The sequence below is a fragment of the Ovis canadensis genome, chromosome 2 (genome assembly GCF_042477335.2).
Source record: "Ovis canadensis isolate MfBH-ARS-UI-01 breed Bighorn chromosome 2, ARS-UI_OviCan_v2, whole genome shotgun sequence".
Classification (NCBI taxonomy): domain Eukaryota; kingdom Metazoa; phylum Chordata; class Mammalia; order Artiodactyla; family Bovidae; genus Ovis; species Ovis canadensis.
In genome coordinates, this window is record NC_091246.1 from 73,448,007 (window position 1) to 74,517,242 (window position 1,069,236).

Sequence of the window (1,069,236 nt, forward strand, 5' to 3'; positions counted from 1 at the left end):
TATGCCCCGACCAGTAACGCTGAAGAAGCTGAGGTTGAACAGTTCTATGAAGACCTACAAGACCTTTTAGAACTAACACCCAAAAAAGATGTCCTTTTCGTTATAGGGGCTACTGCTGCTGCTGCTAAGTCACTTCAGTCGTGTCTGACTCTGTGTGACCCCACAGACAGCAGCCCACCAAGCTCTGCCATCCCTGGGATTCTCCAGGCAAGAACACTGGAGTGGGTTGCCATTTCCTTCTCCAATGCATGAAAGTGAAAAGTGAAAGTGAAGTCACTCAGTAAGTGTCCGACTCTTCATGACCCCATGGACTACAGCCTACCAGACTCCTCTGTTCATGGATTTTCCAGGCAAGAGTACTGGAGTGGGTTGCCATTGCCTTCTCTGTCATTATAGGGGACTGGAATGCAAAAGCAGGAAGTCAAGAAACACCTGGAGTAACAGGCAAATTTGGCCTTGGAGTATGGAATGAAACAGGGCAATGGCTAATAGAGTTTTGCCAGAGAACGCACTGGTCATAGCAAACATCCTCTTCCAACAACACAAGAGAAGACTCTACACATGGACATCACCAGACAGTCAACACCAAAATCAGACTGATTACATTCTTTGCAGCCAAAATGGAGAGCTCTAAACAGTCAGCAAAAACAAGACCGGGAGCTGACTGTGGCTCCGATCATGAACTTCTTACTGGCAAATTCAGACTGAAGTTGAAGAAAGTAGGGAAAACCACTAGACCATTCAGGTATGACCTAAATCAAATCCCTTATGATTATACAGTGACGTGAGACATAGATTTAAAGGACTAGATCTGATAAACAGAGTGCCTGATGAACTATGGACGGAGGTTCATGACACTGTACAGGAGACAAGGATCAAAACCATCCCCAAGAAAAAGAAATGCAGAAAAGCAAAATGGCTATCTGAGGAGGCCTTACAAATAGCTGTGAATAGAAGAGAAGCAAAAAGCAAAGGAGAAAAGGAAAGATATACCCATTTGAATGCAGCGTTGCAAAGAATATCGAGGAGAGATAAGAAAGCCTTCCTCAGCGATCAATGCAAAGAAACAGAGGAAAACAATAGAATGGGAAAGACTAGAAATCTCATCAAGAAAATTAGATATAACAAGGGAACATTTCATGCAAAGATGGGCTTGATAAAGGACAGAAATGGTATGGACCTAACAGAAGCAGAAGATATTAAGAAGAGGTGGCAAGGATACATAGAACTGTACAAAAAAGGTCTTCACGACTCAGATATTCACGGTGGTATGATAACTCACCTAGAGCCAGACATCCTGGAATGGGAAGTCAAGCGGGCCTTAGAAAGCATCACTACGAACAAAGCTAGTGAAGGCGATGGAATTCCAGTTGAGCTATTTCAAATCCTGAAGGATGATGCTGTGAAAGTGCTGCACTCAATATGCCAGCAAATTTGGAAAACTCAGCAGTGGCCACAGGACTGGAAAAACTCAGTTTTCATTCCAATTCCAAAGAAAGGCAATGCCAAAGAATGCTCAAACTACCACACAATTGCACTCATCTCACACGCTAGTAAAGTAATGCTCAAAATTCTTCAAGCCAGGCTTCAGCAATACATGAACTGTGAACTTCCAGATGTTCAAGTTGGTTTTAGAAAAGGCAGAGGAACCAGAGATCAAATTGCCAACATCCGCTGGATCATGGAAAAAGCAAGAGAGTTCCAGAAAAACAGCTATTTCTGCTTTCTTGACTATGCCAAAGCCTTTGACTGTGTGGATCACAATAAACTGGAAAATTCTGGAAGAGATGGGAATACCAGACCACCTGACCTGCCTCTTGAGAAACCTGTATGCAGGTCAGGAAGCAACAGTTAGAATTGGACATGGAACAACAGACTGGTTCCAAATAGGAAAAGGAGTACATCAAGGCTGTATATTGTCATCCTGCTATTTAACTTCTATGCAGAGTACATCATGAGAAACGGTGGGCTGGAAGAAGCACAGGCTGGAATCAAGTCTGCTGGGAGAAATATCAGTAACTTCAGATATGCAGATGACACCACCCTTATGGCAGAAAGTGAAGAACTAAAGAGCTCTTGATGAAAGTGAAAGAGGAGAGTGAAAAAGCTGGCTTAAAGCTCAACATTCAGAAAACGAAGATCATGGCATCCCATCCCATCACTTCACGGCAAATAGATGGGGAAACAGTGAACCAGTGGCTGACTTTATTTTTCTGGGCTCCAAAATCACTGCAGATGATGATTGAAGCCTTGAAATTAAAAGACATTTACTCCTTGGAAGGAAAGTTATGACCAATCTAGACAGCATATTAAAAAGCAGAGACATAACTTTGTCAACAAAGGTCCATCTAGTGAAGGCTATGGTTTTTCCAGTGTTCATGTATAGATGTGAGAGTTGGACTATAAAGAAAGCTAAGCACAGAAGAATTGTTGCTTTTGAACTGTGGTGTTGGAGAAGACTCTTGAGAGTCCCTTAGATGGCAAGGAGATCCAACCAGTCCATCCTAAAGGAGATCAGTCCTGGGTGTTCACTGGAAGGACTGATGTTGAAGCTGAAATCCAATATTTTGGCCACTTGATGCGAAGAGCTGACTCATTTGAAAAGACCCTAATGCTGGGAAAGATCTAGGGCAGGAGGAGAAGGGGACAACAGAGGATGAGATGGTTGGATAGTATCACCGACTCAATGGACACAAGTTTGGGTAAACTACAGGAGTTGGTGATGGACAGGGAGGCCTGGTGTGATGCGGTTCATGGGGTCACAAAGAGTTGGACACGACTGTTCGACTGAACTGACTGATGGTAAGCGCCAAGATGGAACAGTATGCAACATGGGAAAATAATAAAGCAAACCCACAAGTCCCAGCAGTAAAAACGCTAACATATAGGACTAAGTGGGGGAAAAAAAAAGCATGGAACAAAAATGTGTAAAGTGTGCTACCATTTGGAAGACATAGAGAATATGATGTGTACATATGTACTAAGAATATTTCTGAAAGGAAAATCTAGAAACTACTAATGGTGGTTGTCTCTGGGAAAGAACCTAGAGTAGAAAGATAGAAAACTCACTTTTCATTTAATAGCCTTAGGTACTTTTCAAATAATTTTGCAAAATATTTGCATTATCTAGTCTGAAAAGGAAAACAAAGTAAAACAAGTAGAGGGCCCTCTCTGGTGGATCAATGGTAAAGAATCTGCCTGCCAAAGCAGAAGACAGGGATTCAACCCCTGGTCGGGGAAGATCCGCATGCCATGCAGCAACTAATAAGCCCATGTGCCACAATTACTGAGCCTGTGCTCTAGAGCCCAGGAGCTGCAACTACTGAAGCCTGCGTACTCCAGAGCTTGTGCTCTGCACAAGAGAAGCTATTGCAGTGAGAAACCCACACCCTGAAACAGAGTAGCCCCTACTTACCACAACTAGAGAAAAGCCCACGCAGCAACAAAGACCCAGCACAGCCATAATAAATAAATAAACAAGTAGAAAATATAAACAACAGAAAGGATAAATACGGGATAATAGGAAGGACCAGGAGCTGGCTTCTTCAGCACTGGGGCTCCATCTTGTATACTGCATGCTGTGAGAATACACACGCAAATGTGTCTGCTTTGCTTCCAGGGTATCTTACCATGTGATCCCTTGCTGTCTCAGGGACTCTAAAGCCCCTGAAATGATAAGCAACTTTTTATGTACAAACAACAGAATGATCTCTGCTCATTTCCAAGGCAAACCATTCAATATCACACTAATCCAAGTCTATGCCCCAACCAGTAATGCTGACGAAGTTGAAGTTGAACGGTTCTATGAAGACCTACAAGACCTTTTAGAACTAACACCCAAAAAAGATGACCTTTTTATTATAGGGGACTGCAATGCAAAAGTAGGAAGTCAAGAAACACCTGGAGTAACAGGCAAATTTGGCCTTGGAATGCGGAATGAAGCAGGGCAAAGACTAATAGAGTTTTGCAAGAAAATGCACTGGTCATAGCAAACACCCTCTTCCAACAACATACGAGAAGACTCTACACATGGACATCACCAGATGGTCAACACCGAAATCAGACTGATTATATTCTTTGCAGCCAAACATGGAGAAGCTCTATACAGCCAACAAAAACAAGACCAGGAGCTGACTGTGGCTCAGATCATGAACTCCTTATTACCAAATTCAGACTTAAATTGAAGAAAGTAGGGAAAACCACTATACCATTCCGGGATGACCTAAATCAAATCCCATATTATATAGTGGAAGTGAGTTAAGGGACTAGATCTGATAGATAGAGTGCCTGATGAACTATGGAATGAGGTTTGTGACATTGTACAGGAGACAGGGATCAAGACCATCCCCATGGAAAAGAAATGCAAAAAAGCAAAATGGCTGCCTGGGGAGGCCTTACAAATAGCTGTGAAAAGAAGAGAAGTGAAAAGCAAAGGAGAAAAGGAAAGATATACCCATTTGAATGCAGAGTTCCAAGGAATAGCAAGACGAGATAAGAAAGCCTTCCTCAGTGATCAGTGCAATGAAATAGAGGAAAACAACAGAATGGGAAAGATAAGAAATCTCTTCAAGAAAATTAGAGATACCAAGGGAACATTTCATGCAAAGATGGGCTTGATAAAGGACAGAAATGGTATGGACCTAACAGAAGCAGAAGATATTAAGAAGAGGTGGCAAGGATACATAGAACTGTACAAAAAAGATCTTCACAACCAAGATAATCACAGTGGTGTAATCATTCACCTAGAGCCAGACATCCTGGAATGGGAACTCAAGTGGGCCTCAGAAAGCATCACTACGAACAAAGCTAGTGGAGGTGATGGAATTCCAGTTGAGCTATTTCAAATCCTGAAAGATGATGCTGTGAAAGTGCTGCACCAATATGCCAGCAAATTTGGAAAACTCAGCAGTGGCCACAGGACTGGAAAAACTCAGTTTCATTCCAATCCCAAAGAAAGGCAATGCCAAAAAATGCTCAAACTACCACACAATTGCACTCATCTCACACGCTAGTAAAGTAATGCTCAAAATTCTTCAAGCCAGGCTTCAGCAATACATGAACTGTGAACTTCCCAATGTTCAAGCTGGTTTTAGAAAAGGCAGAGGAACCAGAGATCAAATTGCCAACATCCGCTGGATCATGGAAAAAGCAAGAGAGTTCCAGAAAAACAGCTATTTCTGCTTTCTTGACTATGCCAAAGCCTTTGACTGTGTGGATCACAATCACCTGAGGAAAATTCTGAAAGAGATGGGAATACCAGACCACCTGACCTGCCTCTTGAGAAACCTGTATGCAAGTCAGGAAGCAACAGTTAGAACTGGACATGGAACAACAGACTGGTTCCAAATAGGAAAAGGAGTATGTCTAGGCTGTATATTGTCACCCTGCTTATTTAACTTCTATGCAGAGTACATCATGAGAAATGCTGGGCTGGAAGCAGCACAAGCTGGAGTCAAGATTGCTGAGAGAAATTTCAATAACCTCAGATGTGCAGATGACACCACCCTTATGGCACAAAGTGAAGAGGAACTAAAAACCCTCTTGATGAAAGTTAAAGAGGAGAGTGAAAAAGTTGGCCTAAAGCTCAACATTCAGAAAACGAAGATCATGGCATCCGGTCCCATCACTTCATGGCAAATAGATGGGGAAACAGTGGTAACAGTGTCAGGCTTTATTTTTCTGGGCTCCAAAATCACTGCAGATGGTGACTGCAGCCATGAAATTAAAAGATGCTTACTCCTTGGAAGAAAAGTTATGACCAACCTAGACAGCATATTGAAAAGCAGAGACATTACTTTGCCAACAAAGGTCTGTCTAGTCAAGGTTATGGTTTTTCCAGTGGTCATGTATGGATGTGAGAGTTGGACTGTGAAGAAGCCTGAGCGCCAAAGAATTGATGCTTTTGAACTGTGGTGTTGGAGAAGACTCTTGAGAGTCCCTTGGATGGCAAGGAGATCCAACCAGTCCATGCTGAAGGAGATCAGCCCTGTGATTTCTTTGGAAGGAGTGATGCTGAAGCTGAAACTCCAGTACTTTGGCACCTCATGTGAAGAGTTGACTCACTGGAAAAGACTCTGATGCTGGGAGGGTTTGTGGCAGGAGGAGAAGGGGATGACAGAGGATGAGATGGCTGGATGGCATCACTGACTCGATGGACGTGAGTCGAGTGAACTCCGGGAGTTGGTGATGGACAGGGAGGCCTGGCGTGCTGCGATCATGGGGTCGCAAAGAGTTGGACACGACTGAGCAACTGAACTGAACTGAACTGAACTGATAGTTGCATTTTCTGGGAAAAGACCCTGTAATTGTCATTGGGCCACCCATGTTATCTGACAAGCAGCAGATAAGGAAAGTGGAGCTCTTCTCTCCATCACATTCATGCCCACTTATTAGAGCCAGTTGTCTCTACAAGGGCAGTGTATTCAATAAAAAGTGAGAAATATCTTCAGTGTCCTGTCCCAGGCCATTAGTTTATTTCTGGACTCAGACACATTTGTTAGACTCTAGAATCTTTTATGCCAGTGAATTCTTCATTAGCCAATGTGAAGAATACCAGCAAATTGAGTTTCCAAAGTGAGTTGTTCATTAGTATTTGTGAGAAATAACTTCAAGGCAGGGGGTGGGCGAGGGGAGGAACCTCAAGTACCTAAAACAATCTGGATTATTTCAGCAATAACACAATGCCAGATTACTGATTTTTTTTTTTTAACTGCAGGCCCAGCTTCAAGATTCAGGAACTAATTTTTGTTTTAATGTTTCTCCTTCTTCAAGGAATTTCTCTGAAATGTTTTTTTTAACAGTTTCTTACAGTCTGATATATACATGAGAAAAGTTTACCTTTCTGGCTTTTACTATAAATATATAAAAGAGCTCAATGAGCTATGTTGGGCTCTTTCCTTGGTTCTCATAAACTGCATAAAGATGAAGCTTATACATATATATATTATAAAAATCTTAAAATCACATCCTTTGGGGGAACTTCATATTAGAGGGATCAGGCTGTCACCATATGAACCCAGTGACCTCTCTCACCCTTACTAAAGGTGCCATCACATGTCTTCTTCCTATGTGATTCATAGGAAGCACTTTTGACAAGAAAGGTGAAGTTGAATACAATTGAGACTCCAGAGCTGCAGGACATAGTAAGGTAGACATATATGGCTATTTAAATTTAAATTAACTAAAACTAAATAAAAATTAAAATTCAGTTCCTTACTCACACTAGTCCCCTCTAAAGTGCTCAATAGCCACAATGGCGAGTGGCTACTGTATTGGATAGTGCAAGTAGAATATTTCTGTAATCACAGAAACTTCTATTGAGCAGTGTTGCTCTAGAGCTAACTTCAGAGAGGATAGAGAAACGTGTTAACGACATCACAAGAAAGCAAACACATGTATCTAGAATGTGAAACATCCCATAAGACAACTAACCCAGTTAACCTGCAACAAGTCAACAACATTAAAAAAAAAAAAAAAAGGCAGTGAGGAGAAATGCTCTAGATTAAAAGATACAAGCTCTGGCAACCAAATGCAATATGTGGACTCTGTTGGAACACTGTTTAGACAAATCAACTTAAATAGAATATTTAACACTTTGGGGGAAATTTAATTATGGCTATAATACCAAGAAATTAATTAATCAAAATTAATTTTGATAGGTATGATAATGTCCCTTTGTTTATGGAAGCCAAATATCAACACTGTTTAGAGATGAATATTAAAGTATGTTGCAGAAAAGATCTCATGTCTAAGGCTTTGTTTCCAAATACTCTCACAAATAAATAAAATGAATAAAGGAAATGTAGCAAAATATTGATAACTGTTAACTTGGTGATGGATATAAGGAATATACTATAATTCTATACTTTTGTTTACTTAAAAATATTCATAGTAACAATTTAAAAATCTTTAACACATACTTAAATAGGAAAAGTAATCATATCTTTATGTAACTTTCACTGTCTTAAAATAGCCCATCAAAAGAGGATTCTTGGTGGTATTACTATGAATTCCCTTCAACAAAAGTCTTGCTGTTGGTCACTAAATCTGTCTGACTCTTTCGCAACCCCAAGGACTGTAGCCCACCAGGCTCCTCTGTCCATGGCATTTCTCAGGCTAGAATACTGGGGAGTGGGTTGCCATTTCCTTCTCCAGGGAGATCGTCCCAATTCAGGGATCAAACCTGTGTCTCCTGCACTGCCAGGCAGATTCTTTACCAATGAGCTACCAGGGAAGCCCAACAGAAGTCTTACATAAACTCAAAGAGAAAACATGGTGGATCTATTTACCTTAAATTCAGATAACATAAGAAAATTATTTGTAAGTAATTTTAAAAAGAAGTAATGCATTAAAGAACCATAGTCTCCGCATGAATAGCCAAAAAAGAGGGTGGCAATTTGAGTATTTCTTTAAGCATACATACTTCTTGAGAATTTCTCCCAAGAATCAGGAATGCTTCTAGGGAAGGAACTAAACTGCAACTGAACAGCTTTTAACAATCTTGAAGTCACCTGGGATCTGGACTTACACAAGCTCTACTTCCCAAACTTTTATCAGAGTGCATGAGTCAAACTCGTATTACTCTCAGCTTCTGCTTTGACTGACTGGCATTTGTAGGCTCAATACTTACTTAATGATACTGTACAAAACCTTCCACAAGGACTGCCCTTGGGCATTCTGGACTACATACATAATCTATATTTTTCCATTGTAAAGTAATTTCTATTCAGGAAAAATTAATTTGCTCCTTTGAGTTTCATCTGGTTAGTTCCATGTCCATGGAAGTAACAGGCTAATTATGACCAAAAGCAATTTCCAAGGAATTATATTATCCAATATAAGAAAGCAGGAAAGAGTCTGATTTAGTTTCAAGAACTGTAAAAAGTATCTGCTGTACTTGGGCATAAGATTTAGGCCCCAAAGTCAGCCATGGCTAAGATGAGGCTACTTATATCCATCCTATCTTCTCCTACCAAAACATAATTTTTCCAATTCTACCCTCTTTTATCTGTGTGTAATCCTACACCTTGCTTTTCATACTTGTTTCCATTCATTTGTTCCCTATTCATCCATCCTGCACACATTCAGTCAGTTCAGTTCAGTTCAGTCGCTCAGTCGTGTCTGACTCTGCGACCCCATGAATCGCATGATGCCAGGCCTCCCTGTCCATCACCAACTCCCAGAGTTCACTCAAGACTCACGTCCATCGAGTCCGTGATGCCATCCAGCCAACTCATCCTCTGTCGTCCCCTTCTCCTCCTGCCACAATCCCTCCCAGCATCAGAATCTTTTCCAATGAGTCAACTCTTCGCATGAGGTGCCAAAGTACTGGAGTTTCAGCTTCAGCATCACTCCTTCCAAAGAAATCACAGGGCTGATCTCCTTCAGAATAGACTGGTTGGATCTCCTTGCAGTCCAAGGGACTCTCAAGAGTCTCCTCCAACACCACAGTTCAAAAGCATCAATTCTTCGGCACTCAGCCTTCTTCACAGTCCAACTCTCATATCCATACATGACCACCAGAAAAACCATAGCCTTGACTAGACGGACCTTTGTCGGCAAAGTAATGTCTCTGCTTTTCAATATGCTGTCTAGGTTGGTCATAACTTTTCTTCCAAGGAGTAAGCATCTTTTAATTTCATGGCTGCAGTCACCATCTGCAGTGATTTTGGAGCCCAGAAAAATAAAGCCTGACACTGTTTCCACTGTTTCCCCATCTATCTGCCATGAAGTGATGGGACCAGATGCCATGATCTTCATTTCCTGAATGTTGAGCTTTAAGCCAACTTTTTCACTCTCCTCTTTCACTTTCATCAAGAGAGTTTTTAGTTCCTCTTCACTTTGTGCCATAAGAGTGGTGTCATCTGCATATCTGAGGTTATTGATATTTGATATCTTGACTCCAGCTTGTGCTGCTTCCAGCCCAGGATGTCTCATGATGTACTCTGCATAGAAGTTAAAGAAGCAGGGTGACAATATACACCCTTGATGTACTCCTTTTCCTATTTGGAACCAGTCTATTGTTCCATGTCCAGTTCTAACTGTTGCTTCCTGACCTGCATACAAATTTCTCAAGAGGCAGGTCAGGTGGTCTGGTATTCTCATCTCTTTCAGAATTTTCCACAATTTCTTGTGATCCACACAGTCAAAGGCTTTGGCATAGTCAAGAAAGCAGAAATAGCTGTTTTTCTGGAACTCTTTTGCTTTTTCCATGATCCAGCGGATGTTGGCAATTTGATCTCTGGTTCCTCTGCCTTTTCTAAAATCAGCTTGAACATGGGGAAGTTCACGGTTCATGTATTGCTGAAGCCTGGCTTGAAGAATTTTGAGCATTACTTTACTAGCGTGTGAGATGAGTGCAATTGTGTGGTAGTTTGAGCATTTTTTGGCATTGCCTTTCTTTGGGATTGGAATGAAAACTGACCTTTTTCCAGTCCTGTGGCCACTGCTGAGTTTTCCAAATTTGCTGGCATATTGGTGCAGCACTTTCACAACATCATCTTTCAGGATTTGAAATAGCTCAACTGGAATTCCATCACCTCCACTAGCTTTGTTCGTAGTGATGTTTTCTACGGCCCACTTGACTTCCCATTCCAGGATGTCTGGCTCTAGGTGAGTGATCAAACTGTCATGATTATCTTGGTTGTGAAGACCTTTTTTGTACAGTTCTTCTGTGTATTCTTGAGTACCTATTATGTGCTGGGTACCATTCTGGACAATGGAGGTACAAGAGTGAACAAGAAACAATCTATGCCCTTGTGGACCTTACTTTCTAGTCAGGTACAAAGTGAAAGTGAAAGTCACTCAGTCATGTTCAACTCTTTTCGACCCCATGGACTATATAGTCCAGGAATAGTCCTGGAATTCTCCAGGCCAGAATACTAGAGTGGGTAGCCTTTCCCATCTCCAGAGGATCTTCCCAACCAAGAGATTGAACCCAGGTCTCCCATATTGCAGGCAGATTCTTTACCAGCTGAGCTACTAGTTGGGTAAGAAATAAAATAAATACGTGATAATACAGATACGATAATGACCTTGTGATAAATACTAGGGAGAAAATGCCAAGTTAGTGGTGAGATAAAAAGTTATAAGTTAGGGGGAGTAAGAACCTAATTGCAACTCAATGGACAGGTCAGTCTAAGGGTATGATAGTTGATAAGGTCTAAAAAGAAAAGCATGAGCACTAACAAGACTTTTAAAGAGCAAAGATACTCCAGCAAAGGGAACAACACATGTGGAAGGCCAGGAGTCAGGAAAGAAATTGATACATTTGAGGAACTGAAAGGCCAGTGAGCATACTAAGAGAAACTTGGGCAGGGGGTAGAGGAAGTTAAGAAATGACACTCAAGAGTTAGCTAGCACTATAAAACGACAAATATGTCTGGAAGGCTGTGGTCCAAGGCAATTTTTGCTGGCTATAAGTGGGGTCTACGGAACCAAAGGGAACACACTGCTCTCCTGAAAATTGAAGGTGTATATGCTCGAGATGAAACTGAATTCTATTTAGGCAAGAGATGTGCTTATGTGTACAAAGCAAAGAACACCACAGTAACTCCTGGTGGAAAACCTAACAAAACCAGAGTAATCTGGGGAAAGTTCACTCGAGCTCATGGAAACAGTGGCATGGTTCGTGCCAAATTCCAAAGCAATCTTCCTGCTAAGGCCATTGGACACAGAATTCGTGTGATGCTGTACCCTTCAAGAATTTAAACTTCTTGAAAATAAATAAAAGTGTGGATTTGAAAAAAAAAAAAAAGAGTTAGGCTAGCACTAGAAGTTGACTCATTGGAAAAGACTCTGATGCTGGGAAGGACTAGGGGCAGGAGGAGAAGGGGACGACAGAGAATGAGATGGCTGGATGGCATCACGCACTCGATGGACATGAGTCTGAGTGAACTCCAGGAGTTGGTGATGGACAGGGAGGCCTGGCGTGCTGCGATTCATGGGGCCGCAAAGAGTTGGACACGACTGAGCGACTGAACTGAATTGAACTGAACGGAGACAGGGTTAGTGTTGTGGAAGACAACGTGATTGCCTCCCTAAAAGCCATAAGCTCTTTTTCTTTGCCAGTGGAACCCCAGTTTTGCATCGGTGGTGATGCATCTAGCTCCAGGGAATGAATCACAATTTGTTTAAGCCAGTTCTGGCCAATGATATATAAGGGTAAGTCACTGAAAGTTTTTCAAGTAATAAAAAGTCACGAGTGAAGCTGTTTTCTTCTCTCCCTTCATACTTTGAAGTGAAGTTGCTCAGTCGTGTCCAAAGTAGCCTACCAGGCTCCTTCGTCCATGGGATTTTCCAGACGAGTACTGGAGTGGGTTGCCATTTCCTTCTCCAGAGAATCTTCCCCGACCCAGGGATCAAACCCAAGTCTCCCACATTGTAGGCAGACGCTTTACCGTCTGAGCCACCAGAGAAGCCTCTCCCTTCATACTTTAGGCGCTGTAACTTTTTTTCCTAGACCTTCCCTCCTAAACTCAAAAGGTTCAGTCACAGTGCTCCTCAACCTTCATTTGTAATTAATTATTAAGGTATAACATACATTCATTGGAAAATACTGGAGCAGCATAGTACAGGAAAGCTAAAAGTAGAAAGTAAAGATGCTCAGTGACTTCCTTGGCCGTCCAGTGGATAAAACTCCTAAAGCAAGTTTCCCCGGGTGAGATCCTTGGTCTAACTAAGATCCCACATATTGCTGAGGCAATATTTTGGCCCTGCCAAAATTTTTTAACTTTTTTTTTTTTTTAAAGTAAAGATTCTCAGAAACTTTCCTCCCCAGCCCTACCCACCAGGAGTAATCATTACTAATTCTTGTTTACCCTCTAGGAACTTTCTATCACATGTGTACACACAAATTGTTTTTACACAAACTGAATTATTGTGTCTTGACAGATACGTATAGCTATATAAATATACATCTAAGAAAGTTGCCTTTTTTACTCACATTTTGGAGATATTTCTATACCAGCACATTTATATATACTTCCTTTTGTTCCTTGCCACCAAAAAAAAAGAAAAAAAAACTATAATAAACACCTTTGTGGATATATCACTGATTACTGGTACAAAAATAATTGTTGGATAGTTTCCCGGTAATTAAGCTGCCAAATCAAAGCATTTAAACCTCTGATACTGTCAAATTACCCCTCAGAAAGGTTACACATGTGATATTCTAAACAGCGTTTCCTCACATCTTGTCTACATCCGGTGTTAACAAACTTCAAAAGATTGAAAACATGGCGTCTGGTTATTTTTATTTGGTTCTTTCATTATTTGGGGGGGTCTCTAATTATTATTAAGTAGGACAACAATGCCTGATTGTTAAACCTGCAAAAGTTTTTCAAGTCATATTTCCTGAGATGACCCCACCTCTTCCCCTTAAAATTTGTGACCTTCGGCATGCAGGGCCTAAGGAGACCCATGCCTCAAAAAAGGGGATAAAGCTTAACGATTAAAGGGCATGTCTAGAAATAAAAGGAATCCCTCCCTATACATTCGTCATTAGTGGTACTCATCATTAGGGGTATTTTTTAAGCCCCTCAGTACTTTATCTTTGGCATACTCCTCCTCCCTGTCAAGCTTCGCAGAATCCTCGTTGCTTGTAACTCGAAATGAGAGGAAAATCGGCTGTTTTTCAATTCTCTTCCCTCCAACCGCCCCTTACTTCAACCCCCGCCTCAGACACTAGTTTACATATCCTTAATGAGTACGGGAATGAGTTGCAGGTTTTAAACAATACTTTCTCTGGACCTTCTAGGACCTTACTGCGTAAGAAACTCCAGATAACCAGTATTTAATACGACACGACCCTCAGAGCCAGGGAGAGTAAATCAGCACCGCTGAAAGGATTCATAAAAAGAAGTTCTAAACAACAGAGCAGTCCAAACCCAACCCCTACTTCTAAGCCCCGGGACCCCACCTCTCACGGCCCCGCCTTCCAACCCGGAAGTGATGCACAAAGTGGAGTCCGTCTTTTTCCGCCGTCCGCCAGCTGAGCGGCCGGGACTAACGCTCTGCGTACGTCGGCGTCGGGGCTAGCAGAGGGATTCTGGGTAACGGCCCCAGCCGGCTGGGGCGGCTGGCTCCCCGCAGCGGGTTCTACTCGCGCCAAGTCCGTTGGCTGTGGGGGTTATAGAGCCGCGGGCAGCCGGACATGGAGCAGCCGTGGCCGCCGCCAGGACCTTGGAGCCTCCCTCGGGCAGAGGGTGAGGCTGAGGAAGAGAGTGACTTGGACTTGTCCCCCGGTTCTCCCCGCTGCCCGCAGCTGCCGGGAGGCGGCACCCAGGTGAGAAGGGAGCCCGTGTTCTGCGGGGTGGGGGTGGGGGGGGATGGGGAGGTGTCGTCACCAGGCCCCCAGAGGTCTCCTGTCTCTGCGACCCTGTTCTGAGCCCCCACCTCCCCCTTTTACCCACCCCGACACCGGGCGTCGGGGGCCTGATGTCATCCCATCGCTTTGTAACATCTACTGAGTTCTTCGAAGAGGGGCTGGCCATATATTCCCAACCTCCACCTCCACACACACCTTTTTCACCTTGGCTAATTTCTCACCCTTGAAATTCCTCTCCCCCACCCCTCTTCTGATGGCACCCAGATTTAGGACAGCTCAGTCTATAATGTTGACCCTTTGTCCTCTTGTGCCTGCTCTTATCCGAGCACTTTATTCTCTTGAAGGTTCTAATATTTGTGCACAGTTGATGGGAACAGTGAATGGTTGTATTTCAATAATTCTCTGAGCCCCTGACTAAAGACTTTAGGTCCAATTTACTTTACTGACTTGACATCTGAGCAAATTCTGTAAACCTTGCTTTTGATGCTGGCGTAAATCTCGGCCATTCGCGTGACCATTTCCCCCTTAAGTTTATGATTTTAGTTTTGCTTCGTACCATTCTTCAGTTAAAAACATATAGGCAAGCCTTTGCCTTTTCCTTCAGACTTTTCCCTCAGATTCCTGCCGCTTCCTGCGGTTTTCAGCCAAGCCTTTTTTCCTCTGAAACTTATCCAGATGTGATATACTACCACTTAGGATTTTCTAGGTCCTACCTTTGGGAGTGTTTATATAGTGCTCATATCACTTAGTCCTGGTTTTTCTCGTAACCTGTGTTCAGAATATATTTCAGGATCACTGACTAAACACTAATAAGTAAAATAAAATGGAGTTTAGGTATCTGCCTTCTAGCCTTCTTACAAAATGGGATCCCTGAAGGCTTAACTGAGTTAATAGTTTTTCTCTAGACTTATCTTGCTGTTAATGAGAATGAGTGATTTAAATTGTTTTCCAGTAAGTGTAGGGTCGTTGATCTTAAGCCCAGCTCACAGGGTTGGTTGGCTGCAAAGAGAAAAATGCTGTTTCATAACCACAGACTGTTCTCCATCCAGCCAGTCACAGGGAAAGTACAAGACATTTTTTAGGAGGACAGAGTGATAGTTGATAAGTCGATAGTCACTCACTAATTATGGATCGCTGTTGTCATCTTTATATACAAAATATGTTATATAAGCATGTAATGAATGTGGTACAGAGCTAGAGACAAAGAATGAACAGCAGCTGCCATTGTCAATTTTGAAGGCTTATAGAGAGAATAGAAAGGTCTCAAGAATTTCACTGCATAGTGATTGAATCTAAAGAGTAACCTAAAAGAAACCGAATTCTAAAAATAACTGTGTATTAATTTATAACCTTATTTAGCTGACAGGAATTTTAGGAATGGTTAGGCTTATCTCCTTCATTAAAAGTGATTTCCTTGAGACCATGTAGCTAGTCAGTGGCAGAATTAGATCCTGCCACATTCTGGTTTAGAACCCACTTCTGGAACCTGGTACAGTGTTTTTTCCCACCTACTGCACTGCCCATCCTGTGATGTAAAACTTTATTTGGCTGAAACTAACTTTGGTGCTAAAATTTACAGAATGATTTCTAATCCTAAATTAGTTCATGTATTTACAACAAACCTACTTATTTGTCTTGCTGGCTTTAAGTTTTATGACTTAAATTTTTCTTTTTGGAATATTTAGAATAAAATGTTTAATTTCATTTATAAACATTTTATAATCTCTATAAAAACAGCCTTAGTGTAATTTTACTAATACAGGGAACCTAGACATCTTTATGTTGTGTATAGTTCTGAGATCTAATTAAATGCAATTTGGAACTTAGAGATCCTGTTTGGATTTTTTTTTATGTCAAGTTATATTAGTAGACCTTAATGCTAACAGTTCCTTTTTCAAATCTGTGTTTATTAAATATAATCAATCATCTCAATACATGTGGGATAGTTAACTCAAATGCCCAAACATAGTCTTTAGAAAAGAATTTAAACATTAATCAGTTTTAGAATTTGGAAATAAGATTTCTATGTTTGACTTGAGAAATGATTTGAGAATTTGGTCCTGCATAATTTGACCATGCAAGATATTTCTGTTTGTCCTCATCTTTGTTAGTATTTGTCTTTTCTTACAAAATAAATTTGACAAGTTCATTTGTCTCCTCTTCCTAGTTCCTTCTTAAGCATAGCTAATCTACAATTATTCTTAATCCTATTTTAGAATAACAAAAAGTAAAAATAAATACTTGGTTGACTAGGACTATGTGGTAAATGAGTAACTAAAACATTTGAATACCAAGTGTCCACATTTGCCCAATAAGTCTTAAGTTTGCCTGAAGACTCAGCCAGAAAGGAGGAACCTTGCATGCTACTTGCCTTAGAATTCCTTACCACCACTAGTCTGTTCCAAGAAGTCAGGAGTCATTTATTCACCGAAGATTTATTGAATTCTAACCCCTCAAGAAGCTTACAGTTGAGTAAATAAGCACAATATTGCGTGAAAGCACTCAAATGCATAAAGAAGTATGCATAACTTTGGTGGAGAGGGACAGGATAAGAGGGAAGGGAAGTGATGCTAGAATCTAGGATAGAGATGGGAGTTTAGGGATGGGGGATAGCCACATTGAAGTGGTGGGGGTGAGAAGGAAAGAATAAGCAAAGGAGTAGAAGAGTGAGTACAGCTGAATCAAGAGAGATAATAGGAAGTGAGATCATGAGGCACCATGCCATGCTACGAAGTTTGCACTTTAAAAGTTCTCAAGACTGTGAATATGTAAAATTATCATTGTTGTTAGATCACGCCAAGTCTAGTAGAGGGTGGCTTGAGATTAGAAAGGCTATACTTATATAATTAAAGTGAGAAATTAAAAGGGCTTGAATAGTGATGTAGGTAAGGGAATAGATTGGAGTATTATTCTGAATACCTACCTTGAAATTGGTCTTCATTTTGGCTAAGAAATCATGAAGAATGTGCTTTTAGCTTTTGTTCTATGGAGCCGAGGATTAGAAGGAATTAAATATTGGCGCTTTACATGTGGATGTTGAATAATTGTTGAAACTAAGTACTTTTGCATCTTAGCAGAACAGAATCACCAGGGTGGACCTAGTGACATTTTTTAATTTAAAAAATAGCCTATTTTTATTAGGATTAAGTTAAAAATTATGTATCTGATATAATCAGTTATAAATAGAAATTTCCAGTAAGAACTTCTCAGATTACCAAGGAGTGGGGTAATACAGAAGGAAAATAAAAACCAAGAAGTGATTACTTCTAAATAAGCAGTTCTTTGCAGTGAAGAACTTGCAGAGCAAAACTCTAAAGGTCTGGTTTTCAGTGTGTTGACTGATAAGATGATGAACTATATTTAAGCTTTTGTTTTCATTATTTTGTTCCAGGATTATAAAGGCTATAAATCAAATGTTTGTTGAGGCCCTGCTGTATGCAGGACACTGCTAGTTGCCAGGCTTTTTGTTGCTGTTAGTTGTCCAGGGAGAGACACAACGAAGCTTAGCGTCTAGGTGATGAAACAAGACCTGTAATATAAAATTGTAACTGCAGACACAGAAGTCTGGATACCTATATGCCAAAAACATCGTACAGAAATCCTTGACTGATAGAAAATTGAATTGATCTACATAAGCGTACCTGTTCTATTGCCTTCTTCATTTCTTAAAAATACTGTTTTTTATCCAGATGTATAGCCATGGAATTGAAATGGCTTGCCAGAAGCAGAAAGAGTTTGTGAAGAGCTCTGTGGCGTGTAAATGGAATCTCGCTGAAGCTCAGCAGAAACTTGGTAGCTTAGCACTGCATAACTCTGAGTCCTTGGATCAGGAACATGCCAAAGCACAAACAGCAATATCAGAACTGAGGCAACGGGAAGAAGAATGGCGGCAGAAAGAAGAGGCTCTAGTACAAAGAGAGAGAATGTGTCTGTGGAACATGGATGCCATTAGCAAGGATGTTTTTAATAAGGTATTATCTTTTATTGGGCCTACTGAAATAAGGAAAGACTGAAATGTTTGTGCAAACCAGTTGTGCATATCTGATAACAAAACAGAATCCTGTAAACAGTATTCAATTTTGACAGTTTAGGAAAAGTGATTGTTATAGAAACATGTATCCCAAGTAGTGTCTAATGTTGGTAGTCCTTAATCCAATTATATGGCTGCAGCATAGCACACTGAATATAAATGTGGGTTCTAGAGTCAGACTGCCTCAAATGTCAACTTTGTCACAGCCTGGCTTTGTAACCTTGGGCAGATCACTTCCCTAAGCCTCAGTTTCCTCAGATATAAAGAGCAGGTATAAAGATTAAGCAAGGTAACATCATAGAAGCAGGTAGCATGGGGCCTGGTATGTGGTAAAGCTCAGATGTTACCAGAAATTTCTGGTGTTGCTGTGCTTATCAGCTTGCTTTCAATTTTTTTGTTGTTTAGTCGCTAAGTTGTGTCCAGCTCTTTTGCAGTCCCATAGGCTGTAACTCGCCAGGCTCCTCTGTCTGTGGGTTTTTCCAGGCAAGAATACTGGAGTGTGTTACCATTTCCTTTTCCAGGGGTTCTTCCTGACTGAAGGATAAAACCCATGTCTCCTGCTTGGCAGGCAGATTCTTTACCACTGAGCCACCTGGGAAACCCAGCTCTAATGTAGTTACTGGTTTTATCAAGTAAAACAAAGTTTCTCACTGTTATTTACCAGTATGTATTTAGTAACCCTCAAATAGTAATCTGGACTTAATGTTACAGGTATTACTGCTGAAAGGAGTAGTAAAATATTTATGCCAAGTTAGTAATTTATTAAGAGCAGTCTTCTGTTTCTCACTGGATTACATAGACCTTATTCTTTGACTTTTGTATCTGAAAAAGGAGTGGGCAGTGAAATAAAGTCATTTTCATCTACATGTGTAAAGTAGTACTTCTTTCTATTTGTACTAAACTCTCAAGCCTCAGGTGTAGACTGCTCATTCTTGTCCAAGTCCACACTCATTTTATCTTTAGTAGGTAGTAATGTCGCTCAGTTGTATCTGACTCTTTGCGGGTCCCATGGACTGTAGCCTATCAGGCTCCTCCATCCATGGGATTTTCCAGGCAAGAGTGCTGGAGTGGATTGCCATTTCCTTCTCCAGGGCCTTCAGGGGATCTTCCTGACCCAGGAATCGAACCTGGGTCTCCCGCATTGCAGGCAGACACTTTACCGTCTGAGCCACCAGGGAAGTCCATTTTATCTTTAACCTTCATTATTCTCTAGATGTAGTGTGTAACACTACTTGTTTCTGCTCTGGCATCCACTCTAAAAGCCTCTTCTTCCCCAGGCATCTTTAATTTCTTTCCTCTGAACTAGCGCTAGTCCTGCTGCAGCAGTAAGTAATACACATAGGTAAATGCCCTGTCCTACTAGGCTTATCAGTGCTTTACTCTGTAATGAAGGTAAATTATAAGAGTATATCATGCTTCTTGTAAAAAACAAAACATAGGCCTGTAAAATAGAGTTGAAAGGCTTCCTTCATTTCCCATTTTCTAGAGATAACCTCTGTTAACAATGAGTCATATCTCTCTAGACTTTCTGTGCTTGTACCAAATTATATATTTTTCTTTCCCCTCAATAGAATCATTATTTAACAGAATGATTCACTGTCTCTGTGTATATTGTTCTAAGGGATGTGCCTTAAGTGTTACTTTATTTATGTTTTGCAGTTATACCCCAAAACTATTTAAAATGATCTTTTTATAATGAAATGGTCAAAACAGTGTTCTTTTGTTTATACAGTTATTGTCTCTTAACACAAAGAAAATATTTTTGTCTCTGCTTTTAAGTTTTTTTTTTTCTTGTTAGATTCTAATGTAGCCCACATTTGTACCAGAATTAATTAGGACTATCTTTATGTTCCAGTCATTTGCTGAAATTCATGCATTCATTTTGTTGGGGAGCTTGAGATTTGAGAGGACAGGTCTAGATCTGCGCTGTCTGACAGCTTGATAGCTGCTATCCATATGTGCTGTTGAACGCTTGAAATGTAGCTAGTCCAAACTGAGATGTGCTGTAAGTGTAAAATACACACCAGATTCCGATGGCTTAGTACCAAAAAAGTAAAATATTTCATTAATAATTTTTATATTGCTTACATGTTGAAATAATAATATGTTGGATATGTTGGGTTAAATAGATACATTATTTCATCTGTTTCTTTTTTTAATGTGGCTGATAGAAAACTTTACAGTTGTGACTTGGATTGTATTTCTGTTGGACAGTGCTGGTCTAGATGGCAGGATATACAAAGAGAAAAAAAATGCTTTTATTTTGAAATATATAAACTTGTGTGTTTCCTGACTATAAACTGGCAGAGAGCTAGTTTTAGATTTCCATTTTTGGCAGTGATGATCTCAGGTTTTAAATGTGATCACATGATGTTCTGAGAAACTTTTTGCCAGTTTTTGTGGCCAAGTAAAAACTTCATCTTGGTCTGTTTTATGACTTTAACTGAAAATAAGCACTTCCTTAATAGAAATTTATACGTGATTTCAGAATCAAACTATTTACCTCTCCTAAGAAAAGTTTATAACATTGTAGTTTTATGTCTTATCAAAAATTTTGTAGTGAATATACTCTATAATCTTTGAATTTCTGAGTTTGTTTCCAGCAAGAACTCCAAAGATTAGACTAGAGTTGCAAATATTTAATGGAAATGAATAATGCAAAAATGAATTATGCATGTAAAGGATCTTTCTATACCTGCCTTTGATAGGCATATTTGGTTTTACAAAAAAGTTAATTCATTTGTTTTTCTCTGTGATTTCTAAAATAGAGTTTTACAGATGAATTTAATGATACGGTATCATTTTACTGTATTACCTTTTTATAATGTCTATAAGGAGGATTGCTGGGCATTCAATATCTGAGAAAGAAGATCCAATTAGAATATATCAGATTTTAAAATATATTCAATTTTAACTTCAAAACTTTTTTCTTAGAGTTTTATTAATCAAGATAAAAGAAAAGAAACAGAAGATGAAGATAAATCAAAATCATTTATGCAGAAACATGAGCAGAAAATTAGACATTTTGGTAAGTCTACTACTTGAGTTTCCTTCTTTTGTAGTGTTTGGTATCATAAATATATGTACAGAAAGTGAATTTATAAAATAAAGACAAACTCCAGTTGTATAGCTACTTCTGGCACAGTTCTATGGCTTGTTTTAGAGCTACACATAAAAAAATAGAGTGACAGAGTAAACTGAATTGTGAAAAAAGGCAAAAAATTCAACCTGTTTATATAATGCTGCCCTCTAAGACCTGGTTGTCGTTTTTGTTTTTACTACCTAGACTCTTTGCATGTCCCAACTAGTCCCTGCTTTTGTCTTTTTTCATCTTTGCTTTCTTGGTATCTTATTATCTTACTGTTGCAAGATTAGCATTTTTCAGATTTTGGACATGATGCTGTACAATTCATGCAGATCCTTCAACTGTTATTCAGATAAATAACAAGTAGTAGAATACAGTCTATAATAAGTAAGAGAAATACATATACAAAGAACTGAAAAATAGTTTTCTCTGTTGGAGAAAAATGATAGGATGGGGATTGATTTAAGTGAAGGCTTCCCAGAGGAGGGAACATCTGAGTTAGATATTGAGGACCATATAGGCGCTTTTCCTTTAGATAAAGGGAGGCAAGGCAGCAGCCACAGCATGTACGAAGCCAGAGTCGGGAAGTAGTATGATATGTCCTAAGAATTATAAGCAGTGACAATACTGCTGGAGTGAAAATGCTACTGGGGAGTATAATGTGTCAATTTAGTAAATATATGTTAATAAGCTTTTTAAGTGATATTTTGAGACTTTTTTCTATTGGTGTTTTTCTCCCAAAGTATTTAGAATATCGTTCATCCTTATGTCAGTATAATGGATACCACTTTAGTTTTTGTTTTTCTTTTTCGTAGTTTATTCATATATTAATTTTTCTCATACTTTTTATTTTTAAAAATGAAATAAGCTTGTATTCTGTTTAATTCAAGAATAGTTTCTGAAGAAGTAAGTAAAGTTTATTTTTGCACATATTATCATTCCAGCATTATTTATTAGAGAAACAAATAGAAAAACTATGATCATCTTCAAGAGTTGATTTTGTCTCCATTATTAAATAGGTAGTTTAAAACCTTTAACATTTAATGACACCCTTTTTCATGGCCCTTGCAAGTGTCACTAACCCTTTCATATATTCTCTTTCCTTCGAAAGAGACCAAAATGGATAGGAATTTTGTGCCTGAGTAAGTTACAGTGCTGCCATGGAGAAGTAAACAGGAGAAGCAGTGGTCTCTGAATAGTTGATGGAGTTGAAAATATTCCCTCTTCAGGAGTGTAACAAAGCTAAGGCAAAATTGCTGTATAGGATTTATTTTATGGCATCAGGTATAAGAAATAAGGATTATACGTTCTTTAGATCTGACCCCTAGAAGTTATTACTTAAATTCTTTAACTGTAGTTTGAGAAGAAGTTTAAAGTCACTTAAATAATCATTATGTTTCTCAGAATTTAAAATGACCTAGTCACTGTACCCAAAGTGTTGGGGAAATAACTAAGCTTGTAAAACTCTTTATGAGAAAATGCTAAAATGCCATTTTCCAATTTTTTTAATGAGGAAAAAATCATTTATTTTTAATTGATTTCCTTGTGTTACTGTGTATTTCTCAGTAAGACATTTGTCCTCAGTTTTGTTTTTACTCATGTTCTGATGTGGAACTTTAACATACAGAAGTTCATTTTGTGTCTAGAGAAAGGATTTATTGCTGAACTATTGAGGTAGCCTTGTAGAATTTCCACGATGATTCTCGGATAACTTTCTTGGTTGGATGAGTCTAAATAAAGCTCAGCACTTTGCTGATTCTGTGATTACTTGGGTGGTGTCAACTTTTTGACCAAATTTCTTACTAATTTGGGTAAAGATGACAGTACACCTTTAGTAGCATTTGGATTAGTTTGGTATTTTGAAGCAAAATGGCAGCATTTCCAAATACACTTAACCAACTTTACAAAGAGTTTATTTTCTGTGCCTAAACAGTGATCATAATTAAATGGTTAACATGACTAAAATGGTTAAACTATATTTACTATTATAGCACTGACTGGATTGGTTTCCCATGCAGTATTTTACTATATCAGACATATTTTAGTAAATAAGAGGAAATGTAATTTTTCTGAATCTTATATTAAGTCTTCGTTGGGTCAGTGTAGTTTACTTTTGAAAAGTAAAGGTTTGAAAAGAAAGGTTTTGCTTTCTTTTCCATCTTTCCAATAGAAAAATTTGTATTCTATGAATAAATAATACTGAATCTCCTGAAGTGACCTGTACTTAGCTTTAGCCTAGAATGACTGACCAGCCATGTCTATTTGCCTGGGACTTTGGGCTTTCCCTAGATACAGGGCTTTTATAGCTTTAAACCAGTCACTGTACTTTATCCTGACAAATTATTTGAAATAAAATTTGCTGTGAATTTTAAAAGCTATTTCCAATATGCTGGTATTGCCTTATTACCTATCTTCATTTGCTCTTTTACCATAACATTTCTATGGTAATACAAGCTGTCTTTAAAGAGAATCATTTTAAAATGCCATTTCTTTGCTTATAGGAGGAAAGTATTTGACATTCATGGCCTAATTCTTGTTTTACAGGTATGTTAAGTCGATGGGATGATAGTCAGAGATTTTTGTCTGACCATCCATACCTTGTATGTGAAGAAACTGCTAAATATCTTATTTTATGGTGTTTTCATCTAGAAGCTGAACAGGTATCATGTGAAACTTGAATTTCTGAGAACCTTAGTGGAATGCTGATTTGCTTTTTGTTTTTCCCATTACTTTAAATGTAAGCAGGAAGGTCATTAAATGGAATTCCAATTTTGTTTTGTTTTCAAGATCTGCTTGAGCTTACTGTTGGCATCTTTCTTCAGTTATTTCAGTTAGCATAGGGAAACGTTTTTCCAATGTGCTTTCCCTGCCTTCCTGTCCCCTCATCTCTCTTGTTCCCATATACTATAAACCTTTTTCTTTTTAAACCTATTAAAAACTCATGTTTTAAAAATCCAAACAGTAATCACAACATTAAGTATATTTCTTGTAATTTTAATCTGTTTATTTTCAGAAAGGGGCTCTGATGGAACAAATAGCACATCAAGCAGTTGTAATGCAGTTTATTATGGAAATGGCCAAAAACTGTAATGTGGATCCAAGAGGATGTTTTCGCTTATTTTTCCAGAAAGCCAAAGTAAGTAGCTATTTGGTATTATTATTTTCTTTTTTATTGAAGGATAATTGCTGTTTGATATTATTAAATGGGAAAGTTAGGTTTAGCTGAAACCTCTTTTTGTCCATACACATCAAAGGAGGCCATCCAACTAGGATGCCACAGGCTAGATTCTGTAGATTTTATAATGAAAAGAAAAATTATATTGCTGTTTCTATGCTAATTTAGATTTTAAGAGGCTGTACTGTATAGCATTATGTGAACTTGAGACCCATTTACATGAATGTATATATTCAGGAAAATTAGAGGAATGGTTTGAGAAAATAAAAAACCTGTAGTTCATAGAATATTATCCAGCTTTCAAGATTATATGAAAATTATATGAAGTATTTTTAATCTAAGAAAATGCTTTGCTATAAAGTGAAAAGACACAACACACACATATATATCTAGGATGATGTCAGCTATATTAAAGAAAAATAAATATGTTTAGAAAGATCGACATTTCACACTGACTAAATTAGTAATGATTTAAAAGTTGTACAAGAAGTAGAGCAATAGTAATTCATATTAACTGCCTGCTGCTGCTGCTAAGTCGCCTCAGTCATGTCCGACTTTGTGCGACCCCATAGACGGCAGCCCACCAGGCTCCCCAGTCCCTGGGATTCTCCAGGCAAGAACACTGGAGTGGGTTGCCATTTCTTTCTCCAATGCATGAAAGTGAAAAGTGAAAGTGAAGTCACTCAGTTGTGCCCGACTCTTAGTGACCCCATGGACTGCAGCCTACCAGGCTCCTCCATCCACAGGATTTTCCAGGCAAGAGTACTGGAGTGGGGTGCTATTGCCTTCTCCACTATAGGAGTATAAATTGGTGTAACCACTTTGGAAGATTTTGTTGTAAAATTGAACAAGGCAAGTGCCAACAGCCAGAAATTGTCCTAGATACATACCCTCGAAAAAAATTTCTCAACATGTGGTCCAAGGATACTCAAGGGTCTTCAAGACCCTTTCTAGAGGCCCTGAGTCAAAATTATAATAATACTAAGATGTTATTTGTAATTTTCACTCTCCTTCTTGTGTGAGTGTGCAGCTTGGATTGATACAGAAGCAGATGTATGAGTACAGCTATCTTCTTTTAAGCCCAGACTTCTCACTAAATTGTTTTGGAAATATGGTTTAAAGATAGATATATATATATGTTATATGTTTAAAATGTTAACATGTAATGAGTTTGTTATTATATTTCAGTTAATATTTAATTCCTAAGTTTAATTTCTAACATGTAATTATTGATAGATACAGCCCACATAAATAGGAGCGCTTTAGGTTCCTCAACAATATTCAGGAGCATGAAGCAGTCCTGAGACCATAAAGTTTGAGAATTGATGGCCTGGAAAAACTCCTGTGTATGTGCTTCATAGAATTGTTCATAGTAGCAAGAAGTCTGGGAACAGCCCGAGTATCTGTTAACAGTAGAATGAATAAATTGTGGTATATTCATTTAGTAACATACTAATCAGCATTGGCATGGATAAAAAAAGAAACTGAAAAAAACAAGTCTCAATGAAATATCTGCTATTATTTTTAAAGTATTTTATATTTTAACAAGCAGAACTAAGTAAATATATTGTAGAGGGGTACATAAATAAGCAGTAAAACTGAAGAGACAAAGGAGTGATTGACAAGTCACAGTTGTGACCTCAGAGAGAGAGGAAATGTTCATTATTGAAACTGATCTCTAAAATACTAGTATTGATCTGTTTCCTAATTTTTGTGGGTACATAGTAGAATTTTTGCCCTCTAAGTTGTACATATATATTTTATGTGATTTTTTGCATATTTGATACATTTGAGCATACACAATTAGAAGTTAGAAGAAAATGTACCAGAAGTTTAATTTCGATTAGACTTGAGTGGTAGAATTACAAATGGTTTCCATTTTCTTTATCACATATTACAATGAACATATTTCTTTTTATAAATAGAGAAAAACATTGTATTTTTAAATAATAAAAATGTTTTAGTGTGGCAGAAGTTGTACCTTCCACTCCTACTGTTAAAATAGGAAAATTTCCCCAAACAGTAGTTTTAATGAGTAAATGATTGAGTTGGTATTTTAGGCTTCTGATGACTGTTTTAAATTTTGACACACAGGCAATAAAAAAAAGTTTCTTCTTCATCTTACATTAAAGGATATGTATGGGAACTAGTGTTTAATAGCATGATGGAACATAGTCATATAATATGTAATTTTTGACATTTATAATACTTTGACAAAATAGAACTGAACAACTCTGAAGCCATAGATGTTAACATTTTGTTCTTAGTGTTTTTTTAATTAAGGAATAACTTTCATGAACTATTTGCTTTGGGAAAGGTATTCTAAGCACTTCACATGGATTAACTCATTAAACATTCAGAACATTTTATAAGGATAATTACTTTTTTTTTTTTACAAATGAAGTTAGCATAGAGAAATTGAGCAAGTGACCCATAGGTTGCTTAATAAAACAAAAATCAATGAAGTCTCTCTAGATCTAAATACCTAGGGTTTAGGCATGCAGTAAGGTCAGCAGTTGTGTCACTTGATTCCTTTAATGGTTTGTTACATAACCATTTCAGAAGGATTACTTTTGGATATGAAGGCTAACATTGCACGTGTCTCCCTAAGTACCATTTATTGACTATAAAGTGAAGTGTTATAAAGAAATGACTCCTAAATTCATTAAAAAAAAATAGAGAATAGCAGCACAGAACATTGTTTGTATTATTTATATAGATATTGATGCTAATAACTAATCCATAGGTTTTAATGCAGTTACACAACCTAAACTACATTAAAGAGAAAAATCACACTGCAGACAAATTTTGACAAAATCTTTTCCACCACTTGAATTTAAAACCTATGTTCTATTGTGTAGGATGTGCTCTGTGTCATTTTTTTATCTGCAAAAGAAATATTTATAAATGGAGGCTACTGCCAAAAGGATATTTTGCATTAAGAATTTTCTTTATATTATATACATTATGGAGAGAATTCCCCTCCCTCAGCATAACTCACTGTACTTTTTTTTCCCATAATCTTAAAAGAAGGTACCTGCGTAACTAAAACAGTAAGGTATTTTCATACCAAAGTTAAATGTTGACTTTAATTGGTTTTTAGCTTTTAACAAATAGGGATTTTAGGGTCAAAGACTTACTAACAACAGTAGTAAGTGTTTCTGTATTAACTGACAGAGAATTAGAAGGTTTAAAGAATATCCCTTGGCTGTTGCTTGGCAGTGGGACGAGGAGAGAAGAATGTGAGCGATTAAATGAGGACTGTTTTGGATCCTATCAGGAATACAGATAAATTAAGAGAAATACAGAGGAAGCCTACTTTATTTCATTACATTTTTGTGTATGTCTAAAGAAGGGTTCTTATTAGTTTGTTTTATTTTGCTGAAGCAGAGGGAAATGAAACAAACCAATCTATAATATTCATATAAAACAGGCAGTTTTCAGAAATCTGACAGAGATCTTGGTGGTTTCTACATTAAACTGTTCACCTCATCTTTACTTCTTCCACTTCAGGCCTGGTATATGCTTTGTTAGAGTTTACTGTGTGGTCTGGAAATCTTGAAAATAAGTCTTTTTGTTTGTTTTTTCAAGGCAGAAGAGGAAGGTTATTTTGAAGCATTCAAAAATGAACTTGAAGCTTTCAAGTCAAGAGTCAGACTTTATTCTCAATCACCAAATTTTCAGCCTATGACAGTTCAGAATCATGTTCCCCATTCTGGTGTTGGATCTATAGGTTTATTAGAGTCCTTACCACAGGTAAGTTGAAAAAGTAAATATTTTATAAATATATTCACATAATATTTGTTCTTTTGGACTTCTCTTTCTTCTTGTATGTGTGGTCATTTTAAATATTCTTGCCTCAAAAGATAACTCCGAGTTTCATCTCATGCCATGTTTTGGCATTAAGTTTTATCCATCTCTTAGGTATTTTAGAGAGACACCAAATTCTACTCCTTTAAATATAGAAGAGATGAGGACTATCTAAGCATTCTTAAGGGCACATGTGACCTATTGATCATCTAAGTCATAAACTTCTTAAGATGGCTCCAACATCCCATCCTGAGTAGAACTATACTGTTAAGAATTGAAGATGGATTAGCTCCGAGCATATACCCAAGTAGCAGCTGAGGTGATTTATTGCATGAGTTTATTAGTATTATCTTTTTAAATGTTGGTGTTGCCTACCAGATAAAACATTTTAGTACAAATTAATGTAACTTACACCGAACTGTTCTTTCTGGTAATATTGGTCAACTGTTTAAGCATCTTAGAAGTCTGTGATTAGATTAACATAAAATTATCTCATGAGCGTGAAAGAATTTATGTTAAAAAGAGGAAGTTGGACCACTGGGTCTGCCTGATTCTACTTAGAATTACAGTTTTAAGTTGTCACTAGGAAGCTGCTGCCCATTTTAGTTTTAGTAGCATTTAAATTGAACCAGTCATCTCTCATTTTCAGACCAGCTTTAGCATTTTAGCCTGTTGCCTACATAGTGAAAGAGAAGTCTAGACTTCACTCAGAAGACAGTATGAAGAGAGACCTGTATTTATTTCTAATTCTCAAAGAGTTGTAGGAATTGAGATTTTCATTGCCTTGACTTTATAGCTATAATTTCACTAGTCCAGTTACTTGTATGCCAAAGGGACAATTTAAGGAAAGTAATTGATCATATTTAACTCAGCCAAAAGAAAGAAAATCTGATTTTTAAATAATTAGTCATGTTACCCCTTAGACATGTAAGCAACATTCTCCCTCAGTTTGTCCCCAGATTACCTCTTAATGCTGTTTTAATAAAGTGATGATTATCTCTGCAGTTCTGTGAGAAGTAGCCCAACAGGAACTCGGTCTTTAAGAAATTTTAAGACTAAGTCACTGTCAAGTCCAACATATAAACCTCCTAAAACTAAGGTGTCACATAATGAATGCAGAGGAAAAAAAGAGACTTTTGAGGATGCTGCTGATTCTAAACATAAGAGGGGAAAGAGAAGATTTCAGCTAGAGCCATAGAAACACAGTCACCTGCTTGAGGGATGTATAAGATGGAAAACAACCCGAGGGATCAAGTTGTCAACTGAGAGGAGATTTGGAAGAAGAGCTTAAAATAACAACTTATTTTTATTATATATCAACTTATAGATTACAAAACACTTGTATGTGGTATCTTATTTAATCTTCCCAAAAAAACTCATTTTATGGATGAATAAAGTGAAGCTCCTGTAGGTTAAGTAGCTTGCTTGAAGTCAGTACAGTAAGTGATGGAGCTATTATTCTAATCCTGGATTTCTGTCCTACTCCACTGCTCATTCACCTACATCATAAACTGTTGTTGAATCATATACTAGAATTAGGACAACATGCTCAGTTGTGTGCTCTTGGGAAGAACTGGTCTCTGAGACAATAAATGTGTTGAGAATGTTACTGGATGAGAATATGGGGTAATCAGTGGGATTTAAGTGTACATTAGGTTAGGTATATTGAGTGCTTTTTGTTTTTTAAGTCTCTTCAGTTCTTAGGGCTTCACTAGTGGCTCAGCAGTAAAGAACCCACCTGGAATTCAGAAGAATCAAGTTCAATCCCTGGGTTGGGAAGATCCCCTGGAGAAGGGAATGACAACCCGCTCCAGTATTCTTGCCTAGGAAATCCCATGCACAGAGGAGCCTGGCAGGCTACTGTCCATGGGGTCACAAGAGTTGGACATGAAACCACCATTACTGCTACCTTCAGTTCTTTAGGAGTTGAGTAGACGAATTTTAAAGAATCTCTTCAGCTACTTCTTATAGTCAAAATTCTCTCATAAAAAACTGGAACCTAGTCTTAATAGAGAGTAACTAAGCTCTGTTGGACCTGGATGGTCAGAAAAGGTCTTAGCAGCCTGTCTCTTTGGAGAATGGGATAATATAACAATCTACTAATAATTTTTTATAAAACTTAAATTTGGATAATAGTTCAGCTTTTAATCTCTTTTTTAAATTGACAACAATCTTATGAGATAGACCAAATACCAGTATCCTTAGTTTTGAGAGAACTGAACCAAGGCCCCCTGAACAGAGATGTAAGTAAGAGTTACCTTAGGCTTATCCTACATACTAGCTTTTACTGTTACTAACTTTTGATGAATTATTTTCTCTGAGGATGGCATTATAATAAGTGGAAGAGTCAGGGTTAGAACTTAGGTCCAAGGTTACTTTAGTGTACCAGACTTCAGTCAGTTATTTGTGCCAATCCCTTCATAAAAAACCTTATTGACAATAATACAACTTCTTGTTCATTTTTTGACTTTTACAATAAAAGAATCAAAAAGTATTATACTTATTAAAAAGATTTTTGAGAACACTTCCTCCCTTTGGGATGGAGAGATCTGGTATCTATGCCCTGTATGGACTGTTTTCCTCATTGATGTATATTAAATAAACAGATGAAAGTAGGTGATTCATGATAAAACTAAATTGCTAGGTGATATTCAGAACAACTGAGTAGACAAATTGAATTATTGGAAAAATTTCCTTAAAGTCCTGGGTCTTAAGAGCTTATGTCTCTATTCATGGTGCTTTAGTAACAGTGGTTTTATTTTTGCATTTATTGAGTAAGGTTTTCTGTTCCTAGTTTAAGAAATGAACAAAATTAGAACATTTTTGAGTTCTTCTGTTTAAAAAAATAAAACCTAAATTACAGTGTTCTTTTGTTTTCAACTTTTTAAATACAAGTCTCTTTCAAAAGATTTCTCACTTGAGTTTAACTTTTGAGAAACCAAAATAGATTCTGAAGGTAGCTATAACTTTCACTTAGTAAATAGAGTTTTTTTTACCTTATTCTAGTGTTTTTGTAATTTTAATATTTACTATTATAATTAGATAGTAATCATCATAATACCTTGCTGGCTTAAAGCCATTTATCTTTTAAATTGTCAATAGCTGTATACATATAATCACATAGATATAGCCTTATATGATTAGTTAAAATTTTATAGTTTTCTTAAATGGAGGGAAGAGGTAGTGTCTATTACATTTCTTTTTTACATATATCATTCTGTCTTTGCCACATCTCTTTGGATTAAGTGGTAGTAATCTATTATTTTTTTCTTTATCGTCCTGGGTTTCAACCAAAGTCTGACTTCAGCGTTCATCTTTTTTTCTATTCTGCTATACTACAGAGAGAGAATATGAAACTGAATATGCAGTTGCATGTACTGACATATAACTGATGATCATCCATTCTTTCCTCTCTATACTTTTCAGAATCCAGATTATCTTCAGTATTCTATCAATACAGCTCTCTGCAGTTTAAACTCAGTGGTACATAAAGAAGATGATGAACCGAAAATGATGGACACTGTATAATTTGGTTAAGACTGCTGAAGCCAAGTACTATTTTGTTACAAGAAAGGAAGAACTTGGCTATTTTCTTGACACTTTTATGGGTGCTGCACTTTATTTTTGTTCGGTTTTTGATGGGAGGGAAAACAGAGTACTGAAACGTTTTGTAAAAATTTTTTTATGTGCTGCTAGTTTTTTTTTTTGTTTTATTTTTTCCTGAAGAGAGGAGTGGTACCATATGTTGCAAGAAGTCAAACTGGACTTTGTTTGGGTTTTTTGGCTACTAAATTTGCCTTTAATCTTACTGTTCTCAATTTTGGAATCAAAGTATGAAAATCTGCACAAATGCAATGTTTACAAGAACTGGTTGATTCTAGGAGGCATCTGCTACAGTCTTTTTATATGGATATGTACATGTCCTACTCTACAAAAATGATTAAAGATTAAAATGTATCCTATTGCTAATTTAGCTGTCAAATCTGGTGTTTGATCATATTAAAAGCAATAAATCAGTAGTTGATAATCTGCTTTACTAAATAAGCTGGGTAGTACAAATTAAAAGTCTTTCCCCTTAAAATAATATTACATTTGTTTCTTCAGCACCATCAGTTAAATCCTTAACTATAGTATCAATTTTATATGGATAGTAAATTAACCCCCAAGTATTCTCAGACATATTTCCCTTAGAAGTTGATTTTACCCTATTGACATTTTAGCATTAGGGTTATATAGTGATATAAAAAGTGATAAAGCTCATAACTTTTTTTTTTCTTAGTAAGATCCAACTTAAAGTTCACTCTTAATTTCTTGACATAGTCTGGGATCTCTCAGGGAGCGAGTTTTGAAAGAACTAAAGGCCTGTAAGAACAAATAGGAAAAATAATCTGATTTTTTAAGTTACAGTTATTGTTTTACTCAGATGTGGCCCAAAGACTTTTTTAAAAGGCAAGAGAAATCTTTTGACACGAACTACTTCCTTCTAAGAATTTGGTGATCCTTATTGGCAATGATGGCTTTACTACATTTGTCATTCCTCTCTTTAGCTCAGTTACCATAGAATGCTCCTGAGCTTTAATACTTACCTATAGAATTCACCTTAAATATGCCAGGATATTTGACAGTTCGTTTTACTAGGATTGAGATGACTTAATTATGCTATCCTTATTATTTGAGGATTAACCTGACTTACAGGAACATGAGCTTTAATTTGCATCAGATGTAGTCTTTGGTGGCTGAGTCCCGCTGGGACTAGTAGTAAACATGTAGAAGATGACAGATGGGATTTGGACTACATGTCTCAATTTGAGAAGCCACCCACATGGTGACCAGATCTGTGATGGTGGCTTCATGTGCACCTTGTTTTAAAGTAACTTGAGGTGGTAAGGCACTTAGTACTCATAGAAACAGATTGGAATTACTGAATCATACATATGTAACATCACAATCTTCCTGGTTTTCAGAATAAAACTTGTTTTTGTGCTTTTAATACATACTCTATAATAAAATGTTTGACTAATTTATGTGGTAGCATTCATCAGCCTATATATATATTTTTTTTAACCAGTGACCTAGTTATAAAAGTTTCTGCTGCTGCTTTTTTTTTCCCTATTTTGGAGCAAGCTCTTGTTTTTTCTGTCCTATCAAATGGAGAATGAATATAGGAATAAAATTCCCAGCTTCATAGAAAAGTAACTTGAGCCATTACTTTCTATTTCTCAACCTCACTTTTCCCCAAAATTTGCCTGTAAGCTCTAAATTGTTTTTAATTTCATTTTGCCTTAGGATAAAAACTGAAGATTGGAAGGAGAGAAATTACCAACCAACTGAGTACACTGTTCCTGGAGGATATTTTTGGTTTCTATTTTCTAAAATACGAATTATTTAAGAACTATTTAAAATTTGGTTATGTATATGCTTTTACTTAGGAAAGTGTTGTATGTTTTCAATGTGAAAATGATTGGATTTATTTTGGGAGCTACTGACTGACGCCATAATTTGCACCTAAAGACTATAACTTACAGTTTAGCAGTACTTTAGTACTCAGAACAATAAATTGACATCCTTTTTATTTTTCTTTATTTTACTAAGAACGAATTCCTATTAGGAGAAATGTTTTCTGTTTCTTAAATAATAAGGGTATACTAAGCAAAAGAATAATTTATTTTTCAGTTTGCACAGTTTTCTCCAAACAAATTATACAAACCATGGAAAATCTAAACAAATGAAGTATCTTTGATATCAGAGTGTCTATCAGAGATTCTTCATTTGATAAATTAATCTTCTAATGAAAGATATTTTTTAAATAGCTATCACTACATTCCTTGTTCAGTTTTATCAGTGGTGGTAGATATAACACTGATTTAAATCAAAGATTATTCTCTAGGAGAGAGAGATGAGTAATATTCTCATCCAGTTATACCATGGGTTCTTTCAAATTTTGCCTAGTGAGCTCACATTCTCCTGTAATTGCTCTCTAGGAAAATTGGGACTTCTGTCAGACTGGCATTCCTATTACCCTTTTAAAAGTAAACTAAAATGGTGCCCAAAAAACAAATACAGTTTAGTAGTGGCTTTACAAGATGAAAACATTGAATTTGAGTTTAGGCAAAGTGTTTCTGAAGTTAATCTTGGGATATTTTCAGAGAAAAATAAAAAGATGTCAGTTTACTGTTCTCAAAGTTGGTCATGTATTTCAGTTCTTAAACTGATACAGGACAGAAATGTACTTATCTCAATTGAGGGTCAGGCTTTTCATTTCAGTTTTGCTCCTATATCCTATGCATTTTAAAATTGCACATTCATTTCCCATCTGTAATGGACATGTATGTGCTATTTCACAGGTCTTCTGAGAAGCTGACTCATCTGATAAGTACTTGCTTGCTTACTATGTAAGCTGATGGTGGGGAGAGGTACAGTGATGAATAAAAGTTGATTATGAACTGCTTAACATCTAATGACAAAGTTGAAACCATTGTCATAAGCCTATTTTTTTTTTAATTCCCACATATTTGACTTATTTCTTTAAATGACATTTGTCATGCTGCTTACTCTTCAAACACTTTTATAGAGTCCTTTGGTAAAATATGACACATCACCAAACTGATTCACACTTCGGTGACATTATTCCACCATGCAATTTCACATGCATAACAATTTTAACTTTTTACTCAGTGCTAAATGTAGTTATTAGTGAGCTGAAGGGAAAAAAAAAAAAAAGCTATAGCTGGATGTGGATTCTACAAAGTATACTGGCTTTTACCAGAAGCTTTAAACACAGATTATTTTATGTTTAAAAATTTTAAACTATAACTTCTAAAATCAGAATCTTGAATTGCAAAGATAGGAAGGGTGTTTTTGCAGTTGACCGGTGTCTTTTTTTCTTTTGTCAATGAAAAGACAACATATAAACATGTTTTTAAATTTACTGCTGTTCAATATTATAGCAGTTTAATATAATGAGGTTTTTAATTACTATGATTTGTTAGATAAGTTTTGTCACAAACTATGAATGTTCAAAATATTTTGCTCAAATGCCACTGAAAATAGCTGGAGGGAAGTAGTTGTTGGGCAGGATTTAGAAATCTAAACTATTTCAATAAGAAATATAAATAGAAAAAGAAATGGAATTAATAAATATGGTGCTGCTGCTGCTAAGTCACTTCAGTTGTGTCCAACTCTGTGCGACCCCATAGACGTCAGCCCACCAGGCTCCCCCGTCCTGGGATTCTCCAGGCAAGAACACGAGTGGGGCGCCACTGCCTTCTCCACTCTGGATGGTACTAACTGCCAATATGCATTTCCCACAACACACTCTGCTTATGAAAGGTGTACCAAAATAACTGTGGTGCTGTAGAAAATGGTAATGGTTTGAAGCCTTACTAGCTTTTAACTAAGGCACAGCAACTTCTGGCCGTGGCAGTCAGCTCTGGACACACTTCCATGTGGCACACAGATCATAATGATAGGTATTACAGCAGAAAACAAGTTCTTTTTGTAATAGCACAGGTGTTTCCCAAAGTCATGGATGTATGCAAAACTTTAGTTTCGGGAGTGGAGAGGAAATGGTCACAGGAAGGACAGGTCTTGATTTTCATAGCCATGTTCTTCTATCCCTCTTTTTGATTCCCAGATCTCCTGACAGTGTCAAGAAGGCCAGTATGGCTGCAATACTGCAGCAGGAAATAAAGGGGAAAATGAAACCAACCTATGTATGTAAAAGTGTTCTAAGACAATTATTAGAAAGCCAGTGAGACATGAGGGCAATAAAGGGAAGGTGAGTTAGAGTGGGCCCTGTGAGTTACCAAAGACCAGGTAATAGCCACAGATCTGAATTTTCATTTAATGTTAGTTCATTGATAAACTGGATAATTAGTACCCAACATTTTTAGAATGTACATACTAACATTGAAATAAGGCAGTTATGTGAATATTAACCATAGTCCTTTTTAAAAGCCTCAGTACATTTTTGAAAGATCAATACTGAACTTTTAAAAATCAGAGAAAAGTCAGCTTTTTTTCCCCCCACAAGATACGTAAGAATCACTTGCTAGCATTTGTATTTTCAGTGCCTGGAATAAAATGGGCCAAATTTCCAAAGGCAGTTAATAATAGCTTATACAATGACTTGTTTCATTTAATCTAGCACCAAGTAAGAGAAGTGAAGATATTGTCAGATTTCTCCTTCACTTCTCATATTGCCCCACTCTTCCTACCAAGCTACCACTGTACATAATAAGCATGCATCCTGTTGCCCCTCTAAGGAATCAAATCATTTTCATTTTAAAATGATCGTGCAGATTATATTCACTGGCAGAGTTCTTCCCCATTAAGGAAGGATAGCACTGAACATGAGCAGGTGTCAACTTTGATTAGGAATAAAGAACTCTTCTAAGCCAAATGAGTTTGCTGGTTCTTTTTAATATGTTGTGTAAATCCTTTTAATTTCTACACCTGTTTACTAGTTATGATTGTTATTTATGTCAAGGGAGTTTCCCCCAGGCAAACCTGATCTATTTCCTAATGACAAAGTATTCTTACTTAACCTAATGCCATGAGTCTCCTTTCCTTCTTCACTCTTTCCCTGCCTGCCTTCCTTCCTTCCTTCAATTTGCTACTCATCAAGGCAGATCATACATTGGGATCAAAAAACAAACTGGCAAGTAGGTCCTAAAGTGCACATTTTTCAACCTGAGTAACTTCTGAAAACATGAGAGTTTAATTACATATTCTGTTGAAAATTCAACTTTGGTGCTTTTACAAGAATTTACGATGTCAATTTCTACAAAGTCATATCCCTCAGTACACAGGATTTTCAAAAGAAAATAAGTGATAGAAAAATACATTTTGCTATGTACTAACTGATACATTTTTATTGCAAACAAAATCTGGAGTAAAGTGAAAGTTGTGTTTAAAAACAACAAAATACAGGATATATGGTTATTGAAAGGTTGCTAGTGTAAAGTGTAAAAAAATCCCAGAAACCTCAACAGTCGGGACCACAAGGGGGCGCTCTCATGCCTTGTGAAGATAGCACAGCCCAAAAGGAAGAAGGCAAGACTTCTGGCAAGAACTCAGCCAACGAAAAGCCATGGACTTGTTTACCACAGCCCTCCCAACTTCGTTTTCTCCTCTTTAAAGTATTGTCATTCCCATGCTGTGGGGAGGACTTGCACCTGGCTCACCATGGTTGAGACTCCAAATTGCAATTATCTGCTGATTCCGAATAAACCCATTTTGCTGGAGAAATATCTGGCAATCTGTTTGAGGTCAATAAAAGGCAGCAGTGAATCTGCATCCTGCAACTAATCTATAAACTTAGTTGCTTCCCCCCTCCCCCGGCCAGGAATTCCATAGACAGTGTCCCACAGTTTGTGTATCACAGTGCTAGAGGTCTCTTTTTTTTCACATCACTATCCACAAAAGCCTCTGATAAGATACTTTCCACAAGTGATACGGAAATTTTTTGTTTTACTTCTCCAGAAAAATGAGGAAACTTTATCCACCACTTCTTTTCTGAACAAAACTTAGATTACCAATTGCCCTTTCAGTTACACTCACCAATTTTCAAAAGTCTAGTTAGACATTTATAATGTTTTATAATTGTGCTAATTAAATTCTAATTTTATCTAGTTAGAAGATAACTAGATAAAACACACTAAACATTTCAGAAGATTAATCTTCATAACTGACCCTTTTGGCACATCCTTAATTTCCAGGATAAAATCAGCAGAAATGAAACTAACATAATTTTCAAAGAATTTATACAGGCCAGAGTCTTAGGACAAGGAACTCGTAGATGCATAAGACAAAGGAGCTTCTGCTCATCCTGCTAGTTACATGGACTTTTCCTCATGGAGTAACTGATGTTTCCTGGTTTCTTTGTGGAAGTTTTGTTTGTAGGAAAGCATATACGTGTGGCCAGATCTTGTTGGTTTCTGTTCCAGAGAATGTTTCCAACACCCCTTTTTTCCTAAGGATAAAAAACAAACAAGACAGGTCTATAATAAAAAAAGATCACAGGCCAGTATCACAAATGAATATAGATGCAAAAATCCTCAGCAAAATACTAACAAACCAAATTAAACAGTTACAGATCATACACCATGATCAAGTGGCATTTGTCCCAGTCAGTCCAGTTGCTCAGTCGTGTCCAACTCTTTGCAACCCCATGAATTGCAGCATGCCAGGCCTCCCTGTCCATCACCAACTCCTGGAGTTCACCTAAACTCAGTGCATCGAGTCGGTGATGCCATCCAGCCATCTCATCCTCTGTCGTCCCCTTCTCTTCCTGCCCCCAATCCCTTCCAGCTATTGTTAAAATGACCATACAATGCAAGACAATCTACGGATTCAGTGCAATTCCTAACAAAATACCTACAGCATTTTTTTTAATGTTTGTTTATTTTTGGCTGTGTCGGGCCTTCATTGCTACCTGGGCTTTCTCTAGGTGCAGCAAGTGAGGGCTCCTCGTTGCAGCGGCTCTCCTGTTGCAGAGCACAGGCTCTAAGGCACTCAGTAGTTGCAGCTCGCAGGCTCATTAGTTGTGGCAGGTGAGCTCAGCTGCCCCATGTCATGTGGGATCTTCCTGGACCAGGGATCAAACCAGCATCCCTTGCATTGCAAAGTGGATTCCTAACCACTGGACCACCAGAGAAGTGCCCAATGGCACTTTTCATGGCACTAGAACAAAAAGTCTAAAATCTGGATACCCAAAAGACCCCGGATAGCCAAAACAATCTTGAGAAACAACAGAGCTGGAGACATCATTGTCCCTGACTTCAGACTGTACTGCACAGCTACAGTAACCAAAATAGCAATGGCACTAGCACAAAACCAGATACACGGACCAACGGAACTGAACAGGCAGCCCTGAAATAACCTGCAGTATGGTCAGGCTGATCTATGACAAAGAAGGCAAGAATATACAAGGGAGAAAATACAGCCTCTTCAATAAACGGTGTTGGAAAAACCCGACAGCTACACACAAAAGAATAAAATGAGATTACTTTCTCACATAATATAAAGAAAATCAAGAAGGATTAAAGACCTAAATGTAAGATCTGAAGTCATAAAACTTCTGGAAGAAAACACAGGCAGTACACTCTTTGAAATCAGCCTTAATATATATACAACATGTATATACATTGTGTATATACATACATATATAGATGATATATATTGTGTGTATGTGTTTATTTTATATATATATATATATATATGATATGTCTCCTCAGGCAAGTGAAACAAAAGCAAAAATAAACAAATGGGACTACATCAAATTAAAAAGATTTTCTATAGCCAAGGAAGATCAACAAAATGAAAAGGCACCCTACTGAATGGGAGAAGATATTTGCAAATGATATATCTGATGAGAGGTTAATATCCAAAATATACAAAACCCAACATCAAAAAAAATAAATAACCTGATTTTAAAATGCGCAGAGGACCTTAACATGTCTTTTTCCAAAGACATACAGATGGCAAACAGACACATGAAAAGATGTTCACCGTCACTAATCATCAGGGAAATACAAATCAAAACCAAAATCAGATCAACTCACACCTGTCAAAATGGCTTTTATCATAAAAAATTTTTTTTAAATGGACAGGTTGAGGACTTCCCAATTCGGGTTCAATCCCTGAGTAGAGAACTAAGATTCCACATGCCACTTGGCATAGCCAAAAACAAAGTAATTACTTTCTTTCTTTTTTTTTTCAAAGATAATAGTGTGGATTTAATGGTCTCAGTAAGTACAGATCTGTGTGATCAAGAAGAAAAGGCACTTGGCTGGGTGCTGGAAAACCTAGATTTTGGTTTCAGTTGTGCCCTCTGTCTAACAGAAATGGTCACTTAAGATGCATCTATCATTTTCTGAGCACATGCTAAGTGCTTTACATATAATAATTGAATCCTATTTAAAACTCAAGTTTCATTATTTTACTGATGAAACTGTGTTAGGGATGTAAAGTAATAACCTGAATCACCAAAATGGTAGTAGGCTTCAAAACACGGGTTCTGTCAGACACTAGAACACCCTTGGCTTTCTTTTGTCTGCTTACCTCTTTGCAAGACAGCTTCCTAATACTTGATGAGCCTTCCTTCTTTCACCTAGGTTTTTTTTTCCTCTGTGCCTGCCTTCTGAATCTTAAAGGAAAGGGGAATTCTAGAATGTTGTTTTTATCATGTTTCCTACTGGGTTTCTTCATTTCCTCCCAGGCAGATTTGTCTGGCTTTTTACCAGGCCAGCAATCAAAGTCTGTATTCACTAGTTCCTTGAGGTTTGATGGTGAGAAGGATCAAAATCCAGGGGTCGTTTTTCAAAGCAGAAAAATTCCTGCCAGAGATTCTGGCATTCCAATTGTTTATCCTCCTCCTCCAACTACTCATATACACACTGGGTTTAAAGCTTCAGAAGAGCAAATGAAGAACTCTGGTTTATCACTTTCTAAAAACAGGATCAGTCATACCTCTGCAAGTTTTTCACTAGACTTTAAGATGTTCCACTGGGAACAAAAACATTCCTTAATGCATTCCTCATAAGATTTGCCACAGTTAAAGACTAACTTAAATAATTCCCACTGTTTCTGGGTTAAGAAACATCTGCTAAACCCCTCCTGCTTCTAAGTTCACAAGCTTCTTATAAAGTTTTCAATAGAACAAGCTTCTTAATTGTTGTAAGCCTCTTGAAGAGCTACCTTAAAATCAAGCCTATGTCACAAGTGGGTTAACATGTTGCTTCCAAGGGAACAACTATGCACACCTATTCAGTCCTAAGGCTGAATCTTGGATGAACATTCGTCATCTTCATGCCTATGTAATAAAGTGGATCTGGCTTAAGCTATTGGTCCTCTAAAAAGAGCATCATGTTGCTTGTAAACAGCGACCTAGTTATACTATCAAATGTCCCACAGCTGAGAAGAGTTTTAAAAGCAACAATGTAACTGTCACTATTTTAAAATAACAATGCTGATTCTCACTAAGGTTACTGCAAATACCATTTTAAACTGTTGGTTAAGTCCAGTCCTAGATCTATGTACAGGAGCTTAGAGGGAAAAGTTTCCATTAAGGGCAAGAGGTAGCAAAAGCCAGAAGCTCAGAAAGACTAGGGTATCTCCTGAGATAGGGACCCGAGACATACACTTCATCTCTACAGCCTTCCCCAACTTCCCCTCCCGCATTTTACAGAACTAATGCTTACAGCCACTGTACTTCCACCGCATTCAGTCATGACTTCCGTGAATAGCCTCACAGTGTTGTTACCAGCTCAGCAACAATGTGAATGAATAACAAACCCCTTTTGGGAAACAACCTTTTCACTAAATTCAGTCCATGAGACTCAGATGGGATAGTCCCCACCTCCCAGCTTCAAAGATGGACATGACCAGAGCTAGTTAGTGCCAACTCCATGGCTTTTGAGGGCAAAGAGACTCTCTTTTTCTGGGATAGATGAACTGGAAGGAGGTGAGCTGGAATGTTGAGGGGCTCACACAGGTAGAACCCACCTGAGATTGCTGCCAACACAGGAAAACAAAGCCAAGAGTGACAGAGGCCTGATGACTCTGTTTGAACCCTGGACCCAAACCATCTACCTTTGGACTCTTCAGTTACATGACCAATAAATTTCCCTTTTGCTAAAGCTTGTGTGAATTGGGTTCCTGATTGATATAAGCACCTATCACACTGTATGATAAATACTGTTTACCTAGCATTGTGCCTCGCAAAGAAAGCTGAGTTTCTCTGGGGCTTGGCAAAGACTGGGTCTAATTATCTGTGTGGATCACTGGCCTAGCATAGTGTCCACAGGGTAAACAACATTCGTCAATACTGAATGATTCAACAGTGCCAGGACTGTTTTTAAGTCTTTGTATGGATTCTCTCATTTAATTCCCTTAACAACCCTATAAAGAAGGTACTATATAATAATTGCTCTGATTTTGACAAATGAAGAATTCATGGCACAGATGTTCAAACACTTTGCCCAGGGCCACACAGCTGGTAATCTGCAGGAGCCAGGTTCATTATATAATCACAAAATTATACTAACAGTTAGTGAAGAAAGTGAATTGCCAATTTCCTTGTAATTTCATCCTCCAAAAATAAGTCTTAAAATAGTTTGGAGACTGTTACTTCAGAATTCACTGCATAGTTACTCAATTACAACAACAATAGTAATAGCCAATAATCATATAGCGCTTAATGTGTGTCAGACACAATTCTAAGAATTACACATGTTAACTGCACCTTTCAACCCTCCAGTCTCAATCCCATTTTGCATGGAAGAAAACAGAGGTTAAGCAGGAAGTTAAGGCCAAGTTAATAAATGGTGAGCTGTGATTTGAACTTAGGCACTCTAGCTCCAGAGTCAGTGCTCTAACCACAGCACTGTCCTGTCTTAATGCTGAGTCATTATTCAGTAAGTGAATGAATAAAGGAAAGTGAATGTAATCAACCCTCTGTTAGGAGAGGGGAAGGCTGAATAAAGAAACAGAATTGTTTCTTGGCCCGAGCCAAACATTAATTCACTAGAGTTCCTGTATTTGTGGTGGGATATGAATTCCCTGAGGAGTTAACAAAACTATATAAAAATGAAAACTTTTAAACACTATTTGCCAAATAAATGATCTGAGGATTAGTTGCCCTTTGAGAAGCTTTTGTGCTATAGTGTCCTCTACTGTCACAGGGAGTGGGCACCATTAGGTTTGCCTTCCTGGCATTCACGCCAGCCCTCCCTCCCTCCACCAGACAGCAGAGTTTGGGTGAGACTGACCCACTGCCTGCTCTGGGTGTGAACCAATCAGTATCATCTCTCCCATCCCAGCGACTGGCTCAGAAATGCACAGTAACCTAGGCCTAAAATGCAAGGCATTCTCTGACCACAGTAGCTGCTCAAGTTGGTTAATTCTAGCACTTCTGTTCACTGGGGAAAAGGTGGCCCCTCACCCTTTCGTAAAGAGGATGCTGTGCCTGCCCCTAGCAACCATCAGCAACTATGCAGGAAGTATAAGGACAGAGCCAATACAAACCGGAGATGAGCAAAATTCTGATCAAACCTGGGGGCAGCTGAAGCCCAAACTACCTCTGGATTTGTGTCATAAATAAATTTCCTTTTATTATTTAAACTAACTCGAGTTGGATCGTCTGGTATTTTAGCATTTTGGCTGGAAAGCATGAAAGATCAGAAAATGATTTAGTGATTCATCATATAAGAGAAGTTCTGAAAAGCGACCAACTCACCGGTAGTACTCCAGGACGGGCTCTGTCTGGGCTTCATAAGCTTTCAGTCTCTTGACAACTGTCTCTGGTCTATCATCCTCACGCTGTACAAGAGGCTCCCCAGTCAGATCATCAATTCCCTAAATGGGAGTTAGAAGGGCCAGCATCAAGTATCATAGTTTTGAAGGATATTTTTATAGGTAGTTAACTGATTCGTAAACAGACAACTATGTAAGCACCACACAAAAATGTGCTTTTTAAATAAATGGAATCAAATTCAAACCCAGGTCATTGCAACATAGTGCCATGAGACCCCAGGAATGTTTTCCACGGTGGCAATCACCTTCTCTTTACAGCAAAAGGTTCTTTAAGCAGCCTCTAAATAATCTGGTATTATATATTACATGTATATTATATGCATTATATTATGGAAAAAAGTGAAAGTGTTAGTCACTCAGTCATGTCCAGCTCTTTGCAACTGTGGCCTCCCAAGCTCCTCTGTCCATGGAATTCTCCAGGCAAGAATACTGGAGTGGGTAGCCATTTCCTTCTCCAGGAGATCTTCCTGATGCAGGGATCAAACCTGGGTCTCCTGCATTACAGGCAGATTCTTTACCATCTGAACCACCAGGGAAGCCTGTGATATTATACCTATATGAATAGGATTCAGCTACAGATTGAGAATCTGAACTGTAATCCCTAAATAACCCAAGGTGTCATTAATCCCTACTGCCCCAATGCTTAACACAACACCTGGCAGAGTAGAAAATCAACACATGCTTTTGAAAGAACAACAAACCCGTTGCCTCTGAGGATGTCTTTACCACCAAGTTGACTGGACTAAACCAGCAGACTATGCAAGTAATCTGAGAACATGCCCTCTGGAGTTCTGGTCATCCAGGAGTATCAACGTAATCTTTGAGGGCAACTGTCTCCAGATGACGGAGGTCATCTGTCATCTGGAGACAGCTGGCTGCGCAGAAGGCAGAGTCAGTTCTACCCCAACTACTCACCATGGTTTTGGGAGGGTTGAACTCGATGTTGTAGACACGGCCGCTGCCTGGATGGATCCAGCGAGCAGTAAGGCGCTGCTTGATGACCTCAAAAGGCACATTCAGGTTAATCACTGTGTCTATCTGATAGGCTCTATCCAGGGCTTCTGCCTGCGGAAGTGTCCTTGGAAAGCCTTTACAAATTAAGTTAAAAATGAACAAAGAAAGAAAGGACCAAGGGGAGAGAGGGGAGAAGGAAGAAAATTAATGTTGAGCAACTTGAACAAAAGCAGTAACACCAGGAAGGCTGGTGACACCTGTAGGGCAGCCCTCAGTTAATATTTTACATGTTACCTTGTCCAGACCAAAGGTTGCTCAAATATTTGGTCAAACAATATTTTGGATATGTCTATGAGGGTGTCTTTGTGTGTGGGGGGGTGGGGATTAACATTTAAATCAGTTGACTGAGTAAAGCAGACTATTATCCCTAATGTGGGTGGGCCCCATCTAATCCACTGAGGGCTTGGATGGAACAAAGGACTGGCCCTATCCAGAAGACAGGGGGGAATTCCTCCTACCTGACTGCCTTGGAGTGGGATATGGCTTTTTTCTGCCTTTGGACTCAAACTCAAACATCAGGTCTTCCTAGGTTTCACCAGCCTTCAGACTCGAACTACACCATCACACTACCAGCTCGCCTGGGTCCCCAGCTTCCTAACCCACTCTGAATATCCTGAAACTTGTCCGCCTCATAACTGCGTAAGCAAATTCCTTGTAATAAAGACCTCCCTCTAAAAACTAAAAATCAACCTATCCTCAAGGATCCCATGGCACCCCTGGCTGGGGAAAGTTTACATCTTACTGTAAGTTACCCTCTGTCCTTCCTTCTTCCTTCTGGGATCCTCCCTCATCCTAAATAGTCTCAAAAAGGGGAGCAGGAACAAAAGTCATATCTGAAGGAGCTTAGAAATAATGCAGTGCACTTCCCTCTTTGCATTTAAAAAAAGCAGCAGGACAGAGGAGAAGACTGGCCCCCGAGTCCCCAGGGTCAGGAGTGGCGGCACACAGTCCTGCCCACCATCTGTTTCTGTAGCACGTGCAATGCTCAGGCTCCAGTCTGCATGCATCCTTTTGGGCAGCTGAAATATGCTCAATGCTCCACCTACCATCCAACAGCCAGTTATACTGAGTGAGATTTTTCAGCTCATGAAGGACCAACCGAGTCATGACGTCGTCTGGGATGAGCTTCCCTTGGTCAATGAAAGTCTTGGCTAAAACACCAATTTCTACATTAGAGACAGGAAAAAAAGGCAAGTCAGCAAGTGCCTTTATTCTATCCCATTCTAAGCCTCTAGAAACTGGCTGCCTAAAGAAGCCCCCTGGATAACACACTCATTTGAAAATGTGCGTCATCAACTTCTGTGATAAAAAGAGATTGTAAAAGAATCAATGCCTATTTCAAAATTTCCATCATATAAAAATAGACAAATGTAAAAATAATGAAAAGATATAAAGCAATATGTTAGCAGTAGTCATCTCTGTGATAGAATTATGTGATTTAACATATTTGTACTTTTCTGTATTTTTCTAAATTTTCTATCAGAAAAACATATACACTAAAATTATTTTCTTAATAATAAATTGAAATAGTCGTTATTTTTAAGTGGCTCAGTTTAAGTACCTGAGATCTTGTTACTGTAGACATTTTTCTAATCCTCTAAAGTAGATGCTGTTGTCACAATTCAGGTTTTGACCAGATCAACACTGTGATCGTTACATTTTTATAAACAAAATACACTGAAAAGCATTTATGAACACTTTAAAATATTACCTGCAATTATATGTTATTCTTGTGCAATGGTATTTTGATTTTCTCACCATCTGTTAGCAAATTATTTGCACCCATACAGAATTTGTAATGCCACTGTAATAATCTGTGCTCTTACATTTTTGTGTTTGTTCACTTAACCATCATTTTGTAAATACTTTTCAGCGATTTTGTACAGTCATTCAGTCATCTTTGGAAAATATATCTATATTTGATAAAAATACACTTTATCATGGCAGTATATATTGTTGGACATTTAAAATTTTAAATTAGTCTTGATTTTTCCCTACCACTTCTGCTTTTAAAGATCTTAACATTCTTTTTCCTTTTTCTTTTTTTTTTGGGGGGGGTGCTTCTGAGTTATTTCTGATGGATAAATTCTCAGGAATCAGAGATTAAAGAGTCAATGCTTATGACTGTTTTCATAATTCCTGGTATGAACTGACATACTGACTTCAGAAAAGATCCTCAATTGTCAAATTCATGAAACTTCAGATTTCTAACTAAGCACATTAACTACATGGAAATTGGCTGCCATTTGACAGGTGCACTGCTTAGATTTACAAACAATATCTGGAACTGGGCCTGAGAGCACCCTGGACTCACTAAAACCCTGTATTGGAAAGGTCCACATACTTAATATGTGTGCACCACAATGAGACATCACTTCACATTCACCAGGATGGCTGTAATCAAAAAGACCTAACGAGTGTTGGCAAGAATGTTGAGAAATTGAAACCCTCATATATTGCTGGTGTGCAACATCTCTGTTGTCAGGCTTTTCACCACCATGCTGGGGGACATAAAGCTCAAACTCACCAAGAGTATTGAGGAAAATCACAATTCTCCAGGGCTGAGTCCCTAACACTGATGTAGGCAATTTAGAAAACAGTCTGGCAGTTTTTCACGAGTTTAAACAGAGTTACCATATGATGCAGCAATTCAACTCTTAGGTATATTTTCTCAAAAGAAATAAAAACATTAGCTCACAGAAAAACTTATATATGAATGTCCATAGCAACATTATTCACAATAGCCAAAAATTGGAAACAACACAAATGTTCATCAAGTGACAAGTGGGTAAATAAAATGAGGAATATCCATACAAAATTCTATTATTTAGCCATAAAAAGAAGTACTGATACATGTTACACAGTGTATGAATTTTTAAAACATGCTAAGTGGAAGAAGCCAGACACAAAAAACCACATCTTACATCACTCCATTTATATGAAATGATCAGAGTAGGCAAGTCTAGAGAGAGAGAAGAAAAATCAGTGATTGTCCAGGGCTGGCAATACTGGGGGGAAATGGAAAGTGACTGCTAATGGGAACAGGTGGCTTTTAGGGGGTGATAAAAAATGTTTTAAAATTGACTCTGGTGATGGTTGCACAACTCTGAATGTAATTTAAAGAGAAAAAAAAACACTGATTCAGAAATATAGACCAATGGAACACGATAGAAAGCCCAGAAATAAACCCATGCACCTATGGGTACTTTATTTTTGACAAATGAGGCAAAAATGGGGCAAAGACAGCCTCTTCAATAAATGGTGCTGGAAAAACTGGACAGCTACATGTTAAAGAATAAAATTACAACACTTCCTAGCACTGTACACAAAGATAAACTCAAAATGGATTAATGACCTAAATGTAAGACCAGAAACTATAAAACTCTTAGAGGAAAACATAGGCAGAACACTCAATCACATAAATCAAAGCAAGATCCTGTATGACTCACCTCCTAGAGTAACAGAAATAAAAACAAAAGTAAACGTGGGACCTGATTAAACTTAAAAGCTTTTGCATAGCAAAGGAAACTATAAGTAATGTGAAAAGACAACCCTCAGCATGGGAGAAAATAATAGCAAATTACTACAACTGACTAAGGATTAATTTCCAAAATATACAAGCAGCTCATACAACTCAATGGCAGAAAAATAACCCAATCAAAAAGTGGAAAAAAGACCTAAACAGACATTTCTCCATAGAATACAGATGGCTAACAAACACATGAAAAGATGCTCAACATTGCTCATTATCAGAGAAATGCAAATCAAAACTAAAATGAGATATTACCTCACACCGGTCAGAATGGCCATCATCAAAAAGTCTACAAACAATAAATGCTGGAGAGGGTGTGGAGAAAAGGGAATGTTCTTGCACTGTTGGTGGGAATGTAAATTGATACAGCCACTATAGAAGACAGTACGGAGATTCCTTAAAAAACTAGGAATAAAACCACCACATGACCCAGCAATCCCACTCCTAGCCATATACCCTGAGGAAACCAAAACTGAAAAAGGCATATGTATCCCATTGTTCATTGCAGCACTATTTACAACAGCTAGAACATGAAAGCAACCTAGATGTCCATTGACAGATCAAAGGATAAAGAAGTTGTGGTACATATACACAGTGGAATATTACTCAGCCATAAAAAGGTATGCATTGAGTCAGTTCTGATGAGGTGGATGAACCTAGAAACTATTATACAGAGTGAGGTGAGTCAGAAAGAGAAAGATAAATATTGTATTCTAACACACATATATGGAATCTAGAAGAATGGTACTGAAGAACTTATTTATAGGGCAACAATGGACAAACAGAGAGAATAGACTTATGGACATGGGGAGAGGGGAGGAGAGGGTGAGATGTATGGAAAGAGTAACATGGAAACTTAATTATAGATAGCCAATGGGAATTTGCTGTATGGCTCAGAAAACTCAAACAGGGGCTCTGTATCAACCTAGAGGGGTGGAATGGGGAGGAAAGTGGGAGGGAGGTTCAAAAGGGAGGGGACATATGTATACCTATGGCTGATTCATGTTGAAGTTTGACAGAAAACAACAAAATTCTGTAAAGCAATTATCCTTCAACAAAAAAATTTTTAAAAACACAGTGATTCATAACTTAAGAGTTAATTTTATGGTATGTGAATTATATCTTAAAAAAGATTTTTTTTAAAAAGAAAGTAAAGACAAAAAAAACCTGGTAAGCAAAACAAGAGAAAAAAAAAGCCACTCATATAACTTATATAACTCGGCACTACTTAAATAATTATCATCAAAACTGTTAACAGTAAAACCTACAGACACTTTGTGAATAGATAATTCCATGCATAGTCTAACAATCTTTTTCACTATCACTAACAACTTTCTATATCACTAAACACTTACAACAGTTTTTAAAATCTGAAGTCCATAATGCTTTCATTTATAAGAAAAAATAAAAATGATTCAACTCTCTATATCAAAATGTAAGCAGTTTGTTTATTACATTTCAGGTTTTCATTCCCTGTTAAAATTATCAAAGGACTGTTGTCCAGCATATTCTTTGGACAGTCAGTAAATTTTTATTCCCTTGATTGCCTATAATTTAATGCTGTATCTAAATAGACTCCTCACTAAAAAGACTATTTCTTTTTTGATTCCAAAAATTAACAAATATGTGAGCTTCCACACCTACAAAACCCAAAAGGTAGTTTAAAACTAGATCATTCAAAACAAGCTAATTTTCTATAAAGTTGTACACAAACAAAAATAGAAAAGGAAGGTTATAGGAAAATAGGAAGGGTTAAAACTAGCTTTTGATTTTTAAGGATAATAATGAGAAATTCTAAAACACAGAAATATTAATCTGAGAGATGATATTTGTATTATACAAAAAAATTGTTAATTTTATGTCTCCTTTTAGTGTCTAGTCATTCTTATAACAATCCTCAAGCCAACCACACCTCATATCTGAATGATCTAGAAACAACTTATGTTTGAGCATTTATGAAGTACAAAAGAGGGCCTGACCAACATGTAAATACAGTTCTCTTTTACATATGCCAAGAGAAGGAGCTAGAGAATTAATCTAGTTTCTGACAAAACTGCTTTTAGCTTTCTTATAATGTATATACATCTTTACTTTAAAAACATGTTGAAGCAAAACAAAACTACAACAAGAGGGAATGCATCAAATGATAGCTTTACACCCAATCAAGGGTTTAGAAAAGAAGACTTTCTCAAATAATAAAGACTCTGAATCAACCTAGTGGTTACCTCTGGCAGGGTGGGAAAATGTGATAGGTTGGCACATGTGGTGACCCTAAAGGTACTGGTTTTCTGCCTGACGGTGGGTAATATCCATGGGTAATATTCATGCAAGTATCAATACTTCTTTTTAAGGCTAAATAATAGAATTCTGTATGGATATTCCACATTTTGGTATTCATTTTATTCTTCTAACCATCATAGAAATCATAATACTTTCATGCATGGGATACCTCACAAGAATAATACTGAAAATCGAAACATCCCTTGACAGTTGTTCTCCCTTCCAACCATCACTCAAGCTGAAACCTCTTCAATGAAGCACTTAGAAGAAACTCCCATTCCAGGTCTATATTTCTCCCTGCTTCAGGACAGAATCTCAACTCAAGGCCCAAGTAGGTCTGGCCTCATCTCTCTCCTCTACTTACCTCCCCACCATTCCCACACACCCCTCAAACCATGGCCCCAACAAGGAGCTGCACGTACTTTATGCTCCCCAAGCCTTTGCACAAGCCTCTTTCTCTTCTCTGTTGCCTGATAAGCTCTTGCTCATCTTTCAAGGTACTTCCTGATGAGATGTCCCTTAACCTCTGAGGCAATCAAAAGTTCCTGCTCTGGACTTCCCTAATGTCACAGACTTATCTCTGTGGAAGCACTTATCACACTGTTGAAACTACCTGTTCACATGTTAGTATAAACAGAAGTGTGCCCCTTAAAATCTGTATGTTGAAGCCCTGCCCCCCAGTGTGGCTGTATTCAGAAATGGAGTCTTTAGGTAGGCAATCAAGGCTAAATGAGGTCATAAAGGGGGACTTTAATCCAGTATGACTGGTGTCCTTACATGAAGAGGAAGAGACATCAAGAGTGTACACAACAGAAGAAAGTCCACATGAGGATCCAGTGAGAAGGAGGCCATTTGTATGCCAGCAAGAGAGGCCACACCAGAAAACCAACCCTGCTGGCACTTTAGTCTTGAACTTCTAGCTTCCAGAATGATGAGAGAATAAACTTCTAGTGTTTAACCTACCTGGTCTGTGCTATTCCATACGGCAGCCCAAGCAGACTAATCGCCATCTGACTGCGCATGTTCTGACTTGAGCACCTCCAGTGAAATATATTTGTCTCTGTTGTTGCCAGTACCCAGCTTGGTAAATCCATAGATGAATGACTGGATAGATGAAGAGATGAGCTGCCTGGATTATCCTGGATTCCAGCCATGGAATTTTAAAAAGGCCTACCTTACTTTGTTAGAAAAAAAGAAATGGAGCAATCCTCATGGAAAGCAATATTGTTAAAGGTAGGAAACTGCATGTAGTTTATTGTGATTTGTATAAAAAAGGAAAAAAAGGAAGAGATAAACAATGGATTGTATGTGCATGAAATAGCTCTGGAAGAATCTTTTCACTAAATGTCCTTTTATATTTTTTGGAGTTCAAAACCAAGTAAATGTATTACCTATTACAAATAAAAAATTTTGCCATTACAAAAATAATTTGCTCTACTGTCAATACCATTCTGACGAGGCACAGCTATGCTGTCTGGGTGTACAAACTAGAAGTTTTGTTAGATATACAGAAACTTGGGAGCTGACAAATGTTTTGAGGATTACCTACCGAGTTCAATTTTCTCAATTTACAAATGAGAACAAATGAGATTCAAAAGGGGTTCATTTAGTCCAGGATTATGTTTTTGAGAAGCACCAAGCTGCAGTGCAGTTTCTCAAACTTTGGGCAATCACATGGCAACCGTATAATTTCTGCCATAGCAGATCTATCATTTACTATGCAATTTCTCTAAAATGACTCAGGTTTTTTTAGGAATAAAACTGCCATATGACCCAGGAATCCCACTACTGAGCATATACCCTGGGCTTCCCTGGTGGCTCAGAGGTTAAAGCGTCTGCCTGCAACGCGGGAGACCTGGGTCCGATCCCTGGGTCGGGAAGATCCCCTGGAGAAGGAAATGGAAATCCACTTCACTATTCTTGCCTGGAGAATCCCATGGAGGGAGGAGCCTGGTAGGCTACAGTCCATGGGGTTGCAAAGAGTCAGACACAACTGAGCTAATACCCTAAGAACACCATAATTCAAAAAGACATATGTACCCAAATGTTCACTGCAGCACTATTTACAATGGCTGGGACATGGAAGCAACCTACATGTCCACTGACAGATGAATGGATAAAGAAGATGTGGGTCATATAAACAATGGAATATTACTTAGCCATAAAAAGGAATACATTTGAGTCAGTTCTAGTGAGGTGAATGAACCTAGAGCCTGTTACATAGAATGAAGTAAGTCAGAAAGAGAAAATCAAATATCATACATTAACACACATATATATATGGACCCTAGAAAAATGGTACTGATGAACCTACTTGAAGGGCAGGAATAGAAACACAACCGTAGAGAATTTGGACACAGTGGGAAGAAGATGGTAGGAAAGACTGAGGTAGTAGTGTTGAAACATATATATTGCCATATGTAAAACAGATAGCCAGTGGAAATTTGCTATATAATACAGGCTCTTGTAGCTCAGTTGGTAGAGAATCCGCCTGCAATGCAGGAGATCCGTGTTCAATTCCTGGGTCGGGAAGATCCACTTCCCAAGAAGGAAATGGCAACCCACTCCAGTATTCTTGCCTGCAGAATCCCATGGAAAGAGAGGAGCCTGGTGAATTACAGTCCATGGGGTTGCAAGAGCCGAACACAACTTAGCAACTAAACCACCACCACAGGGTGCTCAACATAGTACTGTGTGACAGTCTGGAGGGAAGAGATGGAGTTGAGGGGTGGGAGGGAGTTTCAAGAGGGAGGGGACATATGTATTGTTATGGCTGATTCAGATTGTTGTACAGAAGAAGCCAATACAACACTGTAAAACAATTATCCTCCAATTAAAAATAAATTTTAAAAAAACAATGGGAAAAGAGATTTTTTTAAAAGACTCTTTTAATTTAATAAGCTGTACTGTTCAAGAAATTAAAGGGTTGGTGTGCTAATTATCATTTTTTCAAATACAAGTTGAAATAAAATTTTTATTGATTTTATTAATTTGAATTTTATTTTTATCTTAGAGAAAATTTTTTGTCTACCTAAAATTATCTCATGAATCTCAACTTGGGAAACACTGCATAATGGAAAGAGTAATTTAATTGGCATACAAGAGACCTGCGTGTTCACACTTGTCTCCCGGTGACTGCTTTTTATTATTGAGCAAGTTCTTTAACCTCTCCTGAACTCTGTTTCCTCATCTCTAAATGAGAGGGCTGGACTAATGACAAAGGGGCAGACACTGAAGTTTTCTGACTCCAGGGTTCAGTGGTGGTCTACAGTTACTCAAGGTTTGCTTCTGTCAACAGGTTGCCTTTTATTTCCAGGGTCTTTATCACATCTGCTGGGATGACTTTAAACTTTAGCTATAAAATACAGACATGGATTAATCATTGTGAAATGGTGGTTGGAAGGTAATTTGGCACCATCCTTCCTTAGCACTATTTGAGGATACAGTATTTATAGAAATTCCACAGTATGGAATTTATTTGAAGGAAGTTAAGTGGAGATGCTGCCAAATATTCATGTACCAGCATAATCATAACAATATTAATTATAGCAAAGAATGGTTAACCACATAAGGGTATAATAATAGGAAAATGTTTCAATTAATAATTGTGCAATCTTGATGAAATTAAATATCATTTTAAACACCACTTAGTGATGTGTGAACATAATCACAATAAGTGTAAAAGAAGGTATCCAAACAATCATTTAGACTGTAACAATTTTTCAAACACACGCAAATACAATAGAGAAAAAAAGAGAAAAAACAGAATAGAAGAAAAAGCACCAAAGAGTTAATTATAGTTGTGTCTGGATGGTAGAATTATAAAGGACTTTAATTTTCTTTACACTCTCATGTTTTTCTTACTTTATAATAAATGTTTTTCTTCGCATCAAAAAAACATTAAACAGTATTTTTTAAATAAAAGATTAGACCTCTCCTCTGGTGCTGATCCTGTGTGAAATATCCAATCCGTTCACAAATATTTATTGAGAATGTATTCTTAAACCTGAGATACAGACCATCTGTAATAACAATCTCATGACACCTCCCTCAATTCCATTTCCTGCTTTTTTTGTTGTTGTTAAAGAACTGCCTGTAGAGACTCCAGAATGAGCAGGTATCTGAGGCAGACTGAACATCTTTCCCAGAGATCCTCTCCTGCCTCCCTCTAGTCTCTCTTTTCACGTTGTGGAGTCAGAAAGAGGATGATGGGCTTGTCAAAGGATGTTATAGATAAAGAGGTTTGTTTCTTAATTTTAAAAGTTCAGTTAATTTGCTTTAAATTTAATTTTTTTTAAGTTTTCTGTTTTCACAAGTTAACATATCTTTAACTCCACTGAAGGTGGTCTCTAACCACGCAGTTATGCCTCACTGCTGAGTTGTTTTTCAGAGATTCACTTTCCGATTCCTTACTCCTCTCCAGTTTGGATAATCTTACCCCAACGGGTTGCAGTACTGGGGACTATACAGTGTTACCTAACGACATCAATACATAGGATCAAGAACACTCAGCAAGTGAGCTAAACAGTTTAATCTTCTGAAGCTTAATTAACTACAAAATACTTTATGATTTTTTTTTGAAGATGAATGTTAGAAGAGACAAATAAAACTAGTAATTCACCAGATTAGGTGATGAACCACAGAACTCCAAGAAACAGAAAACAGTGGAGTGATTATTCTTTTCATTTAAAAGTCAGTGTTTTAAAACAAAGGGAAACTCACCTAAAAATAACCTACATGATACATCAGTAGGGGATCAGTTAAATAAATAAATCATAGCAGATCCAGCAAATAGACACCTACACAAACATTAAATAATGAAACGGATTTCTGTGTTTTCAGATGGAAAGATATCCCAGATATAAGGCGAAAAACACACTGGTGCAGAACCCATTTTTAGTAGGATTATATATTGCATAAAACAAAGGATACAGATATATATACTTGCACATAAATACAGATTTCTAAAAGGAAACACATGACACTGCTCCCCTCTGAAGAATGAGACTGAGGTAGAGAATGAGAGGACTTTAATATTATATACTTCCATCCAAAATTGTTTCCAATTCTTTTTTAACTTGTGTAAGCGATTAGTTCTACTTTCTAAAAGGAGCGTCAAAATGACTTTGTTTTGGAAAGTAAAGGTCAACGCTTCTGAGAGGAAAACAAAAAACACCTCAACTTGCCATTGACTTTTTGAAAACAGCTTTCTTAAGATAGAATTTACATAAGATAAAGTCCACCCATTGTACAGTGTACAGTTTGTTGACTAGATTTTGTGCTGAGTTATAAGAACTTATTTGAAATGAGAAACAAAACAACCTTTCAGATAACAAGGCACAAGAATAGCTTTCGTGTCTAAAGATTTAAGCCAATTTTGCGACAGCAATGAGGATAAATAATACTCGGTCATCAGAGTATGGGGGAAAGGTCAGAACCAGAAAGTTCCATAGAGTTTAACAAACAAAAAGTAAAAAGAGAAAGAGCTAACAGTTCTCCAAGCGCAAAGGCACGAGGAGAATAAGCCATACACAGCTCGGTGGACCCTTAGGAGCAGCTGCGACTGGGGCTGGACAAACTTCTCAAAGCCGCGGGGTTTCCTCTCATCTTTGAACTTCGAACATGTCCTAACTTTCTAGTGCCTTCCCTCAGTAACCCTCCTGAAGCTGTGCACTGAGGTCAGAGGTTTCGAGGAGCAGTGGCTCAGCAGTCCGAGGACTCCTCACTGGGCGGCAACTGGGAGAGGCTGCGCCGGCAACCCTGAACCTGCATTCGCCGGACCTATTTCCCGCGCCCTGGCCCCTCCGCCCACAGAGCCCCACCGGTGACAGCACGCGGCCACCCCTCCCGCCCGGGCTCCCAACCTGTGCCCCGAAGCATATTATCTCTGAGCAGGTCCCCGCTGGAGAGGTGCTTCAGCTCGAAGTGTTTGGTGATGCGCGAAGACACGGTGCCCTTGCCAGAGCCCGGCGCCCCCATGATCGCTGCGCGCAGTAGCCGCGCAGACGCCCCCATAGCTGCAGAGAGAGGCCGGGCCCACGCGGACAGTGGAGCTTCGGCCTGAAACTGCGCGCTCACCCACTTCGTCGCCCGGGCCGGCCGGCAGGCTGCGCGGCGAGCAGGGGGCGGCCTTGTCGCCCAGGCGTTCCCGGAAGTGAAGAGACAGCCACTGGGCAACCGCGCCCGCGCCCCGCCGCTGCAGCGCCCGCCCCCCGCGACCCGCGCACCCCGGCTCGTGGCCCCACCCCGCCCCGCCCCCTCCGCGCAAGCCGCGCACCCTCGGCCCTCCCGCGGCGACCCCTGCCCGTGCGACGACTTCCCCGCGCGACCTGCGGCCCTCCGCGCCTCGTCCCCATCCGCACGCTCCCCTCCGTATCGCCTTTGTTTTTCTTCGCCTCCGGGGGCCCTCCTCGGTGACCCCCGGATGTCCGCCACTTCCCTCAGGCCCGGACCTCACACCTGTCAGGGCCCCGCCCTGTCCTGCCCAGTCCCAGCAGGAGAGACCTCGCCCGGTTCCTTGACACTTGGCCACTCCTGCCGCGCCCCCTCCTGACCTCTGACCGCCGCTTTGCTCCTCTGGATTACAGGATATCACCCTTCCCCCCAACCCTCCTTCACCCTTCACCGCTCATGCACTCCAGGCCCTATCTTGCTCAGTCCCAGAGGATTGACCGCGCTCGCTCTCGCTTCCCCAGACCCCGGCGCGCTTCTCTGCGCGTCCCCCACTTGCTGCCCCCTCACCCTTGCTCCTCGGTCCCCAGGGTTAACAGAGGTCCTCCCCTTCTCCTCCTCCTAAACCCGCAGTCCCTTCCACTCCCTTCTCTGCTGCTGAGACTCTTCCTCCTCCCTAGGTTTCTAACGGCGGTTTTTGAGGTACGTTTATCTGAATAGAGTCACAGTGGGTGGCAGTGAACCCAAAGGGCTCTCCTCCTCATTTCAAAGAGAAGGAATCCCAGTCGAAATTGAGCACAGGGTTCTAGGTCACACGTCTGTGGAGGGCTGTCTCTTACTTCCCAGGATCACACTTTCAGATTCGAAAGTAACTGTTGCTTTTACTCGGCAGAGCCTAAAAATACTGACGACTCCTCAGGTTCTATTGTTTGCCTTCGGCCCGCCCAAGCATATTGTCACACCTATTGATTCTATAAATACTTATTCAGTTAAATTCCCACTCCTGCAGCTGAAAGTCTAGTGGTGGAGGCAGATAAATGTGCAAGGTAATTTAAGATAAGTACTATGAACAAAATAGGGGGCTTCCCAGGTGACTCAGATGGTAAAGAATCTTCCTGCAATGCGGGAGACCTGGGTTCGATCCCTGGGTGGGGAAGATTCCCCTGGAGAAGGAAATGTCAACCCACTCCAGTATTCTTGCCTGGGAAACCCCATGGACATGGGAGCCTGGCGGGCTACAGTCCACAGGGTTACACAGAGTCGGACGGGACTGAGCAGCTAAAACACAAACCTGAACAAAGTAAAATAGAATGTATGGAGGACTGCTGTTTTATATCTAGTGATCAGTCAAGCTTTGAAGAAATGGCATTTATTGCTCTGAGTACTGAATGGAAAGGTGGAGGGAGAGGGACAAAGTCAAGGAGAAAAGGCCCTAAAATTGCATGTTTTTCATGTTCCAGGAATAGAAACACAAGACAAAAAGACCTATTTCCTCTGTAAAATGGGCATGGAAGATTAGTTTGGAGTTGTTCAAATTATGGGTATAAAGTACAATGCCAGCCACAGGTTAAGTGTGCAGTATTACATTAGAGTCATCCATTATTGTTATCCATTTTTGTAGAAGGTCACTATGCTAAGGAAGAGAGAAGGTTCTGTGAAAATAAACAGTGCCATCCTTCACATAAGTTGCCAAATGAGTATCCTCAAACTACTTTCAATTTAAAGATAGAAATTGTATCAGAGAGAGATGGTAAGAGAAAGCTTGCTCCCCAGTGAATCTGAGCTGGGAGAATGGGTGGGGGAATTCAATATGTAGACAGCTCTGTACGTGGAAAGAAATTTAGTAGTTCATTCATATTTCTTACTAAGAAAGCAAGAATGAAAATAAAAGAATTAAATATTCAGCTCATGTAGTTAGAAAAAAACATCAAAATAATGCTTTGAAAGGATTAGATAAAGAATGCAAATAAAAGGATCAGAAAACTTAAGAACAGAACTAACAAAAAAAATGAAAAAGTTTGGACAAGTACAAGTTACAGAACACTGGAGAACAGGTGCATAGAGACTCCTCCTGATCTCCAAAACTGAGAACATTTGAGGGTTTAGATGCAAAAGAGACCTCAAAGAAAATCCTGGGGTTATTTGGCTTAGAAAGAAAACAAACAAAATAGCTGAAGAACTATCCTATCAGTGGGGAGGAGAAGCTGAGTGTTGTGTTCACATCACCAGGACCCACAAAATGCCAACTAACGGCAGCTTTGCAAAAGTTTGTTGATTATGAATAAGGAATGAATAAGTAACTGTCAAACTGAGAAATCTCCTGGCATCGGGGCTTAGCACAGTCATTTGTCCATGGGCACACGTTTGTATGGGTTGGTTCTTCTCCCTTGAACTTGTCCCAGTAGTAAAAACACTGAGCGCAAATAATACATTAAGACACCAAGAAAGTCAAAAAGAGATTTAAGAAGTGCTTGTAAAATAACCATTACTTTATGTTAGCTATGAAAATAGTTATGACTTAAATGCCAATTCCCTTTTAATGTCTTCCTTTCTTCCTGAAGATAAAAATAAAATCCTTTGGTCATTTTTCTTTGTTAAAGTATACAATCTAATCTTTTCCTATGAGAATCTAACAATCTAAAGACATGGAGACAATCTAGATATCCCTATGCCCAAAAACTCACTGCATAAACACCAACTGTAATGGCAGACCCAAGATGGAAGAGCAGATGGTCAGGCGCTCATCTTCTCCTCTGAACTCCAAAATTACAACTCGCTACTGGACAACCACTGACAAGAGAATGAAGGATCCCACCAAAAAAGGAAACTCCACATCCAAGGAGAAGCTCCAATAAGATGGCTGGAGGGGCGAAATTGCATGTAGAATCAAACCCCATACCTGCCAGAGATGCTTGAAGGGCTCAAACAAAACCTTGGGCTCACCAGGGATGCCAGAGTCTAAGCCAGACCTGCCTTTGAGTTTGAGTGTCTCCTGTGGAGGCATGGATCAACAGGGGCCTACCGCTGGGGCAGGGGCTCTGGATTCAGCAGATCTGGCTTCATTTATATCTAAACATATGTTAATATTTCCATATATACTTCTGTGAGAACAGAATTTCTGTGATTTTGAGGTTTTTTTCTGAGAGCTTTTGAAAGTTTTCTGGTGGGTAGTTAAATTTGTATATTATAATCAGTAACTAATGTCAGGAGTATTCTCAATTGCCTATAATGTAAATAATGAAAATTTGTTAGAGGGATCATTTGTCTATCTTATTTTTTGTAGCAGTTTGGCAATGACAATCAAAATTTGAATATGTAAAACTTTTGAAATGATAAAACTTGCTGATGGGATTTTACCTGTTACTGTTCTCAAATTCATAAAGAAGAAAATATGTTAGAGATTGTAACATAATTTGAATGTCTGAAATATGCATCATTAAAAGAAGAATTGTAATGATTAAAAAAAAAAAAAAGAAGTGCTCGTATGTCAGGACTTGCTCTCTGGGATTCTTGAAGAGGCCAGATCTGAAGAAGTTTGACTGAAGGCTATGTGGACAGAAGCCCAGAAATCTGAGTGGGTTCAGCCATTCCAGCTGAGCTCCTAGTTGTAGCCACAGGATTGAACCTGTGGATAGGTGGATTAGAGAATGGAAGAAGAATTTCTCCCTGAACTACTAGAAAAATAGAACTGTCATTAACTGAGATTGGAAAGACTATAGGAGAAATAGGTTTGAAGAAAATATTAATGCGTTAATGCATTTGGGGTAAGTGAATTTGGAGATGCCTTTGGGACATCTACAGAAATTGATAAGGTAGCAGTTAGATGTACAAATTTTGGGTGCATAATAGAGGTCCAGGCTGAAGGTATAAAACTGGGAAGTCGTTGATACATTTAAATCCATGAGCCAATACAAAGTCACTTAAGGGATGGGTTTAGATGAGAGGAGAGGACGTTTGAAATCTGAGTTTTAGGGTTCTCCAGCATTTAAGGGATGAGCAGGAAACACTGAAGGAACCCGAGGGGAATGGCAAGTTAATTAGGAAGAAAACAGGTGTGTGCGGTATCTTGGAAGTTGATGGAATGTGTTTCAAGAAGGAGTGACAGCCATAAAAAAGAACAGAATTGAGTCATTTGTGGAAGCATGGGTGGACCTAGAGACTGCCATGCAGAGTGAAGTAAGTCAGAAAGAGAAAAACAAATACTCCTTTAAGGCATATATGTGGTATCTAAAAAATTTGGTATAGACTATCTTATTTACAAAGCAGAAATAGAGACACAGATATAGAGAACAACAGTATGGATACCAAGAGGGAAAGAGAGGAATGAGATGAAATGGAAGATTGGAATTGACATGTATACACTATTGATCTTATGTATAAAATAGAGAACTAACGAGAACCTACTGTGTAGCACAGGGATCTACTTAATGGTCTGTAGTGACCTAAATGGGAAGGAAATCCAAAAGAGAGGGGATATATATATATATATATATATATATGTATACACATAGCTGATTCACTTTGCTGTACAGTAGAAACTAACACAATATTGTAAAGCAACTACAATAAAAATTATTTTTTAAAAAAAGGAGGGAGAGATTAAATGAGTCAGAGTCTGTTGATAGAACTGAGAACCAACTGAAATTATTTCTAACTGTAAAAAAAAAAGATTATTTTTCATTTGCAATGCATCAGTAAAAATATCAAAGGATAGTTTTGCCCAAAATCCCATAGCTAATCAACAACTGAATTAGTAATTTCAAAAAATGCTGGATGAAATATAGAAAATGCTTTCTCTGAGAGGGAACTTCTGAGAATAGAATTCAAACTAACAAGGATGTTAGAGGGAAAAGGAAGAGAAAATCTAGACAGAAGAGAACAGAGGAAAGAAAAGTCAGAAAATACAAGGAAATATTTTTTAACACTGCAAAAGCAACAGAAGAGGGAGCCCTCAGCGCTAAGACAGTTTTATCATAACATTCATTCAAAAGTATAAATAAGCAAGAATATATGAGAAAACCCTGAAAAGGAAGAAAATGAGAGTCGAGCCTTAACAGTTATTAAAACATTATGAAACCTGTATAATAAGGTGGTATGAATACATAGATCAATAAAATAATTAAAAATCCAAAAATAAACCTAAATTCATCTGGAAGCTTAATAAAGGAGGCATCTCAAATCTTGGAGAAAAAGATCTTCAGGACTTCCCTGGTGGTCCAGTGGTTAAGAATTTGCCTTCCAATGCAGGGAGTACAGATTTGATCCCTGGTCAGGGAAATAAGATCCCAGATGCCTCATGGCCAGAAAAAAATCCAAAACATAAAAGCAACATTGTAACAAATTCAATAAAGACTATAGTACATACCAAAAAATGTTAAAAAAAAAAAAAGATCTTCATAAATAGTGTGAGGGTGAAGAGATAGCCAGTGGGAAAAGCACAAACCTATCTCTTTCTTCAAGATGAATTCCAAACAGATCAAAGGTTTACAATTTTTTAAAGAAATAAAACTGTATTAATCCAGTAGAAAGTATGGGTGAATTTCTGTATAATCAAGGAGTTGGGGACATTTTTTTTCATTTATTTTTAATTGAAGGATAATTGCTTTACAGTATTGTGTTGGTTTCTACCAGACATCAACATGAATCAGCCATAGATTTACCCATGTCCCCTTCCACTTGAACAGCCTTCCTACCTCCCTCCCAATCCCACCTCTCTAGGTTGTTACTGAGTTTGAGTTCCCTGATTTATACAGCAAATTCCCATTGGCTATCTATTTTACATATGGTAATGTATGTTTCCATGTTACTCTAACTGGCAAAATCTGGAGGCAGTAAAGAAAAAGACTGAAATTTGGACTGTACAAAACAACAGCAAAATGTAGCAAAATGTGTAGCAATGTGTAGCAAAATACATCATAAGCAAGATAAAAAAGACAAATTGCAAAAATATTTCCAACTTATAGACAAAGGAATAATGTCCAGTGGTGTGTTCTGGAGGGGAGGGCTAGAAGGAGCCCTGACTTGTGGCATTTGCCCATGGTGTAAATACTTCCACCATAGCAGATTTTTAAGTTGCCAAGATGACATCAGCTGTACCAACATGATGTCAACTGACTAACCAAATTCCTGAAAATTAAACCATCTGCACTTACAGGGCAACACCCATCAGCTCCTGCATGCCATTGTAAATATCCCTACTACAGAAAGGATTTCAACAAATAGAGAAAAGAAAAACCACACTGTCGAAAATAGGCAAGTGATGTAAACACCACAGTACACACGCACACAAACACAAAGAAATTAAAAGTTCTATTTAACAGCCCTTGACTGAAGCGACGCAGCAGCAGCAGCAGCAGCAGCAGCAGCAAATGAGCCATATGAAAAGATGTTTAATCATACATATGATAAAGGAAATGCAAATTAAAACTATAGTGGGATACTATTTCTCAACTATCAGATCAGCAAAAATCTAAGTTTGGCAATGTAATGTGTTGACAAGGTAGTGAGGAAACGGGCATTCATATTTTGCTAGTGGGAATGCAAAAATGGTACAATCCATGGAAAAAGAAATTTGGCAGTCTCTAGCAAAATTTCATATATGTATACTTGTCAATCCAAAAATTCCACATCTAGGAATCTAACCTAAAGATACACTGGCAGGAGACTTCCCTGGTAACCCAGTGATAAAGAATCTGCCTTGCAGTGCAGGGGACTTGGATTTGATTCTGGTCAGGGAATTAAGATCCCTCATGCTGTGGAGCAGCTAAGCCTGAGCACCACAACAGGCATAGCCTGTATGCTGAAACTAGAGAGTCCATACACTGTGTCAAAAATCCCGAGTGACAACGAAGATTACATCCCGCAACTAAGGCCTGACAAAGCCAAATAAATAAAAGAAAAGCTCTGGGTCCTAGGAGCCTATTTAGAGTCTCATAAATATATATATTTTTAAGATACACTGACTTTAATACAAAAAGGTGTATACAGAGAGTTGTTCAGTGAACAGTATTTGTATTAGCAAAAGAGTGGAAACAATCCCAGTGTCCATCAGAATGGTCAAATAGACAAGGATCTTCTCATATACTGGAATACTACACAGCTGTAAAAACATATGAGAAATATTCCACAGAGCTATGGTATTATTTTTAGTGGAAAATGGACAAGGAGGCAAAGCAGAACCATTTAACAGGGTGGGGGTGAGAGTGGGAGGGATATGAATATATCTTTATGTTTTAGAAAAATAGGATAAAATAAAAATAAAATTAAAATTTTTGTTTTATTTAAACAAATGAAGACTGATTACCTCCAGGGAAAAGAAAGAATGGAACAGAAAGACAGGGAAGCATGGCAAATATCTCTTTGTACTTTGGTTTATACAAATGATTTTGCTAAGTATGTAACAAGGTCTAATTTTTTTTAATGTTTCCAAAAGCAAGTCTTAAAAATCAAAAGCAAAATGAAACAAATGAACTTGGTTGTGTAATGACCTGGTTCTGTCTATTTTTATAAATTGCTGCTGCTCTTTGAATAGCTTGTAGAAATCTGAGTTGTTTCCTTTGCTACTGAGGTAATGCATGTTCTGAAGTTTTGCTTTGGAATTTTCCATACCATCTCACATATCTCGCTTTGGCATTCCTGCCAGTTGACAAATACCGTAACCATGGCTGTGGAACATACTTCCTCACCAATTTTGTTCTAGCCTGAGGCATTGTTTGTAATTTGAGACAAAACTCCTATCAGAGCACTGACTTCTGTCCAGAGAGGAGACACTGTTATTCCCCTAATAATGCCTCATCAGTTTTGTCCATCCAAGACATTTCTGTCCCAGGACCCAGGGGTAAGACACTCATATACCCATGAGGGTAATCCTCCTCCCTGAAATTCAAGAGTTTGCTGGGTCACAGGATTTGGTATTGCGCTAAAGCTAAATTTGACTTTCACAAACTGATCTTGAGCAAAATAATTATCTCTGCTTCAGTCACCTCATTTATGAAATAGGAGGAGGGCAATAGCATGGGGTGGCTGTGAAATTTAAATAGGATCCCGTATGTAAAATGCCAGGCATATGCTGGGTGCTGCTTCTCTTCCCCTTTCTCTGCTTCCCCCTTCTTTTCTTTCCAGCCTTTTCATTAAGTCTTCGCTCTACCCTCTTTCTTCATTGAACAAAATGAGTTAGACCAGGGAACTTTTAAGGGTCTTCTCAAACCCTGAGTTCCTTAGAAATATTGATAAAGTACAGTGCATTCAAATGGAAGCTTGGCCACTAGAATCTGAAATTAAAAGATAAATATAGTAGAAATGTGAGTGTAGAGGTCAATGATGATTTTAAGTGAAGAGGCGTTTAGGGGTTAAAAGCCCAGAAGAATGGATTTCTTGGTTAGTCTTAATAATATTCTTCCAATTTGTCCAAGGGAGGAGAAATAGGGAAATGAGAGAAGGACAGAAGGAAAGAGAAAAATTGGAAAGAAAGGAGGAGATTAAAATTTAAAAGTTAGATAACAAGTGTTGGTGAAAATATGGGAAAATTCACTGTCAGTAGAAATGGAAAATAATACAGTCAATTTGGAATTATGACTGACAGTTTCTCAAACAACTAAATGTAGAGTTATCATATAACCCAATTTCACTCCTAGGTATACACTCAAGAAAATGGAAAACATATGTCCACACAAAAACTTGTACATGAATGTTCATAGCAGCATTGTGCATAATAGCCAAAAGGTGGAAACAACTCATATGTTTGTCAATGCTGCTGCTAAGTCACGTCGGTCGTGTCCAACTCTGTGCAACCCCATAGATGGCAGCCCACCAGGCTCCCGTTCCTGGTATTCTCCAGGCAGGAATACTGGAGTGGGTTGCCATTTCCTTCTCCTGGAGTGGGTTGCCATTTCCTTCTCCAGTGCATGAAAGTGAGAAGTGAAAATGAAGTCGCTCAGTCGCGTCCGTGTCTGTCAATAGATGAATGGATAAATGAAATTAATATATTCATATAAGGAAACTTTATTTGGCCACAAAAAGGAGTAAAGTACTAATACATGCTATAACATAGATGAAACTTGAAAACATTATGCTAAGTGAAAGAAGTCACGTATTATGTAATTCTACTCATATGTAAGTTTAGAATAGGGAAATCTATAGAACCAAACAGTAGATTAATGGTTGTTTGGGGCTGGGGAATATGGAGAACAAGGAGGATAGGGTGGTAATGACTAAAAGGTACAGAGTTTCTTTCTGAGGTATGAAAATATTATAGAGTGGACTGTAGTGATGATTGCACACATTTGTAACTCTCCTAAAAACCACTGAATTGTACACTTTAAATGAGTGAATTATATGATGTGTGAAATATATCTCAATAAAGCCATTTAAAAAATCAATCAGTACAATTCACCATATTAACAGATTAGTAAGAAAAAAAGCTTATGATTATCTTGATAGATACAAAAAATCATTTTATAAAATTCAACACCCATTTATGATTAAAAGCTCAGAAAACTAAGAATATATGGACACCATTGCAATTTGATAAAATGCATCTGTAAGAAACCTAAGTTAACATCATAGTTGATGGTGAATATATTCCCCCAAATATGGGGGACAAGACAAAGATTTCAATTCTCCTGGTATCTCTTTAACAGTGTGCTAGAGGGCCTAGACTGTGCAGTAAAGGAAGGGAGAGTGGAAAGAAAACTGTCTTATTCATAAGTGAGCATGTATATAGAAAGTCCTAAAGAATCTATTAAAAAGCAACTAGAACTAATGAGTTCTAGATTCAAAGTCAGATACAAAGTAATGGGTATCTCTTCACACTGGAAACAGACAATTGCAAAACAAAGTTTAAAAGATGCCATTTGAAATCATGTAAAAAATATTTGGGGGTATCTAACAAATTGAATACAAGAACTTAATAATTTTTTAAGAACTCAATATTGAACAATACTCATTTCAGAGAGAAATAATAGAAGATCTAAATAAATGGAAATACTATGTTTATACATTAAAACCATCCATTTTGTTACAATCTCAGTTCTCTCCCAAATCATCTATAAATACAACATAGTCTCAATCACAAATCTCAGCAGTAATTCTTTAATAAAAATTGACAAGTTGATCTAAAAATTTTTAGAAATAAAAGGAACCTACATTAGCCAAAACAATTTTGAGAAAGAACAAAAATGGAGAACTTTACTTGATTTCAAGACTTACTATAAGATTGCAGTATTAAGACAGTGTGGTGTTGATGTAAAAACAGGTATATGGATCAGTGGAACAGAATAGAGTCCAGAAATAGAATCATATATAAGGTCAATTCATTTTTGACAAAAGAGAAAAAGATAGTCTTTTTAACAATGTTGCTTGAATAATAGGATATCCATGTGGAAAAACATAGCCTCAATTCTTACCTCTTGCCATATGCTATAATTAACTCACAATGGACCTCCACGTAAAAGTTTAAAATGATGAAACTTCTATAAGAAACCTCACAGAAAATCTTTGTGACTTTTGTTCAGGCAAAGATTTCTTAGGCCACAGAAAGCATGAATCATAAAAGAAAAACATTATAAATTGAAATTTACCAAAATTAAAAATGTATACTCTTTGGAAAACCAATGTTTAGAGAATGTAAAGACAAAGCATACACTGGAAGAAAATCTTTGAAAAATATATATCTAATAAAAGGTTTGTATTCAATAATAACAAAACACACAACATGGTAATGAAACAGGCAAAAAAAATTGGATAAATATTTCATCAAAGAAGATATATAATTAAAAAACAGGCACATGAAACGATCCTTAATATCACTGCTCACCAGGAAAATGTAAAATAAATATAAAAAACTAGGAATAAAACTATCATATGACCCAGCAATCCCACAACTGGACATACATTCTGAGGAAACCAGAATTGAAAAAGACACATGTACCCCAATGTTCACTGCAGCACTATTTAAAATAGCTAGGACATGGAAGCAACCTAGATGTCCATTGGCAGATGAATGGATAAGGAAGTTGTGGTACATATACACAGTGGAGTATTACTGAGGTATGAAAAGGAACACATTTGAGTCAGATGTAATGAGGTGGATGAACCTAGAGCCTGTTACACAGGGTGAAGTAAGTCAGAAAGAGAAAAACAAATATCATCCATTAACACATATATGGAATCTAGAAAGATGACACTGATGATCCTACATGCAGGGGAGCAAAGGAGACACATAAAGAGAAGGCTTTTGAACTTAATGGGAAAAAGAGAGGGTGGGATGATTTGAGAGAATACCATTGAAACATATATACTACCATACGTAAAATAGGTAACAAGTAAGAGTTTGCTCTATGACACAGGACACATAAAGCTGGTGCTCTGTGACAGCCTGGAGGGATAATGTGGGGATGGAGGGGACACATGTATGCCTATGGCTGATTCATATTGATGTATGGCAAAAACCATCATAATATTGTAAAGAAATTATCCTCTGATTAAAATTAATTAAATAAATATAATGAGAAATTGGAAGTGGTCAAACAGGAGATGGCAAGAGTGAATATTGACATTTAAGGAGTCAGTAAACTAAAGTGGACAGGAATGGGCAAATTTAATCCAGATGAGCATTATATCTACTACTATGGGCAACAATCTCTTAGAATAAATGGAGTAACCCTCATAGTCAACAAAACAGTACAAAATGCAGCATTTGGGTGCAATGTCAAAAACGACAGAATGATCTCAGTTCATTTCCAAGGCAAACCATTCAATATCACAGTAATCCAAGTCTATGCACCAACCCCTAATGCCAAAGAAGGTGAAGTTGAACGGTTCTATCAAGACCTACAAGACCTTCTAGAACTAACACCAAAAAAAGATGTCCTTTTCATCATAGGGGATTGGAATTCAAAAGTCGAAAGTCAAGAGATACCTGGAGTAACAGGCAGGTTTGGCTTTGGAGTACAAAATGAAGCAGGGCAAAGGCTAACAGATTTTTGCCAAGAAAACGCACTAGGCATAGCAAACACCCTCTTCAAACAGCCCAAGAGATGACTCTATACATGGACATTATCAGATGGTCAATAACAAAATCAGATTGATTACATTCTTTGCAGCCAAAAATGGAGAAGCTCTATACAGTCAGGAAAAATAAGACCAGAAGCTGACTGTGGCCCAGATCATGAACTCCTTATTGCAAAATTCAGACTTAAATTGAAGAATGTAGGGAAAACCACTAGACCATTCAGGTATGACCTAAATCAAATCCCTTATGATTATACAGTGGAAGTGACAAATAGATTCAAGAGATTAGATCTGATAGACAGAGTGCCTGAAGAACTATGAATGGAGGTTTGTAACATTGTACAGGAGGTGGTGATCAAAACCATCCCCAAGAAGAAGAAATGCAAAAAGGCAAAATGGTTGTCTGAGGAGGTCTTACAAAAGCTGAGAAAAGAAGAGAAGTGAAAGGCAAAGGAGAAAAGGAAAGATTATACCCATCTAAATGCAGAGTTATGAAGAGTAGCAAGGGGAGGTAAGAAAGCCTTTTTAAGTGAACAATGCAAAGAAACAGAGGAAAACAATAGAATGAGAAACAAAATAAGAGATACTAAGGGAACATGTCATGCAAAGATAGAAATGGTATGGACCTAAAAGAAGCAGAAGATATTAAGAAATGGTGGCAAGAATACACAGAGGAACTATACAAAACAGATCTTAATGATCTGGATAACAATGACGGTGTGATCACTCACCTAGAGCCAGACATCCTGGAGTGCGAAGTCAAGTGGATCTTAGGAAGCATCACTATGAATAAAGCTAGTGGAAGTGATGGAATTCTAGCTGAGCTATTTCAAATCCTAAAAGATAATGCGTTTAAGTGCTGCGCTCAATATGCCAGCAAACATGAAAAACTCAGCAGTGGCCACTGAACTGGAAAAGGTCAGTTTTCATTCCAATCCTGCTGGGGTCCAGCCCCAGTGGACCCAGCAAATTCGAAGTGGGGATGGAGTCAGTGTCTTAGAAAGGACTATTTAATTAGAAAAGAGAGATTAGGAAAGAATAGTGTAGTAAGAAAATTAGTGGAGAAAAGATGCTGAATAACTTGGTTTACGTGGAAAGCTAATAAAGTCTCAAGACAAGAAACTTGCACCACCTACATATGCCACCGGTATCCGCTTGAATAGTGGAGGGTGCCCCGCCTTGGGCTCCCTCTCGCGTGGGTCTTAGAAGCCAGGGCAATAAGTAGACATGGTGAGCCTCCACACTCCAGATGAGAATTCAGCCAGGAAACACGAGAAGGAGAAAAGACCACACGGGGGAAACCAGTCTTTCTAGTGACTGGTCCATCCTTTATTGTCCGGGAAAGCTTTTTATATTTTTGGTTGTACATAGAGATCAATGGATAATACAAAGTTATGCAGCGTCAGCAGCCCTGACTCTTATCAAGACCAGGCTTTCTCTCTGCATACCTAGCTGTATACACAAGTCTTAGGTGATTTACATCATTTCTGGCCAGGAGGCCTATTAGCATTTTATGGCCTTTTTCTGATAAGGGTTCGTCAACCAGAAAACTTATTTGCCTTAAAAGTGTTGTTCTTACTAGTCTGGTGCCACTCTCAAAAAGCACTAATTAAGTTTACATTCTTATATAGCAAGGACACAACAATTTATAACAAGGAAAGAGGAGTACAGTGATTTATAACAAAGAGAAAGTTCACTAACTCAAAAGTCTAGTGTTGCTAACATCAAAACTACTATATTCCCTTTTCTGTATCCCAATTACATTGATTAATATCCTCCAGGTGCCTAAAAGATAAAGAATATGGAGGCCTGGCAGCAGTCATTGACTCAACAGTGAAACCCATCACCAATATAATTTTTAGCTTTTTAGAAAAGGGTTCTATATCTTTAAGATGCTTAAAGCTTTGTGCCTCTCGCGGTTGGGGGGCCGTAAACAATCACATGTGTAGTTGTAAAAATCCGGACAGACCTGTCAGGTAAGTTAGAAAGCGATCAGAGAGGTTTAAGCCGAGACATTTTTTTTACTCCCAGGAGACTTATTAACTGGAGCTCTAAGTTAATTCATTTTTAGAGGAAGGTGATGGGGGACAGCCCCTGTTAATATCAGAAGTGTAAGCAAAAAGCATAATACAGTACGGCAGGCAGACTCTGGTTTTGGGGGTAGATGCTCAAGAAATTCCAGAGGGGCTCCCTTAAGGCCGGACTCGCCTTTGCCTGTCGGACCCCTTAACCTCATGACCTTTGCCGTGGGCGGGACTCCTCGTGCTGGCTCCCGGCACAATCCCAAAAAAAGGCAATGCCAAAGAATGTTCAAACTACCACACAATTACACTCATTTCACATACTAGCAAGGTCATGCTCAAAATCTTTCAAGTTAGGCTTCAACAGTATGTAAACCAAGAACTTCCAGATGTACACGATGGATTTAGAAAAACCAGAGGAACCAGAGATCAAATTGCCAACATCTATTGATCACAGAAAAAGCAAGAGGATTTCAGAAAAACATCTACTTCTCCTTCTTTGACTATGTCAAAGCCTTTGACTGTCAATCACAAAAAACTGTGGAAAATTCTTAAAGAGGTGGGAATACCAGAACACCTTACCTGCCTCCTGCGAAACCTGTATGCAAGTCAAGAAGGAACAGTTAGAACTGGACATGGAACAATGGACTGGTTCCACATTGGGAAAGGAGTATGTCAAGGCTATATATTGTCACCCTGCTTATTTAACTTTTATGCAGAGTACATTGTACAAAATCCCAGACTGGATGAAGCACAAGCCTGAATCAAGTTTGCTGGGAGAAATATCAATACCCTCAGATATGCAGATGACACCACTGTAATGACAGAAAGCAAAGAGGAATAAAGAGCCTCTTGATGAAAATGAAAGAGGAAAGTGAAAAAGCTGGCTTAATACTCAACATTCAAAAACCAAAGATCATGTCATCCGGTTCCATCACTTCATGGCAAATAGATGGGGAAACAATGGAAACAGTGACAGACTTTTTTTTTCTTGGGCTCCAAAATCACTGCGGATAGTGACTGCAGCCATGAAGTTAAAAGACGCTTGCTCCTTAGAATAAAAGCTATGACAAAGCTATGACAAACCTAGACAGCATATTAAAAAGCAGAGATGTTATTTGCTGAAAAAGGTCCATACGGTCAAGGGTATGGTTTTTCTAGAAGTCATGTACAGATATGAGAGCTGGATGGTGAAAAAGGCTGAGTGCCGAAGGATTTATACTTTTGGACTGTGGTTCTGGAGAAGACTGTTGAGAGTCCCTTGGGCAGCAAGATCAAAGCACTGAATCCTAAAGGAAATCAACCCTGAATATTCACTGGAAGGACTGATGCTAAAGCTGAAGCTCGAGTACTTTGGCCACCTGATGTGAAGTGCTGACTCACTGGAAAGGACCCTGTTTCTGGGAAAGATTGAGGGCAGAAGGAGAAGGGGACGACAGAGGACAAGATAGTTGAACGGCATCACGGACTCAATGGGCATGAGATTGAGCAAACTCTGGGAAATAGTGAAGGACAGGGAAGCCTGGCATGCTGCAGACCATGGGGTGGCAAAGAGTTGAACACAACTGAGTGACTGAACAGCAAATAATGAGATACCAGTGTATACTACCAGAACAGCTAAAATTTAAAACCAGATCATACCAAATATTGAAGAGGATATGTTCAGTTCAGTCGCTTAGTCATGTCCGACTCTTTGCGACCCCATGAATAGCAGCACGCCAGGCCTCCCTGTCCATCACCAACTCCCAGAGTTCACTCAGACTCACGTCCATCGAGTTAGTGATGCCATCCAGCCATCTCATCCTCTGTCATCCCCTTCTCCTCCTGCACCCAATTCCTCCCAGCATCATACACTGCTGATGTGAATACAAAATGGTACAGTCACTTTGGGAAAGGTTGGCAGTTTCTTGTAAAGTTAAATGCCCACCTACCAAAAAAACAAGCAGTCTCTCTCCTAGGTTTTTACTCAAGAGATATGTAAACATATTTCCAGTATTGACCTGCCTGGGTATTCTAACAAATACCATAGACTGAGTGGCTTAAACATTTACTTTCTTACAGCTCTGAAGGCTGAAAGTCCAAGATTAAGGTGTCATCAGGACTGGTATCTGGCGATAGCCCTCTTCCTGGGTTGCAGATGGCTACTTTCTCACTGTGTCCTCACATATCCTCTTTTCTGTGTGTGCCTGTCCTCGTAATGGGTGTAACATGTTGATTATTTTTTTCTTTTACTTTTCTGTTTCATTTGAAAACATGCTTAATGAGCTCAAATAATTTTTACCCTCAAAAGCACCTTAGGACCAAATCTCATTTAATGCAATATCACCTTTCCAAAAAAAGTGAATTTTCTTAATCTTTTTTTAGTTTTATAGAAGTATAGTTAATAACATCACCTTTTTATTATTCATGTTGATTTATTCATTTTGATTCAATTAACATTTACTAATGTTCTAGGAATATAGCAGTGAGTGCAACAAAGCCCCTATTTTCACAGAGTTTCCCTTCCATTATGTGGAAGGGAGAGAGGATAGTAATGATTACTGTGGGAGAAAAAAGAAGAAAGCAAAGGAGAATATAAATCTGCAGGCAATTCTTATAAAAATAACTGTCTTTTCAGTGAATATTTGCAGTATCTGCCTCATCAAATCCTCTCTACAACAGAATGAAGTGACAAAGTCTGAAGAGCTGGGTCTTTAAATTAGAAGAGCTGGGTCTTAGCCCTGCCTCATTTATTAATTAGCTCTGGAAACTTGGTCAAGTACTTCACCATTCTGAGCCTTGCTCTGTGTGTGTGTGTGCTCAGTTGCTCAGTCATGTGCAACTCTTTGCAACCCTATGACTGTAGTCCACCAGGCTCCTCTGTCCATGGGATTTTCCCAGAAAGAATACTGAAGTGGGTTTCCATTTCCTCCTCTGGGGGATTTTCCCAACTCAGGAACTGAACCCGAATTGGGTCTCTAAGTATTGGCAAGCAGATTCTTTACCACTGAGCTACTTTGCTCTCTCAATAGTAAAATGGAAATCATGCCTGTCCCAGAGGATGGTGAGACTCTAAAGGATGTGGCCCCCTTTATTACTATGTAAATGAAGACTCTGTCTCCAAATAATCTTATTAGTCAAAGCTTGTGATTTGAAATTGAAATTCTCTTTTCCATTATTCCCTCCATTTCTGTCTCAAGGTTTTAAATATTGCTATGAAAAGACAAACATCTGTTAAGACACCACATTAAGATATTATCACCTAAAACATATGTATTAAAAAATACATTTTCCAAAGTTACTCAAGTTAGTCTAAAGTCGCAGAACTGTGATGCCTTGGGGCCCAGTGAGATTGGGGTTCAGATATGGTGGGAAGTCTTCAAGAACAGCCTGGTTCCTGGCTCTTGGTGCTTTTAAAGAAGACCACTAGACAGAAAAGTGAATGGAAGGACGCTCAAACCTTGCCCACCTTTGCAGTTTTGCCTTGTGCTTATGGTTCGCTTGTCTGGAGGACAACACAGAATAGGTGGAGAAGCAGACGAAGACTATTTCTCAGCAAGCACTAACTGACAAGCTAAAAAGATAAAAGATTAACTGTTAAAACTGAAGCTGTGCTGTGCATCTCACAAGTTTCTTCCAGGAAAGGTCCCCAGTGATATACAGAACCCTGCGGTTGAGTAAGGAATTATTACAGGGCAGTTAGAGACTTCTAAACTGCTCGGAAAAGTTGATGCCCAGACTGAAGCCAAACTGAGGAATGGGAGAGTGGTACCAAGGAAACCAGGAGGAAAGTTGTAAAAAAAGCAACTGATGATGGGAACCTGAGATAAGGGAAACCTGTAATGCCTGAGGCTAGGAATCCCCACTCTGGATGAAGACTGCGGCCTCAGTCATGTGTTGAAGTTCCAGAGATGCACAGAAGGAGGCAACATTCATGTATTATTCCTCCTGCTCCACCCTCCCACCCCCCCAGTATTGAAACTCCTAGTGATAAGACTTGTCACTTGTATTTCACTTTACAGTTTTGAAAGCACTTTCTCATTTGGTTCTTACAACTAGGTGATGATTAGGGGCTGCTCCTATTATCCCCCTTTTACAGCTAGAAAGCTGAGAGCGGCCAGTTTAACTATATTCAGTGTCAGACAATGAGGAGGCAGAGCTGGTCTTCCAACTTCTGACAGAGTGCCCTTCCCACTCTCCTGCCTAGAATAAAACAGGATTGTCAAGTACAGCTGAGAAATGAACAAAGACCTAAAAGCTCTTGACAGAGGGAAAGAAGACCCATTCCAGTAGCCATTCTATGCAGAGAATTAACTTTGGAAACAGCACTGCTATTAGAGGAGGGTCAGAGGTCAAGTTGTGCTCTCTCCCAGGTTTCAAATAAACAATTAAATTTAGCTTTGTTGGGTCATTCTGTGGTCAGGGCCGTGAGTTGAGCTTGGTCAAAGGGAAAGAAGGGTATAAGCTGAAGTGGGTTGGGCACCTGATACTTTTCTGACTCAGTGCCTCTCTTCCCATAGACATGAAGACACTCAGCATAACTCTTTGGTAGCTACACCTTGGGAAGCCTCTAAAATGATTACTTTTGGGAATTCCCTGGCAGTCCTGTGGTTAAGCCTCCATGCTTTCACTACCAAGTGCCCGGGTTCAGTTCCTGGTCTGGGAACTAAGATCAAATACGCTGTGTGGCAAAAAAATAAATTTCACCCTAAAAAAAAAGAAAAGATTACTCCTGACAAAGGCTGAGAAAGCCTGGTATATTGTCAGAGATCCAGGATGCCTAGGCAGCCTCTACTTTTGAGGAACCTAATGTAGAGATACAAGAATCCCTGAAACAGTGTAAAAATTTGGTCAGAGAATGTTTTCCTATATCAGCGTATTAGTTCACAACTGTTACAGTAATGCTCTGCAACAACAACACTCGTATCTTAGTGACACACAACCACAAACATTTATTTTCTTGCTCACAAGTCTACGGTTTGACTTGGCCCCTTGGGATTGAGGCTGCTCCTTGGTCTTCATCACTCCAGGCCCAGTGGCTAACAAGGTCATGGCTGGTGAATAGCATAAGCTCAAAAGAACAAGCCAAACCTCACGAACACATTAAAGCCTCTCTTTGTGTCACAGTGTCACTACTCCTGCACTGGCCAGAGCAAGTCATGGATGCCAAACGGGGATGTACTTTATCCTAGTGCAAAGTCCTTTAGCAAAGGACATGGAAGTAAAATTCTAAAACACGGAGGGAGTGAAACACTGAGGGCAATGATCCAATGTTACTGCAGTTAGCAATCTGGCAATGAACATTATTATGAATAATATATAAAGATAATAAAATAATAGTTATCATCTACTGGGCTTCCCTGGTGGCTCAGACAGTAAAGAATCTGCTTCAATGCAGGAGACCCAGGTTCAATCCCTGGGTCGACAAGATCCTCTGGAGAAGAGAATGGCTACCCACTCCAATATTCTTGGCCAGAGAACTCCACAGACAAAGGAGCCTGGTGGGCTATAGTCTATAGGATCACAAAGAGTCAGACACGACTGAGCGACTAACACAACACGAAGTCTTATTAAGTGTTAGGCACTTTTGTTAAGTATTTTGTTAAGTATTAACTCATTCAATCCTCACAACAAACTCTATGAGGTAGATACTAATATGGTCTATATTTTACAGATGAAACAGCCAAGGCATAGTAGGATGAAGGAAGAATTAAGGTCACATAGTAAATGTCAGAGTAGGTAGTGACATTTATACTAGAAAAGAACATTGCCCATTACCTCTCTCCCTTCTGTGTCTCTCCTACTCTTCTCTGCCCCTCCCCAACCCTGTCCCTCACTTTGTGTGCCTTGTCTTGTGAAAGACAACCCAAAACTGGTTGTCTGATTCCTGATAACCTAGACCAGGACCCTTAAGGTCATCCTTGGACCCCCCCCCCCACTTGCTCCCTGCCCCTTGCTCCCTCCCAGTCTGCTCCCTCCTCTTCATCCTCTGCCCATTGCCTCCACTCAGAGCCCTACCACTTCTTTACCAAAGGATGCTCTGCTTTTCGTCCTGCACACTTAGTTTGCTGCCAGAGAGATTTTTCTAAAATACAGATCTGGCCAAGTCAATCTCCTATTTAAAAAGTTTCTTTTTTATTTTTATTTTTTTGAAAGTTTCTGCATTCCCTGGAGCTTTTAGCATAAAGTTAGCCTAGTATTCCACACCTTTTGTTTTCTGACACTCTGTCACACTGCAAACTAGCTTCCAAGATTAAAAGACACTTACTCCTTGGAAGAAAAGTTATGACCAATCTAAAAAGCAGATTAAAAAGCAGAGATATTTCTTTGCCAACAAAGGTCCGTCTAGTCAAAGCTATGGATTTTCCGGTAGTCATGTCTGGATGTGAGAGTTGGACTATAAAGAAAGCTGAGCACCGAAGAATTGATGCTTTTGAGCTGTGATGTTGGAGAAGACTCAAGAGTCCCTTGGCCTGCAAGGAGATCCAACCAGTCCATCCTAAAAGAAATCAGTTCGGATTATTCATTAGAAGGACTGATGCTGAAGCTGAAACTCCAACATTTTGGCCACCTGATGCAAAGAACTGACTCACTGGAAAAGACCCTGATGCTGGGAAAGACTGAAGGCAGGAGGAGAAGGGGACAACAGAGGATGAGATGGTTGGATGGCATCACTGACTCAAAGGGCATGAGTTTGAGTAGATCCCAGGAGTTGGTGATGGACAGGGAGGCCTGGTGTGCTGCAGTCCATGGGGTCACAAAGAGTCGGACACGACTGAGCTGAACTCAACTGAACACTACCTGCAGGTCACATGAAATTTCGTGACCTCTTGCCTTTTCATATAGTGCACCCTTTGCCTGGATCCTCTGTTCCACTTCTTCACCTCATCTAGAGTCTTACCTTTGGGGAAGCCTTCTCCAATCTATTCCTTATTCTGATTAGACATCTTTTCTCTGTGTCTTCAGTAGACTCTGCCATAGGATGTGGCATTTACCGGGCTATATTTCAATATTATTCCACTATCTACTTCTCTGTCATTAATTTTCCTCAAAATATGATTTGTGGGCCCCCCTGCTTCAGAATCACCTGGGAATTTTGTTGAAAATCAAGTTCCTGGGACCTGTCTCAGTCCCATCAACTCAAAATCTTTGCGGGATGGAGCCCAGAAGTGTGCATTTTACAAAGTTCCTGAGATGATTCCGACTTATACCAAGATTCTGACCGTCCTAGACAAAACAAAACTGCGGCCATGCTTTCTCGTACTTCTAACATCTAGCATAGTGCTTGACACAAAGCAGGCACACAATGAATGTGTTCCCAATGAATGAGTTAAGTGAGCTGCAATAGTCAAGGCAACACAAATGTAAAGCGAGTATTCAGCGACTGCAATACCAGATTCCAACAGATGGCGCTGTGTCAACATCTGTGTTTTAATCCAATGGGGAGGAGGAAGACGGGAAATTTTGTTTTACAGGAATTCAAGACTAGACTGCTGCGTAATTGAATTTATGTTTTCCTACCCAGTTTGTCTACCATTGTCCCACTTGAATGATTAAATTGATTTCTGAAGGCATGAAAACTTAGACAAGAAAAACAAGTGGAAAAAGTCTGGTCGCAGAAAGAGCTGAGCAGGTAATGAAAGAGAAGGGAAGGGTATGCTAATTACCCCTATTTCCATCTTGTTGATGGAAAGCTGCTCCCAGCCCGCACCAAGTGTTATGAAATTACCCAGAAAGTTCAAAAGAATAAGCCATTTCTCCAAGAGGGTGGAGTCATGCTGTAATTCTGTTAGTCATCCACGTTTCCTTTACAGACTGTCAAATGACTACATGACTAGCCTTTTAAAATCCTTTCCCTAGTAGTACAAAGTCTGAAAGCCTGAGTATTCCTCCTGGGCTGAATGCTTTATTCTCCTGAGGTGTTGGAAGCGAGCCTCACAGTCTAGAAGCCAGGGCCCCATAGACCACTCTTCCTCCCGCTTCCAGCCTGCCCTCTCGACCCCCAGGGGCATCCGTGTGCAAATAACTGATAGGGCTGGCATAGGGCACTGGGAAGACTATCAGCAGGGCCAGAACGAGAAGTTGAGCTGTTTTCCTCCCAGCACAGAGCTTTCTGCCAGAGGCCCTCTGCGGAGGAAGGGGTGGAGGAGGGGCTTCTATCCCCTGCACGTAGAGGGGAGCAGTAGACACAAAGATAGACACAAAGGAGAAGCAAAACCCCTGCTCTCTGCACAGCCTCCCAGCCTTACTGGGAAGGCGCAATCGAGAGGCATCACACAAATTTCTACCTGGTAGAAAATAACTTGCAAGTTCTGAATGACTCAGTATAAACTAGATGGAAGTGTTTAAAAGAAATGAGAGACAATACAGTTTCCCTTTTGCTTTCTTTTTACTCCTTGAACTGTCAAGTTCAAAAGTCACTAAACGTCATTTGTGGGGGGCTAGGAAGTTGGGACTTCCTGGATGGCTTCTGGTCACAGCAGCGGGCAAGAGCATTCTCCCAGATCCCCCACATGGGTCTGGTTGTCCTCAGGATGAGGGGTAGATGAGGACAGTTGCGGGGAGGTTGAGAGTACCAAGCAGGAGAGTGCCTGGTGGCAGATGTCCCTGTCTTTGTCCAGTGTCCCCTCCCCCAACCCAGGAGCAGGGGCATATCTGGGCCCAAGGGAGCTGTCCCCTGGAAGCAGGAGGGCCAAGTCTGCTGCAGCTGCAGGTAGCACCCAGTGTCTCTGACCAAATTGAGCATTGGGCCTCAGAGAACAAATGTGCTTTTACAGAATCTGAGCAGCTTGAGGGGTAAAAGCAGAAGCACTACCAGTAATCTTTCTAGGAAGTCGAGGGCCTTGCCCAGGTGGCTGAGGTGAGAGTAACCAGCTGGGGGTGGGTTCCAGGGGCCACATAACGCCACACGTGTTACAGCAAGGGAGGCAGATCTGGCTCATGTGGTCTGGGAAGGGCAGCCTGGAGGAGAGCAGCAGGCCAGCCAGCCAGAGGCCCTATCCCTTTGGGGAACGCCCTGGCCAACAGGAGTGAACTGAGCAGCGGGCCAGGACTCAGCCTTGGGGTGGCCGTGGACCAGTGTGGGGCTGACACTGTCTCTCTCTGCTGGTAGCAGGGAGAACACATCGTCTAGACCAGACACAGGGAGATAAACTTCCTCCTGACCCATAGGGGATTGTGGAGGGCAGTGCTTCCTCCTCAAAGTGATCCTGCCTGTGGCAGGATGGGCAAGAGTAGGATGGCCCTGCTGGATGCGGGAGTCTTTGGGGGGAATCCCCCTCCCTTAAGTCAGGGAAGGGTTAGGAGGAGGTGCTGCTGAAGAACTCTGACCAGACTCTTCCTGCCCTGGAGGCTGTAGAAGATAAACTTGGCCTGATAAAAACCGAGCCAAGGTCAACGTTGCTCTGGGCTGGGTCTCCAGCTGGGATAGGGATCAGCCACTGGCTGCCCAGACGATTGGGTTCTCTCTGTAAGAGCTGGGTTTAAGGGATGGAGTCATGGGAGTCCGTTCCCTGGTGGGTGTTAACTATTGTGATTGCAAGGCTGGTTCCTCCATCTTCTTAGATGGTTGATTAGGTGCAACATGGAATTCCTGGTATCAGTCCTCAAACCCATTCTTCTCTCATATTCCTCATCTTGACTGGTACCACCATCTACCAGATTGTTTAAACCAGAGAGCTAGACGTGATATTTGGTTTGGTTCTTCCCCTTCATATCAAATCTATTAGCAAGTCCTATCATTTCTGCGTCTGAAATATATCTCTAATATGCCCACTCCCTTCTCTCTCCACAATAATCAAAACCATCTGTCATCTGCTGCCCAGACAATGAGAGGACCCACTTTGTTGGTCTCATCACTTCCTCTTTCAACAACCCCCTCCTCCGGTCTGCATATCACCCACCAACCAGCAGACCCTCTCTGTGATTCTTGGGCACCCTGGTTATTTATTTCCTTCAGAGCACTTGTCACAAGTTGTATGTTTATTTTTGTCTTGCACTTTATTGTACATCTCCTTCACTAGCTCATGGCACCATGGGGCGGGGGATCTCGCCTGTTAACTTCTTTGCATTCTTGTATCCTTTCTGCCTAGCACAGTGCCTGGCACAGACTAGATAGTTTTTAAATGAATAACAGCAAGTCTAAGAGTTTAGATTTTAGTTAGTAAACAATGAGAACCTATGACACATTTCAGAGAAAGGACTAATAAAACATAAGGACGTGTTGGGGGAATAATGAAGCAACTTGATGGACATGAATTTGAATCCTCCTTACTAACATCCTTCCAGCTGAAGAGGCTTAAACCTGACCTGCCTCTTGAGAAACCTATATGCAGGTCAGGAAGCAAGTTAGAACTGGACATGGAACAACAGACAGATTCCAAATAGGAAAAGGAGTATGTCAACCTGCTCATTTAACTTATACGCAGAGTACATCATGAGAAACACTGGGCTGGAAGAAGGACAAGCAAGAATCAAGATTGCCGGGAGAAATACCAATAACCTCAGATATGCAGATGACACCACCCTTATGGCAGAAAGTGAAGAGGAACTAAAAAGCCTCTTGATGAAAGTGAAAGAGGAGAGTGAATAAGTTGGCTTAAAGCTCAACATTCAGAAAACGAAGATCACGGCATCTGGTCCCATCACTTCATGGCCAATAGATGGGGAAACAGTGTCAGACTTTATTTTGGGGAGCTCCAGAATCACTGCAGATGGTGATTGCAGCCATGAAATTAAAAGACACTTACTCCTTGGAAGGAAAGTTATGACCAACCTAGATAGCATATTCAAAAGCAGACACATTACTTTGCCAACAAAGGTCTGTCTAGTCAAGGCTATGGTTTTTCCAGTGGTCATGTATGGATGTGAGAGTTGGACTGTGAAGAAAGCTGAGCACTGAAGAATTGATGCTTTTGAAGTGTGGTGTTGGAGAAGACTCTTGAGAGTCCCTTGGACTGCAAGGAGATCCAACCAGTCCATTCTAAAGAAGATCAGTCCTGGGTGTTCTTTGGAAGGACTGATGCTAAAGCTGAAACTCCAATACTTTGGCCACCTCATGCGAAGAATTGACTCATTGGAAAAGACTCTGATGCTGGGAGGGATTGAGAGCAAGAGGAGAAGGGGACGACAGAGGATGAGATGGCTGGATGGCATCACTGACTCGATGGACATGAGTTTGGGTGAACTCCGGGAGTTGGTGATGGACAGGGAGGCCTGGTGTGCTGCAATTCATGGGGTTGCAAAGAGCTGGACACAACTGAGCAACTGAACTGAACTGAACTGAGCTGATCTGAAAGTGTCTGGTGTTGTGAAATTCAAGGCAGAATTCTGGAGACAGTTTAAAGGAGAGATCTTTTTTCCCCAGTTTTATTGAGAAATCATTGATATACGTCACTATATAATTAAGATGCAGAGCAAGATGGTTTCATTTACGTATTTTGTAAAGTGATAGCTACAATAGGTTTGACTCATACCCATCTTCTCATAAAGATGCAATTTAAAAAAGAAAAGAATAAAGGAAAAAAATTTTCTCCCCTTTATGAGATAAAAGGAAAATTTCTGTCTTTGTAAATATGTGGAGAACAAAAGAGAGGGGCATTGATGTTGTAAGTCTGGTGAACCAGAAAACTATCATTACTTCCTCTCTTAAAAAGAAAAGGGATGACATGACTGGGAAAAAACCTCAGATTTGAGCAGAAGATGAGTTTAGCTTTTAGACATGTTGAGTTTGAGATGATTATAAATATTTCTTATGGGCCACTGAAAACAGCCTAACAGGGAAACTTCTTTGATAATTTAGTCAGCCATGAAGTAGTTATTGAGTTTATTAAAGTTAAGGAATTACAATAAATTCTTTAATTCTAGCAGAAAGGAGAGAGTTAAAACTTCAACATTCTGAATCCTGTGTTTAAGGAGACAATTTTGTGCCATGATTTTGTTACAGAAAGCACGACCATCAATAGGTATGCTGTTGGCTATTGAATATAGAAAGATTTTATTGTATGAGTACCAGTCATATATGGTTTAATTTCTACTTATGACAATATATAATGTTTTATAAATTAGAGGGAAAGGGGAAAACTTTTTAAACTAAAAAATAAAGATTCATTATGTCTATTGCTGACTATCCTTGGGGTGAGCACTTGCCTTTATACACCAAACATATGTAAGCACAGAAGTTACTAAATGTTCCCAGAAATTTCCCTCCAAGAAGTACACACATGTTGATGTTTCTTGGAATTCCCTGCAGCTGGTTTCCCTTCTCTGGTTTTAGACAGCCTTGGTCCCCAAAATCACTGGGCTAGAATTATATAATAAGTCCATTGTTCCAGTACTTCTCCTGGAAGGCAAAATTCAGGAGTTTGTCCTTTCTGTAAAATAATAATAAACTATAGTCCCAGGCCTAACTATGAGCTATTCTCTGTGTGGTTTTGATCTTTTAGAGGACTGTCCCCAGCAAAAGTGTCTTTTATGGCTTTAACTTGGGAAGGTGGTGGTGGGGAGGAGAGGGCAGGGAAGGGAGTAGAGACTAGTGCATGTCAAATTCAGAGTCGTCCAGCTTATTAGACTGAACAATGGTCCAGAGGTGAGGGACTGGGAAGAGAATGGTCTGGAAATAATGACATTGAGAAATAGACCAAATTCAGTCAGTTCAGTCACTCAGTCATGCCCAACTTTTTGCGACCCCAGGGACTGCAGCACGCCAGGCTTCCCTAACCATCACCAACTCCCGGAGCTTGCTCAAACTCATGTGCATCGAGTCAGTGATGCAATCCAACCATCTTGTCCTCTGTTGTCCACTTCTCCTGCCTTCAATCTTTCTCAGCATCAGGGTCTTTTCAAATGAGTCAGTTCTTCACATCAGGTAGCCAAAGTATTGGACTTTCAGCTTCAGCATCAATCCTTCCAAAGAACACCCAGGACTGATCTCCTTTAGGATGGATGGGTTGGATCTCCTTGCAGTCCAAGGGACTCTCAAGAGTCTTCTCCAACACCACAGTTCAAAAGCATCAATTCTTTGGTGCTCAGCTTTCTTTATAGTCCAACTCTCACATCCATAAATGACTACTGGAAAAACCATAGCTCTGACTAGATGGACCTTTGTCAGCAAAGTAATGTTTCTGCTTTTTAATTGCTGCCCAAGTTTGTCACAGCTTTTCTTCCAAGGAGCAGGCGTCTTTTAATTTCATGGCTACAGTCACTATCTGCAGTGATTTTGGGGCCCCCCAAAAATAAAATCTGTCACTGTTTCCATTGTTTTCCCATCTATTTGCCATGAGGTGATGGGACCGGACGCCATGATCTTCGTTTTTTGAATGTTGACTTCTAAGCCAACTTTTTCACTCTCCTCTTTCACTTTCATCAATAGACTTCTTAGTTCTTCACTTTCTGCCATGTGGGTGGTGTCATCTGCACATTTGAGGTTATTGATATTTCTCCTGGCAGTCTTGATTCCAGCTTGTGCTTCATCCAGCCTGGCATTTCACATGATGTACTCTGCATATAACTTAAATAAACAGGGTGCCACTATACAGCCTTGACATACTCCTTTTCTGATTTCGAACCAGTTTGTTGTTCCATGTCCAGTTCTAACTGTTGCTTCCTGACCTGCATACAGATTTATCAGGAGGCAAATAAGGTGGTCTGGTATTCCCATCTGTTTCAGAATTTTCCACAGTTTATTGTGATCCACACAGTCAAAGGCTTTGGCATAGGCAATAAAGCAGAAATAGATGTTTTTCTGGAACTCTCTTGCTTTTTCCATGATCCAGCAGATGTTGGCAGTTTGATCTCTGGTTCCTCTGCCTTTTCTAAATCCAGCGTGTACATCTGGAAGTTCTCAGTTCATGTACTGTTTAAGACTCACTTGGAGAATTTTGAGCATTACTTTGCTAGAGTGTGAAATGAGTGCAATTATGCGGTAGTTTGAACATTCTTTGCCATTGCCCTTCTTTGTGATTGGAATGAAAACTGACCTTTTCCAGTCCTGTGGCCACTGCTGAGTTTTCCAACTTTGCTGGCATATTGAGTACATTTTCACAGCATCATCTTTTAGGATATGAAATAGCTCAGCTGGAATTCCATCACCTCTACTACCTTTATTTTTAGTGATGCTTCCTAAGACCCACTTGACTTCACACTGATGTCTGGCTCTAGGTGAATGATCACACCATCATGATTATCTGGGTCATTAAGATCTTTTTTGTATAATTCTATGTATTCTTGCCACCATTTCTTAATATTTACTGCTTCTGTTAGGTCCATACTGTTTCTGTCCTTTATTGTGCCCTTCTTTGATTGAAATGTCCCTTTGGTATCTCTAATTTTCTTGAAGAGATCTCTAGTCTTTTCCATTCTGTTGTTTTCCTCTATTTTTGTGCAATGATCACTGAGAAAGCCTTTCTTATCTCTCCTTGTTATTCTTTGGAACTCTGCATCCAGATGGGTATATCTTTCCTTTTCTCATTTGTCTTTCGCTTCTCTTTTCTCAGCTATTTGTAAGGCCTCCTCAGACAAACATTTTGCCTTTTTGCATTTCTTTTTCTTGGGGATGGTCTTGCTCAGTGCCTCCTGTACAATGTCATGAACTTCTGTCCATAGTTTTTCAGACACTCTGTCTCTCAGATCTAATCCCTTGAATCTATGTCTCACTTCCTGTATTGTGAGGGATTTGATTTAGGTCATACCTGAATGGTCTAGTGGTTTTCCCTATTTTCTTCAATTTAAGTCTGAATTTGGCAATAAGGAGTTCATGATCTGAGCCACAGTCAGCTCTCGATCTTGTTTTTGCTAACTGTATACAGCTTCTCCATCTTTGGCTGCAGAGAATATAATCATTCTGATTTCAATATTGACCATCTGAAGATGTCCATGTGTAGAGTCATTGCTTGGGTTTTTGGAAGAGGGTGTTTGCTATGACTAGTGCGTTCTCTTGGCTAACTCTGTTAGCCTTTGCCCTGCTTCATTTTGTACTCCAAGGCCAAACTTGCCTGTTACTTCAGGTATCTCTTGACTTTCTACCTTTGCATTCCAGTCCTCCATGATGAAAAGGACATCTTTTTTTGGTATTAGTTCTAGGAGGTCTTGTAGGTCCTTATAAAGCCGTTCAACTTCAGCTTCTTTGGCATTAGTGGTTGGAGCATAGACTTCGATTACTGTGATATTGAATGCTTTGCCTTGGAAATGAACAGAGATCATTCTGTCATTCTTGAGATTGCACCCAAGTACTGCATTTCAGACTCTTTTGTTGACTATGAGGGCTACTCCATTTCTTCTAAGGGATTCTTGCCCACAGTAGTAGATATAATGGTCATCTGAATTAAATTCACCCATTCCAATCCATTTTAGTTCATTGAATCCTAAAATGTCAGTGTTCATCCCTGTTTGACCATTTCCAATTTACCTTGATTCACAGACTTAAATTCCAGGTTCCTATGCAAATTTATTCTTGACAGCATCGGATTTTACTTCCATCACCAGTCACATCCACAACTGGGTGTTGCTTTTGCCTTGACTCCGTCTCTTTATTCTTTCAGGAGTCATTTCTCCACTCTTCTCCAGTAGCATATTGGGCACCTACTGACCTGCAGAGTTCATCTTTCAGTGTCATATATTTTTGCCTTTTCATACTGTTCATGGGTTCTCAAGGCAAGAATACTGAAGTTGTTTGCATTCTTTTACCCAGTGGGCCCCGTAATTGCTACAGTGTTGTCATAGCAAAACATTGGAAATTGTTGTGGATTGTTGAATAAAATAGCCCATCCACACAAACGAAGCTGTAAAAAGAAATGAGAAAGAACTGTGTGTTCTTTTGTGAAGTGATTTCTAACACATATTTATCAGTTGAAAACTGACATGAAGAAAGTTATATGTAACATGATACTGCTTATGTAAGAAAACTGAAAGGAGAGAGAATAAAACTATATTTTATAAAATAAAGATAAACTAAAAACTTTTAAAAAATCTGTCATCTATATGGGGGAGGGAAGGGACAAGATAGAAAGGATGGAAACACTAGCTACATTTTTCTACATATACTTGTGTTTTGTAAATTTTACCTAATTGTGAAACAAAGTTAAACATTTTTTAAGTCCCTAAAATTGGAAGCAAATGAAACAAATAAGCCTAAGTCTATAATGAGTAGATGGCATAACTACAGAGAGTGGAACTACTTTAAGACTTTTAAAACATAGGAAATTCCCTATACATCCCTTCTGGTGTATACTCTGGGGACAAAAACAAATGCTGTAAGTTCTTTTTTATAATTGTATTGTTGATGTTAGAATTATTGTTCTGACACTAGTTTTGTGTTTTGTGGGATAAAGCAAATGAGTAATTATGTTGGGGTTCTTGGGAACCAGGTTTTTTTGTTTTTGTTTTTTTTTGAGGTGGGGAGGACAACGGAAGCAGAGATACAAATGTAAGAATAATGGAATTAACTTAAATACCTTGAATCCTGAATGGAAGTACCACTACAAATTCACAGTATATTTTCATCTTAAAAAGAAAAAGTATTTCTCTGCTTTGTCTCCTGAAAAAGACCAGAAACAAGCACAATGCAGTAGATTACCCAGATCTACTTAGTGGCCTCCAGTTCCCACTAAAAGAAGTCAGAACTTCTTAGGAAAATGATTGATTCTAGATGAGAGACAGAAAAGATGCAGGTTGATTCTGGAACACCATCTCATCCAAGAAAGTAAGGATGTTATGAGGATACACTTGAATAAGGCAAAAAAGTTCAGCAACAAAGTAAAGAGTCACTTCTTGGGACTTGCCTGGTGGTCCAGTGGCTAAGACTGTGCTCCCAATGCAGGGGGCTCAGGTTCAATCTGGTCAGGGGAGTAGATCCCACATGCCACAACTAAGAATTCACATGCCACAGCTAAAGATCCTGCATGCTGCAACTATAACCCAGTATGGTTAAATAAAATAAATAAATATTTAAATATTTAAATATTTATCTCACTTCTTAGAGAGAGGGGATAATTTGATTATTATTAAGAATATTAATTGCAGTGATTTAAGTCATATCAAATATGTTTAAATTAATGATCTCATAAAAGCTCACATACTCCCAAATCCCCAAAGGACACCTTTGCAGAACTCATTATTTTGAAAATTGGTAGATAAATGAAAAGGAACAAACACAGATCTTACATTTCCTCTGTGAAATACTCAGGTAACCAGATACTAGATGAGAAGAAGTTTGTCTTCATGCAGATATTTGACTTAATAAATGAAAAAGAAATAATTGAGTTTGAAAATTACCATTGTACAACCCCTCCTGATGAATTAATGGAGGTAGGCAATGCTCATCCCTGGCTGCCAACATGAAAAAGAAGAGCCGTCTAGACATTCTATGCCTCATGACAGGTGTACATCCTATAGAGTATGCCTTCTGCTCCCCAGTGCCCTATTACCCCAGATTTGATCCTGAATCTTATGAGTCCTCTAATATCAGTTACTCTCAATGTTTTTGTTCCTAGGATACATTTGTCAATACCTGGAGATTGTTTTTGGTTGTCTCAGTTGGGAGAGGTAGTGCTCCTAGTATCTTGCAATTAAAAACCAGGATTTCTGGAACTGTCTTGCTTTTTCCATGATTCAGTGGATGTTGGCAACTTGATCTCTATTTCCTCTGCCTTTTCTAAATCTAGCTTATACATCTGGAAGTTCTCCATTCACGTACTGTTGAAGCCTCACTTGAAGGATTTTGAGCATTACTTTGCTAGCATGTGAAATGAGTGCAATTGCATGGTAGTTTGAGCATTCTTTGGCATTTCTTTCCTTTGGAATTGCACTGGAAACTGACCTTTTCCAGTCCTGTGACCACTGCTGAGTTTTCCAAATTTGTTTTTCATATTGAGTGCAACACTTTAATAGCATCATCTTTTAGGATTTGAAATAAATCAGCTGGAATTCCATCACTTCCACTAACTTTTTTCATAGAAATTCTTTCTTAAGGCCCACTAGTCTTCACACTCCAGGATGTCTGGTTCTAAGTGAGTGACCACACCATTAGTTATCTGGGTCATTAAAACCTTCTTTGTGTAGTTCTTCTGTGTATTTTTGCCACCTTTTCTTTAATCTCTTCTGCTTCTGTTACATCTTTGTCATTCTGTCCTTTATTGTGCCCATCTTTGCATGGAGTGTTCCCTAGGTATCTACAGTATTCTTGAGGATATCTCTAGTCTTTTTCATTCTATTGTTTCCCTCTATTTCTTTGCATTGTTCATTTAATAAGGCTTTTTTATCTCTCCTTACTATTCTCTGGAACTCTGCATTCAGTTGGGTATATATTTCCCATTTTCCTTTGCTTTTTGCTTCTCTTTTTTCTCAGCTATTTATAAAGCCTCCTCAGAAAACCACTTTGCCTTCTTGCATTTCTTTTTCTTTGGCATGGTTTTGGTCACCACCTCCTGTACAATGTTATGGACCTCCGTCCATAGTTCCTCAGGCACTGTCTACCAGATCTAATCTAAAATGCTCAAAATCCTTACACTAGGCTTCAACTGTATGTGAACCAAGAACTTCCGTATGTACAAGCTGGATATAGAAAAGGCAGAGGAACCAGAAATCAAATTGGCAACATCTGTTGGATTTAAGAGAAAGCCAGGGAATTCTAGAAAAACATCTACTTCTGTTTCATCAACTATGCTAAAACCTTTGACTGTGTGGATCACAACAAACGGGAAAATTTCTAAAGAAATGGAAACCCCAGACCACCTTACCTGCCTCCTGAGAAACCTTTATGCAGGTCAAGAAGCAACAGCTAGAATCTTATACAGAACAACTAACTGGTTCAAAATTAAGAAAGAAATATGTTAAGGCTGTATATTGTCACCCTGCTTATTTAAATTATATGCAGAGTACATCATGTGAAATGCTAGGCTGGATGAATCACAAGCTGTAATCAAGATTGCCAGGAGAAATATCACCAATCTCAGATATGCAGAAGATACCACTCTAATGGCTGAAAGCAAAGAAGAACTAAAGAGCCTCTTAAGGAGAGTGAAAAAAGAAAATAAAAAAGCTGTCTTAAAACTCAACATTCACAAAAGCAAGATCATGGCATCCAGTCCCAACACCTCATGGCAAATAGATGGGGAAAAAGTGTAAAGCAGTGACAGATTTTGTATTCTTGGGATCCCAGATCACTGTAGACAGTGCCTGCAGCCATGAACTTAAAAGACACTTGCTCCTTGGAAGAAAAGATATGATAAACCTAGACAGCATATTAAAAAGCAGAGACATCACTTTGCTGACAAAGGTCCATAGAGTCAAAGCTATGGTTTTTCTAATACTTATGTATAGATATGAGAGTTGACCATAAAGAAGGCTGAGCACTGAAGAATGGATGCTTTTGGATTGTGGTGCTGAAAAAGACTCTTGAGAGTCCCTTGGACAGCAAGGAGATCAAACCAGTCAATGCCCAAAGAAATCAACCTGAATACTCATTGAAAGGACTGATGCTGAAGCTGAATCTCCAGTACTTTGGCCACCTGACATGAAGAGCCAACTCACTGGAAAAGACCCTGATGCTGGGAAAGATTGAAGGCAAAACGAGAAAGGGATGGCAGAGGATGACATGATTAGATTGCATCACCAATACACTGGACATCAGTTTGAACAAACTCCAGGAGATAGTGAAGGACAGAGGAGATTGGTGAGCTGCAGTCCATGGGGTTAAACTGTCAGACATGACTTAGCGGCAGAACAACAACTAGTTATCATCCAAATATAAATGGGACTCAGGCTTACATAGCTCAATAGTTCCAACCTTCTTAGATGTTCCCTTCAGTTCAGTTCAGTCGCTCAGTCGTGTCTGACTCTTTGCGACCCCATGAATCGCAGCACGCCAGGCCTCCCTGTCCATCACCATCACCCAGAGTTCACTCAGACTCATGTCCATCGAGTCCGTGATGCCATCCAGCCATCTCATCCTCAGTCGTCCCCTTCTTCTCGTGCCCCAATCCCTCACAGCATCAGAGTTTTTTCCAATGAGTCAACTCTTCTCATGAGGTGGCCAAAGTACTGGAGTTTCAGCTTTAGCATCATTTCTTCCAAAGAAATCCCAGGGTTGATCTCCTTCAGCATGGACTGGTTGGCTCTCCTTGCATTCCAAGGGACTCTCAAGAGTCTTCTCCAATGCCACACTTCAAAAGCATCAATTCTTCGGCGCTCAGCCTTCTTCACAGTCCAACTCTCACATCCATACATGACCACTGGAAAAACCATAGCCTTGACTAGCTGGACCTTAGTCGGCAAAGTAATGTCTCTGCTTTTGAATATACTATCTAGGTTGGTCATAACTTTCCTTCCAAGGAGTAAGCGTCTTTTAATTTCAAGGCTACAATCACCATCTGCAGTGATTCTGGAGCCCAAAAATATAAAGTCTGACACCGTTTCCACTGTTTCCCCATCTATTGGCCATAAAGTGACAGGACCAGATGCCATGATCTTCGTTTTCTGAATGTTGAGCTTTAAGCCAACTTTTTCGCTCTCCTTTTTCACTTTCATCAAGTGGCTTTTTAGTTCCTCTTCTCTTTCTGCCATAAGGGTGGTGTCATCTGCATATCTGAGGTTATTGATATTTCTCCCGGCAGTCTTGATTCCAGCTTGTGTTTCTTCCAGTCCAGCATTTCTCATGATGTACTCTGCATAGAAGTTAAATAAGCAGGGTGACAATATACAGCCTTGACGTACTCCTTTCCCAATTTGGAACCAGTCTGTTGTTCCATGTCCAGTTCTAACTGTTGCTTCCTGACCTGCATATAGATTTCTCAAGAGGGAGGTCAGGTGGTCTGGTATTCCCATCTCTTTCAGAATTTTCCACAGTTTATTGTGATCCACTCAATCAAAGGCTTTGGCATAGTCAATAAAGCAGAAATGGCTGTTTTTCTGGAACTCTCTTGCTTTTTCCATGATCCAGCGGATGTTGGCAATTTTATCTTTGGTTCCTCTGCCTTTTCTAAAACCAGCTTGAACATCAGGGAGTTCACAGTTCACGTATTGCTGAAGCCTGGCTTGGAGAATTTTGAGCATTGCTTTACTAGCATGTGCGATGGGTGCAATTGTGCGGTAGTTTGAGCATTCTTTGGTATTGCCTTTCTTTGGCATTGGAATGAAAACTGACCTTTTCCAGTTCTGTGGCCACTGCTTAGTTTTCCAAATGTGCTGGCATATTGAGTGCAGCACTTTCACAGCATCATCTTTCAGGATTTGAAACAGCTCAATTGGGATTCCATCACCTCCCCTACCTTTGCTCGTAGTGATGTTTTCTAAGGCCCACTTGACTTCACATTCCAGGATGTCTGGCTCTAGATTAGTGATCACACCATCATGACTATCTGAGTCGTGAAGATCTTTTTTGTACAGTTCTTCCTTGTATTCTTGCCACCTCTTCTTAATATCTTCTGCTTCTGTTAGGTCCAGACCATTTCTGTCCTTTATCGAGCCCATCTTTGCATGAAATGTTCCCTTGGTATCTCTAATTTTCTTGAAGAGATCTCTAGTCTTTCCCATTCTGTTGTTTTCCTCTATTTCTTTGCATTGATCACTGAAGAAGGCTTTCTTATCTCTTCTTGCTATTCTTTGGAACTCTGCATTTAGATGCCTATATCTTTCCTTTTCTCCTTTGCCTTTCACCTCTCTTCCCTTCACAGCTATTTGTAAGGCCTCCCCAGACAGCCATTTTGCCTTTTTGCATTTCTTTTCCATGGGGATGGTCTTGATCCCTGTCTCCTGCACAATGTCATGAACCTCAGTCCATAGTTCATCAGGCACTCTATCTATCAGATCTAGGCCCTTAAATCTATTTCTCACTTCCACTTTATAATCGTAAGGGATTCTATTTAGGTCATACCTGAATGGTCTAGTGGTTTTCCCTACTTTCTTCAATTTAAGTCTGAATTTGGCAATAAGGAGTTCATGATCTGAGCCACAGTCAGCTCCTGGTCTTGTTTTTGTTGACTATATAGAGCTTCTTCATCTTTGGCTGCATAGAATATAATCAATCTGATTTCAGTGTTGACCATCTGGTGATGTCCATGTGTAGAGTCTTCTCCTGTGTTGTTGGAAGAGGGTGTTTGCTATGACCAGTGCATTTTCTTGGCAAAACTCTATTAGTCTTTGCCCCGCTTCATTCCGCATTCCAAGGCCAAATTTGCCTGTTACTCCAGGTGTTTCTTGACTTCCTACTTTTGCATTCCAGTCCCCTATAATGAAAAGGACATCTTTTTTGGGTGTTAATTCTAAAAGGTCTTGTAGGTCTTCATAAAACCGTTCAACTTCAGCTTCTTCAGCATTACTAGTTGGGGCATAGACTTGGATAACTGTGATATGGAATGGTTTGCCTTGGAGACGAACAGAGATCATTCTGTCATTTTTGAGACTGCATCCAAGTACTGCATTTCGGACTCTTTTGTTGACTATGATGGCTACTCCATTTCTTCTGAGGGATTCCTGCCCGCAGTAGTAGATATAATGGTCATCTGAGTTAAATTTACTCATTCCAGTCCATTTTAGTTCGCTGATTCCTAGAATGTCGACATTCACCCTTGCCATCTCTTGTTTGACCACTTCCAATTTGCCTTGATTCATGGACCTGACATTCCAGGTTCCTATGCAATATTGCTCTTTACAGCATTGGACCTTGCTTCTATCACCAGTCACATCCACTACTGGGTATTGTTTTTGCTTTGGCTCCATCCCTTCGTTCTTTCTGTAGTTATTTCTTCTCTGATCTCCAGTAGCATACTGGGCACCTAATGACCTGGGGAGTTCCTCTTTTGGTATCCTATCATATTGCCTTTTCATACTATTCATGGAATTCTCAAGGCAAGAATACTGAAGTGGCTTGCCATTCCCTTCTCCAGTGGACCACGTTCTGTCAGACCTCTCCACCATGACCCGCCCGTCCTGAGTGGCCCCATAGGCATGGCTTAGTTTCATTGAGTTAGACAAGGCTGTGGTCCTAGTGTGATTAGATTGACTAGTTTTCTGTGAGTAAGGTATCAGTGTGTCTGCCCTCTGATGCCCTCTTGCAACACCTACCATCTTACTTGGGTTTCTCTTACCTTGGACGTGGGGGTATCTCTTCACGGCTGCTCCAGCAAAGCACAGCAGCTGCTCCTTACCTTGGATGAGGGGTATCTCCTTACCGCCACCGTTCCTGACCTTCAACGTGGGATAGCTCCTCCAGGCCCTCCAGGTGGCTCCTTCCAGCTGCAGTCCCTGGCCTCGGGCTCAGGGTGGCTCCTCAGGGTCGCCGCCCCTGGCCTCAGGTGCGAGGTGGCTCGTCCTAAGCGCCGGCGGCTGCGAGAACCGGCCCACTAAGCGCGCTGAGAGAAGCTACCCACATCCCAGGGGCGGCGGCCGGGAGGAGACACCCTGCGTCGGAGATCAGGGGCGGCAGATGTTCCCTTAGGAGAGAGGCATTTGTCATAGAAGGACAGACCATTTGACTTGTATTTCTTGAAACTCAGAAAGTCTCTATCAACACCTTTAACACCTTTCATAAGACATTTAATCAGGTGTGGGAGAGAACACAGACTTTGGAAGTCATACAGATCTGGTTTGAAAACCAGTGTAGTAATTTTCCATTGCTATGTAACAAATTACCACAAACTTAGTTGCTTGAACATGCACTAATTATCTCACAGTTGCTGTGGGTCAGAAGTTCAGGGATGGCTTCATTGGGTTCTTTGTTTCAGAGACTCTCAACCTGGACTAGGTTCTTATTTGGAGGTTCTACTTCTAAAACTTCAACTTCTAAACTAGTGACTTCACTTGGATGTGTAGCTTTATGTATTTCATCGAACTTGCAAAGTTTTGGCTCACATATTCTTTCCCTGTCTCTATCCCTGTCTCTCTCTCCCCTTCTGTGAGACTCCCATTATGTGTATGTAAACATATGCCTTTTTTTTTTTTAGGCCACACTGTGCTGCTTATGGGATCTTAGCTCCTGACCAGGGAATCAAACCCATCCCCCTGCAGTGGAAGTGCAGAGTCCTATCCACTGGACCACCAGGGAATAACCCTCTTTTTAATTTTTTGTTAAGCTTCTCGAAGTGTGATCCTTAGGCCAGAAGCATCAATATCACTTGGGAAACTGTTAGAAATGTAAATTCTCAGGCCACAACCCCAAGGTACTGAAGAAACCCTGGGAAAGAGGCCCAGGAATATGAGCCCTCCAGGCAGTTTTAATGCATGATAAAGTTTGAGAACCAATGTTTTAGCCAGTTATAATTTATTAATACAGGCTATCCATGTGTGTTTCAGTGAATTGATTAATCAACTGTAGTCACAGTGATTAAACACCTATTAGATGCCAAGCACTGGACATACTGTGAGATGACTTCTGCTCTAAATGATAAGACCCAGTCCTCAGGCACACTGGATCACAGAGTGTGGTTAGGAAGGCTGCCACATAAACAGGTTTCAAGAGGTGATAAGAGGGTATATATGTAGAAATGTACTTGTGACTAGTCATTGTGGGAGTGCAGAGAGGAGAGTGAAAAAGCGGGCTTGCAACTCAACATTCAAAATGCGAAGCTCATGGCATCCCATCATTAAGTGCCCATGAGAAATAGATGGGGAAAAAGTGGAAATGGTGACAGATTTTACATTCTTAGGATCCAAAATCACTGTGGTTGGGGACTGCAGCCATGAAATTAAAAGATGCTTGCTCCTTGGAAGAAAAAATTTGACAAACTCAGACAGCATTTTTAAAACCAGAGACATCACTTTGCTGACAAAGGCTCACATAGCCAAAGCTATTATTTTTCCAGTAGTCATGTATGAATGTGAGAGTCAGACCATAAGGAAGGCTGAGTGCCAAAGAATGAATGCTTTTGAACTGTGGTGATGGAGAAGACTCTTGAGAGTCCCTTGGACTGCAAGGAGATTAAACCAGTCAATCCTGAAGTAAATCAACCCTGAGTATTCTTTGGAAAGTCTGATGCCACCTGATGTGAAAAGCCAACTCAGTGGAAGAAAAACCTGATGCTGGGGAATATTGAGGACAGGAGAAGAGGGTGACAAAGGATCAGATGGTTGGGTGGCATCACTGACTCAGTGGACGTGAGTTTGAGCAAACTCCAGGAGATAGTAAAGGGCAGGGAAGTTTGGAATGCTGCAGTCCATGGGGTTGCAAAGAGTTGGACACGACTTAGTGAGTGAACAACAACAAGAGAAGCAACACTGGAAATAAAAAGGCATCCTAAAATTGGAGCAGTGTAGGCATTAGTTCCAGACTGAGTTGAGAAAAAGCCCATTGAACCATTATGATTTGAATAAAGGAGATGATAAGATAGCAGAGCTGGTGGAAGTGTGGTGTTGAGCAATTTTCTCTATAAACTGGGAAGAATGGGTTTCTACTTTGGCCTCTAAATCCGTTGCTTAGCCAAGTACACTTATCACTATTGAAATGGGAGTAATCATGAAAGTAATTATAAGAAAAGATATATATCATTTATCGTTGTGATATATATCAGTGTGAAAGAAGAATATATGAGCAGATTTTTTAAATTATAATGGACAATTCTGAAAATAAAAGTATAGAGAATTGTATCATAAAACCTCTATGTATGTATAATCCAACTTTTGAGGTAGTTGTTGTGACCAAATGAGATCATGTGTATAAAGCCTTTATACAGAGCCTTAATATCAGTTCAGTTCAGTCCCTCAGTCATGTCCGACTCTCTGCAACCTCATCAACCGCAGTTCACCAGGCCTCCCTGTCCATCACCAACTCCCGGAGTTTACCCAAACTCATGTCCATCGAGTTGTTGATGCCATCCAGCCATCTCATCCTCTGTCGTCCCCTTCTCCTCCTGCCCTCAATCTTTCCCAGCATCAGGGTCTTCTCAAATGAGTCAGCTCTTCTCATGAGGTGGCCAAAGTACTGGAGTTTCAGCTTCAACATCAGTCCTCCCAATGAACATCCAGGACTGATATCCTTTAGGATGGACTGGTTGGATCTCCTTGCAATCCAAGGGACTCTCAAGAGTCTTCTCCAACACCACACTTCAAAAGCAACAATTCTTCTGTGCTCAGCTTTCTTTATAGTCCAACTCTCACATCCATATATGACTACTGGAAAAACCATAGCCTTGACTAGACTTTACAGGAATTAAGACTATCCCTAAGAAAAAGAAATGCAAAAAAGCAAAATGGCTGTCTGAGGAGGCCTTACAAATAGCTGTGAAAAGAAGGGAAGCAAAAAGCAAAGGAGAAAAGGAAAGATATACCCATTTGAATGCAGAGGTCCAAAGAATAGCAAGGAGAGAAAAGAAAGCCTTCTTCAGTGATCAATGCAAAGAAATAGAGGAAAACAATAGAATGGGAAAGACTAGAGATCTCTTCAAGGTAATTAGAGATACTCAGGGAATATTTCATGCAAATATGGGCTCAATAAAGGACAGAAATGGTAGGGACCTAACAGAAGCAGAAGATATTAAAAAGAGATGGCAAGAAAACATAGAAGAACTATACAAAAGAGATCTTCACGACCCAGATAATCATGATGGTGTGATCACTCTCCTAGAGCCAGACATCCTGGAATGTGAAGCCAAGTGGGCTTTAGGAAACATCACTATGAACAAAGCTAGGGGAGGTGATGGAATTCCAGTTGAGCTATTTCGTATCCTAAAAGATGATGCTATGAAAGTGCTGCACTCAATATATCAGCAAATTTGGAAAACTCAGCAGTGGCCACGGGACTGGAAAAGCTGTTTTCTTTCCAATCCCAAAGGAAGGCAATGCCAAAGAATGCTCAAACTACTGCACAATTGCACTTATCTCACATGCTAGTAAATGCTCAAAAGTCTCCAAGCCAGGCTTCAGCGATACGTGAACTATGAACTTCCAGATATTCAAGCTGGATTTAGAAAAGGCAGAGGAACCAAAGATAAAATTGCCAACATCTGCTGGATCATCAAAAAAGCAAGAGAATTTCAGAAAAACATCTATTTCTGCTTTATTGACTATGCCAAAGCCTTTGACTGTGTGGATCACAACTAACTGTGGAAAATTCTGAAAGAGATGGGAATACCAGACCATATGACCTGCTTCTTGAGAAATCTGTATGCAGGTCAGGAAGCAACAGTTAGAACTGGACATGGAACAACAGACTGGTTCCAAATAGGGAAAGTAGTACCTTAAGGCTGTATATTGTCACTCTGCTTATTTAACTTATATGCAGAGTACATCCTGGGCTGGATGAAGCACAAGCTGGAATCAAGATTGCTGGGAGAAATATCAACAACCTCAGATATGCAGATGACATCACCCTTATGGAAAAAAATGAAGAAGAACTAAAGAGCTTCTTGAAAGAGGAGAGTGAAAAAGTTGGCTTAAAGCTCAACATTCAGAAAATGAAGATCATAGCATCCCATCCCATAACTTCATGGCAAATAGACGGGGAAACAGTGGAAACAGTGTCAGACTTTATTTTTCTGGGCTTGAAAATCACTGCAGATGGTGATTGCAGCCATGAAATTAAAAGATGCTTATTCTTTGGAAGGAAAGTTATGACCAACCTAGACAGCATATTCAAAAGCAGAGACATTACTTTGTCAACAAAGGTCCGTCTAGTCAAGGCTATGGTTTTTCCTGTGGTCATGTATGGATGTGAGAGTTGGACTATAAAGAAAGCTGAGCACAGAAGAATTGTTGCTTTTGAAGTGTGGTGTTGGAGAAGACTCTTGAGAGTCTCTTGGACTGCAAGGAGATCCAACCAGTCCATCCAAAAGGAGATCAGTCCTGGATGTTCATTGGAAGCACTGATGTTCAAGCTACAACTCCAGTACTTTGGCCACCTCATGAGAAGAGCTGACTCATTTGAGAAGGCCCTGAGGCTGGGAAAGATTGAGGGCAGGAGGAGAAGGGGACGACAGAGGATGAGATGGTTGGATGGCATCACTGACTCAATGGACATGAGTTTGAGTGAACTCCAGGAGCTGGTGATGGACAGGGAGGCCTGGCGTGCTGCAGTCCATGGGGTCACAAGGAGTTGGACACGACTGAGCAACTGACCTGAACTGAATTGACTAGGCAGAGGCTTTCAGTAATGGCTTGTGTACCAGTCAGGTTTTAAGCAAAAAAGCAAAAGTGGTTAATTGTTGGGATCTAACCTTATCAAGTGTGGGGGCTAGTTTCATAGTCTATATGAGGCTCTTGTCTTTGTACTTTGTGAAAGAGCTCATAATCAACAGGGATGAGCTGGAAGCTGCATCAGTTGCTTACTGACTCCAAGTCTCTAATGACCAGCAGAAGACACTGTCCTTTATCATGGAGCCCATGACAGTTGGGCTGCTAGGACCAGGTAGGAGCTAGAGTGTCAGGGAATGTTTAACAGTAGGAGTCCTGTGTGATGCTTCCTATCTCTCTTGAGCCCTCTTATCAGTTCCTGATAGGAGCGAGCAGAATGGCAAGCCACTCCTAGGACTGAGATCAGAGAGATGGGATTCTTGCATAGGATTTCCTTCATTGCTACTGCTAAGTCACTTCAGTTGTGTCCGACTCTGTGTGACTCCATAGACGGCAGCCCACTAGGCTCCCCCGTCCCTGGGATTCTCCAGGCAAGAACACTGGAGTGGGTTGCCATTTCCTTCTCCAATGCATGAAAGTGAAAAGTGAAAGGGAAATCGCTCAGTCGTGTCCAACTCTTCACGACCCCACGGACCACAGCCTACCTGGCTCCTCTGTCCATGGGATTTTCCAGGCAAGAGTACTGGAGTGGGGTGCCATTTTTTTCCATATGGTGAAAGGGATTATCTACGACCCTCTTTTGATATGGATTGTCTTTTGGCTTTAAGGCCTCTATTACTCCGTGTTTCCTTGGTAACTTGTAAAGTCTGGTCTTTTGATCTTTATCTGAAGAAGCTACCTTGTAATATGGTATATATATCCACATAGAATTTAATAAAGCACCCTTGTTTCACCAGAGACTTGGGTCTCCGTGTCTTTCTCTCTCTCTATCTGTCTTTCTGGCTGATTTCCTGGAGTGTGGAGGCCTTCCTAGTTCGTTTTCCTGCCTGGGCCTCCAAGACCTCTTAAGACTTCTTGAGAGGGTACCCTGCACCTACGTGAGTGGTACAAGGTCTGTCCAAGGGCTTTATTGGTTTTCAGCACAACCCAGGGAATATTAGCCTCCTTCTTTCTTTCACCAGGTTCCGGTCCATTAAAGGACCCCAACACTAGAGGACCGGTGACCGTGGCTGCTGCTACATGCCGACAAGGTAAGTATGTGAGCTGCAAGGGAGCCTGGTACCTTGTAGTGACCTTTGAAACATAAAAAGTGGGGCTGTGACTTCACTTTTGCCTTTTAAATCTCATGTAAGGTGTTCCTTGCAGTTTGCTTGGCAACCCACTCCAGTATTCTTGCCTGGAGAATTCCCGGACAGAGAAGCCTGGTAGGCTACAGTCCATGGGGTCACAGAGTCAGACACAACTGAGCACACACACACACAAATGAGAATTATGCACAGAAGGGGATTCAGGGACATGTAGTTTTGGTTATTAATTACTGTGTAACAAACTACCCCCAGAGCCATAGCTTAAAATAGTAGCAATCATTTATTTAGCTCAGAAATATATAATTTGGGCCAGGCCTCAGTGAGGACAGCTCATTTGTGCTCCATATGGTGTCAGCCAGAATGGCTCCAAAGACTTGTCAGAGGCTGGCTGGGGACTGGAATCATCTGAAGACTCCCTCGCTCCCATGCCTGGCGGTTGATGCTGGCAGCTGGAACAGCTGGTGCTCTGACTGTGTGGTCTCTCTGGCATGGCAGCTTCATGGTAGCCAGACTTCTTATTAGAGTTCAGAGTTCCAAAGACATGAGATGAGAGAGGCAGACAAACAGTGACAGGCAGACAGTTTTTGTTCTGGTTCTGCCATTTATTAGCAGTATCACTTTAAGCAAGTGTCACTTAAAGCATTTATTCTCTCTGATCCTCAGTTCTCAAATATTAAAAATCAAAACTTATATTGGAGTTGCTGAGAAGACCCTTAGGCAAAAATATGAGTGAAAGTAGTTTATTTGGAAGTTAATCCCAGGAAATATCAGAAGGGAGCTGGGAAGCTTGTAAGGAAGCCAGTAAAAGGTATTTAAGCAAGTAACCCCTCAGGCAATGGAAGCTTAAAACCTCTGGGGAACCACTGTAGAACTTATGTCTCAGAACTAGGGTATCAACTCAAACCAGCCATTGGGTGAGGACTGGGCGGAGTTGGAGGGTGAGGGAGTGAGGTGGGGAGTGGGAGGTGGCTGAGGGAGAATTAATTCCCAGCACTCTTGCCCTGTTAAGTTACACAGGTGAGAAAAACCCTCAGACAAAGAGATAAAGGTGCTGTTGGAAAAAAATTAAGCAGGTTTGCACTGAAAATAGTAATAACTGAAGGGATATGAACAGGGCACCAACAGGGATTGATACAAAGGATATTACTTGTTTTTTTAAGGTCGTTGAATAACTAAAATGCGATAATACACAAAACATCCTCTACTGGTGTGATGGTTCTAGTTTTTGCGTTGGGATCCTGCACATCAGGATTCAGGGGAGGCATTCAGAGGTCCTGGAACTTTGAATACTGTCAAGGCAATGGCACCCCACTCCAATACTCTTGCCTGGAAACTCCCATGGATGGAGGAGCCTAGTGGGCTGCAGTCCTGGGGGTCGCGAAGAGTTAGACACGACTGAGCTACTTCACTTTCACTTTCATGCATTGGAGAAGGAAATGGCAACCCACTCCAGTGTTCTTGCCTGGAGAATCCCAGGGACGGGGGAGCCTAGTGGGCTTCCATCTATGGGGTCGCACAGAGTCGGACATGACTGAAGCGACTTAGCAGCAACTTCCTAAAAGTAAGTCTCAACAAATGACATTAATGTATATGGATTACCACTTCCCTCAGTGAACTTCACAGCTGATCATGTTAAACTCTGCATTGTTGTTGTTGTTCAGTAGCTAAGTTGATTCTGACTCTTTGTGACCCCATAGATTGCAGTAGGCCAGGCTTCCTTGTCTCTCACTTCCCTGTCCCTCTTGTGGCGTTTGCTCAAACTCATGTCCAATGAGTCGGTGATGCTATCCAACCATCTCATTCTCTGTTGCTTCCTTCTCCTGCCTTCAATCTTTCCCAGCATCAGGGTCTTTTCCAGTGAGTTGGCTCTTCGCATCAGGTGGCCAGAGTGTCGGAGCTTCAGCTTCAGCATCAGTCCTTCCAATGAATATTCAAGATTGATTTCGTTTAGGACTGACTGGTTTGATTTCCTTGCAGTCCAAGGGAATCACAAGAATCTTTCCCAACACCATAGTTCAAAACCATCAGTTCTTCAGTGCTCAGTTTTCTTTATGGTCCAACTCTCACATTTGTACATGACTACTGGAAAAACCATAGCTTTGACTATAATAGGGATCTTTGTTAGCTAAATGATGTCTCTGATTTTTAATGTTTTCTAGGTTTGTCATAGCTTTCCTTCCAAGGAGCAAGCATCTTTAATTTGATTGCTGCAGTCACTGTCTGCAGTGATTTCGAAGCCCAAGAAGATAAAACCTGTCACTGTTTCCAGTTGTTTCCCTTCTATTTGCCATGAAGTGATTAGACTGGATCCCATGATTTTCTTTTTTGAATGTTGAGTTTTAAGCCAGCTGTTTCACGTCCTCTTTCACCCTCATCAAGAAACTTTTTATTTCCTCTTTGCTTTCTGCTATTAGAGTGGTATCATCTGCATATATTAGGTTGTTGGTGTTTCTCCTGACAGTCTTGATTCCAGCTTGTGATTCATCCAGCCTGGCATTTTGCACAGAAATGTAATGTAATATGCACAGAAGTTAAATAAGCAGGGTGACAATTAACAGTCTTGATTTATTCCTTTCTCAATTTTGAAACAGTTCATTGATTCATGTCTGGTTCTAACTGCTGCTTCTTGACCTGCATACAGATTTCTCTGGAAACAGGTAAGATGGTCTGGTATTCCCATCTCTTAAAGAATTTTCCACAGTTTGTTGGGATCCACACAGTCAAAGGATTTAGCATAGACAATAAAGCAAAGTAGATGTTTTTCTGGAATTCCCTTGCTTTCTCCATGACCAAATGAATGTTGGCAATTTGATCACTGGTTCCTCTGCTTTTCTAAATCCAGCTTGTATATCTGGAAGTTCTCAGCTCACATATTGCTGAAGCCTAGCTTGAAGGATTTTGAACATTACTTTGCTAGCATGTGAAATGAGCACAAATTGGGTGGTAGACTGAACATTCTTTGGCATTGCCCTTCTCTGGGGTTGAAATAAAAACTGGCCTTTTCCAGTCCTGTGGCCACTGCTGAGTTTTTCAAATTTGCTGGCATATTGCATGTAGTACTTTAATAACATCATCTTTTAGGATTTGTAATAGCTCAGCTGGAATTCCTCACCTCCACTAGCTTTGTTCACAGTAATGCTTCCTAAGACCCACTTGACTTCATACTCCAGGATGTCTTGCTCTAGGTGAGTGGCCACACCATCATGGTTATCTGGGTCATTAAGACCTTTTTCATACAGTTCGTCTGTGTATTCTTGCTTCTTAATCTCTTCTCCTTCAGTTAGGTCCTTATGGTTTCTGTGCTTTATTGTGTCCGTCATTGGATAAAATATTCCCTTGGTAACTCCAATTTTCTTGAAGAGATCTCTAGCCTTTCTCGTTCTATTGTTTTCCTCTGTTTCTTTGCATTGTTCATTTAAAAGTCTTTCTGTTTGCTATACTCTGGAACTTTGCATTTGGATGGGTAAATCTTTCCCTTTTTCTGTTGGCTTTCACGTCTCTTCTTTTCCTGACTATTGTAAAGCCTTTGCCGTCAGACAACCACTTTGCTGTCTTGCATTTCTTTTTCTCTGGGATGGTTTGGTTACTGCCTCCTATACAATGTTATGAACCTCTGTCCATAGTTCTTCAGGCACTCTGTCTACCAGTTCTAACCCCTTGATTCTGTTTGTCATCTCCACTGTATAATCATAAGGGATTTGATTTAGGTCATACACGAATATGCTAGTGGTTTTCCCTACTTTCTTCATTTTAAGTCTGAATTTTGCAACAAGGAATTCATGATCTGAGCCACAGTCAGCTCTTGATCTTGTTTTTGCTGACTGTATACAGCTTCTCCATCTTCAGCTGCAAAGAATATAATCGATCTGATTTCAGTGTTAACCATCTGGTGATGTCCATATGTAGAATCGTCTCTTGTGTTGTTTGAAGAGGGTGTTTCCTCTGACCAGTGTGTTCTCTTGACAAAACTCTGTTAGCCTTTGTCTTGCTTCATTTTGTATCCCAAGGGTAAACTTGCCTGTTATTCCAGATATCTCTTAGTTTGAGCTTCCTACTTTTACATTCTAATCCCCTATGATGAAAAGGACGTCTTTTTTGGTGTTCTAGAAGGTCTTGTAGGTCTTCATAGACTCTGCAGATGACCATTATATCTACTACTGTGGGAAAAAATCCCTTAGAAGAAATGGAATAGCCCTCATAATCAACAGAAGAGTCTGAAGTGCAATCTCAAAAATGACAGAATGATCTTTGTTTTTTTCCAAGGCAAACCATTCAATATCACAGTAATGCAAGTCTATGCCCCAATCAGTAATGCTTAAGAAGCTGAAGTTGAATAGTTCCATGAAGACCTATGAGACCTTCTAGAACTAGCACGCACACACACACACAAAAAGATATCCTTTTCATCATAGGGCCTGGAATGCAAAAGTAGGAAGTCAAAAGATACTGGAATAACAGGCAAATTTGGCCTTGGAGTACAAAATGAAGCAGTGCAAAGGCTAACAGAGTTTTGCCAAGAGAATGCACTGGTCATAGCAAACACCTTCTTCCAACAAGAGATGACTCTACACATGGACATCACCAGATAGTCAATACTGAAATCAGATTGATTATATTCTTGCACAACAGACTGGTTCCAAATAGGAAAAGGAATATGTCAAGGCTGTATATTGTCACCCTGCTTATTTAAGTTATATGCAGAGTACATCATGAGAAATGCTGGGCTGGAAGAAACACAAGCTGGCATCAAGATTGCCGGGAGAAATATCAATAACCTCAGATATGCAGATGACATCACCCTTATGGCAGAAAGTGAAGAGGAACTAAAAAGCCTCTTGATGAAAGTGAAAGAGGAGAGTGAATAAGTTGGCTTAAAGCTCAACATTCAGAAAATGAAGATCATGGCATCTGGTCCCATCACTTCATGAGAAATAGATGGGGAAACAGTGGAAACAGTGTCAGACTTTATTTCTCTGGGCTCCAAAATCACTGCAGATGGTGATTGCAGCCATGAAATTAAAAGACGCTTACTCCTTGGAAGAAAAGTTATGACCAACCTAGATAGTATATTGAAAAGCAGAGATATTACTTTGCCAACAAAGGTCCGTCTAGTCAAGGCTATGGTTTTTCCTGCGGTCATGTATGGATGTGAGAGTTGGACTGTGAAGAAAGCTCAGCGCAGAAGAATTGTTGCTTTTGAACTGTGGTGTTGGAGAAAGACTCTTGAAAGTCTCTTGGACTGCAAGGAGATCCAACCAGTCCATCCTAAAGGAGATCTGTCCTGGGTGTTCTTTGGAAGGACTGATGCTGAAGCGGCGACTCCAGTACTTTGGCCACCTCATGCAAAGAGTTGACTCATTGGAAAAGACCCTGATGCTGGGAGGGACTGGGGGCAGGAGGAGAAGGGAATGACAGAGGATGAGATGGCTGGATGGCATCACTGACTCGATGGACATGAGTTGAGTGAACTCTGGGAGTTGGTGATGGACAGGGAGCCCTGGCGTGCCGTGATTCATGGGGTCGCAAAGAGTCAGACACGACTGAGTGACTGAACTGAACTGATATTCTTGCAGCCAAACATGGAGAAGCTGTATACAGTCAGTAAAAGCAAGACTGGGAGCTGACTGTGGCTCAGATCATGAAGTCCTTATTGCCAAGTGAACAGTGAAAGTGAAAGTCCTTCAGTTGTGTCCAACTCTTTGAGAGCCCATTGACTATACATTCCAAGGAATTCTCCAGGCCAGAATACTGGAGTGGGTAGGGTAACCTTTCCTTTCTCCAGGGAATCTTCCCAACCCAGGGATGAAACCCAGGTCTCCCACATTGCGGGCGGATTCTTTACCAGCTGAGCCACAAAGGAAGCCGCCTATTGCCAAATTCAGACTTAAATTAAAGAATGTAGGGAAAATCACTAGACCATTTAGGTATGACCTAAATCAAATCCCTTAAGATTATACAGTGAAAGTGACAAATAGATTCAAGGGATTAGATCAGATAGAGTGTCTGAAGAACTATGGATGGAGGTTTGTGACATTTTACAGGAGGCAATGAGCAAGACCATCCCCAAGAAAATAAATATAAAAAGGCAAAATGGTTGTCTGAGGAGGCCTTATAAATAGCTGAGAAAAGAACAGAGGCTAACGGTGAAGGAGAAAAGGAAACATATACTCATGTGAATGCAAAGTTCCAAAGAATAGCAGAAGAGATAAGAAAGCCTTCCTCAGTGATCAACACAAAGAAAAGGAGGAAAACAATAGAATGGGAAAGACTAGAGATCTCTTCAAGAAAATTAGAGATACCAAGGGAACATTTCATGCAAAGATGGGCACAATAAAGTACAGAGATTGTAAGGACCTAACAGAAGCAGAAGATATGAAGGAATGGTGGCAAGAATACACAGAAGAACTATACAAAAATGATCTTCATGACCCAGATAACTGCAATGGTGTGATCACTTACCTAGAGCCAGACATCCTGGAATGTAAAGTCTAGTGGGCCTTAGGAAGCATCATTACAAACAAAGCTAGTGGAGGTGATGGAATTCCAGCTGAGCTATTTCACATCCTAAAAGATGATGCTTTGAAAGTGCTACACTCAAAATGCCAGCAAATTTGGAAAACTCAGTAGTGGCCATAGACCTGGAAAAGGTCAGTTTTTATTTTAATACTAAAGAAGGGCAATGCCAAAGAATGTTCAAACTACCACATAGTTGTACTCATCTCACATGCTAGTAAAGTAATGCTCAAAATTCTCCAATCCAGGTTTCAACAGTAGGTAAACTGTGTACTTCCAGATGTTCAAGATGAATTTAGAAAAGGCAGAGGAACCAGAGATCAAATTGCCAAGATTCACTCGGTCATGGAGAAAGCAAGAGAATCCCAGAAAAACATCCACTTTTGCTTTATTGATTATGCCAAAGCCCTTGATTGTGTGAAGTGAAGTGAAAGTCGCTCAGTTGTGTCCGACTCTTTGTGACCCCATGAACTATACAGTCCATGGAATTCTCCAGACCAGAATACTGGAATAGGTAGCCTTTCCCTTCTCCAGGGGATCTTCCCAACACAGGGAATGAACCCAGGTCTCCTGCATTACAGATTCTTTACCAGCTGAGCCACAAGGGAAGCCCAAGGATACTGGAGTGGGTAGCCTATCCCTTCTCCAGCAGATCTTCCCAACCCAGGAATTGACCCAGGGTCTCCTGCATTACAGGCAGATTCTTTTACCAACTGTTCTGTCAGGGAAGTAGATCACAGTAAACTATGGAAAATTCTTCAAGAGATGGGAATACCAGACCACCTTAACTGCCTCCTGAGAAATCTGTATGCTGTCAAGAAGCAACAGTTAGAACTGGACACGGAACAACAGACAGGGAAAGTAGTATGTCAAGGATGTATATTGTCACCCTGCTTATTTAACTTCCATGCAGAGTACATCATGTGACGTGCTGGGCTGGATGAAGCACAAGTTGGAATCAAGGTTGCAGGGAGAAATATCAATAACCTCAGATATGCAGATGACATCACCCTTATGGCAGAAAGTGAAGAGGAACTAAAAAGCCTCTTGATGAAAGTAAAAAAGGAGAGTGAAAAAGTTGGCTTAAAACTCAACATTCAAAAAACTAAGATCATGGCATCCGATCCCATTACTTCATGGCAATAGGTGGGGAAACAATGGAAACAGTGAGAGAGCTTATTTTCTTGGGCTCCAAAATCACTGCAGATGGTGATTGCAGCCATGAAATTAAAAGACACTTGCTGCTTGGAAGAAAAGCTATAAGAAACCTAAACACCATATTAAAAAGCAGAGACATTGCTGACAAAGGTCCATCTAGTCAAAGCTATGGTTTTTCTAGTAGTCATGTATGGATGAGAGAGTTGGACTATAAAGAAAGCTGAGCACTGAAGAATTGATGCTTTTGAACTCTGGTGTTGGAGAAGACTCTGGAAAGTCCCTTGGACAGCCAGGAGATCAAATCAGTCAATCCTAGGGAAAATCAGTTCTGAATATTCATTGGAAGGACTGATGCTGAAGCTGAAACTCCAATATTTTGGCCACGTAATGCGAAGAACTGACTCACTGGAAAAAACTCTGATGCTGGGAAAGATTGAAGGCGGTAGGAGAAGGGGTCGACAGAGGATGAGATGGTTGGATGGCATCACTGGCTGGATGGACATGAGTTTGAGCAAGCTCAGAAATTTGGTGATCGTTAGGGAAGCCTGGCGTGCTGTAGTCCATGGAGTCACAGAGAGTCAGACTCGACTGAAGGACTGAACTTAACACCTCTAATAGTCTATAGGAGTTCAGACCTTCCACTGGTTCCTCATAACTCTTAACCCACATTAAGGCTGAAGTGAAGTGAAGTTGCTCAGTCCTGTCCGACTCTTTGCGACCCCATAGATTGTAGCGTACCAGGCTCCTCCGTCCAAGGGATTTTCCAGGCAAGAGTACTGCTCTGGAGTGGGTTGCCATTTCCTTCTCCAGAGGATCTTCCCGACCCAGGGATCGAACCCAGGTCTCCTGCATTGCAGGCCGATGCTTTACCGTCTAAGCCACCAGGGAAGCCTAACCATCTTCTTTTAATCTTACTCAAACTCTGATCTCTTCCAGAAGCCCCTCTTTCCTCATATGTTCTGAAACTCATGACGTGGTAATATTTCCCGAGAATAGCGGCAAACCAACCGTATTATGGTATTGAACTCCCAAGTCTGCAGTTAACTGCAGTTAATTTTATAGTTAACTGTGTTATCTTCGAGGATTTTTCAACAGAGTGACATACTCCAATCTTTGCAAAGATTTTGGTGTGCAAGATTAGAAGATGACAGAAAAGAGGGAAAAGCTGTGTGTGTGTCCAAGGTATTACAGCTACCCATTTTGAGGCACGAGAGGCGGGAGGACCTGACTTGGCATGAAGCACAGTGACCGTAAAGGAAGCCACTGAGGTTAAAGTGGCAAAGCTTCGTGTCTAGTAAACAATGGCCTGGTATCTGAAGACTTCGGTTTCGGGGCATGGTGCTACTGCCAGTCTCGCAGTGTTGCTGGTATCTTCCCCAAGTGTAGGGAAGGAATGACACTACCTCGCAGGGTCACAGAGGGGAGCGAGGGGATAAAACTGGCTGCGGGCTCAGCACTGTCTGCAACAGGGTAAAGCGCGCCAATCCTGTTTTCTTTTCTATTAAGAAAAAGCGGGGGGAGATTATACCATCCACATCCCAGAGATTGCCGTTAGTGGTGAGCCTAAGTACCGGGCATGCTGTCCACTCCCCTTACCCCTAAGGGGGAAAGACCCGAAGAAACTGGCAGAGAGGGTGTGTTACAGAGCGTCCGCTCCCAGGCCTCTCCGCAATCCACCCCCCTCCCCGAAGCTCCTCCAGCCGAGAGCTGTTGCCGGGGCCCGGGCGCCGCCCAACTCCAGCGCAGGCCAATGGTAGCGCGGCCTGGGCACCGCCCAGCCACAGTGAAGGCCTATGGCGGCGCGGCGCGGGCACCGCCCTGATTCTCCTCCGGCCAATAGCGGCGTGGCCCGGTGCGGGGGCCTGCCTCCAGCCGGGCGGGTAGGTGGAGAGGCGGTCACCGGCTCCGCCTCACTCCCCTCTGACCCGGTGTCTCGTCTCTCTCTCTTCCTGTTCCAAACCACGTGGACGCGCCGGGGGCTGCGGGAGGGAACTAAGGCCGCCCCTGCCGCTGTCGCCGCTACTGCCAGTACCGCGACCCCTTCGCCCATCCGAAGTCGCCTCATCCCTGCTGCCCGCGCCTTTGCGTAGGGCGTGCACATGGCGACCCAGGCTCACTCCCTCAGCTACTCAGGCTGCAACTTCTTGCGCCAGCGTCTGGTCCTGTCCACTCTGAGCGGGCGCCCAGTCAAAATACGAAAGATTCGGGCCAGAGACGACAACCCCGGCCTCCGAGGTAACTCCGGGGCGCGCAGCTCGCAGGGTGGGCGCAGGGCCCGAGGGGAGACCGCGCTCCTGCCCTGGGGGCCCGTAGGCAGTGAGCCTCCGGGTTCCGTGGGCGCGTGGGGGGCTCGCGGCGCGTCGCCCCCACACCAGAACGCGCCTGAGGTTGTGGGGGGGCGGGGTCGCGCCCCGAGGACTGAGCTCTGGTGCGCGCGGCGCTCCGCGTCTCCCAGGCGCTGGTAGTAAACAGCTACACGTTTTCCAGCATTACGTGTTGCAACATATCCCAGGCATCGCCCCCTCGTTTGTCTTGAGTCCCTCTTGCTCTCGCTATTAACCTCTCAAAAGAGAGAAACAGTTTGTTGGACCGAAATGTGGTGAATGGGCAGATGTAAAGACGGAGAGCGATGTGGAGACAGCGAAGTACCACGGGTTGGTATTGTCCCCTGTCCCAAAACAGGTCTCAGAAGCAGATGTCCCCTTGGTTGCCACCGGCTGTCCCTGTCGCCATGATTTCTCGGCCGCCCTCACACATCTCCTTGCGTGTGGATTAAAGAATTTTAAAAAATTCTGTGTTTGTTTTCAGCCATGACTGTGATTGGTTTGTGCAGGACAGAAGCTTTGAGATAAATGTTTAACAGTCATGGGCCTAATTGCCTTGACTTTAGTAAAGGGTTGGTGACAAGTGCTAAACTATAGGCTTCAGAGCTTTCTTTTTGCCCTACAAAGGTGAATAAGTGAAAAATAAGGCCCCATTTAAACCCATGTCAGGTTAACTGTGTCCGAATTTAAACTGGTCCCTTGAAATAAGATTCATATATTTAAAAGCTTCTGTCTGGTTATTCCGAATTGGAAAAATCACTTCAAGGAAAAAAGAAAACCTCTCTGCATGTTGAAGGAGAAGAGGGTTTGTGGTTGGTCCTGGGAGCTTTCTGGGCCCTGTTGGTGTGTTTAATTTTGCGCTGGCTTCTATACTCGGTGGCCAGCCCATTTCATCATCTGTCTGAATGCACTTTCTGGATGTTTCTGCCTCTCTTGAAGGGGGTTTGGTTGCACGTAAGGGGAAATGCCATGTCATTGATGGAGACAGAAGATTTGTAAGGAAAGAACCAGGTGAACCCTGTACCACGGAGGGGAACCTGGCGACAGTGAGAAAGGCTTCTGTTGGTACATGATTATCTGTGCCCTCACTGTCCTGAAGAAGTTGAGGGGCCGCTGGCATGGTTTTTGCCAGGTGCTCTTCCTCTCAATATTTCTTACCTTCATTTTGAGTCTGACCCTTGGGTGAAGCAATTGCTTGATTGCTTTACTCTGGCATTCCCTATCAACTCTCCCATTAGCCCCCTATAAAAGCCTAGAGAACACATAGCTACCTGGATGTGGTATGAAGACAGGGTTCTAGGAACACTGGGGATAGCATTTTTAAATAGAAGTACTTTACCTTCCCAGGTGGCTCAGTGGTAAAGAATCTGCCTGCCAATTCAGGAGACGTGGGTTCAGTCCTTGGGTGGGGAAGATTCTCTGGAGGAGAAAATGGCAACCGACTCCAGTATTCTTGCCTGGAGAATCCCATGAACACAGGAGCCAGGCAGGCTACAGTCCGTAGGGTCACAAAGAGTCAGGCAAGACTGAGTGACTGAGCGTACATTCATACATTAGCCTGGAGACCTGGGATTTCTAATGGAAATATCATGCCCATGAGATATAATTTAGTGATGTTTCCTTTTCTCCCTCCTGCACTGTTTGTGAGTATCTCTTCACTGCCACACACATGAATGGAGCTTGGGCACTTGGCAGAGATACCAGACTCTGTACCTGGGGATGGTAGTACTGGTTAGCAGAAGTGCTGGTATTATATGAGGAACACTCTGTATAGCCTTATTTGTCTTACCTTATTAATATACTGGGGGGTAAAAAGAGACCCTTAATTTAAACCTTCTTGGCTGGATTCAAGGCCTCAGAAATTCTGTAGACATGTACTTAATTTCTAAGGAAAGAACTAAGATATACATATATACATGCATTCATAGACATGCATATATATATGTCATACATAATATGTAGGTGTATATACATACACACATATAAATACATGTAGCCCCTGACACATGATGTGATCATAGTCATATGAGTCTGTAGTAGCTTCAGTGGGGATGTAGCCAACGATTGTCTTATCTGTCATCTGTCCCTTTCTGACTCTTCCTGACTTAGATTCTGAGAGTTAGAAAAAACTCAGCATCTCCAATAAAATTTTGCAGCTCAAGTGCAAGAATTATATCTCCTGAAGGTGTGAGCTTTGGAGGGTGGAGGTGGCATCTCTGGAATAGTCATTCATAAGGGTTCATTGAGCTCCAGGTCAAGCACAGCTTTGTGGAGGTGTAAACATGAGAAGCTCATTGCTCTGTTCTCAAGGAGATTTCTGAGGAAGAGCCGAGAGAGTGAGTATCCTGAGTAACTTGAGGTAGGAAGTTGTAATGGGGCTCCGCAGAGTTAGAGCAGCGGCTTGCCTAGAGATTATGATGAAGACTCTCTGGATCTTCTGATCTGACTGGATAGGATTGAGATGGTGGCTTTGGGAATTGTTGCTGAAAGAAACAGCTTTTAAGTCAAAAAGTCGTTCATTTTCTTTATTTTTTGGAGGTGTATACCCTCCGAGGTGCCACAGTGGTAAAGAATCTGCCTGCCAGTGTAAGAGACGGAAGAGAGGTGGGTTCTCTCCCTAGGTTGGGATGATCCCCTGGAGTAGGAAATGACAGCCCACTCTAGTGGGAAATTACGTGAACAGAGAAGCATGGCAGACTACAATACATGGGGTTGCAAAGAGTCAGACATGCCTGAGCACACAAAGATGATATACACACTTCATTTGTCATGGTCATGGTAGGGTGGGAGTTGAGAGCTTGGGCTCAGTTAGATCTCTGTCTGAAATAGGGTTCTGCTTTTGCTGTTAGCTAGTGGAGCTTCTGAGCCTGTTTTTTTCTTCTGTAAGGTGAGGCCATTACTACAACTTCAGAGAGTCATGTGAGAATTAAATGAAATAGTGCTTGAAAGTGCGCTCAACAGAGCCTGGTGTGTAGGAAGAGTAAATATTAGCTGGTTTTATTTTTTGTAACTTCTCTTCACTGGTATAGTTCTGTTGCCTGGCACTCAAAATCTGTTCCTGCTTCTATATGGAAAATTTTCAAATATTTAAGTGTACCTTCTCTGTTTTCTTTTCAGTCTAAAGGTTTCCTTTTAAGTGATAGCTTCCAAATATTTGTGTGTTATATGTATAATGTAGTGGTTCTTAGGCAGGAGCACTTTTGCTCCCCGGGGATATTCGGCAGTGTTTGGAGACATTTTTGGTTGTCACAACTGAGAGGCTGCTCCTGGCACCTAGTGGGTGGAGCCCAGGGATGCTCCTAAACGTCCTACAGTGCACTGGACACCTCCCCACACAAAGAACTATTCTGTGCAAAATATCAGTGCCTCTGTTGGAAAACCCTGCTCTACCAGACTTAATTGGGCTTTCCAGGTGGCTCAGTGGTAAACAATCCACCTGCCAATGCAGGAGATGTGGGTTCAATCCCTGGGTAAGGAAGATCTGAAGAAAGGAATGGCAACCCACTCTAGTGTTCTTGCCTGGGAAATTCCATGGACAGAGAAGCTTGGCGGGCTACAGTTTGTGGGGTCCCAGAAGAATAAGACACACTTAGTGACTAAACAACAGCAACAACTGAATTTAATTGTTAAGCTTTTTCTTTTCTTCATATCCGTAATGACTGGGAATAGCAGCATGAGGTACCAAGAAAACTGCAAACAGATTCAGAAGGGGATGAGACACAGGTCAAGTTGTGATTTCAGCTGGATTTGTTAATCTCTTAAATAGAATATTTGTCTCCTCTGAACGATGAATTGTAAACAATGAAAAGAATTTGAATCCCAAAGAAAGAAGATCCTGGAATAGTTTTTATTAATTATGCAGCTACGATGTGTAATATTTACTTCACTTTTGAGGAACATGAACGATTATATTGCCTCATTAGATTCTTCCCATCAGTGCGGAGGAAATAAATATTCTTCTGTTGCTGTTTTACTAAAGCTAAAAAAGGCAAAATATGGTTAAGTAAGATAGCTGGTGAAGTTAACTATCCAGTCAGTAACAGAGCCAGAAGCAGACGGCAGCCAGCTCCAGTCGGCAAGGCCTGTTCTCCCAACTGACTGCTTGGTGGACTTGAGTGTTCCTCAGATTATAAAGCAGCTGTCCAAAGTGCCTCAGTTTCTGGATTTGACAAGGGCTGTATCCTGCAAGGTTCAGTTGATTAACATTTTCTGGGTAAAGGTGAGGTCCATATGGAAAGAATTCACAAGAATGATGATTTTTTAAAAGTGGGAATACAGAAATGATGGACTTGGGTAAGAGCCCTAATTTAGCACTTAGGACATGGGATTGCTGCTACCCATGTCCCTGAGTAGGTCACATGTTTAAGCTTTGCTGTGAAACTGGAGAGAGGAGTTATTTGGTCCTCAGGGAGTGCTGCACGTGGCTTAACCAGATGAGTTTCTGAAAAAGGAGGGGTAAGTGAAATTTTAATAAAAAGAATCCTTTAAAATGTGCTGAGGAAACATGCCACATGGAGGTCCTTAAAGGTAAAATGTCTTTTGGCAAACTGATACATTGTTTGGGGGATAAATCTGGGTGTTCATGTATTGGATTTTGTAAAAGGATGTGTGGGGTTTCCTTTCCATACCAGGCAGTTGTCCAGTTCCCAGTGGACATTCACTGCTGCTGCTGCTAAGTCGCTTCAGTCTTGTCCGACTCTGTGTGACCCCATAGACGGCAGCCCATGAGGCTCCCCCGTCCCTGGGATTCTCCAGGCAAGAACACTGGAGTGGGTTGCCATTTCCTTCTCCAATGCATGAAAGTGAAAAGTGAAAGGGAAGTCGCTCAGTCGTGTCCAACTTTTCGAGACCCCATGGACTGCAGCCTACCAGGCTCTTCCATCCATGGGATTTTCCAGGCAAGACTATTAGAGTGGGTTGCCATTGCCTTCTCCGGGACATTCACTGGGTGTGCTACAAATTTAACTCAATTGTGAACTACCTCGGTGGTGATAGCATCAAATCCCACAGGTTAAGGACTTAATCTCAAATCTCAGTCACAAGCCCAGACCATTTATACTTCGTAGTAACCAGTTATAATTCAGGGGTTACCAAACTCCCTCCTGAGGTCTAATAATTTGCTAAAATTATGTCTCATGAACTCAGGGAAATATTTAGTTTCATTTGCCAGTTTATAATAAAGGATATAAAAGATAAAGATGAGTAGTCAGATGGAGAGATACATAGAGTAGGTCCAGAAGAGTCCTGAAGTAGGGGCTTCCATCCCTCTGGAACAATGGGGGTTTGTTATTCTCCCAGAATGTGGATTTTTTTGTTTTGTTTTAAACTAACCTGAAGTTTTCTCCTTGTTCAAGAATTTTTACCAGGGCTTGATCTCCAGGCCTACCGCCACACCACACCAGCCCCCAAAGTCAGTAGGACTGGAAGTTCTAACTGTCTAATCTTTTGATTTTTCTGGTGACCAGTCCCATCCTGAGACTGTCTAGGGGCTCTACCTTAAGTCATCTCAGCAGCATAAACTCAGGTGTGCTTAAAAGGGACTCTTGTATAAATAGCTTTTAAAGTAGACCCCTGTCACTCTGGAACTTCCAAGGTGTTTTTTTGTTTTTTTTTTTTAGGAGCTCTGTGCTGGGAACAAAGACTAACTATATTTCTTATTATACCACAGGATGTACCTATACTTTATTTCAGTATGGTCTGGGACTCAAAGTTGTTGATAGGTAACTGGAATCGGGGGAGGCCTGGCCACTATACTAATGATAAGCGTAGATTTCATATTCCTACCGGTAGTGAAGGAATGATTTAGTTTCTTTACATTCTTGCCAGCATTTGGTGTTGTCACTATTTTTGACTGTAGCCATTCTGATTAATGTATAGTGCTGTCTTGTAGTTTAATTTGCACATTCCTAATAGCTAATGCAAAGAGTTGACTCATTGGAAAAGACTCTGATGCTGGGAGGGATTGAGGGCAGGAGGGGAAGGGGACAACAGAGGATGAAATGGCTGGATGGCATCACCGACTCGATGCACTCGATGCACCAACTCGATGCACATGAGTTTGGGTGAACTCTGGGAGCTGGTGATGTAAAAGGGGGCCTGGCTTGCTGCAATTCACGGGGTCGCAAACAGTCAGGCACGACTGAGCGACTGAACTGAACTGAACTGAATGGCTAATGATATTGAACATTTCATGTCTTCTGCCATTTTCTAGTAGGATTTTTTTTTCCTGTTAAGTGTTGAGAGTTCTTTACATGTTCTAGTCCTTTGTCCAGTATGTGGTTTCCTAGTTCCTAGTATTTTATCTCACTCTACAGCTTGCCTTTTTATACTGTAACATGGTCTTTTGCAGAGGGAAAGTTTTAATGAAATAGAGTTTATCAGATTTTTCTTTTACTGCATATACGTTTGGTGAAAAGTTTAAGAACTGTTTGCCTAGCCCTAGACCTGAAGATTTTCTTTTTTTTTTTCCTGTACGTTTTATAGTTTTACATTTTATATTTAAGTTAATTTTTTGTATGAGGTTTAAAACTTGGGTCAGTGTTCATTTTTTTGCTTATGAATGTCCAGCTGCTCTAGCACCATCCATTTGTACAAGTAGCTGTCTTCCATTTAATCCCTTTTTAACAAATCACTTTGTTAAAAAAAAAAATTAGGCGCATTTGTGTGGGGCTCTTTCTGGGTTCTCTGTTCTGTTCCGCTGACCTTTATGTCTGCCCCTTTGTCAGTACCACACTCTCATGATTTTTGTTGTTCAGTCCCTCAGTTGTGTCTGACTCCTTGTGACCCCATGGACGGCAGCACACCAGGCTCCCCTGTCCTTCACTATCTCCTGAAGTTTGCTCAGATTCATGTTCATTGAGTCAATGATGCCATCCAACCATCTCATCCTCTGTTGCTTCCTTCTTCTGCCCTCAGTCTTTCCCAGCATCAGGGTCTTTTGCAGTGAGTTGGCTCTTTCCATCAGGTGGCCAAAGTAGTGGAGCTTCAGTTTCAGCATCAGTCCTTCCAGTGAATATTCAGGGTTGATTTCGTTTAAAATTGACTGGTTGATTTCCTTGAAGTCCAAGGGACTCTCAAGAGTCTTCACTAGCACCATAATTTGAAAGCATCCATTCTTCTGAGCTCAGTCTTCTTTATGGTCAAACTCTCACATCCATACATACATGACTACTGGAAAAACCATAGCTTTGACTATACAGACCTCTTCAGCAAGGTGATGTCTCTGCATTTTAATTCACTGTCTAGGTTTAACATAGCTTTTCTTCCAGGGAACAAGTGTCTTTTATTTTCATGGCTGTAGTCACCATCCACAATGATTTTGGATCCCAAGAAAATAAAATCTGTCACCATTTCCACTTCCCCCTGGTCTATTTGCCATGAAGTGATGGGACTGGATGCCATGATCTTTGTTTTTTGAATGTTGAGTATTAAGTGAGCTTTTTTTTACACTCCTCTTTCACGTTTGTCAAGAGGCTCTTTAGTTCCTCTTTGCTTTCGGCCATTAGGGTGCTGTCATCTTCCTTTCTGAGGTTATAAATATTTCTCCTGAAAATCTTGATTCTAGCTTGTGATTCATCCAGCTCCGCATTTCACATGATGTACTCTGTATTTAAGTTAAATAAGCAGGGTGACAATGTACAGCCTTGATGTATTCCTTTCCCAATTTGGAACCAGTCTGTTGTTCCATGTCCAGTTCTAACTGTTGCATCTTAACCTGCCTACAGAATTCTTAGGAGGCAAGTCTGGTATTCCCATCTTTTAAGAGTTTTCCACAGTTTGTTGTGATCCACACAGTCAAAGCCTTTGGCGTCGTTAATAAAGCAAAAGTAAATGTTTTTTCTGGCATTGTTATGTATGTAATATTCGGGTGGGCTGGTCCATTCAACTCTAGTCTTAATTTTCATGAGTATTTTAGCTATTCTAGTTCTTTGCCTTTTCATATAAAGTTTAGAATAATTTTCTCTTTATAAAAAAATCATATTAGGATTTTGAAAAGAACTGTGTTAACCCTGTATGATAGTATAGGGAGAGTTATCATCTTTACTATGTTGAGTTTCCTAAATCCATAAACATAATGTATCTTTCCGTTTATTTAGATCTCTGTTTTCTTTCATCAACATTCTGTAGTTTTTAGCATTTAAGTCCTGTACATGATTTGTTGATTTACACCTAAATGTCTCACTTTTTTGAGCAGTTGTAAATGATATCTGATTTTAAATTTTGGCCTTTATGTGTTCAGTTCAGTCGCTCAGTTGTGTCCAACTCTTGGCAACCCCATGAATCGCAGCACACCAGGCCTCCCTGTCCATCACCAACTCCCGGAGTTCACTCAGACTCACGTCCATCGAGTCCGTGATGCCATCCAGCCATCTCATCCTCGGTCATCCCCTTCACCTCCTGCCCCCAATCCCTCCCAGCATCAGAGTCTTTTCCAATGAGTCAGCTCTTTGCATAAGGTGGCCAAAGTATTGGAGTTTCAGCGTCAGCATCATTCCCTCCAAAGAAATCCCAGGGCTGATCTCCTTCAGAATGGACTGGTTGGATCTCCTTGCAGTGCAAGGGACTGTCAAGAGTCTTCTCCAACACCACAGTTCAAATGCATCAATTCTTCAGCACTCAGCTTTCTTCACAGTCCAACTCTCACATCCATACATGACTACTGGAAAAACCATAGCCTTGACTAGTCGGGCCTTTGTTGGCAAAGTAATGTCTCTGCTTGTCAATATGCTGTCTAGGTTGGTCATAACTTTTCTTCCAAGGAGTAAGCGTCTTTTAATTTCATGACTGCAGTCACCATCTGCAGTGATTTTGGAGACCCCAAAAATAAAGTCTGACACTGTTTCCACTGTTTCTCCATCTATTTGCCATGAAGTGATGGGACCAGATGCCATGATCTTCGTTTCCTGAATGTTGAGTTTTAAGCCAACTTTTTCAGTCTCCTCTTTCACTTTCATCAAGAGGCATTTTAGTTCCTCTTTGCTTCCTGCCAAAAGGGTGGTGTCATCTGCATATCTGAGGTTGTTGATATTTCTCCCAGCAGTTTTGATTCCAGCTTGTGATTCTTCCAGCCCAGCGTTTCTCATGATGTACTCTGCATAGAAGTTGAATAAGCAGGGTGATAATATACAGCCTTGATGTACTCCTTTTCCTATTTGGAACCAGTCTGTTGTTCCATGTCCAGTTCTAACTGTTGCTTCCTGACCTGCATATAGGTTTCTCAAGAGGCAGGTCAGGTGGTCTAGTATTCCCATCTCTTTCAGAATTTTCCACAGTTTATTGTGATCCACACAGTCAAAGGCTTTGGTGTAGTCAATAAAGCAGAAATAGATGTTTTTCTGGAACTCTCTTGCTTTTTTGATGATCCAGCGGATATTGGCAATTTGATCTCTGGTTCCTCTGCCTTTTCTAAAACCAGCTTGAACATCTGGAAGTTCACGGTTTATGTGTTGCTGAAGCCTGGCTTGGAGAATTTTGAGCATTACTTTACTAGCGTGTTAGATGAGTGCAATTGTGCAGTAGTTTGAGCATTCTTTGGCATTGCCTTTCTTTGGGATTGGAATGAAAACTGGCCTTTTCTAGTCCTGTGGCCACTGCTGAGTTTTCCAGATTTGCTGTGTGCTGTGTTCCAAATTCTATGTGTTCATCAATAGTATATAAAAATACAATTTTTTTTTCCTTGTTTGTTTTGTGTCCTGCAACCTTGGGCTTTCCTTGTGGCTAAGCTGGTAAAGAATCTGCCTGCAATGCAGGAGGCCTGGGTTTGATCCCTGGGTTAAGAAGATCCCCTGGAAAAAGGAAAGACTACCCACTCCAGTATTCTGGCCTGGAGAATTCCATGGACTGTATAGTCCATGGGGTTGCAAAGTGTCAGACACTACTGAATAACTCAATTCCTAGCCCTGCAACCTTGCTGAATTCATTTATAAGTTCTAAATGTGTAGTGGTTTTTCTTTTTTGGTAGATTCTTTGGGATTTTTTTATGTGGACAGTCATGTCATCTGTAACTTGGAACAGTTTTATTTCTTCTTTGCTGAAATTTATACCTTTTGTTACTCCCTTATTGCACTGAGTAGGACTTCTAGCACTATGTTAAATAAGAGTAATGAGACCAAACTTCATTACCTTGTTCCCTGTCTTAGGGATAAAGCACCCACTGTTTTGCCACAAAGTATAATGTTAGGTCTATATTTTTTTTAGATTTTTTAAAATCAAGTTGAGAAAGTTCTCTTCTATTTTTCTAAGATTTGCATGTGTGTGTGAATGACTGTTGTATTTTATCAAATGCACTTTTTGTACCAATGATGTGATCATGTGATTTCTCTTGTTTAGTCTGTTAATATGGTTTATTTCATTGAATGATTTTCAAATATTGAAGCATCCTTGCATTACGGGAATAAACCCTACTGGTCATGATGTGTAATTCTTTTTTATATTACTGGATTTTATTTTCTAATATTTTGTTACAGATTTTTTCATATATATTCGTAAATGATACTCATTTTTGGACTTCCCTGATGGCTCAGATGGTAAAGAATCTGCCTGCAATTCAGGAGACCCAGGTTTGATCCCTGGGTCAGGAAGGTCCCCTGGAGAAGGAAATGGCAACCCACTCCAGTATTCTTGTCTTGAGAATTCCATGGACAGAGGAACCTGGTGGGCTACAGTCCGTGTAGTTTCCTATATTTGTACTCTTAGTCTGATTTTGATATTGTAAATAAGAATATACTAGTTTAAAATAAATTGGAAACGGTTTCCTCTTTGTTTTCTAGAAGAGATTGTGTAGAATTGATTTTAGTTCTTTAAACATTTGGTAGAATTATCCAGTGAAACCATAAAGGCCTAGAGATTTCTTTTGGGGGAGTTTTAAAGAATACATTTTCAATTTCCTGAATGGTTATAGGGCCATTTAAATTACCCATTTCGTATGATGAGTTGTGGTAGTTTGTGTTTTTTGGAGAAATGGTCCATTTCATCTAAATTGTTTTATATATGTAGAGTTCATAGTTCTTTCTTATTGTGCTTTTGATGCCTGGAGGTTCTGCATTGATATTCCCTGTTTCCTGATAAACTATAGATTTGTGTCTTTTTTTTTCCTGTGGTGCTAGAGATTTGGGGTTATTTTCTTAAAGAACCAGCTGTTTGACTAATTTTTCCCCCCATTTTTCTTGTTTTCAATTTCATCTGCCTCTACTATTTTTATGGTTTCCTTCATTTGCTTTGGATTTATTTTGTTCTTTTTCTAAATTGAGGTGAGACAGATTATTGGAAACCTTTTCTCTTTTGTAATATAGGCATTTAGTACAATAAACTTCCCTCTCAACACAGCTTTAGCTTAGTCCCATGAATTTTCAGTGTGTCATATTTTAATTTTCATTTAATTCAATATGTTTTTCTTGCCTTTAAGACTTCTTTGATCCATGGATTATTTACAAGTGTATTGTTTAACTTCCAAGTGTTGAGTATTTTCCCGTTATCATTTTGTTATTGATATAAGTTCGATTCCATTGTGTTTAGGGAATGTGCTCTGTATATTTCAGTTGCTTTAAATTTCTTGAGGTTTCTTAAAGGCCCAAGATACCATGATCTTGGCATGTGTTCAGTGCGCACTTGGAAAGAATGTATATTCTGTTCTGTGAGTTGGGTGACACGTAGATGTTGATTAGATCCTACTGGTTGGTGGAATTGCTGAGTTCTTTCTTCTGTCAGTTAGAACAGTTCTAGCTTCATATATTTTGCAGCTTTGTTGTTTGGTGGATGTAGGTTTTCTCTGCCTTCTTGGTGGATTGACCCTTTTAGTATTATGCAGTGTTGTCCTACTCTGCTTCGAGTAATTTTCTACGGTGGAGGAAATATTTCAGTGCATTAGGGTTAGAGAGGGGTCAGTTCAGTTCAGTTCAGTTGCTCAGTGTGTGAGAGAAGGGTCACCTCTCAATCTGTTTGAAGAAAAAGACTAAAACTGAGGAGGTTAGATACAAATAGAATACTTGAAGGCGCTAAAAACAGCATAAATCAGAAAAATAAGCTGTATTTTGTTGATTTCATTTCTTCAAAGGTTTTTTATATAAGCAAGATAAAATATCTAGGAAAATTTGAAGGTAGGAGGCAAAAAAGGTATTCTTCAGTGTTGGTTGTTTTAAATAGAGCACCACAGTTCAAAACCATCAGTTCTTCAGTGCTCTTTATAGTCCAGCTCTCACAACCATACGTGACTACTGGAAAAACCATAGCTTTGACTAAATGGACCTTTGTTGGCAAAGTAATGTCTCAGCTTTTTAACATGCTATCTAGTTTGGTCATAGCTTTTCTTCCAGGGAGCGAGCGTCTTGTAATTTCATGGCTGCAGTCACCATCTGCAGTGATTTTGGAGTCCCCCAAAATAAAATCTGTCACTGTTTCCATTGTTTCCCCATCTATCTGCCATCAAGTGATGGGGCCAGATGCCATGATCTTTGTTTTTGAATGTTGAGTTTTAAGCCAACTTTTTCAGTCTTCTCTTTCACTTTCATCAAGAGGCTCTTTAGTTCTTCTTCACTTCCTGCCAAAAGGGTGGTGTCATCTGCATATCTGAGGTTATTGCTATTTCTCCCAGCAGTCTTGATTCCAGCTTGTGCTTCATCCAGCCTGGCATTTCACATGACGCATATAACTTAAATAGCAGGGTGACAATATACAGCCTTGATGTACTCCTTTTCTGATTTTGAACCAGTCTGTTGTTCCATGTCCAGTTCTAACTGTTGCTTCCTGACCTGCATATAGGTTTCTCAAGAGGCAGGTCAGGTGGTCTGGTATTCCCATCTCTTTCAGAATTTTCCACAGTTAGTTGTGATCCACACAGTCAAAGGCCTTGGCATAGTCAATAAAGCAGAAATAGATGTTTTTCTGAAACTCTCTTGCTTTTTCTATGATCCAGCGGATGTTGGCAATTTGATTTCTGGTTCCTCTGCCTTTTCTAAAACCAGCTTGAACATCTGGAAGTTCACGGTTCATGTACTGTTGAAGCCTGGCTTGGAGAATTTTGAGCATTACTTTACTAGCATGTGAGATGAGTGCAATTGTGCGGTAGTTTGAGCATTCTTTGGCATTGCCTTTCTTTGGGATTGGAATGAAACTGACCTTTTCCAGTCCTGTGACCACTGCTGAGTTTTCCAAATGTGCTGGCATATTAAGTGCAGCACTTTCACAGCATCATCTTTTAGGATATGAAATAGCTCAACTGGAATTCCATCACTTCCACTAGCTTTGTTCGTAGTGATGCTTCTGAAGGCCCACTTGACTTCACATTCCAGGATGTCTGGCTCTAGGTGAGTGATCTCACCATCGTGATTATCTGGGTCATGAAGATCTTTTTTTTGTATAATTCTTCTGTGTATTCTTACCACCTCTTCTTAATATCTTCTGCTTCTGTTAGGTCCCTACCATTTCTGTCCTTTATTGAGCCCATCTAGTATGAAAAGTTCCTTTGGTATCTCTAATTTTCTTGAAGAGATCTCTAGTCTTTCCCATTCTATTGTTTTCCTCTATTTCTTTGCACTGATCACTTAGGAAAGTTTTCTTATCTCTCCTTGCTATTCTTTAGAACTCTGCATTCAGATAGATATATCTTTCCTTCCCTCCTTTTGCCTTTTGCTTCCCTTCTTTTCTCAGCTATTTGGAAGGCCTCCTCAGACAACCATTTTGCCTTTTTGCATTTCTTCTTCTTGGGGATGGTTTTGATCACTGCCTCCTGCACAATGTCATGAACCTCTGTCCATAGTTTTTCAGGCACTCTATCAGATTTAATCCCTTGAATCTATTTGTCACTTCCACTGTATAATTGTAAGGGATATGATTTATGTCATACCTGAATGGTCTAGTGGTTTTTCCTACGTTCTTCAATTTAAGTCTGAATTTTGCGATAAGGAGTTCATGATGCAAACTATAGTCAGTTCCTCGACTTGTTTTTGCTGCGTGTATAGAGATTCTCCACCTTTGGCTGGAAAGAGTATAACCAATCTGATTTCAGTATTGACTATCTGGTGATGTCAGTGAGTAGAGTTGTCTTTTTGTGTTGTTGGAAGAAGAACATTAAGAGACATATCAATTTTATCAAAATATATGGGAGCCTACCAAAGAAAAATTTACCAATCTAAACACTTTGGTAATTAAGAAGAAAAACAACAGAACAATGAACTGAGATATTTAGAAGTGGAACAAATTTACAAGCCAAAAACTAAATGAAAATATTTTAAAGGAAGAGATAAACAAATGAAAAATAGCAAAAGACATCAAGTTAATTCATTAAAAAAAAAAAAAAGACAAATCAATAGACGCATTCATTTGTAAAAGGAAAGTATGAATTAATAAAATAAAAATGTAATTAATGTAAAAGATCAAGAACATTTGTGATAGACTATTCTCTATTATTTACTGATACATTTGGAATTAACATAGTTATGTAAAAAGATAACAAGTCAAAATAGATGAAATGAAATTTTTAAAGACACCCAAAGATAAAACCAAAACAAAAGGAATAGAAAAATTCATCAAGTAATAAATAGAAAAGAGCACTGAAGTTGCTAGAAAATTTCCCCCAATATTCAAAGAAAAATAATTATTATTTTACACATTCCAAAGAACAAAAAAGAATGTATAGAGATGATTTCAGTTGTAGGGTACTTAAGAGCACCACACACAAAAAAATTAAATTACAAAATAACCTCATTTAATGAAGCCAAATGAAAAACCCTAAATAAATCTTTTAAAAATAGATCATAACAAATTTTTAAACTATCCACTATTATTAGGAAGGGTACATGCCAAGAATTGGCTACAGATAAATCACATGGAAAAGTATAACATAATTAAATGTAAGATTAAACACAAAAATGAGAAAAAAAAATCACATAACCAACTTAATTGCTACTAAAAAGACACCTGACAAAATTGAACATCCATCTTTCAGTAAACTGTTTCAAAAACCATGAAGAATCAAATGTAATAGTTTCCACATGAAAACAGAAGTTCAAGGAGAACATCTTTATGACCTTGGTGAAGGCAAAGATTTCCTTAAAAGGCCACAGAAAGATTTATAAATTGGGTTCTCACACACTAGCAAAGTTAATGCTCAAAATTCTCCAAGCCAGGCTTCAACAGTACATCAACCGTGAACTTCCAGATGTTCAAGCTGGTTTTAGAAAAGGCAGAGGAACCAGAAATCAAATTGCCAACATCCGCTGGATCATAGAAAAAGCAAGAGTTTCAGAAAAACATCTATTTCTGCTTTATTGACTATGCCAAGGCCTTTGACTGTGTGGATCACAACTAACTGTGGAAAATTCTGAAAGAGATGGGAATACCAGACCACCTGACCTGCCTCCTGAGAAATCTGTATGCAGGTCAAGAAGCAACAGTTAGAACTGGACATGGAACAACAGACTGGTTCAAAATCAGAAAAGGAGTACATCAAGGCTGTATATTGTCACCCTGCTATTTAAGTTATATGCAGAGTACATCATTCGAAATGCCAGGCTGGATGAAGCACAAGCTGGAATCAAGACTGCTGGGAGAAATAGCAATAACCTCAGATATGCAGATGACACCACCCTTTTGGCAGGAAGTGAAGAAGAACTAAAGAGCCTCTTGATGAAAGTGAAAGAGAAGACTGAAAAAGTTGGCTTAAAACTCAACATTCAAAAACAAAGATCATGGCATCTGGCCCCATCACTTGATGGCAGATAGATGGGGAAACAATGGAAACAGTGACAGATTTTATTTTGGGGGACTCCAAAATCATTGCAGATGGTGACTGTGGCCATGAAATTACAAGATGCTTGCTCCATGGAAGAAAAGTTATGACCAACCTAGACAGCTTATTAAAAAGCTGAGACATTACTTTGCCAACAAAGGTCCATTTAGTCAAAGCTATGGTTTTTCCAGTAGTCATGTATGGGTGTAAGAGTTGGACTATCTAGAAAGCTGAGCACCAAAGAATGGATGCTTTTGAACTGTGGTGTTGGAGAAGACTCTTGAGAGTCCCTTGGACTGCAAGGATATCCAACCAGTCCATCCTAAAGGAAATCAGTCCTGAATATTCATTGGAAGGACTGATGCTGAAGCTGAAACTCCAATATTTTGGCCACCTAATGTGAAGACCTGATTCATTTGAAAAGACCCTGCTGCTGGGAAAGATTGAAGTCAGGAGGAGAAGGGGATGACAGCAGATGAGATGGTTGAATGTCATCACCGACTTGATGGACATGAGTTTGAGCAAGCTCTAGGAGTTAATGATGCACAGCGAAGCCTGGCGTGCTGCAGTCCACGGGACTGCGAAGAGTCAGACGTGACTGAGCCACTGAACTGAACTGGCATGATTTATAATTTAGGAAAGATGGGATGTATTTAAGTTCAAATAACTTATTATTTGTCACATTCTGCATAATTGTATAAAATATGTAAATGCTTTATATATATTATTTCCAAGTGAGTGAACATCCTTTAATTTATTCTGAAACTTGGGTGTGTATTTGTAATTTCTACCTTTTTAGGATTAAATGTTGAAAATAGTAACTCCTAATTTCATGTGTTAATAGTTTGCTGTCTTTTCTTTTAGTTCTGTCTCTGACGGAATTGTAATCACATTGTATATATTACTTAAAATTTGTTTTCCTCAAAATAGTGTGAACATTTTCTTTTGTAATCAAGCAGTTATTTAAAAAATGATGGCTGCATTGTACTATAAAGACCTTTCATAGGCTAGTTAATGAGAGCAGTGTTTATTGGTTGTTTAAATTGTGTTACAGTACCTTTATTGGTATTTTTTCAATTTAATTTTTATGTATTTTAAAAAAAATGTGTACACATGACAGGAAATTCAAAACAAACAAAGTGGTTTACAGAGTCTGTCTCTGTTTCTTTCCCAATCTTCCTTCCTTGTGAAGCAACCAGTGTTGTTGGTTTGTTGTGTTTCTTTTCAGGGCTCTTTTTTTTCTATAAATAAGCAAATAGATTCTGTTTCCTTTCTCAGAAAAAGGCCATTTGCATCTTACTTTTTTCCCAGTCAATATACTATGGAGATGATTCATATCACTGTATGAAAAATCGCACTAATTTGATAGCTGCAGAGTGTTCTGGTATATAAATGTGTCATAATTTATTTGGAGAAGGCAGTGGCACCCTACTCCAGTACTCTTGCCTGGAAAATCCCATGGACGGAGGAGCCTGGTAGGCTGCAGTCCATGGGGTCGCTGAGGGTCGGACACGACTGAGCTACTTCACTTTCACTTTCCATGTACCCAGTGGTAGCTAGTCTCCTGACCATTGTGGCGTTCTTGTTGATTCTCCTTAGAGCTGTGTAACCTAATTATGTATTCTTAACCCATCTAGTAAAATTGTGCTTTTGGGGGGAACTTCCTCCCTAATGCTAGATACCTGAAATTCTGTACTCCTAGGAGCAGTCTTGAAGAAGTGAGGTGGCAGGGAATCCTACACATCTTGTTTTAATGAAGTTTGAGGCTTCAGTCTGACTATTATTAGACGAACTTGAGATCTTTTTCGTACCAGGTGATGGAGCTGTATCTTCACTGTTACTAGGATTCAGGAACTAGCTCTGCGTTGGTTCTTTGAGGTACTGCTTCTAAAGCACCTGTTTACTGTGACCCGGGGATGGTTTTGTCTGGAGGTCTTCTTAAGTGCTCATTTTCTTCCTACTTGTGTTCCTCTGCTGGACATTTTAAACTGTGTTCATGCTCAAGAGCCCCTGTGGATTGCAAAAAAAAACCTACTTTCAAAGTAACTTGTTTTCTTTTCTTTACTGATTTATAAAAGCTATGGAGTTTATAATCTTGGACTTTATTCATAAACGCTTGTTTGCCTCACCCATTTAGGCAGCCTGAAAGCTTGAGCAGGTCAAGTTTTCTTTTTTTTGTGCAGAATACCTTGCATTTTCTATAAACACAGGTAGACAGTGGCATGGTATTAATACATCCTGCCTACATTAAAAACATACAATATTCTATATAAAAGGCCATAGACATAATATGTAGTTCAGTTTTGTAGCTGACTTAACCTTTGAACTTTCATGGTGCTACTTCTGTGTAACCCAATACATATACAAGTATATATTGAACTGAGACTAAAATTTCATGAACAACACCTTTACTATGTAACTGATAGTGTTTTTTCTATTCTAATTTCATTAAAGATAAATGTTGTCTGGGGACTCATTAAGTCATCTGCAGGACCTTCAGTAAATCAGTTGAAAGGTATTTTCTAGAGGAGGAGGTTAGCTTTGAGAGATTAAGCTGAGTGAGGCAAACCCAGCCCTGGTTTGGTTTGGAGCATGGACTCTAGAGAAGGGCAGACTTGGGTTCAAGTCTTCCCTCTGCCAGTTGGGCCTCAGCCTTCTGTAAAACTGGAAACACTTCCTGCTTAGTGGTTATGAGGATCATATAAGGTAAGCATTAACACAGCTGCTGTTATTAGCCATTATGCCTTATTTCAGGACTTAAGGGAGCTTCTCTGACTTCTAGCCTGGTGCTCTTTGTACAGATTGCAGAATCTGCTGTGACGGGAGTTATGGGACAGCGTTAAGTAACAACAGGTGGATGGGAATTGCTTCGTTGATCTGCTCACCCTTTGGGATCAGTTTAGGTTACTGTTAAGGTCTATGCTCTCAAACTGTGCTAGTTTATTAGAGGAGTAGAAACTGCCTGACGAAGAAGGCAATGGCAGCCCACTGCAGTACTCTTGCCTGGAAAATCCCATGGATGGAGGAGCCTGGTAGGCTGTAGTCCATGGGGGTTGCTAAGAGTCAGGCACGGAGCGACTTCACTTTCACTTTTCGCTTCCACGCATTGGAGAAGGAAATGGCAACCCACTCCGGCGTTCTTGCCTGGAGAATCCCAGGGATGGTGGAGCCTGGTGGGCTGCCATCTGTGGGATCTCACAGGGTCGGACACAACTGAAGCAACTTAGCAGCAGCAGGAACTGTCTGATGGAGAAGGAAATGGCAACCCACTCCAGTATTCTTGCCTGGAGAATCCCAGGGACAGAGGAGCCTGGTGGGCTGCCGTCTGTGGGGTCGCACAGAGTCGGACACGACTGACATGACTTAGCAGCAGCAGCAGGAACTGCCTGAAAGCATCAGGCAGTCACCATGCCTTCAGTACAGAAAACTTGGTCTTCCTGTTTCCATTCATGGGAGGGATGTTGAAGCTAAAGCTCTGTGTATATGTGTATGTGAAAGAAAGAAAAAATGAAGTAACTCAGTCATGTCCGACTCTTTGTGACCCCATGGACTGTATAGCCCACCAGGCTCCTCCGTCTATGGGATTTTCCAGGCAAGAATACTGCAGTGGGTTGTATGTATATAATATCAATTCAGGAGAACAGAGAACATATACTTCTGATTCTTCTCTCTGTCTTTTCATATTTCACATTTACAATCTATCCCCTCACGTTTTAGAGAATAACCAGCTTTTGTATCTTTTAATTAATTTTTTTATTGAAGGATAATTGCTTTACAGAATTTTGTTTTCTGCCAAACTGAACAGCTTTGTTAACAATTTATTCATAAAAGTAACTGAAGCAAATTTAAACATTAAAATTTAAACAAGAAAAATTCATATAAAATGCTACTGTAAAGAGAAACCTGTTTATTAACAGTTGGTGTTTTTTTTCTTCTAATCTTTCTCATGCATTAAAAAAGTGACAATAATACTATAAATTCAGGCACCTTGTAATAAAATTAAAAATTGAACTGATTAGAAAGTTCTAGATCAATAAGATGATAGAGGAAGGGAGAAGGGGCACTTTGTTGAATGAGAGAGGCAGTGACCTTTTACTGTCTCTGAGATTGAAGGGTATTCTGCAGCAAGTAAGAGTTTGACTTTAAAACTCTTTCCTGCTTTCTGTTCTTTCTCTCATCTGGCGCACACTCCTGAGATCAAAACAAATGGGTGTTATGCTGCTGAAATTAATATCCCATTAGATTGCTGGTAGAGTTCCTATTTTTTGGTGGAATACAAAAACTGAGTTGTTTTTAATAGTTGTACTAAACATGCCTATGGGCTTCCCAGGTGGCTCAGTGGTAAAAAAATCTGCCTGCCAGTGCAGGAGAGGCAAGGGACAAGAGTTCGATTCCTGGGTTGGGAAGATCCCCTGGAGAAGGAAATGACAACTCACTCTAGTATTCTTGCCTGGGATATCCCATGGACAGAGGAGCCTAGTGGGCCAAGTCCATAGGGTTGCAAAAGAGTTGGACACTACTTAGCAACTGAACAACAGCAACAGCAAGACATACAAATGCTAGTCACTGCTTCTCAGCTGCTTCAGATTCCTTGGCCAGTGTGCTCACCCAGGTCCCGTGAAGAACCCAGTGGGATGCAGGAAGTAACCTACCCTGTGCTGCAGTACTTGGATGGGATGTGCTGTCTGGAAATGATGACCTAATTGGAGGCCAATCAGGTTTCTTTCCTCCCCACAGATTTTGAAGCCAGCTTCATAAGACTATTGGACAAAGTAACTAATGGTTCTCGAATTGAAATAAACCAAACAGGTAAGCTCCTTTTCTTCCCATTCCTGAAAGCACTTATATGTACTACTTAAATATTCCTCTGTTACTCACTCTTTTTGATGGTATAAATATTGTATTTGAATGGAAAGACCCAGTTTCCTGTCTGTGATATGATTGTCTGAAGATAATATGTGAAATTGCCAATTTAAGGGACATATACTTAAGGAAGTGAGAACAGTGAAAATTTTGGATAAACAGACAGGCACTTCCTCTCTTTTAAACAATAGAAGTGTTTTATACCTAACTTTATGTACAGCTTTTCAATGTCCATGTAGCTTATGTTGTCACAATAAAATCTTACAACAAACTCTGAGGTAGGTGTATATGATGAATTTTAATTTTTTTTATTTTGTCTTTTAAAATAAGTTTATACAAGTATGTGCAAAAAATGTGAAAATCCCTTCACCTGTTTCCCCTTCCATTCACTCTCCCAGGGGCAGCCATGGGGACTTTGTCCTGGTCTCCTTTATATGTATTTGCTTCCATGGGCATTTTTGTATCTCAAACCATTAACAGGATCAGGCTGTTCGTACTGTTCTGCAGCCAGCTGTTTTTTATTAGCACAGATATCTCGGAATTTGCTTGCCAGGCACATGCAGGTCCATCTCAATTGTTCAGTGACGTTACATTGTATTCTGTTGTATGGATACATGGTAACTTATTTGACTGTTCCCTGCTGATAAGCATTTAAGTTGTTTCTAGCTTTTTGTCTAGTTGTTTTTTTTTTCCTTCTTTCTTTTTTTTGCTATTAGAAACTGTTAGCTACATTGTATAGATGATCATTGCAAACATGCTTTGTCTCCATGAGCTATGTGCCTTTGCACATGTATTCAACAGAGGAAACTGAACTTTTCTGTGTGTTGGCTCTGTTAAGGGAGAAGACAAGCTTGGCTTTATAAGTGGCCATGGGACGATCTGTAGCTGCATTCAGCCATACCTCACAGAGAACAGGTTTCAGAAGTAAAACATCGGATGCCCTTTGCAAGCTATGATTCCTTTAGTCTTCCTTGACTCCTTTACTTTGAAATTGCAGGGAATGTTTTCAGTGATTTTTATTGGTGATTCAGAGGACAAGAAATTCTGTTGTTTTGGGGTCATATCTACAGCTTAGTTGAGAAATAAGATATTTATATGATCCTGCTTCCTTCTACCTCTTGTGTCTACCCGCCCGTCCCACCCCTCTCAGCCTTCATTTTGATGATCTAGTTAGTTTCTTATTTTGTTAATTTGCCGGCATAGACAGATTTTAGTGCAGAGTTTCATGGTTATAGAGTCTTTGGGAGTTGGGGGCTTTTGGACCTAAAAGTGTCATAAATAGTATTTAGAATAACTAAAGTAGAGTTTTCTAACTTTGATTAGAATATGATTCTGATTGTGATTATTGTGATTTTGATTTTTTAATATGGTGAAACCTGTATTTCTTGTGTCAAACTCCCAAGTGCTGCTTTCCTTTTGGTGACTGAACATAGTTCCTTCCTCTAATGTTAGATTTCTTTATTGGTAAATTGTGCCAGGAGAACTTGGCCAGGGATTATTAGTATCAAAAATATATTGTGTTCATTTCTTCATATTCCCTGAATCATCTAGCATATTTTATTTGGTTTTTCCTCTAATATGTAAACCTAGTAAGAAACTTTCTGGATGATATGCATATTTGAAAGAATAAAGAAAGATAAAGTGTTTCCACTAAAGCAGTTCAATAATTTTAGACATTTCCATTTGTTACTATTAAATTAAAATAGTTACTATTAATGGAAGTGAGTGCCATAAGTACTTGCCCTCTCTAGGTACCTAGTTTGGTGACTGTGGTATTGGGAAATCTGATTTCCTGGGCCTTGAAGAAGCTGATTGCTGGCATGATGATTTCAGAACATCATTTGTAAACCCCAACATTGGCACAATCTGAGAGCATGCTGTTGGGAGACTAGGGTGCCTGTTAGGATATATCTCTTCTGTGCCCTGCCGTGACTCTGGCAATTCAAATGGCTTAGGGAGGGGTTTAATTTATTACTGTTTATTAAATTACACTCACAGTTTATTATTGTTACAAGGACTTGACAGTAATGAGTCAGCTTTTGGAGTGAAGTATGTGGGCTCTCAGGAATGGCATTTTGAACTCTTGGATGCCCTTGCCAGACTTTCCCCTTGGGACTGACTGTTTCATTGCCTTTGTGACTCTTTGTTTTTTCCTTCTGCTGACTTTCTTTCCTCTGTTGTAAGGAACGACCTTATATTATCAGCCTGGCCTCTTGTATGGTGGGTCCCTGGAGCATGACTGCAGCGTTCTTCGCGGCATTGGGTATTATCTGGAAAGCCTGCTCTGCCTGGCTCCATTTATGAAGCACCCGCTGAGAATAGTTCTGCGAGGAGTGACCAATGACCAGGTTGACCCTTCGGTGAGTAGCGAGGCCACACCACACTGTGATTTTTGTCTCCTGTCACACCTAACTTCTGAGAAACTAGTTCCTGATAAAACACAGTTTATTGTTGAGTGTATTTGTTTTGTCATTTGCCTTGAAGGTTAGAGATTAATCACTCCAGAAGGCAGATGAGCCAAGACTCATAATCATCAGATTCAGTGACGATTGTTAATCTTCTTCAAGGTGCCTTTCATTGTTATGTCTAAGAACCTTCTGAACAGATGCTTGCAATCTCATCATGTTTGACATGAAATATGGCTCTGTTGACTGAAGTGTGTGAGAGTGGAGTTTTCATAAGGTCATGTGATGGTTGAGGCTGAAAGGCAGCAGATCAAAATTTTAGGCGGAGAATAATATCTTCTTGGCGTGCTGCAGCATAATCTTCACTTAGGCGTCAACTGTACACTTTAGGACTTTCTTCTTCTGAGAATAGTTTGCAGATTTAGAGAAAGGGCATAAGGCCAAGGAAGGTATATATGAGCTTTGCCAGTGTATGAGCATCAGCAAACTTCTTAATAAGCATGCTGCATTTGTGGGGAGGATAGTTTAATGTACAACTAGAATATTCATTGTGGCTACCACAACTGTCTTAATGCCAGTCTGGGATGGGTTTTATTGTGTGTGTGTGTGAGAGAGAGACAGACAGGTTGGGGAGAGGGAGACTGATGGATTAGAGCAGGTCTTCCTTAGACCTTTCATAGTGAGGCAAGGATCCCTACCTTTGGATGCTCTGCTGTCCAGAGAAGGTATCTTCAAACTGAGGGCCATAATGTGAAGTTCTAACCAAGGATACTTGTCTTAACCTCGGCAGACATTAGAACAAGACCACTGAAGGGGTGGCTTCTGAGGCAGACGTGTGTGGCATCCCTAACCAGGGAAGACCAGTTAGGTGGTGCAATGAACCCCAAAGCAGAGACTGCTGGTATTCACCGGCATGCTGATGAGGTTATAAACATGATTAATATGTTCTTGGGCAATAAAAGATTTACTCCTGAATTCTTAGGATTCGGGTACATAAACTCTTCCCAGGATCCAAAGTAGAGTGCAAGATCTGATATTCTTAACTGTATACGAATGCTGCGTAAACTGTTTAGAATTTCAAAGTAATTTCAAGTGGTTGCTTATTTCTCGCATTTTCCCGGAAGATTCTAGGAAATGGGTTCTTCAGTTAAAAGTAAGAGAGGAGACCTCTACTATTTCAGATTGGGAGGGGGAGGGGAAAGTGCCTTGACTCTTGCGAAAAGTTCCTGAAGCAGACAGGAGATGTTGGCACCATGTATTCCAGTTTTGTACTCTCTTTCTATAATTGCCAGTGATCTTAAAAGCTGTTATCACTGACAGTACTAAAAATTTACATATTTACAAATTAACAATGACAAAGATTAATTGACAGATTCCCTAGAAATAGTATTTTATTCTTTCTAGCAGCATATTAAAAGGCTTTCTTGTAGTTTTCACATGCTACAGGACTAAAATGACCTTGGTTAGTACCTGGCTCCAGTCCAGGATAAAGTAAATACACCTAATCCTGGATAAAGAGTAACTTCTTCAGCCTGTGGCTTCTTCGTTTTGAACTTTCTCTTTAATGTGTAGTTTCCCCATCAATTTATGTCCACACCTACTGTCTGCACACAGGGATGAATACGATGAGTTCTGCCCGTAGGGCATGTGGTTTCATGGGGTGAACAGCTGTGAACACAGCCAGGGAGACCACAAGGTTGGATACCTCTGGGCTCTGGCAGACGTACAAGCCAAGTGCTGAGGGCTGGGGAGGGCTTTCAAGAGGAAGGGAAGCCCCAGAGTCAGTCATGGTTTTAGGAAGATAACTGTATCGCTGAGAGAAGGGTGAATTGCCAAGTTGTCAACCAGTATGAACTTGATGCAGAGGGAAGTGGAAGGGTAGACAGATATAAAGGGCAGTGTGCAGGGAGGGGCTTCATAACTCGATAACTAATTGGAGATGGGATAGGAGGAAGGGGTCACAGGTAAATCTATGATTTCTGTCACGGATGACTTGAAAGGATAGTGATCAGAAAGAGTTTGACATGGGGAAGAGGAAAATTGTGATGGGGTGATTGTTGATGTGTCTGATTTTGGTCCTGTTCTCTGGGATATTGATGGGCTATCCATGGGAGATGTCCAGTTGGGAATTACTGTTTGGAGCCTCAGATCATCAGAATCTTACCTACTGATATTTCACTCTGTAGGAGAATGAGGTTGACGCACACCGAGGCTGATTACTGGGGGCTTTTTGGCTCAGTAAGTCTGACAGGTGTTTTTCTCTTGGCCTGCATAGTGTGCGGGTGCTGTTGGTATTGGTTTGTGTATCTGAATTGGTTGTTCTTGTTTGAAACCCCAGAGTTTTTCATTGCAGTAGGTCAGCGTGGCTGTTTCTCCACAACAGCAATCCATCAGAGCTGAGTAGCACCTGCCCTCTTGGGAAGAGGCGTGAGAGTTCCATTTGGACACAGGTCTTAACTGACTTCATCATTGATTTAACATCCCTTTCTGGCCTCAGTGGGCCAGTAGAGTTTTGGCCTTGTGGTTCCAGGGACTGAGAATAGATGAAGAAGAGGAATAAGTGTGTAAAGAGTGAGTTGGGGAAGAGGAGCTGGAGACAGTGACTGTGGAAATAGAAGGATTTGGAGACGCCAAGGAGGAGCTGAGTTCTGAAAAGCTGGGGATGATCCAGTAGTCATTCCTTGCAGGAGTTGAGTTGGGATTGGGTAGGGAGATGCAGCAGTGAGAATTTCTGTTGAGCTTTAAGAGAACAGTATCATTAGGTTGCAAGATCACACACAGGTTCAGAATGAGTAAGAAATAGAACCATAGAAGGTTGGGAGATTCTTCCAGAATGCTAGATAAGATGTCTCCTTAAGAGCTGAGGTTGGGGATTTTTAAGTGAGAGAAACTTGCACTTATTTGTAGGCTATAATGGAGAAGGAAAAAGTTAAAATGAGAAGGGTAGAAGGGCTTAATAGGGCCACCTACAGATATCCAGGGGATAGAAGGAGCAGTGATGGGATGAGCCTTGTAAAGGGGTAGGGACATTTTGGAGACAAAATGGAAGGAAATGGGGGGAAATTTTGAGAAGAAAAATTCTAGAAGGTCTCTTTTGAGTCTCAGTGATTTGATACTAGTGCCCCCCATGCCCCCCATTGATATTTACTGGTGCCAGCAGTTGGCCAGATGGTGAGTGAAGAGTCCGCCCTCTTTCAGGGCTGTCCTAGCAGAGAAAAGAAGTGGAGTGAAGTCTGCTGTGTCCTGGCCACTTGTTTAGGTGGACCTCTGTCAGTATCCGTATTTATTTGATTCATGAGGGTTAGGTAGATGTTCTTACCACTGTTTCAGACAAGGGAACTGAAGGGAACAGGTTTCTTCCCTTTTTCTGTTTGTTGTGGTGTGTGCTAAGTTGCTTCAGCCATGTTTGACTCTCTGCGACCCTGTGGATTGTAGCCTGCCAGGCTCCTCTGTCCATGGGATTCTCCAGGAAAGAATACTGGAGAATACTCGATTGCCATTTCCTTCTCTGGGGTATCTTCCTGACCCATGGATTGAACCTGCGTCTCTTATGTCTCCCGCATTGGCAGACAAGTTCTTTACCACTAGGGCCATCTGGGAAGCTATGGGTCTGATCATATTTCTACCTGTTGACTGATGGGACTGTAAGGGTGATGCCTTTGCCCTGAGGTTCCACTTGGGTCAGACTTTTGCCTTTTGTCTCTGACTGCAGAGTAACAGATAGGTTTCCTTGAAGCAGAACCCACAGACCACCCCCACTTTGCTAGATCCAGTGTGGAGCCTGAGGAGGTTATGGAACTTTCCAGTTGGCCCCTCCTTCTACAGCAGGCAGCCAAAGCCCTGAGGAGAGAGCGTCTGGGCCTCAGAGGCTGTAAGAGGCAGAATGGGGCTCGAGCCCACAGCTGCCTTTCCAGCCTTTGTCCCACCACAGCGAGGGGCCTGCCCTTCATGTCAGATGGAGAGTGACCCGGGAGACAGGACCACACCTGGAGTTATATTTGGGCTCCTGACTGGCCCTCAGTCAGTTTGACTGCCTCCTGTTTGAGTCCAGGTGTGGGTGGGATGAACCAGCAGGGGTGTTCTGTCCTCTTGCCTTTCTCTTCCCCGGGAGAGCTGGAGGCTGCCTAGCTCCAGCAGTCACACTCACGGAGTAACCGGCACCCTTGCAGCCCCCACCTTTTCCAGAATCTGGGTTGGTCTTCTCCCCAGCTGCCCTTAGTACTAGCCTTGACTGAATTCTTCTTGGTTTTAGCAATTCCAAATGCCTATTTTAACTTTCTGAGTTGTGTGTACCTTTAATATTTAATTGAAATTAGCTAATCTTTAATGGATTTTCCCAGTAACTGCTTCTGACCCACCTGATCATGCTGAACGTGTTCCTAGGCTACGTAGGTCATTTCTACCTCTGGTTAATGTTCTGATATACGAATATTTAGTTGGGGACTGTTCTCTGCCATAAAGCCCTGTTGGAGTGTTGTCCTGTTGAGTCTTAGCATGTAAGAGTTGCCAGCAACTTGGAGACAGGCAGGTTGAGCTCCTTACCTTGGAGACAAGGGAATTTAGAAGTTGAGATATTCTTGTTTGAGGCCACACAGCAAACTAGAGCCTGTACTGGGACCAGGGCTTTTCCCAGAGCCTCTGCTTGTGCTGCTTGCCCTCAGTGCTTCCTGTTGTAGGATCAGCCCCCACAGGGCTGAGAAACATGTCTTGTTCCATTGGGAATAAGCAAGGGATTGCTCTTCTTTCCCTAGTTGCTGCTGAGATAGCAGTCACTGACTTCTTCGATAACGTGATTTGAATATCACCTTATCCTCTGTGAGGAATCTGCAAATGAATAAGGAAGGATCGCAGGCCTCCTAGGAGTTTCAAATGAGGAGACGATAACAGCTGTACTTGACAGTGTCTTGCCATCACCTGTGGATATCTTCCTTGCTCTTAGGGGTCTGCGTTGTTTGCTGCAGTTTGAGGCTGTCCTTCCTCTGAGGCCCCCGCCGCCTTGTAGAATCACCGCCACCTTTAACTGCCTGTGTGTGGGTGTCAGCAGCATTCTTAGGTAGAACTGTTAGGGTGAATAGTTGATTCACTTTAGCCTGGAGAGCCACCAGCTCTAAACGTGAAATAGTCATGTTGAATAAAGAATACTTAGAGAGGCCATGTTTTTGCTTAGTGTTTATACCTGTAAGAATGAGCAGAGGTCTCAGTTTGTTTTCTGCAGGAGCCCAGCAGTTTCTTGGTGCTTTTTGCATGATAGCATGTGATGCTCATGATGACTCATAAGGTAGGTGTGTACTACTATAAATGTGGAAAAGGGGCTCAGAGAAGCCAGTGGCTTATAAAATCATAGTCTTTAGTCGAGAGCAGAGCCAACCCATGCCCTCAGTTGTAAGCTAGCCTCTTTTCTCTTTACCAGACTCCTTCATCTACCTGGATGAAGCCTTAACCTGCTTTGTGGAGTCTTTCTTCTTTCCATCTCAAGGTTTAACTAAACTTTTTTTTTCTGAAATTATTCTACAGGTTGATGTTCTGAAGGCAACAGCACTCCCTCTACTGAAACAGTTTGGGATTGATGGTGAATCTTTTGAGTTAAAGGTATGAATGTCCAGATTGTTGGTGGCATAAATCAGTATGAAATATTTTCTTACCAGCTCACTGGAGGAGCTGTATGGCTCAGTGTGTGTATGGCACATTTGAAGTCATCATTATAAGAATTCTTGAACCTAGCATTGTAGACTTTGAGCTGAAAGGGTCCCTTTACTAATGACAAGAGTAATTGATACATTGTACTTATTTAGTGGTAGTAGATGTTGTCAGCATTCTACATACATTAACTCCTTGACTCATAACAACTCAGCCAATAAGTCATGGAGCTGAGATTCTGACCATGCTACCCCTCTGATCTGGATCATTTATTTTAATTTGTGTCCAGAGCCTACCAATCTGAATGTCCCTAATACTTTTTAGTACTTTACTTTCAAAACCTAGTTGAAGTAATTTAAGCATCTGTTTGTTTGCTATTTAAGGGAATTATATCAATCCAGTGTGATAACACTGGATATCTTAAGCTGTTTAGCATCTCTGCTTTTTGAAGGGAAATTACTTCGTTTTTATTTAATAACTCAAAACTATTGAATTTTGATAGACCATTTAATTCCAGAAGAGGAGAAAAGGGTTCTTGGTGGTTAAGAAGTGGGTAAGCTGACGAGCTAGACTAGTTCCTCATTTTAAGGTTGAGGAAACAAGTTCTGGCGGTGAAGTGACCTATCTGGCTTTGACTGGAACATGTAGACTCTGTGCCTACTGCTTTTTCTTTTTTTTTTTTTTTAATTTTATTTTTTTTTTACTACTGCTTTTTCTGACACACCACATAGTCCCCTTGCTCAGCACGTGCCCCTGTGGAGCTAACATTAGGTGCTGTCGATCTTAAAGAGATGGACAAGTTGGGTTCGAAAGCCTTCTGCATTCTAATATTGGTTTTCATTCTTGGTGTACACCAGCCTGGCTGGGTGTCATCCACTCTATTGAATCCTGACCTCTTCTTTTTCACTATGCCTGCAGGTTGTACGACGGGGAATGCCTCCTGGAGGAGGAGGTGAAGTGTTTTTTTCATGTCCTGTGAGGAAGATCCTGAAGCCTATTCAACTCATAGATCCAGGAAAGATCAAACGTATCAGAGGAATGGCGTATCCTTTGCATTCGCTTCAGATATCTTACTTTTTTTTCCTTTGCCTCAGTGAGATAAGAATGACTCGTAACAGTTTACTTCTTCCCAGGGTTATTTACATTTCAGACAACAGTTCAGTCATTCAGTTGTGTCTGACTCTGCGACCCCATGGGTTATAGTCCGCCAGGCCTCCCTGTCACCAACTCCTGGAGCTTACTCAAACTCATGTCCCTCAAGTCACTGATGACATCCAACTATCTCATCCTCTGTTGTCCTCTTCTCCTCTTGCCTTTAATCTTTCCCAGCATCAGGGTCTTTTCAAATGAGTCAGTTCTTCGCATCAGGTGGCCAAAGTATTGGAGTTTCAGCTTTAGCATCAGTTCTTCCAGTGAATATCCAGGACTGATTTCCTTGGACTGGTTGTATCTCCTTGATGTCCAAGGGACTCTCAAGAGCCTCCTCCAACACCACAGTTCAAAAGCATCAATTCTTCGGTGCTCAGCTTTCTTTATAGTCCAACTCTCACATCCATACATGACTACTGGAAAAAACCATAGCTTTGACTAGATGGACCTTTGTCCGCAAAGTAATGTCTCTGCTTTTTAATATGCTGTCTAGATTGGTCATAGCTTTCCTTACAAGGAGCAAGCGTATTTTAATTTCATGGCTGCAGTCACCATCTGCAGTGATTTTGGAGCCCAAGAAAGTGAAGTCTGTCACTGTTTTCATTGTTTCCCCATCTGTTTGCCATGAAGTGATGGGACCAGATGCCATGATCTTCATTTTTTAAATGTTGAGTTTGAAACCAGCTATTTCACTCTCTTCTTTCACTTTCATCAAGAGGCTTTTTAGTTCCTCTTCACTTTCTGCCATAAGGGTGTTACCATCTGCATATCTGAGGTTATTGATATTTCTCCCTGCAGCCTTGGTTCCAGCTTGTGTTTCATCCAGCCTGGCATTTTGCATGATATACTCTGCATATAACTTAAATAGGCAGGGTGACGATATATAGCCTTGACATACTCCTTTCCCAATTTGGAACCAGTCTGTTGTTCCATGTCCAGTTCTAACTGTTCCTTCTTGACCTGCATACAGATTTCTCAGGAGGCAGGTAAGGTGGTCTGGTATTCCCAGCTCTTTAAGAATTTTCTGCAGTTTGTTGTGTTTTACACAGTCAGAGTCTTTGGCATAATCAATAGAGGAGAAGTAGATATTTTTCTGGAATTCTCTTGCTTTTTCTGTGATTCAGCGGATGTTGGCAATTTGACCTCTGGTTTCTCTGCCTTTTATAAATCCAGCTTGAACATTTGGAAGTTCTCAGTTCATGTACTCTTGAAGCCTGGCTTGGAGAATTTTGAGTATTACTTCACTAGTATGTGAGATGAGTACAGTTGTGTGGTAGTTTGAACATTCTTTGGCATTGCCCTTCTTTGGGATTGGAATGAAAACTAACGTTTTTCCAGTTCTGTGGCCACTGCTGAGTTTCCATATTTGCTGGCATATCGAATGCAGCTTTAACAGCATCTTTTAGGATTTGGAATAGCTCAACAGGAATACTGTCACCTCCACTAGCTTTGTTTGTAGTGATGCTTCCGAAGGCCCACTTGGCTTCACATTCCAGACAACAGTCTTGGAAAAATCTTAACAGTGAACTTGTAATTACTGGCTGAGATAGGGTATTTTATTATCTGCCTCATCATAAACTAGATTGACTGATTGATTCATTTATTTTCTTCGGTTAAAACTTAAGCAAACAGTTTCACTGTCTCTGACACTCTCTTGAGGGCTTTGATATGGGGGCTACCAATGCACTGTAGTCCCTGCTTCAGAAGAGCTCATCATCTGGTGAAGAAAATGAATGTACAGATACATAATTCTGCTATAATGTATAAAGTAGTGTAGATGATGTTCAGTGGGTTGGAGGAACTAAGAGTAGAGTGGCATATTTGTCTGAAAGATGTGAGAGAGCTGAGTAATAATGAACAATATCTACCATTTAGTAATTGCTTATTCTGAACTATGATAATTTATATACTTAATTTATTTTTTATTTTTTTTAATTTTTATTTTTACTTTATTTTACTTTACAATACTGTATTGGTTTTGCCATACATTGACATGACTCCACCACGGGTATTTTTATTTTTTAAACTATTGAGATGTGGTTGGCATACAAAAAACTGTATATATTTAATGTGTACAAGTTGAGGAATTTGGAGATATATATATATATACCTGTGAAACCATCAACCCAATCAGTGCCATAAACATTTCTATCACCTCCAAAAGTTTCTTTTCATCTTCTTTATTATTTTAATTTTTTGTGATAAGAATACTTTTAACATAAGATTTGCCCTCTTAGCAAATTTTAAGTATGCAATATAGGCATTACAGTGTATAGTAAGTGTCTAGGAGAAGGAAATGGCAACCCACTCCATTGTTCTTGCCTGGAGAATCCCAGGGACGGGGGAGCCTGGTGGGCTGCCGTCTATGGGGTCGCACAGAGTTGGACATGACTGAAGTGACTTAGCAGCAGCAGCAGGACTTATTTAGATTCCTCATATAAATGGGATCATGTAGTATTTGTTCTTATGTATCTGGTTTATTTCACATAGCATAATATCCTCCAGGTTCACCCATGTTGCCACAAATGATAACATTTCCTTTTTTGAGGATGAATAACAGTATTGCATCCATATACCACATTTTCTTTATCCATTTGTCTGTTGGTAGACATTTAGGTTGCTTTTATACCTTGGCTATTGTAAATAATGCTGAAAAGAATATAGGAATGTATTTCTTTGAGATCCTAATGTAAGTTTCTTTAGATATATATCCAGAAGTGGGATTGCTGGATCAGATGGCAGTTCTATTTTTAATTTCTCGAGGAATCACCATGCTGTTTTCCATAGCAGCTCCACCAGTGCATGTTCCCACCAGCAGTGTGCAAGGACTCCCTTTTCTGCATACGCTCACCAACACTTCTTACTTGTTTATTTTTTGATAATCACTATCCAAATGGGGTGAGGTGATAGCTCAGTGTAGTTTTAATTTGTAGTTCCTTGGTGATTAGTGATTATTGAGTGCCTTTCCATGTTTTAGTTTGTCATTTGTATGTCCTTTTGGGAGAAGTGTCTGTTCAAGCCCTTTGCCCATTTTTAAGTAGAGTTGTTTGTTTGTTCATTTTGCTACTAAACTGTAAGATAAGGTGTCCTATATCTTTTGAGTGTTAATCATGTATATGAATTTCAGACATTTTCTCTCATTACATAGGTTGCCTTTTCACTTTGTTGTTTATTTTGCCTCCTTCCCCCGCCCCCGCCCCCCCGCCCTTTTTGGTATTCAAGAAATCATTGCTGAAGCTAAAAGTCTTCCTCACTGTTTTCTTCTCAGAGTTTTATAGTTTCAACTCTTACATTTGTCTTTAATTCATTTTGAGTTTATTTTTGTACCTGGTGTGAAATAAGAATCCTGTTTCATTCTCTTGCATATAGGTATTGTTTTCCCAACAGTGTTTATTGAAGAGGATATCCTTTCCCCACTGTATATTCTTGGCAACCTAGTTGAAGGTCAAGTGGCTAGATATGTATAGGTTTATTTCTGGGCTTTCTGTTCTGTTGTCTCTTTTTTTTTTCTTTTTTTTATGTTAGTACTATACCATTTTAATTTCGGTAGCTTTGTAACATATTTTGGTATCAGGACCTGTGATGCCTTCAGCTTTGTTCTGCTTGCTCAGAATTCTTTGGCTATTTGGAGTCCTTGTGGTTTCATATAAATCTTAGGTTTATTTTTTCCTATTTTTATTAAAAATAAATGTGAGATTTTGATAGTGATTACCTTGAATCTGCAGATTGCTTTGGAAAGTATGGACATTTTAACAATATTAATTTTTCCAGTCTGTGAACATGGACTGTCTTTTCCTTTAAAGTCTTTTAAAATGTCTTTTATCAGTGTTTTGTAGTTTTTAGTGTGTAGGTCTTTCACTTCCTTGTTGAAGTTTATTTCTAAGAATTTAGGTTGTTTTAAATGCTATTGTAAATAGGATTGTTTCTTTGATTCTTTTTTGCAAGTAGTTTGTTGTTTGTGTATAGAAACTCAACTGATTTTTGTATGGTGATTTTGTGTCATTCCACTATATCGAATTCATTTATTCTAACAGTGTTTTTTTTTTTGATGCTATTCTTTAGGATTTCTACATATAAGATCGTCTTCTGCAAAAAGAGATAATTTTACTTTTTCCGTTCCAATTTGAATGCATTTTCTTTTTCTTACTTAATTACTCTGGGTAGGACTTCTAGTACTATGCTGAATAGAAATGTCAAGAGTGGGTATCTTTGCTTTGTTCTGAATTTTATAGGAAAAGCTTTCAGTTTTTCACCATTAAAGATAATGTTAGCTTTGGGCTTTTCATATATGGCCTTTATTGTGTTGAGGTAAGTTGCTTCCATGCTTAATTTGTTGAGAGGGTTTTGTTTTTTTTTTATATCATGAAAGAGTGTTTTTTGTCAAATGCTTTTTCTGCAGCTATTGAGACAATGATGTGATTCTTATTCGTCATTCTGTTAATGTGATGTATCACATTGTTTGATTTGCATATGTTGAACCATTCTTGCATCTCAGGGATAAATACAACTGTGTCATGTTATGTGACCCTTTTAATGTGCTGTCGAACTCTGTTAATTTTTTTGAGTTTTTTTGCATCCGTGTTTGTCAGATATATTGGCCTGTAGTTTTCTTGTATTGTCGTTGGCTTTGGTGACCCTAATCTCATAAAGTGAGTTTGGAAGTGTTTCCTCTTAGATCTTTTTTAGAAGTTTAAGCATTGGTATTAATTCTTCTTTGAATGTTTGGTAGAATTCACCATTACTGGTTTAATCTTTTTACATGTAACTGATCTGTTCAAGCTCTCTGTTCTTGATTCAGACTTGAAAGTTTTTAGGTGTATAGGAGTTTATTTCTTCTAAGTTGTCCAGTTTATTGACATATAGTCGTTTATAATAGTCCCTCATGATGTTTTCCAATTTCTGTGGCATCAGTTGTAATGTTTCCTTTCATTTCTGATTTTCCTTACTTGAGTCTTATCTTTTCTTAGTCTAGCTAAAGGTTTGTCAGTTTTTATCTTTTCAAAAAATCAACTATTTCATTAATTTTTTTCTATTGTTTTTCTGTTTTATTTATGTCTAATCTGCCAACTTTGAATTTGGTTTCTTTTTCTAGCGTAGTTAGGCTGTTTGAGATCTTCCTTTCATAGAAAGAATGTTAGCACTTATCAGGCGGCCCTAAGGCAGAGGAATAGGATAGGGAGACCACTTTCTCCCCCACAAATTCATCAAAAGAACATTTGAACGCTGAGTAAATTCCACAAAACAACTTCTGAATGCTGGCAGCGGACATCAGGCGCCCAGGAAAGCACTTATCAGTGTAAAATTTCTTAGTACTCCTTTTGGTGCATTCGTAAATCTTGGTACCTTCTGTTTTCATTTTCATTTGTCTCTTGTTGGATCTTCCTTTATCCATTCAGCCACTCTATGTATTTTGATTGTGGAGTTTAATATATTTATATTTTATATACTTTATTCTTAACCTCAAAGTGAGTCTGAATTCACTTCCATCCTATTTTATGGATGTAGAAACTGAGGCTTCAAACGCTTAAGGAATTTACTCCCATATAACATTGTTAGTAATGGTAGAGCTGGGATTTGAACCCTGTCTCTGTGGCCCATGCCTTTAACCTCTGCTTTTTCCTATAGAGAGGACAGGGCATTTGGACTGAGCCTGAAGAATATAGGCTTGTAAAGCGGGACAAAGAAGGAGGAGTGCTGCGGATGGAAATGTGGGCCTGTGTGGAGGGAACAGTGCCCAGCCATTCTGGGGAGCGGCAGGCAATGTGGTGTGGCCTGAATGCAGGTCACTCAAGGATGTCTGGTAGTGGAAGATGGGACAAAAAGTGAGAGCAGAAGCCTGTGAAGACTGGAGGCTGTGCTGAGGAATTGACCGTCATTCAGAATCAGTAATTTTCTTTTGGAGAAAGAATTTAGAATTTGCACATTAACCAAATAACTCCAGTGGTACAGAAAGAACTTTTGGCTGTTTTTGGCTCATTGTAGAAATGTTGGTAGGTATGAGTTGGAAAACAAAACAAAACAAAAGCACCTCTTCAGTGCACTCACTTAGAGGCAGAGATAGTAGGGAATTATCATGCCCTAAAGAGAGCTGGTGAGGGTTGTAGCTTGGGGACAGGTGAGGGCTGCTAGTTTATGGAGGTCTCTTAGAGGCAGGATAGATAGGATGCAGTGATCACCTGGGTCTGTGCTAGAGGAATAGGGAGTCCTTGAGTATGATTTTGATGCTTCTCACTTATACCCCTGAATAGACATATTTGTTCAGATAGAAGCTGCAAATGTTTGGGGTGGGTTGTGGCCATGTGGTTGGCAGTGAAAATAAGTTTAGTTTTATTCATGTTGGGTTTTATGATTCCAGGTAAGTACATGGATAAGTCCAGAAAGGACTTAGAAGCTGGGAATGTAGAACTTCCTAGGAGATGTAGAACTCAGGGACAAGGAAAGCTAGAAATGGATGGCTGTGGCATCAGCCACCATGTAGAAGGCAAAGAGAAGAGGGTGGGACCCTGAAAGGTCACTAAGATTTGAAAGCAGAAAGCAAAGTTCTTCCAGGAAGGGAGACTAGGGAAAATCAGAGTTGAATGGGGAATAAAGAAATCAGTGATACTTCATTAAAAATAAATACATTAAAACTAGACTGAGATGCCATCTCTCTCTAGTTAGATTGGTAAAGAAACTAAAGCTTGACATCATATTCTGATGAAAAGTTGGTAAGAAGGTGAGACAATGTAACTACTATGATTAAGAATTTGACAGTATCTAGTAAAATTCCCAGACATCAAGGAAGCTGTCAAAGGCTACTAAAGTCATGTCAAAAGGATACAGAAGCCAACTTGAGGTGGCTCCTACTAGCCAAAGATGGGACAGTCTAACTACCAATAAAAATAACTACAGACCGATTGATTACACATTAAATAAGGTTACATCCACAAATTTATTATGATACTTAAAAAAAACCCTGTATTGATCATCCTTGGAAATCGACCCATTCTTTTGAAAATCAGTAATAAAAGTCAATCATTTATTCTGCTTTTCCTATACAAACTGATAAAGGGAAGTTGATGAGGGAAAGTCTGTATGTATCAAGGTATTGACTCTTTGTTTATGAATAAATTGCAAATGGTTTTTTTCTTAAAAAAAGAGAAAAGAAAATGTAGCTTATTAGAAGCCAAGTCAGTGCCTTAAAGGGCCCAGAGGAGTGAGCATTAGGCCAAGCTGAGGGATTCACAGGAGGCTGCTGCTGATAACCTGGAGGGCTCTTTCCAGCGGGTGTTGGAGTCAGAGGCCAGATAACCAGTTCTGGGCTGCAGAGTGATGGGGGGAAATGGTGGCAAGCAGAAGCTACTCTTTCAAGAACTTTGACAGGAAAGAGAATGGAAAGAAAGAAATGGTGATAACTTGAGAAAATAATTGAGGACATCCCCTCTTTTTAACAAAAAGATTGATGATTTGAGTATTTTTGTAGGTTAAGTAGATTTATACATGAGAGAGGGAGACTGACAAAGCAAGGTAACAGGTGATTAAAGCTAAAGCACAGGTGCTAGAGTCAGACAGATGTGGGTTCTAATTTTGGCTTTGCCATTCACCGATGTTGGGATTTTGGCCCCAAACTTTGGTTGACACATTTATCACTGGGCCCCGTTTATGACTGCTGTGTGGGGCTGTTGGTGCTATGCTGTGCTGTGCTCAGCCTTGTCTGACTCTTTGTGACCCCATTAGTCTGCCAGGCTCTAATGAAGTTTAAATGGAGTAATAGATGTATAGTATGAGACACTGGACTGGTATAAGTAAGTATTTGGTAAATGGTGGCTGCTCTTGTTTTTATTGTTATTATTTAAGAGGAGATGGATTGAAAATGCAGGCGTATGGTAAGAATGGCTCTAGATGGAGCATTTTGATGATGATTGGAAAGCGGTAAGAGGCATTTTCAATTTTTACTGAGTTAGGATGGGTTCCAGGGTGAGAGGACTGGCAGGGGTGTGATAAGGGAATGTGACAAGGGCAGCGAAGATGTGGGCCACTTAGGCATTGTGAGGGGTATGTCCAGTGGGGCATAGTAACTCGGGATAAGAAAAAGGCTGTGGGACTGCAGTAAGGGCTCAGCTGAAGTGAGCTGTTTTCATGGTGCTAGCTGTGTGGTGTATGGCTAGTCTAGCAGCAATTGGCAGCCTAGAAGGAGGAGTGGAGGAGGCAGGGGGCCGTCTTCATGCAGGACTGGGTGTGGATCGACCAGGTGAGTGAGATGTGCAGAAGGGTGGATTACAGGGCGTATTGGTGAGCGTGTCATTGGAGCGATGGCTGGTGCACTCCTTACGCTAGCCTGGAGAAAGCACGTGGTCATGGGGTTGGAAACCGTCACAGTTTTTTTTTTTTTCCTTCACAGTTTTAATGGAAATAGATGTATGTGTTGTGTAGAAGAACTTGACATTGTGTTTAGGGAGTTGTATTTCAGGGTTTCAGATGTTAAGAGTGGTAGAATTCAAGATCATGGTAAGGGCAAGTGTTGGAGGTGGGGGGCCAGATGGGGTTGGATGATGGCTTTCCTGGTGGGGATTTGATATGAGTAGAAAGGATGTGTCTTCTAGGGGTGATAGGGGCTTAAAGTCAAGTTTTGTATTTTTCAAGAGGCTTTGGGGTGGTCTTACTTGGAGGAAAGGAACTGTGGAGTGGATTGCCTTTTCAGAGGCCTTGACTAGATTGCATGGTGAGTAGTGAAGGCGCAATGTAGGGTGGATTGCAGAGCCACAGGACAGAGAGAGCTGTTGCTGAGATAAAAGATCAAACTTGGGGTGCTGCCTGAAGTTCTTTTTAGGAATCATCAAGAACAGAGGAACTTGTAATAAAGCTTCCCTGGATTAATGTCTGTTCTCTTCAGGACTGTCCTTGGGCCCAACCATGGGCCAAGACTTGTGTGTGTAGGGGGGAAAATGGCTGGTGGAGGAGAAATGGTACCTTTCCCAGGGAACCCCCAGGTTGATGGATGCTTACGTTGACGTCTAAAGGTGATGGTCGACTCTCATATCCTCCGACTCTTAGGAGATAGAAACAGGTTATAGAGGAATGGAAATGTGATGCAAGTGTGTGCTAAGTTGCTTCAGTTCTGTCCGTCTCCTTGCAACCCTGTGGACTACAGCCAGTCAGGCTCCTCTGTCCATAGCATTCTCCAGGTAAGAATCCTGGAGTGGACTGCCATTTCCTCCTCACAGGGGATCTACCTGACCCAGGGATTGAACTTATGTTTCCTGCATTGGCAAATAGGTTCTTTACCACAGGTACCACCTGGGAAGCCTGGTGATGCTGGTAGGTGGGTTTTCTTTTTAAAAACCAGAGATACCTGTTTTGCTTGATGCACGTTAGTTACTTATGTGCATGTTTAGTCATTTAGTCGTGTCCGACTTTGCGACCCCATGGGTCGTAGCCTGCCAGGCTCCTCTGTCCATGGGATTCTCCAGGCAAGAATATTGGAGTGGGTTGCCATTCCCTTCATCAGGGGATCTTCCCAACCCAGAGATTGAACTGGGGTCTCCTACATTGCTGGCGGATACTTTCCTGCCTGAGCCACCAGGGAAGCCCCCCTAGTTACTAATAGCTCGACCTCATTCTCCTTAACATTGAGTTTCACTGTGTACAAATTCCAAGTTAAACCCTGTTGATGGCCATTGGGATGTCTTCTGTTCTTCACTGTTGCCAAAAATGTTGTGGTTAATGGCCTTGTACACAGAGTCCTACACACTTTCAGAACTATTTCAGTTTGTTTTTTCTATTTAGAGGTTTGTTTCTTCAGTGCTGTGTCATGGCAGTGAACTCTGCTTGGAGTCCATCCTCGCTAGTTTGGAAATGTGATTTCCAGGGTGTGCTCTCTTTGTTTACCACAGTCCTGTGGTAACAACATGGGTTGCATGGAGGCTGTCACACTGGGGTCTCACATGTACTCTCTACCAGGTGTACAAAAGCCTCGTAAGTTTTTTGATGCCTTTGATGAAGATGCCAGGAAACAGGGAAAGCTCTGGGATTGTACAGGGTTTTACATAAAAGCTGAAGCAGCTGTTGTACTCTAGGCATGTGGGATGTAACCTTGTTCCTCCTCTGCTTTTTTCTGGTGTTCTTCGAACATTCCCTGTGTAGGCTCTGAGCCAGAAGGATGCTGGTGAGGTCCCAGGCGGTTCCTCTTCCTTGAGGCTGGGGATAGGACACCTGTGCCTTCCCCCATTTAGCCCTAACTCTAGTCCTACCTCTAAACTCCCCATGAAAGTCAACACAGCACCCTTGCCCAGATCCCTGTCTGCAAACCAGACATTCCAGCTGCTGGTCTGCAAAGCTGCCCGTTTCACAGATACCCCAAAGGAATGTGGGTTTGAATTGAGATCACTTTTCTTGGCCAGCTTTGGAGCCTGGGAAAAAAGAGCTGCTTTTGGAAAAAGCTTTAGCAGGGGTTTGTTACTTGCAAGGCTGAGGTTGGAGGTTATATTCCCTGTAGGAGGGCTCGAGCTGGGAGAAGTAGCCCCATTCTCTTGTGTGGTTCCTCTACCCCCATCTCTGCAGAGTGCGTCTCTCTGACTGACTGGCCAGGGCCTGGGGGGGAGCTGGTGGCATTCCTGCCAGCAGCTGTGACTGGACAGTGCGGTTGCCGTTTACTTACTGCCACCCACTCTCATTCTCCCCACTGCCTGAGAGAGAAAGAAACACTGTCTTTCAGTTTTGTGATGCCGTCCCAGTAGTTCATGATTGGATGTATAAGAGTCAAGAGAAGAAGCTGGGGTGGAGGCAAGAGAGGGGCGTGAGGTGGAGTTTGTTGGACGATCTGGTTTCCTTTCTCTTAATTGTAGGGAGAGTACTGAGAGAGTGAATCTCTTTCTTTGTGTTCACATGTACCCTCCCTCCTTAGCCTTCTCTGACTTGTAACACCAGGGAGGGTGAAGGGTAGGAGTTCCATATGCCCTGTAGCCATGAACTTATCTTTCATGGATATGAGTTCTTAGTATGGTACTCATAAAAGGCCCCTGAAATCGTCTGCAAAATTGTGTGTTCACGTGTTTCTTGAGACAGGGTTCATGGCTTTTACCAGATTCTCAGAGAGGTCTCTTACTCCTGAGAGGAAAGAACCTCTGCTTTGGGGTTTGGACCTTGGACTACCAGTAGGAAAAGCAGTAGTTGACATTCACTGGGCTCCGACTACACACAAGGCATGGCTGAGCACCTGACATGCATTGTTTCAATTGAGCTTCCAGACCTTGTGAAGGAGAGTATTATGATTATTATTTTTGTAACAGTGAGGATGCGGAGGCACCAGGTTTTCAAGTAGCAATAATCACACCTTGGATAAAACTCTTTAGCTATGATACCACCACTGTGCAAGGCTGGAAGCACCAGGAATAGCACACTGGTTCCAGAATGATGCAGTTTGCAGGAGCTGGGACTTAACACAGATAGTCCGATTCTAGAACTCTTAGCCAGTCTTGGTAGGACCTCCATAACAAGCTAGAGAGCTCCATAATGACTCTGGGATGCAGCCAGCTTTAAAGTTCCTTTCCTTCATTACTCCAGTGCCTGAATTCTAGTATACGCTTCCATTGGCCCTGATTAGCACTTTTACCTACTGAGTTTCCACATCCCTGGAGGGATCCGGGAAGAAGGTTGCCTTTGGAAAGTCGCATCTGTTTAATTTTAAATCTTGGTTCTGTTGTCCTCAGTGAGAGCCCTGAAGCAGAAACCCATGGCCTTACCTCAAGGTTACTATGAGCATAAAATAAGATGATCATGTACCTGAAATAACTTTGAAAGCCACGAGCACCATGGGATTATATATCAGAATAGTGACATCTGTTATTTTCCTGCAGAATGTGGGGACTTCAGGCCTCAGAGGGACAACACCCTCCTGGTCCAAAGGGTATGAGACCTGGGACTGTTTGTCGAAGCTGCCTGTGGTCAAAAGTACGTCCTGGACAGAGGAGGTGGTGATGTAACTGGGCTGTGTGTGTGTGTGTGTGTGTGTATTGAAAAATCCCTCTTTACTCTTTCCTCATTTTGGGTTTGTCCTTTGAGTCAAGTCAAATATTTATCGAGTATTTCTGAGTACAAAAGTAGTGTATGAGAGACTTGTGAGGGATACAGAGGTAGAGCCCCTTTCGTTATGAAGCGTGCAGTGTTATCGGAGAGCAAGGACGGCCTGAGTGTATATGAAGGGAGATGTGTGGTAAGTTCAAGTGCAGACCACAGTTGGGGCATCCTGGTTGATTTCAGGAGAGAGGGGAAACTCCAGGTTGGAAGAATGGAGGCAGGTAGATCAGGCTGAGGGATTTGGACACTTCGGTTCATGAAGCTGGGGATGGTGGTGTTGGGTTGGGGATGAACCAAGCAGGCTAGGGGTCTGATTTCAAGATCTAGGAGGGCCTGGAGTTACTGGGAGCTTCTCCCTCACACGTGGGAGCTGGATCTTTTGGTAAATGTCCAGCATGGGTCAGAAAGGGGAGCTTGATGCCAGTCAGGTTCTTTGCTTTTTGTTTCTACAGCTCAAATGAAAATTAAATGTGTTATTGACAGTAATTTTTGAACAGTTGGGCTGGGCTGAGGAGACCACACACCTGGTTTTTCCTGAGGAACTTTGTGCCTGGGGTTTGGATCAGAGTAACGGGAAGATTGTGTGTTGTTACTTCTTTGTTTCTTTAGCCCCTCGTTCCACACGCACAGCCAGCCCCTAACCATACATCGGACATTGGAAGTGCTTAGTACATACTTATTTTTTATTTGGTTGGTTGATTTGGGGAGAACCAGTCTCTGTAATAAAGTTTAATTTGAGGCAGTAGTTTCCAGTTCCTCAAGCAGCACCTTTTTAATTTGAGTTGATTTGAGTTGCCAATATCTTTCCTGTCTGAGGCTGTCCTGTTGTAAAAGTGCTAATTATCACTATTTGGACCATTAGGTAGCAGTTGCAAGGAGCCTGTATCATCCATAAATAGCATTGTCGGCACTTAAATAATTGAAAATAGGCTCTTAAGTTAAAAACCTGTTTAGACCTATATAGATATGTTCTTTTACTAATGTTTTTTCTGCTTCTTTTGTCAGCATACCATGGGGTGGATTGGATCACCCAGGGGCCCAGGTCAGTCCCAGTGGGGTATCTGTCCTGATCTTAGTTCTAATAGAAAGACTTAACGGATAACAGCAGTGGGGATGTTCAGAGAATACTTCAAAGGGAGTCTGGCTCATGCCATACAGGGGGCAATTGCCTTTATTTGTTCCAGAATTGAGGTGAACCATTTCTAGGGGAGAGGGAATGGGTAGGCAATCTAGAGCAGGGTTGGCAGCTTTTATTTTATACTTTCCAAGTGTCTATATTGTTTGGATGTTTTTCATCAAGGACTTTTTATAACAATACAAAAATTATATAATAATAAAAATAATAATGTAAAAATTGAGTTGTGACACTACAAAGTTAAGTAATTAAATACAGGTGGAGAATAGAATGAAATTAGAAGCATCATTTTGTTATGGCAGTACTACAAATATTTGCTAGCTTTATGACTGACTTTTCTCTGTTGTGAAGTCCAAGCAGAATGACACCCTTAACTCCGAGCTGCAGGTATTCAGTACGTGTATCACCTCAGATGGCAAACCGGATTGTGGATTCTGCAAGGAGCATCCTCAACAAGTTTTTACCTGATATCTATATTTACACAGACCACATGAAAGGCATCAACTCTGGGAAGTAAGTGTCTGTGCATTTGGGGAGCCTAATTCTGCAGCCTCCCTAAGCATTTTTCATCCTCCTGGTCTCTGATTGAAGCTTAAGCTGCCAGCTCTGAGGTTGGGCAGCCAGAGGAAGAATGATTCACATTTTTTTTCCTTCTGACTTACTGCCATTGTCACCACCAAGTATATTCTGAGCACCTATCACATGGAAAGCATCACCGTGCCCAGTGCTGGGTGATGAGGGTTTGAAATACCAGCCTCAGGGAATTAAAACCCAGCTATTAATAAAAGTGCCTCCAGCTTTAAATCCCATCTGCACTCTGTTCCCACTAAAAAGTAAAGTAAACAAAGTTCTCCCATCCTGAGTAAATAACAATTTAGGGAAAAAAATCCTTTGTTGGTCTAAGTGCCAGTCGGCGTCTCTCTCCATCAAGGGGAACGACACCCTTGGAGCCAGAGAAACTTGTTATTGCAGATTTTAATTTGGTTTAGTTAGAGCCTTTGTGGAAAACCTCACATTAGAACATAAAAAGTTAATAATGATGATCTATGTAATGAAAATATCTGTTTTAGGCTTTTGTTATATATTTAGAAACCACTAATTTTTTATTATGAAAATGTTAAGCGTACAGAAAAGTTGGAAGGATAATACAGTGTACATTTGTATATTTTTCTTACTTGTAGGTAGAGATTATTTGGCCAAATTTGCTTTCCTTGTATGTGAGTTTTCTCTGTTTTTGTTGAGCCATTTTAGTGTGAATGACAGTACCTTTACACCCTGGACCTGAACTTTTCAGGTTGTGTCTTATAAAAGTAAGAACATTAGAGACTGACAATTGTGAGATAAGAAATCAGTTTTTTTCCTAAGTTGTACCACAACTCATCCTTTCATAGTCCTTCCTCTGAGCTTTCTTTAACCTCAGGAAAAGAAGGAAAGAGAGGGAAAAGAAGGCGGCGAGTGTGTTATGGGATCTCTGACCTTCATGAGGCCTAACTAAAAGATAAAGGAGATTTCACAAATGCAGTGGTGGCTCTTTGTCCAGAGCAACAGAGGAGGTGGTGTCAGAGCTTAGAGTTGGGAAAGGATTTGTGTGCGAAGCTGGCTGTTTCCTTGGGAATTGGAAAGGTCAGTGATGGTCCCAAACTTTTGGTGTATTGCTCAAATACCATTGGTGGTGTCCTCATTCCTAACATGTGAGTGATAATGCCTACATCCCTAGGTTACTGTTACTGTAAAGATGAAAAGATCCCATATGTAAGCCCCTAATGCAATGCTGGGCACATAGTAGGTGCTGCAGAAATGGTAGCTGCTAATGCCGTTCTTGCTTTTTTCCTCCCTTCTTGGCTGCAGGTCTGGAATTATGTGTCAGCTGTTTTCTGGGGGGAGGGAATTACAAGGGATGGGGGAGGATAGGTGGTGCCAGCAGCTGTCTGAGTGGCCTGATCTCTGTAGTGCCTTGTCATCTGGCCTCTCACTCTACAAAGAAGCAGAGCAGACCAAAAGGCTGTGCTCCCAGCTAGAATGTGGCTTTTCATAATGCCGTCATTGACCAGCTGACCCTAGGGCTATGCAAGGCCCATACTTGCGAATAATGAGTAGGAAGCTCACATGTGTATGGAGATGTAGGCATAATATAGCCTTGTTTTACAGGTAAAATTTACCTATAAAACCAATGCACAATGTTAAATTTGCATTCTGCTTTCTAAATAACAAGTTATGATTGACGAACAGTGATCTTCCTTCTCCCTTGTGAAATTATAGTCATGAGTAGGTATTTTCCTTTTCTAATTCAGTGAAGTGTCCTTGTAAGTTAAGCTCGCTGAACTCTGGGAGTGAGAGTCCTATGTGGCCATGCCCTGGGACTTTGGGAGCCAGCAGTTCTTGGTGGCCTGTGTCAGTTCTTTGTCTGGTACACATTTGTCCAGCATGGTCCCATTTTGATTCCCAAAGTGACTTTTTGAAAAATCTAACCCTTTATCAATTAGAAAGTTTTGGAGCCCATTATCTATGAACTATACTAATGCCATCTTCAGTGAGGTCACTTGGTGATTAGCTGCTTTGTCAGCATAACTTGAAATAGGCCTGATAATATACATACCCCAAATTGGGGGGTGGGGGATGTCGGCATAACATGCATAGAGCATAATATGTTATCGTGTTGTTTTCTGTAAAACAAATACGATATCAAATGGAACAATCTTGATTAAATGTGAAGTTCATTGTAATAAGTACACATACCTCAAAAATTTCACACGGGTGGAAAAGTTTGGAAGTGCTTAGGAGCTACAAGTTAAGTGGGTTAGAGCGGTGATGGTGGCTTGTCTCCTGGCCCTTCCTCCCTCCGTTTTCTCCTTGTCATTTTGTGCCACTACCTCTGCTGATGAGCTGGGTGCCCCTGGTCAAGTGAGTCATAGGCATCTTGAGATTGTTCTTTAAATGTCCCATGATGATGCTGGGAAGTACAGTGTTAGATTGTTGAGTGTGACTCAAAGTGCCCTGGAACCTGTGTTCTCACTGCTCCCTCTTCCCTTGGCAGGTGTTATTAACCCTTGGCTGCATAGACAATCAAATTTTTTTTTTTTTAAAGAAATTAAGGACCAACCAGTATAGTTCCCCCTTGTTGTGAGCTCATATAGTACATTATTAATTTTACATGTAGTTTTTCTGAAACAAGTTATTTTGGCTAGTTTTGTGCTAGATGCATAGAAGGTGCTTCATGAACATGTATGTCGAATTGTGTTAAAGGAGGCAGGGCTGTATCGTGGTTGCATGTGGAGTGTACTGCTGGGAGCTGTATATAGCTAACCCTGGAACAACGCTTGGATTAGGAGTGCTGAACTTCCCTGTACTCGAAACCAACAGTCAGCTCTCCATCTTTGGTTCCTCTGTATCTGGGGTTCGTATTTAGTGAAAAAAGATCTGTGTCACTTGACCTGAGCAGTTCAAACCCGTGTTATCCAAGGATCAATTACATTTGTTTAAAAGGGACTGAGCAAGGTAGATGTGAGGGGTCACGTTTAGAAGTTTTGTGGGGAGATGCTTGTGTTTATTATTGTCAACTGATTTTGTTTTACATCAAACTGGTTGTCACTAAGCCTCACGAGAGCAGGGGCCTGTGTGTGCCCCAGTTCCTGGGTATGTGGAAACTTTCTCCTAAATGTTTTTTGTGTGCAGGAGTGCACAAGGCATTTGTGGTCCTGGACTGGTAAGGGTGTTAGGTTCTGGCTGCTGGTGGCCAAAACACCTGGGCAAGCATATGGTACTGGTTTCTGGATTATATTCATTGAATTCTGAGTTAGCGATGTCCCGTGGGGACAAAAACATAAAGGTGTACCTTCTCTAGGCCCTTTCTCCTTGGGTGGTCTTTGTCGCTACGGAGCAACAACTTGCTGTTTCTCAAGAAGAGCTGTAATCAGGTGCTCCCCAGGCTGCTTAAATTTCTGGGGCGGTTGAGTGAGGGCCAAGCAAGTGGAGAACTTGTGTGGTCTTTGGCTTCTGGAACACCTGTGTTTGAAGTGCATATCAGTCTCTTTCTGGCCATGTGGACTTGATGCTGGTTGCTTGATTTGTCCATTTCCTCAGTTCTAAGGTGGGATGGTAATATTTACTCTGCAGAGTCATGTCAAGCCCCTAGCTCAGAAACTGGCTGAGAGTAGAACTCAATATCTGGTAGCTGTTAGGGTGGCTGTACACGTGGAGTGTTACAAACTCTCACAGTGTACGGTGTCGGGGAAGGGAGGGCTGAAAGGGAAAGCAGTGGTTTTGCCATGTGTGTGCCCTCACTGAGTCATGTGTATTCCCAGTGTGAGCTGCTAGGAGCTCTAATAAGGCCTAATATAACCAGACAGAGTGCCATCAAAAGGATGTTTGTCTTCTCTTTTGACTGGTGAATGCAAACCCTGCTTCATACGCTACTCAGTGTCTGTGCCTTTGAATCTCCAGGTCTCCGGGCTTTGGGCTGTCCCTGGTTGCCGAGACCACCAATGGCACTTTTCTCAGTGCTGAGCTGGCTTCCAACCCCCAGGGCCAGGGCGCAGCGATGCTGCCTGAAGATCTCGGCAGGAACTGCGCCAGGCTGCTGCTTGAAGAGATCTACCGGGTATGTCCTCAGCTTCTGCAGGTCGGGGAGAGGAGCACCTGGAAGCAGTTCCCATGTTTCTTCATTAGCAACTTTCTTTCTCTTTTAAGGGCTTCAGTCAAGGAGTTAACCTCTTCCTACCCTTTAGACAGTTCAGCATTAACTAGCTTAGTGGGTTAGCTAACTAGTCAGTGACTGCGGAGCCTGGTGGGCTGCCATCTATGGGGTCGCACAGAGTTGGACACGACTGAAGTGACTTAGCAGCAGCAGCAGCAGTGAGCAGAGACTCAGCCCCATTGGTTTGATACAAACAGCAGGTAAGTTTTAACGATCGGGAGGGCAGAGAACTAGAACAGAGTCATGCACGAGGGAGGGGATAAAAAATGAAGCAGGTTAGGCAGCAACTGGCCAACTGAAGGGCACGCACTGCCCTGCCCAGAGCAGGGACCTTCTCTCAGCCCCCTAGTTGTTGCCACGGCATGGGTGAGGGCTCGTTCTTCTCAGATTTTTCAAGAGAAACTGGAAAGCTGGATTTGTATGTGACAGTTAATTCAGATAAAAAACAGCGTAATAGGCTCAACTTTGCACAGTGTTTGGGAGTGTTGACGACTGTCTAAGGAAGGCAGGCCTGTGTCAGAGCACAGTAGGGGCTTGGGAAGGTGAGACAAAGAAAAGGTGACAGGATGCTGAAGATAAGCCTGCACCGCTGGTCATTTTGCTTAGACATTCATCAACGCTCCTGTCTCTTTCCAGTGGACCTGGGGGAAGTGGATGTATCTCATTACAGAACAGCCCAGTGGGAGCCCACAGGCACAATGTGGGCTTTATATCTCCATAAATGGCAGATTATAAGCCTCAGGGTGAAAGCACAGTCTACCAGTCTGCAAGACAGAAAACATGCAGTCTGGATTAGGTTATTTTTTTTTTTCTTTACTCTAGTTAAATTCTACCTTAAGCCATTTAATTGTGGCTGGACTGCGTTTTTTTGTTTTAAATCATTAAGAAAACTTCTTTTGTATGGGTCTGTGATCTTTAATTGCTAAAAAGGATCAAGATGCTTCTTGTTTTTATAATAATTCTTTGTAAGTCTATGATGTGACATGGTTTAAATAAGTAATAAAAATCCATCTCCTTTGGTACCATTTATTTTTACCAAAGTTTAAATCCTCTGATCTAATTCTTCTTGTTCCATTTATGTCTCATTAGTTACCAAGCCCTCTTGATTCCATTCCAGACTTTCTGGAACTACCCTAGCCTATCCATCTCTCTGGCACCATCTGCTACCCTCTTCCCTTCCACACCAACCTCCTCTGATTAGACGTACTGGCTTTCCCTTCTTGCAGAGAGGAAATCTTTTCCACATTCTCTCCAACATCCTCTTCAGTCTAAGTCTCCCCGCCTAAAACAGTGATCTGATCTTGTTACTCCTGTGCTCAGAGACCTTCACCAGCTTCTCACTTTCCCAGGATAAAATCAAAGCCCTTGACCCAGTGAGAAAAGCCCTGCCTTAGCCTCCCTGCTCCGCCTTGTCCCTGCAGTTTCACATAGTTCTCCTCAGAGAGCACTCAGCCACTTTCAGGCTGGCCTTCTGGCTGTTCCTCACTGGCCCTGGGTCATATTTTCCCCCATCCTCTTGTTCTTCTTCCCTCTCCAAATCCTGCTCATCACTCCAGGGCCAGCTCAAATCCCCACCTCCACAAAGCCTCTCTCTGGTGCCGGGTGAATGACTACCCCTACCCCACCACCTTGGCAGTCCTGGTGCCCTCAACAGCATAGCTTCATCTTCACCTTGAACTGTTACTGGTTCCTACTCATATCTCATCTTTATAGTGAGACTGAAGCTACTTGGCATAAGGATTGTATCTTCTGCTTTTGGAGTGGCCCCACCACTCCGTCCATGGTGTCCTGTACACAGACCCTAATATATTTATTGCAGTGAAGTGTTGGTTCAGCACATAATAAAAATCAGTTGAGGGACTTCCCTAGAGGCCTAGTGGATAAGAATCTGCCTGCCAATGCAGGGGACACGGGTTCGATCCCTGGTCCAGGAAGAACCCACGTGCCTCGGAATAACTAAGCCCATGTGCCACAAGTACTGAGCCTGTGCTCTAGAAACTGTGCTCCTCAACAAGAGAAGCCACTCCAGTAAGAAGCCCTCACACCGCAAGGAAGAGAAGCCCCGGCTAGCTGCAACTACAGAAAGCCTGCACAAACAGCAGTGAAGACACAGTGCCGCCAAAAATAAATAAATTAGTAAAATAAATAAAAATCAGTTGAGAATGGCAGAATAGCACTATAGTGATAGGAAGCAGAGACTAAAGAGAACAGTTTTAATTTTATGAAACGAGTGAGTTCTGTAAAACAGAAATAAATAGTGTTGTTGGTCCATATATTCTCCATGGGGTCAGGTTTTCCATTTAGATGGAAATATATGTGCTATAACTCTTGTTCTAAAATTTGCTAAAGGAGATAAACTCAGATAAACTTTATCAACTCAGGTAGATTTAAGAAGAGCAGATTTTCATAAAGCCTGGCTGGAGGATCCACTTCCTGATTTTATTACTCCATTGTAGGAAGTCTTAATGGCAGAGAATGACTGTCTGCATCAGGGAATTGACTTACTTCCTACCCTGCACACACTGAAAAAGGAGAGAGATGTGCTCACATAAGCAGCAGTAGGCGACCGCCTAACCTGTTCAAAGTCTGGGAGATTCTAGCCTTGAACGATGATGTGTCATGGTGAAAAACTAGATTTCTTGTGATGTGTGCAAAATATGTTGATGCCATCCTGCTTTCACTATTTACAATGCAAGTTTAAATTGTTTTAGGAACAAGGGAAGTTGTCCAGTGGCTAAGACTCCATCCTCCCAACACGAGGGGCCCAGGTTCAATCCCTAGCAGAGAACTAGAGCCCATGAGCTGCAACTAAGGATCCCGCATGCTGCAGCTAAGGCCCAGTGCAGCCGAATAAACGAGTAAATAGAGCTATCGAACTGACTAAAGAAATTGCTTTAAATAGAGTTATCCCAGAAAGAATGATCTGAAGTAAAGACATTGTTTAACACACAAATGGAAACAGCAGGAATGCACACATCAAGTGTAAGGATGGCTAAAGTGGTTGAGAAATTCAAGAATGAAAAAAGAAAGGCAGCCAAAGCAGTTATACTTCAGGAGAAATTTTTGAAAAGAATTCTGTTCTGCTTCTTGATTTGAAGGAACAGGGAAAATGAAAGATAATGCATAAATAGTAAGAGTGGAGGGATTGGATTTGGGAGGTTCTCCAGTTCTAAGGCACACAGGAAGAGCTGAAGAGGGGAATCTAATACGACATGGCATGGAGTTTCTGAATGTAATTAAATAAGTGTTTCAGGTAAGACCTTGGAAAGGGAAGGGTCCTTTCATGTCAGATTAGCTGTGGTGTTCTCTGAAAGATATTAATGAGTAAAAATGTAATTCACTTAACCTGTGTTAATTACCTGTGCTTTGCCTATAAATGATTTTGCCTTTTTGCTTATATGTCCTGCTATGGGTTTAATTACGAAGGGAAAGTTTCATTTTTCCTTAGATATACCTCAGTGAACTTTAATGTCTATTGATTCTGATAGTCTCAACTCTTACAATTATTTTGATTAACTGTTAGTTTAACCCCCTACAGTTGTTAATATGAGGATAACTCTTTAAAAAACCCTTACTCAGTTTTATTATTGCTCGAACTTTGCAGCTTGCTCTTCTGTGTGTCTGCTCTGGGCATCTGTGTCTTTTTTTTCCTCCCTCTGTTTGATTGGTTTTCCATTATCTGATTGGTACAATATTAATCTTTAAAGTGTTTTTATTTACAGGGTGGATGCGTGGACTCGACCAACCAGAGCCTGGCTCTATTACTCATGACCCTTGGACAGCAGGATGTTTCCAAAGTCCTGCTCGGACCACTCTCTCCCTACACGTGAGTTGTTTTCTTTCAGCCTCCTTATGCTGTCCACTTCTGTTCCCTGATAGCTCAGTTCGTAAAGAATCTGCCTGCAATGTGGGAGACCCCAGTTCTATTCCTGGGTCAGGAAGATCCCCCTGGAGAAGGGATAGGCTACCCACTCCAGTTTCTTAGGCTTCCCTTGTGGCTCAGCTGGTAAAGAATCCGCCTGCAATGCGGGAGATCTGGATTCATTCCCTGGGTTGGGAAGATCCCCTGGAGAAGGGAAAGGCTACCTACTCCGGTATTCTGGTCTGGAGAATTCCATGGACAGTCGCAAAGAGTTGGACATGACTGAGCGACTTTCACTTCACTTCTGTCCTCCAGTTGCACAAAACCACGAACGTGTTATACTGAACACTGTCCTGTGGACACTTGATTGTACAAATCCATAAATGAGCTGGAGGTTGTCGTTTTCATCTAGTGTCTCAAGGATTCGGCCTTCTTTTCTTTCCTGCAGTTTCTTCCTGTCCATCTGTCACTCCCATGTCCTTAAAGCTGTGTGATAAGTATTTGACAGTTCTGTCTGTGCTTTAGACCTTATTTCCATTTTGGAGGTATACTATTATATATAGCTTGGGTGTTGTTGTTAATTTTTATTTTATTTATTTATTTAGTTTTTTGAAACAATGATAGACTTTATTTTTCTGGGCTCCAAAATCACTGCAGATGGTGACTGCAGTCATGAAATTATTATTATTATTTTTTTAATTTATTTATTTTAATTGGAGGTTAATTACTTTATAATATGGTATTGGTTTTGCCATACATCAACATTCCTCTTTTCTCTAGCTATAGGAAAAAGGACTGCCTTTTTGTTCAAAAGACAAAGTTCATAGTAATACCACTGGACTAGGAGGGAAATGCAGAAGTGAGTTTGAGGCCAAGGGGTTGTTATCAGAAGTTGACTGCTGGGTTATTAAAGTAGGAGATCCAAAAAGAGCAGATCCTCAGAAGGCTTGAATTCTAAGCAGCACAGTGAAAAAAAGCATTACTGAAAGTAAGTGAGGTTGCTGTGAACAGCCCCTCTGAGCACTGATATCTCTATACATGTGTCTGTGTACTTGAAGATCATTCTGTAGCCACCTATGGGTGGGTAGCTTGGGAGGAGTGGGCCTTGGGTGCAAGGGAATATTCAGGTAGATATGAGACTGAACTGTCCTTTTTCGGTTATCATGGTACCGATGCTGTATATCTGAAAGGTACAGTACTGTGATAACTGAAGAATGGTGGTGCCATCACATTGAGAAAGGGCGTGCACTGCAGAGGGGCTGGTGCACCACTGGACCATGGTGGTGTGGGCAGAGACCAGAAGATTCTTCTGGAGGCTTTTTTTTTTTTCCTGTAAGTTGATGGTGGAAGGCTCTCTGAAACAAGGAAATGGAAGAGAATACATTCTGTTAGCAGTGTGGAAAGACAGATAAGCAGGAAACTGGTGAGGACCACATTATCTCCTGATAACTTGTGTAAAGTAAATGTTTCACAGGACAGGAAATCTGAAATTGACTAATCCTAAATGACATGCTGACATGAGGCATCAACATTGCTGAGAGAGACTTTACAGTTAGCACAGCACCCTAAGTGCAGAGATTGGCTTTCCGGTGATGGTTTGCTGGAAGTGACTGGCAGCTGTGTGACCACCACAGCCCACTCCAGCTTCTTAGCCAGTCTCATCGCCGCTGCTTTCCCAGCCTTGGTTTCGGGGCCTGGCTGCTCACCCAGCCTGAGGCAGCGTCTAGAAATGTGTGTGGTCATGGGGCATGGGGTTTGGCAGAACATTATGTGAAAAATGGAATGTATATTTTTATTTTTCCTTGACACTTTTTTTTTCTCTCACTTTTAGAGTTTTATTTTTTTCAGTTTGCTACAGAGCCTTGTATAGTCTTTTTAAGTCAGCAAACTCTGTGGAGATGGTGAAGATGTGACTGGACATTTTTTAAAGTTCCTGTGTCCTTGACACACTCCCTCACTAAACATTAATTGCAGTGTCTTGTCTTCCAGAAACCTTGCCTAAAATTACACATCTCCTGGAAAACAAAGTAGTCTGCTCTGAATGGAGCTTTACAGAAGTGGGACAAATTGCAAAATTTTGTGTTTTGAGCCTTGGGGCTGGAGCTCGCAGGACATGTTCCTCTGGGTTACCCGCCTCCCAGGGCCTCCTGCAAGAGGAGTGGCCAGGGGCTTGGAAAGGGCAGCCTCTCATCTTTCAGTAAACTAGCATGAGGTGGTGGTGGGAGGGGGTGTTTTTTTGAAAACTCTTTCTATTTGGGGCCCTTCTTCCCTTAATCATCATGGAAAGCTCCAGAAGCCCAAAGTGATGCAGGGCAAAGGTGGAAAGAAATACATGAGCTGCAGGGCAGACAAAGTTATCATCACCTGTTTACATACAGGCATTATTTACATTATGTTAATGGTGAAAAGGATAGAATCCACTGTCAGGTAGATGGCTTGAGGGGACAGCTTATCCTAGTTGGATTCAGGAACTTTGGAGACCAAACTATCACACTTATTTTTATGTGAGGTTAAAATAGTAAAAATCTGCTTTCTATAACCTCAGATTTCTAAAGAAAATCAGAAGCAAGATCCTCCTTGGTTTAAAGAAATGTATTTCTTCTGGCAGTTTTCACATTTTTATTTGTATAAATAATTTTAAAAATGTATTTACAGAGCACTGGGATTAGGCAGGATAGTTTTTTTCTAGCAGTGTTGCTTTCAAAAACCCTTTCTGGAAAATAAGGGTCCCTTATTTTTCTACTTTCATCTTTTCTCTTATTGCAGGATGTGACTGGTAATGATTTTCTGTGTTACTTGAGAAAGTAAGTCAATAGGTATGAAATTCTTTGGGAAAGCCAGAGATTTTTTTTCCCCCAGTAAAATGAAATAGTATTGGATGACATGGTGGTAATGTGAAGAATCTTATTTCTTTTCAGTTTGTAGAGTTCTGGGTGGTTTACAATTGGTAATGGTGATTCTACATTCCCTTCAAAAAGCTTAGTTTTACAGTTTAGGGACAGTTTGTACTTCATTTAAAATTATGGGTACATATCAATGAGCATCTTAATTAGAGCTTTTAGAAAATGTTTATGATCAGAAACTGCAATGACCACAGTTCTCTGTGTTCTTCCAGTGCACTGGTATTGGAGCCCAGCCTATCTGGATTTCAGTTCTGGCTGTACCTTGCAGCACTGGGAGACCGTGGACAAGGTCCTTGGCATCTCTGAGCCTCAGTCTCATCCATAGAGATAGTCATTGGTCCTGAAGTCATGGGCTTGTGGAGGTGGAGTGAGGCTTTTAGACGAGATTGGGCACTTAGCCCTCCAAATAGCATGCCTGGTGAAGCTCCATCAGTGGTTGACGCACAGGGAAGTCCAGTCTCCTGTTTAGGTTATTTTGAACGCCAGGAATTGGTTTGGGTGATCTCAGGCCTGAAGTCAGCTGTAAATTGTCTATCTCTAGATCTGCGTCCACTAATTTTTAAAATGTATGACTTAGCTTCCTTCAGTCACATTAATAAACAGATTACACATATTTTACCTTACTATTCCCAAGAATTCTGTAAGTTTATTTAACAACATTTACCAGGCGTTGTTTTACGTGCTTTACAAATACAAACTCATTCAGGTTTCATGATAATCCCACAGGGGTTTAGATAGAGACAGGTACTGTTGCACACTCTATTTTACGAGTGAGGGGACTGAGACACAGAGAGGTTGAGTCACATGCCCAGGGTCACTCACACAGTCAGCAACTGAGGTTTTTGAACTCTGACGTCCTGTCCCTGACCCACTGTGCTCTTCAGTAGAGCTGGGATTCATACATGTTATTGGACTCCAGGTACCTCCCTGCCTGGGCAAATGTGCCGTTCTATATCTTCTCAGAGTCCTTGTTTCAAATTGTCATAAGATAATTTCCTTCTGTCTTTCTTTGGAAGTCTAAAGTAAACCGTGTCACTTTGTTTTATGCCAGTTTTAATAATTGACGTCCTTACACTATTTTTGAGGTGCTGGGGAGTGAGAGCTCAGTGTCCTTGTCAGACGCTGACTGATGGGCGTCGTTGGCTCACCCAGCATGTAGCACAGCGATGTGAGGATCAAGGCGAGTGATGCACAGGAGTACTGGGAGCTGCTGGTCGAGCCTGCTGTTCTTTGGGTTCGTTGCCTAACTGCTCTCTAGGAGTCAGTACAACACTTGCCGCTATATTTACATCTTGGGAATGGTTTAAATGCTGCAAAGCCCTGCCAACTTACTATACTCTTTGAGCCGCAGAACACATTTGGAATATGGTAAAAACACGTGATATCCTTACTTTTCAGATGAAAAAGAGGTCACCTGCTCATAGTTAGTTGTTGGCTGAACTTGGCCTGGGGCCCCCATCTTATGAGAGTGCAGCCTACCTGGCTCTCTTGTTTCCTGTTGCCTTATAATGGAGTTTAATAACTTCATTCCTGGAGCAGAGGTCAGTGGGGCTTTGGGAAAGTTGCTCTTTGGCAGAAGAAGTACCACCAATACATCTAAAAGCTGCCGTGTAGTGACTTCAGGGGGCCCCATTGAGCAGATTCTCTTCCCACCCCTCAGCTTGCAGATCAACTCCTTAGACCCCAGAGGTAGGTGATTCCAGTGTCTGAGTGGCTTGGTGGAGCAGGAGGCAGGACCCTCTGGCATGGTTTGGTCTGTGGAGCTGCCAGAGGGAGCTCACTCTCACTGCCATGCTCTAGCAGGCTTTAGAGGGGGACCTGCTAGGAGGGGCTGTATTTTAAGGGGCAGTGCCAGGCAACCTGGCAAATTCCAGGCAGTTGGGATCAAATGGGCAGATGACTGTGAGCCCAGTGGCCTTCACCTGTTGACCAGTAGTGGTGGTGGGAACAACCTGCTCTTGGAAAATACCCAGGAAAAATTACCTCTGTGCTCTAGGAGTCTCTGAAACCTGCTTGTCAGATGGACTGGAGCCAAATCACTTTGTTCTGGGGTGGGGGAAGCTCACTCTGGATACTTCTCTGAGTCAGGAGTTAAATTCTCTACACAGGGGTTATCTGTAGAGGAGCAGGGCTGTCCTCTGTATCCTCTGGGTACCTCTTCTGCCTGGCTCTGTGGCTGGGGTGTATATCCAGGAGGTGTGGGTCTATTGTATGGTGTTTGGAAGAGAAGGAAAGGGGAGTGGTGCCTTAAGGGCCAACATGTGGCTGTGGCCATGCTGAGCTGTGGGGCTGTGGAGGAGGATGTGGGCCAGCCCTGAAGGTGACTTTGTTCAACTGCATGTAGAGGTAGGTGAATTTATTCTGTTTGATTTTCTTAAGGAGATTGTTAGGATTCCATATTGTCTGAGGTTATTTCTCATAGCAAAAAAAAGCTATATTTGCATTTTGTTATCCCAAGCAGCAAGCGACTTAGGGATAATGAGCCTGGAGGGGAAGGGGATCATAAGACATACCTTAATACAGCCCTTACACAGTCTTCTTCAGACTGGCTGGAGGGTTGGCAGAACATTATGTAAGAAGTGGAACCGACTTTGCTTTTTCTAACACTTCCAAAGGCTACAAATACCCCATGCAACTATGCAGGCCTGCACACTCAAGCCTGTGTTTCTGCCGTCCTTCTCCAAGAGATCAGAAGCAGGCTGTGGCCTCTTAGGAATTCTGCCAGATGGGGAGGGTGTCTGGTTTTTCTAGCACAGTTGAGTGATTCAGGTGGAAGAATGAAGTAGCCTGGGGAGGCTTTCGGGCCTGTGTGAGAACCGAGGCAGCAGCAAGAGAGAACAGGCTGTTTGCTTCTTAGAATGTAGACGAGTGGGTGAGATAGCTGGCTTTTTCTTCATTACTGCCAGCTGGAAGCTTTGCCCACAGATGTGGACTATTTATCTGTGGCTTTGATGTCTTTGTTTTCTTTTTTCCCGAGGGCAGGGTTGAGGTTGTAAGGCTGGGACAGAGAGCAAAAATCTGAAAATTTCAATTGGTTAGTAAAATGGGACGGAGAAGGCAATGGCACCCGACTCCAGTACTCTTGCCTGGAAAATCCCATGGGTGGAGGAGCCTGGTAGGCTGCAGTCCATGGGGTCGCTAAGAGTCGGACACAACTGAGCGACTTCACTTTCACTTTTCACTTTAATGCATTGGAGAAGGAAATGGCAACCCACTCCAGTGTTCTTGCCTGGAGAATCCCAGGGATGGGGGAGCCTGGTGGGCTGCAGTTTATGGGGTCGCACAGAGTCGGACACGACTGAGTGACTTAGCAGTAAAATGGGAAAGCCAGCAGGGGAAGAATGCTGCTGCTGCTGCTGCTGCTAAGATGGAAATGAAATAGCACGATTTAAGGTGGAAGAGAGAGCAAGGGAGTGAGGAATTATTCTATGAGTGTGCACTCATCACCCTGCTCTCCAGGGTGGTTACTACTCCGTTTTGTAACCCCTGTCTCAAGCAGAAAGGATATGCAGTTGTTCAGGCTTTCTTTTCCCCTTTTTGCCTTTTCCCTCTTTTGTCTAGATTGAGGACAGAGGGGTAGGAGATAGTGGAAAATACAATAGACTTTAGACTTAGCTTGGAATACCGTGTGAGGATGGGAGCCAAGGATCAGTTCTTTTTTTTTCTTAACTTCACAAAATTTTAACCAGCTTCCAGTTCAGTTCAGTTTAGTCCCTCAGTTGTGTCCGACTCTTTGTGACCCCATGAACCGCAGCACACCAGGCCTCCCTGACCATCACCAACTCCCGGAGTTCACCCAAACTCATGTCCATCAAGTAGGTGATGCCATCCAACCATCTCATCCTCTGTCATCCCCTTCCCCTTCTGCCCCCAATCCCTCCCAGCATCAGGGTCTTTTCCAGAGTCAGATCTTCGCATCAAGTGGCCAAAGTATTGGAGTTTCGGCTCCAACATCAGTCCTTCCAGTGAATAGCCAGGACTGATCTGCTTTAGGATGAACTGGCTGGATCTCCTTGCAGTCCAAGGGACTCTCAAGAGTCTTCTCCAGCACCACATTTCAAAAGCATCAATTCTTCGGCACTGAGCTTTCTTTATAGTCCAACTCTCACATCCATACATGACCACAGGAAAAACCATAGCCTTGACTAGACGGACCTTTGTTGACAAAGTAATGTCTCTGCTTTTTAATATGCTGTCTAGGTTGATCATAACTTTCCTTCCAAGGAGCAAGGGTCTTTTAATTTCATGGCTGCAGTCACCATCTGCAGTGATTTTGGAGCCCAGAAAAATAAAGTCAGCCACTGTTTCCACTGTTTCCACTGTTTCCCCATCTATTTCCCATGAAGTGATGGGACTGAATGCCATGATCTTCGTTTTCTGAATGTTGAGCTTTAAGCCAACTTTTTCACTCTCCTCTTTCACTTTCATCAAGAGGCTCTTTAGTTCCTCTTTACTTTCTGCCATAAGGGTGGTGTCATCTGCATATCTGAAGTTATTGATATTTCTCCCGGAAATCTTGATTCCAGCTTGTGTTTCCTTCAGCACATCATTTCTCATGATATATTCTGCATATAAGTTAAAGAAGCAGGGTGACGATGTACAGGCTTGATGTACTCCTTTTCCTATTTGGAACCAGTCTGTTGTTCCATGTCCAATTCTAACTGTTGCTTTCTGACCTGCATACAGGTTTCTCAAGAGGCAGGTGAGGTGGTCTTGGCATAGTCAACAAAGCAGAAATAGATGTTTTTCTGGAACTCTGTAGCTTTTTTGATGATCCAGTGGATGTTGGCGATTGGGCCTTTTCTAAAACCAGCTTGAACATCTTGGTTTATGGTTCACATATTGCTGAAGCCTGGCTTGGAGAATTTTGAGCATTACTTTACTAGCGTGTGAGATGAGTGCAATTGTGCGGTAGTTTGAGCATTCTTTGGCATTGCCTTTCTTTGGGATTGGAATGAAAACTGACCTTTCCAGTCCTGTAACCAGCTTTACTGAGATATAATTCACATACCACACAGCTTATTAAAATGTACAATTTAGTGGGTTTTTAGTTTATTCACAGAGATATATAAATGTAACTACAGTCTAATTTTAGAACATTTTCACCACCCCAGAACGAAAGTCTTGCCTCTTTACAGTTATTCCCAATTCCTCTCATCCCACCTTTGCAGCCCCAGGCAACTCCTAATCTGCTTTCTGCTGCTGTAATAGATTTGTTTGTTCAGTTCATATAGACATAAACAATATGTGATTCTCTGTGACTGGCTTGTTTCACTGAGCAAATGTTTTCAAGGTTCATTCATATTATCACATATATCAATACTTCATTCCTTTTTATGGCTGAATAATATTCCATAAACCACAATTTGTTTGTCTATTCATCAGTTGATAGGCATTTAGGTTGTTTGTACTTTTAGACTGTTATGAATTAATGCTGTGTACAAGTTTTTGTCTGGATATATGTTTTCATTTTTCTTGTGTATATACCTGAGTGGAACTGCAGGATCAAACAACTGACTCCTTGTTTCACATTCTGAGAAACTGCCAGACTGTTTTCCACAGTGGTGGTACCATTTTACATATCTACTAGCAGTGTTTGAAGGTTCAGTTTCTTCATTATTGAGTTGTAAGAGTTCTTTATATGTTCTAGACACTAGACCCTTATGAATTAAATGATTTGCAAATATTTTCTCCCTTTCTGGACATTGTCTTTTTACTTTCTTAATAATGTCCAGACAAGATTTTAATGTTGATGAAGTTCAGTGTATATCTATTTTTTCTTTTATCACTCTGCTTTTGATTCTGTATCTAAGAAATCATTGCTTAACCCAAGATTATAAAGATATTCACTGATGTTTTATTCTGTGAGTTTCATAGCTTTAGCTCTTGCATGCAGGTCTTTGATCTGTTTTGAGTGAATTTTTGTGTGTGTGATATGACGAAAGGGCCTAGCTTTCTGTGTGTGAAGTTGTTACAGCACCATTTGTTGAGATTATTCTTTCCTCATTGAATTACCTTGGCACCTTTTAGAAAATTAGTTGGCCATAAATGTGTGGGCTCATTTCTTGACTCTCAGTTCTGTTCCATTGGTCCTACATGTCAGGATCAGTACCTGGGGTGATTCCACATACATTCTGGGTGGCGAGCATTTGGACAGTTTGATTAGGAGGCAGCACAACGCAAGGTTGCTGAAGTGCTTCATGAAAGACGTGCAGATTGTCCGTTCTTAACTAAACCAGAGTTTCCCAAATTGGGCTGGTAAGGGTCACCAGGGATGAGGAATTACCTGGGGAGACAAGGCCTGGTTCAGGATGGAGGGGGACATGTGGCCTGTATTTCTGGGCTCTCCAACATGGACATTTTCTCTTCACCAATTGCCACTTGATTGAAACCTTCAGGAAGTTGCTCATTGAGTGAACTATGGTCAGTCCTATGATCAGTCTGCTGGAGTGATGCCGGATCTGCTAGGCCAGACCAGTAGAAGACTGCATACCTGAACCAGGGTCCTTCCACAGAACTGTTGCTCCCGCAGTGTTCTTGGGGTGAAGCTATCACTCTGTCTTGCGGGAGATGACAAGAGAGAGCTGCTTGGAACTCCTCTCCATGTTTACTGTGGGCACTTCCCTGGTCACCTTATTTGTTGCCTTCTGCCATATATGGGCTTCCTGGGTGGCTCAGAGGGTAAAGGATCTACCCACAATGGGTGAGACCCAGGTTTGGAAGGTCCCCTGGAGAAGGGAACAGCTGCCCATTCCAGTATTATTGCCAAGAGAATTCCATGGACAGGAGCCTGGTGGGCTACAGGCCATGAACTTGCAGAGTTGGACATGATTGAGAGACTAACATTTTCACTTTTTCTGCCATATTCACACAAATATTTTATACCTACATTTCCTTCTCATTTGCCTTGTTTATTTAAATTTCTGATTATGGAGAAAGTATATATATATGTGTATATATATATATTTCAAGGGTATTTATGTTGTCTGCCCCACTAGCCTGAAAGCTTCATGAGAGAAGGGAGTTTTGGTTGACAGCAATGTCTCCAGCACCAAGGACAGTGCCTGGCACATAGTAGGCACTCTGTAAATATTTATTGAATGAATGAAGGGCCTGTCAAGATCAAACAGTGGAGAGGGTAGCTTCTCTCTTTCAGCATCAGCAGCAGTCACTCTGCTTGGTTTTAGCTTCATGATACTGTGAATCATCAAAGCATGTGTTTCTCTGTATGAACCGCTTGAAGATTAATGCCATATCCCTGTCTACTCTAATGTGCTTGTAGGACTAACCTCCCTACTTTTCATTTATTTACTGAGTTTGTCTAGTGTGCATCTCTGCAAGCTGTCTAAAATCATCTTTGGAATCTAGCAGGCTGTAAATAAATGCTATTTAATCGGCTTTGATGAGAATTTCTTAATTTCAATCTTTCCTCCTGATCCGGGAAATTCAGTTTTAAGTTGGCAGAGGAGGAGAATTTTTGTAAAATCGAATTCCTCTTTCATTTTTCCCTCCTTTTTTTACCCCCTCCCTTTTTTTTAAATTTTAATTTTTATTTTTTAGGATAGAATTTTTGCGGCATTTGAAGAGCTTTTTCCAGATTATGTTTAAAATCGAAACCAAACCATGTGGTGAAGAACTCAAGGGAGGGGATAAAGTGCTGATGACTTGTGTTGGTATTGGCTTCTCCAACCTTAGCAAGACCCTCAAGTGACATTGTCAGAAGATGAAAGGCCCAAAGGCTTCTAGACAACGCAGAAGCTGCCAAGCAACCAAAGGGACCAGATTCATCCAGGACTTTCCAGCTTCCCATTTGAAAACAATCAGGATATCCAAACAAAGGACGTCTCTCTACCTTGTGGTTTTTAGCCATTTCTCCAGGGCAGACATTCCTCGGGAGGTCCAGTCACAGCGGGAGCTCCCTCGGCTTACCTGGATGAAGGGTGTGCCTTCGGGACCCAATTGGACTGCTACAGCATCACAGCTGAGTTTTAGCACTGCTTCCTGACCCCACATCCCTGGGCTTCCGCCGTATGGCTATTTTCCAGACCTTTGGAGTTTGTTACAGTTCCTTCTGCAAGGACTGACCCCCCTGAATCTTGGTTTCTGTGTAGGGATTAAATGAGATACTATGAGTGGTAACCCTTTATGAATAATGCCATGTAATGCAAATGTCAGAAATTGGTGTGTTAGAACTTTTTATCCCTTGTCTCCTGAATGGACTACTATCTTGGAGATACACTGCTCCCCATCTGGTTCATTGTATGTGGATTTTAGGGGAATGAATGACTAGGGAGTGCAAGGATCCAACTAAAGTTATTGAAAATTTTCCATATCTCGGGTGTGCTATGCATGTTCTCACTTAATTCTCCCAATAGCCCAGTGATGTAGATTTGATTATCCCCACAAGAGAAATTCAAAAAGGATATTTTGTTCCTTTTGAAATTTGATAATATAGAGATATTAGCTCTTGATTTCAAGATCTAAGTATCAGAGTCTGGAGTTTTATGCTACTTGCAAGCTAGTAAGTTAGATTATTACTGTTTCACGGATGCTAGCAGAAAACATGAAAATCTCATGTCATAGACAAAAAGCTTTATTACTCAGAGCACAGGAAGCAGCATGAGCTTCACTGGTTTCTTTCTCCAAGTCCCACAAGATGTGGAGAGTCTGCAGGTATGCCATGCACACCGGTGGTTCGCATCACAGGCAAGGAGCATGCACATGTGGGAACTCCACCTCTTACAAGCCTGCTCTTTGTTCCAGATAGGGACATTACTTCACCTCTCAAGACTGCTTGCTGTGAACAAGTGATAGGAAAGGGCCAGGATAAAAGCCTCCCCAGCAGCAATGTGCAGGAACACTCAGGACTTGTGGCAATTGTACCTGCTGCTAGTAGAGGCTACAAGTGGTGTGTATAGGGGGTTCAGAGTTATTGGTGGTAGGGGAAATATCTGATTTTTCTATTAGGATTCCAGATGATATTGTCTACCTAGGGTGGACTTTTGAAGTAAAGCATGGTCTTTACCTCCCCAGGTCTCTTGGTATCCTTTTCTTTTTTCAGTAAAGGGGGTCCAGAGGAAGTTTGTGCTCTTGTGTCTGGGGATGTGGGAGGATGTGGAGTGGGGAGCTAACACTGACAGGTCAAGCCATTTTGAACTGTGGTTGTCTACTTACTGAGAGCTCTGCATGCTGTATTAGATTGCAGTTGCTGCATAACCAGTTACCACAAACTTAGTAGCTTAAAGTAGTACCATTTATCATCCACAATTCTGTAGGTCAGAGGTCCTGGCCTGCTTGCTTGGATTCTTTGGTTATGGCTTCACAAGGCTAATGCCAAGATGCTGGTCTCTGGGCAGGAATACATTTCCAACCACATTTGGATCGTTGGCAGAATTGTTGGACTGGAGTTCCTGTTTCTGGCTGGCTGTCAGCTGCAGGCAACTCTCAGCTTATATGTAGAGGCTGCCTGCATTCCTTGTAACTTGGCTCCCTCCATCTTCAAGCCAGCAATGGTGCATTGAATCCTTCTCATGCTTTGAATCTGACTTCTTGTGATAACTTATCTTAAGGTCATCTGGTCATAGAAGTACCTAGGTTAGTGTTTGAATAGCAGGGGCCAGGGCTCTTGGACATCTGAAAATTATGCCTACCACACATCAGTTCAGTTCAGTTCAGTCGCTCAGTTGTGTCCAACTCTTTGCAACCCCATGGACTGCAGCATGCCAGGCTTCCCTGTCATGCTCCTTCCTGGAGCTTGCTCAAACTCATGTCCATCGAGTCAGTGATGCCATCCAACCATCTCATCCTCTGTTATCTCCTTCTCCTCCCGCCTTCAATCTTTCCCAGTGTCAGGGTCTTTTCCAATGAGTTAGTTCTTCACATCAGATGGCCAAAGTATTGGAGTTTCAGCTTCGGTATCAGTCCTTCCAATGAATATTCAGTACTGATTTCCTTTCAGATGGACTGGTTGGATCTCCTTGCAGTCCAAAGGACTGTCAAGAGTCTTCTCCAACACCAAAGTTCGAAAGCATCAATTCTTTGGTGCTCAGCTTTCATTATAGTCCAACTCTCACATCCATACATGACTACTGGAAAAACCATAGCTTTGACTAGATGGACCTTTGTTGGCAAAGTAATTTAATGCTGCTGACGTTTGAACCCAGATCCACCCATGCTCAGATATAGAACTGAGGAACCACATGGCTTTGGCTGTGTCCAGCAGGAACTTTCTGTCCCTTGGGACCAGATTGGGAAATGGGTCCTGTTGGTCAGTTTAGGGTGACATGTAGACACCAGGCAGAACATTACAGCTCGTATAAGGGATGTGAGCCTCCATCTGCTGTCAACATGAAAATGTCTGGTGGTCTCCAACCCTCTGACTGGTACCGCTGCTTCTGGAGTGGTAGTAGTGATGCTGTAGGCAATAGGAAGACACATTTAATATTAATATTTATTTAAGCAGCCTGCTGCAGGCTCCTTCTCACAGGCTCCTTCTCTGTGCCGGAGAGAAGCAACAGCTCTCCTTGGGCAGAGGTTACTGGTACTTCTTAGTGACATTCTGCTCCTGCAGTCTCTGCCTTGTTTTTAGCTTAGCTGCTGGTTGGTGCAGCTACCCCTAGTATAGTTTGATGAGAGATTCCAGTACTTTGAGCTTAGCTTTCTATCTTGACCCCTTTACTTCCCTCTGTAGACAGAGACAGATCAGTCTGAATTCAATAAGACTAGTAATTTTTTTTTTTTTAAGGCATATACACGTTTTAGGGATCATGACAGAATCATGGCCTTGCCTTCCTATCATGTTCCAAGCTTTGCTTCTGTCTTCTATCATCCTTCTCTGTTACATTCTGGGTGAACACCAGCCAGCCTCCTTCCATCGTGATTATTTACCATATTCAACAAGACAGTTGATAAGGATGGGGGGGAAGCTAGGGTGTTGCAACATGATGTGTGGATGGGGAAAGAGCAGGAGGCACTGCTGAAATCCAGATTGCCCTCAGAGGCCAGCTGAACCTTGTGGTTTGTTTGTGTGTCTTTATCTTTTCTGATAAAAAGTGGTGAAGGACATTATTGATTACACACCCAACCAAAAAGCCCCCAAACTTAGGTTGCACTGTGGTGCCTGTCCTTTCATGGTCACTCCACAGTGAAAAATGGTGAGGTAGCCATCCCGCTAGGTCTTCTGTGTTGGGAGGCTCCTGGGTAAGGCCAGTGCTGACAGTTAGTTTCGAGGTGGCCAAGTGGAAGAGATAAAGGTATGAAAAGGCAGGGAAGAAAGTAGACGATTGGAGTAGAGGAGGCCTAAGGAAGTGGACAAAATCGTAGGTAGATGGAGAAAAGAAGACACCGGGAACTAAGGGATTACTTTAATTTTGGCCATGCCTGAGGTGGGGGTGGGATTCAACTGGTGAGGTCAGGGGGCCAAAGCAGGGTGCAGAAGTGGATTTTCCAGGGTATTGGTTATGGTGGGTGGATTAGAATGTGGGGCCTCATTGACTTTACCTGTTGGTGCTTTTTTGGAGACATGTGAATGTGCTGGTAGGTGATTATAACAGTCTGTGATGGATAGAAAAGCAGCATCACAGGCCTTGCACCCAGCCTGGACCTCTGCTGTTCCTCATCTGACTCCAGAGTGGAGAAGTAACTTGCCCTCGATCAGAGTTTCCATGTTTAGATCACCCTGGCCTGTTCTTTAGAAGTGACCAGTAGTTAAGAGGAATGTCAATAGGCAAGCGCAGTTTTTCTGTACTCTAGTTGACTAGGTCTAGGAAGCCATTTGAGTGGGAAATTTATCAGCGTTTGACCTCTTACAGAGGCCAAGCCACGTCACTCCTTTACTTAAGCAAATAGGGCTGCCATATTTGTCAGGAGCAGCCTAGGTCCAGGGCTCCTCTAATCCAAGTCTTTCATTTGGCCCTTAATAGTTAGATAGCCTGACTCCATGCCTGAGGCACTGGCCCTTGGTCAGCATCTGTAGATGGACTGGGGCAGAGCTTAGAGCTTTTGGCACATGGGCCACTTCCTGTCTTCCTGGTTCTTCTGATACTGGTGGTTCTGGATGTGGATCCTGCTCTGCTGATGTCCTTGTGTTAAGTCTACAGGGGTGGGGATGCTGATCTTGGGAGGTAAGAGGCCCAGCTTGCTTTCTGGCCCATTTCAGCTACTGACCAGCTGTTATGGCATAAGTATTTCACTTCCGCACACTCGGATTGCTTTTGAGAAATCAGGGTGGATATATGAGGCCTTGTACCCAGCCTGGACCTCTGCTGTTCCTCACCTGACTCCAAAGTAGGGGAGAAGTAATTTACACTCCATCAGAGTTTCCTGGTTTGGGTACCCCCAAAACCAGAAAGATGACCTCCATTGCCTCCTCCATGCCACTCCCATCCTCATAACATCAAGATGTTTTGCTGAGATCTCTTAGACACTCTTTATTCCTGTGTTTTTTTCCCCCATTCCCAACCCTCTTAAAGAGCTTTACATCTAAAAATTTCAGGTTGATTAGTTTGCTAATAATTTCTACTGTGATTTGTGAAATCATGTATTCAAACTGATGAAGGTAGGTGAATTTCTAGAAATCAGAGACTGACTTAAATGAAGTAGCCCAACAATGACACATCTGGCAGCTTCATGTGTCTATTCTGTGAACACCCTGTCACCACACGGTCCTGAGGGTGGTGGACCTGCTGTTGGACTCACTGGTGGCCATTTGGATAACTGGTCTCTTGGGAGTGCATGCTGCCCCAGAAGAAGAGGAATGTTTGAGGCAGGTGCCTATTCCTGGTGCATGTTGGATGGTAGGACTCCTGAAAATATCACTTTAGTCTTTAAGGGAAGATATTGGTGGGACCATATATTTTGAAATGGTGCCTGGCTTTTTGCTTGGAGGGATCCAATTTCAGGTCATGACAACTGACCTCAGGTTTTAAATTCTGAGTACACTTGGCTCCCCATACTTCTCAAATTCTCCTCTTTCTGTCAATGCTCTGTTTCCACCTCTCTGCTGTTTTACCTGTTAAGCAATTAAAGGCATTGTGCCTAATATCGGTAAGCTCTGAAGAACCAATGGGAAGGCTTACCAAAAAAAAAAAAAATACTGCCTTGAAGTTGGCAAAGAAAAAGAGCAAAAATAAATATCCACAAAATGAAGCATTTCCAAATTTAAAATGTTGAAAACAATATAAATGAGTTTGTTTCTTCACATATATTTCCAGGCACATACAGTAATTGCAAGGAATTATTGCCAGTCATATATTATATGGCCAGTTGTTTGGCCAACTAAACAATTTAAAAGGCAAAATTATAAGGAGCCTTTCAGAAATTTGCCACATGGCTGTATTTCAACATGTGTGGTTTGGTGACACTGTCATAAGAGGCCTAGAAAGTGAAACCATGTAAGTCCTCCCCCCTCGCTGAGCCTCCTCTGTAACGTTAGAGCCTCAGCATCTCCAGAGGGACTCCCCCAGCCTATGGGGCATCCTCGACTACAGGTTCTCATACACCCCTGGGTGCCTTCTTCATACTTCACACCCTCAGTTATTGCTTAATTCTCTGTGTTAACCTGTTTTGATGTGAAGTAGGTCAATCTTTTACAATTTGGTGTGGCTGTAGTTTTAAAATGTTTTTTTGAAAGACTATTTAAAAAAAAGATGAATTCCATCATTTGTGAGGAAAGCTTTTGGCTTCTTGAGTTTCAGTAGAGCACTGTGGAAGTAACAGGCTTAGGAATGAGACTGTGTTTGCATCTTATTAAATAGCTGAGTCTGTAGCCACATGGCATTGGGCAGATCCTCTACCTCATCTGTAAAATGGGAAATAGCTGCTGTCCACCCTCGTACTGACAGGACTTATTAAATGGTTATGTGTTAAATGCTTAGGGGTCTTTTTAGCTGTTAAACCCCTGATGAGGATTCAAAGCAGTCTTTTACCTAACAGGTTCATGTCTCCATGGGTCATAGGGTTTATCTTTATATCTGATACTTGGATGGACTCAGCCAGAAGACCAGAGGCAAGATGCGGCACCTGTACACGGGTTGGGGTCACAGTGCCCCATGACATGCTATAGAGTTAAAAAGAGCGCCTACAGGCATCTCTGTGAAGTTCACCATGTTCTAGCAGGACCCACCTGATCAGGGTGAAGAGAACAGGCAGGCTGCCTCAGGGCTCAGCACTGCTCAGCTACTGTGTGCACCAATCCAAATGAAGAGCTCCAGTGTCATCATGAGAGAGTGTTACAAGACTACCATGTAAGCACCTGCATGTCATCAGAACTCCACTATCTCCCTTCTCCCAGTATTGCTCTCAGTGTTTCTTCTCCATCAGGCATTCTCTTTAACATTCAGTTCTTAGCAATCTTGTGGTCAGAGAGATTCTACCCATTATTAAAAAAAAAAAAAAATCCTCCAGAATTGTGTCTCCCTCTGATTGACTCCAAAATGACCAGATCTGGGTCCTATTCTCATCCCTGGAGTGGTAGGGATGTCAGCCTCAACCAAACTGTGTAGTTTGAGAGGAATGGGAAAAGTGGTTCCTGAAGGAAAATCTGAATGCTTTTACAAAGAGAAAAGACATGGGGAAGGCAGAAATAGCAGTTGTCTACTATAGACTGCATTACCTAGTTCCCTGAACACTCTTGGGAGAATATCCTACATTACTCCTTGCCCACTGCCATCTTTTACCATCCAAAATCTTCCAGGATCATGGTATAGAATAGGGTAGACAGAACTTCCCTGGTGGTCCAGTGGTTAAGAATCTGCCTGCCAATGCAGGGGTCACAAGTTTGATTCCTGGTCTGGGAAGATTCCACATCCCACGGGGCAACTAAGCCCGTGCTTCACAACTACTGAGCCCATGCACCCTAGGGCCTATGCTCTGCAGCAGGAAAAGCCACCGCCATGAGAACCCCGTGCATTGCAACTAGAGAGTAGCCCCCGTAACGCACAACTAGAGAAAGCCCTTGCACAGCAATGAAGACTCAGGACAGCCATAAAACAAAAAGAATTGAGTGGGCAAGAATGAATTCAGTTTAACACGTGTTTCCTGACAAAAGGCAAGACTTTTTGTACCTAGAAGGCCAAAGTTAATATGAATATTGGGCAAAAGTTTATCATTTTAGCTAGTGGTATTCTTGGGCTGGAAGGGGAAATATACCAGGATGATAACACAGAGGGAGGAGAACTGGCCGTGGGAACACCATGTGGGCTGTGGACAGGAGGAAGGGTAGGAGGGGGCCAGCTTGAAGAAAGGAGGATATGCAACATCCATTGGTGCTTTCCGTCGTGGTTCTGTCTTTTTCCACTTCTGGAAAGACAAATTCAGAAGTGGGGAGGAAAATCAGGGCTTTTTTCCATTGCCAGGAATACAAGAATTAAAATGATAATGACAGTGACATAAAAAGCTATCCCTAGAAGAGCACTGAAGACATATATAAGTGATGACAGGAATTAGGATGGGGACATGATGGGTATTCCTCTTATTTCCAAATAACTTGCACGATTTTGTTTTTATAGTTATATACCTGTTTCTCTGTGTGTATAGGTTTACTTATATTAAGAATCTCAGGTGCAACTGCCATTATTTTTCATCAGCTGCAAGGCAAATAAAAGATCAAGCATCCCCTTTGTCCTCCTCCTCTACACCTTCCCTTAAAACACACAGACCCACACACAAGCAACTTACTTATGATGTGGTTGGGGCCTGTGGAAGGAAGTGCCACAGATGGAGAGGAATCCAAGGCCTGCTCATGGTACTGCCTAAGTGGCTTCCCTCTACCCTTGCCTCTCTTCAGGATTCTGGGTGAGAGCACTGCTTCACCTCTTAATTAGATTATGTTAGGTCTGCTGTAATGTTTTCCAGAGCATGTTCTGTTGTACACTAGCATCATAGAATGCTTTCCCTGAAAAAGTGAAAAGAAAGTGTTAGTCGCTCAGTTGTGTCCTACTCTTTGCGATCCCATGGACTGTAGGCTGCCTGGCTCCTCTGGGCAAGAATACTGGAGTGGGTTGCCGTTCCCTTGTCCAGAGGCTCTTCGTGATCCAGGGATCAAACCTGGATCTCCCACACTGCCAGCAAATTCTTTACTGTCTGAGCCACCAGGGAAGCCCTTTTCCCTGAAAAGCCAACTTAATACAGGTGTAGACAGTGTTGCAGTCTCTAGTACGGGTTTGGAGGTCACAATGAGTACTAACATAGCAGAGGCTCTGAGGAGTCCTGTAGCTGAAACTGTCTTTGTTTTACTTACTGCTTTTCAAACTGACTTGGACGTTGAACTTTCCGTACCTCCCACTCCCCAAAAAGTATTGCATGTAGTGCTGTTACTCTGCAAATCATATTTGGCAGGTACTTGGTCTAGTAGGATTTTTTTTTTTTTTTAGAAAAGATAAACTCTGCCATTTGTGATTGGAATATTTGTAAGAAGCAAGCAGCTGGAATAAGAAGTCAAGCAGTTGGAATTTAGTGACTAACCCTTGCCCCCCCCTTACAGCATTGACACCCACGCCCATGAGCTTCAGACTATGGGCCCCACCTAGTCCCATACCATCTTACCTTCTTATCTGGGCCTCTGGGAATTACAAGGTCAGAAACGGGACTAGGCTGGGATTTTGTGTGTGTGTTGTGATAAACTACAATGTCCCTAGTCTCTTGAGGGGGCTTCCCAAGTAGCTCAGTGGTAAAGAAGCCATCTGCCAGTGCAGGAGATGTGAATTCAACCCCTGGGTTGGGAAGATCCCCTGGAAGACAAGATGGTAACCTACTCCAGTATTCTTTCCTGGAAAATCCCATGTACAGAGTAGCCTGGGAGGTGGGGGTGGCTACAGTTTATGGGGTCACAAAGAGTCAGACACGACTTAGCAACTGAGCACAATCTCTTTGAGAATCACATTGACTGTTCTTTCCTTCTTGGCTCAGAACCTTAACATGGCAGTGGAACCCACCTGAGCTCTCAACAGGAGGGGGTCAGAAGATGTTCTACTGACTTGGGCCCAGGGAGAGTGCCAGAACCCTGTGAGGGCTTAGCCCAAATCTTGGTAATAGGTCAAGGAGAAACCCTTGGGGAAGGAGCACCATTAAGTGATTGGCCATATTTTTAGATTTCAAGCCATATTCAAGCCTGAGCCCCCAAATACCTGGATTTTCAGAACTCTGACCTGGGCACCACTTGCCAGCAGCTGTCACCAAGATGTGAAGACAGGGCCCTGAAGGCAGTGGGTCTGGGAATGTGGAGAGGGCTTGGGCTTTTTAAACGGGCATTTTAAAAGATGGTGGTTTAGTTGTTAATTTATGTCTGACTCTTGTGACCCAAGGACTGTGGCCCTCCAGATTTCTCTGTCCATGAGGTTTCCCAGGCAAAAATACTGGAGTGTGTTGCCATTTGAATTGCACTTGCAACAAGCCCCTACTGGCCCTGCTCCTCTGTTAATAAGCTTTCCAGAAAAGAGCCTGCCTGGATACTCTGAGTGTCTTCTTCAAAATGTACAAGTAGGAGCTTTCTTTTTTTTTCCTCCAGCATGTTATGTTTTTTTATTTCAAGGAAGGTAAAAATGCAACTGAAACACAGAAAAAGATTTGTGTAGTGTACAGAGAAGGTGCTGCGACTGATCAAATGTGTCAAAAGTGGTTTGTGAAGTTTTATGCTGGTGATTTCTCATTGGACAATGCTCCATGGTCGGGTAGACCAGTTGAAATTGATAGTGATCAAATAGAGACATTGAGAAAAATCAGTGTGATACCCAAGTGGATGCTTTTTAAAGCTGTTGATGCTGTACATCAAGGAAAAGCTTTTGCATCTCTTGACTGAGTTTTGTCTTCTGTGAGTTCAGAAGGTGAAGTCGCAAAGCTTTAATCAGAGTCCTGAATGTGACCCAGGTTAGGAAATAACAAAACAAACTTGAACTCCTGTTCACCCACCTGAGAGGAAGAAAAATACAAAACGAAGTGGAAAACAACCAAATCTCAGATGGAGGGAGCAGGTGGCAAGTGCCCTTCTTAAGAATACCAAGAAAACGACATTGGCACAGAAACCAGACAGTGGCGGGGGCAGGGAGCTGCCAGGGGAACAGCGAGGAGTCAGTCCCTCAGGGGCTGTCCTGGTTGTCTCATCTGTTTGCCCCTGACCTGAGGGGACTGAACACCAAGCACCTCATATGACTTGCATATTCTTGTGTGACTCCAAGTATTAGGAACTGCCACTGTTATGAGTAATGTACAAATTCACTTTAAAGTAGCACTGAATTCATAATTCATAAAGTATTTTCTCAATGAACAGATGCCTTCATGTGGAAAGAGGTCTGTGAAAATTTTAGATGTTTAAAAGAGGTTCTCATGCTCTCTTGAAAAGATTAGAATGACTGTTATATTGAATGTAATTATTTTCTCCCCAGTGGTAGTCTCCTGTTGGTTACCCATTTGGAATGTTTGAACTTCTTGGCGCAAATCTTGACTGTCTGCTTGTGTCTGGGGAAGGGGTAGGTTAGGAGAGAGAAGCAATGGGAATATAATAAAGAGTGGCCCTTAGCAAACTGTGGATGCTGTGTGCCATTACCACCATCCTCCTTCCAGCCTGCCCACCCTGCTACTAGGCAACAGTTAGCACAGGACCTTTAGTGGTCCTGCTCAGCCATTGGTTGTCTCCTCAGTGGGCCCCTCCCCCAAGCAACCGTTAATGATCCTGCTCAGTCATTGGTCAGTACCACAGTGGGCCCCTCCCACAAGCGACCAACTGTCCAGGAGCAACATTAGTGAGGCCCTTCAGCCAACCTTCAGTGGAGTGGTCGTCAGGCAGAGAGAAAGGTAAGAGGCGGATCCTGGCCTTCTCCCCCGTGGCCCTCCAGCTTACCTGACTTCAGGCCAGTAAGTGAGTGGAGGAGCCCAGAGAACAGGCTGGGGGCTGTGTCCTGGAGGGCTCTAGAGCTCTCGCCAAAGCCATTCGCTGGCTGGATCCAGGCCTTGAGGCTACAGTGAACCTCTCCCCTATCCCCACCCCTGTGACCTAATGGCAGCAGCCATCTGCCTAGAATGTCATCTGCAGGACCTGGCCCCCACCATTTGGGCGGCCTGAGGAGCTGAAGGCAAGAGGTCCTGGGCTCCTGGCTCCCTCAGGGATGACAGCTGGGCAGGGTCTGGGGACCGGGCTCTGAAGAAACCATCAACTGAGAGCTTTTCAGCCAGGACCTGGACCTCACAGGGGAAAAGTTGAGCCTTGGGACCTCACCATTTCTTGTCAGAATGGAGAATAACATTTGTTTGGTAGATATTTACAGGAACATTGTTTTCTAACCATAACCTGGCCTCAAGAACAAAGGCTCTGACACCAAGAAGTCTGCAACAACTAACCATACTCCTTCACCTTTCCTAGAAGAGGACTTTGCTGAGAGCTCTTGTTGGGGGCAAGATTTGGGAATTTTAAGGCATGAGCACCATCTCCTTGCACACCCCTGCAATAAACTTTTCTCTGTTCCAAACTCCCACATTTTGGTATTGTTTGGCCTCACTGTACATTGGACACATAAACTTACTTTCTAGTAACAGGAAGACTGGAGGTCATATCAGTTACTGAGCTGTTCTCAATCCTCATTCAAAAAGATGAAGTTCCATTTGGCATCATGATCTGCTGATACTAAAATGTGTCCCAGCTCAGCCTCCTTGCTTTGAGATAAAGTGCTGCTTTCTTCCCTCAGGATGTTTTCTTCTGTAATGTAGCAGCCTTGCAAGGTAGCAAGTGTTCAGATTTCCCTGACTCACAACTCCTACTCCTTTATGAATTTCAAAACACTTCCATGAACATTATCTCCTTTCATCCTCACAGGCATGTATATTTAGGCTTAGAGAAGCTGTGAGACTAAATCAAGTTCACACAGTTGGTGGAGAAACTGGAACATGAACACAAAGCATTTGGTTCCATTATATCTGAACCATGGTATGCATGTGTCTCTAGCCAGTCATACCTCTGTGCCCTTTTAAATGGGTATTCTTAAATATTTGTCCAGTTCTTAGAGTTGAAGAAATAACAGAAGTAATTCCTGTGAGGAAAGGGTGGAAAAGGAGAATTCTAGAGGTAACATCCCAGCTTTTGCACATCTCAGCAAAACAAAAGCCCTGCTTTATCATCTTAGTTGCCAAAGCATTCCCGTTGGAAGTTGTGTTAGGATTGTGTGTGTGTGTGTAAGTGTGACTAAGTGAAAAAAAAATAGGCTTAAGCAAAATCAGGAATGTATCAATCGTTAAACTCTAGGGAATTAACTTACTTTGGGCATAGCTGGATCCATGGGCTTGAATAATGTCATTAAAACACATCATGTTTGCTCCATATGTCTGTTCTTCTATTTCATTCTCACCAGGATCTTCACACTGATGGTGGCAAGAGGCTGTCAATTCTTGGCTCACATCCTTATCCTTTGAGCAGCTGGAACAGAGTCTCCCTAACAGTTCCCAACAATGTCCCCAAAGAATTGAGCATCATGGAATTGAGTTGTGTCATTTGCCCAACCAGAAATCAATGATTATAACCAGAGGAATTCACTGCTCTGATTGTCCTTGCCTGGGTCACATGCCAGTTCTTACAGCCTGAAGGAGTCAAGCTCCCAAACCATTTGCACTGAGGGTAGGGGAGGTGGTACATCACAGAAAATACTGCTTCTGATGCCAAAAGACAAGAAGATAGATACTGGGCAGGCAAAGCAACAAATATGGACTATAGACATGTTCTTCTGTCCACCTTAATGGGCTTCCTTGATAGTTCAGTTGGTAAAGAATCTGCCTCCAATACAGGAGACCCCAGTTTGATTCCTGGGTGGGTCAGGAAGATCCGCTGGAGAAGGGATAAGCTACCCACTCCAGTATTCTTGGGCTTCCCTTGTGGCTCAGCTGGTCAAGAATCCACCTGCAGTGTGGGAGCCCTAGGTTCAATCCCTGTGTTGGGAAGATCCCCTGGAGAAGGAAAAATCTACCCACTCCAGTATTTTGGCCTGGAGAATTCCATGGATTGTATAGTCTATGGGTTTGCAACAAGTCAGACATGACTGAGTGACTTTCACTTTCACTTTCCACCTGAATATCTGGCAGCTTATCAATATATTCCTTTAAACTAGACTCAGGATGCTCCCTGAGCAGAGTGCTAATTAATACCATTTTCTCTATTCCATTACGTTACAGATTAGTTCCCTGGGCATCTTAACAACTGGCTCCCTCTCATTCCACGTCTGTCTTTACCAGGTGAGGTAGCTGGAGAGCAGAGGGACTCATCCAGGACAGGGCAGAGTTCAGATCAGACCCTGGCCCTAGACCTTTGGCTGCTGGACCAGAAGTTACCACTGACTGTGTCACTTGAGCAGTCCAGCAGAGCAGCCTGTCTTGTCCCACAGCCTACCTAGGACCTGAGATTGGTATAGGTTGTAGCTGCACTGAGAGATCTATAGACTTAGAAATTAAGCCATCCTGGCCCGAGATAATCATAGCCTACTTAAGGCTCTGCAGAGGGTGGTGGGTCACTGTGCTCACTGCAGGGTATTATTCTTCCTGTCATTCAACATATGTGCATTGATTTAGTTAAAAGAGCATGCTTGAGTCCCCAAAAAGAAACCATGTGGGAAGAAACATACTAGGTATCACTAGGAGTAGTCTAGGCTTGTGAGACTGGGGAGGAGACTTTAATTTTTTGCTTTATCTTTTTAAGTGATTTGGAAGGAGGCACCAAGCCATAGTAGGATATCTGGGGGAATCACTTTTAGCCCTGAACACAGGGTTGAAGAAAACTGGCAGAATACCACTGATGAGGAACTGGGTGAGATCTGGGGATTGGAGAGACAATTAAGGACCCAAATGTTTGAGTCTGCTACAGACCCAGAAAACTGAAGGTGTTCCAAAGATAAGAACTTTCTCTTGCAGTGACACTGACCCTGCTGGGCAATGTACTCGGTCCACTGGACCTGACAGTGTTAAGACCCTATTGGCTGGTGAGCAATGGTGATCATGGTCCAGCCAACCTAGCCTCCTCACTTCTGGGGAATTTACAAATAAGAGAAAGATAATTGTTAAACCAACCTCACCTAGATTTTGACCTAAAAGGGACTTGCCCAGCTTCTTAGTAAGGCTTTACATGACTCGCTCCTGTCATTAAATGTGTCCTGAAATGCTAAAGATTTGCCATTGCTAAGGATATCCAGCATAATAAAGTATAGTGAAAGTGAAGTCGCTCAGTCGTGTCCAACTCTTTAAGACCCCATGGACTGTAGCCAGCCAGGCTCCTTCGTCCATGGATTTTCCAGGCAAGAGTACTAGGGTAGGTTGCCATTTCCTTCTCCAAGGGATCTCCCCAACCCAGGGATAGAACCCATATCCCCCACATTGCAGACAGAGTCTTTTACTGTCTGAACCACCAGGGAAACTTTTATATTAAAATATAAATCTGTGTAAATCCTATATAAGCAGAGGGTTTCCTAAGTATTTACTACACAGGACTTCTCTGTGGAAATAAAGATCTCACCTTCCCAGGTGATTACTTTGGGAAGATCCTGTTCATTTACACAAGCAGGGGAGCACCTTACACTGTTGCCTGAGAATGACTGGTGGCCCCAGCTATACTTGGAACTGTCCTTCTTACTCTTCTCTCCCTCTGCTGATTGCTTCTCAGAATGGGCCTGTGACTATCCCCACCTTTACTCTGTCTTTCTTCTCTTGTACCAAGTGAAATCTGCAGAGACTCGACTGGCAGTGGCCCTGGTGGTATCCTTTTGAAGCACTGGTACATCTAAGGATGCTGGTAGTTCTGGGCCACTGAAATTTTTCTTGTATTACAAGAAAGGAAGAAATGGTAAAGTTGGATAAAATTGAGTCATTTTTTTCCTTTCCTGTTTTTCTGATCAACCATAAGCAAACCCTTTAAAAAACCACAGAAGAGATGTACCTGGAATAAGATGAAACTCTAAATGCCCATGGAGGAGGTGAGGTGGAGGAGGGGTGGGCAGAGGCCCAGATGGGTGGGCACAAAAGTTTGAAAGTAAGCTAGGGATGGGGCAGCTAGCCAAATCTCTACCATGCCCCCACTGGGGTCTTTTGATTAAATTTTCACAGGTCTACAGCAGTGCTGGTACATAGCATGGTGTGAGAGTGGGTTATCTTTAAAGATAACTCCACCTTCAAAATTTGATACACTTAAAACAACTAGTGGGAAGCTGATGTATAGCACAGGGAGCTCAGCTGTTATGACCTAGAGAGGTGGGATGGAAGCTGGGAGGAAGGGATGTCCAGGAGGGAGGGGATATATCTATGCTTATAGCTGATTCATGTTGTACAGCAGAAACTAGCACAAAACTGTAAAGCAATTATACTCCAATTAAGAAAGAAAAAAGACTTAACACACTTTCAAGTGGTATATCCAAGACTGAAAGTAACGCTAAAAAAAAAAAATCCCAGACCCAGGATTTCATTTCTCCTCCCCAAGACAGTCTCCACTGAAGAACCATCTTTAGTGACTGTGAAGACACCAGCCTTCCTCAAGCTGAAGAACTTGGTGTGATGTGATCCTCTGCTACAGCACCCTCATCCCTATAGCCAGGTGCCCAGAGATTTCTAGAAGCCGAGGGCTCAGGTTGGGCTTACAGGTGAGTGAGGGAGTTGGGGCTGGATAGGCCCTGAGGCATGGGCGGGCTTGGGTTGGGGTGAGAGAAGGAGAGATGAGGCTGCTGGCCCCTGACAGCGCCTAGGGGAGACTCGCATTGTGCAGAGAGGCTTGACCAGGACTCACTTACTTCCTGTGGGATCTTAATCACCAAAACCATCTGGACTGAAGGACTAGAACAGCTTGATCTAATCCTTAGAGCTGACCTCATTTGAATGCTAAATCAATAAATGATGATTTAATGGAGCTGTTGCTGGGAATCAAGTATCTGACATCTCAAATAGAAGATTTTTTTTTTCCTAAAGCCACAACTTGTTCCTTGTTGCCCTTTGGGTTATTCTCTTTCAGTGGGAAGGTGGCTTCCCACCGTCTTCCCTCCATGCTCCCACCCTTGAGGAGGCTTGAAAACACACTGAATAGCTGCTCCCACAATTATCTGGAAGGGCCCATTGTGTCCAGATCAGGAGATTCTCCCAACATGTAGAATGAGGAGTTAGAGAATGAAAGAGAAGATTATGGTCTTTTCTAAAGAAAACCTCTAGAGGAGAAATATCTGAGTAACAAATTCCAGTTCATATTCTGAACATCTCCCCAGTTCTCCGAGACTCCACTTTCAAGGAAACTGTGTGGCTCTCAGCATGGTGCCTTTCATCCAGTACTGGTGATGTGCCACCCATCTCCATCTTCTATTAGTTTGCCATGGAGAACAGGCAGTCAAGCTATGTCTCTGTGTGTCTTATCCTAGAGACAAAGATGTCAGTTTCTTTTACTTCTTGTCTGTCTCTCTGTTCCTCTCCCTTTCTTGTGCCCTGAGAGGTAGTCTTGGAATGTGGGGTTGGCTGTTGGGAATAGAGAAGGATGAGTCCCATGTTCTCCAGGATGGTTACCAGACAAACTGGGAATGGGGCCGTGGGTGCCAGATGTTGGGTGCCTGGCATGCTCCCCACTCTGCCAAGGCACATGGTTCTCATTGTCTCTGTTTTCCCACCTTGCAGCCAGTCTGTGAATGCCTTCTTCTTCAAATACTTGAACCTCTTGGAAACTGGGCTCTGAACCCAATTCCACTGGAGTTTAGGCTACCCTATCAGAATTTCCATCTAGGCTTTCAGTTATTTTCAGAGAAAAACTGTGAGACGGGAGTAGTGGAATAGGAAAGTGGTCTAAGGACAGTTATTCTGTTGGTGTTCAGTAGCTAAGTCATGTCTGACTCATTGCCACCTCATGGACTGCAGCATGTGAGGCTCCTCTGTCCTCCACTGACTCCTGGAGTTTGCTCAAATTCATATACATTGAGTCAGTAATGCTATCTAACCATCTCATCCTCTGCCACCCCCTTCTCCTTTTGCCTTCAGTCTTTCCCAGTATCAGCATCTTTTCCAGTGAGTCTGCTCTTTGGATCAGGTGGTCAAATTATTGGAGTTTCAGCTTCAGCATCAGTCCTAATGAATATTCAGAATTGATTCCCTTTAGGATTGACTGATTTGATCTCCTTGTTGTCCAAGCGACTCTTAAGATTCTTCTCGAGCAACATAGTTTGAAGGCATCATTTCTTCGGCACTCAGCCTTCTTTATGGTCCAACTTTGACATCTGTACATAACTACTAGAAAAGCCGTAGCTTTGACTATATGGACCTCTGTTGGCAAAGCGTTGTCTGCGTTTTAATATGCTGTCTAGCTTTGTCATAGCTTTCCTTCCAAGGAGCAAGTGTTTTTTATTTTCATGACTGCAGTCATGATCTGCCGTGATTTTGGAACCCAAGGAAATAACATCTGTCACTGCTTCCACTTTTTCCCTTCTATTTACCATGAAGTGATGGGACTGGATGCCATGATTTATTTTTTCAATGCTGAGTTTCAAGCCAGCTTTTTCACTCTCCTCTTTCACTCTCATCAAGAAGCTCTTTAGTTCCTCTTCACTTTCTGCCATTACGGTGGAATCATCTGCATATCTGAAGTTGTTGATATTTCTCCTGGATATCTTGCTTCTAGCTTGTGATTCATCCACACTGGCATTTTGCATGATGTACTCTGCATAGAAGTTAAATGAGAAGGGTGACAACATACAGCCTTGTCTTATTCCTTTACCAATTTTGAACCAATCACTTGCTTCATGTCCAGTTCTAACTGTTGCTTCTTGACCTACATACAGGTTTCTCAGGAGACAGGTAAGGTGGTCTGATATTCCCATGTCTTTAAGAATTTTCCACAGTTTTTTTGTGATCCACACACTCAAGAGCTTTCACATCATCAGTGAAGCAAAAGTAGGTATTTTTCTGGAACTAACTTGCTTTCTCCATGATCCAACAAATGTTGGCAATTTGATCTCTGGTTCCTCTGCCTTTTCTAAACCCAGCTTGTCCGTCTGGAAGTTCTCATTTCACATACTGCTGAATCTTGGCTTGAAGGATTTTGAGCATAACCTTGTTAACATATGAAATGAATGCAACCTTGCCCTTCTTTGGGGTTGGAATGAAAGCTGACCTTTTCTAGTCCTATGGCCACTGCTGAGTTTTCCAGATTTGCTGACATAATAAATGCAGCCCTTTCCCAGCATCATCTTTTAGGGTTTTCAACAGCTCAGCTGGAATTCCATCACCTCCACTAGCTTTGTTTGTAGTGATGCTTCCTAAGTCTCACTTGACTTCATGCTGTAGGATGTCTGAATCTAGGTGTGTGACCATACTATCATGGTTATCTGGGTGATTAAGACCTTTCTTGTATAGTTCTTCTTTGTATTCTTGTCACCTCTTTTTAATCTCTTCTGCTTCTGTTAGTTCCTTACCATTTTTTGACCTTGATTGTGCCATCCTTGCATGAACTGTTCCCTTGATATATCCATTTTTCTTGAAGAGATCTCTAGTATTTCCCATTCTTTTGTTTTCCTCTTTTTTTTTTTTTTTGCATTGTTCATTTAAGAAGGCCTCCTTATCTCTTCTTGCTAGTCTCTGTAACTGTGCATTTGGGTATATCTTTCCCTTTCTCCCCTGCCTTTCACTTCTCTTCATTCCTCAGCTATTTGTAAAGCCTCCTCAGACAACTACTTTGCCTTCTTGCATTTCTTTATCTTTAGGATGGTTTTGATCACCACCTCCTATACAGTGTTATGAACTTTTATCCATAGTTCTTTAGATACTCTGTCTACCAGGTCTGATCCCTTGAATCTGTTTGTCACCTCTACTGTATAATCATGAGGGATTTGATTTAGGTCATACTTGAATGGCCTAGTTATTTTCCCTATTTTCTTCAATTTCAGCCTGGATTTTGCAATAATGAGCTCTTGATCTGAGCCACAGTCAGCTCCAGGTCTTATTCCAGCTGACTGTATAGAACTTCTCCAACTTTGGCTGCAAAGAACATAAGCATAGCTAGAACATGCAAGCAACCTAGATATCCATTGACAGATGAATGGATAAAGAAGTTGTGGTACATATACACAATGGAATATTATTCAACCATAAAAAGGAATGACTTTGAGTCAGCTTTAATGAGGTGGATGAACCTAGAACCTATTATACAGAGTGAAGTAAGTCAGAAAGATAAATACTGTATTCTAACAAATATATACGGAATCTAGAAAAATGGTACTGAAGAATTTATTTACAGGGCAGCAATAGAGAAACAGACATAGAAAATAGACTTATGGACATGGGGAGAGGGGAGGAGAGGGTGAGATATATGGAAAGAATAACATGGAAACTTACATTACCATATGTAAAATAGATAGCCAATGGGAATTTGCTGTATAGCTCAGGAAACCCAAACAGGGGCTCTGTATCAACCTAGAGGGGTGGGATGGGGAGGGAAATGGGAAGGAGGTTCAAAAGGAAGGGGATATATGTATACCTATGGCCGATTCATGTTGAGGTTTGACAGAGAACAACAAAATTCTATAAAACAATTATCCTTCAATTTAAAAATTAATTTATATATGTAAAAAGAACACAATCAATCTGATATCAGTGTTGACTATCGGTCAAGTCCATTGTAGAGTCTTCTCTTGTGTTGTTGGAAAAGGGGTTTTGCTATGACTAGTGTGTTCTCTTGACAAAAATGTTAGCCTTTGCCCTGGTATATTCCAAGGTGAAACTTCCCTGTTATTCCAGGTATCTCTTGACTTTACCTTTGCTTTCCAATCCCCTATGATGAAAAGGACATCTTGTGTGTGTGTGTGTGTGTGTGTGTGCGTGTGTGTGTGTGTGTGTGTGTGTTAGTTCTATAAGGTGTTATAGATCTTCATAGAACTCGTCAGTTTCAGCTTCTTCAGCATCAGTAGTTGAGGCATAGACCTGGGTTACTGTGATGTTGAATTGTTTGCTTTGGAAATGAACCAAGATCATTCTGTCATTTTTGAGATTGCACCCAAGTACTGCATTTCAGACTCTTTTGTTGACTTTGAGGGCTACTCCATTTCTTCTAAGGCATTCTTGCCCATAGTAGTAGATATAATAGTCATCTGAATTAAATTCGCCCATTCTCATCCATTTTAGTTCGTTGATTCTTACAACATTGATGTTCATTCTTACCATCTCCTGCTTTGGCCATGTCCAATTTACCTTGATTCATGGACCTTACATTCTAAGTTCCTGTGCAATGTTGTTCTTTACATCATTGGACTTTACTTTCACCACCAGACACACCCACAGCTGTGTGTTATTCCCACTGTGGCCCAGCCACTTCATTCTTTTTGGAGCTGTTAGTAATTGCCTTCTGCTCTTCCCCAGTGGCATATTGGATACCTTCCAACCTGCGGGGCTCATCTTCCAGTGTCATATCTTTTTGCCTTTTCATACCATTCATGGGGTTCTCTCGGCAAGAATACTGGAGTGGTTTGCCATTCTCTCCTCCAGTGGACCATGTTTTGTCAGAACTCTTCACTATGACCCATCTGTCATGGCTGGCCATGCAAGGCATGACTCATAGCTTCATTGAGTTATGCAAGCTCCTCTGTCATGATAAGTCTTCCCAGTTGTCTCAGTGGTAAAGAATCTGCCTGCCATTGCAGGAGATGCAAGTTCAATCCCTTTGTCAGGAAGATCCCCTGGAGATGAAAATATCAACCCACTCCAGTATTCTTGCCTGGAAAATCCCATGGACAGAGGAGCCTAGGGGGCTGTAGTCCATGGGTCGCAAAGAGTTGGACACGACTTTGCAGCTGAGCACACATGCGAGTTATTCTGACCTACATAAAATTAGAACCTTGATGGAAGGCAGTGAGTGCAGCACCTTTTTTTTACCTGCAGCTGTCTTCCAAATAGCATGTCATTATTTGGGGACTGTGTTAGTTTCTAGAGCTGCCACGATCAGGTACCACAAATTAGGTGGCTTAAAATAACAGAAACTCATTGCCAACCAAATTGGCAGATTTGGTTCCTTCTGATGGCTCTTAGGGGAGAATCTATTCCATGCCTCTCTGCTAGGTAGGTGGCCCTAGGCATTCCTTAGCATGTAAATGCATCACTCTAATCCTCCATCTTCATATGATATTCTCTCTTGGTTTCTGTCTTCATATGGCCATCTTATAAGGACACTCATCATAATGGATTCAGGGCACACCCTACTGCAATTTAACCACATCTTAACCAATTATATCCTCTGTGACTGTAATTCCAAATAAGGTCACATTCTGAGATACTTTGGAATAGGACTTCAACATATCTTTTTTTGGAGGGGGATGGTGGTGGGGGAGGACACAGTTCAACCCATAATGGAGACCAAAAATGGACTGGAAGGAGTTATGGGGTTGGGAGCCCCTGCCAAAATAGTGGTCTTTCTAATTCTTTACAAACAGTTGTCTTAATCCAAGACTTCCTAAACATTGTCTTTTCTTATATTGCTCCTTTAGTTAGGATTTTGGAGGCAAGTTAATAAAAGTGAACTTGCATGAGTCATGGCTGTTTGACTGCAAGTGATGGAAATCCAATTCTAGTTGGCTTAAACAAAGCAATAATTGACTAACATAACTGGAAAATCTAGGAATGGATCTGGCTTTAGACAGGGTAGTATCTAAGGTTCAATGTTTCAGAGGTCTTTCTCTCTTGCTGTCCTGCCATCTCTTGGGTTTTGCTTGTCTCTGCTCAGTGTGTCCTTCTGCAGACAGGGCCTCTTCACAAAGAAGTAAAAATGGTGGCTGAGTCCCTAGTGCACATCATCTCAGTTTACTCACCTAAGTAGAAAGAACTTTCCAACTTTCTGTATCAAAGACATTGATTGGCCTTCCCTGGGCCATATGCCCACATACCAACCAATCATTGTGCCATGCAGATAGAATGCCCTGATTGGCTACCCTATTATCACGGACTCACCCTTGAAGGGAGTATTCATGATGATTTATCCTACTCATGAAAATTAGAGGAGGAATTCCCTAGGAAATCCAAAGAATGGGTGGGGAAACACGTTGTTAGACAAACATAATACCTGCAGTGATCCACTGTATAATTCAAGCTAGCTTATGAGAAAAAAGGAATTTATTAAAAGGATATAGAGGTATCATGTGTAATATAAGGACAGGCATATAGCTGGCCTTAGGGCGAGTGCCCAGACAGCTTCTTTCTGCCAATATGTTTCTTTTCTTTCTGAAATCCTCCTTTCTGCTTAGTCTACCCCGTGGGAAGAAAGTAGTTTCCCTACAGCTTCCCAGTTTTTATCTCCTTCATTCCAGGAACTTGCCTCATTTAAAATTCCCCAGTGATAAAATCTGCTTGGCCCAATTGAGTAAGTTCACACCCTCAAACCAATCATTTATGCTCATGAGGGCTGGGGGAGGTCATACCCTAGAAACACAGTATACCCAAGAGAGGAAGGTCTAGTAAATACCCAGTATATTTCTGTCAATTTCCCTGGTGGCTCAAATGGTAAACCATCGCTGTTAATCCCCTAAGAGTGTACAAGATTCCTAGAATCTTCCTAAAAATCATTTATTCTAAGACCTTCATTTTGCATGTGAAGAAATGGGAGCCCCCAAATGTTAAAGACTTAAGATGTCATATATACACATAGAAGTGATAATAACTTGTTTAGATAATGACTAGTGCCCAGAATTTCCATTCCAATTTCTTCTGTAACATCTTTAGACTTAATAAGTCCCATGCTTTTAGTCCATAAAGAAAAGTAAAAACAACAAATAAAACCAAAGATGCACACAAGCACTGGCAAACAGTAAATTTGCCTTGCTTCACAGTCCTTGCTCCTATTGTTCCCTTTGCTTGCAGTGGTGCGTCAACCTCTCCCTAAGTCTTGGTTTAGTTAATTCTTACCCATGTTTCAAAATTCTGCTTAACCATGACTTGCTCAAGGATATTCTCTTGACCTGTCAAACTGGCTCAGTTCCTACCCTGTTTTGTGTTTTCATAGTGCTTCTGTAAGCCCTTCTTTTCTCACCGAATTGTTAGTAAAGTTTGTGTAATTTCTTCGGTAGGTTCCCTACCCTTGAGTCACAGGTGCTACAGGAACCAAGACTATGTAATATTCTGTGTTCAGCATAATGTCTCACAGTGGTAGTGTGTGATGAATTGTTCAGTTGCTCAGTCATGTAATGAATATTTTTCAGGAAAACCATAAAGAGTGGGAAGAGAAAAACAAAATGTGAGCCTCTACTGCCACCCTTTCTTTCTCAAGGAAAGAAAAGTTTCCTTGAGAACCAGTTTATTTGCTTATTATTCTTGTGAATTCTAAAAGATTAGAAATAAAGCTTCTGAGATGAAAGTTACATCACAAATGATTTCAGAGATAAGGTTCCAAAATTTTCAACCTCCATAATGATGATAATGGTGAACATTTTGGAGCAGCTATCATCTCCCAGGCTCTGGGCTGAGTTCATTTTCTCTTCTAATCCTCCCAGGGAGTTGGTACTACAGGCTCTGAACCTATTAATCCAGAGCAGTAATATCCTGTCAAGTGACTGGTCTCTTGAAGAGAGCACTGGGTCTCATTCTTCTTTGCACCCATTTAGAGACTGGCTAGAGACTCAGCATGCTCAGAAAAGGGAGTCGTATGTAAGTAGCTCCCACAGAAAGCAAGAGCCTTACTTAGTTCCTCTGGCTCCAGAGCAGGAGTATATAGAATTTGCAGGAAGGCACTGACCAGTGTTTTCACTGGAGATGAGACTCTACTATCTGAGAAACTTCAGAAGGGCCAAGGGAATTTTCTGGGATGCTCTAAGCTGTCATAAGAACTGACTTTGCTTTGGGTGGAAAATGTGGGTGCTGCTATTTCCTTGTAAATGAAAATCTTTTGAAATTCCCATTCACACAAAAGTGACAGTTTATTTGATTTTTCTGAATCTGTTCTTGATGAATGTGTACTTGTAATAACAAACTAAGCCCAAATTGAAATTCTCCAGGTGAGAATACTGGGGTAGGTAGCTGTTCCCTTCTCCAGGGGATCTTCTCAACCCTGGTATTGAACCCAGGTCTCCCGCATTGCAGGCAGATTCTTTACCAAGCGTGCCACCAGAAACTGGTTAATTTTTTTTCAGACCCTTTGGTGTGCCCAGTGTCTCACACAGTCCTTGTAGCCGCAGCCACCTGAGGTGCGGGTGAAAAGTACCAGATAGGGTACCTGCAAGAATGGACAAGGAAGCTTGAGAACCAGTAGGACTTGTTTCTGGTCTTTCTTACTTTGAATGTGAAGTTGGTCAGTCGTGTCCGACTCTTTGTGACACCATGGACTATAGCCTACCAGACTCTTCCGTCCATGGGATTTTCCAGGCAAGAATACTAGAGTGAGTTGCCATTGCCTTCTCCTAACAGATTAAGTCTTATCATAATTACAGAGGGCAATTGTCTTCTAGCTGATTAATTTCTATTTCCCACTGTACTTTTTTCCAAATTAGTTTAGGCAGTCTTAAATAGCTTTTTCCTTTCTTTGAGTATACAAAATTATTTCTAAAATCTTCAGTCCTGGGAATTTATATTAAAACATTTTGATCCTTTTTAACATAAGAAATGTGGTTTTAAATTCACAATTTGTCAGTAGGGTATTCATGATGAAACTTCTCACATACGTGAATGAGAAGGTTCTATTGTAAGGTTATCAGTTGTCAGGTCACGATACCTCTGGTTGTTATGCACAGTAAAGTAGTTTTAGCAAGCCTAACAGAAATGTTTCTAAATTTGAGGGTTTTTCTCTTCCTTTCCCAGGTTTTCATAATTGGTTCTCTAGGATATGGCTCATACTATTGCCCAAGATGTTTCACATTTAGTCTTTACTGAGATAAAATTTAGATTGTTCCAAAACAATGATCAATTTATGCCTTTGGTCTAATTTACTAAATGATTATATATTTTATACTAACATAACAGTGGGGATGATATGTGCAGAAAACATTGTGAAAATAACATGTATAGTATTACTTTGGGGGTAAGACAAAAACTGCACCTGAATCTAATCTCTCAGCCCAGTAGCCCCAGGACCTCTAGAATCTCCTGTCTGCCCATCACAAGTGCCAGGATCTTACTTTATTTTTTTATCTTGAACATTGTCAACCTGCAGGTTAAATAGGTAAATTAGTTCTGAGTGGAATGCGCCACCACAAAGACCTAAGATTGCCCTGGTTGATGCTTTTCCAAGGAGCCACCATGCTTAGCAATGATGTTATGAGCTTGTATTGGTTAGTCTGCTCATTTATAAAAATTCACTGAGAACCTTCTATGTGCCAGGCACTGAACTAGACACTAGAGAGAGAGTGATGAACAATATATACAAATGTCAGCTCTCACTGAGCTTACATCTAGTGTGGGAGAGAAGTATTAATTAATTATGAAATATTCAATTGCAATTGTGAGAGTGGTTCCAAGGAAAAAGCACAAGGGGAGTAAGGAACCCAGCTTAATCTGAAGCATGGGTGTGAGACTTCAAAGCCCTTTGGTGATGGAACTGTACTAGGCAGAGAGCTGATGTGAGAGACCATGTCAGAAGGCTGTTGGGCAGAGTTGGCTGAGATCCAACCAAACTGTTCTAGGGCAACTTCCTTTCTGCTCAGCCTTAGTCTGGTGCCCTTTGGCACCTTCATCCGTCTCTGGTCCAAAGAGCAATGGCTAAGGCAGAACATTTGGCTTTACCTGATGGCAGTAGCTCAAGCCATGACAATTTAGGCAGGGAAGAATGAGTTTGGTTGCCCTGTTTCAAAAAGAAGTATGTGTTTGCACCACGCACCTAGGCTTCCATTTATTCTTAAATTTTTTTCTTGTCCAGTAAGGAGACCTGGGTTTGATCCCTGGGTTGGGAAGATCCCCTGGAGAAGGGAAAGGCTACCCACTCTGGTATTCTGGCCTGGAGAATTCCATGAACTATACACTCCATGGGGTTGCAAAGAGTTGGACATGACTGAGTGACTTTCACTCACTTAAACAATCTCAATAATTTAACTCAGTAACCCCAATAATTAGTTGCTACTTGACTCTCTGAGCATATACTCTGTCACATGCCTTCTTTTAAACTGTAAGATCTCATGTGAGCCTCAGTCACTCCCTGTGATAGAATCACTAGGTTCCATCATTACTTTATTAGGTCTGGGTTGTGGAGGGCTCTGTAGTAGGGTTCAGTGTGTTACTGACCAGGGTTCTTGGCCGCCTTAAGAGAAGGATCAGAGGCCAGACAAGAAATTCAGGCCAGGCTTTTCTGGGGCCCTAAGAAATTCAGGCCAGGCTTTATTGGGGCCCCTACTATGGCAGGGGAAATAAGAACAAACAGGTTCCCTTGTTTGCTCTCTCCCTGAGTAGGGCAAGCTTGGAGGTTATTCCTTGTTTGGGTTGAAGGTAGAGATGTGTCCAGGGGTCAGGCCAGAGAGGTGGCTTAGGTGTTTGCCCACCCCTTAGGTGATGTGTATAGGGGGCATCCGCTGTATCCTGCTTTTGTTCCCTGCTCTTCAAAAGTGGCAGTTGGTTTTTTTTTTTTTTTTAGTCTCTGTATCTTTTATCCAGAATTTGCCCCAGCTGCATGCAGGTATTTTTAGTCCCATGTAGTTGCTTTGTATTTTGTTGCTGAGGAAGAATTGTCCAGGTACAAGCATTGCAGCACTGCAACAAAGGGTCCCAGGTCCTAGCCTGTCTCAAGTGCAGGAAGCAAATACTCCTCCAGGTGTATCAAGCAGAAGGAGATTTAGGATAAGGAATGAAGACTTTACAAAATCACTGAAAGGGCTGGAGAAGAGGAAGCCACTTGGCTTTTGGACTCAAGGTCATTCCAGTGTAGCTGAGATCTAGAGGTCTGCTGACCTGTCAGTCTGCCCCTATTGTTTGTTAGGCTCTCACTGTTGTCCTTAACCAGCCACAGTAGAGTGTGGAGTCTGGCCCCTGCCAGCATTTGTCGGAGCCCACTTATTGGCCTGAAGCTCCGTGGAAAGATGGCAAAATAGAGTTACCTTCTTTCCACTTCCCAAATCTCTCATGAATACACCTAACTGACACAACTAATTCACACCCAGAAGCCTAACTTTGAGGATACCAGGGAAATATATTCTCAGCTTTCCAACTTCTCCATAGAAGAGATGAAATAAGTTTGAGAAAGCCATTTAAACATTCAGCCAATAGTGAAAGTGAAAGTCTTTCAGTTGTGCCCGTCTCTTTTCGACCCCATGGACTGTAGCCAGCCAGGCTCCTCTGTTCATGGAATTCTCCAGGCAAGAGTACTGGCTGGAGTGGGCTGCCATTGCCATTCTCTTCCCCAGGGGATCTTCCTGACTCAGGGATCGAACCGAGGTCTCCTGCATTGCAGGCAGATTCTTTACTATTGAAGCCACCAGGGAAGCCCATTCAGCCCATAAAGCAGGCCCAAATCTGCATGATTTCTGCAATCCATTTTTTAAATTGAAGTCTAATTTTCATATGAAAATGCAGAGGTTTTAAGTGTACAGTTTAATATTTTGACAGATACCTGAATTTTTGTTACCTACACCCAAATCAAGATTCAGATTTCCATCATGACATCTTGTCCCCTTGTTCCTCTTTTCAGCCAGTCCTTCCCACCTCCCAGTCAGAGGTGATCACTACTCTGATTTCATTAGTTTATTTCATCTGATAATCACAAATCAGTATTACCTGTTCTGAGACTTAAAATAGGTATTAATAAAACTGTGTAATATATATTCTTCTGTGTCTGGCTCCTTTTGCTCAAAATTATATTTGAGAGAGTCAATCATGTATGTATCAGTAGTTCTGTCATTTTTAGTGCTGAGGAGTATTCCATTATATGAATGTATCATAGGCTTTCACCAGTTAATATATGTTGACATTGTTTCCAGCTATAAGCAATTGTTCCAGCTGTCTTAATAGCCATTGTTCCAGATATTATAAAAGTAGCTGCTTAAGACTATTTTTTTAAAAATAATTATTTATTTTCTCTATTTGACTGTGCTAGGTCTTAGTTGGGGAATGTGGAGTCTATTAATAGTTGCCTGACCAGGGATCCAACCTGGGCCCCCTGCAGTAGGAACATGGAGTCTTTGCCACTGGACCACCAGGGAAATCCCAAGACTTTTTTTTTTTTAATTTAATAGAAGCGCTTAGTATTTCTGATGCAAGTAGACTACATTTTAAGAAACATTGCTCTAATGCAGAAAAACTGATGCTTAGAAAGGTTAAGTAAATTGTCCAAAGCCCCATAGCCAAGAAACACTTGATCCCAGAGCCCAGGCTCTTCCTTCTTGCGGAATAGACCTCAGTATAGCAGCTTGGAAAGTTGGCTGGAGACCTTTAGGACTGAAATGGAATTCTTCCATGACAGAGTCAGAGAACGGCCTTGAAAATAAGGCATGTGTTTCAACTACCAATTGCTGCATAACAAAACAACCAAATCTTTGGCTTAAACAATAGTTATTTTTTATGATTCTGTGGCAAAGCTGGGAGGTTCTTCTGTTGATCTTGCCTGGGCTCTCTTATGGCTCCATTCTCTTGGGAGGACCACTAGGTGCTAGGCTCAGCTGGACTTCTCTCTCCAGGAGCTTTCGTCCTTAAGGAGTCTGAACCAGACTTCCCCATGTGGCAGTGGCACTGTTCCAAAAGACTATATTGAAATGCACAAGCACTTATCAAGTCTGTGTTTATACTGTGTTCAATAATGTCCACTGGCTAAAACTAAGTCGCATGGCCAAACTCAGAATCAGTGTGGGAGGGGGCTATCCTAGTAATGGTGTGATTCTTCAGGGACTGTTAGTGTAACAGTCTATCATAGCCTGGAAGTTTATATTTCAGAGGCAGTAGGGAGCTAGAGAGGGTAGAACTAGGGAATTAATAAGAGAAGATTAAAGAAATTTCAATAAAATCAGAATAGGTTAAAAGAAATATGCTATGAAGGAAGGACCAGCATTCTTCCTGGTAATCTTTGTGGCCCCCACAGCACTCAAGGAAGAGTTTTACACAAGGTAGGTGCTCAGGAATATTTTCTAAATTGAATCAAAGTATCTCTGATACTCTAAAGTGTTAGAACCTATAGGAAGGATGGCTAAATGATAATACACTAAAGGAAGCCAGATTTCTTTTTTTAATTGAAGTATAGTTGGTGTACAATATTATATAAGTTACAGGTGTATAATATAGTTATTCACAATTTTAAAGGTTTTACCCCATTTATGGTTATTATAAAATATTCACTATATTCCCCGCTCATACAGTATATCCTTGTAGCCTAATGAATTAATTTAAAAAATTATTTTTCCTATACCACATGGAATGTGGGATGTGGGATCTTAGTTCCCTGACCAGGAATCAAACCTATGCCCCCTGCAGTGGAAGTGCAGAGCCTTATCCACTGGACTGCCAGGGAAGTCCCTCTTGTAGCTTATTTTATACCTAATAGTTTTTGCCTGTTACTCTCCTTTCCCTATTTTTCCACTCCCATCTTCCCCCTCCCTACTGGTACCCACTGATTTGTTCACTAACCTCTAAGTCTGAGAAGCCAGACTTGTAAAAGTGTGAAATGAAGACAGACATGATAAAGAATATGAAAACAAACTTGTTCCATAAACAAACTGTATGTCTACCATTTAAATCAATGTTGATGGTTTATTTCAACCAATGCTATGCAAAGGACTGGAGATGTGTTTCTCAAAATGTGGGTCACCAGATCATGTGATATACACCCAGACAGTTGATTGGAAATGGCTGAGAGAGGTGTCTAAGTGGACAAGGCTAAGACAATGTCCTTGCTTCCATGATCTTCCCAGAACTTGTAGGGGGAATCTCAAAGTCACTGCCTGCCCCAATAGGGGACAGTAGATACGTGTGCCCTAACCATACCATCTTACCCTTATCACTTCAATGCAGGATAGAACTTCAAACTGCCAGCACCTGAATGTTCTGCCTGAGGGCTCTCTCTGTCCATTCCTCAGCCAAAGATTAGCAGATGTTGGTGTAGAATATTAAAACCAAACCAGTTATAAACCTACAAAGAGGCAAAGAGTCCCCATTATTCTACTAATCAAAATACAAGTTCTGCTGAAAATACAAAAGAACAACAACAACAAAAAGTCTTTCTAATGCCCTTCCACTCAGAAATGTTCAGTGAAGATTATAGACTTCCTCCTTCCTTACATTTCTGAAATTGATTCCAAGATGATCTTCTGGCTACAATGTTGTTTTCCTCCAACCCACGTTCTGCACATGAATGACCTTTGAAATATAAACATGATGATTAAGTTTTGTGAAAACAGAGATGCTGTCTCTCAGTCTCCACTGTAACTTCAGAACCTAGCAATACCTGCTCACAAGAGGTACCCAGTAAATATTTATTGACTAGATATTATTGGAAACTTCCAAGTCATGAACAAGTTATAGCCCAAACAGTTTCTCTTATAAGGAGGCCCTGTGGAATTTGGAAGATATTTGGCCATCACAATAATAGGTGGTTTTTAGCTTATAGTCTACTAACATATAAAAAACAAATTCATCTATGATGTAGTTTAACAGTAGTCTCAGCTTTCCTAGTTCCTTTGAGCAGGAGAGCATACAGCAAAGGAAGAAAAAAGAAATGGAAAAAGGATAGGCCTTTGGAGTCATTTGGAATTCAATAAGTTATCATTAACATCTTCTATTTTCATACTTCCACTTTTTCACTTTTCTGCCATTTACGAATGCTTTCTCTGTGCCTGTTCCCCACCAGGCCCTCCCCCAAGTACAGTAACTCTCTTGCCACCAGATTCTCTTAATGCCAATCATAGTCCTGTTCCCTGAGTACAAATAACTTCAGATATTAAGAGGAAAGTGGCCTGATTGAGGAAATTCACACCCCAGATGAATGCTTCTTGGTTCTTTAACCCTCCTAAAGGTATTTCCAATTTTCTAAAGTCAACGTATAGTAAATCAGTCTCTAATTAGTGAAATTCACTGTAACAAGATACAAATGAAAAAAAAAAAATGGTGAAAGATGTTTTGGAGCACGTATTCTCACCAAAACTCTTCAGTCTTTTTTCAAACTACACTCCCTGCCCCCTGGAGTTGATCATTTGGATTATTCTGCATTTTTATAACTTCATGTTCTTTAAAGATCACTCCCTGCCTCTTTCCACTCAGTTGTTACCACAGGCCTGGGTGGGGAAGGAACATTTGAATAAACTTAGCCATAAGTGGGAAGGCCTACAAAGTGGACCCATCACTGACATCCATGATGGCCTTGCCCAACAATGTGCACCTTTGAAATCGCTCTGCCTGTGGGGACACTGGAACCAAGCCTAACATCAAACTGTGGTCACTACTCAGAGAACAAAAACGGGGATAAATTGGAGGGAATTTCTAACTGGACAATCTGGGGTTTTCCATCCTGACATTTGTATCCTCTTTAATTCTGTGTTACTCAAATATATTTATATTTGGCTACTGCAAAGACCTCTGTGACCAGGGGATTTCTGCTTTTGTAGCTATAGGAGAGAAATTGGATTAGAAAGGATTAAAGTGATAGTTAACCCAAGGTCACACAGCTGTTTATAAAAGAGCACATTTTCAACCTCCTAATCGTTCTTTTGTTCCAAAGTAGATGCTTCATATCCCTTAAAATATAGTTCAGTTGCTCAGTCGTGTCTGACTCTTTGCAACCCCGTGGACTGCAGCGTGCCAGGCTTCCCTGTCCATCGCCAACTCCTGGAGCTTGCTCAAACTTGTGTCCATCAAGTCAATGATGCCATCCAACTATCTCATCCTCTGTCATCCCCTTCTCCTGCCTTCAATCTTTCCCAGCATCAGGGTCTTTTCCAATGAGTCAGTTCTTTGCAACAGATGGTTAAAGTATTGGAGTTTCAACTTTAGCATCAGTCCTCCCAATGAATATTCAGGATTTCCTAAAGGAAATCCTATTTCCTTTAGGATTGACTAGTGTGAGGATCTTGCAGTCCAAGGGACTCTCAAGAGTCTTCTCAACACCACAGTTCAAAAGCATCAATTATTCGGCACTGAGTTTTCTTTATGGTCCAAGTCTCACATCCATATTGAAAAACCATAGCTTTGACTAGACGGAGCTTTGTCGTCAAAGTAATGTCTCTGCTGTTCAATATGCTATCTAGGTTGGTCATAACTTTTCTTCCAAGGAGCAAATGTCTTTCTTCCAAGGAGCAAATGTCCTTTAATTTTATGGGTGCAGTCACCTTCTGCAGTGATTTTGGAGCCTAAGAAAATAAAATATAAGGGTTCCCCTAATAAGCTTGAAGTATAGTTCTTTTCTCTTTTCAGAGAAAAATAATAAATTTATATTTGTAGCCTTTCTGCATTGGCCTGAGATAGCATTTCTCATAGTATGTTGTTCCACTGAACACTAGTTAATTTTAAAAAATGTTTCAAACACAAAATTCCAGTGTCTGGGATCTTATAGTCTTGTAATACACATTAGCATATTAAAGTTTCTGGAAAGTCTTGCAACAAATAAAATTAAAGTTTGTTAAAATCAGCAATCCCCAAATTTATTTGGTTAAATTTTACCTGTCTTCCCTCCTTCCTTCCTCTCTTCCTCCCTCCCTGTGATGCACGGTTGTAAAAATAATACATTTGAGGAAATACTGGATCAAGGTAAACAGAATCGAAAGTCAGTCTGTGGTAGGCCAATCATTTTCTGAGATCAGGAGCTTTCTTATTGCGTTGGCTGTGTCTCTACTGTGGACAGTATGACCAAATGATGACACTAAGGTGTATAGTCAGTTTGTATCTGTAGGAAGGCTTTGCGTTTAGCACATGTCTATTTGCTGTCCTTTCACTGCGTATAAGACATCTTGGTATTATGGGGAACAGGTATATTGGTCTCAATTGCATGTAAGGGAAATCAGCAGGTAGAATGTATTTCTGTTGCTTTTTAAGTAAGTTTGAAATTTGGTAGTTGTAGTCCTCCAACTTTGTTTTGCTTTTTTTTCCCTTTCAAGATTATCTTGGCTTTTCTAGAATTTTTTTTTCATTTGTGTATATATTGTGAAATTAGATAGACAATTTCTACAAAAATAAGCCTGGTAGGAATTTGATTGAGATTGCATTGAATCTCTTGACTAGTTTGAGGAGGGCTGATGCCTTAATGATGACTACATTTTGCAGTTCATGAACATGGGTTGTCATATTGTGGTATAATAAATATTTATATGGTTTTTGTCTTTGGTTCCTGGCACAAGAACTTCTACAGAGGGATGAGTGTCTTTGCATGCTAATGTGATGACTGGTGGCTGGGGGCCTCTAGATAGGAAAGGTTGTTGCTGAAAGAAAAGACCCCGGGATTCTTGGCCTCCGGAGGAGAAGAATTCAATCCAGGGCCAGAGACGAGGCTTGAACGCTCAGGGCTTTTGTGTAATAGTTTTATTAAAATATAAAGGAGATAGAGAAAGCCTCTGACATAGGCATCAGAAGGGGGCAGAAAGAGTACCCCCCTGCTAGTCTTCAGCTGGATGTTACATAGTCACTAGCCTTCTGTTAATGAAAGAAAGGAATGTCTTAAAACTCAGAATGGCACCAAGCCCCCCATCCATAAAATGCATTTTGGGATAATCTTGGCACCAGATGATTCATCCTGGGCCATAAAACGATTGACTTGAATCTTGTAGAAGGGTAGATTACCATACAAACAGTTTCCTTTACATAGATTAGGGGAATAATGTCTGAGTATAACATACTGGTTTGTCAAGTAGGTTCTAAGCCATTAGGTGAAACTGACTTGAAGACAGAGTTTGGGGTAAATGCATAGTACATTAACATAGCTTAAGACAAACATTTCCTTAAGAAAAATGCACTGGTTAACTCAAGGTTTGAGAATAGTTAACTTCAGGTGAAACCAGGTGTCATTATGGCTACACAGTATTTTAAGAGAAAACTCCTTTTAAATTTATATAGAGAAGAAAAATAAATCACTAGTTTGTTTCCTCCTGCCTCTTAAGAGAGATAAAAATGTCTGATACTTGCAGCCTATTTCCTCCATTTGGAGACCCCTGGCTGTCCTGCCTGTTACCCTCTCAATAGCTTCAGAATGGAAATTTGTTGCCAGAAAGACCAAAACATGTTTAGAGGATTGGAACTTTCAGCCTCTCCCCACCTCTCTCTGACCATCCAGAAGAGGAGAGGAAAGCGGTTGAGTTAATCACCAGTGGCCAAAGGTGATCAAGTCAATTGTGCCTATTTAATGAAACCTCTACAAAAGCCCCTCAACTATGGGATTTGGAGCAATTCCAGGTTGGAACACATCCATGTGCCAGGAGGGTGGCACACACCAGCTCCCTGGGAACAGAAACTCCTGTACTAGGAGCTCTTCTGGACCTCGACCTATTTAATCTTTTCATCTGGCTATCTGTTTGTATGCTCTATAATATTCTTTACAATAAACTAGTAATAGTAAATGAGGTGCTTTCCTGAGTTCTGTGAGCCCTTGTAGTAAATTATCAAACCTAAGGAGGAGTTCAGTAGGAATCACCAATTTATAGCAAGTTGGTCAGAAGTAGGAGAGGCCTGGGACTCTAATTAGTGTCTGAAGTGGGGGCAGATTGAGCCTTTAAAAGCTGTTAACTCTGGGTATTTAGTGTCAGCATTGAATTGAATCACTGGACACCCAGTTGGTGTCTGAAGAGTTGGAGAATTGGTTGTTGCTGTGAAACAAACCATTACACCCCTCTTTTCTTCTTACTTTATGCTTGAGTGATTTTATCTACTCCAGCGCCTTCATCTGTCATCTAAATGCTTATTCCTCTCAACATTTCATCTCCACTCCAAATCTCACTCCTGAGATCTAAATATACATATCCAACCAACTATTTTCACTTGAGGTAGATTCCAAACAGATAAGCTGAAGCCAGGAGTACTGAATATAGACTTTAGCTATAGTTCAGTGAAGGAGAGGCAGATTTGACACGAAGTTCATCTAAGTTAAGAGCTTCCCTGATAGCTCAGTTGGTAAAGAATCTGCCCCCTGGTTCGATTCCTGGCTCAGATCTCCTGGAGAAGGGATAGGCTACCCACTCTAGTATTCTTGGGCTTCCCTGTGGCTCAGCTGGTAAAGAATCCGCCTGCAATGTGGGAGACCTGGATTTGATCCCTGGGTTGGGAAGATCCCCTGGAGAAGGGAAAGGCTAGCCACTGTATTAGTCTGGCCTGGAGAATTCCATGGACTATGTAGTCCATGGGGTTGCAAAGAGTCGGACATGACTGAATGATGTTCACTCAGCTAAGTTAATTGAGAAAATAAATCAATAAAATTCAGAGGAATATAGCTGAATCAAGAAACTCTACAGTGTTCTTAATGTCCATATAAAATCCAAATAAAAGATTAATTTGTTTGACTGCACTCTTAGTTGCAGCACGTGGGATCTTCGGTCTTCATTGTGACAAACTCTTAGCTGGGGCATGTAGAATCTTGTTCCCTGACCAGGAATTGAACCCAGGTCCCCTGCATTGGGAGCACTGAGTGTTAGCCATTGGACCACCAGGGAAGTCCCTAAAATCCAAGATTTTTAGCCACATAGGAAAACCTTATTACATACTCAAGAAAAAAAAGAGAATCAATGGAGACTAACCGTCAAATAACTCAGATATTAGATTTGGAAAATACATATTTAAAAGTAGCTATTATAGCTATTATAACAACAGGTAGAAATTAAAATATTCTCATTATAGAAGAACAAATAGAAAAATCTCAGTAGAAAAATAGAAATTATAAAACAAAATGGAACTGCTAGAACTAAAAAATGTAATATCTTAAATAAAAATGTACTGGAAATATTATCAGCAGATTAGAGATGGCAGAAGAGTCAGTTAACTTGAAGATATAGCAAATATCAGTCAATCATGTACTCATTCCTGAACCAATCACTGATTGGCTTATACTAATTAATTCACTTCTCAGGTCATAAGTTATTCATGAGGAAGTGATACAAACCTGAACAAAATTGAAATTCACTTAGAAACGATGAAGGAGAGAATGGATTCTGGCAAGACAATCATCAGTATTCACTTTCCTGTGCTTTGTTTTTCTTATTCATGATAGGGTGATAACAATCATACATAATTCACAGGATTGATTTGAGGATTCAGTTCAGTTCAGTCGCTTAGTTGTGTCCAACTCTTTGTGACCTCAAACTCATGTCCATCGAGTCAGTGATGCCATCAGCCATCTCATCCTCTGTAGTTCCCCCTCTCTTCCTGCCCGCAATCCCTCCCAGCATCAGAGTCTTTTCCAATGAGTCAACTCTTTGCATCAGGTGGCCAAAGTACTGGAGTTTCAGCTTTAGCATCACTCCTTCCAAAGAACACCCAGGACTGATCTCCTTTAGAATGGACTGGTTGGATCTCCATGCAGTCCAAGGGACTCTCAAGAGTCTTCTCCAACACCACAGTTCAAAAGCATCAATTCTTCGGCGCTCAGCCTTCTTCACAGTCCAACTCTCACATCCATATATGACCAGTGGAAAAACCATGGCCTTGACTAGACGGACCTTTGTTGGCAAAGTAGTGTCTCTGCTTTTGAATATGCTATCTAGGTTGGTCATAACTTTCCTTCCAAGGAGTAAGCGTCTTTTAATTTCATGGCTGCAGTCACCATCTGCAGTGATTTTGGAGACCCCAAAAATAAAGTCTGACAACTGTTTCCACTGTTTCCCCATCTATTTCCCATGAAGTGATGGGACCAGATGCCATGATCTTCGTTTTCTGAATGTTGAGCTTTAAGCCAACTTTTTCACTCTCCTCTTTCACTTTCATCAAGAGGCTTATTAGTTCCTCTTCACTTTCTGCCATAAGGGTGGTGTCATCTGCATATCTGAGGTTATTGATATTTCTCCCGGCAGTCTTGATTCCAGCTTGTGCTGCATCCAGCCCAATGTTTCTCTTGATGTACTCTGCATAGAAGTTAAATAAGCAGGGTGACAATATACAGCCTTGATGTACTCCTTTTCCTATTTGGAACCAGTCTGTTATTCCATGTCCAGTTCTAACTGTTGCTTCCTGACCTGCATATAGGTTTCTCAAGAGGCACATCAAGTGGTCTGGTATTCCCATCTCTTCCAGAATTTTCCACAGTTTATTGTGATCCACACAGTCAAAGGCTTTGGCATAGTCAATAAAGCAGAAAAAGATGTTTTTCTGGAACTCTCTTGCTTTTTTGACGATCCAGCGGATGTTGGCAATTTGATCTCTGGTTCCTCTGCCTTTTCTAAAACCAGCTTGAACTGTAGCTAAAGGATTAAAGGATTGAGGATTAAATAAGGTAATTCAAGTCCTCAGTACATGGCTAGCACATAGTAAGACCTCAATAGATGTTAGCTCTTACTCGTAATGTTCGTATGGTTTCTGTCTTTGCTATCATGCCTAGGAAGTTCTTTTCCTCCCTAAGATGATACATTCACTCATATTTGCTTTAACAGTATTATGTTTTATATTCTCATCTTTCTCATAGTTTATTTTATTGTGGTAAGAACATTTAGCATGAGATCCACCCTCTTGAAGTTTTAATTTTATGATACAGTTTGTTACCTTAGATAAAATGTTGTATAGTAGATCTCTAGGATTTATTTATCTTGTTTAACTGAAACTTTATACCCACCGATGATCATCTTCCCATTTCCTCCTCTCCTTAGCCTCTGGCAACTACCAGTTGATTCTATGGTTCTATGAAATTGACTGTTTTCAATGCCTCACACAACTAATCATGCAGTATTTGTCCTACTGTGGCTGGCATAATATTTTACTTCACATAACTTAAAGTCACACAGCCAGAAACTAACTGAATTAATATTTGAATCCCAGTAGTTTGACCTAAAGCCTGGAAATTTAATGGAGTATGATATAAAATAGTATCTACTATGTATACTGGCCATTTCTAAAACACAGGAGTATTGAGGAAGCCAGATGAGTTATTGTATATAGAAGCTCTTGGTAAACTGTAAAGGACTACATAGTGTTGGTGAGCAGGGATTCAGCCTCACTGCTTGTCAGAATGTAACAAGAAAAAACAGCCAACATCCAGCCCACGACTGCCCAGCAGCCTCCTCTCACCCTTCTTCCTCTATTTCTTTCAGTCCCTGTCATTTAAATCATGCTGCTTGACTGCCCACATGGAACCCCCTCAGCTAATCCAACAGTACAAGATACCTCCCCAGTCCTGCCAAAGAACTCTGCAAAAAGCCTGCTTCCTTTTTCTGGGGATGAAATAGGATGGATTTCATACCTGAAAGATGAAAGAGAATTGAACCCAAATAGTAGCTCTCAGTCACTTGGTAATTAATTGGCCATTTCTTCTTTCTCTTTTTCCAGCAAGTAACCAGCAGCAGCAGCAGCAGACGGATATGGTTAACCTTACAGGTTGAGTAGAGTTGGATATAGAGACAGAAGTTTAGATAATTGCTAATGTAAGCCAGCTAATATTAGTTTAAAATTTTATGGGAAGGAAATGTTTTTTTAGTACAATCCTGCTATTGCTGAAGAGTTCAGAACATCTCATTAGGTAATACTAAAAGGCATCCACTCCTTCATCATCTTCTGATGATAGTCATTCTTCAAAGTATTTGACTTATTGCTCCTGAAGTGTAAAAGAAATAGAAAACTTTCCCACTTCTAAACGCAGACTTCTGTAGTTAAGAAGACTTGGCATGGTGAAGAAATGGATCCCTGACAGGAACGGCAGTTGGGAATTTCCAAATCTGATACATTCCAGTGAATGAATGAATACTCAGGAGTTATGAGTGGCTCCCCAATGGGAAGAAAGCTGTTGGGATTACTGACCACAAAAAAGAAAAATTTCAAAATTTCCAATTATTTGTCACTTTAGATTGCTTTCTATATTTGGGAAATCCACTCTTAACAGCCCTAAGGGCAATTTCTAAGTTAAAAAGGGGGAAAAAAAGGAGATGCCACTTTGGAGGATGTCATTGCTTCATCCTTCAAATAACCACATGGCAGAATGTGCAGCAATTTCCTCATTAGGAAATTCTGTTCAAAGCACCCTATGCTTCTCTACATGCAGACTGGAACTCTGCTGAGAGCTAGACTGGCAAACCCATCACCTGACAAAGTTCACTCATATGGGCTCCAAGGAAAAGTTGGAGCCTAATATCAACTTTTGGAGTTGGAGTTGCCTAACTCAGAAGTCAAAAAATCTCATGGGTGTTTCTGACTGAGCTCCAGACCCTGAGGCAAAGCAAATAAGTGCTGGAATCATAAGCTCTTTATTTTCTAGTTCTTAACACACTTCTCCACAGGTGATTTCATAATATAATGGGGTTGTCTAATTAATAACTATATGTACATCTCTTGGAAAAAAGTCTATTCATGTAATTTATAAAAATAGTCTATTCATAATTATTATTCAACAATAATAATGGTGTTGGGATTAAGATTCATTACTTAATAAATATTAGTAAATTAAGGAAAAGTATGCAGTTCATACCATCAGCATAATGTAACACTCATTTGAAAATGAATACTCTTTTTAATTTGAATAACTGCTTAAAAAGGCTACTAATTTAAGATTAGATTCACTTTACTATTGTGAGGTAGAAAACTGAGAGAAGTTATATCAGTTTTCATAACCTAAGAATCACATGCCATCTCTGAATGATCACATATTTTAAATGGCTTATTATAAGTAAAGTGTCATTATAAATTATTAAAGATCACTAGCCAGTTCCAAAGGTAGATGCTTTCCCAGAGTATCTCTAATTTCTAGGCTTTTGAAGGGGAAGCTGTTGGGTTTATTTATTTCATTAAAAATGGTATTTATTCTGTTTTCTAATTAAAAAACAATGCATGAAAAATTAATACAATTTAAAAGAAGGAATACATATTCATTTTTAAAAAATATTGCTAGCAAAGCTGCAGTTGACATCTTTGAACATTTGTGATTGGGTTCATGTATTAATACATCTGTAAGAATAATCCTTGGATTAGAGTTACTGGGTCAAAGAGCACATGCATTTAAAATTTGAAAGCTGTTGTTCAAATTGCCTTCTACAAAGGGTTAACCAGTTTCCAGTCCTATTGACATATACGAGACTCTGTTTTCCCTTTAGGCCTTTTCTTTTCCTGTTTTAGGTATGAGCATATAGATCTATATAGATAGGTAATTAGACCTATTGTAAAAAAAAAAAGCACATTATACTGTCAGTATTGTTTTGAAATCGCCCTCTAGTATTTGAGTCATAAGCTTGTTTATTCATCATTTTCAGTTTTTATGTATAGAATCATTCATTTGCGGGAGCTGTAGCCTACGTCAACCACCATTATTGCCAAAGCTGGGTACTGAAACTATGCATTTGGACTGACCTAACCCTACCTTTGAAGAATTGTCTCTTGGATGAAGACAGAAATGAAATGGTTTTTCGCTGGAAATAAGTAAACAAATGCTTTGAAATAGTTGGCTAAGTTATCCTTCTGAAAGTTAACTCTCAGTTATCTTTTAGAACCTAATTAAATTATTAAAATGACATTCAAACCCTATAGGCTTGGGCTGCTATAATGAAATGCCACAAAAATGGGTGGCTTAAACAACAGAAATTTCTTTTCTCGAAGTTCTGTTGACCGGAAGTTTGAGATCAAGGTGCCAGCATGGTCACCGTCTTGTGAGAACTCTCGCCCCAGACCCAGCAATTTCATTTCTATATATTAATATTTACTTAACAGAAATGTGGGCTTCCCTGGTGGCTCAGACTGTAAAGAATCTGCCTGCAATGTGGGATACCCAGGTTCGATCCCTGGATTGGGAAGATCCTCTGGAGAAGGGAATGGCTATCCACTCCAGGAGAATTCCATGGACAGAGGAGCCTGATGGCTATAGTCCATGGGATTACAGAGGGTCAGACACGACTGAGTGACTAGCACACTTTCAAGGACACAGCAGAAATGCATATACATGTGTTCAGTTCAGTTCAGTTCAGTCGCTCAGTCGTGTCCGACTCTTTGCAACCCCATGAATTGCAGTACGCCAGGCCTCCCTATCCATCACCAACTCCCGGAGTTCACCCAAACTCATGTCCATCGAGTCGGTGATGCCATCTGGCCATCTCATCCCCTGTCGTCCCCTTCTCCTCCTGCCCCCAATCCCTCCCAGCATCAGAGTCTTTTCCAATGAGTCAACTCTTCGCATGAGGTGGCCAAAGTATTGGGGTTTCAGCTTTAGCATCATTCCTTCCAAAGAACACCCAGGACTGATCTCCTTTAGAATGGACTATATATACATGGGTACCAACAGATATATAAGAATTCATTGCAGCACTGTTTGTAATGGCCCTTAATTGGAAAGAATAAACAAACCAAAATATAGTGCCAAAATAAATTTCAGAAACAGGATGTTGAGCGAAGAAAGCTAGATACAGAATAGTATATGTTGTATAGTTTCATTGATATAAAGTTTTTTAAAAAATCTATATTGTTTAGTGTCAATATAGATTATTGGCAGGACTGATCTCTTTTAGAATGGACTGATTGGATCTCCTTGCAGTCCAAGCAACTCTCAAGAGTCTTCTCCAACACCACAGTTTAAAAACATCAATTCTTCGGCACTCAGCTTTCTTCACAGTACAACTCTTACATCTATACATGACCAGTGGAAAAACCATGGCCTTGACTAGATGGACCTTTGTTGGCAAAGTAATGTGTCTGCTTTTGAATATGCTATCTAGGTTGGTCATAACTTTCCTTCCAAGGAGTAAGCGTCTTTTAATTTCATGGCTGCAGTCACCATCTGCATTAATTTTGGAGCCCCCCAAAATAAAGTCTGACACTGTTTCCACTGTTTCCCCATTTATTTCCCATGAAGTGATGGGATCAGATGCCATGATCTTTGTTTTCTGAATGTTAAGCTTTAAGCCAACTTTTTCACTCTCCTCTTCACTTTCTGCCGTAAGGGTGGTGTCATCTGCATATCTGAGATTATTGATATTTCTCTCGGCAATTTTGATTGTACCTTGTGCTTCTTCCAGCCCAGTGTTTCTCATGATGTACTCTGCATAGAAGTTAAATAAGCAGGGTGACAATATACAGCCTTGACGTATTCCTTTTCCTATTTGGAACCAGTCTGTTGTTCCATGTCCAGTTCTAACTGTTGCTTCCTGACCTGGTTAAAGGTTTCTCAAGAGGCAGGTCAGGTGGTCTGGTATAGTGACTTATAATCTGCAAATTTGAGTGTTACTAAAGTATAACTATTGGATGGAGTCCTTCAATTTGAGGTAGGGAAAACCATAGTCAATTGTTATTCAGATTTATTTTGAATAACAAAGTTATTCAAACTCTGTAAGAAATATATTTTACATTGTGTTCTAACACATACACATATACCTGCCACCCCACATGCTGGCAACAAAAGGTTGATCAAAAATACTTACCTTACCACATGTGAGTAACTTTTTTATTTTCCACAATTTTAATACTGTAAATATATTAATGCTCTACTCTTCTATCCTGTTTGATTTTTTAAAATATAATGATTGTGGTTCACTAAATTGATTTCATCTTCCACTAACGGCTTGTAAGATACAGTTTAAAAAACACTGCCTTAAACATATCCAGTCCAACTCTAGAAACAGAAGCACAGAGAAGCTAAGTGACTTACCTAATGGCACACAGAAAAGAATAAAACAGGAGAGACCCATGTTTCCTTACACCAACTGTTTTCCCTTACAAAGCAGCTCAGTTTTTCCTGAAACTGATTTAGACAGTTGCTTAGTCACAACATTCAGGTCATTATCATTCACTTTAGACGAAATTTATGTTCTTATAATTTGGTGAATGAACTGTAACCTGCCCGAAGAGAGAGCCATTCGTTGGGCCACCATTTTAGGGAAACTGGTAGAAATGAAGTTTTTGGTTTTTTTTTCCAGATCCTAGTCAGAGAGAAGTATAAATATGGAGCTCTTGAAGGCTCAGTATTTGGAGTCACACAGACACAGGTGTAGATTCCAGCTGCAACCCTCTCTAGTTTTGTGATCTGTGGGTAAGAAGCTTCTCTATGACTCAACTTCCTCAACTGTAAAATGGAAATAGTAATGATAAAACTATAGAATTGAGTGAGGTCATTCATGTGAAGTATCCATGTGTTATTGCTTCCCTGGTGGCTCAGAGGGTAAAGCGTCTGCCTGCAATGCAGGAGACCCAGGTTCAGTCCCTGGGTCGGGAAGATCCCCTGGAGAAGGAAATGGCAACCCACTCCAGTACTCTTGCCTGGAAAATTCCATAGATGGAAAAGCCTGGTAGGCTACAGTTCATGGGGTCGCAAAGAGTCGGACAGGACTGAGCGACTTCACTTCACTTCACTTCACACAATATCTCAAGCATGGAAAATACTCAATGTATGTTGACATTTTGATGATGATAGTCAGCAGGGAAGTCTAGTCTAAGGGAAAATGAGGCAGTCCTGTGAACAGAACCCTGAAAATCCAGCAGAGGTCAGTGGAAACTACCTACAATTAAATAAAAGAGGTTGGTGTCCATTGATCTCCAATTCCACAAACAATGAATAAGATACTAACAAACCCATATATGGAAATTACTTAATGTTGATTTACAGTAAATGTGATTATCAGTTCAGTTGCCCAGTCATGTCCAATCTTTGCAACCCCATGGACTGCAGCATGCCAGGCTTCCCTGTCCATCACCAACTCCTGGAGCTTGCTCAGACTCATGTCCATCAAGTCAGTGATGCCATCCAACCATCTCATCCTCTGTTATCCTCTTCTCATTGATAATAGCAATCAGTTATTATAGACATGATAATAGCAATCAGTTAACAAATGATGGATTTAAATATGAACTGGCATATAGGGACTTGGTGATAAATATTCAGTTAAGTGGTCAACCCAGTGTCATCCTCTTCTTGATAATAGCAATCAGTTATTACAGACACGATAATAGCAATCATTAACAAATGATGGATTTAAATATTAACTGGCATATAGGGACTCGGTGATAAATATTCAGTTAATTGATCAACCCAGAATGAACTAGATATGGAGAGAGACTGGACTTTCTTAAACAGGCAGACTATAGCAGATAGCTCTCTTCTGTTGCAGTCACCTTTCAGGGCAAATGATAACAAAACATCAGCTAGTTGAAATCCTCAGTCCATTGACTAAGGGTTCAACCTGTTCCCTCTTCCTCTTACCTTATTTACACTTCATCATAAGCACAAAGGTCCAGCAGTGGCTACCTGCAGTGAGTCTGTGTCCAGCTGCCGTATAGATGGAGAACCTAATAACAAACTTGCAACTGAAAGAATTTCACACTGAAGAGAGAATAAGTAAATAGTTCATAGACTAGCTGTATTGTTATTCAAAGGGGAATCCAAGCTTTGGAAGAGTTTCCCAGACATGCAATGGCCTCTGAGCTTTTGTATTCTGAGACACTGTGATAAGAAGCATGAGAGCATCTATAGAAAATAATCAACTTTAGTAACTGAGACAACTTTCATGACAATGAAAGAAGCAAATAATCCCTGTGTTCCCAACTTGACCAGTTTTGGACAAAGGCAAAAATAGTCTGCTGCTGCTGCTGCTGCTGCTGCTGCTGCTGCTGCTGCTGCGTCGCTTCAGTCGTGTCCGACTCTGTGCGACCCCATAGATGGCAGCCCACCAGGCTCCCTCGTCCCCGGGATTCTCCAGGCAAGAACACTGGAGTCTAGGTAAGTATTAAAATAAATCCAATGTGTCTGAACTTCCTTGTCAGAAGTCACTGATGGACTGAGGTCAGGAGTGTGACTAAAGTGCCCACATTCTTTTCAGGCCTCACATCATCACTATACCTGGTAACAGCGTTGCCCCTCTTCAAATGTGCTCGGACATTACTGCTGGCGACACAGAGCTCAGTTCTGCCACAGAAGGGTCTTCTGACGCTCTAATCCTTCTCATGAGGGATGAACTCTGCCCTCTCATGTAATGATAATCTTGCATTGGGGTCTTTGCAAATGTTAGCTCAGAGAATCCTCATTCTTCCATTTTATAGACAAGGTAGTGAAGTTTAGTGACTCTTTAGGCACAGAAATGGGATTAGAAGCCAAATTTGGCAGCCAAACCCATGATGAAGCCCAGGGGAAGCAGGGAGCACAGAGATGTCAGAATCAGAGGCCCAGTGTTCATTTCTCAGTTCCATGTCTCAGTAGCTCATAATATTGGGAAATTTTCTTAATCTTGGTTTTCATATCTGTAGGGTGAAGATTATAATAGTAGCCACCTCAAAGCATTGTTTAATCATGTGAGACAATGCATGTAAATTACTTAGGACAATGCTTGGCATATAGTAACTGCTTAGTAAACATTACCAATCAAGTCCTCTATCTTTCTGGGGCTTTTGAAACTAAAATATGACCAATCTGCTGTACTCAATCTCTGCTGCTGCTGCTGTTTAGTCGCTTCAGTTGTGTCCGACTCTGTGCGACCCCATAGACGGCAGCCCACCAGGCTCCCCTGTCCCTGGGATTCTCCAGGCAAGAACACTGGAGTGGTTGCCATTTCCTTCTCCAATGCATGAAAGGAAAAGTGAAAGTGAAGTCGCTCAGTCGTGATCGACTCTTAGTGACCCCATGGACTGCAGCCTACCTGGCTCCTCTGTCCATGGGATTTTCCAGGCAAGAGTACTGGAGTGGGGTGCCATTGCCTTCTCCTACTCAATCTCTAAAGTCCCCTAAACAGATAGGAATGTTGCTGCTTGCTTGCTGATTCTGGGCACATAATATTCTGAAATAAAATATTTTAAACTTCTGAGAAAGGTAAAGCTGTATGTAAAATCTTAATTCTTCTAGATTTATTATGAATTTCTACTGCTTACTTTAAATAGCCATCTAATCACATACTACCACCTCTGCCCCCTTAAACTGAGTAACTGATAGGTAAAAATAACATTTTGCACCAAGAAGGCTTTTACATTTCACTGTGCTTACCTAGTTACATTGACACATCATTTATGATCACTCACCTAGTAGTGGAATGCCCAGTGTTGGTGTAACAGAGCTTCTTGGCTAGGTCAGAGTTGAGGCTCAGGTGATTGTGATAAGAAAGTCTGGCACTGATTTGCAAAGGGACCAAGGAGAGTCCTGGAACACGAGACCTGAGTCCTGATACCACTGGCTTCAGACACTATGCCTGATGGACTGGAATAGCTCTCACAGAGGCCAGATGACAGAGAGAAATGGCTGGGGTGATCCCCTATGTGACCTGTCAGTGCTGGGGCTCTTGAGAGCTAAGTAACCACAAGGGAAGAACTGCCACAACAAAACCAAAACCAGCAGCAAGGCCATGGTGTCTTAAGGTGCTCGGGTCCAGCCCCGGTGGATCCAGGGAATTCGAAGGGTGGACGGCGTTGGCGTGGAAAGACTTGTTTACTTATTAATATAAGATTAGATTAAGAAACTATAGTGTAGTAAGAAGATTAAGTGGAGGAAGAGGGCTGAATAGCTTGGTTTACACGGAAGGCCAATAAAATTCCAGACAAGGAATTTGCACCATCTACGTTGGGCCACCGGCGCCCGCTTGAATATCTAAGGGTGCCTCGCCTTAAGCTCCCTTTCGCGCGGGTCTTCACAGCCCGGGCAAGTAAGTAGACCTGGCGAGCCTCCGCGCCCCAGGTGGAGATTCAGCCTGAAGTTAAAGTAAAGAGCAGAGAGAGGGAAAGGGAGAGAAGAAGAAAGAGAGAGAAAGACACGGGGGGAGCCAGAGTCCCAAGAAACCAGGCCAAGAGACTAGTTCGAGAAACTGGTCCGAGAAACTGGTCCGATCCTTTATTGTTCAAAAGGTCTTTTACACTTTTGATAAAACATGGAGATCAATGGGTAACACAAAATTCTGTCGCGTTCGCAGCCCAGACTCTTTCTGTATACCATTTTGTATACAAAAGGTCTCAGGTGATTTACATTATCTTCTGGCCAAGAGGCTTGTTAACACTTTTTGGCTCTCTTCCTTAATGAATGTTAATTTTGTTTCCCCTGAAGTGTTTTTCTTTAATCTGCATCTCCTTAAAGCATTAAAGTTACATCTCTATAGAACAAAGGTGCAGTGGGTTATAACAAAGAAGGTACTTAAAGATCTAATGTTGCTAATACCAGGTCTACTACTTGTTTTTCTATATACCAACTATATCTAAAAATAAAGGATATGAAAATTTGGCAGCAAGCATTGACCCAACAAATGAAACTTTTAATCAGTCCTATTCTAAAGATTTTGACTCCTCGGAAGCTCCTACATTCCTAGGATGTTTTAAGCTTCCTGTGCCTCCTGCGGTCAGGAGGCCTCAAACAATCACATGCGCAGCTGTACGAGTCCTGCAGGCAGGCTAGAAAGCCATCAGAGGGTTTTTTGGATTGAAACACTCTTTCAAATGCAGAAGACTAAAGCCCTGAATTGACTTTTTCCAGAAAATGTCAGAAGAGTGGAAAAGCAGAGCACAAAAGCTGGCAGATTTTTGTTGGGGTACGTGCTTAGGAATTTCCAGAGGGGTCCCTGAAGTCTGAGCATGACTTGTGTATGTCAGCTTCCTTCCTCATGACCTTGTCACGGGTGGGATTCCTCACACTGGCTTCCGGCATTAAGGAGTGGTTGCCCCTGGTGTACAGTAGGGGTTGCTACCAAAATCCATCCTGACTTTACCATCTGGGTGAGTAAGGGCCCTAAGGAAAATACCTGTTTCTAACTTGTGAGTGAGCTGTGCAGAGAAGACTGGGCACTGAAAAACTATTATGGACCACCCCTCCTAAACTTCTCATTGTTCAAGGTCAGTTTTAGGTGACAAGATGTCCTGCATTGGCAGGATGGTGTGATCCCCTGGGTGGCCTGTCAGTGCCTAAACTGCTAATAAGGTGACAAATGAAAGAGTTTGCTGGGCTAACCACTTCACACTGTGAGGTTCAAGCAGCTTTACTGAGGCCTCTTTCCCTTCTGAGTTCCCTAGCTCTGTGTTTATGGATATTTGCGTGTATTTGTAGGCACCTTGGCAGGCTCTGAGAAATGACTTTAAAAGGGAGATTCTGAGAATTTGGACTTCCCATGGTCAAATTGATGGGAGGCTTAGAGCTGGTGAAATTTGGATATTAATGTTATTATTATCCTTGTTCTAATGATGAATGAAGGCTGAACTCTCTGGATTGCCCCACATCAGAGGATTCAAAAAGAGTGCTGATTTCTTACAAAGACAATTTCAAGTTAAATATTCCTTAATGTCAGACACTATATCCTGTATTTTTAAAGAGTGTTCACAAATCCTAGAAGAGTGCTAGTATTATACATAATAGATGCTCAAAGAAAAATTTAGAGTAAAATTTGTTGCCAATCCATTCTCTTGTGGCCTGAAGACTTGGAGTGCTTTAGTGGACTGTGGTTTCTTCTTGCAAATCATCAACCTCTTCTCTGCTATGACTCATATTAACAGGAAGACTGATGAAATTTCTTTTCAGCAATAACCGGAATGTGTTCTTTACTTTATTACTTAAAAGTGTAGTAGATTCACTAACATGATGACAGAGAGAAGTGAAACATTTTCTTAGGGGACTTTGGTAAAACTTCCTTCCCCCCTTTTTTCTTTATCAGTGGAGTAATTATAAATGTAGCAGTAATTATACAAGGAACTGGTGTTTTGAAAAAACTTGTCTACCTACTTTGAAGATATTTTCCAAATGAATTACAGTTACATACCACAAGGAATAAGTAATCTACAACAGACATTCATATTTTTTATGCAGAACAAATATTAAATATCTAAAAAATTTACTAATTAGATAAAATTGGCTCTTCCCTTTCAACTACAGTACCTCCATGAGTTTGGGGGAGTTTGCTTTGTTACTTATTGTGTGAAAGACAAGAACTTATTACCCTCTGAAAATTTGAAACTGTATTGATATTGGAGTGAGCAAAGGCAGGAATGACATCACCAGATTTCTTTTTCTCTTGAGAAGTCAGTGAGTAACTGGGGTGTGTCAGTTTCACTGTAATTTTTGTCCAAGAGTATTTTTCTCTTTGAGATTTGTATTCCAAATATAATGTTGTTGCTTAGATAAATTCTCTGGAATAAACTATAAATCTGGTATATGAAATTAAAACTGTCATCTCAGTATCTTTGATTTTGCTTCAGCAGCTAAATTAGGGATTGAGATTTAGGATTTAGTATTGCTTTGCCCATATTCTTACCTCCCAGCCTTCTTTCCTCTTTCCACTCCTGTGATTTTAGGCTAGAGGAGAGGAAAGTAGGAGAAAGAAAATATTGGAGTATGACCTTTATAGTCTCTTCCTTGTTTTTCAACCATAGTTCACTAATAGATATTATTATATCTTATTTTATTCATCCAGAAACTCTCTGTGGGAGCTGCTTGTATTGTCTTTGTTTCCCTGATGAGAACACCAAGGCACAGAAATTGTTAACCTGTGTGGAACCTGATTTCAGCTCTATTTAATTCCCAAAAGCTCACTCTTCCCAAGCATGAGACACAGTAAATATTTGACCATTTCTGACTCCTTCATTCCTACACCATAGAGGACATGGCTGAGGTTAGATGCAAAACCTGGGGCCTCCTCAGCCCCCTCTGACACCAGGTTTAACAGAAAAAAGGGGAGGACCATCTAGATTTAGAACAGAAGAAAGGCAAGAAGACAGGAAAATAGAAGGAAATAAAAGCAAAATAGAAATGAGGCCAAGGAGAGAGAAAGGGATATTTGGTAGAATTTGTGGAGAATGGGAAAAGAAGGATTAAATTTAAGTCCTTGAAAAATGAGAAATGCCCTCCATACTTGGACTTTTTTGTATGGACAATATTTCCTAATATTTTCACCAGAAGTTTCCCAAATACTGAATACTCTGATCTAAAATTTTTATCTTTTTGAAGTGTAAGTAATTCAGATAATGATGATTTACCCATGGAAAGGAATACATAATAGAGGCTCAAATGGCTTTTCTCTACCAATCTTTTCTGACCACTTATTATTCCACTCCTTTTTGATTGTTCTCCATTTCCTTTTTTCTTATCCATACCCTCTGACTATATTCAAGTTGATGATCATAGTATGCCTACTTCACCCAAAGTATTATGGGGATGGAATACAAAGAGAATGTTACTAATCATCTAGGAATGGAAGCTTCCATTTCAAATCTTAGTTTTCATAAAGCATACATTTCTCTATATTTTGTTCTGGTGGTCAATCCTGAGTCTTGAGAATTGACTTTATATTCTTACTGATTATTGCTAATATAGGAAAAATAATGCTTTTTGTATTATCTGTCTTGAATCTTGCTATGTCATTTCATTATTTTATCAGTGCAACTTTTTAAGCTAATTTTCTTAGATTTTTAAAAGTTAGATATTTGCAGTTAATGACAGTTCTTTTTTTTCCCTTACAAGGTATTTACCTTTTCTGGTCTTATACATTGACTATGAAGTCTAGTACAGTGTTCAAAGATAGTGGTGACAGAGTTTATCCTCTTGTTTCTCTAACAGAAATGCTTCCAATGATTCATCACTAAATATGGTGTTTCGTTTTCTGATTCTCTTTAGCAAATTAAGGAAGTGTCATTCTCAGGACACTTAGTCATAGGATTGGACCTAAGTTCCAAATAGGAATCTCCTGGATTGATACAAGACATCAGAGTTTGGGGATTTTCCTTTTCCTACTTTGGTTTTTAAGTTGGGGAGATGAAATTTTGTGGCTGTAGATGCCCATTTTCTCTGACACATGGAGAGAACCTACGTGAGTTAAGAGAGAAGCTGAGCTGGGGAAAACAGTGGGAAGGAAGATAGTCTTACGACAGTAAGCTATTGAACCCAGTCATGCTGGGAGCTAGCACTTTCCTATGGCTTCTCAGGTATATGAATCAGTCAGTATCTCTTTTGCTGCAGATGGATTTGTTTGTTTGCTTTTGGCTGCACTGGGTCTTTGTTGCTTCTGTGTGAGCTTTCTCCAGTTGTGGTGAGAGAGGTCTATTCTTTGTTGTGGTACACAGGCTTCTCATTGTGGTGGCTTCTCTTGTGGAGCACAGAATCTGGGTGCACAGGCTTCAGTAGTTGTGGCACACTGGCTTAGTTGGTCCATGGCTTGTGGAATCTACGGGGACCAGGGATCGAACTTACATCCCCTGCATTGGGAGGTAAATTCTTATCTACTGCACCACAAGGGAAGTCCTGTTGCAACTAACTGGAAATGGGTGCCTGACATTTGCATTCAAAGCAGTCTTGACTAATAAACCTCCTAATTTTTTCAAAGTTATGGATAAAAATAATACAATTATCTCTATATCTTATAATTTCAAAAATCTCTCCTATCCTTGTAGTTAAGTATTTCTCATCCCTAAATGGTATTTTTTAATGATTCCTTAAAAAAATTATAGTTTCCTATAATTACTGGTTTTTAGGAACATGGTTTTATTGATCAAAACCCTAATGATCTTATAAATTTAATAAATATTTAAATTTTCTTTCCTTCTATTTATATTCCTTATTATTACTTTTAAATTATATATTATTTAATGTTACTGTTTTTCTTCAATTTTGTGCTATTTATTTCAAATTTTATTATTTTCTAAAAGATGCATTTAAGGCTATAAATTTTAATTTTCTCTGCATACTGCTTTATCTGTATTATAGAACTTCTCAGGTATAGTGCACTTACATATTTCTAAGTTATTTGTAATTTTTCTTTCCATTTTCTCTTTTATTCAAGTTATTTAGAAGGATATTTAAAATTTTCAAACTATATACATATAAAATTTAAAATTTTTAAATTAATTTTTTAGAATAGTTCCAGATTTACAGAAAGATTGCAGAAGTAGTACAGAAGTCCCATATAGTCTCCACCTATTATTAATATCTTACAGTAATATAATACATGTTATAATTAATGAATCATTATTTACTAAAGTCCATACTTTCTTTAGATTGCTTTAGTTTTTATCTAATGTCCTTTTATTGTTTTAGAATACCATATTACATCTAGTTGTTTTGTCTGCAGAAGTTCACCTGGCTGTGTCAGTTTCTCAGACTCCTTATTTTTGATGAGCTTGACAGTTTTGAGGACTATCAGGTTTCTCAGTTGTAAAGTTACTCTTTCCTCCCCACTTTCACCTTGTGCTGTGTGGAAGGAAGTTACTAATACTGCCCACACATAAGGAATGCGGAATTATGCTCACCTCTTTCAAGGTGGAATACCTCCACAATTTACTTTGAATTGTTCTGCAAGGGAGATTTATCTCTTTTTATTAATTTAGTACTTTATTTATATCAGTATGGACTCATGGATATTTGTTTTATACTTTGGGTTATAATCCAGTACTACCTTACTTATTTTGTTGTTTAAATTGATTCATTTTGCCTGTTTGAAGATATTTTTACTTGGCCTTGGTGTCCCTTTTCCAAATCCTCATTATTGTGGCATTATGGATTTTTTGTGAGCATTTCCTTACTTTCTTCCACTGTAAGATGCTGCAGTTCCATCCCATATATTTTCTGTTCCTAGAAAGAGTCATGTCTCTATGGAGCTCTGCTTCCTTTGGAGAACGGTGTTAGAAACCAGCACTGGAGCACTAGATGTGCTTGTTACCGCTGGGATGTCATTGTTTCTAGATTCTCTCAGCTGACTGAACAAGAAACTGTACGTGTATAGATGGTCTGTATGCATACACATATAATACATATTTCTATATGTAACTATATCTATATTTAGCCAAATATGAGTTCATAATTATGTCCCTAACTCATATCTGTTACCACATGGATCATGCTATTATAGCTTGCTCTGCTTGCTTATCTGTGTCAACTTTTTCTGTCTGCCAACCATTTCCTTAACTGCTCAGTTACCATGTATAGCAGTATCTGGATTGTTAACCCATACCAGCCAAAATCCCCACTGCCCCCAAAAGTTCTCTGTGCTTTGGCTATTCAGATATCCATCCTCTCTTCCTTAAACTCCTGTGAGCCACTGACAATTTTTATCCTCTCTATTGTTTTGCCTTTCCCGGAATGTCATATAAGGCATTATTACAGAACATAACATTTGCTACTGACTTTTTTCACTTGGTAATATTAGTTTAAAATTCATCTTTGTCTCTTCATGTTTGATGGCTTGTTTATTTTATTGCTAAATAATATTATAGTGTTTAGATATGCCACAGTTTGTTTATGACACAGATATGCCATTTGTGTCTTGAAGGGAAACTTGACTGCTTCCAATTTGGGGCTATTATAAATAGAGATCCTATACATATTTATATGCAGGTTTTGTGTGAATATAAGTTTTCAAGTAAATTGTGTAATTAATTTGGACTATGATTCCTGGATTTTATGATAAAGCTATGTTTACCTTTGTAAGATAATGCCAAACTGTCTTCCAAAATACCATTTTGAATAAGTGTTCCTGTTACTTTTTACATCCTCAGTAGCATTTGCTATTACCAGTTTTTGTTTGTTTGTTTGTTTGTTTTTGGATTTTAGCCATTCTAATGGGTGTAGTCTACCTCATTATTTTTTAAACTCCCTATTCTCTAATGGCAAGTAATGTTGAGCACATGCATTTTTGCCATCCGTATATATTTTTTGGTGAGACACCTGTGCAGATCTTTTGCCCATTATTAATCAGGCTGTGTTCACACTGTTGCATTTTAATAGTTCCTTGTATATTTTGGATAACTGGCCTTTATCAATTATGCCTTTTGCAAATATATTTTCCCAATGCAGCATGACAACTCATTCTCTTGACAGTGTCTTTCACATGGCAGAAGTCTTTACTTTAATGAAGACCAGCTTATCAATTCTTTCTTTCATGAACTGTAAATTTTGTGTCATATCCAAATTCATCCTCATTTTCTCCTAAGTTATCTTCTAGGAGTTATATAGTTTTGCATATTTATGTTTAGGTCTGTGATATATTTTGAGTTAATTTTTGTTAAAGGTATAAGTCTGTGTCTAGATTCATCTTTCTTCATGTGGATGTTAAATTGTTCCAAACACCATTTGTTGAAATGACTGCCTTTTCTCCATTGCATTGCCTCTCTCCTTTGTCAAAAATTAGTAGACTTTATTTTCGTGGGTCTATTTCTGGGTTTCTCTATCCTATTTCATTGATATATTTGTCTATTTTTTCACTAATACCACACTGTCTTGATTACTATAGTTTTATAGCAAGTCTTTTTTGATTTTGAGTGAATCAACATCTGTCTGCCAGTGCAGGAGATGCAGAAGATGCAAGAGATGTGGGTTTGATCCCTGGGTCAGGAAGATCCCCTGGACTAGGAAATGGCAACACATTTCCTAGAGAGATGGGAGTAGCTGCGTGTGGGGCTAAGATCACTAAAGGTCTGGTCTGACACATTCACTGCATGGGAGACCTTATGTAGATGAGCCGTGTGCAGATGAGCAGCATGCAGATACCACATGGCAACCCAGTGCTGTGGAATTAAGGAAACTCCCTACCAACCACTGTGGCCACAACTACTATTGTAATTACTATATTACTACTGTATTACTGTGATGACTTCTACTTCCTAACAGGTGTGTGTGCATGTGTGTGCACACAGTCGCATCTGATCCTTTGTGACCCCTCCTCTGTCCATGAGATTTCCCAGGTAAAGATACTAGAGCAGGTTGCCATTTCCTACTCCAAGGGATTGTCCTGACCCAGGAATCGAACCTGCCTTTCTTACACCTCCTGCATTGGCAGGCAGATTCTTTACCACTGTACCGCCTGGGAAGCCCCTCTACATGGCTATATGATACAGTCATGTAATACTCTCCTATGTTGTCTTCTTGCTTCTTCTATGCCCCTGGTGCCCATTCTCCCTATCCATTGCCCACATAACAGAGTGCCTCATTTAAAACATGGGTGCATATCACGTGACTTGCCAATTCTAAACTCACATAGCTTCCCATTTCACTCAGAATAAAAGCCAGTATTTTTTATGATTCAATAGCCCATACCATCTTGGCCTCTGTCCTCTTTCTTACCTCATCTACTGCTATCATCCTACCCACTCTACTCTGACCATGCTGCATGCCTCTTCTTTCTCTTTGCACATGTGGATGCACTGTGGACCAGTCTTTCCCAGATGGTCTCATTGTTCTGCCCTTACTTCATTCTGGGCTCTGCTCAGATGTCATATATACCAAGAGTCTTCCTCTGACCCCCTATGCAAACTCACAAGTGCTCTATTTCTTCCTATCCTGTTATCAGGTTGAGTTCTCTGGAAAGAAGCAGACATAGACATGGTGTTTGGGATGCAAGATGTTTAAGGGGGATCAATGCCAGTGCAGAGAAGAGGATGGAAGCAGGGTTAAGGGAAGAAATGGAACTGTTATTTGGGGAGCAGTATTGCCCATCAGAGATGGCCTGGAGGCAAAAATGGCAAGGCTTTTACAGCTCATCTTGCTTAGATCTTTGTGGAAGCTGTCCCAGGAACACTGGGAGGCATCTCTCTGCAGCTGAGGCAGGTCCTAAGGGGTCCACAGCTGGAGCCCATCAGCTGACCACACTCCCATCTGAAGGTGGACCTCACCTCCATCACACTTGACTTGGTTTTCTTCATTATACTTAGTACTCTTTAGGTATTCACTTGATGGGATTACTGTCTTTCTCCAAAAGGGCAGGAACTTGTTCATCTTGCTACCTTCCTTGAGACTGGAAAGTTCCTCAGTAAGTAATTGTGGAATAAGAAACTGCCTGCTAAATATCTTCATATCTAATGCCTCATACTATCCACACAACAGTCCTTAAAGATCAGTGTTATTATTTATATTTTATACATGAGGAAACAGAGGTTTAGAGAGTCAGTAAGATCTGAAAGAGATGGGAATACCAGACCACCTGACCTGCCTCTTGAGAAACCTATAGAACTGGACATGGAACAACAGATTGGTTCCAAATAGGAAAAGGAGTACATCAAGGCTGTATATTGTCACCCTGCTTATTTAACTTATATGCAGAGTACATCATGAGAAAGGCTGGGCTGGAAGAAACACAAGCTGGAATCAAGATTGCCGGGAGAAATAAATATCAATAACCTCAGATATGCAGATGACACCACCCTTATGGCAGAAAGTGAAGAGGAACTAAAAAGCCTCTTGATGAAAGTGAAAGAGGAGAGTGAAAAAGTTGGCTTAAAACTCAACATTCAGAAAACGAAGATCATGGCATCTGGTCCCATCACTTCATGGCCAATAGATGGGGAAACAGTGGAAACAGTGTCAGACTTTATATTTTTGTGCTCCAAAATCACTGCAGATGGTGATTGCAGCCATGAAATTAAAAGACGCTTACTCCTTGGAAGGAAAGTTATGACCAACCTAGATAGCATATTCAAAAGCAGACACATTACTTTGCCAACAAAGGTCCATCTAGTCAAGGCTATGGTTTTTCCAGTAGTCATGTATGGATGTGAGAGTTGGACTGTGAAGAAAGCTGAGCGCCAAAGAATTGATGTTTTTGAACTGTGGTGTTGGAGAAGACTGTTGAGTCTCTTGGACTACAAGGAGATCCAACCAGTTCATCCTAAAGGAGATCAGTCCCAGGTGTTCATTGGAAGGACTGATGCTAAAGCTGAAACTCCAATAGTTTGGCCACCTCATGTGCAGAGTTGACTCATTGGAAAAGACTCTGACGCTGGGAGGGATTGGGGGCAGGAGGAGAAGGGACGACAAAGAATGAGATGGCTGGATGGCATCACTGACTCAATGGACATGAGTCTGAGTGAACTCCAGGAGTTGGTGATGGACAGGGAGGCCTGGAGTGCTGTGATTCATGGGGTTGCAAAGAGTCAGACATGACTGAGCAACTGAACTGAACTGAACTGAAGACCTTAGATTCAGGGGCTGTACAGCATCTGATTCAGGATTTTTTTTCCTTCTTGTGATGAGAACTTTTAAGATTTACTTTATTAGCAACTTTCAAATTTGCAGTAAATATTATTGACTAAGTTATAGAACTAATGCTCAGTAAAGCCAATCTACTGACACTGTGTTGCAATGAAGGGAAGTATGGTATTTATTGCAAAGCCAAGCAAAGAGGATGGGATGCTCATGCTTAAGATACTTTTTGATGCATTCAGGAAGGGGCTTTTTAAAGGCAACGTGAGGGAGAGGATCAGGGTGTGTGAACAGCTCAGGTACATCCTTCTGATTGTTTGGTCGTGAGGTCACAAGGTGGTATATTGGGAATCTCAGTTATCGGTTTTCTGTCCCCAACTGTCTGTGGTCTATGTAGTAATGGTCAACAGTCAACTCCTTTCACCTGGTGGGGATTTTATATATGCAAAATAACTCAAGGGTGTAGCTCAGGATATTATCTATAGTCCTTGAAGAGGAATTAAGGTTTTTGACTTTGTTTTATTGCTAACCTGTTAATATTATTTTGTCTTGCTTAGCTATTTTCCATTGTTTCTACATTTTCACACTTCTTTGATTAAATTTGCTCTTTGGAACTTGGGAAAGGCTTAGGAGGCTAAAGCTTTTCTACATACAAGAGGCAGATTGACACAGGGGATCTATCCCTGGGAAGGCCCTGCAGTATCTGCTCAGTTTCAACTAAAGTCCCCACACTGTATATTACATCCCTATGCATATTTATTTTATGATTGGAAGTTTGTAGCTCCTGATCCCCTTCTCCTATTTCACTGATTTCCCAAATTTCAAGTAAATTAGAAATTTTAAATTTCAAATATGTTAATACTTTTCACAGCTAGATATAGAAATCAATTGAATTTTTTACATTACCTTTGTAGCCTGCAGAATTGATTATAGCAGTATATATAGCACTATAATATTTGTTTGTTCCAGGAGTTTTGTTGTTGTTGTTGATTCTTTCTGATTTTCTACACAATTATGCCATCTGCCAACAGATGACAACTTCCCCCTCTTCCCTGCCAGTGTGTATACTTTTATTTCCTTTTCTTGTCTTATTCTGATAGCTAGGACTTCCCCAACTACCTTGAATAGGATTGATTGTAGAGGACATCCTTGCCTTGTTCTTAAGCTTTGGGGAAAAGAATATATTAATAGTTTCTCTTCGCTAAGTATGATGTTAGATACAGATTTTTTAAAGGTGTTGTTTATCAAGTTGAGGAAGTTTCCTTAGTTCTACTTTGTTGTGAGATTTTTGTTTTGTTGTTTTTGTTGTTGTTTGTTTGTTTTTCATTGAAAACGAATTTTGGATTTCAAAAAGTGCTTTTTTGTGCATTAATTGATATAATCATCTGCTTTTTCTTCTTTAGCTTGTTTATATAGTGGATTAGTTTAATTTTGTGGATTTTTAAAATGATTTTTTCACTCAGGTAAAATTTATAAACAGTGAAACACCCAGGTGTTAAGTTTGAAATTAGTTGAGTTTTATAACTAGATACAGTTATAAACTTATACTCCAATTAAGATACAGAACATTTCCTTCATCCTACAATCATTCCATTGTGTTCCAGTTAGACTTCATCCCTCTGTTCTGATTTCTGTCACTTGAACTTTATAGGAGTAATATTATGTTTGATGTCCAGCTTTTATTGTTCGACATAAAGGTTTTTATGATTCAATCATGTTGTTGTATGTATCAGTGGGTTTTTTAAAATAATGAGTAGTATTGTATTATATAAATATTGCTATAATTGTTGATCTTTTTAATTATTTCTAGTCTTTAGTTATTTTCATTTAAGCTGCTATTAGCATTTTCTGCAAGTCTTTTGGTAGACATGCTTTCATTCCTCTTGAATATATAGCTAGGAGTTAAACTGGATAGATGCGTACTTAGTATTACAAAGAAATCTATTTTTAAATGTTTCTATTTTAATGCCAGTGTTGGCTTTATAGCTATATCTCTGTACATCACTCTTTAAATGTTTGCTCTAGTCATTCCAATCCCAAAGAAAGGCAATGCTAAAGAATGCTCAAACTACCACACGATTGCACTCATCTCACAAGTAAGTAAAGTAATGCTTAAAATTCTCCAAGCCAGGCTTCAGCAATACGTGAACCGTGAACTTCCAGATGTTCAAGCTGGTTTTAGAAAAGGCAGAGGAACCAGAGATCAAATTGCCAACATCCGCTGGATCATGGAAAAGGCAAGAGAGTTCCAGAAAAACATCTATTTCTGCTTTCTTGACTATGCCAAAGCCTTTGACTGTGTGGATCACAAGAAACTGTGGAAAATTCTGAAAGAGATGGGAATACCAGACCACCTGACCTGCCTCTTGAGAAATCTGTATGCAGGTCAAGAAGCAACAGTTAGAAGTGGACATGGAACAACAGACTGGTTCCAATAGAAAAAGGAGTACATCAAGGCTGTATATTGTCACCCTGCTTATTTAACTTATATGCAGAGTAGGAATCAAGATTGCCGGGAGAAATATCAATAACCTCAGATATGCAGGTGACATCACCCTTATGGCAGAAAGTGAAAAGGGACTAAAAAGCCTCCTGATGAAAGTGAAAGAGGAGAGTGAAAAAGTTGGCTTAAAGCTCAACATTCAGAAAACGAAGATCATGGCATCTGGTCCCATCACTTCATGGCAAATAGATGGGGAAACAGTGTCAGACTTTATATTTTTGTGCTCCAAAATCACTGCAGATGGCGATTGCAGCCATGAAATTAAAAGATGCTTACTCCTTGGAAGGAAACTTATGACCAACCTAGACAGCATATTAAAAAGCAGAGACATTACTTTGCCAACAAAGGTCTGTCTAGTCAAAACTATGGTTTTTCCAGTATTCATGTATGGGTGTGAGAGTTGGACTATAAAGAAAGCTGGGTGCTGAAGAATTGATGCTTTTGAACTGTGGTGTTGGAGAAGACTCTTAAGAGTCCCTTGGACTGCAAGGAGATCCAACCAGTCCATCCTAAAGGAGGTCAGTCCCGGGTGTTCATTGGAAGGACTGATGTTGAAGCTGAAACTCCAATACTTTGGCCACCTCATGCGAAGAGCTGACTCATTTGAAAAGACCCTGATGCTGGGAAAGATTGAGGGCAGGAGGAGAAGGGGACAACAGAGGATGAGTTGGTTGGATGGCATCACTGACACAATGGACATGGGTTTGGGTGGACTCCAGGAGTTGATGATGGACAGGGAGGCCTGGCGTGCTGTGGTTCATGGGGTCACAAAGAGTCGGACACATCTGAATGACTGAACTGAACTGAACTAGTCATTAAAATATGTAGTCTTAATTTATAAGTCTACTTAAAAATAATATAGTACTACTTCACATAAAAAGCAAGACTCTTAGAACAATAATTTCTCCATCCTTTGACCTATTGTTCTCATTCTTTTTACATCTACTTATTTAAAGTGCCAGTTTTCTTTCACAAAAATTAAAAGAGAAAATGCACCTGTTTTATGTTTCCACATATTTACCATTTCAGGCACTGTTCATGCCTTCTTGTGATCCATACTTCCATCTGATACCATCTTCTCCTGGTCTGAAAAGCTTCTTCTAGCAACTCTTGTTGTGCCAGTTCTTTGATAATGGGATTTTAAAGCTTTTCTTATCTGAAAATAGTTTTATTTCATCTTCAATTTCAAAACCTATTTCATTAGATATAAAATGTACTGAGAGTGTTTTTTTTTCCTACAACAGTTACAAAATGTTATCTCACTGTTTTCTAGCTTCCTTTCTTTCTGATGAGAAGTCACCCATTATTTGTATTATTACTTCTCTGCATGTAAATATGTCTTGTTTTTCTATCTGTTAATATTTTTATTTTAGTTTTCAGTGTTTGACTTAGATATGCCACAGAGTTTTTGTTTTTATATTTAATCCTGCTTGAATTTACTGCTGTTCTTAGTTGTATAAGTCAATGTTTTTCATTGAACTTGGAAAATAACCACTATTATTACTTCACATCTTTTTTTCTGCCCCATTTTTTCTTAATCCCTCTGGTACTTTAATTTTATGTATATTTATTCTGCTAAACATTGTCCTACATGTAACTGAGACTCTATAATTTTGTTTAGTCTTTCTGCTTTCTTCAAATGGGGTAATTTCCATTGATTTATCTTCACGGTTGTTAAGTCTTCTGGAAACTCTCATGTCCATCTAGTAAACTTTTCCTTTCAGATATAGTACTTTTCTGATTTGAAATTTCAACTTGATTAGTTTTTTATAGTTCGTAGTTCTGAGAATCTCCATCTGTTCACTCATTATATCCACGTTTTCCCATTATGTTCTTGAATATATGATTGTTGTTCAGTTGCTAAGTCATGTCCGACTCTGTAACCATGTGGACTGCAGCATGCCAGGCTTCCCTGTCCTTCTCTATCTCCCAGAGTCTGCTCAAATTCATGTCCATTGAGTTAGTGATGCTATCTAACCATCTCATCCTCTGCTGCCTTCTTCTCCTTTTGCCTTCAGTCTTTCCCAGCGTTAGAGTCTTTTACAATGAGTTAGCTCTTTGCATCTGATAGCCAAAGTATTGGAGCTTCAGCTAAATATATGATAGCCTCTTTGAAACCACTATCTGATCATTTCAACATCTGTGTCATCTCAGTGTCTTTTTCTATTAACATTTCTCTTTCTTAATGATATTTATATTTTCCTGCTTATTTTCATGTTCAGCAATTTTTAAAAACTCTGTGCTGGCTTTGTGGACCATATGTTGAATAGTATACATGATTTCATCATCTTAAGAATGTTGAATTTTGTTGTGTTGGGTATTTAACTTACAGAACTTTTTAGTCTTGTCAAGGTTGATTTTATTCTCATTTTGGGTAGTTCTATTTCTGTTTTGGAATAAGTCTTAGGGCCTGAATCTTATTCTAGGTTATTTTCCTTACTTCTAAGGCATGACCTTTCTGGGTTCCAAGCTGAATAACAGTTACTAAGTGAGGTCTCTCAGCACTGGATGGACTAGAAACCACATATCTCTAGCACTTCAGCTCTCAAACCCACACCAGATTATCTCTGCTAGACTTTGTGGTCTCTCCTTGTGTATGTGTATCCAAGTCATGTTTGAATTTCTGTCTTCCTTCATGCTCCAGGCATATCTTTCTTCTCTAGTATATCTGCTGAATATTCCAATTCCTCAGCAATCTGAAACTCCAGTGTCTGTTGTCAGTTCACTGACACCACTGCCGTGCCTGGGCTCCCCGTTTCCTCATTCCGAAGAATAAAACCAGTGAACATCTCATGTATGTTCCTTGTCTCAAGGATCACAGTGATATGCTCCATGTTGTTCGATATCTGAAAGAGTTGCCTCATTTTTTCTACGTACGTTTTGGTCAAAAGTCAAAGCTGGTACCACGTACTCTGGTATGACTTTCTAAAAGTTATTGTTTGCCATAATTTGTATTGTTTATGTGTGTTTGTCAGAAAGTGGTCTATAAGATTTTTTATTTTTCCAATTTTAGACTTTGTGTATGTGACTGTGAGTGTGTTTATAAGGTGTCTTATGTGATAAATTCCTGTTAATATTCCATGGATATTTGAAAAGTATTTGTATTTTCTGTATATGAGATTAAAGGATCTAAATTTGTCTGTTCAGTCTTTTAAATTTTGTTATCCATTTATTTTACATTTTTATTCATTATGTTATAATATCTTTTTTGAACTATATTTCACATGCCTTACAACTCACCCCTTTAAAGTGGGATTTTAGTGTATTCAGAGTTATGCAGCCATCACAACAATCAATTTCAAACTATTTTAATCACTCCCAAAATAAATCTCATACTTCTTGGCCATCATTCCCCAAGCCTCCCAGCTTGGGGACCTACAGGGGTTGCTGTAGGCAACCACTAATATGCTTTCCATCTCTATAGATTTGCCTATTTTGACATTTTATATAAATGGAACTATGTATGTTGTATAATATAGGATTATATAATATGTGTCTTTTATGGCTGACTTCTTCAATCAGCATAAACTTTTCAGGATTCTCACATTTTGTAGTATATATTTTCATTTATTTTTATGGCCAAATAATTCCATTGTATGGATATACCATGATATATTACATTTCATTTATCCATTTATCAGTTGATGGATATTGGGGTTGTTTCTACTTGTTGGCTTATGAACACTGCTATTCTGAGCATTCATGTATACGTTTTGTGTGGACATATGTTTCTGTTTCTCTTGGGTACATTCTGAAAGTGAAATTGCCAGATCATGTGATATTTCTGTGTTTACTGTCTTGAAGAAGTGCTAGACTCTTCCACAGCGGCCGCAACATTTTACATTCCACTGGCAGTGTGTATGGGTTCCTGTTTCTGCACATCTTATACCAACACTTATCATCTGTCTTTTTAATTATAGCCATCCCAAGTGTGTTTGTGAAGTGGTCTTATTTTTGATTGCTTGAATTGTTAATTTGTAACAGAGAACACTTAAATTCTTCCATTTTGATTCAATAAGTTACAGTTCTTTATCAAAGAGATATACTCCAGGCATTAAACTAAGTGTTGAGTGGTAAACCTGTTTCCCTTCTACATAGTACTGACAATAAATGTCATCAAAAATTTGTGATTTAATATTAAAAAGAGAACAATGGTGTTAAAGTGATAAAAGATAATAAATTGAGTAGGTTTTCAAGGGTATCCTTGGTACTACCAGGATTAGCATTGTTTGGGAAATCTTAAAAATGCGAAATTTCAGGCCCTAGCTCAGATGTGCTAAATCAAAATATCTGGAGGTGGGACTTAGGGATGTGTCTTGCAAGCTGTTATATGAGTCCGCTGCTGCTGCTGCTGCTAAGTCGCTTCAGTCGTGTCCGACTCCATGCGACCCCCGGATGGCAGCCCACCAGACTCCCCCGTCCCTGGGATTCTCCAGGCAAGAACACTGGAGTGGGTTGCTCCTCCATCCTTGGGATTTTCCAGGCCAAGAGTACTGGAGTGGGTCACCAGTGCCTTCTCCATAACAATTCTAATGCCTTTAAAAATTCTAAATTCTGATTTAGTTGGTCTGGAGTGAGGTTGAAGAAACTATTTTATTAAAGTAACCCTGATGATTCTAATATACAGGTAGGGTTCAGAAACATTTGGGTACACTGGGCAGAGAATGAAATGAGTTTGAAGTTATTAGCAAGTCCAGATAAGACAAGACTTTGAAAACTATGGTCAAGAGTTTAGATTTAATTCTAAGTGCAGTGGTAAACCTTTAAAAAGGTTTAAGCAGATAAATCTCATGGTCTGATTTTATGTTTCAAAATAAATCTTTCTTGACCATGCAGTTGTATAAATGAAAATGAGAAGGATTTTTGTACAATATATTGACTTATCTCTAGAATGTATTTTAAATAAAGAAAGTAAGATGTAGATTATTGTTAACAATAGTGATAAAGAATCTGCCTACCAATGCAGGAGACATGGGTCCCTGGGTTGGAAGATCTTCTGGAGAAGGAAATGGCACTCATGCCAGTATTCTTGCCTGGAAAATCCCATGGATAGAGGAGCCTGAAGGGCTACAGTCTGTGGGGTTGCAAAGAGTCAGCAGGACTTAGTGACTAAACAACAATAACAGCTACAATCTTTGTGGAAGGGGAGAATAATATCTTATATTTTAAAAGCAATTAGTTATAGATTAAAAATTAATGTGTTGTGTATGTAGAGAAATAAGGTTTAGTGGGGCAGGCAAGCATAATGCAAGACTTTTGTCACGTCACTTTGTTACAGTTTTAATTTTGGACCCATGTAAATGTTTTACATACAGAAATTGAATTACTAAAGAATAAAAAGAAATCCCTAAAAATTGAAAACAAATGCCTGCAACTGTAGATCACATAGATGCTAAGCCCACCTAAAGAACATAATTACTAGAAGTGACTTTAAAGTGCAGTATTTTGAGTTTGCAGCCCTAGTAGGCTATATGCTAAGAACAAAACTCCATAAAAATATTAAATTGTGTTCAGTAGTCTTATTGTTTTAAATAATACTGGTAATGCTAGTCTAAAACTATTGTAGATATGTCATAGTATAAAGAAAGTAAATAATTATGTTCATGTTGGAAACCAAGATTTTCAACTTAGAAGAAAAAAGGCACATATAAAACCAGATAAGTAAACACTCTGTAAGCATGTAATCATTTTGTGTAATACATGAAATGCATGTATCAGTTTTTGATTTATGATTTTTTAATTTCAAAAACTCCTAACTCTGTCTTAGCCTTCCTAATTCTACAAAGACATAAAAGCGATAATGATGCAATAACAATGAGCACGCTTAATTTCCCAAATTGTTGGTTTTCAACTAAAAGGAAACAGGGCTTCTTAGAAAAATAGCTGATTGCATGTTTATGGTAAGAAATATATTAAGATAAACCTGTATTATCTTATCATACCTGAGAACAAGTAAGCTATCAAAAATTAATGGGAAAAATTTAGAGTTCAGCAAAAGAACAATAATTGTAATTCACTGAATCATATGATATATGTAAAATTCCATACAAATGTAAAACATAAACTTTACTGGTTGCCATTGAAGGTTAATAGGGCACTAACTTATCTGTAAATTGATACATAAAAATAAAGAATCAGCATTTATTCTGGCTTTCAAAGTTTATTTAAGAATAACCAAGCCATTCATAAAAATTCTTTATGGAAGAAGTCCAACTAATAAATGCAGAAAGAATGATAGAAGTAGAAAATCACTAGTTTGTAACCCTATGGACCTAAGCAACATGTTTGTCAGTGAATGTTAAAGCCATAAAATGAAAATTGATTTTAAAATTTTACTTATTTATTTGGCTGCATGCAGAATCTTCGATCTTCATTGAAGCATGCAGGATATTTAGCTGTGACATGTGGGATTAGTTCCCTGACCAGGGATCCAGCTAGGCCCCCCTGCATTGGGAGTGTGGAGTCAGCCAGTGGACCACCAGAGAAGTCCTATAAAATGAAAATTTAATGAGAGATTTTGTAATAGAGGGCTCAAGATGTTGCCACCTAAACCCTCTTGATTGCTTTGACGTTTACGAAGGGAACAACCAGACATCGTGTCTCATGATGTGATGTCATAGGAAATATTTAGCATTACCCAAATTATTCTTATCTATGATATTAATTCTTAGTCTAGTTAAACCCCATAATCGATTTACCACTCCCTCCCCCAACACACATTAGCTGAGACCAAGAGAAAGTGATTAGCCAAATCCAAAATGTCAGAGAATCTACAGGACAAATCTAGGAAACACATGGCTCAGTTTCATCAAAAATTCATGACATGAACTATAATATATCCATTCATTGAATATTGTTTGTCAATACAAAGGAAATCTGCTAAAACACGGATGAGCCTTGAAAATATTATGCTGAGTGAAAGAAGCCAGTCACAAAGAACTAAATATTATATGATTCCATTTATCTGAAATGTCCAGAATAGACATGTCTATAGGGACTGAAAATAATTTGTGGTTGCCTAGAGAAGATGGTAGGATTGGGAGATGGTGATTAAGGGGTACAAAATTTATTCTTTAGGGGTAATGAAACTATTTTAGAATTGATTATGGTGAGAGTTGTACATCTTTGAGAAAAACCTTGAATTATATACTTTAAGTTGGTGAACTGTATGGTATATGAATTGTATGTCAGTAAAGTTGTTCAAAAACCTAAGACATGAAAAAATAATGGCAGGGAGACTGTTACAGAAACAAAAAGGTTTGACACACAATCAAATTTAATGTGAGAATCTTATTTAGATCTTAAGTCAAATAAATTGACATTTGAGGCTATCTGGGAAGTCTAATTATGGGCTGTTAGATATTGTTATGGTCTTAATGTTTGTATCACCCCGAATTCATATGTTGAAGCTAAACATCATGCTGATGGTATTAGGAGGTGGGGCCTTTGGGAGGTGATTAAGATGGTGGACCCTTTATTAATGTGAATAGTGCTTTTACAAAAGAAGTCTTAGACAGCTCCCATTACTCTGCATTGTGGAGATTATAGTGAAAAGGCTGGCCATTAAGGAAGGAGGGGACTCTCACCAGACACCAAATCTGCCAGTGGCATGATCTTGGACTTCTGAGCCTTTAGAACTGTGAGAAATAAATTCTTGTTGTTTATAATCTACCCAGTCTATAGTATATTTATTATAGCAGCCCAAATGAACTCAGAGATGTTAAGAAATAATTACTGATTTTGTTAGGTATGGTGATGTTATGTTGCTTATGAAAAAAATGTTACCAGATAATGTGCATACTAAAGTGTTTATAGGTGAAATAATATGACATTTTGGATTTGCTTTAAAATACTAAGAAAAAATTGAGGGTTAGATGAAATAATAATGGTTATTTAAACTGGGTAATGGGCATATAGGGACTATACTTTCTTCACTTTTATAGGATTTTAACTTCTATAAGAAGGCAATTTAAAACCACTTATTTGTGCATTAAAAAGATCACACTGAGTGTTGTGATAATTTATACTTTGCATTGGTATTTTGATAGTAGGTTTACATTTATTTTAATTCCACACAATAAGGTACATTAAAGTTTTATACATGTTTAAACTTTTTGCTAGATAAGTTTATCAGTATGAAACATACTCCTTTTTTCTCATTTAAAGATTTTTGCTTGGCATTCTATTCATACTGCCATTCTTGTTCTCTTATCACCATCTGCCTAGATATCTTTGTCTTTGCCTTTATTTTCAATCTTTCTGTGTCATTTTATTTTAGTTTTAACTCATAAACAATTTTATGGCTGAGTTTAGTTTTTAATCAAAGTCAATATACTTTCTAACTTGTGGATTCAACCCATTCACACACTTTCTTTTTTTTAATTAATTAATTTTTTATTGAAGGATAATTGTTTAATGGAATTTTTCTGTTTTCTGTCAAACCTCAACATGAATCAGCCATAAGCATACATGTATCCCCTTCCTTTTGAACCTCCCTCCCATCTCCCTACCCTTCCTGCCCCTCTAGGTTTATACAGAACCCCTGTTTGAGTTTTCTGAGCCATACAGCAAATTCCTGTTGGCTCTCTATTTTACATATGGTAATGTGTTTCCATGTTACTCTTTCCATACATCTCACCCTCTCTTCCCCTCTCCCCTTGTCCATAAGTCTATTCTCTATGTCTGTTTCTCCATTGCTGCCCTGTAAATAAATTCTTCAGTACCATTTTTCTAGATTCCATATATATGCGTTAGAATATGGTATTTATCTTTCTCTTCCTCTTTCTGGCTCACTTCACTCTGTATAATAGATTCTCGGTTCATTCACCTCATCAGAACTGACTCAAATGCATTCCTTTTTATAGCTGAGTAATATTCCATTGTGCATATGTACCATTTCTTTAGCCTTTCATCTGTCGATGGACATCTAGGTGGCTTCCATGTTCTAGCTATTGTAAATAGTGTTGCAATGAACAATGAGATACATGTATCTTTTTCAGTTTTGGTTTCCTCAGGGTATATGCCTAGGAGTGGGATTGCTGGGTCATATGGTGCGACTGAGCGACTGAACTGAACTGAACCGATGGTGGTTTTATTCCTAGTTTTTTAAGGAATCTCCATACTGTCTTCCATAGTGGCTGTATCCATTTACATTCCCACCAACAGTGCAAGAGCATTCCTTTTTTCTCCATACCCCCTCCAAGATTTGTTTGTAGACTTTTTGATGATGGCCTTTCTGCCCATTGTGAAGTGATACCTCATCTGTAGTTTTGATTTACATTTCTCTGATAATGAGCGATGTTGAGCATCTTTTCATGTGTTAGCCATCTGTATGTCTTCTTTGGAGAAATGTCTGTTTAGGTCTTTTCTCCACTTTTTGATTGGGTTGTTTGTTTTTCTGGTATTGAGTTGTATTTCCAAATATATTTTGGAAATTAACCCTTTATTAGTTGTTTCATTTGCTTTTATTTTCTCCCATTCTGAAGGTTGTCTTTTCACCCTGCTTATAGTTTCCTATGCTGTTCAAAAGCTTTTAAGTTTAATCAGGTCCCACTTGTTTACTTTTGTTTTTATTTCCATTACTCTAGGAGGTGGGTCATAGAGGATCTTGCTTTGATTTATGTCACTGAGTGTTCTGCCTATGTTTTCCTCTAAGAGTTTTATAGTTTCTGGTGTCACATTTAGGTCTTTAATCCATTTTGAGTTTATCTTTGTGTATGGTGTTAGGAAGTGTTCTAATTTCATTCTTTTACGTGTAGCTGTCCAGTTTTCCCAACACCATTTATTGAAGAGGCTGTCTTTGCCCCATTGTATATTCTTGCCTCTTTTGTCACAAATAAAGTACCCATAGGTGCATGGGTTTATTTCTGGGCTTTCTATCTTGTTCCATTGGTCTATATTTCTGTTTTTGTGCCAGTACCATACTGTCTTGATGACTATAGCATTGTAGTATAATCTGAAATCAGGAAGGTTGATTTCTCCAGCTCCGTTTTTCTTTCTCAAGATTGCTTTGGCTATTCAGGGTCTGTTTTGTTTCCAAATGAATTGTGAAATTTTTTGTTCTACTTCTGTGAAAAATGCTGTTAGTAATTTGATAGGGATCACATTGAATATATTGATTGTGTTTGGTAGTATATTCATTTTCACAATACTGATTCTTCCTACCCAGGAACATGGAATATCTCTCTATCTGTTTATGTCATCTTTGATTTCTTTCATTAGTGTCTTATAATTTTCTTTGTACAGTTCTTTTGTCTCCTTAGGCAAGTTTATTCCTAGGTATTTAATTCTTTTTGTTGCAATGGTGAATGGGATTGATTCCTTAATTTCTCATTTTTCATTGTTAGTATATAGAAATCCAAATGATTTCTGTGTATTGATTTTGTATCCTGCAACTTTGCTAAATTCACTGATTAGCTCTAGTAATTTTCTTATACTATCTTCAGGGTTTTCTAAGTACAGTATCATGTCATCTACAAGCAGTGAGAGCTTTACTTCTTTTCTGATCTGGGTTCCTTTTATTTCTTTTCTTCTCTGATTGCTGTAGCTAGGACTTCCAGAACTATGTTGAATTATAGTGGTGAAAGTGGACACTCTTGTCTTGTTCTTGATCTTAGGGGGAATGCTTTCAGTTTCTCACCATTGAGAGTAATGTTTGCTGTAGGCTTATCGTATATGGCCTTTACTATGTTGAGGTAGATTCCTTCTATGCCCATTTTTTGAAGAGTTTTAATTATAAATGAGTGCTGAATTTTGTCAAAGGCTTTTTCTGCATCTATTGAGATGATCATATGGTTTTTATCTTTCAATTTGTTAATATGGTGTATCACATAGATTGATTTGTGTATATTGAAGAATCTTTGCATCCCTGGAATAAACCCAACTTGATCATGGTGTATGAGCTTTTTGATGTGTTGATGAATTCTGTTTGGTAAAACTTTATTGAGGATTTTTGCATCTATGTTCAACAGTGATATTGGCCTGTAGTTTTCTTTTTTTCTGTTGTCTTTGTCTGGTTTTGGTACAGGGTGATGGTGGCCTTGTAGAATGAATTTGGAAGTGTTCCTTCCTCTGCAATTTTTTGAAAGAGTTTTTTAGAAGGATAGGCATTAGCTCTTCTCTAAATGTTTGATATAATTCTCCTGTGAAGCCATCTGGTCCTGGGCTTTTGTTTTTTGGGAGATTTTTGATCACAGCTTCAATTTCAGTGCTTGCAATTGGGTTGTTCATAATTTCTATTTCTCCCTGGTTCAGTCTTGGAAGATTGAACTTTTCTAAGAATCTGTCCATTTGTTCCAGGTTATCTATTTTAATGCCATATAATTTTCAAAATGGTCTCTTATAATCCTTTGTATTTTTGCATTGTCTGTTGTAACCTCTCCTTTTTCATTTCTAATTTTGTTGATTCTTCTCTCTTTTTCTTGTTGAGTCTGGCTAAAGGTTTGTCAATTTTGTTTATCTTCTTAAAGAACCAGCTTTTAGTTTTATTAATCTTTACTATTGTTTCTTTCTTTTTTTCATTTATTTCTGCTTGGATCATTATGATTTCTTTCCTTCTACTAATTTGTCTTTTTTTGTTGATCTTTTTCCAGTTGTTTTAGGTATAAAGTTAGGTTGTCTATTCCCTGTTTTTTGTTCTTTTTTTGTTGTTGTTGTTGTTCTTTTTCCAGGTGTTTTAAGTATAAAGTTAGGCTGTCTATTTGGTGTTTTTCTTGTTTCTTGAGGTAGGATTGTGTTACTATAAACTTCCCTCTCTTTTTTTGTTGTTCTTCTTTTTCCAGTTGTTTTAAGTGTAAAGTTAGGTTGTCTATTCGAAGTTTTTCTTGTTTCTTGAGGTAGGATTGTGTTGCTATAAACTTCCCTCTTAGGACTGCTTTTGCTGCATCACATAAGTTTTGAATTGTCATGTTTTCATTGTCATTTGTTTCTAGAAATGTTTTGATTTCCCTTTTGATTTCTTCAGTAACCTGTTGGTTATTTAGAAGCATATTGTTTAATCACCATGTGTTTGTGTTTCTTACAGTTTTTTTCTTGTAATTGATACCTACTCTCATAGCATTGTGGTCAGAGAAGATGCTTGGTCTGAGTTCAATTTTCTTAAATTTACTGAGGTTCAATTTGTGACCCAAGATGTAGTCTATCCTGGAGAATGTTCCATGTGCACTTGAGAGGAAGGTGTATTCTTCTGCATTTGGATGGAATGTTCTGAAGATATCAATGAGATCCATATCATTTAAGAGTTGTGTTTCCTTATTAATTTTCTGTTTTAGGGATCTGTCCATTGGTGTGAGTGGGGTGTTAAAGTCTCCTACTATTATTGTATTACTGTCAGCTTCTCCTTTTATGTCTGTTAGTATTTGTTTTATGTATGAGGTGCTCCTATGTTGGGTGCATAGCTATTTACAATTGTTGTGTCTTCCTCTTGGACTGATCATTATGATCATTATGTAGTGTCCTTCCTTATCTCTTGTAATCTTTATTTTAAAGTTTATTTTGTCTGATATGAGGATTGCTACTTCAGCTTTCTTTTGCTTCTCATTTGCATGGAATATATATTTCCATCCTCTCACTTTCAGTCTATGTGTGCCTTGAGGTCTGAAGTGTGTTTCTTATAGACAGCATATATATGGGTCTTGTTTTTGTGTCCATGCAGCCAGTCTGTGTCTCTTGGTTGGAGCATTTAACCCATTTTGAACACTTTTTAACACCATACACAAAAATGAACTCAAAATGGATTAAAGATCTAAACGTAAGACCAGAAACTATAAAACTCCTGGAGAAGAACATAGGCAAAACACTCTCCAACATACATCACAGCAGGATCCTCTATGACCCACCTCCTAGAATATTGGAAATAAAAGCAAAAATAAACAAATGGGACCTAATTAAAATTCAAAGCTTCTGCACAACAAAGGAAACTATAAGCAAGGTGAAAAGACAGCCTTCAGAATGGGAGAAAATAATAGCAAATGAAGCAACTGACAAACAACTAATCTCAAAAATATACAAGCAACTACTGCAGCTCAATTCCAGAAAAATAAATGACCCAATCAAAGAATGGGCCAAAGAACTAAACAGACATTTCTCCAAAGACATACAGATGGCTAACAAACACATGAAAAGATGCTCAACATCACTCATTATCAGAGAAATACAAATCAAAACCACAATGAGGTACCATTTCATGCCAGTCAGAATGGCTGCGATCCAAAAGTCTACAAGCAATAAATGCTGGAGAGGGTGTGGAGAAAAGGGAACCCTCTTACGCTGTTGGTGGGAATGCAAACTAGTACAGCCACTATGGAGAACAATGTGGAGACTCCTTAAAAAACTGGAAATAGAACTGCCTTATGACCCAGCAATCCCACTGCTGGGCATACACACCGAGGAAGCCAGAACTGAAAGAGACACATGTACCCCAATGTTCATCGCAGCACTGTTTATAATAGCTAGGACATGGAATCAACCTAGATGTCCATCAGCAGATGAATGGATAAGAAAGCTGTGGTACATATACACAATGGAGTATTACTCAGCCATTAAAAAGAATATATTTGAATCAGTTCTAATGAGGTAGATGAAACTGAAGCCTATTATACAGAGTGAAGTAAGCCAGAAAGAAAAACACCAATACAGTATACTAACACATATATGTGGAATTTAGAAAGATGGTTAATGATAACCCTGTATGTGAGACAGCAAAAGAAACACAGATGTATAGAACAATCTTTTGGACTCTGTGGGAGAGGGCGAGAGTGGGATGATTTGGGAGAATGGCATTGAAACATGTATAATATCATATATGAAACGAATCCCCAGTCCAGGTTTGATGCAGGATACAGGATGCTTGGGGCTGGTTCACTGGGATGACCCAGAGGGATGGTACAGGGAGGGAGGTTGGAGAAGGGGTTCAGGATGGGGAACAAGTGTATACCCATGGCAGATTCATGTTGATGTATGGCAAAACCAATACAATATTGTAAAGTAATTAGCCTCCAATTAAAATAAATTTATATTAAAAATAAAGTCATTATTGATATATATGTTCCTATTGCCATTTTCTTAAATGTTTGGGGTTGATTTTATAGATCTTTTTTCTTGTATTTCTTAAGTATGTAAGTCCCTTTAACATTTGTTGTAAAGCTGGTTTGGTCGTACTTGATTCTCTTAACTTCTGTTTGTCTGAAAAGCTTTTTATTTCTTCATCAATTTTGAATGAGATCCTTGCCAGTTACAGTATTCTTGGTTGTAGGTTTTTCCCTTTCAGTACTTTAAATATATCCTGCCATTCCCTTCTGGCCTGCAGAGTTTCTGCTGAAAGATCAGCTGTTAAGGGTATGGTGTTTCCCTTGTATGTTACTTGTTCTTCTTCCTTGCTGCTTTTAATATTCTTTCTTTGTGTTTAGTCTTTGTTAGTTTGATTAGTATGTGTCTTGGTGTGTTTCTCCATGGATTTATCCTGTATGGGACTCTTTGTGCCTCTTGGACTTGACTATTTCCTTTTCCATGTTGTGGAAATTTTCACTATAATCACTTCAAAAATTTTCTCATATACTTTCTTTTTCTCTTCTTCTGTGACCTCTATAATTCGAATGTTAGTGCATTTGATATGGTCCCAGAAGTCTCTAAGATGGTCCTCAGTTCTTTTCATTCTTTTTACTTTATTCTGCTCTTCAGAAGTTATTTCCACCATTTTATCTTCCAGCTCACTGATTTGTTCTTTTGCTTCAGATATTCTGCTATTAATTCCTTCTGGAGTATTTTTAATTTAAGTAATTATGTTCTTTGTCTCTGTATGTTTAATTCTTCTAGATCTTTGTTAATTGATTCTTGCATTTTCTCCATTTTGTTTTCAAGATTTTTTATCATTTTTACTATCATTATTCTGAATTCTTTTTCAGGTAGTTTGCCTATTTCCCCTTCATTTATTAGGACTCCTGTGTTTCTAATTTGTTCCTTCATTTGTGCAGTATTTCTTGCCTTTTCATTATTTTTCTTTTAACATATTGTGTTAGAGGTCTCCTTTTCCCAGGCTACAAGGAAAGTCAGATTCTTTCCTTGAAGAAGGTTGCATTCTTTCTTCCTTTTGGTTTCTGCCCTCAAGGCAGAGGAACCAGAGATCAAATTGCCAACATCCGCTGGATCATGGAAAAATCAAGAGAGTCCCAGAAAAACATCTATTCCTGCTTTATTGACTATGCCAAAGCCTTTGACTGTGTGGATCACAAGAAACTGTGGAAAATTCTGAAAGAGATGGGAATACCAGACCACCTGATCTGCCTCTTGAGAACTCTGTATGCAGGCCAGGAAGCAACAGTTAGAATTGGACATGGAACAACAGACTGGTTCCAAATAGGAAAAGGAGTACGTCAAGGCTGTATATTGTCACCCTGCTTATTTAACTTCTATGCACAGTACATCATGAGAAACGCTGGACTGGAAGAAACACAAGCTGGAATCAAGATTGCTGGGAGAAATACCAATAACCTCAGATATGCAGATGACACCACCCTTAGGCAGAGAGTGAAGAGGAACTAAAAAGCCTCTTGGTGAAAGTGAAAGAGGAGAGTGAAAAAGTTGACTTAAAGCTCAACATTCAGAAAACAAAGATCATGGCATCTGGTCCCATCACTTCATGGGAAATAGATGGGGAAAGAGTGGAAACAGTGTCAGACTTTATTTTTTTGGGCTCCAAAATCACTGCAGATGGTGATTGCAGCCATGATATTAAGACACTTACTCCTTGAAAGAAAAGTTATGAGCAACGTAGATAGTATATTCAAAAGCAGAGACATTACTTTGCCAACTAGGGCCTGTCTGGTCAAGGCTATGGTTTTTCCTGTGGTCATGTATGGATGTGAGAGTTGGACTGTGAAGAAGGCTGAGTGCCAAAGAATTGATGCTTTTGAACTGTGGTGTTGGAGAAGACTCTTGAGAGTCCCTTGGACTACAAGGAGATACAACCAGTCCATTCTGAAGGAGATCAACCCTGGGATTTCTTTGGAGGGAATGATGCTGAAGCTGAAACTCCAGTACTTTGGCCACCTCATGCGAAGAGTTGACTCATGGAAAAGACTATGATGCTGGGAGGGATTGGGGGCAGGAGAAGAAGGAGACGACAGAGGATGAGATGGCTGGATAGCATCACGGACTCAATGAACGTGAGTCTGGTGAACTCCGGGAGTTGGTGATGGACAGGGAGGCCTGGCGTGCTGCGATTCATGGGATCGCAAAGAGTCGGATATGACTGAGCAACTGAACTGAACTGAACTGAATGTTGGTCCATTGGTTCTTGTGAGTTTTGTGAGATTTGTGCTGAGCTTTTGTTGGTTGTTTGTTTTTCCTCTAATGGGCAAGGCTGAGTGAGGTGGTAATCCTGTCTGCTGATGGTTGGGTTTGTATGTTTGTTTCATTTGTTGTGTAGATGAGGCATCCTGCACAGGGTGCTACTGGTGGTTGGGTGATGCCTGGTCTCATATTCAAGTGGTATCCTTTGTGTGAGTTCTCACTATACTCCTTAGGGTTAGCTCTCTGGTAGTCTAGGCTCTTGGAGTCAGTGCTCCCACTCCAAAGGCTCAGGGCTTGATCTCTGCCATTTGTCATGGAGAGTCACTGTTGCTCAGAGGCAGTGTTGGAAATCTGCCTGGGATTCCCATTTGCTGGGGCCTGCCTCTGTCACTTCTCCAGGTGAGCCTCATCTTAGGTAAATTCAGAAATGTCCAGATCTATCCTAACAGATCCCAGTCACATTCTGATTAATGATATGATTGTTCTTGTTCCTGACATCTTGTTCGTATTTGTTTTCTTTCTTTTTAATTTAAAAAAATTAACTAAATAAATTTTTGTTGCACTTGGTCTTTGTTCCTACAAGTGGCCTTTCCCTGTTTGTAAAGAATGGGGGCTGCTCTTTGTTGTGGTGCCGTTCAGTTCAGTTCAGTTGATCAGTCATGTCCGACTCTTTGTGACCCCAATGAACCTCATCACACCAGGCCTTGCTGTCCATCACCAACTCCTGGAGCCCACCCAAACTCATGTCCATTGAGTTGGTGATGCCATCCAACCATCTCATCTTCTGTCGTTCCCTTCTCCTCCTGCCCTCAATCTTTCCCAGCATCAGAGTCTTTTCCAGTGAGTCAACTCTTCACATCAGGTGGCCAAATTATTGGAGTTTCAGCTTCAACATCAGTCCTTCCAATGAACATCCAGGACTGATCTCCTTTAGGAAGGACTGGTTGGATCTCCTTGCAGTCCAAGAGACTCTCAAGAGTCTTCTCCAACACCACAGTTCTAGAGCAACAATTCTTCAGTGCCAGGAGCCAGCGTGAGGAATCCCACCCGTGGCAAAGGTCATGAGGAATGAGGCCTCACATACGCAAAGGCGGGATCAGGCCTCAGGGGTCCCCCTGGACTTTCTCGAGCATCTACCCCCAAAACCAGAGTCTGCCTACCTTACTGCATTATGCTTTCACCTACACTTCTGACATTACGGGGGGCTATCCCCCACCACCTCTCTCTGAAAAGGAGCTAACTTAGAGCTCCAGTTAATAAATCTCCTGGGTGTAACAAGAGTGTTTCAGTCCACAAGCTCCTCTGGTGGCTTTCTAGCCTGCCTGACAGGTTTATCCAGCCACATGTGATTGTTCACAGCCTCCCAATCGTGAGAGGCACAAGATGCTATAAACTTTCTAAATATAGATTCTTTTGAGAAGTTAGAAAGTTATTAGTATAGTATTAGTGGGTTAGTTAGAACTTATATCGGTGGAGGGTTTCATTGTTGAGCCAATATTTGTTGCTAAGCCTACATATCCCTTGCCCCTTATACACACTAATTGATATAACTAGCATATAGGAGAAATAAGTATTAACCTTGATATTAATCACGTTAGACCTTAGGCTAAGTAAATTCTTTTCTTGATTATAGCCCGCTGCACCTTTTCAACTTTATCTGGTGCCTTCAGAAGGTGGTGCCTGACTTAAGAAAAATCACCTTTGGAGAAAATAAGTTTTCTGGTTGACTAATCATCATCAGAAAGGGTCATAAAATATTAGCAGGCCTCTTGACCAGAAGATGATGTAAGTCACCTGAGAAATTTGTATATCGGAAGGAATGCAGAAAGAAAGTATGGTTTCAATAAGGGTCAGGACTGCTGACCCCACGTGACTTTGTATTTTCCATTTATCTCTATGTATAACTTAAAGTATAAAAGCAGCTCTGGAAAAAAAAAGAAATGGACCAGTTCCTGGAAAGACTGGTTTCCCTCGTGTCATCTTTTCTTGTTCTCTTCTTTTCTGGCTGAATTCCCATCTGGAGCGCGGAGGCTCGCCGAGCCTACTAATTTTGCCTGGGCTTCTAAGATCTGAACGGGGAGGCACTTTGTGTCTCTGCTCCTCCAGGAGACCAGGAAGATGCCTGTGGCCTACGTAGGCAATGCAAACCCCATGTCTCGGGGTTTTATTGGTTTTCCACGTAAACCAAGTTATTCAGCCTCTTTTCTCCACTATTTCCTCCACTATGCTATTCTTTTCTAATCTCTCTCCATATCTCTAATTAAATAATTCTTTCCTAATCGCCGACTCCATCCCCGCTTTGAATTACCCTGGATCCACCGGGGCTGGACCCCTGCACTTCAGCACCCAGCTTTCTTTATAGTCCAACTCTCACACCCATACATGACTACTGGAAAAACCATAGCCTTGACTAGACAGACCTTTGTTGACAAAGTAATGTCTCTGTTTTTTAATATGCTGTCTAGCTTGGTCATAACTTTCCTGCCAAGGAGTAAGCGTCTTTTAATTTCATGGCTGCAATCACCATCTGCAGTGATTTTGGAGCCCCCCAAAATATCTGTTTGCCATGAAGTGATGGGACCAGATGCCATGATCTTTGTTTTCTGAATGTTGAGCTCTAAGCCAACTTTTTCACTGTCCTCTTTCACTTTCATCAAGAGGCTCTTTAGTTCTTCACTTTCTGCCGTATGGGTGGTGCCATCTGCATATCTGAGGTTACTGATATGTCTCCCAGCAATCTTGATTCCAGCTTGTGCTTCTTCCAGCCCAGCGTTTCTCTTGATGTACTCTGCATATAATTTGAATAAGCAGGGTGACAATATACAGCCTTGACATACTCCTTTTCCTATTTGGAACCAGTCTGTTGTTCCATGTCCAGTTCTAACTGTTGCTTTCTGACAACAGGTTTCTCAAGAGGCAGGTCTACTGCTGCTGCTAAGTCACTTCAGTCGTGACTGACTCTGTGTGACCCTATAGACGGCAGCTCACCAGGCTCCCCCACCCCTGGGATTCTCCAGGAAAGAACACTGGAGTGGGTTGCCATTTCCTTCTCCAATACATAAAAGTGAAAAGTGAAAGGGAAGTCACTCAGTCGTGTCTGACTCTTAGTAACCCCATGGACTGCAGTCCACCAGGCCCCTCCGTCCATGGGATTTTCCAGGCAAGAGTACTGGAGTGGGGTGCCATTGCCTTCTCCATGGTCTGGTATTCTCATCTCTTTCAGAATTTTCCACAGTTTATTGTGATCCACAGTCAAAGGCTTTCGCATAGTCACTAAAGCAGAAATAGATGTCTTTTCTGGAACTCTCTTGCTTTTTCCATGATCCAGCAGATGTTGGCAATTTGATCTCTGGTTCCTCTGCCTTTTCTAAAACCAGCTTGAACATCTGGAAGTTCACAGTTCATGTATTGCTGAAGCCTGGCTTGGAGAATTTTGAGCATTACTTTACTAGCATGTGAGATGAGTGCAATTGTGCAGTAATTTGAGCATTCTTTGGCATTGCTTTTCTTTGGGATTGGAATGAAAACTGACCTTTTCCAGTCCTGTGGCCACTGCTGAGTTTTCCAAATTTGCTGATGTATTGAGTGCAGCACTTTCACAGCAACATCTTCCAGGATTTCCATTACCAACTGGAATTCCATTACCTCCGCTAGCTTTGTTTGTAGTGATGCTTTCTAAGTCCCTCTTGACTTCACATTCCAGGATGTCTTGCTCTAGGTGAGTGATCACAGCATCGTGATTAACTGGGTCATGAATATCTTTTTGTACAGCTCTTCTGTGTATTCTTGCCACCTCTTCTTAATATCATATATTCTGCTTCTGTCAGGTCCATACCATTTCTGTCCTTTATCGAGCCCATCTTTGCATGAAATGTTCCCTTGGTATCTCTAATTTTCTTGAAGAGATCTCTAGTCTTTCCTATTCTCTTGTTTTCCTCTATTTCTTTGCACTGATCACTGAGAAAGGCCTTCTTATCTCTTCTTGCTATTCTTTGGACTGCATTCAAATGGGCATACCTTTCCTTTTCTCCTTTGCTTTTCGCTTCTCTTCTTTTCACAGCTATTTGTAAGTCCTCCTCAGACCATTTTGCTTTTTTGCATTTCTTTTTCCTGGTGATGGTCTTGATCCCTGTCTCCTGTATATTGTCATGAACCTCTGTCCATAGTTTATCAGGCACTGTATCAGATCTAGTCCCTTAAATCTATTTGTCACTTCTACTGTATAATCATAAGGGATTTAGTTTAGGTCATAGCTGAATGGTTTAGTGGTTTTACCCACTTTCTTCAATTTAAGTCTGAATAAGGTGTTCGTGATCTGAGCCACAGTCAGCTCCTGGTCTTGTTTTTGCTGACTATATAGAGCTTCTCCATCTTTGGCTTCAGAGAATATAATCAGTCTGATTTTGGCATTGGCCATCTGGTGATGTCCATGTGTAGAGTCTTCTCTTGTGTTGTTGGAAGAGGGTGTTTGCTATGACCAGTGCGTTCTCTTGACAAAACTCTATTAGCTTTTGCCCTACTTTATTCTGTACTCCAAGGCCAAATTTGCCTGTTAATCCAGGTGTTTCCTGACTTCCTACTTTTGCATTTCAGTCCCCTATAATGAAAAGGACATCTTTTTTGGGTGTTAGTTCTAAAAGGTCTTGTAGGTCTTCATAGAACCATTCAACTTCAGCTTCTTCAGTGTTACTGGTTGGGGCATAGACTTGGATTACTGTGATATTGAATGGTTTGCCTTGGAAACGAACAGAGATCATTCTGTCGTTTTTGAGATTGCTTCCAAGTACTGCATTTTGGACTCTCTTGTTGACTATGATGGCTGCTCCATTTCTTCGAAGGGATTCCTGCCCACAGTAGTAGATATATTGGTCATCTGAGTTAAATTCACCCATTCCAGTCCATTTTAGTTCACTGATTCCTAGAATGTCGATGTTCACTCTTGCCATCTCTTGTTTGACCATTTCCAATTTGCCTCGATTCATGGACCTGACATTCCAGGTTCCTGTGCAATATTGCTCTTCACATATTTCTCCACTGATCTCCAGTATCATATTGGGCACCTACAGACCTAGGGAGTTCATCTTTCAGTGTCCTGTCTTTTTGTGTTTTCATACCGTTCATGGGGTTCTCAAGGCAAGAATACTGAAGTGGTTTGCCATTCCCTTCTCCAGTGGACCACATTCTATCAGCCCTCTCCACCATGACCTGTTCCTCTTGGGTGGCCCCACACAGCATGGCCTAGTTTCACTGAGTTTGACAAGGCTGTGGTCCATGTGCTCAGATTGGCTAGTTGTCTGTGATTGAGCTTTCAGTTTGTCTGCCCTCTGATGCCCTCTCTCAGCACCTACTTGGGTTTCTGTTACCTTGGACGTGGGGTATGTCCTCACAGCCGCCGTTCCTGACCTTGGACGTGGGGTATCTCCTCTCTGCCGCTCACTGCTCCTGCGCTGCCCAATTGCCACCAGCTGCTCCTGTGCTGCAGCCACTGCTGGCCTCTCTGCTGCTCGCTGCTCCTGTACCACCCAGCTGCCTCTAGCTGCTCCTGCGCCCTGCCCTGTCTCAGCACCTACCTTCTTACTTGGGTTTCTCTTACCTTGGACGTGGGGTATCTCCTCTCTGCTGCTCGCTGTGGCTCCTGCGCCCGCACAGCCCCGGATTGCCGCTCCTGCACAGCACAGCTGCCGCTCGCCACTCCTGTTGTGGCGCTGTTGTTGCTGCTGCTGCTAAGTCGCTTCCGTTGTGTCCGACTCTGTACGACCCCATAGACGGCAGCCCAGCAGGCTCCACCGTCCCTGGATTCTCCAGGCAGGAACACTGGAGTGGGCTGCCATTTCCTTCTCCACCTGTTGTGGTGCATGGGCTTTTACTCACAGCGACTTCTCTGGTTGTGGAGCATAGGCTCTAGGCACGTGGGCTTCAGTAGTTGCATCCGGGCTTAGTAGTTATGCTGCATGGGCTTTAGTTGCTCTGCAGTATATGGAATCATCCTGGCCCAGGGATTGAACCTGTGTCCCCTGCATTGACAGGTGGATTCTTATCTACTGTGCCACTAGAAAAGTCCTCCTCTTAAAAAGAATCTCCCCTTACATTTGTAATGGATTGGTAGAATTTTTAAAAAATATTTATTTATTTTTTTGGCTGCACTGAATCTTATTTATGGCACATGGGATCTCTGATCTTCGTTGGGAAGGCAGGATCTTTAACTGCAGCTTTCAAACTCTTAGTTGTCACATGTAGGATCTAGTTCCCTGACCAGGGATTAAACCTGGGGCTGCTGCATTAGGAACATGGAGTCTTAGCCACTGGACCCCCCAGGTTGAATATTATTAGTTCCTTTTTATTCTCTAGCATAGTGTTTCTCAAAGTGTGTCCTCATACCAGCTGCATCAGGGCTACCAGGCAGCTTGTTTGTTAAACTGCTAGTTCCTGCCTCAGGCGGCATGCCCATGAAATCAGAATTTTTGGAGATTAATGTCTGGGGAACTACATTTTAAAATAAGCCAGCCAGATTATACATATGCCAGTTAAAGTTTAAGAGACCTACTGCTGTAGTACTTTGAAAGCTTATCTTTGCATTTCTGAAAAGACAGAGTTAAGCGTAGGTTTAGATGGGTATTGAGGATTAATTAGTAAATGTAAAGTACAGTATTAGTCACTCAGTCATCTGACTTTTTGTGACCCCATTGGCTGTTCGCCTGCCAGGTTCTTCTGTCCCTGGCAGTATTCCAGGCAAGAATACTGGAGTTGGGTGGAGTCAGGAACCGTTCCCTTCTTCAGGGGATCTTCCCAACCCAGGAATAGAACCCAGGTCTCCCTCATTGTTGGCAGATTCTTTACTTTCTGAGACATCAGGGACGCCCAGTAAATGTGAACATTTCCCTTTTGAAGAAGGCCAGACTCTTGCCTGGAAAATCCCATGGATGGAGGAGCCTGGTGGGCTGCAGTCCATGGGGTCGCTGAGTCAGACACGACTGAGCAACTTCACTTTCACTTTTCACTTTCATGCATTGGAGAAGGAAATGGCAGCCCACTCCAGTGTTCTTGCCTGGAGAATCCCAGGGATGGGGAGCCGGGTGGGCTGCCGTCCCTGGGGTCACAGAGAGTCGGACATGACTGAAGCGACTTAGCCGCAGCAGCAGCAGCAGCAGACTCTTGGAATGCTTTCACTTCTTTAACCTTGAGGCTCCCTTCATTCTCTACTCCCACTGCCTCCTATACAGTATTTTGTTAAATTCATTTGGAATATTACCTATTTTATTTATTTAATTTCTATTTCTTGTAGTAGCAATAATTTCTAATTATTTGATACAGGTCAGGCTCCCCAGGAGGTAGTCACTGAAACAGAGAAGTTTATTAGGGAGTGCTCTTGGGATCAAGAACTGGGGAAAAGAGAAGGGAAAAGGAGCAGGATAAGGCAGAGGAAAAAGTCTGTGATGCAGGCCTGGGGAAACCTTAGCCTGACCTGGGGGACTAGGAAGGTGGATGACTTTTCAGAGCTGTTTGAGTTACAGAGAAAAGACTGGGCTTTATACCTTTGGGTAGATCAGTCATCGGGCAAGGGCCACCCAGGGAGGAGATGTGACTTCAGGTGAGGCCTGACAATGAGGGCTGCCCCCTGGAGGGACTCCCAGCAGGTGAAGCCATAAGTCCTATTTTCCCGAAAGGCCATCTGACAACACAGCACAGCATCAACCACAGGTCTCAGGAGCATTCTATGAGCAACCATTTTGAAGTAACTATAACTTCAAATCAGTAACTATAACTTCAAACTATAATCAGTTTTTTTTATGGCGTTTTTTGGTGTTCATTTTTTCATTGGTCTTCAGATAATTATTTTGATCAAAGTTCATGGACTGTAAACTTTATGAGTTCCTTCATATATAAAAATGCCTTTTTTGCCTGTTATATGTGAGTGATTGTTTGTCTAAGTATATAATTTGGGGTTCAAAAGTTTCTCCTCTCAGAATTTAGAAGAAAGTGTGCCATTGTCTTCTGGCATCCACTATGGCAAATAAGAGTTCTGGTGTAAATTTTGTTTTCAGCCCTTAATAGGTATCCTTTTCCTTTCCTGTCTCTAACAGGAGGCTTTTCACTTTCACTTTTTCTTAGAACTCATTCATCTTTCCAAAATAGTCTAAATGTGTTTTTCCCCTCCTGACTGGTACTGGTGTACCCTTCTTTCAACCTGAAGACTCAGGTATCCACTAAGGGAAATTTCCTCCTCTAAGTTCTTTGATTATTTCTCTACTTTCTTCAATCTCTCCTTATTTTCTCAGACTCTTATTATCCTAACAATGGGACTTGTGGGTGTATCTCCCATGTCTTTAAACTTTTCTGTTATACTTTTTTTCTCTTTACCTTGTTGCAGTGCATTCTGGGAAAATCCCTCTGCTTTCTCTGCCAGTTCACCCATTCACTCCTCAGCTGACTCCATTCAGCTATTCAGCCCAATGTGAAGTTTTTAATTTTGGCAGTGATATATTTAATTTCTATGTATTATTTTTTACTTTTTATAGCATTGTGTTCTTTGTGTCACCCAATTTCTGGGGATATGAATTACAGTTAATATTCTCCCTGTTTAATCTATACTGGTAACTAGTGTGTTGTTCCTTATTCCTTTTTTAGCTGACAGTAACTTCAAACCCTGGATCCATGGTTTGTTTGCTAGTTGTTTGAATTGTGGTAAAATAAGCATAAAGTTTACCTTTTTAATCATTTTGAAATGTACAATCAAGTGATATTAAGTATATTCACTATATTGTGGAACCATCACCACTATTCATTTCCAGAACTTTAGAAAATATCCCCTACAGAAACTCTGTACCCAACTTGTTAGTCTCTTCTTCCTGAGACCCTGGCAACCTCTGTGATACTTTATTTCTGTATTAATTTGCCTCTTCTAGGTACTTGATATAAATTGGATCATACAATATTTGTCCTTTTCTATCTGGCTTATTTCATTTAGCATAATGTTTGGGGCTTCCCTGGTAGCTCAGCTGGTAAAGAATCCACCTGCAATGCAGGAGACCCTGGTTCGATTCCCGGGTTGGGAAGATTCTCTGGAGAAGGGAACAGCTCCCCATTCCAGTATTTTTGCCTGGAGAATCCCATGGACAGAGGAGCCTGGCAGGCTACAGTCCATGGGGTCACAAAGAGTCAGACATGACTGAATGACTTTCACTTTCAATAGTCATCCATGTTATAGCACATATCATAATTTCCTTTCTTTTTTAATTTAAGGCTGAATCATCTTCCATTGTGTGTATATAACACATTTTGTTTATTCAGTTATCTGTTGATTGACATTTTGTTTGTTTCCACCTTGGCTATTTTAAATAATATTGCTGTGAACACTGGTGTGTAAATATTTGTTCAAATGTTTGCTTTCACTTATTTTTAAAAATTTTTTGGAATATAGTCGATTTACAATGTTGTGTTAGTTTCAGGTATATAACAAAGTGAATCAGTTATACAGGTATATACATATATGCACTCCTTTTTTTTTTCCTTTGAGCCTTTTCTCATATAGGCCATTACAGAGTATTGAGTGGAGTTCCCTGTGCTATACAGCAGGTTCTTATTAGTTATCTAATTGCTTTCTCTTCTTTTGAGCATATACCCAGAAGTGGAATTACTAGACCGTATGGTAACTCTGTTAAATTTTTGAGGAGCAGCTATAGTTTTCCATGGTGGCTGCACCTGTGTTTTACATTTCTACTGACAGTGTACCAGGGTTCCAGTATCTTCACATCCTCACTAACACTTGTTATTTTCCATTTTATTATTTTCTTTCTTATAATTATCCTCATGTGTGTGAAGTAGTATTTCATTGTGATTTTAATTTGCTCTTCTCTAATGACTAGTAATTTAGAGTGTTTTTCATGTGCCTTTTGGCTATTTGTATATCTTCTTTGGAGAAATATCTATTTTAAGTCCTTTGCCCAGTTTTGAATTATGTTGCTTATGTTTTTTGTTGTTGTTGAGTTGTAGAAGTTCTTTATATACTCTGCATGTCAATCCCTTATGAGATATGTGATTTGCAAACATTTTATCTAGATCCACTGGTTTTGGAGGTATAAAGTAGTAACATCTATTGGAATTTTCAATATCTTCTCTTCTGGGTACAGAAACACAAGCCATTACTTTGCTGGATCACTGTTGCATTTCTCAGGGACTAGCGTCTTTTCTGGGAGTCTCTATCTTCGGAAACTACTCTTGAGCAAAGGCCATAGTCATTTACTCTGAGAACAAAAGAATTAGATAGCTATTATCATTCATATAATATGAGAATGCTTTCAACTGCAAATATAGAACACTCAAATGAAACTGGCTTAAACAATAAGAAGTGTACTGTCTCTCAGAGCAGTATACTTCAGATGGGCTTCAGAACTGGTTGATTGGGAAGTTCAACAGTATCATCAAAGGCCCAGATTCTGTCGGTTTCTCAGTTTTTTTCTATATACAATGTTAATCTCATCCTAACCTTTCATTGTAGGTTGTGTATTTTTGATAGTCAAGTCGGCATACTTTTCAGTCTGGCAAATATTCACTTGTCTTATTGGCCATATCTTAGTCACATACTTATTCCTAAACCTGAGACATGAGACTGCCCTTAGACCAAAGCCTCCCACCCTTGAAACTGAAAGGGTTGGTCTTCCCAGAGCTATATGCCCTGTGTGGAGGAGGAGTGAAACAAAATGGGAGTTCCATTAGGAAGAAAGAGAAAATGAGTGCTGTAGGTAATCAATACTATTCACTAATCACTATTAGTAAATTACCAAGTTCAAACCTCACTCTTTCTCCCTCATCCTATTTTCTCTAATCTTGAGGCATTCCAAGGTTCTATTGGGAAACTAATTTGGGGTGGGGGTATCTTTTCTGTTGTCTTTTAGACTTAGTAGGTTTCACTATCAATTTGCTTTATATCTTCCAATAATTTCTCACTTTTGGGAGGTCTAACAATATACCCCTTTCCTTTCCATGTTTGCCTTGAAATCATTTTTATGTTTGCATTTCTTCTATCATTCTTGCTTGATGTTGGGAGTAAGAAGAAACACAAGCATTTGGCTAGCCCTCTTGAACTGGAGGTAAACATACCTCAAAATTCTGGATTTTCCTACCTCTTATGCTTGACCCAATTATTTGGCTTAAAACTCTCCAGAGTAGGTCTCCAAGTGTTGATCTAAAGACTGGTGCCAATCTGTATACTATTAGTCTACAACTAGTCTAAAATTTAGACTTTTTTTTATAAAGTGACATTTCTGGGACATCAAGCACATGATCAGTGGACTCTGTTGTTTGAACAGAGGAGAGACGACTTTAGGAGGTGTTGAATTCACTTGGTGAGTTGCATGTGTTATGAGCTGCATACGACTCATGCTGCTGCTGCTGCTGCTAAGTTGCTGTAGTCATGTCCAAATCTGTGCGACCCCATAGACAGCAGCCCACTAGGCTCCTCTGTCCCTGGGATTCTCTAGGGAAGAATACTGGAGTGGGTTGCCATTTCCTTCTCCAATGCATGAAAGTGAAAAGTGAAGGTGAAGTCATTCAGTCATGCCCAACTCTTAGTGACCCCATGGACTGCAGCTTACCAGGCTCCTCCGTCCATGGGATTTTCCAGGCAAGAGTACTAGAGTGGGGTGCCATTGCCTTCTCCAGCATACTACTCATAGCACATACCTTAAACCTATAGTTATGTAGCCTGACACATAATTAGGCTATATAATGTTCCAGAATTGACTGGGAAAACAAAGCATCAAACAAAATCTGGCCCTTAATCACAGAAAATTTGAGAAGCCTGATCTATATACAATTTGAATATTTCAGTTTGGTAAATAAATTTATTTACCCACTCAAATATAATGCCATGGCTGGATTTTTGTATTTAATATGCAGAGTGAAGATTTTTAATCCCTTTTCTATGAAACATTTTTTTCCCCTAAATGTTTTCTAACTCAATTATGTTACCTAAATGAAATGAAATGAAATGCCTTGATGTAGCAATTGTTATGGACTCAAAGCTACTGGAGTTTGTTGCCTTCAACAGCAGTAAATGTTGAACTACCTCAGAGGAATTATTATTTTTATTTTTTATGCAGGGAAGCTGTTAATGCACCTTCTCCTGGATTTCTGAGTCCTAACTACTTGACTGGGACTCCTAAAACCTGACTTGCTGTTATCTTACCATCACCCTTGGTTTTTCATTTTGGTTCCAACATGGTCTTCAGCTCATCCATTTCTAGAACTGCTTTTTCTACTCTGCTTTCCTGATTCTCTTCCAAGGTTGCCTGGAACTGACTCAGTTTTTTCATTTTGTTTCACTCTATTCCCTTGGAGTCTTCAACTCATTCCTTTTTCTCTCTAGGCACAGCTCTTCATTGTCTTCTTCTGAACCACAAGAATAGTGCCTTGTTCTCTCACCTAGTTACAGGCAGTTATAAATTTGTTAGTATTTATTACCAGCTTTCTATGTGCAAAGCTTTATGCTAGTTGCTTAACACATATTGTATCACTCAAAGGTAGGTTTTTTACCTTCACAAAGGTCATACAGGGTCATACAGCTTGTAAGTAGCAGAGCCAGGAGTTGAACCTAGATAGATGAACTCAAGCCCGGGTAGTGTTAGAGTCCAGCTGAGGAGTCCTTTCCATTCAGGTTTGGCAAATGCATCATGTTTTTGTGGAAAAATAAAGTTATGTTCTCTTTCAATGTGAAAAGTAAAAGTATTAGTCACTCAGTCATGTCTGACTCTGTGACCCCATGGACCTTAGCCCACCAGGCTCCTCTGTCCATGGGATTCTCCGGGCGAGAATACTGGAGTGGGTTGCCATTTGCTTCTCCAGCGGATCTCCCTGAACCAGGGATTGAACCCACATCTCCTGCATTGCAGACAGATTCTTTATTGTCTGAACCACCAGGGACGTACTTATTTTCAATCAGTTAAGTTCAGTTCAGTCGCTCAGTCGTGTCTGAGTCTTTGCAACCCCGTGAATCTTGGTAAGACTTTCAGAGATATAGGAATGACCGAGTGAAAAGATACTCAAATATCATTAGTTGTCAGAGTAAAATTCATAAGAAAACCAATCAGAACAGCTTAAATAAAAACTCAAAATGGTGCAACCATTTCAGAGAATTATTCATCAGTTTCTTATAAGGTTTAACCTACTATTAAAGCAGTTCAGTTTGAAAAAAAAGAAAAGATATTGTATTCTCTATTACACTGGAGGCCTCTAGACTAAATCTGAGGAAGTTAATTCACCTTGCATTAGATGGGTATTTCCAAAAGAATTTTTATCTAGTGTGTGATTTTTCTGTGAAGATGGTTTGGGTTGGGATTTTCAGCAGTTGTGTCTTAAAGAGAAGTGGTCGTATGTCTGTGTGGTTACTCCTTTTTCTACAATACACTTTATGGCTTGAAGGGGAAGCTAGATGCTTCAAGAACAAGGAAACTACTACTTCCTCCACCTTAACTTATGTTTTAATTACAAAAGTAACATTCTTTGAATGTTGAAATAATACAGAAGTGTATACAAATTAAATGGCAAGTCTCCTTCTCCTTTTTCTTTAACTATCTCAGTTTCAGAGGCAACACTGTCAGTGTGGTATGATTCCCTCCATAGCTTTTATCTTATTTCTAAGTATATATAATCATATATGCATATCACAGTTTTGTTGTGGTTTTTTTTTTCACACAAACGGAAACAACCATGTATCCAATTATGCAACTTGATTCACACCGTCTTCCAGTGAACATCATCTTGATTTTTTTCAGAAATTTGGGAGAATTTATTGAGATTTGGGTTTCCCCCCAAAAGACTCTGAGTAAAGGACATGGGCGTAGGCAGTTGTGTCTTTTCCCTCCCTCTTTCCTTCCATCCCTTTCTGTCTCTCTCCTTTTCTTTCTTTTCTTCTTTCTTCCTCCCTCCCTTTCTCTCTTTTTTTTAATTCCAAGGAGCTGGAATGAAATATTAGGAAGAATATTATAGAGGAGGGCAAACCAATAAAAACCAGGATCTTTGGGCTGACTAGTTCAATGGACCCAGGGACCAGTTTCATGGAGACTCTATCTTAGAGTCTCCATGTAGAACACACTTCAGAATTGTCCCTCTAAAACACAGAAGGCAACCCCATTTGCTAAGGGTTGCCTCAAGAGGTTAATTCTCCTGCTCTTCTGGTCTATTCTGGGAGGGCTGAGAAAGCTTCTCAGCTTTGACAAAAGCTCTGGAAGAGAGCTTGAAACTGCAGCTGTTACTTGAGTTGGGTAGCCTTCAGCTTGCATGGAAACTGTCCCCATAGCTACAGCTGAGGTTGGGACCGAGAGGAGTGGCCCTAGACCCCAGAACATTTATTACTGATGTCTTTCCATAGTAGCACAGATAGATCTGTGTTATTCTTTTAAGGGCTGCATGACATTCCCTGGATGTACTATAACTAAATTAGCCATAATTAACCAAGTGTGGACATTGAGTGTGTATTCTCTTTCTTTGCTGTTATAGTGATGTCCCTCTATCACATTATGACCAACTAGGCCAGCTGATCATGGAAAAAGCAAGAGAGTTCCATAAAAACATCTATTTCTGCTTTATTGACTATACCAAAGCCTTTGACTGTGTGGATCACAATAAACTGTGGAAAATTCTGAAAGAGATGGGAATACCAGACCACCTGACCTGCCTCTTGAGAAACCTGTATGCAGGTCAGGAAGCAACAGTTAGAACCGGACATGGAACAACAGACTGGTTCCAAATAGGAAAAGGAGTGTGTCAAGGCTGTATATTGTCACCCTGCTTATTTAACTTCTATGCAGAGTACATCATGAGAAACACTGGACTGGAAGAAACACAAGCTGGAATCAAGATTGCCGGGAGAAATATCAATAACTTCAGATATGCAGATGACACCACCCTTATGGCGGAAAGTGAAGAGGAGCTAAAAAGCATCTTGATGAAAGTGAAAGAGGAGAATGAAAAAGTTGGCTTAAAGCTCAACATTCAGAAAACGAAGATCATGGCATCTGGTCCCATCACTTCATGGAAAATAGATGGGGAAACAGTAGAAACAGTGTCAGACTTTTTTTTTTTGGGCTCCAAAATCACTGCAGATGGTGATTGCAGCCATGAAATTAAAAGACTCTTACTCCTTGGAAGAAAAGTTATGAGCAACCTAGATAGTATATTCAAAAGCAGAGACGTTACTTTGCCGACTAAGGTCCGTCTAGTCAAGGCTATGGTTTTTCCAGTGGTCATGTATGGATGTGAGAGTTGGACTGTGAAGAAGGCTGAGCACCAAAGAATTGATGCTTTTGAACTGTGGTGTTGGAGAAGACTCTTGAGGATCCCTTGGACTGCAAGGAGATCAACCCTGGGATTTCTTTGGAAGGAATGATGCTAAAGCTGAAGCTCCAGTACTTTGGACACCTCATGCAAAGAGTTGATTCATTGGAAAAGACTCTGATGCTGGGAGGGATTGAGGGCAGGAGGAGAAGGGGACAACCCAGGATGAGATGGCTGGATGGCATCACGGACTCGATGGACGTGAGTCTGAGTGAACTCCGGGAGATGGTGATGGACACAGAGGCCTGGCGTGCTGTGATTCATGGGGTCGCAAAGAGTCAGACACGACTGAGCGACTGAACTGAACTGAACTGAGGCCAGCTGAAATTCTTAGCTGAGGTGCCACGAAGCTACTGAAAATAGTGTGTTGAAATATCTGGCATTCTTCCCAGAAAAAGAATAAGATATCGTCTGACTGGCCCAGGTATCTGCACAGCAAATGGAAAAATATACTGAAATGGAGCCCAAAGACAAGTCTTTCTAATATTGCAATGTTTGTACCAGGAAAGACTCCCATTTGATCAGTCTATTCATTTTTAGAGTGTAAGACACTCAAAGTGTGTTATAACTTCTAAATGAATGATAATCTACATCCCTCCCAAATTATATAATCATTCATTTGGACTGTCCTTTAATGTCTGTCCCCAGTTTTTGTCTTAAAAGTGTTAATATTTTCTCTCCAGTGTCTTTTAGATTTTAGGCATAAACAATCCACTCTTGGGCATATTTATATTCTGCTCTATTCTTACTAAAAAATATGAATAAGGAAAGCCCAATACTCTTTACAATATTAATTTGTGTTTTACCAACCAATATTAATCATTGACTGTATGCTGGTACTAGGCTCAACCCAAGGCCACAATTATCTTTTACTTTAAGAGGCAGAATCAACATTCAAACCTGGGCCCAACTGACCTCAAAGCTTCTAGTTTATAATTTACCAAGATTTGTTATCTGTAAAACAAGTGATATTGTTAAATTGGGATGAACTACATTCAGAATAAGAAATTGGCTTAAGTATGGATTCAGAACCAAATTTCCAATATTTTCTTTAAAGAATAGAAGTTCTCCCAGCCCTGAGATCAGCTGTACCTTCTTGGGTCCAGCCCTTAATGTCTCTGGAATTAACTTTATTAATCTATAAAATAAGATACTGGGCTACTTTAATATTTTATTACTCTTTTTAGGGACATTTATACTGAACTGAATATATGTTGAAACTGGCAAATAAACATACTTCAGAGATCATAATGGTCATGAAGAATTTAAGATTTTTAAAACCCAGTGTATGTTTAAAAGACATTATTACAAGGTTCTTAGATACAGGAATCAAAAATGCATGCTATGTGACCCAGAGTGTTTCCTAAGAAGTTTATATGCATTATCTCATTTAACCCTCATGAAATAACTGAGTTAAATTACATTATTATGTTCCCCATTTTTTAGTGATGGCAACTGACACCTGAAGATATTAAATAGCATACTGAAGGTCACACAGCTGGTAGGTTCCAGGACCAGTTCTCACTCCTAGCCTGCTGGATTCCAGAGCCCAAGTTCTTAATCTGTATTTTAGACTCTATTCCAAAGAATAATTTAGGTTAAAGTTTAATATCTTTTGCCTCCAAAGATAATTGTATTCAAATAGAGAGAGACTCTTAAAGATGCTTCTTTCACACAGTAATATACATCTAAGTTTCCTTTGCATGTGCATTGTTTAAATTTTTTCTTGAAAAGTAAAAAAGGACATTCCCTTAGGTGGCTGTTGTCTCTGTAAGATGAGTACCCTCTGATTTTGCCCAAAGATAGAGAGGTGTCAGGCTAGAACTATTTGAGCCATTTGAGTTCTAGCCAGGCTAGAACTATTGAGAGGAGGCCAAGCCTCCTCTGAAAGGCGTTTACAAAGCTGTTGTCAGAAAAAAGCAAGCCAGAGGGAACATCAAGCCTGCTGGTAAATGAGATGGGGTGTGTAATCAAAGCTGGCTTTAGAAGACCTATTTTTAAAAGAGTTCATGGCTCACAAGAAGATTGAGTGAATGAGTAAAGCTAGTGTGACAGGAGTCTGGACAGAGGACCTTATGGAACTTTTAGACCCTCCAGAAAACCAGATGGTATTCCCTGAGTGGAATTTTTTATAGCACTTTTAAATTGTGATACATGGTGGCAGCTTCACCATAATATCTGGGGCTCTCTCACAAGGTCGCAGGTAGGGAGAAATTGTCCATGCTTTCCTCATTTGCTCCTTTTCAGGGGCAGCTGGGTTAGTCTAGGCAGAAAGAGGAAGGCATTTAGGTGTTTTCCATACCCTCTTCAGTCCTTTCCAGGAAACTGAAAGTGACTTCAGCTCTCTACGAAGCTGGAAACCTTTTTAATTTCTGGAATGAATTTCCAGTTCAGTGGCCCGCAACTGACTGCTTGGCCTGCCAACTCCCTGGCTCTCTTGTATTATCTTTTCTCTCCTCAGATTCTTCTTCAGCCCTCAGCCCTGTCTCCCTCCATATCCTTCTCTTGTCCCACAAACAGGGCTTGTGGGGCCAGGCTGTCTGCTTGTGCCTTTATCTTACCACTCACCCACAGAACCTCAGAAGAAATGAGAAGTATCAGTCAATCTTTAGAGGTGCCCTCTACTGGTTGTTGGCAATGCAACGTCAAAATTAACGTCTGGAAATAGAGTTTCTTCGTTTAATAAAAATTCAAGTTGAAGACACTAGTAGATGGGATAAAACACAGAGGAGAATGTTGCTGTGAATTATAAAAGCTTTTAGATGCTACTGAATTGTGTTTGATTTACTGGGGTGTGCAGTAGAGCAGTGGTTAACTGTGGGTGATTTTGCCCCCAGGGAACATTTTGCAGTGCCTGGAAACATTTTTGGTTGTCACAGCATAAGGTGGGAGTGTGCTACTTGCATGGGGTGGGTAGAAGCAAGGGTTGCACAAGAGAGCCCTCACCCACCCCGCCCCTACAGAGAATTATCTGACTCCAGTAGAGTGGGCCTAACTCAGATATGCCTGAGAATGCTCAAATTAGACTATTAGCATTTGGGGATTTGAAAAAATTTAAAGATTACTTGAGCAGTTCCCAACCTTGGTTGCGCATAGGATCACTTAAGAAGCTTTAAAATACTGACATTTGGGTCCCATTCCTGGAGATACTGATACAGTTTAATTTCTGGTTTGGGTGTGGTGTGGGCATCAGGATTTTTAATCTTTCCAGGTGGTTTTAATATTCAGCCAAAGTTGAGAACTGTTGATGTCATCCAAACCACCATTGTTTTGGATAAAACATCAGATCTTGGGAGATCAGATTTCAGTGTAACAAAGTGGCAGAGCTGGAACAATATCTTGAGGAAAAGATAATATGGCACTGGGGCTTCCCTGGTGGCTCAGATGGTAAGGAGTCCATCTGCAATGAGGGAGACCCGGGTTTGATCCTTGGGTCCAGAAGATTCCCTGGAGAAGGAAATGGCAACCCACTCCAGTATTCTTGCCTGGAGAATCCCATGGACAGAGGGGCTTGGCAGGCTACAGTCTGTAGCGTTGCAACTGAGCTACTAAGCACAGCTTGACTATACACCACATGGCAAAGCAAACGCTGTGATAATATCTTATCACTTTTTTGGGGGAAAACTCTAAATTTTTTTTATGATCTATTCATTCTTTAATAGTATCAATAATTTTTTCTAAAATGGCACTTTAAAAAAAATTCAGGCTCAGCAAAATGCAAATTGAAACCACGAGATGCCACTGTGCACTTATTTTATAGTATAGCTAAAAATTAAACACATACACACAAATAACTAACAGTACTAAAGATGATAAGAACACAGGACAAACAGAACTCTCATAAAAACGGGAATAAAAATGGTACAGCCACTTGGAAAGAGTTGCAGAGAGTTGGAAACAACTGAGCGACTTAATAACACCACCACCACCACCACTTTAGAAAACAGTTTGTCAGTTCCTTGGAAGATGAAACACTTCTACCATGTGAACTAGCATTCCCATTCTTAGGTATTTATTCAAGAGAAAGAAAACTTACATTCACACAATAACCTGTACATTAGCATTTGCAGCGTTTTAATTCATGATCACAGAAATAGGAGCAACCCAAATGTTCTTGAACTGGTAAATGGATTAACAAACTGTGGAATGTCCATACAATGAAAATCAGCACTAAACGTGAACAAACTACTAATACAACAGTGTGCTTGAGTCTCAAATAGATTATGGCAAGTGAAAGAAGTCAGATTCAAAAGACACATTCTGAATTATACTATTGCTAATAAATTATGGAAAAGCCAAAATTATAGGAAGAGAAAATGGGTTAATGGTTTGAGGGCCAGAGAGTAGGAAGAGGGGTTGAATGCAGGGGAGGCTCAAGAGGGAAGTTTGTGGGATGATGAAACTCTTCCATGTCTTGATTTTGATGGCAGTTACAAGAACGGTGTAACAGAAAGGGTCAATTTTACTGTATGTAAAGTTTTAAAGTGACTAAAACAATGCATAAAAGGTTGAGAAACAGAAATATAAGAAGAAACAAAAACAATAATTCACTCTTATCCCAAAATGGGGTGGCATTTGGCTAACTTATTTTCAGATCTCTCTCTCTCTGCATATGGGTGAGAAACAAAAGGATAGACAGCAATAAATGCATGTTATTCTGTGGAGTTTAACTATACATATATTTGTGTTATAAATAGTATTACTGTTTAATTTTACTTGAATTGTGCATAAAATCACACTATAAATTATGCTTTAATTAAAAAAAAAAATGAAAGCAATAGAAACGAAAGCTGAAGTTGCTCAGTCGTGTCTGACTTTTTGTGACCCCATGGACTGTAGCCCACCAGGCTCCTCTGTCTTTGGAATTCTCCAGGCAAGAATCCTGGAGTAGGTAGCTGTTCCCTTCTCCGGGGGATCTTACCAACCCAGGGATCAAACCCAGGTCTCCCACATTGCTGGAGGATTATCTGAGCCACCAAGGAAATCCAATAGAAACTAAGGAGTTGGTAAAATTTAGATAATGATTTTTTTCACTATAAGGAATATTTTCTAGAGTCCCTCTAGGGTTAAGAAAAGAAATTATGAAGAAATTATTGAATTGATAGCTTCTAAAATAAAACATGCTTAAGTTTAGATAGTACAGATGTATTTGTTAGGGGAAGGAGGTAATATGAATGCTTACATTTGCTCCCACCTCCCTTTGCATTTACCTTCTGATTTTTGTTGCTCATGTGTTTAAAAAATTTACTTATTTTTAATTGGCAGATGATTGCTTTACAGTATTGTGTTGGTTTCTGCCATACATCAACATGAGTCAGCCATAGGTATACATATGTCCCCTTCCTCTTGAACTTCCCTCCCGCTTCCCACCCTATCCCACCCCTCTAAGTTGTCACAGTTGCTCCTGTATTTTAACTTTGTTAAGAATTAAAACATTTGCATCCTGGCTTACAATTATAATTCCCCCTGTTGTTTAGTCTTCTCTGTTTGTTTTTTGTTTTCCTAAGAATTTTAAAAGTTAATTAAGTTAAAAATTCTGTTGCAGTATCATTAACTTACAATATTAGTTTCAGGTGTATGATTTCAGTTCAGGTGTACAGCGACTTGATTTTTTTGATATGTTACAAAATGATCACCACTGTTCAGTCTTTACATATAAGAGACTTCTATGATCGCCATTTATGCTTTTACTATGACTTTTTAAAAATTAATTAATTTATTTGGGTGGGTCTTATTACAGCCCGTGGGATGCTCACTGCATCATATGTGATCTTTCATTGCAACACACAGGCTCTCTAGTCACCCTGTGGCATGTGGTATCTTAGTTCCCCCACCAGGGATTGAACCCATGCCCCCTGCATTGGAAGGCAAGTTCTTAAGCACTGGACCACCAGGGTAGTCTCTAGCATGACTTTCCATTCCTAAATTTAGTTTGATTCAACTTTTGTTTGCTGGACTACATAGTTAAATAGTTTTTTCAAGAAGAATTTTATGGATTTGATGTGATCTGAGTTCTCTAAAATTTTGAGAAATAATATCTGCCTGTTTAAACACCTTTGCAGCCTGTGATATTTCTGGGTTATCCTGTCTTTAGAATTTTATCAGTTTGTTCTCTTCATATTGCTGAAGAATTTTTTGAGACTAACTCAATTGTGTTCCCCAAAGTTGACAGTCATTTTTATCTTGATCCATCATCTTTAGTCTTAATTTTCTTAATTTCTTCGTATTTTTCTTTGGCATTAACTCTGATGATCTTTTCCTTCATGTCATCAATTCAAATTGTCAGTGTTTCCACCTTCACTAGGAATAGATTATCTTTCTCATTCTACCCCTTTTAGGAGCAACATGTTGCTGTCTATTCACTTCTCTGAAAACTAGGAGTGTGGATATGGGTATGAGGAAGGCATGGGCTAGTCTGGACTGAGTACTGTCTTTATTTGGGTTCTTATATGTGCTCTGAGATTTTGTAGAACCTCAGAAGAGTAAGACCAAATAGCTCACTTCATTTAGCCTCATTTCACTTTATATAGCCTGTGGTATATCCTACTTCCAAGGGCTCTTACTCATTCCTCTGACTCAGCACAGCACCCTGGAAAATGGGAAGGCCCAACAAGACCTTCCTGTCCTTGCAAACTGTGACTTTGACTTTTCCTAGGACTGTTTATTCATTGCTCACTTTATTTACAAATTGAGGATGATTACTGTGTTCTTATGATGCTGTTGACTTACTTTTTCTCAGTGCTATGCTTCTGTTTTTTCCTTGGTTACCAACCAAGGTTTGAAGTCTATGGCATAAGATCAAACTCCCATAAGACTGGAAGTATCCAAGTGCTGTCTTATATTTGGTTACATGTTTGGTAAATTTATGGGTTTTCCTTTATTTTTATTGATTTCAAAAATGTTGCCAGTGAAGAGTCTACAGTCCTCCTTTGTTGTGCCATCTTTTCTGGAAATCTGTTTGTTCCACCACTTAATATCTGAGATTCATTTTCTCATCTATACAAATAGGAGGAAAGCCACCATTAAATGGTAAAAGATTAAATGAAACTTAAGAAAATTCTAGTTCTGTCTAAATTGTTTTGGGCCTAGTTATCCAACAATGGCTCCCACTAGCAAATCCTATCATTTATTTGTCTGATCTTGAGAACTTAGAGGTTTGTCATCAATCAGAAGTATACCCCAGATGTTGCCAAATTTTTCTGTAAAGGGCCATGTAGTAAATATTTTAAAATTTGCAGGCCACATAGTCTCTGTAGCAACTACTTCATGTTGCAGTATGAAGCTAGTTGTTTGTTGTTCAGCTGCTAAGTCGTGTCCAACTCTTTGTGATGGCATGGACTGCAGCACACCAGGCTCCTTTTTCATTCACTGTCTCCCAGAGTTCCCTCAAATTCATATCCATTGAGTCAGTGATGCTATCTAACCATCTCGTCCTCTGCCGCCCCCTTTTCCTTTTGCCTTTAGTCTTTCCCAGCATCGGGGTCTTTTTCAATGAGTTAACTCTTTGTATAACGTGGCCAAAGAATTGGAGCTTAAGTATCAGTCCTTCCAATGGATATTCAGGAGTGATTTCCTTTAGGATTGACTGGTTGGATCTCCTTGCAATCCAAGAAGCTCTCAAAAGTCTTCGCCAGCACCACAATTCAAAAGCATCAATTCTTTAGGGCTCTGCCTTCTTTACAGTCCGACTCTCACACTGTACATGACCACTGGAAAAACCACAGCTTTGACTATATGGATCTTTGTTGGCAAAGAGATGACTCTGCTTTTTAACATATTGTCTTGGCTTGTCATAGCACTCCTTCTAAGACAAGATGTAAATGTATCAGTGGCTGTGTTTCAATAAAACTTTACTTATAGAAACTGAAATTTGAATTTCATATTATCCTCACATGTCACAAAATATTTTTCTTTTGATTTTTTCCCAGCTATTAAAAATGTGGAAAAAATTTATTTCCTCATGGGCCATACAAAAATGGTTAGTGGGCTATATTAGAGTCATATACGCTCACAGGATATAATTTTCTGATCCTGGTATACCTTCAGCACTCCAGGATTTTGCTAGAGAGAATAATCTGGATCTTCACAGCTTTTATCAAAACCCCCTTTGAGAGAAATGGATTTAGGAAATAGAACTCAAAGGACATACTGTCTATGCATTTTTTCTACATTAACTTTAAATTCTGTCTTTGAGGCAAGTTCAGCTCCTGAAAGACTAATAACTTGGTCCAACTCAGCTCAACTCCAAAGAGAATCTCCTTCACTAAACTAAATTTGAATATTATGCTTTCTACTTTAATCAGGGGTTACTACAAGATAAAACAGCTTTATTCCAGCTTTTGCACTTGCAAAACAACTCCAGTAAATCACTCAGTGTCCCTGTGTAGGGTATCCTGCAAAGAATTTGTCTCAGAATTCAGTACTAGGAAAAACTCTTTCCTTTAAGACATTTCCCAGTTCTTTCTCTCAGCTAACTACATACAGTTCTTACCAAGCTTTCCTCTTTACACTGGCTTCTGGGAAGCTTAGAGTCAGCTTTTATTCTCAGTCATAGCCGCAGCATCCTTCCAAGGCCCCTGTATAGTACAACTCCAGGGACCCTAAATTAGTGGTCTAGTACAGACATTTAGGTGAGAAAACTGATATCTGGAAAAGTGACAGCCTTCTTTCTGAATTTGAGTCTGGACCTACATTGAGGGCCGTCCTACATCTACCCCTTCTCCAGCTGTCTTTTCTGGTTCCCTGAAATAGATTAATATGTTCTCTTAGAAAAATTTGACAAAGGGTAGTTTCTTAGAGGAAAATGGCAAAGGTCTCTCTAGAAGCTCATCTTGAAAGGATTCACTTTCTGTGTTGGGTTAATTGCACAGAGAAGTGCTAGGAAAAAAACTTAAGGAAGGAACACTGGTCTGAACCTGGCAGGCCATTACTCTACTTTCCGGTGTCAAACCTAACACAGAGAGCACCTGTTATTTGCTCTAGACTCTGAGAAGCCATAGATCACACAGGTTCTTTCCTAGCCCATGGACACGTGACTAAGCCTGTTCAAGGTCTGGTAGTTTACAGAAAGGCACTCCATAAATTTCCTAGGAAATAGCACTCATTGACTCATCAAGCATTTCAATAATCTGAATCGTTTAGTGATTAAGGAATAATTTTCAATGGTGTTTGGATTAATATCTCCAGAGTTCAGAGGTAGTGGGATTAAAAAACAACAACAACAACAGCCATACTTCTCTATCCACATCTACTTTGAATTAACACTGTCTCCACGTCTGAGTGCAAGGCTACCTTTGTTTTTCTTCCCTTCGGAAACACCCCACTGTCTGTCCTGAGCCCTTTCCCAGTGGGACTCTGATTAGGTGCTCTGAATTAGATACCAGGCCTTCTTTACTTCCAACTACTTAGGTCTGCTGTCAGGAGGTCAAAAGTAGAAATGTGATTGGTTGTTCCACTTCTGGGACTTGTCAAATGCCTCTAGGAACTGAACATTTTTATTTATACTCCAGCTAGTTTTACTGCACAAATCAAATGGATTGGTACAGTTTAAATTGAGAGTTATAAAGGCCTTTCCCTATATGGGAGTTAGGATCATGTTCATTCTCTCTATAAAATTCCCATTCCTTTGAGTCCAACAGTTTTTCTTGAACTGTTGGCATTAGTTTGCTTCATCCAGCCTATTTGTGGCTCAATACTTTGGCTTGTCTCTTGGTCATCTAGTTCCCTACATGCTGCTGCGCTGAGAGGGGCCCAAACCCTCTATTTGAGGAAGAAGTGTATCCTATAGTGACCCTTAGACAACCAAATAAGAACTAAAGAAATGAAGGTTTATGGGCTGTAACTCCAAGGTGGCCAGAGAATCCCTCTTTTTCTATTTTTCTTTTTGGATTATCATACCTCCTTTCCATGAGTGGTGGGTCCAGGAGAACTGGGCCAAGAAGATGATTTTACCAAAATTTTCTCCAGGCCACTTGCTTCTAACCTAGGCAAATGGAATCATTTAGGTCTTCAGGTATAAAGGTGTAGAGTCAGTAACCAGCTGACTCTAATAAGAATAGGCAGGTGTATGTTTGGAGCCATCTTCGTTTTCCCCTCTAGCTTCTGTGGTCAGTAGTGAGTCAGCAATCTGGGGTCATCAGTCTTCAGTTTTTCTACCTTTCCCCTTTCCTAACCCCTTCTTCTCCCTCCATCTTTCCCCCTCTTCTCTCTCCTCTACCGTGTAGAAACATAGCTCACTCAGTGTTTTATAATCCTTCCTGGTTGTGCTCCTCCTATATTGCCTGTCACAGTGAATGGCATCACCCTTCTGTCAGAACCAAACCCTGCCTCCTCCCTGCCCACACCTTACTGTGTAGTCATCAAATCTCATCCGTTTTACCTCATCTTTAACTCTCACACCTGTCTACTTCTTTTAATCTCTGTTGCTGTTGTTATTGTTTAGCTGGTAAGTTATGTCTGACTCTTTTGTGACCCCGTGGATTATAGCCTGCCAGGTTCCTCTGTTCCTGGGATTTCCCAGGCAAAAATACTGGAGTGGGTTGCCATCTCCTTCTCCAGGGGATCTTCCTGATCCATTGATCGAACTTGCATCTCCTACCTGGCAGGCAGATCCTTTACCACTGAGCCACTTAGGAAGCCCTCTCTCCTCTCCTTCAGCTCCCATTTCTAGTTCATTACCTCTCCTGCCCACAACAGCTTCTGTCGTGCCCTTAATCATTGACTTCAGGTCTCCCTTACTCAGGAAATTCATCCCATTCCTGCAAGACAGGGTACTCTTGTCTGTGCTTCTACAACATCTTCTATTTATTAATTTTATAAGTAGAGTTGCCTCCTCCACTGAACAGTAAGCTCTTTTTTTCTCCTTTACCCTTGTGTCCCCAGGCCCAGACCAGATCTGGCACATAACAAATGCTCAATAACTCTTTGATAAGTGAATTAATGAGATATACAAAAGAAATTTGGAAAGTTATCTTTTAACTGGGGATAGATATTGGGGCTAAGATAGTTTGTAATTTTTTTTATTTGCACAGATTTTTGAGACATTAGTAGCATTTCTACCTGTCTTTTTTTTTTTTTTAGTTATATACCACTTCATAGAACTATTACACTTTTATAATTATGAAGTGCTTTTTTATAATCCACATCGTATTGAAAGAGACACTTGGGAAGAAAGCTTGCATTTTGAATTTCATTTATTCCCCTGTGACTTTAATTCTGACCCCTGAGGTACCAGGACCCAGGCTGGCTTGATCAGATCTTGGCAGTGAAGGAGAGTAGGCCCTTAGAGGAATTATCCAGCTTGCTGGATTCGCTAGGCGAGAATGGTTCTTAATAAGGATTCTAGTAAATGTTAGAAAAAGATCGGTGCTGTATAATCAAAGTACAGATAGTAAGCCAGGAATGAGGAGAAAGATGGACTACTGCATACACACAAGGCCTGTCAGAGATTTGGATTCAAACCAGAGCAGCAGGGATTATATGACAAGGTCAGTGAAGGGACCTCACGTCTGACCCAGGACGGGGCTGTCTCTTCGATACTGGTTTATGCAGATGATGAGGAGTCTTTTAAGAGCATCAGCCCCAGGGATGCCTTTCTGGTTCTGCCCAGTCTTAAAAGAGCCCCTTCTGAGGATGGCCAGGGATTTAAAACAGGTCTGTACAATTTGTTCTATTTTATTAGATGCTATGTTCAGATCTGCATTTATACTAATTTATTTCATACGATATAATTTCAAAAAGGTGGCACAGTGGTAAAGAATCTGCTTGCCAATGCAGGAGGTGCAGAGAAGCAGATTTGGTCCCTAAGTTGGAAAAATACCCTGGAGTAGGAAATGGCTACTCTAGTATATACAACCTGCTCCAGTATTCTTGCCTGGAAAATTCCATGGACAGAGAAGCCTGACAGGCTGCAGTCCCAGGGTATTGCAACAGAGCACATATACGCTTTCAAAAAAGAATATGAGGTGGCCTAAGATAAAAGGACGGATACACTATTATTAACAAACAGTAATAATATTGGAGAAGGAAATGGCAACCCACTCCAGTGTTCTTGCCTGGAGAATCCCAGGGATGGGGGAGCCTGGTGGGCTGCCGTCTCTGGGGTCGCACAGAGTCGGACACGACTGAAGCGACTTAGCAGCAGCAGCAATACAGGTTAAAAGGCAGAAATTCAAGTGAGAAGGAGAAAATTAATATTATATTAAAAAGTTGTGGCTGAAGAAAATGACACTGTTAAGATCAAAGTTTGGCCCTGAGCTTTCTAGTGGCCTCAACAAAACAGGAACTACATGGATTTTGTATTTTAAAATCTTTCTGAAATAGTTCTAAATTTTGGTATACATGACAAAGAGTATCTGTTCATCAGGAGAAGAAATTTTGTCTTGGGTGTGACCTCTGAGAGGAACTTGCCATACAAACCTTTATTTAAGAGGCACTGAGCAATATAATAAAGTATTCACACGTAGTATCCTTATTAATGCTCTTTTTCGTAATGTTTGAAAACAGATGATTAAAATCTTAGTTGAATCTTGGTTATGGTTACGTTTCTACGTTTCTTCTTTAGGTATTTATCATTATATTGGAACATGCATTCAGAATTTTTTGCATAATTTTTTATGGCTTCTATTAATATTATATCCTTATTTTATTGCTCTAAATGCTTGTCTCTCAATGCTTTTTGTTATTAAATTGACATCATATACAATAATTAAACCCTTAAATTGTCATCATGAGTTTTGCTTAAGTTAGCCATATTTCGAGTAATTCTTATCACAAATCTTTGCTCAATTGGTTTGATTCTCTTCTGTTCCTCCCATCAGTGTTTTTAGATGTTTATACCATCTTTACAAGTACATTGCTATCATTCATTCCTGCTACACATTGCAGGTTAATGAACTTTCTGTGGCTCTCAAACTGTGTATTTTCTAGAGGGACTCTGCCAGTTAAACTGGGAATGTATGTGTCGGTTTCAGGCAAAAGTTAATTTACAGGGAAACTCTGAAATTCCTCTTCTGTTCTCCTTGGTTTATATATATTCTGACCAGGTGATGCTAACAGTGAACTGTGTTTCATAATTACACCCATTTGCCACCTCTTTTACAAATGCCTCATCACCGAGTTTTTCAAACCTCTGGCTGCTAATATTTAAATTCCTAATTGTAATCATTACTGGAGACCTCATTTACTTTGTTTAAAATCCTTTGGAAACTGAGGTCTCTGAATCTTCTCTGTCAACAAAATTGTGTGATGAAACCATTTTATTTATAGATAGTTGCTATCATTTTAAAATTCATTTCCTTGCAAATCTTTAATATACTTTTCCAACTTTATTACTGCTTGATTTTGGGAAAGGGAACAGTTGTGACATCAGTAGCAAAGCTGTCAAAATCTTATATAATTTATTCTTGTATTATTAGGCACAAGTCTCACTGAAATGTTGTATATTTTATATTCTGCAAACAAAATGTGGAATTTAGCTCATTATTTCTGGATCCACACTCAGATCCATAGGAACATGAGAACTCAGACAAAAGTGGAAGTAATAATAAATATTCAATAATTCAAAGTAGCTGATGATAACATCTGGTCCTTTGGAGGAAGGCCATAGAGCAATGTTTAATTAGGCTGAAGAAATATGGGTAATGAAAATGTGATTGGATATAAAGACCTTCCTAATAATGAAGGCTGTTAAGTCTTAGAATCACTAGTATTCTTTGTTGAAAGGATAGATACATAACTGGCCGGGATGACTTAAGACTCCTTAAGGGGTGTTGCTATTCAGTGTGGTCAACAGACCAGCAACAATAGTGATACCTGTGAGCTTGTTAGAACTGTAGGCTCCACCACAAATCTACTCAGAATCTGCATTTTAGCAAGATATCCAGATTAAGATGCACATTAACATTTTGAGAAGCAGATTGCCTTACAGCACTCTTCTAAAACTTGGGTGAATATAGGAATCAACTGGGGAATTTTAAAAAATGCCAACCTCAGAGACTTTGATTGACTCAGTCTGAGATGTGGTCCTGAGAGTGGGGACTTATCCCCAGATAATTTCAATGTGCAGCATTTCCCACTGCCTTAGAACTGTTTTAGGAGCCTATGGAAATCCACTGAAGTCTTGGACTCAGACATCCTGATTGGTTTTTTAATTGTGGTTAAAAAAATCCATAACACCAAGTTTACCATTTTAAATATTTTCAGTGTAAAATTCGTAGTAGGAAGTCAAGAGATACCTGGAGTAATAGGCAAGTATGGCCATGGAGTGCAAAATTAAGCAGGGCAGAAGCTAAGAGAGTTTGCCAAGAGAATGCACTGGTCATAGCAAACACCCTCTTCCAACAACATGAGAAAACTCTACATGTGGACATCACCAGATGGTCACTACCGAAATCAGATTGATTATATTCTTTGCAGCTGAAGATGGAGAAACTCTATACAGTAAGCAAAAACAAGACTGGGAGCTACCTGTGGCTCAGATCATGAACTCCCTATTGGAAAATTCAGACTTAAATTGAACAACATAGGGAAAACCACTAAACCATTCAGGCATGACCAAAATCAACTTCCTTACGATTATACAGTAGAAGTGACAATTCAAGGGATTAGATCTGATAGAGTGCCTGAAGAACTATGGACAGAGGTTCATGACATTGTACAGGAGGCAGGGATCAAGACCATCACCAAGAAAAAGAAATGCAAAAAAGGTAAAATGGTTGTCTGAGAAGGTCTTACAGATAGCTGAGAAAAGAAGAGAAGCAAAAGGCAAAGGAGAAAAGGAAAGATGTACCCATCTGAATGCAGAGTTCCAAAGAATAGCAAGGAGAGGTAAAAAGAAGTCTTCCTCAGTGATCAGTGCAAAGAAATAGAGGAAAGCAATAGAATGGTAAAGACTAGAGATCTCTTCAATTAGAGATACCAAGGGAGCATGTCATGCAAAGATGGGCACAATAAAGGACAGAAACAGTATGGACCTAACAGAAGCAGAAGATATTAAGAAATGGTGGCAAGAATACACAGAAGATCTACATTAAAAAGATCTTAATAACCCAGATAACCACAATGGTGTGATCACTCACCTAGAGCCAGACATCCTGGAATGTGAAGTCAAGTGGGCCTTACGAAACATCACTACAAACAAATCTAGTGGAGGTGATGGAAATCCAGTTGAGGTATTTCAACTGGAAGTGCTATACTCTGTATGCCAGCAAATTTGGAAAACTCAGCAGTGGCCACAGAACTGGAAAAGGTCCGTTTTCATTCCAATCCCAAAGAAGGGCAATGCCAAAGAATGTTCAAACTATCACACAATTGCAATCATCTCACATGTTAGCAAAGTAATGCTAAAAATTCTTCAAGCGAGGCTTCAACCATACTTAAACCTAGAACTTCCAGATGTTCAAGCTGGATTTAGAAAAGGCAGAGGAACCAGAGATCAAATTGCCAACATCCACTGGATCATCAAAAAAGCAAGAGAGTTCCAGGAAAACATCTACTTCTGCTTTATTGACTATGCCAAAACCTTTGACTGTGTGGGTCACAACAAACTGTGGAAAATTCTTCAAGAAATGGGAGTACCATATGACTTTACCTGCCTTCTGAGAAATCTGTATGCAGGTCAAGAAGCAACAGTTAGAACTGGACATGGAACAACAGACTGGTCCCAAATTGGGAAAGGAATACCAGACATGGAACAACAACTAGTTCCAAGTTGGGAAAGGAGTACATCAATACTGTATATTGTCACCCTGTTTATTTTACTTGTATACAGAGTACTTCATATGAAATGCTGGGCTGGATGAAGCACAAGCCATAATCAAGATTTCTGGGAGAAATTTCAGTAACCTCAGAATGCAGATGACACCACCCTTATGGCAGAAAGCAAAGAAGAATTAAAGATGAAAGTGAAAGAGGAGAGTGAAAAGCTGGCTTAAAAGTCAACATTCAAAAAAATAAGATCATGGCGTCCAGTCCCATCACTTCATGGCAGGTAGGTGGGGAAACAATGGAAACAGAGACTTTATTTTGGGGGGCTCCAAAATCACTGCAGATGGTGACTGTATCCATGAAATTAAAAGATGCATGCTCCTTGGAAGGAAAGCTGTGACCAACCTAGATTGCATATTAAAAAGTGGAGACATTACTTTGCCAACAACAGTCTGTATAGTCAAAGCTATGGTGTTTCCAGTAGTGATGTATGGATTGAGAATTGGACCATAAAGAAAGCTGAGCACTGAAGAATTGATGCTTTTGAACTGTGGTGTTGGAGAAAACTCTTGAGAGTTCCTTGAACTGCAAGGAGATCATACCAGTCAGTCCTCTTTAGGACTAAATATTCAGTCAATCCTGAATATTCATTGGAAGGACTGATGCTGAAGCTGAAACTCCAATACTTTGGCCACCTGATGGGAAGAACTGACTCATTGGAAAAGACCCTGATGGTGGAAAAGACTGAAGACAGGAGGAGAAAGGGATGACAGAGGATGAGATGTGTGGATGGCATTAATGACTCAATGGACATGAGTATGAGCAAGCTCTGGGAGTTGGTGATGGACAGAAAAGCCTGGCATGCTGCAGCCCATGGGGTTGCAAAGAGTTGGACAGGACTAAGTGACTGAACTGAACTGAAGTACTTTCCAATGGTGTGTAATTATCACCACTATCCATTTCCAGAAATTTTTCATCATCTCAAAGAGAAATTTTCTACCAATTCAGGAATTATTCCCCATTCTCACCAACTCTTATTGATCTTCTGTCTCTCTGTATTTATTACTCTGAAAAGTTTCACATCAGTGGAATCACACATTGTGTGATCTTTTGTGTGTGACATTTCTCTTAGCATAACGTTTTCAAAGTTAATCCATGATATAGTATATATCGAATTTTATTATTTTTTATGGCTGCAGGCCACTCTTCCTTCTTCCTGATAGCAAGGTTCTGAACCTCCACAAGTTTGAGGCTGCATGGGAATTTCTTCAGGGTTGGAGAGTGCCTCACCTGGTTGGGGCCCAGTAGCTTGTGGTGCAGGTACAGGGTGACTGGGCTTTTGTTTGCAAGGAGACTCACCTGAATTTATCACAAGTAAGAAGGAGGGCATTTTAAGGATACAAGAGAGAAGAAAACAGGACACCTGGAGCCTTGGAAAGATAAGAACCTTGGGTGGGTTCTGCGTTCCATAAGGCTTTGGAAACCTCTTTTTTTAGTGAATGGAGCTTTCTTCTCACATTTCATCATCAGTAGATCTTAGCTACTTTTTATATGTCTGCTTCTTTCTGTTATGCATTTGTATTCTTTCACTTTTTGATGGCTTTATTACCTCTGGGCTTCCCAAGTGGCTCAGTGGTAAAGAATCCACCTACCAATGCAGGAGGCACAAGAGATGCAGGTTCTTTCCCTGTGTCAAGAAGATCTCTGGAGGAGGAAAGAGCAACCCACTCCAGTATTCTTGCCAGGGTAATCCCATGGACAGAAGAGCCTGGCGGGCTATAGCCCATGGGTTTGCAAAGAGTTGGACATGACTGAGTACCTGAGCGTGCATGCATATTTCCTCTACCCCAACTTCTGCTTCTTACAGATTCATCTTGCATTAAGGCTTATCAAGGCATCTTTTAGCTCCTATGGCTGCCATTGCTAACTGCCTCATTTTCTCCAGCAAAATTCTCTAGAAATACCAGAAATTTAATTGGTCCAGCTCATCTTTCTATACCAGGTAATGTCCATCACTCTCAGGCAGGGGTCCATCTCCTGGTCTAATTGGCTGTTGTTTCGTAGTCTCCTTGGGTGGGGGTGGAGTGGGGTGTATAAGGCGTTGTTCTTAGGAGTTGCTGGAGGGAAAGGCAGACACAACTGGTGTGTCTATAACAGCATGTGATTCAGAGTTCACCTCTCTCAACTTATCACTTGTGTACTCAGGTTAATAGTGCGCATATTATTACGTGGGAAAATACTGGTTAATCATGAAGCCTGACTTTCCCACCCAGTTGTAAAGGCAAATGTGTTCTTAAATACGTATTTAAGAAACAGGGAAAATAAAGCACAGGGCACTGAAGTTTGAACTTCAGCTAAACAGTGAATATATTTCCGGTGAGGAACATCGGTGACTGTGACATACAGTAAAAAGTTATTCTTTGTTTTCGTTGTTACTGTTTTCTAAATCAGGCAACCCTAGTGACAAGAGATTTTTCAAAGGGGAAGCTATTCCTCAGGTATGGTAGAAAAAAGTCTGAGAATTAGGAAATGGTTTGTTTCTCAGCTATTCCAGCTACCTTATTCAGATGAGGGAATGTTTACCTTACAGTATGTATTTTGCAGTGTCTGTAAAATTCATTTGGTTCTTTGCTTCGTACTCCAAACAATCACAACTACGTTTGCTGCTGCTGGGGTTGCTACTGTGCTTCACTGGCTACTTTACCACGTCATGCACACCAGTCGAGCAGTGTAATAAGAGCTTAACAAAGGAACTATTGTCAGTCCGATGGGAAGAATGTAGGAAACCATGAGAGAGAATGCAGTGATGCCAGGCAGGCAGGTAACCTCATCTAGGCCTGATGATTTTGTAGAAAGACCACTTCATAGGTTTTGTGGCCTCTTGTCAAGGGACCCCCAACCGCCCCATGGCAACCCTGCAGGTAGGAAGCTGGAGAAATATGCATTTTACCTTCACCCTCTTCCTTCCTTCCTCCCTCTGTTCTCCTGCCAGGGCCCTCAGGTGACCAAATCCAGGCAGAAAGCATATGGGCCAGCCTCCTAGAGCACAGGGAGGGTGAAGAGTAGCAGAATGTACAGAAGGGCAAATAGAAGACTTAAGCTCAAATCCCTCCTCTGCACAGACTCTGTTAATCATTTTGTGTAGTCACCTCACTTGATCTCACAACGGTTTTATAGTGAAAGTACTCTTAATGCCCCCATTTTACTGATGTGGTTGAAAGATTAGTTGTATTGAATAACTTGCTCAGGATCACATAGCTAGTAAACAGTGCAAGAATATAAAACTATCTATTCACCTCCATATCACTGTACAAGACTTCTTGGTGACCTCTTTTTATTGTGTGTGTGTTTTTAACTTTCATGTTGTTGAAGATTTTCCATTGTTCACATGTCATGTTGACAACTGCTGAAAAATCCCTCCGAGATCTAGTTGAACAGTTTGTATACAAAACATGCTCGCTCAGTGTTTTTCCATTTTCTATTTGGCTTCTGGTTTGAGATGGCAGCAGAGGCAGGGAGCCCAGGTTTGTAAAGTAAAATAAAGTAAAAATTAAAAAAAAAAAAAAAAGAGTTGGGTCAGTGAGTTCTTCCTTGCAGGAAAGCTGGTAAAAGAAGGCTCCTGACTCAAAATCCATGATTCATCCTGCACAGAGGAAGGCCTGTCAAGACAAGATTCTCAGATGCCCCAACAAGTAATTTTATAGAATTGTAGGCTTAGAAATGTCCTTAGGGTCACCTACAACCTCTACCTGCCTCTGACCTGCCTCTTGAGAAACCTATATGCAGGTCAGGAAGCAAAAGTTAGAACTAGACATGGAACAACAGACTGGTTCCAAATAGGAAAAGGAGTACATCAAGGCTGTATATTGTCACCCTGCTTATTTAACTTCTATGCAGAGTACATCATGAGAAATGCTGGGCTGGAAGAAGCACAAGCTGGAATCAAGATTGCTGGGAGAAATATCAATAACCTCCGATATGCAGATGATACCACCCTTATGGCAGAGAGTGAAGAGGAACTAAAAAGCCTCTTGATGAAAGTGAAAGAGGAGAGTGAAAAAGTTGACTTAAAGCTCAGCATTCAAAAAACGAAGACCGTGGCATCTGGTCCCATCACTTCATGGGAAATAGATGGGGAAACAATGGAAACAGTGTCAGACTTTATTTTTGGGGGGCTCCAAAATCGCTGCAGATGGTGATTGCAGCCATGAAATTAAAAGACGCTTACTCCTGGAAGGAAAGTTATGACCAACCTAGACAGCATGTTGAAAAGCAGAGACATTACTTTGCCAGCAAAGATCTGTCTAGTCAAGGCTATGGTTTTTCCTGTGGTCATGTATGGATGTGAGAGTTGGACTGTGAAGAAGGCTGAGCGCCGAAGAATTGATGCTTTTGAACTGTGGTGTTGTAGAAGACTCTTGAGAGTCCCTTGGACTGCAAGGAGATCCAACCAGTCCATTCTGAAGGAGATCAGCCCTGGGATTTCTTTGGAAGGACTGATGCTAAAGCTGAAACTTCAGTACTTTGGCCACCTCATGCAAAGAGTTCACTCATTGGAAAAGACTCTGATGCTGGGAGGGATTGAGGGGCAGGAGGAGAAGGGGACAACAGAGGATGAGATGGCTGGATGGCATCACTGACTCGATGGACGTGAGTTTGGGTGAACTCCAGGAGTTGGTGATGGACAGGGAGGCCTGGCGTGCTGCAATTCATGGAGTCGCAAAGAGTTGGACACGACTGAGTGACTGAACTGAACTGAGAACCTCTACTTAATGTGTGGTTCCCCTTCAAGATTCAGTCCTCCTCCTCAGAAGTGCCTACGGTTGTCTTCTGGGTAAACACATCAAGAGAGTGACTGACCAAGAGATTTAAGGAAGGGTCCGTAGCCCCCTTGACTGATTCTTTTCTTTTTTAAATTAATTAATTTATTTGGCTGTGCCTGGTCTTAGTTGCGGCGCACAATATGATCTTTGATTTCATTGCCGAATGCGGGATCTTTAGTTGTGACAAGTGGGATCTTTCTTTTAGTTGTTGGATGTAGGATCTAGTTCACTGACCAGGGATCAGACTCAGGCCCCATTCATTGGGAGTGGGGAGTCTTAGCCACTGGACTACTGGGGAAATCCCTTGAGTGATTCTTGTTTACTACCTAAGAATTCCTTTTCACTGCTGAACTTTGACAAACCTTGCTTTTGCCCACTGATCACATGGAGGTGGGTAATGCAACATATAAAAATCTCTATAATCTCCTTGAAACTGTATAGGGCTTCCTGAAGAAAGTATCAAGTTGTGCTGTTGGAATAAGTAGGAACAAATTTAGACTCCCTTGGTTAACTTAGCTAAATCCCTGATATGTAAAAGTCAGGACAAGGGAATGTGGATTGTAATCTTTAATTATGAGACAAAACATGAAAGATGATTCAGTTAGTGAAAAGTTGAAATAGTGGGCTAGAGACAAGTATTTACTTCTGGAAAGTGAAACAGATAAAAGCCAAATGACTTAAAAAAAAAAAGTCAAGCTCATTAATTACAAAAGTTGAAATCTTCCTTTTTAATTGGATTTTTAAATCATTACTCCCCCAGAAAAAGTTTTTCAGTTTGCAGTTCTCATAAAACTGCATAAGATATTTACACTATTAAATTTAATTTTATATATCTTATATCATTTATATATCTATTTTTCTTCCAACTTCTACATTTAGGGTTTTTTTTAAATAGTCAAAGAGGATAGTTTGAGTTTAAAACTTGGTTTCAGAGGGAGATTAGGTAAAGTTAGAGGGAGTTTTGATGTTTGGATGTGGCTTTCTTGCTCAGCCTATTATAGGAACACAGGTGTTGTGGGCCTTGATTGCTGCACATGTTCTGTGGTCCCCGACTTCCCCTCAGCTACTTTCACCCAGGGTTCCCCCTTCCTGCTTCCTTGGCACCTTAGGCATGTATCTGTATGGTACTGGTGTAGGTCCTTGTACTCATACAGTATTTATGGAGGGTGCTGTCGGGTAGAAAGGACATCTCATTGATCTCAGTAGCTGAATATGCCTGGCATACGTTAATAGTGAATGCTCAACAAATGAGTGTTGAAAGAGTGAATGGATTCTCTCATCTCCCTAATGAATCCTTCCTACGTACAGAAGCTCCACAGTACCCTATGCATGCCTGGGGGGTGGAGGAGGTAGTTTCCTGAAGGAATCTGGGCCACTGCAAACTTTCTGCTACCTGTACCTATGCCTGAAATTTCTCCCTTTGTTTCTGCTTTCTTTGACTTAAGACAATAGAAGCTTTAGTCCCACTTAAAATGCATATGTCCTTGGAGGAGGTAACTCTTTAAACTTGATGATAGTGTATACCTCATTCTAAACCCTGTAATTTAGTGCAAGTCCATTCTGTCCCTCAGTTCTGGGAGCAGGTTTGTTATAGGAGACACGAGAGATAGAATGAAGATGCAAACAACCTGAAGGAGGCAGCTGCAATATAGAGGGAAACATCTAAATATTGGCAAAAAAGTCTGTTTCAGTTTTTCCGCGTTAAGGAACTTTTGGCCAACCCAATAATTTCGTGTCACCCTCCCCAGACTGTTTGTTTTATGTTTTTTCAAAGGGTTCTTTGGGTTTTGAGATAAAAAGAAAGTCCTAATAGCATCTTCCTGTCCAGGTTTGGGCTTTGTAACAAAGGCCTTCTAAAGATAATGCCAGGGCCTTTGATGTCTAATTCTAGTTGAAAAGGGAAATAACGTAAGGGATGACTCTAACCGTGGAAACAGCAGGTTGGTCAAGCAGGTAGTGGTATTAGAGTCTTCCAGTAATTTGAGAGACAGAAAGGCCTTTCTGGTAGCCCTTAAATTGTACAAAGTCAATGACAGTTACTTAATCTGCCTGCTTATAAGATCAGTGCTGGATAATGCCATGACTTTTTGGGGGGAAATATGTAGAATTGTTTTGGTTTGTCTGGGACTGTCCCCATTTTAGCACCGAAAGTTCCATGTCTTGGGAAACCCCTGCTCTAGGGCTAACCACAGCATTTGGTCACCCTAAAGGACCCAAATGTGAAGGTGCCTTATGGTCAAATATGAAGGTGCATATTTAATTTTAATATTAATACAGCTGCTAACTTGCTCTCCAGTAACTGTGGGGAAAAGATACATTTTAAAATAAGTAAACAAGTCACCCTATTTGGGAGGATGTTAGCTCTCCTATCTCATTTTGATAAAGTAATCTTATAATCAGCAGAGAACTCCCAAATGTGGCTGTAAAAATAACAGTTACATAATTATACTTCCCTGGTTTAAACCACTAATAAGACATTGCCAAATTTTAGCTGTGTGAAGATAAATTATTTGTTTTTCATCTGTGATGATGTTGCATTACACACAAAAAAAGGAGTTTTATTTTTCTGGTGTAGCATACTTTCGTTTTAATTACAGGTACATCATTTTTCACCTCATTAACAGAACATAGTTTATTGTTACAGGATATCATTTCAATGGACACCCATTGCTGTTGTTTACTGAAAGCACTATACCGTGTTATTTACTTTTAAAATATGTTTAATCCGGCATCCTTTCATTTATAGCTCACCTGTACTTAAATATTAACTTTTAAGAGTTGATTTCACTTATAGAGATCTAAATAGATCTAAATGTAGAGAGAAGACAGAGAGGGGAGAGAGAGCCTCAGATGGCTGCTGCCTTCTAATGCCTAAAGTGTTATATTTGTTATTATGTGAATACAGAGACAGTAAGACTCTTCAGGAACCAAGCAATAATATCCACCAAAGCCATACATTAAAAAAAATTAAAACACATTACTAAATAACTCTTAAGAAGAAAATGGAAGTTACAAAATATGTAAAGATGAATGGATGCAGAAGCATTACTTTATAAAGTCTGTGGTTTATATGAATCATCAAATTGCTACCCAGAATGAAATGTGTAGCCTTACATATACAGAAAATAAGGATGTTGAAAATAAGCACACTTTCAAATCAAAATTTAACCTCTCAGTCCAGCAATCAATCAAACAAAAATAGGAAAATAAACATGAAAGAGAATGGAAAAATATAAAAAGTGTAATGGTAGGAAATAATGCAATAGAAAATGATAGAAGCAGTGAACTTGAGAAAGTTCTTTTACATTGGGATCTCAACTGCCTATTCTCTGATTTGGATACTTATTTTCCAGCCCAAGGAATAAGTGTTATGGACATTGAATTAACAGACAGAAGGAAGAGCAGGAAATCTGTGATTACTTCTGTCTGGGATACTGCAGAGGGGAGAAGAAGAAATAACATTTACAAAGATATATGTCAAACATTATGGTAGGCAGGTTATGTACATTTTGTGTTTTAATAATATATCTTCCGCATTTACAGAGAAGAATATTGATGCACAGAGTGGCTTAAATAATTTCTTAATTATTGACCAGACAGTAAGTCCTGGTGCTTAAGTTTGAATTCTAGAAGGGTTAGTTTTTGACATTTAATTTACCATGTGTTGTCAGTTAATGATATCACTGGTTTTAGAAACACGTTGTTTTGAAAACTCATATCTGCCTAGGAAGGCCATGGGGCTATCATTCACATTTTAGAGTGAAATGGTTTTAACAGATTACTTTCTTTTCAACATTTAGCTGAGGTTAGCTGTATAAAAAGAATGGGACGTCTGAAATGACTGGAGACGGAGGAGCAATGCAGTAGAAGTGGTCCTGCTTGGAGGCTGAGGTCTGAATGAGACTGGAAGCAAAAGTGCAGAAAGGGAAGTGGGAAGATGCCAATGATAAAGTCTGACTATTTCAAAATTCTGGCTAGGGTCAGCCCCACCCACAAGAAGAGCAAGACAGGTTCTTCCTCTTTCCTTCTCTTGCACAAATCAGTCCCTATTCCTGGGACCAAGAGGTCCAGGTCCAGGGGCTGCTCTATGGAAAACAGAGTCACAAGGAACTTTAGAAGCTATGCATGCTACTCCCCAACAGGCCTCCCCTATACCTATACAGTACCCCAAACTATTTCTGACATCCTTGCTGGAGGAGAGTGATAGAAACTTGCTCCTCAGAGGACAGCTCATAACCATTTCGAACTTGAGCTAATTGTTAGAAAAGCCTTCCTATCACCAGCAAAAGTCTTGTCTCCCTTCAGTTTCCCCTTATTGGTCCTACTTCTGTCCTCTGAAATTGCCCAGTCTGTGTGATATTTGTTCAGATGGAATTTGATCTGTCATGCAGTGTTGTTTTTGGCTGATTTGCTAAGTTGATTAGATTCCTCTATAAACTCAAAGCTTTTGGATCAAGGTAAATCTGGTAAAAATGTTCTAGCAATTATGTTTCAGAAAGACTGCCATAGTTTTCTTAAAATAAGGATGCTCCCAATTTACAGATTCGTAATGTGAGAACAGTCTTATGTGCAAATCCATAGACTAACCCACATAAAGCATTCACATAAAAAAGAAGCAATCAGTGTATTTTTCCTGTTGATTGACACTATGTGAAAGCTACTTCTGTTCATTTGTGGTAAAGTAACTAGATATTGAGAAGAGGAACTGATCTAATTAATCAACTTGGGAAAATGTTCCACTTTTAAGTGAACAATTAAAATGATAATGAAGTACCTTTTTACTTCTGTTTGTTTAGCTACAAAACAAAGCAACACTCATAATAATATTTAACATTTGTTAGGAAAGAGTAAAACTAGTACTCTCATTAATTACCTTTGGTTTCATAAAAGTCTTCTAGAAATCAATTGATTTAAAAATATCATATCCTTTGTCCCAGTAGGATCTTCTGGAAAATTATGCTAAGGAAATAATCAAAAGATTTTAAAATATGTGATAAAAATCTGCAATTATTTAAAAATTATTTGTAATGGTGAAAAATTGTTCACAGCATGAAAATCCAACAGGAGGAAATGGCTAATTGGATTAGGGCACATCCGCTGAGTGGGAGATTAGGCAGCCATGTCATACAATGATTATGAAAAAAACAACACTGTGTGTAATCCAGATGGTCCTAGAGGAAAAATCGTTGGTAAGTCATTGGGATGGAAGCAGAAACATGGAGCGACACAAAACTTCTACCTCTACTTCATCGACTACACGAAAGCCTTTGACTGTGTGGATCACAACAAACCATGGAAAATTTTTCAAGAGATGGCAATCAGACCACCTCACCTGCCTCCTGAGAAACCTGTAGGCCAGTTGAGAAGCAACAGGTAGAACCGAACATGGAACAATGGACTGGGAATTGGGAAGGGAGCATGTCAAGGCTGTATATCATCACCCTGCTTATTTGACTTATATGTAAAGTACATCAAACAAAATGCCAGGCTGGATGAAGCACAAGCTGGAATCAAGATTGCCAGGAGCAATATCAATAACCTCAGATATGCAGATGACACCACACATGACAGAAAGTGAGGAAGAACTAAAGAGCCTCTTGATGAAAGTGAAAGAAGAGAGTGAAAAAGCTGGCTTAAAACTCAACACTCAGGAAATGAAGATCATGGCCTCTGGTCCCATCACTTCATGGCCAATAGATGGGGAAACAATGGAAACAGTGAGAGAGTTTATTTTCTTGGGCTCCAAAATCACTGCAGATGGTGACTGCAGCCATGAAATTAAAAGATGCTTGCTCCTTGAAAGAAAAGCTATGAGCAACCTAGACAGAGTATTAAAAAGCAGAGCCATTACTTTGCTAATGAAGGTCTGTCTATTTCTGTTTCCAGGAGACACGTATGGATGTGAGAGTTGACCATAAAGAAGGCTGAGTGCCAAAGAATTAGTGCTTTTGTACTGTGGTGTTGGAGAAGACTCTTGAGAGTCCCGTGGACTACAAGGAGATCCAACCAGTCCATTCTAAAGGAGATCAGTCCTGGGTGTTCTTTGGAAGGACTGATGCCGGAGCTGAAACTCCAGTACTTTGGCCACCTCATGCGAAGAGGTGACTCATTGGAAAAGACTCTGATGCTGGGAGGGATTGGGGGCAGGAGGAGAAGGGGACGACAGAGGATGAGATGGCTGGATGGCATCACTGACTTGATGGATGTGAGTCTGAGTGAACTCTGGGAGTTGGTGATGGACAGGGAGGCCTGGCATGCTGCGATTCATGGGGTCACAAAGAGTTGGACACGACTGAGTGACTGAACTGAAATTGAAAGGCCAGTATTCAACATGGACCAAGAGAGGAAAATGTTTTAATAACATCTCAGCAGAATTGTATAACTTTATTTTTTCAAAGTGTCTTTGTATCCATCATTTTATTTCATAATATATTGTAAAGTGAGTCAGGTATTTTAATAGCCATTTTAAAGATATCTCTAATAGGTTATATTTTCTAAATAAAGTGGCAACCATCTAGTAGTACCTATGCTATAATTAGAATGTGAAGCTCTTGAGGACATCTAAACTCTGAGCCCTGAAATTCATATAATGCCCTATAATGCTCAAAGAAAATGTGCTTCAAGTAATTTATCCTTATTAAAATGATTTGACCATGTGACAACAAAGTTCATCTTCTCATGTCTTTAACATTTAAAATGGATTAATTTTTTAACTAGAAATCTGTATTCCATTGATTAGTATACGATGAAAGAAAAGTACCTATTTGATTCTGCCTCTGAAATGTAGGAAGTTATAAAAAATATAAAGTGTACTTTTTGTTTAAGATTAATATGCAGCATTTTAAATAACTTGAAAAGTCTTCTAAAATTTCAACATCTGAATTCAAAATGTTTTCTATCAGGCTTTTTTATGCATAGCTTTATTCCAACATTTTATTAGGAAAATTGTCAAATATACTGAAAAACTGAAACATCGACACAGTGAATTATATATACTCATCAACTAAATTCTACAATTATCAATTAATTTACTTTTTTGCATATTTATCCAACCATTTATTTATTGACTCCTCCATCTATCAATCCATCTATTTTTTGATGCATTTCAAAGTTGTAAACATCATTGTACTTCATCTAGTATTTAAGCATATATATTATTACTTATGGAGAAGGCAATGACACCCCACTCCAGTACTCTTGCCTGGAAAATCCCATGGGTAGAGGAGCCTGGTAGGCTGTAGTCCACGGGGTCGCTAAGAGTTGGACATGACTGAGCAATGACTTCCCTTTCACTTTTCACTTTCACGCACTGGAGAAGGAAATGGCAGCCCACTCCAGTGTTCTTGCCTGGAGAATCCCAGGGACGGGGGAGCCTGGTGGGCTTCTGTCTATGGGGTCGCACAGAGTCGGACACAACTGAAGTGACTTAGCAGTATTATTACTTAGAGTTCAGTATTTATTATGCTGTTTTTTTGCATATAGGGAATGAATAATCTTAAGTGTATCACTCAATGAATTTTGACAAATGCATATACTTGGATAACCTAAACTCCTATCAAAATAAAATGTTCCCATCTCCCCAGCCAGTTTACTTATGCTACTTCCCAGACAGTTCCCTATACCCATCTCTCAAAAGGTCACCACTAATGTGTTTTTCACCTCAGCTTAGTTTAATAGCAGTATGTAACTATTTCAATTATAACACATGTTCACTGATATTTGGTGTTAACAGTCTTTTTATTTTAGCCACTCTTATGCATTTATAGTAGTATTTCATTGACTAATGATTTTGAGCACTTACTCATGTATTTATGCCATTCCTATATCTTCATTGTGAAAATCAGTTTAAATATTTTGCTAATTTTTTTTGAGGGGGAGGTAAACAGTCTTTATTTCACCAGCAAATGAATTTCGGTCATCTCAGGTTTAGTAATGAAACGGATTATAAGAAAACCTATTTGCCCTCAGATTTTTTAAATTGTAAATTAAAAAAAAAAGGGATTGTGGACACACACACACATATATATATATACACATAGGCCTTATAAATTTATGTAAGTATAAATAGATATCTTTGTTGTTGTTATTTAGTCACTAAGTTGTGTCTGTTTGCGACCCCATGGACTATATAGCCTGCTAGACTTGTCTGTCCATGGGATTTCCCAGGCAAGAATACTGGAATGGGTTGCCATTTCCTTCTCCATCTTTTGCTCATTTTTAATTGGATTGTTTGCCCTTTTAAAATTGAGTTGTATATGTACCCTAGTGTTCATTGCAGTACTATTTACAATAGCTAGGACATGGAAGCAACCTAGATGCCCATCAACAGATGAATGGATAAAGAAGTGGTGGTACATATACACAATGGACTATTACTCAGCCATAAAAGGAACAAATTTGAGTCTGTTCTAGTGAGGTGGATGACCCTAGAACCTGTTATGCAGAGTGAAGTAAGAAAGAGAAAAACTGTTGTATGTTAATGCATATATATGAAATCTAGAAAAATGGTACTGGTATCTATTTGCAGGGTAGCAATAGAGACATAGAGAATAGACTTGTGGCCATAGTGGGGGAGGAGAAGGTGGGACAAATTGAGAGAGTGCCATTGAAACATATACACTACCGTAAGTAAAACAGATAGCCAGTGGGTAGTTGCTGTATAATACTGGGAGCTCAACCTGGTACTCTGTGACAACCTAGAGGGGAAGCGGGGGGTGGGGGTGGGAGAGAGGTTCAAGAGGAAAAGAACGTATGTGTACACTACGGCTTATTCATGTTGTATGGCAGAAACCAACACAACAGTGTAAAGAAATTATTCTCCAATTAAAATAAAATAAATACTCAGTTGTAGGATTTTATTTATTTTGGATAACAGTCTTTTGTCAAATGTATGATTTGCAAATTTTTTTCTCCTCTGTATGTATCTTGCTGATTCACTTTCTTAGCAATGGCTTTTGATGCAGAATATTGGTTTACCAATTTATGCAGATCTTTAAAATAGTGACACATTTGATTATACAATATTTTTAAATGACCCTTATTAATAGCATTATCAATCTTATCAGAAAAGGTTGTAAGTATTGAAAAGCTATCAAGCTAATGATGCTGGAAGATACAAGGGTTCCAAAATTCAAGAAAATGTCTGCCATTACCCAATTATGAATAACAGTAGTTTATCAGTCATTCTTACAAGTAAAAATGGTGCTCTGTGAAAACGTTGGCTTGTTCAGCTTACAACTCAAACAAACACTCAAGTGTTTTTTTCTCAAGAAAACCATCATACTTAAGTATGCAGCAGAAATACTTTATGTTTGCTTCTGATTTCATCACACAGGTTATTACAAAGATGTATACTAAACATCTCAATTAAAAAGTGAATATAAGACCTGAATAGAAATACCTCACTAAAGACGTACAGATGGTAAGTAAGTTATATAAAAATACATTAAACATCATCTGTCACTGGGAAAATACAGATTAAAACAATGAAATATTGCCACACACCTATTATAATGACAAATCCAAAATGCTAACAACATCAAGTGTTGATAAGACTATGAAGCAACAGGAACTCTCATTCCTTGCTGGAGTAATGCAAAATGTTAAAGCCACTTTGCAAGACATTTGGCCATTTTCTCACACATCTGAACATAATATTACATTCAGTCCAGTAATCACACCCCTTGACATTTACACAAATAAGTTGAACATTTCCATGTGCAGATCTGCACATGAATGTTTATGGTAGCTTATTCATAATTGTCAAAACTTGGATGCGACCAAGATGTCCTCCACTAAGTGAATGGATAAGCAAATTGTGTTGTCCTGTCGCCACGTCACATCCAACCCTTTATGACCCCACAGACTGCAGCACGCCAGGCTTCCCTGTTTTCACTGTCTCCCAGAGTTTGCACTAACTCACGTCCATTAAGTCAGTGATGCCATTCAACCATCCCATTCTCTGTTGTCCCTTTCTCCTCCTGTCCTCAATCTTTGCCAGCATCAGGGTTTTTTACAGTGAGTTGGCTATTCCCATCAGGTGGTCAAAGTATTGGAGCTTCAGCTGCAGGATCAGTCCTTCCAATGAATATTCAGTGTTGATTTCCTTTAGGATTGACTGGTTTGATCTTGCAGTCAAAACGACTCTCAAGAGTCTTCTCCAGCACCACAATTCAAAGACATCAGTTCTTTGGTGCTCAACCTTCTTTTCTCACATCCATACATGACTACTGGAAAAACAATAGCTTTAACTATACGGATTGCGTTACATCCACACAATGAGATATTGTTCAGCAATGAAAGGAAACAATCAAATCTGTGAAAAGACCTGGAAAAAACATTAAATGCATGTTAATAAAGAAGTCTATCTGAAAAGGCTACATACTGGATGATTCCAACTAAATGACATTCTGGAAAGGGCAAAACTTTGGAGATGATGAAAGGATCAGTGATTTCCAGGGACTAAAGGAGAAGAGGAAAAGAATGAATGGGTGGAGCACAGTGAATTTTTAAGCAGTGGAAGTATTCTCTGTGAGACTATAATGGTGGATATATGTCATTGTATAAAACCCATAGAAGTTTACAACACAAACAACCATAATGTAAACTACAGACTCCAGTTTATAATAATATATCTGGTTTTGGCTCTTCAGTTGTAACAAATGTACCACACAAATGCAAGATCCTAATAATAGGGGAAACTGTGAGTAGGAAAAAGAGTATGTGGAAACTCTCTGTACAATCTGCTTAGTTTTTCTGTAAACCTAATATTGCTCTAAAAAAATGAAGTCTTTAATTAAATAATATATATACATATATACACTCAAAGGTCAAGATTTAACAAGATAAATATTTTTATTAATTCACGACACTTTAAAATATAACTGGCTTTAAAATTTTGTTTGAGTTTCCCATGGTGTAGAAGACAATGACCACAGCTGTAATTTGATAGAGCTTCCCCTGGTGTCTCAGATGGTACCCCTGCTTGACTCATGGTAATATGCCAGCAGTTTGATCTACTATTGCTTTTGCCCCATTAGTGTAAATGTCAACCAGTGAAAATGATGAATATTATCTTATTATTCTGAAAATAGTTGTGACCTTGTACATCTCCACAAAAGGATTTCAGAGATCCCTAGAGGTCCATGGCTCATCTTTTGAGGACTATTGGATTTTGATGTTTTGGAGTATCATTTTCTTCATGTTTATCTGTTTGGAATTTGTTGGCATTCTTGAATCCATAAGCTTATGTTTTCACTAAATATGGGGAAATTTCAGCCATTTTAAGTTTATCAGACACATTTTTTGAGACTCAACTTTCTTTTCTTCTTATAAAACTTAATTAGGTAAAGGTTAAAATATTTGACATTGTCCCACAGTGATGCCAGTGGTAAAGAATTTGCCTGCCAATGCAGGAGATGCCAGAGAGATGGGTTCAATCCCTGGGTTGGGAAGATCCTTTGGAGTAGGAAATGGCAACCCACTCTAGTATTCCTGCTTGGAAAATCCCATGGACAGAAGAGCCTGGTGACCTGCAGTCCATGGGGTCCCAAAGTCAGACATGATTGAGCACACGCACTCACGTCCCTGAGGTTCTGTTTTATTTTTTCCCAGTCTTTTTCTTTTCTTCTCCAGCTTCAATAATGTCTACAATACTTACCATCTTTAAGTTTAAGGACTCTTTCATCTGTCATGTTTAATATGCTTTTAAGCCTTCTCAGGGAAACTTTTGTTTTTCCAGCTATTGATTTTTCTTATAAATAGGAAATAGTAACCTAGTAAAGATTATTTTACCTCTAAAATAGAAAATTTGGTTCCTTTCTATAGTTTTTATTTCTTTACAGAGATATCCTCTCCATTCACTCTGAGAATATTCTCCTTCACATCCTTGAGGATTGTGCTGGCTGCTTTAAATCCTACTGTGTTTATTCCTATAGCTAAGTCATCTTGGGTCTGGTCTCCATTGATGTTTTCCTTTTTTCTTGGGGATGGGTCACATTTTTCCTATTTCTTTTTATGTCTAATAACTGGAAATTTATGGTGGACATTATAAACAAATTGAAAATACAAATCCTGTATGTTCCTTTGAAAAGTTCTTAATTTTCTTTTACTCTTTTATCAAGCCGTTAACTTGGCTGAACTCAAAACTGTCTTCCCTGTAGTGGGCAATAAGTTAACTCTTAGTGTTTTAACTCAGCTTAGTTGAGCTGTTTAGAGTCTGTGCATGTGTAATTCAGAGGGCAGGCAGTGATTTAGGCAAAGTTTATATGGTCTTTACTGGGATTTAACCTCTCCCTTTCCAGCTGTTGGGTTTACCCAAAACTATCTCATCTGACTAGTAAGACTGCAGGTTTTGTACTGGGGTGTTGGCTTCCCAGTTTGGCACTGACTGAGACTTGCCCTCAGGCAAAGAGTTGCAAAACCAGGAAAGTCTCCCAATGATATTGCCTATTTCCACCTGTAGACTCCTCTTCTGCCTGCACACACTTTGCAGGTAGTGTTTTCAGGTAGAATATAGTATTTTCAGGTAGCTCTTTTCTTGGTCAGTCTTGCTGAATGTTTGTCAATTTTTACAATGTTTTCAAAGAACCAAGTTTTGGTTTTATTAATTCTTTCTATTGTTTTTCTATTTGACTTACATCAATTCTAACCTTCATTATTTTCATCCTTCCACAAGGTTTGAATTCAGCTTGCTCCATTAAAAAAAAATGTTTAAGGCATAAGGCTAGGTTATTGATTTGATAACTATTTCATATATATATATTTATACATTTTAATTTTTAATCATGAAGTGATTTCAAAAAGAAGAGAGACTGAGAAAGAGACAGACAGACCCAGAGAAAGAGACTAAGAGAATTACATACTGAATGGAAGTATACAATATACTCACAGCCAAGCTTAACATATGAAATAATTCAATCAGAGAAACTTTCACTAATCTTCTTGGATCATATTTTTAAAACTCTTAGTCAGACCTAATCATTTTGAATTTGTAATAGTGTCTATAAATTTTGGACTTCCTTGGTGGCTCAGACAGTAAAGAGTCTGCCTGCCAGTACAGGAAACATAGGTTCAACCTGTGGGTTGGGAAGATCCCCTGGAGAAGATAATGGCTACCCATTCCAGTATTGTTGCTTGGAGAACTCCATGGACAGAGGAGTCTTGTGGGCTACAGTCCATGGGGTTGCAAAGAGTCGGACATGACTGCGGTTTTAACACAAATTTTATTTGTTACTTTATACCTTACTGTATATGTGGCTGAGCTGGTAAAGGATCAGCCTGCAATACAGAACTGAGTTTGATCCCCAGGTCGGGAAGATCCCCTGGAGAAGGGAATGACTGAGCAACTAACACTTACCACACTTACCATACAAATTAAAGCAATACATAGTATTATTCTGTGTTTTAATATTTAAATTGTATCACTGTGATGATGATTAATTCCACTCCATAATTCATTTACAGAGTTGTAGAATTCCCTAGTGTATGCATATACTAAAATTTATCATCTATTCTTTTGCCAATGGACAGTTTAATTATTTCTAAATCCTTGTGATTTCAAATATTGCTCCTTTGAGCATTCTTGTACATGTCTGCAAAAGAAAATATTCAAACATTTCTCCAGGGCATAAGCCTAGAGTTGAATATAGCTAACATAGCTCTTCAACTTTATTTGGTCCTCACCAACTTGATTTCTTCTTTACAATAAGTGTTTACAGGTGTAAATTTCCCCAGTGAGCACTGCTTTCACTGTATCCTATAGGTTTGGGTGTTTTGTGTTTTCATTTTCTTTCATCTCAAAATATTTTTCTCATTTCACACGTGATTAATCTTTGACCAGTTAGTTGTTTAAATGTAGTTTAATTTATATGTATATGTGAATTTTCCACTGTTCTTTCTGTTATTGATTTCTAGTTTCATTCCACTGTGGTCAGAAGAGATACTTTGGATGATTTCAGTCTTTATAAATTTGTTGAGACTTTGGTTTGTGACTTAACTTATGCTCTACCTGGAGAATGTTCCATGTATACTTAAGAAGAATGAATATTCTGTTACTGTTGACTGTAATGTTCTCCATGTGTCTGTCAGGTGTAGTTAGTGTGTAGTGTTTTTAAGTCCTCTGTTTCCTTATTTGTCTTCTATTTGTTCTATCCATTATTGAACATGGGTATTAAATCTCCAAATATTGTTGTTGAACTCTGTATTTCTTCCTTCAATTCTGTCAATTTGTGAGTTCTGTTTTTATGTCTGTGTATGTTTATGATTTTTATAACTTCTTGTTCAGTTATATACTTTTAAAAAATCAATTTGCCAATCTCTTCTTTTTAACTGGAGAGTTTAATGCATTCACATTTTAAAGTAACTACTGATAAGGAAGTACTTACTTCTGCCATGTTCTTATTTGTTTTCTCTAAGTCTTGTAATTTTTTGTTCCGTAATCATTCCATTACTGTAATTTCTGTATTTTATTGAATTATTTTATATTTTGTTGTTTGATTTCCTTATTTCTTTTTCTATATAATTTTTAGTGTTTTCCTTAGTGGTTACCCAGGAGATTATATTTAACATCTTAATTTTGTAACAATCAGGTTTGAATTAATTCCAACTTAGTTTCAATAACATATACAAATTATGCTCCTTTACTGCTCCATCCCTTTCCTTTATGTTGGCAATGTTACAATTACATCTTTATATATTGAGTGCCCATTAACATAGCATTGTAATCATTGTTTTATGCATTCATTGTATGGAAAAGGAAGAGGACAAACCAAATATGTGATGCTACTACATTTTACATTTACCTGTGTGGCTACCTTTATCATTACTCTTTATTTCTTTTTATGCTGTCTAGTGTTCTTCCATTATAACTTGGAGAAGTCCTTTCACCACTTTTGTAGAACAGGTGTACCGTTGACAAATTCCCCTCAGTTTTTTTAATCTGAGTATGTCTTAATTTTGCCTTCATGTTTCTAAAAATAAATTTTATTTTTTTACAGCTGTTTTAGATTGACGGAAAAATTGACTGGAAGGTACAGAAAATTTTCATACTGCGCTATCCCCATGTAGGCACACACAGCTACCCTGTTATCAACATCCCACACCAGAGTGGTACATTTGTTCACAATCAGTGAAAATACATTGACACATCATCACCCAAAACCTGTAGTTCACCTTAGAGATCACTCTTGGTGTTGTACATTCAGTTCAGTTCAGTTCAGTCGCTCAGTCGTGTCCGACTCTTTGTGACCCCATGAATCGCAGCACGCCAGGCCTCCCTGTCCATCACCAACTCCCGGAGTTCACTCAAACTCACGTCCATCGAGTCCGTGATGCCATCCAGCCATCCCAACCTCTGTCATCCCCCCTCTCCTCCTGCCCCCAATCCCTCCCAGCATCAGAGTCTTTTCCAGTGAGTCAACTGTTCGCATGAGGTGGCCACAGTACTGGAGTTTCAGCTTTAGCATCAGTCCTTCCAAAGAATACCCAGGGCTGATCTCCTCTAGAATGGATTGGTTGGATCTCCTTGCAGTCCAAGGGACTCTCAAGAGTCTTCTCCAACACCACAGTTCAAAAGCATCAATTCTTCAGCGCTCAGCCTTCTTCACAGTCCAATTCTCACATCCATACATGACCACTGGAAAAACCATAGTCTTGACTAGACGGACCTTTGTTGGCAAAGTAATGTCTCTGCTTTTCAATATGTTATCTAGGTTGGTCATAATTTTTCTTCCAAGTAGTAAGCATCTTTTAATTTCATGGCTGCAATCACCATCTGCAGTGATTTTGGAGCCCAAAAATATAAAGTCTGACACTGTTTCCATTGTTTCCCCATTTATTTCCATGAAGTAATGGGACCAGACGCCATGATCTTCATTTTCTGAATGTTGAGCTTTAAGCCAACTTTTTCACTGTCCTCTTTCACTTTCATTAAGAGGATTTTTAGTTCCTCTTTGCTTTCTGCCATAAGGGTGGTGTCATCTGCATATTGGAGGTTATTGATATTTCTCCCAGCAATCTTGATTCCAGGTTGTGCTTCTTCCAGTCCAGCGTTTCTCATGATGTACTCTGCATAGAAGTTCAATAAGCAGGGTGACAGTATACAGCCTTGACGTACTCCTTTTCCTATTTGGAACCAGTCTGTTGTTCCATGTCCAGTTCTAACTGTTGCTTCCTGACCTACATTCAGTGGGTTTGTACAAATATACAGTGACATATATCCACCATATAGTATCATGCATAGTAGTTTCACTGCCCTAAAAAAATATTATGTGCTCCATATCTATTCATCCCTCCCCTACCTTCCCCAGGTAACCACTGATCCTTTTATTGTTTTGTGTTTTCCAAAATGGCATATTTTTGGAATCATACAGTATGTAGCCTTTAGGGACTGGTTTTGTTTTTTTTTTTCACTTAGTAATGTGAATTTGTTTCCTCCATGTCTTTTCAAAGCTTAATAGCTCATTTCTCTTTATCACTGAGTAATATCCCATTGTCCCTATATACCACAGTTTGTTTATTCATTCACCTACTAAAGTACATTTTGATTGCTTCCAGGTTTCAGCCATTATGAATAAAGCTGCTGTTAACATTCTTGTGTAGGTTTTGGTGTAAATTTTCCATTCATTGTGGGTGATACCAAGGATCATGTTCTCTAGATTATTTGTTATGGGCATGTTTAGTTTTGTAAGAAAATGTCAAACTATCTTCCAAAGTGGCTGTTCCATTTTGTGTTCCCACCAGTGGTGAACGAGAATTTCTATTGCTCCGCACCATTTTCAGTATTGGATGTTGGTAGTATTTTGAGGTTTGGCTATTCTAATAGGTGTGGAATGGTATCTCATTTTAATTTGCCATACCCTAGTAAATCTGTATGTCTTTAGATTTAAAGCAGGTTTCTTGTAGACAGCATATAGTTAGATCTTGCTTTTTGGTCCACTTTGACAATTTCTATCTTTTAGACCATTAATATTTAAAGTGACTTTTTATATACTTAGATTAATATCTACAATATTTGTTCCTATTTTCTATTTGTTGCCCTATTCTTTGCCCCTATTTTTTGTTTTCCATTCTTTTTCTGCCATTTTTTATTTTAATTGAGCATTTTATGTGATTCTATTTTCTCCTCTTTTTTAGCATATAGGTGGTTCCTTTTTAAAAAATAAAACAAACTTTTCTAGTGTTTTCTCTTCAGAGTTTGCAATACACATTTACAAGTAATCCAAGTTCACTTTCCTATAGGATACTTCTTCATACATAGTACAAGTACTTTCTAAAAACTAAATAATCCTGATTCCTTCCTCTCATCCCTTGTATCAATGTTAGCATTCATAACACATATACATAAACATGCATAAAGATATGTATTATATGTTATGTATTACATATATGGACATATGTATTCATATACACTGTTGCTATTTTTATTTTAAACAAATTATGTTAGATCACTTAAGATAGAAAGTAAGTTTGTATTTTACTTTCATTTATTCCTTCTCCAGTCCTCTTCCTTTCCTTATGTAGGTACGATTTTCTGACAGATAATCATTTTCCTTATCGCTGGAGAATTTCTTTTTGACATTTCTTACAAGACAATGGTACTGATGACAAATTCTCTCAATTTCGAGTATTAAGTATTAAATTTTTTAAAAAAAATATTTATTTATTTTTGCCTGTGCTGGGTCTTAGTTGCTACATGTGGGCTTTCTCTAATTGCAGAGAGCAGGGGCTACTCTTTGTTGCAGTGTGCTGGCTTCTTATTACGGTGACTTTTCCTCTTGTGGAGCACTGGCCCTAGGCACACAAAGTCTTCAGGGGTGGTGGCACATGGGCTTAGTTGCCTCACAACATGTAGGGTCTTAAATCATAGACCAGGGGTCAAACTTTTGTCCCCTGCATTGGCAGGCAAATTCTTAACCACTGGACCACCAAGGAACTCTTAAATTCCCTCAATTTTGGTTTGTCTGAGAAAGTTTTTATTTCTCCTTCACTTTTGAAGGATAATTTCACAAAATTCTTGGTTGATTTTTTTTTCTTTTAATACTTTTAATATTTAACTCTCCTCTTTTCTTGTTTCAGTGATTTCTTTGGTGCAGTTGTATAATAATTTAAATCTTTTCTCCTCTGTATATAAGGCATTTTTTCTTCTGACTTCTTTGAAGATTTTGTCTTTATCTGTGATCTCCTTCAGTTTGAATGTGATATGCCTATGTGTAGGGTTTTTGTGTTTTGTTTGTTTGTTTGCTTTGGCATGTACCCTGCTTAGCGTTCTCTGAGCTTCCTGGATATGTGGTTTGGTATCTGCCATTAACTTGGGGAAATTCTCAACAATGATTGTCTCAAATAATTCTCTTTGTTTTTCTCTTTATTCTTTTTTCCACATGTATCTTTTTTAGTTGTTCTTCAGTTCAGGAATATTCTGTTCTGTTTTCTGTTTTATTTTTTCCAAGTCTTTTTTTTTTCTTTGTTTTTTCACTTTGGAGGTTATACTGACATATCCTCAAGGTCAGAGATTTTTATTCAGCTATGTCCATCCCACTAATGAGTCCATCAAAGTTATTCTTCTATTGTTACAGTGTTTTTGATCTCTAAGATTTATTTTTGATTCTTACATTGCCCATATGTTCATGCGTGCTATCTGCTTTATCCATTGGACACCTTAATGTATTAATAATAATTGTTTTAAATTCCCAATCTGGTAATTCCAACATCCCCACCATATCTGAGTTTGGTTCTGATGCTTACTTTATCTCTTCAAACTGTGTTTTCTGTCTTATGTCTTCTAACTTTTTGTTCTTGTTGTTGAAAGCCAGACATGATGTATTGGATAAAAGGATCTCTGGTAAAGAGGCCTTTAGCGGTGTGGTGGTAAGGTAGGGAGGAGGGGAAGCCTTCTATAGTCCTGTGGTTAGGTCTTAGTCTTTTTGTGAACCTGTGTGTGTACTGTGAACTGTGAACCTCTGTCTCCCTTCCTACTTCCTGCTGTATTAGGTGAGACAGGATGGCTGGAGTGATCTACAACTGGGTATTTCCCTTCTCCCACATGGAGGGCTGCAATGGATTGGAATCAGGTATTTCCCTTCCTCAGGTCAGTTAGGCTAAAACTAAACCCCATTAGTCTGCTGCTGCTGCTGCTAAGTCATTTCAGTCATGTCTGACTCTGTGCGACCCCATAGACAGCAGCCCATCAGGCTCCCCCGTCCCTGGGATTCTCCAGGCAAGAACACTGGAGTGGGTTGCCATTTCCATTAGTCTAGGCTAGGGTAAAATAGTTTCTCTTGAGGGTAGGCCTTGTTAAGAACCAGTAGAAGGCTGTACCATATTTGAAAATGGTTTCTTTCCACCTGCTAGAGCTAGAGGGGACTTTTCTCCAACATTCACTGTGAGAACCAAGTTAAGCTCTTGGAGGTAAAACTTAACAAAAATGTGGTTACTCTCTGATTTTTTATCTCTCAGGCTTGTTCACACCAAACCTCCAGCAATTTGTCAGTTATAGTTTAGGTTCTAACCTGACAGTGGTTCCCTTGAAAGCTTCTATTTGAGAGTTTCCACTCTAGGATGCTTTAATCGTCTGTATCTGCTTCTCTGTTGCTGCAGTTTTTTGGGTGACAGTTTGCTTTGTGAATTCACTAGTCCAGTGGATCAAATAAGAGTTGTTGGCCTTTTGTTTGTTCAGCTTTCTACTTGTTAAGAAGGAATGATGATTTCCTAGCTCCTGGAAGTTTCTTTTTCACTTTTGGAGAATAGTATTGCTAAACAGAGAATTCTTGTGTGTTATTATTTTTTTTTTTTTTCCTTTCAGCACTTTTAGTATCTCATCCACTGCCTCATGGCTTCATGGTTTTTAATGGAAATGGAGTGGTAAACGTATGGATTCCTTGTACATAATAAGTTGCTTCTCTCTTGCTGTTTGCAAGATTCTCCCTTTATTTTTGGCTTTCAGCAGTTTGACTCTAATATGTTTCTGTATTGATCTCTATAAGTTTATCTCACTTGCAGTCTCTGAGCTTCTTGCATGTGTAGATTCACATCTTTTGTTACATTTAGAAGGCTTTCAGCTGTTATATTCAGCCATTATAGCCGTTAAGAATATTTTTCAAATATTCTTTTTGCACTTTTCTCTCACTCTGGGGCTCCTATTTTGTGTACACTTGATGCCCACACAGGTCCCTTAGGTTTCTGTACTTTTTTCCAATCCTTTCTCTTTCTGTTCCTCAGTTCAGTTCAGTTGAGTCGCTCAGTCGTGTCCGACTCTTGCAACTACATGAATCACAGCATGCCAGGCCTCCCTGTCCATCACCATCTCCCGGAGTTCACTCAGACTCACGTCCATCGAGTCAGTGATGCCATCCAGCCATCTCATCCTCTGTTGTCCCCTTCTCTTCCTGCCCCCAATCCCTCCCAGCATCAGAGTCTTTTCCAATGAGTCAACTCTTCTCATGAGGTGGCCAAAGTACTGGAGTTTCAGCTTTAGCATCATTTCTTCCAAAGAACACCCAGGGCTGATCCTAAGACTGGATAATTTCAAATGACCTATTCAAAGTCACTATTTCTCTCTTCTGCCAGTTCAACCCTGCTGTTGAAACTTCTAATGAATTTTTCATTACTATTTTTAGTTCCAGAATTTTAATTTCTATTTCTGCTATGAATTGAATATTTATATTCTTCCAAAATTAATATGTTTTAATGGAATACTCAATGTGATGGTATTTAGAAGAGGGGCCTCTCTGGTAGGTAATTATGTCATGGGAGTGGAGCCCTGTGAATGGGATTAGTGCCCTTTTTAGAAGAGGCCAGACAGCTTACTCACTCTCTTTCTGCCATGTTGAGGATAGAGTGAGAAGTTGGCAGTCTGCAACCTGGAAGAGATTTCTAACCAGAACCTGATCATTCTGGCACCCTGATTTCAGACTTCTAACCTCCAGAACATTGAGAAATAATTTTTTTTTGTTTATAAGCCACTCTGTCTATGATACTTTGTATAGCAGCCCAAACTGACTAACAGAGTTTCTCTTTTAGGTTCCTACCTTTTTATTGATAGTCTCTATTTGGTGAGAAATCTTTCTTCTGGTTTCTTTTTATCAACTTCAATTTAGCATATTAAGATGTTGATTTAAAGTCTTTGTCTAGTAAGAACAATGCCTTGACTGTTTCTGGACAGTTTTTTTATTAATTTTTTTGTTTCCTTAAATGAGCCACACTGACTTGTTTCTTTCATGCCTAATTTTTTTTTAATGAGACCTTCTGAATTTTATAATGTGGCGATTATAGAAATACAATTCTACCCCCTCTTCAGGGTTTGTTGTTGTTCTTTGTCATGGGTTGTTGTTGTGACTTTTATAAAACTTTTTCTAAAGTATGTATTCTTTGTCATGTATGGCCACTGAAATCTGTGTTCTCTTACCTAGTCATTGGTTGTGTTTTGACAGAATTACCTTAAGTGCTTGGAAACAACAAAAGAGAAAAGGGAGAAAGGCTTCTTCCAGTCTTTGCAGATTGGTTCTGTATTGGGGCACTCCTTCAATGCCTTGTCAAGCAGTTTATAACCTTGCCTTAGCCTTTAAGTTTTGCTTGGACAGAATTTGCAGGCAGGCTAAATGTAAAAGCTTTGGATCTTCTTGGGCTTTTTCTGAGCATGTGTCTTACCCTGTGTGTGTTCATGGCCTTCTTGATTCTCTGGTGTACATGGGGGCCTTTACAGTCCCTATTCTTGCATGTATCTCCTTTCCTAGTCTCTTTCTTTTCTTGGCTCTCAGTCTATTTCTTGTCCTAAGTGTTGTCTCTTTCTCAAAGCTGCTGTATCTAACACCTTTACCTTTAAATGCTTTCAGCAAAAGCTGCCCAGGAAGTGGCCCCAGCCCTGAGAATGCTCTGAGTAGGATGAAACAAAGGGAAACCTTTGTGTAGGTCCTTAATGGAGCCACAAGAGAGGTCAAGACCCAAAACCACAATGTTTTGAGAATAAGGTTTGTGTTGCTCCCTCTGACTCTAGAAACCTGTACCAGGATTGCAGGCTGCCATCCTCACTACTAGTTTTTGTTTGTTTTCCTTGTGGAAAGATTCTTAAACTCCAGGTTAAATTTCATATAGACATGGGAGTATTCAGTTTATTTACTCCTTATTGAGTGACTTTTGGTAGTTAGTGCCTTTCAAGGAATTTTTCTGTTTCATCTAAGTTATCAAAATATTGGCATTCTACTATTCATTATACTCTCTTTTAAATATGTGATATGTAGTGATGTCTCATTTCTGAAGAAAATATTGGTAGTTTTTGTCTTATGTTACTTCTTTTTTCTCTAGTTTATCTACAGGTCTATAAGCTTTATTGATTTTTTAAAATAACCAATGCTTGTGTTTATTTATTTTCTCTTATTGTTCTTTTTTTAAATTTCATTGTTTGCAAGTCTTATCTTTTTTACTTTTCACCTTCTATTTGCTGTGACTTTAATTTGCTCTTTTTTTCTTTTTTCATGAAGTAAAAAGCATCTATTATTGATTTGAGATCTTTTCCCCCCTAAATAAGCAGTTGATGGTTTAAATTTCTTTCTCATCACTGCATTCACTGTACCCCACAAATTTTGATATGTAATTTCAATTTTCTGTCATTAAGGCATTTTATATTGTCCCTTGTAATATTTGTCTTTGATCTATAGAAGTCTTTAAAATTGTGTTGATTAATTTCCAGATCAGTGGTTTTCAAAATAGTTTTCAATTACTTTGCTAGCATGTGAGATGAATGCAATTGTGCAGTAGTTTAAATGTTCTTTGGCATTGCCTTTCTTTGGGATTTGAATGGAAATCGACCATTTCCAGTCCTGTAGCCACTGGTGAGTTTTTCAAGTTTGCTGGCATATTGAGTGCAGCACTTTCACAGCATCATCTTTTATGATTTGAAAGAGCTCGCCTGGAATTCCATCACCTCCACTAACTTTGTTTGTAGTGATGCTTCCTAAGGCTCACTTGTTTTCCTACTCCAGGTGTATTGCTCTAGATGAGTGACCACACCATCGTGGTTATCTGGGTCATGAAGATCTTTTTTTGTGTAGTTCTTCTGTGTATTCTTATCACCTCGTCTTAATACTTTCTGCTTCTGTTAGGTCCATACCATTTTGGTCCTTTCTTGTGCCCATCTTTACATGAAATATTTCCTTGGTATCTCTGATTTTCTTGAAGAGAGCTCTAGTCTTTTCCATTCTATTATTTCCCTCTGTTTCTTTGCACTGATCACTGAGGAAGGCTTTCTTTGTCTCTCCTTGCTATTCTTTGGAACTCTGCATTCAGATGGGTATATCTTTCCTTTTCTCCTTGGAGCCTTTCACTTCCCTTCTTTACTCAGCTGTTTGTAAGACCTCCTCAGACAACCATCTTGCCTTTTTGCATTTCTTTTTCTTGGAGATGATCTTGATCCCTGCCTCCTATACAATGTCCATAGTTCTTCAGGCACTCTATCAGATCCAATCCTTTGAATCTAGTTGTCACATCCACTGTATAATCAAAAGGGATTTAATTTGGTCACACCTGAGTGGTCTAGTAGCTTTCCCTACTTCCTTCAGTTAAAGTCTGAATTTGGCAATAAGGAATTCATGATCTGAGCCACAGTCAGATACAGGTCTTGTTTTTGCTGACTGTATAGAGCTTCTCCATCTTTGGCTGCAAAGAATATAAACAATCTGATTTCGGTATGATACTGTTCATACTGTTCATGGGGTTCTCAAGGCAAGAATACTGAAGTGGCTTGCCATTCCCTTCTCCAGTGGACCACGTTCTGTCAGACCTCTCCACCATGACCCACCCATCTTGGGTTGCCCCGCGGGCATGGCTTGGTTTCATTGAGTTAGACAGGCTGTGGTCCTAGTGTGATTAGATTGACTAGTTTTCTGTGAGTATGGTTTCAGTGTGTCTGCCCTCTGATGCCCTCTTGCAACACCTACCATCTTACTTGGGTTTCTCTTACCTTGGACGTGGGGGTATCTCTTCACGGCTGCTCCAGCAAAGCACAGCCGCTGTTCCTTACCTTGGATGAGGGGTATCTCCTTACCGCCGCCGTTCCTGACCTTCAACGTGGGATAGCTCGTCTAGGCCCTCCTGTGCCTGTGCAGCCACCACTCCTTGGGTTGCTCCTCCCGGCCGCCAGCCCTGGCCTCGGGCTCTGGGTGGCTGCTCAGGGTCACCGCCCCTGACCTCGGACGTAGGGTAGCTCCTCTCGGCCGTTCCTGTGCCATGGCAGCCTGGCACGCTAAGTGCAGGTGGCTGCGAGCAGGCACACTAAGCACCAGAAAGAATGAAGGGATGGAGCCAAAGCAAAAACAATACCCAGTTGTGGATGTGACTGGTGATAGAAGCAAGATCCGATGCTGTAAAGAGCAATATTGCATAGGAACCTGGAATGTCAGGTCCATGAATCAAGGCAAATTGGAAGTGGTCAAACAAGAGATGGCAAGGGTGAACGTCAACATTCTAGGAATCAGCGAACTAGAATGGACTGGAATGGGTGAATTTAACTCAGATGACCATTATATTTACTACTGCAAGCAGGAATCCCTCAGAAGAAATGGAGTAGCCATGATGGTCAACAAAAGAGTCCAAAATGCAGTACTTGGATGCAATCTCAGAAACGACAGAATGATCTCTGTTCGTCTCCAAGGCAAACCATTCAATATCACAGTTATCCAAGTCTATGCCCTGACCAATAACGGTGAAGAAGCTGAAGTTGAACGGTTTTATGAAGACCTACAAGACCTTTTAGAACTAACATCCAAAAAAGATGTCCTCTTCATTATAGAGGACTGGAATGCAAAAGTAGGAAGTCAAGAAACACCTGGAGTAACAGACAAATTTGACCTTGGAATGTGGAATGAAGCAGGGCAAAGACTAATAGAGTTTTGCCAAGAAAATGCACTAGTCCTAGCAAACACCCTCTTCCAACAACACAGGAAAAGACTCTACACATGGACATCACCAGATGGTCAATACCGAAATCAGATTGATTATATTCTTTGCAGCCAAAGATGGAGAAGCTCTATACAGTCAATAAAAACAAGACCAGGAGCTGACTGTGGCTCAGATCATGAACTCCTTATTGCCAAATTCAGACTTAAATCAAAGAAAGTAGGGAAAACCACTAGACCATTCAGGTATGAGCTAAATCAAATCCCTTATGATTATACAGTAAAAGTGACAAATAGACTCAAGGGATTAGATCTGATAGAGTGCCTGAAGAACTATGGACGGAGGTTTGTGGCATTGTATAGCAGGCAGTGATGAAGACCATCCCCAAGAAAAAGAAATGCAAAAAGGCAAAATGGTTGTCTGAAGAGGTCTTGCAAATAGCTGAGAAAAGAAGAAAAGTGACAGGCAAAGGAGAAAAGGAGAGATATACCCATCTGAATGCAGAGTTCCATGAATAGCAAGGAGAGACAAGAGAGCCTTCCTCAGTGATCAGTGCAAAGAAACAGAGGAAAATAATAGAACAGGAAAGATTAGAGCTCTCTTCAAGAAAATTAGAGATACCAAGGGTACATTTCATGCAAAGATGGGCACAAGAAAGGATAGAAATGGTATAGACCTAACAGAAGCAGACGATATTAAGAAACAGTGGCAAGAATACACAGAATAACTATACAAAAAAGATCTTCATGACCCAGATAACCATGATGGTGTGATCACTCACTTAGAGCCAGACATCCTGGAATGCAAAGTCAAGTGGGCCTTAGGAAGCATCACTACAAACAAAGCTAGTGGAGGTGTTAGAATTCCAGTTGAGCTATTTCAATCCTCAAAGATGATGCTGTTAAGGTGTTGCACTCAATATGGCAACAAATTTGGAAAACTCAGCAGTGGCCATAGGACTGGAAAAAGTCAGTGTTCATTTCAATCCCAAAGAAAGGCAGGGCCAAAGAATGTTCAAACTATTGCATAATTGCACTCATCTCACATGCCAGCAAAGTAATGCTCAAAATTCTCCAGTCTAGTCTTCAATAGTTTGTGAACCATGAACTTCTAGATTTTCAAGCTGGATTTAGAAAAGGCGGAGGAACCAGAGATCGAATTGCCAACATCCACTGGATCATCAAACAAGCAAGAGAGTTCCAGAAAAATATCTATTTCTGCTTTATTGAGTATGCCAGTGCCTTTGACTGTGTGGATCACAACAAACTGTGGAAAATTCTTCAAGGGAATAACAGCCCATCTTACCTGCCTTCTAAGAAATCTGTATGCAGGTCAAGAAGCAACAGTTAGAAATGTACATGGAATAACAGACTGGTTCCAAATTGGAAAAGGAATACGTCAAGGCTGTATATTGTCATCCTGCTTATTTAACTTATATGCAGAGTACATCATGTGAAATGCCGGGCTGGATGAAACACAAGCTGGAATCAAGATTGCTGGGAGAAATATCAATAACCTCAGATATGCAGATGATACCACCCTTATGGCAGAAAGCGAAGAGGAACTAAAAAGCCTCTTGATGAAAGTGAAAGAGGAGAGTGAAAATATTGGCTTAAAACTCAACATTCAGAAAACGAAGATCATGGCTTCTTGTCCCATCTCTTCATTGCAAATAGATGGGGAAGCTATGTGGGCTACTCCATTTCTTCTAAGGTATTTTTGCCCACAGTAGTAGATATAATGGTCACCTGAATTAAGTTCACCCATTCCAGTCCATTTTAGTTCACTGATTCCTAAAATGCCGATGTTCACTCCTGCTATATTCTGTTTGACCTCTTCCAAGGCAGGCTCTCTCAGTTTCCTATTTATCCTCAATCATTTATCTCTGTTAATCTGGGGCATATGGATGGTTGATGGGAAATTTAAAACACTGCAACACTCTCCTAGAAAAAGCAGCAGCTTCTTTCATTTCTTCTTTCTTTTAAAAATTTATTTCTTTATTTATGTGGCCATGTTGGATCTTCGTTTTGGCTTGCAGAATTTTCATCGCTTCATGTGGAATCTTTCACTATGGCACATGGACACTATAGTTGTGGCACCTGGGCTTCAGAAGTTGCAGTGAGCAGACTTAGGTACTCCAGGGCATGTGGGATCTTAGTTCCCTGACCAGGGATTGAACCCATTTCCTCTGCATTGCACAGCAGGTTCTTAACCACTGGAAAACCAAGGAAATCTCTAGCAGTTTCTTTTTTCACTACATTTCCTCCTGGTTGTTGTAAGTTTTTGACTAGGTTACGGAGTTCTTCAGAAGTGAATTATAACTGTTTTTTTGAAGAGTCATTTTTTACTAAGGTATAAAATGTTTCATGTGTACATTATATTCTACTTCTATATACACTATGGCATGCTAACCACCAAAAAGTTAGTTTCTATTCATTATCATACAGTTAGTCCCCTTTGCCTGTTTCAATCTATCGCCTCCACTGCTCTTTCCCTTCTGTGCTCTGTATCTGTGTGTTTATTTCTGTTTAGTTTGGTTACTTAATATATTGTTTGCTTGTTTTTATATTCCACATATGAGTGAAATTGTATGATATTTATCTTACTTGTTTATCTGACTTGTTTCATCTTAGCATAATACCCTCAAGGTCTATTCACGTTGCTGCTGATGGCAAGAATTTACCCTTTTTATGGATGAGTAGTGTTCCATTGTATATGTAAATGATATCTTATTTATCCATTCATTCAATGATAGGAACTTAAATTGTTTCTATACCTTGGCTACTGTAAATAATATTGTGATGAACATATAGGAAAATCTTTTCAAGTTAGTATTTTTGTATTCTTTGAATAAATACCCAGTAGATAGTCATCTAGTTTCTTTCTGTCTCTCTCTTTCTCCCTCCCTCCCTCTTTCCCTTTGCATGTGGCTATCATGTTTTTTGACACTATTTACTGAAGAGACTGTCCTTTCTCCATTGCATTTTCTTTGCTCTTTTGTTGTAAATTAACTGTTCATATATGTGTGGGTTCATGTTAGGGGTCTCAATTCTGTTTTGTTGATCTGTATATCTGTTTTTCTGCCAATACCATGTTGTTTTGATTGCTATAGCTTTGTAATATAGTTGGATTCAGGAAATGTGACATGTCCAGTTTTGTTTCTTTTTCTCAGGATTGCTTTAGCTATTCAGGATCTTTTGTGATTCCATATAAACTTTAGAAATTTTTGGTTCTATTTCTGTTAAAAATGTTCTTGGAATTTGATAGAGATTGCATCAAGTCAAGATTACTTTAGGTAATAGTAATATAGACATTTTAGCAATGTTAATTCTTCTAATCCATGAGTGCAGAATATCTTTCCACTTATTTGTGTCTTTTTCAGCTTCTTTCAACAGCACCTTATCATTTTCAATATACAGGTATTTACCTCCAATCACTGCAGAGGGTGATTGCAGCCATGAAATTAAAAGACGCTTACTCCTTGGAAGGAAAGTTATGACCAACCTAGATAGCATATTCAAAAGCAGACACATTACTTTGCCAACAAAGGTCCGTCTAGTCGAAGCTATGGTTTTTCCAGTAGTCATGTATGGATGTGAGTCTCTTCACAGCTTTCTGTGAAGAAAGCTGAGCACCAAAGAATGATGCTTTTGAACTGTGATGTTGGAGAAGACTCTTGAGAGTCCCTTGGACTGCAAGGAGATCCAACCAGTCCATTCTGAAGGAGAACAGCCCTGGGTATTCTTTGGAAGGAATGATGCTAAAGCTGAAACTTCAGTACTTTGGCCACCTCATGTGAAGAGTTGACTCATTGGAAAAGACTCTGATGCTTGGGGGGATTGGGGCAGGAGGAGAAGGGAATGACAGAGGATGAGATGGCTGGATGGCATCACTGACTTGATGGACGTGAGTCTGAGTGAACTCCGGAAGTTGGTGATGGACAGGGAGGCCTGGCATGCTGCAATTCATGGGGTTGCAAAGAGTCAGACACGACTGAGTGACTGAATTGAAATGAACTGAACTACTCCTTGGTTAAATGTGTTTCTAGGTATTGTAGTCTTTTTGTTGCAATTGTCAGTGGGATTATTTTTCTAATTTCTCTTTCAGTTATCTCATTGTTAATGGGATAGCCACAGATTTTTGCATGTTGATTTTGTACCTTTTGACTTAATTATATGCATTTATTAATTTCTAACAGATTTTTGGAGGAATCTTTATGGTTCTATCTATATAAAATCATGCTATTTACAAATAGTGATAGTTTTACTTCTTCCTTTTCAATTTGAATGCCTTTTATTTCAATATTGAGTCATATCTTTAAAGCAGTGTTCATTTTCTGGTATTGGCATCAATACTTTGCAGTTCTATGTAGTACAATTCATCACCCATATTTGGATAATATGTGGAAGTGAGAATGCTTTTGCTCTGTTTTCAAATTTGGTCAATGATTCTATGGAAGGTTAAGCTTCTTTTTTGCTGTTTTTAATTATGTTGTGTTTCCTCTTCCAAGTACTCTTAATTTTTACCTTGTAGACCTGGACCTCCAAAGGCAGGAGTGCTGGGGATTCTTGTGCCAAGGAAGGCATGGTGCTGAATGGTGAAGGAAATGGCTAAAGGGCTTTATAGAGAACACTTTCCAAGTTGAGTGGCTGTCTTTACAAAAACTGTGCCTTCTTGTTTGAATGTTCAAGCCTTTTGAAGGCTGCTAAATGTACGGGGCTTCACTTCATAGCTGTAGATCTCCAATAGAGCAGAGATATCTAGGGGTATTGCCGGCTATACAAGTTCCCAGAAATTAAGTATGAGTATTCATGAGTGTTTTTTTATGCCTGCTGGATTCCTGTGTCTTATGGGGCAAGAGATGATGAGGGCACTTTATCAACTCTAGTCCAATACTATGAATTTCACTTTAACTTGAGAATGGATTTATCAGGAACATGTAGAGTTGTGTCTCAACTCTAGCTGTCCATTGGAACCAACTGGGAAACTTTCAAAAACACCAATGCCAGGGATTCTACCTAGGCAAATTGAATCAGAGCTCCTGGGGATATGGTTCCCAGCACTGGTATTTTTTCAAAACTCCTGAAGGGACTGTCACATGTAACCACAAATGAGAAACATTTAACCTAAAGAAATGATTTTCAAACTCACCTGCACATTAGAGTCACCAGGAGAATTTAAAAACATTCAGATACCCAGGCTTCACCCTGAACAAATTAAGTCAGAATATGTGAGAGTAAGATACATGCATCAGTATTTTTTTTTTTTTAGCTACCCAGATATGATTAATATGTGACCAAGTTTGGGGACCTTTTAAAAACATTCTCTTCTTCTCTATGTAAACTAGTTCATGCCTAATACAGATATGCTCTTTGCTCTGAGTTAATTATATCACTGCTTCTCAAACATGTATGTTCATATGATTATCCTGAGTCTTGTTAAAATCCATAATCTGAATCAGCAGAGGTAGTACTGAGATTCTGCATTCCCAACAAGATCCCAGATGATATCAATGTTACTGGTTAAGTGGACCACACTTTGAGTAGCAATGAGTCTTGCCATTGTATTGTCATCTGGATGAATCTTCAATTGAAAAAATAAAAAGACACAATATAGATTTTCATATACAGGCCCATGCTTTAAGATAGTTAATTATAATTAATTAGCCTGTACTTAAATTCTGGTAGAATACGATAGTTAATTTGGGAAACTTAATTAAACAATTAGGGCAAAATAGTTGTCCTAGATAATGTTGAACTGTTTCAGATAGAACCACTTGTCATATAGGTTTTAAAAAAGATTCAAGCACTGGATGGTTTACAATACTAGAGCAGTGGCAGAATTCCTTAAAAATGTGTCTGCAAAACCCATTGTGTAAAGCAGACATAATAACTGTACAAAGTTTACTATGATTTAAAATTTTTTATATTTGATGGGAAGTTATGCAGATGTTCCTGGACACCCTGAACCATTTCCATACAACCTCTGATTCCTCTAAGCATGGACTGAAATCCTCTGATTCAATGTACAGAGAATACAAGAAATCTATTCTGAGGAAATCAGTTAGATTTAAGTTGAGCATACATTTGAAATCTTTGTTTATGTAATACCTTGTAGTCACTGGAGTAATTTAGTTATTCATTATTTATTTGAAAAAAACTTTCATTGTTGACTTTTTATGAATCAGACATAATTCTAGGAAGTGGAAATACCAGTGGGAAGATCTGTTCAAAATTAACAGAGGAGATAATTTTTATTCAGTTCAGTTCAGTCACTCAGTCGTGTCTGACTCTTTGCAACCCCATAGACTGCAGCACACCAGGCTTCCCTATCCATCACCAATTCCCAGAGCTTGTTCAAACTCATGTCCATCGAGTTGGTGATACCATCCAACCATTTTATCCTCTGTCATCCCCTTCTCCTCCTGCCTTCAATCTTTCCCAGCATCAGGGTCTTTTCCAATGAGTCAGTTCTTTATATCAGGTGGTTAAAGTATTGAAGTTTCAGCTTTAACATCAGTCCTCCCAATGAATGTTCAGGATTGATTTCCTTTAGGATTGACTGGTGTGCTCTCCCTGCAGTCCAAGGGACTTTCAAGAGTCTTCTCCAACACCACAGTTCAAAAGCATCAATTCTTCGGCAATCAGCTTTTATATGGTTCAAATCTCACATCCATACATGACTACTGGAAAAACTTTGACTAGACAGACCTTTGTCGACAAAATAATGTCTCTGCTTTTTAATATGCTGTCTAGGTTGGTCATAGCTTTTCTTCCAAGGAGCAAGCATCTTAATTTCATGGCTGCAGCCACTATCTGCAGTGATTTTGGAGCCCAAGAAAACAGTGTCTGTCACTATTTCCATTGTTTCTCCATCTATTTGCCATGAAGTGATGGGACCGGATGACATGATCTTAGTTTCTTGAATGTTGAGTTTTAAGCCAACTTTTTCACTCTCCTCTTTCACTTTCATCAACAGACTCCTTAGTTCTCTTCGCTTTCTGCACATCTGAGGTTATTGATATTTCTCCCGGCAATCTTGATTCCCGCTTCTGTTTCATCCAGCCTGGCATTTCACACGATGTACTCTGCATATAAGTTAAATAAGCAGGGTGACAATATACAGCCTTGACACACTCCTTTCCCAATTTGGAACCAATCTGTTGTTCCATGTCCAGTTCTAACTGTTGCTTCTTGACCTGCATACAGATTTCTCAGGAGGCAGGTAAGGTGGTATGGTATTCCCATTTCTTGAAGAATTTTCCATGGTTAGCTGTGATCCACATAGTCAAAGGCTTTGACATACTCAATAAAGCAGAAGTAGATGTTTTTCTGGAACTCTCTTCCTTTTTGTATGATCCAATGGATGTTGGCAGTTTGATCTCTGGTTCCTCTGCCTTTTCTAAATCCAGCTTGAACATCAGTAAGTTCACAGTTCACATACTATTGAAGACTAGATTGGAGAATTTTGAGCATTACTTTGCTGGTTTGTGAGATGAGTGCAATTGTGCAGTAGTTTGAACATTCTTTGGCCCTGCCTTTCTTTGGGATTGAAATGAGCACTGACCTTTTCCAGTCCTGTGGCCATTGCTGAGTTTTCCAAATTTGCTCGCATATTGAGTGAAGCACTTTCACAGCATCATCTTTTAGGATTTGAAATAACTCAACTGGAATTCCAACACCTCCACTAGCTTTGTTTGTAGTGATGCTTCCTAAGGCCCACTTGACTTTGCATTCCAGGATGTCTGGCTCTAGGTGAGTGATCACACCATCATGGTTATCTGGGTCATGAAGATTTTTTTGGTAAAGTTTATTATTATTATGTATTTATTTATGTTAAATATTTATTTATATACATAAAATTTTATTTAATTTTTATTATCAAATTGAAACATATGCAGAAATTCAGAAAAAAGAAGTTGTGCTAAAGTGCAAGGTGAGGTAGCAAGTGTTGATGTAGCTGCAGCAAATTATCCAAATCTAGCTAAGATGAAGTTGACTACACTAAACAACACATTTTCAATGTAGATGAAACAGCCTTACATTAGAAGAAGATGGCATCTAGGATTTTCATCACTAGAGAGGAGTAGTCAATGCCTGCTTCAAAGCTTAGGACAGGCTGATTCTCTTTTTAGGGATTAATGTAACTGTGACTTTAGTTTGGAGCCAGTGGTCATTTCAGAAATCCTAGGACCCATAAACACTACACTAAATCTACTCTGTGCTGTATAAACGGAACTACAGTCTAAATGACAGCACATCTGTTCACAACACGGGTTACTGAATACTTTAAGTCCTCTGTGGAGACCTACTGCTCAGAAAAAAAAAAAAAAGATTCCTTTCAAAATATTACTGCTGGTCACACCAGGAGCTCTGATGTGCAGTGAATTTAATGTTGTTTTCATGCTTGTTACCACAGCATGAATTCTGAAACCCATGGATCAAAGAGTCATTTTGACCTCAGGCCATATTATTTAAGAAATACATTTTTTAAGGCTATAGCTTCTCCTTGATGGATCTGTGCCAAGTCACTTGAACACCTTCTAGGAACTGACCATTCTAAATGTCATTAAGAACATTCAAGTTTTATGGGAAGAGATCAAAATATCAACATTAATAGGAGTTTGGAAGAAGTGATTCCAACCCTCATGGATGATTTTGAAGGTTTCAAGGCTTCAGTGGAGGAAGGAACTGCAGATGTTGTGGAAGAAGCCAGGGAACTAGAATCAGAAGTGGAGCCTGAGGATGTGACTGAACTACTGTAATCTCACGATAAAAATTTTATGGATGAGGGATGGTTTCTTATGGGTGAGCAAGAAAAGTGGTTTCTTGAGATGGAAGCTACTCCTGGCGAAGATGCTATGGAGATTGTTGAAATGACAGCAAAGGATTTACAATACTCTATAAACTTTGTTGATAAAGCAGCAACAGGATTTGAGAGGGTCAACTCCAGTTTTGAAAGAAGTGGGTAAAATGCTATCAAACATCATTGCAGGCTACAGAGAAATCATCTGTGAAATGAAGAGTCAATTAATGTGACAAGCTTCATTATTGCCTGTGTTAATAAATTGAAATAGCCATGCCAACCTTCAGCAACCATCACCCTGATCAGTCAGCAGCCATCAACATCAAGGCAAGACCCTCAACTAGCAAAAATATTATGACTTGCTGAAGGTTAAGATGATGCTTAGCATTTTTTAAGTAATAAAGTGTTTTTAATATTAATTTATTTGGCTGTACTGGGTCTTAGCTGCAGCACATGGGATCTTTGATCTTCACTGTGGTGTGAGGGATCTTCAGTTGCAGCATGCGAACTCTTAGTTGTGGCATGTGTGATCTCATTCCCTGACGAGGGATTAAACCCTTGTTCCCTGCATTGGGAATACAGAGTCTTAGCCACTGGACCACCAGGAAGTCCCAATAACATATTTTTAAATTAACATATGTATACTTTTTTAGACATAATGCTATTGCACTTAGTAAATTACCGTATAGTTTAAGCATAACTTTTATATGTGTGCGGATGTCAAAAAATTCATGTGACTTGCTTAATTGCCGTGGTCCAGAACCAAACCCTCAGTATTTCAGAGGTATTCCTCTAATCGTGAAGCACAGAATATGAGGAGGGACTGTGTGAGAGAAGAATCCTTGTGGCTTCCAAACTCAGAGTAAGTCAGCAGAAGATAGTTCTCCAAAGCATGAGGGCCACCTTGATTTAATAGGCAAAACCTGTTTGGAATACAGTTGTCCCTCCATATCCTTTGGTTCTGAATCCATGGATTCAACCAAACTCAGATTAATAATATTAGGAAAAAAATTGCAGAAAGTTCCAAGAAGCAAAATTTGAATTTGTCATATGCAGGCAACTATTTACATAGTATTTACATTTAAACTTTTTGTTGTTGTTCAGTCACAAAGTTGTGTCTGACTCTTTGTGACCCCATGAACTGCATCTTGCCAGGCTTTAGATGGTGTTAAGTATTATAAGTAACGCTGGTGACTTAAAGTAGGTGGGGAGATGTGCATAGGTTATATCAAAATACTGTGCCATTTTATATAAGAGACTTGAGCATCCACAGATTTTGGTATCCTAGGGGTGTCCTGGAACCAGTCATCCTTGGTTACTGAGGGATGACTATAATACAAATGAAGCTGGCAAGCTGACAGCAGAAGCTTCTCTACAACTCTGCTACCTTCGATAGTTCCACCTCCTCTATTTCTAGGTCACTCTCTCAAGTACCCTAACTCCAAGCATCCTTCAAACAGTCCCTTATTGGACAAACCATTAATTTTTTTTTCTGTTGTCCGCACCTACCTCATATCTTCACTCTCTTGCTTACTGAATTAAAATTCTATGATCAACTGTTATAATCAGTGATTTGCATACACCCTCAACTCCCTTGTCTCTTTTTCACTTCCTCTTACTCATTCAGGAAAACTCCAACATTGCTTTAATTAAGCTTTCTCTTATTCTGAACTTTGTGTCGTGTAGCTGAATGTGGGTGGGAAAAAACCCACAACTGTGCTGCAGAGCCCAATTTCAAATTCTTGATGTCTAGTGGGCTGTTTCACTGCCTGGTTATCAAACTACATCTCCTTGGTCTTTTCACCTTCTGTTATTCTAGGTGACTTCTTCGTGCCTTCTCTGTTATCTTCAAACCTCAAAGTCTTTTCCCCCTCCCACCTAAATTCACTGTCAGTTGATGATGATCTTGCATCCTATACACAGAAAAAAAAAAAAATCAGTTCATGAACAGAACACTCATCTGTCAGGGTTGTCGCCATATAACTTGCTTTCTTTTACTGTTTGGAGGTGCTTTACTGAAGGGAATCTCCTGGGAGGTATGTAGTTGGCTTATGGCCTCTGGTTGATTTACTTTAGTTTCACTGCAGTTTACACCAAGGGCCCTCCCCATTGCCCCCTGGGCTTCCCCTAGCCAGTGATTGAGTATGGTGTGAATACCAGAAATGGGTCATTTTTCCTACATGTGCAGTTCCTGTAATAGGCAGTCCTGCTTGAAGACTCCCTATTGAACCAGTTAAGACTTTCTGAGTGGTACTGCAGTTTTGAGTCTTCCTACCTAATCTTCTGTTTTTCTTTCTCATTTAAAAAATATTTATGGAGATATACTTCACATACCATACACTTCACCTATTTACAGTGTATAATTCATTCCTTTTCATTATATTCACAGTTATACAACCATCACTTCAATCAATGTTAGCACATTTTCATTGCTCCCTAAAGAAACCCATACCCTTTAGCTGTCACTCTCCAAATCTCCCAAGCCTTTGATAACCACTAATTGATTTCTTGTCTTTATAGATTTGGCTCTTCTGGATAATTCATGTAAGAACAGTCATATACTTTGTGGTCATTTGTGACTGACTTAGCATGTTTTCAAGGCTCATCTATATTGTAGCATATATCAGTACTTCCTTTTTTATTGCTGAAAATATTTCATTGTCTGGGCACACCACATTTTATTTAATCACTACATTTTATTTATTCATTAGCTAATAGAGATTCAGGTTGTTTCAACTTTTTGTCAATTATAAATAGTATTTCTGTGAGCATGCTGTGCAAGTGTTTGAAAGGATATTTGTCTTCATTTCTCTGGTGTTTATACCTAGGAGTAGAATTGTTGGTCCATATGTACCCTTGCCTGGAAAATCCCATGGACAAAGGAGCCTGGTAGGCTGCAGTCCATGAGTTGCTAATCGTCAGACACGACTGAGCAGCTTCACTTTCACTTTTCACTTTCATGCATTGGAGAAGGAAATGGCAACCCACTCCAGTGTTCTTGCCTGGAGAATCCCAGGGACGGGGGAGCCTGGTGGGCTGCCGTCTATGGGGTCGCACAGAGTCGGACATGACTGAAGTGACTTAGCAGTATGATAACTTCGTGTTTAAGCCTTTGAGGAATTACCCAATCCTTTTTTACTTCTTCTGTTTTCCCCCCAAGTCTCAGGCTTGCATAATGGTCTGAAGGCACTTTGTAGCTACTCCTGATCTCTTTTGTCTTAACCCTTCATAGATTTTCTCCTGGTAAGCCTCTGGCACATCTGATTTTATCCTGGCACCTGCTTCTCATAAGACCTACACTTATACATCCTGGATGAATGCTCTGTGCTCTCATGTAAGGCCATACTTTTCATTTATGATCTAGATTCTGTCTTCTTTTCCTATTCAAGAACATTGCTGTAGCAATTCCCCTTTTCCTTCCTTCAACATAAATTGCTACCTTTCATCTGGACCATTCCGTTGGATTACATACACACTGTTATTTCTCACAATTGTTCAATTAATTAAACAATTATTCTCTTTGCCTTACTTCCCCTTCCAGCACTTTCCATCTTTCTCTCTCCTACTTTAACACAACTGCTTATCTGATTTTTCCTCTTGGATACCTAATAAACTTCCCATGCTTAACATATCAAAAAAATTTAAGTGGATAGGAAATAAAAAGAAAACATTTTGAACATGCTCTAATTAGAGACTAGTTCTCCTGAGCCCTTCTAGAAGAAACTAATAAAGGATGAACTGAGAGATAAAGAAACTATAGCAGAATGACTGAAGAATATTGACTCTCTTATTGTCAGACTAAGAATATAGATTGTAGCTACAGAACATAATGCAAAATTTTAAAAGACATAAGTTATTAAAGTCATTCCAGTTAATACTACCCATTTGTAAAGCTCAAATGACATCTTTGAGAGAACATCTTTGTGTAGAGACAGAGCTAACTTCAAATAGCAGCTTTAATACTTAGCAGTTATGTTACTTTGGACCAGTTAATTTTGCTGAGTTTCACTTATTGTGTGCAAAATAGAAAGAAGTCTTTCCTAATAGAATGTAGAACAAAAATCATGAAGAATTCATTCACTGAACAGATATTTATTGGCACATACCATTTATCATGCACTGTCCAAGGTGCTAGGCATACAGTATGAATAAAACGGACAAAGAACTCACTTTATAACTTAGGGAAGACAAACACGCAAATAAATGCAATATATGTGAAATGGTAATGAGTGTCTTGTATGCATGCATGCTAAGTCCACTGTAGCCTGCCAGGCTCCTCTATTCATGGGATTCTCCAGACAAGAATACTGGAGTGGGTTGCCATCCCCTCCTCCAGGGATCTTTGCAAGCCAGGGATTCAATCTGCATCTTCGTGACTCCTGCATTGTAGGCTGATTCTTTACCACTGAGCCACCAGGGAAGCCCAGTGAGTGTCATGGAGAAAACCAAATCAGGGTATTGATGTAGGGAGTGCTGGAGGCTGGGATACATTGGGATTTCAATTACATCTCATCTGAAGCATATGATATGGAGCATGATACGTGGATATAGGAAGGTGGGGAAGGGGTCTAGGAAAAGTCGCTGCCCTGATTCCTGGCTGCAGCTGCAATTACTGTTATAGCTCCTGTAATGATCCATTTTGACTTCCTGAAGCAGCAACTCTGACTTCTACAACTTCAGACCAAAGTCTTCCACTGGAATACCTCCATGGTTGGGCTCTATAACTAAGCCACAAAAAGCTCTATCTTGAGGTGTCAGTTTCTTACAGAGGCCCTGGATATATCAGTATTTTATTTGAATGTTCTTGATTAAATTCTCTCTCTCCATTCTCTTCCTGACTGTGGCACAGGTGCTGGATGTCTGGGCTGGAAGGCAATCTTGAATATCACCATCCTATGCTTAACTCAGTTATCACTCATCTCATCTACTGATACTCAGTCATTTTCTCCAGGCTACACTTCTGTACCTCATTTTCTTCCCTTAAGGTGAAGGAATTAATTCCATATCCAGAACTCTACCCAGGTAGTTGAAGTGGTAACTTTTTTCCTGATAGCCTAGCGTATTATTAATAGAGAACCCTCATTTTTTACCTTTTGTTCTTTTTCATTAACCAACTGTATAACAGTATTTATTTAGCACCTATTTCATGTCAAACTTTGATTGATACTGGATATGTGGTGGGGAAAGAAACAGATTTGTTTCCTGCCTTTATTGTCTGCAAGGGTGACTTTGAATGTTTATTCCACTGATTCTTCCTACACCTATCAGCCAAAGAATAGGTACATTGCTTGGACTGCATTGTCTTTTTTTGCAACCTTTGTAGAATATGGTATCTATACTTGATTATTGTATCTCATCAATGATCTTTATGGTGATTATCTTAAGGTTCTTCAGCATCAACCCTTTCTGATTTTAGAATTTGATTTCTGTTGTATACCCAATGCTATTCAATTTAAATTCATTGCATTATAACAATGTAATCTTAATAAAACTAGGGGTTCCTATATGGTCTAGGCATTATAAAGTAACTGTATCCAAACAAATGCAAGTCGATAACCAAGATAATTAGAGAGAAAATATGAGTTTTTTTTAAGGGGATGAAATTGTAACCAATACATAACATAAAGCAAAATGTTTGATATTCTCTTTGCCATCTATCTCTTATTTCCTTCCACATACTACATAAACTTGAAATAAAGATTTCTTCTTTTTATTCATCCCTCAAGTCAGGTACTGTACCTGGGCCTCACACATTTTTTGTCTTTCCCACCTTCTGTGCATGACTTGTTTGTTATTATTGTCAGCCTAAGCTCTCTGGCTTGCTTTTTTATTTCTCACTTAACCCACTACTTGGATTCTATGCAATTGTGGTTTATTTGGTGTTTTGTTTTGTTGAGTGGAGAAAAGTTTATTGTAGGGCTAAGCAAGGAGAATGTGGTGGCTTATGCTGAAAAACCTGAACACATATAATAGTGGTTCTTAAACTTTAGTGTGCCTCGGAATCATGGAATTCTTGTTTAGAACACAAGTGACTCACCTCCAGAGTTTGAGACATGAGATCTGAATTGGGGCTCAAGAATTTACATTTCTAACAAATTCCCAGTTAGTACTGTTACTGCTGGTCCAAGTATCACATTTTGAGAACTACTACTTTACAGTATAGGAATATCTGGCAGCTGTTCCAGCAAATAATAATTTATCCCTGGGTAAGAAGCCTTTGACACTGTATATAAATAACATTAGATGATTTCCTTATATGGTAATACAAAGCTTAAGAATTTGTGAGTCATCTTCTGTCAGCATATTTAACATCCAGTAGGTAGGGATATGTGTCTGATAGACCCTGTATAATGCACAAAGAATAAAGGAAATGTTGTTTTTTGCTTGATTACATATACAGGAGACAGAAAAGTGGGGTTGGTATGAAGCTCTGAAGTCAGGTTCTCTGAGATTTGGTCCTGCCTCTGCAGAATTTCTGGAAGACCCTGGAAAAGTTAGTCTCTTGTGTCTCAATTTCTTTCTTTTGAAATGAAGATAACAGAAGTAGCCATCTGTAGTTGTCATGAGGCTCAAATGATTTACTATGTATAAAGCTTTTGAAGAATGACTGGTGTGTTATACACACTCTGACATTACTTATTACCATCAGGAATCTATTGTCTTCTCTATTTTACCTCATGGGCTTCCCTGGTGGCTCAGGTGGTAAAGAATCTGCACTGCAGGAGACCTGGGTTCAATCCCTGGGTAGGGAAGATACCCTGGAGAAGGGAATGGCAACCTTCTCCAGTATTCTTGCCTGGAGAATTCCATGGACAGAGGTGCCTGGTGAGCAATAGTCCATGGGGTCACAAAGAATCAGACATGACTAAGTGACTAACACTATGTTATCTCATTCAAACCTAAAGCTAATTCTTTTAAAAGGTAGGCACCCCTGTTATTCTTATTGAGGAGACTAGGAAACAGAAGTTCAGAAAGGTTAAAGAAAGAACCCCCAGCTGGTAAAATCTCTGGGCTTTGTTATTTCACCAGTGTTTTCCCAAAGGAATCATTTTTTCCCATAAGAAGGATGATACAAGGAAGTTAATTTCAAAAGTAGATCTGAATGTAATTGAAAAATTATTGGGTTGGCCAAAAAGTTCATTCAGATTTTCCTATAACATCATATGGGAAAGTGGGAATGAACTTTTTGGCCAACCCAATACTTGCTTCATCAGGATGGTTGGTGGAAAACTAGAACAAAAAAATTCATAATTCATATGAAAACACAAAAGACCCTGAATAGCCAAAGCAACCTTGAGAAAGAAGAATGGAGCTGGAGAAATCAACCTTCCTGACTTCAGACTATACTACAAAGCTTCAGTCATCAAGACAGTATGGTACTGGTACAAAAACAGAAATATAGAACAATGGAACAAGGTAGAAAGCCCAGAGATAAACCCACACACCTATGGGCAACTTATCTTTGATAAAGAAAGCAAGAATATACAATGGGGAAAAGATAGTCTCTTCAATAAGTGGTGCTGGGAAAATTGGACAGCTATGTGTAAAAGAATGAAATTAGAACACTTCCTAACACCATACACAAAGATAAACTCAAAATGAATTAAAGACCTAAATGCAAAATGAGAAATTATAAAACTCTTAGAGGAAAACACAGATGTTGAGGTCCTTCAATGGACCAGAACCTGGTGGTCCAGAGTCAACAATGAGAAAGTGAAAGAAGGAGAGAGGCTAATATTTCCTGGGTTACACAGCTGGCTTTCGAGTTCCAGGAAATCAGCCAGAAATAGAGACATAGAGAGAGAGAGAAAGAAAGAAAGAAAGACACGGGGACCCAAGCTCTGATGGAGCAAAGGTGTTTTAATCAACATGGTGTGTGCATATATACTGTAGTTATTCTCAGCGAAGTTAAAGATTAAAATTCCAGACTTACAAAACATAGGCGATCCATATTAAAGAGAGACAGAGTTGTAAACAATCACTTTTACCTTATGGTTCACAAGAAGGAAGAGGGTACTTATCACCATATTGAAAAACTAACGAAGGAAATGCCTTGGATCCCTCAGCCCCGGGAGAGGCTTGCCTCTCCTCTTAATTCCTGAATATTCAGGAATTAATAAGGAACAGAGGATTCCTGACAGATCCAAGACAGCACACAGGAAGCCTCCTGTTAAATGCTTCCTTACACAAAGATAGACCAGTCTATGACATAAATCACAGCAAGATCCTCCATGATCCACCTCCTAGAGTAATGGAAATAAAAACAACAAAGAACAGGTGGAACCTAATTAAACTTAAAAGATTTGTTGATCTATTGGAATGAATGATCTATTAAAATGACCTAAAATTAAAGATTCATAATATCCAGAGTAGGTGAGATTATAGAGAAAAGGGCATTGATATACTACTATGAGGTTTTTGAAGTCAATTTGGCAATAGCCACCAAATTTTAAATATGTATTTCCTTTGACCCAGAGACTCTAATCATCTATCCGCAGGAATACTTTTGTGCCCATGGAATATGTACAATGATTCTTAAATTTAGCACTGTTTCTAATTGTGAAAATTACAAATCAAAATGGGAAAATTATTTAGTAAGTTATATCACAAATAGTTATCAGTGTTTACCTCTGAGAAGTGAAAAGGACTAGAAACAGAGGATCAAGAAGAATTTCCATATCATATGCTTGATATGATGATCCACATTAGTTGGATTTACCACAAGTAGTATGTATTAATGTTTACTTTGCGATCAAAAAAGAAAAAAGTAGCTTGCTCAAGAAACATAAGCACTTAAATGAGGGCAACAGATGCACAAGATAAGGCTTTCACAAGCTTTAAAACATGTCTATTCCAATAATTAGCAGTTATTTTTTAAAATTTCCAAAATTATCATTCCAACTAAAAACTTGATCACTTGTACGGCTGTTGATTCCCAGAACATTTCCTGTGAGAAGGAAAGAGCTGAATTGGCATCTGAATGGAAAGCACACAGTACTAAAATTCTTATAGCCTTAGAGTACCTAGCCAAGAGAGTTTGCCTGAGGACTATTACATCATTTCATGCTTGATTTATAGCAGATTAAGGTGACAGTGGGAAAAAACCCAAATGAAACCAAACAAAACTCCAACAAACAAAAACACCATTATACAAAAAGAGAAACCAAAGAAATAGCATTTGTTTTTTTCTCCAAATGAATGGTTATATCAGTGTTCAGTGGGAGACAGTATCAGGTGTGGATGAAAGAAGAAAGTAGCATGGTATATTAGTTTCTTTGACTGCTGAAACAAAATGTCATAAGCCGGAGGCTTAAAACAAACAGAAATTTATTATTTCACAGTTTTGGAGGCTAGAAGCCCAAGATCAAGGTATTGGGAGTGCCATCCTCTCTCCAAAGCCTCTAGGGAAGGTTTCTTCCTTGCCTCTTTTAGTTTCTGGTAGCCCCAAGTGTTCCTTGGCTGTAAATGTATCCCTCCAGTCTCTGCCTCCCTTTCACAGGGTTGTTTTTCTGTGTTGTCTCTGTCTTCTATACTCTTAAGGACTCTGGTCTGTTGGATTAGGGTCCACCCTGATGACCTCATCTTAACCTAATTACAAACAAAGACCCTATTTCCATATGTCACAGGTACAGGAGATTAGGACTTAAACATAACTTTTGGGGGAACAGAATTCAACCTGTAACAATGGAGTCAAGTGTGATCAATTATTAATAAGTCATTTAAAATATATGGCATTTGCCTAAGTCTGATAAGATTGATTCAGTAGACTTTAAAGGAACTCATAGTCATTCAATTCGAATAATCTCAACAATAGTCAAAAAAGACATAGATGATTTAAGAGCATTTTTTTTCAGGTAAAAAATTTTAGACATAGGTCACTGTGATAGATCTTAGGTCTCAAAGGGAACTGAGAGGACAGAAACACTGATAAAGCAAGACTACCTGAAAGAAGGTGCTCTCTTAGCACCAGTTGCCCCTGTGAGGAGGGAAACACTGGTTTTCCCTTTGGTTAATTCTCATGATGTAGAGATAAACGAGCACAGGCTCAAAACCTTAGGAAGAGAAGGCATCGGAGGAAAGAAAAAGAGGAAAAAAAGATGTAGTTAAAGATGAATTATAGATGTTGGAGGTATGTAACCAGTTACGAGTGAAAGTTAAAATTGAGAACTATGTCACTTGTCATTTTCTGGTTCATTTATATATTTCATAGGTAAAACTGAAATTCAGCGTATTTAACCACATTATTAAGATGCTTTAATATCAAATCAAATTTTCCTTTGGTCAGTAGTGTAGGTAGAATGGAGTAACCACAACATTACTGTGGCTGTGGCCCAGAAAACTCACAATGTTATTAAGTTACAGAGGAAGTAGAGTGAAGTGATTGAGAAAAGGAAACTAAACAGTAGTGATAGCAGTGATGTTTTGTAGGGGCAGGTATCTTTATTTTCTGCTAACCCATGGATTCTGTGTAATGTCTTAGATTGTGACTAATACTTATATAGTTATGCTTGACTTTATGATTGAAGATAGAATTCCAAAATTGCTGGGTAAATTTGGTTTTTAAATGACATGCAGTTCAGCACAGGGAATATAGCCAATGCTTTATAATAACTATAAATGGAGTATTATCTATAAAAATTTTGAATCACAAAGAAATAAATGAAAGGTATCATATGACCAAAAAAAAAAAAAGACATACATTTTCCCTGTTGTAATTTGAGAGTTTTTTTTTTAATATTTTATTCTTATCAGTCTACTATAATCCAGATTATTTCATTGTGAATACTCTGACTCTACCAGATCTGGTAAAAGTTAAAAGGAGAAATTTGTCATAAGGAAGTTTCAAGATACCAAATACAGGAAGTTTCTTTGGGCCGTGTAAGGAAGAGGAAGCCAAAAACCTAAGAGAATTCATTCTTGGTACACTGTCTTTTTTTCTCCCAAAGCAAGTCAGCTTTCTGTGCAACTCCACGTACATGAATACAGATAGAAATCTTACAACTTTAGAGCATGGGTAACTTACTCTAAAATAACAAAAAAGTCTGAGCAACTGTCTTTGAATCCCAGTTCCAAATTCCTTATGGGGAGACCATGAATGATTCAGTTTGACTTATAGTATAATCAAGTTATGGGGGACAGGATCACAAAGCATAACACAGGGGCTGCTGCTACTGCTAAGTCGCTTCAGTCGTGTCCGACTCTGCGCGACCCCATAGACGGCAGCCCACCAGGCTCCCCCGTCCCTGGGATTCTCCAGGCAAGAACACTGGAGTGGGTTGCCATTTCCTTCTCCAATGCATGGAAGTGAAAAGTGAAAGTGAAGTTTCTCAGTCGTGTCCTACTAGTAGCGACCCATGGACTGCAGCCTACCAGGCTCCTTTGTCCATGGGATTTTCCAGGCAAGAGTACTGGAGTGGGGTGCCATTGCCTTCTCCGAACACAGGGGCTAGAGGCTGACTACTCTGGGTGTAGAGGTCATTTCTCAATGAAAGAGGGCAAAATCCTTAATCTAAATAAGGACTCAGGAATTAACACTCTATAAACTACTCGATGGACGTGAGTTTGAGTGAACTCTGGGAGATGGTGATGGACAGGGAGGGCTGGTGTGCTGCGATTCATGGGGGTCACAAAGAGTTGGACACGACTGAGTGACTGAACTGAACTGAAACTAATTGCTTCCCAGGTGGCTCAGTGGTAAAAAATCCACCTGCTAAGCAGGAGATGTGGGTTCAGTCTCTGGATGACAAAGATCTCCTGGAGAAGGAAATGGCAACCCAGGTATTCTTGCTTGGGGAATTACATGGACAGGAGAGCCTTGCAGGCTACAGTCCATGGGGTTGCAATAGAGGCAGACACAATTTAGCGACTAAACAACAACTAATAATTATGCTGGGGATTTCTATTCTTAAGAGTGAATGTTGGTATGGATCTTTTTATAAAGAAACATATTTTTAGTAAATTGGTACTACAAATGTTTTAAGTTAAAATTTTATTGTTAAGTAGAGCATAATTCAGAGAAGGAAATGGCAACCTACTCCAGTATTCTTGTGCAGAGAGTCCTGTGGACAGAGGAGCTTGGTGGGCTGCCGTCTATGGGGTTGCACAGAGTCGGACACGACTGAAATGACTTAGCAGCAGCAGCAGAATTATATAATAGATGTTTTGCATATTTTGCCAAATAATCATCTTTACCTGAAGGAGGTTATTTATTCCTGGCTTACAGATGGGGAAATCAGTTTTTATCCACCAATATTAAACTTATCCAGTTATCTCAAGGGAAAGAGGGACCTGCTTGCCAGGAACATCTTTTTCTTTGAGACTGTATTGAAGGATGAAAGGATTGATTTAGAGATAGAGATATAATTAAATGCAGAGGAAATTTTGAAAAAAAAAATTCCATATCCAGCCAGACTTTGAAATGAATTGTCCTAAAATATGTGAATAATTCAAAGTAAAACAACATTGCTTGCTTGTTTGTCTACCTGATTCACACTCCTGACTTTGTCTTTTGGCATATATTACTAGACTTGGGGTAAATCAGCCTCTCTCCATAGCTCTTTTCTTGATGCCTTTAGAAGAGTAAATCTCTATCCTGGAAGGAAACAAACTAATTTGTGGATTTATCCCCAGTCTTTTGCTTGGGCCTGTTTCCTGTTCCAAGGGGAATAACTTTCCTGTATCTTTTTCTGCTCTTAAGAGTGTTTTCATTATTTCATCAGCTAATCGCATAAGTTGTTTTTATACAAATGGCAGATCTTTGCGTTTATCTCTATTACAACTCAGCCCTTATCATTCTTGCCCACAGAGTTCCATGTCATGCAATAAACTGTGACAAATGCTTCAGGATTACTGAGAAAATCCAACATTTTGGCAATATATATAAGTTGTCCCTATCAAAACCATAATAGGCATTTAATAACTGTGCTAAGGGTTTAAAATATTTTTTCATCCAATCTTCAAAACAACACTTCAAGGAAGATATTCTTATCCTCATTATACTGATGAGGAAATGGAAGCTTAGAAAATTTAAATTACTTCCTTGGTGAAAAGAGTAGTTCAAACCTGGGTCAGCCAGATTCCCTGAACCATGGATTTCTAACCTTTGCATCAAAACCACTTAAGGACTTTGTTGTTCAGTTTCTCAGTTGTGTCTGACTCCTTGCAATCCCTTGAACTGCAGCACGCCAGGCTTCCTGTCCTTCGCCATCTCCCAGAGTTGGCTCAAACTTATGTCCATTTAGTCGGTGATGGCATCCAACCATTTCATCCTCTGTCTCCCCCTTCTCCTCCTGCCCTCAATCTTTCCCAGCATCAGAGTCTTTTCCAATGAGTTAGCTCTTTGCATCAGATGGCCAAAGTATTGGAGCTTCAGCTTCAGTACCAGTCCTTTCAATGAATATTCAGGGATGATTTCCTTTCGGATCGACTGGTTTGATCTCCGTGCTGTCCAAGGGACTCTCAAGAGTCTTCTCCAGCACTGCAGTTGGAAAGCATCAATTCTTCGGCGCTCAGCCTTCGTTACAGTATAAAAAGAAATAAATGCCAAAGCTCCATCTCACATGTACTGTCAGTCTCGTTGCAGGTTTAGGTTGAGGAGTGACAATCAAGAACCAGTGCCACCATATTCTGTTACAATGGGATAACAGAACTTGTGGCACAACACCCCATACTTGACAACTGACTGCTAATTTTTACTTCTAGCTATGACCTACAATCAGTTTTGAATCTAGATGTATTACCATCTAACCAAATTCACAATTTTTGTTTTTCCATATTGTGTGAAAGAGTGTATTGAAAGACTTAGATGTCTTGGAATTTTCTTTTATCATATCAAAGAATAGAGGAAACTTTCTGAAATATTTGCCCTGGGAGCAAATTTCCAGCTAAGTCACTATCAGAGATCACATAAAAGCATTAAAAAGTTGCTACAGAGTGAAAAAAGCTAAACATTCCAGGGTAATATTGGCTTAAAATCATAGTATCTTGGTGAGGAGAGAGGCTTTCACTATCAGAATGACAGTAAGTAAGTCACTTTATAAGTTTATAAGCCTATGACTAATATAGTTCCCTTGGCAACCCTCTCTTCCCTATCCAAATCACTAATATAAAAAAGAATGCTTTCCTCCACAAGACACCCTCAACATCCACTAGTTCTAAATGGCTTTTCCCTGCAAAAAGGCAGTGGACAGTAACAGATACCATGCCTGGTTGAATAAACATATCATTGCAAAATTCAGAAATATTATTTACTACAATGACTGTATCTGTACTGTTTGGAGTTCTTAAACAGGTTTTTTTTTTTTTTTCCTCCCGCTTAAAGAGAATGCTTCCACTTCCAGAGTTCAGATACTTTTCATTTTAACTCTAATGTTAAGGTCACCTTCAGCACTTTATGTTCTTTGTGTGGGTCTGTGTTCTGGTTTCTAATCTAGTTAACAGTTTTGTTTGCTGGGGGAACTCTCATGATGGTTCCTGCTTGTAATTTCAGCCTTAATATTCTAAGCAGATTTTAGATTTGCTATTGTGTCACAACTCCTATTTCCAATTTCTTTTTAGAAACTAAACAACAGCAACAACAAAGCACTCTCTGGCATATTTTGCTTGTAAGACAGGAGCCATAGGAATGCAGTTTCCCAGTATATCCCTTTTAGGCGAAAACAGGGCTCCAGTTCATTATTTAAAGAAGTCAGTGTGGATTCAAGTCATTTCCTAGCCTGCTATCATTTGCTCAAAGACCTTTTGCAATGGGTCTTATGTAAGAAGAAATGCAGGAGTTGCTTTGGTGAGATTTAAAGGGACAATTAAGTACAAGCTAGACCTGAATTGCAGCATCATCTGTATGGTGAAACAGGGGCTATAAATGTATCTGTTTTTTCAAATTGACAGAAGGCTAACGACATATGCCTTTCAGACTGACGGAAGGCCCGACATAGCTGGATTACAGGCTCCTTCTTTGGCCTCACCTCTTACCGTTGTCCCTTCCTTTACTGTTCTTCAGCCACACTGACCTCCTTCCTGGTCCTTGAACTTGCTAAGCACATTCCCTTCTTAGGGTCTTTGCCTTTGCTAGTGTTTCTGCATGAAACTGTCTTCACAGATAGCCGCAGGACTGGCTCATTCTCCTTCTTCAGAGCTCCACTCAAATGTTACTCTGGGAGGTCTTTCCTGGCCATTCTAACTAAAATAGCACACTGCCTCCCCACTTCTTGCTCCTTTACTTTTCTTAGTGGCAATTATACTCTGGCACGTTATAAATTTAAGGCTTTTTATTTATTTTTGTCGCTTTATCAGAATACAAGCTCCAGTAGGGCAAGGGGTATGTGGGTTGTGTTCACATAGCATCTTTGGGGTCCTACCAAGAATGGCAAACAGTAGGTGCTCAGTAAATATTTGTTGACCCAATGAATGAGGCTCTTCGGGATGGTGGAAATTGTTTCTCGTTTGCCTGGCACTGCCGCCAGTCCGCAGGCATCTGGGCACCTCATCCCACCCTCATTTCTTTCCAGCAGAAGTGACTGATTGGAATCAGACTCCCAGAACTGCGCTGGCGCGATGCGGTGAGTTAGGAACGCGTTGCACCAAACCCTCGGCGCGACTTCCCTCGGCCTCGCGACCAGGGTAAGTCTCTGCTGCGGTGCCAGGTTGTGCGCAGGGGAGCCCCTACACGGCCAGGCTGACTCACTCCCAGCCGCCTCCACGGCGGGCGGCGGCCACGCACACGCCCGTCTGCGGAGGGCCCGGCCCAGCTCAAGTTCCCCGCCCGCTCACGCCCAGGGGCCACCGCGGGAATCTTCGCGCACGCCGGTTTGTTTCCTGAGAAGCCCAGGCTCTGTGTAGCCAGTTGTCGGCCGCCCCCGGCGCGCGTCGGTGAAAACGCAGCCTGGGTGGAGCGGCGCACGCGCAGTCCGGGGGTGCGCGCCAGGCGCCGGCCCCGCACCGAGGCGGTCTCTGCAGTGAGCAAGACGCCAGACCAGAGGCCAACTGGGAGGCTGAGTCGGACGTAAATAGGACGTCCCAGCCAGTGTCGCCTGCGGCGCTGAGAAGACGGTGTGACTGCAGAGAGGGTGGAGACGACGACTGTGACGGGCTTCCCGGTTGCCCAAAGTGGGAGTGGTGTGGGTTGCAGGAAGGAGAGAGGAAGAGGAGCAGGAGCGGGCCGCAGCGGCCGAAGCTAACGGCCTTCCTGAGCGCTGACAGGCTGGGCCCGCGTCCTGCTCGCTCCACAGTGCGCGCCGCCGCCTCGGGCCCTCGGCCCCTGGGTCCGGACTTGGTGGCAGAGCGTCGGGGCGGAGGGCTCCTATTGCAGCGCAGGGAAAGGCCAGATCTTCGCCGCCGAGGGATGTGAGTGAGAGCCGAACCCGCACGGGAGGGCCCGCGAGGTCTCAGCCTGGCGGACACTCGGACCTTTGCCTGTTCCAGGGGCTTCGTAGTGTGGCCAGCCGGAGGCACCGGGTAAGAGCAGTCCCCTCGGGCTTGGGGGCGCGTCCTCGTCGCCACATCCGTGCGGCGGGTGAGTGTTATTGCTGCCTGGGCTCCAGGTGGAGGGCAGCAGTTCTCTCTCTCCTCCTCTCCACCCCGATCTCCCCTTCCCCCCTGCTAGTGTCAGTAAACTCGGCAAGAAAATCCTCCCTTTTAGAAGGAAACCTCGGACGGAGTGTCTTGCTGTTGATACTTGCATCCTTATGTGCCTGATACTCCTCCTCCCCTTTACTTATCTCTCTTTTAAAATTTTCTAGACATCTGAACAGCCTAGAAAAGAGCATCTATTTCCCCTGGATTTCTGCGGTAGTAACTGCCGCTTTTTTTTTTTTTTCTTTTAGGTTTCGGAAGCAGGCAAGGCAACAAGATGTGATCTGTGTCTCTTCTGCAGAAGAGGCCCTTCCAGCCCCTTTCCCCGAAGGTGGGTGAGCGATCCTGACTGCAGTCCTTTTTCTCTGCAGTGAAGACGAGGGTGTCTTGAGGTGTGAGTCCGTGCGTAGGAAGGTTGGAAGCGTGTGTCGACAGGCAGGGCTCATTGTTGCTTCTTTGAAAATGGCAGTGCTGAACTTTGAATGTTGCCCTGGGAGGGTAATTTTGGGCTTTATTGTTGTTCTTTAAGAAACAGTCTTCATTTGTTTCTCTGCTGATTGTACATTGTTTTTCTTTGCAGAGAAAAACGTCATCCAATACCCTTTCTCCTCAAGCAACCAAAGATTCTTAATCTTTGAGGCAGGAATTTCAAGTAATAAGAGATACTTATTGAGAGGACACTTTAGCTGGTCTTGCTGGGGTTTCTGCTACCGCATAGAATGCTTCCTGGACAGCTTTATCTGCTTAAGTTTACTTTGTCGGTTGAATTTACCCATTTTGCTTTCCGGTGGTTATTAATCTGTCCGGAGGAACTCCTTTTTCTCTGAATGAAAGGATAGAGGCAGCTGAGTATGTCATAGGGGGAGGAGAAATGTGGAGGAGGAAACTGCAAGTGGGAATAAGTGATGACGATTGGTTTTGGTTTCATAATAGGTTTGTTGGGCTACTGCAGGTATTCTGCTATAACACCCAACGGATATTAAGATGAATTATCAACCTTTTTCCTCCCTTTCCCTCCCCCCTTTACCACTTTGGGTATGAGAATCCCTTGCTCTTGTGTGCGCATATCTTTTAATATGTAACATATCTGCAAACTGGATGTGTCCAGCATTTGCCTTAACATGTATTTACCTGTACAGGAAAACTACAGTACTTGCTGACTAGATAAGCATTCAATGCTTGTTTCTTTCTCTGAGTGTCCTACGTTTGGAGTATTTAGCATGTTTTAGGAACCCATTAAAGAAGAGTTTACTTCATTTGCTGGTTTTTCCTAGTGATTTGAGACAGGTGTCTCAGGTATAGGAAGGGAACATGGTTTTCTTCTCTACTTCAACTGGCTGTTGCTGAAAGATGAGATGCTTTTTAGACCAAATAGGGAAGGACCTTGACTTTGGGGTCAGATTGGGTTTGAATTCTGGTGTTCCTGCTTTTTAATAGTGTTATTTAAAATCTCTTTGAGCCTCACTTTCTTATAAGATTGTTGTGGAGATTGAATAAAATTATGCATGCAAAGTAGTACATTGCTTGGCTACTGTGAAAGTCATGGCTATCCTCCTGACTGGGTAGGCAAAGAAAGGATGTTAGAGAAGGGCAGGATGACTGCATAAGGTGATCTGCCAGTGACCAGTGTTTCTTCCTTTTTAGTCTAAGGAGAGAAAGGACTTTTATATCTTGAACTGGTTAAGGGGTCTTAGAGCCTTTTTATGGGAAGGTTTGACCTGTATCATCTCTCCTCACCCCTTCTGCCCCTCTGCGTTTGTGCTGCCTCTACCTACTGTTGTGCTGCCCTCTTGTGGTTAACCACGCTAATAAGAATTTTTTTGCTCGCTCCCATTTTTTTTTTTTTCCTTTCTTTTTAGGCCCCTTCCCTTTGCTCCCAGTTACTCAAACTGTGTGCTGGGGTGCCCCCGGGTGCCATTGAACTCAGGCTTTAACTGATAATTTGAGGTAGTTCACAGTTTCAACATTAGACTGACACATTCCTTTCTACAATGTCATGTTTTCGCAAAGCTGTATTTTTAAAGGTTGCTCTGATAAAAAGCAACTACTGTATGAAACAATACTGGAATGTGATGTTGTCAAATTTGATTCCAAGTTTGAGAATTTGTACAGTGCCCAACAAACACTAAATTATAAGGACATTAATACTTATGTGGTTTGAAACCACCCCCACTTAAGTATTTCTTTTGGTCTGGGGGTGCTATGAAAAAATTACTAAGTCTAAGGATTCCCTATATGGAGAAAGTTTGGAAGCCTTTGCCTTAGTTTTTGGTTGACTTTCTGATAAAAAAAATTTAATGGAAAAACTGCATTTTTAAATGTTGGTCACTAATTGATTCCCTTCCCCACCAAAGTTATTGGTACAATTATTGATACAAAGTTAGTACCAGCTGATCACGGCTTCCTATGTTTACTCTCTTATTTAATATCTTTATAGCTACTATCTAGTTCCTTTGTTTTACGCTGATCCTATTGCTTGTCATTATGATTACTTTCTGGCTTTTCCAGTACTGGTTTTCTATTAGTATTTTTGACCATCTCCTTAAACTTAACTTTGCCCCAAATGAAAGTCATCTTTTTATACCCCTTTGTAATTTCCTTCTCTCTGTTGGCCATACAGGCTTTAAATTAGACATAACCTTTAAACTGCCTCTTTCATTTATCTTACATACTAATCCATTCACCATGTCCTATTCATATTTCTTTTGTCGTCCATACCTTTGCTTCTCCCAGTTTTACTACCTAAATCCCAGGACTCATCGTCAGCCTAGAATATTGGAAGTCATATCAACCCCTTTGAATCCAGCATCTCTTCCTTCTATAAATACCACTCTGATACTCCTTTTTGTGGCACTCTCTTGCTCCCAAATCCTCAGTGGCCTCCTACATTCCACCTGTTAGGTTGAACTTCTTTTTCCTGGCTTTCAAAATATTCTGTCATCAGTCTCTGCCCTGTTTATTCAGTTTTGTCTAAGGACCTTCGGCAAGCATCCTCTGTTCTAGTATTGCAAGCTGTGTCTCATACTTCCTAATAACAGCTAAGCTTATTCTGTTTTTTAACTTTCACACGTTTTCCGTCCTTCTTCCAGTAAGTCCAGTTTTACACCCTACTGCACGAGTCACTAGGTGTGGAATAACTGAGCAGAGCCTCAGTCTCCTCATCTGAAAACTGAGAATTATACTTTTTCTGTAAGCTTGTAGTGAGAATTAAGAGAGTTGATACATGAAAAGCCCTCAGCAATAGGGCCTGGCACATTAAGGACTCCCAGACATAAAGTAAACTCCTTTAATAGTAAACTATTGTCATAATTATATAATGCTCTGAATATAATAAGCTATTATTATTACAACAATTTGTTACCACTACTACTAAGTTAAAAGTTCCACTTCATTCATGAAACTGTTTCTCACTAATTATTGTTTTTTTCCTCTCTTACAGTTCTATAGTTCTTTTAGTCTTAGCATATCATCACATAGTTTAATTATATATCATATTTTGGTTGTTTGGTAATTATTTCTCTGTTAGCCACATCTTTTCAAGTTGATTGTGTATGCATTGAGAAACAGAGTTTAGATTAAACCCACACACATACAAACCCACAATGCTGAGTACATGGGGAACATTCAAGAAATGCTGTGTATTAAAAAGGAATTTTAGGCCATTACCAGACAAATATTTATTCATATCTACAATGTAAAGGTACTTTGCTATATATCCAAAAGAGATGCAGAAAAATGTAAAGCAGGTTCTTTTCCTTGAGGACTTGTAATGTAATAGGGGAGATAGGCAAATAATAAAAGTTATAAATCTCTGATACCATATAAAGTTGAAGTGAGCAAACAAAGATCCAGAGAAGAGGTAGAATCAAAACTGGGCGGAATTTGATTTTACAGAAGAGGAGGAACTTGTATAGGAAGTAAAGGCAAAGTAAGCAGAACAGGATAAGAGAACAGTACATAATAAGTTGACTGAAATGAAGGTTTCTGTGGGAGAGTACTAAGAAACCAGGTGAAAATGTTTGGGATTAGATGGGTGGATGTCTTTAAGTGCAGGGTTAGAATAATGTTCTTCGATTCATAGGTAATAGGCAAGCTTTAAAGGTTTCACAGTGAGAAAGAACTTGCTTAAAAAAAGTGTTTTAAGAAAATCGCAGTGGCACCAGAGCTGGGTAGAGTCTGATGAGTTGGAAAGAGAAGTCATAGACCTAGGAAAATCACCTAGGCCTGAGGTAATGAGGATTTGAATTTAGTAAAAATAGGACTGGAGAGATGTCACGCAAGACTTCGTTCTGGACTGGATAAGAAAGGAAGATGTAGTGGGGGGAAGGAGGGGAGTAATCAGAGATGACTGAAGTTTTGATCCACAGTGACAAGAAATTAGAGTGTTGAAACTCTTAAGATATATGAGAACATGTGCATTAGGAAACCTAGAGAGGTTTAAAAATATGGCAAAAGTTACTCATTTAGTTGGTGACAAAAAAAAAGAACAAGGGTTTAATTAATGACTGTACTGACAGAAATAGGTATGAAATATTAGCTAGTTGAAGGGTACAGACATCTGGGCTTGTAGTTTGGATTTGTTGAATTTGAGGTGACAGTGAGATAAGCAAGTTCCCTTGTAGCTCAGTCGGTAAAGAATTTGCCTGCAGTGCAGGAGACCTGGGTTTGATCCCTGGGTTGGGAAGATCCCCTGGAGAAGGAAATGGCAACCCACTCCAGTATTCTTGCCTGGAGAATCCCATGGATGGAAGAGTCTGGTGGACTGTGGTTCACGGGGTCACAAAGAGTTGGACAGACTGAGCGACTAACACACACACACAACATATCACCAGACTGTGGGACAATGTGAATAGAACTTAGCAAAGAAATTTAAGGCTGAAATTGTGCTTAGAGAGAAAGGCAGGGGATCTGAGGTTGAGCCTTGGGAACTGCACATAATTGGAGAGTGAGTGAAAGAAGAGGAATTGGCGAAGGCAACAAGGACAGCAGTTAATATGAGAGGCAAGTGAGGGGGAAGGCTAAGAAGGTGGGAGTGGCTATCAAGGTGATTATGGTTGATCACTGCCAAAAAGTGAGAAGAATCAGAATTGAAAAAGGTCTTATAAATGTTTACTGGTGTTTTTCCTAATATAAAACCTAGAAAAGCAGAAGAAAGAAGAAAATTGCTTATGGTTTTCCCATGCATAATTAACCACTGCTATTATTTTGTTAATTTAGTATAACAACCTTTGAGTTTGATTTTGGTTGATTGACGGAGACTTTTTTCCAAAGCTTTCCATCCCTGGGACTAATGATGAGAATTTTAGACATAATAAAGACCAGAAGGTATTTTTTGAAAGAGTGTTTGACATTTATCTGTGTCCTCTCATATCGTGCTATATAGGCGCCCATATTATGGGCATTAGCCCTGCATTTGTATTATTTGAATGAGTGGACATTAAGTGGTTAGCATTAAGATAATTAGTGGTCTGTCAGGGTAGACAAATGACTTTTGATGCAGTTGTATTGGTAAGATCTGAATAAAATGATAAGGGTATTAATTGCTAAAAGGAAAGAGAAATTCTTATAGATAACTTAGAATACTGAAGGTAGCAAATTTTAGGAGTACTCAGATTAAGAGAATTGGAAAGGGTAAAAGGAAGTGTTATCTGTTTTTGAAACCTGTATGATGTAGCTACTCTGGAGGTGACTGAGGTGGAGATAGTCCGTGGGCTATTTGTTTTGCTTGAATGCATATTTTTATCTTCCCAAGAACATCCTTCTGCCTTCTTTGTTGATATCAGTCCTCGAGAATAGGGCATTCATTATTGATTACTAAATTATTTTAGTTTAATAAATTCTGATTATGAAATATAATTCCACTAGGTAATATTTTTATAATATAAAAGGTAGTATAATGTGAGAAAATATACTGTTTTGGAAATCGAGATCAAAGACTGAGTGCTGTTAATATGGTGTGTGACTTTGAGCAAATCACATAAGCAATGAGTCTTGTTTTTTCCTCACTTAGAAAATGAGGGAGTTTTTTAAAAATTTAAGTTTAAGAGATAAATGGCTTAAATGTTTGTAACAGGAAAACAGCAGCCCTTTGCCTCTACCCACTTCTCTCCCCATCTCTCATTTGTGTTTGTCAGGAAACCGCTTACAAATCTTACGAGAGTGTCTTCTGGTACTTACCTCTATTTTCTAAATAACACAATCTGCCATCAGTAGACCCTCCTCCAATTCTGCATCTGTGTCTATACTCTGCCCTTTTCCCCCCCTTTACAATGTATGTGCTGTTCAGTGTCCCATGTAAGGCTTCTTCATCTATTTGGGTAGAAGAACCCATCCCCTTTTACCTTCAAGAACTTTACCATTGTGTTTCTTTCTCTTTTTCTTGCATTCTCCATTTTTTCATCTACTGGATCATTTCCATTAGTATGTATTTTTGTTGCTATTGCTATGACAAACCCATCTGAAAACTTAGTGACATAAAATAGCTGCTTTATTAGACTCAGACGTTTTGAGTCAGTACTTAGGATCAGGCACGTCAGGGATGGCTTGTTTCTACCCTTCAGTGTCTAGGACATCAGTTGGGAAGAGCTGCTGGCGGGGGTAATGTGAAGGCAGAGGACTAGAATCATCTGGAGGTATCTTCACTCACATGACTGCAGGTTGATACTGGCTGTTTGACTTGAGATCTCACCTCAGACTCTGCACTGGAGCACGTATCAATACATGTGGCTTGGACTTCCTTAAAACATCGGGGACTCAGGATACTTGGCTCTCTTACATGATGAGTCAGGGTTTAAGAGTGAATGTTTCAGTGAACATGGCGAAGGTAGGGTGAAGAATAGATTCTGTTAATCATGTTACTGAACTACGTTCATTTGCCTGATGTGCAGCAAGACACATGCTGAGATGGTAAGTCTGCAGCAGAGAAAATGTTTACTCACAGGGCACAGCTAAGAGAGAAAACCAAAGGTGAAGATTTTGAGATATTTAAGGGATAAAGGAGCAGGGTGGTTTGAGGCTTGGGGAAGGGTGATTGGATGCAGGAAAAAGGTATAGTGATTGAAGTTCTCCAAGGATCTGAACTATATGCTTCTTCATGGGGTGCATGTTCAGAAATTGGTGGCATTAGCCTGATCTGAGGGTCGAGTTTTTGGCCTTCTGACATAAAAAGGTGATCCATTGGATACTCAGGTAGGCCTAGTTGAATAAGATTGGTGGTCTCAGCTGGTTTGAGCTGGTCAAGATCTAGCTCTGAGTTCCTGAAAAACAACTTAAGCAACCAAATTATTATAGTGATTAATATATCAAAGGTGTTATTTCTGAGAAAGCTATTGGGAGTTTAGATGTATTGCTTGGCTAGTGACTGTTAGCTATATGGAGCCTTAAAAAAATTTACTTAGTTATTTTTGACTGTGCTAGGTCTTTGTTGCTTTATGCAGGCTTTCTCTAGTTTCACTGAGTGGGCTACTCTCCAGTTGCAGTGTATGGACTTCTTATTGCAGTGGCTTCTTTTGTTGCAGAGCATGGGCTCTACTGCACATAGGGTTCCATAACTATGGAATGTGGGCTCAGTAGTTGCGGCTTATGGGCTCTGGACCATGCGCTCAGTAGCTGTGATGCACAGGCTTAGCTGCCCCACCGCATGTGGAATTTTCTCGAATGAGGGATCGAACCAGTGTCCCTTACACAGAAAGGTGGATTCTTAACCACTGGACCACCAGGGAAGTCCTTGAGTTTATTTTTGTGTATGGTATTATGATGTGTTCTAATTTCATCATTTTACATGTAGCTGTCCAGTTTTCCCAGACCACTTATTGAAGAAACTGTCTTTTCTCCATTGTGTATTCTTGCCTCCTTTGTCATAGATTAGGTGACAGTAAGTGTGTGTCACCTGGTAGATATTTTGTCAGTGTCCATTTTATGTTGTGCACTGCATATATTCCTGGAGAAGGAAATGGCAACCCACTCCAGCATTCTTGCCTGGAAAATCCCCTGGACAGAGGGGCCTGGCAGGCTACAGTCCATGGCGTCACAAAGAGTTGGACACGACTGAGCGACTAAACCACTGCGTATGTTATTAAGGATAAGTCAGTGGACATCATCTTTAATATCATGGTATTCTCTTGACTAAGTATACTAAGGATCCAGATGTAAAGACAAGTATAACGTGGCAGTGAAATAAAGGCATATACTCATTGCAGAGACTGTTTCTTAGGAACAGTTATAATAACTTTGAGGTAATTTTTAAATTTTGTTATGCCTTTTAAGAGTTTCCTTTAAAAAAAATTTTTTTTTCAAGCATGCTTCATTGTGGTCAGTTTTTATAAATGTTCCATACGTGCTCAAAAAATATATTTTAAGTGGAAAGTTGTAATATATTTGTCATTTTCTAGTAGATTGTTTGTCTTTTATCAGTTTATGGAGCTCTTTGTGTATTAGAGATATTCTTTAATAAACAAATTGCAAATATTTCCCTCAGTCTGTTTGTCTTTTGATTTTGTTTATGGTCCCCTTTCTCTAGAGAAATTGAGAATTTAATATAATGAATCTTTTTCTTTATTGTGGAGGTAGAAAACTTAAATGACTAAAGTGTCATTAATGAATATAAAGGGGCTTGTTATGGAATATAGTAGGGAGAAGTGGAGATTATGGGGAACTCCCTGTCCTGCCTAAGGCATTGAAATTGAAGTGAGAATAAGAAAACTACTTTATTAGTCAAGGAAAATAGGGACTCAGACACTCAATTTGTGTGACTTTTGTTAAATGGATTTTGAGTTTTCCATTTTGTGTAAGAAAGTTTTTCCATTTCAGGTAAAAGTTCTCTCAAAAATTCTTCCAGTATTTTTATTGTTTTGTTTTTTACATTGAAAATTAAATTTATATATAATTCATTATTTATTTTTGGTTGCACTGGATTTCCATTGCTATGCGTGGACTTTCTCTAGTTCCGGTGGACAGGGAAATCCCATGGACAGAGAAGCCTGGCAGGTTGTTGTCACAGGGTCATAAAGAGTTGGACACAACTTAGTGACTAGACAATAATATATTTGTAGCATATTTTCTCCAGTTGTACTGTCAGTTATGCCAGTGCTTTTTATAAAAACTAAATATCCTTTTCTATTGCATAGCAATGTCATCAGATTACACTATATACTTGGATTTATTTCTGGATGCTCTTTCGGTTCACTGATCTGTCTAGCATATACCAGTACTATTTTGGCTAGAGTTATTTTATATATTCTTTTCCATTATGGTGTATCACACTGTATTCAGTATAATTCCCTGTGCTATACATTAGGACCTTGTTTTTTATCCATTCTAAATGTAATATTTTACATCTACCATCCCCAAACTCTTAGTTCATCACTCTCTCTTCACTCCTCCCCTCTTGGCAACCACACATCTGTTCTCTATATCTGTTAGTCTGTTTGGTAGTTGGTTCACTTGAGCCATATTTTAGATTCAACATGTGATACCGTACGCTATTGATATTTGTCTTTCTCTTTCTGGCTTACTTCACTTAGCACGATAATCACTAGTTTTATCCGTGTTAGTGCAAATGGCATTATTTAGTTTTTTTTTATGGCTGAGTAGTATTCCATTGAATATACGTACTATGGATAAAGAATTTCTTTATCCATTCATATTTTGGTGGACATTTAGGTTGTTTCCATGTTTTGGCTGTTGTGAACAGTGCTGCTGTGAATATATGGGTGCATGTACTTTTAAAAAATAAATATGGAACATTTAATCATTTTTTAATTATTTAGTTATTTTTGACTGTTCAGGGTCTTTGTTGCGGTGTGCAGGCTTTCTCTAGTTGCAGCGAGCAGTGGCTACTCTCTAGTTGTGTTGCACAAGCTTCTCGTTGCAGTGGCTTCTCTCGTTGTGGAACATGGACTGTGAAGTGCTCAAGCTTCAGGAGTTGTGGCTTGTGGGCCCTAGAGAGAGGGCTTGGTAATTGTGGCACATAGGCTTAGTTGCTCCATAGTATTTGGGATCCTCCTGGACTAGGAATTGAAGCAGGGTCCCCTGCTTTGCTAGGCAGACTTGTGACCACTGGACCACCACAGAGGCCTCTGCATTTATTTTTTTGAAGTATAGTTTTGTCCGAGTATAATGCCAGGAGTGGAATTGCTGGGTTATATCATACTGTTTTTAGTTTTCTGAGGAACTCTCATACTGGTTTTCATCGTGGCTGTGCCAGCTTTCTTTCCCACTAACAGTGTAGGAGGATTCCCTTTTCTCCAGCTCCTCTCCAGCATTTGTTATTTGTAGACTTTTTAATGATGGCCATTCTGACTGGTGTGAGGTGGTACCCCGTTGTAGTTTTGATTTGCATTTCTGTAATAATTAGTGATGTTGAGCATCTTTTCATGTGTCTACTGGCCATCTATGGGACATACACATCTTTATATGATGGGATTCTTGTTACTGGTAAGATGCTATTACTGTTAAGATACTGTTCCTCCTCATTAATCCAGAGAAAGGGTTATTTTATACTATTACAGCATTTATAAGTGTATTTCAAATAAAGAGTCTATAAATGCACAAGTAGAGAAATATCAGTAAATAGCCAGTGACTTTTTGTGTACCATCTTGGTTTCATGTATCAACTTCACAGGCTTCCCTGGTGACTCAGTGGTAGAGAACCCACCTGCCAATGCAGGAGACATGGGTTTGATCCCTGGTCCTGGAAGCTCTCCTGGAGAAGAGAATGGCAATCCACTTGAGTTTTCTTGCCTGGGAAATCCCATGGACAGAGAAGCCTGGCAGGCTACCATCAATGAGTTCCCAAAAGAATCAGGCATTACTTAGAGACTGAATGACAGCATCAGTTTCACAGAGGATCTTTTTCTCTAGCAAACACTTGGCAAGTTTTGGATAATGTAAGTACAGAGCAGTTCCCCTCCCTCAACCAAATTACTTTGGTTTTAAAGCATTAAAACCCCTTCTGTTTACAAAATTTAGCCTGAGGCTTTAGACTAAATATGCCACTACGTGTGGAGATCCTTACTCTTGATCAGTGATGCTTTTAAGGGAAAATTTTGATTAAAAGGGGAAAATGTGAAATAAAAAAACTTCAGCTAAAATTGGGACAGGGCTGTGTGGGAAACTCATGCATATACCCAGGTAAACTGAAAATTGTATGCTTCCGTTATTGACGCAAAGGGAGTTTCCCAGGTGGTGCAGTTGGTAAAGAATCCACCTTCTAAGTGAAGGAGATGCAAGAGACATGGGCTCGATTCCTGGGTTGGGAAGATCCTCTGGAGAAGGAAATGACAACTCACTCCAGTATTCTTGCCTGGAAAATTCCACGGACAGAGAAGCTTGGCAAGCTGTAGCCCATGAGGTCACAAAGAGCTGGACATGACTAAGCACGCACACATGCTATTATTTATACCATTATAACTCCAAAGACATAACCTATTTTAATGTAACCAATGACCTTAAGCTAGCTTTCATTTACCAAAATTTAATCCTGTTGAATAGATCATGTGAACTTCAAAAGCATTTTGGGTTATGTTCTATGATATTTCTTTAATTAATGTAAGTGGTTATTTATTTTTAAGCAAATTAAATAGAACTCTTTTACAAACAAATTTTAACAATACCATCTGAAGGTAGAAAAGAACAAAACCCACCTGTCTACAACACCTATATATACACACATGAACACTCAGATGCAAACAGGAACTGTTTGATTTAAAATTTTAGCCATATGCTGATACAAACCCAGAAGAATAATAGATTCAAAATGTATTTGTGTCCTGTAAGGGTCTTTTTAGAGCTGTTTTTGGAGTCAGTTTATTTTTTAGAAGCTTATGCATGCCAATCAAAAAATGCTTTTTATTGTCTCACAAGAGGTTTGGAATCCTCTCTTTAGGTGGACTTATTTAAAACAAATGTTTCCCCTTTGAACGGGAAGGGTCACTTACCTAACAAAAGGAAACAGAAAGCAAGTTTTCTCCTAGGTTTAGAGTATATGTCTGTTACCAGAAATCTAGGGCAGTTGTTATTTAACACTTTTCTTCTAAATATTTATCTGCTCAAGTTAACTTTGAAACAGTAATTAGGATTATAGCATTTGAATCTTCAGAGGCTCCAATTTTAAAGGGGTAGGTTTTTGCAGAGGAAGAAAGAGGCATGGAGGTGGGGCCTGAGCACAAAATGGCTGCTGGGATGTAGTCTGAGACAAATGGGTGATCAGGGAAGACACACGATGGCTCCTGAGACAAAGAAGTTGGGGGAGGGTGAGGCGCAGGAAGCTTCAGAAGCCATTTTGTTCTTTTCTAGATTTTTTCTGTTGTTGTTTCATCCAATTTAGAAATGTTATCTTACAAAGTGGAAATTTTAGAGTTTTGTGTACATTTGAATTTGTTTTGTTTAATTATAGAACTGTAGTCCTCCACTTTAATCTTAAGCAAAACAAGTTTGGGGAGATTGAAAATTCCCCATAGAGCCCATTGTAGTTCTGATTACTTGTAGTTTGTTCAGGTCATTTAGTTAAAAGTGCACATGCTGGGGTCCATGGTTCATTTAAACATGAAACTGTCCAGAGTCCTGAAAGATGGGCTCTGCTTAGAACATTTAGACGACCAGAAGCTGCCCCCCTCCAAAACCTCTCACTACTACACACTGTAGAAAGCAACTGAGTACTCTCCAAAGTCAGAGCCTCCAACCTGAAAGGACCAAGCCTTTCCAGATACTGAGTTAAGTCAGAAAGCTCAAAATGCAAAAAGAGCAGAGCTTGGAACCTGAGAGGACACTTACTTACCAAACTTCGATGCATGAAACGGCTCTCAAAGCCAATGCACTGGGACAACCCAGAGGGATTGGATGGGGAAGGAGGTGGAATGGGGGGTTTGGGACAGGGGGACACATGTACACCAGTAGCTGATTCATGTCAATGTATGACAAAAACCACCGCAGTATTGTAAAGTAGTTAGCCTCCAATTAAAAAAAAAACCAAAACAAAAACTGGCAGTAGCTCATGGAAGTGATGAGCACAAGGGGCTTGGTGTTGGTACCTTGCTTGATTCCAGGATTCATTGTCTCAGGGTTCACCTGCTTTGGGTCCCACTTCTGACACCAAAAATGTCAGCTTTAATTATACAATTGCCATTTATTTTACCAGCAAAGTTGGTTTATTTGGAAAGATCCAAAGGAATTGCAGTTTTTGAAATGCAAGCTATGGTGAACCATGGGCAAATTTAGATAACAAACAAGGGGAGCTTACTTTTATAAGGAAAAAGGGGAACTTTTTGGAGGGACTCTGTTAACCAAAGAATCTATTGGCAGGAGCTGGGAATTCAGAGTATGGCAGATTCTCATTGGTGGGCATCTGTAGTGTGATTCGCTGAGCTGTCATGGAGCAGAGAGAAGTTTTCTTCTGCCCGCTGGTTAGTAAAGTAGAGGCACCTTCCTGTTAGAAATGTAGGTATGCCTTTTCCTGCTTGGAGCAATGGATGATGCATGGTAGCGCCTGAGAGCTCCCTCTACAGGCTGTCCCTACTCCAGATTTAGCTGAGATTTCTTTAGTTAATTACACACTTAATGTAGTCTTTGCCCTTTCATGGATCACAGCCTTGTCCTGGCAAAGGGGTTTACTTACCTCAGTGAAGCTATGAGCCATGCCACGCAGAGCCGCCCAAGGTGGGCAGGTCACAGTGGAGAGTTCTGACAAAACATGTCCCTCGTCCCACTGGAGGAGGGAACAGCAAACCACTCCAGTATTCTTGCTGTGAGAACCTTGTGAACAGTGTGAAAAGGCAAAAGAAGACACGACACAGGAAGATGAGCCTCCCAGATTGGATGGTGTCCAGTATGCTACTGGAGAAGAGTGGAGGGCAATTACTGATAGCTACAAAAAAAAAAAAAAAAAGTGAAAGAGGAGAGTGAAAAGGTTGCCTTAAAGCTCAACATTCAGAAACCTAAGATCATGGCATCCAGTCCCATCATAGCAAATAGATGGGGAAACAATGGAAACAGTGTCAGACTTTATTTTTGGGGGCTCCGAAATCACTGCAGATGGTGATTGTAGCCATGAAATTAAAAGATGCTTACTGCTTGGAAGAAAAGTTATGATCAACCTAGATAACATATTAAAAGGCAGAGACATTGCTTTGCCAACAAAGGTCCATTTAGTCAAGGCTATGGTTTTTCCATTGGTCATGTATGGATGTGAGAGTTGGACTGTGAAGAAAGCTGAGCACTGAAGAATTGATGCTTTTGAACTGTGGTGTTTGAGAAGACTCTTGAGAGTCCCTTGGACTGCAAGGAGATCCGTCCTGGGTGTTCATTGGAAGGACTGATGTTGAAGCTGAAACTCTAATACTTTGGCCACCTCATGCGAAGAGTTGACTCATTGGAAAAGACTCTGATGCTGGGAGGGATTGGGAGCAGGAGGAAAAGGGGATGACAGAGGATGAGATGGCTGGATGGCATCACCAACTCGATGGACGTGAGTTTGAGTGAACTCTGGGAGTTGGTGATGGACAGGGAGGCCTGGTGTGCTGCGATTCATGGTGTCGCAAAGAGTTGGACACGACTGAGTGACTGAACCGAACTGACAAAAAAAATGAAGTGACTGGGCCAAAGCAGAAATGACAGTCAGTTGTGGATGTGTCTGGTGGTGAGAGTAAAGTGCAGTGCTATAAAGAACAGTATTACATAAGACCTGGAAACTTAGGTCCATGAATCAAGGTAAATTAGACGTGGTCAAGCAGGAGATGGCAAGAGTGAACATTACCCTCTTAGGAATCAGTGAACTAAAATGGACAGGAATGGGCAAATTTAATTCAGCTAGCTGTTATATCTACTACTGTGGGCCAGAGTTCCTTAGAAGAAATGGAGTATCCCTCATAGTGAACAAAGGAGTCTGAAATGCAGTATTTGGATGCAGTCTTAAAAATGACAGAATGATCTTGGTTCATTTTCAAGGCAAACCATTCAACATTACAGTAATCCTAGTCTGTGTTCTAAGCATCAATGCCCAAAAAGCTGAAGTTGAACAGTTCTGTGAAGACCTACAACACCTTCTAGAACTAACATAAAAAAAGATGTCCTTTTCATCATAGGGGACTGGAATGCAAAAGCCAAGAAATACCTGGAGTAACAGGCAAGTTTGGCCTAGGAGTACACAGTGAAGCAGGGCAAAGGCTAACAGAGTTTTGCCAGGAGAATGCACTGGTCATAGCAAACACCCTCTTCCAACAACACAAGAGAAGACTACACATGGACTTTACCAAATGGGTGATACTGAAATCCAATTGATTATATTCTTTCTAACTAAAGATGAAGAACCACTACACATTCAGCAAAAACAAGACCTGGAGCTGACTATGGCTCAGATCATGAGTTCCTTACTGTAAAATTCAGGCTTAAATTGAAGAAAGTAGGGAAAACCACTAGGCCATTCAGGTATGACCTAAGTCAAATCCCTTATAATTATACAGTAGAGGTGATGAACAGATTCAAGGGATTAGACCTGGTAGGCAGAGTACCTTATAGACAAGGTTCGTAACATTGTGCAGGAGGCAGTGACCAAAACCATCCCAAAGGAGAGGAAATGCAAGAAGGCAAAGTGGTTGTCTGAGGAGGCCTTACAGATAACCTGAGGAAGGAAGAGAAATGAAAGGCACGGGTGAAAGGGAAAGATACACCCAACTGAATGAAGAGTTCCAGAGAACAGCAAGGAGAGATAAGAAAGCCTTCTTAAGTGAACAGTGCAAAAACGTAGAGGATAACAATAGAATGGGACAGACTAGAGATCTCTTCAAGAAAACTGGAGCTATCATAGGACTATTTCATGCAAGGTTGGTCATGATAAAGGACAGAAACGGTAACGACCTAATGAAGCAGAAGAGTTAAGAAGACATGGCAAGAATACATAGAACAGCTATACAAAAAGATCATTATGGCCTGGATAACCACGATGGTGTGGCCATTCACCTAGAGCCAGACATCCTGGATTGTGAGGTCAAGTGGGCCTTAGGAAGCATCACTGCAAACAAAGCTAGTGGAGGTGACGGAATTCCAGCTGAGCTATTACAAATCCTAAAAGATGGTGCTGTTGAAGTGTCAGCAGATTTGGAAAACTCAGCAGTGGCCACAGGACTGGAAAAGGTCAGTTTCCTTCCAGTCCCAGTGAAAGGCAATGCCAAAGAATGCTCACGCTACTGTACAGTTGTGCTCATTTTACATGCTAGTAAGGCTATGCTCAAAATCCTTCAAACTAGGCTTCAGCAGTATGTGAACTGAGAACTCCCAGATGTACAAGCTGGGTTTAGAAAAGACAGACAAACAAATGATCAAATGCCAGCATTTGTTGGATCATGGAGAAAGCCAGGGAAATCCAGAAAAACAACTACTTTTGCTCCATTGACTACACTTAAGCCTTTGACTGTGGATTACAACAAACTCTGAAAAATTCTTAAAGAGATGGAAATACAAGACCCCTGTATCTGTCTCCTGAGAAATCTGTCTGTGGGTCAAAAGCAACATTTAGAACTGGACATGGAACAACTGATAGGTTCAAATTTGGAAAAGGAGTATGACAGGGCTGTATATTGTCACCTTGCTTATGCTTCTATGCAGAGTATGTTATGTGAAATGTCAGGCTGTATGTGTCACAAGCTGGAGTCAATATTGCTAGGAGAAATAGCAACAATCCCAGATATGCAGATAATTCCACTTTAATGGCAGAAAGTAAAGAGGAACTAAAGAGCCTTTTGATGGGGGTGAAAGAGCAGAGTGAAAAAGCTGGCTTAAAACTGAACATGCAAAAAACTAAGATCATGGCATCCAGTCCCATAACTTCACAGCAAATAGAAGGGCAAAAAGTGACAGATTTTATTTTCTTAGGTTCCAGAATCACCGCAGATGGTGACTCAGCCATGAAATTAAAAGTCACTCTTTGGAAGGGAAGCTATGACAAATTTATTAAAAAGCAGAGACATTATTTTTCTGGAAAGGCTTGTATAGTCGAAGCTATGGTTTTTCCAGTAGTCATGTATGGATGTGAGAGTTGGACCATAAAGAAGGCTGAGCGCCAAAGAATTGATGCTTTCAAATTGCTGGAGAAGAGCTCTTGAGAGTCCCTTGGACAACAAGGAGATCAGTCAATCATAAGGGAAAACAACCGTGATTAATCATTGGAATGACTCATGCTGAAGCTCCAATACTTTGGCCACCTAATGCAAGAAGAGGATTTATTGAAAAGACCCTGATGCTAGGAAAGATTGAAGGCAGTTGAAGAAGGGGATGGCAGAGGGTGAGATGGTTAGATAGCATCACAGACTCTATACAGAATCTAAGCAAACTCTGGGGCCTGGTGTGCTTTAATTCATGAGGTTGCAAAGAGTTGGATGTGACTTAGCAACAACAAATGTCTTTTTTGGCTAAAAGAATTTCAGTGTTTTTATTCAACTCTTTTTTTAGCTGGCTGCATACACCTTTTTTGTTGTTCAGTTTACTGTGATATAACAGCAGTGGCTTTTCAGACACATTGGGTCATTCCACAGTAAGAAAGACACTGTATGTTATGGCCCAACACAGCTACACATACAAAACTATGTAAGTAACTGTAGTAAAAATTTAATAAACTGAAACACATTTCCTATTTTAAGTAGAAATCTTGCATGTACTCTATTTTATAGTTTGTGAAACTAGTTTTTTCTGTTTATATATAGATAATAAATGTTTATTTACCTGTTTACAAAGTATAAAGCTGTAGATTTATATTATCCATTTATCTATGTAAACTATAGATAACCTCTGTACTTTTCAAATAAATGTTAGTCATAACTCACCAATATTCCATGACTACAGTTTGAAAAAGATACATTAAAATTATAGAAGTTACGGCAAATCCTTCCACAGTTAGGAGATGGTGCTCATGGGTGCTTCACTGCTTCTCACTTTTCAGAGAGGGTGCCTACATTCTTTCAGCACCAATGTACATATTTGTGTAGAGTTAGTTTATACTTATTACTCTGTGTTCTGACATTTTCTCTTTGGTTCATTCTTGTCTTAGCTCTTCTTCCAGCCTTTTAAACTGTGATCTTTACTTTCCAGTGAAAACTAGGAAGCTGGCAATTGTGAACGATCATATATTAACAAACATTGTGTTAATATATGATGTTACATTCTGTAGTAGTTTAGATTAGCAAAGTTATAAATTTCAATAATTTTAGAAGTATATTCTTTCTTATAATAATTTTTTTCATTGTGGCCTAAAACATATTTATTAATAGGCCCAAGTATCCTTTGCCTCTGAAAAAATTACAAAGTCAAAACTAAACAGACTATTTTTAGCAATCAGTATCTCAGTATACCATCCTGTCTAGAAATGATTTAGATATTCAATATATATCCATTATTTAGTTTACCTTGGTATAAATTATTGTCTTATTTAAATTTATTTAAAACATTTGTTTGTAATAATTATGTTTGCATTAGACATGAAATAATTAATGATCAACTTAAGGTATTTTTCTTGAGTTTTGAAGACATGCTTGTTTTTATTAAAGCAATAAACTTAAGCAAGCTTTATTATCAGAGATCATCCCAGATCATATAAACATGAAAAACATTTGGATTATCTTCTATGTGTATGAGACTAAAATTGGTTTGAGGCTTCCCAGGTGACAAATAGTGGTAAAGAACCCACCTTCCAGTGCAGGTTAGACGTAACAGACACGGGTTTGATCCCTGGGTTGGGAAGATCCCCTGAAGGAGGGCACGGCAGCCCACTCTAGTATTCTTGCCTGTCAGAGGAGCCTGAGACTGCTGTCCATGGAGTTGCACAGAGTCGGACATGACCGAAGTGACTTAGATGCATGCATATGCTTGGTTTACATAAATGCTTACTTTTCTCTTAAGTCAACTGCATAGAGCTCTTTACCAATTATTTTTAGCAATACTGTCTGGAGGTGCAAAAATAAATCTATAATGTACATACATAGATAAAATATGCAGACAGACAAGAGATCTTGGAGCTCTATTCCAGAACTTTGGCCATGAATCAAGTACAATACAAAACTCACTAATTTATACATAATTGTGTCTTTTGTGGAACAAGTTAAAGATACATACCTTTAAAGCTTTCTGTTAATGTTTATGAAGAATACTTTAAAGATTTGTGTTCGTCTTTGACAAGTAACCTTAAGAAGGCTGTGTTCTACAGTTTGGGCACGAGAACGCTTTTAGCAGTTTATATTTTTAAAAAAGCCTCTTTCTGTCTTTAGTCTCAGGTGAGCCTGGGCATTTTTTAAATACGCCTTCTGGAACGTTTACATTCAAAGATACAGTAAAGTTTACATCTTTAAGGGACAGAGAAAGAATGCAGGTTTTCTCTTGGCAGTTTTGGAGTACATTTGCCTATTACCAGAACTTTAGGGCAATTACTATTTATAGGGCATGATATGACCTCAGTCCAATTCGCTGTAGGGGAGAAAGCCTCTAATTTCATTCCTGTCGTGCCTTGAATATTGGCCTGTAGCTGAGTCATTACCTGATTATTTGCAGAAGGTCCTAGGACAGGTTCTGGCCATCTCTATGAGGGGGGTAGTGTTTAGTGCAGGGCCCCTACATCTAGATGATCTTCTGGTAGGTCAGGGATAGAGAGATGGGGGCAAGAGGTGTGTAAGAGGGAGGAGAAAGGGGATTTATGTCAGATTTGATTTTTAATTTTGTTCTGAGTTTAATTTCTGTTCTTTTATCTTGTTAAAGGAATACCTAAGGCTAATCATTATATTTCTTCATATCCACTTTTAACTTTGGTCTTCCCATATGTACCAATAATACAGTTGTTTAAGATGAGAAAATTAGAAGGTTTTCCACTTTGAAGGATCCACTGTCTGAGCATTGAGGAGTAGGATCTTCTTAATAGTGACTTAAACCATAAATAAGCATTTTTATGACTTAACTATGGATGCAAGAGGTGTTCTCAAAGAGAGTACAAAGAATCAGCTCTCACAGTATCCAAAAAGATATCACAAAGATAGTCTAAGAAGGGAAAGTCTTTTGTTGCATAGGTGGTAAGAATTGTATGCTGAAAACTGTGTTTCTGATTTTCCCAAGAATATAAGACACCTCTGATTACAGATCTGCTAATCTGTGACAGCAGGCAGGTGTTACTGGAATGGGGCTTTCCCAGCACTGATAAAACAACAAAGGTTGAGATGACAGAGTCCCCTATGGACTGGGACCCCTTGTGACCAATTACCCTGAGGGCTTACACTGCTGGACAGATTGCTGCTTGTGACTTCATGTCTCAGCACCCCAGTCTATTTGACTGGTCACTGAGTATACCCTGACAAGTGTACTTTTTAGATGGTAGTGATCAGAGAGAATAGTTTCACTGGACACAAAGCCAAGCTCTCAGGATATAGAACAAGGTGAAATGAAAATCCTCATACTCATCTGATGAGAACTGAACTCACTAGTCTGTGAAAGCTGGTTCAAACAGCATGCTTATAGGGCTTATGCCTGTGTTCTACCCTGTGGATTTTCCTCCTTAGTACAAATGATACAACAGAGCCAAAAAAAAAAAAAGGTGCCCATCTCTGGGAGGAAAAGGAACAATAGAAACCAGGAGTGCTCAAATTAAATTTACAATAGTTGCTATGCCAAAGAAACTTGTTACACAAATAGTTTCTTCTGTTAGTGTAAATTTAGAAAGAGAAAAAGGTCTGTCATCACTTTTGCTTTCACTGGACCCCTATAGACAAAGATCCAGAAGGCTGACAGTAAGAATCCTTCCCTGCTGCCATCTCTTGTCAGAGGTTCTAGGATTTCTCAGCAGCAGCAGTCCTGGAACAGGCAGTTTTCCAGCAAAGGAAGATCCTGCTGATTATACCAAAACTGTTGAGGAAGGTAAATTTCCCCTCTTTGTCACTTGGTTCTTTTGGCTGGCCTAATAATCAGATTGACTCAAGACAGATTCACAGAAGAAAAACAAATTTTATTTCATACATATGGAAGTCCCATAGATATAAGACCTAAGACGTGACCAGATCAGGCTGTTGATATACCCTTTTAAACAAAGAAATATTTGTGAAGTTTTGATACAACAAAGGGCTTTGGGCGTGGGGTAGCAAATTAATGAAGTAACTAAGTTTATATAGCTTTCTCAACCTTGAATTCCCTGTTTCTGGTGATAAGGATTCCTTCTAGCCTCCCAGAGTCACATATTTCTTGAGGGGTTTTTTTTTTTTTTTGTTCTCACTTAAAAACACGTGTCAGTATCTATTACCATTTACCAATAATTTATCAATTTTGGTGCTTACTGCTGTATTTAAGTACTTCCTGTCAGAATTCTCTTCTCATTAAAATGTATCTTTTAATAGTCCTTTTGTCAGAATATGTATGTAGTTTATCTTCATATAGCTTTGAAATGTCTGACAATACCTTTTTTCACTCTTGAAAAATAGTTTTCTTGATTGTTTTCCAGGCCTCTTAACTGTCTTTTCAGTTTTTTTGTCTTTATCATGCTGCTTTCTGGTTGAATGTCTTAGTATTACCTTCCAGTTTACTGCTCTTCATCTGTTTCTGAGTAATCGTTGTCTGACATGTTCTACTGAAATTATTTTCTTTTATAGCTGTTTGTTCTTTTCATGCCTGTTAATCTTGCCTTTGTTTCTTTGATCATGACTAATAATTACTGTAAAGTTTCTATCAGACCATATCATTCCTTTCTTTGGTCTCAGGCACTGGTATTTATAGAATTCCCTGTTACTGTAACTTGCAACCAGGGTGAGAACCATTGTTTTAAATTATTTCAAGATGATGTACAGTGATTGTATCATTATTTTAAAGATGAAGGGAGTCAAAGAAGAAATCAAGGTGAACAATGTGATAAGACCAGATAAGGGAGAGGAATTGGGGCTAGTAATTCTTACAGTAGATTATAAATTAAATATTTAAGCATCTATATTCCATGAAAAGTTTATGAAGGTATGTTTCCTAAGTTCTTACAAGGTTTTTTTTTTTTTTTTTTTTTTTTTGCAGATTAATTCAAACTGGGTTTGTATAATTAAGGTTGATCAGATATTTTAGATCTACAATGGTGGTAGTACTGAATACCTTAAAAATATCCTATTTGGGATTTTTATAATTTATTTATTTGGGGTTTTGTTAGGTCTTCATTGCTGCCTATGGGCTTTCTCTATGGAGAGTGGGGGCTGCTCTCTAGTTGCAGATGTGGGCTTCTCACTGTGAAGCAGAGGCTCTAGGCACATGGGCTTCAGTACTTGAAGCCCTCTAGCTCAGTAGTTGTAGCCTGTGGGCTCTTGAGCAGGGGCTTGGTATTTGTGATGCTTGGTTGCCCTGTGGCATTTTTCCAGGTCAGGGATCAAACTGCATTCCCAGGTGGATTCTTAACCCCTGTACCACCAGGGAAGCCCAGCAGCTAAACTTTTTCTTTTTTGCTTTTCACCTTTAAGAGTAGCCGTGTCACTGTGGTTTTCTTATTTCCTAATTACTCTCATAATTTTTTTTCCCATAGATGTTTCATTTATATTGGTTTAAAAAGTCAGATCACACAGAAGCGTTAATAACAATCCAGTTACAATGAAAAACTCTGTGCTTCCAACTTTAATCCTTTTCTCCAGAGGGAGACGGTTTTAACTCTGTTAACTTCTGGTAGTTAAGTCTCTGTTTTACCTGTACCACCATGTTCCTCCTCTTTTCTTCAGATTACAGCTTTCACTATTTTATTTCTTATATTGGCTATCATTGTAACCTACAGTAATATTGTGACTTTATTTCTTGTTCAGCAACCATTGGCATTATTTATTGATTTCTCAATTTCTAAGGTTAGTGCTTCTTTCCCAAGCTTTAGTGTAGCTTCCCTCCATGTTTTCACCTCTCAGCCATTTATGTTCTGTTCAGTAACCATAGTTAACACAACAATATTTATATTATACTGAGGATTGTTTATTATAGAGCCTAGAAGTATGCTATAATTTCATCTCCTTTCTTATAACGTTTTCTCCCACTAGAATCGCCTTTTTTTCTTTTCACTGTTTTCCTTTATCATGTCCACTCTGGGTGTTTTGTTTTGTTTTGAACTAATCATAGCAAGCAGTCTAACACTTTTTTCTGAAATCTTCCTTCTAGAGCTCCTCTGTTCCTATCTGCTCTGAGTGTGCCTCAGGCCTGCTGTTCAACTTTCATCATAACTTAACTTTATTACTTTCCAGGATTAGATCTATTTTCTGGACCTGATATCATCCTCTTTTTGGATTTACTCTTTGTATGGTTTATTACATCTTAAGAAAATAACTTCTTCAATGCTGCTTTTGAGGTAAACTTTGAGTTTTTGAATGTTTGGGAACGCCTGTATTCTTCTAGGTAATAGTCCTAAGTTGAAAACCATGCTTGAGATTAGAGAACTCAAAATAATGAAACCAAATGAAAAGAAAAAGCCATCGTTAACGCTTCAGATTCTTTCCCTGTAGGTGGTCTTTACTTCTTAATTACTAAATTCAGCTGATTTTTTCCCTTCTGTTTCTTATTTAACTTCTTCATGATGATTGATAATTCTTCTCATAGATAATTCTTCTCTTCTGTTTTTTTTTTCCCTAAAGGGAACCATATTTTTATTAAAATATACACATAGAAAAATGCACTAATCAATTTTTATACAGTTATTTCTAGTTTTCTTCTATTTCTGGCCATTTATTTTCAAGATCTTTGCTACATTCTTCTTTATGCCCTCCATCTGTGACTTTTCTGGATAATGTTAAATGTTGTGACCTCAAGGATTTGATCTATCATCTTCTCTTCCTGCCTCATACCTTATATCTGGATGTCATATGCATCTATGGCTATAGCTACCTTTATGTGTACTGACTGTGAAATCTGTCACAAAAGCACGCTATGTTTTCCTTAGCCTGCATAAATCTAGCTGCCTTTGGGATATCTCAGTCTGTATGTATCATAGGTAACTCAGTTCATTTTATGCTAAATTGAATTAATCATTCCTCCCAAACTATCCTTGTGTTCCATATATTCTATTCTGTGAATTATAATACTGGATACCCAGTTTCTCAAACCCCAAATTAAGAAATCATTCTTAACTACTCATATATCAAGCCAGTTACTACAAATATTCCTTTTAATTGCCTTATAGGTGCTTCTGACTGTAAATATCTAAAATTCATTTCTTCTTTCTTACTCTTTTTATCTATTTTGGCACTTTGTATATACCTAGTCACTCAATCAGCTCAGATTGAGGATGGATTCCTCCCTTTCACTTATGTACGTTTGGTGATTGAGCCAAGTTTATGCATAGACCAGTCATTTCACTGTATATATTCTGTTAAATGTTTTGAAACAGTATATGTATTGTTTCATATCTTAGAACTTTTTAGAACAATAATTACTGAGAATTAAATCCAAATTCTTATTCACTGATCATTTCTGTTGAAAACATTATGTTCCTATTACCATTTCTGACATTCCTGACAAATTCAGGCTGCACTGTCTCTGTTCTTGTGCAGTTTATGTTATGTAATTGTCTTGGCTGTCCCCACACTTGGATTAGACATAATTGATCAAATGTGAAGTGAAAAGTATGTTTGGATAGCCAAATATATGGTAGAAATGGACAAACTAGTAGAAATATGAAGAGAGAAAGACAACAGAAGTTTACTTGTTTTGATGCTACACAGGTATCTGGGGTAATTGTTTTAACATTTCTATTTTTCCTAAAAATACCTATATTTTAAAAATGTTTCATTGGTGCATAATTCAAATACCATATGATTCACTCCTAGCCATACAGTTTCATTTTAAATCAAAAAGGCAAAATGACAATCTGTATGAGCATGAATAATGAGAAGTTGTATTTAGATATTATTCCCAGCACCTTTAATAATAATTTTTGTGCTTTTCTCAAACTATTCTCAATGAACTTTTTAGGTTTAGTAGTTGAGGGTGAGGGATTATGGAGAAAATAACCGTTTGTCTTCTAGAATGGTGTTATGGACAAAGTACACAAGGGAACAGAAGGAAAGGATTTTCTGTGTTACAGATTTTCTGATCATAACTTTTTGCTTATGAGTTTCTGTGATTTTGAGCTAAGAAACTACATGAGATCCAACTGGCTTTCTATGCTTTGCCTCAGCAATTGCTTTTGCTTCTGTTAAAGAAAAAGAAATTCTTTTGCTTCTTTTGAAACTGCTAAAATCAGACCTCAGATTTGAAGCTGGTGAGAGAATGCCTTTTTGAACATATTTCTTTTAAAAAATAAGCATACTTTTTTGTGAAATCCTTTTGACTTAATCCTGTACAATCTTGAAGATAACATATCTTCTTGACTTGGTTTGAATGCAAATAGCATTTATCGTAAATGCAAGATAGGAGAGCCCTGGAAGGGCAGAAATTCAAAGAAAAGATTAACTTATTTACTAAAATGTTTTAGGTTGTACAAGAGTTGAAATCTGGAGAAGGACATCAGTTTCGATTTGACTTGGCTTCAGATAACTGGAATATACAAATAATCTCCTTTGTGATCCCATGGACTATAGCCTGCCAGGCTTCTCTGTCCATGGAATTTCCCAGGCAATAATACTAGAGTGGGTTGCCATTTCCTACTCTAGGGGATCTTCCTGACACAGGGATTGAACCTGCATTTCCTGCTTTGGCAGGAGGATTCTTTACCACTGAACCACCAGGGAAGCCTTGCAAATAATATTGGATTTATTGTTTCTCTCTGTTGGACTTAGTGACTCCCTGGTTGTCAAGAAACTAGTTACCTGCTAACTTTCTGTTCTTCCAACCTTTGCATTGATTTCCATCCTCATGGTTACCTTGTGGTTGCAAGAGAGTCATTGTATAGCTTTAGCTACTGTGTCTTCATTCCGGGTAGCCTGAAGGAGGAAGTAGCAAGGAAAAAAGGGTGCACTTTATAGCTAAATTACCAAGAAGTGGACTTGTTGGATCATGGTATGAGTATATGTATAACTTTGTAAGGAAGTGCTGAACATTTTTGCAAAGTGTTTGTTCAATTTAACATTCCCACCAGCAATGAGAGTTCTAATTTCTCTACAACTTTTTAAACATTTGGTATTAAATTTTCCTTTTTAATGGGTGTGTGAGCATATCTTATGGTTTTAATTTATATTTCCCTAATTATTAGTGATTTCAGTAGTTATTCATAAGTGCTTTTGGACAATTTTGTATCTCCTTTTGTTGTTGTTCAGTCGCTGAGTCATGTCCGACTCCTTGAGACCCCATTCACTGCAGCATGCCAGGCTTCCCTGTCCTTCACTATCTCCTGGAGTTTGCTCAAACTCATGTCCATTGAGTTGGTGATGCCATCCAACCATCTCATTCTCTGTCATCCCCTTTTTCTCCTGCCCTTAGACGTTCCCGGCATCAGGGTCTTTTCCAGTGATTTGACTCTTCACATCACATGGCCAAAGTACTGGGGCTTCAGCATCAGTTCTTCCAAAGCATATTCAGGGTTAATTTCCTTTAGGATTGACTGGTTTGATCTCCTTGCAGTCCAAGGGACGCTCAAGAATCTTCTCCAGCAACATAGTTCGATAACATCAATTCTTCGACAGTCAGCCTTCTTTATAGTCCAACTCTCCCATGCATACATGATGACTGGAAAAACCGTAGCTTTGACACTACAGACCTTTCCTGGCAAAGTGATGTTTCTGCTTTTTAATACACTGTCTAGGTTTGTCATAGCTTTTCTTCCAAGGAGCAAGTGTCTTTTAATTTCATGACTGCAGTCACTGTCTGCAGTGATTTTTTTTTAAGTGTGTTTAAATGTTGTTCCCCTCTTATTTTATTATCGAAAGATGTTTCTATTGTCATGAAGATGGTCTCCATTTCTCTGAAATGTTTGTTCCAGAAAAAGTTTATTCCTTATGCATATTGGTCAATTATCCATCTCAAATTAGTAGTTATGTACGGTATAAACTTGAGGTCAAAGTTCTTTTCTTTTCTTTTTTTTTTCACCTCCCATATGAATAACCAATTGACTGAGAAACATTTTTTGAAAAAATAATCATTTCTTCTCCACTGAAATGTAGTGAGGCATTTTTTCTGATTAGGTGACCATATGTGAGGTTTTTTTTTTTGGTATTCTGTTTCATATGCCTATTTATTTGTAGTTATTCCAATACCAACCTGAATTAATTACTCTGACTTTATAATAAATCTTGGTGTCTGGTAGTATAAATTCTCCATTTTGCTCTTCAAGATTATCTTGGCTATTGTAAGTCCTTTTTGTTTTTCATATAGATTTTAGCTTGTAAATTTCCATAGAGTAAGCTGCTAAAATTTCAGTTGGGATTGTGTTGGATCTATAGGTCAATTTGGAGAAGAATCAATATCTGGACAACATTGACTTTCCTATCATTGTCTATCACCATGTTTTGTTCTTGGCTTTTATTTTTTGTATTTGTCATAAAATATAACTGACTAACAATATTAGTTCCAGGTATACAGCATAGTGAGTCAGTACTTTTACAGATTGTACTCCATGGAAAGTTGTTGCAAGATAATGGTTATAATTCCCTGTGCTATACAGTATATCCATGTTATTTCATACAGGGTAGTGTGTATGTCTTAGGAACTAAAGAGCCTCTTGATGAGGGTGAAAGAGGAGAGTGAAAAAGCTGGCTTAAAACTCAGCATTCAAAAAATGAAGGTCATGGCATCTAGTCCCATCACTTCATGGCAAATAGAAGAAGAAAAACTAGAAACAGTGCTGCTATAAATGTAGGGGTGCTTGTAGCTTTTCAAATTAGTGTTGTTGGTTTTTCTGAATATGTACCCAGGAGTGGAATTGCTGGATCATATGGTTATTCTATTTTTAGTTTTTTGAGGAAACTCCACACTTTTTTCCATAGAGACTGCACCAGTGTATATGCCCACCACTATTGTAGTAGAGTTCTTTTTTCCTCCCATCTTCTCCAGCATGTATTATTAGTAGACTTCTTGATGATGGCGATTCTGAAAGGTGTGAGATGATGCTTAATTGTTTTGATATGTATTTCTCTAATAATTAGTGATGTTGAGTATCTTTTCATGTTTCTGTTAGCAATCTGTATGTCTTCTTTAGAATAATATCTATTCAAATTTTCTGGCCTTTTGTTTTTTTCTTCTAGCAATGTTTTCATTTCAGAGTTCCTACAGATATTTCAATAAATTTGTCCTTACATATTTGACTTTTTGATTCCTGTTATAAATTATATCAGGGCTTCCCTGGTGGCTCAGAGGTTAAACTGTCTGCCTGCAATGCAGGAGGCCTGGGTTCGATTTCTGGGTCGGGAAGATCCCCTGGAGAAGGAAATGGCAACCCAGTCCAGTATTCTTGTCTGGAGAATCCCATGGATGGAGGAGCCTGGTGGGCTATAGTCCACGGGGTTGCAAAGAGTCGGACATGACTGAGCAACTTCACTATCAGTTTAAAATGTTCATTTTTTAATTGGTTCTGGCATATGGGAATTGCAATAGACTTTTATATATTGGCTTTGTATCTTGTGATCTTATAAGCTCACTTTAGTAAGTTTTCTATGTACCCAGTCATATCATGTGTGAATAATGATAGTTTTACCTTTTCCATTATACCTTTTATTTCTTTTTTTTTTGCCACATTGCACTGTTCAGGACTCTACTACAATATTGATTAGAAGACATGATTTTAGACAGGCATATTAAGTTTTTTAATTCAGGGAAAACAAGTTTGATATTTTGCCATTAAGTTATTAATTTTAGGTCTTTTGTAATTACTCTTAATTACACACGTTTGCTTTTAAACCTAGTTTGCTGAGTTTTTATCACGAACTATTATAGAAGTTTAATTCAGTTTTGGCATTTAGTGAAATGATCATATATTACTTTTCTCATTTATTCTAATAATTAGTAAATTTTATTGATTGAATTTTGATTATTCAGTTAACCTTGCATTTCTGGTATAAGTAACTCAGTCAAGATTTTTTTTTGGCTGAACCACATGGGTTGTGATCTTAGTTCCCTGACCAGGGATCAAACCTGGACCGCAGCACTGACAGCAAATGCCAAGTCCTAACCACTGGACCACCAGGGAATTCCCAAACTCAGTCAGGATTTATTATTCTTTTAAAAATTACTGGATTCGGTTTGCCAGTTTTTTTTTTTTTTCCTTCAGTATGTATCTTATATCCTTATGAGAGTTACTATTGTGGAAAGATTACAAATTGCTGAAGTTTCATGTGATGGTTAACAGTAATAATGCATTTTCAGTTAAGGTATGTACAGTGGATTTTTTAAAAGATATAATGCTATTGTACACCTGATAGAGTACAGTATAGTGTAAATGTAACTTTTATATGTACTGGGAAACTAAAAAATTGGTGTGACTTATTTTATTGCACTGATCTGGAACAAAACCTTCAGTATCTCTGAGAAATGCTTGTGCATGGTACTTATTCAATTAGTGGATTTGATAGAGTCGATGCTATCAGTGAGGACTGCTTTATATATGAAGGATAACTTATCAGTGTCACTTTGATTTGTAACTTTGGTTTCTCTTACAGGCAAATGTTCTGAAAACGACTCTGCATGGGAATGGCTTGCCTTACAATGACAGAAATGGAAGGAACATCCACATCCCCTGTGCATCAGAATGGTGATATTTCTGGAAATGCTAACTCTGTGAAGCAAATAGATCCAGTCCTACAGGTCTATCTTTATCATTCCCTTGGGAAAGCTGAGGAGGATTATCTGAAGTTTCCAACTGGAGAGTATGTTGCTGAAGAGATTTGTATTGCTGCTTCTAAAGCTTGTGGTAAGTATTAAAAAACAGTGTTTTTCTTCTTATTAATATATGCTTGGTTTATTATACTCTAACACAATGTGCCTGCTTAATATATTTTTTATGCTTCCATGACTGACAAGTGTTTTCATATGTATATAAAATGAGAAAATTACTAAAGTAGAATATAAGGTAAATTCCATGTTGAGCTAGTGGTATAGAATGAATGTGTTCCCCCCAAATTTGTGTTGTGACCTACTTCTCCAGTGTGATGACTTTGGAAGTGGGGTTTCCCAGAGATGAATCAGTCATGAGAGTGGACCCCTCATCAGTGGGACTAGTACCTTTTTAAAAGAGATTTCTGAGAGTTCCTTTGCCCCTCCTGCCATTTGTGGACATAGCGAGAAGATAAATAAGAAAATGAATCATCTATGAACCAGGAATAGGGTCCTCATTAGACACCACATCTGCTAGCACCTTGATTTTGTACTCCCCAACCTCCAGAAATGTGAGAAATATGTTTCTGTTTTTTATAAGCCACTTCATATATGGTAATTTTCTTATAGCATCCTGAATGAGCTAAAACAGCAATTGGTACTGAGAAGTGGAAGGGCTATAACAAATTTCTAAAAATGTAAAAGTGGCTTTGGGACTGGGTAATGGAAGAGTTTTGAGGTGCATGCTAAAAAAAGTCTACGTTGTTGGGAACAAATTTTTAAAGGAGATTCTGGTGAGGACTTGGAAAGAAAGAAGCAGAGTTGTAAGAAAACAATTTTCTTAGAGGACACTTGTGCAGTCCTGTGCAGAATATTGGTAGAATTGTGTTCCATAAAGACCATTCTGATAAGATCTCAGATGGAAATAAGGACTATGTTATTGGAAACTGAAAGAAAAGTGATCCTTGTTATAAAGTGTCAAAGAACTTGCCGGAGTTATGTTCATGTTTCAGTGCTTTATAGAATGTGGAACTTACGAGCAATAAAGTTGGGTATTTACTTCAAGTCATTTCTAAGCGAAGGGTTGAAGGTGTGGCTTGAGTCCTCATGACTGCTTATAGTTGTGAAAAATTAATGCTGTTGCTGAGCTCCTTGGCTGCCCTGGTTATGGTTCTGGCAGCCCCTAGTGCGGCAGTTATCCCTCAGCGGGGTGCAGGCAGCAAACTTTGGTGGAATAAGTATCTCTACTAGTGGAGAATGCAAAGGCCTTGGAGGCATGTCTGACTCCACCTATATTTCAAAAAAGGGAAGCATGGGGCAGGGCTGCCAGGAGTCTTTGGTGCCCAGCAAAGCTGGAGGGGCAGGAATGTTGCCCTGGTGTGCCCTGCAGGTGGGATCTCTGCTTCAGTGGGTCTGGAAGGCAGAGTATCAAGTTAGAGGATTATTCATCAGCCTTAAGGTCTAATGGAATTTGCCTTACTAGGTTTTAGATTTATTTGAGACTTGTCACTCATTTCTTCTTTTCTTTTGGAATGGAAATATTTGTCCTATGCCTGTTGGAACATCTATCCTATGTCTTTTCCACCATTATATTTTAGAAACACATAATTTGTTTGATTTCATAAGTTCACAGCTGGAGAACCTCTGGATGAATTGTACCTTGTTGTTCAGTTGCTAAGTATGTCTGACTCTTTGCAACCCCATGGACTGCAGCATGCCAGGCTTCCCTATTCTTCATCATCTTCTGGAGCATGCTCAAACTCATGTCCTTTGAGTCTGTGATGCCATCCAGCCTCTGTTGTTCCCTTCTCCTTCTGCCTTCAGTCTTTCCCAGCATCAGGGTCTTTTCTAATGAGTTGGCTCTTCTCATCAGATGGCCAAAGTATTGGAGCTTCAGCATCAGTCCTTCCAGTGAATATTCAGGATTGATTTCCTTTGGGATTGATTGGTTTGATCTCTTTGCTGTCCAAGGGACACTCACGAGTCTTCTCCAGAACCACAATTTGAAAACATCAGTTCTTTGGCACTCAGCCTTCTTTATAGTCCAACTCTCACATCTGTACACAACTGCTGGAAGAACCATAGCTTTTACTATACAGAGCTTTGTTGGCAAAGGGACATCTCTGCTTTTTAATATGATGTCTAGGTTTGTTGTAGCTTAAGATGCCTTGGTGGAGATTCTTATTCCACCAGAGTTTGTGTCTCTTTTTTCTAAAGAGCAAGCATCTTTTAATTTCATGGCTTTGCAGTGATTTTGGAGCCCAAGAAAATAAAATCTATCACTGCTTTCACTTTTTCCCTTCTATTTGCCATGAGGCGATGGAACTGGATGCCATGATCTTTGTTTTTTGAATGTTGAGTTCTAAGACCGCTTTTTTTCACTCTCTTTCACTCTCATCAAGAGGCTGTTCAGCTCCTCCTCACTCTGCCATTAGAGAAGTGTTATCTGCATACTGAGGTTGTTAGTATTACTTCCTGGCAGTCTTGATTCCAGCTTGTGATTCATCCAGTCTGGCATATCACATGATGTATTCAGCATAAAAGGTAAAGAAGCAGGGTAACAGTATACAGCCCTGTTGTACTCCTTTTCGGATTTTGAAGCAGTCTGTTGTTTCATGTCTCGTTATTACTGTTGCTTCTTGACCTGCATACGGATTTCTTGGGAGGCAAGTAAGGTGGTCTGGTATGCCCATCTCTCTAAGAATTGTCCACAGTTTGTTGTGATCCGTAATCAAAGGTGTTAGCATAGTCAGTGAAGCAGAAGTAGATATTTTTCTGGAATTTCCTTTCTTTTTCCATGATCCAACATATACTGGCAATTTGATCTTTGGCTCTTCTGCCTTTTCTAAACCCAGCTTGTGCATCTGGGTGTTCTCAGTTCACATACTGCTGAAGCCTTGCTTTAGTCTCATCCACATCTGATTTGCTGCTGCTGCTGCTGCTGCTAAGTTGCTTCAGTCGTGTCCAACCCTGTGCGACCCCATAGACGGCAGCCTACCAGGCTCCCCTGTCCCTGGGATTCTCCAGGCAAGAACACTGGAGTGGGTTGCCATTTCCTTCTCCAATGCATGAAAGTGAAAAGTGAAAGTGAAGTCGCTCAGTTGTGTCCGACTCTTAGCGACCCCATGGACTGCAGCCTACCAGGCTCCTCTGTCCATGGGATTTTCCAGGCAAGAATACTGGAGTGGGTTGCCATTGCCTTCTCCACATCTGATTTAGATGATATTTAAATGAGACTTTGAACTCAGACTTTGAATTGATGTTGGAATGAGTTAAGACTCCTGGGGCTATTGTGATGGAATGAATGTATTTTGAATGTGAAAGGATATTATTTTTGGAGGGCCAGGAATAGAATGCTATAGGTTGAGGGAGAAAGACACAAACATTCAAATTCATATGTTGAAACATATTCTCCCAATGTGATTGTATCTGCCGGTGTTACCAGGTCATAAGGTTAAATATCACCTTACCCCAGTTGCTTTTCTACCCTTATGTGGCTTAGTTAATAGATAACTAAGTTATCTGGGTCTCTTAGAATTATAGATATTTGTGTCTGTTTTTTCAGGATGTAGTCAGTTATTTTATGGTGTGAAATATGTGTTCCTAAAAGACACTGTGTTCTGCAGAATTGTGCAGTAAAAACCACAGGGCTTATAGGAAAAATAAGGTTAGGGGTATGACAGTCTAAACTTGGTGATATTAAAAAAAAAAACAACTTAGTGAAAAACAGCACATGCTAAGTGGTAAAAAAATATATATATAAGTAGTGCAATATATTTGGCACTTTACCTTAAATAAGTCAGGAAGCTTGCATGTGGAAGTGGATGTTGAAAAGGTTGCATCCTGTGAGTTAGTGTGAAGTTATAGAAGGAGGTTATCTGAAATCACATGAGAAGTTGTAACACCACATGTTGATGGGTATGATTTATAACACATATGGTAAACTGAAATAGCTGGTAGGTGTTTGATCCATGTATGGCCTCAGTGTGGATTCCAGGCTGAAGGAGTAACCCCCCAAAAAACATGAGAGCTGCTGGAAATGAAATACCCGCTGCTGCCTCTTTTTGGATCTAACACACTATCACTCCTGCTCAGTTTCCATTGGCCAGACTGAGTCATATGGCCAAGCCAGTGTTGGCTCAGATGAGGTGGTCCTCTCAGGGAGTGGGAGGAAAAGATGGAGTATTTATGAGCAATAATGTAGTCTGCTACACTTCTCCCTCTTGGCCACAGATAATTTTCTTTTTTCAGTATTTAAAATAAATTTTTCCTTCCTCAGTGAGGATACCCAAAGCTGTCATTGAATCAGGTTTAAAATCCAGGTTCTCCCTATATTCTCTCAATTATGTCTAGATGGCCTTCTTGATTCAGAAATCTGTGAAATGAGAAGACAGTTATTCTGATATCATATCTACAGCCTTGACAAGTTTTATGTTAAAGATATGAGATAATTAGTTCTAGTGTAGAAACAGCAAGGTTTAGACAAAAGAGGCCATAGAGTTATCTTTTGGAATCCTCTCACCTGTCTGAGCCCTTTATCAGTTAGACTTTCGTGACTACCTACTCACATATCTATTATCTTCAAATTCCTTTCCGTTCCCATCCCCAAATGCCCTTTATTGAATGACCTTTTGTTAGGTGTAGCTCTGATGATAAAATAATTTATATTAAGTTATAAATAAGTTTTAATATTGAGATATTTGTATTTAATGAAGAATCTTGATCTGTTATAACTTCTAATTGTAAAAAAAAAATGCTTAAAGGAAATGTATTTTCTAAAGTGGGGCTTCCCTGGTGGCTCAGAGGTTAAAGTGCCTGCCTCCAATGCGGGAGGCCCGGGTTCGATCCCTGGGTCGGGAAGTCCCCTGGAGAAGGAAATGGTAACCCACTCCAGTATTCTTTTAAAGTGACTTTTATTCTTTTCTCAGTTGAAATGAGAATATGAAGTTAATGTTACAGTTGTATCCCATTCACCTCTTACAGCTGGCTGAAATTTATTCTCATTGTTTACATAAAACACATAATTGTTTTATATGTGTTACTCAGTTCTTGCAATAGCACTAGGGTGTATGTGTGTATTGATAAGCATCTGATAGCTTTAAAATTTTTTTAAATTTTATATTGGAATATAGGTGATTAACAGTGTTGTGTTAGTGTCAGGTATATAGCAAAGTGATTCAGTTTGACATTTATATGTATCTATTCTTTTTCAAATTATTTTTCCATTTAGGTTATTAAGCAGAGTCTTGAGTCTGAGTCTTAAGCAGAGTTTCCTGCAGTATACAGTAGGTCCTTGTTGGTTATCTATGTACATGTAAATCCCAAACTCCGATTCTATCCCTCTCCCCAACCCTTTCCTTTGGTAACTCTAAGTTCTCTGAGTCTGAGTCTCTTTCTGTTTTATAAATAAGTTCATTTGCATTATTTCTTTAAATTTCACATATAAACAATATCATATGATAATTGTCCTTCTGTGGCTTACTTAGTATGGTAATTTCTGGTTCTATCCATATTGTTGCAAATGGCATTGTTTCATTCTTTTTAGTGGCTGAGTAATATTCTGGTGTATATATGTACAGCATCTTTTTTATCCATTCCTGTGTTGATGGCCCTTTAGATTGCTTCCATGTCTTGGCTATTGTAAACAGTGCTGCAGTGAACATTGAAGTGCATGTATCCTTTGAAACTATCCAGTTTTTCTCTGGATAGCTATATGCTCAGGAATGGTATTGCTGGATTACATGGTAGCCCTACTTTAATTTTTCAAGGACCCTCCATATGGTTCTCCATAATGGCTGTACCAATTTACAGTCCCATCAACAGTGTAAGAGGGTTCTCTTTTCTCCACGCTCTTTTCATCATTTATTGCGTGTAGATTTTTTGATGATGGCCATTCTGACTGGTGTGAGGGGATCTCTCGCTCATATTTTTGATTTGTATTTCTCTAGTAACTGGGAAAGATTGAGGGCAGGAGGAGAAGGGGATGACAGAGGATGGGATGGTTGGATGGCATCACCGACTCAATGGACATAAGTTTGGGTGTACTGCGGGAGTCGGTGATGGACAGGGAAGCCTGGAGTGCTGCGGTTCATGGGATCGCAGAGTAGGACACGACTGAGCGACTGAACTGAACTGAATAAATTAGTGATGTTGAGTATTTTCTCATGTGCCTGCTTTGGAGAAATGTCTATTTAGGTTTCTGCCCATTTTTTTATTGTATCTTTTTTGTCGCTGTTGTTATGCATGAGGTATTTGTAGATTTTTGGAGACCAATCCCTGTCCTTCAGATAGTTTGTAAATATTTTCTTCCATTCTATGGGTTGTCTTTTCATTTTGTTTATGGTTTCCTTTGCTGTGCAAAAGCTTTTGAGTTTAATTAGGTCCCATTTGCTTATTTTCATTTTTATAAGCTTAGGAGCTGTGTTGAAAAAGCTATTGCTGTGTTTCATGTCAGAGAGTGTTTTGCCTATGTTTTTTTCTTAGAGTTTTATAATATCTGGTCTTACATTTAGGTCTTTAGTTCATTTTATTTTTGTGTATGGTATTAAGGAATGTTCTATTTCATTTTGTTATATACAGCTGTCCAGTTTTCCCAGCACTATGTATTGAAGAGACTGTCTTTTCTTCATTGTATAATCTTGCCTCCATTGTCATAGATTAATTGATTATAGATGCATCGGTTTATTTCTGGGCTTTCTATTCTGTTCCATTGATTTATCTTTCTGTTTTTGTGCCAGTGCCATACTGTTTTGATGATTGTAGCTTTATTCAGTAATCTGAGGTCAGGGAGTCTGATTCCTTCAACTCTATTTTTCTTTCACAGATTGCTTTGACTCTTTGGGGTCTTCAGTGTCTCCATACAGATTTTAAGATTTTTTATTCTAGTTCTTAAAAAATGCCATTGGTAATTTGATAGGGAATTGCATTGAGTCTGTGTTTTGCCTTGGGTAGTATAGTCATTTTGACATTATTAATTGTTGCAATCCAAGAACATGGTATATCTTTCCAGTTGTGTCGTTTTCAGTTGTTTTCATCAGCTTCTTAGTTTTTGGCATATAGGTCTTTGTCTCTTTAGATAGGTTTATTCTTAGGTATATATTCTTTTTGATGTGATGATTGTTTCTTGAATTTCTCTTTCTGATCTTTCATTTCTAGTGTATACAAACAGAATAGATTTCTGTGTATTAATTTTATATCCTGCAACTTTACCTAACTCTTTAATAAGCTCTAGTAATTTTGTAGTAGTGTCTTAGGGGCTTTCTATGTATAGTATCATGGCATCTGCAAATAGTGAAGTCTTACTTTTCCTTTTCCAGTTTGGATTCCCTTTACTTCTTTTTCTTCTTTAATTGCTGTGCTGAGGACTTACAAGACTGTGTTGAATAAAAGTAGTAAAAGTGGACATCCTTGTCTTGTTCCTGATCTTAGAGGAAATGCTTTCAGCTTTTCACTGTTCAGTATGATGTTAGCTATAGGTTTGTCATATATGGCCTTTATTATGTTGTATGTTCCCTCTGTCCCACTTCTGGGAGAGTTTTTGTTATGAATGCATGTTGAATTTTGTCAAAAGATTTTTCTGCATTTATTGAGATGATCATACGGTTTTTATTATTCAGTTTGTTGATGTGATGATTCATACTGATTGATCTGTGGATATTGAAAAATCCTTGCATCCCTGGGATAAATCCCACTTGGTCATGGTGTATGATCCTTTTAATGTATTGTTAGATTTGAACTGCTACTATTTTGTTGAGGATTTTTGCATCTATGTACATCAGTGATATTAGCCAGTAGTTTTCTAGTGATATTTGTTTTTTGTTGGTATTGGGATGATGGTGGCCTCATAGAATGAGTGTGGGAGTGTTTTACTCTGCAGTTTTTGAAATAGTTTCAGAAGTAAAAGTAACTCTTTTCTAGGTGTTTGATAGAATACACTTGTGAAGCCATCTGGTCCTGGACATTTGTTAGTTTGGCGTTTTTAAATCACGGTTTCAGTTTCATTGCTTGTGATTAGTCTATTCGTATTTTCTAGTTTTTCCTACCTCAGTTTCAGGAGTTGTACTTTTCTAAGAATTAGTCCATTTCTTCCAAATAATCCATTTTATTGACAGATAGTTGCTTGTAGCAGTCTCTTACGATTCTTTGTACTTCTGTGATATGTGTAGTAACTTCTTCTTTTTCATTTGCAATTTTATTGATTTGAGCCCTCTCCTTTTTCTTGATGAATTAGCTAGAGGTGTATCAGTTTTGTTTATCTTTTCAAGTAGCCTACTTTTAGTTACATTAGTCTTTTCTGTTTTTCATTTCTGTTTCATTTATTTCTCTGATCTTTATGATGTCTTTTCTTCTAATAACTTTGGATTTTGTTTTTTAGTTGCTTTCAGTGTAAGATCAGCTCATTTATTTGAATTTTTTCTTGTTTCTTGAGGTAAGGTTATATTGCTGTAAACTTCCATCATAGAACTCCTTTGCTGCATCCCTAGGGTTTTGAATTATCATGCTTTTTTTTTTTTCATTTGTCTTTAGACATTTAAAATTTTCCTTTTTGATTTATTCAGTGATTCATTGGCTGCTTAGTAGCATATTGTTTAGCCTCCACATGTTTGCATGTTTTTTTGTATTTTTGTTGGTTTTTTTTTAAACAGTTTTTCTTACAGTTGATTTGTAAATTGATAATGTGGTTGGAAAAGATGCTTGATATGGTTTTAATGTTCTTAAGTTTACTGAGGCTCTCTTTGTGGGCCAGTGTGTGGTCAGTCCTGGAGAATGTTCCAGGTGCACTTGAGAAGAATATGTATTCTGTTGCTTTGGGGTGGAATACTATAAATATCAATTAAGTCCATGTGCTTTAAGGTGTTATGACATGTGTTTCCATATTGATTTTCTATCTGGGTGATCTGTCCATTGATGAAAGTGAAGTGTTAAACTTCTCCCTTTTTATCTTTTGTTATTGTTGATTTCTCCTTGTATGGCTGTGAGTATTTGTCTTATTTATTGAGGTGCTCCTATGTTGGGTACATATATATTGACAATTGTTTTGTCTTCTTTTTGGATTTATCCCTTAATCATCATGTAGTGTTCTTCTTTGTCTCCCATGACAGTCTTTGTTTTAAAATCTGTTTTATCTGAGTATTGCTACTCCAGTTTTCTTTTGATTTCCATTTGCATGAATACCTTTTTTCATCCCCTCACTTTAAGTCTGTATTGTTTCTAGATCTGAAGTGGGTCTCTTGTAGACAGCATATATATGAGCCTATTTTTTTTGTGTCCATTCAGCCAGTCTATGTCTTTTGTTTGGAGGATTTAATCTGTTAATGTTAAAGGTAATTATCGATATGTGTTTCTTACTGCCATTTCATTAATTGTTTTGGATTTTTCTTTGTAGGTGTTTTTTCTTCCCCCCTTCTTTTGTTCTCTTGAGACTTGATGGCTAACTTTAGTGTTTTGTTTGGATTCTTTTTTCTTTTATGTGTGTGTATCTATTGTAGATTTTTGGTTTGTGGTTATCATGAGGTTTTGTAATGGCAGTCTGTATATAAACAAGATTGTTTTAGGTTGCTGATCTTTTAATATCAAATGCATTTCCAATATTCTGTATTTGTGCTCTCCTCACAATTTCTGGTTTTGATATTATATTTCTGTGTGGATGATTTCCTGCCTTTACTGTATATTTGCCTTTACCAGTGAGCTTTTCCATTTGTAATTTTGTTGCTAGTTGTGGCCTTTCTTTTCTACTTTGAGAAGTTCCCTGATGATTTTTGCTGAAATGCACCTTGTAATCATAATAAGATCAACAAGAGCTGGTCCTGTCATAGCATTAACTCTGGAAGGGGAAATGTCTGTGGAGGCTCACCTCAGTCCTGGGTGGGTCTTTAGGTACTTCTGGTTCGTAGCAACATTATTGATAAGCTGAAACTGACACACAAGTTAGTATATTTATCTCTCTTTTAAAGTGAGGAAATTAACCAAATGACTCTTTTTCTTTGACTTGATCTGACAATTCCTTTTGGAGTTTTTGAGGTAGAGTTGTCAGGGTCCTACTGTTTAATACTGACAATTCTGGCCAATCCAGAGATAGTTCAGACATTTATTCAGCCAAGGCAATACCCTTGGTGCCATCTAATAGTGAATCATACCCAGTGGGTATGAAGTAATGTCTCATGTTTGTTTTTCGTAAATATTTTATTGATATATAATTCAATTCCATGCATTTAGAGTCATATGTTTCACCCTTAAAAATGTACAGTTCAGTATTTTGTATTATCCTCACAGAGGTGTCCAGCCATCACTACCCTCAAGAGCCCCTGTGCTTATTAGATATCACTTCCTAACTCTCTATTCTAACCCAGTTTCTTAGACAACCACCAGTCTAGTTTCTGTCTTAGTAAATTTACCTTTTTTTCTCAGTAAATTTGAATCATACAGTATTTGGTCTTTTGTTACTGACTTCTTAAGCTCATGTAATGTTTATAAGGTTCATTCATGATGTATCACTTCAGTTCTAAGCTTTTGTTTATCTTAGAATGTCTTAATTTCTACTTCATCTTTAAAGAACTATTTTGTCAGATATAAAATTCTCATTTGACTTTTTTCTCTTTGAGCTCTTTAATTATATCATCCGATTTCTTCATGACCATATTGGTTCCTGATGAGAAATTGCTATGAGTCTTACTGAGAATGCCTAATTGAGGATTCCTTGTATGTAATGAGTCATTTCTCTCTTGCTGTTTTTGATGTTCTCTTTATATTCGTCTTTTGGTGGTTTGATTTTTAATGTGTCTTGGTGTGCATCAATTTGCATTTATCATCGTGCAATTCATTCAGCTTCTTGGATTTGTGTGGTTCATGGTTTTCATCAAATTTGGGGAGTTTGGGGCCATTATTTTTCAAATATTCTTTCCTTTTCTCCACTCTCTCTTCAGATCTCTGCAACTGTCATAATGTAATGTTGGCAGGTTTGAATGTGTCCCACAGGTGTATTAGTTTTGTCCGTCTTTTTTCTTTTCTTCCCCTGCTCTTCAGACTAGATAATCTAATTGACTTATCTTTAAGTTAGCTGATTATTTTACCTAAGCCTGTTTTTGAAACAGTCTAGTGGATTTTTCATTTCAGGTGTTGTACTTCTTTGTTCCAGATTTTCACTTTTTATACTGTTCCGCTTTGTTTACGCATCTTTCTCCTGGTTCCTTTAGTTTTTTGTCCATGGCTTCCTTTAGCTCTTCGAGCACATTGAAGGCAGCAAATTAAAATTATTTAATAGTTTTGATTGATTAAATCACTTTATGACTTAATCAATCATTAAGATTGACTATTAACTCTAGAGCCACGGACCAGAGTTTCACATTGGGAATACCAGCTGCCATCTCTAAGCCCTTCCTGAGCAGAGAGCAGAGTGGAAGTGCTGCCAGTTTTTCCCACCATTTTAAAGTTGTCTTTTTCCTGACTCAGGAATGCTTGGTTGTTGCATATCTTTGACTGTTTTCCAGAGTTCTCATGAAGTTGCTTTCGACGGTTTTTACTGTTTTCTGTTGTCGATTTTGTATAGGAATACGCCATTTTCACTGATGTCACTCTGCCTTTACTTCTGTAATCATGGTTTATTCTAGTTCTTCAAACGTATTTATAACGACTGCTTTGAAATTTTTGTTAAATCTTACACCTGGGTCTTCTTATAGGCATTGTCTGTTAGCTTCCTGTTTTCTTGCCCAAGGATTACACTTTCCTGTTTCTTTGCATATCTCATAATCCTTTTGTTAAAAACTGGACATTTTAGGTAATATAGCACATCCGGATTCTGATTCCCTTGGGGGATTTTAAAATTATCTTTCTGTTACTGATTTTTAAAAAATTATTTTTCTATGTTCATAGTGCATACTCTATATAATTTCAATCCTCTGAAACTTTTTGAGACTTTCATTGTTACTTAGGTTATCTACTCTCTTGTTTAATGTTTCACATGCATTTGAAAATAGTGTATAGTCTGACTAGCTAGGTGTAGTGTTCTCTAAATGTAAACTAAATTTGGTTAATTTTAAATTTTATATCCTTTGTTTATTTATTTTGTCTTCTCACAATTTCTGAGAAATTTTGAATGTATGTTTCTCCTTCTGGTTCTGTGTTTTGTTGCTTCATGTATTCTATTGAGCCTTGAAATTAGTGGGGCTTCCCTGGTGGCTCAGACAGTAAATAAAGCCTTTGTTCTGCAATGCAGGAGACCGGGTTTTGATCCCTGAGTTGGAAAGATGCCCTGGAGAATGGCTACCCACTCCAACATTCTCACGTGGACAATTCCTTGGACCAGGGAGCCTTGTAGGATACAGTCCATGGGTCGCAAAGAGTCAGACAAGACTTTGTGACTGTCACTTTCAGTTTATTAGTGAAACAAACATTTAATATTATTATGTCTTCCTGTTGAGATGGCCCTCTTATTACTGTGAAGTATTCCTTTTTATCTCAACTAATCTTTCTTTTTTAAAAAAAGTTTACTTAGTTTAATGCTAATGTTGACTCATCAGGGTTTTTTTTTTGCCATATGTTTTCATGGTGTATAATTTTCCTACTTTTTAGCATCAACCTATCTATATCCTTTTGTTTAAATTAGTGTTAGTCACTCAATCATGCTCGACTCTTTGCAACCCTATAGACTATAGCACACCAGACTCCTCTGTCCATGGGATTCTCTGGGCAAGAATTCTGGAGTGGGTTACCATTTCCTCCTCCAGGGGATCATCCCAACCCAGGGATCGAACCCGGGTTGTTAAAGTAGGTCCCTTGTAAATAACACAGTTTTCTTTTTAATAATCCAGACTAATATAATATGTATTTTATTGGCTTATTTACATTTATGTATAATAGAATTACTGATGTGTTTGTGTTTATAACCTTGTTTTGTATTTTATGTATCTTGAGGTTTCCTTCTTTTCTGCCTTTTTTAGGTTGATCAAGTGTTTTTCTTTCTTTCTTTCTTTCTTTCTTTCTTTCTTTCTTTCTTTTTACTTCATCTCTTCTGTTGGATTTTTTTTTTTTTGAACTAGTTTTTGTATTTTTCTATTGGCAGCTACCCTAGATATTATAGTGTACATTTTTTTGGCTTATTACAGTCTTAAGCTAGCATGTTATTTTTCAAACAATTCGAGAATTTTATAACAATTTAACTGTGTTTACTTCTTTTCACATTTGGTGTTACTGATCCGTTTTACTTTTGTATACATCACAAACACACAGGTATACAAATTATTATTAATTTAAATGGTTATTGTTCTTTTACTCTTTCTAGTTCATTTGTCACACATTTCCATGCTTTCATCTGTCATCATTTTCCTTCACCATAAAGAACTCCTTTTAGTGTTTCTTGTACTGCAGATCTGTTGGTGACAGATTTCTTCAACTGTTGTTTATCTTTACTTCACTGAACCTCTTGATACAATTTTTACCTTTGCTCAAGAAAATCAGAGCCAGACAAAAGTTAATGTGATAAAGATGTACTTTTTAAAGCAATAGTACGGAAAGCTACTCCAGTGTAGAAGTGGGCTTAATTCTGAATATAGTCTGAAAAAGTGGAAATTTATAGCCAAGCAACAAGTAGGATGGGGACACTGGGGAATCACAAATTACTGGAGGAGACATCACACCTGGAGGGGATTCTTGCTGAGCAGACCATGGTGATTCAGACACCAGCTGGGGGATTAAAGGAGTGCAGAATTTGATTAGATATGTCAAAGGTGGCAAAATCTTGCTAAATGGATTTAAGCAGGATTCCTGGATTCTTGAAGGAAATAAACTTTTAGGGTTACTTAGGGGAGGGTTCAGAGAAGCCTGACTAAAAGTTGGTCTAGGAAAGAATCTTTGTCAGCACTATACTTTTGTGTTTTCTTGTGGTCTTTACTATCATGCATTTAATTTCTTGTTTTGTAATTCTCTAATGGCTTCTCTGGGTCATCTATGATGAGATCCTTAAACTAAGGCAATGTTTTCATTTTTGTATTTTCCATACCCATCTTGTGCATATTATAGAATAGAGACTTGATATTAGTGGAATGACTGTTCTTGGTCTAAAATGATATGGAATCGAATCACAGTTTTGGTAGTGGCTTAGAAAAGAAGAAACATTTTGAATTTATTTTTTTTATTAAATAAAAATAAGAATAATTTGAACTTAGTGTGTAGGGAAAGAAAAGGAGTTAAAAGTGACTTTGAGGTTTCTTTGAATCTATTCAGTGTAATGTATATCTCAGACACAGTGTCACTGCCTTTTCTTTCTTCCTGCTGCTGCTAATTCGCTTCAGTCGTGTCTGACTCTGTGCAACCCCATAGACGGCAGCCCACCAGGCTCCTGCATCCCTGGGATTCTCCAGGCAAGAACACTGGAGTGGGTTCCCATTTCCTTCTCCAATGCATGAAAGTGAAAAGGGAAAGTGAAGTCGCTCAGTTATGTCCGACTCCTAGCGACCCCATGGACTGCAGCCTATCAGGCTTCTCTCTCCATGGGATTTTCCAGGCAAGAGTACTGGAGTGGGGTGCCATCGCCTTCTCCGTTCTTTCTTCCTAGAACAGTGCCATTAACATGAACTAGTTAGAAAAAATGTGAATTAAGTATTAATATATAATTGCCATTTTGGAATAAGATGGTGTGACTAAACATGACGTAAGCACTGTCTTTTGCTTTTGTTTGCCGTGTGACCTAACCATTTTCCTTTAGGGGTGTATCCCCTTGTTCTGACCCTTTTGTGCCAATTTATATGGACACATTTGTTTTCCTATTTTGATACATATAATTGAGGTTTGGAGTCTTACTTCTATTAAGAAATCATTATTCAACATTTTAAAACATCCTGATGTTTCATCAGTATGAGTTCACTTTTTTAATCACACTATTGTTTGAAAATCATGACATTATCTTGTTCAGATAAATATCCCTATCATCATATGCTAAGAATATTGGTTCCATATGCAGTTTTATTTGCATGATTACATTTAAACTAAATGACACTTTTTTGCTAAAGTTTTTTCCTGGTATTCTTTTTTTCCAAGGTAATCTCAAATCAGGTCTTTTACGTTCCCTTCCTGGGTAATTTCATCTCCTACTGTGTTTCTTTTTTTTTTTTTTGTAATTGGATTATAATTGCTTTACAGTGTTGTATTAGTTTCTGCTATACAACAAAGTGAATCAGCTGTGTAGGACTGAGATATATACACTTCCACTGTGTCTCATATATGTACCTGAAACGCTGGCAATGTGACTTATTTTGTGGAGAGAGGTAAGGTAGTGCCTTGTACCTTCTAGATAGAAGAAATGTCAAGTTTAAAGCATTTTTTCAGTGCAGAATTAGACTAGATCCAAATAGTACTCAGATAAAATGATTACTTCTCAAATTATTTGAGTAGTATTCTTTCCTATCATCTTATGATTATTTTAAAGTTTAGAGACGAACAACCCATTATTCTCTCGTTTCAAAGTGGCATACGTGGTGGACTCTTACTTTGTATTCACTAGTGGCTTGGATCTGTTTTCCCCTTTCCCTTTCTTTTTAACAAGAGGCTTGCTGTTTTTATTTAATGAATTCTTTAAGAAAGAAGAAGTTTATTCTCCTTTTTATCTTCCTTTTACTTTAGTTATCTTCCTTTTACTTTAGTCTCATCCTGGTAACGAAGACCATAATCTTTGGTGAACCCTCCAGATTTTCTCCATAGTCGTGTAACCCTTTGTGCTTAGTTGCTCATTCATGTCTGACTCTTTGCTACCCCATGAACTATAGCCCACCAGGCTCCTCTGACCATTATATTCTCCAGCAAGAAGACTGGAGTGGGTAGCTATTCTCCTCTCCAGAGGATCTTCCTGACCCAGGGATTGAATCTGGGTCTCCTGCATTGCAGATTCTTTACTGTCTGAGCCACCAGGGAAGCTCCCATATAATCATACAGGGATGCACAACCCCTCTCCGTGTCATACAGAGTCATTAGGATTTTGAGATCATTATTTTATAGCATGGAATCATATTATACACTCTTATGTGCTTCTTGCTTTTTTCATGAAAACATACATTGTGAAAAATCTGTTCAAACCAGTTGCCTTTGTACTAACTCATTCTTTTTATTAAATTTCATAAAGGTCCATGGAATGGATTATACCACCTCAGTTTTCTCATATTTTCTACTCTTGAATTTACATTTTATTTCTTTTTAATTTCTTACTACTATACTACATTTTTAGGAGTACCCAGGAGAGATTGCTGGCTTAGAAACACATTTTAAATTTTTATTGACATTGATTTCTCATAACTGTGTAGGTACTACTTTCTCAGAAGTTGTGCTAGTTTACGTTTCTAGCAATTATGTAGTGTAGTTCCCTTTTCACTACAGTTCAATTAGCACTAGATGCTATCCCTCTTAGGTGAATGGGGATAAAGGGATATTACTTAATTTAAATTTACATTTTCTTCAACACTAATATTTCCATTCTTTCTTCTGCTTTTTAGTCTTGTGGATTTGCTCCACTGTGAATAACTTATTTCCATTTGTTTTCCATTTTCACTTTTAATATTTTTGTTTTGCCTTTTGAATCTTGATTTTTATTATAACATTTCAAGTAATTCTTTGTGTAGAAAGATAAAATACATATCAGTGTGCTTACTACTTGTCAAATTTATCATTTTGTCATTTAACTACCGACTTTTTTCTAATATGTTATCATGATGTTTAAAGTGTCACTTAGTTGTGTTTGACTGTTTGTGATCCCATAAACTGTAACCTACCAGGCTCCTCTGTCCATGAAATTCTCCAGGCTAGAATACTGGAGTGGGTTGCTATTTCCTTTTCTAGGGGGTCTTCCTGACCCAGAGATCAAACTTGGGTCTCCTGCATTGCAGGCAGATTCTTTACTCTCTGAGCCACCATCCTGATGAGTTATGTTAATAGATTTTCTTAATTTAGCCATCTCTCCAATCTTCAAATAAATGAACTTTGTCATATATTTTTAAAGAAACATTGCTTGATTTTGTTTGCAAATGTTTAATTTAGGATTTTTGAATTTATTTTGGTAAGTGAGATTTATCATTTTATAATGTCTTTGGTTTTGATATCATGGTCAAATTGAATTAAAAAATGTATCAGTTTTCTTGTTCTCTTTTTTCTTAGTATTTGTTTCTGATTTAATTGAAATGTGAATAGAAAACATGGTATGTATGACCAGTCTCTAGCATTTTTGGAGACTTGTTTTTAGCCTCCACATGATTGGTATGTACTTGTGTGGATTCTCTCTGTGTTTGGAAATAATACACATTATTTAATTTTGTGGTTTAAGTGTTCTATATGATTTTTTAAGTTCACTGGCCTTTAGCCTTTTGTTAATGTACCTTCTAAAATATTTTTGAAAAAAAAATCACATATCTTTGCATTTTAAGTTGATGTTTAAAAGTTTTCATTGTAAGTTTAAATAGTTCAGAGAATATAATAACAAGTATATTGTGTAAAACTTGATATTTAAAAATAAAACTGTTTCATTGTTCTTTTTAAAAGCACCTGGTGACTCAAGTATTTTAGTTATTTGGTATCCTCATTATTATTTAAAACAATATTGTTGGGTTAATGCAGTATTATTGGGTCAACTTTACTGTACAAAATAACTAACAAAAGTAGATAAACTGTTTTTTATAATGTATTTGAAAGAATCCTAGCAGTCAAATGTTACAATACAGGGGGAAAATATATTTAATTAAGAACTTACTTGTAAGTGGTGTTGAAGCAGAAGATTTTGACTGCTGCTACATTTTGCACAGATCTTAAGAGTTATTACTTCAGCCCCACTGCAGATTATAGATGTTATTGTAAATGTACTTTAATGTCTGTAATAATTTGTTTCTGTTTCTTTCTTAGGAATCACACCTGTATATCATAGTATGTTTGCTTTAATGAGTGAAACAGAAAGGATCTGGTATCCACCCAACCATGTCTTCCATATAGATGAATCAACCAGGCAAAACGTACTCTACAGAATCAGGTACTTTCTCCAGTAAAGTAGTCACTTTTAACTTAATGGTAAAAGGCAAAGTGGGAGAAATTATCAACCATAACTTTTTAATTGCAAGGTCTTTAGTGTCGAAGACCAGAACCAGTTAGCATCTAATCTTCATTTGGGCTTCCCAGGTGGTGCTAGTGGAAAAGAACCACCTGCCAATGCAGGAGATATAAGAGACATGGGTTTGATCCCTTGGTTGGGAAAATCTCCTGGAGGAGGGTGTGGCAACCCACTCCAGTATTGCTGCAGTCCATAGGGTGGTAGAGTCTGACACTACTAAAGTGACTTAGCATGCACACACACACTTCTTTTAAGATTCTCTTTCCCCACTAGATAAAGTGTTCATACATGCTCTTTTACTAGGATGCTCTGAGAATAAAGCTGTTTTTGGTAGGATGCTACTTTTCCACTTAAGATTATAATTAAAATTTGAAAGGATAAGAATGACCTTTACTTGAAAAATCCTAAATGTTTGGAATACTGGTAATTTCTCAGAAAACTTGATGTTTTATATAATAATCTGTGATCTCACATCCATTCTTTCTAAAAACCTTTTTCAGCTGAAGTGAAGGAAGGATAAGATTTTGCCAGTGATTATTTACAACCTCAAATTACAAATTGTTTAATAATTTCTGGTAATATGTAATACCAAGTTGCAGAAATCCAGAGGTATTTTATGATTTAAAAGGATGAAACAGAAAGAAGTCCAGTCTGTTCTTCCTTCTGAAACAGATTAGTTCCATACATAGTTGCATAGTAGAACATGACCGTGGACTCATTCATGATTATAAAAAGGAGAGAAAACCTTAGTAAACTAAAAGTCAGGGGAGACATTCATACCATGATTAAAGGATATCTGCAAAAACATGTGGCAGATAATATTCTTAAATGATAAAATATTAGCATCATTCTCGTCTAAAGTCAGGAATAAGATAAAAAGCAAAGATAACATGTATACAGTTATCTACTTCTACATAGGATTTTGGTGGAGTTCCTAACCAATACAGTAAAACAGGAACAATATTTCATAATTGAGAACAAAGAAGGAAAAAGTCATTATTTGGAAATCATGTGATTATTAACAAAAAAACTATGAGCAAATCTACAGGCATCAGTAATAACCATTCAGCAGAAGGCCATATTTATTGGATCAGTATGTTAAGGTAGCCATTTCCATACACCATAAACAAACAGAAAAGAGGTCACTTAAAATAAAGACTAATAAAAGCAAAAAACATAAGGTACTTAGAATTAAACCTATTCAAATTTATTAAGACTTTCACGCAGGTTTTAAGACTTTTAAAACTTGTGTTATTTAAAGAAGCAGAGTAATATGCAACATATGTTTCACAGAATATCAGTATCTTATAAAGAATATTTTCTTTATCAATTTCTATAATTCCTTTCTGTAATCAGCAAGTAGTGTATCTTTTTATTTTAAAATGTCTGTAGAGCAGTAATCTGCAGTCTTTTTCTATAAGAAGTCAGATAGTAAATATTTTAGGCATTGTGAGGAGTAGTTTGCTGATGTCTTCTAAAGAATTAAAAAATGTTTCCCTTATCAAATTTATGACTTCCTCCTACTTTTAAACTAAGGGGGCACATATGCACTGCTACCTATAATCACAAGTACTAAGGATAATGTAACCAGAAACTGCCCCAAAGAGATTTTATATAATTTTTAAAAATTGTGCCTGTCTGTGGTTTAGAGGCTCTTCTTCATTTCCTTTATTACATATTTATGGGTTATTTCAGAATCAACATAAAAGAGCAACAATTATAAAACCGTGTTGGAGAACTTATAATGTATAAAGATGTGATTTATATGACAAATATAGAACAAAGAGAATGAAAGAGAGTTTTTGTATTATATTAAAATTAAGTTGATATTAGTAAGAACTAGATTAAGTTACAGTGTCTTTTGTAATTCTCCGAGAGACTCATATGCCAAAACTCAAAAATATATAGTAAAAGATAAAATAAGAGACTTAATGTATTAATAATACACTAGAAAATTAATATATTAATAATATACTAGAAAATATCTATAGCAATAATGAAACAAATGAACAAAAAGACAAAAAAATACAAAAAATTGTAGTAGAAGCAAGATGACAGACATAATGCTTTATTAATAGTAATAGCCTTAAGTGTAAATGAATTAAACTCTCAAAAAGCAGAAACTGAAGAACTAAATTTTTAAAAAATATATAGATTACATCCTGTCTATAAGAGGAACACTTTGCACTCAAAAACACAAATAACTTGAAAGTAAAGGATTGAAGAAGATATACCAGGCATTGAGTAACCAAAAGAGAGCTGAGAAGCTATATTATCAAGCAAAGTTGATTATAAGATATACGTTGTTGGTAGAGGTCAGGGAGGGACATTTCATAATGATCAATGAGTTTATCCATTAGGAAGCATAATATTTGCTTGTAATTACTATAAGTTGGATCCAACTACAGAGCTCCAAAATAAATTAAGCAACAATGAAAAAATTAAAAGGAAAACTGGACAGTTCAACAATAATAGTTGGAGCCTTCAATGCCTCGCTTTCAGTAATGGACAGAACAACCAGAGTGAAGATCCGCGCGGAAATAGACGACTTGAATAACACTATAAACTAGCTAGACATACAAACATAGAACACTGTACCTAACGACAGGACAATACATATTCTTTCCAAGTGCATAGGGAATATTCTTCAGGTTAGATCATATGTTAGTCCATCAAATGAATCTCAGTAAATTTGCTAATATTGAAATCATACAAAGTATGTTCTCTGACCACTGTGGAAGTAAATTAGAAATCATTAACAGAAGGAAAATTGTACAGTTCACAAATATGTGGTAATTGACAACACTATTCTAAATAAATAATGGGTCAAAGAAGAAATCACAAGGGAAAATAGAAAATATTTTGATATAACTGGAAATGAAAACGGATCATATGAAAACAGGGTGAGTGAGTGAAGTCACTCAGTCGTGTCCAACTCCTTGCGACCCCATGGACTGTAGCCTACCACACTCCTCCATCCATGGAATTTTCCAGGAGTGAGTTGCCATTTCCTTCTCCAGAGGATCTTTCCAACCCAGGGATTGAACCTGGGTCTCCCACATTGTAGGCAGACACTTTACCGTCTGAGGCTTAGGGTATGCAGCTAAAAACCATGCTTTAAAGTAAATTCATAGTTATTGAAACTATATAAAAAAAGTTCTCAAATCAATAACATTCCATTTTAACAAAGTAGAAAAAGAAGAGTAAATTAAACTGAAAGCAAGTTAAAGGAAGGAAATAAAGATCAGAGTAGAGATAAATGAAATAGAGGATAGAAAAACAAGAGAAAACGAGGAAACCAAAAGTTGTTTGGTTCCTTGGAAAGATCAACAGTATCGGTAAAGCTTTAACTAGATAAAGAGAGAAGCTTAAATCAGGAATAAGAGAGGTAACATTACTGTGACTTTACAAAAATAAAAAGGATTATAAGAAACAGCTGTATGCCAACAAACTGCATAACCAAGATGAAATAGAGAAATGCTTAGAAAGACACAAACTATGGAACTGACAAAGAAATAGAATATGTGAATTGACCTTAACAAGTAAAGAAATAGAATTCAATTAGTAATTAAAAAACAAAACAAAAAACTTTGCACAAGGAGAGCCCAGATCCAAGTGGCTTTACTGGTGAATTCTATTAAACTTTTAAGGATATGTTGATACTTTGTTGTTGTTCAGTTGGTAAATCTTGTCCAACTTTGTGACCTCATAGACTGTAGCTTGCCAGGCTTCTCTGCCCTCCTCTATTTCCCAGAGATGGCTCAGGTTCATGTCCATTGAGTCAGTGATGCTATCTAACCATCTTATCCCCTGCTCTCCATTTCTCCTTTTGCCTTCAATCTTTCCCCAAATCAGGGTCTTTTCCAGTGAGTCGGCTTTTCACATCACATGGCCAAAGTATTAAGCTTCAGCTTCAGCAGCATTCCTTCCAGTGAATATTTGGGGTTGATTTCCTTTAGGATTTACTGGTTTGATCTTCTTGCAGTCCAGGGGACTCTCAAGAGTCTTCTCCAGCACCACAATTCAAAAGCATCAGTTCTTCTGTACCCAGCCTTCTTTATGGTCTGCCTCTCATATCCTTACATGACTACTGGAAAAACCATAGCTTTGACATGCAGACCTTTGTTGGCAAAGTGATGTCTTTGCTTTTTAATATGCTCTCTAGGTTTGCCATAGCTTTCATTTCAAGGAGCAAGCGTCTTTTAATTTCATGGCAGCGGTCATCGTTTGCAGTGATTTTGGAGCCCAAGAAAATAAAATTTGTCACTGTTTATACTTTTTCTTCTTGTATTTGCCATAAAGTGATGGGACCGGGTGCCATGACCTTAGTATTTTGAATGTTGAGTTTCAAGTCAGGTTTTTCACTCTCTTCTTTCACCTTCATCAAGAGGCTCTTTACTTCCTCTTCACTTTCTGCCATTAGAGTGGTATTATCTGCATATCTGAGATTATTGATATTTCTCCCAGCAATCTTGATTCCGGCTGTGATTCAGCCAGCCCAGCATTTCACATAATGTACTCTGCATAGAAGTTTAAAAAGCAGGGTGACAATATACAGCCTTGTAATACTCCTTTTCTGGTTTTGAACCAGTCACTTGTTCCATGTCCAGATCTGACTGTTGCTTCTTGACCCACAGACAGAATTCTCGGGAGCCAGATAAGATGGTCTGCTAATGCTTTCTGTTTAAGCACTTTCCACAGTTGTGATCCACACAGTCAAAGGCTTTAGCATAGTTAGTGCAGCAGAAGTAGATGCTTTGCTGAAACTCCCTTGCTTTCTTGATAGTCCAGCGAATGTTGGCAGTTTGATCTCTGGTTCCTCTGCCTTTTCTAAACCCAACTTGTACAGCTGGAAACTCTCGGCTCACGTACCCCTAAAACCTGGGTTGAAGGATTTTGAGCATAATCTTGCTAGCATGTGAAATGAATGGAATTGTATGATAGTTGGAACTTTCTTTGGCATTGCCCTTCTTTGTCATTAGAATGAAAACTGAACTTTTCCAGTCCTGTGGACATGGCCAAGTTTTCCAAATTTGTTGACATGTTTAGTATAGCACTTTAATAGCATCATCTTTTAGGATTTTAAATAGCTTAGCTGGAATTTTGTCACCTCCACTAGCTTTGTTCGTAGTAATGCTTCCTAAGGCCCACTTGACTTCCCACTCCAGGATGTCTAGCTCTAAGTGAGTGACCACACCATCATGGTTTTCTGGCTCATTAAGACCTTTGTTGTATAGTTCTTCTGTGTATTCTTGCCATTTCTTCTTAATCTCTTCTGCTTCTGTTAGGTCCTTATTGTTTCTGTTGTATATTGTGCCCATCCTCACATGAAATGTTCCCTTTATGGTTTTGGTCACTGCCTCCTATACAGTGTCAGGAACCTCCGCCTGTAGTTCTTCACATACTCTACCAGATGTGCTCCCTTGAATCTGTCCGTCTCCTCCACTGTATAGTCATAACAGATGTGATTTAGGTCATACGTGAATGGCCTAGTGATTTTCCCTACTTTTTAAATTTAAGCCTAAGTTTTACAGTAAGAAGTTCATGATCTGATCCGCAGTCAGTGCCAGGTCTTTTTTTTTTTTAACTGACTGTATAGAGCTTCTCCATCTTTAATTGATCACTCCAGTTTCGATAGTGACACTCTGGTGATGTCCATGTGTAGAGTCATCACTTGGGTTGTTGAAAGAGGGTGTTTGCTAATGATCACTGTGTTCTCTTGACAAAACTATGGTAGCCTTTGCCCTGCTTCATTTTGTACTATAAGGCCAAACTTGCCTGTTATTTCAGGTATCTCTTGACTTCCTACTTTTGCATTCCAGTCTCCTGTGATGAAAAGGACATCTTTTTTGTGTGTTAGTTCTAGAAGGTGTTGTAGGTCTTCATAGAAATGATCAGTTTCCACATCAGTGGTTAGGACATACACTTGGATTATAGTGATGTTGAATGGGTTGCTTTGGAAACAAACAAAGATCATGCTGTTGTTTTGAAGATTGCACCCAGGTACTACATTTTGGACTCTTGTTGATTATGAGCACTACTTCATTTCTTCTAAGGAATTCTTTCCAGCAATAGATATAATGGTCATCTGAGTTAAATTCACCCATGACTGTCTGTTTTAATTCATTGATTTTGACTCCTAAGATGTACTTGTTCAGTCTTGCCATCTGCTGTTTTATTATGTCTCATTCACTTTGATTCATGAACCTAACATTCCAGATTCATATGCAGTGTTGTTCTTTACAGCATTGGACTTTACTTTCACCACGAGACACATCCACAGCTGTGTGCCATTTCCTGTATGGCCCAGCTACTTCATTCTTACTGGAGCTAATAGTAATTGCCCTCTACTCTTTCCAAGTAATATACTGGCATCTCCTGATCTGGGTAGGGGTTGGCTCATATTCTGTTGGTATATATTTTTGCTTTCTCATACTGTCCATGGGGCTTTCCAGGCAAGAATACTTGAGTAGGTTGCCATTACCTTTTTCAGAACCATGATTTGTCAGAACTCTCCACTCTGACCCCTCCTTCTTGAGTTGCCATGCATGCCATGGCTCACAGCTTCGTTGAGTTATGCATGTCCCCTCCCTGTGACAAGACTGTGATCCATGAAGGGAATGTTGATACTGAAAGAAGTGAAAGTGTTAGTCGTTCAGTCATGTCCAACTCTTTGCCCCCCATGGATTGTAGCCTGCCAGGCTCCTCTGTCCATGGGGTTCCCCAGGCAGGAATACTGGAGTGGGTTGTCATTTCCTTCTCCAGGGGATCTTTCCTGACCCAGGGATCAAACCTAGGTCTCCTGCATTGCAGTCACATTCTTTACCATCTGAGCCACCAGGGAAACCCTTATTAGTTATTCCCAAAAAGTGAAAAGGAGGAAACACTTCCCAGCTCGTTCCGTAAGTTCACCATTACCCTGATACCAAATCCCGACAAAGAAGTCCAAAAAATAAGAAAGCCACAGACCAATGTCCTTTATAAACATACGTGTAAAAATCATCAAGAAAATACTAGCAAACCAAATCCACCTATATATAAAAAGGATTAAATATTGACCAGGTAGAGATTATCCTAGCATATTCCTTTAACATCTCAAAATCAGTATAATGTACCATATTAGAATAAAGAGCCAAAGCATATGATCATCTTAATAAACATAGAAGAAAACTTTTGACAGAATCCAATATTCTATTTTAATCAAAATACCAAACACAACAGGAATGGACTGGAACTTCCTCAGTATGATAAAGGATCTGTGAAAAACTCCAGAGCTAATCTAATACTTGATAGTGAAAAGCTTAATGCTTTCTTCCGAAGATCAAAAACAACACAAGAATATCTTCTCTCAGCACTTCTGTTGAACACTGTAGAATAGATTCTAGACAGGGAAATATGTCAAGGGACAGAAATACAGGGCATCTATATTGGAAAAGAAGAGATAAAACTCTCTATTCCCAGATATTAGGATCTAGTATATGCAAAATCCTAAGAAATTAATCAACTATTAGAACTAATAAATGAGCTCAGCCTAGTTGTAAGATAGAAATTCAAAGTGATGTATTTCTGTATGCTAGGAATTAGAGAAGGCAATGGCAACCCACTCCAGTACTCTTGCCTGGAAAATCCCATGGACAGAGGAGCCTGGTAGGCTGCAGTCCATGGGGTCGCGAAGAGTCGGACATGACTGAGCGTCTTCACTTTCACTTTCATGCATTGGAGAAGGAAATGGGAACCCACTCCAGTGTTCTTGCCTGGAGAATCCCAGGGACGGGGGAGCCTGGTCAGACACGACTAAAGCAACTTAGTAGCAGCATGCTAGGAATTATAGTACAAATGTGAAATTAATAAAATTCCATTTACAATAGCATAAAAGAATACTTTGATTTAAACCTAACAAAAGAATTACAGAATTTGTGTACTGAGAAATATAAAATATCATTGAAAGAAATTCGAGAAAACTGTCTCATGTTTGTGTATAGGAAGATTTCATATGGCGATATTCCCATCATTAAGCTTTATTTTCAGTGTGATCTCCACTGAAAATTATTATAAATCTTTATTATTTATTATTATTATTTATTTATTATTATTATAATAAATCTTTATTCCCGAAATTGACAGATAATCATAAAATTTGTGAAAAATCAGAGTCTTGAGAAAGAGCAAAGTAGGAAGATTCACATTTCTTATTTCAAAACTTAGTCCACAATCATAGTTATTAAGACTGTGGCACTGACTTTAGGTTAGATATATACATTAATGGAATAAATTGAAAGTCCAAAAATAATCTCTCACATTATGGCTGTAGACTTTAGGCAAGGGTGCCGTGACAATTCATGGGGAAAGAATAGTCTTCAACAAATGATGCTTTGACAACTGAATATCCACATGTAGAGTAACAAACTTAGACCACCAACTCACACCATTGACCAAAAAGTAACTTAAAATGGATCACAGACCTTAATTTAGTGGCTAAAACTATAAAATCCTTAGGAGAAAACATAGGACTGTATCTTTGTGTACTTAAAGTAGGCAGTATTTCAATATGGCACCAAAAGCTTAAGTAACAACAACAACAACAAAATAGGTTAGTTGGGATTCATCAAAGTATGTTTGTGCATCAAAGGATACTGACAAGAATGTGAAAAGACAAGCCACAGAATGGAAGAAAATGTTTGTAAATCATGTATCTGACAGATACCTTATATCTATAATATATAAAGAACTCTAACAGCTCAATATAATGACAAATAACCCAGTTAAAATAAATGGGCAAAGTTTTGAATAGCCCTTTCTCTAAAGAAAACATTCAAAGGATCAATAAGCATGTGAAAAGATACTCAACATCATTATTTATTAGAGAAATGTAAATCAGAACCACAATGGGATATCATTTACCCACTAGAATGGCAAGCATTAAAAAGATGGACAGTGATTATCAGTTTTTCAAATTAACTCTTATTAAGTGGGACACGGGGTACCAGATGATGAGCCACATTTCAACAATAAACTGCAAAAGGAATTGAAGCAGAAAAGTTTATTCCTCACTGGTCCTTGAGGACATACCAGCATGCCTTAGGGTGTCACATGGAAAAGTTAAGGCACACTGCAGATAGTCAGCCCTGGAGTACATGCCTTTATTAGGGTTTGTGGGTGAGTGCTTTGGGGTTCCTGGACTAAGGCTAGATTCATTTCAAAAGAGCTGGATTTTGGTAAGCCATATGGGCGTCCACTGAAGAGGCATATAGGGATGGGCATGGAGAGGCAGGGATGACTGTGGATCACAAAGGCTGTTGGGGAAGTCGTATCAGGAACTTGTAATTGCTTGTGACTGCAGATTTCTGTCTGGAGCATGCATTTGTGTGGGGATTAATGTCAGTTTAAAGTCCGTATGGGACTCTTGAGCAAACAAAATGAATGCTGAGTCGGCAGTACCACAGAAAAATTCAGCTTAAATTCTTCCACCCAAGTGTTGGCAAGGGTGTGACCTATTGGGGCACTCATACATTTTTGTTAGAAGTATAAAATAATCCAAATGCTTTGAAAGAGAGTTTTCCTATTCCTTAAAAAGATAAACATAAAATTTCATAGGATTCAGCAGTGCTACCCAGGTATATATGCAAGAGAAATGAAAATATACATCCTCAGGAAAAAAAAAGAACTTGTATATGATTATTAATAGCAACATTATTCACAACAGCAAAAAGGTGGAAACAAACCAAATGTCCATAAAGTGATGAATGGTTAATCGAAATGTGATACATCCATACAATGAAAATCTAACTGGGCAATAAAAAGAAATGAAGTACTGACATATGCTATAAATATGGGTGATCCTTGAAAACATTATGCTAAGTGAAAGAAGGTAGAAAAATCCACATTATATGATTCCATTTATATAAAATGTCTAGAATAGATAAATTTATAGAGACAGAGTAATAGTAACTTAGGGCTGGGGAGTAGATATGGGTGGCTTGGGTGTGACTGCCAGTGAGAATGGGATTTCTTTTATGGAAGATAAATATGTTCTAAGGTTTTAGTGATATTTGTACAATGCTTTGAATATACTAAAAACATTTAACTTTTAAAGAAGTATGTCTCAATAGAGCTGTGAAAGCAGTATAGAAGTTTTCTTGTTTCTTTGAAGGACAAGTTTGTCACATCCATTTTTTAAAAAAATTGAAGTGTAGTTGATTTACAATGTTGTGCTAGTTTTGGTGTTCAGCAAAGTGATTCAAGTTACACATATTTATGTATATTGTTTTTCATATTCTTTTCCATTATGGCTTATTACAGGATATTGAATATCCCTGTGCTATACAGTAGGACCTTGTTTATCCATTCTATATGTAATAGTTCGTATCTGCTAACTGCAAACTCTCGAGCCAACCTTCCCCTACTCCCTACCCCTTTGGCAACCACAAGACTGTTATCTATGTCTGTGAGTCTGTTTCTATTTCATAGATAAGTTCATTTGTGTCATGTTTTAGAGTCCACATATAAGTGACATCATACGGTATTTGTCTTTCTCTTTCTTTATGGCTTTGCTTAATAAGATAATCTCCGGGTACATCCATGTAGCTGCCAGTGGTATTATTTCATTCTTTTTAATGTAATCGCCATTTCTTAAAAGAAGCAGCAGTTGTTTCCAGTGGTATTATTTCATTCTTTTTAATGTAATCTCCATTTTTAAAAAGAAGACAATTGTTTTCACACCAAATTTAACATTTTCACATTCTTCCACTGATATTGCTAGAATTACATTAAAATTTTTTTGTTAATGTTTTATTTCTACATTCCTCTATTTTCTGTTATTGCGTCTATGTTCTGTGCATTGAAGAAGGCAGATTATGAATTTTAAACTTATGTTTCTTATATTTTCTGCCTATATTATTACTGTGGTTTTACCCGTATTTTCTTTTATCCTCATTTTATATTTAACACTCTTAGTTGTGTTTTCTGATTATGGGATAATACCTTTTGGTAGACTGGAACTGGTTATATATACACAGTATATCTGTTTTAGAACTGTTTGGAGGCTGACTGAGTATTTTAACTGTCTCGTAGATTTTACTTTCCTTACTGGTATTGTAATGGCAGCAACAGAACCTATCGACATGGAATAGCTCGAGGCGCTGAAGCTCCTCTTCTTGATGACTTTGTCATGTCTTACCTTTTTGCTCAGGTATGATTATATTATCTTCATTGTACATGTGTTAAATTATAAATATCTTGCTGTATAGTATATTTCTTAATCTGGAAATTATTTGCATATGGGAAAATTGATGCTCTGTATGCATAGCAGGTGCAGAGAGGTAACAAAATTGAGTCTTTCATCACTAATGTTTAATCCCTTAGCTTTCGGATGTATGTGCATGTGTGCCAAGTCGTATCCGACTCTTTGCTGCGACCCAGTGGACTGTAGCCTGCCAGGCTCCTTTGTCAATGGGATTTCCTAGGCAAAAATAATGGAGGGGGCGGCCATTTCCTACTCCAGGGGATCTTCCTGACCCAGGGATCAAACTGGCATCTCTTGTGTCTCCTGCATTGGCAAGCAGATTCTTTACCACTGATGCCACCTAGGAAGCCCATGGCTTATGGATAATAGATGCTAATTTATAAAGATTCCTAGAGTTGGCCCTTTGAATTTTCTTTTTTATTTTAGTGCTTTAAATGATTTTAAGAATTTACAAAGTTTAGACTGAGTTTTACAGCATGATTCATGTAGACCTAAGTGGCCATAATATAGGACAGTGAAATTTCTTTAGGGGGATTTTAAAGAAATTCCTAAACAGTTTCAGACTTTTATTAGTGGGTAGCGAAATGTGAAGAAAGTCAGTAACTGCATAAAAAGTGAACTATCAATGTACAGTAGTATGTGTAGTCCCTCACAGGAGGGGAGCTAGTTGTTGATACTTAGCCTAAAAACTGTGTTCCAGTTACTTGTTTATTAATACTGTATGATTTTTGTGGTATTTTAGAACATTTTAAAATGCTTTCTTGTTTATAACCTTGATTTAAACAGTAATTGAAATGTTTTGGCATTAAATTACTTTTGAGTCTATGTGCTGCAAGAATGAGGAGTAGTTAGTAAAGAAAGAAATTAGTGCTTTTATGTAAAGATATGCTCTTGATATTCCCAAGGTATCCAGTCAAGTTCTAAATCAGATTTGCTAATATCATGGGAAGTAATCTCACAGATCCTCATAGCTCACATTTCTAAGATGTGTAGTAGATATAGTTGTTTATGAGCAACAGATTAAAGAATATTTCTTTTTTGCTGTATAGAGCAACTGACATTTTTTTGTGTGAAGGGATATAATATACTTAATAAAGTTTATTATTTCAGCCATTTTTTAGTGATCAAAGCAGTGCTTTAATTCAGGGAATTCATATTGTGCAGCCTTTGCCTCCATCCATCTCCAGAACATTTTTCATCTTCCCAAATTGAAACTTTTTACCCATTAAAAAGTACCTCTTTGTTTCCTTCTCCCGACCTCTGGCAGCCACCTTTCTACTCTGTCTTTATTCATTTGTTTATTCCAGGTGAGCTCAGTTAAGTGGAACTATACAGCATTTGCTTTTTTGTGACAGGCTCATTTCTCTTATCATAGTATCTTCAAGACTCATCTGTGTTTGGAATGTGTCAGACTTTCCTTCCTTTTGAGGCTGAGTAATATTCTGTTGTATATACCACATTTTGTTTGCTCATGTCTCTGGAGAGTTGCTTTGCTTCTACTTTTTGGTACTTATGAGCAATACTGTAATGAACATGAATGTACAGATATCTCTGAGACCTTACTTTTAATTCTTTTGGATATATATCCAGAAGTGAGACTACTAGATCATATGGTAATTCTATTTTTAATGTTTTTAGGAACTACTATACTGTTTTCCATAGCGGCTGCACCGTTTTTACCTTACTGCCAGTGGCACACAAGTGTTCCTCACCAACACTTTTTGATAATGGCCATTCTGATAGGTGTAAAGTGACATTCATGTTGTGGTTTTGATTTGCATTTCTTTAATGATTAATTATGTAGAGCGTTTTTATAAGCTTATTGGCCTCTTGTATATTTTCTTTGGGGAAATTTCTCTTCAAGTCCTTTGCCCATTTCTTTAATCAGGTTATTTAGGGGGTTTTTTTGTTGTTGTTGTCTGGTTCTGGCTACTAACCCCTTATTAGATATATGATTTGCAGTGATTTTCTCCCATTCTGTGAAGTGCCTTTTCACTATTGACTATGTCCTGTGATGCACGAACATTTTAAATTTTGATGTAGTGCAATTTATCTATTTTTTCCTTCTGTTATCTATACTTTTAGTGTCAAATGCAAGAAATCATTGCCAAATCTATCATTGTAAAGCTTTCCCTCTTTATTTTTTATAAATATTTTATGGTTTTAGCTCTTATATTTAGATCTTTGATCTGTTTTCAGGGTTTTTTTTTTAAAATTGTAGTTAATTTACAGTGTGCTAATTTCTGCTGTACAGCAAAGTGATTCATATATCCATATATACACTCTTTCATAGCTCCCCAGATGGTACTAGTGGTAAAGAACCCACCTGCTTTACCATGTAGGAGACACAAGAGATGCAGGTTTGACTCCTGGGTTGGGAAGATCCCCTGGAGAAGGGCACAGCAACCCACTCCAGTATTCTTGCCTGGAGAATCCCATGGATGGGGGAACCTGGTGAGCTACTCCATAGGGTCATAAAGCGTCGGACACAACTGAAAAGACCTAGCATGCACACACGCACTTTTCATATTCTTTTCAACTATAGATTATCATAGGATATTGAATATAGTTCCCTGTGCTATACAGTAGAACCTTGTTATTTATCCATTCTCTAGTTTACATCTGCTAACCTGAAATTCCCAGTCCGTTCCCCCACCCCGTGGCAATCACATGTCTGTTCTGCATGCCCAAGTCTGTTTCTGTTCCATAGATAAGTTCATATTTTAGATTCCACTTATAAGGGATATCACATGGTATTTGTCTTTCTCTTTCTGACTTACTTCACTTCTGTGATAATCTCTAGATCTATCCATGTTGCTGCAAATGGCGTTGTTTCACTCCTTTTTATGGCTGAGTAGTATTCCATTGTATATATGTACCATACCTTCTTTATCCATTCATCTGTCAGGGGAGATTTAGGTTGTCTCTATGTCTTGACTCTTGTAAATAGGTTGCTGTGAACATTGGGGTACCTTTATCTTTCTGAATTACAGTTTTTTTCAGATATATGCCCAGGGGTGAGATTGCTGAATCATATGGTAACTCTGTTTTTAGTTTTTTTTGAGGAACCTCCATACTGTTTTCCATAGTAGCAGTACCAACTTACATTCCCTTCGACAGTGTAGGAGGGCCCCCTTTTCTCCATACTCTCTAGCATTTGTTATTTGTTATTACGTTTTAATGATAGCCATTCTCACCAATGTGAAGTGAGATCTCAGTGTATTTTTGTTTTGCATTGTTCCTTTGTCCATGGAGTTATCCAGGCGAGAATACTGGAGTGGGTAGCCATTCCCTTCTCCAGGAAGTCTTCCCAACCAAGGGATCAAACCTGAGTCTCCTGCATTGCAGGCGGATTCTTTACCATCTGAGCCACTAGGGAAGCCCAACAATGAGTGATGTGGAGTGTCTGTTCATGTGCCTGTTGCCCATCTGTATGTCTTCTTTGGGAAATGTCTAGCTCTTCTGCTCATTTTTCAATTGGTTTATTTGTTGTTTTGTTATTGAATTGTACGAGCTATGTGTATATTTTGGAAATTAAGCCTGTTAGTTGCATCATTTGCAGGTATTTTCTCCCATTATATAGGTTGTCTTTTTGTTTTGTTTACATTTTGCTTTACTATGTAAATGCTTGTAAGTTTGATTAGGTCCCATTTATTTATTTTTACTTTTTTACTTCTATTGCCTTGACAGACTGACCATAGGTAGGATTTATGTCAGAATGTTTTGCTTATGTTTTCTTCTAGGAGTTTTATGGTGTCATGTCTTATATTGAAGTTTTTAAACCATTTTGAGTTTATATTTGTGTATGGTATGAGCATGTGTTCTAATATTGATTTATATGTGGCTATTAACTCTCCTAATACTACTTGGCTGAGGAGACTTTTTCCCAATTATTCTTGTCTCCTTTGTTGAAGATCAGTTGCCCATAGGTGTGTAGGCTTATTTTGGGGCTCTCCATTCTGTTCTGTTGATTTGTATATCTGTTTTTGCACCAGTCCCATGCCATTTTTATTAGTGCAGCTTTGTAGTAATGTCTGAAGTCTGGGAGGGTTATGACTCTTGCTTTGTTCTTTTTCCTTAGGATCACTTGCTTTGTTATTTTTCCTTAGGATTATTTTGGTAATTCTGGGTCTTTTATGGTTTCATATAAATTTGAATATTATCTGAGAATTCCTTGGCAGTCCAGTGGTTAGAACTTGGTGCTTTCACTGCCAGGTCCTGGGATTAATCCCCAATTGGGAAACTAAGATCCTGAAAGTTGCATGGCATGGCCAGAAGAATTAGGATGATTCCTTTTAGTTTGTGAAAAACGTCATGGGTAATTTGAAGGGATTGTGCTAAATAAATCTGTAGATTTCTTTGGGTAGTATGACCATTTTAACAACATTTATTCTTCCATTCTAAGTACATAGGATATCTTTCTGTGTCTTTGAATAATCTTTAATTTTCTTTATTAATGTTTTATAGTTTTCAGCATATAATGCTTTTACCTCCTTGATCAGATTTATTCCTAAGTATTTTATTTTTTTGAATAAAATAAAATTTTGTTTCAAAAGCAAGTTTGTTTTAACATGCTCTTTGATATATCACTGTTAGTGTAAAAATGCAACCAAATTCTGTTAATCTTATATCCTACTACCTTGCTGAATTCTTTTATTAGTTCTAGTAGTTTTTGTGTGGAGTCTTCAGAGTTTTCTATATGTAGTGTCATGTCACCTGCATGTAAGGACAGTCTTATATTTTGAGGTAATTTTTATATGCTGTAAGGTAAGGGTCCATCTTTATTGTTTTGCATGTGGATATCCAGTTTTTTCAGCACTATTTGTTAAAAAGGCTATTCTTTTTCTGTTGAATGGTCTTGGCACTCTTGTCAAAACCATTTGACTGTTAACCAACTTTTACGTAGCTCCCTTTGTTTCAGTAGTCATTAAGGAAAGAGAAACAAGCTTCTGAGAATAAGGTACTATGAAATTATGACTTTCTGCTGCTTTTATGATTGTATTATTTCATCTGTTATGCATATATGGTTTATTTGGTGGCATGCTAGTTAAGTCCCATTGATAGGCCAGGTTTTCCTAAACTATTCATTGAGCTATATTACCATAATATTAGTATTATGATATCTCATACTTTTGATCTAGAAAAATGATAGGTGATTTCCAATTTTATCTTTCTAGAAGGGATTTTTCTTATCTAGGATGGCAAAATAATTTCATAATAGAGTCCTATTGTGTCTGGACACTACCACATGCAATTTTCTATTACTTAGTATCTCTACTTCTCTAAATCCATGCCCAGAAAATAAATAAGGTAATAGTTACTTATTCTTAGATTATATTGATATCAGATTAGACTTTATGCATGTTTTAGACTAAATATAGCTAATTTTTTACTATAACTGTTTTCTTTCTTTCTTTCTTTTTTCCTGGCTGAATGTAGATAAAATTTCTTGGTTCAAATGTCAGCTGCCTACATGAGAAACTACTTTTCTACAGTTTTAATTAAATGAGTCAGTTAAGTGAATCAGTTTTATTGATGGTTAAGAAGGCTAGTTTAAAATTTTGGCATTATATGCTTTGGCATTTGGGACTCTTTCATTTGTACTTTTTTCTAATGGTTATTTGGCTGATTCTGTTGTTAGCACTGTTGTTAGCACTGCACTAATTTTTTCATATGTTTATTGCCTTTTGGGCATGAGTTCCACAGGATATTCTCATAAACAGAATTTATTATACTCTGGTCCCATATAATATATGAAACGGAAGCAAACTATTAAAAATAATCTACCTAGCCTTTGGTTATCTGGCTTTTTTAAATCAAGAATGATTTACTTGCCTATTTGCAGAAGTGGGACGAAATTAGTATTTGAAATTGAGCAAAAAGAAATATCCCTCTGTGAGTCAGTTTTGCCTTATCAATATTGAGGCCTTTGTTTTGGGTGGGTGTGTGTATGTGTGTACTTACTGGTTATTTCATGGTTTGTGCCTTTTAGGTAGTATATTTCTTTTCTTATACAAAAATATTTTCCAATTTGAAAGTTAGCTACCAGATATACTTTTCAGTTCAGATCAGTCGCTCACTCCTGTCCGACTGTTTATGGTCCCATGATTGCAGCACGCCAGGCCTCCCTGTCCATCACCAACTCCCGGAGTTCACTCAAACTCACGTCCATAGAGTCGGTGGTGCCATCCAGCCATCTCATCCTCTGTTATCCCCTTTTCCTCCTGCCACCAATCCCTCCCAGCATCAGACTCTTTTCCAATGAGTCAACTCTTCGCATGAGGTGGCCAAAGTACTAGAGTTTCAGCTTTAGCATCACTCCTTCCAAAGAACACCCAGGACTGATCTCCTTTAGGGTGGACTGGTTGCATCTCCTTGCAGTCCAAGGGACTCTCAAGAGTCTTCTCCAACACCGCAGTTCAAAAGCATCAATTCTTCGGCGCTCAGCTTGCTTTACAGTCCAACTCTCACATCCATACATGACCACTGGCAAAACCATAGCCTTGACTAGACGGACCTTTGTTGGCAAAGTAATGTCTCTGCTTTTCAATGTGCTATCTAGGTTGATCATAACTTTCCTTCCAAGGAGTAAGTGTCTTTAATTTCATGGCTGCAGTCACCATCTGCAGTGATTTTGGAGCCCCCCAAAATAAAGTCTGACACTGTTTCTGCTGTTTCCCCATCTATTTCCCATTAAGTGATGGGACCAGATGCCATGATCTTCGTTTTCTGAATGTTGAGCTTTAAACCAACTTTTTCTCTCTCCTCTTTCACTTTCATCAAGAGGCTTTTTAGTTCCTCTTCACTTTCTGCCATAAGGGTGGTGTCATCTGCATTATCTGAAGTTATTGATATTTCTCCTGGAAATCTTGATTCCAGCTTGTGCTTCTTCCAGCCCAGAGTTTGTCATGATGTACTCTGCATACAAGTTAAATAAGGTGACGATATACAGCCTTGATGTACTGCTTTTCCTATTTGGAACTAGTCTGTTGTTCCATGTCCAGTTCTAACTGTTGCTTCCTGACCTGCAGACAGATTTCTCAAGAGGCAGGTCAGGTGGTCTGGTATTCCCATCTCTTTTAGAATTTTCCACAGTTTATTGTGATCCACACAGTCAAAGGCTTTGGCATAGTCAATAAAGTAGAAATAGATGTTTTTCTGGAACTCTCTTGCTTTTTCCATGATCCAGCAGATGTTGGCAATTTGATCTCTAGTTCCTCTGACTTTTCTAAATCCAGCTTGGACATCAGGAAGTTCACAGTTCAGGTATTGCTGAAGGCTGGCTTGGAGAATTTTGAGCATTACTTTACTAGCGTGTGAGATGAGTGCAATTGTGTCGTAGTTTGAGCATTCTTTGGCATTGCCTTTCTTTGGGATTGGAATGAAAACGGACTTTGCAGTCCTGTGGCCACCGCTGAGTTTTCCAAATTTGCTGGCATATTGAGTGCAGCACTTTCACAGCATCATCTTCCAGGATTTGAAGCAGCTCAACTGGAATTCCATCACCTCCACTAGCTTTGTTCGTAGTGATGCTTTCTAAGGCCCACTTGACTTCACATTCCAAGATGTCTGGCTCTAGGTGAGTGATCACACCATCGTGGTTATCCGGGTCGTGAAGTTCTTTTTTGTACAGTTCTTCTGTGTATTCTTGCCACCTCTTCTTAATATCTTCTGCTTCTGTTAGGTCCATACCATTTCTGTCCTTTATCGAACCTATCTTTGCATGAAATGTTCCCTTGGTATCTCTAATTTTCTTGAAGAGATCTCTAATCTTTCCCATTCTGTTGTTTTCCTCTATTTCTTTGCATTCATCACTGAGGAAGGCTTTCTTATCTCTCCTTGCTCTTCTTTGGAACTCTGCATTCAGATGCTTATATCTTTCCTTTCTCCTTTGCTCTTCGCTTCTCTTCTTTTCACAGCTATCTGTAAGGCCTCCTCAGACAGCCATTTTGCTTTTTTGCATTTCTTTCCATGGGCATGGCCTTGATCCCTGTCTCCTGTACAGTGGTACAAATCTCCGTCCATAGTTCATCAGGCACTCTATCTATCAGATCTAGTCCCTTAAATCTATTTCTCACTTCCACTGCATAATCATAACAGATTTGATTTAGGTCATACCTGAATGGTCTAGCGGTTTTCCCTACTTTCTCCTACTTTTAAGTGCATATTAATTTTTAAAAATAAAATTATTTTTTAAATTCATGTAAAACTTAATTTCATGAGACGTTATCATATGGAAGAAGGGAGATATGTGTATAAAATATGGATGATCTTTTCTCTTAGTTTAAGCCTTGGTTGGTATTTCAGCCATTATTATGGCTTTTACCTTTCTTATAAAGAAAATTGTTATTTTTAGAATACTGGTACTTTTAACCTTGCTCCCATTGCATATTTAGTCTAATTTTATCTGTGTCCCTAAATTGTCTAGATCAAAATCTTAGAATTTCTGTTTTTCCATTTTCTTAATTCTTTTACATATAATTACAAAGTTAATGGGTTTTTCAGACTCTTTTAGTGTTTTTTCTTCTATACAGCAAAGCCTTACTCTCTCATATTTGAACCATTACTGCAGCCTCTTCAAGAGTCTCCTTGAATGCACTATTTTCTTAAAGTCCTTGTGTTATTGCTGCTTCTACCAGTGAAACAGGCATGATGCTTTAAGAAAAGATACTTTATGAAATGGATACATTTAAGAAAATGGTTCTCTATTGCTTCTGGAATCCAGTTGTTGAAGAGTACCTGTAGTTTGACCCCAACTTGCTTTTCCAAGCCTAATTCGCTCGTTCACTTTACATGAATTATCTGCTCCAACCAAACTACTTTGCATCTCTGAACATGCCTTGTGCTTGCTTTTTGTGTCATTTCTTTTATTTCTGCATCCTGTTTTGTGTTAATCAAAAATTTCTTCCGGGACTTCTCTAGTGATCCAGTGGTTAAGAGTCCACCTTGTGGGGTGCAGGAGTCATGGGTTCAGTCCCTGGTCAGGAAACTAAGATTCCTCATGCCCTGCAGCAGCTGAGCCACAGATCCTGTGTGACACAACAGAGACCCAGTGCAGCCAAATAAATAAATAAATAAATATATTTTATAAATTTCTTCATATTCAAAGAATACATGAAATTTTCATGTTTTTTGCAAAACTTTTCCTAGTTACTGCTGCTAGATACAATCTCAACTTCTTTTAAGTTCCTAAATCATCTGTTGTGTGGTACTCACTATACAGTGTCTGACATTGTAATGTTTTTTTTTTCAATTGTTTCACTTCCTGGTTACAGTTTAGTCTCCTTTGAGGCTGTGGCTACATCTTATATTTCTTTGTAGCCAAAACAGTCCTTAGTACAATACTTTGAGCATATTTGGAACTCAGTGCATATTTAATTGATTAATACCTATTCTAATTTAGGTAATTTTGATGTTGAAGATACAGTTTGAAGGTAGAATCAGTGAAATAGGCTGATAATTGGGAACCTAATTTAAATCTTTGCAAAAGAACTTAGACTAAAACTTTATGGCAAAGTGTTTCACAATCAAGGGAGGAGTTGACCTTGTTAAATGTATATGTTCTGAAAATTATGCTATAGATTAAAATATAATAATAGATTAAAATGTGATAGTGAAACTTAAGTATTTTCTTCTATATTTTGTTTTTACTTTAGTGGCGGCATGATTTTTTACATGGATGGATAAAAGTACCCGTGACTCATGAAACACAGGAAGAATGTCTTGGGATGGCAGTGTTAGATATGATGAGAATAGCCAAAGAAAAGAATCAAACGCCACTGGACATCTATAGCTCTATCAGGTAATTTTCTTATGCAAATCCATATGAGTATGACTAGTTATAGTTTTTGTATAACTTACTTGTTTTTTTCCAGTTTGCCTGTATTTATTTTTTGGTGTTTTTTAAAAATTAAATGAAAAAAAATTTTAATTCCATAGGTGCTTTAGGATTTCAGAAGTTTCAAACAAATGATTTTGTATGTTATCATAATAATCCTTTTTCCCTTCAACCTCTATAGAATTCCTCCTCCTCACCCCACCAGAAACCACTAGTTCATTTTCTATATTTGTGAGTCTACTTTTTTGTTATGTTTACTAGTTTGTTGTATTTTTTAGATTCTACGTATAAGTGATATTGTACACTATTTGTCTTTCTCTGTCTGGCATACTTCATTTAACATAATTCACTGCCAGTCCATCCATTTTGCTGCAAATGCAAATTTTCCTTCTTTTTTATGGGCTGAGTTAATATTCCATTGTGTGTGTATGTGTGTATATACCACATCTTGTTAATCCATTCATTTGTTAATGGACACAGGGTTGCTTCTATACCTTGGCAATTGTAAACACTGCTGCTTGAACATTGGGTGCAAGTATCTTTTCAAATTAGTATTTTTGTTTCTTTTGCATTTATACCCAAGAGTAGAATTGCTGTGTCATGTGTTAATTTTAATTTTGATTTTTTGAGAAGCCTCCATACTATTTTTCACAATGTTGTACCAGTCTACATTCCTCTCTCACAAACATTTGATATTTGTATGATTTTTTTTTTACTAATAGCCATTCTGGTGGGTGCAAAGTGACATGTCTTTGTAGTTTTAATTTGCATTTCCCTGATGATTAGCAATATTGAGCATCTTTTCATGTGCCTGATGGCCATCTGCATTTTTTCTCTGGGAAAATGTCTATTCAGTTCTTAGGCCCATTTCTTAATTGGGTTGTTAGGTTTTCTGATGTTGAGTATATATGAGTTGAGAACTGACTCATTGGAAAAGACCATGATGCTGGGAAAGATTGAAGGCAAGAGGAGAATGGGACAACAGAGGATGAAATGGTTGGATGGCATCACCAACTCGATGGACATGAGTTTGAGCAAGCTCCGGGAGTTGGTGATGGACAGGGAAGCTTGGCGCGCTGCAGTCCGTGGGGTTGCAAAGAGTCGGACATGACTGAGTGAACTGAACTGAATCCTTTATCATTCATTTCATTTGCAAATATTTTATCCCATTCAGTAGGTTGTCTTTTCATCTTGTTGATGGTTTCCTTTGCTATGCAAAAACTTTTAAGTTTAATTAGGTCCCATTTATTTATTTTTTCTTTTGTTTTCTTTGCTTTAAGAGATGAATACCAAAAAATATATACTGTTATGATTTATGTCAGGGTATTTTTTGCCTGTGTTTTCCTTGAGGAATTTTATAGTATGCAGTCTTACATTTAGACTTTTAATTCATTTAGACTTTTAATTCAAAATCCATTTTGAGTTTATTTTTGTATGCTTGACATATAACATTATAAGGTATTTAAAGTGTACATCTACCTATATATTGTAAAACTGTTCCCTCTTTATTAATGTATCTATCACCTCACATAAATATTTCTTTATTCATTTATTGTGAGAACTTACATTCTACTCCTTTAGCAAGTTTCTGTTATATAATACAGTGTTATCAGTTATTGTCAGGTTTTACATTAGCTCCTTAGGCCTTATTCATGTTATAACACATCCAGCAGATTCTTAGACATGTGATCCACAGACTCAGAATTATTCTTCTGCATGTTGAATTCTGACAGTCATGTCTAATATGATTTTTTGAAATGCTACTCCTATTGCCCAGCTTTAATGGCTATAAGACTTCTACTCCTTTTGAAGCTATATATGACTACTGTAAGGATGCTTTAATTTTTTTTTTGAAGTTTGAAGACTAAACATTTGTTTTACATATTATATATACCTATCTGATTATAAGTTTGAATATGTCATGAATGTGGTTAAAATTCTCTTTATTCCTAGAAATCCTTCTCTCAGTAACTGGCTTTTGTCCCTCTTTTTATGACTGCCCTTGTGTTAAATACCCAGTTTGCAGGTTATCAGTTTCTATGTTTCCCTCTTTGGTTTTAGGTATTCTTGTTTTGTTTTCAAATGTCTATTAGTCCTTAGTGCTATTAGTCCTTAATGTCTACTACATCTAAGGGTGTAGGCCGGCCATAGGGAATGATTTCAGGAACTCACTCAAGTTATCTTAAAGATTCCAACATCTAAAGAAAAAACAAAAATGTTTCTGTTTTCCAGTAAGGCCTTGATCTTTATTAAAATCCAGACAAACACCTCTTAGGATAATAACTTACTCATTCCTTTGTTCATTCATTTATTCATTTAACAACTATTTGTTGAATATCTGGTGTAGCAAGACCATAGTAGAACACAGTGAGTGTCTTAGATGTTGTCAGTAGAAACTGAAGGAATTGAAAGGGACATAGTTGAAGAACAGAGAAGCTTTGAGCCATTGAAAATGAATTTTTAAATATGAAGCCAACTCTAGACTTAAGCTATGGTGGAACATTATGGAGACATGATATTGTAAAAGTCTTGGCACATTATAGATTATGGTTTCTTTGAGGTCAGGAATTGCATCATCTATTTATTCTTTTTCCTGCCTATTTAATCTAGTGTCCTAAAACCAGTGAATGTGTAGTAATTGTATTTCTTTGATTATCTTTATCAGAATATAAATGCATCTGCAAAATTCTGCTTCATTTTTCATTTACTTTTAAAACTGTATAGATACTAAACATTCAATATAAGATTCCATGCTATTTTAAAACAGCTTTATTGAGATAAAATTCATATAACATAAAGTTTACTTGTTTTAATTGTACAATTCAGTATTAATTATTGAGTTATAAATATATTTGAGTTCTTTATATATTATGAATACAAGTCTCCTGATGTAGGTTCTCATATATATGATTTGCAAATATTTTTCCTATTCTGTGGATTTTTTTTCACTTTCTTGAAAGTATTATTTGCAGCACAAGAATTTAAATTTTGAAGTAACCTAATTTATCTATTTTTTTGTTTGTCTTTGGTACCATGACCTTTTAATATTAGATAAATAATTTATCACTGTACTGAAGCAAATCATGCCTGATTAGCTTGCCTTCTTAATGTAATTTAATTCCCTGATGTTTTCCAAATTTTCTCTCATTGCTTATTTCTGAAAAATAATCAAGGAACTCTACTTTTTGTTAAAGTTTTCGGGATTGGTGGAAGAACAGGTGAATAATTTGTTCTTTCCCGAATGAAATAAGCTGCTTTGTTCCTAGAAATATCCAGTAGAGTATGCTTCTCTGACTAGTATGATACATAAAATAATACCTGTGTTATCTTTCCCAGACTTAAAAAAATACCTGTACGGTACGTCTCTGTGTGTCTGTGCCTGTGTATCAGGTGCATCTGTGTCTGTGAGAACGAGCCTTCGTGTCCACGTGTGTGCCTGTGTCTGTGTGCTCGTGCACCTCCTTGTGCGTGTGTGTGTGTTAGACACTTAGCCTTCGCTGTGCCAGATCCTGATTGCGCATTGTGGTTTTGGTGTTGGAGTACAGAAAGTAAAGGAAATGGAGAAGGTTTTTCTGTTTCATTCTTCATCTGCTCCTTGAAATCCTAGGTCTGCAAAAGGAAGAGAGTAGAGAATGAAAAGTGTGTAAAGGAGACCCTGTTGAATTTGTGAACACTAGACCAGGGCCAAGGCCACTTAACATAGCAACGGAGATATATACCTCATATCACTAGACTCCTGCACAGCTAAGCAGATACTAGAGTTCACAGTGGTCTATTCCAATTGTGATAACAAGATGCAGATTTCATGTTATGGTACAAAAATGGTATGTAAGATAAGACTTAACTTCAGAAGCTTTTAGAGCCTGAATTTTAGGCTACCTTAAAGGTTCAGGGCTACTCTGGTGACTCAGATGGTAAAGAATATGCCTGCAATGCAGGAGACCTGGGTTCAATCCAGATCATGAGAAAGATCCCCTGGAGAAGGGAATGGCTTCCCACTCCAATATTCTTGCCTGGAGAATTCCATGGACATAGGAGCCTGGTGGGCTACAGTCCATGGGGTTGCAAAGAGCTGGCTGTGACTGAGTAACTAACACTTAAAGTTTCAGTATAACAAAAGCATCAAGAATAATGTTTCCATGCTTCAGGAATTAATAACTTTGTGACTTTTGAAAAATTTTTAGTGTTTCTAACAAAATCTAGCTAGTTCCCATAACAGATGATACCAAAGCAGATTCATCATATTCAAGAAACTATACATTCTTATAGTATAGCAAAGGATGTATGTCTGTCCTTTATTCTAGGAATCAAAGTGGAAAAACTTTTTGTATTTTGTTATCTTAAACTCCTCTTTTGGTTTCCAGACAAGCTTTCAAAGCCTTGTCAAATCAAGTAGCACTGGTGTTTATATAAATTGTAATCCAGATTTAGTAGGGCTCTTGGTTTAGCTAAAGTTGTTGACAGAAGAAGGTAAAGTAGGAAGTATTTGTATTCTGATTGTATTTTTAAACCTTTCAGTTTTTTTCTAAACTTACCGAGGCTCTCCTATATTCTATCCAGACTTTTGTTAAATTTTATATATTTTGTTCAGTTGCTCAGTCATGTCCAGCTCTTTGCAACTCCATGGACTGTAACACGCCAGGCTTCCCTGTCCTTCACCATCTCTTAGAGCTTGCTCAAATTCATGTTCATTGAATCTGTGATTCCATCCAACCATCTCATCCTCTGTTGTCCCCTTCTCCTCCTGCCTTCAATCTTTCCTAGCATCAGGGTCTTTTCCAGTGAGTCGGCTCTTCACATCAGGTGGTCAAAGTATTAGAGCTTCAGCCTCAGCGTCAGTCCCTCCAATGAATATTCAGGATTGATTTCCTTTAAGACTGATTGGTTTGATCTCCTTGCAGTCCAGGGGACTCTCAAGAGTCCTTTCCAACACCATAATTCAAAAGCACCAGTTCTTCAGCATTCAACTTTGTTTATGGTCCAGCTCTCAATCCATACTTGACTACTAGAAAAACTATAGCTTTGACTATACGGATCTTTGTCAGTAAAATAATGTCTCTTCTTTTTAACACACTGTGTAGGTTTGTTGTAGGTTGTTTTTCAAGGAGTAAACATCTTTTAATTTCATGGCTGCAGTCACCATCTGCAGTGATTTTGGAGCCCAAGAAAATAAAGTCTATCAGTGTTTTCCATTGTTTCCACATCTGTTTGCCATGAAGTGATGGGACTGGATGCCATGATCTTAGTTTTTTGAATGTTGAGTTTTAAGCCAGCTTTTTTACTCTCCTCTTTCACCTTCATCAAGAGTCTTTTACACATATATAATTGCCCTTAAAAGGAAAGGAATGTGACTTTTGAGATCTGAAAAATGAGTAGAATTTATTGGGTGAAGAGAGGTAACTGATGGAGAGTAGAGGCTCATGGAAGAGGCTTTGCAGCAGAAAGAAATATGGGGAGGATGAAGAGAGTCAGTATGGTTCGAGCTCAAAGAGTTAGTAGGTGATGAGGCAAGGGCTGGACCATACAGAACCTAGAGGCATGTTGATAAGTTTAAGAACACTAGGAAACTATGTGAGAGTATTGCCTGTGTGCTCAGTTGCTAAGTTGTGTCCAACTCTTTGCAGCTTTGTGGATTGCAGCCCGCCAGGCTCCTCTGTCCATGGGATTTCCTATGCAAGAGTATTGGAGTGGGTTGCCCTTTCCTTTTCCAGGTTATCTTGCCAACCCAGGGATCAAACCTGTGTCTCCTACATTGGCAGCTGGATTCTTTACCACTGAGCCACCAGTGAAGCCCTATGTAAGAGTATTAAAGCAAGGGTTTAATACATAGAAGATTCCTATGACAACAGAGTAGAAAACTAATTTGAGGGCTGAAAGAGAAAATGGAAATGTGGGTTGCCTAGATAGTAAGGTCATTGCAGTAGTTCCTCTAGGAATTGCAGTTGAATTGGTTAATAATAAGAAAAATGGACAAATTAGAGAAATATTTAGAAGGGAAAATCAAGGGAAGATGGTGACAGATTGAATAATGGGGGTTGGTGGGGAGGTTATGTAAAGAATGATTCATGAGTTTCTGGGGCTTGTGGGAATAGGGGATCTTTAGTGCAGTGTACTCAGATAGGAAATGCTTTAGGAGAATCTTTTAGGGGAGGACGTTATGGGGACTCATAAATTTGGTTTGCTCCGTTGTTTGAGGCACTTTTGAGACATCCACATTATATGGGTAAATTGACTTGACTATGGAGGATAATGTCTGAAGCTTAGAAGTCTGGGCTAGAGCTAGAGATATCAGAGTCGTTTGTATCTAGACTGAAAGAAAGTATAGATAAGAAAAGAAGAGGGCCCATAGTTAAGTCTTGAAGAATTCTAACAATTATCACCAGCTAAAGGGGATTGAACCTGTAAAGAAGACTGGCAAAGTAGCCAAAGAAATGGGATGGAAATCAGGAAAACTAAGGGAAGAAAGTGTCAAGGAGAGAGTGATTAACACTGTTGGATGCTTCTGAAAAATGGCAAGTAAAATGAACAAGGAATTTGGTTTTAGCAACATTCCTTGATCTTAGCAAGAGTGGTTTCTAGAGAATGATGGAACAGAAGCCAGATTGGAGTGAGTTAAGGAGTAAATGGAAGGTGAGGAAATGAAATTGGCTATATGAACTCTTAAAAAGAAGCCAGATAGGCTGTGGCTGGAGAGAGAAGAGGGATAAGGAGATTTTTATATTTAAGATGGGAAGAACTTTAAAACTTGTGGTTTGAAGATAAGTAATAAATAGGGTAAAATTCCCCAGAGGGTAGAGGTAAGTACATATCAAAGAAATAACTTTAATAGATTTATACCTTATTTATTGTAATAGGTGGGAAGGAAGAAAGAATGAATGCACATGTATAAGGTTTACTAGCATGATACTGGGGGAGTTCTGCTTAGAGAAGCTTTTTTTTTCCCCCTAAGAAAAACATGAAGTCGTTTTTGATAATAGAGAGAAGTGTAGCTGAGGTGTAAGAAGAGAAGAAGGAACTTTAAAAATATCGGAGATTTGACATAGTTGTGGGACTTGGGAAAATTAGTTGAACAGAGAAATGTCATAAAAGTGATAGTAGTGACAAAAGCCTGTTTGAAATTTGTGATTATGAATTTATAATGCAAGCCATCTACCTTGTCAAAGGACTTTTCCCAGCAGCTTTGGCTACTTGAACACAAGACTGATAGCTCTGTAAGGGGATTAGGGTAGAGCAGGGAAGGAAAGAAAGCAGTGGTGTGCTGGTAAATGTTTAACAACAGTTCTTAGAGAAAAAAATATCTGATTTGTTTGTAACTTTTGCTGATATGCATGGTTTAAATACCATGTATCTGTGGCCAATTTCAAAGTAGCAATCTGAGGTCACCCAATGCAGAGTTGAAGAGAGATGAGTAGCAAACCCTTTCCGTCACTCACATATAACCTCAAAAGCACATATAGTAGTAAAAATGTATAAATAAATAAATAATGTAAAATAATTAGGAAGTGATGCCTTTTGAGTATTTATTGTCTATATTTAAATGTAATTTATTTGCTATTTTATTTAATTCAAATTTTAATGATGGCTCTATAACAGTACAAAATAATCATTAAAATATAATAATCTGTCAGCATTAGGCAGTTCCAGCACTCAGGTACGTGTAGGACAATGTGATAAGTGATTAATTATGGAGCATCGCACAGAATGCTGTCAGACAAAGGGAATAGCATCTAACATGGTTATAGAGATCCAGCTGTACCTTCAGAAATAAAATAGTCTTCCTTTTTTAGACACTTGAGCAGAAGGGAAATAAATTATCTTCCTTCCTTGGGATATTTTACATAGAGATGGAAGTACAAAAGATTCAGAACATTTCCAAATAGAACTGTTTTTATTTCAAAGGGATTAATAGGAGTTATTGAAGCTGACCTGAGAGAATAATGAACACAAAAGAAGTATGTTTGCCTAGTGAATATCAGTAATATCTAACAAAATATAACAATTTCCAGAATTCAGATAAATTTTAGAGTATAGTATTATAGGAAAGATATGCCAAAATGACGTATATAAGATAGAGAAATTTTTAGAGATTCCAATATTAACTAGACTCTGTCTTCATTTCTTTAGGGGAAAAAAATTAACTTCGCCTTCTCTAAAATTTTATGACAACTCAGAATTTGTAAAGGCATTCACATCATCAAATAAAACGTTAAGGTTTTATACTATATGGATGGTGATTTTGTTACCTTTTTCACTTGACTGTTGTGCTATTTGCTTATTATGGAGAAGAGTGGTATCTTCTAATTTTATTTTGTTCCAACTTGTTTTGCTCTTGTGTGTACTCTTTATTATCTCTAGCTACAAGACATTTTTGCCAAAATGTGTTCGAGCAAAGATCCAAGAGTATCATATTTTGACAAGGAAGAGAATAAGGTACAGATTTCGCAGATTTATTGAGCAATTCAGCCATTGCAAAGCCACTGCCAGAAACTTGAAACTTAAGTATCTTATAAATCTGGAAACTCTTCAGTCTGCCTTCTACACAGAGCAATTTGAAGTAAAAGAACCTGGAAGAGGTCCTTCAGGTGAGGAGATTTTTGCAACCATTATAATAACTGGAAACGGTGGAATTCAGTGGTCAAGAGGGAAACATAAAGAAAGTGAGACACTGACAGAACAGGTAATCCTCAACGATATGTTCTTGTTCTTTGTTAATTTAAGTAGAATGGCAATAGAAGCAAAGTACTTTTAGTCATTTGGAACATGGTCTTGCACTACTCTCCTTCCATTGATATAAGTGGAAGTTTTTAATAATGTGACACCAGCAAGATCATAGCTATGGTTCTTTTCTCGTTGTTCTTAAATGGCATTTTGTTTGTTTTCTATGACAAAATAATTAGTAATGGTGTTCTTTTTTAATGTTTGGTTTTTAAAATTCTGAAAGTATGATAACACATTTACAGGAGACTTGGAAAATACAGATGGTGTTCTTATAGGTTCAAAAAGGCTTAAATTCTAAAAGTGATTTTTAAAGTTGTTTTGCTTCTTTCTTTTCTTTAACTGTTACTGATAACTGGAAGGACAATTATGAAATTCAGCTAGAAAAAGATTAGTTTTTATTGATTTTATGATGTTGCATACTTGTTAAATACTTCTTTAAGTTTGCATTACAAGTTTTAAGTTTGTTCATGTCTATATTGTTCTTAGGATGTTGTCAGATTTTATTTTATTATAATTATTTGGTAAACTGAATTTTCTGGTAATGGTTTCTATTAATGTTGATTGGATTGAAGGGTACTATAGCACACTTTAGATTCCTGGCACCCTTTAATCCTCTCATTTTTAAATGGAAACCAAGATACAGGGTTACATTATTGGGAGAGAGAATCTCATTCAATGCTTATCTATTGCTGTCAATACTTTAAAAAAGAATTTGGAATGAAATCTCTCTCCTTTATAAGTCTTATTTTAAAATAGCTCCCTAAATTCAACCTATTTTTAATATCAACTGCTCTTAATTACAGGATTTACAGTTGTATTGTGATTTTCCTGATATTATTGATATCAGTATTAAACAAGCAAATCAAGAAGGCGCAAATGAAAGCAGAATTGTAACTATTCATAAGCAAGATGGTAAAAGTCTAGTAAGTTTGCTTTATCATTATATAATGGTTATGCTTTATGGTTGTCAGAAATAAGTATTTCAGAATCTTAATACCTAAGATGTTCTCTTGTAGGGATTTTGATTGTAGTTTTAAATAGAGCTGGTAACATCAACTTAGAGCTGTAAACATCATTTTAGTAAGCTTTTTGATTACATCTAGTTTTTTGTATCACTACCAACACCATCTCCCCAAAGAATGTCTTGCACATTAATGTATTTTTCAGTCATTTTCATAATTAGCAAAGCACCAGTTACTTCCTGCCCTCTCCTCTCCCACCCCGACCCCAGTTTTGCTCGTTCCCTGTTGTAATGCTCTTTCCTCTCTATACAGTCTACTCTCTATATCTGTGAGTTCCATATCCACAGATTCAACTAGCTGTAGATTGAAAATATTCAGAGAAAAAAATTCCAGAAAGTTCCAGAAAGCAAACTTGAATTTACCATGTGCAGGCAACTATTTGCATAGCATTTATATTGTATTTATAACCATTCACATCTCATTTACGTTATATTAGGTATTATAGAGATGATTTAAAGGATATGGGAGGATATAGATACTTTATATGCAGATACTGCATCATTTTATATAAGGGACTTGTGGATTCAGGGATTTTGGTGTCTGTGGAGGGGAGACAGATGCTTGAGCCAATACCATGCAGATATAGAGGAATGGAGGGACAACTGTATAATCTTTTTTACCAGTAGAGGTATGCATAATTCTATCATATTGCCTATTTATGTAACAAATTGTGAACCAATCCCAGGTAATCCTTATCTGAACTGTGAGGCATGTTTGATTATAAAAGATTAACCTTTCCTCTGTTTTAAAATAGCTTCAGAGGGAGTTCCCTGGTTGTCCAATGGATTGGACTGTGTGCTTCCACTACAGGGCCATGGGTTTGATCTCTGGTCTGGGAACTAAGAGACCACATGCTGCCCAGCCTGGGCTGATAATAATGATAAGACAAAACAGCTTCAGACATCCTACTTATTTTAATTGAAAGGAAGAAATGAATTCCTTTGTACTGTCCTCTTAAACTGCTTTTATTTTTCTGGCTCTGTTCTCTTTTTAACTCAGATATTTCTTGTACTTTTGGCTTAAATGTCATATTTATTTTGTAATTTAAATATCTCTCTGTCTTACCTCTCTGGCCATTTCAGGGTTATATGACCAAAATTATAAAACTTGTAATTCACTTTGATCAGCATGCTTTCCTGTTCTTAGGTATTAATCCTTTGTTGCACAGGTTTGCAATTCTTCATGTCATTGTTTATGGTATCTTTTATAGGAATCATTTTTATAACCTGTGTTAGCTAAATATTTTTTATAGTTCAAATACCTCACACAGTTCTCTCCTTATAATTTTTGATATAAGTACATATTCTCTATTCTCATTGTGACTAATATTGTTCTTTGCTGAACAGGCATTATACCATGATTACAGTTTCATTCTTATATGTACAACTTTTTGTTTTTCTGCAAGTTGATCGTTGCTTCAGTTTCTTGTAGTATTTCTAATTCATACCAACTTTTGTATCAGACTAGATATAGATAGGTTTCTAATTGAAATGACTGGAATATTTGTCTAATGGGTGTTTTGGAAAATATAGTATAATTATGGATATAGAGTGGACTGTAACTGAAAAAGCATGGTAAACCCATATTTGAGAGGGTCTCAAATATCAGACACAAGAATTTGTAATTCAAAGTGTATAACTTGGAGCCATTAAAGACATTTGAGCAATCGCAAAGAAAAGTAATTTAGAAGAATTACCTGATAACATGCAGTGAAAATAAATTTCTTCTTTTTCTTTTCTCCTCCTAGGAAATTGAACTTAAGTCATTAAGAGAAGCTTTGTCTTTTGTGTCATTAATTGATGGATATTATAGATTAACTGCAGATGCACATCATTATCTTTGTAAAGAAGTAGCACCTCCAATGGTGCTTGAAAATATACAAAGCAACTGTCATGGCCCAATTTCGTGAGTAATATTGACTTTTAAAGTAAATTTTTTAAAGTAATAACAAGATATTTATAAAGAATATTTTACACAACAGAATGATATACCTAGGTTTCGGAAGTTCAGGAAGAGAAATATTAACTTGATCTGACTGAAATTATTTTTCTTTTAACAAAAGTCTATTTCCAATCAGACTACATAATAATTAGAATTATTTAGATTATAATCTACCATCTATATTCCAGTCTGTAGTACTAACTTGTTTAAGTTAGATATTTAGTACTCTCAGTTCAGTTCAGTTGCTCAGTCATATCTGACTCTTTGCAGCCCCATAAATCGCAGCACGCCAGGCCTCCCTGTCCATCACCAACTCCCAGAGTTCACTCAAACTCACGTCCATCGAGTCAGTGATGCCATCCAGCCATCTCATCTTCTGTTGTCCCCTTCTCCTCCTGCCCCCAATCCCTCCCAGCATCACAGTCTTTTCCAATGAATCAACTTTTTGCATGAGGTGGCCAAAGTATTGGAGTTTCAGCTTTAGCATCAGTCCTTCCAAAGAACACCCAGGACTGATCTCCTTTAGAATGGACTGGTTGGATCTCCTTGTGTTTAACTAATTCTTTGATATTAATTTTTTAAAACCATCCGATTTATGTTTCATTAATTTGGAAATAATGTGGAGGAGCCACAATGCAAAATTTGATAATCATCCTTATTTTTGAATAATCCAACACCTTCTATTGAAAGCTTTGAACACAAACTGTGTCTGATATCCATCTTTCTAGACTATTGCTGTGCAGTATGTGATGGAAATGAGATGTTCTAAATCTGTGCTCTTTAGTAATTGCTACTAGCCGCATGTAGCTATTTAATATTTAAAATGTTTCTACTGCAACCAAGGAACTGAATTTTTAATTTAATTTTAATAGCTTTACAATTGATCCTTGAACAACACAGGATCTTAATCTACATATAACTTACAGTCAGTCCTCCATATCTGTGGTTCCTCGATATCCTTAAGTTCAAACAACCACAGACCATGCAGTAGTACAGTATTTACTACTGAAAAATACCTGCATATATGTGGACCCTTGCAGTTCAAACCCACACTATTAAAGGGTCAACTGTGAAGAGCTTCATCTGGCTACTAGCCAACATATTGACCCACACAGTTGTAGGCCTTACTTTAGCACTAGATAAAAACAGCTATCATGAATATTTGTTCACCCCAACTAGAGTTATCTCTCAACCAGAATGTGTTTTATGATTGGCACCAGGTTTGAAGGCAGAAAAGGCAGTGGCACCCCATTCCAGTAGTCTTGCCTGGAAAATCCCATGGACTGAGGAGCCTGGTAGGCTGTAGTCCAGGGGATCGCTACGAGTCGGACACGACTGATCAACTTCACTTTCACTTTTCACTTTCATGCATTGGAGGAGGAAATGGCAACCCACTCCAGTGTTCTTGCCTGGAGAATCCCAGGGACGGTGGAGCCTGGTGGGCTGCCGTCTGTGGGGTCGCACGTGACTGACGCAACTTAGCAGCAGCAGCAGGTTTGAAGGACTTGAGCAGAAGAAACAATCTGGGATTTTGAGCATGTTTTTTACCTTAGTGAAAGTGTTAGTTGCTCAATTGTGTCTGACTCTGCTACCCCATGGATTGTAGCCCTCCAGGCTCCTCTGTCCATGGGATTCTCCCAGCAAGAATCCTGGAGGGATTGCCATTCCCTTCTCCAGGATATCTTCCTGACCCAGGGATCAAACCCGGGTCTTCTGCATTGCAGGAAGATTCTTCACAGTCTGCGCCACTGAAGAAGCTTTTTTACCTTACCCTGTCTTTAAATATTTGAGGAATCAGGTCCTGACTGAAATTCAAGACTGATTTGACCTATACCCATTGTCTAAGAAGTATGATTGTGAGAATTCCCTGGTGGTCCAGTGGTTCTGTCTCTGTGCTTCCGCTGCAGGGGTCATGGGTTTGATCCTTGATCAGGGAACTAAGATCCCACATGCTACTCAGTGCAGCCAAAAAAGAAGTGTGGTTGCTATGACAAAGTTGCATTATTTGAACATTCTGTAATTTACATATTCAATATTTTAAAAACTCCTGCCATTCATTCATTCATTATCCATCCATCCATTCTTTCATTTATTTGTAGAACATTTACTAAGTACCTGATATGTATCAGGTGCTGGTTTATATGTGAGAAATACAGCAAGATAATTCTTGCTTTCATGTAGATTACATTTCTTTCAATATATACAGCTTCAGTTAAACATATAGCAAATTTTTAAAAGTTAGTAGTCTCTGTTGTTTGCCATTGGTCTTCTATTAGACCTTGGTATTATATTAAATATTAAAAATACTCATAAATTTTTATATTAGTAATGGCTGTGATGGAAGAGACAAGTGTTTTATGATACACTGATTGTATAGTTAAATGAAGTTTTGAGTATGGTTTTTAAAATGCTAAATTTGAAATTGGAAGGCAGAAGAGTCAAAGGAATGAATTGTGTTCTTTGTGATTTTGTATGTCTTACAATACCTGATGTTTTTAAAGCAATATAATTGCCCCTTGAATCATTGTGAACTTATTGCAGAATGGCTTGGTACTTCAGTATTTTTCCTTGCAAGATTATTGGGAAAAATATGAAGTGGAGGAGACTTATAAAAATTCTTAGAGTTTTAGGTTTGACTTCCGATCTGTTAGATGACACTTTGGTTGTGATGTCATGGTTCTTACTGCATTATCATTCAGATTATTTCTTTACCTTTAGAATGGATTTTGCTATCAGTAAACTGAAGAAAACAGGTAATCAGACTGGACTCTATGTACTTCGATGCAGTCCCAAGGACTTTCATAAATATTTTCTGACTTTTGCTGTTGAGGTTAGTATGATATAATTAATGTTAAATATGTTAAATATGTTTATTTAGTGCATGTAATTCCTCCTTGATAATATCTACTGTATTTCCTTTTTAATGCTCCAAATAATAGTTCTGGATATGATAACTAGCAATTAAGTAAGCTTAATTTACCTCAGGGATTCTTTATACATAAACAAAGTATAACTCCTAGGATTTATGTTAAAAATTATTTCTAATATCTTAGTATCTTTTTATCTGGATTTTTTTGTTTGAGTATTACCAGTATGTCAGATTTCATCACATCTTTTGAAGTCTCTTTTGTCACAAAAATGGAAATCTTTACCAAAACATTTAGAACAAAACAAATCAGAAGTAAACTTTCATTTTACTGGTAATGGTTATAGGATTAGAGTGAAATAGGGTAATGACAAAGAAGAAGACATTGTACTTTTAACTGGTGGTTTTTCCAATATTAAGAATAATGATCTACAATGTACACTTTAAGTGTAATACTGTAATGAAATCTTACTGTTAATACAGACCATTTTGAATCTCAACTAAAATTATTTATTGTGCAAAATTATATAAAATATACTATCATTTATAAAGCAATTTCATGGTATAAATCTTGAGAAACTTTATAGCTGCTTCCAAAATTTATCGTACTTTTTAAAAGTAGAGACTGTAAGAATTGTGTTGTTATTTTAATTTTTATAAAAAATCTTATTTAACATATGTAAAGTGGGTTAATTGTCCATGAAAATATAGAAAGTCGGTTGCTCCATGACTTTAATATTGTAAAATACTGATAGTCTATCCTAATTCACAGTCTATTATATTCAATTATCAAATCAAAATAAGTATATTTTTATGTTTACTGTATTAGTCTAGTATAATATGAGGGCTGTATATTAGGGAGCATACGGTATAACCCTGCTTTAAGATATTTATCTTTTTGTAAAACAAAAATGAAGTATACCAAAAAATATTAAATTGAGCATTATCCAGTGTAAGCAAATAAGACAATAAGAGAAGGTTTACAATGATTAAAATAGGTCCTTTAGAGTACGAAGGACTTGAGACTGACCAGAGATAATAAGTTGATTTTATAAAAAAATGGTTGTAAGTTGATTGAATATGTTTATAGCAGACTGAATATGTTTAAAAATAGATGGATGAGAAGTACAGCACATAAGACAAACACTGAAAAACTGAATATTATCAGAATTGCCACATTAGAGATAATTATACAAATACTGTAGTGGCACAGTGAAACAGGTCATCGCCTTTGCCTGTGGAATGGAGTAAATGTTGTTAGGGAGGACTTCACAGAAAAAGTGAAATTAAACTGAGTTTTAAGAATTGGATAAAAGTCCATTGCTCAAAAGGAAAGGATGTACATTCTGCAGAGAGATAGCACTTACAGTTTTCAAGGCATGAAATGGCATGGCATTTGCTTTAAATTTTTTAAGTCACTCAATATAGCTAGAACATGGATTATATGTTGAGAGTGGCAGGAGTTAAGGTTGGAGATGGAGGCAGAAGCCAACTCATGGAAGGCCTTATATGCTAAAATCGTTTTATACTATGTCTTTTAAATGATGGAAAGCTCTTAAGGATGGTATTATTATTGTTTATTATTATTGCTTTCTTCCTTGCCTTTCAATAAAGTAACTCTTAAGCCACATTTATAGGCTAGGATTTATGGTTCAAATATCTAAATGTTCTGTTGGTTGTTTCTGTGGTATCCTTTTTATCACAGTAATCACTGTGATGTCCATTGTGATTTTTCCTTCCCTTTCTTTATAATTAAACTTACATAGCGAGAGAATGTTATTGAATATAAGCACTGTTTGATTACAAAAAATGAGAATGGAGAATACAACCTCAGTGGTACTAAGAAGAACTTCAGTAATCTTAAAGATCTTCTGAATTGCTACCAGATGGAAACTGTTCGCTCGGACAGTATAATTTTCCAGTTTACTAAATGCTGTCCCCCAAAGCCAAAAGGTAAAATAGTTTTCTAGTTATTTTTAAAATACTGGTCTTGGGTGTTTTATATGGTGGGAGATATCTTCGATATACTGATTTCACAAGAAACAGGAGAGAAAAAGCTCCAAAAACAATGAATTTTTTCCTCATATGTTATACAAGCATCCTCTAATAGAATTGTTCAGTTTGGTTTGGGTTGTCTATAAGTAACTTAAAGTTGTATAATTCTAAAATTTATTTTAAGAAATAATTTCATAGTATCAATAAGCTACTTATTTATTGAACTGAAAGACCTCACAACCAAATTCTCTTGTTATTCTGAAGAAATACTTTCAGATCCTTTTAGAATCTTAATTTCTTTTAAATTATCTTTTAAAGTGAAAATAGTAAGATTAGAAATCTCTTGAGATAACAGGCATATTAAAATTCCTGAAAAATTGTACTAGTTAAGAAAATGATTGTAATTTTGCATACATTATAATAACTGGTTAGAGTACATCAAACTTCAATGAAAAAACTCCTAAAATACTTTTCCATGGGAAAATAAAAAGGAACAATAAGAGGCTGTTAAGCATTTCTTTTTTATAGGACACATTTTATTTTATTCCTTTGGAGCAATTTATATTCTCAGTGTGTTTTGATTTTATGTATATTTTTTTCATTCATTCTATCCTTTTTTTAAACAGACAAATCAAACCTTCTAGTCTTCAGAACCAATGGTGTTTCTGATGTACCAACCTCACCAACTTTACAAAGGCATAATAATGTGAACCAAATGGTGTTCCACAAAATTAGAAATGAAGATTTGGTATTTGTAAGTCAATAGATGCTGATTATTGTCTTTTTGTCTTTTTAAACAACTGTTCTTCATTTTCTACCCCACATTCATTCACATGACATTTCAGTTCAGTTCAGTCGCTCAGTTGTGTCCGACTCTTTATTGTAACCTATGTTATAAAAAGTTTATAGCAGTTCAGATACTTTCATTTCCTATAGAAAATGTGATACCAAACGAGTTAATTATTTTAAGAATGGAATTGTATTCTCTTTTGAGAAATTTAAAAAATATTAAAAATTAAAAGTATTCTTCTGAAAAAGTACCTTAATTCTCAGGTTCTCAAGAAAGTAAGGGAAATTCAAAGAAGGTACTGAAAACAGTAGTAACACATAAGAGCTGATGTTTGGCCACAGGACATTTTGGGAAATAGGATTATTCTCACGAATCAAGAGAACTAAGAGCTAAAAGCAGTACAAAAAAGGGCCAAGTCTTGAGTTCTATACAAGACAAGGAGTTAAAAGTAAGGCTATCTGTGAATAAAGCCAGGATTCTTAAGTAAATGCATCCTCAGTGAAACAGTATATGGATTATGAAAAATTTATCCACTAGCAAAAAGAGAAAAAGAATGTTGTCTTAGTTGTGCTCTTAAGTTAGGAAAAAGTTCATCTTCAGAATTTGTAATTATAAACTTTCGAATTAAAGTTTATACCACCTGCATGGTTTGAGAAACCCTAAGCCAATAAATTGAAGAAGAACTAAAGAGCCTCTGGATGAAAGTGAAAGAGGAGAGTGAAAAAGTTGGCTTAAAGCTCAACATTCAGAAAACGAAGATCATGGCATCTGGTCCCATCATTTCATGGGAAATAGATGGGGAAACAGTGGAAACAGTGGCTGACTTTATTTTTCTGGGCTCCAAAATCACTGCAGATGGTGTTTGCAGCCATGAAATTAAAAGACGCTTACTTCTTGGAAGGAAAGTTATGACCAATCTAGATAGCATGTTGAAAAGCAGAGACATTACTTTGCCAACAAAGGTCCATCTCGTCAAGGCTATGGTTTTTCCAGCGGTCATGTATGGATGTGAGAGTTGGACTGTGAAGAAAACTGAGCGCCAAAGAATTGATGCTATTAAACTGTGGTGTTGGAGAAGATTCTTGAGAGTTCCTTGGACTGCAAGGAGATCCAACTAGTTCATCCTAAAGGAGATCAGTCCTGGGTGTCCATTGGAAGGACTGATGTTGAAGTTGAAACTCCAGTACTTTGGCCACCTGATGCGAAGAGCTGACTCACTGGAAAAGACCCTGATGCTGGGAAGGATTGAAGGCAGGAGGAGAAGGGGACGACAGAGGATGAGATGGTTGGATGGCATCACTGACTCAATGGACATGGGTTTGGGTGGACTCCGGGAATTAGTGATGGATAGGGAAGCCTGGCATGCTGCAGTTCATGGAGTTGCAAAGAGTTGGACTGAGTGACTGAACTGAACTGAACTGAACCCAGTAAATTAAGTTAAAATAATAGGTGGTACTCCTTTAGTAACACCTTGTGGTGGTCATCAAAAGCAAATATAAAATCTTTCTGGAAGGATATCCTGTTAATGTAGGCCACCTAAGATTCCCACAGATAAAATGACTCCAAACATGAGCTTTAAGCTGAAAATTTAAAAACATGTGGAGAAGTAATCCAGGATTAAGCAAGAATCAGCAGACCAACAAGCATCAAAATTATATCTAAGAGCTTCATATAACAGACTTTTCAGATAGAAGCTATAAAATACACATTTATATGTTTAAACATTAAAAAGGAGTTGAAAACAAGGGAAAAACCCAAGATAGTATCAACATAGCCCAAAAAAATTTGGAGGAAAAAGTATAAAAATGAAAAATATACTCATTGACATTTAAAAAATGGACAAAGTAAAGGCAGATTATTCATAGTTGAAGAGAGAACTACTGAATTGAAAGATCTGAAAATCATTTAAATGCTGCAGATAGGGAGAAAGAAATGGAAATTATGAAAGAAAGCTTAAGGGACATGGAAAGTAGAATGAGAAAGACCAAACTGGTATCTGAATTCCTTAAGGAGACAATAGATAAAATTATTCAGAATTACAAAGATATGAATCTTATGTGAGTAACAAGAAGCAGGGAGTTGCTAGGTAACCTGACTAACATCACAAAACTGATAATAATAGAGTGCAGGCAGCCCTGCTTCAGATTGCAGGCTTTCAATTATTCTGTAAGGGTATATAAGAAGCACTAGTAATAGTAGTAATAGCTAACACTTAGTTGAGCATTTACTGTGTTGTAGACTGCACTAAATGCTATTGTGTATTTTTTTCATTTATTGTTCATGACAGTTTTATGGAAACATAATCCTCATTCTTCAGGTGAAGATACCAAGATAATTGCTGTATAGAAAGATTAAATGGCCTATAGAAGGTCACACAACTAGTAAGTAGTAATAAAAAACAGGTCAGAGATTCTGCACTATCAGGAAAGGCAAGCAAGGAAAGAGACTCACATGCAAATAAATGTAGGTAAACAGTGACATTATAAAAAGTGTTAAAATGGATAATTATACCTAATTTAGGACATTTAAGGACAGGGTGAAATCAAATTACACTTTGTTCTTTAATCTTTGTTTTCTGTGTTTTATTACTATGAAGAAAGCAGAATATAATTAATATGGAGTCTCAAATCAAGATTTGGTTTGTAAAGGAAATATTTGCTCATGAATTTTTTTTTTAACTCTTGTCATTGGACATATTTCCTAATTCCCACATTTTCTTCCATCCTTACTCACTTTCCTTTTTTTTTTTTTTTTTGGTTAAAGAATGAAAGCCTTGGCCAAGGAACTTTTACAAAAATTTTTAAAGGTATGAGAAGAGAAATAGGAGACTATGGTCAGCTGCATGAAACAGAAGTTCTTTTAAAAGTTCTGGATAAAGCACATAGAAACTATTCAGAGGTTTGTATATTCTTTATATAATTCATGTAGTTTATGATAGTTAAAATATGCTCTCATACACGCAAAACACACTGATGCATGTGGCTTTTCAAATTACAATTTTTAAAAGTATATATATCAAAGACCTTTCTGAGGATACATTCTGTTGGGGCTAAAAAATAACAGAATTTTTTCATTGTAACTAATTTCCAAACTAATTTTTAAGCATAGTGTTATGTGTTTGATTACATCTTTGCATATATAATACTAAGGCAGTTGGTTTTAAAGTTGGCTCCCCAGAGCTTCCTAGGTTCCACAGGTTTCCTCTGTAATTTAATCTACTTTTTAAAAAAGTTTGAAAGGCAGTGTACTGAAGAACACTGTGTAGGTGAAATGTGGATGGATACCTTTGGGCATCATCAGAAGATGCTAGCCAGCAGAAATCCTGCTGCCAGTTGCCAGAGTCTTTAGCATGGTAAAATATCACCTAACATGATGTAACACACATTTACGAACTTAAAATGTCTTAAAAGAAGTCAGTAGAACATAATGTGGAACATACAAGCCAAAGAGTTGTTATAATCCAGAACTCCACAGTGTTGGTGATTGTGATCTTCAACAACCATACCCCGAAGTTCTAGGCAAAGTTTAGTTGAGTTAGAGTGATAGTATCTGCCAGTCTCCTGACATAGGTGTTAGACTGTTTTATCTGCCTTAATTCTTTAGGAAGTGTTAACTGAAGCTCCCATCCATGTTTATCGCGGTTCCACATCACTCTCTGGTGTATGCAGCTGTATGTATCTCTTTTCTCCACTCTGGCTGCTATGGGTTCTAAGACTGTTTATCTTGCATAATTCACATTGCCCTGTATCACGATTGCTCTTTCTCATTGCTGTTTCCTTAAACTAAGCTTAAATCGGCGGTTTCTTGGGAATGAACTCTTAACATCAAGGTTGATGGAAGTTGCAAATCTAAAGGGACCAAAGCACATTGTAGTCTTGTATATAGTCCTGCTGAGAATAGAAGTGCATTTTTCTAATGGCAGAATATCTTTCTGAACTGTGAATGCTTATAGACATGAAAGGTAATTCTTTCACAATTTTTACTTTTTTTTTTCCTTTTCATTAGTCTTTCTTTGAAGCAGCAAGCATGATGAGCCAGCTTTCTCACAAACATCTGATTTTAAATTATGGAGTATGTGTCTGTGGAGAGGAGAGTAAGTAAAACCACCAGCTTCCTTTCTGTTAATGTTATGTCTTTCAAAACATCCATTTTTATTTATATAGAAAATTTAATTTTAGGATCATAGTTGGATATCAGTATAACTATAACAAATTAAATATTGTTGAAACAGAAAACACTGTATTTCTTTTTTAATTTATTAATATTTCCCATACTTTTTCATTTAGGGGAAAAGGAGAATATACTTCCTACAAAGTTTGAAAACAGTGTTTTAGAGCATATGATCCCAGTTCTTTTGGTTTTATACTTATTTCATTGACTCTGTGATGCATTTTTTTCACATTAAAAGTATCTGAATGTGATATAATTGATGGTATTTCATAATTAACAATTTAAAAAATTTTGCAGTCCATAATAATGGGACATAGGACAGTCAGTGGCATCTATGAAATATATATGTAAGTCTTTGTGTGCCACATAAAGTTTTACTAAGCTCTTGCTCGTTAAAACTCCAAGATCTTTTTTTTTTTAATACTAATGTAAATTTCTCCAGTAAATTCTTTATTATTGATGTATGGATTATTCTCCAAGTTAACCATGGGCAGCAAAACTTTCGTAACATTTGTTTTAGTTACCCAGCAAGATCCAAAGGTGACTTTTGTCACCAAAAATTGTTATATACATATGAAAACTAATTTTAATATTAGTTGAAGCAGAGTCATGATTTGAGATTCATTCTATATATGATATTGTGTTTATATATAATTATTTAGACTTCTACCTCTTACTGTTGTGAATAAACTAAAACCCCAAAATGCAGTAGTATATACCTGTTATGCTTTGTTTAAATTATTGTATTTCACGTAATTTAATTTCTTTACCTATAATACTCACATATAACTATAACTATATTTATAAAAGTTTAAAATTATATATTTTTCATTGTATTATACTTTAGCCTTATTATTATTATATTTTAATGCAGATATTCTGGTTCAGGAATTTGTAAAATTTGGATCACTAGATACATATCTGAAAAAGAATAAAAATTCTATAAATATATTATGGAAACTTGAAGTGGCTAAACAGTTGGCATGGGCCATGCATTTTCTAGTAAGTAGTATATTCTTTTGTCAACTTACTGTTTTACATTTTGAAGCAGTGTGAAAGGATCTTGACCTGGGAACAAGAAATAAGTCTATAGATGCTGAGTTGTTTAAAATAATCTGTGTCACTTGGGGAAAGGGATTATTTTAGGTGTGTATTTATATGAAATAAATTTTGAAATAAGTAGTATTGTCACTCCATCAGTCTCTTAGAACTGCTAAAGGGTAATCTGTAGTTTGTGTACCTTAACTTTAAAGAATTGAATGAAAAATTATTAAAAAAAAAAGCTATGGACAGCATAAAAATCCTGTAGAAAGTGCCTTGTTACAATATTTGTAGGTAATTGGAAATTATGTCCACTGAGAAAGTGATATTGTCAGAAAAGCAAAATACTAGAGGGTCAGCCAGTAATCAGATTCTTCAGAGTGCACCTACTGAACAGAAACAGTATTTCTTGTGTCAGCTGCTATCTACAATACATACAGTTTAAAATCTCAGATTCATAAAGTGAACTGGCATAAAGTAGTTTTAAAAATATTAATTTTTCAGAGACTTCCCTGGCAGTCCAGTGGTTAAGACTTAGGACTTCCAAGCAGCGGGTACAGGTCCAATCTCTGGTCAGGGTGCTAAGATCCCATATGCTGCTGAGTGTGACAAAAAATAAATTAATAATTAAATAAAATAGCCTGTAAAAATGATAAAAGTAAGTATTTGTTTTATCATGGGTATAGATTATTATTTTGTTTAAAATGTAAAATAGGAAGCACAGTGCTGCTATAAAATTTCCTTTTATTTTCTCAAAGTATACCTCCAAATTAATGTTTACTTAATTTTTGTTTTTTAAATCCATTTGGAGGCCCTGGACATACCAAGTGCTCAAAATTTGTGGATTAATATTTGAATGTTTATGCAATTAATTTTAATAGGAAGAAAAAACCCTTATTCATGGGAATGTGTGCGCCAAAAATGTTCTTCTTATCAGAGAAGAAGACAGGAAGACAGGAAATCCTCCTTTCATCAAACTTAGTGATCCTGGCATTAGTATTACAGTTTTGCCAAAAGACAGTAAGTTCTACAGGAATCAAATTTAATTTCATTAACCTTTGCTTGGAAAGAGGCATAAAAATCATGCTGTTAATTTTTCTCAAACACTATTTTATTGACATATTCTTGCTTAATAAATTTAGTTACCATTTTCAGCAACCTAAATTATAGTTACATCTTAGACTCTTGTCTGTTTCTCCTTTTTTATGTTTCCGAACTGTAAAGTGATTTTTTGAAGCAGTTTTAATCCCTAATTAAGTATGAAATGCCAGGTTTTATCCAATTTTATTGTGGAATTTTTAAATATCATTCTTTGAATCACAAGTAAATTTTCTAAATTTTTTTCTCTTTAGTCATTAAATAAAAATTTGTGAAGAAATATTTCTAGTTTGAAATTTTTATTTTGTTTCATTATTCAGCTAATTATGCCTTATTTTACTTTTCTTTTGTGTTGGTAACATCCTTAACAAAATTAAAAATTTCAGTCAAAGAGGAGTTTTTTTTTGGTCCAAATAGTGTTGTAATTGTGTTTCATTGAATTAGCTAATTTCTCTAATTGAATGCTCTACATTTAGAATCCAGATTTATCAACTTTTGTACATTGATGGGTGGTTTCTTTTTTGAGCTAATAGTAGTTGAACTCTGTACCTTTATATGACAGTGAGGACAGGGACTATAGGGCAGAAAATGTTTTAGGAATTTAGATCTGATACTTGGGGATTTTGCCGTTTGGAGCGGAATGTGAAGAGAATATAAATTCGTATGAGGGAGAAAGGACTCTGTACTCTTATATCTCTTTAATTATGCACTAGAAATATTCACATTGCTTTACCACAATATACCAAAAGATGCAACAGTTTATCATTCTTATTTATTTATTTACTTATTTACATACCTGTTTACTTAATATATATCTATCTTCTATCATTCTGTCTATGCCAGAATACCAGAAGGTAAAGTTAAAGTGTCCCCTCCTTTTGTAAATACCATTTTTCTGATGGGATCAAAGACATCAAAAAATTAACTTGGAAGATTCCATGGTCTGGGCAGAACCTATGTATATCAATATTGTGCCAAGAATATCTTGGTATAATTTAATCATTCATTTGCCTGTTGGCCCTTGTTTTTCATCTGCAGGTTAGAATAGTCACTACGATTGAGTCATTAGTACAGATTGAAATGATGTTAACATTACCTTTATTGTTTATACATTGTAAAGAAGTAAAAAATATATCAAGAAGCAATTTGGGGAAAAATTTATGGGGAAAAAAATACTGTGAATGCATAGCTATTAGGAAAGGGTAGAGAGAACGGGGCAGTAGTTGAAACACTATGGTTTAATGAAAAATTTAGTTGATCCAGGATTCATTGTACAGTAACTAATTCTGTGCTATTAACAAATTGTATAACTTTGGGCAAATTATTCAGTCATTATGGGTCTTAATGTTGGCATTGTTAAAGCTGAGATGTTGAATTAGGTGATCTCAAAGGTCCCTTCTGGCCCTTAAGCATGTGTATATGCATGAACATACCCCCTGCCCCAAGCAAATTAAAATGATTTGATTATTCCAATTTGTGTGAAATTATTAACATATATAAGAATTGTTTTATTAAGGGAGTTATTTAAGCATTTTTTTTTTTTTACTATCATTTAAAAGTCCTGCAGGAGAGAATACCATGGGTACCACCTGAATGCATTGAAAATCCTAAAAATCTAAACCTGGCAACAGACAAATGGAGTTTTGGTACCACATTGTGGGAAATCTGTAGTGGAGGAGATAAGCCGCTGAGTGCTTTGGATTCTCAAAGAGTAAGTTTATATAAACACTGAAGTTGTAATTACTTTGTGATCCCTAATATTTCTTTCACATTATTTGATATTCTTTAGCCCATTTTATGTTAAAAAAGGTTGATAATGGCATTTATAATTTATTCTCAACATGTGGTTCTTTAATTATAGAAACTACAATTTTATGAAGATAGGCACCAGCTTCCTGCACCAAAGTGGACAGAATTAGCAAATCTTATTAATAATTGCATGGATTATGAACCAGATTTTAGACCTTCTTTCAGAGCCATTATAAGAGATCTTAATAGTTTGTTTACTCCAGGTATGTACTGTTGGAGCAATCTTAATGATGTATTTAATAAATCCTTACTAATTTTGTAATGCCCCTCTGGGAAGTTCCCTGATGTCTCTTAGACCCTCTTAATTTCTTACATTCATATGACTTTTTCTACCTTATACGTATTCTAGTCTCATTGATTGTGAAGTATTTTCATAAAAGGCTTTTACCCTTTAATAACCTCACTTTAGTTTGCTAGTTAACGAATATTACACTGAGAAGCTTATTTGATTTTTTGTAAACAATTCTTTGTTTTTTAAACTAGCTCTCACATATGGCTGATTAATTTTCTAAACATGAAGTAGATTTTTGTTTGTCCTCTCCTCCTTAAAAAACTTAGCTAAATATACATGTGTCTGACCCATAAATATTTTCTGTTCCAATACTACTTGCTCTTCTTGCCACAAAAATCGGCATACAAACTTACTTTATAAATACTAAAACTGCCTATTTTGGAAAGTATTCGTTTATCCTTTGTAAAAATTTTTACCAAAAACCTGTCCAATTATGAGTTATAATTCAAGGCTTCCATTAAGAATCTAAATGTTTAGAGTTGGCTTGTATCAATTTGTATTTAGTGTTTCTAACTCATTATGATTATTTTGGTCAGCCTGAATAAGAATAATTTTAACCCAGAGAATGGATTTGCCAGATTATGGTAGAAATGTTATTTATTTCTCCAGATTATGAACTATTAACAGAAAATGACATGTTACCAAATATGAGAATAGGTGCCCTAGGATTTTCTGGTGCTTTTGAAGACCGAGACCCTACACAATTTGAAGAAAGACACTTGAAATTTCTACAGCAACTTGGCAAGGTAAGGTGTCAGAAGATTTTTAAATAATTGAAGTGTAATCACAAAACATTTTATTTAGGGGAGAACAGACTTTTCTCTAAAGTTCACTTTCCACAGAGTTTTGGAGTGTTTGTATAACCAGCAAGTACCTACTATATAACATAAGAAACTCTGCTCAATATTTTATAACAACCTAAATGAGAAAAGAATTGGAAAAAAGAACAAATACGTATATATATATATAACAATCACTTTTCTCTACAGCTAAAACTAGCAGAGCATTATTAATCAACTATACTTCAGTATAAAATAAAAAGTTTTTAAAAAGGTGTTTGTAGAAAAAAGGTTTAGTTTTCAGGTTTTGGGGAAATGCTGTGTTAAATAGCTGTCTTTACTGAAAATTTTGTTGGAACCTTTAACAGGTACTGTGCATTGAACATTTTCAAGAGGAGGATAAATTAAGATATATTTTTCCCAATTAATTTGACCATGAGATTCTTTCTTGGTAGAGAGCACTTTAGTTATGAGATAGAGAGAAGAACAATTAATAAGCCTTTCCACCAGCTTCCTTTTTTAGTCACCTAAGGAAGAAATAATTAATCTGCTTGCTCATTCAGAGTGCAGATGTTGACTGGAGAAGGCATGTTTACTGGCAGACAGTTTCTCTCTTCTGAAAGGTCACACAGTCAGGCATAGCCTACATATTAGGATGGTAAAAAAGTTATTGTAGTTTCAGACCGTGAATTTTAAGCCATTGTAACTAGGCTCAAACACATCTTTATTAATCAAAATAGGAACCATTACAATCAGCACATTTTTGCCAATGAGAAATAAGTTTGTTTATTCCTGTAGCATAAAAATCTGTGTTTCAGGATTCGACTGACTTTTGGAATGCATTTTCCCTGGAAAAAAATCCCTGAGATGCTTGAAGAAGTGGTAGTCAGTTGGCGAGAGGTCAGCTGAATGTGGAGAATGAGGCAGAACTTCGTAGTGCGATTCATTCAGCTTTTGAAGCAGTCGTTGTGTCGTGTGTGGTTGAGTGTTGTCATGGAGAAGAACTGGGGTTCTTTCTGTTGAGTAGTGCTGGCTTCAAGCATTGCAGTTTTAGGTGCATCTCATCGATTTGTTGGGCATACTTCTCAGATGGAATGGTTTTGCCAGGGTTCAGAAAACTATAGTGGATCAGACAGGCAGCAGATCACCAAACAGTGATCATGACCTTTTTTGTCAACCTTTTACCAAACCTCCCAAAGTTTGGCTTTGGGAAGTGCTTTGGAGCTTCTTCTCAGTCCAGCCACTGAGCTGGTTGTCACTGGTTGTATAGAATACACTTTTCATTGCATGTCACAGTCAGATCAATTTCATTGTTGCATAGAATAAGAGAAGACAACCTGTCAAAGTGATGATTTTTTTGATTTGTGGTTAGCTCATGAGGCACCCAGCTTTTTCACCTTTCTGGTTTGCTTCAAATGTTGAATGACCATAGAATGTTCTTTGGCAACTTTTTGTGTAGTTGTAAGAGGATCAGCTTTAATGATCCTCTGAATTGGTCGTTGTCAACTTCCGATGGCCAGCCACTGTGCTCCTCATCTTCAAGACTCTCAACTCCTTTGCAAAACTTCTTGAACCACCACTGCACTATACATTTGTTAGCAGTTTCTGGGCCAAATGCATTGTTGATGTTGCGAATTGTCTTCTCTGCTTTATGACCTATTTTGAATTGCTCAAATTTGTTTTTTGTCTAACATCATTTCCCTAGTCTAAAATAAATATAAAATAAACGGCAAGTAATAAGTCACTAGCAAAATGCCATAAAGTGAGAAATGTGCATTAAAATGATGTATAACATAATCACATTTGTTTAAGAATGTATTCCAATATCAAACAGCAGAGTTCAGTGCAAAACCACAATTACTTTTGCACCAACCTATATTTTAAGTAAGATAGAAAAGGCTTACTTCTTAGTAGGTCCAATCATAGTGGTAAGCCCTCATTCTTCCTCTAAGCTTGGTAGTATAGGGTTCTGTACCATGTGACCTTGTGAACTGGATTTTTGGCATGGATGCAATGTGAAGGCCTCACTTAGGTATTGAATCTAAACTAAATGTTCTGATCCAGTTTTGCCAGAGCTAAACATCGGGGGTTATATTATACATTGGCTTAGTTTTATTAATACTTTGATGTCATCCTTTGTAAAGTATTCTTGAAAATGTTTCAGAGAGTGTAGCAATGACAAAAATAAGTCTAGGTATTTGGTATATTCATTATGTATTGCTGTGCAACAAATTACCCTAAAACTTAACAGCTGGGAAAAACAAAACAAAACAAAACATTTATTAGGTGAGTCAGGAATCTGGGAGCAACTTAGCTGGATGATTCTAGTGCAGGGTCTCTCAAAAGACTGCAACCAAGGTGTCAGCCAGGTCTTGCAGTTTCATTTGAAAGCTTAACTAGGGAAAGACTTACTATTGATATTGATATTACTATTGATATTCTGAGGCTATTGATAGGCCTCAGAATATCTGCTTCCTAGCTCACTTACATGGGCCTCTCCACAGGCTGCCTCACAACATGGGAGCTAAGAGCAAACACCCAAGATCAAAGCCATAGTCTTTTTATATCCTTATCTCAGGCATGGCATCTTCTCACTCTTGCCATATTCTGTTCACTGTCAGTTCAGTTCAGTTACTTAGTTGTGTCCAACTCTATGTGACCCCATGGACTGCAGCACGCCAAGCTTCCCTGTCCATCACCAACTCCCAGAGCTTGCTCAAACTCATGTCCATCAATTCGGTGATGGCATTTAACCATCTCATCCTCTGTCGTCCCCTTCTCCTCCTGCCTTCAGTCTTTCACTCTCTTTCACTTTCAGTCAATGTTTACTATAAATGAGTTTATAGCCTACACTCAAAGGAAGGGGATTTTAAAAGAGCTTGAATATCAGAATGTAGAGAATATTGGGAGATAATCACAGAAGCTACCAATGACACAGCATGACCTTGGCTTAAGCAGCAGACATATTTTTCCTCAAAGTTCTTGAGATAAGTCTTAAGATCAGGGTTCCAGTAGGGTTCAATTTCTGGTGAAGGCTCTCTTCTTAGCTTGCCACATGGCAACTTTCTCACTGTGTCCTCATGCGGCAGACAGCACTGGTGTCTCTTCCTTTTCTTATAATGGCACTAGCCTTACAGGATGAAGGCCTCACTCTTGTGACCTTATTTAACCTTTATTACCTCTTCAGAGGCCCTGTCTCCACCACGTTGGGGTTAGGGCTTTATCATACAAATTTGAGGGGATGGGACATGGACATTCAGTCCATACTACTACTACTACCAAGTTGCTTCAGTCGTGTCCGACTGTGTGTGACCCCATAGATGGCAGCCCACCAGGCTCCGCCGTCCCTGGGATTCTCCAGGCAAGAATACTGGAATGGGTTGCCATTTCCTTCTCCAGTGCATGGAAGTGAAAAGTGAAAGTGAAGTCGCTCAGTTGTTTCCGACTCTTAGCGACCCCATGGACTGCAGCCCACCAGGCTCCTCCATCCATAACAGACCCTTATTCCATACAGCTCACTGACAGTGATATCAAAGTCTATATTGTGAAAAATGAAAGTTCTTCCTGGAAGTTAGTGACAGAAATTTAGAAATTCCCTGGCATGTCCTTTGGCTTATCTTAAAAAATAACGTTTATGATTTGTTATAATGCCTTTTTGAAGTTGTTTATATTTCAGCCTCTAATTCCTTTTGGAGAAATTAAATATTTAGGCTTACTACACACCTACTAAAATATTGTCTCCTTTTTCTGAAAGTTATTTAATGTGGGTTTAGAGATACATCTTCTAATTCTAGCTGCTGAAATTGACTGTATAATCAGAATCAGTAATTTTTCTAGAAAACTTGAGATTTCTATCTTAATGTGATATGTGTTGTTTAAGGGTAATTTTGGGAGTGTGGAGATGTGCCGGTATGACCCTCTACAAGACAATACTGGGGAGGTGGTGGCTGTGAAAAAGCTCCAGCACAGTACTGAAGAGCACCTCAGAGACTTTGAAAGAGAAATTGAAATCCTTAAATCCTTGCAGCATGACAACATTGTAAAGTACAAAGGAGTCTGTTACAGTGCTGGTATGTTGCCTGTTGATACTTTTTTTGAATTTAGGATATGTCTTTGACATAGTGGGTAATAGAAACATATGATGTCTCAAGATCTGGACTTAAAATATTCCAGTGCCCAGAGAAGGAAACATTCTGTATGACTGGAGATTGTGTTTGGTGTTGGTGGGCTGTAACAGCAGGAAATCCTTGATTACTTGGCTGATCATTCTTTTCACTGAGGATGATGGTTACCATTTTTGCTTTAGCATACCAAGGGAATATCATTTCTAAAGAAATTGTTCATATTTTCTGTGAAAATATTATTTTTTAATTAGATCCTTTTTATTCAGTAGATGAAGAGAAAGTAAGTTTTCTCATCAGCTTATTTTGATTTGCATAAATGGTTACAGGAGATTAAAACATAAGTATTTCTAAAACTTTCTGTTCAGACCATTTTGATTCAGAAAGTTAGTGTTCCTAACTACCACGTGACCTTTAATTTATAATCAGATTTTGTCATCTTAGACTCAGATTTTATATCTCTTTAGGTCATTCATACACAGTTATCTTATATTAGTTCATCAATAAAACATGACAGAATAAAACATTACGTTCTCATTTGTGTGTTAATAGGCCGGCATAATCTAAGATTAATTATGGAGTATTTACCATATGGAAGTTTACGAGACTATCTCCAAAAACATAAAGAACGGATAGATCATAAAAAACTTCTGCAGTACACATCTCAGATATGCAAGGTACCTAATATCCTGGCTATTTGTTCTAAATGAAGAGAGTTTGTGCTTAGTTGCTCAGTCATGTCTGACTATTTTGCGACCCCATGGACTATAGCCCGCCAGACTCCTTTGTTCATGGGTTTCTCTAGGCAAGAATATTGGAGTGGGTGGCCATTCCCTTCTCCAGGGGATCTTCCTGACCCAAGGATTGAACCCAGGTCTCCTGTATCACAGGTGGATTCTTTACCATCTGAGCCACCAGGGAAGCCAAAATAAAGAGCATACGTTGAAGTAATTATTAAGAAATAATATATTTTTTTCTATTTTCTCTAGAATTTTCCTTAGATAATTAAGGGAGTAGGTAAGCAGAAGACTAAATTGTTTATGTTTATAAAGCTGGCTGAAAGAAAAATGTTATTTTATCCATAGGGCATGGAATATCTTGGTACAAAAAGGTATATCCACAGGGATCTGGCAACAAGGAATATACTAGTGGAGAATGAAAACAGAGTTAAAATAGGAGATTTTGGATTAACCAAAGTCTTGCCACAAGACAAAGAGTACTACAAAGTGAAAGAGCCTGGTGAAAGTCCCATATTCTGGTGAGTATGTTTTAGTACCATAAAGTGAAGTTTTAGAGCACAAACTTCAAACTTTATTTTTATTTTTAGTAGTTTGTCATTTATATATTTATAATAATAATCAATGAAGTTATTCCCTGTGTTTTTCAGTGGGAATTTTATGGTTTTAGGTCAAACGTTCAAGTTTTTAATCTGTTTTGATGTTAATTTTTATATGTGGTGTAAGATAATGGTGTAATTTCATTCTTTTGCATGTATCTGTGCAGTTTTCTCAACACCATTTATTGGAGAACTGTCCTTTCTCCATGCTACCTCCAGCTTTGTTCTTCTTTATCAAGGTTTTTCCCTTTCTCAAAGGATCTTTGTAGTTTCATACAAATTTTAGAATTTTTTCTAGTTCTGTGAAATTTTGATAAGAATTGCATTAGATCTGTAGATTGCTTTGAGTGCTGTTGTTGTTCAGTAGCCACGTTGTGTCTGACTCTTTGCTACCCCATGGACTGTAGCACACCAGGCTTCCCTGTCCTTCACCATCTCCCGGAGTTTGCCCAGATTCATGTCGATTGTATCGGTGATGCCATCCAGCTATCTCATCCTCTGATGCCCTCTTCTCCTTCTGCCCTCAATCTTTCCTAGCTTCAGGGACTTTTCCAATGAGTCAGCTGTTCGCATCAGGTGACCAAAACACTAGAGCTTCAGCTTCAGCCTCAGTCCTTCCAGTGAGTATTCAAAGCTGATTGACTGATTTTTATCTCTTTGCTTTAAGATTGACTGGTTTGGTCTCCTTGCTGTCCATGAGACTCTCAAGAGTCTTCTCCAGCACCACAGTTTGAAAGCATCAATTCTTTGGCGCTCTACCTTCCTTATGGTCCAGTTCTCACATCCATACATGACTACTGGAAAGACCACAGCCTTGACTATACGGACCTTAGTCAGCAAACTGATGTCCTTCCTTTTGAATATACTGTCTAGGTTTGTTATAGCTTTCTTCCAAGAAGCAAGCATCTTCTAATTTCATGGCTGCAGTCACCATCTGCAGTGATTTTAGAGCCCAAGAAGAGGAAATCTGTCACTGCTTCCACCTTTTCCCTTCTCTATTTGCCATGAAGTAATGAGATCAGATGCTGTGATCTTGGTTTTATAATATTGAGTTTTAAGCCAGCATTTTCATTCTCCTCGTTAGAGGTTCTTTAGTTCCTCTTTGCTTTCTGCCACTAAAGTGGTATCATCTGCATATCTGAAGTTGTTGATATTTCTCCCGGCAATCTTGATTACAGGTTGTAACTCATCCTCCACCGGGTCGTAAAGAGTCGGGCACAACTGAGCGACTAACACTAACTTACTAGCATGGGAAATGAGTGCAATTGTCTGGTAGTTTGAGCATTCTTTAGTACTTTGCTTCTTGGGAACTGGGATGAAGATCAACTTTTTCTTGTCCTGTGACCACTGCTGAGTTTTTCAAAGTTGCTGACATATTGAGTGCAGAACTTTAATAGTTACCTAGGTTGGTCATAGCTTTTCTTCCAAAGAGCAAGCATCTTTTAATACCGTGGCTGCAGTCACCATCCAGTGATTTTGGAGCCTAAGAAAATAAAATCTGTCACTGTTTCCATTGTTTCACCATCTATTTGCCATGAAGTGATGGGACCAGATGCCATGATCTTAGTTTTTTGAATGTTGAGTTTTAAGCCAGCTTTTTACTCTCCTCTTTCACCTTCATCAAGAGGCTCTTCAGTTCCTCTTCACTTTCTGCCATTTTCAGTCTTTATTTCTGCCCTCATTTCTGTTATTTCCTTCCTTCTAATAACTTTGGACTTTGATCTTCTTTTTCTAGTTACTTTAGGTGTAAATTCAGATTGTTTGTGAGATTTTTCTTGTTTCTTGAGGTAGGCCTGTATTGTTATGAGCTTCCTTCCTAGAACTACTTTTGGTGCATTCAGTAGATTTGGGTATGCTTTATTTCTGTTTTCATTTGTCTTTGGATTTTATTTTTCTCTTTTGATTTCTTCATTGACCTATTAGTTGTTTAGTAGCATGTTGTTATTGAGGCAACTTGTGGCTTAATATGTGATCTATCTTGGAATATTCCATGTGCATCTTAGAAGAATGAGTATTCTGTACATACCTTTGAACTCCATCTCACCTAATATGTCATTTAAGGCCAGCTGTTTCCTTACTGATTTTTCTGTGAATGATCTATCCACTGCTGTAAGTAGAGTGTTAAAGTCCCCTACTGTTCTTATTGTATTGCTTTTAATTTCGCCCTTTAGGTCTGATAATATTTGCTTTATATATTTTGGTGCTCCTATGTATGTATAAATGTATATTTATAAATATATTTTCCTTCCATCTAGTCTGTGTGTATCTTTACTTCTGAAATGAATCTCTTTTATGTATACATAGATATATACACAGATGATGCAATTTTATGTACATACACATACAATGGAATACTACTTAGCCTTAAAAAATAATGAAAATTTGTCATTTGCAACAACATGGATGAATTTAGAGGGTCAGACAGAGAAAGATAAATACTGTATGATATCACTTATATTTGGAATCAAAAATACAACAAACTAGAGAATATAACAAAAAAAGAAGCAGACTCACAGATACAGAGAGTAAACTAGTGGTTACAAGTAGGGAAGGGCATTGTGGGGGTGGCCGAATGGGAGGTACAAACTGTTGGATGTAAGATAGGCTACAGGGATATATTTGTTCAACATGGAGAATATAGCTAATATTTTGTACTAACTGTAAATGGTATAAACCTTTAAAAATCATATATAAAAATTTTAAAAAATCAGGTGCAAAAAAGGTGTATTAAACCAACATTAAAGAAACTTGCAAAAATGTAAAACATAATACTCTAAATATAATATTTGTTGTTTTGGAAAATAGTTATTTTTTATAAAAATATTATTTATGCTAGTATTACTGGGTTTATTGTTATTTTTAATGATACTTTTATGTCTCCTTGGTTTTGAAATCTAATATGGTAAATATTAGTAGATACAACCCACATAAACAAAAGCTTTGGGGGCACATCAGTAATTTTTTAGTGTATAGGGGACTTCACACCAGAACTGGAGGTATAGAGGATGCATTGTATTAAGGAAAGGCTAACAGCAGAGAGGACTAGACAACTTTTTCAGGTATCTTGGTCATTGATTTTGAAACCCTTTGTGCTTATATACCCATTGAAAGAATCATCAAAAGCTATATTCTTTATGAAACATTTAAAAATTTTATATGGTTGTAAATATTTTATAAAGTATTATAAATAATGACATTAATACAAGGTGTATCAATCCTTTAGAGGTATTCAGTGAAATCCAAATGCCACAGCAACTTGATACAGATTGTCATGGGTTGCCATTTCCTTCTCCAGGGGATCTTCCCGACCCAGGGATCAAACCTGGGTCTCCCGCATTGTAGGCAGACGCTTTACCATCTGAGCTACCAGGGAAGCTCATCAAAAGCTATATTCTTTATGAAACATTTTAAAATTTTATATGGTTGTAAATATTTTGTAAAGTATTATAAATAATGACATTAATACAAGGTATGTCAATCCTTTAGAGGTATACAGTGAAATCCAAATGCCATAGTAACTCGATACAGATTGTCACCACTTAAAAAGGTATAGGAAGAGACTTTCTTTTTGATAGAAACTTTGTTATTCCTTTTTCTCTTTAAAATTATGTTTACACCACCCTTCTCAGAATTCTGCTTAATGTATTTTATTTTGCACTTGAAATATATCTTGATAATCTCCTTTGTAACCAAAATACATATATAAATTGAATTAATTTTAAATTTCCTGTGACCACAAAACTATCATTTTTTTTTTTTCTTCTGGATTGAACTATCATTGAAGTTACTGTCAGGGTGCAATTCCCAATGCAATATAAATGAATTATTAATTTGGATTAGTAATTTGACTAGTTCTTTAAAAATCCCCCTCCAACTAGTCCATACAGCCTTAGATAAATATTATTTACTTGTATAATGGGACCAGATTCAACATAAATTCCAAGTTTATTTTTGTTTTTGTAAACACAGAGAAAACTTTTTTATATAAATGAGATGGGAATGGAAGTTTTGTTATAACAGTGTCATTCATGTTTGTGACTTGTGATAAGCAAAACAGTATACAGTGATCTACCAATAGAATTTGTTAGCTGGCAATTTCATTAGATCCATTCTGTTTTCAATTTCATAGAAAACAAAGAATTAAACCCACTTGATTTTCAAAAGTGGATTTACTACCCAGTCATTAGGGTCTTTAATTTTCTCAGTTTCTGGGAAGCATGCCAAAATTTTTTTTTCAAATTAATTCAAATCATGGTATTACTCTCATGTAGAGGCATCTTGTTTATACATTTATAAAAAGTTAAAAAACAGAATATTAATTTTGATACAGTATTTTAAATAACATTTTATCATTTTTAAATACGTGATTTAAATATGGCAATCCCTTGCGCTATCTCAAAGATTGAGTCACTTAATGAAGAATGTCCTTCATTCAATCTGCTTAGCGATACTAGGCCTCATAAACAAATATACTTATTTTTCGACAGAAAAAACTTTAGTTCATTTTTCAGTTCAAATAATTAATGTTATGAAATACTGTTTTTAAAAAAATAATTGTAAACTATAGAACACATGTGCAGAGAGACAAGTTTACAATGAAGCCTAACAAGGCATATCTATCAGAGTTCCTTCCTTTTGAGATTCTTTCTTTTCTAATTTTAAATATTCACCTTCATACCTAACTTTATATTCTTATCATAAAGAAAGCCCCTAAAGCTTTGGGCCCTGTATTTCTTCCTGAATATCTGGAAGGATTAGTCACAAAGGAAGTCAGGATAAGCTTATGTGCTTGCGTGCATGCTAAGTTGCGTCAGTTGTGTCCGACTCTTTGCGACCTCATGGACTATAGCCTTCCTCTCCAAGGAGGAGTGCAGGCTCCTCTGTCTGTGGGATCCTCCAGGTGAGGATAGTGGAGTGGGTTGCCGTGCCCTCCTCCAGGGCAGGATAAACTTAAGATGATGTATATTTAGTACAATTAATTTCATTATTAAACAATTAAGATAAACCACTTCTCATTACTTAATTTCCTAATACATAATAAAATATCATTAAGATTATGTTTTATGAGGTAAGGCATATGGTAAAAGGCCTATTACTCCTTCAGCAAATAAATGTTTTAGGGAAATTGAATTCTGATGTTTGACTTTGTGCTGCTCAGTCGTGTCAACTCTTTGCAACCTGCAGACTGTAATTCACCAGGGATTTTCCAGGCAAGAATACTGGAGTGAGTTTCCATTTCCTTCTCCAGCACTTCCCCACCCAGTGATCCAGCCCATGTCTCTTGCATCTCCTGCATTGATAGGTGAATTCTTTACCAGTATGGCCACCTGGGAAGCCTGATGTTTGACTTTGGGGATTCACTAATAAGAAGCTTGTATAAAAATCAAAAACCATATCATTGTCATCATGATCAAGATTTTATGCATTTAATGAAAAAGAAAGCTATATACTGCTAGAAACTAATCAGATAGTTAGCATATTGTTTTATTTTCATAGTAGCAAGTAAAAATACTAAGTGTTTTATATAAGTAAATGAGGTCAACTAATTTTTACATAAATATTTCAGAAGGAGTTGATAGAATATATTTTAACTAACTTACTGAAAAGTAAACACTAAATCTAAAATTTGAAAGAAATCATAATTTTTATCCATAGGATTTAGCCACCATATTTTTAAAAATATGTAATTTCACTTAAAAGAATCATTGTCATCTATATTGCTTTTATTGTTCAAAAGTGTTGTTTAGCTTACAGCTTGCCCTGTAGGTTTGTATTAAGAAGAACTAAGGGAAAATGCTTCTGCTGAAATTTTTTTTTAATTTATTTATTTTAATTGGAGGCTAATTACTTTACATTATTGTATTGCTTTTGCCATATATCAACATTGATCTGCCATGGGTGTACATGTGTTCCCAATCCTGAACCACCCTCCTTCCTCCCTCCCCGTACCATCCCTCTGGGTCATCCCAGTGCACCAGCCCCAAGCATCCTGTATCCTGCATCGAACCTAGACTGGCAATTCATTTCTTATATGATATTATACATGTTTCAATGCCATTCTCCCAAATCATCCCACCCTCTCCCTCTCCCACAGAGTCCAAAAGACTGTTCTGTACATCTGTGTCTCTTTTGCTGTCTCGCATACAGGGTTATCGTTATCATCTTTCTAAATTCCATATATATGCGTTAGTATACCGTATTGGTGTTTTTCTTTCTGGCTTACTTCATTCTGTATAATCAGCTCCAGTTTCATCCACCTCATTAGAACTGATTCAAGTGTATTCTTTTTAATGGCTGAGTAATACTCCATTGTGTATATGTACCACAGCTTTCTTATCCATTCATCTGCTGATGGACATGTAGGTTGTTTCCATGTCCTGGCTATTGTAAACAGTGCTGTGATGAACATTGGAGTACACGTGTTTCTTTCAGTTCTGGTTTCCTCAGTGTGTATGCCCAGCAGTGGGATTGCTGGGTCATAAGGCAGTTCTATTTCCAGTTTTTAAAGGAATCTCCACACTGTTCTCCATAGTGGCTGTACTAGTTTGCATTCCCACCAACAGTGTAGGAGGGTTCCCTTTTCTCCACACCCTCTCCAGCGTTTATTGTTTGTAGACTTTTGGATCGCAGCCATTCTTACTGGCGTTAAATGGTACCTCAATGTGGTTTTGATTTGCATTTCTCTGATAATGAGTGATGTTGAGCATGTTTTCATGTGTTTGTTAGTCATCTGTATGTCTTCTTTGGAGAAATGTCTATTTAGTTCTTTGGCCCATTTTTTGATTGGGTCGTTTATTTTTCTGGAATTGAGCTGCAGGAGTTGCTTGTATATTTTTGAGATTAGTTGTTTGTCAGTTGCTTCATTTGCTATTATTTTCTCCCATTCTGAAGGCTGTCTTTTCACCTTGCTTATAGTTTCCATTGCTGTGCGAAGCTTTTAATTTTAATTAGGTCCCATTTGTTTATTTTTGCTTTTATTTCCAGTATTCTGGGAGGTTAGTCATAAAGGATCCTGCTGTGATTTATGTCGGAGAGTGTTTTGCCTATGTTCTCCTCTAGGAGTTTTGTATATAGATCAATGGAACAAAATAGAAAGCCCAGAGATAAATCCACACACCTATGGACACTTAATCTTCAACAAAGGAGGCAAGAATATACAATGGATTAAAGACAGTCTCTTTAACAAGTGGTGCTGGTAAAACTGGTAAACCACTTGTAAAAGAATGAAACTAGAACACTTTCTCGGAGAAGGCAATGGCATCCCACTCCAGTACTCTTGCCTGGAAAATCCCATGGATGGAGGAGCCTGGTGGGCTGCAGTCCGTGGGGTCGTTAAGAGTCGGACACGACTGAGCGACTTTCACTTTTCATGTTCATGCATTGAAGAAGGAAATGGCAACTCACTGCAGTATTCTTGCCTGGAGAATCCCAGGGACCGGGGAGCCTGGCAGGCTGCCGTCTATGGGGTCGCACAGAGTCGGACACGACTGCAGCAACTTAGCAGCAGCAGAACACTTTCTAACACCATACACAAAAATAAACTCAAAATGGATTAAAGATCTAAATGTAAGACCAGAAACGATAAAATTCCTTGAGATTTTTTTTTTTAATTATTAAAGCAGGGTTTTGAATTAATGGCAAATCCTTACACTGTTCTTGCTATAGAGCCCCTTGGAAAATATGTGTATGTTTTTCTGCTTACTCCTCACCTGGTTTGAAGATCTCTGTACTAGTTATGAGATAAAGATCTAACCGAAGACTGTAATGGCAGTATTGGATTGGAAGGCTGATTGGAGACATATCTAAGACATACTAAAGAAACTTAGTGACTCAGTCGACTTTGGAGTGAGAGATGAGTCAAATATAATTCTTAAGATTTTCAGTTTAGGGAGTTGGATAGATTTGATGCCATTCATTGATTGCACAGAGAAAGCAAAATAATCTTGAACAGATGGGCTGGATTTCTTTTTGCCTATGGAACTTTAATGTGTAAATTTTCAGTAAGTCTGAAACACGAGAGAAATGTCAAAGATAAAGTGGCTGTAAATTTGGGAGACCTTAGTGTGTAAGTGGATGATACTCTCTAAGGGAAATTTTTTGAAAGAGAGGAAAAGCTCTGATGATGGAACTTGGGGGAAACCCAACTTTAGAGAATGGAGAAAAGGAGGGAGCGTGCTGGGGAAATGCCATTAAAAACGAATCACCTCGCAACCCAGAAAGCCTTTCCCCCAAAACAGAAAGAAAACAGTTCATTACTGAGTAAACATTAATCCAGATTGCAAAAAACAGAAAGAAATCTCACTCTTGGATATGGCCAAGCCAGTTCAGCTTGTTCCATATATGTTCTCAGGATAAACAGTAACTAGTCCTCAAGTGAGAGGACTCTACAGCATCATCTGTCACACATAAGTTCATCCTAAATTCACTTAGTAATAGGAGTGCACATTTGTGTTAGCTAATTGGCTTTATCCAAAGGAAAAATAAACTTCTCATATCTTTATGATAGGAGATAGTTTTGAAACTTGCAGGAGGTACCAGCCCAGGTTAGGCTCCTGCCCTCCCACTTAAACTGGGATGTAGGGGCATGATCTTCCTTGGTAACTGCATTCTGAAGAGGTGGTTTCCAGGTTCTTGAGAAAGACATTGCTATATGTAAACCTGGGAAGAGGCTTTTAAGCAAAAGCCTTTAAAAAGATTTTTACATATATTTCAAAGAGAGAATTCACAATTCTCGATTTTCTAAAGTAAATGAGAGAGTCTTTCCCCTCCTTTTCTACATGGGCTTCTTTTTCCATTTGTATTTATCCTTACTTATGTAATGTGAAAATGAAGGGAGAAATTACAGAGTGCTTTCATGAAAGCCAAAGTAAGAGAATATTTTGCAAAGGTTGAGGGAGTAGTACTCCTCTTCAAGGAGGTTATATTCCATTTGTGGGATAAACTAACATAACCAAATATCTAAATTTTTAAAATAAATATAAAAATAATAGAGCATTGCATGGTTAATGGTGTAGTATAGACTGAAAGTACTATAGAAATTCAGTAGCATGAGGTCATTAAGACCTTAAGTAGTTAGAGAAGGATTTCTGGAAGTGAGGAACTTGGGGGAAACTGAAGGAGAGAAGGAGATTTTGAAGGAGAGATTCAGTTTATATAATTCATATTTTAAATCTCAGTTTAAAACAGATCTTTCATTATTCTCTATAATGAATATAAACAGAATATAAACATTGTAGACCATGATGTTCATAATCCATTGGCCAAAATTCTCCCTTGGGTAGTGTTAATACTTGAGGGAAAGGATGACACCACTTTCCCCTGTGACTTTCTATTTTCTATATTCCCTCTTTTAATCACCCCCTTTCAGATTAACAGTTATTTGTTTTATATGTTAATAGCTTCAAGTCTTCTCCAGCTTAAAAGGCACTTTTTTCTCTATGATACTTGTATGCGTGCCAAGTGACTTCAGTTGTGTCTGACTCTGTTTGACCTTATGGACTGCAGCCTGCCAGGCTCCTCTGTCCATGGGATTCTCCGAGCAAAAATACTGGAGTGGATTGCCATGTCCTCCTCCAAGGAATCTTCCCAACTCAGGGATCAGACCCTAGTTTCCTGCATTGCAGGCAGATCCTTTACCATCTGAGCCACCAGGGACGCCTCCCTAGGATATTTACCTGGATTCATTTTCATTTTAAGCTTAACTTGTAAAGATCAGTTTTGTTTGTTTGTTTTCCTATTTCTTTGAAAGTACTGTGCAATTAACCCTGGTGTTAAGGAGACAAAATTTTAAAAAAATTTTTTTAATCTTTTAGTTATCTTTGTGTGTTGTGGTTCCCAAGACCACCCTCAGGTTTGATCATTCACTGGAAGGACTCATAGGACTCAGCATACAGTCATAAGCATGACTATGACTCTTACAGAGGAAGGATGGAAAGGAAAAGCAGCAAAAGGGAAAAACTCTGTGGCGATGCCTGGAGGAAACCAAGCACATGTTTTCAAGTATCCTCTCCCAATAAAGTCAAATGGGACACACTTAATTCCCCCAGCAATAAATTCTGACTACATGTGTGAAATGTCATCTACTAAGGAAGCTTAATAGAGACTCAGTGCCCACAGTTTTTATTGGAACTGACCCATGTAGATATTTCTGTCTGGCATATACCAAAACTCTAGACTCATATTGTCTACCAAAATGGTTTAGGTGCAGTAAGCCACTTCTGTCATTTAGGGAATTGTGGAAACCCTCCTGAATCTAACATCCCAGGTACCAGTCAAGTGTCAGCATTCAACGCATAGACCTTTTTGATGATTGCAAACTCAGGCCTGATGTGTTAACCCTTTTCTGTACACCTTGTTTTTTTGTTTTGTTTTTAAATCCAGTGATTTGCAGGTAAAATCAAGAGTTGGCACATCAAGTAACTCTTAAATATATTACAGGTATGCACCAGAATCACTGACAGAGAGCAAGTTTTCTGTGGCTTCAGATGTTTGGAGCTTTGGAGTGGTTCTGTATGAACTTTTCACATATATTGAGAAGAGTAAAAGCCCACCAGCGGTCAGTATGCTTTTTGTTTACTTTCAGTTTTTTTTTTAACATGAGAAAAGCTTTTCCAAAGAGTAATAGTAAACTTAGGGTTATTTTAGAGTTCCTATTGGTTATTTATAACATAAAAAGCAACAGAATAACCCCCAAACTAACTCATTAAATTAACTTGAGGTTCTGAAAGGTGGGGATTGTAGTACTGTTTAATATATTCTGTTAATATTATTTTTAGTAAAGCCAATAAACTCATTCATCCCAGGAATTATTGCAAATGTTAAACCTTTTAAAGTAATATTTTTTCTATTCATTGTATAATTTTAATATAGGACAGTATATAAAAGACAATGAAAGTAATCTCTAATTCAGCTACTCAGGTAATCACTTTAATACTGTATATGTTTTCTTTCAGGATTCTTTTAATTTTATATGTAAAAATTAAATTTTATTTAAAAATTTCTAAAATAAGTCATACTGTACAGTTTGCTTTCCTACTTTTTCATTACAGATTATAACATGGACATTTTCCTATGTTAATAAATATTTACTTCAAATATGACTTCTAATTTCTTGGTGGTGTTTAAACATAAGGACATAGTTTCTGGACAATCATTTTCCATTTTTCATCCTTATAACATTCATTGAACATAGTGGCTCTCCTTATATATAAATATTTATGTTTATCTCTGGTTGTCATGTTAGAGTGAAAATGTAATTATATGTGAAACACTATGAGCTCTTATATATAAAAGATTTTGATAATTTCAAAATGTTCTCCAGGAAATCTCTATCTCAATTAGACTCTCGGTAGCTGTGCATAGGGGTATATGTTTTATCATTTGTCAGAGTCGACTGTTACATTTCCACGCAGTTTTGCCAAATTGATGGGAGAGAAGTTGTACCGATTTGATTTTAATTTGCATTTCTGCCTCTAGTGTGATTGAGTACATATTTATTGGGCGTTTGGGGTATGTGCCCGTGTGCATTGTATCCTTGTGTACTTTGCCCATTTTTATATTGGCAATTTTTCTTACCAATATACAAGAGTCTTCTGTATTTAAATAAATGTGTTCATTGTAAATATTCCTCTACCTTATGGTTCAGACTTTAATCTTATGAAATTTAAACATATGAACATCTCTCCATTGCATTTATGCTTTAATACTCATTCTGCATTTTTTAAATGACCTCTTCTACATTCAACTTTTTATTTCAACTGAAATGTGATATGATATGTTAAAACAAAGTGTGTTTTTAGTTAACTGGTTTTGAATTCTTCTCAGGGGATTTGTGTTGAGGGTGTTAAAGTTACAGAAATGGCATTATAGAGGTTCCACATTTAATAATCTTTTATGAAGTATGACTGAAAAGGAAGTTTTTAAAGTTAAAATAGTCTTGTTTTTAAAAGTTTCAAGGTAAGGAAACATACATACATGGGATTTTTCCCATTTACTGGAAGAAGTTGAGAATTCTGCTTGAAATTAAATGTACCAAAAATATGTCATTGAAAAGTGGGTTTGTGTTTCAGGAATTTATGCGTATGATTGGCAATGACAAACAAGGACAGATGATCGTGTTTCATTTGATAGAACTCCTGAAGAATAATGGAAGATTACCGAGACCAGATGGATGCCCAGATGAGGTAACAAAAATTTTTTTTATCCACAGTAATCATGCATTTTCTTTCTCTTTTTACCCAAGGATTTCAGGTCAGTTTATGCAGTTCACTGAACTTTTAGATGCATAGCATAAACATGACTGTGGATGTAGGTGTAGCCATGCCATATGCCTCTATGAAAAAATTTAAGTGGGAGTTCTGAATTCCTGGCTTCACCAATTAAAAAATGGCGCTTTGTGTTCATTGTAATTTTGGTTTATTTTCCCTTTTACAGATTTACGTGATTATGACAGAATGCTGGAACAATAATGTAAACCAGCGTCCCTCTTTCAGAGACCTAGCAGTTCGAGTTGATCAAATAAGGGACAACATGACTGGATGAAAGAAATGAACTTCACTCTGAGACCAGAATAGACTTACAGAACAAAGTTTTGTATTTCACATTGCTGTGGACTATTGTTACGTATATCATTATTATGTATATCACAATACTAGCCAGCAAAAGTGTGGAAATACCTGCTTAAAACTTTCGAAGTTTAGTGAATTTTTCTTCATGAGGATACCAGCCAAACACATTGATGAAAAGTCCTTAGCAAAGAGTTTTGTAAAATATTTCGGGAACCTGATCAGTCAGTTAACATCACTTTTCTTTGGCAAAAAAGAAAATTAGACATTTTTCAACTAAGAATTATGAGAGATTAAAAAATTGTAAATTTTAAATATATACAGAATATGTATGTACAGTTTTTACCATAGTGAATGTATGACACCTTGGCACCTTGTGTGATGTTTTACACAAGGGCTGGTATTCATAACTAATGTTTTATAATTTTTCCATAGTTTATCTATGATAACTTCACTCTATAGACAAATTAAGATACTCGGATAATTGAATAGGCACCTTTTTGTCCTTGCGCATCTATGTCACTGGCCAGCAATATAAGCAGGTGTATACTTTAGCTTGTTGTTCTGTGTACTGTAAATATTTTTCAAAGCAAAGGGAACAAATGTTTAGTTTTATTTGTATAGGGAATTTTCCTGACCCTCTAGAATACATTTTGAAATGGAACAAGTTTACAAAGATTAACACAATATATTTTCTTATTTGTCTCCCTTGTATCTGTTTGTGGCACCTATGTTTTTTAAATAGAACTATCTCCAGATTTTTTCTAAGACCACCGTGAACAGTTTTCTTTTAAAATTTTGAGATTACAAATGCCAGGAATATTGTCATCCCTTGAGCTGTTGGTTGCCAAGAAGATCCCTGGGACCTATGGTCATGCATTAAATTTAAGTGTAAGCTGTAATATAGATTTTGTTTTTCATATATAAAGCCTGCTAAGATGCACAGTGGGTTAGGAATTTTTTTCTTAAGAATGTATATTTTAGGGATTTCAGAAATCTATTATAGTCATAAAAGAGATCTTTTTTGTTGTTGTTAGATTCTTATATACAAGGGAGAAATTAAATTGATTTTTTTTAATGCTTATTAATTTTATTCAAAAGTGCCAGTAGAAAATTATTAATATATATCTTGAAGAAAAATGGGTGTTTTCAATTAAGTATAAAGGGTTGTTTATTGTTATTGTCATTTTAGTGCTACTCCATTTTAGACATCATACCTAAAATATGGTGGGGTTTTTGTGTGTGTGTGTTATTTATACAAAGTTTAAAATACTTGGAATTTTGGTTAGAAAGAAAATAGTTCATTTTCAATGCTATATGCTGCTTTTTTTTTTTTAACTTAAAGACTAGATTATCTTTCTAACTTTTGGAGCTGGTTTTTAAATGCATATTATATAAGGAAAAAAAATGCCTCACACATAAAGTTTGAGTTTTTTTGTTGGAAGGAAAGGGAAAAAAATGCTTTTTATGTTATCTTTAAAGTATTTGGGCTTCCTTCATAGCTCAGTTGGTAAAGAATCTGCCTGCAATGCAGGAGACCCTGGTTCGATTCCTGGGTTGGGAAGATCCCCTGAAGAAAGGATAGGCTACCCACTCCAGTATTTTTGGGCTTTCCTGTGGCTAAGCTGGTAAAGAATCTGCCTGCAATGCAGGAGACACCAGTTCGATCCCTGGGTTGGAAAGATCCCCTGGAGAAGGGAAAGGCTACCCACTTCAGTATTCTGGCCTGGAGAATTCCATGGACTGTCTAGTCCATGGGGTTGCAAAGAGTCAGACATGACTGAGTGACCTTCACTTACTTTAAAACATTTTACCAAATGTAGTTACCAAACAGACAAATCTTCTAAAATGATAATATATTAGACTTTAAAAGATTTCTAGTAAATATTTTGATGAAAATTGACTATAATTTTTATTTAATTTGTAAAAAGACTCCTCCAGGATCTATATATGTAATGTTAATGCACTTAAGAGATCTTCCGTTCTGCTACTTTTCAAGTCAAAAATAGCATATCATATATGTTTGATTTCAGATTATTGTACTAAAACTTAGGTACCTGAAGTAGATTCTTAAAGGTCGATAACATTTTGTTTATAAAAATAAGGATGTTAACTAGATTTCTTTTAAAATAGTTTTTCTTTTAATGCTTCAGTTTTTAGTTTTAGGAGAAAATTCCATATATCTTAAGTTTTTAGATGGAATGACTGCTTTATTGTAAAATTCTAAGCTTTCAAGAGAATTATTGTTCATTGAGTGTTTATGATGTTTTAAATTTTGATTCAGACCTTACATAAAAGGAAAGTAAACTTGCCGCTGTTCAGTTGATTGTGCATAAGACACAGGTAAGTAAGTATTGTACGAGTTAATGCCAGACAGCTTCTTCAAATTAATATTCTTCAGAAATGAGGGTAAAGATTTTCTTTAAAATCTGTGATTCTATAAATATTCCAGTATTTTTAGTTACACAATCTTTATATAAATAATTCCCTATATCCATGGCTACCTACTTTGGGAAACAGTCACTTTTTCATGTTATTTATATATGCTTCCGGTAGCACTATAATTTGCTATGGAAGAGTGCTTTCTTATAACCCAAGACTTCTGCTTTAAAATCAAGTGAAATTTTTCTCACAACCATAACTTGACATTTCAATTTTATTTAAACAATTTTGTTAAGGACATTAGAAGATACTGCAGTTTTATACATGGGGACTCATTTTGGGGTGGCATGATGTGGTCAGATTGAGACTGTATTATTTTCATCGTTGTGCCTTTAGCATGTTCCTACAAAATTGAAATACTGATGTAATAAATAATTCAGAAGTGAGTGATCACACCATCATGATTATCTGGGTCATGAAGATCTTTTGGGTACAGTTCTTCTGTGTATTCTTGCTACCTCTTCTTAATATCGTCTGCTTCTATTAGGTCCATACCGTTTCTGTCCTTTATTGAGCCCATCTTTGCATGAAAATTTCCCTTGCTATCTCTAATTTTCTTGAAGAGATCTCTAGTCTTTCCCATTCTGTTGTTTTTCTCTATTTCTTTGGATTGAGGAAGGCTTTCTTATCTCTCCTTGCTGTTCTTTGGAACTCTGCATTCAGATGCTTATATCTTTCCTTTTCTCTTTTGTTTTTCTCTCTTCGTTTCACAGCTATTTGTAAGGCCTCTTCAGACAGCCATTTTGCTTTTCTGCATTTCTTTTTCTTGGGGATGGTCTTGATCCCTGTCTCCTGTACAATGTCACTAACCTCATTCCATAGTTCATCAGGCACTCTGTCTATCAGATCTAGTCCCTTAAATCTGTTTCTCACTTCCACTGTATAATCATAAGGGATTTGATTTAGGTAACACCTGAATGGTCTAGTGGTTTTCCCTACTTTCTTCATATTAAGTCTGAATTTGTCAATAAGGAGTTCATGATCTGAGCCACAGTCAGCTCCTGGTCTTGTTTTTGCTGACTGTATAGAGTTTCTCCATCTTTGGCTGCATAGAATATAATCAATCTGAGTAATACTCCATTGTGTATATGTACCACAGCTTATCCATTCATCTGCTGATGGACAGTCTAGGTTCGATGCAGGATACAGGATGCTTGGGGCTCGTGCACTGGGATGACCCAGAGGGATGGTATGGGAAGAGAGGTGGGAGGGGGGTTCAGGATTGGGAACATGTGTACACCTGTGGCGGATTCATGCTGATGTGTGGCAAAACCAATACAACATTTAAAAAAAAAAAAGTATAATCAATCTGATTTCAGTGTTGGCCATCTGATGATATCCATGTGTAGAGTCTTTTCTTGTGTTGTTGGAATGGGGTGTTTGCTATGACAAGTATGTTCTCTTGGCAAAACTCTATTAGCCTTTGCTTCATTCTGTGCTCCAAGGCCAAATTTGCCTGTTACTCCAGATGTTTCCCCCCACTCCAGTACTCTTGCCTGGAAAGAAGACAGTGGCACCCCACTCCAGTACTCTTGCCTGGAAAATCCCATGGACGGAGGAGCCTGGTAGGCTGCAGTCCATGGGGTCGCTAAGAGTCAGACATGACTGAGCAACTTTACTTTCACTTTTCACTTTCATGCATTGGAGAAGGAAATGGCAACCCACTCCAGTGCTCTTGCCTAGAGAATCCCAGGGCCGGGGGAGCCTGGTAGGCTGCCGTCTGTGGGGTCTCACAGAGTCAGACACGACTGAAGTGACTTAGCAGCAGCAGCCAGGTGTTTCTTAACTTCTACTTTTGCATTCCAGTCCCCTATAATGAAAAGGACATCTTTTTTGGGTGTTAGATCTAAAACGTCTTATAGGTCTTCATAGAACCATTCAACTTCAGCTTCTTCAGTGTCACATTACATACCTAAATATTAAAATATTTTCTAAATTACCAATATTGTTTTACTTCATTACAGTATGTTCATCTTAGGTTAAAATGTTAATAATTTCTGTTGTGTTTATTCCAGATGTTATTGCATAGTACAGGGCCTAAATATTTTTCTCTTCCAGTCTTATAAATTTATAAGGAAAAGCCTTATCTCTAAATGAAACATCAATCAATATTAATGTTTCTTAAAGTTTTTAATGAGCATTTTCCATTATAATGCCTTTCTTTGCATAGCAAATTGCTAAACATCTTAGTTTGAACTGTAATAGATTTATGAAATCATTAAAAGAGTTCTAGGAGTCTCTGTTCTAGTTATCCATAGCATTAGATTTTGTGAACAATTATGTTTTTAATAACTGTACCAGGAAGAACTCTTAATAGATGCTATTTATTGAGGTCAAGCCTGTCACCTCTGAGCAATGTGAACAGAAAGTAGCATAGCTTTTAGGTCTGACTACAGGTAAATAGCATTAATAAATGGTGCAAGGTGGTAAGGAAAAGGCATATAGCAAGACATTGTAGAGGCAGCTGGATAGGAACTTATTAGTTGCAGATGATAAGACATTATCAGATTCAAGTATACTGAAGACACAAATGGAAGTATGCAACAGAAAGTTTTATCAGTTATCCTTTCAAGAACATAGTTGAAAATGTTTAGGTACTTCCCACACACAAAGAAATAATTAAGTAGGTAGTATTTTTAATGAAAAAGTTTGAGTGTTTCAAACTCTTGGAAAAATATGAATCTCAAAGCATGAGTTTTCTAGTAGTATTGAATATAAGTTTGTGAGTTGGACTTTATTAACTGAAACTAAAAATATTAGCAAAAAAATCATAGACACTATAGAAAATAAAAATAAAATGAGAAATACAAACCTAAACACATAAACTTAACAATTATTAAAATACTTGAAATTTTTTCAACTTCAACAACTTGAAATACACATGATACATTATTCTTCTGCATAATTTGTTGAAGATTGCTGTAAACCTTTATAACTATCCCAAATTTTAAGTATATAAGAACAAATTTTATTTTATGTCCTTAGTAACATTTAAGTTGTTGGAATAATTTTGGTTGGAGAAGAAGGAAAAGAAAGTTGTTTGCAGAATCTTGATTCTTAAGAACAAGTAACTGAATTCTCCAACAATACTGATTAAAATACTTTTAATCTTCATAACCCAGGTAGCTAAGCCCTTGACTGCAAGCTGCAGGTAGCCCAGATCTAAATGACAAATCTAATGTAGTTTCTGTTGAATGGTAGAAATTATTGTCTACTGTTCACAAAGCATTTTAAAAACAAAAATAGTCACTATTTCCTACAAATTCTGCCAGAATGTTGTTTTCTTTCTTTCCTTCTTTAAAAAAATGTTTTAAATACTTGTTTCTATCAGTAAGTTTGAGTACAGCATGAATCCCCTGATACCACTTCTTTTCCTTTCTGTTATTAGTTTTGTAACATTATTATGTAACTTACTGAATAGGAATTCTTGATAATATAGTAAGGGTATTGGTGATTTAAAAAATTGAAACAAAATCTTAGCTTTTTATTGAAGGACTTTGAGAAACGTTGAATTCTAAACCCTGAGTATATCATTATAATTCCTTAAGGTGGCCCCATTTACTTCCCAAATTACTGTTATAGAGGAATAAAACTCCAAAAACTGAGATTACTGTAGAGGACAATCTTTCTCCTAATAATGGTTTGCAAATCTGAGACCTAAGGAGCAATGTATGTGGTAAGGGGGAAAGGAGATTGCTAGATTCTGTCAGATCTCAAACTTGCATTTAATGGGAATTTTTTCTAACATCTTGAATTTCTCTTATTTTAGGATTACTATAATAAATGTAGAAGGTGTTGACTTAAAAAAAAAACCGCACAACGTGAGAGTTACGAGTTAAATTTTGTTTGGGGCAAAATGAGGACCCAGGAAACAGTATCTCAGACAGCTCTAAGAAATTGTTCCAAAGAGGCAGGGGGGAAGAAGGTCAGTATATATGTGATTTTGGTGAAGGGGGATACATGCAGATCAAGCACTTTTTTTTTTTTTTAGAAAGTTTCTGCTAGTCATGAGCAGTTGACATCATGAAGGATTTTAGTGCTTTCCTAGATAGGAGATTCAAGAATTGGGCTCATAAAATCTGCTCCCCAAAATATCTAACTGAAGACCTGTCCTGCCAGTTTCCCCCCAGCACAGTGTGCCTCATTTCTGCTCTCCATCCTAAACTCCTTTAAGGGGGTGTTGAAAATAAGCAGCTGCAGCAGCACATGATTTAGTCTTTGTAGAAGTAGATGGCAAGTGCCAATTTCTAGTTGACAAAGTTTAGAGGATGAGTAACTCAGTCAAATGCCAAAGTATTATGGCTCTAGCAGTTACCTGGGCCATTTTTTTACAGCTGCTCCAACGTGGGCACTTAATTTTCAGATTCTTAGTAGAGTCATTTTTCTTTTCTAAACTTAAAAAATAAAAGATCATATCCACATTGTATTCCCCTTCAGACCTTCCTACATATACACTCACCAATACTGACACGTGCAGGCTCCCTGTGACTTTAAATTTGCATCAGATAATTCAGATTAATGGTTGCAGTAATGAAGACATCACCTCTTGATAAAATCCTAAATCCCTTTCATGTGTTGAGAATAAAGAAGAGTAGATATGCAGTTATGGATATAGACAAAGGAGTTCTGAGTAATCTTATGTGAGGGTCAATCCTGATGATATTTCAGCTTATAATTCCATGTTAAATAAACATACAGACAAAACCAAGAGATTTAAACTTTCAGTTCTGCTGCAACTTTCAGATACCAGCCCTAATCATGATGGTTTTAGGGAATCTGGTGTGGCCCCAAATATAAAGGGTCCATAAAAAGAAAATCTTGGGCCTGGGCCTAATATGAGAGTTGGAATTTCATATATAAACTTCTTTTTAGAGCATGCTTTTTCAGCAGAATTGATACCAACTCTCAGGGGTGAACAGTGACCAAAAACCCCTTACTTTTTAATGTATAAAGCACAGAAATACAGTACATAAGTAGATAGGCAGTAATATAAAATTCTCATGGTGGAAGAGACTAGGAGAAAATGACTAAAAAGTTCTTTGTAGATACTGGGGATAATGAAAAGAATGTTGAGAAACACTGCTCTTAAGTGTACTCATGTAGACATGGGCCAAACCAGTACTACCTGAGAAATGCCTTCAGTAAGAAAGGGAAGATATGTCAGTGTGAGAACACTGAGTATATTGGATCTTTAAGCATGCATGCATGCATGCTAAGTTGCTTCAGTCATGTCCAACTCTCTGCAGCCCCATAGATAGCAGCCCACCAGTCCCCTCTGTCCATGGAATTCTCTAGGCAGGAGTACTGGAGTGGGTTGCCATGTCCTTCTCCAAAATATACTAAATAGTGTATTTGAACTAAGAAAAATTAGTTGGTAAAGTCACCTAATTTTAATCTCTCTAGAATTTAAAGGTTTTCCTTCATAGAGGGAAAAATCGAGGCTTCTTCAATGGAGTACCTCCATGAGAACCATTTTGTTGTCTTTGATTTTACATTTCACAGTAAATCAGTTAATATATAATTGTCTCAAAAAATTTAGGGTATCTTAATGATATGCAGGGTATTAGCAGTTTTTCTTCTTGATCATAAAAGGAGATAATAGATATTAAAACCATGTCATATTACTGTATATTAAAGGCAGAATAGGGACTTCCCTGGTGCTCCAGTGGCTAAGACTCTCTGCTCCCAATGCAGGGGACCTAGGGTGCTCCATAGTCAGGAAACTAGATCCCACAGGCTGCAAATGAGTTCTCAGGTCACAACAAAAGATCCTACAGGCCACAACTAAATGATTCCGCATGTCCCAACAGAGACCAAAGATCTCACGTGCTGCAACTAAGACCCGGTACAGCCAAAATTTAAAAAAACTCGACATTCAGAAAACTAAGATCATGGCATCTGGTCCCATCACTTCATGGCAAATAGATGGGGAAACAATGAAAACAGTGACATTATTTTCTTAGGCTCCAAAATCACTGCAGATGGTGACTACAGCCATGAAATTAAAAGATGCTTGCTGCTTGGAAGAAAAGCTATGACCGGCCTAGACAGCATATTAAAAAGCAGAGACATTATTTTGCCAACAAAGGTCTGTCTAGTCAAAGCTATGGTTTTTCCAGTAGTCATGTGTGGATGTGAGAGTTGGACCATAAAGAAAGCTGAGCACCAAAGAATTGATGCTTTTGAACTATGATGTTGGAGAAGATGCTTGAGAGTCCCTTGGACTGCAAGGAGATTCAACCAGTCCATCCTAAAGGAGATTAGTCCTGAATATCCATTGGAAGGACTGATGCTGAAGCTGAAACTCCAATTCTTTGGCCACATGATGCAAAGAACTGACTCACTGGAAAGACCCTGATGCTGGGAAAAATTGAAGGTGGGAAGGGAAGGGGATGACAGAGGATGAGATGGTTGGATGGCATCAGTTTGATGGACATAAGTTTGAGTAAGCTCCAGGAGTTGGTGGTGGACAGGGAAGCCTGGTGTGCTGCAGTTCATGGGGTTGCAAAGAGTTGGGCAAGACTGAGCGACTGAACTGAACAGCCAAAATAAATAGTAAAAATAAAATATTGAAAAACAGAATTTCTACACGGAAATAGTAAAGAAACTAACACCAACAAATGAAGATCATATCTATTCTATGAAATTTACCTAGAAGTCAAAGCATTCATCTTTGAAAAATGCTACAGCTTTCTACATTCTGTGATATCCATTGTAATGGTTGTGATGTTATTTAATGTGGTTTTCATTTGCATTTCACTAGTGACTAATGATCTTTTCTAAATGATTTATTTTAATTGGAGGCCAATTACTTTACAATATTCTGGCAGTTTTTGCCATTCATTGGCATGAGTCAGCCACGGGTGTACATGTGTCCCCCTGTCCTCAACCCCCCTCCCACCTCCTCCCCAGCCCATCCCTCTGGGTTGTCCCAGTGCACTGGCATTGAGTGCCCGGTTACATGCATTGAACTTGGACTGGTCATCTGTCTCACATATGGTAAGATACATGTTTTAATGCTGTTCTCTCAAATCTTCCTACGCTTGCCTTCTCCCATAGAGTCCAAAAGTCTATTCTTTACATCTGTGTCTCCTGCTGTCTTGCATATAAGGTCATCATTACCATCTTTCTAAATTCCATATATATGCATTAATATAAGGTATTGTTTTTCTTCCTGACTTATATCACTCAGTATAATAGGCTCCAGTTTTATCCACCTCATGATCTTAAGTATCTTTTAATATGTAATTTTATTGGTCACTTGTTTATCTTTGGAGAAATGTCTATTTAAGTCCTTTGTCCATTTTAAGATTGGGTTCATTTTTTTAGTTGTAGAAGTTCTTTCAATATTCTGGATATTAACCCCTTATCACATATTTAATTTTAGATATTATTCCCATTCTGTGGATTGCCATTTTATTCTGTTCATTGTATCTTATGCACAAAAGTTAAAAATTTTGATATTTTCCAGTTTATTTACTTTTACTTTCAGTGTCATATTCCAGAAATCATTGCCAAATCCATTGTCAGAAGAAAACACTGGGGAAAAACTTCATAAGGTTTTTTTTTTTTTTTTTTAATTTATTTTACTTTACAATACTGTATTGGTTTTGCCATACATTGACATGAATCCACCATGGGTGTACATGAGTTCCCAAACATGAACCCCCCTCCCACCTCCCACCCCATATCATCTCTCTGGATCATCCCCGTGCACCAGCCCCAAGCTGCATCGAACATAGACTGGCGATTCGTTTCTTACATGATAGTATACATGTTTCAATGCCATTCTCCCAAATCATCCCACCCTCTCCCTCTCCCTCAGAGTCCAAAAGTCCGCTCTATACATCTGTGTCTCTTTTGCTGTCTCACATACAGGGTCATCATTACCATCTTTCTAAATTCCATATATATGTGTTAGTATACTGTATTGGTGTTTTTCTTTCTGGCTTACTTCACTCTGTATAATCAGCTCCAGTTTCATCCATCTCATTAGAACTGATTCAAATGTATTTTTAATGGCTGAGTAATACTCCATTGTGTATATGTACCACAGCTTTCTTACCCATTCATCTGCTGATGGACATCTAGGTTGTTTCCATGTCCTGGCTATTATAAACAGTGCTATGATGAACATGGGGGTACATGTTTTATACCTTTAACTCTTAACATTTAGGTCTTTGGTCCATAATTTTTCTATATGTTGAAAGATAGTATCTTATCTATCTATCTATCTATCTATCTATCTATCTATCTATCTATCTATATTTATTTTTTGCGTGTAGATTTCTAGTTTTTCCAGCACCACTTCTTGAAAAGGGTATCTTTCTTCTACCAAATGACTTTGGGATACCTTTGTTGAAACGTGTTTGACTGTATACATTAGAGTGTATTTCTGAGTTCTCTGTTATATGCTATTAGTTTATATGTTTGTCTTTATGCCAGTATCACACTGTTCTGATTACTGTAGCTTTTATTGTAAGTTTTGCAGTCATGAAGTGTGAGGCTTCCAATTTTGTTGTTCTTTGTACAAATTGTTTTGGCTATTTGGTGTTCCTTGAAACTGCATATGAGGTTTAGAATGGGTTTTCTATTTCTGGGAAAAAAAATCATGAGGATTTTGAATGGCATTACATTAAATCTGTAGACTGTATTTAGGGTACAGGTAGGGCTTCCCTGGTGGCTCAGAGGGTAAAGAATCTGCCTGTAATGCAGGAGACCCAGGTTCAATCCCTGGATTGGGAAGATCCCCTGGAGAAGGAAATGGCTACCCACTCAAGTATTCTTACCTGGAGAATTCCATGGATGGAGGAGCCTAGCAGGCTACAGTCCGTGAGGATGCAGAGAGTCTGACACAACTGAGCAACTAACACTTCATTTCACCTCCAGTATCCTCTTAGATAGTTATCTCACTTTATCCACACAACTCTCTGAGGTAGATACCATTGTTTTTCTTGCTTTAAATATGTAGACACTGACATTTAGCAAGATACAATAAATTTAGAAAGTGGAGAAAGAAGGGATGTTAGAGTTTGAATTTAGGCAGTCTGACTCCAAGAGTTTGCCTGAGTTTATAATCGCTTCACTATGCTGCCTTTCACAGCTTTGGCAGCATACATATAAAGCAGCCATAAACTAGATATGCTTTCTTCAGTGATCCATGATTATATTTCTCGGATGGCAAGATGACAAAATCATTTCAGTTTCCAGTGAAAATTATTTGAACATATTTTTAGTTGGACTGTCACTTTCTGTCCCTCAGTAAAAAAAAAAAAAACCCTAAAAGTGCACAACAGTTTGATAAAATGTAGAAAACAAGTCTTTGTAGAAAGAACAACGTAAGTGATGATAATGCCTTTTGCTAGATAATGAAAGTTGAAAAGTAAATGAACTTAAAGGAAAAAAAAAAGCTTGGGAAGGTACAATATGACTGTGAGCTGAATAGGAAGGAGCAGGTGTAGCAGCTGCCAGGAGGGCGAACACAAGGTTTCATGTTCACCAGAACTCAGGGCAAAAGCAGTGACTTCATAGGTGCCTAGGCCAGACTTACCTGCTGATCTGTTGTTCAGCAGTGGTCTGGGAAAGCAGGGACGGCTGTGACTCTCCCTGGGGTAATAAAAACTGGTGTTGGAAACATCAGGGAATGTTCATCTACCAGAACTCTTGGGGGAGACAAGTATTTTGCTTGGGTCTATAGTACCAAGATAACATCCTGTAGGCTCCAGTGCTGGAAACACTGCCTAACTGGTTTAACCACCATTCATTCCCTCAAAGTATGTTGCAGCTTGGACTAGAGAGATGGGGACAGAAATGGAAAGAAGTCAGTATGCTATTGTGGTTTGGATGGAAAGGATAAGAGAAGAACAAAGCAACTAGATGGAGTTTAAACCAGAATTCCACTTTGGAGATAGTAAATCTGAGATGCCTAATAGATATCGAAGTAGAAGGAAAACCCAGAAATGTTACACAGGTAGTCATTTAAAATAATGGATATAGTTAAGCTAACTAAGGAAGTGTTAGATAAAAACAGCAAGTAGAGAATCAGGACCTGAGACAATCTTAACATTTAAAGGTTAGACTGAGGATGAAGACTGAGCAAGAAAAGACAAAGAGCAGTCCAGTAGGGTAAGGAAAACAAGAGAATTCATCATTATTTTTACTTCAAGAAATAATGTTCACTTGCTAAGTCATGTCTGACTCTTTGCAACCCCATGGACTGCAACACACCAGGCTTCCCTGTCCTTCACTATCTCCAGAGTTTGCTCAAACTCATGTTCATAGAGTCAGTGATGCTATCTAACAATCTCATCCTCTACCACCCCTTTCTCTTTTGCTTTCAGTCTTTCCCAGCATCAGGGTCTTTTCCAATGAGTCTGCTCTTCGCATCAGGTGGCTAAAGTATTGCAGCTTTAGCATCAGTGCTTCCAATGAATATTCAAGGTTGATTTCCTTTCAGATTGACTGGTTTGATCGCCTTACTGTCCAAGGAAATCTCAAGAGTCTTCTCCAACACCACAGTTCAAAAGCAGAAATTCTTTGGGCCAAGCCTTCTTTATGGTCCGACTCTTATACCTGTACATGCCTACTGGAAAAACCATAGCTCTGTCTATCCGGACTTTTGTCGGTCAAGTGATGTTTCTGCTTTTTAATATTCTAAGTTTGTCATAGCTTTTCTTCCAAGGAGCAAGCGTCTTTTAATTTCATGGCTGCAATCACCGTCTGCAGTGATTTTGGAGCCTGAGAAAGTAAAATCTGCCACTGTTGCCACTTTATCACCATCTATTTGCTATGAAGTGATGGGACTGGATGTCATGACCTTAGTTTGTTGAACATTGAGTTTTAAAGCCAGTTTTTTCACTCTTCTCTTTCAACTTCATCAAGAGGCTTTTTAGTTCCTCTTTGCTTGCTGCCATTAGGGTGGTAGTATCTGCATATCTGAGGTTGTTTTCTGTCCCAGTAACCTTGATTCCAGCTCATGATTCATCCAGCCTGGCATTTCACATGATGAACTGTGCATATAAGTTAAATAAGCGTGATGATATACTGCCTTGATGTACTCCTTTCCCAACTTTGAACCAGTCCGTTGTTCCATGTCTGATTCTGATTTGCTTCTTGACCTGCATACAGGTTTCTTAGGAGACAGGTAAAGTGGTCTGGTATTCCCATCTCTTTAAGAATTTTCCAGTTTGTTGTGATCCACACAGTCAAAAGCTTTAGCATAGTCAATGAAGCTGAAGTAGATGTTTTTTCCTGGAATTCTCTTGCCTTTTCTATGATCCAACAGATGTTGGCAATTTGATCTCTGGTTCCTCTCCCTTTTGTAAATCCAGCTTGTACATCTGGAAGTTCTTGGTTCACGTACTGCTGAAGCCTAGCTTGAAGAATTTTGAGCATTAATTTGCTAGCGTGTGAAATGAGTACAATTGTACAGTAATTTGAACTTTCTTTGCCATTGCCTTTCTTTGGGATTGGAATGAAAACTGACCTTTTCCAGTCCTGTGGCCACTGCTGAGTTTTCCAAATAACAGTATCATCTTTTAGGATTTGAAATAGCTCAGCTGGAATTCCATCATCTCCACTAGCTTTGTTTGTAGTGCCTTTTTTTTTAAGGCCCACTTGACTTCACTCTCCAGGATGTCTGGCTCTAGATGAGTGACCACACTATCATCTGGGTCACTAAGATCTTTTTTTTTTTTTTTTTTGTACAGTTCTTGTGTATTCTTGCCACCTCTTCTTAATCTCTTCTGCTTTTGTTAGGTCCTTGCCATTTCTGTCCTTTATTGTATCTTTGTATGAAATATTCGCTTGGTATCTCTAGTTTTCTTGAAGTGGTCTCTAGTCTTTCCCAGTCTATTATTTTCCTCTGTTTTCTTGCATTGTTCACTTAAGAAGGCTTTATCTCTCCATGCTATTCTCTGGAACTCTGCATTCAGTTGAGTATATGTTTCCCTTTCTTGTTTGCCTTTCACTTTTCTTTTCTCAGCTATTTGTAATGAAGGAAGATAATCAGACACAGTTATGTACCACATGGTAACTTGATTCGACAATAAAGGAATAAAGACTGATAGATGATGAATGTGAGGGAGAATACAAAACTGAAATGGGCAGGATCATCTGGCCCCCACCTTCCAGTGCTGCTCTGCTCTTCATCCCACCTTGTTCCCCACCTCATTGGCCCAGCCATTCTTGGCATTCCTTATGAGTGATGGCATCTCATCACGGTAGACCACAGAGATAATAAACTTCAAGACTATCACGTGCAGGAAAGTGCTGGAACACAAGACAATAGCTGTCTTAAACCGTTAAGGAAACAATGAAAAGACCCTACCAATCAGTATGCTTCCCTCGCAGTTACTTGGGAAAGAATCTGCTTGCAGTGCAGGAGACCTGGGTTTGACCCCTGGGTCTGGAAGATCCCCTAGAGAAAGAAATGGCAACCCACTCCCATATTCTTGCCTGGAGAATCCCATGGACAAAGGGACCTGGCAGGCTACAGTCCTTGGGGTCACAAGAGTCAGACACAACTTGGTGACTACACCACCACCACCACCAATCAGTAATGAGAAGTCTGAAAATGATCTGAAGGACTTCGAGTCACCCAAATGTAGAAAGATTGTGGGTAAAGTACTTAAGATATTGATTCAAAAATTCACTGTTAAAGCTATAAATGGATCAAGGTATGTTTTGAGTTGTCCTTGTAGCCTGAAAAAAGTAAATTGAAGCCAGGAACAAAAGCTGCCTTGGATATGAATACACATTTGCCAAGATTCACTGTTTTATAGCATGTTTCATAAGGACACAGGTAATACTTCTTTTTTTCTGAGACTGGGCTGTTATAAGAACAGATTATCAACTTGACAGAGGTGAAAGAACTACCTCCTACAAACCTAGAATTATTCCAGTGTAATGGCAGTATGGCTAAAAGGCTGTTGTATGAATAGCCAGTTACAGGGAAAACACTAATAGCAAGAGCCGTTAGCCAGCTGGACTACAATTTCCTAAATATATCTAGCTCTGCTATAGACAAGTACATTGGTGAAAGTGCTCATTTGATCAGAGAACTGTTTCAGTATGCCAGAGATTATCAGCCATGCATCATTTTTATGAAGAAAACAGATGTCATTGTGAGTATTAGCTTTCTGAAAGTACTTCACCTGATTGATAGGTTCAGAGGACTTTAATGGAGTTACTCAAATGGATGGGTATGATACTCTGCATAGAGTTAAAATGATCATGGCTACAGACAAGCACAGTGAATCCTGTTTTGCTGTCTCCAGGTAAATAAAATAAATAAATATATATATATTTATAAGCAATATTAGATATACTGAAAATCTATGAAGGTACCATGATAAAACAGGTTATTTAGAAGTACTCGTGAAGCTTTCAGAGAGCTTTAACAGAGCAGACCTGAGAAATGTTTGCACTGATGCAGGTATGTTTACAATTCATGCTGATATGAGTTTGTAGTGTAGAAAAACTTTATGAAAACAATCAGAAGTGGCTAATTTTAAGAACCTGAACTTAAATTGGACTACATGGTTTTGACAGTTACATGACACTGGTTTAACATAAAAATCAGTTGAAAATGTATGCAATAGCAATAATCTCATTAAAATTGTATGAATTAAAAAAACTTGAAAATAAAATTTAAAAAATGTATAGCTTATAACAAGTTAAAGTAATAAAAATGTATAGTTTATAACATAGAAATTAAATATATAAACACAAATAGCAGAAAAGACAGGAGGGGTAAATAGAAGTATTGTGTTGACAAGGCCTTAAACTGCATGTGAAGTGATAAAATATTTGAAGGAATCTGTAATAAAGATGTATATTGTATCAAATTTTAAGAAATAGCAAAGTAACCAACAAGATAAAATGAAATTTTAAAAGGTTTCAACCCAACAGAATGCAAGGGAAAAAAAGAACAGAAATCACATAGGATAATAGCAGAAGTATAGATTTAAATCCAAACCATATGGATAATTAAATCCATACCATATTGATAATTACATTAATCAATGATCTAAACTTCCAAATAAAAGGCATATTATTGTCAAACTCAATGAAAAAGCAAGAACCAACTACATGCTGTTTACAAGGAACCAATTTAAATATAAAGATGAAAAGAAGTTAGGAATAAAAAGGTAAAAAATAATATATGATGGAAACACTAATCATAAGAAAGCTGAAGTTGCTATATTAGTATCAGGAATATTACCAGTGATAAAGGGAGACACAATAATGGAACTATTAATTCAGTAGATGATAGATACAACATGCACACAGTAATTTTTAAATGCATGAAGCATAAATAAATGAGCTAAAAGAACAACTAGACAAGTGTAAAATTATAGATATTTCAGTACTTTTCTCTAATAGACAGAAAAAAAAGCAAGATCAGTAAAGATACAGAACTCTGAGAGCAACACAATCAACCAACTTCAACTGACATTTATAAACTACTCCACAAACAGCAGCATATACATATAGCAAAATATACATTCTTACCAAGTGTGCAGAAATGGGGCAATTATTAACCAACACAGATGCAAACAAAACAAAGTAGGGGCCAAATAAATGAACTCCAGACAAAACATATGGATAATTTCTGCTCATGATCTTGACATCAGGAACATTGAACAAGATGCTAGAACTAAAATCTTGATCCAGCTCTACCCCTAACTAGCAAGTAACTTAACATGAAGGAGCCTCAAGAGGCTGCATAATATTAAGGTACCTCAGCTTTCATTCATTTTTTTCCTACTTCAGGATTGCCCTAAGGAGTCCGTAAGGAAAATATGAGTGTTCTATCTAAATTAACAAAATCATTGTTAATACAATTACAGATATTAAGAGACAGGCATTAAGCTAAGAAGCTAATTAAATATACCCTAGCATAAAAATTGTTAAAGTATGTAGGTAAGTATATAGCTAGGCAGATAACATACTTGGTAAATCTCATAATTTTCTAATTGACATTTTGGATATATATATATTAGGAAGCTAGTAAAACTCCATTTTTATTCTTAAACTACAAGTACAGACCCATACTTCTTCAAACTAGTTCAAGTGTATCACTGTATTTTGGCTTACAAGGCAACTCTCAATGGAGTTTCATCAAACACCCAGCCAACTTACTCCATCACTCAGCCGTGATATGATATAATCTATCATTTTGTATCAAAACAAGTGACTATACTTAAAAAAATTAAAGTGCTGTACCCTGGAACTGGTTAAAAAAAATTGTATCTATTAATGCACTGTAAGTGAATATAACAGATACACGTGGAAAAGAGCTTTGGTTCTAAAATATAACAGAGCCAAATAGGAATTTAAAATTTTAATTGAAAAGAACATTATAGTGCATATTTGGGAAAGAAACTAGAATAACATTTCAAATGATACCCCCTAATTAATGGCAGAAAATAGGAATTTCACTTTGGGTTCTTTGTATAAGCTTTGCTCTAATTTGTGGCATTAAAAGATTTTCTCATATGGACATAAAGTGGAAAAACATAACCAAAAACTTACCTATATTGAGTTAAGACATGCAAGTACATAAATAGAATTTCTACAACATTCACACTGTGAATGTTAACAGTGATTGTCAACCTTTAACCTACTTCAGAATGACTCAGAAGGCCTGTAAAAATGCAGACCAAAGAGCCCCATACCCAGAGTTCTAATTCAGTAGGTCTGGGAGAGGACCTTAGAACTGCATTTCTAACACGTTCCCAGGTGATACCGACACTGCACTCTATTCTGACCAAGCCTGAATAAGACTTCACATTGTATCAGTACCTTCAAAGCAAAGACAGGGGATCTTGGAGAGAGATTACAACCTCAAGAAAGTCACTGAACTATGTCCTCAATAGAAACTGTGAAAAGACTTACCAGTTACTATACAAAGAATTAAAACTGTACCTACTAAAAATGTGTGAGAGCTACTAGGGGTAGTTGGTTAGCTATTTTAAGTCAGTAGGACAGATGTATTGGCATACTAGAGTGAGCCTAATAGTAATGGGCACCAGTCAGTATATCATACACATGGAATGCAGAACATTCCGTAATCCATTTAAATGCTACTTGTTTCAAAACCATAAATAAGAATAAGCAGGTAATCCTTAGATGTCTGCATAGATCATGCCACCTCCAGTAATATCTTCAAATATAAAAATATAGAAAAATAGAACACCAAAGAAAATACTAAGTTGTATGACCACCACAAAGTATTGCTGCTGCTGCTGCTGCTAAGTTGTTTCAGTTGTGTCCGACTCTGTGCGACCCCATGGACAGCAGCCCACCAGGCTCCCCCGTCCCTGGGATTTTCCAGGCAAGAACACTGGAGTGGGTTGCCAGTTCCTTCTCCAATGCATGAAAGTGAAAAGTGAAAGTGAAGTCGCTCAGTTGCATCTGACTGTTTGCGACCCCATGGACTGCAGCCCACCAGGCTCCTCTGTCCATGGGAGTTTCCAGGCAAGAGCACTAGAGTGGGGTGCCATCGCCTTCTCCAAAGTATTGTTAAATGCTTACAAATCCAGATGCTGGTCACAGCAGAGAAACTACAAGGACAATCACCAAAAAAATAATCAGTAAAATATATTAAGCTTTTTATTAAGTTAGTGTAAGTCTCATGATGGTTAGTATATCTCAGTCACAACTGCTGACGCTTCCTTAAGTTTTCATAATCAATATATGGAAGGCATGCAATAATAAGTTCTTCTTTTGTACATCCCTTCTGACAACATTTTTCTGAGTATCCTCTGCGTTTTCTTTGGGGATGATTCCCCCAAAACAAATTGCTTAAGGTTTTGATTTTGTTTGTATTTTTCTTCTGAAATTCTATAATCTCACGAATATATGGACTGATATCTTGTGATGAGGAAGAGTCCTCCTGTCTTGTCTTAAAAGGCAAGTTGGCCTTTTTATACTGATACTCAGGCAGTGACTGCACCTTCATATTGTTTATTGCTTCTTCCTGAGAGGCAGAAGTAGGAACTGTTGAGAGACAAGAAATAAATCCTTTATTAAAATCTTCCTTTAGCTGAAAATTTAATCATAATGCTGTAACACTAAAGCCAGCTAATTCTGAAACACAAGTAATCACATTTTAACTAGTAAAATGGTTATTCAAAAGCAATGTATATTTTAAACGAAAACAATTGTAATGTTTTCCTATAAAAAGGCCTAGAAACCTTTGCACACTTTTATTCAGAAAACATTTTTTGAGCTATAATTCATATGCCAAAAAATTAAGCATTTTAAAGTATACAATTAGTATATTCACAAGGTTGCACAAACATCACCACTACCAATTCCAGAACATTTCTATCATCCCCAAAAGAAACCTCCCCCCATTAGGAGTCACTCTCATTTTCCTCTTCTTTCAGCCCCTGGTACCTACGAATCTACTTTATATTTCTATAGATCTGCCTAAAACATAACCATATACGGTCATTTGTGTCTGTTTTTTTCACTGAGCATATTTTCGAGGTTCAGTCATGTTGCAGCTTGTCTGCCAGTACTTTATTCTTTTTATGGCTGAATAATTTTCCATTGTATGGATATATCACATTTTATTTACCTGTTTATCAGTTGATGAATAGGTGGGTTCTTTCTACTTTCTGACTATTAAGAATAACACTGCTCAGAACATCCACATATATGTTTTTGTGTGAACACATTTTCAATTCTCTTAGGTATATACCTAGGAGTAGAACCGCTGGATCATATGGTAAATTTGTTTACTTTTTTAGGAACTGCCAGTTTTCCACAGTGGCTACACCATTTTACAATCCCACCGATACACTAGGCTTCCAACTGCTATACATCTTGACCAACATTTTATATTTTCCATTTTTTGATGATAGCCATCCTAACGGATGTGAAGTGGAATCCCATTATCGTTTTGAGATGTAATGATCTTGCAACTAATGATGTTGAGCATTTTTCATGTCCTTATTGTATATCCTCCTTGTAGAAATGTATATTCAAATTTTTGCCCATTTGTAATTGAGTTACTTGATTTTATGCATATTTTATAACTAAGTGGTTAGAGAAGCCATTCTGTTGAAATATAAAGAAATGGAGAAGTGTGATATGCTTAGTGAATTGTTAATGTTACACTGTTCTTACTCAATATTACTTATAAGAAATTAAAATAACACCAGAAGGTAATTAATTGAAGGCTTGTTGAATTTCCATCATTGCCCTTGCCCATCTATAGTTCCTTTTGAGGGATATATTGCCTCTAGCCACTGCTGTTGAGTCAGCCCTTAGGCAGTCATGTTCTGAACCATGTGACTTCATCCTATACCCACAGTTAAAAGACAGGAGATTGGCACCTGACCCCAAAGAAACAGACAGGAGGTTGGCAACTGACCCCAAAGAAACCATCTACTACAGTGGCCAACAATCCATGCCCTGTGAAAAATAAGTTTGCTCAATAAGATTTCCTCTTGTTGAAATTGGGTTTCCCTGGTGGCTCAGATGGTAAAGTGTCTGCCTGCAATGCAGGAGACCTGAGTTGGGAAGATCCCCTGTAGAAGGAAATGGCAACCCACTCCAGTACTCTTGCCTGGAAAATCCCATGGATGGAGGAGCATGGTGGGCTACAGTCATGATCGCAAAGAGTCAGACATGACTGAGGGACTTCACTTCACTTGTTGAAATTAGAACTAAGAAGTAATGAGAACAAGATGAGTTAGAAACAAAACTGAAAGGATACTATGAAGCATATCATGAAAGCTAAAGTTATTAGAAAAGATTCAGAGAAAGATGATTTTTAGGCATTGACATGATTCCTTAGGCTTTCCAGAGCCTTTCTAAGTCCATTTACAGATCCTCTTCCTATAATAACTATCCTCAGTTTTTTTTTCTTGAGGATATTTAAGAGAACTTCTGCCTCTTGAAGTTAAGAGTCCTATTAGAATATAACAACTTTGATTTAAAAAATGCTTACGATGAAATGTGGAATAGTAAACCTTTAGGATAAATATTAATCTCTTCTAAAGTAGCAAAAGAATAATGTCATCTAAGATGGATAAATCCGTGATCAATAAAGTATGTCACAATGAACAGAGTACACTGAAGGGGAAAAGTGAATTAGGTTGTCTAGGCAGGGGCTTCCCTGGTATACAGGAGACCCACGTTCCATCCCTGGGTCAGGAAGATCCCCTGGAGAAGGGAACAGCTACCCACTCCAATATTCTTGCCTGGAGAATTCCATAGACAGAGGAGCCTGGTGGGCTACACTCCATGGGTTCACAGTCGGAAATAACTGAGTGACTTGCAGCTCTTTTTTTTTTTTTTTTTTTTAGGCAGATTGAAGAAAGGGCTTCCTAGATGATACGTGCCCCATCTGTCACAAAAAAAGAAGAAAAGGCAGACAATAAGAAGGAAGCTTTTTCATGAATGTCAAATTGAGAAAGGGACTTAAATGGAAAGAAGCTATATTCATGAGAAAATTAGAAAGATTAAAAATGAGTGTTCAAATCAATGAATTTGAAAAAGAGCAACAGAGATAACCCAAATAAGTAAGGAAAGAAATAAGTGAAATATAGAAACAAAATATAAAGGTTTAGAAAGCCAAACATTGATTCTTTTAAAGGATTAATAAAACCGAACTTCAGCCAGACTAATCAAGAAAAAAAAATGAAAATGAACAAAATACACTAGGGAAAAAAGGACTACATACAGATGCAATGGAGGTTCATACAACTCAACATCAAAAAACCACAATAAAAACAACAACCCAATTAAAAAGAGTGTAGAAGAAATGAACATTTTTTTTCAGAAAGGAAATGCAGATGGTCAACATCACTAGACATCAAGGAAATGCAAATCAAAACCACTGTGAGATATCACCTCATGCTTATCAGAATGGAAGAAAAAATTTTGCTTGAAGAAAGTTAAGAGTCAGGTATACAGATAATTTTTTGAGCCACAAGACTGGATCAGATCACAAAGAGAGTAAGTATAAATAGAAAAGGCGAAAGGAGCAGTGACCCCCACAAGAGACTGAGCCAGAACTGCCTGTGTGGGTTTGAAGGTCTCCTGCAGAGGTGTGGGTCAGAAATGGCCGGCCGCAGGGACGGGCACTGGCAGCAGCAGTCCTGGGAGGCACAGTGTGTGACCTGGGTCCTCCTGGAGGAGGTCACCATTAGCCCTATCATAGAGCTGCCAGGTGGGTGACCCACAAACTGGAGAACAACTATACCAAAGAAGTTCTCACACTGACGCCAAGGTTCTAGGCCCCACATCAGACTTCCCAACCTGGGGATCTGGCAAAGGGAAAGAATCCTAGCACATCTGACTTTTAAGATCTGTGGGATTTGATTACAGAACTTCCACCAAACTGGGGAAACAGAGACTCTTGGAGGGCACAAAAAAAACCTTGTGTGCACCAGGACCCAGGAGAAAGGAGCAGTGACCCCACAAGAGACATGAGCAAGACTTGCCTCTGAATGTTTGGGAGTCTCTGGTGGAGACATGGGCTGACAGTGGCCTGCGGCAGGGCCAGGGGCCACTGGCAGCAGTAGTCCTGGGAGGCACAGCATGCTCATCCTCCTACTGCAGCAGGTCGCCATCAGTCCTACTATAGCGCCTGCAGACTCCAGGACTGGGAGCTTCAGGCCAAACTACAGGAGCATAGCCCCACCAATCAGCAGAAAATTGGACTAAAGATTTACTGAGGATGGCCCTGCCCACCAGAGCAAGACCCAGTTTTCCCCACAGCAGGCCTTCCCATCAGAAAGCTGGCACAAGCCTCTTAGACTCATCCATGAGAGGGCAGACAGATGAAACAAGAACTTCAGTCCCACAGCCACCAGAATGAAAACCACAATCACAGAAAACTAACCAAAATGATCAAATGGATCACACCCTTGTCTAACTCAATGAAACTATGAGCCATGTTGTGCAGGGCCATCCAAGACAGACAGGTCAAGGTGGAGAGTTCTGATAAAATGTAGTCCACTGGAGAAGGGAATGGGAAACCAGTATTCTCGCATTGAGAACCCCATGAACAGTATGAAAAGGCAAAAAGATATGAAACTGAAGGATGAACCCCCCCAAGTGTCCAATATGCTACTGGAGAAGAGGGGAGAAATAACTCCAGAAAGAATGAAAAGTCTGAGCCAAAATGGAAACAACACGCAGCTGTGGATGCGTATGGTGGTAAAAGTAAAGTCTGATACTGTAAAGAACAATATTGCATAGAAACCTGGGATGTTAGGTCCATGAATCAAGGTAAAGTGGACGTGGTCAAACAGGAAATGGCAAGAGTGAACATCGACATTTTGAGAATCAGTGAGCTAAAATGGACTGGAATGGACAAATTTAATTCAGATAACTATTACATCTACTACTGTTGGCAAGAATCCCTCAGAGGGAATGGAGCCCTCATAGTGAACAAGAGTCTGAAATGCAGTACTTGGGTACAATCTCAAAAACAACAGAATGATCTCAGTTGGTTTCCAAGGCAAACCACTCAACATCCCAGTAATCTAAGTCTATGCCCCAACCAATTGCTGAAGAAGCTGAGGTCAACCAGTTCTATGAAAACCTACAAAACCTTCTAGAATTCACACTTAAAAAGATGTCCTTTCATCATAGGAGACTGGGATGCAAAAGTAGGAAGTCAAGAGATAGCTGGAGTAACAGGCAAGTTTGGCCTTGAGAATGCAAGGCCAAAACAGAGTTTTGCCAAGAGAATGCACTGGCCATTGCAAACATCCTCTTCCAACAACATAAAAGAGGACTGTACACATGGACATCACCAGATGGTCAGTACCGAAATTGGACTGATTATATTCTTTGCAGCTGAAGATGGAGAAGCACTACACAGTAAGCAAAAACAAGACCTAGAGCTGACCGTGGCTAAGATCATGAGCTGAACTGCAAAATTCAGACTTAAATTGAAGGAAGAAAAACCACTAGGCCATTAAGGTACAACCTAAATCAATCTCTTATGATTATATAGTAGAAGTGACAAATAGATTCAAGGGATTAGATCTGATAGACAGCATGCCTGAAGAATTATGGATGGAGGTTCATAACATTGTACAGGCCAAAACCATCCCCAAGAAAAAGAAATGCAAGAAGGCAAAGTGGTTGTCTGAGAAGGCCTTACAAATAGCTGGGAAAAGATGAGAGGTGAAAGGTAAAGGAGAAAGGGAAAGATATACCCAACTGAATGCAGAGTTCCAAAGAATAGCAGGGAGAGATAAGAAAGCCTTCTTAGTGAACAATGCAAAGAAATAGAGGAAAACAGAAGAATGGGAAAGACTAGAGATCTCTTGAAGAAAATTAGAGATATCAAGGGAACATTTCATGAAAAAGATGGGAATAAAAGACAGAAATGGTAAGGACCTAAGAGAAGCAGGCGAGATTAAGAGATGGCAAAAAAACAAAGAACTATAAAAAAGGTCTTAATGACCTGGATAACCATGATGGTGTGATCACTCACCTGAAGCCAGACATCCTGGAGTGTGAACTCAAGTGGGCCTCAGGAAGCATTACTACTAACAAAGTTAGTGGAGGTGATGGAATTCCAGCTGAGCTATTTCAAATCTAAAAGATGATGCCGTTAAAGTGCCTCACTCAATATGCCAGCAAATTTGGAAAACAGCAGTGGTTACAGGACCAAAAAGGTCAGTTTTCATTCCAATCCCAAAGAAAGGCAATGCCAAAGAATGCTCAAACTACCACACAATTGCACTCATCTCACACACTAGTAAAATAATGCTCAAAATTCTCCAAGCCAGGCTTCAGCAATACGTGAAGTGAGAACTTCCAGATGTACAAGCTGGATTTACAAAAGTGAGACAAACCAGAGATCAAATTGCCAACATTCACTGGATCACAGAAAAAGCAAGAGAATTCCAGAATAACATCTACTTCTGCCTCACTGACTATACTAAAGCCTTTGACTGTGTAGATCAAAACAAACTGTGGAAAATTCTTAAAGAGATAGGAATACCAGACCATCTTACCTGACTCCTGAAAATCCTATATGCAGGTCAAGAAACAACAGTTAGAACTGGACACAGAACAACATACTGGTCCAAAATTGAGAATGGAGTATGTCAAGGCTATATACTGTCACCTTTCTTATTTAACTTGTATGTGAAGTACATCATGTGAAATGTCAGGCTGGATGAATCACAAGCTGGAATCAAGATTGCTGGGAGAAATATCAATAACCTCAGATATGCAGATCATACCACCCTAGTGACAGAAAGCAAAGAGGAACTAAAGAGTCTTTTGATGCAGGTGAAAGAGGAGAATGAAAACGTTGGCTAAAACAGTGTAGTAATAACACAAAGCCAAACAAAAAGACCAGTTAAATAAGAATCTCAGAAAAACTTAATAGACAATAAAAGTGGCTCTACAATCAGTGGAAAAGAATGACTGTTCAGTAGATGGTATTCAGAAAAATACTTCCTCGTGTACAGAAAAGTAAGACTTTGAGAAAATTAAGATAGTATTTCTAGCCAGAACAGAACTAAAAATGGGCCCCAGAAGAATTAAGGACCTAACGAGAAAAGTAAAACTATAAAACAAATAGAGAAACAAAAAAAAACAAAACATTCAAAAGGATGAACAATACAGTGAAATACTTTTTGTCTAATGGCATAAAAATTAAGACTTTCTATCTAAAAACATCAGTAGATAGATGACAGGAGGACATATTTGCAATATTTAAAACATAACTATTACTGTATCTAGATTTTGAATGAGTCTTACAAATTAACTGGAAGATGACAGCTTTGACAAAAATGGGCAAAATATAGAAATAAAATTTCTGAAAAATAGGAAGTTTTCAAAAAAAAAAAAAAAAGGAACCCAAAAGGCTAATATGCATATGATGAGGTACTCAAATCCAGAACAAGTTAAGACAAAAATGAGATTTTATTTCATGTCTATCACACTGAAAAATGTTAAAAAATATATAATTTTAATTCTTGGCATGGATATAAGAACATAGGAATTCATACTAGTAAAAAACAAGAATAGATGGATGAAGACCAGGAATAAGGGACTACAGCCCATTAACTGGAATAGGGGTATGGATTATGAAATACTGGTAATGAAACTTCAATAATTTCACCTAGCACTAAGAGTTAGGCAGCACCATACTCAGAATTTAGAAATCTGACATTAGTTTCACGCTGCCACACTCTGAAATAGGTTGTGGCAACATGGTCCATATATTTGGGATTCATTAACAAGAAGTGCAAATCTCAAATTCAATTTATGTCTGAGTAGCTCTGAAGAAGACATTTTTGAATATCAGTGTACCAAACTGTTATTTCCTGTGTCAGACCCAAAGAAATTAACAGAAGATTAAAATTATTGATAACTGATTTGACCTAACACAGAAATATATTCTGCTTATATAAGCTAAATAAAAATTAATCAACTTTTCAGCAACATTCGCATGCAAAAGAAATGACATAATTATATATTCTATGTTGGAATTCTCTTTTGGAAATACATGCCTCTCTTCAACTTCTATTAATAAATTAGTCACTGGAAATTAATATATTACATTCTATCTTTCCTTACAGATTAAGAATTCTTTAAAATCTAATACAAATTCATATTGATAACCTAAATTCATTTTCTTCTTCCATATATTTTTAAAAAAACATGGTTTCATTGCCACATATTTCCACTTTTACAAACTGTCCTTTATATAGTTCCCATAGTAACATGTTTAATGTGTATGACAATCCTGAAATATGATCAGATATATTTCCATTTCATATAAATCTTGTTTTACTGCAGATCTCTCCTCATTGAATTAATGACATTTACTCCTTTGGGGTACTGTGAATAACACCTGAAATAAAGGAGTGATTAACCAGCTACAAGTTTTAAAGTTGATTTAAAAATATTTTATTTATTTGGCTGTGCCAGGTCTTAGTTGTGGCATGTAAGGTCTAGTCCCCTGACCACGGTTTGAACCCAGGCCCCCTGCAGTGGGAGCATGGAGTCTTAGCCACTAGGTCACCAGGGATTTATTGTTGCTTGGTCAAGAAAAAGGATTCCAAACTCATTCTCAATCATAAACTCGAGCTTGGATGTCTGAAGGTAAAATTTTGAATTAAAATTACATATACCCATGGCATAGGTAATGAGAGCACAGCATTTGATGTGAGAGGAACGCCCACCAGGCATGAAGTAAAATGGGGAAGTCCACCTTGCACTTGTGAGAGAAAAGAATAATGAAGAAATAGAAAACTGAACTAGTCCCTTGTTACCTAAAAAGCATCATCCAACTAACAGGGTCGGCATTACCCGGGAGCTTGTAAAAAATAAACTCAGTCTCCACCCCAGACCTACTGAATCAGAATCTGTATATTAACAGCATTCCTGAGGTGATTCATATACACATTAAAGTGTGAATATCAGCTAAACTGAAGTACAACTGAGAGTTTGGTGAGAGATAATTCCTTTATTACAAGAACGGGATAAAGTGAATTTATATGTAGGTGGTTTTGATGATAGAAAATGATCAAGATTCAGTCTGATGCTTTCTATTGTTTCTGTCTTTACATGATACTCTACATAGAAACCCTAAAGACTCCACACAAAAACTACTAGAACTGATAAATTCAGCAAGGTAGCAGGTTACAATATTAATATACAGAAATCTGTTGCATTTCTTTACACAAACAATGAACTATCAGAAAGTTAAAAAAATCCCTTTTAAAATCACATTTTAAAAATACCTAGGAATAAACCTAACCAAGAAAGTGAAAGACCTATAACCTCAGAATTATAAAACATTAATAAAGGAAACTGAAGATGATTCAAAGCAATAAGAAGATAGCCTGTGCTCTTGGGTTTGAAGAAATCTACAGATTTAATGCAATTCCTACCAAATGACCCATGACATTTTTCACAGAACTAGACAAATAGTCCTCAAATTTATATGGAATCACAAAAGACTCAGAATAGACAAAGCAATCCTAAAGAAAAAGAACAAAGCTGAAGGCATAACCCTTCCATACATCAGACAATACTACAAAGCTATAGCTATCAAAAAAGTGTGGTATTGACACAAAAAAACAGACTTATGGATCAACAGAACAGAATAGAGAGAACAGAAATAAACCCAACACCAATGGTCAATTGATCTTCAACAGGGGAGACAAGAATATACAGCAGAGAAAAGATAGTCTCTTCAGGAAGTGGTGTGGGCAGACTGGATAGCCCCATGCAAATCAATGAAGGTACAATACTCCCTTACACTATACACAAAAATAAACTAAAAATGGCTTAAAGACTTAAAATATAAGACATAACACCATAAAACTAGTACAGAGAATAGGCAAAATATTCTGACATATCATACCAATGGTTTCTTAGGTCAGTCTCCCAAAGCAATAGAAATAACACCAAAAATAAGCAAAGGAGCTCAAATTGAACTTATAAGCTTTTGCAGAGCAAAGGAAACCATAAACAAAAAAAGACAACCTACAGAATGGGAGAAAATATTTTCAAATAATGCAACCAACAAGGACTTAATTTCCAAATTACACAAACAGCTCATATAGCTCAATTTAAAAATTAATCAAAAATTAGGCAGAACTAAATAAGTATTTCTCCAAAGAAGATACACAGATGGCCAATGGGCATATGAAAATGTGCTCAACATCACTAATAGAGAAATGAAAATCAAAACTACAATGAGCTATTGCCTTACAGAATGTCAATCATCAAAAAGTCTACAAATAATAAATGCTGGAGAGGGTGTGAAGAAAAGGGAATCTTCTTATGCTGTTGGTAGGAATGTAAGTTGGTGCAACCAATATGAAGAACAGTATAGAGGGTCCTTAAAAAATTAAAAATAGAATGACCATATGTTCCAACAATCCAACTCCTGGGTATATATCTGGAAAAACAATCTAATTTGAAAATATACATGCACTCCAATGTTCATAGCAGCATTATTTACATGCAAGCAACTTAAGCATCCATTGAGAGACAAATGGGTAAAGAAGATGTGGTGTATATATATATATATATATATATATATATATATATATATATATGCAATGGAATATTACTCATCCGTAAAAAAGAATGAAATGATGTCATTTGCAGCAACATGAATGGACTCAGAGTCACTTTGCTGTAACTAATGCAGTGTTGTAAATCAACTTATACTTCAAAAAAAAAAAGTTTTTATTCCCTTAGCATCAATATGGGGAAGGAAATGGCAACCCACTCCAGTATTCTTGCCTGGAGAATCCCAGGGACGAAGGAGCCTGGTGGGCTGTCGTCTATGGGGTCGCACAGAGTCGGACAGGACTGACGCGATTGACTTAGCACAGACACGACTGACTTAGCAGTAGCATCAATAATTTATAGGTTTTATTCATTCATTAAAAAAGAATCAGAATATAGCTAATATTTTATAACTTTAAATGTAATATAATCTATAGAAATTTTGAATTACCAGCTGTACAACAGAGACTAATATTGTAAACCAACTATACTTCAAAACAATAAAAAAGAGTAAGGGCTCATAAAGTGCTAGGCAATGTTTTAGTTTGTTTTACTCATCTATATTAGGGTCTCTCTTTTGACGTGATAGTCTACTCCTTCCTTTAATTTCAGAATCTTGACTTTCACAAAATTTGCCCAAATCAGAATAACTGAATTATTGTAAAAGGCAGTGACTTAAACTATACTCTCTAGACAACTGTTTACAAATAAAGGGCTGCTGCTACTGCTAAGTTGTGTCAGTTGTGTCCTACTCTGTGCGACCCCATAGACGGCAGCCCACCAGGCTCCCCCATCCCTGGGATTCTCCAGGCAAGAACACTGGAGTGGGTTGCCATTTCCTTCTCCAATGCATGAAAGTGAAAAGTGAAAGTGAAGTCGCTCAGTCGTATCCAACTCTTAGCGACCTCATGGACTGCAGCCTACCAGGCTCCTCCGTCCATAGGATTTTCCAGGCAAGAGTACTGGAGTAGGGTGCCATTGCCTTCTCCACAAATAAAGTACACTTTGTTTTAAAACAGCAAACCTATTGGGACTAAAATGCATTAGCCACAAAAATGTAAAAACAGAAGAATGGATCTAAAACAAAAAATGTTCTTCCTAAAGACCGCTTAAAAGCATTTTGTATAAATTCAATATACATTAAGCATATACTCTATGCTTGGCCCTCTGCTGGGCATTTCATATAAAACATACATTCCTGTGTGTGTGTGTGTGCCAAGCAGCTTCAGTCCTATCTGACTCTTTGCAACCCCATGGACTGTAGCCCACTAGGCTCCTCTGTCCATGGAATTCTCCAGGCAAGAATATTGGAGTGGGTTGCCATGCCCTTCTCCAGGGGATATTCCCCACTCAGGGACTGAACCTGCGGCTCCTGCACGGCGGGAGATTCTTTACTGTCTGAGCCACAAGTTCCCGGGGAAGATGATACCTCTATTAGGCTTTAAAGGACAAAATAGAGTTTGCCAGGTGACAAGGGCACTGCGAGAAGGGAAAGTTGGAAAACTCCAGCAGTCTTATACAGGTTTGTAGACTTTACATGCCTTTGGTTTAGATTTTCACCTGGGTTTGTCGCTCTCCTCCAGACCGGAAAAGTGGTTTGGGAGCTTTCTGACCGGTCAGGAATGAAGCTTTCAACCTTTTGTGAGGCCTGGGAAAGCAGCTGGGTGAAAGGCTTTTCCTTCTCAACGTGGCTCCAGCTAACATCGCCACAGAGTTTTACTATCTCACGCAGTAGATGCCGGCCGCACAATTTCCTGGCTCTGCTGATGTCGTTCAGCTCACGGGAGACTCGAACCAGCAGGAGCCCGAGACACAGATAGAGGAACCGCGGCATCCCTGAGCCCCTAAACCAGGTACGCCGCGCGCTCTAACTGCCAGTCCCGCACGACTGCACACGTGCACATGGAGACCTTCTGATCTTCGTGTGAGGTCCTCGCGAGAACTTCAAGGCGAGGTGCGCACCTTCTGATCTTCGTTTCCAGACCTCGCGAGAACTTCGAGTCTAGATGAGGGCAGCTGTGGAGGCGCTGCCTGAGCTTTCCGAATTTTGCAGGGCCCTCAGGCCGCCCAGGTGGCAAGCTGTTGGTCCTGAAAATGGTTCGTTTTTCTCTCCACCCTCACTAGGAAGACGTATCAAATGAAATATGGGGCCGTAGCTAACGGATAAAGCCTCCCTCTAGTGAAATGCATTTCCCGCCTCTTTTGCCTGCTTGCTAATGGAACGTCGCCTCCTTCAAGAAACCTTTCCTTTTCTTCATGGTGTTTATCTTGGTAGGTTTGCTCACATTTACTTGTGCAGTTGTTTGATAACTTCTTCCCCTAGTTTGCAGGTTTCATGAAGGCAGTGGTTGTGACATTGCTTCTAATTGTACCGCAGGGCCTGACGAATTGTTGGCTGTCAAATATATTAAAACTTGTGTGCACGTTTTAAAGGCAGATGCAAAGCTTCCTGAGGAAATTCCTACCATTTCTACGGGGAGAAATGGGCCTTAGTCTCAATCTTCAGAACAGAGTATTTGAGATAATCGGTTCTTTTGGCCATGGATTGTAAAGGATTATCCACTGCAAAATTATAGTGTCAACATTAATAATAGCCAGTTATTTTACCAGCAAAGGTGAATAGCAATAGCTAGAGGAATGCAGTTCAGGATATGTGCACTATCATGGACCATATGCAAATTCAGAGAACTAGGAAGAGGAACTTGCTTTTGTAGGGAAAAGGGGGAAGGTGGGAGCTGGTGTGATAACTAAAGGATCCATTGGGGAAGCTGGGAGTCCAAAATGTGGCGTCTTCTAATTGGCTGTGTTGCTTAATCTCTGATTGGCTGAGATCTGTGGACCAGAGAGAAGTTTTCTTCCTGTTGTGTTTTAAATAGCGCCCTGTCTTGGAGATGTAGGCAATTGTCTTTTCCTGTTGGGATACATTGATGATGCATGACAGGTCATGAGCGCGCTCCCTTTAGGTCTCAGTTCAGTTCATTTCAGTCACTCAGTCGTGTCCGACTGCGACCCCTTGGACCGCAGCACGCCAGGCTTCCCTGTCCATTACCAACTCAAATCTATCCGGCTACAATTTTAGTCGGGAGTGTGACAGAAATTTGTAGAGGATTTGTCTTCTAAGAAAAATAGTATTCTGCTACATCAAGAGGGAAGGGGCAGGAAAGTACAGCGCAATCCCTACAGGTTGCCTTGTCGGTTTAAATGAAATTTTATTAGACTGTGTTGGCGCTGAAGGATGTCCTACCAGCCACAAGGGGGCAGTCAGGGGCTGTCTCAGGAATAGTCAACGTCAGTATACTGAAGCCTCAGAGGCTCCAGCAATTATCAGTGATACTCTTAACTCTTCCCTTTACAATGTTATTTTGTACTCCTTCTCCTTTTTGCCTCTGTGTACTTTTCTCCGTTTTCTGTTTGCCCAGCTTTGCCCTACTTTCCAGTGGTATCCATGAGTACTTAGTAACGGGCAGTCAGATCTTTTAAAAGATTGATGTAATTTGATTAGCACAATTTCATTGCCTACTACGAGAAACAATTCATGTATAAACTGTAGTGGCTGTGAGTCCTAAGCAGAACTTCACGAGGGAATCCCTGTGAGAAAGGAAACTATTCATTATACTGAGAAAAAATATATATATATTTTAAGAACACAACCAAACAACAACAAACAACCTCTCAAACGATACATGTGTTATGTCCGTTCTAAGTCACTTCAGACTCTTTGTGACCCTATGAACTGTAGCCTACCAGGCTCCTCTGTCCATGGGATTCTCCAGGCAGGGGTACTGGAGTGGGCTGTCATGCCCTCCTCCAGGGGATCTTCCTCACCAAGGGACTGAACCCTCTTCTCCTACGTCTCTTTCATTGCGGGAGGATTCTTTACCCCGTAGGCTGAGCCGGTAGGGAAGCGCCAGTATATGTCCGAACCACACAAAAATCTATACTCCCATTCTATTTGTGCTCTCAGTATTCTCATCCTACTTTGCACTTCTTCAGTGTGCACATCTTCATTAAAGACTGACATACTATATATAATCTTACTTCTTCACGTTTTCTGTCTCCTGCAAAAATGTAAGCTCTACACCACAGGGATTTTTGTTTCTTTTGTTTACTTTGGCAGCATCTTTGCCTTGAACAGTGTGAAACATAGTAAATTCTCAGTAATAATTTAATGTTAACAATTATAGCAATGTCAACAAATAATAAGTAAAATGTTAATCATATCAATAATCATAAGATTTAGTAAGTGAATAAACTCCCTGAGAATTGACTACTTGTTCCTTTGTATCCTAATTCATATTTATGTCATAATTATTATTTATTGTACTATGCTGAATTTTTAAAAAAAAATCATGTAATTATCTTTTCTACTAGTTGTAAGCTCATTAAAGACTGGAATTATTTTTGTTTCATATTTATTATTCAGTGTCTAGGACAATGCCTGCTAAGTAGACCCTTCATAAACATTTATTGAATGAATGAACACATTCCTGACTACAACTACTACTTATTATTGTTATTATCAAGAGTACACAGAAGAACTGTGCAAAAAAGATCTTCACAACCCAGATAATCATGATGGTATAATCACTCACCTAGAGCCAGACATCCTGGAATGTGAAGTCAAGTGGGCCTTAGGAAGCATCACTACGAACAAAGCTAGTGGAGGTGATAGAATTCCAGTGGAGCTATTCAAATCCTAAAAGATGATGCTGTTAAAGTGCTGCACTCAATATGCCAGCACATTTGGAAAACTCAGCAGTGGCCACAGGACTGGAAAAGGTCAGTTTTCATTCCAATCCCAAAGAAAGGCAATGCCAAAGAATGCTCAAACTACTGCACAATTGCACTCATCTCACACGCTAGTAATGCTCAAAATTCTCCAAGCCAGACTTCAACAGTACGTGAACCGTGAACTTCCAGATGTTCAAGCCAGATTTAGAAAAGGCAGAGGAACCAGAGATCGAATTGCCAACATCCACTGGATGTTGGCATCGAAAAAGCAAGAGAGTTCTAGAAACACATCGATTTCTGCTTTATTGACTATGCCAAAGCCTTTGACTGTGTGAATCACAAGAACCAGTCTGTTGTTCCATGTCCAGTCCTAACTGTTGCTTCCTGACCTACATACAGGTTTCTCAAGAGGTGAGTCAGGTGGTCAGGTATTCGCATCTCTTTCAGAATTTTCCACAGTTTATTGTGATCCACACAGTCAAAGGCTTTGGCATCGTCAATAAAGCAGAAATCAATGTGTTTCTAGAACTCTCTTGCTTTTTCAATGATCCAGCGGATGTTGGCAATTTGATCTCTGGTTCCTCTGCCTTTTCTAAAACCAGCTTGAACATCTGAAAGTTTATGGTTCATGTATTGTTGAAGGCTGGCTTAGAGAATTTTGAGCATTACTTGACTAGTGTCTGAGATGAGTGCAGTTGTGCAGTAGTTTGAGCATTCTTTGGCATTGCCTTTCTTTGGGATTGGTAATGATGGCACATGATATTGTAAAAGCAAATCTTTTATGAGGCCAGTGCTCTAACCCCTGAGCTGTGGAGCCCCAGTTATAATATAAAAGCAAATCTTTTAGACCAAACCCTTAGATTAGAGAAAATAATGATTTGGACCAAAAAAAAAAAAAGCATATACACACACACATTAAAGTAATTGCCTCAGAATGGGCTTAAAAGTTCACTCTGTTGGTAATAAAGACACCTAGAAGCTGGTCTCAGCCACAGGAATAAGTAGCTATACAAATCTGCAGAAATCTTATACTGGTTTACTTAACATGTGTCATGAATATAAGAACACATGGTGTAGGTTGAAGGTAGGTAATAATAGTGCCTTCTGACAATGCTATTAAAGGATTATATGACATAATGCAGTAAGTAACACACAAAATAATAAATGAGAAAATACAATGCCTGACACATAATGATACATATTAGCTGTATAATTATTGCCATTTCTACTTTGTTGTGAAGAAGGAAATGGCGCCTCACTCCAGTATTCTTGTCTGGAGAATCCTATGGATGGAGGAGCCTGGTGGGCTGCTGTCCATAGGGTCGCACAGGTTGGGACATGACTGAAGCGACTTAGCATGCATGCATGCATTGGAGAAGGAAATGGCAACCCACTCCAGTATTCTTGCCTGGAGAATCCAGGGATGGAGGAGCCTGGTGGCCTGCTGTCTATGGGGTTGCACAGAGTCGGACATGACTGAAGCGACTTAGCAGCAGCAGCTACTTTGTTGGAATGTGATAATCAAATGAGATAATAGGTTTGGTGTTCTTTAAAATAATTATTGCATTTTTTATATATGAGGTACCAGACTGTTAATTTGGCTAGAGTATGAGAAACTCATTTAAAATCATTTTTACTTCTACTAAATAAAAGATAGTATGCAGTCGATATAGTCATGATCCAGTCCTACAAAAAAAGATTCTCCACTAAGTCAATGGGTGGCGGGAAGTCTTTTGTGTTTAGGATCTATAAATGAAATAAGTGAAGTATCTTTTAAGCACCAGAAGCTTAGACTTCTTATTCTAATTATGTTTAAATATAATGGAGCAAAAACATCATTGGTTAAATGTTGAATTGTAGAAAATATAAGTAAAATAATTTGTAGGAGGGGGAGACTTGTTTGAGCTCAGTAGTCTTGGAAGACTTCATTTAGGAGACAGAACTTAATTAGGCTTTGATGAAAAAGTAGGTAGTCAGAAAGTGGGACTGGTACTGCATCCGAAGAGAGGATGGAAGCTATAAAGGCATGTAAACAAGTGAGCAAGGCATATCGTCGGTAAAAGAACCTATAATAGTGATGTTAAGGATTAGTAGAAGATGGAAATATTGCTAGAGGACAAAGGGAGCTTTGAAATTCAGACTATGGAGTTTGGATTTTTTTCTTTTTATCCTATGGGGAACAGGAGGTTATTAAATAATTAGTGGATAATGTATGTGCTGCTGTGCTTAATCAGTTGTGTCCAACTCTTTGAGACCCCATGGACTGCAGCCCACCAGGCCCCTCTGTCCATGGGATTTATTCAGGCAAGAATACTGGAGTGGGTTGCCATACCCCTCCCCTAGGAGATCTTCCCAACCGAGGGATCGAACCCAGGTCTCCTACATTGCAGGCAAATTCTTTACCCACTGAGACACCAGGGAAGCTAAAATTGAAGCTTAAATAACTTGACCTTAATGTATACAGATGTGGAGGGAGAAAAACCAAAAGTGAAGAAACCAACTATAAGTCCACATTTTGGATCAGTGAATTGTGAAGACCCAGCAGTAGGATGGAAGGAGTAGAAATAAGCAGAAAGGACCCATAAATGTGATTTTTAAATGAACCATCATTAGATTTGATGACTTGTTTTATGTAACCTGGATGTGGGAGAGAGAGAAGAGTTTAAGACGACCAGGGATTTTCTAAAAATTGAAGTACAGTTGACTTACAATGTTATGTTAATTTCTGCTGTGCAAGTTGATTCAGTTATACATATATCAAAATATATACGTTCTTTTTTGTATTCTTTTCCATTATGGTTTATCTCATGATGTTGAATATAACTCCCTGTGCTGTACAGTAAGGTCTTGTTTATCTGTTCTATATGTAATAGTTTCCATCTACTTACCTCAAATGCCTGCTCCATTCCTTGCCTCCCCTCCACCACTTTGGCAACCGTGAGTCTGTTCTTTATGTCTGTGAGTTTGTTTATGTTTTATAGATAAGTTCATCTGTGTCATATTTTATAGATTCCACATATAAGTGATATATATTTGTGGTATTTGTCTTTCTCTTTCTGATTTACTTCACTTGGTAAAATGATCTCTAGTTGCGTCCATGTTGCTACAAATGGTGTTATTTTGTTCTTTTTTATGTCTGAGTAGTATTTTATTGTATATATGTACCATGTCTTCTTTATTCATTCATCTGTTGATAGACATTTAGGTTGTTTTCATGTCTTCTCCTTTATGAATACTGCTGCTATGAACATAAGGGTAAATGTATCTTTTTGAATTATAGTTTTGTCCAGATATATGTCCAGGAGTGGGATTTCTCAATCATATGATAATTCTACTTTTCTGGGGACTCTTCATACTGTTTTCCATAGTGGAACAGTGTAGAAAGTTTCCCTTTTCTCCACACCCTCTCCAGCATTTGTTATTTGTAGACTCTTAATGATGGCCATTCTGAATGGTGTGAGGTGGTACCTCCTTGTAGTTTTGATTTACATTTCTCTAATAATGAGCAGTGTTGAAAATCATGTGCCTTTTTGCCACTGTATGTCAGGAAGACCAGGGCTTTGAGCTGTAGAGGATGAAAAGCTGATGACATTGAGGAATCATGAGGGGAATTTAATCCTACAGTAAAGCTTTGCATATGCTAAGTTGCTTCAGTTGTGTATGATGCTTTGACTCCCTATAGACTATAGCCTGCCAGTGTCCTCTGTCCATGGGATTCTGGAGGCAGGAATGCTGGATTGGTTTGCCATGCCCTCCCTCCAGGGGATCTACCCGATCTAGAAATCAAACCTGCATTAGCAGATGGGTTCTTTACCACTAGTGCTGCCTGGGAAGCCCCAGTAAAGCTTAAGAAATGATGAATTTTAGAAAACTATAAAGTATTCAAGAGGAATTCTCCTAACAAAACAAATGGAAACATGGGGCTGGAAGTATGCTAAGACATCCAACCTGGAGATCCAGATTCGGAAATCAACAGCAAAGAGTTGTGAGTTAAAGAAATAAAATTAAATCAACTCTCTGACTAATGGACAGGGCATACAGTGTCAAAGCAAAGAAGAGGGAATTTCATGTGGTAAGAAGTGAGAGAAGAGATAAAGAAGGAGAAAACAAGAATTATAGAGGATGATGTCCTTTTGCTTTTCATAAAAGCAAAAATGGAAGGTAATTTTCTGAAGAGGGTTCATCAGTGGAGTGAAATGTGAAAGAAAAGTAAAAGAGAAGCAAATTTAAGATTAAAATTTGGGATTGGAGGCCAGTGTGGAATTTAATAGGCTAAGATTCAGGTAGGGAACAGTTCATAGTGGGTCCCAGAGGGAATGAGGGGTGAAGAGCTAGCAGCAGTTCCATTGATTTGGCAGAGGAAGAGTTGATGCAAAAACAGTTTTATTTGTTTACTGAACTATATTAGAAACAGAGGAAGATTCCCATGCAGAGGAAAGGTGGATGATGTACAAGGTCAAAGAGTGTGGCAAAATAATTGAAACATTACATTTTCCCCTATATTTTTTCCTTTCAACCTCTTATATCATCTCCCCACAAATTTTAACCAGGTATCCAGAGCCTAAGTGTTTCCTTCCTGATGGACTTTTGCAGGGCAGAAAACAGAGGTTGCTTAAAGTTACTCTTCCCATGACCCCTAAATACAGGAGGAGGCCAAAATTAGGCAGGTGTCCCCAGTGGACAAGTAAGAGAGAAATGGAGAGGAAGAAGGAGAGATGGTTGAGGGGTGAAAGGGAAGATTTTCCTTGTAATGGAAAGAGGATGATGGCCTAGAGTCCTGAAATAAAGAATTACTGCTGTGCAGTGCTCAGTGGCAGTGACATGGAGAGGGGGAGCCTTAGAAGAGATGGCTATATGGTATACCTAGGGAAACAGACCCTGAGCAGAAAACATGCACATTTGGCAAAGTTCTGTTGACTCCAAGAGAGGTAAGACCTTAAATGGAGACACCATGCAGGCTAGAATAGTTGGTGTCATGGGGAAACTGTTGAAACTATGGGTATTGGGGACTTAGTGCTTTGGTTCTAAAACCCTGGGTTTCAAGCACAGCTTCATGGGGGAGTTCCATTAGAATAATGTCTGATGCTAAATTTCCAATTCAGTGACAGCATTTAAACATATCAATCTGTTAAGAATAAAATAGTTGAGTATTTCTTTCACACCAGAGACTGTGCTTACAAATTCATGCCTGTTACACATAGACAGTCTTTTAGGAATATGAAAACCATGGTCATAACATACAGACAGGTAGAGGGGTTACATTTGGGGATACTTTTCCATTTAAAATGGAGGAAAATATAGGCAGGAGTAGTGGTATGTACTAGCAGATGAAATTTAATTGAGTCACCGGATGATGGTGAAACTTCAGTGTTAAGTATGATGTGAAAACTAGTGGAATAAGGAGTGGACCTCAGAGCAAATGGAGTCTGAAATTGACAGTGAACTATGCTGGGGAATAAATGAGATATGAATGGAAGTGTTAAAATCAGCAACAAAGATTTCATGATGAAAGTGTAACTCTTGAAAAAATGTTGACTTTCTCCCTGCTGCTGCTGCTAAGTTGCATCAGTTGTGTCCAGCTCTGTGCAGCCCCATAGACGGCAGCCCACCAGGCTCCTCTGTCCCTGGGATTCTCCAGGCAAGAACACTGACTTTCTCCCTAAAGAGTTACATTCTGTTGGTCTCTGCTTCTTCAATAAGAAGGAGCTCTTTCGGAGGAGGCCTCAGGGAGAACATGATGAACTTCAGAGATTTGCTTATGGCTAGCCATGCCTAGGGATTTGAAATATAGGAAATGTGATTTTTCATCTTCTATTCTTCATCTCCAGACATTTGATGGACAAGATTAACTTGTTATAAGTACATTTTCTCTGAAAAAAACCAAAATACTAGCTAACTATGTATCAATATATAGATTAGAGCAATTGACTATTAGTACCATACTGGTTTACAATTTTAACAAATGTTCATATCATCTCACAGTTTATTTTGCTTACATGAATGTTCCATAAATTTTAAAATGGTAAACTTTACTGAATTTTTTTTCCAATTTAGTTCTTTCCTAAGGAAAAAAACATTGATTTATTTGTTCTGTTTACTTTGTGACTTCATTTATGTCACTTAAATATATTTACTTGAATTTCTTAGAAACATGAAAGTATTATAACTTGAAAAACAGTTGAGTTCATTTGGGCACAAAAATCTAATTGTATCTGGTATTGAATCTGATTGCTTTCAAACATTATTTCAGCAGGGAAAATAAAACCTGCTATGGCTCAAGTAGAAAACTACAAGGTTTCTGGTTTAATGTTTACATAGTCTATATTGGCAAGCTAGATTAAACATTTTTTATTACTTTTGTATGTACCTGGTGTTAGGTGTATATAAAGCTACTTATGTCAGTTAAATAATAAAGCTTTTTAAATCATTATGAAGTTAATAAGATACAAGAGTAATTGATGCAGTAATACCATTGATTTTTTTTAAACAGCTTCTTTAGCAGGAAAAAATTGATTTTTGAGAGAAAATATGATATGGGAAGACAATACTGTTCCATAACATTTGAAAAATGTGAACACTAGTAATGATTTCTCATATTCTAATAATTAGTGGGGCCTGATTTGGACCTAGGTAAATGCTCACATGCTAGTAAAGTAATGCTCAAAATTCTCCAAGCCAGGCTTCAGCAATACATGAACCGTGAACTTCCTGATGTTCAAGCTGGTTTTAGAAAAGGCAGAGGAACCAGAGATCAAATTGCCAACATCTGCTGGATCATGGAAAAAGCAAGAGAGTTCCAGAAAAAAACATCTATTTCTGCTTTATTGACTATGCCAAAGTCTTTGACTGTGTGGATCACAATCAACTGTGGAAAATTCTAAGAGAGATGGGATTACCAGATCACCTGACCTGCCTCTTGAGAAATCTGTCTGCAGGTCAGGAAGCAACAGTTAGAACTGGACATGGAACAACAGACTGGTTCCAAATAGGAAAAGGAGTATGGAACAACAGCCTGGTTCCAAATAGGAAAAGGAGTACCTCAAGGCTGTATATTGTCACCCTGCTTATTTAACTTATATGCAGAGTACATCATGAGAAACGCTGGACTGGAAGAACCACAAGCTGGAATCAAGATTGCCAGGAGAAATATCAATAACCTCAGATATGCAGATGACACCACCCCTATGGCAGAAAGTGAAGAGGAACTAAAAAGCCTCTTGATGAAAGTGAAAGAGGAGAGTGAAAAGGTTGGCTTAAAGCTCAACATTCAGAAAACGAAGATCATGGCATCCGGTCGCATCACTTCATGGGAAATAGATGGGGAAACAGTGGAAACAGTGGCTGACTTTATTTTTGGGGGCTCCAGAATCACTGCAGATGGTGACTGCAGCCATGAAATTAAAAGACTCTTACTCTTTGGAAGAAAAGTTATGACCAACCTAGACAGCATATTCAAAAGCAGAGACATTACTTTGCCGACTAAGGTCCATCTAGTCAAGGCTATGGTTTTTCCTGTGGTCATGTATGGATGTGAGAGTTGGACTGTGAAGAAGGCTGAGCGCCAAAGAAATGATGCTTTTGAACTGTGGTGTTGGAGAAGACTCTTGAGAGTTCCTTGGACTGCAAGGACATCCAACCAGTCCATTCTGAAGGAGATCAGCCCTGGGATTTCTTTGGAAGGAATGATGCTAAAGCTGAAACTCCAGTACTTTGGCCACCTCATGCGAAGAGTTGACTCATTGGAAAAGACTCTGATGCTGGGAGGGATTGGGAGCAGGAGGAGAAGGGGACGACAGAGGATGAGATAGCTGGATGTCATCACTGACTCGATGGACGCGAGTCTGAATGAACTCCGGGAGTTGGTGATGGACAGGGAGGCCTGGCGTGCTGTGATTCATGGGGTCGCAAAGATTCGGACACGGCTGAGCGACTGAACTGAACTGAACTGAAATGCATCATTGAGAATATATATGTAAATGTGAAATCAAGAATCATTCTATATCATGCATATTTAAGAAAAAGTTTTTTGTTGTTGTTACAACCTTTCTTTCCCAACATAAGTTAATTATTAGGTTGGTGCAAACAAAATTGTGGTTTCAGACTGCTTTACGACCCATTTTGAATTCAAATAAGAAAATTGCTCAAAATTGCTTTTTTGTCTAACATCATTTCCCTAGTCTAAAATAAATATAAAATATCTTGTTACTGCTCTTAGGGGATAAGCTTTCAGTCCTTCACTGAGAATGATGTTAAGTGTGGGTTTTTCATACATAGACTTTACCAGGCTTAGGAAGTATACTTCTATTCCTTGTTTGTTGGTTGTTTTTAATCATGAAATGGTATTGAGTTATGTCATTTTTTTTTTTAATTACAGGATGATTGCTTTAGAGTGTAGTGGTGGTTTCTGCCATAGAACAATACAAATCAGCTCTCTCTCTCTCTCTCTCTCTCTCTCTCTCTATATATATATATATATATATATATATATATATATTTAGCACATATATATATATCCCCTCCCTTGTGAGCCTCTCTCTCTCTCTCTCTTTCTCTCTCTCTCTCTCTATATATATATATTTAGCACATATATATATATATATGTCCCCTCCCTTGTGAGCCTCCCTCCCATAATACTACCCCATGCCCCACCCCACCCCTCTCAGGTTGTCACAGAGCACCAGGCTGGGCTCCCTGTGTTATATAGCAGCTTCCCACTAGCTAGCTATTTTATACATGGTAGTGTGTATATGTCAATGCTACTTTCTCAGTTTGTCCCGGCCTCACCTTGCCCTGCTGTCATGCTTTTATTACATGTTTTTGGTCCCATTGTTCTATTAATGTAGTGTAATACATTCATTGATTTTCATATGTTGAATTATCCATGCATTCCAGGAATAAATTTCACTTAGTCACTGTGTATCATCCTTTTAATATCTAGTTGAATTCAGTTTGCTGTTTTTTATTAAGGATTTTGGCATCAGTAAAGGATATTGGCCTGTAGTTTCCTAAGTAGTATCTTTGTCTGGCTTTGGAATTACGTAATTTTGGTCCTGAGAATGAGGTAGGAAGTGTTTTAATTCTTCAATTTTTTTGTATGAGTTTGAGAATGATTGGTTTTAATTCTTTAAAACATTTGGTAGAATTCTCCAGTGAACCTATCTTGTCTCAGGTTTTTCTTTCTTGGTAGGTACTTCATTATTGATTCAATCTCCTTAGTAAGTATAGTGTTATTTAGATTGATGATATCTCAGTACTGTTGGTAGGAATGTACATTAGTGCACCAGTGTGAAATAGTATGGAGGTTTCACAAAAAACTAAAACTAGAGCTACCATATTACCCAGGAATTCCATTCCTGGGTACATATCTAGGAAAAAAAAAAAAAAAACAAACACACCAATTCTAAAAGGTACTTGAACTCCAGTGCTCATAGTGTTATTTACAATTGTCATAATATGGAAACAAACAAGTGTCCAACAGCAGACAAATAGATAAAGATGTGAAACACACATACACACCCCCAATAAATAGTAATCTGCCTTAACAAACAGAATGAAAATTTGCCATTTGCAGCAGAATGGGTGGACTTAGAAGGCATTATGCTAAGTGAAATAAGAGAAATACAAATACTGTATGATAGCACTCCTATGCAGAATATAAAAACACAGCGAATCAGGGAATGCAACAAAAAGAAGCAGGCTCACAGCTACAGAGAACAAGCTAGTGGTTACCAGTGGGGAAAGAAAAGTGTGTAGGTGCACTGTAGAGGTAGAGGAGTAAGAGGTATAAATTTTTAATCATAAAATAAAAATTCTACAAAAATATTATTCAACACAGGGAATATAGTCAATATTTTATATTAAGTATAAATGGAACATTACACATTAAAATTGAAAATCTCTATATTGTACAGCAACTCAATTTCAGTAAAAAAATAATGTCTATTAATTCAGAGATTAAAATAGACATTTTAATCAAAACACAGAAAGACTACTTTTAAAGACAACAATTCAGTGTGCCCATGCGTATTGCTGGTAAGTGCTAGAGCATTCCTACCCATGTCTACTGGATTCCAAAGAGGTCTTTCTTTTTCCCATACCATTTGGATCCAACTCCAGCTAGAGTTCATCTTAATGGTGAAGATTAATACTTAAAGATTAATGCATTTGAAACAGACATTGTAGGTACAGAAGTAGCAAGTATAAGCAAAGCTATGGGTTGACTGACCCAGTCTCCTTCCAGACACTTCTCCCTTGCGTACCTTAACTCTCTAGTCTCTAAGTGGTAGAAATGATTTCCCAGTGTCTCTTGCAGGTAGTAGTATCCGTGTGACACAGGTCTGGCGAATGTGAAATAAGCACACATGTGGCGGTTTCTGGCAAAGCCTTTGCTTTTCTAATCCTGGCACTAAGTCTTCTACCCTAAAATGTACCCTGAGATCTGGAGGTGCATCAGCCATCTTGGTCTCATGAGGAGAAGAGCATACGGAGGAAGGCCTATATTTTAAGCAGAGCTGACTGGAAAAGTCATGAGGAGCCTGCTGGCATCATTCAGGGTCAGATCTTTACTCCACAGTCTTCTTTGAAGCCAGCCACTGTTGTAGGACTTTCTGTCATTTACAGACAACACAATCCTATCTGATACATATATATGAAGAGTAAATTTTTACATGAGAAATAAAGTGAACATACTGTCATCAGCTTCAAGAATTAGATATCTTAAAGGTGTTAACTTATTATCTTATTATTTATAGTAGATGATTAGCCACAGACTGTCCTTGTAGCGCTTAAAAAGTGGTATCATCAGAGGCGGTGAATACAGATTCTTGGCCTAGGAGCCCTGACCCCAGGGCTTTTGTGGAGCAGCAACTCAGGAACATGGGCCAGGGCAGAGTCTGGGGAGATGCCTCTTGTGTGGGGGGACTGTCTCTTTTTCCTCTCTGGGCTGTAGGTTTCTTGGTCACTGTTCTTATTCTCCTCTGTTGGATTTTCCATTTCAGACAGCACTCTTCCTGGCTTTGTCCAGGGGGGCTTATGGCCTCTGAGGTTCTGCAGCGTTTTATGAAGTTTTCCCAGGTGGCCTTGGTTGGAGGCCTGAGGATGATTAATTATGTATGGGACTTTGAAATATGGGAGTTGCTGTTTTAATCCTTTTAAATTCTTCTTACAGACAGATGATGGAGGTTAAATTACTATTTAAGTGCATTTTTTTTTCTGTAAATGCTGCCTAAAAGCTTGAGTGTATATGAATTAAAGAAACTGACTGAATACTAAGATGATAACTTTGTTACTATACCTACAAGGTTTCATAGCTTGTCACAATTATTTTATTACATAAATGGTTTGTAAATACTTAAATAGCAAACTAAAATTTTGTTTCCTTGCTAAACCAGTTTTTCTGCAATATATGACACTGAAATGTTTATTATTTTTTATATGTATGTTTGTTTTCCTCCTTAAAGATTATACTTTACTTTTTAGTATTTTAGACAGTAGAGTTCATATAAGAACCCTAGTTTGAAAAATACTTGAGTTTATATAGCTTGAACTAAATTAAATTGACTTGGAGTCCAATCTGATTCTTTGCAATTAATAGCTCATTAAGACACAAAAATATTTTAAAGTCTACTATAAAAGTTGAATTCTTATAACTCTGCATATTTGATCTAAGAGTTACTGTCAAAAGTGTTTTGGTCCATTTTATGTACCTGGCTTTAGGGATTGTGTAAAGTTATTTTTAAATTTCTATTTGGTTTTTGGCTATTAAAATAATTTATTTTATATTAAATAGTGACAGAACATTTGGGCATTAGGTTTGGAGGAGAAATGGTGACAGATTATAATTTATCAGATACAAATTTCCAAACCAGACTTATTTTTGAAATTTTGTCCACTCATTTATGCAAGACATAGCCTTTTACTAAACAATCTATTTCTATTTACTTTGAGTTATTGTTATTTTAAACTACCGCCACTCAAAAAGGAATAACATAATTATTATCATTAATAAACTACCTCTCACATAAGTATTATTAGCAGAAACTACAATAACACATGGGACGCTTTCTTACATATCAAATGAAAACATAAACACTAAAAATAATTTCTCATATTTTAATAATCAGTAGGGTGACAGAGGCATTGGTGACTTTGTCATCGAGAATACATGTGAAGATTAGATGAAATGCACAGCTTCATTTCAGCACAATTGAACTATGTCTTTTTTGGTACAAGCGTCATAGCAACATTTCTTAGCCAGGCTAACTGTCTCTCTTTTGGGTAATGTCTCTCTGAGCCTGGGTTTTCCAGTTCTGAACCTCTGTTGTCTTCTGCTTCATTTTTAAATTCTTCAGAGTTAAGATTTGAATCCTTTAATGCAGAATGTAGTTGCTCTCTCAATGATGGCTGCCTCTCAGATAGTGTTGCCTTCTTCTCTTGTGGCAAAGTAGGAACAAATTCCAGCATCTTTAAGGTTTCTACATCATTGGTCATGGAGGATGGCATGATTTCTAATTTTAAATGAGGGGGAAGAGAAAAAATATCCATGCCAAAGAATGTCAGGAAAACTATAAAATTTCGCACAGACACAAAGGAAAGCATTGCCTCAACAGAATTCAACAATCAAACAGACTTAGCAAGTGTCCTCATATCTAAAAAGCTTAGTTTATTATAGTTGAGCAGGTTAAAATATTCCAATATTACCAAAGTTCTGCTTTACTCCACTTGGACCCATTGTTGTCTCTCCTCATGTCCCATGTCCCTTTAATATTTTCATCATAGCACTTTTTTTTTTTAATCTGACACTTCTGAAGTCATCTTAACCATAAAAAACACTAGTTTGACCATGGATGAATCTTTATTACCTGAGTAATTTTCTTCTACGACTATATGAAGAGTATATTAATTAAACTATCAAATATTTTCATGGTAGGAAGTTACTGCTTCAGGATAAAGTAAAAACAGCAGAATTTCCAACTGCTCTGATCTAGAAAGGAGATGCCAGTCTCTGATTCTCCTTGTACATCTGTTTAATAATTTCTCTTCCCTAGAATGTTTACTCCAAATCAATAACCCTTTGATTATAGAGAAACCCTTACATTATAGAGAAATGGGTTAAAAGACATTAACCAATAAATCATTGACTTTGACAGATTATTAATCTGTTGTGATGTATATCTACTGACTAATGTACTGTGTATGGTTTTTTTTTTTTTGTCTCAATATTGTGGATCATAAACTGTGCAAGTTCTGTGTGTTGCCTAGGAAGGGAGTCTGTTCTTAAGTAGTGTGCCAGGATGGGCATACATAAAGGTTGGGACTTGGGCTAGGTCCTTTCAGGAACCATCTGACATATTCCTTCTTTATACTTACTCACTACTGTTGAACATGTATTGAATGTTTCCATGTTTCTGGCATCACCAGATGGGAGATACAAGTAAAAACATCTTTCCTACCCTCAAAAACCTTTCAGGTAGATTCTTTCCTCACCATTCAGTTCAGTTCAGTAGCTTAGTTGTGTCTGACTCTTTGCGACCCCATGGACTGCAGCATGCCAGGCTTCCCTGTCCATCACCAACTCCCAGAGCTTACTCAAACTCATGTCCATTGAGTCGGTGATGCCATCCAACCACCTCATCCTCTGTCATCCCCTTCTCCTCCTGCCTTCAATCTTTACCAGCATCAGGGTCTTTCAGATGAGTCAGTTCTTTGCATCAGGTGGCCAACGTATTGGAGTTCCAGCTTTAGCATCAGTACTTCCAATGAATATTCAGGACTGATTTCCTTTAGGAGGGACTGGTTGGATCTCCTTGCAGTCCAAGGGACTCTCAAGAGTCGTCTTCTTCTTCTCCAACACCACAGTTCAAAAGCATCAATTCTTTGATGCTCAACTTCTTTTACAGTCCAACTCTCACATTCATACATGACTACTGGAAAAACCATAGCTTTGACTAGATGGACCTTTGTTTGCAAAGTAATGTCTCTGCTTTTTAATATGCTGTCTATGTCTTGCCTGGCAAATCCCGTGGATGGAGGAGCCTGGTAGGCTGCAGTTCATGGGGTCGCTAAGAGTCGGACACGACTGAGCGACTTCCCTTTCACTTTTCACTTTCATGCATTGGAGAAGGAAGTGGCAACCCACTCCAGTGTTCTTGCCTGGAGAATCCCAGGGACGGGTGAGCCTAGTGGGCTGCCATCTATGGGGTCACACAGAGTCGGACATGACTGAAGCGACTTAGCAGCAGCAGCAGCAGGTTGGTGATACCTTTTCTTCCAAGGAGCAAGCGTCTTTTAATTTCATGGCTGCAGTCACCATCTGCAGTGATTTTGGAGCCCCCCCCAAAATAAAGTCTGCCACTGTTTCCATTGTTTCCCCATCTGTTTGCTGTGAAGTGATGGGACCAGATGCCATGATCTTAATTTTCTGAATGTTGAGTTTTAAGCCAACTTTTTCACTCTCCTCTTTCATTTTCATCAAGGCTGTTTAGTTCTTCACCTTCTGCCATAAAGGTGGTGTCATCTGCATATCTGAGGTTATTGATATTCCTCCTAGCAATCTTGATTCCAGCTGGTGCTTCATTGCAACCATACCTATCCCAATTACATAGTTTTGAGAGTTATAGCACCAAAACAAAGAAAGAAAGAAACATTTATAAAGTTTACATTATAGTGTAAACCTAAAGCAATTTGTGCTCTTTTTCATGGACAGCAGAACTGTCCTTTTCAGCTTATTAATAAGACATTCCCCTTGAAATAGTGGAAACAATGAGGTCAAGAGAAATCTTAAGCATGGAAGATGAATTCCTGGGTAATCATTGATGCCTGCAAATCAGAGAAGGCCGTGCCCGCTCACCATGGCAGGAATGGTCCAGGCTACTTCACTTCCTATGACTTCTGTAGCAAGTCTCATACAACAACAAACTTCAACAATTAGAGTTCTCAGTGGAAAGAAAACAATACTCTAACATTTTATTTTTCCTCCTAGTGTTCTCTCTTATTCAGGTTCTAAACTGGCACTGACAGATGGGAATTCATACCATTTTTTGGTAGAAATTTTTGCTTTTCCCTCAGTAAGATATCCTAAGTTCAATTCAGTCTGTCCTCATAAAAATACTCCTTGCTGTAACTTAAACTTTCTCTAACTGGCTCTGCTGAATACATAGAAAAGCTGATTCCCATACACTGAGCCAGCTAATGAATCAGGCAATATATTTGTTATTTCTATTACATTTACTCATAATATATTGTTTGGGGCTTTTTTTTTTCAGTTTAAAAACTTGTTTTAAAATACTTTGAAAGTCATAGAAAATTCACAAAAATGATAGAATTCCCATGTATCTCTTTTTTTTCAATCTTGGTAGGAACATTTAACATGATATCTGCCTTTGAACAGAATTTTAAGTCACCAGTACACCATGATTATGGTACAGAATCTGCCTGCAGTGGGGGAGAAATGGGTTTGATCCCTGGGTTGTGAAGATCTCTTGGAGTAGGAAATGGCAAACTACTCCAGTATTCTTGCCTGAAAATTCCATGGACAGAGAGTTTGGTAGGTTACAACAGTCCATGGGGTCACAAAGAGTTGGACACGACTGAGCATGAGTGAGTGATCTGTAGGTACCGTGTTATAAATCGGATTCCTAGAACCAGTTCATTTTGCATAATTGAAATTTTATATGTAATAATTAGAAACTCCCATTTTCCCCTCCTCCCAATCCTGATAATCACCGTTTATTCTTTCCTTATGAGTTAGACTGTTTTAGATACTTATTATAGTAGAATCTAGCCATATTCATCTTTCTGAGATAAGCATTTTTCACTTAGCATTATGTCCTCCAGGTTCATCCATGTTGTTATGTAGGTTAAGGTTGCCTTTTTAAATGTGAAATAATACTCCATTGTATGTATACAGAACCTTTTCTTTACTTTAAAAAAAATTTCAAATTATGAAAGTCTGGTAATACGTTTACAGGAGACTTGGAAAATACAGCCACAAAATTACATATAGTTTACTATATATTACATTTATTTTTAAGTAAATAAATTAAGATTTTTAGGTAGAGTTTTAATATCAAACTCTCAAAAATTAATAGAATGAATAGACAGAAAAGTAAAAGGCTATAGTACACCTGAGAAGCACTGTGGACCAATTCAACATAATTAAGATTTCTACAGATTTCACTTAACAGTAGTATACAAATTCTGTTCAAGTTCCCATACACCATAAACCAGGAGACACTAGTACATGTCCAAGGACATAAAACAAGGTATAAAAATTTCGTGGTCTGAAGGTATTTAAACCATATAGAGTCTGTTCCCTTAATCATTATAGAATTATGTTAGAAGTCAATATCAAAGGATATTTGAAAATAACCTGCACATTTTCAAGTGCAATGTGACATGAAGCAAAAGAGTTTTTGACTTACCCATTAAAATCCTCAATAAAGTTAAAAGTATTTTTGGTTGATACAGCTTCACTTGTTTAATTTTGCTTTTGTTGCCTGCATTGTACTCTTTATTAAAATTATTTTTTAAATTTGTTTTGAAACAATTTGCAGTTTGTAACAGCTGTAACTTCTGGAGTCTAAAAGATAATATCCTAATCAACCTAAATAAGTACAAATGTTTTTTAATCAGTATAATTTGGAGTAAAATCTCACTAATATAGAATTCTTCTAAATAAAAATTCTATGCTGTTCTTAAAAGGGGTACAGCGAGTAGTATTTATGCACACATTGTTGGAAAATAACCATAAACAAAGAGTAACAAAGAATTATGTAGATAGTTGCGTTCAATAAATCTCTGACCAACAATGTAGAAAAGTAAAGTAAAAAAGTTTTATATCATGTTTTAAGTTCCACAAAAGGGCAGTAAATGTACTTAGTGTGCATAGTGATTCTATATGAGGGTCACTTCTATATATGATATCCATATAGCCTATAAAATATAGTTATGATTTATCATAAATTGCACATGTTGTAAAATATAAAACAATTATCCTTAATGGAGTTTGTCCTCTCTGATTTTCACATGACCCATTACACTGATTAGACTAACCTATACCTCAGTGAAAATTTCCATTGTTGTTTAAACTTAGCTCCCAATTTATCTTTATAAGTGCTTTATAACTAACAAAGTGTTTTTTAAAACATCAGATTTAAGCCATATTCCAATCTGAGATCTTGATATTAAAGAAAACCTATTGCAGCTTCCAAATTCTTGAAGCATCGATCAGGGTTTCTGCTCTTTATCTATAGGGCAAATTTCCCTTGACTCTTAGTCTCCTTCAGTTTCTCTTATTAAACCAGCAAGCCCCTATCTTTCTGTTTAATCCCTTCTCATACACCTGAACTTTTAGACTCAGTTCAAAGAAGTGGGAGGCTAGGTTCTCCCCTTTAGTGAAGTTTACAAATAAAAGAGGAATTTTTCAATGATGTGGTCCACAGACCAGTTTCATTTTTTTGTTGTTTAAACCAAGGACGAGGATCATTAAGTTTAAGGCCCGCTTTTATGTTTACCACTTCAGGATCCTGTCATACTTCTCTGCCCCATGCCCTCTGGTGTACAAATAGCTTGATAACCATCTCATACCTCACTCTTTGCCCCCTGTCATATCAAGTCAAGATGCCATGTCCAGTTGGCCCACCTGCCAGCAAGCCTGCAGTCCTGCCTTCAGACCTTGACTCTTGGGTCATGTGGCCTGACTGTGCCCTGCCTCCTGTGGACCTTTGAGAACTTACCTTCTTTGTCACTCCCTGCTTCTGCCTGTCCTGTCAACCTGACTGCCAGGAGGTGAAGGGCAACAGTTGCTGTCAGCTGAGCCCAGCCAGTTGCTCTTCCTGCTGCTTTCTGTGCCTCTGGTGAAATACTGGGTGAAATCCTCACTAGGAAGCAAAGTTAGCAGGCAAAAGCTGGAACTTCTTTTTGAGCACCAGCAGCTTCAGAGTCAAGGCAGTGAGCAGTTTCCAGCCAGGCACCATGGCCAGCCATTCCTATTGGTTGGCAGCCCGACAGCAACTAGTGGAAAGTGCCGAGCCGCTGGCAGGGTGGGAGCTCTCACCTGCTGGTGTCCTGATCCCAGTGGAGCCTCCTCCACACTCAGAACATTTCTCTTAAATGTGGGCAAGCTACAGATGTCAATAAGGATGCAGATGAAATCTTGGCCGCATTCCTGAATATCTTCGTTGTCTTTGCCTGAAATCTCTCTGGTAAGTTGGCACAGTAGCAGCCAGACTTCTAGCAGGTTTCACCCTTCCTTCCACTCCTCCATTAGCCCAACTTTCTGTTTTTGGACCTTTAACAATTGTTGCTTTCTCTCTTTTACCCTCAAACATTTTGTATGCTTGGGTAATGTAGTCAGTATTTGAAGTCTTTATGGACAGGGAAGTCTGGAGTGCTGCAGTCCATGGCGTCGCAAAGAGTTGGACACGACTGAGCAACTGAACTGAACTGAAATATAAATTGATAAGCTTCCCTAGTGGCTAAGATGGTAAAGAATCTGCCTGCAATGCAGAAGACCCTGATGCGATCCCTGAGTCAGGAAGATCCCCTGGAGAAGGAAATGGCAACCCTCTCCAGATTTCTTACCTGGAGAATCCCATGGACAGAGGAGCGTGGCAGGCTACAGTCCATAGGGTCACACAGAGTCAGACATGACTGAAGCAGCTTAGCACAGCACAATATAATTTAATTATCTCCAGTGTTTTAATAATATTAGCCTGATTAGCTTTCCCAAAGAGTTCAGTTCAGTCGCTCAGTCGGGTCTGACTCTGCCACCCCATGGACTGCAGCACACCAGGCATCCCTGTCCATCATCAACTCCCAGTTTACTCAGACTCCTGTCCATCAAGCTGGCAATGCCATCCAACCATCTCATCCTCTGTTGTCCCCTTCTCCTCCCACCCTCATTCTTTCCCAGCATCAGGGTCTTTTCAAATGAGTCAGTTCTTCGTATCAGGTGGCCAAAGTATTGGAGTTTCAAATTCAACATCAGTCCTTCCATGAATATTCAGGACTGTTCCCAAAGAGAATGGCCACTACATATCCAGAATAGGTGTTTACAGTAGCATACACATATTGGAATCCTTTATTTTGAATTAATATACCAATATCATCAATTTGCCATATTTGCCCAGGCATCTTGCCATGTGCCAAATGTCATTTGACTAGTTTTGGCAAGCTGACAGGTTGGAGATTGTAAAATAACAGATTAAATGAGATAGTTAAGGAAGGACCTTGATCCTGAGCCCACCTATATATTGTTTTTTATCCCAGATGATGATATTTTTGGTGTGACCAGAAAGTTAAACCTTTTAAGTCACTGGAGTCTGGAGTGACTTCTACTGGTTGGATTTCAGTTTGTTCATCTGTAAGCGATATACTGTCTTTCCACAGAATTTGGAACATGTGAGCATCTGCATGAAAGACCAAAACAATAGTAGTTTGAACAATTTCCCAAATGTCAGGCCAAAAATCCTTTGGAGGGAATTTTCTGGTTACCCTTTGCCCATAAGGGAAGCCAAGTGACCAGTCCATTTGCTACCAACCAAGAAACTGTGTACGTTTGGCATTCAGTTAAATTTTCCTGTTTTAGAGCCTGGTATACTGTATAGCACAGGCGGCTGCGACCGGCGCACTGAGCACGGCTTAGAGGAGCTACCCCATGTCCAAGGTCAGGGGCAGAAGCCAGAAAGACCCCATGCCCGAAGGGCGGTGGCCAAGAGGAGTTACCCCACTTCTGAGGTCAGGGGCAGCAGCCGAGAGTGCCAGGCTGCGACGGCGCAGGAACAGCAGGGAGGAGCAACCCCACGCCCAAGGAGCAGTGGCTGCGCGGGCGCAGGAGGGCCTAGAGGAGCCATCCCATGTTGAAGGTCAGGAAGGGCGGCGGTGAGGAGATACCCCTCATCCAAGGTAAGGAGCAGTGGCTGCGCTTTGCTGGAGCAGCTGTGAAGAGATACCCACGCCCAAGGTAAGAGAAACCCAAGTAAAATGGTAGGTGTTGCAAGAGGGCATCAGAGGGCAGACACACTGAAACCATACTCACAGAAAACTAGTCAATCTAATCACACTAGGACCACAGCCTTGTCTAACTCAGTGAAACTAAGCCATGCCTGCGGGGCAACCCAAGACAGGTGGGTCATGGTGGAGAGGACTGACAGACCGTGGTCCACTAGAGAAGGGAATGGCAAGCCACTTCAGTATTCTTGCCTTGAGAATCCCATGAACAGTATGAAAATGCAAAATGATAGGATACCGAAAGAGGAACTCCCCAGGTCAGTAGGTGCCCAATATGCTACTGGAGATCAGTGGAGAAATAACTCTAGAAAGAATGAAGGGATGGAGCCAAAGCAAAAACAGTACCCAGCTGTGGTTGTGACATGATAGAAGCAAGGTCCTATGCAGTAAAGAGCAATATTGCATGGGAACCTGGAATGTCAGGTCCATGAATCAAGGCAAATTGGAAGTGGTCAAACAAGAGATGGCAAGAGTGAACGTCAACATTCTAGGAATCAGCGAACTAAAATGGACTGGAATGGGTGAATTTAACTCAGATGACCATTATATCTACTACTGCGGGCAAGAATCCCTCAAAAGAAATGGAGTAGCCATCATGGTCAACAAAAGAGTCCAAAATGCAGTACTTGGATGCAATCTCAAAAATGACAGAATGATCTCTGTTCATCTCCAAGGCAAACCATTCCATATCACGGTAATCCAAGTCTATGCCCCAACCAGTAACGCTGAAGAACCTGAAGTTGAACGGTTCTATGAAGACCTACAAGACCTTTTAGAACTAACACCCAAAAAAGATGTCCTTTTCATTATAGGGGACTGGAATGCAAAAGTAGGAAGTCAAGAAACACCTGGAGTAATAGGCAAATTTGGCCTTGGAATGCAGAATGAAGCAGGGCAAAGACTAAGAGAGTTTTGCCAAGAAAATGCACTGGTCATAGCAAACACCCTCTTCCAACAACACAAGAGAAGACTCTGCGCATGGACGTCACCAGATGGTCAACACCGAAATCAGATTGATTATAGTCTTTGCAACCAAAGATGGAGAAGCTCTATACAGTCAACAAAAACAAGACCAGGAGCTGACTGTGGCTCAGATCATGAACTCCTTATTGCCAAATTCAGACTCAAATTGAAGAAAGTAGGGAAAACCGCTAGACTATTCAGGTATGACCTAAATCAAATCCCTTATGATTATACAGTGGAAGTGAGAAATAGATTTAAGGGCCTAGATCTGATAGATAGAGTGCCTGATGAACTGTGGAATGAGGTTCGTGACATTGTACAGGAGACAGGAATCAAGACCATCCCCACGGAAAAGAAATGCAAAAAAGCAAAATGGCTGTCTGGGGAGGCCTTACAAATAGCTATGAAAAGAAGAGAAGTGAAAAGCAAAGGACAAAAGGAAAGATATAAGCATCTGATGCAGAGTTCCAAAGAATAGCAAGAAGAGATAAGAAAGCCTTCTTCAGCGATCAATGCAAAGAAATAGAGGAAAACAATAGAATGGGAAAGACTAGAGATCTCTTCAAGAAAATCAGAGATACCAAGGGAACATTTCATGCAAAGATGGGCTCGATAAAGGACAGAAATGGTCTGGACCTAACAGAAGCAGAAGATATCAAGAAGAGGTGGCAAGAATACACAGAAGAACTGTACAAAAAAGATCTTCACGACCCGGATAATCATGATGGTGTGATCACTCACCTAGAGCCAGACATCCTGGAATGTGAAGTCAAGTGGGCCTTAGAAAGCATCACTATGGGAGGGGAGGGAAAGATGGCGGAGGAATAGGACGGGAAGATCACGTTCTCCCTCACAAATTCCTCAAAAGAACATTTCAACGCCGAGCAAACTCCACAAAACAACTTCTGTAGGCTGGCAGAGGACATCAGGCAACCAGAAAAGCAGACCATTGTCTTCAAAAACAGGTAGGAAAAAATATAAAAGACGAAAAAGGAGACAAAGGAGGTGGGGAGGGAGCTCCGTCCCGGGAAGGGAAGCCCGTCCCGGGAAGGGAATTTTAAGAAAAGAGGTTTCCAAACACCAGGAAACACTCTCCCTGCCAAGTCTGTGGCGAGCCTTGGAAACACAGAGGGCAACATAACAGGAAGGAAAAATAGATAAATAATTAAAACCAAGAGATTACAAGCCCACCAGTAACTCCCCCAGCGGAAAAGCAGCACAGACGCCTGCATCCACCATTGGGAAGTGGGGGCAGGGCAGGGACGCGCGGGAGGCGCGGGCTGCAGAGCTTTGTAAGAATCGGGCAGGAACGCCCCACGCGCAACCAGAACGATCTAACTTGGGCTAGCAAACCAGACTGTGGGATAGCTACCACGCGAAAAGCTCAAACATAAGACACCGCCAGGACCGAGCACAGAACAAAGGACGGAGCGGAAAAAGCCGGCTGCAGACCGTTCCCCGCCGGGGACAGGCAGCCAGAGCCGTAAGGACTGGAAAGGGGCAATTGCAGACCCGGAGAGACTTTACTTACCTAACTGCAAGCAGGCTCCTTTGCTAAGACTTCTGGGGGTGCTGGACAGTCACAGTCTGCCTCACGGGGTGCGCCAGCGGTCCACCCAGAGAGCTGAGCGGCAGCGGCGGAAAAGGTGACAAGCCCCGGCGATCGCGCTCGCCAAACTCCTGAGCTACTCGGACCTGGGAAGGGCACAAAGCGCAGTCCCAGCCGCATTTGTGCCTCTGAGGGCTGCCTGAGGGCCGAACCTGAGCGGCTTGGACCGGGGAAGTGCACGCAGCCTAGGGCCGGCCCCAGACGGTTCCTGGCTGAGCATCGTAGAGCCGGAGCGGTTTGTGCGCCGTGAGAAAGGACAGGTCAAGCGGGGCAGAAATACTGTGTGCACATGACAGTGCTATTTGTTTGCAGCATCCCCCCTCCCCACAGCGCGACTGAACTAGTGAGCCTAAAAACCAGCAAACAGAAGAAGTTAAACAGAGGGAACCACCTTGGAAGTGAGCCCACACGGCCCATAACATCAGAGAAGAGCCAGATATATTTTTAATTTTTTAATATTTTTAAAATCATTCTTTTTTTTTTTTTTTGCTTTTTGCCTTTTTTTTTTTCATTTTTTTCTGAGCTTTTTTTTAGTTGTTAAGTCTTCTATTTCTCCTCTAATTTTTATTTCTATAACCTAGTATTACTATTTAAAAAAAAAAAGACTTTTTTTTTTTTTTTTAAGGCAAACACCATATATACTCTTTGGATGGTTGTTGGTGTTTTGTTTTGGTTTTTTTTTTTTGTTTATTTGTTTTTTAATAATTCTTTTTTTTTTTCTCTTTCTTCCTTTTTCCTTCTGCTTTTCTTTAATATTGTATCTTTGAAAATCCAACCTCTACTCCAGATTTTTAATCTTTGCTCTTAGGTTTTTGTTGTCAATTTTGTACATTTAAAAACCCAAACTTCACTACCCAAGTTTACCTGAGAGCGAGATTACTGGCTTGACCACTCTCTCCTCCTCTGGCCTCTCCTTTTTCTCCACCAGGTGGCCTCTGTCTCTTTTCTCCCCCATCTCTTCTCTATCCAACTCTGTGAATCTCTGTGTGTTCCAGACGGTAGAGAACACCTAAGGAACTGGTTACTGGCAGGATTTTTCTCTCTCCTACTCATTCCTCTCTCTTATCCTCTTGGTCACCTCTGTCTACTTCCTCCCTCTCCTCTTCCCCGTATAACTCTGTAAATACCTCTGAGCGGTCCAGACTATAGAGCACACATAAGGAAGTGACTACTGGCTAGCTTGCTCTCTCCTCTCTTGATCTCACTGCATCTCATTCCAGTTACCTATAACTACCCCCTCCATCTTCTCTTCTCCTTGTAACTCAGTGAACCTCTCTGAGTGTCCCTCAATGTGGAGAAACTTTTCATCTTTAACCTAGATGTTTTATCATCAGTGCTGTATAGATGGAGAAGTCTAGAGGCTACTGTAAAAATAAAACTGAAAACCAGAAGCAGGAAGCTTAAACCCAAAGCCTGAAAACATTAGAGAACTCTTGAATTCAGGGAACATTAAGCAATAGGAGCTCATCAAATGCCTTCATACCTACACTGAAACCAAGCTCCACCCAAGGGCCAACAAGTTCCAAAACAAGACATACCACCCAAATTCTCCAGCAACACAGGAACACTCCCCTGAGCCTCAATATACAGGCAGCTCAAAATTATCCCAAAACCTTTGATGTCTCATAACCCATTACGGGTCACTCCACTGCACTCCAGAGAGAAGAAACCCAGCTCCACCCACCAAAACTCCAACACAAGCCTCCCTAACCAGGAAACCTTGACAAGCCACTGATAGAACCCCACCCAAAGTGAGGAAGCTCCATAATAAAGAGAACTCCACAAATTATCAGAATATAAAAAGGCCACCCCAAACGCAGCAATATAACCAAGATGAAGAGACAGAGGAATACTCAGCAGGTAAAGGAACAGGAGAGTTGCTCACCAAACCAAACAAAAGAGGAAGAAGTAGGGAATCTACCGGAGAAGGAATTCCGAATATTGATAGTGAAAATGATCCAAAATCTTGAAATCAAAATGGAAACACAGATAAATAGCCTAGAGACAAGGATTGAGAAGATGCAAGAAAGGTTTAACAAGGACCTAGAAGAAATAAAAAAGAGTCAAAATATAATGAATAACACAATAAATGAGATCAGAAACACTCTGGAGGCAACAAATAGTAGAATAACGGAGGCAGAAGATAGGATTAGTGAAATAGAAGATAGAATGGTAGAAATAAATGAATCAGAGAGGAAACAAGAAAAACGAATTAAAAGAAATGAGGACAATCTCAGAGACCTCCAGGACAATATGAAACGCTCCAACATTCGAATTATAGGAGTCCCAGAAGAAGAAGACAGAAAGAAAGATCATGAGAAAATCCTTGAGGAGATAATAGTTGAAAACTTCCCCAAAATGGGGAAGGAAATAATCACTCAAGTCCAAGAAACACAGAGAGTCCCAAATAGGATAAACCCAAGGCGAAACACCCCAAGACACATATTAATCAAATTAACAAAGATCAAACACAAAGAACAAATATTAAAAGCAGCAAGGGAAAAACAACAAATAACACACAAGGGGATTCCCATAAGGATAACAGCTGATCTGTCAATAGAAACTCTTCAGGCCAGGAGGGAATGGCAAGACATACTTAAAGTGATGAAAGACAATAACCTACAGCCCAGATTACTGTACCCAGCAAGGATCTCATTCAAATACGAAGGAGAAATCAAAAGCTTTACAGACAAGCAAAAGCTGAGAGAATTCAGCACCACCAAACCAGCTCTCCAACAAATTCTAAAGGATATCCTCTAGACAGGAAACACGAAAAGGGTGTATAAACCCGAACCCAAAACAATAAAGTAAATGGCAACGGGATCATACTTATCAATAATTACCTTAAACGTAAATGGGTTGAACGCCCCAACCAAAAGACAAAGACTGACGGAATGGATACAAAAACAAGACCCCTCTATATGCTGCTTACAAGAGACCCACCTCAAAACAAGGGACACATACAGACTGAAAGTGAAGGGCTGGAAAAAGATATACCACGCAAATAGAGACCAAAAGAAAGCAGGAGTGGCAATACTCATGTCCGATAAAATAGACTTTAAAATAAAGGCTGTGAAAAGAGACAAAGAAGGCCACTACATAATGATCAAAGGAACAATCCAAGAAGAAGATATAACAATTATAAATATATATGCACCCAATATAGGAGCACCACAATATGTAAGACAAATGCTAACAAGTATGAAAGGGGAAATCAACAATAACACAATAATAGTGGGAGACTTTAATACCCCACTCACACCTATGGACAGATCAACTAAACAGAAAATTAACAAAGAAACGCAAACTTTAAATGATACATTAGATCAGTTAGACCTAATTGATATCTATAGGACATTTAACCCCAAAACAACGAATTTCACCTTTTTTTCAAGTGCTCATGGAACCTTCTCCAGGATAGATCACATCCTGGGCCATAAATCTAAACTTGATAAATTCAAAAAAATCGAAATCATTCCAAGCTTCTTTTCTGACCATAATGCATTAAGATTAGATCTCAATTACAGGAGAAAAACTATTAAAAATTCCAACATATGGAGGTTGAACAACACACTTCTGAATAACCAACAAATCACAGAAGAAATCAAAAAAGAAATCAAAATATGCATAGAAACTAATGAAAATGAAAACACAACAACCCAAAACCTGTGGGACACTATAAAAGCAGTGCTAAGAGGAAAGTTCATAGCAATACAGGCATACCTCAAGAAACAAGAAAAAAGTCAAATAAACAACCTAACTCTACAACTAAAGCAACTAGAAAAGGAAGAGTTGGAGAACCCCAGAGTTAGTAGAAGGAAAGAAATCTTAAAAATTAGGGCAGAAATAAATGCAAAAGAAACAAAAGAGACCATAGCAAAAATCAACAAAGCCAAAAGCTGGTTCTTTGAAAGGATAAATAAAATTGACAAACCATTAGCCAGACTCATCAAGAAGCAAAGAGAGAAAAATCAAATCAATAAAATTAGAAATGAAAATGGAGAGATCACAACAGACAACACAGAAATACAAAGGATCATAAGAGACTACTATCAGCAGTTGTATGCCAATAAAATGGACAACGTGGAAGAAATGGACAAATTCTTAGAAAAGTACAATTTTCCAAAACTGAACCAGGAAGAAATAGAAAATCTTAACAGACCCATCACAAGCACGGAAATTGATACTGTAATCAGAAATCTTCCAGCAAACAAAAGCCCAGGTCCAGATGGCTTCACAACTGAATTCTACCAAAAATTTCGAGAAGAGCTAACACCTATCCTACTCAAACTCTTCCAGAAAATTGCAGAGGAAGGTAAACTTCCAAACTCATTCTATGAGGCCACCATCACCCTAATACCAAAACCTGACAAAGATGTCACAAAAAAAGAAAACTACAGGCCAATATCTCTGATGAACATAGATGCAAAAATCCTCAACAAAATTCTAGCAATCAGAATCCAACAACACATTAAAAAGATCATACACCATGACCAAGTGGGCTTTATCCCAGGGATGCAAGGATTCTTCAATATCCGCAAATCAATCAATGTAATTCACCACATTAACAAATTGAAAAATAAAAACCATATGATTATCTCAATAGATGCAGAGAAGGCCTTTGACAAAATTCAACATCCATTTATGATAAAAACTCTCCAGAAAGCAGGAATAGAAGGAACATACCTCAACATAATAAAAGCTATCTATGACAAACCCACAGCAAACATTATCCTCAATGGTGAAAAATTGAAAGCATTTCCCCTAAAGTCAGGAACAAGACAAGGGTGTCCACTTTCACCGCTACTATTCAACATAGTTCTGGAAGTTTTGGCCACAGCAATCAGAGCAGAAAAAGAAATAAAAGGAATCCAAATTGGAAAAGAAGAAGTAAAACTCTCACTGTTTGCAGATGACATGATCCTCTACATGGAAAACCCTAAAGACTCCACCAGAAAATTACTAGAGCTCATCAATGAATATAGTAAAGTTGCAGGATATAAAATCAACACACAGAAATCCCTTGCATTCCTATACACTAATAATGAGAAAGTAGAAAAAGAAATTAAGGAAACAATTCCATTCACCATTGCAATGAAAAGAATAAAATACTTAGGAATATATCTTCCTAAAGAAACTAAAGACCTATATATAGAAAACTATAAAACTCTGATGAAAGAAATCAAAGAGGACACTAATAGATGGAGAAATATACCATGTTCATGGATTGGAAGAATCAATATAGTGAAAATGAGTATACTATCCAAAGCAATTTACAAATTCAATGCAATCCCTATCAAGCTACCAGCCACATTTTTCACAGAACTAGAACAAATAATTTCAAGATTTGTATGGAAATACAAAAAACCTCGAATAGCCAAAGCAATCTTGAGAAAGAAGAATGGAACGGGAGGAATCAACTTGCCTGACTTCAGGCTCTACTACAAAGCCACAGTCATCAAGACAGTATGGTACTGGCACAAAGACAGACATATAGATCAATGGAACAAAATAGAAAGCCCAGAGATAAATCCACACACATATGGACACCTTATCTTTGACAAAGGAGGCAAGAATATACAATGGAGTAAAGACAATCTCTTTAACAAGTGGTGCTGGGAAAACTGGTCAACCACTTGTAAAAGAATGAAACTAGATCACTTTCTAACACCGCACACAAAAATAAACTCAAAATGGATTAAAGATCTAAATGTAAGATCAGAAACTATAAAACTCCTAGAGGAGAACATAGGCAAAACACTCTCAGACATAAATCACAGCAGGATCCTCTATGATCCATCTCCCAGAATTCTGGAAATAAAAGCAAAAATAAACAAATGGGATCTAATTAAAATTAAAAGCTTCTGCACAACAAAGGAAAATATAAGCAAGGTGAAAAGACAGCCTTCTGAATGGGAGAAAATAATAGCAAATGAAGTAACTGACAAACAACTAATCTCAAAAATATACAAGCAACTTATGCAGCTCAACTCCAGAAAAATAAACGACCCAATCAAAAAATGGGCCAAAGAACTAAATAGACATTTCTCCAAAGAAGACATACGGATGGCTAACAAACACATGAAAAGATGCTCAACATCACTCATTATTAGAGAAATGCAAATCAAAACCACAATGAGGTACCACTTCACACCAGTCAGAATGGCTGCGATCCAAAAATCTGCAAGCAATAAATGCTGGAGAGGGTGTGGAGAAAAGGGAACCCTCCTACACTGTTGGTGGGAATGCAAACTAGTACAGCCACTATGGAGAACAGTGTGGAGATTCCTTAAAAAATTGCAAATAGAACTACCTTATGACCCAGCAATCCCACTTCTGGGCATACACACCGAGGAAACCAGAATTGAAAGAGACACATGTACCCCAATGTTCATCGCAGCACTGTTTATAATGGCCAGGACATGGAAACAACCAGATGTCCATCAGCAGATGAATGGATAAGAAAGCTGTGGTACATATACACAATGGAGTATTACTCAGCCGTTAAAAAGAATTCATTTGAATCAGTTCTGTTGAGATGGATGAAACTGGAGCCGATTATACAGAGTGAAGTAAGCCAGAAAGAAAAACACCAATACAGTATACTAACACATATATATGGAATTTAGGAAGATGGCAATGACGACCCTGTATGCAAGACAGGGAAAGAGACACAGATGTGTATAACGGACTTTTGGACTCAGACGGAGAGGGAGAGGGTGGGATGATTTGGGAGAATGCCATTCTAACATGTATACTATCATGTGAATTGAATCGCCAGTCTATGTCTGACGCAGGATGCAGCATGCTTGGGGCTGGTGCATGGGGATGACCCAGAAAGATGTTAGGGGGAGGGAGGTGGGAGGGGGGTTCATGTTTGGGAATGCATGTAAGAATTAAAGATTTTAAAATTTAAAAAAAAAAAAAAAAAAAGAAATAAAAAAAAAAAAAAAGAAAGCATCACTATGAACAAAGCTAGTGGAGGTGATGGCATTCCAGTTGAGCTATTTCAAATCCTGAAAGATGATGCTGTGAAAGTGCTGCACTCAGTATGTCAGCAAATTTGGAAAACTCAGCAGTGGCCACAGGACTGGAAAAGGTCAGTTTTCATTCCAATCCCAAAGAAAGGCAATGCCAAAGAATGCTCAAACTACCACACAATTGCACTCATCTCACACGTTAGTAAAGTAATGCTCAAAATTCTCCAAGCCAGGCTTCAGCAATACGTGAACTGTGAACTCTCTGATGTTCAAGCTGGTTTTAAAAAAGGCAGAGGAACCTGATATCAAATTGCCAGCATCTGTTGGATCATGGAAAAAGCAAGAGAGTTCCAGAAAAACATCTATTTCTGCTTTATTGACTATGCCAAAGCCTTTGACTGTGTGGATCACAATAAACTGTGGAAAATTCTAAAAGAGATGCGAATACCAGACCACCTGACCTGCCTCTTGAGAAATCTGTCTGCAGGTCAGGAGGCAACAGTTAGAACTGGGCATGGAACAACAGACTGGTTCCAAATGTGAAAAGGAGTACGTCAAGGCTGTATGTTGTCACCCTGCTTATGTAACTTATATGCAGAGTACATCATGAGAAACGCTGGGCTGGAAGAAGCACAATCTGGAATCAAGATTGCTGGGAGAAATATCAATAACCTCAGATATGCAGATGATACCACCCTTATGGCAGAAAGTGAAGAGGAACTAAAAAGCCTCTTGATGAAAGAGGAGAGTCAAAAAGTTGGCTTAAAGCTCAACATTCAGAAAACGAAGATCATGGCATCTGATCCCATCACTTCATGGCAAATAGATGGGGAAACAGTGGAAACAGTGTCAGACTATTTTGGGGGGCTCCAAAATCACTGCAGATGGTGACTGCAGCCATGAAATTAAAAGACGCTTTCTCCTTGGAAGAAAAGTTGTGACCAACCTAGATAGCATATTCAAAAGCAGAGACATTACTTTGCTGACTAAGGTCTGTCTAGTCAAGGCTATGGTTTTTCCAGTGGTCATGTATGGATGTGAGAGTTGGACTGTGAAGAAAGCTGAGCGCCAGAGAATTGATGATTTTGAACTGTGGTGTTGGAGAAGACTCTTGAGAGTTCCCTGGACTCCAAAGAGATCCAACCAGTCCATTCTGAAGGAGATCAGCTCTGGGATTTCTTTGGAAAGACTGATGCTATAGCTGAAACTCCAGTACTTTGGCCATCTCATGCGAAGGGTTGACTCATTGGAAAAGCCTTTGATGCTGGGAGGGATTGAGGGCAGGAGGAGAAGGGGAAGACAGAGGATGAGATGGCTGGATGGCATCACTGACTCGAAGGATGTGAGTTTGAGTGAACTCTGGGAGTTGGTGATGGACAGGGAAGCCTGGCGTGCTGCGATTCATGGGGTCGCAAAGAGTCAGACACGACTGAGCGACTGAACTGAACTGATACTGTATAGAATTGCTCTCATTTCCCTTTCTAGTAAGGTTATGCTCAAAGTCCTTCAAGCTAGGCTTCAGTAGTACGTGAACCAAGAACTTCCAAATGTACAAGCTGGATTTAGAAAAGGCAGGGGAACCACAGATCAAACTGCCAGCATTTGTTGGATAATAGAGAAAACAAGGGAATTCCAGCACAACATGTACTTTTGCTTCATTAGTTATACTAAAGCCTTTGCCTGTGTGGGTCACAATAAACTGGAGAATTCTTAAAGAGATGGGAATACCAGACTACCTTACCTGTCTCCTGACAAACTTGTATGTGGGTCAAGAAGAAACAGTTAGAACCATGGAACAATTGACTGGTTCAGCATTGGAAAATGAGAATGACAAGACTATATCATCACCCTGTTTATCTAACTTCTATGCAGAGTACATCATGTGAAATGCTGAGCTGGATGGAATCACAAGATGGACTGAAGATTTCTGGGAGAAATATTAACAGCCTCAGGTATGCAGATGATACCACTTTAATGGAAGAAATGAAGAGGAACTAACAAGCCTCTTGATGAAGGTGAATGAGGAGAGTGAAAAAGCTGGCTTAAAACTCAGCATTCAAAATCTAAGATCATGATATCTGATCCCATCACTTCATGGCAAATAGAAAGGGGAAAAGTGAAAATTATGACAGGTTTTATTTTCTTGGGCTCCAAAATCATGCTGATGACAACTGCAGCCATATTAAAAGACGCTTGCTCCTTGAAAGGAAAGCTATGAGAAACCTAGAGAGCATATTAAAAAGCTATGACATCACTTTGCCAGCAAAGGATGATATAGTCAAAGCTATGGTTTTTCTAGTAGTCTTGTCTGAGTGTAAGAGTTGGACCAGTTGGATGAAAAGAAGGCTGAGTGCCAAAGAATTGATGCTTTTGAGTTGTGGTGCTGGAGAAGACTCTTGAGAGTTGCTAGGATTGCAAGGAGATCAAACCAATCAATCCTAAAGGAAATCAACCCTGAATATTCATTGGAAGGGCTGATGCTGCAACTGAAGCTCCAATACTTTGTCCACCAGATGCTGGGAAAGTTCGAGGGCAGGAGGAGAAGGGGCAACAGAGGATGAGATAGATAGCATCGTTGATTCAACAGACATGAATTTGAGCAAACTCTGGGAGACAGTGAAGGACAGGGAAACCTGGCATCCTGCAGTCCTTGGGGTGTAAAAGACTTGGACACAACTTAGGTACCTAACAATAATAGCAAATACTGTGTATAATTCAGCAAATTTACTACTCTTAGTATAATTCTTTCTGGCCTCTGGAAATTTCCTATTCCAGAAATCCAAGGACACTCTTTTGTCTTGCTGTTTTTGCCATAAGTTCCAATTAGCATATAGTTCATTGATAGATACATGTAATTTTATGTCCCCTGGTTGTAATTTTTTGGGTAACTGATCTCTTTTTAAAGATAGATGACTGACATAAGCTATAGAATAATTCAATTAAACTTTTTAGCAATAAAACATAACAGGAAGAAACTATTTGAGAAGTGACTCTTGGTCAACATAGATCTCAAGTAACAAAACTAGAATTTAATGTTCAGTGAGAAACAAAAATTTATATGTGTGTTTGGGAATGCATGTAAGAATTAAAGATTTTAAAATTTAAAAAATAAAAAACTAAAATTTAAAAAAAAAAAATTTATATGTGTGTACCTGAGAACATTAACTCTGCAGCCAGGGAAGGCTTTTTCCCATCAAATAAAAAGTGAGGTTTGTCAGGGAACCTTGAAAAACCAAGCAGCCATCTTTGATTTCCCATAGCCCCATCTCTGATTTACAGCTATTTTTACCCATTTTAAATTCCTTGATTTATGAGTAGGCTGTTGCCATATCCCAAGGATATCAGGATAGCAAAAGCCTGACAAGTGGGGGTTCATTTTTTATAGAAGAGAATGAACTTTATGTGTTGTGCCATAATCTTCATAGATTATTATGAAATAATAGTTATTTACCAAGGTAAGAAAAGATTTTAAAAACTGGTATAAACCATTTAAAGGCAAAGAAATTCATATGGTCTGTTATCAAAAGCCACATTCTAATAAAACATTGCTTTCTTAACCAAGGAAAAATCAAATTCCAGTCTGGCATACAATAAAATCTAAGGTTTATTATTTGACAGTACTTACCATGTACTTTTAACATAACAAATAACTTAATTAGTTTCATATTTTTCTTTGGGGTACCTCTGGTGCCCTCTGAAACACCCCAAAGTCTGCTAGAGGTCAAAAGAACTTCAATAGAATTTTATTTTTGGAGGTTCTGTCAAAAATAGCAAAGGGTTTGCAACACTCAGGTAAGATCATGGATCACCATGAAAAAATAATTATTCACTCAGCCAAAGTAACAATAAAAGATTAAACAGAAAGTAAAGATTATATCAAAAGCATACACAGAATGGATCACTTAAGAGGTAAAGACATTTAAAATCTGTTATCCAAGACAGTTCAACATTCCAGGCGAACTTTTACCATACATAAAACCCTTTTAACAGGATGCATTGTCCACAAAACTTTCTTACTACTTCCTATATCCATAACTTTATTTTGCCCCTCTGAAACAGACATGTGTAAGTCAAACCTACTTCATTTTCCCTTATCAAAATGCAGTTCCATTTGTCATACCTGCTTCAAAAACAAACATCCTACTTTCCTTAAGCAACATGAACTCTCCTGTATATTAGAATTCTGTAAATTGGTGAACACAAACAGCAGTGATAGTTTCTAAAAATATTTGCTTTCTTATAGAGAATATCTCAGGATGGTATCAAACATATTTGTTACTAGTGCTAAAACTTTGCTGCTCTATAGGAGAAACCTATTGTTCAGAAATTAATGTTTCATTGTCTTATTTTATCTGGGAGTGACCTAGCCATTTAATAAACTTCTATCACTTAATTTAACACAACCTGACCAACTCAAGTTACCAAAATCTGGAAAAACTCTTTTAGGTGGACTTTCCTAAAGCATAATTATTCTGAACAGAATTTATCTAAAAGCTCTTCAGTTGAACTTTCAGACGTGAATTTGATCAAACTCTGGGAGATTGTGAAGGATAGAAAAGCTTGGCATGCTGCAGTCCATAGGGTTGCAAAGAATCAGACACAACTTTGTGACTGAAAAATAAATAAATAAATAAAAAAGCTCCCATCTCATTTACTTTTTCTTTCCTTAAAGTTTCTTCCCATTGAGTTACTTTGTAATGTGGACTCAATATCTGGCCCAAATGTGGAATATGCAGTCTCTAGAAATCAGTGATCCATATACATTTTTGAGCCTACCTTTTTGTCTGGGGAGTTTTAAATTCCATTATCTTCTGTTTAGCATCAGGTAAAATCTCTGTATGTCCCTTAGTCCATTGTATTTCCCCAAACTTTAAAGTCTCAGTAGGTCCCTGAATTTTGAAGGGATTAATCTCCCATACCAAACATCAGAGTCTTAGTCTACCCTGCTCTGACTATTGGCAGATGAACTTTCTTTTTTTAACTTGCTTTCAGTATTTTACAACAGCTTTTTCTGCTGTGAACTGGAAAGTGGAGACTTGGTCAGTTAAAATGTAATTTTGCATTGTAACATGGAGACAGTCATTTTGGAAATCACATAAGTCTTTTTTCAGTTTTAATGAGTCTTCAACCAATTTTGTCTTCATGTACCTTAAGGTAGGCAGCAATGAAGATCCATTGCTCCAACCCAGCGAGGTACATTCTTGTCATTTCTCAATTGGCACAAGCCAGATACATTCAATAAATGGTTCATCCTGCTTTAATTTGGGGTCCCATTTCTTAAACAATCCAATGGGTATGTCTTATTCAATAGGTAATGAGTAGTAAGACAGATATTCCCTTCTGGGAATAAAAACTTGATTGGTCTTAACCTCTTTCTTTTTAAAGAGTGGCATTTTGTTTTACAAATGCTGCCCATAATGCTAATTTGTGTTTTGTTGAAAATTTTACTCCTGTTTCCGGTTGAAAGGATTTGTTAATAAAAGAAACCACTTGTTACACATAAACAATTTCAGTTTTTTAATGAAAAATTATTTGACTTATGTCCACCACAATTTCAGTTTTTTTAATGAAAAATTATTTGACTTATGTCCACCTCATAGGTGAGACTTCAACTTTCGGGGGCTTTGCTTATAATCCCAGGCTACAGAATGGTATCATCATCAGTTTGCGTACAAAAACGTGCCTCTGATTTTACTTCATCCTTTTTTACAATGCTGTTTTGTTTTACCTTGTGAGTCATAGGATTTCTTTAGACTCGCGCGACTGTGACTGTAACTCAGAAGGTGAAGCAAACAGTTGTAGTTTGTTTCAGACCTCCAGGGGCTCAAAAATTCCAAGCCCACTCCCTTTCTTATCTAAAGTATTGCTGTCCTTGCAAGCAGTCATGGAATCCAGAAGGGTACAGGCAAGGCAAAAGCAGGTCAGAGGCCTGTTCTCTTTCTTCTGAAGCCCGAACAAGGCTTCCTCCATTTTAGTTTCCCTAACACCAGGGGACTGCTATGTAGATGAACACCTCACATTTGGAAACTCTCCTAATTGGATAACTCCATCAGCTGTTGTGAATGGACTGTCTTCCATGAATACTATAATACATTTTTTGAAGTAGCCCTTGAATTTCTATGTATTGTAACCAGTGATTTAGAAACTACTTCTATGTATCAGTTAGGAATCCCTTTTTCCATATGTCTAACATGTGTTGGCCGTTTATGGAAGGGGACCACCCTTACATTCCCCACATGAGAACTCAGGTATTGAATCCTCTAAAGTTCCCAGCTCGTTCTATTCCCAACATTAAATCCCTTTAGAATTTTACCAGGAACCAAAGAGTTTCTTTCTTTCTTTCTTTTTTTTTTTTTCTTTTTAGAAACTCTGTGGTTCTAAAGAGTTTCTAGATACCCTGGTAGCTCAGCTGGTCAAGAATCTGCCTACAATGCAGGAAACCCAGTTCTATTCCTGGGTTGGAAAGATCCCCTAGAGAAGGGAGTGGCTACCCACGCCAGTACTCTTAACCTTCTCTGGTGGCTCAGCTGGCAAAGAATCCACCTGCAGTACAGGAGAGCTGGGTTAGATGCCTGGGTTGAGAAGATCCCCTGGAGAAGGGAAGGGCTACCCACTTCAATATTCTGGCCTGGAGAATTCCAAGGACTGTATGGGGTTGCAAAGAGTCAGACACGACTGAGCAACTTTCACTTCACTTGAAAAGTTTCTATGTTTCATAGATAAAATGTTTTAGTATATTGATAGAACATTCTATTTTTACTAATATTGCTGCCAATAACTTAATGGATATAGGACTTGATGTATGAAAACATATTTCTCATTCATGATGGGACTTTTTCAGTAAATGCCCTACTGCTCAAAAATAGTTTCCTACATTATTTAAACCATTACATGTTTCTTTGATCACTTTATTTCAACTGACTATCTGGAACTATTATTTGACTTATATAATGAAGAGTGGAGAAGCTACAGTCAGCAAAAAACAAGACTGGGAGCTGACTGTGGCTCAGATCATGAATTCCTTATTGCCAAATTCAGACTGAAATTGAAGAAAGTAGGGAAAACCACTAGACCATTCAGGTATTACCTAAATCAAATCCCTTATGATTATACAGTGGAAGTGAGAAATAGATTTAAGGGACTAGATCTGTTAGACAGAATGCCTGATGAACTATGGAATGAGGTTCGTGACATTGTACAGGAGACAGGGATTAAGACCATCCCCATGGAAAAGAAATGCAAAAAAGCAAAATGGCTGTCTGAGGAGGCCTTACAGATAGCTGAGGAAAGAAGAGAAGTGAAAAGCAAAGGAGAAAAGGAAAGATATACCCATTTGAATGCAGAGTTCCAAAGAATAGCAAGGAGAGATAAGAAAGCCTTCCTCAGAGATCAGTGCAAAGAAATAGAGGAAAACAATAGAATGGGAAAGACTAGAGATCTCTTCAAGGAAATCAGAGATACCAAGGGAACATTTCATACAAAGGTGGGCACAATAAGGGACAGAGAGTATGGACCTAGCAGAAGCAGAAAATATTAAGAAGAGGTGGCAAGAATACACAGAAGAACTATATAAAAAAAGATCTTCATGACCCAGATAATCACAGTGCTGTGATCACTCACCTAGAGCCAGACATCCTGGAATGTGAAGTCAAGTGGGCCTCAGGAAGCATCACTACAAACAAAGCTAGTGGAGGTGATGGAATTCCAGTTGAGTTATTTCAAGTCCTGAAAGATGATACTGTGAAAGTGCTGCACTCACTATGCCAGCAAATTTGGAAGACTCAGCAGTGGCCACAGGACTGGAAAAGGTCAGTTTTCATTCCAATCTCAAAGAAAGGCAATGCCAAAGAATGCTCAAACTACCACACAATTGTACTCATCTTACACATTAGTAAAATAATGCTCAAAACTCCAGGCCAGGCTTCAGCATATGTGAACCGTGAACTTCTAGATGTCCAAACTGGATTTAGAAAAGGCAGAGGAACCTGATATCAAATTGCCAACATCTGTTGGATCATGGGAAAAGCAAGAGAGTTTCAGAAAAACATCTATTTCTGCTTTATTGACTATGCCAAAGCCTTTGACTGTGTGGATCACCACAAACTGTGGAAAATTCTGAAAGAGATGGGAATACCAGACCACCTGACCTGCCTCTTGAGAAATCTGTAGGCAGGTCAGGAAGCAACAGTTAGAACTGGACATGGAACAACAGACTCGTTCCAGATAGGAAAAGGAGTACGTCAAGGCTGTATATTGTCACACTGCTTATTAAACTTATATGCAGAAACGCTGGGCTTGAGGAAGCACAAGCTGGAATCAAGATTGCTGGGAGAAATATCAATAACCTCAGATATGCAGATGGAACTACCCTTATGGCAGAAAGCAAAGAACTAAAGAACCTGTTTATGAAAGGGAAAGAGGAGAGTGAAAAAGTTGGCTTAAAGCTCAACATTCAGAAAACTAACAGAATGGCATCCAGTCCCATCACTTCATGGCAGATAGATGGGGAAACAGTGGTAGACTTTATTTATTTATTTATTTATTTATTTATTTATTTATTTTGGTCTCCAGAATCACTGCAGATGGGGATTTCATCCATGAAATTAAAAGATGCTTACTCCTTGGAAGAAAAGTTATGACCAGCCTAGACAGCATATTAAAAAGCATAGACATTGCTTTTCCAACAAAGATCCATCTAGTCAAGAAGCTGGTTTTTCCAGTAGTCGTGTATGGATGTGAGAGTTGGACTATAAAGAAAGCTGAGCACCGAAGAATTGATGCTTTTGAACTGTGATGTTGGAGAAGAAGAAGACTCTTGAGAGTCCCTTGGACTGCATGGAGATCCAACTAGTCCATCCTAAAGGAGATCAGTCCTGGGTGTTCATTGGAAGGACTGATGTTGAAGCTGAATCTCCAGTACTTTGGCCACCTGATGTGAAGAAATGTCTCATTGGAAAAGACCCTGATGCTGGGAATGATTGAAGGCAGGAGGAGAAGGGGACGACAAAGGATGAGATGGTTGGATGGCATCATCGACTCAATGAACATGAGGTTGAGTAAACTCCGGGAGTTGGTGATGGTCAGGGAGGCCTGGTGTGCTGCAGTCCATGGGGTGGCAAAGAGTCGGACATGACTGAGCTACTGAACTGAACTGAACTGAATGAAGAAGACCCCTCATGTTGTTTTGGTTTTACCTGTATTTTTCAGCCAAAATAATCGTTAAGTCCAACTGTTAGAAATATTAAAATTGAAGAGTAGTTCATGTTTCAGAATTCCAGGAGAGCAGGCCTCTGATCTGCTTGTGACCTGTGTGTATACAGCCCAGAATTAGTACCTGCCTGCAACCACATCAAGCCAGGCAATACTTTAGACAGCAAAGGTCGTGGGTCTTGAAATTCTTGAGCCCCTGGAAGCCTGGTGAAACCCTGGGAGTCTCAGGAAATCTTGTGACTCACAAGGTGAACCAAACAATTGTAAAAAGGTCACAGTACAACCAAAGCTGTATTTTTGTGTGCAGACATGATTATATGATTTTGCCACCTGGGATTATAAGCGGGACATGGCAATTTGAATTCTAATTTGTGGGGTGTTGGCATTGTCCATGATCCTTTCCCAGTGGTACTCCAAACTGCTGTTAATGAGGAACTTTACAGTGCTGTTAAGTCTGGATATAAGTCAGCCCAATTTGGTGAGGTCTACACTGTTACTTCTCTCTATTGGTTCTATTTTTTTTCTTTTAATGAGTGTATACTAAGTCAAGTACTCTCCTGTAAAAAACTGAATTGTAACAAGTAGCTTCTTTTGTTAATGAATCCTTCAAACATAAATAAAAGTAAACTTTCAGAAAACCCTTGCCCTACTGTTAAAGGTAGCAAGCAAATTCATGTCCTGGTACATCATTGCAGCCTTAATGTAGTCCCGTCCATTAAGGCCAGTACCGAGATATTTTCAAAATTAGTAATTCTATCCACTCAGCAACTGGTAAATATTTTGCTATTATCAGTTTAGCTAATATGTCTTATTCAGCATCTATTTCAACAGTTTTTTAGTTGCCATTTGCCTTCACCTCTAAAGGGATACAATTTATATTTACTTTTGAGGTTTCTTAGGAGCCTTGCTATCTTTGCAAAAAGATCTTGACATTCACCTTCCTCCAAGAGCAAAGGTGTCATGTCACTTTGATGACATTTTCCTCTGGGGAGATTTATTAGGCACACGAATTAAGAACATACAAATACTCACAAAGGAGCTCACAAAAGATATGGGCTATTGCCACATACATAATGCAAGCCCTGCCACCTCTTTTTAACTCCTGAAAATTATTCAGTAAACTGAGGGCTTCTCCATCATGACAATGTCGAGAAACAGGTATTGACGCTCTTCCAACCCACAAGGTTGACACAAATCTATCATTTTTTAGCCCTTGTTGGGTTATGGACTCAATGGAGTCCTTATTCACAACTTTTACTTCATCACTTGATACTCTGACTTACAAATCAGCCCACCTAGAATGGGCCCCCCTCCAAATAAAGGCTCTAGAATCATTCCTGTTTGAAATTCAAGGACACTCCAGTTAGTGCCTTTCATGACATCCTCACTGTACAGGCTTTAGTAACCTATTTTTGTGCCTCATAGAGCCTCTGGCCCCTTCTGTTGGTAAATTGCCCATCGTCTTGTGATACACCAAACTGCCCTCCTAGACCCTATTAGAACAGCAATTGCTGGCCATATACTGTCCTTTCCTGGGAATAGAGGTTCTTAAAGCCCCTGGTCCTGTGACTCTCCATATCTAGCTGCCCATTATGCCTTGGGTCATAGAAGCAGCACCCAACAAGCTGTAGAATGACTTAAACCTCGGGAAGGAGGTGGCCTTCCCTGTCCTCAAACCCTTGGCAGATGGCACAATGCTGTAGGGGTGCCCCTCCGCTGGACCCCTGGCTGCCTGGCAAGTCTTTGGATCAACTAGATCCCCTGGAAGAGGAAATGCTAACCCACTCCAGTTTTCTTGCCTGAAAAATCCCATGGACTGAGGAGTCTGGCAGACCACAGTCCCTGGGGTCAGAAAAGAGTCAAACTCAACTAAGTGACTGAGCAAGCCTGCACAAATGGACAACAATGGGAGTCAGTATACTTTATGGATGGTATCATTTCCATATATGTACTGAAACAACATCCCATCTCTTAATTCTGATGTTGCTCATAAAGGCCAGGAATCAGCCATCAGCACGGTTGACCAAACTTAAGATATTCATCTTAGCACTGGATGCCTTGGCCAATAAATAGTGCCATCTGCACATTTTTACAAACCATGCAGCAATTGTGTAAGAGTTGCCCCAGGACCCTCCTTATCCCCATCCCCACACCCTGTAATCTAGAAATTTTCTTGAATAGGATGAGTGATCCTTCAGATTAGCCAATGGCTCATGCCTCCCAATCCCAATGAGGATGCTTACCCCATCCTAAAGTTTCACCAGCATTGTAGCACATAGGATCACTTGGGGAACTTAAACAACTCCTAATGCGATGTTGCCTGCCCAAGCAATTAAATCAGTATAGCCTTTATGTGAATGATTTTGCCAATTATTTTCATTGAATTTGTTACTTATGAAATCCTGAATAAATTGAAAGAACTGAAATTCCTAACTACAGCGGTCTTCATCATAAACTATGCAATACTTTAGATGTGTTATAAAGAGCCAATGTCAGTAATATGAGGCTACGCTAATTAACATGGTGAATAACAAATGTGTATGTATGTTAAAGACAATATATTTTGTAACTAGTACTTCTAAGGTTCTAGCCAATGGTTTTTATAAACATCAATTATTCTACTTCAATAACAATGGAATGCATGAAAGTTTAGTATGAAGATGTTTAGTCATGAATATAGAAGCTGAAGAATGATACTTTATTCCTTCCTTAACACTTTAATTGGAGAAGGCAATGGCACCCCCACTCCAGTACTCTTGCCTGGAAAATCCCATGGACAGAGGAGCCTGGTGGGCTGCAGTCCGTGGGTTCACTAAGAGTCGGACATGACTGAGCGACTTCACTCTCACTTTTCACTTTCATGCTTTGGAGAAGGAAATGGCAACCCACTCCAGTGTTCTTGCCTGGAGAATCCCAGGGACAGCGGAGCCTGGTGGGCTGCCGTCTATGGTGTCACACAGAGTCGGGCATGACTGAAGTAACTTAGCAGCAGCAACAGCAACACTTTATTATGCAAGGACATCAAATGTCACTTATAATTTGCATATATTTGAAGACATTAAAATGTTGGCCAACTTACCAACCTTGAAACATCTCAAATAATCCTTATTAATTGTTCTCAAATAATTCTCAAGCATTTATTAGCATGCTAGACATGACATTTTAAGGCTTTCAAAAAACATAATTCAGTTATAATTCAAAAAACATTATTTTCATAGCAGCATTTGAACAGAATTGTAAGTTGTAAATTGCCCATCTTATAAATGAAGTTTAATTACATTTTTTATATTAACATTGATTGATAGGTGAGATTGGTTATATAGGTCATTCTTTGAGTAAGGGGGATACTCGAAAGCAGTTGACAAAATCATTCTGAAGTAAGCTGATCAGTGGAAAAGAAAATTGATTAAGATTCTAGGGATAGTTATGTGCTTTTATATGATTATGAACTCTCTTCATCTGTGATTCGGTTGTTTCTAAGAAGTGATTTATTAATTTTTGATGAAGGTGCTCTTCCTGCTCTCTGATGTGTGCAGAATATCTGTTCATTTCATCACAATGAATAGAGAGACCTTCTTCTCACTTGCTTCCAGGGTTGGAGTCTACTGGTTTCAATAACCAACTACTTTAAATGCCCAATACTATGTCTCTAAAAGGCACAGTTTTCTCTGAACACCCCATTTTCCTGCGTCCTGGGTTTTTGGTTTTTTTTTTTTGTTTTGGTCCACAGAGCCAGATACTTCATATTCTGGATTTTTGAAGATAGCCGTGATTTCAGTTATGGTCTTTTCTGTAAATATCCTTTGTTTAATGCACAGCTAAATGTCAGTTGAGCTTATACCTTTTTTGTGAAGTTTCATTGAAATGTGTCAGTCAGATATGGTCCCTTATCACATCATTGACTCTAGTTTAAATTCTCAAATATATTCACTGTTTCCATAGAATAGTCATTTTCTGAGAAATAAGGTATATAGTCAACTGCTTAACAAGGAATGCTTTGCAGTCAGTTTCTCCCATGTAAAGTACAACTCATCAAGTTATAGGGTAGAGTGAAAATAGCAATAGACATGGAGTATGCCTATTTTGGAGAATGTCAATAAACATATCACAATAGTATTAGGAAATATTGAGTGCTTATCATCTGCCTAACGCTGTCTGCATTATCTCATTTTCATCCCTTTCCATAGTCCTCTGACCTGCATAAAGTATTTATATCATCAAACTACAAATGAGGTGTAGAGGAACACAGATTCAGTCACATGTCTGAGTCTTATGAGCTGTGAGAGAGGTGAGGGTTCAAACTGAGATTGTCAGGAGAGCTTGGGCTCTTAACACTTGACTGTCATTTGTAGTTTCTTGAAAATTTTACAAATGTGATTTAATTTTTCTGACACAATAAGGATATTCCATGACTATTTAGTCCATTTTACAGGTAAAATTTGAGCTTCCCAGGTGGCTCAGTGGTAAAGAACCTGCCTGCCAATGCAGGAGAGACAAGTTCAGTCCCTGGGTCTGAAAGACCCCCTGGAGGAGGAAATGGCAACCATTCCAGTATTCTTGCCTGGAAAACCCCATAGACAGAGGAATCTGGTGGGTCCCAGAGTACCCAAAGAGTCAGAAACAATTGAGCACATAGACATGCACACACACACACAGAGGTGAAATTCAGAGTTGCTTTGCAGAGATCACAGTAACAGTCTATGGTAGGACTCAAACAAAACTTCAGATATCAAGTACAGTGCCTTTCCTACCACCCCAAAGTGTCAACTTCCCTTAGAGCCTATCAGGCAATCCACACAGCAACATGGTTATTTGATTTGGAAATTTAAAAATAGTTTGGATCTTTATAATTAACATACATACCTACATAATACACACCTTCATCCTTTGAAGCTGAAGGATGATTTTTTTTTCTTTTAAAAGAATAATTGCTTTACAATGCTGTGTTAGTTTCTGCTATACAACAGTGTGAATCAGCTATAAGTATCCCTAAATTGCCTCCCTCTTAAGACTTGCTCCCATGTCTGAGTCCAGCTCCAGCAGCCAGGGAATCAGGCTGGAGGGATGAGCGGTGTCGGCGAGAAACGATGTAGCCTCTCAGTTTTTTTGGACTGCATATTTATTTTAAGCTTAAGATTCTCTTTTATACTTTGACAAAAGCATTAGGTCAGAGGTTTGGCATTTTCAGTTCCTCCTGACCCAGATTTGTTGTCTCCATAAATCATTGTTGCCCCTCAAAAGGAGTTCCTGCCTCAGTGATTCTCTTATGTACTTCTTCTCATGTGTCCTTGTGAATACATAGTAACTCATGCTAATGTCTGGGCTGTATACCACATTCCTCAGTTTATTTCTTATCTTTCTAAATCCTGTTTGCCCCTAGTATCCTGAACTCATTTTCTCTAAAAAGGCTTCTAGTCCATTCTGAAGGAGATCAACCCTGGGATTTCTTTGGAAGGAATGATGCTAAAGCTGAAGCTCCAGTACTTTGGCCACCTCATGTGAAGAGTTGACTCATTGGAAAAGACTCTGATGCTGGGAGGGATTGGGGGCAGGAGGAGAAGGGGATGACCGAGGATGAGATGGCTGGATGGAATCACGGACTTGATGGACGTGAGTCTGAGTGAACTCCGGGAGATGGTGATGGACGGAGGCCTGGTGTGCTGCGATTCATGGGGTCGCAAAGAGTCGGACACGACTGAGCGACTGAACTGAGCTGAACTGAACCACTAATATCTCCAAAATTCCTAATCTCTATAAGCTATAGTAAAATACGCTAACATTACAACATTCCTTAAATCTTCAGCTTCTAACTATTTTAATTATTCCTAAGCCCTAAATTCAGCAAACTCCTTTGCCATAAACATTTCCCTCACAGATAGGTTTCAGATAGCAATCCCTCCCATGGCCTCAAGTTGCGGCCTATGTGCTCATCCTGGAACACTCTTCTGTAAAGGTCCTTGAACGAATGTCAATGACTAACTTTATGAATCATTCTCTGAGCACAGCTACACAAGGCTTTGTGCCTTCTCAAGAACAATAAGCACCTTAATATTCTTTTCAGTCAGCTCAGCCGAGGAGAGGAAAAAACAAGTCAGGATCACAAGGTGTAACTCCTTCATGCTGGGTCTGTGCCTACGGGACAAGGAGAGGGAGTTGGGGCTGTACCTCCATTTTGTCAGTAATGCCTAACGTGGCTCCTGACACTCCCATCCCTCATCCATTCCACCAGTCTTGGTCGTTACAGAGCACCAGCTTGAGCTCCCCGTGTTATTCAGCAGCTTGCCACTCCTTGTCTGTTTTACACATGGTAGTGTATATATGTCAGCACTACTCTCTCAGTTCATCTCAGCCTCTCTTTCCCCCACTGTGTTCACAAGTCCATTCTCTACATCTGCCTCTCTATTCCTTGAAGGATGTTTTCAAGCCCTTTACTTCCTTTCTTCTTTTAAAGCAAATCACAGCATTTAAAATCAGGTCAGTTCAGTCACTCAGTCATGTCCGACTCTTTGAGACCCCATGAACTGCAGCACGCCAGGCTTCCCTGTCCATTACCAACTCCGGGAGCTTTCTCAAACTCATGTCCATTGAGTCAGTGATGCCATCCAACCATCTCATCTTCTGCACCCTTCTCCTCCTGCCTTCAATCTTTCCTAGCATCAGGGTCTTTTCAAATGAGTCAGTTCTTCACATCAGGTGGTCAAAGTATTGGAGCTGCAGCTTCAGCATCAGTCCTTCCAATGAATGTTTAGGACTGATTTCCTTTAGGATTGACTGGTTGGATCTCCTTGCAGTCCAACAGACTCTCAAGAGTATTCTTCAACATGACAGTTCAAAAACGTCAGTTCTTCAGCACTCAGCTTTCTTGATAGTCCAACTCTCACATCCATACATGACTACTGGAAAAACAAACCATAGGTTTGACTAGACAGACCTTTGTCAGAAAAGTAATGTCTCTGGTTTTTAATATGCTGATAGATTGGTCATACATTTTCTTCCAAGGAGAAAGCATCTTTTAATTTCATGGCTGCAAGCACCATCTGCAGTGATTTTGGAGACCAAGAAAATAAAGTCTGTCACTGTTTCCACTGTTTCCCCATCTATTTGCCATGAAGTTATAGGACTGGATGCCATGATCTTAGTTTTTTTGAATGTTGAGTTTTAAGCCAGCTTTTTCAACTCTCCTCTTTCACTTTCATCAAGAGGCTCTTCAGTTCCTCTTCACTTTCTACTAAGGTGGTATCATCTGCATATCTGAGGTTACTGATATTTCTCCCAGCAATCTTGATTCCAGCTTGTGTTTCATTCAGCCTTGCATTTCACATGATGCACTGTGCATATAAGTTAAATAAGCAGGGTGACAATATACAGCCTTGACATACTCCTTTCCCAATTTGGAACCAATCCTTTGTTCCATGTCTGGTTCTAACTATTGCTTCTTGACCTGCATACAGATTTCTCAAGAAGCAGGTAAGGTGGTCTGGTGTTTCCATCTCTTGAAGAATTTTCCGTAGTTTGTTGTGATCAACACAGTCAAAGGCTTTGGCATAGTCAATAAAGCAGAAGTGGATGTTTTTCTGAAACTCTTGCTTTTTTGATATCCAACGGATGTTGGCAATTTGATCTCTGGTTCCTCTGCCTTTTCTGAATCCAGCTTGAACATTTGAAAGTTCTTGATTCATATACTGTTGAAGCCTCCCTTGGCGAATTTTGAGCATTGCTTTGCTAGCATTGAGATGAATACAGTTGTGCAGTAGTTTGAACACTCTTTGGCATTACCTTTCTTTGGGGTTGGACTGGAAACTGACGTTTTCCAGTACTGTAGGCACAGCTGTTTTTCAAGTTTGCTGGCATATTGAGTGCAGCACTTTCACAGCATCATCTTTGAAATAGCTCAAGTGGAATTCCATCACCTCCTCTAGCTTTGTTTGTAGTGATGCTTCCTAAGGTCCACTTGATTTTGCTTTCCAGGATGTCTGACTCTAGGTGAGTGATCACACGATAGTCATAAAGATCTGGGTCATAAAGATCTTTTTTGTACAGTTCTTCTGTGTGTTGTTGCCACCTCTTCTTAATATTTTCTGCTTCAGTTCAGTTCAGTTCAGTCACTCAGTCATGTCCGACTCTTTGCAACCCCATGAATCGCAGCACGCCAGGCCTCCCTGTCCATCACCAACTCCCGGAGTTCACTCAGACTCATGTCCATTGAGTCAGTGATGCCATCCAGCCATCTCATCCTCTGTCGTCCCCTTCTTCTCCTGCCCCCAATCCCTCCCAGCATCAAAGTCTTTTCCAATGAGTCAGCTCTTCACATGAGGTAGCCAGAGTACTGGAGTTTCAGCTTTAGCATCATTCCTTCCAAAGAAATCCCAGGGCTGATCTCCTTCAGAATGGACTGGTTGGATCTCCTTGCAGTCCAAGGGACTCTCAAGAGTCTTCTCCAACACCACAGTTCAAAAGCATCAATTCTTTGGCGCTCAGCCTTCTTCACAGTCCAACTCTCACATCCAGACATGACTACTGGAAAAACCATAGCCTTGACTAGACATACCTTTGTTGGCAAAGTAATGTCTCTGTTTTTCAACATGCTATCTAGGTTGGTCATCACTTTTCTTCCAAGCAGTAAGCATCTTTTAATTTCATGGCTGCAAGCACCATCTGCAGTGATTTTGGAGCCCCAAAAAATAAAGTCTGACACTGTTTCCACTGTTTCCCCATCTATTTCCCATGAAGTGATGGGTCCAAATGCCATGATCTTCGTTTTTTGAATGTTGAGCTTTAAGCCAACTTTTTCACTCTCGTCTTTCACTTTCATCAAGAGGCTTTTTAGTTCCTCTTCACTTTCTGCCCTAAGGGTGGTGTCATCTGCATATTTGAGGTTATTGATATTTCTCCCAGCAATCTTGATTCCAGCTTGTGTTTCTTCCAGACCAGCGTTTCTCATGATGTACTCTGCATAGAAGTTAAATAAGCAGGGTGACAATATACAGCCTTAACATACTTCTTTTCCTATTTGAAACCAGTCTGTTGTTCCATGTCCAGTTCTAACTCTGCATTCAAATGGGTATATCTTTCCTTTTTTTCCTTGCCTTTAGCTTCTCTTCTTTTCTCAGCTATTTGTAAAGCCTCCTCAGACAACCATTTTGCCTTTATTTTTCTTGGGGATGGTCTTGATCATTGCCTCCTGTACAGTGTCACAAATCTCCATCTATAGTTCTTCAGACTCTATGTCTATCAGATATAATCCTTTGAGTCTATTTGTCACTTCCACTGTATAATCATAAGGAATTTGATTTAGGTCATACCTGAATGGTCTAGTGGTTTTCTCTACTTTTTTTCAATTAAGTCTTTTTGCAATTTGATTGAATTTTGCAATCAGGAGTTCACGATACCAGTTATTAAATTCTGCCCTGGTTAAGAACCACATTGAGGGATCTGGACTCTTCCTGTTTACCCTTTGAAAATTTGGAGCTTTAGAAATGACTTATTAAAAAGAACAGATCATAAAGAAAAACATTTACAATATATTTTTAAAATCATAGCAGGAATAGTATTTTAATTTAGTATATAGCAAATTACCAAATGTTGGCACATTGCATATAGGAGAAATGAACATTGCCAAAACCATTAAAAGTGCAACCCTTTTACCCAAAATACTTTTGAAGTTATTGTCTTTCATATGACTCTGAGGTAAGTGAATAAATGGGGATCTAAAGCACCAGTGAAATAGTTTTAAAATTAAATTATTTGTTTTGGAAATGTTGACTGTTTGAGTTTAACATATAAGGTTTCTCCCGGAAATACATTTTTAAAATCCAGTTTGTTTTTTATTTTCATTATTTGCTTTCAGTTACCTTTAATATGGCTACTTAAATACCAGTAAAATAGGAAGTCTTAGAATTTGAAGAAGAGATAATAGTGGAAATTAACATAAGCTGAATATTTTTAAAATTAGCATTTTGTGTTGATACCGGCAGTAGCAATCTTTTATTAACCATCTGTTAATTTTGTGTACCTGGGAAGCTAAAAAAGCAATAGCTTTTCATCACTTTGGGTAAAAAGATACATTTTAAACAAAGAAGGGAGTCAAAATAATTAAGGTATAAATTCAAGGCAGTGGTTCTCAACTAGGGATGATCTGGAGACATCTTTGGTTGTCTACCTGGGATAGAGGGTGTTACTGTTGATGCCTAGTGGGTAGACCACAGGAATACTGGTAAACATACTGTAATGCACAGGACAGCATCCCCTGCCCCTCACCCGACCCCAGTTAATTATCTGGCCCAGACGTGCTGTGGTTGAGAAACCTGGATTGAAACAACAGAATAGTTTCATTTACACTATTAGAATTATACACTGATATACACTATTAGAATTATTCAAATAATTAGAAATTCTGAAATGGTGATACATTTAATAAATAAACTTATTGGAATAATGATCTGGCATATTGAGTATAATAACATATTTTTGTGATTTCTAAAATATTTTGCTTTAAGGCTGGTGTTTTGGCAGAGTACTAGACATTCTAAAATTTTAAGGGCCCACACACTTCCTGAGAGTATCTACACCCATACAGAATCTGCTGGATAGCTCACGACTTGGTCTTCTGGTGAGGAGGCAGTTCTTTGGCTGCTTTGCCTTGAAATCCAGTTCTGTGCCCTCTGGCATTGCTGGAACTCACTGGAGTACTTTTCTCCAGTTAGCCTGAATATTCTTTGGTGAAGATTTCTGTATCCAACTTCTAAATAAAAGGATCTGGCTTGTAAAAATCAATACCATTAACATGCAGTTTGAAAGTAACTTTGTTTCCAAAATTTTCTTTAAAAATTTGTCACCTAAAATTATGTGAAATATGTTAAAATTCCATTCCATTATTTCACTCTTCCTCTTCCTTTCTCTTTCTAAATAATCCCATGCTAAAGCCTTTAGGAAAGGCAGCACAAAGGAGGTACCCATCCTGGCAGGGGTAGGGGAAGGCTGTGGTGGTTCAGAAATGGGTTTTGGAACCTGAGAGGGTGAGGAGGGCATCCATACTGGGGTCAGAGAGAATGAGAAGGTGGCCCAGGGAGACATGTGTGAGCGTGAGCTGGTAAAGGAGGGCTTCTGCCCAGTGGGTCAGGCAGGTGTGTCAGCACCTGTAAGGAATGAGGAAAACGTCTATGCGATGGGTGGCAGTCTAAACAGTTGCAACTCAGAGTACAGAAGGCAATCTGTGAAGGAGGGCTTCCTGCCAAGGGTGCTGACACTGAAACAGGCTTAGAAATGTGAAAATAAAATAATGCCTTAGAAATCCTGATGGAGAATTATTAATAACCAGAAATTTTGTATATAGCCAAACCTATCAATTAAGTGTCAGATGAGAATAAAATTATTTTTCGGTATATAAGGTATCAACATTTTTCTTCCATTCACTTTTTCTCAGAAAGCTATGAGTTTCAGCAAATGAGGGAGCACAACACAGAATATAGAAAATGAAAGACCCACTACAGGGATAAGTAAAAGAGATCCTCCACCACGGTGGTGGAGAACTCAGGATGAGAGTGGAGCACCAGATGTAGAGGGAAAACAGTCAAGGTGAGAGCAGGTTAGAAGTCTCCACATTTCTTCAGGATGTTGATTGAATAACTGATGTGAATGAATGTCTTGGGACTAGATTTAGAAACCAACAAAGTTTCAGATTAAAGAAGTGATAAATACAGAAAATACTAAGCACACAAAACAGCAACAAGATCAGTTGGTAATCATACTTTATATCATGGCATAGCTGTGAACTGTTTTCATCATCCTTACAAAGTGAACACTGACTACAGATGTAACTAAAAATGATTACACAACAGTACTTGAAGGATGTAGGAATGGGAAGGATTTGGGTGTGTGGAGGTGGTGGGATAGGAGAACTAAGAGATCTTCATGATTTAAATAGTGTGTCAAGAAATAGTATCAAAAAGTATTTTGAAACATTAAGAAGTAACTACATCGGGATATTACTTAAAGATATAAAGTTACACAAAATAACATAGTAACTAAAATATGAGCACTTTCAAAAGCACTGGGTAACATTTCTGTTTGAGTGGATTTGACTTCCAGCTTCTAGCATCTGATGGAGAAGGCAATGGCACCCCACTCCAGTACTCTTGCCTGGAAAACCCCAGGGACAGAGGAGCCTGGTAGGCTGCAGTCCATGGGTTCGCTAAGAATCGGACATGACTGAGCGACTTCACTTTCACTTTTCACTTTCATGCATTGGAGAAGGAAATGGCAACCCACTCCAGTGTTCTTGCCTGGAGAATCCCAGGGACGGGGGAGCTTGGTGGGCTGCCGTCTATGGAGTCTCACAGAGTTGGACACGACTGAAGCGACTTAGCAGCAGCAGGAGCAGCATCTGAATCTCTTGTCTGAGGGTTTTCTCTGGGCTCTAGATCACACTTAGCCTGAATATCATATATGCTGGAGAAATAACACATCAGGAAGTGCCCTCCATGAGTGAACTCAAGAATTGTTTACAAATACCCCAACTCTTTCACCCCTTGGGTGGGATAACTCTGGCCTGAGGGAAGTGTGTTCTAAACTTTTCCTCAACATTCCCCAGCTGGATTAAACTCCATTTGCCCACAGAGGTAACTTCCTGTGTCTGACTTCATTTACCGCCTTTCTTTTTTCCCCCAATTCCCAACAAGCTTTTCTATGATTGTCTGCCAAATAAATGACTGGGTCAGGTTGTTATTGCAAAATTCGCCTCAGGGAGATCCTACACTGAGACAGCTAAAAGAGATAAAAGTGGATATCTCTGAGGAAAAGGAAATGGGAAGTTGAACAGAATGTCTTTTAACTATGACTTATGAGCCTGTTTAAATTTTTCCTTTTCCTAAAATTCACCTATTCTAGTGGGAAATTGGTGTCTCTGTTGCAATTGCTGAAAAGTACTTATGAAAGTCATAAGCTGAAGAGAACCTCTTTTGCCTGCCTAGATAGACTGTCAAGCTGTTTCAGAGGTGGTGAGCCTCCAGTTTAGACAAGGAAAACAACTGGAAGTTCAGTCCAGCACCCTGTGTTTTCCCATGGCTATTGAATTCGGAGAAGTAACTGTCTGTAGGCACAGACTGTATTCAAACTCCTGATGTCTTTTTATTGTTATTATTCTGAAACAGGTAGCATTAGTTGAACTCTTTTCAAAGATTTAATTCCTTGAAGATGAAAAGTATTCCCGAGGCCAGTTTTTCTGTAATTTTAGGAATATATAAAATTGTCAAGTATCTCAGAATCCATATTGGGTTCCTCGCACTCTCCTTGACCTTCTCTCTCTCTCTTTCAATATCACTTTGGTGGGTCGAGTTGGTTCTACCTTCTACTCAAGTCAGATCTTCATCAGCAATACTTTAATGGTGTGGAGATATTGTGAAGAGAAAGACAGATTGTCACCTATATTCCTCAAAGCCCAACCGTATTATCCTGACATCCTGATAGCTTTTCACAGTCTTCTGTTATTGCATTTCGATGTCTACTATTATCTGTAGTCCTTGATTTTCACATACACCCAACACCTATTTCCAGTTTTTGGAAACCTTCAATAAGCTAAATCTCTGATTGCCGGTCTTCCATAGGACATGACTTCTTTTGGACACATCCTTAACTCTGTTCTCCTAACACCAAATGAAATGGCAAAACCACCTCCGATTAAGGATCTGCCTGCATCCCATCATTCAGTTTCATGACACTTGTGAACTAAGAAATTGTGAACCAAAAAGGTCATCCAGACCTCAGACTCAGCAGTGTTACTGAGTCTTTATCAGTGGGGTATAGATTTCCATTTGCTTTTATGATGAATTTGTGTTGCCCCAGCCATACTTCTTGCTGTCATCCAAGTAGCCAGAGGAGCAAGTTAGCCTAGCAAAATAAACTTGCCTTTGAGGGGGTCCCATGGGTGATTTTAGTCCTGGGAAATTCAGTTCCCCCATCTAGGCCAGTAACTGAACTGTGGCAACCATTCTTGAGCTCTTTACTGTGAGAGGGATTTGGGTTAGCTCTCTCCCTTCCTGAAACTATACTTGGTCCTCTTCTTAATTTCTAGTCTTTTTTTTTTTTGTTTCCCTTTCTCTCCCCCTGGTTAATGTGTGCTTCCTGGTGCACCTGCAGCCTGAGTACTTTTCCAGCCTTCATAATCCAAGACTGGTGCAGAGTTTCCAGTAGACAAATCAGTAGGGATGCTAAATAGTTAGCCTTGAATATTAGAAACTACTTTCTGCAAATTAATAGTTGGTAGTATGCAAGTATTCCTGAAATCTCCTGTAAGCGTCCATAAGGCCAAAGCTAAGGAACATTTCCAACCCTCATGCCAAGCAGACATACTCCAAGGCCAAGAAGAACCACACTGCCTGAGTAACAGGCTTTATTTAAAAATATTTTCTCAAAAAACTAATATGAAAAAATATTCTCTGTAAGAGATTGTTCTTTTCGCAGAAAAGTGGAACAGAATACTTCTGGCAAGGGTCTAGAATATCCCATTTGAATGTATAAATATTAAACTTGTTGAAATCTATAAAAACATTTTCAACTTCAGATTGCTCATATTCCCATTATGATGTTGTAGATTATTTTTGCAACCTGTGTCTTCCTTCCCATCTCTTCTAACTCATGTTTCTGTAGGGCATTTTCTAAGGCTCTGAGACTGAGTATATGTGGTGGTTTTATTAAAAAAAAAATTTTTTTTTGACCTTATCATCATTCTCTTAGAGTCAGGCAGCATGTTGTATTGGGGGAAAAAATATCCTCCCAGGTATACCAAATGTTCAGAACAAACTACCATTACTAGATGTGAAACTTTAGGTAAATCACTAAGGGCCTCCATTTACTCAACTGTAAAAGTGGAGGCTTAGACAAGATCATTTCTAAAGGTCTTCCCTCCTTCCTTAAGATCTTGATGATCATTTCAGTATTTGTCATTAAAACTCTTTTCTGTAGATTTGGGACACTGCTATGCAAAGTGCAGTTAAGTATTGGGTGGAACTCCATGTAAACTATTTATTTGTAATTTTAGTCCGTGTAAGTTTACTCCCCAGTTTTCTCATTTAAATATGATTTTTAAACATTCAAAATACTCAGGTACTGTGATGTCAGAAGCTCCATATTTACTATTATAAAGTGATTTCCAAGAAGGGTCATTCTGCTGCAGAGAATTTCTGCACCCATATTTCTTTCCTTTAAATCATGACTTAACTACCACATCCACTAAGAGAGTCTCTGCTTTGGTTAAAACAGCAGTATTTGGGGAGAGATGGACAGTCATATGGACTGAAGAGATTCACACCCCCCTCCCCAGCTTTTATCTTAATCACTGACAAAGACATTGGATGAAGCTGACATTATTTTAAGCTCTAAATCTTTCTTCCTACTCAGATCATAGTTTGTTATCCTTCTCCTTATATACTTTCTTAGAGTAATTTCCTCAATCTTCTTGTAATATCACAAAAATCTGTGGTTGTAATTTAGCTGAACAAAAACCGTATGTAGTTCAGAATTTGGAGATGTCAGATGTCTAGTTAGTAATTGAGGCTTAGTATTTCTTATTTTTTTTAATATATTTTGGCTGCACCACATGCTATGTAGGATCTTAGTTCCCTGGCCAGGTATCAAACCTGTACCCCCTGAATTGGGAGTGCAGAGTCTTAACCACTGGACCAATAGGTAAGTCCCGAGCATATATTAATGCAATTATTAATTAAGATAAAATGACTAAGAAACAGCTCAGGAGAATCCGGGCATAAATATTTGTCTTTTCAATTAAAGAATACTGTAAATAATAAATTAGGAGGAAAGCTTTGGATCATGATTAATCCTAAGAAGACAATTAGGATATATTTTAATACAGTTGTGTTGCAAAGCCATTAGTTAATAGCTATGCTTTGATTTTTACCTCTCCACACACCAGACTTGGCTCTGGGGATGGACTCAGGATAATAAAAAGGAATAATAACAAGGCTGGGGAGCCATTTGGAGGTTTTAGAGGGAGGAGAAGGTGATTTCCCTTCATTTGATCCACATGGCTTATCTGGGGGCCCTGGAGAACCCAGGAAGGAACTAAAGAAAAAGTATGAGTATGTGAGTGTGTCTAGCAGAGGCTCTATCGAGTAACTGTTATTAGTGAACTCAGGGTCAATGCTAATGTAAGAAACCAAGACAGATGGATTTCCTGGTGGTTCAGAAGGAGCTTAGGACCTGGATATGTTGCACATCACAAATCCCATGTAAGTTATTTAGCCAGTCAACCCATACAGGGGACTGAACCCACTCTTGGGGAGCCCTGGTTAGATCATGTAAGGAATATTTGGACAGCATGATTGAATTTCAGTGGAAAGAAAGACTTCAGTTCAGTTAGTCATGTCCGACTCTGCGACCCCATAGACTACAGCATGCCAGGCTTCCCTGTCCATCACCAACTCCCTGAGCTTACTCAAATTGATGCCCATTGAGTCGGTGATGCCATCCAACCATCTCATCCTCTGTCATCCCCTTCCCCTCTTGCCTTCAATCTTTCCCAGCATTAGGGTCTTTTCCAGTGAGTCAGTTCTTTGCATCAAGTGGCTGGAGTATTGGAGCTTCAGCATCAGTCCTTCCAATGAATATTCAGGACTGATTTCCTTTAGGATGGACTGATTGGATATCCTTGCTGTCCAAGGGACTCTGAAGAGTCTTCTCCAACACCACAGTTCGAAAGCATCAATTCTTTGGTGCTCAGCTTTCCTTATGGTCCAACTCTCACATCCATACATGACTACTAGAAAAACCATAGCTTTGACTAGATGGGTCCTTTGTCAGCTGACAAAGGAAAGACTTAATGATTCCCAATTCTGACGCGGTCTACAAGCCAGTGCTAAATCTTAGATATCCACTAGACTACGAGTATGCCTCCCAATTAGTTCCTTCCTGTGTTCTCCATGGGCCCCAGATAATCCACGTGGATTAAATGAAGAGAGATCACCTTCTCCTCCCTCTAAAACCTCCATCTAGCTCTCTAGGCCTGTTATTATTCCTTTTCATTTTCCTGAGTCCATCCCCAGAACCACATCTTAGACAGATTAGGGCCCCGGGGAGTGCTCAGGTGACCATTGCAGTTCCTCCCTGATTGGGCTCTGGGATCCTCCCTCAGCAACTGACTGATCCCAGTAAAACCCCAGTGCAGATTCTTTCATGCCCATCACCCTGAAGGTAGAGTGCTAACTATGGAGTGTTAGCTAACTATGGAGTGTACATCCAAGGTCTTTGAGGAGCTGAATTGTGCCTCCAGGCTCCTTTCATGACAAGTACCCCATGTGAGGAACTTCTTGCCCCAGGTAAACTGAACAAGCAGCAGCAGATCCCTGGACTTGGCATGCATGGACCTGCCTTTTATCAGTCTTCTGCACAGAATGCCCCTCCCCTTTACCTCCTTGTCTTCATGGAGAAAATCAACATATCCTTGAAGACCTCACCCAAGTTATCTACAACTATTGTTTCAAACTATATCTTGCGATGCTTGAGAGTAGCAGCCATTGTATTCATAATTGTTTTCTCCCTTCAGATTTCATTTTCTGGTATTCTCCCTGGCCGCCTTTCATTCTCTGGCCATGCCAAGTCTCAGAGCCTTCCTCTGGCTCTTCCCTTTGCCTAGAGATCCCTTCCCTGTCCCCATTCATGTTCTTCACAGGACTGCCTCATTCAAGTCTTAGCTCAAGTGTCATCCGCAGAAAGGCAGTCCCTACTGTCCAAGATCAAAGTAGCCTTCTCCAACATTCTTATCATTCTTTTATCATCCTATTTGCACGTGTCACTGTTAGACATGAACTTATCTTCATGTTTATTGATTCTCTCCCCAGATCTCCTACTCTTCGCTAGAACTTACTTCTCTGCCTAGAATATAGCAACCTTGCCTCTACATTCACTCATATAGCCCTAGTGCGTACAACAGTGAAATATTTTGAAATTAGCACATGTAGGGTTTACACCTGTAAAAATGGCATAAATTGAGTGTAAATATTTTATATTTATATTTATATATTATATAAAATAAAAATATTTAATATAAAATATTTATAATATAAATATATAATATAAAATAAATATATATAATATAAATGTTTTATATCCTGGTGAGTGGAAATAAAAAAGTAGGCATCCTAATTAACCTTGCCTTCTTCTTGCCTCTCTAGCGACTATACCCTGAGTCATTATTTGAATATTTTTACCTTTTGTCTTTCACAGCTCTCTTTACATGTCAAGAATGCATTAAGGCAGAAGTTTTTCAAGATCTTTTAGAGTGTAGACACGGGAGCCAAACCATCTAAGGTTATGTCTCAGTTCTGTCTGTGTATAATCCTGAGTGAGTAATTCAGTTTTTTTATGCCTTAGTTTTCACATCTATGAAATGATGCCTGCCTCATGAGGTTGTTGGGATGATTATAAGAATTTATGCAAAACAGAGAGTGTATGGCCACAGCAAGTGCAGTATACATGTTAACTGTTAATATTGGTATTTTTCTATCATGTGGAGACAGGACACAATTTAAAAATCCAAATAAAAGCAGTATCTGTGGGAGATTAATGTGATAGTGAAAGTGTGTATGACAGACAAATGAGAGCAGCAGAACTTTTGCTTTCAGAAATTCAGAACAATATTTTATTACATTTAGATGTTTGTGATACATACACATATATAGGAAATCTGAAAGTTATTCAGAGTACTTCCATAATTTTGTGTTGAATGGTATAAATTTTATTTTAAAATAGTTTAAAAAAATTCATCTTGATTATTATTTTAAAATGAAATCCATTATATCAAAATCGCAAGCATTTAAAAAGTTATGAAAGTCATGATTCAAGTCAACAATTCTGTGTTTTGAGATCTGGTGGGTAAACATGATTTCATTTGTCTATGAAAAATTTACTCTGTTCCCTTCTTGCTTTTTCAAGGCTTTCAAAAGTGATCATTCCTTTTGGCAGCTGCAGCTTACTCTTTTCTGTTTCCAGTATGTTCTCAGCTTCACCTTAAATAAAGTACAGAAATGTACAAAGTGACAAAGGGGTAATCAGCATTTTGTAAGAAGATCTACTTGCTGTATTCCAGTGACATGATGTAACACTGTATGGAGGCATGCCCCCACATCTCACTGTTAAATATCTTACCTACTGTCCCCGGGAGAACTGACCTCCCAAAGGAAATACTATAATGAATACATCAGATACATAAGATACATCAGATTCCAGAGACTTTATTTGACAGAGGACAGCATTTTTAAATATAGCAGAGAAACAATACCAAGTAATATGGTTTGTTCCTTGAAGGAAAGTCAGGATGATAAGTTTGAGTTGTATCAGGAGGGGATTAGGGTGGAGAAATCACGTACAGTTCTTCTTATTGCCCCTTCTTATAAGTGACATGAGAAAAAATAAAGTTTGCTAAAATCTCTAATTTTTCAAGAAAGCTAATCTTTGACTTGAAACTACTTATAAATATCCCAAATAAATGCACACACACACACATATATATATACATTTTTATAAACAAGTCCTCTTTTAAATAATAGCTCGTAATTTCTTGGGCCCAGTGACTTCTGCCAACTTTTATTCTTTAAGACTAATTAGCAATATTTGAAAAATTATAATATATATTGTTGATATTCCATATACTTTCCTTGAGAATAAAGGTAATTGTTTTCTTTAAGTATTCCTCTTTTAACACACAATTAATTTTTATTCCAAATCCAATAGGGCAGGCTACAATCTGTAAATTATCACAGCATTCCAACTATCTGCAAACATGTTCCCCGCCCATAGTCTAAAATAGTAAATTAAAAAAAATAGTAAAATTGTATGTAATTCTGCAGACTATTGACGGCAGACTAGATGTTTCCACATGAGAGTACCTTCCACATGACAGATTCTTAGTATGTGTTAACAGAATGGCTGATGATAAATTCAGTTAAACAGGAAGTGTCTATCTTGGAGTGATCACTAGTTAACAGGGCTATATGTTATAGTCTATATATTTTTTTAAATGGTAAATTTCTCAGTGGGTTCTAATTTTTTTTTTAAACAAGAAATTTCCATTTCCACAACATATCTTTGAAGTTAAACTTTTATACTCTATAGATTCTAATGGGCCTGTAATACAAGTATATCCAAAATGTATAAGCAAAATGTTCCTAGAAAATAAATTTTCCCTTCGTTAGTAATATCTTCAAGTGAATGCTCTATAACAGAGCTGAGATTTCTTAATACTATATATTAATTTGTATGAGGCACTGAGAATTCTAATGTGCATATAAACAATGAGACACAGTTGAGCTCAGACCAAAGAATTCTTAAGCAGATGAATAACATGAAACTGAACAGGTTACTGAAATGAATTTTAACATAAATAAATCAATTTGTACAGTTAGTTTTCAGCCTAAAATAGAATTGTACTCCAAAAGTTAATTTGTAGATCAGTGTTTTAGAACTCAGAATACATTTTCCACAGTGATATATGCTATAAATTTCTAGGCAACCCACAAGACACAGCTTAGCCCACTATATAGCTGAACTGTGATACCAATAACATCTGACCCCAGAAGACATTTTAACCTAGGATCTTTGTGAAAAATATACTTCTGTTTTCAAATGGGGATTTTTAAAAATTTATTTTTAATTGGAGGATAACTACTTTACAATATTGTTTTGGGTTCTGCCATAGAGAAGGCAATGGCACCCCACTCCAGTACTCTTGCCTGGAAAATCCCATGGACAGAGGAGCCTGGAAGGCTGCAGTCCATGGGGTAGCTACTAGTCGGACACGACTGAGCAACTTCACTTTCACTTTTCACTTTCATGCATTGGAGAAGGAAATGGCAACCCACTCCAGTGTTCTTGCCTGGGAATCTCAGGGACGGGGGAGCCTGGTGGGCTGCCGTCTACGGGGTTGCACAGAGTCGGACACGACTGAAGCGACTTAACAGCAGCAGCATAGAGCAACATGAATCAGCCTTAAGTGTACATGTCCTCTCCCTCTTGAACCTCCCCCCTCAACCCTCCACCTCATCCCACCCCTCTAGGTTGACACAGAGTACCACATTTAGCTCCCTGTGTTATACAACAACTTCTCATTAGCTATCTCATTTACATATGGTAATATATATGTTTCAGTGCTATTCTCTCAGTACATCCCACTCTCTCCTTCCCTTGCTATGTCCAGAATCTGTTCCCTGTGTCTGTATCTCTATTCCTGCCCTGCAAATAGGTTCATTAGTATCATTTTTCTAGATTCCATATATATGCATTAATATATGACACTTGTTTTTCTTTTTGACTGACTTCAGTCTGTATAGCGGGCTCCTGGTTCATTCACCTCACTAGAACTGCCTCAAATGTGTTCCTTTTTATGGCTGAGGAGTATTACATTGTATATATGTACCACAACTTCTTTATCCATTAATCTGTGGATGTATATCTAGGTTGCTTCCATGTCCAGCTATTGTAAATAGTGCTGCAATGAACATTGGGGTCCATGTGTCTTTTTCAATTATGGTTTTCTCAGGGTTATACACCCAGTGGTGGGATTGCTGGGTCATATAGTAGTTTTATTCCTAGTTTTTTTTTTTTTTCTTAAGGAATCTACATACTGTTCTCCCTATTGGCTGTATCAATTTACATTCCCATCTACAGAGCAAGAGGGTCCCCTTTTCTCCACACCCATTCCAGCATTTATTGTTTGTAGATTTTTTGATGATGGCCATTCTGACTGGTGTGAGGTGATACTTCATTGTAGTTTTGATTTGCATTTCTCTAATAATGAGCATTGTTGAGCATCTTTTCATAAGTTTGTTGGCCATCTGTATGTCTTCTTTGGATAGATGTCTATTTAGTTCTTCCTACCAGTTTTTGATTGGGTTGTTTGTCTTTCTGGTATTGAGCTCCATGAGCTGCTTATATATTTTGGAGATTAATCCTTTATCAGTTGTTTCTTTTGCAGTTATTGTCTCTGTCAAATGGGAATTTTAAAGAACATGTAATCCCTCTATCTTCCTAAGTCTGTGAATGAAATGTTTTACTCCCTACTTCCAATACCTACAGAGGAATCTGCACCTTCTCCTTTCCCATACCATATCGGTCCCTACAGAGCCTCAGGGATAGTCATGAGCCTACAGCTCAGGAGAGAACAGGATGCCAAAAATGCAGGCTTGGGAAACACTGTTTCCAGTATGCTCTGGGCTGAAGGCTTCAGGAGTAGGGAAATAGTTATCCTCATGAGCAGTATGTGGTGGTGGGAATCAAAGACACAGATATCCTGAACTGCTGGGAAACCCTGTCTTTCTGGGTCAGGAACGGCATCTGTGTCAGCCATGGTATTTTCTAGGGCAGTGAGAGCCAGAGTTCAGTGTGAAAGCAGCACAGTACTGGTGAATATTTAACAACACGCTTCCCAAAACAACACAACATGTGTATAAGCTTATTATGTACATAGCTTATTATAAATTTTGCTTATATGAAATGTGTGTAGCACATAATTTATAAATAATAACACGTACAATACTCTTTATCATGAATTCCATATAGCAAATTGATCCTTAAAGAATGTTTTTATTGATTTTTGCTGAACTCTTTTACCCATAGCTCACCTATTAACAGTTGATGAGAGAGTATAATTCAACATGAATGATGGTTGCTGTTTTTATTTATGTTAATAAGGAGGACAAAACTGAAACAAGGACGAATGTTGGAACTTGTTTGAGAATGCTGTGAACTTTGTTGAATCAGATAATAGTTTTAAAATATTAGAACACTTCCTAAATTTTTTAATGTTATTCACAATATGATGGCTCTGCAGTACACTTTTAAGATTAATATACATTATTAACATTTTCTTTATCATTTTTTTTAAGTCTAGACCATGGGTTGGCAAAATTTCTTAAAAGGCCAGATAGGAAACATCTTAGGCTTGTGGGCACTTTCATATCTGTTTCAGTGAGTCGTCTCTGACATGGAAATGGAAAAGTAGAAATGAATGGGCACGTCTGTGTTCCAATAGAACTTTATTTTCAAAAATAGGTGGCCAGCCTGTAGACTACAGTTTATCAACCACAATCAACAAAATAGTAGGTCAAGCCTTAATTTGGGATTTGCAGATTTCCATGGTGTAAACACTCGCACCATGACCAACTTTAAGCTGACATGCCAGTGGGATGGCATGGAAGTCAGAGTTGCATCTGTATTTTATTGTGTCTGTATACTGTACCTGCATTTCCACCATACGGATACAGTAGATATACATAACTTGAAGAGATATACATAACTTGAGAGTATAGACAATAGTAAAATTAGAGACTGATAAGCTCTGAGTATGTATTAATGTTTCTTATATAATTCAAACTATTTATTTTCTGTAATTTATTGAATTGTAAGTTTATGTACTTTAATTTTTTTTGAGTATAGTTGATTTACAGTGTTGTGTTAGTTTATATCATTTAATTTTTAATAATGACTGTATTTAACAAACAGCTTACAAAATTCCTAAACATTTGACAGTTGGCTCTTGTGAGCTGTGTAAGAGGGGACAGAAATGTTGGTCAATGGTAGCTCAGGGAGAGTTGGGAGGACTAGATCCTTGAACCGAAAAATGAATCAGAAATTGAGACTCTGGTTTACCAAAGACTTACCTTTCATTCTGTGTATAAGGGTTCCATAGCCCATGTCATACTGGTAGGCAAGGACAAAGCCTAATGGAACCATAGGAAAGATGAGGACGGGCTTCTTCCCTTTAATTGCTCTGATTCAGGAACAAAAAATAATTAATATAAAAGAAAAACCTGTAAATACATATCTCTGTACTCAATTAAAAAAAAAAGTTACCTGCTTTTTGGAAGAATATCCTACATTTCAGAAGGTCTTAATTCTCTATAGAGATAGGATTTCCTTATTCATAATTCCTCAGCAGATTCTGCAGTTCTCTGGTAGGGTGTATGAGCCTATGATTTGTTCATCTTTATTTGATGTTGGGGCTCATATTACTCATTTTAAAATATGTAAGTATTGATATTTATCCCTTAGGGATTGTGAGATGAATTTGTAGAGACCTTCTAGCTTGGCGTAAAGTCAATCCTCTCCCTTATTTATATTGTAAAATGAAGAAAGGTACAGGAGAAATCTAAGAAACTAAAGGCAGAATTAACTATTACTATCCTTGTTCTACAGAGTTACCCCCAAGCACTAAGCTATAAGAGTTACTTTGTTGACATACATGTGTTAGACTATTTACGTCAAAGTCCTATTTGGCCAACTTAATAATATAATCATGGCAAGACAAAAAGAAATGGAAGAAAATTTTAAAATAAATAGTAAACATACCCAGCTGTTAAAGAGACTGCTGTAATGCCAAAAAAAGTTCCAAAATATTTGAGGAATTCCCGAGACCAAGCAATCTGCATAGCCATTTGTCTTTCTCTCATTTCATTCTGCATTATTAGCTGCCTTTCCAGCTGAACAAAATAAAAGACGAAAGTATGGTTATACATATTTGAATCTGAGCACAGAGTTAGTAATCTGCTTTTCCAGTGCATTTTCTTTCTTAAAATTTATATTATTTATATATTATATAATTTATAATTATAAATAATTTTATAATAACATATTCCATTTTTATACTTATCAAAGAGGGAAGAAAAAAAATGGTTTGGCATTATTTATACCAGTTCAGTTCAGTCACTCAGTTGTGTCCAACTCTTTGCAACCCCGTGGACTGCAGAACACCAGGCTTCCCTGTCCATCACCAACTCCCTGAGCTTGCTGAAACTCATGTCCATTGAGTCGGTGATGCCATCCAAACATCTCATCCTCTGTCATCCCCTTCTCCTCCTGCCTTCAATCTTTCCCAGCATCAGGGTCTTTTCCAATGAGTCAGTTCTTCCCAGCAGGTGGCCAAAGTATTGCAGTTTCAGCTTTAGCATCAGTCCTTCCAATTTATATTCAGGACTGATTTCCTTTAGGATGGACCGGTTGGATCTCCTTGCAGTCCAAGGGACTCTCAAAGAGTCTTCTCCAACACCACAGTTCAAAAGCATCAATTCTTCAGCGCTCAGCTTTCTTTATAGTCCAACACTCACATCCATACATGACTACTGGAAAAACCATAGCTTTGACTAGACGGACCTTTGTTGGCAAAGTAATGTCTCTGCTTGTTAATATGTTATCTAGGTTGGTCATAGCTTTTCTTCCGAGGAGCAAGTGTCTTTTAATTTCTTGGCTGCTGTCACCATCTGCAGTGATTTTGAAGCCCAAGAAAATAAAATCTCTCACTGTTTTCATTGTTTTGCCATCTTTTGCCATGAAGTGATGGGGCTGGATGCCAAGATTTTGGTTTTCTGAATGTTGAGTTTTAAGCCAACTTTTTCACTCTCCTTTTTCACTTTCATCAAGAGGCTCTTTAGTTCTTTGCTTTCTGCCATGTGTGGTGTCATCTGCATATCTGAGGTTAATGATATTTCTCCCAGCAATCTTGATTCCAGCTTGTGCTTCATCCAGCCCAGCATGTCACATGATGTACTCTGCATATAAGTTAAATAAGCAGGGTGACAATATACAGCCTTGACGTACTCTTTTCCCGATTTGGAACCAGTCTGCTGCTTCGTGTTTGGTTCTAACTGTTGCTTCTTGACCTGCATACATGTTTCTCAGGAGGGAGGTAAGGTGATCTGGTATTCAGATAACCATGATTACTTATATATCCCTTATCATAAATAATTACTTTTAAGCTTCATATTCCATACATTTTCTATTTTCTTACTGAAACACACCATGAAAATTTTCCTTGCAGTGTCAGAAGTGAGGAAGATAACTGCTTTTTTCTCTTTAAATTTTTCCAATTTCTCTTCAAGCACTCCTATCCCTAATACTCATATCACCCTCCTTGAGTATTATACCTTATTTGCCCTAAGGAGGTACAGTATATACCACAGAAGATTTTTTGTTAAAAGGGTGGGTTGAGCTGCTCTGTTTTATTTTAAACAATGCTCAAATGTTAGTGCATCAGTTTTGCAAAGTATTTTGGGAGCTCAGCTTGGATGGCTGTTAATCTGGAGATTCTCTCATTAAGAACAAAAATACATTTTACAGCAGCTAAAATCAGAATCTACTTAACATTAGAAGGTTAGTCTGGTATATAAAAATTGTTAATGGGAATAATTCATAGTGCAATCATTTCCAGTTCTAATTGAAATTTTGAAGTGAAGTGAAGTGAAGTCGCTCAGTCGTGTCCAACTCTTTGCAACCCCATGGGCTGTAGCCCACCAGGCTCCTCAGTCCATGGGATTTTCCAGGCATGAATACTGGAGTGGGTTGCCATTTCCTTCTCCAGGGAATTGAAATTTTAGACAAGCATTTAAATTAGAAATTGATTCTTTAAGCTTGATTTAAAAGTGAAAACAAAAGCAGATTGTAGGAAGAATTCATTATGTAGTTATCCATTTCTGGGAAAAGATATTTCTGATATTTGTGTACACATGCAATTTAAAAATAAAATATTTCACTATTATAAGAAAATAATGGTTAATTCCTGAAATTGAAAACGATATTATTTTCGCATGTTCTCCTGTTCTAATTTGTATGGATTTAAGAGTTCTGCAGAAAAGTGAGCCTGACCCAGTCATGACCAATAAATCCTAGATTTGCTGCTGTTTAATCCCTCTAGTGAGCAGTCATTTCTTTTCAAAGACAATGCTAAACAAAAACCTAAACTGAATAGCTACAGAGAGGGAGAGAAAGGTCAAACAGAAACAAACATAAGTGTAATTAGAGTTTTATATTATAATATTTTTTATGCTATAAGCATTTTCACACAGGCTTTTTGTAAACATAATTTTTTTAGCTATTTCTTTAAAAAAAATTTTATAGTTGATTTACAATGTTGTATTAGTTTCAGATGTACAGCAAAGTGATTCAAAGTGATTCAGTTATATATATGTATATATACACACACATTCTTTATCAGATTCTTTTTCATTTAGAGTATTATAGACTATTAAGTTTCCTGTACTACAGAATAGGTCCTTGTTGATTATCTGTTTTATATATAGTAGTGTATATAGGGTAATCTCAAACTCCCAATTTATCCCTTCCCCCCACTTTCCCCTGTGGTAACCATAAGTTTATTTTCTTAGTCTGTGTGTCTGTTTCTGTTTTGTAAATGAATTTGTCTCATTTTTTTTTTAGATCCCACATATAATTGACATCATGATATTTGTTTTTCTCTGTGTGACTTACTTCTCTATGTCCATCCATGTTGCTGTGAATGGCATTATTTCATTCTTTAGTGTGGCGAAGTAATATTCCATTATATACAGTACCACATCTTTATCCATTCCTCTCTCACTGGACATTTAGGTTGCTCCCATGTCTTGGCTATTGTGTTAATAAACAGTGCTGCAGTGTACATTAGGATGAATGTATCTTTTTGAATTATGGTTTTCTCTGGATAGTTATATGCCCATGAGTGGGATCCCTGGATCATATGATAGTTCTATTTTTAGTTTTTTAAGGAACCTATAGTGGCTATACCAATATACAGTCCTACCCCCAATGTAGGAGAGTTCTCTTTTCTCTACACCCTCCCCAGCATTTATTTATTGTAGACTTTTTAATGATGGTCATTCTGACTGGTGTAAGGTGATATACCTCCTTGTTGTTTTGATTTGCATTTCTCTAATTAGCTTCATTGAGCATCTCTTCATGTGCTTTTTGTCCATCTGTATGTTTTCTTTGGAGAAACGTCTATTTAGCTCTTCTACCCATTTTTTGATTAGGCTGTTTTTTGATATTAAGGTGCATGAGCTATTTGTATATTTTATTTTGTTTATTTATTTATTTTAATTTTAAAATTTTTTATTTTTACTTTACTTTACAATACTGTATTGGTTTTGCCATACATTGACATGAATCCACCACGGGTGTACATGCGTTCCCGAACATGAACCCCCCTCCCACCTCCCTCCCCATAACATCTCTCTGGGTCATCCCCGTGCACCAGCCCCAAGCATGCTGTATCCTGCATTGGACATAGACTGGCGATTCGTTTCTTACATGATAGTATACATGTTTCAGTGCCATTCTCCCAAATCATCCCACTGTCTCCCTCTCCCTCTGAGTCCAAAAGTCCGCTCTACACATCTGTGTCTCTTTTGCTGTCTTGCATACAGAGTCATCATTGCCATCTTTCTAAATTCCATATATATGTGTTAGTATACTGTACTGGTGTTTTTCTTTCTGAGTTACTTCACTCTGTATAATCGGCTCCAGTTTCATCCATCTCATTAGAACTGATTCAAATGTATTCTTTTTAATGGCTGAGTAATACTCCATTGTGTATATGTACCACAGCTTTCTTATCCATTTATCTGCTGATGGACATCTAGGTTGTTTCCATGTCCTGGCTATTATAAACAGTGCTGCAATGAACATTGGGGTACATGTGTCTATTTGTATATTTTAGAGGTTAATCCCTGTCAGTCACATCATTTGCAAATATTTTCTCCCATTCAGTGGGTTGTTTTCTCATTTTGTTTATGGTTTCCTTTGCTGTGCAAAAGTTTTTAGGTTTACTTAGGTCCCATTTCTTTATTTTTGTTTTTAATATTCATTGCTGTAGGAGGTGGATCAAGTCAAAAAAGACTGTAATTTATGTCAAAGAATGTTCTGGCTAAATTTTCCTTTAAGGTTTTATAGTATCAGTCTTACATTTTGAGTTTATTTTTGTGTATGGTGTTAGAGAATATTCTAATTTCATTCTTTTATATGTAGCTGTCATGTTTTCCTAGCACTACTTATTGAAGATAACTGCATTTTCTCTATTGTATATTCTTGTCTCCTGTGTTGTACATTAATTGACCATAGGTGTGTCAGTTCATTTATGGGCTTTCTCTCCTGTTCCATTGATCCATATTTCTGAGACACATATTAATTAAATTGAAAAATTATAAACAAAGAGAAAATATTAAAAGCCACAAGAGAAAAACAACAAATAACATACAAGGGAACCCCCATGAGATTACCAGATAATTTTTCAGCAGAAATTCTGCAGGCCAGAACGAAGTAGCATGAAATATTTAAGGTGAAGAAAGGGGAAAACCTACAACCAAGGATACTTTACCCAGAATATTCTACCCAGCAAAGCTTTCATTCAGATTCAACAGAGAAATCAAAAGCTTTACAGACAAAGCAAAGAAAATTCAGCACCACCAAGCCAGAGGAAAAAGAAAAAGCTACAACTAAAAACAAGAAACTTATGAATGGGAAAGCTCATCAGTAAAGATACACCTGGGGCTTCTCAGGTGGCATTAGTGGTAAAGAATCCACCTGCCAATGCAGGAGACATAAGAGATGTGGGTTCAACCCCTGGGTTGGGAAGATGCCCTGGAGTAGGAAATGGCACTCCCAATCGAGTATTCTTGCCTGGAAAATTCCATGGGCAAAGGGGCCTGGTGGGCTACAGTCCATGGGGTCACAAAGAGTAGGACATGACTGATCAATTGAGTACATACAGAGATAAACATAAAGTAAAAGTAGGAAATAATCCACACACAAATATGATATCAAAATGAAAAATTGTGAGAAGAAGAGAGTCCAAATGCAGGATGTTGGAAATGCATTTAAAATTAAAAGACCAACAACTTAAAACAATTTTTCACACACATTGAAAGTGATAGAATGGAAGGAGGTATTCCATGCAAATGGAAATTTTAAAAAAGCTGCAGTGGTAATACTATATCAGACAAAACAGACTTCACAGGCTGCTGTAAGAAACAAAGACACTACATAATGATCAAGGGATCAATCCAAGAAGACAACAATTGTAAATATATATGTATCCAACAAGTTATGACCAACCTAGATAGCATATTGAAAAGCAGAGACATTACTTTGCCAACAAAGGTCCGTCTAGTCAAGGCTATGGTTTTTCCAGTGGTCATGTATGGATGTGAGAGTTGAACTATGAAGAAAGCCGAGCGCCGAAGAATTGATGCTTGTGAACTGTGGTGTTGGAGAAGACTCTTGAGAGTCCCTTGGACTGCAAGGAGATCCAACCAGTCCATTCTGAAGGAGATCAGCCCTGGGTGTTCTTTGGAAGGAATGATGCCAAAACTGAAACTCCAGTACTTTGGCCACCTCATGCGAAGAGTTGACTCATTGGAAAAGACTCTGATGCTGGGAGGGATTGGGGGCAGGAGGAAAAGGGGACGACAGAGGATGAGATGGCTGGATGGCATCACCAACTCGATGGATGTGAGTCTGAGTGAACTCCGGGAGATGGTGATGGACAGGGAGGCCTGGTGTGCTGCGATTCATGGGGTCGCAAAGAGTCGGACATGACTGAGCGACTGAACTGAACTGAACTGAACATAGGAGCACCTCAATATATAAGACAAATGATAACAGCCATAAGATTTTCTTTTATAATCCTTCTGAATATTTTATTTTCACAAGAGGTATATTTTTTACTATGTGCCGTTTATTCATACTCACTTTCTTGTGATAAAAACTGAAGTCTAATTTGATAGTACTGATTAGCAAGCAAGGATAGGAAATATTAAAAACAATAGTGGCTCAGTATTGGTGATGGGTCTGGGGGGCAGAGGAGCCACAGGAAAGACAGAATGGTAGAAAGGGAAAGGCAGGAACTGTCAAGAATGACACTGGCATCACTGACTCTCAGTTAGCTCTCCCTATTTTAAATAGAAAATGAATTCCAAGTGAATCAAAGCCCCAAATGTTCCAAATGAAGTGATACATGTATTATAAGGAAAATTTGAAGACTGCTCGTGTATCCTTAGGAAGTCAAAGACCTTTCCAAAGAAAACAAGAAACATGAAAAAAAAGATGAACAGATTTTATTCATGAAAAACAAAAAATTCGCTGCTTCACTCCTATTAGGATGGCTACTATGAAGAAGAAGAACAACAACAACAGAAAACAAGCATTGGCATGGGGCAAAGATGTGGAAAAAGTGGAACGCTTGTACATTGCTGATGGGAATGTAAAATGGTGCAGCTGCCACAGAAAATGGTATGGCAATTCCTTAAAAAAATTAAACACAGAATTATTATTTGATCCAGCAATTCCACTTCTGGGTGTATACCCAAAAGCAACGGAAGCAGGGACTTGAATAAACACATACCCAAGTTCATTGCAGCATTATTCACAATAGCCAAAAAAGTGGGAGTAACCCAAAAGGCCACCAACAGATGAATGAATAAACAAAACAAGACATATACATGAAATATTATTTAACCTTAAAAAGGAGAACAATTCTAAACCATGCTCCAACATGGAAGAAACTCAAGGACATTGTGCCAGTTGAAATGAGCCAATCACAAAATAGCAAATATTATATAACTCCAGTAATATGAGGTACCCTGAGGAGTCAAATTCATAGAGACAGAAAAGTAGAATGATGATTGCCAGGGTTTGGGGAGAGAGGGAGTCGAGAGATAGTGTTTGATGAGTACAGAATTTCAGTTGGGAAAATGGAAAAGGTGGACGGTGGTGATGGTTGCACAAAGGAGCGTGATGAAAGGGTTGAGAATGTGTGTGAGTCCTGCAGCCAGACTGCCTGCAGCCAGACTAATGCCACACTTACAACACTGTGTCCTTGGGCAAGTCACTTAATTTCTCTGTAGCTCAGTTTCTTCTATAAAATATAGAAAGTAATAGTAACTACCTTACTGGGTTGTCATGAGGACTACATTTTTAATGAGAATAACATGTAGAAATAATACAGCCCCATGGCTGAATTCCAGAGAAGGCAATGCCAGTCTTCCAGTACTGGCAACACTCCAGTATTCTTGCCTGGAAAATCCCATGGACGGAGGAACCTGGTAGGCTGCAGTCCATGGGGTCGCTGAGTCAGACATGACTGAACGACTTCACTTTCACTTTTCACTTTCATGCATTGGAGAAGGAAATGGCAACCCACTCCAGTGTTCTTGCCTGGAGAATCCCAGGGACAGCGGAGCCTGGTGGGCTGACCCCCACAGACAGGGGTCTATGGGGTCACACACAGTCAGACACAACTGATGCAACTTAGCAGCAGCAGCATGGCTGAATTCAGAAACATCTATTAAAATTTAGACTTCCCAGGTAGCTCAGTGGTAAAAAATCCACTTGCCAAGCAGCAGACATGGGTTCAGTCTCTGGGTCAGGAAGATCCCCTGGAGAAGGAAAAGGCAACTCACTCTAGTATTCTTGCCTGGGATAGCCCATGGACAGAGGAGCCTGGCTAGCTACAGTCTATGGGGTCACAAAAGAGTTGGACATGACTTGGCGACTAAACAATAACATTAAAATTTTAAATACACCTACCCGTTGATCTGTCAATTCCACTTTCAGGTCAAGTCAAGACTTAATGAAAAATGGTTGTTTTTTTCTGTTATTTGTATCATCATCATAATTATTCCTATGCAGCTATTTATTCTGACATGGAAAAATCTTTCAGCCTATCATATGTGTGTGTGTGTGTGTGTGTGTGTGTGTGTGTCCTTGGCTGTATATGTATTTCCCTTGAGATCTGTTTCTTTCCTTATCCCCATCACCACTACTTAATCTTAGTCTTCCCAAGTCCTTCACTTAGCATTATACTCTGGGTTCATTCTTTATGAGTATAAAGAGGTTAGATACCATACTAGGAAATTAAGGTCACGTGATAAGCCTACAACTGGGTCAGGAAAAGAAACTGTTGACTAGGTCCTGCTCACACCACCCCTCAATGAGGAGCGTGTCTGGGGTGTCTAACGAATAGCTAAGTGTGGCCAGAATGGAATGAGCAAGCGGGAAAGTGATAGAAGGTGCAGTCAGAGGTGACTAAGAGATAGATCACCCAGGGCAGTGCTTCTCAAGCTCTAACATGCATATGAATCATCGGGATGTGTTAAAAGCAGATTCTGATTCAGTAGGACAAGGAAGGACACATGATTCTGTATTTCTAATCAGATCCTATGTTGCTGTTTTTAGAAAATAGACCATATTTGAGTACAGTGTAGATCTTGTAGGCCTTTGCTGGAATTTTAGTAAAAATTCTAAGGAAGATGGGAAGCTACTGGAGTGCTCTGAACCAGAAGTGTGGTTTAACATTTTAACAGAGCAGTCTGACTTTTAAGAATATCATGTACCTAAAACCCATGAGCACATATTTTTACCACTCGCAGCAGCAATGCTCATAATAGATCCAAATGAATCAATGTAAATATCCATTAACAGTAGGATGGATACATAAATTATGATATATTCATATAATGGAATTCTAAAAACCATGGAAAAAGAATGAGTTACTGCTACAAGTAACAATGTGGATAAACCTCACAGACATTAACTTAAAAAAAAAAAAAGAATACACACTGTATGATCCTATATATGCATGTGTACATGCTAGGTTGCTTCAGTCTTATCCAACTCTTTGCAACCCTATGGACTGTAGCCCCGCAGGATCTTCCTTCCATGAGATTCTCCAGGCAAGAATACTAGACTAGGTTGCCATGCCCTCCTCCAGAGGATGATCCCATATGTATGAAGCATTAAAAATGGCAAAATTAATCTATGGAGGCAGAGATCCAGATAGTGGCTGCTTTTAACAGTAGGAGAGGCAGGAGGAAGCCTCGTAGGTTGCAAATGTTAAATATATTGATCCGGATGGTAATTATATAGGCATAAATGTATTTAGAAATTCATTGACCTCTATACACAAGATCTGTACACTTTACTGTGTCTATGATATACTTCAGAAGAAAATAAGAGGTTGTAAGGGAGCAGGGTAAAAACTGCAAAAGCCACTGGGAGGCTGTAGCACTAATCCAAGGAAAAGATGGGGGGCTGGAATAGAGTGATAGCAGTGGAGATACAAAGTGGTTGGACTGTGGAAATGTTTGGAATTTAGAACTAAAAATTGTTTTCTGATGGACTGAACAAAAGGATGTGAGAGAAGGGGAAGAGTAAGAAGTGATCCCAGGTTTGTAGTAGCCTGAGCACAGCATACTGGTGCCACTTATGGAGATGGAGAAGCCTGTAGGAAGAGTAGATTTGGTGGATGAGAATGGGGTCAAAATGAGGAATTGGGGTTTGCATACGTTAATTTGAGATGTTTGTGGATATACAGGTGGCCATGTCAAGCAGGCAGTCTGTAGCTATAGCCAAAGTCTGGGCTAGCAATAGAAATTTGAAGTCATCAGTTATATAGCTGGTGTTTGAAATTATGAGACTAGACAAGCTCCCCTAGGAAGTGGGTGTAGATGCAGAAGAGAACACAAGTGTGATCTGAATCAGGGCCAATCCAGGAATGTACAGGAGTCAGGGAGAAGAGGAGGCAAAGGGGTCTAAGCTGGTGTGGTCAGGGAAATAGGATGAGAACCAAGAAATGCTTTCCCAGAAAGGAACTAAAGAATGTGCTTCAAGGAGTGATCAGTGATCAACCATGTCAAGAGTTGCTGAGAAACTGAGTGTGATGAAGACTGAGAGATTAATTATATTGACTAGTAAACATCTGAAACTATGCCTATCACATAGTAAGCATTCAAATATCATAGGCTACATGAAGAATATCATAAAGCCTGTATAAATCAAATAATTGTTCTTGGCAGGAGATCGTGTTTTACAGTGAAGAAAGTAAATGTTCTTCAGCAACAAGCTCACTCTTTTACTCTTTCCCTCCAGCTCTTGATATTTTGGCTTAAAATGGGCAAGAGTAAAGGATCTTCTCCTAGGGAAATAGACTAGCTTTCAGTCCTAGAGATGATAGACAAATGAAGTGTTTTATTGGCCTGTTCTGTATCTTAAAGACTTAAAGGGAATGTCCTTCTTCAGGGAAACAGGAATACCATGTATTCAACCTCCCTGTGCTTCAGTTTCCTCATCAACAAAATGGGATTATCATGCTTATTTCATGATGTGTAACAAAGATTCAGTTAAGTTCAGTTCAGTCGCTCAGTCATATCCAATTCTTTGTGACCCCATGGACTGCTGCATGCCAGGCCTCCCTGTCCATCACCAACTCCCGGACTCATGTCCATTGAGTCGATGATGCCATCCAGCCATCTCATCCTCTGTTGTCCCCTTCTTTCTCAGCATCAGGGTCTTTTCCAATGAGTCAGGTCTTGGCATGAGGTGGCCAAATTATTGGAGTTTCAGCTTTAGCATCAGTCCTTCCAATGAATATTCAGGACTGATTTCCTTTAGGATGGACTGGTTGGATCTCCTTGCTGTCCAAAGGACCCTCATGAGTCTTCTCCAACACCGCAGTTCAAAAGCATCAATTCTTACAGGTATTAATATACACAAAAGTTTAGAACAATGCTAAGGCACATAGTAAGTGCTAAATAAACAATAGATACTTATCATATTATCATAATGATATCAGTGTCCTCCAGCTAAAGACTACCAGGAACATGCCTCTAATTTAAAAAAAAAAAACATCATGGACCTGCTGCAGTGAAGGAGACACATACTGTGGGAACTGTGAGGAGTCTCAGTGAGAAGGTTTTAGAAAAAGATTTAAACCATATAGACTTGTGCCAAGTGATTTGGGGGAGGTTCAAAGATCGTTTGAACTGGGTACTGCCAGAAAGTTGGAGTGCTTCCCATGACTGGAGATCTTAAGCCTTCTTATCTAGAAGGTAAAAAAAAAAAAAAAAAAAATCAAGCAGATCTAAATGGCAAATAGTAAAGACGCAGCAGCACTCCTATCAGTCAGGGCTGAGGGTGCTCGGTCATTCTGCAGTTTAGACAATGTTCCTACCTTCGTTTGCTAACATAATTACAGAGCGGTCTTGCCTGATGGTGGTGATCTGTGAAACTGTCTCAGCAGGGCCTAGCTGAGAGTGCCACGTCCGCTCCTAGCTGTCAGTTGGATAGTTTTCTTTCTCATTCTGTGTAAAATGACCTGTGCTTTGAGGGGGTGATTAAAAGACTTCAGGAAGACTTCCAATTTCCTCTGACAATATCTGACTAATGAGTCATCAAAGAGAACGTGGAGAAGCGGGTGAGAGGGTACACTGATTGAGAACTCTGATGCTTAGTGCTAGATGCACCCATCATCCGTGCTTTGCAGATGAGCTGCTCTCTGGGACCTCTCTGAAAAAGACAGAAAATTAATGGGTGACTCAAAGTGAGCCCAGGGAGAAAGTAGCAACAGGAGGTGAGAGGAGTTTGCTTCTGGCTCTTGGAGCAAAGGGATACTGGCACACATTGCAGGATAAGATGGCATTCTCCTAGGTAACCTCAAGCCATTAGGAAGATGAAGTGGAAAAAATAGCTTCATAGTGAGTAGGAATGACCTTCCCTGAGGGACGGAGCCCATGGAAAACTCCCAGCCAGAATGTACATCCGGAAAACCGAGATACCAAGGAGAAATATCAAGGAAGAGAAAGGAAGTTTCCAGGGGTCTGAAATGTAAACAACCAGGAATGGTGGTGTAGTATGGCCACTAGCCCTCAGAAGGAATCTTCTGGTTCAGATAATCATTGTGGAAATGTGGGGGACTGAATACAAGCTTTCTAGAAGGTTCTGAAACTCTGGTGCCAGCCTTCATTTGAATCAGGCTAGGAAGGTTTTTTATTTAGAATTCCAGCATTTGCTCACTCTACCTAGTTAAGTCCTTGTTTATATTTTGCTTGCCTTTCTCCATGTAAAATTATCCTATAAAACCATGGATTGCCAGAAAATGACCTGACATGTTGACAGAATTAAGGCAGCCTTGGAAGAAAACTTATGACCAATCTAGATAGCATATTCAAAAGCAGAGACATTACTTTGCCAACAAAGGTCCGTCTAGTCAAGGCTATGGTTTTTCCTATGGTCATGTATGGATGTGAGAGTTGGACTGTGAAGAAGGCTGAGTGCCGAAGAATTGATGCTTTTGAACTGTGGTGTTGGAGAAGACTCTTGAGAGTCCCTTGGACAGCAAGGAGATCCAGCCAGTCCATTCTGAAGGAGATCAGCCCTGGGATTTCTTTGGAAGGAATGATGCTAAAGCTGAAACTCCAGTACTTTGGCCACCTCATGCGAAGAGTTGACTCACTGGAAAAGACTCTGATGCTGGGAGAGATTGGGGGCAGAAGAAAGGGACGACAGAGGATGAGATGGCAGGATGGCATCACTGACTGGATGGACGTGAATCTGAGTGAACTCCGGGAGTTGGTGATGGACAGGGAGGTTTGGCGTGCTGTGATTCATGGGGTCGCAAAGAGTGGGACACGACTGAGCGACTGAACTGAACTGATGTTAGACCAGTTTCAGGATCTGAAAGACCACAAGAGAGGTCAGACAGAGTGGGCTCAGGCAGAGAGGGCCAAAGAGGCAGGCTGTGGAGTTTGGAGAAACTTCCTGCCTGGCCTCTATCCCCATGGGCTCTAAGAGCACAATAAATATTATTACATCATTCTCACCCTTCCTCTACAATGCTTATTCTCTGTGGTATTACATAATTCACCAACCAAGTTGGAGTCTGTGGCTTTGGATCCAAAGAGATCCAGATGATCAGCCTCCTTTGGTTACTAGTTACCTGATCTCAAGCATGAAACCCTATACCACAGTTTCCTCAGCCTGTAAAATGCAGCCAGTAATACCTTCCTTGCAAGGTTATTGTGAGACTTAGAGGTAATATTTGTAAAAAAGCAAGCCCATGGAGGAGGAAACAAAGGATGATGAAGCCAATCAAATCTACTGTGATGCTTTCCACATCTCATGTCAAGTGGGAATATTTTGGGAGAGGAATTTTTAAATGTCTTCAAAATATAAAATGACTTAAAAAAAATCTATTGACTAACATAATGCTCAACTCAAAGGGACATTTGTTATTTTGCACTATTAAGTCTCCCTATCCTAAACATCAAAGTAGCAAGATTTTCTAAGAATAGCAATTGAAGGATATATAGCATATCCTAATAGCCTGAAAAATAATTGCTGAACAGATGTTAACCATGAAAGACGTTAAAATTTGTCTCTGATGTTTAAATGTTTCTGTGTATGTAAAGGTCATTAAGTTTACCTAAAATCATTGGTTTGAGTAAACTCTGGATAAAGCAATATGATATTGATTTTGTGCTAAATCAAAATAAGATTTCTTTCTACAAAATCGCAATTGATGACATTTGTTTACTTAAGGTATAATAGGAAATAGCCAAGATGTCCTAAAACATTGTTGGGGGTGGTGGGGGGGTGTCAGATAATAGGAGGAAGTCATAACCTACTGCAATACCAATTTTATCTACATCATCGTATTTCTCATGAGGGTAGCATACTTTGGTTTTGTGTTAGAAAACTCCACAGTAGTTTGTCACGTGTAGGAAACAAAGGTGACGTCACATTGACCAGTTCTTAGCGGCTTTGGTGAGAAGCAGTGAGAAACTGGTGTTGATTGAGCTCTGCCTTCCATGCATCACCTGTCATCAGTGGCACAGATTTTTCAGACCATCCTCCAGAATCAAAGGTAGGGTCTGTGGCTTCGAGGCAAGAGTAAGTTTGGCCCTTAACTCTCAAACCATGAAACGAAGCAGGTAGCCTCATAGGTGTCCTGGTGTGTGCACTGATTTTTGTGCTTTGTCCATCTCAGCTGTCCTCAATTTTTTTAGCTAGCCAACCCATGCTGAAGTTGGTGAGTTAACTGGGTTCAGTATTAAAATTTGAACTGAAATTCAAAGGGAAAGTAAAAATTTGAACTGAAATTCAAAAGGAAAGAAAGGTTGGCTGGAAAGCCTCAAGTAATTTGGATGTACCTCCCCCTTACCCACTGCTAGCATGCTAAAGGTTTTGGGCATCTTCTCCCCAACTGGGCAATCCTAGGCCAACCTCCTTGGCTGCAAAAATGCACAGAGGTGAGAAGCTGGCCTGGCCTGGGCAGAACTGAACTGATTTCTTAGAAATCTGACACCTGTACTGTGAGATCTGGACGGCGGACAGGCAGCAAATCTCTTAGAACAACAGTTCTGGGGAACTAGCTGCTGCTGCTAAGTCACTTCAGTCATGTCCGACTCTGCGATCCCATAGACGGAAGCCCATGAGGCTCCCCCGTCCCTGGCATTCTCCAGGCAAGAACACTGGAGTGGGTTGCCATTTCCAACTAGGGTTTAATCAAAATGAGACTTAAAAAGGCTGAACACTGCAAATGCTACAGTTAGTTATGTAAAAGTGCAAATGCTGGTTTGAATCTTGGCTCCACTGTATACTGACAGCGTGACTCTAGGCAAGCTACTTAACCTCTCTGTGCTTCAGGTTCCTCATCTATAAAATGGGAATAATAATTGGATCGCCTTACTAAGTTATCATGAAATAAAATATGAGAATACATACAATTCTCAGAATAGTGGCTGGCATTTACTATGCACTCAGTAAAAATTAGTTACTAGTATTAGTGACATATTTCTTTATTAAAATAGCTAATGGATGTTAAAAATTATTTGCAGTGTTACAGTAAAGAGACTTCACTCTGCTGTTTTCATTTTCCCTCTTGGTTGATAGAAGTTGGGGCAAGGGTTGATGAATTGTTGCTGCTGTTGTTTTTTAGTCACTAAGTTGTATCCAACTCTTCTGCAACCCCATGGGCTGTAGCCCACTAGGCTCCTATGTCCATGGGATTTCCTAGGCAAGAATATTGGAGTGCATTGCCATTTCCTTCTCTATGGGATCTTCCCAACCCAGGAATTGAACCCATGTCTCTTGCTGGGCAGACATATTCTTTACCGCTGAACCACCTGGGAAGCTCAAGTTGATGAACAGTATTTATTTTTCTCCTTCCATCTACTTAATAATAAGAAGTAGGTTTGAACAATGAAAATCTCATAATAATATGAAATAAATTTTAAAAGGCTTCTGTGTATTTCTAATACCTCCTGTTGACTTTCAGCATATGTACTGTGAAAGGTATAGATTTTTTTTAAAATTAGCTCATGATAACCCCATGATAAAAGTAAAAGATAAATGACAATCTGGGAGAAAATATTTACAATATATTCCACAAACAAGAGATCAATATTGCTAATGTATAAAGAACTGAGAGACCAGGGACAAAAACCAATGAACAGATCGTTCCCAAAACAAGACATATAAATGGCCTTCAAATGTGAGAAAATGTTCAAGTTTACTCATAATTAAAGAAATGCAAGTTAAAACAAGACTGAGGCATCATTTCTTGCCTATCAGACTGGCAAAAATTAAAAAGCAAGACTACACATTCTGTTGTAGAGACTGTGGGAAAATAGGTATTCTCAAATTGGTACCTTTCTGAAGGGAAATACCTAAGTGGCAATACCTAACAAAACTATAAGGCACCTGCCTTTGACCCAGTCGTCCCACTTCTGGAATTCTAGTCTGACGGTATACCTCCAACACAACAAAAATGTAAAAAACACAAGGTTATTCACTGAAGCACTATTTATAACAGCAAAATATTGGAAATAATCTAAGTACTTCTGGTAGGCAGAATACTGCCTCTCCCCAAAATAAGTCCATGTCCTAATGCTCAGAATCCATGAATATATTACATTACATGGCAAAAAGGGCAAATGTAATTAATTAAGGAACTTGAGATGGGGAGATTATCCTGAATTATCCAGGTTGGCCCAATGTAATCGCAAGTGTCATTGGTGAAAGATGGAGGCAAGAGAGTCAGAGTTAGAGAGAAAGATGCTACACTTCTGGCTCAAAGAGGGAGGAAGGCGACATGAGCCAAGGAATTTGGGCAGCCTCTACAAACTACAAAAAGCAAGGAAAGGGATTCTCCCCTAAACCTTCCAGAAGGAATGCAGCTCGGCTGACAGCTTAATTTTCTTCCAATGAGACCCATTTCAAACTTCTGGCTTCCAGAACTGTAAGATTATTTTGTGTCTTGAAAATTTGTCATACTAATAGGAAACTAATACAGTGCCCAAACATAATATGAATAAATTATAATATATCCACACAATGGAGCATTATGCAGCTGTTAGAAATGAGGAACAGCTCTATGAACTGACTGGAATGATCCCCATGATAAACTGTTAAATGAAAAAAGCAAGGTACTAAAGGGTATCAGTAGTATGCTACCCTTCATGTAAAAAAGAAGGGGACATAGGAAAATACACGTCTCTCAGTCTATTGTGCAGAAGATGCAGGAAGGGTAAACCGAAGACTAGGAGATCAGACACTTACAGAGACAGCATGGGAAAGGATGTATAAAGAGGATATTAGGCATAGGTTAGCAAGGATGAGGACGGAGGGATGCTTCTTTGAGTGTATAGCTTTTGTATAGCTTTAATTATTAGAATGTTTTGTCTCATATACTCCCGTACCCTGTAACTAAACTCAACCTGGATATGGAGAGAATACAAAATATAACTGTATTGCAAATAAAATAATCACCCTGAAGGAGCCTAGGAAGAACTAATCTAATTTACAGGAAAAGAGTACCTTGACTTAACAGTGTAAAAGGGAAAAGAACATGCAAATAATGTTCTCTGGTTAGTGAACCTGTTTCTCATCAGGATACGTATTGGCAATCCTGTAAATATTTCATGTTTCCACTAGGATTGAAGTGAATACATTGTAGAAAATGAGAGCCAGGTTTTTCACTGTTTGGGAAAAAAACTTAAATATAAAGAAAAAGGAAAGGCCAGAATGAAACATCATAATGCACTGGAATTAGATGCATCAGGATGAACTCATGGTTTAGAATATGAAATACTTCTATGTATAAGTCTGTGTATATCCATGGGTTGGTATATAAATACATGTCTTTGCTGAAAGGATCTAGAAATAATGGCCATAGCAGTAAGCACACTTAGAGCCCAGATCTTGGTTTCTAAACACCATTTTCTAAAAACCAGGACTCTTTGAACGAATGATTAATTCCAGGCCTGGGACAGGAGCAATATATATGAACTAACTTATGATCACAGATAATGAGCAAAAAATGATGGGATATGCCAAAGGGACATAGGAATCAACTGGAAGGAATTCCCAATAGTCAAAATAACTTCAGCCATAAAATAAATAATCATGGTACTAAATTATAGCCCATAGAATAATATGTCCATACAACCATATTGGTATAATAAGTGAATAAATACATGGAGATGGAATAGCTTTTCCAGTGAACAAATATAAATGGAATGAAGGAAATAAAAAGTTACCATTAGGCAAACACCACAGTAATCATTTTTCCACGTAAGATCCCACCAATGGATGCTAAAAGCAGTAGGCAAAAGTTTGAGGAGAAGCAAGACAGTAACAGACTCTCAACATATCTCTTCAAAGATATTTATCAATAAGAAAAAATAGTAACTTTCCCTTAACCAAGTGACCAAAGTTTAACATTACTAGTAATAAGACCTACCAACAGTATTCTCTGATAAGATGCAATGAGAAAGACATAACAGCATTCTGTGGTGTAAGAATAAGGTGTAAAAAGCGCACAAACTCAATCTGGTCTTGAGAAAAAGCTGGAAAAACCCAAAGTGAGAGAAATTATACTAAATAACCAGTACTTATACAAAAAGTACTTATCATGGAAGCAAAGGAAAGAATCAGAAACTGTCACAGAGCAAAGGAGACTAACAGGAAACAGCAGTCAAATGCAATATGAGATCTGGGATCCCTGAAACACAAAAGGAATATGAGGAGAAAACCCGGTGAAATTTCAAAAGATCAGTAATTTAGTCAACAGTGTTGTACTGATGTTAATTTGCTGGTTTTGGTCACTGTACTATGATTTTATAAATTGTTAGTATTGAAGAAAGCTGAACAAAGGGTATACGTAAACTCTCTCCTATTGATGGTTTAGCAACTTTTCTACAAATATATTATCTTAAGCTAAAACATTTCTTAAAATCTGGATTCACTCTAATTCTGCATTTCAGTAACTTTATTCAAGAATAATGATATTTTAGCTTTCCCTCTTATATTAAGGATGTTTATAGGGTTATTTTTTCTCTCTAAAATCCTTCTCCCCCTGTTGCCCCATATTTTAAGGAGGAAAATGATATAGGAACAAGACACATATGAGAAGTCTAAAGATTTTAACAGCAAGCCTACCTTACATTATTTCTGAGATAAATGGGATAAGTCTGGGTGTGTATACATTGTATGTATTATGAAGATTTTAGAGGAAAGCAAAAATAATTATTAAAGCCATAGGATCATATGTTAATCAATAGTTTTGGGCCCAAAACTCTGCATATACTGGACATTCAGTAAATGAGTTAATAAATAAGAATATACTTAATGAATTGAGTTAATAAATAAATTAGATAAATAAATAAGAGTTAATAAATACTCCCTGCTTGCTCAAGCAATGAAGAACTAAAAATAAAATTCACTCTGACTAGATTTATGAAAACAGAATTACAGATGAGGGAGGAAACTAAGAGGAAAAGCTTCCTGATCCTCTATAACTAGATTCATTGGTCTCATTTAAGATTGTGAACAAACCTAAAACCAGTGTTCCCCTTAGAGAGTTTGAGTGCAGGAAGGGTCTTGGAGCCAGCCTGGAAGAGCTAGGCAGCAAAGGATCAACTTGGCAGTCTGACCCTTCTTTGTTATTTGTTTACCTTTGTAGCAGGTCATGTCTATGGTACCAATGACTTTCAGTAATTATTTTCCTTTCATTTCTCAACATAGACGATATACAGGAATTCTTAGTGTTTTCATTAACTCCTCTAAGGGATTTCAGACAAATTAATATCTTGTCCCACACTTGAAGACTTGCTGAACATTTTTAGAAGTTTCTTTAAAAGTTAGGAAATCCATTAGGTATATTCTTTGCATTTATACCCAATCCTTCATAGTATAGTTAACTTATTTCCCTTCATTCCACCTTTAGTAAAAAAGACACTAGCAGCTTACCACTGTCTTGCAGTTCAGGCACTTGAAGATCACTAACAGGTCAAGATGCTCATTTCAGAGGGCCTGGGCCCAGGTTAATAACTTCTTCATCTGAGCCAGTAACAGACCTAACTATGAAATTCCTAATCTTTACTGCTCAGTATTTAACTTCATGCTTATAAAGAATAAACCTTATACTCAGATAACTGGATATTCACATTCAAAAGAATGAAAATGGACTCTTACTTCATACTATATACAAAAACTGAACTCCAAATGGAACAAAAACATAAATATAAAAGTTGAAACTATAAAACTCTTAGAAGAAAACACAGGTGCAAATCTTAATGATCTTGGATTTGGCAACACTTTCTCAGATTATGATACCAAAATCATAAGCAACAAAAGAAAAAATAAATTGGACTTCACTGAAATTTAAAACTTGTATGTATCAAAGAACACTGTCAAGAATAGAAAGAACCCATAGAATGGGAGAAAATATTTGCAAATCTTATATCTGATAAGGATTGAGTATCCAAATAAATAAGGAACTCTTACAACTCAACAAGAAAAAGACAAACAATCCAATTTGGAAATGAGCAAAGAACTAAAAAAGATATTTCTCCAGAGATGATATACAAATGGCCAATAAGCACATGAATAATACTTAATGGTATTATTACTCATTATGGAAATTCAAAAGTACAATAAGATACCACTGTAAACCCACTCAGAATGGCTAGAATTTTTTATTAAGGGAAAATAACATGTATTGGTGAGGATGTGGAGAAATGGTAATCATGATACATTGTTATAGGAATGTGAAATAGTAAAGCCACTGTGGGAAACATTAGTGGTTCTGGGATAAATTAAACATAAAATTGATACATGACTGAGCAATTCTACTCCTGATATATATACTCAAAGGAATTGAAAAGTAGGTATTCAAACAAAAATGTGTACAAGTATTTCTATAAGCAGCACTATTCACAATAGCCAAAGGGGAAAAAATATTACTGTCTTTAAACCAGTGGATAAACAAAATGTTGTATATTTACACAACGGAATGAATAGGAGTGAACTACTGATTCATTACACAACACAGATAAACCTTGAAAAGATTACACTAATTGAAATAAGCCTGACACAGAAGACTACATATTATATAATTCCACATACATGAAATGCCCAGAACAGGGAAATCCATCAGGACAGAGAGCAGATTAGTGGTTGCCAGGGTCTGAAAGGATGGGAGAATGAGGAGTGATTGCTTAATGGGTATGGGGCTTCCTTTTGGGGTGAGGGAAATGTAATGGAATCAAGTAGTAGTGATAGTTGTACAACACTGTGAATGTACTAAACATCACTGAATTGCACACTTTAAAATGGTGAATTTTATATTGTGTGTGTTTTACTGCAATTTAAAAAAAAGAATCTCAGAAGAGGGAGGTTAAGAGCAGGTAGCCAGGATGGGGACATGGCAGAAATGAGTTTCAGAGGAATAAGTTGAAGACAGTTGTGAATGAAGGCAGTAGAATCAAGCTGCTGTATCCTTCCTTATAGCTCCCACTGGGGGTGAACTTGTGTTAATCATACTTTCTCTTATTCCAAGCTACTTCTTGGTTAAGTCCCCTGACACTTCTAAGTCTTGAGCCAGTTCCCACTTGGTTATCCTTTTGCTATAGATGGAGTGGGCTGCTTTCTTCTCCTCTTCAGTACCTGCTCTACATTTTGCGTTCCTTGTCACCACAGGACTCTCTACAAAGGAAACACTGTACTTTCTTGCTTTCCTTAGAACATCAAGCCCTTCTTAGTCTAAGATGTTGGTACAGCTTTCACCTCCAAAATAAGTAAATAAATAAATAAAGAAGATGGAGGGCATAAGAATTATAGATATTGGGAGTTACAAGGATTTAAGCAATTTCAATTTCTCATAAGCTATTTGCTCTTATTTGCTGTTTTAACTTTTATACATTTGAAGAAGCATTTACTGAGTCTACACTGTATTTCACATTGTAAAAATTACTCTAGCATATACCACTGTATAGACAAATTACAACCATGGCTTAAAACAGTACAGATTATTATCTTTACTTGTGAACACTGGCAGTCCAACACAGGTCTGAATGGGCTAAAATCATAATGTCTGCAGGGCTGTGTTCCTTTCTGGAGAGTGTAGAGGAGAATCTGTCACTAGCATTTCTCAGCTTCTAGAGGCAACCTGCATTCCTTGTCTGGGGGTGCCTTCCTCCATCTTCAAAGCCAAAAACATTACATCACTCTGACTCTTTGGTCTTTAACTCTCTGCTGCTGCTGCTGCTGCTAAGTCGCTTCAGTCGTGTCCGACTCTGTGCAACCCCATAGATGGCAGCCCACCAGGCTCCCCCATCCCTGGGGTTCTCTAGGCAAGAATACTGGAGTGGGTTGCCATTTCCTTCTCCAATGCATGAAAGTGAAAAGTCTAAGTGAAGTCGCTTAGTTGTGTCTGACTTCGCAACCCCATGGACTGCAGCCTACCAGGCTCCTCCGTCCATGGGATTTTCCAGGCAAGAGTACTGGAGTGGGGTGCCATTGCCTTCTCCACTTAACTCTCTACTTTTAAGAATCTGTGGGTTTAGATTGGGTCCACATTGATAATCCAGGACAATTTTCTCACCTCAAAGTCTACTCCCTGAGTCACATCTGCAATAGTCCATTTGCCATATAAAGTAATATATTCATAGGCTTCAGGGATTAGGGTGTAGACATCTTTACAGGGTCTTTATTCTGCCTGCCACATTCATACCACAAATATCTGGTTATTTGCAGCATACCTCACCATCTTCCCACCAAATAAGATGAGACGTTCCTTGAATATAGAGCCTGTACCTTTTACATGTCTGAATCCTGCTTAGCATGTAACACATAATTTCATATATGTTAAATAACTATATTTTTGCTTTGTAACTATACCTTATTTTCTTAACACCAAATGCTATACAGGTGTATACAGCCTTTGCTTACAGGTCAAAGGCTGGCTCTTGTGTAATTTTTTTGTCATTAGTTTGTTGCCTGCTCTCAGTGAACAATTAATAAACTGCCCTCTAATCTTTACATGGACCATGACTGCTTTAACTACAAAAACACTGCAGAACAGCAAGGACCCATGGAATCTTTTCTTCCTTCCTTTTTTTCTGCTTTGTGTCCTTGTAGTTTCTATCCTATTTTTAAAATACCAAAATGCTTTTCTGGCCACTTAGATCATATATTATGGGCTTCCCTGGTGGCTCAGATGGTAAAGAGCCGCCTGCAATGTGGGAGACCCGGGTTCGATCCCTGCGTTGGGAAGATCCCCTGGAAAAGGAAATGGCAACCCACTCCAGTATTCTTGCCTGGAGAATTCCATGGATAGAAGAGTCTGGTGGACTATGGTCCACAGGGTCACAAAGAGTTGGACACGACTGAGCAACTAACACTAGGTCATATATAATTGATTTAGGTGTGCCATCTATTGGCATTTTTAAGAACGTATTCATTTTTACCTGAGATACTTGGCTGAGTACAGCCATCCATTCACTATCTGCAGTAACAGAGGCTAGACAAAGTAGTGAGAAACTGACTTTTGCTGATGATCTGAAAACATTAAATTGAGTAGTGTGAATTCTCCTCAGCTCAACTGCAACCAATTTGTAAACAAAAGAGAAACCTTTTTGATCTGAAGCCTTTTATAAATTTTTATTAACCAGACTCCAATGATTGATTTAACTTAATGATTAACTTACTTAAACTGAAAACTTATTTGGCTTTATTGCCAATGTATGCTATATTGTCACTGCCAATCACCAATTACAGTTATGTAGCAAAAGGAAAGAGCAAAAGTTCTCAACCCAGGCTGTGGATTATTGTCCCTTGAAGAGCTTAATACAACTACATGCCTGGCCATGAGAGATCTGATTGGTCTGGGATGGGACTTGTACATTCAAAAGACCCCCTGAATTGAATCTGAATCTGAATACAGCCAGATTTGGGAACCTGGACAGTGGTATAAGATGTAGCTGAATCTCTAATTCTGGTCCTTTCTTCTGAAAGAAAAACACCAATAATGTAGAATTATCAAGTTATGATTTATCTTTTTTTTTTTACCAAAAAAGTAGAACTTAAAAAAAACCCACTGGGAAACCGATTCTAGTTATCAGACTTCTTTTAAATAAATGTGTTGCTTTATTTCTTCTATTTCTCCTTTTTAATTGAAGTGCCATTAAATAGGAAAAGAGCCAAGAGACATACCATCACAGACTAGAGATATTAGTAGGCCAAGTGTTTTAATTGGGGTTTCTTAAACCTCACCTTATGGCAGAAAGTGAAGAGGAGCTAAAAAGCCTCTTGATGAAAGTGAAAGAGGAGAGTGAAAAAGTTGGCTGAAAGCTCAACATTCAGAAAACGAAGATCATGGCATCTGGTTCCATCCCTTCATGGGAAATAGATGGGGAAACAGCAGAAACAGTGTCAGACTGTATTTTGGGGGGCTCCAAAATCACTGCAGATGGTGACTGCAGCCATCAAATTAAAAGACGCTTACTCCTTGGAAGGAAAGTTATGACCAACCTAGATAGTATATTCAAAAGCAGAGACATTACTTTGCTGACTAAGGTCCGCCTAGTCAAGGCTATGGTTTTTCCTGTGGTCATGTATGGATGTGAGAGTTGGACTGTGAAGAAGGCTAAGCACCGAAGAATTGATGCTTTTGAACTGTGGTGTTGGGGAAGACTCTTGAGAGTCCCTTGGACAGCAAGGAGATCCAACCAGTCCATTCTGAAGGAGATCAACCCTGGGATTTCTTTGGAAGGAATGATGCTAAAGCTGAAACTCCAGTACTTTGGCCACCTCATGTGAAGAGTTGACTCATTGGAAAAGACTCTGATGCTGGGAGAGATTGGGGACAGGAGGAGAAGGGGACGACAGAGGATGAGATGGCTGGATGGCATCATGGACTCGATGGACGTGAGTCTGAGTGAACTCTGGGAGATGGTGATGGACAGGGAGGCCTGGCGTGCTGTAGTTCATGGGGTTGCAAAGAGTTGGACACGACTGAGCGACTGAACTGAACTGAAACCTCACCTTTGAAGAATTTACATGTCATCTCCCACCCTAGGGACCCATTTCTTCCATTTTCAGAGCCATGCTTAGTTTTAGGAACTCTGGGACATTCCAGTCTAGCTTTAGCTGTCTGGGTTCATTCAGCATGTAGGGAAGGACCCATAGGTAGCTTCAGGGGTATTGTGATAATATAATTATTCAATTTAGTCATGGACTCATCCATGTTCATTTTATTATGCTTCATAATTTACAAATATATTCTCATATATATATAAAATCAGAGAAGGCAATGGCACCCCACTCTAGTACTCTTGCCTGGAGAATCCCATGGACAGAGGACCCTGGTAGGCTGCAGTCAGTCCATGGGGTCGCTGAGGGTCAGACACAACTGAACGACTTCACTTTTACTTTTCACTTTCATGCATTGGAGAAGGAAATGGCAACCCACTCCAGTGTTCTTGCCTGGAGAATCCCAGGGACGGGGGAGCCTGGTGGGCTGCTGTCTATGGAGTCGCACAGAGTTGGACACGACTGAAGTGACTTAGCACAGCATAGCATAGCATATATATAAAATATGCCATTATGTTTCTTATTTAAAAAGAAATAGCTCCAAGCCCTAAAATGAGGCTAGATGTACAATTCCTTTAAATGTGAAGCATTTAAGGACCAAGACGATCTTCCCAAACTGCTACAGATGAGTATGCCTCTCCCTTGGCCGCCCCAGTTAGGATGAAAACTCAGGCAGTTTTCATCAGTTTTGGAAGGCTGCTTCAACTGTGTTGATCTATACTATTTTTTGTCATTCTCCATAAAATGAAAAATAAAATAGTAAAGTATATCCTGGTCAACAAGGAAAAACTATCATCCTAACCAACACATGTGTTGGAAGAAATCAATCTGCTGTTGACCTGAGCATTCTTGCTGAGTAGGTCAAGGATACAGGCCCTGCTCTTCAACCAGGCCATTTGTCAGGGTTGTGTTTGCAGTGACCAACTTTGAGGGATGAAGCAACATCTCTTCCCAGTCAGAAAGCAGCCTTGCTCACCATTCATGATAAAGGTGATAGATTCTACAAGCTCACTGTTCTTCACCTATGTCACAAACCCATGCATCCACCTCAACATCCAACCAGGCCCACCTTCATGGGGCTTCCATGGAGCGCAGAGAAGACTAGCAGCAACACTATGCTCATGCTACCTGCTGTGCTGGGACCAAGGCTTCTGCTAGCATCTGTGAAACAACAGCAGGCTAACTTGTTAACTTGCAAGTAGGGTAAAATTCCAGACCTTTCATGGAGCCTGCTAGTTTGAGGATAAAGATAAGGTGCTGATAGAGATAGTGTTCTGGAAGACACAGGAGAAGCGCCCTTGGTTGGGTTAGAGGGTATCAGAAAGTTCCCTGAGATCTGGAAGCAAATGCTTTTGCACAAGTGGTGGTCGGAGTAGGAGGGTAGAATAAAGATCTCTCATTGTCTTATGTGTTAAGTGAGCCCGAGAAATAAAATGTAGGGTCCAAACAAGACTCCCAGATGGTGCTTTGGTTGTGGCACATTCTTCTCTGGAGTAGGAGAAGGAAAGGATGTTATCATGACATCAGTGGGGCAGCAAGCCCCCTTCCCCAGCCAAAAGGCATGCAATGTGGCTGTGGCTGTTGGGTCAGGGGTTCCATAAAGCTGAAATAGTGGTGTCAGCCTTTAGGATATAGAACTCTGTATAGACTAAATATATCAGATATTTGTTTGTGGAGTCCAGTGGTGGGAAGCCCTTTGAAATTGAGAGTAAAGTCAAACCCTTGCTGACTGCCTCTGAGCTGCTCTTTGCCTTCTCCTCTCCTCCAACTTGAGCTGCTTCAGGGAAGATGGTGAGTGTTCCAGGGAACTTCAGGGAGGGGAGAGGAGGGACTGAATGTTTATGGCTCTGCTGGATATGGGCACCATGTCTACTTGGTCCCATGCAGGGAGGGTGTGCTGAGTGCCAAGGTGGTCCAAAGTGCTAAGGATGCAGGGCGGAGCAGTGGCACCAGTGTTGGCTGAAAGAACGATGCCCCTGAGCTCTCTAGGGGCCAGGAGAGCACAGGGGAGGAAACAGTGCCAATTCCAGGAAGAGAAACCAAAGGGAAAAAACACATTTGTATTCCCTATCTTCCCCAGCTGGGAAATAGCCTAATCTCCTGAAACTATCATGATAACCTCTGAAGGACCTATGTTAAAATCTGTGGTCTTTGTTCCCATAGAGCAAAATACAGCTGATAGGGTTTAAGCAGTTTGCAGTGAGAAAAGGAAATTAAAGTACACTGGACTGATTCAACATAACTGCAGTTGTGTCCCCTGAATATAAATGTATAATGTACTTTGTTTTACTTGCTTTTATTGTAAATGTTCATAGTGACGAGAGGACATTCTCCCATTGAGGAATTCTCTGACCCCTTCCAAGAGGTCCAATAGAAACAATATATTCAATAGAGACAAAAAGAGAAAATCCCAGCCATCTCCAGAAGCCACTGCCCAATACAAGCAGCGCCACATACTGGACACAGGCACCCAAATGCATCCTGTGTTAGTTTTCTGGGCTGCCATGGCAAAGTACAACAAACCGGGTGGCTTCAGCAACAGAAATAAACTGTCTCAGCTTTGGAGGCTAGAAGTCCAAAGTTAAGGTGTTAGCAGGGTTGGTACCTTGTGAGGGCTGTGAAAGAAGGCTCTGTTTCAGGACTCTCTTCCTAGTCACATGACATTCTCCCTGTATGCATGTCTTTGTGTCCAAATTTTATAGCTGTCATACTGGATTAGAGCCACCACCCTAATGACCTCATTTTAACTAGATTACCTCTGTAGAGACTCTTATCTCCAAAAAAGATCACATTCTGAGGTAATAGGGGTTTGGATTTTAACATAAGAATTTGGGGATGGGATGAGTTCCAAACCCATAACATACTCCTTTCAAAAAAGGGAGGCACTTTTGCTCCCTTTGTTGCAAACTTGTATATAGCCTGACTTCCCCCCTGCTTCTTTGGAGCAGTTTTCTCAGAGCTATAAGATGCTGTCTCCCAGACTTGGAGTCCTAAACATTCCCACCAAATAAAACAATTCTTTACTTTCAAAAAAAGAAAACAGGGAGAGAGTTAATTGGCCTATTACTGAGCTCCTGTTAAAAACCTAACCCCTAGAGAATTTGTAAATCTCAGGTCTGACATCCCCATTTTTGAGTGGATCAACTAGGACATGAAAATACAAGGAAAGCACCCATTTGTTGATCAAATGAAAGTAATAAATTTGAGGATGTGGCTAGCCTGGCCCTAGTGTCATCTCAGTTTTGCATAAAGTAGTAGAAACTACTCTACTACTTTGGGGAAAACTTTATTCCCTACTCTGACACCTGAAGCAAAGCTACTGGCTCAACAGGCCCTTCGGATTCACTGAGTTTGTCCTAAATGCCTGGGCCTGGTTCACCTTTGGTTCAGCTAAGCTGAAAACTAATGGTGCCGACAGTGCTCCTGCCAGTCTGACCTCAGTGCCAGCTATAGTGGGCAGAAGTCAAGGCTGTTCTCAAAGCTCTGGTCAGTCACACTGAGGGGCAATCTACCATGGGCTCTGAATGTCCCTACACATTCTAGATAGGCCAAGAATGCAAGGCCCAGACTGCTGTTTGTTCAGGCCATTTCTTGAGGTTTTCCTTGAGGAAGGAGTTATAAAGTTCTCCCCACCTCAACTCCACCAGCTCCCCACTCACTAGAAAAGCAGTAGATTCCCCAAGCCCAGTGTTCCTCAAGGGTGGCACAACCCACTGAGTGCACAGCACCCACGTGAACCCATCCTTGTCACCTCCATCAGACTTGAGAAGCATGGGGAATTGACAGGAACCTCATGCTTATCCTCTTACTCTGCTGTGAGTAAAAAAAAGGCCTCTGTTACACAGAGGTGTCTCCTGTGTTCTGCCAGCATCAATGGAATAGTAATAGGCTAATCTCTTAGCATGCAAGTAGGGTAAATCCTAAAACCTTCACAGACCCTGACTTCTGTAACAAGCCCTATGATTTCCAGAGGTCTTGGACAAGGGCTCTCTGAGTATGTAACACACTCTGTTGGTTCATAAACTTAATGTTTGGTCACCTCTCGGTCACTTTATTCTGTTAAATAGTTCAGTTGCCCATTCTTTGCAACAGTCCCATTCTCCCCAAAGAAATCTTTATCTCGTAGAAAACTCTTATCATAATAATAATGACAACAGCAATGGCTATATTATCACCTCCAGTTTACAGGTTAGGAGACTGAGCACAAGCCACACAGTGATTCAGGAGGGTGGAAGTGGGATTCAAACCCAGGCTGCCTTGCTTTAGTCCTCACTTTTAACCAGTCACTATATGTCTCACAATAGGACCATCTACTCCTAAGGCTATAATGGACCGCAGAGGCCTAGAGATCTTTGTTAGAAATCTTAGGAAAATAACTTCAGTCAAACTTTTAATACTTGATTTTGACATACAACATTTTTTTTCAAACTTTAACTGTTTTATTTTGTATTGGGGTTTAGCTGATTAACAATGTTGCAGTAGTTCCAGGTGAACGGCAAAGGGACTCAGCCATACGTATACATGTATCCGACGTACATTTTAAAATACTTTTTAATAACATATATTAGGCAACTAGACAATCTTCTACTTTGCTTTGATCTTTTTATCTAGCCATTGTATAAATCCAGTGTCAAATGTTCATACTCTATTAAAATTTATTGTTGCTATAAAAAATTATCAACAGTGGCTTGAAAAGTGAAAGTTGCTCAGTCATGTCTGATACTTTGCAGCCCCGTGGATTGTAGCCTACCAGCTCCTCTGTCCATGGAATTCTCTAGGCCAGAATATTGGAGTGGGCAGCCATTCCCCTCTCTAGGGGATCATCCCAACTCAGAAACAACACAAATTTATTGCCTTCCAGTTCTGGAGGTCAGAAGTTCAGAATGGACTGGAGGGATGGCATTCCCTCTGGAGGTTCTAGGAGAGAATCTATATCCTTACCTTTTCCAGTTTCTAGAGGCTGCCTGAACTTTTTACTCCATCTTCAAACTCAGCAGCATAGCATCTGCAAATTTCTCTCTCTCTCTGACTCTGATCCTCCTTCCTCCCTCTTTCCCTTATAAGGACCTTTACAATTACCTTGGACCCATCAAGAAAAACCAGGATAATCAAAGATCTCCCCCTAGAAACTCATCAGCTTACTCACACTGTAAAGTCCCTTTCGCCATAACATACTGACAAGGGGATTAGGTTGCAGACATCGTTTGGTGGGGTGGAGGAGGGGCATTATTCTGTTTGCCATATATTCTGTAAGCAGTTATCTTTTCCTTCTTTATGGAAATTTTTACATTAGGTATCTAGATTAAAGATTTAAACAAGTCCATTCACCAGATAATTAGCAGTCCATTTCATCTTGTCTTTGAGGGTACGGCACCAAGAGCATTTTATCTTTGGTGAGGTTAAGGAGAATATAGCGCTGAAATACATGTGACAGAAACTTTAACCACTGTAACAACATAAACTTTTTTTTTAAAAATGTACCTGAAGTCGGGAATTCATAAGCATGAACTCTTGTTGGCTTTTCATGTTCTCATTCATTGACTTTGAAAATATAAACCCCATCTTGACCTGAAATGTAAAAAAGCAAAGTTTAAAGCAGTGTATTTTACATGCATCCTCACATGCTCTATTTTTCAGGCTACCATGAGCTAAAGACAAAATTTGAAAAAAAAAAAGAAAATTTTCTGACCTGGAACACATTATGGATTCTAGTCTTTGCTCCTAACTAGCTGTCTGATCTTGGACAAACTTAACTAGCAGTCTTTTCTTGCTTTTAGTTTTCATAAAGCAGGAAAAGATAACTGCTTAGAATGTACAGCAATGCCTTTGAGTGACAGAATAATGCCCCTGGCCATCATTTACTTATATAAGAACAGCTAACAACTAGGTGATTTCCAAAATCTTTTCCTGTTCTATAGGTTGATGTTTCCTGATTTTTCTTCCCACTGTATATCTGGAAGAACTAAACACACAAAAACAAACAGAATCGCTCATTTTTTATGAGGGGCTGGGTGAATACCATCTACTCTCTTACCTTCTGTATAGTTGGATGACAGAACTTTTGCTTCTCATGAGGGATGACTTAGAAGATGCATTGCACACCTAGAACACTGATTTCTCTGCTCTTTGCATTTATGCTTTAAGTGTATCAAGGTTACTCTATCAGTACTCTTCCTACAGTCTTTTCCCCTCTCTTACCCACTTTCTATTTCCATCCACCCATTGTTAACATCCATTGGCCATTGTCCTCTAGCCTCATTTTTTTCTTTTAAGCTACTATTAAAGTTCTCAAAATGGGGAAAACCTAAGGATACTTGAATGTCTTGGGAAACACAAATTTTAAATGAATACTTGGTATCATCTATCCTATTTATCTTACTTAAGAAGTTCTTAAGTGGGCTGGCAATTCTAGATGGCTCAGAACTCAGTATTTTGTCCTTAAGTCAACTGGGTAGGTACAGAAGACCTCAGTTAATTGTTGATTCTGCCTTCAGAACATTACAAAGCTCAGGAAAGTTATGACTCCTCTACCCTCCTCAACAATGTTGCTGATTCTCTTTGGTAAGCCATTGCACTTTGTGAACCTCAGCTCAGAGTGGTCATTCTTAATGCTTCCTATCCAAGATTCACAATATTCTGTGGGAACCCTGGGCAGAGCTCCTATTTGCCATACCCTCAGCAAAAAAAAAAAAAAAAAAAAATCATGGGTTCTAGCTTAACTGGTGAGAAGATGAAGGAAGAGGGAGGGCATTTCATATCAGACATAATGGGTTATCCCTGCTAATGGGGCTCCAAGTAGTGGATATTACACGCCAGACATCAGTGGCTTCCCTGTATTTTGGCCAGAGACAGACCATCGATTTATAGGAGGCTCCAAGCCAGAATCAGCTTCAATGTTAGGCATAAGAAGCTGAGCCAGAGGAGGAGAGGCACAATCCTGAACAGGCCTGGGAAGCCGAGATTTCCCTACCCACCCCATCCCTCAGCTGCTGTCCTACTCCATCCTGTGACCAGAGGCACAGCCACCCAGTAAGGTGGAGAGAGCTAGCAGAAGTTCTCTCCTTTCTCCACTTTCACAGCCCCATGTCCATTGTCTCCAACAGCAGAGCAGAAGGCAGAAGCAATATATTACCCATTTTGGCAGTCCCCAGGGTGTCTCTAGACAGCATATTCAAAAGCAGAGACATTACTTTGCTGACTAAGGTCCGTCTAGTCAAGGCTATGGTTTTTCCAGGAGTCATGTATGGATGTGAGAATTGGACTGTGAAGAAGGCTGAGCACCGAAGAATTGATGCTTTTGAACTGTGGTGTTGGAGAAGACTCTTGAGAGTCCCTTGGACTGCAGGGAGATCCAACCAGGCCATTCTGAAGATCAACCCTGGGATTTCTTTGGAAGGAATGATGCTAAAGCTGAAACTCCAGTATGTTGACCACCTCATGCGAAGAGTTGACTCATTGGAAAAGACTCTGATGCTGGGAGGGATTGGGGGCAGGAGGAGAAGGGGACGACAGAGGATGAGATGGCTGGATGGCATCACGGACTCGATGGACGTGAGTCTGAGTGAACTCTGGGAGTTGGTGATGGACAGGGAGGCCTGGCGTGCTGCGATTCATGGGGTCGCAAAGAGTCGGACACGACTGAGCAACTGAACTGAACTGAACTGAGGGTGTCTCTTTCCCACAAATGTTGCAGAAAGCATGATACAAGAGAAACTGTAGCTCTAACAGTTTTCATTTCTTATTTTTCTTTTGCACATAGGAGTAGATAATTGAATTTTTACATATGCAGCAAACATTTATAAAGAGAATAGCTGTCCTCTAATCCTATTTACACACACACACATACACACCCACACCCTGTATGTCAGAGTTGGGTCCCATAGAGTGCTTGTATTTATAAGGGGGTGGACTCTCCTCTGAAGTGGAGTTACAATCCTCATCTAGGGAACAGAAACTATCTGGAAAGTTAGGACTTCGGCTTACCTCTTTCTTGGCCTTGCCTTCTTCAGTCTGGATTGTAGTTTGGCTATAGCAGGGGATATTCCCACAGGTTACAGGTAGAAGCTAAGCAGGAAGAATAGCTTCCCTGTAGTTCCCAAAGGAGACCACACCTGAAAACGAGTACACCACACCTTGTGAACTGTGCCCTGGAGTTCAGTATTCTCAACCTTCCCCTCTTTTCCAACCCTAACAAAGCCATTTTCCAAAGTCTGGCAGGTTCCTTAAGGTTTCCAGAATATTCTCAGCTTTCATTCTCCAACTCACAAAATATATACAGTATGTCCCCTACATACAAACAGATTCCATTCCAAGAGGATGTTTGCAAGTCCAACAGAGTTAGCCTAGGTATCCAACTAACACGATCAGGTATATAGTACTATACTATACTAGGTACACATGGACTGATGTGATGATCTCATGGACACAGCCCTGTCTAACTCAATGAAACTATGAGCCAGGCTGTGTAGGGCCACCCAAGATGGACGGGTCATGGTGGAGAGTTCTGACAAAGGTGGTCCACTGGAAAAGGGAATAGCAAACCACTTCAATATTCTTGCCTTGAGAACCCCACGAATAGCATGAAAAGCCAAAAAGATAGGACACTGAAAGATGAACTCCCCAGGTCAGTAGGTACCCCATATGCTACAGGAGATCAGTGGAGAAATAACTTCAGAAAGAATGAAGAGACAGAGCCATAGCAAAAATAACACCCAGTTGTGGAAGTGACTGGTGATGGAAGTTAAGTCCGATGGTATAAAGAGCAATATTGCATAGGAACCTGGAACGTTAGGTCCATGAATCAAGGCAAATTGGAAGGGGTCAAACAGGAGATGGCAAGAGTGAACATCAACATTTTAGGAATCAGTGAACTAAAATGGACTGGAATGGGTGAATTTAACTCAGATGACCATTATATCTACTACTGTGGGCAAGAATCCCTGAAAAGAAATGGAGTAGTCATCATAGTAAACAAGAGAGTCCAAAATGCAGTAGTACTTGTATGCAATCTCAAGAACAACAGAATAATCTCTGTTCATTTCCAAGGCAAACCATTCAGTATCACAGTAATCCAAGTCTATGCCCTAACCAGTAATGCCAAAGAAGCTGAAGTTGAATGGTTCTATGAAGATCTACAAGACCTTCTAGAATTAATGTACAAAAAAGATGTCCTTTTCATTATAGGGGACTGGAATGCAAAAGTAGGAAGTCAAGAGATACCTAGAGTAACAGGCAAATTTGGCCTTGGAGTACAAAATGAAGCAAGTCAAAGGCTAACAGAGTTTTGCCAAGAGAACACACTGGTCATACCAAACACCCTCTTCCAACAACACAAGAGAAGACTCTACACATGGACATCACCAGATGGTCAATACCGAAATCAGCCTGATTATATTCTTTGCAGCCAAAGATGGAGAAGCTCTATACAGTCAGCAGAAAGAAGATTGGGAACTGACTGTGGCTCAGATCATGAACTCCTTATTGCCAAATTCAGACTTAAATTGAAGAAAGTAGGGAAAACCACTAAGACCATTCAGGTATGACTGAAATCAAAACCCTTAAGATTATACAGTGGAAGTGAAAAATAGGTTCAAGGGATTAGATCTGATAGAGTGCCTAAAGTACTGTGGATAGAGGTTTGTGACATTGTACAGGAGGCAGTGATGAAGACCATCCCCAAGAAAAAGAAATGCAAAAAGGCAAAATGGTTGTCTGAGGAGGTCTTAGAAATAGCTGAGGAAAGATGAGAAGTGAAAGGCAAAGGAGAAAAGGAAAAGACATACCCATTTGAATGCAGAGTTCCAAAGAATAGCAAGGAGAGATAAGAAAGCCTTCCTCAGTGATCAATGCAAAGAAATAAAGGAAAATAATAGAATGGGAAAGACTAGAGCTCTCTTCAAGAAAATGAGAGATACCAAGGGAATATTTCATGCAAAGATGGGCACAATAAAGGACAGAAATGGTACGGACCTAACAGAAGCAGAAGATGTTAAGAAGGGTGGCAACAATACACAGAAGAACTATACAGAAATGATCTTCATGACCCAGATAACCATGATGGTGTGCTCACTCATCTAGAGCCAGACATCCTGGAATGTGAAGTTAAGTGGGCCTTAGAAAGCATCACTATGAACAAAGCTAGTGGAGGTGATGGAATTCCAGTTGAGCTCTTTCAAATCCTAAAAGATGATGCTGTTAAAGTGCTGCACTCAATATGTCAGCAAATTTGGAAAACTCAGCAGTGGCCACAGGACTGAAAAAGCTCAGTTTTCATTCCAATCCCAAAGAAAAGCAAAGCCAAAGAATGTTTGAACTACCGCACAATTGCACTCATCTCACATGCTAGCAAAGTAATGCTCATAACACCAAGCCATGCTTCAATAGTACGTGAACTGCAAACTTCCAGATGTTCAAGACAGAAAAGTCAGAGGAACCAGAGATCAAATTACCAACATCCACCGATCATCAAAAAGGCAAGAGAGTTCCAGAAAAACATCTATTTCTTCCTTATTGTCTATGCCAAAGCCTTTGACTCTGTGGATCACAATCAACTGTGGAAAATTCTTCAAGAGATGGGAATACCAGAGTACCTGACCTGCCTCCTGAGAAGTCTGTATGCAGGTCAAGAATCAACAGTTCGAACCGGACATGGAACAACAGACTAGTTCCAAATCAGGAAAGGAGTACATCAAGGCTGTATATTGTCACCCTGCTTATTTAACTTATATGCAGAGTACATCATGTGAATTTACATCTGAGCCGGATGAAGCACAAGCTAGAATCAAGATTGCTGGGAGAAATATCAATAACTTCAGATATGCCGATGACATCACTCTTACGGCAGAAAGTGAAGAAGAACTGAAGAGCTTCTTGATGAAAGTGAAAGAGAGTGAAAAATTCAGCTTAAAACTCAACATTCAGAAAACTAAGATCATGGCATCTGGTCCTATCCCTTCATAGCAAATAGATGGGGAAACAATGAAAACAGTGAGAGACTTTTATTTTGGGGGGCTCCAAAATCACTGCAGATGGTGACTTCAGCCATGAAATTAAAAGACACTTGCTCCTTGGAAGAAAAGCTATGACCAACCTAGACATCATATTAAAAAGCAGAGACATTACTTTGCCAACAAAGGTCTGTCCAGTCAAAGCTATGGTTTTTCCAGTAGTCATGTATGGATGTAAGAGTTGGACTATAAAGAAAGCTGAGCACTGAAGAATTGATGCTTTTGAACTGTGGCGTTGGAGAAGACTCTTGAGAGTCCCTTGGACTGCAAGGAGATCCAACCAGTCTATCCTAAAGGAAACCAGTCCTGAATATTCATTGGAAAGACTGATGCTGAAGCTGAAACTGCAATACTTTGGCCACCTAATGAGAAATGACTCACTTGAAAAGCCCCTGATGCTGGGCAAGATTGAAGGCAGGAGGAGAGGGGGACAATAGAGGATGAGATGGTTGGATGACATCACCAGCTCTATGGACATGAGTGTGAGTAAGCTCTGGGAGCTGGCGATGGACAGGGAAGCCTGGCGTGCTGCAGTCCACGGGGTCGAAAAGAGTTGGACACGACAGAGTGACTGAACTGAACTGATTCCAGGTTTAAATAAAATACATGAAAAACAAACCAAAAATAAACCTTTTTTAATCTTATAGTACAGTACCTTGAAAAGGATAGTAGTGTAGTACAGCAGCTGACATACAGAGGCTGGTAACAGTACCAGCTAGCTATATTACTGCTTCTGTAATGCTTGCTTCCGGACATCTGGGGTTTGAAAAAAGATACTATACTCCTGTATTCTATAAAGTACTGTACAGTAAGTACACAAAAGCACAACTACTTGTAGAGGATGTACACACGTGACAATGTATGGCAGATACATGAACTAACTTACATGATTAATGATGCAAGCATACCATTCACATCTTTGAAAGTTACCAACTTAAAGGTTCATATGTAGGGAATTTATTATATCAGAGGGCTTCCCTTGTGGCTCAGCTGTGTAAAGAATCTGCTTGCAATGTGGGAGACCTGGGTTTGATCCCTGGGTTGGGAAGATCCCCTGGAGAAGGGAAAGGTTACCCACTCCAGTATTCTGGCCTGGAGAATTCCATAGAATGTACAGTTCATGAAGTCGAAAAGAGTCGGACACTACTGAGTGACTTTGACTCACTCACTCATTGTGTCAGAAAATTAGAGTGACCTTGCAGTAGGAATAATTTTGAATTCACTCAACTGTATAAGGCAAGTCTTTAAAAAATGCCAATACTTTGTCATTGGTGACAAATACCTTGCTACTTACAACTTTGACACCAGTGTGTTTCAGAAGGCTAAGAATTCTGATTTGGGTCCCTTCTGCCTTCATTTTTCCTTCATTTACTCCTGAGATCTCATAAAGGGCTCTTTGTGCCAGCCTTGCCTCAGCTGTGCTACACATTACAACAGGTAGGGGTATTTCTGAGGAGGAAGTGTTGGGGCTGTCCGCCTCAGGTCACATGTAAGAACTGGTATTTGATTTTACTTAAAAAAAAAAAAGAATAATTCCATGACCTATAACTTCTGTTATCCAAGTTTCTCCAGTGACTCATTTCCTGATCGAATGACGCATTAACTACCTATATATATGACTGGTTGCATGATTACAATCATATCAATACGTCTTTGGGTTCCATTCAAACTAGCCCATTTCCCCTGTAAATTCCAGCCCGGAACCTACAGTTTCCGGGAGATTTTTCCCTAATTTAAAATTCCACCCGCTTACCTTGGAGTGAATTACAGCAGTTGGGAATTCCTGCAAGGTTATGCTGATTTCCGTTGACAACGCTTTGCCCACTTCCCCCAATTTAATTACGATATGGGAGCGGCCTGGACTCTTTGAGAGGAGAACCGGCTCCTCCGAAACAAGGTTGGCGATACAGGTTGGCACTAGAAGCGGGAGAGCCAAGGGCGCTCACAAGGAAAGGGCACCCCGAGCAGCCCAGCAAGCCCGAAGACCCGGAGCTCGGCGCCGGCAGACGCTGCCGCCAGGACCCGCCCTTCCCCCAACAGCCTGCGGCCGGCCTGGCCCACCCAGCCGGCGCTCACTCACTGGACCGTGGAGGTGCGGGAGACACTGATCACAGCCAAGGCCTCCAGGCCTGAAGCTCCCCGAGGCGGAGACGAGGACCGGGCCTCGCCCCGCAGAACCTCCGGACTGGCTGCCCGCGGCAGCCAAACAGCGCAGCTCTTGGCTTCCTTAAAGGGCCCGCGCCCCTGACCAAGGCGGCCTGGTGTTTTCTTGCCGACAGGCCGTGGGAGGGGCAGGTCAAAGAGGCAAATTCAAAATACAGCGACTCAGATTTTGAGGGAAGTGGGCAGAGGAAGCAGTATGGAAATCTCACTTAAAGGCCTCACTGAGGTTTGTCAGTTACCCATGAGGAACCTGAGCAATCATGCTCCCTTGTAGAACTAAAACCTCCATACAGCTTAATGAGCCATCTCACAGTACTCTCCATATGATGTCAACCACCATTTGTAAGGTCTATTTCTAGAAGAAAATGTATCTTTCGAGAAGTTGTCACTTGAACATATAATCCATAGTTATAAATATTTGTAAGGGCTTTTCTCCTTATAGATTAGGTTTATGTTGAGGATGGACTCTCCCCCCACCCCTGTTTGAATCTCAACACTGACATAGTTTATTTAATTCGTTAGAGCCTCAGCCTCCTCTGGCTGTTAAATTGCCCACCATCAAAGCAGGGGAAAGGTTAGGACATGAAAAGAAACAGAGAAGACTTGACCAGAGTTACCAAACCAAAAAAAAAAAAAATTTTTTTAACAGCCATCTTTCTCAACTTATGCTCTGAGAGATATTCATTTCTTCTCATCCCCACCATTGATTTCTGTCTTGAGTAAGCCACCCTCTTTCCCAGCTTCATTGAGAGAATACTTGAGGAGCTGTTGGCATTCTGTTCTTTGTTATTAAATAATTTGGAAAAATAGCATGGACTTCACCAGGCTCTGGCCTTTAAGAAGGTCTATGAGAAAAGTTCCTGCCCTTAGGCATGGCTGCCATCACATCAGTGGAGAAGGCGTCTAACCTTCCCAGGCTCTGTATGTGAGCACACCTCACTGACCTGCCAGAGTGACCTGGGAACCACAAGAGCAAAGCCATTTGGAATTTTGGCCCTTTAAGATAGGATAACAACTGATAGCGATAGTATCTGAGTGCACAGATTCTGCCATAAGCACACCTACATTTGATTTGATCTCCAACTCCATCACTGTCGCTCTTCATCCTCTGCAAAACTTAATTTTATCATCTCTGCAATAGGTCTAAAGCCATCTAATTTATTGGATTATGAAGACTAAATGAGATAATTCTATATTCAGGCACTTAGCACCATGTCTAGCACACAGCATTAAGTTAACAGTAGTAAACAACAACAGTGGGAACCTGTTACTAACTCTGAAGTCCCCCGAGATGGCAACAAGGACTGGGCCTTGCCCCGCAGAACCTCCACAGAAGAGACGGATGGAAGGGAGAAGTTACTAAAACCAGGTGAGAGCCATAGCTGTACCTGTATGAGAGGGCTACCCGACAGGAGCTATGTTGTTCAGTAGAGGAAAGCAGTAGATGCTGACCTTTGGCCCAACAGGGTAAGATTCAATGGCTGCAGCCACTGTGAGCACCTCAACTCCAAATGGGGACAGAGTAGAAAAGAAAGACACATCCCCTGTCCTTCTATGTTCTGATATCCTGCTGAAATCTTTCATCAGAAAAATCTGGTGGATTTCTGGATCCACTAGAAAGCCTGAAGATGAAGGAGGCCAGGTCTATGTAGCCTATAGAGGTCAGCTTGCTAGGCACGAAGACCTCTGACAAAATGTCCAAAAATCCAGCATACCATTTCTACAACCTTGGGTTTATCATATTTTGAAGTCCTAGTTCAAAAGGAAGAAATGCTTCCACTAGAGGACCCAGCCAATTCAATTACCACTGAATTGGAAGCTGAAACTGCCCTCTGTTCATTTTGGTTCCTCATGGAACTGGAATTCCATGAGGAAACTGGGTTACAGCTATACAATGAGAGCAAGGAGAAATGTGCATGACACCCAAGGATTAACTGGGCACATCTTAATACTCCCATGTGCAATAATGATCATAAGATAACTACAGTAACCTGATAATGTTGGGAGCACTTCAATTTCAGCCCATGGAGGAACTGAAGTGTTGTATCACTGCACCAGGTTAAAAAAAAAAAATCACAATCTACTAAGATACTGTATAGGGCAGGAAAAACATAAGTGAATGAAGTAGGAAATTATGATTATCAATTTATCTTTTTTAACCTAGCAATAAGCTATAGAGGCAGGGATTATTGGACCAAACCTGGGTCTCTTGCATTGCAGGCAGATTCTTTACCATCTGAGCCACCTGGGAGGCTCAGCTCTGTATATAAAATGTTAATTGATTATTTATTCCATGCCCTTGCTTTCTCTGTTTCCTTGTATGAACAGTAGTGATGGAGACAAACATTATAATTTAGTTTCTAGGTCAGAGTATTGACATCACTTCAAAGCAACACAGTAGTTAATAGGACTCTCTGATTCTCATGTTTAGGGAATGAGTTTCTCTCCATCTGAACAAAGGGGAAAAATAAATCTTGGGTGGCAAAACAGGTAAACTATCTGGGTCTTCTGTTTGCCTCCCTTCATACCTGTTCTCCTCTCTTGCCTGCCTTATTCTATACCCCAGAAGCTGACCTCTTTGGAAAACATCACCTGGGCTCTTCTCAGCTGACTTATATTTGGTTTTGGATTATGGAGGCATCCACAGGAGACAGGAGGCAGGAGGAAAGAGAAATAGGGTACATTTTATGCATTCTTTCTCTGTTTTAGGATCTGGCAGTGGTAGTGTCTTTTCACCACTGAAGCTCTTAATCAGCAGCCCCTCCTCTGTGGCTTGAGGTCACAGAGCTCTGGGAATGCTCTCTTCCCTTACTTTTCGGCCTAGAGATAGTATGGGTTTCTTGCCATTGCTATTACTGTCAACCTGATGGTTCATCACCCCAAATTGGTAGTTGAGATGCCTGAACTGGATGGTTCTCTTAATCCTACTCCCTTTAATTGCCTTCTATTTACCGTTTAAGATCTCTTCAGTCAAACTAACTGAGTAGAATTCCAATTCCCGATGGAAACCCAATGGATACACTTTATACACATACATTATAAATATTCTTGTATGTATTTTGAAATATAAGTGAAAAAAGTGACCATAAGAATATCTATTCTGGGAATTGAGAGAAATATTGGCATAGATATTGAAGACATAGAATGTGGGATGAAAAGATTAAAGGAAAATTATTTCAATACCAAATGACATATAACCTTAACTAGTGTGTACATTATTTCCAATTTTATGAATTTGTGAAAGTATGTATATATGCTCTATGCACACATACAGACAGGTACTTTTAAAAATCAGTTTACATTATAGCATAAGAATTTTCATGTTATTAAATGACATTCATATATACCATTTTTAACATATATAAGATTTTAAGCAAGTATGTACAATTTTCATCTTTGGATATTTCTGATTTTTTTGCTTCTGTCAGTGACATCATTGTTAATCAACTATGCTCCAATGTAAAACTTTATAAAATAGAATTAAGTCACTTCCCAGAGCCTTAAAAAATAACATCATGATAATCACCTTCATATATATATGTGTGTATATGTATATAGCTTTTAAATATTTTGATTGGAAGTACTGAATTAAATAGTATACATATTTTAGAAAGAATTGACATAAAGTGCATAAAATCCATAACTCACTGAAAAACCCCCTACCTCAGGACAATAAAAGTACTCAATATTTCCCTGTATATCCATAAATTAGTTTTTTAAAGTTTTTAATTGGAGAATTGGGATTGACATATTCAATACTACTATGTATGGAATGAGGACCAGCTGACAAGGACCTACTGTGTGGCACAGGGAACTCTATTTAGTGTTCCATGGTGGCTTATGCGGGAGGAAAATCTAAGGGAGAGTGTGCATGTGTGTATGTGTAGCTGATTCACTTTGCTGTGCACCTGAAGCTGGCACAGAATTGTAGATCAAACAAAGTTTTTGAAAGTTCAGGGTGTACTCAGATGTATTTCCTTTTAAAGAGATGCTTTCTAAAGGAGTATGAATTTCTTTCTCCATTACAATGGGAACTAAGTTTAGCCAAGAACTTCAGTCTGTGAAGGAGAGTATGGAGCTAAGGATAGAAACTCTTCAGTATTAAGCTATTCTGGAATGGTGTTGTCTGTATTCTGGAACAGAGTCTGAATTTTAACCTTAGACTTCATTCATGGGGCACCCTGTTGATTCAAATGTAGACTGGGCACAATCTGAACCAGCAGAGCATCACTGAGCTTTGTGCAGCCTACTTTGGACTTTGTCCATTCTTCTAGTGACATCATGTGGCCCTGTAATATAATGACAACAGCAGACTTATTGTCTCCCTGCCTAGAAAACTTTAGATTGAGATATAATTCACATATCATAAAATTTACCATTTAAGATTATGCAGTTTAGTAGCTTTTAGTTTATTCAAAATGTTGTTCAACTATTACCTCTATCTAATTCTATAACATTTTCATCACCCCCCAAAGAAACCCCATACCCATTTGCAGTCACTCCTCATTGTGTCACTTCCCCTCTGGCCCCTGGCATATCTTAATCTCTTTCAGTCTCAGTTCTGTTGTTCAGTTACTCAGTCACGTCCAACTCTTTGAAACCCCATGGACTCCAGCATCCCAGGCTTCTCTTTCCTTCACTGTCTCCTGGAGTTTGCTCAAACTCATGTCTATTGAGTCGATGATGCCATCCAACCACCTCATCCTCTGTCGCCCTCTTCTGTTAACCCCCTTTTCCTCCTGTCTGTCTCAATAGATTTGCCTATTCTAGACATTTTATATGAAGAGAATCATACAATGTATGGTCTTTTGTATGTGACTTCTTTCACACAGCATAAGTCTTTTCTTTAAAATAGCATACTGTTTTCAGGGTACATCCAAGTTGTAACATCTATCAGCATTTTGTTCCTTTTAATGGTGGAATAATATTTCATTGCATGGATGTACCAAATTTTGTTTATCCATTCAAAATTTATGAACATTTGGATTGTTCCTATGTTTTTGCTATTATGGACAGTGCTGAGATGAACATTTCATACCAGTTATTGTACCTGTGTTTTCATCAGCAGTGAATAAGAATACTAATTTCATGGCTCACTTGTATGGACATGTGATGGGTGATAGAAACAAGGTCCGATGCTATAAAGAGCAATATTGCATAGGAATCTGGAATGTTAGGTCCATGTATCAAGGCAAATTGGAAGTGGTCAAATAGGAGATGGCAAGAGTGAACATCAACATTCTAAGAATCAGCAAACTAAAATGGACTGGAATGGGTGAATTTAACTCAGATGACCATTATATCTACTACTATGGGCAGGACTCTCTTAGAAAAAATGGAGTAGCCATCATAGTCAACAAAAGAAATGCAGTACTTGGATGCAATCTCAAAAACAACAGAATGATCTCTATTCATTTCCAAGGCAAACCATTCAATATCATGGAAATCCAAGTCTATGCCCCGATCAGTAATGCTGAAGAAGCTGAAGTTGAACGGTTCTGTGAAGACCTACAAGACCTTTTGGAACTAACACCCAAAAAAGATGCCCTTTTCATTATAGGGGACTGGAATGCAAAAGCAGGAAGTCAAGAAACACCTGGAGTAACAGGAGAATTTGGCCTTGGAGTACGAAATGAATGAGGGCAAATGCTAATAGGGTTTTGCCAAGAGAACATACTGGTCGTAGCAAACACCCTCTTACAACAACACAAGAGAAGACTCTACACATGGACACCACCAGATGGTCAATACTAAAATCAGATTGATTATATTCTTTGCAGCCAAAGATGGAGAAGCTCTATACAGTCAGCAGAAATATGAATGGGAGCTGACTGTGTCGCAGATCATGAACTCCTTATAGCCAAATTCAGACTGAAGTTGAAGAAAGTAGGGAAAACCACTAGACCATTCAGGTATGACCTAAATCAAATCCCTTATGATTATACAGTAGAAGTGAGAAATAGGGCTAAGAGCCTAGATCTGATAGACAGAGTGCCTGATGAACTATGGACGGAGGTTCGTGACACTGTACAGGAGACAGGGATGAAGAACATCCCCAAGAAGAAGAAATGCAAAAAAGCAAAATGGCTGTCTGAGGAGGCCTTACAAATAGCTATGAAAGGAAGAGAAGTGAAAAGCAAAGGAGAAAAGGAAAGATATAAGCATCAGAATGCAGAGTTCCAAAGAACAGCAAGGAGAGGTAAGAAAGCCTTCCTGGTGATCAGTGCAAAGAAATAGAGGAAAACAGTAGAATGGGAAAGACTAGAGATCTCTTCAAGAAAATTAGAGATACCAAGGGAACATTTCATGCAAAGATGGGCTCAATAAAGGACAGAAATGGTATGGACCTAACAGAAGCAGAAGATATTAAGAAGAGGTGGCAAGAATACACAGAAGAACTGTACAAAAAAAGGTCTTCATGACCCAGATAATCACGACGGTGTGATCACTCAACTAGAGTCAGACATCCTGGAATGTGAAGTCGTTAGGAAGCATCGCTATGAACAAAGCTAGTGGAGGTGATGGAATTCCAGTTGACCTGTTTCAAATCCTAAAAGATGATGCTATGAAAGTGCTGCACTCAATATGCCAGCAAATTTGGAAAACTCAGCTGTGGCCACAGGACTGGAAAATGTCAGTTTTCATTCCAATCCCAAAGAAAGGCAATGCCAAAGAATGCTCAAACTACCACACAGTTGCACTCATCTCACATGCTAGTAAAGTAATGATCAAAATTCTCCAAGCCAAGCTTCAGCAGTATGTGAACCATGTACTTCCAGATGTTCAAGCTGGTTTTAGAAAAGGCAGAGGAACCAGAGATCAAACTGCCAACATCTATTAGATCATCAAAAAAGCAAGAGGGTTCCAGAAAAACATCTATATCTGCTTTATTGACTATGCCAAAGCCTTTGACTGTGTGGATCACAATAAACTGTGGAAAATTCTGAAAGAGATGGGAATACCAGACCACCTGACCTGCCTCTTGAGAAATCTGTATACAGGTCAGGAAGCAACAGTTAGAACTGGACATGGAACAACAGACTGGTTCCAAATAGGAAAAGGAGTACCTCAAGGCTGTATATTGTCACCCTGCTTGTTTAACTTCTATGCAGAGTACATCATGAGAAACACTGGGCTGGAAGAAGCACAAGCTGTAATCAAGGTTGCCAGGAGAAATATCAATAACCTCAGATATGCAGATGATACCACCTTTATAGCAGAAAGTGAAGAACTGAAGAGCCTCTTGATGAAAGTGAAAGAGGAGAGTGAAAAAGTTGGCTTAAGGCTCAACGTTCAGAAAACTAAGATCATGGCATCCGGGCCCATCACTTCATGGCAAATAGAGGGGGAAACAGTGGAAACAGTGGCTGACTTTATTTTGGGGGGCTCCAAAATCACTACAGATGGTGATTGCAGCCATGAAATTAAAAGACACTTACTCCTTGGAAGGAAAGTTATGACCAACATAGACAGTGTATTAAAAAGCAGAGACATTACTTTGTCCACAAAGGTCCATCTAGTCAAGGCTATGGTTTTTCCAGTAGTCATGTATGGATGTGTGATAGTTGGACTGTGAAGAAAGCTGAGCATTGAAGAATTGATGCTTTTGAACTGTGGTGTTGGAGAAGACCCTTGAGAGTCCCTTGGACTGCAAGGAGATCCAACCAGTCCATCCTAAAGGAGATCAGTCCTGGGTGTTTACTGGAAGGTCTGATGTTGAAGCTGAAACTCTGATACTTTGGCCACCTGATGCAAAGAGCTGACTCATTTGAAAAGACCTTAATGCTGGGAAAGAGAAGGGAACGACAGAGGATGAGATGGTTGATTGGCGTCACTGACTCAATGGACATGAGTTTGGGTAAACTCCGGGAGTTGGTGATGGATAAGGAGGCCTGGCATGCTGCAGTTCGTGGGGTCACAACGAGTCAGACACAGCTGAGCAACTGAACTGAGCTGAACGCTGAAACCAGAGTACCTGGGTTTGAATCTCATTTGTACCACTTCCTAGTTATGTAAGATTAGATAAGTTACGTAAGTTTTGTGCCTCAGTATTCACATCTCTAAAATAGTGGCAATGATAGTATCTGTTTTATAGGATTGTTGTAAAATTAAAGCTAGCTAATGGTGAGGGCTTCCCAGGTGACTCAGTGGTAAAAAATCTGCATACCCAGCGGGAAATGCAGGTTTGAACCCTAGGTTGGGAAGATTCCTCTGGAGAAGGAAGTGATAACTCACTCCAGTATTCTTGCCTGAGAAATCCCAAGGACAGAGGAACATGGCAGACTGCAGTCTATGGAGTCACAAAGAGTCAGAGATGACTGAGCGACTAAACAGCAACAGCAGTGCACTGAATCACCAAGACATGGTGTCTGACATATTAAAAAATGATACATGTTTTACTATTACTGTTAACTTTTAATATTTATTATAATTATTACATTTTGTTTTGTTAACTTGATAGTTGAAAAAGTGATGAAGAAATCATTTGTTGAGGTTTGCCATTGAAATGGGATAATTAGAGACAACAGTAATTCAGCCAAGTCAAGTAAAGCTTTTTCGAGCAGTGAGGAGTTATATTTGAGTGTAACCTGAATAAAACTGAGGCTTCACATGGTTCACTCCAAGCATGTAATAGCATTCTAAGAAAACAGCAACAGACTGCTAAAGCATTTAAGAATAGTACATAAACTTTCTTAAGCAGTCCCTGGAAATGATCTGCACAGCGTATTTAACAGGGAATTCCTAAAATCTTCTCTACATATTGCTTTCTTTCCAAGTATTTTTCCACTAACAGTAGCTGCTTATATTTTTCCTACTTCTCAAACATGGGGTTTCCATATCACTGTTATGGAAGTAGTTAAATCCCTGATAACTTCCTTCCCCTACAGCCTATGCCACTCACATAACCCTGTTCCTTGCTACTGACTCTCAGCTCCTGTACCTCTGAGAAATTCAGCCTGGTCTCCTACCTGGAATTTCTCCTACCCCCACCCCCTTTTTTAAAAAATTGAAAACATTCCCTGAAATTTGATGAATAAAATGGTCTGCCTTATTATATATTCCTTCTCTTTTGCAGCTCTTCACAAGAGGGACACAACATCTGTTTGGGCCATCCAGAGACATCAAAAAACCATTCCCAGGTTTCATTCTTTATTCTTTCTCTCTTTTTTCTGTGGCAAGGATCCCTGGAAATGCTAAACAGTGTCTATTAAACTTCTTCCAAGCAGACCTGGGAGCAGCATGTCAATATTAGACTTTATTTTCCCCATGCCAACTCCCTCATCTTCTTCTTAGGACCTCCAAGAACATATGAAAACTGATGAGTTCACTGGGTTAATTTTTTTTGTGGTTACAGCAGGCATTAATTATCCTCTTATCAAAACATAGCAAATGAGGGTTATCTTCATAACTGTTGGAGTCTGTGACATACAGAGTAAGGATACCCAATAATTTTGCTTGATATCAACCCTACTGTACCAGCTGCAAACTAAAACCACCTTTTCCAACTCACACCTCACAAGGCCTCACTGGGTTTGTGGATAAACTGCTTATCTTTATCCACTGGGGCCTTGCCTTGAGAGAGCGGGACTTCAAAGGGTAGAAGTATGCCCATGTTGCTTCTGACTTTCCAAGTCTACCTCAGTGTTTGAGATCAGAGTGTCACTATCCTATCTTACTCTTAAAATGCTGCTATGGTCTTCTCTTTTGGCTTTGTCAACTCTGATGAACACAAAATTAGCGAGAGTTTCTGAGTCAGGGGCCTCTGCGTGGGGTTGTAAAATGTCTGTTCAGTTCAGTTCAGTCACTCAGTCGTGTCCGACTCTTTGCGACCCCATGAATCACAGCACACCAGGCCTCCCTGTCCATCACTCATGTCCATCAAGTCAGTGATGCCATCCAGCCATCTCATCCTCTGTCATCCCCTTCTCCTCCTGCCCCCAATCCCTCTCAGCATCAGAGTCTTTTCCAATGGGTCAACTCTTCATATGAGGTGGCCAAAGTATTGGAGTTTCAGCTTTAGCATCAGTCCTTCCAAAGAACACCCAGGGCTGATCTCCTTTAGAATGGACTGGTTGGATCTGCTTGCAGTCCAAGGGACTCTCAAGAGTCTTCTCCAACACCACAGTTCAAAAGCATCAGTTCTTCAGCGCTCAGCTTTCTTCACAGTCCAACTCTCACATCCATACATGACCACTGGGAAAAACAAAGCCTTGACTAGATGGACCTTTGTTGGCAAAGTAATGTCTCTGCTTTTGAATATGCTATCTAACATATTTCACATGTTTCTAGTTGGCTTGTTCTTCCACAAGCATGTATGAAACCTATGCTTTCCCCTTACTTTCCACACTGCCATATTCTGTAGGAAGTAAAGCAGTTCATCCCTAAAGAGCACACACACATGCACACACAGACACGCATGCACACCTTAATGCTAATGCCTTAGCTCATGGTCTTTCTCAACCTCTGAGACTTTTCCTCTGCATACTTGTCAAAGGAATGCTCTACCTATAACTCATATCTGGCATAGTGTTCCCAGTTATTTTCTTCAGCTTATGATAGAAAATGATCTAGACCAGTCATGTTGTACCCTGATTAAGTCCCATGAACAGGACCAAGGCCTTGGACCAGTTCAGCATACTGCCACCAACTTTCCATTTCTGGAAGGGATTGTAATTTCTTCTTAAAAAATTATGAGTCTCTCGATAGGTTATGACCAGGTTCCAGTGATAATTTAATGGAAGAGTTTGTGTTTCATTTTGAGACTTCCTTAAAGAGCTCACAAATATTTGAAAACCTGTAACTCTGGGTATAATATCCTACTCTGGAACAGCATATTACATCATATCTATCATCCCTGATTCCCTTTTCTTTCTTACCACTAATATCCATCAACAAGTTCTATTAATTATATTTAGAATGTAGTCTATGGCAATAGCTCCTAAGGTCTCCCAACTTCCATGCTAGCCCCTCGGTACTCCATACTTAAGACCACAGCATGGGTTTTGGAATATCCATCAGGTAACCCTCCTGCTTTAAATTATCCAGTGGCTTTCCATTGCAATTAGAATCCAACCTTCCTCCTTTGGTGTTCAGAACCCTTCATGATCTGATCACCAGCCCCACTTCACTCTGTACTCCAGCCACAGTGACCTTCATTCCAAGAACTTGCCAAGTTTTTTGCTACAGATGGAAAAACCTTGGTTTTTCAGTTTTTCCATATCTTGACCATTCTACCAGGAATGTTCTTCCTGCAAGTCATTTCATGTTGGTCTTCATAATTCATTTCTCAAATATCACCTCTTCAAGGAGTCTTCCCTGGCCACTACACTAAAGGAGACTCACATCAAGGCATTCTAGCATACTGTCCCCTCATTTTCTTTATTTTTTTGTTTTTCATAGTACTTTCCAGTATCTGAAATTTCTGTTTATTAGTTTATGTTTGGAACCGCCACCCCTGCCCCCACCCCCCATCTCTCTCTGTCTCTGTCTCCAAGAATAGAAAGGTCTTGCTATCCTTTCAGGATAGGGTGGGGGAAAAGGAAAAGACTACTTCCCATTCTGTTATGCTGAGTCTATAATCATGAATGGCAGATTAATTATGTTCTAGATCCAGTAACCTGGATGTGACTATCAAAGGATGCGGCCTTTGAATAACAACCATTTATTCATACCAGAAAACAAAAATCAGTTTTCCCCTTTCAAGTAAAGATTTTGAAGACTTTTAGACTTTTAGAACTAAAATCAAGAATGAGTATAAAATAATATAGAGGCAATTCCACAGAGATGTTTGAACTAAATCATGTCCTCAAACCAAGTGAAATGACTCACTAGGGGACGTTTTCATTTGTTCAATATTCACTTAGGCTACTTACTTCTGAAGATATTAAATCTATAAAATATTCCCAGTATCCTCTGAAAGGGTATTTCCCTATTGTTGATTCTGTTATTAGCAGTCTTCTGTTCATTTATCGAGATTCTTTGGAATTATTTACCATAGAGTGTTCCCAACTGTCCACTACACTTATCTGAGTCATAATTATCTATATCTGTGTTTGTGAATTCCTTGAGGATAAGGGACATTGTTGGAGGCCATGTCTTTCTTCTAAAGTATCCACGATCTGGGAGCTACCCTTTGGAGCCAAGAGCTCTTCACCTGACCAGCTCTTCTCCCATTCAGGACAGGAAGGAAGGAGACAAAAACAGTCATTTTTAAGTAAGAGAAGCATATGAGTATGGGTGCCAGGTGATGACGGCTGCTACCCCTAGGGCATCTACACATATTAATTGCCCCTGTATTTTAAACAGTTATATAACCAGGGCTTCCCAGGTCACGTGCAGTGGTAAAGAATCTGCTTCCCAATGCAGGAGATGCCAGAGATGCAGGTTCAATGCCTGGGTCAGGAAGAGTCCCCTGGAGTAGGAAATGGCAACAGCTTCAGAAAATTGCCTGGAAAATTCCATGGACAGAGGAGCCTGGCGGGCTACAGTCATGGGGTCTCAAGAGGGTTGGACACTACTTAGCCACTCAACAGCAAATCATATAGAAAGGGTAAAGTGTTCTGCTCCATGAGATCTGTTTGGCACCAGCCTATGGGGCTTCCCTGGTGGCTCAGACGGTAAAGTGTCTGCCTGCAATGCGGGGGACCCGAGTTCGATCCCTGGGTCAGGAAGATCCCCTGGAGAAGGAAGTGGCAACCCACTCCAGTACTCTTGCCTGGAAGATTCCATAGATGGGGGAGCTTGGTGGGCTACAGTCCATGGAGTCACAAAGAGTCGGACATGATGGAGCAACTTCACTTTGACTTTCACTATGGGAGTATGAATAGCTGTCAAAGGTGGAAGCAACAGTTGGTGAGAGTTGGTGAATGGGGACAGAGAGAGAAATGGGCATAGCATACAACTGTGGCTTATAAATCTAGGTAATCAAGAAATAGAACATGGGGCAAAATCTGGATGTTGTCTATATATAATAATAAAATTCATTATCTACATTGTTAGTGAAAACAAAGCAGTTTGTCAATTTTTTTAAAGTATCTTTATTATGTACCATTCTTAATGATCAAGAAAGTTTACTGGAAATTGCTCCTTCACCAGGAAATTCAGGCCCACTTGTAAGATCCTGAAATCTCTCTCTCTAAGGATAGGACAAGCATAGACCATGTTGCTTGTTTCAGGGGCAAGAGTGAAAGTAGAAAGGGCAGAGGTAGAGGGAAGAGCAGTGTTGATAACAATTAACCAAACTAAATGGAGGAAGGGGGTTTATACTGTAATTGCAAAGAATTCTTCATTCAGTTTTTTCCCTTAAACATTATGCTATCAGTTTTAAAAACTTCAGTGTGCATGTAAATCATATGGGGATGGTGTTGAAATGTAGACTCTCAGGACCACCCCCAGATTTAACAGGCCTGTGGCAGAAACCTGGAATCTGTGTTTATTTATTTATTTATTTGAATGTAAAAATATTTTATTTATTTATTTATTTTTAATTTTAAAATCTTTAATTCTTACATGCGTTCCCAAACATGAACCCCCCTCCCACCTCCCTCCCCATAACATCTCTGTGGGTCATCCCCATGCACCAGCCCCAAGCATGTTGCACCCTGCGTCAGACATAGACTGGCGATTCAATTCTTACATGATAGTATACATGTTAGAATGCCATTCTCCCAAATCATCCCACCCTCTCCCTCTCCCTCTGAGTCCAAAAGTCCATTATACACATTGGAATCTGTGTTTAAATGACTATCCCAAGTCAACTGTGACGCAAGTGACTCTCAGAAATGCTCTGAGAAACAGGACATTGGTAATGATGAGTTTTTCACCTCTAAAGATGAACAGAGTGGTGGTGGTGGGGGGGTGTGTGTGAACAGGACATGGTGATTCTAGAGATGATCAGGTAGGTGACTACTTCTACAGCTGTGGCTTCCCACTACTTATTTCCTGTCTCAGCACTCCTCCATCCACTTCCCCCAAATCACAAAACCTGAAGAAGGTTTTGGGAGTAATGCCCCCCTGGTTGTTAAATTTTCATATGCTCCTTTGAGGTGGTAAAAATCTACTTTTTTCTTAACTCATCTTGTTTTTCTAACTCCAGAAGATATACAAACTCCATTAAGCTTAATAAATGGTATGGGAAAATATGAATGGTTGAAGGGTGGAAACAGGTGGGTGAGATGAACAAAATCAAAAACCCTCAGATTACTAATTTACTCAGATTACTAATATGTAAGTCATCAGGCAGAAAGCTCAGTACATACCTTCCATTCCCATCAACAGCTTCAGAGAAAGACAAATTCCACTCACCTCCTGCCTTCCCTGCTGATCATTATGTAGACCCTGAACACTGTTTTGGTAAAACAAATAAACAATCCCCCTGGCCCTCAGTTTTAAAAAATTATTCATGCATCATAGAGGCTGTCTAAGAGGATATTACTTATCTGCCTACTCAGTAAATTATTTGCTCCAGAAAACTCAGTGAGTTAGTGGTAGGTGGCTCTAGAGCCAGCTTTTTCCTGTGTGACAATCATGACCCCAATAGCAGGTCTTGAAAATCCTGGGTCTTGACTGTCATTTTTAGACAAATGAAACTGGTTAAATAGAAAATATCACAGGGGATTAAGTTGAAAAAACATGATTCTATTCCACCATGTGGTCTCAAAGAGATTTGAGCTAAATCTCCAAATCCATTGCAGTTTTATTAAGGCTAAAGAGAATTTCATACCCCCCGACCAGATTTTAAAGGTAGTATCATCTTGTGTATTTTTCCAAGTTAAAAAATAATAATAAAAAATATGTGATATTCTAAGAATGTGAAAGGCCTTACTTGGGAAGCAGGTGCCTAACCATGACAATGAACATCTGAATATTCATTCATTATCCCTATTTTGAATTGCCCAATGAGATGAATAAACAGGAAAGGCAAGCAATGAAGAGTCCAATTTATCAATTTAAAATTATTATAAAAAGAAAGAAAGGAGGGAGGGACGAACAGTGAGACTGCCCTAGAGAGCCAGAACGAAAGAGCAACAGAAATGCACCCAGAAGTTCGGTGGTGCTTTAAACAATCCTGGGCTCCTCAGTGTGAGTCACGTGGTTTCAGCTTGCCCTCAGCCAGTGATCCGGAGTTACCGGAGGATTTTCTCAACCCATACCTAGAATGTGCTACCCTAACCTGGATCTCAAAGAGGCAAAATAGCAGGATCCCCAGAGCATTCTTAAAAGGTGTCAGTCCTGATGGGAAGTTATTTTAATGATAAGGCAGTTATGGTTTCACTATGTCGAGGAACTTTGAGGAAGTGACAAAATCCACGTTTTAAAAATAACATTTCCTATCATACACATACACCTACTTTCTAAATAAAAAAATCAACGCCATTCGGAAGAGGAGGTATAAATGAGTAATTAGGGAAATATCGTTTCACTTTCTTTATGTTGTAGATCGAGTTATGTCAGGATGATCCGACATCTTGTAAAAAAGCTTTTATCAGAAAGGGGAAACCTCATGGCAGAATTTAGTATGGATTCTCAAGGCAAAACCAACGTCGGACATCTGTGATGATTTCCGACGTTGGTTTGTTTCTAAATACTGTTTAAAACGTCAGATAATGATTTGTTTTCATTTTTGAAACTTTTCTTTTAAAAAGCTGATTTACGGGAAGCCGAATTTAAGTTTCACTTTTGGTTTCTTTTGTCTTTTTATTCCAAGAATGGAAAAAACGCTTATTCCCCAACTCACTTGCTTGGGTCAGGATGAGAAAATCCAGTCCCGTCAGCGCTTACGGGGCGGGCCAGAAAGTGGGCGGAGAAAACCCACGGGAGCTCAATAGCTGCGGGTGGCCCTGGCAGTCCGGGGCACAGCGCCGAAGTCTCACCGCCAGCCGCGACTCTCCCGCCGGCAGGTAGGGAGCGTTCTCGCTCACTGGCCAGCGTCTTTGGCTGCCTCACTCGCTTGGCACTTTAAGACAGGACTGCCACATAGACCCTTTCTTTGGGATGGAGAGAGGAGAAGGGAAAGGGAGAGCATGTGCTGGTTTCGGTGATGTAGAGCCGATTACTTGTCTAAATTAAGAACAAGTAACAGATATAGCTTTTCTTTAGGCGGGATTTAGTTTTGCTTATCTTGTAAGTACATACATGTTTCTGCGCGTTCATGACTGTGGTCCTGAGGTGGGTAAACGGGTCTAGAGGGAAATTTCTGGGCTGGAGGTCAGGACACCTGAGTCCTAGTACACTTTGAGCCGCTCACTAGCAGTCTGATCTGGGTAAGTCCTCACACCCGCAGCATCTCCTGAGGCCCCTTCTTGCTGTAAGAGCCAGGATACCCGAACCGGAGTTCTTGGGTCTGTCTGCTCTGAGGAGTAAAGGAGTCCTGAAGGAGGGAATGAGGAGCCTGAGGAAAAAAAATGTTAAAGCATTTCTTAACACTTTGAGCCTAGCCTATATCAAAGTTGAGTTTGGATTTGTCTTATAGGGATGTCATATCAATATTACACCTTGTTTTGGGGGGCTTAATGTGGATGAGTTTCTAGCTTTCTAAAATCGCTTTCCAAAAATGTGATTTTTTTTTTTTATGGCTACATTCCATGATGCTGGATAACCAAACAAAATTAATCCCCTCATGCTGGACGTCAAGATTATTTAGAGGTTCACTCTTTTAGCCACTCACCCAGCTTCATTGCTTATAAAAGCTAGAACATTGGTGATTATTTCCTTCAGATGAACTCTTACAAGTATAACTACTAATCAAAGTCTGAATGATTTAAGAGCCTTTGATACAGATTGAAAATTGCCTTCCAGAAAGGTTGTGCCAGTTCATATTGACAGTTGCCCAGCAGTTTATTAGAACTGTGACACTTTAAAATTAATTCATAATAATAATCAACATTTTCCTCCCCGCCCCTCAGTGAAATAGAGTAGGCAGAGGTTACAGGACAATAGTTAGAGTGTGTTCTTAAACGAAGCCGCAGAAATACTGTGGAACTGAAGCCACACCTGGGAAATGTAGAATAACTCAGTGTGACTAAAGGGAGGGAGTCAGGGCACAGGATTTAGTCAGGTTTAATAGAGTTTGACAACCAAGGCTTGTGAAGAGTCGCACCCAACTAAAGAGACTGAATATGAGCACAGAGGTTTAATAGATCAACTATCTTGATCTGTTAATTGAGTAGGTTTTCCCCTTGCTTGGAGACATTTTCAAACTCTAGGAATTTTTAAAAATCAAATTGTAGTTCATATACATCAGATAAAAATCAAAGGAAACCCTGAACTAACAGGTAACATGACAGTCCTTGCTTTTAAGAAAACCTGAGTTCTTTTCCCTGACTTTCTGTCGTGTCTGCCCTACCTTGGTGAGATAGAGAAGTAGTATCAGTTCCATATTGGTATACTGGGTTCCCCCAGGGACAAACCTGCTTCCCCATCCTGAATGAACCATCACTTCTTTCCTAGTTCACATTTTCTTACTCTTTGAATGTCTCAGTTCTGGTCTGGGAATTTAGTTATACTGAGTTTCTTATCTGAAGACGATGTTAGTGTTCTTATCTTAGACCAGCTGCCCCGATGTGGGGTTTAGAGGTCAAGAAAGAAAGAAACTGAAGTCGCTCAGTCGTGTTTGTCTCCTTGCAACCCAATGGACTGTATGTAGCCCGCCAGGCTCCTCCGTCCATGGGATATTCCAGGCTAGAATACTGTAGTGGGTTGCTATTTCATACTCCAGGGGATCTTCCAGACCCAGGGATCAAACTCAGGTCTCCCGCATTGCAGGCAAACACTTTACCTTCTGAACACCAGGTAACTGTTAGAGGTCAAAGACCGTGTCTACTTACATGGTCTCTAACCTTCCCACTACTATTCCCTCGCTAACAATAGCTGTACTCCAAAGGAATGGAGCCCTGGAAGAGGAGGTATTATGAGGACTTAGGTAAATATCAGATCTAATCCCTCACCTTCCAGTAAACTTTCATTACCTCTAAAATTTTCAACCAGATTCGTCAAGAGATAGGAACTCCATCAAGGAATGGCATAAACACTGGAAAAATTAGTTGAAATCTGTGAGTGGATTTAATGTGCCTCTGTTGTATGCAATAGTTCTTTGCTTGTTTTTCTAATAATTAAATTAGAATATATATATGCATATGTGTGTGTATATATATGTAAAATAAGTGCTAGGTGAAGACACAGTATAACTGGCACCAGTTATCCACATGTGTCAAAAACTAGGAAAATGTTCTTTCTCCTTGATCAGCAGTTCTGCTTGGGGAAAATCTATCTTCAGGGCTTAGCCTGGGACCTGGTACACAGTAGGCACTTAACAAATATTTTCTGAATACACAAATACTTATGTTATTTTAAAAACTGAACACAATACTATACCTAACAACAGGGAAACTAAACATTATGGGGCCACTAAATAAGATACTTATAAATATTGTGTGGCAAAATGGAAAATATTCATCAAAATATTAAATTTAAAAAGTGGGTGTTATGTGTCTAATTGTTTTTAAAAGCTTCATAGGGGAAAATCTAGAAGGAAAATATATACTGAGATACTCACAGTGGTTGCAAGTTTTCTCAACCTTGTCATTGTTGACATTTGGGACCAGATGTATCTTTGCTGCAGGGGTGGTCATGGGCACTCTAGGATGTTTAGCAGCATCCCTGGCCTTCACTACTTTACTACTAGATAGTAGCAGATAGTGCCTCTAAAATCTTTTGATGTCTGTTGTCGTATGCTTGTGTGTTTGTTTTTGTAAGATATATTTCTTAGAGAGGAAGTGAAAGCTAAATGGCATATACATTTAAAATTTTAATGGAGATTACCAAATTGCCCTCCAAAAAAAAAGGTTATATAACTTCACATTCCTATCAGTAGTTGTTAAAGAAACCCATTTGTTCATATCCTCATAAACACTAAATATTAGGAATACTTATAGTCTTAATCAAGCAAATAAGTGAAAAATTATGTCTCATGTCTTAAACTATTATCTTTTCTTCATTGGTAAGATAGAGAATCCTTCCCTTTGTTTAGATGTCATTTGTATTTCTTATTCTCTGAACTGTATAGTAGAACCTTTGGCTCATTTTCCTGTTGGGTTGTATGTAGTTTTCTTACTGATTTTTAGAGCTATTTATATATATATGGCATAAATCTTCTGCCTTACATATGTGTAGCATTGATTAATTGATCAATTGTGATTTTTTTGTATATATACAAAGGTCACAGAGATTCTTAAGGGGGAAAACTGGCTTTCTCTTCAAAGTGTGTAAATATATGTATATCATGAGAAAATGTTAATAAGTAAACCAATTTGCTGAGCTATAGCCCAAATCTTCTCTATTTACTGAATATATGCTCCTAGAAGAAAGAGAGTGATTTTTCTTTCCTGTTCACTGCTATATCTCTAGTGCCTAAAGTATTGCCTGGCACAGAAAAAGTATTCAATTAATGTTTGCTGAATTAAAGAATTGGTAGAATTTCAAGCAGGATGACACAATGAAGAGTAGAATTGAGGCAGATACCACTGAAAAAAGGCTGTGAGTGAGTCACATCTTAGTATGAAGTGGTTGAAGCCAACTGTTTCTCCTTCTCACTCCCCCTGCTACTAGTGGAATCAGTTTATTGAGGAAATATAATATAATTTATAATTTGGAATAAGCAAAGGACAAAAGAACGGATTTTGGAAAGATGGCACCTTGACGAGAACTGGCATGGTTTGGATAATAATCTGGAAGAGTTGAATAGTTAAAGAGTAGGATGAGGGTTGGAGAAGGCAATGGCACCCCACTCCAGTACTCTTGCCTGGAAAATCCCATGGATGGAGGAGCCTGGTGGGCTGCAGTCCATGGGGTCGTTAAGAGTCAGACATGACTGAGTGACTTCACTTTCACTTTTCACTTTCATGCATTGGAGAAGGAAATGGCAACCCACTCCAGTATTCTTGCCTGGAGAATCCCAGGGACTGGGGAGCCTGGCGGGCTGCCGTCTATGGGGTCGCACAGAGTCGGACACAACTGAAGCGACTTAGCAGCAGCAGCAGCAGCAGCAGTAGCAGCAGGATGAAGGTATTCAGCTGCTAAGGGGAAAAGGCATTGAAGGGTGGGAGACATGGAAGTCAGACTCTGCTTGCTTTGAAATTTTGTATAGGGCAGGCTTGGATTTCTAGAGATGTTACACTATAGAAAAAACCCATAAGATATTTGAGAGGATTTTGGTGCAATATTTTCATCTTGGTTTTCTTTTGTGTGTACAAATTTTTTCCAGGCCTTGTAATTAAATTTTTAAAGTCTCATCATAGTATCTTTTTTTTTTTCACTTAGATTTATATGACTATGGGATATTATGTGAAGGTATTGAACTTCTAAATTCCCTGCTGCATTTTAACACTTACGAATCAGTCATTGTTTGGTTATCAGTAGACAGTTTCAATTAGAACTGCCAAGTCCCATAATGTCTGGGTATTCAATTATTGAATAAAGGAGTTTCCTTTTTTCTGTTTTCCATAATTAGGTCATTCCAGAAAGATGAGGATATATAGTGTCTTAACATTCATGGCTTACTGTTGTTTGCTGAAAGGTAAGATGCAAAATCCTTTCATTAGGTTCTATATTTTAAATATTTTAACTATAAGATCAAAAGTGAAATAATGGATATAATTTTTATATAGAGGACTTTTTATTCTTCCTTCATTATAGTTGATAAACATATTTCATAAGCCTATTTCACTGGACAAAGATATAAGGAGTATGGACATACTGAAAGAAACAAAATTAACCCATATCCATCACTCGTTGTGTGCATGCTAAGTCGCTTCAGTCATGTCTGATTCTTTGCAACACCATGGACTGTAGCCCGCCAAGTTCCTCTGTCCATGGAGATTCTCCAGGCAAGAATACTGGAGTGGATTTCCAGGTCCTCCTCCAGGGGATTTTCCCAACCCAGGAATTGAACTTGTATCTCTTACATCTCCTGCATTTGCAGGCAGGTTCTTTACTACTAGTGCCACCTGGGAAGCCCATCTATTACTCATTATCCATTATCTATTTCCCAAGAATAATTACTGAAAATATCTGGGGAAATGGCCTATGTGTATACTTTTACATATTTGTTTTAAATAAGGACAGGATCATTCTATCCACCTTGCTCTAAGACCTGTTTTTATCCAATAAGTATATTCTAAGGAAGAATTGTAGCATACATGAAATGTCAGGGTAACACAGTACCTGTATCAGCCTGAGATGCTCCCTAAATCTCTATGCTCATCTGGCCAGACAACTGATCAAGAGTTTGGGGCAATAAGTAGAAAGATCCATTGGGGTCTATGATTTAGACTATGTAAAAGGCAAATAAGTTTCCAGTCAAAGGACATTCTGGGCATGTCCACATGAAACAAAGTCTTCCTGGTTATAAGTACCCCTTTACCATGTACTAGTTCTACAGTAGTGTATGTTGATGAATTTTGGGACAACTTGTTTAGATAATTTTATTATTCTAACTTGGGAGTGAGATATGTCTCAGGCTCACTGGATAAAATAAATATTTCAGGGAAGTCCGTAAGTGTAATTATCATGTAAGTGACCAGATAAAGCTTCTGTAAATCCTGGACTCATTCTATAAATTTTTTGAGGAATTTTCCATCTTCTAAAGATTGGTTATCTTTCTTTTCAGCATTTACTATCACAGTTCCCAAGGACCTGTATGTGGTAGAATATGGCAGCAATGTGACGTTGGAATGCAGATTTCCAGTAGACCAACAATTAAACCTGCTTGTGTTAGTTGTTTACTGGGAAATGGAGGATAAGAAAATTATTCAGTTTGTGAATGGGAAGGAAGACCTGAACGTTCAGCACAGTAGCTACCATGGGAGGGCCCAGCTGTTGAAGGACCAGCTCTCCTTGGGAAAGGCTGCACTTCAGATAACAGATGTGAAATTGCAGGATGCAGGGGTTTACTGTTGCTTGATCAGCTATGGCGGTGCCGACTACAAGCGGATTACTTTGAAAGTCAATGGTAAGATTTATTGTAGATAATAAGGCACAACCTTTGTTAAAACCATATCTCAGTGTTGAACTTTTCGTTCTTGGAAGTCCAGCTTCACTTTCCACAGCAGCAGTCTGTTATTCATTCATTTGCACACTCATCCAATGAGTGTTGCTTGAGCACATCCTATTTGATAGTCCCCAGAGATCTAGAGCCAAACATGACAGTCATGTTTCTCAGTACATTCAGTTTTCCTAAAAATTTCTAATCTTCACTTTTTTATTATTATAAAAGTAATATGTATACACATACTTGCAAATAATTCACATACTATTGAAAAGGATACAATGAACTACAAAAATGTCTCTCTGCCCTTCGCCACTATATCTTCCATGGCATGCAAAGGTAATAATCACTATTTGTATGCTCCTCCAGGAATTTTTAAATTTAGTACCTATTTCTCAGTTTTATGAGGTCTGCCTGCATTTTCCTTCCTTGGAAACTCTCTATGTCAAATGTAAATACATATATTAAAAACAAATCCCATTGTAAAGTTCACATTCAAAAAGACTTGAAGTCAATCTATGAAGGCAAAAAATAATCAAGTCAAGTATTGAATAAATGAAGAATGTATGAACTGTGCTTACTGGGCACACTTTCGTCTTCAAAATCCGTGCCAATATTATGTTGGAGCCTTGAAGAGGAACTGTGAGTGTCCAATTCCTAGGTACTGACCTATAAATATGATATCTGGCCACCTGGGTTCAAAATTTGGGGTTGCTTCTAGCTAAATACGGAGAAGGAAATGGCAACCCACTCCAGTACTCTTGCCTGGAAAATCCCATGGACCGAAGAGCCTGGTAGGACACGACTGAGCGACTTCACTTTCATTTTTTACTTTCATGCATTAGAGAAGGCAATGGCAGCCCACTCCAGTGTTCTTGCCTGGAGAATCCCAGGGACGGTGGAGCCTGGTGGGCTGCCGTCTATGGGGTCGCACAGAGTCGGACACGACTGAAGCGACTTAGCAGCAGCAGCTAGCTAAATAAAGGAAAACACCTTAGCTGACCACCTCTGCTTTCACTGTTAAGATCCACAAAATTGAGAGCTGAAAGAATCCCAGACGAGAGCAGCTAGTCCAAACACCCAAAGAAATCTCCACAAAGAATCTTCTATTCACATGCTTACTGCGATGATACTCTTGTCATTTGGACCTCCTTTCCATAGCCTTTTGTAATTTCTTTCAGATACTGAGTTGGAATCTGCCATCTATAGTCACAGTTTTGAGAGTATCTGCTTGCTTCTTTTTTTCACATGGTGACCTTTTAATATGTGACTAGAGTTAGTATTCCTTGGAGTTTCTATTCCTGACCTAAGCATCAATCCGAAAATCTGTAATATGAGTAAGAAAAGTTTTACATTTATCATAAAAGAGTAACTAATCATTATACACTCAAAATAAAATTTATATAGGAATGTGTCTTATTTCATGGTGTATCACTGGGCCTCTGAATTTGGCTCAGTTAATGCTACTGTTATCAAAATCTCACTTGTCTTATGAAATAGATTTAATTTAATTGTATCTTACTATATGTTTCTCCAGAGCAGATATTTATAAAAATAAGCTGATGGGATCCCAGGTTGAGATTTTTAACTTTTCTTCAGTCTATCAGCAGTTATCAGGCATACTATATTTCAAGGTATTAAAGAAATGATCAAGACTTAGCTCTATGAACAGCCAGCATTGTTAGATCTTGGGTGGGTAGGAAGAGTATCAGCCTGGCATAAGTAGATTAGAAGGAAGTACAGAGTATAAGCTTCTGCTTCCATAAGAAGAGTCATCAGCCTGTAGGGAGTATGCAGAGAGTGGGAAAGCGGTCCCTGTTGTAAAGTTGTTCTTCCAGTTTTTCTGGGCTCTGTAATGTCCCTTGTGGATTTGTGATTTTCTTTGCTGTAGTTTAAAACAGTAGAAAACTTTTCAGCATTGATGGTTTTTCCAAGGTGGGGTCCTTGATGGAGCAAAACGGATGACCAGCCAGATTTGAGGATGTGATTTGTTTGACCATTCCATTTCATATTGTAAATTACTAAATTGGCATCCTAGTCCCAGAACATCTCATTGTCATTTGCACACAGTGGTCTTGGAGGTTACGTTGAGCTGCACTGAAAGCAAGCCAGACACCAGGCTTTCATTGCACTGAACCAATGCTGGTTTACATGAGCTTTACAACTCAGGGAAGTATAACTCCTGAGTCATCTCCATATGCAAATAATTTCATGAGTAAAGCTGTCGAGCTTCTCTTCCCATCACTGCAAACATGTGGTCTCACAGCTTCCCCCCAGGGAGTTCAGTCACCATGGGATTTTAAAGGTGAAGCATTTCAAAACTAAAATTTGAGTTTAGTTTTAGATTAACTCAATTATTATTATCACTTTGGTGTTATTGCACCTTTCATTTTTGTTTAAATACCAGATTCTCAGACATTTGACTTTTCAGTTGAAAATGTTATTTTTTACTTAAACACTGAACCCTGTAGCCATGAAAATGAAGTGCCCATTTATACTTTCAAGAACTTAAATAGGACTAGGCAACTGAAAGAACAAAGTATGTGTAGTTATCCTGATAAAGCTAATTGTTTGTATGGACCAAGGATTAACTGCTTTACCACCCCCAGCTCTCCCCCAAATTCACCAACCAGTCTTGTTAAAGTTTTTTCTGTAGCATTTGACCCCATATCGTGTAACATATCATATAAATATACCTATATATTTTGTTACTATCTCTCTTCTTCTTCTAGAACGTACAGTCCACAAAGACAGAGACTTTGGTCTGTTATATTTATTGCTGTTTTCCTAGGACTTGGCATATAAGAGTAGTAGTAAGACAGGAACACATAAAAATTTTTTCTTGAATGAATGAATGATGTATTTCCTCAAATAGGATAAATCTAAAATTTTGGAAACTTGAACATGTTTGGATATATGAAAATTTATTTGCAAGGCTGTTCGTCAGGAGCTGTCAGTACTTTCTAAAGAATACCACGTGAGTGCACTTTGGTAGCAGTAAGAAGAGGAAGAGCAACTCTAGCAGTAATTCTGTAGTACTTAAGGGCCAGGCCCCACTCTAAGCACTTTGCCTGTATTACCACATTTAATCCTCAAATGACTCCATGGAGTCAGAGCTTATCATGTTAAAAATGCACATTTTTCACATTTTACTAGCTCTGAAATCTGAGTGTATCTTTCAGTAGGTAACATCTTAGAGTCAGTGACATGTGGTATTACTCTCCTCATTTCATTGATGAGGAAACTGAGATCCAAAGAAATGTAAGTAATTTGCCAAGTTCATTCAACTATTAAGTGATGAAGCCAGGTTCTAAACTCAAGCAGTTTGGCTCTGAGGTCTGCCTTTAACAGCCAGGTTTTATTTTCTGTGTTTTTACCTCCAAAGTGTGTATTGAGCTATATTAATATATTGACTTAAAACTACTGTTAACTTTTCATGGTCTGGATTAGCACATGTGTACTCCAGATCTAGTAGACCACTCATCTGCAAATGTTTTTGATTAACTATCCCATCAGGAAAGCATGTTAAACTAATATATTTATGTGTGTGTGTGTTTATAAAGAATATATTTGTGCTAGTATATAGGTTATGTCATAAGAAATTGACAATTTTAAAGGCAAAAGAAATTGAACACCAATTTCATATGGTTCATATGAAAATACATTGGACAATCTATAAATATAAAAAATAATTTTAAAAAGATGACATGAGAATTTAATAAACATTATTTTCAATGTCTTACTAATTATGATGCTTCACTATCATCAGCTAATTTCAAAGCAGAGTGTATCTCAGGTGAAATTCATCTATACCCAAAGTGGATGGTCTTGACAATCTTGAAGTTTTTTTTTTTTTAACCAATGCCTTGTCCTGTAGAGTTAGGTACTTGTTTTACTTCATAAAGTTGTGGTAAGAAGTATCACTCCTGCCATTTCCTTTTGGTTTTAGCTTAAATTACTGGTAATATCTTCAATGCTCATCTTCTTTGTGGGAAACCTTTTTATTAGTTTTTCATTTTGTAAGCAGGTTAGTTTAGTTAAAATTAGATAAGAGAACCTGAATATCTGTAATAATCTCAAACAAGTCACTGTCCTCCCTTTGGTGTTAAAAAATTCCTCTATCCCTTTAAGACCCTCATGAGGTGCATGAAGTGAGGGGCAGTGTCAGTCAGTAAAATTTGTTAAGCTTAGATTATTTCTTAATTGTTATGATAAAAATACATATGAATGTAAGTTCTAATATTTTCTTCTTATACCATTAGTGGTAACACTAAACTATTAGGAGTAAAAATTATGCCAACAGAATAATAACATATTAACATAGTTATAATGAATAAACATGAAATAAAGCTCTTAAGCGATATAAGTGCACTAATCTACTAAAATATTCAGTACATTGGATATCTTAATCCTAAAAGCATCCCAAATTAGTGATCTAAAATTTAATCGAAGTTAAATGATTTATTAAAATAACCAGCTAAAAAGTTTAAAAAATAAGTATCATAATAGTATTCTAGATGAAATCCTAGAACAGCAAAAGGACAGTAGGGAAAATCTAGTGAAATGGAACAAAGTGTAAGATTTAGTTAACAGTATTGTTCTAGTGTTGGCTCCTTAGTTAGGACAAAAGTACCATGGTAATGTAAGGTGGTGACAGTAGGGGAAACTGGGGAAGAGGTACACGGGTACCCTATACTATCTTTGCAACTTTTCTGTAAATCTAAAACTATTCTAAAATCCTATAAATGCACTTAAACTTTTAAAAGTACCATTCAGGAACATGTATCAAGTTTTACAATGATGTAATACTATTTTCATTCCTAATTTCTGATCATACACCTAATGTTGAAAAAGTGAATGTCATATCAAAATGAAATTTTCTGTTTATTAAATAAAATGTAAGAAAACAGTGCTGAACAGCTGGAGAGGTTTGTATTTATGAAGACATCTTTACAAACAAAGGGAAAATGTCCAGGAATAAATTTAAGAATTTGGTCCTTTATAAAAACTATAAAACTTTACTGAGAAACATATAAAGACTTGAACAAATGAACAGACATGTTTTATATTTGGATAGAAAGACTCCTGGTTTAAAGTTGAACGTTCTCTTTTAAAACAATCTGTACATTTACTTTGACCTCAATAAAAATAGCAATATACTTTTTATAGCAAGATAGGTATTCCTTTAAGCCCAAACTTGGCCCAGGTATGAGTAGAAGAGTTAAGGCCAAACTACCAGACATTCCCCACTGCTGAGACATCTGAGCTTTAAGATTATTTCTTTGAGAACAGCCTGGATAGGTATTCTATCTAAAGTTGACAAGACCAAAAAGCCACATGTCTAGTTCTATGTTAAATGAAAGCCATGCCTTCTTTTTGTTCATGACCTAGCTCCATACCGCAAAATCTACCCCACAGTTTCTGTGGATCCAGTCACCTCTGAACATGAACTAACGTGTCAGGCTGAGGGTTACCCTGAAGCTGATGTCATCTGGACAAGTAGCGATCACCAAGTCCTGAGTGGCAAAACCAGCATCACCCATTCTAAGAGGGAGGAAAAGCTTTTCAATGTGACCAGCACACTGAGAATCAACACAACAGCTGACAAAATTTTCTACTGCACTTTTCGGAGATTAGGTCATGAGGAAAACAACACAGCTGAGTTGGTCATCCCAGGTAATATTTTGAACATCTCAATTAAAATGTGCCTAGTATTGTCTCTTGGTATGTAGCCTGATGCCTGCTCATCATAAACTTTCATTGTTTGTTGAATGAATGAATGAATGAATAAACTATATTTATATGAATGAACTACATTTACAAAATGCATTCTTCTTCCTCACCTCCATTCATCTGAGTCATATTTCTACTTAGTAAACATAAGGACTGATGCTAAAGCTGAAACTCCAGTACTTTGGCCACCTCATGCAAAGAGTTGACTCACTGGAGAAGACTCTGATGCTGGGAGGGATTGGGGGCAGGAGGAGAAGGGGATGACAGAGGATGAGATGGCTGGATGGCATCACCAACTCGATGGACATGAGTTTGAGTAAACTCCGGGAGTTGGTGATGTACAGGGAGGCCTGGCGTGCTGCGATTCATGGGGTCGCAAAGAGTCGGACACGACTGAGCGACTGAACTGAACTGAAACATTAAGCAAGCATTTATTCAATATGCTGTACGTTCCAGGCATTAGAAGCTCATAGAAAAGTAAAAAACAGTTAACACTCTGCAGGAAATGGATAATAAAATAGGCAATCTCATTTCATGTTAGAAATGCTCTTGTGGCTAGGGGGATCCGGAGGAGCACCTGAGACGAAGACAACTCAGGCCATGTTTTAGGAATCCAGATCTGAGTGCGTCACAGCCGTTTCCTTCTTTCCAGAGTTTCTGTGGCAGGAAACAAGTAGGATGTACTTTTCTACCTTATTCCAGATGGGAGAGTGCCTTCCTGCCCATTCTGTCTCCTCCAAGGTAGTCTTCTTAGTGCATAAATCAATGTTCCCCTGGGCAAGCGACTTGATTTCTTCTGTGCTTTTCACTTTTCTTACATAGTTATAACCTATTGGGCAACAGTATCCTGGAAATACATGGGCTACAATGCATGAAAATGATTTGAGACTCTTGTTTGCACAGAATCAGCTATGTTTTTTATCTCACTTTCCTACAGAAGTGGGTAAGGCAGGATTTAATCTAGTGAGAGGCTCAGACCTTTAGAGAAGGTGAGCCTTGAGAGCATGATGTTAATATAAACCCAGAGGTCTTCTCAGAGGCACTTCTCACCACACTCTCCTCACCCCCACTAGATATTGACAGTAAAGCTCTGATACTTCAGAGAAAACAACCCCAAAATTGAATAGGATAGGTGAACAATAGGAAAAGACAATCCAGGGTAGCCCTAAGAACAAAAAGAACAAAAGCAGTTTAGAAAATTAAAGAGTCACTTTGGGAGGAGCTGCATTAGTATTTCCCTGCCATTTAAAAGCTGTTTTATAACAACTTACTTGTTGGAAGACCTAGAGTTAACTCACCCAACTGTTTGAAATATGTGTTCTCACCTGTCACCTGGGGGTTTTTTCTTTAATGCTTGGCACGCCTAATTCATAAAGTTATTACCAGACTTTGTAAACTGACAGCTACTGGAGAAAGACTGACTATGATTGTGGCTTTAAAACTTGAACTAGGTAATCATGAAGCATAGCTAATGGTGGGAGGTGGGAGTTCGTCTCTGAGCAGCGTGTGCCATAAGACTGCTTTTCTTCCTGCAGGGGGCTGGAGATAGATTAGTGAAAAGTACCAGTGATTAGATGTCCCAAGGTGTTCAAACGGTGGAGAAAAAAAAAAGCAAACCGTGATCTACAATCATGGCCACAGATGTGGGGAAGAAGGAGCTCTTTTGGGAGTGCCAATTAGCCATCACATTGCATCTTTGCCATGTGCAGTAGGCTGCTAGCTTTTATATTAAGGAATGCAAGAAGTGAAATAATCAAGGCTATCATAGAATACTGAGCTGCCACTCCCTATGAAAAGCATTTTATTAACATTTAGCCTCACAAAAATTTCAGTATCATTTCCATTTTGTAGACTGGTTAAATGATTTGCCAGAGAACTCAAAGCTAGTGAGTAGCAGCAAAACTTAACCCCAGGTTCACCTGTCCAACACCTGGGCTGCTTCCAGTTTTCCATGTTGCCCCCATTTTCATATCTGAGGTATTTCACCATTCTAGCCACTCACTGGAAAGGAACTTTTGGTACTTAAGAAAGTGCTAACCTAAGTTAAACTTCAAAGATGATTATTCTCTTGGTCCCTCCCAAAGAAAATTTTATCTTTAGTCAGTTTCATTTTATTTTGTTTTTCAGAACCATATCCAGATCCAGCAAAAACGAGGAATCACTTGGTGATTCTGGGAGCTCTCTTCTTGTTCCTGCATGTAACCCTGGCAGTCATCTTCTGTCTGAAAAGAAATGGTATCTCCTTTATTGTGACAGTCTCTGGTGGGGTTGTGGAAAAATGTATGAGAGTGCTGCTGTTGTCACAGTGGCACTTGCCGGGCAGAGCCAGGGATGGTACATCTCCTGTAATGTGCAGGACAGTCCCATGTATCAGAAAACTATTCTACCCCAAATGCTAGGGGTGCCCCTAACAGGAAACAGTGATTTATAAGATGCCTTTCTATTAGCCTTCCCTGCCAGGGCCAACTTTCAATTATGCAAAGTATATTTTTAGCTACTGTTCTGTAGCATCATTTGAATTGGAGGGTGGCAGTAAACACTTGTAGTAACATTTCTAAGGGGTTGAGAGTTGGATCATGGCTGCAGGCAAACCTGACTTGCCTCTGCAAGGTAGCACAAAGATACTCCACTGTTTCACAGCAGTTATAGTGAAGCTGTGCAGGATTGCAGGGTGAAGATCAGGAGAAAAAGGGTGTGCATGGAGGTTGAAGAAGACCAAGTGTTAAATAGTTTCTTTCTATCATGCAAATAACCACAGACTTACAGGAAAGAAAGAGTTAAAATGCCTGTTGGTTTCAGTTGAATTTGTCTTGAGTTAGTTACACTGCTATATTGAGCTGGCTTCTGGGAGCTTTAAATAATAAAAATAGTTCCTTACGTAGAACAGGGGTACTTTTACCACAGAGCAGTTTGCTGAAGGTATTATATAGTTTTCAAAATAATTTTAATGTGTATATTTCTCTATTTACCCAAGAGGACAATTAAAATTCAGGAAAATGTGTCTATTCAAATAATTTCCTTTCATTTTAAGATGATTCAGAGTAAACGTTTCCCCAATACTTTGAGAAGTATACCAAAGGATCCGATGATGATCTGTGTATAGAGTTATCTGATGGCAAATAGGGAAGTGGAAAATGGAAGGGAATTCCGATAGTTGTTGAGAAATTCCCTACAACCCCTTAAGAGGTGGGTGGATCTGGGAAAGTGGTGTAATTGAGGGAGTGGAGGTCAGCTTCTTTTAATGAACAGAGAACTGAGACAGCCAGACTAGTTTCAGTGATAGGAAGATCCTGAGGTGGTGTTGATTTGTCCAAGGAAGTGGCTGTGACCACAACTCGCATTTCCATGTGAAAAATCATTAACTGGCATTAGAAAGGGCTAGAAAACTAAAGTATAATAAAGGGTCTCAGGATATGGTACATCTGTGGGGGAAGAATAAAAAATAAAAGTATATACCCCTGCAGAAAATTTAGAAACAAAAGTATGTGTTCTAAACTGTTGGGACCCCTGGGAAAAGGAAGTCTCCCAGATTTCCTAAGGGATTAGAAATATTTCATAGGAACATTGGATTTAAACTTGGGTCACTGTGTGGGATGTATAGTTGTATTACATGAAAATAAAAATAACTTTTTTCTTCAAGTGAGAAAGATGGATGTAGAAAAATGTGGCACCCAAGATATGAATTCAAAGCAACAAAATGGTAAGAATTTTAGCAGGGATTGGAAGTTGAAGAAAGGAAACAAAAAGTTAAAGAACAAGGGGAAAGCTATCATTATAATCTCCCCTTATTTTACTGAGTGCTGAGTGTTGGAACTACTAGCTCCTATTTGTTTCACGACTCTGATATAAGAATGGTTCCCACAGTCTGAGATTTAGGGATAGCAGAGGGGAGTAGAGGGATGGCCCTTTGGGGAGATGGGAGAAGGAGGCAGCTTCTCTCAGCTAGGTCCTTTGCTTTGCATCCTAACATCTCCCTGCATTAGGGGACCAAGTTGATTTATGTGGATGGGTGATAGATGAATGGATGGGTAGATAGATAAAACTTTTATATTGGGCACTGTGTGTACTGCTTCATGTACAATACCTCAATCTTCTCCCTCCGCAATATCAAAGAAGATTTATTTTTTTATTATCCCAGGATAACTAGATTATCCTGTTTTATAGTGGAGAAAGCAAAGAATCAAGAAGATAATATGAATTGCTCAAGAACACAAGTCTTGACAAAAATCAGGCTTTGGAGCCTGCTAACCTGACCATGGAACCTAACTCTTAACCTGTTCACTTAAATCTGTTTCACCACAAATGTCTACATTTGTAGAAGTCCAGTAAGACCTCACCCAATCAAGATCATTGAACTAAGAAGAAAACTATATAAAGGTTTCTGATTCTTCTTACGTAATTCGAAACCAAACTTCACAATAAGCCCAGGTTTAAGGTTAGTCTAATTACCCTAGACAAGCTCAGGCATATTTCATTATGTAGTCCATAACACTCATTTGTGTTGTAAAGCTAATTAGTGAGTGTTGTTTGGAGCTTCTTAGAGTGACAGACCATCCCAGTTTGCCAAGAGGTAAGGGTTTTCTCAGAGCATGAGTCTTTCAGTTTCATAACCAGGACAGTTCCTGGCAAACATGGTAGATGGTTACAGTCTATCATGTAAAGGGAATTGGGCATAAATATAATGTTTCTTTGTCTTGTTGAAAGCTTATTATATCCTCTAGCAAATATATCTTATGTTTCTCATTTTCACTCTTCAGCTACACATTTTGAGGAGACGTAATCCAGTGTTGCAACTTCTGATCTTAAAACAGGGATTCTCAGCCTGTGGTTTGGGTTTATCAGACCAGAGATCTGCAGTGGGCCAGGGGGCTGCAGATGATGTAGAACTTAGAAAGCCCACGCTCTGGAAACAGAAGCTGAGAAAGAAGAATACAGAGGAAGAAGGAATAAAGGTACCGTGGAAGGAAACACTGGTACTTCCAAACGGTGAAAGACTCATCAATACATGTGAAAAGGAGAAAGGACACTTCTAAATGATGAACCTCCATGCACATTATCCGTCACTCATCTTAGGAAAACAGGTTGAGATTCCCTGATTTAACGGTCAGTTCCTACAGAAGTGCCCTTTGCCTTTACTCAGTGTCTTGATTTGTCTTCTGGTTGATTGAGCATCCCAGTGTTGCCACAGTATTTGAATATGATTTATTTTTATTTATTTTGAGTCTGTGGGGTCTTGTCATGTGAATGTGGCTATGAGTGATTTCTGTTGAAGATATGCTGTAGTAGAAATTAACACTTTGTCACCAGACCAAATTTACTGCTCAATGACTTGTGCGTGTCAAGTAAAATGTAGTATTTGTAAAGTACTTGATATCCTCTATAACTGTCAGTACTTAAGAATCATAGAGAACAAACCATTAGTTTGTATAAGATATTTTTAATGCCTTGTTTAACCCACTGATACTTCAATTGACTTGGATAATCTTATCCTCAGACCTCAAAATAAGATGTTACCAAAATATCTCTTACATTTAAATATCAGCTTTACAACTATGTGTGCACATAATCTCATTTCATCCCTGTAGCAACTGTGTTGTGGTAAGCACTATTATTCTACCTGTTTCACAGCTGAGGGAGCGGAGGTACAGAAACTTGACCAAGGCAATACATAGCAGACGTCAGATTTCCAAAGCTGTCACCCTTCGTCCTTTTATTTATTTATTTATTTAAGTTGAGGTATATAGTTGATTTACAGTGTTGTGCCAATCTCTGCTCTTAAGCAAAATAACTCCGTTTTATATATATATATATGTTCTTTTTTAATTATTAAAGAATTAATGCTAATGCTAAGTCACTTTAGTCGTGTCCAACTCTGTGTGACCCCATAGACGGCAGCCCACCAGGCTCCCCTGTCCCTGGAATTCTCCAGGCAAGAACACTGGAGTGGGTTGCCATTTCCTTCTCCATTAAAGAATTAATAAAAACACTTTTTTAACCTTCTGTCCTTTTAGAATATAATTTACAGCTATGCTTTACTTTAAGACATGTTCATTCAGCGAACATTTAGGAAGTGCCCTAGCGTGTCAATCACTGTGCCAGGCAGAGTCTACAGATATGAGCAAGATAAGGAAACTTCCCTCTAGGAGCTCATAGCATAATAAGGACATCAGTAGAAAATGTACTGCTACAATATGGTCCATTATAGCACAAGGTATAAGAGGAGAAAAATGTTGTGAGGAGGAAAGTTTAGAAAGCTTCCAAAGGAGGGGATTCTCTAGGTAGCCAGCCAGTGTGTTCCTGGACAGTTGAAAAGCGTAAATATTTTAAAAATAAAAGTGATTTCAGTTTATGAGATGTCAGTATTCTTTAAAACCATGGAAAATGGCTCTGGAAATCCTTTTCTATCACTGTATTTACCCCTGATTTGTTTGCCTTTGCCATGAAATTTGATGCTTATTTATATAGGGCCTGGTATTGTTAATAGCAGTTTTCTTTTTTATTTAAATGCAACTGAATTTTGAATTTATACTTTTTCATGATTCGAAATTCAAAAAGTCCTAAAGGAGACATTAAAAAGTCTCCATTCCATCCTCCTACTCATCTAGTTTCCCTTTCCAGAAGCAACCACTGATCTTTTGTTCATTTGTCTTCTAAAGATATTCTGTGAATATATGTGGAAATACTTGTAAAATGTTACATATTTTTTATTTTTGCTCTTTTCCACATAAGTGGTAATGCATTATGTGTCTGCTGTGCACTTTGCTATTTTTATTTAATATACTATTTCTTATGTAGTAGATAGAAGAAACGTGAAGTTCCCAGAGGCTGGGCACTGTCTTGTTTGTTCTAGGTCATCTTTTCCATAGCCTCTTAGTTTCTTTCAGAAGATGTGTGTGCATGCTAAGTCACCAGTCGTGTCCCTGTGCAACCCTATGGACTGTAGCCTGCCAGGCTTCTCTGTCCATGGAATGCTCCAGGCGAGAATACTGGAGTGAGTTGCCCTGCTCTTCTCCAGGGGATCTCCCCATCCCAAGGATCAAATCCACGTTTGATCTTCTGGAAGACATAAAAGAAGTGGGTTCGATCCCTAGGTTCGACAGAGAAGCCGAACCTAGACTTGGACAGAGAAGTCTAGGACAGAGAAGCCTGGCAGGCTACAGTCCCAGGGTGGTACATACCAAATAGTCACTACATTTAGACAACCAGCCTTTGTCGAGTACTTGCTCTATGACTGTGTCTGGATTTGGTTTATTTTGTGTTTCTCGAAGAGAGAATGTGTTTCTCACAATGGATTTTCCAGAATGTACCATGTCAACCTGGCCTTAAAGGATGACTTTATTGCTAAGTCTGTTTGACAGAATCACGTCTGGAACTTGGTTTGTTTTTTTTTTCGTTTTGTTTTCTCTTGAGTATAAACTTGACTTTGATGTTGCACTTGCAAAATGTGTTCTTTTTGAAATTCCAGTCAAGAACCTTGACCCTAGATCCTCATTTGTGCCAGAAAAGGCTTATGAGGCCTGTGAGCTGTCTGAACCCTTGAGTCCAACCAGTTCTTACCACTACACAGGTCTCCTAAGATATTGCTTTCCAAAGGTTCAGATGCCCTCTAAGGAGATCCCAGAATATTTCTTCCCTCCTCACTTACCTGGATCAGTGACAAGGAAAATATTCTTTGCTTTGCCATATATCAAGGCTGAAGAAACAGAATCTCCGACAGAAATTTTCCTGTTATCTTTTTATACATGTTCATTTGCACAATATCCCTTGTTTGGGTGACAGTATCCTTTGTTTTGTGTGAAGTACAAGCAAGAATTTTGGTTCAGCAAGTTGTGAAGTCTGTTTACTCCATTCCTAAATCTTAATGCCTTTTTGTGGTGTTGGATTTGTAAGGCACTTTATTCCTTTGTCTTGTGTTTCATTGTAAATGATATAGGCAGAGACGATATCTAATTCTGTATTTGTCATTGTTTACACATGCATTAATTTAATAAAATGTTCTTATTTATTTTGTTCCTCAGTTCATCTGCATATCGATTTTCTTGTTTCCTACATGTTTTATAAAAGCATTCTGAGTTTAACATTGCAGTGGAGACAATTACCTGGAATATCTTCAGCTACGTTCTTAGTTCTGTTGTTCATAGCTATGTAAACATAGCTTCTATGTTTATACAGTATACTCTTGCAACCCATATGATGAAAAATATCAAAAGCATGTTTTAAAGAATGTATTGAAAATTTTCATCCTCTCTCACTCGATAGCTTCCTTTAGGATAATACCAAGAAGAGAGTCAAAATTGTGATGTTCAGATCACTGTTGTGAAGATCTGAGGGAAGGGAGATGACAGAAAAGTGATCTTCAAGAGAACTATAAGGAAATGAAGGGACTTTCCTTTACAAGAGTACTCTTCTCAGATCAGTAGACATGGCCATGCAAGCCCATGCGTGTGAAGCTGGATTTATTCAGTCATCAGGTTCTGAAAAGGAAGTGAGAAACCTAGAACAAAGTTGAGGATTAAGGCCTGGCACAAGGTGGGACAGTAAGATTTAATGTGTCAACTAACTTATGTAGTCATCAATCTTACTTTAAAGAGACTTTTAATCGTTTCTCTAAATCAGACACTCTTAAAAGATAATGATGACTATTTCTAAAAATATATGACAGATTATAGATGATTCTAAAGAAAAAGCATCAGTATCTTTGTAGAATGATGATATAATGTTAATGCTACTGCTGGGAAATGAAAGCAATAAAAATCTTTAGCTAACATCAGAATATTTCACCTTTCTTTTTTTTTTTTTTTTGACATTTAACCATACGTGATGTTTTATTTCTTAGTCTTGGTACATCAGTGTACATTTTAACATCTGTATGACTTTCAGATATCTGGTACATTTTATAATATATACATTCAGTTTTATGGTTAATTTATAAAGTCCTCATTGATTATAATCTCTAGCTTTTGTTTCAGTTTCTAATTTTATTAGCCCAGTATAGTTCTATATAATTGAAAAGGCAAAAACTGACAATAGTCCTAATCTTTAGTTTAAAATGTGAAAAAAATTATCTACTCAACAACCATGCATTGACCATCCACTCTATGTGAGGAACAGTACCCATGAGAAGGGCAGAAACAAAAAGATAGCAACCCTGCTCTTGGAGATCTTGCTACTCAGTGAAAATGATCAGCATCTGAATAATTATAGTGTAAAATGAAAGGTGATGTATAAAAGAAACTAATGAACTGGGTCATGAAGTATGAGTAGTGTTGCCAGGCATTCTAGATACAGGGAACAATATATATAAGGAAACATCATGGGCAAAGCATTAACTGTTTCAGAATTTGGGATTTTCTTGACCATCCAAATGCTGACTCTGTCTTGAGGAATATGATACTGACTGCTCGTCTCAGCTCTAAGAAGCTATTGTTACAATTCTACTTATTCTGCTGCTGCTGCTGCTAAGTCGCTTCAGTCGTGTCCGACTCTGTGCAACCCCATAGACGGCAGCCCACCAGGCTCCCATCCCTGGGATTCTCCAGGCAAGAATACTGGAGTGGGTTGCCATTTCCTTCTCCAATATTTCACCTTTCTGATCAGACTTCCTGGCTGGCTTTGGTGGTCATGGTTCTGGATGAAATTTTGTGACATTGGAAGGGTCTATACTGTAGGAAAGTTAGCCTGAAAATGGACCTTGAGCTTTCATTACGGTTTTACTCCAATCCCATTTATAAGCATGTGACTGTCTGCCACAAGTGGACCAAATATGTTTTTATCTAAATATTTTAGAAACATATCAGTTCAGTTCAGTCACTCAGTCATGTCCGCCTCTTTGTGACCCCATGAATTGCAGCACGCCAGGCCTCCCTGTCCATCACCAACTCCCAGAGTTTACTCAAACTCATGTCCAGCAAGTCGGTGATACCATCCAGCCATCTCATCCTCTGCCGTCCCCTTCTCCTCCTGCCCCCAATCCCTCCCAGCATCAGGGTCTTTTCCAATGAGTCAACTCTTCGCATGAGGTAGCCAAAGTATTGGAGTTTCAGCTTTAGCATTATTCCTTCCAAAGAACACCCAGGACTGACCTCCTTTAGAATGGACTGGTTGGATCTCCTTGCAGTCCAAGGGACTCTCAAGGGTCTTCTCCAACACCACAGTTCAAAAGCATCAATTCTTCAGCGCTCGGCTTTCTTCACAGTCCAACTCTCACATCCATTCATGACCACTGGAAAAACCATAGCCTTGACTAGAGACAGACCTTTGATGGCAAAGTAATATCTCTACTTTTTAATATGCTATCTAGATTGGTCATAACTTTCCTTCCAAGGAGGAGCCCCCCAAAATAAAGTCTGACACAGTTTCCACTGTTTCCCCATCTATTTGCCATGAAGTGATGGGACCAGGTGCCATGATCTTCGTTTTCTGAATGTTGAGCTTTAAGCCAACTTTTTCAGTCTCCTCTTTCACTTTCATCAAGAGGCTCTTTAGTTCCTCTTCACTTTCTGCCATAAAGGTGGTGTCATCTATAGGTTACTACTATTTTAAAACTTAGAATTCAGAATTAACTTTTTCACTATATATATATATATATATATATATATATATACCTAACCAAATTTGTGAAGATAAATACATTTCATTTTTATAATTTTTCCCTATTCCCAGCCCTGTAAGTTTCAAGGAAATATTACAAACCAAATATTTCCTATTATAATTTAATTATTTTCAGAATCATCTGTATTTTAAAAGAGATTAGGGCCTTTCCTGGTGATCTACTGGCTGAGACTCTGTGCTCTCAATGTAGGGGGCCTGGGTTTAATCCCTGATCAGGGAGCTAGATCCCATATGCCACAATTAAGGGTTTGCATGCTGCCACCAAAGATCCTGCATGCTGCAACGAAGATAGGAGATCCTACATGCTGCAACTAAGACTTGGTACAACCAGATAAATAAATATTTTTAAGAGGTTAAATTTTAACCAAATTGAAGCAGTTATTGTTCTGTTGCTCAGTTGTGTCTGATTCTTTGCAACCCCGTGGACTGCAGCACGCCAGGCCTCCCTGTCCTTCACTGTCTCCCAGGGTTTTCTCAGACTCATTTCCATTGAGTCGATGATGCCATCCATCGACTGGCAACTCGCAGCCTTTGTTGCCCCCTTCTCCTCCTACCCTCCATCTTTCCAGCATCAGTCGCTTTTACAGTGAGTTGACTGTTCACATCAGGTGGCCAAAGTAGTGGAGTTTCAGCTTTAGCATCAGTCCTTCCAATGAATATTCAGGACTGATTTTCTTTAGGATTCACTGGTTGGATCTCCTTGCAGTCCAAGGGACTCTCAAGAGTCTTTTCCAACACCACAGTTCATCAATTCTTTGGTGCTCAGCCTTCTTTATGGTCCAACTCTCACATCTGTACATGACTACTGGAAAAACTGTAGCTTTGATTATATGGATCTTTCTCAGCAAAGTGATAGCTCTGCTTTTTAATATACTGTCTACGTTTGTCATAGCTTTTCTTGCAAGGAGCAGGTGTCTTAATTTCATGGTTGCAGTCACCATCCACAGTGTTTTTGGAGCCCAACCACTTCACACCAGTCAGAATGGCTGCGATCCAAAAATCTGCAAGCAATAAATGCTGGAGAGGGTGTGGAGAAAAGGGAACCCTCCTACACTGTTGGTGGGAATGCAAACTAGTACAGCCACTATGGAGAACAGTGTGGAGATTCCTTAAAAAATTGCAAATAGAACTACCTTATGACCCAGCAATCCCACTGCTGGGCATACACACCGAGGAAACCAGAATTGAAAGAGACACATGTACCCCAATGTTCATCGCAGCACTGTTTATAATAGCCAGGACATGGAAACAACTTAGATGTCCATCAGCAGATGAATGGATAAGAAAGCTGTGGTACATATACACAATGGAGTATTACTCAGCCGTTAAAAAGAATTCATTTGAATCAGTTCTGATGAGATGGATGAAACTGGAGCCAATTATACAGAGTGAAGTAAGCCAGAAAGAAAAACACCAATACAGTATACTAACACATATATATGGAATTTAGGAAGATGGCAATGACGACCCTGTATGCAAGACAGGAAAAAAGACACAGATGTGTATAACGGACTTTTGGACTCAGAGGGAGAGGGAGAGGGTGGGATGATTTGGGAGAATGGGAATTCTAACATGTATACTATCATGTGAATTGAATCGCCAGTCCATGTCTGACATAGGGTGCAGCATGCTTGGGGCTGGTGCATGGGGATGACCCAGAGAGATGTTGTGGGGAGGGAGGTGGGAGGGGGGGTCATGTTTGGGAACGCATGTAAGAATTAAAGATTTTAAAATTTAAAAAATTAAAAATAAATAAATAAATAAAAATAAAAAGAAAGAAGAAAAAAAATAAAATAAAATAATTATGATAATTACTATTTATTGAGCATGTACTCTGTGTCAGGCACTAGGATTACACACATTATCTCATTTAATGTCATAGCCTGGTGATGAGGTGTGCCACAAAAGTGCACCACATTTACCTGGAAAGCTACCAAATCAGGAAAGTTAAGAAAAACTGGAGCATTCATAAGGCAAAATTGGAATTCCCTGGTGGTACAGTGGATAAGAATCTGCCTGCCAATGCAGGGGACATGAGTTTGATCCCTGCTCCAGGGAGATTCTATGTGCTGTGGAGCAACTAAGCCCATGTGCCACAACTGCTGAGACTGCATGCTGCAACTCCTGAAGCCCCTGCAGCTAGAGCCCGTGCTCCTCAACAAGAGAGGTCACTGCAATGAGAAGCCTGAGCACCTCAACAAAGAGTAGCCCCAGCTTGCTGCAACTAAAGAAAACCCACATGCAGCAATGAAGATCCAGCACAGAGAAAAATAATTTTTAAGGCAAAAATAAATAACTTCATAATTGCAGTGATATTATGGGAATGTGTTTTTTTTTAAAGAGTTTGTGTTATAATTCTTGCTGGTTATTTAGTTAATTATTTTCCCTCGAGAGAAAAATACAATGGTCATTCAAATGTTATATATATATAAAACTGTAACATTAATTTTTAATGGAGAGTAAGTTGTGGAACATTGGCTAGGATATACACTTCTCAGTTTCTTACTGTTGTGAAACTATTGTATTTTGACTGTTTTCCACCAATTTGTGATCTGAGTGCTGATTCTATAGTATAACAATGCAGTTGGATGGACAGGAAGTTCTGAATATCTATTTGTACTCAAGTAAATATGATCAGTAAACAGATCACTGATCTCCACTTTTCAGTCGATGTGCCCTCTCTAGGATCTCTTTTTATAGAAAATGAGAGTGGCTTATACTACCTCACCAAGAAGGGAGATCGGCAGCAGCCTAGAGTGTGGAGTGAAATCTCACCCACAACCCCAGTATTCAGTTCCTCATCAGAGCTTTTTGGTCCAGGTGGGAAACCAAGGGATGACCCAGAGAGGGAAAGGAGGTCAAAAATGGTAAGAAGAGACACCCACTGCAAGGATGGGGCCTGAGCATCATCATCATCCTGGTTGAAGGGAGAGGTAAAAGGAGGTGAAGATGCATCCAGTTTCTACACTTGCAGCATCTCTTGGCTGGAGACCTGTCAAAGAATCACACACTCTCACATTCACACTCTGAGAACCCTGAGGATGACCACAATGGTGACAGAACTGAATTAGGACAGCGTTCCAATGCCTACATTTTGGGACAGGAAAATTCTCCGCATAAGAAATAAATGGTTTACCAGAATAAGTTCTTCTGGCAGGATTGTGTTATATCTCAACATATTAATCTTATTTTTCTCTGTGCATTTCCTGCCTCCCTCTTGGGCATCTGAGGGTCAGTTTTCCTTCCCAAGCCCATGCCAAAGCTGAGACCTAGAAAGTACCACTTTGATATGTAAATTCCACTCCCATTTCCCACAGTCCTACTGTAAGCATCTTAGTGGGTGACTAACTCTTCAGACTTCTTCTACATGCCAAGCACTTACATGGTATTGTGGGGGAGTCAAAGATATTTAATATGACTCATGCTCTCATGAAGCTTACAGTCTGAGGAGACAGTATATAAATTTAGGAAGAATTAAACAATAAGAGAGAAGATGAGACTTTTAAAAATGTCTCAAGACAGAAGAGAGGACAGCAAATGCTGTGAAGTAAAGGAGGGAAGAATTAGTAAGGGCTAGAAAACCTTCATCAAGTAAGCCAGATTCAACTTGGACCCTGGAGAATGGAGAAGATACCTACTTCTTTATTTGTTTTAATTGGAGGATAATTACTTTGCAATGTTGTGTTGGTTTCTGCCATACAACAATGTGAATCGGCCATTAGTATACATATCCCCACTCCCTCTTGAACCTCCCAGATGCCTAGTTCTAATGATGTCTGTCTTAGTCCACTTGAGCTGCTATAACAAAATACCACAGATTTGGTGGCTTATAAACAGTTTATTTCTCATCATCTGGAGACTGGGAATTCCAAGATTAAGTTACCAGCCTGGTTGTGTTCTGGCCAAGACCCTCTTCCTAGTTCATAGATGGCACTTTCTGTGTCTTCACATGATGGAAGGGGCAAGGGATCTCTGTGAGATCTCTTTTGTAAAAACACCAGATCCCATTCGTGAGAGCTCTACCCTCATAACCTAAGCACCTCCCAATGGCCCCATCATCCTAATATCATCATCTTTTGGGATTAGAATTTTAACATGTATCAATGGTGGGGGGGCACAAACTTTCAGAGCGTAGCAGTGTAGAAAGCAGCTTCTTTTCATACAGGAGAAATCTAACAGAAAATCTGCAATCCCTTACATGATACAACCCCTGAAAAACATAATTTGGCAATATATATCAAATTATAAGTGACCCAGAAATTCTGCTTGCAGAAATTTACCCTACAGTTATATGCTCATATGTGCAAAATGACATAGGCATAAGGCTATTTATTGCAGCTTTCTTTCTAATAGCAAAACACTGGAAACAACCCAAATGTCCACCAATAGGGAACTTGTTAAATAAGTGTGGTTGCACATCCAAACAACAGAATACTATATTAGACAGCCACATCAACAAATAAGGAAGTTCTTTTTTTTTTTTTCTGGTAATGACTTTATTTTTTCAGTTAACATAACCAGCCCACGATACAGCATACTAAATCATAAAGTACAAATCCAAGGAAGGTAATACCTTTACTAAGTTACAAAACTTTGGCAATCAGTACAGTACTCTTTATAACACAATAAAATGTACTTTTGTTGGAGTCATTACTTTCGTGATAATTTTTACTCCAAAAAATGTCATTTGAGTATGAAATTTAAGCATTGTGATTTTTAACGGTTTATAGCAGAGCAAATTATTTCGTACAATTAATGTCTTTTTAAAACGATAGTTTCTCCTTTAAAAGTGAGTTCCCTCATGGAAGCTCTCCAAGTTTACCGCAGCAGGGCAGTCGTGCGTATGCAGAAGGGGCTCTGCTTGGTTCTGCGGTTGGTCCAAAGCCAGGTAAAGTTCGAATGCATGAAAAGCTCTAAAATTCTACCTTAAGGAGGTTTCATCAGCCAATAGCAATTTCCAAGCATACTTTTCAAAAAACTTAAAATTTTGCATAAATACTGGAATCCTCAAAATCAGTCATTTCAGACAATACTAATTTCAGCTGATCCCTTTTATTTAGAAACCCTGAACTTCTGTTTGATCAAGTCACATAGCTTTTCTTAAGCTTATTAAAAAAAAAAATTCTACCTAAAATAGAGTTGTATTTTTTAAATAACAAATAAATATACTGCCAGCTTGTAGAGACCTGGGGAACTGGGTGCCATCTATCCACCTCCATTATCATTTCTCCACAAACGCTGCTGCTGCCATTGGTGTCCGTATGCTTCCTCTTGCTGAAGCTGTCAGCTCTTCAATTTCAGCATTTAATTTATGTATTACCCACTCCATTGCTTCTCGGCCTTTATTAGCATTTGATGATATCGTACTTGCCATCAGCCCTTCAAGGTAACTGCCGAGACTGACTCCTTTCACAGTAATTATGGCTTCTTGAGTCAAAATAGTTTTTTCTGGGTCTTGAGGATGTGGTTTGTATATAAGTCTCTCATCTACTGAAACCATATTTGTAAATGAAATATTTGTAGATTTAAGTTCCATTGTTTTCTCTATGGGATCCACTACAGAATGTTCTTGCACATATGTTTTGGTTCTTGCTGCACCAATAATAGATTTCACAATGGAAGGCAGTCCCCACTCTGTGCTGAGAAGTCTATGGCTGTGCAACTTTCCAGAGGGATCTATGTGTCTGTCCAGTACATCAACTCCAACCACACTCGGATTCATAGGGTTTGGGTATTTCTGCATTGCAGCTGTTGTAACGGTTTCCCATGGATGGTCAAAGACGTGCTCCGAAGTCCAGATCTTCATGGTGTCGGCGGCCAGCACGGTGTCCCCAGATAAGGAAGTTCTTTCTGCACAGGCATGAAACAGATCTCCAAGATACATTTATTAGGTAAAAAAGGTATAAAAGAGTACGATATGCTCCACTCTGTACATTATATTAATTATGTATATAGCATGTATACTATGAGCACTTTTCACAGTAAGTATTAGTACTCTATGTATACTTAATTTGTATATTATGTACACTATGCATCTTTTCAGATAAAATTTTTGCATTTTTGAAAGCGAAAATTATAGATATATACTTCCTTATATATGCAAAAATGCATATCTGAAAGGATACATCCAAAATTGGTTGCCTTTGAGTGGGCATATTGGGTTTATAGTGGAGAGAATTTTATGGCATAACCTTTTGAATTAAATGATTACTTATTCCAAATAATTATAATTTTAAAAGTCTGAGCTCAATTATTTGCCTTTCAGGGACTTTCATGTAGTTTTAAGAAATGATAACTCTCATTAATGTATAAGGCCAAATAGAAGCATCAGAGATAAGGCAGTTTGAACAACTGAATTCAACAACCACAGGATTTCAATCCATCAATTCAGTTCAGTTTAGTTCAGTTGCTCAGTCATGTCCGACTCTTTGCGACCCCATGAACCACAGCACGCCAGGCCTCCCTGTCCATCACCAACTCCCGGAGTCTACCCAAACCCATGTCCATTGAGTTGGTGATGCCATCCAACTATCTCATCCTCTGTTGTCCCCTTCTCCTCCTACCGTCAATCTTTCCCAGCATCAGGGTCTTTTCAAATGAGTCAGCTCTTCGCATCAAGTGGCCAAAGTATTGGAGTTTCAGCTTCAACATCAGTCCTTCCAATGAACACCCAGGACTGATCTCCTTTAGGATGGACTGGTTGGATCTCCTTGCAGTCCAAGGGACTCTCAAGAGTCTTCTCCGACACCACAGTTCAAAAACATCAATTCTTCGGCTCTCAGCTTTCTTTATAGTCCAACTCTCACATCCAATTGTACTGAATTACTTTCTTTCATGTAATTTTCCCTGTTTTTCCCTGGCCTCACTGCCAGCACAGCCTCTAGTATGTGGAAGACTGATCAGTTTATCTATGGGCTCTCATTAAGTAGCTGTGGATCTGGATCGTTATCGTAACAAAGGGCACTTTATAAATAATGAGTAGGCCAAATCAACCCATTGTTTATAGAGCCATAGACATGTAATGGAGAAGGCAATGGCAACCCACTCCAGTACTCTTGCCTGGAAACTCCCATGGATGGAGGAGCCTAGTAAGCTGCAGTCCATGGGGTCTCAAAGAGTCAGACACAACTGAGTGACTTCAATTTCGCTTTTCACTTTCATGCACTGGAAAAGGAAACGGCAACCCACTCCAATGTTCTTGCCTGGAGAATCCCAGGGACGGAGGAGCCTGGTAGGCTGCTGTCTATGGGGTCTCACAGAGTCGGACACAACCGAAGCAGCTTAGCAGCAGTAGCAGCAGCAGAAGCAGCAGACATATAATATGCTTCCATAGGTATGAACTAACTAAAATATCTGTACTGTGGGAAAGCTGGCAAGAATGATCCCAACTTAGGTTTATCCAGTTGGAAAACTGAGGTTAGCACTAGTGAAGGTTTTGCAAACTGCAAAGTGTAGCTTTGATCAGCGTTTTGCAGGCTATTGGTGACTATCAAAATTCCCAGACCTAGGATTCCCCTTTCAGCATCTTGGCTTCTGCATGAGAAACTTTGGCTATCTGCCCTGACATCGAGCATCCAGCCTTTACAAGACACAAAAAGCTGTTTTCGCCTAAGTGCTCTGCAGTGGTGAAAAATCAAAAGAGAGATCATAGAGAAGTTACTCAATAAACAACAAAATTTACATAACTGAAACTGATTAGAAGAACTTTTTTGTTGTGAGAACTAAAGAAAATGCTGTGTCAGGACCGAGTAATAGAAAAACTAATACTAGTCTCAGCAAGTGACAGAGCAGCCTTCATCTGTCAACCATCTCTCTTCCTTTCTGGATGCAGATGATTTGGCAAGAATAGAATGGTCCCTTCCTAGGACATGAAGGTGTTTGGAGACTTAAAAACTTTATTAAAATTATTTGGGTATCTAGGAGAAAAAAATACAAAAACCTGCAAAAGACAAAAGCGACAAACACATGTTTGTACTTACCACAAGCTCTATTGAAGTTGCTTCACTCCAAGTGACTATGAAAGAAAAAAAAAGCTGTATTGAGAGATGAAAGTGTATTTGGGAAGAGTGAGAGAATGCTTTTAAACACCTGGAGTCATCCCGACCCAAGTTCCAGTCTTTTTAACTCTATGACCAGGGCAGTGTTTTTTAACTTCACTGAACTTATTTCCCTTTGACTAAAATGGGATAAGGACTAAATGAGGCAACATACCTAGAGTACTTAGTACTACGCCTGGTGCTTAGAAAGTCTACAGTTTGTGTGTTGATATTATTGATGTCAAGAAATGGTTTATTATTTTCAGGTTCAAGAGCTAATAATCTAGTCAAACTGTTATTGTTATGGATGACTTAAACTATTTTTTTTAATTGAAAGAATTTACTATTAAAATTATTTATTTTTAAAAATAAAAAATTGAAAACTGAAGTGTTTAATTTTTCTATCTTAAAAGTCAAAACAACTGAATTTAAATTGTGTCAAGTTAAAGGACTATCATTAGACTATCATTTTTGAATTTTTCATAATGTCAAAATTAACTAGAATTCTTTTTCTTTTTTAGTTTGCACATTTAAAATTCTGGCATTCCTTTTTGGTTCATCTAGGCACTTCATGTTGATACATGATGAGCTACCATAAAGCAGAAGTTAGTTACATAGGATAACTTAAAACTTATTTAGGGGAAATTTAGTAAATGTTTATTTTAATAAACCATGTTTTGTTTGTTTTTAAAGAGGGATGCTTGATTCTTTGCTAGTTTCAGAACAAACAGCTTTATAGTGGAAAGCAATTCCTCTTTTTACACCTCAGGTTAAATATTTGTCTATTTTTCAGTCAAACTGAAAACATAACGAAACAATGACCCAGCTTGTTTCTAACTACACAGAAATGAATACACTGTAAACAATGTTTCCTCTTCATTGAACATTGGCTGTGCACCTACTGTATCCTCTAGACATTGTGGAGAATACAGCTATTACCCAGATATCCAAGCTGCCTTAAGAACATGAAGATTGAAACATACTGTCATTAGTTATGGGCATAGCTCCTCTTCTCCCAAAAACAAAACAAACCAAAAGGCACAAGTAAGAGTTTGTCAGAAATAACACAAACCATTGAATCACCAGAAAATAATTAAAGTGCTTTGAGCTCAACGTTTATACCCTCTACCACTTGAGTTATATTTTATTAAACTACTGTTAGTTAATTCATGTATTTTGGTACCTCAGTGACTCTAATCCAAATATGGTGTTTTTATATTGATAGTTCCATGTGTTCTAGTACATTATCACAGTACTGGAAAACACATAGAGGAGAGTTAATAACTGGCATTAAGTTTCTTGGTTTGGGAGATGTTTTGTTGTTGTTTTATTTTTTAGTATTTACTACACACTGGGCAATGTTGTGGAGACGTTAATGGCACCCCACTCCAGTACTCTTGCCTGGAAAAATCCCATGGATGGAGGAGCCTGGTGGGCTGCGTCTATGGGGTTGCACAGAGTCGGACACGACTGAAGCGACTCAGCAGCAGTAGCGGCAGCAGGGCAATGTTGTGAGTGCTTTATGTGTGTTAATTCATATAATCTTCCTAAAAACCCTGTGAGGAAAGTACTGTTATCTTCTCTTTACAGATGAAGAGATTGAGGAACAGCAAGTTTAGGTAATTTAGCCAGAGTCATGCTGCTAGAATGTAAAGAGTTTGCCTTCAGAGCCTGTGCTCTTCAACTCTGCACTGTGTTACACCCAAACAAGTGACTGAGTCATGTTAATTGAGGTTTCAAAGTTTAATACTGTTGGAGCAGTACAGTATAGTGATACCTGCTGGGCTGAACAATTGCAGAAGCAGCCTGAGGTTTGTTAGCCCATGTGTTCTTGTTTTCCCAGGCAATGGGGGCTAATCTGACTAGCACTACTATAGGTATTCTAGTATGGGTCTTTCAGTGAATCTTTAAACTCATATCTGTTCAGCATATACCCGATCATACAACTGCTGAATCATTGATATATACCTAAGAGTAGAATTTCTGGGGCAGAATGTAGAAATGACTGGAAAGTGTACCAATTTGCATTCCTTAACATCAGTGTGTGGGAATTTCCGGGGCATAGTATAGAAATTACTGGAAAGTGTACCAATTTGCATTCCTAAACATCAGTGTATAGGAATTCCAGTTGCTCCACATTCTCAGCAACATTTGATATTTTCTGTATCTTTTAAACATTCTTAAATGTATTCATAGAGGGATTACTTTATGGTTTTAATTCCCATTGCTTTGTTGACTGATAGAGCTGACCTCCCTTTCCTATATCTGTTGGCCACCTGGCAGTAAACTTCTATGAAGTGTCTTTTCCAGTGTTTTGGTCTACTTTCCTGTTAGGTTGTCTATCTTACTGATATTGTAGAAATTCTTAACGTTCTAGATATGTCAGACATATGAATTAAATATACCTTCTTCCATTCTGTGGGTTTTCTATTCCCTCTCTTAGTGGGTCCTTTGGATGAACAAACATTCTTAATTTTACATAGGGCAAATCATCAATTTTTTTTGCTTTATGTCTAATACTATTTTTTAGATTATAAAAATTCAATTACCAATACTTAATTCAGACCAATTCAGTCAGACTTTCTGGAGGTGAGAGAAAAGTATTGATAGTATTTTTATGCTCCTAAGGTGATTCCAATATGAACCCAGGTTTGAGAATTATGGATGCAGAATCATCTGCTAAGTTGTTAGCTATGAATGTCTTTGTGGGATAGGATTATTACAGTTTCTCGCTTCCCAGGTGACACTGGTGGTAAAGAACCCGCGTAACAATGCAGGAAATTTAAGCGATGAGGGTTTGACTCCTGGGTCGGAAAGATTCCCGGGAGGAAGGCACAGCAATCCACTCCAGTATTCTTGCTTGAAGAGTCTCAGGGACAGAGGAGCCTGGCAGGCTACAGCCCATAGGGTTGCAAAGAGTCGGACGTGACTGAAGTGACTCAGTATGCACGCATTCTTTATATGTGCTTCCAGTTTTAATCGATGCTTAGTTTGAATGGCGATAGTGGTATGGGGTGTGCTTGTGTGTGTGATGAGAAGTCTGACACCATTTCTTTAATGTCTGACTGTCGACAGATTTAAGCTACGCCTCTCCCTTTTCCTCTGGTGCCCCACATTTGGTCAAGCTGATAAGGAGACCTGGGCTGCCCTCCTTTGGCACAGGTAAGAGATCCAAACCACGCAAACCTCTTCTTGCATATGAACCCCCACTCCAGCTCTATCTTGTAAAGATGATTAAAAGAAAAGAAAACAACTCATCTCCCTTCTTTGCCTTTCAAGCCGTTTCAGACCTGCATGAGAGACTGACTGTCCTGTACTCCCCAGAGGCCTCAATTATGTAAGTAATAAACTTTTTCATACCATTTTCATGTGTCTCAATGTGAACCAAATTTTGGTTAGGTGTACATTTGACTTTTCAAGGAACTGTAACAGCATGGAAAACAGCCACTTTTGAAAAGTGTCGTGTAACTCCTTGTAAGATTGCGTGCCTTCCTGTGTCACAAAATACTCTTTTTACTGCCTAGGGTTAGGGCTTTTATTGTCCTCAGATGCTAAAAACTTCTGTTTTGTCCTTTGGGAGTTAACCATGGGTATATATCTCTATTACCCTACCAGACAATTCCCAGGAGATTTTGCTGTTCATTCCTATCTTCAAACTGAATTTTTGAGGCTTGCAGTGGTATAGGGTATAGACTCTTCCTATTCTGGCATTGCTAACATCTTTGTTCTCTTCTTCTGATATAACATATCGGAACTATGCTTTGATTCAAATTCCTCTTAAGTTTTGATGCCATGAGAAGAAATGGACTGATATTTCAACATCTCGGTTTTAGAGCCTCAGGGTTGATTGTATTTTTTATATCATTCTCTAGAACAGCCAAATTTCTTTTTGTTCTAAGCAGTCTTTAGCTGTGTCTCTTTTCTCATCTTGCCATGCTCCTGGAATGTTATTGAATTAGAGAATCTTTTTATATTTATTATCCATTTGTTAGCATTCTTTTTTATCTTTTGTATCTATGTGTGTTTTAATAGTGAATGATAAGCTAAAGTCTGTATTCTTTATTCTTTTCTCTATTTTTCTACTTCTCTATCACATTTGTTAAATTTCCTTTATTTATGCCTGTGCTGAGTCATGGCTGCTTTGCATGGGCTTTCCGTAGTTGCAGCAAGCAACTAGGTGGGGTTGGGGTGAGGGAGAACTTCTCTTCGTAGCTGCGTCTGGGCTTCTTCTTGCAGTGGTTTCTCTTGTGGTGCATGGGCTATAGGCACGCACGCTTTAGTAATTATAGCACGCAGGGTCAGTAGTTGCAGCGTGTGGACTCTAGGGTACATGGGCTTCAGTAGTTGCGGCACGCAGGCTCAGTAGCTGTGGCTCACTGCCCTAGAATGTGTGGGTTTCAGTAATTGTGGCACACGGGCTTAGTTGCTCCACTGCATGTGAAATCTTCCTGGACCAGGGAAGGAACCTGTCTTCTGCATTGGCAGGCAGATTCTTTATTCACTGCGCCACCAAGGAAGTCCCTCTGTGTCCCATTTAAGCAAACTTTGCTTACTCCCAGGTCATGAAGACTCCCTCCATGTTTTCTTCCAAATGTCTTTGTTTTGTCTTTCACGTTAGATCTGCAATCCTTCTGGAATTAATTTTTTTTGCATATCATGTGAGATAGGGATCAAAGTACATTTTTTATATGAATATCTAATTGTCCCTATGTTATTTATTGAAAAGACCATACTTTCCCTCCCTATACTGCAGTCTCACCTTTATCATAATCCAGGTAACTGTATCTATATCTCTATCTCACTAGTAGCTCTATCTCTCTCTCCCTGTCTCTGAATTCTTTTCTACTATATTGATCCCCTCATTTGTTTTTATATCTAGATGATTTTATTAAAGCTATATTAATGAATTTTAATTTTTCTTCTTGTGGCTAGGACAGTACTTGAACTTGTGATTTTTCACCTGCAGTGAAAAGTCTCACCTGAGACTTCCATCCTGGGGATAATGCTGTGCAAAAGACAACCCAATCATTTTTTCCCACTGTTATCTGTCCCATATTCACCCTAGGTCTATATTCACTCTCTTATCTTTCTCTCTGAATGTTTGTCTTTCCATAAGTATAAAATCATACTCTCATCATTTATTTTACTTATTGAATGTCTTCTCTTCCTTGTGCATTATTTCAAAAGTAGACAAGGGATTTAAATATATTTTTTAAATAAAACAGATATCAAATTACACTTATCTATATAGGCTTCAATAAAGTGTTTTCTACTGTAAATAAAAGTGTTTTCTACTATAAATTCAATGTTTTTTTTGTTTTAGAAAAATATTTTCCACTCACCCTAAAACAACATGGTTATCTGAATTCTACAAAGAAATGATTTTGTCCTAATTAACAACCATTACAAAATATGTCCTTTCTATTATAAGTTTAAAATCTTTAATAAAAAATGAATATTGTGGTAACTGTTGCTTCCTAGAATGTTTGCTCACAGCTACAATATTGTAGGATCAAATAAACTTTATCTCATATTCCTTGATTTAGAGTAGATTCATGTTAGTAATATGGGAAGTGGATCCCCTGTTGATGTCTCTTGGCCTTACTGGCTCACTTGCAGGGTGAAGACTTGACTAAAACAGAGATTGTGGGCCATGTCCAGCAGTTCCTTATTTCTGCTTATGGTTTATCAAGTTTCCAGAAGTAAACCTCAGGACCATCAGTTAACTCCTCCCTCTTCCTCATGTCTGAGCTTCAATATTGACCTAATTCCCTCGCCCAGAATTTCTTGTTCCAGTTACTTCTCTTGTGAATTCACTCTTACTGTCTTCTCTTAGCCTTTATATCAGGATGTTCATATTGGCTTAAATAAAAAGGAAGTTTATTATCCCATGCAACAAGAAATACACAGAGAGAATGACACTGTCTCTGTTTCTCTGCAATTTTCTTGGCCCCACCAAACTGGTGACCTGACTCTGTACCCAAGCTTGAGGCAGTTCTAGGTTCCACACCCAGCCAATCATACCTCATGTCTCATTGGCCTTCCAGGCCACATATCTACTCTCAAACCAGTTGTTGGCAAGGATTTACCCAGTAGCCAGGGATGAGATCATCTTCTTCTGTGTCACATGAGATAAGATACCTGAATAAAATCAGGGTCTTGTACCATGGAAAATAGCATTTGAATGCTGATAGATATAACCAACAGTGTCTGTCTCGCTTTAAATAATTGCAGCCGCCTCCTAACTGTGCTCCCTGCTTTTTGTTTTTAGCCCCCATTCTCTCAACATTTATAATATTGAGAAGCCAGTGCAGTCCTCTTTAAACACAATTTTGTCACCATAGGCAGACACTCTTGGTTGGTGGCCTAGGTGTCTCCCTTCTAATTGAAGGATAAAGTCCAAATACCTTGGCCTCTCCAATCAAGATCCCCATAATCCACCCTATGCCTGTTTTCATCTTCTTTTTTTTTTCCCAAAAAATTTTACTGAAGTATAGTTAATTTACAATGCTGTGTTACTTTATGCTATACAGCAAAGTGATTCTGTTCTGTAGACATATACACATGTATTTTTTTCCCATTATGGTATTTATCACAGGATGTTGAATATATTTCCCAGTGTTAAACAATAGGACCTTATAATTTATCCATCCTATATATAATGCTTTTCATCTGTTAATCCCGAACTCCCAATGTGTCTCTCTCCCACCCCTATTTTTTGTGTCTGTGAGTCTGTTTCTGTTTTGTAAATATGTTCATTTGGGTTGTATTTTAGATTCCATGTGTGAGTGATATGGTATTTGCCTTTCTCTGACTTACTTCACTTAGTATGATAATGTCTAGGTTCATCCATGTTGCTGCAAATGGCAATATTTCATTCTTTTTGTGGCTGAGTAATAGTCCATTGTATGTATGTGTGTATGTATGTATACACACAAAACACACACATCACATTTTCCTTATCCATTCATCTGTCAATGAACGTTTAGGTTGTCTCCATGTCTTGGCCATAAATAGTGCTGCTATGAACATTGGGGTGAATGTATCTTTTTGAATTATAGTTTTGTCCAGATATATGCCCAGAAGTGGGATTGCTGGATCATGTGGCAACAATATCTTTAGTTTTTTGAGAAACCTCCATACAATTCTCCATAGCAGCTGCCCCAATTTATATCCTACCAACAGTATAAGAGGGTTCCCTTTTCTCTACACACTGTCCAACATTATTATTTGTAGACTTTTTGATGATCACCATTCTGACTGGTTTTAGGTGGTGCCTCATTGTCATTTTGATTTGCATTTCTCTAATTAGAAATGTAGAGCATCTTTTCATGTGCCATTTGGCCATCTGTATGTCTTTGGAAAAATGTCTGTTTAGATCTTCTGCCTGTTTTCTGATTGTGTTGTTTATTTTTTCATTATTGAATTATATGAGTTTTTGAATATTTTAGAAATTAAGCCCTTGTAGGTCATACCATTGCAAACATTTTCTCCCAGTCTGTAAATTGTCTTTTGTTTATGGTTTCCTTTGTTTTGAAAAAGCTTATAAGCTTGATTAAGTCCTATATGTTTATTTTTCCTTTTATTTCTATTGCCTTGGAAGACCAATCTAAGAAAATACTGGTGTGATTATCAGAGAATGTTTTGCCTATGTTCTCTTCTAGGCATTTTATGGTGTCGTGTCTCATATTTAAGTCTTCAAGCCATTTTATTTTTGTGTATGGTGTGATAGTGTGTTCTAAAATCCTCTGTCTTTATTCTTCCTTCTCTCTAGTTCCTTATAACAGGGGTGGGCAAATTTTTTTTATAAAACATAAAATAATTATTTCAGGTTTTGTGGGCCATGTGGTTGCAACTGCTCAACTCTCCCATTATAGTCAAAAGCAGCCATACTTAATAGGTAAATAAGTGCATGTGACTATGTTCCAATAAAATTGTATTGACAAAAGAGTCATAGATACAGAAGACAAACAGGTGGTGGCCAGAGAAGCAGCAGAGGAGAGAAATAGGTGAGGGAGATTAAGGGATGAAGTAATGTTGTGAAATAAATGACTGGAGACTAGAGAAACCAGGGGAGGCATGGTATAAGATGAGATGGAACCCTAAGGGCCATAGTGAAGAGTTTAGATTCCATTCTCAGTGTAGTGGGAAGTTGTTGAAAGTTTTAAGCCAGGGAATGATTGATCCAGCTTGTGTTATGACATCACTTTTGTTGCAGTATGGATGAAGTATTAAAGGGGCCTGGAGACAAAGAGAACAGTTAGGTGACAGGTGTCATAAGCTGATGGCAGCTCAGCCATGGCAAGCCTGCTCAGCGTGACAGGGAGCATGTGTTCCTGTCATGTGCTTAGGGAGAAGAGGAGACTCTGTGGCTTGGAGTCTATTCTTATTTCCCTCCCCTTCCTTACCCCACTTTTTATTTTTGCTGTTTTGTTGTTATGTTATCGACCCTTGTAAACAGCCTTAAATCCTTCCTGAATATCCCAAATACTCCTCAAATCCTATGATATAGATCTCTCTCTGATCCAAAATTATTTCATTGTATTTCTCAAGAAGAAGAAATACTGCTTCTTATTGTTTCTCAAGAGGGTTGGCATTTCTGGATAGAGTGATTTAGTCCCAGCTGTGAAGATAGTTGGGACTTTTAGAGAAAGGGGATCCGAAAAACCTAAGCTGCTGCTAAGAACAATTTATGAAGGTCGGTCATAAACCTTGGAATAAAGCTTTTCTGATATTTTTCTAGGCTTTTGTGAAAGGACGACACTTGGAAATTCTGCGGACAGCCAGGGGAACCTCGAGTTTGATAGCTTTGGAGAGAGGAGTCACAACTGGGGAAACAGTGGTGAAGGTAGAAAAGGTGAAGTAAGACAGGAGACTAGTTCCTCAGAGTCAGCAGGGTCATGAGAATGCTCTGGTCTGAACTTTAGGAGGTTACTGGAAATGGATAGTTGCATACACACGCACGTGCACTCACACGTGCACCTCTGTCGAAAAGACAGAAGAGGTGAGCCTGTGGCTAGTTAGGCTAGCATGATTATACTTAAAATCACCTGCCAGGGGAGAGAGGTGTAACTGCCCAGTGTGGCTGTCGACAGGGAGTAAAAATCTGGGCTGCTGTACCCGCAGTGGAAGTACAGTGCTCCCCCTCTTAGGCCATGCCTCTCGGCCAGCTCACTGTCCTTCCTTCCCATCCACTGCTCACTGGCTTGCTCACTCTGTCTGCTCTTTGGTCACTTCTCCCAGCATCTCTGTCTCTTCATTCTCAGTATCAAATCATGGCTCTGGCCTCTGAATGGGTTTCTAACCATCTTAGGTACCTCATTTGACCCAACTCTTGTCCTGTTTTCTTGAGCAGTGAAGTCATAATTTCATGACCTTGTAAATACAGTACATGGAGTAAAACATTTCCTAAACCTGATGTCTTAATAACATTTTTAGAAAATGAACAATTCGTGGAGACAAATGTGTATGTATGAAGTATATATATGTATAGATGGAAATGGATACAAAGATGTATAAATATATACATCTGTAAATTTGTGCCTGAATGAGAAATGAATAGTGTGTATGTCTGTTAGGTACAAAGCAGCTATAGCCTATGAGGAAGGGACAGAAGGAACAAGGAAGGAAAAGTAAAGAAACTAAAGCTGACAAAGAGAAAAAGCAAAGACGTTCACTTATCTCTGGCTTTTAATGCAAAACATGGAGCTGTCAGATAATATCACACATCCTCCAGCTAGAATCCCCAGGGTTCTGCCCTTAAAGATGGCGTTTTCTTTCCCAGTCCCTGACCTGGAGGGGCTCCATTCAATCTTCTTTTATTTATTTACTTTTGATCAATCTTAAAAGGTTTTGCTTTGACCGACAGGCTCAAGAACTCCCATTAGCTCTCTCAGGTTACTCCTGGTATGTATGTACATATGTATGTATGTGTATGTATATATTTCTGATTATTTCTGGAGTGTCTGGTTGAAGATGGAATCAGAGACACATATTCTTACCACAGTAAAGAAAAATGATAGTAAATAAAGGAACCCCAGTATTGGACATGAGGGTTAAACCTCAATTCTCCCATTTACCAGCTATGTGACCTTCACCAAATTGTCTGCCTTCTCTGGGCCTCAGTTTCCCTATCTATAAAATGGGATCCATGAGAGTACCTACCTCCTAGGTTTGCTGTGAGAGTTGAATGGCTTAATATACATAAAGTTATTGGAACTGCCCTGGCAATGTTTAGACCTCTATGGATGTTAGCCTATTACTGCATTCCACTTCGGTAAGAATTACTAAAAGTAGTAGCAGACTGCACAGTCCCCTAACTCCTTCTGATCATTCCTCACCCACACCAAGCCTATGTGTCAGAATGTCCACCAAAGACTGTCTGAGTGGTCGGGGAGGCTGGAATGAAATGTGTGCAATGGCAGACCTCTGGTTGCAGTGGTGGGCCAAGCATTTTCCTCACCTCCCTCCACCTGTGAAAGTCTGATCCAGACAAATCCCTTGATGCATTTCAGTCTGTGTTCATTTCCTTTCCATCTTCTCTTCATCTTTCATTACTCCCTGGTCAGTAGAAAGGGCTGAGTCTCAAGGCTACCACTCCCATTCCACATTCCAGCTTCATTTGCTAAGGAAAATGCTCAGGATCACTGGGCAAGTGATGAAGAGAATTTGGGGCTAACAAGAATCTTTCCCAAGCCTGATTGGTACAAAATACCCTTGGACATTATACCGTTAGAAGGTTCCTTAAAAGTTAAGTGACATTTTATAGCTAGTTAAACTTCCCTAATGGGTTTCCTAGAAAAGCCAGATATTCAGAGAAATTGCAGAGTACTGGCGCTCTAACAAAGAGGTCAGTAAATTCTCCACAGAGTTCCTTCACAGGTTTGAAAAATTACCTGCTCACATAGGAACATGTTGGGAACCTGACAGCAGGGACTGCTCTCCATTTTTACCCTCCCACAAACTGACTGCTGGCCTAGTTGTCCTCCCACAGCTAGTCGATGCAGAAGCCACATTCACGTAAATTTCTGTCAAGCCAGCTGACCAGCCAGTCTGTTGCCTTGCAATATGAGCTACTTTACTGGGACATGTGTCTTTAGGTTAATACCCTTTTGATCCAGAGACTCCACTTACAGCAAGTTGTCCCAAGAAATAATCAGAGAAGTGCCCATGGCTGACTGTGTGGGTTCAGTCAGTGGTGCCAACTGTTTTGTAATATCAACATTGGAAATAACCTAACTGACCAGAACTAGGGGATGGCATAAACTAGTTATGTCACAGTCATACAATGAAATACTTATCAGTCTTTACAAATAAGTATGGGATCTATAATTATGGACATGGAAAGACACCCACAATATCTTTGATGAGTAACAATAGCCATTCACTGAATAGTATCCTCAGATAATGCTACTTATTAAAGTTGTATTCATATAAATGTGTCCAGAGAGCTATAAAGAATTATGCTCACCAAAACATAAAACCAGTTATCTCTAGAATTAGGTAATGGGTAATCTTTACTTTTTTTCATTAAAAATATTTTATAATAATACAGTATATCATTTTACAATCTAAAAAAAGCTACATTTTATTTCTGAGGGAGGAAAATGAGCTAGGTTTCAGGTTTTCGGAGTGAGATCTGATTACACCAATCAGGTAATAACATAATAATAATTAACATTTATTGAGCACTTACTGTGCACCAGAGACTCTGTTCTAAGTACTTTCCACGTCTCAAATCACTTAATCTATATGACAATGTAATGAGGCAAGCCTTTTATTGCTGGTATTTAATAAATAATAAAACAGAATCCAAGAGAGAGAGTCATTTGTTCAAGGTCTCAGGGCCAGGACATGGTGAAACAAAGATTTGGACAGAGATCTCTGGTCATGAGCCCTGTGCTCCTCCGAGTATGGTTCATCTGCTCCTTCTCGGCAAGGAGGAGTGGGGGCGCCGGGTCTGAGGAGCGGGCCGGTGTCAGGAGCAGCACTCTGTCCTCTTTTCCCTGCTGTTCCCTAAGGCTCCTCAGCCTCCCACTGTCCATTTGTTTGCTTAACTCCTCTAAGCTTCAGCTTCCTCTTTTGTAAAACAAGGAAGCCTTCTTAAGCCATCCAACCTAGAATTAATCAGTTCCTTCTCTATACTGTGTATACTGGTAGCTCCTTCTGTTGTGGCACTTATATTGCTCCCCTACTGTCACCGCCAACATCCCATCTCAGGCTGAGGGGCAGGCCCCAGCGTTCCCCAGTGGACAAGTTGTCACAGAGGCTGGAAGACCCCTGCACACTCTCTGAGCCTACATTTACCACCCTCTATGAGAATCCTGTTCATTTGTCTTTCTCCCCATTGGACATGAACCCTTTGAGGCAGAAACAATGTCTTAGATACTTCTGCATCCTTCATGCCTGGAACATAACATTGTTCAATTATTAAACATTCTTTGTGGACTGAATATCTGAAAATCACAGCCATGTGGCCTTCAGATTCCAGAGTAATAGGGAAAGCAGTACTTGCATATTAATTTATTTTTTTGTTTTTTGCTTTCTACCTCATCTGACACCAAGTTCAGAGTAAGAATGGTCATTAAATAAAGTCACTGTTTTTAAATATTTATTTATTTTTAATAGGTTGATGATTGCTTTACAATATTGGTTTGATTTCTGCCATACCTCAACTTGAATTAGCCATAGGTGTACATATGTCCCCTCCCTCGTGAACCTCCCTCCCACCTCCCACCCTTTCCCACCCCTTTAGGTTGTTCCAGAGCCTGGTTTGAGTTCCCTGAGTCATAGAGCAAATCTCCATTGGCTGTCTATTCACATACGGCAGTGTATATGCTTCCATGCTACTCTCTCCACTCATCTCACCCTCCCCCTCCTCTCCCCCGCCTTGTCCATAAGTCTCTTCTCCATTGCTGCCCTGCAAATAGGTTCATCAGTACCATCTTTCTAGATTTCATATATATGTGTTAATATACATTATTTGTTTTTCTCTTTCTGACTTACTTCACTCTGTATAATACGCTCCAGGTTCATCCACATCATTAGAACTGATTCAAATGCATTCCTTTTTATGGTTGAGTAGTATTCAGGTATATATCCCACAGCTTCTTTGTCCATTCATCTGTCGATGGACATCTACGTTGCTTCCATAGAGAAGTCACTAATTTTTGACATGCCACGTAAGCAAAAGGGACCAGAAGGCTCTATTTTACATTGATCATCTAATGTAAGATTCTGTTCATTCTATGTAAATTATAAAATATCATGAACAGAACTCCTTCTCTTGTTTCAGGCATTTTACCTGTAGTGCTTAGTTAACTCACACAGCTGGTGAGGAGTGGAACCTGATCCAGCTTTTCAGCCCCTGTCTCAGCTGCTCTCCACTTTCTACATAGCACCACCCCTCTAACCAGTTACTGTGGTTTCTAAAAGCAAACCTGCCACTAACTCTGGCATCTTAGGAGAGATCAACTCATGTCTGAGTGCTTACACTTTTCTCCCCACTGGTAAACTAAGGCTCATGATATCACCTCTTTTTAGCCAAAAAAAAAAAAAAAAACCGAAGAGGCATGGACAGATATATTTAAACAGCCACTGTTAATCTCTGGGTACTCACCTACTTTTTCTCCCTTTCACTTACTTTTCTTCACAAGGACTGCTGTGACCATCATCACCTAGGAATTCCCTAATGTTGAATCACCAATTAGGGCAGACTGGTTAATTCAGAACCACCTGAAAGAAGTTTTGAAAACTACATATTTTTGGATCGCACCTCTGGAGATTTTGAATCAAGAGGTCTGGAGTAATGCCTCAGCATCTGTATGTTTTTTGAAGTTCCCCAGGGGATTCTGCTGTGCAGCCAGATCTGGGAATCACTGATCTGACCCCAAAACATGAGTCAGCTGTCTTGTCCTGCCCTTGACTACCTTTGAAACAATGAGTCATCATTTCACTTTTTTTTTTTTCCCCAAAGTGAAGTGAAACCAAAGAGCCAAACCTCAGATTTCCTTTACCTGACTGTAACTTCAAATGTCCCCTTCACTTGGTCCAAGCACTGCATCTGCTTCCCCAGGTGAGGCTTCAGGTGATAGACTCCCTCCGCTGTTTAGTCCTGGGAAGATGTTGTAGTCTTGATCAGCCCTGGTTAGGAAGTCCCTGGGTGAAATGGCTGTGTGATATTTGATTTATAATAAGACATATCTATTTGGTCTTTTGTCTCCATTTCTGGCACAGAGTTCCTAAAAGTTTGGAACTCTGGGGATCCTTCAGTCCTGAGTTGGCTGGGACCACACCAGGTTCATCTTAGAGCAAGCCTAGATGTTTGGGTTCAACACTAATGCCTCCCTCTGACCTCCCAGCGATGAGCCAGGACAAGGGAAAGAGAGACTTTAGAACACATGTGGATTATTTGGTTCTGTAGGTTTACCTTGTTCTCCTCCCAACCACCCTAAAAATGAGGTCGGGCAGTTAGCTTGCAGCAATAGGTAAATCTCAGGCATTTTTGCTCTTTTGTATTATTAGAACTGTCTGATATAATAGAGACCCACTTGAGCAAAAATCATAATTCCACACAGGTATCTGGTCAAACCAGAAGCTGGGACTACAACCCAGACTATAGAAAGGTCTGGAACAAGTACCAAAATTCTGGTCAGGGCCCCTCTGTTTCTCATCTACTAACTAAAGAGTTTCTCTCTGAAGAGTTTATATGGGCTACATATTCGAAGATGCTCATAAACGGTTTTTTAGAAATTGTTGCCAATAGTTTCCGTCAAACCTCCTAGCCTGTTGGGTAGAGCATGACTCTTCGTCTCATTTATTTTCATTTCTCTTGGGTATATATACCTAGGAGTAGAATGCTGAGTCATACCGTAAATCTATGTTTAACTTTGAGGGGAACTGCTAGAATCCAGTCCCCCTTGAAATTCCAATCATATATCCTTTTCACATATCCCTCTTCCTTCCAGAACAGGCTAAAGTATGGCTCTGTTATCTTGGAGTCGGGGAGGGAAATATTTCCAGGCTTCAGTCTGGCCTGATAAGGGCCCAGAACTCCTGTGCCCCTGATTTCCCTCCCTCTGTGTCACCTGAAGCCTCAGTAACTCTGGGGGTGTTCAGAGACCACTGAAGGCTCTGGGGCCTAGAATTAGGGGTGACCCCATTTTCTTCATCCTTGAAAACAGCTCTACAGTTTTTTAGACCCTAGAGGTAAAGAACCCGCCTGCCAGTGCAGGAGATATAAGAGACGTGAGTTCAATCCCTGAGTCCAGTCTTTTCCCTGGCAAAAGAAATGGCAACCCACTCCAGTATTCATGCCTGGAGAATCCCATGGACAGAGGAGCCGGGGAGGCTATAGTCCATGGGGTCACAGAGGGTCAGACACAACTGAACGACTTAGCACACACACAAGGTATGGGATACTCCAGTGGACCCCCACCCCCACTTCAGGCAAGAAGCAGGTATTAATGTCTTCATAAAAGCACTCTCAAGCATCAAGGATGTATGTCTAGCACCCCCTTTTCTTTTCAAGAACCAGCGAAGAAGAAGACAGTAAACATTCCCTCCAGGCCCTCCACAACCTCCTCGTTGTCTCTTAAATCCCTCTCATTTAGTTTTTCTTGTTAAAGGCCGGTGAAGCATTTCAATTTCTCCCATAGTCCTCTCTTCTGCACCCTCATTTCCTGTCCCCACCCTTGCACTTGGGAGATTTCTCTAGGGAATTTGACCTTAATGAAACCTGACTTTTGTGACTTCGGTAACTTTTTTCTCTATGAAGAGCCATCTCCCCAGTTATTTCTTCCCCATTCGGTGACATGGGGATTGCTATAGCAGGAAAAGTACTTAATCACTATTTTAAATCAAACTATTAAACTTACAATAAACCTCCCATTTAGATGAGTTTCTTTCAGAAAGTGAAGGAAACCTGGGCCTCATTCCTTCTAAATACAACCATCTCAGTTGCTCTGGCCAGATATTCATCCATACTTTTCCCTTCCCTCACTTTGAGCAAGGGTTTTCCTTCACAGATAGAGATCACATGGGATTCCAAGCTACGTGTGTGACTTCTAATATGATGGCAAGTGACCAGCCTCCAGCCCCTGGGTTGACTGCAACTGAAGAAGTCTAGTTTTCAGGGTGGCCCACATGTGGATTCCCGCCCCTCCCCCATCTGACTCTCTCAACCTATGACTTTTTCCTCACCTCTGAATCCCCTATCCCCATTTTTCGAGAGAGGAGGTTAGCCATCATTCCTTTTTGTCACATTCCAGATAAACTCACATCAAGACGTTGGCCCCTGACTTTAGGAAGGTTGCTGAGGCTGGTTCTAGCTAAGTTGCTGGCTTCTTGCAGTTCCCGAGAAGCTCTTTCTGGGCTCTTTCTCTTTATCCAAGTCCCCAAAACCCAGGGAACATTTCTTTCTCACACTTAGATTTGTGTTCTTTTTAAATTTTTTCTTCCCAATAAGGCCTAGTAAAGTGGGAAATACTGGACTTATTTTTTGGACCTGAAGTAGCTAACATTGATTTAGCACCTGCTAGTGACAAGCACTGTTCTAAGTGTATATGTGAGCTTTTTTTCTTTTACTTCCCGTTTTATTGAGACATAATTAACATACCACACTGTGTAAGTTTAATGTGTGCAGCATCATGACTTGACATACATGCAGCATGAAATGATGCCCACAAGTTAGTGCATATTTATCATCTCATATAAATACAAAATTTAAAAAATTAGAAAAGAAATTTTCTCTTTCTTAGGATTTACTCTCTTAACAACTTTCATATATAACATACAGCAGTGCTCGTTATGTGTATCCTTGGTACATTACATCCCTAGTACTTATTTACCTTATAATACTGAAAGCTTATAAAGTTTGACCACCTTCATCAAATTCCCCCTCCATCCACCCTTGCCTCTGATAAACACAAATCTCATCTTTTCCTATAAGTTTGTTTGCTTGGTTTTGAAGGATAATTTACCTATAACACTATGTTAGTTCCTGGTATATAACATAATGACTCAATTTTTTTTAACATTTTATTTCATGTGAATTTCATATGGTACAAAAGTATTATATGTTTGAACTTGTCACTCAAATAGGAGGTTCTTTCAGTTCTCTAGGCCAACCTTCTTTCAGAGGCAAATACTTTTTTTTTTTAAATAATATTATGTAGAACATATATAGAAAATTTTCTCTTATAAAAACAAAAGTATTTGGACATTTTAAATTTAGTACAGCTTAGCATCCCGGTTTCTGTTGATAGATTTACTTAATTGTTAGGAGGTTTATATATAGGAAAAACTCTGTAAATGGTAGATATATTTTAACCCTTGATTAAGGGTGACATGCCTGACTTAAATTTGTTCTTATTTTTTTAAATAATTTTTAAATTTTATTCTGTTTTTTTGGTTGCACTGGGTCTTTGTTGCTACACACAGGCTTTCTCTAGTCACAGAGAGTGGGGTCTATTCATTGCAGTGCACGGGCTTCTCATTACAGTGGTTTCTCTTGTTACACAGCACAAAGCTGTAGGCACATGGGCTTCAGTAGTTGTGGCTTAGGGGCTCTAGAGAACAGGCTCAGAAGTTGTGGCACATGGGCTTAGCAGTTCCACAGCAGGTAGGATCTTCTCAAACCAGGGATTGAACCATGTCCCCTGCATTGGCAGGCAGATTCTTATCTGATGCACCACCGAGGAAGTCCTATGTTCTTGTATTTTTTTAAGAAGAAACCCCATTTGTAAATTCAAATTTGGTTTTCCCTTTATAATTTTTTGCTCAGTATTTTGAACACTTTGATTTTCTTCTTTTTGTAAAGACGCTGAGTTTCTCCCTCTTTTCTCCTTTCAAATTCTTGCTTCTTACCGGCAACTTTAGCTCTTACCTGTTTATGTTCTTCGTGTGTTTTTTGATTTGATAGTTTTCTTTTTGTTTTTATTTGGCATAGTAATAGAGTTGTTTCTAGCTGAGATTGCTCAGTATTCAAACATTCTTCAGACAATACCTGGTCAATGCTACATTGCTCTTCTGACAAAGGCAGGTCAACTTGTTCTAACAAAGACTAGTCAGCTTTTCTTTCTTTTTTAAATTAATTAATTGATTTATTTGGCTTCGTTGAGTCTTAGTTGTGGCTCTCAAGATCTTTCATTGGGCTCTGAAGCACAGGCTCAGTAATTGCAGAGTGAGGGCTTATTTGCCCTGCAGCATGAAAGATCTTATTTCCCTAACCAGGGATCAAACCTGCATTCCTTACATAGCAAGGCAAATTCTTAGCCACTGGACCACTAGGGAGGTCCCCAGTCAGCTCTTCTAAGTTGCTTCTGGAGTCTTTCCTCTTTAGCTGAATAGAGATGTTTCTGATGATCAGGGTATCACTCTGTGAATTGAGATTCCTATGAGGTTTGAAACTTCTTTTCCCTTCATAGCAATATCTTATAATCTTGCTGACTGTTTAGTTTTTAAATGCAAAGCCTTGTCCCTCAAGAACACGCCCCATGAAGACTTGGAGATGGTTAGATCACCATGTTCTTTTCACGTTTTTGAATCCTACTTGTGAAGCACTTTCGCCATGTGTCCCGAAGTTCCCTGTCTGCCACTTTCCTGGCAGCCTCACCAGTGCCATGGGGCCCGACGAGGTAGAGGAAGGGAAACAGTAGAGAGTATACCTCCCTCCTGAAGAAAGGCAGGGACTCTGGGGGGTGGTATGTGGACCCCACAGATGCTAAACTTTTTAGAGTCTTGCAGGGGACATTCATCCATTCTCCGAAGGGAGGTCAAGTAACAGCAGGCAACTCTCATTGAAAGCATATGCCTAGAGCTATGGGTGGAGAAGCAGTTCCCCACACAGCCCAATTCTTGGGGTCTAGACAGCCACTCCTATTTGCAGCTACTACAAGTTTCATCCCTTCTTCTCTAAGAGATAAAATATAAAGAATGAGAAGAAAAAAAGGAGAATGCTGCTTTTTCAGAAGAAAAACAGTTAGGCAGGGGAGATTTAGAGGTAAGACATGTTAAGAGGATTAGAACACATCAGAGAAATATGACTAAGAAAACCTACCCTGTCCTTCTGACCTCAGTCCTATGAACCAAGGGAATTGGGGTCATAGGAATGGAGTTGGTCTTCCAGGACTGCATGCAAGTTGTCCTTTCCTTGCCACCAGGTTTGAGTCTCCCTATTGAAAAGCCTCATGGTGTAGTGGGGCCTCAGAGGCCTGAGTTAAAATACAGCCATGAAACTGAGGAAAGTTTGCTTGATGTCAGCTGTTTCCTTGTATGTATCATGGGTCTAATAGTATCTAGACCACACGTTGCTCCAAGAATGAAATGAAGCTCCGTAGAGGGTTGAATAGTGTTCCCCCAAAATTCCATGCCCACTGGAGCCTCTGAATGTGACCTTATTTGAAACTAGGGTGTTAGCAGATGTAATTAGTTAAGATGAGGTCATACTGGAATAGGGTGGGCACTAACACAATGGCTGGTGTTCTTATAGAAGAGGAGAGGACACAAAGAGTATGAGCAAGGAATAAGGTCATAAATAAGGTGAAATGAAGGCAGAGATTAGAATGATCAGCTGCAGCCGAGGAATGCCAAGGTTTGACAGGAGCCCCCAGAAGGTAGGAAGAGGCAAGGAAGCATTCTTCCCTGGAGCCTTTAGCGGGAATATGGCCATGTGACACCTTGACCTCAGACTTCTAGCCTCCGAAATTGTGAGAGAAATGTAGATAGACTGTCTGTGGTTTTAAGCCACTCAGGTTGTGGTGATTTGTTACAGGAGCCTAAGAAAACAAATAAAATCTATGCAGACTTCTTGGTGCGTAGCTAGAATGTGCAACGCTGAAAGTGAAACCAAAGCTTCCCAGTAGGCTGGGCTGTAATCAGTTCCTTAGAATCAGTTTTGGTTTGAATCGTCCTCATGTTAAGAGAAAGCCTGAGCTGGATGGGGATGATCTCTTTTGTCCTCTCGCTTAATGTACCTTATCTCCATATTTTTCTGTCAGCCGTCATCGTATGTCCCTCTGCCAGCTAGAAAGAACCCAGTGGTCTCGGTAGCAACCTAGGTTTTATTTTCATTTTGGCTGTTTGTTTTGTTGGCTTCTCCGAGGACTGACAAAGAGCAACTGTTTGTTGTTTTATTTTCTTTGGAGTCTTTGCCTGAGGAGCCTCACCAAGGCCTGATGGGAGTATCAAGTGGGCTGTGATTGTCTCGTTTTGTGAGTTGGTGTTGTGGACCATGATGAGGCTGCCACAGTCGGGTAAGTGCAGGCACATTTTCTCTCCAGACCATTGGAGATGTGAGAAACTGCCTCAGAAATTGTGTTCAGGGGCATAAGCAAGCTAATTTCCACCTGTCCTCAAAACAGTAGGATTTCTCTTGTTGGTCCTATGCTTATCATTCTTGCTGAGCAGTTTTAAAAGATGAGTTTTTTCTTTTCTGCACAAAATAAATGTGAACAGAAAAAATTGAAATATTCCTGAAATTGTCACTCCACTTAGAATTTTGGAAAGTTAACGGAACTTAAAAATTTGGTTTTTTACATCCAACATCTGTTTGTGATTAACCCTTTGGCAGGCAGTCAACATTCCACAGTAGCCTGTGTTTACAAGATATGTTCTAAAAATCAATTGTTTAAAACAAACAAACAAACCAGGACTTCCCTGGTGGTCCACTGGTTAAGACTCCTAGCTTCCAATGCAGGGGTTGCAGGTTTGATTCCTGGTCAGGGAAGTAAGAGCCCGCATGCCGAGGGACACAGCAGAAAAACCAACCATGCGCGTTAGCTTATAGACAACCATTATTTAACAAAAGTGTGACTTGGGCCTACTAAAGGGCTTCTATTCTACATAAAATGGTAAAAGAAAGTTTAGCAAAATGAAGGAAAACCACTATTGGTCACTACCCATGTGTACATAATAGAATAGAGATGATAAGGAACTCATGTGAGAAATGGTTGAAGTGAGGAGGTGAAACTTGAATGAAATAACCTACAGATAAGGTCTTCTAACCCTGAAATTCTGTGGTTCTGTGAAAGGAAATGAATGGCATACATTGATAAAATGCACAGTAAGAGTATTCACTGTGAGCAGCAATCAGATAGTTGTGCATGTGTGGTAGATCATTTCAGTCACGTCCAACTCTTTGTGACCCCATGGACTGTAGCCTGCCAGGCTTCCTTATGCATGGGATTCTCCAGGCAAGAACACTGGAGTAGGTTGCTCTGCCCTCCTCCAGGAGAACTTCCCGAACCAGGGATCAAACCTGCAGCTCTTACATCTCCCGGATTGGCAGGCAGGTTCTTTACCACTACCACCACCTGGGAAGCTCTCAGACAGTTGTAGCAGGAGTTAAATGCCAGTTGACCTGGATGTTCTGTAAGCTCCCTTTGAAGTCTAAGAGTTTATGAATAGCTGAACTGTATCTGTTGCCACTCAGAACTGGTCTATTTGCCGTCATTACCTGAACTCTCACTATCAACATATCTTCCTTGCTTTCTGTTCAAGGTGTCTTTTCAGATTTCTTCTGTCTGTGAACCTTTCCATTAAACTTCAGCTCCTTGTAGGCTAAGACACACCTTTTAGGTCCTCTGAATCCCCAGTGCCCATCATAGTGTATATGCATATGTATATGCATAGGTTCTCACTGAGTGCTTGTTCAGTTGTTGAATTAGTTGATTTGATGAAATGGCAGGTAAATCATCAGATGTGGGATGTTTGCATAATATATAGCAGGCAATGGGGCTGATGGAAGTGAAGCAGATTCCTCAGGGACAGTATTAGGAGTCATACTTCAGATTGACTTGCTTTAAGATGCTTTGGACAGTGATCCTTAGGTTGTTGTGTGTCATTTTTATTCCACGTGGCAACATCCAAATATGCCGCCAGCATTAACTGTGTCATACTTGGGTTACCCTGTAATGAGGCAACTGCATGCTGGTCTCCTCATATTCCATCCTGGGTCTTCTGCAGTGGGGCTTCCTCAGGCTGTGTTCCCCTAATTTTCCAATCAACTCACAGAATTCTAGGATAGATGGAGGAATCTGAAAGTTTATCCAGCCCCAGTTACCACAGTGCTCTCCAGCCTTTTCAAATACCCCTGGGACTGATTCCCAGTTCTTGCTCTCCTGATCTCTCTATTATCAGCCCCTTCTGCTTCTTGGGATTTTCCTCCTATGGCTCTGAGATATTGTGATAATGAAGCTTCTCACTCTTAGATCATTTCTTCTCTGGTCTCCAAATTTTGGAGCATTCCTCAGAGTTCAGACTTTTTCTTTCTAATCTCTTTTTTTATACTCTCCCTCTCAGAGAGTTAATTTATTCCCTAGTATCATCTCACATTTTTATTAGAATTAACTTCTTTATCTCTAGTCCCAAATAGTGTCCCAAACTTTAGACCTACAGTTTTCTTGACTGCCTTGTATTACTTCTTGACTCAAACTCAACCCATCATCTTCCCTTTAAAAATCAGTTCTTGGTCTTATATTTGTCCCCCACCCCCAATAACATCAATATTGTCTTGACAGTCTGGCCTCAAAAACCACAATCAACTTGTTGCTTCTCTTTCTTTCCCATGTGGCTAATCACTTGTCAATTGTTTTGTCAATTTTCCCATCAGTTGTCTTATAATAAATTTCTCCTTCTTCTCCCTTTCTTCCTTTTTTTTGACCCTAAATCTGGGGCTTTACCAAACTTCTGGATGAATACTGTGAACCCGCTAATCAAGTAGCTGACCTCTAATTCCACTTTCCCACTATTATATACTAAAGGGGGAAAAAACCCCTCAGATTTAATCTTTCCAAACTTCTTTGTTATTGTCACTCAGTGTTTGAATGACTGTTACTGTCTTTCTTGGCAGCTCTACCTGGTATTAAGCTCTTAACATTCTCAAATTGTATTTCCAGCCAGGTTATGCTCTTCATTGTCTTCCTCAACATGCCCTACATGTTTGCTCCTGGGCCATCTGCAGTGCCCTTAAGAGTTGTTCAGCTCTCCAATTGCTATCAGTGCTTCAAAGACTCACTTCAAATCCCATCACTACCAGTCAGCTTCCAGGGTTTTTTTATCTTCATGCAAAATATTTTATGCCGCTTATTATTATTTTTAATGTGTACAAGTTTTAACCTTCTGACTGTGTTATAATGTCTTTAAAGGTAGGGATGCTTTCTTAGGTTAATCTTCTATTGATTCTCACAGTCTAATACAAAAACTTGCAAAAAATGGGAGCTTAGTATTTATTGATTAAAAAGTTGAGATTCAATTTGAATTTAAGTTAAATTTGAACTGCTAAGTTAAATTCATTAGAATTGTGTCTTAAGTCTACAGATAATCTACCTGGGTCTCAGATCAAAAGTTCAACTTTATGTCTATGTACACATTCATATGATGAAAGTGAAAGAGGAGAGTGAAAAAGTTGGCTTCAAGCTCAACATTCAGAAAACTAAGATCATGGCATCTGGTCCCGTCACTTCATGGCAAATAGATGGAGAAACAGTGGAAACAGTGTCAGACTTTATTTTTTTGGGCTCCAAAATCACTGCAGATGGTGACTGCAGCCATGAAATTAAAAGACGCTTACTTCTTGGAAGGAAAGTTATGAGCAACCTAGATAGCATATTCAAAAGCAGAGACATTACTTTGTCAACAAAGGTCCGTCTAGCCAAGGCTGTGGTTTTTCTAGTAGTCATGTATGGATGTGAGAGTTGGGCTGTGAAGAAAGCTGAATGCTGAAGAATTGATGCTTTTGAACTATGGTGTTGGAGAAGACTCTTGAGAGTCCCTTGGACTATAAGGAGATCCAACCAGTCCATTCTGAAGGAGGTCAACCCTGGGATTTCTTTGGAAGGACTGATGCTAAAGCTGAAACTCCAGTACTTGGGCCACCTCATGTGAAGAGTTGACTCATTGGAAAAGACTCTGAGGCTGGGAGGGATTGGGGGCAGGAGGAGCAGGGGATGACAGAGGATGAGATGGCTGGATGGCATCACCGACCCGATGGACATGAGCTTGAGTGAACTCCGGGAGTTGGTGATGGACAGGGAGGCCTGGCGTGCTGCGATTCATGGGGTCACAAAGAGTCAGACACGACTGAGCGACTGAACTGAACTGAACACATTCATATGGGCTTCCCATATGACACAGTGGTAAAGAATCTACCTGCCAGTGCAGGAGCCGCAGGAGACGTGAGTTAGATCCCTTAGTTGGGAAGAGCCCCTGGAGGAGGAAATGGCAACTCACTCCAATATTCTTGCTGGGATAATCTCATAGACAAAGGAACCTGGTGAACTACAGTCTACAGGGTTGGAAAGACTCAGACACGACTGAACCCTCACACACATTCATATAAATACACATTTATAAGTTAAAGTGTATTAATTATCTCTATGATATCATCTTAAGTCTCTTTCTTAAATGCCTTTTAGAGGAGAGGAGTGAAAGACTTTAGCTGGAATAAGGCCAGTCTTACTTATTGTAACTTTATCTTGGACACTAGTGATCAAATGTTACTGATATGCCAATGGTACTTTTGGTAGTTAGAAATGGAATCACACATTAATACCTAAAAATATTATTTTCATGGTTCATCAAAAATCTTGGTATGTTGCACACTTGAGGATTACCTAACATGGTGAAACAAAATAGTTGAGATTGGTTGTTAGCTGCATAGATGGCACATAGAAGGGACTGTGGAAATCACCTAGTTCACCCTTCTTTTGTAGAAAGTGGAGAATAAATTCCTAAGGCAGCAGAGACAAAGACCGGATCTCCTGTCTCCTAAAACCTTCCACCATGCCACCAAGAGCAACAGCTTCTCTAGTGGCCTGGGTACCAACAGAAAGAGGGCAGCAATTTGAGCAGGACCTTTCACAAATCTAAAAATGGTAGCTTTCACTTCTTCTCACTCTCAAGCTTGATCATCTCCTGACCAAGAGGGCCCTTCTTGGCTCCTCCCGGAGCCACAAGAAAATTTCTCAAAGCTTATCCTATGCCATTCTGTTCCATTTTAGGTCACTCTTTCAGGCCCTGCCTGACTGAGTATGAAAGAGTTCATACTTCCCTCAACTACTTGCCTTGCCCTCAACTACAACATGCTCATAGGCAGAATTATCAAGAACTACTCAGAACTTCATTAAGAATTATCCAGAAATTAAGAAATTCAGCTAAACTAATTACTTGATTAAATTTTTCCACTCACATTCCTAAGTATTAGAGGCTACCCTGCCTGATACAAGGATAGCTATAATCTTCCTCTGCTTGATGAAAAGACTAGCAAAACCAAATACATCCATAAGGAATATATAATTAAGATGAAAATTAACAATTGACCAGGCCTAGGCCAGGCATAGGAAAATATTTATATCCAAAACAAAGGTGAGTTTTAAAAGAGAAAGCTAGAGAAGGCTGTGGTTGTTTGAACATGTTCATTGCATTGTGGAAAAGAGTCATCACAATGCTCATTTGGCTGAAGAAGTACCTCACCCATCGGTGCTCTGTAAATGATGCATCAAGTTAATTGATTTAGCAGTGCACCCTATAAGTTCTCCAAATAAATTCTTCCAGGCCCTGCCTGGCTGAGTATGAAAGAATTCATACTTCCCTAACATTAAATGCTTTAAGAATCCACTTTTTTTCAGAAAATGTGGTTCTCATAAGGAGCCCAGGAGGCAGAAGTCTTATCCAGATTGCCGTGTTTTGAGGGAAATTGGTGAGGGACTTGAGATACCTGTGGAAACATTCTTCTGGGAGATAATCTTGTCAATAATCTTACTGTTAAAAAGGGATCACTTTCTACCTTTTGTGGAAACTTTTGTTTCAGCGTGTACCCTGTGCTTAAAGAATTCCAGGAATGAGGCCTCCCCATGCCTGAGTGGCCCATTCTGTTGTGAGTGGCTCTGTTTGATAAAAAGTTCTTGTATGCACCCCAAATAAACAGCCACTATATAGTTTCTGTTTCTCTGATAGAATGTGTCAATTGGGAGTCTGTGGACTAAGATTCCTGAGTATGATGCTAAATTGTCATGCATACAAACACTCATTCACTTGTCTGTTCAGCACACAGTTATAAGGACCAAATCAAGTGCAATCCACCTTTTGCATCCAAAGGGCTCTATGACCCTATGTATATGGCCAGCTATGCTATGCCACTTTACATAATGGACTTGAGTATCCCTGGATTTTGGTATCTGCAGACAATCCTAGAACCAATACCCTGCAAGATACCAGGGGATGACTGTACAAAGAGCTCCTGTTCTAGCCTGGAAGACATCACCTTGTAAACAGTGGGAGCTGTTGAAGTCTTTTAAGCAGGAGTGACATGGTTTAGGTTTGATTATTCAGTTTTCAAGAGATTGTTCTGCCTGCTAGGTAAAGGGATGGTTCATCCAATAAATATTAACTGAGTGCCTCCTTATTGCCAGACTGTGCTCTAGGGTTGAAGGCATAGTAGTAAGCAAACAGACAAAGATCCCTGCCCTTTGAGTGATTATATTATAATGGAAGACAGCAGGTAATATTAATAATATAATAAAACAGGTACATTATATGGTAAATTCGATGGTAACAAAAGTTTTGGGAAAGAGAGACAGACAAGGAAAATTGGAAATGCTGGGGAGGGGAGAGGTGGTGCTGTTGCAGTTTTATATAAGGCAGTCTCACTAGAAAGAGCAAAGAAAACATCCAAGGGTGGGGGTAGGCACACTGGCAACAAGATCCACTCTTGAAGGGGTGGATCTGAGGAAGGCATTGCATAGGCTGGAGGTGGGCTCAGGGCCATCTGGGCAGGGAAGTCTAGCATCCCAAAGACACAGATTGTAATGGGTCATGGGTAAGGTCGAGGGCTCTAGATAATACCTCTCAGCCCAGCAAACACCCCACACTGCAGAAGGGGCATGGCCACAATAGGGTTTTCTAAAGCATGGCAGGAGAGGCTTAACACAGAGGCCTCTCTTATATGGGTTATTGGAGGGACTTATGCTTTTATTCTCAGTGAAATATTGAGCCACCAAAATGTTTTGAGCAGACATGATTCAAATTATATTTTTAAAGACTCGCTCTGGTTCCTGTGTTGAGAATCACCTGTAGGAAGCCAAAGTTAGAATCACCATGAGAGAGAGTGATGGCTGAGATTGATATATTAATAGAAGCAGTGAGATGTGGTCAGATTCTGGATATATTTTAAATAATGGCTTATAGGATTTGTTCATGAATCAGATGAAGGTGAGAGAACATAGGAGTCAAGGATGACTCCAAGATTTGTGACCATTAGAGAAGGATGGATCAGAAGGAAGCAAGACTAGGAGGTAAAAATGGCATGAGGAGACTACTCTATGCTATGTAAGGAGAAATCATGTGAAGCTGAAGTAAGGTGATAGTAGGGCTGTGGGAAGAAGAGGCATCATCCAGGAAGTAGAATTAATAGGACTGAGGGATGGACTGAATGTGTAAGATGAGAGATGAGTAGGTTTAAGATGACCCCAGGATTCTGGCTCGAAGTAAGAGTTATTATTATTGACTCTTTATGGAAATGGGATACAGAAGTTTTTATAAACTATCTAAGGTCTTGAAAGTGAAAGTGTTAGTCACTCAGTCATGTCCAACTCTTTGTGATCCCATGGACTGTAGCCTGCCAGGTTCCTCTGTCCATGGAATTCTCCAGGCAAGAATAATGAAGTGGGTAGTCATTCCCTTCTCCAGGGGATCTTCCCCACCCAGGGATTGATCCTGCGTCTCCTGCATTGCAGGCAAATTCTTTACCATCTGACACACCAGGGAAAACGCTAATAATTTGTAGACTCAGAATTTGAACTCAGAATGTCCCTGACATTAGAACCTGAGCTCTTAATCACTGCATGGGGCACATTATCCTTAGATGAAAGAAGACTTCTGGTTGGAAAGTACCTTTATGACAGTGACTGTCTCTTAGTTGGCTCAAGGAGGCAGTGTGCAAGGAAAGTCCCCTTGGGTGGGGAGGGAAGAAGGGGAAGTTAGAACCAGTATTGGGTGAATCCAGAGTCCTTTCTGTTGCCAGAACTATATGCTACATGCTATCCTTTTGTACTCTAGAAACAAAAATGCTCAGAAAGTGCTAAGCTACACATGCAGCTTAAAATGATATCTTTTCTGGATGTATTTGCATTTTCAATAAGGAAGAGAGTTTTCAAGTCCAGCAAAGATGTGTCTTGAGCATTTCTTGCTGGAAAGCACTAGATTTTGTTCCCAGTTGTTCATTTCAGTCGCTGAGTCATGTCCGACTCTTTGCGACCCCATGGACTGCAGCATGCCAGGCCTCCCTGTCCATCACCAACTCCCAGAGTTTACTCAAACTCACGTCCATTGAGTCAGTGATCCCATCCAATCATCTCATCCTCTGTCATCCCCTTCTCCTCCAGCCTTCAATCTTTCCCAGTATCAGGGTCTTTTCCAATGAGTCAGTTCTTCACATCAGGTGGTCAAAGTATTAGAGCTTCAGCATCAGTCCTTCCAATGAATATTCAGGACTGATTTTCTTTAGGATGGCCTGGTTGGATCTCCTTGCAGTCCAAGGGACTCTCAAGAGTCTTCTCCAACACCACAGTTCAAAAGCACCGATTCTTCAACGCTCAGCTTTCTTTATAGGATGACTATATGGGTATGGTATGACTACCATACCCAGTTGTTACCTGCTGTAATATCTCCTTCCCTAAATAAAAAACAAGAATACAGACCCCTGTGGACCTTGCATTCCCTTCTAGCTACTGCCTCATATCTCTTCCCCTTTTTATAGCACTGTTCTCTAAAAAGTTGCCCATATTCTGATGTCTCCACTTCCTTACTTCCTATTTTTATCTGTATGAAGTCTATTTATACTGTGCTTACCAGGGTCATCAATGACCTTCATGCTGCTAAATCCAGTGCCTAAGAGCATTTGGCTCAACTGATAACTCCCTCCTTCTATGTTTTAAACTCTAGGTTTTATTATTATTTTTTTAATTTTTGTTCATTATTTTATCATTATTAGCGGTGAAGCCAACAGATCAGGAGGTGACTTTAATTGAAAAAATAGTTTGTTATAGTCACAGATCCCAAGAGAAAGGGGCATGCCACACCACAGAGGGCCATACAGGAAAATACCAGTGTTGCACATGAGGTAGAAGGAGAGGGGGCAAAGTGGGCAGGAGCCCTCACTGTGGTTTCCCTAGGAAGGAATTGGGCTAGTTTGAATAATCTGTTATTTGGCCCTAGGGTGATTAGAACAGATATATATAAAATGGCCCAGAGTGTGAAAGCCCCAAAAGGAGATGATTGGAGGTAGGGCTCTGGATAGGTTGATTTGCATATGAAATAGGTAAGTTGCTTACTGTCTCTAGTTTCAGTTCAGTCACTTAGTCATGTCCGACTCTTTGCGACCCTATGAATCACAGCACGCCAGGCTTCCCTGTCAATCACCATCTCCCAGAGTTCACTCAGCCTCACGTACATCGAGTCAGTGATGCCATCCAGCCATCTCATCCTCTGCTGTCCCCTTCTCTTCCTGCCCCCAATCCCTCCCAGCATTAGAGTCTTTTCCAATGAGTCAACTTTTCGCATGAGGTGGCCAAAGTACTGGAGTTTCAGCTTTAGCATGAAAGAGTCTTCTCCAACACCACAGTTTAAAAGCATCAATTCTTCGGTGCTCAGCTTTCTTCACAGTCCAACTCTCACATCCATACATGACCACTGGAAAAACCATAGCCTTGACTAGACAGAACTTTGTTGACAAAGTAATGTCTCTGCTTTTCAACATGCTATCTAGGTTGGTCATAACTTTTCTTCCAAGGAGTAAGCGTCTTTTAATTTCATGGCTGCAGTCACCATCTGCAGTGATTTTGGAGCCCCCCCAAAATAAAGTCTGACACTGTTTCCACTGTTTCCCCATCTATTTCCCATGAAGTGATGGGACCAGATGCCATGATCTTCGTTTTCTGAATGTTGAACTTTAGGCCAACTTTTTCACTCTCCTCTTTCACTTTCATCAAGAGGCTTTTTAGTTCCTCTTCACTTTCTGCCATAAGGTGTCATCTGCATCTGAGGTTATTGATATTTCTCCCGGCAATCTTGATTCCAGATTGTGCTTCTTCCAGCCCAGCGTTTCTCATGATGTACTCTGCATAGAAGTTAAAGAAGCAGGGTGACAATATATAGCCTTGACATACTCCATTTCCTGTTTGGAACCAGTCTGTTGTTCCATGTCCAATTCTAACTGTTGCTTCCTGACCTGCATATAGGTTTCTCAAGAGGCAGGTCAGGTGGTCTGGTATTCCCATCTCTTGAAGAATTTTCCACAGTTGATTGTGATCCACACAGTCAAAGGCTTTGGCATAGTCAATAAAGCAGAAATAGATGTTTTTCTGGAACTCTCTTGCTTTTTTGATGACCCAGCGGATATTGGCAATTTGATCTCTGGTTCCTCTGCCTTTTCTAAAACCAGCTTGAACATCTGGAAGGAAGTTCACAGTTCATGTATTGCTGAAGCCTGGCTTGGAGAATTTTGAGCATTACTTTACTAACGTGTGAGATGAGTGCAATTGTGCGGTAGTTTGAACATTCTTTGGCATTGCCTTTCTTTGGTATTGGAATGAAAACTGACCTTTTCCAGTCCTGTGGCCACAGCTGAATTTTCCAAATTTGCTGGCATATTGAGTGCAGCACTTTCACAGCATCATCTTTCAGGATTTGAAATAGCTCAACTGGAATTCCATCACCTCCACTAGCTTTGTTCGTAGTGATGCTTTCTAAGGCCCACTTGACTTCACATTCCAGGATGTCTGGCTTTAGGTGAGTGATCACACCATCGTGATTATCTTGGTCGTGAAGATCTTTTTTGTACAGTTCTTCTGTGTATTCTTGCCACCTCTTCTTAATATCTTCTGCTTCTGTTAGGTCCATACAATTTCTGTCCCTTATCGAGCCCATCTTTGCATGAAATGTTCCCTTGATATCTCTAATTTCCTTGAAGGGATTTCTAGTCTTTCCCATTCTGTTGTTTTCCTCTATTTCTTTGCATTGATCGCTGAGGAAGGCTTTCTTATCTCTCCTTGCTATTCTTTGGAACTCTGCATTCAGATGCTTATATCTCTCCTTTTCTCCTTGCTTTTTGCTTCTCTTCTTTTCACAGCTATTTGTAAGGCCTCCTCAGACCGCCATTTTGCATTTCTTTTCCATGGGGATGGTCTTGCTCCCTGTCTCCTGTACAATGTCACAAACCTCCATGCATAATTCATTAGGCACTCTGTCTATCAGGTTAGTCCCTTAAATCTATTTCTGACTTCCACTGTATAATCATAAGGGATTTGATTTAGATCATACCTGAATGGTCTAGTGGTTTTCCCTACTTTCTTCAATTTGAGTCTGAATTTAGCAACAAGGAGTTCATGATCTGAGCCACAGTCAGCTCCTGGTCTTGTTTTTATTGACTGCATAGAGCTTTTCCATCTTTGGCTGCAAAGAATATAATCAATCTGATTTTGGTGTTGACCATCTGGTGTAGAGTCCTCTCTTGTGTTGTTGGAAGAAGGTGTTTGCTATGACCAGTGCCTTTTCTTGGCAAAACTCTATCAGTCTTTGCCCTGCTTCATTCCGCATTCCAAGGCCAAATTTACTGTTACTCCAGGTGTTTCTTGACTTCCTACTTTTGCGTTCCAGTCCCCTATAATGAAAAGGACATCTTTTTGGGGTGTTAGTTCTAAAAGGTCTTGGTCTTCATAGAACCATTCAACTTCAGCTTCTTCAGCGTTACTGGTTGGGACATAGACTTGGATAACTGTGATATTGAATGGTTTGCCTTGGAAACAAATAGAGATCATTCTGTCATTTTTGAGATTGCATCCAGGTTACTGCATTTCAGACTCTTTTGTTGACCATTTTGCCTACTCCATTTCTTCTGAGGGATTCCTGCCCGCAGTAGCAGATATAATGGTCATCTGAGTTAAATTCACCCATTCCAGTCCATTTTAGTTCGCTGATTCCTAGAATGTCGACGTTCACTCTTGCCATCTCTTGTTTGACCACTTCCAATTTGCCTTGATTCATGGACCTGACATTCCAGGTTCCTATGTAATATTGCTCTTTACAGCATCGGACCTTGCTTCTATCACCAGTCACATCCACAACTGGGTATTGTTTTCACTTTGGCTCCATCCCTTCATTCTTTCTGAAGTTATTTCTCCACTGATCTCCAGTAGCATATTGGGCACCTACTGATCTGGGGAGCTCCTCTTTCAGTATCCTATCATTTTACCTTTTCATACTGTCTCTAGGAAATGGCTAATCCTGAGGAGGCAGTCCTTCTAGAGTCGACAAGACTCCAGATGTGAAATCATCAAAATATAGAGAATAAGAGATGCTTAATTTGCCTTTATACTCATTCTCCCAGTTCACTTTGTTAGTATTCCCCCCAAAGACCTATAAATGTTGGAATGCCCCATATCTCAGTCCTTTGACACTGTCCCTTCTCTGTCTCTCTTTAGGAGACACCATGCAGCACTGTGGCTTTAGGTAACACTTAGGCATTAATGACTCCCAAATGTGTGTCTCTGCCCTAAACTTTGGATCACCAGTTGTCCACCCACCTACTAAACATCTTTACTTGGAGTCCAATAGTCATTTCAAACCAAAGATATTCCAAATACAGCTCTTGTTTTCTGCTCTCAAATCTGCTTCTTTCTTAGTTTTCCTCTTTTTAATAGGTATCTCCATTCCTAGTGACTCAAGCCCCAAACCTAGAAATTTTCCTAGATTTATTTACACTTGTTAAACTATATTTCCAAGCTGTCAGCAATTCCCATCAAATCTTCTTTAAAAATATAGAATACTTAAATAAATGGAAAAACATGCTGCATTCATGGATTAGAAGACTTAGTATTATAAAGATGGCTGTATTCCCCAATAGACCTACAGATTTAGTGCAATCCCTGTCAAAATTCCAGCTGCTTTCTTGTGTGGAAATGGAGAAATTTTTCCTAAACTTCACATGGAGATGCAAGAGAGCAAGAATAGCCACACATCAAATAATAATAAAAGTAAAGTCTTAAAAAAAGAAAAGCAAGTTTAAAGATTCACATTTCCAGATTTCAAAACTTACTGTAAAGCTACCACATAATCAGCAGTCTATGGTACAAACATAAGACAGACATTTATGTCAATGGAATAGAATTGAGATTTCAAGCTAAGCCCATGCATTTAAGGTCAGTTGATTTTTGGTGAGGGTGCTATGACAATTCAATGGAAAAAGAATACTGTTTTCAACAAATTGTGCAGAGATAAGTGGATGTCCATGTGCAAATGAATGAATGAAATCTTACCTCACACCATTTACAAAAATTAACTCAAACTGGGTTAAGGATGTAAATAAAAGAACTAAAGCTGTGAAATTCTCAGAAGGAAACATAGATGTAAATCTTTGTGACCTTGGGTTAGGCAATGATTTCTTAGAGATGACACGTAAAGAACAAGCAATTAAAAGAGAAAGTTTTAAACAAAACTCGCCTTCATCAAAATTAATTTGTATTTTACAATTAAATTAAAACATCTGTGCTTCAAAGAACTCTGTCAAGAAACTGAAAAGACAATCACAGGATGGGAGAGAGCAATTGAAAATCATATATTTGATAACCAATTTCACCGTTTCTGGAAAAGTTAAATACAGAGTTAACACTTAACCAAGCAGTTCCACTCCTACATGTACACTCAAGTGATTCAGATACATATCTACACAAAAACTTGTAAATGAACGTTCATAGCAGCATTATAGCCAACAAGTGGAAACAACTCAAATATCTATCAACTGTTGAATGGATAAGAAAGAAGTGGTGTGAACACACACCAATAGAATAATCAGTTCAGTTCAGTTCAGTCACTCAGTCGTGTCCGACTCCTAGCGACCCCATGAACTGCAGCACGCCAGGCCTCTCTGTTCCTCACCAACTCCCAGAGCCCACCCAAGCTCATGTCCATTGAGTCGGTGATGCCATCCAACCATCTCATCCTCTGTCGTCCCCTTCTCCTCCTGCCCGCAATCTTTCCCAGCATCAGGGTCTTTTCAAATGAGTCAGTTCTTCACATCAGGTGGTCAAAGTATTGGAGTTTCAGTTTCAACATCAGTCCTTCCAATGAACACCCAGGACTGATCTCCTTTAGGATGGACTGGTTGGATCTCCTTGCAGTCCAAGGGACTCTCAAGAGTCTTCTCCAACACCACAGTTCAAAAGCATCAATTCTTCAGCGCTCAGCTTGTCATAAAAAGGAGTGAAGTACTGGTAATGCATTACAACACAGAGGAGTCTTGAAAATAATATCCTCAGTGGAAGAAGCTAGACACAAAAGACCACATATTGTATGATTCTATTTATATGAAATAACCAGAATAAGCAGGTTTATAGAGACAGAAAGAAGGTTAGTGGTTGCCAGGGACTGGAGGAAGAGGGAAGAAGAATTGGGGAGTTTCAGCTAATGGGCATGGGGTTCCTTTTTGGAGTGATGAGAATGATCCAGAATTGGATAGTGGTATGGGTTGCACAGTTCTGTAGAATATACTAAAAACCACTGAGTTGTACCACTGAATCATCTGTGTCTTAAATATATATATATACACACACACATAATCCTCTATTGTATGTCAATTATACTCCAATAAAGCTGTTAAGATTTTAATAATTTAAAGGACAAATTTTAAAAGTTCAATAAGTGTTTTAAATGTATAAATGGAAAAAACCTTCAACAGACTACCTCTCATCTCCACTGGCCCCACTACTCTGGTCTAAACTATCATCATCTCTGCAAAAAAAATTCCTTACTGATCGTTCTGCTTCCAATCTTGCCCATCCCATTGTCCTTTACAACAGTAGTCTATTGTCTACACCAAAATTAAGTCCTCTTTTAAAAATGTAAATGAGGTCATGTCATTCTCCTGATCCAAATCCTTCCCTGGCTTTCCATTGTACTCGGAGCAGCTCTGCTTTTACCTGATTCAGATGTATGCCTCTGTCTGATTAATTCCCCTTGAAGAAATGCTTCCAAGGCCAATAAAATTTAAAAGCCTCTTTGAGGACAAAGAAGTTGACAGTGTTATTCCCTGTCCCTTTTGCTTTAGCTGTGAGAAGTCCTTAAGTGGGAAAGTTTGTGAGCTTTGACAACTTTACCTGCTCAGTCAACTAGCAAGTATTTATATACTATCTAGCTCCATTCCCAGAGTTGCAGTCCAGCTGGAAATGATGGTGTACAGTATCCATTTGATGAACAAGACTGATTTTCAAAGGCCTACACTGAAACTATGGAAGAAACAAAGAGGTGCAGATAACCAGCTTTTGTGGTTACCAGTCATGAGGACTGGTTCATACTCAGAAAAGGTTGCAAGAAAGGGAAGAAGAGCTTCTAATTTTGATCGATAGATTGCCTCACTTCTTCTTACCCTATCTCTCATCTCCTCTAGGCAATCAGCCTTTAACTTTTCTTCCTAGCTCTACTCTACTACGGTCCACTGCCTCCACAAAGATTTGTTTACCAGTCATTTCATTGTTTTCAGGAGTGAGCAAATGACCAGATCATGAGATCCAGCAAAACTGCTGAAGGCTCTGAGACTTTCAATTGTCTGTTTCAGATCCGGTACAGAACATGTTCCTCCTACTAATTTTGAGCCTGGGACTGAAGCTTCAACAGACAGAAGGTAAGAAAAGTCAAAGGCTGGGGAGGGTCCTGAGAAGAAGGAACAGATGATGACCCCTAGCTGAAGCTGAGGATGAGAATGTGGTCCTTGGGCTAAAGACTTTCTTTAAGAGAAAGGGTGATTACCAGCTATGACAAGCACAATCAAAACAATGGTGCCCAGGATGGCTTGTGCACACCTGTTTCCTATCTTACAGAAACAGGGACTGATAATATTGGTCCATCTATCCCCACTCTCCAGTAAACATAGTAACAAGATGACAAGACCGTTCAGACCATGCATTGCTGAAATGACCCAAGAGAACATGGGTTAAGTGTCCTGAAAATGAGATGCCAAGCAGCTGTTCTTTTCTCTTCTGTCGGGGACACTTCCTCTATTAAAAAGCAACCATAGCAGCCATTGGTCATTCACACATTAATGTGGATTACTTGAATTGGAAAATCAGAGTCTTCCTTGCGTCTAAATGAAAAATGAACCTTAGGCTATGCCTTTGGATTTTGAAGAAAGATACTCTGCTTGAGGGCATAGATGGCAAGGAGGAAAGCAGTTTCAGAGTTTCACTTTCCTGAGGAAGGCAGTTCAGACCATTCACATGTCCAGTCAGGATCATGAGCGCTTTATAGTGGTGAACACCAGTATGTAAGAGAGGAAGACAGAGATGGACACAGGGAATTAGGTCCTCTGTAATAGCAGGCCCAATCCCATGGGAAGTCATCCAACATACTGCCTTTGACTGAGAAAGAATGCCTTTGTTGGCACTGATAACTTTTTGAGGAGCTTTCCCCTCTCTTCCAGGTGATCCCAGTAGCATTCCTCCCCTTCCCTTGGGCTGCCCAGCAGGGTCTGGCACTAGAGTCATTGACTTGGGGCCATCTTTGGAGAACACTCCAATATTCTGCTTACTCCAGCCCTGCCTTGCAGTGGCGGCTAAATGAACACTTGATATTTCCTTCCTAAGGGATCCTGCCCAGCTGGGATTTTTAGAGACAGGTGTGAAATTAACTCTTTCCTTATATGAATGCTCTATGTATGGTCTACTGTGTTATCTGCAAAATAATTTAAAGTGTGAAGTGAAAAGCTATCCGAAAATATTTTCATTTTTAAATTACTAACTTTTAAATTGACATAAAATAAAAATTTATACTTTTTAAAATAAAAGCATCTATGAGTTTTGACATATGCATAATCATATAGCCACTTCCCAGGTGGCTCATGGTAAAGAATTCACCTGCCAATGCAGGATACATAGGTTTGATCCCTGGGTCAGGAAGATGCCCTAGAATAGGAAATGGCAGCCCGTTCCAGTATTCTTGCCAGGATAGTCCATTGACAGCAGAGCCTGGTGGGCTACAGTCTATGGGGCCGCAGAACTGGACATGTCTGAGCACACGTGCACACACATAGTCATATAGCCACTACCACAAGCAAGACCCAGAACAGTTCTGTCACCAAGCAAAAACCACCCCTCAACCATCCCCCAGCTCTAGCCTACAGTTTTAAATTTTCCAGAATGTTATATAAATGGGATCATTTTTAGACATTCCTTTTGTCTGGCTTCTTTCACGTATCAGTGCATTTGAGATTTATCCATATTGTTACATGAATCAGTAGTTCATTTCTTTTTGTTGCTGATTAGTATCACACTGTATGTATGCACCACATTTTGTTTATTCATTTTCCAGTTGAGGGGCTTTTGGGTTGTTTCCTGTTTTGGGCAATTATAAATATAGTTGCTCTAAACATTTGTATATAGGTTTTTGTGGAAGCATAGCGTTTCATTTCGCTTGAGTGAATACCTAGGAGTGGGATTGCTGAGACATACATTAAGTATATATTTAACTTTATAAGAAACCATCAAGCTGTTCTTAGTATCTATACTGTTTTTGCATTCCTGCCAGTAAAGTATGAGAGTTCCAGTTGTTCCACATCTTGACATCACTTGGTATTGACATTGCCATTTTTGTTTTTAAAGTCATTCTAATAGGTGTACAGAAGTATCTCATTGTGGTTTAATCTGCCTTTCCCTAGTATCTGGTAATGATAAGCATATTTTCATGTACCTATTGCCCATCCATATATCTTCTTAAGTGCATATCAAATCATTGACCATTTTTAATTGGGTTATTTTCTAATTTTTTAGTTTTGAGAGTTTTTTTTATGTATTCTAGATACAAATTCTTCATCAGATATGTGATAAACAAATATTTTCTCCTAGTCATCTTTTCATTCTCTTAACAGTGTCTTTTGCAGAGGAGAGATTTTAATTTTGAAGCTATCCAATTTATCAAATTTTTTTCTTTGATGGTTAGTCATATCTAAGAACTCTTTGCCTAACCCACGACCTGAAAGATTTTCTTCTAGGTTTTCTTCTAAACATTTTATAGTTGTACATTTTACATTTAGGTTTGCCATCCACCTTCAGTTGATTTTTGTATACTGTGCAGTATAGATTGGGATTTTTCTTTTTGGTATATGGACATCCAGTTGCTCCAGCCCCATTTGTTCACTTGTTGAAAAGACTGTCTTTTCTCCTTTGATTGCCTTTGCACCTTTGTAAAAAAAATGTCAATTGGCTCTTATTGTGTGAGCCTTTTTCTGGATCCTCTGTCTATTCTATTGATCTATGTATATATACTTTCACTCATACCACTCTCTTATTACTATAGCATTGTAGTTCAGTTTTTTTTTCTTATATTTTCATTTCAAAACCTAAGGACATCTTGTAACCTAGACACATTCAAGAAAAATATTTATTTTTGTACTTTGTCATGTCTTGGAAGAAAAAGTAACCCCAGTCTTATGTCTCTCATTGATGTTTCCCTCTTTCTTCGTCCATCTGAGAAGAATAAAACCCAGGAGGCACATGGCCATGGTGATGCTTGACGTCACTCTAGGACAGGGACCACACCCTGGGTCATTCTGTCTAGGTTATAGCCGGCCTTCAAAACTACATCTGCTGACCCCTGAGATATACAAAGCAGAAGAATCAGGTTAGGGAAGGGATTTCAAGTAGACAAGATGTCTCATGCAGCATTCTTGCAAAGAGGAGTGCATGAGTCAGGTGTCCAGAGCAGCATCTGTCCAGAACCAGGAACTAGAGTTTTCTGAAGACTGGCTGTGTAAAGCAGTGCCCTCTCACCTCCCTGCCTAGCCCCATCCTCACTTTTCAAATCCCTTAGGTAGGAAGTCTGTAAACATTTAAGTTTCTGTTAATGCAGAAGAAAAGTATAAAATTAGCTTAAAGAGGAAGCTATCTTGGGAGTTAATGCAAATAAATTGTTTTGTGTTTCCTGGAGATATGACAGGTGCTGACTCCGGATTGCAAATAAAATGCAAACTTCTCCCAAGAACCTTCAAAAAGGCTCTAGCATTACTCAGGCCAGCTATTTTCATCTGTCTAAAGAACCTTCATGTGTTATTTTTTCATGCTGTCGCCATGTCCTTCACCCTTTAATTTAGTCAAGATGACCAAATGAATATTTTGTCTGCTTAGTTTTGCAGTTGTGGAAACTTTTCCAGTGTTCTCCAGTGTCTCTCTGATGGCATCAGGAGTTCAGTGCTACGTTGAAGTTTAGTTTTGTAACCATGTGACATATGAAATAGAACACAAATGTCTTTTACTTAGTATAAAACTGAAAAGTATATCTGTTTCATTAATGTATATAGTATACACAGGCCAGTAGATATATAGTCATATCTGTTAGAAGTACAGGCTTTCAGGGCACAGAGATATGAATGTGAATTCCAACTCCATGAGCTCCCACCTTTTTACTTTGGGCGAATTGTATCTTTTCTTTAAGCCTCAGTTTCCCCGTCTGTAAAATGAGTGCAGTGACTCCAGTCTTGCAGCTTTGGGGACATCAAATGAGATGTACAGTTTAGCCTAGTGTCTGGTTCATTGTGTTTAATAAGTGTTAACTATTACTCTATCTTACACAACAGACCAAATACAAACCAGTGTTATAACTCTGTTTCTTAAGTGTTAATATGCATTTGAATCCCCCAGCCTTGTTAAAATGCAGGTTCTAGGTCCTGGGAAGGGACTGAGATTCTGCATCCCAACTAGCTGCCTAAGAAAACTGAGAACAACACTTTGAATGGTTTCTCAATGCTCCTTGCACATTAGAAACTCCCAGGAAATTATTTTTAGTTGATGCTGGCCTCGCAAAATGATTAGAATTTAATTTTATAGGATACAAATTGGGGTCTGAGCATTAGTATGTTTTAAAAGCTTCCCAGCTGATACCAACTATGGCTAAGGTTGAGACCCTCTCATTAGTGACTCTAATATGCAGCCAAGCTTGAGAAAAACCTCTTCACAGAATTGTTTGCAAGAGTGTTTTGATTTCCTCTGTAATTTACAATAAGATGGCTCAGAGGGTAAAGCGTCTGCCTGCAATGTGGGAGACTTGAGTTTGATCCCTGGGTCGGGAAGATCCCCTGGAGAAGGAAATGGCAACCCACTCCAGTACTCTTGCCTGGAAAATCCCACAGACAGAGAAGCCTGGTAGGCTACAGTCCACGGGGTCGCAAAGAGTCGGACACGACTGAGCGACTTCACTTTCACTTTCGAGAATACTTGAGGATTGCAAAAGTGTACTGCATTCCTAAACTTATCATTTTATATCAAGTAATCAAGCTGAAAGCTTTGCATATCTTAAAAACTTCAATTGTGGCAAAATTAGACCAACTAACAATCTTCTAGTTATTCTGAGCGACTCAGATACATGACTCATGTTTGCCAATTGCCCTTTCCTCTTGTGAATGTTAGCTGGAAAATGTCACCTGCCTGAGAGACAGCACACTTTATGCTCCAGGGTTCCATGTGTGTATATACACATACACTCTATAGAAGGCAGAGGGGAAAAGCAAGCAGCAAATGGGTTTTTGTCAAAGGCCCAGACAGTGAAGAGGGGAGTTCTGCTGTATGCTGTGGGGAGTTCCAGAGGAAGTTACAGGTGTTCCTTCTCTCATGAGAAGAAAGTGTAAGTGTGGTAAATAAATTTGCTAAATAAATCCAATAGAGACTACACCAAAGTCCTCTGATTCTTGTTAAATCTCAGACTCAGCAACTAACTTTCCCTGCAATCCCCATTTCTCTTCCCTGTTTCTTGTTTTATCTTGTTTCTTGTTCTTCTTTTATTGTATAATAAAAGAGAAGGAAGTACTATGAAGAAAGTCAAAGTAGTATAAATTTCTAAACCAGGCACATAGAAGATAGTTAATACATATTTGATGAGTGAATAAATAAATATTTTACTCTTCAGGGCAGAGTATATTTCATAACAGGTAGCTCTGTTTTAGTTATAAGAGGACGTAATAACAAATATTTGGAGATGATTCTAGGAATCTACTTTTAGGAGTATCCTATTATGGAGACTTGGGAGAGAGTTATTACAAGTGTTCAGGGCATTCCACAAAATGGGATCATGTGGGAAATTTAGAAGCACAGTGTCTTTTTTCACATGTATCATCCCAGAGTCTTCTCAATGTGGCCAAAAAAATGCAAGCTTAATTAACGTTTTATACAGAAGCACTGCCCAAACCCATTCTGTACAAAAAATACCAGGCAGATGTGAACTCCTTTCTGTTAGAAAGGCACATTCATTTTCTAGTTGTGGTTAAAACAGGGTTTGGAAGAAAGATATAAACTCATCACTTATTTTTAATAAAACTCATATTTGTGCACTACACCAACAGGTGCATTGGGTGGTGATTAAGAATGCCAGTTTGTGCAATTTAGGGCAAAATGAAGTTTGATGAGAGGAAAACAGAAGTGAATATGGGTGCATGCATACTCAGTCTCTCAGTCATGTCCTACTCTTTGCAAATATGGGTAGGCTCGTCCTTTTTTTTCTCTTCCTCTCCTCCTTTTTGTTACTTATATGTTAAACCTTTAACTAGAATTTAGTATGTGCTAGGCACTGGAGACACCAAAACAAATTCAACCTGCACTGCCTTCAAAGATTTTCAGGATGGTAGAAGGAAAAACTCCAGTCAGAAGAGAATTTCAATGTGAATCATTCGAGCAACTAAAAACCCCCTATCTATTTTTACGTGAAATCTGTTGTCCAGGATGGTCAGAATACCACTTTCTCAAGAACTAAAGCACGGTAGAAAAGAAAGGAACCAATGTTTGCTGACTACCTACTACCTGCCAAAATAAGCCATTTTGTGCTGTTTATCTAGTTTTCACCACACTGCTGGCAGGTAGATTTAACCTTGGACCTTTGCAGATAAAGAGGCTGAGACTCATAGAAGTTTAATGATGTGATCTAGATCAAAGGGTTCATAATCTGGATACACTCAGAATTTGAACCCAGGTTCATCTGTCACTAAATCCCAAGCTCTTTTCATACTATGTTTTATGTTTTACAGCATATTCTAGAAGCCATCCCCAAATACTTGTTAAATGAAAGTTTTGAATTAATTAAATGAATGGATTAATGAAGCAAGTCCTACTGAACATAATTTGATCTAATCTTCTGTCGTAATTCAGAAGCTACTTTGAGATCGTACACACAGTCTTAATGACTGCCCCTTTATTATTGATAGAAACAGCATAATTTTGTAGTCTCTCACAATTTATTCATGCATACACTACTTTCATTAGTTTTGCCATGTTTGACTACTCTTTGCACTATTGTTTTTATAGAATTATCTAAATCAACTGAGCTTTTATTTTTTGAAGAAAACAATCTACCCCCGTGGTAAATGGAAAACCAGTATCAATGATACTAGTAAATAGAAGATATGAGCAAAAATAAATGCAATAAAAGTAAAGTGGTGCTTTAAAGTCTCCTGATAATATCTGCCTGAACGCTTCTTGTTTTATTAAAAGGAAAAATAACCATTGTTAGAAATGTGAAAGTCTAGTTGCAAATTGTATGTAATTTGAAAGATTGAAATGAATTGAAGAGGGAATAAATTCTCTGAATAACCCAACTCCCTTTGGGCCTTGATTCTTTCATATCTAAAATCATTGTGCATACTTCTTGAGGTATATGTCTCACATTTGGGGAGCTACTGTTTCAAAAACTATAGATTTTGAAGTCAACCATCTGACTGGCTCTGAATTTTAACTTTACTAATTGTGCATCCTGAAACAACTGTGCGTCCTGTTTGACCCAGTTTCTTCAACTATAAAACAGTAATGATTATGTGTATTTTATGGTTGCATTTTCAGTATTGAATGATATGGTTTAGAGTCTAGAACAGTGGCCGACACATGGTAGATATACATTAAGTATTAGTAGAAAAGACATTTCTACAGTGGGCTTGTATGATGTAGTGGTCAAAAGCACTTGAACTTAGCAATACCTAGGTCTGATCCTGGCTGTGCAATCCTAGGCAAGTTGTTTAACCATTCTGTATCCGTTTCATTTTCTAAAAAGAAGATGGCTCTACCTCATTGGCTTCCTGGGGAGACTAAAAGAGATCATGTGTTAGCAGAGGCCCACCACCTAGTAAGAATTCAACAGTTGATAGTTGTTATTATTACTATCTCTGCTGAGAGGAGGTAAAATTTGGCAGGGAATGATGTAATTTGATCCATATAAAGAAAATGAGCTTGGATCATGGGAGCAGTGGGAGGCCAGTCAGCTGTACAGGTGACGAGTGTTGAGAGGCAAGAACTACCTCAGAGCAGGGATCAAGAATTACACTCTTCCGCAAAGTGGATGGGGCAAGGGATAGAAAAGAACTTCTGCAAATGCCCAGATAATGATAGGTGTCTCCTGGGAAACCAAGGTTATATGGGTCTCCTCAGCTCCCCGACTCTGAACAGAACTGAAATGTGAAGCCAGACAGTGGGAGAATGTCTTATTTTCTGTTCAGCTTTGTTCACAGTGACCGTCCCAAAGGAAATGTACATGGTAGACTACGGCAGCAATGTGACCTTGGAGTGTGATTTTGACACTGGAGGTCCTGTGGAACTCGGAATTTTAAAAGCCAGTTTGCAAAAAGTGGAAAATGATACAGTCTTGCTCAGTGAAAGAGCCACTTTGCTGGAGGAGCAGCTGCCCCTGGGGAAGGCCTTGTTCCTCATCCCCCGAATCCAGCTGAAGGATGCAGGGCAGTACCGCTGCCTGATCATCTATGGGATTGCCTGGGACTACAAGTACCTGACACTGAAAGTCAAAGGTGAGTACTTTCAGGGCCTGGAATCCACGGAGGCGCCTCTCCAATGCAGGACCTATTAGTTGCAAATAACAAGTCCACTGAAGCTAGCCAAGCAAAAACTGGGATGATGATTATTAACAGAAAAAGCTACCTCAGAGAAGACAAAAGCACCTGCTCAGAAGTAGTTTTTCATATCTACATATAAAGCAATGGAGGTGAGGGTAAATGGGGATAGAGGGAATAAAACGGGTATAGAGAAAGCCAGGAAAATGACTCCCTGTAAGTTGGGAGGGTACCAAAGATAAGTTTTGCCTAATCCACAGGAACGATATTGGCTTGATATTATACTACTCTTTCAGAGTCCAGAGTTTTTTAAACTATGATTTGCCACCCATTAGAAGTTTAAAATATCAGTTTAAAGAGTGACAAAAGTGGGTTTTTTACCAATAAAATTAATAAATGAATAAAATTGAATATATCAGGGCATCACAAACTTTTTCAGAGGGTGTGTGTGTGTGTGTGTGTGTGTGCGTGCACGCATGCGCGCGTGCATGCATGTGGGTGTGCATCTTGGCTTGTAGTATAATAAATTCTTTCTCACTCTGGGTCATAGACTAAAATGTTTCGGAAATGCTACTCTAGCCTCAGTCTTATCTATTGCACAGAAACAGCTGAAGTTCAGAGAACTGAAATGGGTAGCCTGAGGGAGCCAGTTCAGTAGCTGTCTCCATTCCTCTGAGTTGAGGGCTTTCTCCACCACAACATGAGCCAAGAACCTAAATCAGAAGAGAATCTTCAAGTTGCTGTTTGTTCTGGAAAAGGTCACTTGAGGAAAGACATAACAACTATAGAAAAGTAGATTTGGCTCTGTTAATCAGCTTGTGTGGCTCAGCCTTTACTAACTGTTCTGAGGTAAACTATGTCGGTTTTCCTCTGCCGCTAGACCTCAGAGGATCTGTTCTGTCTTCTGGAGAGTCTCCGAATTTTGGTCCCTAAAGACCATTGACCTTGACAGCTGTGGTGTAATTTTACAATCTGGAATAAAGAAGGACAAACTGGTATAATTAGAATGAGGGTGAATGTTGTTTTCACCTGTGACCTTGAGTGGGTTATTTCGATTTTCATCAGTCAGTCTAAGTTCAGTCGCTCAGTTGTGTCCGACTCTGTGACACCACGGACTGCAGCACTCCAGGTTTTCCTGTCCATCACCAAGTCCCGGAGCTTACTTAAACTAATGTCCATTGAGTTGGTGATGCCATCCAACCACCTCATCCTCTGTCATCCCCATCTCCTCCTGCCTTCAATCCTTCCCAGCATCAGGGTCTTTTCCAATGAGTCAGTTCTTCTCACCAGGTGGCTAAAGTATTGGAATTTCAGCTTCAGCATCAGTTCTCCAATGAGTATTCAGGACTGATTTCCTTTAGGGTGGACTGGTTGGATCTCCTTGCAGTCCAAGGGACTCTCAAGAGTCTTCTCCAACACCACAGTTCAAAAGCATCAATTCTTCAGTGCTCAGCTTTCTTTATAGTCCAACTCTCACAACCATACATGACTACTGAAAGAACCATAGCTTTGACTGGATGGATCTTTATTGGCAAAATAATGTCTCTGCTTTTTAATATGCTGTCTAGGTTGGTCATAGCTTTTCTTCCAAGGAACAAGAATCTTTTAATTTCACGGCTGCAGTCACCATCTGCAGTGATTTTGGAGCCCCCAAAATAAAGTCTGTCACTGTTTCCATTGTTTCCCCATCTATTTGCCATAATGTGATTGGACCGGATGCCATGATCTTCGTTTTCTGAATGTTGAGTTTTAAGCCAACTTTCTCACTCTCCTTTCACTTTCATCAAGAGGTTCTTTAGTTCTTCTTTGCTTTCTGCCGTAAGGGTGGTATCATCTGAATATCTGAGGTTATCCTAATCTGGAATTTTTCTTATTTGTCAAAGAATAGCAATAGTAGCTGGAGAAGGCAATGGCAACCCACTCCAGTACTCTTGCCTGGGAAATCCCATGAACAGAGGAGCCTGGTAGGCTGCAGTCCGTGGGGTCTCTAAAGGTCGGAAACGACTGAGCAACTTCACTTTGACTTTTCACTTTCATGCATTGGAGAAGGAAATGGCAACCCACTCCAGTGTTCTTGCCTGGAGAATCCCAGGGACGGGGGAGCCTGGTGGGCTGCCGTCTATGGGGTCGCACAGAGTCAGACACAACTGACCCAACTTAGCAGCAGCAGCAGCAATAGTAGCATCTACCACATAGGATTACTGTAAAAATTAAAAGAGATAACGTAAAAAACTGAGCATGATGCCTGGCATATGATGGGTGTCCAGAGATTTGCTTCAAAGACCCTCAGGTCCCACAAGGATAGTGCCCTCTTCCACATCAACTAACAGTGAATCATCAAGAAAGCCCTCAGCCTGGATGTAACCTCCTACCTTTACTGCGTTTTCTACAGTCAGCTGGGAGGAGCTCCAGACATTGATGTTAGTCTGAGTTTAATCAATGGGAGGAGAGAGAGCTCAACATCCTCACGATCTCCTAGTGTCCTTGGATATCTGCACCCTGAAATCACTGCCCCATGTTTGTTGATCTTTGTGGGCATGCTTTAATGCATGTAGGATCTTTGGGCAATTTGATACCAGTCCCAGTCTTTCTTGCTCTGGCTGAGAGGTTTCCCTCATGCATGGAAAGGCACTCTGTCTGCTTCCTCACCTAGATCAGGGATGATGTGACAGGATGACTCAAACCTTAAATAATTAATTATTAATCCCTTATACCTTTAATGATTGTCCAGCTAGACTATGCTGCTGCTGCTGCTGCTGCTAAGTTGCTTCAGTCTTGTCCGACTCTGTGTGACCCCATAGATGGCCTCCTACCAGGCTCCTCCGTCCCTGGGATTCTCCAGGCAAGAATACTGGAGTGGGTTGCCATTTCCTTCTCCAATGCATTAAAGTGAAAAGTCAAAGTGAAGTCGCTCAGTTTTGTCCCACTCTTAGCGACCTCATGGACTGCAGCCTACAAGGCTCCTCTGTCCATGAGATTTTCCAGGCAAGAGTATTGGAGTGGGGTGCCATTGCCTTCTCCAGTCCAGCTAGACCATATGGGATCACAAAGACTTTCTATGGGATGCATACACATAGACAGTTTTAGGAAATTAGTTTCTAGATTTTCATCTTCCTCAAATACTCTTTCCCTAAGTTGACTGTGCCTGAGAATGTGCCTTGCAGGCAAGGCTCTTGGGGTTCCCCTAAAACACTTCCTCTTTTAATTTTGCTTTACACATTTCATATAAAGCCTACCTCTCACCCATCATGAATATAATGCTTTGCTCCGAGGTGTGAAAACTTACATAGTGCCAAACAAAAGAATGACTGGAAATACTGATATCTTACCAAATTGTAATGGCTAACAAATCCTTCAGCAAACCAGGAAGTATCAAATTCTCTGTTTTCAGCAAAACTGAAGTAGTCCCTAATAGAGTTAATAGCTAATAAAAAAAAATGAAGTACTTTTGTTATATAAATCATAAGGCTTTCAAAGAATGAAATATTACTATAACTGAACTCCTTCCATGCCCACCTATTTATTCATATGAGCAAGATTCCTTAGCCCTTATAGCTACAAAAAATGAAAAACAGAAATAGAATTGATTCTGAAGATTGTCTCATTCCAACTGTTAAGTCATTTGCATCCTCATGCACAGGTAGAAAATGAGAATCCCATCCATCCCATTAAGAGATACATTTCCAGTAAACTTTTCTTATGTTTAATAATTGTCAATATTCATAATATTTGTTTTGATTTTACGTGTGCTGATAATAATGGAAATTAGACCTCAATGCTGAATAACAATTTTAACACTTAAAGCCTCATGGTCACAAGAAAAAAAATCAATTTCAATAGCTATACATTTTTGTTGCTGCAAAGAAACAAAAGGATAACCACAAAGGAGTGATCAAACATGTTGCATTAGGATAAATTCTGTAGAAGTGTAGAAGTGTAGAGTGATATTTAAGGAATATTAATAAAAAGAAAAGTTCTGACCATTAGAGTAGAATATATGTATTTTTCTTTTTTATAAATTTATTTATTTATTATTTATTGGCTACACTGGATCTTCGTTGCTGTATGTGGACTTTCTCTAGTTGTGGTGTGTGGGCTTCTCATTGCAGTGGCTTCTCTTATTGTGGAGCACGGGTTCCAGGCACATGGGCTTCAGTCATTGTGGCTCACGGGCTTAGTTGCTCTGCAGCATGGGGGATCTTCACAGACCAGGGATCGAACGGGTGTCCCCTGCATTGCAAGGAGGATTCTTAACCACTGGACCACCAGGAAAGCCCTGTATCTTTCAGTGGATGGTGGTGTGTATTAAAGACACCTTCTTTGATATCTAGGTGATGTTGGATACATTTGTGAAAGAGTGAAATGCCTTACTGAAAATATGTGTTCGTAAAATGCTAAACATTATATATTTTTCCAATATAGAAACCTATGAAATATTCCAAGAATAAACTTAATAAATATGTGAGAGGGGGCACACTGCATCACAATTGTTTTAGGAGGAATGCAAGCAAAAAGGAAAAAAAAAAAAAAGAGGAGGTTGAAGTCAAGCACCTAAGGATATTCTGCCCTAACTGGGGGTCTCTGAAAGAAACAGGGGAGATCTGGGACCTCAGTTAGGGTGTGCTTAAATAGAACAAGACTAGAGGAAGGATGTGTTTGTCTTTAAAATGCCTGATTTTTGGCATATACTTGAAAATAGATTTATAATAGTTTCTTTGATGTCTGGACAACAGTTCATAATAAATATGGTGAAGAGAGGATGGATTTCATAAGGACAGGGAAAAAAAACACCAGATAGCACGGCTAAAGAGTTTATAAAAGACAGTAACAGAAGGCTGCAGGTTTTGAAATGCCTGGTTGCAACCCAAGATTAGATATCTGTCAGAGAAAGGCCAGGCAGCATGATGGAAGAGGAGAGCACAGCAGCCATGAGAAGCCAGGGATTGAGCACAGCGGCTGAGAACCGGCCTGTGCATGGATCCCAGACAGACACAGAGCAGGAGCTAAGAACAGAAGGGCCAAACCGTCCTGAAGGCCTGAGCAGGCTGAGGCTTGGCAGAATTTCTTTAAATCAACAGAAAGGCCCAGGATAGAGTACAACTTCATCAAAAGGTGGAGGAAGAAGGCAGCATAGAGAGAAACAGCCTTCACCCTAAGAAGGGGAAGACAAACAGCAAAGGGAGGAGACAGCCCAAGAGAAACATCTTAGTAGTGAAATGATGTCTGTACATTGAGCTTCTAGACCCAGAAAAAAGCATTTGCTAAAGTAACTTAGTAATGAGGCTAAATCTCTGCTCTGTCTTTGCTCCCTGGGGAAACAGAAAGGAATAAGGAAAGCCTGAGAAGAAAACAATATCCTGAATTTTGAGGGGTGGGAAAGCTCCTGGGAATTACAAACTGTTTAACCTGATGTTCCTCTCCAGGTCATTTAACAGACCAATTGAAAGCAGTCCTAAAATATTTCTTTTAATGACTGCTAGATACCTGCCAGGACTCTTTAAGTTTAAGGCATTTAAAACTACATTTTTTCCACCTTAGTTATGGTCATTATGATGATAAAGCAGATAATACTATGTACAGTGGATAATATAGTGCTATAATATATAGTAAAGATTATAAAGCTTATCTTTATTTTAGAAATGCTAAAGTTGCCAGTAACATTTGAATCATATAGTCAGAGATAGCAGGATAACAGAAAGCATTTAAACCAGTGGATGCTGAAATCAGAAAGTAGTAATTCTTTTGATGAAACAGACTGAGAAGCCAAATGGAGAATAGTGAGGCAAGTCGGCAATTAGTGAAAGCAGGAAGAGATAATAATTACCAGCACTAATTGACTATTTAATACGTTCTAGGTACCTAACTCATTTATCATTCTAACACTACAGTTAAGGATAAGTAATACTGTGCCAATTTTACAAATGAGGCTTAAGGCCTGACAAGTTATGTAAGTAGCACTTAAGTCTAGTCAAAATTTTTGGACTCTAAGGCCCATGTTCTTAACTACTATGCTTACCATGTGTTGTTTTGCTAAACCAGACAAGTAAGTACCAATGGGTTGAAGCTACCATGAGGCAAAATTTGACTCGGCATAAAGATAATCTTCCCAATGAAAGTTTAACTTTCTTATTGTCTAATCACTGCAAGGACCACTTCTGGAAGTAGGAGCTTCCATTCGTAAGTATATTTAACCAAAAGTTAGTTATCTAGTAGGTTACCAATATCAAGAAAAAAAATATTATTAAAGAGAAAAAGGGACATTTCATAATGATAGAAAAAAATCAATTCAGCAGGAAGATATAGCAATCCTAAATGTGTATACATCTAACCATATAGCTTCAAAGTGTATAAAACAAAATTTGACAGACCTAAAAGGAGGAATAAACGGATCCATAATCATATTTGGAGATTTCAACTCATCTCTGTTATAACTGGAATACCCAAAAAGTAAACAAGAGAGTAGAACAGCATTAGCCATCTTGATTGACTTATATAAAACTCATGCCCAACAACTACAGAATACACATTGTTTCCAAGTACATGTGAAACATTCATCAAGATAGTCATCTAGCAAAGCTGCTGGAGAAGATGCTTCTTGTTGAGCAGGAAGTGGAATGAAGTGAAGTGGCTCAGTCGTACCCGACTCTTTGTGACCCCATGGACTGTAGCCTGCACCAAGCTCCTCCATCCATGGGATTTTCTAGGCAAGAAAGAGTACTGGAGTGGGTTGCCGTTTCAGGAAGTTGGACTAATTGAATTTTAAGATCACTGCCACCTCTGAAATTCTAAAATTTACTCATATTTTCCTAAGAATATCACCCTCAGTCCAGCTTCCCCATTGTGTGTTGCTGATAATGATGTGTTTTCAGCCACTTCCCAAATAAGATGGCGAGACGTCTTTAATGTTATATAAATGAAGGATGTGGGCTCATGCCTCTCCCTCAGATCTTGCTCATTCTTTTTAAAAAAATGTATTTTATTTTTTCATTGACGAATAGTTGATTTACAATGTTATGTTAGTTTTGTGTGTGATTCAGTTTTATATGTATGTATATATATATAGATATGTGGTATATATATATATATTCTTTTTCAGATTCTTTTCCATTATAGGTTATTACATATTTTGAATATAATTTCCTGTGCTATACAGTAACTATTTGTAGTTCATCTATTTTATATATAGCAGTGTATATCTGTGGAGAAGGAAACAGCAACCCACTCCAGTGTTCTTGCCTGGGGAGTCCTGTGGACAGAGGAGCCTGGTGGGCTGCCGTCTATGGGGTCACACAGAGTTGGACACGACTGATGCAACTTAGCAGCAGCAGCAGCAGCAGCAGCAGCAGCAGCAGTGTATATCTAGGGCTCCCCAAGTGGCTCAGTGGTAAAGAATCTGCTTACCAATACAGGAGACATGAGTTTGATCTCTGGGTTGGAAAGAGCCCCTGGAGAAGGACATGTCAACCCACTCCAATATTCTTGCCTGGGAAATCCCATGGACAGAGGAGCCTGGAAGGCTATAGTCCATGGGGTTGTAAAGAGCTGGACATGAATTAGCAACTGAACAGCAGCAGCAGCAGTGTGAATCTATTAATCCCAAACTCCTAAATTATCCCACTCCCCTATCCCCCTATAGTAACCATAACTTTGTTTTCTATGTCTATGAATCTACTTCTGTTTTGTAAATAAGTTCATTTGTATCATATTTTTAGATCCCACATATAAGTGATATCATATTTGTCTTTGTCTGACTTACTTCAATTAGTATGCTAATCTCTAGTTTCATCCAAGTTGCTGCAAATGACATTATTTCATTGTTTTTTTTATGGCTGAGTTATATTTTATACACACACACACACACACACTTTGGCCTTGGAGTGCAAAATGAAGTAGGGAAGCTAACAGAATTTTGCCAAGAGAACGCACTTGGTCATAGCAAATACCCTCTTCCAACAACACAAGAGAAAACTCAACACGTGAACATTACCAGATGGTCAATACTGAAGTCAGATTGACTATATTCTTTGAAACCAAAGATGGAGAAGCTCTATACAGTCAGCAAAAACAAGACCAGGAGCAGACTGTGGCTCAGATCATGAACTCCTTATTGCCAAATTCAGACTTAAATTGAAGAAAGTAAGGAAAACCACTCGACCATTAAGGTATGACCTAAATCAAAGTCCTTATGATTATGCAGTGGAAGTGAGAAATAGATTGAAGGGACTGGATCTGATAGAAAGAGTGCCTGAAGAACTATGGATGGAGGTTTGTGACATGGTATAGGAGGCATTGATCAAAACCATCCCCAAGAAAAAGAAGTGCAAAAAGGCAAAATGGTTGTCTGAGGACACCTTACAAATAGCAAGGATAAGAAGAGAAATGAAAGGCAAAGGAGCAAAGGGAAGGTATACCCATTTGAATGCAGAGTTCCAAAGAATAGAAAGGAGAGATAAGAAAGCCTTCCTCAGTGATCAATGCAAAGAAATAGAGGAAAACAACAGAGTGAGAAAGACTAGAAATCTCTTTAAGAAAATTAGAGATACCAAGGGAACATTTCATGCAAAGATGGGCTCTATAAAGGACAGAAATGGTATGGACCTAACAGAAGCAGAAGATGTTAAGAAGAGGTGGCAAGAATACACAGAAGAACTATACAAAAAAGATCTTCATGACGATGGTGTGATCTAGAGCCAGACATCCTGGAATGTAAATTCAAGTGGGCCTTAGGAAGCATCTCTACGAACAAAGCTAGTGAAGGTGATGAAACTTCAGTTGAGCTATTTCAAATCCTGGAAGATGATGCTGTGAAAGTGCTGCACTCAATATACCAGCAAATTTGGAAAACTCAGCCATGGCCACAGGACTGGAAAAGATCAATTTTCATTCTAATCCTTAAGAAGGGCAATGCTAAAGAATGTTCAAGCTACTGCACAATTGCACTCATCTCACACGCTAGCAAAGTAATGCTCAAAATTCTCCAAGCCAGGCTTCAACAATACATGAACTGTGAACTTCCAGATGTTCAAGCAGGATTTAGAAAAGGCAGAGAAAATAAAGATCAAATTGGCAACATCCACTGGATCATAGAAAAAGCAAGAGTTTTTCAGAAAAACATCTACTCCTGCTTTATTGATTACACCAAAGCCTTTAACTGTGTAGATCACAACAAACTGTGGAAAAGTTTTAAAGAGATGGAAATACCAGACCACCTTACCTGCCTCCTGAGAAATCTATATGCAGGTCAAGAAGCAACAGTTAGAACCAGACATGGAAAAACTGGTTTTGAATCGGGAAAGGAGTACGTTAAGACTGTGTATGGTCACCCTACTTTTTTAACTTATATGCAGAGTACATCATGCTGGGCTGGATGAAGCACAATCTGGAATCAAGTTGCTGGGAGAAATATCAATAACCTCACATGTACAGATGACCACCGTTATGGCAGAAAATGAAGAGGAACTGAAGAGACTCTTGATGAAAGTGAAAGAGGAGAGTGAAAAAGTTGGCTTAAAACTCAACATTCAAAACACTAAGATCATGGCATCTGGTCCCATCACTTCATGGCAGATAGATGAGGAGACAGTGGAAACATTGACAGACTTTTTATTTTCTTGGGCTCCAAAATCACTGCAGATTGTGGTTGCAGCCATGAAATTAAAAGACTCTTGTTCCTTGGAAGGAATGCTACAACCAACCTAGATAGCATATTAAAAAGCAGAGACATTACTTTGCCAACACAGATCCGTCTAGTCAGAGGTATGGTTTTTCCAGTAGTCATGTATGGATGTGAGAGGAGGACTATAAAGAAAGCTGAGCACCAAAGAATTGATGCTTTTGAACTTGGTGTTGGAGAAGATTTTTGAGAATCCCTTGGGCTGCAAGGAGGTCCAACCAGTCAATCCTAAAGGAAAGCAGTCCTGAGTATTCTTTGGAAAGACTGATGCCAAAGCTGAAACTCCAATACTTTGGCCACCTGATGTGAAGAACTGACTCATTGGAAAAGAACCTGATGCTGGGAAAGACTGAAGACAGGAGGAGAAGGGGATGACAGAGGATGAGATGGTTGGATGGCATCACTGACTCAATGGACATGGGTTTGAGCAAGCTCCGGGAGTTGGTGATGGACAGGGAAGTCTGGCATGCTACGCAGTCCATGGGTCACAAAGAGTCAGGCATGACTGAGCGACTGAACTGAACTGAACACATACATAGACCACATCTTCTTTACCAATTCATCTGTCAATGAACATTTATATTCCTTCCATATCTTGGCAATTGTAAATAGTGCTGTAGTGCACATTCCAATACATATATTTTTTCAAATTAGAGTTTTCATATTTTCTGGATACATGCCCACGAGTGGGACTGCCAGATCATATGGTAATTCTGCTTTAAGGATCCTCTATACTGTTCTTGGAAGAAACATTATGACCAACCTCGATAGCATATTGAAAAGCAGAGACATTACTTTTCCAACAAAGGTCCATCTAGTCAAGGCTATGGTTTTTCCAGTGGTCATGTATGGATGTGAGAGTTGGACTGTGAGGAAAGCTGAGCGCCGAAGAATTGATGCCATTGAACTGTGGTGTTGGAGAAGACTCTTGAGAGTTCCTTGGACTGCAAAGAGATCCAACCAGTCCATTCTGAAGGAGATCAGCTCTGGGATTTCTTTGGGAGGAATGATGCTAAAGCTGCATGGGGTCGCAAAGAATCGGACACGACTGAGCGACTGAACTAAACTGAACTGAACTGAACTGAAAATCCAGTACTTTAGCCACCTCATGCGAAGAATTGACTCCTTGGAAGAGACCCTGATGCTGGGAGGGATTGGGGGCAAGAGGAGAAGGGGATGACAGAGGATGAGATGGCTGGATGGCATCACTGACTCGATGGACATGAGTCTGAGTGAACTCCAGGAGTTGGTGATGGACAGGGAGGCCTGGCGTGCTGCGATTCATGGGGTCGCAAAGAGTCGGACACGACTGGGCAACTGAACTGAACTGAACTGATACTGTTCTCCATCATGACTATAGCAGTTTACATTCCCACCAATAGTGTAGGACGGTTCCATTTTCTCCACACCCTTCCAATATTTATTCTCTGTAGACTCTTGATGATAGCCATTCTGATTGTGTGACATGATACTTCATTGCAACTTTGATTTGCATTTTTCTAATAATTAGCTATGTTGAGCATCTTTTCATGTGCCTGTTGTCCATCTGTAAGTTTTCTTTGAAAAAAATGTCTATTCAGGTGTTCTGCCTATTTTTTAATTGGGTTGTTTGTGTTTTTGATGTTGAGTTCTATGAGCTGTTTGTATATTTTGGAAATTAATCCCTTGTCTGTTGCATCATTTCTTGATTATTCTTTTAGGAGAACATCTCTCCCATCTGCTCCCTTATTTATATAGCCAAAACTTCAGCCCAGCTCCTGATTCCTGGCCCTCCTACCTCTGAAATCACCTGTCAACTTGGCAGCCAAGACCTGTATCTTGTCCTAAGCTGCCTTGCTGGAGTAGGCCAAGCCCTCATCCATAAGACACTATTCCTATGAATCCATTTATTCTACTTTATGCCCTCCCAAACGCTAGTATGGATATAAGGGGACATCAAACCAAGGAAAAATAAGTGTAGATAAAGTAACAAAATGAGATAAAGCAAGTACTTAAAATGCATGCTTCAGGTACTATTGGATTGCTAGAGACAGAGCAAAATTGGCTCCAAGGAGACCGATGATTCTAACCAGTTCAAGTTCTTTAGTAGGCTGCTTCAGAACCTAATTCTTCTCATCTTCTATTTCTGAGTACCCCTAAGTCCCTCCAAGAACATCCCTCTTCCCATATTTGATGCTTCATTCCTAGACTTTTGTACTTACTTAGAGAACCATCCTCTTCTGATGATTCCAATGCAGAATTAAGAATGCTGTACCCATGAAGGGCTTGAGTTCAAGTCCCCTCAGTCACCCCCGATTCCAGCCATTTTCTTGTTTATTCCTGGAGTATGCACTTAGTCTACCACATAGGGTCTTTGCATGGTTTAAGTGATGGAGGTATATTAAGGGGATGGAGTCAGGTTTAGAGCTACTCACCCCGGTTGTCTCTAAGTTCTTGACTAAGTGAGATATACCCAGATTAATTAGTAGCCAAATGGGAAATGACCTCCAGTTTTTAAAATAATAACTGGATGAATATGTAATTTTTTTCCTTTTGCCTCTTCCTACATTGAGCCTTCTCTTATAATCTGCACTGGAGAACATGACTCAGAATAGGGACTTCTGGTTTCTTGTTCCCTTGTCTTAAACTGAGTCCAGATTTGCAAATCAGACCGTGAAGTCACTCACCCATCCAGCCTCATAGATAAGAAAATCTTCCCCACCACTCAGTCACAAAGAGAAGCTGGAGTAGTGTGAGTGAGGAAACTGTGAGAGCATTTTGAGGCAGGCAGCCCAGCTGGCCTGGCCAAGCATGCTTAGTGGTATGGAAAAGAGGACTTCAAGAAAAGGCCACAGGCTATAAACAGCTCTTCAAGGTGCAGTCATCCTGCTCTCTGGTGACCCATGACCCCGTAAGTGAAGCAGAAGACCCGGGTTCAGTCCCCGGGTGGGGAAGATTCTCTGGAGAAGGAAATGGTTATGCACTCCAGTATTCTTGCCTGGAGAATTCCAGGGACAGGGGAACCTGACAGGCCACAGTTAATGGGGCAGCAAAGAGTCAAAGTTGACTGAGTGACTAACACAATCAAATTAGCAGCTCATAACATAGAGACACACAAGGGAGGCTCTCAAAAGGCAAGAGTTGTGGAGAGGGGCTTGATTATTCCTTCCATGTCCACAGAATGTAAAAGTGCAGAACATGAACTCAGTACCTAGAAAACACTTAGTAAGTCATACATATTTGATGTTTTCCATGTGGCTGTTACCATTATTTTAGTAGAAAAATCACTTTTCACCATTTATACTCCTCCCCAAAATTTGAGAAAAAATGTTTATTCATATCTGGGCCATATATATGTCTTCACGTCAAAGATGGTATCAAAATTCTATTTCTTAAAGACTAGCTAATGAAAGCTAGTGCCCACCCCCTCTTCCTTTCACCAAAAGTCAACAGGTTACTTTTTGCCCTCCCTGTACTTGCATATGTGGTTAACATTTATTTTTAGCTATAGTCTAAAACAGTTGGACAATTTGTCCTTGTGTCTTCCTGGTGCTCTCAGTGTCACTTGTATCTATTTTAGACCTCAGTTTTCTAGAGAGCAGGGAGGAATATCTGGTTAATTCATTCAGCATCCACTGCACAGAATGGTGTGTGCATGTATATGTGTGCACGCACGTGTGTGTGCGTATGTGTGTGTGCATGCATGTGGGGGGTGTTATAGAGGAGAAATAACTAATAAGTACACTCTATTCTTGAATATGTATAGACAGAATCTAGGTCTTTTAAAAATAATAGCACTTATCATGTACCTGCTGTTCAATTCAGTTCAGTTCAGTTGCTCAGTCATGTCTGACTCTTTGCAACCCCACGAATCACAGCACACCAGGCCTCCCTGTCCATCACCAACTCCTGGAGTTTACCCAAACTCATGTCCGTTGAGTCAGTGATGCCATCCAACCATCTCATCCTCTGTCATCCCCTTCTCCTCCTGCCCCCAATCCCTCCCAGCATCAGGGTCTTTTTTTTTTTTTTTTGTCAGGGTCTTACCAATGAGTCAACTCTTCGCATGAGGTGGCCAAAGTATTGGAGTTTCAGCTTCAGCATCAGTCCTTCCAATGAACACCCAGGACTGATCTCCTTTAGAATGGACTGGTTGGATCTCCTTGCAGTCCAAGGGACTCTCAAGAGTCTTCTCCAACACTAAAGAATTGATTCAAAGCATCAATTCTTCGGCACTCAGCTTTCTTCATAGTCCAACTCTCACATCCATACATGACCACTGGAAAAACCATAGCCTTGACTAGATGGACCTTTGTTGGCAAAGTAATGTCTCTGCTTTTTAATATGCTCTCTAGGTTGGTCATAGCGTTCCTTCCAAGGAACAAGAATCTTTTAATTTCATGGCTGCAGTCACCATCTGCAGTGATTTTGGAGCCCCCCAAAATAAAGTCTGACACTGTTTCCACTGTTTCCCCATCTATTTGCCATGAAGTGATGGGACCAGATGCCATGATCTTCGTTTTCTGAATGTTGAGCTTTAAGCCAACTTTTTTGCTCTCCTCTTTCACTTTCATCAAGAGGCTTTTTAGTTCCTCTTCACTATCTGCCACAAGAGTGGTGTCATCTGCATATCTGAGGTTATTGATATTTCTCCCAGCAATCTTGATTCCAGCTTGTGTTTCTTCCAGCCCAGCATTTCTCATGATGTACTCTGCATATAAGTTAAAGAAGCAGGGTGGCAATAAACAACCTTGACGTACTCCTTTTCCTATTTGGAACCAGTCTGTTGTTCCATGTCCAGTTCTAACTGTTGCTTCCTGACTTGCGTATAGGTTTCTCAAGAGGCAGGTCAGTTGGTCTGGTATTCCCGTTTCTTTCAGAGTTTTCCACAGTTGATTGTGATCCTCTCAAGACCTCTGAAGGCCTCTACCAGGTTACCAGTGTTCTGCGCCTAAAGCCACACCCCAACAGCCACAGATTGTGATAGGATAAAGCACCATTGAGATTTGAAATCAAGCCTTGATTGTGCATAATTGGCTCCACCAGTTAATAATCCTGTGACTTAGAGTGAAATAAACCTCTCTAGCCTCAGTTACCTTCAACAAAAATTGGGGATATTGATGATGCTCTTTTGTTGTAAAAATTAAATTATTCAGTGATGTAAAAGAGCATGATATCTGGGACACAGGAAATGTTTTAAAAGTTAAAACCATTTTTATTTAATATTGATAATGATAATTTATTTCATAAGACATTAAGTACAGGGATCTATAGGAATCAGAAACGAGAGACTTATTTCTTCTTCTTTTTGTTTTGTCCCAGCTTCCTACAAGAAAATAAACACTCGCTACCTCAAGGTCTCAGGGACAGATGAGGTAGAGCTCACCTGCCAAGCTGAAGGCTATCCCTTGGCAGAAGTGTCTTGGCCAAACATCAGTATTCCTACCAACACCAGCCACACCAAGACCTCTGAAGGCCTCTACCAGGTTACCAGTGTTCTGCGCCTAAAGCCACACCCCGGCAGGAATTTCAGCTGTGTATTCTGGAATGCCAATGTGAAGGAACTCACTTCAGCCACCATTGTCCAAGGTAAGAGCTGCCCACCCTTCCTAGCTCTACCAGTGAGGGTTCAGGCAAGAAATGGATGACACAGTCAGAATGAGTAACCTGAGAAGAGTGTAATGAAGGGAGTGATTAAGATTTAGAGAAACTACTAAAAGTAGGATAGAGCACCTGGGACTTCAAAAGTCGTGGAGCTGTACCGCCTCTGCCTCCAGGAGAGTCTGCTGGAACCTGGAAAAGGGACCTGGGGCCTCCAGTACACGGTACTGCCACCTGCGGCCACTCCCAAGAACAGAAGGTGATGAATGGATGCCCCAACCTTGTTCTCCCACCCTCCAGTCTCCTGCTGGAGCCTCCCACTGGCAGAATGCAGGTGAGGTCAGAGAACAAGGAAGTCCTCTGATATGTTCATAAGGTCAGCCTCTCAGGGCTTAAAATAGAGTGTGCAGTGAATGGACCCAAAGAGGAAACTGAAAATACCCAGCATAAGGGCTGATCACTTTGATTCAGGCATAATGCCATGAGTCAGCAGTATGACTATTACTTTGCTGGCTTTTCTGCCAGTCAAGTGGTTTTAGAGTTTTCCAGGAAAACTGACCTCTTTAAAAAAATCACTTATAGACCTCTCTGGCTATGCTGAATCCTATACTTTAGAACTTCATGCATCAGTAAAATTTATAACAGTTCTCATAGTCTGCTAATTTTTTATCTGCTAAAAACATTCATTTGACAAATAAGAACAGCTAACATTTAGTATCAGATCATTTAGTATCAGCTAACATTTAGTATCATAATCATTTTATAAGACAAGTCAATTTTTTGCAGAGGCATAAGTCTCCTATTGTTCCACAACCATCATGGGCTTTATTTTTTTTAAGAATTTTATTTATTTATTTAGCCAGGTCAGGCCTTAGTTGTGGCATGCAGATCTTTCCTTGCAATGCATGGACTCTCTAGTTGTGGCGCACAGGCTTAGTTGCCATAGGATACATAGAATCTTAGTTCCCCGTCCAGAAATCGAACCCATATCCCTGCATTGCAAGGTGGATTTTTTAGCACTGGAACACCAGGGAAGTCCCCACTGTGGGCTTTAGACAACACAAATTTATTAGATCACACTTCTGGAGGTCAAAAGTCTGAAAAGAGCTTTACTGGGCTCAAATCAAGTTGCCACGGGACTGTAGAGGCTCTAAGAGAGAATTCATTTTGTGGATTTCTCCACCTTTGGGAGGCTACCTGCATGCCTTGGCTCATGGCCTTTCTTTCCACCTCCAAAACCAGCATTAGATTTCCACTTCTGCCGTCACATCTCTTCCTTTAACTCTCTTGCCTCTCTCTTCTACCTCTTAAGGACTCTTGTGATTACATTAGATTCCCCCCCACCAATACATACCTCAACCTGATAATTCAGGATAGTTTTCCCATTTCAAGGTCCTTAACCACATCTGCACAATCCTTTGTTATGTAGGGTAATGCATTCATAGGTTTCAGAACATGGACATCTTTAAGAGGAGCCATTATTCTGCTATCTTACCAATAAAGGATATAATTTCAGAACAAAGACAGTCCTTAGTAGTGATTAAATTTGACTTTACAGAAGATTTGCTATATTATCATTATATTCCACTATTTACTCTCTATCTTAGATAAAAGAACTTATGATGAGGACTTGTGTGGCATGCAGGCATTTAGGTGGTGACCCCAAGGGGCAGAAGTGAGACATTCAAAAATTAAGACAGGAAAGAAGGAAGAGAAAACAGAAGGGTGCATTATGCCAATTGTTGGCATGAACAGTAGAAGCTGAAATACTCAAGAATCTCGTGAGAAGTGTATAGATCATCTCCTAAGATGTTTACTCAAAGAGCTTCAGACTGAAGGACTAATCTTTTGCTTTTACCTCCAGTGGTGAGCAGTTGTCCCCAGGAGTGTAACTTCCTTCTGCTGTGAGCTATGCATGAATATGGGCTGAGAGCTCCCCCAGCATCTATGGCATCAAAGTCATTTCAGGGCAGAAAGCAATGTGTCCACCTGAGGGAGTCACTGACCATGAAGTGAGTTGAGGCCCACCCAGAATTCTACCCGATATGTGGCTAAACTCAGAAGAGAGGCTGAGAGAAAGTGAGGCAGGACGACAGTAGTCGATCCCTTCCACTGCTCAGGTCTGTCCCTTCATGCCTTGTATTCAAACTACTGTCTCCGAGCCTTTCCGAGCCTTTGGGCAGGGAAATAGCTACTATCACTGCACGAGATACATATACCAGAGTTCATGAAACAAGTTACAGTTTCTGCTGCTGCAACTGACCCCAACCCATAGTTGATATTTGTCATCTCTCTCATCAGCATACATTCTAGCTTTCCCTCACTCAGCATTTCAGATGGAATAGTTTGTTTGCCTGGAGGCACCCCTTGAGGGTGGAGGGAAGGAAGAGTGTGGGGGTGATTCAGACTTTCAACACTGGGAGACCTGAGCCCTAGTCGCCTCATCCTCAGCAGGCTGCAGTTGCTACAATTGCCTTTTCATTGTTATCACTGGATATGGAAGTAACAAGACTCAGAGAATCAGTGGATCCCTGAGTTCCAGACAGTCTTCCCTGCCTCCATTGTGTAGCAGCATCGGAATTCTTCATGGGAACCATTACTTTGCCAACAAAGGTCCATATAGTCAAAGCTACGGGTTTTTCCAGCAGTTATGTATAGATGTGGGAGTTGGACCATAAAGAAGGCTGAGCACTAAAGAATTGATGCTTTTGAACTATGATGTAAGAAAAGATCTTGAGAGTCCCTTGGACTGGAAATCAATCCTGAATATTCATTGGAAGTCCTGATGCTGAAGCTCCAATATTTTGGCCACCTGATGTGAAGAACTGACTCATTAGAAAAGGTCCTGATGCTGGGAAAGACTGAAGGCAGGAGGAGAAGGGGATGACAGGATGAGATGGTTGGATGGCATCACTGACTCAATGGACATGAGTTTAAATAAGCTCTGGGAGATGGTGAAGGACAGGGAAGCCTGGCGTGCTGCAGTCCACGGGGTTACGAAGAGTCAAATACAACTGAGAGACTGAACAGCAGCAACATGGGAATCAAGATCAGCCCCTCTACCAGTATTAGTATTCTTTGCTTTGCCCGCTGGTCTGACAGTGGATAGAGCTCGAGTTGACTAGGCAGTAGCTATAACTTTACATGTGGTAGAACATGCCCCTTGGTACACAGCATCCTTGGTAGAAGTATTGGCCACTAGGGAGCTGGAACTTTAATCCAGGGCAACCTAAATTTGTGGATAGGAGAAGCAAAGACTCTACAAGTAGGTCACTGGAAAAAGTGATGAGAGGAAACAACCTTCAGCCCTGGGGAAGCCCTGGCACAAAAGCAGCACACTGTTGAGGGATGGCTGTCATGGCTGAAGTGAGTTAGAACCTGCAAAGAACCATCCGTCATTCAGCCACATTGAGCCATGGCTGAAATCAGGTGGGACAGACAGAATATGAGTTGAGGCACCAGAGATACTGTTCTATCTCAAATTAAATTTTGTCATGGACTGGCACTGATCCATAGGCCAGTTGGAGAACTCTGAAATGACTCAGTGCCCATCTCATCATTAATTTCCTAGCATTTTTTTTTCCTAGAAAATAAAATCCTCCCTGATATAGTTTTCAGAGCAGCCAGCTCCATTGTCATTCCAAATCCCCATTTCCCCACCTCCCCACACTTCACTACACAATTCCAACACTAAAGTTAGCCCAGCTTCTTTCTAAGTTATTATGATGAAGTGAAAAGGCAAAGAGAGGATTCATGCTAAGAATATGGACAGAAATGAAGACATTATAAGTGTACCATTTTGAGAATGAACTTTAAGTGAAAATAATGAATTAGGCAAGTTGACCTTTCAACATTCTCTACATCTCCTTTTATCACAACTAAGACCACCAGACTTGTCACCTTATAAAAACTGAGCTATAACTAATTTGAAACCAGAGCTCCACAGGCTCAAGTATTAATAATCCCAGGGGAATTAGTTTTTTCCAGGAATTGTTTAGTCAACTTTCCTTTGTTATGTAGAATTTTCTGTCTGGTTAAGTGTTGGCCAGTATTGGATGAAAGATGGTTTTCTAAAGTGACTCTTACATAAGGATCTTCACTGGGAAACAAGGGCCTGGATAAGAAGAATTTGGAAATAACTACAACCTACCCTTGTCACCACTGATTACATCAGTATTTTTCTCTTCATAATAGAGAGGTGGAAGGGCAGACTGACCATTTGTCTAGAAGCCTTAAGGCAGTGAGAAGTTGAGAATGAAGTAAGCTGGCCCTTCTCTCCATGGGAGAGACCTAATAATAGTAAAATCAACAGTTGTGGGAGGTACCTGTGGGGTCTCCTAGGAGAGCGCTCATGAATGCAGCCAGCAGGGAGATGGAGGAGTCTTGGTGCAGTTAGATTCTCTGAGTTGAGAGTCCCTCTCAGCTCTACCTTCCTCCTGCCCCCAGACACGGATCCTCTGCTCCAAGTAGTACCCTTTCCTCACCGTGTACTCTCTGAACCTACCTGTACCTGCCTGGTCACCGTGACTTCTTTCCTCAGGCAGTTTCTTCCACACAAAATATCATTCTTTGTTGTCCTCACCAGCCCTCAGGGTAGTTCAGGTATCTCCAGAGTACAAGGCATCTTCCCCTCATCTCACCTCCTAAGACCTATTTCTTTGCTTGCCTGCAACTGTGCTTGTCTTTTGTCTTTCATTGCTCTTTTATTTTCCATGCATTTTAATTGTTCACATGAGTCTTCTTTATATCCAAACTAAAGCAAAACCTGAGTGCTCTGCCCATGGTAAGTGCTCAGTAAATGTAAGATTAATGACTTGGAGACTTACTCCTGGACTATTCCCAGTCCCATCATCCCAGCTGCCAGTCTGTGTGGTACAAATGATTGCCTAGTTTTGTGATACAAGTACCGGCAACAAAATGACCAAAGTCACACATCCTCCCTCGGGTTCCTTGCTCCTATTTCTCAAAGACATTTTTAAGTTGTCTTATGACTGTGCCCTTTCTCATAAATTGGCTGCTCATTGCTGACATCTGTGACCCACACATACTTCTTCAGAAGTCAATGAAGAAAACACATACAGCAGTGAGCTTCTGGGGTGGGAGGTACTCCAGTAGCTCCAGAATAGATGACTGAACATCCTAATTTTCAATCAGAAATTAAGGAGTAGTGACACCATTTTCCTTTTGAAACAGGGTTCTTTCCACTTGACCAGGGATGCATTTTCATTAGGAAATATAATGAGATGGGAGCACAAGAAATAACTGTAACAAGACCCTTGTAGGGCTGGCAGAGAAGCTCTCCCAGGAGACTTGGAGGTGACTCCCTGGCAGTGCTCAGGAGCATGGGCTCTGAAGTCAGATGGACTAGAATTTCAAATCCTCTCTCTGCTACCTCCTAGCTTTGAGAACATGAACATATGACTGAGCCAACCTAGAACTCAGCCTCTCATCTGTAGAATAGGGATAAATAATGGTAGATACCTAATAGAATTATCATGAGGATTAAATGAAATATGTAAAGTCCTTAGCAGTCAGAAAGGATAGAAACAGGAAAACAAAAAAACATGGTTTGTCCAGCAAGAAGCCTGGTTTCCTTCTAAGTGCATGAGACTGGATAAAAACAAATCCAATGTTTTTCCCATTGCATCAGGACATCTCATTGTTAAGTAGCATGCAATTATTACAAAACAGTCTGGAATAATATGCATTAGGATTTAGGCTAAGAGACCTCAAAATATAGTAGCTTAAAGGCAGGAGTATACTTCTCTCTGATGTCATATTCAGAGATAGAAGGTGGGTCAGAGCAGGTAAGTTTCTGTTTTCTGTAAAGTCATTCAGTAATCTAGGTTCTTTCTGTCTTATTGCTCTGGGACTCTCCAGGATGTTACCCTGTTGAACTGTCAAAGCTGGGTCACTGCCACATTCATGTTTTAGCCCACAGAAAGAAAAAAATACACCCAGTGTTTGAAGGCCAAGACACAAAAAAACCGATTCTCTAGGCCTGAACTTAGTTCACATGGGTGGCCATACCTAACTGCAGGGAAGGCTTAGACATGTAGTCTCAGCAAAACCATGTGTCCAGCTAACACATAGCTAATACTAGAGAAGAAACAGAGAATGGATTTAGCAGTCTGCCACAAGATTTAACTAATGATAAGAAAGATTGGGCAAGGTAGACTAGATGGACAGATAGTCAATTCAGTCCAGCAAATCCTCATTGACACCTTTCATGTAGCTGGTGCTTGGCTCTATAGGGGATCCAGAGATGACTTTGCAAAAGTCTTTGTAATTTCATGTACTTACATGCTAAGCAGACTGATGTCTTATTGCATGTTCAGTGTTCGAAAATCTTTAAGAATAAGTAGAATTTGTGTTTGGAAGGAACTATGAGGGAACCTTACAGGACAAGGGTTTGCATAAAGGCACTGAGGTAAGGACATCTCCTGCTGTGGGGACAGTAGGAACTCCTTGACTTATGGTGCTATATGCAGCAAGTACTTAATAAGCACTTCCTGTGTGTGTGTGCTCAGTCGCTCAGTTGTGTCCAACTCTTTGCAACCCATGGCCTATAACCCAGCAGGCTCCTCCATCCACGGAATTTTCCAGGCAAGAATACTGAAGTGGGTTGCCATTTCCTATTCCAGGGGATATCCCAATCCAGGGATTGAACCTGCATCTCTTGCGTCTCCTGCATTGGCAGGCAGATTCTTTATTACTGCACCACCTGGGAGGCCCCAGTAAGCACTTCCAAGAAAATATTAGTTACTATGGGTTATGTGTGATAAGGGTTGTTAACTAGATGTATTGTGGTGATAATTCACAGTGCATACAAATATCGAATTTTTATGTTGTATACCTGAAACTAATATGTCATATGACAATTATACCTCAATTAAAATTTTTAAATATGGATTATCCAACGTTTAGATGAACCAAACTTCTTAATGCTTTTTATCTTTATGTTCACTACATCTTAAACTTAGAGACAAATACCTGAGGGGCCTGAGCTTTGGATCAGACAGATCTGGGTTTGCAGTCCTGGTCTGGCTGCTTACTTCGCAGGGATGTGTGCATGCGTGCTCAGTCACTAAGTTGTGTCCATCCCTTTGTGACCCCGTGGACTTCAACCCACCAGGCTCCTCTGTCCAAGGGATTTCCAGGCAAGAATACTGGAGTGGGTTGCCATTTCCTTCTCCAGGGGATCTTCCCAACCCAGGAATCAAACCGGCATCTCCTACTTGGCAAATGGATTCTTTACCACTGAGCCACCAGCCCATTAGCAGTGATGACCTTAGATCTTGGAGCCTTACTTCCTCAACTCTAAGATGAGAGCCTCAAATTAAATGACATCTAGTCCCTTCTTAGCTAAAACTATCTGTGGTTCTCAGATAGCACTATGATGGGAGAAGGAGAAGACAGAGGGTAGGACTTAGCCCTTCCTCAGGAGCAGTTTTGCCAGACTTTTCCAGGACCAGGCTATGACGCTTATTCTATTTTTGGCAGTGCCCAGGCCCTCAGCAGAGAGAGTGCAGACTCCCAACCACTGAACAGCCAGGGAATTCCCTGTTATTTTTATTCTTTATGAGTTACTCCATAAGGCAAAATTCAGCCTGTTGTAAAGGGCACAGTTTACTTGAGTATGCTTCCATCTCCCTGTAGTGAACCCCCATCCAGGCCTGTCCTTGGTCAGTCTGGAGCCCTCATTCTAACCAGAGCACTCCTTTACAAGGCTTTCTCCAGCCTCCAAACTTACTCTTCTCATCCACCTCTCTACTAAACTCATCTCTTCCTCAGTGCCAGACCTTGATTCTCTGAGGAAAGGAAAATGGCTAGCTGTAATGATTCACATTAAGGTATGATATTCTGTTTTTTCAAAAGGATCCTCTTAATCCTGGAGATTGAATAACTGATCAGATATATTCTAAGCATCATGAATGCTCAACAGTGGAGGGGGAGACATATTTGGGTTGAGGGACTATCCTGTAAAAAGAGACCTGATGAAGGAGAAACAGCAAGGAAGGAAGGAAGAAAAAGAAAGAAAGGAGAAGGAAGGAAGGGGGGGAGGAAGAAAGAAGAGAAAGAAAGAGAACATAATACAGTAGGTATATAAGAATGGTGAAAAAGATGGAATGTGGAATCAGGCAGCTTGGACTATATCTCAGCTGTGTCACTTAATGTGTACTTTTAGGAAAGTGTGCTAGGTCTCTGTGCCTCACTTTCTTCATCAGTAAAACGAGAGTTATAGTACAGCCTGCCTCATAGAGTGGTCATGAAGAGTAAAGGAGCTCATACAGACATCATTCATATACATACAGCATTCATAGAAAAATACCTGGCATGGAGTAAATGCTCAGTGCAAGTTGGCCATGTTGGTTATAACTCACTTACTTGGCTGCGTTGTTGGTTTGCCTCTGAGTTACCATACAATGGGATTCTGGTGCTTTTTCTTTCTGCCAGGTCCTATGGAAGACCCCAAGATCCCTCCATCTTCACTGCTTCATGTTTTCATTCCCTCCTTCATCATTGCTCTCATGTTCATAGCCACAATGGTAGCCCTAAGAAAACGACTCTGCCAGAAGTTGTATTCTGGGGAAGGTAAGTGAGTTTTATTCATGGTAACCAAATAGACTGGGTGTTTGCAGTGTGAGGCCTTGCTTGGCCCCACTGACCTGTAGCTTCACACTGTGTCCACTCAGGGCTCATGAGTTTCTTGGAGCTTGTCCTGATGATTATTTCCCAGGAGAAAATGCCTCTGGTCTCCAGGGAGATGCAGTATTTTTTTGAATAAAAATATTGATAAAAGTAAAAATTAAAAAACTGAATATTTTTAAATGAGTGTTTCATTCTGTAGCTGAAATGGTTTGCTTTGTTCTCTGAGCCAAGAAGTGTCATCAGCCTCATGAGATCAGTGTTATTTGGGCAATGCCGATGGTTGTACAGTCAGCGTTCACTGGTGGGAGGATGGCAGGATCCTTCATGAGGACTGCTTTAGTTCTCATTCCTCCTTTGCTCATTCTGGGTCTGAGCTGGGCTTAGCCATCCTCTTCCCTACAGGAACCTGAATCTTCTGGTTGAGGAAGGAAAGGAAAGAAGTGTAAGGCCATCTGGTGTAGGGAAAGCACCCAACTGGTGCTTTCAGTCAGGAGATCTTTTAGCAGCTCCCTCCTCAGCCCATCACAGGCTCACCAACCTATTCCCATTCCACTGTGACAGTGAGATAGAGCATGCCTGTGGTGTTTGAATCCAGGCCAGAATACCTGCAAGCCCATCTGATGCTTTCCTAAACAGGTCCTTTCCTACACAGCACCCAGTGAGGCTCCTCTCAAGATCTATACACAGCCTATAGAAAAGGAAACAGCATCTAGGAATAATTCACTAAGAATTTGAAGTGGTCACTGTTTGAGGACTGGGGGGCTTTTCAGTGATTGTTATCCTACATTTACAATCTAACGTCTATATTCTCCTCTGCCATGAAATATTATCATCATCTATTTGTCCATTGACCTATGTGTGCATTAGCTTGGGTAGTAACCACAAACCCTCTACTGTAGAATCCAAGATCCATGAACTGTTGTCAAAAGAAAGAGGGGATTTGGGGAGGAAGGAAGAAGGGAATAAGGGAGGGAGGAAAGGAGAAAAAATGGGATAGGGAAAAAGAGTGGAAGTAGAGGAATTTCAGGGTCTTGCCCAAAAAATCTTGGGGTAAACAGAATCACTTCTGCAAATCTGTGACTTCATCATTGCTCTCATGTTCATAGCCACAATGGTAGCCCTAAGAAAATGACTCTGCCAGAAGTTGTATTCTGGAGAAAGTAAGTGAGTTTTATTCATGGTAACCAAGTAGACTAGGTGTCTGCAGTGTGTCATGACAGATGCAGCTCATCAGAACCTTATCTTCTGTCTTCTTTTTTTTGGCTGCCCTGGGTTTTCGCTGCTGCTTGGGCTTTCTCTAGTTGTGACAAGCAGGGGCTCCTCTAGTTGCAGTGCACGGGCTTCTCACTGTGGTGACATTTGCTGTGGCTCTAGAGCATGCGAGTCTCAACAGTTGTGGTGTGCAGGCTTAGTTGCTCTGCAGCATGTGGAATCTTCCTGGGCCAGGGGTCAGAAACATGTCCCTTGCACTGGCAGGCAGATTCTTAACCACTGAACCACCAGGAAAGTCCTGCATTCCTCTAGTACTACCCTCATGTGTGCCCCTCAGAAGCATTTTATAACCAAGGTTCCAGGCTTGGAGCCTGGGAACCCATTAGGCACCTCATAAATGAGCAGCGGATTTTTCATCCTTACTCTCTGAGAAAATGAAGTAGAGCCACATCTCTTAAAGATAGAATGGAGAAAAGAAATTTTCCCCTCATCCCTTATCCCAATTTCAAGTGTAAGTAGCACCAAGCTGTGTGTGAGTCTCAGGCACCAACTAGACTGGGAGAGATTTGTTACTAATAAGAGTTAAGTGAATACATTTTCAAGTGATTTATTTTTTAATAAACTAAAGTGAAATCACCATTGCTACGTAATAGCCCTCCTCTGTAACTCTTGTGCTTTGGGATCTGCTCTCTTAGAAGGGAGTACACAAGTACACGTGAATTCAGGGATTATGGTTTCTCTTTTTCATCAGTATATGTCCAGTGTCTAAAACATCACCTGGCATATACAACAAAATTGTTCAATAAAATTTTAGACTTTGAATCTCTGATATGCAGATATGTATGCTAACCTGCTCTATACAATATGGCCATATGTGGTTATTTAAATTAAACAAAAATTCAAGTCCTGGGTCATATTTTAAGTGCTCACATATTGTAAGTGTTCAACAGTCACATGGGGCTAGTAGCTACTGTATGGGATAGAGAAGTATTTCTAATTTCTATTGGATTTAATAAACATATGATATTTCAATAAATATGATCATAAAAAACCTAACATATTAGAAGAGATGTCTAATGTTTGCACTTTATTTCTATGCCTGTCTCATTATCGACTGTTAGTAATTAAGTCGCCCACCAGTACTAGCCTGTGTACCACATTTTGCCCTAAAAGACTGAGCCAGAGTTTTGCAGAGATTTAAACCGAAGGCCAAATATATTGACTAATGTTTGCATGAGAACCACAGAAAATGACAGCACTGACCTCAGGCATTAGAGTCCTTCACTGAATCTCCAACATTCAAGGGCAATTCCTATAGTTTAGCCACTGACCCCTTTCAAATACAAATGCTCTTGGAGGAGACTGCAATGCTGGATAGAAGCCCTCTAAATCTGGGCCAAGGTCAAGATGGATACAAAGGAGTTACTAAGAAGCTGATATGCAGAACAAAAGCAGATTAGGGATGGACTGAGTTCAGGAACCCAAGCAACTGCAGCACATGGGTATTGAACCCTGTAAGAAAATCAGAATAAGAGAGAATGTGTGAGATCAGGGCTTGATAAAGATACAAAGCCAGGGGAACAACGATGAGCAGCAACCCGTCTTGTGAACTTGTGTTTCTGCTCCCAATGTTACTTTGAACCAGTATCAGTCAATTACACCTTAGTGCAGATTTATTGATTAGACCTTCTGCTCTGTGTAGGGAAAACAGGAAGGAAGTGGTATTCAAGACTAAAGTAAAACAGGGAGAGAGAACTTCAGAGGTATCTCCGGGGCCAAATACCCAAATTAGCAGTCCCTCAGCCTCTGAGGACCTGGGGGCCTGAGCAGACAAGGGAATGGGAAGTAAGCAGAGGCCTTCTTTCTTCACAAATTTCTCCTAAGGGTATGGTTTTAGTTTGTATCCAGCCTGAGGTCTCAAACCACGGTGGAAATTTATGCTTCTCTATGTGGATTTATTTGGATTTACTTTTCGTTCTGACATTATTTCGCCTATAAACAGAACAGTTTCCTTAACCCACCCCTGGAATTTTTCTTTTTCAGATGCAAGAAAAAGATCTGCCACCATGGTAAGGAGAGAAGTGGACAGAGCTGTGAGTAATCATGATTTTTCTTTTCTGTTTCACCTTCTTTTCTCTCCCAGATTAAATTAAGAAATAAAACCTCTGCTTTGTTGCACGAAGGGCAAATAGCCTGGGCAGAATCTTCCTGCTAAGTGGCATTTAGTTTCTCTTGCAATCCTGCACTGTTCCATACCTTTCTTGGAAAATAAAGATGGTGTCAGTTGAATAGCCACAGAACAACTATAAGGCCTTTAGTCTGTTTATATTCCTAAGCACTCCTAGAAAATAATGCACAGGAGATCTGGGCTCAAATTAGAAACATGGTTAAATTTAACAGCAGAAAGAAGATAGTCTACTGTGACACAATCAGCAGCTGGGATTTTTGCAATAGTCGTTAAGTACACTGTGGGTTGTGGGTTAGGGTATTTCTGGAGATGTAGAAGTCTCTTCATGAGATTGAAAGGCTTGGAGCTGGAATTTGTGGAAGAGGGAGGAAGTGATCTAGAGGTCAGGAGAAGCAGGGTTTCTGAAACCATTCAGCTTCATCAGATGAAAAGCATAGACACTGGGGAAGTGGTCTGTTGGAGATCCATGGCTCTAGGTCACATTGTAAAATGGGTATTTCTAGCTCTCTTGGGAAAGCTTCCTTTGCCCGAAATCTAGGGATGACATGGTGTCACACATGACTTTATGAGTTCACCAAAATAATGAGAGGCAATTCGTAGACATTTCTAAATAAGTATGTATTATCAGCTGCTCAGAATATTAAGAACTGTTTATTTTTGAATTCTTTTGAATATATTCCCCAGATTCCAGGGACACTGATTATGAAAATAACCCTATAAAACCTTCAAATACCAGGGTCTAATTAGCATTTGGCTAATCTATCACACATGGCAGTTCATAAGCACAAAGTATGACTTAAAAGAATGAAATGATAAGAGGCTCCTGCACCCTCCCTGTCTCCACCACTTCCCTGAAAGAGATTCTTGAAAATACATCCTTTCACTATAGACTCATTCCTGGACCCAGTGCCAGAGAAGAAATGCAGCCTAAGCCGGCTGTGCTTGACATCCCATTGCCTGAGCTTTTCTGAATCATGAGACAACTTTCAGATCAACTCTGCAAGTTCTGATACAAACATTTGTTTCTTGGGAAACAAAAATCCTGTATTCGTATAAATTGATCTCCTTGGCCTCCAGGTGAGTTCCCATGAAAGAGGCCCAATATTTGCTGAATTTCATGAGGTCAAAATGTTTGAATAAGTGATTCCTTCAGCTGCTCAGCACAAGGAAGAAATAGTGAAAAACTTGAGCACAGAAGTAATAAACTTAGATGCCTATTGGGCCAGTGATGAAATGAGTAAAAACTGTCCCTAACCAAATAGGGAGTGGGGGAGGGGAGGGATTTTGACAAATTGGAGAGCATTTTCCCTGTCAGTTTAGCAGTAGCCTTACATTGCCAGAGAAGATGGAAATCCAGATTTTTATATAAAATATCTTAATTATTAAATGCTAGTCAAAAGTATTTCAAATAGCAAACAAACTAAACAAAACATGCCTGTAGGTTAATTGAGCCTGTCGATCAGTTTTCAAGTCTTTTCCTAGAAACATAATATTGTAAGGGAAGAGTTTAGAATCTGAGTAATGAAGGCAGAAACACCTGTTTGAGGAATTGATTACTCAACGGCTTGCTGCCAACCTAAATGTCTCTCCTGTGACCTGCCACATGGTCTGAATATTGCAGTTATAAAGTGATTTATAACAGTCATTTTTAACCAGTAGAGCTCCTTTATAAACAGAGGAATCTCACACTCTCTTTTAATAGTTGTCTGAAATTCAAAATAAAGTAACTGTCTTGATCAGAAGTCAAATTAAAGAAATGGGATTCATTTTCTCCATCCCCTGCCCGACCCACTACCCCTCCACATATTATTTACCCACACTCTCTGCCTTTTAACCTGGAGGAAGAGTTAGGGAGGTGAAAGTGATGCTTCTCCTCTTCCTCCCTCACTCCTCCTTGACACTTACCTGAGAGTAGTTAAGAGGTCAGGACCAGTTAGATATATATCATAGAAGATACAGATAGGAATGTACCTGGTACTATTACCTATAACAGTGACAAATTAGAAATAATCAAATATGAATCAAAAAGAGAAAAGATGAATAAGAAGACTAGACAATAATTAAAATGAAAGCACCAAAACTAGATGTATTTTTGAGATGAATAAATCTGAACAATATAATTTTGAGAGGAAAGATAGATGCAGAAAGACATAGATAGCATATTACCAATGACAGAAAGTTCAGAAACATGCAAACAACCTTAAGTAGTGTATATGGGAAACAGTCATATGTACAAAGTATGAAAGAAGTACAAAAATAGCATGGAAATGATAAACATCAAATTTAACCTCCTGAACTGAGCAGTGGGTATACAGATGTTCATTACATTATTCTCTTGATTTTATACCTGAATTATCTATTTAAAGAGGTCACAATTAAAATTCAAGACAATTTAGATTTAAATTTTTCTGTGATCTAGCTACATAATCTTAGGTAAGATCTGTCTCTTCTCTGTGCTTCAGTTTTGTCATCTGTAAATTGAGAAAGTTAGATCAAATCTAGGAGGGCAAACAAGCCTCATGTCAGGTGCAGGGAATGCCTGGAGCAGAGATGAGGATAGTTTGGGAGACCGTTTCTAGATGCAAACTGTGATGATAGATGGATGAATAATGTCTGCCTTGGGTGCAGGTGGGAAGAGTTGAGGGCCTTGGCCATTTAATAACAAATGTGGAGGGGCTGTTTTTCATTTAAAAAAAAACTGTGTTTATCTATATTTCTGTTCACCTTTATCATGTACATATGTACATGACATTATTTTATGGTCTATTAGTACGTGTTTTGATTGCATTCAAAGTTATTTTCAGATTGATTGAAGTATTTCTAATCATGTTTAGAGCTGCATAAAATATAGAACTTGGTTGATCACTAGCGAAGTATTAAAGGAAAAATTATTTTTATTTAGTAGAATGTATTATGGTTTTGTCAAAGCAGATAGAAATGTGTTAGATTTTCAGTAGATGCTTTTTTTAAAGTTCTTCCCTAAAAAGTTGCTCATCAGTTATTAACTCTTTATTGAGAACTGATTTAACATTTGGAATAATATCTCCTGGGAAGAAGAGGGAACAGAACATGGAAATACTGATCTGAAGGATAGAAAGAGAACAGATCAGGGGCCAAGTGTTTGGACAGCCAAGAAAACTTGGAATGTGTTGCTGGGGATGAGGGGCACTTCATGCTTCTCTGGAAGAACAGAAACACAGAACCACTTGTTGTTTAGTCACTAAGTTACATCCAACTCTTCTGCGATCCCATGGACAGTAGCCTGCCAGGCTCCTCTGTCCATGGGATTTCCCAGGCAAGAATACTGGAATGAGTTGCCATTACTTTCTCCAGGGAATCTGTCCAACCCAGAGATCAAACCCATGACTCCTACATTACAGGCAGATTCTTAGCCTGAAAAGTATGAAATCTGTAGGGCTGCCAGGTTGGGAACTCAGGTAGGATTTTTTATATTACAAGCTTGAGGCAGAATTCCTCTTTCTCTGATTGCTGTTAAGGTCTTCAACTGATTGAATGAAGCCCACCCATATTATGGAAGGTAATCTACTTTATGTTAAGTCAGCTGATGGTAAATGTTAATTACACCTATTATACAAAATACCTTCAGAACAACATCTAGACTAACATTTCACCAAATAGCTGGGCATAGCAGTCTAGCCAAATTAACATAAAATAAACCATCACAGGCATCAAGAAATGAGGGGGACATTCTTGCCTGGAGTAAGTCAGTTGGTCAGACTTCCTAGAGCCTTTGAAAATACAAGTATGTGGCCATCTATTTGCTGGTCACTGTAGTTGTCCAAATGACCAGGGCTTTGTCTAATACCTGCTCATCCATGCAGCTGCCACTCCAGATTTGCATGTAGACTAATTAGGGTTTTTTGTTTATTTCAGCAAGATGTATTTCTCTCAACTCTCTGCCTGTCAACCATTCAGTAACAAAAGGGCATCTGTGACTTCAGAATCTACCACTTTGTATATTTTGAAGTAATGAATATCTCAGTAGATCTAGAGGGGGTAAAAACAAAAAAACAAACCCAAACTTGTAGCCAAGAAATTACTTGATAAAATCAAACAAGTTTTTTGAAAAAATAATTTTTACTTCTCAGTAAAATGAACAAATTATAAGAGCTGGACTTGACCTATCTAACATCTTGTTTCATTGCCAACACCCAATGAGAACTATAGATAGATATGTATAGCTATGTATAGATAGCTTTGGGAAGTCCCCTTGAGTGGAGCAGCACATACTGCAAGATCTGATTCCCCCTACACTGTTTTCATCATCAGGCCAGTCTCCTGTCTCTCGATTAGATTTGAGCTCTTTTGCATGGCTTTTCAGGCCATCCTTCTCCCTTTCCTGTTCCCAAGCCGTGCTCATTCCTACCTTTGCGCCTTTGTTCACGTTGTGTCTTCTGCCTGGAATGCCCTCCTCATTCCTTCTTGCTGACTGAAACTCAAACTTCTTGTAGGATCTGCCTTAGTATAGAATAATAAGTTAGCACTATTATTGTTTTAATGCCAGACCACTGTTCTAAACACTCCAGAGGTACATTTAATTTTCACAGTGGCCCTACGAGGTATATACTTCCTCCCACCATCTCCAGTCTCAGAGATGAGGAGATACTTGTGCATGGTCATATGACAGTGAATGCATGGGCCAGAAAATGGACCCAAGTATGCCAGGAAGAGCCCATGCCTATGCACTGAACTGTACTCCCTTTCTTAGTCTGTAAGACTCTATCTGCAGCTCAGCCCTGTTTGTTTTCCCTCTGCATTGTACACACAGTCTATACCACTCTCAACAGCATGGTCACCGCATTATTTCCTGGCTTATTCTAAGTGTACATATTTTATATCTACTTAGTCAATGAAATGAAGTGAGATTTTACTGTTAATAAAACTATTGGGTTTTTGGTTTTGTCTCCTTTATTAGCTGTTTTTCTCTACTTCTTTTAGCTTATTCTATGATCAGTTTAAAAGAAAGTGACTGATTTTGATCAAATTAAGCTTGCTACTAAAAAATCTTGTTTAATTTTAGTTGAGTTTGCCAATTCAAAAGAGAAAAACTTATAATGATTTCTAGAACATTTGTCATACTTTAGTAGGCACCTATTAATGAGAATCAACCAGTTAACACTCTCCTACCCACTGGTGTATATCGATTAAAAAAAAGAGTAGGCAAACCATGGCCAGGGGGGGTCAAATCCCCACCTGTTTATGTAACAAAATTTAAATAATAATGAAAAATAAATAAATTAATTAATTTTAAAAAATGAAAAAAACTTAATCATGCTTTTCATTTTCATATTGTCCCTGTCCCCTAATTTCCCATCCATTCCTCTGCTTCTTATGTTAGAGTTGAGTAATTGCAAGAGACGATATAGCCCATAAAAATCTAAATTTTTTATAATCTGGCCCTTTACATAAAAATTTTGCTGTCTCCTGACCTAGAGATTCTCCCGGGCTTTGCACCTCCTTCCACAGTAAATGTACTGGGTTGGTCAAAAAGTTCGTTTAGGGTTTTTCATAAGATGTGGAAAAACCTGAACGAACTTTTCTGCCAACCAAATACTTCTTCCTGAGCTAATGGATACAATGTCACCCCCACTCCTATGTCAGTTTCATGAAGTCTGAGGACAGAGCCCACCGGAAGTTCTTAGGCTGAGCCAGCCTCTCACTCTCTGACACACAGTCTCTGCTACCCTAGCTCTGCCTCACCCTCAAAACCCACCACTGGGAGACAGTGGTAGGTTCTTGGCTTTCCAGGAGCAATCCTGGGCCTTCATATTCTTACTCATTATCATCTCAGAAGATGAAGTCTTGGGACTTGCTCTGAGCATGCCTTTGGACATATTTAATTTCATTTCTTTAATTTTAATTTTTATTGAAGTATAGTTGATTTACAGTATTGTACTAGTTTAAGTTGTACAACAAAATGATTCAGTAATACATATATAGTTTTTCAGATTCTTTTCCATTATCAGTTCAGTTCAGTTCAGTCACTCAGTCGTGTCCAACTCTTTATGACCCCATGAATTGCAGCACGCCAGGCCTCCCTGTCCATCACCAACTCCCAGAGTTCACTTAAACTCATGTCCATCGAGTCAGTGATGCCATCTAGCCATCTCATCCTCTGTTGTCCCCTTCTCCTCCTACACCCAATCCCTCCCAGCATCAGAGTCTTTTCCAATGAGTCAACTCTTCGCATAAGGTGGCCAGAGTACTGGAGTTTCAGCTTTAGCATCAGTCCTTCCAAAGAAATCCCAGGACTGATCTCCTTTAGAATGGACTGGTTGGATCTCCTTGCAGTCCAAGGGACTCTCAAGAGTCTTCTCCAACACTACACTTCAAAAGCATCAATTCTTCAGCACTCAGCTTTCTTCACAGTCCAACTCTCACATCCATACATGACCACTGGAAAAACCATAGCCTTGACTAGACAGACCTTTGTTGGCAAAGTAGTGTCTCTGCTTTTCAATATGCTATCTAGGTTGGTCATAACTTTACTTCCAAGGAGTAAGCATCTTTTAATTTCATGACTGCAATCACCATCTGAAGTGATTTTGGAGCCCCCCCAAAAAAAGTCTGACACTGTTTCCACTGTTTCCCCATCTATTTCCCATGAAGTGATGGGACCAGATGCCATGATCTTTGTTTTCTGAATGTTGAGCTTTAAGCCAACTTTTTCACTCTCCTCTTTCACTTTCATCAAGAGGCTTTTTAGTTCCTCTTCACTTTCGGCCATAAGGGTGGTGTCATCTGCATATCTGAGGTTATTGATATTTCTCCATTATAAGTTATTATAAGACACTGAATATAGTTCCCTGTGCTGTACAGTAAATTCTTGTTGTTTATTTTATATATGGTTCAGTTCAGTTCAGTTCAGTCGCTCAGTCGTGTCCGACTCTTTGCGTCTCCATGAATTACAGCACGCCAGGCCTCCCTGTCCATCACCAACTCCTGGAGTTCACTCAGATTCACGTACATCGAGTCAGTGATGCCATCCAGCCATCTCATCCTCTGTCGTCCCCTTCTCCTCCTGCCCCTAATCCCTCCCAGCATCAGAGTCTTTTCCAATGAGTCAACTCTTCACATGAGGTGACCAAAGTACTGGAGTTTGAGCTTTAGCATTATTCCTTCCAAAGAAATCCCAGGGTTGATCTCCTTCAGAATGGACTGGTTGGATCTCCTTGCAGTCCAAGGTACTCTCAAGAGTCTTCTCTAACACCACAGTTCAAAAGCATCAATTCTTCGGCACTCAGCTTTCTTCACAGTCCAACTCTCACATCCATACATGACCACTGGAAAAACCGTAGCCTTGACTAGATGGACCTTTGTTGCAAAATAATGTCTCTGCTTTTCAATATGCTATCTAGGTTGGTCATAACTTTCCTTCCAAGGAGTAAGCATCTTTTAATTTCATGGCTGCAGTCACCATCTGCAGTGATTTTGGAGCCCCCCAAAATAAAGTCTGACACTGTTTCCACTGTTTCCCCATCTATTTGCCATGAAGTGATGGGACCAGATGCCATGATCTTCATTTTCTGAATGTTGAGCTTTAAGCCAACTTTTTCACTTTCGTCAAGAGGCTTTTTAGTTCCTCTTCACTTTTGGCCATAAGGGTGGTGTCATCTGCATATCTGAGGTTATTGATATTTCTCCCGGCAATCTTGATATATTGTAGTGTATCTTAATCCCATACTCTTAACTTATCCCTCGTTCCTGCCCCTTTGGTAATCATGTTTGTCTTCTATATCTGTAAGTCTGTCTTGTAAATAAGTTCATTTGTATTTTTTTTTTTTTGGGATTCCACATGTAAGTGATATCATAAGATATTTGTCTTTCTTTGACTTACTTCATTAAATATAATATTCTCTGGGTCCATCCATGTTGCACCAAATGGCAATATTTCATTCTCTTTATGGCTAATATTCCACTGTGTGTGTGTATACACACACTCACACACACTATATCTTCTTAATCCATTCATCTATTAATGGACACTTAGATTGTTTCCATGTTTGGCTGTTGTAAATAGTGCTACTGTGAACATTGAGATATGTGTCACACATACTTCTGGCAAGACTCTTATTCAAATAATTATTCTTGTTTCCCACCTAAGAAAGGAAGAGCTTGCTGGTTTTGCCTCACTGACCAGTGACTGAAGTGAGGCCTGATTATTGTGAGAGTGCCCAGAAGGGCTCAGTAATTCAAGTAACAGCTGCTCTGGGCTGGGTTTTCCACTCCATGTTTCTACCCCTAACTTTCTAGAAAACTCTGGGAAAGGTAGTACCTGTTCCTGTTGTTGTGAAAATCCAGACTTCTCAGTCACCCAAGATGGGCCTTCAAGGCCTTAACCTTACTATTATAAAATTAAAACCTCAGATAAAACTAAATGTAGCCAAGGATATGGCCCTTTCCCATCCTTCTCCATGGTGAATGTGGTAGTCATTAGTGTTATTTCACACATTTCTAGATCTCTTGCTCTTGTGTACACAATAGGATTGCACTTCTCTATGATTAATTAGGTTATAAGTGTGGTCATATGACTTGCTTTGATCAACTAAATGTAAGCATAAGTGATGTGTGTTACTTTGGGGTAGAATAAATAACAGCTAGCCTATGCTTTGCTGTATTTTCTGTTTTCATCTGCAACATTCAAGGCAGTGATTTCTACATCAGCCTGGGCTTCTGAGTAACAACAAATAACAGGGCATGGCTGACCCTCGGTGGGCATGGAGCATGACCAAGAATAAGCCTTTATTTATTATATTGAGATTTAAGAGTTATTTGTTATTGCAGCATAATCTAGTCTGATACAACAGAGAAACAATAGAGCATATGTTACCATTTAACATTCTGTTTCTGAGGAAAAATGCTTTCTATATAAAAAAGAAAAAAGGATAAAGTGTCAGAATATATTCATCATATAATTAGTTCTCTATTTAAAAAAAAGTTTTAATATAACCACCATACCTGCTTTCTCCCCCAAAAATGAAGACATTAAAATACCAAAAAAAAACATTAAACTGCTCATAATCATAAAAAAAATCCATAATAATTGTCACTGTGTGATGGAACCTCATATTATTTTCTTCATGTTTCCTGAATTTTGTTTGTACTTTAATACATTTTTAAATTCCCCAATGTGTCACTGTTTTAAGTACCTCAGGGGTGCCTGTTAGATGAAGAAAGGAGTTTTTTAAGCCCTGTTAACCATCCCCTACTCATCTCTCTGTATCTCAGTAGTCAGATGCATTATGAAGGGCTCTTCATAGGGTCCTTTTCAGCTTTTGGGAGGGAAATGCTTTTACTCCCTTTCAAGGACATGTATCAGTGTCTTAGTTGCCTCTCACAAATTCCTAGCTCAGGCAACTGAGAAGGAATAGACACATACTGCAGGGATGTAACAGACAAGGTAACTTGCACAAGGTTATGTTATAACTTAATGATGGAACTCCTGGTCCAGAATTCCTGAATCCTTTTCTGTGGTACACTACCTTTCCATTTGTGGAAGTTCTCCTTGCAGCTAACTTGACTCACTTATGGGGCTATTCAGGCCCCTGGCTTCTTATTGTTATGCAGGCAAACAAGCTGTCAACCAATATAGTGTTAGGAGTGGATTCTGATTCCTAGACATCATGTTAAAAAGCAGAGACATTACTTTGCCCACAAAGGTCCATCTAGTCAAAGCTATGGTTTTTCCAGTAGTCATGTATGAATGTCAGAGTTGGACCATAAAGAAAGCTGAGCACCAAAGAATTGATGCTTTTGAACTGTGGTGTTGGAGAAGACTCTTGAGAGTCCCTTTGACAGCAAGGAGATCAAACCAGTCCATCCTAAAGGAAATCAGTCCTGAATATTCATTGGACGGACTGATGCTGAAGCTGAAGCTCTAATACTTTGGCCACCTGAGGTGAAGAACTGATTCATTTGAAAAGACCCTGATGCTGGGAAAGATGGAAGGCAGGAGGAGAAGGGGACAACAGAGGATGAGATGGTTTGATGGCATCACTGACTTAATGGACATGAGCTTGAGGAAGCTCTGGGTGTTGGTGACCGAGAGGGAAGCCTGGCGTGCAGTCCATGGGATTGCAAAGAATTGGATGTGGCTGGTCGACTAGAACTGAATTCTGATACCATAGATATGTATCAATTCAGTTCAGTTCAGTTCAGTCACTCAGTCATGTCCCACTTTTGCAACCCCATGGACTGCAGCACACCAGGCCTCCCTGTCCATCGCCAACTCCTGGAGCTTCCTCAAATTCATGTCCATTGAGTCAGTGATGCCATCCAACCATCTCATCCTCTGTTTTCACCTTCTCCTGCCTTCCATCTTTCCCAGCATCAGGGTCTTTTCCAATGAGTCAGTTCTTCGCCTCAGGTGGCCAAAGTATTGGAGCTTCAGCTTCAGCATCAGTCCGTCCAGTGTATATTCAGGACTGATTTCCTTTAGGATGGACTGGTTGGACCTCCTTGCTGTCCAAAGGACTCTCAAGAGTCTTCTCCAACAGCACAGTTCCAAAACATCAATTCTTCAGCTATCAGCTTTCTTTTTGGTTCAACTCTCACTTCCATACATGATTACTGGAAAAACCAAAGCTTTGACTATATGGGCCTTTTTTGGCAAAGTAATGTCTCTGCTTTTCAATATGCTCTCTAGGTTGGTCATAACTTTTTTTCCAAGAAGCAAGCATCTTTTAATTTCATGGCTACAGTCAGCATCTGCAGTGATTTTGGAGCCCCCAAAAATAAAGTCTGTCACTGTTTCCATTGATTCCTCATCTATTTGCCATGAACTGATGGTATCAGATGCCATGATCTTAGTTTTCTGAATGTTGAGTTTTAAGCCAACTTTTTCACTCTTTCACTTTCATCAAGAGGCACTTTAGTTCTTCTTTGCTTTCTGCCATAAGTATGGTGTCATCTGCATATCTGAGGTTATTGATATTTCTCCTGGCAGTCTTGATTCCAGCTTGTGCTTCATTCAGTCCACATTTCTCATAATGTACTCTGCATGTAAGTTAAATAAGCAGGGTAACATTATACACTGTTGATGTACTCCTTTCCGATTTGGAACCACTCTCTTGTTCCACGTCCAGTTGTAACTGTGACTTCTTGACCTGCATACAGATTTCTCAGGAGGCAGGTTAAGTGGTCTGGTATATCCGTCTCATGAAGAATTTTCCACAGTTTGTTGTGATTCACACAGTCAAAGGCTTTGGCATAGTTGATAAAGCAGAAGTAGATGTTTTTCTGGAACTCTCTCCCTTTTTCGATGGTCCAACACATGTTGGCAATTTGATCTCTGGTTCCTCTGCCTTTTGTAAATCCAGTTTGAACATCTGGATGAAGCCTGGCTTGGAGAGTTTTGAGCATTACTTTGGTAGTGTGTGAGATGAGTGTAATTGTACATTAGTTTGAGCATCCTTTTGCATCGCCTTTCTTTGGGACTGGAATGAAAACTGACCTTTTCCCGTCCCATGGCCCCTGCTGAGTTTTCCAAATTTGCTGGCATATTGAGTGCAGCACTTTTACAACATCATCTTTTAGGATTTGAAGTTGCTCAACTAGAATTCCATCACCTCCACTAGCTTTGTCCTTAGTGATGCTTCCTAAGGCCTACTTGACTTCACATTCCAGGATGTCTGACTCTAGGTGAGTGATCACACCATTGTGATTATCTGGGTCATGAAGATCTTTTTTGTATAGTTCTTCTGTGTATTCTTGCCACTTCCTCTTAATAGTGTATGCTTCTGTTAGGTCCATACCATTTCTGTCCTTTATTGTGCCCATCTTTGCATGAAATGTTCCCTTGGTATCTCTAATTTTCTTGAAGAGATCTCTAGTCTTTTCCATTCTGTTGTTTTCCTCTATTTCTTTGCATTGATCACTAAGGAAGGCTTTCTTATCTCCTCTTGCTATTCTTTGGAACTCTGCATTCAAATGGGTATATCTTTCCTTTTCTCCTTTGCCTTTATCATCTCTTCTTTTCACAGCTATTTGTAAGTCCTCATCAGACAATCATTTTGCCATTTTGCATTTCTTTTTCTTGGGGATGGTCTTGATCACTGCCTCCTGTACCATGTCACAAACCTCCATCCAAAGTTCTTCAGGCACTCTGTCTATCAGATCTAATCCCTTGAATCTATCTGTCACTTCAGCTGTATAATCATAACGGGTTTGATATATGACATACCTGAACAGTCTAGTGCTTTTCCCTACTTTCTTCAATTTAAGTCTTAATTTGGCAATAAGGAGTTCATGATCTGAGCCACAGTCAGCTCCTGGTCTTGTTCTTCTGATGACTGTATAGCGCTTGTCCATCTTTGGCTGCAAAGAATATAATCAATCTGATTTCAGTTTTGACCATCTGGTGATGTCCATGTGTAGAGTCTTCTCCTGTGTTGTTGGAAGTGGGTGTTTGCTATGACCAGATATGTGTTATGCTTCCTTTAAAAAAAGTTATTCTAGTCATCCAAGTCATACTTTATTAGAGCTTCCAGACCTAATAAAGCAGCCTGACTTCTCTACTTTAGAGATCATGAGATTGAGTTTAAGGCATGTTAAGTGACAATTGATGAAATAATGACAACAAAATCAAAAGATCTTGTGATCCCCAGTATAACACTAGTTATTTATGCATTCACTCTCAAACATGTATTGTGTTTTTATTTGCAAGACTCTGTGTCAGGTAGGCCATGGGAGAATTTTGAAAATGACTTAAGCACATTAGTCACCTAAGAGTCTTACAATGAATTATTTGAGATGAGGCACTCAAAAAACTGCTCTCATTGCCATAGTTTGGGTTAAGATTAAAATATAAGAGGCCAGCTTTCTAAATACCTCTGTATACCTCTTTCTGTATACTTCTGTATACCTCTATATATTTCTGTATACCTTATATTAAAATATGAGGCCAGCTTTCTATGTATACCTATATAGTAATTGTCCAATATCTTCATTTTGTTTTGTTTTGTTTACTTGATTCTCTTATCTTTCCTCTAAGAACTTCCACCAGAGAACCAACCACAGCTTTGGCATTCTATTATAGCAATATGGACATGTCTCCTTTTCTTTTGCCTATGCCAATGGTTCTAATTTTTTTTCTTCTTTTTTCTTATAACCCTTTATATATATACACATATATATTCTGAGTAGGAAAAAATTTGAGTTGTCCTCCTACGTTCCTCTTTAACTCTCATACTACTATCAAACTCAAGCATATCTGACACCAGATGTGTGGAAGTTTTCCCCACATCAAGCCATTCTCTGCATCACAAGGTGAGTGTCCTACAGTGTAACTCAGTTCTGACACTAACTGGTGATAGCACGAGATTGCACAGGTTAAGGGCTCAGTTCCCAAGAGTGTTCCCCCTCTACTTCAGATGCCAGTCACACGTTCACCTGTACTTCTGGCCAGTCAGCTATAAATCTGAGGTCCTCATGACCACCTCCTTGGGTTCAACTAATTTGCTAGAGCTGTTCACAGGGCTCAGGAAAATAGTTTACATGTTTTATCAATTCATTATAAAAGGATATGATAGCGAATACAGATGGACACTGGTCCCTGCTCTTGCTAGTCTCAGGGGGCTCAGTATCCTCAGACTGAAGGGGAAAGGGAAGGGAGCAGTTCCAGAAGCCTGGTGAGAACCACAGGAGGAAAGGGCAGACCACAGAGCTGTAGACTTTAAGAGAGAGATAAAACGGACCTGCAGCCTCTCCAGTAGGTGACTGAGGAAGAGATCTCCCAACCTTACTCTCCTATCCCGTGCAATCTCCTCTCTCTCTGAGACTTGAGGGAAAAAATGGAATGGAAATCAAAGGAAAGAGAGGCCAGTGATGCAGTCCCAGGACGTTCACAGGCTGAGCAGAGCGGAGGAAAATGCATCTCCAGGAATAAACAGAAATATCTGACACAATGAAAGCTCTGAATAGGGAAGCCCCTTGAACTTTGCTCCACTATTGCTCAGCTGCCTGCAGCTCAGAGAACAGAGGAGAGAGCTTTTTGCCATCAGTCTGGGGAGAGAAACTAAAGATTTGGACTAGGGCAAATGGTCGAGGGGGTGGAAAGAAAGCTTTAAGCCCTGCTGCCTTTGAGCTTTTTTTTTTTACTCCAATTTTCTCACTCCAATCAGACTTTGAGAGTTTGTGTATTTTCTAGTCAGAAGAATGATTTTTCTGTTTGTGAACTTTTCTCTCCAGATGTGAACCTGTGGTCTCAGGAGCTGGGGTGACCTGATAGGACATCCTCAAGAAACTTCTAGACTCTGAACAAGAATCCTCTGGCCTGCAGAGCTTGTTGTTTGTACTTTTCAATTGTCTTTGTATAAACCAGCACTTTATTCTGGAGACTGCAGCATGACTAGGCAGCACCCACCACCATGTAACGGAAAGTTGGGCGACTGCCCTTCCACTGATCTGGGCTCTCTCCCCAACAGCCCATGGCTCCACGCACACACTACTGCACTTTAGAAAACAACCACACTGGATCCAGGACCCCACTGAGGGTCCTCTGGCTCTTTCTTTCTTCCAGACTGGAAACAGAGGGAATTATTTCTCCTTAAGTTTCCAAAGTGGTTTCCAGAAGCAGAGACAAGTAGAAGTTTCCAGTTACAGAAATGGACAGAAGATTTCCAGTAGAGTTATTTTTATGTGTAGTTTCCTCTGGATACTGAACAAGCCTATTGAGACTGTGAGTTCACAGATAGGACTTTATACAAAGTCAAGCCATAATTGACATGTTTTATGGTTTACAGGAAGCTAGAAAACATCTGAGTTGTTTTAATGAAATGTTTAAGCATTGAAGTGCACAGAGTGGTCAACTACAGATTGTGGAGAAAAGCCATTGAGTATTTTTCTGAGATCTAAATCACAAAGCATTGATTTTAACTTGTAATGGCACTGTGTTGAACGGTATTTTAAAAGCAAAAGCAAACTACATCTTTCCTTCAAAAAATCCTGTCTACTTAACCTCAGAAGCCAATCATACACATTTTAAGTTTTGTCATACTAATATGCTATTTCTGCAAAAATTTCAGATGAGTAGCTATAATGGTCAAAGCACCAAACTAAGGCTCCTTTCCTAGCCTTCTCTTTGACTTTAAACTTAACCTTTCAGTAGCTCGGTTTCCAGGTCTGTGATAGAGTGATGATCACTAGCTATGATCTCTGATGGTCAGTACTAGAAATCCTGTGGGACTCCGTTATCACGTGTCAAGGAGGAGGGTAACTGGATGTGGTCCATCAGGCTGATCATGTTCAATTTGGTCTGTGTGCTAGGACGTTCAAGGCATTAGCTGACCCATAAACTATCCAAATGTAAACATTATCAAGTATAACAGATGATGAATGTGCTTCAAGCAAACTCTTTTAACTGATGCACAGACTAAGAATAATTTTAGGTTAATGAGTATGAAGGGGGGTGAAAGTGAGTAACAGACAATTATGTAACATCTCAGTTTCTTCTGTTGAAAATCAAAGAATACCATTGAAGAATAAAACTCAGTTCTTCAAAATGTTCCAGATGTTCTGCTTTTGGCTAAGTGGTTTCCTCAGGGCCCATCCAGGTCAGTAAGTTTAATGTTCCATAAGGCCAGTTGGCTCCCATAGGTGTAAAAGCCTTTGCAGCACACTCAAATTCCTTCTTTAGAAGGGCAGGAACGCATGTAAGAATTAAAGATTTTAAAATTTAAAAAAAAAAAAAAAGAAGGGCAGGGTCCCTGCTGTCTCCCAGGTCCCATGTGTTGCTCTGGGGCCCGTGCTGGGGAAGGAAGCACCTCCTCATTGTGCAGGGGTCAGAACAGGCAGACAGGACCTTCTCCCCGAGGAGGCAGGTCTGTCCATGTGGGCTGCACATCTCCACTGATACGTGATTGGCATGCTGCATCCTTGGGTGGTAATATTTAACTCTATAGGAACCTGGTGGAATAATGGCTTCTGTCAAAATACCACCATCTTTTGTCCTAGATCAGGGTTCTTTTCTTAAACACCAAATTGGGACAGGGATCCCTAGCTCCAGCATCCCAAAATTCAGGGTTCTTTAGGGAAGAAGACTACTAGGCATTGTGTCCTAGTGTGAGAAATGTTCTACACTACAGCCTAACAACCATAATGATTAACATTTACCAAGTACTTCCTACCTGATGTTGTCTAGTGTTTTATACATATTTATTAAAACGAATTCTCTCAAAACCCTCTAAAAAAGGCACCATTCATATCTCTATTTTAAAGATAAGGAAACTGAGGCACAGAGAGGTTAAGAAATTTGGTTAAGGCTGCCTGGTTGGCTTGGAAAGGATAGAACTAGAACAGTGGAACCATATTCATTACACCCCACCCTGTGTCTTTATTTCCTACTGGCTGGGATTTAAGGTGGAATTTTACTGGTTACATACACCCTGCAGTACTTTTTCTGGTCTAGAATTAATTTCACTCTTACTGTTTCCAAAGAGGCACTACAGGAGGTAGAAGACAGGCTCTGATGTCAGAGATTCCAACCCCACCTCAAATGTATATGAATTACACAACTTTGTACATATCATCTGATCTCTAAGCATCAGTTTCCCTATCTAAAAGATGAATACAATCCTCCCTCGGTATCTGCAGGGAACTGGCTCCAGGACCCCCTCGGATACCAAATCTGTGGATGCTCAAGTCCCTTATACAAAATGGTGCCATATTTTTGTGTAATCTATTCATGTTCTCCCATATACTTTAAATCATCTGCAGATTACTTATAAGACCCAATCAGTGTAAGTGCTTCAGTAAAATAGTTGTAACTACAATATAAATGCTATGTAATAGTTGAACAGCATATTTAAGTTTTGCTTTTTGGAATTTTCTGCAATTCTTTTCTAATATTTTCAATCCTCAGTTGGATGTGGAAACTCAATATGAAGGCCCAGCTGTAATATTAAAAAGACAGCATCTTCCTTTATCAGGCACTTAGCATGTACAGCACATGGTAAGTACCTGTTAAATGACAAGCACCACTGGTAATCCCCCTATGTACCAGCCACTATTTTTTGCTAAATGGGCAATGTCTGGACACTATTAAGCTAGTCTGTCTGCAGGATATTTCTCCTAAATCCTAACCCTAAGGGAGAAGTGAGCTGTGCTCCAAGGATTTCCAGCCAAGGGGTTTTGTCCCCAGGCTCTCCTGTACATGCCACATTCCCCCAGCTAAGTCAAGGGGCTCTCCAGTCCTCCAGTATGCCCTGTACTGTCCCCTGCACCCAGAACACCTCTTTTCTGGGGCCTCGATTTGCCTTCACAAAACCCTATGCTTTCTTTAGATGCCATTTCTGCCAGTGAATATTTTCTGGTTTTTTTTTTTTTTTTTTTTTTCCCTACTGAATATGAGCTCTCTTTACTTTGGGTGGAGCAGTGTTTTCTTTGTCCCTCTCTGAAACAGTTATTTATTTTCAGTTTTGAATCATGAGGATTTGAGCATATTTTATATCGTCCCCTTAGCTATATGCTCCTAGAGGGCAGGAAAAGAGTGAGATTTTGTCATTCCTGCAGTATCTTGTATGTGAGCGATGCCTCATGCATGACTGGCTCTGAGACTCATTACAACACTGGACAGAGTGGCTACACTTAACATTCTTACTTACCATGACCTTAATATGATTGGCCAGAAAGTTGTACAATGGTAATCCTCAAAGAAGAAGAGCTAAATGAGTTCTAAGTATTAAAAAAAAAAAGTCCCTTTTACAAAGAAAGCAAAAACAGCTTTTGGGAGAGTTTGAGGACTTGAGAAGGCCAAACAAGCAAAAATCACCTATGACGCCATCATCCAAACACAAGTATTTTCATTTCTGCTGTTAGCAGTTGCTTTGTCCAGACTTGTACAGCATCTTGGTATAGTTATTAACATGTCATTTTCTGTCTTTTTATCAAGTTCGCCATTGTATATAAGTTCACAGATGAGCTTCCCAGGTGGTGCTACTGGTAAAGAACATGCCTGCAAATGCAGGAGACATAAGAGATGTTCAGTCCCTGGGTCAGGAAGATCCCCCTGAGGGGAGCATGGCTACCCTCTCGAGTATTTTTGCCTGGAGAATCCTGTGAACAGGGGAACCTGGCAGGCTACAGCCCACAGGGTCTCAGAGAGTCAGACATGACTGAAGTGACTGAGCATGCATGAGTAAATCCACAAATATGTTGCTGACTAGGCTTCCTAATTATAATTTTTAATGGATGCATGGGTCACAGATCTATGATGAGCTGGAATTGGGCCCAAACTTTATCACCTGATCACTCTAAGCCCCTATTTTGACCATTAGATCACAGTGGTATTTGGGGTTCCTAAGGATTAGTGTGATTTCAGAGTAGTATTTTGGAATCCTTGAAAAGTTTGGGTATTTCCATTTCTCCCAGTGCACAGACACCTTAGTAAATGACTATGTCCCTTTAGGGATAGCTTGGAGGAAGACCTCCACTACGTATTTGCAGCATTGTTGCACAGTCCATCTTTAAGGGTCCAATTTTCCTCTTCAACCAGGAGCTTCAGATCTGTGAACTCGTTGGGTCTATGAACTGGGCAAGAAGCTGATTCTTAATTGTGATAAGTCAAATTTCTGTCATATGGGTCAAGTAGTGTTTTGGTAGGCCAGCCACCCACTGCCGCCCCCCGCCACCACCCCTACTCTAGGATCATCATCTCCACTGAAATCAGGAAGCCCATCTCAGTGGCAGCATTATCCAGCATCAACTTTGGCCTATAGAAAACAGCTCCCTGGAGGTATTCAAGATTGCTGGGGCTCCCTCACTAATGCATTTCTCAATACTTTAATGAGGGAAACATCCCTTGGACCCTTTCAAGGTGAGGAAAGACACATAGGTTACATGATAAATTACTCCATTATTCCTATCTCCCTAAGCCATTAGAATCCTTTCTATACATTATTCCAGCAAAATTCTATCAAGTTGATATCATTGAATGTATTGTTGAACATACGTTTCTGAGACAAGCAAACTGAGCCACTCCCAGCTGCTCAAACTAATACATTTGTTTTACCTAGCTTTTGCTGTATAACAAAACTTAGTGGCTTATGTTTATCATATGTTTTTATGATTTTGTAAGTTAGCAAATTGGGTTGGGCTCAACTGGGGCATTTCTTCCTTACATGTCAGCTGGGCTCATCCATGTGTTTGCAGTCGGTCTGGCGGTTTGACAGATTGGCTGAAAGATGCTGGTCTCAGCTGGTCTTACATGTCTTGGAGCTGCTGCCGATTGCTAGTGGGCCATGTGTCTCCAGCAGGTTAGTCAGGCTTCATCAACATGGAAGCTGGTCCAGAACAGGAAAAAAGAAGGCAAGCCCCAACATACAAGGGCTTGACAGGTTTCTGTTTGCATCACATTTGTTCCAGTCTCATTGGCCAAAGCAAGTCAGACAGCTATGCCAAAGACCACTGTGGAAGGGGTTACATAAGGGCACAATATACAGAGTGGCATGATTCTCTGGGGGCTATGATTAACAGTTTACCATAGCATTAAGTCCAAAAATCTATGGAAAGTGTATTATATCAGAGCTACCTAAATTAAGCCCCAACCCAATGTTCTGTTCTGTTCACCTTGGTCTGATACCTTAGAATCCACCCTCTGCTATATTAGATATGTTTATTCTAATATAACTTTAACCAAATCTTGTTATTCTTTTGGAGTATAACCTTCTTCCTCCTGATCAAGACTGTGCCCTTCTCTCCCTAAGCAGGCTGGGATCTGACTCCAGATAAAAGATCGAAGGCCATGAAAGTTGGGAGCAAAGGAGTTTAAAATGAATAGGGATCTCCATGCAAGGCAACTGCTCCATATATAGTCATTACAGGTTTTCATGCAAAGGAAGGCTAGTATCATCAAACAGGAAATAGAGGCTTATTCAAAGGAAGCTCAGCAATACTTGGGAGATTCAAGATTCTCAGCTTCATCCAAGTCCACTCAAATGTTTCCATTCCTCAGAGTCCTATGCCTTCTAAATTACTGCCTAAACTTTGACGTGAGATTTGGCCTGTCTGTGGATGCTTAGTTTGGGTCTGAAGGTTTTAGATATGTCTCCTATATGTAGAGGGAATAAGAGATACTCTTAGGGGCATCCTTAGGAGCCCTCTGATACCCTGAAGATGATTTGAGTTGAAAGATATGAGCTTGTAATTTTTTTTCCTGCAAGCACAATATCACCATCAGGAGTAGCCATCTCACCTTACATTCCTTATAGTCATCTTCTCTACCATAATGATCACATACAGCAGTTACTTGGTCTCCAAAAGCCAGCTGACCAGTGGCATTAAACCTGAGAAGAACAGGTGATGATGTCATCAATAAATCATGATGTCATCAATAAATCATGATGTCATCACATTCCACAAATTACTACTTCCCATCATCCATTGGTGAAGAGCTTAGCTCTGAGTGCAAAGCAAATGAATCCAGATTCCTGGTTTGAAAGTCTGTTTCCTGAAACCACCTCTAGTATCAAATACTGTATCAGCCAGGGTTCAATCAGAAAAACAGTATTTAATATAAGGAATTGGTTATAAAAATATTAGAAGGAAGAAAGAGTAAAAAGTGATACCAAGGAAACCCAGATATTAGAACTGAAGAGAACAGTTCCCTTTCTGCTGTCTACTGCTACGACACATTCAGGAACTAGAAATAGGAAGGAATTCTCCCGTTCCCACATTCCAGTCCCTAAGGCTTCCCATTTATTAAACAGGAAATCAGCTGGCAAAGAAGGCTGGTAAAGGAGGTTTGCTGAATCGGAGCCCTACCACCAGCAGGTCAGAGTAGAGGAAGGTAGGCTTAGAGCCAAGAACAGTTCAAAGGATCTCGTTGCTGGATCAAAACTTACCTGGGTAAAGGAGATGTATTCCTTGTGAGAGGAAAAATACAGAGACGATGAATTCCAATTGAACTGTAGGACAAGGAACTTGCTTAAACTTTGTGACATCTCACCACATAACAATAGCCTATTATGAATAGCCTTGATTCAGTCAATTCAGTTCAGTGGCTCAGTCGTGTCTGATTCTTTGCAACCCCCATGGACTGCAACACGCCAGGCCTCCCTGTCCATCACCAGTTCCTGGAGTTTACTCAAACTCATGTCCATTGAGTCAGTGATGCCATCCAACCATCTCATCCTCTGTTGTCCCCTTCTCCTGCCTTCAATCTTTCCCAGCATCAGGGTCTTTTCCAATTAGTCAGCTCTTCACATCAGGTGGCCAAAGTATTGGAGTTTCAGCTTCAACATCAGTCCTTCCAATGAATATTCAGGACTGATTTCCTTTAGGATGGACTGGTTAGATTTCCTTACAGGCCAAGGGACTCTCAAGAGTCTTCTCCAATGCCACAGTTCAAAAGCATCAATTCTTCGGCACTCAGCTTTCTGTATAGTCCAACTCTCACATCTATACATAACTACTGCAAAAACCATTTCTTGATTAATTGAGTAAAAAAATAACAACTAGGAACTGCTTTGGCCATGAGTATAGAACAAAATTAACTTATTTTAACATGCACTTTGCAGAAGAAGTTATATCACTTGGTGGCAAGCAAAAGAATATCCAATGCAAACTGGCTTAAATTAAAAAGCAGAATGTGTCAGCTTATGTTAACTGAAGAGTCAAAGATGCCGCCAAAGGTACAGTTGGGCAGAGGTGTCTTAACAGTATCTTCTGTATCTCTGTCGAAGTTCTCTCCATTATCTCTTCATTCTGTTGCCTTTTTGTTGACTCTACATTTGAAAATCATCTCCCTTTGTGATCACAAGGTGGTTGCAGTAGTTATTAAACCTTCCATGTTCAAATCTACACACACACAAAATGCCATTTTGCCAGCATTTGCAGCAATTCATATATTAACTCTAGACAAGTTTATGTCATGTGCCCTCTCCTAAACCTATCACTAGAAGAAAAAGAGTATGTGACTGATGTCTTAAGTTTGGAGCTCCACTCAACTGCTGTTGTTGTTGAGTGACTAAGTCATGTCTGACTCTTTGTGATCCCATGGACTGCTGCAGCACGCCAGGTTCTTCTGTTCTCCACAGTCTCCCAGAGTTTGCTCAGATTCATGTCCATTGAGTCAGTGATGCTATCTAACTGTCTCATCTTCTGCCACCTCCTTCTCCTTTGGCCTTTGATCTTTCCCAGCATCAGGGTCTTTTTCAATGAGTCAGCTCTTTGAATCAAATGGCCAAAGTATTGGAGCTTCAGCATCAGTCCTTTCAATGAATATTCAGGATTAACTTCCTTTAGGATTGACTGGTTTGATCTCTTAGCAGTCCAAGGGACTCTCAAGAGTCTTCTCCAGCACCACAGTTCGAAAGTATCACTTTTTTGAAGCTCAGCCTTCCTTATGGTTCAATCCTCACATCTATACATGACTACTGGAAAAATGAAAGCTTTGACTATCTGGACATTTGTCAGCAAAATGATGTCTCGGCTTTTTAATATGCTATCTGGGTTTGTCATAGCTTTCCTTCCAAGGAGTAAGCATCTTTCCATTTCATGGCCTCAGTCACCATCCACAGTGATTTGGGAGCCCAAGAAAATAATATCTGTTACTGCTTCCACGTTTTCCCCATCTATTTGGCATGAAATGATGGGACTGGATGCCATGATCTTAGTTTTTTGAATGTTGAGTGTAAAGCCAGCTTCTTCAGTCTCCTCTTTCACTTTCATCAAAAGGATCTTTAGCTCCTCTTTACTTTCTGCCATTAGAGTGGTATCATCTGTGTATCTGAGGTTAATATTTCTCCCAACAATCTTGATTCCAGCTTGTGATTCACTCAGCCCAGCATTTTGCATGATGTACTCTGCATATAAGTTAAATAAATAGGGTGACAGCCTATTTAAATATACAGCCTTGACATACTCCTTTCCCAGTTTTGAACCAGTCAGTCGTTCCACCTCCAATTCTAACTTGCCAATTGACTCACATACAAGTTTCTCAGGAGACAGGTAAAGTGATTTGGTATTCCCATTTCTTTAAGAACTTTTAACAGTTTGTTGTGATCCACACAGTCAAGGGCTTTGGTGTAATCAATGAAGCAGAAGTAGATATTTTTCTAGAACTCCCTTGCTTTCCCCATGATCCAACGAATGTTGGCAATTTGATCTCTGGTTCCTCTGTCTCTTCAAAACCTTGCTTGTTCGTCTGGAAATTCTTGGTTCACATACTGCTAAAGCCTAGCTTGAAGGATTTTGAGTATAACTTTGCTGGCATGTGAAGTGAGCACAATTATAATGTAGTTTGAACATTCTTTGGCATTGCCCTTTTTTTCCACTCAGTACATGTGAACTGAAAGTGTGGAGTATGGTAGGACCCCAAATTATAAATGGATGCTAGAGAGGAAAACCAATGTTTGCCATCAAAGCCAGTTATGTAATCAATCAACAGTTTATGAGCTCTTACTATCCACAAGGCTCTGGTGACTTAAGATGGCTAAATTATGGTCTTTGTCACTCACCACTAGGCTGAGAAGACAAAGATGAATGTAACCCCGATATCTTGCCAGATGTTGGGATAGATGGATAAGAATCCTGGTGATGTCATTTGTGCTGAGATGTTGGAGGCCCCAGATGTTTCTGTGGGTCTCTCCTAGACTATATAGCACAAAATGTCAGAAGCCTATTCTAAGAAAAGTATTACTCTCACATAACACCCTGAGGAAAAACACTTCCAAAATATCATATTTTTGGTCATCCTGCCTTTTCTGATGATATACTTCTTACCTCTATGGCATTTCAGTTCACTTCAGTTCAGTCGCTCAGTCGTGTCTGACTCTGCGACCCCATGAACTGCAGCACACCAGGCCTCCCTGTCCATCACCAACTCCCGGAGTTCACTCAAATTCATGTCCACTGAGTCGGTGATGCCATCCAGCCATCTCATTCCTTGTCGTCCCCTTCTCCTCTTTCCCCAATCCCTCCCAGCCTCAGAGTCTTTTCCAATGAGTCAACTCTTCGCATAAGGTGGCCAAAGTACTGGAGTTTCAGCTTTAGCATCAGTCCTTCCAAAGAACACCCAGGGCTGATCTCCTTCAGAATGGACTGGTTGGATCTCCTTGCAGTCCAGGGGACTCTCAAGAGTCTTCTCCAACACCACAGTTCAAAAGCATCAATTCTTCGGCGCTCAGCTTTCTTCACAGTCCAACTCTCACATGCATACATGATCACTGGAAAAACCATAGCCTTGACTAGACAGACCTTTGTTGGCAAAGTAATATTTATGCTTTTGAATATGCTTTTTAGGTTGGTTATAACTTTCCTTCCAAGGAGTAAGCGTCTTTTAGTTTCATGGCTGCAATCACCATCTGCAGTGATTTTGGAGCCCCCCAAAATAAAGTCTGACACTGTTTCCACTGTTTCCCCATCTATTTCCCATGAAGTGATGGGACCAGATGCCATGATCTTCATTTTCTGAATGTTGAACTTTAAGCCAACTTTTTCGCTCTCCTCTTTCACTTTCATCAAGAGGCTTTTTAGTTCCTCTTCACTTTCGGCCATAAGAGTGGTGTCATCTGCATATCTGAGGTTATTGATATTTCTCCTGGCAATCTTGATTCCAGCTTGTGTTTCTTCCAGCCCAGCATTTCTCATGATGTACTCTGCATAGAAGTTAAAGAAGCAGAGTGACAATATACAGCCTTGACGTACTCCTTTTCCTATTTGGAACCAGTCTGTTGTTCCATGTCCAGTTCTAACTGTTCCTTCCTGACCTCATATAGGTTTCTCAAGAGGCAGGTCAGGTGGTCTGGTATTCTCATCTCTCTCAGACTTTCCCACAGTTGATTGTGATCCACACAGTCAAAGGCTTTGGCATAGTCAATAAAGCAGAAATAGATGTTTTTCTGGAACTCTCTTGCTTTTTTTCATGACCCAGCGGATGTTGGCAATTTGATCTCTAGTTCCTCTGCCTTTTCTAAAACCAGCTTGAACATCTGGAAGTTCACGGTTCACATATGGCATTTAGATGTGTTAAAGTGCGGGGAAGGGTTTGGACTATACATTATTTCTTTTGTTGAGCTTGAAACAATAGATAACCAGTGCTATAGTGTCAGTAGCCATCATGAGGGTAATTGTTTATCATTGTAGCTAACTTTCATACCATGTGCCAGACATAGTTCTAATGGCTTTACATGTATCACATTATTTAACCTTTGCAGTTTAATGAAACAGAGGCTATTCTTGTCTCCATTTTACATGTAAGCCAAGTGAAGTCCACAATAAAAGCTCACAGCACATAGCAGAACAAGACCTCAAGATTCTGCAGGTCACCCTTGGTCCTAGGGCATATAATACAGCCAAGCTTACACCACATGATACTTTGTAATTACATATGTGTTTGGTTTTCTCCAAAAGCCTGCATCATACCTAGGAATAGGAGCTGGATGTTTATTCATTTACAAAGTCCCAAACCCAAACGCAATACCACTTCAGTATTCTTGCCTTGAGAATCCCATGAACAGTATGAAAAGAGAAGATAGAACACTGAAACATAAACTCCCCAGTTCTGGAGGTGTCCGATATGCTACTGAAGAACTGTGGAGAAATAACTGAGGAAAGAATGAAGTTCAGTTCAGTTCATTTCACTTCAGTCACTCAGTCACGTTCGACAGTTTGCAACCCCATGGACTGCAGCACGCCAGGCTTCCTGTCCATCACTAACTCCCAGAGTTTACTCAGACTCATGTCCATTGAGTCGGTTATGCCATCCAACCATCTCATCCTCTGTCTTCCCCTGCTCCTCCCTTCTTTAATCCTTCCCAGCATCAGCATCTTTTCAAATGAGTCAGCTCTTCACCTCAAGTGGCCAAAGTATTGGAGGTCCAGCTTCAGCATCAATCCTTCCAATGAATATTCAGGACTGATTTCCTTTAGGATGGACTGGTTGGGTCTCCTTGCAGTCCAAGGAACTCTCAAGAGTCTTCTCCAACTCCACAGTTCAAAACCATCAATTCTTCGGCGTTCAGCTTTCTTTATAGTCCAACTCTCACATCCATACATGAATATTGGAAAAACTATAGCTTTGACTAGATAGACCTTTGTTGGCAAAGTAATGTCTCTGCTTTTTAATATGCTGTCTAGGTTGGTAATAACTTTTCTTCCAAGGATCAAGCATCTTTTAATTTCATGGCTGAAGTGACCATCTGCAGTGATTTTGGAGCCCCCAAAAATAAAGTCTGTCACCGTTTCCATTGATTACTCATCTATTTGCCGTGAAGTGATGGGGCCAGATGCCATGATCTTAGTTTTCTGAATGCTGAGTTTTAAGTCAACTTTTTCACTCTCCTCTTTCACTTTCATCAAGAGGCTTTTTAGTTCCTCTTCACTTTCTGCCATAAGTGTGGTGTCATCTGCATATGAAGTTATTGATATTTCTTCCAGCAATCTTGATTCCAGCTGTTGCTTCATCCATCCCAGCGTTTCTCATAATGTACTCTGCATATGAGTTAAATAAGCAGGGTGACAATATACACCACTGATGTACTCCTTTCCTGATTTGGAATCAGTCTGTTGTTCCATGTCCGGTTCTAACTGTTGCTTCCTGATCCGCATACTGATTTCTCAGGAGGCAGGTCAGGTGATCTGGTATTCCCATCTCTTCAAGAGTTTTTCACAGTTGATTGTGATCCACACAGTCAAAGGCTTTGGCATAGTCAATAAAGCAGAAAGCAGATGTTTTTCTGGAACTCTCTTGCTCTTTCGATGATCCAACGGATGTTGGCAACTTGATCTCTGGTTCCTCTGCCTTTTCTATTTTTTAAATTTATTTATTTATTTTAATTGGAGGCTAATTACTTTACACTATTGTAGTGGTTTTTGCCATACATTGACATGAATCAGCCATGGGTGTACATGTGTCCCCCATCCTGAACCCCCTTCCCAACTCCTTCCCCATCCCATCCCTCAGGGTCATCCCTGTGCACAGGTTTTGAGTGCCCTGTTTAATGCATCAAAGTTGGACTGGTGATCTGTTTCACATATGGTAATACGCATGTTTCAACGTATTCTCTCAAATCATCCCACCCTTGCCTTCTCCCACTCAGTCCAAAAGTCTGTTATTTACATCTGTGTCTCTTTTGCTGTCTCATATATAGGGTCATGGTTACCATCTTTCTAAACTGCATATATATGCCGTAATATACTGTATTGGTGGGGTTTTTTTTTTTTCTGACTTCATTCTGTATAATAGGCTTCAGTTTCAACCATCTCATTAGAACTGGTTCAAATGTGTTCTTTTAAAAAGCTGAGTAGTATTTCATTGTGTATATGTACCACAGCTTTCTTATCCATTCATCTGCTAATGGACATCTAGGTTGCTTCCATGTCCTAGCTATTGTAAACAGTGCTGTGATGAGCACTGGGGTACATGAGTCTCTTTCCATTCTGGCTTCTTCGGTGTGTATGCCCAGCAGTGGGATTGCTAAGTCGTACAGCAGTTCTATTTACAGTTTTTTAAAGAAATCTCTACACTGTTCTCCATAATGGCTATACTAGTCTGCATTTCCACCAACAGTGTGAGGGTTCCCTTTTCTCCCCACCTCTCCAGTTTATTGTTTGGAGACTTTTTGATAGCAGTCATTCTGACTGGTGTGGGATGGTACCTCATTTTCATTTCTCTGATAATGAGTGATGTTGAGCATCTTTTCATGTGTTTGTTAGCCATCTGTATGTCTTCTTTGGAGAAATGTCTGTTTAGTTCTTTTGCCCATTTTTTGATTGGGTTGCTTATTTTTTTGGTATTGAGCTTCATGAGCTGCTTGTATATTTTTGAGACTAATCCTTTGTCAGTTGCTTATTTGCTATTATTTTTCCCATTCTGAAGACTGTCTTTTCATCTTGCTTATAGTTTCCTTCATTGTGAAAAAGTTTTTATGTTTAATTAGGTCGATTTGTTTATTTTTGCTTTTATTTCCATTCTCTGGGAGATGGGTCATAAAGGATTCTGCTGTGATTTATGCCAGAGAGTGTTTTGCCTATGTTTTCCTCTAGGAGTTTTATAGTTTCTGGCCTTACATGTAGATCTTTAATCCATTTTGAGTTTATGTTTGTGTATGATGTTAGAAAGTATTCTAGTTTCTTTCTTTTACAAGTGGCTGACCAATTTTCCCAGCACCACTTATTAAAGAGATTGTCTTTTCTCCATTGTATATTCTTGCCTCGTTTATCAAAGATAAAGTGTCCATAGGTGCGTGGATTTATCTCTGGGCTTTCTATTTTGTTCCATTGGTCTATATTTCTGTGTTTGTGCCAGTACCATACTGTCTTGATGACTGTAGCTTTGTAGTATAGTCTGAAGTCAGGGAGGTTGATTCCTCCAGTTCCATTCTTCTTTCTCAGGATTGCTTTGGCTATTAAGGCTTTTTGTATTTCCATACAAATTGTGAGATTATTTGTTCCAGTTCTGTGAAAAATGCCATTGATAGCTTGTTAGGGATTGCATTGAATCTACAGATTGCTTTGGGTAGTGTACTCATTTTCACTATATTGATTCTTCTGATCCATGAACATGGTTTATTTCTCCATCTATTTGTGTCATCTTTGATTTCTTTCATCAGTGTTTTATAGTTTTTTATATATAGGTCTTTTGTTTCTTTAGGTAGATTTATTCCTAAGTATTTTATTCTTTTTGTTGCAATGGTGAATTGAATTGTTTTTCCTTTTCTGTTTTCTTATTGTTAATGTATAGGAATGCAAGGGATTTCTGTGTGTTAATTTTATATCCTGCAACTTTACTATATTCATTGATTAGCTCTAATAATTTTATGGTGGAGTCTTTACGGTTTTCTATGTAGAGGATCATGTCATCTGCAAACAGTGAGAGTTTTACTTCTTCTTTTCCAATCTGGATTCCTTTATTTCTTTTTCTTCTCTGATTGCTGTGGCTAAAACTTCCAAAACTATTTTGAATAGTAGTGGTGAAAGCAGGCACCCTTGTCTTGTTCCTGACTTTAGGGGAAATGCTTTCAATTTCTCACCATTGAGGATAATGTTTGCTGTGGGTTTATCATATATGGCTTTTATTATGTTGAGGTATGTTCCTTCTGTGCCTGCCTACTGGAGGGTTTTTATTATAAATGGATGCTGAATTTTCTCAAAGGCTTTCTCTGCTCTATTGAGATAATCATATGGTTTTTATCTTCCAATTTGTTAATGTTGTGTATCACATTGATTTGTGAATATTGAAGAATCCTTGCATCCCTGATATAAAGCCCACTTGGTCATGATGTATGATCTTTTTAATATGTTGTTAGATTCTGTTTGCTAGAATTTTGTTGAAGATTTTTGCATCTATGTTCATCAGTGAATTGCCCTGTATCTTTTTTGTGGCATCTCTGTCTGGTTTTGGTATTAGGGCAGAAAAATATTCAGCAGGTAAAGGAACATGATAAATGCCCACCAAACCAAACAAAAGAGGAGAAGATAGGGAGTCTATCTGAAAAAGAATTCAGAATAATGATAGTAAAGATGATCCAAAATCTTGAAAACAAAATGGAGTTATAGATAAATGGACTAGAGGCAAGGATTGAGAAGATGCAAGAAATGTTTAACAAGGAATAGAAGAAATTTTTTAAAAGAGTCAATCAATAGTGAATAATGCAATAACTGAGATCAAAAGCACTCTGGAGGGAATCAACAGGAGAATAACTGAGGCAGAAGATAGGATAAGTGAGGTGGAAGATAGAATGTTGGAAGTAAATGAAGCAGAATAGAAAAAGGTAAAAGAATTTTAAAAAATGAGTACAACCTCAGAGACCTCTGGGACAATGTTAAATGCCCCAACGTTCGAATCATAGGAATCCCAGAAGAAGAAGACAAAAAGAAAGGGCATGAGAAAATACTTGAGATTATAGGTGAAAACTTCCTTAAAATGGGGAAGGAAATAGTCACCCAAGTCCAAGAAACCCAGAGAGTCCCAAACAGGATAAACCCAAGGTGAAACACCCTAAGACACATATTAATCAAATTAATGAAGATCAAACACAAAAAGCAAATATTAAAAGTAGCAAGGAAAAAGCAACAAATAACACACAAGGGGATTCCCATAAGGATAACAGCTGATCTTCAATAGAAACTCTTCAGGCCAGAAGGGAATGGCAAGACATACTTAAAGTGATGAAAGAGAAACACCTACAACCCAGATTACTATACCCAGCAAGGATATCATTCAGATATGAAGGAGAAATCAAAAGCTTTACAGACAAGCAAAAGCTCAGAGAATTGAGCACAACCAAACCAGCTATTCAACAAATGCTAAAAGATCTTCTCTAGTCAGGAAACATAGAAAAGGTTTATAAACTCAAACCCAAAACAATAAAGTAAATGGCAATGGAATCATACTTATCAATAATTACCTTAAATGTAAATCAATTCAATGCCCCAACCAAAAGACAAAAACTGGCTGAATGAATACAGGTCTTGTTTCAGCATTCATTATGAATGTTTCAGCATTCATTATGCTGTCTACAAGAGACCTACCTCAAACCAAGGGACACATACAGACTTAAAGTGAAAGGCTGGAAAAAAGATATTTCATGCAAATGGAGACCAAAAGAAAGCAGAAGTAGCAATACTCATATCAGATAAAATAGACTTTGAAATGAAGGCTGTGAAAAGAGACAAAGAAGGACACTACATAATGATCAAAGGATCAATCCAAGAAGAAGATATGACAATTATAAATATATATGCACCCAACTTAGGAGCACCACAATATATAAGGTAAGTGCTAACAAGTATGAAAGGGGAAATTAACAGTAACACAATATAGTGGGATACTTTAATACCCCACTCACACCTATGGATAGATCAACCAAACAGAAAATTAGAAAGGAAACACAAACTTTAAATGATACAATGGACCAGTTAGATCTAATTGATATCTATAGAACATTTCACCCCCAAAATATGAATTTCACCTTTATCTCAAGTGCACATGGAACATTCTCCAGGATAGACCACATCCTGAGCCATAAATCTAGCCTTTGTAAATTCAAAAAAAATTTAAATCATCTGAAGCACCTTTTCTGATCACAATGCAGTAAGATTAGATGTCAACTACAGGGGAAAAAAACTATTAAAAATACAAACATATGGAGGCTAAACAACACACTTCGAATAACCAACAAATCACAGAAGAAATTTTTCAAAAAGTCAAAAAAGAAATCAAAATATGCATGGAAACAAATGAAAATGAAAACACAACAACCCAAAACCTATGGGATTCAATAAAAGCAGTGCCAAGGGGAAGGTTCATAGCAATACAAGCTTATCTCAAGAAGCAAGAGAAAAATCAAGTAAATAACCTAACTTTGCACCTAAAGCAACTAGAAAAAGAAGAAATGAAGAAACCCAGAGGTAGTAGAAGGAAAGAAATTGTAAAAATTAGGGCAGAAGTAAAAGAAACAAATGAGACTATAGCAAAAATCGAAAACTAAAAGCTGGTTCTTTGAGAAGATAAATAAAACAGACAAGCCATTAGCCAGACTCATCAAGAAAAAAAGGGAGAAGAATCAAATAACAAAATTAGAAATGAAAATGGAGAAATCACAACATACAACACAGAAATACAAAGGATCATAAGAGACTACTATTAGCAACTATATGCCAATAAAATGGACAACTTGGAAGAAATGGATGAAACCTTAGGAAAGTATAACCTTCCAAAACTGAACCAGGAAGAAACAGAAATTCTTAACAGACCCATCATAAGCACGGAATTCAAAACTGTAATAAAAAATCTTCCAACAAACAAAGCCCAGGACCAGATGGCTTCACAGGTGAATTCTACCAAAAACTTAGAGAAGAGCCAACACCTATCCTACTCAAACTCTTTCAGAAAATTGCAGAGGAAAGCAAGCTGCCAAACTCATTCTATGAGGTCACCATCACCCTAATACCAAAATCATACAGAGATGCCTTTTCTAAATCCAGCTTGAACATCTGGAAGTTCATGGTTCATGTACTGTTGAAGCCTGACTTGGAGAATTTTGAGCATTACTTTACTAGTGTGTGAGATGAGTACAATTGTGCCATAGTTTGAGCATTCTTTGGCATTGCCTTTCTTTGGAATTGAAATGAAAACTGACGTTTCCCAGTCCTATGGCCATGGCTGAGTTTTCCAAATTTGCTGGCATATTGAGTGCAGCACTTTTACAACATCATCTTTCAGGATTTGACATGGCTCCACTGGAATTCCATCACCTCCACTAGCTTTGTTCATAGTGATGCTTCCTAAGGCCCACTTGACTTTGCATTCAAGGATGTCTGGCTCTAGGTGAGTGATCATACCATCCTGATTATCTGGGTCATGAACATCTTCTTTGTATAGTTCTGTGTATTCTTGCCACCTCTTCTTAATATCTTGTGTTTCTGATAGGTCCATACCATTTCTGTTCTTTATTGTCCCCATCTTTGCATGAAATGTTCCTTTGGTATCTCTGATTTTCTTGAAGAGATCTCTAATCTTTTCCATTCTATTGTCTTCCTCTATTTCTTTGCACTGATCACTGACGAAGGCTTTCTTATCTCTCCTTGCTATTCTTTACAACTCTGCATTCAGATGCTTATATCTTTCCTTTTCTCCTTTGTTTTTCACTTCTCTTCTTGTTTCAGCTATTTGTAAGGCCTCCTCAGACAACCATTTTGATATTTTGCACTTCCTTTTCTTGGGGATGGTCTCAATCCCTGTCTCTTGTACAATGTCATGAACCTCCATCCATAGTTCTTCAGGCACTCTGTCTATCATATCTAATCCCTCGAATCTATTTGTCACTTCCACTGTATAATTGTAACGGATTTGATTTAGGTCATACCTGAATGATCTAGTGGTTTTCCCTACTTTCTTCTATTTAAGTCTTAATTTGGCAATAAGGAATTCATGATCTGAGCCACAGTCAGCTCCTGGTCTTGTTTTTGCTGACTGTATAGAGCTTCTCCATCTTTTACTACAAAGAAAGATGCGGCCAAAGATGGAGAAAGAATGAAGTTATGGAGACAAAGCAAAAACAACACCCAGTTGCAGATGTGACTGGTGATGGAAGTAAAGTCTGATGCTCTAAAGGACAATATTGCATAGGAACCTGGAATCAACATAAATTGGAACTAGTCAAACAGGAGATGGCAGGACTGAACATCGACATTTTAGGAATCAGTGAACTGAAATGGAAAGGAATGAGTGAATTTAACTCAGATAACCATTATATCTACTACTGTGGGCAAAAATCCCTTAGAAGAAATGGAGTAGCCCTCCTGGTCAACAAAAGAGTCCAAAGGGCAGTTCTTGGGTGCAATCTCAAAAACAACAGAATGATCTCTGTTTGTTTCCAAGGAAACCATTCAATGTCACAGTAATGCAAGTCTATGCCCAACAAGTAATGTTGAAGAACCTGAAGTTGAATGGTTCTATGAAGACCTATAAGACCATCTAGAACTAACACCCTCAAAAAAATTTCCTTTTCATTATAAGGGACTAGAATGCAAAAAAGTCAAGAGATACTTGGAGTAAAAGGCAAGTTTGGTCTTGGACAGAATGAAGCAGTGCAAAGGCTAAGAGAGTTTTGCCAAGAGAATGCACTGGTCATAGCAAACACCCTCTTCCAACAACACAAGAGAAGACTCTACACATGTACATTACTAGATGGTCAATACTGAAATCAGAATGATTATATTCTTTGCAGCCAAAGATAGGGAAGTTCTATATAGTCAGCATAAACAAGACCAGGAGCTGACTGTGGCTCAGATCATGAACTCCTTATTGCCAAATTCAGACTTAAATTGAAGAAAAGGAAAACCATTAGACCATTCATGTATGATCTAAATCAAATCCCTTATGATTATACAGTGGAAGTGACAAACAAATTCAAGGGATTAGATCTGATGGAGTGCCTGAAGAACTATGGATGGAGGTTTGTGACATGGTGCAGGAGGCATTGATCAAGACCATCCCCAAGAAAAAGAAATGCAAAAAGGCAAAATGGTTGTCTGAGGAGGCCTTACAAATAGCTGTGAAAAGAAGAGAAGCAAAAGGCAAAGGAGAAAAGGAAAGGCATACCTGTTTGAATGCAGAGTTTGAAAGAATAGCAAGGAAAGATAAGAAAGCCTTCTTCAGTGATCAGTGCAAAGAAATAGAGGAAAACAACAGAATGGAAAAGACTAGAGATCTCTTCAAGAAAATTAGAAATACCAAGGGAACATTTCACACAAAAATGGGCACAATAAAGGACAGAAATGGAATGGACCTAACAGAAGCACACACTATTAAGAGAAGGTGACAAGAATACACAGAAGAACTATACAAAAAAGATCTTCATGACCCAGATAATCAGGATGGTATGATCACTCACCTAGAGCCAGACATCCTTGAATGCAAAGTCAAGTGGGCCTTAGGAAGCATCACTATGAACAAAGCTAGAGGAGGTGATGGAATTCCAGTTGAGCTATTTCAAATCCTGAAAGATGATGTTGTAAAAGTGCTGCACTCAATATGCCAGCAAATTTGGAAAACTCAGCAGTGGCCACAGGACTGGAAAAGGTCAGTTTTCATTCCAGTCCCAAAGAAAGGCAATGCCAAAGAATACTCAAGCTACTGCACAATTGCATTCATCTCACACACTAGCAAAGTAATGCTCAAAATTCTCCAAGCCAGGCTTCAACAGTACATGAACTGTGACCTTCCAGATGTTCAAGCTGGATTTAGATAAGGCAGAGAAACCAGAGATCAAATTGCCAACATCTGTTGGATCACTGAAAAAGCAAGAAAGTTCCAGAAAAACATCTGTTTCTGCTTTATTGGCTATACCCAAAGCCTTTGACTGTGGATTCCAACAAACTGTGGAAAATTCTTAAAGAGATAGGAATACCAGACCACTTGACCTGCCTCCTGAGAAATTCATATGCAGATCAAGAAGCAACAGTTAGAACTGGACATGGAACAACAGAGTGGTTCCAAATCAGGAAAGGAGTACAACAATGGTGTATATTGTCACCCTGCTTATTTAACTTATATGCAGAGTACATCATGCGAATTGCTGGGCTGTATGAAGCACAAGCTGGCATCAAGATTGCCAGAAGAAATATCAATAACTTCAGAAATGCAGATGACACCACACTATGACAGTAAGCAAAGAAGAACTAAAAGGCTCTTGATGAAAGTGAAAGGTAGCTTAAAACTCAACATTCAGAAAACTAAGATCCTGGCATCTGGTCCCATCACTTCATGGCAAATAGATGAGGAAACAATGGAAACAGTGAGACTCTATTTTCTTGGGCTCCAAATTGCTGCAGATGGTGACTGCAATCATGAAATTAAAATACGCTTGCTCCTTGGAAGAAAAGCTATGACCAACCTAGACATCATATTAAAAAGCAGAGATAGTACTTTGCCAACAAAGGTCCATCAAGTCAAAGTTATCGTTTTTCCAGTAGTCACGTATGGATGTGAGAGTTGGACTATAAAGAAAGCTAAGTGCTGAAAAACTGTTTTTGAACTGTGGTGTTGGAGAAACTTTGGAGAGTCCTTGGACTACAAGGAGATCCAGCCAGTCCATCCTAAAGGAAATCAGTCCTGAATATTCATTGGAAGGACTAATGCTGAAGCTGAAACTCCAATACTTTGGCCACCTGAGGTGAAGAACTGACTCATTGTAAAAGACCCTGGTGCTGGGAAGGATTGAAGGCGGGAGGAGAAGGGGACGACAGAGGATGAGACAGCTGGATGGCATCCCTGACTTGATGGACATGAGGTTGAGTAAACTCTGGGAGTTGGTGATGGATAGGGAAACCTGGCGTGCTGGAGTCCATGGGGTTTCAAAGAGTCAGTCATGACTGAGCAACTGAACTAACCTGAGAACTCAAACCAATATTGACTCATAGAAGATCTTAACAAAATACTGTGGAATTGGATTGAGGACAAAAGCAGAGAGTCTAGGGAAAAGAGACCAATGTGGAAAATTGTAATTATGAATCTCGAGCACATCCAGTGGCAAGGGGTCCCTGTCCTTCCAGCACATGCATTCCTACCACCTGTGTGGTTTGTCCCTCCAGTGGTGATGGATGCACTGGATTCACATAGCTTGATGACCAGCCATTAACATTATTCCAACCACCATACTCTCTTCCCACCCCATCCTAATTCTATAGCTCCTGAGCAAACTGATTGTAATTTGACTTTTCATACAGATTCTTCTATGGGAATAGAATGTTGTGAACCAATATCTGATATGCACATTGATGGTATTTCTTACTATATTAAAGTCCTAGGAATTTGGTTGGCATGGTCCAATTTTTTAGTTTAATTCTGAGTGTACTGACAGAATAAATTTTTTGGACCTTTAAGGTAAGACCTTGGTGATGTCAACTTTTCCTGTAAGGACACTTAGGTCATCATCTGCCTCCTACAACACATGTTGTCTATAACTGTGCATTCTTAAAAGCAGGCTCCACTTAGAAGAGGCAAACTCAAAGAGAGCAGCATGGCTTCTGCTCAGTTCTATTTGTTCTATAAAAACAGAATTCCATTTTAAAACAGAATAGCTGCAAGAAGTACAGAGGAAGCAACCAACGCCTGAAATTTTGTGTTGTACAGATCAAAGAGGAATAAAATCAGGCTGCTAGTCAAGTCAGGCAACATCCCAATGTCTCAGTTCCCCTTGCTTTAAAATTGAAAAAATGAAAGGCTTTACAATTCATTTAACATTCAAAGAAAAACAAAACTTAAGTAGGCCTTTTAAATCATTCAGTTCAGTTCAGTTCAGTTTCAGTTCAGTTGCTCAGTCGTGTCTGACTCTGCGACCCCATGAATCGCAGCACACCAGGCCTCCCTGTCCGTCACCAACTCCCAGAGTTCACTCATCAGACTCGAGTCGGTGATGCCATCCAGCTGTCTCATCCTCTGTCATCCCCTTCTCCTCCTGCCCCCAATCCCTCCCAGCATCAGAGTCTTTTCCAATGAGTCAACTCTTCGCATAAGGTGGCCAAAGTACTGGAGTTTCAGCTTTAGCACCATTCCTTCCAAAGAAATCCCAGGGCTGATCTCCTTCAGAATGGACTGGCTGGATCTGCTTGCAGTCCAAGGGACTCTCAAGAGTCTTCTCCAACACCACAGTTCAAAAGCATCAATTCTTCAGCACTCAGCTTTCTTCACAGTCCAACTCTCACATCCATACATGACTACTGGAAAAACCATAGCCTTGACTAGACAGACCTTAGTCGGCAAAGTAATGTCTCTGCTTTTCAATATGCTATCTAGGTTGATCACAACTTTCCTTCCAAGGAGTAAGCATCTTTTAGTTTCATGGCTGCAGTCACCATCTGCAGTAATTTTGGAGCCCAAAAAAATAAAGTCTGACACTGTTTCCACTGTTTCCCCATCTATTTCCCATGAAGTGATAGGACTGGATGCCATGATCTTCGTTTTCTGAATGTTGATCTTTAAGCCAACTTTTTCACTCTTCTCTTTCACTTTCATCAAGAGGCTTTTTAGTTCCTCTTTGCTTTCTACCATAAGGGTGGTGTCATCTGCATATCTGAGATTATTGATATTTCTTCCGGCAATCTTGACTCCAGCTTGTGTTTCTTCCAGTCCAGCGTTTCTCATGATGTACTCTGCATATAAGTTAAAGAAGCAGGGTGACAATATACAGCCTTGACGTACTCCTTTTCCTATAGGGAACCAGTCTGTTGTTCCATGTCCAGTTCTAACTGTTGCTTCCTGACTTGCATATAGGTTTCTCAAGAGTCAGGTCATTACATTGGCAAAAACCTTTTTAAATTTTAACATATAATGCTCCAGAATATTAAATTGATAGAAGTTGAGCCTGGCAGGATATAGTCTATAGGGTCACAAAGAGTCACACAAGACTGAAGCGACTTAATACAGACACACACACACTCTTAAGTTGTTAGTGGTCATATAAATCAGTACAAATTTGGAAGGAAGGTAATTTGTTTATAGATCAGGGCTCTTAAAGTTTTTCATACCATTTGCTTGAGGAATTCTACATATTTTAATCTGAGGAAATAGTTAAAAAAAAAAACAGAAAAAGCAATAAATATGGAGAAGTTCATTACAAATGTAAATATATATATATGTATGATTTTTAAAAGCTTTGCCATAACACTGAAAGAATGAAAAATGTACAAAACTCTATACTTGCTTTGATTACTCAATTTAAAAAAATGAACTAGAAAAAATTATTGAATAAATAGCAAGAATCATGTCGAGGTTCACACTTTTATCCAAATATACCATTCCAAGGGTTTTTTAAAAAAGGAAATCCATAGAGTGAAGTAGAATACGTTAATATATGAAAACATACATTACAGTGTTACCTGTTGTTGTTTAATCACTAAGTCGTGTCCAACTCCTCTGCAATTCCATGGACTGTAGCCTGCCAGGCTCCTCTGTCCATGGGACTTCCCAGGCAAGAATATTGCAGTGGGTTGCCATTTCCTCCTCCAGGGCATCTTCCCAACCCAGGTATCAAACCCGGGTCTCCTGCACTGGCTGGTTAATTCATTACCACTGAAGCACCAGGAAAGCCCATACAGTGCTATCTAGATGGCCCCAAACTGGAAATAATCTGTCAAACAAAACAGAAGTGAATTAGTCATAGTAATATATATTTGCATTACTGATCACTATCTAGTTACAAAGATTATGTAGAAATATGAAATAACTATGATATAATTTTAAGTAGAGAAATAGTTTCTATATATTAAATGCTTACCATGAGCCTGTCATTCTGTTACTCAATTTTATATACTTTATCGCTTTTGGCACCCCACTCCAGTACTCTTGCCTGGAAAATCCCATGGACAAAGGAGCCTGGTAGACTGCAGTCCATGGGGTCACTAAGAGTCGGGCATGACTGAGCGACTTCACTTTCGCTTTTCACTTTCATGCATTGGAGAAGGACATGGCAACCCACTCCAGTGTTCTTGCCTGGAGAATCCCAAGGACGGGGGAGCCTAGTAGGCTGCCGTCTGTGGGGTCGCACAGGGTCGGACACAACTGAAGCGACTTAGCAGTAGCAGTAGCAGTGCTAGCAGAACCTGATAAGTAGGTAGAGTGCTATCCTCAGTGACAGTAAGACAATTGTAACAAGGTTGCTTAATAATTTTCCTGAGTTCACGCAGCTAGTAGTCAGACCTAAAGCTAACTGATATCAAAGCCATTTCCCCTTAACTAAAAATGTTATAAAATCCCTAGACACCTAAGGTAGTAAACAAAGTAAATATAATATACATATATGGAGAAAAAGAGAAAATCAGAGTGGAGCAATGGTGTTCAGTTCAGTTCAGTTCAGTTCAGGCACCTCAGTTGTGTCCGACTCTTTGTGACCCCATGAACTGCAGCACACCAGGCCTCCCTGTCCATCACCAACTCACAGAGCCAACCCAAACTCATGTCCATTGAGTCGGTGATGCCATCCGCCCACCTTATTCTCTGTCGTCCCCTTCTCCTCCTGCCCTCAATCTTTCCCAGTATCAGGGTCTTTTCAAAAGAGTCAGCTCTTCACATCAGGTGGCCAAAGTATTGGAGTTTCAGCTTCAACATCAGTCCTTCCAATGAACACCCAGGTGCAATGGTATAGATAGTCTCATAGTAATTTTTTCCCTTCTATTACAGTGTTGAGTACAAACAAACTAGCAAATAAAATGTTAACAGTGAGAATCAGACAAAAGTCTGGAAAGATGTATGCTGAAGTATTAATAGAGTTTTGTTAAAGTGGCAAAGTTCAGTGTAATTTTCTCCTTTTCTCTATTTTACAAGGTTTTTTGGTAATGTATATTGCTTCCCTGGTAGCTCAACTGGTAAAGAATCTGCCTGCAATGCAAGAGCCACAGGTTTGATCCCTAGGTTGGGAAGATTGCCTGGAGAAGGGATAGGTTACCCATTCCCGTATTCTTGGGCTTCCCTGGTGGCTCAGATGGTAAAGAATCTGCCTGTGATGGCTAAGACCTGGGATCGATCCCTGAGTTGGGAAGATCCCCTGGAGAAGGGAACAGCTACCCACTCCATGGGTAGAGTTCCATGGACATGATGGACAGAGGAAACTGGCAGGCTACAGTCCATGGGGTCACAAAGAGTCAGACATGACTGAGTGATTTTCACAGTTCACATAAGACTTTTGAAAAATACTTTAAATGCTTCAGCAACACATATGCTAAAATTGGAAAGATACTGAGAAAGATAGTATGGCCCCTGCACAGGGATGACACACAATTTAATGGAGCATCACACACACACACACACACACACACACATATATACATCTGTCCTCTGTGATACAGAAACCAGAGCTCTGTAAACTTATTGATCATTGAAACACTGTGATATTCAGAAACAGCAATGGTACTCCTGGCGGTATAAGTGTTATTAAGAATACAGTATATCTGTCATTTCTTTCAAAATTCTTGGGGTTACTTTCCATGGAGTCCTATTTTTTAAAACAGGTTTGAGAAGAAAATCTAAAAGCTGATATTCCTTCCTTTTTTTACTCCCTTCCTCTCCTTTCCTTTGCTTTTTTAACTATAAAATTTGTGTGGTATGTGATAATAGTAACTCTCTCCGTTTATGTGATAAGTGCAAGGGCAATTTTATTTTCATTATATTCTTCCTGTATTTGAAAGGTTTTGAAAAACACATTTAACAATTTAAATCTGAAAAATTATCTTTAAACTTAACATTATAAATTATTAAATTCGAAAGAGTTTAAAAGTATTTTTGAAATTTTAGAAGTTCTGTATTTCTTGAAAATCAAAACATGGCACACATACCAAGAATAATGATATGTTTGGCAAAACTCTTGTAAGCACAACTCATGTTTTTTCCCTTTCTGATACAAACTTTCACCTGTGTTTTGAAGAGGCTCTAAAAAGAAACTAAAAGGAAAATTTGCTAAGTGAAAGTTTGAGAAGGTTCTGGGGTTGCCAACATCTTGCCTGCTTAACTGAACGTCGCATTGGCCGCTGCACGCACCGCATGGCTGGGCTGCAACACAGCACATGACACACGTGTGACAGCACAAGCGGCTCGCGTTCTTTCCGAGTGGTGCTCTGGGGAGTCATCCTCAAGAACCACCCTCCTAAACGCAGAAAACTCAGGGCTGGGGAGCGAGAGGGGTCTTTCCAAAACGCAAAAACTCTTCTGAGTGTTCTAAAAATGAAGAGGAGGAAAGGACAGTGACTACTAGATGCTAAAATGTGACATTTGAAAGTGTTAGGAAAAATGCCAGACTGACAACTCCAGCTATAACCCCCCGAGTCAAAATGAAAGTTCAAGCTCAGGCTGATAGAGACCCTACTTTTCTGAATGTTCGTCAGCAAGATGGGAAATTCATCAGACTACCCGGACGGCATGTCCTCCCTTTCTGAGCTGCTGGGAGGAAAGGTTTAGTTCCCAGGATCTATCCAGTTCTGTCTAGAAAGTCTGAACCTCAATCAGCATTGTGTGAGATACAAAGTCTATATTAGATATGCTTCACCCTGGGGAATTTATAGGAAGTGGGAGGAATACATCATACATAGGAAAAGTTGTATAAAAAACAAGGCCACATAAAATTGTCTGATGTGTGGAACAGACCATAAAGCAAAGAAATTCAGAGTGGAACGGAGCTTCTACAGGAGGGAGAAGCACTAGAGACCTGGGGGAAGATGAGAAATGCACTGGGCCTGGAGGATTTTCCGTGATGAATGGGGAGTAATGGGGGCAAGGCTGATATTTAAAAAAATCACCAGGCATTATGAACAGGAGTAAGAAGGGAGCAAATAAAACACAAACTAATTCTATCAGCATTAGTGACAAGTCATCATTCTAAGTTAGATTTCTGTGACAAGTTAAAATTTCAAAGGATTTTAAAAATATTTATTTTTGGCTACACTGGTTGTTTGTTGCTGTGTATGGGCTTTCTTTAGTTGTGGTGCTCAGGCTTCTCATCACCGCGTCTCCTTGCTGCAGAGGACTGGCTCCAGGGTGTACAGGCTTCAGCAGTTGCGGATGGTGGGCTCTAGAACTCTGATTCAGCAGTTGTGGCATTCAGGCTTAGTTGCCCTGTGGCGTGTGGAATCATCCCAGACCAGGGATCAAATCCATGTCCCCTGGTTTAGCAGGCAGATTCTTAACTACTGGACTACCACTGGACTCCCTGACAAGCATTTTTAAATGTCTTTATTCTGGTTGAGCTGCTAAGTCATGTCTGACTCTTTTGTGACCCTATGGACTATATAGCCCATGGGATTTCCCAGGCAAGAAGACTGCAGTGGGTTGCCATTTCCTCCTCCAGGGGATCTTCCCGACCCAGGGATCAAACATGTGTCTCCTGCATTGGCAGGTGGGTTCTTTACCATGAAGCCACCTGGGAAGCAGCCTTCCTAACAGTTAAGGGAGTAGGGCAACTACTCCTAAATCAGAGATAAGGAAACTTGGTTCAGAGAAGTTAAATAACTTGCCCAATTTACTCCATTTCTATTTTTAGTAACATTACCAGTTTGGTAATTCAGGGAGGTGCCAAGGACACAGAACATCTTTATTTGTAGCATAGCATATAATAAAGGATTACATTTATATTCATGTGAATAAATTAATATGGTTGGAGAAGAAGTCAGGCTGACAAAGCAACTATTAAGAAACTGACTTCTTTCTGGGGGCCTAATATGAAAAAATATGACTGATACCATACTTGTCAATTATAACTGTGCCACAGCTACAAGTGCAAGCTGAACTGAAATCTAGTTGCCAAAAACTAAGGAGAACTTCAGAACCACCAATAGCAGGATATTGTCCAAAGCTGGGAGCAGATAGTCTTGCTGTCTTCCTACTATATCTAGACCAGACTGCATCTAGAATGTTTGGTCTATTCTGGGCTCTGTCTGTTAACTGGAACAGTGATATGTGGGAATAAATCTGGAGGAAGCACCTAAGATGGTGATGGGGCTGGAAACCACCATAACCTAGTAATACCTTAAAAGTTGGGTGTATTTCTCCTGAAGAAGGTTTATTAAGGGAAGACACGAACGTCAAGTTCAATGGGTACAAGTTACATTTAAGTAGAGTTTCACCCAGAACTGAAAAGGACTTGCTTACAACTTGAGATACTCATCTAAAGTTAACCTCCCAGTTCTTGGAAATAGTCTCATAGCCTGGAAATGCCATTTTTCATGATGCTCTAGAAGGTACTCTTCTTTTAGGAGGTAAATTGATAAGGTCTCCTTCTTGCCCTAAAACCCTATGATTTCTCAAACTAGCTACCTTACTTCTCTTGCGGGAATCGAGTTAGAATGAAACAGTTCTTAAATTCCCTTCTTGCTCTCTCCTTCCAATGAATTATCTCATTCTAAAGTTCAGCTTCACTTGTGTTTCACAGTGATATCAGAGACAGGAATCTTTCATTTCAGCTTGACTCTCAAGATCTTATCCTCAAATGAACTTACCACTACCAACTGAAATAAGTTCTTAAAATCTTCTGTCAATGAATCATCAAATGAGTCAGCTTTTCAAGCTTAATTGGCATGGTTCCTTGATAACTATGTCACCTTGCCATATTCCTTTTTTTAGTGTTATTATTTTTTCCCCTAAACTCTGTTTTTAAACTCAAACATCCTGCTTTCAACACTCTTTGTATCTAAGAACATAGTGGGGCTGATGACACAGGACGAGAAACTTGTAAAGGGTAACAAATATTTTCCTTTTGACTGGTAGATGTTATCAGGAGTAGAGAAGGACTGATGTGAAATTCTGGGCTTGACCTTAAGGAAGTAACTGGAAGTCTTAAGAGTATTGTGCGAAAGACTTGCCTCCAGACAGGATCAGTGACTGTAGGAAAAGTAGGTGGCTGTGTTTGCATGTGTTCTGAGAGATTCTGGGAAGTCCCTACCCTTTCCCCTACATGTATACCCACCCATTGCTCCATCTTTCTGTCTTTAGAAATAATTTCATTTAGGCCACAAAGTCTTTTAAGACTTTAAAAAGCTCCTTGTTCATGCTAGGTCACTTCAGTCATGTCTGACTCTTTTCAACCCTATGGACCATAGCCCTCCAGGCTCCTCTGTCCATGGGATTATCCGGGCAAGAATACTGGAGTGGGTTGCCATGGCCTCCTCCAGGGGATCTTCCCAACCCAGGGATCGAACCCACATCTCTTATGTCTCCTGCATTGCAGGCAGGTTCTTTACCCTAGCACTACCTGGAAGCCCAATAAGCTTGAGGCAGAATACTGTGGAGAAGCGGGAAATGGGGAGTAATTTCATAAAGTTGCCTAGTTGAGTCTGTCTGTTCCTTTACAACCAGCCTTAAGGCTAAGAGAAGGTGTAGGCCTGGGTTGAAGGCAACTCTGCCACTAACCAGCTACATCACCAGAGGCAGCTGATGCTCTCTCAGCCTTAGTTTCTTCCTATGTAAAGCAATCAATCTTATCTGGCTGTATTTTGAAGGAATTAAAGATAATACACTGAATTTCCTATCACAGTTAGTATATAACCATAGAACCTGAACTTAAGGAACCCTTAACTACTAGTATAAGTAACTTGTCTTAAAAGCTGGATTGGGGGATAACAGAGTCTGCTCAGTCAGACTTCATGCAGAAGTGAAAATCCTGGGATTTGCAGAAAATATGCTCTTAACAGTAAATGTCCTCTATAATGAGGTGTGACAGCTTAGGCTGGGGGCAAATATTTCATGAAATCTTAATTGCTAGAAATAAGAAGTTGAGGTGCAGAGATGGGGAGAAGCTACTTGTATTTTTAGTTTTCTGGGTTGTTTTATGTTTTTCTAGAAGAAAGATATTAAATTTACATTTGAGATGGATTATTTCAGGGTAAGAAGATTAATAATTTTTTTTTTAATCACATAAAGGTAAAGCCAAGATCCTGATCTGGAACAGAAAGTTTGAGACCGTTCATTCCTTTATTCCCGCAGTCCCAACCTTTTTGACACCAGGGACTGGCTTCATGGAAGACAGTTTTTCCAGACCTGGGGGGCAAAGGTGGGGGTCACAGAATGGTTTAGGCTATAATGCAAGCGGTGGGGAGTGGCAGAGGAAGCTTCACTTGCTCGCCTCCTGCTGTGCAGCCAGGTTCCTAACAGGGCCGGGGGTTGGAGACCTCTGCTTTATTGACTCAGCAAATATTTGAGTACTTGCTATACATATATTACACAAGGTAGTGAACATAAAAAGCACTGATTATGCAAAAAGGTTGTCTTTGCAGTGAGTAGAATTACAGTCTTGAACCTGTGTTTCCTTGGGGTCTGGAAGGAGAAGCTTGGTTAATGGACTCTGGTCTATAGGAAACTTGGTCCCTCCACCACGGCAGCAGGATAGGGACTGAGGGAGAGATACCCTTCCTTTGAGAGAAGGATAGGAAATGTTTTGGACTTCCCCAGTGGCTCACCAGTAAAGAATCTGCCTGGAATGCAGGAGCCGCAGAAGACGTGGGTTTGATCCCCTGGGTCAGGAAGATCCCTTGGAGGAAGGCATAGCAACCCACTCCAGTATTCTTGCCTGGAGAATCCCATGGACAGAGGAGCCTGGTGAGCTACAGTCCATGGGGTCACAAAGAGTCAGACAGGACTGAAGCAACTTAGCAAGCACTTAGGAGATATTTTGGAGGATCCAGATATTTTTTCTTTTATGCATCATTTTTTCTTTCTCCTTAAGTAAAGTTAGGCTAAATGTTGCAGTCTATTCCCCATTGAGAAGGGCTACCCTTGAGGCTCCAAGTAGTTGACTGAAATAAGCACTCCCTAGGAATTCCCAGAAGTTTGAGGGAGGAGAAGTCAGATATTGACGTTCCTGCAGTCAGGCGAGAGGTGAATCTCAGAGTTATTTGGGCATTAACTAGAACTGGGATTCTTTGAAAGCAGGACTCCTCAGTTACACATCTGTCCTTGTGAGCAGCTTGAATGATCCTCACAAAGTGCCTGAAGACACACTCTCATGATAGCAAGCCACTGGGCACAGTTTCCAAGAGTATCAAGTCAAAGCAGCTCACTCCCCACAAACTCAAATAACATGAAACATGCAAGTTATTTTACATGCTGCGGTACAGATATGCTGAGCATGTGGACTAGAGCTTGCCAATCCAAGGTTATTTCCTTTTATTCCTCTTTTCCCTTTCTTACCTATCATCCATGCTTCTCCCAAGCTCCCTCTTGTGCCCTTTCCTCAGTTCAGTTCAGTTCAGTTCAGTCACTCAGTCATGTCCGACTCTTTGAGAGCCCATGAATCACAGCACGCCAAGACTCCCTGTCCTTCACCAACTCCCGGAGTTCACTCAAACTCACGTCCATCGAGTCGTTTGTGCCATTCAGCCATCTCGTCCTCTGTCATCCCCTTCTCCTCCTGCCCCCAATCCCTCCCAGCATCAGAGTCTTTTCCAATGAGTCAACTCTTTGCATGAAGTGGCCAAAGTATTGTAGTTTCAGCTTCAGCATCAGTCCTTCCAATGAACACCCAGGACTGATCTCCTTTAGAATAAACTGGTTGGATCTCCTTGCAGTCCAAGGGACTCTCAAGAGTCTTCTCCAACACCACACTTCAAAAGCATCAATTCTTCAGCACTCAGCCTTCTTCACAGTCCAACTCTCACATCCATACATGACTACTGGAAAAACCATAGCCTTGACTAGATGGACCTGTGCTGGCAAAGTAATATCTCTGCTTTTCAATGTGCAATCTAAGTTGGTCATACTTTCCTTCCAAGGAGTAAGCATCTTTTAATTTCATGACTGCAATCACCATCTGCAGTGATTTTGGAGCCCCCAAAAATAAAGTCTGACACTGTTTCCACTGTTTCCCCATCTATCTATCCCATGAAATGATGGGACCAGATGCCATGATCTTCGTTTTCTGAATGTTGAGCTTTAAGCCAACTTTTTCGCTCTCCTCTTTCACTTTCATCAAGAGGCTTTTGAGTTCCTCTTCATTTTCTGCCATAAGGGTGGTGTCATCTGCATACCTGAGGTTATTGATATTTCTCCCAGCAACCTTGATTCCAGCTTGTGCTTCTTCCAGCCCAGCGTTTCTTATGATGTACTCTGCATATAAGTTAAATAAGCACGGTGACAATATACAGCCTTGACGTACTCCTTTTCCTATAGGGAACCAGTCTGTTGTTCCATGTCCAGTTCTAACTGTTGCTTCCTGACCTCCATATAGGTTTCTCAAGAGGCAGGTCAGGTGGTCTGGTAGTCCCATCTCTTTCAGAATTTTCCAGTTTATTGTGGTCTACACAGCCAAAGGCTTTGGCATAGTCAATAAAGCAGAAATAGATGGTTTTCTGGAACTCTCTTGCTTTTTTGATGATCCAGCGGATATTGTCAATTTGATCTCTGGTTCCTCTGCCTTTTCTAAAACCAGCTTGAACATCAGGGAGTTCACGGTTCACGTACTGCTGAAGACTGGCTTGGAGAATCTTGAGCATTATTTTACCTGCATGTGAGATGAGTGCAATTGTGCGGTAGTTTGAGCATTCTTTGGCATTGCCTTTCCTTGGGATTGGAATGAAAACTGACCTTTTCCAGTCCTGTGGCCACGGCTGAGTTTTCCAAATTTGTTGGCATATTGAGTGCAGCACTTTCACAGCATCATCTTCCAGGATTTGAAATAGCTTAACTGGAATTCCATCACCTCCACTAGCTTTGTTCATAGTGATGCTTTCTAAGGCCACTTGACTTCACATTCCAGGATGTCTGGCTCTAGGTGAGTGATCACACCAACGTGATTATCTCAGTTGTGAAGCTCTTTTTTGTACAGTTCTTCCATGTATTCTTGCCACCTCTTCTTAATATCTTTTTCTTCTGTTAGGTCCATACCATTTCTGTCCTTTATTGAGCCCATCTTTGCATGAAATGTTCCCTTGGTATCTCTAATTTTCTTGAAGAGATCTCTAGTCTTTCTCATTCTGTTGTTTTCCTCTATTTCTTTGCATTGATCGTAAATGAAAGCAAAGAAGAAATTAACATGTAGGGAAATCTGCCAATGCTAAACACACTGTGGGCTGTTCCACATAAATTATATCATTTAATCCTTTACAGGGGTTTCCCCAGTGGCTCAGCCGTAAAGAATCTGCCTGCAATGCAGGAGACGCAGGTTCAATACCTGGGTCAGGAAGATTTCCTGGAGAAGGGCATGACAACCCACCCCAGTATTCTTGCCTGGAGAATTCCGTGGACAGAGGACGCTAGCAGGCTACATTCCAAGGGATCACAAAGAGTCAGACATTAGCACGAACACATGCACAAGCCCTTACAACAATCTGGCAAAATAGGTAAGTTTATCGCCTTTCTGTGATAAGAAACGGAAGCTGAGAGTCCTATGTCCAAAGTACCACAACCAGCAAGTAGGTAGCAGTCCTGGGGTCCAAATACAGGTTTAATGTAACAACAAAGTTCTTTACACCAAACCACAGAGGAAAGTGTATGTTGGGAGAGAAACATACTTAAAAAGGAAAACATATTGGGAGATATGTTTCTGCTTCCAAGCAAACATAAGTAACTACCCATCAGTAGACACTGACCTCCAGTTGTAACTAAAACCCAGGACACAGGGGGCACAGGTTCAGACACTTCCTCTCCACCTGGAAAACTGCCGCAGAGGAAAAAGAAGTGGTAAAAAGCAGTTTCAGGCAGATCATGACAAAGTCAACTAATCTTTCTTGGGTGATAGGAGTAAAGGAGCCATATCTGTCTGTCCTGGGGAATCAGTTGCCTTGAAGGTTAATGTAAATCTGTTGTTTAAAACACAGGTTGTTTTATATATACAGCCCCAAAAGTTAAAGCTTAAAAAAAAATCCCTCATTCATGCAAAATCATGCTGACATATAAAGGCACATCTGCAGTCTACAGCTTGATCATTTGTAGCCCTCTTATAAAGCACCAACCACATGGGGCTTTGTAGACCAGTAACAGTTGGTGGGTGGGCACAGATGCATGAAAGTGTCACTTTCACTTTCAATTACAACACTCTTGCACGGGTTATTCTAAGAAAAAACCAGCCATTTAAACCTCAACATGGTCTCCACATATCAAATTACAACAAATTCTTTCTTCCTCTTTTTGTCTCTTTTTTTTTTAAACTCGAGCAATCTGTGGGGCTGCTTAAAAGAAGTCTTTAGTACCTATAGACTTTCTGAAGGAAATGAGAGACATTAGGAGGTCTCAATTATATTTTCTTTCTGCATAAATCTGAGCAAGACTGTTATTTTTATCATCTCAAAGATTAAATTTGCGCAGGCAGCACAAGGGTAGAATCTTGATGTTTGCATATTTCTTCCCTGTTTCCCCTGTCTCCTGATCTTGAACCCACACACAGAGAGAACACATAAGCTGAGCGACTTACTCATGGCAAGCATTTGAACTGGTCTTTTTATACTCATATTGTGGAATCTGTTTAAAAAACCACACCAGACAACCACCATGCCACCCACTTCACCTTTCTTTTGTCATCTGTGTTTTGTGGTAACATGGTTTTCTATCACAGAATGATGACACTCTTGCCTTAAGTGGTTTCTGTGATGAATTCCCAGACAGAGTTTGGGGGAAAAGCATTATTTCTCTTTTGCTTCCCCTACCCCAAAGGTCCCTTATGTGTACCTCAAACGCTTCAGCCTAGTCTTCTCCTTTTGAGGGGAAATTAGTCAGTGGCTCAGAGGGATATACCCCAGCTCTTACCTCAGTGGCTTACCAAAACCAGAACCGGCCCCTCACTCAGTCAGGTCCAATCATGATCTTCCACAGACCCTGAAGCCATACTTGAACCTGGATTTTTTTTCCCCCACTTAGGATTCCCCTTGGAGAAAAAGAATCAGGGAAACCACATGCAGAGGGTTGAGCAAAGAACAGAAACCCCAGAGCCTCCCAGCTTCAACTGTTCTTGCTGCCCTGATGGCCCTCCCAGGGCTAGAGAGGGAGAGGATCTAGCACAGGGAAGAGAGTGGCTGTCAGACCCCTTGGGGAAGGGATCTCTTGGGCTCTCTTGTGAGATCTGAAAGTGTGTAGGAATCCCTGCAGTTACTAGGAAAATGCAGATATCCATGCCGGACAAATAATTGGTGCTCAATATATACACTAAATAGCTGAATTGTTGAATGAATAAATGGGCAAAAAGAAGCAGAAGAGAAGAGGATGAAACAGAGCTTCATAGATCACTTTCATTTGCCTTCCTTCCTGGGCAATTTTTTTTTTTAAGATTTCTATTTATTTATCTTATTGTTTGGCTGTGCTGGGTCTTCACTGCTGCATGCGGACTTTCTCTAGTTGCGGCGAGGTGGGGCTACTCTCTAGTTGCAGTGCGAGGGCTTCTCATTGCAGTGGATTTTCTTGTTGGGGAGCACTGGCTCTAGGCTTGCAGGCTTCAGCAGTTGGATCCTGTGGGCTCAGTAGTTGCGGTTCGCAGGCTTAGCTGCCCTGAGGGATGTGATATCTTCCCAGACCAGTGAGTGAACGTGTGTCCCCTGTATTGCAAGGCAGATTCTTATCCATTGGACCACCAGGGAAGCACAGCAGTTATCCTTTTTCTTTTTTGCTCTTCACCCTTAAGAATAGCCATGCCACTTTTATTTTCTTATTTCCTAATTACTCTCTTAATTTTTTCCCCAGATGTTTCATGTACATTGGTTTATAAAGCGAGATCACACAGAAGAGCTAATAATGAAAAACAATCCAGTTACAAGGAAAAGCTCTATTCTTTCAGCTTTAATCCTTTTCTCCAGAGGGAGACAGTTTTAACTCTCTTAACTTCTGCTTGTTAGAATGCAGGTTCAGATTCAATAGGTCTTGATGAGGCCCAAGATTTTGCACTTCTACCATTTGCCTGGTAATGCCAAAGCTGCCCTATGGAGGAGTCTAGAACTTTGAGTAGCAAGGACCTAGACCATTGCTATAGTGTGTTCCAGCTTCAATTCTTGTCAAATCTCTTCCACCCTCAGCCCCCACTTGGCATTCTGCCATCATCAGTGACTCAGAAAGCCTCAAACATGCCGTGCTCTTCAAACCTGCTTGGCTTTGTACATCTTCCCTCTGCTCCTCAGCCCCTTCACTGAATGAGCTTCTTTGTGTCTCAGCTCACACTTAATCTCTTCTATGAAACCTCCCCCAGATTCCCATCCTACCAGATGGTCAGGCCCTCTCTTCTCTGTGCTTATCACATTGTAGTATAACATGCGGTTTCCATGTCCAGGGCTATTGCATAGGATTGCTCAGGTTGCGCCCAAGGACAAGGATCCCTGGTCAGGAAAGCAAGAGGGGCTGAAGTCCATCCTGTTCTCTGCTTGCTGCGTCAGTGGAGGCCTAGTGCAGAGCTGCCTCTGCTAGGAGGCAAGGAGGACTTTTTCTCTTTCACACAAAGGTACCATATGGGCTGATTTTCTGTCTTTTCTACCAGATGTGGTGTCCTTGAGGAAGGAATCAAGTCTCTTTCACCTTTATGTTTTTATTTACTAGTGTAGTGCCTGTCATAGTTCAGTGTTCAATGAAATGTTTGTTGAATGGATAAATGATAAGAAAAAGAAATGAAGCACAAAAGCAAAGCACAGACAATAATTTCACTCAGTTCTAAAATTAACTGAATTGTAAGCAAGAGGTCTGGAATTTGCTAATTGCTGATAAAAAGGCAAGGACTTAAAAACTCCACTTTGCTAAAAAGGATGGTAATAAGTATTGGTGAAAAGATATAAAGGTTATAGTCAACACCTTTAGAAGACTCATTAGAACCAGTAAAGAAATAGGCTGCCCAGAATCAGTGCTAAATAGTCATGTCTTTTCAGATCTAGGGAAATATGAGGAAGATTCTGAGGATATTATTTGGTCATAAGATTTAGAAGCTCCTAAAATCAGCAAGAAGGTCCTGAGAACAAGAAGACGTGATGACAAAAAACCATGCATTTAATAGAGGGGCTGAAGTCAGAAACAAAACATGCATTAGATTGTGAAAATGAGATTCCCATGACTGCTAGGAGCCTGGGCTTTATTGAGAAAGGCACAACCCGGATAAAGAAACATCTTGACACAGATCTTTTAAATGGGGTCCATTCGATCTGCTTTGCATGAGCTCTTTGGGTGTTTCCACAGAATGTCTCTCCAATAAGACTGGAAGCTTCTGGAAGTTGGGACCAAGGCTTGGACATTTTTTATCTTCCTGAGAGTGTGTGATACTCTGTGAAATGAAGTAGGTGCCATATATGCAGGGAGTTTACAGCTGTCAATGACCATAAAGTAAGAGAGTGCAGAAGTGCTAGTCATCCTCCACTGAAATAGCAATTTCACCTCAGCACTGAGAAAGGGATTCTTTTGAGAAACATCCTAATACCTTGCAAAAACCCAACCTGGGCTTTGCTTTCTTATATCATCTTATTCTCATTAAGGCCAGTTTCTGAAGCTACAACTGGTGGTTCTGTAGTAAGGGGAACTGAGAATCTTAAATACTGTATGCTACCATGTGACTTCAGGATAAAATGTTCAAAACAAAACCTAAATTAAACACACACATGCACACAAATGAACGTAGTATAAGATCATCAAACTTACATTTACCTCTCACCAAGATTTAACCCCAACAAACAAATTGGGAGGTGTTAGAAAGCATCTGGGGCCTTATCTTTTCATCTAAGGGGTTTTCTGGTCTAGTTATCTAGCACCAGCACTTGTGATCAGTGTGATAAAGAGTCACTGTCAAAAACAGTAGAAATGAGGTCTTTCTGACACATCACTATCATGAGACCTAACACTGTTTACTGCCCAGGACCCATGGACTATGCTGGAATTGAGAATTGGGCAATTGCAAAGTTTCCTCTTTTTAAGGCATAAAAAGTGCTAACTTCATGTCTTTATTCCCTGGGCCATTTCTAAAAGGAAGGCAAGCTAATTAACTGTTGTTGTTTTTTTTTTAAAGAAAATCAGCCAAATAGCAAATACTCATTTTAAAAAGGCTTTCAGTTATTTAAAAAACTCATTCTCATTTTAGGAAAAAAAAAAGTTTAAAGAAGTCCCCCCCTGCAAAAAAAAAAAGAGAGAGAGGTTATGGTAATCCACCTATTGTCACCAACCGGGTGGATTCCTTACCAACAGAGTCACCAGGGAAGCCCAGCACAACTTTAGCAATGTCTTACGTTAACTTTTCAAGCCACAGAGAAAATCAGCACCTGAAAGCTGTTCTCACACTCAGTTGGTAAACGAAAGGTAGGCTATGCTCTTACACTCTGAGGTTCAGTGGCATTGTGCAAGTAAAAACTATTCTGGAAATCTTAAATGTTAAATTCAGAAATTAAGAAAATATGTGACTGTTGATCACTTCCTTCAGTGGATAACAGTGCAGATTTCCTGGTCTGTCACATGGCTTTCCTTTTAGCCAAGCAGGAAAGGTTTTGACATCCTTGTTTGCTGTTTCTACATCTTGAAGAAAAGCTGAAAGCACCTTTCTAGATACTGGCTGCCACTGCTGCGGCTGCTAAGTCGCTTCAGTTGTGTCTGACTCTTAGTGACCCCAGGGACTGCAACCCACCAGGCTCCTCTGCCCATGGGATCCTCCAGGCAAGAGTACTGGAGTGGGGTGCCATTGTCTTCACCTAGATACTGACACACCAAAAAACTCCTTTCAGGAAAGTTAGAGAAATCCCAGAATGTTATTTATCAAGCAGTTCAGATGTATCCTTTTGAAAAAGATTGACTCTGCAGATTTTGTTACTTAGACTGTCACCTGTAAGACAGTTCTTCTGAGTGTCCATAACATTTTTACTCTTTGGCAGGGGCGGGGGGTGTGTGTCATTTACCCAGTTCCCATGAGGTGATCTAACCTCAGATTTGGAAACCACATAGTAGGCTGTTAAATTTCTTACTCAATGATACAGAATTGCTTTTAAGCTGAGTTTTGAAGCTGTAAACTTCAACCTCTGATTTAAGCACTGAAGATGTTTTGGGCAAACTGTATTGCTTGGCATATAAAAAACAACACTAGCAACCGCAAAGTTCTCACAGTGTGTCAGGACCTATTCTTTGTGCTTTACAACTAACTCACACTTAAGCTTCATAATAAAATCCTCACAATCATCCTATGAACCAGATACTGTTATTGTCCCCATTTTATATATGAGAGACAGAAAGCAATTTGCCCAAAGTCACAGAGCTGTTAAGTGGCCAAGCCAGTGATAAGAACTGGCCATCTGTCTTGGAGTCTGTGCCTCTAAGTCTCGTCTAGCAATCTACCCACCCCCCCAACCAGTTGAAAATTACATTGACTCCTTCTAGCCACCCTTGTCCAACATTAAACCCACTTGAGTAATTAAATGCCAAGTTCAGTAAAGCTGCATTCTCTTAACAACCCCTTTTCCCAAGGTCCATGGGAGAAGCTGGCTATTTGCCTGGGGAAGCCTGTCTGAAGGGGTTTGTGTGTGTGCACGCCTGCTCAGTTGTGTCTGACTCAGCGGCCCCATGGACTGTAGCCCACCAGACTCCTCTGTCCATGGAATTTTCCAGGCAAGAATCCTGGAGTGAGTTGCTGTGCCCTCTTCCAGGGGACCTTCCTGACTCAGGGATTAAACACTCTTCTCTTATGTCTCCTGCACTGGCAGCTGGGTTCTTTAGCACTAGCACCACCTGGGAAGCCCCTGAGCTAACACTGTCACTGGGGAGAGACAGGTGAGTTTTCTTGTTCATTTAGTGTGAAAAACCTCTTAAACTGACGGATTTCTTTCCCCTCTCTCTGCTGCCAATAGCTACAGGTGAGAAGGTCTCCTGGGTATATTTCACATGATCTGCCTCAAGTAAAGAAAGGTCATGTGCCCTCAAAGAAGACAGCATACAGGAAGAGCGTAAGGGGAACGAGCAGGAGTTATAAAAACTCTGTTAATGACGTAAATACCTCATCAGCTTTCATTTTGTCAGCTGGGAGGGCAACCCACATGGTTAAAGTCAAGAAAGAAACTCTCAAGTTATTGTATTAACAATTCTGTTCTTTGGAGGAGACATCATAAAAAACCTTGGGATGGTAGAGCTGGAACTCTTTTAGCATCATCCCCCACATTTTAAAGACAGGGAAACTGAGACCCATAGGGGACTCCTGGCCTGCTCGTGATAACACAACTAATTGGTGATTTTTAAAAACATATTTATTTCCTTTTTGGATTATTTTCTTTTGAAGAAAGAACAAATTAATTAGCCTGTTTGGCCTTCTAGAAATGGCTCATGGCATAAGGCTCATGACATGAAGTCAGCATTTTATTCCCTTATACGGAGGAAACTGCAGTTATTACCTCCCATCCCAAAATGGGTCATGTTAGGCCCTAGGGCCTACGTATTGGCATGACAGTGGAGACTTGTCTTGCTCTTTGGTCGTGTAACTACTGTGCTGCTTGCTCTCTGTTGCTGGCTGGTCCTGTAGCCTCTGTTGGGCTCTTTTGCCCAGCAGGTTGCAGAGACACTCCCACAACGGTCCTCTCTTTTGATCACAGGTCTGCCACAAGGGATTCCTGCCACTGCCCTTGAGACTGAAGGGCTCAGGCCAGGCTTCCACAGGCACGCATCCAGGCTTCCCCCAGCAGAGGTCTCAATCCCTTTGGAGTACTGTGCACAATTGCAATCAGATTCCCGGCACTTGTAGAACCTCCTGCACATCTGCCCCTCCCAGTAGCCTATCCATGCCAGTCTTATGCCTTCTCCCTTCTCCTTAGGGTCTGTCTACTTCCTTTCCCCTCCTCTTGCACAACTCCAGTTCTTACCATTCCAGACACTTTCCAAAGTAAGGGTTATAATGCAACCCTCAGACTAGGAAGCCCTGACCTCCTGGAGTAGAAAGCAAGATCTCTGTTATCCTGAACCAATTATGTATCTGTTTAATGTCTGACTCTCTTCAGATTATGAAGAGAGAATGAAATTGAGGATTAGGATCAGGTTAAAGTTAGAGTGAGATTTAGGATCCTTCTGTCTGTTCTCTTTTGCCTCCCCTCTGCCAGCTCAGGGCCTGATAAATAATAGTCACTCAATACATATTTTCAGAGGTAAGAAAGGGAGGAAGGAGAAAGAGGGGAAGCTATTACAGTGGTATTGAAATGACAGCAATACTGAAATAACAAGTGTCTGATTTAAGGTAGTCTTAGAGGACATAAAGAGGAAAGAGTGGGAATGAAGTTGAAAACTATTAGGAAGAAATAATTTACAGGGTTTGATAACAAATTTGCCATGAAATATGTGAAATACAGCAGTCATGGGTGATTCTGAGATTTTATTTACTTATTTTGCTACACTGGGGCTTCATTGTAGCACATTAATCATATGGGATCTTAGTCTCCAACCAGGGATCGAACCCATGTCCCCTGCATTGAAAGGCAGATTTTTAACCAATGGACCACCAGAGAAGCCCTTATCTTGAGGGTTTTTAAAATGGACTTACCTAAATGTGCTCTGGGACTGTGGGAGAACAACTGGGTTGGTTTTGTTGGTAAAGAATGGAGGTTGGGGGTGGGTGGTGGGAGGGGGATTCAGGATTGGGAACTCATGTATACCCGTGGTGGATTCATGTCAATGTATGGCAAAACCAATACAGTATTATAAAGTAAAATAAAGTAAAAAAAAAAAAAGGATGGAGGTTGGTGAAGGGCTTGTGAACAGTGGGTCTAGCTTGGAAACTGTAAGGTATTTGGGGAGCATGTCCAGCAGGCAGATATATCTGTGGGTCTCACTATTTTAAATACATTTGAACAGGAAAACCAAAATCAAATTGTGAGGTGGGAAGAGTTGTCTTTAGAAAGTCCCTTCTCTTTTAGGACCCATTTTAAGGCCCCAAGTTCCCTAATTTTTTGCCTGTTTTTCTTCATCTACATCTGTTTTTAAGAAGTGATCTGATCATCTCGATGATCTCAGTTTAGAAGACAAACTGTTGGTGAAACACAATGAGTTAGTTCCTCAGGTTGTACTGGAACGCTCAAATGGGAGCACAGCCTCAAACCAAAGAAATGATAGCAACACCACCAATAAGAGGCAGTGCTCATGCGCCTCTTCGTGTACCCCAGGCACTGCACCAAGCACCTGCTGCTCTCTGCAACACCATGAGGCAAGAGTCATTTCAGAGAAAACTGAGCACCCAAAGGCTAAGTGACTTGTCCAAGGTCCCATGGCCTACTAATAATAAAGCAGGAAACTACCCTGGTGTTGGGGCTCTGGAGTCCATTCCTGTAACCAGTATACTGGGAATGAAAGTATAATGGTGGAAGTTTAAGAAGAGTGGAAATGTGCAGTAAATTTTTCAGGGGAGGGACCCTAGTAAGATTCAGATCCCGTTGTGCAGCTCACTGCAGTTTCATCCTTCAGACGGATGACCACAATGACTTGGGCTCTGCCGAGAATTAACCTTAGGCAATGTACTTAATCTCTTTCAGTTTCATTTTCCTTAAAGGAGAAATGACCTATGTAAAAGGTTATCCCTTATAGCAGCATATAGGGATGCTGGAAACAACCTAAAGGTTTATTGAGAGGGGACTGGCTTAAAGGAAAAAAAAAAGGATTGTACACCTATAAATGGAACATAATGCAGCCATTAAAAAGAGTAAGGTAGAGGTCTATAAGCTGTTATAGAATGATTTCTAGTATATATTGTTGTCAGTCAGTCAGTTCAGTCGCTCAGTCGTGTCCGACTCTGCGACCCCATGAATCGTAGCACACCAGGCCTCCCTGTCCATCACCAACTCCCGGAGTTCACTCAGACTCGCGTCCATCAAGTCAGTGATGGCATCCAGCCATATGTTGTTGTAGAACAATACAATATGCCAGCAGTCCCCAACCTTTTTGGCACCAGGGACCAGTTTTGTGGAAGACAGTTTTTCCATGACCAGTGGGTGGATGGGATGGTTTGGGGATGATTCAAGTGCATTACATTCATTGTGCACCCCAGATCATCGGGCATTACATCCAGAGGTTGGGTACTCCTGGAGTATGCTAAAATTTAAGCTTATAGGCCTCTACCTTACTCTTTTTTATGGCTGCATTATATTCCATTTATAGGTGTACAAACCTTTTTTTTTTTAAGCCAGTCCCCTCTCAATAAACATTTAGGTTGTTTCCAGCATCCCTATATGCTGTTATAAGGAATAACCTTTTACATAGATCATTTCTCCTGTGAGGAAAATGAAACTGAAAGAGATTAAGTACCTACTGGAGTGGGTAGCCATTCCCTTCTCCCGGGCATCTTCCCAACCCAGGGATCAAACACAGGTCTCCCACATTGCAGGCAGATTCTTTACCAGCTGAGCCACAATGGAAGCCTATACATGCAGGAAACCTGTAGAATTGATTGCTTCAGAACTGGGTGGCTGGGGGACAGAGATGTGAAGAGGAAGCTTGTACCTATCAGGATACCAGCAGAAGTACACTCAAAAGGGAGTTTAATGAAAGAATGAGTTACAAAGGTGTGGACGGGGATAAGCACCCAACAAAGGATGGTGGTGTGTCCACCCTTGGACTAGCTACAGAGGAAAAGTCATTACCATGCCTGGGTCCCAAGGGACACGGGGGAATAATGCTTACCTGAATCCAGAGAGAGAGAGAGCGAGCGAGCTGTAGGTATAGAAGAAGCCACAGACTTCCAACACACAGCCCAGCAGAGAAGGTGCTGGGGTTTAAATAGAGACCCTGACTGCATTCTTCTCCTGTCCTCCTATCTCTTGCCAGTGCAAACCCCATCAGCAAGCCAAGGGCAGAGAACGCTGTCAGTGCACCCTCACAGAAGAGCCTCTCGGGGGTGGAGGCAGGTAGCAGTGGGTCTGGAGGGCAGAGACTATCCACCATGGAAAGGGCATGTATAGCCTTTGACCTTGTATGTTTAGAACCAAGTGAATATATAACTTGTTTGAAAAGTAATAAATTTTGCACACATAAAAAAAAATTAAAAATAAAACATAAAAGTAGGGATTAGAGTAGATGGTTGCAATGTCTCCCCCCCACCTCCACATTCTATTTATTTGATGTGTGAGTTTTTCACCTAATGACAATCCAGGGCTCCACCTAGTGTCAGAGCAGCGCTTCACTGCATTCTGAGCAGTCTCACTAGGAGGGATTCTGGGGCAGACATGCTGGCTGCCCCCAGTCACTGGTGTGCAAGTAGTCTTCACTGTGAGTTATACCCACTTGGTGAATGATCTTACCCCCTGAAAGTAGAAAGTAATTATTTTGAGACACAGAACATTTGTTGTCATTTCTCTTAAAGAGATAGTGAAGCTTGAATTTTAATTCAATTTTGAACTAAAAAAAATGTATTTCTTAGAGAGTTTTAGAAAGATCTTACTGGAAATTCTAATTTAACTGGTTTGAGGTCTGGGACTCAGGCATTGATTTTTTGTTTGTTTCCAAAATCCGCAGTGGGTGTAACGCGCCACCAGGCTGGGAGTCCCGGGTTTAAGGATTCATTGCTTTCTATGAGGTGTGTTTCCCTCACTACCCAGAATGTGCCCCTTTCACTTTAGGCAAACTAGGTTACATGTAAGACAATTTTCCACTCTCCATGTTTTGCTCATGCCACCCGCTCTGGACTGCTCATGCCTTGAATGTTTTGCCACCCCTGCCTGCATCTACTGCCACAGTTTTACCTATTATCCCTGACACTGCTTTAGGGCTACCTCCTCCAAGATTTCCCCTGCCCTTCATTTCCAAACAGCTGTCTCTTCCTCGTTTGAATCCTTGAAGATTTTTAAAATAACTTTTATTATTTTTTTCCTTAGTAGAAAATGAATATATTTATACAGTATTCTTTTTACTTATCAAATTGGCTGCAATCAAAAAGTCTAATACAGTAGTCCCCTCTTACCCACAGTTTCACTTCCCATGCTATCAATTACTTGTAGGCAACCACAGTCTGAAAACATTAATGGAAAAATCCAGACACAAACAACTGATAAGTTTTAAATTATGCACCCTTTTGAGTAGTGTGATGAAATCTTGTACCACCTGCTCCATCCCACTTGGAAAGTGAATCATCCCTTTGTCCAGTATATCACCCCAAATGCTAATTTTAAGAGTTTATTTTAAAAAGATAAAATATCTAGAGCAATTTTGGATTTATCCAGAAATGCAAGTGAAGTTAAATACTAGAAAATAAATATAATTCACCACATTAACATTAAACAAGAAAGAACATATGACCATCCTAAATATGTAACAAGTAATATCCCTAATGATGGAAAAATGAAAAGCAAACCCTAAAAAGTTCAGGAGCAAGGAAAGTCCATTTACCTCTATTTGGTATTATAATGTATTTCTTAACTAGTGTGGTAAGACAAGAAATAATAGAGCACAAAGATAGGAGAAGCAGTAGCTGGTAAAAGTATTGGAGTGGTCTTTTTTCATAAAAATATAGTTGTCTACATTCCAGTGAATCTTCAGGCAAATGATTAGTAATGAATGCAGAGCTCAGTAACATGGCTGAATAGAAGACCAATACACAAAATCAAATATACTTCTAAGCACTGGCAAAAAAGAGCTAGAAAATCCAATTTTGAAAAAAAAGGTGCAGTTTACCATAACAATTAAAAAAACATAAGCTACCTCTTTCATAAGGCCTATATGCAATAAATTCCAAAACTCTATTTGATGAACATCAAGGAAGACCTATCACAGAAATACATGGTGGAAGATGTTCAATAGGAAGACTCTTTTGTGAAGTTGCCAGTTCTCCCCAATTTGACCTATAGATTCAATATAATCTAATTCCAAATCCCATGGGATTTTCATCCCCCAACCCTGACTAAAACTGATAAGCTGATTCTAAAATTTGTACAGATAAAACAAAAGTTGATATATAACAAAGACTCTTTTGGAGAATAAGGTAGGAAGACTTGTATCAGATTTCAAGAGTTTAATTATAAAGTCATAAGAATGAAGAGAGTGTGGTACTGATGCTGCAGTAGACAAATGGATTCATGGAATAGTAGAGATTCCAGAAGCAGATTTATGTATTTATGGACATAATATAAAAGAGGAGTGGTGGACTTACCTGGTGGTAGAGCGGATAGGAATCAGCCTGCCACTGCAGGGGACACAGGTTCAATCTCCGGATTCTACAAGCTGTGGAGCAGCTAAGCCCGCACACCACAACCACTGAGCCTGCACTCTAGAGCTTGCGAGTCTCAACTCCTGAGCTTGAGTGCCGCAACTACTGATGCCCACATGCCTGGAGCCAGCGCCCTGCAACAAGAGAAGCTACCATAATGAGCTCACACGCCACAACTAGAGAAAGCCTGTGCACAGCACCGAAGACCCAGCACAACCAAAAATCAACAAAGAAGAAAGAGAAGTGGTATTTAGCATACTATGGAAAGGAAGAATTAGTCAACAAGTGGTGCTAGGGAAATACAGGGGGAAAAAGCAGATTCCTACCCCATGGGTATATAGGAAATGCATTCTAGTTGTATTAAAGACTTGATTGGGAAAGCTGATTTTTAAACATCTAAAAGGAAAATAAAGAATAGTATCTTTATGTATTTGGGGTAGAGAAGAATTTCTTGAAACACACACACAATTTTATCCAAAACTGACAACAGAAAAGATCAACAAATTTGACTCTACTAAAATTAAAACATTTCTGTTCTTCAAAAGACCCCACAAAAGAATTTGTAGACAAACCACAAACCAAGAATAGATATTTGCAAAATATATAACTAGTGGTGTGCTTGTAAATGTTTTAAAACTAATTTTCCAGGGGGAAAAGCCATGATTTGTAGGGTTTGATGTTTACCATGGAGGAAATAATCCCACCATAGCCTATTTCAAACTACCAGAACAATGTCTTACACACAGTTTGGAAGAGATACACAAAATTACTCTTATGAGACCAGGCAAGCCAGCTCCAGTGCACCACTTCATATTAAAGGATTTGTTTCCAGAATATATGAATAACTCTTTCTGTATATCAATAATTAAACATCAAGCAATGCCATAGAAAGATGGGTAAGAGACATGAATAGTCATTTTACAGAAGAGAAAATGTAGAGAATAGAAATATACAAAGATTCTCCACCTTCATTAATAATCATACAAATGTTATAATTAAGATTACAATAAGAAACTATATATACTCTATAGGTGGGTTAAAATTAAGAAGTATATTAATACTAAGAGATTGCAAAGACTTGGATCAAGAGAAACTCTTTTTATGTTGTGATAGTTTCAGATGAACAGAGAAGGGACTCAGCCGTACATATACATGTATCTATCCCCCCTGCCAAGACTCCTGTCCCATCTAGGCTGCTCCATCAAGTTCCATGTGCTATACAGCAGGTCCTTGTTGTTTATTCATTTTAAATATAGCAGAGTGTACATGTCTATCCCAAACTCCGTAAACATCCCTTCCTCCCATCCCTCCTACTGGCAACCACCGGTTTGTTCTCTAAGTCTGTGAGTCCAAGAGGAACTCTTAAACAATGCTTCTGTGAGTATAAATTGGCACAACTACCCAAGAATTTAAAAATCTTATTATCTTAAAAGTTGAATATTTGAATACCCTACAATCCAGAAATATGTACTCTTTAGGTATCTATTTTAGAGGGATTTTAGCACAAGTATACCAGAAAGCACAAACATGAATGTTCATGGTAGCATTTTTATAATAGTAAAAAACAAACAAATAAAATTCAGCCCAAATGTATCAGTCAGGGTTTGTTCAAAGAAGCAGAACCACTGTGAGAAATTAATGCAATAAGGGATTTATTATAGGGGATTTAACCGTATGCAGTTCCAGAAGCTGGCTACACTGTCTATGTGAAGCTGTTGTTCCTGTATCTGATATTAGAGCTAAAGACCACAGGATGGGAAGACAGGATGTGAAATGGGGGGAGCAAGGACATACCAGAACCCACAAGGGTAGACTGTAATCTGCACTAGTCTTTCCCTCCTCCCAAACCCGTGGTGACATTCATTATGGAGTTAAACATACACCAGGCCCAAGAGTTGGAGAAGCTGAAGCTGACTCTATGAAAGGAATTGGGGAGCTGTGGGCCTGTAGGGACTTCCTCCATATAAGGAAATAGGGCCACTCCTTCCCTGCTACCTTCTTTACTGAGCACAAAATGTCTCTTTGTCTTTTCACATAACCCTAAGAGGCCCAGAGAAGTGAAGCGACCTGTGACCTATAGAAGCCTACTTTTAAGCAGCGTCTTTCTGCACCTTTCTGCATTTCTTCTCAAGAGAGCTCATTTCAATGTTTTGGATCTGAGTATCTGCTATTCCTCCTCTCCAAAGGACATTCCTGACAGGTACTTGTGCCTGTTGCCTCTCATGCCGTATAAGCAAGCTTAGGTAGTTTTGTAATAACAGGTCTACTTACATGATTAGCCTCCAAGGAAGTTCCTCATTCCACTGTAAATAGATGTCATCTTAGGACTGATTTCCTCCCGAATAACATAATCTTATCGAAATTTGAGCAATACATCCAAATGTACATTTTATTTAAATGTGAATTGCTGGCTTTGAGCTAAAGACAAATTCTCAAACCTCTGTCCAGATTTGGTACCAAATTATCCATGGTTACTCTGCAACTACTAATCTAGCGGAGGAAACACTCTTTGGCAGAAGAGGAAGTCAGTCCCCAACCTTCATTTCTCTATTCTCAGAGACATCAGGATGAAGTTTAAATCCATTACCAAAACATAACAATAGAATTAAAATTATTTAAGGGAGAGACTAAGTCTTTGCCAATTCATTTATTTTGAGCAAAAATAATACAATAGAGTTCCAGTACTGGAAAAGAATTTGGCTAATATTCTTAAGAACAATATCACAATATGTTAATTGAAGTGACTTTTTCTCCCTCTATATCTAAAAGTGTTGGGCCAAGGGTAATTAATCAGAAGTTAATGCAATTTTATATTAGATGTTTTGCTGTGGCTTTAGATTTTAAATAACAGATACTTTAGTTTAAATCATTTCAGTGAGTGAAAATCTGATTCCGTAAAGTAACAAATTGGAAGTTAGTGATTTCAATTTGCAATTCTTTTCTCTGTAAAACTATTTGTCATAAAAGTCTTCACATGGTGAGTTCTGCTACTGACTTTAAAATATAATTTAACTCACCAAAATATGATTCATAGTCCAGTTTTTCAGACATGTATTTTTTTGTACAAAGTGAGATATGTTAGTATTTCTTTCATTTCTAAATCTCTTTCTCTATTCTTTTTTGCTAATTTGTTTTTACTGTAAGATAACTTTTTATAAATATGGTACTTACTGAGTTATATTCTAATATCGTTATTATTCAGAAACCTCAAAAGAGAGAGATAGACAAAGTTCCTCCTGCAAGGGAGCCATCAATCACTAAAACCACCAGTCAACTGAGCATAAGAGAGCTCTACATACAAGCAATAATTGGCTGCTTTGCCTTTCTCTTTCTTTACTCCTTTGGGTCTATACTTGAGGGGTTAAGGTATCTAGATATTTGTACCTGGGCTCTGGGTACCTGCCATGAGAACTAGATTCAAGACACAGATTAAGGTAAGGAAGTTTATTAGGACGTGCTTTTGGAATCAAACCAATCTATTGCTCTGGACTAGACCAATATTATTGTTTTGTTTATTTATTAATTTATCTTTGGCTGCACTGGGTCTTCATTGCTATGTGCTGGCTTTCTCTAGTTGCTGAGAGGGGGCCTACTCTCGAATTGCAATACATGGGCTTTTCACTGCAGTGGCTTCTCTTGTTGCTGAGCGTGGGCTGTAGACACAGGGCGATAGAAGATCCAGCTGTTCCTTTCCATGTGGATATTCTCTTTTGAATATTGATGTTGGAGGATATGTGTTTATTTTAATTAAAGAAGGCAACATTTTTTTAAATCGAGGGCCTATAAACATTAGTGGCTAAGCATTTTCAAAAATTTGAAATTCAATCACAATCTTCATTATCAATGAGCAATTTAGAAGAACACAGCATTGTTACTGAAACAAATTTACTATATTTTCCAGACACTATCTTAAGAATTGAAAAACTGGTGGTTTTTGCTTTTTGGAAAATATGATACATTTTCTTCTCAAAGTTTCCTTTTTTTTTTTTTTGCCTTATGTGGCCTCATAGCTCTCTCCATGCCCTGTGTACAGATTTCCAAAATCTGTTCTTGCTGTCAGGTAGAGATATTTAGCAACAAAGGAAAATCTAAGCAGGACCCACCCAGCTTTTATATCCTGCATGGCTGAACTTTAATGAAAGTTTGAGTTTTCCCAAAATCTGGTCTTCACTGACTGGGGAGGAAAACCAGTTTGGGAAAAAAAAATGCCTTCAGCATGTGAACCATGTAATTTTATTTGAACTCAGGAATTCCAAAAATACTTGCTTATTGAAAACACAGTTATGTTTTTGTGTTGAAACCTGTTATGGAGAAGGATAAGTGCTAGTTCTTTCCTCCACTACTTTTTCTCATAAACAGAAAAAAAATTAAAGACTGAGTGGCTAGGCAGAAAAATAATATGGAGGGGATGAGTCGGACCATGTCCTGTCCTGAAACCTATGACTTCCTTGGGAGATCTGTATCCATTTTGTGGGATCTACTGAGCCCCACTCAGCTTCAGATAACCCTTTCTCCCTCTGATGAGAATTCAGGGCTCCCTCTGGCCCGATCTTCAAGACTAGTTGGCTCACTGTTCTACTTGCTGACGTCAGTGTAAATGCTGTGCCAGTAGCAAGACTAGAACTTCTGGGTTCCTGCAGGGCAAACTGGCCAAGCAGAACATTTTAAGGTCTGGTCAGGTTTAAGGGGATCCAGTGTTAAGAATAATATTAATAACTAGCATTTGGGGGAATACATACTATGTGTCAGTCGCAATACTGGGTGTTTGTTGTTGTTGTTTTAAAATGTGAATTACCTTATTTAATCCCCACAATAATCCTTTGTGGAATTTGATGCTTAGGGAAGTTTAAGAACCCAGAATTTGAAACCAATCAGCCTGTCTCCAGAACTCTTGATGTTCTTCCCTATTCTGCAAGCCCTGACATTTATTAATGGGTCTCCATGTACTAGATTGGAATCTCAGGCACCAGAGTAGCAGATGCTGTTGGTGCCCTGCCCATGTCTCCTTGAGGCTGTACCAACTGCCAGCAAGTGCACCACCTATCAGTGACTTTCCCTAGTGGTTGGAGGTCCAGCTGTGAGTATGGAGGTTGAGTGTGCGGAGATTTAATGCCTCCCAGGAGCAGCCCTTAACTAATGATTGGTAGGAGCTGGTTTATAAATCTCCAGTGCCCTTGCTTCTCAGATGCAGTAATTCAGAAGTATGGGATCTACGCTGGTTCCCAGAATTCCCCAGAGGGACTAAGCACCCAATACCCATAGTGCTCATGTGCTTGAAAACACTCTCCTCGTTGGTTGTCTCCCATTCTTGCGTATTTCCCTGCTGGCATTTCCTGATACCAACACCGAAATGAACTATTGGCATGTGTATTCTTGTTGGCTTCTTCTTGTTTTTGGTTCATTGGGAACCAAAACGAAGACAGAGTAAAGGAAAGGAGGGTCTGTGAAGAAGAAGAAGGCAGGTGGCGGAGCTGCTGCATTTCTGGAAAGAGCACAGGGTTGCTTCTGTAGAAAGTAGCCTCATAGGTGGTTCTCTGCTCTTGAAGGTGACAGTGTCTTTGTGAGACATGAGAGAAAGGTTTCGAAGGATTATTGAATATTGACACACTGGATGGTTCTTTTACGGCTCGGTTGGTGGAATGTTTGTCAGAGGTCTCTTTTGCTCCACTGTTTTTAAGTGTAGTTTTGCCTAGCGTTTTAGTTGGAAGTAAGAGAAGCTTCCCTGGTGGCTCAGATGGTAAAAGAATTTGCCTGCAATGCAGGAGACCTGGGTTGATCCCTGGATTGGGAGGATCCCCTGGAGAAGGGAACGGCAACCCACTCCAGTACTCTTGCCTGGAGAAACCCACAGACAGAGGAGCCTGGGGGCTACAGTCCATGGGGTCACAAACAGTTGGACACAACTGAAGCGACTTAGCACAAATGCACAACAGGTAAACTATTTTTTATTTCCTTGATCATGGAAGGACGTGGGCTTAATAACAAATATATACAGGCAGTGGCCAGCTTCTTCCAATACACCTGGCTGATGGAAGATGTTTCCTTCTACCTGGTTAAGGTAAAAACCTGGAGGGAGCTCTTGCCACCTTTGTCCGTTTTCTTGTCTTTATTACAGAGGGGACAACCTCTGAGAACAGTAATCTTGCTTGGGATTGGGAAAGTGTAGGTTGAGGGGAGAAATTGTAATGCTCCCTCCCAGAAATTGCTCTCTGATGGGAAGCAGCAGACAGTGCATCACACAGTCAAACCCCAAGGGCCTTTCACAGGAAACAGCCTGCACTTGCTCACTTTCTAAAAATGCCCACTGAGTAGGGGAGAGTCTTCCTTGGTAAACCATGTATTGAATGATGTGGTGCATTAATGTTGTTGAAATACTATCCAACTGCTAAAAGGTTAATTCCTTGATTCACTTTATAGATTCAACATCCTACCTAAGTGATGCAATTCCTTCTTCCCTCTCTTCCATCCACTGCTTATTAATATTTTCACATGACCTTTTGGATAGATTATCATTTCATTTTTGCTTAAGACATAAAGGATGTTATTTGCTAGGTGAATATGAAAAGGCCAATTTCATTCATTTTCTTAGCAAAGCAATTTTTCTGCATGAAGGATTCATAAAAAATATTCTTAGGAATTGAAAAAAATAGTTAAGTCTGCCTGATATCAAATATGTATATTTTATTAGTGAGAAAATAAGTTTGTAGAGAGAGACTATATTCAAGTTGTTAAGTGTTTGTGTTCTGGGTTCAAGTTTTGATTCCACCACTTCCTTCTTTACTCTGAACCTTGAGCCTCTCTGAGCCTTAGTTTCTTCACTTGTAAAGTAAGGATAATAATAGCTACCTCATGTGATTGTTAGGATGATAAGCATTAAGTATTATAAAGTGCTTAGAGCAGTATCTAGCACATAATGAGAGCTGAATACTAGTTATTATTATTATTATCATTTGTGTAATAGAACTCATCATTAGGAAGTTTTTTGTGTCTAATTCAAAATATGCTTCAAAGGGCATGGATTACTTTGACCTTTCAGTCTCCAGCATCATTAAAAAAACAGAATCTGACAAGATAGGTATTAGCATCTCCACTCCACAGATGAGGAACAGTTAAAGGTAGTTTAGAGGGCTAGCAAGGCAACACAAAGGTGATGAACAGGGCCAAGTAGTCCATAAGCATGGGCTCCACTCACTCATGAGGACTGCTATTGAATGACTTAAGGTTACTTCAACTCCTTGGTACCCTCTGGTCTCTACAGCGGAGTTGTTATACCCTTTGGATAGCTCTTTCACCAGGAAATCAAGAAAATTCAGATTTGCTGGAAGAGGATTCATGCCCTCACTTCCTCAGAATCCAGTGCAGCAGGATTTTGACTTGTTTGTATGCTGATAGGAGAACTGTATAGAGATTCTAGCCTACATATAGAATATAGACAGAAGGCACTTTAGCTTTTAACTCCTAATCAACTCTTTATTAACTCTTATTAATATGCATGAGAATCTTGTGGGTATTTGTTTAAAATGTTAATTCTTGGGCCACACCGTGAAGGGATTCTGACTCAGGAAGCCTGGGATTTGGTCATGGAATCTGCATTTTATTTTATATTGTTTTGTGTGTGGCAGATTCTCTTTTCTTTTTTAAATTGAAGTATAATTATATACAATATTATATGTTACAGGTATATAATATAGTGAGTCACTATTTTAAAGGTTATCCTCCATTTATGGTTATCATAAAATACTGGCTATATTCCTTGTGCTGTACAATATATTCTTGTAGCTTATTTTATATATAATAGTTTACAGATATCTGGATTTTAAGTGTATCTCCAGACAGTTCTGATGCAAGTGATAAGTGGACCACAATTTGGGAAAGTTGATCTCCTCAATAACAAATTAACATACAAAATAGCTATTTTTTCTAATTAAAAAAGAAAAAATATTACTATTTTTCCACTTATAAAAGAAAAAAAAACAGAAAATGCCAGGAATGAAAAAGAAAACTATGCATAATTATATTTTCTAGAGATGAGTACTGCAAATATTTTGATGGCTTTCCCTTTAGTTTTATTTTTTAATGTGTAGCCACTTTTTCATATCCTTTAGTACTTATAATCAAGTGTATTAAATGTGGTTTCATAGATATGTTCCTTTTACATTAAGTATTTAGTAGTTTTATAAATTAATTTTGTGTTTTAAATATATGTAAACTTACTCTATGAAATCTACTTATATTCTTGTCAAGGCTGGAGATTGGACTAGATAATATTTCAGGCCCATTCTGATTAAGATCTCACACTTGTGAGATTCGTATAATTCTTTGAGTGTAAGAACTAATCCCATTCAAACCTGATACAGAATCTAAAATTACATTCTCCAAAACTTAAGCTCAAAGATTTGCTCTTGGGCTTTGTCTTTCTCTCAGATCTGCTGATGTGACATTGTATCAAAGGTAATAATAACATTTGTTCAAAGATGATATACACATGGCCAACAACTATGTAAAAAGGTGTTCAATATCACTAATCATCAGAGAAATTAAAATCAAAACCCAAAATGGATATTATCTCACATCCATGAAGATGGCTACTATTAAAGAAGCAGAAAATAACAAGTATTGGTGAGGATGTGGAGAAATTAAAACCCTGTGCCCTGTTGCCTGGGTTAAAAAATGGTTCAACCTTTATGAAAAACAGTATTGGAAGTTCCTCAAAAAATTAAAAATGGCACTACCATATGACCCAGTCATCCCATTTCTGGGTGTATATCTAAAGGAATTGAAAGCCAGGACTTGAACAGATGTTTGTGCACCAAAGTTCCCAGCAGCTTTATTCACAGTAGCCAAAGTGTAGAAACAACCCAAGCATCCACATATGGATGAATGGATAAACAGAATGTGAAATATATTTATACAATGGGCTATTTGCCTTAAAAAAGAATGACATACTATCACATGCTACATACAACATAGATGAATCTTAAGAACATTATACTAAGTGAAACAAGCCAGTTGCAAAAAAGAATTATTGTATGATTCCACTTATATGAGTTGGAAACGAAACTAGTCAAACTCACAGAAACAGAAAGTAGAATGGTGGTTATCAGGGGCTGGGAGGCAGGGGGAAAGAGAAGCTATTGTTGACAAGATATATAGTTTCAGTTTTGCAAAATGAAAAGTTCTGGTGATCTGTTTCAGACAGGGTGGATAACCTAAAAATAGTTCAGTTCAGTTGCTCAGTCATGTCCGACTCTTTGTGACCCCATGGACTGCAGCATTCCAGGCTTCCGTGTCCATCATGAACTCCTGGAGCTTAGAACTCCGGGAGCTTACTCAAACTCATGTCCATCGAGTCGGTGATGCCATCCAACCATCTCATCCTCTTTCGTCCCCTTATCCTTCTGCCTTCAATCTTTCCCAGCATCAAGGGCTTTTCCGATGAGTCAATTCTTCACATCAGGTGGCCAAAGTATTGGAGTTTCAGCTTCAGCATCAGTCCTTTCAATGAATATTCAGGACTGATTTCCTGTAGGGCTGACTGGTTGAATCTCCTTGCAGTCCAAACGACTCTCAAGAGTCTTTTCCAATACCACATTTTAAAAGCATCAGTTCTTTGGCACTCAGCCTTCTTTCTGATCCAACTTACACCCATACATGACTACTGGAAAAACCGTAACTTTGACTAGATGGATCTTTGTTGGCAAAGGAATGTTTCTGCTTTTTAACATGTCTAGATTTGTCATAGCTTTTCTTCCAAGGAGCAAGCATCTTTTAATTTCATGGCGGCAATCACCATCTGCAGGGATTTTGGAGCCCAAGAAAATAAAGTCTGTCACTGTTTCCATTGTTTCTGAATCTATTTGCCATGAAGTAATGGGTCTGGATGCCATGATCTTCGTTTTTTGAATGTTGAGTTTTGAGCCAGCTTTTTCACTCTCCTCTTTCACTTTCATCAAGAGGCTCTTTAGTTCCTCTTCACTTTCTGCCAAGAGTGGTATCCTCTGCATATCTGAGGTGATTGATATTTCTCCTGGCAATCTTGATTCTACCTTGTGGTTCATCCAGCCCGGCATATTGCATGATGTACTCTGCAATAAGTTAAGTAAGCAGCATGACAATATACAGCCTTGATGTACTCCTGTCCCAATTTAGAAGTAGTCTGTTGTTCCATCTCTGGTTCTAACTTGCTTCTTGACCTGCACACAGGTTTCTCAGGAGGCACGTGAGGTGGTCTGGTATTCCCATCTTTTTCAGAATTTTCCACAGTTTGTTGTGATCTACACTGTCAATGATGTAGAAGTAGATGTTTTTTCTGGAATCTCTTGCTTTTTCTATGATCCAACAGATGTTGGTAATTTGACCTCTGGTTCCTCTGCAATTTCCAAATCCAGCTTGAACATCTGGAAGTTCTCGGTTCATGCACTATTGAAGCCTAGCTTGGAAAGTCTCATTTGCATCCATTAAGGCTTATTAATAATAAGCCATTCTGGCTTTATGGTTAATTAAATGATTCTTAGTAAAATTTAACACTATTTACTGTGAGGAGGACTTTGGACAAGGTAGACTGGTTAATCACATTTTCATTTACTGAAATTTTAAAAAATTCAAATGTTTGTACTTTTTAAATCAAAGTTTCAACCATGTGGAAAAGTAGAGTGAATAACATGTTGAGTTCCCTACTAGCCATCACTTAGCTTCGAATATAATCAACTCATGGCCAACTTTGTTTCATACATACTTCCATCCTCTCCACGCACCCCCAGATTATCTTGAAGCACAACCCAGACATCGTATTAGTTCAGCTGAGATATTATCAATCTTCAGGAGGGCATAAATGCTAATCAAGAATCCATCCCAGAAGTAAATACATTAGCAAATATAAATATTAAAGTATCATACAAAAAATACAAAAAAGCAAATACAAAAATATCATAAAGTTGAATGTTTAAATCATATTAAACAATCCAAAACTAAACCAGTATCATATTCAGTGAATATTGTGATAGGCTCTTATAGAGGTCCCCCCAAGTTGGGAGTGGTGTGCGCAGAATCAGAATCCAGTCAGTTATGTATCATCATAAGAAGTCTTTTGGACTCTGTGGGAGAGGGCGAGGGTGGGATGGTTTGGGAGAATGGCAGTGAAACATGTATATTATCATATGTGAAATGGATCGCCAGTCCAGGTTTGATGCATGATACAGGGTGCTTGGGGCTGGTGCACTGTTATGACCCAGAGGGATGGTATGGGGAGGGAGGTGGGGGGGGGGCGTTCAGGATGGGGAACACATGTACACCCGTGGCAGATTCATGTCAATGTATGACAAAACCAATACAATATTGTAAAGTAATTAGCCTCCAAAAGAAAGAAAGAAAGAAGTCTGTGAATGTGCGAAGGGCAGAGAGCCTACTTTTAGTTTGATGACTCAGAGTGCTTTTCCTCCTAATCCTTCTCTCACCAGTCTTGCGACAGTGCCTGAAGCTCCAGATTACTTACATTCCTCTCTTTGATTTGCCTGCACTGTAGGCCTCACTTAAAGCAGAAAAGTGGGGCATTATAAATCATTAGCAACTTAACTTTGTCTTATGGAATTTTTTTTCATTACAAAAGTAACATGTATTCATTATAGACAATTTGGAAAACAGAAAAAACCCTCCCAAAGAACACAAAAAAGCACCTATAATCAGGGGTCAACACCAATATTTTAGTGAATTTTCTTCCATTTTCTCCTAGGCATTTTTATACATTTTTTTTATGAACATGGGATATTTTACATACCGTCTTTTTTCTGCTTTCATTACTTCATAATATATACTGAATATACTTCTATGTGATTAAATTTTCTTCCCCATAACTCTTATTTTTGCAAAACATTTCATAGTAATGAAGGACTATAACTAATGTCTTTTGAAGGACATTTAGATCATTTCCTCTTAGCTATCTTTGTGGGGTACATTCTTAAAGTTAAACTCTGTACATACTGGTGTTTTTTTCTTTAAAAAATCACTAAAGGAAAAGAAATGGTTGGTTCCAAAGGTAACATATCTTTACGCGCGCTCTCTCTCTCTCTCTCTTCTTAAAAATGTAAGACCAGCTACTCTTGAGCTTCCCTGGTGGCTCAGACAGTAAAGAATCCACCTGCAATGTGGGAGACCTGGGCTCTATCCCTGGTTTGGGAAGATCCTCTGGAGAAAGGCATGACAACCCACTCCAGTGTTCTTGCCTGGAGAATCTTAATGGACAGAGGAGCCTGGCAGGCTATGGTCCATGGGGTTGCAGAGAATAGGACACAGCTGAGCAACTAAGTACACAGCACACCAGCTACTCTTTAGAAAAATTGTGCCAACTCTTCCTCCAGCAACAGTTTATAAATGTACCTCTGTTCTTGTGTCCCAACACTATTGCTTGTGATTAAAAAGAGTCCGTTAGTTTGATACATGAAAACTTGTACCTATTAGATTTCCCCTACACTTCAGTCTTAGCTCAGAATAGAGTTCAATAAGTTTGACTTGAAAGTGACGTGGTGTGCAGAAAGGAAGAGAAGGTACATCCAGAGCATAGGAATTGCTAGTGTATTTTACAGATAAATGTTAGACTGTGATATCTGAAAGTTTGAAAATCCCATTCATAGGGTTTCTACCACAATGGAGGGGGGAACTCTTAAGTAAGGGGTTGTGGAGAGAGTCAGGTATTTTACTTCTTCCTGGACAGGAAGAAAGGCCTATAGGATCTCCCTGCCTGGAGCAACTACCACAGGTCACTTCAATCTAGAGATCAATAGATCCGTAGAAGGAAGACCAGTTCTTTTCAGAACTGGTGACTTTAGGCATGTCTACCACTCTGGTCCTGTTAACATCACACCAATGTTACCTACCTTGAAGATTAGCTACAGAACAAAATCAAGCCATGCATTTGAAAATATTTTGCAAACCTTAAATGCTACAAAGGAGTGTGTTAATAAATCAGCAAGTAAAGTTAAAAATGAGTGCAATGAAAAGTACTTAAAAGTTCCTTAAACTGTGTGTGAGTGCAGTTAAATGCTAACATTTAGGAGGCACGTGAGAACAAAGACCCTCTGAAGGAGAGCTGGGAGAAATACACCCTCAGGAAATTTTCAAGTGGAACTGGTGCCCTGTAACTTAACTTTAATTTCCTCTCTCTTTCTGCCAAATGCATAACTGAATCTGAGAATGTTAGATGACTGTATGATGCAACTGTGTTATTTTTCTACAATTTTATATTAGCAAGTCAAGAAACTGCTCTGGGCCTCTTTATTTGTCTAATGGTGCAGTTTAGTTGGATCAGGGTTTCATCCAAATCTTCCTTTGACAAAAATTTTCAGTTTACTATCCTTACTACTTAATATGTTCCAGGCTGCTATGCTGTTTGTTTGCCGGGAAAAAAACACCAGGAAGGAGACACAGTCTGGCCACAAGAGGCTGGTGAGTGGTGAGGCAGTTTAAACTTTGCTTTGAGGAATCTTGGATTCTTTGATCACCTTCTGGAGAATGCAGTGAATGTTTAGGAAAATTATGGAAAGTTACATATTTTGCTATGAGTACCAGCTACAATACTGCATCTGATATGGATTAAGTTAGTTTCCTTTCTTGCTGTTTATTTATTCATGTGAGTTAACTTAAAAAAAAAACCTTGGGCTCTTAAAAAAAACCTTTTAATTGAAACATGGGGAAAAATTCAGACTGTACAAAGACGCAGATAATGAGAAGAAAGTCTTTTAATCCAGAACCCCATTCCCCTACTCCTCCTTCCCTCGACACTCCTGCATCCTCCTTTTCAGATGTAATCCCAGGGTCAACGCTTAAAGAAACTCTTATTGTTAAGGTGATCCCTGGGGTCCAAAAAGTTAAACATCGAACTACAGAATCGCTAAAGTCGGTTCCAGTTCCAAAATTAAATCACATGCTCTACTGAGAGTGCAAAAGAGAAAGCCTTGCCTTGTCTAACATTATGGCTGGTAAATGGATACAAGATTGCAAACCGAATTTAAAAATATACACTACATTTAGAATTCCTGAAGGACAGAGAACAGGATTCAGGCACTTTCACAGCAAGTGGTTTATGAATTGAAATAAGGTCCCCTCTAGGGTGTAAACTCCATGAGGGCAGGGACTTCACCACCAGCTTTCACCGCAGACCTTGGCATACAACAAGGGTTCACTGGACAAGGGACGGCACAACCCTGCACAGAGACCGCGGCCCACAAGCCAGGACAGGAATTGAAGCAGCAAACGTCACGTGAGTCACCCTCCCCTGCACGTGCCCCCGACCCAGGCAAGGCAGCTCCGGACCCACCTCCACCAGAGACTTCACCAATCAGGGAAGGAAAGTTAAATTTGGCCAGGCAAGGGGCGGTCCCAGATCGTAATCTCCGAGTAGCTGAGTCTTGCCGGCTGGGCCCACTTGTCGCCGAGTTTCAGGCACTTGTCCTGCCTGCTAGCCCTGACTATACAGCCCACATAGCAACTGGGAGGCGCAGAGGAGCCAGAGCAGCGCAAGGCGCATGCGTGTTGAGCTGAGGCCCAAGGCGGAGTTTCAGACAGCAGAGTGAAGATTATCTCCAGTACGCACGCGCGCAGCAGCCCTCGCCGGCAAGACACACGCGGCGCGGCGTGGTGACGCCAGTGCGGCCCGAGGAAGGGGCGGGGCCAGGGCGGGGCGGGACTTCCAGCTCCTCCCGCCCCCTCTCCATCCAGACTCTCCCTCCCCCTCCTACCCCCACACTGGGCCCCGTCTGCGCTGGGGTGCCTTCGTCGCTTAGCGTTGTGTCGGCCTGGCCCGGCCCGGCCCGGCCAGAGGGCAGATGCCCGGAGCTGCCACCGGCGCCGCCGCCGACTCGGCCGGTGGCGGTGTGGGAGACGGGCGTCCGACCCTGGGCCGCTGAGTGTGACGGACGGGGCCGGGGGCCGCCTGGCGCCGCGGCGTCTGAGGCTCAGCGCGGACCATGTATTTCCTGAGCGGCTGGCCCAAGAGGCTGCTCTGCCCTTTGGGGAGCCCGGCCGAGGCGCCTTTCCACGTTCAGTCCGACCCCCAGAGGACTTTCTTCGCCGTACTGGCCCCAGCTCGCCTCAGCATCTGGTACAGTCGGGTAAGTAGAGCCTCACGCCGCTTCCTCCCGGCTTCCCGGCACCATCCCGCCCCCAACTTCCACCCAGAGTCTGGGACCCCTGCCCCTTCGTACCAGACCCACTCGTCTTCGCCGTCCTTGTTCCGCCTCCTTGGTTGCGCGAACCCCCGGATCTGGACACGTCCTCTGGCCAGGGCTCCGGGGTGGATGCCGTCGCTGCTGCCCCAAATCCCTGCACCTCCCTGCGTTGGGCCGGCGGCCGCGCACGGTGCGGACCCCACGCGCTCCTTCGGCCGAGTCCAGACTTTCCTTCCTCTCTCTTCCCCCATTCGCCGAGGAACAAATTTGGTTAAACTTTTCACAATTAGGAATCTGGCCGCTGTTGTGTTCCTAGTCCTACCTTGCTTTAAAGGCCATTGTTTTGAAGTTGGGGAAAGCCTGTTGGGCTTTACCCAGTCAGTGCCAGACTTGACATGCGGTGATAACATTTCTGCAACTGCAGCCAGAGGTTTTTTTTTTTTTTTTTTTTTTTTAACTGAAGGTCTGGTAACCCAATTCCTCGCCTTGCCCTAACATCTCTCCACTTTTAGGTCAGTTATTTTCTCTACAGCTCTTGGACTCTTCTGTAGAGAATTATAGGGGGGTTAGTAGGAGCTGAAGTGGGACTCAATCTCTCCGCTTGCCTCCTGGTATTCGCACCTGGAACTAATAAGATTTGGGAAGCGCTTGAACCAATGTTCTGTTTTTGCTTTCTGTGAATCGTGCTTTTTTATTTCTTGTATCTGATTAGTCAGTGGTTGAAAGAATAACTTAAAAAATAACTGGTGGATTTCCTTATTTTCCTTGAACGCTGCTACAGGTCTGTTTATAAGCAACAGAACAGAGTATAAAAATTTCCCCCCACCCTCCCAAGAGAAGGCAGTGCTAATCTATGTCAGAGTGAAGTTGTTATCCTTTGAAAGCTGATTTTTACCAGGTGGAAATAGGTTTCGACCTTAGCTTTGTTAGATACATGTGAAATACTGGGTTTAATCAAATTAGTTAAAACTGTCACATCTGTGTGACTATTTGAATGCTGTAAGGCCCTTGACTATCCTCACACACAGCCCTGGTAAAAGTAATGATGAGATTTAGGTATTTCTGGTATCTTTTATATGACTGTAATAGTTAGGTTTTAAATTATAGTGTTTGCCATTAAGTTTTGGCTGATTTAATTTTTAAATACGTCTCAGAACAAAACAGGGCTTTGTGTTGTTTTGTTGTCACAAAACAGCAATGTGACACTTCTGTCTGGTGCTTGATTGCATGTTTTTATGTATTGCATATCATCTGGGTCTTAAATGAGATACTAATTCATTTACATCATGTATGCCACTTGAGTAATTTTTTTTGTATATATTATTTTTAAGGCGTATAAAAAATAATTAGGTAAATTTTATATTGCCTTCTGAACTTTAGTTCATAATTTCACTCTAATGTAACAAACTGTAAAGCCTGAAATATAACTTTCCTTAACTCCATAAAGGACAGGCCTAACTTAATTTTATCACCCAACACCTGGTGGCTCAGATGGTGAAGAATCTGCTTGCAATGCAGGAGACTCGGATTCTACCCCTGGGTCAGGAAGATCCCCTGGAGGAGGGAATGGCTACCTACCCCAGTATTCTTGCCTGGAGGATTCCAGGGACAGCAGAGCCTGGCAGACTATAGTTCATTGAGTCACAGAGAGTCAGACAGGACTGAGCAACTAACACAACTTAATTTTAGACATAACTAAAAAGCCTCTTGATGAAAGTGAAAGAGGAGAGTGAAAAAGTTGGCTTAAAGCTCAACATTCAGAAAAGTAACACGGCATCTGGTCCCATCACTTCATGGGAAATAGACGGGGAAACAGTGTCAGACTTTATTTTGGGGGGCTCCAGAATCACTGCAGATGGTGATGGCAGCCGTGAAATTAAAAGACGCTTACTCCTTGGAAGGAAAGTTATGACCAACCTAGATAACATATTGAAAAGCAGAGACATTACTTTGCCAACAAAGGTCCATCTAGTCAAGGCTATGGTTTTTCCAGTGGTCATCCATGTATGGATGTGAGAGTTGGACTGTGAAGAAAGCTAAGTGCAGAAGAATTGATGCTTTCGAACTGTGGTATTGGAGAAGACCCTTGAGAGTCCCTTGGACTGCAGGGAGATCCAACCAGTCCATTCTAAAGGAGATCAGTACTGGGTGTTCTTTGGAAGGAATGATGCTGAAGCTGAAACTCCAGCACTTGGGCCACCTCATGTGAAGAGTTGACTCATTGGAAAAGACTCTGATGCTGGGAGGGATTTGGGGGCAGGAGGAGAAGGGGACGACAGAGGATGAGGTGGCTGGATGCCATCACCGACTCGATGGACATGAGTTTGAGTGAACTCCGGGAGTTGGTGATGGACAGGGAGGCCTGGCGTGCTGCAATTCATGGGGTCTCAAAGAGTTGGACACAACTGAGTGACTGAACTGAACTGAAACTTAATATGGGCTTCCCTCATAGCTCAGTTGGTAAAGAATCGTCTGTTGGTAAAGAATCGTCCGGTTTGATTCCTGGGTTGGGAAGATCCCCTGGAGAAGGGATAGGCTACCCACGTTTAGTATTCTTGGGCTTCCCAGGTGGCTTAGTCAGTAAAGAATCCACCTGCAGTGCAGATGTGGGTGTGATTCCTAGGTTGGGAAGATCCCCTGGAGGAGGGCATGGCAACCCACTCTTAATATTCTTGCGTGGAGAATCCTCATGGACAGAAAAGCCTGGTGGGCTGCAGTCCATGGGGTCACTGTCAGACATGACAGCGACTAAGTGCAGTACACAGCATAAACTTAATATGAAGAAAGAATAGACCAGAAGCCTGTAGACTACTTTATCTGTAAAAGAAACAAAAATGTTCCTTGACTTTCTTAGGGATGTTGTAAATATTGAGAATATCAGGGTTTTATTGTGTGTGTTTTGTTTTGCTTTTGGACTTAGATATTAAACAAATCTATGGCAGTCCTGGTCAACGTAAAACTGGTTATACCCCTTTCCTTCAAATTCCAATGGTGCTCAGAGATTGCTGGGGCCACTATCATTAAGATTGTGCAAAAATTTAGGTTGTACAGAGTGTATGGGTTCAGAAGTATGTGAAAAGAAATTCAGGAATACCTTAGAGGAGGCTCCATGGTACTGTCAGTTCACTTATGGTTAACTTTGAACTCTGACATCACCATCACTTTAGAAATCAAGTATTGGATGAGATGATTTTAAAGTTTATAACTGGGTGAATGGGGAAACAGGTGCCAGACTCCAGTGTTTATTTTGATTTTTTAAATTTCTAAACTTAAACTATGTAAGTTAAACCTAAGTTAGGTTAACAAACTTCTTTTAAAAGTGAAAATACCTCTAGCTAAACTGAGTAGCTATCAGTCATTCCTATGTAATTTAGAGTGAACGGGTTTAAAATTTTTGCATGAGAACATGAAAGCTTTGATTTTGGAGATATTGTATATGCAAGTAATTTTACAGAATAAAGTGAATTTTGAAGATCTGAAGAAGGGTTTTATGAAATTTGAAGTCTTTAAAGCAGCTTGAGGGCATTTAAAAACATGGAGAAACATGCTCAAAGAGATGTGAGGATATAATACAATTTGCTTTCTTAAAATTTTGTTAGGGCTCTTTTAGTAAGTTAAATTCACTTAGGAGGAATGCATTTTTAAAAAGAGAAAACTAGCCTTGTGGGAGGAATGTGCGTTTAATAGTCTAGCTGTTTATTTATTTATTTTAATGTCTAAAAGAATAGCTGCCTGGAAAATGTTGATTAGACATGAGGCTATGAAAACAGTAAAATAAAATCTCTAAGAATAACGTGTGCGTTTTGTGGATTTTCTGGTGAGCTTTTATGTACCTCTTACAGCGACTGTTGTATACTCTATGTAGCTGTTTGGGATCTGAGTGTTATAGTCATATCTCTTCAAAATTCTTTCCTGACTTCAAATTTGAGAAGTGTAGTAGAGTGCTTTTTAGATGTGTTGATAACTAAATTTCTGTTGATAGTCATTTTGCTTTTGATTTCATTTTTAGTGTGAGGGTGTGACTCATTTTCATTGTAATGTGTTGGTGTAAATTTGCTTTCTCTACTTAGTGAATCTACTTAGGAGTTTTAAACTACTTGAATTTACAACAAAGATCATTCATATATTTGGGGACCAAAAAAGGGGACTCCAAAAAGGTTTGGTATGTCTGTTAGATTGGGATGCTAGAGATGCGAGTTACTTGATGGAGCAGTTGATGATGTATTTCTGCCAAGGGTATTGTAAAAGGACTGATTTCAGCTTTGAAGATGAAGCTGCTGTTTAAAGCACATTATGATTTATGATTGACATGGGGGTTGTATGAGATAAATTGTGTTTTGTACTGTATCAGAGAGCCTGGAATAATTCCTTTAGTATACTACTTAACTGTGACTATAAAAGTCTCTGTGAACCACAGAATGATACTTCAGAATGCTGTAATTCTAAATTAATCTTATCTTAATTTTCAGGTCATTGATTATTTTAAATATATGAACACTTTCTGTGAAAAAGATAGTATCAATAGGCAGTGTATGAAAAGGATTAAGGGGACATACTGTATGTGAGAGAAAAACATTCTGTTCAAAGATACTAGTGTGTTAATATAAATGAAAATTTTGTGAGTAATCACTGCTAATAAAAAGGTGAAATAGGTAGAATTACTGGACTTATAAACTATAATAAATTGTCTTTGAGCAACCCTGAGTGAAAACTTATCCTCTTTTTGCTGTGTACTAATAATGGAAAACAATGCGACAGATATTCAATCAGGTGTATGGTTAAGATGTCATGGGAAAACACAAACTTTTTGGTTAACCCAACAATTTGTGCCTGTATTTTTCCAGCTCTCTCATTTCTCACGCTTTCAACCCTATTCTGTTAATGCCTCCAAAGAGCCGTCCTTATAAAGCCACTGCTTGGAAGTCATTTAGGGTTCACTGTTGGTTAAAGTATGAAGTTCATACTCCTTGCTTTAATATCAGAGACTTTACTCTCTTGGAATGCTCTCTTGCCCTGTCTCTGCCTATCAGAATATTACCCAAACCTTAACTTCTGTTGAAATCGTGCTCTGAGTCATTCTTTATTTACTATAATTGTTTTTGATGAACACTGTTTTTCATTGAGTTCATTGTTTTTGATGAGCAGTACTGTTTGTAGTGTAGTTTTTCACGCTTGGTTTATTTCTCCAACTGGATTGTAAGTTTCTGGAGAGCAGAAGTTATCTTACTTATTTTTAATTGAAGTATAACTTATTTATAATATTATGTTAACTTATAAGTAATCTTATTTTGTACTTATGTTTTGCACAAAGGTGTTTAATAAGCATTAAAAAAAATGAATTTAAGATATCTGTCCTATGCATAACACTTAACTTTTTTCAAGTTTTAATAATTTGAAGATTTTTAAATGTTGACATGTAACTTAAAAAATGTGATGATATTAAATTACAAATTAAAATCAGAAAAAATTGTATTAGGGTTATAAAAGTTAAGGTGAATTAAATGCTTTTTAAAGTTATACCCAGCCCAAATTATATTAGAAAAGTAGTATGTTATTCATAATAGCCAAGATGTGGAAGTAGTATCTGTCGATGGATGAATGGATAAAGAAGATGTAGTGTATATGCATAATGGAATATTGTTTAGCCATGAGAAAGGACATCTTGCAGCATATATGGAAGGACCTAGAGGGCATTGTGCTAAGTGAAATAAGTCAAAGACAAATTATGTATATATCACTTACGTATATATGTGATCTGAAAAAGCAAAATGGATAGAAACATACTAGAATGGAGGCTATGAGGGGCTAGGGAGTGGTGGAAAAGGGGAGATATTGATACGAGAGCATAAACTTCAAGCTGTAAGCTGAATAAGTTCATGTACAGCATGGTGATTATAGTTGATAATACTGTATTATATGCTTGAAAGTTGCTTAGATGAGAGTAGATTTTCAGTGTTTTCTCTACAAAAGAAGAAATGGTAATTATGTAACATGATACATGTATTAGCTAAGACTGGTGGTAATCTTTTTGCAGTGTATAAGGGCATCAAATCAACATGTTGTACATCTTAAACAGTGTTGTATGCGAATTGTATCTCATTAAAGCTGGGCAGGGGTGTTGGTAGAAGTGCTACCTTATAAAGGGTCTTTCTTTAATTATTAGGTAATCTGCAGTTTGCCAGAACTTAAATTACTGTGCAGTATTATATATAGCCAGTTGAATTCCTTGTTCCCAGTGTATATTTATATTGATGTGATCTATAATTTGGTAGTAGGACCACATGTGTGTGCTTTTAGTTTTTCAGTCATGTCTGACTCTTTGCAACCCCGTGGACTGCAGCCCACCAGGCTGCTGTATCCATGGGGATTCTCCAGGCAAGAATACTGGAGTGGGTTGCCATTGGCTTCTCCCGGGGATCTTTCCAACCCAGGGATCAAACCCAGGTCTTCCACATTCCAGGTGGATTCTTTACCGACTGAGCCACCAGGGATAGGTACTCTGTTATTTGTGTGGATTCATTTCAGATTTCTGAGGAGATCAGTGTACATCTTTGTGTGTCTCAGAAAGGGCAGTGGTTGGGGAAGAGTAATTTGGTTCTTCACTATAGGCCTCCTTATCAAGTGTTTGACTCTCAGTGCTGGAAAAATGTATGGAATATTCATACACTACATTTCAGCTTTCTAGATTATCTTCCTCCTTTATACTGTGATTCACTTATTTATCTAAAGTATGGTCTCAAACTAGTACAAGTTGCCTGAGAGTCTAGCAGCCTTTAGTTAAAGGTATCTAGCCAGTGAACATAATCATACTAAACTGCCACAAGGAAGAAGTTAACTTACCCTGTGTATCAAGGTCCAAAATAATGATGTTCCCAAATGAAAAAAATTAAGATTTGGGCCAGTTAGAAACTAACAGCAGTATCAGTAGAGGTGCATGCTTAATGTTAATCAGTATAGTTTCCATTTAGTGCATCTTTTAATCATTGAAATAAAAGCTTCTATAAGATTCAAGTCTGTGATTGAGAAGGCTTTCTTTTCTGGTTATCACCTGTACCCTGAAAAGATTTGGTGTTGGCTGGTTCTAAGACTGAAATGTAGTAAGCCTAGGTTGACTATAACCCCGTAACCTTCTGTTCAAGTTATGGCACAGTATTACAGGGACCCCTGACTTTTCTGTGAGAAAAGTGGACCTTGAAGTGAGATGGAGAGGAAGGAGTTCGGTGCTGATGGTCAGTGGAGTTGAAGAGATTTTAGTGACTGGATTCCCCTCCTCTTACTTCAGATCCTAGTGAAATGGAATGTAGACCTAAAGTGGAACTACTTGTTGGGAGTCGCTAGTGCCAATCCATGAAAGCTGGAAAATATACGTTTCTAGAAGCCTTGAGTCCCTGTTTAACTGCCCACTATACAGGCACTGCAAGAAAAGTTTGAAACTTTTGATGCAAACACAGTAAAATAAAATTTAAATACTTACTCTGCCAGACACTGGTGCCAGGATGTGAACTCTTCTAGACACTGGTGCCAGGATGTCAACAGTACACAGAAACAGTCCCTGCCTGCATGAAGCGTCTGCTTTGGTCAAGGGAGACAGGCAGCAAACACATCCATATGTCAATATAATGAGTGCCGTGGAGAAGAGCAGAGTAAGGGTATCAGGGAATGTTCGTGTGGCATTCTTATTTTAGCTAAAGATGGTTGGAGAAAGTCTCCTTAGGGAGGTTGCGTTTCAGCAGAGATCTTGAACTAAGTGACCAAGCCACGTAGGTATCTGAAAGAAGAACATTTCAGAAAGTTCAGTTCTGATGCTCAGTCGTATACAACACTTTGCAACCCCATGAACTGCAGTACATTGGCTTTCCTGTCCTTCACCAACTTCAGGAGCCTGCTCAAACTCATGTCTATCTAGTTGGTGATGCCATCCAACCATCTCATCCTCTGTCATCCCCTTCTCCTCCTCCCTTCAATCTTTCCCAACATCGGGGTCTTTTCCAGTGAGTCAGCTCTTGGCATCAGGTGGCCAAAGTACTGGAGCTTCAGCTTCAGCATCAGTACTTCTGATGAATCTTCACAACTGATTCCCTTGAGGATTGACTGGTTTGATGTACTTGCAGTCTGAGGGACTCTCAAGAGCCTTCTCCACCAGCACAGTTCAAAAACATCAATTCTTCAGCACTCAGCTTTCTTGTAGTCCAGCTCTCATATCCATACAGGACTACTAGAAAAACCATAGCTTTGACTAGATGGACCTTTGTTGGCAAAGTAATATCTCTGCTTTTCAATATGTTGTCTGGGTTGGTCATAGCTTTTCTTCCAAGGAGCAAGCGTCTTTTAATTTCATGGCTGTAGTCACCACCTGCAGTGATTTTGGAAACCAAAAAAAATGAAGTCTCTCAGTTTCCATAGTTTCCCCATCTATTTGCTATGAAGTGATGGGACTGGATGCAATGATTTTTGTTTTTGAATGTTGCATTTTAAGCGAACTTTTTCACTCTCCTCTTTCACTTTCATCAAGAGGCTCTTTAGTCTTTCTTTGCTTTCTGCCATAAGGGTGGTATCATCTGAATATCTGAGGTTATTAATATTTCTCCCGGCAATCTTGACTCCAGCTTGTGCTTCATCCAGCCTGGCATTTTGCATGATGTACTCTGCATATAAGTTAAATAAGCAGGGTGACAGTATACAGCCTTGATGTACTCCTTTCACAATATGGAACCCTCCTAGCTAGGCTTCAACAATACATGAACTGTGAACTTCCGGATGTTCAAGCCGATTTAGAAAAGGCAGAGGAATCAGAGATCAAATTACCAACATCCGTTGGATCATCAAAAAAGCAAGAGAGTTCCAGAAAAACATTTACGTCTGCTTAATTGACTATGCCAAAGCCTTTGACTGTGTGGATCACAAGAAACTATGGAAAATTCTTCAAGAGATGGGAATACCAGACCACCTGACCTGCCTCCTGAGAAATCTGTATGCAAGTCAAGAAGCAACAGTTAGAACTGGACATGGAAGAACAGACTGGTTCCAAATAGGAAAAGGAGTATGTCAAGGCTGTATATTGTCACCCTGCTTATATAACTTATATGCAGATTACATCATGCAAAATGCTGGACTGGTTGAAGCACAAGCTGGAATCCAGATTGCAGAGGAAATGTCAGTAACCTCAGATATGCAGATGACACCACCCTTCTGGCAGAAAGGGAAGAACTAAGAGGCTCTTGATGAAAGTAAAAGTGGAGAGTGAAAAAGTTGGCTTAAAGCTCAACATTCAGAAAACAGATCACAGCATCTGGTCCCATCACTTCATGGCAGATAGATGGGGAAACAGTGAAAACAGTGAGAGACTTTATTTTTTGGTTTCCAAAATCACTGCAGGTGGTGACTGCAGCCATGAAATTAAAAGATGCTTGCTCATTGGAAGGAAAGCTATGACCAACCTAGATAGCATATTAAAAAGTAGAGACATTACTTTGCCAGCAAAGGTCCGTCTAGTCAAAGCTATGGTTTTTCCAGTAGTCTTGTATGGATGTGAGAGTTGGACTATAAAGAAAGTTGAGCACCAAAGAATTGATGCTTTTGAAATGTGGTGTTGGAGAAGACTGTTGAGAGTCCCTTTGACAGTATGGAAATCAAACCAGTCCATCCTAAAGGAAATCAGTCCTGATATTCATTGGACGGACTGATGCTGAAGCTGAAACTGCAATACTTTGTCCACCTGATGCAAAGAAGTAACTCACTTGATAAGACCCTGCTGCTGGGAAAGATTGAAGGCAGGAGGAGAAGGGGATGACAGAGGATGAGATGGTTGGATGGCATCACTGACTTGATGGACATGAGTTTGTGTAAGCTCTGGCAGTTAGTGATGGTCAGGGAAGCCTGTTGTGCTGCAGTCCAGGGGTCGCAAAGAGTCGGACACAACTGAGTGACTAAACTGAACTGTTGTCCCATGTTCAGTTCTAACTTTTGCTGCTTGATCTGCATACAGATTTCTCAGGAGGCAGGTAAGGTGGTCTGATATTCCCATCTCTTGAAGAATTTTCCACAGTTTGTTGTGATTCATACAGTCAACGACTGTGGTGTAGTCAATAAAGCAGATGTTTTTCTGGAACTCTTTCCTTTTTCAATGATGCAGTGGCTGTTGGCAATTTGATCTCTGGTTCCTCTGCCTTTTCTAAATCTGGCTTGAACATCTGGAAGTCCATGGTTCATGTACTGTTGAAGCCTGGCTTGGAGAATTTTGAGCATTACTTTGGTAGCCTGTGAGATGAGTGCTTTTCTTTCTTTGAGATTGGAATGAAAAGTGACCTTTTCTAGTCCTGTGGCCGTGGCTGAGTTTTCCAAATTTGCTGGCATATTGAGTGCAGCACTTTCACAGCATCATCTTCCAGGATTTGAAATAGCTCAACTAGAATTCCATTGCTTCCACTAGCTCTATTCGTAGTGATGCTTCCTAAGGCCCATTGACTTCGCACTCCAGGATGTCTGGCTCCAGGTGGGTGATCACACCATCGTGGTTATGGGTTGTGAAGATCTTTTCTGTAGAGTTCTTATGTGTGTTGTTGCCACCTCTTAATATCTTCTGCTTCTGTCAGGTCCATACCATTTCTGTCCTTTATTGTGCCCATCTTTGCATGAAATGTTCCCTTGGTATCTCTGATTTTCTTGAAAAGAAATATCTTGAGATCTCTAGTCCTCCCCATTCTATTGTTTTTCTCTATTTCTTTTCATTGATCACTGAGGAAGGCTTTCTTTTTTCTCCTTGCTGTTCTTTGGAACTGGGTATATCTTTCCTTTTCTCCTTTGCCTTTTGCTTCTCTTCTTTTTCACAGCTATTGTAAGGCCTCCTCAGACAACCATTTTGCCTTTTTGCATTTCTTTTTCTTGGGGATGGTCTTGATCCCTGCCTCCTGTACAGTGTCACGAACCTCCGTCTATAGTTCCTCAGGGACTCTGAATATCAGATCTAATCCCTTGAACCTATTTGTCACTTCTACTGTATAATTGTAAGGGGTTTGATTTAGGTCATACCTGAATGGTCTAGTGGTTTTCCCTACTTTCTTCAATTTAAGTCTGAATTTGGCAATAAGGAGTTCATGATCTGAGCCAGTCAGCTCCCTGTCTTGTTTTGCTGACTGTATAGAACTTCTCTATCTTTGGCTGCAAAGAAATTTATAATCAGTTTGATTTCGGTATTGACCATCTGGTGATGTCCATGTGTAGAGTCTTCTCTTGTGTTGTTGGAAGAGGGTGTTTGCTATGACCAGTGCGTTCTCTTGGCAAAACTTTCTTAGCCTTTGTCCTGCTTCATTTTGTTCTCCAAGGCTAAATTTGCCTGTTACTCCAGGTAATCTCTTGACTTCCTACTTTTGCATTCCAGTCCCCTATAATGAAAAGGACATTTTTTGGGGGGGTGTTAGTTCTAGAAGGTCTTGTAGGTTTTCATAGAACCGTTCCCTGATAGCTCAGCTGGTAAAGAATCCACCTGCAGTGTGGGAGACCTGGGTTCAATCCCTGGGTTGGAAAGATCCCTTGGAGAAGGGAAAGGCTCAGTTCAGTTCAGCTCAGTCGCTTAGTTGTGTCTGACTCTTTGCGACCCCATGAATCGCAGCACGCCAGGCCTCCCTGTCCATCACCATCTCCCGGGGTTCACTCAGACTCACGTCCATCGAGTCCGTGATGCCATCCAGCCATCTCATCCTCGGTCATCCCCTTCTCCTCCTGCCCCCAATCCCTCCCAGCATCAGAGTCTTTTCCAATGAGTCAACTCTTTGCATGAGATGGCCAAAGTACTGGAGTTTCAGCTTTAGCATCATTCCGTCCAAAGAAATCCCAGGGCTGATCTCCTTCAGAATGGACTGGTTGGATCTCCTTGCAGTCCAAGGGACTCTCAAGAGTCTTCTCCAGCACCACACTTCAAAAGCATCAATTCTTCAGCGCTCAGCCTTCTTCACAGTCCAACTCTCACATCCATACATGACCACAGGAAAAACCATAGCCTTGACTAGACGGACCTTAGTCGGCAAAGTAATGTCTCTGCTTTTGAATATACTCTCTAGGTTGGTCATAACTTTCCTTCCAAGGAGTAAGCATCTTTTAATTTCATCACCATCTGCAGTGATTTTGGAGCCCAGAAAAATAAAGACTGGACTGTTTTTACCATTTCCCCGTCTATTTCCCATGAAGTGATGGGACTGGATGCCGTGATCTTCGTTTTCTGAATGTTGAGCTTTAGGCCAACTTTTTCACTCTCCACGTTCATTTTCATCAAGAGGCTTTTTAGCTCCTCTTCGCTTTCTGCCATAAGGGTGGTGTCATCTGTATATCTGAGGTTATTGATGTTTCTCCTGGCAATCTTGATTCCAGCTTGTGTTTCTTCCAGTCCAGCGTTTCTCATGATGTACTCTGCATATAAGTTAAAGAAGCAGGGTGACAATATACAGCCTTGACGTACTCCTTTTCCTATTTGGAACCAGTCTGTTGTTCTATGTCCAGTTCTAACTGTTGCTTCCTGACCTGCATGCAGATTTCTCAAGAGGCAGTTTAGGTGGTCTGGTATTCGCATCTCTTTCAGAATTTCCCACAGTTTCTTGTGATCCACACAGTCAAAGGCTTTGGCATAGTCAATAAAGCAGAAATAGATGTTTTTCTGGAACTCTCTTGCTTTTTCCACGATCCAGCAGATGTTGGCAATTTGATCTCTGGTTCCTCTGCCTTTTCTAAAACCAGCTTGAACATAAGGGAGTTCACTGTTCATGTATTACTGAAGCCTGGCTTGGAGAATTTTGAGCATTACTTTACTAGCATGTGAGGTGAGTACAATTGTGCAATAGTTTGAGCATTCTTTGGGATTGGAATGAAAACGGACCTTTTCCAGTCCTGTGGCCACTGCTGAGTTTTCCAAATTTGCTGGCATATTGAGTGCAGCACTTTTACAGTATCATCTTTCAGGATTTGAAACAGCTCAACTGGAATTCCATCATCTCCACTAGCTTTGTTCGTAGTGATGCTTTCTAAGGCCCACTTGACTTCACATTCCAAGATGTCTGTCTCTAGATGAGTGATCACATCATCATGATTAGGGAAAGGCTACCCACTCCAGTATTCTGGTCTGGAGAATTCCATGGACGGTTAACAGGGTCACAAAGAGTCAGACATGACTGAGTGACTTTCACTTTATAGAACCGTTCAGTTTCTTCAGCATTACTGGTTGGGCATAGACTTGGGTTACTGTGATACTGAATGGTTTACCTTGGAAACGAACAGAGATCATTCTGTTGTTTTTGAGGTTACACCCAAGAAATGCATTTCAGACTCTCTTGTTGACAACAAGGGCTACTCCATTTCCTCTAAGGGATTTTTTCCCACAGTAGTAGATTTAATGGTCATCTGAGTTAAATCACACATTTCAGTCCCATTTTAGTTCACTGATTCCTAAAATGTTGACATTCACTCCTGCCATCTCCTGTTTGACCGCTCTCAATTTACCTTTATTGAACCTAACATTCTAGGTTCCCATGCAGTATTGTCCTTTAGAGCATTGGACTTACCTCCATCACCAGTCACATCCGCAACTGGGTGTTTTTGCTTTGGCTCTGTCTCTTCATTCTTTCTGGAGTTATTTCTCCATTGATCTCCAGTAGAATATTGGGCACCTGCTGACTTGGGGAGTTCATCTTTCAGTGTCGTATCTTTTTGCCTTTTCATACTGTTCATGGGGTTTTCAAGGCAGGAATACTGAAGTGGTTTACCATTCCCTTCGCCAGTGGACCATGTTTTTTCAGAACTTTCCACCATGACCTGTCCGTCTTGGGTGCCCCTACATGCCATGGCTCATAGTTTCATTGAGTTAGGCAAGGCTATGTGATTGGTTTGATTAGTTTTCTGTGATTGTGGTTTTCCTTCTGTCTGCCCTCTGGTGGATAAGGGGCTTATGGAAGCTTCCTGATGGGAGAGACTGACTGTGGGGGAAACTGGGTCTTGTTCTGATGGGCGGGGTCATGCTCTATAAATCCTTACTCCAATTTTCTGTTTTGGGGCTGTGTTCCCTCCCTGATGTTTGACCTGAGGCCAAACTATGGTGGAAAATATGAAGATAATGGCGACACACCGCGGCACTCAGTGCCCCGACCCTGCAACAGGCCACTGTCAACTGACACCTCTGCTGGAGACTCCTGGACACTCACGGGCACATCTGGGTCCATCTCTTGTGGCGTCAATGCTCCTTTCTCCTGGTGCACACAGGTTTTGTTTGTGCCCTCCATGAGTCTTTTTCTCCAGTCCTGTGTAAGTTCTGGCGGCTGTATGGTGGGGTTAATGGTGACCTTCTCTAAGAGGGCTTGTGCCATACCCAGGTCTGCTGCACCCAGAGCTCCTGCGCCTGCGGCAGGCCACTGCTGACTCATACCTCCGCAGGAGCCACTCGGACACTCAAAGGCAGATCTGGCTCAGTCTCTGTGGCATCTTCTGGTGCGCACAAGGTTTTTGCTTGAGCCCTTTGAGCGTCTCTGGCGGATTTGGGTTTTGATTCTAAATGCGATTTCGCCCCTCCTACCGTCTTGCTGGGTCTTTGCCTTTGCCCTTGGACATGGGGTATCTTTTTTTGGTGGAATCCGGCATTATCCTGTCAATGGTTGTTTAGCAGTGAGTTGTAATTTTGGAGTTCTAACAGAAGATGAGTGCACGTCCTTACTCCACCATCTTGGATTGGATTTTTTTCAGGTAAGGGTGATGACAAGTCCAAAGGTTCTGAGGAAGGAACTGCATGCTTTGACACCAGTGTAGTAGAAGAATCGAAAGTCAGTGTGGCTGGAGTAAAATGAGTAAAGAGGATATTAAGAAATTCGTCAGAGATAAGGTTGAGGGTGGGGCATAGGGACATGCACTGATGATGCAGGGCATTATAGGCCATTGTGAGGACTTGGCTTTTAACAAGCAGGATGGGGAACCATTTGAAGGGTTTAAGTGAAGAGGAACTAAAAAGCCTCTTGATGAAAATGAACATGGAGAGTGAAAAAGTTGGCTTAAAGCTCAGCATTCAGAAAACGAAGATCATGGTATCCGGTCCCATCACTTCATGGGAAATAGATGGGGAAACAGTGGAAACAGTGTCAGACTTTATTTTGGGGGGCTCCAAAATCACTGAAGATGGTGATGGCAGCCATGAAATTAAAAGATGCTTACTCCTAGGAAGGAAAGTTATGACCAACCTAGATAGCATATTCAAAAGCAGAGACATTACTTTGACGACTAAGGTCCGTCTAGTCAGGGCTATGGTTTTTCCTGTGGTCATGTATGGATGTGAGAGTTGGACTGTGAAGAAGGCTGAGCGCCGAAGAATTGATGCTTTTGAAGTGTGGTGCTGGAGAAGACTCTTGAGAGTCCCTTGGACTGCAAGGAGATCCAACCAGTCCATTCTGAAGGAGATCAGCCCTGGGATTTCTTTGGACGGAATGATGCTGAAGCTGAAACTCCAGTACTTTGGCCACCTCATGCGAAGAGTTGATTCATTGGAAAAGACTCTGATGCTGGGAGGGATTGGGGGCCGGAGGAGAAGGGGATGACCGAGGATGAGATGGCTGGATGGCATCACGGACTCGATGAACGTGAGTCTGAGTGAACTCCGGGAGTTGGTAATGGACAGGGAGGCCTGGCGTGCTGCGATTCATGGGGTCGCAAAGAGTTGGACACGACTGAGCAACTGAACTGAACTAAACTGAGTGTGATGTGATACAACTTAAGTTTTAGTAGTGGCTGGCTGCTGTTTGGATAGCATATGCATGGTAAAGAAGTAGTAGCAACCACAGCAAAATAGTATGAAGAATGGCATTTGAAGTCCAGGAAAAATCAGGCTTTTAGGATGGGTATCTGGTATATAGCATCTTCCCTGGTGCCTCAGTGGTAAAGAATCTGCCTCCTAATGCAGGAGACAGAGGTTCAATCCGTGGATCGGAAAGACCCGCTGCAGAAGGAAATGCCAATCCCATGGACAGAGGAGCCTGGTGGGTTACAGTATGTGGGATTGCAGAAGAGTCAGAGAAAACTTAGCAACTAAACAACAATGGAAAAAGAAGGTCACACAAATGAAGCAGAATAAAAACATCTAAGTAAAGACATTTTGCTCATCTTCAGTGCTTGTGAATTATTGAGGCGATCCGTTTTACTTGTAAATGTTGATTCTGAGTTTACTATGTACTGTGTGATTTACATCATGGGAAGCAAAGTTTGCTGAATTTAGGTTCTTAACATAACTCACTCATGACGTTTGTCCTGTCCTCAGAGTAACCTGTCCAGCCTAACTTTTAGACTTAAAGTTTTCTTTCAAAATAATTTATATCTTCTTTCTTCATGGAAAGCTGGCATCACTTTTGTGAATAGAGGGTTATTCATGAGGAGCAAAATGAATATTATGAAAAACTAGTTTCTTAGATTACGTCAGAGATGGTTAGAAGTAAACTAGCACTTCATACAGATTTCCTCCTTACCAAATCAAAAGGACTAAGTGATTTAAAAAGTTTTATTTTCTCACATGTGATTAAATATTTAATATAGTGTTTATATGTCTCCTAAAATGATGGTATAGAAAATATTACATTCATAGCATTCCATTTACTGCTAGATATAGTACTTATTATGCAGTTTATCAAATTAGAATAAATTTTGTTGTTCAGTTGCTAAGTCATTTCTGCCTCCTCGACCCCATGGACTGCAGCACGCCAGGCTTCCTTGTCCTTCACTGTCTCCCAGAGTTTGCTCAAACTCATATCCATTGAGTCAGTGATGCTGTCAAAACCATCTCATCCTCTGTCATCCCCTTCCAGTCTTTCCCAGCATCGGTATCTTTTCCAGTGAATCAGCACTTCGCATCAGGTGGCCAAAGTATTGGAGCTTCAGCATCAGTCCTTCCAATAAATATTCAGGACTGATTTTCTTTAGGATTGACTGGTTTGATCTCCTTGCTGACCAAGGGGCGTCTCAAAAGTTTTCTCCAGCACTGGAGTTCAAAAGCATCAATTCTTTGGCACTCAGCCTTCTTTATGGTCCAAGTCTCCCATCTGTACATGACTACTGGAAAAGCCATAGTCTTTATCAGCAAAATGATATCTCTGCTGTTTAATATGCTGTTTAGGTTTGTCATAGCTTTCCTTCCAAGGGGCAAGTGATGAATTTATAATTTAATCATTTTAAAATATTCTAAAATTCAGACTTGCCACAGAGTGAGACTTTTTTTTTTACTTGACTAGCAAGCATCAGTTGGTTGAAGTCAGGATATCTCACTTTCTTTTAAGCTTTGCTTAAACCTGTCTCCTCATGTAATTTGACTTATTTCAGTCATAAATCATACCTAACTTTGCATATAAAATTTTGGATATTATTGTAGCTATACTGTAGAATTTGCTGTAGCTTAATTTTAAGTTTTATTGAGGTGTATAAAATACATCCCGTAAATGTGCCATGATTTGTAGTAAATTAATAGAGTTGTGCAGTCTCATCACTATCTAGTTTTAAGAGCATTGATAGCAACCTCAAAAGTACTATGCTCATTTGCATTCAGCTTCTGCTCCCCCTTCAGGCCCAGAAAATCATTGACTGCCTTTTGTCTCTGGATTTCGCTTTCCTGTAAATTTCATGTAAACATAACCATATAATATTTGGTCTTGTGTCTGACTTTCATTTAGTATAACACTTTTGTGGTATACCTTTTTATTGCTGAATATTATTCCATTGTATGGATATACCATATATATATTTATTTTAGTCCATTCCTCGATGATGGATATTTGGATTGTTTCTAATTTGGGACCATTGTGAATAATGCTACTATGAACATCTCTGTATACTTTTGTTTTTTTGCAGTTATGTATTATTATTTCTCTTGGGGAGATACCTAAGAATGGACCTCCTAGGTCATTTGTTAAGTTTGTGTTTAGCTTTTAGGAAAATGCCAAGATGTTCCAATGTAGCTATAAAATTTTATGTTCCCAACAGCAGTATATTAAGGTTTCTGTTTCTCCACATTCTTGTTAATATTTATTATTGTCAGTCTTTTTGTTATAGCCTTTTAGTGGCTTTGTAGTGATAGCTCATTGTGGCTTTAGTTTCTATCTTCCTGATAACTAAAAATGTTTAGCATCTTTTCATGTGCTTATTAGCTATTTGATGAAATAAGCCTCATTTGATGAAATGTCCGTTCACATGCTTTGCCCGTTCCTTTTTTTAAATTGGAGCGTTTGTCTCATTCAGTTGTTAAGAGTTCATTATATATTCTAGATGCAAATTCTTCATCAGATATGCCTTGCATATATTTTATCACAGTCTGTGATTTGTCTTTTCAGTTTCTGAATAGTGCCTTCTGAAGAGAAAAAGTTTGGTTTTGGTGAAGTCTGGATTATCATTTCTTTTATGAGTCATGCTTTTTGTGTCCTATCTAAGAAACCTTTTGCCAGTACAAGATCACAGACATGTTCGGTATTTTCTTTTGTAAGTGTTACCATCTGAACTCTTATACATAGGTCTGTCAAATGTTTTGAGTTGATTATTATGTATGGTTTCAGGTAAAGATCTAAGATCAGTTTCTTTTTTTACATACAGAGCCAATTGCTTTAGCATTATTTGTTAGAAAAACTCTTTTCACTGTTGAGTTGCATTGGCATATTTGTCAGAAATCTATTGACCATAAATGTAAGGGTTTATTTCTGTATTTTCTGTTCTGTTGATCAGTATGTCTATCATTGTACAAGCATCATCACACTGGAGCTTTTATAGCAAGTTGGTGAAAGTCCTACTTTTTGTTTTCAAAATTATTTTGCCTGTTCTAGATCTTTTGCAATTCTATATAGATTTTAGAGTCTTTGTCAGTTTCTACAGAAGAAAGAAAAGAAAAACCTTGCTGGAATTTTTCAGGAAATGACACTAAATGAGTGTCTCTTCATTTAGATTTTGAAAAGTTTCTGTTTGCAGTATTTTTTAGTTTGCAGTGTACAGGTCTGTTACTTTTTTAAAGCTTATTTCTAAGTTGTGTTTATCTTCTGTGATGCTGTTGTGAATGTAATTATCAGTTTCATTTTCCGATCATTACTGACATATAGATATGAAATTGATTTTTGTATATTGTTCTGCAGCCTTGCCAAAATTTATTTACTTCAGTAGGATTTTTTTTTGGTAGTGAGAACTAATAAATGAATTCAGCAAAATTGCAGGACATAAAATCAAGATGCAAAATTCAGTTGCATTTTTATATAGAAATAGTGAACATCCAAAAGTGAAATTAAGGAAATAGTTCCATTCCACAATAGCACCAAAAAGAATAAAATACAGAGTGTGAAGGGAAATGGATTAGGAGTTCAGGATTAACATATACACACTGCTGTGTGTAAAATAGATAAGCAAAAGAACCTACTCCTTAGCACAGGAAACTATATTCAATGTCTTGTAATAACCTATAATGTAAAAGACTGAAAAAGAGTGTGTGTATGTGTACACTTGATATAACTGAGGCACTTTTCTACATAGCTGAAGCTAATACACAGCTTGTAAATTAACTACATTTCAATTAAAAAATTGATATTAATAAAGAAATACTTAGAATGAAAATTAAAGAGGCTAAAGACATGCTAAGAACTACAAAAATGGCTGAAAGAAGATGCAAATAAATGGAAAGACATCCCATTTTTATGGATTGGGAGACAATGTTGTTGAAATGCCAGGACTGTACTGCCAAAGGCAGTCTACAGATTCAGTGCAATCCCACCAGTGCTTTTTGCAGAAATATGAAAATCCATTCTAAAATTGGTACGGAATCACAAGGGAGTTCCTCTTCAGGCTAGCTGAAATTTTATCAATTTTTTAGATCTTTACAGAGAACCAACTTTTGTTTTTACTGACCTTAGTCTATTAAGTTTCTGTTTTCTATATTATTGATTTCTGCATTGATTTTTTTTTTTTTCTTTTAATTTTCTCCAGCTTGCTTTGGGTTTAGCTTGCTTTACTTTTGCTAGGTTGAAAACTTAGGTTATTAAGTTGAGGCATTTCCTTTTTTTAATGTAGGCATTTTAAGCTCTTAAGTTTTCTTCTAAGCACTGTATTAGTTGTATGCCATAATTTTTTTCTCTTTTGAACATTTTCAAGTTTACAATAAAATTGAGAGGAAATTGCCATTTCCTCCTCCGGGAGATCTTCCTGACCAAGGGATCAGACCTGAGTCTGCTGCAGCTCCTGCCTTTTGATTGGAGTGTTTAGTCTATTTCACATATGATTATTGATGTGGTTGGGTTTACACTAGATAATTTTCTATTTCTCTTCTATACCTCAGATGTTTTCTGTTTATCTGTTATGCCTTTAATCGCTTTGATTTCTTAAACATACTTTTTGAGTTATTTTACTGATGGTTGCTCTAGCAATTAAAAATTAATCTTATTACAGTATATTTCAGGTTGACTCTGAATTAACTCTGGTAAAGTATAGAAAATGTTTCATTCCACTTTTTACTTTAATGCTTTTAAAATGGTAAAATATGCATAATATAAAATTTACCATTTAATAATTTTTAGATGTGCAATGCTGTGGCCCTAAGTATATTCATATTTGTGCAACCATTACTTTCATCCATTTCTAGAACTTTTTCATATTGAAGCTCCATTTCTGATAAACAGTAATTCCATTTCCCCCTCCTCCCACCCCCTGGCAACCACTGTTTTACTTTGTTTCCCTATGAATTTGCCTGTTGTAGAAACACAATGTTTGTTAATGATAGACTTAATTCACTTAGAATGTATTCAAGGTTCTTCCATGTTATATAGCATGTACCAAAATATGCTACCTTTTTAAGGCTGAATAATACTTTATTGTAGGTGTATATTATAGTTTATCCATTCATATCTTGATGCACATTTGAATTGCATCCATTTTTGGGATTGCTTTCACTGTGAATAGTACTGCTGTGAACATTAGTGCACAAATGTCTGTTTCAGTCCCTGTTTTTAATTCACTTGTATATATCCAAAGTGAAATTGCTGGATCATATGGTAATTCTGTTTGATTTTTTGAGAAATTGCTGGAGTTTTGTTTTCATACTATTTTTTCACAGTGGCTGCACCATTCCCACCAGCAATACACAAGGGTTTAGATTTTCCCACATCTTTGCCAAAATTTTTTTCCTGTTTTTTTTTTTTATGATGGTTATCCTGATGAGTACAAAGTGGTGTCTCATTGTGGTTTTGATTTGTATCTCCCAGGCTTCCTTGGTGACTCAGTGGTAAAAAATCGGCCTGCAGTGCAGGAGACACTGGAGATGTGGGTTCAATCCCTGGGTCGGGAAGATCCTCTAAAGTAGGAAATGGCATCCCATCCCAGTATTGTTGCCTGGAAAATCCCACAGACAGAGGAGCCTGGAGGGCTATAGTCTACGGGGTCACAAAGAGTTGGACATGACTGAGCTCACATGCATACACAGAACGTCACTTGTCATTGTGTATGCTCATTTATATCTGACTCTGTGGCCCTATGGAGTGTAGCCCACCAGGCTCCTTTGTCCATAGGATTATCCTGGCAAGATTACTGAAGAGGGTTGCCATTTCCTCCTCCATGGGATCTTCAGACCAAGGGATCAAACCTGAGTCTCTTGCAGTTCCTTCATTGGAAGGTGAATTGTTTACCAGTGAGCCACCTGGATTAAATACCTTTTAATGTGTTTGTTGGTTGCTTCTGTATCTTCTTTGGAGAAACGTCTCTTCAACTTCTTAGCCCATTTTAAAATCAGGTGATTTTGTTGTTGAGTTCTTGGCATTCTGTATTCACAGTTAGCCCTTGAACAACGTGGGTCTGGCCTGACCCAAACATGTGAATGTTTTTCATTAGTAAAATACTATAGTACTACATTATCAATGGTTGGTTGAATTCTCAGATGTGGAACTGCAGTGATGAAAGCCCCACTGTTAAGTTATACTGAGGTTTTTGACAGAGGGTCAGTTTCTGCATTGCAAGGGTCAACTGTATTCTGAATATCAATTCCTTATATATATGATTTGCAAACATTTTCTTCCATTATATGGGTTGCCATTGTACTCTGTTGATAGTGTCCTTTGATGTCCAAAAGCTTTTAATATTGATGAAGTCCAGCTTAACTGTTTTTTCCTTTTGTTGCCTGTGCCTTTGGGGTCATATGCAAGAAATGATTGCCAAATCCAAAGTCATGAAGTTTTTGTCCTGTGTTTTTCTTTTAAGACTTTAATAATTTTAGCTTATATTTAGATTTGTGATCCATTTTGAGTTGATTTTTGTATATAGTGTAAGGTAAGGATCAAATTTTTATTTTTTTCCTTGTGGATATTCAGTTTTCCTGGTGCAATTTGTAAAAACACTACTCTTTTCCCCCTTTGAATGGTTTTGGCACTTGTTGAAAATCCTTTAGCCACATGTATGATGTATTACTATTAATCTTGGGCTCTCTGTTGTATTTCATTGTTGTGTATGTCAGTCTTTATGCCAGTGTGGTACTATTTTGATTACCATAGCTTTGTATTAAGTTTTGAAATCAAAGTGTGAGACCTCCAACCTTCTTCTATTTTATGCTTGTTTTAGCTATTGAAGTCCCTTGAGATTCCATGTTTTAGGATGAATTTTCACAATATCTGCAAAAAACCCCAAAAAACTGGTGTTGTAATTTTGATAGGGCTTACTTTGAATCTGTAAATTGCTTTGGTGGTATTGACATCTTAACATTGTTTTTTAACCTGTGAACATGAGATGTCTTGCCATTTACATGCATCTTCTTTATTTCAGGAATATTTTGTAGTTTTTAGCATACAAGTCTTTCACTTCCTTGGGTAAGCGTAATTCTGAATATTTTATTGTTTTCAATACTACTGTAAATGTAGTGATTTTTAAAAATTTTATTTGTGCATGTTCCTTATTACACAGAAATTCAACTGATTTTTGTGTGCTAATACTGCAACCTGCAGCTGTGCTAAACTGTTAATCACTTCTAACAGTTTTGTGTGAAATCTATAGGGTATTCTACATAGAAGATCATATTTTCAGAGAAGAGAGATAATTCTACTTCACTTCCAGTTGGGTGCTTTTTATTTTTTTACTGATTTCACTGGGCAGGATTTCCAGTAATGTTTTGAATGGAATTAGTGAAAGTGAGCACCCTTGCTTTGTTCCTGATCTTAGAGAAAAGCTTTTCAGTTTTTTAACCTGCTTATTTAACTTATATGCAGAGTACATCATGACAAATGCTGGACTGGTTGAAGCACAAGCTGAAATGAAGATTGCTGGGAGAAATACCAATAACCTCAGATACACAGATGATACCACCGTTATGGGAGAAAGTGAAGAAGAACTAAAGAGCCTCTTGATGAAAGTGAAAGAGGAGAGTGAAAAAGTTCGCTTAAAACTCAGCATTCAGAAAACTAAGATCATGGCATCTGGTCCCATCACTTCATGTGAAATAGGTGGGGAAACAAAGGAAACAGTGAGAGTCTTTATTTTGGGGGGCTCCAAAATCATTGCAGATGGTGACTGCAGCCATGAAACTAAAAGACATTTGCTCCTTGGAAGAAAAGCTATGACCAACCTAGACAGCATATTAAAAAGCAGAGACGTTACTTTACTGACAAAGGTCCATTTAGTCAAAGCTATGGTTTTTCCAGTAGTCTTGTATGGATATGAGAGTTGGACTATAAAGAAAGCTAAGCACAGAAGACTTGATGCTTTTGAACTGTGGTGTTGGAGAAGACTCTTGAATGTCGCTTGGACTTCAAGGAGATCCAACCAGTCCATCAGGTGGACAAAGTATTGCAGTTTCAGAATCAGTCCTAAATGTTCATTGGAAGGACTGATGCTCACACTGCAATACTTTGTCCACCTGATGCAAAGAACCAACTCATTGGAAAAGACCCTGCTGCTGGGAAAGATTGAAGGCAGGAGGAGACGGGGATGACAGAGGATGAGATGGTTGGATGGCATCACCGACTCAGTGGTCATGAGTTTGAGTAGGCTACGGGAGTTGGTGACAGACAGGGAAGCCTGGCGTGCTGCAGTCCATGGGGTCACAAAGAGTCGGACATGACTGAGCAACTGAACTGAAGACTTGTTTTGTGGCCTAACTTATAGTCTATCTTAGAGGATATTATATGTGCATTTGGCAAAAATGTGTATTCTTCTTTTGTATGGAGTTATCTGTGAAAATGTTTTAAGTGAAATTAATTAGTCTGTGCTGCTGCTAAGTTGCTTCAGTCGTGTCCGACTCTGTGCGACCCCATAGACAGCAGCCCACCAGGCTCCGCCGTCCCTGGGATTCTCCAGGCAAAAACACTGGAGTGGGTTGCCATTTCCTTCTCCAGTGCATGAAAGTGAAAAGTGAAAGTGAAGTCGCTCAGTCGTGTCCGACTCTTCGTGACCCCATGGACTGAAGCCTACCAGGATCCTCTACCCATGGGATTTTTCAGGCAAGAGTACTGGAATGGGTCACCATTGCCTTCTCTGTAATTAGTCTATAGCGTTATTCAAGTTGCCTCTTACTGAGTTTTTGTCTGGTTGTTATGTTCTCAGGTGTTTTTTTTGAGGTGTTATTGTCATGTATGAAAGAGATGGGAATACCACACCACCTGACCTGCCTCTTGAGAAATCTGTATGCAGGTCAGGAAGCAACAGTTAGAACTGGACATAGAACAACAGAGTGGTTCCAAATAGGGAAAGGAGTACGACAAGGCTGTATATTGTCACCCTGCTTATTTAACTTATATGCAGAGTACATCATGAGAAACACTGGGCTGGATGAATTGCAAGCTGGAATCAAGATTGCCGGGAGAAATATCAATAACCTCAAATATGCAGATGACACCACCCTTATGGTAGAAAGCAAAGAAGAACTGAAGAGCCTCTTGATGAAAGTGAAAGAGGAGAGTGAAAAAGCTGGCTTAAAGCTCAACATTCAGAAAACGAAGATCATGGCATCCAATCCCATCACTTCATGGCAGATAGATGGGGAAACAATGGAAATAGTGATAGACTTTATTTTCCTGGGCTCCAGAATCACTGCAGATGGTGATTGCAGCCATGAAATTAAAAGATGCTTACTCCTTGGAAGGAAAGTTATGACCAGCCTAGACAAAAAGCATATTAAAAAGCAGAGACATTACTTTGTCCACAAAGGTCCATCTAGTCAAGGCTATGGTTTTTCCAGTAGTTATATGTGGATGTGAGAGTTGGACTATAAAGAAAGCTGAGCGCTGAAGAATTGATGCTTTTGAACTGTGGTGTTGGAGAAGACTCTTGAGAGTCCCTTGGACTGCAAGATCCTCATCCTAAAGGAGATCAGTCCTGAGTGTCCATTGGAAGGACTGATGATGTAGCTGAAACTCCAATACTTTGGCCACCTGATGTGAAGAACTGACTCATTTGAAAAGACCCTGATGCTGGGAAAGATTGAAGGTGGGAGGAGAAGGGAATGACAGAGGATGAGATGGTTGATTGACATCACTGACTCAATGGACATGAGTTTGGGTAAACTCCAGGAGTTGGTGATAGACAGGGAGGCCTGTCACGCTGCAGTCCATGGGGTCGTAAAGAGTCGGACACGACAGAGTGACTGAAGTGAACTGAACTGATCTAATGTCTACATGTTACAAACCCCATAATAGAACAGTATACTTTATTTTAAAAATTATTATTTTATAGAGTGATATATTTTAGAGAAATTAAGAGGAAAGATAAAAATACATTTATTCAGTCTTTTGTACTTATCCATTTACCATTTCCTGTTGTCTATGTTTCTTCTTTTGATTTGAGTTACCATCTTTGTCCCTAGTTTCCCAAATCATCCCCCACTCCCAGCTCAGTGATTTGCTTTGAAGACTCACAGTACACAGCTTATAGCCATACTCATAACTGTGATTTATTACAACAAAAGTATACAAAGCAAATTTGCCAAAGGGAAAAGGTTTAGTGAGCAAGATCTGGAGGAACTAGCTGTGAGCTTCCAGTAGTCCTCTTTCAGTGTAGTTACGTAGGTTGTGCTTATTTTCTCCAGTGTCATTTTGTGATAGCATTTGTGTAGTGTTAAACACCAAGGAAGTGCATTATAGACCTAGTTCCCAAGGTTTTTACTGGGGGCTTTTTGCCCAGTGCATACCAAATTTCACATTCTCTGAAAGAAAACAGGTTTGTGTAAATAGTTTAGGCACAGCCAGCCACTCTGATCAGTTAAGGAATGGTGGGAACCCTCCCAAAATCCAGGTTGCCATCTACCAACTCAGGACGAACATCGTATGTTGGCTTTTTTTGTTTTTTTTTTCAGGTACAGCAGTCTTAGACATTTTAGGTTAACTATTTTTTGCATACCATTTGATGACATTTCCTTTTTTTTTTTTTCTGAGGGATTTCTTTTAGTATTTCTTATAAGGTGGCAGGCTTGCTAAGAACAAATTATTTTTATCTTTTTTTAATCTGGGATGACTTTCCTTTGCCTACAGCTTCAAAGGATAATTTTGCTGGATATAGTATTCGTAGCTGATAGTTTTTCTGTTTTCAGCATTTAAATTTGTACTTTCAATGCCATCTGGTCTCCATTACTTCTGACAAGAACTCAGCCATTAATTGTATTTTTGTTCTTTTGTGTGTGGCTATCTGTTATACACATGTTCTTTTAACATCTTGTTGTTGACTGTAAGTAGTTTATGATGTATGTATACAAGTGTTTATCCCACTGGGGTTCTGTCAAGCATTCCAAATCTGGGGTTTACTGTTTATCACCAGACTTGGGACATTAACAGTTATTATTTATTACTTTTTTATCCCTTGTGTCATCTCGTGGAACTTCCCACTATACATATGTTGGCGCACTTGATGTCCTACAGATCTCAGAGGCTTTCTTCAGTTCACTGTTTATTTTCTGTTTTTTAGATGGCTTAGTTTTATTGAACTGTTGTCGTGTTTTTTGATTGTTTGCCATCTCAAATCTGCTGCTGAGTCTGTATAATGAAGTTTTCATTTCAGTTATTGTACTTTTAAACTGAAATTTCTAGAGTGGGTTCTGTGTTATTGATTTTACTCTTTTGAGATTCCCAGCTTGTTTGGGTGTCATCATATTTTCTTTTCATTATGTAAACATACGTTACTTTATTCCTTTGATATATTATCATGACTGGTTTATTTGCCTGGTGTTTTGGGTCCACTCACAGTAGTTTCTTTTTCCTTCTGTCTGGCTCACTGATTGTACATCTTCTGATTTTTCTGTTGATAATTGGCCGTTTTGATTATTATAATAACTCTAAAGTCTTTTTTTTTCCCTAGAGTCATTGTTGCCGATTTTTTGTTTTAGTATTATGTTTTTTTTAAGTTAATTGGATGGATTTAATCTGCAAAATTTATGTCCCCTGCAACTGCAGCAACTGACTAACATCTCTGGTTATTTTTCTTATTTTCATTTTTGCCATGGGCTTTCTAGGAGCTGCCTCCATGTCTACATAGTGAGTGTTTAGATGTTCAAACATCTTGAGCCAGTAAAGCTGAGTTGATTATTGGTTGATATATGAATTAGGGAGTGTAGGCAAAGTTTAGGACGTTTTTATGTCTGACTCAGCTTGTACTTCCTGTCTGGCCCTTTGGGAACTTCTTTGCAAACAGCCTCTTAGTGAGTCTGTGTTGTGTGGGGAGCTTATTAGCCTGTTGGTACTCTTCATCTGTGCATGTACACAGCTTCGCTGACAGACAGGGATGAACGGGGAGCTTGGATGCTTAAGAGTTTTTCCTCTTGCTAAGCTCTGCCTCCCATTGAGCCAAGGATCTGTGGCAATCTTATCAGTTCCCTCTTTGACTCCCTGGTTTCCAGGATTTTCCTGTTAAATTTCTGGCTGGTTGTGGGATGTGCTACTTGCCCGAAGCAAGTCTGCAAACTGGCACTGTCAGCTTTTTCTGTTTATTTTCTAAGAACTTACCGCTTTTATCAACAGTGCTAAAGGGTATATTGCACCCTGCTCCATATCAGGGCAGCCTATCTTTAGCAACAAAGCTGCTGGTTTTTCACTAGCAGCCCCACCCTGGTGGCACTACTGCCTACCAAGCTTCCTTGAGGGGATGGGACCAGTCCTGGCAAAAACATCATTTATTGCCACTGTTCTTACCTGAGATTCAGCAGTTTTTCATGCATAAAGTGTTCTTAATTTGTGTATGCCATCAGTTACTTTGCAAATACAGTAAGCTGACCCTTGAATAACAGGGGTTAGGGGCCCTGACCTTCTCTGTAGTTGTAAATCTGCATATAACTTTATTGGTTAGTGATTGACAATCCAAATTAATTTTTTAAATGTTTCTATTCTAGAATACTTGTGAATTGAAAGAATATCGCACAGGATAAAGAACAGTAACATGGTAGGAGAGAAATGGCCTGATTTTAAGAGCTTGGAAGTGGGAATCAGGGATTTCTGAAATGTTACTCACTGTGTATAGAAAAGAAAGAAAATAGTTTATTGGCTGTCTTCTTCCCGTGCAGGAATGTGAGCATCTTAGTTAGATGCCAGGAGCATTGATGTTGAGATTGGGTCATCAGTCACAGTGCTGCCCTTAAGGAAAGTTGCACTTTGAAATTTGAGGAATGTTTGAAGCATGAAGTTAATTACTCATCACTACTGACATGATATCAGTAGAAGTAGCATATTACTGATAAAAGTGCCCTGTGTATACCCTAATGGAATGTCAGTAACCAGAAAAACCATTTTTTGAAAATCATGTAAAACACATTGGTAATCTTCTCTGTTTTTGTAAATAGCATTAAATATACTTAAATGGTGGCCTGTTTACTTGCTTTTGGACTTTTTTTTGATGCGCAGTGAAGTGTTGATCTTAAGTGGATTTTGACCAGTGTATATACTAATATAATGATTATTTCAGTCAGGATTCAGAATATTTTCATCACTCCAGAAAGTTCCCTGTGCCCACTTCTAGTCAGTCTGGTTCTTTTCCCCGTTCAGGTATCTGGTGGTTGAAGCACTGTATTGCCAGAAAGTTGGGACTGATCTTGTCTTTGTTGACTGCGGCGTGTGAGGTCGCTTTAATCATGTCTGATTCTGTGACCCTTATGCACTGTAGCCCACCAGGTTCCTCTGTCCATGGGATTCTCCAGGCAAGAATACTGGAGTGAGTTGCCATGCCCTCCTCCAGGTGTCTTTGTTGATTAAGCTAAGCTGTTATTGGTGTCTTAAGTAGGCGTTTCAAATAAACTATTTCAAGGTAGTACTTGGGAGTTTTGTTCTGTAGTATGTTTAATAATGTAATCGTGAGACATTAAAATAATGAAACAGCAACAGATAACCTGGTGCAGTCCATGGGGTTGCAAAGAGTTGCCTGTGACTGAGTGACTAACACACACACACACAGTGCTTATTGAGTACTAAACATTCTGCCAAGTGCCTTATTATTTATTCAATTTTTGTAGAACCTACCAGTGAGGTAGGTTCTATTGTTGGATTTATTGTAAAGATATAGAAACGGAAGCATAGGAGAAACTAGTTTGTTTAAGCTCACAAAGCTATTAAATGGCAGAGCAGATATTTGAACCTTGTGTTCAGACTGACAGAGCCTATATTCTTAACCACTATATTATGTTCCCTGTTAGTATATGTGGGCTGAGTAGACCTTTTTGAGCTGATGAAGCAATCTAATCACCATTTATAGTGAGTTTTCCTATAGGACCCCAATTATCAATTTAAGACAGATACTGGAACATTACTTCTTTGAAAGTTGGAGTTCCCAGTTAAAAAAATAGACAATGGATTTGGATAGATGTTTCACCAAAATGATGTAATATAGCCAATAAGCACATGAAAAGAGGCTCAAAATGATTTATTCATTAGGGAAATGGTAAATAAACTACAAGATACTACCATACTCACTGGAACGGATACTATTAAAAAGAGCAAGCGTTGGCAAGGAGGTGGAAAAATTAGAACTCTCATGGGCTGCTGGTGTGAATGTGAAATAGTGCAGTCACTGTGGAAGACAGTTTGACAGTTCCTCAAAAAGTTAACACAGTTATCATATGACCTAGCAATTCCATTCCTATGTATATAGCCGAGATAATTGGTAACAGGTGTTCAGTCAGGAATTTGTGGATGGACATTGATAGCAGCGCTTTTCACAGTAGCCAGAAGGTGGAAACAGCCCACATATCCATCAGTAGATGAATGGATAAACACAATATGGTATATAGATACAAGGGAATATTATTCAGTCATATAACAATAATGTATTGATACATGCTACAACATGGAGGAATTTTAAAAGATTATGTTAAATGAAACAGACCAGATATGAAAGGCCACAAATCATATGATTCTGTTTATATGAAATCTCCAGAATAGTCACGTCCATAGGTCAGAAAGTAGATTATTGGTTGCTAGGAGCTGGGGGGTAGGGAGGGATTGAAGAATGACTATTAGTAGATACAGAGTGTCTTATTGAAGTGATTGAAAATACTCTGGAATTATATAGATGATTGCACAACTCTGAATATACAGAAACCTGGTAAACTAGACACTATAAAAGTAAAAAATAGGCTAAAAGCTGATAATAGTTTATCAGACATAATATACATTTATAACTACTTGAAAAGTAGATTAGAATTTCCTGAAGGCTGGTATAAGGAGCTCTTTATACTGTGTGATAATCTAGAGGAAAGATGAGTTGTTTAATCAAATAGATTTAGAAAGTATACATACTGTATCTGTTGAAGATTAATAGTGTACATCAGCCCACTAAAGATTTGCTAAAGGTCTGTGGTAAAGACACATGTTCAGCTTCAACACAGGATTTTTACAGCTGAATGGATCTCTAGTCCTTTAAATAATCACTAGTTTCTGCAGAACCTACTTAGGTATATCCAGCATGGAAACTGCTGGTCACGTTATTAAAATTCTTAGTTTATTAAGAGTTAAGTAAAATAAATTCCTTAAACTGGCCACATTTCAAGTGCTCAGTAGTCATGTGTTATTAGTATGTATTATATTGGACAGTGCATTTCTCGTCTTGCTGAAAGCTTGATTGGAAAGTGTTAGTATAGGTAATACAATAAGACATACAGTCATAGGATGTTTTAATTTACTCAGTATTATACTTTTCAGTTATTATGGAGCATTACAAAGAGAGAATATGATAGATTGAATCATGTCTCCCACCAAAAAATAAGTTGATTTCCTAACCCACAGTACCAGAAAAAGAATTTTTTTTTTTAGTAGAGTCAATAGTTAATTGGGGGGGGGCCTTTAAACGTGTTGATTTCTGCTATTGACAAAGTCAGAGTGGTACTTATTAATATTTATAACATTTCTTACTACATTTATGCAAAATGAAGAGAAGAAGAAGAGGTGAGACTGAAGACTGCTGCTTGTCTGCTTTACATAAAAACTTGGTGGTTTCATAAGCCCATGTTGTTGTACATTATTCTTTTGTTTCAGTATGGATCCAAAAAGAGTAAAAAAAAACCATCAGGTTTAGTATGCTTTCTGACTTCCAAATTACAGAATTATTCATTTTGAGAACTGAAAAATTTACAAAATATTTACACATTAAAATAGAAATTAAAAATTAGCTAATCTAAAATAAAACATAGCTATGATTTTAATTTAGTGATTAAATGTCACTCCGATTGACTCATCTTTATTAATCCAATAGGCAAATTATTGTCATTGCTGATTATAGCAATAGAAACCTTTTTGTTTTCAAAGCCCTCTTATTGAATTGGTTAATGTCTTCTTTGTAATCAATATTAAATAATTTTTCAGATAGGTCAAAGATCCATAAATCATCAAAAATGTAGAATTTATGCTAACTTGTATCTTAGATGTAGTCATTTTAGTTGCGAAACAAATTGCAGTCAGTTTTTGTTGTTTTTGTCTTTCTGTCCCTCCTACCTTTTGCCATAGTTCATGTTTCTCTTTAGGCTTTTGCAGTAGATTCTGAGTAGGCTTAAGTATTTTTTCCCTTTAATTAGTTCTTCAAAAGACCATATAAGATAACTTGTTTTTAACTTTCAAATGATATTTTTTAGTATATAATTGACATATGTATAAATTGTACATATTTGTAGTTTAAATTTGTTTTTTTGACATGTATATAAAACTATCACTGTAATCGTGATAATGAACACATCTTTTATCACTCTGTTTCCTCCTGTCTCTCTTTTTTGTGTGATTTATTTATTATTTTTTTTACTTTACAATATTATATTGGTTTTGCCATACATCAACATGAATTTCGAAATATGTATAATATCCTCCTGTCTCTTTATAGTTGCTTCCCACTGCTCTTCATCTCTTGACAGTGACTCATCTGCTTACTTCTCTCACTGTAGATTAGTTTGCATTTTCCAAAATTTTATATAAATGAAATCATACATATATTCTTGTTTTTTGGTTGTTGTGTGTCTTTCACTTAGCATAATTGTAAAGAGGAAATTAACATTGGTACAGTAAGTATAAATCTCATTGAAATTTTCCCCAATTTTTTTTATGGATGATTTGTTTCTGTTCTAGACTTGTATTTCACATTGCATGTAGTTGTTATTTCCCCTTAGTCTTCCATTCAGTACAGTTGTTCAGTTTTCCTTGTCTTTTATGATCCTTTGGAAGAATATTGTTCAGTTCATTTATAGCATCAGTCAGCTTGTTTTCTCTTTTTTTTTTCCTTCATGAATGGAATGTGCTTATGTATTTTTGGTAGAAATATCATGAAAATGTCCTTCTCAGTATATATCAGAGTTCATGATGTTCATATGTCTTTCTGTTGTTGACCTTTACCTTGATTGCTTGTTGTCTGCCAGTTTTCTCTACTGTAAAGTTATTGTAACTTGGAGAAGATAATGTGGATATCCTGTTTTTTCTGAAACTTTTGCATGCTGATTTTAGTGTCCATTGTTGGATCTTGGCTGCAGCTATTATGCTGTTATGTGGTGTTTATCTAATTCTCTGCATCCCTGTTTCCTTTTGCATTTATTAATTGGAACACTGATGTAAGAAAGAGCTGTCCTTTTGCTTTGATTTATTCAGTAACTTGTATCAGTATATTTTTGTGTATATATGCTAAAATACAACACTAGTTTTACTTAAGTTTTTGACTTTAAAAAATTGAATTTTGTTTTTACTCTTAAGAATTTTTCATTTATTTTTGATACGTCACTGATGCAGATATGATTTCCTTGTTTTTTTTTTTAAATTTCAGTTTATAGCATGTCTTTATTCTTTTTAGTAGTGTTTTCTAAAGTGTTTTGAAGTATTTTTTAATTTTTATAAGGATCACTCTGTCACTTTTAATAATATTTATTTTGTGAGTCATGATTTTTATATCTTATCTACGAAATCTTCCTAATCCAAGACCACAGAAGATTTTCTCCTGTATTTCTGAACGTTGATGGATCAGGTCTTACATATAGGTCTATAATAGGTGAATTAATTGTATTAATGTATATGTATTAATATATCTTTTCCGTTCAGTTGCTCAGCCATGTCTGACTCTTTGCGACCCCCATGAACTGCAGCACACCAGGCCTTCCTGTCCATCACCAACTCCCGGAGTTTACCCAAACTCATGTCCATTGAGTCAGTGATGCCATCCAACCATCTCATCCTCTGTCCTCCCCTTCCCCTCCTGCCCTCAGTCTTTCCCAGCATCAGGGTCTTTTCAAATTAGTCAGCTTTTCACATCAGATGGCCAAAGTATTGGAGTTTCGGCTTCAACATCAGTCCTTCCAATGAACACCCAGGACTGATTTCCTTTAGGAGGGACTGGTTGGATCTCCTTGCAGTCCAAGGGACTCTCAAGAGTCTTCTCCAACACCACAGTTCAAAAGCATCAATTCTTCAGCGCTCAGCCTTCTTCACAGTCCAACTCTCACATCCATACATGACTACTAGAAAAACCATAGCCTTGACTAGACAGACCTTTGTTGGCAAAGTAATGTCTCTGCTTTTCAATATGCTATCTAGGTTGGTCATAACTTTCCTTCCAAGGAGTAAGCGTCTTTTAATTTCATGGCTGCAGTCACCATCAGCAGCCCCCAAAAATAAAGGCAGCCACTGTTTCCACTGTTCCCCCATCTATTTGCCATGCAGTGATGGAATTGGATGCCATGATCTTCGTTTTCTGAATGTTGAGCTTCAAGCCAACTTTTTCACTCTCCTCTTTCACTTTCATCAAGAGACTCTTTAGTTCTTCTTTACTTTCTGCCATAAGGGTGGTATCATCTGCATATCTGAGATTATTCAGTATTTCTCCCAGCAATCTTGATTCCAACTTGTGCTTCTTCCAGTCCAGTGTTTCTCTTGATGTACTCTGCATATAAGTTAAATAAGCAGGGTGACAATATACAGTCCTGACGTACTCCTTTTCCAATTTGGAACCCTTGTGTTGTTCCATGTCCAGTTCTAACTGTTGCTTCCTGACTGCATAGAGGTTTCTCAAGAGGCAGGTCAGGTGGTCTGGTTTAGGTATAGTTATTTTAATACTTTTGTGTTTTAACTTTTATACTAGGATTGAAAGAAATTTACCTATCACCATTACAGTATTCTGTATTTGTCTATATTTATAGTAGTGAAAACTGTGGTGTTGGAGAAGACTCTTGAGAGTCCCTTGGACTGCAAGGAGATCCAACCAGTCCATCCTAAAGGAGACCAGTCCTGGGTGTTCGTTGGAAGGACTGATGCTGAGGTTGAAACTCCAATACTTTGGCCACCTTATGCGAAGAGTTCTCATTGGAAAAGACCCTGATGCTGGGAGAGATTGGGGGCAGGAGGAGAAGGGAATGACAGAGGATGAGATGGCTGGGTGGCATCACTGACTTGATGCACATGAGTTTGGGTGGACTCTGGGAATTGGTGATGGACCCGGAGGCCTGGCGTGCTGCAATTCATGGGGTCGCAAAGAGTCTGACGCAACTGAACTGACTGAAGTGTTAGTTACTTAGTCATGTCCGATTCTTTATGATCCCATGGACTGTAGTCTGCTAGGCTCTTCTGTCCATGAAATTCTTCAAGAAAGAATATTGGAGTGGGTAGCCTAAGTCCCCTACATACAAATGAGTTGTGTTCTGAAAGCAAGTTCATAAGTCCAGTTTGTCATAAGTCCACCAAAGTTAGCCTAGGTACACAACTAACACAATTGGCTGTGTAGTACTGTACTATAATAGGCTTTTTTTAAATTAAAAAAATTAATTGGTGAATAATTGTTTTACGATGCTATGTTAGTTTCTGCTGAACAACAGTGTGAATCAACTATAAATATACATATATTCCCTCCTATCCTCTCCATTCCACCCCTTTAGGTCATCACAGAGCAGCGAGCTGGGCTCACTGTGTTACACAGAGCTTCCCGCTAGCTATAGAGTTTACACATAGTGGAGTATGTCAGTCAGTGCTGCTCTCTGAATTTATCCCACGCTCCTTCCCCCATTCTCTACTCCTGCCCTGCAAATAGGTTCATTGCTACTCTTTTTCTAGATTCCATAGATAGGTGTTAAAAGATGATATTTGTTTTTCTCTTTCTGCCTGACTTCATTATAACACGTTTATAGTACTTTTCACACAAGGAATATGTAAAAAACAAAAAATATTTTTAATCTTACAGTACAGTACCTTGAAAAGTACAGTAGTATAGTACAACAGCTGGCATACAGAGGCTGGCGTTGCATGAACAGGAAAGGAGTTATTGATGGGAGGAGGGAGAGAAGGTGGGAGACGAGAGATGGAGGGCAAGCTACAATTTGCCTGATATTGATGGAAGTTTTGCAACTTGAATGTTCATATGTATTTACTGTACCTGTGCCAGCCAATTTTATACTTTCTTATGCTGTTATGTTCCCTGGTGGCTTAGAGGGTAAAGCGTCCGCCTGCAATGTGGGAGACCCAGGTTCAATCTCTGAGTTGGGAAGATCCCCTGGAGAAGGCAGTGGCACCCCACTCCAGTACTCTTGCTTGGAAAATCCCATGGACGGAGGAGCCTGGTAGGCTGTAGTCCATGGGGTCACTAAGAGTTGGACATGACTGAGCGACTTCACTTTCACTTTTATGCTATTTATGTTGCTGTTTAGTGAGTCTTCATTTTAACCTGAAGAGTTGGTGAGTAGGGCTAGTGGTGATGAACTCCCTCAATTTTTGTTTATTTGGGAAAGACTTTAGTTTTCCTTCCTTTTTTAAAGACAGCTTGCCATTATAGTATTCTTGGTTGACAGCCTTTATCTTTTAGCACTTTGAATATATTGTCCCACTACCTTCTGACGTGCAAAGTTTTTGCTGAGAAATTCATGTGATTCCCTTGTACATTATAAGTTGGCTTTTTCTTCTGCTTTCAAATTTCCATCTTTGGTTTGAATTTTGACAGTTTAATCTTAATTTGTCTCATTGGAGATTTGAGTTCCTTTTCTTTGGGGTTTTTATGGGCTTCTTGGATCTGGGAATCCATTTCCTTCCTCAGATTTGGGAAGCTTTCAGCCATTATTTCTTTGAATAAATTTTCTGGTCATTTTTTCTTTTATACATACATTGATTGGGCTGCTTGTTGGTGTCTGACAAGTTCCTTAGATTTTTTTTTAACTTTTTTTTTTCCTTATGCTGTGTGTGTGTGTGTGTGTGTGTGTGTGTGTTTAATTTTCATGGTTGTGCCACACAGCATGTTGGATATTAGTTCCCCAACCAGGGATCAAACCTATGCTCCTTGCATTGGAAGTGCAGTCTTAACTACCGGACTGCCAGAGAAGTCCCATTGCTTTTGTAACTGAATGATTCCTGATCACTTTTCTTAGACCTTTCTGCTTGATAGTTTCCCACTGAACCCCTCTAGTGAAATTTTATTTCAGTTATTTTATTTCTTAGCTCTGTGATTTTTGCTTGGCAGGCATATATGTGTGTGTGCGTGTGTATACACAAATATGGATGTGTATATATTTAATAGTATTTTATGTTGGACTTCTCACTTTGTTTATGCATTGTTTTCCTCACTTAAGTGAACACGTTTGTGATGGTTGTTTTGAATCTGTCCAGTAAATGATAAATCTCTAGTTCACTATGGTCTCTTTCTAGACATTTATCCTGTGTCCTTTGGAACATAGTTGCCTGTTTCTTCATCTTCCTTGACTCTCCTTGTTGGTTTCTGTGCATTAGACAAAGCAAGCAACTCTCCAGTCTTAATGGATTGGCCTCATATAGTAGAAGATCCCTACCAGTCAGCCCAGCCAGAGATTCCGATGGCATCTCAAAACTTGAAACCAAGCCATGCCTGTGGGGCAACCCAAGACTGGCGGGTCATGGTGGAGAGGTCTGACAGAGCGTGGTCCTCTGGAGAAGGGAATGGCAAGCCACTTCAGTATTCTTGCCTTGAGAACACCATGAACAGTATGAAAAGGCAAAATGATAGGATACTGAAAGAGGAACTCCCCAGGTTATTAGGTGCCCAATATGCTACTGGAGATCAGTGGAGAAATAACTCCAGAAAGAATGAAGGGATGGAGCCCAAAGCAAAAACAATACCCAGCTGTGGATGTGACTGGTGATCGAAGCAAAATCTGATGCAGTAAAGAGCAATATTGCATAGGAACCTGGAATGTCAGGTCTATGAATCAGGGCAAATTGGAAGTGGTCAAACAAGAGATGGCAAGGGTGAACGTTGACATTCTAGGAATCAGTGAACTAAAATGGACTGGAATGGGTGAATTTAACTCAGATAACCATTATATCTACTACTGTGGGCAGGACTCCCTTAGAAGAAATGGAGTAGCCATCATGATCAACATAAGAGTCCAAAATGCAGTACTTGGATGCAATCTCAAAAACGACAGAATGATCTCTGTTCATCTCCAAGGCAAACCATTCAATATCACAGTTATCCAAGTCTATGCCCCAACCAGTAGTGCTGAAGAAGCTGAAGTTGAACAGTTTTATGAAGACCTGCAAGACCTTGTAGAACTAACACCCAAAAAAGATATCCTTTTCATTCTGGGGACTGGAATGCAAAAGTAGGAAGTCAAGAAACACCTGGAGTAACAGGCAAATTTGGCCTTGGAATGGGGAATGAAGCAGGGCAAAGACTAATAGAGTTTTGCCAAGAAAATGCACTGGTCATAGCAAACACCCTCTTCCAACAACACAAGAGAAGACTGTACACATGGGCATCACCAGATGGTCAACACCGAAATCAGATTGATTCTATTCTTTGCAGCCAAAGATGGAGAAGCTCTATACAGTCAACAAAAACAAGACCAGGAGCTGACTGTGGCTCAGATCATGAACTCCTTATTACCAAATTCAGACTTAAATGGAAGAAAGTAGGGAAAACTGCTAGACCATTCAGGTATGACCTAAATCAGATCCCGTATGATTATACAGTGGAAGTGAGAAATAGATTTAAGGGCCTCGATCTGATAGATAGAGTGCCTGATGAACTATGGAATGAGGTTCGTGACATTGTACAGGAGACAGGGATCAAGACCATCGCCATGGAAAAGAAATGCAAAAAAGCAAAATGGCTGTCTAGGGAGGCCTTACAAATAGCTGTGAAAAGAAGAGAAGCAAAAAGCAAAGGAGAAAAGGAAAGATACAAGCATCTGAATGCAGAGTTCCAAAGAATAGCAAGGAGAGATAAGAAAGCCTTCTTCAGCAATCAGTGCAAAGAAATAGAGGAAAAGAACAGAATGGGAAAGACTAGAGATCTCTTCAAGAAAATTAGAGATACCAAGGGAACATTTCATGCAAAGACAGACTCAATAAAGGACAGAAATGGTCTGGACCTAACAGAAGCAGAAGATATTAAGAAGAGGTGGCAAGAATACATGGAAGAACTGTTCAAAAAAGAGCTTCACGACCCAGATAATCATGATGATGTGATCACTAATCTAGAGCCAGACATCTTGGAATGTGAAGTCAAGTGGGCCTTAGAAAGCATCACTAAAAACAAAGCTAGTGGAGGTGATGGAATTCCAGTTGACCTGTTTCAAATCCTGAAAGATGATGCTGTGAAAGTGCTGTACTCAATATGCCAACAAATTTGGAAAACTCAGCAGTGGCCACAGGACTGGAAAAGGACCGTTTTCATTCCAATCCCAAAGAAAGGCAATGCCAAAGAATGCTCAAACTACCACACAATTGTACTCATCTCACACGCTAGTAAAGTAATGCTCAAAATTCTCCAAGCCAGGCTTCAGCAATAAGTGAACCATGAACTCCCTGATGTTCAAGCTGGTTTTAGAAAAGGCAGAGGAACCAGAGATCAAATTGCCAACATTCACTGGATCATGGAAAAAGCAAGAGAGTTCCAGAAAAACATCTATTTCTGCTTTATTGACTATGCCAAAGCCTTTGACTGTGTGGATCACAATAAACTGTGGGAAATTCTGAAAGAGATGGGAATACCAGACCACCTAACCTGCCTCTTGAGAAATCTGTCTGCAGGTCAGGAAGCAACAGTTAGAACTGGACATAGAACAACAGACTGGTTCCAAATAGGAAAAGGAGTACGTCAAGGCTGTATATTGTCAACCTGCTTCTTTAACTTATATGCAGAGTACATCATGAGAAATGCTGGGCTGGAAGAAACACAAGCTGGAATCAAGATTGCTGGGAGAAATATCAATAACCTCAGATATGCAGATGACACCACCCTTATGGCAGAAAGTGAAGAGGAACTAAAAAGCCTCTTGATGAAAGTGAAAGAGGAGAGTGAAAAAGTTGGCTTAAAGCTCAACATTCAGACGACTAAGGTCATGGCATCTGGTCCCATCACTTCATGGGAAATAGATGGGGAAACAGTGGAAACAGTGTCAGACTTTATTTTTTGGGGCTCCAAAATCAGTGCAGATGGTGACTGCAGCCATGAAATTAAAAGACGCTTAATTCCTTGGAAGAAAAGCTATGACCAACCTAGATAGTATATTCAAAAGCAGAGACATTATTTGCCTACTAAGGTCCGTCTAGTCAAGGCTATGGTTTTTCCTGTGGTCATGTATCGATGTGAGAGTTGGACTGTGAAGAAGGCTGAGCGCCGAAGAATTGATGCTTTTGAACTGTGGTGTTGGAGAAGACTCTTGAGAGTCCCTTGGACTGCAAGGAGATCCAACCAGTCCATTCTGAAGGAGATCAGCCCAGGGTATTCTTTGGAAGGAATGATGCTAAAGCTGAAACTCCAGTACTTTGGCCACCTCATACGAAGAGTTGACTCACTGGACAAGACTGACGCTGGGAGGGATTGGGGGCAGGAGGAGAAGGGGATGACAGAGGATGAGATGGCTGGATGGCATCACGGACTTGATGGACGTGAGTCTGAGTGAACTCCGGGAGATGGTGATTGACAAGGAGGCCTGGCGTGCTGCAATTCATGGGGTTGCAAAGAGTCGGACACGACTGAGCGACTGAACTGAACTGAACATGCTTACTTTGTTCTTTTCAGCCCCTTAGTATCTGGGTTATGCTGGATCCCTCCAGAGCATCAAAACTAGTAATACTGAAGCCATTTCTCAGGCCTCCTCTAAAAAAGTTCCATCATTTGATGCTTCATCTAACTGTTTCCCTCCCTAGGGAGAAGCTAAGAGCTGAGCTTTTTAATCCAGTTGGTCTGTGCTGAGCTGGAGGAGGAGCAACGCTAGCCCAAACCTTGGTCTCTATTCTCATCAACTCCTTGGTGGCTAAATTATGTCAGTATCATCACTGCTCAGTGGAAGGCAAGAGAGACCCCCCCCCACCCCCACCCCTGCCCTGCACTTTGGGCAGCCCCCAGAAAAGTTGAGGCATTGAAGTTGTGGACTAATTCTTTAGCTCCACAGGGAGAAACTACGCTTGTGGAGGGGCAGTGGTTATCCGCTCAGTGTATGCTTAGTGAAAGAGGAGAGTGAAAAAGCTGACTTAAAACCCAACATTCAGAAAACGAAGATCATGGCATTGGGTGCCATCACTTCATGGCAAATAGATGGGGAAACAATGGAAACAGTGACAGACTTTATTTTTTTGCGCTCCAGAATCACTGCAGATGGTGACTGCAGCCATGAAATTAAAAGATGCTTGCTCCTTGGAAGAAAAGTTGTGACAAACCTAGACAGCATATTAGAAAGCAGAAACATTGCTTTACCAACAAAGGTTCATCTAGTCAAAGCTTTGGTTTTTCCAGTAGTCATGTATGAATGTGAGAGTTGGACCATAAAGAAAGCTAAGCACTGAAGAATTGGTGCTTTTGAACTGTGGTGTTGAAGACCTCTGAGAGTCCCTTGGACAGCAAGGAGATCAAACCAGTCAACTGGAAGGACTGAAGCTGAAGCTCCAATACTCTGGCCACCTGATATGAAGAACTGACTCATTGGAAAAGACCCTGCCTGATACTGGGAAAGATTGAAGGCAGGAGGAGAAAGGGGATAACAGAGGATGAGATGGTTGGATGGCATCACCGACTCAATGGACGTGAGTTTGAGCAAGCTCTGGGAGTTGATGATGGATCGGGAAGCCTGCATGCTACAGCCTATGGAGTTGCAAAAAGTTGGGCACAGCTCAACAACTGAAGCCCCCAGACAGCTAGACATTTCCAGGTCCTATCAGCACTCTGAGACAGATAAGACAACCCATTCGTTTGACAACCCATAAAGTTGGGGTTTTGGACATGTGGACCAATTCTTTCTTTCTCCAGCTGGAAGCTGAGAGCTAGTATTTTCTTCTCTGCTAACCTTGTGCTGAGCTGTAGAGAATAGCGACAGTGACTACTATCCAAGCCACTGTCTCTGTCCTCCCCCAGGTAGCTTGATTATGCCAGTTCTGACAGTATCTTATGCAAGACTGACAAGATAGAAGCCTGTCTTCTGAGGAGCCCCCTTGGAAAGGTTGGTGCATTGGACACACAGACCACTCCTTTTCTTTGTAGGGATTAGCTATGGGCTGGAGGGTTTCATCCTGCTTGTATGACACTGTGTTGGTGGTAGGAATTCTGGTGAGAAAGTGTCCTGAGTTTTCCTACCAGTTTTAATGAGCCTTCTCGCTCATTCATCCAGCATTCAGGTGCTTTTCAATTAGTTTCTGTATTCCTCAAAAAAGGGGATTTGTCTGTGAATTGTTAGGGGTTGAGGAAAGAATCCAGAAGTATGTATTCTGACATTTTGCTAATGTCATTTCCCATCAAGGTTTTTTTTTTTTTTTTAACTTTTAATTGATATTTGAAGTACAATCACTAATGACTGGCAGTTTTAATGTTTTCAGAGCTTTGTCAGTGTGTTAGAAACTTCTGTATTTCAATTTTAGAGATTGAAAAAAGCTTCTGAGGGAATGACTTATGTAGCTTTGGAAAATGGTGTTGTAACTGGTTATTCTCAAGCTAAATTGAAGTTATCCATAACAACTGTATTCTATTTGGTAAAATTGTTTGTTATGAGAATATATTTAGCAATTCCAAAATACTGTATACATATGTAGAACAGAGAACTAAATTAGTTGTATGAAATGATAGCCAAGCACTCACTGTCAGAAGAAAGTTCCAAGTAAGGGTGAAGTCTAGAATTAAGCACATTGTGCTTGATTATGGTCACATATGTTTCTGTTTATAAACATTTACATATATTAAAATCAATATTTATAGATATGTGTGTAGATGTGGGTTAGTATAGGTTCATATATTTCCTACTGTATTTTCTGAGAAAACCTAAAGGTAATGACATCCCACTAGCAGTAAGCATCTTGGTTTCAGGTCTTGTTTTCTAAATATTGTTTCTAATTAAAAGACTCCGGAATTTCTGAAAAAGTTGTTGATTCTAGAGCAAAGGCAGACAAAGTACCAGGTGACCTTGTGGAGCTTTTTTTTAGTGTCAGAAATTAGATGTCCAGTTGTTCCAGCATCATTTGTTGAGAAGACCATCTCTTCTCCATTATGGTGCCTTTGCTCCTTTGTCAGAGGTTAGTTGACTGTGTTTGTGTGTGTCAGTTTCTGGGCTCTCTATTCTGTGGCATTGATCTGTTTTCTACTCTTGCCGATACCACATTGTCTTCATTTCTTTGTCTTTATAGTAAGTCTTGAAATTTGGTGTCAGTCTTTCAATTTAGTTTGTTTCTTTTAATATTGAATTGGGTGTTCTGGATCTTTTGCCTCTCCATGTAAACTTTAGAACCAGTTGGTCAGCATCTGTAAAATAACTTGTGATTTTGATTGGGATTGTGTTGAATCTGTAGATCAAGTTGGGAAGAATTGAAGATTCTTCTTTTGTTTATTGAAACTTGGTAGATTTCCTCACATAGGTCTTACACATATTTTGAATTTGTACCTAAGTATTTTTTGTTGAAACTTCCACTTATCCGTTGCTAGTATATAGAAAAGCAATTGATTTTTGTTTAATAACACTTTATCCTGCAACCCTGCTGTAATCACTTATTATTTTCACAAATTTTTTGTTGTTCATTCTTTCTGATTTTCTGTATGTGTGGCCATATCATCTAAGAACAAGTTGAATTTTTCTTCTTAATCTGTATATCTTTTATTTCCTTTTCTTGTGTTATTGCATTAGCTCAGTATGATTTTGAAAAGGAAGGGTGTACCTACCTGATCTTATCAGGAAAACTATAGTTTTTTCTAGTGAGTATGCTGTTAGCCATAGGCTTTTGTAGATCTTCTTTGTCAGGTTGAAAAAGTTCCCCTCTGTTCTAGTTTGCTGAGAATTTTTGTCCTGGATGGTGTTGAATTTTGTCAAATTCTTTTTCTACATCTGTTGATTCCTTTAGCCTGTTTATATGATGGTTGATTATATTAGTTTTCACATGTACCAATCTTGAAGACCTGTAGTAAATCCCACTTGATTAAGGTATATAATTCTCTTATACATCGTTGGATTTGATTTGCTAATACTGTGTTCAGAATTTTTGCATCTTTATGCACGAGAGATACTGGTTTGTCATTTTCTTATAATGCCTTTTCTGGTTTTAGTATTGGGGTGACACTGGCCTCAAGGAAGGAGTTCGTATTCTCTGCTTTTATCTTCTGAAAGAGATTGTAGAAATTTTGTATAACTTTTTTCTTATGTGTTTGGTAGAATCCACCAGTGAACCCATCTGGGCTGATCCTTTCTGTCTTTGAACCTTATTAATTATCAGTTCAGTTACTTTAATAGATATAGACTTATTTAGATTTTTTTATGGTTCTTTTTAATCTGATTTGCTTGGACTGTTTAAACTTATGAATTAATATTGTTGTTGTTCAGTTGCTAAGTTGTGTCTAACTCTTTGCAACCCCATGGACTGCAGCACTCCAGGCTGTCCTTTACTATCTCCCAGAGTTTGCTCAGGTTCTTGTCCATTGAGTTGGTAATGCCATCCAGCCATCTCATCCTCTGCCACCCCCTTCTCCCCCTGCCCTCAATCTTTCTCACCATGAGGGTCTTTTTCCAATGAGTCAAGTCTTTGAATCAGGTGGCCAAAGTTTTGAAGCTTCAGCGTCAGTCCTTCCAATGACTGTTAAGGGTTGATTTCCTTTAGGATTGACTGGTTTTATCTCCTTGAGGTGCAAGTGACTCTCAAGGGTCTTCTCCAGCACCACAATTCAAAAGCATCAATTCTTCACCCCTCAAGCCTTCTTTATGGTCCAACTCTCCCATCCATACATGACTACTGGAAAAAACATAGCTCTGACTATATGGACCTTTGCTGGCACAGTGATGTCTCTGCTTTTTAATACACTGTCTAGTTTTGTCATAGGTTTTTCCTTCCAAGGAGGAAATATCTTTTAATTTTGTGGCTGACCCCATCTGCAGTGGTTTTGGAGCGCAGAAAAACAAAACTGTCAGTGCTTCCACTTTTTCCCCTTCTATTTGCCATGAAGTGATGGGACTGCATGCCATGATCTTAGTTTTTTAATGTTGAGTTAGAAAAGGTTATGTTATCTTTTATTATACTTCTAAAATTATTAAAATGCTGTCAGTACTTCGTGATATTATCTTAGATTTACTTATTAGAAACATTAATAAAATACAACTTTTTTCTTCCAGCCCAGTGTATTAATTGTAACCTACAAGGAACCTGCAAAATCATCTTCTCAGTTTGGGTCCTACAAGCAAGCTGAATGGAGGCCAGATAGTACCATGATAGCTGTGTCAGTAAGTAGATTTTAATGGTGTTTTCTTATGAAATCATTATGTTGCATCTAAATTGGATTTTCTTGGGTGAGATCTTTTTACTCTTTCACACTCTTTAGTTTTTACTGTCTGTGATAGCAGTTGTTCTATTTAGGTTACTCCTCCTACTGTATCTTCTTTCTTGATTCTTCTACTTCTTCCCACCGATAAATGGTGCCTACTTTGTTTTCTTTTTATTCCTTTCACTTTCCTTAAAGTCTAATCCAGATTTTTTAAGCTTTCATCTATATATTCACATGGTATTCTCAGATTTATATTATGACTCCTTCCCTTTATTCTCAGGGATGTGTCACAAAAATGATAAATTTTGTGTTTATGTCATACAACATTCTCATATCCATTTGAATTTATTTCTGCATCTCTTCTCTGGTCCATTAACGTGCTTAGATCTGGTTGATCTTACCTTTTCAAATTCTATGTTTTCATTGTCATCATCACCTAATTTGAGTTAGTGATGTTAATTTGAATTATCATGGTTAACATTTATTGAGCACCTTCTATGTGTTGTTATAATCAGATTATGTGCATCATCTCTTTCAATCTTTAAATGAACACTTCAAAGTAAATACAATTGCCCTTTCTAGTAGATTAGTGTATTGAAGGTTTGAGAAATTAAGTTTTATCCACAGTTACACAGATAGTATATATTAGAGAGAAGGGCTTTAAAATGAGATACTTAGATTCCACTTACTGTCCTTTCAACTACTACACTAATTTATCTCTGTGCTTTCAATCCTTTTCCTGTTTATGCTGTTTAATACTGACTGGGTTAATCATCCGAAAATGCCTCCATAAAATAAAAAATATTGAATAGTTACTCACTTCCTATAGAAAGGTTTTACAGATTACCAACTATGTGTCATATCTACTCTGCTTCCTCTTGGTATGTGGACTGTAAACTAAGAATAGTTTTATGTATTTAAATGATTGAAAACAATCAGAGGAAAAATATTTTTGACAGTTGAAAATTATTTAAAATTTAAATTTTACTGTCCATAAATAACATTTCCCTGAAAATGCCTATTTACATGTTGTTTACGGCTGCTTTAAAGTGACAGTATCTGAGTTGAGTACTCCCAACACTGACCATATATGGTGCTTCATCTCTTCTCTCTTCCACTCAGTGTACTATAAATTATAATGAAACATTTATAAATTTTGTGTTTCAAGTACCATGCATATTGCTATACTGTGACATTTCATATTATTTTTATTACTAGTGCATAAGGAATTAAATTGTGTCGGAATGAAAGAAGAGAAAAATAAATTTTGAATGTCATGCTTTTAAAGCACATGGGAGTGTGCATTATTTTATTACTGAATTAGATGGAAACATATTGTTTATTTTAGAATGACTATAGTGATGTGAAAAGAATACAATATAAGTTGACATTACCCAGCTAAGTACTCATCATAGTATTCTCAACTCACTGAAATTAGTAGTCAGGAAAAGTTAGAAAATTTAAAGTGGACTCATCACATGGGAATTTTTTTCACAAATACAAAAAATTAAAATGAAGTTGCAATCAAAGTACATTTGCTTGGTTCTTGTGATGAATTGACAGATGTTAATTCTGCTCAGTTGTTATTTGAATAGTTAAGGCAGAGTGTGAAATGATTATGAATTATTCCCCATGAATAGCATGTGTGAAACAACAGGTGAAAAATTTTTCAAAAAGGTTGAGAGACCACTAATTCAATATAACCTGAAGTAGAATCTGCTAACGTGTTTTAATTGATGATGGTAAAACACGGAGCAGAAAAAGGCTTAGTTGGCAAATTTACAAAACTAATCCTTGGGTAAACATTGTAAAACAGATGGTTATATTTTAAGTTTTTGTTAGAAATAGAAGCTGAATATTCTGACTTGCCCAAGCCCAAAGCCTTTCATTGACTTAGCAGTCAGAAATTTATATGTGGTTAAGCCATTTTCATGACAACTGATGCAGATGACACCACCCTTATGGCCGAAAGTGAAGAGGAACTAAAAAGCCTCTTGATGAAAGTGAAAGAGGAGAGTCAAAAAGTTGGCTTAAAGCTCAACAAGATCATGGCATCCGGTCCCATCACTTCATGGGAAATAGATGGGGAAACAGTGGAAACAGTGTCAGACTTTATTTTTTGGGGCTCCAAAATCACTGCAGAAGGTGACTGCAGCCATGATATTAAAAGACGCTTACTCCTTGGAAGAAAAGTTATAACCAACCTAGATAGTATATTCAAAAGCAGAGACATTACTTTGCCAACAAAGGTCCATCTAGTCAAGGCTATGGTTTTTCCTGTGGTCATGTATGGATGTGAGAGTTGGACTGTGAAGAAGGCTGAGTGCTGAAGAATTGATGCTTTTGAAGTGTGGTGTTGGAGAAGACTCTTGAGAGTCCCTTGGACTGCAAGGAGATCCAGCCAGTCCATTCTGAAGAAGATCAACCCTGGGATTTCTTTGGAAGGAATGATGCTGAAGCTGCATGGGGTCACAAAGAGTCGGACATGACTGAGCAACTGAACTGAACTGAAACTCCAGTACTTTGGCCACCTTATGCGAAGAGTTGACTCATTGGAAAAGACCCTGATGCTGGGAGGGATTGGGGGCAGGAGGAGAAGGGGATGACAGAGGATGAGATGGCTAGATGGCATCGCTGACTTGATGGGCTTGAGTTTGGGTAAGCTCTGGCAGTTGGTGGTGGACAGGGAGGCCTGGCGTGCTGTGATTCATGGGGTCACAAAGAGTCGGACACGACTGAGCGACTGGACTGAACTGAATGTTTGAATTACAAGTAATGTCAGGCTGTTTTTTATACTTCCATTGCTGTCAAAAGTTAACAAGAAGTGAGATATCTAAGAAAAATTAGCAATGGATATTTTTTTCTGAATTCAAGCCATGGTTCTGATAGTACTTTTTTGAACTTTGATGCCGTTATGGAAGAAATTTCCATATTTCAGAACCCATTGTACAAATGAGGAGTGCTTCCACCTAACCTTCAATTGGAAGTGATTACAATGTAATGACATGTTAACATGCAAACATAGAAGAAATGTGGTAGACTTTATAATTGCCTATCAAGTGATGAATGTATTCAATTAAAACCATGCTCATGGATTGATGTCAGTATTTGGCAGTATGGGTTGGAAAAGACATTTTCACATGAAATTTGTAAAATTACAGATTAGCATTGAGGAAACTTTGAGGAATCAATTTTGATCATAGGGAACACTAACTTTATTTTTAATTGAAATGTAGTTAATTTACAGTGTTGTGTTAGTTTCTGTTGTACAGCAAAGTGATTCAGTTTTATATATTAATTTACATGCTTTTCTTTTGTGGTTTGTTACAGGATATTATATATAATTCCATGTGCTGTATAGTAGGACCTTGGTTATTTATTATATATTTAGTTGTCTGTATCTGCTAATCCCCAATTCCTAATTTATCTTTCCTACACCTCCTTCCCCCTTTAGTAACCATAAATTTGTTTTCTATGTCTGTGAGTCTATTTCTGTTTTGTGAAAAAGATCATTGTATCATATTTTAGATTCCATATATAAGTGGTATCATATAATATTTGTCTTTGTGTATCTGACTTACTTTCCTTATGATAATCTCTAAGTCCATCCATGTTGCTGCAAATGGGCATTATTTCATTCTTTCTATGACTGAGTAATAATCCACTGTATGTACAACATCTTTTATTCATTCATCTGTCAATGGACACTTAGGTTGCTTTCCTGTTTTTGTTTTTGTTCAGTTGCTAAGTCGAGTCTGACTCTGCAACCCCATGGACTGCAGTGCCGGGGTCCAGCCCTGGTGGATCCAGGGTGATTCGAAGGTGGGGACGGAGTTGGCGTCTTTGGAAATAACTTATTTAATTACAGATAGAGAGGGATTAGAAAATTAGCAGAGAAAAAGAGGCTGAATAACTTGGTTTACCTGGAATACCAATCACCACCTATGTAGGCCACAGGCGTCTTCCCGTTCTCCTGAAGGAGAGGAGGCACTGAGGGTCCCCCCCCCCCTCCCCGCCCGTCCGATCTTAGAAGCCCAGGCAAAATTAGCAGGCTTGGTGGGTACCCATGCACCAGATGGGAATTCGGCCAGAAAACAGTAGGAGAGAAAAAGAGGCTGAATAACTTGGTTTACGTGGGATACTGATAAAATTCCAAGACAAGGAATTTGCACCATCTACGTTAGGCCACTGGCACCACTTGAATATCGGAAGGTGCCCCTCCTTGGGCTCCTTCTCGCGTGGGCTTGAAAGCCAGGACAAGTAAGTAGACATGGCGAGCACCCACGCTCCAGATGGAAATTCAGCCAGAAAAACGGGGAGCAAGAAAGACCAACACGGGGGAATCAGTCTTTCCGGAAACTGATCCGATTTCTTTATTTTGGGGTTTTCTTATATACCTTTTGTTGGAGAAGGCAATGGCACCCCACTGCAGAACTCTTGCCTGGAAAATCCCATGGACGGAGGAGCCTGGTAGGCTGCAGTCCATGGGGTCGCTGAGTCGGAAACGACTGAGCGACTTTACTTTCACTTTTCACTTTCATGCATTGGAGAAGGAAATGGCAACCCACTCCAGTGTTCTTGCCTGGAGAATCCCAGGGATGGGGGAGCCTGATGGGTTGCCGTCTATGGGGTCACACAGAGTCGGACATGACTGAAGTGACTTAGCAGCTGCAGCAGCAGCAGCATATACCTTTTGTTACACATAGGGATGAATACAGAGTCATGTGGGAGTCAGCAGTCCTGACCTTTATCAAAATCAGGTGCTTTACATAAAAAAAGATCTTAGGGGTTTTACATCATCTTCTGGCCATGAGGCCTGCTGACATTTATGATCCTTTCTTTCTGATAACCAAAAAACTTTTTTTTTCCAAGGGTGTTTTTTCTTAAACCAGGCACCACCCTCCAAATAAAGTTGCATTCCTGTAGGGTGAGGGTGTAGTGAGTTACAATCAAGAAAGGAATTTATTTAACCCAGGGTTAAAAAGAAAGGAATTTATTTAACCCAAGGTTAACATGATTAATCTTAAAGGTTAATACTTATTTCTCCTATATGCTTAAAGGTTAATACTTATTTCTTCTATATGCTAGTTATATTTATTATAAGGGCAGGGAATATGGAGATTTAGCAGCAAACATCAGCCCAACAAATGAAAATCCTTTCACCAATGTTCCCCTTAAGATCTATTTAGTCTTAAGATAGTGATAAAGTTACATTTTTACATAGCAAGGACACAGTGATTTATAACAAAGTACAGTGATCTATTACAAAAGAGAAAATTCATTAACTCAAAAAGTCTAGTATTGCTAACCTTAAAAACTACTATATTTCCTTTTCTATATTCCGAATACATTGATTAATATATTCCCAGGTGCCTAAGGATATGGAGGCCTGGTGACAATCATTGACTCAACAATGAGAAAAGCCCTATGCTAGTTAAGACTCTCAAAATACTCCAAACTCTCTGTGCTGTTTATGGTTGAGAGGTAGTAAACAATGGCAGGAGTATGGATAATCCTGTCACACAAGCTAGTTTGCCAGCAGAGAGGTTTGACCTGAGACACCCTTGTCACACCCAGGGCAGGGAATTAGCAGCAATTATTGGCACAACAAATGAAAAACCCTTCACCAATATAATTCCTAACCAACCCACTATACTGGTAATTTCTAACTTCCCAAAAGAACTTGCCTTTAGTAACTCTAAAACATCTCGTGCCTCTCAGATTGGGAGGCTGTAAACAATCACATGTGGCCAGCAGAACCTATACAGGTGCACTAGATAACCTTCAGAGGAGTTGAAACACTCTTGTCACGCCCAGGAATTTTTATTGACTTGGAGCTGCACGTTTACTCCTTCTCCGAGAGAACCGGTGGGGAGCAGCCCCCCATAAAGTCAGAGGTGTAGGCAAGAGCATGAAACAGTGAAGTAGATAGACTCTGGTTTTGGGGGTAAGTGCTCGGGAACAGGGGGTTTCCTGAGCCTTGATCAGGCCTTTGCGTATGCCAAACCTCCTTCCTCATGACCTTTGTCATGGGCGGAGTTCCTCACGCTGGCTCCCGGCACTGCAGCATGCCACGCTGTCTCCCAGAGTTTGCTCAAACTCATGTCCATTGTGTCGATGATGCCATCTAACCATCTCATTCTCTACTGCCCTCTTCTCTTGTACTCAGTCTTTCCCAGCATCAGGGTCTTTTCCAGTCAGTAAGCTCTTCACATCAGGTGGCCAAAGTATTGTACCTTGACCTTCAGCATCCGTCCTTCCCAGTGAATAATCAGGGTTGATTTCCTTTAGGATTGACTGGTTTCATCTCCTTTCTGTTCAAGGGACTCTCAAGAGTCTACTTCAGCACCAGTTTGAAACAGTTTGAAAGCATTGATTCTTTGACACTCAGCTTTCTTTATGGTCCAACTCTCCCATTTGTACATGACTACTGGAAAAACCATAGCTTTGACTATACAGACCTTTGTTGCCAAAGTAATGTTTCTGCTTTTTGTTATGCTGTCTGGGTTTGTCATAGCTTTCCTTCCAAGGAGCAAGCCCTGTCAGCATTTATTTCTGGGAGCAGTCACAGCATGCTTTTTGGTAACTGTGTTGTAGTCCCAGATGGCTCAGCAGGTAAAGTGTCTGCCTGCAATACAGGAGACGCAGGAAATGCAGGTTTGGTCCCTGGGTTGGGAAGATCCTCTGGAGAAGGAAATGGCTACCCACTCCAGTATTTCTTGCCTAGGAAATTCCATGGACAGAGGAGCCTGGCAGGCTACAGTCCATGGGGTGGCAAGAGTCAGACACTATTTAACGAGTAAGAACAGCAACTGAGAAAAGAAGAAAGTTACGAATGTGGGTTCAGTCTTTCCATCTTAGCAGAAGCTAACTCAGAGTAAACCATTTCATCCCATTGTTCAAGTTTCATTTGCCTCTGCCTGCAAAAGAGGTTATATTTTATCTTCATTTTTTATATTATAATGTATTATAATGTAGAATAATACAGATGGAGAACTATCATTTGATAATAGTTTAGTAAGGTCACTGGTATTTTTGTATTATCTGTTCAGTGAGGCAATCACTTGAAGTAGGAATTATTCTTGCCTGGAAAATTCCATGGACAGTGGAGCCTGGTGCAGACTCCATGGTGTCACAAGGAGTTGAACACGACTGATCACACACAGTACAAAGCAATCACTCTTCTTTGCAGTCATTTGTACTAAAAGATAATCTATAAAGGGACACATAAAAATAATCTTAAAAATTATATATTACCATGCCATGTGTATTAGATAAGTGAACTTACTAGATAATTAGAAGTTTAATTGGATTCTAAAGCTTTATAATTTTGATGGTCCTTTGTCTCAAATGTATTTTACATTTTCTTAGCCTCATACATGAATCCATTGATTGTGAATTAACTACTTACTTAAAAATTGAGTTATTATGATGGTTAACTTTTTTGGTGCCTGCTCTGTGGTAGGCACTATTTAAGTGCCTATGTGCATTAAAATTATTTTTCATAACAGCCCTCTGATGATACGTAATTTTGTTACTTCCATCATACGGTTGAGTTGATTGTGGTAGACAGGTTAAAGCACCTGCCCCAGATTACATAGATACTATGTACTTCAGATCACACTGCTGATAATGAAATTCTAACCCATGAAGCCTGGTTCTAGAATTTAAAAGTCTTAATAATTTTGCTTTACTGCCTTTCACTGTTAGCATGGTTGTTTAATCCTACTAGCTATTATGGAATAAAGCTGAATCCAGGAGATATTTTGCAATTTGCTTTTACAAAAACATCAGTAGACTGTGTGAGAAGCGTATACAGTTATATGATCTGTAGAGCAATACAACATCAGTCTCTCTCTGCACTTTAAGTCAAAACCAAAGCACTTTTTACGGCCTTCCCCTCAACCGCCAAGAATAGTCATTGTGTGCTCTGGCATGTCAGTTATATTAAAAATTCTATTACTGTATCATTAACAGAGCCACAGTCACCTCCTTATCAAGTTGTACCTTAATATTTTAAGTGTGAGAAAGAAAATCCTTTACCATTTTAAGAATTGGCCCATAGTGTTTCGGAGTGTTTTCTCTGAATATCAAAGGTAGAATATCATTTTAGTAGATATGATACTAGACCATAAATATCCCTACAGTTTTCCTCAGTTTCAGACAATTTATATATATATATGTGTGTGTGCACTGCTGCTAAGTCACTTCAGTCGTGTCCAACTCTGTGCGACCCCATAGATGGCAGCCAGCCAACCAGGCTCCCCCGTCCCTGGGATTCTCCAGGCAAGAACACTGGGGTGGGTTGCCATTTCCTTCTCTAATGCATGAAAGTGAAAAGTGAAAGTGAAGTCGCTCAGTCGTGTGCGACGACTCTTCACGACCCCATGGACTGCAGCCTACCAGGCTCCTCCATCCATGGGATTTTCCAGGCAAGAGTACTGGAGTGGGTTGCCATCACCTTCTCTGATATATGTGCACAAGGAACATTAAAATGAATTTTAAGTGCTGTCTCATTCCTAGTACTCTCTGTGGCAAGAAGCACCAGTGTATTTGGCATATGCATAAATATTTTTATGAGGCTTTGCTTATAATAGGAAAAAACCTGGAGTCTCTTGATTCTGCATTCTCTTCCAATCACCAGTATTTTGCTAAATCCTGACTCTGATTTATTGGCATCCTCTTTATTCTCATTGTCATTACCTTAGCACAGGCCTTTAGTGTATTTTGTAGAATGCCCGGAACTCAAAACTTTCAGCTATTTTTTATTTTTGTCTACTTGAAATGTGCCTGAATTATGCATCAGTTCAGTTCAGTCGCTCAGTCATGTCTGACTTTTTGCAACCCCATGAATCACAGCACGCCAGGCCTCCCTGTCCATCACCATCTCCCGGAGTTCACTCAGATTCACGTCCATCGAGCCAGTGATGCCATCCAGCCATCTCATCCTCTGTCGTCCCTTTCTCCTCCTGCCCCCAATCCCTCCCAGCATCAGAGTCTTCCAGTGAGTCAACCCTTCACATGAGGTGGCCAAAGTACTGGAGTTTCAGCTTCAGCATCATTCCTTCCAGAGAAATCCCAGGGCTGATCTTCAGAATGGACTGGTTGTATCTCCTTGCAGTCCAAGGGACTCTCAAGAGTCTTCTCCAACACCGCAGTTCAAAAGCATCAAATCTTCGGCGCTCAGCCTTCTTCACTGTTTCTATTTTTTTATTTTTTTTTTAAATTTTTTTTTTATTTTTTTAAAAATTTATTTCTTTTTTTATTTTTATTTTTTAAATTTTAAAATCTTTAATTCTTACATGCATTCCCAAACATGAACCCCCCTCCCACCTCCCTCCCCATAACATCTTTCTGGGTCATCCCCATGCACCAGCCCCAAGCATGCTGCATCCTGCGTCAGACATAGACTGGCGATTCAATTCACATGATAGTATACATGTTAGAATGGCATTCTCCCAAATCATCCCACCCTCTCCCTCTCCCTCTGAGTCCAAAAGTCCGTTATACACATCTGTGTCTCTTTTCCTGTCTTGCATACAGGGTCGTCATTGCCATCTTCCTAAATTCCATATATATGTGTTAGTATACTGTATTGGTGTTTTTCTAAATCACAGCCCTTATTCTTACTTTCAAACCTTTTGGTGGCTTCTTCTTGTATTCAAAATGTATTCTAAACTTCTTAGTCTAATATTCAAGGCTGATCTGGCCTCAACCTGCCATTCCACTCTGTTTCTCCTTGCTACCCTTGATATTCTCTCACTCTTAGCTAAATGGAAGTGTACATTATCTGCTACAACATGAGAGTTACTATAACATGTATTAGAATATAACTTTTTTTTGAATGAGGGAAAAACATCAGTGTAAGTTAGAATTCCTGTTGTTTCATTGTCGGGTTTTTCTGCCCTCCTCTTGCTAACATGTTAATGTATTGAGGCACCAAATAACAGCTGAAAGCAAAGAGAGTGGACTACAGCAAGTTGTAGAGGAATATCGTGTTCTACATGGTACTCATTCATCTCTCTCTCCTTTCTTTTTCATCTTGGTTTGACCAAACACTGTTTTGGAAGTGATTGCTCTTCTGGATGTCTTCGAATTTTGCTCTTATTTCTATAACTTGGTGTCCTTAAATTATACTATTTATAGTCCCTTAAATTATATATATTCTTAAAGTTATACTGTTTTTGTTAGAGTTGTTATTTTTCACATTTAATATCTAACTTCAAAATGGTGGCTCAGAACAACCATTTGTTGACTCTCCTGTGATTTGCCGTGGGTTTGGTCAAGCGGTTCTCCTGATCTCAGTGCCTGCAGTACTGATGTGACTGCAGACATCTGAGAGCTCTGCTGATGCTGGATGGTCCTTTAGTTACATGTCTGATAGTTGACTGTTGCTGTCCACTTTGGTTTTCTTTGTAACTTCTTATTTTCCAGTAGGCTAGATAAAGTTTGTTTTGTTTTGTTTTTTACTGTGATGGTAGAAGCTTTTCAAGAGAGCAAAAGTTTCCAAGTCAGCCATCATTTCCATTCCATTTTTCTAAATAGCTTTATTGAAGTACAGTTGATATACAATAAACTGCACATACTTGAAGTGTACCATTAGATTAATTTTGAAACTGTAACTACAGTCAGTGGAGAAGGCAGTGGCACCCCACTCCAATACTCTTGCCTGGAAAATCCCATGGATGGAGGAGCCTGGTAGGCTGCAGTCCATGGAATCGCCAAGAGTCGGACACAACTGAGTGACTTCACTTTCACTTTTCACTTTCTTGCACTGGAGAAGGAAATGGCAACCCACTCCAGTGTTCTTGCCTGGAGAACCCCAGGGACGGGGGAGCCTGGTGGGCTGCCCTCTATGGGGTCACACAGAGTCAGACACGACTGAAGTGACTTAGCAGCAGTAGCTGCAGAGGTTTCCTTCTACCCTTTTGTAATCCTTCCCTCCTGCCATGAATTACCTTCCTCTAAAACCAATTATTGATTTGCTTTCTGTCAGTAGATGAGTAGAGTTTTAAATAGATGGAATCATCCAGTGTATGCTTTTTTTCTAATTTACTGACATAATTTAAGCACAGTTATTTTGAGATTCAAGCATGTTGTCATGAATCAGTAGTTCGTGCTGAGTAGTATTCCATCTTATGGATATAACACAATTGGATTATCCATTTTTCTGTTGATGGGCATTTGAGTTGTTTACAGTTTTGGTCAAGTAAGGCATTGTGGATGTTGAAGTACAAATCTTTATGTGGATATATATCTCCTTTTTCCTTGGGTAAATAACTATGAATGAAACAGCTAGATCAAAAGGTAGGTACCTTATGTTTAACGTTTTAAGGAAATGCTAAACTTTTTACAGAGTAATTGTACCAATGTATATCCCTGCCAGCAGTGTACAGGAGTTTTCATTCCTCTTTGACAGTTTACGGTATGCCTTTTTAAGATTCGTTATACTGATGGGTGGGTGGTGGTATCCGACTATAGTTATAATTTACATTTCTGTAATGACTAATGATATTGAACATCTTTTCATTTGATTATTTCCCATTTTCCCATTTTATCTATTTATTATTTGCTTTCTTTTTGAGTTTCTAGACTTCTTAGTATATTTTGGATAAAAGTCTTTTATTACACATATTCTTTACAAAGAATTTCTTATAGTATGTTACTTGTCTTTTCATCCTGTTAACAGTGGTTTTCCAATGAAGTACTTAATTTTGATGAAGTCCTGTTCATTGTTGTTTTTTTTTTTTTTTAATGTGTCATGTCTTCTTCCTGTGCTCTCTTTTAAAGTCTTACTGATGTAGGTTTTATATTTAGGTCTATGCTATATGTTGAATTAAATTTCGTGTATGGTGCAGGGTATGGTTCCAAGTTAATTGTTTGCCTGCTGATACTCAGTTGTTCAACACAGTCTGTTGAAAAGGTTATCCTTTCTACACTGCATTTCTTTTGCATCTTTCTCATAAATCAGTTGTCCTTGTGTATGTGGGATTTTGTCTGCATTCTCTTCAGTTCCATGAAGTGTTAATCTGTCTTTATGTTCAGTTCAGTTCAATTCAGTCGCTCAGTTGTGTCCGACTCTTTGCGACCCCATGAATCGCATCACGCCAGCCTCCCTGTCCATCACCAACTCCCGGAATTCACTCAGACTCACATCCATCAAGTCAGTGATGCCATCCAGCCATGTCATCCTCTGTCATCCCCTTCTCTTCCTGCCCCCAATCCCTCCCAGCATCAGAGTCTTTTCCAATGAGTCAACTCTTCGCATGAGGTGGCCAAAGTACTGGAGTTTCAGCTTTAGCATCATTCCTTCCAAAGAAATCCCAGGGCTGATCTCCTTCAGAATGGACTGGTTGGATCTCCTTGCATTCCAAGGGACTCTCAAGAGTCTTCTCCAACACCACACTTCAAAAGCATCAATTCTTCGGCGCTCAGCCTTCTTCATAGTCCAACTCTCACATCCATACATGACCATAGGAAAAACCATAGCCTTGACTAGACGGACCTTAGTTGGCAAAGTAATGTCTCTGCTTTTGAATATGCTCTCTAGGTTGGTCATAGCGTTCCTTCCAGGGAGTAAGTGTCTTTTAATTTCATGGCTGCAGTCACTATCTGCAGTGATTTTGGAGCCCAAAAAATAAAGTCTGACACTGTTTCCACTGTTTTCCCATCTATTTGCCATGAAGTGATGGGACCAGATGCCATGATCTTCGTTTTCTGAATGTTGAGCTTTCAGCCAACTTTTTCACTCTCTACTTTCACTTTCATCAAGAGGCTTTTTAGTTCCTCTTCACTTTCTACCGTAAGGGTGGTGTCATCTGCATATCTGAGGTTATTGATATTTCTCCCAGCAATCTTGATTCCAGCTTGTGTTTCCTCCAGTCCAGCGTTTTTCATGATGTACTCTGCATATAAGTTAAATAAGCAGGGTGACAATATACAGCCTTGACGTACTCCTTTTCCTATTTGGAACCAGTCTGTTGTTCCATGTCCAGTTCTAACTGTTGCTTCCTGACCTGCATACAGATTTCTCAAGGGGCAGGTCAGGTGGTCTGGTATTCCCATCTCTTTCAGAATTTCCCACAGTTTATTGTGATCCACACAGTCAAAGGCTTTGGCATAGTCAATAAAGCAGAAATAGATGTTTTTCTGGAAGTCTCTTGCTTTTTCTATGATTCAGCAGATGTTAGCAATTTGATCTCTAGTTCCTCTGCTTTTTCTAAAACCAGCTTGAACATCAGGAAGTTCACAGTTCACGTATTGCTCAAGTCTGGCTTGGAGGATTTTGAGCATTACTTTACTAGCATGTGAGATGAGCACAATTGTGTGGTAGTTTGAGCATTCTTTGGCATTGCCTTTCTTTGGGATTGGAATAAAAATGGACCTTTTCCAGTCCTGTGGCCACTGCTGAGTTTTCCAAATTTGCTGGCATATTGAGTGTAGCACTTTCATAGCATCATCTTTCAGGATTTTAAACATGTCAACTGGAATTCCATCACCTCCACTAGCTTTATTTGTAGTGATGCTTTCTAAGGCCCACTTGACTTCACATTCCAAGATGTCTGGCTCTAGATGAGTGATCACACCATCGCGATTATCTGGGTCATGAAGCTCTTTTTTGTACAGTTCTTCCATGTATTCTTGCCACCTCTTCTTAATATCTTCTGCTTCTGTTAGGTTCATACCATTTCTGTCCTTTATCAAGCCCATCTTTGCATGAAATGTTCCCTTGGTATCTCTAATTTTCTTGAAGAGATCTCTAGTCTTTCCCATTTTGTTGTTTTCCTCTCTTTTTTTGCACTGATCACTGAAGAAAGCTTTCTTATCTCTCCTTGCTATTCTTTGGAACTCTGCATTCAGATGCTTGTATCTTTCCTTTTCTCCTTTGCTTTTTGCTTCTCTTCTTTTCACAGCTATTTGTAAGGCCTCCCCAGACAGCCATTTTGCTTTCTTGCATTTGTTTTCCATGGGGATCTTCTTGATCCCAGTCTCCTTTACAATACAGTATTATTTTGATAACTCTAGCTCTGCAATTATTTTTGAAATCATATAGTGTTACTTTTTCAGCTTCCTTTTCAAAGTTGCTTTCACTGTTGTAGGACTTTTTGTTTCCATATGAATTGTAGAGTCACCTAGTTGGTTTCTATGAATATGACTGCTGGCCTTTTGATTGGAATTGTGTTGGATCTGTGGATCCATTGGAGAAGATTTGTCATTGTTGTAGAATTGATTCTTCTGACCTATAAACAAGTTGTATCTCTTATTTAGATATTTTTAACTTCATCAATGTTTTATTATTAGTATACAAGTATTTCACATCTTTAGCCAGATTTATCTCAAAGTATTTTATATTTTTGGGGGAAAACTTTTAATTTTCTAATTGTTCATCTCTAAGATGTAGAAATGCAGTTGATTTTTCTGTTGATCTTGTATCTTACAACCATGCTAAACTCACTTATTCTACTACTTTTTTAGTAGATCTCATCATACTTTCTCAAAAGACTATGATATCAATCTGGATACTTTTTATTCCTTTTTCTTCATTGATTTTATTGGTAAGACTGTCCAATATAATCTTGAATAGGAAAGTATTTATCTTTTGGTATTAAGAATCATGTTATAGGTATTTTTAAGATTCTCTTTATTACGTAGTTAATTTGCTGATAGTTTTTAATTAGTAGTGTTATATTGGATTTTGTTTGCTACCTTTTCTGCATTTGTTGAGACTATCATACAATTTTCCTTTTTTAGTTTGTTAATATTGTAAATTATATTTATTGATTTTTGAATGTTAAACCAACCTTGTATTCCTGAATAAACACGATCTGTTATTCTGACAGTACATTGTTAGATTTAATTTGCCAAATCTTTGTTTAGAAATTTTACATAGATGTTAATAAAGGATATTGGTTTGTAGTTTTTTTTTCCTCAAAATGTCTTTATCTTATTTTGGTGTGAAGGTAAAGCTGGCCTCATAAAATGAGATCAAAATTTTCCGTCCTTTTTGGTTTTTTAGATGAGTTTGTGTTGAATCGATATTGTCTCTTCTAAATATTTGGTAGAATTCACCAGTGATAGCATCTGGGCCTAGAGTTTTGTTTCATGGAAAAGATTTAATTTCTTCAGTAGATACAAGCAAGTTTTGATAGTTTATGTCTTTCACGGAATCTGTCCATTTCATCCGAGTTGTAAATTTACTATCATAAAGTTAAATATGTGTAAACTATGTGATGGAGAAAGGTATGGCAACCCACTCCAGTGTTCTTGCCTGGAGAATCCCAGGGACGGGGGAGCCTGGTGGGCTGCCGTCTGTGGGGTCGCACAGAGTGGGACACGACTGAAGCGACTTAGCAGCCACAGCAGCAGCAAACTATGTGGTGATGTCACCTCTCATTTCTGATAGTGGTTATCCTGTTTCTTTTTTTCCTGGACACTATGACTAGAAGTATGGAAGATCTTAATGATCTCTTTTAAAAACAAAACAAAACCCAGATTTTAGTTTCATTGATTTTCTTTTCTGTTTCACTGATTTCCATGCTGATCTCTATTATTTTCTTTATTTTAAAAAAATTATTTACTTTTGGTTTCATTTGCTTGTATGTTTCTAGTTTAAAGTGGAACCCAGGGTCACTGATTTGGCATTTTTCCTTTTTTTATAAGACAGGCATTTGAAGCTAGAAAGTTTCCCTTCAGCACTGCTGTAATAATACCCCACTAATTCCTATGTTTTTCTAAATTTCTGTCTTGATTTCTTCTTTTATGAATTACTTAGAAGCATATATTTTTGTGAGTTCTCCAGAAAGTTTCTGTCATCAGTTTCTAGTTTAATTCTTTTGGGGTCAAGGAACATATATTATACACATTTTATTTTTAATATATGGTAAGACCCCAACCTACATTTCTACTATTTTTATTTTAAAAGTCAGCTATCTTTTAAAGAAGTTTAAATGAAACAAATGAAATTTGTATCAAATTTAATGCAACTTTTTTTTCCCCCCTCTTACCTCTCTCCTTTGGGAACTCTGTGCATGTGTTAGGCCATAATTTACTGATACTCTATCAGTTTTAGTCTTTTTGTGTGTGTTTCCTTCATGACCAGGAAACTTTTTAATGTCTAATCTGCCATTAATTCCTTTTAGTGTATTTTTATCTCAGATAGTTTAGTTTTTTTAATCCCTGTAGTTTGGTTTGGGTTTTCTATGTTCCCTGGCCTTTGAACATATTGAACACAGTTATAACTGTTTTCAGTGTCCTTTTATGCCAATTCTAACATCAGGTTGAATTCTGGATCATTTTTGATTGGTTGATTTTTCTTCTTACTGTGTCTTGTGTTTTTCTGCCTGTCTATATGTGTAGTAATCTTTCACTGGATGCCAGACATTATGGTTTTACTTTGTTGTTTACTGGATATTTTTGTGGTCCTATAAATCTTTAGCTTTGTCCTGAGAAGTACTTATGTTACTTGGAGGCAGTTTGGTGTGTTCATATTTTGTTTTGTGGGTTTGTATTGCAAGTGTTGGAACAATACTCAATCTAGAGCTAATTATTCCCTACTTCTAAGACACTACCTTTCTAAGATTTACCACAGCCATACGTGAAAACACTGTTACGAGCAACTAATCAAAGCCACGTGCATTATGAGTTTTCTCAGTCTTGCTGATGGGACAGAGACTGTTTTCAGGACTGTTGGAACACCACGCACTGTTCCCTTTTCTAATCCTTTTGGTTTTCTTCTGCATTGGTAGTGTCTTCACATGCATATGCTTATTGGTGTTCTTTGATTCTTTCTCCATAGAACTCTCTTGTCTCTGGTAGTACTCTGTCATATAAATTTTAAGTGCCTGTTCTTCCTGAACTCTCAGCAGCATCTTCTCAACACAGGTCGTCTCCTAGGCTTTGTCTCCACTTCCCTTCTCAGTGCTGTGACCTGAGAACTCTCTAGACAGTAAGCTGAAACAGTAGAACTCAGCTCAGTTTCCCATCTCTCAGGGATCACTGGCCTTCACTGCTGATGTCAGTGTTTTGAAACCATTGTTTCATATATTTTGCTTGGTTCTGGGTTGTTTATTTCAGATGGGAGCATAAACTGTCTTCAATTTAATCCATCTTGGTTAGAACCGGAAGTCTTCAAGAGCTCTTGGTATAAAACAGTGTTATAGAACTAGGAATAATGATGTGATGACTATTTGTATCAAAAGATATTCATCACCTGTTTTTGAGAGAATGTGCTATTTACAACTTTTTGTTATTTTTCATTTAAATATATTCATATGTATGTGCAAAGTCTGAAAGTATTCAAAATGTTAAATCATTCTCTTAGAGGTATGATTTGGAGTAATTTTATATACTTCAACATATATAATAAAGAAATATAGCTAAAAACAGAAAACACCACTTATGAATTAGTGTAAAGAATTTTAAAATGTTCTTCTGCCAGCCATATTTGAAACCTAATATGACCATATGTTGGGATAAAAGATCTAGATCATCAAATCCATATCTCTTAAATGATTATAGAAATCCTTATGATTCCATGATTCAAGTCATTAGAGCCAGATGCATAAATCCATTCTATCCGTTATGGTAAAAATGGTATATGCAGAGGAAGAAATGCCCTGTGTCTTGAAATTCTAAAGTGTCTGGTGAATTCATGTGCAATAAAAGCATTTGGTTGGTAGAAGAAAGTATTGCGAAGCTGCCTACAGGTTAAGCATTAGTTATAGGTAACTGTTGACTTGTCTAATTATGCAGTTAGTTTTATTTTAATTGGAGGATAATTGCTCTACAGTGTTGTACTGGTTCACAGTTAGATTTAAATTCTTCCTGTTTACAGAAAGTTACTATTTCTAGTATATATATCATCCATCAATCATAAAGTAATTTTAAAACACATTTAGTTTGGAGTAGCTAGTGAAACTTCCCAAATGCCCAAACACAGCCGAATAAAAACAGGCAGTTAATAATAATAATAACCATATCAACTACCACCACCAGAGAATTTAGTCTCTTCTTTTTAAAATGTGGAATTAAGTGAGGTAATTTGTATGATTTTTTTAATGTCTATTACTAGATTTGCAGTTAAATGAAGCCTAATATTTATGCCTCTGACTGTTTATTGCCTTGTTGATATATTTTATATTATTGTTTGTAGTTCTTTTTCTTCTAAGTGGCATTAAGGGAGACATATGTTTTTTCTATCCTCTATTTAAGTAATGATTTCCTTCTTTCATCCTCTTAATACCCTTTATCCTTACGATCTTATGGCCCTAATGCATGGATATACAAAAAACGTGAACATAAAGAATGTCATATAAATTGCCTGCAGGTCGTTGGACTTCTGTATAGTTCAGTCCAGCAACTCAGTCATGTGCAACTCTTTGTGACCCCATGAGGTGCAGCACGCCAGGCCTCCCTGTCCATCACCAACTACCAGAGTTTACTCAAACTCATGAGTCAGTCATGCCATCCTACCATCTCATCCTCTGTCATCCCCTTCACCTCCTGTCTTCAATCTTTCCCAGTATCAGGGTCTTTTCAAGTGAGTCAGTTCTTCGCATCAGGTGGCCAAAATATAATAGTTTCAGCTTTAGCATCAGTCCTTCCAATGAATATTCAGGACCGATTTCCTTTAAAATGGGCTGGTTGGATCTCTTTGCAGTCCAAGGGACTCTCAAGAGTCTTCTCCAACACCACAGTTCAAAGGCATCAGTTCTTTGGTGCTCAGCTTCCTTTATGGTTCAACTCACATCCATACATGACTACTGGAAAAACCATATCTTTTACTAGACGGACCTTTGTTGGCAAAGTAATGTCTCTGCTTTTTAATATGTTGTCCAGGTTGATCATAACTTTTCTTCCAGGGAGCAAGCATCTTTTAATTTCATGGCTGCAGTCACCATCTGCAGTGATTTTGGAGCCCCCAAAAATAAAGTCTGTCACTGTTTCCATTGTTTCCTCATTTATTTGCCATGAAGTGATGGGACCAGATGCCGTGATCTTAGTGTTCTGAATATTGAGCTTTAAGCCAACTTTTTCACTCTCCTCTTTCACTTTCATCAAGAGACTCCTTAGTTCTTCTTCACTTTCTGCCATAAAAGTGTCATCCGCTTCTGAATAACCAACAAATCACAGAAGAAATCAAAAAAGAAATAAAAAAATGCATAGAAATGAATGAAAATAAAAACATAATAACCCAAAATGTATGGGATTCAGTAAAAGCAGTGCTAAGGGGAAGGTTCATAGGAATACAGGCTTACCTCAAGAAACAAGAGAAAAATCAACTAAATAACCTAACTCTATATCTAAAGCTACTAGAAAAAGAAGAAATGAAGAACCCCAGGTCAGTAGAAGGAAAGAAATCATAAAAATTAGGGCAGAAATAAATGAAAAAGAAACAAAGCAGACTATAGCAAAAATCAACAAAGCTAAAAGCTGGTTCTTTGAGAAGATAGATAAAACAGACAAGCCATTAGCCAGACTCATCAAGAAAAATGGGAGAAGCATCAAATCAACAAAATTAGAAATGAAAATGGAGAGATCACAACAGACAACACAGAAATACAAAGGATCATAAGAGACTACTATCAGCAACTATATGCCAATAAAATGGACTAGGAAGAAATGGACAAATTCTTAGAAAACTATAATTTTCCAAAACTAAAGCAGGAAGAAATAGAAAATCTTAACAGACCCATCACAAGTGTGGAAATTGAAACTGTGATCAAAAATCTTCCAACAAACAAAAGCCCAGGACCAGATGCTTCACAACTGAATTCTACCAAATCAGAGCAGAAAAAGAAATGAAATCTAGATTGGAAAAGAAGTAAAAATCACTGTTTGCAGATGTCATGATCTTCTACTTAGAAAATCTTAAAGATGCCACCAGAAAATTACTAGAGCTAATCAATGAATATAGTAAAGTTGCAGGATATAAAATTAACACACAGAAATCCCTTGCATTCCTATACACTAACAGTGAGAAAACAGAGAAATTAAGGAAACAATTAATTCACCATTGCAATGAAAAGAATCAAATACTTAGGAATAAATCTATCTAAAGATACAAAAGACCTATATATAGAAAACTATAGAACACTGATGAAAGAAATTAAAGATGACACAGAAAGATGAGAAATATACCTTGTTCCTGGATTGGAAGAGTCAATATAGTGAAAATGAGTATACTACCCAAAGCAATCTGTAGATTCAGTGCAAGCCCATTCAAGCTATCAGTGGTATTTTTCAGGGACCTAGAACAAATAATTTCACAATTTGTATGGAAATACCAAAACCTTGAATAGCCAAAGCAGTCTTGAGAAAGAAGAATGGAACTGGAGGAATCAACCTGCCTGACTTCCGACTATACTACAAAGCTGCAGTCATCAAGACAGTATGGTACTGGCGCAAAGACAGAAATATAGATCAATGAAACAAAATAGAAAGCCCAGAGATAAATCCATGCACCTATGGACACCTTATCTTTGACAAAGGAGGCAAGAATATACGATGGAGAAAAGACAATCTCTTTAACAAGTGGTGCTGGGAAAATTGGTCAGCCACTTGTAAAAGAATGAAACTAGAACACTTTCTAACACCATACGCAAAAATAAACTCAAAATGGATTAAAGATCTAAATGTAAGGCCAGAAACTATAAAACTCCTTGAGGAAAACATAGGCAAAACACTCTCTGACGTAAATCACAGCAGGATCCTCTATGACCCACCTCCCAGAGTAATGGAAATAAAAGCAAAAATAAACAAATGGGACCTAACTAAACTTAAAAGCTTTTTCACAACGAAGGAAACTATAAGCAGGGTGAAAAGACAGCCTTCAGAATGGGAGAAAATAATAGCAAATGAAGCAGCTGACAAAGAATCTCAAAAATATGCAAGCAGCTCCTGCAGCTCAATGCCAGAAAAATAAACGACCCGATCAAAAAATGGGCCAAAGAACTAAACAGACATTTCTCCAAAGGAGACTTACGGATGGCTAACAAACACATGAAAAGATGTTCAACATCACTCATTATTAGAGAAATGCAAATCAAAACCACAATGAGGTACCATCTCACACCGGTCAGAATGGCTGCTATCAAAACGTCTCCAAACAATAAATGCTAGAGAGTGTGTGGAGAAAAGAGAACCCTCTCACTGTTTGTGGGAGTACAAATTAGTACAGCCAGTATGGATAACAGTGTGGAGATTCCTTAAAGAATTGGAAGTAGAACTGCCATACGACCCAGCAATCCCACTGCTGGGCAGACACACCAAGGATACCAGAATGGAAAGAGACGCATGTACCCCAATGTTCATCACAGCACTGTTTACAATAGCCAGGACATGAAAGCAACGTAGATGTCATCGGCAGACGAATGGATAAGAAAGCTGTGGTACATATACACAATGGAAATTTACTCAGCTAGTAAAAAGAATGCATTTGAATCGTTCTAATGAGGTGGATGAAACTGGAGCCTATTATACAGAGTGAAGTAAGTCAAAAAGAAAAACACCAATACAGTATATTGATGCATATATATGGAGTTTAGAAAGATGCTAACAGGGACTGTATATGTGAGACAGCAAAAGAGACACAGATATAAAGGACAGATTTTTGAACTCTATGGGAGAAGACGAGGGTGGGATGGTTTGAGAGAATAGCATTGAAACATGTAAATTATCATATGTGAAATAGATCACCAGTCCAGGTTCGATGCATGAGACAAGGTGCTCAGGGCTGGTGCACTGGAATGACCCAGAGGGATGGGATTGGGAGGGAGGTGAGAGGAGGGTTCAGAATGGGGAACACATATACACCATGGCTGATTTTATGTCAATGTATGGCAAAAACCACTACAATATTGTAAAGTAATTAGCCTCCAATTAAAATTTAAAAATTGATTTAAAAAAATAAAAAGTTGTGTCATCTTCATATCTGAGGTTATTGATATTTCTCCCAGCAATATTGATTCCAGCTTGTGCTTCATCCAGCCCAATGTTTCTAAAGCAGGTTGACAATATACAGCCTTGACATATTCCTTTCCCAATGTGGAACCAGTCTGTTGTTCCACGTCCAGTTCTAACAGTTGCTTCCTGGACCTCTGTAGTTAAAGCCATATAATCCAGTAATATGCCTTGGAGAAAGAAAAAAATATTTTAAGATTAGGAATGATAACAGGAAGATTAGGAAATAAGAAAGAGAACTTTGAAGTTCTTTATTTTGTCTTTTCATTAACTTTTTAGAAAAGCTGGTCTTAGAGTGTGTACTTATGTTTATTATATATACTAGAAAAAGGTTTCGAGTTATATACTTAAATTTGCAGTATTTGGGGATAAGAAGAGAAGGACAGTCTAACTATGGTCTCACTACATAATAATAACAGTTTTGGTATAGATACAGAAAGATGCTCTTTTTTAAGAACGATCGTTTACCACCAAAACTTTTGTTGTTCAAAGGCAGGCGTGTTTATGAAATTATCGCTGATGAAATCATTAATATCTAGAAATATATAACATTTGATATACATGCAAAGCCAACTTTAGCTGCTAGAGATAATTGATAGAGAATACCAAAATAGTAAATCAAGCCATATTTGTAATCTCATCTAGTATACTGTCTATGTAAGGTTTCTAAATGCTGGGGCAAAGTGATGCTGTATTTTCCCTGGCATTATAGTCTTCTAAGCAGTTGTTAAAATTCTCAAATATTATTAGCATTTGATGTTCTGAAATGTTAAACTTTTGACTTTGAGTGGCTGATATTCCAGACAAAGTATGTTATTTATCTAAGTACTGTACTATGTTGTTTTACTTTTCTAGCCCATGCAGTAGTAGAGTTTACACATTTTAGTCAGTAATCTATATAGGGGTCGTGACATCTGTGAAACTTTTAGTATGGTTTTTATTTGCATCCATTTTCTTTTTTATCTCATAGTTTTCACATTAGAATAATATAAAATTGTACATGAGGAATTAGAATGACTATCTTATCTGGAGGATTTTATCCTTTTTTCTTTGGTATCCCAATATGTTGAAATAGAGTTTTGGAAAACATTATGAAATATTAACATTTTTAGCTTAAACAGATCACCTGGCTTTCCTGAAGAAATTGAGTGTTTCCTCTTGCATTCCTTTATATGAAAAACAGAAAACCTGTACTGGAAAGAAATTTGAAACCTTGAATAATTTTTTAATTTTTTTTTTTAGTTCTGTTTTTGGTCAAAGCTGTCCTGCCACTAAAATGCCAGGAATTCAGTATGAATATAAAGTAGTTTGAGTAAAACATTGCCACTTGATTCTGTTATGTCTGAAAGTATCTGGTTCAGTTCAGTTCAGTCGCTCAGTCTTGTCCGACTCTTTGTGACCCCATGAATCGCAGCACGCCAGGCCTCCCTGTCCATCACCAAACTCACTCAAACTCATGTCCATTGAGTCGGTGATGCCATCCAGCCATCTCATCCTCTGTCGTCCCCTTCTCCTCCTGCCCCCCAGTCCCTCCCAGCATCAGAGTCTTCCAATGAGTCAACTCTTTGCATGAGGTTTGTTTAGAAAAAGCTAAATACAGGTTTTTTAAAATATTTATATAAGTGTAAAATGGTTGGTTGAGCTTCATAAGTAAATATCTGCCATGATCATATGACATTTTGTTTTAGAACAATTTATAATTTTTTAATTGAAATGTAGTTGATTTGCAATGCTGTATTAATTGCTGTGCAGCATAGTGATTCATTTATACATATATATACACACACATGATCTTTTTAATATTCTTTTCCATTATAGTTTATCACAGGATATTGAATATTGAATGTAGATCCCTGTGCAATACAGTAGGACCTTATTATTTGTCCATTCCTTATATAAAAATTTGTATCTGCCTGATCCTAAACTCCCAGTCTGTCCATCCCCAACCCTGGCAACCATGTCTGTTTTAGCTATCTGTTAGTCTGTTTCTGTCCTGAAAATATGTGTCATTTGTGTCATATTTTAGGTTCCATATATAAGTGATATTGTATGGTATTTTTCTTTCTGACCTAGTTAATACAGTTTGAAGCATTTTGCTAACTTAGAAAAATTAGCTGATGTTCAAACTTTTGAAATTGAAGTTTCTCTATTTTTCTTCTGTCTCAAGAGTATATTTTGTAGTAAATCAGGCTAATTTATTGATTTTGAAATGTATAAAGTATGTTGAATTTCATCATACTATTACCATTTGGTGATGTCATTGCTTTAAAAACTCAGAAAAATTTTACCATATTATTCCAGAGTTCAGAACAGTCTGTATATTTTGCAAAATAGCCATCTATTACCTGAATAATAGCTATTTTAGAATACTAATGTCTACAGCTTATTATAAATTATTAATTTCAATTACCTATGGAATATTTTGAAACCTTATAAATTCCTTTCATGAGTTACTTTATGAACAAGATAGATTATACTGAAACATAGTGATTCATTTGCTTGGATAATTTAGCTGTAGATCTTCAAAAGAGTATTCTTAAGAGTAAAATATTTTCTAAGAAAGAAATACTTTGAAATAAATACTTTAAATAAAATTAAAATTAAGGTTACAATCATAGCTTTACCCTTTAATTCATGGTAAATAAAATTTATCTTTCAGACGGCAAATGGCTACATCTTGTTTTTTCACATAACATCTACAAGAGGGGACAAGTACCTTTATGAACCAGTGTATCCCAAGTAAGTTCATTATCTTTTATTTTTTAAATATTTAATTTGTGTACTTTGTATTCACAAAATGTTGCAGTTTAGGGTTGTCTGAAGTGCTGGGCCAGCATTTCCAAAAACACTGTTTCAGAAATTACCAAGTCTTCAAACTGCTGTCACTTGAATAAAAAAAAATTCTATAGTAAGTCTGAAAATCTTGGATGAATATGTTCTGTAATGTTTTATGGGAAAGCCCAAATGAACTTTTTGGCCAGCCCAATACTGTCCCCCTTCTTGGACATTCAGAATCACTACTAACGTACTCTAGCTCAGCATTCTTTAGTCTCCATTGGGGTGCATGAGCCAAGAGATTGTGAAGAGAAGAGGCAAAATGTCAGCCAGCTATAGGCACTTTTCCCTGTATATTTTAGTATGTGCATAGACTAAGCATGTAGCCCCGAAAGGATTTGAGGGAGCTTGGACTTTTGATCTTTAATCTTCGTTGTTCAGTATGTTTTATATTGTTTTGTTGTTGTTGTTGTTTGCCTTTTGAAATAAGAACATTTTATTGAAAGAACTTTTGAAATAAAATAACATAATTTTCAAGTATGACACCTTTTTTTAAAAAAAAGATCAAGCCATTAAAACTGGATGAAAATATAAATCAATTATTTATCACATTTCTAGACGGTGGAAGACAGATGTTATTGGTTATATAAGAAGTGAAAGAGGAAATAGATTTCATTTTATGAAAGTTTAAATTTCTGAAAATCAACAGTGATAAAACAGACAAACATTAAAAGTAGCAAACTGAGGGAAAATTATGCAGTTGATAGGACCAAGGCTTACTATTTTTTATATGAAGGAGTCATATAAATGGCTAAGAAACACAAGGATTTCAAAAATAAATAGGTAAAAGCAATCTTATAAGAGGAAATTAATCCATTTTAATTCTCAGTTTAAACACATTCCTGTAAATAAAAAGCAATAAACAGGGTCACCTTATAGGTGATTATTATTATTATTCTCTTCTAGATGGGCAGGGGAGGTAAATGACATCTTTGGAAACAGTGAAAAATACACTTCACTTCATTTCACCAACGTGATTTACATGTATTTCCAGTGTTTTGAAACAGTATTTTGAGATTCATTTTTTGTTTCCCAAAGATTTTTTAAAGTTTCTTACCTTGGAATACTAACTAGTATCCCAACAATGCATGAATTTTGCTGTTTGACTGCATATGTTAAGCTAGAGAAGTAAAGAGCATTATTATTATTATTTTTTGACTTGGATGATCTTCATTGTATTGAAGATTTTTTAGTATGTGAGCCTCAATAAAGTATGCATTGCCTTAGAGCAGCATGAATAATGAAAGGGGATATAGCCTTTGATGTCAGATAGACTTGGAATTAAATGTCAGTTCTGCTGTTTTTCAGCTGTATGACTTCTATCAAGTTAATCCCTCTAAAACCTCAGTTTCCTCATCTGTAGAATGAGATAGCAGTTGTTATTATTTCAAGGATTAAATAAGATCATGCATATTAAATGTTTAGATAAGCACGTAGTAGATGGAAAAAGTAATACGGACAACTGCTGTTTTTTGTACGCTTTTCCTGTGTTAGTTGCTCAGTCGTGTCTGACTCTTTGTGATCCCATAGACTGGCAGGCTCCTCTGTCCATGGGATTTCGCAGGCAAGAATACTGTATGTTGTACATTTTTTGCTTTTGAGTTGATAGTATACTCTTTTTAGAGTCTAACTGCTAGTAACTACTGCATAAAATGGAATAAAATCTCTTATATGGGAATAGTTTTGCAGAGCAAATTAATCAGTTTATTATGTATTAGGCTGGCCAAAATATGTGATGGAAAGCCCTAGCAAACCTTTTGGCCAATCGAATATTTGTGTGCTAGACTACTTTCTAGTTGGATTTTTTAGTCTAGTAAGTTTCTTAGTTTTTCTAGTAGAACCTGTTTATAAAATGGGAATAAAAATATTTTCCTCTTCAGTTCTTTGCAGGATTATATGGCTTAGGTTTTTAAAATCTGATTTGAGGGGAGTTTTTAAAAAATACTTAGTGTTTATAGGATGTAAGATAGGCACAGGGAGGTATTGCACGACATAGGGAATACAGCCAATATTTTATAATAACTGTAAATGGAAAGTAACCTTTAAAAATTGTATAGAATTGTTAAATAAAAAAAATTAGTTTTAACGAGTGTATTATTATCTGTGCCATTGTAAACACTTACGTGGTTCAAGACACTGTTCTAAGCACTTTTCAAATTCATTTAATCCCTGTTGCAACCTGATGAGGTAGTTATGGACAGTTACTTGCATCAGAGAGGCCAAGTAACCCACCTAGAGTCACACACTAGTAAATGACACACTCAGGATCAGCCCTAAATGTTGTAACTTCAAAATCTGTGTATTTAATCACCAGTACTGCACTGCCTCAATCCTCTTTCAGTCTAGTCATCTGTTACTCTTGGATTTATTTGGGGAGTTAGGAATTTAAGAAAAAAGAAAGGATGAATGATCTGGAGTGGTTTATAATAGTCTTAAAGAATAAAGGCAGCATAGTTGAGACCAGTAGTCAGTCATCTTCTCAATTTTAGAAATACTGTTCTCTTGCTTCTCTTTTCTGAATCTTATGAGTTTATCACATGAGTTTTTCTAGAGTATCTCAGCATCGTCAAATTATGTGACAGCATCTTAACTCTCAGACTGCCTATCTTTTCTCATATGCTCCATCTTTGTTGTTGTTTAGTCACTAAGTCATGTCTCACTCTTTTATGACCCTGTGGACTGCAACTTCCCAGGCTCCTCTGTCCATGGGATTTCCCAGGCGAGAATACAGGAGTGGGTTGCAGACATGGGTCGAACCCATGTCTCATGCATTGCAGGCAGATTCTTTACCACAGAACCACCAGGGGAGCCATGCTCTATCTTAGAACAGGTTGTTGTTCAGTCGCTCAGTCATGTTTGACTCTGTGACCCCATGAACTGCAGCATGCCAGGCTTCCCAGAGTTTGCTCAAACTCATGTCCATTGAGTTGGTGTTGCTATCCAGCCATCTCCTCCTCTGTTGTCCCCTTCTCCTTCTGCCTTCTGTCTTTCCCAGCATCAGGGTCTTTTCTAATGAATCGGCTCTTCACATCAGGTAGCCAAAGGATTGGAGCTTCAGCATCAGTCCTTCCAGTGAATATTCAGGATTCATTTCCTTTAGGATTGACTGGTTTGATATCCATGCAGAGATCACGGATTTAGAGGGTATGGACTTAGAGGGCATTGTGTTAAGTGAAATAAACCAGACAGACAGAAAAAGAAAGACAAATACTGTATATCACTTCTATGCTGAAGCTAAAAAATGTAACAAACTAATGAATATAACAAAAAAGAAACAGACTCACAGATACAGAGAACAAACTACTGGTTACCTGTGAGGAGAGGGGCAATATAGTCATGAGAGAGTAGTAGATAGAAACTATTGAGTATAAGATAGACTACAAGCATATATTGAACAGCACAGGAAATTTATCCAATATTTTGTGACAACTGTAAATGGAGTATTATCTTTAAAATATTATATTCAATGCACAAATAGTGAGAGACATATAAACAGTAAAAAGTGAAATTGTGAACCTAGTCTGCTTTTTCAGATTCCAGTCTTGTTTCACTTTCCAGTTAGCTTTATATTTGAGTAAATAAATACCTAGGAGTTGAATTGCTGGGGCATATCACATTTAAGATTGGAGGATGGACGTTGAATTACGTATCGAGTGTCTGATTTTTATTCTTTTGCTTTAAAGAATGTTGAGGTTTGTCTTGGAGAGCAGTTAAGTTGGAGATTTTCTTGATCCTTTTGGAGCTTATTTATATATTTTTAGGGCAGATTCAACCTTTAGGCTACATTAGAACTTCTGATCTCTATACTAACGTCCTGGGTCTTTAAACAGGTCTCTTTGATCTGGTCAGAACTAGGATTTCCCCAAGGCCTCTATGAGCTCTACAACTTGAAACTCTGGAAGTTTTTCTTTGGCTGACCTTGTGGAGTTTCCCTACATACAGGCGTAGCTTAGTATTTAGCAACATTTAAGGGGAACCTATATTGGTTTCCAGAGCTCTTTTTCTATATCTCCTGCCTCTCTTGTACTGTTCCACAAATAGCTGCTTCTGCTTCCCTAAACTTTAATCTTCTTCTGCTCAACTTAACAAGACTGCTGTATTATGCTTGTGTTCTCCTAACTTACATGGTAATATCAAAAGTGACTTCTACCAGAAAGCTTTGTTTGCCTCCCTTCACTCAGGAGTGCCTGTTATGCACTGTCTGAAAACTGTTTCTTATATTTTGTCCAGTTTTCTTTTTTTTTTTTTCAATTGTATCTGGAGGGCTAATTTGGCACCAGTTTTCGGTTATAGCAATAAAGTGACTGACCATCTATGTCCCTGTCAGTCAACTTTAGTCTGTTTTCACTGGGTATGTTTTAGCACATTTAAAATATCATCGTTTTATTTCATCCCAAAGTGCTTTCATTATTGACATTCTGGTAAACAATTAGATTGACTCAGAATGATGCCATATGAGGTACAGAGTTTGAGGAAAGAAAACATCCTGAGCCTTACCAGAACTCTGGTTGGAGAATCAAAGCCTTTTGGTCCAGAATTCACCTCAGACTGCCAGAACTTGCTGGATCAAGTCTAACACATTCCAGACATTTTAAAACTTGATAATCTGAGTTGTAAGAGAGTAGATCTTAAAAGTTCTCATCACAAGGGAAAAAAAAGTGTAATTATGTGAGATGTTGGATGTTAATCTTACTGAGGTAATTATTTTAAAAAATATATGTAAATCGTTTTGTTGTGCACCTTAAACTTATACAGGGTTCTATGTCAGTTACACTTCAGTAACCTGGGGAAAAAGAAAAGATGTGAAAATCTGAAATTAGATTCATTTTCATTATCATCATCAAATACTTATTGTGTGCTATAGTATCATTTGTAAGACATTAGCTGTCCTGATGCTGGAAAGGTATAAGATGCTAGTGAAGAAATAAGTATTTAACGGCAGTATAAAATGGCAAATGCCAAGTGAACATCCCTAAAAGTGGTAATATTAATAGCATTTCAGGCAAAGGTGCTGGAGTTGTCAGGGAAAGTTTTGTAGCTAGGGACATTTGAGCTACACTTAGAAGGAAAGATAGGCCTTGGGTAAGTTGCATTGCTAGGAAAACACTGTACTTCTGAAATTCCTGTCCCATGTCCCTGTGTTATTGTGCCCTCCATACCCCTCCTGGCCCCTCTGCCACAAGATTTATCAGATCATCTGCCATGTTGTTTCCTTTGAAGTGAAGTCAAGTCAGGTCGCTTAGTCATGTCCAACTCATTGTGACCCCATGGACTGTAGCCTACTACGCTCCTCTGTCCATGGGATTTTCCAGGCAAGAGTACTGGAGTGGGTTGCCATTTCCTTCTCCAGAGGATCCTCCCAACCCAGGGATTGAACCTGGGTCTCCCGCATTGTAGGCGCAGACATCTGAGCCACCTCGTTGTTTTCTTTAGCTGGCATTTGAAGTATTTGAGATTTCTTGCACAAATAGACTTTGTTGAAATAAATGCCTGTTGAGTTTAATTGCAATGGCACCCCACTCCAGTCCTCTTGCCTGGAAAGTCCCATGGACGGAGGAGCCTGGTAGGCTGCAGTCCATGGGGTCGTGAAGAGTTGGCACGACTGAGCAGCTTCACTTTCTCTTTTCACTTTCATGCATTGGAGAAGGCAGTGACACCTCACTCCACTATTCTTGCTTGGAGACTCCCAGAGACAGAGGAGCCAAGTGGGCTGCCATCTATGGGGTTGCACAGAGTCGGACACGACTGAAGCGACTCAGCAGCAGCAGCAGAGTTTAATTGTGTACGCACACGTGTGTAGTCTTGTCTGACTCTTTGCAACCCCATGGGTCTGTAGCCTGCCAGGCTTCTGTGTCTGTGGAATTTCTCAAGAATACTGGAGTGGGTTGCCATTTCTTTCTCTAGGGAATCTGCCAGACCCAGGGATCCCTTGTCTCTTGTATTGGCAGGTGGAATTTTTACCGCTGTGCCACCTGGGAAGCCCTTACTTAATTGCATAGTGAAACTTTGCTTTTAATTCATGAAAAATACATCAGTAAAACCAAACTCTAAAAATGGCTTAATTTCATTTTTCATTCTTTCTTATGATATTGGACTTAGTATTATTACTTCTAATAAATACATAGCAGTTTAGAGATGTGGATTTGAATAGGATTTGAAACTGGAGACACCTGGGTTTCAATGTGTGTCCTACTATTTGCAGGCATTGACTTGGAAAAGATGCTTGTTCAGTTATTTTCGATGCTTTTGTGCATCTGTAAGATAAGAACAGTGAATTAGTAGGTCTTTAGTAAGTTGCAGTTGTCATTGTCTGGGTTGCCTTTTGAATTATTAAGCATAATCTACTTCCACTGGACATTTGACAATGTGTGTTTTCAGAAAAGAAGGAAATTCAGGTTCACTAAAATATGATTTCTCTTATAATCCATTTATTTCTCTGTGGTCAGTAGCAATGCCCCTTCTTTCATTTCTAATTTTAGTAAGTTGAATCTTTTTTCCTTTAGGTTTTTCAGTTTTATTGATGTTTTCAGAGAACTACCTGTGCTTTATTTGATTTTCTCTATTATTTTCCAGTTTTCTGGGGGGTTTTTTGTTGTTGTTCATATCCATTCCAATCTTCATGATAGCCTTCCTTCTGCTAGTTTTGTTGTAAATCACATCCACCTCTTTAAGTTTGCTCTTCTCTAGTTCATTTTAAGGAGTGAAGTTAGGTTATAGATTTGAGATTTTTCTTCTTTTTTAAGTTTAAGCATCTTGGCTGTAAATTTTCCTCTGATGACTGCATTTACTGCCCTCTATGACACTGTGTTTTCATTTTCATTAGTCTCAAAGGACTTTCTAATTTTCCTTTTGGTCTTTTCTTTAACCTGTTGGTGGTCTCTGAGACTTGTTTAATTTCTACATTTTTGTATATTTTCTAATTTCCCTTGTGTTATTGCTATGTGGTTTCATTCCATGGTGATCAGATACTTTGCATGATTTCAGTCTTTTTAAATGTATTGAGGCATTTTGGTGACCTAATGTGTTCTATCCTAGAGAATGTTTCATGTATATTTGTGAAAGAATGTGTATTCTGCTATTACCTGGTAGTTTGGTATGTGTCTTAGGTCTGAGTGATTTATAATGTTCAGATTCTCTATTTCCTTACTAATCTTTTGTCTAATTGTACTGTACATTATTGAAAGTGGAGTATTGAAATGTCCAGTAGTTACTTTTGAACTATTTCTCCCTTCGTTTGCTTCAGTATTTGCTTCATAAGTTTTTGGACTCTTGTTATTAAAAGTTTATCTGTTTATAATAGTTACGTCTTCTTGCTGGATTGACTCTTTCATCATTATGCGGTGTCCTTTATCTCTTGTAACAATTTTTTGTTTAAAGTATTTTGTCAGATATTACTACAACCACCTAGCTCTGTCTTAGTTACTATTTGCATGAAATATTTTTTCATCCTTTCATATTCACTTATTTCTTTTGCTCTAAAATGAGTTTCTTATAGAAAACTTAGAGGTGGGATCATATATTTCTTTAATCTGTTCAGTCAGTGTGCCTTTTAATTGGAGAGTTCAATCTGTTTGCATATAAAGTAATTGATGGTAAGAAAGGAATTCTGCTATTTTGCTGTTTGTTTTTCATGTGTCATATCCTTTTTGATCCTCAGTTCTTTTGTGTTTAATTTTGATTCCTTTTTCATTTCCTTTTCTCTGTATATTTTTAGTTTTTCTCAGTGGTTACCTTGGGAATTACTTAGCATCTTACATTTAAACAACCTAAATTGAATTAATAGTTTGATTTCAATACTAAAGCTATGTTCCTGTACAACTTCATCCCTCTTATTTCCTCTTACTGTCACACATTACATCATTATGCATTGTGAGTCCATAATGTAGATATAGAATTATCTTTTCATTCATTGTTGTTGTTCGTTTCTCAGTTGCGTCCAGCTCTTTGCTACCCCATGGATGGCGGCATGCCAGGCTTCCCTGTCCTTCGCTGTCTCCCTGAGTATGTTCAATCTCAAGTCCATTGAGTCTGATACCATCTAACCATCTCATCCTCTGCTGCCCCCTTCTCCTTTTGCCCTCTATCTTTCCTATCATTTGGGTCTTTTCCAGTGAAGTGGCTCTTCACATGAGATGGGCAAAATATTGGAGCTTCAGTATCAGTTCTTCCAGTGAATAATCAGGATTGATTTCCTTTAGGATTGGGAAGGAAAACCCTAACCCTAAACCCTAACCCTGGTTTGGTCTCCTTAAAGTCCAGGGGACTCTCGAGAATCTTCTCTAGTGCCACAGTTTGAAAGCAGCAGTTCTTCCTTTGATGCTCAGCTCAGCTTTCTTTACGGTCCAGCTCTCACATCCGTACATGACTACTGGAAAAACCATAGCTTTGACTATACGGACCTTTGTAGGCAAAGTGATATCTCTGCCTTTTAATATGCTGTCTAGCTTGGTCATGACTTTTCTCCCAAGGAGTAAGCATCTTTTAATTTCATGGCTGGAGTCAGTGATTCTGCAGCCCAAGACAATAAAGTCTGTCACTATTTCCATTTTTTCCCCCATCTAGTTGCCATGAAGTGATGGGACCAGATGCCATGATCTTCATTTTTTGAATGTTGAGTTTTAAGCCGGTTTTTTCACTCTCCTCTTTCACTTTGATTAAGAGACTCTTGAGTTCCTCTTCGGTTTCTGCCATTAGGGTGGTGTCATCTGCATATCTGAAGTTACTGATATTTCTTCCAGTAATCTTGATTCCAGCTTGAGCTTCATCCAAGCAGGCATTTTGCATGATGTACTCGGCATAGAAATTAAATAAGCAGGGTGACAGTATGTAGCTTTGACATACTCCTTTCCCATTTTGAATCTCTGGTTCTGACTGTTGCTTCTTGACCTGCATACAGGTTTCTCAGGAGACAGGCAAGGTGGTCTGGTATTTCCATCTCTTTGAGAATGTTCCATAGTTTGTTGTGATCTACACAGTCAAAGGCTTTAGTGTAGTCAGTGAAGCAGAAGTAGATGTTTTTCTGGAATTCCCTTGCTTTTTCTATGACCCATCGGATATTGGCAATTTGATCTCTGGTTCCTCTGCCTTTTCTGAATCCAGCTTGAACATTTGGAGGTTCTTGGTTCACATACTGTTGAAGCCTAGCTTGAAGGATTTTGCGCATTACCTTGCTAGCATGTGAAATGAGCGCAATTGTACAGTAGTTTGAACTTTCTTTGGCATTGCCCTTCTTTGGAATTGGGATGAAAACTGACCTTTTCCAGTCCTTATGGCCACTGCTGAGTTTTCCAAATTTGTTGGCATATTGAGTGCAGCACTTCAGCAGCAGCATCTTTTAGGATTGAGATAGCTCAGCTGGAATTCCATCACTCCCAGTAGCTTTGTTTGTAGTAATGCTTCCAAAGGTCCACTTGACGACACTCCAGGATGTCTGGCTGTAGGTGAGTGATCACACCATCATGGTTATCTGGATCATTAGGACCTTTTTTTGTATAGTTCTTCTGTGTATTCTTGCCGCCTGTTCTTAATATCTTCTATTTCTGTTAGGTCCATTCCATTTCTATTTTTTATTGTGCCCATCTTTGCATGAAATGTTCTCTTGGTATCTCTGATTTTCTTGAAGAGATCCTAGTCTTTCCTATTCTGTTGTTTTCCTGTTTCTATGCATTGTTCATTTAAGACTTTTTTGTCTCTCTTTGTTATTCTTTGGAATTCTGCATTCAGATGGGTATGTCCTTTTTTTCTCATTTGCTTTTCATTTCTCCTCTTTTCTCAGCTATTTGTAAGCCCTCCTCAGACAACCATTTGCCTTGCTGCATTTCTTTTTCTTAGGGATGGTCTTGATCACTGCCTCCTTTACAGTGCTACGAACCTCCATTCATAGTTCTTCAGGCACTCCATCTGTCAGATCTAATCCCTTGAATCTATTTGCCACTTCTACTGTATAATCAATCATAAGGAATTTGGTTTAGGTTATACCTGAATGGCCTAGTGGTTTTCCCTACTTTCTTCAATGTAAGTCTGAATTTGGCAATAAGGTGTTCATGAATGAGCATGCAGGCTTAGTTGCTCTGCAGCTTGTGGGATCTTAGTTCCCCAATCAGGAATTGAGCTCACATCCCCTGCACTGCACAATGGATTCTTTACCACTGGACCACTAGGGGGATTCTTTACCACTGGACCACTAGGGAAGTCCTGAGGATCCCTTGTATATGACAAGTCACTTTCCTTGTTGCTTTCAAGATTCTGTCTTTCATTAGTTTACAGATTATGTATCTTGGTGTGAATCTTTTTAAATTTATCCTTCTTGGGAGTTTGCTATGTTCATTGGATAGTAGATTTCATGTCTTCATTATATTTGGAACATTTTTAAACATTATTTCCTCAGTTATTCTTCCTGCTTCCTTTCTCTTGCCGTGCCTTTGGTGCTCCCATTATATGTGTGATGGTATGCATGGTGGCGTCCCATAGTCTCTTAAGCTACATTCATTTTTCTTCATTCTTCTTTCTTTCTGCTCCTCAGACTGCATACTGAATAAAATCACCTATCAATGATAATCACAAGCTATTGCTGGGTTTTACTGGACCACAGTCTAATAACTCTTATAGTTATTTGACATAGTATATAGAGGACCCTTGAACAACATGGGTTTGAACTGTGCAGGTTCACTTACGAGTGGTTGTTTTCAATAAACATATAGTACAACATGACACATGGTTAGTGGAATCTGTGAATGCAGAACCACAGATAAAGAGGACTAACGGTGGGACTTCAGTGTCAGTAGATTTTTATATGCATGGTGGGTCCTGAAATCAGTCCTCCCCAGACACCAAGGGACAGCTGTACTATATGTCATAAGCTAAGCTTATGACAGCTGAGTCCCTGAGATAGAGGATTAAAGCAGAGCATAATGTGCTAAGTGTTGGCTCTTAAATCCTCTGCCCAGAAGTAACACAAATTACTTACCCTTTCGTTTTATAGGCCAAAACAAGTCACATGGCCGTACCTCATTTTAAATGGTCAGGAAAGCACAATTTTATGTGCCCAAGAATTAAAAATACATTATTTTTCAGTAGCTTAAAGGACAATCAGGTGTGCATACAGTGTGATTGTGTCTGTCTCTAAGAAGCCTCTGTGACTGAGTAAGAGTTATAATTCTCAACATGCTTTTATTATCTCCTTTCAAAAAAGATTATGATAAAGTTGTCTGAAGAGACATTCTGCTGCCACTGCCAGTAGGTGCCTTAGTGTACTCTTGCTAATAGTCTCCTGAGTAATCTCCAGACTGTTCTCCCCACCCTATCCCTAATCCCTTCTTTGGCATTCATTGTAATATTTCTTTGTGTACACAAAGGTTATTATTAACCTCTTCAATTCTACTAGTTTTCAGTTTCTTAGCACCTGGAATTGAAGCCACTGGCTCACATGTCAACTCCTTCACTTACTAGTTGTGTGACCATAAATAGAATTCTTAATAAACTGAAGCTTCAGTTTCTTTTCTGGAAAAAGAGAGATAATAATGCCTGATTCAAAGGTTGGTGGTCAGTCAATTGAGAAAATGTCTGCAGAACTTACTGTGTACTCATATTTAGTGAATGCTCAATTTACTGCTTTTTTTCCTTCTGGCATTCAGTGCTCTTCATAGTTAGACTTTAACTTACCCTTCCCGCCTCATCTTCCGTGGATGAGTGAAAGTTGCTCAGTCATGTCTAATTCTTTACGACCCCATGGACTGTAGCCCGCCAGACTCCTCTGTCCATGTAATTCACCAGGCAAGAATACTGGAGTGGGTAGTCATTCCCTTCTCCAGGGGATTATCCCAACCCAGGGATCGAACCCAGGTCTCCCACATTGCAGGCAGATTCTTTACCATCTGAGCCACCAGGGAAGCCTCCCCTTTCAAAAATCTGATGCAGTTCTCAAATTATTATTGAATTATAAGTAATAGTATTTTTGATCAGAAAGTTAATTTTTTTGTTATTGTGATTTTAACAGTTGCCTGCCTTTTAGTACTTCTGGAGGAAGCAATGCAAACTACACTGTGAAATATGTTTCTTAATTTTGCACTGGAAGTTACTGAGAAGTCAGAATTTACTTAAATTTGCTATAAAATGCTTAATACTTTAGCTTTACTAAATGATAGTATTTATATAAAGGAAAATAGTTTCCAGTTTAAAGTTGGGTAATGAGGTTTCCACTTTTCCTTTGTTGGTTGCGCTGGATCTTCGTTGCTGTGTGCTGGCTTTCTCTAGTTGTGGCAAGCAGTGGCTCCTTTTTGTTGTGGTGCACAGGCTCTAGGCGCCCAGGCTTCAATAGTTGTAGCACATGAACTCAGTAGTTGTGGTGCTCCTGCTCAGTTGCTCCTCAGTATGTAGAATCCTCTCAGACCAGGGATCAAACCTGTCTACCCTGCATTGGCAGGCGGATTCTCATCCATTGTACCACCAGGGAAGACCTCTGCTTTTTTCTTGAAAATCGGCAATTAGAACGAAAAGTTGAAATTCTGTTTTCCACCTTTAATGACAGCTGGAAATAACTAACCAATAACCAAAAATTTGGATGAGTAGGAATAAATGACTCAAGAATATCAAACCTGAGAGCCTATGATTGCATATGTGATATTGATGAACAACAGCTTGTTTGATCAGAACTCTAGAATGGCTCAGGTACTAATATCACAGAATATAGGGGGCCATAAATGGGGATTGTTTGAAAAATCTGAACAAGGAATGGAATTTCTATGTTCTTACCTCACAGGAGACAGGAAATACACTGTCTGTTAAACCAGAGGGATTCCAGACACAGAATAGGGTAAGGATGAGATGTTAAACTAAAAATGGTGATTAAGTGAAAGTTGTTGTGCTGAATGATAAGATGTCAAGCTTTCTTCCCTTGCTCTGCTCCAGACATCTGGCTTCCATACTTAAATATCCCAGACAGGATTGAGGGATTCTTCCTGGAGAAATTAAATCACTCCAGATGAATGACCCAACAGGCCATCATATTGGAAGACTTCTGGCCAGTATACTGAGGCCCACCAGTTGACAACCCAGCTTAAACACACAGAGCTTATAATTTGTTTCTTCTTACTAACCTGTTAAACATGAAGAAATATTGTTAGCCAAGGATTGTTAGCCATCTTAAGAAAGTTTCCAACTTAAAACAGACACACACAACAGAAAAAAGGAAACTCACAGGAAATAGATGAGACTTCCCTGGTGGTCCAGAGGTTGAGAATCTGCTTTCCAGTGCGGGGAATGCAGATTCGATCCCTGGCTGGAGAAGATCCCACGTACCATGAGGCAACTAAGCCCGTGTGCTGCGACTAGAGAGCCAGCTCACTGCAGCTGCTGAGCCTGCACCCTCTAGAGCCTTTGTGCCACAGCTAGAGAAAGCCTGTGCATTGCAGTGAAGACCCAGTGTAGCCAAATAAATAAATAAATCTCTTTTAAAAATGCAAATGATGGAAAGGAAATAGTGCAGGGGGAAAAAAGCACTTTGGGGAGATAATAATAAACAACCTTAAACAGGTATTGCCTAATTTAAAAAAGTTGATTCTATAAGAAAAAAGGGGAAATCGGTGAGAAAGTTCCTGGAATTGAAAAGCATGATAGCAGAAATTTAAAATTCAGTAAAAGCATTGGAAGAAACATTTGTGGGACCCTCCTGGGATGTAGAACAATAGCAGGAGAAATGCCTTTTCAGACAACTTTATCATAGTCTTTTTTGGAAGGACAAGCATTCATTCACATGTCATAAAATAGAGACATTTCAGACTTGAGAGTTCTAAGTTTACTTCTCATGCACCTTTCCAGGAAGCCCCAAGAATATGTGAACCGAGGAAGATACGGGATCTATAAAATAAAGGATTCAACATAGGAAAGAAGCAAAGAAATCATAAGGATGATGACAAAGTAAATATCATATTTGATAGCTATGCACTAGACTTAGGCAGTAGGCCATTGGGCGTAAAGAAGGGTGACTCCAGAGGCAGGGGCGGGGGGAATGGAAATGATAAGTTCTGAAACAGGTTTGACCAAATAGAAGGTTATATTGAGAGTTGTTTTGTCAGAGCTGTTAAGGAGTTTGAGACAATTAGGTATAAGTTTAAAGGAAATCAAGCAAATGGAGGCATGTGGTAAAGTTAACTTCAAGAAAATTAGCAAGTTATATAAGGAGAGAAATGTAATTACTGAACACTACTTGACCCAGAAGTGAAACATAGTTATATAATCATCATCATGAAAACATTTGGTATAATTATGTTGGGAGGATGGGGGGAAAATGGTAAATGAGAATAGAAAGTTAATAATGTCTAAAATTAATGATGCTAAAGCAGTGTAAACACATGGTTTAAAAATATGCAAGTAAATAAAAAAAAGATAACAGCTCAAAGAATTCAAGCTGGCTGCTTCGTCACTGAAAAAAGACTACTTCTGTAGTTTTCTTGGTTGTAAGCCTTCTAGCATTGTTTGACTTTTTATCAATATATGTATGTATTACTTTGAAAAATAACTTCAAAACTATATGTACGTGGAGAATGTCTCAGGAAATTCATCACAGTGTTTTGTGTAATTAGTCAGATGTGAGTCCTATAAATTATTGATAATAACTCATAGTGGCCTTCTAAGGGCTATCATATCAGTCAAACATACTAATTGAACATGAACATGTTTGGTTAAACATTAGCTAGTTTAGCCATTCAGACATGTAGAAAGAATCAGATATTCCAGCACATGGCAGTAGCTGGATGATAATAAAGCCCCACCAGGCTTCGATATGAGAAATAACCTAAAAATTAAAAAGTGTCTGAATTTAAAAAAAAAAAGAAAAGTATCTGAATAATTTTCTTAGCATCCAAATAATTTTCTCAAAGCTAGGACTCTTAAAAGCTGTTTAAGTGTTAGACTCTTTGCACATAATTTTAGTAATATTGACAAATTGATTTATAGGATTATAGCTAGCAAGATGGAAAGATGATGAAGGCAGACTAATTGTTGCCTTGAGTTAATCATAGCTGATAGTAAGAGAATAGACAGATAGCTATTAAATCCTAGCACAAGCATTGAGAAAGAATGGTCCAAATGCCATATGGTTATAAAGATTCTGAAACATCTTTATAGTCCTTTTGAGGGGTTGTGTGTGACAGCTCAATTATGTTGGCATTGACCTAGCTGCTCTAGTGCAGCCATTTAGTGCCAAGGAGTTTTCAAATTTAGCCATTTTGCCATTTATTACCACTTACTTAAAACATCTCCTAATTGTATCCCTGAATCTGACCTTCTTGTCTGATACACACCTAAAGAATAGAAAGCAAGAGTGAGGTGTGGACTAAGATAAGATGAGGTGACGATTTGGATCACTTCGGATATGCACTATATGATAGAATGGTATATAAGTTCCATAGTTGTCCAACTCAGAAAAAGGCCATCAGTCATTTAAAATAAGATATCTCTTGGTTCCTTTGAGAATTCACTTTTATCCTGACTGTCGTGTGTGTGTGTGTTTGTATTTTAGATTCTTTGCTTTTCTCCCTCTACTACCAACCCCCTCACCCCCCGACCCCTACGAACACAGGTTACATTGGTCAAACACATTAATTTCTAATTGATATTGTCTGCTAAAATGGAATTTAAATATGTTTTTTACTTGAGAACCTAAAGGATGAACACTTGATTTGTACATATGATTGAATTGAATATCTTTCTCTTTAATCCTGTGTATTCTTTTTTTTAGAGGAAGCCCGCAAATGAAAGGGACACCCCATTTTAAGGAAGAACAGTGTGCTCCAGCATTAAATTTAGAGATGAGGAAAATACTGGATTTGCAAGCACCCATCATGAGGTACAGTACTTTGGTTAAACTTAGCATTTTGTGATGACAGTACACAGTGTGTGGTTTGTTAATCGCATGAGCAATAAGAAAGTTGATTTTACTTCTTGTCAATTCTTTTTAGTCCTAGAAATACTTGATTAGTCTCATAAAAAATGTAAAACCTTACAAGATGGTACATTATTATATTTAAATTACAGTAATAAAGCCCACAATTTGGGTATATCAATTATAATTTTATTTAGAAATTTTAATTTTTTTTTAATAAGATCTAGAATTGTTCAAATGATATAGTTCAGTTCAGTCGCTGAGTCATGTCTGACTCTTTGTGATCCCATGTAGTGCAGCACACCAGGCTTCCCTGTCCCATCCACTCCTGGAGCTTGCTCAAACTCACATCCATCGAGTCAGTGATGCCATCCAACCATCTCATCCTCTGTCGTCCCCTTCTCCTCCTGCCTTCAGTGTTTCCCAGCATCAGGGTCTTTTCCAAGGACCATGATTAGAAAAGGGTTGAACCAGGGTCTTTTCTGGTTCTTCGCATCAGATAGCCAAGGTATTGGAGCTTCAGCTTCAGCATCAGTCCTTCCAATGAGTATTCAGGACTGATTTCATTTAGGATTGACTGGTTTGATCTCCTTGCAATCCAAGGGACTCTCAAGAGTCTTCTCCAACACCACAGTTCAAAAGCATCACTTCTTCAGCACTCAGCTTTCCTTATAGTACAACTCTCACATCCATACATGACTACTGGAAAAACCATAGCCTTGATTAGACAGACCTTTGTTGGCAAAGTAATCCCTTCTTGTTAATATGGTGACTAAGTTTGTCATAGCTTTTCTTCAGGGAGCAAGCATCTTTTAATTTCATCACTATAGTTACCATTTGCAATGAATTTGGAGGGCCCCCCCCCCCCCGCCCCGCCAAATTAAGTCTGTCACTGTTTCCATTGTTTCCCCATCTATTTGCCATGAAGTGATGGGATTGGATGCCATGATCTTAGTTTTCTGAATGTTGAGTTTTAAGCCAACTTTTTCACTCTCCTCTTTCAGTTTCATCAACAGGCTCATTAGTTCTTCTTTGCTTTCTGCCATAAGGGTGGTATCATCTGTGTATCTGAGGTTATTGATACTTCTCCAGCAATCTTGATTCCAGCTTGTGCTTCATCCAGCCTGGCATTTCACATGATGTACCCTGCATATAAGTTAAATAAGCAGGGTGACAATATACAGCCTTGTACTCCTTTCCCGATTTAGAACCAGTCTGTTGTTCCATGTCCAGTTCTAACTGTTGCTTCTTGACCTGCATACAGATTTCTCAGGGGGCAGATAAGGTGGTCTGGTATTCCCATCTCTTTAAGAATTTTCCACAATTTGCTGTGATCCACACAGGCAAAGGCTTTAGCATAGTCGATAAAGCAGAAATAGATGTTTTTCTGGAACTCTCTTGCTTTCTCAATGATCCAACGGATGTTGGCAATTTGATCTCTGGTTCCTCTGCCTTTTCTGAATCCAGCTTGAACATCTGGAAGTTCACCGTTCACCTACTGTTGAAGCCTGGCTTAGAGAATTTTAAGCATTACTTTGCTAGTGTGTGAGATCAGTGCACTTGTGCAGTAGTTTGAGCATTCTTTGGCATTGCCTTTCTTTGGGATTGGAATGAAAACTCACCTTTTCCAGTCCTGTGGCCATTGCTGAGTTTTCCAAATGTGCTGGCATATTGAGTGCAGCACTTTCACAGCATCATCTTTCAGGATTTGAAATAGCTCAACTGGAATTCCATCACCTCCACTAGCTTTGTTTGTAGTGATGCTTTCTATGGCCCACTTGACTTCGCATTCCAGGATGTCTGGCTCTAGGTGAGTGACCACACCATCGTGATTATCTGGCTCATGAAGATCTTCTTTGTATAGTTCTTCTATGTAGTCTAGCCACCTCTTCTTAATATTTTCTGCTACTGTTAGTTCCATACCATTTCTGTCCTTTATTGAACTCATCGTTGCATGAAATGTTGCCTTGATATCTCTAATTTTCTTGAAGAGATCTCTAGTCTTTCCCATTCTGTTGTTTTCCTCTGTTTCTTTGCATTGATCACTAAGGAAGGCTTTCTCACCTCTCCTTGCTATTCTTTGGAACTCTGCATTCAAATGGGTGGAATTTGAATTCAGATCTTTTCTTTTGTCCTTTGCCTTTCACTTCTGTTCTTTTTTCGGCTGTTTGTACAGCCTCCTCAGACAACCATTTTGCCTTTTTGCATTTCTTTCCCTTGGGGGTGGTTTTGATACACTGTCACAGACCTTTGTCCATAGTTCTTCAGGCACTCTGTCTCTGAGATCTAATCCCTTGAATCTGTTTGTCACTTCCACTGATAATCGTAAGGGATTTGATTTAGGTCATATCTGAATGGTCTAGTGGTGTTGCCTACTTTCTTCAATTTAAGTCTGAATTGGAAATAAGGAGTTCATAATCTGAGCCACAGTCAGCTCCCGGTCTTGTTTTTGCTGACTGTGTAGAGCTTCTCCATCTTTGACTGCAAAGAATATAGTCAGTCTGATTTCAGTTTTGGGCATCTTGTGTTGTTGAAGAGAGTGTTTGCTGTGACCAGTGCGTTCTCTTGGCAAAACTCTGTTAGCCTTTACCCTGCTTCATTCTGTACTCCAAGGCCAAATTTGCCTGTTATTTCAGGTGGCTCTTGATTTCCTTCCTACTTTTGCACTCCAGTCCTCTATAATGAAAAGAACGTGTTTTAGGGTGTTAGTTCTAGAGGTCTTGTAGGTCTTGATAGAACCATTCAGCTTCACCTTCTTCAGCATTACTGGTTGGGGTATAGACTTGGATTACTGTAATATTAAATGGTTTGCCTTGGAAACAAACAGAGATCATTCTGTCATTTTTGAGATTGCACCCAAGAACTGCATTTCTGACTTTTGTTGACTATGAGGGCTACTCCATTTTCTTCATTTCAAATGGTATAACATAGTATATATTACTTTAAAAGATAGTTCTGCTTTTGTACAAACATTGAGGGCACTCTTCCTTGAAAAAACTCCCAAGTATGTTGTTGGATTAAAGGAAGAAAAGTAGGCTGTATGTAATAACGCTGGCATTACTGTCTCTGTTTTTAAAGAGCGCTGGTGGTAGTAGAATAGGTGTTGTTCTGGAAGAATACGTAAGAAACTGGGCGTGAGAACTGAGTGGCCAGGGGCCAGGTTTCGCAAGAAGTGTTTATCTATATGGATGCAATATGTGAATGTATTAAGCTATTGTATATGAGGGCAGTGCCTATGTTTTTTAAATCCTTCCGATTCACAGTTGTAATGAACGGCTTCTTTTATTGTTTCTCTTATTAGAATACAGTACAGATAGTGGAACATATTAAAATAGTATTGTGTGCAAGTGGCTGACTATTGTCTTGCCTTGTTTAATCTATCCTTTTTCACTCTGATTCTTCTCAGAGAAAAAGAATGCCTTTTTGGTGTTTTTATTCACTGTCAAATGTGATGAGGGCTACAAAACATTGCGTTAAGGTTACTCTTCATCTCGGATTTTATTTCAGCATAGAGATTCTGTTTAAGAATGTAACTTTTGTGAGGAATTTTGAATGTCTAGGAACCAAGCTATGTGGGACTGTACAAGCATGGCTTTCTGCCTCCACCTGGTGGGAGGAAAAAATATACAGTTCATGGAAATAGGACAGAAAAAAAAAAACCTTTAAAAAAAATTCCTGCTATCTTGTACAAGTGTAACTTGTGCTCATTTTTAACCTACTTATTTAGGTGATTGGAAATCTCTAAGGTTTCTCTCAAAACTTCAGTAAAATGATTGCATTTCAGAAGAGTGTTATTATTAGCACCTGTAACATGGACCTCCTGGAAATTTAATTGGAGAATTCCTATATAATTTACAATTGAGTGAGGAGGTATGAAAATTGGGCTTTTAGCCTTCTGTTTTCTCTCTGAAAACTGCTGAAAATAAGTCAAATAAAGATAGGGATAGACTGCTGCTTTTAGGCATAAGATGGCAAGAGTACTGCCATCTTTAATTTTTTTATTGAAGAAGGAATAGGATTAAATGTTAAACATCTTTTTCTTGTTATTGATTAAGGATAGAGTATGTTTAGAAAGTAAAAAGTACTACATTGCGATGCTTAAAATGGATAACCAGCAAGGACCTACTGTATAGCACATGGAACTCTGCTCAGTATTATGTGGCAGCCTGGATGGGAGGGGGGCTGGTGGGAAAATGGGTACATGTGTATGTATGGCTGAGACTCTTTTCTGTTCATCTAAAACTGTCACAACATTGTTAGCTGGCTATATCCCAGTACAAAATTTTTTTTTTTTAATTTAAAAAGGAAAAAAAGTACTAATATAATTTATAATTAAAATCTTACTGTATTTCTAACTAATAATAAATGCAAATAAATTTTACAGTTTATTCTCTATCTTCCTTTTTCCCAGGCACATAGAAAGCCCCATGTAGTATATATAGTTCAGTTCAGTCGCTCAGTCGTGTCCATGAATCGACTGTGACCCCATGAATCGCAGCACACCAGGCCTCCCTGACCATCACCAACTCCCGGAGTTCACTCAGACTCATGTCCATCGAGTCCGTGATGCCATCCAGCCATCTCATCCTCTGTCGTCCCCTTCTCCTCCTGCCCCCAGTCCCTCCCAGCATCAGAGTCTTTTCCAATGAGTCAACTCTTTGCATGAGGTGGCCAAAGTACTGGAGTTTCAGCTTTAGCATCATTCCGTCCAAAGAAATCCCAGGGCTGATCTCCTTCAGAATGGACTGGTTGGATCTCCTTGCAGTCCAAGGGACTCTCAAGAGTCTTCTCCAACACCACGGTTCAAAAGCATCAATTCTTCGGTGCTCAGCCTTCTTCACAGTCCAACTCTCATATCCATACATGACCACAGGAAAAACCATAGCCTTGACTAGACGGACCTTAGTTGGCAAAGTAATGTCTCTGCTTTTGAATATGCTATCTAGGTTGGTCATAGCTTTTCTTCCAAGGAGTAAATGTCTTTTATTTCATGGCTGCAGTCACCATCTGCAGTGATTTTGGAGCCCAGAAAAATAAAGTCTGATACAGTTTCCACTGTTTCCCCATCTATTTCCCATGAAGTGATGGGACTGGATGCCATGATCTTCATTTTCTGAATGTTGAGCTTTAAGCCAACTTTTTCACTCTGCACTTTCACTTTCATCAAGAGGTTTTTTAGTTCCTCTTCACTTTCTGCCAGAAGGGTGGTATCATATCTGAGGGTATTGATGTTTCTCCTGGCAATCTTGATTCCAGCTTGTGTTTCTTCCAGTCCAGCGTTTCTCATGATGTACTCTGCATATAAGTTAAATAAGCAGGGTGACAATATACAGCCTTGGCGTACTCCTTTTCCTATTTGGAACCAGTCTGTTGTTCCATGTCCAGTTCTAACTGTTGCTTCCTGACCTGCATATAGGTTTCTCAAGAGGCAGGTCAGGTGGTCTGGTATTCCCAGTATTTAATATTAATTAGGTAAGAAACATATTTACATATTTGAGAATTGTTAATTATATATTTCCATTAAGAATATTTGACTAATCAGATTCCAAAATCCTATTATTCTCCTTCCAAAATCCTATTATTCTGCTTCTAAGATCCTTAGTTGAATAACAACAGCAATAACAGACACCCCTGGGATATCACATAGCTGTTGGTAAAGCCCATAGAAGTTAATGATTGGAGAGCCTCTCTCTAAAGGCATAACTTAGAGTATATTTATATGTATTCTGTGTTTATTTACACCCAGGGTGATTTTCAATAAAAATCAGTGCGACATACAAAGACATAAATGAAAGAAAAGTGAAAGTAAAAGTCACTCAGTCGTGTCCAACTGTTTGCTACCCCATGGACTATATAGTCCTTGAAATTCTCCAGGGCCAAATACTAGAGTGGGTAGACAGTCCCTTCTCCAGGGGATCTTCCCAAAGATATTGATTATTTGTACAGAATCTTGACATCCCCCAGATGCCCGGAATCAATCCTTTAGTTCTTTGTGAGAACAGGAGTCAGTGGTGAGGGAAAACACTTGGGTGACTTGGAACAAGACCTGTTTACTAAACTATGGAAATATTCAGTACTTTAACATCTGATATCAGCCTTTAATTTAAAGTTTGTTTACTTTCAATTAAACAAGGGTTTATCTTTTTATATAGATTGTTTATCATGTTTGTCTTAATTATTTTAAAGTCATTGTTAATTCCAACATCAGGATTTTTTATGAGTCAGTTTACATTGATGGATTTTTCTCTTAACTCTGGATCACATTTTCCTGTTTATTCAGATGCCTGGTCATTTTTTGTCACAGCATGGTGAATGATGGTAGAGATTCTGAATTCTGTTAACTTTGTCAAAGGAGTGTTGAGTTTTGTCTGTCAGGCAGTTAAATTACTGAAGGTTAACCTTGATCTTGTTCCTAACCATCATATGCAGTGATTTTTCTAGGGACATATGAGAAAGGAAGAGAAAGAATGCAATTTGAAATAAACCTAGGCTGACTCCTACTGAATGAAGATCACTGGTAAACCAGTGACTGAAAGTGAAAGTTGCTCAGTTGTGTCTAACTCTTTGCGACCCCATGGGCTATACAGTCCATGGAATTCTCCAGGCCAGAATACTGGAGTGGGTAGCCTTCTCCAGGGAATCTTCCCAACCCAGGGGTCGAACCCAGGTCTCTCACACTGCAGGTGGATTTTTTACCAGCCGAGCCACCAGGGAAGCCCAAGAATACTGGAGTGGGTAGCCTATCCTGTTTCCAGCGTATCTTCCCTACCTGCATTGCAGGCAGATTCTTTACCACTGAGCTACCAGGGAAGCCCAGTGACTACTCCACTAAATTACTTCTTTTGACATGCAGTTGTTGTTCAGTCGCCAAGTCATGTCTGACTCTTTGTGACCCTGTGAGCTGTAGCCCACCAGGCTTCCTTGTTCATCACTATTTCCCAAAGTTTACTCAAATTCATGTCCATAGAGTCAGTGACACTAACCATCTCATTCTTTGCCACCTCCTTCTCCTTTTACCATCAGTCTTTCCCAGTATCAGGATCTTTTCCAGTGAGTCGGCTCTTCACTTCAGGTGCTCGAAGTACTGGAGCTTCAGCATCAGCCTTTCCAATGAATATTTAGGGTTCATTTCCTTTAAGATTGACTTGGTTTGATCTCCTTGCAGTAGCAGGTCTAAAACATAAAGTTTTTATATTCTAGCCACCACATGCTACACATAAATTTTACCATTAAAATATAAATTTGAAATAAAAGAATATATAATATTTTAAAAGATGAACTTTCTTTAAACTGGAAATTGTAATTGGTTAAAATGCTCTGAAGTTCAAGAGATGGAGCTCAATAAGGGGATAATCTTTTAAAATATTTTTATAGTTGGGAAGAAAATACAGTAAATTGTTAATTATCTGAAATACATAGTAGAATAAGTCATTGGACTCCGAAGAACTGAAGGTTAAAGAAAACATTGAAAAACATTCTTTTCACTGTCATGAATTAAAATATTTCTGAAATAAACTTTTAACCTCTTAAGTATGAAAGCTAATTTAACAGTATATAACAGTGTATATTAGACATACATTTTTCATTCTTATACTCAATTTTTTTATAGCATTTGATACTCTTGAGAGCTTCCCTGGTAGCTCAGACAGTAAAGAGTCTGCTTGCAGTGCAGGAGGTATTGGTCCAATCCCTGGGTCAGGAGTATTCCCCGGAGAAGGAAATGGCAACCCACTCCAGTATTCTTGCCTGGGAAGTCCTATGGACAAAGGAGCCTGGCAGGCTATAGTTCATGGGGTCGCAAAGAGTCAAACACAATTGAGCGACTAACACTTTGACTTTCACTATTCCCTTGGCTTTCCTGATGCCAAGTTTCCATTGCTTCTCTTTCTTTGTTTCTGCCAGTATCTTTGTAGCTTCACTTGGATTATTCCTCACTCTTGACCTTCCTCCCATAAACATTTGGTACCAGATGTAAATAACACTGCCCTCCAGGCTTGGCATTATAAGAGTAAGCAAATTAGGCATTTATTGCCCTGGAAACTGTAATTGTTAAAGCTCTTTGCAAGTATCAATAAATGCTGAGATCATACTACATAATTTATTTTCAGTACTTAGTTACCTGAGAGGTCTTCTGGAGGGAGAAACTATATTTCTTCACCTTTCAATCTTCGACAAGCATAGCGCCTGCCACAGAGCCCAGACCTAACATGAGATTCTGTGATACCTTAGAAATACTGTGGTCTGGAACTGTGTTTTCCATGACAGTAGACACTAGTCAAATGAAGTGACTTAAATGTTAATTGTAGATAAACTAAACTTAAAATTCAGTGTTTTTGTTACACTCCTTCAGTATTTCAAATGTGCGGTCACCACACATGGCTAATGGCTACTGTGTTCAGTAGTATGGATAACAGAATATCTCCATCACTGGTGAAAGTTCTCTTGGACAGGGGTAGAGAATGGGTACCACTGCAGTCCCTAGCTCTAGACTGTCATTCTGTCGTTAGTTCATTTTTATGGTTTCTCTGCCTCTTTCCTTTCTTAGCTTCACTTATCCTTCCATCTTCTAATCTGTCATTTCAGTGTGTCTGGTTTTTAAACTCAGTCCGTCAGGTTTGTAATAATAGCAACTATGGTCTTTTTTTTCCCCCCAGAATTTCTGATCTAGATTGAATTATACATAGATAAACTACTGTATAGTGAAATTGTTGATAAATGGCAGTTTTATAAGTGGTTTCATGATCTTTGCTTCAATATTCTCCAGAGCAGTTATATTCATTGCTTTCCCAGTATGTTTTTCTTAAAAGATAACTGATAAATTGCTTATTGCTTCCCTACAGTTTGCAGTCTGTGCTGGAAGATCTCCTGGTTGCTACTTCTGATGGACTTCTTCATCTTATTCACTGGGAAGGAATGACAAATGGGAGGAAAGCTATTAATCTTTGTACAGTACCCTTTTCAGTAGACCTGCAGTCATCTAGAGGTAGTAATACTTTTTACATGAGATAGAACAAGGAGTTTAATATTTTATATAATATAGTCAGATATTTTCTATGGATTTTTCTACTTTCAAATTAATTATGCAAGGAAAGAAAAGGAGAGTGAGTTGAGTGTGTGTGTGTGTAGAAAGGAATAGTTTAACTGTTCAGTGTTGTTAGGTCTTTAAATCTTGACCTTTTAACTGTTCTTACATGGTTTGCAAGCAAAAGTGTAAGAGAATTAATTTACTATATTTATATTAATGTTTCAAATACTTATTTTTTCATCAGCAGGTTCATTCCTGGGTTTTGCAGATGTGCACATTAGAGACATGGAATACTGTGCCACACTTGATGGATTTGCTGTTGTGTTTAATGATGGTAAAGTTGGATTTATTACACCAGTGTCAAGTAGATTTACTGCAGAGGTAGGATTTACTTTCAATGTTTGTTTTTCAATTTTGCATTTATTAATTTTAATCTTCATTAAATCCCCGTCCAGTTTTCCTTATTTAAGATTTTAGGAGTGGTTGTTAATTTTTTTTAATCAAAGCTATACATACAACTAGCATAAACAGACAACGAAGTCTTAACTATGCATAAACAAGGAAGCCTTTTGACATGTTAATGAAGAATGAGCGTTCCTTTCCTCTCTTCATGCCCAGTGTTCATTCTCAGAGACAACTACTTTTTACTCCTTTATTGATTATTTTGCTATTTATCTCCACTACTCAGAGTATTTCCTATAGTTTTTGGTTTTTAGGCTGTGTTTATTGACTTGCCATTGTGGAAAATGACCATTTACTTCCCTCTTCCCTGGTCCCACAACGTCTGTATGTTCTCCCCATCATTCCAATATAGATAATGTGATTTTGATTATATTAGTATTTGTTTCGTCGTCTTGAAGAAATTTCTCTTGGATTCTTCTGGATGGATTGCACACAGGCTGCATGTTGGGGCTGTGCATCATCATCATCCTCTGGATTCCCTATATTCCTTTACTCTTAGATCCTTTCAGAGTTAATGGTAAATATTTGATTAGTTAATGTATGAATTTGGTTGTGACAAAGACCCAGAATAAAAATTTAGATTCACCAAAGGCTGTGTGGGATTTGGTGGGTTTGGTTGACTGTGCTCTTCATAACATGAGCTAACTGGGTTATTTTTTTTCCTCCTCACGCCTTATCCAGTCTTCTCCAAAGATGATGTACCTGGCTGGCCCAGTATTTTGGGATTTTGAGTTATGAAAGAGTTAGACTAGAGATTCCAAATTCAGGAAGTAAACTCCCACGTATCCCTATTTTCAGTGTTGTTTAGAGACCGCTGAGATTTTTGTCTTGTTTTTCTCTAAAGAAAAAATTCAGTTTTCTCTTGGAGTGGAGGAAGAATATTCCTTAGCTGCTCAGAGTGGGAGGTAACCTAAGCAGATCCAGCTATTGAATAAACAGTCTTTGAGCCAGTCCTGCTGCTTTTAGTTCAGCTTTTGAGAGACATTTTAATTCACCAAGCCCTTTGTGTAACCTGTAATGCAAATTTGACTGTTTTTCAAAGTGTTCCTTACTGCTAGTTAAGGACTCTACTCATACGCTTGCTTCCCAGCTTACAAAATTTTCTGATACTACCTCCTCTCCCATTCTGTCCTTGCCAACTTACACATTTGGGATTTTAAGAGTCAGAGAAACTAAATATTCATGTTCAGCCTCTCTAACTGGAAGGAATTTCAAGTTTTTAAGGGCATATTTTTCTATATGGTATCAGCTTTCTCGTCCAATTTACTTCATTCAGCATGTTGCAAAAGGCAAGATTTCATTCTTCTTTATGGCTAAATACAGTTGACCCTTGAACAACGTAAATTTGAACTGCACAGGTCCACTGACACCTGGATTTTTTTCAATAAATACATACTGTAGTACTCTATAATCTGCAATTAATTGAATCCACAGATGCAGACCCATGGATATTGAGGGCCAGCTGTAAAGTTCTGTGCGTATTTTCTACTGTGGGGGATAGGTACCCCTAACCCTCATGTTCTATGAGTCAACTGTGTTCCGTTTTATGTGCGTGTATGTACATATACCAAATTTTCTCTATCTATCAGTGAACACTTAAGTGTTTCCATATTTTGGCTTTTATAAACAATGCTGCATTGAACATGGAGATGTAGTGGCTGTACAAATTTACACTGCCATCAGGAATGCACAGGGATTCCTTTTTCTCCCATTGTCCCAACACTTAATTATTTCTTGTCTTTTTGATAATAGCCATTCTGACAGGTGTGAGGTAACATCTCATTGTGGTTTTGATGTGCGTTTCTCTGATATTAGTGGTGTTGAGCATCTTTTCAGGTACTTTTTGGGCATCCTTATGTGTGCTGTAGAGAAATGTTTGTTCAGATCATCTGCCCATTTTTTTAATCAATTTTTTGCTATTAAATGCATGAGTTTTTTATATATTTTGAATATAACCTTTTGTCACATATGTGATCTGCAAATATTTTCTCCCATTCAGTAGACTCCCTTTTCATTTTGTTGACATGTTTTGGATTTAAATTTATTTCCTGAAAATAAACATGTTAGAACTGGAAGGTAATTGACTCATTTCTGAATATCAGCTTTAATTAGTATTTGGTTAAAGAAAATTTTCTAGTAATTTAAGGATTTAAATAATGAAAAGTAGATGGACATTATTAAGGAAGTTATAAGTAGAAAATATAAGTTTCATGAAAACATTGCATATGTATTACTGGTAATTGGGAAATACTCTAATGGTGTATTTACATTAGACATTATTTAAGTGCCTTATAAGAACTCCTGTTTGGCATTCTATAGTGGCTGTACAAATTTACAGCCACTATACAGTATACACATCTATATACACATTGTATATATATATATACACACACACTATGTATAACTTAGAGTATACACTGTAAAAATACAGTAGACACATCTATTAAAATATGTCAGACTATGCCACTCCTCTGCTTAGAACCCTTTAGTAGGACTAGAGTTTTAGGACAAAACCTGCTGAGGTCAACTAGAAAAGCTGGAGAAAAAATAATTTTTTTAATGTGCTTAAAGGCTTTGGAGAGCTAACAAAACAGTAAGGAATTAGGAGGCTAGGGGAGGCCAGTGAGCTCACTTTAGCTCACTTAGCCCAGTGAGCTAAAATGAGCAAACAAGGCTACTGTGATTCTATTTTACATAAAGCAGAAGGAAATCTTAAAACCTAGGCAGCTCTGAATTAGAGTTTGTATGAGTGCATGTTTAAGTGTTAATAGTTTAAAGGAAAAGTAGAAAGTGATTACCATAAGTCTGGATATTGGTTACTTTTGTGGTTCGGGTGAGGGTATATTGATCAGGAGTGACACTATTGGGAGACTTTTGGTACTGGTAATTCCTAGCTGAGTGGTAATTTCACAGGTGTTTCCTTTGTGATATTAGTATGATGTACATTTTTGGTTTTGGTATTTATCTTTGATGTATCATATTCTAATTCATAATAGAAAGGGTTAAGAAATTAAAGACTCTCCAAATGACTCCCCATATATGAAATGGAGAAAAAGTCAAAGATCTCATGGTGGCTTTCAAAGCCCTATAAATCTGGCCTACTGTTTCATCTGTTATCTCCTTTACTACTTCTTCTCTTATTCCACTCCACTCCAGCCACACAAGTTTCTTTTATCTTTGAACATGCTAGAAATGCTGCTATGACAGGGCCCTTCTGTTGCTCTGTCTCTCTCAGTACTTTCCTCGAGAGGCACCTTCATCATAGGGAAAATAGTTTAATATTACATCCTTCCCCCATACACTCTCTTCTCCATAACTGCTTTATTATTTTTTTTGTAGCATTTACCAACTTTCTGTGTAATACTGTACAGTTTTTTAAACTTGTCAGTCTTTTAACAAATGTAAGGCAGGGATACAGCTGAGGATTTTGGTATGTTTGAATATCTGCAGTATTCTCAGTATCTAGAGCAGCATCTGGTGAATAGTGGGTGCCTGGAAGACTTTTATGGTAGGGATGAATGAATGAATTCCAGTCTAGACAGTAGTCCAAAGAAATAATATTCATTGCTATCTTTTGCCATTTTCTATTATCTGAAATAATGTATAGTTTTATTATTAAAGTAAAATAAAACTACAAAGAAGCAAACATTTCATATTTAGATAGTAGATTATATAGTTTATTTAGGAATTTTTAAAAACCTCTATAGTGTTATATTTTGAACAGCTTAATTATATCCGATCATCTAATGTTCACTGTTGTGATAATCCAAAAGTAAAGTGCAGTATTGTAGTGTGCTAAATTCTGTGCTTACTAAACTAGCAGTCATGGTGACCTTTGCCTTAGAATTTATGATCTAAGATGCCCTTGATTTGACAAATAAAAACAGACAGCAGAGTTGACTCTATTCTGTGTCTGTATTCAAAATTAAGTAGCATATGAAGCTTAATAATAATATCATCCATTCATTGAAGCTTATTTAACTTGTTGAATTCCAGGCGTTATATTGAGTGAGTTCAGTTCAGTTCAATTCAGTCGCTCAATCATGTCCGACTCTTTGCGACCCCATGAACCGCAGCACGCCAGCCTCCCTGTCCATCACCAACTCCCAGAGTTCACTCAGACTCACGTCCATCGAGTCCATGATGCCATCCAGCCATCTCATCCTCTGTCGTCCCCTTCTCCTCCTGCCCCCAATCCCTCCCAGCATCAGAGTCTTTCCAATGAGTCAACTCTTCACATGAGGTGGCCACAGTACTGGAGTTTCAGCTTTAGCATCATTCCTTACATGTATTGAATATATCTACTCCCATTTAAACTTCAAAACACTCTAAGAGGTAGTTTACAGAAAAGAAAACTGAAGCTTGAAAATATCACAAAGTCATTTTTACAAGTGAGTGGTAGATCTGAGATGTAATGTTAGGCTGCCATATGCCACGCTGTTATACTATAAAACAAAGGAGTAAAAGAGAATAGTAAGCAACTGACAAATCATTAATCACGTCTAAAGAATGTCGTTGTTGTTCAGCCCCCAAGTCATGTCCGACTCTTCAAGACCGTATGGACTGCAACACACCAGGCTTCCTTGTCCCTCACCATCTCCTGGAGTTTGCTGAAAATCACGTCCATTGAATCAGTGATGCCATCCAACCATCTCATCCTCTGTCACCCTCTTCTCCTTCTGCCTTCAGTCTTTGCCAGCATCAGGGTCTTTTCCAGTGAGTCAGCTGTTTGCATCTAGTAGCCATAGTATTGGAGTTTCAGTTTCCGCACCAGTCCTTCCAAAGAGTATTTAGGGTTGATTTCCTTTAAGATTGACTGGTTTGATCTCCTTGCTTTCCAACGGACTCTTAAGAGTCTTCTCCAGCACCACAATTCAAAGCATCAATTCTTCAGCACTCAGCCTTCTTTATTGTCCAGCTCTCACATTGGTACATGACTACTGAAAAGACCATAGCCTTGACTGTAGGGACCTTTGTTGGCATAGTGTTGTCTTTGCTTTTTAGCATATTGACTGGGTTTGTCATGGCTTTCCTACCAAGGAGCAATCATCTTCTAATTTCATAGCTGCAGTCACCATCTGCAGTGATTTTAGAGCCTAAGAAGAAGAAATCTGTCACTGCTTCCACCTTTTCCCCTTGTATTTGCCATGAAGTGATGAAACTGGATGCCATGATCTTAGGTTTTTTTAATATTGAGTTTTAAGCTGACTTTTTCACTCTACTCCTTTACCTTCATCAAGAGGCTGTTTAGTTCCTCTTAGCTTTCTGCCATTAGAGTGGTGTCATCTGCATATCTGAGATTGTTGATATTTCTCCTCATAGTCTTGATTCCAGCTTGTAATTCATCCAGCCTGGCATTTCGCATGACGTGCTCTGTGTATAAGTTAAATAAACAGGGTGACAATAAACAGCCTTGTCATACTCCTTTCTCTATCCCAAACCATTCAGTTATTCCATACAGGGTTCTGTTATTTCTTGACCCCCATACAGGTTTCTCCAGAGACGAGATAGACCAAAGAAAATTGACTGATTCCCATTGATTGGGAAAGTAAAACACTGTGTACTAAATGAGAAGAAGAAGAATAGTGAGCGAGTTAGATGCAGTTTCTACCATCAAGAGGTTTACTTTTTAATAGGAAAATTGTCTTCAATTAATTTGAATTTAGAGATCAGATATCCATCTTTTAGTGTTTTATAAATGAATTAGCACTAGACTGAGCTCATCTGGAAATATTTATTAAACCAGTTAATGAAATTAAGATTTTAAGGGAAAATCCAGATGGTAGTCTTGATGGGATATTTTCCTATCCAGATGAAACCATATAAAGAACCATATAAAACCTTATGAAATTATGTTTACTGCAGGGGAATTATGTTAATTGAAGTATATTTGGAGAACATATTTTAAATCTTAACTATGTTTCTTAATTTTAGCAGCTTCATGGAGTTTGGCCACAAGATGTTATTGATGGAACTTGTGTAGCAGTAAATAACAAGTATCGACTGATGGCATTTGGTTGTGCGAGGTAATGTGGATGCCTGTATTTTAACACATTGCCAAAAATAATTTTTTTAAAAAACATAAGATGTTCGTATTAACACACTTAGGAACTTTGTTGTGCCTTTTATAATTTATGAATCAACCTTAATATAAAATGTAAAAGTATTTTAATTGAAGCAAGCAAATATAAAGGGCAGATTTTGGAGATTAGGTGTTTTAATTTGTGAGCTTTTTATTTTAGTGGTAGGAAATTGAATCACAAGTTTAGGTTAAATCAGTTAAAATTTAGGTTCTTTATTGTTTTAAATAACATCAGGAGGAGGTTTTATTTATTTTCAGCTGTGCTGGGTCTTCAGTTGCTATGCAGGATTTTCTCTAGTTGTGGTGAGTGGGGGCTACTGGACTTCTCATTGCAGGTTGTGGAGCACAGGCTCTAGGGGGCACAAGTTTCAGTAGTTGTGGCAGGTGGGTTTGGCTCCTGAGCTCTAGAGTTATGGGACATGGGCTTAGTTGCTTAGTAGTGTGTGGAAGCCTCCTGGACCGGAGATCAAACCTGTGTCTCTTGCAGGTGGATTCTTTACCTCTGAGTCACCAGAGAAGCCCCTAATCCTTTCTTTTTAAGACATCAGTGTTGACTTGCCTTTAAATTTGTGAGTGTGCCTTAGTTAACAAGCAAATTTAAAGCTCATTTGTAAAATCATTTTCTTTCCTTGATTCAAATAATGAAGGTTTTCAAAGTAAAATTGAATGCCTGTTCATTTTTAAAATAGCCTTATGGAAGATTCAGATTTTTCTATCTCTTCCTCAGTCATTTTGGCAAGTTATATTTTTCTAGGAATTGGTTTCTTTCATATACACTGTCAAATTTATTGACATAGAACTTATAATACCCTTTGGAATTTTCATATTATAAAATGAAAACAAATGGGGAAGTGTGTAATCAAGATAGTCATAGTTTTACAAATAATTATAATACAAGCATCCATCTTTTCACAACTTGGTCAAGGAATAGAACGTTGCTAGCCAATATAAATTTTATCACTCCTACTTGCTAATCATGTCTCCCAGTCCCTTCCTAACTCATTTTCTCTTACATAGACACACAATCTTTAATCAAATGCATGGGTAAATTAATGATAAATCCTCAATAAGATCTAAAACTCATTCATATTCAAACTAACCTAATTGCCACCAAATTTCCTTTATATCTTTGTGTATTTTTACCACAAATGTATTTCACTACTATGTTTTGGATGTTTTTCACAGTATAGAAATGAAATTATACTATTTATATAGATATAGATAGATGGGTGGGTAGAGAGATATGCTGTCCATTTTAAGGTATAGGACAGAAATTCATTTTCAGTACTATATGGTATACTATTATATGAACATACCACAGTTTCTCTTCCCTTTGTCATTGCTGGACGTGTGGATGGTTGGCATTTCTTTGCACTTAACAGTCTTATGATGACATTGTATATGTCACAAAGACAAGGATATTTCTGGGGTATATCTATAGGTGAAATCACTAGACTATAGAATATGCATTTGTTTCAGATTATGAGATGACTATAAATCATTTACAAAATGGTTGTGTTCTAGTTTACACTCCTATCAGCAGAACATATTTCCATAGTCATGTTTTTTATATTTGTATTTGTCTTTTTACACTGAAAGTCTTATCTGATTTTCACAGTGGTTCTGTACAGGTTTATACAATAGATAACACCACTGGAGCCATGCAGCTGTCTCATAAACTAGAGTTAACAGCAAAACAGTATCCTGGTGAGTCCTCTTTTTTTTTTTTCTTTCTTCTTAATTACAGATAATATGTGTAGTGAGTTTTGATTTGAATTAGATGATGGATGCCAAAGGCCAAGTATTATTAAAACATGTAACAATTCTCTCTGACTCAAGGATTTCTACTAGAGTCTCCTGGGAGACCTCTTTTATCTCTTCCATTTAGTTTTCTTTATCCTCACTTAGTCGTAGTCTCTATGTTGCTTGTCTGGGCTTTGCTTTAGACTCTTTCCTAATTTCATTGCCTCTATTATTTTATGCCTTCATTTCCATTTGGTCATTCAACAAGTAATTATTGAGTACATACTATAGGCCAGACATTGTTCTAAATGCTGGTACACAGTAGTGAATAAAACAAAAAAAATCTCTCTCGGAACTCCCTTTGTGACTCTTAGATGAATTCTGTCCACTGGAGTAAGTGTAAAATCTGTTATTACTGGAAATGTTTTTGACTGAAACTAATAGAAAACCCAGCTTACTATCCGTTAAACAAATAGTATTTATTCTCTATATTGGCAAGAAATCCAAAGGTAAGCTGCTCTTGGCATTCATTTGGCCTTTTCTTTCATGATCACAGGTTGACTTCTAAGGCCCAAGCATTACTTCTTGAGTCAAGAAGAAAGGAGGAAAGAAAGTGTATATATGTTTTCTGGTCAGGAAAGCAGAAACTAGATTGAAATGAGTTTTTGCTGAGAGGATATCTGTCTGTTTCTTCCAGTCACCTGGGAAAATTACATTAGTCTTGAAGCCTTTGCATTATATTCTCTGTTTAGGATTTTTTTCTTTTTTGAATCCTATAAGTTACACAGATTGTAGATGAGCCTAAGGACTGGCTTGTGGTTGCAGATTCTCAGGGGAGCTTCTTTATTTTCCATTCAATACCATGGGCAAAAACAGGAAAGTGCTCCTTGCTATTTTTTTTCACCTTCTATGTGGTAGAGTTTATTTCTCACTCTCCCTTGAACATGGAATTGTATTCTCAGCATTACATGGGTATCTTCTATTCCCCGTCTTGGCCAAGCTCTGAGTTTTATCTTCTGTCCCTCATATGCTGAGAGTTGTCATAGGTGAAAGTCAGGTCTCTAGGTTTTGGCAGAAAAATTCAGGGCAACAGCAGTTTGTACACCCACTTACCTCCCAGTGTTTTTTAATATTTTGAAATATTTAAGTATTCTGTTTAACATTTTACTTGTTGCAGTGTGGAGAGTCAATCCAGCTATCAAATTTCCTATATAGCCAGAAATAGAAATTAGTTCCTTAAGTTTTTATCACTCTTATTGCATAGCTTTTAAAGGTTGCTTTTTTTTCCTCATTTCCTAAAGAGTTTTTGCTGCAGCTGGCAAGAACAGGATGCTGTGTGTTTTGATTGTGTTTTCTAGCCCTGTTTCTGTTTTATCCATACTGTGATATCCAGTACGATAGCTATTTAAATGAAACTAAAAGAAAATCAAAACGTTTCTTAGTTGCCTCAGTCAGTTTAGTCACTCAGTTGTGTCTGACTCTTTGCAACCCCGTGGACTGCAGCACGCCAGGCTTCCCAGTCCATCACAACTTCCTGGAGATTGCTCAAACTTATATCCGTCAAGTCGGCGGTGCCATCCAGCCATCTCATCTTCCGTCTTCCCCTTCTCCTGCCTTCACTCTTTCCCAACATCAGGGTCTTACCAATAAATCATTTCTTCACATCAGGTGGCCCAAATATTGAAGCTTCAGCATCAGTCCTTCCAATGATATTCAGGACTGATTTCCTTTAGGATTGACTGGTTTGGTCTCCTTGCAGTCCAAGGGACTCTCAAATCTTCTCCAACACCACAAATCAAAAACATCAGTTCGTCAGCACTTACGTTTCTTTATGGTCCAACTTTCACACCCATACATGACTACTGGAATAACAATAGCTTCGACTAGACGGACCTTTGTTAGCAAAGTAATGTTTCTACTTTTTAATATGCTGTCTAGGTTGGTCATAGCTTTTCTTCCAAGGAGCAATCGTCCTTTAATTTCATGGCTGCAGTCACCATCTACAGAGATTTTGGAGCCCAAGAAAATGAAGTCTGTCACTATTTCCAGTTTCCCATCTATTTGCCATGAAGTGATGTGACTGGATACCATGATCTTCATTTTTTGAATGTTGAGTTTTAAGCCAGCTTTTTTACTCTCCTCTTTCACTTTCATCAAGAAGCTCTTTAGTTCCTCTATTTTCTGCCATGAGGATGGTGTCATCTGCATATCTGAGGTTATTCTGTTTCTCCCAGCAGTGTTGATTTCAGCTCGTGCCTCATCCAGCCCGGCATCTTTCATGATTTTCTTCATATAAGTTAAGTAAGTAGGGTGGCAATATGCAGCTTTGATGTACTTCTTTCTCAATTTGGAATCAGTCCATTGTTCCATGGCTGGTTCTGATGGTTGCTTCTTGACCTGCATACAGATTTCTCAGGAGGCAGGTAAGGTGGTCTGGTATTCCCATCTCTCTAAGAATTTTCCACATTTTATTGTGATCCATACAAAGGCTTTAAAGTCAGTAAAGCAGAAGTATATGTTTTTCTGGAACTTTTCTGTATTTCTGTAATCCAACGGATGTTGGCAGTTTGATCTTTGGTTCCTCTGCCTTTTTGAAATCCAGCTTGAACATCTGGACGTTCTTCATTCACATACTATAGAAGCCTCACTGGGAGAATTTTGAGCATTACTTTGCTAGCCTGTGAGATGAGTGCAATTGTACAGTAGTTTGGTATTGCCTTTCTTTGGGATTGGAATGAAAACTGACCTTTTCCTGTCCTGTGGCCACAGCTGAGTTTTCCAAATATGCTGGCATGTTGAGTGCCGCACTTTCAAAGCATCGTTGTTTAGGATTTGAACTAGCTCAATTGGAATTCCATCACCTTCAGTAGCTTTGTTCACAGTGATGCTTCCTAAGGCCCACTTGACTTCACATTCCAGGATGTCTGGTTCTAGGTGAGTGATCACACCATCGTGGTTATCTGGGTCATGAAGATCTTTTGTGTATTGTTGCCACCTCTTCTTAATATCTTCTGTTTCTGTTTGTCACTTCCACTGTGTAATCGTAAGGAATTTGATTTAGATCATACCTGAATGGCCTAGTGGTTTTCATTACTTTCTTCAATTTAAGTCTGAATTTGGCAATAAGGAGTTCATGATCTGAGCTACAGTCAGCTCCCCATCTTGTTTTTGCCTAATGTATAGAGCTTCTCCATCTTTGACTGCAAAGAATATAATCAGTGTCTTCAGTATTGGCCTTCTGGTGATGTTCATGTGTAGAGTTGTCTCTTGTATTGTTAGAAGAGGGTGTTTGCTGTGACCAGTGCGTTCTCTTGGCAAAACTCTGTTAGCCTTTGCCCTGCTTCATTCTGTACTCCAAGGTCAAACTTGCCTGTTACTCCAGGTATCTCTTGACTTCCTACTTTTGCATTCCAGTCTCCTGTGATGAAAAGGACATCTTTTTTTTTTTTTTTGGTGTTAGTTCTAAAAGTTCTTGTAGGTCATCATAGAACCATTCAGCTTCACCTTCTTTGGGATTAGGGATTGGGGGCATAGATTTGGACTACTATGAAATCTCAGTTGCCTCTTTACACCTAAATGTTAAATAGCCTGATACAGCTTAGTGGCTGTCTGTTAGACCAAGCAAATATAGAATATTTACATCGTTACAGGAAGTTCTGATCCCTTCTATTGATCGTTTGACAACACTGTACTGAATTTTTCAGGTTGTTTCCTTTTCTCAGGTTCTTGAAATGCCATTTCTCCCTTTAGTTATCTGCTAACTCTTGCTCTTGTGGTCTTTGTTATGGGAGAGGGCTGCCCTTTTGGATTATGTAACTTTTGGCTATAAAGCTGCTTAAAATGTTGGGAAGCTTGTGTTGTCCTGCCTCTGGAATAGACATAAGCATCTATGTTTTCTTCTGGCTTCACTGGCTGATTTTTACAGATGGTAGCACATCAGGAATCCTTACATGATCATCAGCTTCCATTCTGATTCTCAGACTCATGTTGCCCTGAAACCCCTTTTTTTGCCTTTGCATAAGGATGTGAGACCCCCAACTTCCTAATCACAGCTAGGTCCCATTCCAACCTTCTGTCCCTATATTTCCGACTGTTTTTGCCTCATCACTTCCCACTCTTCACACCTAGGCTGCCTTAATTGAAGCACTAACTGGTCTCACTGTTTTTTTTTTTCTTCTGGCTCCTGGAGATCGTCCTTTCTATCTTGCAAATTCAACTTCAACAGCAAGTTTGGGGATTATTTTTTACATTTTTCTCATTATGCAGATTATCACAATCTAAGTTTACAGTAGGTTACCAGCTAGATAAATTTTCTGTATTCCTGCCACTTGAAAATTAGGTTAACCATCATTACTGTTTTATGGTACATCTCTGTACCTAGATTTTTTTAACATGTGTATAACGCTTGGAAAATACGTACATCTGTGTGTATGTAGATGCAGATACAGATACATATGTTTACTTGGGATAATAGGAATACTGTTTGTAAGCTAAAACACTAGCAGCTTTTTGTGATATTAAATATACATCTAAACCTTATTTTTTTTTCTTGCACATGGAATTGCTTATAAGCTTTGATTTGAGTTTGTTTTTTTTTCTTGGTTTGGATTTAAATTTCTCTCCTAGGTGTGTAAAGTATACTAAAAAGATATGATGTTGCTTAGATATGTTCCCATTTTTATATACATAAATACCAGTTATTCATATACCTGAATTATGGTGGGGAATGGTAATGTGAGGATTCAAACATAGGCAGAGGGAAAAAGTTCTTACTCTGTTAACCAAGCCTGTCTTCTGTAGGCTAATATCTGTATACCACCCCTTTGCAGCAGATATATTTACAACAAAAATTTATTAATACTGCAGATGTAAAGAACTGTAATTGTAAAGAAGGTCATACAGATCTTTTTGAATTCCTGATGGGAAATGCTGGTATGTTTCATTTAACTCTGCAGTAAAGAAACTTGGATTTTACTATGCAATGAAAATTTCCCCTTTAGTAATTATATATAGGATTAGAAGAAGTATTACTAGTTAAAAGAAGATGTAAGCATCTATAGTGCTGAAGCTGGAGTTTACCTACTTAATCCTAATATAAGGTTAAACTTCAATTTGCTTTAATTTGAGTCCCTTTGATATTACTGAAAAAACATGGAGATCATGGTAAAATATTTTATATTTTGAAACACCTCATACTTTGTAGAGTACTTTGATATTGTATTGAATTATTCAAGGGAAATATTATTCCCATCTTAGAGAAACTGATTCTCCCAAAGCCAAAGAGTTTTTAAGACCACACAGTTGTATCAATAGTTATTTAAGCTAATAGTGGCAAGAAATGGTTCTGGGTTCTTACGAATCACTTGGGTACAGAGTTTGTTCTGCTTAGATCAGGCCCAGGCTGATGATCATACTAATTTTAAATAGCCCTAAATGAACTGAATTCATCTCATTGAAGCAGACATGCCTTTCTGCTTGTTTCAAGTTGAAGATAGAGGCTGTAAAAAGTACTAAATATGAAGCAGTCATTTATCCTTAACTTTTCTGTGGTTTCTTAACAGACATTTGGAACAAAACAGGAGCTGTTAAGTTGGTCAGATGGTCTCCTGACAATAGTGTTGTAATAGTGACCTGGGAATATGGTGGCCTTTCTTTATGGAGTGTATTTGGAGCCCAGCTGATTTGTACACTTGGAGGAGATTTTGCGTGAGTCAATAAAGGAATTTTGGACGAAATAACTCCATTTTCTCTGAAGCAATACACATACACACACACATACACACACGCATGCAAACTTTGTCCTACAGCTACCAGCTTGCCTTATTTGACTCTTCCCCCAAAACAGTTTATAAGGTTCAGAATTAATTTATTCAGAATGTATCAATTCCTCATACATCTGTCCTCTTTCAGTTGATTGTTCATTCAATAAAAATGGATTTATTTATCAAACCCCTATTGTGTATGTGATAAATGTTTCATTCAAGGTTAAATCACACATGAATCTATTCAAGTAGCTTATTATCTAATAAGAGCTGTAAACTATATATATAAGTAGCTAGTAGGAAGTGAAAAATTACATTATCTCATTGAGTTAATATAGTTACTCTGTGGGTTGACAGAAGTGGGTTAATATCTCTGCCCGTTTCATATGCTATGCTGAACTTTAGTCCTGACATAATGAACACACCTGCCCAAACTGCATGACCCTGTCAAGAAATTATTTAGTACCTAGAAGACTGTATCTCAGTGACATACCTAGGTATATTGACCAGGAGTCTCATATTTCACAGAGTATTGTGTGTTTCTCTTTCAAAGGAAGAAAATAATTTTTTAAAAAAGTAAAGCTAAATGTTGTATGCAATTAGAAGATTCTTTTTAATTTTCTCTTCTCTTTCAGCTATAGGTCAGATGGTACCAAAAAAGATCCCCTTAAAATCAACTCTATGGTAAGTTCTTTCTATAAAATATTGATACAGTGTGAAAAACTTGGTTTTTTTCTTCCTTTTTTCCCCCTCATACTGACCTAATAAAATTAAAAAGCTCTTCTAGTCTCATAAGACTCTTCTTACACAGTTCGTGCTTTAATGAAAGTGTTATCTTTAACAGTCTGTCTGTGACAGGCTATCTAACTTCCGGTGTGTGATTTTTATTCTGTTTTGATGTGTCCAGCAAGCCCTGCCACCTCTGTGAACACAGTGACTGTTCAGATCAGGCGTTTGTTTTTCCAAAACATTACCTGCATTTCTTATGTGACTCAGCACCCACTTCCCGTATCCTCCTTTCTTTTAATGTGAAGTGCTCATTGGGTCTTTTTCCTGGAGGACATGTACATTATTTGAGCATATTTTAAACTTTTTCCGTAGACGTATATCAAAAGAATTGTAGTCCTTGTTGTAATAGTATTTTTACCATCAGCTTTCAACAGCTTCTGTAGAAAGCAGTGAGGTATAACTACCCTTGTCTTTACATAAAAACATTTTCTTACTGTAGCCCTCTCTGTACCATTTTTGTGAAGTTCGTGGCTGTGAGGCTTAGGCTTACCACTACCTTTCTCTCCTGCTCCACAGAGGAAGGCATTTTCTGATCGTGGGTTTCTCGAAGAATTTAGACCACCATGGTTGCCTTGAAACCATGGGTTTCCCAACCTTTTATCACCAAGGATCCCATGTGAAGGCTCTACGCACCTTCATAGTTTTAAGTTTTCAAACACCGTTTCTGTGACTGCCAATCAGTGCTTCTGAATGGAGTGCAACAACTGGTGTTACCAGCCTCACTAAGCTGCTATTTTAATCACAAACTAAGAATCTAAGCATTTTAGTTAACTTGTGCAACTGAAACTTTTCATGGGAAAGCAGAACTTCTGAAATTTTGTAGCAATTCATGGACCTCTCCTCCCCTCATTAGTATTTTCTTGGCCTTGCAGGTTAGGAATTACTACTCTTCCCATGATTTTTTTTTTTAAGTGATTTTAACAATCATGAAATCTAGTTATAGAATATTAAAATTGACTGGGCCTGGTTAATTTCTTTGAGCACTCTCATTTTATAAAAGAAGAAACTTACACCCTGTGAAACCAAATAGTTTGGCCAAGGTAGTACAACAAAATGGTAGCCAAGCTGCAGTGGAAACCCTAGTCTCATAGTCGCCAGTCCATTGTTCTTTGTTCTGTACAAGATTGTACCTGTTTCAGTGCTTGTTTGTCAAGCTTCAGCTATGTAATGTGGATCTTGTCTCTCTGAGGAAGTTCTTTGTATTTGAGAGGCAGTTAAATTAATAGAGAAGTTACTGACAGCAGTAGGCAATTCTTAGGATTTCTAGCTAGGATTAGTACGTAGTGTTTTCCCTACTCTAGGTGGAGAGCAATCATGGTTTCCACATCTGAGTAGTAGATGTAGGTGTATGATTCTTGTCTGTGGTGTTTGTCATGGTATCTCCAGCCTTCAGAAGTAATTAATAATGCTTATTGTTGGTTATTTGAGAATTCAAATATTTAAAACCAGGAAAAAATAACATTTTCTATTGCTTTGATTTCCCCCCTCCTCTTTTTCTCCCCCACCTCTTTCCCTAAGAGCTGGGGTGCTGAAGGCTATCACCTCTGGGTAATCAGTGGATTTGGTTCTCAAAATACTGAAAATGAGTCTGACTCCAAGAGTATAGTTAAACAGCCTGGTATTCTACTGTTTCAGTTTATCAAGAGTGCACTCACTGTAAACCCTTGTATGGTAAGTTTATTTAATTAAAACTCTGTTTGGCTTTGTTTTTAATGGCTTTCATGTAGAATATCAGACACAGGTATGTCCTTATGACATAGATACGTTGCATGTACTCCTAAAATTGACATACGATCTTCGATTGTATATTTTCTGTGATTATTAGGTTTCTTTTTAATTTATATTAAATAATACCCCCAAATTTTATTTCTGAGCAGGATTAGCTTTTGGAGGGGATAGGCCGCAGGATCTTAGTTCCCTGACCAGGGCTCAGACCTGCGCCCTCTGCAGTAGATGCACGGAGTTGTAACCACTGGACCACCACGGAAGTCCCATGCTTTTTTTTTTAAGTAGGATCATAAGCAACTTGAGGAAAAACAGTCTTTAAAGGTTTACTTGAATAAAATTTAGTGTTAATAGCATTTCCCAAAGTGTGTTCCACCAGGCACATTTTGTGAGAAATATAAATAGCAATTACATAGAATAAGAAAAAGTTCTGTTGTCTTGTGTGAAATAAAGGAGTTAAACAAAGCTGTGGAAGTTTCTTTACCATAGGAATCTAGTCTTTGATAACGTTAATGTGCATCATAAAAGTCCAGAAGTTGGTATATAGAAAGCAATATTTCCCAAGCTTACTTACCTATGAATTTTTAAGGAAGACCTGCAAGAAAATAAGCCTAGAATCCTGCTTTGGGAAACACTGCCCCAAATTATAACATAAATTCATGTTTATCAGTCTGAAGTAAGATATTAATATGCTGTTTATTTGTAAGAATATTTCTATGTAAAAATAGTATATGTTACATGATAGAAATGCATATCTTAGTATCTGCCATCAATGGATTTTTAAATATATGGTGCAACCAGTTTCTAATTAAAATTTACAACACACTGAGAAAGAATGAAAATACTGTGGATCTCAGACCTTATTACTGTAGTTGAATAATAAGAAAAACAAGAGTAGAGGATTTCTTCCTCTGCTCCCTCATCCAAAATAATAAAAGCATCCCAAGTTTTATGTCAAGATGATGTTTGGACTACAGTGGGAACATGATGGGTTGGGGTGCTGATCTGTCTAATTTATAAAAAATAGTGAGTGAATAATCTGCTTACATTTGAAAACACTGGCCTTTCACAGAAGTAGAAACTTTTTCTCTAAATGTCTTCAGAGCCTGGCACATCCCTTGGTACTAACCAAGCATTCACCAAGCAATTATTGAATTGTTCTGAACCAGGACCACAGATGTAGGCTACTCTTCCTCCTCCCCATGATTTAAAAGATCCTCCAGAATCCAGTTATCCCTGTGTCTAATCCACTCCTTGCCATGTGGGCACATCAGTGAGCATATATACAAAGTGACCAGACATGTTTTCTTATCACCATTCATGAGATACTTTATATAAAATTACTTTGTAAATTGTAGACATTGAGTAGTTTTATTCACTTTTCAGATGGAAAATCTCTCATAGCATTGCCATTTTGAAGTAGTTACGAAAGATACTGCTATAGCAGTTGTAACCCTGGGCATGTTTTGGAATCTATATGATAAAACAAACTTTAATAAAGATTTTTTTACACTGGGAAGAAATCATTAAAATGTTGCCTGTTAGTCTTAAGTGTAACAGTGTGAGCAATTTTTATGTAGTCTTGTCCTCTGTGAGGAAAATCAATGCTGAAATGTATGGTATATTCCCAGCAATAAAACTAAATTGACATTTTACTTACTTTCCCCCACCTTCCTTGTTTTTATTTGCTTTCCTTCCCTCTGCTTCCTTCTCCCCCATCTAGAGTAACCAAGAGCAAGTGTTGCTTCAGGGGGAGGATCGATTGTACTTGAACTGTGGAGAGGCCTCACAGGGCCAGAATCCCAGGAGTTCTTCAGCTTACTCTGATCACAAAACCCGTCGGGAAAAGAGCCCATTTGCAGGTGGCGGTTTAGAGTCTCAGAGTTTAAGCACTTTACTTGGTCATCGGCATTGGCATGTAGTGCAGGTGAGTCTTCAGATGCTGTTGGCTGGTGGCTTAGTCCTTGCTAAGACAGCACCTAAAGCAGATTTCTAAGCAGTTCACTCGGTGCTTTAGAGAACTGAGGAACCTCCTAGCCTTTTTTGACTGTCACGGCTCCTGCTTTCCTGTGCTCTCGTCCTCTTGTGTTCTCCTTTCTTTCCCCCAGTCCATTAGTAAGTGAACAGTTTCACAAACTAGAAGTTTATGCTTTGCCCTTTTACTGTGCAGGACTGTCAGCCTTCTTTTGGTGTAAATTTAGCTCTAGAATTGCAGAGGCAGAAGTGTGGTAATTTCATGAAAAGTGACACTGTCCAGATGATCTTGTAGTCCTGATGGGTACACATTGAGGTTAATTGTCTGACTTTGGACCCAAGATGAAGACTTGTGATTAGTCTAGAACATTATTGTTGAAATTTTTATTATTACTTGGTCTCGCTCCAGACTATTTACTCATTCTGATATAACTTTCAAATTAGTAGTTTTTTTAGTAATTCTGATAAATTGACATTTAATATAGAAATTAATTCTGAGTTTTGAAAACAAAATTAATTTGGACAAATTAGTAAATTGAAGTTTCTTAAAGAAACTTTCATACATATTTCAGAGTCCTGAATGTTTTCGTCCCAGTTTTGTCACCAAAGTGTCTTAGATACAGCCGAGTCTGCTCTTGAGTCAGTCTCTTGTAGGCATTGTCTGTTTCCACAGTTCTTTGTCTCCTACGTTCTATACTTTTACCTAGCTTACTTCACCTCCCATGTTATTTTCAGTTGACTTTGAGTGAAGATAATGAGAGATAGAAGAATGGTCTCTGTGTGAAAAATTAAAGGAAGAATATCTCCTACATTGACATGTGGTATACACTAGAAGAAAATGTATTTAACTTACATTGATAAATTCATAAAATCAAACAATGTGCATACCATTTTATAATTAGTAACAGTTATTAAATAAAACTGCATCAGCTACTTCCTTGACTAAAATTTTCCACTGCTCCCTTCTCTCCTATAGCCATTTCTCTGCTATTTTCATTCCCCCATACTTTGAACTATTCATTCTACACTGACCTAGCATGAATGCCAGTTCTGCCTAGCCAGGTCTGTGTTGCCAGAGAGCCAAGTAGAGCAGAGGATCGAAGAAGGTAGGTCTGGAACTCAAAAATCCATCAGGCAATGACAAAAACGGAATTTCCTTCCAGCTCAAAAATTCAGTGATTCTGTGATTCATAGCCATCTATGAAGTAGCCTGTGGTAGAAGCATATAACACTGCTTTTACAACTTCAGACAACTAGGTACTAGCAAGATTCTTCTTTCATTCTGTTCTTCAGATATCCAAAATACTCAGAAAGATAAACATAACTCTAGCTTTACCTAATGGTTTCCATTTCCTTAAAGCTAATAAAAATAATGCTAGAGTTGTTGTAGTTCCCCCAAATTAAGTTATAATGGACTCATAGAATTTTTAGAGCTGGAAGGACCTTAGCAATTATGTAGTCCGACTAGATTTTATACATGAGGAAATTGAAGCTCAGGGAAGTTAGGTGACTTGCCCAAGGTCACACAGCAGAATAGTGGCAGACTTGATCCTTGCCATGATACAAATTCAGGGAATAATAGAACCTATCTTAAAACCTAGGTACTAAATGTTGAAGCATATAATATACTGCTGACTTAGGTCTATTAATAAAACCTAGCATGTGCCTACTTGGCACTGTTTTTACTTTGAGTTGCCCTATGCTTTTGTTTGCTGGTAATCTAGCCACAAGAGTCAATGCATTGTTTTGGTGGTGTGTGTTTGGTGGTATTTTTGGTAGTGTGGTTTTACAGTGTCCATATAATGTTAATGCTTTACCTTCCAGACATTTTAGCCTTTAGTAAGTATTCCCTGGAGAAACATGGGTGCCTGTTTAATTCCGCCTTCAGCACATACTCTTGTCCAGGAGAGTGCCTGCATCCTCCATCAAAGTGGCTTTGTTTGCATGATTAATACTTTGTATGCTTCTTATACAGCTTAGAGTTCATCAGATGAGCTCAACTAATCCTGCTTGCTCTGTCTGTTCCCCATCTAGACTACTAGGTTTTTTGTTTGTTTGTTTAAGCTTTCTACCTTATACTCATTAGTTTCCTGGTCAGAAGATTCTATGTTAATTATGTTTTCTCCTTTAACAAAAATAACACAAATGCATGCTTGTCAGAAGCAGGGTAATGTATCAGGCACTTTGTTAAGTCAACGAAGAGGATTGTAAAGGCTATTTAATTTATAAATGATTTGCTCTCGTTCCTACAATGTGAATCAGATGTTCCAGGTATTTGGCACAGATCAGATCTCCTAGGATGATGGTTTTTACAATCTCACCAGATACAGACAGAAATAAATCTGAGGAGAAGACAGGGTTTTAGCAGAATGACTTCAAAGGGAAAAAGGTAGAGTTAGGTTCTATGAGAGATGGAAAAATCCTAAGATGTTAAGAGTAGAGATTCTGTAGCTTTGCACTGGGTTTCCCAGTGGTGTGACATGACTTTTGTGCCCTGAGTATACAGTCCTGACCTGAGTTTCTTCATCATTCATTAGCCACCTCTTTTCTTAGTTTTGCCATTTTCTGTTCTCAGTATTAGGAGTGGAACTCAAAGTTCAGGTAATATGTAGATCTCCTAGGGAAAATAAAAGTTTTTGTTCTTATTTCATAGCATCTTCAAGACATAAAACTGTATAAATAAAGCTTCAGTGTAAGTTTTGAAAGCAAACCATTTGCCATTTGTGGCATCTCATATACTTTTGGAGGATAGAATACATTGTTTTCTCTTAGAGATATTCATCAGAGTGTGATCAAATAATAAGATTTAACCTTGGTTCCTGTGATTAGAAACTCTTCGTGTTGGAATCCACTTTGGCAGTGAGATCTCACTTCCCACTTTACCCACTCACACATTTCATAAATACTATGAAATACCAAGGTTTGGGGAAAGTGAGGCATTTTGTGTTTTTTGTTTGTTTGTTTCTTCAGTGTCTTGGGTGCTAGCCCAGTTGTACTCCAGGAATATCCTTCTTCAAGTGACTATTTTTATTTTCTTCATTCAAAAAAAGAGTTTCACTTATAGCCCCCTACAAAACTACTTTCAAATTTTACTTTGCCACCTGATCGTTACCTCAGATTACCATTATTCTGCACTAATTTCACCCATCATAATGAATTTTGCTAGTTGGCCTGAATGGTACAGCATATCTGTTAAGATACAAGTTTAGCATTCTTCAAGTATGTCTATCACTTAATTCTCTAAAGTAGGCATCCACACGTAAGCAGGTCTGGGGTTAAGAACTTCCTAATGTACTAAAAGCTATTAATTTATTTAGATTTTAGGTTGACTAACTGGATAGTAAGTGAAGTCTAACAGAAATAGTTTTATGAATAAATTTTATCAAGGTTAATACAGATGTTTTCAGCAGGTTTTTTGGGGTTGGGTTTTTTTTTTTTTGCTTGACTTTGGTTTTGTCTTCACATTACACAAAGAAGCTTATTGGATTTGATTGCATTTACTTGGCTTTTTCATTTGGCTCTCCTTTTTAAAATATGTAATAATTTTTCTTTGAGTAAAAGGAAAATAAATAAATTGAAGGTTCAGTAGTTATTCCAGGAACAGAAGATTTTTCCTTTGTTCTGTTGTTCTGTTAATTTTCACCCTTCATTCACCATGTGTTCGTGAAACTATTTAATCAGCAGACTAAGAGAGAGGTCACAGTCTCAATAAAGCTAAACTTGACTTAATCTGCATTGATATCTCACAGAGGATTTTTTAAGTTTAAAACTCTCGTTAGAGTAATAAAATGACACCATGTACAAAAATGAGACAGACAGCATGGAAAGATACATCTATTGCTGATGTTGCAGATGAAGAGTTCGTACCTGTAATATATTAAAAGTCTTGTAGGTGAATAAATAGCCATGACTTAGACACACTTTTATGTGTACATGGCTGTTTAGAGACAGAATAAAAACTAATTAGTTGTTTCCCCTGAACAGTGATGTAAGAGAAGAATTTCAGCTTGTACTTTGTGTACTTTTATATTGTTTAAAATTTATAAGCATGCATTGCTTTTTTAATCAGAAAAATATAAAAATAAGAAAGAGTGCTATTTAAAAGAAAAACAACAACTCTTGCTGAGGCTCTGATTTTATTAGATAAGATTTTAGAGATGGTTCATATCAGCAAAACCAGACTGTTTATCTACACAGTTCTTGGCTACCATTGTAGATGCTTCTCTAAATATCTTTTGTCATTCCGTTATTGATTGAGTGTTCAGTAGTTAAAACAAAAACAGTATAGAGAAAAAAGAGGAAAGCCTGATGTCTAGAAACATATAGTGAAATGGATAAGACAGGCGATATGCAATATTGGCTGCCAATAATACTCAGTTATTTGGGAGCACTTTAAACATTACAGGAAAATTAATCTCATATTATGATGCTGATGCTTTACATTTAAATATAGTAAACATTTCAAAAGTCTTACAAACTGATATGTTATTTCCTAGATTTCCAGCACCTATCTAGAGAGCAATTGGCCTATACGGGTGAGTTGTTACTTTGTTGGTGTTAACTTTCAGTGGATGGCATGTGCTGCAAGAGGTATTCTGGGGATTGAGCTTTTCAGTGGGTGAATTGATAAAAGTTTCAATACTTGATTCCTTGTACATTGTTGGTGTAAATCTATAATTTTGTTAAATATAATTTAAATATGATTTTTGAATTTAACATTTTACATTTAATTCACCTAGCAAATGTTTATTAATAGTGTGCCGTCCTGACATAATCCTTAGCTCTTTATGTCTAAATAAAAAGTTTAAGGAAGAGATCTTAATTTTTTTTAATTCAGTTTTCAGCTATTGATAAGCTTGGCCAGAATATTGCTGTTGTTGGCAAGTTTGGTTTTGCACATTACTCTTTACTCACCAAAAAATGGAAGCTTTTTGGAAACATTACCCAGGTTAGTCTTTTTGAAATTAAAAACCTATTTGTCAAAGTGTGGGAGAACTAACTACAATATAATTATGTATAGAGTAAACCCCTGTTTACTTACTAAAAAGTAAAAACATTACAAAATGACTGAATTATGTCCAAGGGTCAGTTCTGATAAGGTACTTGGTATTTGATAATGGATTTTGTATTGAGATAGTTCTTCAGTCGCTAAGTTGTGTCCAAGTCTTTGCAACCCTTTGGACTGCAGCATGCCAGGCCCCCCATCCCTTACCATCACCTGGAGTTCACCCAAGTTCATGTCCATTGAGATAGTTAGTTTTTAATTCTTGTTAATATCAGAAACTAATCCTGTAATTGAGAATTTACTCTTCCATTTCAGGTAGAGTTCATCAGATATTATTGGAATAAATCTCCACAAAATTTGAGATCATTTCCTGCTTGTCTGTGTACAATATAAACATCTGGGTAGCATACAAACATGCATTTGGATTTTGCAAGAATCAAATAGGAGGAATAGAAAAGGAAGTTGACATTTACTAGGTGCCTACTATGTACCAGGCACTTTTCATGTATCTCATGGATCTTAATAACAACCCAGTGAGGGCACTACTATTACCATTTTATATAGGATTCAGAGCCAGGCAGCTGATAAATGATAAAGCCAGAATGTAAACCAAGATGTATTGAATGTGGAATAACAATGCTACATGGTTCCCAGTTACTTTGAATGATGTACTTTCTGCCTTACAGAAATACACATTTTTTTTTCAAAAATAGGATCTGAATCATTATTAATAAAGGCCCTCGAGTAACACTTAATGTTGTGGGGTGGGAAGAATAGAGAGTAGAACAGAAATAATTAGAGCTTTCATTGTCTGATTAGGAATATTTTACAAATGTATTACTGTCAGGAATAAATGTAAAATTTTTTTTCTTTAAGGAGCAGAATATGATTGTGACAGGTGGCTTAGCCTGGTGGAATGATTTTATTGTCCTTGCATGTTATAACATAAGCGATCGTCAAGAAGAGGTATGTTTTTGTTCTCTCAGAAATAATACATTTTTTATTTTAAAGATATTAAGCATTATTTAAGGACTTTCCAGGTGGCTCAGACAATAAATAATCTGCCTGCCAAAGATCCCTTGGAGAAGGAAATGACAACCCACTCCAATATATTCTTGCCTGGAAATCGCATGGACAGAGGCAGGCTACAGTCTGTGGGGTTACAAAGAGCTAGACACAACTGAGTGACTAACAATTTTCACTTTCACAGCATTGTTTGATCTATATAAAAATAATCTACTGAAAATGAACGAGACATTTTCCTTTTAATAAAAAATCCTACATTTTTAGCTAATGGGATTTTCAAGTTACTGTTTTTAAAAAAAAAATTAAAGAATAACCAGGACTTCTGTGATTACTTTTTCTAATGATTTTAGCCATTCTCTATAAAGTTTGTAACTAATAAAAAATAGTTAAAAGTTGAAAAGTTTATAAGAATGTCTGTCCTTAGAGATATATTGATTGATTTATATATTCATTTTTTGAGAAACTACATCTCCTGATGTCATGTCTAAATATGCAGGTCTAAAAGGAGTATATCATAATAGTACATCACAGTTTTGATCACTCATCTTTTAGTTATTTGTAGAATGTGCCTACTTTGTCAAAATAGAAACATCCACTTATTATTAATGCTCAAATTAGTCTTTAGCTCCTCTTGAAAAAAAGTAAATTAAAAAACAGTATGTCTAGTATTTAGTATTTAGTCATCCATGATAGGTATCTTCTTTTTACAGTTGTCTTTTTTTTTATTTTCTATAGCTCAGAGTGTATTTGCGAACCTCAAATCTGGACAATGCTTTTGCTCATGTCACCAAAACACAAGCAGAAACATTACTGCTTAGTGTCTTCCGGGACATGGTAATAGTTTTTAGAGCAGACTGTTCAATATGCCTTTACAGTATTGAAAGAAAATCTGATGGGTAAGTATATAAAATATATAGAGTCATTTTTTGCTCTTATTTATCATGCTTCCTTTGTTTTAAGAGTTTCGTAAAGCAAGGAATTTTAATTAGTGATCTTTGTATGGTAGTTATTTTTTAGCTACCAAAAGAAATAAACTATAAAGCTTTACCAATTTTTTCAGCTAATCTTATTGGATTCATTTGAAAAAAAAAAAACACCAGTTTGGGATTGGGTAAAATTTTAAATATTAATTTTTTTTACACATCTTGATAACAAGTTATTAATTTTCCTAGTGTTCTAGAAACTTGGGGAAATTTATAATATTTCTGTAGTTTTAGGGTCTTAGGAAGCATGCCCTTAGCAGACTCTTGTACATTTTCACTGGCCTAGATGGCTGTAGTCTAGAAAAGGAAAAACTGACAGTCATCTTGCTCTTTGTGTGTGTTGCCTATATTCTTCTTGGCGTCTAGCTGACTTGCAGCATTTAGACCACACTTCTTGAGTTTTATTTTGTTCTCAGATGGCTTTTGTTTCTTTTTATAAAAAAGCTATGAAGTGCGTGTTTGCTGAAGTAGCTTAAGTAATTGAGGATATCTTTTATAAAGATAAAAACAGATCACTTTAGATAGAACCCATTTCCTTCCTCACCCAACTATTTCTCAGCTGACTAAGCTATTCCTGTAAGCTGCTTCCCAATTTCTTTTTTACTTTCTATATCTTACTCCCTTTTTTCCCTCCCCTCATCTCCATTTGTGTTCTTGAGTGCCACAGCCTTGTCAGTCTGCTGTTTAAAGGATACTTGGGGAGGTGGAAATGGTAGGTAGAAAGTATTTGGGGCCCCTATAAACATAAACTCTGATACTATTTGTAGTGGAAATGGCGGTGGGGTGGGGGGGGGGAACTCATTAGAATTGTTGAGGTGTAAAAAACCTTACTAGAATTGTTGTTTCTTTCTCTTTTACAGTCCAAATACTGCTGGTATTCAGGTTCTTCAGGAAGTATCCATGTCACGCTACATTCCTCACCCTTTCCTAGTGGTATCTGTCACTCTGACATCAGTGAGTACAGAGAATGGAATCACCTTGAAAATGCCACAGCAGGTACCATTCTATTACCAGAGCTCTTTAGAGTTTTTGGGTCTTTGTGTTTTAATTTGATATTAGGAACTAATTTGTTCAGAAAATACATACTAAATATATAGAATTTACCTTGTGTGAAGATGCTGGGTTATAGTGCCAACTAAACAAACATGGTTTTTGCTAATACTAGAAAGAAATAATTACATAGATAATTAATACAAATGTGATGTGTATACCAAAAAGTAATACAGGTTACTGTGTATACCAAAAAGTGATACTGTGTTAAAACGTTATTCTGTGTATAAAAGTTATACTGTATAACAAAAGCCAAGAGTAGTCTAAGCAATCACAGATGGTTTCTCTATCATTTAAATTGAAACCTGAAGAATAATTGGTGGTTATCTAAGTAAAGAGGAATTTCAGTCAGAGGGAACAGTTCAAAGGCCTGTAGATAAGAGAGAACAGGACACATTCAGGGAAATAGAAGAAATTTCGCAGTGACTGGAACATAGAGTGTGATAGTCTTATTGATACTGTGGACTTTGTCTTAAAGTCTAAAGTGTTTTAAGCTAGATATTATTAGATCTAAGCTTTGTAATATTAGAGAAAACATTACAAAGGAAGAAAATGAACCAGAGTTGGACAAAACTGGATGAAGGGAGAGCAGCTAAGAGGCTGTTGCAGTGATCTAGGTGAATGGTGTTTGTGGCCCAAACTTGGGTAGTGGAAAGAAGACAGAAAGAAGTAGAAGGAATATGACAGAGGACTCCATGGTTAGTTAATTATGAGCAAAGAGAAGGGATACTCCCATAGCTTCTGGTTAAAGTAACTGTGCAGGTAGCATTGCCACCATGACCCAGGTTGCATAACTTATGTTTCCAAACTTCATGTTAGTGTGGAACCCATCTTCAAAGAAAAGTTCTGTGTGGAGTTACTTGTCATCCCTGTCTGTCTAGTCTTTTAAAACTTCCTATTAAGGCACTTCCGCTGAGTGCCTTTAAAATACAGGTTCCGTTTTCTCTGCAAACTCATATTTCATGTAACCAGATAGTCCTAGTTAATGAAAAAGGAATGTTTTACAGAACAACTCTAGCTAAAAGATATGGAAGGAATTTGAGAATTAAGAATCAGTTTTGCAGCCTTTGAAAAAATGAGTGGATTCAGTGACCACCAGTTGAAATCAATGAAAGGTTGATGGGAACTTCACAATGAAGGTATTGAGTTGTCATGCCAAAGCCTCATTAGTCAGTCTTAGCATCACTAAAAGTAGGAGAACCACGCATGCTTCCTGGGGTGATGCAGCCTGAGGTTCACATGAAGAATTACTGCCAAAAGCATTGAGCCTGAACTGAATCAAGCTTCTTGAGTCATTTTCTATTCATCAAAAATACAAGGATAGAGGTTTAGTTTAATAACATTCTGTAGGAAAACTGCAGGTCATTAATGTGGAGGAAAAAAGAAAAGACTCTTTTAAATAAGACTTTAGAGCTATAACAAAAAAATGCAGTTCATAAGGTCATTTGTATCTTGATTCAAATAGGCTACAAAAAGACACTGTTAAAACAATTAGCGATATTGACTGAGAGATGACACTGAGAAATAGTTCTAAATTTTATTAAATTTAGATGTGATGTTGGCATTGTAATTATATAATCAAATGTCCCTATATTTGAGAGATGCCTACTAAATGTATAGGAGTAAAATGGCATGATATCTTCCTTTAAAATACTTTGGCAAAATAAGTATTAATAAAAAGAGAAAAGGGTTAGGTGAAACAAACCTCAGTATTTGTGAATGTGAATAATGAGAATAAGATTGGGGGGGTGTACATTTTATGTACTTTTCATCATGTTTGAAGTCATATTAAAGAAAAAGACTTCTTGAATATTCTAGATAGAGTAGGCAGTCAGAAGATGAATAACACTGGGTGCCCCATTTTAATCAAGAGGCCCCTTTACCAAGAGGAGATACTTAACTTTGTAAAGAGCAGAATAAGAAGTTGAAAGATAAGAGGAAATAGATTACATCTTGCACAGAGAGAAGGCCAAGGTTTAAAAAACAAAGCAAGTCTTGATTTAACAACAAAAAACCAGCAATGAGAACTGTTCAACAGTAAGGTGGCCTCCCTGAGGAGACAGGTGAGCCCCTTGTCTCTGATGCTCCAATGAGAATTACCTACCAGGGATTTTAGATGGTTTGTTGGGTTCCTTCAGATTTAGGACCTTGAGGATACATGTGGTCCCAGATTTTGTGTTACATTCAGTTTCTGAAAAGTTCATCAAAGCTGCTTGAGAGGGCTATAATGGTCACCTGTTCTTATGTACTGTGATATTATCAGTAAAAAATGTTGACTGCGTGGATAGAGCTGAAGGGAAAAATGGAGAATTCTGTGCTTTTATTTTTTCCTGTGCTGGCGGTTCATTGCTGAGCAGCAGACTTCTCTCTAGCTGTGGCAAGCGGGGGCTACTCTAATTGCGGTGCACAGGCTTCTCCGCGTGATGGCTTCTCCTGTTGCAGAGCACTGGCTCTAGGGTGTGTGGGCTTCAATAAGTGCAGCTCCAAGGTTGAGAGCACAGGCTCGGTTGCTCTGGGGCGTGTGGAGTCTTCCCAGACCAGAGATCGAACCCATGTCTCTTGCATTGGCAGCAGAGTCTTTACCACTGAGTCACTAGGGAAGCCCTGTTTTGTTGGGTTTTTTTAAATGAAATAATAGTAAATTCACGACTGTATTTTATATCTAAAAACATAAAAGTGGTCATTATGAACATTAACGTATTTAGTAAACTGCAGTGGATGTTCTTCAGGTCTTTGGAAGTGTTTGAGGAGTTTGTGGGTGTGTGTGTGTTATTCACTCAGTCATGTCCGACTCTTCATGACCCCATGGACTGTAGCCCATCAGGCTCCTCTGCCCATGGAATTCTCCAGGCAAGAATGCTGGAGTGGATTGCTATTCCCTTCTCTAGGTAATCTTCCCAAACCAGGGATCGAACCTGGGTCTCCTACATTGCAGGCAGATGCTTACCATCTGGGCTACCAGGGAAACCCGTTTGTCCCTCCAATCATACTGTTTGATTCTTGGGATTGCATGTTCGGTTTCCTCTCCTCTCTAGTTCTTATAATTCTCACACAGCTTTTCAATTCCATTTTTCTTTCTCCTAACTCCAAGTTATTTACTGTTTCTCATGTGTTATGGACAGATGTTCATTTTTCGTTTATGTGCTAAATTGAGAATGGAAGACTCCTTTCCAAGTAAAATTCTTGAGCTTTGTAACAGTTGCTTACAGATTTTTGTGGGGTAATTTTTCAAATTCCTGCATTTTAAATTAACATGCTTATTACCTACCTGGATGATATAAAGCAAAAATGAGTGACAAAGTCTCTAAGTATTCAGCATCCTTTTGCCATTTCTTTACACACAGTCTCTTGTGTCTTAGAGCAGTACAAATGAGCATTTCACGTATCTGATTATTTTTTGCAAGTAGAATACATAGGGTGATGGTTGTTTTCCTGACTGAACCCTAAATGATATTGGAGCTTAAATTCAGCCAACCAGCAGGAGTCAAAGCTAGGACACAATCCATGCCATCTTAATCATCGTCGTTTCCTTCCTAAAACTCTATCCTTCTCTGGTTCGTGGCATCATGCTTTGTTTCTCTTCTTGCCTTCAAAAGCTTAGCCAGTGGTCCTTTGCTCTGTTGCTGCCACATACTTTGCTTCAGAAAATTCATCTGTTACCTTCAGTTTACCAGCCTTACCATTATGGTTCAATGATTCTGGTATTCATCTCCAGTTTAGTCATCTCTCACAACATTTTTATCTGGAAGTCTTAAGATTCTTTCTAACTTAATGGGCAGTAAAAGGAAACTCTTCAGATTCCCTTTCCTAAGTTACTATCTCCTTCTAACTTCTGTCCATGAAGACCACAACTTCTCTAGCACCTCACCTAGATTCAGCACCCTGAAATCATCTTTGACTCAGCTTTGTTTTTTTATCCTTCATGTCTAGAATATAAGTAAGCTTTTGGTTTGTTTTAATCAAAATGTTCTTCCTCTTTACAAGTGAAAATGACTTGATAGCTGAAAATATACTTTAAAGCAGTGCTCCTCAAACTTAAAGATGGGAATCCTAGGTTTTCTACTTTGGGGTTTGATTGAAATTTTCCTTAATAAAACAGACTATTTACTTCATTCCTGAAGTTACTACCCATGATATCTTCCTCCCCTCAGTCATCCATCCTGAATAACTCAGAATCTTTAATAACTCTTTTATTCAAGGACCATAAGTAGTGGCTTATTTCCTGATATATTTTTACTTGACTTTCCAAGCCCTCCTTAAAGGTCTGTTACCATCAGTGTTTTTTCTTGTAATATCCCTAATCTAGCCAGATTGTTCTCACTTTCGCAGTAGAACTATTTTATCTTCTTGTGTCATTTATATTTCATTCTTCAACTAAAGTACCAAATGTTTTTCTCCCACCCATGTATGTCATCCTCACCCTTCAAGTCCCACTTCATCCTTAAGCCTTCTCTAGCTGTGCCCACCAGGTCACTGAAGCAAGGTCTCACTTTTATGAACTTCTGGAAGTCTCTTAGTTTTTTCAGGATAATTCAACTCTGCCATCACCTTTTCATTAATTAATTATTAATTGCATTGTGTTAAGTTTGTACTACTGGAGCCAGACAGCTCCTTGACTCCAGTAGAGTCTAACAGAATGACTGACCGTAATACACACTCAGTATTGTTTGTTTAACCTGTAAGCATTATGCCTTGGTGGGGGAAATGCTGAAAGTATACTTGTTAATTCATATGAATCCAACTCACTGTCCTTTCAGGCTCGCGATGCAGAGAGCATTATGCTGAATCTGGCAGGACAGCTCATCATGATGCAGAGGGACAGGTCCGGCCCTCAGATCCGAGACAAGGACAGCAGCCCTAACCAAAGGAGGCTTGTGAGTTAGATGAGAGCCACTTAGAATGTGAAGGATGTCAGGTCCGGCCCTCAGATCCGAGACAAGGACAGCAGCCCTAACCAAAGGAGGCTTGTGAGTTAGATGAGAGCCACTTAGAATGTGAAGGATGTCAGGTCCGGCCCTCAGATCCGAGACAGGGACAGCAGCCCTAACCAAAGGAGGCTTGTGAGCTAGATGAGAGCTGCTTAGAATGTGAAGGATGTCTGGGAGAAGAATGAGGGGATAAAAGAGTTTAAGAACAGAGTATTATCTTATGATTTGGAAACTGAGAAAGTATATAAAATTAGTTGTAAGCCTTTGGGTGCAAGACTGTGGAAAGTGGAGGATAAGATCCTACAGTGATAATAAAATGTTCTGTATGCCAGACGTTACTGCTTAGGTGTTATTGTTTGGAATAATTCTAATGGAAAAACAGGATAAATTGGTGAAGTTCCTTGGGGGAGGGGCGTTGTTTTGTTTTTAGATTTAAGTACACTTACTTTGAAAGGCAGGGCAGTATTATTAACTTTAAACAGATTCCTCTAATTTTCCCCAGAATTTATACTATTATTTTGAAAGACTTGAGAAACTAGTACCTAGGAAAAGTTCATCTACAAATTTAATGGGAAAAGAACTGATTTCAGTCTCTTTTTCTCCAGTTGCCATTCTGTCCTCCTGTTGTACTAGCCCAGTCTGTTGAAAATGTCTGGACCACATGTCGTGCAAATAAACAGAAGCGTCACCTGTTGGAGGCCCTCTGGCTGAGCTGTGGAGGTGCCGGGATGAAAGTCTGGCTCCCTCTTTTCCCCAGGGATCACCGCAAGCCCCATTCCTTCTTGTCCCAGCGGATCATGCTGCCTTTCCACATAAATATCTACCCCCTGGCTGTTCTGTTTGAAGATGCATTAGTCCTTGGTGCTGTCAATGACACTCTGCTCTACGATTCTTTGTATTCTCGGAACAGTGCTAGGGAACAGCTGGAGGTGCTCTTCCCTTTCTGTGTCGTGGAGAGAACCTCTCAGATCTACCTCCATCACATTTTGCGTCAGCTGCTGGTGAGGAACCTCGGGGAGCAAGCTCTGCTCTTAGCCCAGTCCTGTGCCGCGCTGCCTTACTTTCCCCACGTACTGGAGCTCATGCTCCATGAAGTGCTGGAAGAAGAAGCTACCTCACGGGAGCCCATTCCCGACCCTCTGCTTCCCACGGTGGCAAAATTTATCACCGAGTTCCCCCTTTTCCTGCAGACAGTTGTTCACTGTGCCAGGAAGACTGAGTATGCCCTGTGGAACTACCTTTTTGCAGCTGTTGGAAACCCCAAGGACTTGTTTGAGGAATGTTTGATGGCTCAGGATTTAGATACTGCTGCATCTTACCTTATTATCTTACAGGTAACAATTTTCTTCTTGTAAATGTATAAGAATTAGTGAGCATAAACCTAGAGGAAAAAGAAAGCAAATGTCCTTGGTTGGCACTGTGATCGTGCTTAAAGAACTAGTACAGGGACTTCCCTGGTGGTCCAGTGGTTAAGACTCCATGCTCCCAATGCAGGGGCCTGGATTCAATCCTTGGTCTCAGGGATCTAGATCCTGCATGCTGCAGTTAAAGAGTCCACATGCTGCCACTGAGACTCGGTGCAGCCAAATAAGTAAATACTACAAAGAAAAAAACTATTAGAGTCAAGTTATCTGTTCAGTTTTTATCTTTACTTTTGAAGAACTCAATCTTACTATATGATGGCAGAAAATTACTGTTAAAAAGTAGCATTGCAGGGTTGGGTTTTTTTTTAATCCTATTTGCCCATAAATAGGCCTAAAACAAATTAATAAGTTTACAGTATTATTTTGAATAATATTAAAGGAATGTCTTGTATGTATATATATACATATATACATTGTGCCTAGTCGCTCAGTCATGTTGGACTCTTTGTGACCCTATGGACTATAGCCCAAGCTCCTCTGTCCATGGGAATTCTCCAGGCAGGAATACTGGAGTGGGTTGCCATGCCCTCCTCCAGGGGATCTTCCCAACTCAGGGATCGAACCCAGGTCTCCCACATTGCAGGCAGATTCTTTACTGTCTGAGCCACCAGAGAAGCACATGTATGTATATACATATAATGTGTTATAATACATATAATAATATGTACATATTACATATGATTATCAAAGTATATAATAAACATACTAGTAAATAATTATTCTGAATATTAGTGGGTTTATCTGAGCCCTCCACAGTAATCTCTCTCCTGGTGGCATGGAATTGCTGAGAAGTAAAAGTTCTTCCAAATTACCGCAGAGTTGTTTTTAATTGTTTAAAGAAGCTAACCATAAACCTGGTTTGAGATTCTGCCTGAAGCAGTTTTCCTGTCAGCATTTGCTTCATGGCAGCTGACTGAAGTCAGAGGAGATATTCTGGCAGAAGGTGGGTGGCCCTGAGATTCTGGCTATTCTTAAAAGGCCTCACAGTCATAAAAACAGAAACAAGATAAATGGAGTTTTTTGTTTGTTTGTTTAATTTAGGTCACTGCTTAGATTTCAGTGATCTCCCAAGCATTGGAATTAGAAACTTTATCAGGATTCCTAAGTTGTGACTGACATGATAATTATAGTTGAACTTGCCTGTTAGGCGCCTCTCCATGAAGGCCAGGGCAAGCAGCAAGATTAAATCTGTGAAAGAACCACTGTGGATGCCCATTGTGTAGCAGTAGTACATACTGTTGCCCAAAGCAGTTTTTTATTAAGTCACATCCTCAGAAAGCTCTGTCACAGGACATAGACCAGAGCTTTTTTGGAGTCAGAAAGACAAATTTATACTCTTGCTTTTCTGCTGATCTTCAACAAGTTGTTTATTTCTTTCTTTGTTTAGAACATATATTTTTATTTCTCTCTCATCCAACAGTCCTATTTTTGGGAACCAGACTTCTTTCATTTTGGATTTCTAACACTCTTGAGGGCAAGGGATTCTCAATGTGTGGTCTACGGAATTCTGGGGGTTTCTGAGACATATTCAGGAAGACTACAGAATCAAACTAATTTTCATATTAATACTGAGATACTATTTACCGTTTTTTCCTGTGCTTGTATTTGTACATGGGCATTACATTCTGCATTGCCATGCAATTACAATTTTTAAAAAGTTTTAAATGCATTATTTCAACAAGTTGTTTAACTCAGTTTTCTCATGTGTAAAATGAGAATGATATACTTCTTTTGAGAGTCACTAGGAGAAATGAAAGAATGTATAAAGTTTAAGATATCTGGCAGTAATGGGAGTGCAAGAAATCATAAATTATATTACACCAGGGGAGTATTTGCCTCATGTATTCTTCTTACATGGTACTTTTCAATGCTTCTTTTGATTTTACTAGTAAATGATTCCCTACAGTGCTATATCTGCATTACTTGTCTGGGTTTAGGGAAGCATGGAGATAAAGAATTACTCATATCTTCTCAAATCATTTGTAGTATAAAAGGAATTCTTCGTTGTTTTTCTAGAACATGGAAGTCCCAGCAGTAAGTAGGCAACATGCCACCCTTCTTTTCAACACAGCCCTGGAACAAGGCAAGTGGGACCTGTGTCGACACATGATTCGATTTCTGAAAGCCATTGGCTCTGGAGAATCTGAGACGCCCCCATCCACACCTACAGCTCAGGTTAGTTGAAGAATTGCACAGCTCTGCTAGGCCACACACCCACGTGGCATCTTCCGCTAACCATACTGCACTTTGTGTGTAATCATAGGAACCTAGTTCAAGTGGTGGTGGATTTGAGTTCTTCAGGAATCGAAGCATCAGTTTATCCCAGTCAGCTGACAGTGTTCCTGCTAGTAAATTCAGCTTACAGAAAACACTAAGTATGCCATCCGGTCCTTCTGGAAAAAGGTAAAAGAATGAAGAACTGTTCCTGCTTTTAAGGAATTCTATAACACATTGCATTTCAGAGTATTTGTAAAATTGGATCTTAGGAAAAAACTGTTTGATCTGATTGCAGTTCCTTTTTACATTCCCAAAAGGCTTCCCTTTTTTCTTTCTCCTAAATTCACTTCTTTATTCTTTGTAGTATTTTTGCCCTTTGTGCTAGAATAGGTCTTGATGTGCCCATTCTAAATGCAACTAACATTAAATTACCTCTGATAACAGAGGACCAGAATAAAAAGGAAGATAGATCTGCAAATAATTCAAAAGCCTTCTGACAGTCAGCAGTTTTCCCATTCTTTCCCAGTGTACCTTTTGACATTTTAGTCCTGTACTGGACTCTCTTGGGACTCTTTTGAGTGGAGAAGTCATTAAACAGTTCGTGCCAAAAAGTATATCCTGGAGTCTGAAACCTGTATTATATGTAGATGGGTTACTATGCCCTGAGGGGTAGCTCTGAACTCATGCTGAACATTGTAAAATAGATTTGCCTGTTTTGTGAGGTCCTTGTTTTCCTTCCTGTGTTGTTATGTGGTCTTGGCTCTTGGTTTCTTTCTCTCCCCTAATCCTTTCTTTTCTATTCTGTGTGTACTCTTACTACAGCGCCTGACACTGAATGAGAGCTTACTGAACATTTTTATTGTGATGTTTTACAGCTTTTTCTTACAGAGCCATTAATACACCTGCATTCCCAACACACGCACACTTAGACACACACACACCATAAGCAAGTTAAATGCAACCGTGAAAGACTATAAAACAATTGCCAGGCAAACAGTAGCTACTCAGCTATACCCTGAATGTGCGCGGTGTTTAATATATACTAAGTGCTCACTGCTCGCCAGGCACAATTCAAACATTTCCGTGTATAGGTCTTTCAGTAACAGCTCTGTATGGGTAAATATACTGTTATTATCCATATTATACAGGTGAAAAACAGAGGCCCAGAAAAATAAACTCTCTTTATATTCACAAAACTGTGGGGCAGAGCCAAGTTCAGAATGCAGGTAGTCCTGCTCCAGTCCTGCTCTCTGAAGGCACGCCATCACCCCAGTACCAAACCAGTTGCGACTCACCAGTTCATAGGAATAAGGGGTAACAGATGATATTTAGTCATTCATTTCTTTAAATCTGTTTTTTTCTTATGTGTCTGTATAACTCACAGTAAGAGACTACATTTCACTTTGCTTCTCTTTAGTCTCCTTGGTCTGATCTCCTTTCCTCTTTTCATTGGTCTTTTCATATACAGCGTTTGTTTGCTTCCTTTCTTTACTTCATCCAGTCACTATCCTCTTCCTGATTTTGCTTTGTAAGTCTCCTTTTTGTTTTCTATTCTGTACTTTTACAGACATGTTTAAGAGGCTACTTACTGTGTTCCAGCTACTGTTCAACAGGTGTGCTATCTCATGGAGAAGCTCTGGTGCTTGATCTTCCCCTTCCCTCGAATCTCCTACCTCCTTGTCAGCATTTTCAGTGCTACTTCATAAGAATTATGTGACGCTTGTTCTGTAGCTTACTTGTGTTCCCACTTACAGATGGAGCAAAGACAGTGACTGTGCTGAGAACATGTATATTGATATGATGCTCTGGAGACACGCTCGGCGTCTCTTAGAAGAAGTTCGGCTAAAGGATCTCGGCTGCTTTGCAGCCCAGCTGGGCTTTGAACTCATTAGTTGGCTGTGCAAGGAGCGTACCCGTGCTGCCCGAGTAGACAACTTTGTGTTGGCCCTGAAGAGACTCCACAAAGATTTCCTTTGGCCACTTCCCATCATCCCAGCTTCTTCTGTCAGTTCTCCTTTCAAAAATGGAAAATACCGAACAGGTAATATAGGCTTTGTGTTACTTATACAAGAATTGTATTTGCTCCAAATGTTTAGACATTTTTCCGTTAGTTGATATTCAAGAAGTCTTTTCATTCCAAGCTTAGATAGAAGCTGACTTTTTGTAGATCAGTTGGAACATCCACCATTTGACTAAGGATGTAAATAAAAGTAGATCATGTGTCTCTTGGCCTTTTGACTTTGAAGTTTAATTTATAAATCCAGCCAATTGTTTTCTCAGATTATCAGCAAGTTGAGCATTGACTGAGTATAGAAGATACCACACTTTTTTTTTTTTTTTGGTAGGAAGTTTCCTGCAATGCAGGAGACCTTGGTTCAATTCCTGGGTCAGGAAAAATCTCCTGGAGAAGGGAATGGCTACCCACTCCAGTACTGTGGCCTGGAGAATTCCATGAACTATATAGTACATGGGGTCGCAAAGAGTTGGACACAACTGAGCAACTTTCATTTGGCATTGGTTAGCCACAGATCTCAAAATAAGCTAAATTGTGACTTACCTGACAGGATTCATTCCAGAGAAATGGTAAAAAATACGTCTTTGAGAGCTTGGGCCATCTTCTAAATTAGGAGAGGGCAAAGTGAACTGTATCTTGATAAAAAAAAATTTTTTTTAGGTTTTTTTAGTTCAGGTTGTAATCATTATTACTTACGAAAATTCAAACAAAACCCTTTTTATTATGGCATTTGGAAGTTTCATGTCATCTTAAAACCAAGGAAAATCATTTAAGGATGACTGAGGTTTTGCCTAGTTTCTGGTAAGTTAAATAATGATAGAAGATGACTGCTGGGTGGCATTATCTGGTCAGTGCATTCTGTTCCAGTCCAACCTCCCTGGTTCATGGGTGGGTGATGCAGTGTAGCGACATTAATTGGCTTTGAACTTTTCGTATTTGGAGTTGGTGGGGGAAGAGAAGCTGAAAGAACTGAACTGGAAATGGCAGTGTATGCACCTTTAATTCCTTTTTTTGTGTTTCCTACCTTGCAGTGGGAGAGCAGCTGTTGAAGTCACAGTCAACTGACCCATTTTTAAACCTCGAGATAGATGCTGGCGTCTCTAATATCCAACGAAGTCAGAGCTGGCTCGGCAACATTGGTCCTGCTCATCAAGAAATAGACACAGCCTCATCTCACGGGCCACAGATGCAAGATGCCTTCCTGTCTCCTTTATCTAATAAAGGTAGATATCATTTTAAATCCTAGCTCCTCATTAGTTTCTCTGGAGGAAAGTTTATATGCCATATGTAGCATTTCAGAGAGAGCTTTACTCATTTCAAGATGTGTCTTTGAGAATTAGCATTAGTATCTGCTGGACAGGTGAATAGTTACTAGCACAAGGCCAAAATCACTTTGATTATACTTTACCGTGTTTATTTTACATAAATGAAACAGGTAAAACCTCACTACAGCTAAACACTAATAAATGAACCTTTGTAATCAATTTTGATGATACAGAAACACTAACTTTGAACCTCAAGTAAACAAAACTTTATCCATGTGTAAAGAATTCATTCTTCTCATAGGTGGACCTATATTATAAAAAATTGTTACCAGTTATCTTCTGTTTATTTCAGCTGTAAAAAATTATGGGAAAATTTTTTTATCTTCTAAATTCCTGCATGATACCCTGAATTTTGCATCTCAGCCTTCAAAGCCTAAGATTACTGTCTGACCCTTTACCAAAAAAATGTGTGTCTTCTGCAGTTATAGTAATGGGTGAATTACAAATTGAAGAAACTTTAAAGTGATTCATGTTGTTTAGGTTTATATAAGAGCTGAAGCAGCAGTTGGTCTGATTCTGCAGCTTCAATGGCCAGATCCACCTGATGCCTGATTTTCAGTGTATGCTCACTGTTGCCTGAGCTGCTCCTATATAGGGAGGCATATAGAAGCCATGGCTTCTTTTATTGTAGTAGAATACATGTAAAATCTACTGTTTTAAGGATTTTTATGTGTACAGTTCATTTATATTCTTGGGCAATCAACCTGCAAAACACTTGTTTACGTTGCAAAAGCAAAACTTTATACCCATTAAAGAAAACTCTCCATCTCTCCCTCTCCAACTCCAGGCAACTACATTCTGTTTTCTGTCCCTGTGTAATTGTCTTTTTGTGTCTGGCTTATTTCACTTAGATAATGTTCTCAAAATTCATCCTTGTTGTAGCGTGCATGGGAATCTCCTTCCTTTTTCGGGTTTGTCAATATTCTGTTGTGTGTTCAAAGCACATTTTGTTTATCCATTCATCAGTGGCCACTTGCATTGCTTCCACCTTTTGGTTATTGTGAATTATGCTGCAAAGAACGGGGGGGTACTGTGAATATGGGAAGTCTCTTTGAGACCGTTTTCAATTCTTCTGGGTATTGTCAGCTCACGAGATAATTCTGTTTTCAGCTTTTTCCTCATAGCAGCAGCCCTACTTTACTGCTTATCAACACTGGCAGGGATTCCAGTTTTGCCACGGCCTTGCCAATACTTCTTTGATGATTTTGTTAATAGTAGCATCCTAATGGACCTGAGGTGGCATCATTGCTTTTCTTTAGAAAACCTTTTAGAGAGATTATTTCAAACATATTTTAAAAGGAGAAATAATACTATAATGGGCACCTTCCCTCCAACCCTCACTTCAGTTATTACCAATTCATGAATAAATTTGTTGATAAAACACTTTCTTCTTCTTGTATTATTGAACTAAATCTAAGATATGATATGTTTTATTTGTGAATGTTTCAGTATATATTTCTAAAAGGACTTTTTTTTTAAATAATGGCACATCTCTCTAAAAATTTAACAGTAATTCCTTAATACCATCAAATATCCGGTAAGTATTCAAATTCTAGCTGTTTTACAATGTCATAATATTTTTGCGGTTTAAAAGAAAGTGAGAGTCACTCAGTTGTGTCTGACTCTTTGCAATCCCTTGGACTATACAGTCCATGGAATTCTCCAGGCCAGAATACTGGAGTGGGTAGCCATTCCCTTCTCCAGAGGAGCTTTCCACCCCAGGGATCGACCCCAGGTCTCCCGCATTGCGGGTGAATTCTTTACCAGCTGAGCCACGAGGGAAGCCCAAGGATACTTTGAATCAAGATCCAAGTAAGATTCATACACAGTGATTATGTTTCTTAAATTCCATTTTTAGTGCTCTTTCCCCTTCCCCATCTCTTTTTTTCTTCTTGCAATTTATTCATTGAAGAGACTTGCTTCTGAGAATTTTCTCATGACTGGATCTCAGTTGATTGCATCTTCATGGTTTAAACAGTTTCTGTACTTCTTGTAGACTGGTGATTGAATCTAAAGACTTGATTGGGAATCTTCTGGTGGTCCAGTGGTTAGGATTCTGTATTCTCACTGCCTCAAGGACCTGGAAACTAAAACCCCACAAGCTGTGTGGCACCTCCCTCTCCCCAAAAAGGACTTGAACAAATTGTAGCTAGGTTTGTTGTTGTTTCCAGAGGTGGGCAAGACTGCTTAATAGGTAGTAGTGTATTTTTCTTTTATATGGCACATAATGCCTGGTTACCTCTCTGATGATTTTTTTTTTTTTAAACATCTACTATTTAATGTAACATGGGAATTTTAGTAGTGAATTTAATGTTTTGGTCTCAAAATCCTAAAGAGGAAGCAACATCTGAGAGACAGCCAATATTTTTAATTGAAGGAAGACATACATTAAGCTAGTTTGTGACTTTTGACAATTCTTCATCAGGTGATGAATGCAGTATTGGTTCAGCCACGGACTTGACTGAAAGTAGCTCCATGGTGGATGGAGACTGGACAATGGTGGATGAAAATTTCTCCACACTCAGTCTAACCCAGTCGGAGCTGGAGCATATCTCCATGGAGTTGGCGAGTAAAGGGCCTCACAAATCCCAGGTCCAGCTTCGGTAAGTTTCTCAACATTTTGGAAGCATAGAATGCCTCCTCAGGGTGTTTGGGCAAATTGGGTATATAGGCTGCCTTCCCAATAACGACTGCCCTTCTCTTCATCCATAGATCCTTCCTAGCATCAGTCACTGTGTTTCTGCTTCTGTATATAGGTATTTGCTGCACATCTTCATGGAGGCAGGATGTCTGGACTGGTGCATTGTTATAGGCCTGATTCTTAGAGAATCCTCAATCATCAACCAGATTTTGGTTATTATACAGTCTTCAGAGGTAGATGGAGAGATGTTACAGAACATAAAGACGGGGCTGCATGCTGTGGACCGATGGGCCTCCACAGATTGGTAAGTTATTAGGCTCGTTCCCTTGACTGTCCTCTGGTAACTTCTCCTCTTTCACATTAAGGCTTATTTCTGGTTCATTTATTTGGAGATTTGTAGGTTGCTTGAAATAAAAACTCCTTTTGTATATTCATTTTTAAGATTATTTTCTTTAGTTACCATTTTAGACCCAGTTACTTTAAATGAGTCATATTGATTGTTGTCAGTGAATGTGTGTCACTGAGGACCAGTACAGTCCAAATGACCTTAGAACTAGGGTGGAACTTGAGATTTCTAGTTCTGTGGAATTGAAGATGATAACCTGAAAACAAGTAAAAATTTAAAGTCTGTGTGAGTTGAACATTCCATAGCAGTTACTGACAAGCCCAAAATAAGAATAGTGAATGAAAGTAGAAGAGCCTGGGATCTACCCCCTTTGTCGCCAGTCACCTGTGGATTTGGGGTTTCCCTCACTTGGCTCTAGTCTTCCTTAATTGGCAAATTCGTTTAGGTTAAATGTTCTCTGAAGGTCCTGTTTTTCAAGTCTGAAAATCCTATTAATGGTGTTTACGATTATAGAATATGCTTTTTAATTGCAATACCGGATAAAGAATATCCATCTTTGCTGTTTGTGCTCACAGTTACATTATGTGTAGCCCCCTCCATGGGGGCCTTGGCATCTAAAAGCCTTTCCCTTCCTGCTACCTCTGTGCCTCCTACTGTATCAATGCTTAGTAAGAATCTGTCCATAACATGCTATAGAGCCTTTTGAATGTGGCTGATAAGAGCCAATTTCCTTTTTCTTCTGCTTAGTCCTGGATATAAGCCATTTTTAAACATCATTAAGCCACACCTGCAGAAGCTTAGTGAGATCACAGAAGAGCAGGTCCAGCCTGAAGCCTTCCAGCCGATGACTGTGGGTAAGACTCCTGAACAGACCAGCCCCCGGGCAGAGGAGAACAGGGGCTCCTCGGGCCATGGGGGCATCCCCCAGGGCGAGGTCGCAGGTGGCAGTCTGGTCAGCCGGAAAGAGGAGGCCACGGCGCGAGCAGAGGAGGAGGAACCTTTGCAAGATGGGACTTACGACTGTTCTGTGTCATAACAACAGTGAGTACCATCTCCATGGGCAGTATTAACTAGCATCAGCATGCAACTGAGGACACTGTGACCTAGTTGGAAAATTTAACCAGGGGGAGAACACAGCTCAGAGACTCTGGTAAGGTATTATTAAATTTTAACTTTTTCTTCTATGAAATCTTGAGTCCATAAAAAATGTGATATCAAAAAAAAAAGATCATCTTTCATAAAAGTTTTTTTTTAAGCTTCAGTGGAAAGTTGTACAGAATATTGTACAGATGTACATGCGAACATTTTGGTTTTCTTACAGATTGGTAGCTCTTAAACCACAGGGATCGCATTGCCCCAAATGAGCTTACTTTTTCACTACTTAAAGCTTCCTTTGTTTTCTGGTTTAGCGTGTGTTCTGGACTGCTTTTTAAAAATAAATGCTAAGGTGCTTGCTGTAGCTCATCAAGTGCTTGAGCTACCTGTATGCCCCCTGGATCAAGAGCACTGGACTCCCTAGTTGGGCCTCTGAATAGATGCCTGCCCTGGTATAACAGGCACCTGTAACGTGCTCCTCTTCTGGCCTGTTAATCCTGGTCCTCAATCGATGGAAGCTGTTTACCTGTGTCAGTGCCTGCTTTTTGTCTAGCTTGGTTCCTGCTAGGTGAGTGTAGGCAGAGGCCTGAGGAGTTCTTATCAATTATGCTATTAGATACCACTAAACTATTTTGTATCAAAGAATCGTATCTTTTTGTGAATAATTTTGTGTAAATATACTCAAAGGCACTGTTCCGATTTTTAGGGCTTGTACTATAATTTGTAAGGTTTTATGCTGGATTCTGCATGGCTATAGATACTCACTCTTAGAACAAAGACAGGGCTTGCTCTTCTTTCCAGATACAAGCACTCTTCATAAAGGAAGACAGATTTATTGGCTTGGTCATAAGGTAACAGAAATGGTCACACTGATCATGAAATGAAACAGGTTTTGTGCAAATTAATGTAGTTTCTTATTTATTGCTTTTGTAAATTGAATAAAAATGAACTATGTAAATAGACTGCTGAATCCTGTATTATCACGGCTACTAAAAGTTAGTATGTAAAGAATGCATTCATCGTAACTTCTTAAATATTTTATGTATTTCTAGATATGACTTAAATTTTAGTTTTCATACATTATGAAAACACAATTGCAGACTCAGTTGCTTCAGACTAAACACATATCCACTGTATGTTTATCAATTACCCTATAACAGTATTAATTTAGATAGCTTGTTTGTACTGTGCAATTTGAACAAAGGAATGCAATGTTATTTTTTACAAAAACAAACTTATTTTTATAGTAACAACGTATTTGATGTGGACCAAATTCATACCACTATGTAAAACAGCCTCTCCTCTCATAGTGCAATTACAGTTTAGAAATAAAACTTGGTCCTCTATCCTTGCTTTTTAAAATTAATGGCTAGATTTAGTTGTCCTAGCCAGGTTTCCTTTGAAAGGAAACTCAAATTTGAAAAATGCTTTGTTCAAAAGTCATCAATGGTTTTAAATTACTGATTTTGATAATTTACTATCACTTACTTTTCACATTACAAGTGCAATACTTTCACATACTAAAACTCCTGAATTGGTGGAATATGTGATTACTGGTACCTGGCCCTTCTGGTGCTACGTTTATTTAAGCCTTTGTTTTAAACCACCTTTCCCTGAATCTTAAGATAGAAAATGTTTCCCATGTGAGTCCATGCAGCCCAGCAAGAAATTGAAGCAGTTCTTCTCCTGTCCTAGTCCATTATGAGAAGAACTAGCATTACTTTTGTGTTTGGTGTATTTAATCAATAGAAATGATTCACCATGGTAAACAGCCATGTTTACAGATATCCTAATGTGCTGCTGGGTTCATCTTTCACTCTTAAAAGCAGGGCACCATTAAGTTAACCATATTCCTATGGTTAATGCCATGACCGAAACTTTTCTTGTATAAAATACTTGTTTTGCAACCAACAGATATAGGTGGCCCCAAGGCAAAAAGATTGGCAGCTTTACAGAAAAACTTTTCTTTGGTAGTTATATACTTTAATTTTTTGAATCATATTTTAATTTTGCCTTGTTTGGATCACGTATTTGACTGTTTAAGCCATATTTAACCAATGAATTTAAATATTCAGTATAACTATTTGAAGTTTAAATTATTTGCTGATACCAAAACAAGTTATTTGGGGGTAGAGTTAACCTTTGCTTGTAATTAAAAGTTGCTGCTACTTCTGTAATGTGTATTTTTTTTTTAACTTGGTAAAGGGCAATAAAACCATTACATGAACTTTTTGTTTACTCATCAAGTTAACAGCAAAATATGTATGTATTAAAAGTCATATTTCATTATATAATTCCACCTTTTAGAATTTTCCTTATAACTAAAAATTTATATTTAAAATGTATATGGGTATACCATTTTATGGATATATTTCTTTACTCTTCAGTTGAGGGACATTTGGGAGAGATTCAACTCGGACACTGATATGCAGGCTTCTGTGTAGACGTAAGTTTTCAGTTCTCTTTAGGAGTGGAAATGTTGGGTTATGATAACTGGTTAATTTGCGGGGGTGGCAGGGGCCAGGGGGTGGGGTATGCTTAACTGTATTACAAAGTGCCTGTACCATTTTAAAAGAAAAAAAAAAAAACATTTCCACTAGTAGTGGATGAGGGTTCAAGTTTCTGTTGGTCAACATTTGTTTTTGTATTTTTGGTTATAGCCATCTGAGTTATGTATGAAGTCATATCTTATGGTTTAGATTTACATTTCCCTGATGGCTAACATCTTTTCATATATGATTATTAGCCATTCACATCTCTTTGGAGAAAACTGTATTCACATTCTTTGCCCACTTCACAAATGGCTCATTTATCTTTTTGTTGATTTGCAAGAGTTCTTTATATATTCTAGACAGTTTTGCAAATATTTTTTCATTCTAAGGGCTTTTCACTTTCATGATACTGTCTTTTGAGACATAAAGTTTTTCATTTTGATGAAGTCCCCAACTTTTTCTTTGGTTCCTTGAGCTTTTGGGTGTCATATCCAAGAAACCATTTCCGAATCCTAGGTTATGAAGATTTATGCTTATGTTTTTTTCTGTTTTATATTTTAGCACCTACATTTAGGTCTTTGATCCATTCTGAGTTAGTTTTTGTATATGGTATGAAGAGGTCTAACTTTGTTCTTTTGTATGTGACTACTCAGTTGTTATAATTTACTGAAAAGTTCACCGTTTACTGAAAAGATTTTTTTCCTATTGAATTGTTGAAAATCAACTGACTACAAACGAATGGGTTTATTTCTGGAACTGTCAGTTGTATTACATTGATTTCTGGGTCTTTCCTTGATGCCAGTATGACATTGTTTTGATTACTGTTGCTACCTAGAAAAAGGAAGTTTTGAACTTGAGAGCTGTTGAGTTTTTCAGGACCATTTTGGCTCTTCTGTGCCGCTTGCATTTCCATATGAGTTTAGAGTCACCTTGTCAGCTTGTGTGTGCACCCACACACACCTATAAGGCAGCTAGAAGTTTGATAAGGATTACATTCAGATCAATTTTTGGAAAATCTTGCCATCTTGATAATAGGCCTTCCAGCCCATGAACATGGAATGTCTTTCCAGTTATTCATGGCTTCAGTTTTCTTTCAGGAGGGTTTTATAGGTACTTTTAATACGCTTATTAGTATTTTATTCTTGATGCTATTGCAAATAGAACTGTTTTGTTTTTGTTTGTTAGTATATAGAATAATTGATTTTTCTATGTTGCAGCTGCATCCTACAACACTATTCAATTCACTAACTATATAATAGGTTTTTTGTGTGGATTCCTTGGCATTTCCTGTATAGAAAATCATGTCATCTATAATCAGAGCCTGGGCTAGAGCCTCCAATACACTATTCAAGTGGCAGTAAGTAGATACCCTCGTCTTTCTGATGTTAGGGGGAAAGTACTGAGTTTTCATTATACATTCGGATGTCAGCTGTTGAGTTTCCCAAAGATGGCCTTTATCAGGTTAAGGAAGTTCCCTTCTATTAAATTTTTTATTGTAAAGAGGTGTTAACTTTGTCAAAAAAACTTCACTTCTGTTGAGATGATTATGTTGTTGTCCTTTATTCTAATGATACAGTCTATTATGTTGACTTTTAGGTGTTAAACCCACATTCCATTCCTGGGCTAAACCTCATTTTGGTCATGATACAGGCCAAACTTGAAGAAAAGAAATTATCAGTACACTTGTATTTTCACTAATCAAGTAAGGAAGTGCTAGTATTAAAAGAAAAGTAGTGATGAACTTCAAAAATGCCCAAGATGTTTTTTCGAATAAAAACAGACATGAGGCATAGATGCATTTTGGCTTTATTGGCCCTAAAACACAAGGTATTATTAAGAACATAAGTTATTTGGCTGCTTCACCTTGTACTGAACTGTTCTGAGGGAACTTACTTGGAAAGGGAGGTAACTTGCACGGAGCTCTTGGAGCTCACAAGTGGGTTCTGTATTTTGGGGCCTGGTGGTGTGCCCTCCTTGTGAGCAGTGGGTCACTGTCTGGCTGAAAGATAGTATTTTCTCCCCCCCGATCCCCCAATGAAAGAACATCTTTTATTGGCCCTTCAGTGATTTTCTTTGCCAACAGTGATGATAAAACTGCTAAACAGGCTATAGGCTCAACATTTAATTTCTGTGAAATTCAAATGCACAATTTCATTCCACAGTAAAATGGATTCCAGTTGAAGCCATGTTGAGTTCTTTGTTCACATGACCCTTTAAAATAGCAATTATACCCACAGGAGCCAACTAGGTCTTTCTAACAGCAGAGTTGTTGTATTTTTTTTTAAAGCTCTAAAAGGCTTTATGGATTTAAAATAACTCTTCAGATGAGGGGGTTACAGGAAAATATAAACAATGATGGTCTGTTTCTCTGTTAATGATACTGACTAGTATTTAACATGTTTATTTCAGTTAAACTGTAAGGCAAAAATTCATCCCTAGGAAACCAGTGAAAAGATAATGGACAGACATATTCATTTTTCCCACAGCTTCCTGAGTGTGCAGGCTGGCTTCTTAAGTAAGTGGTGGTAATGGTTTAGAAATATGATCAGGCCTATGTGCATCTGCTAAAGTATGGAAACAGAAGTACTCCATGCAACCGTCGTTCTTGGGTGAATTTTAAGAATTTCTTCAAAATCACAGTCCTTCACACTTTCCCCGAATGTGTAGTACTGTGCAAAAACAAGTTCTTCAGACTGCTGATCTGACAGTGTGTTATTAAGAGCCATGAGTATTGTGTGCAATTATTTAACCATTTTTGGCATTAAAGCAGTCCCCCAGACTGTTAAGCATACCCTGAGTCTAATGTGCATCTTGTTACTAACCTTCTACAACATTAGAGCTTTATAATGCCAAAGAAAACCAAAACAAGAGCAAACTGTCCACATAGGAAAATAAAGGCAAAGAAAACCATGATTATTATCAAAAAGGAGTTAATAACATGCTTCCCAAGGCGGGGTGGGGCAGATGGGAATCACAGGGAACTCAGGTAGTGCCCTTCTTCCACATTTGGAAGTTTGCTTTTGCTTTTCTTTTCCCTATAAATAATTTCCAGTAATCTATTTCAGATTAACCAGAGAAACAGAATATATGCCTGTATTTTGAAATTCATTTAGATACTATTTTTCTCCACAATTGTGAGTCTATAAAAGCTATGAACAGTGCAGACTGTGTGTGTCACTTGAATCATCTAAGACTAATGATACAGCTGACCCTTGACAACATGGGTTTGAACTACAGGTCCAATTATACAGGGATTTTTCATTGAATGGATATCACAGTACTACATGATCCATAGTTGAATCCACAGAGACAAAACCTTGTATACAGGGGTGTGATGATGCACATTTTCAACGGTGCAGAGGTCAGCACTCCTAACCCCTGTTGTTCAAGGGTCAGCTCTGTGGTTCTTACGAAGTCCAGGAGAAGCACTGGCTCCAGTGTCCATGCATGTGACAGCATGGTGCCGTTCAGCTCTGGCTGTAACCCTGCTGTCTGTGTAGGCCCAGTTTTTGAGGAAATAGCACGATTCAGAATGCACACTGTATATATCGGACAAGCAGCTTTCTGCTCTTTCTGTTCAGGCAGATTTGAGTGCCACTGTTTTGTTTGTTTCACTATGGCTCTTTTAGCCCAACTTACTAAGGACAAAAAGAAAGCTAGCAGAATTTACCATTGCTCTCACCAAACTCTTCCACTGCTGGAGCCAACAGCCATCTTCCTCAACATGAAAAGTACCTCTAAGTCCTAGAGCTGCTGTTGTGCAGGACCTAAACACCAACAGCTAGAAGGACACTCCAGTGCAAGCCACAGGTCCTCAAGTCTCAGGAAAGCCAGCTCTGCCAGACACAGTAAGTTACTGAGAAACTAACCTGTTCAACTGGCTAGAAAACAAGGACCCAGTGCATCAATAATATTATGCCCTGAAGGATTAACTTTGGATGACAATATTCTGTTCATTCCTTTTTTTTAAGAATCAAAATAAAATGTCCAGCCACTCCCACTCTCCTCCCACCCCCAGAACAGCCAGCTGGGGCACCTCAGCGCTCTGAGAAGGGAAGTTCATGTCCTGTACTTCCACAGACAGTATTCTAAACCAGAAGAGCCTGGAAACCCCAAAAGGAAGCAGGTATTGAAAACCACCTCAGAAAAGCATCCCAACGATGGATCTTAGTGACCATGTGTCTGAAGGACAGGAGCCACCACTTCAATACAGGTTTCCACATCAGAGTACTAGGGCCTTAGAGCCACCAAGCACACTCTAAAGACTGCCCACAAGGCTGCCCAGAGAAGCACAGCTCCCAGCACAGGCTGGGGCCTCAGAAGCCTGTCTTCATCTCAAATTTCTTATGACTGATCATTAATTCCTGTGATACTTTACCTACCATCTACTGACACAAAAAACAATGGTCTTGGGCTTTAACTGGAAATGTCATTTGTATCATTAACAAGGGATTTACAGTACCTTCTGCATCTTTCATGATCCTAAGGGTTCAACTATTAAAACTGGTTTGCTGGCTTTTGTTCTTAAGGTCATATAAAATGACGTGTGTGTGTAGTACCCATGTGTGCTTAAGTGCCAGAAAACTGGTATTTTCAAGTGTCAAAAGGGCCATGCACTCTATTCCACAGTGTAACCATTATAGATCATGCCCAGCCCTGAAGAGTGTTAGCCCACAAAGCTCTTAGAACATATGCTCATTAAAATTCACTGACTTACATACAACCGTCCATGCAACATAAGGAGAAACTGTGCCACATGGAGTATCCCACTGGATATGTACTTAGAGCTCATCCACAAGATTAAAATACAAAGAGATTGTAGGTGCACACCCAGGCAGAGGGAAATGTCCAATCTGGGAACTTCTCTCTCAGAGCATCCAGCTGGGAGGATCTGTCTTCCCCAGAAAAATAGTGGGCAGCAATAGCCACAGTGACCATTCCTTCAGGCTGTTCTTCCAAGACCTACAGGAGAAAGTTAATTAGTTCTCTAGCTCTAAGGAGGCAGAACACTGACTGATCCCAAGGGTCTTGCCAAATACCACCCTGGGAACCTGATCAGTGATAGCAGCGATGATGGGATCGTCGCACCTGTACTTCTATCCAGAAGTGCCATGTGGAGGCCTGGAGTCCATGGGAATAAAAGACAAAGTAGTCCCCTCCTTTACTTGTGACTGGGGTGCCGTTGCCGAGAGACCACTGAGAAAGCGTAGCCCCTTTGTGGGTTCGAACATAGAATGACATATGGCTTGGTCCTGTAGGGTAAAAGGAAGAACAGTTAAAACAACCTTCAAGAAAAGCAACCCAAACCAGACTACGAAGTTCATGCTTCACTAGCAATAAAGACACTCAGTACAAACCTAGTGGAGGGCTTTCAGTCTGGATGTTCATTATGAATCAACAAGGTAAGCAATGAGGTGCAGAAAAAGCACAGAGTTCATAATAAGAAAACTTGTGTTTACACCTTGGCCCAGGCATTTAAACATACAAGAACCTACCTATCACTCAGAAGCCCTTCTTCAGAAATCTAGAGAATAACTGCAAAAACCAGAGCAAAAGAGCACTGAGGATTTTAGCATATCCACATACATTGTATTAAGACAAATATTAATGTAAAAGTGGAAGACTAATGTGCAAATGCTGCCTGTAACAAACACAGAGGGAAAGGGGAAAGCAGATAAAACTGTTGTGTTGGCTTTGCGCTTTAAAAAAGTTTCTGGCACTTAAGATTTATATTTTTGTTTTGATCACCTAAGATTTATATTTTTGTTTTGATCACCTATTTAATTTTTTGCTATTTGTATGCCAGTTTTTGTGGTATTCTTATCAGCTTATACATCATAGAAAAAAGAACACAAATACAGCAAGTAAAACACAAGTAATTATAAATACTGTGAGGCAGTTGCGATTGCAAGTATTGGTCATAAAAATAAATGTGAATAGACACAACCCAGCTACTAAAAGAAAAATGTAGCTTACAAAACTAGACCTAACCACATACTGTATCCCAAGATATTCAGAAAGGGTAAAAATAAAGAACAAAGGTTATTTCAGGCAAGTGGACAGAGTCTTTAAAAGATAAGGAAATATTACAGATGAAATCAATGAAATAGACAGTAGAACAAACCAACCTAGTAATCAAAAATCTGTTTTGTGTTTTTAAACTTAACAAGATGATCACTCGGTAACCTGACTGGAAAAGAGGCGGGGGAAGAGAGCAGAGCAAACACTAATATACACAAAGATAAATAAGAGCTGATTCATGTCAGTGTATGACAGAACCACTACAATACTGTAATTAGCCTTCAATTAAAATAATTTTTTTAAACTACCAATAATAGAATTTAAAATGACACAACCAACAACAAAAAAAAAAGAGAAGAAATGTTAAAAATCACTACATAATCACTATTTCCGTAAGTTTGAAAACCTGAATGAAATGGGTACATTGCTAGGAAAATACAGGTTATCAAAATTGAACACAGAGATAATAAAGCTAAAACAGGCCAATCTCTCTAGAAAAAGAAACCACTCTAAGAAAAAAAGCACCTGGCACAAGGGGTCTCAGGAATTCCAGCCAACTTTTCAACAGAACAGTTCTAATGCCCCATAAACTGCTGCAAGACAGGAAAAGTAAGGAAAACTTACCAACTGTTTTGTGATCTGTAACAGTCACAGTGTGTTTACATTTATAATGTATACCTAAATTGTTAAAAACAGTGCTCAAAACACCCCAAACCAGTATCATGCATCACATTAAGAAAATACATGATAACCTAATATACCATGAGAGAAAAATTTGATGATTATTTTTATAGATGCTAAAAAAGATTTTCACAAAATTAAAACCTATTCTTTATTAAAAAACATTGAAGGAATGTTAAGTTTTGAATGCTTATTTAACATGATTAAAAATATACACTCTTTTAGTCCTAAAGTCAATATCTTACATAACAGCAAAACACTAGAGACTGTGGTTCTAATGCCAAGAACTAGGCAAGGATGCTTACTATCTACACAACTGTTGTATATTAGAAGTACAGGATATACTGTTTATAGACAGACCAGAGGCATACGAGTTGGTAAAGAAATACTGTATTTACACATGGTATACAGTAGTTAACAAACTATACCTGAGGTCTGCGTTAGTATGGCTCTTGGGCTAAGAATGGGTTTTTCACTTTTAAAGAGTGGCTAGCAAAAAAGGAAAGAATCTATAACAGAGACATATGGCAAAGCCTACAGTATTTACTATCTAGCCCTTTAAATTTTGGCGGTTCTTGGTATACCTGGAGAACATTAGTATCAATGATTAAAAAAAAAGATTCAGTAAGATAGCAAGATGGATAGGGTGATTCAACATTACAGTGTCAGTTCTTAACTTATAAATTTGTAATGACCCTAACTACAATAATTTTATATTAGAGAATACTAAAGTTCTAAATACTATAATTAATAAGCATGTAAAGAATGGCAAGGAAAACGGTGAAAACCAAAAACTACAAAGGATCTTCACTCTCCTAATCATTAAATGATTAAGCTTCTATAATTTTAAGAAATGTGGTAACTGGTACACAAACAGACCGTCATACCACCAATTTTCTTTTTAATGATTTCTTAACCTTTGTAATCACGAAACACAGGTCAGTAGATGTGCAATCTGCCTGTCAGGGACCTGATTTTTATTGGAATTCTCCAAATTGTACAGGAAGGAGAGAGATTTAAATTTTTCTGTGCTTCCTTTTTACAGGCTAGCATTTAAATAAAAACCAATTTACCGGCATGAACAAGAAAACCAGTTGGTACAAAATGAGTTTATTCCTAATTAAATTGTTAAAGCCTAGAAAAGGGAAGTATTCACCTAAGAGGTATCAGCTAGAGCCCTTATCTCTCACAAGTACTTCATCCCACTGCTTAACAACCAAATCTTACTATTTCACTACTACCACCTTGTGTCCTCCAGCTTCCCTTATCCACTAGATTTTCAAGTCCCTTCTGTGTTAAAACTGAATGAACTATGCCTTCACACAATAAATGCAGTTACTTTTCACGACTGATATGATGGCCACTGGTCACCAAAAAATACAAAACCCAACAGACTATGTGCAGAAGAGAAAGTTCAGAAGAAAGTGGGCAAAGCTGTGAGGGATAGAGAGTCAAAATTTTGACAAGAGCACCAAAGTGACTCAGTAAGCAGAGTCTTCAACAGATGGTGCTGGAACTGAATATTTGTAAGGGAAAAGGGCCTTGACCTCTACCTCAGGCCATACACAAAAATTAATTCAAGGTGGATCCTAAGCCTAAACATAAAAATTTAAAGCTGTAAAGTTTCTAGAAGAAAACAAAGTCTATCTTCATAATGTCTGGGTAGACAAGCTTTTTTGGAAGACACATAAAGCATTAATCCTAAAAGAAAAGCTTGATAAGATAGAAGTCTCATCAGAAGACATCAATAAGAAAATGAATGGGCAAGAAAATCTGGTAACACAGGTATCTAATAAAAGATTGTGTCTAGAATATGTAAACTCCTCTAAGACAATAAGCCCAGTTTTTAAAAGGGAAAAAGACATGAGGAAACAAAGCATATGAATGGCCAATAAGTACTTCAAAAAGTGTTCCACATCTTAATTATAAGAGGAATTCAAAAGATACTACCACTCAACACCTATAAGGAATGATAAAATGAAAAAACAAAGGAAAAACCAGCAAATTCAGGAAGAATGCAAAGCAACTGAAATTCTTGTATACTGGTAGAGAAAAATGGAAACAACATTTTTAGAAAGTTAAACATAAGTCCATCCTATGAACTAAACAATTCCACTACTAGATATTTATCTACAAGAGGTGGAAAACATATTCCCAAAAAGCTTTTCATAAGAATGTTTATAACAGCTTTATCCACCTTAGCCCCAAACTGGAAAGAGCCCAGGTATCCATCAATAGGAGAGTGATAAGCCACGAGACAGTCTTGACTACTGACTGATAACACTGACTACTAGTCAGCAATGAAAAGGAACAAAATATTGACAACTTGAAAACACCACAGCTCAATCTGAAATACATTATGCTTAACTGACCAGACACTATTACATACTGGATGATTCTATGTGTATATATGAAATTCAAGAACAGGCAAATCAAATCTCTTAATGCAGAAATCAGAAAGGTGCTGCTCAGGCTCAGGGGGACTAGAATGTAATGGAACTTTATGGGGTGATGGAAATATTTGTGTTTTGATAGGGGGTTATGTATGATTTTATCAAAACTAATGGAACTGTAAGATCTGGACATGTCAATGTATGTAAATTAGGCCTTATAATAGAAATATATTTTATATATGAATGAATAAAAATAAGCAAGAGGGAAAGTTATGTTTGAAGATACTTTTCACTCAAAGATTCGGACATGACTGAGCGACTTCACTTTCACTTTTCACTTTCATGCATTGGAGAAGGAAATGGCAACCCACTCCAGTGTTCTTGCCTGGAGAATCCCAGGGACGGCGGAGCCTGGTGGGCTGCCGTCTATGGAGTCGCAGATAGTCGGACACGACTGAAGCGACTTAGGAGTAGCAGCAGACAAACAGGATATGTAGAAAAAGTTAATTATTTTATAGAACTGGCTCATGTGACTGTACAGGCTGGCAAATCCAAACCTGCAGGAGACTCAGGCAGGCTGGAGACTCAGGGAAGAATTAGAATCCCCAGGACTTGCTGGCAAAACTCCCCCTCCTTGAAGAAGGCAAGTTTTTTTTTTTTAAGGCTGTCAGCTGATTGAACAAAGCCCACCATGGTTATGGAGAACAGCCTTGCTTTACTCAAAATTTACTGATTTAAATTAAATGTCAATCCTATCCAAAAAATACCTTCACTAGAAATAACAAACATGGTTTTCCCTTGTATCTGAATACCATCTTAAAAAAAAAAACTGTCAAATGTAACTCAACAAATTGAGTGCCCATTAGGCGGTAGTAATATTTACTGGGCACAGAGACTAGAAAGAAAAAAACACGTCCATATCTGCCTGCCTTGAATGCTAGTGGAAAATCAGATATGAACTAAATAACCATGATACAAGGAGGTCAGTGCTACAATCGAGATATGTACAAAAGGCACAAAATAGATAGCAGTTGCTCAGTCTGTTAGAGACAATGAAAGAAAGGTCTGAATAATACTGACATTTTGCCAAGAGAAGAAACAGAGTTCCAGAGAGAGAGAGAGAGAGAGAGAAACAAGAAAACATCACTCTCACCAAGAGGGAGTGTGTGACAATGGAAATGAGCACTTGGATGCAGCTAAGGAGTGCATAAGGGAAGTTCTGAAAAAGCTGAAATGGGTACATAAGCCAGATTACCAAAGACCAAACATGCTCTCTCCCAAAAAATTGGAGTGCATTCTGCAGCAACAGGAAATCACAGAAAAGCTCTTTTACTTAGGGAAGTGACATGATCAAGTATACTTTTGCAAAATAATATTAGAAGACTTCAGACCACCATTTGAGAAACTCAAGGACCTGACTACTAGTTCTAAACATGGTAAATATACCAAGAAAGGTAAACAAACTGTCTGCTAATGCCAGGCCAAATGCTCTTGCGATCTACCTGACAACAAATATCTGACAATGAAAGTTTTTAAATAAGGCTCCTTAAAAATTATTGCTTCAATTACTTTTAGAAACACTGTAAGCCCTCAAGTTGCTGATCAAAAATAAGTCCGAGGAGGAAAAAAATCCCACATGTAACATTAAAAAGCTTAAGAAGTGAAAGAGAAAGAAAGAAAAGTATCTGACTTATTCACTGCTTCAGAGGTCAACTTGAGATACTATGTTATAAAATGTCCCTACTACCCATGAAGCAGTATAGTGTTACTTGAAAGTTAACTTACTGAAAGCTTGAAACCACTGAAAGTAATGTTTAACAAGTATAATTAAAATGCTAATATATCAATACAAATTTTAGGCTTTAAGAAAGTAGGGAAAACCACTAGGTAATTCAGGTATGGCCTAAATCAAATCACTTATGATGATACAGTGGAAGTGACGAATAGATCAATGGGATTATATCTGGTAGAGAGTGTGCCTGAAGAACTATGAATGGAAATTAGTAACACTGTACAGGGGGCAGTGACCAAAACCATCCCTAAGAAAAATGCAAGAAGGCAAAATGGTTGTCTGAGAAGGCTTTACAAATAGCTTAGGAAAGGAGAGAAATGAAAGGCAAGGCAGAAAGGGAAAGATTCATCCAACTGAATGTAGAGTTCCAGAGAACAGCAGGGAGAGATAAGAAGGCCTAAAATGAACAATGCAAAGAAGAAGAGGAAAACAATAGAACGGGAAAGACCAGAGCTCTCTTCAAGAAACTTAGAGACATCATGGGAACACTTCAGACAAAGATGGGCACAATAAAGGACAGAAATAGTAACGACGTAACAGAAGCAGAAGAGATTAAGAAGACATGGCAAGAATACATTGGTGAACTGTACAAAAAAGGTCTTCATGACCCATTGTGGTCACTCACCTAGAGCCAAACATCCTAGAGTATAAAGTCAGTGGGCCTTAGGAAGCATTACTACAAAGTTACTGCAGGTGATAGAATTGCAGCTGGGCTATTTAAAACCCTGAAAGATGATACTGTTAAAATGCTGCACTCAATATGTCAGCAAATTTGGAAAACTCCCTGGTGGCTCGGACAGTAAAGAATCTGCCTGCAATGCAGGAAACCTGGGTTCAATTCCCGGGTCAGGAAGATCCCCTGGAGAAGGGAATGGCTACCCACTCCAGTATTCTTGCCTGGAGAATTCCACGGACAGAGGAGCCTGGCAGACTACAGTCCATGGGGATGCAAAGAGTTGGACACGACTGAGTGACACTTTCACTTTCAGCAGTGGCCACAGGACTGGGAAAGGTCAGTTTTCATTCCAGTCCTAGAGAAAAAAATGCCAAAGCATGCTTAAACTGTCACACAGTTGTGTACATTTCTCATGGTAGCTAGGTTATGCTCAAAATCCTTCAAGCTAATCTTCAGCAGTATGTGAACCAGGAATTTCCAGATGTACAAGCTGGGTTTAGAAAAGGCAGAGGAACCAGAGATCAAATTGCCAACATTCATTGGATCATGGAGAAAGCAAGGGATTTCCAGAAAAATTTCTGCTTCATTGACTACACTAAAGCCTTTGACTGGGTGGATCACAACAAACTGTGGAATATTCTTAAAGAGATGGGAGTACCAGACCACCTTAGAACCAACAGTTAGAACCGGACATGGAACAACTGACTGGTTCAAAATAGTGAAGAGAGTACACATAGCTGTATATTGTCATCCTGCTTATTTAACATATATGCAGAGTATATCATGTGAAATGCCAGGGTGGATGAATCACAAGGTGGAGTCAAGATTGCTGGGAGTTATATTAACAACCTCAGGGACATAGTTAACAGTCTAAAGGCAGAAAGTGAAGAGGAACTAAAGAGCCTCTTGAGGAAGGTAAAAGAAGAGTGAAAAAGCTGGCTTGAAACTCAATTCAAAAAACTAAGATGATGACATCTAGTCCTATCACTTCATGGCAAAGAGAAGGGGAAAAGGTTGAAGCAGTGACAGATTTAATTTTCTTGGGCTCCAAAATCACTGTGGACGGTGACTGCAGCCATGAAACTAAATAATGCGTGCTCACTGGAAGGAAAGCTATGACAAACCTTGACAGTGTATTGAAAAACAAAGACATTGCTTTGCTGACAAAAGTTCGTATAGTCAAAGCTAAGGTTTTTCTAGTAGCATGTATGGATGTGAAAATTGGACCATAGAGAAGGCTGAGTGCTGAAGAATTGCTTCTTTTGAATTGTGCTGGAGAAGACTCTTGAGAGTCCCTTGGACAGTAAGGAGATCAAACCAGTCAATCCTAAAGGGAATCAACCCTGACTGTTCATTGGAAGGACTGATGCTGAAGCTCCAATACTTTGGCCACTTGTTGTGAAGAGCCAACTCATAGGAAGAGACCCTGATGCTGGGAAAGACTGAAGGCAAAAGAGAAAGGGGCAAAGGATGAGATGGTTAGATAGCATCACCAATTCAATGAACATGAATTTAAGCAGACTCTGGGAACTAGCTGAAAAACACCACCATCAAAAACATTCATAGTACTTCAACACCAGAATACACCTTCAAGCTCACATGAAACATTCACCAAGAGACCATATCTTGCACCATAAAACACACTTCAATAAATTTAGAACAGAAATACTAAGTATGCTCTTAGACCCCAATGAAATTATGCTAGAAATCGATACTGAAAAACAAATGTTAACAAAGTAAAGTGAACCAGCATTTTAATTTATGAGATGCACCAAAATAGTGTTTAGTGGGAAAAATACAGCACTGAAAGCATACATTAGAAAAGATGATCTAAAATCAATACTCTTAAGCTTCCACTTTAATAAAATGGATTTAATCTACACTTCTTTTTCTAAACTAAGTAGAAAAAAATAAGTAATTAAAAACAGCAGAAATTCATAAAATTGTAATAGGAAGTCAAGACCAGTTCTTTGAAAAGATCAGTAAAACCAATAAGGCTCTAGCTAGGCTAAGGAAAAAAGAGAAGACACAGATTACTAATCTCAGAAGTCAAGTAGGTGACAACACTATAGGATGAGCCCGTGGACAGTAAAAGAACAATGAAGGAATATTAGGAACACTGTAGGCACCAAAATTTGATAACCCAAATGAAATAGACCAATTCCTTCCAAGACACAATCTGCCAATACACAAGAAAAAACAGAGGATCTGAAAGTCTTTTCTTAAATGAAATTGAATGATTAACAACCTTCCAAAACAGAAAGAACCAGGCCCAGATGAGTTCACTAGTGAATTCTACCAAATATTTAAGGAAGAAATTATACAAATTCTCTTCCATTTCTTCCAGAAGATAGGAACAAAAGGAATAATTTCTAATTAATTTTGAGGCCAGCATCACCCTCATACCAAAACCACACAGAGACATGACAGGAAAACCTAAACATCAGTATTCCTTCATAAACACAGATGTAAAAATCCTCAACATAATATTAGAAAATCAAATCCAACTAAGAATTATACACTACAACCAAGTGGAATTTATTCCAGGTATACAAGATTGGTTCAACATTTAAAAAGTAATATAATCCATCACATAAACAGGGTAAAAGAAAAACCACAAGGTCGTATCAAAAGACAGAAAAATATTTGATAAAATCCAACATTCATTTACAATAGAAACTAGCAGCAAACTAAAAACAGATAGGAACTTCCTCAACCTGATAAAGAACATCCACAGAAAATATACTCAGCTAATATCATCTTCAGCAGGTAAGAAAGCTTTCTCATTAAGGTCAGGAACAAGGCAAGGATGACCTCCTCTTACCACTCAGTTTCAAAATCAAACTAGGAAATCCTAGCTAATGCCACGAGATAAGGAAATATAAAGACTGGGAAGAAAGAAACAAAACTGCCTTTGTAAATGACATGATCATCTATGTAGAAAATCAGAAAGAATCAACCAAAGGAATCCTGGAACTAACAATTATAGCAAGGTTATAGGATACAAGGTTAATACACAGAAATCAGTTGCTTTCCTATATACCATCAGTGAGCAATACTATTTACATTAGCATCTCAAAAATTACATACTGAGGTATAAATCTCACAAGATATGTATAAAATCTATATGAGCAAAAGTGTGAAACTACAAAAATAAGATATAAATAAATGGAGAGATTCCATGTCATGGATCGGAAGAGTCAATAATGATGTCATTTTCCCGCACTTGATCCATAGGTTCAATGCCATTCCAGTCAAAATCACAAAAAGCTATTTTGTGCAAAACCAATACAGTATTGTAAAGTAAAATTTTTTTTAAAAAAGCTATTTTGTGGGTATTGCCAAATTGATACATGGAAAGAGGAAAGACAGGCAATAAGCAGTATACTGAAGAAAAGTAAAGTCGAGACACTGACATTACTCAACTCCAAGAAATACTATAAAGCTACAGAAATCAAGACAGTGCAGTTAATGGAGAAAGAATAGAGAAACAGATGAGTAGAACAAAATAGAGCCCAAAATAGTCCCACACAAATACAGTCAACTGATCTTTGGCAAAGGCAACTCAGTGGAGACAGGGCAGTCTTCAACAAATGGTACTGGAACAGATGCAAAAAAATCAATCTAGACACAGACCGTACACCTTTCACAAAAATTAGTTCCAAACATATCACAGACATAAGTGTAAAAAGCAGAATTTTAAAACTTCTAGAAGGTAACATCAGAGAGAATTTAAAGACCTTGGGTTTGGCAGTGATTTTTAGGTACAACACCAAAAGTGCATGCCATTAAAAGAAAGTAAGTTGGACTTCAATAATTTAAAACACTTATGCTCTATGAAAAACCCTTGTTAAGATATGAAAATACAAACTGGGAGAAAATATTTGCAAAATGCATGATAAAGGACTTGTACCCGTATATGAAGAACTCTTAAATCTCAACAATAAATTAATAAATGGACAAAAGATCAGAATAGACACCTCACCAAAGAAGTTATACACATGGCAAATAAGTATGAAAAGATGCTAACAACATATGTCATTAGGGAATGACAAAACAGTAACAAGATACCACTACACATCTATAAGAATCGCTAAACTCCAAAACACTAACAGCACCAATGCTGGTGAGAATGCAGAGCAACAGGAACTCCAATTCCTTGCTGGTAGGAGTTCATACTTTGGCAAACACTTCGGCAGCTTCTTACAAAGGTAAATAGAGGCTTATTGTACAGTCCAGCGATTGCACTCCTAGATCTTTATCCAAATGAGTTGAAAACTTATTCTACACAAAAATTTGCACACAAGTGTTTATAGCAGCTTTATTCAGAATTGCCAAAAACTAAACAACCAAGATATTCTTCAACAGATCAGCAGATAAACTGTGGTACATTCACAGCAATAAAAAGAAATAAGCTATCAAGCCATGAAAAGACATAAAAGCACCTTAAATGCAAATTACTAAATAAGCCAATCTGGAAAGGGTACCAAGTAAAATACCACGCTATATGATATTCTGGAAAAGGCAAAACAATGGATACGGTAAAAGGTCAGTGGTTGCCAGAGGGCGTGAGCAGAGAGATCACCGAGCGGACTTGAGGGCGGTGAATCTATGCTGTATGATATTGTAATAATGAATACATGACAATACGCATTTGTCACAACCCACAGAACTGAGCAGCACAAAGAATAAACTAAGGATTTTGTTATTAATAACGTATCAATGTTGGCTTATCAGTGATATGTTCCACACTTAATGCTAAAGGAGAATAATAAGGGAAGCTGGAGGGTCGGGGAGGGCAGACATGGGAAATGTTTGTACTTTCTGCTCAAATTTTTCTGTAAACTTTTTCTAAACTGCTCTAAAAAATAAAGTATTTTATTTTAAAAATCATAACCAGCTTTAATTGCTTTTAAAAATGCTAAGTTCTTCCTAAGTTGCTGGTCACTATTATAAATTTGAGGAAAAAATATATGTGCGTATTGAAATTTTTAAGAAGGGAAAGAAGAAAAAAACTATTTGACTTACCTGTTGCTTCAAAGGTCAGCTTTATGGAATCCCAGGGTGTTTGTTCTTTGGATACAAGTCTGAAATGAGCAGGTTCTCTTGGAGAAACTTCCGGGGCAGGAAGATACCAGTTTTTCCTATTTGGAAAGGTAACTTCAATATTTAGGTTGCTTTATTGATTAACTTCTAGCTATAACTCATGGACACGCTCAGAATATAAAAAACAACATAAAATCTGATGGAAATAATGATAAACAATGTGAGTTTCTCTGAAGCCCAGGTTATTATGTAGTAAAACCTTCCTGAAGTTAGGAACAAGGATCCCAGGTGATCTGAGTTCCATTACCCACACTATTTCTTTTCCTCCATTCCTTCACTGCCAAACCATTAAACTTCCCAGAAATAAAACAATTAGAAACTGATGCTTAGCTGCTTGCTATCTGTTAGACCAGTTAAGAGGGCTACCCTTCGTTCAGGTTTCTAGAGGAAAGACGTCCTAAATTTGAAAAAGCAAAATTTTGAAGAAAAAAAAAAAACTCCTGAGTGTTTTGTCTGTAGTGATATCAGAGCTTTTGTAGTGATAAAAATAATACAACACTCAACTTCTCTGTTAACCAGTTTAAATAACAGAGTACCGACATAGTGATAGGAATTGAGAACACACTAACCCCCAACTTAAAGCAGAGAAGTAAGGAACCAACCTGATGAGGAAGTGCACAGGAAGATACCAAGGGAAACCACAGAGGGGGGCGTTCTCCTCACAGTCAGCTCGGATGGAATCGTTGATCTCGGAAATGTGAGGTGTTACGTGAGACATGCCGGTGTAATCAAATCCATTGATCCATACTCCAGAGTCCCGTTTAACTACGTTTCCATCCAGATCATGAAATGTTCTAGTTATATGCTGAGAAGAACAAGCCTAATGAGGGAACTACCGTTTGAACTCCTTCACCCACATCCCTGTCCCACATGAACAAAATGACTCAGTGACAATACCAAGAAATGAAGAGGCTACCGAGCAACAGGAACCCTCACGCACCACTGGCACCAACACTTCAGGAGACTGCTTAGCATTACCTCGTAAAGTTAGCATGCACATACCCTTCACGCCAGCAACTCCACTCCTGAGTGTGGACCTTAGAGAAACCTGAACAGGGTACAAGAGTGTTGGTTCCGCACTGTCTGTATTAGCAAAAACTGGATACAACCCAAATGTCCATTAACAGTAGAATGGACAAATAAATTAGGGTATCATCCTAGAACAGAAGTCTGTTCAGCAGTGAAAAATAATGAACTACAGTGATAACAATTCAACCTGGAACACTCTGATATGCTGTTGGGCAATAAGAAGCAAAGTCACCAGAGTATTTACAGTTTGGCTTTATCTATAAGAAGCTCAAAGACAGGCAAAACTTACATGTTGTTTAGAGATTCATACATATGTGGTACAGTGATGGTTAACTGCAACCTTTAAGATAGAACTTTGGAGGGTGGGAAGAGGGAGAGGAGCAAAAGAGCTGGGGTTAAGGAGGGAACACAAGGGTTTTCTAAGGTGCAACTAATGATCCTTTAATTCAAGATGATTGTTTTACTATGTCTTACAAATATACTGCTATATTTGTATTCCTACAAATTTTTTTGAAAACCAACTATTTCAGATTTAAAACACATGAACACTAAAACTCCTAAAAGGTCTTAAATACATTCTAAAAGAAATACACACAAACACACACACACCCCTTTCCCTTTCAGTCTATTACATGAAGCTAATTCATGTGCAAAGAAAAACAGAAATCACAGCTCACCACTAGATGACAGACTTGTGCCTAACAGAATGAAAAGGCACCTTGCTCCGTCCTGAATAGCTCTATTGACAGCAGAAACCAGCCTGAAGAATATCAAATTCGAAAAGAAACAGTACAAAGGGCAGGGGTGAACCAAAGCCCACAGGCCAAATGGCCTGCTACTATTTTTACAAATAAAGCTTTACTGGAACACGGCCACATGCATCTGCTGGTACTGTCCATGGTAGCTTCACTCTGTAAAAAACAGAGTGGCTAAAACAGACCACATGGCTGGCAGAGCCTAAAATATTCATTACCTGACCCTTTATAGGAAAAGTCTGCCAAGTTCTGAAACTGGGGAAGAAGAGAACCCCAAAACAAATCAAGACAGGAGTTTTTTAAAAATAAGAGTCTAGCCTTGCCTGGAAAATCCCATGGATGGAGGAGCCTGGTAGGCTGCAGTCCATGGGGTCGCTAAGAGTCGGACACAACTGAGCAATTTCACTTTCACTTTTCACTTTCAAGCATTGGAGATGGCAACCCACTCCCAGTGTTCTTGCCTGGAGAATCCCAGGGACGGGGGAGCCTGGTGGGCTGCTGTCTATGGGGTCGCATAGAGTCGGACACAGCTGAAGTGACTTAGCAGCAGCAGCAGCAGCTTCTAATGACTACTGATGCAACATCAGTCACATAAAATGTATCACTGTGTCCTACAGGTTTGTAAACAAGGAATAGTTGGCTCTTCCTCAAAATCTCCTCTCTGATATTTAAGTTCAAACATATTATTATTAACTTACTCAAGTCTCTGAATAGTAATCTAGGTTATGACTCTTGGCTTTTCTGTTTGGGCCACTCCATTCCCTCTAACAGGAAGACTGAAAATAAGAGGACTTAAGTTCAAGTTCTTTTTCCTATTTTTCACCAGCTCTAAAAAGTTTGCAGAAAAACCTGAATCTAAGAAAGCTGTAAATCTCATTCTATTAATATCTAAGTTGTTATACTTTCGCTATCCCGTATTACCTTGAATGTTACCTAAGATCAGCCTTACTAGCATTTTAAAGAATGTGTTTGCTTTTCCAGTTGATAGGAGTTCACATTTTTACTCAGTCTGCAGACAACTTTACAATCTGTACTTCTGACAGTTCATTACTCCATGATACATACATGCGCTCATTTTTCTAAGTACATTTTTGTAATTTGAACAGTAGTAAAAACAAACAGAGGTTTCCATTCAGTCCCTTGGGAGAAGGGTTTCTAGCTGATCAGAATGCCTCTTGATGGTCAATCTTTTCCTCACTGCCTTACACAAAATAGTCAAGGTACAATTAACAGGTCAACAGTAGAAAAGTCACCTATGTGTTTTGAGCTTTACTGTTGACTAGTGAAGCTCAAAACACCATAAGCCTTTCCCTGTCCAGAATCTCAAATAGCTCACACAAAATCACTCTTACCTGAAGAAACACTCTCTTTGGCTTTGGACTGGCAGGGTTGGAGCTGTACGGGAAAAAAGTTCCACTGCAAACAAGGAGGAATGTAACTGTACATACCAAAGTTAAACTTAGCATTGTTCTTTTTGTGCTTTTGGCAAGGTAGATGAAGTTAATCTAAAAACACAAAAACAGAAAAATTACCATTGGCAGGAAAGTGGTTTTGGTGACTTTCTAACAGGCCGATTGTAGCAGATAATGAAGGACATGTATCAGCATGTGCTAACATACTCCAGCTTCCAGTACAAAAAGCACTAATTATAAGGGATTTCCATCACAAGTCAAGAGTCTAAATAAATGAGGTGCCCCCATCTGCACGATGGTGGCTTCTTGTCAGGCAGCCAGTACGGGGGATCAGGGAAACAGACAGGGCCTCTGCTCAGTCAAGAGATTAGAGCATGTACATCCGTCAGTCAAACCATGGCCTTATTTTATTTCTGATTCTATCAATACTCTGCAGCCAAGACTGTACAGCAGACAACTGTTTGATTGTACCAGACATCAGGACATGTTTTTATTAAAGAAGTAACCTTTTATGCAAGTAAGCAGGCCTATTTCAAAACAAAACTCAAGTTCTGTTCGTGATGCTTTCATAACATGCCCAGGCTGCTGCTGCTGCTGGATCCACCTAAACGAGCGTTTAGATTCACCTCCAAGACTGCCTGTGAGCCTGTGTTTTAAGGAAGAACTGCTGGAAAAGTAGCCCTGCACTGGAAACTTACGCAGTATCAGAAATCAACTTTTAGTTCAGTTAAAAGAAACAAACTCTGAAAACTGAAACAAGCTGGGAAAGTAAAAGCCATTCTGCTCTTTTCACTGCCGAGCTAACCGAAGCCAACACAAACAGCAAATCTGAACCTGGGCAGGAAAAGCAAGTGGCTCAGTCTCAAGATGGGCATCCTGAAAGTCCTAAATACATCAGTTTCTTAACTGTAATGAAATCACTGAATTAAAGTTTTGGGGGACACACAACTCATAGAATATGTCCACAGATCTCTTAGGGGTTCTGAAGGAGCCACTCTAGGAAACAATGACCTAATCCCAGCTCCCCTTATTGGCTACCCTCCCAGGGTCAAGAAAAAGAAAAGTGAAGAACATAAAGGTGAAAATGTTTTCTTGAGATGAAAATGAAAAATTATTCATACTAAGTACTCAACTATATGAAACTAATAAAGAGATTTTATATCTACAGTGTAACACGTGCCATCCAGAGTAATCTCCAGCAAAGGAGTAGTGGCCTTATGTTTTCACACTGGAGCCAGAAAGGAGAAAAAGTACCCAAGGATTTAGGGTAGTGAGTTAGCAAAACACAATTTGTTACCCTGTCTGTCCCTCTTCCTCCTAGGAGTCACAGTGTTTAAAATGTGGCTCCTGAGCACAGTATCAAATACCCTGCCACGTAATGAGTTTCACCTCCAGTGGAAGGCTGGTTAGGTTTCGGTACAGAGTCATGTGGGTCCAGATAAAATCTCCCTGTGGTTCCTGTCATTCTCCACCCTGCTGCTACCTAGAGCTGTCCTACAGCTTCCGGTTCAGCTATAGTTCCCACATCCACATTCTGTCTTCTCCAGGTTATGAGGCTCATTTCTGCCTCTTCTGTCCACCTTCTGGAAGAGGTTTGGTAATGGTGATAAACGAAAAGGTGATCCCAGGGAGAGAAGGAAGAAGAGAATGGCCTAATTAACAACACGTCTGGACCCCACTGTCTTAACTGTCATTGCCATTATATCTGATACAGTTCCGAAATGGGTGTGAATGAAAGTGAAGAGAAGCATGAGAAGGGCCTATGGACTGTCCAGTGAGTACTGGCTTTTTCTGTTTCTCTCTGACAGCTTCCTCCTGATCCCCCTCCTATCAGTATAACCATGACGGCCCCAGCACGGGATAACTCCCAGAAGCCTGTTAACCAGTCATTTGACAGCAATTTAATTGCTTCCTAGCAAATATATTTAATAAATCCCCATAGACTTAGAGAAAAGCCCTCAGAAGTATGCATTATGGTTCAATTCTCCACTACCCAAGGAGAAAAGGCTTACTCTATTAAAAAGCCACTATCTATAACACAGGTACACACAAATAAGAGTGAAGAGAATGGTAACCCACAGCATCAAAGAGCAGCAGAGTTATCTCACATTATAATGACAATCAAATTAGAGCTTAAAATATTCCAAGAGGCACCTCCAAAAGCTTTCCTAATAAAATATAACTTAGAATATAATAACTTTAGTTGCTTATTGTTTCAAAGATTTCCATGCTCTGGGGTCACGCCCACTTTTCAGCGTTCATTTTGTCCCTGGTTCATATGGAACTGATCTGAAATGCCCCACACTTTGATCATCTTTTATGAGCATCAAGAGCCTTCATTCACGGAAGATGATTTACATACATTTGGGGGGTGGAGGATCCAGTTCATAACTTCGCTTACTCTAGATTAAACCTCATCTACATATGATGACACTACAAACTCCTATAATTCTCACAACAGCCAACCTGTCAAGAAACACAGGATTTAAAGGCTTAACATTAAAACCAAGAGAAGTAAACCTTGAAGGGAACAAAGAGCACTTTAGAATCTTCCATCCATCCCTGCAAATACCAGTAAAGACTTAACCACAGTATTAATGGTAAAAAAAAAAAAACAACCAGTTCTGTGTATAAGAATTACTCTACGGGGCTATAGACACAGTCACATACACAGCTATTTATTGGTGATTTTGGAGAAGGAAATGGCAACCCACTCCAGTATTCTTCCCTGGAAAATCCCATGGGTAGAGGAACCTGGCCAGCTACAGGCCATGGGGTCACAAGAGTCAGACACAACTTAGTGACTCAACAAGGACAAATTGTCTATTGAAGGGACTTCCACGGATGGTGCTGACCATGCATGTGGTATTCTTATCTCTGGTTCCTAGATCTTAGTCTTCACATGAGATGCCTTTACTGTGTCAGTGTGAAAAGCTCACTGTCATCTCCATGAAGGAAAGAATTCTAGGAGTCATCACTATTTCTGTTTTGTCCCCTAGTCTCAAGTCTCAGAGTATAACTCCTGGTATTCAATGACTACGTCTTACTCTTAGGAACTGCAATGAAAAGAACCACAGAACTGGGGAGTGCTGACACCACGCTAAGGGCAGAGCTCCGCCTGGAGCTTGCTCCAGCAGGGTGGATGTTATCCACTCTGCACCATTTCTTCCCCCACTCCCCTTGGAGACCCAGGGAAGAGAAGCAGGCATGGCAAAGGCAGGACTCTCTCTCCGCGGGCGGAACACTGACAGAGCAAAATGACAAGGGCTATAACACATTCTCATTACTTGGTAAATGAGGCCTGCTCGGGTGTTGTAAATGTGTCACTCAAGGACACAGACTCAACTAATGACCTTGGCGGTGCCAGCAGTGAGGCAGGTGAATGACAGTGGAAAAGTCCTCATCAGAATTAGTCTCCCTTCACTAGCTCTACCAGCAGCGGTGAAACTACCACCTATTTATTAATGCTTGCTTCTAGTCAGTAAGTTCAAAACACGTTCTCAAAATTCACCACCAAGCAATCTCTACCAGTTCTCACCTGGTATTCATTCCACACATTCACATTCAGGTGGTTTGAAAGCTATCTAAAAAGAAGTATCAGCAGAGGATTTGGGAGCATGAGGAGGCAAAAACAACAAAACCCCCCTTCTACATTTTCTGACCACACCGAACCTACAATAGGCACCATCTCTTTGGCTTAAGAGTAGAAACAGTGTTGGCCACTCAGCCGTGTCTGACTCTGCAACCCCGCGGGCTGTAGCCCGCCAGGCTCCTCTGTCCATGGGATCCTCCAGGCAAGAATACTGGAGTGGGTTGCCATTTCCTTCTCCAGAGGATCTTCCCAGCTCGGGTTGAACTCTGATCTCTTGCATTTCAGGTGGATTCTTTACAGTCTGAGAAACCAGGAATGCTCTTCAACACTATTTCATAAGATCTAGCATGGTTAAACTCATCACATATTTATATATAAAATGAAGAAGGAAATTAAAAAAAAAAAAAAAAACTTTTTCCTTACGAAATAGGATGAGAGAATCATGGTACAACCAGCCAAAATAGACGCCAGCACAACGTCAGGTGGAATTTCCGAACCACTCCTGCCAAGGATAGGGGTAAACATCTCAAATACGGCCCAGATGAGGTACAGTGCGTACAGATACGGAATAAACATCCCCAAAAGGTAAAAGGCAATAAATTTTCCTCCAGCACCTAAAAAAAAAGAGAAAGAAAACATACATCTCTGAAATTCTCCAGTGAGATAATAGCTTTTTATAGCAACAGTGTATCTTTACACCTAACAAAAATTAGATTAGCTGATGACTTGGCCTTTTGGTACATGTTATAAAGAGGGATAGAACACTTTGAGAGGGTAAAATACAAATAAGAAAACAAAACGTAATATATTACCATGTGTTCATTTATGTGAGAATAATGGGTATAAGATAAACATCTGTGTGATCTTAAAACAGCAACAATTTTGAAAGCCTACCCAATATAATCAAATAAGGAGACAAGTTTCTGGAAGCCTTAATGTATTTTAAAGCATTTCCTGTTTGTATTGCAACCAAAAATACCCTACCATGCTGCTTCAAGTCCTTTTGCACGCAAAGCTTTGTGAGCAACGGGAATGCCACCCAGACAGCACTAATAAATGCAGAGCAGAGCCCTCGGTACGTGAGAGCTGTAAGGAACCCACAGTGTACAAACAACGAGACATCAAAAAATACTTCTCCCAGATACTGGCCACTGGCATTCTGAAAGAAAGAAAATACAGACAACTCATCAAGATCTTCTATTGCAGTATAATTTCCACTGCTCAGAAAAGCTACATTTTGTCTCGAGCAGGGTCTGTCCTTTAAACTATGAAGTAAACACTGACAAAGCTGCCTCCTCTCACGAAGCAATAAGTTCAAATTGCTGCACAGGAAAGGAGAATTTAACAAGTTAGGGTAAAAACATCATTACTCATATATATGCTTTCCCTCCACTGGGCTGAGAGACCTTTGGAAATGTTCTAAAGTAGAACAAAGGACTTCCCTTAAAACATTCACTTCTATAAGCTCTTTTATTCATGAAATTTTCAAAGAATGTCAAGCAAACCAGAGAAACAACCCGTATGCAGAACAGTACAAGCTGCCGCAGCGCCTCCAACAGCACGCCTCAAGAACCGCAGGACCTTCAGAGCACAGGGCCTTGGGGGGTTTGATCAACACTTGTTGAGCTTTGAAGTCTGAAAATCTGAGGATTCCTGTACAGCACCTTGAGTTCTGCAGAAGAAAGTTGCCTTATGGACTTTATACATTTTAACTTCTGCACCAGTGATTCTATTAGTGTAAACATGAAAGTTATAATTTCGGTGCAGAAACACCAAAGCAGAAATAGGTATGTTTAAGCTTTTCTCTCTCCTCTGCCTTCTCATTTCTATACAGTCCAGGGCATGTTTGTTAAAAGGGCCCCTACTTCAAAAGTGCAAAAGAGTTTCAGTCACACGTATTTCAAAACAAACTTAAGGTCACTTAACAAACTTCCTTGGACAATGAAAGATAGGCTATTGTTGGTAAAATATTAGATGTTCAACACTCTTAGTCAAGAGTCATGGTCTCTGAAAAGAATACAATAGTTCTCGGGATTCAGTATGAAGCCACATTCCACTCAGATAGTTATTTAAAAACAAAGACAGCAACAATGAAGACTAATAACTGAAGATGTTTTACACTGTTCCCACTTTGTACCAAGTTCAAACATCCCTCAAATCTGGTTCCCCTCTCCCCACCTCTATCACCCTTTCCCCCTTCCAGTCCGTTGGTGATGTATGCTGTTACCAGTGTGTTCCTGCTGAATCACAAATCTCATTCAGTACCCTGCCTAGAAAGTTTAAAATGTAGCCCCAGTGATTTTTAGGGTTATGCTCTTAACCATCAACCTTATCTTCACCACACGGAACTTTTTATTGCCTGTGACCCAAACGCATCTTATACATTCTGACCTTTGCCCATCAACCAGTTCCCTGGTACATTTCTACTCAGACCACAAAAAAACGCAGTTCAAATGTCACCACCCTCTTCATGAAGCCTTCCTGACTTCCACAAACAAAATTCATCTCTCCTGGCCCTATAACCCTACAGCACGGTGAACCTATCACTCTCTTTCACTTTATCCCAGTGCACTGAAGTCACTGTGGTTTCCCCATCATTTCATCCCCCAGTGAGACTGTGACCTTCTCAAAGGAAAGACTACATCCCCAGTCTCTGTACCAGGCCTGAAGATGGGAACCCACTGGGCACTCAAAGACAACGTGAGACAAAAATGCACATGTTACTCTTTCTACTGTGCCTTCAGCCCAAAGTTTCATAACTGGACAACTGAAATTAGAATTTTACTAAGCATTCCTGTTTTACCCTCTATTGTACCCAAGTGCCATATCAACCAGGGTGTCAGCCACACTCTGGTTACATCCCACTGCAGCAAGAATAAATACTTGAAATTGAGCCGCATCATGTAGTTCTTTTGGAAACTGAAGTCATGAAGATATAAGTGTTGGCTCAACCATACACAGATGGCTAACCTCAATGAATCTTTCTTCAGTAGGGCCTGCCACACAGAAGGGCTCCTTAAACCATATCCCAACATGAACTGAACTGAGACCCAGCTTCAGGCACTGAAGACATGCAAGTGAAAATATGCTGTTTATAGTCTTCCGTGTCTCCAGTCTAATCCCCAGCAGGACAAACCGAGATGAACAGGTGTGCACATGCCATACTGAAAATGATGAAGACAGACAGACTTTCCCTTTTATTATCTCAGGAAATCAGAACGTGTGTCGCTTGCTCTCTCACTAATTATTCAGTTTTTAGCCCTGCTCTCTCATAAACCTAATACTTAACTTTGTTTTTACCAAACAAATGTACACAGTTGAAACCATGACTACGGCTATTTCTCGAAGACAGCATATGTCATTTTGGAACTCTCTCTCCCTTCGCTTTCTCTCCTCAGCAATGTGTCATTAACCCCCAGACCACCTAGCATGCTGACAGAATCTGTATCAACAACACAGGTTAAAAAAAAAGTAAAGAAGACTGAACATGTTCAGTGCAGCTTCAGATACAGTGCTCAGCCAGGCAGAAAAGAGTGTCAGTTCTGTGCCAGAGACTGCCTAAGCACGGGGGACCGTGAACAAAACCACCCTTGCCCTCGAGCTGACAGTCCGTCGGGGAACAGAGCTTTTCAAATAAAAATAACCGGTGGTCCCAGGGAAGGCTGGTAGATTAAGGAGCATGGTTATAAAAACTGCCACTGTCAGCAGAGGCAGAAGGCATGCTAACACACCTTGGTGTCACCAACACCCCAAACACTGTTTGCCAGCCATGTAAACTCATTTATTTAAAGTCTGCAACCCTCCGAATAAGAAGTTTTCCAGAAAGTCAACATGGTTCTGGGAGTCAATTTTCCATAACCATGCCAAACAGTTTTTGGTGTCACAAAAGGCCAAACATAAGGAACCCCACCTGAGTTTGTCTTCAATCCTTGAAGGTGGCAGAAAGAAATCAATGAAAAAGCCCAACACTTACCACATAATAAAATCTTTTCGCAAGGGTATGTATGAATATTATTTTGGCTACAGCTGCAGTTCCATACAGACAAACGGAGACATAGAAGTGGTTATACCATGAGAGGGACTGTCCAATAAGGGAGATGAACACTGCTAAAATGAGAACTGTAACCAAGCTGGTAAACCAGCTTATCAGAGTGATGCCAAGTCCACAGAAGAAGTCCTTTGTGTAGGTAGCAACTGACGGAGAGAAAAAAAGAGTAGTGATCACTGTCTTTATCAAATCAATTTCACAACCAGTTAGAATTAAAGGAGCAAACATTAAAACAAAATTTACCACTATAATTGAAAATATTAAAATTTCCTAGGGGTAAGGTTTGTTTAACATTACAACAAGGAAAACAACAGTGAATAAAACTCGTATGAACATTTGCTGAGAGTCGGTGGGTACAAAAGACCCAAAGAGGTAAGTCTTCAGGAAAAGTTCAGCTATATTCCTGACTGGGAAAGGGAGTCATCTTGATTTTTATCACCTCTGGAATGCTCTGTGTATTGAAATAACAGCAAAAATGGAAGGCAGAGTTACATATCAAATCTCAGCAAAAGCAACAACACAAGAAGAGAAGCAGCATGAGAAAATAACCAGTAATTAAGGGATGTTTAAACCGCTGCTAAATATCTGACCTGCTAACAGCACACACTAACTTAAGACTATTAAATAGTTCAAGCAGAGGCAAACCAGTTTAACCAGAAGCAGTTCATTCATACTCCAGAACAGGGTGCTACTGGTCCACAATGTGGACACTTTTTAAGGGGACTCTTCACTAAGTCAATCTTTACAAACCATTTTCTACAAGCTTTTGAAATACTTCCATGAAGTGCATAAGTACACCAAAATTGCATGCTTCACCAAGACTAAAAGTATAATGAGCATATCACTCTGATAATCATTTAGGAATTTCTTCAGTTCAGTTGCTCAGTCATATCCAACTCTTTGCAACCCCATGGACTGCAGCTTGCCAGACTTCCCTGTCCATCACCAACTCCCAGAGCTTGCTCAAACTCATGTCCACTGAGTCAGTAATGCCATCCAACCGTCTACTGGATGTCGTTCCCTTCTCCTGCCTTCAGTCTTCCCCAGCATCAGGGCCTTTTCCAGTGAGTCAGTTCTTCACATCAGGTGGTTAAAGTATTAAAGTTCCAGCTTCAGCATCAGTCCTTCCAATGAATATTCAGGACTGATTTCCTTTAGGATTGACTAGTTTGGTCTCCTTGCAGTCCAAGGGACTCAAAAGAAGAATCTTCTCCAAAGCATCAGTTCTTCGTTGCTCAGCTTTCTTTATGGTCCAACTCTCACATCCATACATGACTACTGGAAAAACCATAGCTTTGACTAGATGGACCTTTGTCAGCAAAGGAGTGTCTCTTCTTTTTAATATGATGTCTAGCTTTGTCATAGCTTTTCTTCCAAGGAGTAAGCATCTTTTAATTTCATGGCTGCAGTCACCATCTGAGTTTTTTTGGAGCCCAAGAAAATAAAGTCTGTCGCTGATCCATCGTTTCCCCATCTATCTGCCATGAAGTGATGGGACCAGATGCCATGATCTTAAGTTTTTTGAATGTTGAGTTTTAAGCCAGCTTTTTCACTCTCCTCTTTCATTTTCATTAAGAGGCTCTTTAGTTCCTCTTCGCTTTCTGCCATAAGGGTGATGTCATCTGCATATGTGAGTTTATTGATATTTCTCCCAGCAGTCTTGATTCCAGCTTGTGCTTTATCCAGCCCAGCATTTTGCATGATATACTCTGCATATAAGTTAAATAAGCAAGGTGACAATATACAGCCTTGCCATACTCCTTTCCCAATTTGGAAACAGTCTGTTGGTCCATGTCTGGTTCTAACTGTTGCTTCTTGATGTGCATACAGTTTTCTTAGGAGGTAGGGATGGTTGGCAGAGGTATTTCCATCTCTTGAAGAATTTTTCCACAATTTGTTGTGATCCACACAGTCAAAGGCTTTGGTGTAGTCAATAAAGCAGAAGCAGATGTTTTTCTGGAACTCTCTTGCTTTTTCTATCCAACGGATACTTACTGGCAATTTGATCTCTGGTTCCTCTACCTTTTCTAAATCCAGCCTGAACATCTGGAATTTCTCAGTTCATGTACTGTTGAAGCCTGGCTTGGAGAATTCTGAGCATTACTTTGCTAGCGTGTGAGATGAGTGCAATTGTGCGGTAGTTTGAGCATTCTTTGGCATTGCCTTTCTTTGGGATTGGAATGAAAACTGACCTTTTCCAGTCCTGTGGCCATTGCTGAGTTTTCCAAATTTCCTGGCATACTGAGTGCAGCACTTTCACAGCATCGTCTTTTTAGGATCTGAAATAGCTCAACTGGAATTCCATCACCTCCATTAGCTTTGTTCGTACTGATGCTTCCTAAAGCCGACTTGACTTCAACTGCAGGATATCTGGCTCTAGGTGAGTGATCACACCATCATGGTTATCTAGGTCATTAAGATCTTTTTTGTATAATTCTTCTGTGTATTCTTGCCACCTCTTGTTAGGTCCATACCATTTCTGTCCTTTATGCAAGAAATTTCTTACAACAGTGTAAATCAAATGTTATTTTTCTTAAGATTTGTAACTTCTTGGAAAGATACAAGAAAAGTGCCAAAAAACTTTAGGTAAACTCTACACCCATCCAGTATTGTAGTTTTAGAGGAAAATACTTACTCTTATATTTGGGATGCAGTAATTTCCTTCCCAGGTATAAAACAACAGCCATCACCACCATATAGTTAATTATTGAGCCAACACGAGATGGGTAAGCGATGACAAACAGGCCAAGCACATCAAAGAAGACCATGTTTCCATGTTGATACTTAGAAGAAGAAGCCAACATATCAGATGTAGCTAGATATTTAAGAACTGCTAAAATGTTGTCACCTATTAGTAAAAAGAAATGAAAGGTAACAACGTTGAATAAACCATCCACTGCTGGAGTCAAGGAGTACCTAAAAAGACTATGAACAGAAACAGCTTTCTAACCATCCTACTGCTCGCCCCAGTTTTTCTTGCTAACTATCTCTTATAAGGTCCATGCCCTTATGTGCTGTTTCTTCTCTGCTTTGAAACTCAGTGACCTGGTCTTCATCCTTTCTCTTCTACTTATTATAGCTACTCCCTGATCAACTGTACCCTTGCTGGTGACAAACCCAACAGCTATTTCTCAGTCTCTATTCATTTAATATATGCTTAACATAGCAGACACTGCTCTGACATGGAAATTCAGTGGGGAACCAAGAACCTCAAGAAGCTCACAGACACCAAACAAGTTATTACACATGTATTAAGAATTAACAAGGACTTCTCTGCTGGTCGAGTGGTTAAGAATCCACCTTGCAATTCAAGGCATGCAGGTTCAACCCCTGTTCAGGGAACTAAGGTCACACATGCCATGGGGCAACTAAGTCCTCATGCCCACTCTACTGAGCCCATGCTCTGGAGCCTGCACCCACAAGCCTACATGCCCCAGTGAAAGATCCTATGTGCCACAACTAAGACCCGATGCAGCCAGATAAATACATATCAATAATAATAAGGAACGTCAGTAATATCTCAATTAAAAAAAGACAGTATGGAGAAAGTGCCCTAAGAACATATCAGGGAGACTAGTGGAGTTGGAGAAATCAGGGAAGCACCTGAGGAAGTGAATTTCTAGCTAAAGGATGGATAGGAGCTACAACAGGGAAGAGATTTTGTTTAAAGACCTGTGTAGATAAAGGCCCCAAGGAGGGGGGAAATGTCCAGAATGAGGAGCGAGAGGATTTTGCAAATGAAGCTGGAGAGTGGGCTGAGTCATTGTCAGGCAGAAGCTGGCACCTCAGAGGCCGTCATAAGTATCTGTTACATCAATCAGTGACTGAGTTTAAACTATAATGAAGAATTATAAAAAGCTTTGAATGGCTGGCATATCTGCTGATGCTCATTCCATCCTGGACTTCCTCTTCTTTTCACTGAGGACACCACACTGTCTCACTGTGGGATTTCTCTCATTGGCTCTCCTGCCGCCTTCAAATGCATCTCCCCCTAAGCTCAGGTTTGTTTCACTCTTCCAAAAACCATTTCCATTCTCCAGACGTCTATGGTTTTGACTGTGCCTTTAATTTCCAAACCCAGATACCCAGTTCTGCCATGGTCTCTAATGGTGCGTCTGCGTTTTCATCTGGTCAGTTCACAGACGCCCTCTGTCTCATGTCTGACAGAGTTCACAGCCTCGTGCCCTCCTCACTACTGCTCTGGGCGGGCGCCTTCCCATGTCCAGTTATGGTCAGTGGTGTCATCTCTCCCGGGCCAGCCAGGCTTGACCCTCTGAGGTCTTCCTTGGTGCCATCCATCCGATGCATCCCTGCTATGTAACCTATCAAGTCTTGTTGAGTTTTCATTCAAAATGTACCTAGTTTTCCACCCTTGATTTCATGTCTATCTTTTGCCAGCACTATAGTCTAGGTCTTCGTATGCCACACTAAAATTACTGTTGGAACAGCCCTGACTCTTGGCTCTCTCCCCTTCTCTCCCATATACTCCATACTGCATCACCAGACTCACAGCTTTTTAAACCACCACTCATTCACATATGCAGGCCTTTAATGATCTCTTATTCCTACAGCATCTGCTTGCTGACTTTTAAAGCCATCTACAGCTTTCTCTACCCCCATACACCTCTGCCTCATTTCCCTCTATGTCTGAAAAATGCAACCTCCATTCACACTGTAGTCTAACAGTCCTCGGCCCAAACAAGCCCTACTCACGCAGAACTCTTACTCGAACAGGCTCTTTCCCACTGTGCCAGATCCCAACTCTTTGCAAGGCTCAGCCTCAGACTCACTTCCCCTGACTACTACTGATGTCACTGGAAAACATTTTAACTCCCCTGTCCTGACACCTGTCCTATATAACTGGCTCACCTGTCCTCACCACACAACCTTGGATCAATGTAACTTTTCCATACCTGGGCAAGTTGCCGAATGTGTGTTTGTGCCACCTCCAATGTACAGCTTCCATTTTGGCTACACTCTGAATACTCAGCAATGTTTTCATAACCCTAGATCAACTCCCTTTCAAATTCCTCATAATAAATAGTTTTAGGTTCTTAACTGCTAAACTAGACTTTGAGGCTAAAATTCAAAGCCTCGTCTAACTCCAAAGCCCCACTTCATTCACACCATACACTGCCTCCCTAATGCACAGGACACAGAGTATCTATACACTCACAGGTCATCCATAATATTCCGTCTTAATATCAAAAGTCTAAATGAGAATACCAACCTGCTCTCTGAATGGAATCTGTTAGAATTCTGTCCGCTGTGTCATACTTGGTGTGATAAATGTATCCATTCTCAATAAAAGCTAAGTCTATTCCTAAGACATACAGGAAAAAAAAAAAAGTCATTTTACTTTAAAGATTGACTTCAATTTAAGGCCTCTTTGTTTAATGTATTAAATTCCTAAAAGACATCAAAGCAGTAGCATGACTGCTTTGTCACATTCAAGAAGGAATGATGAAATTCTCACAGAACCTATAGCTATGGTACATAATTCAATATATAATGACTGGGGCATTACAAGTCACACAGCAAGGAGTAGGAATACTGGCATGGGAGGTCATCAAAACTTTACCATCTACATCCTTGCTAGGCCAGAGCCAAATTTTAACTTTAAATAAGCTGTACAAGTCCCCAGGGCAGTTGGCAAACCAAGGTAACAATGAAAAAGATCCCTGAAGGATCTATTACCATCTTTTGGGAATGAAGTGCTAAACAGTTCTCCCCTGTTCTTCTGTCACATTGTGGGCCAAGATGACATGTTCTAAAAAAAGGAAGCATTTAAAGTAAATTGGAAAAAATAAAAAAAATAAAGTAAATTGGAGTTTAAAAGAAAAGGAGACTATCAGGAACTCTCTTTCCGTGAGTCAGTATATATAGTTCTCACATAAAAATCTGCTCTCAGAAAATGCTGCTTACTCACAAACTTCCAAAAAGTAAGCATTGTCACAGAAAAGTTCATAATAATTGACAATACCTGGAATGTTCCCAAAATCCCTGTAGATCCGGAAGTCAGTATCTGAAGGAATGATTCCACTCTGGAAAACCTCCTGAGCCACCACCGAAGCAAATGGGTGTTTAGCTGCTGAGACATAAGCTTGGACCAACCAAGGATTTTCAGGACCTGAAATGAAACATGACAACAATATGAGGTTAATCTGGAATTTTTTAACATACATAAAATAGTTACTATGGTGATCTGGGGAGATAGGTCAAGAGTTTCGTTTTTTTAATCCTCTTTTCTATATTTTCCAACATTTCTTTGATAAACGTATATGATTATTTTAAATGAAAAATAATCTTGTGGAAAACAAAATTGCTTTTAATAATAAGATAACAGCAATATAAAAAGTTTAAGTTTAAAAATGAAAAACCACTCACAAGACCATCATCCGAAGATAACTGTTATCATTTTTATGTCTTCAACTTATGTATGACTTATAAACGTATGTGTGTGTACACAGATGTACTGATAGGGTATGTATAATCTTTACATTTCTCTTTCACTCAGATATGCAGATGACACCACCCTTATGGCAGAAAGTGAAGAGGAGCTAAAAAGCCTCTTGATGAAAGTGAAAGAGGAGAGTGAAAAAGTTGGCTTAAAGCTCAACATTCAGAAAATGAAGATCATGGCATCTGGTCCCATCACTTCATGGGAAATAGATGAGGAAACAGTAGAAACAGTGTCAGACTTTATTTTTTTGGGCTCCAAAATCACTGCAGATGGTGACTGCAGCCATGAAATTAAAAGACGCTTACTCCTTGGAAGAAAAGTTATGACCAACCTAGATAGCATATTCAAAAGCAGAGACATTACTTTGCCGTCTAGTCAAGGCTATGGTTTTCCCAGTGGTCATGTATGGACGTGAGAGTTGGACTGTGAAGAAGGCTGAGCACCGAAGAAATGATGCTTTTGAACTGTGGTGTTGGAGAAGACTCTTGAGAGTCCCTTGGACTGCAAGGAGATCCAACCAGTCCATTCTGAAGGAGATCTGCCCTCGGATTTCTTTGGAAGGAATGATGCTAAAGCTGAAACTCCAGCACTTTGGCCACCTCATGCGAAGAGTTGACTCATTGGAAAAGACTCTGATGCTGGGAGGGATTGGGGGCAGGAGGAGAAGGGGACGACCGAGGATGAGATGGCTGGATGGCATCACGGACTCGATGGACGCGAGTCTGAGTGAACTCCGGGAGATGGTGATGGGCAGGGAGGCCTGGCGTGCTGCAGTTCATGGGGCCGCAGAGTCGGACACGACCGAGCGGCTGCACTGAGCTGAACTGACACTGTACTAAACATATTCCTATGTTGCTGGTTATTACAGTGATTATTTAAGATCACAATGATCATGGTCCGGTGGTTAAGAATCCACCTTTCAATGCAGGAGATGCAGGTTCCATGATCAGGAACTGAGCTCCCACATGCTGCAGGGCAACTAAGCCCGCACACGACAGCTAGAGAGCCTGCACGTTGCAGTGAAAAGATGCTGCCTGCCACAACTAAGACCCAAAGCAGCCAAATAAATTTTAAGTGATCATTTTAATAACTGCATAATTACTGAATATATCATAAAGTTCCTTATTATTACACATAACTTTGATCATTGTTAATAATTCCACATTAACATCTCCATGCATATACACTTTTCAAATATAGGAGTTTTTTCTTTCGGAAAGCAAGATAAATTATATTACTGTCCCCAATTATTCACTCTTCCCTCTCACATAACTTACAGTGCCTCCTGTGGAAGCAGCACATACATGAATTGCTTCAGCCAACTAACTGTGAATGGGAGAGACACGGACCCTGAAGAGCCATCACATGGTCCACCTCTCCCGTTAACTTTGGCCCTGAGATCGCTATGTCCCTGATGGGGCTTCTTCAGCCTGGATCCCAGGATGAATAAGACACATGGAACATCATAACCATGGGACGTAGCTGCAATTACCCAGGAACCAGAATGTAACATGAGCAACAAATAAACCTTTGCTGTTGTAATCCACTGAGATTCAGGGGTTGCATATTACAACTAAATTTAGCAAAAAGTTATCTGATGTTGACAGATCACGTAACTCCGTTTCAGAGAATCCAAGAATATGTTTTTAACTTTATAACCAGATAATCATTTGCTTTCCTACAGGAAAAACAAACAAACAAACAAACAAATCATAAATGGTGGAGGATAGAAGGGGTGAAGGAACACTACAGAATCAGATACCCAGGTGACCCAGATACTGGAGTTACCAGGCATGAATTTTAAAATAAATATTAATTATTCAAAAACACAGATGATAGCAAGGGTATCACTAGACAAGTACACACTATTAACAAAGACAGAATGTGTCAAATAGAAACCCTAGAACTGAAAATAATAACTGCTTTAAGAATTTTCATACATACACAGCTTAATACAAAGGTAAAAATAGCAGAAGAAAAATCATAGATCTGGAGAATTAAAGCACAAAAGGAAACAGGGATAGAAAACTCAAAAATGCTTATAAGACATATGGGATAGAGTGAAAAGGTCTAACATGAGTAACTGGAATCCCAGAGGAAAGGGAGGATGGGAATCAAAGCAATGTTTAAAAGAAGTTAAGGCAAATAATTTCTGAAAACTTACAGGAAACACCACCAAGCTGTGAAATCAAAAGGCCCTAGAAAGTCCAAACAAGATAAACATAAAGAAAAACATACTCAGCATCAGGCTCTTTGCTTTTGAATACCATTATCCACTAAAAGAAGCAGTTCTCCCTAGAAATATGCCCAATTCCAAATCTGAGGCTAGGAAAATACTCAAAAGTGGAACCATCTTGTGCCAGAAAGGAAGTGCTCAAACATGTCAAGAGATGTGTCAAAAGGACAGGCACCAGCTGAAGGGGCTGCCATTGGCCTAAACGGGATCAAGTCATGCATTACAATGGTTATAACAGAATATAAAATCCCTGAAATAAAACACATGAAAAACACTGAAATAAACACACACACATAAGGGAGAAGCCTTACAAGGAGCTGAGAGAAGAAGAGAAGTGAAAGGCAAACAAGAAAAGGAAAGATATACCCAACTGAATGCAGAATTCCAGAGAACAGCAAGGAGAACTGAGAAAGCCTTCTTAAGTGAACAGTGCAAAGAAATAGAGGAAAACAACAGAAAGGGGAAGACTACAGATCCCATCAAGAAAACTGGAGATGCCAAGGGAACGTTTCATGCAAAGATGGGCATGATAAAGGACAGAAATGGCAAGGACCTAACAGAAGCAGAGGATGTGGCAAGAATAAACAGAAGAACTACACGAAGAGTCTTAATGACACAGATAAACACAGTGGTATGGTCACTCACCTAGAGCCAGACATCCTGGACTATGAAGTCAAGCGGGCCTTAGAAAGCATTACTACAAATAAAGCTACTGGAGGTGGTGGAATTCCAACTGAGCTAATTAAAATCCTAAAAGATGATGCTCTTAAAGTGCTGCACTCAACAAGTTAGTAAATTTGGAAAACTCAGCAGTGGCCACAGGACTGGAAAAGGTCAGTTTTCATTCCAATTCCAAGAAGAGCAAAGCCAAAGAATGTTCAAACTACCACACAACTGCACTCATTTCATATGCTAGCAAAGTAATGCTCAAAATCCTTCAAGCTGGGTTTCAACAGTACATGAACTGAGAACTTCTAGATGTACAAGCTGGATTTAGAAAAGGTTGAGGAGCCAGAGGTCAAATTGCAACATCCGTCGGATCATAGAAAAAGCAAGGGAATACGAAAAGACATCTACTTCATTCACTACGCCAAAGCCTTTGACTGTGTGGATCACAACAAACTGTGGAAAAATTCTTCAAGAGATGGGAATACCAGAACACATTACCTGTCACCTGTGAAACCTGTATGAAGGACAAGAAGCAACAGTTAGAACTGGACATGGAACAATGGACTGGTTCAAACTTGAGAACAGAGTATGTCAAAGCTATATGTTGTCACCCTGTTTATTTAACTTATATGTAGAGAATATGAGAAATGGTGGGCTGGAATCACAAGCTGGAATGAAGACTTCTGGGAGAAATATTAACCACCTCAGATATGCAGAAGATACCACTCTAATGGCAGAAAACAAAGAGAAACTAAAGAGCCTCTTAATGAGGATGAAAAAGGAGAGTGAAAAAGCTGGCTTCAAACTACGCATTCAAAAAGCAAAGATGATGGCATCTGGTCCTATCACTTCATGGCAAATAGACGGGGGACAAATTTTCTTGGGATCCAAAATCAGTGTGGACAGTGACTGCAGCCAGGAAATTAAAAAGACGCTTGCTCCTTGGAAGAAGAGCCATGACAAACCCAGACAGTGTATTAAAAAGGGACATCACTTTGCCTACAAAAGTCCGTAAAGTCAAAGCTATGCTTTTCCCAGTAGTCATATATGATGTGAAAGTTGGACCATAAAGAAGGCTGAGCACCGAAGAATTGATACATTCAATTGTGGAGCTGGAGAAGACTCTGAATTCAGAGTCCCCTGGACAGCATGGAGATCAAACCAATCAATCCTAAAGGAAATCAACCCTGAATATTCACTAGAAGGACTGATGCTGAAGCTGAAGCTCCAATACTCTGGCCACCTGATGCGAAGAGCTGACTCACTGAAAAAGACTCTAATGTTGTAAAGATTGAAGGCAGGAGGAGAAGGGGAAGACAGAGGATGAGATGGTTAGATGGCATCACTGACTCGATGGACATCTTGACGGACATGAGTTTGAGCAAGTTCTGGGAGTTGGTGACAGACAGGGAAGCCTGGCGTGCTGCAGTCCATGAGGTCGCAAACAGTTGGACACGACTGAGCGACTGAACTGGACTGGACTGTCGCCAGTCAATTGCTAATAAATTATTATTTGCTGTTTATTTTTAATGTATTTTAGACTATGGAGATGATGTTAGACAAAAAGCAAATTTCAGCAATTTTCTTATTCGACTTCAAATGGGTCATAAAGCAGCACAGACAACTTACAACATCAACAAAGCATCTGGCTCGGGAACTGCTAACGAGCGCACAGTACAGTGGTGGTGCAAGAAGTTTGGCAAAGGAGATGAGAGCCTTGAAAGTAAGAAGCACGGTGGCTGGCCATCAGAAGTTGACAACAACCATCTGAGAAGATCATTGAAAATCCTCTTATAACTACACAAGAAGTTGCCCAAGAACTCAATGTCAACCATTCTCCAGTCATTTGGCATTTGAAGCAAATTGGAAAGGTGAAAAAGGTCAGTAATTGGGTGCCTCATGAGTTGACTGCATCTATTTCTGCTTTATTGACTATGCCAAAGCCTTTGACTGTGTGGATCACAGCAAACTGTGGAAAATTCTTAAAGAGATGGGAATACCAGATCACCTGACCTGCCTCCTGAGAAATCTGTATGCAGGTCAGGAATCAACAGTTAGAACTGGACATGGAACAACAGACTGGTTCCAAACAGGGAAAGGAGTACGTCAAGGTTGTATATTGTCACCCTGCTTATTTAACTTATATACAGAGTACGTCATGAGAAACGCTGGGCTGGATGAAGCACAATCTGGAATCAAGATTGCCGGGAGAGATATCAATATCCTCAGATATGCAGATGACACCACCCTTATGGGAGAAAGTGAAGAAGAAATAAAGAGCCTCTTGATGAAAGTGAAGTGGACAGTGAAAAAGCTTAAAGTGTTGGCTTAAAGCTCAAAACTCAGAAAACTAAGATCATGGCATCTGGTCCCATCACTTCATGGCAAACAGATGGGAAAATGATGAGAGAGTTTATTTTGGGGGGCTCCAAAATCACTGCAGATGGTGACTGCAGCCATGAAATTAAGAGACACTTGCTCCTTGGAAGAAAAGTTATGACCAACCTAGATGGCATATTAAAAAGCAGAGACATTACTTTGCCAACAAAGGTCCATCTAGTCAAAGCTATGGCTTTTCCAGTAGTCATGTATGGATGTGAGAGCTGGACTATAAAGACAGCTGAGCACTGAAGAATTGATGCTTTTGAACTGTGGTGTTGGTGAAGACTCTTGAGAGTCCCTTGGACTGCAAGGAGATCCAACCAGTCCATCCAAAAGGAAATTAATCCTGAATATTCATTGGAAGGACTGATGGCAGGCTGACACTCCAATACTTTGGGCTACCTGATGCAAATAACTGACTCATTGGAAAAGACCCTGATGTTGGGAAAGACTGAAGGTAGGAAAAGAAGGGGATGAAAGAGGATGAGATGGTTGGATGGCATCACAGACTCAGTGGACATGAGTCTGAGTAAACTCTGGAGGTTGGCTCTGGACAGGGAGGCCTGGCGTGCTGCAGTCCTTGGGGTCGGACATGACAGAGATAGTTGGACATGACAGAGACTGAGCGAACTGAGTTGACTGCAAATCAGAAACGTCATTTTGAAATGTTGTCTTCTCTTATTCTGTACAACAGCAATGAACAATTTCACAATCAGATTGTGACATGCAGCAAAAAGTGGATTTTATACTAACAGAGACAACCAGCTCAGTGGCTGGACCAAAACAAAGCTCTGAAGCACACCCCAAAGCCAAAGTTGCACCAAAAATAGGTCATGGTCACTGTTTGGTGGTCTGCTGCCTCTCTGATCCACTACAGTTCTGAATCCTAGCAAAACCGTTACATCTGAGAAGTATGCTCAGCAAATTGATGAGATACACCAAAAACTGCAATGTCTGCAGCTGGCACTGTTCAACAGAACAGGACCAATTCTTTTCCACCACATCAGCTGTCCACTCATTGCACAACCAACACTTCTAAAGTTGAACAAATTGGGTTACGAACTTTTGCCTCATTTGCCATATTCACCTGACCTTTTGAGAACCCCATGAACAGTATGGAAAGGCAAAATGATAGGATACTGAAAGAGGAACTCCCCAGGTCAGTAGGTGCCCAATATGCTACTGGAGATCAGTGGAGAAATAACTCCAGAAAGAATGAAGGGATGGAGCCAAAGCAAAAAAAATACCCAGCTGTGGATGTGACTGGTGATAGAAGCAAGGTCCAATGCTGTAAAGAGCTATATTGCATAGGAACCTAGAATGTCACGTCCATGAATCAAGGCAAATTGGAAGTGGTCAAACAAGAGATGGCAAGAGTGAACGTCGACATTCTAAGAATCAGTGAACTAAAATGGACTGGAATGGGTGAATTTAACTCAGATGACCATTATATCTACTACTGTGGGCAGGAATCCCTCAGAAGAAATGCAGTAGCTATCATGGTCAACAAGAGTCCGAATGCAGTACTTGGATGCAATCTCAAAAACAACAGAATGATCTCTGTTCGTTTCCAAGGCAAACCATTCAATATCACAGTAATCCAAGTCTATGCCCCAACCACTAACGCTGAAGAAGCTGAAGTTGAACAGTTCTATGAAGACCTACAAGACCTTTTAGAACTAACACCCCAAAAAGATGTCCTTTTCATTATAGGGGACTGGAATGCAAAAGTAGGAAGTCAAGAAACACCTGGAGCAACAGGCAAATTTGCCCTTGGAATGCAGAATGAAGCAGGGCAAAGACTAATAGAGTTTTGCCAGGAAAATGCACTGGTCATAGCAAACACCCTCTTACAACAACACAAGAGAAGACTCTACACATGGACATCACCAAATGGTCAACACCAAAATCAGATTGATTATATTCTTTGCAGCCAAAGATGGAGAAGCTCTATACAGTCAATAAAAACAAGACCAGGAGCTGACTATGGCTCAGATCATGAACTCCTTATTACCAAATTCAGACTGAAATTGAAGAAAGTAGGGAAAACCACTAGACCATTCAGGTATGACCTAAATCAAATCCCTTATGATTATACAGTGGAAGTGAGAAATAGATTTAAGGGCCTAGATCTGATAGACAGAGTGCCTGATGAACTATGGAATGAGGTTTGTGACTTTGTACAGGAGACAGGGATCAAGACCATCCCCATGGAAAAGAAATGCAAAAAAGCAAAATGGCTGTCTGGGGAGGCCTTACAAATAGCTGTGAAAAGAAGAGAAGTGAAAAGCAAAGGAGAAAAGGAAAGATATAAGCATCTGAATGCAGAGTTCCAAAGAATAGCAAGGAGAGATAAGAAAGCCTTCCTCAGGGATCAATGCAAAGAAATAGAGGAAAACAACAGAATGAGAAAGACAGAGATCTCTTTAAGAAAATTAGAGATACCAAGGGAACATTTCATGCAAAGATGGGCTCGATACAGGACAGAAATGGTATGGACCTAACAGAAGCAGAAGATATTAAGAAGAGGTAGCAAGAATACACAGAACTGTACAAAAAAGATCTTCACGACCTGGATAATCACAATGGTGTAATCACTCATCTAGAGCCAGACATCCTGGAATGTGAAGTTAAGTGGGCCTTAGAAAGCATCACTACGAACAAAGCTAGTGGAGGTGATGGAATTCCAGTTGAGCTGCTTCAAATCCTGAAAGATGATGCTGTGAAAGTGCTGCACTCAATATGCCAGCAAATTTGGAAAACTCAGCAGTGGCCACAGGACTGGAAAAGGTCAGTTTTCATTCCAGTCCCAAAGAAAGGCAATGCCAAAGAATGCTCAAACTACCGCACAATTGCACTCATCTCACATGCTAGTAAAGTAATGCTCAAAATTCTCCAAGCCAGGCTTCAGCAATACATGAACCATGAACTCCCTGATGTTCAGGCTGGTTTTAAAAAAGGCAGAGGAACCAGAGATCAAATTGCCAACATCTGCTGGATCATGGAAAAAGCAAGAAAGTTCCAGAAAAACATCTATTTCTGCTTTATTGACTATGCCAAAGCCTTTGACTGTGTGGATCACAATAAACTGTGGAAAATTCTGAAAGAGATGGGAATACCAGACCACCTAACCTGCCTCTTGAGAAATCTGTATGCAGGTCAGGAAGCAACAGTTGTTAGAACTGGACATGGAACAACAGACTGGTTCCAAACAGGAAAAGGAGTACGTCAAGGCTGTATATTGTCACCCTGCTTATTTAACCTATATGCAGAGTACATAATGAGAAATGCTGGACTGGAAGAAACACAAGCTGGAATCAAGATTGCCGGGAGAAATATCAATAACCTCAGATATGCAGATGACACCACCCTTATGGCAGAAAGTGAAGAGGAGCTAAAAAGCCTCTTGATGAAAGTGAAAGAGGAGAGTGAAAAAGTTGGCTTAAAGCTCAACATCCAGAAAACGAAGATCATGGCATCTGGTCCCATCACTTCATGGGAAATAGATGGGGAAACAGTGGAAACAGTGTCAGACTTGTTGGGGGGGGGGGGGGGCTTCAAAATCACTGCAGATGGCGACTGCAGCCATGAAATTAAAAGATGCTTACTCCTTGGAAGAAAAGTTATGACCAACCTAGATAGCATATTGAAAAGCAGAGACATTACTTTGCCGACTAAGGTCCATCTAGTCAAGGCTATGGTTTTCGCAGTAGTCATGTATGGACGTGAGAGTTGGACTGTGAAGAAGGCTGAGCACCGAAGAATTGATGCTTTTGAACTGTGGTGTTGGAGAAGACTCTTGAGAGTCCCTTGGACTGCAAGGAGATCTAACCAGTCCATTTTGAAGGAGATCAGCCCTGGGATTTCTTTGGAAGGAATGATGCTAAAACTGAAACTCTAGTACTTTGGCCACCTCATGTGAAGAGTTGACTCATTGGAAAAGACTCTGATGCTGGGAGGGATTGGGGGCAGGAGGAGAAGGGGATGACCAAGGATGAGATGGCTGGATGGCATCACGGACTCGATGGACATGAGTCTGAGCGAACTCCAGGAGTTGGTGATGGACAGGGAGGCCTGGTGTGCTGCGATTCATGGGGTCGCAAAGAGTCGGACACGACTGAGCGACTGAACTGAACTGAACCACGTCTTCAAGCATCTCAACAACTTTTTGCATCAAAAATGCTTCCACAACCAGGAGTATATAGAAAATGCTTTCCAAGAGTTTGTTGAATTCAAAAGAGCAGATTTTTATGCTACAGGAATAAACTTATTTACTGTTGGCAAAAACGTACTGTAATGGTTCCTATTGTTATTTCCTGTTGGCAAAAATGTATTGACTGTGATGGTTCCTGTTTTATTAATAAAGATGTGTTTTAGCCTAATTATACTGATTTAAAATTCAGGGTCTGAAACCACAGTTACCTCTGTACCAATCTAGTATTTGAGAAAGGGCAGGTGGAAAACTGGGAGCGTGTGGCCAGAGTCTATCCTCTTTGACATATTGAAGTTAGATGTGTATTGACTTTATAATAATTATGTTCACACATATTTTTTACTTGTGTGTTATGTAATGATTGTGATATATCAAAATATCTCTGCTGTTTGATCCTGAATTGGAACTCGGATTAAAAACAGCTAAAATGTTATCAGAACAATAGAAATCTGAATATGCAGTTTATTCACTGACAGTTTTATATTCATATCATATTTCTGAATATAATAAATGTACTGTTATTAAAGGAACATAAACCTTGTTTATATCCTGAGATGATTACACTGAGATTTTCTACTAAGATGGTAATGTGATGAACTACACAGAGTGACTTTCAAATATTAAACCGTCTTCATATACCATTAGTAAAAAATCAGGATATATGATCATTCCACAAAACCAGATGTATTTCTATACACCAATGAGCTACCAGAAAAAGAAATTTAGAGAACAATCCCATTTCCAATTGTATTAAAAAGAATAAAATACCAAGGAACAAATTAACCAAGGAGGTGAAAGACACATACACTGAAAACTTTAAGACACTGATAAGAGAAACTGAAGATAACACAAATAAATGGAAGAAACTGTGTGCTTATAAATTAACTAAATGCAGAGTTCCAGAGAACAGCAAAAAGAGACAAGAAGGCCTTCTTCAATGAATACAAACAAATAGAGGAAAACAACAGTAAGGGTAAGACTAGAGACCTCATCAAGAAAATTGGAAATATCAAAGTAACATTTCTTCCAAAGATGGACACAATAAAGGATAGAAACTGTAAAGACCTAATAGAAGCAGAAAAGATTGAAAATATCTGGAAAGAATACACAGAACTGTACAAAAAGATCTTAATGACCCAGATCACCTCACTGGTGTAGTCTGTCATTCAGAGCCAGACATTTTGGAGTGTAAAGTCAGGTGGGATGTAGGAAGCACTACTGTCAATAAAGCTTGGAGAAGATGGAATTCCAGCAGAGCTATTTAAAATCCTAAAAGATGATGCTATTAAAGTGCTGCACTCAATATGTCATCAAATTTGGAAAACCCAGCAGTGTCCACCGGACTAGAAAAGGTCAATCCTCATCCCAATTCCCAAGAAGAGCAGCACTAAAGAATGTTCAAATCACTGGACAACTGTAACTCATTTCCCAAGCAAGTAAGGTTATGCTTAAAATCCTCCAAGATAGGGTTCAGCATTACATGAGCCGAGAACTTCCAGATGTTCAAGCTAGGTTTAGAAAAGGCAGAGGAACCAGAGATAGAATTGCCAATATTCGATGGATCATAGAGAAAGCAAGGGAATTCCATAAAAACATCTACTTCTGCTTTACTGACTGTGCTAAAGCCTTTGACTGTGTGGATCATAACAAACTGGAAAATTCTTAAAGAGACAAGAATACCAGACCATCTTACCTGTTTCCTGAGAAACCTGTATGCAGGTCAAGAAGCAATAGTTAGAACCTTATACGGAACAATGGACTCGTTCAGGATTGAGAACGAGTATGTCAAGGCTGTTTATTGTCACCCTATTTAAGTTATATGCAAAGCACATCATGCAAAATGCCAGGCTGGATGAGTTACAAGCTGGAATCAAGACGGGCAGGAGAAATATCAACAACCTCAGATATGTAGATGATACCACCCTAATGGCACAAAGCAAAGAGAAACTAAAGAGTCTCTTAACGAGGGTGAACGAGGAGAGTGAAAAAGCTGACTTAAAACTCTATTTAAAAAACTAAGATCATGGCAGCTGGCCCCATCAGTTCAGTCACTCAGTCGTGTCCGACTCTTTGCAACCCCATGAATTGCAGCACGCCAGGCCTCCCTGTCCATAACCATCTCCCGGAGTTCACTCAGACTCACGTCCATCGAGTCAGTGATGCCATCCAGCCATCTCATCCTCAGTCGTCCTCTTCTCCTCCTGCCCCCAATCCCTCCCAACATCAGAGTCTTGTCCAATGAGTCAACTCTTCACATGAGGTGGCCAAAGTGCTGGAGTTTCAGCTTTAGCATCATTCCTTCCAAAGAAATCCCAGGGCTGATCTCCTTCAGAATGGACTGGTTAGATCTCCTTGCAGTCCAAGGGACTCTCAAGAGTCTCTCCAACACCACAGTTCAAAAGCATCAATTCTTCGGTGCTCAGCCTTCTTCACAGTCCAACTCTCACATCCATACATGACCACAGGAAAAACCATAGCCTTGACTAGACAGACCTTAGTCGGCAAAGTAACATCTCTGCTTTTCAATATGCTATCTAGGTTGGTCATAACTTTTCTTCCAAGGAGTAAGCGTCTTTTAATTTCATGGCTGCAGTCATCATCTGCAGTGATTTTGGAGCCCAAAAAATAAAGTCTGACACTGTTTCCACTGTTTCCCCATCTATTTCCCATGAAGTGATGGGACCAGATGCCATGATCTTCGTTTTCTGAATGTTGAGCTTTCAGCCAACTTTTTCACTCTCCTCTTTCACTTTCATCAAGAGGCTTTTTAGCTCCTCTTCACTTTCTGCCATAAGGGTGGTGTCATCTGCCTATCTGAGGTTATTGATATTTCTCCCGGCAATCTTGATTCCAGCTTGTGTTTCTTCCAGTCCAGCGTTTCTCATGATGTACTCTGCATATAAGTTAAATAAGCAGGGTGACAGTATACAGCCTTGACATACTCCTTTTCCTATTTGGAACCAGTCTGTTGTTCCACGTCCAGTTCTAACTATTGCTTCCTGACCTGCATACAGATTTCTCAAGAGGCAGGTTAGGTGGTCTGGTATTCCCATCTCTTTCAGAATTTTCCACAGTTTATTGTGATCCACACAGTCAAAGGCTTTGGCATAGTCAATAAAGCAGAAATAGATGTTTTTCTGGAACTCTCTTGCTTTTTCCATGATCCAGCAGATGTTGGCAATTTGATCTCTGGTTCCTCTGCCTTTTCTAAAACCAGCTTGAACATCAGGGAGTTCGTGGTTCACTGAACAGTGCTGAAGCCTGGCTTGGAGAATTTTGAGCATTACTTTACTAGCATGTGAGATGAGTGCAATTGTGCGGTAGTTTGAGCATTCTTTGGCATTGCCTTTCTTTGGGACTGGAATGAAAACTGACCTTTTCCAGTCCTGTGGCCACTGCTGAGTTTTCCAAATTTGCTGGCATATTGAGTGCAGCACTTTCACAGCATCATCTTTCAGGATTTGAAGCAGCTCAACTGGAATTCCATCACCTCCACTAGCTTTGTTCGTAGTGATGCTTTCTAAGGCCCACTTGACTTCACATTCCAGGATGTCTGGCTCTAGATTACTGATCACATCATCATGATTATCTGGGTCGTGAAGATCTTTTTTGTACAGTTCTTCTGTGTATTCTTGCCACCTCTTAATATCTTCTGCTTCTGTAAGGTCCATCACTTCATGGCAAATAGAAGGGGAAAAGGTGGAAGCAATGACAGATTTCCTCTCCTGAATATATTTAAAGAACAGTTGGTATTGGGTATTGGGAAATCTGAAATCACTGTGGATGGTGACTGCAGCAATGAAATTATAAGAAAATTGTTTCTTGGCTGGAAAGCTATGACAAACATATACAATGTGTTAAAAAGCAAAGACATCACTTCACTAACAAGGGTCCATATAGGCAAGGCTACAGCCTTTCCAGTAGTCAAGTAACGCTGTGAGAACCGGACAATAAAGAAGGCAGAGCACCAAAAAATAGATGCTTTCAAACTGTGGTGCTGGAGAAGACTCTTGAGAGTTCCTTGGAAAGCAAGGAGATCAAACCAGTCACTCTTACAGGAAATCAACCCTGAATACTCTTTGGAAGGACTGATGCTAAAGCTAAAGCTCCAATACTTTGGCCACCTGATGCAAACAGCCAACTCATTGGAAAAGTCCCTGATACTGGGAAAGATTGAAGGCAGAAAGAGAAGATGGCAACAGAGGATGAGATGGGTTAGATGCCATCACTGATTCACTGGACATGAACTTAGGAAAATTCTGGGAGATAATAAGGGACAGGAAGACTGGTGTGCTGCAGTCCATGGGGTCCCGAAGAGTCACACACAACTTGGCAACTGAACAACAACACAGATTAGAAAAATTAATATTGGTAAATATCCATGCTACACTAGGTAATCTATAGATTCAATGCAATCCCTATCAAAATGCCAATGGCATTTCTCACAGAAATAGAACAATCCTAAAATTTGTATGAAACCATAAAAAACCCCAAATAGCCAAAGCAACTTTAAGCAAGAAGAGTAAAGCTGGAGACATCACACTTCTTGATTGCAAACTGTATGACAAAGCTCTTGTTATGAAAACAGTATGATATTGGCATAAAAACAGAAACACAGATCAACGAAACAGAACAGAGAATTCAGAGGTAACTCCATACATGTATGGTCAATTAATTTACAACAAGGAGCCAAGAATATACAGTGGGTAAGGAACAGTTGGTATTGGGTATTGGGAAAACTGGACTGCCACACACAAAATAATGGAAGTGAACAACTATATTATACTATACACAAAATTAACTCAAAATGGGTTAACGATTGAATACATAAAATTGAAATCATACAATTCCAAGAAGAAAACATAGGTAGTGAGCTCCTTGACATTGGTCTTGGTGATGATGTTTTGGATTTCACAAAAGCGAAAAATAAACAAGCAGGGCTACATCAAACTAAAAAGATTCAGCACAGCAAAGAAAATCATCAACAAAATGAAAAGGCAGTGTACTGAATGAGAGAAAATATTTGTAAACCATATATATGATAAAGGGTTAATATCTAAAATATAAAGAATTCATACAAATTAAGAGCAAAATAAAAAATTCCAAACAATCTGATTAAAAAATGGGCACAGGACTTGAAGACACTTGTCTAATGATGGTCTAACAGATGCCCAAGATGTACTTAAATGGTGCTCAACATCACTAATCATCAGGTATATGCAGATCCAAATCACAGCCACAGATCACTTCATACCCGTCAGCACGGCTGTTATCAAAAAGATGAGAAATAAGCGTTTGTAAGGATGTGGAGAAATGGGAATCCTGTGCACTGCTGGTGGGAAAGTAAACTGGTGCTTCCACTAGGGAAAACAGTATAGAAGTTTCTCAAAAAATTAAAAAAATATATGATTCTACTTCTGGGCGCTTATCAAAAACAAAAACAAAAACGAGCTCAGAAAGATATCTGCACCCCCATATGCACTGGAGCATTATTTACAATAGCCAAGACATGGAAAGAACCTGCGTCCATCAACAGACACATGGCTAAGGAAAATGTGTATGTGTGTGTATACCCACACACACCCCCATTATCATATAGTTGCAAATTTTTTTCTTCCACACACACAGTGGAATATCATTCAGCCCATCCTAAATGAAGTAAGTCAGAAAGAGAAAGATAAACACCATTTGATCTCACATGGAATCCTGACCCGTCCCCTGAGAAAAGGACTTCATAGACACAGAGAACAGACTGTGGTTGCCAAATATAGGGGGAGGGGAATGGGGGAAATGGGTGAAGGAGGCCAAAAGGCACAAACTTCCAGTCATAAGATAAGTAAGTTGCGGGGACATAATGTGTGTACAGCATGGGGACTAAATTTAATAACACTGTATTGCATACCTGGAAGTTGCTAAGAGACTTGTGGACACAGCAGGGGAAGGAGAGAGTAGAATCAAGGGAGAGCAGCGCTGACACACATACACTGCCGTACACAGAACAGCTGGTGGGCGGCTGCCGTGTTACACGGGAGCTCAGCTCAGCGCTCTGCCATGACCGAGGGGCGGGATGGGGTATGGGAGGTAGGCTCAACATGGGTATATGTATACTTACAGTTGATTCATGTTGTATAGCAGAAATTAACACAACACTGTCAAGCAATTATCTTCTGATTAATTTTTTTTTAATTTTAACAAAGTTGCTAAGAAAACAGATCTTAAACCTTCTCAACGTAAGGAAAAAAATCTGCATCTGTATGGTAATGGATGTTAACTAGACTTACTGATGATCATTTTGCAACACATACAAATACTGGGTCACTATGCTGTACACCTGAAAGTTGAAAAATCTTATATTCCTGAAATAAGCTCAACCTGGCTGGAAACATTATCTTTTTTGTATGTACACATACACATATAAATACACATATTGATACATGGCTGGATTCAGTTTGCTAATTGTTTCTTTAGGATTTTTTCATCCCAGCATGGCATTTGTTTACCAACACTATCTACCAAAGCTGAGACTACACACACCTATGACTCTGTAGTTTCACTAAGAAATGTGCGTACACAAACATGTTTACTAAAGACACTCATTAGGGACATTCATAAGACCACTCATAGGAGCCAAAGCCTAGAAACAATCTGACATCACCAGCAGAATGGATACCCTTGTCAATGGAGTATTATTTGGCAATGAAAAAGAATGAACCAAATGTAACACAGATGAATCTTACGAACATAACACTGAGGAGAAAAAAAGGCCACACACAAAAGAAACACTATGTATGAGTCCATTTAAAGTTCAAACACAAGCAAGATTAAATCTACCAAGACACAAGTTAAAATAGAGTGATTCTGGGGAAGGAATGACTGAGAAGGGACCACAGCAGAGGCTTCTGGAAGCAACCAAAATACTCTCAATCTTGATCTGGGTTCTAGTTACATTACTTACTCAGTCTATAAAAATCCATTAAGCTGAGCATTCAGAGCTGTGTACTTTTCTTAGCTTATAATAAAAGATGAGATAGGGGCTTTCCTAATGGTCCAGTGGTTAAGAACCCACCTTCCAATTCAGGGGACTCAGGTTCAATCCCTGGTCAGGGAACTAAGATCCCACAGGCCACGGACCATCTAAGCCTGCGCACAGTAACAGAAGATCCCATCTGCCACAACTAAGACCCAACACAGCCAATCAACCAATCAGTGATGAAACAGACACCTAAAGATAAAAGTTTAAGTTCATTTTATGCACAAAAATTTTTGAGAAAACCATAAGATCCATCAACAGGAAAAGGATTTGAGTAGCTGCTCCCTGGCCTTTGACCCTTTACAGATGCTGTGGCTGTACAGCAGTGCTCCAGCCCTACCCCAGGCTCTCACTGATTGTCCATGGAGGCCTACAGTACAGGTCACAGACAGGTCCAGTGATGGTGCAAAAGGGAAAACTGGAGAGACTGGGATAGGGAAGGCAGATGAGCTCCAGGCTAAGAGAGTCTCTGTGACATAAAAAAGGCAAAGTGAGCTCTTACACAAGAAATTACAGACTTGAGGTTTTTACCAAGTGGTTATTCATCCTAAAAGGTACACACCAATACTAGCCCAATTTTACAGATAAGGAACTGAAGTATGGCATGGTTGTATGACTTCTCCAAGGTTGCAATGCTACAGCGCTGAGATCTGAACTTGGATCAGCAGACTATAGAGCCTGTGCTCTTTATCACAACCTACCCTGCCTTCCACAGAAAGCTCTTAATTATCTCATAGAGAAATATTTTCACCTTATAGTCTTTCTCCTACCATCATCTAAATCCCATGATGCTCCCAGTTTCTTGTGCATTAATTTCTTCTTAAAGAATGAGCCCCATCTTAAAGCAAAAGTTATGCACATGTGTGATACTGAGGGAAGGCAGATCTCAATGTCAACAAACTCACCATTAATATAAACAGTCTCTTATGCATGAACCTGAAAGGTGTTTTCAATTTTTCATTCTTACAAAAAAAGAAAAAAAATCAAAAAGGCTATGCAGGACTTAGATCTATGCATCTATGTACAACTATTTCTACAGAATAAATTCCTACAAGGGGACCTGCTGGAAGAAGGATCTGTACATTTTTTAAAGTGATATATATATAGCCAAACTGCCCCCAAAACTGCACCAATCTATACTTCTAGCAATAGTGTATAAAAATGCCTGTTCCTCTCTATTCATCAGAACTGGGCATTATCATTCTACTTACCTTTCGCAAAACTAATTATTAAAAAGTTCTTATTGTTGTTTGAATTTACATTTCTTCTAAAATAAAACTTAGTTTAATAGTTTCTCAAAAAGTTATAACATAAACTTGTCATATAACCCTGTAATTCCATTCTTAGGAATCCACTCAAAAGAAATAAAAATACATCTCCACACAGAGAACTACACGCAAATGCTCACAGAAGCATTATTCACAATGGCATAAAAGTGGAAACAATCCAAATGTCCATCAACTGATGAATGGATCAATGAAATGCAGGATATTCCTACATGGAATATAATCTAGCCATAAAAAAGAATGAAGCACTCAGGAATGCTCTTGTGGTCCAGAGGTCAGGACTCCATGTTTTCATTGCCAAATGTGCAGGTTCAATCCCTGGTTGGTGAACTAAGATCCCTGCAAGGCATGTGGTGTGGCCAAAAAATAACAGTAGTAATAATTTTTAAAAGTGGATGAAGTACTGATACACACTACAACATGCATGAACATCAAAGAATACTGTAAGAAGTGAAAGAAGCCAGACCTCTCATGAGTATGGGGTTTCTCTTTGGGGTTATCACCCCAAAGGGTGGGAGATGAAAAGATTCTGAAACTGATTGTAGTGATGACTGTACAATTCTGTGACTATACCTAAAAACTACTGGGGACTTCCCTGGTGGCCCAGTGGTGAAGACTTCACCTTCCAATGCAGAGGGTGCGGGTTTGATCCCTGGTCAGGGTGCTAAGATCCCACATACCTCACAGACAAAAAAAATCAAACAGAAAACAGAAGCCATATTGTAACAAATTCAATAAAGACTTGTTCAAGTCAAATTCAAGATTACATATAGTATATATTTTATATATTTATATAGAGATGAATAGAAAAAAAAATCCCAGAAGGATAGAGACTAAACTATAGCAATAGTTTGCTCTGGGTTCTCAGATTACAGGGTTATAGATATTTTTCACAAGAGGGAAAAAAAAGATTTCATTGACCCCGTTGTTTATGAGCTTTCTTCTACTCAAGGTTGGTAGCATATAATTTTTTTTACAAGGAACATGTATTACTGGTTTAATTACTTTGAAATTTTAAACAATGAATTTTATAACACCTTCAAAACTATTAAATTAAGCCTTGATTCAATGATATATATCATCAGTCTGATAAATTTTGCCATTCTTTCATGCATTCTGGCCCTTTAAAAAAAAATTAAGTAGTAGTGATTATTCTAGTCACTAAAACCTCCCCAAATGAATGTCTCTCTGAAGTGACAACAGGACACTACAGAGTACGAACTGTTTTAACTGAAACATTCCCAGGCAGGACAAACACTACTGTTCAGGATAAAAGCGCCTGCTGCAGAAGCTGAGGACAGAGTGCTCTGGCAGTGTTGCCCAGGACTCCAGACCCAGGAGGCCTCCTCCTGCCTCTTCAGACATGGAAGCAACACTAACTAGCTTTCTGAAAGCAATGCCCATGAGAAAGCTAGTGTTTTGTAGCAAGAACATTGGGAAGTGAGAGATAGAAAGGTATTAGACCATCAGAAAATGCCCAGAAAGCTTTGGGGTATAGCATTTAGCCACAAGAATAAACTACCAAAATCTAGAGGGAAAACAGCATACAAAGACTCAAAGAACAGGGAAAAACATTCTTTACAAATCTTTTGTAGAATGCCCCTTCACAAAGAAAATTAATTTTGAAATATGGGAATTTTATTCTAGAGTAAGTAAAACACTTAAGCTGTATATATATTGCTCCTCTGTCCATTGGATTTTCAGGCAATACTGGACTGGGTACCATTTCCTACTCCAGGGAATCTTCCTGACCCAGGGATTGAACCCACGACTCCTGTGTCTCCTGCACTGTAGGTAGATTCTTTACCCACTAAGCCATATATATTGCTAACTAGTAACAAGTCTGTTTTTGTTTTATTATTAATCATGTACTGTGCTTAGTCACTCAGTTGTATCCAACTCTTTCTGACCCCATGGGCTATATCCCACTAGGCTCCTCTGTCCATGGGGATTCTCCAGGCAAGAATACTGGAGTGGGTTGCCATGTCCTTCTCCAGGGGATCTTCCCAACCCAGGGAACGAACCCAGGTGTCTCACACTGCAGGTGAATTCTTTACCATCTGAATCACCAGGTAAGCCCAAGAATACTGGAGTGGGTGAGTGAGTGAGTGAAGTTGCTCAGTCGTGTCTGACTCTTCGTGACCCCATGGACTGTAGCCTACCAGGCCTTTCCCTCCATGGGATTTCCCAGGCAAGAATACTGGAGTAGGTAGCCTATCCCTTCTCCAGGAGAACTTCCTGACCCAGGAATCAAACCAGGGTTTCCTGCATAGCAAGTGGATTGTTTACCAGCTGAGCTATCAGGGAAGCCCATATGAAATGCAAAAATGTAAACAGTACAGAAAACTATAAAGAGTATAAGTAAAGCTGCAATGGCAATTCTGGTTTTAAGTTTATGAAGCAATGGAGAATTCATATTGGCTTTTCACAGTCTGCCCCATCCTCCCCTCTAGTCACTCACACCACAGCTCCATCAGCAATGCCCACCATCCAGTGGTGACTGTTATTAACAAAATAATGCTGATATATCTAAAATGTAAACTGTAGGATTCTTGAGCTTAACAGTCTGCATTTAGTAAAAAGAGCATGGACTATAAATTAAACCAGTAAAGTGAGTACTCAATAAATGTAAAGAAATAAATGAAATGACTTGTGTCTTGCCCTCGCTAACCCTAGGTTAATATGTTTCTTTTTTTTTAATTTTTGAACACAATTTTTAAAGGTTACTGCATCTGAGTTACTACAAAGTACAGGCAATACTCCCCATGTTGTACAATGCATCCCTGAGCCTGTCCTACACTCAACAGTTTGTACGTCTTCCTCCCTCACCTCTGTAGAGCCCCTCCCCCACCACTGGTAACTGCTAGTTTTGTTCTGTAAGTCTGCTCCTTTTTTGCTATAGTCACTAGTTTGTTGTATTTTTTAGATTTCACATATAAGTGATATCATACAGTATCTGTCTTTGTCTTATTTCACTTTGCACAATATCCTCCAAGTCCATCCACATTGCTGAAAATGACAAAATTTCATTCTTTTGTATGACCAAATAGTATTTCACTGTACACACACACACACACACACACAGACACACACACACACACACACTTATCCATTCATCTGTTGATGACACAGGTTGCTTCCATATCTTGGCAATTTTAAATAATGCTGCTAGAAACACTGCACTGCGTGTATGTTTGAGTTAATGGGGTTTTAGGGGGGTTTTTTTGGATATACACCCAGGAGTTAGGTAAATGTGTTTTAATTTCTCTGGATTATATGTACGAAAGATATTAATATATATACACAGAATATGTATGCATGCATTAATACATATGCACAGAAAAAATTTAGGAAAAGGCACAGACTAAACCTTAAAACTGGTTCTTCTCCAGGTTACAGAAGTTCAGGGGCAGGGTCCTGTGATAAATTAAAAAGAATGTATGTGGCACTTCCCTGGTGCCATAGTAGATAAGAATCCACCTGCCAATACAGGGGACACGGGTTTGATCCTTGGTGTGGGAAGATTTCACATGCCGTGGAGCAGCTAAGCCCATGAGCCTCAACTACAGAGCCCGCACGCCGCGACTACTGAAGCCCATTCGCCTAAGGCCTATGCTCTGCAATGAGAAGCCAAAACAATGAGAAGCCCGTGCACAGCAATGAAGAGTAGCCCCTGCTCGCCTGCATGCATCAATGAAGGCCCACCACAGCCAAAAATAAACAAAGCAAGCATGGATGTGAAGGTACTTACAGTATGTTTCCAGGAGAGAAAATATAAAAAGACACACTCCTGCTCATGTGTGGTCCAGATACTTTCAGAGGAAAGAAAGACACAGTGTCCTCTCTGCTTACAGAATGTTCTCCTGCTGCTTTTTGATCTGGTGGTTATTATATCAAGTGTTTCTCCTATCCTGACCAATATCCAAGAATTAGAGGGAAATGGATAATAGTGAGTCATCCACTTATCCCCACAGACATTACATACCAGCTTCTTCTCACTATTCAGATGAAGAGTAAGCAGAAAGCTATGAGTTGAAAAGAAGGGAGAACCTTGCTTCTGACCACATAACTTTGAGATCCTCAAAGGTTTGACTGAAGTTAAAATATACATTTGAGTGGAAAAAATCTAAAATAAGTTGGATGGAGAATATTAAAATGTGTATTGTTTAGGATATGAAGACATACTTAGCTTATCTTTATAACTTAAATAATACCATGTCTGTGAAAGGTGCTAAAAATACTTAAAAAGTTTCCATATCACCTTATTCACTTCCCCTAGCCCACCTCATGCCTAAATATTAAGTTTCTAACAAATGCAACATCTCTGGCTAAAATGCATTACACACATTTCTAACAGAGCAGAAAAATAATAGCATGAAACTACCAATAGCAGATTTCAGTATCTCCTAACTAAACAAATCTGAGCTCTGAACTCTAATATGATTTACCGGATTTTTATGACATTAAATATTATTTTGTTAAAAACTTTAAAAAGACAAGCTAAAGCTATCTCATGCTTTAAAAAGAATGTTCATTAGATTATTTACATTCAGAAATTTTCCACTTTTATAAACACAAAACTTGCATTACAATGTACAATGCATAGCCTCACATACCTGTTTGGAATACAAGTTCTTTCCCTCCTACACCTGCTGCCTCCAAGTTAATAAATGCACGGACCAAGCTGGCCCAGGGGTGCTGGGTAATAAAACCATGACTGGCCTGAATGAGAAGAAAACAAATACTGGGTAAACAATCTAATATTACTGAAGTCTTTATTTTGCTTTTTTAACAGATGGAGCGTCTATGCTGATGAGGCAAAGAAAAAGAAAAAAACAGAACAATCATTTTTTTCAAAGGCAGGATCTAAAGACATCCTCTGTTTCTCTCCCTCTGACTAATGGCCGTGTGCAGTTTGCTCAGTGGAAAGTCACTCATCACAGAAGGCAGCCTCATTCCCATGAGTGAAGCCAAACAGCATCTTTAGTTAAGTGTGAACCTGTGCAAAAGAAAACACAAAAAAGAAGGCACTATTCCTATAGTTGGGCACTCATGACGTGTGCCTGCCTCAAAGCATCACTGAAACTAGAAAACCTGAGCCAAATAATTATGCCATCGGAGAGCCCTATAATGAATTAAACACTGACAAAATGATCTGTCCTGAGTTTTCAAAATTAACCATGCATACATAAGTGGCTATCGATTTTTTTTAAAGTACTCCATCAAAACCCATGTGTTAGCTATTATTACTATTCTCATTGTCACTATTACTCAAGCCTAGTCTTTAAAATAGTGAAAGCTCACTTGCAAGACGTTCTCCTCAGCACCATTAAAGAGAAATATGACCGCATGAGATAAGGCTTCTGAAGATGTCGACAAGACACGAAGGACTTCCAGCATCACTGAACAGCTAACTGCGTCATCGCTGGCACCTTTAAATCAGAAAAACAGATTTGCTTCTCAGATTTTAAAACCTTTACAGCACAAACCATCATGGCAAGAACAGGAGTTTTCCTACCAAGGCAGCATCACAACAGCTGCAGTAGCACAGCTCCGCCATCATCAGGTAATAACTGCACCCACCAGCAGTGACCTCCAGGAGGACAGGGATCTTTGGTTTGCTCGCTGACTTACTCTCAGTAACTCCAACTGTGCCTGGTCCCACAGCAGTTGCTCAGTTAGTATTTGTTAACTAATCAACTAGAGGGGACCTAAAGCAATACTGAAAACTGGCATTCTCATCACCAAAAGCAATTTAATTTATCCTTATTCACATCCTCTGTAGTATCTTCACTTCTGGTTTCCTATGTCATCTCCAACTGCCACCCACTCCCTTCCTGCTAGTTTTTCTGCCAAAATCATAAAAGCTGCAGATCACGCCACATTTAGAAGGGTCAGTTTGGATAGTGTGGCATTATTTTAAAAGTTTCTCCAAGGGGATCGTGTGATGGAAAAATATAAAGAAGACACCTGATGGAAACAGGAAAGGGGGTTAATGACCAAAGTATTAATAATATCCCTGGTCTAAGAATTGATAAAACAGAGGACCTTATCAAATCACTTAACCTCTTGATTCAGAAACTTTAGATATTAATTAAAGGTGACTATAAAGGTGACTTTTGTACTTAAACACTTTTAAAAGTACTGTAAGAGGTAATTAAAGGAACTAACTGGATATTAGCTGATATTGTTAGCATGCTCAGTCATGTCTGACTCTGTGTGACCCCATGGACTGTAAGCCCGCCAGGCTCCTCTATCCATGGGATTTTCCAGGCAAGAATATGGGAGTCGGTTGCCATTACCTACTCCAATTTGCTGGTATTAAGGAATTACTACTAAGTTTTTCAGTGAGGTATTCATGGTATTATGAGCATGTCAGAAAAAGAGCTCTTATCTTTCAATGAACCAGCCCAAAATATCCACAGAGGAACTGATATACCTGAGATCTGCTTCAAAATAGTCAAGGGGAGGGGGTGGGGGAAGTACAGAAAAAACAAGACTGAACTGTTGAGAGAGGTACACTCAGGTTCATTAAACTATTCTTTTTGTATACACTTGAAATTTTCCATAATGAAAAGTTTAAAGAATAATCAAAGTAAATAGGCACAGCATTTCTGGGTTTACATGCCGGGAGGCAGGGTACTACAGAGATTAGTGTAGGTTTTGGAGTAAGAAAGACTTGGATGTAAATTCTAGCTCTGCCCCTTTTCTCCTTCCTGGACTGGAGGGCAAACTATTGATACCTACTCACAGGTGTGCTACGAGGAAGACAAAGTAATTTGAGTGTCTAGTATGCGTGTGGTAGGCATTCAGTGTCAGTTTTCCCTTCTTTCCTCTACACACTTATGGACTGCTTTGCAGCCAGGAAAATGTTTGTTTTGGTGCTATTAAATTCAAGACCTCATTCCTGCTTGAGAAGAAACTACCTGTTAGCTATCCTTGTCTTGAAAGAAAATGAAAGTGAAGTTGCTCAGTCGTGTCTGATTCTTTGCGACCCCATGGACCATAACCTACCAGGCTTCTCAGTCCATGGGATTTTCCAGGCAAGAGTACTGGAGTGGGTTGCCATTTCCTTCTCCACGGGATCTTCCTGACCCAGGGATCGAACCCAGGTCTCCCACATTGTAGGCAGATGCTTTACCCTCTGAACCTCCAGGGAAGCCCAAAGTACTTGTCTTAGTAGTGATTATTGGACTGTAATTTAATCAGAGTGAAGCAAAGTAATAATTACCTCATTACTATCGAGCAGGAAGTACATGTAGCTATCAATAAAAAGTGCCATCTTTCAAGAACCAAATGAAATAAATGGTCTTTAACTTTGAGACTGTGAGTTACTTTAAAATAAAAAGCAGTAAAATTTTTCTTTATTCAAAAGAAGACAAATGGAAGTTGAAAGATATATATATCTCTATAGGGTGGATTAAAAGCTAAACTGTACTTTTATCATCTATTTTAATAGCTCTGGTGTCTGAAAACAAACCTAGAGAAGGGTCAGACATCTTTAAGAAAGAGAAGGAAAGTTAGAGGACAGTATCAAAAGGGCTGTATGCTTAACCAACATCCCTTTCCATTTAGAATTATCATTGAAACTGAAGCCACCTCCAGAATAACAGCCTGGAACCATGCAAACCCAAGAAGGTATTTATGGCCTTTCTGTGGGTAACATTACTCCTAACTGATATCAATTCCTAAGTTTCAGATCTCTTACTCAGAAGCACTCTTAAAAAACTCATGCTTCAATCTGTTCATCCACTAAAAAAATTTAGGTGATAGTCTATTTTATAAATGTCTTTAAAACTATCTTTAACAATTTATTAATGACAGAAATTTCCCTGAGATTGTTGGCATGGGTATCCTTATAAAATTTTAGTTAAAAATGGGTTCCAGTAACCAAATAATCCCATCCTTATGCCTGGACTCCATATATGATTTCTATCATTTAGCACTGTTTCTGACACTTGTATACACATCTTTCTTACATACTGCTCTTAAATAACCATGGTGTTAATTTGTTCTTTCCTTGATTTTAAGCATCAAAACAGTAGGCAAAGGGTCATGCTTATTACTGCTTTGAATTGGACATAAAAGACCACTAATTTCCCCAACACAAAAAGGTATTTCTGACTTTGTAAAAAACCATGAGTGCATGCTGATTTTTGAAAAAGCACATTACATTCTAAATGCAACTGGCAAGATTTCCAACTAAAGATATCCTAGTATAAAAAATTTTATCAAGCACATATATTTTATTTTAGACTATGTATAACTCTGCATGTCTACATTGAACTTAATATTAAATAAATACTAATAACCAAAAAAAAGGATTTTTCATGCCAGTTGCTAGTCTACTGTTTCACTCAAATTTAACCCTCACTTAATCCTCTAAGCAATGCCATTAAGAAAGTACCATTATATCTCTGTTTTTCTAATCAGAAACTGAAGAAAGAAGAGGTTAAGTAGTTTGCCAAAGGGAACATTAACTACATCCTAATACTCTCCTTTCTTTCAAATACAGCTAAAAGAACCGACTAGCCAGGAAACCCAGGTCCAGGCCCTGTCTCAGATCAGTGGTGGTCAGCTAAGTGTATTCCTGTCAAATGAGGGGACTGAACCAGATGCCATCTCACTGTAAAATGCTATTTTCTATTCTTCCCTATGTACATTCCCTAGCTACTGAAAACTTTTCCCTGAGGAATCTTGCTTTAAAAAACTGAAGTTGAATTTAGGAGATATTCATTCAACAAATATTTATTGTTTCAGGCCCTGTAATAAACATCAAGTACTCTATTTTGGTAAACTATTTTCAGGCAAGCTTTATGGATTAAAAATTAATGTGCTCTAACAGTATGGCATCCCCAATGGATCAAAATTCTCACTTAACAGGTCGAAAGAAACTGCTAGGAGAATAAGTCTCCAATTACACGTCCCACGAAGGCCAAGACGGTTCCTTTATCCCATATTCCCAGAGCCTAGCACAACACCTAGCTGAGTAAACACTTGAAGGGGCAGAACCTAACTCCAGGACTCAAGAACACACACTGGTAACAATGATAAGGCTATTTCAGTCTGGTAGAAACACTCGATGCCCTGTAGCTGGGCTGCTGGCACTAATGTCTGAAAATTAAGTAAATAAAGCACTTGAGGGAATACTAAAAGGTAGAATCATAAACAAAATTATACCATTCTAATTATCCTGTCTTCTACCACAATGGAAAAAAAGGGTTTGTCTCAAAAAATGGTATCCCACAATTGCTCAAGCAGTTTGGAGTTAACAAACTTTGGGGGCTATGAGGACCTCAAAATGACCAAAAACAGGCACATACCTGGTGAGTTCGCCACCGAGTCAAAATGACAGTTAGCCAGGACAGCATGCTGGGCTCCAGCTCTGGGTTCCAGCTTTACCACAACATTGGTAATGTTGTCATAGTAGCTTGTAAACCCTCCCAAGAAGTCAATGCTAAAGGAGCCTGTGGGCCGTTGTACATCTACTGAAATCTTGTGAAGGCTGTTGCTTTGAGCTTCAATCAGTTTAATCTGTTCCAAAAGGTAATGTACTGTCAGAATTTCATTTTCTGGACTTCCTGTAATCCTGGGGCCAATGGATGTTATATGTTCAAGATAATCCCTGGAAGCAACGAAAAGAAGCATGATGACAGGGCGTGCTGGCTTAAAACTAACACTTTGAGCAACTTTCCCTCCACACTCTCCCTCCCCAAAAGACAAGTTCTTTGACATAAAACAAGTTCTTCTCACAAAAAAGGCTGCCTTTAGTATTTCAGGTAACATGTGAAAATCACTTGCCAAGTTCCATCATTTTTTTTGCCTTCCATGAATTCATCCCTTCAGTTTTCTCTACCCACACCACTCCCAACTTCTCCCAACACCCACACAGAATTAATACAAGGACCAGGGAGTTTATTCAAAATGTGTAACTGCTGATAGCTAGATGGACAGCAAACAACTATTTTGTCATACTCTGGACGGTTACTGACTCTGGGTTACTGATTCTAAGCAGCAGAAACCAATGAGCAAAGACAATTTAGTCAAGAGGTTAAATAAGCAAAGAAAAACTTTTGATTTTGAAGAATGGACTCAGCCCTCCCAGTGTGCACATAGGGCCTAGTAACTTCAATTCAGGCTAAACCAACTCTACCCCTAAAACAAACAAAAAAATTTTTTGTCTTTTCACTGCATTCCAAACCGGGAATAAAGGGGGCGGAGGTGTGTTTCAGGAAGCCTTTAAAAAAATAATAATAATAAGATTCCAGTGCTTTGTACTTAAAAGTTTTTTGAAACACAGTAGCTGTTGAAAACTCTACAAGCATATGATTTTCTGAGCTTTGGTTTTTACAAAACCTGTGACTTAGTTCACATTTTCTGGCATACTTAGAAGAAACCAATGAGCAAAGTTTTAATTAAAACAAACAAAAAAACCTGACACACCAAGGACAAGCTCCAGGAATCTCAGAACTTCTGAAACTGTAAAACTGTTAATGTGCCGTGTTCCAGAGAAAGCCTCCATAGTGCTCAGATTTGAGAGCTGTACCCTCAAAAACTTAGATCACTTCATTATTCCCTTCCGAACCCTCCCCGAAAACCTAACTGGGTTCACAAATTTCACAGCTTTGCGTTTGTATAGCAGGAGGGCGAGTAAAAAGTGCAAGTTGCTCTGAGAGATGGGGACGACTAACAACCAGAAAGTGGGTGGAAAAGCCAACCTAATTGCCCTGACCACCGGCAACACGAGCTTAAACAAGGGACAGTGCGAGCCCCGCGTCCCTTAAATTGTACCTCTAGAAGGGGAACACGCGAGGCCACCCTCACTCCACCCCACGTGCAGCCGGACAGGGCCGGCGAGCCCGGGCGGTCCCGCGGGGCGGATACACTCAGGTGAGGTGCCCCGGGCCGAAAAGGAAAGCACCGGCCTGGTGGGAGGGGCAGTACCTGGCTTGGTGCGCGTCGAACTCTCCCTGCTGGCCAACAGCAGCCCCGCGGAGCACGAGCTGCCGCAGCGAGAGCTGCACAAGCGCCCGCAGCGCGAGCAGGTAGAGCGCTAGCCCCAGCGCGGCGCGCGCCTCAGACAGTCCAGTCCCCGCGCCCCGGCTCGCGCCACCACCGCCCCCCTCCCCGCTCCGCTTCCGCGTCCTTGCGCCGCCGCCGCACGCGTCCGCCAGGGGCTCCTGCGCCAGGGCCTCCCTCTCCGGTTGCTGCGTGGCCGCCGGGCCGTCCCGGCGCTCCCCTCCGATGCGGTGCCGCCTCACGGCCCCCGACTCCGAAGCCCACTCCATGGCCACGAGAATCAGCAGCCAGTCCAACCGCCCCGGCCCGCGACAGCTCCAGGAGCCGCCGCGGCGGCCGCAGCGCCTCCTAGTGAGCGGACGGAAACTGCAGAGGGCCAAACTTCTTCTGATTGGCCGGTCCCGCGGCGCCGCGCCTCAGGTTCTTTGGGCAGATAGCCTGCGGCTCGGCGGCAGCGCCCACAGCCGACTGGGTGTGATGGGTGTGCCTTCTTATGCAGGGCTTCCCTGCCTGGTATTGGGACGCAGATTAATAAATGGAAAGATAGCCATAAACTTGGAAACGTGAGAAAAGAGACTGCTTTTAAAAGACTGCACGAGGGTCATCATTTATGCATCATGAAGGCAATGGCCCAGCTTGCGCAGGGAGCATTAGAACAGGCTCTGAAAAATAGTAGGCTCCTAGTAGGGACGGGGGAGCCTGGTGAGCTGCCGTCTATGGGGTCGCACAGGGTAGGACACGACTGAAGCGGCTTAGTAGCAGCAGCAGCAGCTCTTCAGACTAGAAATAGGGCTGCACAGAGGAGCCCTAGCCTCGTGCTTCCACGTACTGTAATCTAATCACAGATCATCAAAACCATGTGAGGTAGCCACTGTCTCCATTTAACAGACTAAGAAAAATAATAGCTATTATTTCTTGAATACCTGCCATTGTTAAGTGCTTTAATACACTATCTCATTTGGTTCTCACAAGAATCCTGAAAAGAAAGTATTTTTTATTCCCACTTAATAGCTGAAGAACTTACAGGTAACAGATGAAGGACTGAAATCTAATTTAGTGGGCTCCCAAAACAGCCTCGGAGAAGGCAATGGCACCCCACTCCAGTACTCTTGCCTGGAAAATCCCATGGATGGAGGAGCCTGGTAGGCTGCAGTCCATGGGGTCACTAAGAGTCGGACACGACTGAGCGACTTCACTTTCACTTTTCACTTTCATGCATTGGAGAAGGAAATGGCAACCCACTCCAGTGTTCTTGCCTGGAGAATCCCAGGGATGGGGGAGCCTGGTGGGCTGCCGTCTATGGGGTTGCACAGAGTCGGACACTACTGAAGTGACTTAGCAGCAGTAGCAAAACAGCCTATTGCTTATGACACTCTGGAAAGGAAGGTTTACAAAGGTATTCCTCCCTCCATGTTGCCCTGTGGGGGGATGAGCTCTAGTTTTAGAGTAGATCCTAGTGAGCATCTAGTCTTCTTCCTGCATGCTGCTGCAAGGAGCCTGTCTGCTTTAAAGCTCCTCATCTCCAACATGGAGTTGCTGCGGTACCCTATCTGTTAACCTAGAGACCGACTGGGAAGGTGCACTACCAGACTGGTCTGCTCCTGCCTATTGCTTAGGCCCACTTGAGACCAGGGCACTCCTTAGTCCCAATTCTCCAGCCACACTAGCCTTTCAAAGTCCTTCCTGCTCACCATCTTTCCTTCCACAAGAGGATCTTCTCACATGCTGAGTTATCTAGAATGTTCTTCCCTCCTCTCATTGCCTAGTTTTAACTCCTCTTTATCCTTCAAGTCTTACATTAAGTGGAACTTCCTCAAGCAAGAACCTCCTAATCTAATGAATCCAGTTTCCCCTAATTGTAAGATCTCACGGCTCAGATCATGAATTCCTTATTGCCAAATTCAGACTTAAATCGAAGAAAATGGGGAAAACCACTAGACCATTCATGTATGACCGAAATAAAATCCTCATGATTATACAGTGGAAGTGAGAAACAGCTTTAAGGGACTAGATCTGATAGAGGACATGATAACTATGGACAGAGGTTCGTGACATTGTACAGGAGACAGGGATCAAGACCATCCCCAAGAAAAAGAAATGCAAAAAGGCAAAATGGCTCTCTGAGGAGGCCTTACAAATAGCTGTGAAAAGAAGAGAAACGAGGAGCAAAAGAGAAAAGGAATGATATAAGCATCTGAAAGCAGAGGTCAAAAGAATAGCAAGAAGAGATAAGAAAGCCTTCCTCAGCGATCAATGCAAAGAAATAGAGGAAAACAATAGAATGGGAAAGACTAGAAATCTCTTCAAGAAAATTAGAGATACCAAGGGAACATGTCATGCAAGTCAGTTCAGTTCAGTCGCTCAGCCGTGTCCGACTCTTTGCGACCCTGTGAATTGCAGCACGCCAGGCCTCCCTGTCCATCACCATCTCCTGGAGTTCACTCAGACTCACGTCCATCGAGTCAGTGATGCCATCCAGCCATCTCATCCTCTGTCGTCCCCTTCTCCTCCTGCCCCCAATCCCTCCCAGCATCAGAATCTTTTCCAATGAGTCAACTTTTCGCATGAGGTGGCCAAAGCACTGGAGTTTCAGCTTTAGCATCATTCCCTCCAAAGAAATCCCAGGGCTGATCTCCTTCAGAATGGCCTGGTTGGATCTCCTTGAAGTCCAAGGGACTCTCAAGAGTCTTCTCCAACACCACAGTTCAAAAGCATCAATTCTTCGGCACTTAGCTTTCTTCACAGTCTAACTCTCACATCCATACATGACCACAGGAAAAACCATAGCCTTGACTAGATGGACCTTTGTTCAAAGTAACGTCTCTGCTTTTCAGTATGCTATCTAGGTTGGTCATAACTTTTCTTCCAAGGAGTAAGCCTCTTTTAATTTCATGGCTGCAATCACCATCTGCAGTGATTCTGGAGCCCCCCCCCCCAAAAAAAAAGTCTGACATTGATTCCACTGTTTCCCCATCTATTTCCCATGAAGTGACGGGACTAGATGCTATGATCTTCGTTTTCTGAATGTTGAGTTTTAAGCCAACTATGGGCTCAATAAAGGACAGAAATGGTAGGGACCTAACAGAAGCAGAAGATATTAAGAAGAGGTGGCAAGAATACACGGAAGAACTGTACAAAAAAGATCTTCATGACCCAGAAAATCACGATGGTGTGATCACTCACCTAGGGCCAGATATCCTGGAATCTGAAGTCAAGTGGGCCTTAGGAAGCATCACTACAAACAAAGGTAGTGGAGGTGATGGAATTCCAGTTGAGCTATTTCAAATCCTAAACAGTGATGCTGTGAAAGTGCTGCTCTCAATATGCCAACAAATTTGGAAAACAGCCATGGCCACAGGACTGGAAAAGGTCAGTTTTCAATCCAATCCCAAAGAAAGGCAATGCCAAAGAATGCTCAAACTACTGCACAATTGCACTCATCTCACACACTAGTAAAGTAATGCTCAACATTCTCCAAGCCAGGCTTTAGCAATACGTGAACCATGAACTGTCAGACATTCAAGCTGGTTTTAGAAAAGACAGAGGAACCAGAGATCAAATTGCCAACATCTGCTGGATCATCAAAAATACAAGAGAGTTCCAGAAAAACATCTACTTCTGTTTTATTAACTATTCCAAAGCCTTTGACTGTGTGGATCACAATAAACTGTGGAAAATTCTTCAAGAGATGGGAATACCAGACCACCTGACCTGCCTCTTGAGAAACTTATATGCAGGTCAGGAAGCGACAGTTAGAACTGGACATAGAACAACAGACTGGTTCCAAATAGGAAAAGAAGTACGTCAAGGCTGTATATTGTCACTCTGCTTATTTAATTTCTATCCAGAGTACATCATGAGAAATGCTGGGCTGGATGAAGCACAAGCTGGAATCAAGATTGCCAGGAGAAATATCAATAACTTCAGATATGCAGATGACGCCACCCTTATGGCAGAATGTGAAGAGGAACTAAAGAGCCTCTTGATGAAAGTGAAAGAAGAGAGTGAAAAAGTTGGCTTAAAGCTCAACATTCAGAAAACAAAGATCATGGCATCCAGCCCCATCACTTCATGGGAAATAGATGGGGAAACAGTGGAAACAGTGTCAGACTTTATTTTTCTGGGCTCCAAAATCACTGCAGATGGTGATTGCAGCCATGAAATTAAAAGACGCTTACTCCTTGGAAGGAAAGTTATGACCAACCTAGATGGCATATTAAAAAGCAGAGACATTACTTTGTCAACAAAGGCCCATCTAGTCAAAGCTATGGTTTTTCCTGTGGTCATGTATGGATGTGAGAGTTGGACTATAATGAAAACTGAGCACAGAAGAATTGATGCTTTTGAACTGTGGTGTTGGGGAAGACTCTTGAGAGTCCTCTGGACTGCAAGGAGATCCAACCAGTCCATCCTAAAGGAGATCAGTCCTGGGTGTTTATTGGAAGGACTAATGTTGAAGCTGAAACTCCAATACTTTGGCTACCTGATGCAAAGAGCTGACTCATTTGAAAAGATCCTGATGCTGGTAAAGATTGAGGGCAGGAGGAGAAGGGAATAACAGAGGATGAGATGGTTGGATGGCATCACTGACTCAATGGACATAAGTTTGGGTCATGACTCCAGGAGTTGGTGATGGACAGGGAAGCCTGGTGTGCTGCAGTTCATGGGGTCACAAAGAGTCGGACACAACTGAGCAACTGAACTGAACTGAATAGCTTCCTGTATGCATGTAATTATTTAGTATCTTCCTCATTAGACTGTAAGCTCCATGAAGGCAGGAATCATATCTGGCTTTGCTCACCATTTTATTTCCCTCTCTTAACACAAAACATGATATGTACTATGTCGTCAATAAATATTTTTTGTGTGAATTAATGAAATCATAACAGTTTTATGGCAGAAGCATAATTTTAGATCAATAACATCCTTTTTAGTCTTTAAGACCCATGAGACCAAAGACAATGTCTATCTTATTTCTTTGTTACTGTGTCCCCAGTGCTTAGTCCTGTGCCCAGCCCATGGTCATTGCTCAATACATATTTACTGAATGAGGAAATGAATATATATTGTCCTTTGTAAGAACCAGTTCTCTTGCTGTCTTATTTCCTTCTAAAAAGTCAGCACTTTCATTATCTTTAGAAGGTAAAACCTCAGCAGTGCCTCTATCCAACACAGAATGACAAGATGTAAAGGTCTCTAGTTCCTAGGGGTAAGGCTCAAACATCTCATGGTCTTTTAAACTTTACAGTGTGACTTGCTGAGCTGGGTGGATGTCAGAAAACCTAGGGATAAGTTCTACCTCTCAGGAGCTGTGTTACAATTTAAGTCGTTTGAACCTTCTTTTTCTGAACACATAATGTTTGCTAAGCATTTCCGACAATATTCTATGGGAGGCAATGTGCCCTAGTAGAAAAAAAGCCTGGTTGTCAGCAGTGGGGCTGACTCAATTCATCTGGCCTGACAGGCATGTTATTTTTTTAATGTGTCCCTTTATGACCAAGTAAGTTAAACCAACTTGATGGGTATTGAGAGTCCCGAGTCCCTGTTTTGCCATCTCTCCATTATTTCCTATTAACCTGGCCAAGGCGAGTGGAAGGGCATGCCAGTTGTTAGGTTTCAGGTGAATTACCAGTCTCTGTCTTCCACAGAGGTCATCTCACGGCCTGTGTGCATTCTTCCTTGGAAGAGGGGCTAGTAGGGGCATATGGTGGAAGTTCTCTAGGACTGACTTTAACATCAAGGGAGGTGCCAAGCCAAGAGGTGAAAAGAGAATCCAAACCATTTGCAAAAGACAGAGCAGATGTCAGAGGCTAATAGAGGATCAAAGACTGAGAAATCAAGAACAGTGATTCCAAAGGCAAAAGAGATCTTTGATAAATACTGTGGCCAGGTCCTGTTGCTACAGCAACAGGATTATATGTACTCACTTGAGGTGGTGTGAGGATGGGTCAACTATGTTTAAATGTGCAGGAATAGGGCTTATGCCCAGGTTCAGGAGACACCATTAGTTTGTTTTCTGGTTTGTTTATTTGGGGGTCAGAGGACAGGTTTAGGTCCCATCAGGCTTAAGTGAGGGCCTCAGGGTGCTAATGGACAATTGGTCTTCCCAATTATGCCACTCTGCAAGGGAACATTTGCGAGCTGGTGACAATGGTCAGCTACAGGAAGAACCTGCATTAAGCCAGGCAGCCTGGGAGCTAACAGTGCTGGTAGAAAAGAGCTTTCTCAAGGGCACAGAAGCCAGATCTGCAAATCCCCCTTTTGTTCAGAGTTTTTCTACCCCCATGAGCTGAGCTGTCCCTGGAGTCTAGGAAGAGGGTGACAGTACACCACTCTTACCTCCCCTTCAAACTCCAGGCTAGTCCCTCCTGTTCCTTAGTGTCCTGTCACTGGTGGCCACACAGGAGGTAGAAAACCAGTCCAGTTGCATTATAGCTGAAGCCACCATGTCCAATTACCCTTTTTCATGGCCAATTGGAAAGGAGATGCTCTAATTTTGAAAGAACCTATATCTGACTAAAAAGGCCTTTTGAATGGGCAGAAGACCTAAGGAGACATTTCTCCAAAGAAGAAATACAGATGGCCAATAGACATATGAAAAGATGCTCCACATCACTAATTATGAGAGAAATACAAATCAAAACTACAATAAGGTATCACCTCACACCAATCAGAATGGCCATTTTAAAAAGTCTACAAATAATAAATGGTGGTAAGAAGGAGAAAAGGGAACCCTCCTACACTACTGATGGGAATCTAAATTGGTGCAGCCATTGTGGAAAACAGTATGGAGGCTCCTCAGAAAACTAAAAATAGAATTATCATATGATCCAGCAATCCCACTCCTAGGCATATATCCAGACAAAGAAAGTGAAAGTGAAGTCGCTCAGTCGTGTCTGACTGTTTGCAACCCCATGGACTATAGTCCACCATGCTCCTCCATCCATGGGATTCTCCAGGCAAGAATACTGGAGTGGGTTGCATTTTCTTCTCCAGGAAATCTTCCCAACCCAGGGATCGAACCTAGGTCTCCTGCATTGCAGGCAGATGCTTTAACCTCTGAGCCACCAGGGAAGCCCCCAAAACTATGACTCAAAAAGAGATATGCACTGCTATGTTCATAACAGCATAATTCACAATAGCCAAGCCATGGAAACAACCTGAACATTCATCAACAAGAGGGATGGATGAAGAAGCTGTGGTATATGCATACGATGGACTACTACTCAGGCATAAAAAAGAACAAAATAATGCCGTTTACGACAACATGGATGCAACTAGAGATTGCATACTAAGTGAATAAGTCAGAAAGAAAAAGACAAATACCGTATGATATCACTTATATATGGAATCTAAAATGCAATACAAATGAACCTGTCTATGAGACAGAAGGAGAAGGCGATGGCGCCCCACTCCAGTACTCTTGCCCGGAAAATCCCATGGATGGAGGAGCTCGGTGGGCTGCAGTCCAGGGGGTCGCTAACAGTCGCACATGACTGAGCGACTTCATTTTCACATTTCACTTTCATGCATTGGAGAAGGAAATGGCAACCCAGTCTAGTGTTCTTGCCTGGAGAATCCCAGGGATGGGGGAGCCTGGTGGGCTGCCGTCTCCATGGTCGCACAGAGTCGGACACGACTGAAGCGACTTAGCAGCAGCAGCAGCAGCATAAGACATAAACAGAATAAGGGACATAGAGAATAGACTGGTGCCTGCCAATGGGGAGGGAAATAGAAGAGTGTAAGAGTGGGAGCTGGGGATTAGCACATGCAAACTGATATGCATAGAGAATGGATAAACAAGAAGGTCCTACTGTATAGCACAGGGAACTATTAGTATATTTGATATTCTGTGATAAGCCATAATGGAAGAGAATATGAAAAACTGTGTATTATGTATAACTGAGTCACTTGGCTGTACAGCAGAAATTAACAACATTGTAATTCAACTATGCTTCAATAAAAAATAATTTTTTAAAAAAGACCTTCTGAAAACCAACAGGGTAAGAAAATTGCTTCTTTTGGAGGAAAATATGAAATTGGAAACTTGTGCCACATTACACTCCCCCAAAATCAAGTAGAAATCAGAATATGAACAACTTTTTAACTGATAGAAAATAAGGTAAACATAATTTTAAAATTATAATTAAGATTTAAAATGGCCAAGGACTCTAATCAAAAAAGACTTAGAGGAAATCATAAAGTAAAAAAAAAAAATCACATGTTGAGCAAATAAAATTTAAAATTTCTGTGTATCAAAAACAATCACCAAAAAAATGAAAAGTCTAATGACAAACCTGAAACATTATTTTAAACAAGTTTTTAAAACAAGAGACTAATATGTTGTATACTGTCTCTCATCCCCTCTGTCTTGAGAGATTCAATGCACATATCTAATTTAGTTATATATTATTATATATAATTTATTATAAATTAATAGCTATATTTAACTTAATATATATAAAGTCAGCAAGAAAAATATCAGTGCCTCATTCAATTCAGTTCAGTCACTCAGTCATGTCCAACTCTTTGCGACCCCATGAATCACAGCACGCCAGGCCTCCCTGTCCATCACCAACCCCCGGAGTTCACTCAGACTCATGTCCATCGAGTCAGTGTAAACCAGTCACCCTTTGTATTAAAGGAACACATGTGAAAATGTAAAACATTTTAAACTTATCACATGGAAAAAGCTTCTTGCATTCTATTTTTAATTATAATATGCACGATGGCAAAAATTTGATTGATAAGCACTTACATGATGTAGGTGGAATAACTATCAAAATGCCTTTTTGGAAAGCAATTTGGTAAGATGTACCAGGAGCCTTAAAAGAATTCACAATTTTTAATGTAGTATTTTCATATGAAGGAAGGTGTTGATGTGATAAACTTAAAAAAAAAAAAAAAAGAAATATGCAGGTTCCCTGGTGACTCATTGGTAAAGAATCCACCTGCCAATTCAGGAAGCAAAGGTTTGACCCCTGATCCGGGAATGTCCCACATGTCACAGAGCAACTAAGCCTGTGCACCACAACTATTGAGCCTGTGCTCTAGAGACTGGCGTCACAAATTCTGAGCCCAGGTGCCACACTAATGAAGCTGCACGTCCTAGATGCTGTGTTCCACAGCAAAAGATGCCACCACAATGAACCCACGCACCCATGCACCACAACTAGAGAACAGCCTGCGCAGCAATGAAGACCCAGCACAGCCAGAAACAAATAACAAATAATTTTCTTAAATGCAAAAGGATTGCTTCTCTATTAAAGTCAAATATGTGGAAATGACTTCCGCATATAAAAATCCAGTCAAATAAATTGCAGTACATCCAGAGTGTGGGACATCATGTAGTATTAAATACAATATTGCCAAAGTCTATCCGATAATGTGGGGAAAATGCTCATGTTGTAAATACTACCAGAAAGGGAAAAAATAGCCAAAATTGAATAAAGGATATACTTGAGAATATTAAAAACATGGAAGGACATGCAAACAAGGACATCTGCAAACTCATGATAAAAAGAATCCCTGACTGTAGAAGAGGCAGGGAGGCATTTAGAAATCAATTACCTTTTACTAGAAATCGAAAATCTAAACCAAATAGACCAACGTGGGAAGGGTGTTAGCCAAAGTCCAATTCTTCTGCATGAATTCATCCTGTGTGGAATATTTTAGAAATTTAAGTACAAGTTGAAGAAACAGGGAGATGCGATCAGAGACATATTTTCTGTATTTCACTGACTCAGTTCTTTGAGCAAAAGCAGCTAAATGTGCCCAAGCAGAATTTGAACCTGAAAACAGCAGTTCCTATGATGGGAAGTAGACTCATAGGCAGCTTGAGGGTGGAGTAACAAGAACAGACTCATTTTGCTGATTGTTCATTATCTATTTTCACTGGATGAGTAAAATCCTAGTTTTAACAGAGGTGGCTCTCTATTTTGTATGGAGGGGATACAACTCTGATCTAGGTGTAAGTAAGGACCACAAAAGCCATTTCTTTGGAATTAAAACTTCAGAGAAGAAGAAACTTTGCCAGTGGACAATGAAAACAAAAGGTGGGTCACGATTTAAAAACCTAAGAGAAAGTTAAGAGGGAAGACATGAGAAATTTAAAGGTGGTGGGTCAGTGGGCTATAAGACAATGTTTCTGCTCCTTGTCTAAATGGATAGACTTCATAGACATCCAGCTTCCTGGAGTAGTTGGCACCATTATTGAATGTATCCAGAGAACCAAGAGGAGACGGAGAGATGGCAACAATTCTATGACTTCGATTCAGGACTTGGAGAATCCATAGTAGTGTTATTCAAAATAAGTGGATTTCCTGTATTCCCTGAAAAATAAGTCACAAGTTTTCTAGGGCCTGCTAACACGGGTGGGAAATGTTGCATACATTCAAGTCCTGTGTCAGAAATTTACACTTTTCTGAATCAGTTCCCATAATCATTGGTGGCAGCTTAGCCCAGTTCAGTCAAGTGGGGTTGGGTGTATTCGAACATGTCTCTTTAGGACTGGTCTCAAGTCATAGAAATTGATGGAAGGACATTCAGTTTCTTCTTTGAGGGTCATTCGCTCATCTTTCTGACCTCTGCTTTCCCAGATATTAGGGTATTAGAGTGGCTGCCACATAGCTAAATTGTTGTGTAATCACTGGAGGCAGCTCCTCATCCCATGTTAATTCCTTACGTGCTTTTTTTTTTTAATCTCCAAGAAAGGGTATGGACATAAGCTCACTTTTTGCAAATAACCTATAAAATTGTGTGTCTGAGTTATATATACAAAGAAAATGCAATTGAAATAAGAAAAAAATAAAAATAAAAACATGGAAGGAAATACATGGATACAATGACAGTGGTTTCTGTGGGTGATTTTTTTCTTCTTCATTCATTTCTCTCTCTTCCACCTTTCCTACCATGATCTCAGTGTTCCCTTTCAGAACCTCAGGCTCCTCAACCCTGTACCTAGGAAGACACTTTAAAATCTGCTGCATTTTAATTGTTAGGAAGGCAGTTTTTTAATTGATTCCAGCATGGATGTGATCCAACAGGGGAATGCAATGTCAAAACCTCATCTCTGGCCTAAGCACAAGTACATCTCTAGACTAAAAGGTTTTAGGGTAAAGATTCAACAATTAATGAATAGCTGAACCAATTAAAAAAAATTAGGGGAGAATTTTCAATAGAGAAGAATTCATGCTTAGACTTTTAAATGGCTTTGGATTTTGCATTTTCTCTTCCCTCATCCATAGTACATTCCTTGTATTAGAGGAAAAGAACCCAGAGAGCTGGAAGTCTCTAGGAATTTATTTGAGGGCCACATGCCCAGGGCTTGGTTTGCCTTCCTCCCTGGGCTGTAGGGGCAGGAGAGCCAGAACAGAGGTGGGTGACTCAGCAGTTTAGGGGGTGGAAGAAGCTGACTCCAGGCCAAAGTTCAGCTGTTTTGGACGTGTAACAAAATTAATGTTCATGTATGTTGCCAGGGTCCAGCGCATCTAAGAATGCATGCCCAGAGACCACCAACTCTAAGCAACCACTCCACTTGCAGCCCCCAGAACCCCTCTTGCAGGCTCTGACCCAGGCCCTTTTCATGTGGCCTGTGACCTCTGCTGGGACCTCTGCAACTGTGCTTCTCCGAGACGCCCGAAGGAGAAAAAGGACAACAACGGATCTGGGATGAGAATAACAAATATCTCCCACAGTGTAGTCTAAGGAACATGCGGCATGAGAATCACTTGGGCACCTGCTATAAAAACATCTTCCTGTGTCCTACCCACCTACTGCATCTGACTCCCTGCAGGTAGGGCCCTGGAATTGCGATTCCTGCATACACTGAAATGGTAAACCACGGTGCAGTCAAGGGCCTTCCATCTCTGGTCCACAAGCCCAAGATGGCACACAGGCTGACTGTGAGCAGAGCCTGGGCCAGATGCCCCGCCCCCCTTCACCTTTAGGAAGATTGGGTCAGCATCGCTGCTGCCACCGTCTCCCAACCTGCCATGCCCTCCTGCACCCCCGATGGCCAGAAGGACTGTGTAGCACCTTGCCACATCTTGTTAGCAGTTAGGAATGTCAGACTCAAGGTATTTTGGTTAAGAGCATGGGTTCTGCACTCAAACTGCTTCCATCTGTGCTCTTTACTACCAGCCTGCTGTGTGACCTCCAGTGGATTATTTACCCTTGCAGTGCCTCAGTTTCTCCAACTGAGAAGTAAGGTTAATAGGGCTATTTTGAGGCCCTTGAATGGGAGACCTGGCAAGAGCTCAAGGTGTGAAAGCTGTTGCTCCTTTTCGGTGGTTTGAACCTACTCTGTAGGGCATTCACAAGATGAAGAGATAACATCTCTGGGTCTCTGACCTGGTTTCCAAAACCTCCAGGTCACTCTTTTGCTGGTGGCTATGTGAGTGAAGACCAACCTAGATAGCATATTGAAGAGCAGAGACATTACTTTGCCAACAAAGGTCTGTCTAGTCAAGGCTATGGTTTTTCCAGTGGTCATGTATGGATGTGAGAGTTGGACTGTGAAGAAGGCTGAGCACCGAAGAATTGATGCTTTTGAACAGTGGTGTTGGAGAAGACTCTTGAGAGTCCCTTGGACTGCAAGGAGATCCAATCAGTCCATTCTAAAGGAGATTAGCCCTGGGTGTTCTTTGGAAGGAATGATGCTAAAGCTGAAACTCCAGTACTTTGGCCACCTCATGTGAAGAGTTGACTCATTGGACAAGACTCTGATGCTGGGAGGGATTGGGGGCAGAAGGAAAAGGGGACGACTGAGGATGAGATGGCTGGATGGCATCACCGACTCGATGGACATGAGTTTGAGTGAACTCCGGGAGTTGGTGATGGACCAGGAGGCCTGGCGTGCTGCAATTTTTGGAGTCGCAAAGAGTCGGACACAACTGAGCGACTGAACTGAACTGATGTGAGTGAGAGGAAATGAGAGAACTCGACAGACCCTTTACAGAAACTTAAAGTTGTTAAGATCACTGCGGACAGTGACTGCAGCCATGAAATTAAAAGATGTTTGCTCTTTGGAAGAAAAGTTATGGCAAACTTAGTGTATTAAAAAGCAGAGACGTCACTTTGCAGACAAAGATCTCTATAGTCCAAGCTATGTTTTTTCCAGCAGTCATGTATGGATATGAGAGTGGGTCCATAAAGAAGACTGAGCTGAGCAACCAAGGAAAAACTGATGCTTTCAAACTGTGGTTTTGGAGAAGACTCTTGAGAGTCACTTGGATAGCAAGGAGATCAAACCAGTGAGTCCTAAAGGAAATCAGCCCTGACTATTCATTGGAAGGACTGATGCTGAACTTGAAGCTCCAGTAATTTGGCCACCTTATGCGAAGAGCCAACTCATTGGAAAAGACCCTGATGCTGGAAAACATTGAGGGCAAGAGGAAAAAGGGATGATACAGGATGAGATGGCTGGATGGCATCATCAACTCAGTGGACAAACTCAGTTTGAGCAATCTCTGGGAGACAGTGAAGGACAGGGAAGCTTGGCGTAAACCTCAGAGATGAGGTCCTTAAAAGGGGCTAACTGGCGTCTGAACCAATGCGGTTGCAGAGTCAGACCCAACTTAAGCCACTGAACAACGACAACAAAATTGTGAAAGGCAATTTGCAATCTTAGCTTGAGGGAAACTTGCCTAACCTTGAAATACAGGCTTTCATATCCTTGCAAGTATCGTGCATTTTTCTTTATCCCCACATCTTGGCGAGAGGGTTTGTGGAAAAAACTATTTTCCTTTCTTATCTCAAGTCTTGGTCTTCCGTGGTACAAAGCAGTCAATGAGCAAAAAAACCACAAGTATGAAGAATAAGTACTCTTTGTTTTAATAATAAAGAGTATTCAGTCATTAAATTATTATTAATATTATTCAATCATAAAAAGAAATGAAGAGCTGATACATGCTACGATGTGGATGGACCGAGACAGCATTATGCTACAAGAAAGCAGCCAGATATAGAAGGTTTCCTATTGTCTGGTTCTGTTCACATACAATATCTAAAATAGGTAAACTCATACAGACAGAATGCAGATTGATCACTTCCAGGGATAGGGAGGAGGGGGGATGGAGTCAACTGCTTTACGGGTTCAAAGTTTCCTTTGGGGGTGATGAAAACGTGTTAAAACTAGACAGAGGTGGCAGCTTGTACAATATTGCGAATGTACTACATGCCTTTAAATTGTACACTTTAAAATGGTTAATTCTATACTATGTGAATTTTACTTCAGTAATAACAAAGTTATATTCACTATAAATTATACACAGCTGACCAGATAGTAAGTGGAATTTAAAAAGAATTCTTAGCTCCAGAAACAGATGCCTGTCCAAGTTCAGTTACAGTACAATGGTTTTCTACATCAATGCTATTGTTATAAATTGTGATGATAATAGTAAAATAAGATAGCCTCTTATTTCCAAACAACTCAAACTAGGATTTCTTACCCGAGGATTATTTATTAATTTATTTCTAAGATAATCAGACAGACCTGTGGCAGAGATGTTCATTCTTCAGAGAAAGCAAAGAAAGGACCTTAATTCATAGCCTCATTTTTAAAACCATTTCCTCCAAGATTCTTCCATGGTTCTAATTTCACTTAACATAAAGTTACCCAAATACCCTGGTCAGAGGTAAAGCTAAATTTTAAGGGACTCCTGTAAGATCGAGAGGCCAAGTGGAAAGATTCAGAGATGAAAATCCACAAGGTTTTGTGCTGTTGTGCTCACAGGGTGGTTTTGACTAATTTGGGGTGACAGAACAGAGCATTTATAAACTATTTTCTGATATGGGCAGATAAGGTAAGGCTGAAACAGTTCAGACTACGGTTGCAGGGAGTGGTAGGAACTGGGGTGAACTGTGATCCCCCAAGCCCCACCTAAATCTGTGACTACTGCTCTGTGGAATTGGGAAGCCCAGCATAGCCAGGTCTTCTAATCTTTCAAGAAACGGCATAAATTCAGATATTTATGTGAAAGCTTCTGCTCTGCTAATGTCAAGAACTAATTTTAAAAAGAGAAGATCATCGTGCATGCCAAACAAAACAGGTCTGTAAACGATCCTGCCTGCCAGCTGCCAGTTTGGAACCTCTGAACCCTTATCTTTAAGCCTTCAAGGACACACTTGCCAAAGATAAATATTTCCCTGAGTAAGAATCGGATTATGCACTGAATTCTTAGCTCTCAGTTGAGGATAAAGTTTATAGTGCTAGAGTAGATCAGATGTAGCCAGTGTAGCCAGGCCTCTTTCTTTTCTTTGCAGGTGACAGGTGAGTCCTGGCTAGTGCTTCCCCATTCTACTCCTCACCACACCCAACTTTATTTTGCTTTGAATACACTGGAGCATGAAACTGATCTGCAGTTACAGCCCTGTTCCACCCTCTTAGATTTGGACCAAGCTGGGGCTATGCCACTGTATTTACTCTCCATGTGTCCCATGGGAAGGAAGGGAGGGAAGAGCAGAGAGTGAGTGGGCCTAGGACAAAGCCCATAGCTGTGGGAAACAAAGCATTCCTCCACAGAATGGCCAATATCAGTAGCAACACTTTTTTTTTTTTTTTAATCTTTTGGCCATGCCACATGGCTGTGGGATCTTAGTTCCTTGGCCAGGGATTGAACCCACACCCCCCTAGGTTGGAAGGCAGAGTGTTAATCACTGGACTGCCAGGAAAGTCCCTGACTCTTAATTTGAAGTGGAATCCTCTGTAAAGTAGGAGGGAATTTCCAGGAGCTGAGACTCAGTCAAACCTACAAATCGGTTCTGATGTATAGAAAAACACTTTCTTCTTAAAGTTAGATCCCTGTCCTAGAAAACACTGCCATCCTACATCCCAGAACCTTCCTTCCTGTACCTTCAAGCTCTTTTTGTCCAGATTCAGACATAAGTGGACCCAACAGGAGAGATTAAATTCAACTTTTGTAAGAGCTAAAGAGAAACCTCTGCAGTCTGTCTTGCTGAGACCTAACAAAAAGCCACTTGGGTCAGACTGAACGGCCCTTGCTCCTCTTGCAGAAACCTAGGCAAGCTACCTGCATCCGTCCTTCCGATTTTGTGTATACTGGGTGGGTTTTTCAGCTTTATCAGCCTTGCAGGAAACCATAAATAGACTTCCAGTTGACACTCATGCATTCTGGTTATGTCAACCCCAGTTCTTCCTTCCAGAGATACCACCCTGACTATAGAGATAAAATTCAACAAATATCACATTTTTTCCAACTGGTCTAGCCATAAGTTATGGCTGGTTTGAGCATGTCAGCCTTCTGCTTTTCTCCAGAGTACAAGCAGTGCCCTGGGCCCACTGGTGGCTTAGCCGGGTTTCCTGCTGACATGAACAGAGGGAAACGCCCCCTTCCACTGGCCAGGACCCTCCCTAGGAACAGCATCTGGCCTTTGAATCTTTTATAACTCAACTTGCTGAGCCTAAAACCTATATCTTGGTATTTCGCTTGTTTCTGTTTCATCAGGTGACCTTCAGTGCCCTTTCTGTATTGGCTTAAAAAAATTTTTTTTGTTTGTTTGTTTTTAAACCTATAATGCCCCTGACCTGTGACCCTGAGAGGATCTGACAATTATTTGTGCTCTTAAAAAAAAGAAAAGAAGTTTCTTAAACTTTGGAGGAGTGGGGAGGAGAAAGTGTGAAAGAGACTAATTTGTTTAAGTTATTTATCTTCTCTCTTTTCCGTCTGGCAAAACCAACTCCTAATTGACTGATTATCTCTTCCTGGCTTGCAGATTAATCACACATGCCCTCCCCGCCTCCTGCCACCAATACCTCACCCGTTCCTTCACTGCTAAGTATCTTTGTTGTTTCTGCTAAGGAAGAGGAAAGAAAAGACTAGAATTCGTTCTCTTTGATTACCCAAGAGAGGTTTGTGGGGCCCAGGCCTTATCTTGATCTCTCTTCAAGCAAATAATGGAGTCCACTCTCACCTCTTAGGGAGTACATCTTACTGAGAGCCCTTTGAGCATTCTGTGAGAAAACTTCCTTGAATGAACTTCTTGCTAGACTGAGCCAGGACTCCAAGGTGAAAGGGCTTAACAGAACAAAATGTGGGGAATGATCGAGCCTACAAAGTTCTTTTGAGGCCATAAAGTCATCAACTGGTACAGGCGGAAGTTCCAGAAGGAAAGAGGAAATCAGTGAAATTCCATTGTTACAACCTTCGTGGTGTTTGGGACAGGAAAAAAAAGGGAAGAGAAGGAGTCATTTTGGATTACCAGGTACACAGATATGGTAGGGAGGGCTTCCTGAATTTGATTGTGTGTAGGAAACACCTAGGATCTGAGTCTGGAGGTCTAGGGTGGGGGAGATTCTGCGTTTCTAACAGGCTTCCTGACAATGCCAGCGTTGCTACTTTGCTACCCTTTTAGAAGCAAAATGATAGAGTATTTTGGGAACTAGGGACTAACATAAAGGTGAGATGCAGTGAGGGGCAGAGGCAAGAGAGAATGAAAAGAAATCTGTTACCACTTCACTATGAAGGCAACGGATGGACAGCCTTGCAGTGAGGCAGCCAAGAGCAGAACAAGACACCCAGTGGAGATCAATGTAGGTTGACATTCTGGTTCTGCCACTACTCTGCTGTCTGACCTTAAGGAAATCATTTCATCTCTTGGTGCCTCTGTTTCTGCATCTGTAAGAGTGGAAATAGTAAAATCTGCTTTGGCTAATTTCCAGGGTTACCCTAAGGATTACATGAAACAAACATAAGGAAACTCTTTATAGACACCAAAGTACTTTGCAAATGTAACCTATGATTATGCTGATACCACTGCAAAGTTTCACCCACGTATGATTAACATTAACTCTAACTACCTTTCTCAGGGCACTGGACAAGCACTTATTCCCATGAGACTGGAAAAGAGGAACTTGTATCTGTTTCATCATCCTTCAAAGCCTTTGTGATGTTCACTGGTCCATGCCCACGCCTTTGCTATCCTTCTGGTTCAATATTAATCACTTCATCTGTTTTTGTTGGATGATTAGTCCTCTCTGAAAAGATGAAGGAAGTGTTTGTGTTGATGGAGACTTCTCTTTTCTACTTTGGGCTGTCTCACATTTTACCTACACTCTTGGGCAGAATAGTTGATTTTCCTGTTTGATGTGAAACACAAACACATAGGAAACTCCAAATGAGTAGCCCACAAAGGTGTGTTTTTCTCCTGAAAACAGGGCTCATTTTCCTCCCAGTGTGACGGGGCCCCTCCCATCAGATTCAGTACCTTTCCTGCTGCACAACCTCAGCACCAGTGCACAGGCACCCATCAAGGCAGGCCTCAAGGACTACAAATACCAAGGGGAGAAGGGAAGACACTCTGGCAAATAGAATTTTCTGTTTAACTCACCATTATATCTAGAAAATATGGAGGTTCTTTCCCCAATTCTTATAATTAAAAATTTCTCTGAGACAGTACTCTCCAATTTACTAACTTAATAAGGAGAATATCTCAAACAGTTAAAGCTTTTGAAGATTAGGATTTTGCAACAGCTGAGTCATCATCCTGAATATTATCACTGATTACACATGATGCTAAGGTATAGATGACTGCAGACAGGCTCCAGACTGGTTTTTAAACTAAAGCCCCAAATTTTCTCCTCTTAAGTATAACACATAGCAGGTAGACAGTATGCCATGGGCTTAAGCATTTTCTTATTTAATCCTCAAAAATCAACCAATTAAAACAAAACAAAAAAACCATACAGTGATTGGTTATTAACCCACTTTAACTGATGAGGAAACTGAAGCTCAGAGAAAGGATATAATTTACCAAAGGTCACATAATGGCCAAGGTGGGATTTGAAAGTAAATGTAGATGTTACGCAAAATAATAGCCCCCAACAATGTCCACACCCTAATGTCAGAATCTGCGAATATATTACCTTACTTGGCAAAAAGGAGTTTGCAGATTGCTTAAATTAAGGATTTTAAGATGGGAGATTATCCAGGATTATCTGGATGGGCCTAATGTAAATATGAGGGTTCTTATAAGGGAAAGTGAGAGGTGGGAAAATTAAAGAAGCGATGACAGGACAGGTTGGAGGGACACAGAGCTACAAGCCAAGGAATGCAGACAGCCTCTTGGAGCTAGAAAAGGCAAGGATATGGAGTCTCCCCTATGGCCTCCAGAAGGAGAACAGCTCAGCTGAGCCATTTTGGCAGTTTTTTTTTTCCTTTCTTTTTTAAAAAAGAAATTATTTATTTTAATTGGAGGCTAATTACTTTACAATATTGTGGCAGTTTTTGCCATACATGAACATGAATCAGCTACAGGTGACCTCCAGAACCGTAAGGTAATATATTTGGGTTCTTTTAAGCCACTGCATTTGCAGTAATTTATTACAGCAGCAATAGGAATCTAACACATACAGATGTTTCCTGGAGATACTGCAGATTTGGTTCCAAACCACCACAATAAAATTTATATTGCAATGAAGTGAGTCACATGAATTTTTCATTTACTAATGCATAAAGAAGTTAGATTTACATTACTGTGCACTTAATGGATGACAGTAGCATTACATATACATATACACTGGATCATAGAAAAAGCAAGGGGATTAAAAAAATAACATCTGCTTTATTGACTATGCTAAAGCGTTTGACCGGATCACAGCAAACTTCAGAATATTCTTAAGGAGATGGGAATACCAGACCACATTACCTGCCTCCTGAGAAATCTGCATGCAGGACAAGAAGCAACAGTAAGAACTAGACGTGAAACAACGGACTGGTTCAAAATCGGGAAAGAAGTATGTCATCGTGCTTATTTAACTTATATGCGGAGTGCATCATACAAAATGCTGGGCTGGATGACTCACAAGCTGGACTCAAGATTACCAGGAGAAATATCAATAACCTCAGATATGCACATGATACCACTTTAATGACAGAAAGTGAAGAGGAACTAAAGATCCACTTGATGAAAGAGGAGAGTGAAAAGCTGGCTTAAAACTCAGCATTCAAAAAATGAAGGTCATGGCATTTAGTCCTATCACTTCATGAAAATAGGCAGGGAAAAAGTGGAAACAGTGTCAGATTTCATTTTCTTGGGCTCCAAAATCCCTGCAGACAGTGACTGTAGCCATGAAATTAAAAGACGTTTGCTCCTTAGAAGAAAAGCTATGACAAACCTAGATAGTGTATTAAAAAGCAGAGACATTGCTTTGCCAACAAAAGGCCCTTATAGTCAAAGCTATGGTTTTTCCAGTAGTCATATATGGATGTGAGAGTTGGACCATAAAGAAGGCTGAGTGCCAAAGAACTGATGCTTTCCAACTGTGGTGTTGGAGAAGACTCTTGAGAGTCCCTTGGACAGCAAGGAGATCAAACCAGTCAATCCTAAATGAAATGAACCCTGAATAATCACTGGAAAGACTGATGCTGAAGCTCTAATGCTTTTGCCACCTGATGCAAAGAGCTGACTCATTGGAAAAAACCCTTTTGCTGGGAAAGATTGAGGGCAGGAAGAGAAAGGGGTGAGAGAGGATGAGATGGTTGGGTGGCATCACTGACTCAATGGACATGAGTTTGAGCAAACTCAGGGAGTTAATGAAGGATAGGGAGGCCTGGCATGCTAAAGTTGATGGGGTCAAAAAGAATCAGACACAACTTAGTGACTGAACAACAACAGCATTAGATATAAAAATGCACATGTATTACATATATGTTTAAAAATATTGCTAAAAACAATCTGAGCCTTCAGTGAATGGTATTCTTTTTCCAACAGTAACATCACTGATCACAGATCATAACAAATAAGAAAGAAAAAGTTTGAAATATTGCAAGAATTACCAAAATGTGACACAGAGACACGAAGTGAACAAATGTTTTGAAAAAAATGGTGTCAAAACAGTTGCTTTGACATAGGATTGCTACAAACCTTCAATCTGTAAAAAGTGCACTCTCTGAAGTGCAATAAAGTGAAGCACAATAATTAAGATCTGCCTATACCAATAGGAAGAAGAGCGGAAAGGAAAGTCTGGTTTTATCAATAAGTCATATGTATGTTGCTGTTGGACATTTCTGGTTTTACATGCAGATTTAGGGAACTATAATTATTTTTCAAGACTCAGAGCCTGAACTATTAACCACAGGATGAAAGAGCCTCTCCTCACCTCCACCCCCAAACAAAACTTTTGTTGTTTGAAAGTGGTTGTGTGTAGCTAGAATTCTGGTTTAATATGGCGTATTAAAGAAATAAAGACTATCAAGTTTATTTACATTGGAGATTATTGGTAGACTTCTTGAGTATCACCTTTCTAAGAGTGAATAGTGTGGACTGGTTTATAGAGGTGTCAGTTTGAATGCAGGTTGATGGCCAAAAGGGAAGGAGGGATCCACTTGGTTTACTCTGATCACATGGGGTGATTCTAAGCAGAGAGAATGAATGGAGAAGACTTTCAGTGCTTCAGTCTTGCAAGCAGATAGCCATATCCTGTGGGGGACAGAAGGGACCCTCAAGATAATCATCCAAAACTTCATTTTACAGAAGAGGAATCCCAGGGAGGAGAGCCAACTTGCCCAAGGTACACAGTGAGTCCTCGGGCAGAACTAGAGCCCAGATCTGGCTCCTGGCTCGTCTCTTGCTCTGCCCACCCCCCTGACTTGGCACACAGTGTAGTTTTTGTACACTAATTGGGTATTTCACATAAAAACATTCACAGTTTGGTCACTGTTCAGAGGACAGTATTTGTAGACACTGTCTTAAATCAATAAGAAATTTTCATACTTCAATAAACTGTCCTATTATACTTGTCCAATAAAACCCGTGCTGTTTTTTAACAGGTTTATTTCAGAGCCACAGATGTTATAAAATCATTGAATTGTAACATGTCTTTTGCAAGTTCAGTTCTTGCAGGAGTGCCTATGTCAGCAGCGGCTGTAGGATTACATTTAAATCCATGCAAATTTTGACATAAGATAGGCGAAACCAGGCCAAAGGGCACCTTTCCACCCATCCCTAAGTTCACACACATAGGCTTAAATGAATGAACCTAGAGACCTAGATTTCCAGAATTTCAATCTAGTCTTCTGTATATATATCAGCCCCCCAGTGCACACACCTACCCACACAATAAAAATGCATAGCTGGTGGCCACAGACATACTTAGTCCTTTAAAATCTGCTTTCCTACATAGGAGCACATCTTCAATTTATTTGAGTGCCTACTGTGTGCCAGGAATTGATGTAGGGTTGGGGGGGGGGTACAAAAATTAAAACACCCCAGTCCCTGATTGATGGAGCTAGATATTAATAGACATAGGTATAGCAGATTATTTCTATAACCATTTTACCGATGAGGACCAAAACTAGAGTACTTATTCACAGGCCCAAGGTCACACAGCCTGCTGTTGTCAGAGCAGACTAGACCCCAGGGTGTTCCTCTTTTAAGCTGGTGTGAATCTGTGAATAGGCTGCCTCATAATTACCTAGGGTTCTTGTTAAAAATGTAGAATTCCTCAGCCTTCAGAGTCGGAGGCTGGGAGGACTAGGAGGCATACTGTGACTGAGCAATTTTTATGCTTAACAAGCTCTTCAGGGGACTGATATACACTCAGGTTTGTAGACTTCCAAGCATATCCGGTTGTCTGTGTCTCTACTTAACTGGCTATACATAAAAATTAGCTGGAAGATTTAAAATATATATGAATTCTAGGCTCAATCCTAGAGGCCTACATCCAGTTCATCTGAGTGGTGCCCAGGCAATTACATAATTTTGGAAAGTTGCCAGAATGATTCTAATGTGCAGAGTTCAAAGTCCACAACTCTGTGAGCAGTGATAACAAATACTACACCCCAAAGTCAAGGTAACTCCCCAAGTAAGTCAACCCTATCCTTCTGGCTGTGTTCTAGCTTGTAGGCTCCCAAGAGGAAGTATGGGGTTTAGAGAGAATAGGGAAGGAATGAGGAACAAGGCTGGGTCCCCTGAGAAGACCAGGGCTTTGGATCAGAAATAAGTGGAGACGTGCTAGTTGCTTAGTTGTGTCTGACTCTTTGCAACCCCACGGACTGTAGTGTCGCCCTAACGGCCCGGGAGCGAACAGTGAGAATGAAGACAAAACACGAAACCTGGTGCAATGGGTCAGGGGACCTGCAGCCTCTATTGGACTGAGGTGCAGAGTCCACTGAGTCCAGCTTTTATTCCTAATTGCAGACTACAGGACTTGTTTTGATCTTAGCTTTCCCGAGACACTACACTGACATAGTCCAGATCTCCTCGTTTTTATCCCAGGCCGTTTCCTTCTGGGCTAGTCTCGGGAACAAGCAGTAAGTGTGTAGGAAGCGTTCATGCCTGACGCCGACCACAGGACCATGCTTTCATGATCCCAGTCATACTCCCTTCTGGGTCTGGCCTTGGGGGTTGTAGCAAGGAGATTATTCTTAAGAAAAACATGAAAGATAATTATTAATACATTTTCTTAATATATGCTGTCTTGCCAGGTGCTATTTCTGTGGAATTTCTCAAGGCTGTGAAAGGACATTATTAGGAATTCTCGCTATACTGTAGCCTGCTACGCTCCTCTGTCCATGGGATTCTCCAGGCAAGAATTCTACAGTAGCTTGCCATTCCCTTCTCTAGGGGATCTTCCTGACCCAGGGATCCAACCCAGATCTCCCACATTGCAGGCGGATTCTTTACCATTTGAGCCACCAGGGAAGCCCACCTCATTCCCAAATCAGTGAGGAAGGAACTGCTCAAACCCTTAGGTCTTTCCCTAATGATGTTTCCCAACGATTCCCCCAGTGTTCCCTCTTTGCTGGTATCAAGCAAAGCTCCTGGAGTGTTTGTTTCCATTTTGTAGACATAGTGAATCTTATAACTGATTTGGTTTTTCCTTTGTTCTCCTCTGAAATTCAGAGCCAAATCTGAGGCTCACCTTTAGCAATAACACAGCGCCTATGGCATGCACTGTGTATTTTCTTAGCCCTGAGCCACTTCTTGTTTCCCTTCTTTAGTTTTTTTCATCCCTTGTTTCTGCATTTACTGTTTTTTCCCTCGGACAAGTATTCTCTTAATTTATTCTGACAGGCTATAAGTGAATAAATCACTATTTAAAGAGCTATTATCAATATAGTTTTTCTTTCTCTTAGGTCATAGAGAGAAAAATAAAGGAGCATGCAAATAATACTGAGAAATGCTCTCCAACAGTGAGAGTTAATCTGCTCAGGGCCACTTAACAAGGGCTTTTAAAACTTTTGTGGTCAAACCCCTTTCACACTTCCCTTCTTATTTAAAATCAGTCTACTTGTTGCATCACTGGCAGTCGGAATTACAATATCAAGGCCTGGCAGTTGGGAAACTAGGTATTATGACTATGAGTCATTTTAAAAAGAACATGAAATGGATTTCCTTGCCGGTCCAGTGGTTAAGAATCTGCCTTGCAATGCAGAGGACATGGGGTTCACTCCCTGGTCTGGGAACTAAGGTCCCACGTGCAGAGCAGCTAAGCCTGTGCGCCACACCTACTGAGCCCAAGTGCTCTGGAGCCCATGTACCACAGCTAGAGTCCGTGCACCACAAGGAAAGATCCTGCATGATGCAGCAAAGATCCTGCTTGCTGCAACTAGGACCCAAAGCCCAAATAAGCATTTTAAAAAATTATAAAAAAATAAAAAGAATATATAAAAAAAGGAAAAGAATGAATGTCTTTCCTTTTTGCATATTCATACACATATACAAAATTTATTTTAAAATGAAAAATTGATAGCTATGACAGGGAAGCAACCTAGATGCCCACTGACAGATGAATGGGTAAAGAAGATGTGGTGCATACACACAATGGGATATCATTCAGCCATAGAAAAAAGCAAATTTGAGTCAGTTCTATGAGGTGGATCGATGTAGAGCCTGCTATACAGAGTGAAGTAAATCAGAAAAATATTGCATATTAATGCATATATATAGAATCTTAAAAAATGGTATTTTGGAATCTATTTGCAGGGAAAGAATGGAGACACATATATAGAGAGCAGATTTGTGGACACAATGGGGGAAGAAGAGAGTGGGACGAAAGGAAAAGTAACATAGACTTAAAGACACTACCACGTGTGAAATAGATAGCTGGTGAGAAGCTGCCACATAACACAGGGAGCCCAGCCATGTGCTTTGTGACTATCTAGAAGAGTGAGGTGGGGGCAGGGCAGGGCGGATCAAGAGGGAGATGATAGATGTATAATATAATTATGGCTGATTTGTGTTGTTGTACAGCAGAAACCAACACAACATTGTAAAGCAACTGTCCTCCAATTTAAAAATAAATTTAAAAAATAAAACAAAAAATTGAGAAAAAGTTATAACACTACATCGAAAATGATTTGCAAAGGAATTTTTCTTTACAAGTGGCCTGAAGTAGTCAGATAACAAATTAGGGAGATTTTGATTACATAGTGAGTCAACAAGGCATTTTTGTTATTGTTTAAAGAAACTCATTGCTTTACAGAAACATTTTTTAGTTTTTGATGATCCTGTAAACAAAAAAGCTCCCATTTCAAAATAAAAACTGAATCCAAGACCATATAGACATTTACAGCAATTATATTTATCTAAGTGGCATACATAATTCAGTGGTAAGATGTTAACTATATTTCAGTAACAAATATGCTTTCTTTTTTAATAGTCAAGAACAACAGAGTGTGCAGAACCCGAAGGATAATCTCAAAGTCACTAAGCTTTTCTAAAGTCTTTACTTTAGATGCTATTTCCAGCACAGGTGACTAGCAGAGGCTTTCATATGCTCGAACACTGGAACCTTTGGTTGCTAGCATTCCAGCAAAGCAGCCAACCATTTTAAGAATGTTTGACGTGAACAATTTGCAAACCCCATTGATGTTTATTTTTTAGCCTTATTAATATATATATATAAAGTGAGTGAGTGAGTGAAAGTCACTTAGTCTTGTCTGACTCTTTGCGACCCCATGGACTGTAGCCCACCAGGCTCCTCTGTTCATGGAATTCTCCAGGCAAGAATACTGCAGTGGGTTGTCATTTCCTTCTCCATATATATATATATATATACACACACACACATATAAATATATATACATACATATATAAATATATATACACACATATATAAAAAATATATATATACATATATAAATATATGTATATACACATATATAAATATATATATACACACATATATAAATATATATATATACACATATATATAAATATATATATACACACATATATATATATAAGCTGCCTCAAATCTGCATTTTGAAATAAGGGAGATTATAGAAAATAACAGTGACAGAAGAGATTCCATTCCCCACAGAGAAGTGTTTTATAAGTGGGATGAAAATCTTTTCCTCTTTCAATACCAAAGGGCCATGCCACCTGGCAGTTCTTGCCACTGAAGCAGGCAGGAAGAGGGGAAACTTTTTCCTCAATTCTCAAGTTTAGTCACTGGGACCTGCAAATTAACTGACAGGAGAGGGAGTTCCCTGGGGGCCTAGTGGTTAGGATTTGGTACTTTAACTGCAGAGGCCAGGGTTTGATCCCTCATCAGGGAACTATTCCACATGCCAGCCAAAATATAAAAACAAAACAAAAGCACCCCCAAAACAATAACAACAACAAAAAAAACTGCCAGAAGAAAAGGCATACAAATTTTATATGCACAGGGGCTTCACAGAAAACAAGTGAAAACTCAAAAAAGTAGCTAGACTTATATATTATTTTAACAAAGTGATAAATAGTAGAGAAGTAACTAGAAAAAGGAAAGAGGTTTGTCCCTATTCCAGGGGCAATAAACTATGGGAAAGTGACTAGGAAATGCATGGAGGAAACTACTAGGAGGTAGAAGGTAGGGTTGTTTTAGTAAGGTCTATTTATGCAGACACATCTTGGTGCCAGCCTTCCACCTACAATGATAAGTATCATTCTCCCCATCCTAGTACAAGAAGTGGTAAAAATTATTGCCACCTTCAAGAGGGAAATTTAGGCTCTGCTTTGTAAAGAGGGAAGGGCAGAGAACTCTTGCATTTGCTGTTTCTCAGTTGCTTCAGCTCAAAATAATTAATTTGCCAAAGTGGCATTCTTGGCATAGCTTATCTGGAGCCACATCACTTGTCTTCCCTCTTGCCCTGTGGCTATGGCTCAGAGATACCTGAGGTTTCAGGGCTGAGCTCCCAGGATTGTTATATTTGTCCGGTAAGGAATCATGCTCTGCCAGCTAAGAAACAGCCACCACATGGGGCTCAAAGGATTCTGCACCCCAGCTTGTGTGTCTTCCTAACTGTGCTTCAACCTTGAGAAACAAGGGTTGGGAAGCCTTGGAAAGCCAGGGAGGTGGGAGTCAGAGGCCCTGGCAGGGGTCCTAGAAGCAGCACTCCCTACTCCCAGTTCTCCAGGAAGTGGGTCTCAAACTTGAGTGTGCATAGAATCATCTGGAGGTCTTATTAAAATCAGATTCCAGGGCTCTCCCCAGTAGATCTAGGAGGGCCAGCAATTTGCATTTCTAGCAAGCTCCCAAGGGATGCTGGTCAGGGGATTCCACTCAGTAGCACTGCCCGAGAGGTAGGACCTTGCAGGCAGGGTGACATGGGGAAACAGGGGCTGTTGTAGGTGAAGATCCACTCCAGACTAGGGGTAGAAGTGGGAGCCATGCCCCTGTGAATGTCTAGGTGCTAAAAAGAAAATAGCTGGGATTTTCCATCAAGTATTGGTGAGGATGGTACACTTAGGTGTGATATGAAGGGAGTTTAATAACGGACTGTTTACCAAGGTGTGGGCAGGATGCAGGGAATTCAGCAAGGGACAGTGAGGCACTCTAGGGCTAGCTGCTGTGGGGACGTGTCTCCACCCCAGGCACCTCAAGGGGCAAGGAGAGGCAGCTGCTACCAGAAGTCTAAAACCACCAGTGTAGCTCCAGTGGTTGATTCTCATTATTCAAGGCAGTTATGCTCTACGAAGTAGCTGCTAATACTGAATTAGTGAGCACCAAAACTTCGTTCCCAGGCAAGATCCAGAGTTAGGGTCCTGCCACAATATTTGCATCAACCAGTCAACACATATCCTTGTTTAATGTTTGTTTCTTTCAAAGAAGAATTGTTGTTGTTGTTGTTTAGTCGCCAGGTCCTGTCTGACTTTTTGCAACCCCATGACTGTAGCCCGCCAGGCTCCTCAATATATCCATGGAATTCTCCAGGCAATACTGGAATGGGTTGCCATTTCCTTCTCCAGGGGATCTTCCCTGACCCAGGGATCAAACCCAGGTCTCCCGCATTGACAGGCAAATTCTTTATCACTGACTGAGTCACCTGGCATATAAATCGTTGATTCATTAACCTTGAACTCACAGCCATGAGCACCTGAATGCAGCTTATGCAACACACATACATATTTTTTCCATAAGGAACACTACACGGCACTTCCGCAGTATGCTTGGGGGCCATTTAAAAGTGAAATCACCAGCAAAAAAGCACAGACGTGCGAAAACATGGTGTTAACGGACTGTGAAATGGATGCTTGTTCACAGTATGAAAGCTGAAACAAAAAGGCAGAGCAGTTGCCTTGCCTGACCTCAGCTGGGAATGAGCACATTGGGCAACAAACTTTTTATTTTTAAACCATTCTGAGCGTGGTTAGGTACCACAAGCATTGATTTGGAGATTATAAATAAACTACCAAGTAGGCAAATCTGCAGCTGTAGAATCTACAAATAAGGAGGACCAACTCTACGTACACTTCACTCTTCTCCTCCCTCTAATTCATTGGTGGCTTCCATTGATCGAACCCAGCCAGAGGACACAAGGACCCTTGATACAGTCTTATAAAGGTCAATTTTCAAGGATACTGAGAAGGATGAGGAAAAAGTGGTGAGAAGTTCTGGGAAGGACCTAGAGAATATTAGTGCATCATCCCTTATTATTTATAGACTTGGCTGAAACCCTAAGGGATAAGGCTATTTTATAAGCCATTCATTCATTCATTCATTCTCTCACTCATTCATTCACCATAGATTTTTTGAGCACAGAGCACTAGGCTATACACTCTAATCTGTGTAGGAGAATGTTGAAAAGGTTAGAAGATAGTTTCCCATATGGAACTAAAACAATACTATAAATAACTAAATAAAAGATACAGTTCCCATTGAGCTATTTAAGCATCTCCTACATTCCAGACCCTGTTTTAAGTGCGCAGGATATAGCAGGACCCAAGAAACTTCCCTGCCCTGATAGAACTTACAGACCAGGAAAGGGGAAAGACAAGTGAGTGAAGCAGCCTGCTCTGGGATCCTAAGTGGAGCAGAAAGGCCTCTACTGTCAAGGGAACAATCAGGGGCCCCAGATCTAATGAGGGCAGAAAGAATGACCGTGGAATAGTCAGGGAGAGCTTTTTAAAGGCAAGAATGAGTGGTTTGACAGACTCTGAGTCACTGCCAGGAACCTAGAGCAGAGGAAGTAAGAAAGGCAAGAAGTAAAGCCATGTCTGTGCACAAATGTGATTACATTGTGTGTCCAAATGCTGAGAAGTGCCGATGAGAGCAAGAGTTAAAATGCTGTCAGAGCTCATAGGAAGGCAAGGTCACACTGCACTGGCCCTGAAAGCGTGAGGCGGACTCAGGAGGCTGGAGCACCAGGCAAGTCGTTCTAAAGCTCTTGGCTCACTGTAATAATTTGCTAAAGGCAGGGACCTGTCCCCTGTGCCTGCCACATACAGCATCCACAGGGCAGCACTGATGGTACCCGTCCTTCTAGCCTACAGCTGCCTTGAATTGCCCAGGGTGGGCCACTGCCCTCTCTGGAGTTCAAACATCAGAGTTGTAAGCAAAGTTCCTTAAAGAGAGCCTCAAAAACTTAAAGGGGGTAAAACTGCAGGGCAGTTGGGATGCTGGGGAAATGTTCAAATTACATCATGCAAAGGGTCTTCTTTACCCCCATGAATTGTTCAATAATGTTTCACGGATTCTCCTTGCTCAGCTTCAAGTAGGTGCACTTGTAGAAATAGGAAGGAAGGGAGGGAGGGAGAGAAGATGAATTGGTGGATGAATGGTAACAAGTAAAACCTAACATTCTCTACGCTTGTGGCACTGAGCTGCCTCCAAGCTGTGGTTCTTTCTACTCATCAGGTAGGGGAGTTCACCAAGCCAGTCCTGTGTGCCTGGCTCAGGGCCAGGCCTTGACACAGGAATGGACTCACTTCAGGTTTCCAATAACCCTGAGAGGGAGACACTGCTTCCTCTGTTCACTGAGTGAGCAATGAGGGGCCCAAGGAAGCTGAGTAACATCTTCCAACTCCATGTTCTGTCAGAGGCAGAACTGAGACCTGAAGCTAAGCCTCTGTCTCCAATTCGTGTCCTCTTTCCTTATTCCATTTCTATTTTGCTTCCTCTTCTCCTTTCCTTCTCTATTAATGAGAAGGAAATCATTTTGAAACAGTATCTTTTTATGTTCTAAATAGGCCTTAATGGAGCTCTATCACTTGGCAAAGATGCTATTTTTGTTTCAGTGAATTCTGGGTGCTCTTGCTACCCTCTTGGAAGTACCTTGCTCTTTTAACCTTTCAAGCATGTTCCCACCCCTCACACCATTTAAACCTTCAGTGGTCTATAGGCGAAGTTATGGTCTCCATTGTACAGATGAGTAAATATTAATAGATGCTCAGAGGAATTTAATGACTTACCTGAAAGTCCTACATCCCTACCCTGAGATTAAAAAAAAAAAAAAAGACTCTCTGGACTCTTAGTCTCTTTCTCCTAGCCTAGGAATGAGAATATTTTTCTGCTTTATTGACTATGCCAAAGCCCTTGACTGTGTGGATCACAACAAACTGTGGAAAATTCTTCAAGATATGGGAATACCAGACCACCTGACCTGCCTCTTGAGAAACCTGTATGCAGGTCAGCAAGCAACAGTTAGATCTGGACATGGAACAACAGACTGGTTCCAAATAGGAAAAGGAGTACGTCAAGGCTGTATATTGTCACCCTGCTTCTTTAACTTATATTCAGAGTACATCATGAGAAACGCTGGGCTGGAAGAAGCATAAGCTGAAATCAAGATTGCCAGGAGAAATATCAATAACCTCAGATATGCAGATGACACCACCCTTATGGCAGAAAGTGAAGAAGAACTAAAGAGCCCCTTGATGAAAGTGAAAGAGGAGAGTGAAAAAGTTGGCTTAAAGCTCAACATTCAGAAAACAAAGATCATGGCATCTGGTCCCATCACTTCATGGGAAATAGATGGGGAAACAGTGCTGACTTTATTTTTCTGGGCTCCAAAATCACTGCAGATGGTGATGCAGCCATGAAATTAAAAGACGCTTACCCCTTGGAAGGAAAGTTATGACCAACCTAGACAGCATATTAAAAAGCAGAGACATTACTTTGTCAACAAAGGCCCATCTAGTCAAGGCTATGGTTTTTCCAGTAGTCATGTATGGATGTGAGGGTTGGACTATAATGAAAGCTGAGCACCGAAGAATTGATGCTTTTGAACTGTGGTGTTGGAGAAGACTCTTGAGAGTCCCTTGGACTGCAAGGAGATCCAACCAGTCCATCCTAAAGGAGATCAGTCTTGGGTGTTCATTGGAAGGACTGATGCTGAAGCTTAAACTCCAATACTTTGGCCACCTCATGTGAAGAGTTGACTCATTGGAAAAGACCCTGATGCTGGGAAAGATTGAGGGCAGGAGGAGAAGGGGACAACAGAGGATAATATGGTTGGATGGCATCACCTACTCAATGGACATGGATTTGGGTAAACTCTGGGAGTTGGTGATGGACACAGAGGCCTGGCGTGCTGTGGTTCATGGGGTCTCAAAGAGTTGGACATGACTGAGTGCCTGAACTGAACTTAACTGAGGAATGTGAATAGAAAATGGGCTAAATCTCTGACAGATAGAAGGCTTCTGAGGCTATGTTCAGGCTCCAAGGGGAAGATATCTGTTAATTGATTAGTAATGTGCTGTCAAAGGGGAAATAAGGTAAATGGAGGCACATGGGCTTCGTTTTTGCTAACCCAACCTAACATAACTATTTCTAAGCCTTATCTTATTTCTTACTTTAATGAAGAATTTTGTTAATTCCCTTAGCCTAGCAGTCCATGGAGTCACTAAGAGTCGGACACAACTGAGCGTCTTCACTTTCATGAACTGGAGAAGGAAACGGCAACCCACTCCAGTGTTCTTGCCTGGAGAATCCCAGGGATGGGGGAGTCTGGTGGGCTGCCGTCTATGGGGTCGCACAGAGTTGGACACGACTGAAGCAACTTAGCAACAGAAGCAGTAGCACAAAGATGATGCTCAGTACAGAGAGGTACTACAATTTATTGAGTGACTACTGGGTATCAGGCACAGTCTGCTTAGCTACATTTACAGCCATTCAAGTTGAAAATAAATAAACATTTTGATTCAGCTACATTGAAACAAGATGAGCTGTTTTAACTCCCAATCAGTCAGTCAGTTCAGTTGCGTCCGACTCTTTGCCACCCCATGAATCACAGCACACCAGGCCTCCCTGTCCATCACCAACTCCCAGAGTTCACTCAAACTTATGTCCATTGAGTCGGTGATGCCATCCAGTCATCTCATCCTCTGTCATCCCCTTCTCCTCCTGCCCCCAATCCCTCCCAGCATCAGGGTCTTTTCCAATGAGTCAACTCTTCACATGAGGTGGCCAAAGTACTGGAGTTTCAGCTTCAGCATCAGCCCTTCCAAAGAACACCCAGGACTGATCTCCTTTACTCCCAATACTTCTAACCAAATGCATGGTGTTTTTCCTAACAGTGACTGCTTCTACAATTCCCTGGACACCAGCTGGGTGTCCAGCAATTCTGTTCAGCTCTGACACTAACTGCCCAGAGTTAGGAGAGACACCCCCAGGTTAAGGGCTCCGTCCCACATCATGCCCACTGTAGGTGCTGGTCATGGGTCCCAGACTGCCACCTGAACTTCTGGCTGACTGGCTCGAAATTGAGATTCTCATGACCCCCACTTCAGGTTTGGCAACTCACTAGAGTGGCTTACACAAGTCAGGAAAATACTTTATTTAAATTCACTGATTTTTTAAATAAAAGATACAACTCAAGAGCCGCCAAATGGAAGAGATGCATAAGGCAATCTATGGGGAAAGGGGTTGAAGCTTCCTGCTCTCTCTGGGAGAATCCCCGCCCAGCGCTTCAGTATGTTTACCAACCCAGATGCTGCCCAAACCCCATCATTTAGCAGTTTTGTGGAGGTTTTATTATATAGTCAAGTTGGATTAAATTATTGCCCTTGAGGTGGGGATGTAAATTAATACAGCCACTATGGAAAACAGAATGGAGGTTACTTATTGTACGGGAGGCAGTGACCAAAACCATCTCCAAGGAAAAAAATGCAACAAGGCAAAATGGTTGTCTGAGGAAGCCTTATGAAAGGCTGAGAGAAGAGAAGCCAAAGGCAAAGGAGAAAGGGAAAGATATACCCATCTTCCTGCAGAGTTCCAAAGAATATCAAGGAGAGATAAGAAAGCCTTCTTAAGTGAACAGTGCAAAGAAATAGAGGAAAACAATAGAATGAGAAAGACTAGAGACCTCTTCAAGAAAATTAGAGATACCAAGGGAACATTTCATGCAAAGATGGGCACAATAAAGGACAGAAATGGTATGGGCCTAACAGAAGCAGAAGATAAGAAGAAGAGATAGCAAGAATACACAGAACTGTACAGAAAAGTCTTAATGACCCAGATAACCATGATGGTATGATCACTCACCTACAGCCAGACATCCTGGAATGTGAAGTCAAGTGGGCCTTAGGAAGCACCACTACGAACAGAGCTGGTGGAGGTGATGGAATTCCAGCAGAGCTATTTCAAATCCTAAAAGATGACACTGCTGAAGTGCTGCACTCAATATGCCAGCAAATTTGGAAAACTCAGCAGTGGCCACAGGACTGGAAAAGGTAATTTTTCATTCCAAACCCAAAGAAGGACAATGCCAAAGAATGTTCAAACTACTGCACAATTGCACTCATCTCACATGCTACCAAGGTAATGCTCAGAATCCTTCAAGCTAGGCTTCAACAGTACATGAACCGAGAATTTCCAGATATACAAGCTGGATTTAGAAAAGGCAGAGGAACCAGAGATCAAATTGCCAACATCTGCTGGATCATAGAAAAAGCAAAAGAGATCCAGAAAAACATCTACTTCTGCTTCATTGACTATGCCAATGCCTTTGACTATGTGATAACAACAAACTGTGGAAAAATTCTTAAAGAGATGGGAATACCTGACCGTATTACCTGCCTCCTGAGAAACCTGTATGCAGGTAAAGAAGCAATACTTAGAACCAGACATGGAACAATAAACTGGTTCAAAATTGGGAAAGGAGTACATCAAGACTATATATTGTCACCCTACTTATTTAACATATGCAGAGTACATCATGTGATTTGCTGGGCTGGATGAAGCTCAGGTTGGAATCAAGATTGCCAGGAGAAATATCAATAGCCTCAGATATGAACACGACACCATTTAATGGCAGAAAGCAAAGAGAAACTAAAAAGCCTCTTGATGAAAGTGAAAGAGTAGAGTGAAAAAGCTGGCTTAAAACTCAGCATTCAAAAAATGAAGATCATGGCATTCAGTCCTATCACTTCATGGCAAATAGATGGGGAAACAATGGAAACAGTGACAGACTTGATTTTCTTGGGCTCCAAAATCACTGCAGACGGTGACTGCAGCCATGAAATTAAAAGATGCTTGCTCCTTAGAAGAAAAGCTATGACAAACCTAGACAGTGTATTAAAAAGCAGAGACATGACTTTGCCAACAAAGGTCCTTATAGTCAAAGCTATGGTTTTTCCAGTAGTCATATATGGATGTGAGAGTTGTATCATAAAGAGGGCTGAGCACTGAAGAACTGATGCCTTCAAACTGTGGTGCTAAAGAAGACTCTTGAGAGTCCCTTGAACAGCAAGGAGATTAAACCAGTCAATCGTAAAAGAAATCAACCCTGAATATCCAGTGGAAGAACTGATACTGAAGCTCCAACTTGTTGGTACCTGATGCGAAGAGCCAACTCATTGGAAAAAACACTGATGCTGGGAAAGATTGAAGGCAGGAAATGAAGAGGATGACAGGACAAAATGGTTGGATGGCATCACCAATTCAATGGGCATGAGTTTGAGCAAACTCTGGGAGATAGTGAAGGTCAGGAAGTCTGGTGTGCTACAGTCCCTGGGGTCACAAAGAATCAGATAGGGCTGAGTGGCTGAACAACAACAATGACCCAGCAGTCCAACTGGTGGACATATACCCTGAGAAAACCATAATTCAAAGAGACATGTGCACTTCAGTGTTCACTGCAACACTCTTTACAGGACATAGTGTCCTGTAAATGCTAGGACATGGAGGCAACCTAAATGTCCATCCAACAGAGGAAGGGATAAAGAAGACGTAGTGCATATATACAGTGGAATATCACTCAGCCGTAAAAAGGAACAAGATTGGGTCATCTGTAGAGACGTGGATGGACCTAGAATCTGTCATACAGAGTGAAGTGAGAAATGGAATATTTCCTGTTATAACAGTAAACAAAGGATGTCACAATCATCAGTGATTGCAGCCACCATGGATGGTGAGCTGGTGAGCCTTGAGGGAACTCAGGAAGGAAAGAATTCCTGCCACGTAGTAGCCATCAGACTGCAGCCACACTCTGTGGTGAGCCCTGAGGAAACTCAGGATATAACACAAGATACTGATCTCAGATGGCTGATTGCATATCACAGGAATGATGTCAGTAAACCCAGACTCTTGCATCTTCCCATAGGTAGAAAAGTGCTAAATTCCTTAACTTGACATATATAACTTCTTTAACAAACATATGAATACCAAGTGAGGGAAGGGAAAGGCGGGATGAATTAGAATATTGGGATGGATAAATGTATACTGCCATGTGTACAACAGACAGCTAGTGGGAACCTGCTGTTTAGTATAAGGAGCTTAGCTCGGTGCTCCATGATGACCCACAGGGGTGGGATGGAGGGAGGACGGAGGTTTACGTGGGAGTGGATATAGGTATACTTATAGCTGATTCACTTCATTGTACAGTAGAAACCAACAACATTGTAAGGCAATTACACCCCAATTAAAAAAAAAATTGTTGCCCACTGGTGGTTAACTCAATCTCCAGCCCCTTTCCTCTTGCTGGTGGTTGGGGGTGGGGTGAAAGTTCTAATAATCATTGGGAGACCAATCCCCATCCTGAAGTTATTTAGGGGCCAATCATCTCACTAGTATACAGAAGACTCTTATTGCTATGGAGATTCCAAGCATTTTAAAAGAGCTATGTGCCAGGAACCAGGGGGGGAAAAACCAAATATATTATTTGTCACACTTGGCCTTAGACATACCTTGGAAAAACAAAACTCCTTTGTACACAGATGTCAGTACCAGGATTAAAAGAAACCTGATATAACTTTCTTAGCACAAAACAAGCTTACATTAAGTTTATTAAGACAGCAGTTTTATATGCGCTAAACTCAATTATCAGTATTTTCGGCGTGAAGTTTACTGCCAGTGAGCACAGGGAGCATTCTACTCATTTTTATGTCCCCATTGTCTAACCAGTTCTGGGTACTAACAGAGAATGATGGGTGAGTGAAGCTGAGAACCATTTGCTGATTTTAACTGGTGATATGTCGCCTGTCCTCCCTCTAGTGGCCATGAAATGTTGCAGGGATAATTTCTACACCTATTTTTCAAAATGCTCTTGTATGGACACTTGGGACATTTAAGGTGATGTCACCAGTGACTGCCGTCTGCATGCCTCTGTGGTTGCGGATGCATGCAAATCTGTTTACAAATACCAAGGAGCAAACAGCCACAAGCAAGGCCCCAGAGGCAAGGTGTCTTCCAGTGTTCAGACCACCACGATTCTTACGTACAGAAAAATAGTCTCTGCCTGAGGGAGGGAGAGAAAGTGGGGCTCTAAGTCTAGCCAAGGTGTTAGGTTGAGGGCAAGAGAGAAATATGCTCCCTGAGACGGTGACTCGAAAGCAGGTGTCAGGCTTGGCCAGAACAACAGGAAGAGGACACCCCAAAATCATGCTCCTGAGAAACTTGGACAACCCACATCTTGTTCTCCATCCTCATTCTTTCTTCAGCTCCTTGCCTGTGACACTGGGACAACTTGCTTTCCTGGAAGAACACAACATAGTGTGGTGCAGGGTGTATCAGCCCAGACTCAGGAAGCAAGACGTGACATTTGCTTTATTTTTCTGCATCTCAACTCAATTTCTGTGTCAAGTGCCCAGTTCCCAGGAATATTGGAAAGAAAGCTCACTAAACAGGAGGTGTGTCAGGGCCCCGCAGTTTGTCTTTGCCAACCCTTGCTGAGATATTTGAGTTCCTGCCTTTCTGGCACCTTCAGTTGGGTGATATTTCTGCTCCCAGTCAGCCAGTTGAAGGCAAAGGAGTCATCCTGCTTTCTCATGCCCTTGGGAAGTCATCAAAGGCCCTTGCCTGCCAGAGACACCTCTGCAGTGCTTTCTCACTCAGAGGTCTTGCCAGGGAAGCAGAGCCCCAAGCCATCTGAAACCCACCAACTTCATCACTTCCCTTCCATCATTTTGACCCCACTTTAGGTCAGGGGATCTTTTCTAGTTTATGGGAAAGTGAAGGGATTGGTAAGAAGTTGTGCTGTCTGGACAGGTGTGCATTTTCTAAGACAATGAAGACACAATGGCCTGGGGCGGAGGTGGGGGAGTGTGAGTGTGTGTGAGTGTGTGTGTGTGTGTTCAGTTCAGTCGCTCAGTCATGTCCGACTCTTTGCGACTCCATGATTCGCAGCGTGCCAGGCCTCCCTGTCCATAACCATCTCCCGGAGTTCACTCAGACTCACATCCATCGAGTCCGTGATCCCATCCAGCCATCTCATCCTCGGTCGTCCTCTTCTCCTCCTGCCCACAATCCCTCCCAGCATCTTTTCCAATGAGTCAACTCTTCGCATGAGGTGGCCAAAGTACTGGAGCTTCAGCTTTTGCATCATTCCTTCCAAAGAAATCCCAGGGCTGATCTCCTTCAGAATGGACTGGTTGGATCTCCTTGCAGTCCAAGGGACTCTCAAGAGTCTTCTCCAACATCACACTTCAAAAACATCAATTCTTCGGCACTCAGCCTTCTTCACAGTCCAATTCTCACAGCCATACATGACCACAGGAAAAACCATTGCCTTGACTAGATGGACCTTAGTCGGCAAAGTAACGTCTCTGCTTTTGAATATGCTATCTCAGTTGGTCATAACTTTTCTTCCAAGGAGTAAGCATCTTTTAATTTCATGGCTGCAGTCACCATCAGCACTGATTTTGGAGCCCCCAAAAATAAAGTCTGACACTGTTTCCACTGTTTCCCCATCTATTTCCCATGAAGTGATGGGACCGGATGCCATGATCTTCGTTTTCTGAATGTTGAGCTTTCAGCCAACTTTTTCGCTTTCCTCTTTCACTTTCATCAAGAGGCTTTTTAGCTCCTCTTCACTTTCTGCCATAAGGGTGGTGTCATCTGCATATCTGAGGTTATTTATATTTCTCCCAGCAATCTTGATTCCAGCTTGTGTTTCTTCCAGTCCAGCGTTTCTCTTGATGTACTCTGCATATATGTTAAATAAGCAGGGTGACAATATACAGCCTTGACGCACTCCTTTTCCTATCTGGAACCAGTCTGTTGTTCCATGTCCAGTTCTAACTGTTGCTTCCTGACCTGCATACAGATTTCTCAACAGGCAGGTTAGGTGGTTTGGTATTCCCATCTCTTGAAGAATTTTCCACAGTTTCTTGTGATCCACACAGTCAAAGGCTTTAGCATAGTCAATAAAGCAGAAATAGATGTTTTTCTGGAACCCTCTTGCTTTTTCCATGATCCAGCGGAAGTTGGCAATTTGATGTCTGGTTCCTCTGCCTTTTCTAAAACCAGCTTGAACATCAGGGAGTTCACGGTTCACGTATTGCTGAAGTCTGGCTTGGAGAATTTTGAGCATTACTTTACTAGCATGTGAGATGAGTGCAATTGTGCGGTAGTTTGAGCATTCTTTGGTATTGCCTTTCTTTGGGATTGGAATGAAAACTGACCTTTTCCAGTCCTGTGGCCACTTCTGAGTTTTCCAAATTTGCTGGCAAATTGAGTGCAGCACTTTCACAGCATCATCTTTCAGGATTTGAAGCAGCTCAACTGGAATTCCATCACCTCCACTAGCTTTGTTCATAGTGATGCTTCCTAAGGCCCACTTGACTTCACATTCCAGGATGTCTGGCTCTAGATTAGTGATCACATCATAATGATTATCTGGGTTGTGAAAATCTTTTTTTGTACAGTTCTTCTGTGTATTCTTGCCACCTCTTATCTTCTGCTTCTGTTAGGTCCATACCATTTCTGTCCTTTATCAAGCCCATCTTTGCATGAAATGTTCCCTTGGTATCTCTAATTTTCTTGAAGAGATTCTAGTCTTTCCCATTCTGCTCTTTTCCTCTATTTCTTTGCATTGATTGTTGAAGAAGGCTTTCTTATCTCTTATTGCTATTCTTTGGAACTCTGCATTAGATGCTTATATCTTTCCTTTTCTCCTTTGCTTTTCGCCTCTCTTCTTTTCACAGCTATTTGTAAGGCCTCCCCAGACACCCATTTTGCTTTTTTGCATTTCTTTTCCATGGGGATAAAAAACAAAACAGTTACTTACTCAATGTATTAGCCCAAGACTTTATTATTGGCCTGAGGCTGTGTTGGATTTGAGTGAAAAGGGAAGATTTAAGGAAACACATTATACTCAGGGTACATGACTGAGTTTTGATAACTTGGTTTTACTTCTTTTTGAAGCATTTAGGAAGGAGGACACAGGAGCCTTGTGTGTCATTTTTGATTAAGGACCATTTGTCTAGTTCCAGAGATAGCAATAAAAAAGGACCCATTTGTCTGATTCCAGAGATGGCACTAAAAGCAGGTGCATTTGCCTGTAAGGAGTGGACAGTTAACTGGAAACTCAGACCCACAAGGTAGGACCTCTGGAGATCTGGCAATAAAAGGTGGAGGGAGGTACTGAGCAAGTGGAGAGAGCCAAGGGGACGTTCTCCCTGCCAGTGCAGACAGAGCTCACAAGAGTTGACGTTAAAGAAAGGATGAGAGTTCAAGCATCTCGGTAGGTGCAACAGCAGTGTTGAGGTGGGATACTGGTCATTCACTTTCCCTAGACCACCTGGGGAGATGGCTCTTGGCCCCTTCTCTTTTCATGAGGCCAATTGACTGTAGTTTTTCCTGTTACTAAAAGTGGCCAGAGGTTCAGGGACTGCCTATTTAAACACAAGTCAACCATCTTTTAAAAAAATCCTTAAAAAAAAAAATACAGATAGCCAAGAGGCACATGAAAAGATGCTCCACATCACTAACCAGAGAAATGCAAATCAAAACTACAATGACGTACCACCTCACACCAGTCAGAATGGCCATCACCAAACAGACTACAAATAGCAAATGCTGGAGAGGATGCAGAGAAAAGGGAACCCTCCTACACTGTTGGTGGGGCTGTAAGGTGGTGCAGCCACTGTTGAAAACAGTATGGAGGTTCCTCAGAAAACTAACAAAATTAGGTAATAATTAGTTAATAGAATTACCATATTATCCAACAATCCTCTTCTTAGTCATATATCCAGACAAAACTATAACTCAAAAAGAGACAGTCACCCCCTATGTTAATAGCAGCACTATTCACAATAGCCAAGACATGGAAGCAACCTAAATGTCCATCAACAGAGGAACGGGTAAAGAAGATGTGGTATATATATAATGGATGGCGGCTGCTGCTGCTAAGTCACTTCAGTCGTGTCCGACTCTGTGTGACCCCATAGACGGCAGCCCACCAGGCTCCTCTGTCCCTGGGATTCTCCAGGCAAGAACACTGGAGTGGGTTGCCATTTCCTTCTCCCACAGTGAATGAACTACTACTCAGCTATAAAAAAAAAGGATGAAATAATGAGATATGCATCAATATGGATGCAGCTAGAGATTGTCATACTAAGTGAAGTCAGAAAGACAAGTGTCATATGGTATCACTTATATGTGGAAGCTAAAATACGATGCAAATGAACCTATCTAGAAAACAGGCACAGTCACAAACCCAGAGAAGACACTGGTGGTTGTCAAGAAGGAGGGGGTGGAGGGATAGAGTGGCAAGCTGGAGTTAGCAGATGTAAGCTTTCGTGTATAGAATGGATAAACAAGGTCCTACTGTATAGCACAGAGAAGTATATTCACTATCCTATGATAAACCATATATATACATAAATATGCTGTGCTAATTTACTTCAGTCGTGTCCAACTCTTTGCAGCCTTATGGACTGTAGCCCACCAGGCTCCTCTGTCCAGGATTCTCCAGGCAAGAATTCTAGAGTGGGTTGCCATGCCCTCCTCCAGAGGATCTTCCTGACCCAGGGACTGAACCCACATCTCTATGTCTCCTTCATTGGCAGGTGGTTCTTTACCACTAGGGCCACCTGGGAAGTATATATATACACACACGCACACACGCGCGCACACACACACACACACACACACACACACATACAGCATTCAGTGATGGCTAAACCAAAACTCCTGTCTTATAACCAAGGGTTATTACCCAGCTTGACCCTGAAGGCTACAGCTTTCAGTCTTTCAGGGCGCCAGCTGACCATCAAAACCAGTTCTCATTATAAAGGGGTATGTACTTGTTGGGGTCATGGGGTGGGTCTTGGGCCCTGGGAAAGGATTTGTCCAAGGGACTCCAACCAAGACAGTGAATGGCAATCCAGTGAAATGTAACAGTAAAACAAGAATCTGAGTGTCTCTCTTAAAGGTGGTAGAATTAAGGGAGGAAAAGTATCAGAGGGGAAGACTGAAACAAGAGGAGATGGAAACGTCTGTTTCTAGTGGCACACCTTTGGAGAAAAACTCTTTTGAGACAGTTTCTGCTATGAGTTTAAAAACCCAGTTCCCAGGGCAATGGAAATACCAGCAGTATCCCATAATTATGGGAGTGAAATATCCAGTCTCTGGGGAGAGGACCAAGACCATGCTGTTTTCTTAGAGTAGTGTCAGTTTAAATGCCCCGTTAAACACACAATGTTAGAAATGTACCATTTCTGAGACTGAGCAGCTGAGGGGAGAGTTTAAAAGCAGTATTTCATAGCAAGAGTTTCTGTAAATGCTGTCATCCAATGACTTAAAAGTACACTGGGCCATAATCTGGGACCTGGAAAATTCCAGGAAATATCTTTCCATCATCGCCACCTGTTTTAGGACCAAGCCATTGAAAAGCCAATTTCTCATTTCCACTCCTTGCACCAAGCCTAATGTAGTTTTAAGAACCATGGGCAAAGCCTGCTTTACCAGTGGTGATAAAAATGAGGCTGGGCTGAGTTGGGAGATGGAAGGCTGGCATGGTTTCCCTCCCTGGCTGTGTGTAACTGCATTCTGATAAATCTCATTGTTAACAGGTTCTGTAAGGACCAGGGGAAGGTCAAGGGCATGCATGCCTTCGGAAGCCAAGCAGAGATTCTTGGAGGCTTCAAAACTGATTTAAAATATAAAATTCTTATCACAGAAGCCATACTTATTCATCATCAAAATTTAGCATGTTATATCTTTTTAGATATGTAAATACATATATATATGCTGCTTTTTAACAAAAATGGAATTATTATATAACATACATATTTCACTTAACAATATAGTATAGGCACTTTTTGTGTGTATTAACATAAATCTACATCATTTGGGGGGCTTCCTTGATAGCTCAATTGGTAAAGAATCCACCCGGAATGCAGGAGACCCCAGTTCAACTCCTGGGTCAGGAAGATATGCTGGAGAAGGGATAGGCTACCCACTCCAGTATTCTTGGGCTTCCCTTGTGGCTCAGCTGGTAAAGAATCCACCTGCAGTGTGGGAGACCTGGATTTGATCCCTGGGTTGGGAAGATCCCCTGGAGAAGGGAAAGGCTACCCACTCCAGTATTCTGGCCTGGAGAATTCCAGGAACTGTATAGTCCATGGGGTTGCAAAGAGTCATATACGACTGAGTGACTTTCACTTCACTTCACTCACCATGTGAATGAAGCTCAGCTTGGTGGTCTGTGATGACCTAGAAGGGTGGGATGGTGGGGAGTAGGGTGGCTGAAGAGGTAGGGGATATATGTATATGGATTGTAAAGTAATTTTACCCCAGTTTAGTAACACAGGTTATGCTTTCTCGACTCCATCTTCAAGACAGTGGCAGCAGTGTCTGTGATCTAGTCAGCAACATGCAGCTCTTTGTTCACACCCAGGAGCTACACACTCTCCAGGTGACTGGCCAAGAGTCGCTCGCCCAGATCAAGGCTCATTTAGCCTTGTTGGAGAGTGTTGCTCCAGAAGATCAAGTCCTGCTCCTGACAGGCACATCCCTAGAGGATGAGGCTACCCTAGGCCAATGAGGCGTGAAGCTCTGAGCACTCTAGAAGTAGCTGGCCACATGCTTGGAGGTAAGGTCCACGGCTCCCCAGCCTGTGCTGGTAAAGTAAGAGGTCAGACTTCCAAGGTAGCCAAAAGAGACAAGGAACACTGGCCGGGCCAAGGGGCACTACATAGTACAATCAGGGCTTTGCAATGTTGCACCCACCTTTGGCAAGAAGGGCCCCAATGCCAATTCTTGAGTCTGCTATAATCTCGGCTTTCTCTAATAAAACCACTTAGCACAAGAAAAAAAGGTGGGGGGTGTTGAAAACCAATGAGTTAACTTACACATGTGTGTACATGAAGAGTGTGTTCATTAAGTGAGGGATGCTGTATTTCTTCTTTTTCCCCAAACCAGTAAAGAATTATAGTGCTTGCTCACTTCAGAAGAGGGGGCCCATTTACTTGTCCTGGCGGCTGCCCTCTTTGCATAATTGAAGGAGGAGGAGAATGGTGGGACAGGGGTCCCTGAGGCGGCTAAAGGGTAGGGAAGGGGTGATTCATTCTCCTTGCTGTTTTGCTGGTGAGTCACAGTGTTTGACTGACCACCTCTGGCCAGGTTTGGAAGGAAGGCAGAAGATAGGATGACAGAATTCACGTCACAGAGAGGCAACAGAGAAGAGAGTTAATGGCCCAGATTCTATGACCAGTTCAGTGGGGTTGGAGTCCCTGTCCCTATAAGCCCCAGGTCCATGCATTTGGCCTTCCTGTGCCCCAGCTTTCCCATCTACTAAAAATAGATGATGATGGAGCTGTAATGATGATGACAGAACCCACCATGCAGGGTTGCCTTAAAGATGAAATGAGTTAACATATATAAAACATTTAGAACTGTCTGGTACATGACAAGGGTTCACTCTTATTAGTCACACTGTATGGAATGAATAGAACAGACAGTCTGGGTCAGGAAAGGTGTCCGAGATTGTGTTTCCTCTGCATCATCGTCTGTGCCTGTAGACAGGTGGCAAAGAGCTTCGAATAGAGGCTTGTCCAAGCCCGCAGAGTCAGCACAGGGAGGCCAGGAACCTTTGATCCTTGACCTTTGTGTTTCTTGTTATAACTGTACATTTGTAACTACAAGCAAAAGTCTGTCCTGAATCTCAGACTTGGGCTCCTTAATTGCTGCCCTCTCTGTGGAACCCAGGAGTCTGTAGGCTCCCTACCTTGACTGAACAAGAGCTGGAAAAAGGCAGCTAACAGGATCTGCTGAATTACCAAATTACCTGGGGTAGTTTTGGGATTGCAGAAAGATCATGAGAAAGACTGGTTACTAGTTTGGTGTTAAAAACTACCAGCTACTAAAGAACTAATCCTGCTTTGGGGGTGGAGTGGCAGCCCCCTGAGCCAGCCAGGTGCAGTGTTTCAGGGACACAAGTGATCTGAGAACAGGTGCTTTGGAGAGAATTCTATGGTTAGTTCCTTGTGGCTACATAGGTGTCTGCTAAAGGCGTAGAGCAAACACCAGAGAGAAAAATAAAATTTTTCTATAGGAACAGATATTCTAATTTAATGAAAAATAATATACTTAAGTATAACATTAGGTTAGTGCAAAAGTAATTGTGGTTCCACATTGTTGAACTTTGCTGTTTGATATTGGAATACATTCTTAAATACGGTTATGTTATACATCATTTTAATGTGTGTTTTTCACTATGTCTTTTGCTTTGACTTATTACTTGCCATGTATTTTATTATATTTATTTTAGACTACAGAAATGATGTTAGACAAAAAGCAAATTAGAGCAATTTTCTTATTTGAGTTCAAAATGGGTCATAAAACAGCACAGACAACTTGCAAGATCAACATCGGATTTGGCCCAGGAACTGCTAATGAATGTACAGTGCAATGGTGGTTCAAGAAGTTTTGCAAAGGAGACAAGAGCCTTGAAGATGAACAGTGGCTGGCCACCAGAAGGTAACAAGGACCAACTGTGAGGATCACTGAAGCTGATCCTCTTACAACCACTCGAGAAGTTGCCAAGGAACTCAACATCAATCATTCTACTCTTGTTTGGCATTTGAAGCAAGTTAGAAAGGCAAGGGGAGAAGGCAATGGCACCCCATTCCAGCATTCTTGCCTGGAAAATCCCATGGACAGAGGAGCCTGGTGGGCTGCATTCCATGGGGTCGCTGAGGGTCGGACATGACTGAGGGACTTCACTTTCACTTTTCACTTTCATGCATTGGAGAAGGAAATGGCAACCCACTGCAGTGTTCTTTCCTGGAGAATCCCAGGGACGGGGGAGCCTGGTGGGCTGCCATCTATGGGGTCGCACAGAGTCGGACATGACTGAAGAGACTCAGCAGCAGCAGCAGAAAGGTGAGGAAGCTCAGTAAGCGGGTGCCTCATGAGCTGATTTCAAATTTTAAAAAATTGTCATTTGAAGTGTCATCTTCTCTTATTCAATGCAACAACAAACCATGTCTCAATCAGACTGTGACATGTGACAAAAAGTGGATTATATAGGGTAACTAGTGACGACTGGCTCAGTGGTTGGACAAAGAAGAAGTTACAAAGCGCTTCCCAAAGAAACTCTCATCAGAGAAAGGTCATAGTCATGGTTTGGTGGTCTGCAGCCCGTCTGGTCCACTACAGTTTTCTGAATCCCAGCAAAGCCATTACATCTGAGAAGTATGCTCAGCAAATTGATGAGATACACTGAAAACTGCAATGCCTGCAGCTGGCATTGGCCAATAGAACAGGCCCAATTCTTCACCATGACACCTAACCACTCATTACACAACCAACACTTCAAAAGTTGAATGAACTGGCTACAACGTTTTGCCTCATCTGCCATATTCTCCTGACTTCTCACTAACTGACTGCCAGTTCTTCTAGCATCTTGACAACTTTTTGCAGGAAAATGTTTCCACAATTAGCAGGAGGCAGAAAATTCTTTACAGAAGTTCACTAAATTCTGAAGCATGAATTTTTATGCTATAGAAATAAACAAAATTATTTCTCATTGGCAAAAATGTGTTGATTGTAGTGGGCCTATTTTGATTACAACGTATTTGAGCCAAGTTATAATGATTTAAAATTCACAGCTTGAAACAATTACTTTTTCACCAACCTAATACTATATTTAAAAAGTAAAACATTCTCACCATAGACAATTCAGAAAACAGAGAAAACATAATGAAGATATAAAGTTATTTTTGTGTGGTTCTTTTTTTGGTTCTTTATATTTTTTAAAGAAAATTATATTTGCAGTACAGTTTTGAAGCTGTCATCATCCTAACCATTCTGAAAGTTATTTTTTTATTAACTCAAAGCTATGCTAAACGTTATAAAGAGTTTAAACATAACACCCTGACTCACACTACAGAAATGCATTACCAGGACTTCCCTGGCTGTCTAGTGGCTAAGAGTCTGCCCACCAATGCAGGGGATATGGGTTTAATCCCTGCTCCAGGAAGCTCCCACGTGCCGTGGAGCAGGGGGTCCATATGCCACAGCTACCAAAGCGTATGTGCCTAGAGCCCAGCCCCACAACAAGCAGCAGCCACTGCAGTGAGAAGCCTGGGCACTGCAACTAGAGAAAGCCTGAGAGTGGCAACGAAGACCCTGAACAGCCAAAAATAAATAAGTAATTTTTTTTTTAAGAAATGCATTATCAACATAGATACACCTAAGATATATCATGAAGAAAATAAAAATATTTAAGCCTATACATGAAAAGACAGCAAAGAATTTATATATTACTAGAAAAAAGTAGTTAATAGCATTTGTGCGGTTCTTTTTGGCCTTTGACTATGAATCCATAGTAGTAGTTAATATAATTGAGATTATAAAGAACCTTAAATTTTATATCTTGATTTTCACATATCATGTTATTAGCACTTTTCCATGTCATTAAGTATGTTCTTCAAGATAACATTTTTAATAGCTGTGAAGTATCCTAGTACAAGGATGGACCATAATTCTTTTAACCATTATTAGACAATTAGACTATTTCCAATTATTTTTTTTACAGTTATGAACAATGTAACCCTAAGCTTTCATAGTTAAATATGTGTGTGTATTTCCAATTATATCCTTGGGTTAAAATCCTAGAACACAGACTTGCTAAGGTTCTACACACTCCTACTGTCAGGGAGAATGCAAAGCTTCCCATGCAAGGCCCCTTGGAAAGGAAGAGCAGGAGGGGGATGGCTGACACAGATCCAGACAAACCCTATCAGGACATGGTGCTAAGAGGTAAGGCTCTGGGTGATGACAGATGTAACCCTCTGGTGTCCATGTGGGGTTGCTCCATCTAGGCTCTTCTTTAGGGGCCTCTGTTCTTTAGGCCCCAGGCTGCTGTATTAGAAATGCATTTCAGATTACTTTAAGCAAAAAGGGAATCAGTTGGAAGAACACTGGAGTATATCTCAGGTAATCAAAAGAAGGGCATGTAACCCAACGATGGGAAGGGCAGGGACACTGCTGAGCCTCAGAGGAGACAGGGACCAGGGAGTCAAGTACATCAGCACTTCCCCACCAGGTACCTCCTCCTGGACCAACCAGCCAAGCCAGCAGGACAGGCTCTGTAAGAGCATGAACATACGGGCTTCTCAGAAGATAAGGACGCTACTCCATGAAGAAAGTGAAGGGCAGAGGCCTTTGGGGTCTTTTTTCAAGTTGAGATAACATAATGGATGTGGGACTGCCTGTTATTGGGACCTGTCACTGTCACAGGCCCTGGAAAGGTCTAGGAGTTGGCCATCTGTAGTCAGTTTTTCTCAAGAATTTAGGAAGGAATATTCTCTTTCTTTTGGGTTTGTCTTTCCTTGTTTCCTCCTGCTCTTAGGTACTGAATCCTTTAGGACCAAAATTAGGAGACGGGCCTTGGGGACAAAGGTGAAGGTGGTCAGTATAGGGATAAGTGTTAGCGCAAAGGTACAAAATGAGCATTATGGCTCCCATAAGCTCCAGCCCAGCTTAGTAGGCCTGGAGAGTCTGTGCAGTGGTCTGGGACCAAAAACCAGGACAAAGGCCAAGGCTTCTGTGGAGTGATCCCAGAGCACACCTCCCTCCTGCACCTGCTGCTGCAGAAGACTGAGGATGTGGGGGCGAGGAGTCCTGGCCAAACATCTGTCCATCTCTTTATGAGCAACAAAAGGGAAGCACATTCTTAGGGCTTTGGAGACATACTACCAAATTACTGTCCTGAAAATCACACCAGTTCACACCCTGCCTGGAAGCAGCCCAAGAGTCCAACCACAGGGGTTTCTTGCCAATCCTGGACACAGCACCATCTCAGTCAACTACAATTAGTACCCAATGTTCTGCATAGGATAGAGTTTTCCAGAGACTCAATCAATCAAATATAATAATCACCATCATATAATGCCACTGGATAAAACATTGTACTGGTTCCTTCTATGCAAAGTTTTTACATAATTTTGCTATATATATATATTTTTTAAGATAAGAAATTGCTTGGGGACTATTTTCAAATGATATAGAATTCAGAGGGCTTCCCTGGTGTCTCAGTAGTAAAGAATCTGTCTGCCAGTGCAACTGATGTAGGTTTGATCCCTGATCCAGGAAGATCCCACATGCCAAAGAGCAACTAAGCTTGTGCACCATAACTACTGAGCCTGGTGTCTGGTACCGGGGAGCCACAAGTATGCAGCCTGTGCACCTCGACAAGAGAAGCCACCAGCTAGGGAGTAGCCCCCACTCACCACAACTAGAGCAAAGCCCATGCAGGAATGAGGACCCAACACAGCCCAAGCTAAATAATAAAATTTAAATTAAAAAAAAATCCAGACATATTTCTTTGGGAAACTTTTGTTTTGCTGTGCTTTTTTCTCAGGCTGAAGTTTCTGTCTTGATCACAGGTATTAGAGTTTGGGTGTAGCCTTTCTGTGTTTTTTTTTTTTTTTTCAGGGATTGGGATCCAGTTTTTCAAGACTGGACAAACATGGATGAATGCTTCATTGTGAGTGCTCCCTGCCAGGGCTTCTCTAAACAAACATGATGTGATGGGCAACGGGTCACAGGACATGAAGAACACACACCAATACACAGAGATTGATATTATCTGACATACCTGGCCCTGTTTGTAGTTTCACAGTTGGATCAAAGCATGATAGAGTTGGAAGGACCTTCGGAGACCATCTATTCCAAGCTTCTCCACCTAATCTACCCATACTTACAGATGGAAGGAGGGGCTAGAAGTGGCTTGTCTGTGGTTATACATGCAGAATAATTGATCAAAAATAAGGTGTGGGGAATTTCCTGGCAGTCTAGTGGTTAGGAATCCACCTCCTCATCCCCAAACCAGGGTTTGAGTGAAAGGTAAACATGCATTTAAGAATTTAAGTTTTGTCTTTCTTATGTCCAAATATTTTAATACACAGAAAGAATGATCAGTAAGTCAAGCACAATACAGCCAGGAAAGACCTGTGTGCAAGTATTTTGCAGTTCCAGGACTCCACCTCTTAGTGAGGAGAAGTTAAGCTTGAAGGCGATTTCACTACAGACCAGTGATTAACATACAAGTGTAAAGGCAGCTCCGACTATGGTATTTGTTAATGATTGTTCTTTGTTAGTGGCTTTTGGCTCAGATTCATCCTGTACCAGGTAAGGCTGCTAGATTCAAGGTCACAAAACTGAGTTCAATGCAGTGCTCTACTTCTTTGCTAACTGTGATCTTTGATAACGACCTCCTGAATCTCAGTTTTCTCATCTTTAAAATTGGGATAATAATATTGGCCTTGTAAGTCAGAAGATAGTGGGTTTAAATGTATATAGTCATGGGACTTTCCTGGTGGTCCAGTGGCTAAGATTCCCCCTTCCAAAGCAGGGGCCTGGTCAGGGAATTAGATCCCACATGCTGCAACTAAGACCCGGAGCAGCCAATTTAATAGAATGGAAAAAAAAAAATGTATATAGTCTTGTGACCACCCGCCTCTGCCAAAGACATCCTGTTTCTAATCCCTGGAATCTGTGAATGTCTATGGAAAAAAAGGGTATTTGTAGATGTTATTAGATTAAGGAATTTGAGGTGAGCAGATTATCCTGGATTAAGGAGGAGAGCCCTAAACACTAATACAATCACAAATATCCTTACAAGAGGAGAGCAAAGGGAGATCTGACCACAGATGGAAGACAGAAGGCAGAGTGACCACAGAAGGTGGCCTGAGAGAGATGAAGCCACGAGTCGAGGAAAGCCAGCGGTCACCGGAGGCTGGAAGCAACAAGGAAAACATTCGCCCCTGGGGCTTCCAAGAGGGACAGGGACCTGGCCAGCACCTTGACTTTGACTCAGTGAAATGGACTCTGAACTTCAGGCCTCCAGATCTGTGAGAGAGTAAGTTCCTGTTCTTTTAAGCCGCTGAGTCTGTGATAATTTGTTACAACAGCCACAGGAAGGTAATATAGATTCCACTGAAATAAAGGGATTGTTGGAGTTACAGCTCTATGGTGTCTTAGACTTCCTCCAAAGCCTGACAGTTCCATGAAAGTGACAAAACTGTAAATTCCAGGCTGCTATGATAGACAGAAGAAGAGTAAGATTTAGGAGAAGTCAGAGGCCCTGAGGCCTCTAACTTTGGAGCTGAGGTGGCCTGATGCAGGCTTGAGAATTCTTCACAGGAGACAGAGATGTTTGTAGATGTCTTTCAGGCAAAGCATTGTTTCTTCAGTGACTCTACATAGCTTGAGAGTGAGGTTCCAGAGGGCTTTAAGGGGTGGATGGGACTTTCCTGCTTGGAAGAGGGGCAGAATTCTATTAGTTTTGAAGAGAGCAAGGGGGCAGAATGGGCAAGTTGCAGAAGGCTGAATGCCTGTTGATGGCTCAGCAGTAAAGAATCCACCTGCAAAGCAGGAGACGTAGGAGACTTGAGTTTGATCCTTGGGTCCAGCAGATTCCCTGGGAAAGGGAATGGCAACCCACTCCAGTATTCTTGCCTGGAGAATCCCATGGATTGAGGAGCCTGGTGGGCTATGGTCCATAGGGTTGTAAAGATTCGGATACCACTGAAGCAACTTAGCACGCACACACATGTCATTTCTTTCAACCCCTTCCTTCTTCATTCAAGTTACAAAAAAAAATCACAAAATGCTGGGTGTAATGAATCTTTCCCCAAAAATTTTATCGTGGAAATTTTCAAATATATAGTTAAGCTAAAAAAAAAAAAAAAAGAAAGAAAGCAACCAGCCATATACCTAGATTTTCCAACTAACATCTTATCACATCTACTCATCTGTGCATTCTTCTATCCACATCAGTCCATCTTATTTTTTAACATGCTTCATGCCTCAGTACACTGCTTAACATCTCAGCTATGCATCTCCACCATTAGCTAGGGTGGTTTCAGTGGATTTTTTGGTGCAAACCACAGAAAGAGAGCTTGAGTTTGCTTCTGAACTGACATGGGGCAGAAACAGGCCAGCAGAGTGGACACAAATATAAGAGGAAGAAGTGTAAAGACGCAGCGCCAGGGAGGGCAGTGAAATGTGGGGAGGGAGCTGGTTTCCTGTAAGATCCTGTTGGATTAGAAGAGCAGTTTAACCACATTCCATCTGATGTCCAAAATGCATTCATACGGCGAAGGTCCAGTGGTTACACTATGTGTATTGGCAAATGAGGCTGAAACAGTACTTATAAGCCCAACAATCTTTTCCAGGTTGGACATGTAGGAACCTCATCAGTGCAAAAGTTTAAAGGAAAAAGATCTTTGATTTTTAAAAGTATCACCGGAAGGAGAAGAAAGAGGAAGAAATAAATATTTGAAGAAATAATGACAGAGAATTTCCTCAAATTAATGTCAAGACACCAAACCACAGATACAGGAAGTACAGAGAACACCAAGCAAGATAAACGAAAACAAAAACTACACCTAAGCATATCATATCCAAACTACAGAAAAGAAAAGATAAAAGAAAAAAAATCTCCCAAAAAAGTCAGAGAAAAAAACACCTTACCTATAGAGCAGTCAGGAAGAATTATATCCAGCTTCTCCTCAGAAATCATGCAAGCAAGAGAGTGGTGTGAAATACTCAAAGTGTTAAGAGGAAAAAACACCAACTTAGAGTTCTGTATCCTGTGAAATTATTCTTCAAAGGTGAAGGAGAAGTAAAAACTTTGTCTAAGGCAAACAAAAATTGAATCTGTTGCTAGGAGAGCTGCCTTAAAGAAATGTTAAAAGAAGTTCTTTAGAGAGAAGGAATAGTCCAGGGAAGAAATTCATCTAGGATTTCTCTGGTGGTAGATAAGAATCCGCCTGCCAGTGAAGGGAACATGGATTTGATCCCTGATCCAGGAAGATTCCACATACCTCGGAGTAACTAAGTCCGTGTGCTGCAGCTACTGAACTCATGTGTTGCAAGCCTGCACGCCTAGAGCCTGTGCATCGCAACGAAGGGTAGCCCCCACTCCCTACAACTAGACAGAGCCTGCAGGCAGCAACCAAAAGGAAACAAATAATTCTTTTTAAATTTATTAAAACAAAACAAATTCAGGTCTAGGAAAAGAAGAATGTTAGAAAAGGAATACTTAAAGGTAAAATTACTTCACATTCCTGCACATACACACACACATAATGTGTGCTTTTAACAGAATATCTTGCCTGGAAGGAAGGATGACTCAGAACTGTGAGGGAACGGGAAGGAGGGAGCTCCCAGGAAGCAGGGAGGCTGGTGTACAGTGACTTGGTCCAGGGATGGATGAGGGTTTTTGCTTCTGCCTGGGGTGGGAGCCTGCCCTCTCCTGGGTGGGGAGAGAGGAAAGAGGAAGGCCCAAACCTGCCCACAAGATGACATCCTGTCCAGCCAGAAGCTAGGCATTTGGCTTTCCAGGTGGCAGTCTCACTCAAGACCAGAGGAGAGGAAAAAGCATCAGAAGCCATGTAAAGGAGACCTCTGACCACAGGAAGCAGCAACATTACTGAGGCTATGAATCAGGAACCACCAGAGACCCAGTAAGAACTGGGGATGGTGAAGGTTTCAGACACACCAGGATGACTCAGCCTCAGAGCAATGGACCAGCAGCAACTGCAGAACCAGCTCTCTGCCGGAGCTTGCCACCATTTGGTCTTGCCTGCACCTCTAGCTTGATGAAGCCTGGAGAAGGGGAGGGAGGAGAAGTTTATGATTCATGGCTGTCCCGTCTGTTTTTGTGCCTCATTAGCCAAAACAGTGGAGAAGGCAATGGCACCCCACTCCAGTACTCCTGCCTGGAAAATCCCATGGACAGAGGAGCCTGGAAGGCTGCAGTCCATGGGGTCGCTGATGGTCAGACACGACTGAGTGACTTCACTTTCACTTTTCACTTTCATGCATTGGAGAAGGAAATGGCAACCCACTCCAGTGTTCTTGCCTGGAGAATCCCAGGGATGAGGGAGCCTGGTGGGCTGCCGTCTATGGGATCGCACAGAGTCGGACATGACTGAAGAGACTTAGCAGCAGCAGCAGCCAAAACAGAGAAATCCCAAGGCTGGAGATTTGAACCTCAAAGTTCTCTGCTCAGGAGAACCGAAATGGAGCAGGAGGGCACGGGTTGCCCTGTGTGGCAGAGGTACGGGGAATGGGAAACAATGGGAAAGGCCTGTTGGGTTGACCTTTCAGAGACTCACCTGCCTTCCTTCAGAGCAGAACATGTCTGCAGAGACAAAGACAGCTTGGGTCCTTCCTGCCAGGGACTCTGGTGCCAAAACACAGTCTCCTTCTGTTTGGTCATCTTCTGCCAAAGGTAATGGGATTGCTTAGTTCAGAACCTGTGTGATGGTTTAGGCATTTGCCTGAGTGATGTCCCAGGACCAGCAAACCCAATGGCAGGGGTGGAATTTGCCACATTAGTGGAAATAACTTTTGAGTTGGTACTGGCAGTGCTAGTGTTGGGTCTGGTTCTGTCACACACCTTTGTGTGACCTGGTGGGTCATCTCATCTCTCTGTGTCTCAGAAGAGACCATTCATTACCTTCAGATGGTTCAGACCACCCAACTCTTTCTGCAGAGGGCAGTGAGAGAGAGGAGCATGCTTATGCCAGGTGGGAGGGTGGGGGTGCCCCTATCCTTAGAGCTACTACCCCCAGACTGTGAAGTGGAGAACATTCCCACAAAGGCATAATCATAACAGATCAGATGTGGCCCAGCATGTGAGGGTGTCAACATGTGAGACCATGGTGGGATGAGCTGGCCCATGGCCAGGGAGGGATAGCAACAGGCCTCTAAGGACTGGCAGGACTGGGCCTGGGGCTGCTCAGAAAGCTTTCCTGGGAAGCTGTGAGTGGGCTCAACCTTCTCTCTATCAGCCTATACTTCTGCCCATGCCAGAGACCTGAATGTTTAAAAAAAAAAAAAAAAAAAACCCTTTTCTCAAACTTTGGCTTATGTTAGAATCACCTGCAGGACCTGTTAGAGCACACATTTCTGGGTCCCACCCAAGTTTCTGATTTGGCATGCCTGGAGGGGGCATTGAGAATATACTTTTCTAACCTGTCCCCAGGGTCTGTTGCTGACATAGAATTTGAGAATCACTGAACTTGGGGAAACACTTTTATTTTATGTGACATCATGGTAGAAACTATATCTTATCATCTCATGTAACAGTCACCACGAACTTGCTGGGTAGATTCTGGGCAGTCTGTGAAATTCTGTTATGAGTGAATGGGTCCCCTGAAAAGATACTAGGAGTCAGGACTTCACTGTATCTCAGAATGTGACCTCACTTGAAAATAAAGCTGTTGTAGATGTATTAATTAAGACGGGGCCCTACCAGAGCAGGGTGAGCCTTTAATCTGACATGACTGGACACACAGAGAGGGCCCAAGGCCACATGAAGATGGAGACACAGAGGAGACAGGTGACAGTGCAGGCAGAGACCGCATAGATGCTTCTACAAGTTGAAGAGTGCAGAAGATTGCCAGCAAACACCAGAGGCTGGAAGGATTCTCCCCTCCAGGGTTCAGAGGGAGGATGGCCCTCTGATACTGTGACTTCAGACTTGTAGCCTTCAGAACTGTGAGACAGTACATTCCTGTTGTTTAGGGCTCCCAGCTTATGCTACTTTCTTAGAGTAGCACTGTTGCTGCTGCTGCTAAGTCGCTTCAGTCGTGTCCGACTCTGTGCGACCCCATAGACGGCAGCCCACCAGGCTCCTCCGTCCATGGGATTCTCCAGGCAAGAACACTGCAGTGGGTTGCCATTTCCTTCTCCAATGCATGAAAGTGAAAAGTAAAAGTGCAGTCGCTCAGTTGTGTCCGACTCTTCGTGACCCCATGGACCGCAGCCCACCAGGCTCCTCCGCCCTTGGGATTTTCCAGGCAAGGGCACTGGAGTGGGTGCCATCACCTTCTCCGAGAGTAGCACTAGGAAACTAATACACACTGGAAACCAAACTGGCCTTCAGCTGTTCTCTCCAGATGACTCTGCTGCTCCTCAGGGATGACGACTCTAGCTAGCAAGACCAGGAAACCCTTCCTGAGCCAAAGAGGGCTCTGGACATGAGGTGGCCTGGTGCAAAAACACTGCCCTATGGAAGTGCTCCATTCTGTGACAATGACAAACTGGCTCTGTCAGATCCTTCAGGTAAGGACTGCAAGCATGATTGGGAGGTAACAAGAAGTACCAGAAGGAGCAGTGGGGGCCTTTGGCTGACAAGTCACTGAAGCTACAGCCACCTCCTTAATGAAAATGGGGCCTCCCCTAGCCTCCATGAAGAAGCGGCCAGCTCAGCCTTGGAGACACCTTGTCCAAATAACAACACACTTCTCCACCTCATCTGAGGTCCTCTATGGGTTTCTCTTTGCAATCTGGAAGAACTTAAATAAGAATAATCTTAAAAAAAAATACTGTTCCCACTTTATGGTTGAGCAAATTGAGACTAAGAAAGGTCAGATAACTAATCCAAGGTTACATGGGTAATAAACAGCAGACATGGAACTTGAACCCTATATCCTGAGAAATCTGTATGCAGGTTAAGAAGCAAAAGTTAGAACCAGAGATGGAACTACAGACTGGTTCAAAATTGCGAAAGGAGCACATCAAGGCTGTATATCGTCACCCTACTTATTTAACTTATATGCAGAGTACATCATGTGAAATACCAGGCTGGATGAATCACAGGCTGGAATCAAGATTGCCAGAAGTATCAACAACCTCAGATATGCAGATGATACGACCCTAATGGCAGAAAGGAAAGAGGAATTCTTATGAATGTTAAGGAGGAGAGTGAGGAAGCTGGCTTAAAACCCAACCTTCAAAAAACTAAGATCACGGCATCCAGATCCGTCACTTCATGGCAAATAGAACGGGAAAAAGTGGAAGCAGTGACAGATTTTATTTTCCTGGGCTTCAAAATTACTGCAGAACAGTGACTGCAGCTATGATTAAAGTGACTGCAGCAATTACAAGACGCTTGCTCCTTGAAAGAAGGGCTATGACAAATCTAGACAGCATATTGAAAAGCAGAGACATCATTTTGCCAACAAAAGTCTATCTAGTCAAAGCTATAGTTTTTCCAGTAGTCATGTTGGATGTGAGAGTTGGACCATTAAAAAAGGCTGAGTGCTGAAGAATTGATGCTTTCAAACTGTGGTGCTGGAGAAGACTCTTGAGAGTCCCTTTGACAGTAAGAAGATCAAACCTGCCAATCTTAAAGGAAATCAACCCTGAATATTCATTGGAAGAAATAATGCTGAAGCTGAAGCTCCAATAGTTTGGCCACCTGATGTGAAGAGCCAACTCATTGGAAAAGACCCTGATGCTGGGAAAAATTGAATGCAGGAGGAGAAGGGGGCGACAGGGGATGAGATGTTGGATGGCATAACTGACTCAATGGATGGAGTTTGAACAAACTCTGGGAGATAGTAAAGGACAGGGAAGCCTGGCGTGCTGCAGTCCACAGGGTCATAGAATCAGACATGACTTAGCAACTGAATGACAACAATTCATTCATCCCTCATGGGAAAGGCCCAAGTAGAAATTCTTGACATGGGTAGATTCTCATGTTAACTTTTCACATTTCGATCAGTGCCCTCTAAAGAGCACAAAATGGCCACAACATGGGCCCCAGGGAAGGTTATCTAGCAAGCAGTGACCTTGACAAGCTTCTTAAAGGTGATCATTCCCTCTCTGGCTTTGGAGCCCAGAACAGGACTCAATCCTGAATGTCTGCATGCATTTCTCTAATAAGCATTTATTAAATACCTTCTGTGTTTCTCAGCCTGTGAATGTTAATGGTCCATGCAGTTCTTTCTTTTGAGGCATTATCCTTCCAACTCTTAACCACTAGCACAGAATCCATCTCCTCAAGCAACCAATAAGATTTATAATACTGAGGAATTCATACAAGAAAGAGATGTCTCAGGGAGCTCAACCAGGTGCTCTGTGACAAACTAGAGTGGGTAGGATAGGGTGGGAGCAGGGAGGGGGTTTCAGGAGGGAGGGTGCATATGTATACCGGTGGCTGATTCATGTTGATATATGGCAGAAGGCCAACAGAATGCTGTAGAGCAATTATCCTCCAATTAAAAAAAGAAAAGAAAGAAAGGGGTGTCTATCTCACTTGTCCACGTATAGTTTGAGAAGGGCATACTTCTCACATAGCTCTCGTATGACATATCAGATTCAGCAAGGGAAAAAGCAACTCAAATTTTCTGGTGACTAATGAGTCCTTGGCATATCATAGGTGCTCAACAAATATTTATTGATTAGATGAAAGAATTTGGGCAATTTTCAATTAGGAAATAACAGATCATCAAAATCTGTTGTAAAGTCATCTCTTCATTATTTCATTCACTCATCCAAGAAATAGCTGCGGTATACCAACTACACATCAATTTTAAAAAAAGAAAGAAAGAAATATCTGTGAGCCTTTGCTTTGTGCCAGCAATTGATAATGCAAAAGTCTCTGCCCTTGAGAAAGTCAAAGAATAATCCACATAGACGGTTCCTGGACACATGTTCTAAGTAAATGACTCTGGGGAAGGGTAATCAGTCTCAACATTTGCTATGGTGGACTGTGTTTAATTACCGGGCAGTTTTCCTCTGAGGGAAGCCCCATATTTAAGTATGGGAGTTCGGCCATCTCCACTCTGCCAGTTACTATCTAGTGACATCTAGTTACCCAGCCTCCACAGGCCTCAGTCTCCCGTGTCAAGTGGAAGTAATAGTAACACCCATCTGACAGTGCTGTGGGGCTTCAAGGAGAAAATGAGATAACCTACATTAATCACTTCACTCAGCTTCTGACACACAGTAAAAATACATTTAATATACATTTATGGGCTGAACTCTTCGTGGAAAGGGACTCATTTAGGCTCTTTCTTAACTACCTGAAGGGAAAGGCCAATCACATGAAAAGTTGGACTGATAATGACCCTTCGTGGCAACACAGCCCAAGGTGTTCTTGGAGCACCATGGAGATCCAACTTTGTGACAAGATGCCTTGAGAAACTCCACTGGACAATGGCTTTCCCTAAAGACTCATAATGTGCATCAGAAAACTAAGGATGTCCAGAAAGTTATAGTTAAACAAAATCAATCTATTTAAATTTTAGATCAGTGTTTTCCAACCTTTCAGGCCAATAAGATACACTGGAAAAACCTGAACTCATGAATTTAGACTTGGAAGGAAACTCTGGGCAGAGAGAGCTGCTTGGGCCCTGAGTGCCAGCCTCTCCTCTGGGACTCTTCTTTCCCCCTGGGGTCCTCTGACTTTACTATGTGTTGTTATCCTACTGATTGCAAGGGCTATTCTGACACTTCATTAAAATTCTTTGGTTTCTCTTGGTAGAGCTGATACTGGCTGAAATATTACAAAAATTTTACTAAATACCTCTAGAAAAATACAAAGAAACATCAAGAAACACAATTTCTGGGGGTGCAAGCCCCTGATCCCATCACAGCCTAATGCTCTCAGGCAGTCTCCTTAAAACCCTGGGAGCTATCTTCTTTTGATCCCCAAAGAGCTGCATAAATCTGCATGCACACTAATTGGCAATATGAAATCTGTATTCTCTTGGTCAAATTCAACCCTAAGCTTGAAAGCCAGCAGCACATGACACTGGTCCCACATTGGTCTTGGGGGCCACTACTGCCTCTTTTGGGGGTTCCCAGGTGGCGCTAGTGGTAAAGAACATGCCTGCCAATGCAGAAGATGCTAATTTGATTCCTGGGCTGGGAAGATCCCCTGGAGGAGGGCATGGCAACCCACTCCAGTACTCTTGCCTGGAGAATCCCATGAACAGAGGAGCCTGGTGGGCTGCAGTTCATGGGGTCGCAAAGAGTCAGACATGACTGAAGCGACTTAGCAAGCACTGCCTCTTTAAAACAGAGTGCCTGACTTGGGCCCCTGAAGCTCCCCTAAACTAACTGACAAATGGACACTGGGCTGGTCCAGTCAAATAAGCTCAGGTATAACACACAGGAAGGCAACACAGAGATAAGGCAACTGGATGATTTGACTCACAAGGTCAGTCTATTGAGGTTTTGGCTTGTTTACCAGCAGAATGTTAGAAATGATGGATTTATCCAATCCATGACTGTGCTAAAAAAAAAAAAAAAGCCCAGAGCTGGGACCTCCCCTTCAGATGATAACTCAAGTTAACCAGATTATTTTTAACATAACAATTAAAAATGCTATGTAGAAACTTCTTTGTAAAAGAAAATCAGTATTGAATTCTTTAACAATTAAAAAATCTGACATAGACAGCATATCTACCCATCATCTCCACAGAAACAGTTGAAAGAAGGTATAAAGCACGACTCTGACCTGCGGCAATTTCAAGTTCCACCTCTTCCCTGTTATCCCAACATTGTTCTTGAAATCCCAGGATCTCACCCCCGATGGATGAAATGAAGTTGCTTAACTCCCCATTGAGTTTGTTCTTTTTTTGCTTCACACACAGAAAATACTCCTTTTACACAGAGACAGTGTTTTTATCTGTCTAAGGTCTGGGGTTATTTCCAGGCATTCTGGGAGACCAGCAGGAAGGCAGAACGGAGCATGTCTTATGGGTGAGCCAAATGACCTTCTCTTACTGAAACACAGCCAAAAGTTCATTATAAATGGTCACTCTCTCAAAATATAAAAACTATGGGGCTTCCCTGATGGTCCAGTGGTTAAGAATCCACTTCGCAATGCAGGAGACATGGGTTCCGATCCCACATGCCTTGAGACAGCTAAGCCCGTGGGCCACAAACATTGAGCCTGTGCTCCAGAGCCAGGGAACCAGAACTACTGAGCCTTTGAGCCTAAGTGCCTATGCTCTGCCGGAGAAGGCAATGGCACCCCACTCCAGTACTCTTGCCTGGAAAATCCCATGGACGGAGGAGCCTGGTAAGCTGCAGTCCATGAGGTCGCTGAGTCAGACATGACTGAGTGACTTCCCTTTCACTTTTCACTTTCATGCATTGGAGAAGGAAATGGCAACCCACTCCAGTGTTCTTGCCTGGGGAATCCCAGGGACGGGGGAGCCTGGTGGGCTGCTGTCTATGGGGTCGCACAGAGTCGGACACAACTGACGCGACTTAGCAGCAGCAGCAGCAGCAGCAGCCCATGCTCTGCAACAAGAGAAGCCACTATAATGAGAGGCCCACACATTGCAATGAAGAGCAGCCCCCGTTTGCTGGAACTAGGGAAAGCCTATGCATAGCAGTGAAGAATCAGAACAGTCATAAATAGTAAATAAATCTTAAAAAAACAAAAAACTATGGGAACATCAAAATGTCAGCCCTTAGAAGCCAGAATTTCTCATGAGATTGTAGATTTTGTGGCCATCTTCCAGAAAGAAATCTGGAAAAAGTGTTTCTAGAGACATAGAGGAAGATGGCAGCTAATACTTCAAATGTTTATTATTTGCAAAAACTTTCTTAATCCTTTTAGCTCTTTGATACTAAAAGGGAAGAGGGAGGCTTGGAGATCATGGCTATCCTTCCTCAATATGCCAGCACCCAGGGACCCTCAGAGCTACACTCTAGAGCCCTTTTCTCTTCTGAGCACTCCTCTGTACATGGCAGGCACTGCTGAAGAGCTGTGAACAGTGATTAAGACCCTTTCCCATCACTAAACCTCTACCAAGTCTTCAGGGCAATACCTGCCAAGAGAGACACCAGACTCTAGGAGATGGTAGTTGTGCAGGGAAAGGAGGATTTCTTTCAAAAGTTAAAAGATAAAAATATGCTGAAGCAGACAGCTGTGTTGTCCTTAATGTTGAAATATTATCCCATTTTTCTCTGATGACCATACCTCCTAAAAACTTCACTGGGGATGAGATGGGGCAAGAGTTCAGTTCACTGAGGTTCCCTCATGGGCCAGGCTCTGTAGCAGGCACTAGAGATATGGAGATACGTGAATCCTACCCCCAGGGGGCTTGGGAATCCATGGACACATCAGAGATGAACACACATGTCAACACCACAGAGTAAGTGGTAGGAAGGGAGTACAAACAGGGGATATCTGGCAGCCTTCCAAAGTCTCCATTCACAGGCTTTCCTCTTACAGTGCCAATTAGGAAACAGAAAAAACTAGGGAGACTTCTCAGGGATAAATCCTCCCTTGGGGAGCCTTGTGACAGCCATCATTTGCCAAACGCTGCCAAGGTCTGTCTTTGTCTTTCCTGCATCCCTTCCTTCTTATATTGGTAACAAAAAACCAGATTCCCTCTGAAAATTTCTCCTTCTCTGTTTTGTCAGCCTTGATGGGGTATTAAGCATCCCTGCCTCCACCGTTAGTCCATGCCTGAACAAGGATTTGGTATGAGACCCCAAGCAAGATCCTCCAATCAATTTAAATCTCATACTTAAACAAGGAGGAACTAGTCAGAGCTGATTTCTTCCTGATAACAACAACCTGAAGGGTCATCTATTAGTTAATTCCTACCACCTGTGTCCAGGTAGAACTCAGCTCTATTCCTTCTTAAGATCTGGTATGCTTAGTTTTTTTATTTTTTTAAATTATGTGGATCACTTCTATAACCTTCCATTAATTTTCTTATATCCTTAAGTAGCCAGAGTCAAGTTTGTGTTGCCAGCAAGCAAAGAACCCTGACTAATGCAAGAGTTCACTGCACACCAGGCACATGAGCCTGACAGCCCCCCCAGAGAGACAGACACTCTGTTCGCATTCTGTAGATGAGCAGACTAGTGCCAAGAACCTTGCATACCTGAGGACCACAGTCAGTCCAGGCCGGAGCCAGCATCTGACTCAGAACCGGAATCCAAAACCCAGGCTTTCTCCTGTTCATCCCTCCATGTCACCAATACACTGCCCGACAGTTAAGGGCAAACTGCTGCTTCTAGGTTTCACATCAATATGATTTATGGTTCACAAAATGTTTCCACGCACAATGACAGCACATGTAATCCTCACAGCCACCCAGGAGGTAGATTAAATACCATGGCACTGGAAAACAGACTGACCCCGAGTCTGGTCAGCCTCAGTGTTTTCTTCCCCGCTTACAACCTTTCTGTGACTCACTGCAACCAGCCACCGAGGGTCAAAAGCTTCAGCATGGTGTTCACATGCTTTGAGCTTCAGAATCTCAGGACTACATTCCTTTTCTGTACTTTGAACTCCAACCATACAGAACTTCGAGCAGTCCCCCAAACCCGCCAGGCCGTCCCACACCTGTGTACCCTCCCTCCACGTGGATGTCACCTTCCCAACCTGGCTCCCAAGTCGGGACTCGCAAACGTTTACTTATCCTCTGCACTGAGCATGCTCTCCCCATCTCATGTCTGGCGACCCCCTGCTCACCTTTCCAGACTCAGAGGAAACTCATCTTCCTTTAAGAGACTTCTCATGTGCCTCCTGTCCCCAAGAGGAACCCACACCCCTGCTACTTCCTGGGCAGGAGTCTGGGGTGGCTCCAGTATTATCTGACATGGCGGTAAACATAGCATTCCACCCCAAAAATCATTCCAATCAGTCCTGCAAGCCCATCCCTCTTGATACTGACTGGTCAGAAGTGGCCAAGGGATTATTAAATCCCATTTCTGATTTATTAATGCTCTTTTCTCTGCACCTGAACAGCCTCAGGAACTGGGCCATTGTTCTCACACAAAACCAGCTCTGTGCAAGCCTCGGGACTGACGCTAGTTCTCCCCGAACAACTTACCTGTTGGATTGAGGAACTGACAGAGCCTCGTGAGAGTCCAGCCTGAGACCCGCAGAAGTTGACTCTTGCTCTAGAGTGCCTGAGGGAGAAGGGCCGGGGCGGGGGTGGGGGGGGGAGGGGAGCGGGTGGGTGTCCTTTAGGCGCCCCTGTATAAATACACCTTCATTCTGCTCCCATCTGGACCTCACCACTGCCACTTCCACCCTCAGAATATCTCCGACCAACAGCCCTTTATGCCACAGGCAGTATAACTTGTTCACTGATTAGCACTGAGCAATTATCAAGCCACAGCTGAGCATTATTAGTTCACAGGCTTATGCTGCTATCCCACCCTCTTAAGGCTATTTGCACATCCACAGGAGATTCCTGGAGGCATCAGCCTTTCTCAAGTTTTAGTAATTTGCCAGGCATTGCACTGGATGATTTTACGTATTTTTATCTCATTTAAATCTCACAGCAATTCTGCAATAATGATTAATTCCCATTTTGTAGATGGGGCTGCCGAAGCTTCGAGAGCTTAAGAAACTTGCCGAAGGTCACACAGGTAATAATGGGAGCTGGATTCAAGGCCATTCTGACTGAGTCCCAGGACTCCACCGGGGGTAGGGAAAGAGTACTGTCTGTGGCCTGCTTCAATAACGGCAGAGATGTCTACCTGTCTTCTCCACTTTCTGATAAGCAAGTTCTGTTTGTTTAGCTTCTACAAAAGGGCCGCACCAACAACTCCCATTTACAAACATGTCTTTCATAATATTCTAGCATTTTCTGTCGAGGTGTGGTAAGAGAGCAAGAGCTCACAGTCTTGTGGGGCACTGAAAAGGGTTCTAATCCCCAAGAAGGAAAAGTGAACAGGACTCTGGTTCCTGAGCACTGTGAATGAGAGGGTTTTGAAAAGATCAGAGTCCCAGCCGCTTCATCTCAGGGCCTGCGGTGCAAGGGGACCAAGGCCCACCAGGTGGCAGCAGAGAACAAGTCAGTGACCGGCCAGGTGCTAAACTCTAATCCCCTGTCTGGGGCACAGGAAGTGCAGTGTCACGCCCACACTCAAGGCAGGTCTGAACTGGGCCAAAGGGGTACTGGGTACGGCAACCTTATAGTAACAGCTCACACTATCGTTAAACTCATTCTATGCCAAGCAGGTGGTAAGCCTTATCTCCTTTAACTTTTTCAACCAATCTAGGGAGTAGATACTATTAATAACTCTCTTTTTTTAGACGCATGCAATGGCATTCTAAGAGATTTATGATTTATCCAAGGTCACACAGACGGAAGAGAGGAAGTGCAAGCAGTTTGGACTTTAGAGCCCCAACTGTGAGCCTGTTGGTGGTGGTGGGTAGATGTTGCACCAGGGAAGAATGTTATGCCAGGGAAGAAGAGAAATCACTAGGGGGGATGGGGGTAGGGTGAGGGCAAGTGGAGCCTGGGCTGGGATGGACTGACTCTGGGGCAGAACCTGGGCCTAGGCCAGTCCCAGGACAGTGACTAGGAGCCTGAGGCAAAGGGAACTGCTGGGGGCACTTTCAGGAAACGGGATGTGTAGGATTTGAGGCTGAGGGTCCCTGGTGACTTATTTAAAGAAGCCACCCCAGCTCTTCCTGGGTGCTTCACCCTAACAGGACTGGGTACCCCAGAGGCTGCAAAACCACTCAAAGACCTAAAGAGATGCCTCTGTAAGATCTGATCAGGGCTCCCTTGCTGAGCTCCAAAAAGCAGAGTAGCTGGAGAGGAAGTGCCAAGACAGGTCACAGTATCCCCAGTGAGCTGGGCCTGGTCCCAGAGCCTCTTCTGGGGGAGCAGACAATGCCAGCTGCCTTGCAGTTTCCACCCTGGAACGGTGCCCGGGCACACTCAGGGCCCCCGGATTAGCTCACATCACTGAGGGACTTGAGCGAGACCCAGGAGCTTCCCTTTGCCCGGAGATCCAGGTTAGTACCTTCTTCCTTTCTGGCCTGGGTGCTCATCATCCAGGGGGCCATGTTAGTTGAGTCCAGCTTAGCATGTATCAATCTCTAGGCTCAGAACTGCACCCTTTAGTTAACATGTCCTGTAGGATTCTAGAACAGAAAAATGGCGCAGGTGAAAATCTAAGGGTATCTCAGTAAGATATGGCTGTAGTTACTGGTTCATTATTGTAACTAATTTAAGATGTTAATAACAGGGGAACTGGGTGTGGGATATCTATGTATTATCTTCATATTTTTCTGTAAATCTAAAGCTGTTCTAAAAAATAAAGTATACATTAAAATTAAAAAAAAAGGTTAAGTAAATAAAAGAACTGCATTTTTCTTTCTAGACTAGCACACACCACTAGGCCTTCCTGGGAGTTATTGGGCATAAACATGAGTCTCAGGTTAAAGCTGCTCTCCTCAAATCCCTTGATACCAAAGGCTTGTATCCTTCCTGATTTTCTTATGAAATCTCCTAAATCAGCCTCAGTTCTGGGAGTCCAGACCAAGTCTGATTCTTTCTCTGCTGTGGGGCCTTTGCACTGGTTCTTCTCTATGAAACACTGTCCATCTGTGAATGGCTGACTCCTTCTTGTCACTCAGATCTGTTTGCATTTTTTCTCCTTTTCAGAAAGGAGAGAACAAGGATCTCACCTAATAAAGATCAACCTCACTCATGCTGTTTTATTTCTCCCACATCATTTCCACTGATGATTATCCAGTGCTGATAATGCCCTCACACGAGACAGTCCAATGGGAACTGGAAAGAACCATAAGATCTGCAAGGTGGGGAAGCGGACCTCGTGTTGTAGTCGCGTTAGTCAATCAGTCATGTCCAACTCTTTGCAACCCCATGGACTGCAGCCCACCAGGCTCTTCTGTCCATGGAAATTCTCTAGGCAAGAGTACTGGAGTGGGTTGCCATTCCATTCTCCAGGGGATCTTCCCAACCCAGGGATCGAACCCAGGTCCCCTGCATTGCAGGCAAATTCTTTACCATCTGAACTACCAAGGAAGCCATAAAGGGGAACCTTAGTGGTCATTTAATCTAAGTGCTTGGCTGATGAGAACTCTCACATTCCTTAATTCTGGTGGGTGTTTTGTTTAGTTTTTGCCTGTTTACAATGGTTACAGAGAGCTGGTGCTACTGCTGCTGCTGCTAAGTCGCTTCAGTCATTTCCAATTCTGTGTGACCCCATAGATGGCAGCCCACCAGGCTCCCCCGTCCCTGGGATTCTCCAGGCAAGAACACTGGAGTAGCTTGCCATTTCCTTCTCCAATGCATCAGAGTGAAAAGTGAAAGTGAAGAGTGAAAGTGAAGTTGCTCAGTCGTGTCCGACTCTGTGTGACCCCATAGATGGCAGCCCACCAGGCTCCTCCAACCATGGGATTTTCCAGGCAAGAGTACTGCAGTGGGGTGCCATTGCCTTCTCTGACAGAGAGCTGGTGAGCAATAATTCTGTCCCACTGAAATGCTTCTGGGCTGTACACATTTGACTCTCAGAGCAGGCTATGTAGGTTGAATTAGCCCTGGTTTCAATTAAATTCTAGGTAGGTCATATCCACCTTCAAACAGGAAATTTTCTCTGCTCCTTGCCAATGCAAGAAACCCATTCTTCCCAAGGGACAGTCGTCTCTGAGGGTGTCACAAAAGACCTGGGAGCTTAGCTCAGGAAGTTTCAGGGATCCTCTAATTCCTCTTCTTGATCAGGAAGTCGTGCTCCTAGATTACCTTCAGGCCTGAGACCAAAGGCTCACCCACACTTTGAGGTGAAGATGAGGGTGGGTAGAGGGTACCCCATTACAACTGAATTTCAAGTAAACAGCAAATAATTTTTTGCACTAAAAATATTTCATGGGACACCGTTATACTAAAATCTATTCATTGCTTATCTGAAATTCAAATGTAACTGGAAAGCCTATATTTTAACTGGCAATCCTACAGATGAGGGATCAGCATTAAAACTAATGACTCCCCTAAGATGAAACCTGGGATTAAGGAAAAAAGAGGCCACAGTGAGCCGTGACTTTTTGAGGAGAGGAATGAAGTTGGTTTCTTTCACGCTAATTAAGCAATCACAAACGACCCCATCAGAAATCTAAACTCGTGATTAACATGGGACTCGAGACCAGGGGGAAAAAAAATGAAAAAGGTTAAGAGCCAGAGAAGCAATCTTCACAGAAACGGCAGCCAGCAGACGGAGTTGGTCCCAGGAAGGCAGGTAAGAGCAATGCCTTTTCACCCACTCTTTCAGAACAGAACAGGCTTTGGCAGATTCCAGTGGACTCCTCCAGCCTTTCTGATACCTGGATGTCGGCAGAATTCTCCTCAATATTCACAATTCTCCGACTTTTAAGGGTTCACAAAGTCTCCTCCTAGGTCCTACCTCTAGACTGCCCAGAAGCAAAGCAGAGAACCAGGAAAAGCAGTTGTTCAGGCTGTAACTGGCTCAGGAACAGCTGTGTCTACTCCCTTAAGAACCACTTTTCTTGGCTCAGGTAGGATGAAGTACATTTGCTGTCCCGCCACTGTTTGCCAAGGCTCGAAACTGGAGGTATAGATTTACAGAAACGAACTTAATGCAGAATTCGTTTTGTGTCTGTCATTTTGAACAGAGTTCATCCCCACATTATTCACCTGAGATGATCAGTAAGGTCAAGTGTGACTTCTTTACAACTGGGAAGCGCAAATGACACATGCAATGCCCCAAGGAAAGGGTTCATGGGGTGAACTCTCCACTCCCCTTTTCCACTTCTATTCAGCTGTTTTAAATGGGCTCATTAATATAACTCTATGGGGATCAGACCTATGCAATTCACAAGAACAATAAAAGGAATGAAAAACGCACAATAGCAAGGAGAGAAGAGAAATCATTGTTGGTTTTTAACAAGCACACTCTAATAATGACCACTAAAGTTCATGAGCTTTTTACTTGTTTGTATCATAGTTTAAAATTTCATATTTTGGGGACAGTTTCCTTTGTTGGAATTAATGGGCTTGAAGGATGCTGTGCTGAGACACATGCCCATTATATCATCATAGCCTTTTATTTGTCCAAGGATTGATATAAAATAATACCTCTGGAGAGAAATAACTCCTCTTATTAATCTGTCTTGAGCCAGGGAAAGTAAGGAATGAATTAAAATGCTTTTTGTTTATTTCTCTACAAGTTTGTGGTATAGAGTCAAATTAATTCTCAAATCACAACTCAGTTTGAAAGTTTTTTCCTTTTGTTTGTGGTTTCTTCTTTGAACTTAAATTTCAGTTGGTAGAAAGGGGTTAAAAACCTGAGCAATTCCCACTTGACATCTGTGAAAGAAACAAGTACGAGTCCTTGCAGAGAGAGAAAACAGAGGGTTTGGATATCGTTTTCAGTCACCTAGCGAGAATGTCTTTGTGGGTGTTTTTGAGATGGTAAGAACACTCTGGATGCATGAAATGACACCTGTGTGTCCCTGCTGCTAGGTGTCCCGTGGCCTGACCCTACAAGATGCCAAGAGAAGAGGTTCACTTCTTCTATGGTTCCCCCAGGAAAGGGCACAGCCACTCTTATGTCACGACTGAAGAGTAAGTTCAAAATCAGACCCAGCGGGGTTACAGTTTGCCGTTTGCTGACACAGCCTTTGGCTTCCACCAGCACATGTTGGTCCGTAAATCTCTCTAGTGTTTATTTCTCCAGAAATAAACCTGGCAATGAGGTAAGGAGACCCTGAGGTCCTACAAAAGGTCTCAGGTTTCTCTGAGGCCAAAGAGGCAAAGAGGCAGGGAAGGCAAAAACCTGGATCTTGCCATTTTTGTTGCATTCTTGGCTATGAGGCCTTTACTGTGGGTTCCCAGGCTGAAAATCCTGTCTGAGAGCATGATGCCTCTGTCCTCAAGCCTTGCCTGACTGCTCCACTTGGGCTCCCAGAGGTGGTTTGCAGATAGAACAGAGGCAAGTTGCCAAAGGACAGTGAGGTTGAAGGGCAGGTGCGTCCCTCCACCTGCTGACTGAGTCCAAGGTGAAGAGGGTGGTCATAACCTTTGCATCAATGCTTTACCCTAAAGAAAGGTGTTTTGTATTATGAATTATTTAAAAATAAGTATTTGCATGATTAAACATTTCTAAGTGCTAAGCAATGTATACCAGCTCAAGATGCTATTCTCTCCTTTGAAAAAAATCTTACAACTTACTGGGAGAGTTAGGCATGGGAGTAATTTCATCAGGTATAAGTGCTGTGACGGGGACATAAGCCACAGGACATACTCTGCAAGGTGAGAGTGGGCAAGGGGTGGTGGCGGTAGGAGGGGCCCCTCTCTGAGTGGAGACTCCATCAGGACAAATGAGGAATCTGGGTTTTATTTGGACCATCTCGTAAGTGATCTGCTCAGAACTTCCTGCAAACCTGCTGTCTTGGGAGAGAACTGTTGAATTGCTTTACTGGAGTGAACTAGCAGGGGCAAGAGAGATGGAGAACCTGTCAAAGGCACTGAAGAGGAATTCAGGCTGGAGTATTTCTTCGGAAGACCCTAGTGGGATTCTCTAATATCCCTGCATGGTCAAATGGGATGTGGTGGTGAGATCTTCTGAAAAAAATGTCCCAACAGCAAAAATGTACTCTTGAGGGGTGCAACTGCACATGGTATTAGGTAGTATATTTTTCAGGATTTGCATGATGACTCAACAGACTATCTCTGTGAAACCACAGTTGAGAAGTTCTCAGTTGAGGCGGCACAAGCCACCTATGGAGCTCGTGAAAATGCAGCTTCCTAGGCACTGCTGCCCAAGAGGCTGACTCAGTAGGTCTTGGGGTCAGGGGCCCAGGATCTGTACTTTAACATGCATCTCAGACAACTCCCTTGCAGGAGGTATTTGGGTGACATCTGAGGAGCCCTGCCCTGCTGGGCAATGGGTTCTTATGGTGTGTCTGGCACATCCCAGCATTTTGGGCCCTCACTTCCTGTGTGTGAGCGCAATGTGACTGTGGTGTGAGGAGTTCAAACAGAGCTCTCTGTGTGTCAAGATGCCCAAGGGGGTGACCACAGACCTAGGAGGGAGAATGAGAGCACAGGCATGCTGGGAATGGAATCATCTGCCTTTAGTCATGAGAACCCGCTGAATGCCCTTGTAATAGCTCCATTCCAGGAAGGGGTGATGTGGTCAAAAAGGCACTGGCTGGGTACCTCAGGCCAGTCGCTGTGAATGCTGGTTCTGCCACTCTCTGGTTGTGCAACCTTGGGCATTTTACCAGCCCAAAGTCTTGGGGATGTCAGATGTGAAATGAATGTCATACCTACCCCTGAGGATTGTTGTGACAGGGCCAGTAGCAGGGTGCTCACCATAGTGCTTGGCAGGGTTGTTGTGAGAATTAAATAATCTAATGAATACAGAATGGTTATCATGGTACCCAGCTTACAGCAGACATTAAGTCAAAGTTAATTTCCGTTTCTTTTTTGTGGACTGACAGTTGGGGAAAATGTTTTAAACTAGTCCTGATGGAAAGATAACTCAGTCCACAGAAGGGTCAGCTGCCACTGCACCTGTTGCACTTGGAGCCTGGGTGCTGGGGCCCATGACAGTTAGCACTGCTGCTCTGGACACACACCTGAGAGGCTCCTAGAGACGGTTCTGTCTCTGTATATGCATGCTGGAGGCCCACGGGTGCCTGGTGTGGGGTGGGGTGGAATAATACTCCTTGGGGACTGAGAGATGCTGCTCTGATTGCAAAGCCCCTGTGAAGAGAGAAGATTGACACATGTTTCATCATAATCTGGAGCAAGGTTTCCATACCAAGGTGGACTTGTCTGTCTCTCGGGCCAGGGCTGCAGGGATTGGCATCCTGACAGTGATTCTGGGAATTCTACTACTTCTCAGCTGCTGGTACTGCAGAAGACGAAGTGGATACCGAAGCTTAAAGGTCAGTAAAGTTATCACTGCTGAGTCTCTCCAGTTCCAGGACTTCCCTTCTCCTTCTTTCTCTGAAGTTCTGGGGAGTGGAATGACAGTCTCATGATCACCTCCAGCACTGATTCATGGTTCTGATGCATCTCTCTCTACGCTGTACATCTTATAACTCTTCCTTTGCCTCTGCCCAGGCATGAATCCCAACCAGGAACTTGGCCCATCTTTCTGATTCCACTCACAGCAAACTCAAGGGCCTGCCTATATAGCTGATGGTTTTGGGGGCAAGGGGGAAGGCTTCGTGGTCCTCTTGTACAGTTGAACAGAAGTACATGAGACACTCCAGGTCTTACCAATCCTTCTGGGGATTCCCACTGGCTCTGTTACTCCACTTAGTGGCCCATTCTTCTTACCCTACCTCTTCACCCCTTTCTTTCCAGGGTTCCTGGGAATTCTAAGTTCTTCTAACTCTATTAGCAAGCAGTCCAGCATAGCCAGGACCCATGTAGCCATCAGTGCAGGAAACTGTCCACCCCTCAGCAGCACAAAGCACCGCCAGGTTTTTAACAGGCTCCTCCCTCCTTTGATGCTTGATGTGGTTTTATTAGGATTTTTGCTCCTTTACCCATATGAGCAGGAAGTTAACAAATGACAATGTCCAGTCTTGGGGTACCAGGATCCTTCACAAACAAGCAACATCAACAGAGTCACTAACCTGTAAAGACCACAGGTTTCAGAAACCTTGCTTCAAAGACAGGTATCAGTTTGGAACTTAAGCATCCAAAGGCATTCTCCACAGTGAGCAACAGGATAGAAGGAGAGTTGCAATTTTTCTTTCTCCTCTCTATTACAGATCTGAAAGCTTCTGAGGTTGATATATAATGGGGAAAAATTTTTATCTTTACAAAAGATGTTGGAAAGTCCCCTTCCTCATTTAGCAACACTTCATTCAGAGAAAGTGGCTTTGTGGTGGAGAGGAGGGCTGGTCTGGGTGGAGGGCTAGAGCCTGGCAGTCTGAGAAGGAGAAGTTCAGTTCAGTTCAGTTCAGTCGCTCAGTCATGTCCGACTCTTTGCGACCCCATGAATCGCAGCATGCCAGGCCTCCATCACCAACTCCCGGAGTTCACTCAGACTCATGTCCATCAAGTCAGTGATGCCATCCAGCCATCTCATCCTCTGTCGTCCCCTTCTCCTCCTGCCCACAATCCCTCCCAGCATCAGAGTCTTTTCCAGTGAGTCAACTCTTCACATGAGGTGGCCAAAGTACTGGAGCTTCAGCTTTAGCATCATTCCCAGGGCTGATCTCCTTCAGAATGGACTGGTTGGATCTCCTTGAAGTCCAAGGGACTCTCAAGAGTTTTCTCCAACACCACAGTTCAAAAGCATCAATTCTTCGGCGCTCAGCCTTCTTCACAGTCCAACTCTCACATCCATACATGACCACAGGAAAAACCATAGCCTTGACTAGATGGACCTTAGTCGACAAATAATGTCTCTGCTTTTGAATATGCTAGCCAGGTTGGTCATAACTTTTCTTCCAAGGAGTAAGCGTCTTTTAATTTCATGGCTGCAATCACCATCTGCAGTGATTTTGGAGCCCCAAAAAATAAAATCTGACTGTTTCCACTGTTTCCTCATCTATTTCCCATGAAGTGATGGGACCGCATGCCATGATTTTAGTTTTCTGAATGTTGAGCTTTAAGCCAACTTTTTCACTCTCCACTTTCACTTTCATCAAGAGGCTTTTTAGTTCCTCTTCACTTTCTGCCATAAGGGTGGTGTCATCTGCATATCTGAGGTTATTGATATTTCTCCCGGCAATCTTGATTCCAGCTTGTGTTTTTTCCAGTCCAGCATTTCTCATTATGTACTCTGCATAGAAGTTAAATAAGCAGAGTGAAGGGGAAGGTGAAAATGGTAGCTTCAAATTCTTCTCCTTGCTGGAAAGCTTGGGAAGTCCCATGTGACCCTTTTCCTAATGCCCATCTTGCCATGGTGTCCCAGATATAAATCATGAAAGGGTGAATGTGGGGAGACACAATCACCAAGCAGCAGCCCTCCAGTGTGGTGGCATTTATGGGAAGGAGAAGTTCTTGAGTCTGAATAAGACTCCAACCATAGCAAAGCCTTGTGTTGAGAGGTTAGGGAATATAACTCTTTGCTCTCTACTATACACTTCATGTGTACCTCTAGAACAGGGTTATGACATTGCCTTATAATTTGTTACTTTTTGCTTCTTCCACCCCTTCTCTTTATCCCATTTGGAGCTGATGCGGAGAGTATTTTTTATTCACCTTTTACTTCCAGAGCCTAGCATGATGCCTGGCACACAGCAGTCACCAAATTGTATGGCATAAGGATTTGGTCTCACTCTGCTGTTGACTTACTGGTGGCCTTAGATTTTCATTTCTCTGAGTCTCATTTGCTCTATTATACACCTAGACACAGATGACATAACATGATGTATGTCTCTTTTTATGTAATATATGCTTTCTTCTATAATTAAAAAAATTAATTCTATGTTTACATATTTTAAAAAACTATGATTAGTCATTCAAGGAATAAAAGCTCTACAAACTCAATATGTTGGTATCCATTCCTTCAGTTCAGTTCAGTTGCTTAGTCATGTCCAACTCTTTGCAACCCCATGAATCTCAGCACGCCAGGCCTCCCTGTCCATCACCAATTCCTGGAGTTCACTCAAACTCCTGTCCATCCAGTCAATGATGCCATCCAGCCATCTCATCCTGGGTTGTCCCCTTCTCCTCCTGCCCCCAATCCCTCCCAGCATCAGGTCTTTTCCAGTGAGTCAACTCTTTGCATGAGGTGGCCAAAGTATTGGAGTTTCAGCCTCAGCCTCAGTCCTTCCAATGAACACCTAGGACTGATGTCCTTTAGGATGGACTGCAGAGTGAAAAAGTTGGCTTAAAGCTCAACATTCAGAAAACTAAGATCATGGCATCTGGTCCCATCACTTCATGGGAAACAGATGGGGAAACCGTGGTTACTTTATTTTTGGGGGTTCCAAAATCACTGCAGATGGTGATTGCAGCCATGAAATTAAAAGACACTCACTCCTTGGAAGGAAAGTGATGACCAACCTAGATAGCATATTCAAAAGCAGAGACATTACTTTGCCAACAAAGGTCTGTCTAGTCAAGGCTATGGTTTTTCCAGTAGTCATGTATGGATGTGAGAGTTGGACTGTGAAGTAAGCTGAGTGCCAAAGAATTGATGGTTTGAACTGTGGTATTGGAGAAGACTCTTGAGAGTCCATAATTGCTAGCTTGATGCTACCCAGACAAAAAAGCAACCTTTCTCCCCCCATTCTGGTTCAACACTCTTATCTTAAATGTGTTCAATGCAAGAATGACAGTCTGAGCCACGGCCTCCAACACTGAACATTTGCCTGGCTGTTCAACCTGCCATCCCCCACTCCTTCAGCTCTCGACCAGTGACTTGCAGAGTTTCTGGAATTTTTATGAGATTTAAAAACTGTGTTTAAATTCCCTGGTTCCATCTAATGTTTAAAACTGGAGTCATTTATTTTTAAAATTAATATTAAAATCTTGTTTTGAGACTTTCATATCTACTGAAAAGCCAGGTTGGGGACCAGCAGTCTAAGAAATGTAGGTAAAATTATGTAAAGTAGTGCATTAAGTACTGTATTTAATTACATAATTACCTCCCTGTCTCTCTTTGGTGATTCTGTTTTCATTATAAAACAGAAAAACATAAATGACGATTAATGCAAGCTTCAGGTACCACTTTTAACCAACTTTTACTAAGCTTTGAAATATGTTTATTTTTCCACTTTCATTGACCACAGAATGGTAGAAAGGTTGGTTGGAAGTAAGGTCTCCTAAAATTTCTTCCTTGCCCAACAATTCCTCTTAGACCTGAAAAACATCTTTTGAAAGGAAAGACTGCTTTTTGCAGAAAAATGATTTATAAGGCATTGGAAGCTGGCTTTCATATTTATGAATTCTATTCTTTCACTTCTAAGTTGAGGACATAACACTTCTGATTCTTGGGGAAAAATTCAAAAGTTCTCCGGTCAGCTCAGTTTACACTCACATCTTTCAGTGTCATGTTTCTCAATGTAAGTCAGGGGCCCCTGCACTCAAATAACCTAGGGTTCTTGCTAAAATGTAGAGTCTGGGACCATCTCTGGTGGTGGGACCTAGGACCCTGTTTGAACACACACACTGAAGTTTGATGCAAATACACAGAATTGGCAATGAACTGGGGAAGTGAATCAAGCTCTTAACCTATGGTAGGTGAGGATTAAAAAAATAAGGAATAAAACCAATAATCAAGGTAAAGGGAGAGAATGCATTAACATTAACACACCTTGTGCTGTGCTATGCTGTGCTTTGTTGCTCAATCATGTCTGAATCTTTGCAACCTCAAAGACTATAGCCCGCCAGGCTCCTCTGTCCATGGGGATTCTCCAGGCAAGAATACTGGAGTGGGTTGCCATGCCCTCCTCCAGGGGATCTTCCCAACCCAGGAATGGAACCCAGGTGTCCTGCATTGCAGGCAGATTCTTCACTCTGAGCCACCAGGGAAGCCCAAGAATACTGGAGTGGTTAGCCTATCCCTTTCCCATGGGAACTTTTCGACCCAGGGACTGATCCAGGGTCTCCTGCCTAGCAGGCAGATTCTTTACCAGCTGAGCTACGCAGGCAGCCCACTAAGGTATATCACTGGGAGCTGTGGAGGGGAGCAGAACCTCCTTGGATCCTCTCATCAATATTGGGATCCTTGTGCTTATATACTTCCAAAAGGTAGTGTCAATAAGGACTTCAGAGGAGAGTTTAGGAAAACTTCTTTACAGCCGGCAGACTCTATAGGTACCAGCCCCAACCATGTCTGGTCTCATCCAATTGATGATCCAAACACTTCCTCCCTGGGAGACCCGTCCGGATGCCATTCTCTTTCAACCCAGTAACGCCAATAATCAACCGCAGTCTACAGGCCAGCCTGCGGAGGAGGCACTGAAACATGGCCCAGCCTCGCTGTTCCAGTTCCAGCCAGAACCCCAGACAGCTGCTCATGCCCTACTGGTGGATTTGGTTCACAGATAATGTTTGGGTCTGTAACTTAAAAAAAAAAAGGAATTAGGTGCAAACATTTAAAAGTAACATTTTATGCAAAAATCTTAATTTCTAGTTTATTTTTTTGAAAAAAAAAAAATCGAAAGATCTGGCAAAACTTGGCAGCTATGCAGTGGTTTGTCCCTTTAGAAGGGACACATACTCCCTCCTTTTCTATGGCCCCCACCTGACCTCCTCCTTCCTCTAAGGGTCAGATCGTAGTGGGGTCATGCCAGGCACAGGCAATAAGAAGTGCGTTGCCTAGAGAGCCCTGGATCAGCAGTATCAGTATCACTTGGGAACTTGCCAGAAATGCAAATTTATAGGGCTTCACCCTATACCTACTATGTCAGAAATTCTGGGTGTGAGCTCAACAATCTGTGTTTAACAAGACCCCCAGGAGACACTGCTGCATTCTAAAGTTTGAGAATGACTATTGTGGAGAATTTAATGGTAAGAACAACTAAAAGTCTGCTTTTTATGATCACAATGTGCCAGCAATTTAAAACAACACCAGTAATGAAATACTCCACTTCATTTGGGCAGAGTGCCTCTGCAGTCCCTGTTTTGGTACGTGTCTCTGTCTTGCACAGATTGTTGTCATTCTATTCTAGGGATGGAGAGCATCACCCCCTCAACCTATGCAAATAACCAAACTATAAGCTTTTACCCACCCCTTCCCCCAATAATTCAAAGTGCATAACAGCCTTAGGCTGACTTGTCATTGTTGTGATGCGACTTGGAAGCTCAGCATTACAACCACAGTATTTCTATCACAACACAAGCATTCAGTGTTTCAGATATATTGCTGTCATTATGCTGCTGCTGCTGCTAAGTCGCTTCAGTCGTGTCCGACTCTGTGTGACTCCATGGACGGCAGCCCACCAGGCTCCGCCGTCCCTGGGATTCTCTAGGCAAGAGTACTGGAGTGGGTTGCCATTGCCTTCTCCAATGCATGAAAGTAAAATGTGAAAGTGAAGTCACTCTGTTGTGTCTGACTCCCCGCGCCCCCATGGACTGCAACCTACCAGGCTCCTCCATCCATGGGATTCTCCAGGCAAGAGTACTGGAGTGGGGTGGCATTGCCTTCTCTGTGTCATTATGGGGAAGGCAGAAATAGACAGTGTCCCTGCTATCAAGCTGTTCCTATGTTTCTCCTCACCGTGAAACCACCTGCTGCCTCTCTAGCTCTGATCTACTCCTCTTGTAATCATTCTCTGAGATCCAGTTTTATATTTCACTCTTTTTCTTCCTTTCAAAAATATTCATTGACCAACTAATAGATGTCAGGCATAGTATTAGGTGTTTTCTTGTGCTCAGTTATGTCCAACTCTTTGTGATCCCATAGACTGTAGCCTGCCAGGCTCCTCTGTCCATGGGAGTTTTCCAGGGAAGGATACTGGAGTGGGTTGTCATTTCCTCCTCCAAGGGATCTTCCCGACTCCCCATCTCCTGCACTGGCAGGTGGAGTTCTTTACCACTGAGCCACGGGGGAAGCCTAGTTCTGAGAGGTAGGTAACATTATTTTAATATTACTGATGAAAACACTGGAATTCAGAGAGATTAAGTGACTACCTGAGGATACACTGAGGATAAGTGGCAGGGCCAAGATTAAAACTCATTCTTAAAATGTCAGCTTCCTTCTCCTTTTCTTTAATGCACTCAATTATTTTTTCTCATCCATTGACCTTCATGAATTCACATTTCAGGACAAAAACATTCATGCTGGTACTCCAAGTACCCTAACAGGAGGATGTTCACATGAGTGGCTTGGTCAACAGGACAGCAAATTGCCTTTTCAAGAGAACAGTTGTGAACCTGTGGTAGGTTGAGATCCTGCATCCTGGTGTTTCTGTATAAGCCTACTTTTAACTCTAATGAATAAAATATTGCTATTTAAAAAGCAAGGGCAATGTGAATATATTTAATGCTACTGACTAAAAAATGGTTTAAATGTTAAATTTTATATGGTATATTTTACCATAATAAAAAGTAAATAGTAAGATTAAAAACAAGGGAATTCACAGAGGTTTTCTTAAATTGTGTCCTCTCATATCCAGAGTTTCCTGGGTCAATAAAGAAACATCTACGTGTAAGGCCCAAAGGAAGAACTTGGTTCTGGATACAATGTCCTCTTGTCTCATGTTGTTTAGTATAATTGCTTTTGTCCTGAACATAGACATAACTAACAGAGGAAAAAAGTGCCTATTATTAATTGTATAGAGTTGCACTGTCCAATAGTTGCACTGTAGCTACTAGTCACATGCAGTTATTGAAACCTGAGATGCAGTACTTTGAATTAAGACATCCTGGAATACATACTAGATTTCAACAACTCAGTATGAGGAAAATAACATAAAAATCCACTAATGAGTTTTATACTGACTATAGGTTGAAGTGATAATATCTCACTTCAACATGAAAGTGGGGTTAAATAAAATATATTAGTGAAATTAATTTTGTTTCTCTTAATTTTTAAAAATGCAGCTACTAGGAATTTTAAAACCACTATGTGGTGCTCTATTTCTACTGGACAGTCCCGGTATAGATGCAGTAATTATAGCTTTTGAGAGCACTGGCTCCAGAGCCAAATTACTATATTTGACTCTTAGCTCTATGACTGGCCAGTTGTAAGACATTCATCAAGTGATTTAACCTCCTTGTGCCCCAGTTTCCTGACCTGTAACATAAAAACAACAGAAATATTCCTGAGGTTGTTGTGAGCATTAAATGAGGGCCTGATAGAATTGTGCTCTGTTGATAGAAGCAACTGCCTTTAGACACAGCTATCGGGATTTACGCTTGTGGTAAAGATGCTGTGTGATCAGTGTCTGTAACAGGTCTGAAAAATTTGTAAATTAGGACTTGGGGCTTCTACTGATAAAGATAATCCAAGGAAATTTTGGGGAAGCCACTTAGCCTTTTTTCTCTGCTGTTATCCCCCCACCACCGCCCAAATGACCTCACTGGGTGGAAATTAGATATGGGCAGTCAAACGAACAAGTTTCAACCCAGAGAAAAAGTATAAGCATGCTGCTAACTATTTTGACTTAATCCCTCTTCCAGAACCATGTGTGCTGTTGTCAAGCCCACGCTCTCCTTTCTCATCTCCACAGATTCCCAATGCTCCACCTGCTTATGAAAAACTGTCCGCAGAACAGTCACCACCACCTTATTCTCCATGAGAGCCAGCGAGGCCTTGAGAGGTGCTGAAATGATTTTCCGCATGCTTTTGCTTGAATTTGATGTGGACATGCAATGCTCTGCTTCAGAATCCTGTAGAAACAGTGTATATGATCATCTCTACTAATAAGCTGAGTGTCAAATTCTTTGTAGGGCAACTGATTGAGGAAATGATGAGAAATATTAAAATGGGAAAAGCTTTGTCAATAAACATTGTAATGGATTGATACTATCTGTGCTAGTAATAATAAATCTACAATGTTATTTTCTGAGGGAGAGCATTCAAGTGTGTGTTCTGGGACCACTGGATTTAAGTTAAAAATGTGGCTAAAAACTACTATTCTGATTTTTGAAGAAGCAGCCTCTTGACCAACATGAACTCTAACAGAACAGTTGAGGTTAGTCTGTGTTATGGAGTACTCAAAATGATACCTTTACAGGTTTAAGATCAAAGGCTGAATGACCTAACAAATTACCGTCAGATTCATCTGATCAGGAATCAGTCATGTTTCTTTGTGTTCTACAATTCCATGGTGCAATAATAACACACTACAGAGATCCTGTAATTTTAGTAATACAGTTCGTGCAGTTCTAATTACATTTCACTTCAATGCTCAATGCTATCATAATTAATGACAAGGATTTCCTGTTAAATCAAAAGGTGGTGTAAGGACTTAAGTAAAAGCTACGCTAGTTTGGCTGATACCTTGCCTTCAATGTCCCAAAGGCAATTTAGATTGTTTGGGTTCTCAAATTCCTCTCAAAAGAACATACAGAAGAAATCATAAAGGATCAGAAATTCTGGAATGGTGTCTTTATTTGTATAGCAACATTGCAATTTATGTGACATCTACATATTATTATCTGTCTAGTGTTTTTCTTCTGATCAAGCTCATTTGAATTTTTTTGGCTTAACTTATATCACCACTCTAAATGGAAAATCAGTATCACTTTTTGTAAGTAGGGAATAAAGATGAAAAACAAGATAATGAAAGCAAATTACTTTCACTGGAACCTAGAAAGATACTGATGATCACAGCAGGCCGTCAGCTTGAGACCTGCCCTCATTATTAAAGAGGAAGATTGGCAAGAATTGACATAATTAGAAGGCTTGTAAGAGAAAGAGACGACTTTCTCACTCTCTGACTATGTGTCTAATGCTGAGTCAGTAAACCACCTACCATCATGTTGTGTCCGTGGAAATGCCAGTGTGGCAAAATTGCATCATTTTCACTGAAGACAAGCTTGCATGGGGCGGGGGGACACTGAGTCAAGATATTTAGTACACACACTGAAAAAAAAAACATCATTCCACAAAGTACTAAAAGACATCCCATCTTTCCTGATTCTGTCCAGTCTTACCACTTAAAATAAACCCTCTCTCCCCTTCTCAAACAAATATATTCTGAGAAGGAAAACTTAATTAGGATTTGGCTAGTTCCTAATCCTCATCTGTCTGAGCATCAGTCCTCCACTTCTACAGAAGAACCTGTATCCCTGTGCCTAACCACAACTGCTTATTTATCATTGTGTGTCACTGATGGTAGGGGTAGTAAACAATCTTCCTGCTATTAATAAAGTCCCAGTTCCACCCCTGCTGTAAACAATCTTCCTGCTATTAATAAAGTCCCAGTAGGAATGTAAAAAAATTGTTTTGACAAAAGAATAACGTTGGAGCCCTTTCTCACATCATTATAAAAATTAGCTAAAAAAAAAATTCATAGAGCTAAGAGTTGACTACTTTTTAGTTAAGACTTCTTGTTTTTCTTAGGAGAAAAAGAATAAATTTTTGCAAAGTTAGATTTGGTAATGGTCTCTTAGATATGACAGAAAACCACAAGTGATGTTGGTAAATGGAATTCATCAAAATGAAAAGCATCGTGCTTCAAATGATGGAAACAATAAAAAAGAGAAGACACAGCACTGGGAGAAAATATCTGCAAATGATATAACTGATAAGGGATTTGTATGTGGTTTATATAAAGAACTCATAACAACAAAAAAATCAATTAAAAAAGTGAGCACATTTACACTGCATATATTATATATATATATATACATACATATATATATATATAAATAAAATCATGGGTTCACACTGATAACTCCAATTCTAAATCAACTACAAAGTTTTAGTTGTAACCTTTTTCATTCTAAACTCTTTTCATATTTTCAAAGCCATTTTCCCCGCTAGTTGGATAATGACTTCTGTTAATCTCAAATTACCAACTTATTGCATTAATCACCTTAGTATGTAAGCATTTTACCATCAATCTGCCATGCCATTCCATGCCCCCTCAAGAGATGTCGTCCAGTCTGCTCAGATCCTGACATCTTGCTGTGGACTACCACCAGCTAGCTCCCTAACTGGAACCCTCCTTATCCTGCTCAGGTGTCCAAACCCTGTGCCCAAGCTTCTTAACTGTCTGCCTCCCCCTGACATAGAACTCCTATGGAACCTACTGTTCAAATGTCCTCTTTATCACAGCTGGGCTCTGACAACCTTAGTTCAGTGATCACCAACCCCATCCCCCTACCCACTGTGCACATGACCTCCTCAAACTTCTTTGGCTGCTCACTCCCTACTCTGGGCCAAAATCACCCCTGCCCTCACCTTCCCACAAATGTTCTATCTTCTGCAGAGACTTCATCGCCACTCACTGGCCACTACTATTACCTACACCCTACACCACAACTTGGCAAATAATAATAATAATAAAAAAGAACCTATGGCTTGAGCCCTGGACTCCTTCAAGATCCCCAGACCATCATTCATTGAGTTCTCTCTTTTCCTCATGGACAAAGGCTCTGTTCACAGCATTCTTCAAGGTAGTGTTCCAGGCGATGGACAAGCTTCACTGAGTTTGCCAGAGAGAGGCTAGAAGAGTGAGATTCCATTTAAAGGAATAGAAAGTGCCAGTCAAAAGAAGAAACTGCTTCCTTCACAGAGGCAGCTACACTTTTGAAAATCAATCTCTGGACTGGAGATCAGCTGACAACTCTGGGAGCCATGAGTTGAAGATAGCGGAGTCACACGGGAGGAGCCTGGGTCACTGAGTCACTACTGGAGGAAAGCTTCCCCCATCTAGGAATGCTTTGATTAAATGGGGGTAAATTGGCCCCAAAGAAAATCCATGAAGTGTTAACACATTGCCAAATTTCATACTGAAACCCAAGGCTGTTACTTAATACCTTTTTGAGGACCTTCAGGGCTCTGCCCCTGCCCACATGAACTGACCAAACACAAACCAGAAGCCTCCAGGGGAGAGAGGTCTCTGTGATCTTTGCAACCAGGATTAGGCTTCCACCCTGTTGAACACAATTATAATTCAAGAGAATGAGCCTCACCCTGGGCTGTGGGCATGATTCTCTACTGCAGTGTGCCCTACCATTATGCCTGTCCAGCTCATGGGCAGAGAATACATAATGGCATGGAGCTGCTTTGATCTCAGAAGCTTCCTGCAGAACTGGGTTAAGATTAGAGTAGTCAGAGCTCATGGGTGACCTCCTCTGGCTGCAATCAGTGTTTTCCACTTATCCAAATGCACCGGACAGGTAGTATCACTATTTGTGCAGTGAGCAGAGCAAAGTTCGACAGTTCTGCTCTTCCCTCATCCACTCACCCTGCACCAGCCCTCAGAAGCTGTTTTCTCATTTTTGAGACAAGGTGCAAGTCTCCATGGGTCTCCTGAGGAGATTATGATACTATAAAGATGAAAAAAAAAAAAAAGCTAGCCAAAAGACTTTTAGCTCAAGTTAGTCAGTGAGAAGACCAGACTGATTACACAAACCAATGAAGTGCTCAAGTCACCTCCAATAGAGACCAGTTCTCTGAAATTACACACATTGAGTTTGGTAGTACTTATATATATCTGGACAGGTCCCCTCGTCATTTGAGAACATTGTAGATCTTCTCCCAAAAGAACAAAAGTGAGCCCCCTAAACTCTCATTCCATGGCTTGATTTTAAGGACAGTCACTTAAGGGCTTCCCTGGTAGCTCAGACGGTAAAGAATCTGCCTGCAATGCAGGAGACCCAGGTCACTTAAAAGTTGCTTCAAAATCCCTTAATCTCAAGTGACTCCCAGAGCATATTAAAAGCATTTCAGAAGGACACAGAACAACTTCGAAGGGAAATCATGGATGGTTTGAAAATACATATTTTAAAGAAAGCCTAAAACTGCTATCCCAAGAAGCTATGGGTGAGATGGAGGAAGAGTGGAAAATAAAAGAACAGGAAAAAATGCTTGGCAACTTGAAAACACAAAGGAAAGAGGCTTTCCACGGTAAAGAGGGCCCATTAAAATCTCTGAAACTGCACTAAAGACAGTAAGCTTGCCTGATTTCTCTAGAGAGTACATCGTTGATGGCAACTTGAAATTAGATAAAGAGAGAGGCAGACACTTGAGGACTCTCTGGACTGTCAATCAGAAGTCAGTCTGAAGGAATCCACCGACTCTGACAAATGTTTCCTTAAAAAGGTTTGAAGGAGAAAAACCGATGACTAGTTTAAAAGTGAAGAAAAGTAAGTAAACAAATCACTTACAGTTGAAATGAATGCTTTCCAAAGTAGACAAAGTCTTTGCAGTCTGAAAACAGTTTGAAAGTGAGGTCCAAAAACTTCAGCTAAAACTTCAAATAGTGTCTGAACTATGTTAAGAATTAAGAATGTGTGACACAAATTTGCAGAAAATAATCAAGGAGAGAATTTACTGCATATAAATTGAGAAATGTCCCAAAGTCCACAAAAATATTAGTCATATACATCAGAAGGATAATCCCCAGAAAGTATGGCCTTGAGAAAGAGCTGGAAAGAAGCACTTCCTTTTATCAAAGCTGGATTGTCTCCCATGAGAAAAAAAGCTCAAAAAACTTGTTTAGCAGCTGAAGGTACAAGTCCATCCCAAACTCCCTAACTCTCCTTCCCTCTCCAACCCTCCCACCAGCAACCATAAGTTCGTTCTCTAAATCTGTGAATCTCTTCCTATTTTGTAAGTTCATTTGTATCATTTTAGATTCCACATATAATGGAACTCTGTTCAATGTTATGTGGGGCCTGGATGGGAGCGGGGTCTTGGGGGAGAATGGATACATATGACTTTGTATGGCTTTGCTGTTCACCTGAAACTATTACCACATTGTTAATCGGTTATAACTCAATACAAAATAAAAAGTTTAAAAAAAAAAGTTGTCTAGCAGTTACTGAGCTAAGAAGATAAAATAATCAAAACAGACAAAACTGGCTGGAGCAGTTTAAATCCAGCTTTTCCTAAGTTGCCCACATTGTTCCACATGTATCCCTGGACAGAGATAGAAGAGTATCAGGAGATTCTGAATCATCAGACCCCCAAGGAAGACGGAAGGTTAAGCTCTCACCCTGAACGGGTTAAAGCGTCCGCCCACAATGCGGGAGACCTGGGTTCGATCCCTGGGTCAGGAAGATCCCCTAGGGAAGGAAATGGCAACCCACTCCAGTATTCTTGCCTGGAGAATCCCATGGACGGAGGAGCCTGGTGGGCTACAGTCCACGGGGTCGCAAAGAGTCAGACACGACTGAGCGACTTCACGTTCACATTCACTCTTTTGCTACCATTACTGGGAGGTATCAAGTCCTCACATCACCTGCTCAACTCACCTAGTAGTCAATCGGTCTTCCTCTCAGCTGTTGCTCAGCCGTGTCTGACTCTTTGCAACCCCATGGATTGCAGCATGCCAGGCTTCCTTGTCCATCACCGACTCCTTGAGCTTGCTCAAAATTATGTCCGTAGAGTCCATGATACCACCCAACCATCTCCTCCTCTGCCATCCCCTTCTCCTCCTGCCTTCAATCTTTCCAAGCAGCAGGGTCTTTTCCAATGAGTCAGTTCTTCGCATCAGGTGGCCAAAGTTTGGAGTTTCAGCTTCAGCATCAGTCCTTTCAATGAATATTTAGGACTGATTTCCTTTAGGACTGACTGGTTTGATCTTCTTGCAGTCCAAAGGACTCTCAAGAGTCTTCTCCAACACCACACTTCAAAAGCATGAATTCTTCAGCATCAGCTTTCTAACTCTCACATCCACACATGACTACTAGAAAAACCATAGCTTTGACCATATGGATCTTTGTCGGCAAAGTAACGTCTCTGCCTTTTAATATGCTGACTAGGTTGGTCATAGCTTTTCTTCCAAGGAGCAACTGTCTTTTAATTTCATGGCTGCAGTCACCATCTGCAGTGATTTTGGAGCCCAAGAAAATAAAACCTGTCATTGTTTCCCCATCTATTTGCCATGAAGTGATGGGACCAGATGCCATGATCTTAGTTTTTTTGAATGTTGAGTTTTAAGCCAAGTTTTTCATTCTCCTCTTTCACTTTCAAGAGGCTCTTTAGTTCTTTGCTTTCTGCCAAAAGGGTGGTGTTATCTGTGTATCTGAGGTTATTGATATTTCTCCCTGCAATCTTGATTCCAGCTTGTGCTTCATCCAGTCCAGCATTTCACAGTGATGTACTCTGCATGTAAGTTAAATAAGCAGGGTGACAATATACAGCCTTGACGTACTCCTTTCCCAATTTGGAACCAGTCTGTTGTTCCATGTCTAATTCTAACTTGCTTCTTGACCCGCATAGATTTCTCAGGAGGCAGGTAAGGTAGTCTGGTATTCCCCTGGGAATACCTGGTAATTCCAGGTAAGGTAGTCTGGAATTCCCAATTTCCATCTTGAATTCCCCAATTCTCTTTAAGAATTTTCCACAGTTAGTTTTTGATCCACAAAGTCTTTGGCATAGTCAATAAAGCAGAAGTACATGTTTTTCTGGAACTCTTGCTTTTTTGATGATCCAATGATGCTTGCAATTTGATATCTGGTTCCTCTGCCTTTTCTCAAACAGCTTGAACATCTGGAAGTTCATGTTCACATACTATTGGAACGTGGCTTGGAGAATTTTTAGCATTAACTTGCTGGCATGTGAAGATGAGTGCAATTGTGTGGTAGTTTGAACATTCTTTGACATTGCTTTTCTTGGGGATTGGAATGAAAACTGAACTTTTCCTGTCCTGTGGCCACTGCTGGGTTTTCCAAACTTATTAACATTTACTATGTGGCAGGCATTATCTCACCTAAATCTCACAGGAATCATGAATGGTAATTTAATTATCTTCACTCACATTACTTTTGCTTTCAAAGCTTCCTTAGCTTCCTAATTACTTTCAGCATATTTTTCAGCCCTCTTTCACCCAACACGTTAATTTTTAATCCTTCATTAATCCTCTTAACCCGTATTATTCTATTCAAACCCAAAGGTTCTGTTCCATGTTCCTTGCACTTTTCCTTTTTAAAAATTGAAGTACAATTGACATATAACCACATCGTTAACATTCAGTACAGTTATGATTTTTTCTTCTTGTGGTGAGAACTTTTCAGATCTACTCTCTTAGGCACTTTCAAATATACAGTAGTGTTGTTAACTTCCTTGTGATTTTCTGTCTTGAATTCTAAACATACTCTTATCTCAATACAACCACCTTGTGTATAAAACCTCTGGAAGCTCCCTACTAAACTCTTAGCTCTTTATTACTCTGACATTTACTGTTGTTATATTCTTTTCCTTTTTGTAGGACAGGGATGGAAACTTATCTATGTTGTTACTACAGCCTCTTTTCTATTATATGGTTCTCAATAAATGTGTAAATGAGTTTATACAACTCTTCAGATTCGATTTTACACTGAAAATTATGCCTTCAATTTATGTTGATAACTATATATATTAAGAATGATATTAAAAGGACTTCCCTAATGGTCCAGTAGTTAAGACTCCATGTTCCCAATGCAGGGGGCCTGGTTCAATCCCTGGTCAGGGAACGAGATCCTGCATGCTGCCACTAAGAGCCTGCATGCCTCAAAGAAGATTTAACACCGCCCCCGTCAAAACAGTATTATACATAAGAACACATATAGTTTCGGCTCTCTAGCACTTCATACATTATTTTTAACTATAGATTTAATTATAGATTTTCAGAGTCTATCTCCAAGTTAAATTATAAGAACTTGAACCATACCATCCCCTTCAGCTTTCTTGTTAGTAAACAACCAAGCATCAAGCACCATGATATATATAAATGCTTTTTGACAAAATGAGGAAAAATACCTGGGGCAGAAGACAGCCTAATAGCAACAATGAGGCTTCAGGTTCAAGTGATGGCAAAACAACTTCTGGAAAAAAGGTAAGTTGTACATCATTTCTGTATTACAGAACAGTATAATTTTTAATAACTAAACTCCCCATCATATTTTTTAGATCACTTTCAGATCCTGCCACCTTCTCAAGCTTTAAATATTAACTATATCTTAATTCACTCTATGTCAATGACAAACTAGATCGTAAACATTTTCATTTATCTTAGTGTATGTTATAGCCATCACTGCTTTGATCATAAAACTATTGATGTCAATTATGTATTAAACACACCTATAAAATTAGAGCCCTGGAATGAAAACAGAGATCTAAACAGCCACTTAGTATTTTATATATATACTAAATCACAAAGGAAAATTTTTTGGTAGGAAAAGTCATAAGGAATGAAAGAAAAGAGCTAATACATGAGAAAGAGGAATGTTATTTCTTCATGTTTTAACTTAGCATTTAAAATGATACTGAACACTGACATCCAAATGGCTTAATTCTATACTAAATGTGGAAACATACTCTTTTAGGATCATGAAGTCCTGCAGGTAGCATTGTGGTGATTTTTCTTCCTTTACATGGACACTTTAATGGATGACCTTTAAAGAATACTAAATGATAACACTGAACACAAAGAACTGGGGAATTTGACTTTGTACCCTTTGGCCAAGATTCCAGAAATCCACAACTTACCAAACTGGAGGCAGAGGAAAAAGAATTGGACTTTTTGATTATATAAATCCATTAATTTCACCACATTTTTAGTAAAAATGGGGTATTACTTTTTAAAAAGTAAACTAGACCTTAAATAACATAAGCTAACTAGATTCCTCATTTGTTCAACAAATGCATATTAAATACCTACCGTGTGACAACTGCTGGGGTGACAATGATGAAGACGACTAACAAGGTCTCTCTCTTTTTAAGGAAGACAGGCCTTAAATAATTGCATACAAATAATCTTATTACAGCTTTGAAGGAGTTCCAAGTACTTCTCACTCTATAACCTCATTCTGAGTGACTGCAATAACATGATGCTGGCTGGCATAAGGAGATAAATGAGAGCATATATAATGAAACATTAAGTCAAAGAGAACATCTGGGAAGACCGTGAAGTCTTGAACTTTCTAGGAACTCAAAGAAAACTACAGTACAGAAAGCAAGGAGGAGGGTCAATTAAAATGAAGCTGGAGAGTGAAGCAGGCACAGACTGAAGATCCCTAAGTAGGGAGGAGGGACTTTAAGGTTCACCATACCACACAGAGCTTTGACAGTCATATTAAGATTTTGATTTAGGAGTCAGAAAAGTATTAGTGGTTAATAAGTGAGAGCCTTCACTGGGAATAAAGTGAGTCACAAGTAATTTAAGTAGCTTCTGGAAGTGATCTACAGAATTCTTCTCAGACAGAAGATGAACTGTTTTAGATTTAAAAAGTTGAGTAGGTAAATCAATGCAATGTATTCAAGTATCACTCACTTCTCCCTGAAATCCAACCAGTTTCTAAACTGACAAGGAAATGGGGAAGGTGACTAGAGTACAACATAGACATGATTAGCAAAGTTACTGCCTTTAAGTATGAATACAGGCTTTTGAGAGACTTTAACAACTTTCCAGGAATATTCTCACTGCCCTCTTCATTTTGGTAACTAATAAATCTCAATGTAGTTTCAAAAGAAGTCTTCAGGCCTACTCTTCGGTACTATTTTCAACCTTGGACTATCAACTCCAGGTGATGAGGTTTAATAATATCACCACAAATGGAATGTGGACGAGTATACAATCATTATCCCAAATAAGATAATGGATACAAACATTGAGTAAGTATAAAATCTACCTTTTATTTAAGATGAGGCAAATCTGAAATACCATAACGTTAAACCCCAAGAGTAAGCTGACCCATAAACACTGCTTTACCATGAAATTTAAGTAACTGCTCTGTACTGAAAAATATGCAAAAAAGGAGAGAGTATTCATAAATAATTTTAAAAGGTGCTCACATTCATCATTTTAAACTAAATAAAATTAATGCTTTTAAATACCATTTTGGAAAATCACTATGAACCAACCCCTCAATAAATGTATTGGGGGAAATTAGATGAAGGGTACCTGAAACTTCTCATATTATCATTGCAACTTCTTCTGAATCTAAAATTATTTAAAAAGTTGAAAAAACATATTTGGCTTAAGATTACTTACTTTGATCAATGTAGAATTTGGTGATGGGTTAAGAAAAAAAAAGTTAAAACAATGAAACCCAGAGTGAAATTTTAAAGCAGAAGTCATGTAAAGTTATACAAAAAGGATTTA

General features: G+C 39.5%; 12 protein-coding genes, 2 long non-coding RNA genes, 2 other non-coding genes and 3 pseudogenes across 43 annotated transcripts; 11 read left to right on the forward strand and 8 right to left on the reverse strand.

The window, feature by feature from the left end:
• The first annotated feature begins 11,369 nt into the window (after positions 1 to 11,369).
• Positions 11,370 to 13,022, forward strand: LOC138433594 (large ribosomal subunit protein eL33 pseudogene; annotated as a pseudogene).
• A 757-nt stretch (positions 13,023 to 13,779) lies between these two features.
• Positions 13,780 to 34,898, forward strand: CDC37L1 (cell division cycle 37 like 1, HSP90 cochaperone). Of its 2 annotated transcripts, none has more exons than XM_069576507.1 (7): positions 13,780 to 14,284; positions 18,016 to 18,297; positions 21,291 to 21,384; positions 23,986 to 24,101; positions 24,455 to 24,577; positions 28,208 to 28,372; positions 31,853 to 34,898. In XM_069576507.1, the coding sequence occupies exons 1-7, from the start codon at positions 14,153 to 14,155 to the stop codon at positions 31,952 to 31,954; spliced, it is 1,014 nt and encodes a 337-aa protein (XP_069432608.1). In that variant the 5' UTR covers positions 13,780 to 14,152; the 3' UTR covers positions 31,955 to 34,898. The 2 variants fall into 2 exon arrangements, with proteins under 2 accessions (XP_069432608.1, XP_069432609.1); XM_069576508.1 differs by having other exon boundaries at positions 33,713 to 34,898.
• A 1,929-nt stretch (positions 34,899 to 36,827) lies between these two features.
• AK3 (adenylate kinase 3) lies at positions 36,828 to 504,739 on the reverse strand. 6 transcript variants are annotated; one of them, XM_069576519.1, is made up of 5 exons: positions 504,262 to 504,739; positions 45,802 to 45,921; positions 44,657 to 44,829; positions 43,665 to 43,783; positions 36,828 to 38,399 (listed from the first exon to the last, which is right to left on the reverse strand). In XM_069576519.1, the coding sequence occupies exons 2-5, from the start codon at positions 45,860 to 45,862 to the stop codon at positions 38,279 to 38,281; spliced, it is 474 nt and encodes a 157-aa protein (XP_069432620.1). In that variant the 5' UTR covers positions 45,863 to 45,921; positions 504,262 to 504,739; the 3' UTR covers positions 36,828 to 38,278. The 6 variants fall into 6 exon arrangements, with proteins under 6 accessions (XP_069432620.1, XP_069432618.1, XP_069432621.1 ...); XM_069576517.1 differs by lacking the exon at positions 504,262 to 504,739 and adding an exon at positions 56,897 to 57,206; XM_069576520.1 differs by lacking the exon at positions 504,262 to 504,739 and adding an exon at positions 57,027 to 57,146.
• Positions 109,499 to 173,499, forward strand: RCL1 (RNA terminal phosphate cyclase like 1). 14 transcript variants are annotated; one of them, XM_069576494.1, is made up of 10 exons: positions 109,626 to 109,953; positions 130,504 to 130,575; positions 132,814 to 132,989; positions 138,549 to 138,623; positions 139,590 to 139,714; positions 153,397 to 153,522; positions 157,450 to 157,606; positions 161,425 to 161,528; positions 164,331 to 164,368; positions 165,553 to 165,701. In XM_069576494.1, exons 1-9 carry the CDS (start codon positions 109,818 to 109,820, stop codon positions 164,335 to 164,337), a joined length of 978 nt encoding a protein of 325 aa, XP_069432595.1. In that variant the 5' UTR covers positions 109,626 to 109,817; the 3' UTR covers positions 164,338 to 164,368; positions 165,553 to 165,701. The 14 variants fall into 14 exon arrangements, with proteins under 14 accessions (XP_069432592.1, XP_069432595.1, XP_069432594.1 ...); XM_069576493.1 differs by lacking the exon at positions 165,553 to 165,701 and adding an exon at positions 164,680 to 165,090; XM_069576491.1 differs by lacking the exons at positions 164,331 to 164,368; positions 165,553 to 165,701 and adding an exon at positions 172,028 to 173,499 and having other exon boundaries at positions 109,499 to 109,953.
• Positions 216,844 to 290,573, forward strand: LOC138433596 (uncharacterized). The gene is made up of 2 exons (XR_011254371.1): positions 216,844 to 217,121; positions 289,794 to 290,573. It is a non-coding gene; the product is annotated as an uncharacterized lncRNA (long non-coding RNA).
• On the forward strand, positions 333,226 to 450,397 carry JAK2 (Janus kinase 2). 2 transcript variants are annotated; one of them, XM_069576481.1, is made up of 25 exons: positions 333,226 to 334,049; positions 334,418 to 334,497; positions 363,710 to 363,960; positions 381,735 to 381,858; positions 393,007 to 393,124; positions 402,835 to 402,980; positions 411,372 to 411,693; positions 412,538 to 412,657; positions 414,504 to 414,661; positions 417,416 to 417,527; positions 419,330 to 419,516; positions 420,185 to 420,312; positions 423,112 to 423,246; positions 424,354 to 424,441; positions 425,393 to 425,520; positions 426,441 to 426,579; positions 428,217 to 428,368; positions 428,519 to 428,669; positions 429,368 to 429,504; positions 433,418 to 433,607; positions 434,211 to 434,335; positions 434,744 to 434,916; positions 445,432 to 445,549; positions 447,063 to 447,176; positions 447,427 to 450,397. In XM_069576481.1, exons 3-25 carry the CDS (start codon positions 363,735 to 363,737, stop codon positions 447,532 to 447,534), a joined length of 3,399 nt encoding a protein of 1,132 aa, XP_069432582.1. In that variant the 5' UTR covers positions 333,226 to 334,049; positions 334,418 to 334,497; positions 363,710 to 363,734; the 3' UTR covers positions 447,535 to 450,397. The 2 variants fall into 2 exon arrangements, with proteins under 2 accessions (XP_069432582.1, XP_069432583.1); XM_069576482.1 differs by having other exon boundaries at positions 333,496 to 334,107.
• LOC138433583 (26S proteasome regulatory subunit 10B pseudogene) lies at positions 462,269 to 463,927 on the forward strand (annotated as a pseudogene).
• On the reverse strand, positions 466,636 to 478,860 carry INSL6 (insulin like 6). Its single transcript, XM_069576522.1, has 2 exons — positions 478,587 to 478,860; positions 466,636 to 467,003 (listed from the first exon to the last, which is right to left on the reverse strand). The coding sequence occupies exons 1-2, from the start codon at positions 478,858 to 478,860 to the stop codon at positions 466,660 to 466,662; spliced, it is 618 nt and encodes a 205-aa protein (XP_069432623.1). The 3' UTR covers positions 466,636 to 466,659.
• Positions 493,954 to 494,300, reverse strand: RLN1 (relaxin 1). The gene is given in 2 exon segments (XM_069573719.1): positions 493,954 to 494,015; positions 494,018 to 494,300. Coding segments are annotated over 2 exon segments (345 nt in total).
• Positions 504,740 to 539,149: 34,410 nt separating the features above from the next.
• Positions 539,150 to 582,857, reverse strand: PLGRKT (plasminogen receptor with a C-terminal lysine). 2 transcript variants are annotated; one of them, XM_069576523.1, is made up of 6 exons: positions 582,264 to 582,857; positions 577,488 to 577,615; positions 574,986 to 575,072; positions 544,881 to 545,011; positions 544,193 to 544,302; positions 539,150 to 539,545 (listed from the first exon to the last, which is right to left on the reverse strand). In XM_069576523.1, exons 3-6 carry the CDS (start codon positions 575,064 to 575,066, stop codon positions 539,424 to 539,426), a joined length of 444 nt encoding a protein of 147 aa, XP_069432624.1. In that variant the 5' UTR covers positions 575,067 to 575,072; positions 577,488 to 577,615; positions 582,264 to 582,857; the 3' UTR covers positions 539,150 to 539,423. The 2 variants fall into 2 exon arrangements, with proteins under 2 accessions (XP_069432624.1, XP_069432625.1); XM_069576524.1 differs by having other exon boundaries at positions 582,591 to 582,808.
• A 15,490-nt stretch (positions 582,858 to 598,347) lies between these two features.
• CD274 (CD274 molecule) lies at positions 598,348 to 618,465 on the forward strand. The gene is made up of 8 exons (XM_069576513.1): positions 598,348 to 598,572; positions 603,180 to 603,245; positions 604,338 to 604,679; positions 610,107 to 610,391; positions 612,576 to 612,683; positions 614,089 to 614,148; positions 615,206 to 617,347; positions 617,602 to 618,465. The coding sequence occupies exons 2-7, from the start codon at positions 603,194 to 603,196 to the stop codon at positions 615,226 to 615,228; spliced, it is 870 nt and encodes a 289-aa protein (XP_069432614.1). The 5' UTR covers positions 598,348 to 598,572; positions 603,180 to 603,193; the 3' UTR covers positions 615,229 to 617,347; positions 617,602 to 618,465.
• A 7,150-nt stretch (positions 618,466 to 625,615) lies between these two features.
• Positions 625,616 to 626,979, reverse strand: LOC138433590 (PRELI domain containing protein 3B pseudogene; annotated as a pseudogene).
• Positions 626,980 to 648,927: 21,948 nt separating this feature from the next.
• On the forward strand, positions 648,928 to 775,599 carry PDCD1LG2 (programmed cell death 1 ligand 2). Of its 3 annotated transcripts, XM_069576509.1 has the most exons (8): positions 648,946 to 649,347; positions 664,698 to 664,763; positions 672,600 to 672,905; positions 687,922 to 688,188; positions 696,658 to 696,795; positions 700,108 to 700,157; positions 774,655 to 774,723; positions 775,436 to 775,599. In XM_069576509.1, the coding sequence occupies exons 1-8, from the start codon at positions 649,326 to 649,328 to the stop codon at positions 775,520 to 775,522; spliced, it is 1,005 nt and encodes a 334-aa protein (XP_069432610.1). In that variant the 5' UTR covers positions 648,946 to 649,325; the 3' UTR covers positions 775,523 to 775,599. The 3 variants fall into 3 exon arrangements, with proteins under 3 accessions (XP_069432611.1, XP_069432610.1, XP_069432613.1); XM_069576510.1 differs by lacking the exons at positions 774,655 to 774,723; positions 775,436 to 775,599 and adding an exon at positions 714,461 to 715,773 and having other exon boundaries at positions 648,928 to 649,347; XM_069576512.1 differs by lacking the exon at positions 672,600 to 672,905 and having other exon boundaries at positions 649,010 to 649,347.
• LOC138433595 (uncharacterized) lies at positions 696,785 to 775,806 on the reverse strand. Of its 3 annotated transcripts, XR_011254368.1 has the most exons (7): positions 775,595 to 775,806; positions 761,230 to 761,420; positions 738,593 to 738,843; positions 720,462 to 720,552; positions 719,389 to 719,674; positions 704,640 to 704,727; positions 696,785 to 697,267 (listed from the first exon to the last, which is right to left on the reverse strand). It is a non-coding gene; the product is annotated as an uncharacterized lncRNA (long non-coding RNA). The 3 variants fall into 3 exon arrangements; XR_011254370.1 differs by lacking the exons at positions 696,785 to 697,267; positions 704,640 to 704,727 and adding an exon at positions 712,226 to 712,588; XR_011254369.1 differs by lacking the exons at positions 696,785 to 697,267; positions 704,640 to 704,727 and adding an exon at positions 717,583 to 718,223.
• Positions 740,411 to 740,513, forward strand: LOC138434854 (U6 spliceosomal RNA). Its single transcript, XR_011254922.1, has one exon. It is a non-coding gene; the product is annotated as a U6 spliceosomal RNA (small nuclear RNA).
• RIC1 (RIC1 homolog, RAB6A GEF complex partner 1) lies at positions 775,599 to 916,085 on the forward strand. 3 transcript variants are annotated; one of them, XM_069576478.1, is made up of 26 exons: positions 775,599 to 776,387; positions 821,419 to 821,526; positions 846,187 to 846,266; positions 862,099 to 862,206; positions 871,083 to 871,225; positions 871,512 to 871,648; positions 877,664 to 877,755; positions 879,430 to 879,518; positions 885,116 to 885,260; positions 885,952 to 886,000; positions 887,624 to 887,776; positions 889,554 to 889,757; positions 894,301 to 894,339; positions 894,642 to 894,752; positions 895,686 to 895,775; positions 896,571 to 896,731; positions 897,679 to 897,814; positions 902,626 to 902,742; positions 903,402 to 904,130; positions 906,237 to 906,395; positions 906,484 to 906,623; positions 908,192 to 908,478; positions 909,483 to 909,674; positions 912,202 to 912,379; positions 912,533 to 912,721; positions 913,511 to 916,085. In XM_069576478.1, exons 1-26 carry the CDS (start codon positions 776,244 to 776,246, stop codon positions 913,797 to 913,799), a joined length of 4,269 nt encoding a protein of 1,422 aa, XP_069432579.1. In that variant the 5' UTR covers positions 775,599 to 776,243; the 3' UTR covers positions 913,800 to 916,085. The 3 variants fall into 3 exon arrangements, with proteins under 3 accessions (XP_069432579.1, XP_069432580.1, XP_069432581.1); XM_069576479.1 differs by having other exon boundaries at positions 775,708 to 776,387; positions 871,515 to 871,648; XM_069576480.1 differs by lacking the exon at positions 775,599 to 776,387 and adding an exon at positions 799,661 to 799,894.
• Positions 916,086 to 918,140: 2,055 nt separating this feature from the next.
• On the reverse strand, positions 918,141 to 979,515 carry ERMP1 (endoplasmic reticulum metallopeptidase 1). The gene is made up of 15 exons (XM_069576483.1): positions 979,079 to 979,515; positions 977,458 to 977,759; positions 973,439 to 973,566; positions 972,751 to 972,856; positions 949,839 to 949,985; positions 949,086 to 949,178; positions 946,491 to 946,703; positions 943,781 to 944,001; positions 940,792 to 940,966; positions 940,231 to 940,421; positions 936,156 to 936,308; positions 933,622 to 933,824; positions 932,942 to 933,057; positions 921,439 to 921,602; positions 918,141 to 921,312 (listed from the first exon to the last, which is right to left on the reverse strand). The coding sequence occupies exons 1-15, from the start codon at positions 979,420 to 979,422 to the stop codon at positions 921,151 to 921,153; spliced, it is 2,718 nt and encodes a 905-aa protein (XP_069432584.1). The 5' UTR covers positions 979,423 to 979,515; the 3' UTR covers positions 918,141 to 921,150.
• A 6,640-nt stretch (positions 979,516 to 986,155) lies between these two features.
• Positions 986,156 to 986,227, reverse strand: TRNAC-GCA (transfer RNA cysteine (anticodon GCA)). The gene has a single exon. It is a non-coding gene; the product is annotated as a tRNA-Cys (tRNA).
• Positions 986,228 to 1,048,072: 61,845 nt separating this feature from the next.
• Positions 1,048,073 to 1,059,034, forward strand: MLANA (melan-A). Its single transcript, XM_069579387.1, has 4 exons — positions 1,048,073 to 1,048,174; positions 1,050,408 to 1,050,504; positions 1,057,297 to 1,057,410; positions 1,058,704 to 1,059,034. The coding sequence occupies exons 1-4, from the start codon at positions 1,048,098 to 1,048,100 to the stop codon at positions 1,058,770 to 1,058,772; spliced, it is 357 nt and encodes a 118-aa protein (XP_069435488.1). The 5' UTR covers positions 1,048,073 to 1,048,097; the 3' UTR covers positions 1,058,773 to 1,059,034.
• Positions 1,059,035 to 1,069,236: the final 10,202 nt, after the last annotated feature.

Coding starts and splice junctions, on each gene's coding strand:
- RCL1 (XM_069576491.1), top strand. CDS start 109,818: ATGGCGACCCAGGCTCACTCCCTCAGCTACTCAGGCTGCAACTTCTTG. Junction 109,954..130,503: donor CGACAACCCCGGCCTCCGAG/GTAACTCCGGGG, acceptor TCCTCCCCACAG/ATTTTGAAGCCAGCTTCATA. Junction 157,607..161,424: donor TGCTTGAAGAGATCTACCGG/GTATGTCCTCAG, acceptor TTTTATTTACAG/GGTGGATGCGTGGACTCGAC.
- MLANA (XM_069579387.1), top strand. CDS start 1,048,098: ATGCCAAGAGAAGAGGTTCACTTCTTCTATGGTTCCCCCAGGAAAGGG. Junction 1,048,175..1,050,407: donor TCTTATGTCACGACTGAAGA/GTAAGTTCAAAA, acceptor CTCTCGGGCCAG/GGCTGCAGGGATTGGCATCC. Junction 1,050,505..1,057,296: donor GTGGATACCGAAGCTTAAAG/GTCAGTAAAGTT, acceptor TTCACATTTCAG/GACAAAAACATTCATGCTGG.
- INSL6 (XM_069576522.1), bottom strand. CDS start 478,860: ATGCCGCGGTTCCTCTATCTGTGTCTCGGGCTCCTGCTGGTTCGAGTC. Junction 467,004..478,586: donor GAGGAGAGCGACAAACCCAG/GTGAAAATCTAA, acceptor GTCTCTCAACAG/TTCCTACTTCTGCCTCTCAG.
- PDCD1LG2 (XM_069576509.1), top strand. CDS start 649,326: ATGATGAGGCTGCCACAGTCGG. Junction 700,158..774,654: donor GGAGAGAAGTGGACAGAGCT/GTGAGTAATCAT, acceptor AATATGTTCCAG/GCTGCTATGCTGTTTGTTTG. Junction 774,724..775,435: donor AGTCTGGCCACAAGAGGCTG/GTGAGTGGTGAG, acceptor CTTTCACCGCAG/ACCTTGGCATACAACAAGGG.
- PLGRKT (XM_069576523.1), bottom strand. CDS start 575,066: ATGGGGTTTATATTTTCAAAGTCAATGAATGAGAACATGAAAAGCCAA. Junction 544,303..544,880: donor GCAGTCTCTTTAACAGCTGG/GTATGTTTACTA, acceptor TTCCTGAATCAG/AGCAATTAAAGGGAAGAAGC. Junction 539,546..544,192: donor CCTTATACACAGAATGAAAG/GTAAGTCTTTGG, acceptor ACTTTATTTAAG/GTGAAGCTGAGAACATACTG.
- AK3 (XM_069576516.1), bottom strand. CDS start 56,582: ATGGGGGCGTCTGCGCGGCTACTGCGCGCAGCGATCATGGGGGCGCCG. Junction 45,922..56,431: donor TAATATGCTTCGGGGCACAG/GTTGGGAGCCCG, acceptor TCTCTAATGTAG/AAATTGGTGTTTTAGCCAAG. Junction 44,830..45,801: donor GTATAACTGGCTGTTGGATG/GTAGGTGGAGCA, acceptor TAATTTGTAAAG/GCTTTCCAAGGACACTTCCG.
- RIC1 (XM_069576478.1), top strand. CDS start 776,244: ATGTATTTCCTGAGCGGCTGGCCCAAGAGGCTGCTCTGCCCTTTGGGG. Junction 846,267..862,098: donor TATGAACCAGTGTATCCCAA/GTAAGTTCATTA, acceptor TCTTTTTTTTAG/AGGAAGCCCGCAAATGAAAG. Junction 889,758..894,300: donor GGCATTGGCATGTAGTGCAG/GTGAGTCTTCAG, acceptor GTTATTTCCTAG/ATTTCCAGCACCTATCTAGA.
- ERMP1 (XM_069576483.1), bottom strand. CDS start 979,422: ATGGAGTGGGCTTCGGAGTCGGGGGCCGTGAGGCGGCACCGCATCGGA. Junction 977,760..979,078: donor TTCGACGCGCACCAAGCCAG/GTACTGCCCCTC, acceptor CGTTGCTTCCAG/GGATTATCTTGAACATATAA. Junction 973,567..977,457: donor CTCGGTGGCGAACTCACCAG/GTATGTGCCTGT, acceptor TCTGATTTAAAG/GTGCCAGCGATGACGCAGTT.
- CDC37L1 (XM_069576507.1), top strand. CDS start 14,153: ATGGAGCAGCCGTGGCCGCCGCCAGGACCTTGGAGCCTCCCTCGGGCA. Junction 14,285..18,015: donor TGCCGGGAGGCGGCACCCAG/GTGAGAAGGGAG, acceptor TTTTTTATCCAG/ATGTATAGCCATGGAATTGA. Junction 28,373..31,852: donor TATTAGAGTCCTTACCACAG/GTAAGTTGAAAA, acceptor TATACTTTTCAG/AATCCAGATTATCTTCAGTA.
- CD274 (XM_069576513.1), top strand. CDS start 603,194: ATGAGGATATATAGTGTCTTAACATTCATGGCTTACTGTTGTTTGCTG. Junction 603,246..604,337: donor TTACTGTTGTTTGCTGAAAG/GTAAGATGCAAA, acceptor CTTTCTTTTCAG/CATTTACTATCACAGTTCCC. Junction 610,392..612,575: donor AGCTGAGTTGGTCATCCCAG/GTAATATTTTGA, acceptor TTTGTTTTTCAG/AACCATATCCAGATCCAGCA.
- JAK2 (XM_069576481.1), top strand. CDS start 363,735: ATGGGAATGGCTTGCCTTACAATGACAGAAATGGAAGGAACATCCACA. Junction 411,694..412,537: donor GTGAGACACTGACAGAACAG/GTAATCCTCAAC, acceptor TCTTAATTACAG/GATTTACAGTTGTATTGTGA. Junction 425,521..426,440: donor CATGGGCCATGCATTTTCTA/GTAAGTAGTATA, acceptor TAATTTTAATAG/GAAGAAAAAACCCTTATTCA.